This window comes from Falco biarmicus, chromosome 9, assembly GCF_023638135.1.
Source record: "Falco biarmicus isolate bFalBia1 chromosome 9, bFalBia1.pri, whole genome shotgun sequence".
NCBI classification, from domain to species: Eukaryota; Metazoa; Chordata; class Aves; order Falconiformes; family Falconidae; genus Falco; species Falco biarmicus.
Window position 1 is genome coordinate 47,380,755 of NC_079296.1, and position 1,153,433 is coordinate 48,534,187.

The 1,153,433-nt window shown below is 38.7% G+C and overlaps 5 protein-coding genes and 1 long non-coding RNA gene across 36 annotated transcripts in view; 4 read left to right on the plus strand and 2 right to left on the minus strand.

Annotated features, from left to right (window-relative positions):
- Positions 1-5,189: 5,189 nt before the first annotated feature.
- On the minus strand, positions 5,190-11,587 carry RPS24 (ribosomal protein S24). 2 transcript variants are annotated; one of them, XM_056350851.1, is made up of 7 exons: positions 11,448-11,587; positions 10,579-10,644; positions 9,886-10,095; positions 9,326-9,436; positions 8,414-8,431; positions 6,204-6,239; positions 5,190-5,385 (listed from the first exon to the last, which is right to left on the minus strand). In XM_056350851.1, exons 1-5 carry the CDS (start codon positions 11,448-11,450, stop codon positions 8,426-8,428), a joined length of 396 nt encoding a protein of 131 aa, XP_056206826.1. In that variant the 5' UTR covers positions 11,451-11,587; the 3' UTR covers positions 5,190-5,385; positions 6,204-6,239; positions 8,414-8,425. The 2 variants fall into 2 exon arrangements, with proteins under 2 accessions (XP_056206826.1, XP_056206827.1); XM_056350852.1 differs by lacking the exon at positions 8,414-8,431.
- Positions 11,588-11,734: 147 nt separating this feature from the next.
- Positions 11,735-52,824, plus strand: POLR3A (RNA polymerase III subunit A). 3 transcript variants are annotated; one of them, XR_008823800.1, is made up of 31 exons: positions 11,735-11,977; positions 12,471-12,606; positions 13,137-13,274; positions 13,788-13,959; positions 15,200-15,354; positions 16,327-16,566; positions 17,528-17,690; positions 17,884-18,020; positions 18,561-18,664; positions 19,251-19,392; positions 19,923-20,063; positions 21,270-21,339; positions 22,045-22,172; positions 23,638-23,776; positions 25,758-25,922; positions 26,210-26,382; positions 27,598-27,709; positions 30,721-30,839; positions 32,302-32,439; positions 34,063-34,233; positions 35,038-35,151; positions 39,992-40,078; positions 40,164-40,246; positions 42,483-42,653; positions 43,262-43,355; positions 43,466-43,558; positions 43,995-44,159; positions 44,836-45,000; positions 45,325-45,456; positions 46,744-46,931; positions 50,820-50,987. XR_008823800.1 is itself a non-coding variant. In XM_056350849.1 (31 exons), the coding sequence occupies exons 1-31, from the start codon at positions 11,934-11,936 to the stop codon at positions 50,966-50,968; spliced, it is 4,173 nt and encodes a 1,390-aa protein (XP_056206824.1). In that variant the 5' UTR covers positions 11,735-11,933; the 3' UTR covers positions 50,969-52,824. The 3 variants fall into 3 exon arrangements, 2 of the variants coding, with proteins under 2 accessions (XP_056206824.1, XP_056206825.1); XM_056350849.1 differs by having other exon boundaries at positions 46,799-46,931; positions 50,820-52,824; XM_056350850.1 differs by lacking the exons at positions 11,735-11,977; positions 12,471-12,606; positions 13,137-13,274 and adding an exon at positions 14,048-14,192 and having other exon boundaries at positions 13,820-13,959; positions 46,799-46,931; positions 50,820-52,824.
- A 4,914-nt stretch (positions 52,825-57,738) lies between these two features.
- On the plus strand, positions 57,739-60,382 carry LOC130154643 (uncharacterized). Its single transcript, XR_008823801.1, has 2 exons — positions 57,739-57,896; positions 58,267-60,382. It is a non-coding gene; the product is annotated as an uncharacterized LOC130154643 (long non-coding RNA).
- Positions 60,383-67,916: 7,534 nt separating this feature from the next.
- DLG5 (discs large MAGUK scaffold protein 5) lies at positions 67,917-177,724 on the plus strand. Of its 3 annotated transcripts, none has more exons than XM_056351837.1 (33): positions 67,924-69,217; positions 109,628-109,696; positions 121,485-121,650; positions 126,713-126,856; positions 129,523-129,706; positions 133,210-133,469; positions 137,238-137,550; positions 141,470-141,700; positions 143,098-143,282; positions 143,926-144,051; positions 144,512-144,644; positions 147,524-147,651; positions 148,332-148,507; positions 149,022-149,125; positions 149,853-149,945; positions 150,884-151,903; positions 154,478-154,616; positions 156,757-156,904; positions 157,397-157,518; positions 158,562-158,651; positions 159,918-160,086; positions 163,932-164,094; positions 165,021-165,154; positions 165,765-165,929; positions 166,315-166,498; positions 167,475-167,623; positions 167,936-168,106; positions 169,292-169,488; positions 170,226-170,369; positions 170,561-170,688; positions 171,476-171,585; positions 173,367-173,476; positions 175,837-177,724. In XM_056351837.1, the coding sequence occupies exons 1-33, from the start codon at positions 68,923-68,925 to the stop codon at positions 175,938-175,940; spliced, it is 6,054 nt and encodes a 2,017-aa protein (XP_056207812.1). In that variant the 5' UTR covers positions 67,924-68,922; the 3' UTR covers positions 175,941-177,724. The 3 variants fall into 3 exon arrangements, with proteins under 3 accessions (XP_056207815.1, XP_056207812.1, XP_056207814.1); XM_056351839.1 differs by having other exon boundaries at positions 67,925-69,217; positions 156,760-156,904; XM_056351840.1 differs by lacking the exon at positions 171,476-171,585 and having other exon boundaries at positions 67,917-69,217.
- A 69,390-nt stretch (positions 177,725-247,114) lies between these two features.
- On the plus strand, positions 247,115-752,732 carry KCNMA1 (potassium calcium-activated channel subfamily M alpha 1). Of its 26 annotated transcripts, none has more exons than XM_056351515.1 (32): positions 247,115-247,522; positions 248,247-248,461; positions 383,003-383,167; positions 483,169-483,230; positions 545,509-545,602; positions 549,512-549,623; positions 573,724-573,799; positions 578,924-578,999; positions 580,651-580,821; positions 582,490-582,581; positions 596,588-596,698; positions 598,576-598,681; positions 600,112-600,194; positions 602,499-602,568; positions 604,334-604,489; positions 616,841-616,950; positions 626,370-626,438; positions 639,511-639,597; positions 643,663-643,739; positions 644,967-645,119; positions 681,129-681,222; positions 692,885-693,008; positions 695,921-696,145; positions 699,667-699,859; positions 707,672-707,716; positions 721,965-722,078; positions 725,377-725,507; positions 734,058-734,252; positions 735,863-735,981; positions 737,754-737,978; positions 740,149-740,177; positions 745,973-752,732. In XM_056351515.1, the coding sequence occupies exons 2-32, from the start codon at positions 248,279-248,281 to the stop codon at positions 746,125-746,127; spliced, it is 3,702 nt and encodes a 1,233-aa protein (XP_056207490.1). In that variant the 5' UTR covers positions 247,115-247,522; positions 248,247-248,278; the 3' UTR covers positions 746,128-752,732. The 26 variants fall into 26 exon arrangements, with proteins under 26 accessions (XP_056207490.1, XP_056207492.1, XP_056207489.1 ...); XM_056351517.1 differs by lacking the exon at positions 247,115-247,522 and adding an exon at positions 247,551-247,701; XM_056351514.1 differs by lacking the exon at positions 247,115-247,522 and adding an exon at positions 247,551-247,698.
- Positions 752,733-878,242: 125,510 nt separating this feature from the next.
- The window catches only part of LRMDA (leucine rich melanocyte differentiation associated), a 680,503-nt gene continuing 405,312 nt past the window's right edge, over positions 878,243-1,153,433 (minus strand). Inside the window, exons 6-7 of the mRNA XM_056351611.1 lie at positions 987,168-987,252; positions 878,243-880,457 (exon numbers count right to left, since the gene is read on the minus strand). Of these exons, the coding sequence (XP_056207586.1) occupies positions 880,378-880,457; positions 987,168-987,252 (165 nt within the window). The 3' untranslated portion in view covers positions 878,243-880,377. The remainder of the gene's footprint in view (positions 880,458-987,167; positions 987,253-1,153,433) is intronic.

Genomic DNA, 1,153,433 nt, shown 5'->3' on the forward strand with positions numbered 1-1,153,433 from the left:
ACTATGGAGTTCAATGCCAGGCAAAATATACTCTAAGTCCTCAAAACCATAACAATTTAATATTTGTGTGTGAGTATGAAGCAATTTCTCCCAATCTTAGATCCATACATTAGTCTTTACTTTTATAAAGCTCCGAAGCAGGACCTAAATCCACCTTTCTTCAACAATCAATTAAACACTTAAAACATGAATGCTCACAGCTTTTATAATACCCCCCTATTTGCCCTCGAAAAAATAATAAAAAGGCTTCATTTCACTTCTGGTCTGCAGCAGGATCCATCAAACTATAAAGGAAACGGTGAAACTATACAAGAACTATGGACCAACCTTTTTAATCGGCTTTCCCCCCCCCTTTTAACATACAGAATATGAAGCCACTTCCATTGTGATTTTTACATCAACTGTTAAAGCACAGAGAACATGGGAGAAGGGAAGTGTCAGCCCCAATTTTCTACTTACAGCCAAGACTGCACAGGAGATATAGATCTGAGGTCATCTGTCACAGAAAAGTTTTATTATCAGTGATTGAAACCTGTTATCAAATCAACACAAATGACTCCTGGCTTAACAAACAGGCTAGCAAAAATTGACAGAAAATGATAGCAGGGTAGCAGCTCCAGTACAATCAAATCAGATCATCATGAAAGGCAGCGAAGCATGTTTCTCCTAATGCAGGTCAGTTTGCAGTCTGGCCGGCTTCGTTAGACAAGAAGCTGTATTTTAACCCAATGAGCCCAAGTGCAAACCAGTATCATTTACCCCAGCGAAGCACTGCACTCACACCAGTTTTGCTGCACGCAGAGTATCTACGGTGTTAAGAGAAGCCACAGATGCTCTGAATGCCCTTCTGCCTCAGCACACTACTTGACCTTATTTCGGATCTCCGGGTATGAACAGCAACAAGTGGGGAGGAAGATGGAGCTCTTTCATTAGTAGGACTGGCTGGCAGTGGCCAGCTCTTGGAAAAAAAAAATACAATTACCTTCTAGTGTACAGGATGGCTTTTTAGCCACTTCTGCAGCTGTTTCATTAGCCACAGCCTTTACAGACAGCAAAGACTAAAATTAAGAGGAAACTTACTGGATTCCAGATGAGGATAAAATTCTACAGGGGATATATTATCTTTAAGACATTAAACTAGAGTTAACAAATATGAGCAGCAAATAAGTTTCCATTTAATCCCTTTAAAGCAAAGGGGTCCAAAAGCACTGACATACTAGGATGTGCCTACTCCTGACATTGACCTATCAAAGCTTACGTACACCTTTCATTTTCCATCTGAGCAGCATCGTAACAAATGCATTCATTGAAATAACTTGGTCTTATTGCTGCTGTGTTAGGAAGATGATTAACAGAAGAAACATTTGCCACCTATTTTGGAAAGTTCTCCTGCTCAGATGAAACTTCGACAGCATTCAGAGCTAAAAAAAAAAAAAAAAATCAATCAACAACTCTCACCTGGTCTCTTAATACCACCCAAACACCCATCCAAAAAAGGCTCAATAAATCACTTCACTCTAATGGAAGCACATGAGCAGGGCACACTAACAACCACAACTTCAAACTTCCAGTACAAATCTAGTATCAACAGCTGCTACAGGACAATGTTCCATTGCCTCCATGTAAGAAACTAATGACATGAATTTTGTACAGGAACTGACCAGAGTAATAGAAGTTAATTTCTTCTGACTCTTGCCAATAGATTTGCTAGTGACCAACAGACTATTCCTTCAATGACACATTTTCTATGAATAGGAACCCCCAACATCCCCCTTTTATCCCTCTGCCTATTGGTACTGCAGCCTTCTCATAGCATACCATGCCTCACTTCAAGCCACTGACCCAATCAGCTTTGTTTCTTCCCCTTAACATTCCCTCTCAAGCCTGTTGCAAGCTCCTTCCTAGACGAAACCACCTCATTGCCCAAATTTTACCATCTTTCATCTCTATGACTATTTTTAGTTTGTTTTGGGTTTTTTTTTGTTTGTTTTTTTTTTTTTCCTCCCCCCTATGATGCCAAGACACTAAACTCTGCTCCTTCAAACAGACTCTGCTGCTGTGGTCAATCTTTCTTTGATCTGCTTTAGTTTTCCTCTTGCCTTCTAGACTGCAATCTCCTTCAGACAAAAGCCACCACTGTCTGGCTGTGCTTTAGATATCTCACTGATTGCAGCGGTGGAACCTCAGCAAGGAATGGACTACTTGATCCAGTTTCAATTAAGTCAAGCCCTGAGGCTCCTGCACAGCTTTTCAAGCACTTCACAGGAAGGCTTCATTACTTGCTAGACCAGCTATATAATTTCGAGTCCTTCCTACAAAAAAAGAAACCTAAAGATTTTCCATGCTAATTATAGCCCTTGCTGAAAAAAACAAAAACCACACAAGTCCAAGCCATTAAAAGTGGTGAAGTGTTAATGAAAGTCCTCCCATGTGTGTCAGTTTGAGATTACTCATCAATGGTTTCATTTAGAAGTTCCTTCTCCAAAAATTCTTCAGACTAATTTGGGCTCCTGACTGGTAACCACATAGATAAAAGTACTTGATATATTGAAATACAAGGGCCAGGCCAAAGTCTAAAAGCAGGCAACAGTGACAGAAACCGCTACCTATAGATGATGGGATGTGTCAAGACCAGCAGGAAATAAAAGGGTACCTTCAGCACACAGTAGGGAAAGTAGTGACAATTCCTGTTCATCAATGCTTTCCACTTAATTGTTTTACCTCCCACAGGAAAGGGGATTAACCTAGTGTTCACAGCATGACATGTGCATTAAACTTCTGAATTACAGAACACCTGCCACACGTCGCTTGGACTGCGGCAGATGAAGGCAAAACATTGGCAGAACGAGGACTCGCATGAAGAGCTGCTCCTGTCTCCAGACTGTTGAAGCACCAAGATTTCACGTGACAGCTATTCAGTTGCTTGCCATTTTCCACGTGGAACGAGAGGAGAATAGGACAGCCACGTCAATGCTGGCTAGTGGCAACACTCAAATAGGGCAATCCTATTTGATCAGTTAATTCTGGATCACTTCAACGTCATTTTGTCCCCTTCCCTATTTTTGGTGTTTAACGCCTCATATTGCAAGACAAGAGTACAGCTTACAGACATGGGGTTATAACCTAACCATGCAACAAGGAGAGTTGATTGTTCCAGGGAGTCACCAGGATTTTTTTGCTGTGTATCTTAAACCAAAATGGGGCATCAAACCCAAAATTACAGCACCAAATAAGACAGCTTATTTCAATCCATCTGCTTCAAAAAATTACCGTACCTCATAAATGACCCTCTAATTAATAGCATTTAAGACATGAGAAAATAGAAGAAGGGAACCTTCAGTACTCCAGAACTTGAAGAGCCAAGTTCTGCTTCAAGAGGTACATGCCCCCTGTAACAGCACTCTGTTATATCAAGTCAAAACATCAAGACTATGAAAGACAGATCTAACACCTTTATGCCCCCACTTACTTATAGACCCTTTCTTGATTGCTTAAAGCTAAGGTAAGGCGGCTTCTGAAAAGAGCAACTAGAATTCATGCCAGCACTCTGGAGCTTTAGAACAGTAAACGTTTGGTAAACACTAACTGTATGGTCTTCATTGAAACAGATGGTTTTCCATTCAATTCAAAAAACCACCAGTGAAACAAAAATATCACTCAAAGCCTCAGATCCTCAACCCAACTATTTTTAATGCATATTTCAAAGGTGTTTGTCCCTTGCTAAAGAGGTAATTTGGCTTCCTTGCAGCCTATTTTGTGAAAAATTGCTATACAAGTCTCCCTTGTATTTCTATCACTGTGTTCACACCACCCCCTAGTGATTGTTCAATTACACTTAATAGCATGACTCTTCTCTCCTTTCATGTTGAACATTATACACAGAAAGGGCTTACTGCAAGCATTACCTTTAAAACAGGTTTACATTCTAACTCTTAAGCCTTGCATGTTTGCTCCGTATCCCTTACTACCTTTTCTGTTGTCAGAAATTGTACTGTCACCTACTGAAAACATACCTGCTATCTCAAGGAGTTCAGTGCACATCACCCAAACACAAAAATCGCACTTTTAATATCCCTCTAGCAAACTTCAGGATTTAACACACTTACAACCTTCGGTGAGAACATCAAGTAGGTACTTGTCTTTGAAGGTCTGTCTGCCAAGTAAAAAAGCCTTTTAATTTGCACAGGACTTCAGAATGAGAATTATTATTTTAGAAGCGATTACTGCGTTTCACTCACCCCCTTAGCCTAACATCACCAGTTCACCTACCTTTGTAAAAAAATGGGAATACCTATCCCTTCAGCAGGGGAGCTGCTTGCTATTCCCAGTTACTAACCCCAATAAAAGCAGAAACACACAGCGTGACGTACAGAAAATCTACTGTACAGCCAAGTGTGATGCTGCTGAACGCAAACAGCAAGCCCACCAGTTCAAGACTCACACAGAAGGTACTAAGAGAGGCATTAAGTGCTTTATTACTTACCAGATCTTGTAAGGAAGTCATCAGGACAACCGTATCCTCTTTTCCAACCACTTCAACAGTTCTTAACTATGCTGTTGTTGGTTTCCCCCCCTAGTCACTAAAATTACCCAAGTTACAACATGCTGCCTCAGTACAAAGGTACCTGGGTAATACAGTCAGAGCCTCCATCAGCACAGCTGCTAGAACAGCCCCATCCATTTCAGTCCCATTTAAACTACAAAACTTCTGTTGTGCTCACCACTTGAAATACCTGCACTAGAAGCCCACATTTCTAGCACACCGTATACCTCTTCCAGCCACTAATCCAATCTTAAATAACTCCTTTAACACTACCAGATGAAAAATTAGGCATGCGCTGTATGGTTTGCAGTCTGGAGACAGAACCCAGAGCCTGTCCAGACCACTCAGGACCAAAAGACAAGTCATACCCGACTCCTTCATTAGCAGGTATCTTAACTGTAGAAGTATGTAGCTCTGAATACCCCTGTCCACATGTTTTGTTCACCCTTTGGCTATATTGTACTGGTCTACACAATACAGGCAAACAAGCACATCTTGAGATTACTTTCCAAACCACCATTTGAACACCAGGTGATGCAAGCACACTTACCTCCATTAACTAATGCTGCCTGCTTCCAAATTACTTCTACTATCACCTGCAGAAAGCTCCAATTCGCCTCAAAATAATACTCTGAACAAGAATTGCTTAATTATGTAAAGATTTTAATACAGTGCAAACAGTGCACCAATCTTGATTTTCTCAAAACTTTACAAAATGGTAGCTTTCGAATCAAAATCAAAGGGTAAACCAGCATTTTACTGACATAGTTTATTTGATGTTAAAGCCAGATGAGCAGCTTCTTTCCAGAGCAAGTCTGTATTTCTTCTTAGAATAACATAGTCTGTGAAGGAAAAAGATAGATCAGTGCCACTCTATTAAAACCATTTTTACAGTCATACCTTTACAGAGCCTGAAAACCTGATTCCCCAATAAGCCAGGTGAATCACACTGCCTTTCTTAGAACGTAAGGTTCAAAACCTCATAGTACTGTCATGGGAACAAATGAGAGCCTAGATTAGTGTCTTCCTGCCTAACAGCTTGATGTGCTACAATTGCTCTGCCAGCTTTCCGTTTTAAGACATTATATTCAGTACATCAGCTCCCAGACAAACTGTTTAGTTGCTTTACACCGAGTCATTCAGACCATTTCTAACAAAACCAGAGAGGTCTATAACAGTTACAATGTAAAGAATATCAGGTTTGTTTTAGAGAAATTTAATGCAAATAAATATCTGTAAGAAAACAACAGAAATTTCTCGTCAAGAATAGAAATTGCACTACTTCAATCTATTTAAGGCAATAAAAACCACAGTGTACTAGCCTCTCATTAGTTTACAAAATGTAGGAAAATGTAAGCCTTGTTTACAATAAGGCTAAATAATCAACACTTTCTGCAACATTAGATCTAAGCTGCCTCATTTATTATTTCAGTCTTTATGCTAAACAGGTATTTCATGTAAGTGGAAGTCACATAAATTATCGACTCGGTAGTAACCACAATAGTGATTTGTAACTATTTCAGTCTTTCTTAGTCTTGAACTCTTGCACTGGGTTCTGTATCAGCACAGGTACCATGGTATTTACATAAATCAGCATTAGACCTGTATCATCGTAACGACTACTAGACGTCTACCCTTACAAAGCATTCTGAAGTCATACCTGTTATCCATTTTCCATCTGAAGTATGCTCATTTACTGGGGAAAAAACAAACATTATTTAGTGAGAGAACAGCTACTGCTGTAGAAGATGAGTATTTAAGGCTTTCCACTGACACTCACAGTATGTCTATTTTTCAGATTACCACAGTGGAAAGCCATAAGAAACACTCAGAGTTTTTAGTAATGTAGAGGCTGAAGACTTCCATTATACATTCCCTCCAACACATAACGGGACTTAACAATAGCTGTTTAGAGGTTAAATAATACTCAGATTGCAACTGCATGTTAAATTATACCTACAGGCTACCTACAAAGGCTTAAAGTGCCTATCCATCCACACCTCTGTGTGATCAAGGGTTTGTTTTTAAAAAACAAAACCAACACAACACATTTCTGTTTGGAAGGCTCACATGTCAAAAGCTGTCACAACCACATTTGTGAGGTTAAAAGGTTGGGTGGGTGGGTGTTTCTTTATTTTTGCATTTCAGTAGCCTAGGGCATATGGGTCACTGCTCTAAATGCGAACACTAGGTTAGGGAGACCCACATCTGCTTGTTGCAAACTTTTATGTGACCTCAGCAAAGCAGATCTACAGAATATATTAAACACCACAAACTATTTTAAAATACTTCTCTTCAAAGTACACAAAGAACAGAATGGGAATTCTGAAAAAGGGAAAGGAAGCACTAAAGAAAACTTCTAACAGTCAAGACAGTAGCACAGTTGATATCAGACTTAAAAGTTCAAGAAAAACTAATCAAGTATGATTCACCATTTCAATAGTTTTCCCGCTATACTGTACATAGCTTTTACAACAACAGACTTGCCTGAAGACGTCTCAGAAGCAAGTGCCTACACATTTCTGAGAAACACTTTTCATAGCTTATATAGGTAGACTCCAGAACATATGCCAGAACTCCTGTTAAAAATTCCTCCATATGGCCGGGATAAAGGATGATGAACCATGCCACACCATTACGTTTAAACATGCATTTTTCAAGACAAAGCTTTCAGACGCAGTGTATTCCACAAGCTTTTTTCTGTGATGCAGCACAAAACTCTTAAGCAAGTTTTCCAGAAAGCAACTAAATTAAGTTGGTTTTAGTCAAAGTTTAATGCAAGGACACAAAGATTTAACAAAACTGGTAAACAATTAATATCTAACCCATGCATACTTATACATTAAAAGACCACGTAAGATGACATTAAAAAAACTCTAATCAGAAACGCAGTTCATCTACTACTGAGATTGCATGCCAGTTTGGTAAGCACTTGATACAGAAGTCACATCTGCTACATAATTATCACAGCACACGATCCTGATATTAAATTTCTACGTGGTTATATATGCTTCAAGAGTTTCTATGAACCAGACAACTTTAGTAATTCAAGTGACATTCATTTAGCCATTCCACATTAACACTCAACAACAGCTACCTCCAAGTGCCAAAGTCTTCAAGGGAAGAAGTTTATCCATTCTACTGTTAGCAGTGCAACCTGAATGGCTCCCCATGACACTGGCAAGGGGGGGGTACATCAATGTTGCTACTATACCCAAATGCTTATTTGCGCTGTTACACTGTAAACAACTGTAGGATTTCATCATTTAGCAGGGCCTTGAAGCGGGAACGAAAAAGGCTCCAAAACTTATCGGGTAGATTAGTTCTCATCTGGTAAGTTTGCAGAATCTAATTTTACAGAGATTTCTAACTTCACTGTAACTTGTAGCTTAACTTGGAATATTAAAGCCAATATCTAAGTACAGTTTAACGCTGACAAATGTGTCATTTCCAACCATCGCCTCAAAAGCACTAAGCTGTGATGTGACTTAGTTTTCATAGATGCACGACTACTTTCACACAAAGATCACGTTACACATGCAATTGCACTGTACTACTTTGAATGAGAACCTGGAGTGTTCTGAACCAATGCCTCAAATCAATGGCATCAAGTTACTTGGATTTCTTCTCACTGGAATTCCTTCTTGTTTCACTAGTTTCAAAAAGTCTTTGTTTGCCATTAGCCAAATTTTTTAATCCCAAGTCACACAGAATAAAATTCATTAAGTAGTTATCTGAACCCTTACAGGGCAGAAGCAAGTTGAAAGCAAAGGTGCATGTATGCAAGGCAGTACAGTGCTTCGATTAAAAGGATGGACACGTTTCAGTGATGTATAATTCAGTCACCACATCCATGCTTATTTTCAGTACCTGCTAGATACTTCATTTCTGATGGAGAATTCCAAGAAAGTAGAAAAAAGCAAAAGTGAAGATTACTAAAGTTCAAGATGTCAACACACTTCAGCAACTACAGAGCTAAGCACCAAAACCCATCACCCTCTCCCCCCTTGCTAAAACACTTGTAAAACCCCACTTAACTGCACAGCTTACTTGGCATTTTTCTGAGGACAAAAAGCTACAAAGGAAGATGATTGTCTCTACACCCAGGCTAATCCCCCGTTTCAGTGGGTTTTTTGTTGGTTTTGTTGAGGTTGTTGGTTTTTTTTTCATGATAGATGATGAACTCTGCCTTCCCTCCAAGCTGCTTGTGTCAAGTTGCAGCCACAGCACAGGAAGCTCCCACCAGGGAAAACTGCCCATCTTGGGAATCAGTCACTTAAACACAGGATAAAGCAGGCATTCTACCTTACCTCTACTTACACGCTGTTCTGACTGGCTACACCACCACACATCCTTAACTAAACATACTCTATAATTAATTCCATTAATTATATCAGCTTGGGGGAGTAAGCATTAGATATTTAGGCAATCTGAGTAACAGGTGTTAAGATGATTTATTTTGCATATTGCAAGACCGAGTTATGCGATTAGAGCAATACTGTTAGATTTACTAAAGTTTAACCTCAGTTCCTAGTGGCACGTAGGAAAGGATCACTTAAGCAGCATTGTTTGACATTACATCAGCTATGATTGCAGCAGCAAGGAGCAAACTAAGCTACTGAGCTGATAACAAGCTATAAAACACCACACAGATTACCTTCTGTTATCCAGTAGAACAGGTGAAAGAAATGGAAGAAAAACAATGTTATTCTGTTGAAGATTTTCTAATCAACATTTCAAAGGCAACATGCTCCCTCTAGTTCACAGATATTCTCATCCTACCTTCTTGCCAGCACCAACATTTGCCTTGGCCGTGCCCCTGACTTTCTTCATTCTGTTCTTACGCTCCTTTCGCTGCTTCCTGGAAGTCTTCTTCTTTTCATACAAGCCATGCTATTAAGAAACAGTTGCATTTAACATTGTTTCACTGATAACAGCTCTGAAATTAAGCTCTACTATTTCTGGACTCTTCCAATACTGTTTAAATTTCAAATGTTAGCTAAATAGTGACACAATTTAACTAATGAACACAAAATCTAGGCACTGAAGTAGCATATGCATCAGCCCCATCCCTTAATGCTTCTTCAAGACCTTTAATAGCGGTTAATTATCTATTACTGATAAGTATCACTGGTAGTATGTTTTGCCTTCCCAGTTCCCCTGTAATATACAATAAAAAACTTAGCCTATTTTGTAAATGCAGAAGCTAAAATACTATTTTAAGACCTCTTACAGAACTCTTGAGTACAACAGCACTGTCACAAACTTTGGCTTTTAGACATGTAAGTCACAACACTTCAAATCCATCCTAATTGTTCTCAAGTTACTGAAAAACAACCTACCCTAGCAAGCCTGTGCTTTGGTTCATTTTTCTTTGCGTAGTCCAGGGAATCATAGATCATGCCAAAACCTGTTGTCTTGCCACCACCAAAGTGAGTTCTGAAGCCAAAGACGAAAATAACATCAGGGGTCGTCTTGTACATTTTCGCCAGCTTTTCCCTGATTTCTGTTTTGGGGACTGTGGCCTTCCCAGGATGAAGAACATCAATCACCTAAGAAGGAAATTTTTACAAGTTGAGTAAAAAGTCAGTATCCAGCGCAACAGCCAGGTGCTACAGTCCCACCATGAGCTTAACACATACGCTAACCTTCCTTGGCAGTAAAAAGTAGTATTGATTTGATACAACATTCTAGGTTTCCCACTTGAGGTAATGATTTTGATTGGAAGAAACCTCTAAGGTAGAGTCCAACCATAAAGTCCCACCAAACCATGTCACTAAGTTCCAGTGCTTAACCACTCTTCCTGTGAACAATTTTTTCCTAATATCTAATCTAAACCTACCCTGGTGCAACTGCAAATGACAACCCAACTCTGTACTTCACCATCAAATTTTAACTTCAGCATACATCAATGCGTTTAAGCCTATAACAACAGTGTCTCTGGAGGTTTTACAGGCCCCTTAGAGCGCCTAAAAAAAACACCTGCAGCCCAAAACCAACAGACAAACTAAAGGCAATTTTCTGTATTGTTTTACCATCTGCTTGCGCTGAAGAAGCCTGTTTGTCATGAACTTCCTGGTTCTGATGGTCACTGTTTCGTTCTGCAAGAAAAGAAACAAAGTAACACAAAACAATAGCTACACATACAGTCCAGACTTAACAAGTGTATAAATAACACACTGTGCAGCAACAGTCAGAAGTCTCTCAAGTCCTGACAGGGAACTCGTAACAAGCAGGCTGGCCCTGGGTTCAGCAGCTCTAAAAAGAAGTACATATAGAGTACATGAAAACAGCTCTGAAGAGTATATTCAAAAAATAAGACTCATTCCCAGCTGCCAAATATCACAGCAACATCCACACTTACTCCTACCATTTGAATAGCTGAAGCAGCTTTTACTGAAACACACAGATTACAAGCCCAAGCAGCACAATCATACAACAGCAGTTTCTTCAGTGTTACATGGCCTATATGTTACCATATCCTTTGTGGGGATGTTTACTTTACAAAAGCCCTATATGTTACCGATTCCTTAAGACTTTCCAACAGGAAAAAACTTTGAAACCAGTACAGGGGCATGATCCACAGCGCCCATTACCACTTTAAGGGAACAAATACAGGGTAAAGCTACTACCAAAGCGCAGGTCTGCTCTTACCGAGCAACCGCAGTCACCCCGCGGGGGCCAGGCCCCGGCCCGCAACCCGGCCCCGCTCGCTGCCAACCGGCCCCGACCAGCCGCAAGCAGGCCGGCCGCGGGAGCCCCGGCTGGCAACGGGATGCCAAGCCCGCCCTCAGGTCCCGCCAGGGGCTGACCGACGGACCGGCTAGGAGCCGGCCGGGAGCAGGATGGCGGCGGCGGGGGGCGGATAGAGAACGGATTGCCGCTGCCCAGCGCCGGCACTCACCATCGCGGCGACGGCCTCCTTGCCAGCGAGCGAGGAAAGGAAGTGCCGCGCGCCCGCAGCCAATCATAAGGCGGTGCCGGGGTCCTTCGTGCGGGGGGCGGGGCCACGCTCCGGGGTGTCCGCTCCAGAGCCGGACACGGAAGGAGGCGGCGGAGGCGGCGGTCTATATGTGCCTGATAGGCCCGGCGGCGGGCGTGGCGGCCAGGCTCGGCCCCGGGACCAGCCAGCCGGGCCCCTCTGCCAAGTACCGGCGCTGTGAGGGGCTGCTTCCGCCTCCCGCCCCGCGGTCCTGCGTGGCTCCGCCCGTGGGCCCCGGAGGCGGCCGTGAGGGGCGGTGCCCTCCCTCAGAGGCGGGTTTAGCCGTGGGCCAGCAGGGGGCGCTGCGGGCGGAGGGTGCTCTGCGCCGCTCGGTGCAGCCGAGCCGCACGCTGAGGGGTTGCCGCTGCCCGACCCATCCCCCCTCCTCCCTCTCCCCCCCCCGCCGCCATGGTGAAGGAGCAGTTCAGGGAGACAGATGTGGCCAAGAAGATGTGAGCGGGGCGGCCCGTGTGGCGCTGGGCGCGGTGGGAGGCCCTGGGGCCGCTGCCCGGTGTTGGGGGAGCGTCCGGGGTGCCGGCGCGGCCTGCAGCCGCTGCGGGCGGCCCTGGCAGGGAGTTCGGTGTGCGGCGGCGGGGGGGGGGGGAGCGGCGGAGGGAGCTGCGGTTACCGTTTTTCCCCTTTCTAGAGGCGCTGGTGTGGGCTGAGCTGGCCCCGGGCTGGCCAGGCCTGGCTCGGGCCCTGGCTCGGCAGGCGTGTGGCTGTGCAGCTCTAGGGTTGCCTGAGAACATCGGTAAACTTCGGGTAGAAACCACCAATTCACAGAAAAACAGCGCTATTTTGAATAATTGTCTAAAACAATCTACTTCAGTGGTAGTGTGGATGAATTTAACTCCCTTTGCATTGCATCTGGACACGTAGTAACATATTTCTGCATCTCTGTGAGTACGTGCACATGTGTGACACACGTGAAATTTCCCATCCTAGAAGCCACATCTGTTTTGGCATGAAATCCCCAGAAGAGATGCGTCAGCAAGCTCACATCCAAGTGGTTAGCAAAAACTTGTATAGTCAGGACAACCATCACTCTCCGCTGCAGTATGGAGTACTTGACCATCGCATGGTGAGAACCTTTTCTTTTTTTTTTCCCAAACCCTTTTTATGGAATTACTTGACGTGGTTAGAAATAAGTTGGAACAACTGAAATGTAGTGCTTGTCCAAAATAAGTGCAAATGGCTCTGCTTGAATTGCGTAGACTGTTAGCTGCAGCCACAACTACTTCCTTAGTGCCTTTGGAGGCTTAAGGAAAGTATTCTTTTGAGGCAGGAGATAACTTCTTTCTGCCAGGTTGTTGGGATGCCCAGAGACACATGGCTATAAAATGCCATATTGTCGGTTAGCGGGCTGTAAGATCAGTTACAAGAGCAGGATGAGTTAATGTCGCTGGTATCAGCAGGGCCTATGTATGAAAGACATTTTTCTTTTTAAGCCTTGGAGTGAGCGTAATGCTACTGACATGCTTCTGATGCTGGGAAAAAGGAGCGGGTCTGCTGTCGGGATAGCTGACTAGTTAGGAACTGTTGTATTTTCTACTAATTCGGTGCATTACAGCTAATTTTTTTTTCTGTGTGTGTTTTCCCCTTCTCCCAAAGGGAACCAGTGAAAAAGACTGCCCCTGTGAAACCTGTGGAAAAAATCTGGCTGATTGTTTAGGACATTATGGGTACATTGACTTAGAACTACCGTGTTTTCATGTTGGATACTTCAAAGCTGTGATAGGCATCTTACAGGTAAACATGATTATGATTTATTGGCAGAAAAAGGAAAGATGATGCTTGAAAGAGTAATTGAGAAGATCAAGATAGCACAGTATTATAAATTTAACCTTTATGTATCTTGTGTTTTGTAAATTAAATACCACTCTTAGTGATGTAAATACATCTGGTTTATTTTTTGTAGTCTCAGAGTCATTAATTCAATCCATTATTTTTTCCATGGTCATTCAAATTAAATGTATGCCGTATAACTGGCCATTTAGGACATCCCAGTAAATTTGTTTGCTTTGTATGGGTTTTTAAGGTCCTGCAGAGCTTAGAGAAGGACTTGCCTCGTTGACTGTATTTTTCTTGTTTCCATGTACTTTTTTCTGTGTGTTACAGTATATGAATTAGTCTTTCAACCAAGACAATCATATTTAATTTAAAAAATCTGCATTCTACTGAACAACTGAAGTTTTGGTAGGAGAGGTTAGGTCTCTGAATGTGCCTGTTAAACAGCTGTGTTTATGTGTGCTTACATTTAAGATGATCTGCAAAACCTGTTGCCGTATCATGCTGTCAGTGGAAGAAAAAAAACAGTTTTTGGATTACCTGAAGCGGCCTGGCCTTACATATCTTCAGAAGAGAGGGCTAAAAAAGAAGGTGTCTGAAAAGTGCCGAAAGAAAAACACTTGTCCTTATTGTGGTGCCTTTAATGGTGAGTCTTGACGTTAGCAGTTAAAGTTGTCTGCTGTGATGTCTTCTACTTGGCACCAAAATCTTGAATATGCTTCTTTGTTCCACAGCTGATGGGTATATTCTCAGGCCTTCATTAAGAAACAGGGAGTGGCATTCTTAATGCCAGGAACGTGCTTGTTCACATATCATTTATGTGGATATAGGCATTGCCCTAGTTGCTTGGTTTGTTTCATGTGATGCTTCTTCATGGCGGTAAGCAGTATTTGATACTTGAATAATGGCAAAAACCCCATCTGTTTAAGACCTTTCTAAACGTATTAGGAGCTGTTATCAGCGATGTGTGCTTTAACATAGAAGCATTCATAGGCTTGGTAATTTCGAGTCAACTTCATTTTTCATCGTATTAAAACATCTTAAGATTAGATGTGCGTGTTATCCTCTAGTAGGATATCCTCTGCAATTTGAAAGTATTTGAGCTGTGATCATCTTGGGTTACAACGGAATTTGTTCTTCAGGGCAGAATATGTTCGTAAGATTTAACTTTTTTCCAAATCTTTTTTTTTTTTTTTTCTTCCTTCATGTACACTGAACAAGTGATATTACTGTGAAAGGACTTCCAGCGTTACAGATTCGTAGGGGATATTAAATTCATAACTTAAAACTTTGGTTTTAACTCGTGAAAATTGTGGGTTGTTTGTTTTAATGGTCAGCAGCCTGAATAACTAGAGCCACATATAAAGGAGGCACAAACAAAAGGCATTTACAAAATTAAGTGGTAGGTCAGTATACTTCAATAAAAATAATTGAGTTTGGAAAGCACTTGTTCCTAGTCTGTGGAAGTTTTGTGAATAATGCTACCTGCATGATATGAAAGTATTTCTCAGATTTTTCTAACAATTTACTTGAGAAATTATTTTGGAAGACAGAAGGATGGTATATAAAGCATGGTATATCTTAGCCTGTGATTGAGGTGAGGGTGAATTTAAACCGCCTGCTTTCAGCTTCAGAAGCCACATCATGATCCAGGCACACCAAGGCAGACGTACAGGGAGATGTTAACCGATTGTTCTCTTGTTTTGTCAATTCAGGCAACTGGTTAATAAAGCTGGTAAAGTTTTATTTTATTCTTCTGTTCGCTGAAGGTTTAGCTAGTTTTTGGAATTGTAGCTTACTCAAGTGTTGGAGGGGGTGTTTGGGTTTTTTCCCTGATGTTTTTGTTATTGTTTAAAAAAAAACAACCCACCTTTATTTGCTTGCAGGAACTGTGAAGAAGTGTGGTTTGTTGAAAATAATACATGAAAAGTACAAGACCAATAAGAAAGTCATAGATCCAATAGTATCTACTTTTCTCCAGTCCTTTGAAACTGCCATAGAACATAACAAAGAAGTAGAACCCTTACTGGGAAGAGCTCAGGTGAATTTTATTAAGACTTAAATTTTCAGCTGATTTTTGTGTGTGAAAGGAAACTCCTCAGAGGTTTTAATTGGAGCAGCTTAAGCTTTGTGGTGGTCCAAGATTTTAGTGTGCCAAAAGACACTTGAGGCATGTTTGTATTTATTGCAATAATGCGAACTCTACTAAAATGGAAAATGTAGGTTATTGGTATGTTCTGATACATAGCTCCCTGTAAAGAAAGGAGATGTTCTTGGTGTGTTATACTTCCATAAGCTAGAAAAGGGAGAAGAAATAGAGGGCCATATAAACTCACCATGTACGTGTAGCTTTACTGTAAATCTGAGATGATTACAAAACACAGAAGTGGGTTTTCTCTTCAGGAGAACCCAATGCTGAGAAAGAGAGGAGGCTTAATTACCTAACCTTTTTGTTTCATTCAGCTTTGCCTTGCGCGCAGTTTTGTTTCCTTCTGCTCTTTGCAAGCTGGGAGGATCTCAGGGTACATATTTGAACAGAAAAAATAGTGAATATCTGGAGTTTCTTACACTACAGCAGTAGTTGTGCTAAGAAGAGAGAAATGAAATTTTGAAAGATGATCTAGAAAGTACTGTAGTTAATACTTTTCTTCACTAATGAAATTAATACAATGTACAGTAAGTTTGATCTGAGGTTTATTGAGCTGCTTTGTCAAATAACTATGAAATACTGCCAGTATTTAGTCTTTAGAAGAGAGAGTAACATGATGAGAAGTAAATGCTGATGTACAAGGGGAAAAAAGGAAGGAAAATATATATGAAGTTAACATCTGAGATGCTAAAAGCTTTGGTTAAGATTAAGCAAACCCAAACATAGTTTGGTTTCCATGATTAGTTCTCTATTTACCCTTTAAAAATACTTTAGTTTTGAATAATCAGTAAACAAAGGGAAGAGGGACACATTGAAACTGTTACATGATGGCTTGTTCTCCTCATTCTCCAATGGCTTTTGTAGGAAAACTTGAATCCTTTGGTAGTATTGAACCTCTTCAAAAGGATCCCAGCAGAAGACATCCCTCTGCTTCTAATGAACCCAGAAGCAGGTAAACCTTCAGATTTGATCCTCAGACGACTCTTGGTGCCTCCACTGTGTATCAGACCCTCTGTTGTGAGCGACTTAAAGTCTGGAACCAATGAAGATGACTTAACAATGAAACTGACAGAGATAATTTTCCTTAATGATGTAATAAAAAAGGTGAGTCGTCCTGCCAGGCTCTCGGAGACTGTTGCCTTGGAAATGATTTCGCTAGAATTTAATATAGCAAGTGGCTTTACTTGTCTTACTGCTTACAATCTAGCAAGCAATACTGTACTGTGCTGCTGTGTCATTTGGCGTTTTGTTGAACGAAATGGAGAAACTTGCTTCGGATGGAGCTGGCTGACTGGCAGCTTGCAGTACAGGACCTGCTGAAGATCTGCTGGTGGGTTATGGGAAATGTTTTTTCCTTTGAGTTCTGGTTTGTAAGCTCAACTGGTTTTCTTGTTGGTTTTTTTTTTTCCCTCCCATTCCCTTGGGGTTTTTTTTCTTCCTTCTCCCCACTCTGACTATGGCACTTCTTAAGTGGTCGCTTATAATGAAAACGTTATACCTGTTGGGTTGGGGTTTTTTTCTGTGTAGAATTCCTCTGTTTTTACTGCTTCTTTGCCCAGGTTTCAGTTAGCATCGTTATCGCATTGAGGCTAGAAGTAAATGTGACAATTTATCATTTTATTTAGAAAAGTTCTACCAGACTAATACTTTTCAGGCTTTTCAAAACTAGTCTGTTGTCAGGCAGACAAAGTCAAGTGAGTGCTGACTCTCCCATAATTGCCAAAAATTATTGTTTACAGGTAATTTTCCTGGCTGTGAAGTTACATTAGCTTAACTTAAGTGGCATGGGAAAAATGTAATTTAAACAAATGCATAGTTTTGTGAGCTTTTGTCCAAAGCTGATGATAGCCAAAGGAAGTTTTTTGCTGGGTTCTCTTGTGAGTGGCCTTAGTATCTTACATAGCACTATGCATCCTGTTGTAAAGTTGTTTTGCCTTTTTCATTCCAGTGTATGAATTTTTTTAACGTTAGTTTCGAAAGAAGAGTTGTACTCCGAGCAGAAAAATTCTTTGCTAGTTTAGCGTTCTTACACTTATTTTCCTAACTGGATTACTGTTTTGTTTAGCATAGGATATCAGGAGCCAAGACACAGATGATTATGGAAGACTGGGATTTTCTTCAACTACAGTGTGCCCTGTACATTAATAGTGAGCTCTCCGGAATTCCTCTCAACATGGCACCTAAAAAATGGACCCGAGGTTTTGTTCAGAGACTTAAGGGAAAGCAAGGTTTGTCTAAAGTTGTTTTTAATTATCTCCTTTTTTTTTTTTTTTAATTAATCCACAAATATTTGCTATTCCAAAGCATCTCTCCGCCACTATGTGTTGCGCTTTATTGAAGTACCTTGAGAGATGTTCTAATATGCTGTCTTAACAGGCAACATTTTGAAACAATTTTTTTATAGAAGAGTTTTCACTTTAGGTCGGTTTAGAGGCAATCTGTCTGGAAAGCGAGTGGATTTCTCTGGCAGAACGGTCATTTCACCTGATCCTAACTTAAGAATAGATGAAGTAGCAGTGCCTATTCATGTCGCTAAAATACTAACCTTTCCTGAAAAGGTAAGTAGCATAGAACCAAAACTTTTTTTTATTTTTTTAAACCAGACCTCAGTGTTTTTCTTTATAGTCTTACTATAAAAGGGAGTCAATGTATTCCTTTATGTTCAAAATGTCATTCAGTGATGCTTTGCCAGTTGCGTTGCTGCTGGTAAATGAAGGTTGTGGTGTCAGATACATGCGAATACTGTGAAGGCATACGGTGTAAGGAATGACATGTCGAGAGAGAAGTTTTGCTTGGTAGTTTTTTAACTTTATATAGCTTCATGTGTTTGTTGGTGTATCTGTCTAAGGAGTGGTTGGGTACTTTTATTCCTGAATTTACTTCCCAGACTTTTAATTTAATTTCACTCTGAATATTCTGCTCTAAGATTGACTTACATTTTTCTGATCTATTTCCTCCTGCCTGTTCCCTTCAGCAGCTGGAGGCTTTGAGGGGGATTTTCAGTTGAGCCTAAAATTAGAAAATGCAGAAACGACCAACAGAAACAAGAGGTCTGAAAAGTGTTTCGTTTGTTTCTTATTGAAGTCTTTATGCAACAGGTGAACAAAGCAAATATTAATTTTATGAGGAAACTTGTCTGTAATGGTCCTGATGTTCATCCTGGAGCCAACTTCATCCAGCAAAGGCACACGCAGATGAAAAGGTAACATGCTTATCTGTAATGATTCGCTTCTTATTTCTCCCCATCAGCTTGTTCTTACTGCAGTGTGAAAGCCTACAGGGATTAATGTTTATTTTCAGAATCTTTTATAAAAGGCAGTAACAAAAAATTGTCATGATCTCTTCAGGCTTAGTGTACAATTTCCTTTTAGATAATCTGTTACATTTAAATGTACATACTAATGATAGTGGACTGCAACTATGTGGTTTGGTTTTTTATGACTAAATTTTTCTTATTTGAAGTAGAGGGAATAGTACAGACATAAATGAAAATGGGCAGTTGTGGGCACGTACTGGCTGTTTTTGTGGGAGAGCTAATCTGCGGTCAGGTTATGGGTAGTAAGTGATAGTATATGAGTAAAACACCCTATACTGCCTGATAGCGTTGAAACAAATTCTTTATTTTTATAAATGATGCAATCCACACCAGTGTTGTCTTCTTGTTATTGTAATACAAATGCTCCAATGTTTAATGGAAGAGCTTGCATTATAAACACAATTTATTTTCAGTTGTCTTTACATCTTTCTGACTTTTTCTTCTGACTTCATTGTTACGTCTTACTATTAAGATTTTTGAAATATGGAAACCGAGAAAAGATGGCCCAGGAGCTGAAGTTTGGTGATATCGTGGAGCGACATCTCATAGATGGTGACATAGTCCTGTTCAACCGACAACCGTCTCTTCATAAGCTGAGCATCATGGCTCACATAGTAAGTGCAAACGCAGCCTAACATGCAGGAGGTGTGGCCCTGAGGGGGACGAATGTGATCTGCCTTCGCTGGTGATTCTCACTTACACCAAAATAAACAGCTGCTTTTGAAACGCTCTGTGGGAATGAGTACAGTGCAGTTGTGCTTTTGCGTGGGAATTGATGCCTAACTGGGCAGTATGCTGCCTGGACAATTCTGTTAATACTCATAATTAACCTTGGTATCTGTTCTTGCGTAAGCATTTAATTTTTGTAGAGTTGATGTGAACTCTACAAAGCATGTTGTGTTCTGGGCTTTGTGTAAATTCTTCATAATGGAAGTCATTATCTACGTTTGTATAACGTAACCTGACTACAATTTCTGTCAGTTCCTGTTCGAGTTAAATTCTGTAATCGGAAATTTTGACTCATGTCTGTATTAAAAAGAAAAGATAAAGCTCACAAGGAAGCACTGTGGCATGGCTTTTCATCTTTCAGCATGCTTGACTGCATGTGCATCACTTTGTTGTTGTTGTTTTTGTTTTTCCCCAGGCTAGAGTAAAACCTCATAGGACATTCAGATTTAATGAATGTGTCTGTACACCATACAATGCAGACTTTGATGGAGATGAGATGAACCTTCACCTTCCTCAGACAGAAGAAGCAAAAGCAGAAGCACTTGTTTTAATGGGGGTAGGTTGATAGTGTTGGGGTTGGGATTTTGCTAGTGACAGGTGGGCTGAGCTCTGTATTTCTTAACATGCGTGTGAAATCTGGAATATTATCAAGATTCCTGGATGTGGATATTGTGTGACTGTGAAGCTGCCTGAAGACTAGTTAGGACTGTTACGCAGTGGCAGTCCAGTAGACTTATGTTTAGCACCCGTGGAAAATTCAGTGGTTTTAAGTAGGTGTCAGTAGTCTTTTTCTGCCTGACTGTCCTTAGTGATTGCTACCAAAATAGGGTGGCTCTTTCGCCAGTGTCCTGGTTTTGGATAGGTACTTAGCATTGTGGTCTGACAGCCCAGCAATGGCAGACAGTGAGACTGACTGGAAATGAGGCAGCAATAGTGTGCTTGTACTGGAGTACAAGTTTACTAGTTTACTAAGAGTACCAGTTTACTAGAGAAGGCAGGAGACAGCGGGCTCTTGGGGAAGGGAAAAAAGGGAGAAAGAGCATAGATAAAGAAGGATCCGATGGTTGCAGGCAGTGATCTGTGGTGTGAAAGTAGTGAATAGTGTCAGTCTGAGGATTTTGCAGTAACTGCTCCTTGAGGGTGACTACATGCTGCTGCTATTTCAGACGTGCCACGCAACTGTTGGCTGCAGAATGTCTTGGCTTGCTGAACTGATTAGCAAGCTTAAGAACTGCCCTCTCCCCATGGTTCAGGCAAAACTGTGCTGCATAGGTGGGGGCGGCTAACTGGAGAAGTAGTCTGAGTAAGATGTAAGAAAATGGGGCCAGTGCAAGTGGCTAGTTTGATTATTGTGTATCAGTAGGGGCCACAGAACTTGAAATATTTCGGTATCTCCCTGTAGCAAGCATAACCTCTTTTGTCCCTTCTTAGGTTCCCAAAGCTAGTTTTCCCTTCCCTGTCCTGTTTGAACAGTAACCTACCAAACACATCAATTTGATTGCAACTTCTGCTTTGGAAACAGAATATGTAATTTCCAGCAACTGTTCTCAAATTGTTCCTTAACTGTCAATGGACTGTAGCACAATGAAACTTCTAGTTTATTTTTTCTGTCTTTGAAGAAAGCGGTACTTTGATTTAGAATAAACTTTGCCAATTTTTGCTGAAATAACTGTCTTAAATGCTGTTTCCTTCTGAATGACAAATGACGGTGTCTTCAAATGTGTCTTTTTTTTCATTCTGTCTTGTTTCTTATATCATATAGACTAAAGCAAATTTGGTAACACCAAGAAATGGAGAACCTCTTATCGCTGCTATTCAGGATTTCCTCACAGGTGTGTATATAAGCCAGTTTTAAAGCTGTGTGATTTAACAGTTGTTCCATCAGGATCACTACCCTCTTTTGAGAATTTTTCTGTATTAATTAAAAAAATGCTCCTTTCACAAGTCAGTGGTATTATGAAATGAAGGCTGTTGTTAGTCTGAAATATTATGATATCCTCAGAATCTTCTGATACTGTCTGCCTTTCTGACTGCAATTATTTATTACCTTTGCGTATGTTTTGCACTGTTTCTCTGACAGAGGAAATGAATGGTTGAGGTCTTTGTATGCACTAGGTAGACAATATAAACTGCTTATAATTATGGTAGAGGAGTTGAATTCATCAGTCAAAAATTAGTTTCAACCTGCAGTAAGTACCTTCAAGTTTCCTTAACTCTTCGGGAAACATCTGATGAATTATACAAAAGAAAGTGTACAAAATTTAATGCCAAGGCCTTATTTTTACCTATGGAACAGAGTTAGAGAGAGAGAACAGATTATAGAAATGCACTGGTTCAAATTTTTAGAAATTTGAGTGTGTAGCAATGAAAGAAATAACTCTGGAAAGGATTTACAACTAAAGCAGTCTAAACTATTGTCATTTTGCATAGTAAGTATGTAACTAGCATTAGAATGAAATCATTGATACTGAATATGCAATAGCTTTTAAATTTAATCTCATTTTAGTCTGTCACATTAATAATGTTTTACGTTCTAGGTGCCTATCTTCTTACATTAAAAGATACCTTTTTTGATCGAGCCAAAGCCTGTCAAATTATTGCTTCTATCCTGGTTGGAAAGGATGAGAAGATTAAAGTTCGTCTCCCACCTCCAGCAATTTTGAGGGTGTGTCAAACTATTTTTTAAAATGTTACTAAGCTGCCTTCTGTTGTTTGGTTTTGACACGTGGTAATGTTCGCAGCAGAGACAGTTCTTGTTTTCTCTGACATCAGTTTTGTATGAAATTTAGTATTTGTAAGTGCAAGGATCAGAATTCAGGGTCAAAGCTATGCAGAAGTTGTTGCATGGTTCCTGATCCTGAACAGTCAACTTTGCATGGTACAGTGGGGATGCAGGGTTCCTTAAGAATTCAAACACAGCTTTGCCTGCTCTCCTGCTACCCTGAGACAGACCACTTGGCTGTTTGTGGTCAGTAGAAGATCCATCATTCTTAGTAACCTCACTGTTACTGGCTGTACAGGCTAATACACAGCTAAGTGGACAGTTACTCCTTGAGTGTCGTCAAGTAATGTCCTGAAATGCTCAACAGTTCTGTGTTTCAGTATCCCAAATCTAGGAGGTATTAAACCTGGGAAATAGTATGCTTTAGTTGTTAATCTGTGTTTAAGATAAAAGAAGATAGTGCCATGTGATTAGGTTAGTTGGTTGGGGTTTTTATTGGTTCACGTATGGAAAATATTTATTATGGAGAGCAGAGTATTTGTGTATTTGTCACAAACTTTGGAGAGAGCTATGATGTCATATATAAGCCCTCATTCGCATACATTTAAGGGTGTCTGTATTTGATTAATTTTGTATTTGAGGCAAACAGTATTGTTTTGAGATAGTTGGGTACTTTTTCAGGTTTGTTAAATACTAAGTACTAGTGTATACATTTGGGGATTTTTTTATACCCTTGAATTTCACAATAAGTGTAATATTAGGGAAATTCAGAAAGTGAAATTGAAATGCCAGTGAATAATACTGGTTTAAAGCAAGGTCAGAGCAATTATGGGCAGTATCTAATGTGAATTTTATAAATTTATATGAACATTTGCTAATAGCCAGGAGCAGGGATTCTTCGACTGCTTTGGTCACTCCAAATGAATAATTTTAGTGCTAGCTGTGAGAGTTACTTATGTTTAACTACAGCTGAAGGGAATACATAATTGTGTGGGGTTTTTTAACTGAAAAATTTGTACCAAAGACACTACATAAAGAAGGAATTGTGAGTGTTTAACCTCTTTGAGAAGTGAAATGGTAGTAGCAGCATCTTTTTTGTTTCTTTAGTTTTCTAATCAGGAAGGGAAACATGACAGTAAGAGGGAGCAATAGAGCATGTTTCTCTAAATGAATGCAGATGCCCTTATATAAAGGATAACCATTCAGCAGTCACTGTTTCTGTATCTATAATAAAGTGCATAATACTTCCCCCCTCAAAGGAATGCTACTGTGCACTTCTGCAAGTATAGTTCAGCATAGAAAGGTTCTGTATAGAAAACCATTTGACGATTAAATTCTTGCTTGTTGTTTTACTGTAGTTGTAATATAAATTCTTTAATCCTAATTCTTGTCTTTTTGTTTCTCCAAGCCTGTAACACTCTGGACAGGAAAACAGGTTTTCAGCCTCATTCTCAAACCCAGTGATGATTGTCCTGTAAAAGCCAATCTACGAACCAAGGGCAAGCAGTATTGCGGCAAAGGGGAAGACCTGTGTTACAATGATTCTTGTGAGTGACGCTTCTAAGGCTGTGTTTTCCAAGAAATTGTACCTATTGTTTTGTTGAGTTTGTTGCTGTTGAGCTGACTGTGGGAGTTAAAGCAGTACTTCACATAAATATCCTTGAAGTAAGAAATAAAACTATGCAGTTTTTCCTCAAAAGCTGAAGTCATGTTGAACACCAAAGAAAAGACTTGGGTGTTTTCTTGTAATAAAATCTTTTGTATGATGCTAGGCTTGTCGTGATAGTAACGTAATATTTGTACGTAAGAGAAAGATAAAAGCAAAGCAGCTTAGGAAGTGGTTGTGCAGAGGGCAAATGGAAAAATTTAATATCCTAAATGGGTTTAGTAATACAGGGATTAGAAGTCAAAACAGTGAAAGGAGTTTAGGGTATGTAAGGTGGGTAGATATCCCTAGGATAGCAAACCGTCTGTATCCTTCCAGTTAGGGAAGTCAGAGTGGCAGATGGAATGCAGAGCATGAGAGTTGAAGAAGCTGTAGGAGACAAGCAAGGCTTTGCTTATTATTCGTTTGTCATTCATGTGGTAACAGGTGGAAAAGAACTTGAGCAGGCAAGATTAGCTTGGTGCCTTGCTGCTCGGAAGTGTGAGTTAAGGAACTTGGGGAGGGACCATTGGTTTACAGTGTATCTGTCATGCAATGTTGATGTCAGAAAGATTTTACCAATTAGGACTCGAATCCACTCTGCACCAGACTCTGAGCGATTCTTTAGAAGATAGGACCACTTCATAGTTGTGGGGTTGGTTATAAACATGGTGGCATGTTTTTTCAACCTCTTAAAGAATGTGGGGTGGAAGGTAACAATAATCCTGTTCACACTCATGTGAACACAGAGCGTCTTTGCTCCACAGTATTTTCATGTTAGGAAGTACGGGAAGAACTTCCATTTTCTGAGTTTGACAGTAGCAGATGATGCAGAAAACTTTTGGATTTCGTTGGTGGCTCTGTTCAGTTCTTTGAAGAAAGTTAATTTCTGAAGCAACGCTAGTTTTCTTCAGAAAGTTCTCTGCAAATTCTCCAAAATCTCAATAAATCCTTGTATCACATTTTTATTATATATAATAAGCAATAGAGCAATGACTTCTGGTTCAAGATGATTACCTAGATTCACATTGAAGATATTGAGCATAGAGTACAGTGTGCAAACGTCTACAGCATTCCGCATAAAATGATATAAATTGGATCCATCTACAGACACCAGTTCTTTGAAAGGTACATAATGAGGATGAGCATATATTGTACTGTTATCATAGAAAATTTGTCTAAAGTACAGGTACAGAAGATTATTTTTAATTGGCTAAAGGCTGAAGCTTAGAAAGAAGATTCAGTGCCTGAAGTGGAAGGTTCCTGACGAAGCAAAAGTAAATAATTCAAAAGAGGCAGTGGGTACAGGCCTACAGGCAAGACGGATGTCGTTATGATATTCTTGTAATTAAAGAGACATCAGAGTCCAAGTGTGTCTTTTAAATTTGGGCTGTGCCTCCAGAGGTGATTCAGTTGAACTGAATATCAGAATCTTTGAGTAACAGAACTGTAACTTCACTTCTGCAATTCTGTTGCTCTACTTTAAGTAAATAAACAAATACTATTGGTTTATTATGCATGATTGAGGGCTTCATTTCTGGACAGATGAGATTGAAGGCTTTGTTCTAGTTCAGGAAACAATTTTTGATTATTTTTTTTACAAAAAGGATTCTTCACAGTGTTTCTCACAAGTCTTAAATAGGCTACAGTTGCCTTTCTAAGAAGGGAAATAAAATTTAACTTCAGTTGATAAGGCTGGGTCATAGGCCGTTCCCCTAAAATACTTACTCATGCACATCTCCAGAGACATTAAAGGTATGTCTTTGGGGTTTGTTCTTTTAATGAACAGAGCTTTTATTTAAAAACCTACTCCACAACCGATTACTAGAATTTACCTAATGTTTTCAAAAATGGATGATTTCTTTTTGCCTTTTTGTTTCTAGATGTCACAATTCAAAACAGTGAGTTAATGAGCGGCAGTATGGACAAAGGAACCTTAGGTTCAGGATCCAAGAACAATATATTCTACATCTTGCTGAGAGACTGGGGACAGGTAGAAGCTGCAGATGCCATGTCACGACTAGCCAGACTTGCTCCCGTCTATCTTTGTAAGTACATTTCCTTGTAAAATAGTATCTTAAAGCAGAAATACAGAGCAATCAAGCAAGATTTTTGCTTCAAATATAATATACTGTGTTTAAAAAAAATAAAATAAGCTAGCTGTGAAGCTGGCAGAAACAACGAAACACCTGATTGTGCTTATGATGGTCATATGGTGGGAGGAAAAAATAGAAGTTCCTGATAGTAATATTTCTAGGTTTTAATTTGTTTACTCTGTATGAGATTGAGCTACCGATATAATGTATTTAATTATTATTATTATTTTTAATAATAGCTAATCGTGGCTTTTCAATTGGAATTGGTGATGTAACCCCTGGGCAAGGCCTGCTAAAAGCGAAGTATGAGCTCCTGAATGCTGGCTATAAGAAATGTGATGAGTATATTGAAGCTCTGAACACTGGCAAGCTACAGCAGCAGCCTGGTTGTACTGCAGAGGAGACGCTAGAGGTAAAATTTCTAATTTAAATCACTGTATATTTAGAGACTTAGCAACTATATTCATGTAAATTGTGAAGTTCGAAGCTCTCTTCTGAAACCTATAGATAGGAGCAAATAGGGTCCCTAGGTATGTATGCAACTTTAGCTGAATCTGTTTAGGCTTAACATTTAGATGCTTGTATGCATCTAAAAATGTTAGATAAATACTAAACAACTAAGATCCTCCCTCCCTCCAGGCTGGATGTATTGGGGCGGCATACAAGAGAATACAATTACGTAGGTAATTGGAACAGGGTTAATTACATTTTTCAGTATTTGCTAAGTTAGTAAAGAACAGTAATGATAAAGAACTTAATCCAAGAAGCAAAACGTTCCTTTAGTTATAGATGTGTTTATATGCAAGTGTTTTCTTGACCCTTACTGGGGCAAAAGTTAAGTGGTTATGCTGGTTTTTTTCTTCTGTAGAAGTTTTGATGAGGAGCAGTGAATGTTGCCCAAAAGCTTATGAATGGCGACTTAATGAAGTCAGGTGAAAAACACAGTTTTCATTGTATTCAGTGGTTCTATACATCTGTTGTCTTGGCTAGTCAATGACAAGTTTTTACCTTTAAAAAAAGTAGAAAGAAAAAAAAAAAGAAAGAAACCAAAGCAACAACAACCAACCAGAAAAACCTTACCCTATGATGAAGTACTGTCAGTTTTCCAGTTTGAAGTGGCAGTTTGGCTGAAGGAGGAGCCTTGCAGTCTTTCCCACTCTTCCTCTTTTCAGACACCTGTGTATGTCATAAAGTGGTTTTTTTGATGCTGTTGTTACTTTTTTAACAATTGGAGATATCATCTTTGTACTCTCTGACAGCAGTCCAAAATATTTTTTTTTATATCTTTTTTTATTTTTTTCCTCCTTTGTGGTAATTTTTCACATAGTGCAATGAGATTTAAAGCTTAGTTCAGTGCTCAGTTTAGCTTAAATTGGTGCTGCTGACAAAAGAGGTTGGCATGTTCCTGGCTACCTGTCTTATCCCAGCAAAGACTTTTTGTGCAGCAAACTGGAAAGTTATACAAGTTAGAAGTTAAACTTGTTTTCCTCAAAGCAATGTCTAGGTTTCTTTCTCTCTTGTATTTAGAATTTCCTTTGACTATTGAAGGTGTTGCTGGCAAGTGGTAGAGTACTGTTAGCATATGGTATCTTTTAACAAATGCTGAATTCTGAAATTTGGTTTTCAGGCCTTAATCCTTAAAGAACTCTCTGTTATCAGAGATCATGCTGGCAGTGCCTGTCTCAGAGAACTGGACAAGAGCAACAGTCCCCTTATCATGGCTCTCTGTGGTTCTAAAGGTACGTATAGCTAAACTTTGTAAGTAGATTGCGTGCTCCATCACTGTTCTCAAAATTACTTCTGTTGTCTTTATAGCTTGTTTTACGCAGTCAGTTGTGCAAGTGTTACTTTCATGTCATATAGATTTGAAGTGACGCTTCTCAGTAAGTACAGTTTGGGTATAGTTAATTAAAATCATGCTGATGTGCTAGTTTTTGTATCTTTAAAGTTTTAGTACAAGTTGAAAAGCATCCTTAAGATGTTCTTAATACATGAATTAACTCATCAATAGAAAGGGTTCAGTTGCATTTCTGACTTCAGTATCTCTATCACATAGAAAAATCAAGTGGAAATTACATAAGGGATTGGAACTCATATTTCAGAGAATCATAGAATAGTTCGGGTTGCAAGGGATCTTAAAGACCATCTAGTTCCAGCCCCCTGCCACGGGCAGGGACACCCTCCACCAGCCCAGGTTGCCCAAAGCCCCGTCCAGCCTGGCCTTGAGCACTGCCAGGGATGGGGCACCCCCAGCTGCTCTGGGCAGCCTGGGCCAGCGCCTCGCCGCCCTCACGGGGAACAATTTCTGCCTTATCTCTCATCTCAGCATACCCTCTTCCAGTTTAGAGCTGTTCCCCCTTGTCCATTTCCCCTTGTCCCATCGCTACCTGCCCTTGGAAAAAGTCCCTCTCCGGCTTTCTGGTAGCCCCCCGCCAGGTACGGGAAGGCTGCTCTGGGGTCTCTCCAGAGCCTTCTCTTCTCCGGGCTGAACCGCCCCAACTCTCTCAGCCTGCCTTCACAGGAGAGGGGCTCCAGCCCCCAGGTCATCTTGGTGTCCCTCCTCTGGGCTCGCTCCAACAGTTTCATGTCCTTTTTAAGTTGGGGGCCCCAGAGCTAGATGCAGCATTCCAAGTGGGATCACACGTGAGTGGGGTAGAGGGGGAGAATAATCTCCCTTAACCTGCTGGCCACATTTTTTGATGCAGCCTGGGGTACAGTTGGCTTTCTGGGCTGCAAGCGCACGTTACTGGGTCATATTGAGCTTCTCGTCCACCAACACCCCCAAGTCCTTCTCAGGGCTTTTGTCCACCCATTCTCTGCCCAGCCTGTATTTGTGCTTGAGATTGCCCAGTCTAGGTGCAGCACCTTGCACTTAGCTTTGTTGAATTTCGTGAGATTTGTTAGGGCCCACCTCTCAAGCCTGTCAAGGTCGCCCTGGAGAGTGTCCCTTCTCTCCAGCTTGTCAGCAGCACCACACAGCTGGGTATTGTCAGTAAACTTGCCCACTTGTTGTGGACAAACATCCCACCATCCATGTCACCCACAAAGACAGTTCTGGTGCCAGTGCTGACCCCTGAGGAGCACCACTCGTCACCACACTGGTCTCCCCATGCACGTCGAGCCATTGACCGCAACTCTGGGTGCAACCATCCAGCCCAATTCTCTATCCACCAAGTGGTCCACATATCATATCCAGGTCTCTCCAGTTTAGAGACAAGGATGTCAAACAGGACAATGTCAAAAGTTTTGCACAAGTCCAGGTAGATGACACGAGTTGCTTTTCCCTTGTCCGCCAGTGCTGTAACCCCGTCACAGAAGGCCACCAGGCACAATTTGCTCTTGGTGAAGCTGTGTTGGCTGTCATCAGTCACAGTCTTATTTTCCATGTGCCTCAGCATAGTTTCCAGGAGGATCTGCTCCATGATCGTGCCAGGCACAGAGGTGAGACTGACCAGCCTGTTGTTCCCTGAGTCTTCCTTATTTCCCTTATTAAAAACAGGGGTTACATTTTCCCTTTTCCAGTCAGTGGTGGCTCCACCAGACTGCCATGACTTCTCAAAGATGATGGAGAGTGGTTCGGCCACTTCATCTGCCAGTTGCCTCAGGACATGCAGACGCATCTCATCAGGTCCCGTGGACTTGTACACCTTCAGGTTTTTCAGATGGTCTTGAGCCTGATCTCCTACAGTGGATGGTTCTTCATTCTCTTAGTCCTGCCTTTGCCTTCTGCAGCTCGGGCAGGGTGGCTGGAGCAGCTGCCAGTGAAGACTGAGGCAAACAAGGTCATCCTTCTCCGTGTCCCGGGGAAGAAGGTCTCCCATTTCCTTCTGGAGAGTACCCACGTTCTCCCTAGTCTTCCTTTTATCACCGATGTACCTATAGAAGCTGATCTTGTTGTCCTTGACGTCTGTGGCCAGATCTAATTCTGTCAGGGCTGTAGCTTTCCTAACCTCACACCTGGCTGCTCAGACAATTTCGCCCTGTTCCTCCTAGGCTACCTGTCCTTGCTTGCACCCTCAGCCATCTTCACTGCTTTGTTTCTGAAGGACCACCTGTGTAGTAAATGCTTGTTTTGTACTCAAATTACTATCTGAGGTTTCCATTGTTTTCTGTGAGAATTGGAAGAAATCACCGTTTGCCTTTGTTTATTTGTCTCTAATAAACTGTGGAAAGCCCTCAAGGTAACATTTTCTATTTCTGAAAAAATACTGGAATCTAAGAAGAAGGATATTAAGTGTGTAATTTAAGGGAGGGGGGCCATTGTTTGCAAGGATGTTCAGCAAATAAAACTTCTGAGTTAGTGACTTAATTCTTTAGGACTTAATGTGTTCTAGGAATCTTTGTAGACACTGAGCCCTTCATCAAAAATATTGTTAGAATATGTTTATTGAAGAAATTGTGAAGCAAAATAGGTAGGTTAGGATTATGGGTTGTATAAAAAACAATCCATAATACACAACAGGATAATACAAGGACTGTAGGCAAATAGTGGTGGTGTGACTCTCTATGACAGGAAGAAAAAAGTGTTAGGAGTTGTTAGCAGTATCGTTGGCTAACTTAGTTGTCAGTCTCTGCATAAATGCTGAAATGAACAGGACAAGTAATGGAAAAGCTTTGTTAACTGTTGCAATTCTAAGCGCATTTTTGATGAATTGTGAAGCTAAATAATCTTCGTTAAAGTAAAGATAGCTCATTAGAGGAGCAGTGATATTCTTCATTTGTGAGTGAGATTTTTTTTCTTTCTTTTCAGGCTCCTTCATTAATATTTCCCAGATGATTGCTTGTGTAGGTCAGCAAGCTATCAGTGGGTCCCGAGTTCCTGATGGATTTGAGAACAGGTCCTTGCCTCACTTTGAGAAGCATTCTAAGGTAATTCTGTATGTTTGCAGCACACTGTAAAGAAAAGTGAAAGAAGTTGCCTTAAACCATTTTAAGAAGGACAGATGATAGGATGTTTTCATGTGACATGGTGAAGCAAAAGGATCACATATGGTGAATGTGAAATATTTTGAATGTGCTTTGGTAGTTAACAGTAGTGTGAATTGCTATAGGATGTCTAGTTAATTTGCATTTTTACAGAGGAGCCTTGCTTAGACCTTTCTAATTTAGTAAAATTGAAGTATGACAATATATTTTTAGTTCTCTTGAGAGTTCTAAAAATCATTTGTTGAAGTATCTCTGTTGGCTTATGTTTCACTGCACTAAGACATTTTAGGACAACTGCTGGGTGTGTGTTGATATCTTCAGACAGGTGAAATATGCCAGAGAAACTCTTCTGGAGTCTTTTTTTTTTTTTTTTTTTATTGTCTTCTTGTTTTTTCTTCCCACTAGGATAGGTACCATGGGCTACTCTGACTGTTCCATCTTTGAGTTCTGTTCTACGTTAGGCAATAGGAGTCTCATGCACTTGTTAATACAATTCAGTGAGATTCTTTTTTTTTTTTTTCTTTTTTTGAAAAAACTGCTCTCTGAAATCTCATGATCAGTACAGAACCTTCTAGGTATCAGCCATCAATCTTGTTAGTGTGTTAGTCAGATAAGTGTCAGGTGGCAGACATGGCACTTGCATGTCTCATTAAACATCCAAATTTCTTTTTCTGAGTTCTGTAACGTAATTGTTTTATTTCTTTTCTGAATAAATTAAAGAATTAAAAATCCTTCGTGGATTAAATGAGAAGGTGAAAGTTACATTTTAACTCTAGCTTTTTAACTGATTTAGAAAGCCCTACCTGTTAACAAAAAGTGATCTTCTAAGGTGAACCTCTTTGTAGCCTATACATAGTTCTGTGGGGTTGTGGAGGCAGTTTGTTGTTACTTGAATTGAAGGGAGGCCTGCATAAAGTTCATGGGCAAGAACTCTTCTCAGGGGTGAGAGCATTTGAAAAAAGCAGTTATGTATGTATCTCCAGTTGTATTTTTACTGTATTCCTTAGTCTTCGGCGCTGCAGATACCTTTGCTATACTACTGCAAAATGAATGTTCTTATCGCCTTTTAAATTTTTGCAATGTTAAGGGAGGCTGAAGTGTTAGAAGATGGTGTAGTGTTTGCAAGGAATGGCTAGAAGCATGACAAGGCTTGGAGGAGGAGGAGGAAGAAAGTCTATTAGATTAGTTTGCAAGAACTAGGCCAGGGTTTTGAAGCATTTATTCAGATCTGTAATGCAAACGTTGAACTTCAAAGCTAATTGCAGCTGAGATGATTGCTCCGTGTTTGTGTATGGATTGGCTAACTATCTGAAAGAATTTAGATGACATACAATGTGTTTCTCTGTAACATGCATATAGAATGTATATTGCATTTTAACCATTGTTTTCCCACTCTTCTTCGTAGCTCCCAGCAGCAAAAGGCTTTGTTGCTAATAGCTTCTACTCTGGGTTGACTCCCACTGAATTTTTTTTTCATACAATGGCTGGTCGGGAAGGTCTGGTTGACACAGCTGTGAAAACAGCCGAAACTGGATATATGCAGGTAACTGTCAGTGGAGTGGGGTTTTTATCAGTCTTGCAAAAGAAGGTGTTTCAAATGTACATTTTGAGGTGAGGGGTGGGGGAGAAGTGCATACATTATGTGTGTGTGTATGTTTGTTTTTAGTGTAACAGAGTAATTTATGCTGTGAAATATTGGTTTCTAAAGCAGACCTCAGGCAATGGTACAGTAGCATGCTTGCATTAAGGTGTTCCCTCTTGAGTAAGGGTGATAAAAGCCCTTGTTCTATGGAATTATTGAGAACTGCTTTCTATGTAGCATGTGTTCCATCCATCCCATGGGTTTTAGGAAGTTTTGTCCATATGTTGTAACACAGATTTGAGTTGCAAGTGCTTTTTCAGAGATGGTGTTTCAACACTGAGAAACAGAGAACACAGATCCTTGGTTTGGGTTATTTAAAAGGTGGTCTGGGTGACAGAAATTCAGTTAAAGCTCCCTTTCAGTATCTGTCCTCTTAAGGTAACAGGCACCTTGGCCATATAGACTTAAAGTTCTGCAAGTTGTTGGTGTCTTGGGCTGCGTCTCCTGTGAAAATAAATGTCCCTTTGACAAAGCTTCTTGCTATTACAAGCAGCCTTAAGACTTCAGTGAAAACATTTAAGTAATTGTTTAAGTATAGTACTTTTCCCAGTGTAACGGGCTGTAGAAAAGCCAAGATAATTTGGAGCTGGGGACACATTCAGAGATATGCAAGTAACTGCAAAGACTGAAATCAGTTTCTTTTGGGGTGGGTGATTAATTAGACCACTTGTCTCCCCAAAGTAACAGAATAATGTTTGCATGTGTGTAAGTATATATAAATATAATAAGCAGGCTGCAGAATATTTTTTCTCATCAATTTTCACCCTACAGGAATGACCTGTAATACTTGGACTTTGTAATTCTTTTTTTTTAAAGAAACAACATTTATTTCATCTTACCTTGATCCTCCTCAGTAACAAAAAATTACCAATTTATATTCTTCAGGGAGCTAATTTATTTTCATAGAACAGTGAAGTCCATCCTTCAAGTACAAATGTTTTTAACCATTAATGCTTCACAGCATGCTGCCTTCTAGGGAGACGGAGGAAGGAAAATGGTAGTAAAGCTATTTCCCAATACAAAGAATTAATGTAAAAGAAGTAGCTAACACTGGTAGAAAAATAGCACCTTCTGGCTTTGGCAGATGAGCTCTTTGGGTTTTGTCAGTGAAAATAATTGTTGACTGGTTTTGCTTCCATACACAAAAAGTGTTGTATCACTTGAGAAATAAGCCTGATGAAGAATATGAATATTCTGTCAAAAAAAACCAGCCCAGATTCCTCAGCCTGTAATAGGTTCTTGCAGCCTAGCGTCAGGCTTCCATGTGGCAGAATTTCTAAATGTGGAGAATTATGTTGTTGCTTTAAATTTTGTTATTCTTGGCTTTCATGTTTTGAGGAATGTACAGTGAAGCCCTAGGGATAATGTATGACTTAAAATAGGTTTTTATGCCTGCTAATCACTATGTCACAGGTATTTCCAGGGTCCAATTTCTGTATTTTTTGTAATCCCAAGCAATAGCTACTTTTAAAAAGATCCCATTTATTTTCCTTGAAAATATTGGTTTTTTTCCTTTTTCTTTAGAGGCGACTGGTAAAATCACTTGAAGATCTTTGCTCACAGTATGATTTGACAGTCAGAAGTTCTACTGGTGACATTATACAGTTTATTTACGGAGGAGATGGCTTGGATCCTGCAGCCATGGAAGGGAAGGATGAACCACTAGAATTCAAGCGTGTTCTAGACAATATCAGGGTAAGTGTTACTGAAATCTTCCGAAGTACGAAAACAGTACTAAGCATGTAGGAGGAAGTAGTAAATGACAGGAAGAATTGTTGCAGTTGAAGTATTTATTTTTAAAACGCCTTTTTGCCTGTTCATGGTCAGTCCTTCAGCATGTCTGTACTAAGAGTTGTATTTTTTTACAGTAGAACACAGCAACTAGGACCAAACTGTGTATAAGCTGTGAAAAGTAGAATTTCCTTTTGTGCCTAAACCTAGTCCCAAGGGCCTGATATCCAACTTAATAGATAAAATACTCCTGGCTTAGTTGATTACTAGATTGAACTTACATTACACAAAGTAATTCCTTATTATATCAAGATGTGCATGGTTTTTTGTGTGGAACTGCCTCTTAAGTCAGAGGCTTGATGGGTTATTGAATAACTCGGGATGTATGGTGATGTTTGAAGGACGGTATTGTTTGGTTTTGGTTTTGTGGTTTGTTGGTTGGTTGTTCCCCTCCCCGCCAAAGACAAAAGCCTTTTGCTGAAATAACCGTTCAGACTTCTGTAATGTGAGTGTAATAGATCAGCAGAATAAGAAACGTGTGTGTATACCTTCAGCTTTACGTAAGTAAGCAGAACTATATGTGGACCTTCCCTTCACGATACTCTGGTATTATATAGTAAAAATAAAAAGCAAACCCAAACCCCGCACAAAAACCAGCCAAAACTGAAGAATGCTGTTAAATCAATTGTATGTATCTATATTCTGTGCCTTTACAGTGAATTTTTTGTGCATGTGTTTTATATGAAGAAGTAATTTTTTCTTCTTAAGGCTGTATATCCATGCCAAAGTGAACCAGCCCTTAGTAAGAATGAATTGGTGTTAACATCTGAGTCCATTATGAAGAAGAACGAATTTCTTTGCTGTCGAGACAGTTTTTTGCAGGTAATTATCTCGCTTAACAGACTGCAATTAACTTTTTCTTGTAAATTAAGGAAATTAAATAAAACAGCCTTATTAATGTGTAGGAGCAATGGCTGAATTTTATGTGTTAGTGGCAGTTAGTTCAGTAATACATTTCTGTACGTTTGGGGGGGGGGGAACAAGTAATTTTAATTCTTATGGTAGTTGTTCATGTTCACCACAGGAACATTAGAAACGAGAGAAAAATCTAGTGATTTTTTGAGTAGAAGGTGCCATTAATCTGAGATACCTTGTGGGAATTTCTCTGCCTAGCAAGACGGTGCAGTAATTACGAGCTTCCACTAGGATGTCAGAAAAGAAATAATGCTTGTTGACTCTATGTAGGAAACCACTGAGTCTCATACTCCATTATTATGCTTATGTTTTGATATTGTCAACTTTCAGAATAACTGTTTTTACTAATTTGCTTGTTTTCCTGTAGTAGAAACACGAGCTATACACGTAGACCTATTAACTTTGCTTGCTTATGATACTAACCCAGCAAAAAAACTGGTGTCACGTGAAGTGCTTCGCTGGATGTGGCTTTCTTATTCTGGGGAGTACTTGCACGTCTTTTAAGGATGAGTGGCTGTTGACATGACCGCTTGCACTTGGAATTGCAAAAGTCGGTTTGTTTGAAAGAGCATTAAACAATTTTAGTATTTCTGAGAGCAGCTATACCTAAAGACTACTTTAGGAGACAGTGATTAAGAAGTGTACAATTAACCTGCCTGTGGACACATAAAGCTGTTACCTTGATGCACCTTCTTATTACTGGCAGAGATGAGAACATCATCAGCAGTGACCTGCTTTTGAAGGGTTTCTTTTTAATAGATCTAAGTGCTTCAGAGCAGAAGATGAAAAAATAATTGTTGTTTTTAAGCGGTTTTTTATAAACCTGATTCACAATTCTGTTGCTACAGCAGAGTTGAAAAAATAAGTATATCCATACTTGAAATATGCTGTGAATCTTAACTGCTTCTCTGAAGGAAAAAAAATGCAATATACTAACACCAGAGTTTGGAGATGAAGCTAGTCTTTGAGGTGTACATATTTGTAATCTTATCAGGAAAATCTAGATAATTGCTGTTAATTTCAGAATCACAGATATGGCTACATCACCTTAATGGTAATTAGTTTAACTGAAGATTTTTAAGTTTTAGATATTGTTACATTTTCTTCTTTCCTTTTTTTTTTTTCTGTTCATCCTTGAAGACATTAACTGAGACAGGTTATGAAAAATATAATGAGGTAATTGTAGCATGTGTGTGCACTGTGTGAGCATTAATGTTAGTGCTTTTTAGCTAAAGATGTGTGTATAGTGCTAAAGTAACTGATTAGCATATATAAGTTACTGCTTGTTAAATAATAATGTAGGTGTTCATCACAATTACTTACCCCAGTTCCATTTTAGTGGTGAAAACCATGAGACGAATTAATCCTCATAGTGAAATCTGAGGATATGAGGAAGCTGTCTTTTAGTACCTGAAACTGCCTTTGAAAACTTATTCTTTCAAACTTTAGGGATATTAGCATCTTTTCTGACATTTTCCTACCCCTTCCTCCACTTTTCCTTTTCCAGAACTGAGATATTTTTATTGGTGTTATTTTACCAGGAGGTTCCTATAACAGGCTTATCCACTCTTGTGCAAAAACCAGTATGTCTGAATAGCCTTTTTCAAACAGGGTGACATTCACTCTGCCTGCACTCCGCCGTCACTGGTGGGAATTTAACCAATGAATAAGCAGACTGTTGGCTGGCACAGTTTAAATTGTGTTACTCTTTTAATATATTTGAGTATATTAAGATACGGGTGAAGGGAAGGTTTTATTTCCTTCTTATTGAAATTGGGAAAATATTTAGAAGAACCTCACAATTTAAAAACAAAAAACATCAGTTAAATCATTTCTCTATGGTTTTTTTTTGTAGATGGAATAAGAGTACTGGGGAGTGTGGTACAAACATGGAAAAGGCTCAGCACACAGCCAGTTGGTGCTGGCACGTGTAGAACTGACCTAATGGGTCTGCCTGGACTCGAGGAGATTATTGGTGGATCTTGTGGGGTTGTCTGGATCACTGTGTTTCAGCAAGCTTTGTAGCTGCGAGGATTCTTCTATCAGCAGTGTTTCATGTATAGAAATGATTCCACTAGCTTAAGTGTCGGGACACGTGATGCAAGCACCTGGCTGGCTAGGCTTTATACCCTGCACTGCTATTCTGACTAAATTTGGGCTCTGTAGGAGCTGACAAAGCCCACGTGGAGCCTCAGCTTACTGAGTCAGTTTGGTGCTGTTTTGTTAAACAGGTCCAGACTAAAAGACTTCATAGGTTTAGATAATATGAAAGAACTGATGGTTTCTTGAGCTTGCTCTGGCAGTTGCATCGCTGTGCTCGTAGAGGACAGTGTTGCACTTAAGATAAGTCCATAGAGACAGACAGGCTCAGCAAAAAGTGAGCTACGTTTTCATTCTATTTGTAGCATAAATTAATCCGTAGTTTGGATAAACTGCCAACAAATAATTGAAAGTTGAGAGGAATTGCTAATTTTCTCTTTTAGTTGTTATGCATGAAGAAAACTTTTGACAATGAGAAATGTCTTCAGAGATTTACCTTCTATTTCTCACCTTTTTTTGTCTTTAGTGTGTGGAAATAATGTACCATTTGAGTACCTTATTTTTACAGTTCAGAATTATAAATAACAACAGATGTGCTATGTTGGGAGGTTTTGGTTTGTTTTTTTTTGTAAAGCGTTTTGGAGCTCAGGGACTGTCCAAGAGGAAAAGTTGTTCTTTTCTCATAATGCTACTTTTTCACATAATACTACTTTCACATATTTTCACATAATACTACTACGCAGTTTCTCATAATGCTACTTGGAGTCCTCTGCTCTACTAGTCTTAAGACAGCCCTATTGTGGACTTTCTCCATGTGACCACACGGCCAGTTACTCAGCCAGTATGACAACTTGTTTTGAGGAGTTTGTGATGGGTGTGGTTATTATTACTGTCCCCAGGTTTTCTAGTAGGTGAAAATTTACAACTTAGTCTTCGGTGTTCTGGAGGAAGAAGTCAGTGTTACTTACACCTCCTGCCTCTTCCCCTTCCACTCCTCCCTTCCAGCCCCTCCACAAAAGAAGCATCTTTTGTGATAGAATTACTTCTAAAATCTCTCCTTAGTGGGGTGGATTGTTGGGTTGTGGGGTTTTTTTCCTAGATCAAATGTTTTGGATTGTCTTCTGCAAGAGCTACAATATTCCTTCTTTTTAATGCACCCATAGTAAAAATATTATTTTTTCTAATATCACGTTATTGCTTAACAGTTTATTTTAGGAAATAAATAATCGATTTTATGCAAAGATTTCAGGGTCAAAAACCTTTAAAATGGCAAAATATTTCATTCTTGAATTACTGTGACTTAGTACAGGGCAAAAGGGGCAAAAATGTATGAATGCATCCTGTTGTCATCCAAGTGGGGAAACAACTTGAAGCATCCATTCCAGCAGCACATTTCTGTTGTTGGTTCTTTCAGTTGAACTTTGTGCTGGTATTGGCAGAAAGTAACTTACTGTCTGAAAATTTCTTGACTATCAGTAACAATGTTGTTATTTTGAGGATCTAAGGATTCTGTTAGGATGTAATAGAAGTGTATTTATAATGATTTATATATTAGGTTGGGGGAGAGGGGAAGGGCAGTCACTCAGATATTTACTAGTAATTTTTGGTGCCCAGCTACTGTTGGTGGTTGGAAGGAGTCCAGTACTGAGTGAAGAAGAAGTGATATTACATTATTGTCATCCTGGTTGTCAGGCAGGACTAATGGGTTGAAAAGGGTTTAAAGGGACTCTAAAAATCAAACTGTTCGTTTCTTTACAGAGGCTTTCTTAAGTCATTGTTGAGGCAAATGGGAAGGACTTCCTCTTGCTTTTGTTTATATTTTGGTTTTGATAATCCAGTGACTTGCACTGAGTCCACTCTTACGGAAGAGTTTATTTGTGGAACTCGTATTTCTTGACTTGTAGTGTGCATTACAATATCCAAAATCTAACGCCCAACTGATGTTTCATAGAATTATTGGCTGGTTTTGTAACAGTAATTGTTTCAGTCTATGTTCCAGTAAAGACTGCTAGAAATACTTTTGGGTAAAACTGGTGAGAGAGTGAAAGGTTTATGTACTACTACGTGTGAAATGCAATTATCTGCAAGACCTCTCCACAAGATAACAAGAGTTATTTGAACTACGTTAGGTAGAGACTGACATGTGTGTATCAATTTTGAGTGGTTTTTCCTCCCAAATAAAGTACGTCTTGAATTTCTGAAATCTGTGCAGCCAGGTGTCCTTCATGTACTTCCTCTCTTGCCACAGTCTTTCCATTTTGACTTATTTTGAATACTGAGAAATGAGGGAGAATGTAGATGTGTCAGTATACTCAGAAAATAAGAATTTTGAGGGGTGTTTTGGTGTTGGTTTATTTTTTTTTGGTGGTAGAATCAGCTTCAGTAAGTGGTGGGTAGGAAGGTAGGATCAACCACAGTTAGATCTCTTTAAGTTTTCCATGCGTGCTCAGGAAGGATGCTTTTGTTCAGCGTGGACCATATTCCTCATGTATTGCTACTAATTTGTGGTTACACAAGAGTGAATCTGGTTTGCTAAATTCTAGTGTATGTGCGTGTCTTAAGTTTTAATGTTCCTCTCTCCATACTGTGCATTGTTAATTTATTATTGTAAACATACCATTTGGAGGTCTGAGCAAATAATTTACTGCTGAAGATTTGACTATGAAGACCATGTCTTCGCTTACTGTTGTTTTTAATGTAATTTCAGGAAATTAAAAAATTCATCAAAGGTGTTTCTGAGAAGATAAAAAAAACTAGGGACAAGTATGGCATTAATGACAATGGCACAACAGAGGTAAATAGTTTCAAGGGGGTAGTTATATAGCTATTTTCAATATTTGTAAGCTATTGATTTTCCAACTCTTTTATTCTCTTCTCAGCCACGAGTTTTATATCAGCTGGATAGGATTACTCCAACACAACTGGAGAAGTTTCTAGAGACTTGTAGGGACAAATACATGAGGTAAGCGTTTAGCCTGTTATTTTCTCAGTTTATCCCACGCCCTCCCCAGTTTAGCATTTGTTGCTTTGTTTGCAATGTAGGAGTGTATTTTGCTATTTTTACTGTATGAGTGTTGGTCGTGTTGTGAATGCAATACGAATAAAATGAAACAGTTGGCCTCAAGGCCATAAACATTGCAAGACAAAGGTAAAATGCCAAAAAAACCCCAAAACATTGCTGTCTACAGGTGGGCTTGTTAAGGCAGAGTTGAGTCTTGTACAACATTTCTCGAGGTCTGACACTTGAGATTTTTACCTTTCTGTCTACAGTCATAATCAGATTATTTCATTAGAAGACTTCTGATTTCTTTTTACATTGTAGGAAAGATGCTTTATACTTAACTTTTTATTTTTTGAACATGCAAAGCTATCTGCTTGTGTTCAGACACCTTTCTTCTGAAATAGTAGTGATCATACCCGCGAACACAGTTCTCTTACATAGCTACTTACTACTTCTATCCACAGATCGTATTTTGACAGCAGATTCTGGTGAAAGCCAAAAGTGCTAGGATTCAGAGTGAGAGAGGATATTGTTTAAACACTCTACACATTTTTACACCCACTGGCAGCAGGCATGTTCCCTTCCTCCCCCTCTTGCAGGAGATTGTTCCAAACCTCCAAAGAGTCCATGCAAAATAATGTCTGAATAGATCAGTTTCAAATCCACATGAATCTTCACAGTTATTCTTGGATCTACACAGTCCGTAAAGAGTTAATGTTACACCTGGTGTTAATGTGGTCTTGAATCTCTTAAGCACTTGCAGGAGATTTTTGTTTGTTCTGTTGTCTCTAACAAGATAATGATACTGTGGATGTTTTCATCTTCTTATCCATTAGGAGTTGTTTCATTTACTCTAGACTCCTTGGATTTGGTCATTGGCGTGCAGCCATTGGTGACATCTGCTTTGTGGCCTCATGCTCACCTGCATCAATTGTTTACTAATACTTTTTCTAGAAAATTCATGTATGTGCTGCATTCTTAACAGAACTAGTTTAAAGCAATTAGCAGTTTCCTGCTTTCAGTTGTTAGGATTACTTGCTTACATTTGTCTTGAGCTTTCTTAAACATTCTGGCATACTGTATTCTGCTGATCTGACTGAAAGACGGTGCCCTTGGAAAGGATCTGATTGCTATGAAGATCGGTTTTGGTTTATAGACTATTGTCATTTTACCAGGAGAAATCTTTCAGCTGAGATTCCAGCAATTTTTAGGCAGATATTACATGAATGTCAGGAGACGTCCAAATAATAGTGAGAACAGTAACCTTTGCTTAAATGATTTTGTTTTTACAGTCACCCAGAATTAATTCCTTTAGCTGTTACAAGCTAAATCACTATTCGACAGTAATTTTACTTCGTAAGATTTCATCAAGAAATATGCAAGAAGCTGCTGCAATTAGATTGTTTGAGGAAGTGGTGTTGTGCCTTAAGTTCAGAGGTTGTGTTTGCTCTAGAAAGGCAGACCACGTTGCAGTCTGAGCAAGCTTAAGAATGCTAACTTGCAGGATCTGATCAAAATTGTAGGGGGGGATGTAAACCACCCCTCGTGTCTCATTTTGAAATTGCTTATCATAGTGTGGTGTGGTCTTCATTGATCTTTTTTATTTTTGTCCTGTAAGGACAACCAGTTCTCAAAGTACGTAAATTTTAGAAAGAGGCAAATGTGGGAATAAGCCCATTACTTGTGTAACTTCGAGGGAAAGTAGGTCATCAGCGTAGGGCTTTTAAATAAGGTGAAGACAACAAAGACATTAATGTCTAGATTTTGCTCTGATTAAAAATAATCTGTGTAATAAGTTCTTAAAGAAGATTTAATAAAGCTTTCTTATGTTTAAATGTATAAAGGGAGGGGGGTCTGGAAATGTTAGCATATGGGATTTCCCTGAATGGGGAATCCTCAATCTACGGTTTGATGCTGAGGAGGAAGAGGACAAGTGTTGTGTTTATTGTTATGGATGTTATCCTGAATCTGTAGAATGCCTGTAGGACAGGGCATCTTCTTTGCTAGAATGAGATCAATCTTGAGTATTAGAGACCTTTTAACTTACTTCCTGTTCATTTATTATTAAAAATTAAAAGGTAACGAACTTCTCACGTATCTACCAAAATAGTTTCTGTCTTTGCTTGCTTAGGAATTTATACTTTATTCAGTTCTATGTCTCTTTCTGTATTATTTTATGAGAGAATTTCTTTATCAGGGCACAGATGGAGCCTGGTTCTGCAGTAGGAGCTCTTTGTGCACAGAGTATTGGTGAGCCTGGCACACAGATGACTCTGAAGACTTTCCATTTTGCTGGCGTTGCTTCAATGAACATTACTTTGGGTGTGCCAAGAATCAAAGAAATCATTAATGCTTCAAAGGCTATTAGGTACTAACGTTGTTCTGGTTTGGTTGTTTTTGGTGGGTTTTTTTTCCTTTGCCTAAGTGAGACTTGATGGGTAAATTTGCAATACATCATAGACTTTCCCTGTTTTCAGTAATAGACTAGACAATGTTGATGCATGGGATACCCAAATAAAAAAGATCTAATACCTATCCAACTAAGTGATACTTGGGGCCAGAGAAGAGAGAAGCTTCATTTTTTCTGAAAATCAAATGTGGTTAAGTGGTTACCTATATTTAGTATTCTAATAAATGTCTCATATACTGTGAAACTTTCTGGAGTTCAGCAGTAGTTGAAGCATACCTATTCATGAAGCCATACTTAAATAATGCTAGAGTGGTGTTGCCGTGAAAACAGTCACTAGTTACTGTGTTACAATCTCTTGTGTGTTTGCTTATTTTTACCAGCCTGAAGTACATAAACAGTAATTTCCTTGGGTGTACCTGAGGAAGCTGAAGGTCTCTTACCTTTTTAAATACTATTCTAGAGATGAGATAGGTTCCATAAGGCAAACTGGAATTCAAATTGCTATCTGTAATCTAGCTGAGCAGTTTCCTCACTGTTTTATTTTTTTGTATCTTTACTTTTTGTAGCACCCCTATAATAACAGCACAGTTGGATAAAGATGATGATCCTGATTTTGCCCGTCTGGTTAAAGGAAGAATTGAGAAAACTTTATTAGGGGAGGTAGGAAAAATTGTATTATTGCTAATACTTTAAATGTAAAAGTTAGCCAGTTGTTATGGGGCATTTAAACTGTTTTCACATGCTAACTATTTCATCCTTATCTCTTAAAGATTTCAGAATATATTGAGGAAGTGTTTCTTCCAGATGATTGTTTCATCCTAGTGAAGTTGTCTTTAGAGCGCATTAGACTACTGAGGTTAGAGGTGAGTTGTTCAGGTCTTAGGCAGAATATTCCTTGGGTAAGTTCCAAAGGGCCTCTTCAACATCACAAGTCAGACCAGTGGAAGTTTAAAAAAAGAAAGTGAACAGAAGATGTGCTGTGGCTACATTATATCTGGGGTTGGGTTTTTTCTCCTTGTCAAGTGAGTAATTTTTCCTTTATTTGGGAATGAGAGAACATACATTCATTTCTTGGTGCCTTGCTTAACCCAAGGATGGCATTTCTGTCTGTTAGTCAACACGCAGGCCGCTACCCTCAGCACAGGATAGTATTTCATACAATTTATAAGAGTCACAACTCCCTGTTATTTTTCCACGTTCTGCTTTTTTATATTGTTGAGAGACTGCTGCATGTATTTGGGCAGATTTGTATCTGTTAAGAGAGATATCCTGATGTTTGCTGGCTGACTTCTGCCACAGGTGAATGCAGAGACTGTGCGCTACTCTATTTGCATATCTAAACTCAGAGTAAAGCCTGGAGATGTTGCTGTCCATGGAGAAGCAGTTGTATGTGTGACCCCTCGTGAAAACAGCAAGAGTTCAATGTATTATGTATTGCAGTCCCTGAAGGAAGAACTCCCAAAGGTAAAAACAAAGGTTGTTTTACGTTTTTGTGGGAGGTGATCAGTTATAGTAATTTGGAGTTCTATGGTGGGAAGATGAAGTAATTCTTGTCAGTATTGTCAATAAACATAGGCTGAGTCCGTAACTCTTAGATTGTGATGCCACTGCTTTACAGCTGAAATTAAGCCTCAGTTAGTAATCTTCAATTACTAAATTAAATTGAAGCGTTGATATGTTCCTTACAACATTTATTGAAGCATTCGGAGTGCAGCAGTTGTATGAAATAGTGGTAACTTCTTCCAACTGCATCCAGAGCTTAACCACATGACAGTATCTGGCATTTTTACAGCTTTTGCTGTGAGGAGACAGTTTACTTTGATTTTTAAAAATAGGCATAAGTGAACGTTTATTATTGGCAGGATGCCCTTTCATTTGTGTGGATATATCGCCAGATCTGAGTGTGAGGATATCTGGCATAAAATATAAAATACAGATGAGTAAGGTTTGTAATATGGTGTGAATGTCACATTTGTACCTAGCGTATTGAAGAGCAGGAAATCTTGTTTCATATGTATTTTAATTGAGCATTTACTCCAAAGACTGGTGCTTCTAAATAAGTTTGAATGCTAATAAAGTTTACCTTTCTATACTGTGCACACCAAAGTTACTAGGGGTTTTTTTTGTTTGTTTTGTCAAGGTTGTAGTGCAAGGTATACCAGAGGTTTCCCGAGCTGTCATTCATATTGATGAACAAAGTGGAAAGGAAAAATATAAACTTCTAGTTGAAGGTGATAATCTGCGAGCTGTTATGGCTACCCATGGAGTGAAAGGAACAAAAACGTCTTCTAACAACACTTACGAGGTAGCGTTTAAGTGGGTACTGTGGGGTTTCCCCCATAGCATCTTTGTTACAAGTGCTTGTTTGTGCTCAGATGCAGCAGTTGATGTATCATCAAGCCTGAGTTCACTAATAGTTGTCAGAATGCATTAACGCAAGAGAACAATTCGACTGGCAGCACTGTTCACTTCGAAGCAGCTTTTTCTAAAACTATTTTTAAAACAGAGAAATGCAAAAGGGTAGTAATGGAAATGGAGTATTAATCTGACATCAGTCAGTATTTTTTCCAGGAATATACTTGCTCTAAGCATTTGATTTTTCATTAATCTAACATAATCTCTTGTGTAGGTAGAGAAGACACTAGGGATTGAAGCTGCTCGGACGACAATTATCAATGAGATTCAGTATACAATGGTGAACCATGGTATGAGCATTGACAGGAGACATGTTATGTTGTTGTCTGATCTAATGACTTACAAGGTTTGTACTATGTGTTTTCTAAATGTTACATTGTCCTGTTTAGGCAAGTTAATTTTACCATGTTTGAGAAGGACAGATGAGCTAGGGAGATGGGAATCGCTTATAGGTTTAAAGAATTGTGAGTTTCACTGACCAAATACTGTTGTTTGTTTACCAAACAAAATGCTTAATTAGTCTGGTTCTTGGGCTTGGGGGGGAGAAGGCCTATTTGACTGAAAACAAGTTGATATAATGAGTAGGGAATCATAATTTCTCATTGGAAATAGGAATCCTAAAAATTGTGGTATGAAAATCAACTGTTTGGGTAGCCATGCATGCAATTTAAGGCTTGCTGTGCAGAAAACCACATGGGGTGTGGTTCATAGCAGCTGCACTGTATATGAGAGTCTAAGGACACAGACATTACAAATAGAATCAGATTACATACAGAGTATAAACAGTCTTCCAGAACTTGTTAGTAGAAAATCGTGTCTGTTCTTTATTAATTGGCTTTCTTTCCTTCACACCCATTGTGATTTTTAGATTTGAGTATGCTTAGTGAAGTAAGATTTTCCACTTTGTCTGCCAGAGTGCAAGGGTTTAAATTTGGGTAAGCTGGATGAAGGAGTTCTGACTTCTCCCAAAACTGTAGGGCTTTGTTGTACTGCGCTGCAGCAGTCCCCAGGGCTGGCCGCGTGGAGCTGCGACACGATCGTAGAAAAGGGTAGCAAAGTGCAGCGGTTTACACTTGTTGGGCTCCTAGCGTGCATTCTTTTGTCAGTACTTCTGACTTGTGCTTCTGTGCGCAGTCTGTTATAATTAGGGTGTTAGAAACAGAGGCAGAAATAAACCAAGTTAGCTTAAAAAGCTAATTACTTTTTTTCTTGACAGTGAAAAAATGAAGATTTAATGTCTTCTGTAAGCTCCTGGCAGATGAAGTCACATTTGTTAGTAGACAATCGGCAGTAGCTTCAGCACAGTGCTCTCAGACCCCAATTTAAGTTTGTAGCTCAGCAACTACTTTATAATTGTGTGGTTTTTCTCCTGGCCATGTTTCTTTCAATCTTGCCGATGTTCTTGCTTTAAAAAAAAAAATCTCTATAAAAGCTGCTTTCGTGTATGAATAATCACTTCTTGTTTAATGTAAATATTGATTGCTACCAAACTGTTATCCTTCAGGATGTTTTAACTGTGAAGCAGCATATTATGACAACGCTATATTGTAGATGGTAAACTTTTTACTTGTGTGTGTTAGGGTAAAAACTACATTTCTGTTGTTCACTTGATTTTTGCTTCTTTTGCAAGCAGCAGGCCTCCAGCCACAATTGTGATAGTCTGTCTTTGGGTTTTTCCATCAATCAAGGGCGAAGTGCTGGGCATTACTAGGTTTGGACTGGCAAAAATGAAGGAAAGTGTGTTGATGCTGGCTTCTTTTGAAAAGACTGCAGACCATCTCTTTGATGCTGCCTACTTCGGACAGAAGGATTCTGTTTGTGGTAGGTATTGCAAATTCTGTTGCGGCTTGTGGTCCTTACCGAGCATCTGTAAACCTCTTCAAAGCACTGGATTTTTGCTCTTGTTAAGCTTTCTGTTCAGCTTACCTGTCAAAAACTTTGAGTCTGCGGCTGATTTATCTAAGCTCTTTATTCTAGAGGTCTGCTTGATGTTTCTCTACTTCTAGTCTCAATCAGAGATCTTGAAGTCAGTCGCGTATTTGTTGTACGCTTCTTAAAGCAGCATTTTAGTAATTCGGGCTTACTTTTCACTACATAGCTCAGTGAAATACCAGGAAATTTGTCTCGCTATCAGGAGTTCTCATTTTTAAGTTGTGAAAGTTTGTGTATCTTCAACACGTAGATTTGCTTAATGAATCTAGTAACCCCATTCAGCATTTAGGTTTTGGTTTCATTCCTCTTAAGAAGTATGAAGAGATGTATGTTGCAGGTAGCATAGGTGAATCATTACTGTGCGTAGTGACTGCTTATCTGATTTGTCAGCTGTACCTAGAAACAAACAGAAAGGGAAAGTTCCTGGCTTCTTCAATTAGTTCTGCTCTAAACAGATAAAAATGGTGTGTGTGGTTTTGGATTATTATTTTTTTTAATTATGAACCTTGTTTATCAGTACTTTACTCATTAACAGAACAGAGAAGATCCCTGTCCTGAGAAATTTCTTTTTAAATGCATCTGTTCTTCAGTTTTAACGTTAAGTTTGTTAACATCAACTGAATTATCTTCTCACTCAATTCATGACAGAATCTGATCAGAGTTGAAAAATATATGTATACATGCAGACAAGGGCATGCATGCACACATACAGACAACCAAACAATACTCAAGTAGGTTAGTCTTGTCATATTCTGTTAATCTCTTAATTTTGTGTTTCTGCCGTGTACTTTAATATTTGGAATGGATGTTGTTTTTCTTTTTTTAAACTCCTTTGCCCCAGTTCTTCTCAGATTTCATTCTCCTTTAAGCTACATAAATTTTGGAATGATTTGTTAAAAAGCCTCTGTCTAGGACATAAAACAGAGAAAAGGAGAAGTCAAGCAGCTTTCACCCTCTTCATCGTCTTTTTACGTAAAGCCTGCTGTCCTAGAGCTGTAACTGCTCATTTGGGGTTTCTGAGTGTTAATGAAATACAGAAATATGAATATGTCATGTTAAGATTTACTAGTTTATATGTATTTCTATATGGTCTTAGAAAATGTACTCGATTTCAAACAGTGCTTTGTGGACAGTGTATTTTCTGAATTGCTGGAATCTGTTAGAAACCTTTGTATTACTAGTACATAATACACTAATTCGTATTTTAAGAATTCTGCCACTTTCTGACTGTCCAGATGAGTGTCTTCTACAAGAGGGGGATTTTTTTTTCTCTTTTTTTTTTTTTTTCTTTTAATTATTATTTGTCCATAGCTAAAGCAAAGATCCTATGGGAGACTGATTCAATCCTGGACAGTAAAGTAAAGAATATGTTTTCTCAAAGCCCTCTCTAAGCTGGTAAAATCTTATTTTGAATAATGTGGAAACCAATGATCTTTTCGTGTTGCCTTCTATATAAATGTTTTAGTTCATATAAGGAAATGGAATGGACAAAACAGAAAATTGTTGTCTGTCTTCCAAAAATGAAGAGATGATACTGGCTTGCTTGTATGAAAAAGTGCGGTGCAGCTGCCTGACCCAGCCATCGCTAGCTATCTCTTAGAATTACTGTTAAGACTCTTACACACTCATGGGCTTGCATCTTCAGAGCAGGAAAAAGTTATAAATGTTGCCAAGAGAAATGAGTATGTACCCAAAATCAAATTGTAGGTGCTGTACTGAATGGCATCTCAAATCAGTGCTTCTCCTGAATGTGTAGTTATTAGACCATGTGGCCTTTGAATCACTTTTGTTTTGAAAGATGCTTCCCCTCCCCCCCCCCCCCCCCCCAAGAAAATGGGGAACAGCTGATTTGTTCTTTGCCTACATAAACAAGCATTTTCTTTTAAGAATTGCTGCTCTCACCTTTCAGTAGGCACAGCGGGTTGCAACTAGACCAGAGAAATACATCCAGTACCAGCAGCATCCAGTGGATGCTGGAAGCAGCGTCAGCAGTAGTCGGCAAGATACCGCTTAGAGATACAGTCCATTTGCCTTTCCATCCGCTTCCCAAAAAGCAGCCAACAGCGCTCTCATGTCTAACTTGTGAGTAGGACCCCAGAGCTACAGCTCACTGCTGTGACATTCATTGCTGAGGAGGTGGTCTGGAAGGGAAATGTCAAAAATAAGCTCTGCAGTAAGAGCAGTATGACTGGCTTCATCTCCGCCTGGTTTCTTTCCAGCTGGAAGTGAGAGCAGCAGTTCATAGCTGTCAGCCAGATGCTTAGATCTGTAATAGTTTATAACCGGTGCTGTTACGAGACCCTGCACTGGAGGGGGCTTGGGTGGTCATTAGAGCAGTGTGTGCTGTCCTGGCAGTTCTTCTGCCATCAACAACATCTTCACCCATCCAATATGATTGTTGTTGGCTTCTAGTATACATTAGTCTGAGCCGATATATAACATCCACTTGGTTGTTAGTGGCATGTTCTGTCTGCGTGTTTCCTGCTATACGTGACTGTTGTCAGATGCTGTGAACTAGTACATTGCCCGTGAGGCAAAAGGGAGGTGAGGGGAAGGCTTCTGGGTGTTTACATGGAAGGCTTGCCAAGGAAGAAGGATTCCCAAAATCCAAATGTAGTTTCCATGGTTTAGTGGCTGGCTCAGGTTGAAAGGCTATTGTGCAAAACTAGGTAAGTTTTAATCTGCTACATGTTAGAAAGGTATTTCCTTTATCCGTTGTAACGTGCATGCTATAGCGGCTATACGAAATAGTGGACCTAAATATACAGCAACTTCTAAGACTTCTACTTTGCACAAGATTTTTAAGTGCATAATGTTGGCGAATATGCAGCAGAAATGCAGCAGCGGTCTAAGAGCAAAAATAAAAAATCTTCATTCATATTCTTCATTCATTCATTAATAATATTCATCTTAAATTATCAATTGAATCTTGCCAGAATGTTGAGCAAATTTATTTTCATTTTTTATGCAGTCAAAGGTACAGCTGTTTATTATTATTTTCTTAAACAAGTATGTGAAGGATGATAACTCTGATACTCCTGAGAATGCATGAGTGTCATTTGGATCATAGCAGTATGCAGAGGAAAAACCCACTGGTTGCTGATAGCTTGCTTTTAATGTGGGATGTTCTTTGGAAAAGCTGTATACCTCAGTAGATCTGGAATATAAACATGTCAGCGTGTTGCTGTGAAAATGCTGTAGCTATCAAAAATAGTTGGGACAGACTAAACCTTAAAATTCCAAACAAAAAAATGGTGAAATGCACAAAGCGCCACAGGTGGAGCAACGGTTGCCTCTGTCCCTGGGGAGCTGCGGGGGTTTCAAGGGGACTTGGCCAGGTTTGACACAAGTCTTAGCACCCAGAGAATGAACACGCAGTAACTGTGCCTTTCATCCTCGGCTGTTGGCACCGAGTAGAGTGTGTCTTCACCAAAACCAAACCACCCAAAGCGCTCTTGTTGCTAGAGAAGGTGTTTTGGTTAGGCTGAATGTTTTTCATTTTGAGAATTCAAATAATATAAAATACTGATCTCATGACCATAACATGTACAAAAATAGTTCAAAATTGGTTGTGTTTCTCCCCCTGTGTAGAGGGGGGCAGGTTCTGGGAGAACCCCAGGGGGTTAAGGAGTGACTTTCTCACCTAGTGAGGAGATCTTGGTTTTTCCATGCGAGGTTCCTGGAGATCTGATAGGCAAGGCATACAGAAGGGGCAAGTGAAATAGTTTTGTAAATCCTTGCTCTTCAGATTGTCAATATGTTGGGTTTTTTTCCTAGGTGTTTCCGAGTGCATCATCATGGGAATTCCGATGAATATTGGAACAGGACTTTTTAAACTATTGCACAAAGCAGACAAAGAATCAACCCCTCCTAGGAGGCCTCTGATATTTGATGATAATGAATTTCATATTCCCATTGTTACATAGCACTTGGACGTGATACGAGATAGCAAAACAAGAAACGGCAAGGAAACATCACTTAAATTAAGAAATTTGTATTATCTGTTCTATGTGTCTTAATAACTGTGAATTGATAAGCCAAATACCATCAAAAGAATTGTTCAGTCGTTTACCACTTGTTAGTGCAGACCCTGAAAGGGGAGGCTTCTCTGCACCAGAGAGGAAATACAGTTGAAGTGGATTTTGCCGGGTACAATTTTATTTTTCGTGTGCTAGAACTAGATCTTTGTGTTAATGGTGGAAGTTATTAACTCAGTATTAGACAAGTGTATTCAGACTTGATTAAAAAACCCAAAATTGCAAGAGAGTTCTGAGAAGTTGCGGAGTGCATTTGGAAATGGCCTTTCAACAGGAGCTGCAGCTGTTAAGAACAGGAACTTCAGAAGGCTAGAACTGAGTCTGATTAATTCATACTGAGTTAAAACTTCAGGAGTGCTGTTGAAAGTGTTTGAAATAGTTGCTCTTTGCTTGTGGTTTGTGTTGTTTGTTTTTTTTTTTAAATTGTTTTATCCCAAGTTACTATCTGGTAAATAGTTTTCCTTCCCAGGATTCTGATTTGGGTTGTACCTGCAAGAAGGTGCATGTTGTAAAGCTGCTATTAAATTCTGAGAAGACTGTTATAAGAACATTAGAAATTATGAATAGCTTCTTAGATTATAGCAGCTATTAAACTGCTGGAATCTGTAATTTACAGCAGCTTTAGTTTTGGGAGTGTTTCATAATTGAGCAGGATAGTCTGAACAACCTAGGTTTTTTTTTTTTAATATATAAAGTAGAAATAGAAAGGGAAGCTGTTTTCAAATTATTTCATGGCAATCCATGAAAGTATTTTCATCTTTAGCCCACTAGAGCAGTTTTCAGAATGAAAATAGATTCTAAATTATTTTAGTGTAGTTTATTTAAGTTTACCGTGGTGCTATGGAAGGGAAGTATCTTAGTGTTTTTTTGTCAGCTGTCTTTGGATATTCAGTGTGCTCGTAACATGGGTCAAGGCTGGAGAGAAACGAAAGAGAGAGAGAGGAGAGCTGAAGTTGTGCACTCATAAAATTGAAGTAGGCTGCTGAATGATCCAGCATTTGAAAGTGAGCAAGTTGGTGCTGCTGTTTGTCTTCATGTAGCAAACAAAAAAAAAAAAAGTGTAAGGCTACATTTGGAGAATGTAGTTAAATCTGTTAAGTCTTGAAGTGCCACTGTGTTTATTTTTTAAATCATTCTTCATGCAGAGAAGACCTGATGTACAATTCAGCATGGCTGTTGTGAAATTATTTTGTATTTTCGGTGTGATACTAAGGTGTAACTCTGCCTAGATTTTGGCAGGGTAAAGACTGAGAATGTAATATGTTTGGTATCTGCTCTAAAAGCCATATATATTTCACTATCTCTTTTTTAACAGTAGAAATTTCAGAATAAACTAAATTTTTCTGTTATCTCAGTGAGATTGCCATCTACAGATTTGTAAGTATAAAAGTCTAGCTCTTCCTTTTAAAACATGTAAGGGGCCAAATGGAGTGAAAGCCCGTAAACCTTTCCTGTGGATAATGACTTCATTTTATCATGGGAAATCCTACTGAAGTGCTTGGCATTTTTGTGCATAAAGATATTTCTGAAGATGTAAATGAGTGGGATTTGTACTGGAACGAGTAACCACCTCTTTTTTTGGGGGTAGGGTGGAGTTGTTTCGGGGGGATTTTTATTTTGTAAATTTAGCGAAATGGTATTTAAATGGTGGGTTTAACTCTTGTACGTGTTAAAAGTGTTCAGTAAATCACATCTGTTGCCGTTGTCTTTAATACCACAATAAAGAGAGGCAGAGATAAAGAAAATGTTGACCTTGTGTTTGTTTCTTGATGCATTATATTTGTGCGTATTTAATTTATGAATGACTTAACTTCAGTCTCCCTCATTTGCTGAGTTATTGAGACAGTTCAGAATTCTTGAGCTTAAATCTGAGGTATTTACAACCAAAATGAATATGTAATAGAAAACCTATCTTGTGTTTGTATTTTTTGTAAGCCTCTTACCCTCCAAGCAGGCTATGTGCTTCCTAAGTTTTTCAGCCAAAAATAGATGGTTTACAAAAGCGTTCTGAATTAGTAATTATTGTTTGGGCTTTCTGTACAGTCAGTAGCAAATTAGCTGTTGGATTTCACTCATAAGCATCTTCTTTTAAGGGTCATTTTTAATGGTGAAAGACATTTTGGGATATTGCTTAAAATTTACATTTCTAGTAATTGTCTTAGCTTTAATCAGGTTTCATTTTTAAAAAATAGTTTTGTACATTTTCCTCTACTTTCTAATACATGTGCTAATTGAAATTAAATATGAAGTTAAATGTCAAATTTTCAAGAAAAAAATCATTTCTGAAGATATTAGATTAGATAACAGTGGAAGCCCTAGAACAGAACATCCCTGACTACCACATGTCTGTGTAGCAAAGCATCACTGATACATTTATGATGTCTCAGAATTGTTTGGGGACTTCCTACAGTAAAACCACTTGTGAAGCTAATTGTTCCCATAGCCTAATGACTAAAGCTTTTAGCAATTGGGTACTACCATTCTAATTTGATCACCAGATGCCCTGAAAATTGTAAGAGTTGTCCGGCTCCCGCAGAACCGAGGCGTTGAGCTTAGCAGCCGAGGGTGGCTGAGGAATCTCAAGTATGAGCTGCGCAGCCAGGGGTGCAGGAGGCAGCAGGGCCAGCTGCCAGGGCAGCCTGCCGTGGTACCCGGATCCCTGTCAGCGCTGCTGATGGCGTGGCTTTAAGGAAGCAGCAATTGGCTACCAAAAATCATGTAGTTATTTATAAATATCCCTATACTGATCTGTAGTGTTCTCCATGGTTTTTATCTGTTCTAAAACAAATGTAACCTTTTTTGTAATTGTCAGGCTTAGAAACTACTTGATAAGTTAGTGTTTATAAACTGACCTTGATTTACTTTTTTTTTCCTCAGTGGCATCTCCTGATAATACTACTTTACTAAAACTTGCGAACGGTTTTGTCTTAATCTCAAGTAAATGGCAAAGCAGATAGATTGTCTGTATTCTTTCAAGGTTGGTAGTTTGGGATTTTTGTGGAGTGGGTAAAAAAAACCCCTTCCATCTCCACTGTTTCTGTCTAACAATAGGAGTAGCTGAATTATTATTTCTAAAAATGCTTCAGTAGATACTTAGGGATGGAGGGAGCTTCTCTATGTCTCTCTTTTGCCCTGAAAAACAAGCAAATGACACCCCACCTTTGGAGCACAGAAAATGACCTGCTCATCTGGTGACAACTCCAAGGAGCAGCCTGGAGACCTGGCCGTAGGTGGAAGGCTGCAGTATCTGCTGACCGCGCTGTTCGTAGCAAGGGAGCGGCTGAGCTCAGCGGTGGGGGCAACACCTCCTCAGCCGTGGGAACAGGGCAGAACGCGAGCAGAGGTGGAAAAGGACAATGAAGAAATCAAATGGAGAAGCTAAGTAAAACTGCTTCCTGAGGCTCTTGCGGAAGGGGTGGGTGTTGGCTGTGCGGTACGTTTCTGTGGCAGCTGTATGGATGCAGGATGCAGCTAGGAGAGCATTCAGGGAAGACGAGCACACGTCCAGGGGCTGCAGCCGTTGGTGGTGGAGCTGCGTCGGGTGCGCAGCGCCTGCCGCTGCTGCCTGCGTGTAAGCTGGAGTGCTTTTGCAAGCCTGTGTATTCCTATTGTACAGTGTGTGTAGCCTACGTGATTTTGATAGAAGACTAGGTATAGACCTGACAGGATTGTAGTTTTTACCTGTGTGGTTTATGCTAATCAGCAATCTGTGACTGCTTAACCTGTATCCTTTGGCAAATTACTCTTCTCTCCCCATAGTATGGGAAGAGTACTTAAGGTGGAAGTATTATGCAGGCAAAAATTGTAGTTAAAATTAATTGGCAAACCAATAAGCAGAGAGCAATTTCTTTTTTTTAAGACATGTCATTAAAAAAAAGTAATAAAGTATTTTATTATAGTATATTTATCGGGAAACTACTTTACACATCTCTCGTCTGCAGAGAGGTAAGAAAACAGAAGCACATGCTGTATACGTTTCCTGTTAAGAATATGGGAAGCTGGAAATAAATGTAGAGATGTGCTGCTTTGGTCCATAACTTGAAGAGATTTAGTATGGAGGGCTATTCCTTTTTTTGTTTTATGCTTTTAAAATTAAAAAAAAAAAAAAAAAGGCAAGCAAATGAACGCTATATCATATAAATTAACTACAAGCAGGATAAAATTTGCTTTCTTCAGGACGAATACTCCTTAATGTTTGATCATTTGTTACAGTTTCTGTGTAAGCTGAAGGAACTATTGCAACAGGTAATTCCTTAATTTTGTATCACTATGCTTGCAGACAGGAATGTCTTCAGAAACCCACAGCCAACAGGATGAAGATTTTCATAGTATCCGCATGTTTGCCTAAATTCTTCCATAAATGTCACTGACAAATGTTGTACATCATGTAATCAACATGATTAGCTAAAGCTGTGTACTTGGACCTAGAAAAGTCTGTCAGTCATTAAATACGTGGAAAAAGCATAAGAAAATATGAAAAATTGGGCTGTGGTTTTTAAATTATCCAAGAACAGAAAAACTAAAAGGGATCAAATGAGAAAATAGTTAATATTTTAATGCACAAATATTTGGCAGGTTATTTGGATGTGATTACAGCATTGATACCAATGCGTAGCAAATTTATCTTGAGGAATAAATTCCAAAACCTCACAGGAAAACCTGAAAGGCTGAAATAAAACAAGCCCTTTGACTCTTGTGTGTCAGTGCTTGTGAAAATGAATTAAGGTTTCCTGTAACTAGTAAAACGAAAATTTTAAAACGTTCCTTCAAGTGAAGTTAGATCGTATCATCATCTTCCACTAGAGAGCAGTGTTTTGTTTTGGGAGAAAAGGGGTTTGGGTAGCAATTCTTCATTTTTCTATTAAAAATGCTTTTTGCGGGCTGAAATGCAACTATGAGAAGGAAGGTTACCTGTTAATCTCCTTCCTCAAGCATATGCTTTTAAGGGAATTGATTTTCCTAAAGAAGCAAAGAGAATGCAGACATGGCTTTTCCCAGCTGAGGACTTGCTTATCTTCTGCCTTATCTGGCTTCAGAAAAACCAACCAAACAAAAAAGGTAGCTACAAAAAATAAAAAAAAGAAGCTTCTTCTACAGTAGAAGGCTGTAGTCGTTCCTGAGGTAAGATAGCAAGTTGCTCCTGGCAAGCGGGAGAAGAGCGTAGCCGTAGCTGTACTGCGAGATGTCTCTTTTGTCACAGCCTTTTGCACGCAGCAATGATTGTTACAATCTGCGTTCATTCTTCACAGAGAGACTGAAGTACGGCTCCAAGAGCTGCTCCCAAGCATGAAGTTCTGGCAGCTCGCTGGGTAGCAGCTCACAATCTTCGGCTGCTGCTGAACCCCAAAGCAAGGCTGTATTCAAAACACTTGAAGGTGCTGCTGGGACATGCAGGAGACCAACGTTTAGGATGGACAATAATAGGAAGCAGGCGCTGTGTGTGTACGGACAGCTGAACACAGCCACATTTATGAAAGATGACTTCCACTTTAATGTCTGAAAGGTACAGGGATGCCTGAAAGGTACAGGGATGCCTGTAGCTGTGTTAGTTCCTACCATATGTGTAACAATTCCTGTTTTTGGGGTGAGAACTTGTATGTTGACTGGCTGTGCTTAGGGATTCCGCTGGCCGTGAGCTGCTTTGAATCCTTCACCACCACAGTGTCTTCTAGTTACACATAAAGCCACTGTGTGCATCAGATGGTAAAAGGTGTTTCTTAATCCAAAGAGTCTGTCTTGTGAGTTCAAGCCTGTGAGATCAGGAGTAATTGCATGTTCCTTTTGGAAGCAATGATGGTGGGTGTGGTGGACGTTGCACAGGAATAGGGTGTTTTCTGCAGGTGTTGAGGAAAGCAAGCTGAAAAGACAGGGAATGCAAAGGTAAGCAAGGGGGTATGGAAGCAGAATGGTGTGGAAGTTCGTATCTCTTGGGTGGGGTGGGGGGGGTGTGGTACAGAAAGGTACCAGCTAGATAAAATGACTCACAGATGTTTGTAATCTCTACAGGGCGTCCCAGGGAAGTGATGGAAATAGCTGGAAAAATGATGTGTATTCCTGAGAACTAAGATTTCATCACATGTACTGGAGTTTACTGTGACAACTGATAGTTAAATCACTATTTGTTCATTAATGACTATTAACAAGTGTCTGACAACCCTGAATTCTTTCTTTCAGTTATTATATCTGGTGATAATATTCTTTCAACCAACTCTGCACAATTTTAGCTCCTTACCTGCAAGGCTAACCTACAGTTAACTGTAAAAATTGCTCTGTGTGTTGGGTTTTGGTACGGCCCACGTGGAAGATCATATCTGTAATTGGAAGGCAAGCAGGAATCTGTCTCTTAGTGCTGATACTTGCAGTTAGATCACAACCATTCTGGGAAAATCTGTATGTGAGGTTTTTAATAATATGTAAGTCCTGCTACTGGACCAAGGTACAGAAATTGCATAATTAAATTCCTAGAAGGAAGGCTACATAAGCTATGGAGGTCAGATGGATAACTCACTACAGTTGGAAAAGGAAAGCTGTTCTATACAGATTTTTTTGTTGTTATGAAAGAAGACCGCTTGCAATGAACATCTGCCATCACAGCGCTGTGATCTTGTGGATTTCAAAGCTGGATAATGCTGAGGAGTTTAGTCCGTGGGTAAAAGAGGACATACAGGTGCCTCTGTGACTGTGTTTTTAACAGTCCACAGGGAGCTGGGGTACCCCAAAGGATTTCGTACCAAGTTCCCTTCTCGTCTGTGATTGCTGCGTATCGTCAGCTGGAGACGTTGTTGACCAGAAGTGAAGCTCTTTACAGAAGCAGCAGGTATCTGGGTTATTAACCACAGGCATTTTATTCTCCTCCTTTTGATAGTGGGTGTTGGTTGGGAATCTTTCAATACGTATGGTAATTCTATCTGCATGCAGCCCTTTGAAATGTTAAACTGTGCAGATTTTTAAAAGCAAAACAAAGAAAATGAATTGCCAAGAAATGCAAAAGCAACAGTGAGTCTGTTCCAGTAAACTTCAGGAGTCCCAGAAAATGCCAGAGTTAGGTGTGAGACTTAAGAATCATTTGGTGCAACTTATTATTCAGGATTCTGCTGGATTCTGAGACGAACTGGTTAGCAGTGGGATGTGATTCATCCCTGTGTGTAACCCTGTGATACTATTTTCTCCTCTGTTACTTCACACAGGAGTTGCTTCTCAGAATCCCCCTTCCTACGGAACGAAGCCCTTCAGCCTGAGCAATGCAGTCACAGGTCGCGGATTCTTCAACTCGGGCTGATTCACAGCATCTCTGTTGTCACTCGAGGGCAACCCGCAGCTTTCAAGGATGGCCTTGGCCGTATCACGGTGCAGGCCTGCAGCACCCGCAGTGGTGCGTGCCCCGCTGCCGCAGGGCACACGAGCAGGGGATCTTTCCTGCACGCACTGGAAGGAAGGGTGCACCTCGCTCCTCGCTCTGCGCTCACCCCTGCACTTCTCCAGTCCAGCCCCGCTGCAATGTTTGCTGTATGTGTAGGTGTCTTGACAAACCCACTCGACAGCTCATTCCCTTTCCCATGTGCCATTCTTCCACATTGCTGGCTCATGCACATGTTTTCCAGTTACATTAGTGGCTTCCTTTAAAATTCCATTTCTAAGACGACACTTAGGTCTTCTGACTTATGCCACTGCTGTGCATTTTGTAGTTTCCCCTCTACATTTCTTTCTTTCTTCTTGTCCTTGTTTCTCACACAGAATCCTCCCTTCTGGGCCCGTGGTGACTCTCACTGCTGGTGACACTGCTGCCCCGCAGCAGGGCTGTGTCAACCAGTACCACTGCCTGGCTGCAGCTCAGCCAGGCAAGGTTACTGCGATCCTTTGCCTGCAGGAGGATTAAACCACTCAAGGAAAAAACGTCTCCTCAGCACATCTGGATGTGGAAATTTACTGCCATTGAAATTACTATTATGGTCAAATAAGTTTTTTTAAAAAAATTACCTTATTATATAAGGGAATGTATCCATACTCTGAACTGAAAAGAAAGGCATCCCTGCTTCATGTGGCTCTTTGTCAGCATTGAAAACCTTATTCAGCTGTTTAATTCTCCATTTACTTTTCCCTTTAGCCTGCTTCTGGTCCTTCCCACTTACCAGACACCAATGTTGTTTCCCTTGCTTGTGCTTGTGTGTATTCTGTTGAGAATAAAAATAAGGAGAAGCGGGGATCAGCCCAGCAGCTTGGTAGTAGTTGGCACATGTAGAAACAACTAACTGTTGCTGCCGCACACTTGTATGACCTGGGGAAATCTTTAGGCTGTCTGTAGGTTAGATTCCGACTGTTGAAGAGTGTTAATAGTGTCTCTTCAGCAACATGGTTGTGAGAAGAGATGCTAGAATCGTCAGGGTCAGTGAAGGGACTCTGCTCGTGAAAACTTCCATGTGACACAGAACACTTGGTCAATGGCACGTACTTGTCTTCCTAGGTTTTTATTGCCAGGATGTGTGGATTAAACAATGTGATCAGCATCTGCCATGTATAGTTCTTACTATTCTTTCATCTTCCAAAGAAAGCGGAAAAAGGCTGGAAGTTGCTCTTGCAGTCAGCTGCGGGACAGACACTGACTCCAGCGGGGAAAGGAGAGGGCAGCGAAGCTCTTCGCTGCCGTTAATACTCTTGGAGGGGGAGGGTGGCAGCTCTGAAGACGAGTGAAGGGAAAAAAATTCTAACAGTACAAATAGCCCACGGTAAGAAGGATAATACTTGGCTTGCCTTGCTGATGAAGTGTATATATCCTTCATGGACTATCCCTAGCAGACTTGGAGACTTCTTAGTTCAGTTATTCTTTTACACAGTGTTTTTATTACCAAATTGGGGTTTCATTCAAGTCCCCTGGAAACCCATTAGAGAACTCTTAACTCGGCAGAACTGGATGAGCTTTGATATATGAATTATATTAAGTATTTCTATCCATCAAACTCTCCACCAGTTAATGCATCTTTTTAAGTTTCAAGCAATCACATGACACTTCTCTAAACATCATTGCTGCTGACTTGATCCAGAAAGAATCATGTTAACCAAAATCCTTTTTAAGGCTTCCATGCTGCTCAGGATTTTGTCTCAGATGTTTCTGCTTTTTCTGGGCACGCTCAGGATGTTTGTTTCCATTTCGTGTCGAGGTGGGGATTTTCTGTTTGGTTTGGGAGTTGGTTTTTTGTTTGCTGATCAGTTCTGACAAATCTTGTCGTTCTTAATAATTTAAGTTCTAAATAACTTTTATGGCATTTTCCTTTAAAAAAAAAAAAAAAAAAGACTCCTCATCTTGAACTGTTGCATGTTTCATTTTTACATTTGTGTTAAGAGGGGAAAAAATATGGATGTGTCGGAGATTTGTAGCTCAGTTTAAACTGGATGACCAAACCCTGTGGAAGCTGGTAACGCAGCTGCCACTGTGCCAAGCTGAGACGTTATTTCATTCTGGAAGTCTCTGCTGGCTTTCCCATCCCTGCCAAGGCATGTAGGCTGGCGCACAGACTGTATTCCTCTTGCCTTCTAAATTGGAGAGTAGCTTGGGAGTTACTTCATTTCACGTTAGCTACTGTTTTCAGAACTGGTTTTAGTTAAGTCCAGTATTTTTGTCACGTTAAACACTCCTCGGTCTTCAGTTGCAACCTGGCCCATAAATGCGCTCTGCCTGAGTACAGCAAGTCGTGCAAGGGTTCCTCTTCGACTTTATTCTCACTGTAACCTCAGTCTTGTGTTTAGCTCCTACAAAAATAATTTCTCCCTCCAGTCAAGGAATATCCTGCAATGTTAAAAGTAAAAATCTCTTCTCAAATCGGAAGCATATGGCATTTATGCAGTTATTTATGTAAACAGAAATCAACAAATAGCAGTTCACGTCTTGGCTACGGGTCTGACACACAGGATCTGCTTGAAGACCGGCATATTTTTCACTCTCCTGACCATCTACATTTGCCTGGTTTTCACAAAGTTTCGTACACAAGTAATGAAAGTACCCTAGGAATGCTTCTCCTATATCATAAAACAGATTAATTCCGAATGCTAGAGCATTTCATTATGAAGCAATACTAATTCCCTCCAGCTGGATGCTCCCCACAATCCCACTCATCTGCTTCCATGCATGATAAGCCTTTGGAGTCCAACCAAATCTGAGTACTGGTCTATTCTCACACACAGTTCAGCTGGGTACTGGTTTTTTTTCAGGAGCTGGGCAGCCCCTTCTGTCCCTTCACCCTTAGCTTAAGTACTGCAAAACATACGAGCGGTGTGACAAGCTCTTCAGGCACGTGGGGAAAGACGGGTGTTGTGGGGTATCTAGAGGAAACTCGGAGAGCCCCAGTTGCCTGCGTACCTGTCTCCTTTTCCTTTGGGCTTGGACTAGAGCCTGCCCTGGAGCTCTCTCAGTGACTATCGGCTTCTATTTAGCATCAGGAGCCTTTTTCTTCAAGTCCAGCTGTCCCACGATTAAAGCACTGCCCCGTGCTCACCGTTTGTAAAAGTGGGCATTTTTGTGTGTCTCGGGCAGTTGTTCCCTGTGGCTCTGCATGTTTCTGCCCTGAAGTCTTTCTAAAGCTCTGTTTTGTCATTTCTGCCTGCTAGGCATGATCAGATTTTTTTTTGCTCTTCCTATACCCACCAGGCTGATGTCTGAGAGGAATGGTACTCTATCAAAACAAATTCCCTTCTTTTTGGCTGTTGGGGGTTGGTTGTTTTTTTTTTTTTTTTTTTTTAACATACTACATTTTTTTAACGGTAAAACGAATTGTGTGTGTTTTGGTGGATAATGAGCAAGGCATCTGAACCAAAGCCCTTTCAAATCAATGTCACCTGCAAAGAGTCTTGGATTAATCCCTAGGTCCTTTCATTGACTTGGAGACCCTCAAAACCTTCGCTTGTAACTGAGATGTATTCAGCTCTTCAAGTCTTGCACGTCAGTAAGATGGGAAGCCACTTGCTATTAAAAGTTCCTATGTAATTCTAAGCAGATCTGAGGCTTCAAGTATGAAATGGAACGTAAGAAAATACCTTTCCTTCTTCGAGAGCCTTTAGATTCAAATCCAGTTGGTAAAATGCTCGCTGCTGATGGAAGAACAAGGAAGGTGGTGAAACCATGCCAAGGCTTCCTCTGGAGCACTTGCTATTCCATTTGTCCACCTCCTTCAACAGCAGTTTGGGTTTTCCTCTTACCAGCTTGTTCATAGAAGTTATCCAGGGATGCCGAGGGCACCCATTTGCTTTTATCTCCCCATTCATGCCAAAAGAAGTAAAAGCAACTGATCGGTATAAATAAGTCTTTCTTGGCTTGACTTGAAAACTGACCTAGAAACCAACCCAACAACAAACCGCAAGCAAGAGCTTTTAAAGGGGCTGTTTAACATCTGCTGGCTTGCAGAAGTTAACCACATCACAAGTCAGCCCAGTCTCCCAAAGAAAATGAAATCACCCCCCGGTTCTGCTCTAATCAGACGGGTGCTTGGGATGTATTTGCAGGGCGCCTTCCCTGCGGAAGCTGAAATTCTTACAGCCCCGTAGGCACGGGTAACGTGCCCCTGCAGGATCGCCGCTTTTCCTTTGCTGCCTGTTTTTAGAAGCAGATGTCTAGGAAACAGAAGTGATTGTGTGTGTTCACAGCTCCAGGAGGAGCGAATTTCCCTCCCCTTTTCTTCCCCCTGCCCTTGCCCACCCACCCACTCTTCCCACTGGGTATCCTGCCCTAGAGGAAGGCATTTTCGTCCTCTTTTAACTGGCAAATCTTTAGTTGCTTAAGTAAAACAATCTTTTTAATTTGTTTTTTTCAGCAGCCCCTGGAAATCTAAAACCTTCAGCAGACAGGGTGTTCTCTTTCTCTTGAAGCTGACTGGAATAACTGTCTGATCTTCTTCATTTTAATTTGCCCAGAGAGGGAATGGGCCAAAATAATTACTATCTGAAAACTGCCTAGTGCTGTGCAAGAGGAAATGACTGATAGGTTTTAAGGCTGCAGGAGGAAAAAAAAAATAGGGAATATAATTCTCTGGTCTGCTTTCCTTCACGCTGTATGTCATAGAAGCTCACTTAAGAAAGAGCTAAACCATTTCCTGGAGTTCACGATTGCACGTTTTTAGGAAGATAAATGATCCTTGTGCTTCTGTGAGAGGCTGACAGCAGCTCCCTTGGTCTGCAGCTCCAGCACCAGTGCTGAGGATCTCAGGATTTATGGGCATAACCCATTCCTGGAGGCGATACTGCCAGGTGAAATATTTTTTCCTAGGCAATAGTGAGACTGCTCACGTTATGTTTGGGGTTCGGTATGGGTTTTTTTTTTTTTCCTTTTTATGTGTAAATGAGATCTTCTGATCTGCTGCCCCATTAAACCAGCACCTTCCTATCCTGAAAATGCTAATTAATTGTCTGTGGGTTACAACCACCTGAAAAACTAAGCTTCTATTGAGAACTGCTTAGCTGCTAGTGTTTCATATAACATCTATTACAAAATCTCTGTGGTGTTTACCATGTATCTAGACAGCTCTAATCTTAACTTAATGATCTTAACTTAACTTGCATTTTTCATATACCTGTCTTGGAGATTGTATTCTTTCGCAGGATCCATACAGTGTTGCCAGCTTCCATTAATTTACTGTAAATCTCAGTATTTTTCTCTAGACCCTTAATTGCTTGAATCCCATGATTATGTGAGAAGCTTAGCTTTCATTGCAAAACTGTTTCTACCATACATGGCTGCCAACGATGCTTGAAGACCTGTATCCTAAGGGCTCCAAAAACCAAAAATCAAATAAAATGTCTCCCATTATTTTTTTAAAAATAAAATAAAAAACCCCCTCCCAATCCTAAAGAAAATCCTCTACTTTTGGCCATTGGGATTTCTAACTGGTTCTGATTGCTGACGTTGAGGAGGGGATTGGTAAAAGTACAGCGAGCAGAGCTGCTGCTGTGGCTGGGGCAGCAGTAAGCAGGTGGGTATGGAGGAGGAGGAATTATTTGCAAAAGAGTGGCAGGTATTTTTTGCACAGACTGTTGTCCTACTAAAAGAGTTATTAAAGTGAGTATAAGGAAGTTTCTTTTGGGTGTTTCTAAAGGCTGTCCTGTCAGAAAATACCAAGCTAACGTAGTTCAATAGCATCACTCAGTGTGTGGATGACCGATGCAGAATACAAATCTCATCACCTGATGGCTTTTGGGAACAAAGATTTTGCAAGACAGAGCAGTTGCTGGGTGCAGCCCTTGCCATTGCAGGTGCAACGTATTTTACTATCTTCCCAAAATCCATCTTGAAAACAGGTAGGCTTTTCCTTTCTGTTGCTCTTTACTTTTTTTTATATATTTTTTTCCCCTTTCTCCTTCCTTTTTCCTCTGCTCTCCTCTTTCCTGCTTGATTGTCACGATGCTCAGAGTCGTCTTGGTTTCAGTCTGAAGCTCTCTGACCTGTATGGAAGATAGACTTGTACGGGAAGAACTATATGCTGGATTATGTGAATTTGAATCTCTTTTTAGTTTCTAATGCAAACGTATGACACAACATTGTATTTCAGGGAATGTGCTGAGCTTGCAAACACAAGCATGATGGTTATTGCATAATAAAAAAAGGTGTAATGGCAATTACGGGAACAAAATCTTCTTGTACTAGAGGCTGAATCCTGCTTTTGATTCTGATCTTAATCTTTTTTTTTTTTTCTTTTTTTTTTTTTTTTTTGGTACTGTAGTTCATATTGTGGAATTTGCTGGGATTTCATATACTGCAGAGTTCTGAGGACTTATAACAGAAACAGTCTTCATACTGTGGCTTGCTGAAACCTAATGCTTGTGCTGCGGATGATCCTGTCCTCCCAGCAGAAAATTCTGCAAGACAAGGACTTGAAAGTACTTGGCTGCCCCCATCTTAAATCTTCAGAGGGAGGTTTTTCAGAGGCAGATGTACCAAGCAAATACCCAACTTGATTTTTCAAATTCCAGTTTCTGCTTTTGAAAATCATTCCCAAGGTCTTGCTACTTTCTTAAGCTTTGGATGCTTTATCTGCATTTGAAAGGTTCCATTTCTGCATGGAACACTAGTGCTTCTCCTTTTCTTTCTGAAAAGAAGATACAAAATGGCATAAAAATAACCCTGATTTCTGCCTCCATGTCCCTATCTTGTCCCTTAAATGTGCTTCCCAGACTGCACAGGCTAGCCTGATACGCTCTTTCAGAAACCCAGTGTTTTTTCTAATGCCCAAAACCATACATCCTCAGTAGCCTAGTTTCCAAATCTTAGTATAAAAGATTTGGGAAGCTTCTCCAAAGCTCAGAAAAATCTACTGATCTTCCCCACCCCCACCCACCCTGGTAATTTGTCAAGTTGTGGTTCGAATCCAATTTTGCGTAAGCACCCGTGACGTCCTATGTCAAAGCTCCGATTTAATTACATTTTTAAAAATCCTTCCTTTTATTTGGTTTAAAGAAAAAACAAAAAACCCCACATGCCTGCCTTTTGGTACTATGATAAACACCTGGTTGATTCTTGCATAGTCTGTGCAAGTTGTAGACTTCAATTCATTTCAGGGATCTGTCTTTTATTAACTTAGATTTTAATTCTGAAAATTTATTCCACAGATATATTCTTTTTTCTGAAAACTTGGTGGGGAAACCAAAGGTTTTGCCTATTTATTTATTTTTGCTTTTGGAGACAGGGAGGAAGGAATTAATTGAACATTGGGTTTGCTGCTTATTTTGGCAGTAGGATTGTAGATTCCAGGGTCCTGTGATGATCTGAATTTTGGCCACTACATAAACTTCTGGCAAAATAATTTTGCATACATTTCATGGTTTGAGTCTTCAAAGATGACATATATGCCTAAGCTTTATGAAGGCTTTCTGTGCACTTGCTTGGGAAGGTCTATACTGAGCCAGGCGACTGAGGTAACAGCAAGGTCCCTCTCTTATACAGGCAACTGCCAGCCGGCTGGACCCATGAAAGAGAGGAATTTGTCTGAATTTATCAGAGAGCAAAGAGGACTTGCATTTGCAAGAAAAATGGAGTCTAAGAGACTGCACTGCCAGAAAGAAAGGAACCCAACACGACAGGGATTTACCTCCTACCTGGCGCGATCTGAGCAATGGCAATGGGAGACGCAGGTCTGCAAGCAAAAGGCAAGGCAGGCATCGCAGGATGAGGAGACTGACGCTTTGTTTGGAAGAGAAGGCAAAGGACTAAGACACACATTTGGGAAAGGCAGGAGTAAATGGAGTCCAGAGCAAACACTTGCCAAGGCACACCTCCCTCTAGACTTTGGAATGGGACTCAAGATACCCGAGCTGTGCCCTGCCCGAACAATGTCAGCCTGTGTTACTGCAGGCTCGGGTGCAGGGCGCCTATTGGAGCGCTGAGGCAGGCAGGGGACAGAAACCAAGACTGTTCTTTGTTATTTCAGGTAGCAGAGGACTGTCACATAGATCTGAAGTACAGGTCTCCTCATAATGCCCCATAATGAAATTTGGTTCTTTTCTTCTTTACCTTTTCTTTGTTTCCTTTTCTTGACAGGAAACCATCTAAGCCTAAAACACGCGATAAAAAAATACTGTTAAAGGACCGCTGAGATGACAAAGCCTTAACAACTGGGAAATGCTTGAACAATTTGTGCCATCTTTGTTCAGTCTCCCCATGAATTTGCCTTAGGAAAGCTTTCAGTTGCCCAATGACTCGCCCGACGTTCCGTTGCAGGCACGGAAGGGGACTGACCGCCTTGGCACGGGCTGAGCGTGGTGGCTGCGATGGCTGTGCACGAGGTGACACAAGGCAGGTTGCACTTCTCACTGGTAGTTTTTCACTGTGGTCTATTTCTATTTTGTTTTGCTGAGTGAAAGACAACAATTAATGCATACCGGTGTTAACCAATATTTCTGGAATGTACGATCACTTTACTTGGCTAAACTTTGCCCAACTTACTGGAGAGAAATAGGCAGCTTTTCTGATAAATTTAAATGGACTAGAAAGACCGCAGGTTGCAGGAATTTACATTAGTCACTAGCCAGCAAAGCTAATCTCTGTGTATTTTGTCTAGTAAAGGCAGTTGCTAAGAAAACCACGGATGCAAATTAGAAGAAATGAATCTACAAGAGCATAAGTAACAATGGCCCAAACGTGAAAAAACTTGTTTCAAAATTATGCCGTACTTTCAAGTATTTTTTTAAATAATGACTTTTAAGGTTGAGGAAAAATCCCCAAGTCCCTTTATTCTGTGTCTGCCTCCACTAATAGCAGCAGAATGCATACGATGATTATGCACGTAACCCCAGGCTGTTTTCACATCTGAGAGACATCACCGTCCTTGTCTGTTCAGCTATGTAACATGACTTGAATCAGTTTGGCACGCCAGTTCTCCAAATGGGTGTGCTAACAGAAAATTTTGGGGAACAATTGCTTCCCCTTGTGCACTAAACAAAGCACACAAGTGTTCGGGCAGGAGGCGTTCAGGTACTGGGTGTAGTGGGGTTAATACAGTATCTGCGGCGCTCTTTCTGTGTCATTACAGCCACCATTGTTTTTGCGGGGTATCAGAAACACACCGGCAAGTCTTTTCATAAAAAAGCATGAATTGAAGCTTGTAATGGCTGGTGGCCGCGCTGCCGCCCGCTCCCTGCCAGAGCCAGGCACCGCTGGGCGCAGTGATGCTGGGGGGCTGCTTCGGACAGAAAAGTTGTGATTCTCCCTTTTTCTTGCTAAACAAAACATGGGTGCTCGATTGGTACATCACCCGCTCTCTGGTGGCTCACGGAACGCCGATGAAACGGCTTTTGGGGGTCCGACGAGCCAGCAGCTGTTACTCACGTGTGGCTCCTTGGTTTGCGAACTCGCCTTTCCGTGCATTCTCACGGCCCGAGCCCCAGCTGCCTGTTACGACCGGGATGTTTTGTTTTTCCCGGCTCAGGGTGCATCGAGGGCTGAGGCTGCTGCCCGCCCGGGTGCCCGGCAGCAGGCGGCGCCCCCCGCGGGGCCCGCAGTCCCGGGGGAGCCCGCCCGCCCCGCCGCCGCGGAGCCTTTGTCTCCCCGCCGAGCCGCCCCGGGGCCGGCTGCCGCGGCTCCCCGGCGGGAGGTGGGCACGGCTCCCGCAGGCCGGCCCGCGGCGGGAGGGCGGGCAGGGCCCTGCCCCAGCGGCCCGCCTCGGGGGGCGGTGGGGAGCCCCTGACTGACGGCCGGGAGGCGGGAGGCGGCCGGGCCGGGCCGGGGGAGAGGCAGCGGCGGGGCGGCCAGGAGCGGAGCGGGCGGGCGGGCAATGCGCTGCCGCAGCGGCGGCTCGGCGCAGGCGGCAGCTTGTGCAACCAACATGGCTGCGTGCGCCCGCGGATCGCGAGGAGGCGCCTGGCGCTGAGGCCGCCCGCCCGCCGCCCGCGGCCTGCAGCAGCGGAGAAGTTCTGCGGGCTGCCCCGCGGGGGGGCAGCGGGGCTGGGGAGGCGGCGGCCGCCCTGCCCGCGCCTCTGGCTCCCGGCGAGAGGAGGAGGAGGAGGAGGAGGAGAAGTTGTTTCGCCGCCCGGGGGGCGCGGAAAGGCGGCGGGAGGAGGAAGAGGAGCAGCAGCCCCTGGCGGCGGCTCTCCCCGGCCGCCTGAGGGGGAGCGCGGCGGCGGCTCCCGGCTCGGAGGAGGCGCGGGCGAAGCCGCCCTCGGCCCAGCTCCTGCCCCAGCTCCGCGCCTCTTCCCCGGGACGAAGTTCGGCCGGGGGCCGCTGCAGAAGCGCCGGCTGCCGGGGGAGGGCGGCTGGCTGCGCCCCGCCTCGGCCCCGCGCCTCCCCGGGGGGCGGCGGTGGCGGAGCGGCGGGGCCGGGGGGCGGCGGCGCAGCGCGGCCCCGGCGGGGCGAAGTTTGGCCTGGCGCGGCCATGGAGCCGAAGCACAAGGAGCTGCTCGCCCAGTGCCGCCAGAGCCTGGCGCAGGCCATGACCGAGGTGGACAAGGTGGTGGAGCTGCTGGAGGCCGCCGGCGCCCTCGGCCCCCGCGACCTGCGCGACCTGGAGGCGGCGGGCGGCGGGAAGGCCGAGCTGCTCATCGCCCTGCTGCTGGCCAAGGAGCGGGACCACTTCCAGGACCTGCGGGTGGCCCTGGAGAAGACGCAGCCCCACCTGCTCTCCATCCTCTACCTGAACGGCGTGGCGGGGGCGCCGGCCGAGACGGCCGGTGAGTGGGGCCGGGGGCGCGGGGCGAGGAGGAGCCGGGGGGGAGCGGGGGGCAGCGGCTGCTCCCGCCCACCCTCGCTGGGGCAGGGGCCCGGGAGCGGCTGTGCAGCGCGGCCCCCCGCTCCCGAAGGTGAGGAGGCTGCGGGCGGGGGTCCCCCTTTCCCAGGGTGGGACACACACGCCCCGGGCTCCCCAGCCCGCCCTCCCTCCCCGGCGGCGGCCGCGCTGCCCCCGGTGCCCGGCGCGGAGCGGCGGGCGCTGCGCGGTGCCGGTGGGAGCCGCCCCCCCCCGGCGGGTTCCTGGGGCCGGGGCGAGGCGTACCCACAGGGGTCCCCCCCCTTCTCCGAGCCCCTCGGGGCCGCCGGGGGTGTCCCGCACCCGCTTCTTGCCCGGGCAGAACGGAAAGTCCCCGCTGCAAGCCGGGCGGCTGGCAGGGGCTGCCTGGCCGGGCGCCAGCAGATGTGCCTTTGAATAAATAGTGACACTGTTTTTCTCCGGATAAACGCGCTCGTTGGAGGCTCGAGCGCTGTAACTCGGCTGGGTGGTTAGGACGGGAAAACAGTTGGCTTGAATTGCACATCCCGAGGAGAAGAATTGGAGTGTAAACCTGCTGCTTAGCTAAGCTGGGCTTTGACCCGTAGGTCTTCCCCTATTCCTCCCCTCCAAAACAAACCACGGTCTACTTCTGTGTGCACAATACCAGGCTTTAAAATAGCAATAATAAAGATTCGGTGGTAATAACACAAGGCCTTCTAAGTGCGGCTGTGTTTCCAGATGAGAAACACTTCAATTAAAGTAAGTAGTAATTCTGTATTACAGATTTCAGGTTAAAGAATATGCGGCTGTCCAGGTGATGTTTAGGTTTCCTCTTTCAGTTGCCTGATTCAGGAATGTGGCTTCTCTTCTTGCTTTTGTTACCTGATTTGGGAATTGCAGAGTGCCTACCTGTTTACGTAAGGAACCGCATTGGGAGGGCTTCCTGGATTTTAGAAGCTATACCATTTCTTCAGGAAGACAAACCCCTGCAAGAGCTTCTTCCATCTGGAAAATACTGCTTGTGTGTGCGGTTGCATGTATTCTGAATTACGCTGTTGATGCTAGGAGTTTGGTAAACACACAAAAATGCATGAGGGACTTATGTTTTGGTTTATATCAGTGTATTATCGTGTATGGCCTTTTCTAATGAATATACGGCAGGACCCCACAGGATGGGGAAAAATGGGACTGAACAATAGACCTCAACACTCCTAACATTATGTGGTCTGACATCAATGGGAGATGAGGGCACTCGCTGCCTTTCAGAATGGGACCCATGATGTTTTTCTATGGTTAGATTAATGCTCAGTCTTGTCTTGTTGGGAAGATGCATTAATGATACCAGGCTGCTAACATTTCCCAGCCTTAAAAACAAAGGTGTAAAAAAACCCCAAAACATGAATGACAGGAAAAAGTGAAGTAAAAGATGGATATAGTAATACTTTTTATTTTTAAAATACAAGTTGGAATTGCAAACTGTCTCGCAACACTGAGCTCTCAAGGGATAAGTAGTTTGATTGGCAAAATGAACTATATCCTCCTTGACTGAACACATTCATGAGGCTGGTGGTGGGTTAAATTAGCAACTGTGTGGGGAAGGATGTTCCCCTGGTGCAATGGGTTTGAAAATTTTATTGCTTTCATTTATGGGTAGTAGTAAAGAGCTAACTTTGAGAGCTTACGGTTTTGTTGCCCTTGTGATAAATGTGTTTACAGATTAGTGCACAACAGATTGCTAACAGTGAGATTAAGAATAAACCGTCACGCACTTAGGAAGGTAAAGGACCCGAGCCTTCAGACGTTGTTGTGTATATTCCAACTTTACACTCCTGAGGAGGTCTCATGGTAACTAACTAGTCATGAGGCTGCTTGTGTGCCCACTGAATGCCTGTCAAGGATCCTTGTCTGTGCACGACTTTGTCCTGTGTGTGTTACGCCAAGAGTTAATGTTTGAGGGTAACAGCAGTAGAAATGTTCTCGTTTGAACCTGTATTCAGGTGTAATTGGGTTTTACTGTAATACCTCCCTGTAGGGAGTCTGACCACTCGTCTGCTCTTCTGGTGCCATTTAGGAGTTTTTCCTCCTTTTCACTGGGGATCTTTAAGGCGGATGAGTCAAGTCACTTGATGTTCGTCGGATCTAGTAGCCAGCTGTAAACAAGGTAGCAAGGAGAACTGTTGGAGTCTGTATTTAAAGTACTTAAGTGGAACAGTCCTCAGGGTATTTGATGTAAAAAGCCTCCATTCTTAAAGGCAAAAAAATATGTATCTTAAACATCCCTTTAACTGAACCTATGCAACTGAATTAATTTTTTAAATGACCGTTAGTATCTGAAAAAATGACAGTTTACAGGTGTACACTTAATTCTAGTATTGTTTCGAAGTGGAGGCTAATGTAAAGTATGTCCTCTGAATGCTTGTTGGAAATGGAAATTATTTGTAACCGGTAACCTATTGTAGTGCTGTTTGCATCTTTCTTTTTCCAGTATGCTGCTGTTGTGAGGGAAATGGGGAGGTAATCAGCAATATAATTTTGTTCAAAGTTGCAGAATTCAGCATACAGCCTGCTCACTACGCTAGCATGAGTGATTCTCCTTCCGTTTTAGCATTCACAACATGTACCATTACTTTGTTTTACTTTGTGTTTTCCTCCTCCTCGTGTTAAGTATCACCTCCTATTGGACTTCAAAGGTGATAACGTAAACTCAGAGGGAAACTCAGGCTGTTATTTATACCAACAGTTCTCGTGGTTGGCTGGACAACGTAGAGCTGACACTTTTATAAGTATTTATCGACAGAACACAGAGGGAAGTAAACAGCTGGTCTGACTGCTAGAGGGAAAGAACTGGGGACCTACTACCCCTGGAAAGACTGCCAGTATGGGTAACTGCCTTTCTGTTACTAAGAGCTTGCTTTTCTTTGTAGAATTTCCACCAGTTCAGTCCTGATTTAAATATGTCTTCTATAGTAGCTTGTAATTGCTCGTTTTACACCTAAGGCTGTACAGTGGTTTGTGGATGACGGTTTCTCCCATGAAATGTTTATTTTTAAGCTTACTTTGTATCCAATTTGAGAGTAGTATGCCCAACAGTGTTAGTAAACAGCGTGCGAAATTGAACAGGAAACTGCCTTCTGTCAAAGCAGAAGCTGAACGAAGTGCCATTTGCTCTGTTTCACTTAGTCGCTATCGGAGGCTTCACTTCTTGGAGTAAGACCTTTGGTTACTACACTACACTTCTACCTAAAGGTTTACATGAGAAATCGGCTCTGTCCCTGTGAAGTAACTGTTGGGCTCATTTAAAATCCCCCAGTATTTTGCACAAGGATTAATTCCTTAAGTGGTGTGCCAGGTGCTTTTATTTATTTTAGGGGGGGGTGGGTGGGTGGGCTGATGTATTATTATTAAATACTTGATTTGGCAAGATACCCCCATTGTGCACGGGAGAAACCCTGTATCCTGGTAGAAGAACATATCCCTTCTAAATGTGGAAATACATTACTTCTGAGCATTCGGTTATCTCTTGGATATCTTGCTAAACAGATAACATTTCATTCTTATAGTTGATACAATGTGAATCTTGTGACATAAAATGTGTCCAAGGCAAGAATACAGTGGAAGATACTTCATCGTGACAAGTAACATTAAGGTGTATTTTCTTTTAAATGTAATTAAAGGGCTAGAACATAAATCTCATGAAACTGTGTAGTCTTTAGAGCGCTTCAGATAACATAGAGCTTTCTACCTGTGTTTTTGCAATATTAAAAAAAGTGGCAAAAAGGCTAATTGTGTTTTCAGGCTTGTAATTTGTTTTTGGGATGAATTTGGGGGGCTACAAAGGTGCTCCTAGTGCTTGATCCTCAGGCTGAGTTAGACTGTTGAACTTGAAAAACTTTGGTGCTGGTTTCACAGCTATTAAACTTTTAGGTTCATGGTTTCCTTTTATATTAGCAGTTGGTCTCCTACCTTTCTGTACCCGTACAGCTGCTGTCGGCGAGCGTGCGTCTGGAAGCTGAACCGTAACAGAATGGCTTTTTTACTGTAAGGATTTAGCACCATTTTGGATTTCAAAAGCATAGCATGTTAGTCTTCAGAGGTGTTTTATCCAACAGTTTCAAGACTGGAATTAAAGTTTTAAAACTTCAAAATTTAAAATTCCAAATCGATAGCATTTTTTAAAAGGCCTTTAAGGGGATAGGAACGAAAGAAGATGGTTGTAGATTGACTTGGAACATGTTCCTTCTGTTATTTAATAAGACTTATTTTTCTAACTGTATTTGGGCAGAAATCAAGTGTTAATTTCCAGTCCAAAAAGAAAATGTGGGCATTTATAGGAGTAGGGAAACGTTAGAATTCAAACTTTTACAGCTCTTAGAGGGTTTATATCAATTCCTCCCTCTGCTTCAATATAAAAATAAAGGAGTTTTTTCAGACAGTATTGGATTTGAAGTCACAAAGTTTACTTTTAAATGTTGCAAAGCCTTTCAGCGTATTTAAAAACAAACGCAAAAGGCAAGTTGTGGATGTGTGAGTTCAGGAGATGGAGAGCTGGGATCCACTTCTCTTGCTGGCAGTGCCAAGGACACCCACAAGAAACACAGTAATTCCAGGGTTGTCCCTGAGGAGCTGGGAGCGTGGCTGCTCGGGGCTGGTGCTGGGGTCTCTGCATGGTGCCCCCCGCGTTGTGCCCTCTCTTCCCTGTCCCCCAGAAAGTGTTGGCCAGTCCCCACAGGATGCGGGCTGGTGATGGGCAGGAGGAGCTCGCGAGCAGGAGTGAGAACTTGAGTTAGTGAGGAGCTGAGAGACTGTCTGGAGGAAGGGTGTGAGACTTTAGGGACATGGATTAGCAGTGGCCTGGGTGGTGCTGTGCTAACGGTTGGTCTGGGTGATCTCCAGTGGCTTTTCCAACCTAAATGATTCTGTGAATCTCTGTGGAGGTGGGCTGTGGTGTCCTGTAGGAGCACGTGAGATGAAAAGGGGGCTTGGAAGGCTGTGGGGGGAGGTTGGGGAAGAAGACAGTAGAAATTCTCAGAGACGAGAAATAATGCTGGAAGCGTGCGCTCCCTGGGAAGGGAGAGAGGGGAGAATGAGGAGAAGTTGTAAAAGCCTAATTTACTGACTCAAGGACCGAACTGACAATTTTGCAATTAAGTACAATTTACGCTCCCTTCCATCGCTGAAAATTGAAGAGTGGGTGAAGTAGAGCAGTATGTCTGGGTTTTTCCAGACCTGTTATTAGTCCCCAGGGTAGCTTCACAAGCCTTGTTACAGGATTTCTTAAATTGTGCAGATGAAAAAGCAGGCAGTGCTCAGAAGTCACGTTAGGAGAAATACAGGTCTTTGGCAGCACTGAGCAGTAATTAAACTTGATCAAATAACCCAGTGCTAGTTCTGCAGTACCTGTGTCTTCTGATGATCTTATATTTGTGGTATCTCTTGGAATTGCCAGGCTAAAAATATGCAGAAGGTTTCCGGCAAGTGTCCGGAGCGGTATTCCCAATGAAATGTCTAGCAGTAAGTGAATGGAAGCAAGCTCTCGATCCCAAAGAAGGAAACGTGTGTTTTAGTAGTTCACAAATCCCAAGGGTGGCAGTTCTCAATTACGTTTTTGCTGTGCTCAGGGAGGGGGTGGAAACAAAGCTGGCCACAGTAAACTCACGGGGACGTCATTTTCATCGGTGTAAAATGAATAATAATAATTTGGTTGTGGTATCAGTGCATGCAGCTATCAAATTGCTTTGGACACATGCAGGACTTGGTATCTTATGATATTGCGGAAAAGAGGAGAGACTGATGTGGTTTTGGGGGGTTCTTTAAGCTTGTTACTTCTATGAGTACCCTGAAATAGAAGCATAAATTTCACTTTCAGGCATGATCAGTAAAAAAAGCCAACAACTTTCTGTAACTTGCTCTTTATTTACTTGTTAAAGCTAAAGATTGCCTCAGAGGTTTCAGATCTTTAGTTTGATTTAACTACCATTCTCCGTCTCGTTGTCTTGTAGCTTTAACAAATGTTGGTTGCTGTGAGTTTTGGACCTCTGGTCCAGATAGTGAAGACCACAGCCACCACATGGGTAGTGACTTTGGGCTTTCCAGTTCTGTTCCCAGCCTGCAATTTGAGCTAAGTGTTCCTTCTTTTTTTTTTCCCCCTTTTCTTTTCTTCCTTCCCTGTGCTTGTTTGCTTTTACCAGTTACTGTTTTTCCTTTGTTTCTTTCAATTTGCTTCTTAGCTTCCCTTGCTCCTGTTAAATGTCTTCATGTTTCTCCCTTCAGTCCCCAATCGTTGTGTCATTTATTTTTTTACAGCATTACAATTCTTTATTCAAAACCCTGGTCATAGAAAGATACCAGTAAATCTTGATAAATTCCTTCTACTTTTCACTTGTTTTCTAACAATTTCTTCTGCTGTAAAATCTCAAGGACAGAAGTTTCATCTTTCAGAGCTGTTCAGTCCCCAGCATGTTTTGGGTGTTAGTGTGGTGGTTCTGGGTGGAAGTTGTTATTTTTTGTTGAGATATAAACAATCATAAAAGGCTGTATACATACATTGAAAACATTTCTGTATGTGAATTGTTCATAGTATTGATTGAGATGTTTTGTTGGTTGTTGGGTGGTTTAGATGTTTTTTTTTTTTTGTTTTGTTAGTGCATATAACATTATATGAAAAGAGCTGAGTTATGAAGTCTGAGGCATCTAGGCTTCTGAGACTTTCCAAATTACAGTGGGTAGTCAATGCTGAAGCATTATTTGTGACCTTCAAGATGCAAGTGATTGGCTGCTTTTTTTTTTTTTTTTTTGTGAATGGTGGTAATTTAGAACTGAAACATTCCTATATAGGAGCTGGAAATGTCGCACTGACTGAGCTTTGGCTTGAGGTTGAGCAATGCTTTTGTAATGAAAGCATGAAGGAAGGGTGCCGTCCCCTGAAGAGACGAGCGCTGTTAGTGCATCTTGAATGCTGGAGCCCAGCTCCTCCAAAAGGGCCATATTATGGAGTTCTCGGTGTTATTCTGGTATAATAATTATTGTCGATGCAGGATAGAATTGCTAAAACGTTGAAGGAGGCCCATAGTGCTATAGCTTAGAAACCAGTTCAAAATCCAGAGCGTGCAGCGTTTGCTGTATGTGGTATACCAAAAAGGTGAAATTTGGGAACTCCGGTTGTAAGCTGTTGTGCAGGAGGAGCCTGCTCTCCGCAGGGCACTCTTTGCAGGCTTGAGAAGCTGATGGTAGTAGATGGGGTACCTAGAATTGGTGGACCTTGAAGAACCTGACAGAAGCGCTTGGCTGCTTGCAGTGAACACTTAAGGAAACTTGTTTTGACAGTGTATGATTACTGGGCAATACAGAGTAACTTAACTACAACTGGAAGGCCTTTCATACCCAAACTGGTGTCAGAGGAAGTTAAGAGCAGACTATTTCATATGTATATATAACCTCCACCTTCTTCCTCACAACTTCTGAAGCCTATAATTTCACAGTTCCTGGGCTGAGTTGCTCAGCAGTTTGCTTGTTCACAGCATTAATTAGTTTGTTCTGGAGAGCTGCTATTTGTATTATAGAAAAATCTTAATTTTTTTTCTTTTTTTTAAATTTTGAATAGGCCATATTGCCTTGATTCAGAAGCTTTCCAGGTGCGCAGCTGGCCTGTAGCAGGAGAAAGCAAGTGGGAATGCAATACCATGAAGTGTTTCAGCTGGAGAGTTGGGGGGGCTGGGTTAAGAGGGGCAGTCTAAAGGTTGCTTTTTGGCAGACTTTTTACATAGTTGGCAGTTAATTGCGTCTTTGGATGATAAATCAAGAAACTCTCCTCCTCCCCACCCCCAAACCCTCAAAGCTAACGTTCTTTAAACTTACTTCTGAGTTAGCTTTCCTGAATATCCAGTTGGGACCATTCACTTTTATAATTATAAATGCCTTGTGACAACTTCCTTGCCTCTTGTACCCCCTCTCCTTTCGCCTTGGCTTTTTATTCTACCTGCACATAATTGCTGATTCATGAACATGCTTATTATTCATGTACTTACCTTCCAGCATGTGAGTAATCCCTGTTTATACGCATCGGGTTAGGCATGTGCAAACGTTGGCAGGATCCAGACCTCGCATACTAAGCTCTTTGGATTAGACAACGTCTTCAGTAAGGTACCGCTTGTACGCTCAGAAAGTGAGGCTGGTGGCTGTTTGCCTCTCGGTAGCGCTCAAAATGGAGTTTCTGTGGGTGTACATAGCCATAGCATAGGAAAAGGTATTCTCCTTGAGGTTTGGTGTAAAACGTAGTTGGAATTTTGGTCTCACTTGGTGCAGGTGAGCTATGTCCTGTTGATGTTAGTGTAGCAAAACCCTTGCTTTTCAAGTAGATTCTTTGAGACAGACAAGCCGGCAGGTGTGTGTGTGGTTTTCTTTAAAAGCATCAGAATTTTTCGATTGGGGAAGTAAAGTGGTGTAGTAAATATCCATATCAAAATCACCAAATATAGCTCCTGCATTGCTACATAGATGTTCACGTGTTATTTTAATAAGCGTAAAACTGTAGCTCCTTTATTGTTTCTGTTTCTTGTTTGTTTTGGTTGTGGATAACTTTCTCCTGCTGCGTGCATTTGTGGATAGGTATCTTTAGGAAGAGATAGTTTTGGGACTCGGGTAACCATGTGATCTTGCTCTTTTGAAGCACTGATAAAATTCCAGGTCGTCTTCCTGGGTTAGGATCCTTTTGTGGAAAGAGAGGTTGATTGAGTTGTCGGGAGCTCTTTGGCTGGAAGTCAACAGGAGAGTGACAGAGGTGGTTTTAGTGACTTCTTCCTTTCGGGAAAGCTTCCTCTTATGCAGCTTTAAAGTTCTCTTAAACACTTCATACGTGATCTTGTGAACATTTGCAGTGATTTTTAATCAAAGCTCTACTTTGCATTTAGATGATGATGATGATGATCCTTTTTCTGGGTGGTGTGCAAGTGAGTGTGTATGCTTAATGGTGGTGAAATCAGGCTTTCTAAAGGTTTTCTTTGAGGCTATATGCATCACCACAATGGAAATACTCAGGTATCGACTGCATTTCTTAATCTTTGCATTAATAATGGATGTCCAGTCTGGTTATTCCCTTCTGTATGCTTTTACCAGAAAGAGTGGTGTTATTCGAGAGCTTGCTTAACCTTTAATTGAAGATAGGGTGTGTTGTATTTTTAACAGATTTGCTCTTTCAGTTTGTTAAAGGCCATTTGGCTTAAGTAGGTGTGGTTAAAAATAATAGAAAAGGCTTAAGTCTTAAAGAAAAACAAACAAAAAACCCCAAACAAGCCTTAAACAGTGGTCTGCTTTCCCTTGTAATTGATCAGCTGGCTCCTTGTTGTCGTCAGCTGCTCCATCATGTAGTTCTTGTGTTGGGCTAGGCTTGGAATGAGCCCTGTGGGTACAACCTGAATTTTACAGATAATAAAATCACAAAAAGCAATACTAACCCCCCTCAAAATCACAAAAGACGTATTCTCAAGAGGGAATTCACTTTCAATCGTATTGTTTTCACCTTAAAGTGTGGTATGTGAGTTTTGTTTGGGTTTTTTTCCCCTCCTTTTAACAGAAAGGAATATTAAAAAAAATTACTTTTTGGTTCAACTCCTTTTCTGCTTTCTGTGGCAGTGGTCCGTGGGATGCTCGGACTGCCTGTTGCCTCTCTAGACGTGCTGCAGCAGCTTTCCTTTGCTGCTTTGCCAGTGTGCAGGCAGCCTTTGGTGGTTTTTTTTTGCTGGAGAAATTTTAAGTTTCTAAGGCTTCTAATTGCCATTAGGGCATATGAGGCAAGGACAGTTTCTATAAGATGCAGTGACTATTTCTTTAGGTTAAGGGTCTGATTAGTCTGCCTTAATGAGCTGTGCAGCCACCCTCCCAGCTGCTGACTAACACAAGGGCGGCTCAGCCTTTGAGACTGCAGAGTTGAACTTTGAGTTATTTGGTGAGGTTTTTCTCTAAACTGCTGGCCTTGAAAATGTGTAAGCCAGCACTTCAAGGTACACTACACTATCTCATAATTTGAAGGCATTCATCTGTTACCCTAGTTCATGAACCTTTCTTGTTTTCCTGGCCTCTTTGCGGTAGCCAGGAGTACTTTGTGGGCTGCGTTGCTTGCAGGTGGCAGAGCAGCGTTTGTGTTGAGTGGGAGAATGTTCCTTGATAACGTTAAGAAGCAGTTTTGGATACTGAGGTCAGAGATGCTTTCTGCCTTGGGAACTTTTTGGGACCTGGTAGGATATCAACAGTATTGGTATTAACATAGAAGTCAGTACATACATGAAAGAAATCTTTGTCAAGGCTGGGGCAGTCCTTTTCTGTACAATCTGTGTGTAATGTGTGCTAGACTGGAAGAAAACACAACGTGTAAATACTGAGCTGTTTTTCTATATCTGGCTGAGTTGATCTTCAATGATATGCTGTGCATACGTGACACATAAAATTTCATTTGCTAGGGAGTATCCCATTATACTGTCTAGAATGTCAAATCGCAATTTAATTTGAGAGCCAACTATAGCAAATTCATTAAGTGCTGCAAAAAGCCACGTTGTTAGTATGGTTTTGGTACTGAACTTAAACTTTTTTGGGGCCCCTGATTTCCTCCTTTCCAGTGACAACCAGAAGGTAAAGGATTGCAGCACGGCCGTTACCTGGCTACAGTCCTGAGCAGTTTACTGCACGTATTGTGCTGTGCAGTGTGCTCCCTCGTAAGGAATTTCAGGGTGCTACGCTACGTGTTGCTCAGCATCTCTGGAAAGTGAAGTTCTTTTTTCTTCTTCTGCAAGTCTGCGTTGCAACAATACAGTGTTGAGTTTATTGGTTTTGCTCTGAATCTGTTTAGCTTTCTCACGGGCACGAGCCAGATCGTATCTGAGGGCTGGAGAAGCTGTTATAGGGAATCCACATGAAATGTTCTGTGAATTCATCTCATCAAATGCATTTACATGTGTACATTTATGCATGGAAATTTTTAACACATGCTGCTTTTATAATGAGAAACACTATTTTGTGGAGAAAAAATATGTTGAAAGCAGATGAGATTTTTAAAGACTAGTTCTCTTATCAAAATAATTCATCTTATTCCTACAATGCATTTAAGGGAACAATAAAGAAAAAAACGCAACCCAAAATTAAGGTTTTGCTGAAGTATGATTGCATACGTTATCATTATTGTGTAAGACACGAACCCACAGTAATCACTCAAACCATTTTATAACACATTGTGGTGAAATAATAGCTTGTTAAAGATAATAAATGTGCCATGGTTAGAGCTTTACAGTTTGGGGGGAATAATTCCCTGGTCTTATGATGGCAGGAGGAGGTGACTTTGGATCATTGGGGCTTTAGGATTTCTGACCTTGCAGATTAGATCGTGAGACCTTGGCCTTTGATTTAATTCAAACTAGTATCAGATGTTGGATAGCATCTGCATTTTATGTGGAATTCTTAGTATTAAAAAATGCTTTCTTTTCTAGATCCATTTCAGAAAAATCACTGAAAGTGCACTTAATGTTCTTAATGATTTCACTAGAACTTTGTTAGCTTATGGAGGGGAGTCTCATTCGGCCGGCTAATCTCTGTTCTGCGTTTTCTGCTGTCCTCATGCGTTTTTCAGTTCGCATGCAGTTTGTTGTGAAGGTAGGCTTCTCCGCTTTCCCGCCTGAGCGCTCGGCGTCCTTTTATGATGGTGATGTTAGGGGACCTGATATGTGTATGCACTATTCACGTACGCCAATTTGTACACCTTAAAAGGTGATGAAATGGAATATGCTCTTTCAAGTGATTTCTTTAGTTTTGTTAACGCTACAGAATTTCAGTCTAATTATATTTTTTTGTGTTGTTCTGCCCACCCCTTTCAGCAGCGTGATCTTTATTTATTAATAGAGCTTATAATTATGATGTGATATCGTATGGCACTGTAAACTGAAGAACATAGGAGCCACTCCTGTGATTCCCACTTTGGCTTTGTAGAAGATAAACATACAAGACCGTGCTTAATAAGACAAATAACTCTCCATTCCCTTAAGAGGTATCCTTATGTTAGAACAACTTTTTCAGTGAGTCTTAAAAAGAGTAAAGATCAGTTATACTTTTTCCAAACTCAAATAAATTCAGATTTGAAGAAATTACATAAAACATAGATGTCCAACATTTTTGTTATGAACTTTTTCTGGGTAACAAAAGTTGTTCTGAGCATTAGTAAATAAAGGTAATAAATAGGTGTGGCATGTTGGGCCGTTGTAAGCAGTCATCTGTGTCTGGCTGTTGGATTGCAAGGTACACAAGTGGCTAGGCATTTCCCAAAGGATTTTTGGAAGTTCTTAAAGAAATAAAATTGTTCTTGAGTTCTTCTGTTAATGCTGGACAAAAGGAATTCAGGGAGGATACTCTTTCTGCTTCAACAGGTTTTTTTGTGGTTTGTGGGTGTTTTAATAGGGGCATCTTAAATGTGCCTGTCTGCAGCCTTCTGAACACAAAATTTGGGTTTGTCAAAATGCTTATTCATATCATAGATCTTAGTGAACTTAAGATTTTTTTATTTTTTTTTCTGAAACTTACTTCAAAGCAAATGCTTTGTGGGTTTTTATCTTAATTTTATATCAGCCTGGAGAAATTTGCAGCTTTCTTTCTAAGCAGGAATTACCCAAAGACTACTTTTCATTAGGCATGGATTAATTATCATGATGAAAATAATGAAAAAATACATAGTTTTCCCTTTGACTTGTCTCAGATCGAGTAGGGTTTAAGTAAAGTAACTTTGAGTCCTTGCAAGTTTCATTCTGTTGTCCCTGTCAGATATATTGCGTATCTGCATTTTTGGTTGGAAGTGGCACCACAAAGAAAAGCTGTTACTCTGGGTTTTCTAGACAGCTCTCATTAAGAGTGAGCCTGCTCCTGCTTGAACTAGGAACACTAATTTCATGCTAGTATAAAAAACAATTCCAGCTTCCAATAATGCTCCTAAAAATGGCCTTTTAGAGAGAAGCTTTCTTTGCCAGCTGCTTTCTGTATAATTTCATTTCAGCCATTTTGTGGATGTCTAAGCTGAACATCCAGCATTACTGATATTAATTGCTTTGCCTTAGTTTCCTAGTGCAAAAATTAGGAATAACCGTCGTGGAAGTAAGTGTGAGAACGCTGTTACTGGAATGACTGCCTTTGAAGGACTTGAGGATTTGTGCTGTGGAGAAGACTGGAAGATGGTGTGTATTTAGAGCAGGATGTGAATAATGTATTGCTAGAGTATGAGGCAACTCATTGCAAGGACGAATGATGAAAATCAGGCAGAGTTCTGTAAGAGGAGGAAAACACATCACGGACAATTATATGTGCTTGCTTAAGCCCGGAGCTTGTTTGCAGAGCTAGGTGACCTTTTGTAGGCTTGGGTTGGGGGTAGGATTTAACACATTTTCGATTTGCCTGGCAAGTCAGGTGTTCCGGGAGCTGTGGGTCAGAGGAGAGTGCGCCAGCCAGCTTGGGCTTGGGGTCTCTGTTTTGCAGCATGGGTGGAGTGATGATGAGCTTCACAAAGATTCAGGGCCACGAGGGAGAGTGGGTGGCTGAGAGCAGTGAGAGCAAACATCTTGAACTTGCTCTGCGGTGGTGTTTGTGAGCATTCCCTGCCTGCTTTGATACAAAGTCGATTATGTTAGCTGTGATTATCCTCGCTACTAGTTAAAAGTTTGCATGAAGAATTCCCTGCCACATATAAGAAATGTTTAAAAAAGCTTTTTTTACCAGTACTGTTGTAGTTGTTACCACTCCAGTAAATGACACCTGTTCTTGGAGTATCAGTTTGAATACAAAAATTGAAGGTCGGAATGTTTGTGGAAGCCAGGTCCAGGGCTTGGGCATGGCCAGATGGCCTAGCTGGAAATGTGTATGAGTACCTTCAGCTCTAGCGTGTTCTTAAATTTGTCAGTTCGTGACCCTAAAGTTAAGAATTTGCCTCTGAACATTTTGCCCAATTTGACTTCCATTACACAAGTGTATTTTTTTGTTTCAACTACTGTGTAAAACTCATACAAAAAGCCCTTTGCAGGGCATGGGAGATGTAGTTGATTTCCCCAGCTTGGGTGGGATAATGGCAGTAAAATGGTTAGTGCAAATTTACTGATAATCTTTGCTGCTACTTTCAGATATGCAAATGTTTCCTGTACGAGGATGGAATGTGAACTGACTGCATTATACAAAGATATAATAATTTTTTTTGCTGTGCTGAAATGCTACTTGCGGATCTGAGATGGAAGTGTATTAACGTTTAAAGTGTGCAATCTCAATACTGTTTTCAGACACTAAGCAGAAGGCTTGTTCGTGGTTTTGCAGTGAGTGGAAATTGTCAAGGTACATGTCATATGCCTTGTTATTGGATATACCTCTTCAGTGCTGATGCTGTAAGTAAATGGGTTATTATAGAAGTGTAGTCAAGCTCTAGTTGCTATACCATGTTTAGACATGGGATTGCAAAATTTGTCCTCTGTGTGTGAGTGTAAAGGTGTCAGCTCACTTCCACATGAAAAGTTGGTTCTTAGGTGGGACAGGGTATTTCTGACTCCTTTCCCAAAATCAGCAAAAACTGCTGATTTCCATGAATGCATGGAGTACAGCAGTGACAGTAATGAACTGAAACCTTTTGGAGAGGGTTTCCGTCATTCAGAGGAAACGGGTATGTGAATGTGAGCACTATGGCAGAGCAGATCACGCACTACGCTACAAAAACATGACGGACTTGCCAAGTTAGATCTTATTTTTTCTTACATTTTATGTTCAAAATTACGTTTTCTCAGTGATTAATCTCACTTCGCAGGTTCAGACGGGTGGTAAAATGCAGTTTTACAGTTGGAGAGGTTTGAAGCAGAGGAGGGAGAAGTTCATCCCAAAGGACAGAAAGGAAGCTGGGAATGCAATACCTACTCCAGCGCTGTCAGTGCAGCCCACAGAAACAGGAGTGCAATTGTCATTATTTTCAAAATTAGTGTCTTAAAATACATGATGCAAACTATAGCTAATATTAAAGTGCTGTAACTGTATCACAGTAGCTGTGTCTTCCTGATATATTTTGACAAAAATAGCTTACCACCCAGTACAAAGCAGAAATACAGGAAAGTCTGCAACCTCTCCCAGTGGCTTACTGCTGATGGACTTCGTAATTACATCTGTCTAACTCCATCTGTACCCTGCTCAGCTAGAGGCTGGATTTAAGATTAATTGTATGATGGAGGATCCTGGCTTACAGCTATATCTTAATTAGAATTTGCAATCCACTTTACATAAAGATATCTGAAAACTCTTTTCTAAAAGAGCACTGATTATAGGGCAAAATTAAACATTCTGATATTTCCTTTTTTCATAATTTAGGAATAATTTAAGTTTATATAAACATATTACCATGCCATCTGGTTTATTTCTCCCTTCATCTTACTCTTGGCTTCTGTCATCTTGCTTATTGCTCCTTGCCTTTTTAATTAGTAGGAAAAAGCAAGTTGAAATGACTTTTCTGTGATCACAGCAACATTTCAAAGATTAACGAATGCTGTGAAACATCATGTTTTTCTGTGTTTTGACACTGCTGTGGGACATAGCTCTGATACTGATAGGAATATACTAAATCCCTTTTGAGTTGGGTATGTAATATTTTACTTAGTGTAATTAATTGATTGTTTTCCTGGAAAATATCATGCTTTTCAGAAATAAGTAGTTCAGATCTTGAACTACAGTACTAAGGTTGAACTATAATGGTAAAGCTCTTGCTTCTCACTTCACAGTGGTGTCCTGGCTGAAATGAATCTGTTTCTAAAAGCTGTGGTTTGCAGGTATTGAATTGAATGTGCAGGAGTTAACATTTACTGTGTTCTGGGAACTCTCAGGATGCAGTCTTGTGAAGACTGACAGAGAAATTTTGCTTGTTCTGATGATTTGGGTAAGAGGAGAAAAAGAAGGAAAATACACAGTTATAATTTATTTGGGTTAATTTAATCTCAAGTGCTGCAATGTAACTTTAGAACTGTTTTTTTTGTTTGTTTTTAACTCGACTAAACAGTGTTTTGGGCCCAAGACTTTTTCTTCAGTTGAAATGACTTTCAGCAAGATAACCTTTTATGCCTTTTTAAAAAGAAGGGAGGGGAGGGGGGAGGAAGTCCTAAAGACCTTCCTGAAAGAGCATCACTTAAAAGGTTCAGTTCGGTTTAACAAGGTGCATAAGCGTATGCTCCTCTTCAGCAAGAGAACACTTCCTCTCTTAGGTTTTAGAATGGTATTGGTGCTTGCATGGGGTAAGGTGATTAAGTACAACCCTAATGTTGTTAAACCCATGCCCGAGTTCCTGATACGATGATTTGCAAACAGAATTTGCTTTCTCATAGTGTTGGTTGCATTGCGGTTTGTTTGGCAGCATTTGGAAGTTAAATGCTCTAATTTGGTGCTTCCTTGGCTCCTGCTGAAAATCCTATGCGGGAATGATCTTACCTGTTAAAGAAGATGCTGGACTTAAGGAAAGCAAAAAATTATTTTTTCAAACCTCAGTGTTTCCGTATTTTTATTTGAAACTTTGTATTAAACACCTGAATCATGGGATAATAATTTTTTATGTTCCCTTAAAAGTTAGGAAAATGAAGTTGCTTTTTACCCAAGATGTAAAGTAGATTTTGAAAATATGAAAATACACAGGTTTGTGTACTAATTGTTAGCGTTAACTACTTTGTTTTCCTATTTGTTTTTTTTTTTAAATGCCGTTCATAACACCCAAGTTCCTATGCGTTTCACTGTTCGGTAGCAATCTACACAAGGTCTGTGTTTTGCCACAGAAGGAAAGTAAAGCCAAGTAACTGTGATGTTCAGGGTGTTTCACAGCTGGGCGGAGGTGGTCGCTGTGGCCCCCTGGTACGGGACAGTGCGAAGACCTGCCCTAAGACTCTGGCTTAGTTACATGGCCATTCAGAGCAGTTGACTCCAGCTAAGCTCTGATTAGTGAGTGTCCTTTAGCCTTGCTGGAGCCATGCTAGGTAGTGAAGAAGAAAGAAATCTGGTCTGATTTTTTTACTACTGGATCATCTAAGAACATTTTTCTCTTTTTTTGATTAAAAGACTGGTATGGTATAGAGAGGTCTTGACATCTTGGCCCTATTTGTCCTTGTTCTGGGTCTGATTTTAATAGTTTTGCACGCACATTTGGAACCGGTGGTTAAAAGGGGAAGCTGTGTCTTGAGGGGCAGTCTTACCAAGAGAGGGAATAGTCCTTCTGGGGCAGCACCGTGGGATTTGAGCTGATGAGAAGGGCAGTGCCGTGTGGCGTTGACACTGGCAGCATCTTTAACAGAGAAGAAAGCACAACTGGGTTTCTTTGTAAGGAGGCTTGTCTTGAATTGTTGTTTATAGCATCAGTACAAATCTGAGCAGCTTTACTTTATGCTGATTATACTTTCTGAAGGAAATGGTGGTACTTGATAGCTGAAGCTTGAGTGTCTTTGGCAATAGGGTGTGATGTTTGTCTTTGCTAATTACTTCACAGCTGCTCACCCCTGTCCTCATCAGCATCTCAGTTAACCTGGTTACCTGAACCTTTCAGAGAAAGAACCATGGTATCTATCCTTGACAAACTAAAATTATGTTATACGTATGTTAAAGCTACTTAACTAATCTTTTAAATTTTGCATTAAGCTTTATACAGGAAAAAGGAAGCAGTGTTGCAGTTATTTCCCTAGATTTGGGGGGAGCCTGAAAGCTAGTCTCGTAAAGAAGCAGACACAACTACTTACAAAAGGGGTTCTACTGCAGTACAAAAAATCATCTGTGAGCAACCTCTGAGAACTTGGCAACTCGACACCAAGACATCCTAATTGTCTGCTCAGGTCAGAGCCAGCCTTTGATGTCCCACAGACCACGGTGGGGTACTGGGCCAACTGGTTCAGCTGCCGCCCTGGTGCTGGGCTGGAACAAGAGCCCTTTGTTGGGCGCCGGGCTGGTTGCGGTGCTTAAGGACCAGGGGACCTGCCTCCTGTTGACTTGTACTTCAGTAAAGTGTGCCGTATGGGGTATGTTTACTCATATGTTTCCACGAGTAGCACAAAGTCCAGGGGATACCCACAGCATGCTTGGTTTGGGCTGTGAAGGCATCTGCTCTGTGCTGTACGTGCAGCTTGTAGTGCCTGAGGAACGGCAGTGTTTCCTGGGTGGGTTGGCAGGCTCACACTTCAGTCGGTGTGCTTGTAGGGATTCTGCTTATGTTTTAGCTTATACCAGTGATGTTTCTTGAAAAAACTTTATTCGTTTGGTTGTTTGTTGTTGTTATTGTTTTTTCTTCTTTTTTAACTGCTGCTTTTCAGCAACTCTTGGACAAAGACTTCTACTCATTTATACCTAAAACTAATTTTAGGATGCCTTGTCCCAGACCTGTGTGAATAAATGTCCCGGTATCAAGAATAACATTTTAAACAGAAAAATGTTAATATATGCACACTGTCTTATGATTCCAAGGGTTTGGAAAACCCATAATTTGGGTTGTTGCAGAGATGTTGCTTTATAAGAATATTGCCATGCCAGGAAGCATATGAAGTAGTTTGAAACTCTATCTAAACTGATTTGCATGCAAAACATGAATTCATGTTGCATTTATTCAGACACGGCTCCCAGGATTATTAGTGTTGATTTTATATCTTCTTGCCACTTTAATATAAATACATTCTGCAGCTTGACTAATAGAGTACCAGTAATACTTGGTTGTTCAGTGTAGATAACTATAATTTCTTCAGCCACCCCCACCCCAGTATTAAGTTATATTTTTAAATCACAGAGAGTAACCTAAATAGTTTGTTTGATGTATATATATGCGTAGAAGAGATGTTGGTTCACATACAGTGCTTGGAAAAGTATTATGGCTGCTTCTAATAACACTTCCCTTGTGCTTTTTGGGGGTAGTTTGTTATAGTGATTTTTTTTTTTTTTTTAAGCTTGCATTAACGCAGGCTTAAGGCTTATTTCATTTTATGAGCACTTGCTTGCTGGTCTCGCTCATCCTAAAAGCAGGGCTGAAGACTGCAACAAATACCTAATTGCTTTAACATAATAAAAATAATGAAGATCAGATGATGTGTAGGCAGCACAAGAAACCAGGTGATAGTGACTATGGTTATTAAGGAAACTTGTCTGGCTTTGATCAGGAACCTGTTTGTGGAACACAGTCTCGATGAGGAAGACAATAGCAACGTGATAATGACAAAGCTTGCTGGGTTGGGAGGACTTGGGAGCAGCATATATGAGATATACCGTCTGTAAGATCGCTCTGTGATCTTCGGAGTTGAGATGGAAGATGAGTTGGAAGAGAGGAGAAGCAGAAATGCATGACTGTAAAGCTGCACTGAAAGGTATTGGAAAGTTGAGCGGTTGCATTGGTGCTGAGTAGCTTTGTGGGCTCTTGGTCGACTGTTCTTCTGGCTTTCTGCTTGGTTTTGGAAAGGAAATGGAAAAAGGATGTGAAAAATTTGGAGTAATGTTTCTGTTTGCCTCATAATTCCTTTATGCTACTCTTCTCTCATTCTGAGAGATTTGATTATAGCATTGATCGGCATCTTGAACAGCGGATTGATGTGTTTCAGCCACTTTGCAGTAGTTTGGCTGTAAAATACAGAAAGTTGCAGTTTACAAGCAAAAACTAATTGGAATATATTGCCAAAATTCCTTTAAAGAAGGAAAAACATTTTTACTGGCAAACCAAACAGTCTGATGTCCAATCCAGCCATTCCCTTTTATGGTTCCTGGTAGGAATCTTGCAGCATAAAGTGGTGAAACAGTCTGAGACCAAAACCGGGGTTTTCTGGTGGTTTGATTGTGGCAGTGTCATAAGCCACTTCCTTCTTGCAGGGTTCAGTAGCATGGGAAGCTCTTCAGCTCAAATCCCAACCGCATGGGCTTCCTGTGGGTGTTTGGAGACCAATTAAAAGCCACACATGGGGGAAGGGAGTTCTTTTTTCCTTCAAAGAAAAGTTTTTGGGTTTTTTTCATTCCCCACCCCAGGATATATGTGTTATAGCCATATATGTGCTGTGGAGTAATTTCTTCTTGGGCCATGTTACCTTCTTAGCTTTGGGCAGAACCTGTGTATCTTTTCATGCCTTATGTTGGTTCCCACACAGTCAGCTTTTGTAGAGGCAAACTGTTAAATGGTTTCTGGTAACAGATTGGCAATAGATAAAACAGCTTGGGGAAAAATTTCAAGAATATCAAGTGGTCTGCATGTGTCTTGTACCAAAAATGTAGTTTGGTAGAGAGAGGTCCTTTTAAATGTGATGCTGAAGTTCTGGATGTGCAAGTGTGATGTATCAATTTATACCTTTCTCGGTTAAAATCGTGCGTAGAGGATGTAGTCTTACAAGCAGCTGAGAGTGAAAAACCAGGGCATTACAAACCTGGCTTCTGACAACTGGGGCTTTCTACAAGTGGCTTCTATGTAAAGGGAGGTCGTGCTAGTCTCTATCCTCAGACATAGTGTTTTCATTCTTGTAACTCCCCCAATTTTTTTCATTCTTGGTTTTAAAGATCTTTCTTGCAGAATTTTTCCTGGAAATCTCATGGGAGGGTTTGTATTGGTGGTTTGTAACAAAGTCTTGAGTTTGCAGCTGTGGAATCAAATGGGTTTTATATACAATATATATATTACATATATAATACATACATATCTATATATAGCCTATATTTTGGATGGAGCGAGGGACATAGCTTTTCCTGTAGAAGTTAATTTATTGTCACAATGTTGGTTCTGCACAGTGTGCCTCGAATAGGGCATGGCTGAAAGTGTGGATGTTGAAGCTTGCCAGGCTGTCCTGCACCACCATAAGTGGGGCTGCAGTTGGGAGCTGTTGATTTTTATGAAACTCTTGTTCATAATCGAGCTTATTTAAAAAAAATTCTTCTAATGAGAGAAAAGTGAGTTGTATAGCTGATACTGAAACATTTTCCAGAGCCTTTTTGTACCTACGCATACGGGTTGTTAGGCACATCTGTCATGTATACTGCTGCAAAACATTCAGACAAAGGAGAGTATTTTTAAGCATTATTTACTGAAGGTGTGAAACCTAAATAATAGCCATTCTCAGTCCTTTTACTTGTGCCATAGTATAGTATTTCAGTAGTGAGAATAGCTTTCAGAATGAACAAATTCCAATAAATCAACATGGTTCTAAGTTTTGAGAAGACAAATAGCCTTTCTTCCTACATAGCAGCTTTGTATTCCACACAAAAAACCAGAAGTTGCTAAGGATGAAAAGAAGAGGTAGGTGGTGCGCAGCCGTTGTGTCCTGCTGGGTCTGTGCTGAGATGGTGATATGCCTCCTGCACGTCTTCCAGAGATCTTCTGGCTATTTTGAGGAGAAATAAGCAGAATGGGGACCGCCGTCACCTTTGTGTGAAGACTAAGATTTGAAAAGTCAGCAGGTTCTTTTTCAGTCCACAGGCAAATGTAAGGACAGAGTCTCGGGGCAGCGTGAAGAGCACTTGCCTTTACTGTTTGTTTCACTGACATGGCACATAAATTAGATGAGACGTGCATCTTATGGGGGGAATAAACTTTGCTTATGCTATGTTTTGGATTACTGTGTCTGTGGGTTTGTAAGAGATGAAATATTAGAATATATATTTGTCTTTTGGTGTAGTAAATGGCAATGGGTACCCCCTCGAGGGGCACCGTTTGCTGTCTGAGCAGACATAGGAATATCAAGACAAATGAACATTGACTCCAGCTGTAGCTCAGGTTTCTCCAGGTTCTCAATTTCATCCCATTTTCCAGCAGTCTAAAAGCACTCTCAAAGCTGCTTATAAATTTTTTGCTACATCCGTTCCTCTGTAGTATTTTTATTCAGACAATAAGCACAATTTTCTAGGCCTGCCTTTTAAGATCTGTAGTACGGCTGTATCGGAGCCTCTGTCTTGGTAGCAAAGTGGGTTTTATCGTTCCTGTTTTCTTTTCTATGTCTGTATACGGCCATGCTGACAGCTTTCCTGCCATTCACAGCTAAAGACAGGGCAACAGGACTTGTAAAAATGAAAGTTGTGGTTTATTCTTAGAACTTAAAAGTTCATGCATCTTATTTCTCTTAAAACATGCTGTTAGAGTTTTAGCGGCTACTTGGCTACACCTGTGGAAGCCATGTGCATGCTAGATTGCAGTTGTAGGCTGTACTATCCAGGATTTTTATTTTTTTTTTTCTTTGAGGTTGCTGAAAGTTGTTGTTTTGGAATGTTTTTTTTAGTGGAAAAAAGCCCATGTGGTAACATTAATTTTTGCTTTTCAAACTGGTGTTTTACTGTCTAGGTTTTAACTTTAGTATGTATTAGCGTAATATCAAAATGCATGGGAAAGATGCCACCCGTTTAAATATTTATTGTGGCTTACATGGCTGTGATTTATTTTCTGGATTTTTCTGGTACTGTACCTGCTGCTTGTGGGTGTGTGAAGGTAAGGGAGCTGTGTTTCGGGCTGAACTGTCACGATGAAACAGGTGGTCACGGTGGCAGGAGAGCTCTTGTGCCGTAAAATGGTTCAGAGTGCACGGTTGGGAAAACCCACTGATCCCTCCTACCCTCCTTCTTTGCACTAATTTCGTGACACTTGAGGCTATCTGTGCTTACATCAACGCGATGTTTTATGGGTATTTCTGATCTCTCAGAGCTTTACCATTTTGAGAGCAGACACGGAGCCACTGTGGGTGATATTACTGTGCTGGCAGTTTCGCAGAAAGCTTTCTGCTTCCCATTAGTTTTGGGGAAAATGCCCAGTAATTTAACAGTTCTTAAGATTGATTTCTATGTTTTTTCTTGTTCAATATTGCTGGTAAAATCTTCGGGCTGTCTAAAACCATCAGTTATTTTCTTCATTTTCATTGTTTGTGGGAAGAACAATAGGTATATAGTGTACAATAAATGGACTTGCTGTGTTCTAACAGAAATTTTCACCTGAAACTTTAAAAACAGTAATAATGCTTTCAGTCACCACTAGACACGTATTCATGTTCTTCTAAATGTAGGCTGCTGCATTTGGCTTAAGATACTGGTGATCTTGCAACTAGAGGTGTTTGGAATAGGTTTTTGAAGTTTATAGTTTTGGGAAGTTGAGCCCGAACCTAGTCTTGCTGCTGTGTATCAGCAGCGACACTTTATTTTTTAATATACTTTTATTTTTAAGAAGGTAATCCAGCCACTTTTATTGTCCTGTCGCAATTCTTAGAACAGAAAAATGTTGCCATTTTTTCCAAATGGCATCTGTTTTAACTCATAACGCAAAACCCACCTTGAATCAAATAAGTGTTCCACCTGTCTTACTATGTGTTGCCACTTACTATCATTTCAGACTTCTGTTTTTCCACTCTATGAACATACGTTCCTTAGATACAGTATTATATTTAAAAAGAAAAGAAAGAAGAATGTGCAAGTGGTTCCCTTCCCTCATTTCTTGGAAAGTAGAAAGTATAGGCATGATCTTTAGTTTTGAAAATAGAATACTATTTTTCAGGGTAGGAAACATTAGTTAGTAATATTGATGATATGATGGATGTTTTTGGAAGATTATGTGTGTTTGGAGCCAAGGGCCGTGGCAGGGTCTTTCTGGTCCTATAAAAATTGGTCTCTCTGCTTTCAGAACACAGTTTTGCTTTCTCTTCTCAAAAAATACTAGTCATGTAAGGTCTCCCCTTCCCCACAGCAATGAAAATGCTTACTTTTTTCTTGCTAAGGCAGACAAAAATGATGAAGGAGGAATATTAAAGAGGTTGCCTTCAGTAAGAAGATAAGCAATGTCTCCGAAAGCAGATGCCAGATGATGATGAAGAGCTGGGCCTGGCTCTGTTTCTGTGCAGATAGGAAGCACCTCCACTTAGGAGGGATGAAAATTGTACAGGGCCAGCAGGTTCCTTCAGGGCTCTGATTTCTACTTAGTGGGGGAACATAAAGGAGCATGGTTGCCTCTTTCCATTGTATTCCAGCATCCTAATGGACCAGGAATAACTTTGCTGATGCTGCCTGGATTTCCTTATCCTGTTTCTACTAGTTCTGCTGGTTGTTTTTTTTCCCCTATCTGATGGGAGAGGAATGGTTCATAAGCTCCATTGTACTTCTGAAAACACAGAGCAAATTCCAGTGCCTCTCTACATGTGCCAGTAAAACATGATGGCCCAGTTGTTTGATCTATAGTCTTTCTGTCTGAATGTTTATCTTCAGCATTTCTTTGAAATATTGAGTCATCTGTTCTCTTTAGCTGCCTGTTATCACTGCTGCTTATTTGTTGGATATTGCTTTTATTTGTATCTGATGTTAACTCGTGTAGGTGATAAATGTGCAGTTAAGTGTGTGTGGGAGAAAACATCGCAAGTCCAAATCTGCCAACGTTGTTGCTGATGAATTCTGAACCTCGCTGGCCAGAGGGCACATACTTGCCGTGCAGGCACGAATCACTAGGGGATCTTTTAATCTGTGCAAATATTCTCCCTTTTTATGGCAAGCTGAGGAACCAGGGAGATACATTTTAAAACCATGTAAGTCGTGGCTAGAATCCTCTCATCTTGAAAACAAGGTGATGCTGATCTACACTCTCCAAATGTGTGATGATTAATAGTGGTTAGTATTTGTGCTTTTATGGAATGTTCACAGGGGTTCAGCCTAAAAGTAGCAGGAGGGAACTAAGTGCTGTAACTAGGCAGGACGCTTTCTTTATCCTGTTTAATAAAACACACCTCCCTAATACAGGTTTCCGGTACAGAGATGTTGTGTACCTATCCAAAGGGCCGTGGTTGTTCAGGTATATTTTTCAAAACTTTCCTGGTGCCATCCCTTTCTATGTTAAAATTGCTTCTGGATGGCATCACCAGAAAGCCCCTGAGGCTGTGCTTTTTGATGGGGAAACTTCTGATCCTTTTAAAATGAACGATGTTCCAGTTCTTGGATTCAACTTGAGCTCAGTTGTGAATTGTAAAGCTTGTCCTGTATGCCTGGGAGGATGCTTCTGCTCAATTTATCTTGGATAGTTGCAAAGACTGAACAATCAGCTCCTGTGTGTGGAGCTGGTGGCAAATCACCAGCTTCATTTTCTGGTGAAGTGGTTGGTTAGCGCAGGGAGTTTGCCTAGGCAGGGCAGAGATGTTACAACTCTGCCAGTTTACACTCTTTTGGGTTTTTTTGGGTTTTTGTTTGTTTTTTTTTTTTTTTTTTTTGTTCTTTCCTCCTGATAGTCTACCCGAAGGTAGCAACTTTATTGTATGATTTGTTACGTTGTAGGACTTTGATGTTTGTACTTGTTTATAGTCCAGTGGCAACTCTAGTTAGATGGGTGGAGAGGGTTTGTGGGGGGTTTTGCTTGTTGGTTTTACCAACACTTGCCTGTTGAGTCCCTTCCCTCTGATAATTTGCCTAGGGAGTGGAGAAAGACATAGTTTATGAAACTGAAAAATAAATGAATACGACCAACCTGCAAACTTGCCCCTATCAGGATACATTACTGGATACATACAGGGAATGTGCTAAAAATAAGAGTACTCTTTGGATTAAATCTCACTGGTTTATGCCATTGTCCTCATACAGAGTATAGTAGCGTGTAGGATATCTGCCTTGGCCCTTGATGGAAAAAGTCTGGACCTATCTGAAAGTCTATAAAGAATAAAATATTTCCTCTGGTTAGAAACAAGTTTTCATTTTTTGTTTCCAGGGTTCTCTATAGCAGCTTGGACTTCTTTTCCCTTCCCCCCCCCCCCCCCCCCCCTTTGTTTTTTTTAATTTCCATTCTTTGCATTATTTATTCTTTTTTAATTTGAAGCACAGATTTCATAAATATTTCTGGAAGGTTTTCTGCATTTCAAGTAAAACAGAATCAGCATAAGCATCACTAATTATAAGGCAAATGTAGCCCTTCGAGTGGAAAGTTGCAGGATGTGTTTTCCCAGTAGGATAAAATGTAGCACAGGAAGGGAAAGCCATGATTTAAAGAGCTACTTGCTATCAACCTTCTTTTCAGTTGAAGAATTTAAGTTTTCTCTCAAGTTTTCCACTGGTGTTATTTATGAAAGAAAAAGAGATAGTTATATGCTTTCATACAAATTAAAACCCTTTTGGGATTTGTTGCATTGTGGATTTTGAAATGTGAACCACTTTCTAATGGATCAAAACTAATATTCACGCTTGTTTCTGACAAATCTTTTAATGTACTCAAAATGTCAATTTTTGGAAGATATTACCCGACCAGAGAGAAGAAATAGTATTTCCCTTGAGGAACTTGTGGTTTACAGCACAATTAGAAAAGACAGAACTGTTGAGTTGAGCTCTGATTTTCTATTTGCTTTTACATACTTCAGTTGACACAATTAAACTTCTTTTTTAAATCATGTATTCCTAACATTAAAATCCAGCAGCATCATAAGAACAGATGGATGTGGAAAAACTGTAATTGAATGTAACGTAGTTGTTTGTAATGTTAATATTTTGAATATTCTTGATTTATCAAATGGAAATACAGAATAAAAATACTTTTGTAACAACAGGAGACGATGCAGTACTATGCGAGAATAAATTAAAGAAATGGTGAAAATGTCCTGTAAAAACGAGTTGGAGTGTGAAAGTTTGCTATAAATCACGACAGGGTAGGCTTTAACCTAAACAGTGATTCATCTCAACCTGTGTTCATATAGTCATTTCCTAAGCTGTTTCATATTATGGACTAGTTGAATTTGGTCTTTATTGTACTGTGTTTCAAACATTTGGTGGTTATGGGTACAGTAGCATGCTAATTCATCTCAATTTGGGTCTTCTGGAGGTTTTTTGAGGGGGGAAGCTGTTCCTTACTAATAGGAATTGCATGGTTTTGGTTATGATTTAATTGGTTCTTAACTGTATGTCACTGTTTCATACTGAAAGCAGTGTGCATGTAAGGAAAACAATGAAAACAATGGATGTCTCTTTTTCTGTGTGTGGGTTTTTTTTTTTTTTTCATTAAACCCACTGCAGTTCTTCTCACGCTGTTTCTGTCCCCTGCGCACCCTTGACCTCACTGCTGCTCTTATGGCTACTGCTGAAATGGGAAACAACATAAAACACTTGATCCTGATGGCAGCTGCTCGCAGTGGCATCGTCTCCTTTAGGAACATCCCCAGTATCTTCAGAACCTGTTCAAGGAGGAAGATGTAAAGAAGCTGGTTCACTGAAGGCTCAGAGTGGAGACGAGGTGTCAAAGTCTGCCATTAAGCCTCCACAACAAAGCCTGTTTCAAGGCTGCCTGTGGAGGCACGATTGCTGCTGCCTGTTCTGTTGCTGATATGCAAACAGTAAAATGTGGATGTTTATACGGTTAAATGAAGAGGTTGTAAAGTGTTACGCAGTCTATCTGCTACTGCAGACCACCTGGCGTGCTTATTTAAGGCACGTCTGTGCTGGCAGCAGTAGCTGAACCTGAATGTTAAAGCTGTCCTCAGTCAACCTTCACACCTGACAAGTGGTGCTGATGGGGAGGCAGCATCCTCATCTGCTCCTGTACTCTGAGGGATGGAGGTGAGGGAGGGTTGAGGGGAAACCACAGCTCTGTGAGGGGCAGGTGACTTTCCAAGCAGGACAGGTCATGACTCGGTTGTTGGTTCAGCGCCCGCTCTTGGCTGGAAGGCAGGTCTCTCCCCCCAGCAGCTCTGCCTTGTGCTGTCCAGGATGCCATCTTCTGCTTCTTCAGTGCTGTAGTCCTGTTTGCTTTTGTCTTCTCTCCCATCACTGTCTTAGTGGACTAGGGGCATTGTATTTGCATTTGGAGTAGCGTGCCGGACATCGAGTGCATTCGACGGATTTGTAGCCTGTGCTTCTTTGCAGACTCCAGGGGGTCTGCTGTGCTCCACTAAGCTTAGTGTGTCCTGTCATGTAACGCTGATGCTGCCGCTTCCTGCTAAGAGTGGCATTTCAGTCTTGTCACATCTTCAGTGCAGTAAACTTTAAAACTTATTTCCGGAGTTGATGGAGCCGATAGCATTTGCCTGCCTGTATCGCAGGCGTTATTTCCTCTCCTTACAGTTAATTTACAGTGAATATTTGGCTTATAAAAATCCTCCCGTTACTAAGATCCACCTGGCTGTCACTAGAACCTCAAGTTCCTGGTTATTTGTATGCTCGCTGCAGCTGCTTGCTTGGTACCCCAGACGTATTGGCTTAAAAAGTCATAGCTAGCCCATTTTTAAGTCATTAGCCACTCTGTGACATGCTGGAGCCGCAGCAGTTGCTTTCTCTGAAAATAATACTCAAAAAGGCTAAAAAGCCTTGTTGATACCCTTGCTGTGTAGGAAAAATCCTCTCTAGACTCTAAAATTGATTTCGTCTCCAAACAGGGCCTGTCATCAAGGGAATTATCTGAAAGATGAAGTCGGACGGAGCCCCAAGGATAGCTGTGTTGAAGCAAACTCCTTCAGCTCTGCCAAGCACCGTGTTGCCTTGCAGGGCTGCCTCGCTGCTCTGGCCTCAGCAGAGGCTGAGGACACTGTCTCCACCTTGCCCTGCCGTGACCATCAGGGGAGGAAAAGTAGCAGCGCTCATGCCTTGCAGAGGAGAGGCAAAAAGGGGGAGAGAGGAATGCGTGCCATAATTGCTTCCAGATGAATTCCTTTTTTTTTTTTTTTTTTTTTTTTTCCTCCCCCATCATTCTCTGCTCTTAGCTCCCAGGTAGAGTGAGCACTTGTATGCATGAGCACCCCAGTACGTGGGGGAAGATGGCTTTTTGTTGTATTTAGTCACACGTTGCTTTTGCCATTGGGAAGCTTAAGCAACATTTCTCTGCGTTACTCTTTGTGTGTGTCAGGGAGAGGTTTGCTCACACGCACGCTGGCGGTGCTGGCGGCGGAGGTTATCAGCCTGTTGCTGCCATCATCACAGCCAAAGGTTACCTCTGGTGAGGGATGAAACGTTCCTGTGGGTGGTGCAGCCGTAACCAGAAGAGGCATGAAGTTTTCCCCTGGGGATTTCTGTAACAAATGATTTTTGTGAATAGTTCATACGCAATAGACCTCTGTAATAATCGCTCAGTGCAGCAGAGCACTTGATGACATACTGAATGGTATTGTTTAAATGAGGGTGTAGGTGCCATTTCTTTTTTGTATCTGCGTGTTTGTCTTCTGAAAAAGTATAGTCTATGGTCCAGTCATTTATTGGTATCAGTACCTTCTCCACCCGCTCTTCTGAGGTCGTATCAGTGCTTGGCACTTTGAGAAGTTATCTGATTAAGGGATTACCTTTGTGAAAACTTGTACCTTTCTGGAAAGATCCTGTATAGATGCACACAGAATGTTTGCTCCAATTTGTCCAGTTTTAGAGAGGGGTCTCTGTCGCTTTGCCATGGATTCAACATTTCTTCTGTCTGCAGCACTTGCTGCATGCTAGTAGCATCCATGCAGTTCTGATGACCTTCCTGTAATTGCAGATGACCTGAAGAGGACTTAGGCCTGAAGTCTGTAGGTAACAGGCAAGTACTGAGCAGAGCCTTGTACTCTGTGCCTACAGAATAAATATATATGTGTTTATATGTAATTACTGCTAGCAACAGGGTTTCCCGCTCTAGAGCACTAGGAGGGGAACAAAAAAAAGCTGTATGTTTTCTTCTTCCTTGCTTTTGCTTTCTTAAATGAAGTAGTGTGTTGCGGAAAAAAAAGAAACTTGTCAAGGAGACAAGAAATCTTAGATTAAATGATTTAGCTTACATGTATCTGCTCTATTACCATTTCAAGTAACAATTGCTGTAAACAGAAAGGCAGAAGAAGCTTGGAAGAGCCCTCTTCTGTGTGAAAGTGCTTGTAGGTTTTTTCATTGTAACAACACAACAAAGTTGAATTTAAAGTGCTTCTCTGACATACCTTAATAAAACCATCTTGGGACGCTTTATTCTGTTGTTTTTCTTGAAGGGGGGATACTTAGAGGCTGAATATTGAAGCACGCTATGAAGAGCAGTATGAGGAGAACTCATTTTTCAGGGCTTAGCTGGGGAGCATGCATCTCCTTTCAAGGTTGAAAGGAGTTTACTTGAGCATTATGCCAGGTTTCATACAGAGTAACAGAAACAGTTTAATATAGAGGTGCATGGTTTGAAAAAGTCAAATGTCATAATGCCACTTCATCTTCAAAGGAGGTGTGTTGAATATTGGCTCCCACAAAGTCTGAATTTGGGTGATTGTGTTCGTACATCTCTGGCGATCCTACTGAGCAGTAGACCTGAGCTAGTTTGTGAGTTGTAGAGAAATAGGGGATTCAGGCTAGACATAACAGGCTCGTAAGTTTTCCTAATTGTTGTTATTTATAACATTTAATATGGAGAACAGCATATAAGGAGATGCCGTGTAAGCACAGCTGCTTCAATCTGATGCTGGTTTAGTTCTTGGAGGGTAACAGGAGCCGCTGTTTGAGAAGAGTGTTCCAGCTGCTCTGTTCTGTTTCTGGTTGCAAGTTTGGTCCTTGTTGATGTGCTAGGGCTGTAGAAATTGGAAGGATTTTCAGAGAAGTTGGCTTTACAAGATTAAGCTGTACATAGGCAAATTAAGTTTAGATAAGGTGGATAGTATGCAGAGAGGGAAAAAAAAAGCCTTTGGACTTTGATGTTACTTCTGTGCTTGGAATCACAAAGGACTGGCCTAAACATGGCCTTTTTTTTCCTTTTTTTTTTTTTTTTTTCTTTTTTTTTTCCTGAGCTGTAAATAGCATAACCCCTTGGTGTGATCGTGGTCATGTTTATGTTAGGTGCTTTCTTCCCTGTGTGCCTAATTCTCCTGCTGTGCAGAAGTAAGCTAGAACTATGTTAAATCCCTTTGTCCTTGTTTAAAAATCTCTGCGGAAGAGGAAAGCGATGTGGCTTTAACCGTGCCTTTATCATTGAAGCAGATCAGTTCTTATATTTAGCCTGTGTTTAGGGATGGGTGTAGGTACATGTGTGTTCTTGATGACTTGTCCTAAAAAAACAGTTTGAACCATGATTCTTGTTAGTTATGGGCGAAGCTTGGATTAAAAAAAAGCTCAGGTTAGGCACGTGATGGACGCGCTCATCACCCACGCTTCTGCAGAGGGAATGCCCCATCGCAAGCTACAGTGTGTTAATGAAAGGGCTGGATGTGTTAAGAGGCTAGTCTTGAAGAATTAGTGCTTGGTTTCCTTGTTACCTGGTAGATCTCTAGTCTCTTGAGTGTCAGTGTCTGGAGGTTTAAATACCTGTAGTTACTTTTTCCTTTCTGTTTTTGGTTTGGTTTTTTTTTTTTTTTTTTTATGGCATGGCCTCTTTACAAACGTAATTAGGTAGGTACTTTGATTTAATTCCAAAATTTCAATTAACTTTTAAATATAGCATTTAGTTGCAGAGTTAATAATACTATTCCTAAATTTTATTTTGCCATTCATATTACCTGAGTGCCCGATTATTTGATGAAATAACGTGCTACAAAGTTCTGTGTATGTCTGTGCAAACTCAGTGAAGTTCAAATCTCTTAATTGTCACCATTGCGAATTTAGTAAGGCATCTTTTGCTGATTGAGAATGCATTTGTAGGGGTGTAGTATTTACCATCTTCATCCCGCAACAGTTCCTTCCTTTTGACTGCATAGCGTGTGGGTATTTTCTGAACATAATTTCCTTTCACTTAAATCTTCTAGGGTCCGTTGCAAATGGTGGACAGCATCATCCTCCAGAAATCTCAGTCAAGACTACTTGCAAAGCTTCTGGAATATAGCTTGATGTAAAGAATTGCTTCCAGATACAGAAATAATTTTGCAAAGTGAGCATTCCCTGAAAGGAATGCTGCATAACAAAACGGATAACCAACCAGTCTTTCTTCAAACTTTTAAGAACTGGTTAGTGTGCTAGGAAAAATAGGTGTGGATATATTGTTATCTGGGGTTAAAAGGAGCTAGCAAGGAGTTTGAATGCGTTCAGGGATACTATTTCTGTCAAAGTTCAATGAAAGGGAAGAACAGTCTGAGCTGTCCGTTCCCAGCCCAAATTGTGACATGTGACATGGTCCATCATCTCTCTATTCCTTTTTCCTCCAGAATAAGAATGGATGCATAATATTTCCTTATTCTTAAGAGTTGTGACTCAACTCAGTGATATTGCTAACAAGTTTCGTACCCCAGCGTTAAATGGGATTGGGGTGGACTTTTCCGGATGACTTGTCGTATTTCCCAATTCACCTGCTTTTTCTGCAGTTGTGGTGAGCAATGGCACCCTTCAGTCACGGCCTAGGAGGAGTCCAGATCGCGTCTCAGCTTCGTTGGTGTCTGGAGCTGCCCAGCTGGCTGTTCACATACCGTGCGATTAGAGCCCGAAGAGCTCTAGTAGTCAGTATCAGGTTCAGCAGGTCTGGAGTGTGAGTTCTGTGGACAGAGACCATTTGTAGCAGAGCAACATACTTGGGACACTTCCTCCACTTTGCACAATTCCTTTACTTCGTCGTTGTCAAGGTGCCTTAACTCTCATCTGCCATATACTTGTCAATGAAACTCAGAAAATGGACCAGGACGACTGAGCAGTGGCCTTGAAAATGACATTTTCTAAATGTCTGACAGATGAAAGCCGATCATGATCTAGATACAGGGCAGATGAGAAACTTTTTTAGAAATAGGCAGCTCTGAGTTACCACAATCTATTCGGACAGTGTAGAGGAATAGGCAGCTGGGACCAAATGGGACCAGGCTGGGTGTAAGAGTGGGCAGAACGGGGATGTGCTTTGACCACTGATACAGAGAAGAGCAAAGGGGAGTTTGCAGACGCTCCGTGGGTGAGGTAGATGGTACCAGTGGAACAGCGGTGGATTTTCCTGGAATAGGTTAACTGGCATTGTTAAAGCGGGTATACTAAAAATAATTCATAAAACTGATTTTGGTACTTGATAAGGTAGTCAGCTGTTATAATACCACATCATGTTGGTCGAACAGAAGACGGCACTGCTGCTTTGGTAATAATGGAAGGACCACCTGTACAATCCACCTGAGCTGAAATAAATGACAATTTGTTTCACCTACCTGCATTGCAGTTTTACTAAGACTTGGCTTTAAATGCAGGTTTTTTCTATCATTGCTAAATGCTGAGGTTAAAGAATCTGGAGCCAGTTATTCTTTTCTTGGCCTTTTGAATGTCAGCCTAAAAAAATATGCATTTCTTTTGTAAGAAAGTTAGCAGTGAAGGGAGTGCATGCAGCTCTACAAACTGTAAGTTGTTCTTTTGCCGGGATCTGAATAATGTAGGTTTGCATGCTGATATTTTCGCAGTAGCTAGCTATGTTGCTGTTAGCCTTAAAATAGCTGTTGAAAAATCATAACCCATCTCGCTGCACTACCTAATGGAAATTCAGGGCTGTAAGAGGAGGGCAATGGCCATTTGCTGTTGCAGTTCTTCTTAGCTGAAATGGAGTGTTGGAGACAAATGACTTGTCAAGACAAAATGCACTCACTAACATGGTTAAAAGCCATCCCAGTCAAAAAGCAAGAAGACAAAGGTTAAAGCAGTTGTTTCTGGTTTTCTGAACCTGAATTGCTGCAGGACTTTTTGAATAAACAATAGCAGCAGCGGTTATGATTACATCTTTGGTCCAACTGCTCCAGCAGATATAATTTATCACTTCTGATATGGTTTCACAGAGTGCAAGAGATGAAATTAGTCGTTATATAAATTGCAAAGAAAGAAATGGAAGATTGGAAGGTAGCAAGGGACATGATTTCTAGCTGACTTGATATACTTAGGTGTGGTTTTGTTTGTTTTTTAAGGAGTCATAAGCTTTTGTAGCTCTTGGCTTCCATTTACCAGCTGGTAATAGCTGCTGTCCTGCTAATAAAATTTCCTGGTAGCTTGGCTCCTCTGTCCCACCTCTTTAAGGCTTTATTAGGCAAAATGGCTTGAATGCTGTCAGCTGAAGCACTGTCATCTTATGTGTTTTGTGAATCAAGCTGTGCAAATTCAGATCTGTTAAGACTTGTAATCTTTTCTGTGCTTCTTTATGTCAAAAGACGATGATTTGACCCACTGCTCACAATGCAGCAAATGAGAACAAGTAACGCTAATGAAGTATGTGGACAGCAGCGGATGTATCCTAATGGTAAAGTAACGTAGTGGTAACGAACTACCTCGTTGTCTTGCCTCTCAGCCTTTCCTCTTATTTTCTCACTGCCACTCTTCTGCTTTTTTTTTATGGAAGGCACCAACATCTGCTTCCTTTAATAATTCACAATGCAGTGAGATGCACCACCAGTAGTCCAGTGACATGAGATTTCTGATATCTTAAAGATAGGTTGGAAATTCTTTTCAGCATAGATCACTGTATTGCTTCCTGGCTAAAGAAAAAAAATACCTCTAAGAGAGGGTGCACTTAGGAATACATGTTTAGAAATGTCAGTCTGTGGGTTTATACTACTATGAAGTGTTTTGAACAGATGCTGCTAAGAAAAGAGGAATTTTACAGATATTTGTGTAGCGTTGTTTTTAACAGCTGAAGGTCAAATGCTGTACTTGACTGTGACTGACGGCTAGGACGTGAAGCATCTGAACTCAGGGCTTCTTTACTGATGTCTCTGGCCTCCAGCAGGTTACTTAAGTTTTCTGAATCTAAACCTACACAGAAATTGTCATATTAAATCAGAATCAGCCTGACTTGTTATTCTGTCACCAGTGCTGGTTTTCACCGTGTTTCAGAGGAAGGTGCCAAAGTCCTTGTTTATGTGTGAAGTTTCTGTCCTCAACAAGAGTTTATCACAAGTTTAATCACTTGGAATTGAATGATGGCTTAAGCACTAAAATGTCTATCTTTTCTAAACCCATACATTTAATATTAATATCTTGATATTTCTTAAACAGGTTGTTGTACAATGTTTTCTCCATTGTAAAAGGAAAATGAACTTTTTGACCCTGTCTCTGTGAAGGTGTTCCACACTGAGGCATCTGGGAAGTAAAAATTGTGAATTTTTAGCTGCTTAATTATTTAAAAATCTGTTTAATGTTCATTTAGTTTTCATGGTGTTCTAAAATTAAGAAGATTTTATGCCAGAGGGCACAGCATGAAGGACCTGTAGGTGTGCAGAATAAGTAACAGCCATGTTTAAAAGCAGATGGGGGAAGAGGCAGCAAACTTTAGCCGATGTGACCTCTACCACCATTTTTCCTTTACTGCCAAGTTTGTACCTTTGTTCTTGGAGATACTCCTATCTTTAAAGGTAAATGGCTATGGAACATCTGAAATAAGTATGACATGGACGGAAGAAAATACCCCATTGAAGGGTTTGTGTGAGGTCAGAGTTTAGTATCTGAATGTCACACAACTTGCAAGAAATGACTGTGTCTTGCTCTTTGTGACAAACCTGGCTGCACAGGCTGCCAAGAGAAGGATAGCGTCAGAGACAGAGCATGGCACATCATGGGATCTTAAGCTCCTTGGGCAGTTTTGTTCGTTGTGAAGGCAATGGGAACGTTGTCATCTGGGTCACTTCCAGTTCTAATCAAACTTTTTCGCTCCCCCACAGCAAGCAGGAGTCCTGCCAAAGTCATTTGGGTTTGCTGCACGGAGATGTGGATAAACAAATGTTTGTCACACTGCCCTCTCATCTGGTGCGTTGGACCTCCATCAGAAAAATCATTTGCTGACAAGGAGTTGAATCAGCTGGCAGTCACTGTGCTCGGAAGGGAGGTGGGAGGAAGAGCAGATTTTAATTAACAATGGAAATTTGCAGCCGGGGAGCATGGAGGGGTGTTTAATGTCATCCTTAAAAGCAGAGGTGTAGCAAAGAAATTTGTGCCGGTGAAGCGCTCCTCCTAGGCTCAGCCCTTGTGAGTTAAGTGTTCCTAGTTAAGACAACATGCTTGATTTAGGAGTCAGCCGTACTGCAGATCTGAACGCGATCCTTCAAGAGGGGTGACGTGCCCAGAGCTGGGCAGCTAAGACCAGAGCACTCCCCATCTTGGGGATGAAACACCTAATGCTCCTTGAATTCAACCCTGGTTCTTCACCCACTCAAACAGGTTCAGTATACCTGTCTCTCCAGCCCTGTGCTGGAGGTGTGTATCTGATGGAGTAATTAGTCTTATTCCTACGCAGTCATTTAGTTAATATAGCACGTTTTGGAAGATGAAATAGCCTTCTTTCAGATAGATACAGTTCTGTAAATATTTGAAAGCAAAATATAAGTTTTGAAAAAAAAATTAATGGATTGAAAGCATCTGTGCAATGAATTCTGGAAAGCTGAGTCCCTGTGTCTTCTTTTGCCACTGCAGTCCCTGGAATGCGCTGTGCTGTAGAGCCACCAGCAGAGCCTGCCTGCGTGCACGTATTTGTACAGAGGAGGAGAAGGTGCTACACAGCCGTGGCAATCCTGACGTTCAGCCTACAATGAAATTTGAACACAGTGTGTTTTTTCTCAGAAAATAATTAGCATTTAGTCTTAGAAGATATTATACTTGATCCTGTGTGCTGCTTTCTGGCAGAAGGTACCAAGCGCAAGCTTCTTTTGGAGGCTTTACTTTGCGATTAGCTGGCTTGGTTTTTTTGGTCTCTCCTTGAAGTACAGGTGATGCCCGGTATTACGTGGTGCTTCACAGTTCAAAGGTTAGAAAGACAAATGAGAGAAATGTTCTAATTTTGTGCTAACAATTTGATTCTAGCAGTTGAGACTTGGCATTGCTGACGAGGAACTTGCTTGGTTAGACAGTTGGTGTCTTGTTAGGACACGTAACTCTTCCCTGTCACCGTCCTCCTTAACAAGGAAAACACACATCACCCTTGCCATGTGGACATTGTGTGAAAGATGGTGGCAAAGTGGAATCCAGTTCTTCTGCTGTCCCTGGAGATGGCTTTCCACAGTTAAACTAGTTCCTTTGCTGAACTTGCAAGTTTTTAAGTGGCCTTCCTGTCATCTGACTAATAAAGACCGTAATAAATTAAGGAAATTTGACTTGCTCTAGTTATTGAAAATAGAAGGAAATGGGATTCTTGAGATTCTCGAGTATATACTGTAGCAGTTTCGAAGTCCCTCTGTTCTGCCAAAGCTGTTTAATACAGCCAGGAACTGATCCGAGGCTTAAATCTGGATGACTAAAAAAGAAATGCCCCAAAAGCAAGTCTGCCATGCACAGACAGGATGCTTGCGCTCTTCTTCCTCTCTGTACGAATATGTATCTGTAAAAGACAGGTCACTTTTTTTTTATTATTATTATTAATAAATTAAGTTTGAGTATTATCTATTTTGTTTGTCAAAATTCTGTCATTTCAAGTTGTAATTTTGATCTTAAAGCCTATGTCAGTGATTGTTAGGAGTCAGTGAATTGAAATAAAATGTAGCAGGGACTTTGGCATGCGAGGTGAATACTAGTGGAAAAATATGAAAGACCAATATTTGGGAAAGTGTGGTGAAAGGCGGGTGAACCCCTGGGTGTGAAGCACTTTGAACCTGAAAAAGTAGTCATGGCTTCTTGTTGGGTTCTGTGTTCTGATCTTATTTTTTGTGCAGTTTGACGAGATGGACAGTGAGAAAGTTTTAAGTATTTAAAATTAAGTGGAAAATTGCTTGGCAAGGGCAGGGGGGAAAGGTTTTGCAACAAATTTCTTAAAATACTGTGGTTGTATAGCTCATGAATTAACAGGGTGTTCTAGTGCCTTTGGTTATAAGAAATAGCTGGGGCTTTTTCCTTGCCTTTTTGCCTGTACCTGAGTTCCTGTTGGGATGATTTTGAGCGTTTTCATTTGTGAGGAGGAATCTCAGAGCACTTTCAGGTACTACTGAGGTGTTTCTGGTTTGATCAAGCGGAATATGTCAAGTACAGTGCTACTTTAGCCCGAATTGAATATGTGGATGTCTGTCAGTTCAGTACGTGAAGATTAATTTTAATACTGGGAAAGCTGTGTAGAATCCTCTGGGTGTTGTTTCTGATGCTTACTAATACTGCCTCTGATGACAGAGGTGGCACGTGTTGCGGATAATGGACTCATATCCTGCGTATTTTAAAAGCAAACAAAAGTAAACATACCCACAAACAGCCTTGGGAGCCAGACAAATGTCACTAGATTATTTTTTTTATTATTATTTCATTATTTCATTTTGTTGTTGTGGTTGTTAGCAGGGAGGAATTATGAATGGGTCAGATGATTCCTCCCCTCTTCACAATTGTACGTTTCCTTGTGATAACATGCCATGCATACCGGATCTTGCATTGACAAATCTGAGCTGATGTTTTAAGAACGTCGCTAGGGAGAGTCATATGTCTCCATTGATGAAGTCAGCTTCGCAAAACCTTTCAATCTATTCCAGAGAGCAGGATTTAACTCGTTTTAAGTCTTGGCTCTGGCTTTTAACACAGGAAAAGAAGGTGGAGAGAATCAGTGCTTCTTGAAGACAAATAAAAGCAAGATCAGCTAAGATGAGAAGGTTTTGAGTCTTTTTTGTCTGCTCTCTTCAAAAAGAAGCTAAAGCAGCTAACGATCAGTAAAAATTGGTTTAGGTATGGGACTCCTATCTTTTAGAGCATCTGGGTGATTTTGCTTTAAGTTGCCGAGTATAATGAGGTGTCACTTCTTGGCACAAGATTTTATTGTGCTTGAGTCCCACGCAGTTTTGATACAATCTTGGTACGTGTTGTCTGTCGTCAAAGATGTCCTACTTTGTTTAATATACTGCTTTTTTCAGCTTCCCTTAATATTCTAATCCTTTTAGTCCAGACTGCAAGAAATACTGCAAGTCATACAAGTTTAGAATATGCAAAGAGGTTGATTTTAATTAGTGCAGAAATGATTTTGCTTTTAATAAGCTTTAAATGAAATTGGGCCACAGCTTAAATTATTATGTGAAAATGCTTGAAATGGAAGCAAAAATTCACAGCAGATTATTTTTTTTTTATGAAGCTGGTGTGTCAGTGACATGCTTGTCATATATTTCATTTAAAAATCAGCACGTAACAAAAAACTTAGATCCCGTGCAATCATCTAGAAGGTTTTTTTAACCAGTATATTTTGAATCATTTCTCACAGGGATTTGTCAGGTTAAACAGTCTACTTCAAGACTCAGTTCCTTTTCTGGTACTTCTTTTCTGCCATGTCTGCTAATAAATCCAGAGGATTTGTTTGGAAGGACTTTTTCCTTACGTTCATCTACTTGTTTCAGTTTGCTTTAGCCTAGATATCACTCCTTTTAGCAAACGTAGGAGCCTCACTCTTTGTCAAGATAAACAAACATACCCCAATAAAGTTGGGGTCCGTGTCACTTTTACTAGCTGGAGGTTGGACCCCAAGCGTGTTTGCATTTTTAAATTCACTTTGTTGTTATTGTTCACTTTGTCAGTAAATTTATTTTATCACATCTTGTTTTTCCTTCACCTAACACTGTGGTAGTTATAGATGTCATGTCTGTAGACAAGAAGCAGAGGAGATGAGCAAAAACTAGGATTTCTTTCTTACTTTGCATCCTGTCCTTTCTTTAATGTATTTCAAAGGTAGATCCATGTGTTTAATCTCGTGCTACTTCTCAGCATTTTTTCCTTAATTTCAAAGAGAGTGGGAGAAAGTAGTATTGAAACTTAAGGAGGAGGACTGTAGGAAAGGCGGCTCTTGGAAGTGTTGAAACTGTCTTTGAGCTTGGCGGTTGTGAAGACAGGTCTCGCATCCCAGCTAGCGCTGGCAATGGAGCAGATTTCAGATCACTTCTGCACGTAATCACTCCCTGCCTTTACTGCGGGGCGTTTATCCTCTTCGTGAGGGATGGCGGAGCTGTTTAGTCTGTAAGGTTTTGAAGTAGGACCTGTTTTTCTAGTTCTTCTGGTAAGCAAAGTCTAGCATACTGCTAAAACAGCTCAAATAAAGACGCCTCTGTCTATTGATCTATTAATATGTGAAAAAACTTGAGATTGTCGGTAACAGCAGATAGCTCTGTAGGTCCTTGCTTTTAAGGTCAGGTACTGAAAGTTGCAAATGGATGCAAGCATGGTTTGTTCACCAGTGAAATGAAATTTCTAAGTCTGAAGGAAATTTGATGATAAGAATAGAAATCGGTTATACAGCAAAATAGGAGCTAGTACATATACAAAGATACAAAACTGAAATAACTCTGTTGTCACAGGTATCACTCATAATCTTTGTAATGTAGTAGAGGCGAAACTCTATTTGCAGTTTTTCTGAAATAACCATTGTATTAGTAAAGTGTGTTGCTGAACTCATTTTTACCATTTTATCCAAAATGATTTCCTACTCAGCACTCAGTGCAATGTTCATTTACAAATTATACTTTTCCTTTTAGCATTTTATGGATTAGTGATGCGTGTTCTCTCTAATTTAATGTTTGGCATCTTACAGTATCAAGAAATTGTATGTTTAGCTTGGTTTGGGGAAAGGAACTTAAGAGGGGGGGAAAAAGTAATACTGTTTTTGTTTTTCTAATTTTAGGATCTACGTACAGTGTGCTGTCCATCATGCCTTCTGATTCTGAAAGCAGCAGTTCTCTGAGTAGCATCGGTGAGTAAAGTATTAATCGAATGACCTGATGAGCGTGTCTTTTGGGAATTGGGAGAACAAGTTTCTATGGTTGCCATCGGGAAGGGCAGAGGGATTCCAGTCCTAAAATAAAAGAAGTTGAACTATAAAATGTAACCATGCATCTTCATCAGGGAGAAGTTACACACCTTTTGTGTAGTGCAAGATAATCCTTTTCATGGCTGTATGCAGTTGTTGCCAATAAAATTGTTACTTTTGGATACATTAGATGATTTTAACTATGCTTTGAGTTATTTAGTGAAATGGTGCAAAAAAGTCTATGCATATAAAAATATGTATACACTTGCATATATGTGTGTGTATATATATATGCAAATGTGAAAATTGAAATCAGAGTAAAAGACATTGTAGAAATTAAAAATATTATTACCCAAGGTTGTTAGCCTTTTATGCTTTTGGAAGTGGCTGGAAGCTTTAACCCCCTTTCTTTTTTTTCCCTGCATGCAATGAGTTGCTTCATTTTCTGTTTGTAAAGTAATTGGGAAAGACGAAATAATTAAAAAAAAAAAAGAGGAAGAAGAAATTTGGACAAAACTCCTCGACCAACAAGATGATCTTGGAGTAACTGTACTAGCTGTCAGTTTTCCTGTTCACTTCTGTTGTGAAACCCATGTCAAAGTCATTTGCCTTGGACAGGGAATGTAGCCTCTTGCATATTTAAAGTTCCAGTGTTGTGTCAGGCATCTGCAGACTTCCCTGACAGCACCAGGCAAGTCAGTTGGCTGTTGAAGGCTGTGGGCAGGCATCTGTTGCAGTCAGGGCTGAACTTTTAACTCCAGCATGCAGGAACAAGATTTTAGGTTTGACTGAACTATTTGCTGAACATACGGGAGGCTGGGACATGTTAGTTTGATTTTTATCAAGATCATACTTGTGTGCTATTACCTGAAGGAAGGATGTGATTTAATTTGCTATGAATAAATTGGGGCTGGAAATAGGAAAAAAAAAAAAAAGTTCCTAACGTTTTAGGACAACCAGACTCAAAGGAACCTTCCAAAGAAGGAAGTTCTTCTAAGGTGAAATGCTGTAGGTTTGTGGAATAATTGGATTAAGCGATGTTTAAGATAGGAGAAGATGCAGGTGGTTCTTTCTAGTTCCATGTTCCTGATTTTAAAAAGGAAAGGTATGCTTAAAACTGTCTTATTTTATTTTTTTTTGTCTTTTGGTGTGTGCAGGTTTTTTTAACTGTGAATGCACTGTCTGACCTTTTATAATTTTGGAAGTAAAAGTAGGTAGATGAACAGCTGATGTTTGCTATCATGAAGAAGATTTTTTACTTAAACAGTGACCACTTGCAAGCTACAGAGACATGGCCTCTGTTTTGTTTTATTAATTTTTTGCGGCACAGTACCTTACACAAGTGTGGGATTCCTGTTTCTGAATGCTTATTTAGAATTTGGTATTTTACTTCTAGGACATGCATTGTTCCCATATATGAGTCGGAAGTGAATTCTTCCCAAAGTATGTTTTGTTCATGTTTTAAAATATTGAAATTTATATTGAATCCTGATCTGTGTGTTTTACGTAAGGGGCTGTCCTTGGAAGTGTTTTTCTGCCTTTGGTGTGTGGTGGTGATCAAAGTTATGTCTAACCCCAAAATTAAGTGACCCGCTACTAAACAAAACTTGTGATCTAGTTTTCTCCACAGTTTTGTTTTTTCAAATGATTAAAGTGAGTTAGCTATTTAATATTTAATACATTAACAGCCAGGGGAATTCTTTGTTTGTGGCTGGCATGTTTGTTTTCTAGTCTGATTATAGACTTCTTATTAATGAGTACAATTTTTCCCCCAACCATTTTCTCTCCCTCACATCTTGTTCTGCAAGAGATAATATTTTTCATGTGGTCTAATATCAATAGCAAAATTTCTTTGCTTAATAAAAAACATATCCTAATAGACATGTTTGCAAGTCATTCGGAAGCCGCAGTCAGATTATTTTAATACTGACCAATTTGTTGAATGACAAACCATCATAACTGAAACTGTTTGCATGCCAGTTCCCTGAAGGCTTTGTGTGACTTATTTGAATGGAATCCCAGCAAATCCTGAGTTGCTGTAGTGTTTCGGGAATTTCACATACATCTTCCCCCGTCTCTGTACCCATCTCATTGCAATACATTTTTACAAGGGCAATTCTGTGCAGTGCAAATGCTGAGTTTAGCCTGTGAAATGAATGCATCAGTGAAAAAAGGTAAATAGCTCATGGTTGGGAGACTGTGTAAACTTTGGCATACATTCAGTTTGACATTGGTAATTATACGTACACACATGTATATAAAGAGGTATTTTCATTTCCCCACTCATGCTAACCTTGTTCATGGGGCAGATAAGGGATCTATTTTATTATTCCTGAGTTCAAAACACTGTTTTTCATTAATATGTAACAAATTATTTTTTCTGCTCTACCTTGCTTATGTTTGCCAAGCAGCTTGGAGACGCGTTTACACGTTTGACCTTTCAGAAGCCAAGAGAAGGGTATTGAGGCCACTAATTAAGCCCAGGTAGAGAAGCAGAGAGTGAATCTTAGCATCTTCTAATTAAGAGAGATAATACAATATTTCATTTGTATACTTTGGACTCCGTAGTTCATAAAAGTAACTAGACAAGGCTATGTCCATGTGCTTAGTCTTTTCTTTCCAACCTTAATCACCCTAGCTATTGTTGGAGGTGGTTTCTGCTGCCAGCATTCTTAATTAAGCGATCTTTTTCTGAAATACTTCCAAGTAAGCCAGGATGCTGTGGAGATGACTCTACATGTTACAGCTATCCTGGGTTTCTGAGTTAATTTGTGAAGGTGGTATATATAACAGTTGGTTTATTTTCCAGAAAAAGACCCTGATCTAAGAACTAAGCTTAAATAGTACTAAGATGACTGTTCTTAAAAGGTAGTTCTAAGAAAACACAGGCTCAGGCTCAGTCAAATAAATAAAGCGTAGTGTTAGAATTTGGAAAGGGGGAGGGAAAGATGAGAGAACATAATTTCATCACTGTATAAACCCATGGTGTGCCCCTGTCTTGGCTGTTTCTGTGGTTCTGATCCTCCCATTGAAAGAGGAGATGGCAGTGGCATGGATGGACAGCTATGGAGCCGCTTCTGTTCGGGCACCAGCTGGATACGTGGGGTTCCCTGAGTCTTCAGTAATGTCATGGTCCTCATACAAGAGGAGAGCGAGGAGTGATGTAAGTTGCATAATGTGCCTCAAGAAGAGTTTAGGGCTAGTCTATCGCAAGTACTGTGTTGTCACACAAGATTTTTTTCTCTTTCCCTGCATAGATGGGCTTGCAGGGCATGAGGGATGCAACAAGAATGAACTTCCAGCCTCATGTGCATGTGGTAGAATAAGCACTTGAGTGGAAGCTGCTTTTCCCACCTGGGTAGCAGCAGTGTAGCAGCCTTAGAGAAGAAACTTCTTTGTAGGTTCATCTGCCTTGACCGTAGGTGTATCTGCCTTTTTTCTTTTGTATCTATATGTAAATAAAACTACAGTGTGACATGGCATTGCTCTTTAAAAGTTTTTCTTGTGTGTTTTCCTCAGGGTTCAGAATTGGTTTACTTGACAATATTTTCTTTTTTCCCTTATGCTTCCTTCCTTTTCTTTCCCATGTATTAATAAAGTTCATGCTGTGCATGTAAAATGGGTAGTTTTGATGGTACTGAGGGCAAATAATCCCTGTTTATTTCCAGAAAGAGGCAAGATACAAACTGCTGTAATCCCTGCACCCACCGTTGTGCTTCTTCCCCCACAGAGGAACAAATCCTCATTAGATTGTCATGCTCTCTCTGTGTTTCCTTTCTCTTTGCTCTTGGCTAATGACAAAGATTTCTGTGTGTAAATAGAAGCATCCTTCATGTGCCCACTCCCCGTGCCCGGCAGACTGTCTGAATGGAGCTGCAATCCTGCATCTCTGACATCAGAATAATTATTTATGGAGATCCAGTGCCTGGCGTGCCAAGCACGGAACAACAGTGTCACTTAGGAACTGGATAAAAACCAGTAACGCAGCTATACGTGACAGTCACTGGCTAGTCTCCCACTTGACTGGTCATGATAACAGAGAGGAGAAGAACACGGAATAAGGAGCCCATTTAAAAAAAAAAAAAAAAGAGAGAGATTAAGGGGAAAAAAGTGTCAGTTTGTGTAGTGCACTCAGTCATTTGACATTTATGATCTTGAAGATAAATACTCACCAAGCACTGAATTGCACTTTAAATGACATAGTCCTGGACAACTGGCTTTAGGTGGTCCTGCTTGAACGGGAGGGTTGGACCAGATATTTTTTCTGTATCCCAGCACATAATTTTCTGGACCTGTGAGGAAAGAGGGAAGGCCTGTGTTCTGAAAGATCATCTATAGATAATATAATATCAGCCATGTATCACTTTCATTGTTCTTTTTTTCCGAAATCAGGCTCCTTTCTACAATAGCCAGGTAAGTTTATTGTTCTGGCCCATGTCACCTAAAAAAGCCTCTGTGAATTGACTTAAAAGAGTATGTTTCAAGACTTCTGATACCCAATACTCCTTTTGCAGCCCGTGGTGACACACTGTTGACCTAAGTAATATGATGCCATGACAGGATTATAGTTTCCAGAATAGAGCCATTTTTTACCTCCCCTGGTAACGTAATGAAACATTAGAATTTTCCTTTAGTGCTTTAAAAATGTGATTTTTTTTCCTCCCTTCCTCAGTGCGTGGAAGCGGGGGTAGTGGTTGTGTGTGTGTGTGTGTATATATATTTTATTTTTTTTTAAAAAAAGAAATACTTTTTACTAGAAACCAGCAGCTTGCATGCAGGAGTCAGGCTGTGGCTCTGAGGATACTCTCCGTTATGCTTTTTCACGATGAGGTTTTAACAGAAAGGCATTGCATACTCTTCCATTCTTTAAAACTATACTGAGACCCTAATGAGAGGATTTTTGGAATGGAAAAATCCTTCCATCTTCCTCTGTATGTAATTTCCTTCTTTCCACAGCCAGATCTTTGCATTGTTTTGATTACAGCTGTCAATCTTGTATCCTCTTCATTCCACATGGCATATTATCACCTTTATCTTTTAACTTTCAACAGACTATATTACTGTTGCAGATGTTCAGTTCTTTGCAAATGGTATTGCTTTTTTAGTCATAAGTGGCTTTTTTCTTGCTTCTCACTCTTCACATCACTGTACTGCCTTTTCCTACGGGATTTTACATACCAGTCTGTAACAACCCCCACCATTGCCGCTACAACTTGATGACTTTTTCTTGCAGCCCTGTGTGGTCATGTATCTGTCCCCACCCAACTTGGCCAACTTTGACTTCAACCGACACTATTTCCTAGCTTAACCCTTTGTTAGTTTATCAGCTCAACAGGTTATTTGCAGATAGTTTTCCACTAATTGCATTTCAAGTTACTTAATCGGAGACCCCTAATTCTTACTCCACAGCAAAAGTTACCCACCTCCCACCAGACGACAATCCCTTCCCCACACTGTGTAGTTCTTTCATTCCCCATTCACACTGGCCATTTTGGCTTTTTGTGTTGTTGTGATTTCAGTTTATCGCTTTGGATGTTCTACAACTGTGTGTAACAAAGTAATCGTTTTCCCTCTTCATGGGAAGTGTTCAGTTGTAGGTGTGGTTTATGATACTCTTTCAAAGATAAACACCCCTTCCTTGTCTGAAAGAGTGATTTATTTATTTCCTCTGACAGCCTATAGGAATCTCTCATTGTATTTCTTGCTTTTTTTGACGAACACAAACGGGAAACGTGTGTTTGGGAAAGAAACCTCAACAGTTAACACGTACTGACAAAGGAATAAGTGACAATATTACACCTGCTGAAAGGCCACAAATGAATGACTTTCTGTCCTGCAGTGACTGCTTTCAACGTTCCACCTCCTCACTAATCAGCCTCTCTATTCAGAAGTCATTTTCCTCTAAGATTTGGCCTCAATAATTGAATTAAACCTCTTTTTATAGGTTTATTTCCTGTGTGATTTTCTCATCCTTTGATGTAAACTAAGCACCTGTTCAGTTGACTCAAAACAAGACTTTTAACTTAGGAAATTTACACCCTCTTGCACAAACTTGAAGTAACTTCACTCATTATGTAGGTGTCTCTAGGCTTGATCCTTAATGCCTTTACCTAATTTTTGTATGTTTGTTAATAATAATTTTCTCTTACATAAACAGCACTCTGAATAGCTTAAATGTATCATCACTGACTTCTGTGGTGACCGTTTCCAGGCAGCTGTGGGTTGACACATAACCATGAACAGTGTTCTCTCAACTCCTGACACATCAGAGGTACCAAAGGATTACCTCGTGGATGTGATGCCCCGTTTAAAAAAAAACACCAAACCCACACAAAACATAACTAACAACCAAGCAAAAAACCAGTAACCACACAAAATTTAATTTTTCTGATCAATACTGATGCAGTCTTAGAGGAGGGATGTTGGGTTTGTTTTTTTTTTTCTCTTTTTCTTTTGTCTGGGTTGGGTTTGGAGGTTCTTTATTGTTTGTTTTTATCATTTCTGGTAATGAATGAATTTGATTTAATTTTTTGGTCTCTTGAAGGTTCTGTATAGATGGGGCTTGAGAACCACTAAGGAATAGCTGACAACTCCCTGCTATTTTGTTTGCTATATCTTTTTAACATTTGGCAGTGCCCGGAAGAAGTATCTGAAGATACAGATGATCTGTAATGCTTTGAATGGGAACCAGGGTGTGCGAATACCCTTCTGCTGTGCTCCGGACAGTGGGCCTGTAGCACAGCGTCTCTCACTACTCCCTGAGGCCCGGTATCAGTCTGTGCATCCAGGAAATCCTTTCGGTGTCAGTTTGCTTTTTGGGGCTATAAAACAGTACAGTGAGACGATGCTCACGGCTCCTCTGCAGGAGACATGAAGGGACGAGCGCTGGTGGAGCCCTGTCCCCCCGCGGTGGGTGTGCAGCCGTTGCCCCTAGTTGCCCCCCTGGGTTCGGATGCTTTTGGCTGGGGTTTGCTTTCAGTGCCTGGTTGTAAGCCTGGCAGACGTAGGGTTTGAGCTTTCTCACCAGCGAGCTCCTGAATATCCAAACCCAGAAACTTCAGCCGTATTTTCCTTGGTCATTGTAACAGATTATATTCTTCATTGTGTTTTAGCTCAGCAAAGTTCTGCAAGGACTTTTTGAAGTGACATATCTGTTGGTTTTTTTTCCCACAGCTCCTTGCTATTTTTGAGTGTTAGGTTGTACATTTTCTTTCGTGTTGATCTTTCTAGAGCCATTGCTCAGTTTTTTCTAATGTCTTAAACTTAGTGAAGTTGAAAGTTTGTTTTATGTGCTGCTGGGTTTGTTTAGCTGGTTACAGTCTGCATTAAAACAAATCCTGAAGCGCTACCCATTCTTTTGTCCTTGCACGTTACACGATCCTCACTGCTTTCATAACCTAGTAGGTTTTCTGTCTGTCAGATGAAACTGTTTCTGCAGTTCATTATTTTTACCTTTCAGTTTCTTTTCCTCAATGTACAGCTGCTTGGTTTTGCTAATGTTTAACTTCACCTGCAAGCAGTTCTGTTCCGGGCTCTCCACTATTTCAAGACCACTTCAAAAGATATATCTGAAGATATATCTCTGAATGATAACTTCTGATATGTAATCCTGTTCTAGTCCTCATAAATTATTGAAAGAAAGTAAATATTTTAGCATGCGTTTTCTTACAGCAGGTATAAGTCTTTACTCCCCACGCCTTCCTGAGCCTGGGGAGAAACCCTGTTGATCATGCTTTGCAATACATCTTGCAAGACTCTTTTAATGTTTTCTGTCATGATTTACAAGGCCGTAAAGAAATAATATTCTGAACATCCCTGCTGATATTTTTTATAAAAGAAGCAATGGAAAAGGCTTGGCTGTACAACGAATAGTCTCCTATTTGTTTGCAAGCAAGAATTGGCGCAAATTGCTAATATAAGCTGAAAAAAATCTGCGTACCGTTCAGGCATTCTGTTAGCTTGTAACAGATTGCTTTTTGAATTAGTTGAACGTGCCATACAAGTGTATTTCTCAGAGTAATGAGTGTCTTAAAATTCAAAATATGGTAATAGTAGGTCTTGAAAGTAGCAGTTTACGCATTGGTGCCCATTTTCCCCCCTCAGTATTATATTGATTGTATTGATTCAGCATTATGGTACAGTTTTCCCAGCCCTGTTTCTCTGAAAATGTTGGTTTGGTGTTTTCACTTCAAAAAGCATGCTACCCCATCCCCAGATATGAAGCTAACTGAGCAGTGGTTTGTGCGTGGCTGTATTATCTTTTCAGTCACTGATGATTAGAGTAATCAGCGAGTATTGTATTTTATATGTGCTACAATAATGGAGCTTTGCGGTTTCTGCGAAGCCTGGCACTTGGACTATAATTATGGAAGATGTGATTGCTCCCGCATCTGTTTAAGACTTTGCTTTTCTGCAACGTATGATGGAAATCCTGCAGATTCTTGCTCTAGATGAAGTCAGCGCATACCCAGGACTTCATGCACGTACCGCATTCGGGCCAAATGCCGTCTGCCCACGTGCCACATCCCTGCTGGCAGCTGCGTGGGAGCCGGTGCAGCACTGCTGGCCTGGAGGCTGGCCGCGGAGGTGGCTGCCATGCGGCTGGGCGCTCAGCGCCGGGCACAGCTCGTGTGAGACATGAGTCATGAGGCTCACCGAGGCAGGTGAATGAGTTGCGCTTGGCAGGACGTGCAGTAAATACATTTTCAGAAATCCAGGTTGTCTGAGAAAGCAGGTGAGTTACTGACAGGTGACATAATTTGGATAATGGCGATTTAGCCTTTAGGCTTGTGCATTTGAAGACTGGTACGACTGGTTAAAGCGCAGCTAGGAAGTACTGTTGTGTAAAATACGCAATCAGACGGAAAAAGAATACAAAGCTGGAAGCACAAGTCACCTTCCTTCTACTGCATCAGGATGTCAGATGCACTAAAAGGCTTTTAGCATTCAGCTATAAGAGCCCCATTAAAGGAAACGAAGAGTATTGAATTTTTCTGATAAAAGAGGAGTTTACCAATTTTAATATTTTTTGTTCTTGTAACATCCACAAATCTGATTTAACATTTATAAGACCTGTTGTACAACTGGTGAAAATGTAAGCTTATTGGTAAATCCAGCAAAGAGAAATGTTTGGGACTTGTCTGAAGGATAAGCATGGGAATATCTGGATTGTGTTGGTCTGGTTTTACAGCACTTAAAAGGCTCTTGGCTGGTATTATGTGTTGACAACCGTATCGTTGCATTTGAGATGGAAGTATTTGTTGATGTGCTTGTAAAAAGTGACAAGTTAATGAAAAATAACCTTTTCTGGTACTAAGACGAATGGCTTCACATGAGTCAAGTAAGCTGCTTTCCTGAGGCTAATTAGCCTGTCTTTATTTAAAGCAGTCTTGTCTTGCTTAGCACAGTTCTGGGGCTGGGGGCACAAATGTTCTCCGTGCCTGCAGAAGATTGTCACTGGGACGCTGCCAAAGCTGGTGGGGAAAATGGGTAGAGGAGCAGAGGTCTGACTCTTGCCTCCTTTTACTGTGTTTTAGATTCCAGAGCATTGTCGGGTGCTCGTGTAGGACATGTGTGGCAGATGCTGTCCTTAGGCCTGCTGTGGGGTTACCGCTGGTACTAGTGAGGGGCTATGGTTGATCCACTGCCCTTCCCTCCCTGTCAAACACACCGGCCTTCCTGATTCAGCTCCCCCTTCCTCTTCTGCCCCTTCACATCCCGTTCATCTGTTTAGCCCCAGGATGATAGATAAGCTTTTGAACTTCTTCGTAAGGATGAGAAGGGGAGTTTTTCAGCATTACACGTTTTGGTGCATCAGCTCGAGTGAGAAGATGTGCAGGTTGCTACTGAATTTACCCAAGACCATGCCACCTGTCAGTACCTGCATCAGGTTTGTGTGCCGTTAGCTTTTCACTTGTTGATGAAACTCCCTGCTCGTTGATGGATTCATTTGGAATAGTTTGGGATGTATACGCTGAGGGGTTTTTATCTGACGATTTGTTTTCTTCCCTGTTTATTCCCTGTATCATTAGCCTAGGATAGTGCATTTGTATGATCACTGGTTTCTGTGTAGTTTTGCTTTAAAAATTATGTCGAATGGTTCTCATTTTAGAAAAAGAAAGGATAACTGCATTTGAAAAATGTGAGGTCCTCAGTCAATATGGATGAAGGGGCTCCACCTGGCTGGAGTGAAACAAAGGAGCAGGAGAAAGCCCAAATGCAGCTTCCATTGAGAATTGTTTAGAGCAGTGGGGGGGTGTGTGTGTGTGTGTGTGTGTCTTTCTGCAGAATGCAGGCTGTTCCTGCAAGATCGATTTATTTATTTTGCTACTAGAGCATTTACATACGTTATTATGTAATGTTTAGATTAAAAGATCAGTCTGTGCTCATAAATTCTCATTGCAACATTACAGTAACAGCTGAAAGGAGTAAGAACAGGGGTGCTATCGATCTAGATGCTGTACGCACGGTAGCCCTGAGCCTGCAGTCATTTTGCCATGGGAACTTAAAAACGCACATAGTTCTACTTAAAAAGTTGGAGGGATTTTTTGCATTCTGCAACACCTTCCTGAGCTGGGTTTAGAGATAAAATGCCAATTCTTGCAAGTTGTTAGCATTTGATCTGATGAAATCACTGTTTGCAGCTCTTTCTTTGAAAAGACAGTGATCAGAGAGCGTGATTTCATTATTGTATCTTGGTGCTTCAGTTTAAAAAAGGCAGAAAACAGGTGCACCCTAACAAGTTAATACATATGTCAGCAACTTGTTTCAGTTGTATAGTTATGCAAACTATTCCTAGGATTTCTGAGTTGTAGAAAATAGTCATCTCCTGTATAGATTTAGGCCTTTAACTTCCACATCTGTGACCTGTATCTTGGAGTTTGCTCTCATGCGTCTGGGATTAAAATGAGCAGAACTAAAATTAAGATTGAATTAATTGTCAGCATGTTGTATGTATCTTGGTATATCTGTCTGAGAAGACACTAGCCATCACCGTTCACCTTTGATGTTAAGAAAGCTGAAGGTTAAAAGATCCCACGGATCTCTTTAACGTATGACTGTCCCTTAGAGGAAACGCAGTGATTGTGACGTGCTCCTTTTAGCCACTGTTGTTAAAAATGAAGCCCGTTTGTCATGATTTATTGGCAAGCCAAATCTTTAACTTCACATATTAGACTGATAAATTGCGTCATGTGAAAGGGTAGAATTGCGTTAAAAATAAATGTTGGCAGTAGTGCACAGCAGGTTAGTGTGTCTGGACTGCTAGGTAAAGGAAAAAGAAAAGAGCCCTCGTGCTGTAGCAGTTTCTCTGTCACTGGGGTGAGTTGACGTGGGTGGAATTATTTTTTTTAAAAAAAAGCAAGAACATGGTTCTTTGATGGAAATAACGTTGTACCAGTGACTTCTGCCATGGTGGTAGTTTCTGAGGTCTTTGCAATTGTGACTGCAAACTTGCCTCGCCTCTTAGGCAGCTTGTAAATTCATGAGTGAGCAAGGAACTTACTCCTGCAAACTTAACTTGAAGCAGAGGGCCTTTCTGCTAGTGTGGGGGCTGACTGGAGTTATTCTTGGGTCAACAAACTGATGAAAACTTCCATGACTTGCTTCATTTTTTGAACAGGGTTCTGCAGCCAGAAATACAGGATTTGTAAAAGTAGTGTTAACTTCTTTAATGAAGTTGTATCGTTCTTCTGAGGAGTTCTCTGATGCCAATCACTTCTCTTTCGATCAGGTACGACTGGTAAAGCATCATCTCCACCACCTGTAATAGACACAAGACAGATGAGCGAGAAGCTGGAGACGATACTGTATCAGCTCCGTCAGGTAACTCGAGAGAGGGATGAGCTGCGCAAGCAACTTGCACTTTCATCTCCTGGATCAACTTTTGATGACTGCAGGTAAAAATAAAGGAAATGCAACATTTTAATTTAGCTGTCAGTAGCGTTTTCAAGCGTATTGGTGCCTGCTTGCCTGTAAAGCAGCAAGGATATTGCAAAGTATGTATATGGCTTGCAACTCGCTTGCATCCTGGTGATGTGTGACAGAGGTGACCGCATCCAGGTTTCAGAGCTGCCTGTTGAATGCCTGTTCCCCACTTCTCCAGCAGTTGTGCTGTGGGAATGAGGGGAGCAGAGCTCACCTCCATGTTGAGAGAAGAAAGCAAAGAAGTTTTTTAGGTTTCCTGGGTTATGTGGTAGGAAGAGAAAGAAGACAGTGGCTGAAGCATTTGCTGTTTTGAAAGCAAGAGAGAAGAAAGGGAAATAGCTCTGAATGCTTGGCTGGAGGACAGAAATTAGGAGAGGAAAAAAATCTTAGTTGTTCCTGTGCTTCTGCAAGGAGAGAAAGGCTTGGACTTCTGTTGAGGGGAGAATGTGGGGGGTTTTTTTTGAAATATGCTTTCTGATATACATATATTGAGGGACTGTGTAACATTAGCATGTTGAGAGTAAGGAACTGCCCTCCACTAAGAAGTTGTGGGTGCTGCCATATTAAAATAACACTTGTTCAGAGTCAGTTAATGACCAGCATCCTTATGCAGCTTGTTCTAATCTGAGGGTTGATAAGTTATGAGGAAGACAGTGGTCAAGGAGAGTATGAGTTAATTGTAGATGTGGGTTTTATCAGGCAGGAAACAGAACTGGTTTATATTATAAAGTTAAAGATCTGTTAATGTTTATAGATGTGACTTTGGGCACAGTGAGCAGGTGCTTTCTGCCTGCAGTGAGCAGATGTGAGAGACATTTTTTTGAACCTTGGAAGAAATTGTCTGTCACTAAATCTGAAATAAAAGCAAAGAACAGATTTTCTTGGAGGTGTTTCCGTGACGCATAGCTTCTCTTCCCTTCAGTGTTTTATTGTTGTATCTGTTACTTCTTCATCTCTGTCTGTACATGGTCAGGTGGTTATTTAAGCTTTTTGTCCTTATGAAAAAGGTCAAGATTTAAACCAGTGACCTGAAATAGAGAGAAACTGAGTGTTTTATTCACTCCTTAGCTACTCATCTTAATGCCCTCTTCCTCCCCCCGTGAGTTTTGAGAGCTACTTCAAGAGCTTTTTGCTCTGTCTAAGGGTCCCCAAGAATTGTGGGGATGGGAGAGGAAAAGGCAATCAAATGTCAACATCTTTTGCATAGCTTCCAGTTATTTATTTATACAGAGGGATTTCTTATTTCAAGTCACTAGAGCTTAGGCATTGAGGATTTTATAGCTTACAGTAATGTTCTCCATAATCCTGGGTGCTATTAATAAAGTTCTCATGAGCTGTCCTCTGGACTGCTCTAGTTTTTTCTCATTAACTGTCAAATCAATTTTCTATTGCTAGTGTAGAGTTTCTGTGTTGTGGAAAATATAAATGTTTACAGCTTAAAGAACAACTCATCAAAATAATCATTGTATTTGGGTAGTGCTTCGGCAGTTTGCTTGTTAGATGGAGGATGCTGCCTTCCAGACGATTAAATATTTGAAGAGTGGGAAATGAATGAAGATGATTAGTTGACTTTTTTTCCTTCAGTATAAAAGCAACTACTTCTCCCATCCGCATAAACATCTATGGCTTTTGAAAGCTTGCTGGTATGTCTCTTTTTCCCACCTTGTTTTGCATTCTTTCCTCATTTAAACCTGATCTTCAGCCTTTAGGAGTCAAAGCCCAGACATGGCAAACTTAGGCTGAAGTGTGGAAGCTGGAAATTCATTATTTAGATGGTGACTTGACCTACCCCGGAAGGGCTTTTGCTTTCCTGGCTGTGCAGGCTGCTTTAACCGTGGCTGTACCGCGCACAGGTGGTGAGGAGGCAAATCTTGACACGTCTCGATGGCGTGCTTCAGAACACTTGCAGCTCGCAACACATTCATGGGCTGGGCTGCGCTGGCTGTGAAGGCTGGCCGTTGCAAAACCCAGAGCTGTTTTCTGAAGCAAGTGTTGGCTCAAGCCTAGAGCAGCGAAAGAGGAGCTACAGAAGTGGATTGTGATGTGCTGAATCAGACAAATATGTGTCATCCTGCTGGACAGGAGTAGGATTGCTCATGCGGTGCTTGTGTCACTTGACAGTAGCTGTGTGTCTGCACGTGTTGTGGTGATGAAGCAAAGGTTTGAGCAAATCATTTGGCGTGCTCGAGGTGCATTTTGTAGGCTTCACTTTGCTGTTGTTCATACTTTTGTAGTACTAGAAGAGGACTGCAATACAAGTAACCCCCCTGAAAACTGCCTTTGAGAAGAGACCGTTTGATGTGTAATCTGTAATTTGGTTTTGGTGGAATTGCAACAGTAAATGATAACGTTTTCAAGTTGTTGGGTAGGCATCGCCCACAAGGTTGGATCTGCTGTTGGCATTAGCTTTTATGTCAGCATCAAATACATGTAAATGTCTGTCTCACCGTGGCCTTGATTTACGCTCAGGGTAATTCCACTGGAATACAAAGGCTTTTTAGAGTCATTACGTGAATATCAGAAAAAAAGCCGGACCTTTGGATACCGGCATTTTAAATGTTATTAACGTTTGAATCAATGCTTCCAAAACAGGAACTGACACCTCACCTTTACTGAAATCATGTTTTGAATATGTTGATATCTTGAATATTTGATATTCATACATTGAAATCTGTATTTTGTGAGGCATTTTAGAATAAAACTGTGGTGGTCTTCCTTAAACAAGACCTGGCCGCTACCTGCATTTCAACGGCCTGCTTTGTTGCAACAGTTCTGATTTTTGACTTCTGACCAATGTTCCTCTTGCGCCTATCCCTGTTTTTCTTGCTGAGACATAAAGCCTTGGAACAGCACTGTGAACATATGGCCTTGACTACCCAGGTGGTTTTTATTTTGTGTAGATGAGCTAGCAAGCAGGATGTGACTGGTGGCATGGTTGATCCTTCCTCCTTGTGTAGGTAGGCTCACCGTAGTTCTGAGACTGACCTCATAGTTACTCTTTAACAAAGAAATCATACCCTGAAATATTTTGCACAAATAGGAAATTATGATTGCAAGCTTAATAGGAACATGTGTTAGTGGGTCTTGGTAAGCTAAATGCTTCAGCTGAGAGTTAAACTGTTCTTCAATTAACGTCATTTTAATGACTGTGGTGGACAGATGGTGTCTACTTTCAATAATTTCACTCTAAAGTCTAATTTAAAATAATACTTGGGGTTTTAGTGATTCTGTCAAGGGTGTGAGCATTTCAAATTGAGTTTTACTTACGCTAACTAGGGCTGGATTTTAAAAGAAAAACACAGCAGTAGTTGCAGTAGTATGTCCGTAACGCTGGACGAATAATGTGGTACTTCTTTTGGCATCCCTAAACAGTGAATTAAAGGGGAAAAAAACCAAACAACTAAAAAATATCCCTGTAGATGTGACTTGAATATTGGGTTATTTTATACGAATTTGCCTTTCAGTTGTTGCTAAAATCTGTCAGTCAAGGAAGGGGTTTTTTTGGTTTTGTTTTCCCCCAGGAGCACTTCTCTGGAGAAGGGAGGAAAAGAAGAATTACAGTTGAAGGCCTTAATACTCAGCAACCCAGATGCAACTGGGTTGCTAAAAAGCGCCTTCACGTCATGCACAGACTCCCTAAAAGTCTGTGAATCAGACGTGGCTGGCACTTTTTTTTAACAACTCTCCCCACTGCAGCAGTGCAAAACCATTTTCATTTTGATTCAATTGCCAGCTGCATTTCAGTTCCACAGTCCGTGTTGCTGGTTTTGTATGAAGCAAAGAGAATTCTGATGGCTTTTCAGGCTGCGCTTACGGCAGAGCCATTTGGGAGGGAGGGAGGTGGGAGGGAGAAAGGGGGGGTTGTGCAGCAATGGAGCAAATCTGCTATGAGAATAAACAGACTGAAATTAGAAAGCACTTGGGGTTTTGTGTGGTTTTTCTTATTGTTGTTGTTGGTTTGTTTTTTTTTTTCCATTGTCTATGAAGTGATATCAGACCCAGGAGATGCTAAGAGGGACAGCTGTCAGAAGCTTCATGTTGAAACTAGAAAATTCAATGGTGCAAAGATTTTGTGACCATGTAGAGGAGGAACAGTTCAATTGAGAGTCACTGTTAGATGCTTAGTGTTTCAAAACAAGAAGGCATAAGCCTGCTAATTTAGTTTCTAGCATGATTTATGATTTTGCTAATGAAGTATCATGTGCAAGGACCACACGTTCTTGACATAACCTGTGTTCGTCAATTGCTTGACAAGGTAGATTATTTTAGAAAATTTCTCTTCTTGTGATCACGCTGATATACTGAAAAAAAAAAAAATCAGTCAAAAATTTTCTCTTGATTGACTTTGGCTTTCACTTCGTTTGACTTCATGAATATTGCTAATTGGAGGTTATATTGTATTGGCGATTCCTAATAATCATTTCAACAAAATTTGGGTTGTCTTAGAGAACTGTGAGGTAGATTCTGACATGTTTTCTCATTCGTTTCTAGTAGCTTCAAAGAACATGGTAACACTCAATCAGATATGCGATTCAGCAGAATGACTTGGTCAAATTATTTGGAATTCAATGCTCAATTAGTCAGCCTGGTCAAATTCTGCTGGCACAGGTGTGTGTGTTTGGTGTCCTGCTGGAAGTCTTTCTCCCAGCCCTAACTCTGACTTTCCGAGGGAGCTATAGACAGGGTCCTCCAGCTGCTGCCTAGATGAGAAGTTTTTCCTAGCTCAGGTCTCCGTGCAGCCCTTCTTCTCAGCGCCACTCTCCCCGCTGCTCTGGGCTTTTTCTTTGGGAGTTTGGATGCGGTAGCGCAGGGGAGCCGTTGTTACGTCTCAGCATAAAACTCATACAGGTTAAAGTCGGCGAATTTTTATTTCCAGTTGCATCTTAACGCGAAGTGGTCGGTATTTAAATTAAAGCATGTTATAACCTAAGTATCAGCGGTTTTGTGTGATAGTATTTTTTATTGGATTGTTGTTTCATTCTCTCGTGAAATCCAACGTGGCTTATCGACTGCACATCCTTTTTTCCATGCTAGGCCTAGTCCAAAACCAAACCATGATTATGAAAGGCTGAAGATTCAGTGCATGAAGGCCATGTCAGACCTGCAGTCTCTGCAGAATCAACACACCAAGACGCTGAAAAGATGTGAAGAAGCAGCAAAAGAGGCAGATTTTTATCAGTAAGTATTAGCAAAGCTGCACAAGGTAAGAGTTTACCAGTCTGTGCTAGACCATAAAGTAGTAGAACATGGTGATCAAATAATTTTTTTAATTCTCTTTTTTCCACTTCAATGGCAAGATTAATGTTTGCCTCCATCATACTTTTCTGGCCTATTTGAAATTATAAAGCATGGATTGCTTGTTTTACTTTTAGGAATTTGGAATGGAAATCCCTGATGTCTTGGTGGGACACTGCCAAGGAAAGCTGAGTTACCGCATGGCAGTTACAGCCCGGTAGCCTTGCTGTCAGGCTGGAGAGCAGCACAGAATTTGGGGAAATGTCATTTCTTTCTTTTTTTTTTTAACCAGTTGTGATAGCTCTTATGCTGATTTCTGTAAGCTTTAACATAGGCTTAGACCAGTTGTAAGCATTTATGAAAACATGATAACATAGGGTGCAAATGGTGACTATTTCTAGCATGCATTTCTGTTTATCAGTAGTTGTTGGTACAAGTAGCAACATGTTTTCTTCTCTTGAAAGTAACACAGCTCAGAACTAGAAACGCAGATAAATTGTTGGTTTGAAGTTTATTGCACTAAAAAGTACGACTGGTATTTAACGACAGCATTTGTTTTCATTGGGGGTGGTAGCTCTTACCCAGCACTTTCACCCACACCTCACCAAGCCTTTAAAGATAGGCATCGTTTCCTTACGTTCTTCTTCCAAAACCTGAAAATTCAAGGTTGACGACAGGTACAGATGTGGCAAATTGTGTGGCAGCTTTACAACGAGATTTATTCTTAGTTTCATTTGAGGATTTTCAAGTACTTTAGTGCAAAGCGTTAGTGTTTTCTACATGGTAGATGGTTTGGGGTTTTTTTCCCCAGAGCTAAATTATCTGTCTGTCCAATGCTGATGTGAAACTTTTGTATTCCTTATTCTAAAAAAATGAGTGTTTTGATCACTGTATTTAGAAGTTCTGTGGTCCCTGGAACATACTGTGTTATATTTTATGTATTTCAGTATTTTCATGATAGGATAAAAGGATTTACCTCCTCCTATCAGGAGAAAAACTCAGTTTTACAAGATGCAGTGAGTGATTGAAATACTCAAGTATACCAAGAATACAGGCATATTCCTCAGAGACCAACAATTTTGGCTTTGGCAAAATCATGCATAGATACAAGTATAAGCTTTTGCATTTGCACTTACTACAGACTAAGATTATCTTGTCAGAAGAAAGTATAGCGAAGTTGAATGGATTCAGAGGTAACTCTTTTTATTATAAGAACAAACTTAATTGGATTTGAATAATTCAGTTTCCTACTTAAAACTTCTGGGAGGCTGAAACTCACTGTTGGAGTTTAGGTGTCCAAAACGTGACAACACATGTTGGAATCTATGTATGCAAATCCTGTTCATTCTGACTAATTCTCAGGGTGAAGAAAGGAACTGTGTAGAAGACACTATTCAAATGTTGTTTTCTCCTGCAGTAATTCTTAAAACCGCATTTTTGGTTGGTTGTTTTTTTAAAAGTTACCATTCTGAAGAATTTATGATTTCCAACAAAATCTGAATAACAGCAGATTAATAATCTGCATGTAAAGATTGTGTGTTTAATTGTATGAATATAATTTATTAAAGGCTTTTTTTATTATTTTAGCAGGCTGTTCTAATTTTAAGGAAACTGGTTTTAATACTTTCAGTCATTCTGTGCAGGAAATGTTGGTGCTTCACTTCATGAGGAAGGAATACAAAGTACTTTAAATTTGTTCAGTTCATTGTGTGTTATGTGGGTTTGTTTTGTTTGGGTTTTTAATAAATATGGACTTTAAACATTGTACGAGCAGGTGTCAGAGTGTGGTTTGAATCACTGTTTCAACAACAGCAATACTTATCAGTATTCAAATGTCACTTTTTATTTGATCTGCAGTAGTAAAATATATTCAGTTGATTTTTCTGCTTTTTTTTCAGCAGTGGTCTGGTCTAATTTTGGACTGCTACCTTGAATTATAATCTGAATGGTGGCCTCCTCATGTGGCTTTCAGTTTAATTTTAAGTGAGAGTGTATTTCTTTCAATAATTCTGCCTTGCATAGTGAAGTTTGGAGTAACTTTGATAGCTTTTGATGTGTGGAATGTTGTTGAAATATACATAGTGAGTTTTTGTTGGTTTGGGTTTTTTTATGTTTGGGCAGGAGGTTGTTTGGTTTTGAAACAATAGATACAAGAGATTTTTGTAGTTTTCATCTGTATTTTGGTTAGCTGCTGCTTGGCTGAGGGGCCCAAGAGAAAGTGAAGGTGATTAGTGGGATAATTCTTGTTATCTCCATGATCATCTTATGCATTACGCCGTTTCTTCTTGTCTGGTTTTGTTTGTTTGTTGTTTTTTTTTTAAATGGCAATGAAATGACACTGGGGGGTGGCATAAATCCATCATCTCTTCTGATGTGGTGTAAGAGTACTGTGTACTTCTGTGTATTTTCATACTTATGTTGCTGTTTGTTTCTGATTGATTTATTTGTTCATTTTCCTGGTGCTTGGAATACCTGAATGTGCAGAATTGAGTCAGTTTGGTCAACTGTTAGGAAACCCAGGCTTGCAATGGGTTAGCACAGGACTTCATCCTGGCAAGTTGGCCTCTAAGAGTATTTTTACTTATTATTTTTTTTGCGTGTCATGACAGCACGTTGCACAGTCGGCTGCTGAGTGACCAGTCACAGCTGAAGGAGGACATGGATACCTTGAAGAGGAAAAACACACAGTTGGTGCGAGAACATAATCACCTCCAGCAGTCGTGTGAGGAAATGAAGAGGCTTCACGACGAAGATCAGAAAGAGATAACGGACCTGCGCAGCCAGCAGCAGCAGGTGAGCTACAGTTTGTAATACCCGTGCTAGAAGAAATCATGAATTGTCCCTTTGATAAAGAAGTCAAGAAAGCTGAATGTGCAGGGTTGCTGCCTTTTATGTCTTACTGATGCTAAAACATGTGCCTTAGGTTTCACAGCACTAGGGGAGAAAATAACATCTTGGATACTAAATGGTTTTCTGTCTCTAGCTGGAAAAAAGAACAAGAGATAAAGAATATTAGGTGGTACCAAGAAATTTTGATGCAGAGATGAAAAAAATGCATATAAGGAAGATTGTATATGCATGATATTTTTTTAAGCGGATGGGAAGGTGTCAAAAACCTCAGTTGAAGTTGCAAAGTGATTAAAAAGACGACTATTTTCCTAGGGCATTTTATAGGATAGGGCTAAATTTATACTTGCATGCTATGTTTGTTTTTTGGAAAGAATAACAATAAAAAAATGAGTGATACAGATGGTTTTGGCGGGGTGCGTTTGGTTTGTTTTATTATTCTAGTGACACTAAAGGTTAGGGGAAAGATCAAGCTAAGTCTGCTTATTTAGGTTCGCAGGTGCTCTTTGGTTAGAACAACAGGTTGATGAATATTTTTTACCTTGAAACAAAAAACCCACAAGCTTTTCAGGACTGGAAGAGGTGGGCATTTCAGAACTGTATGTTACAGACTGTCTCCAGGCCGACACTGTTCACACATTCTGAAGAAGAAAAAGTAAAAGTAATAGTAAGGAGCAACTGGTTGTATCAGGTCTCTGGCTTACCTATGGAAAAGTCTGATCTCTTAGAATAGTAACAGTGACATGTGGCATGGTTAAACCGAGTTATCTCGGTTAGCTGTGTGTAGGCTGAATCACAGGGCAAACTTGCAAGTCAAACGTTAGGCTTCAGAAGTAAAACCTCTGTAAACCAGAATAATTATTTGCTAGGGTCGGAGGGGTAAAGGGCAAAGCAGCACGTTGGAGGTGCTGAATGGCGCTTCAGGAGGTGTGTGAGGGCTAGTGCGACGAAGAGCAGAGATTTGTATTTCCTTTTGATCCCTCCCTTTAATGTTGTCTCGAGAGTTCTGCTGTGAAATGGTTTGGTGGCTTAGTTCAGAAGACAGCTGCAATGGTTTGCTCTGTAAACCTGGGCATAAGGCTTCCTTGTCCTGTGCCTCTGTTTCCCAGCCTGCAAAGCAGGGTTGTAAAACCTCCAGGAGAAGGCTATTGTATTTTGAGATTCTGTCCTGAAGTTTGAAATTATCTGGCAGCACAGGAGGAAGCTGAAGTATCAATGTCAGTATTTATTAAAAGACGTTCAGTCTTGCATCAGCATCATATTTAAGCCTTTGAAGAAAACTGTGTCCATGACTCTGAGTGAGAAAGTTGTGTAGCTCCATTTCTCAGCACGTCAGAGTGAATCATGGTGTCTTGAAAGGGCACCAAGAGTCTTATCTGGTCTGTGTTATTTCTCATCTGAATTAGTCTGACTCTGTGTTGATCCCTCTGACACGTTGTTTTGTCATCAGGTGTAGCAAAACCCAACATCTTGGCGGCCTCAGAGAGCAAAAACTTTTGATCGGGTTACTCTTCATGTGGGATTGTCATGGATTTGCTGTGTAGCAGCCGATCAGCTGAAGTTCCTGCTGCTTGCATGTGAGGTGTCCTGTCACCAGGGCTGTCTCTCTTGGTCCGGCTGGGGCTAGTGACTTTTTCTCAGACTGGACTTAGACTGGGAGATCTCCCTTGCTACATGGTTTCTTCTTCATGGCCTTGCTGGCTTCCTCTGTCAAATCTCTTTTAGCAAGCTTATGCCGAATTCCATCCGATTTCTAGTATATTTGTCCTTTATTTTTTTAGTGTGTTTTCAGCAAAAAGACATTCCAGATGCACTGTAGACCTCAGAAGTGGTTTCTTTCTGTTTGGATTCTCAACTACTTGGTTCTCAAACCTGTTCTCAAAATACTTTGGGAAGTAGTCTTCAGGAAAATGGCTCTTTTGACGGGTTTAAATCATCACGTATTTGCACTGTACGTGTGCCTACCTTTTGTCACGTTTAGCTTATCTGAAATGGTTCACTGCGGCATGCTGGTGGGTCCAGCCCTGTGCGGGGCGTGCTGCCGCATCCACTGCGGGCAGGGGGTGTACCGAAACAGCCGTGCCAGGCTCCCTGCACTGCAGCCTTGTACCAGGACCGCTGTATGAACAGGAACTTGCTGCTTTTCCATCTCTTGGTTAGTTAAGAGACTGGTGTCAGGCTGAAGAACTTTCTCTCTCTTACCTTGCCCCTGTGGAGGAGTGGTTCCCCGACAGTGATGGTTATCATCTGCCGCCTATGGGCAGCGAGTGGTGGGCAAGGAGCAGGCAGGCTCCTTCTGTCTCCTTTCCTTCTGGGCTGTAGGTTTCTTCTTGGTCCATAGGCATCCAGGTTGTTCCATGTTCAGGAACTGGTCCTTACCCTGAATATAAGGCACAAAAGAAGATGACGAGCTGATCTGTGCGTACAGGGTAGCTGCTCTGTGTATGGTTTCAACTTCTTACAAAGCTCTGTTGTCTCTTCCTTCTAATTTTTTAGTACTTTTTATTTCCAGATAGGTAGGAATGTGCCTTTGTACGCTGGTGTTCAGATTGTATAAACTCCTGGCACCTCTCTATATAAAGCACTGCTGTTTCTTCCCACTGCTCCATCAAGGCTAATTATCAATTTAAAAGACAAAAACGGGAAAAAATGAGAATAACATTAAAAAAAAGGTAAAAAATGAAAAAGTAAGGCCTCATTTCAGGCATTTTTTTCCCCTTTTGAGAAGGAAGAAGGACTAGATTTGCTGAAGCTCATTAGAGGCTTTCTGTTGTTGTTGCTGGTCATTCATCATCAGCGTTGCTATTTACAACAAGATTCTTATGTCGATGGAAATTAATTTGAAACTAAGATTCGGGTCAGACTTTATTCATGTTTAAGTGGATTTTTCTTTTTCTGTTCATATTTTATGGATAGCTTTTGAAACAGAAGGCTGTGGGTAGTTTTCAGATGGAATACTGTATTAATATTAAAATACATGCCTGTGTGTATAACATATTTAGGGTAGATTTTCTCCTCTTGAAGTTTTACATTATTTAATTTGTTCCTGGAGGATCCAGGCAACCTGGCATGAATGCCACCTAGTGGTCATTTCTGAAATTACTGCTCTCGTCTTGGTCATCGGTGATTATGTCTTGCTAGAGCTGCCAAGTCCTTTGAAAACAACGTGAGGTTTGATAACTGGTGGTAGCAATAACCATTAGAGATTTTCATGACCTTGTGAACCCTAAGTTGTGAGAAAGCATGTTTTTTGCCCAGTTACCATTAAGCAGATGTAGTAATGCTTAGAAGAGGCTCAGTGTTTCCTTAGTCATTAAAAAGAATTGTTATTAAAATGCGTTACTGTATTTTTGTCCTTACACTGTTTCTTAAATATATATTTTAAAACAGATTAATTGGGCTAGTTTAGAAACTGAGTTTATTAATTCAGTTTCTGGCATTTTTTTTAGGTTATGAAGCAAAATGGATCCTCAGAGATACTAAATAAACTTTACGATACAGCAATGGACAAGCTAGAGGGTGTGAAGAAGGATTACGATGCCCTAAGGAAACGGTACAATGAGAAGATCGCAAGTCACAATACTGATCTGAGCCGCCTAGAACAGGCTGAGGAGGAGAACAGACGTCTTCAGAAACAGATTGACATGTTAATGAAGCAAAGGGACACAGCAATACATTTCCAGCAGCAATATTCGTCCTCTCTTAGAAGGTATAATCAGGTTTTGATACCTTTGAGGTGTTCTGTGAAGGCAGTAACAATTCTAATGTAGCATCTTTTTTTTTTTTTTTTTTTCCCCCCCCCTAAAATTTTTCTTTGGTGTATGTTATCTTGGTGTGATGAGTAAGTGTATGTTTCTATATAAGGTTTTCTGGAAGGTTCTAGAAGGTGCAATGGGGATGGTTATTTGGAGAAACAGTGCTGCTTTTGAGAAAAGGATTTCCCAGCTGGGCTTTTGGAATTATATGAGGAATTTAACCAGTGTCTGGCTCATGTGAGAAAGGGATATTTTGCCTTTCAAGCTGTGTTTATTCTTAGTTGTAGACGTAGGAGTTGAATACAACCAAAGTTTTGTTAAACCACAGACAGTGGTTCCCAACAAACTCCTCAATGGTGAGCCCATCAACATATTTAGCTTTAGTTAGACATAAAACCTAAGTCAGTAAGAGGATATAATTTCTGAGAGGTATTTAGCAAATGAAGATGCTCTCAAGCATAAGTTAACTTTTCACGATATTGCAGACTGTGTGGGACTCCCAAGACAGAGCTTTGAGTTGGCAGCAGTTTGCTGGATGCAGACCTCTGGGAGCCTTGCCTCGCTGAGAAGGCGCTGCTGCTCCGAGCAGCAAAAGTGCCAAAGCAAAAGGGCACAGATGCCATGTCACATGACGCTGAACCTCTCTCTGCTCCCCCTTGATAATTAAGCCTACGCAGTTACCCATGTGGGGTAGGAGGAATGCTAATATACATAAGGACTCCAAAGAACATCTGTGGGTGTGTTGAGAATGTTTTCACTGACACAAGTTAGGGATAATACACAACTCCCACAGACCAAAGCCAAAACATGTTTTTTTCCATGTTCATAGACTTCTAGTATTTCAAAAAGGTGAGATTGAGCCTAGATGGTAACGTACACAAGAATAACATGTACGTAGTTGTGAAACATCTAATAAAGTCATAGGAGAATGAGTAATAAGATAACAAGTTCTGTCATTTAAACTGCTGTTGATTCTTGGAAGCGAGGGAAAGCCTAACATATGCTACAAGAAACCCTGCAACCATGCTGATACATGCAGAAGCTCAACATATTTGTATTAAGGCTTGGTGATCTAGGTCTCCTTCTTGGGAGAAAGGCGTGGTTTGAGACAGAGCAGAGGTTGGTATTAAGCATTTGATGAAAGATATTCATGTTCCCGTGAACCAGTGATTCAACTAAAGTAATATAATTGAACTTCAGGAATTCTTGCATTTTATTCAGTTGGCTTTGGGTCTGGACTTCTTGTTTTTACTTGTTTGTACTTATAGAAACCTTTTTTTGTCTTATGTTTATACCCTTTGTCCATAACCCGAACCGTATTTCTCTGGTTGACTGATGAAAAATTTTAAAATCCATTTCAGATGTGTATACTTTTCAGAGTATAAGACTTAACAAACTTGTAGTTTGAGGATGAGTGGGTCATAAATGTCAGCACTACTATTTTTAGTTAATACCAAGTGTAAATACAGTCAAAATAGGTTTTAAAGAGAGCAGGAAGAGTGAGACTCCAGTGATGGTCCAGGGCTCTTTTTGAATTAAGCTTTGGCCTCAAAAAATATCAGAAGTGTTCAATCTGTTTTCTTTTATCTATCTATCTAAAATATCATTATCTTTGTTGTCACAGTAATACACAGTGTATGAATTATGTATATGAGCCATGATGATTTAGTTGGTGAATAGTTTGCAGATTGGAAACTAGCTACAGCGGCTCCCTAATTCTGTGTGCTAAACCTTACCTTGCATGCGTGTGTCTGCATTTTGAATGTGGGCTATGGCACGCGGACGGATCTGCCCATCATTTGCAGTTGCACTGAAGACAAAGCAGGGAGTCCTGGTGCGGGTTCTTTTCAGTATTGGTTGCTTGTTATAAACCTGTGCTTTCTGCTACCGACCCATCCAAGCCTGCCACTTGCATCCTGTTCACAACTGTTGTTACGAGTGAAAATGTGACCCAGCTGCCCGTATGGCCTCCTGAGGACCAAGGTGTGTCAGCTGGAACTTTGCTTTCAGGTTTCCTCAATTATCACTATTTAATATGAACTGTCACCTGTGGCAGAAACTTTTTTCCTCCCTCTGGCCACTTCCCCGTGCTAGTACGCTGCTTGTGCTTTTGTTGTTTTGGTGTCGTGTGGGTTTCTTGGTTAATTGGTTTGTTTTGGGGTGTGTTTATTTGTTGTTGTTGTTGGGGTTTTTTCTCTTGTTTTTCTTCCTTACTGATACTTTATTTGCTTGTCAAGCATTGCCTTACCTCTTTTCTCCTTCCCTCTCCCCTGTGTCTTCCCACTTTTGTCCTTGCTTTGACACCCAAACAGTTTTCAAATGTACTGGGGGTTCTCACATGGCGATAAGGTTGTTTGGCATAGTCTCTTAGATTTTCTGATACATCCTTGTTTATTCTCCTGTCGCTATACATTCTCCTTACCTGCACGCTCACACTTAGGAAAAGAAAGAAGAAATCCAGCCTGTAATAGCTTAGGTCTTCTGTAATGCCAGGCTGGTGATCTCTTAAACTGAAGAATTTCCTGAAAGGAGCAGGGTGATGGTTTTGAAATTACTGGCAGCTGCCTCAGTAAAGCTATGGCAATGTTTTGAATACACTGAGGCTTTCAAGGGAATATTTGAAATAGGGTTTACAGCTTTCTGTCGGGAAAGGTCAAGCAATGTGCTGGATTAGATGAGAAACTGCACTTTTTAACTGGGAGGGGGTGTGTGTGAAAGAGAACAGTCTGCCAGAGGTTTATGGGCATCTGAAATTTGGATAACTCTAAAGGTCCACCACGGTAGGTCCAGTGTTTGCATCAGTGGCATTTACCTGTGAGTGCTGCAAGAAACATGCAAGAAAATCTTGGTGTCCGGTTGTGGTAAAACACTGCTCTCAGGAGAGGTTTCTTTTCAAACCTAATTGTGAACTTGTGTGCGGAATTGTATTCCTGCTTTTAAGAATAGTTTGTCAATATAAACACAAAAGTTACTACTTATAAATGAAATAAAACTTGTTAGGCCCTTTTTTTGGTTGAGCCGTACTTCAGTAGGTTATAGTGATGAAATATATATGTCTTCATCTGTGTTAACCGTCAAAAGTTATATTGTAAAATTTTAAGAGATTTTGCATTTCAGATTCACTGAATGACGTACCGATGGAAACAAACCGTAATGTTTGAATTACCTGTTTTCAGTTCCACTGTCTGCATTTTTACTGTAAAATCACTTTTTTCTCTTCTATCCATTACCAGCCTTGTGGCGTATTTCGGCATGTGGAAGTTGTTCGGTTTTTTTCCAGTTTCTGCTTTTGTTTCCCTTCTCTTCACATGCCTGAAAGTATGTACTGGGAGAAGGAATTCACTTCCAAGATGAGCAGAGCTCAACGCAGTAAATAAAGTTAGGCTTGTGCTATTAAATAATGGCAGTGGTTTGCGTTCCTTTTTAAGAATTTGTTATACATTTACTTTTAATATTTAAAGTAATTCTAAAGTATTTCTAACAATTTTTATGTTTCGGTGCCTTAAAGAGGCTCTCTAATGTTCCTCAGCCTTTAGGAATATTCCTGAAGCAATAATTAGTCTTAACTTTCATTTTGCAGTTCTGAGAGTACATTGTCTTAAGGTGGTCCTCTGTGGTGGCGTGTTACCAATGGATACATTCGGTGACACGGCCAAATCCTTACTGTACGAAAAAGGAAGACGAGGAACAAGTATCTTACTGGCATTTCTGCTTGGTTTTAGATTTGAATCGGTACAGCAGGAACTAAGCAACACCACAGCACAAAACAAAGAGCTGCAGAGAGAGATGGAGCGATTACAGTCGGAGGTGACAAGGTTCAAAACAATGCAGCTGAAAGCAGCAAAGGATGCAGAAAAATACAAGGAAGAAAGGGATTCAGTTTTCAATGAATACCGCCTCATAATGAGTGAGAGAGATCAAGTAATCAAAGAGGTAGATAAGCTTCAAACAGAGCTGGAGCTTGCAGAGTCCAAACTGAAGAACACTTCTTCTGAGAAGCGAGTGGCTAGTGAAGAGATGGAAGCTTTAAGACAGGTACTAACCTCTTGTTTCCATGGGGAAGGGAAATGAGTATACGTCGTTGATGCTAGGGTTAGAAATGTCTGACTGATTAATGGAAAATCAGAGTGCACTGCAAAGAGGAAATTCTGTGCTGATGTTTTCCAGTAGCAGTCCTTTTTACGATCGATTTATTAAGCTTCCATATTTGACTAGAGTACCCATCAGTTGAAATTTGCTATTCACTTGACTTAATCCTCTTCTGCTGATCATGAAGCCTTCCTTTACTGCATTAGTCTTCTATGCTTTCTCAAGTAATGCTCTCTTTAACGATATAGCTCTAAATATTCATTATTTTTAACTTCTAACCTCTACAGGACCCACTGGATACTATCTCCTATGACTTAAGACGGTACATGATAAAGTGGTCTCAAATATTTATGCAGAGCCTGTGCTGACATGCATGTACTTACTCATTTGCCCTCCTTCTGCCTTTAAGTTAAAGAGGATGTTTTGAAGATTTTTGGCTAGAACTCAGGCATGCCTTGAAGTGTGTGGAACCAGAACTCTGTATTTTTCAGCAGTATGTTCTCAACATGCTTATATCACAATCATGTTATAATGATGCTGTTAAAATTTCCAAAAAACAATTTGCTGCTCAGTTTCATTTCGGCTGACATGCATTCACTTGACCTTTTGGTTTACAAATCCTTAATTTAGCATGAAATAGATACAAGCAAATGTATTCCATTGCCTATAAATTTCATTTTACTTTTTTTCACAGCATTGCATCTGAAAAAAATGCCCTTTTATGAAAAAAATTGAGGTGTGGAGCTTTTTTAGAATGAAACTGTTGTTGAGAGGCATAGTGTGGATTGTGACATATGGCATCAGAGGTTCTAAAAATAACTTCTGGTTTTAAGAATTCATAGGTTTCAACTCTGTATATTCGTCAGTTAAGGAATTGAGCTTCTGCAGTGAGTGAAGTTTTAATATGTGTTTCGTACCTGTTGTACCTTCGTCGAAGCCATTAAGCCAATAGAAATGCCTGCCCCGGTTTCAGTGGAACCAGGGTAGCTGGTAAGGAATACTGATGGAAATGGCCACAATTAGTTCTTCTGCTCCACTTTGGTATATTGGTAATTCTGGGACGGTTAGTCATTTGCCAAAGTGCTTTAAGGGGCAGGAAATCTAAACGTTAAATACATGGGTATTCCCTCCCACCGAGATGATTTGAAGGGGTGTTCAAGAGCCAGAAAGAGCCTGGGACCGGTGAGCGAGCTGGTGGCAGGGCACAGATGTGCATTTTTCTTCACCCCCTAAACTGGCCCATCAGAAAGCAGAAGTCACTGCTCCTATAACGTACTAAAAGGTGTAAACCAGCAGTCCTGGGAGCTTGCTTTCTGTTCCTGTAGCTATAACCCTTCTGCTTGTAAGCCAGTACGTTCCTGTGTCACGCAGTTCTGGCTCGCTGCAGCTGCATTCGACGTGTAAGGAATTTTTGAGTTCTGGCAAGGCAGATGTTTGAAAGGTTGAAAAAAATTATTGATCAAGTGATAGATTCACTTGGAACAGTCTCCTGAAAGATGTCCCCATATGGGCATTAGTCCTGTCAGTGAGTAGTTGGTCTGGTGCTTGCCTTTGGCCTTAGTGGTCTTTGCTTTCCCTTGTGATGTGTAGCAGCTTGAAGTGCCCCATCACGCAGCACCCACTGACTGATTGAAACAGCACTGAATCCATTTCGGCAATTTTAAATGTAGTTTTTTTTCTCTAAAGCTTGTGTCTGCTAGTCTACCTTTTGTGTCCCAAAGAAGTGCAAAAGCAACTGAAATGGAGAAGAGGTTGACTTTTAAGCATTATGTGGTGAGCAGTTACCAATGAGGTCAGTCAGCCGATGTCCTAGTTAGATATTTAAGCTTTATTGGTCACGCATGCCCAAACATAATGGGTTAATTTACATCCAAAATGTACTAACAGTCTGGCATTTATCGATGGTAGAAGAAATCTCAGGATTTTGCACTATGGACAGTTTTGGATTAAGGTCTCATGAGTTCAGCCACTCAAAGCTAGGGATTAGATATTCTGGATTTCCCCCTCTACTTTCCCCAGTGGTGTTTTTGTTTGGCATAATCTTTTGCTCCAGCAAATACTTAGAATGTCGTGTTTCATCTCAGTGGTAGTCAGCTTTCCCCTCTGTTTAATAGACCTGTTGTATTTTATCCCGCATTTTATCCTTATTGCACTGGTTTCATGTGCGAGAACTTCCTTCAAACGTAAGAATTGCTCACAAGTTCAGAATCATTCTTCAAACCAAACCACTCTGCTGGTTCCAAACAGAAGCTGCCCTAGGCAATGCCAAATGGCACCTTGCCCTGTGCTGTCACGTTGGGATTTTGTGCAAATGTCACAGGAAAAAGACAGAGGTGAAATTTTACTACTGACCACTGGAGGCAATGGCTGCTCTTTTTCGGGTAGTTTTATTGAGCATGCTGGAATAAAACTGTGGCAATATGTGTTTTTTCCAATCACCTTAAAGTACTGTAAATTCTTGTTTAATGAAGGGCTTGCGGAGAACTTTCCCTCTGCCTTGATACTTGATGACTTTCATCTCAGCTGTGTGCGGGAAAAGACTTAATATTTTTGTGTAAGTTTTATACACATACTTGAATGCACATTTTATATAGACTATAGTTAAGCTGTGCAAAACGTTGCTTCCAGTACTAAAACTTGTCTGCACCACCAGATGGGTCAGGGATTTCTCTCTTCGGCGGTACTGAGCAACGGAGGCTCTTATTGCTGTTGAAAAAACTTGAGTGCTCTGGTAATTGACATTCACTGGTCTGTTTAAAGTTCACAGAGTGAGTCGTTAATTCTAGTGCTTGTCTGTTAACTCTACAGCAAAAATAACTCTTAATATCATCGCAGAACTGTTTTAACAGCCTGACTAGCCTTAATTAGATGCCGTATCTCAAAAACAATTATGGTAGAACAGCAAAATGCAATTGTCATCTGTGCTGTAAATACTGAATCTTATTTCTTGCAAACTGTAGAGGAAAATAGAATGAAAGTCGGTTTATGACACGCTCTCTTTTTATCCTTCAGTATTTGGAGCCTTTCCTTGTTTTGCTTTTGAGGTGTCAGCTGTCTCTGATAATCTTTCTGAGGTCAAAACATCAGTAGTTTCCAGCTAGGAGTGCCAATATGCAGAAAGACTTCTTTGTAGCCCTTGGCCAAATGCTTCTAGAGAGCTGGACCCTCTAAAAATTTAGTGGCATGAGATTCGACTGTTTCAATGCCTCATTCTTGCAATGGGAAGTCTAATTTAAACTATTTTAAATGGACAGATTGTACATTAGAGCTACCTTTGCTTCATCTGTTGTATTACTGTGCAGTTGAATTCCACATTTAATAAGATGTAGTGTCATTCTGCTTTATGGCATACTGTAGTTTTATTTTTGAACATTTTGTAGTTGGCACACTGGAATCTTACCAGCATATGACTTTAATGTCCCTTTAAAACTTATGAGAAAGATACTTATATGGCTGGGTTGTCTAAATAATTTCAGTTTTATAAAATTGAGACAGTTGCTTAAAAACATTTGCAATATATTCTTTCCCTTTGCCATATTTAAAGCCTTTTTCTAAAAAACCCGAGTCTGACTGGTTAATAACCTTCCCTCATTTAGGTTCCTCAAAACTGTGAGTGCTCCCAGATTCTTGCTTACTTTTGACGTAGCACTGTGCTAATGTGATGGTGTGATATCTTTAATACCACATTTAAGATTCTTTGCTAGTACTTGTATGTAACGTGAGCACAGCCCTGTTCTGCTCCCGTCTTTCAGAACATTAGTGGTAAACTCTCTAGGCTTTTAAGATGTCAGTGTGTATCCAGTTGGAAAGATGAACTTATCTCCTGCTGTACTTAACCTACTGCAAATAATGGATCTTGTTTTAGGAGCTAAACTCGGCTCTAGTGGAAAGAGATCGAGCAATTTGTGAGAGGAATGAGTTGCTGGAAAAATACTGTCATGAAGTGAAGGACAAAGCTGAGGCCCAGAAGGAGCTTGACCAAGCTTGCAAGGATATAGAGACAGTGAAGGAAGAAAGAGATGTTGCCAGGAAAGAGAGAACAGAAGCTATCATCCAGAGAGACCATCTACTAAGGGAATATTATCAAGCCCGTCAGGTATTGCAAGTGTTCACAGATGCCTTTTTTGGGTTTGGTTTTTTTTTTTTTCCCTTAGCTTCAACAGGTCAGTAATTTTCAAGAAATTTAGTGAAAGGTCTGGGCACATGGGGTGTCTTCCCCCTTGTCCTGGGTCACTGTAAAATACCTACTGTAAGTGCACATACGCTCTTCTCAAGACACAGTGACAAAACTTCATGTTTGAATGAAATACCATCATGCTTCATATTAAGTTTCTTTTTTGTTAACGTATTAAGTTAAATATGTAAATTTTTAACATATTTAAATTTGTAAATTTTTTAACATATTAAGTTAAATTTGTAAAATTAAATGGCAAATGAAATACTATGATCTAGCAGGCGGCAAGGCAGTTCACTGCCTACTGGTAGGTAGGCTGCTTGCCATCTGTAACATGCTCTTCATGCCTCTGACCTGCTCAGGGTGTTAGCTGTTGCTGATATTTCATAAAGGAAGTTAATTGAAGAGTGATTGTAAATTTTCTAATCAGAGGACTTTCTTAGTATAAACGTGCTATTCTGACAGTTTCTGTCTGGGTGGGTAGTAACGTTCTTATAATTCTGCACAATTACTGGCGCTCTTGTGTGCGACACTAAACATCAACCCACATGCAACTGTAAACGCTTACATATAACATAGTATGAAAATGCATAGTACCACGGCTTTTATGCTCATGGAATAACTAAGGGATATGAAATTATCTAATATTAAACTAGGTATTTTGGGTTGTTTTCATTAAACTTGTGTTCTCTTTTCATTCAATACTGACCTTCTATCAGTACAAAAAAAATTTTTAGCTCTGCCTGCCATACTGATTTGCCAATCCCGAAAGAGTGTGTGGGGAAGCAATTAAACTGTTTTCAGTTGTACTGGGAATAAATCTTTCATTATGTTTGGTTCTTTATGGCCAAACCAGTGGGATTCTGGAAACTTGTGCTTTTTTCGAGGAAGCTGAGTCAGTTTGGGTGAACTTTGCTGTGACTGAGCCATGGACCTGATCAGGTGCTCACCTTTGGTGGATTCCACATGAGAATTGACATTTCAAATATAAATGTCTGTTTGTTCGACTGAGTGCGTTTTCTGATTGTCTTTTTCCTGCCAGTGGGCTGGAAGAGAAACAAAGGGTTCCTTGGAAATGTAAGAGACAATCAAAAGGCCAGACATGACTCTCCATACCCTTTGGTCTTATTTATTGCAATCCTTCCCTTTTAATGTTGAAGTGAGAAGGTAAACCTGGGGTTTAGGGTTCAGTGCTGTCTTCATTTTTGAATATAACTATAACTCATTTAGAGAGAAAAAAAGAGCCTTTGAAGAGTATTAATCATAATGATATGATTAATTGTGCCTGAAATACTTACCTCTCTGTTCTTTATGCCTAGATACAAGATTCTGCTACACTAGACATAGAAAGAGCAAACAAAGAAATTGAAATGCTTCGGAAACAATATGAGGCAATGTCACAAGAACTCAAGGAAGCTGTCCAGGAAGCAGAAGTAGCCAAGTGTAGGAGAGATTGGGCCTTTCAAGAGCGGGATAAAATTGTTGCGGAAAGGGAAAGTATACGGTAAACGAATGCTGGATGGTACATGAGTGCTTTTTGTAATGCCTTGCGTGCAGTTGATGCAATTCTAGGACTTGCTGGATTTTGCTAGCGCTTTCTTCAGCTTCTGTATTAGCTGTCACACGGCGATTTTTGTAAACGTTGAGGGTACCTTACAAATTACTTCGCTTTGTCTGTGCTTTCGTACCCATAATATATCTCTAATAAATACCGTAGAGCCTAACAGTGCTGCTATGTAGGAACAACATATTATGCATTCTTTTAGGCACAATATACCTAATCCTGCTAGAGCTGTAGTCCTGCGAATAATTCTTTACCTGCAGGGACATTTCGCAAAAAGTAGCCAATGTATTTGCTATTAAACATAAGTAAGGAACTAAGGGAAGATACTTTACTAAATATTTTTTTCTGCTAGTTTAAAGTAGGAATAGATTTTTCAAAGGGATGAAGAAACTTTCTGCTATCTTGACAAGCTTTCCCTTAAGAACATATGTAATTTTTTTCTTCCTTTATAGATATATTTTTTTAGAGAGATCTTTTGAAACCGCTTTTTTAAATTTTTCATGAACTGTACAATGTGGTAAAACTAGTCTGTTACTTTGATAAGATTTGAAGTAACTACATTGAAACTTGCTTGCTTTTGAAGGACTTTGTGTGACAACTTACGGAGAGAGAGAGACCGGGCTGTGAGCGACTTAGCTGAAGCTCTTCGCAATCTGGATGACATGAGAAAGCAGAAAAACGACGCTGTTCGTGAACTGAAGGAACTGAAGTATGTTAGAGAAATGATCAAACTGCATGGAAGTTTGTGATAAAAACGTTGATTTGTTAGCTGTGTTTGCAAGTGAAAAATACCCTGTTATAGCTGGTGACAGGAGGTATTCATGATACTGTGTGGGACCACTGCCTGTGTTTTCAGTTCTGGTGGGAATTATTGTGATGGGCAGGATTCTAAGTCTTACTGTCTTAACCTTTTTATCTTATTGATGAGATGAGTCGTAAAAATACTGCAAAAAGTGTAAGACTCTGTTAGAACAACACGTAGAAAATGAAAGTCAGTTTGATAGCAGCCCAAGAATACTGGAAAGTTGGAAGCATGCAGCAAATTTTTGGCACAGCTTGGGTTTTTGGTTTAGCAAACAAAATACAAGCTGTCTCATGATGATGACATTATGTATTAGTTTATTTAAAAGGGTTGTCTGTGTTCATAAGTAATTATTTTCTTTGCCTAGGGAGAAGATGGAGAATCAGTTGGAGAAAGAGGCCAGATTCCGTCAGCTGATGGCCCATAGTTCCCATGACTCAGCCATAGACACAGATTCTCTGGAATGGGAAACAGAAGTGGTGGAATTTGAAAAAGACAGAGTAAGTCAAAAACACAAACTGCATTGTCTTGCATATTGGACAGCTTTGAAGTCAATTACATCATCTTGATCCTGATAGGTACGATTAAAAATAAGTCTTTTTTATTTTTTCTTTTTGTTGTGTGAGGAGCCACACACACACACACACAGAGCAAATGCGGTGACGTCTAGAAGAAAGTAGTTGGCAAAACCAAGCTGTTACACACAAGCTTTGCATTTTTCTTCATATGAATTAGAAATAAAAATAATTCCTCCATCTGATCTTGCAGGATAGCCAGGTCCATGTACTATAAATAATGTTTAAAGTGAAACATTTAGTGTTCCTGAAGGTAGTGATTCATTGCAGAAATGGCAGTTTAAGGCAGCCGAAATGTAAGGTGTGATGGGAACACTGACATCAGAGAGCCTAGGCCTCTACTCTTACAGACAACATCACATATAATCTATGCATAAAATAGTTCAGCTTTTACATGAAGTTATTTCTTCTATTTTGCTCAGATGTGATAGTTAGAAATTTTGAAGCATTAAAAGTGTTTATTCATGATGAGCATATATTTTAGGGCAGCATTACCCTTCACCTTAAAAATCTGGGATCAAAAGAGATGCTAGTCTCTCTTGCTTGTCTGCAGAGGAAGTTAAATCCTTTTTCCGTTTTGGCATATTAAATGAAGTTCTTATGTTTAGCTTTCCAGATAACCTCTACATCCTTTCATTATCCTAGTAGTATTTTTCTCCATTTTGTTTAATTTTTCTTCGTTGTAGCCTAGAATTTTTATTTCACTGCTTTGTATGCAAGTTTTGTATGCTGTTCTATTTGAAATTTTTGGTTGGCACGTCACGTTGTTTGCTAATAGTAATTTCTTTCACCACATATAGAACACACATGTAGTCTTCCAGATTGTGCTTCGCTTATAACAGCTTCTGCATATACCAGAATTTAGTTTTCATTCCTGAATGACAAAGTTTGTGATTTAAAGCTGTCAAATTAAATCCCTTTTATTTTACTACAATATTTGGGGTCATCTTTTTTTTTTTTTTTTATGTTTTTCCAATCTGTCTGTGATCTGATACTACATCCCAACAGATTACTAATATGTTCCTTTTTTGACACTAAAAAATATTATTTAGTATTACTATATGTTGAAATCTACAGATTGAAAAGACTATATAGACTGAGTACTAATGCTGATCCATCAGGACCACCATCTGTAAATCTTTTCTGGGATGACAATTTACCGTCCTCTTTCATCTCTTCTGACCATGCTCGTTCATCTTTGGATTTTGTGCACTGCCATTTTCTTCATTTTAACCGAGAACTAATAATTTCACTTTTCCATTGTCTGTAGAAATAGCAAGTCTAGCATATGCTGTACCTGTGGTAAACAGCACTTCAGCCCAATGAATTTGTGTGCAGCTTTTTAGCTCTTTACTACAGAGACCGTTCTAGAAGTTTGCATTACTGAGATTAGATTTTGTCATTTGAATATACATCTCCCTTTTCTAAATGCAGGGATTACACTTGCTGCTATCAAATAGTAGTACTAATATTGTGCTAACCTTGAAAATATATATAATTTATAGGAAAATCCCTGCTGACCTACCAGCATTTGAATTCCAGGATGGAGATTATAGAGTTGAATACATTTAAATCCTTTTATTTTTGCTTCAGCTTCACCTGTCTGCTTAAACTAATGTCCTACATAATCACTCAGCTCAAAACTGAGAGGAGTAATATTTGCTTTTCAGCTCTGAGGCTGTGCAATGTTGCTGTGATCTCTACTTGATCCTTATATTATGGCAGCCCTGTGATTTCCCTATGAACTTTTTTTCTTATGTAGAACATTTGGAAGATTCATAAGGATTTCAGTATATTTTTGGCAGGTTTAGCTCAATTTAATTTCTGGTAAATATTCGTATTTTTGTGTGTCTTTTCTTTGGCTTTTATCAGATGTCTTTTGCACTCCCTGAAGACATTATGCTCTTCTGATTTTAAGGGGATTAGCCATCAAACCATGTCTGGAGCCATGCCTTACGCTTCTGATTTAAGAAGCTTAGTTTAATTTTTTGCATGTTAGATTTTAAATTTCAAATATCATCTCCCTTCAGTATGCTGAGGTGGTTGGCCCAGTTGATTCCAAGTAGAGTTCTCTAATTTGTATGTGTACTATTTAACACTGAAAATAGCAATAATAATAAATCAGTTTGTGATCGGGTGGTCCTAGTTTGTTTTCTTTAACCATTTTTTTTCTAAATTAACATTTCCTTTTTTGGTTCAATGCCTGATTTGTTAAATGTTTATCACTTTTTCACATTGAGTGTGGTCTATTTTGGGGCAGGGTTGGTAGAACATCGCCTCTTAATCTGTATTTAAGCAGTAATCCTGTGTAACGTTAGAGCTTTCTCTCCTGTGTACTTCTGGTCTGTAGCCATATCAAAGCGCATGTCTTTCTGCTCTCATCACTGAGGCACAATACTGTTGCTTTACCTTATTTTTCCCCCAAGTAACACCCATTCTTGGGAAACATGTCCTTGTTCTCTCATTACACATGCAGCATCATACCTTAAAATAGGTTATATGTGTGTGAATGTGCTTTCTCGCATGCTTTCTTCTGCTTTCCTCTTCCTCTTTGGTGAAGTTCCCCTTCTGCATTATTTCAGCCTTAGTCTGAAGAGAGAAGGATTGCTCTAGGGGCCAAGGTTGCCTAATAACTAGTTGAGTTGGGAGCTTATTTATTGAAGTACAAAATACAAAACTTGCCTAGAACAAGTACCCTGCAAATGCAAGCGCATAGTTCAAACATGCAGTAATGCCTCTTGCTAACAGACAGCAGCACAATGGTTGCCAGTGCAATTGAGTCACTTGTTAATAATATTTATTAGGAGGATATGGACTTGAAAGCACTTGGGTTTGATGTGGCAGAAGGCGTGAATGAACCATACCTCCCTGGAGACTGCGGGATCTTTGTTACCAAAGTGGACAAAGGAAGTATCGCTGACGGTCGGTTAAGGTAGGGTTTGGCGCTGGAGATAATTGTGTTTTGATGATCAGAATAAACTAAATATAAGAATATTGTAAATTGTCTTCAGTTTTCCCGTTTTTCAAAGTTCTTTTTTATCGTTGGTGATGTGTATATTACTACTGTTGGTTTGGAAATCTCACTGAGAAGACTGATGCTTAAAAGTGTTACGGAAATCAAACACTGTTTGACTCATCCCTTAAAACTCACCAGGATTTGAAATGTTCTTTTGTTTCTGTGTCTTACATACTCCATTTATTATCTCCTCAAACTTTGATCTGTTTATTTAAATGCTGGGAAAGACGTGAAGATGAGCTATTGAGAGAGGGCAAGGGGAGAGCGGAGCAAGGAATAATGTGAAATCTGCTCCTGTTCTTAGTGTCAGTAGAAGGTTTTTAGTAACTCTCTTCTCTCCTAAGAATTGCTTTTAAATAAAGAGCGGTCATTAGTGATTTGAGGATATACATTTGCTAGTGAAGTGCAGACTGGAAGTTCTGCTTTTCTTGTAGCTGCTATTTAATTCTTCTTCGGGAACAGAGAACTCCAGATAATTAAGGATTAGCGTATTGAGATCAGCTCTGTTGCATCCCTTTGCATTAATGTTATTCGTGTGCTGCATCCAGCAAAGTATGCTTATAACACTGCCCTGCTTGCTTCTGTTCATCTACCAGAGTGAATGATTGGTTGCTGAAGATAAATGATGTGGATCTTACTAATAAGGATAAAAAGCAAGTTATAAAAGCTGTTCTAAATGGAGGTGGTGTTATTAACATGGTGGTTCGAAGAAGGAAATCCTTAGGTGGGCGAGTGATAACACCTCTTCACATCAATGTTTCTGGACATAAAGGTAATGGCTATAAAGGGCATAGGTAAATGGTACAAGTTTGTTCAGCCAAAAATGGCTTGACATAAAGGTACACATTCTGAGCCTCTGCTTAAATCCCACTGAAACTGTTACTTCCTCCTAGATGGGGATTTTCTTTAATTGTTTTTAGCAAACAAAGACTGCGAATGTTGATGATAGCTTTATTCTTTAAGTACAGGTTTTCTTTTTTGTTCTTGGGTGGGGTTGGTTGGTTTGTTAGCTGCCTGTCTGTAGTGTTACTGGGAGTGAAAGCAAGACTATTAAACCCATCAGTCACCCCAGCTTTGTATGATGTTATTAAATTTTGGGATACCCCAATCCTTGTTTTCCCCTCACTGTGTTCTTACTTCTCTAATAGGATTTTCAAAAACTGAAACTCATTTGGTTTGGTAGTAATATCTATTTTACATGCAGGCAGGTCAGACATGCTGTTTGAGCAAGGTATTTGAGTTGCAGGAATATTATTTTTTTTAATATTTTTTTTTTTGCACTTTAGATAGTGGGGTCAGTCTAGAAAATGGAGTATTTGTTGCTGCTGTTGTGCCTGGAAGCCCAGCTGCCAAAGAGGGTTCCCTTACTGTGGGAGATAGAATAATTGCTGTAAGTTTTAAAAATACATTCTCCTTTCTTATTTTTTTTATTTATTTTGAAGTGCTATCACTGATGCTACTCTTTAAAGTGCCAAACTTTCCAAATGAACTTTTGCTTTCACTGTGTTATTCCCTTTTTGTGTAGGCACTGAATATTTATTATGAATTATGTGTTTGTAGGCTGAGTGATTAATATAATTTGCAGGTTATTTGCTACACCTAGTTCATATGAGATTTTTTGACAGAGACAATGACTTATATACATTTAGCTTATATATAATGATACTTGTGATTTTTTTATACTGACTAGGAAAGATCAGTTCCAAAAAGACATCCCTTGGTCAGATGAAAGGTTTCTCATCTTTTAAATTACAGTATCACAGATACCATCCCTTTTCCAGGGGGAAGATTTTCCCCATGTGCATTTGCAGCCTTAAATTACTTGTCTGATGGATAAACTCCGCTGAAATGAAATGGAAGGTGGTGACTGTGGATGTACAAATGCATAGAGGCTAATGTAGTGAAAGAAGTGGTGTTACGCTGTATCTCTAGGAGGAATAGCAAAATTGTAGTTAGGAGGCTTGTTTTTTTTAGTGGAGAATGGAAAAAGACAGGACAAGGTCAACCAGTCTTCAGTCACGTATACATATAAAACTAGTGTTTTCCCTGTCTCAGAGATGCTACCCTACCTGCGACCTTTGATTTACGGATGTCTGTTGTGGTTTTTTTGTTTGTAGATCAATGGCATTACACTAGATAATAAGTCACTTACTGAATGTGAAGCTTTGCTACGAAACTGTAGGGATTCCCTTACCCTGTCACTGATGAAGGTGAGTAGGAGAAGCTACATTTGCAGGATTTTGTTGAACTTACACAGGATTATTTTAGTTATTCAGGGAAAAGTATATGAAAAAAATAATATATCATGTGGGAAAGTCTGCTAAAAGTAAGACCATCTGGATGCATTTCATGATGCACTCGCTCAACAGCTATTTCCAAAGTAAGGCTATTGTGCCATATGGTAGGAAATGAAACTTATTTATTGCTCCTACTTCTTGCCTATTTATTTGCTGGTCACATGAAATGACTCGTAGCACAATTGCTTCTTTCTTCTTGGTTTCTGCTTCAGAGCTGCGGCAGTTTTGTACATGAAAGAGACACTGCCTCCTGACCACAGAAAGGTTTGCTTTTAGTCAGGAGGGAGCTGTGCAGAAAACTGAACTCTGGCTGTCATGAGGATTAAGTACAAGGCTTTCTTTTTCAGGCTTATCGCTATAAAAATATTACTAAGTTTTGCTTATTGAGTTGAGAATCCCATTATGCTGGGCCTGTTACCTGGGCTTTGTGAGTGATAATTCCACTTCCAGAGAGCTTGGGGTTTTAAGAAAGTAAAAAGATGAAATGTTTGAGGGGAAGTAGGCAATGTAAGATGACTTATTAGCATCACTTCACAGAGGTATGAGTAGAATGCAGCTCCCTTCCCTGTCAGTTCAGTGCTTTTGCCACCATGCGGAGTTGCCCTTGTGGAATTGTTCTGAAAATATTTAAAAAAATTTGTAGCTTCATTTTATCTGATGTTCTGTGCTTTGAATCTATAAAATTTGATTAAAACTTTTGCGGCTGTAACTATACGTATATATTCAGTATATACGTATACTATACTTGGTATATATTCAGGTATAGGTAGGTGAAGGAGGCTGGAATAGGCTTGATACTAAACAGAAATCAGCCATAATAATAAGGTGATCACATGTGGTTTTTGTTTTAGGTTTTTCCTCAGAGTTCATCTTGGAGTGGCCAAAATATATTTGAAAATCTGAAGGATTCAGAAAAAATATCAAACTGTAGGGTTCACGCATCAGAGCTACAAGCCCAAAATAAAAGAAATCTGAAACTCAACAGCTCAACCCAGACTGACATTTTCAATCCAGACATCCTGGATGGCAAGAAGGACCAGAGTGATCAGGGCAGCGGTGCGTTTTGCGATCACAAACCTTTTCCTAATAACACATTGCGAGTAGACTCTCGTAGGAACACAGTGCACAGTTGCCACAGTAATTCAGAACACAGTCTCAGCTCCTTCAGCCCAGAGACGTACGGGGACCAAGGCTATGGGGCTGTTGACTTGGACAACAGGAGGCTGCCTTTCGAACCTGCGGGAGCTGACTGTATGGTGGTTGAGACCGCGTTTGACAAAGGACATGGAACTAAGCATAGTGGTGGTACCTGGCCAAAAGTCATGGTTAACATCTCAGCGACGGAAACAGAAAAGTTCTCTGTGTACAAAAAGCCAAAACAAAGGAAATCTATCTTTGACCCTGATACTTTCAAAAGACCACCAACTCCTCCCAAACTGGAGTATCTTTCCCCTAATCAGGTGACAGGCCATTCACCTCAGCCGTCAAAAGCTGAAGTGGCTTCAACTCCCCCAACTCCTCCTAAGAGAAGTGACTCGATCAAATTTAAGCATAAACAGCAGGCAAGCTCTGCATCAGAGTCTACAGTAACAACTGGATCACCGCCCACCAGCCCAGCCACTGCCCAGGCTCCGGGGTCCTTGGCACTTAAACAGGACTCTGCTACTCTCAAGGGGCGCAGCAGGAATGCCGGGCATTATTATCGGGAGGAGGGAATTGACTGCACTCATCTCTCTTCAAGGAAATCCTGTGAAGACGACATTGGTTTTCAAAGAGTTGAAGAGCCAGAGATTAAAAGACCAAGGCCAAAATCAGCTCCTGCCCTGAGGCATAAAATGACCCCTATGCCCATTCCTAATCCCACGCTTCAGGTAGAAGCTTGGTATATTGAAGCACAAAACTAGAAACCTTAATGTGCATTTTCAGTGTGGTTTTGGGTGGTCAGTTCCTGTAACAGGAGAACCATAGCCCATTCAAAAAATCCAGGTCCCCCGAGAAGCTGCCCTGGACGCAGCTGGCACTTTGCAGTGTCGCAAAATCCAAAACCAGTCGATGGAGCTGTGGTGTTTAACAGGCAGCAGTGGCTGCCGGACAGAACGTTGGGGTTCTGCTTAGCAGCTGCTTCTTGGGGTTTAATGCTGCTTGTTGGAAGATCTGGGCTCGCTCTTGTATGTTTTTGACAACTGAAAAAAAAATTCAATAAAAATGCGGAGGCAGTTTTAGAGAAGCTGAGAATAGGGCCTCTTAACTTTTACAGAAGTTAGATTGGTTGCCCAGCTCACCGTACGGATTAACGGAAGAAGGCATGCCATTCCCAGTGTTGGGGTTTGTAAGCCTTTCTGTGTTTCCATATCATGTTGTAAATCTAATCTAGAAATCATAGAGCGTGAGGCACCTTACACTGTCAAGATGGATTGTTTATGAGAATATGGTTTAATAATACCGTTCGAAATGAGAGTATAATTTCTTAGAATAAACCCTGCCGTGGAGGTTGTGGGTCATGTTTTACCAGGGTACACAGAAAAAAACCCATTATGCGATCTAGGAAAAACCTGTTTAGATGACCACATTATATAAGGTGGCATAATGAATAATACAGTTTCATATTCACTGCCTCAGCTTTGCTCAGGTGGTAGGTACAGATATTTTATTCTGCCCAATTACAATCAGAATTTTCAAAAAGCATTATTTTTGCTTGTATATAATCACAGCATAGTGACTTAAAATGTCGTATTCTTTGCCTGTACTTGTTTGTACCTGGATAATCCCATCCTCTTCACTTCAAGGTTAAGCTACTGAACACCTTTGAAGGCGAGATGGTTGCGTATGTAGAATATCAAGTTGATCTCTCAGCACCGGTAGTCCCCATGCTTTGTTGTGGTGTGCTGTGGTGAGCGTATACGCTGTCCTTGTTATAACTGTAGTAATATTCTTGTAGGGAGTGAGGAGTTTCCAGCCGTAACAAGGACACATGTAGGTGGGGGCTTATACATAAGGAATTTATTATCTGGAATAGACAGGTATTTTTGTCACTCACTGTCTAGGAGACCAGAAAGGATAGACAAGGACATCTTAAAATTGTTTTACATGCTGCCCAAGTGATATTGCTGATATCATGTGTTGGTTTGCGATGAAGAAGAACATTGTATAATACAATTATGAAGTCTTGGGTTTTAAGGTTACTTGATGTATTAGTTTATTTACATTCCTAGGGTTAAATTAGGACTAGGTTCTGTGATTCGCTTCTAGATTCTGTGATTCTCTTTTCGGGTTTTTTTTCTCCCTTTAATTTCTCCCCCATCTTTCCAGAAAATAGGCAGAGCTTTGTAACTCTGAAGTTGTTGACTAGAGAGCAGATACGGTATCGTGCCTCAAAATGTGGACACCATTCACTCTAGAAATTTCTTTCTGATGGAATTGTCTGTGTGCATTACGACTACGTCAGGTTGTGTGACAGTAGTGTCCAGTCTGCATGTTTTCATGACTGAAGCAGCATTTATAATAATAAAAATGCATATATAGAACATGCAGTGTAGTTTAATTTGTAGCCATATTGGGTGTTATCCATTTCCTTAGTTGTGTATACACACAGTTGAGTTTGTGTACTTTGATAAGTTGATAAATTTAACAGAACTTTAATTCCTGAGTGGCAGGTGGTACAATTACTGATACACCCGTGTTAGCAATCAAGTATTGGTTCTAAGAACCTCTACGTTTTAGTCTTTGTGCTCTCAGGAGCTCTTCCTTTAATTAAAATGCTGCTATCATAAGAACTGTAAGTACCTTTTCGGTAATTATTTTTCACTTACGACATTCTTCAATCTCATTTTTTTTTGTGTTGTATGTCTCACACGCGTACACTCTGCATACTGCGCCCTGAACTGGCAGCTCTCTGGCATCGCTGGGTGTCTGAGCTGTTCTCATGTTCCTTAACTCACCAGCATCTGCTTGTTATGCACAAAACAGAAGTTGTGGTGGTTCCAAAACCTGATTTTTTTCTGTTGAAGAGAGGTTGCTCCACACGTATCTGAAAATACAGACTCAGAGGAAAACGTTTTCTGGCTTTTTAGCCTGGTCTTCTTCAGGAAACACGGAAACACTTGCAATAGTGACTGAAATAACAGTTGAAATGTCCTGTGAAAGCAGTTTTTTAGAGGAGAAACGTAACTAAATGCTGGGTGTTTTATTGTGTAGGAAAGTGTATCAGTTAAGTTGCAAACATTGGCCGAAAAAGATTACAAAAAAATAAAAAGGACTAACAGAACAGGATGGAGGAAGAAGGAGTAGAAGTGAATAGTATCACTGAAAGACGAAGGTGTAACAAGCACGTTCTGCAACAGATGCTAGGAAGTCCAAAGTTGCTTACTGCCTACAAAGTCTAGCTATTTTACTTTTTGTCTGCTGAATCCCCAACTTTCTGTAATCAAGTTTCTATGTTTTTATAGGTGCAGAAGTATGCTCCAGCGAGTGAGGAGCATCTGTCCCCAGAGCTGCAGGAATGGGCACCCTATTCCCCGAAACGGTCTGCTAGGCACAGCGATGGCTTTGTGCCTGCCGCCTTGTACGCTGGCGGCATGTCAGCAGGTGAGTGACAGCACCCCTAGTTACTTTCGAGGAATTCCCCAAGGAATTTGTCCGTATTGGACAATATTGGGGGTTAGTCGTGAGAAAGCGCAGAACAGACATGACTCACACAACATATTTCTGTGGTCTGTTGTAATCTGACCATGGTCTGCCTAGCTTTTGGACTGTAAAGAAGTGAAACCTGTTTAAGAACCATTCAGGGAACTGAGCAGCTCCTGGCTGAAAGATTTGTTTCATCAGTTTCTATGCGGCAGAGTATTGAAGACTTTAGTGGTAGACAAGGTGTAGCCTGCCCGTTAGGGAGACAAGTAAGATTTCCAATATTTTTGAAAGTGGACAGTAAATGGAGGTGTCCCAAGCTTTAGCCTCTCCATTTCTAAAATACCTCCAAGGAAAATGATCTGGTGTTCAGAAAGTGCAACACATGAAGTTCTGCCTATTGGAATCCAATACGTGGAGTATCTCCAGTTGAGTGCCCAAACTGGTTGTGATCTTCATCTAAGTTAAAGGTTAAATGCTAGTGTGTTTGAGACACCGCACTGCTGAAGAGGGGACTTGCTAGCAGCTCACACAATCAATATAATCAGGTAGAACAGGAGTGAGTTAGCGTGTTGTCTCAGTTGATCAAACACTAGTTGGTATTGAAGTTCACGTTAGCAAGAATTTAAATTGGCACTGAGTAAATGGAGTGCTTCAGGAGCTAATTAGGGTGTTGTATGCTAGTTGCTTTGAACTAGTCAAGAAGCATTTGGTCAACTTGTTGCCAGATGGATTGTTCAGTCCCTAGCTACCTTCAGCAGCTGCATAGGAAACTTGATTTTCAAATCAAGACAGTATTGATTTTTATGAGTTACCCTCAAATCTTTGGAAAGCCCCAAACTCCTGCACATTCTAGAAATCATGGAAGACTTTCTTCTTACTGGAGACCAGGGAGGAGGTAATGCTTTGTCTGTCTGGAACAAGAGACAGCTTCAAACCCTGTTGTCCTAATCAGTTTCCAGAATGTAAAGATGTGCTCAAGAGTAGCTCAGATCAAAGAAGCTTTGGCTCGTCTTTGATTTCTTTTACTCTTTTCTCTCTCTTTCTCTCTCTTTTATTGATAGCATTAAAAGTTTTAAAAGGTATCATTTCTGACTAAACGCTTTATCTTATCTTGATACCTTTGCATAATAAAGCCAGTCAAGTCAAACCTGCATTAGACAATATGATTCTTCGTCTGGAACTGTGAACAAGTTTTTGCTGTTGTATTCTGACAACTCATTTAAGAGGAAATTGGCAAGACAGAATTTGATTGAGTACTGAAGGATGAGTGTACTTAAAAGAACAGATTGAGTAACAAGTTTCATAAATAAATATCAAAATACTATAATTTCAAGTCATAGGACACACTAGAAGTGGGAGTCTTTGAGGCAACAGAAGAGGAAGAAGAGTCATTTTAGCTGCAGTCAGTTCAAATACCAGATAAAAACTTGCGTTCCTGTCAGGTGACTGTTCAGGGAGAATTGCAGAATTTTTGTTGCTGGATGAAAAGGTTTGATACTTGAAACCAGGGAAGATCTTTTAGTTATTAGTGCATATTAAAATGATATATTGTGTAGAGGAATGAAGCTGGGTTAATTAGCATTGATAATATACAACTGTGGGCTGGCTTCGGGGCGGGGGGTGGGTTGGCTGATGTAGATAAAGTGCGGGTGTGGCTGCTTCTGTTAAGTGGTTGGGCAGCTGAGGAAGAGAGGGGAGGAAGAAGCAGAGAGAAGAGAGAACGCATGCCCTGGGTGAGGAGAGACTAGGAGAAGGCAGCAGAGGGACTGGCATGAAGAGTATGTTAGTATGTGGTGGTAAAAGACCTTGTTGCAGCTGGCTAGTTTGGAGAGTGCTGCGACAATACTGTGAATGATTTCATTTCTGGTAATATAATCTGCTTTATTACTGACTCATTACAAAATTATAAACCAGTTTTTAAAAATGCATGTACTACTTAAAAGGTGTCACAGTGCTTAATAATGTATTTGTCTGTATGCTAATAATTCTTATTTATCATACATGCAAAGGTTATAATAAATTATTATATAAATGTTTAAATATATTTGAAATCTGTAGCTTATATGCTAATGATAAAATGTGGTTTTGTCATCTTAAGCAGGTACTGTACCGAGAAGCTTGGCACCATGCCCTGCAGTAACTGCTGTCATGAGAAACCCAATTTATACCGCCTGGAGCCACAGAGTTCACACCAGCAATTGCCCATCAGTTGCTAGCCAAATATGCCATCAGCATCTGCATCCCAGGTGTTTTGAGATTTAGATCTCCTTAAATTTCTGTTTTCATTAGGGTGAAATTGCTTCTAGTAGATGTTTTATACAGTGCAGAGTGAAACACGCTGCTGTTGTGTGTTATTTTGACTCAGGGTTGTCAAAACCATTATTGCACATAAATGATGTGCCAGTTGCTTTCATGTCTTTCAGCACGTGATGGATTAGGTTTCCCTCTGCTCCACAGGCTGATATTGTAAAAGAATATTTTTTTTATGAACTTGTGTAGTGTTTTTTCTTGTCCTTGCCAAAACGGATAAAGCCTTCCCCTTTTTCTGTAGTGCCTTAGGCTGTTTTTCTTCTGACTTCTCTTAATTCATAAATGATGGGACAGTGGGGAAGCGGGAGGGAGAGGAGCGTTCATTTTATTCAGAGATAACCAAAATTTTTTGTTGACCAGTTTGCTGTTTGCTGAGGTGCTACGCCCAGTTCTAACTGTTGCCCTACTCTCCTTTTCTTTGGATGTAGTTCCCAGCATCAAGGTCGCCTGAGTTTGGACCTAAGTCATAAACACTCCAATGACTACTCTGAAAATGCACGTACAAGAGCATCCCATGGCTCAAATTCATTACCATCCAGTGCTAGACTTGGTAACTAGCTTTTCTGATTTATTTCCTGTGTGGCTCCTATCTATTGGAGACAAAGAATAAATGGAAAATTCCTTAAGTACATGCATTATGGGATTATCATAGCTAGCACAGCCTAACGGCTTCCTGTGTTCCTTTGTTTCATTTTTTTATTTTGGGTTTAGGACTAAAGGTATTCCCTGAATGTAGCTGTGTTTAATTCATTCTTCATAGTCTTTCTTTAAATGCTCTGTGTGCGTGAGTGATTCTCCTTTCTGTCCCTGTTACTGTTTGGAAGTACCTTTATAAAGGTGGGAGGCCCAGCCAAAGTATTTTTGAGGTTCAGTGAGGTGGAGAGAAGAAGAGAAAAGAAGAGAGCGCCCAGAACAAAAATTCAAGGATGACTAATGGCCTAACGTAAATCGTAGTATCGGAAGATAAGTTACACTTATGTTTGCTTGAGTGAGATGTAAGATTTTTTTATGCCTATCTTAAGAATACCAAAGCGAATGCATGCTTTGGAGCAATGACATTTTAACATTTTAGAAGTTTTAAAACTTCTAATTATGTAGTAACTTCTTCGTGCATGTTTGTGTTCCTGTGTTCCATCAATGGTTGGCAGTTGCATCTGAATAGAACATGGCAGCTTTGTAACCACAGCACAGTCTGCAACCAGTGTTAAAAAGTTAAGTATTCATCCAAGCAGAATGTGATCAGAATATTTTAATTGCCTTTTGGAAAGCCCCATGGATTCTTAGTAAACAACAGAGATGTTAGATTCTTGCTTGAACTTCAACTTAAATTTCATTTGGTTGAAAAATATCCAAAATGTTTTTTTTTCCAAAAATGACCAGTGCATATAGACTGTATGGCTGTATTGTGCTCTGTTCATACGAATCAAGAAATATGATTCACACAATATATATAAAGGTAATCACCAAGGCTTGCGCACAAATTCAGAGGCCATTTTAATGCTCGTTGAAGAAGTAGAGTCTAAAGGTACTACTTTTCTTCAATGTAGTTGCTTTTTATTTTTTCATTGTTATGTTTTCTTCTTTTAAAAATAGGTTCTTCAAGTAACTTGCAATACAGAACAGAACGAATTAAGATCCCTTTAACACCAAGATATCCAAGGTCCATGATGGGCTCTGACAGAGGTGAATTATTTCATAAGTAATTTTGGTTGTACTGTTTTCAGTATTGGCAATCCAAAGCCTTTGCAGTTGTTCAATCAGGTTGCTCCAAAATTCTCAAAGTGACAGTTTTATTAAGGTTGCAAAATTTGCAGTTTGCCACAGAAAGGTAAAAAAGAACGAAACTTTCTAATGGAGGTCGATTTTGCTGTTAATTGACTCTAGGAAGTGGCAAACTAAGTAAAACTGCACAAAAAGAGTAAGAATAAACATTGTACGTGTTTTACAGTTGTAGTTTTCTTCTAGAACGATGTCTTCAAAGTTTCAACAGTGAAGTGACCAGCATTATTTTTTTTCATTCTTTGAGTACATTATTTTGCATATTGTTACTTGATTGTAAATTATGTTTTGAAATGCAGTGTAAAATTTTAGTACTTCATTCAAAGTTGCTTGGTGGAGGATATTTAAAGACATGATACGAATATCAGCTGCAGCGCTGGAGAGCTGTGAGATTCAGAGTTTGATGACAATAAACGGCAACAATTCACTGCCGTTATTGCTCAAGTGTTCTATAGCCTTAATGGGTTGTATGCAGTGGTTTTCCTAATGGGGCAAATGCAGTTCTTACAAAGGGCTTTCATCTGTTGTTAGTAATTTGAGATTTCTTTTCTGGAATTTTTTCCAAGGAAGCATACGGAATGTTTCTGTTAGGGCACTTGTTCAGTAAATTACTCAGGGATGGTACAACTAGGGAAGAGATGTGAAAGAAGTCATGTCAAGCATGTTTTGAATTGCAGAGCTTTCCTGTCTCTGGGTATGATTCGTGCTGGGGTTTTGCTGGGGTTTTACGGTGTTTCATAATGTGTCTCCAACCCAAAGGAAAGGGCTATACGTAAATATTTTATTTGAAAGTAAACCTACGTATTGTTTTTTATTTTACTTCTTTCCTGCTTTTTATTATTTTTCATTAACTTTGCATTGCTAAGTGTTTTCAGACATGCATATGGTGTAGCTTGTCTGTAGCATCCTCTCCTTGTTGAGAATGGCAGTAGTTGTATGCACCCTTACAGAAGACAGATTTGACATAGAGTCATTAAGGACGGTAAGTTTGCACTGTCTGAAATGAGTTACCTGGTCTCCCTACACCCTGTACGTGGTTAATAGAGTGCTAGTGAACAGTCGGTCCTCTTCCTTGTCTCAGATGGGTTTGGTGTCTTTCACTATGTCTGTGTAGCTCTCCAGACTATGACAGGTGCAGGACACTGAAACTCAGCTGTTGATTTTCCATAGGCTCCTTGTCACACTCTGAATGTAGCAGTCCCAGCTTGATAACTCCTCCACAGTCACCTCTCAACTTGGAAACATCTTCCTTCGCCAGCAGCCAGTCTCAGAACTCCCTTTCTACGTTACCCAGGATTTCCATTAGCCCCGTGTCTATTGGAGAACGTAGAAAAGATAGGTAAGGTCCCCACGTTACTTGTTTTTGATACAAATGTGTCTGAGGAAACTTTGTACATTTGTTTATTAGGCTGAAGGAATGTGAACATTTAATTTAAATGACAAATACATAGGCACAGAGGTGCGTCTCGGGTCCTGTTACTTGATGCTTTTATCTTCTTTGCAAAGTATGTAAGAGATCTTTGTGTGGATTTTTTCTTCAAAACTGAAGAGTAGATTCTGGAGTTTAGAAACTTAAGCAATTTCATAAGGATTGATTTTATTTCTTCCATGTTAGATTAATATCCGCACCAAGTAAGAGCATTCTAAATTGGAATACACCCCTTCAGCTGAACAACCTCAGATGCTTGTTTCTGCTAGGCTCGTTCTCTACTCGGGAAAAATAAAATGAAGACCTGGTAGCATCTGATAGCTAAATATCAGGTGCCTTAGTGTTGTAGAATACGTGCTCTAACCACTGTGCCTTGATTCAATTTAGCCAGATAACATGAAAAATTGAGAGCATAACTGGGCCAAAACCTGTGCCCCGTATGTACAGATGCAATTTCACTACTGTGACTGATCCCTTTGGCTGTACCTGGACCGCTGCTAGCCATAGCGTTAAGTGTATGTGTAGCTGCTTGCAGAGTTTGAACCTGATTTGACAGTATTCTTAAAAACATGAGCTTTGTGTTTTAACAATTTTCTACGTCTCCTGAAGAAAATTTTCAAGACATGTTGCTTATGGTATCAGTCTTGGACATATGATTTAATTTTGTCATGATCTGGCTAGACTGACCATGTGCAAAAGTTTGCATGAGTTCAGAGCGCTGAACAGTTCAGACACAAATCTGAAGCAGGTTTTTATTTACAGTAAGGCAGTGAGTGCCATTCTGGCAGCGTAAAGGAGCTATAATGTGTTGGAATAGATTCATTGATGTGGACTTGAAGACCCCTTTGTATTGCTTGGTTTCTGTAAAAGGACTGACCATAAAAAATGTGATAAAGTAATAAGCATGTTACAGTTCTGTATTCTAAGTTTTCTGGTAGTAATAAAAAGTTATTCATAAAATGTTATATGAAACTTTTTTCTCATTTGAAGAATTGGTAACTAAGTTATTGTAGTAACTTTAGAACTGATATTGTGTACAAAGGACAGTGTTATTTTGGAAGGGAATGTAAAGAGGTTTTTGTGAATTTTCATTCTTACTTCAGTGTGACTTTTGTACTATGTGTACTCGATTTGTGTTCTCGTGTGAATGTTCCTCTAATGTCACTTGCAAATTCAAAGTCAAAATTTCTTTTCTCTTTCACATGACTAAAGATATGTAATGTGCAACTGAAAAAGCTATGGTTTTGACACCCCTATAACTTTGTATCGCTGAGCATGGGATACGTGCTCTTATCTCTGGGAAATAACAATTCCTGTTCATGTTGATCAGGCGATCGAAGTGCAGTCAGGTTCCAGCCCCTTTGCTCTTGCTGTGCACGTTTAAACCATAGTCTGAGCTGACTTTCTACAAATAATATCATTTTAAGTTGGTTTTGGGTTTGTTCTTCTTTTAAATTTTAAAAGCAAACCAAAAAATTAACACACAGAAAGATTTCTTAATTTAGGAAAGTAGCTACTTTAAGTCTATCTTAAAAAAACGTTTCAAGATGTCTATACAGCATTTTAAAAGGTGATTTGGTCTTATAATTGTTTCTCACAAAATACAAGTAAATCTCTTGGCCTTTCCCCAGATAAAAATTACACAGATAAAAAAAAAAATAAAAATCAATGTTTCTGTTTGTTCTGTTGATCTGAATTGAAATGAAAATTAAAAGTTCTGATCAATTAAGGCTTTTTTCTAATGAGTGTTTAGTGATTCTGGCAGGCAGTCTGAATTTTATAGAAGAGTGTGCTTCACTTGATTTTAATAACACTGCTTATCAAGTAAGACACCTTTTTAATGTTACCATTCTTTTATTATTGTTTCTCTACTACATGCATTGCTAGTTATCTTTGATTTAGTAATTATTAGAGTTCTAAGATACGATCCTGTGCAATTTCTGTGAGTTTGATTCTGTCCTATTCCAATCCAAAACAAACAAACCAAATTTTAAAATGCATGTGGTGGATGGAAAAGCAGAAAGACACAATAAATAAAGTTCAGAAAGATGTAATTCTAGTTTTTAATGAGGTAGTATGCCTTGATAGATTCTGTGATATTAAGAAGTGTCATGGTTTACATGCTCATATTAAGTAAAAAAAAATAAAAATGAAAAAAACTTAATTAATTGCAATTTTGTGGGAGCTAGCACAGTTTAGTTAAGATGTGCTTCATACAGAAAATTTGGGCTTCAGTTTGTTTGCTGGTAGTAAACCTATCTTACCTTCATTACATGGATAGACAAGCTCCGAGGGCATTACCTCGAACAGTGCTGGTGATGGTATAAGGTTACTGGGTTCCAGCGGTGTATTCGTATCAGCAACCAGTTTTTATCTTTTATGCATTAGTAAGCTGGCAAACTATTATGCCTCTGCTGCAGACGGCTACCAAATAGTTACCTTCAAAGACCATGGCAATAAGCATCATTTATGAAACGATGTCCTCTTCCCTGTGCCCCCAGCCTCAAATCCTGCTCTTTCCACAACTACCTTTCCTCAGCCTGGCGGACATGAGTAGCAGCGAGTGAAGTCTGGGTAGCTCAAACCAGCACAATTAAAATTGTGTCAGCAGCTGGCACAGTTTAGAGAATGTCTATATGATATAATGAAGTGTTAAGAAAGAAAACATGGAAATTAACACTTGTCAAATGTAGTATCATGCTACTAAAATAAAAAATATAGCACACCAGGTACCCAAGTTACTTCATTTAGAATGAGCTCAACTGTTTATATCTGCCTTGGCTGTGTAGACATTATTATGTTTGTAGTTACATCAACCTTTTTAGGAGGCTGTTTGTTTGTACACACCGTGATGGGGCCGGTACAGGTGGTTCCACCCGAACTGTGGCGGGAGGAGAGGGGAAGGTATCAGAGTGTTCTTTGGTGTAAGCCGTTCTCTTGCTATACTTACTAGTGTTTTACTACTGTGTGTCTTTTTCTAAGTGTTCTTTTCTTCTCAAATCTTCTACGTCTTTCAGATATCTGTTCCGTAATAGGTCTTTTCTGAGAATGCCTGTGGCTCCTAGGCCTAGGTTCTCATCACTAAGGAGTTTGAGGTTGGCCTGTTATAAGGTTGTCCTTCTTGAGCAGTTTTGCGCACTTTGTGCTATTTTACATGTTTGGATAATTGCCCTGAGGAGAATTTGCATGGTAATTGTAATGCTACCATGCAAGCCGCTTTCTTAATGGCTTGAGTTTGCAACTGCTTAATTTTCATTACTAATTTATGTTTCCCTGCATAAAAATATGGAATCTGGTAATTGTGCATTGCTGTCCTTTGGTTTACCACCTTATTATTTACGATGTTTATTTTCACCAGCAATAAAGACTCCCGGCATTTTGATTTGTAACATACCTTTCTAGAATATGGTTTGTAAATGACATATTATATACAGCGGTTTAATTACTTTTATATAATATGTATGTGGAAGCTTCTTTCCTACCAACTTCACCACCATACTATTTATAATTCATATTTACCATAATGTTTCAGAGCTGTCATGTACCTGGTAAACATTTACTTCTGCCACTGTACGTTGCATGGTGTTAGAGGAATGCATTTAAGACAGCTGATAGTAATTTTTTTTTAAAGTAACTGTTTAAACCGATTTTATTACTACAGCTCAGACAGACATAAAGTATTGCATGTAACTTTGACGTTGTGATGGTTCAAGTGCAATTTTTTCCAAATCAGTTTTAACTATCTCCTCTAAAAGGCCCTACATGGAAGAGCCGCGTCATGTTAAAGTGCAGAAGGGTTCTGAGCCACTAGGGATTTCCATTGTGAGCGGAGAAAATGGTGGAATATTTGTCTCTAAAGTAACAGGTGGGAGCATTGCCCATCAAGCTGGCCTTGAGTATGGTGATCAGTTACTAGAGGTAATTGTTTGCTTACTATTCCTATGGCTTAATGAATCAGTTCATATGACTCCAGCTGTAACTACCTTCCCCAAAAGAGTATCTTGTGAAAGTTCGTGTGCCGTGAACTGTAGCAAAGGGTACTCTCCACTGTAATATTCCAGTAACTGGTTGTTGTGACTCGTTGTCAAGCTTTGTCATAAAATGCTGTCTTTTGATGGTAGATCTGCATTGCATCTTGCATAGATACAATTAAATTTTAAGCTAGCTAGTTACGGTGCTTAAAACAAATATAGCCCCAGCACCGTACTCTGCCTGACAAGGTGAGTGGTTCAGGCAGCTGGCTTGGACCGAGTTCCATGCTGCTGTTGGTGTGCCATAGCCTTGCCTGAGATACTTGGTTTGACAAGTACTCAAGTAGGCTTTAGATTAGCTACAGTCATGGTTTTGCCTACAGCGTTAGACAAACATGTGGAGGAGCATTTTATGAAGTACAGAGCTGCTTTGTAAATGTTAGATCCGATCATGCTTGTGTATGTTAAAGCATCTTCTTTCCCACAGTGTGTGGATGATATTACAACAGACCTGAATGGATTGTGGATCTGAATTTATCTTTAAATCCTGAATTTATTCAGATCAGTGATGTGATCCAATTTGTATTTAACCAGTGGTATGACATCGTAATATAGCTTAGAACACATATGTCTTTCAACAGTAAAAAGATTTCTAAACTCATGGTCAGGTTACCAAATACTGTAAAACTACAGTGATTCCTTCCAAGCAGTAAACCCCTAGGAATCATTGTATAGCAGCATGTCCATCCTCCTGCTTACCCCAGTGGAAAGAGGTTAGCATATAGGCATTAAATTAATTAGGAGACTGAAAGAATGATTTTGCTAGTTTCCATCTGAAAACTTGACATCCTGGTTTGTGCTTTTTTTCCGTAGTTTAATGGAATAAATTTGAGAAATGCTACAGAGCAACAGGCTCGACTAATCATTGGACAGCAGTGCGACACCATTACTATTCTGGCTCAGTATAACCCTCATATGTATCAGCTTGGCAATCATTCACGGTCAAGGTAAGGCAGGCCAGACTTTGAGAAAACTACTCTCTGGTCCATGGAGTTATCTGGCTAATTGATGATACCCGTACAGGGGATGTGTTTGCAGACATCAGTGCATTTTTGCTGATGAGAAGTGTGATTGCTTAGACAAGTAATGTGCGAATACATCCCTGTCAAAAAGAAAAGAAAAATGCTTGAGGCACCTGCTAGATTTTCTGGTTTTATTTGGGCATAATCCTTACATACATTAAACTAAAACCAAAGCTGACTTCTTCCTAGGATTATGGGTGTCTAGTATGTCAGATGGATTTTAAAATTTTAATAATTGGAGTTTCCAAAAACTAATCAGAGAATGTGTATGACCTAGTGAAATTATCCATCCTATTTTGATATATGGTCATACTTCGAGACTGAGCTTTATTTTTTTCTTAGACTTATGGTAAACATACATTATTTGGCATGCTGGTTTGGGTTTGGGGTTTTTTTTTTGTTTCTTGTTGGGTTTGTTTTTTTTTTCTAATTTGATTTATGGCCAAATCAAAAACTTTGTCTGCATGGAAAATGTTTGGCATTGGTGAAACACTAACCCACCAGTCTTCTGTTCTTCTTTTTTTCTCTCTCTTAGTTCTCGCCTAGAACCTGTGAGTAATCATTCCACCCCTCAAGGCAGTGGAGCTGCAACCCCTGACAATCATTCCATAATTGATACTGTGAGTGAACAGGATGAAGGAACAATGACACCCCCATCCAAACAAACCACACCAACCACAAGTCCCCGGAATTCCTTAAGGTAGAGAGTAAAATTTTTGCCCAAACAACAACAAAAAAATCGGTTAGGATGGATGTGAAGGGTATTAAAATACAAAGTGTACTTCTGTGAATATGATGTCTGGGTGAAATAAGTCAGCAGACAAGTTAAGTGCACCCCAGGGTAAAAGAACGTTTTTTCAGGCTGATTTTGAAAGGGTTTGCAAGGAGTGGAGAAAGTTTTCTACAAGATTGGTTTACTTAAGAAGGTCTGCAAGGAACACTATATTTGTCTCATAAGACTGTATCTGTAGGTGATCTACTTTCAATAATAATTCGGTAAATATATATTCTTCAGTTGGCTAGCTGACTGTATGTAATGCAAGTTTTTAAACTGAAGTACGTGTGTTCTTTATCCCTGTCAAAAGGGGCCCTGTGGACACAAACAAAAGGACGCCTGAACCTAGAAGTGTTGTTGTTAAAAAATCCCAAGTTGATCTTGGGATCCAGATATGTGGTGGGAACCTGTATGGAATATTTGTCTCAGACGTAGATGATGATAGCCCAGCAAAAGGACCTGATGGACTAGTCTTGGGTGACATGATACTTGAGGTAAGCTATTAAAAAAAGCCCGCAGCATACTGACAACATTTTTAGGGTGGTATAAAGAGGGAGTTGTACAAAGAATCATGCTGTCTTGCAATGGGAGATGTTCTGTGCATCTTGAGTTCCTGCTACAAAAGCTGGGCAAGGATGGTGAGAATGCATAACCTTCATTCTGGCGGTGACACACGAAGAGCTGGATGATGTGGACCTGGAGAACTACCACTGCTGAAGGCACCAGTTGCCCACGGGTTTGAAGGACTAATGTATGCCCACTGGGAATTCTGAATGCTGGCTCTCTTCCTCTAAGAAGGAAGCGTTGAATCCAATTGCTGTACATAGGAGAAAGGCAAGGATATGGAAGATGTTGCGAAACAGAGAACCACATTGATGATATCGCTGTGAAATTCTAATGAGAGTTTAGGGAAAGCCATGCAATATGTCTTTGAGTCTGCTTTCTGTATCTAAAATGAGAATATTTATCTACTTGGCAGGACTGTTAAGGTGATAAACACATATGTGCTTATGGGCTTTTCAGATAAAACTGAGCATTGAGACTGTCTGGGCACTGAGACTCTCCCATTGTGCTTCTAGTGTCCAGATGGAGATTTTGCTTTGTAATTGTTTTTCTGACTTCCCTCAGACCACTTGCTTTCCCTAAAACTACCAAGTTCTTCCTAGTGTAGATTTTATGATTCTCAGCTTAAGCTTTGAAAACTATTTAAAGAAGTGCAGACTCCTCTGTGACGGTGCATGTCTGCTGTGTTCACTTGGGTATTTTTTTTTCCACCCCTGTGTCTCAAATCTCTTGCTAGACATCTTCAGGTGCAAACTGTATTAGAGTTAAGTGGTAAGATTTACTTCTGTATAGAGCCCACCAGTGGCAAGAAGAAACTCATTTTGCATGTTTTCAAGCTCACCTAATTCTGTTGCCTGTTAAGGTACAATTTCACACCTAAGGGTTTCTGCGGTTTGTGTTTTGCAGTATGGGTCCATTGATATGCGAAACAAAACAGCTGAGGAAGCTTATCTTGAAATGTTGAAGCCTGGAGAAAACATCAAAATAAGGACTCAATACAGAATAGAAGAGTTTAATAAGATAAAAGAGCTTCCTGGAGATGGATTCTATATCAGGTATTTGGGCATGACTGGTAATGGCAGCATAAGGCTGTTAGGATGATATGCAGAGCATCTTGAGAGAGATAGTACATCAGTTTTACCACCCTTTTTTGAATTCAGAGTTTATTCATTTATCCCAACTAATCTCTGACAGTGAGTACGCTATCTGTGGCCTCTGAAGGTCTGCATGTTTCACTGTAAACTTGTGTGCTCTTCAGATGTAGAGTGTGCCACTGATCTGTGAACTGATTTTCAAAATAAGTATGCGTGCTCTTCCCTTGAGTTGATGGAGATTGTTGCAGAGCCTATTTATGTTTTCCTTTCCAGAGCACTTTATGACCGTCTGGCAGAGGTGGAACAGGATTTAAGCTTTAAGAAGGATGACATTTTATATGTTGATGACACTCTGCCACAGGGAAACTTTGGTTGCTGGATGGCTTGGCAGCTAGATGAGAATGCTCAGAAGCTGGAGAGAGGACAGATTCCAAGTAAATATATGTGAGTGACCTCAGCTACAGTATTTATCTTCTAGTCTTTAAAAAGTCTGACTAGTGAGATGTGGTATAAAAGACTTGTTTGCTTCTTTTCTTTCTGAGAGATTCTTAAACATGTAATTTTAGGGCTGATGTATTTCAATAACGTAGAATTAAATATATTGCTCTATCAAGTTGTTTTTAATGCTACTAAATGGTAAACTAGAAATAGAAATGATACATAGACCAGTGTAGTGATAGGTAAAAGAATAACAAAAGTGAGAATAAACCAAAAATATCCTTGAATCCAAGGTTAACACAGTCGTTCTTGGGAAGCATTGGTGGTTTTAACTATCTGCGGACAGCAGTGTTATCATAAGCCGGTGCATCCGCCACAATCTCGTAACATTGGTAGAACAGTTAAGAGGAGTTTGCAGGAACTACAATTTTTACATGGTTACTGAAATAGTGTTATTTATCACTCAGTGATTAAATTTTTTTTTTTTTTTTTTCATTTTAAGATTACTGGGTTTGCGGTTTCCTTTTCTTCCAACAGTCTTCTCTCCATGTTGTAACTCACATTTTGTTCTGACGGTGGGACAACGGTGCTGTGTGGAATGTGTGGAAGTAGAACATGTACATGCAGACCCAGGCACGAAATTGATAGGCTTGTTACTGGAAGATGAATAGTAAAATTGTTTTTTGCTATTTATTTTACTGAAAAAAAAAATAGTAAAACACATTTTACTGTGTATGTGGGCAAAATATTTATCCTCATATAAAATAAAGCTGTGTAAAATAAACCTGTAATTTTGGATTACTAATAAGTTATTTGTAAGGATAAGCATAACATGCAGCTTTTTAGAAGGAATGGGGTCTTCGCTTTTGTGCGAGGCTGAATTGACTGGCCAGTAGGTGCTTCTGCCTTGGAGAATTTTGCCCTGCCTGCCAGCGTGGTCACCCTCTGTGCCATACTGCTATCAGTATGATAAGAATCCTGAGGAAATTATGGCAGTGTGAGTTTTTCAGATGCTTATGGTTTTATTTATGTTAATGTTTGTTTCTGATGAATTTTTTGTGTTGAAGGAACTCAGATTAAGGCTTGCGACAACAGTTTCCAGCATGTTCCAGGAGCAGTGGTGATACTGTTTGCAGAAAAAATGCAAAAAGATGAGTTTAAATACCAACCATTTAGTCTGTTTCATTATAGGATGGATCAGGAATTCTACAGGAGACACAGCGTGTCTGAGGCGAAGGATGAAAGCAGCTCATCTAAGACATTGTCAGCGGCAGCACGAAGGTCGTTCTTCAGAAGAAAGCATAAACACAAGCGAAGTGGTTCCAAAGATGGAAAGGATTTACTGGCTCTTGATACAATTAGTACGGACTCAATTCCTTTCTTGGATGGCAAGTACTTTTGTTATACTTGCAAGGGGGTTCCCTTCCCTTCTTTTTCATTTTTGAACAGCTGTATCATGACATAGAGCGATGTTCTTTTCTGGTTGGTCTGAATACCAATGGTCATCATATGTCCCATCATGTATATTAGGTTTAATAACAATTTTTTTTTGTATTAAATAACAAGCTGGAGTATTCCAAATTAGGTTTTTGTGGGTAGTTTATTCCTAGATCTGTTAGTATTAATGTTTTATTTGCAGAGGGAGGTTGCTTTTTGGTGCATGGTTTTGATCTTTCTTTCAACTATTTCATTTCTGTCCTGGCTGCTTAGTCTAGACAGAAATCCTGGGCACCACTCAACAATCTCCACTTCTATTTCTTCCCTCCTCTACAAAAATCTTGTTGGTTACAATGCTTACTTCATTGGAAGAGCCTTACAAACCAAACCGGAGAAATGCAGTATCGTGTCTTGTTTACACTTCTAGGAAAATATAGGAATGATTGCTTTTAAAGTTTGGATGAGCGTTGGGGGAAGAAGCACCAGGTTAAATTAGGAAAATGTTTATTTTAAGCTGGCAAGTTGAGAAAATGACAATAATGGCTAGTGAGCATTTTCTGTACTTGTCAAGGCCCTTACCCCTTGCAAAGGACTTGTTTTTATAATTACCATTAGGTTGCTTCTGCGTCCCTGAGGAATGCCGCGAGGAAAATTTATACTTTTATAAGTAAATCTTCTCTGTGTGTAGATTCTGCAAGTCTGGCGTATCAGCGTGTACAGAAAGTGGACTGTACGTCTCCTAGGCCTGTCCTTATTCTAGGACCTTTACTTGATGCTGTGAAAGACATGTTGGTCAAAGAATCCCCTGGAAAATTTTGCAGATGTCCTCTTGGTAAGTATGCTAATATAACCAATGTATCGTTGCTCAGAATGTGTGATAGTAACATCAATAGAAGTGAACTAAATGGTAGTACAAACATGGAAAAAACCCCAAGATCTGAATTGGCAGGCAGTTTCATTAGCTTTGTTCTGTGCCTGAGTAATAGTAATTAAAGTCGATCTCTTGTTGTTCAATGAAAACAGAGGTTATGAAGGCTTCCCAACAAGCCATTGAACGCGGTGTGAAGGATTGTCTGTTTATCGATTATAAACGGAGGAGTGGGCATTTTGATGTGACAACCGTAGCTTCCATAAAAGAGATAACAGAAAAGGTGAGTCACTTTTAATCTGTAGTTCTTTGTCCAATTTGTGGTATATGGTCATACTGTGTTGTGGGGTGGAAATTGTGTTAGCATTGTCCTGTAAGACATTCAGAGAATTGTTCCCCAGGCTGCTGAGTAAAAATAAGTTACCTCACTTTGGCATGTAACTCTTCAAAGATTATTTTATCCAAGCTTACCTTTGTAGAAAGTAGGGATGTCTGTTTTCTTTTACAGTGTTATTAAATAGAGTTAGAAATTATTTTCATAGACTCCATAGATTCCACCCCATACGCCCCAAAAGAGGATTTAATTTTTTAAAAAACTATTGCCTTTAATGCAGTCATATAGAACATAAACAGCGTCCTGGAGACAGATGTTAACTAAAATCTGAACATTGCTTATAGTTTTCTGTCAAACCACACAGAAAATCTTACTACTTTAACGCTTGTGTTTGCTTGTGGCTTCTGAAAGAGAAAACAAATAGAAATGTTTAAATTTAGAAAAATTGTATTGCATATATTTCAATCTGAGTTTTCATTTCATGACTCCTTCAAATACTTTTATTTCTATCAATGCATGCTTTTGATACTATGAATGGAATTTCTTGCAGTTTTTCATCTTCTGTCTTTGGTTATAAATCTTTTGGGTACAAATTGCTCAGTAGCCCCAAAATGCTAAATGTGTAGCAAAATTCTGTTGGGTTGCTATGATTTAAGTAAGGGAAGAACTGGGGGGTTTGCATGTGTGCTTGTGCTTTTTAACTGAATGAGTGTTTTGCATTTACATTTGATCTTAGGATTGTCATTGTCTGCTTGACATCGCTCCTCATGCCATCGAACGGCTCCACAGTGTTCATATCTACCCTATTGTAATTTTTATTCGCTACAAAAATGCTAAACAAATCAAGTAAGTCTGTGAGGGGTATAGTTCAGGGATGTTTATTTTAGCTTAAAACAAACTTGTTATCTTTGTTGTTTCTTTCATCCTAGTCATCTTAAATCTCTTTAAAATGTGGAAATTAATCCTCATAAAAACTGATGTGAGGTATATGGTCGGAACTTCATTTTGGTTGCATGATAATTCAGTGAATCTTTCAAAGAAATCAAACAATGTAGACGGAACAGAATGTGCTCCCGGAGGCACTCCCATCTTTCCTGCTCACCCTTGTATTAAACCATCAGACAGATAAGGGCGAGATCCATTGAGGATTAAGTGGGGGTGACAAAGAGCTGTTCCTCATCTTCCCAGTGGGACCAAGCGTGTGGATGCAGTGCCAACTGATCCGTAACCTCAGCTTTCCCGCCTTCCTTCTCCGGCGATAACAGCAAGGGGCGTCCCCTTTTGCCATGGGGTGTACATGCTGTGGGCTTCCCAGGCCACGCTCTTCCCTAAATGGGAATTTCCTGCTCAGGTACAGCCAGGAACAGACCACAGCAGTTACAAACCCCGGTCCCTCCCTTGATGTTTGAGCAGGCCTTCACACATTTCCATAGATGGGTTTGGCAAGAACTGACAGAACCTCCCAACATAAGTATTACCAAAGAGTTTTGTTGAGAGATCTTATACTTGTGCTATCTTCATTTGGAGAGCTGATGACTTATGTTCTTGATCCATGGGTAAATTTGATGACTATGAAATAAAGAAGCTAAGTATCACCACTTTCAAGTAGAAGCATGAAAAAAAGCTGTATGGTGTATTTCGTTACCGCTGTAGGATCATGCACTTGAATGATAAATGGAATTGTCATGCCTTGAGCCCCTTTGGAAATGGAATGGTGACCGTTACAGCCATTTCCTTTTTTTGGAAAGTGACAGAGAGCGATTGAACTAGACAAGCAACGATTTCTAGCAGTCATCAAAACAACATAAAGTGGCACATTGTCTCTGCCTGCTATGAGCACCAAAGGTTTTTCCAAATAGGCTTTTTGATATAGCACAGGTCCTACTGGCGTTCTCTGAAGTGCCGTGCAGCAGTGATAGGTTAGTGTAGTAGAGATTATTTTTTTATTTATAAAATAAAATTGTGCTTTTTTTCTCACTGCTATAAGAAACTATGTTTATATTGTTTCAGTACCTATCTAATATGACTTCAGTAGCTGATTGTAAATTCTGCTTCCTTTTAAAACAAATCCCCTACTGGGGACCCCAAGTCAGATATAGAGGGGAGTGTTACAAGCCTTGATTGGAATTCAAATATTTTTTATTTTTAATTTGTATTTATCTATATTTTTTCTTACTTTATTTCCAACAGCTTGTATAATAGAAAAACAAAAATGTGTCATGAAGTATAAGATGACATAAGAATATATTCTGTTTGCTTGATGCTTCAGGCCCTTAAGGAGTGCTTGAGCCCAGCTTTGTGTAGGGAGTAGTGGTGTGTACTATGAGATGATCCAATTCACATGTACTGGAAAAAATTTTGTTCTATCTCTCTCAACTCCCTCCCAGACTCTAAGAAATTAAAGGAACACCATCTTGGTCTGATAGCAGATAAATTTGTTAGGACTGCTGTGATCCTGGCGACTATGCTGGTACTGCTGAAACACAGTAGATGGCACTCCATGCACAGGGTTGTGCCTGCAAATTAGTTAGCTTTTCACATTCACCCAACTGGAGGTAATCATTTCAAGACCATTAAAAAAAAAAATTACTCTTATACGAGGTTTTTCTTTTTTCTTTCTTTTGCAGAGAGCAAAAAGACCCAATCTTCCTGAGGGACAAAGTTACGCAAAAACATTCCAAAGAACAGTTTGAGACAGCTCAAAAAATAGAACAAGAGTATAGCAAGTACTTTACAGGTTAGTATTTAATCAACATTTCCCTAGGAACGCAGTGACGATCTAATCCATTTACTGTGTAATTCAAAAGATCTTATGTTCCTTCAAAGAGCACTTTTTTTTTTTTTTTTTTTTTCATTCTGCCTTCCCTTTTGGCAAACTCATGCTCCGGTGTTCTGGGAGAGGAAATCTCACAACATAAGTACTATCTCTTGCTTTTACGTGCTTTTGTTTTAGCGTGTTGTGAATCTTACGACCTAAAGAGATTCTGAAAATGTTTCTTTACGTGCCAGTAGTACTGGAAGTATGGTTGAGATAATTTGACACAGTGTTGTCGGTTTTATACCATGTCAGGAATATAAGTTGTTTTGTAATTGTAAAAATTGAAGAAACCAAAAGCAAACAAAGCAACAACAAGAAAACCTTGTAGTGCAAATGAATGAATGATTCATGAGACATACTTTAAATCTTACAAGAAAGGAAAAAAAAGCTGTCAAAGGCTTCTTGAGCACGAGTTGTAATTTGGAATAATTGAATTCAGCTTCAGAGGCCTTTTTAACATCATAAAGTATATTAGAGGAATCTTGGATTGTAATTAATACAGTATTTTTCCCAGAGAAAGAAAACTGTGTTTGAGGACTGTCGCTGCTTATTTCAAAGTATATTTCCATGCGGTTCCATGTACATTCAAAAGAGTGGGGATAAAATTCTAGCCATTTTGATGTGAATGGCAACAAAACTTACAAAGAAAAAAAAAATATAGCACTGAACTAGCCAATCCCCAGCTTTTCATGCTCTGAGCAATGGGATTCTCACAGAAATATTTTGAGGCATACCTGCCAAGTGCAGGGGAGGGAAGGGGGGGTGTTTGGTATAGCGCTGTCTCAGCCCATCCTGAGAGAAGCTGCAGGTTCTCAGGAAAATCAGTTACCTGGTATGTAATAGCCATACATGTTCTTTTATACGGTACTTACTAAACCCTCTCAGCACTTGATATGTGCATGGCCAGATTGTGTCACCACATGTTATCTCCTGCTCCTTCTGAAGGCATTTGGTGCATTTTAGTTTCACCCTGACACTGCGAGTAGCACTCAGTCCAGAACAGTCCTGTGTGCATCTTGACGCATGCCCTGTGGCCAGGACCTCCTGCTGTCAGTGCCAGCCACAGGGGACCCCAGCTGCCATCAGCATTTCCAGCTGCTGCTAGTCAGAAGGGGGTTGGTGTTCGAGCTGCGCTGACATTTAAGCTTGTTGATGTTATGATGCTGTGCATAAAATAAGCCTGTAGATATGCATGTGGGACATGGAGGCTTCCTCGTGGAGCTGTGACACGCTCTCTCAGACCTGAGCTCTGTGACTACTTGACGATGTACTTTTTTTGACTAATCACTCTTTCACATTGGCTTTGTTTCCTGTACCAAGTTGTGAGCACGGTGTTTAATCCCAATCGCTTCTTCAGTGCCACCTGTCACCTTTCATAGACCTTGGCTACTGCGCTCTGTATCTGAACTCACCTGACGTTAACTGCCCCATATACTGCAGAGTCAAGCGGTGCTTTACGTGAGCTCAAATTCTCTTTTTTTAATAATGGAAACTGAGCCTTCTAAGACTTTCCATATTTTACCAGTGTTAGTGGTAGCTGAGGCCAGAGGTTCTGCTGACATATTTTTCAAGTCATGAAGCCTCTTGCTTTTTAAGTCTTAAAGCTAATACGTTTCCTCTCCTGTGTCAGTGTTGGCATTTTTATGACTGTTATGTTTAGCAAGAGTAGAATGAAAGGTGTTCATTTATCTTCTGAATTGATTTTCAGGCCTTTTGCTCTTTGAGCATACTTGACTATAAGAGTCAGAGTAGCAATGGCCGCTGTTTTATTTAGCTCAATGATCTGTGAGCTGCCTCACAATTTACTTCTAATATTTGTAAATAGTGTCTAGTTGCTACAGCTGTAGTCTCTATGTATATTAATACGTAAATATAAAACTCGTAACACCACATGCTGAACAGAGAAGGTTTATTCCAGCAGGTTCTGACCATCTTTAGACTTAAACTTTGTCACCTGATGCCTCTGAAAATAGTACATGGAGGCCTCGAACACAACAGTTGTCTTAGTTGATTATAGCCATCAGTTCTGCGACTTCCCTGGGCTGTTTCAAGAGCTAGCAGAAGAAACTGCGTATTGAATGCCTGACCTCTTCGCTCTGTTTATTTTTTCTCGTTTTAATGGAGTCATGCATCTGGCAAATACCGAACTGGGGAGATTAATTCTGATCTGTTGATAAACACTTTGCAGAAAAATGCAAAGACTGCTCTTTTGAATTAGTCATAACTGTTTGTTCCAGTCTCATTCGTGCGTGTGTGTTGGGGGGGTTCTTTTTCTCCAGGCATTGTCCAGGGAGGAGCCCTTTCAAGCATTTGCACTCAGATTATGACAACTGTCGATCAAGAACAAAACAAAGTCCTGTGGATCCCAGCTGGCCCGCTGTAGATTTACTTTGCTGTGAAACTACTTTGCAGATGTAAATAACCAACTAACTTTCTATCTGACGGACTCTGTCCATTTCTGTCTTTATAAAGATATCCGTAAGTGATTTCTGTTTCATGAAGGGGAATGATAACACTGAACACGCAAGGACCCGATGAGGCACATGGGAAGAGGTCGGTCACTTCACCGAGCTTGTCTCTTACGCTGTATGCGTACACGTGGCAGGTGGTCGCGAGAGGTTGCGGCCTGCGTGTGCTTGTCTGCAAGTAATGAATTTAACAATGCTGCAAAACCCTGTAGAATGACAAGTTTACAAAAACCTTTTCAAAGTATTTGGTTGTTGTTGTTTACTTGAAAGTCTTTTTGTTTTGTTTTGTTTTTTGAACTCTGTGTCCTTTCACTTAATGAGGTAACTCTCCAAAACAGAGTGAAATGTCTGAAGGCGAGCGAACAGTGTGCGCGCAATGTGACTCTTGAGTTAAAATTTTGACCGTTTCTAAGCACATTGTTGACTTGACAACCAGGTACTAACGTGGGATGGAATCGGTACGTCTTGGGAGTAAGCTCAGAAGGAAGTACACTCCTACAGGGCAGACCACTCTTTGTATCCTGTCAATGCTTGTCTGTCAAAGATACTGTTTCTTGGTTTATGCATGAATCTAATATTTAAGCGTTATAATATATCTGAACAATCCAAGCTTAACGTGTGTCGAGAAATAATAATTTTTGGTTGTTGGGCCTGGATTGAGTACTGGTGGGGAAGAGTCGTGAGCTAGGCCTAGCATGCTGTGTTCTGTCACCTTTAGATACTGTAAATATGGAAAGCTTACGTCGGTGCAATTTTGCAGGGTAATTCTTAAGCTTTGTACTTCTGTGTGTAGCATTCACATAGAATGTTTTTTATTTAAGAGCAGCCACAGTTTTAGGGCTTTGATTAAAAGCCTTTAGAAAGGTACTAAATTGTTAGTGGTTTCACTGTCAAAAATTAAGTGATCGTTTAGTTTTGGTTGCAATACTTATTTACCTGTTGTACCAAACTCCATTGTATCGGTTCCCTGTTTGTTTTTTGCACTTCTGACTGTGTTCCTAACACAGGTTTTGTACCTGTCTCTTCTGTTTCTTGTGCCATGTTTCTTGGGTACTGTATTTTAATTGTTTTTAAAATATCATTTGAGTAGAACTGCTTTTTGGTCACTGTTCCTAACATTTCGTTATGTAGGGTTTCTAGTTTTACACTACAGGCTGTAGTTTTGCTTCTATTTGCAGCTTTTGTAATTACAAACAAAAAAAAGAAAAAAAAAATAAAGGGATTCTTCTTGCACAGTTCTTCAAAGAAAGATCTGGCCCTAAATTTAAGTTCTGCTTGACAGATGCTGTTTTATAGTTCAAAATACTTTATATAGTATTTATCTAGTTATATACTATAGAGAGAGAATATTTTGAACTATAATACATATTTTATATATATAGTATTGTATATGGTATTATATCATACTATTATAATACTATATATATAAAAACATACAAAATAGGAAATGGTATGCATTAATTACTAGTCAAAGTAATTCTCATGGTAAGGGACAGCAGTTGTTTTTTGTTGATCTCATTTTTTGTTTGTTTGTTTTTTAAAGATTGAGGTCAGAGTAGACTCCAGTGGTACAACCGAAACAGGTACTGTTCTGACATGGATTTTCTGTACTAAAATGGAAATGTCACTTTGTATCAAAAAAAAAAAAAAAAAGTTAAAGAAACTGATTACTAAATAAAGGTCAATTTCTATAACTTGACTTGTGTGTAAAATGTGTGTATAGTTGAGTCCTCATGTAAGGTTTTTATTTTCTGACGAAAATTGGTGCATATAAGCTTCAAGTGCCCACCTTGAGAGGAACAAGGTTTGGGTTTGTTTTTGCCCAGCCTTGCATATGTCAATACCAGAGAAGTTCAACAGAAGCGAGATGTTGGTTTGTGTCAACGTATTTGTAACATTCTGGCCCAGTGGTGGTAAGGATTTCAAGTGCAAATGCAATTGACTGGATGGAGGCTTTAACTGGAGAATGAGTCTATCGCTGTTATTTTCAAGAGAGTGTCACTGGAAACCAGAGAAGACTTAACAGGCAAAAATGTGACTTGTTAGCTTAAAGGCACATTGTAGAATTCTGTGCCTCAGTTTTTACATGTGAGACAGACCAGCCTCTTCTGTTCATTGAGTTGTCTGAAAGTTTAGGGAAGGTAGTTATTATATGTATTAACTTTTCTGCTTCATCAATTGCTTTATTCCCAGATGCCAAATAGCCAACCTCAGCATGAACCAGATTGGTGGATGGTCAGTCTTCTTGTAATCTGCATACCTGGTAATACCCTTCGGTCATATGACAGTACTTGCACCTTACCTGCTTTTCTTGGGGGGGGGGGGGGGGGGGGGGGGGGAAAACAACAAAAAAAACCCAAAAAAAAAAAACCCCCACACAACCAAAACCCAAAACAAAAGCCCACACAAACAAAATCCCACCATGGTGCCTTTTTCTGATAGAGGATTAAGACAATGAGAATAGGCAGGTTTTGGCAGGTCAGTAACAGGCATACCTTGCATCTCTGCTGATTGCAAAGAAGTAGAATAGAAATCATGCTTAAACACTAGAAAGATTCCTTTTGCTCAGGTCAAAAGTTTCCTGATACACCATTTTGTTTTATAATAGTACGTGCTGGAGCTAGATTTGGCCATCATTCCAAAAAGAGTAACTCTGTCCGGGTGTTCAAATAAAGAACATAGTTGTGTGGGTATTTCAAAAATAGTTAAAAAGTAACATAGCCAGAAACCAAAAGTCTGAAAATTTCACCCTCGTGCTTACAAGCCACCATGCAGCATGTATGGCTGCGGGTAAGGAGTTAGAAATCAGCATCTTTTACCTTTACTTCTCCGTAGCTAGACTGACACGAAATGATACTGCAGCCCATACCTATGACCTGTTGTTAATACACTTGATGAGCATCTACTTGCTTTCAAACCTTTGCATTCTGTTCATGCTGACCTGAACTACAGGGCAAGCGTTTGCCAGATCCAGAATAACGCTCTGACAGCTGCCAGCCTCTCCAGCCTCAGATAAGGGTCCTTTTTCAGTGTCTGATACATTTGGAGGCTGTATCGTAATCCCTTTCAGTGAATGCAAGCGTTGCTTTAAGCGGTCTTGAACAACTTTGCCAGATGCATCTCGGATGGATGTATTTGTGGTTGAAGTACAGTCTTGTAATCTCTTCTAGGCTTACGTTTAAGGCTCAGTGTAATTTCTAAGACTCTGTGCCTCTTTCCCAATGGACTGTTTCTTTTAAAATACACAGACGTCGGAAAAATGCGCACTGGCTTGGAAACCGAAGAGGCTGCCCTGAAAAATACATAGACCCAACAAGGCAGACTTTGGTCTTGAGCAACAACGTAAAGGTCCCAGACCTACAATAGGAACTGAACAGGATGAAAAAGGTGCTCGGTCTCTTCCTGTACGTTTTCTGATGGTTACTGTGTTGGTGACTGTAAGGGTCTCATTCAGTTGGTTGCTTTTAAAGACTTCCCCACACATACACCCCCACCCCAGAGTTCTGTGTCATTTGACTTAGAAAATGTCTTTGTGTTCTTCACTGGAAGAGTATGTTTTTGATGACCCGTTGGGTAGCAAGCCTTTTAATGATTCCATTTGACTTCTTTCTCTCTGAGTGTTCAAAGAGCTGTTTTTGTTAGCACAACCCGAACGATGTGAGCGCAAATCCAAAAACCCAGGGGAATAAGGGATCCTGCTACTCCAGTGTAAACATACTGGCTTAACTTGGGATCATTCAAATTGTTCTGTTTTAACAAACAGTTCCTTACAAGGCTTTGTAAGAATGGTTGTTTATTACATTTTAAAGAATTTTAGATGAAGGTTGTAACTTTATATCTAAAAGTTGTCTAGATGGATCCTTTTCTTGAAGTAAACTGTGCATGCAAAGCACACTGTGACTAAAATAATTCAAAACTCTTTCGGTACTGCAAGTTACCTTGTAGACCTCCAGTACAGAAAATGTTTTGAATTTTTACTATATTTATTTTATCTTGTAACTTAGTTAAAACCAGTGAGGAATATTACAGGTATTCTGATTTCAGTAGATGTTATTCAGGTAAGCATCTGTAATTTTCCTCTGCAAAATGCATGTGTTAAAGGTGTGGTGAGGTTTCTTTTTTCTCATGTGTAAAGTATGAAATTCCAGATTTATTGTTTTTTAAAAAATATGAGTCTGTATTTTTAAAAATGCAGGAGGGAAAATGGCAGAGATCTAATCATTGTTTTAGGAAGCATATCACCAAAATCTTTCTACTATATAACCTACTCACTTCATATTATGGTGAGTTATCTGTCATGGCCATGTTCTATTAACAGTATATTATATGCCAAATTTGTGCATTCACTGGGCTATTTTCTGTCTGTCACAGCGAAGGAAATGACGGCAGTGGCTGAGGAAGCTTTCAGAGATGTGGTATCTTGATTTATGACCCTTTCCTTTGCTCGTTCACAGTATAAAGAGAACGTCCCAGAGCTAAAATACTACTGCTAATAGTGAAGTCTTAACTTAATCCTTGTACATACTGCATATTTAACGATACACTGATGTCTTCAAAATGAGAAGCAAGTCTGTCAAAATGTTAAATACTTGCAACAGCTTGAAAAAACATTCTGTCTGTTTCTTGATAAAATTTCATTTATATGTGCAATGGCTTTTTTCTTTTAAAGTTTTTCCAGTGCAAATGTGAAGGACATTTCTTGTGTAATCTTCCCTATGCCCTTCCTCTGAGGCAGAGTAAGATCGACTTTCTAAAGATGGTGACATCTTCAGGGGAAGTGACCCTTTTCCCACAATTTTTGCATCTGGTTTTGCTGCAGTTTCATCTTACTCATTAGCAGTAATGCCAGTCAATTAAAATCATCATCATAATTCGTTCATTTGCCAAATCTGCCTGCTCCACAAATGCTTAGCATTTGAGCTTAGCGTTTAGATGCTCAAATCATCTAATTGTTTAGCCTAATTTAAGACGGTATCTGTGGGCCACCTGTGTTGAAGCTAAGGTTTTAGGTTTCGAGCCGGTCTGATGTTTTTGCTACCATAAGCAATGAAGGACTGAAAATACCTTGCTTCATCTAAACACGTGCAAGGGGTCTAAATGTGACTGTAAGTCTTTCAGCTCTGTGATGAAAATAGCTTTTAGTTACAGCATTTTGGGAAGATAATTCCAGTGGAGTCAGCCGAAAGATCCTAAGGTAAGAGATAATAACTTCTCTGCTGCAAAGATATGACTTGGAGTGTGCTAGCCATTGCTCGCATCAATATAGTAACGAGTAGGTTTGTGATGCAGAGATGAGTAAGCGCAATTCCTGAAGAAACCAAACACGTGGAGCTGAATTCCAGGATGGTGATACAAGGTGCATGCCCCCGGCAACTCTTAAGGTTGGTTCCGTGGTGGCAGATGTGTATCACTTAGATCGGGGGTTGGCTGAACTGTGTGGCCTTGCACATCTTCTGGCTGCAAATGTCTTTCTCACATTCAAATGAATACTCATACTTTCATACCCTGACTTGTAATGTAATAAAAAATATGTGGTTAATAGCTGCAATTACAGTGTGATCTGTTGAGACCCGCTCTGACTGATTTGCAGTTCAATTATTTAGAACTCATTTGTCAGGGTGGTACCACATATTTTGTGCCGGGGTGACTATTTTACAGCTGCAAAATAATTCAAATGAATTCTTAAAATAATTGCATATCCTCCTGTTCCTCCTGGCCTGTCGTGGCGGAGTTTCAAAGATGTGAATCCCAAGAGACGCTTGAATTCCTGCCTGATGCTGCCACTGCTCTGTTGGCCTGCGCAGGACGTGGTCGGAGCTGTCTCCTGGCAGTGTGGAGTAAGGATGTGTTGGGCTGCGCTGCCTTCAGTCCGCAGCTGTGCTCCCCCGTAGGACAGGACACTGCAGGGCGCTTCATTCGGCCTTTGCATGAGTTAACCCCAGTGAGATGCTTCCAGTCTTGCCTCCACAGCAGCAGTTCTGTGCCTTCCAGAGCCGAAATGGGGGTTTCAATCTGCAGTTACTGCCACGTTTTTCCTTGCAGTTGTCCCTCTTCTGCTCTGGAACCGTGCACAGACATCCAGTTTTGGCAAGCACTCCATGAAAATATCCTCAGAATAGGAGCAGGCCTCTAGTTTGTGAGAATTATATTACGGATACATCACAAGCCTTCCCCTTCTTTTTTACTGTTACGTTCAGCTTTGGTTTCCTCTTCATTTCTATTCTTGCTGCCATTAGTAGATAAATCTTCTTTCAAGGTGTGTCTCCCACCCTGTGCAGCCCCGCCACTTGCCTCATTTCCTTGCTTCATGCTTCACTTGTGTCATCGCTTCTCAACTCCTTGCACATCTAAACTCTCAAAGATATTTTTTTCCATTCCTGATGCAACCTAATCTCTCTCTTCCTCGCCCTGTTACCTAATACCAAAGTATTTTGGGATGTTATGTAAAGTCTGTTTGTTTTATAAAGCGTACTATGCAGTTGCGTATTAATTACTGATTTGATTCTGGGTGCTTGTTGTACTCACTGTTGATGATCTGGTGAACAGCAGCGGCTGATCCGCTCCAGCATTCAGCAGCCTGCAATTTTAGATAATGTTTTAGCAAGGATCCCATGTCTGCAGCTTCTGAAAGCGATGCCTTGCTATATTTCCAGCAGTGTCAGCAGTACATGTGTAAAAGAACCTACGTGGTAAGCAGCAGAAAATGACTTGAGAAAGTCCACACACCTGCCCTAGGATTTCTGTGACCTTTTCTGGCTTATGGAGGCTGCAGTCTTTCAATTAATGTGGATTTCCATCCGCACACTGTTTTGATTCTGTGATGACACAGTGCTGGTAAGGCACGCAGAAGCTGAACTGACTTGCTACAAATTACAGAGACCCAAAGCGTGCTTGACCTTCCCTAGAAATAAACTGTCGTTATTCTAACTTTAACCTGTTTTGATATAATTTGGGATGTTACTGAAATAACAACAACAACAAAGTGTTCTGAAAAGCTGGGACTCAACAGGAGTAGCCCTATTTCTCTTGTTTCTTTCCCACCCCACTGTTTCACTAAAGCCCACATTTTATTTTATACCCTCTGCACTGTCCGTCATTTGAAGATGTAGGCAGTCTGTAATACACGGGACGATGGAAAGAACAAGAACAGCAACAAACCGGTGCTGGGTATTGGAAGTTGTGGGCCCTTAAAATCCTTTTCAGTTCTCTTACCTGCAGCAAGAGCTACTCAGAGACAGAAATCCTTTCATGAAACAGTCAAGTCAGAGTTTGAAAGTCATTTTCTTTCCTGCTCTCGGTGCTCTGATAATGAGACTTTCAAACTAGCTCCCTTATTTTTAGCAATAGTCTCATGTCCAAACCAAAGGTGTGTGTAGCACCTTTATACTTGTTCTTGTGAAAGTACTGTTTTAACATCTCTGCCTCCATAGTGTCCTTCACGATGCGGAGCACTTTCGTTCTACTAGGCTAAACAAACCGCTTAGGCTCTTAAATGTTAAGTTTTTCCTTCCTGCTACCTTTTCTCTGCACCTTTTCTAGATTGAATGAAGCTACTTTGAATAACCAAAGTTTGCTACCACATGAGCACATGGAATTGCCGCTTTCCAGGCGTTATAAGTAGTGCTGGTAAAGAAACTGAGCTCCTTTCTGCTAGTGTGGAACAATGAATTTTATTGGAGCAAGGAAGGGTCTATTTACAAGAAGTTCCTAGCTCTGCCGTGATCTTATCTTGCCCTTTAAAACAGAGATGGCTTGTTATTTTTCCATTAACTTCTTAAAGGAGGTCTTTAATCCAGAGACGACTTTCAAGTATGCCCGATGTAAGCCCGATCTCTTTCAAAGGTTTGGGTTTTATGGCTTTTTGTTACCCCTTGCTATTTATTGGATGTGGATTTTGTTTAAAGAAGGGTTTGCTGCATAGCAAGGCATCGAGTCGCTCTGCTTCATGGTGCGAATTCACCGTTCTACAGTCATTCCAAAGCAAAGTGTCCTTTTCCTCGGGGTTGGGGGGGGGGGGGTGGGAGCGGGGAAGAAAAAGTGAGGTGAGCTAACCTATCCGGTGTGGGATTCCCTTTGGGTACACGTACCTGTGCTTTCCAAGTGGTGGTTTGGTTCTGTTTTCTTTTTGTCAGTGGTGGTTTGGTTTTTAAAACAACAACAACAACAACAACAAACTGTCCAAATACTACACACCCCAAAACCACTTCCTGAAAACCAGTGGCACTGCAGGGTGAGTATGTGACCCACATACGGTTTGTTAGTCACTGTGAAACAGGAAAATGGCAAAATTGTTCAGAATGAAGCTGATGGGTTACATAAAAAAACCCCTCAGACCTGATGTTCCAGTTTTCAGCTATTTAGCCTTGTCTTTCGTTGTCAATATACCTACCTTAAAAAGGTGATTTGAGCCTGAAAGTTATATGTGGAAGATGTAACTGAATTGGAATGGAATTTCATTTGCTAAACATTGGAACGAGACATTAAGTTTCAGCAAAAGGAAGGCTGTTCCGTTTCTTCAAATTTCTTGGTATTCACTGTTTTCGGGAAAATGTTCAGTGATTTCTGACAAATAAAGAACCCTTTAAAGGTGTCTCAAGCCAGCTACTCAGAACAGGGGTTATAGTATATAATTACTCATCATTAAAAGTTTTGCTTGGGGATTTTTACTGTGTAGTACAGAATGTAACCATTAGAGGGGAAAAAAATATACTTCTTTTATGTGAGAGAGACTAAATCTTTCTTTTTCCAGTGTTTTAATATGGCTAGTACAAAAAGCATAACAGATTGGAAAACAGACATTAAAAAATGTTTCTTCAGCAGAAACAATAATACATGGAAGATGACTTGCATTTATCAAATTGTTCTTTTAAAATTCAGGAAACTCCCTTGGTGCAGACTGACACATCAAACATTCTCTCTGACACTATTTATTTATGTAGTTACAACATCTCGTTTACAGTCATTTTGTGCGGTATATAGTACTGATTGTTTTTTCTTGCAAGATTAAGAGCAGTTTTAAACTGTCGTCCTCAAGGTCACAAGCCTGGCGGAAGAGTCTTCCTGTATTTATAAATCCTAAAGTACTTCGATAACCAAAAAAACAAACCAGACAATCATGCTTAGGTTTAAGAAAATTAAAGAATGCGTACTCGATGACAATTTCTTCCATAAGACAGAAAGTATTAGCAAAAGCAATGGTGAGAACTTGCAGCTGTAGTGATGACTTAGTAAATCAAGGGCTGCTAGGCATGGCATGAAAGAACAAAGTGACTGATTCCTAAAATACTATATGCTGCAGTCTATAATGCACAATTAAAGGGAGTTCCAATAATGGGGGTTCTGAAGGGGCTGAAAAGTATTGCAGATTTCTTATCTGTAAATCCAGCATTTTGAGCATGTGTTAAATCCGCACACCTATTATGGGCTATTTTGTAGCAATTGCTCCAACTTGATGAAGACATACTAAGCCTTGTATGGCCACAGACCTTGAGCTGAGACCAGACAATAATAATCTAGTCTCTAAAGTATGCAAAAAGCATGAGAGAGCATCAGGCTGACTGGCGCAGCGTCAAGTCCTGCTTATAAAAGGTATGACTTAAAATGGAAAGCCTTTGTGACAGTTTATGCTGACTAACTCCGTGTGTATAGCCTGTGCAGAGGGTTATTTTCCAACTTCTTGTGAATGCATGAGCAAGGAAATCGGCTCTAGACACAGAGGGGTGCAGGCAGTTCTTTTCTTTAGTCAAATCAATTGTTTCTGATGGACAATTGACTAGCTCTAATTTATGGGCCACAGAGGGTTTATCTTCTGGAAAAACAATTACTAATGAAGAAAACTCTGTATTAAAATTTGTGAGGATTCGTGGGCTCTGTTATCATAGGTAAAGCTCTCTCTTGAAACCACTTGATTATTATTTATTTTTTTAAAAAATGAAAAATGAAAGTGACTTCCTCAAACCTCCAAAGCTTGTCACTTTCTTATATTATGTTTTTTCTTAGAGGGAAAGGCTGTTAAACAGGTTGTTGCACTCTCCCCTGGAAGGAAAATCCTTAAGTGTGTGTCAGACGTAGGCATTAAAGCAGTTCACTAAGACTGCCTCCGCTTTTAACTCGGGTAAGAGGTGATGGCATCGCATCAAGGTGTCAGATGGAAGTCTTGGAAACTCTTTTGAATCTGCCTGTGTTCAAAATGGGGAATTTCCTGATAATGAACAAGTGTTATTCTTGTTTTGGTACCAGTGAACAAACAGTTCGATTTTTTTTTTTTTTTTTAATGTCTCCATCCTTGTCCCACTAACACAGATGCTTTGCCCCTTGCTGTAGGAACAAGAACAGGAACCGAGGCCTCTCACGTTATAAATGCTCCTGTCGGAAGCATATTGTTAAGTTCTATTTAAAGCATATTAGGTATTTTGAGTAATCGGAGCAATACCAGGAAGCTTTAACCTTAACTGATATGCTGGCTTGACAAGGCTTTCACGGCAGAAGTCACTGTTGTATCAGCCCTCACCGATACAATGTTCTTTCTCCTTATGGAAACGTATGTCCAGCTTGAGTGGCGTTTTCCTTTTATGACATATTCAGAGGGCTTTACAATCCTTTAAGGTATATTCGTATACATTTGTGGAGGAAGCTTTCTAATGCACAAGCATTTGAAATAGCAGTGTGAAGTTATGTCGACTTGGAGCTTTAAAATGTAAAGGTCCAGAATTCAGTGATAACAGCGGTTTTTCCTGCTGTCAGACACATGTCCCTAGGTACCAGTTTCCCAAGTTAGACTTACAGAACTTCCTCTTACTTGGAAAAATTACAGATTTGCATCTTTCTTTTGTTTAGGCACCGATGTAAGTAATACAGTCGTTAAGTTGTCAACAAACTCCTCTGCCATATGTTGCTGTCTTGTAATGCAGCGTATGCAGACTGTCCCAGCGCCTCATGAGAAGTCACTCTGTGTCTTTCCTTTCGCAAGCCGTGCATTGGGACGTGACCTTTCTCTTCTGAATTTCTTTATTCAAGTTACAGACACCTCTGCGCCCAGGTTTCGCAGCGCCCCGCGCCCCGTGGCTGGTGCGAGCCTCGACCGTCCAAGGGCAGAAGGAAGGGCCCGAGTGGGAGCGTGGCTGCCCGCCAGCTCTGCTGCCGCCGGCTCGCTCGCTGCCCTCCGCGCTGCTGGTGTTTAAGGGACTGAGATGCTGGCTCTGGTTCCTCCTTCTCTCCTCACCCTGCCGGAGGCCCCAGAGCCCCCGTTTGCTAATTTTTTTGTTGTTTTTTTTCCTATGTGCTTTGAGACCACGGATGTCCTGGAAAACAGTTTTAATTGCCTGGATTTTACAGGTGGCTTAGCTGTTTGTGTCCGTACAAAATCTAGCGATACAGAGAGGGGGTGGGGCAGGAAGGGCAGCGAGTGCTTAGCTCTTGCTTCAAACAGGAAAATAATTCAAACAAACCTTTTCAGGGTGAAGTGATCTGTGAGGGGCAGAGCACCACGTTAGCAGATGTCATTGCAGGGGAATCTTTTTTTTTTTTTTTTTTTTTTTTTTTTTTTGAGTGTCTTTGGTTCCTGGAAGAGCCTGTGTTTTATCCCAGAAGATTCTAGAGTCCTGTTTATGCAGCTTCACATCTTTTTACAGATGTCTTACAGGTCAGAAACTGCAGCCTGTTTTACAGCTAGGAAGCTGAGCGGCAACTGAAAAAAGACCAGTTTTTAAGAAATCATGAGGGATTTTAAAAAAATGACTAATGTAATACTTCAAATGATGCCATCAGGAGGAGAGACATGTTACTCTTAAGTATGTAGCTTAACAAGAAGTGTGCTACAGGGTGCTGTGTGATGTCCAACAACCCTAGTGCTGCTGAGTTCAGTGCACTCACTGAGGCAAATAATTACCCCAGGAAATAACATTTCAGTATCTCACAATCAGCTTTTCTCTGAGTTTACTCCTCACATCATTCTGTACCTATTCCTTCTACCCTTCCAGAACGGACGCTGAGCTCTAGCCCAGCACCACTGAAGGCAGCAGTTTCTCCTGCAGCTCCCAGGCACAACTTGTCACTGCTTTTTGTCATTGTTCAGCAGCTGAAGGGTCTCACCTTTGAGGAAGGGGGGGGTGGGGTAGAGCCTGAAATATGAATTTTTAATTTTATTTTTAATGCAGAGAGACCGATGGCAGATAAATTTGGTGCGCTTGGGTTTGTGAGTTTTTGAGTTGGTGGTGCTTTTTTTCTGTCCTTCCCCCACCCCCCCCCTCCCCCCTCCCCCGTTCTTTTTTTTTTTAGGTGAAGCTGAGTTTCTGCCAGTGTAAAGCCTGGCAGTTTACATAATGGGTATTGCTGTTGCCTGCAACCGGAGATGGAGGTCTCATCCATGCAGGAATCCCCCTCTCCAACAAGATGTGAACATTTCTCTTTCAGATTGCTCGCTTTTTCCTTTTGTGAAACTTGTAGGACAAAGCGGGTAATTAGAAGGAGAAAGGCCTGGACCACGTGAGTGCTTAGTTTAATGGACTTTGTTCTGACCTACCCCTGTCTGGTACGAGATTAGTCTTTGTTACGCAGCCTCTTGGTAGCTCCAGTTTTACGTACGGGAGAGCTGTGAGGTACTGAAATTGCAGCCTTGATTTCCACCAGGTACTAAGGAGCAACATCCCAGCCCTTTCTTTAAGGACAGAGGGGAGTCCCTGACTAGGAGCTGCATCTCTCCTGGGGCAACTAACTCCCCAGTGCTGTCCCCACCGTGCTGGGAAGTGGGGTGTGCGCCCCACTGCACTTCTGTGGTCAGTCCCGGGTGTCTAGACAAGAGACGGGCTGGCTGCCCAGCAGCTGTAACACAGCCTCAACCTGGGACACCTGGGACAACGTGAAGGGTGTTAGAGTGCCTGTGTTTACTGACATTCCCGACAAAGTCGTTGCCCCCCTAATAAAAGAGTATTAATTGCAGCTAGAGACCAACGTGGTGACTTCAAGGTCAAGAGATGAGAGCATGTAATCTGGAGTTTCCATTACAATGATTATGCTTATGCTTCAGCTATTAAAAGTTACAAGGTTGCATTTCTTATGTGGATGCTTGCTTCTAATTAAAGAAAACGCGCGTGCTTTAAGAACTCAAGAATAAATAGATTCCAGTTTTTATCTTATGATTGGACTCGATCTGAAAGGTCTTTACCAGCCTAAATGTTTCTATGATTTAACTTAATTTCTTGATATCTTTTTCATGCAAATGCTAGCTTATTCATTTTCTGTGCAAATGTGGTTTGTGCATTTGTTGGCTGAATTCAAGACTACGTTTGTACTTACCTGGTACCTTTAGAGGTAAGCCGTGCCTGCAGCACAAGATAAAATGAGCCTTATAGTCTTGTCTTATTCTTTTCTTCATCTTTGGTGTATCTCTTTTGCCTTTCTCATTTACAGCCTGTCTGTACGGAGGTGCTTCAGACAGTCTAATCAGGTGAATGTAACGTTGATAACTCAAACCAAAATGGACAGTATGGATACACTCAGTCAGGAGCAGAGGCATTTTGAAGTGAGTTACCCTGCAGAAACAACAGCTCCTTGGATTCTGATGAGGGCATTCACACTGCAATGAGATGTGCAAGTACTTCAATTAAAGCAAACTCAAACTGTTTTTCCCAAGTGACTCTGCAAACACAAAGGATGTGTCCATGGCTTTACTCATCATGCCAGTACTAATCTCTTCTGTAGCAGAAAGATACGCACAATTTCCCTTTACCCTCTGTTTTCACCAGTAACCTTGCTGCTTTATATGTGTTTCAATGATATCATTGTACTCCCTGCCTGTTTTCCTTATTGCTCTCCTATTTATGTTTTCATTATTTACTATGGCCTGCGTATACTGGTAGATGGAGTACTATTTCTTGACGCAAGTCTTTTATGGTGCTTATTGATGAGACATTTGTGAGAACAGTCTCGTCGTATCCTGCTCAGTTACCATTTGTGTTTTGCGTTAATGTGCTGTTTTTTAGAAGCCTTTGTGTAAGCTGCATAAAATGAGACTCCCAGCTGAGAGCAGTTCAGAACATCTTTTGGCATAGTAGCTGCTTTTCTGTTTTAACTAAGTGAGATTCAGTGGTGGTTCTGAGATTTCCATGAATAAGTATGCCTGAAGCTACGCTAGCTTAGGATGGAGATCGCAAGGGCTGTCAGCTGTAGGCTTCCAAAGAAATGCTCACCTATGACTGTACATGTATAGCATATTTATAGAATGGGAGAGTCTCCTATCAGCCATGTGGTTTTGAAGTAGTTGCTTTTCCTCCATCTTTTTGAAGCTCTCAATGTGTATCATGGCTAGAAGGAGGAAGGACAGTAGCCTACGGACGGCTGTTCCCTCTCTACGGAACTGATGTATTTCTGTTCAAAGCCAAGGTGGCATTCAAGGTACGCTGGTGTTGGAAGATGCAGGAATAAGGGAGTGATGGTAAGCTACTAGGTGGGGACTCGGGACAGTGTCTCCTGTTTCTGGGAAATGGCGATGACTTTCTTTTATAATCCTAGGCAAGTCAGTCTGGTTTGACATTAGACATCCCGTGAAAATTTCAGCAGACTTGGAGGGAAGAGAGAAAATATTACAGTCACAATATCCTTGAAGTGGCATAAGTGTACCCCAACTGGAGAAACTTTGCCCTAAGTTGTGTATATGCCTTCTTTATTGTATTTAAAGCATTTTCTTCCTGAGCCATCCAGACTGTGTAAACTCACCCCAAAGGAGTGACATTATCTGTCTCACTTGGATGAAGAATAATACCATTCATGTTTTCTTGCCAGTCTTGTTGACTTCAGGCTGTAGCTTTTGGACTATATTTTTGTTAAACACCTTGTGAAAAGAGCCTGTCATCTCAGCTGTGGCCCCTGTGCAGCCCGAACAGGAATATTTCTAGAACTTCTGTACATGGAAAGCAACGTTAATGTGACAGCTTTTAGGTAGCGTGTCTGTCTGGTGAAAGGGGGTGGCCTGGAGCTGCCAGAACAGCAAGTGAGACAGAACAGAGAGGGCTGGTTGCTGGTCGCAGAACGTTTGGTGCTTTGCAGCACCCAGCTGGGTCTCAGCAGTGAGGTGACAGGAGACAAGCAGCAGTTCCCCCGCTCTCCTCCCTGCCCTGCCTCGCTGCTTTGAGTTCGCTGGGAGCCTATGGAAATGGTCGCATGCATTTGCATTGCTTGTGAAAATGCCTTACAATCAGTCTGCACCCACCATCTGCCACGAGATCTCAGCGCATAAAAATACTGCACGTGGCTTTAAAAGCAGGACAAAACAAAGGGTGTGAAGTGCCAAGATGCAGTTTCTGATTTACAGGGAACAAAACTTTGCATTTTGCAGACACACATAAGAATTTCAAATAACTAAGCTGCAGAAAATTGGCTAATGGAATATACATAAACTTGTTTAGTGCGACTTTTCAAGCACTTAGGGCAATTAGCTGTGTGCCTGTCTACCCAAAGTTGTGCCTCTAAAGAGAAACTTATTGATTGCAGAGCAAATGTGTGCCCCTTCAGCTTTCCCAGTAAAGAAAACAGACTTTAATGACATGGGAGAAAGTGGGAGCTGAATTTCGAAGAACACCTAATGCACTGGCAGCTGAGGTCGGTCTGCAGCGGTAAGCTTTCCTGCCAGCCGCTGTCAGGTGACAATATGGGCAGCTGTAGCATCACTAGAATATGCATCTTTTGGCTGTTCCTGCCAGCCGGCATCGTGAACGTCTCACGAAGCTGTTTTACATCTGCAGAAGGTGTAGGCATGTGCTGGAAAGAGCTTTCACCTGTTGACATCCCTGTTGCACTGGCCCTTCACCTGTGGAAGTCTGGCTATCCAAGGGCTGTGGTGGTCAGGGGTGAAATCCAAGGGGTAGAAAAGTGAGCGTTCTGCTAGAGCGTGGAAAACCTACAGCAAACAAAGACCATCCTTGTTACAAGACGTTTGTAACGCAAGTAAAGACAGTTGCGCTGCAAGCCTTGGGCACCTGGCATGTACGTTTCGACAGCAGGTGTTTATTCTGGGGGATGCTTCCCCACCAGGAGGCCCAGGAGCTCGCAGGAGGGAGCAGCAGAAGCGCTGTACACAGGTTTCTCTCGAGCTCGGGCTCCAGGCTGGCGGGAGGTGCAGATGTCTCTCTCTCTGGAGGGCTCCTCTTGCTTGTTTACTGGTGCTACTGACAGCTGTTCTCTTCTGCAACTATGATATCCCGGCCTGATATTCTGGCCGAATTCTAACTATAGTCCTTACAGCCTGCTTGACTGAAAATAGCCCATACATTAAAATGTCATTTCTCTTCTAACCGATGGTGGTGTTTTTAAACAATTTCCATTTTTCACCCCAAATATGGCTCTTTCAGTTTTGAATGTTTCTCTATTTCTAGCTTGTTAAAGTACTTGGAAGGCCTCACACATTGCATGCATAAGACAAGCTATTATAAATATTTAGCTAGTTAAAGCATTTGTGATTTTATTTTATTTTTTTTAACTTCAAAGTTAGAAGTAAATGGGATACTTGTCAAGGCTTTGGCATTTTTTACAGAAAGTTATCTGAGTAAATCTTTCACAATACTTTTGGACTTTTCATGGTGTGCCAAAATACATCCTACCTCAGTACCGCTGGGATTCAGAAACTAGACAAAGTGTCAGAGAGACTAAAACAAAGGCTCGTGCCTGGAATATTCCTGAAAGACTTTGACAGCATCAGCGCTCTCTGAGCACCATTCAGAATGCTGTTGCTTGCCCCTTCCTTTCCGTGGACATTTCTCAGGTGTTAATTTTCCTGCGACCGTCCACGGAGTGTGAGATGCAGCTCGGACCCCCTGCCTCTCCCGCTGGATCCTTACAGGACCTGGGTTTCCCATTTTCAGGATGAGAATCCTTAATTGCTGTGGTACAAGAAACACAACCCCCTCTTCTTACCTTAGCAGCTTTGTTTTTGTGGGGAACCAGCAAGGTCTGCTCAGTTCCTTCAAAGGACAGTTACGGTGTCCCCTGGGGTGGAGGGGACAGCCACACTTTGGGCTGGTGCTGAGGGAGCAGGACCCTGCAGGACAGAACCACTTACCTCCAACTGGGAATTTAGTTCAAGAATTCACCCAGAAGACACTGAGCATTTTTTCTTTTTTACTGACCAGCTTTAAGCGGCTCCCTTTCTTGCGTGCAAACATCCCTTCGGAAGCATCTGCCTCTCCTAAGGCACTGTGTCCTCTCCGGGGTTTGTGTCACACTCTGGGCAGTTGTCACCCCGAGGCCCACAGCATCTCTGCCCGGTTCTGTCTAGCCCCCGGGCATCTGAACTGCCAGCAGGGTCCTCCTGGCTCCTCCTATTAGTCCCTTCAAGTACTTGGATGTATTGAATATAGGACACGATAGTCTGTGTGTGGCAGCTTTGACCCAACTCTAAAGTACGGAGTATGACATGGTAATCTGTTGTTTGTTTTTTTTAAGTCGCTTTCATTTTGCGGAGTTTGACCCAAGATGTTGGTCTGGCTAGGTCCCTATTTAGCACTTGAGTTTTGAAATACTGCACCAGCCTCGCTACTGGTAGTTCACCACTTGCGCTCTCTTTGCATGCTTATTTTTTGACAAAAAAAAAAAGAAAAAAAAGTAGTCGAGTGGTGCTGGCTGGAGAGGATCCATCAGTAAAATAGTTTTCCTTTTTCCTCAGGGGAAAAGAGATATTCCAGTGGAGTCTGTGCTTGTGTCTTCCTTTCTGTCAGAAGCTCCGGGCAATCTGTACAGCCTCTCCAGACCTTCCTTTTAGGCTGTGAAATAGGAGCATCGGAGCATCCTTTCCTTATAGAAACATTTTCTGGATAAGACTGCAAGGTACTCAAATGCAACAGTCCTGGAGTCTGCACAATAACTGGATGTTTCCTAATTGTTTGATTTATATCCTATTAACACAGCTGGACAAATAACTGAAAGAACATTCTGTCTCTGTTTTAAGAAAATGGAGGATTTTATCTCTGAGCAGTATTCTTGTATTAACAGAGTATTTTAGCAAAGAGGTTTGAAGAAATCTGTGGCAAAGAATGTTTGTGAAACAGCTAATCTTAGACAAATAAAAGTAAAGTATTTAAGGAAGGCAAATGTTGAACTGTAAGACACAACTATTTGCAAAAGGAGCCTGGTTTCACTCAAAGTAATGGAAACAGCTTACATGAGCTATTTATCAAGTTCTCTGCAAGACAAGGTTTAAAAAAAATTTGGAATTGCTCAGAGACTTTAGCCCAAAAACTTATGGCAGAAATTACTTAGAGAATATTAGTAAATGTGAGAATCGCAAAATCTTCAATGGCAATTCATAAACTAAGTATTTTTTCTAGTATGTTTATCTCCTGGGTCATTAGTCCTCCATCTAAATGTTCCTTTTTCCTTGTAGTCAGGCACAAAGAGGAGGAATGGAACTCTGAAAAGGAAAGTGTTCAGGATTATCTTATTTTAAGCATACGGAGAAGCTGCACTATGCAAGCCTTCCCCACTTTTCAGACCAGGTCTAGACCATAACCAACGCACGCTGGGTAGCAGGAGCATTGCTCAGTCTCAAAGCCGGCCTTATCTGCTTCCCCTGTGCCAAAGGCTCCACAAACCGCTGGAGAGATCACTACACTTTTCCATCATGTGTTTTTATTTTAATTGGACTGGATTTAAGCTATGTCTAGCTGCACTTTCAAGAAGCTGTGGCTTTCATATTTTTTCATTGAGCCTGACCAGAACTGATAATTTATGGCTTGTAGAGCTGATGACTTATCACTTTCCAAGTCAGATCTGGAGCCAAGCGCTGCGGTAATTATTTTGCAGTTGATTTCTAACGGACCTGAGCAAGCTCAGTGCGGGGTAGGTGAGGCGCAGCGGCAGTGCAGCGGGGTGCTGGTAGAGCCGCAAAGGGGGTCACTAGCAGTTCATGCAGACTCCGAATCTCCCTGTTGCCCTTTTTTTCCAAAAAGAAGCTTCCAGTCTCTGATCAAAGTGATTTATGTTCCTCTGTAGAAAACAGAGCAAATCTATAGCACGTATATAGAGTTTGCTGAAAAGATGTGCTAAATCATCTTAATCCATTGTATTTTGTTGCTCCTTCCAACAACTGAAGATCCACAATCACATTATTCAACAGCCCAAGATCTCTACATCTGCTTTTCACTTTTAAGTGTCACTTCTTGATTATTCTTTTAAGCCCCAAAGGCAAACTGAGATGAAAGTTATTTTGGAAAGAAACAGAGGGGAAACGTACCAGGGAGTCAAGATACTACTCAAACTCAGGGGGTGTATTGAAACTGCATGGTAAGTGCCATGTTCATCTCTGTCTGGATTTTCCCTGGATTTCTGTATGGCCCTCTTCTGGTTGGGAGAAGATGAAAACCAGGGAGAAGAGGTTTCTAGCCATGCTTGCAACAGAGTTGCCTGCCTTTCTGCCTCTGCATTATATCCCACACTAGTTCTGCCAGTTTAATTTGTCCCATAGTTCTCTTTACTCATTTCATGGGAATGGTAGTTCTTTTATAACCTGACAGCTTTTAAAGTAACAGTTAAAAGAAAACTTTTCTTTAATTAGACAATGTGAGCCACTGCCCTCCCTCCCCTTTCTTAAGTCACTCAAAAGTCAGCTCCCATACTGGGTTAATGCCCCACTGACCTGTGTGCAGCTACCCTGGGAGTATGCTATCATTTAGTATGAGCAACAGTTTCAAAGTAATGTGTAGGTACTACTCAGCATGTCATCGTGACTGAAGGAGTTTTTCAGGTGTTCTTAAAAGCTCCAGCCCTCCAGAGCAGTTCACATTGCACTGAGGTGACCTGTGGTGGGAAGCCAGCTATTGACATGGATCATAACTTGCAACAGCACCCACACAAAAAACGGAGATGTTCATTAATGTCATAAATTATATTGAGAAGGGTTAGAGGAGCAGCTTCACATACACTCTGAAAGACTACATGTATATGCATTTTATATATATATACATATATGTACACACGCACACAGAGCAAGACTGAAATACTCTTTGGCAGAGCCTTGGCGTAAGGATCTGTCTGCGGGGTCTTGAGCTGCATGAAAAGCTTTGAGAAGCTGGTAGTGCCTCGTTTGAAACAGATCTTTCAAACTGTCAGGTGCAATTTCATGCATCTTAGGGTAATGGAGGGTCTGCAAATGAAACCGTGATTGAAAAAGTCTTGAACTGCCTTTTTCCATGGAAGTCTGTATTAAAGTAGTTCAACTCAAAATAAGGAAAGGGGAGGGGGAAAAAAAGTAGGAGAAAGCCATATAGTGTTGTAATGTCAAAGCTGCCTCCTGTCAGGTGTGTGTCTCCTTTCTGATGCACAGCCAGGATCAAAAAAAGAAAGTTGCCATCACAAACCCCAACTCTTTTTGCAAAATCTAGCAGAATACTCTTCGCCTCCCTCTCACTCTGTGCGTCACTTCCCTTCCCCTGCTTCCAGTCTGGATGCTGCCTACAGAGCCTGGCTTCTAGGGTATGTCTGGATTGACTGACTGGCTTGGAAGACTCTTAACGTAGAACTTTTTCTGGCACAATACAGTTTATTTGTAGTCTTTGTCTTAGGTGTCATGGCCACTTTTCATTACTGTGTTGCTTTTTTCGCTGAAGTAAGCACTTCAAAATTTCGGTTTGGGGTTTTTTTTGTGTTTTTGTTTTAAGTCCATTCCTCCCACCTGGAGTGTTCACTTCTGTTTTTCGAACATTCTGGAAACCACAGTCTCATTCATCTGCTACAGTTGACCCTGATTTCCATCCCTCTATGCCAAACATTGGCTTCACTTAGAATTCTGCTTTCATTGAGCTTTCGCTCCTATTCTTGTCTGAGCAGTCAAGTACAGGGAGGGGTTAATTTTTTCTCCATTTCTTAAATCAGGGGTCCTCAAACTACGGCCCACGGGCCGGATACAGCCCCCCAGGGTCCTCAATCCGGCCCCCGGTATTTACAGACCCCCCCGCCGGGGGTTGGGGGGGGAAATCAAGCAGCCACAGATGGCTGCCTGCCACTTCATCCGCGCGCCGGCCCCCTGGTTAAAAAGTTTGAGGACCCCTGTAAAGGGTCTTGGTAGATATTGCAGCAACCAAAGACTGGGTAGCATGTAACTGTATCCTTTAACCCTATTAATTCCAGAAGTATTTAGTCTTCTTGTGGCAGATACTTGCCTGTACATGGATACGCTTTTGGAGGGGAAGACATGCCTCTTTGGCCACTTAGCTAGCATTAAGTGGCTGCAAGCTGAGAGCTGGATGTATTCTCCCCAAGTTTTCTTTTCATTTGGGTTTATTCAGTTGAAGCTACCACCTTCCCAGCCTCCACAGTTGAAGCATCCTTGTGTCAGCCTTCTTTGACTGCTGATAAATATTATTTATGCCTGCCCCAATCTAGGCATCTGGGGGGCAAAAAAAAAATTAAGTCCCTTCCCAAGTTGTGATGACGATATACTCCATCTCAGGCCTCTTTCTGACTAATTCTGAAATAGTTTCTTTCCGAAACCATCTCTCTTGCTGACACAGGACAGGAAGAACAAATCTCTTTTCTTGGTTCAAGGCCCACTGTATAATCTTTTTTCAGACCCTCACGTTGCAGACCATTTCCTTGCTTCCTTCCCTGGCAGTCACTTTTCCTGCACTGTAGCTCGCACCACTTCTGTTGGCCAGTACCTCTGACATCTCCCCAGCTCGGAGATGTTCTCTCCAGCTACTGCCTCTGTCTCCTACGGCTGAAAGCTGCTAATGTGAATGAAGGGCTCCTCTTTAACTCCTCCTATGTCACGGCTTCCCATGGATGCAGATGGGACATCCTACCACCTCCTGGTTAGCCAGGCTACCACCAGGCTCTCTGTGGAGACAGTGCACAGCAGGACTTTAGCTTCTACACCTGTTCCCTGACAACCCTGGAAGCGTGCTTAGACTTCTAGTGACTTACCCATTACAGCTCTTTATGGACTTTATTATGGCACTTTAATGACTTCCATCTATCAAAATATAGCTGAGAATTCCTACTTTTCCATATGTGCTTAGACCTGATGGGAGGGGGAATATCACGCGCAGGCAATGAGCCTACCTTGCTTAGTGAGCTGAATAATTAGTAATTTACAAATTCAGTAAACAGTAAATGTGCTCTTGACCTTCCACTTGCACCAGCTGCCTGATGAGGCACCCAGCTGACACGTCCAGCTGCCTAATGCCTCCTCCCTGTGCAAAGCCCCCGCTGCAGCTCCGGCTTGCTCCGCGCTAGTGTTTCGGAAGGCAGCGTGGTACTGCCTACGCTGCATTGTGCTTTCTGATTCATACTAATCCCCTCATCTTCCTATGGAACATTAAACATAATCACGATATTGAAAATGAAGGCGTTGCAGATTTAAAAGTGGGATCTGCTTAACTAAAAATAGCATTAAAGCAAACCCTGTCCTTCTGTGCTGAAGGACTGGCTGGTATTTACAGTGCTGTACAGTCATCAGACTCGAGCATAGGAATAGGAAAGAATGCCAGCCAAGAGGGACCAGGAATTATAGGCTTGTCCTGGTTTATTCCAAGATCTGCTCCTCCTTTGCTGTGTGACCTTGAGCTTGTTACGTGGTATGCCCAAATGGCCATTTATTTTTCTGCAGCGTAGGTATAAGGCTGGTTTTGCAGCCCCTGGGTGTGAAGGGAAGCACTCGTATTTGAAGAGTGCTTGAGGATCCTTAGAGCTGTTACAGCAATTGGCAGGAGACCACAGATCTATTTGCTACTCATTTCTCTGAATTCTAAAAGGAAAAAAGGTTTCACAATAGAAAAGTTCAAATCGTTCCTCGGGAAGAACATACCTTTGTCTTGGCATACAAAACCAAGACACAGCTACAGTGCACCCCCCAATCTCTAGCCCTGGCTACCATGACTTCTAGATTCTCTGTGGATGAGACAGCGCAACGTGAAGCTATCTCTTCAGTACCAAGGCAGCTACACCAGGAGGAAAACGCAGTAGTGTCTTATCTTGTTCCTGTCCAGCCTTCTGCTCTCTGTAACCTTGCTGGTTCCCTTTATGCTTCCATGGGACTCTGTCAAACTAGTACTGACTTTCAAAACAGGGCCACATTTACAATACGAAAGTTTCAGCTTTCAAAAGCTAAAGTGTATAAATGGCATGTCTCCTGGGTTCTTTCCCCCCTCTCTAAAGTGTTCACTATTTTCATCAAACTGACGTGCAAATTCAGAGAGGCTGTTACAAATCTGATGCTGAAATCACCTGGTCAGGGGCTAGAAATATTTTCATATTAAATCAAATCAGTCTCTTCCCTTAGTCCCTTAATTCTAAAAGCTGAGGCTCTAAGGAAAACACCAACTGTCACAAGTCTTGCCAATCTGCTTATGCATCTCACTGTATCAGTTTTCCTTCCCTTCACTCTCCCTGTTCTCTGCAGTTGACTCAGGCTTTTTTTTTTTTTTTTTTTTTTCTTTTTTTTCTAGGTCTTAAAGCCTATTTAAAACCCCACAGCTTGCCTCCCACACTGTCCTCTCTATAGCAACCAGCCGCTCCGGTCTGTGTTCAGATGCCCTGTGACATGACATGGCCAAGGCCTGCGAGCTAGCCCGGTGTGTACACCAAAGGGCCCCAACCTGTTTTATGCAAATTCAGTGAGAGTGCCTGGAGTAAGCTAATTACCGCCGGTGTCATTAGCACTGGGGAGCCAATTAAAGCCCTATTCCATTAGTTCTTTTTCCTCTTCTTGTTCTTTAAACTAACTGAAAGAGCTTAAGAAGGAGTTGTCCCTTCCATCAGAGCTAACCAGTCTGTGACAAGCATCGGTGATTCGAAGGCTTTGGGAGTATTTGGGATGCTGACTGCTTGGCTCAGCTTAGGCCAGTTTCATGATCGATTGTGTCACCTTAAGCCAACAGGGTGCCTCTTTCCCACTTATCTCTCAGCTTCCGACTGGGCCTTCGACCAGGGCAAAGTTAAAACGTCAGGATATCTCTGCCTTTAGAAACGCTTGGTGAACAGGGTGCAATTGGGGCAATCAGAAGGGTGCGGGAGATAAGAATTGTGGTAATTGTGGTGCCACGGACAGCCCTGCGCTGCAAAGGAATAAAAACCTTATACTTAACGTTTACCTTATGTAGAGCTGAAAGGAGTTTAAATCCAGGCCAGGCTTTTGGTTGTGACTTGCTGGCTATTATTTTTGGGATGGTTGCCCGAACCTCAAGAGACAGTATTGTAAACAAGGCTGTGCTTTTCCCTTCTCGTTCTTGCTGTCCACATTTAGACATGGAATGACCTGTGCTGATCATATGGCTTTGGTTTCTCTGTGTGTGTATGAAGTAGTCATTTGCAACGTGGTGCTATTGTATTTTTGTTGTAGTAAAACTAGAGTTTTTGAGAGGTCACACTTCATTTTGTGTTCTCTGTGGAGATTTATTCTGGCTTAGGTATTTTTTAGGCATCTATCACTGCTGTCATGGCTATAAAAGAGAGAGAAGGATAAGCAGACTACAGGAGATGTTTTTGAACTCAATGGAATTAATATTTTTCCTTCTAACAGGCTGGATCTGCTGTCTTGGTAACACACCCATAGTAATAAATCTGGTTCTATATATAGTCATAGACGGCAACAGCCAACTAAATTGCATATAGAGAGCACTGGGGATCGAATCCAGGGTCCTCTGTTTAAAAAGCTGCAGGTCTCGACGCTGATGTTAAAGAACAGTTCATGCAATTTTATTGACCATAGTCCCTCCCCTGTGAAGGGGAGGCTGTCACAGCCACACGGAGATGCCCCTTCTGACCACTCTGATGCCATCCAGCAGATGTATACATCAGTAGACAATTACGTAACAGAAGGTGGTAGAACTCATGTAAAGTTTGTGTTTTACCTCCAGTACAGTCAAGCGTGCTCTTGGGTGTTGCTAGCTGAAACTCAGTTTTTCTGCTTCTAATTAAAAAGCATCTGTTTTCAATATCCTAGAAAAATGATTCCAGGCTGAGAGACGTATCCAGAAAATAGCTGCTCCTCTAATTAGTACCCTGAATGCTTATCTGTTCTTCTTCTTCTTCGTAGTATTAAATGGTTTCATTATATTTGGTGTTCATTTGTATCACAAATCAGATAAGAGATGTCAACCTGTGTCACGTAATAATAAAAAAAGTGTTTCATGTGTTAAAAATAAAACAATGCATTATTTCATGCCATATTATGACAGTTCATATAAATGGCTTGATGAGGATAATGCAGGCATTCTATACTATGCTGTGACTTACCATTTTGAAGTGAGATGTACTAGGGCAAGATCTAATGGTAGCAGAGATACTCTATAAAGAACAGCATTTCTTTTAAGCAGGAACGTTAAAACAAATCCACTGAAATAGCGTTTTATTTTATTTTAATGACCTTCAAAAGCCAACATGGTTGCACAGCAGTGTAAAGGAGGTAATTAAGAAATTATTTCTTTTTTTTTTAAAGTCATCTTTAGAGTAGAAATTATTTCCAAGCAATCAACCATGAATAAGCCTAACCTTTTGCTAGTTAAAGATAAAACTGGAGCATCCTGGTAGAGAGATGAAAACTAGTAACAAGATATGGTTTTATCACATCAGACCCTAGGAAGATTTTGAGAGAGTTGTTTGGAGAAGGCTGTTGATCCAGATATAAAAGGAGCAGTCAGGGAATATAAAAGCTGTTGCTGAAAAGCTAAAGGTATTGGTTGAATCATTATTTGGGGAGAAGGTGATCAAAGAAGTTTTTCAGCAGTACTTTTTTTTTTGTTTTTAAGAAACAAAAATACACACACAGAGAAAACAAAACCCACACAATCCCCCAGGCATGAATTGGAGAAACCTTAATCTGAAGAAGGCATAAAAGAGGGGTTTTTTTACAGAAAATGGCCGGTCTCTAGTAAAAAGTGCCAGGATCTGAGAATACTTATGTCATGTTCGAGAAGACATTATATATGAAATTGCTGATGTAGTTATGTGGTATGTTACCTGCCCCTCAAAATGTTACCAGGGCACAGAGGCTGGGATGTCTACAACTTGGATGCAGGGATAACTGCAGAGTGACTGTAAGTCTGACTGGCATGTTAGGCAAATTAGTAGAAGCTGCAATAAAGAATACAGTTAGTAGGCACTCAGGTAGCTATAATATACTAGGGGAAGAGGGGAGAGAACCTTTGTAGAAGGGGTGTCAATACCTCACACTTCCGTGTTTGTAAGGCTGCCAAAGACCTCCCGAGGTCAGGATGCTATGTATTAGGTCTATTCAGGGTTTTCAGAAAGCATCCACAAAGGTCCTTTCTGAGGTCTGTAAGGGCAGTTTAGTAACCCTGGGATGAGTTTAAGAGCTAAATAACGGAAAACGAAGGGGAGGACTAAGTGCTTCATTTTCCACCACAAGGAGGTTGCCAGGAGCCTACTCCTATCTTATCTGTAAGAGAGAAAAAGTGGGGTGACCAAAGTTATTTGACTTGATAGGATCAAAAGCCAACTACAGGGAGTTGTAGGATGCCAAATGCAAAGCAACATAATAGAAAAAGGAAAATAAATATGTATGTAGCTAAGGTGATTAATAGCTAACAGTTTCACCGTGTGTGTAGGCTCTTTATTAGCTATCACCACCTCTCCGAGCAGTTTTTGAACAGTCAGTGCAAAGTTTATTGTGGCTAAAAAGGTAAATAAGGAAGTAAAACAGAAAACATGTACTGTACAGATACATGGAAGGCAGCCTACAGCACTGTGTGCCTTGTCAGAGGCCCTCAGCCACATCAAAGGATATCTAAAAATTTTCTACTTCTAATAAGGGTGATCAGAGGTGTGTATCTATGGAGACTCAAAACGGACAAGAGAAATCTGTAGGGGAATACTGAGTGTCCTGAATTTATGAACGATGTGGAGAAGGTGAATAGAAATACATCATCCCATGTCTCAAAAAAAAAGAGGTAAGAGCCATCTTAAGGTATTTTTGTGTTTCAAGCAAACAGAAGAAAAATATTTTTTTCATACACACAAAAAAGTTACATCTATGTATTCATTGCTACAGGATTTATGGGGTTGGAGAGCATGCTTGGTTTTGCAAATGGATCTTTGGAGCAGGAGCCCGCCAATGATTGTGGAATGTGAACTGCACACACCTCCAAATAAGCTCTTCAATGATTTGTTCTTGGCCAGAAACACGTGGGGAAGGAAGCCCCTGTCTGGCAGGGCTCTTCCATCCGCACCCACTTCCACAGCCCTTACGGGAGGGAGGATGCTCTCCAGGGAGTCTGGCTACTGCTCTCATCCAGTATAGCCATCCTCAGGTTAACACTTCTGCAACCAGTGTAATGAAATAACATCAAACACTAGAACACCTTAAAAATGAAAATGCCCGTTCCCTTGTGCAACCAGACATTAACCGTCATTTTAGTAGTTTAGTTCTTTCATTGTTTTAGTAATTTAGTTCTCCAATTATTTTTTTTTTTGTGTCAGGAACTGATGTGCATTTATCTCATAAACCATTTCTCAAAGCAACATTTCTGACAGGAAAACTGCTGCTGTGATCAACTTTCATCCCACTTTGCTTCTGGTAACAGAATTCTCCTTTTACCAGTTCCTTACACGTCCATGTCAGCACGTGCTGGCGTTGGTACGTCCCTGTGGGCCTCGGGAGCTCCACAGATGGCCTTCCTCTAACATGTGTCCCCAGGGATTCTTGCTCTTATTTCAATGAGACAGCAGATAACTGAGCACGGTTTTCTAGGTTCTGCAGAAACACCTAATGGAACAGGAAGCAAGCAAGGCAGCTAAATAGGAATTTGTGTGAATTATATTCCTTAATAACAACAAAACATTATGAGCCCAGCCCTTTGCAAACTGCATCCGAGAAGTTTACGTGCTGCTCTGCGCAGTTAATAGTAATGCTTACGTGAATCACGTGTAAGCATCAAAAAGAATATCATCTATTGTGTTTACATACTCTATGTGAGAAATACAGCCATCAATGTCCTACAGTAACTGCCTGCATACTCTGTGTCAGCAGCCCTGTCAATCTGATAATAGCTTCAACTTTTTATCTTTTAGCTTCAACTTTTTATCTTTGCAATGTAAAAAAAAATCTTTGTACGACGTATGTTGTCATGGCAGACTTCGTTGGTAAAGCTGTGACTATGTTTGTTAATTATAACAGACTCTTTCCAAGGTAGCTGGAGTTTGTTGCTATTACTTGTTCTGGCTTGGCACACGGAATGTGTACCTTATTAAAAGAGACTGAATAATAATAACGAATGTATCTTTATGATTGTGTTTTGCAGCTGCTTTGAGTTTTTCCCCGCTTTGGTTAAGGGTACCTTCGGCATCTCCAGCTGGCATCGTTCCTAAATGATGACCTACGTCCACAGATGGCATGGGCGGAAGAAGGACCATACACTTTATAATTTCATTGCAATAACGAACTTGCTGTCGTCTTCATCGACAGAGAAACAGAAGAAGCTGAAGTGCCAGCAGAAGGCAAAATTTTGGGTGTTTTGCTCAGGATAACAACTGAAAAGGGTACAGAGACATTAGCACAGAAAGGGAGAAAGTAACTCCCACGAGGACGGGAGGAATTTGCCATAACCAGTGCCTTCCTCTGGCAGGGCTAACTAAACCAGGAATCCTGATCTTCACGGCCAAGAGTTTGTGAGAGCCTAGAACATAATTAGCATTATAGGCATTTTTTCCCACGACTTCCTATGTACGTAGGTAGCTCCTCACCCCTTCCTTTCAGGCCGCTGGCCCAGGCCGCGATCTGAAGCAGCATAGGTGTGTACGGCTCCGTCCATCAGGTGGCTCTTTGGGTGAAGCAGTTCCCCTCTAAAGTTGTGTAAATCTTTATTGGATGCGTTTATTTGGAAGCTTAGGAGCTTTTCAATTCAGGAACACCGTAAGGGCAGTGATTTTTAAAATCTTATTACTTTTTTTTTTTTAATTATTCCTGGATCTATTACAATTTTTAAAATGGATGCTGTCTTGTGCAGAGCTGTGTTTGATTGCATGAACCTTAAGACTGTGGGTATCTTCCCTGAGCGAGTGACCATGAAAAGGGGAAAAATTTGCACTTTTGGAAAGGAACTGTTGCTAATCTTTATGAATTTTATCTACTACCCCAAAAATTAGTTTACGCAGAGAGATTTACACCTAAATATCCACATTACATACTTCTTTCACGTGAGTGGGTATACATCTGTGCTGAGATTAGTTCTTAGATGGGAGAAAAATGACGATTCCAAGAGCGGAACGTGTGTGTTTCAGATGTGACCTCATGGAGCAAGCTGGCTGGGGGCATCGGCAGAGGCTCATGTGCTTGAAAAAGGGCTGAGCGCTTGCTAGCAGCTGTTGATGTGGCAATGGAAAATACTAAGGGTTCCAGAGATTACAGAGGTATAATTTGGCCTGCAGTAAAAGTAAGCAGAAATGCGCACTGAAAAGAGCTCCTGCTGTAATCAATGAGGTTTTGCCATTAGCTATAATGAGAGGAGCGCCGATGCTAATGGTTTTTTGTGTACATTGTTATTCCAACGGTATTTTAATAAGAGGTTTCTGTGCTTAGTAGCATACCTGGTTTTATCAAGGCAGAAACATATCTGGTGAGCAAAATTTCCCATTATGAACTATAGATATTTCTTAATTGTATTTAGAATGTATCAGCATATAGTATATGTTAGAACATCAGGGGTAAATGTTACCTTGTTTACAATATACTTAGAATATATTAGAAGTTTTGAATGCTGCTAAGATTTAAATATTTTATTTTTAATTTTGAGTTCATTTCACATTCAAAGATGCCGTTGTTTTACAGAGCATTAACAAGCCCTCTAATTCATCATTTCATGTGATGCAAAAAAATAGCATAATTAACAGGAAAACATTATTCCCAGTAGGTGTGATCCTGCATTCTTTTGAAATCAAGGGAGAAAGTCTTGTGGCATAATTAGATGCTAATATCGAAGCATCCAGAATGATGATATTTAAGGTTTCCTGTCTGAAATCAGTTTATAACAGAAATTTCTTATTTCATGGTGACTTTCCCCAATAGACAAGCAATAATGAAAAATTACTTAGGACATATTTTTTCGTTACAACATTTAACTGCACCTTTACCGTTACCTTACTGTGATGGCAACATAGCCAATTCGTGGTCTTTGCTATGGACTCATCCTTAAAAATATTTCAACTATGCATTACTATTAATTTGTCTCACTACTGTCACTATGAAATAAAGTGAATGTTGTCATTCATAAGTTACAGATGAAGACCTGAGAAAAGCAGTCATTTACACTAAAGTTGTTCTCTAGTTCTGACTATCTAGTTTTATATATACAGGAATAGAGGGGTGGGTTTTTTTCAGAGTACTTAATGTTATGTAGCATTTCATTGGTTGACAGAGCAAACAAATGAAAGCTGAACTTTGGGCCACAATATGTTACATTCTAGGTGAAAATAGCCCCTGCTTTTAAAGCAGTCACTTGGAGAGGAGGTCAATCAGCTGATGCAAAGAATTAAAAAATGTCTCTTAATATGCCTATGCTTGGAAATGCTATCGGTAAGGTTTATAGAAACTCTGGGACCTAAGGAAAGAGTTTCATAGGGAAAAAACAGAAAAAGAAGGAATGGAGAAATCACTTAAATATCTACTTCCCCAGCTGGAGTATAGCATCATATTTTTACATTATACTTTGTGAATGCCTTCAAGGCTAAGTTGTCACTTAATAAAACCACAAAACCTATAGAAAACACTAATCACAAAACTAATTTGCACTGACCCCAAAGAGTCACTAACAGTCTTCATTCTCCTTCTGCTTCTAAGAATCAGCATTTCCAATGGCATTTTCTAGCTGTAAGACCTGACTTTTTATGTCACATATTATAGCGTGTTGTTTAAATGGGTTTTAAAAGAGAAAAATATTGATTGAGGCATAATAAATGGAGAGACCCATGCTGGTCTCTTCTTCTACCTTTCCTTCTTATATATTTTTACAGCTAGCCATTGTTTTCTTAACAGCCTTAACATCAGCATACAGTCTGGTCTCATATGTCTGCAGCTGTTTTCATGCTCCAGAATGTGTACATATTCTGCATGGTTTTTTTAACAACCAGAGTAATGTTTGGAGTAAAGAAAGTTAAAGTTCTTTTGGTAATTGCCCTATCCTCCTATGCTCGGAAAATCCTCCAACAAGTTTGCACTGGATTCCATTAATAAAGTAGAAGTATCTCTTGCCAATCTGAAAAATACTGAACACTATTTTTTTTTCCTCAAAACTACCAGCTCTGAGTCTCCAGCCAGAGGTTCTGCACCAGAAATAAAATGCTTTCAGCCACAGTAGCATAGCATGAAGAATCAAATGAAAAGAGGTTGAAATAGAGAGCAATACTTTTATTTCTCATTCTCTTCCGTGCTTGTCATCATGCTGTCATTTCAGATATTGAGATCACTCAACCCTGACATGAGCAAACTTGTCTCTGAGGACAATATGGCAAGTGAAAGAGCAGCTTTTAGACTAGAATCTTTTGAAAACACATTATTGCAGGCAATTGTGAAAATTCAGCATCTGTTTTCTCCAACGAAAAGTTATCCATTATTTTCCTTCTTTCTTCTGTCATCTAAGTGTGCACTCTCCCACCTTTGAAATGAGAAACAAAACAAAGCCTTGTAGCTTGTTTAGGAATACCTGCATGATCCAGCCACAAGTAGCCAATTTGCTCTTCCTTGTTCGGAACCAGACAGGATCATCCCATAGGTGTGCAGAATCACACTGGATAAGGTACTGAAGCTAGTCAAAATCCCTGCTTCACACCGGTTTGGTTCAACAAAAGCTTTGCTGGCACTGCAAACCATCCTACCATAGAAATAAGGCAGAAGGTTCTTGTATATCGAGAAGCTCCAACATACCTTGGGTTTAATTTCTCCTGCTCTTTTACTGTTGCTATCAAGAGTCACTTGCAGATGGTAAATTGGCACAGTAAAGAAGAGAAAAAAAGAAAAAGCGTGAAAAAGCTTTTTATGCAGTGAGGTTTTACATGGCAGATTGAGGTTTGGAAGAGTGGAGCTCTTTGTCTCACTCTGCCAGTTTTTCTGAGGTCCTAGGTACAACCTTAAGTGCCTTTTGGCGCTGTGACCCATCAATAATATAGGGAAAATGATTTTTGTTGTTGTTGTTGTTTCACTGGGATGCATTGAAGGTAAATACTTCACAGGTTTTAAGTTCCACCGAGACTTAAGTAGCGGGCAGCACAGAGCAATGAAAGACATCAGCTGTCTCAAGATGAAATTTAACAGGTTTATTCAAGGCAAATACTTAACCAGTGAGCAGACAACAGTCAGACCTATGTTGGTGGGTGATCTTAAAGTATGCCAGCTTCCTGAGAAAATATTTCCAAGTAGGAAACCCTTTGTTGCCTTACAGAGCATCAGTGAGTGCCCTTATGGCGTCTGCTTCTTTATCCTCTGCCTTTGTTCTGCCAGGCGGGACGTACTGGGAGCAGTTTTCTCTTTGCACAGCACTACGGTGTGATACGTAGAACATATCTGTGATATGCAGAACGTTTCCTGTAGCTGGTGTTACCATCCCTCACGACGTCTGAAATGAAGACAAGAGCAAGTTTCAAGGTCACAGGTATGCATTACATGGCTGCCCTACTGCCCTACCACCTGCATGTGGTAAAGGAGAAAGAACAATAAAGAAAAATGCAGGGAGACACCGATTTGTTGTTGTTGTTGTTGTTGCCTTTACAGAAACAAGTTAAGAAGCTTTTGAGGCTTTGTTTGAGGTGGAACAGAAGAAATGTCTTACTGGGACACTGAGCAATTTCTATCCAGACCTGCTTCTTACATGTTAAGTTTCATCTTTCAATGTCCTTGGGAGTGTTTTGAGAACATTAGTTATAATGAGATTAGTTTATGAAGTTAAGAAAGGACAAAAGTTCTGAAAAAAGTGTGAGTGAAATTTTTGAAATTTGCACCGAGTTAAAGTAAGTTCAGTTTTTGTCTACCCTGTTTTGTTCCTTTTATCTCACAGTTGATTTTGAAGTGTAACAGCATCAATAAGATCACAAAACTGTCATTTACCCTGTCCAAGCTGGCTGGTTTCTGGTTGGTGTTAGGACCTGAGTTTTAATTGATTTTTTTTGAGTAATTTTACTCGTGATTGCTGACTGAAGAAACAATGTACGCGGCCTTGCTAGCCTGCTGCCAAGCTGGAGATGCGCTCCTGCTTGGTTCAGAAAGAGGAACAGAAAACAAGATCTTTCCATGGTGTGCCGTGGCTGGGGGCTCGGGAGAGCACCAACAAAGTTTATTTGAAATCTGGATCCAGGCTGAAATCACTGGTTAGTCAATTTGTCCTTCGGCTAGTTCAGTACTTTCCTCTCTGCCTCCTGTTGAAATTAGGTTTACATGCTGTTTAGCTGGAAGCGTTTCAGCTACCTCTTTGCATTTCACAACCTGTATTTTGTACATGGTGTTGGACCACAACCAGTGACAGCAGCAGGGGCAGCTCTTGAAGGCTGAGCTGTTTCCTCGGGGTCACACAACATCTCTGCTCTCCCTTTGCAATTGCCACTAGACAAGGCTTTTAGTTAAAATAACAGAAGAAAGGTTGTTAGACTTTGATTCCCAATTTGAAGTTCATAATTCTCAATAAATGTGAGAAAAAAATTAATATGAGGGCAGTGACGGCAGCAGCAGTGGCTTCTCTAGGGCAGGCTGTGTGCCTGCTCAGGTGGGGCTGTCTGGGACCATCTCTCGCATGGATGGGAGCACTGGGAGCACCCAGCTTTGTGCTCAGCTCAGCCAGGGTATGAGAGGAAGCCCTGTAAAAAACATTGGAGAACAAAAAAAAAAAAAAAAGAAAAAGTGGTAGGATAGAATATTTTACATTTTTGTAAACCTCTGAAGCAATTTCTTTGCAACTGTACAAGAATAAATAATATCTCTTATTTAGTCTGCACTTTAAAATTATTAATGATATTGAGAGGTTTTCTAGGTAACTTGTTACATTGTTTAAAGACATTAATTAACAGCTTAAAAACTTGCTCCGTTTAAGCTGAATTTTTTAGTCTTTCTCTGCACTGCTTCTCAAGGCTGGGATCCTGATGGCCATGTGGAACCATTAATAGCTGTGCTTTTTATAACAACGCTTAAGGTTTTAAAAAAACACAATTGCGAGTCCCTTCAGTCTTCTCTGTTCTATTCTGAATTCCTTCTGACTTTGTCAAGGGTCCTGTTCCTCTAAAGCCTGTTACTCTGTTTGATGCTTTAATGTGGGCTCCACGCCGCTTGCTTGCATCTTCCTCGGTGCGTTGCTGCCAGCCCCTGCTTAAGACCATACTCTGCTCAGAGCTTCCTCAGCATGAAGCACGGTGGAATTCTTTAACATGTAACGGATCTGTTCATTTCATGTGTTTAACCAAGACCAGATCATAAAGTTCTGCTCACCTAGTTTGTCTTATTTTTCTTCTGTTTTATTTCGGAGTTTAAAAACAAAACCTTCTTAAGCTCTGATTTAGATTTCCACAGAGCTCACGTTGCCAAGACAACTGTAATAAATGTTCTTTTCTGGAAAAAACTCTTGTAGACATAAGAAGCTTTCCCAGATACACTATTCAAGCTGAAATGGTTGTAAAATGAAATAGAGAGTGAATTCACTAGCATTTTTCCATACACTGTCAATTTAATTGACATGCTGGGATTATTCCCCACTCTGTGTTTGCAGTTTATGTTATTCTTCATCTTCATTTGAATAATACGAAGGAAAGACATTCAATACATATTTTTTTTTCTTCTGATGTTTAGTGAGTTAAAAAGGAGCAGGAAGTATTTCTGGTCAAATATTTTAGGTAATAGAAATGCATGTTCTCTGTGTCGCTCTGACATTAATTATCAGTGTCTTCATGGGGAGAAAGCGGGGGAGGCTTCATTTCTGGCAGAAATATGTTAGCTGCTAAAGCAACTAAAAAATTAACAAGATTGTTGTTGGAGTTTGTATTGGTTTCTGGATATTTTTCATGGTTTTATATTTAACTTTCTCAGCATGGTATAATGTAACGTCTCTAGGGGCAACAGTACTGACCCTGATTCAATTCTGCAAACTTGGAAGCCCTAGAACAGAGAGACATAAGCTGCTACCATAATTTTAACTACTACATCAACTAGTTCTGCGCTTTATTTCATTAAAAGTTATTAGTCATTGGTCTTTAGTGTGTTTAAAGTTTGTACTCATGTAAGAACCAAAATCATATCACATGAATTGGGCTACATATCCCAGCATCCATACTGAATAATGTTACCAACTACATCTCAGCTGGCATATGAACAATGAGAAAATTGAGATTGTGAGTATTAATGAAAACCACAGGAAATAACCCATGTAATATTTTGAATGAAAACTGCTCTGTTTCCATCTTGAAATAGATTGGTGTGATTTTTTTTACAGCTGATATTGAATAAATTAAATCTGTGGTCGCACGTCATAGTCTTGACCATTGCCCAGACACGTAGTTCAGTGAGGAGTCCTAGCCCATGGGGGATAACAGAAGCTGAAGAACACAAACTGTAGGTAGTATGAAACACTAGAGCAATGCTTTAGAAAGACATTCAAATGAATAATAAAAGGTATTCCATTCTCATATAAAACCAAACCAACCTGTGTAATATTGCATTCTTGAAAAAAATTTGGTTTAACTGATTAGCTAGAATTTCTTGAAAACAAAAATGTTTGATGGAAAATTTTCAGCCATTTCTCTTTTGTCAGTCAAGGTAAGGAAAAGAGACCAGAGAAAAAACAGAAGAGAAAAAGGGACAGAACTCGTGCTCTCAGAAACTGTTTGGATGAGTAGTTTCCAAAATACACTATTTTTGAGAACGGGTTAAGGTGCAGCTGATGAATGCACAAGGGACTTCAGTTCTCTAGTGGGTCTTTTTTGTTTTGTTTAGGGTGGGTTCGGGGTTTTTTTTTCCTTCCTCAACTGTTTGTTCAGAAAGGTGTAGAAAAGATTTTAGAAGTAGAATGAGGAACTAAAGGGAGCAACCAGGAATGCATGCAATCCCTTCCTCCCACCAGCCCTCTGGAGGATACAGAGTACCGAGAAGCTCATTTTAAAAAACTATCATTAGCCATGACTTTTCAAAAAGGCACAAGTTTTTACAATTATAGCTGTTCTTGTTCTAAATATGTTTCAGTCATCAGAATTTGGGAGATAGAGACATCTGAAAAGCTGTATAACATAATGGCTGATTAAAGATTCTGCATCCCCGAGAGCATGTGAACACTGCTAAGAGAGAATTTTCTTTCTTTTGTAAAAACACATACCAGTTCTGCATTTATATAAAGTAATCATTTAAGATGGGTAAAAATTGGTTCTTGGCAACAGCAAGGTCTTTGTGGAAGGAATATGTTGCTTTCTGTAGAGATTCATCAACATATTCAAATTCCCTTCCAAGAATCTGATTTTCAGAATTAACATATTTTTTTATAGCTCCTTCTCAGATACACTATGTCACTTGCTCTGCACAGTTCCCATTTATAACTCCTGTCACATGAGCTTCATTAAGACTCAGAGCAGAGCCTCAGCTGTTATGGCACAGGATCACATAGATGGGCACAAACTTTCTTTGGTAAGTAGTTTAGAGATTTTTGTTATTATTATTCTGGATTTTAAGATAGCATATCTATGCTAACTATATACGCACTCAAAACTGATATAAATGGGGTTCCTGAGTCTCACCAAGGTTTTGCTCCATCCCAGATCATCTGGGCAGAGAGATGTGGCTGCAATTTACCAGAAAATTGTCCAGCGCTTTCAGCCCCAGGAACTAAGAAGCTAGGCATCAAACTCAAATGTCTTTCATAGTAATGGGCACTCTCATTTGCAGGTAGGAACCTTTTCTTTATTTCAAGTAAATTTTTTTTCAGTCCAGGTGGGGAGGGCCCAGATCAGACCACCACATCTCACTGTGGGCTTCCACCTCCCTCTCTGCACAGTCGCTACCCAGAGTCATTTAGGACTCCTATTTGTTAAGCCCTTGGTGTGGTTCCCCTTGAGCCCTCCTGTTCCCCTCGTGAGGCACGCAATGGTTGCAGCACGTCATGATGGAGCCTCTGCCTTTGATGGTGGCACCTTCACGGTACTGCTCTCTGACCTGTGCCGCAGGCGTGGAGCAGATGTGTGACTCTTTCTGACCTGGACAGACCTCTGTTGCGTGGTTTCCTGGAACTGGGAGCCCTGCCTTGGGTCATGCACGTGCTGCCCTAAGTTCTGTGCTCCACACATCCCCGAGAATGTTACCGATGCTGCCGTGACTGCCTCCAACGCACAGACGAAGACACTAGCTTTCAGCTAGGCATGTGAAATACTGCTGTCGACGTAGCTGTGGCAGGCTGGAGCTCAGTGTGGGCTCGCTGCCTGAATATTTATTTACCCTCCTGGGCAAGTTTTCTAGCTGAGTCAGTCTGCCACAGCTACATGGCTAGCAGAGGCTGAACTTAGCTGGGAGAATGCTTGCATTAACCTACAGTGCAAACTTAGTGCTTGCAACTGAGCTGTAGGGAATGTAGAACACAGATGACTGGCATGAACACAAGAGTGTTGGATGCTCTTGCGTTATCCTCCTGTAAGGTGTTCTCCAGCAACTTACTACATATTCTAGCCTTCTAAGTTAAAAGTATGAAGGAGTAACTTTGTACCAAAGTAAAGGGACTAAAGCAATACGATAGACCGGTGGAAGGGTGCAACTTTTGATTTACTCTGATGTTTCTATGGCTCAGCAAATCTGTATTTCTGTCATGTACAGGGTAAGATTCACAGCTTATATCCCCAACAAAATGTTGAGAATGTGAATCATACTCAATCTTGCAACTTCAGGCAAAGGAACGAACTCCCAAAGCAGTTGTGTTCCAGGAGAGGGGAAGAAAGACATATATAATTACCTGCTACTATCACCGATGTTAAAATCTATCATCTCTAATGAAAGAAAAAGCCCAGTGCATCCTAATAAAAAGGAAAGGCATAAGCAAGAGAGAGGTATGAATGGGCAACTTGTAGATGGTGGTAGATGCCATAAATCTTACAGCATGGTAGCAGTACAGTGCTGGGTAGCTATCAAATATATCATGCTACAAATTACAGAATGCAAGCCTTGACCCATGCAGCCGTTTGATTAGTGATGCCGAGAGGAAGGGACAGAGCAGCCCCCAGGGCAATTAGGATCCCCAATGAGCTGCAAATTTGGTTGAAATCTTCCTCTTTCTGCAGTTGTGCTCTTATTTCTTCTCAGTTTCTTCAAACTCAGGTAAGCAAAAAGTTCATGTAAGACAAGAAAGAACCTTTCTGGTGCCTTTTGTTCCTTAGATCTACCACAGAAGGTATATTGCTGCTAGGGATTACAAAGTATTGTTGACACGTGTCACTCTGACACGTTACTGGTTTTTTTCCATTGGCAAATGTTTAGCCAGTGCAAGAGATTAGAATGATAAACAAACATTGTCCAGCTGGGTCTGGAACATCTCAGCTGCTTCACCAATGTGTGTATGTGTCTATACGTATGTACACAGACATACATCAACAAGAAGAATGTGAAATGGAAACCAGAGGGGTTAGCACGAAACAAGCTGTACTGCTAGTTTTTTAGCTGACTTCACAGAGTGAGCTGCCTTCCTCCTTGATTTTCAGTTTTTCTAGAACCTTTGTTATTCACAAGGGTCTCCTTCTTGCTCAATTAATATTTTGTAAGGTGCTTTTGGCTCACATAAATCTGTACCTGTGTTCTGTTTGAATTTATTACCGTTTTCCCTGTAAGCAGTTTATGTTTGCGTGCTTTTTACACACTGACTTCTCAAAGACTGCAGTGGAATGCAAAATACTACCCAGAAAAAGGTAAAACGATGCTGTCTATACCATGGGCAGTTTATGGATTCTAAGGGGCTCCAGGGAGAGCTAGGTTACATATTTGGAGTGCAGGGCAAATGGAAAGTTGTGGAACAGCATGTACATCTGGATGGCTTCTTATCAATTTGACTGTATAGGGACCCAAGAGCTTTGTCTGTTGCAATAAGGCCACGGGGTGTTGGTGGTAGGTGGTGGAAGGGGAGAGCTGTCGTGTGGTCTCCTCTGCTGGCTCAGAGATTCTACCACAGTCTAGAAAGAGTAAACTTTTAGTTTAGTCTGAACGAGGATTATTCTCCCAGTAGAGAACTGGAGTTGAGTGTCTGGCAAAGAGCAATTCCCCAGGTTAAAGAAACTAGAAAGGAAATAATCCTACAGAAAAAATAAAAAGGCTATTTTATTCACTAATCTCATTTTGCATTTGCTTTTAAATCTGTACAGAAGTTTATGAAGCACTAAACCAGTTGTTACCTACCAGGCCAAAGCATTATCCAGATTTTGTGAAGCACTACTGGCTTTCTGCCTGCCTTGGCCTCGGGATGGAAGGAAGAAAAGGGGGACCTTCTAACCGGCAGCCAAGTCAAGCAGGAGATTTCAAACCTGAGTCCAGGCACGGCTCCTGTGCCTCGCTACATCCAGAGCTGTGCCAGGGGGAGCACACGGCTCTACCATTACGCTCCTTCTACTTCATTGACCTCAAAACTCAACTCAGTGGTAGCGGTGGCATGGGAAGGTAAGCTTTGCTGGACTCACACCAAGCAGCAGAAAGCCCTCAGAGACAAAACTTATTCACAGTCGGTGCCTTTGCGGGAACCTTATTCTCTGTTTGATCTGGACAAGCCGTGTCTGGCAGCAGGTCTCCAGAGCTTTTCGCAGCAGAATGTGGAAGCAGAGCTCAGGCCAGAGCCAGGCTAATAACCAGCAGTACAGGAAGCTCTTTGGGTTGCTGCCTTACTGGTTTCTGCCTTTGGACTAGCTTTAGCCCTGCAGCAGATACCTATACGCGTATAACTGGAATGCATTGCTGTGACTGCGAAGGAAGCGGCAGAAGGAAGCTTATTGAAAGTTTGTCCGATTTCTCACACATCAGAGACTTCCAGCAGCACTAAGGACTGGTTATCCATCAGTCCCATATGAATGACATAGATTTTCACTGTACGGGGTTAGAACTACACCAGCAGACAGCCCATTTAACAAGCTAATAGGCTTTAATAGCCTTCTGCCATGTTTCACAGTTCAATTATTCATTTATTTAGCAAATCAAACTGAAAGAGAGAGGAAAAGCATTACGTTATAGCGGATCTTAGCTGCAGAAGTGGCCTATATTGTAGCAACTGCCCCTTTCTCTTTTTTATTTATTTTTTTTTTTAATTAACAGCTGTTGATATGACTGGTACAAAGCTTTGTCGGGAAGGATCTTAACCCAGCTTGGTGTCCTGCCTTGAATTCCTTGGCTTGGCTGTTTTCCTTAACAGCTCCTTCCGCAGCCTCTGTTTTCAGACCCTCTGCTCTCTGTTCCATGATGCTAACAACATTTGTGCAGGCATTTAAGCACCTTAAGTTAGGTTTGATTAAAGTGACATGTCAGAGCCTGAGCCATGCTGTAGTCCTTCCTATACATCCATCCGCTATAGGGCACTCTATCCCTTCACTGTGCTTCTTTATAGATATGTGAGGTCACGGAAGTGAGTTTCTTTTAGCAGTGAGGTATCCCTCATTACCTTTCAGCTAATGTCTCCTTTTTGAGGTACACACTATAGCTTTTTGGTTCAGGTTCACCATACTGATGCCTAGGTTAGGTCCTGTTTGATAAGTATTCTGGAATAAATCAGCACCTTTCCTCTCTCTGTGAGAAGGGCAGAAAGCCCTAGGCAGAAAAAAGGAATATCAGGTAAAGCCTGAGGAGTACTTTACAAAGGAAAACACAAAGAAAAGGAACAAGATACTCCTGTTATTTCCTAAAGATGCACCTCCCAAGCCAAAGGCCAAAGAAACATGTTCTGGCCTAACTACAAAGTAAACAAAAACCCCTTCCTTCTCTCCATTTTAAGGTATTTTTTAGTGGAAGGGGAAAAAGAAGAAATACAAAATCTCTTACCTTTCTTTGTTGTGTAAAAATGTATGTAAAACCCAAAGAACTGGAATGCAGAGAACAGAAAATGAAACACGGATGTAAGTTTTATAGGACTGAAGGAGGAAAACCTCACAGGCATTTTCCAAGACCCTTGCTGATATTCCTAACTCTTACTAAGTGCAACCAGAGTATGACCACTGCTGGAATTCTGCTTTTGCATTATTCACCACTTTTACTTTAATGCAAAATAACTATTTGTAAAGTCTTTCAGCCTTTTTAGTTACTTTTTTCCCCACTAAAACATGGAAATCTAAGGAGGACTCTAAGATTTAGAGAGATGCAACTCACTGTTAAAAACCTTGCCTCGTTAGAAGAAAGTACGAAAGGCAGCAAATAGAGCACAAATGCTGAAGTATGGCTGTCACTTTAGCACTGTGGCACTTTACAGTCTAAATGGCCAAGAAGGTTAAGGGGACAGAGAAAGAGGTGTGTGAAGTGCCGTTTGTTGAGGATCTTGCACAACATCAAGGCCAGGAAGAGAACACAAGCTTGAGCCTGTGACCCTTCGTAGCTCAATCCCTTACATGTGTGTCCTCCTTACTTCTGGTTACTGAACAGTTGGTGTTAAACAATGAAATTACTTTTTTTTTTCCCATCTATTCAATTTAAAACTGCTGTCAGTAAGGTGGAGCATCAGAATAATGTGAACTCTTTTATGAAATTCTTCAGATGTATTTTGGAAAATGTTTCATTAGCCTTCAAACTTTTCCTTGTATGTTTTCATTTCAAAGCTCCAAATTTAAGCAGGTATCGGTGTTTCAGAGCCTTCTGCTTTGCAGCAAATTACTGTCATTCACCGTCCACCTAGTTTTTTATAGTCTGGTTTCCTAAAGAAAGATTACTTACTATGCTGTCTGGGTCTCTTGCCTCCAGTTGCCGTCTCTCTCACAATCACTTCTAAACCAGTTGTCTGATTTTATCCTCATTTGACAGAAGTAAAAAAAAAAAAAATAAATCTAAGAAAGTGTCATTTTTACAGATCAAGCAAAAATATAGGGCTGGGGGGGCTGTTGAATGACAACACAGGACACCCTGCTAGTGCTCTGATGGAAGGAGAGGCTGCAGGATAAAGCTTTGCAAGTACTGCTACCCAAGGAACTGGCCCCCTGTCCTCGCCTTCCTCCTGTTACTCCCATTAAGGCCCTCCACAGGGCTCACCAGTGAGAAAGGAAGCCCCTGATGTCGGTGATTTTCATGTGAGCAGTCGGTGTCATTGTTAGAAAACATCACTGGATTCCATATAAGTAAAGCTGCAGAGGGGTCACCATTTTTCTCAAACCCTGATTATGTTTTATTTATTTATATTTGTTTCATGAAACTGTTTTCAGCTATTTAGAACTTAAACATTTTTGGCACTTTGCTTTTTAAAGATGTTTTCTTTCTTCTTCTGCATGAGTCTTTTCTATGAGGGGAAAGATTACATAAATAGCAAAGGTGAAAAGAAACAGGAATACCCCCCACCCCCACCCCCAGGTTAATTTCTTACTTTCTGCCATTTTCATTGAAATGGTCCCCCCTGAAAATGTTCCAGTCATTTAGAGAAGAACCTTTAGTCTTACCATGGTCTGTCTCCTCTCATGGTTGAACCCATTTAATTTTGGAAAACCTGCTTGGCCAACCTAGCTTCTTCATGAGAAATGACTATTATTAGTAAAGGTTAAAATTTTTACTTTTCCTCCGAGACATAAGTTGGCAGACCCTGCAGTAATCTGTCTTGTGTATTGATTTGTACTTCTAATTTGAGAACAGTCTTCAGTTAAAGTATCTGTTTCAAATAGGATACATGGTAAAAGTCACTACGTTTTATTTTCTGCTCTGTTGCTAATGATGAAGTGACCCTAATGTCTGGATTTTTTCTAGGAGAAGTCAAATCTAAATATGTCAGCTAATAATAGATCTTTGGGGATTTGAAGTTTTTGAATCCCTTTACCCAGTCTTCCCTCATATTATTTTGTTCTCTTCTCTTGGCAGGTGTTCTCAGGCTGAGATTTCACTTTTCAAGGTACCCTGAATAGTGTCTCTAGAATCTGAATGACTCCAGTTTGCTCAGCCAAAAGGAAAGCTAAGGGCAGTGAGCATCTTGTGTTTTAGAGGCTCTGTGTTTACTATGAGAGCTGTATTTTTTTAAGATGGATAAGATGTGACAGGGTGTCCATTAGGGCTATCCCTTCTTAGCCGCCTTTATTGAATGAAAATGTCTAATGATCTTAACTGCTGTTTCTCACAGGGGCCTAGAAATCAAATATTACATCTCAGACTATGCACACCACCCTTTTCAAACATATGAAATGAATAATCAAATGTACCTCTGAAAAGAGACAACCATTAACTTTTATTTTCTAGAGGAGGAATGCACTCATATGTCCTTGTAAAGATTAAAGGAGAAACATTTTTTTTTCAATTAGATCCATTACTTGAGGAACAGATGCCTTGGAGTTTGAAATTGCATTGTGCAAAGAGCTCCGACACGCTGCACAGAACGCTACCCGAATGTACAAAATGACCGAGTACCCTGTTTTAAGCTCTATTTTTTGTGACACAAGAAAGCCTGAGAGTGAAAGTCTTTGTTTTGCCTTAGGGAGAGTATGCAGGCTCAGTGGAGAAGGAGATTGCTAATCACACTGTAATGACTCTTGCCAGAAAGCAACCGGCTCCACGGGATAATAGGATTAAAGCCTTCCCTTCTGGAAGAGCAGGCAGTGCACCAGAGCTGAACTGTCCTCTGCCAGTATGCGGTGACAACTCAAGACTGGGTACAACAGTGGCAGAGAGTTCCTACTGAACAGGCGGCTTCACTCTCTCATCACCTTTTACGTGAACATTGGAGGGTTTTGTAGCTTCTCCAGAGAACTGCAGAATCATTTAGGTTGGAAAAGACCTTTAAGATCATCCGGTCCAACTGCTAACCCAGGGCTGCCAAACCCACCGCTAACCCACGTCCCTAAGCACTGCATTGACGTCTTCTTTAAACACCTCTAGGGAAGGTGGTTCCACCCCTCCCTGGAAGCCTGTTCCAGTGCTTGAAGTGCAGGAAGAAGTGCAGGACTGGCTGCTAAGACCCACCTCTAGGTGCCCCCTGCCTTTGCGGTGGGAGGGTAAGCGAGCAGGCTTGTCCCCAACAGCAGATGGCTCAGGACATAAGCTTGTGGTGCTGACCTGAAGGGATCCGGTGGTGGGATGCAGAAACCATCACTCTCATCATTGCTTTAACTCTGGTCTAGCCGTTATTTCTGAAGATTTGACATCACTGACTCAGTCTGAGGCGCTCTGTGAGATGATGTTGCAGTTGAAGTTTATTTGCTAAAGAAAGAAAGAAAAAAATAAATCTTTGTTGCCTATCTCAAAAGAGGACCTGGAGTGAAACGGTCTTAGAAGACTGTCTCTTTTGCAGGGAATATCCCTCCCGGGCTAACAGTGCTGCATCTTTTCAGTAACTAAACAGAAGAGTTCCATTACTACAGATATCAAACAGCATGTTCTTATTTGTTGCAAATAACTTTAGAAAGAACTTTACTTGAAAACCGTATTTCAGAAGTTTTTCCTATACTGTAGTTAGATTTAGTAAGGAAGACAGGAATTAAAGCATTCACATCAATAATGCTAATAACTTCCAAGTTTTGCTTAAAAATAAATAATAAAAAAAAAAGTAATTGTGTTGCTGGACAATGTTACCACGACTGAGATCAGTATGAAAAATTATTGTGTGAAATCACTTCAAGCTGGTAAGTTTGGGGTTTCGGTCAGTCAGTAGGAAGTGGCCGTCGGACCGCCTGCACGTTTTGCCTTTGTAACGACTGGTCCCTGATTAAAACCCTTGTCATAAGATGGAGCCATCTGAGTCAAAATGCTCTGGACTCTTCCTCCAGCGCGTGGATCATCTTTTTTACTCAGCACTATATCATTTGCTGTTGTATTTTATACTGTGGTACGTCAAGTAGTGGGGCACACACAGGTCAGATGTTACTGAGGTTTTTTAAAGCATTCAGCTGTTGAAAAGTCTTTTGAGGAGCTGGCACCTTTAAAAAGCAATACCTTCTGTCTGCTATCTGGTCCTGTTTTCAAGGTGCAGTAACATTTTCCTTGCATTAGCAGGTGAGAACAACTTTTCTTGACAATCAGTTGAGTGAATTAATGCAAGAAATGTTGTTCGTCTGCTGCAGATACTGTTGCTAACGTTGATTACAGAAGGAATGGAGGTGAGGGAGCATTAATTCACAAATTCTCATGAAAAACAGGGAGATGCTTTATATTTACAATAGGGAACCATTCTCTCTAGGCAGCAATTAAGGTAAATATACTGATTATGTGATACAGGCTGTCAAATCAAGTCCTGGAGAGCGTATGGGTGAGCGGTGGCTCAGAGCGGAGTTCTCCACCGTTACCCTGAGCCACACGCTGCCCGGGCATTGTGGTTTACGCCGCAAATGCAAGACTGAGGCCAAAACTCGGGACATCAATTTTCTGACACTGTCCTGTTGGGAAGGTAATGCAGTCGATAGCTGGGAGAAAGCCACGCGGCTGAAAGCAGTAATCGCCTGCCTGGCGAAGACATATCGCCTCTCCTTTGGTCGGAGGCGCGCAGCAGGGGGAAGCAAGATGCAGAGTCGGAGATGAAGTAGCCCAGGGGCAAGACCTTGGCTCAGGGTGACTCTGGCCAGTAGAAGCTGGGCTGGGGCTGCCTTTTCTTTATCCCCCACACTTGTAGCTTGTGCCAGCGCTGCAGCTACATTTTTCTCTAAGCGTGGTAGCTGAATGGAGAATAAGCGATGACAGAGTGTGAGGGGGGCTGCTGTGCCCGCTCAGAGCCCTGCTCATGGGCAGAAGGATGCTCACATGGGGAGGGACAGATCAAACCATCAGGGCCAGGGGTCCTCAAACTTTTTAACCAGGGGGCCGGCGCGCGGATGAAGTGGCAGGCAGCTGTCTGTGGCTGCTTGGTTTCCCCCCCAACCCCCGGCAGGGGGGCGGGGGGGGGGTGTCTGTAAATACCGGGGTCCGGATTGAGGACCCTGGGGGGCCGTATCCAGCCCGCAGGCCGTAGTTTGAGGACCCCTGGTCAGAGCCATCCCCGTTCTCTGTTACCACCAGAGCCACCACTGCTGCTTACACCACGTGTCAACAGCCCATCTGTCACCTGCTACTTAACACACAAGGAGTAGAAGGGAACTGCGATCCTTAAACCTGCCTGGATTAACTTTAAGTTGCATGCTGGGTATAATTCATCAAAAGCCTTTTTTTGCCTTGCCTGTGAAACTGCCCGGGCGGTGTCAACAGTGAAACCCGGCTTTTAGCAAAGATCTGGGGCGTGAGGCTGGCAAAATCGGAAAGCCAGAAGAAGAATCCAGGATGTGATTTCCATTCCTATGAAGCAATGAAACTAATCAATGTTTAAAGGAAATTAAATCAATGGAGTAAGATCTGAAAACTGCCTAAAGCAGGCAACAGCATAGTTATGTGTAGGCTAGTCAGACCAGTGTGAGCACAGCCCAGCTTATTAAGGACTCTGCTTTGGCATGCATCTCATCCCACTCTCGGGACATTGCAAACCTTGTTTAGCATTTCATTTGGCACAAGCTGATTCTAGTTTGATGGATGATTCCACCAAGACGGCCACCTTTTAAATGCAAAATGCAATTTATTTTTTTTTTTTACGTTAGTTTCAATCTAAAGCAGTGCTGAAATGTGTATTAGGCAAGGAGCTTGCCTAAGATTCTTTGTATTTTTTTTTTTTTAGTTTGCTAAGTTTAGAGGGAAAACATGTTCGTTACAGAACTGAATGTTTAAAAAGAAATAACAAACATCTGTGCTTCACCTGGAAGCATCGTGTGCAGTTATGAGTAATGAAAAATATTCCCTCTTCTCATGAAAAAGATAGGACAGTTTTGCAAGGTTTAAAGAAACAAAAGAACTGAAAGAATTTGTTAATTTATTTTCTTTCTTGTGTTAGCATTACTGTTATTCACTCAGTTGCATTTGTGACTGAAATATGCTAGACACTGCAAGAGAAACAAGCCCTCACCATGAGGGTTTAAACTCATTATACCACTATAAAAATTTACTGACACTTATAGAATATATTTCAGCCAAAAATTCACTTTTGCAACCTGAAATTACAATTGATGGCTATGTGTTTATGCCAGAGCTCAAGCTATCTCATTCATATGCATTAAGTTAGTGGGGAAAAATAAAAAAAAAAAAAATAGTGTTCCTAGAATCGGGACTAGACTTGTTTCCAGTGGGAGATGCGGGAATTTGAGCTCTGTTGAAAATTTTCTTTTTTCATCTTGGTTGAACTTCCCAAAAGTTGTGATGAAGACAGTTTATGGTCTCCTTTACTTTAAGAAATCACTAGTGTAAAAATGACAAATCTAATAGCTCACCTGTGAGAGGCATCCATACCTGGTTTACTCATGAACTATTTTTGTCCATTTAGAAGTGGGATGTCAAACCTATGAAATCTTCGAGACTGCAAGTGAATAATTTTTTACATTTTGGAGCCAACTCTGGGAGGAGCGGGAGATCCAAAGACAACCAGATGTGAGGACATGACAGACTCAAATGTTATTTAAGGGCAGCAGGGGAATACCGTGCTGTTTAGAGAAACATTTCTATTTTCTGATGCCATCTACAAAGAGGTTAGTCGTTGGGTTTTTTTAAAGGTATTCCCCATTTGAAAGGTTAATATCACCTATGACTATTCCTCTATTGATTAAAAAAACCAGAAGTCGGAGAAAAACTCACAGAATTATATTATATATATGATATATGTTAGTTACATATAATATATAGCGATTACACGTAATTATATTATTACATAGAAACCTGCAAGAAAACAATCTGTTGCCTGAAGAGGTTTTAATGAGATGATGTGTTTCTAAGAAAAAAACATCTTCAGTGTAGAAAAATTCTGTTTGATGTAAAATTCAGCCCATGGATAACTGTGGGGTTTGTTTGGCTTTTTTTCTGTGTGTGTTTTTCTTTGTTTGTTTGTTTTTTTCTAAAAAGAAAGAGCAAAACATAATTAAATCATTACTTTTTTTCTAATTCAAGAGACTAGTGTGATTTAGAGCAGAGACTGGCTGACCTTTATCCTGGCTCAGCTGCATAGTGACAAATGGCTATTCAAAATACCGCAGCGTCTCCATAGGCTGAAGCGTAGGTACCGCACAGAGCAGCACACCCTTTACCACCAAGCCTCTCATTTTTTGCTCAGAAGAAAGAGAAATTAATATATGGTTGGCAATATTCAAAGCTTCTGCCTTATCAATACGTATCTTTTTAGCTGGGCAAAACCTAGGGAACAACAAATTTGCTGTCAAAATCAATCTATAGAAATTACATTAGAAAATGTTATGCTTTCTTACTAAAAAGACTAACTAAAAATTATCTATTTGTTAGAATGTGCTTGGTACAGATGTGAATATTCACAATGTGCCATTTTAATTTTCTTGAGAAGGTGGTAAAAATGGTGTTGATGGATAGAGCCTTTCAGTAGCTAAAAGTCTTTTTAAATTATTTCATGACATATTCAAAATATATGAATATTTATCTTAATGTCACATTAAGCTTAATTTGAGCTTCTATATCAGAATTTAAAGATAAGTTGCAACAAAGAATTGATGACAAATTAAACATAATCGGAACTTATTAAAAATATTATGTCATAGCTTAATAGTTATAAATGGTTTTCATGTGGTAGAATACATTATGCTACATGACTATATTTTTTGAGCAGACAGACTGTAATTTGCTACTTTCACTTCTTGCAAGAACGTGTCATTTCAGAATCTTTTTTTTTTAAACTCAATTAGCTAAGATATATTGCCATCTTTATGCTTATTATTACAAAATTTACTTCTGTATGGCTAAGCAGACAGACATTCTAGCCTGTAGGGAATGTGCTGATGGCCCAGTGCCTCAATTGGGTATTCTTTCTAGCAGAAATGTGTTGACTTTTCTTTACCCCAAAAAGAAAATGCACAGATCAGTGCTGATAAAAGTCAAGAAATCTAGAAATGACCAAGCAGTTCGGCTGCTTCTTATTTTGGGCATTTAGTATTGAGACCCCTTTGAACTGATTTCAGAGGAATTTACTGGAGGAGCAGTCGCCTCTAATAGTGTCTCAGATTTGGCATCCCGAAGTGAAGGAAACTCTGGGAAAACCTCTGGTAATCTTTAATTTTAAAGGTGTTGAAAAAAAGGAGAAAAAGTCTGTAGACTCTCTGTTCCCATTTCAGATGCTGCCCAAAGACAGCGTGTGGTTTACCTTCGGAAACTGGTACTTTTGGTGACATAACTTAACGTCATTAAACACATACATTTTGTCTGCGTTTCACATCCAAACGGCTTCCTTGCAGCTGTATCTCCTTGAATTAGCACACACCGTGCGTGCCAAACACAGGCCTCCAAGTCTTGTAGGAACTCCACCTCTACAGCCATGCTGTAATGTAAAACCTCTTGGCATTTCTAAAGCAGCAGTTCCCCCTATCAAAGCCCCGCTTGTCTCAATTTGTTTTCAGATTTTGTCATCTGCTGTAACAGCTGTCTCTTAAGTAGCACAGAATAGGCTCTGCAGACAAATCCCACCATGGGAGTTCTCCTCCGAGGGGAAGCTTGAGCTGTGGCAATTAACAGCTCACATGTTCGGAGTGATGCATACCAGGCGTGTCATGCTGCTGAGATGTTAGAGGAGCCCTGGCACGGAAAGCTGACTTGCCTCAGTAACGGGGGTAGAACAGCACGTTCATACCTCTTCTACATAGCCCAATACGCTGGCGCAGCACACAGAAAGATGTTCGAATTGGGTGTCTACGAATGGAATTGAGAACTGGCGTTCTTAACTGCTCAGCTTGCACTTGATGCTGGCCTTTTGTGTAGGTTACCTGGCTGCCTCATTATTTTCCAGCTGTGAGGGAGAGGCTGTTTCTCAGGCTTTTGTACAGATGTTGGGGGTCACAGCAAGGCTTGGAATCACAAAAGCTCTGCCAGAGCTTTGCTGAAAGCTCTAGTGCAGGGGGTCTGATTGAAAGCTTTGATGTAGGGGGTCTAATTTCAGAATGACCTCAACTCCTGTGTCATACTTTCGTTCTGATAAGCAAGTGATTTTTGTATTATTTTTTTCTAAGATTTTGTACTTTGTTCAGAAGACATTGTCATAGCAACTTCCCCTTGACTCGTCTTTAGGAGGTTACTTTTCATCTTCAGGGCTATCTATGTTTCTGTTCTGATTTTAACAGAAATATTAAATGAGGACTTCAAGACCTAGCCTCCAACTTTGTTTTCTTAGCTTTAAGGAATAAACAGACCCCACCAACAAAAGCATATTTTCATGCTCATACCCTGCAAAAGATAGGGCTTGTTGCTTCTACCATTGTAAGATAAATGAGTACAACAGTCTTCTTTAGGAAGATGTTATACATAACATCATAGTACAGTTCATTATTTTAGTTTAGGAATTTTAGTTTTTTAGGAAGGGGAATATAATTAAAATATAACCATCGTACGTATAACAAAATGCACAAGACAAAAAAAATCTAATGAAGGCCAAAAATGGGAGCAGCTTGAAAAACGGGACAAACGCAATCACCCTAAAACAGTTCTAAGCCTCAGGAGAGCTTAAAACAGCTTGTAAAATTCCAGGGTTCTCCTCCTGCCTCCCCACCTACTGCTGCTGCAGCTCTTCCTGCGCAAGGCTCGTTCTGCAGAAGTTAGTTTTAATAGCAGTTGGAAAAGGAGACAAAAATATTTTTGCTATGATCAGACTAGATGAATTTCACACCTCTCTGTAAAAGAACCGGCTGGGCCAAGAGCAGTCAAGTCACACTTAATCCTTGTTTTGAGGGAAACATAAACCCTGTGCTGGTTCTTAGCTGAGGAATAAACGCGGGGCAGATTCTGCCCCTTCCCTTTAGCCACCACGACGTCTTGCAGTGCATAGGAGGCAATAAAAGGAAACGCAGCGTATAGCAATTTGCAGATGCTTGAGGCTGACTCAGCAAGGGCTTGCTCTGTGTTACATGAAGCTCGAGTTGTCATTGCTGTGTGCTCCAGCCTTTCCTCATCTGTTGGCAAAATCAGGCGTCCAGGTTACTGCTGCTGCTGCTGCTGCACTGCGGGGGTGGAAGGGACCAGCAGCGCCCAGCAGCCGTGGGGTTCCCCAGTCCCCGGCTCCTGTACTTCATCTGGTCTTACAGGGAGGATTCCGGCATGTCTGCTCAGGCTAATTGGCTTGACAGCTAATTAGAGCTAACGAGCCTGAAGCACAAAATAAACATGACATCTATGCTCTGCCTTTTATAACTCTGTCATTTCTCTCATTTTGGTGAAGCCTATTCATGTCACATAAATTGAAACACTTAGTTGATCTGGTTACCTGTATGTATGGCTGCCTCGCACACATGGTCATGCCCATTGCAGTGCCAAGAAGCCTGTGAATAACACAATTCAAGTGATGGTAGTGTTAACGTGGATCATCCCCACGGGGGCCCTCCTGCTCATCCTCCTGCTCATTCAGAAATGTGCTTGAAAGATCGAACTAAACCAATGATTATTATTAAGTGGAAGGAGACACGTACAGAAGAATTCAAAGAAACTGTAACATAGTGAAGTTTTGAATAGGTATTGGAAAAAGAAATAGCTGCTGAAAATAATGACTAAATTTATGATCTTTTAATTCATATGACATTCTGAATATGAATAGCTGATTCATGAGCTGTGGAAAGAATAACTTTAATACAGCTGAGCTGATTCTGCTGCATGTCATGAAAAGAAATGCCAAGTTTTACTCTGTACTGCTGAAAGATAACCATTGTCTTCACTGCTATTAGCAAGTAAAATTGTTCCCCCCCTCCCTCCCCCCCCCCCAAAAAAAAAAAAAAAGTCCATCAATTCACTCATAATTGAACTGTGGTTTTCCAGGTCTAAAGAGGATGCTGGAAAATGGAAAGGCTGCCCTGAGGTCCCCACAGCCTGTCGTGGTGCCAAAACACAGAGCACCCACTGCATTGCTACAGAACGTATTTGCTAGGTGGAACTGAGTTCCAGCAAGTTTTTGGGCAAGCGTACTCCTGCCAGCCTTTTCCTTCTGCGGCTGACCTCCAGACTCTACACTCTGCCAGATTAGAATGGCACAGGCGTCGCGGTTGTACGTAGGCTCTTCCGTTCTGCTCCTGGCTTTCATTTTGCCTTACAGGGAGGCTTTAGACTTGTAATGTCACCGCTCTGGCAGAGTTCTCAGCCTGTACAAGGAGGATGGTACAAGGCGGATGGTTATTCTTCCTTATTTGATTAATTATTTAGAAGGCTAGACGAAGCAGAACTGCCTTTTCAGGTGTCACTTTTATTGCCACTAATGAAAATAACGCTACCATATCAGGTTCATTTTAAACTCTTTGTCGGTATATAAACGACTACAAGCACTGCAGACAAATTAGAGCCTGCACCTTAACTCCTAATGAAAGACGTAGATACCACGACAGACATCATAGAAGATGTTACAGTTACAAACCTATATGACTTTTCTTGACTTTCTCAGGTCCATCAAGCATTATTTTCAAGGTATCCACTTTATTCAATAACCTTGTAAAAAGAAAAGGAGATGCAAAATAGAGCTTTTTGGATGGTCGGTAATTATAAAGTATTACAGCTCCCAGTTCACTGAGACTGATTGGGGTTAGGCCATCCAAGTCCCATAATAATGCAAATAGATAACATATCTAGATATACTACATGTATAGGTACATTTAATGCATCTTTTCGATCAAGATTCTAGGAAGAAATCCTCAGCTATATCCTTGTTTATCAGAGATGTACACACTCAGAGAGAGGCTATAACGCCACTAAATGACCTTTTATTAAAAAAAAAAAAAAAAAAAAAAAAGCCTTTTTATTTTAAAGGAAATTACTACAATTAAGCATGAAATGGCATCTTCCAGGTCAAAAATTCACACTTCATGAGTTCACTTGGCCAGAAAAGTGTGATCTTTGTTCCTACAGCTAGAAGAGCACAATGGTTAGTTTGGAAAGACTTCAGCTATATAATGATAAGGATAAAGAATTGCTATGATTAATAGGAGCTTTTGAGGGAAAAGGAAGGGAAGAGAGAAGTAGGTGTCACTTTCTTGTTCCGTTCACAAAACCCAAGATAAGAAGCATGTGTAAGAACCCTGGAGATGAAGGATGGGTTAATCGTGACCCAGAAAGCATTTGAAGTCTTTTATAGGGGGAAAAACTGCCCCAACCTTCCTTGAATTTGTAGTCAGGGGTTCCCATGAGCCGGGTTCATTCTACCACTGTAAGCAGGGCAGGAGATATTCAAAAGGCATTTCTTTCATACTGCACAGCTCTTCTTCTTGGGGCTGTTCAATAGGACTTACAGTTCACTACTGCCATGGTATTATAACAGAGCATATTTGCCCCACAACCTTTGATACAGGATTGTGTTGTTTCTGATGACATGCCAGCTGTGATGCATCCAACCAGCTCCTAACGAAATGAAGGATGTTTAGTGTGTCCATGTTGTCATGTATTACCGTGTATTATTAATTTTACCTACTAAAATAAACCCACCGTTTCCTTGGATTAAATATGTAAAAAACGGGCAGGCCTGAAATTATTTTTTTCTAGTGAACAACCCTTCCTAAAAGTAGTAGATGCATTTTTCGATGTTTTATATGACATGTTTAAATTATATTAGTTTTTAGATGACTTTTCACAGTCTGTGTTATTTCCTCTTTGTAATTTCATGCTCACAGAAAATGGTAAAATGCTTATGATATGGGCTTTTCAGAGCCTTTTATTAAGCTACTTTGTCTCCAGTTGGGGAAAAAAAAATTATGGATAGGAAGATTCTAAGGATCTATTTCAGGGCCTGGCATCAACCTACTAACAAATTACTACATTATTATTATTATTATTATTATTATTATTATTATTATTATTATTATTATTATTGTTATTGTTATTGTTATTATTATTATTCAGTATTGTCCTCCAATGATTCTGCAGTGCTCAGTTCATAAGCAAAAAAGATGAGACTTCATGCCAGAGATATGAGAGGAACTATCTGTATGCCTGCCTCATTAGGAGGAATTGCTCAAGAACATGTTGTCCTTATATACAGATTGCCCCTGTAAGGCTGCCAATGTCAGCAAGACCTTGGGTGCATCTGTCATGCTAGTGACTGTAGCCTTGATACATTTTCTTGTGTGTATTTGTGCGTGAGTGCAAAAAAAAATCTGAAGAAATTGGTTCCTGTGAGTTCACTCCCTCTGCTTCTCAGATCATATAAGGGCAAGCATCTGGAATCAGGCCAAAACACTTTTCAAAACCAGGTTAGATGGTAAAGCCTCTTTTCTCCTATCAACGAGAACCTTTCCTGATAAGGGTGTTAGTATTGAAAGTAATTTTTTTGTCTAAGATTTCAGCTTTTGCATGTATTGGATAAGTCAAAGAATAAATTCCTTTAAATAGATTAGCCAAGCAAGAAGGGATTTTGCAACTGTAAAAACAATGATCGCACAGATTGTCAGCACCTGTTACTTTACAAATATACAATACAGATGGTTGGTGTACGAATGTCTGTCAGATGCTTTGCTAGAAAGGCTTCTCCAGGACAGGAGTGCTCCATGGTACTGGTGGTTGCTTGCATTGAATTATTCGCTGGTTCTCAAGGTAGCCAGTGACAATTTTCTTCTCGCTGCTGCTCTGAGTATCACTGCAGCAGGCTCAAACACTCAATTTTGCGCAAGAGTGATTCCACATTAAGGGTGTTGACTCTGTCCAATAGATCTTGTGATCCTTCCTTTAATGGCTGCTGTTGTCTCTTGCCACCTCCTATTTGTTTTTAATCTGCTTAATGCATGCCTTATCCTGCAGTGCTCCCAAAGCTAATAGTTTATGAGACATCTTATTGTAGTCGGGCTACATGACTTGCATAAATCTACCAAAATGGTAGTTTATCACATCTTGCCTTCAAAATCTAATAAGCATTCAACTTTGTTCCTCAGCCAGCTGGCAGATATTTGTGAAATCATCCTGATTTTATGACAAAACACAGTGATAACTAAAGCTAATAAAACTGAGGTAACAAAACTGAATAAAAGAAATAGAGGCCAAGCAAAGGGTTATACCGAGTGACCCAGAAGACATGCAGAAAATGGGTGTGATGGCACCTGGGAGGATGGCACTTTGGGATCCCAGCCTGTTCTGCTGCGTTTGTGTACATTCACATTCATTCTGGTCACATGCCAGAAAGGGCTTGAGCATTGACGTTGTTTAATTTCAGTGTTTAGGGTGGTATCTGGGGTTGGCAGGAAAGCGTTGCTGTGGAAAAGATGTGGAAGCTGAAATTATTAACCCGACTCCGATGTCTCAGTTGGCACCTCAGACGTAATCTTTCAAAATGCAACCCATTCCTCCCCCAGAGGATGCTCTCAACCAAGCCAAAGTATGTATGTCCTGCAAAGCCTCCATTGTAAAATGTGTGAAAGGGAGAACGCTTGTTCTTGAAAGAGGACAGGCTAGTTGACCTAACAAGTATTTTCCCTTCTAACTTCTGGATATAATGGGAAAATGATAAATAATCTTTCCTAGCAATCCTGTTTTTCAAATAGACATGCTGCTGCAGCAAAGAACCAGAGACTCTCTTCAAAACCGGAGGAGCTGAGTGCTTTGTGATCAATGATATTCAGCGAGTAATGCCTGGAATACTAAGTCCTCATTTTCCAAAAGGTAACACAAGAAAGCATAATGATAAATGGAAGGAAATGCCATGCCTCGCTTTAAAATGTCAATTCCTCCAACAGGGCATTTCAGAAGTGAGCCGTCAGGATGCAGGCATGTGCGCCTTTTGATCAGAGTCGGATGGTTAATCACAGAGCTGGTTCTCAGGCGCTGAAGGCATCAACCCGCATCCAGCTGCTGCTGAGAGGCTGCCTCCCCAGCTAAGCCTGGGCACGGTGGGTATGACTTGTGAATCTGTCAGCCAAAGATTTCCAGCCAACCTGGTCCACAACCCCAGACTGCTACCGGCAAGGACTCCTGCCAGGCTAAACCTTGCGGGTTTCACAGAGCCACTTTCTGCTCCAGAATGTTGTCCTTGACAACGACATTGCCTTGTGCTGAATCAGCAAAGGCAGAGAGGAAATGTACCGTAAGTTTGAATTTAAGAGTTAGCTCACAGTTTTCTAAGTCATCAATCAACTCTCTCAGGGATAAATAACAGCCATCTTTTGTCCTTTTACTACAAAAGGGAAATTGATGTAATTAACGTCAGACGGTGAGATTGTGCTTTGCTGTGTAATGGGAAGGTGATGTTGGATTTGGCATTCGGTGAGTGCAGTCGAGGTTTATCAGATGGTTAACCCAATTGAGTACCTCTTTGGCACCGTCTTTTAGGGCAGCGATACTATCAGCCTTGGGACTGAAAGTAAGAGCATTCCAGCTTTGCCATTGTGTTTAACATTGATCTGTAAGCTAATGTGGTCTGAGTTTGGAAAAAAGGCATTGCTGTGATATTAAGGAGATAAGGGCTCTTAGTTAGTGATATTGATTTAGTTCTGCTCTGCCACAAGATAACTTCTTTAAAATTTCTGGCAGTCAGATGTATTCAAGGACAAGTCAACTTCTTTTAATGCATGTGGAGGAGGGAAGAAAGTAGTGTCGCTAGTGGGAAGGAGTGAGCTAGCTGAAAATAAGTGATGTAATTAATTTCTGAATCCCCCTCCAAGACTGAACTGTTCTACACCTGCAGAATTTTGTGCATCCAGAGATAGACAGAGTCCAATGACTCTCAGACTTAGCACTCTTCCTTTCCTTTTTTTCCCTTCACTCCATCTGTTCATATAGCACCTGTATTTCTATGCCTCGCTGACTCTCCATCTGTTTCTATAATTTGTATCTTTCTCCTCTGCTCACAGCCCTTAAAATTTTTAAGAGGTAGGGAGACATTAGGAATGAGTGCCTCAACATGGTTCATCCTAGAGTCTTCATACTAATGCTGTCAGTTCCTGCCTGCTGCAGCAGCTCTCAGGCTTGCTCCTGCTCCTCCAGGGCAGCTTTAGACTATTTCTAATAGCCCACCATCTGGTGCCAATCAGCAGTTAAATCTTATTTCACCCAGCTGTTGCTGCTGATGCAATTTATACCTTTGTCCATGTACGTTCTCCGTTAGAGAACACGATCCAGCAGCAGGATCGCTGTAGACCACTGTGACCTGGTTTCTAGTTGCCAGTGACTGACTGGCTGAGCTCATGCTATCCTGACAAAGTAGATTTCCCTCGCAGCTGGATGTTACTAGGGCCAAAAAAAAAATAAAAATCCCTTTCTACGTTGATATCGGCCAGTTAGGAAGCTGTGGTTTAACCCCAGGCAACAACTGAGGCCCAGGCAGCCACTCGCTCCGCTCCCCGCCGCCCCCCCCCCCGCCCCCCCCCCCCCCCCCCCCCCCCCCCCCCGCTGTGGGATGGGGGAGAGAATTGGAAGGGTAAAAGTGAGAAAACGCGTGGGTTGAGGTAAAGACACTTTAATAGGGAAAGCAAAAGCCACACGCACAAGTAAAGCAAAGCAAGGAATAAATGCACCACTTCCCATGGGCAGGCAGGGGTTCAGCCACCCCCAGGACAGCGGGGCTCCATCAGACATTATTGGTTACTTAGGAAGACCAGCACCAAAACTCTGAACGTCCCTTCCTTTCCCCAGCTTTACACACTGAGCATGATGCCGTATGGTATGGGACATCCCCTGGGTCAGCGGGGGTCAGCTGTCCCGGCCGTGTCCCCTCCCAGCTCCTGGTGCCCCCCAGCCCCTCGCTGGTGGGGCGGTGAGAGGAGCAGAAAGGGCCTCGGCTCCGGGCAGGCTCTGCGCAGCAGTAACCAAACAGCCCTGCGCTGTCAGCCCTGTTCCAGCACGCATCCAAAGCACGGCCCCATACATACCAGCTACTGTGAAGTAAATTAACTCTACCCCAGCTAAAACCAGCACAGAAGTTTTTTCTTACCCCTCACCTTTCTTTCACAAAAGCCAAATTAAAAAAAACCCAATCAGCACCTGCCATTCAGTGTGAAACATAATACTGGAAATTAATCCTGTAATATATTAAAAGTGCAACACATTAAGTGCAGATTTAATTGCATTCATGTCTTTCATTAAAACCCCCATAAAATACACACAGGCATATTAGAAATTTAATATAGAGTGCAAATTCTTGTGCTTAATAGTCCAGTAATATCACTTCTGCTCTATCAGTTAGATGCATCACTCAAATAAAATGATACATTATCAACAAACTGGTACTTGCTTAACGTTGACTAGAGAAACCCTTGAGGTTATACTTGTTCGTTTTTGTTCATGTAGGAAACGAGCCAAAAAATAAGAAGTAACCTTGCAGTGCAAACATAAAATCTCCATGAAGTTTTTTCTTTTCTTTTTTATTTTGTCTTTTCAGCCTTTCTTTGGACTATAATGTCTCATGTTTGCTTCTCTACTTCTAAAGCTACCACTAGCAGCTTTGCCTGCTCCTGGGTATTTTCTATTCCTCTCCTTCTTTCACCTATACTAATAGAGCACAAAAGACTGCTCTCTGATGCATGCTTCTATAACTGCTATTTAAAGTAACCCATACACTCAGGTTCTGCATTACGATAATCTAGGAGGAAAGGCAAGCTGCATAAATGGACGGTATTAAGGCCTTAAGAACCTCAGAACTCCAACTATATTTTAACACACATGATCTTAAATTAAGTCACAGCAACAGTTAATTATAGGGTGGCACTGTATCCTGGCCAGATGAAAGGTAGCTCGTGTTCCTACATCACGTATGATCTGCTGTGATGGGTATTTGGTTACAGCTGCTGTTGTGCCACCATTGGGAAAGTAAAGAATTAGATAATTTTTTAAAGAATGATCCAGGATTCATGAAAACCGACTGAGTTGCATATCGTAACGCTGTTGTTGCAAGGGTGAAAGTATGTTAGATCACAGGGTGGCTTTTTTCCAACCTAAAAGTCACAGCCATTTTCTTATTGTAACACCCCCCGTCAATCAACTGGCTATCAAAATGGAAAATCTTCAAGAGTTATTATTCCAGCGGACTGAGTCTCTCTGCCATTTTTAGTTTTTCATAATGCAATTCAATCTGTCACTGAATGTCACTTCGCTCATATACGCTTTGCTTGTAATGAATGCTTCCAGTGTAACAAAATATAGTTGCTCCCACCATTTCTTAATCTTCTGCTGGTATTCAGGCCACTTTAAGAAGGTGACCTAGTATCACTCTCTCAGGCATTCAGTTAATCTGGTGCAAAAGAACTTTAAATAAGTAGCTGCTACAGTCTGTTTTATTGGAGAAGTCCCACAGCTTTGCACAAATACAAATCCCCATATTGGATACCGGAGACATAAACTGGAGCAATACATATATATATATATATATATTTGTATAAAAAAAAAAAACACAAAAAAACAACAAGTCATGCTTTGAGCTCTTACAGCGCCTTTCATCTAAAACTAAAAGCACAGTAGAAATATTAACCCCTGGAATGCCCTTTGCATGGAGGTAAACATAAAGCCCACAGAGTACATGTGACTTGCTCAAGGTCGCAGAACCAAGGCTGCATGCGCCTCTTGGCTTTTTGGCTTCTGCTCTAACAACTAAGCTACAAGCCCAAACCCTCCCAAAACAAGAAAATAAATAAATAAATAGTCATTTTCAGCGGCCCGGTAGGACTGGCTGGAAATCACATATAGTTCAGAGGACTGCAAAATAACCTCACGCAGGTGTGTAAGTTTGAAATTCACTTTAATTTCGTATGACATTATAACAGTAATGAAATCAGATTGAGCTCAAATGAATAATGAGTTCTAAATTGAGAAATGGTGTGATAATGCTTTCCATGGTTCAATTAGTCAGCCATCTGTAGTACTTTCTAGTAATAGTTACATTGCCTGGTTTAGAAGAGATTTAAACGCCTCTGTCTAGTTTTCAAGTACATGTACACATTATACAAGAGATATGGGCACCATCAGGAAAATATAACAGGAAATGTGTGTGCATTGACCCACATCCAATGGATCTCAGTCTAATAGAAGCCAGTCTGAATATTTAAACCATTCACTGGGAAAATAAAATAAAATAAAATAAAATATGGATATAACTGAGCCTCCACCATGCATTTCCTTTGTAACCAGCTACTTGAAAACATTATCTGAGAATTAAACAACTTTTTGCCTTCAGTCTCTCGTTCCATCATGGAGCCCCTGTTTGGATGTTGCCTGGTGTATTCCCGCTCCATGGGGCCAAGTCTAGACCTGCCTTCTGTTGCACTGTAGAAACACTGAAAAGTACTGACTCCAAACACACCGCTTGTCCTCAGGCCGGGACAGTTTATCCTCAGCTATCTTGAGTTCATAAGAATCCCGTCCTTCAACTAGGAGGGTTTAACAAGCTACAGAACTGGGATATTTTTATTATACTTAGACTGGGATGATAAAAAAAGATGTTTCTGTACTGCAGAAGTATCAGTCTAAGGTGAGAACGAGGTAATATGGGACTTTTGCAGAAATCAGAGCAAGCTGAAGAAGGGAAAGAAAATCCAATCTGACTGTCCAAAGAAGAAATAACTCTATCTTTAATATTTCCTGAAACCTGATATTAATCCAGAGAAGACCAGTGAGATGACGCCCCACGTTTCAAAATGGCCAATACTGAATTTATTAGAGTCTGGAAGGCAGGAATTCTTTCACAAAAGTGAAGGTAAACCATTGAAGAGGGTCGGCTGTATGTTTTGGTTGGTGTTAGAAAGCAGTTAGTGCACCATCTGGGAAAAAAGGCAATGGAAACCCTCTTTTTCAGAAAAAATGTTTAACATAATCTAGGTTATGTCCCACACTTCATTGATGGTGATAAAAAAAACTGGTTGAATCTATTACTTTGTGATTCTTGCAATGCACGCAGAAGTGTGTTGCATTGACCTATCAATCAGGATTTAAACACATTCTAATTAGTTGATAGTGCCTGCCACTGAAAGGGCGCTAACCTGATGCATGGAGAAGGAAGTCTATTAAAACAGTATTTATTTATATTAATGGTAACCTGCCCTTGACAAACTTTCATTGTCCTATTGCTCTGTTGCAGTTAGTAAATAATTTGCTCATGATTACCTGTCTCTAAATAGCTGAATCTACCCGCAAACAAAAGAGCAGTTGTTTTATGAACTTTTTTTTCAGGCAAGAAAGGTGAGTTTCCTTCTAGGAAAACAAGTTAGCAGTGAGCCTGTTTTACCTATGGGAGTGAGCATAACCACCCCTGAAATTCTAATCTAATTTTTATTGTTTTAAATTAGAATGAATACCACACTGCCAGAGCTCCTCCAGGACCATAGTTGTATTGATGATTCTATATTATACAATTGTAATATTGCTGTAGGGTTCTCCAGTACTTACAGTGTTGTCTTTTTATTTGTGGGTGAGAAACACCTTACCCACCTGTGCACTTCACCTGTCTTGATGTTAACAGACATAGATGCTTGTAGAGCTTCGTCGGTTTATAACCTTCAAAAGTTCTGCATTACTTATTTCTTGATGCAAAAAGACATGAAATACAACATAGTAGAAATTCAGAAGAAAGTCTTGATTACAAGCTTAGTAAATGTTGATTAAACTAAGTAATACTTTAAATTACACATTTAGCAATAGCCATTATTATTGAAAAACAGGTCATGTTCAGTTACCATAAAACTTGCAAAAAAATCCCCTATGTAAAAATTAGAAGTATTTTCACTACCTCAGTTGTCAGTAGATTGTAAATATTTGTTTCTCACGTACTAAGGTTAGATAAGCTATAATGTATTATCATCAACCTCCTTCTGTTAAAGGAGATGCTGGGAAAACCTATTGTGTGAGATAAGGCAATACAATAGACAAGAGCTTTTTGTCAGAGACTTTGAATGGGACTTGACTGAGATGGTGACTAGGTGGAAGGTTTGTGATTAATATGTCTCACATTTCAACACAATTTAGTATTCCGTTGTCTAAAATGGCATGTTAATTAATAATTAAAAATTATCTGCAGGATATCCACCTGCGAACATTTATGAAAATAGACGCTTTATTATGTATTTCCCCAAAGATTTTGCTACACTGATTACAAATTAGCCTGTGTCTAACTATTATTAGATCTGCACATGGAAATTATTATTAGATATCCACATCTATCTGTCGCTGATGAAGCTACAGAGTTGTAGTCGAAGGCAAAACTGCATCCCCTGCATAAGACATAATCAGTCCATGCCTCTTCACAAATAACTTACCTAAGTTCTGACCATAGGTTGAATTACAGTTAGCTTATGTCAGGAAACAGAAATTAACATCTGCCCACAGATCAGATTAAATTAAAGCCATGAATATGAGTAGATGCAGCATATGAGGCTATTCAGTTAATAAAGCTTCATTCCACCATTATTTTATTGCCCAGAGGCTGCAGCTGAAGGTCATAACTGCAGTTCCATTTTGTTTGTTGCCATTAAATATCCCAACATTCCACTGAATGTAGCACAGGAAAAAAATAATACTCTAAGCTCTGTTGGAAAATTGTGCCTTTTTAAGGCAGTCATTCATTGTGGCCTTGACTTCAATTAGTTTGAATTCAGCCCGAGGGTATTTTGTTGTATAGCCTGCTGCAGGCTTAGTACCGCATATAAGACTGCTGAATTAGCAGAGCTCCGACATTTGACGTGTATCTGTGGCTAGTGGTATATATTTGATCCTTAGCAGCATCGTTGACTTGTGAGAGGACCGATTTGGATCTATCAGTGAGAAAACAGAATATCGTCTTTAGAATAGTATTCCAGACGTTCGTCCTTTATCAGGAATACAAAAAATAACGTCAGTTAATCACTGATCCTTCCAAAATTGTGACCAAGCTGGGTATTACTTTGTCATTATTTTCTAACCGAAAAACATAGTTTCAGATAGGAAAGGGAACCCTAAAGCTATCTTTATTCTGGAATTAAAGGTCACCTTTATTTTGCGCATTAGCAAATAGAACCTCAGTGAGATGTAAGCGCTGATGAAGTCAGCAAGCAATTAAGGACATGACTCCTACACAACCTCTTCAGCTTACTAGTCACTTAATCATACAAGGTGCTGAGCCTTGTCACCCTGGACCTAAAACACATGCTTAATTTTAAACATGTGACTGGGTTACAGGATTCTGTGAGATTACTTGTGCATAACATTAGACACCTGTTTAAATGCTTTGCTGGATCAAAGCAGGAATGCTCAGTGTTTTGCAGGGTTGTGCATTAACTGGATTTTATCTCTTCCTCATATTGGAAAAACTCTTGGGTGGATATACGCTTACGTAGAGGGATAAGAAAGAGCGTCTTCTGATTATGTTGAGATTCAGCTTTTCAAACCTTACTCTCTAGGCTGATGTTTGATAATGGAAGTGGTCCTGATTTATTTCTGTTCTAATTTATTTTCAGTTGCAAATACCTACTTCTCAGCTATTCAGTTCCAGACAAGCGTGAGAGACAAGAAAGTGAAGCAGATCATTGCAAATACTGCTCTTCCCGAAATTATGTTGAGGTTACTGTCAAAAATAACCACCATGTTCCTAAATGTGAATATATCCTGGGGAGAACAAAGTGTAAGTGTCAGCACAAGCTGCAAAGAAACGGAGTGGCTGCTTGTAAACATATGCTCTCCCCTGTATGGTTTTAGCATGCCTGATGTCTGATTTTTCAGCATTAAGCAGATTTACACCTGGTGGACATTAAATTAGCTGGCGTTCAGAGCTGTTTCGCTCAGTGGCTGGTTTCAGTAAACATCCATCTTCACATTTTTCTTTGTTTCTCACAATTAGCTGACTTTTATGAAAATTTCCATTGGCTTAATTGGAATAGAGCAGCAGTGCAGTCCTGCTGCTATTACTTTGCTCCCCAAGTGATTTTTTTAAATGGCACACCATAGACTTTGGAGCACACTAAGGCTGGTGGCTAGTTTCAGGAATGACTGGCAGTGTTTCCATTGCAGGGGCTCTGATTCTGACAGTGGTGGCAAGTGCGAGTGCCACATGCTAGGCTTGAAAAAGAATTGCCCAATGCAAACAAGTGTCTTTAGATGTATCATATTGTACAATGAAAATTCTTTTCCCCCCCTTCCCTTTTATTCATGTCTTAGCAGGGTCTAGAGTAAAAGATAAAGGATTCCTAGAAGCAATGAAATAAAGCTACCTGGCCTATGCAGTTCCAGTAAGCAAGATTTCAAGTAATGGAATGGAAAAATATGAAACGATGAGACAACCACCATTTAGTTTTCCAAATGAATGACATTTTAAAAAATTAGTATTGGTCTTTGCCTGAGGGGTTCTGGAATGCTTTGTTTGCAGCAGGAAAAAAAGTCTTCACCAAAAGGGAGGTCAAGCACTGAAACAGGCTTCCCAGGGAGGTGGTAGAATCACCATCCCTGGAAGTGTTTGAAAAACGTGTAGATGTGGCACTTAGGGACATGGTTTAGTGGTGGGCTTGGCAGTGCTGGGTTAACGGTTGGGCTTGATGCTCTCAAAGGTCTTTTCCAACCTAAACGATCCTATGATTCTGTGATTCCACAAAACAAAGTTGCAAAGTGCTGCTGAAGGAAGACCTGCCATTGCACTGGTATGTTTGCAGGGTGATGTTGCTGTCCTGATTTGATATAACCCAACAAAATCAACACAAAGTAAAGGCAGAGAATTTTTACCTTGCTTCTGGGGTGGCTCTTTGTGTACCACTTCAGATAATTCATCTCTCTGTTGTCCTCTCACTATCATCCAGTGCAGGCTGAAGGGTTTGCTGTGTCCCTCCGGTTTGGATGGAAGTCAAGGCCCACTCAGAAAAAGGGGACCAAATGGTTTAAGAGAGCCATTGTAAAGGTCTTTTTCTTTGATTTGTTTTGGGTACTGTTTTGATGTGTTGTTTAACTGCTATTTCTGTATCTCCTTTGTTAACCTACCTGTGTTTTAACAGTGGTTGCTACTATTCTGTCCTCAGAATATCCCCTGCTATCTTCCTTCTTTCTTCTGTGGCAAAATCCCTGACTGGAAGAAAAAAATAATTAATACAAACAGTAATAAACAGGCTCTGATTCACAGGAGTCAAGAGTGCTTTTAAGTGTGTGGATTGATATTTATTAAATGCACTTACAGACCTCAGAGGATATAATATGGCTTAATTAATATCGCTCCTGAAGTCATCATTTCTGCTGTCACCTTTTTTCAGATGCTAGCCACGTCTTCTTGACATTCCATTAATGCATAAACCATACTCCTTTTCCAACAAGAAGTGATCCTACTGGCAAGGAATATCACATCTAACCAAATACTGTGTGACTCAGGACCTTTGGTAAGAGGAAAATGAGGACAAGGAAGCACGCTTAGGTCTAAGTATTAAAGAACATATAAGGATACCCAAGAATTACCTTATTAAAAATGAAAGTCCAAGGAAAATACTTGGTTTGCAATACTAATATGTATTAAGTTTCTATTCATACTGTATGGATTAGCATGAACAAGGGATTTTCTTTACTATTTTATTTGGCTGGATTGAGTACAAGGGTTCCAGTATTCTGGAGATGATCGCTCTGAGTGACTGGGTGACCCAACAAAGCATTCTGCTGAGATATGTCTTTGTCCTGCCAGCTGGAGGATTTTGCCAGGGTTAAGTGCCAGAAGAGATCTCAAGATGAAAGTTTTAACTAATTCAAGGAAATCGTTATGTAACCTCGCTGCCAAGAATAGTGTCCGTGTATACTGTTACAGAGATCTGATGAAGCTGAATGTATTCGTATTTGCAAAGTGTTTTGATAAGAAGGTGTTACAGAGTGCGATACATTATCATGCTAAATATGTACTTCAGGCTTTGAACAGGGATTGGGTAAATGCAAAATGAGCCAAACAGGATTTTAAATTAATATGCACTGAAATCATTTGACTAAATTCTATGAAAAGAGCAAATGCTAAAGATAATTTGTCATATGCAAATATATAGTTATATGCGGCCATGCTACTCTTCTATCCACATTAGTATCACCTCCTGCAAATATTTCCTCTTTAGAGTCTTTAAGATAAGAACAGCCGATCCATGCTTACGGGTGTTTTTCATCAGCACAGGGTCTTCCCCAGCATCTTGGAAGGCCAACATCTTGCATTACAACAAAGATTACTCAGAATTATTTCATGATACCATTTTGTTTCCAGTATCCATCTAATCATTGCAAACATATTATTTTTCATTGTTCTCCCAGGACACAGTAGGAATGGTAAGGAACAGTATTAAAGCGAGGCTCAGAGTTGCTTATGCAAGATATTTTCTTGGACAACAGTCTCCTGGCCCAAGGCACGGACTAGCATGGAGAATGAAGAAGCAAAATCACGTATGGTTGACTTGAGCTAGTAGCACAAGCACTCTATTCCTATTCTTCCCCCCAAATCCAACTATTTACACATCCTGTAAAGGCACTTACCAGCCCGCTGGTCAAGGTCAGACCCATGACAAAACAGCATGAGTTGCACTGAGCAGCAACATGAGGGACCGACTTCAAAGTGATGGCCCACCTGCTAGTATTAGGGATTGACTCATCAGAAAGCCTTCTGATGTGGCAGCACGAAGACATTATGAGCCTTGGGCGTTCCTGGGACTCTGGGGAAGAACTCCTGTGTTAGTGCAATGACTAAACTGCATTCCCTTCGTCTTTCTTGGCGCTGTCCCAGTATAAACTGGCATCTGTCGCCCAAAGCCTCTGAAGCTGAAGAGAGCAGGAGTGTGCTGATATTTGGCTTAGTGTTGGGGAGCCCTGTGAAGAGCGAGGAGTTGGACTTGATGATCCTTATGGGTCCCTTTCAACTTGCAATCTTCTAAGATTCTATGATTATATGTAAAGTCTGGTTGATACTGTCTCTCCATCATTTGAGGTCAAGGCCAAGTGCCCCAATGACCTCAGGGATACAGATCTAGCCCCTTGACTGGTAATCAGTTTCAATCATTATTTTATTGCACTTCTGTGTGTAAGGTATTGCTCTGCCGCTGCTACTGACATTATGTAAAAGCCAACAGCATGTTCTATGCAGACAACAGAAATGTAAAGGAGGTGGCTGTTGGTCACAAAGAGTAATTATTTATGCTGGTTAAACAATCACATGAGGTAACAACAGTGCATCCTATAAGGGATTGTTGACGTAGCAGCCTGAAGACTGGCACTGCAGAGAATAAATACATACCTAATTGTTGGAACTTTGACTTTTTTACCTTGGAAAAGTATTTCCCTTTAGAGAACCTTAAGCTGCTTGTTCAACGTTTACTCTGTACCTCTAATCAAATGGGAAGTTTTTATAGAAAACCATTAAACAAACAAGTTGTGGCAAACAAGTTTATAGTGTATTGGTATATAAAGGCTTTTAGCCTTTTTAAATATAATTTCCCTCAAGATAATAGCATGCAATTGTTTTCTGTCATTTCCCCAGACACAGTTAGATGAAATGCCTTTTGGCAAAACTGGGGACTACATGTTTGTTCTCTCACATTTCATTTCATTTCATAAGAAAAAACGCAACAACCAACACCTCTCTTTCTATAACGTAGGCATCGTTTAAAGAACACATAAATTTTACACTGTTACTCCATTCACATGTTTTTTGTTAAACTGTTACGCCCGATTAATCCCTGGAGCGATATTGTGTCACCAGTGAAGCCAGGCCACTTACTTGCTTGGACTATTTAGTTCTAATTGGAAGATTTATCACTCCAAAGAGTTTCTCTGTCTTCAGTACTTAGTATGTGGACCCTTGGAAATCCTGGCTGTTTTGCTGTTTTTCTTTATATACTGTATGTTTTCCTTCTTTTCTGATCAGTTTTCTTTATTGGAATGTGCAGAAGGTTTTCTCTTATAGGTAAAATAAAAAAGCCCACTGTGATTTATACTTGACTCATACAGGTACAGTTCTGCAACTTTATTTAGCTTTGTTGTGTTTATTGCACTTAATTAAATAATTTATTATTGATTATGAGTCATTTTGCAGGTAAATTATATCTGATTAAATGCAATAGCTCTTTCTTCCTTACCTCTATATTCATTTGCTAAAATCAAGATTTCCCTGTTCGTTGAGCTCATTGCTGAATGGAGGGGTTCTTTTTTTAATTGCAAAGATCCAGATCTGATGAATATTTTAAATACTTTGTCTGTGCTACTGTACACGGAATATCCACAAGAGGGAACTGTTTTACATAAAGAGGAGTCGTTTCGTTGCTGCTAAAATACAGCTTTCTGGAACCAAACCCTCCAGATTTATGTCGAGCTGGCATGGTTGTGTCCCGGACTATGCTTGATGGTAGCAACAGAGGAAAAACACGGGTAAACACAGTGTTCGGTATGTTCTGTAAATAAGTAAATTTTGAGCTCTCATGTTGAGGTATTAAATGGAAAACTAATCTGAAAACTAATCTGCCTAAGTTTTGTGTTTGCTCGGAATAGACCTCCCCAGGAAACAGAGCTGGAAAACTGTGTTTGGGCTGAAGGCGATGTGAAGTGCAGTTGTTGCCTCAGCAAACGTAGCGTGCAGCATGCTTTTTCGAACTCCACATTATAAAACCTGTACTAGAAAGCAGGCCTGTCCTTATTCATGAAGGAGTAAGCTCAAATGATACTTGACTTGAGTGGTACTCATTCAGATATCATTTGTATCCCTGTCCACAAAGTGGTGAACAAAATACAAAGTTACCTAATTCATGTATGTTTTGTCTTTAGCAGGCAATTCCTATTAAGGAAACTTTTCCACTAACCAGTTGATATCAGTGAGTTTACCTTTGTAGGTCAGTTTCAATATAAATATTTGTAAAACTGAGACCTATTTGTGTAAATAAAGAGCTTTGTTTATACAGATAACAGGAAAGGGTTTTCCCTGGATATATAGTGTGAAATTTACAAGCTAGAACTCCTAATGTGCATGTTGTGTATGTGTACACATATATATATCTATATGCTGGTTTATGGACAGTTTTTGAGCAGCAGAACTTAAAATCAGCTTTATACAAGTGATCACAATAAATCTCCTACCCCTGTTCAAACCTATGTGTAAATGTTGTGTAAACATATTAAAATCAAATTATGTTGGTAGTGCAGACTATAACTTGTAGTGCACTTGGTTTGCTTTAATCTGCATTTTTCTTTTGGGCCATTCTTTGTATTTGCGGGTACAGTATTTGGGGATGCTATTTTAGAAGTGCCTAATGGTTCTTCTTGTGTCTGGAGCGCGCATGAAACCAATGTCTGCAGCACTCTGCTGCATCAGTCAGTACCCGGGGTCAAATAAATCCTTTTAAACTCATACCTTCTGAATGTATAAAGTGAGAAGACAGATTTTCAGACTGCGGCCTTTCTGCCAAGTCTTCTGGTACTTCTCAAGTACCAGCGAGAGAAGACATATGCCATATCCATGCCTTCAGAGACCCAGGCCTTGTTACCTACCAGACCAGAATACAGAAGAAATTCCACTGTGCAAGCCCCTCCCCTGGGATATGCTGTGCTACTGCTGTTCATTGCCCGGCTCTTTCCAGGTGCACTGGGCTCGTGGTTTCCATCAGCTGTAAGAGCATCAGTAAGTACCCAGCACTTCTGAAGATCAGGCATCGAGTGGCTGTGTCGCGATGCTCCCGCTCTCGTTCCACTCCCGGTGTTTGCTGATGGGTGCATGCGCAGCTGCGAAAAGGGTGCTCCTTGAACACCAAGCCAGGCATACAGAGAAAATGACCGGGTTCTGAGCCCAGGTCCCAAAGTGCGTGATCCTGTCACACCACCGCTTTGTGGCCCAGGTGGCTTTCTAGCAGTGGGGAGGGCTGGTAATGAGAGACGGGGCAGGTGGCAGTGGCTGTGGCAGCACAGGCTGGGCCGTAACATGCAGTTCCTTTTCAACCTGACGTGTTTTCTGCATATAGAAATCCTCCACTTCTTTCCCTCTTACAACAGCCTCCTGGGAACGGGTTGCTTCAGGTGCACCGTGTAACTGACTATCCGTTTTCCTCCAGGATACGGTCGTGTAATATTGTGTCACTTGTGTATATACATCCCTATTATTGCTTAGCACTCTCCCTATTCAGAGGCCTCTATGAATCCCTTTCTCTCTTCAAGGAACAGACTGAAGGAACAGACTGGAGCGAGGCATCACGATAACCTCGCAAAGTCAGACAAATGGCAGTGTCAGCACACAAAAAAGTGGAGGTGAGAGGGTTAGAGAGCCCCATAAAAAGCTTTGAGGACTCATAAAAATCTCATTACCGTCACTCGAGTAGAAAACACAAACAAACCAACCCATGGCAGATGCAGCAAGAGGAACTAGTGCTAGTGGAGGTTAAAAGATTACTATTCCATCATGGTGGCCCTGTCCTTGTGTAGCGTGGCTTGATCAGATGGGGAAATGTCACGCAGCACACATAGGCTGTTGTATTTTACCCTTGGAAAGATGTCAAGAGGATCTGCATAATACTTTGTGCAGGCACGCGAGGGAGCAGACCGTGCGGCCAAATGAAGATTTTGATTTATAATTAAATAGATAAGTGCAGATTCTTCTGCTTTTCAATGGGAATGGGGGGGGGGGGGGGGGAGGGGGGGGGGGGCAGGAGACGACTCCCGGGGTTTCCTGGCTGGATTGCCCTCGGCGTGTCCTGTGAAATCGCCACGTCTGTCCCGAAGGGTTGATTTCAGGAAGGTTCCCGGGCTGCGCAGCAAGTGGCGGAGCCGTTGCGGTGTTTCCCCGCTGTCACTGACAGACGCCGCGGGCGGCGGGAGCGGGCACCCCCGCGGGCGGCCCCCCCGCACCCCGGGCAGGGCACCTGCTGCTGCAGCTCAGCCCCTCGCCCCCGCGCCATGCCAGCCGCCACAGCGGCCCCGGCGGGCAGGGGGCCCGCTCCGCCGCCCCCGCCTCACCGCGGCTGCGGGCAGCGCTGCGCGGCCGCCATGGCCCCGCCTGGGCCGGCGGCACTTGTTGGAGCGGCCCCGGCGCCACCTGTGAAGCGCGTCGCCCCCCCCGCCCCTCTCCTCACACACTCCTCCCCTCGCCGCCCTGCGGAGCCATCGCTCGCCGCCTCAGCGGCCCCACCGGCGCGACCGCGGGGCGGAGGAGCGCGGCGGCGCCGCGCGGTGCTGCCCATGGCGGGCCGGGAGCCCGCCTGAACCCGCGCTCTCCTCCCCCCGCGGCCGGCAGCCGGCTGCCCCGCGCGGGGCCGCGGCCCGGGGCCGGCGCGTCCCCCGGCGGCGCGCAGGGAGGGGCGGGGGCCGGCGGCGTCGCTGCGCGTGTGGGAGCAGCCGCCCGAGCGGCAGCGCGGGCCCCGGCGGGAGCGCCTGAAGGATGGGCGAGGAGGCGGCGGCAGCGCCCGCACAGATGGGCCAGCGGAGGATGAATTAGGAGCCACAGGAGGCGGCTGCCGGCACCGAGGGGGGAAGAGGAGAGGAAGGGGCTGGACTTGGAAGAGGAGGAGGAGGAGGAGGAGGAGGGTGCGCGGGGGGGGGGGGGGGGGGGGGGCTGAGTGTCGCTAATAACAAGTTAAAGACTAATAACAATAATAACAGAGCACCTCGGGGAAGATCCGCGGCGGAGGCGGAGGTCCCCGCCAGGCAGAGGCTCGCAGCGCTGGGGGGCTTGGAGAGACGCTCCGAGGCATCAGTTTGTGGTGGTGGTGGCGGCTGATTTTTGTGGGGGTGGGCGGGGTGGGGGCCGTGTATGCGGGAGAAGGAAGGGGTGGGAATCTGAGGAGGAGACTACCTTTTTATTATTATTTTTAATTTTTTTTTTTTTACGTATACGTATTATTTTCACCGTACAAGGAGGACGCTCGGAATTCACCGGCCTGCCGGCTCCCGAGAGGGACCGGGGGATTGTGCGGTCGCTTATCTTCACTCTCAATTTTTTTTTTTAATTGCGTTCTTTTTTTTTTTTTTTGTTTGTTTGTTTTGATTTGGGTTTTTCCCCCCCCCCCCTCTTTATTTTTATCCTTCCCCCCCCCCGCTGAGCGGCGGCGGCAGCAGCAATATGGCTGGTGATGGGTTTTTCGGGGGGCGCTGGCGGCGGGAGGAGCTCTCGGCAGCCCCTGCGCGCCCGGCTCGCCGTTAGCTATGGCAAATGGCAGCGGCGGCGGCGGCGGCTCCTACCCGGGCGGCAGCGGCGGCGGCGGCGGCATTAGAATGAGTAACAATATCAACGCCAACAATCTCAACACAGACTCGTCCTCCTCCCCCGTCAATGTGCCCAAGATGGATGCGCTCATCATCCCGGTGACCATGGAGGTGCCCTGCGATAGCCGCGGACAGCGTATGTGGTGGGCTTTCCTCGCCTCATCCATGGTCACTTTCTTTGGGGGACTGTTTATCATCCTGCTGTGGAGGACCCTCAAGTACCTGTGGACTGTCTGCTGCCACTGCGGGGTCAAAAACAAGGTAACACCCCCACCCCTTCCTCTCCCGGTGCTGGTGATGGCTTGGTTCGGTGGTGGTGGTGAGGAGGAGGAGGATGAGGAGCTCAGCCTCGCAGACCAGGACACCTGGGCGAGGTGGCACTGGAGATGCCGTAGGGCTCTTGGTTGGATGGCAGCGTGCTGGCTGCTGGTGTGGTAGAGTCGCCACAGGCTGGTGGGAGCCGCAACGTGGGGAGTGTGGCTTGGGTGCAGCCCTGAGTTGTGCCCCCCAGTCCCCCCTCTCCCTCCCACGCCACGCAGGGACATGCTGGTTTTCATCTGGTGGCACCGAAGTTACACCTTGGTGTCAGCTCGCCCTCCCGGCGAGGCAGACGCAGGCACGGTGGGACGGTGTGGTTCAGAAGTTGGTGTGCACCCCCAGGACCGCATGCGATGGTGGGGTGGGGGTGTGTGTCTGCTGGGCTAAACTATCCCCTAGACTGAGAAACTTGGGCAAAATCGAAAAGGTAAACTTCTCCCTCAAGTGAATCTTTTAAGAGCAGCTTCCTCTCCCTGAGAATCTTTGACGCTTCCACTTGATAGATTAAATGTAGATACCTGGAAGTATTTAGTGCATTTGTAAGTAACATGGTAGATCAGTATTCTTTTAACCTAAACGCAAAATCTTTGAGGCAGCCTCTCTGCCCCTGTGATTTTTGCATATCAGAAAGCTGGGAGAGAGCACAGTGTGTGAAGTAAGGTCGGCTCCTGCTTTGGAGGGTCTCTCTTCAGACCGAAGTTAAGAACTCGCTCAGGTCCAGACTTTCATTTTTGCTTAAGACAAATGGGCTAGAAAGCGTTAAGGTTCTGTATTTGTGAAAGTGGATTTTGACAGACCCCAAAATAGACCAGCAGCTGGAGTTTCTCCCCTTCCCTTTTCACATTTTTTGGATTACAAATGGAATAATATCTGCTTCAGTTATTCCTGGCACACAGACACCCACAAAAACACACACACCTTTTAATATATGGTTGCTAGGTTGCTGGCTTGCTTTGACGTACAGTGAGCTGTCTTCCCCTTTCTTCTGTCCCCTCCCCCCCTAAATACACTTGATACAGCGCATAACCCAGCCGCACCGAGGATCGAACGCTTCGGGGAAACCAGAAGCGAAGTCAAGAGTGTGAGAAGTTACCGTACTTGTTTGTTTGTGTGTGTGGGTTTAGCGAGGCAGGCGACCCGTTCGGGCTGCCTAAAGGAGCCTCCACAGTCCGGCTGGAAGTAGAACAGTTGCAGTGAACCTGGCCTATCTACGGAAGAAGTGATTTCTAGAGATAAGGGGTAAATAAAAGCTTTGAAGTCAGCCCTAAGCTTTGGGAAACCTACCAGGCAGCATCACTTCTCTATAGGCATTTTTATTGCGTTCAAAAGCAAACTTGAACTTTTCCTAGAGAGGTGGTAGCCAGATATGATGACAAGAGTTCAAACCGATATGTGGTGATAAGTGTGTCTTGTAAAATGTCATTGCCTTCAACGGTAGACAGCGATTTTCAAGAATGGGTGGGTAGCTAGGGCTTACCTGCAGTTCCTGCTGTGTGCGTTCAGCGTTTTCCTCTCCATGTGATGAGACAAATCTGCAAGGGCTGTCGGGGATACTGGTGAAAAAGGAAATCCTACAGGTTATCCCCTTCATTCATTCCTTGTGAGAATGAAAAGTTAGAGGCTTGCACATAAGACTTCTTGCACATAGTGTCTTGGTGGGTATTGCTGGTCTGATAGTCTGTTGTTGGGACATACTCGGTTAAGGCACATAATTCATTTCTTAACCGGTACAGAAAGGCATATCCAAATTTTTTTAAGACCTCTTAGGCTAAACATATCGGTTCACTAAATAACAGGTGTATCATCAAGGGGTTCCAGCACTTCCCGTCCAAACGATTTGACATACTGCAGCAGTGCCAGGTTGTAAAATCAGAGCTTATTTCATGTGTGAGACCTGAAGTAGCTGTGTCTGTGAATATTATTCCCGGGGGCGGGAGGATAAAGGGCTCTGCAGGTAGGGGGAGATATGTGTCTCTCTTTAGATTGTGTTTGTTCCACTTCTAAGGGTTTTCAAGCCTCTGGTGAAGAACTTTCAAGGGCTGATCCTGCATTTCTTATGTCCTAAAATAGGGGAATTGGAGGGAATTCTTTGTGTGTAAGGAGTAACTAATTACTGCAAAACAGTTTTCTAGTCTTTAGGGTAAAAAGGCTAAATGAAGCAACAACTGGAAATGTCTTAAGCTTTGCTGTTACCAAACATGTGCTTTGTGCTGCATGGTAACGTGGGAGAGGCTGCCAAGGATGCAGGTGAAAAAGGTGAATGCATATATATGCTAGCAAAAGCAATTTGGCAAGAGGTAGCCAAACTTCTGAAGAAGTTTTTTGCATGTTAGGACCTCTCCTTCCCTGTGCTGCCTCTTTTGCTGCTCCACAGGTTGTGGGAGAGTTGGGTTGTCCAACATCGTCTCACTCTCTGCGCAAAGGGTGGTCCCAGGGAGTGAGTTCAAATCTTTCTCACGTCTTCTTTCTGTCACTTCCTGCTGAATAACTCACATATATGTGAATAATTCACAGGGTTACTGTGCTAACACCTGTGTCCATGTATGTTATTGCTAATAACTGCAAAAAGTTCTGGGTTGTTTTTTTTTCCCCTGCTATATTCTAAGCACAGTGTATTCCTCAGATTTGTCAGTGATTGTCAGCTTGATTTTGGGATGTAGCAGTTTGCAATGGCTACATAGGATTTGGAATGTTTTTTGGTGTGTCCCCTCATCCCCTATCCCCACTTCCCGCTCCCCCCCCCCATCAAATTTAAAGTTGGAATTTAAAAACATGATAGAAACAGTTTAACACTTTGTGGTATGAAGTTTCACTTCTTTTGTTTTTTCTTTTTTTCTTGGAGATAAGAAGGTCAAGATACCATAAGTCAAGACTATGAAAACTTCTGGTAACAGATTGATAAATGTTGCCCCTTAAAATTCCATATCCAATTTATGTCATCGCATATGAATAGATCATTAATATTAATCACGTACTAAAAATGATTGCTGAAGTCTTAGGATTTTTATGCTCCATGCTTGCTTTGTGAGATGACATTTTGTTAAATCTGCCAAAAGGAAAAATGTAAATCTTGACCTGTTTTGTCAGTGTTTCACATAATGTGAGGGTCATTAACACTGAAGCCTTTGTATTCCTTTATTTACTAAGGTGTATAATTTTAGATGTAATTCTTGCAAAATTAGCTACAGTCACATTGCAGAGACTTAACAAATGCTGTTTTTCTTGTCAGTGTTTCCACCTACTTTTTTAGGAATGCTTAGACGTTGTTAAAGAACTGGTCTTCTCTTTGCTTTTCCTTTGTCGCTTGACCAACTCATTCCTGTTTGTGTATGAAAAGTAGAATGTGAGACTGAAGTTCAGTGGGCTGGGCTCTGACACCCTTAGTTGCTCTTGTTTCTCGTAATAACAGAAAAATCAAATAAATATGAATGGTGAAGTACACAGTACAGAGTGGCTAAATGCGTGTTAGACAATCTCTCGTCCTTTTGATGGTGTGGGCCTGCTACTGTATTTTCTATGCTCCTGAAGGGCTTTTTCTACTGACATTATCAGATACTATGTTTTGCCTTGGGACAAACTCAAACATGAAGCAGGAGCGGTGGAACAACAGCACACCAGTTTGGGGCACAGCCGGCTCCTGAGGCTGCCCAGTGCACCGTGACGTGAGATTTGAACCCTTTCGAAGGACGGCGTACCAGACCCTGTGTCGCTGCTCCTTGGTGCCCTGGGGGGTGGTACCCCTTATGTACCTTGTGCCTTCAAGGCTGTAGCAGGTGGAATGGATCTTTATCTCTGTGCTCCTGTTGGAATGATTTCAGTGTTCTGGAGAGCTTTTCCTCCCCACAACCCAGGACTCATGTACATATAAAGTGAAATCACATTATGATTAGAGGTAGCAGTTGCTTGCCTGAAATTACAAGCCATAATAGTCTTCCTTGATATTGGTCTACATATTCGGGAAGTTTAATAAATCTTACAGTGCTAGATTTGGTCAGTAGAAACAAAACAACATTCTTGCTGGTTCTGAATAGGAAAATTCTGTTTTTACTGGAAGTGAAATATTTGCAGAAGCCTTCTTTGAAAAGTTAAGATTTTTCACCTGGACCTCTAAGGCTTGAGAGAATTTCTAAGTGGAAAATTTTGTTTTCCCTAAAAGAAGAAGCGTTTCTCCCAAGCCAGCTCTCATAAATTTAGTTTTTTGATTTCCTAGCAATATCTGCATAAACGTCCGCTCCAAATGAAACTAAAGAAACAAACTCACCACAGGGCACTGTATATTGAGAAAAGTATGAGAGTACGTTAAAAAGCACCTGTGGACACATAACGCAGGACATCGCTCCATTTAAATCTGTATGTGGAAACCTCACCTTGACTCTCTCGAAGATGTACCGAGCAGAAGCGTATGAACAACTGGAAGGCTCAAGGGATTAGCAGAGGACCGTAATGCATTTAGCTCGTTAGTCACATGCGCAGCCTGGCTCAAGGCACTGAATCGTTCCCATCTCTTGGCTATCAGGTGGCCTGTGTGTAATTACGCCATGAGCGTCCTGCCGGACAGGTTGCCAATGGAGAGATGGACATGGTGGAGAGGTCAAGGACTGAAAGAAAAGGTACTGGCAGCTTTTTGCAGGCAGTGTTTCTCCAAGTGATACAAGGCACCGGTGTGGAGAGGCGTGTGCGGCTGTTTTCCATGCTGTGAAAAGGAAAGATGCTTTTGGCTCTCTGGAGCTCATAATGGATTTCACGTTTTACAGACACACACTAAAATTGTTTATGCGTGCAGAAAAGAAAATGTATGGACAAGGATTTAAGCTGTAAACCAAACAATTTCAACCAACAGGTTATTTTGATGCAGTATTGTACTTATTTTCGAGGCTTTGCAACGCATATATTTAAGGAGAAAAGCTGCACTTTGAAAGAATTTGCAGCTCTCGCACGTCTGCAAATCTGTAAATGCTGGTTGGAAACCATTAGATTTCACAATTTTTTTCAGTTACAGCTCAATAGAAGAAATGCCTGTAATGGGGAACAAAATGCTTTCAAATAGCAATGGTCTATGTACGCAGTTTTGATGTGGTGCGATTTCTGAATGCAAAATGAGGGCAGTTTATAGCCCCAGAGACAGAAACACTGAAAATTTGGAGAGTGCAAGTCCTAAGTATAATCTCTGCAAGGACAGGATCTAATGATTATAATTAAAAAAGCAACGGTGGCCTGTGTCTGCCCTGTACTGTTGCAAGAAAGTGGATTGTGAATCTGAGTCATTGAGTGTCCTTCCTGGGACAAATGCTCAGGAGAAGCAGTAATCCCTAGTCAGCAGGCAAAGCGCAGGGCGATGGTCAGGGTTCCTTCAGAAGCCAGCTCCGCTGTTCTGTGGAATCCAACTCAGGTTGGCCAAAGCTCATGTGAATTTCCAGGGTTGGTCGGTAATAATTCCTCGGCAAGATCAGGCTGTAGTTCAGCAGCAGGGAGGCATTCCATAGCGTGAGGTTGTTGGGCAGCGGTTCCAGAGAACCTGGTGAGACATAAACATCACTCTAGGCAAAATTAAGGATGGGCTGTCCTTCTGGTTCGGTTATACATACCTAGTAACATGGCATTGAATTATGTGTTTTAAGGTATGAAAATTATCAAATATCAGAAGTCTGAGAAGGACATAGTCAACACAGCTTGTGGAGGTTTTCGAAGGGGAAGATTGCTGAAATGTTATGTGTGGGTGTTAATGGTTAAAAAATGCTTTCTCCCCCACATATCATTTCAGTGACAAAAGGGAAGGGACTATGCTTTATAAAGCTATCATAAGATGCTGTGTTTCTGTAGTGAGTTCATGTGCTGCTGCACAGCTGAAGGCTTAGAATCACCAAAGATCTTAGGTTGGAAGGGACCCATAAGGACCGTGGAGTCCAGCTCCCTGCTCCTCGCAGGAGCACCAGACCAGACTGGCATTTACACCAACTTTACACAGGGCTAGATGCACAGATTCTGGATTAGACCTCATGGTCTGTAAGTGTGAGCACTTTGTCTGCGGCACAGAGGTCACCTTGGGTGATGACGGGAGGGGGAAATGCAGTGGGATTTCGTTAGCGCTTTTAGCGATAGCATAGCTGGGTGAATAAATGAGAAAGATCCATGTCTTCCATGCCTGTCAGAGATGTATCGGCCAGGGAGGGCCCATTTTGAATCCTGATGGTATTTATAGCCTGAGAATACATCGGGTTTGCATCTTTGAGAGGAACACTTTATTCCCATATATAGTATGCATGGTTCTGTTTAAATGAATGTGCTGCCACTGAAATGTGTTGACTTCAGTTTGCTTTGAGATGATGTATTGCATGTATTTGTCTGTTTGAGAGTTAAAGGAACGAGGAGCGTTATCCAAAGCCTGTTGAAATAGAGGGAGGCAGTCCTAACAATTTCAATGGTTTTGGACTCAGGCCTGGATGTTCACAGTGTTCTAGATGAATCTGATTTATTTTTTAAAACGATTCTTGTGTTAACATTTTAAGCTTTTAAAAGCCTTTTTCTTTTATTGTAGGGAGGTGTATTTACTTGGCTTGTGGCCATTATGTCTGGGATTTCAACGTTAGAAACATAATATTTAAAAATCACATGAGTTGTGTTTCTATTCCAGCCAAGACTTACACCTTCTGCCAGGCCCCCCTTGGAAATCAGGATCTGAGTGCTCGAACCGCTGGTAATATCCTATCGCGACATCTCTCCTGCAAGCTGGCGCGCAATGGTAAATGTTGGCCCTTTTTTTAGAACAGCAGTAAGGGTGCATTCAGCGGAGCTGGCAAAGGTCCTTTGGCCCACGGATCGCCCGCAGCACGGGGGCACACGTGCGGCCATGCCCTGAGTCCTGGACACCCCCTTTGCATGGCCTTAGCTTCGCTACCTCATTAAAGTAGCGAACTGCTACCGTTTAGTGGAGAAAAAAACCCCAGATCTCATCACCAGGCCAGAAGAGTGTTGAAAAGTACGGTAACATCACCAACAACAGTAGTGTAACGGCAGCCTGGCCGGAATTTGGGTGGCTTGGCACCCTGTTAGGTGCAGGTCTACCGTGTTGCGTTTTTGTCGCTCTTTCTATACTGAGGAATAAATTCATAATATGGTTTTGTTCCCCTTTGTCCAGGCAAACGCTGACTAAATATTTGGCATTTTCTTTCTTGTTATATGTCATTCAGTTTTCATGATACCTTTTACATTTTGATGTAACGCTGTAGCTCTTTTTTGTTAAAAGGTGACTCGCTTTAAATTTGCTATTATGAATGAGATTCACTCTAGCACTACTGGTGTTGGATTAATTTTCTATTTTAAGTACAGGGGAAACGTTATCACAGATATGTTTTTTTTTTTTAAAAAAAAACCACCACAACCTATTTGCAAATGGTGACCTTAATATTACAAAAATAAAGTGAAATATATTAGAGTGATTCTTTGTTTAAGCATCTTGTAATTTTTTCTAGCATGAACTCTGTTAAAACTCTGTTGTGATTACACACGGGTATCCTGCTCCACAAATTGCTTGAAACAGGTCACTGGCTTCTTTGACGTATAATGGTCACAGCTGGTGTGGAGCACTTCGGATGCTTTCGGATGCAGTGAATCCTTTGGCTACAAGGGATTTGACATCACTTTTTTGGAAGTGGGGTTGCTGAATGACAGGCAGATGTTGTGTGATGTTTTTACATTTTCTAGGTTCTTGTACTATAAATATTGTTTCATAAAGAAGCTGATAAATTGTACTCGGCTTTTAAGGACTGAAGGGAAAACACCCCTCCTTTTTCCTTTTCCTTTAAGTCACAAGAACAGCCTAATTAGGAGACAATATTGCAGGGTCTATCTATGTGCACTGCAAATGTTTTTCCCCACGAGGGAATTTTTTTAATGCTTTGATACTTCTCATAACTTGATTTTGTTATGTGGGAAGTTTTTTTCAGCTTTTTGTGTTAGTTTTCGTCCATTCCCAATGCATTTATATCCAAAGGCTTCCGATTCCTTCAGCATCAGAGGCAGTGGACTGCTGGTTTTATGTTGGCATGATTTTCATATCGCTCAGGCTCTCAGCGATACTGCAGACTTGTTTCCCTGTGTCCTTTATGGCTACATTATTTTCCCGTTCTCTGCAGGATAAGGTTATAGTCACCATTTGTTATGTTGTGCTTTTTTAGAGAGACGTGGATTTTCTGCTTAAGGAAGGATGTCTTCGATTGAGAGATGGTCTGATTTTTGGTTTAAAGCCACACAAAATTTTTACCTGACTAAATGCTGGGTTTCCTCCTCTGCCTCTGCATTAGATGTGTAAGTTACAGAGTGGGCTTTTCATCAGGCAGAAGAGCAGAATTTGTATTACAGATCCATTGTTCCTAAAAGAAAACAACACTAAAAACCTCACAGTTTGGATATCTGCAAAAACAATTTTAGTTGCTTTGCTGGGATATGTCTTTAGGATATAATAAATTTTTAGTTTACTGAAAGTGGAAAATGCTTGTCCAAGGTGTGGAGCTTTGACTCTGCCTGTGTGATTTAAGTGATAACATTTTAATGTCAACTTAAATGATATGTACTGTAGGAGAACATCGGTATCATTTGAGTTGCCAACGGAACGATAAGATGTGATTCCAGGACGGGAAGAAAAAAGAGATTTGATTGTTCTTATTTTCACCTGATGGCATTATTTTTGTTATTAAGATATGCATAATTTTAAAAGAAAATTCACACAACAATTGTTTAGGTTACTTTGTGGAGCTTAACGTCAACACTTGCAGAAACCAGCCATTTTAGATGCCCAAATTTAAATTTAAGAGCTGAATGAGGAGTTTGATTTCAGAGTCAGTGATCATTTCAGAGGGTTTCAGAAAGAGGTATTATTGTTCTTGAAAACTTATTTCCTTATTTAGATGTTTGTCGATGAACATGACAGCTATAATCCAAGTACCTTTTTTAATTTTTTTTTTTCCTAATGTTGACCTTACACATCATGTCCTGGACTGGAGTAGGATTTAGCTAATCCCCTGGCTTCTCCTCTCTGTATATATAAACATAGGAGAAGATACTTCAGTGTTTGTAAAGTTCCACACTGTTTTAAAGCTCTTTAAAGCAGCATCATCTCTTGCATTAATACCTAATACTGTGAATTTTAATTTTCTTTTACCTAAGGGGTTGATACACACCCTCTAATAAAAAATATTTACTTCAAGCTGATTGCTCTTAGAAATAACTTTAATAAAAAATAAGTTAGAAAAATAAGTTTTTCATGCTCCCATACTGAAATTGTGGGGGTAATCAGAACATGTTATCATTTCTCTGGCTGCAGTTGCTTTAATAAAGCTGTATACAAACTTCTGTCTTTATTGACTGTCCATGTGATTATTTGTGGTTTTGGGTTTGTGTTCTTTAAAGCGAGAAGTGCTAATGGCTTAAAGCAGATAGATCTTAATCTTGCTGCTATGCCAGCTGTGTACAAAAGTAAAGCGTGTCCTTACAATTGATTACAGAAACTATATTTAGAAACTTTCTGTCTCATTAGAGAGTGGTGGAGTGAGAGAACGTAAGAGGTGGAAAATAATTCAACCTCTAGGATGAAATGTTTGCTTATGGTTTTAAACAACAAAGTGAACCCAGGGTTTCATAGGCTTGTCTGTTTGCTTCTTTTACACAAAGAAATAGAATATTCAGGTTTGAAACATCTGATGTTTCTGCCCGCAGCCACTCAAGGGTGCTGCAGCAAAAGACTCCAGTTCTGCATGGGGTGCAGTGAGAGAGTAAACCCACCGAGCTACCCGTGGCTGCAGGCCCTCAGTGACCATCAGCCAGGGTATTGCTGAGTCTCCTTACGAGGTGGGTCACATCACACAGCGAGTTGGTACAAGGGGTGTGGGTGGATGTGTTGGAGAGGGATGGGGTGGGGTGGGGTGATATGGTGTGATAGCATAGGGTAGGGTACAATGGTGGGTAGTATCTCCAGTCATTCAGCACTTGCCTGGGCTCTTGAGGTGGTAGGGGAATGCCAGCTGGGTGCAGAGCACACCTGATAGCGTGGTTACTTTGTGAAGGTGCCTGTCCCGCATTGCCTGGTGTGTACATCCACCTTGTGACTTCATATGGAGCGCAGGCGATGTAAACCTTACCTGATCTGACCTAATGCCTGTTGAAGCTAAGTTACATCGCTTACGGCTTTTTTAAAAACCCCAAATTTAGTCCATCAGAGCACATTAAGTGGTTTTGGGCAGCAGTATTTTTTATGTAGTTCTCTAAGACCGGTCCTACCGTCCTGAGGTGGTGGTTTGGCAGTGCTAATAAATCCAAAGTGTAAAGCCTGGGAGGAGGCTTGCTGTGAGGAGCCTGAGCCGTGCTGGGGACGGGCTGTGGCTGGCGGGCAGTAGTACCTCCAGATCCGAAACCATTTTAGGCATTTTTACTGAGCAGAAAAGATTTCACACGTTAGATTTTGGAAAGTTTTGAAAGTGAGGTGGTTCCATCATTAGCATGCCAATTAGTAGTTTCATGATGTTCTTTGGCGAATACAGTTTTGTTCAATGTTTTTGCTGGATGACAAAAGTGTTTTTGCAAGTGAACTCCAGCTTTTCCAGCGTGGCTCAGCGGGTTCCCTTCAGGTGTAACTGGGTAGGGAGATGAGCTCGAGGAGCACACTTGATCTACTGCACCTGTGAGTGGGCATGCAAGTCCCCCCAGGTGGGCTGGGTTAGCCTTGACGGTATAAATGCTAGAGTACAGAGCAGGTGCAGCTCTTAAGGTCTCTTATTGCATCTCACACCTTGTCGAGTTAGCTGTGTTTGTAGGGAAAAGCTCAGATGAGCTTTTTGGTAAGTATCTGAGCTTTGTTTTCCTTTCTTTTTTGAGTAGGTTTTTTTTTGTTTTTGTTTTGTTTTGTTTTTTTTAGCCAGTGTACAATGCATGTACAGCTTCTGCTAATTGCTCTTCCAGGGAGCTCTTTCTTTTATTAAGCCATAACTCTGCAGTGTTAAACTTGTGCTGGTGGGCTTTCTGTTGGTGCCGTGGCCCCAGCAGGCTGCTCTGGGCGAGCGGCTACCTCGGATGGGATGGTGAACCAGCAAGCCAGCAAATATCACATGGTAAGACTGTGACTTTGGATGATCTCTTACTGCTTTAAAACATTACGGGTGTTGGGCTGTGCCAGAGCTATTGATTAGTTTCAGTATAACTATGCCAAAATTGTCTTTTGGTTTTTAATTGATGTTCTGAGGATTTTGGCAAGTGTGTGAAGTCTGTGTGGGCAAAGGTGTTGTTACTTACTCTGACTGAGGGGGAAGAAAATGGGTTTGGGAAGGGTTGTTTAAAGCAGTTGTTGCCTGTTTGATGTAGTCTGAGACAAGAAGTGGTGGAGCTTGGTGCCCAGACTGTTTTCAGGGTGTTTTTCCTATCACTGGGAACTTGAGCTCTAGAGCTTTTATTATTTTACTTATTCAATAATATATATATTTTATTTTCAAAACGCTTATCAGAAGTGGAGGGAAGAGTAATGATAACTTTAAGTAAAGGTAAAAGTTCTAGAAAAGCTTCTGGCAATATAAACAGACTTCTGAAGGTTGTCTCGTGTATTTATATTCTCTCAGCTCAGTAAAATACCTTTATGAGCAAGAAGCAGAGGAACCATTTTAAATGGAGGCTCTTTTTGCAACTATTGCTCAGATCGAGTTGTCTCTTCCTTGGGACAAATAGTTTTGGTCCTGGGAATGGATTGTTTTCAGCAGCGAATGTAAGACTGTAGTTTCTGTTAGTTTGAAAAATACTTTTTGGATTTTAAATAGCACCTAGAAGTAGGCTGGTGTGTAAATCCTGTGGAAAAAACCACAATGTCTGTGACTTTTTTTTTTTTAAAAAAATTGATGGCCCTAATAGTTATAGGTAAATGAGAATTCCATCAGCACTCTGAGCATAGTAACAGCTTAACCTCTGAAGAAATTATGCGTCTTAAGACCATAGTGGTGTTTTGGCCATTAGTATCAGTGAAAGTAAAGGGTTCTTCATTTCTGTAATTAATGTTGGTTCCTGGATGTCTGCCTTCACAGGGTCAGCTTATTTTGGATTATTTGGGCTCATTTCTAATAATTTAAAAGAATATAATATTAAACTAAAATTTTAGATCATTCTCTTCTTCAATAATAATAAAAAAAGATTTTAAATTAAAACACTAGCTTAATTCAGTGCAGATCCTGTTGAAAATGCTGCATTGATGTAAAGCATTAAAAAAGCCAAACCAACAACATTAGATTCTTCAGAATTTATTTATAAGTTGTTTCTATTTGTCTTCTGGCCTCAGGCTTCTGATTAGGTTACGTAGTTTGGAGCTGATGCTCTTTAAGTGTGTCACCGGACTTCTGAAGGTGAAAACCTGAGGCTCTGGTGTACTTGTGACACACTTGGAGCTAAAACTTTGTGTTAATACCGGGACAGCTGCAGCATATCCATTATGGAGATGGGCTTTGGAGGGGGGGGGGCAGCTCTCGTCGTAGGCCGGTTTGTATTTTGTACTGGTATGCTTGAAGTGAAATTCATTCTTGTACTGTGTGTCGACACTTCTGCACCACTTAAGTCCCTTTTAGAGGGCTGAAAGGCTTGTGGTTCTCAGAGGGTTTTCTGCAAGTGGGAAAATTCATCACTAGGGCTCTAGGGTATGGTTTAAAGCTTTTCCCTCTGTGCAGGGAGTGTTGTGTGTTCGAAATTGGGCTTAGCAACTTAAAAGGTCTATCTGAACTATTTTTATTATTGTAGTATTTGGAGGACACATGGTTCTGCAGGCTTAGTTATGCCTGATCCTATTACCAGCTTTGACCAAGGGGTGATCCTCTGCCTCGTGCATCTTGAGATCTGAAAGCGGATAACTGGGAGAAAGCCGGGGGAGCGGGAGGGTTGTGCAAGGACTGGTTTGCCCCAGTCCATATAAAGCAGCCTGGTGATTGAGACAGGCATACAATTTCGTCCATGTACATCCACTCCTCCTGTTTGCTAGATTTGTGAAAGGAACACAGTTTGCAAGTTGTTAGAGCGGTTACTATTTTCAAGGGGTTATGGGTGGTTAAAACATGCTGTGCAATCCTAAGTTTCCTTCTGGAAGATTTATTTTTTAGGTAAGCAGAGAATAAAAGTGTAGAGGAATGAAGGCAGTGGGTTGGTTAACACTGATAATATGCATCTGTGGCTTTGCCCCGAAGGCGGTGGGTTGATGGCCATGGATGATGTGCAGCTGTAGCTCGTTCCCACTAAGTGGTTAAGTAACACTGAGGAGGAGCAGTATGGTCTGGCCTCTGGAGGAAGGAGAAACAGCATGGACAGTAGAATCTGACCGACTGTAAAAGCCTTGTTGCAGTTTGCTGGCTTGCTTGTGCTGTGACAATTGGTGCCCCGTGTGAGGAAAACTGATTTAGACTCAAACTACAACATAAAAGGAATTTAAAAAAAGAATCATCTTGGCTGATAGAAAATCTTAGCTGTAGTGTGTTGAGGAATTGGTGAGAATAGAAAAATCACATGGTGGAGGTAATGAAGACTGATGGCAAGAAGAAGGACATCTTACCTTGTTCAGTATGCAGTGTATGGTACTCACTCTATCTATACATAGGCACTTTGAATATGCGTGCTCCATTGCCATTAAAAAATCCCCAGCCCAAACAGTTTTTGAGTACTCGCGTCCACACTGGATTTAAAGAATAACGTTACTTTTAGAATCTAGGAAGGTTCCCAGTTAAACATACGCTTGTTGGTTGTACTATTCTTAGCTTCTTTGAACAACACGTGTTTTCCCCAGATATTTGTGTATGTTGTATTCTGTTCTTAAAAGGCAAATCTCTCTGTGTCTGGGTTCTTTTTCTGTATCCAAGAAAGGAAAGAACCAGGGTTCTTGACAGTGCTTTACTACTTTGAAATCCTAGGAGGTGGGGTAAATTAATTAAGTCTAAACAGGACCCATCTGGTGGTGCCAGCAATGCCGGGAGAGAACAGGTGAAAGAATCAGAGCCAGGACAAACATATAGCGGGGGGCAGGACATGCACTTTGTGTCACATTGCAAGCAGAAGACTAGTCTTGGTATGAAGCTATTGACTTTTTGTTGTTTTTAAGGCAAAGGGTTAATATCATACTTTGAAATGCTTGTTTCTGTTGCATTGCAAAAAAGCTAAGGATTTTTTCAGGAATAAGGTGGCGAATGTGTTTAATTGGTCTCACAAACAACATACCATTTCCATTTATTTTCAAGCTACAAGAGTTGACATTGTTTGAAAGAATCTGAAATAGTGACTTTGTTTCATTAAAACAGTATTCCTGTTTAAAATTTGGAAAGCTGTTATCCAAACAAAAAAAAAATCATGGAAGTTATGCTGACGATTCAGTTTTGTCCTCAAATTTATGTTTGTGTAAGAACAACACAAAATCTCTATGCGGATGTTTTTGTTGCCAAGATTACCTTGTTCTTTAAGTTCTCTGCAATACTTTGAAGGTAGTCATTGCATCGCTGGGAATAGGAATGTAAAAATGACTGTAAAAATTGAATTGTATTGCCTGATTTGGGAGGCATGCAAAAAGTAAACGGTATGAACGCTGGGAAGTGAACTAGATGAGAAAAGAAACAGCAATGAAGAGATGGAAGGATGGCGTCTGTTTGCAGTGCGGGGCTGGTAGTGTGGCAGGGCTCCGTGGCGCACGTTCCCTTGTTGTGGGGGGATCGCTGTGCCACTGCCTGCCTGACGGAGGGGAGCTTTGGGGAAGTGTCTGCATTTTGTGAGGGCAAGTGCCTGGGCTTTTTGGCATGACTTTAAAAGAAGTGGAGAAAGTAGGCCATAGAGATGTTGGTGAATTTAGGAGCTTAGTCGCTAGATCTTTATCCAGCTTAAAAAAAAAGAAAACAAAAAGAAAAAATCAATCTCATTACCTGCCTTTAAGTCAAATTCCATCCTTGTCTATCATTTTCTTTTCAGCATCCTCTATGCTTTTATTTCTTAAGTGTCACCAAAAGCCCAGCTAACCACGACAAGAATATTTCACGTCAAGTTTGGAAGGAGCTTGTCTCCTTTGTCTTGAATTTCCAGCTCTGAAGTGAAAGAATTTAGGTGGTTTGTAAGATTATATAAGTGTTTGTTGGTTGTTTTTTTTTTTTTTTCTTAGTGGAGAGGATTGAATTCCATTTTTGATAAATAAGTTTCAGAAAAATACAGTTCTGCCAAAATAGGGATGGTTACAAAACTGTCAGTTTATCTGGGTTTGACTGGGGGAAGGGGAAAAGACGATACTGAAACTCTTTCCCTTGTTTTCTTTTTTTGACAAGAAATAAATATATGACCTTTTAGTCTTATGTTTTTATTTCCTATTGTAAAGTCAAAACCGAAGCTGGTTAATAGCTTGATTCACATTCTTCTTTCAGGAACCTTATTTTGTCAAGCTTTCATAGTTTTTGGGAGTTCTTTTCATATTGGAAGCTAATATCTTAAAATTTTACGTGATACATCAGTTCTGCTCGCTGCCCAGCTGTATTCTCTGAATGTTTCCATTCCTAGGGTATGGCTACGTAAATATGTATGTGTAAAATACATGGTTCTCAATGGATCTGTATAAATGTGACCAAACTTTTTATGAAGTTGCACCAAAGTTAGATGTTGTTACAATGTTTTTCTGGAATAGGTGTGTTATGCTCATTTTAATGTCCATAACAGATTGTGGAAAGCACGCAAGAATAGGCAATTAAATGTTTCTCACTTTTAGAAATATGATAAACTCTGCTACCCTCCTCAAACCAATTGATTAGATGATAATAAGGAAGGATTTAGCAGCTAAATGACTATAAAAGCTGTGGTCAGACATTTCATGTGCTGCGTTGGCTTTTAATAAATCTGTTTTCGTATAATTGTAGATTTAAGAATTTCATGTGGTTTATTTGTTGAAGTAGTTATTACAGCAGAGGCACACAAGTACGTAAGAGGCATGCTTACAGAGTGCTGAGCCCTTGGGAAATCTTAATACAGCTTTTCAAGACAGGAATGAAAGGAAGAAGTGGGAAGATGAGAGCAATGTATATCGCAAAAGTAGCTGGTCTGCGAGAAGACAATGAAAAGAAAATGTTGAATATACGTAATTTTTTAAAGTGCTTGGTGCGTTCACGCTTTCCTAGGCCATTCCTGTGCTGTTCTTTTCTATCGGGGGCCCATTAGTGTGTTACAGAATTCGCTTAACTCTTCAGTGCAGTGGTTTTGGACTTAGCTTTTTATTGCTCTTTCCTTTTGTTTGACCTGAAGCCTGTGCTCTCAACACAGAATGAGGTATATATGGCAATAAACTACATAGATGATCATTGCATGCCTGGAAATTACTTTTTTCCTTTTTTTTTTTTTTTTTTTTTTCTGCTCCCCAGAGGTGAACGTTAGAATGTGGAGACCACTTGCTATATTGGGTGTAATACATAGTTCCTGGTTAGTAGCAGAATTTTGGCACGACTGATTACCAGAGGTCAGAGAAGGATTGATGCTTTTGCTGTATGTTTACATGAGAAATAGATTGATGATATCCCAGGCTATTCTACTTTGCAAAGAGAAGTCCGAAATAGTTATTTGCAATATATATGGCAGGCTAATGCTTAATGTTACTCAAAACTTTGCTACTCCATGGTGTTGGCCAATTGAGTTGGCAAATAGTACTTTAAACCACAATATAATGTAGTGGTCTTATTTTGAAGGTATGTGCCTTCAGGTTTCTTTGTACACAGGAAAATTAAATACCTCATTTTCTTCCTCTGTTGCCCTCTTTGTTAGCTTACTTCACAGAGCTTCTTGGTCTGAGCTGAGCTAGACCAGAAATAGATTTAAACCAGGCTGGAACGGTTTGATCAGTGTAGCAGAAATGAGCGGTGCCCTGTGGCTTGAAGGAGCTCTGAAGTCTCGGGCTTCAAAGAGTGCAGAGATGTTTGTAGTATGACTTTAGCAGGAGCTGTGAGTGCTCAGTTTTAGTCAGAAATTACACCTCAACTTTTTAAATTTATGCAGATGGCTTTCTGATTACATTGGTGCTGTACAGTGTGATCCTTTTATCCTGTTTGGAAGAAATTCTGTTACTATAGTACTTAGGAAGTAAACATTCATTGTGTAGGTACTTAAGCATTATCTGGACACTGAGCTGTATTTTAAAACAGATTTTTTTTTCTACTTTATCCTTTCCTGGTAAAAAATTGAGGCTAACCAAATTCCTATAATAATTTTACACACTGCTACTGGTAGTAGCAGCAAAGAGAGAAAAAAGGCTAAAAAGCTAATGCTTTCTCTCTCAGTGCAGTTCATGTTAGAAATTGATCTTAGAAGGTACCAACAAATAGATTTTGGTCATTCAAATAAAACAGCAATTTCATTTTTTTAAGACTTCTACATGTGGTTGCATGGAAGAAAAAGTAGCGTACTGTATTATCACAGGCTACTAATGATACTTCGTAAGTAGGTACTGTATAAGTGCTTCTTGGAAACTGTTGTTTCTGTCAGTCCAGAGTGAAATTTTATGAAATATCCACTGTCAGATACTACTGAAAAACTTAATTTGTGATAGCGTTACCTGGAGTGACTTTTATCCTTGGATACTTTTTTGAGATTTAAATCCACAGAGCCTAGTGCGCTCTCCGTTGGGATCTTTGCATGCGGCACTTACACAAATGTAACTGGTGAATGTGCAGCCAGAAACATTTGGAGGATGTGATTAGTGCAGATTTAGTATTATTTGGTTTTATCTTGCTTTTATTCTTCATCTAAATTACAGTACTGTGATAACGGTGCATTAAGAGCTGCCATATAAAAAGCTGCGCTGCATTGCTTTTGTTTGCTGCTTTCTGGCAGTGTTATTTTTCTGTTTTAGTGGGTGAATTCTTCTTTCTTTTTGTCAGAGTCATTTTCCAATGGAATACTTATATTGTCATAGACTTAAAATCTGCACTATTTATGCAGCCAAGCATCAGTTCGGTTACCCACCCTTTTCCTCTCCTCACCCTGTACTCTTTTTCCTTTTGCAAAGAGGAGCTGTTCTGTGGCTTTGTACAAATACCGTCCTCTAGTGTCTTGTCTCTGGACGATTTTGAATGAGGATCACGCAGAGATGGTGCATTCTCTAAGTAATACATTATAATGTGCTAATTAGAGCAAGCGCGCATTTGGGTCCAAGTCTTTCTGGTATACCTCTACTGGTGTCAGGATCCTGGGGGAAATGATAAGTTCTAGATAACACGTGCATCATATAGGAATTGCAGCAAAGTGGTATCTACCTGCAGGACTGTAGGTAGGGAGATCCATCTGGCTTTGGGTGCGTCTTCCTTGGCAGCCTGTGTGTTACTTTGTCTAAAGAGTTGTAGCGCTTCTAATTTTTTAATTTCTTCAGGTATTACTCAATAGGGGTTCTCCTGACACTTTGGTATGAAGTCATATTATAATTACAGACTTACTTTTTAAGTCCCGTTATTGCAACAATAGCTTCCCTCACAGTTCTGGAGTTGAAGCCCAGGTGTGTGCAGGTTTCGGTGGAGGGGTCCTTCAGAGGTGCTCAATGTTGAGCTGGCTGGCTGAGGGGCTGGCCTGGGAATTGGGGGTAGTAGAGGCTGATAGAGGTGTCTTCCTCATTCCTGAAGAGAAATAATTCTTCTGAACCTACAGACTGTTATCTCATTCATTCCCTGCCCACCTCCCCCCCCCCCCCGCCCAAAACAAAACAAAACCCAAAAACAAACCAGGAAGGTTTCTTAGCCAAATCAAATCTGAACTTGTACTTAAGTCATTTTTATCTGATTAGGACTGAAGCACTTGTTCCATAATGTTCTGGGAACTCGTGGTTCGTATTTGAAGCCGCTGTCAGTTGAGGTTCTTAAATCAGTATGAAATTCTTAACTGCATAATTTATTACTGCTAGGGATACAAATGGGTCAGTGCCAAAGCCTGAAATCCAAATACAGGGATTTAGAATCCAGTCCAAGAATTCAATGTAAACTCAGCAAATCCTTGGCCAGAGCTGGCAGCTTTCCAGCACTCCAGGTCCAAAGCCATTCATTGTCATCGGTGACATTCCAGCATTTGAAAGTGTTAGCTGTTTAGTTATTTAAGTATTGAAAGTCCCCTGATAACAGCTTTAAGGAGGTTAATGAGTTCAAAAACTCAAGAATGCCAGGGATTTGTCATCCCCTGAGTAGGCTGCTTCCAAAGATGAAATCTTCTCCCCATTGTAAAGAGAATCTCCAGCTAAGAGAAATTTTCCACAGAAATGAATAATTAAAGAAGGGGGAAAAAACCCACAAAAAAACAAACCCAAAGGAAATTACAGAGTACTACATATGCCTTACAGGGACTGGCATTTTATAGTACCAGCAATACTGTAACTCAGGATTTTATTTTTAGCTACATACAGATTCCAGAAGGTAATGGAGGATTATATGATGCTATTTTTTTTTTAATATTTCTTATGGTGCTCTGACAATTTCCTGTTTGTCTTCATTTTCCATTAAAGAACATTCTTACTGAAACAAGAAAACATGTCGCATAAGTTTAGGAGGGATGTCTTAAAATTTGAGTAGCTATATTTTTATTCCTTTTTTTAGGTTGAGAGAGTCTCTGCTAAGAAAGTAGACCCATACATGTATAATTAGTTGTTCTAGGATCACTATAAAATATAGATATAAAACATCAGCATGTAATGCAACAGCAGTTCCTAAAATTTCAGTGTTACATAGGAATAGGAAGTTAGAGCTGGGCAACAATAGAGCTCAGGAAAAATGTGTATGGGTGTGAAAAACATCAGTCATCAGTTAAGTGGAGCGTAGCAGCTGTGTAAGAGCACATGGAAGCTCTCCAGGAAAGAAAGAGGAGCAAGGAGTATAATACTTCACATGAATTTGGCTTCAGGTACTTAAAGGTGTTTACACAAAATGTAACTTGGCAAGAAGCTCAAAATTAAAATAATCTCAAACATAAATGCATCTGCGTGATTACTGAGAATTTTGAAGGAACCTAGAAAATAAGCCAGTGCTGTATTTTGATGGAGAGTTGAGCTTTGGAGTAAAGAGATGAGAAATGTCAGAGTGCAGAAGAGCCCACAAAACATTTTTCGCTTCTTCACCCCTGTATCTGTTTCTCATTCTCTCGTACCCCATAACCTCTGCCCCTTCAGCTTCTAGGGAGGCCCCCTTGTTGATGTTACACGTTGGATCACGTTTCTTCTTTACTCTTCCTGCGTCTGCTCCTCTGAACGTGCATTGCACAGCTTTGCTCAAGAGGAGAGAGGACAATGGGAAAGGGAGATCCAGGGGTTAGCTTTAGCAGTGGGTGTGAAGGTCACCCAGGCGAAGAATGTGCCTACCCGCCGTCCCAGAAAACAGAGGGATGCACCAGTTGTGTTGGAAGGTAGAGGATGCTCTGAGCCTTGGAAAGGGAAAGCAGAGTACTGAACGGGCAGGAGGGACGGCCTGGCGATACTCTTGGCGAAACCCAACCATATCAGAAATAATATTAGTCACAGGCCTGACTTATGGGAACACAAACCACAATATGGGGAGGAATTCAGCAGCTTTTGTTCTAGCTGCCGGTGCGAGGAAGAGATGGAAACTTCAATAGGAAAGGGGTGAAGAACAGCAGCCGTGAACCTTCATAGAGTGGAGTGTTTTCATCAAAAGAGTTTGTCCTAAAAGATGAGGAACAGAGAGGGGGGAAAAAACCCAAACTAGCAGGTACCACATCATTCAGGATGATCGATTGCAGTAAAGAGGGTGGGAGGCTTGGGCAGACTGTAGGAAGCTTGTTGAAAAAAGAACTCTTTTATTTATTTATTATTTTTACATTTGCTTGGTCAGTGTCCAGGGCCCTCTTTTTATCCAGTGTAAATAGAAAAAGATTGTGGTAAGTCACTATTGGTCTCGGTTTGTCATCCAAACACTTCTTTCACTGACTTTAGTGGGAATTTTGCATTCTATCTGAAGTCAAGATATTTGTCCCTGGTGTTAGGAAAACAGTTCCTTAAATAGATTGCCATTTCTGTTTTTGTAGAGCATTTGAAGGCCAGTGGACTGCTGTGAAAGTTCAACTCTTTAAGACAGGCCAGGAATACTAAAGGAAACAAATATTAGATGTAGTAAAATGAGGATAATTCAAGTCTGCCACAGGAACCAGAAGTTTACTCTGTAAAAATGGAAGCTGAAATCATGCAATCGCTGCTTGTCTCATGGAAATGCAGCTTTTTAAATGATACTTTTATATCCTTCGAAAGGGCAGCAGGACAAGGAGGGTAGTTTTTTAGTTTGCTTTTGATGAAAGTGCTTCCTAAATACAAATGACCTATGTAAATTCCAAGATCAAAGCGTGAAGAAAATTGCTTGGTTTTATTCAAGCTTTAGGAAAGAATGTAAGAACATATTGTATCAGAGAAGGAGAGAAACCTATATGATGCCACAGCACGTTGATACTCATACTTGCAGCTATCTCGACTTTACTAGAGGGTTGGGGTTTTAGTAGGAGCAGGTGAGCTTGGCTTAGCTGTGATCCCACACTGAAATACAAGCATTACAGTATCTTTTTTTTCCTCTGTTAATCATAAATGTCAATGCCTTACTTTTACTTTGAAGTAAGGTAATTGGGAAGTCTGGTATGCCTTTTGATTCAAATATCACATTTTCTGGCAAGTTGGAGAGCTGCGTAACTTAGACTTTTTCCATGTGTGATTGCCATCTATTTCTGTCAATCTACCACCAATATTGCTTAGACAAAATAAGCACAGAGCGTGTGAAAATCGAGCCTTGACCCTTGCTTAGGCACAGGCTTTAAGTCTTTAAAGCATTGTGATCTAAGAGATGAATGATAGAAGATGTATTTAAAAAAAAAAAAAAAAAAAAAAAAGAAATTCTGGTGCCATGGAAAAATCTTAAGTGAAGAAGAGTGGGGGTTACAAAACCTGCCTTGCGGAGTCTTACCATATGGAAATTCTTGGGTCACAGTGTGGAGGCAGATGCTGCAGCTGTAAAGGATGGAAAATACATGGATGAGATTTACACCTTAATAGTCTTGAGCACTGCTTGTGAGCGAATCACAGATGGCAGAAGCGCTCCCAAGTCCATTTAAGGCTCCGAGCCTGGAAATTAAAGCTTTAACTGTAGATCTGCAAGTGTCCTGAGCCTCTAGAAATCGGGCTATCGAGCACGTCTATGTACCCAAAACAGCTGACTAACTTCCGTTTCCCATAGTAGTATTTACGGTGTGGTGGCATCTGCTGTTCTCTGGAGACCAAAAGATAAACCCCTGGTGCCTCTGGCATCTGTAGCCCCACATAACAAAGTCGTTGCATACAGGGAAGAACATGAAAATGTGTGTTCCACAGAGATCTTTTGCAGCACTGTGTGCCTTCATGGATGAACACTGTGACAGCTTGTAGCACTGGTTTTAGCGGGACAGTAAATGGTGTATTACTATTGCATTTGTTATTAATATGTGAGATACTAGCTTTTAAATTTAGTTGTTATCTCTAAGTAATAGCTCACTTAATTTGTCATGCAAAACCCATACAAGCTCTGAGGCAGAGTTAAGTTGTGGCTCTCGGTGTAACTCTTTCTTTACGTACTGAGAAACTCCAGATAGGTTTCTCAGCATCCCATGAGGCTGAGATGATAGCAACTTCAGTTCCCCGTTGCACTTAAGTGGGGGAAAAATGCAGTCTTAATTAGAGGAGATGGGTAGTGCCAGGTAGCGGAATATGATCAAACTGAGAACTTGTCTTGAGACATTTGGCCATTTTCCACCCCTCTTTTTCTGACCTAATGAGAGGACAAGGGGTTCATTTAAAAGAGTGAAGCTCTGAGACCACATGCAGTTGTATTGAGAAAACAAGAAATCTGAGGTCTGAGTGCCAGGGCCGGTCTTTAGTTTGTTCAAAACACAACTACCTCAAATAGGAGTCTGGTTCAAGATGGTAAAACCCATTTTGACCGCAGTCTGCTAGTGACCAGCATTCATCGTTGCAGGAAATTTTCGCTCCTGCAGAAGCAGCTTAAGAATAAAAAGCCTAAAAGTTCAGGTAGGGGTGTTTGTTGGTGTTCACCCCCTCTGTGAATGCAGAGCGCTGGGCAGCGGGTTCTGCTGCAGCCGTGTCCAGCTTGGGGAGTTGTCCTGTATTGCTGCCCGTGTGACAGCTGGCGCTGCTGAAATGAAGTGTGCAGTCTGCTGGCGTGATCCCACGTGGTCCGGATTGGGTGAAAGGAAAACAGCTTGGACCCATCCCTGGGAAAGAGCGGTCTCAATGGTGAAGACTTCCAGGATGTAGGTGCAGCTGTGATGCAGGAGGCTTATTCTGCACAAGGATGTTTGGTAATCTAAGCCCTACTCAAACAAGTTTCATCTGTTTGGGACCACGTTTGGTGATCCGAGATAAGCATGGTTTGTATGGGTTGCTGACCATATTTTGAATTCTTTCTGGTTTTGAAATGGTATTCAAAAGGTTCTGACACTATCGTTGCCATTGTGATTGTTTTGACTCCTCCTACTTTTAGAAAACTAGTAAAAAAACCCCAGCTTTCTCAGAGAGTCTACTTTGAGGGAGGTGTCTTTGAAATTCCGAACCAAGTTCTAAAAGATAGGTTAAAGACTGCTATTTTACTCTGGTAAACCTGGCTATGAAGGATAGTTTCTTTCTGGCTTTCAAGGGACATAGAAGTTTAGTTTTTCACAAACAAGACTGAAAAAACCAAACCAAAAACCCCCTCAAACTCATCCCTCAAAACTCCCCTCCAAAACAAACAACCAGGGTCTGTGGAGTTTTGTGTCATCTTGGCATTGTTCAGTATTCCCTTCTGGGGTTTTAATAGCATCTTAATTGGGCTTTTAGCCAGTTTTGTGTAGTGATGCCAAAACAGCACAGAGTAACTGCTCAGAGATAATATAAATACCTTTAAGCAGCAAAGGTATTTATTTCATGCAACGCTGGGGAGCTAGCCAGTTCCCACCGGACAAACTAGCTCCGAACTTTTCAATGAAAAGTTAGGTAATTTATACAGTTTTCATGAGAGATGACAACATCTTTACATACATATTCATTTGATTTTGACACCTAATCATTCTGTTCATAATAGGTGGGATCTAGGTGGAGTAAACCTTTCAACTTTCTTTGTTCAACGATTTCCTGACTCATGGTCTTACCTCTTTCAGGTGCCCACCTTATCTTTTCTCATTATTCAGAGTACATTGCTTTACTTTAACAGTCGGTGGTACCTTCCTTTAACATTGTCGGTGGAACCTTTTCTCATTATTCAGAGTACATTCCTTTTTCAACACAGAGCATCACCTAGAGCATTGTAGGGAACTCATCCTGACTAATCTTTTTAAGACTTTGCTCTGTTTCAGTAAGAGGGTAGTTTGTGACAGATAATGTCTAGTAAGCGAATGGTGGTGTTCATTCCTGTCACTTAACACCTTGTGATCTGAGAAACCCAGGCCTGTGACTTCCCTGCAGGAACAGAGAGGGATGTTCCTTGGCTCTGGACGATGTGCACGTTCTGTACGCATTGTCACTCACTACAGGGATGAAGCACAATCTGTGAACATTGAGAGGGGACATGAAGAACTGCCTTGTTTGTAATTGCTGTTTTGATATGATGATATAAAGTGTTCTAAGTTCATGTCAGTGCCTGTGTGAAACGCTCGCAGCCAGCTGATGTGACTCTCTGCTTCCGGACCTTCTAGGTGTTACAGTGCTGTACGGATACTTGTCTGCGAAGTTTTGCTTCTTAAGTGCGAATTGTTTAGACGAGACTGAAAACTTTCCAGCGCTGCTTGGTGGATTTTGTTGGCTGTATTTTTCAAGTCTTTAAAGCTGCCTCTCTGAGTGTTGTGAATTAGCCTTTGGAAGGTCTGTCCAGCATTGGGAAGTGGCTGACAAAGTGCATGTTTCTAAAGTTTTCTTGCCAAGGCTTAATTTAAATAAATACCCCTTTTTCTCATTTGTCTAAATGTTCTGCACCTGTACAGTGCCATGATGAAGAGGTGGTTTGTCTTTGAACATTAGCAAAGCTGCTGCAGTGCATCATGACTGCCTAATTGACTGGTGCACACCCATCCTTATGTCTCTTTTTTTCATTTAAGGTGAAAGGCCTTTCACTTAGGTGTTTTATATATTGTTTAGTATTACTGAGGTGAACTGAATGTGACTCTTAGGGAGGGGTTTTAGAGAAATTAAGAGTACACCAAGTGAAGTACAACCGATGAGCAGATTTAAGGATCACTATATGTCTCTTACATTCAAGAAAGATGTTTATGACCATAGAGATCCAGTCCTACAGGACAGGTACAGTAAATATTTATGTGGCCCTATGGGACTACTCTTTAATCAGTGCAGTATAAAGGTAAATACTAAACTAAACTTTCTCTGGCATAAAAGTAATCTTGAGGTTCGAAAATTATTTTTTTTTTTTACTTAGAGGCCAAAAAAAATTTGTGTGATATGAGAAATGAGGAGTAACACAAACAGATATAGAACAAAAAAGATAAACCTAATGGCATGGAAAGAAGAATGTAAACCATCACATTTCAGAGAAACCTTCAAGTATACATATATTTTCCTTAAGGATCATGAAATTTTTGCAGGCAAAAATCACGGTGTGGCTGTTCTTGCCCTTACGATGGCGTTGGATATATGTGCATCGGTGTGAAGGTCTGAATTTGTAGGCACCAAGGCATATCAGACCACCTTTGGAAACTTGTAGGCTGAAATCCTGGTTTTGTTGGAGTCAGATTTTCATAACAGCAGGGAAAGGAAACCATAAATTATTTTTTTTTTTTTTTTTTTACCTTCGGTTTGATTCCTCAGTGCCCTGCTCCTGAGGCAGCTGTTGAACTGCGAAAGAGCACTGAGTCAGAGGTTTGCACCCACTAGTCTGCTGTCGATACAATTTCAGATTCACTTTGCAGAAGTGTCAGCTCTCAGAGCACGGTGGTTCCCGTTGGAGTGATTGGAAGAATGGAAGGAGACAGGATTTACACAGCTGCCTAATGAATATTCTGAAACATTTTGAGTTGTTTTAAAATGTGGCACTGAAATTCCCTGTTTAGCTTAGGCAGTTGTGAAGAAATAAATGTAACTGTCTGCAGTGGAGGTTAAACAACACTGGAAGTTGCATTTCCCAGTTGTATTAGTACGATGTTACTCTCTGAGCCTCTGCCTAAAGGGAGTGAGTAATTGCTGTTTATATGAGGGTTCCTCTCCTCACCCTTTTTTTTTACTCTGTGTTTTCAGCTGTAAAATCCTTCCCATTTTTTCCTTCCACCTCTTGAAATAACTTCATTTCTTCTATTGCTGAATCCCAAACTTATGGAAGATACCACATGGCATCTTATCATGCACAAGATACAGTCATGGCAGGGTGTTATCAGGTGCTGTTGCCAGGTCTTTTAGTGACTGATAATGATTTAAACTCCCCAATAGCTACAGGCAATTGCAGGGGGAAGGACCTGTATGAAGACAGTACATGGATGTATATATTAAGGGGAGTGTGATCAACCCCAGACTTGTGCTTGTGACACAGAGAAGACAGTTTTTGGTGATGTGGGCTAGATTTGATGATGGAAGGCAGCTGAGAGGAGAGCGCAGCAGCTGGAGCAAGTGCTGCTGAGGGTACAGGCTAGTCCTGGTAATGCTGAAGAGGAAGGTGATGGGCTGATGCGAGTCTGATTCCGAGGGGAGGGAAAGAAAAATAAAAGCTAGTGCCACAGCTAATGCGTATCTTCAGGGCCTGGCAGTGTAGCAGGCCACGTGCTAATGGATGTGTGCAAAAGGCAAACAGGGATGTAATACACAGGGAGGAGAGGGCTGAGTAATGGGGTGACTTTGCAGCTGTCATAACAAAAGATACACTGGTGAAAGCAATGAAAGCAGAGTTATGGGTGACACAGGGCTGCTTTTTTTGTGTAGGTCTGCGTAGCCTGGTTCTGTGTGTACTGAATGGTAAATTTGCATATGCTCTGTGGAGGTACTCGTGTACTTCAGGCTAAGGAATTCTGGCCCGAAATGTTTCTCTAGGTACAAAATATGAAATAACTAGATGGAAATGGAATTAAGCAAATTTAAAAATATTTACTGTTTTATTCGGGCGAAGGGGCATGTACAAAGTATATAAATGCATTTTATACTTTGAAATGAATTGTAATACAAATAAACTAAAAAAAGTACAAAAGCTTTTGTATTTACATACTCAGGAAAAAGTCAAAATTGTGTAGAACTTTAATTTCTACTCAAACCACTGGTACGACTATTCAGTTGCATTTTAATATTAGAACATGAAAATCATATTAATTTATCATTCTTTGAATATGTTCTTATTTGTGTCTCATTTCTGCTTTCTGAATGAAAGCTCACAAAAGTTGCAGAAGCAACGACTAAAACTTTATTTTAAAATGCCAGTGGAAAGGTACCAGGTTTCATACCTGGGGTGTGATGGGAAGCTGGGTAATAGGGCAAGAAAGGAAAACCAGAATGTGGGGTGGCCTTGGGCTTGTTGCGTTGTGGGGTACACGTGTGCTACAGGACACAGTTACGTCTGTCTAGGTTTTTTCTTTAAGTATATAGGTATTACAAACTTAGCTGTTTTGTCTTTTTCTGTACATATTTGGTACTGGAATATACACAGGTGAAGCACAGCTTCCTTAGCACAGTCCACGGAGAAATTTGTAGCATTCTGGGTGCGTTCTTGCTTTTTGTGTCGCGCTTTTGCATTGGATAGTGTGCCATGTTGCATATCTATCTGTAGGGCTCTCTGTAAAATCTTCTGAAGGTCCAGCAGTGAGCTGGAAAGCATAACCTACGGCACCTGAAACGGCAGTGGTGGCCAGGGTTCAGGTGCTGGGGGTGTCACCGCAGGGCTGTGAGTGCTCACTGCTGGGGCAGGGGCTCCGCTGGCTCTGGCTGCCCAGGGCTGTCGGCCTGCCTGCCGGCTGCTGGAGCATCTTCTTGCAGGCCTGAGGGTAAAGCCATGCTGCCTTCGCCTCCCTCTGGATTACATTGTATGAATGCAGCTCTCGAGTCTTATCCCTTGGATCTAAATGTAAATGAAAAAGTATTTGTATGGGACAGACTAACAGCACGGAGAGCTTACTCATCTATGCAACTGGAAAACCACATCCGCTCTGGCTTGGGCTTGGGGAAGCTGTGGGCTCACGTCCTGGGGACTTTTGACTAATCGATCAAGAATTCACAGCCTGCTTCCTTATTGCACTTGAGGTGGGTACTTGTTTTATTCGTCCTTTTCCATTAGATCCCTGATTGAGTCAGAGGGTGTGCACAGAAAGACTGGCTGTGAGAGGTTTGGGTTTGTTGTGGTGTGTTTGTTTTTTTTTTTTTTTTTTGAGACAGTGGACTGGTCAAGTTCTTGCTCTTCCAAGTATTTCCTATAGACTGTTTATTTTTACGTATTTTTCCAGTTGCAGCCTATTGTAGTTAGAGGGTTGAATGAGGTGTGGTTTGGTTTGTGTGTTTGTTTTGTTTCTTTTTTTTTTAAGTGCGGTCATACATCTTTTTGGTCATACTGCTGCCAACTCTTCTACTGCCTGCAGTCGCTGAGACATTCATCCTTCAAGGTGTAATGGTTGGTTCTAGGGATTCAGAAGAGCAGTTTGGTTACAGGGATGCTAGTCTGGGTGTAAGGCTTTGTGCTGTAGAAACCACGGTGATCACAAAACATACAAAACCACACCAAAGTCCTCTCTCCCTTATACGCCTATACGTTTTCCTATTTCAAAGTGGTAGTGGCATTTGCAGCATGCAACACAATTGTTTTGCTATTGCTGCGCCTCTTTTTTTCCTTCTTTGTAGATCAGTGATGTTGAATATAAAGGTGCAAACTCAATGAGAAAATAACAGTAATGGGAAATATGTGAGCTGTTTCTAAATTAGCTTTTGAAAAGTCATGGAAGTAACAGATACGGGAATTTCTGTGGACAGCATGCATTTCTATCTGCTTTTGTAGGCTGGCCTACTTCTTGGAAACAAACTGGAAGTTTTTAAGAGAAAAAGATGTAGCTTTTCAGAGTGTGAGTTGTAGTATTTCAGAGCCATAGAGGACTCTTTACGTAGATCTACAGGTGTGTAGCAGTAATTGCCGATTTAAGCTGTGAGTGACTGGAATACTTTTCTTGTCCAACACCTGCCAAAGTTACTTAAATAGCATTTAAAGGATGTAAGGAGGATCACAACCAAAGTAATATGACATGGCTGTTTTGGAGGGACTTTATTAATAAAGTCTGTACCTGGGCTGTGATTGTCACCATGGAGAGCAGCACAGAGTGTGCTACCTGTTTGGGCATCTTTTCATGGCATAAAGAGCGAGGAACGAGGAGAGCGCTGATGGGCGATGGCTGGAGCCTCAGGTATGGCAGGATGCGGAACAGGGCGTTAGTGACTTGATCCACAGCCTCACTTCTACAACTGAGGTAAAATGAACAATATGTCATAGGTAATGATAATCAAAGGCATCTTTTGAGGGGACTTAAACAACTAATGCCTATACGTTTAAATATTTTATATGAAGGCTGTTTGGAAACACAGGAAGGGGAAAGCTTGTTTTGACGGGATACCAAGGGGGAAAGGGGTCTTTAATAATCATTTGGAATCCTAAAAACTCTTTGGGAAAATCCTCCCTGTATGTATTGGTGACTGTGACTGCAGGCCTATTTTTCTTTTTCTTTCTGGAGTTTTCAGCACATTTTATTTCTTCAGTTGGTTGCCCAAAATATGAACAATCGCATTCTTTTTATATGCAGATGTGTGGGGTAAAGTCTGGGCAGCACTTCCTAAATCTGCGCATTTTCAGGTGTTCTGTATGTATGCCCTGTGCTTCTGCCTAATCAGAGTTATTTCTGGTTTTCTTCCAGGACAGTTTTTTTTGCAGAACTTTATAGGAGTTGCTACCTTTGTGGGTTATGTGGAGGTTTCTTGGGTTTTATTTGGATTTTTTTTTAAATAAAAATAAATATCCTGGCGTCTGCCTCAAAAATCTTTCCTATTGTTTAAGAATAGTTTTTCCTTAGTAGACAACTAAGAATATGCTAGGGATAAGCCTGTAGTTAGCATGCACAAAGTGTGTACCGCTAGATTTCTGGTTAACATTATTCAGTTTGTAGTGTTATAACTACAGTCATTCTGTTCCTGGTGCTGGGATTCAGCCTCATGGTGTGTCTGGAAGTGGCTTCACAGTGCTGTTTCCTGAAGTGTGAGTTTTGATAGTTTTCTGTAGTTACCTGACTGTATGGAAAATGAAGAATTAAATACCAAGGAAAGGTGTTCTGTTGGCCCCAGAAAGGGTAGGGGAAGACAAAACTGGGAAGGACCGGGCTCATGGGAGTAGCAGTGGAGCAGCTCTGTCTTCAGAGCTCACCTACTAGGGATACAAACTGGGGTGGCAGAACACTTTTAATTCATCTAGCAAGCCGCAGTCGCAACGTAGTCATCTGGCAGACTGCTTGAGTTGGGATGCCTGGCTGTGCATTGATGAATCACCAGCGCTCCACCAAGGGACCATGGTGATGAGGAAGAAAGTACGTTGGAGGTGAGTCACAGGAGCCCCACCAACAAACACTTCTGAGTGGAAAGTCTGTATGTGGTGGTGAATCACCAAGAGCTCCACCAAAAGTCTGTGTGTGCCTGTCTTAATGTTTGTGGGATGATGAGTATTGGTAATAAAAGCCTCAGCTCGTCTGAATCAACACTTCTGTAGAGTAGATTGTGAGGTTCTGGACCAGTCTTGTAAGCCTGGATAGCCTGTGCTGTCCAGCTATGTGAAAATGCACTTTTAAGATGCAAAGTGTTTTACTTTTCAATTCTTAAGACTTACTTTTCCTTGAATTCTTAAGACTTTGTTTGTTTGTTTGTTTTTCTTAAATTAACTTCTTTTGTAGTGTCTATCTGGCCAGGTTCCTGACTGTTAGAAGGCTTTTCTGCAAGGTGAATGACACTTGAAGCTTGTCATTTCAGGTTTTTGTGTAGGGTGCTGTGGAAATGAAAGAGGTTGAGTTACTGACCTACTGAGGGGGTGGCACAGGCCAAGTTCTATACTTTATCTGTTTTAGTGAAGTAAATATAAGATGATATCTAAATTTTTGCTCTTAAATTTTAGTCTGAGATTGATAAAAATGATATAAATGGTAATAAATATAAAGGATGATGTAATGCTCATGTAAATCTGTATCAAAATCAAAACCAGACTAGGGGTATAAGAAATGCCTAAGTACAGACAGAAAAATATCTGGCCCCAACTTGCTCATTTCTCCTTTCTACTTCGTAGGGCAGAAGTGCTGCTTCCCTGCCTGTCCTGCTGCGCCCCTCTCCCACTCTGTGGGGATCTCCCATCCTTCTCAAGAACTCTGTCCCTGGGAGGATTGCTCTCTGTCCCTCTGCAGTCTTTCTTCATGGTGCTTTCCTAATTCTTAATTTGCAGACTTAACTAAAATCTATGGTGACATGCACTTGATAGGCTTGTAGGAGAGCTGTGAGTAGTATATGTGACTTGCTTCTTCATGAGTGTCAATTCTGTGCCGCCCCCCCTTCCCAAGGGAGCTTTCCTATATTTATTAAATGGGATGCTGATGGAATTTCATCCCTTTAGGTAGGAGAAACTAACAGAGTTTGGGGTTTTCCTTATGCTGAGATGGAATTTTTGTTAAAATAGAATAGGCCTTATTAAATGAAATTATTACATGATTAGAAATTACTGTAAAACCTGTGTGCTATACAGTATTTGTTTCATGAGGAGAAATTGCAGTTGTCCTTAAAATAAGAAAATTTTAAACAGAACTCTTCCAGCAAGAAACAAATTCAAATAAAATTATGCTTATGTGTCTGTATACTGGTGTGTGTTGTGTGTGTGTGTTTTTTTTAATTAAAACCAAAACCAACCAACCAAAAAGAACAACTGCAGGATGACCAGAATGCATGTCTGTTCAAGAGCAGTGTGCTCATTAGGAAAGATCAGTTTTTCTGGTCTTGGGGTTGTTCTTCGAGCATAGCGGAGGACACAAGGAGCTGAGGAAAACCTAGGAAATTGGGAAGGAAAGGAGTATGAAGCAGAAGGCTCTGCAGCACGCATTTTAAGGCAGGTGACTGGCAGTGAGCAGCCTGTGTTGTTACACAGAAGGTTTCTGATAACCTTTGGGGCTTGGTGACGTGATGTTTGGACAGTTGGCATGTATGTCCTGCCTTGTTCAAAGGGAAGCTCAGTGCGGTGATCTCGGGACTTTATCTTTTCTGTGAAGGCTGTCAGGAGGGCAGGCTGTTGGCTTTTTAGCTGGGGGGAACTGAGAAGATGCACTCGTGAAGCGTGCTGCATTTTAGCCAGCCGTATGGCATATGTTCTAATAAAAGTGAGCTCCGTGTCTAGATGCCAGCAGTGGTTATTCTCTTGCCTGTGTGCAGCGTGCCAAATCCTGCTTTGCATCACTTGGATGGAAGCCTCTTTCATCTTGCAAGTCACCTGTTTTGGAGGCAGCTGGGTAGTGCTTCCAGCTCTTTCAGCACCTGTGAGCTCGTGTCATCTGATTCCCACTTGAAACATTTAGCCAAAATAATTAGTTGAGAGTTTCTGGCTCTTCGCATGTCTGGCAATTGGATCACACTTTGGAACAAGCGGACCCGCTCTCCCTGTCACAGTAACTGTTTGTGGCAAAGTGGGAGAATGGGAGGTGAACAGAATTCCTTTACTGTATGCTTCCTTGGGGGATTCTGTAAGTGCAGAACTCGTTTCAGCTGCTCTTAATATCAGAGTTGTGGCCCTTAAGTGCTTTTGAGGGTGGTGATATGAGCATGCACATGCATATATGTATTCGCACTTTACCTAGGTTTATGTAGATGTGCTGACTTCATATAACTTGCTCAAATAAATTTGTTACATATCTATAGGCTTCAATTAAAAAAATGCAATATAGGTTATTTTTTTATAAAGGCAAGCTAATCCTATTAAGCTTGCTTAGTTTTGTCTGAAGTTGAGGTTTTGTGACACCAAGCTTAAACATCCTTTGAATGTTTTGGGGAGAGAAAGCTGAAGATAAACAAAGATTGTTTCTGTTGGCTTATTTAGGCTTAGCTGTACAGAATGAAGACCTTTGTTTGTTTGTTTTTATTAAACGCCAGCAAACAAATGAGCAAAGTCACAAATGCCTCCTTCCCTTTGATCCTGTTCTTCAGTGATCACATCTCAACTTTTCTTCTTAATTTTAAAAAACTTGGCTACAATACCTGCTGCCTTTTTGAATGACTAGCCTAATAAATCTCCAGCTCTTTATACAGAAAGAAAATCACTTCTTTTCTGGAAATAGAAGGAAAAAAACCTACAGGAGGGGTATGTGTGACAGAGATCACTATATATATATATCTCACCTGTATATAGGTGTAGTCGGAGAGGAAGTATTCTTTCTAATAGAACTTTATTGGAAAACAGACAAGGTAGACAACGGAGGTAAGTTCTTTACACCTTCAATGGCATATTGAGCACTGATTTTTATTTAGTGTTTTTTCTCCCCCATACCTCTCAGTTACTTTGCGGAGAATTGGGATTGCAGCATACCAGTTTTTAGCTTTTCTGAAAGCTAGTGTAGGCTGAAGCTCATCATGAGCAACTGGTGAGTTTGTTTACATTCTTGTTGCATAAACTGTAGTTAAAAGACCAAACCATGACTGACAGACATTTTTATAATGTGCACGCACATATGAATGAAGGTCAAAGGGAAGGCCCTGAAAAAAAGAGGGGAAAGGGGAATAGTGATGTTCTTTTTAACAGCCCTGGCACGTGGTCATTTTCTTACTTGTCAGCATTGCTTGTTTCAGGACAGGGGTTTCGCAGTTTTGTGTGTTGTGGGCTTCAACACAGGTGCCAGACTGGAGTACTGGAAGATGAGAAGTATCACTGTTTAAGTGACGCATTTTCTTTGTGGGTGCCCTTCCAGCTAGGGCCACAGTAGAAGGACTGGCATGTATCTGCTAAGTGGCAGATGCAGGTAATGATTCTCCCTTGCTGCCGCTAGATTGGACTGGTAAATTAATCCTGATGGGTTTTACGATGTGCCAAATCATAGTTTTCTAGAGCATGAGTGCTTTTTCACTAGCAGATGTGAAAGAGTGAGCGATGGAAGTGACAGGAAGGATTTTATGGATTTAAAAGGAAGAACAAAGTGATCTCGGGTAAAATGTGGAGTCTGTTGATTTGAATGATTGGCCTGTTATCTCAGCAGTGTTCAGTTTCGTCCTTCTAATTCTGATAGTTTGGTTTTATTCGAAGTGCAACTTAACTAATTCTGTCCCCAGTGTCCTAATTTAGGATGCTATAAATAGGGTGTTTGCCACCAGTGCAAATGCCATGCCCCTCTTCTCACTCCGCTAACTTAGTTCTTAGGGGTGCAGTGTAAGCCGGGACCCAAGAGCTTTTCAGTAGTTCCTGTTATTTTTTGTTTCTTGCCAGTGGCTGAGAATCGGTGATTCTAAAGCTGGCCAGAAGTCTGAGTAAAAATACTTAAGAAAAAAGGCCTTTTTTGAAAGAAGCTACTGAAATAGTTCAGCATGCCCTCACTGGAAGAACTGAGTTAACAGATGAGTTGCTTTAATTTCACAGTCTTTTAAGTTGTTTTGAGTCTGTGTATCAGGTCAGACTGGTTGTCCTTTGGTTACTGCTTTTGTGCTGCAAGTGCCTGGATGCAGCAGGGCCCTCCCGTTTCACTTGTGATGATGTTTCTCTTGGCACTGGAGTGCAAGTCAGGAATCTTATGTTCATTTACCAGTGCTGCCGTGAAACCTTTCATCCTGAGGTGTAATGTAACAATACTTATTAAAGCTACCTTAAGGATGCTTTTGGAGATACTCAGGTACGTGCAGGTCATCGGTGTTAGTCCAGCTAGTATTTCAGCATGGGATGTCATGAAAACAGTGAAACAAGAAGGAAATAGTGATTCAGAATGAGTAAACCCCCTAATAAAGAAAACGGAAAATGAAGTTTATAGCCACACTGGTGTGTGTCTCTAATTAAAGAGGAGGAAATTACACAGTATAACTGTCTCGTGCATATAGTATGTCCTTTAAAGATTTAAAGGATTAATACATTTTAGAGGCTGGCTGGGTTAAGTGCACTTGAAACAATATAAACAGTATGATGCAACAGTCTGTATCCCTGTTGTCAGGAGTGTGCTGTGTAGTAGACTCATTCTACTGTGAAGTACAAGATAAACGAAAAACTTCTGCACGCGCGTTGCTTACGAAAGTCACGTGCAAATGGGAGTTACCTGTGAAATGTGAGAAAAAGGAATGAGTGCTTGTAAAACAAAAGCTTGATCAGGATTTTTTCAGCTCAGAATGAATTATCCAGATATTAGTCAGAGAAAAGCAGGCTGCAGCTTTAGGGAAGGTGAATTGCTTTTCATGTAATGGCCGTGCTGTCAGAGGACTGGTCGTGGGTGATGGTAATGCTGTGTGCTTGCAGCACTGATCACTGTCAGCCTTTGAAGAGAGGAGTATAAAACATGCTGGCTAATTTATTTAAACCTTTGGATCAGGTTCTGTTAATGTTACTTGGCTGACTTTCTGCAGGTTACCTGGCAGCGGAGTGCGGAAATGCTGACAGCTCCTTCTCCAAAATACCTAGAGCCACAATATATTTTAGGTGTGGGTTTTGTCTTTTTTTGTTAGTGTTTTATGTATTTAAGTATTTCAGTGTTTTTCTTTATCTTTTCCCCCTGAAATCATCAAGATCAAGTGGTTTTTTTCTTGTTTGTGGGTTTTAGGGGGGTTTTTTTTTGTTGTTTTTTAATGAAACCAGAGACTCTCACATAGTCATGACTTTAAGGAAACTGAAGAAAATTATCTAGAAGTCAGCAATGCAGCAAAGTGAGATGGGCAGACTGGGTGCTCTAGATTATATAAACTCCTCTAGATTATAACATGCAAGTATAAAAAAACCCAACAAAACATTGCAGTGACTTCTTCAAAACTTCTGACTCTCTCCAGTTATCACAGAGGACTGTTAGGTCCCCTGTCACTGATGGAGTGGCTGTGGAAGCCAAGTCACTCTCGGGCACAGTGGCTGTAGAAGAATCTTTGTGCAGTCCAGAATATAGCACTTCTTTCCTTTTACGGTTGCTCTGAAAGTGGGTTATCTCTGCTTAGCAAAAGGCTAACTCGAGGTAATTTCTGAAAGCCTGAGCACTGACACGAGAGACGTACAGTGACGTTCTGAGTTGTCATAGTGGGTTATTTGTAAAGCGTTTTATTTGATTGAGAGTAGGACAGATGACCTGTCCAGAGCTGGTCTCTTCTGTATCTCTGATAGCAGGCGTGTTTTGACGATGAGCTGGCCTGGCTCTTGGATTGATTAGGAGATCAGGGTTGATTAGGAGAGCAGGGCTCCTAATTGTCTGTCAGGCTCATCCTGTATCATTGTGTTCTGAGAGTTAAAGCCCTATTGCAGTAATTGGTGCTTGCCCTGAGCTGGGCTCCCTGGCGTTGCTGCCTGCCAGTCAAAAACTGCCTTGGCAGCCTTTGCCCTTTCCTGATCAGGCACCACTGAGGTGTTTTTTGAGCTGGCATGATGAGTCCCATATATAACACACGGCAGGATGGAAATACAGAGCCTGAAATTATGTTGTTACAGAAATGTACTCATCGAGAAGTATTTAGTAAGTGTTAGAATACTGCTCTGGGCTCGCTTTTAGCTAATACATAGTAATGGGAGTGGTGGAAACAACAAAAACTGGTCAAAAAATGCAGCCAGCTTGAGCATGACCCTGTGGTAGCAGCAGCGCCGGCCTCCTTGGAGAGCTGGTGCACGCCGGCAGCCGCTCGTGCAGGAACACTTAAAGGTAATTCCTGGGTACCAGGAGACTATTAATGTTAAGTCAGAAATACCATTCTCGAAGGTCGCTTCCAGGGGCCCGTTCTTGGTGTAGCTTAAGAGTCATTGCCACTTGAACTCAAAGGTAAGGTCGTTTTCATGGGACGATGGGAAAGGCTGATCTGAATGGAAAAAGGAAGGTAGGTAACTTGGAAAATCAAAGCGGCTGCTCTTAAGAAAATAGGTTTAGAAACATCTCTACTTATGCTGTCCCGTTCCATTTAAGGTATACATGTATATGTGTGTATATATACACGCACATATATAAATACCATGAAATCTAATAGCAGCAGCATTTTTATGGGAGTTATGAAGTGCTAGCCTAATCGTTTAATATATCAAATTAATAATTAAGGAACTTGTAATGCAGCCTGTCAGCCTGGCCGGAGGAGCTTACTGACCAGCTGGAGCAGGCAGACACCCCATAAAGGGAAAGCTGTCCTAGGGCAGCCGGGCGGGCAGGGGGTGCAGGCAAGCACTGTGCATTTTGGAGAGGACTTCCTCGAGGGAGCATGAGCTAAAGGGCAAGGGAAAAGGAGGAGGATCAAAATAAAAGGTCTGAGAGGCCAGGTCGGAAGAGGCAGTACCTGAGCCCTGGCATCCCGGTTCTGTGGTTCAGGGCTCTTGCTGGCTGTCCCAGGGGTGATGAGCCAGGGCTCCGCGGCTCGTGCTGGGATGAGAAGAGCAAAGGCTGGTGCTGCTGGCAAAAGAGCAGGGTTAAACGGTGGCTCCCGCTTCGTGGCTCTTCTCAGCCATAGCCACTGCCCTCCCCGCTTGAACCTCTTTGGCACGGCGGCACCAGCAGCCTGGCTTTGCAGGGCCAAGCTGTCACCTGTTTGTGCTGCCCAGTATGGTTTGCCTGCCATGACCCTGCCTAGAAGGGAGTCTGGTGGAGGAGGCTGCTGTCCAGGTGAGCTTCGGTGCTAGCAAGAGGGCCATCGATAATGAAAGGCTGAGGTCTGGTTTGAAAGAGGACTGACCCTCCTTCCTTAGAAGCTGTAAAACAGAAAAATGGGAAATACGCTCTTTGGAGAAAATGATGGGAACATGCAGTGTGGCTGATGTGTGGTTGCTGCACTTGGAAATTGAGCGTAGATTGCTGGTGATAGCGTGACTAAAAAGACACGAATATTTAAAAAGTATTAAAAAAGGTTAAGAATATGACTTGTAAGTTCAAACATCTTTAAGTCAAATTAGGATGTTTTTAAAAGGCAGAAAGGGGACTGCTTAGGTATTGCCCTCTCTCTGACAGTATGCCACTCTCGGGCTCCTGTGACAAGCTGGAAAAATCTCCTGAGGCAAAGCCAGAACATCCAGGCTTGGTGAGTGAAAAGCAGGAATTTATTTTCTGCCGTTTTAAGACCTGTCCCGTGATACAGAGTGTGACATAGTGAACCTGAGCAGACAACACGGTGACTTTACCTGCTGCTACCTGAATTTGTATGGCATTCTGGATAAGAGGTCAGAAGGTGATGTTTTCTTGTGCCTGTCCATCCCTAAATCTTCAGTGGCTTTGTGCAGGTCACCTGAAGCAGGAACGTTGCCAGTCTGGCAGGATACTAGCTAAGGCAATAAAATGCATCGTCGGGTACTTACATAATGCTGCCACTGTAATAGCGAAGGGTGTTTAGCCGTTATCTGACCTAGCTCCTTGCATGGCATATAGATTAGGTTTATCTGCTCTGTGTGAAAAAGTAACAAAACCTGGAATAAAAAGTACCTTATCAACTCCTGTTCTGCAGAGGCCGAAATAAAACCTGGGTAAATATTGGCTGTGTTTCAGCATCCTGTATTACAAAACATGTCGTACAAACGTGTACAGGGAAAATGAATAGGGGATCGTATGTTTGACCACGCCAGGGCTGGAGGGAAGAGGCACGGCTCCGCAGGAGTGCCAGCTGGGAGGTGCACCCGTCCGTGCCAGTGCGGCGTGGCACCCACTCTTCGGCCTGTACTGTTTGTGCTGTACAGTTTTTATGTAGGTTCTGATTTTTTTTAATGATCAGCAGGTCTAGTTCTGTTTTCAGAAATAATTCTCTGTTATTAATTTTGTAAAAAAAATTACACGCACCCCCCAGTATGCTTTAGAGAGTACAATTTGCCGTAACAGAGCTTGCAGGGAGGACTTGGCCTTATGCATAGCTATTAGATCAGTGATAAAATTACTGGTCAGAGAACTGGGAAGTTGTTTCAGCAGTGTCCCAGGCCCTTGTTTGGTTCTCCTGATAGATTTTGCAGTGTTGGGGATGGTGTTTCCGAGCAGCACTAGTTGCTGCCTGGGTTTCTGTGGTTTGTGCACTGTAATGGTACAGAAGGTGATGCCTTTGAACACGTGTGCCTGATCAATTCTCTTTGTGCTGCTACATAATTGTTTGTGAAGTGTGCACTGTAATCTTTACCCGGAAAATTCTGTGTAAATACAGGATGCTTCAAAACAAGGAAGGTCCTTTAATATCATTAACACCTGCAGAAAAGCTTTTTTTTTTTAATAAGATTTTGGATAGAATATTTTGAAGGTGGGTAGAACTAATCAATAAGAGTAAAAGGGAGCTAGACCTGTGGACAAGATAATTACTTTAAATGGAGGTTACACAAATAGCCCTGGGCGTGACGGAGTATTTTTCCATCATGGGAGATGGGAAGCTAACTTTTTTCACCCTTGTGAATGAACTGTGTCAGTCTGCCTTTTTTTTTTTTTTTTTTTTTTTTGGGGGGGGGGGGGAAGGGGTGGCAATCTCTTACAATTTCTATTTATCTTTTAAGTTTGTCATTCTTGAATATCTCCTTAGTAGTTCAGAAGCAATTTTGAATCTAGATCTGTTCTTTCTCTTCAGTTTGCCTGTTCTGTATTGCAAGTCAAAGGGAGCCAACTTACTCCCTAGGATCTCATCCTGCCAAACCACTTCTATTTATACATGCACACCATCTTTAGAAATTCAGGAGGGTGTTTTTAAGGAAATGCCTGCTGCTCTGGTAGCTGGGTGGGGAGGAAAGGAGGAACTGAACTGTGTATTTCTGCAGACCCTGTGAAAAATTACTCCTTGTGGGAGACCGGTGTGTTTTGAGTAATCAGCCTGGGTGTCTCCACAGCAGTCATAGGTGGGCCTGGGTCTGGTGGGGATGGTGTTGCTAACTTTAGGTAGCTGGAGTAATGACAACGGTGTAGCTATAGCAACACACAGCTCTGCTCGGGCTGGCCACTTCTTCCAGGCAAGTTTGGGAGCCAGTGTTGAGCTCCAGGCTGTCACAGTTGTGCTTCCATCAGTCCTTGGTAGAGAGGATTTTAAGATAACTAGATGTGTATCCACCTAAGCAGGGATGGGGGGTGGAGGGGGTTGCAGGTCTTCCCCACCGTTTGGGAGCAGGCAGGCTTGCTCAGGTAGAGCTGGGTGGTCTGGGTGATGCTGATGCCTTCAGCCGAGCCCTCGGGGTACCAGCCAGCCTTACAGCCTTGGGGCACGGAGGGGGATACAGGGGGGCACTGCTGCAGGTGATGGGAGCCCTGGCTGGTCACAGCAGGGAGGATGGTGTGTCGTCATTCGCTTAAATCAAGAGTTTAGTATGGGGAGGGGAAAAAATGTTGAGATTGTTCAGTAAAGCTGCTGAAAACACCTAAGATCTACCACCATTAAAACCCTCCCCAGGTAAAAGGTGGAGCAGGGAAACAGTGCAGATGGTTACCTTCAGATATGTTTCTTGGGTATTTGCTTCACAATTAATATTTTATTGTTCAGACAAAACCATTTGGCCTTAGTTATTGGAAAACTTCATATTTTCTGTAAAAAAAAAAAAAAAAAAAAACCCACAAAAAACCAAAAAACCCCACAAAAACCAAAAAACAACAACCCCCCCCCCCAAAACCACAAAAAACCCAAAACCAACAAAAAAAAAACCAAACCAAAAAAAACCCCAAAACCAACAAGCAAAATGCAAAAGGAAGAAGACTGTTTTTCTCATTGAGAAACTACTCCCCAGTAAGAACTTTTCCCAATCAGTATTACTCTATATGTGAAGAGTTAAAAATAGTTGGAGCTGAGCAGGTCATTGTAAGTTAAATTTAGGACAGTTGACGGTAGAAATGCAAATATATTTGCTCATAGGTGGTAGAAACCTAGGTAATGTCCGTTTACAATTTACTACGGTATTTTTATGGATTGTTGGAAGGGGTATGGCTGGCAAGCAGGCAGGCAGCTGTCATGTGCAGCCCAGCCTGCAACGCTCTGGTCAGAACAAACAGCCTTGTTGAGGGAAGCGGTGATGCTCCTTCCCTGGGAGCAGTGAGCTTGTTCAGGTAGAAAAAAGGCTTCAGGAGTGCAAGGGAGGAGCAGGGAGACAGGCTGGAGAGGTAGGAATTGGGGATGCTACCAGCAGGAAGGCCAATCAGGAGAAATTGTGGTGAGGAGAGGCCTTGCCTCCTTGTAAGAAGCAGACTTAGTGCCAATTATAAGATGCTTTAGTGGGAATGCGGAGGCTTGTTTCAACCTGAGAAACAACCAGGAGTGGATCAATTAGAAAAGAACGTTGGCAAATGGGTCGTGTCCTTTCCTTTTTCCCATCTGGTGCAGCAGATGTCAAGTTACCATCTTAAAGGGGCGACCTTTTTCCAGTTTGCTTTAGTTTGACTGAAACTTTGCTTTAGCCGTTTTAATCTTTTTAGCAATTTCTGGCAAGTTCACTTTCATGACTGTAGTCGTGAAGGAGAATCCATGGAAGCTGCCAGATCTCGGTTCAGTGCTGTTTGCCTCAGCTGTGAAGTACTGTTAAAAGCAAGGCAGAGACCGCTCGCCATGCATGTTGTACAAGCTCTTTGTAATTTCTTGGGAGCCTTGGGTCAGTAAAAGGAAACCCAACGGCCTTTGGTGCCGGTGAGGAATATGCCAATTGGTCAATATTACACTGTTGTGGTTTTGCTGTCAAGAAAAGGTGATGCCATTCTGTCTCAAAAGGTTGAACTGATTCTGGATCCTGTCCTCCTGATCTCTATTGAAACATTTTCTTCTAATAGCCATGTCACCTGCAGAGCTGTCCTAGTGTTACGCAAGAAATATGAGGGTGCAACAGTTCTTGAAATATTCTTTTCCACTGCATACACCAAAACGGGAAGTCCCCAGCTTATAAATATTTTCATTTTATTGCATCTTCTCAAGGGACACACGCATGTTTTGTTTTACTCTTCCTACCCAACTGGGAAAAGAAACTCTCATTACTTATTCAATTAAATTAGTTTCTATAAATTAATCAGGAATGATTGTGTTTATATGGGCCAGAACTTCCTCGAGGGGATGTTAAATGGAGAGCGATTTTAAAATATATTTATTTGGAAATCAATGGTAGTGATTTGAAGCTACCCATTGGGATGAATGTGGATGGCAGTAGTGCAGCAGTTTGGCAGGTTTATTACAGAAGTTGCAATACATCAGATGTTATTAATCTAGTTTATCAAACAACAAGCATGGTAGACTTGATAAGCCACATGATTGACTCTTCCTGAAACTATATAATGAAATACAGGTAGGATATTTGCTTTAAGAAGAATACAGGTGGGCTTTGTCCTTCCAGGTCTAGTTCAAACCACAGCCTGCACCACAGGAGTCCTCCCGGTCCTGTGCTTATAACTGGTTTCTGTGGCAGCCTCTAGCAGTTTAACTGTCCTGTTGAATAAGTGTGTGTAAGCATGTGTGTACGTATAGAAAGGACCTACAGCACACTTAAGGCAGTCACACTGTGACACACTAACATGGTGAGGAGTCCAGTTCCATGTCCGTTCGGATAACTGACTTGCATCTGGTACCTGCTGTTTTGCTTCTTGCACTGGTTGGGTTGCTCTTGTTTCATCTGACCCTCATGTGCTGCTTTTTTTTTTTTTTTTTTTTTTCCCCTACTCTCCCTACTATTTTTACTGTCTGTCAGTCACTCTCACTGTTCTGCTGTGGTTATTTTTGCTGGTAGGACACTCCTCTAGTACATGTTTCTATGTAGTAAGTAAAACTGAACTCAGCTGAAGCCAAGTGAATGGGTTTGTGTTACTTACCTTATTCTTACATGCAATAAGTATACATCTCAAATTATATCCAGCACAGAACAGAAGATGTAAATGAAAAAAGATCAATAACCTAAATTCTTGTGGTTTCTGTTTGTCCAAAGTTTGTCTGGTCCTTTGACGTTAGCAAAGATACTCAAGGTCAGTGAGGAGCTGTGTATTGGGAATTTCTGTTTGTGCTCTATTTATTTTACCGAACCTTGCTGTTAATACTTTATTAAAAATACAAGGCAAAAATGGAGCAAATAATTTGATTATTACCAGTTCATTAGGCTTAAAACATGAATTAGAGCCAACTTCAGCTTTCGGATTCATTCACGTGGCTTACACTGAAGTCGGTGAGAGGCACATGCATATTCACAAATCCAGAATTTGGCTCTTTGCCTAAGATTTAGTAGACCAGTGTTCACTGAAGGCTCTGAGGTAGTAGATCATTTGTTATTTACAGCAGATAACAAAACATTACTCTGATTTTCGTTTGAAGCTTTGTTACATAGCCTTTAATTTGGCAAAGGAAAAAATACTCTCCTAATAAATTAAAATATAAGAAGCTCTGTCTTCCTTGTAAAGGAACAAAGTTTATTTTTTTAGATTTTTTTTTTATAGGTATGTTAAGTGTGAAAACAGGATGACAAAATGATTGCTTTGGACTTGAGATTCCCTTGGAGTTGCATTGGACTCTGGCTGTATCCGTGTCACAGGTGTAGTTATTTTCCTCCCAGCATCTGGCTGCTCCTGAAATGCCACTTGGATCTGGAAACTTCTTTTAAAGAAATATTTCACAGCTTGTTTGTGGTGAGAAGAAGGCTTCAGATCATTGGGCTGAAGGGAATGGCAGGAGCTTTCCTGCAAGGTGAAGCTGCCCTTGCCGTGCTGGGAAGCGGCTCCCAGCTTGCCAGGAGCGAGCGGTCTATGACCACGCGTACCTGCGGCTGCCTCTCACCCGGGTGGGGGGCTGTGCCCACCCCCAGGGAGGACAAAACATTCTCTGTATGCTGTGGAGCATCGTTTGGTGAAGCCACATGTTTTTCTTTCAATAAAATGGTGGTAATTTAAAGTAATGGATTATTTTGTTTTCTTTTGCACTGGATCTCAGCATCTCTTCTAAAGTACAAATGGTGGCAGGGAGAGCAACAGGGGTTGAGCCATGGAGGGGGAAAAGAGCATGCATCTTACTGTCCCAGCATAGAGTTTCTTAGTATTCTGAAATAAATAGTTGATCAGCGAGCGAAGCCTTGCAAACCATTGTTCCACCTTGGGTCCGCTCCGTTGACGGGGGATTTGCTCTCCCCCAGCCAGGTATGCTTGTGCTGGGTATGTTTCGGGTGGTCTTGGAGAGGCAGTGCAGTATTTCTTCAGTCACTACTGTGGCCACGCTATTCCAAATAGGTGCTGCATCATGTACAGTTATGGTCCAGATATTACACACCATACCACCGCAGCAGTAAAATTGCATCACTATGCTGCTGTGTGAAATACAGTGAGTTGAGTTTGGTGTGATGGGTGGGTTTGCAAAACCAGATGACTGCTTCCAGCTCTTGTGCAGGCAGTTGAGTTATTCCTTAACAAAATGTGTTGCCTCTTCGCTACAACCAGAAATCACTTTAATGCTGAATGGCTTTAGTCTTTGGTAGATTTTTCGTTTAAGGAATTTCCCTCTCCTTGCCTGCACACTGGATAGAACAATGCCCTAGAAATTAAAAATAGAAGTCATGTCCCAAAGGCAAGGTCTGTCTGCCAGCAGTATGTATGACTTGTTTGGTGGCAAGTGTTTTAGAACTGTGAGCGTGAACTCAATTGGAAAAATGTAAAACCTGATCTCTTCTCCTAGCTGTAATACCGTCCCTCTGCCTTGATTTTCATTCTTGTGTTGTGCCTTATGAATTAGGATGTAAATTAAAGCCGTTCAGTGGCAAGCGCATCTGTGGACCTCCTTACCCACAGCCAAGTTTACTGCGGCAGATGTTGACAGGCGTAGCTGTTTGCCCATGGAGACGTGTGTACTGCTGTGCCTGTCTTTTAAAATCCAAAACATCCCTCTTGGGTGCAGTCCTCAGTGGGGCTTTAAATATCAGCAGCGCATTTTGAGATCTGAGAAAACAGGGAGATCCCTCGTTTCCTGACCCCACCAGGACTTCAACTGAAAATGGAAATGTTCAGTCCCAGCTTGAGCTTGTGACAGGCTAAAAGTGATGGGAGGTGTGTGACTTCATTTTAAAATGTTTCTCTTTGCCAAAAAAAAAAAAAAAAAGACTTTTTATTTTTTTTATAAATTACTTCTTGTGTAAAACTTATTTTAATTGAAAATTAAATTTATTTTTCAGTTTTCCTTGTAGGATAAACATTTAGGGTTTTGGTTTTTTTTAAATTTTTCATAATTACAGCAGGAATTGGCCTTTTTTTTTTTTGTTAACATACACAGGCATATCTTTAATGCCGTTTTGGGGGTCATCTGACTGAATATGGATGGAGAGGCGATGATGCTGCCCTCCATGTGTATGACATCCCCCATTAGATTAATGGGTGAGTCCAAAGCTCTGTAGAAAGAGAGAGTTATGGAGACACAGCGCAAGGTGATGGCAATGCTGGGGGTCTCCTCTCTTCCTTGGGAGCACCGTGGTTTGGGTCATGGCTGGAGGGGGTTGGGGGAAGCCTGGAAGTAACTCATGGGAGGACTTTTCTAGAAACCTGGATAATAATCTAGTTATTTACTAAATGACAGTTTATTTCCAAAGTTAAAATTTGAGTAATGACAGATAAGCCTAAAATCACTGTTAAGAGGCGGGAATGCCAGAGCAGTCAGCAGATGAGTTGCATGGAAAAGATAAGTTTCATGAATCCTGTTGGTACCTCACAAGCCCAAAAGCAGAAGAATATTCATGCATTCCCCTTCCATGTCTTTTTTTTTTTTTTTGTATTTTCATTTAAAAATTGATTTGTAGTACTAGGATACACTTAAAAAATTTAAATGATACCATGTAGCTGCTTTGCTAGTGGCGTGAAGTGTGTATCTTACTGTGGTGGATCACAAATCTGCAAGCCACCTTACTTGTGTGTAGATTTTACTTAATTGGGGTGCATGGGCAAACCTGAACGCAAGAATCCCTCCAAAAAATGGAAACGCAATGGAAATACTATTCACTAAAATGCCTTGCAATAGAAATACCGTTCACTAAAATGGTCTGAGAGAACTTATAACCCTGAAATGAATCTTTTCTTTTTTAGATGCAATGTTTACTGTAGCACAGGAGCTGACAAATAATTTAAATTCAAAGGTAGCTTTAGTTTTGCCATGGCAGCTGAAATAACACTTTATAAAATAAAAAATTTAAAACTAAACCTACTCAGCCTGCTCCCTGCCCCGTCTTTCCTTTTCTTATCTTAGTGTCAGTTGAAAAAATGAAGTATCGGTTACAATTCAGGCTGTTGATAGCTAATGTGGTGTGTGTACATCTAGTGCTTCCACCTCCCAAAGAAATCTTGTATTGAAGAGATTTGCTTATATAGGAGCTATAGATATACATGTGCACTTTGTAGTGTCCTTATGCTTTTAATAGAATAATTTTCTGAGTTGTTTTTTTTTTTTTTTTTTCCAGTTATAGCTGTACCAAATAGCTAGGACAGATTTTTGCTCTCCCTGTGCTATCTTCTTTAATAAAGATTGTGATTTATTTTTTTGAAACTCCCTGGGGGAGAAAAATTAGAAGGAAATCCTGAAAAATGTAATAAAAGTACATGGCAACATGTATCCGTAATTGAAGTATATAAATATGTTAACTCAGGCAACTGAATGACTGTAATGGAACAACAGTATAGAATTCCAAAAAAGAATTGACTCTTTTACATAAAACAAAATATTATGTGCTTAGTATTAGATAACCTGCCAGACCAACAGCTTGCACTCTTCTGTTCTTGGCTGTAGGCATTATCCGTATAATTCTACCGCTTTTTTGGATGTGTCCCGGCCCCCCCCCCCCCTTTTTTTTTTTGTTGACTTTATTAAAAAATGAGGTACTACTTCTGCATACCTGCCTTTAAATTCTGAGGCCCCTGGAAAAGGTTTCACTAACCTGAGTGGTTAATTAAAGCCAACTGTAATAGCTTCAGGGATATCAGGGTTTAAAAGTAGAGAATGCTGAAGTGATCTTTTAAAAGAGAACTTTCAAAATGTAGCTGTACAGTGGTAATTTAAAAGTAAATAATAAAAAAAAAAAAATTCCATGTGAAGTTGAAGGCACAGGAATTCGCATGCCGCAGTCTCTCGAGTGTGCGTTGTATACCTAACAGAAGACCTGTAAAGCTGAAAGTCTACAAATAGAGAAACCTCCACAGATCTAATAGCTTTGCAGCTAAACCCCTAAAATTTGACACAAGGTGAGATGTGTATTATTAGATTGCACAGTAGACTTGTTTGTTTCTATGGGAAGGCTGGGCAACACCCATCCTGATGCAGGTTTTTTGCAGGCTTCATTAAAACCGGCATTCGCTACCTGTGAAAAATGTTGGTCTGCGGGGGAATAAATGACAAAGTAAAGCACTAAAAGACGGGGGTTTTTGTTTTATTCATCTGAAATGTTTCCTTTGGGCAGAGCTGATGGAACTGTGAAAGAAAAGGAAAGGCTTAGAGACGCTGAGGTCTGGGCTCCAGCTGGCTGGCACGCAGCCTGCACGTTCAGCCCCGGTTTATGGATTATTGATTGGAGAGGAGATGAAGTGCAGCTCCTGTTCTCAAGCCAAGCAGACTGCCTTACCCAGAGTGTGGCTTAACTTTCCTGCTTAATTAGCATGGAATGCATCATGTGTGGAAAAAAGGAGGTCTCGTTAACAGGTCAGAAGAAGTTAGGTTAGCCTTTGTGTTGCCTGTCCCAATGAAGGCGAAGTCATGAAAATGAACCTAGATTTTTTTTCTCTTGGATAAACTTATATTCATGATCTGTGTGTGTATATATATAATTTTCAGTCTAGTACCTAATCAGGTTTAAAAAATGAGGGTTTTAAATTTGCTTCAACATGGAAATTCAAAGCACTGAAATATTCTAATCAGAGTTGGTTCTGCAGAGAACAGACACTAACACCTGATTTTATTAAAAAAAAAACAACAAAAAAAAAACACGCCACCAAAAAAGACAGCAACAAAAACCCCATGAAAATGAAACAACCACAAAGATAACCTCTCCAAAACATTAAAAAAAAAATACAACCCCGCAACCAGCCAGGGTCTAAACCCACTGCATTTGAATTTTATGAAAAATAAATCATGAAAGTGAAATTGTGGGCAACTGTTTGAAATCATAACAGTGCAGACAGTGTATGAGCTGAACAGCTGTCACTAATAAAGGGCAGTAGTATGGCATCCCCTCTGCCCCCTGAGCTTCTTAGCCTTCCTGCTATCAAGCAAGTACCTGTCATGGTTATGACCCGAATATGTAATACTCTGCGTGGATTATTTTTTTTCCTTAGTAGCCTATGGGGTTTGAAATCGGTTAAATTCAATTTTTCCTATCTAGTTGGCAAAGAACTTGGGCAGAAATGGAATTAGAGGGCTCTGCTGGCTTCTGCTGATGCCCCATGTAGCACAAGGGCAGGCGCATGCCAGATCGATGACATGAGGACACGGGGTTCCCCTGCTCCGGGCAGTGCCAGGATAGCGGGGCCACCCTTCTGGGCAACTCTTGTTTTTTCCTGTTACCTTCTGCAAGAGATACACAGTCTCAGGCTTTTGATATTCTCCAGCATGCTAAAAAGGCTTGTTTGTTTACTATCATTAAGATTTCAGAACCCAGCAGGTATCAGCTCTTACAAGAGACATGTTTAACTACTTGTGTTGCTGTAAGGAAAAATCTTGAGCTTGAAAAATAACATAAATAGATTGCTGGCTAAAGTGCCAGGTGGCAAAGCAAGGAGATAGAACATAACACCTTATATTTCAAGTGAGAAATATGTCAGGGCTTGCTTAGTGAGGATATGTATTAAAAAAAAAAAAAAAAGCCAAGTCAGTATGAAAACTTTTTCTTACAAAGCTGCAACAAGAGTGGAAAGATGAGGTTAACTTAGGACATACAATATTATCAGGATGGGAAATATTAAGGCATATACAAATATCCTTTATAGTAATAAATATATTTAAAATATTTATATTATTTATTGTTGTTTGTCCCAGGGTAAAATCTTGGCTAACAAAGAAAACAGTCACTGCTTGGAAAAGTAAGGAAAGGTCAGGGAGTCATCTTTTGAATTTATGGAAATCATTAGGAAAAAATAGTTGCTTTGTTTTGCAACATCATGTTTTTAAATCGATTAGTAATAACTTGAAATGATTTGACATCTGCAGGACACTGCTGCGGGAAAATTTGTGGAAGAACTGTCAGGGAGGTTTGCTCGGTGCCTGGCAGACTTGACAAGGGCACATAGCAGGGTCTGGTATAAACCTAATTTCAGTGTAAATTCAGTGGAGTTTACTGATCTACAGGAATGTAGTAGCATGGTAAATAATACTTTATGTATGTTATATTAACCCATCCCCTCAAAAAAAAAAAATAAAATATAATCCCAACCGACCGGCAACAAAAATATTACTTTTTGTCCTTGCACATCCCGTGCCTGAAGGTGTGAGCCCCGGCGGAGGTGGTTAGCCTCCCGGTGGCAAGTGCGGTGCCAGTTGGGTGAAGTGTTGCAAATGTAATTTGTGGAAGGCCACAGGGACCCTGGCACAGTGCTTTGGAGTGGGCAGTGAAGCACTTGTCACAAAGTGCGGTGGTGGTTCCAACAGGAGTAATACTCTTCTTTACGGAATAGAATCGTAGAATCATTCAGGTTGGAAAAGACTTTTGAGGTCCTGAAGTCCAACCGTTAACCCAGCACTGCCAAGGCCACCGCTAACCCGTGTCCCGAAGCGCTACATTGGTGTGTTTTTCAAACACCTCCAGTGATGATGACTCCACCACCTCCCCAGGCAGCCTGTTCCAATGCTTGACCCCCCTTTCCATGAAGACCTTTTCCCAAATGCCCCATCTAACCCTCCCCCGGTACAACTTGAGACCGGTGCACAATATTTGTGTCAAATGACAGGCATGCATGGGGGTTTTCTGACCTGGTGCTTGCCAAGAGTAAATTGGCATGACTTGTATTTCTGGACCTGAATGAGCAGGGTGCTAGCCCAGCTCTGTGCAATGAATGTGGTACATGGTTCTGGGTAGTGTTTTTTTGTTGTGGTTTGTGTGTGTTTTGTGTGTGTTTTTTTTTTTTTTTTTTTTTAAAGCTACTTCTGATGAATCTATTAACTTACCTTGAACAAAGCTCAGCAGGAGTGCTCCAATGAAATGTGCTTTTTTTTGTCACAAAACACCTTTTTTATCCAAACTGAAATGTGTCTGTCTTGACGAGCATCCCCTGGAAGACAGGGTGACTTTTGGAAACACATACCTTTTTTTCTTGTCAGCTCTGCAGGGTTCTGAAGTGTTTCATGTTTCCATCAGCTGTGAGTCCTGGCCGAGGGCTGCAGTGCTGCCAGCATCCCTATCGCAGCGCTGGGAGCCCTGGAGCCTGCCGGGCTCAAAGCTCTGCCTCAAGGTCTACTTTCCAGCTTTGTGCTAGCTTCTGTCCCATGCTTAATATGAAACAAAATTGTATTTAAAAAAAATAATAAATATATCTACGTATGTAGAACTTCCCACAGAATCGAAATTCTGAGTTTAAGATACCCGATTGGGCAATGCAGGGGATTGCAGTACTCCAGTAAGGTATGTGTTTTGAAGAGCTGATGTTCTCTTTTGAGTATTTTGCTTTCAGGAATAATTTAAACAAATGGTGGCTTAATGTGTGACTTAGTCACCACAGAGCAGTATGCGGATGTGGGAAGGAAAGCAAATAAAACGCTGATACAGCATCAAGACAGTTGTTCCCTCTGGTTCAGGGCAGGGCCCTCTTACTAGGATGTTCTATGGAAGAGTATTTACTCTGTTGCTATCTGTTTGTGCTTGACCTTTCGGTTAGTAGAGCGATATTTTCCCAAGCAACCTTTTGATTTTTCCGTATCATTCTGATTATATAGGCAGCACTTTGTATAAGCTTCAAGAAAACAGAGTTTTCTGTGAGCACCTTGTAGTATAGTGGTGTTGAAGCACTGGGATGCAGTGCCGAATAAACTGTCCTACCATCCTGCAATGAAAAGAAAAAAAAAAAATTGTATTTTCCGTACATTGAATGACTTTTTGTTGGTTTTAGTACTTAGTAGAGTTGCATATTAAAAAAAATAAATAATACAGCCCAATATAACATAGGATAGCAGTTTGTAGTAAGAATAGGTATAAAAAGACCCATAATGCTGATAATGCTCTTTAAACAAGTCTAGAGCAGAGTGTTTTTAATGACAGGGCTAAAGTATACGTAAGTATTGAATTGCTAGTTAGTCTAATAACTTTTCTAGAAAATGCGTGACCTGGAATGATGTAACTAGCTTCTGGGCTTTGCCTATCCGCTCCGGAGCCGCTGTTTTGGTTTTAGCACCTTTTGTCTTTGCAGTCGGAACCCCTGTGCTTGGAGCTGTACTGTCTGCGCCTGATTATTGCTGTGATAGTCAGCAGAATAGACTGTTTTGAAGCCTCTTTTGTAAGGTTAAACTGTATCGCTGACAAGGATTGACAGCTGCTAAGAATACAGTAATGAGGGTTTCACTCCCCCTGTCTGTGCAAATTTATCACTGAAGTTTATTTGTCGCATTTACCTGTGGAAGCATTTACCTCTGACGGTGCTCCCCTTGGGATCTACAGCTGTTGTCCTTTCTGTATCAAAGCAGCCTTGGTTTGTCTAGCTCGCATTAATATAAAAACGCGCAGCTTGTGGGAGAGGTCATGGGTTGTAAGGTGGAAAGGCAAGGCAGGTGCTCCCTGTATCTTGTTATCTGTTCTGCGGGGTTTCCCATAGGTAGACATGGCCTTTGGAACGTGGTTTGAAAACATCTGGTGTGCTTTGTGTGCCCGTTGTTATTCATCATGTCATCAGCGGACTTTGGTTTGGGTTTCTTTTTCTTCCTCCTCCCTGATAGTCGTGTTGGAGGGAGACGTCAGTAACTGGTACCAAAAAACAAGAGAATTTTTCAAGCCTAAGCCGTTTGGCTGCCGCCTGTGGAAGCCAGCTTGCACGTCACATCCCAGATGTGTCTTGTGTCTGTGCCTCCTTCTCCTTTTGTTCCCCTCCGGGTAGTTTATAACTATCAAGCTTTACGGAGCCTGTCAGAGGCTGGCAGGACTGCAGAGGTCCCACCGGTGACTCAAAGCATCTCAAGGGTCAGTGGGACCGAGGTGGGAGGCTGTCACCCATGCATTTTCTCATTGTCCTGTTGTCCCACTGACTACGCAATGATGTGCAAGGCTGGGCTTCCTTTTCTCTTCGTGTGGTTTGGGCTGTTTATTTTAATAAAGATATTTTAATTAAAAAGTTGTAGTATGCAACAGAGAAAATAGCTATTATTTTGCTGGAGTCATCCTTCTTGACAAAGCTTTGGATTGTCTACGTCTTCAGCACGTACTGTGAAGACTTTTGTCTCTGTCCAGAACCCTCCTGAGGCTTTATATGGCATTACCTAAAGAAATCAGAGGGCTAGAAATGTGTGACTTAATTATGGCATGCAGAGCAGCAATGGTAACAATATATGCAGAATTCTAGAAAGGAGGAGATGAACACATTTGTAGAGCAGCAAAGCCTTATTTAGAGCATAGACTCATCCAGGTAAATGAGTCATAAGCAGGAAAGCATAATAGGAATCATAGTCCAAGGAAATTGGTCGTGGAAAGGGACCTGGAGTCATCCTAATGCTGAGTTGGACTTGCTGATTGGGCTTTTGTTTGTTGGTGGTGTGTATTGTTGTTATTTCTTTTTTTAACCTTGGCAACTTCATAGTTTTGTTTTACTTTGTCCTTATGTCATGTGGAAAATCTTATTTTTATTTTCAGCTTTGACACCCAAACACAAAGGACAGATTCAAGGAATTCATCCCTTCTCCTCCCAAAGAATTAAGTTTAAAAGCTTGTTAATGAAAACGTATATAAGAAAAGTAATTCGGTATAAATAATGTATAAGGAAAATACAGCTGTACAGTATAATTATTCTGAATCTTACAGCTAAGTTGGAATGCCTAGAGCTTTTGTTGTGTTATTATAAAGTATGCCGATACACATGCTGCTAATACGTATAGATATATTTTTTTCTCTCTTCATTAGTCTTGCTGGCATACTGATAGGAAAGTCCTTCCCATTGTTTATCACTCTTTCCTGTTCTGTTTTCCAGCAGTGTGACAGCTGAGCTTTACTTACGTCAATTTAAGCTAGTTTAGGTTAATATGTATGTGCTATAAAGCATTCCACTGCCTACTCAAAATCCTTTAAGCCCTACCAAAAATGAGATGGGCTGATCTGGAACGCCTTTGATAAACCAGTATGACTCATCAGTGCTATGACTGCTTCTCTCTGAAAAGCAGTGAGTGGAGAGATCCTCTGGTTTCTCTGTTGGATTAAATCATGTGCTTCAGAGATACTTTTGTAGCGATGCTTGGTTCTTCCTTAAAGGTCTTTGGTTTTAGACTGGATTGGTATTTGAATGGTAGACTGGTGGGAATGGAGATGCTGCAGGAAAAATTAATGGTGACATTTCAGGATACTTTGTCTTATATGAGAATACTAAAACTTAGCTGTGATCTTGAATGTTGTCTGAATTATGGAGTTTTTTTGATAGTGTACCAAGTTAATATTTGGGAAAGCAAGAACACTGAATCACCTTTGTCTTAGGTGCTAATTTATCCTGCTTCTAAAAAGAATCAGCTCACAGTTTCTTCCTGGGAGCAAAAGAGTGGTAAAATCTTTTAAACTTTAAATTTAAATGTGGTAAGTAACAAAAATGGTGTTTATAAACAAGCTGAAATAAATAAACAATGCTGATAAAAAGTAAAATTGGAACTAAACGTACAGGCTTGTATCTGGTTAGGGATTGATGAGAAATAATTGTTTTTTCTCCTAATGCATAAGGAGAGCAATACTTTCTTATGCAGCATTCAAGGTTTTGAACGGACAGTTTTGCAGATGTGGATTTTTTCACTTTTTTTTGGTCTTGGAGACACCTGTAAAATGTTGTCCAGGTGTGGATGCATAGACTGCTTTCTCTGAGTATTCCAGTGTGAGTCTGTGGTTGGGTTCTGCAGCTTGTGTGATTAACTCCAGCTTGCTACTTAAATTTTTTTTTTTCCTACCTGTTTGCAGAATGCCAGCAAATGACTTGTTAGGTCTGTTAGTGAATAAAGGCTTGTGATATCGGGTGGGGGAAGCTCCTTGTGCACCTTCCGATTCACTCTTACTATGGTCATCACCTCTTCCCTATTGAAGTTACACCTCTACCTAAAAAGCCACCTTACTGGATGGCTTGATTTTCCTCAAGAAGAATAAAGGTACTTTTATGTGACTTGCAGCAGATTTAGAAATGCCAGGTGAAACCAGCATAAATACGAATTAAAGGTTTCATTTCACACTCATAGGTTTATTGAATGATACTTTAATGCTTGTTAAGACCTCGTTAAGTCAAATTGTTTTAAATGAAACTGTTCAGGGATAAGATATTACTTAGCACGGCCAAAGGTGTGGTACAATCTAGCCCAAGTGCCAGTTTCCAGTTTGCGTCAGCTGAACGATAATAAAAATGAAATAGCTTAATTAGTACTTTTGGGATTTGCTGAAAATTATGCTACAAAGGGATGTATTGAGCTGTATTCAAAATAGCAACACAAATATCTGTGCTGTCATATTTAAATTTGCCATGGTTAGAGTTGAGGGATGGCTTTTTCCCTTTTTTTTTTCCTCCTTCTCTTGGCTTCTCCCTCTGAAACTGTATTTGGGTTCCAGTGGGAAGCATGTACTTTGTAATGGTAAATACTGTTTAGTGTGACTTGACATTTTTTCAGGGAGCTAATGTACGCAGAAGTGTCTCCTTCCTGGCCCAATGACTCAGAGAGCTCTGAAAATAAACCACAGTGTGGGAAACTTCAGACGCGTTGCAGGAGGAATTGCTGGTGACTAACTCGGTGACAAAACAGTGGGCATAGGATGCATTTTGTGCATGTTGTTCATCCACACTTTAACTTGTTAGATCAGAACTGTATTTCTAATGGACATCAGTGTGATTTGGAAGAGCTGCTACCCCTCTTACTATTTGTAACCTCAAACTGTGTGTGTGTAAATATATATATATATATAAACCTGATATTTGTCCAATATTTATAACTTTTCTTTCATAATGTCTGTAATATCTGTCTCTTGTATGTTTTCAAGAATCACACTGAAACTTGCTTTTGCCTCCTGTAAAATTTCTCCATTTTGCACAAAGATTAGAGATTCTTTATGTTAAACTTGAGCTAAGAACCTGCTGTTAAAAGCTGAAGATCTGTTAACGTAAACCAGGTGAAGAGCAATCCCTCCTTATGTGGCATGTTCTGGTCTCGCTTCCATGGAAGGCTGTCCTCCGTGAGTGCGGACTTGAGTTGTAGGTTTGTATGAAGGGGTGTAACGACCGTCGTTGATTGTTTTCTATAATTTAGAAATCATATAAATTTGTCTGAGAAAAGCAGACAGGCTGATATCGTGGGAAGATGGGAGCTGCTTGCCTAGTTGATGTGGGGTCCTGCTGTCTAGAAATGTTAAAGTTCAGCTCCACCTACCCAGGCAAGTTCACCTTTTGGGGATTGATGCCTATTGAACATCGGTTGATAAAGGTGGTAATTCCAGCCTCTGCCTTTTGTTTTTGGAGGCCCTGATGGAAAACATGTTTTTTCTGCTTTTATACCATTGAAAGCTTACATTATGGTGCATTTAATGTTTATTTTGATGTTTCTGAGAAACTTACATTTGAGTTGAATGTTCTTGGGTTCCAACTGTTGAACAGGCTATTGGAAATGAGGATCTTGCAAATTGAAAGAGCAAGAATAGGACATTTATTTATTGAAATAATATTAGGAACATGGTTCATGTGATCATCAGTGAAATAAGGTTGAGATAGGTTTTGCAAAACCCATGTGCCAGGGGAAGTTCTAGAAACTATGAACTGAGTCTCCTTCATCTTGAAGTAAGAAATTCTCCATGCAGGCTATACCTGTCTTGTGTGTCTTTCAAGGAACCAAAATTTTGTCTTTAAGCAGTACCTCTTACCTTCTGAAAGCATTAGTTAAAAGGTTAGCAGAAATGCTGGAGTCTTGGCGGAATCAAAGTTGTTAAGAAGGAGGTTCTGAAAAGATGCCCAAATATATGGTTAACTATCCTCTACAATAATAAAGCGTTACTTCAGATGTAGATAAGTGCAGTGGGTTTGGAATTAACTTCATTCTTCCTGTGCCTCTTTAAACTTTTTTTGCAAAAACAATCTGGGTAAGAAGTAGATGAGACATATATTTCATAATAAGAAAAACTTCTGTTTTGGAGAAGTTGTACAGATACATGTCTAGTACAGGCAGCGGTTCTTTATTTGACTGCAGAGCTTACGTACAGTCAGGTTTTTAAATCTGCTAGAGCAATCTCCTGACCTTGGATAATGCCTTCTCTGTTAGCTCCTTAATAGCTGCGGTTCTTGGCAATTTCTGGAAGAGGCGGGAGGAATAGCCATTTATTTTGTCTGACAAAGTTGGTTTAAAAACAATAATCCTATGTTATTCTAGTTGAAAAGACAGCATTCCCTTCACAATTCTAAATGTCACTGTTAGGAGCAACCCTTGGACCTGTGCAGTGAGTTAGCTTGGAGTTAGAGCTCCTGTTTGACTCATTAATTGAGAAGTATTACGGAAACAAAATTGAAATGATGTTAAGAAAAAGCAAGGACTGTCTTTACTACTCTTTCCTTTTTTTTTTTTCCCCCTCCACTGCCCATGAGAGATGGTGCCAGACAAACCATAGAAAAACATTTAAGTATCTAATTAAAAATGAGTAAATGTCATGAAGAAAAACTCGCAAGAATCAAATAACGTCAACTGAAGAAAACCTTTCTTGTTCTGTTATAAATAATGTGTTAGAACTGGAAACATAGATTTTTGGGACTGGCGAAGAGACCATGCATCAGATGATATGTCCGATGTTAATGAAATATAGTTCTCGCTGTTGCTGCCATTAGAGAGCAGCCCTGTGGGACACGTCCTTGGCCAGCATCCAGCAGCATTCCTAGTAGCTGTAGGACGTTCAGCCTCAGTTTGTGGTGGCTTTACCGTAACCCAACGCAGAAGGACGAAGGCGTATTGCATATTCCTTTGTTTTTGCTTCTGAGATACTTGGGAAAGACTGGTCTGTTAGGAATTGCAAAAGCACGTATGGTGGAGGAGATTGGCAATGTCCTGTCCTTCGCAGTGCGCTGCCAGGACAAACCCAAGTGGTTTGTTCCCTGCGATTCCGTGCCCTCGGTGGGAAGGGCCTGGCCTGTGTTAATGTTTGATCAGAGTTGAGAAATGTGTATGGCAAGCCCCAGGTGACTTGCTCTGTCGTTGCTGGAGTTGCAGTAATCTGCTAATAGGAAGAAGGAGCAGCCATACGTCAGGAGGGTAGAAAAAACTCAAAGTACAAAAATAATGGTTAAAAGGTGAAGGCACATTTAGTGAAAGAATTTTCCATGTTGACACTTCGGGTTCTACAGCATTGACCTAATTTGGGTTTTCCTGAAGTCAGTGGTAAAGGTACCAGTTTTGGGCCAAAGGTGAGACTTCTGAGAGTCCCACCTTGCAGAAATTTTCTGATTATTGCTCTTCTCCATCCTGCTTTTACAGTCCCTGTCTAGCAGAAGGCACTGTCTTTGTGCAGCTGGGGCTCCAATTGTGCCAGTCTTAAAGGCAAAGCCTGGCTAACCATGAAATAGTAGCTTTGTCCCTCTTGCAGCCCTCCCTCTTCTCCTCCCGATGGCGGGGAGATTGAGGTTGGGATTAGCTATAGAGGGCAGATGCTTCCCTGATCTGGTAGATCCATTGCTGAAGTGGAGGTAAACACAGCTTTTCCTCTAGCCCTGTGGCACACGGTCAGGTTTTCATAGGTTTTAGAACGTGTTTTCTTTATTAGTAGAAAGCTCTAGAATGCTGTCAGGGTTTCTGTGGTGTAATCACAGAACTGCTACCTGCAGATTTCAGTGTCTGCATCCTAAAAGCATCATCAGTGTTGACCCTTCAGATACGGGTGACTTTTCCTCAGAGGCAACCTTATTTTCTTGACAGTAATAGGTTGCTGGTAATAAATATATACTATTTTAGTATTATGGAGTGCTTATTAAAATACACTATGCCTCTGTCTTGTTGGTGTGGGGTTTTTTGTTGTGTGGAGTGGTTTTTTGGGTTTGTGTATGTGGGGTTTTTTTTTTAAGCTAGGATAACAATAGTAAGTCAAACATACTTTACTTCTCTGTAAAAAGAAAATCAGTTCCTATAGTGAAGTGAACCAGCTTTTTCCAGGAGTTTGTGCAGATGATGTTTTACCTCATCAGAAGTGTTACATTCACTGGTTGTGCTCAACATATTTTGCTGGTGGTTTAAATGCTTTTAAAAACTTTAAAAAGGGTGCTAGGGTGTATTTAAAAAAAAAAAATAAGGAGGAAAAGAGATGTGTCTAAAGGTCGTAGTGACAACATCTATTGAGACCTGTTACATGTCGCATTTGAATGTTGGTGTACACAGTGTGACTGAAATTTAAAAAAGCCTAACAACATCAAATCCCCGCCCAAACCAAACTTACTTTCTTTCAGAAATGCTCTGAAAGTGCAGAAGTATTTTTCTCTGAAAAAAACCCCAATGCATCTTCTGACTAGCGTTAGAAACATTAAAAAAGAAAGCATTTGCTATGCAAAGAAATGTTTTACTAGAGTGAATGGGGCACTAGTCTGAGTTCTGCAAAAAGGGAAGTGTAAAATAAAATAGAGATTGTTTGGGGTAGGTTGGTAAAATATACTGAACATCTGCAAGAGGAAAATAAAGTTTTTAATTTTTAACAATTATTATTTATATGGGCATATATGGAAGGAGAGGATGCAAAAGAGTTAAAATACCTCTCTAGGCGCGTCTGTTCGAAAAGTTAGAAGCAAGTTAAAACAATGTGAACTATGCTTCCTTATTTAATTCCAGTGTATTTCTGTGAGAACTGCTTTGATCTCTTTGTGTTTCATTGTGTCTGTTTGCAGACCTGTTTCACAGAGAGTCATCTCCAGGTACAGAAAGGTGTGGAACTGGACAATGTCTTGTAGAGACTGAATTTTTAAAAAGTGAAAGAGTTAAAAAAAAAAAAAAAAAAAAAAAAATCCAGCACAGGAAGCACTTACTACATGTTGTGTCCATTGCAAGAGAGTTACGAAAATAAACATGGGTAATTCAGAGTTCTTCTGCAATAGCCATGTCAGCAGTTACACATACTTAGGACTTTGACAGGCATAGCAGTGGCAACAGAAGACTATTTAAAATGTAACCAACATTTGCAAAACCCCCCGAAAACTTTCATTTAAAATATCTGGCAAGGAATCCTATAGTAATTAAACAGCACTATTTGTTGATGTTGTCAAAGGCTCAGTCAAACTCAAGAGCTTGTTCTGTAAGTGTTGATCTGACTTTGAAGCTTCAATTAAAATAGTAGGAATGATTGGTCAAAATATGAAATTAGTAACTGCAATGGAATGTCATGATCATGTCAAGATCTGTGCTGCTAGAGCAATGAAAGATGCAAAATGTTATTTTGTGAGTTATTAGGATTCACTCAGGAAAACATCTTTTTTTTCTGAAGAGAGGATCTTCAAAATTTCAGAGTTAAAACAACTTTGTTTTTTATTTAAATCATATTTATCTATTTATTTTTGGCAAAACGTTTATGCTAAAAGTGTTCTTAAAAAATTTGGAATGTTTTTAGCATAAACCTAGATCTTTCAAAGAATTTTTTCTGCATCAAAAACAGCAAGAGAAGTTGTTGGTACGCTTATTTTTAGCCTTAACGTACTTCCCTTTCAGTTGGTACTATTCAGAGCCTTCCTGGGAAACCTGTTTTTCATTTGCATTTTTATTGCTATACAGGGAGAGATCTGGTGGCTAAGTGCTGGGGTGCCCGTGTGTTAACGCAGCGTCACGAGGGTGTCCCTCTGCCGCCTCCCTTCCTGTCTGCAGTGTCTTACTGGGTGGTTGCACCTTCACTTAGCTTCCCATTAATAAGCAAGCAAGTATTTTGAAAAATATCTGTTGCTATTGCTACAGGAAAAATTAGTGTTTAAATTTATCCCCATTAAATAAATTTTTTTCTCATAAAAGGACAGCCCCTCCCCCCCCCGCCCCAAGTGTTGCTGAGCAATAGCAGGTGATGCTTCTCTACAGGCTTTTATGGGCTGTTTCATCATTGGTAGTAATACACAGTTTTAGTGTTGAAAGTGATATTAAATGCTGATAGTCTGGGTTTATTTTATCCCTTTGTAAGTCAGATTCTTACTCTGCAGTTGAAGTTCTGGCAATCTTGGAGACCTGGCTCTCCAGGTTTGTTCAGTTGTGACCTTCCCTCACACCCATACGTGTCTTTTATGCTCTTCAGAGTTCATCTTGCAATATTCTGAACCATTTTTATGGTTATTCAAACCTGGGTTTCTCTGAAGATGGCATTAATATACGATTTCCAGCTGTCATTGCACTTTCAGCGCCATTTCACATGTTTATTCAGCAAAAAAGCTAATGTTGAACGTTGTTGTTACCTGGTCTGGATTTGTGCTGCCCAGTTTCAGGGAGCAGGCTCAGAACTGTTTGGTGGCTTCACCCTGAGATAGCTTCACACCTTATCAGTCAGCGTACCAGTAATTTTTGTTTGATACGTTGTTCTTGGCATATGGGTTGCTCTGCTATGGTGCATCAGTTTTCCTCTTTCATCTGTTTTTCATCTGTGTTCTTTCAGCCATTGCTACAACTTCCTAGATGTTACTAGCTAATGAGAAAATGATTAAGAAGAATTTTCTAGACTTTTCAACTTAAGAAATGAGGCAAATAGAGAACGCAGCTACCAGTAATGCTATCTGGGGAATAAAAAGCTTTAGTCCTTTCAAACCTGCTGGAGACTTAGTTGTGCCCCTTTCGTAAACTGCAAGTTTGGCACAGAGAAATAAACTTTATACCGCTTTGGCTCACCTGCCAGAAAGCTCTGTGTAGTAACAAGCTACATTAGAATAAGCGTTAAAAATTAAGTTAAAAAGGAATTGTTGGAATCTCGGTAGACAGCGCTCAAAGCGCCTGACAGAGTAAGTGCCACACAGCCCTGAATTTATCGCCTGCTGTAGCTATTTCACGTAATGCCCACACAAAAGTTTCTAAAGTCTATCAGGTTGGAGTGAATTACACTTTTTCTGGCTAGTTGGTTGACATATCCAGGTGGCAGAGGCTGACCTATTTTTATATGCTGGATGAATGCTATAATTAAACCCTGCAAGGTAATTGTTTCATATCGCAGGTCACTCTGATGCCCTCCACGCAACTTGTGTGTCTGTGTCAATGTGACAGTGTGAAATCTCCAGTCAAATACTTGATTTTACGTTAATTTTCTTCTAAATACAGCATCTCATTTATTTTTGAGTGCACAGATTATTAGAGAAATTCTTGCAGAACCGTTTTTATTCCTGTGAGTCTTTTGCAACACGTTTTATTATTGTAATTATTATTGTTATAATTTGTTGCATACTTTAAAATATCTTGGGAATGTCTGCCTGCAATACTTTTTTATGCACTCACTCTCTCTTATGCTCCTGCTTTTTCTTTGGCCATACAGCTAATAGACCAGGATCAGTTGCAAGTTACGCAGCTCTAGAGGTACGGGTTCGAAGTTAGAGGCTGAAGTACACCTTAGCCCTGAATTACAATGCAATTATAGTTGTGTTTCAATGAATCTTGCCATAACAGTCCAGACATTAGAATAGTAAAATGTAGTGTTGCTGTGAGGAAGATGAGGGGGAAGAGGCTGAAAACCACAGCTGCTGCAGTGGCCCTCCAAAAGGTAAGTTACTGGACGGGAAAGGGGAGGCTGGAGAAAAGGGGAGAAATAGGATGGGGTAACAAATGGGATAGAAGAAAATTCTAGGCGGGCCAGAACAGAATGAAGCGGAGGGATTTGTACAGAAAGATCCTCTTTAATTGATGGAAAAAACCCCAGGAAATCTCGAGTTCTTTGTTTGGCTTCCTACATGCAGATAAAAGGCTTGGTTAAAAACTGGGGAGGACAGTTTCACTTCTGTTCCATTTCGGTGGATTATAATAACTTGAGCCCTGGTTACCTCAGATGCCTTTCCCTCACCTTGGGCTGTGTCACCATTTGGAGAATTTCCTGCTCTTCTCTGTTGTGAAGAGCACAATGAAGAGTAACCTATTAATAGTAAAGCTTAAAAAATTATTTGTGTTTACAGAACTTCAGGATTGTTGGCCAAGAGGGGAAGTTTGGCTTAGTAATTTAATGTATTACTGACCTATTCAGTACCCAACAGCATAAACTAATGCTGTGAGATTTCTTCCTTTATATTGTGTGTAACTGTATAAGCTCAGATTTTTTGACAGCAATTAGGATTTCTACTTCTTTATAGTAATATTGAAAATAGAACTTTGAAGAATAAGGATGAAATCCTCATTAGCTTCCTATTGAGAGAGTATTTGTTCCTCAGCTTTTAACCCTGGTGAACACTTACATGTGCATCATTACCACGCCATACGTACGCTGCCCTGCCTATAGACAGCAGCTCCATCAACTATATATTAACTACTGCTTTTTCTGAGGAAACCTTTTGCTTAGCGTTTACAAGAGCTACGCGCCTTGTGTGTCAGTGTCTTGATGGAAGAAGAGGTATCTTAATGTTTCTTACTAATGTCTGTTATTTAATCACTTTTAATCAGTAATACGAAAAATCTGACTTGGATTTGCACTGTGTCTGCACAGCTTTAGCTGATGTTTGGTATTTTTCCTGCCTCTCCTATTCCTCTGGAAACAAGAGACTGCTACGGAAGGTACCGCTGATAAGATGCGACGTGTGTTTAATGTGTAACAAAAGTACATTGCAAAACTAAAGGAAATGTTTAAAGATATACCGGCTGTCTGAGGGACAGCCTTCAGCACGGGAAGATGCAATGTGTCGGCAGCTGGAAATGCAGCACGCTGTAGTATAACCACGCTCCTTGTAACCAGGCAGGTTAGCTTGAAATAAAGAAGGGGTAAAGCCATTGTCCTTCCTCTCCAAATTGAAAACCTCGGCTGAGTGTTCAGAGGAGCACGGAAGAAGGTGGTTGTAGGTTTCAGAGGTTTGCAGAGCCAGCCAGGTGTAACACAGCTGCCTGAGCCTCTCGTGCAGGGGTGCTGCGGGGTGCGCGGCTCATGCCTCGCGTGAGCGATGGGCTTGTGGGTGTCGGGGGCCGAATGAGGACGTGGGCGTGGGTTCCTCTTTCCACACTCTGCCAGCTCTTAAATGAACCTCGAGAGGGGAGAGCGGAGTTCCCCTCACGGCCAGACACAGCCATGGCGTTGCTCAGGGAAGAGGAGCCTTTAGGGCCGTTACAAGCTGTGTCCCGATCGATAAAACTGCTCGAACCTAGAGTTCTTCTAGACGCAGGTTTCGCAGAAAGGGGTGATAGCTTAAAGGGTGCTTTGCTGCCAGCACCACATTTCACCTTAAATCCACAAAAGCGGCTGATACTGATTCCAGAGGGAAACCTTATACATGCCCGAGGCCAGAAGTTGGCTTTTTGCCTGTTCTTGTGTTTAGCAAGTATAGTAATTTGCTGAAACATTAAGTTCTGTGCTAGCACTTATTCTTTTGTTACAGTTATCGACAGGAACTATTTGTCAAAACCTTAGTCACTGACTAAGCCATCCTTCCTCACCTGGGTAATTCCACTGAATTTAACCAAAACAGGAAACTTCGGATCAAAATGTTGTATCTTACAGGAAGGGCTAATGATTTATAAGATGCTGAACAGTGGATTCTTCACGTCACAGAAAAAAAAGGCTATTGTCTATACAAAAAAATCTTTCTTGGGCTCATATTAAATTTAGACTGTAGCTTGTTCTGTCAAGTGTAGTGTCAGTGTCTGAATGTTTATTTCTGTTTTATGATCTAGCATACTTTGAAACCCCTTCAGAAAAAATGTAGTATCTTCCCTCGTCAGGCAATTAAGAGCATCAATGATATCAATTCTTACTGTTGGCCTTTCTTTTTCTCCTGTAAATAACAATCTTTTTTTCTCTCCTGTGTAGTTTGTTCCCAGCAGTTGCAAGGAATCCTTCCCTGTCCCCTTGTATTAATACATCTCTTAAAAATTGTAAATAGGCTTTTCAGACTAGTTTCTTCTGGCTTAGAGACAAAGCATATCAGACATAACTATTTTTCTTCTGCTGTTCCTTGAGAATGCCGCTTATTTCCAGTTGGAATAGCTGTAAAAGGATTCCTGACAAGTTCATTTATCATGCACTACTTCATCCTTTACTTTGAGAGAACTACTTTAAGATTCAAACCTCTCCACAGGGTATTTCACACGTCCAAATGAATGATGTGGACTGTTGGGCTGCATAACTTTCACGCTGCTCTGAGATGTAAATCAGACTCTGAATTTTTCCTTATTTATTTGATTTTGGTTACTCTGCACCACCAGCTTGAAGACTGAAACTTGGGTGAAGCTTTCTTTTTTTAACACCCTATTGGTTGCAAGTGGAGTGGACCAAGGCTGACAGGTGGTTTTTTTTGATGGCATCTTCAGGTTTTTCTATATTGTGTTCTCATTAGTTTTTGTGGTACAACAAAACTCAGTTGAGACTCTGGTTAAGAATGTGAGGGATCCAGGATGAAAGGCCTAATTCTGATTTAAGAAAGGTGAAAAGTTTTTTTGGTTCTGTTGAAGGAAGTGTTTTGCTTGTTTTGTTTGGCTTGTCCTATAATCAGGTAGTAGTGGCTGAGGTATTTCACTTTGCGTCCCTTCCTTTATTTTAAATAAATAAATAAAAGGCAAACCCTTTAGAGTTAGCAAGTCACTAGTAAATACCAAATTCCCTCCAGATCCATTTGGTAGTGGTTTTTTTTCCCCAAGCACCCTAGCTGCTCAGGGAAGATCATGCCTAGATCTGGCGTGTGCACCAGCTCCCGCAGCTGATGGTGTACTGCTGCCTCCAGCAGTGCTGCTCTTGGCTCCGGGAAGAGTGGCACCAAAAATACTTCTCCCTTTAGGCCACCGAGCAGGAAAAGAGTACAGGCACCAGCCTGGATGTCTGGTATTGGGATAGGCGTAGACCTTGCCTGAGGATTTATGAACATATTTAGTAAAGGGAGAGAAATAAATAGGGAGAGAAAAGGTTTTATTTATCCCGAGTTGTACAGGAAGATGTTAAATGGTGGAAGTTTTTTAGTTGTTGACTTCTTGTTTTAACTAGTTCAAAATAACTTGGTATTTGCTTTGTGGCTGAGGATAGATGCCAATTATAAGCTGTCCGGGAGCTCTGCAGACAGTGGTCATGGACAGTATAGTGCATCATGAGCCTGCTCCAGTGATAAATATCTCTGTTGTTGTTACGGCACCATAGCACAGACCTCTTGATGTCCAGCTGCTGCGTCCCTATTCTCTTTTCCTTCTCTCTCCTTCCTTTTTCCTTTCTCTCTTTGCATACTGTAGAACCAGCTGCTCACAGGATGCAGAAGGTGCGATCCTGTATGCTGGCGACTTCAGCTTACTCAGTGTAGGTGGTGGTTAAAGAGGCTGGAAAGAAAAACAAGGTCGGTTTTAGCCCATTTTTAAATTTTAGCTTTCATGATGTGTATGAGCAGTATTATGTGATATGCCCACTAGCTGGAAGAAAGTTTAGTTGCTCCAGTTTTGATCCCACAATTGTGTGTGTGTGTAAACCATCCCACAGTTTCTCCATGGGGTGAGGGAAAGCAGACAAAAATATTTACTTTGTTATAACTGTGCTTTCAAGTTTGTGTTTATGGTTGCTGACTGTCAAGGAAAAAAACCCTGTTATTGCACCAGGTTAGGCTCACGTAGAATTTACTAGGGAATTACTATTTAAAGCTTGTTTTTGGGAGGGCAGTCATGGACATCATGCTTCCCAGTATTGCGACTGCATGTTGCAGAGCAAGACCTTCGTAGCTTAGATTTGAACTTAAGGCTTGTGGTTGCAGTTAGAGATGTAATCTAGAGTTAGTGATGTAATTTGTTTAGAAATGCGAACTACACAGTCACCGTACTATAAACAAAACTTGCAAAAGGATGCCTTCTAGATTTACTCCTAGTCCTGTAGTAGAAAAAAATATGCTTTTGCAGGTAATTGCAAAGGAATGTATTTCTTTCTCAAGTAAAGTTGTGTCTATCTACATACGCACTTTTACGTCTGTGTGTGTCATGAAAAAATTGTTCAAATTAGTCAAGATTTTATTTTTTAGGGAAAACAGTTTTTAAACTTATATTGCAATACATCAGTTGAGTGCTAAGCTACTGTTTGCTTGCAGAAGGCAATATATAGTCTTTCACAGAACTAGTCATCTGCAGCGCTCAGGTAAGCCTACACATGCCAATCTGAATTATATTCGGATAATTACTTGGTAATTTAAATACTGTAATATTGCCAGTTCTCACTTTGATACTATCCAATATATATCTGTTTAACAAGTGATAAATGCGAACACCCCTAATAAAAATGTCTTTTCAAAGAGCCTTTTGTGCAGAGTTCTTTCTGAATGTACCTATAGAGTTTTCTGTTGCCTTTTTTTTTTTCCTTTGTTTTTCTGTCAGTTAGCAATATAGTGATCAGACAACCGTGGCCAGGATTTTAGTTCATAAGGCAATAAAAAGCTACTGAGGTTAAAAGTGAGTAATAAGGAAAAACAGGTTCTCCCTAGGCTTCTTGAGAGTCAAACTCTTCAGAAAAGTGTAAATGGGAGAGAATAATTAAGCATTTTTTCAGCTGATCTATGAGTATTTGTCTTTAATTTAGGCAGTACATTTTTACTTGTATGACTTGTAGATTTCTTAGATCGTAGATGTTAAAACCTATGTCTGTTAGAATTACTGAAAAGATGAAAAATGGTTAGAAGCAGTGGTGATTGCTAGTAGACCAACTTTCAATAGATAATAACTGTTAGTGTCATAGTTTGTCTTTTTCTGCTTTCTCTGATGTTGACAAGATAATAAAAATACTTTTTCTCTTGTATTTCTGTTTGTAGAGATGGTCCTTAAGGTGTTTAATTCTTATAAATGCAGAAGTGTAAGCATGTTTCCTGATAATGAACAATTAAGTAGACAGTACAGGTAGAGCTGTAGGCTAATCTGCCGTGGTTTTTCTCTCTGAAGCTTAAAATACTCCGTGACGAGGTGGCAGGAAGGCAAAGGTGAAGTAAGCATTGCGGTTCTTTATATTGATTAAAAACTCTGCAGTTTCAAGCAGTGATAATGCATTCCAAATAACCTTGGATTATCTGCAGGTATCAAGCGAGTTTTTGGAGCGAATTAGTGGTTTTCCTATACCGTATTTGTGTGTGTGTGTATACGTATGCACGCACCTCTGCTCTGCGTGTGAAGTGAAATTCCAAATGCAGAGTTTCGACTCGGACAGAAGTTGTACTCAGTGCAGATACACAGTTCAGCAAACCGCTGCCCATCACTGCTGAGGACTTCAGCCGCGTGACAGCGTTGGCCTGTAAGGGATGGAGACAGGTAATGCTAGAGGGTGCTTTGCCCCAGTTTCAAGGAAGGCAAGCAGAATTTATGAGCAAAACGCACAGTTTTCTCCTAGGAGGAGCAGGTGTTATTTCTGTGTTGTTAAATGATAAGCGTAGCAGAACTGGCTTAGCATTTGTACTAAATTAAGTTTGTTCCATGTGGATATGTACTAGCCCCTTGATAGCTTTGAACACGCGTAAACAATGATTTTGCACGAGTGAAGAGAGGAGGCACGTAGCCATATAGCTTAGTTTATCCCAAATTCTGTGACATGACTAGGGAACCTGCCTGCGCTCCTGTTAATATATATTGGTGTTCTGACGTGACCTGCAAGATAAAGTTTCGGTGTGTTAGGTCCCACTTATGGGAGAAACGCTTTAGTCTCCTGGGTATTGGTATGCTCTGCTGGCCCAACAAGAATCGCGCAGATGTGTCTGTCCCGCAGAGCTGTGTTCCGTGGGGACCAGCCGTGTTGCTGCTGGGCTTCAGCGCCGGGGGCTCCCCTGACGCCTCGTGTTCAGGAATGAGCTTTCTCACATCGCTCATCAACATCGGGTGTTGTGGCCAGAAGTCTGAAACATAGATCCTGCTGTCGTCTCAGCAGTGCATCCCAGGCCTCTTCTACACTGAGCTAGTGAAGCACTTTGGCATTTTTTCCTCTTTCTCCACTGTTTAGCCGCTACGTTTAACCCCATGCTTTCCCTTGCTCAGTGTCACGGGAGGATCTGTCCTGTTTCTGTATTTCTTGTTGGCCAGGCTGATGCTTTGGACTGTCTTTAGAAATGGAGGGGGAAGGAAGGGTGGGACGCTTACTGTAACAGTGCCAGTCAAGAGACCAATAAATTTTGTGTCTTCAGCATAATACAGGATTAACTTCAAACTTTTTGGGGATACAAAAGTTTTTAAATAGAGATAGAGCCACATGCTAATTGTATCAAGTAGTTTCTGCTTCCATATTGCCGGGTGGCTACTTTAAAGGTGTGGAATGCTGGATGTACTGCAGTATTTTATTCTGCCACTTTTAGAAAAGGGAAATTCAGATCTGTTTTGGTACAGTGTTTTCTGTGTTCCACAAAGATACTGGCCACAGAAATAGTTCAATGGTAGAAAAACTGAAGTTTTTACCAGGTTTGGGGCAGTATTAGGGTCATCCTGTGCCCTCGGTGCCTGCGTAGAGCTCGCCTGTGAGTGAGAACTGGGCTTGCGGACCCGGGCAGGGGATAAGTGGCTCTATACGTAGGTTGTAAGCAGTGCTGCAGTGTCAGCAGCGCACGAGGGATTTTGTGTGTGGTGAATGCAGAATGCACCTTAGGCTGGAGAGGCAGGCGCGGGCGGGCGAGCCGGCTGTCCATGGCAAAGCAGAGCAGCGCTGCAGCTCCGGGAGGTGGGCACTCTGCAGCCAGTGCGTTTCCCTGCCTGCAGAATGACTAAAGATGAGAATGGAGAGATCTCTGCTGGCACCATCTGTGATTCACAGCCATTTCACGGTGTGCTCGTTGCAATGTGGGAGTATACTCAAGCTGGCAATTTTGATGTAAGAGGGGCTGCAGTGTGAGGGCTAATGCAGAACTTTGTGTCAGTTCAGCTGCATAACAACAAATGGCATGCATAATTACTAGTTGTATTAGAAGAGCATGGCTTCTGCCGTATTCTCCAACTGCATTGTATTAGATTATGCATCTTGAATGTTTTTAATGGTCTAGAACAGAATAAATTAATTGCAAAATTTTGTTCATTTAGAATATTGCTAAGGGATTTTTATCTGAAAGTATCCCTCTGGGTTTAACCCAGTTTCCTTCAGTATGCTTTCTCTTCCAATCTGTGAATACTTAGGGCTTTTGGCATTATGACAGACTTCAGGTGAGCAGCTCTTCAGAGTATTGTGGAAGGCTGTGCTGGCACTGGCCAACCTGAGTCGTGTTGTTTACCATCTTGAGTTCCCAGTGGTCCCCAAAATACCTGATCAGCAGATAGGTGACTCACTGTTGGAAAGTTCTCTCTCAGCCTTATATGCAAATTTCCCTCTTCGCAGGATTGCTGATAATGTAGCTTCATGTCACAAAAACGGGCTGTCATAATTCAGAAAAAGAACGCGCTTATTTTCTCCATTTCGTGCGGACATGAATCATAAGATGCAATATAGGTGGAGAATTCCCAGTGCCATTCTGTCACTGTTCATTAACTGCATTTACTTAGTTATTTTGAGGAATGCTCGTTCTCCTTGTTTATTCAGTGCCGACTTCTCTCACAACAAATGTCCCCATTTGACCATGGGGTGATTTGGGAGATGTCTGGAACGATGAACCCTCTGCACTGCTGAGTCTTTGTCAGGGGCACCCTCATCCCAGAAGGCAGCACCTCGTGACACCAAGCCTCTAACTTGCTCTCACAGCTAGGCAGCAGGCACGTGCCTCCTGAATTCCTAAACCCCAGTTTGGGTTGTTGGTGCCCCAAGGCATTGCTGGACACCGAACTCCAACCGCTTTCAGTATCGCTGGGTAACACTGGTAGCGTGCTTTGTATGTTGGCTTCGCTTAAGCCGCTCCTGGTCTTAGATGTGCTTAAAGGTAAAAATATGATTCTGCTTTAGTAAAGTGAAATATTTCATTAGCAGAGTTCGGTGCGAGGTGTATGAGGTTGAAATTGGGATTGCAGTAAAATGCAGCCTCATGCTACGCTTCGGCTCAGATTGTTAGGATCCTTGGAAACTGCTCGGATGACCTGACCGCAAAATGCTGCTTCTGCCAACTAAGTTTTAAGATCGGATCAGAAAGAAACACGTTTTCCTTCATAAACCATTTAAAAAATTATTCAGGTGGCTTAAGTAATTAATATATCTTACTATATATTGTACCTTTCTTGCTATTCAACGTAGTTCTTGCTTTATCTTGAGTTATTCACGGAGGCTGCCCATAGCTCGTTAACAGCCATAAGATTATTACTTGGAGCACTTCATTGAAACTACTGCCAGTTTATTGATATATGGCCTCACAGGATCGCATCTGGGCAGTAACTGTCCTGTTCAATTAGTCAGCAAACAAATAATTTTGCTTAAGCCATCACTGAGAAATCAGCTAAGGACTTCTGAGTTCCTGAGGTATGAGTAAGGTACAAGCGGTACGCTTCGATGTATGGAGGAGAATGGTTTATAACTTCTCTGTTGAATAGTTTGGTGCTTGATAACAGGTATCAAAACCTACAGAGTAATAGTTTTAGAACTGGTATTTACAAGTCCAGAGGCTTTTTTGTGGTATATGCTTAAAGCGAATGTGAAAGGATTGAACTGATGAGCTACTAAACATTTTGATCATTTTGTGTAGAGTATTTAAGAATAATTTCCTTTTTACTCGACATGAGCTATGCTAGTACAAAAAAAGCGAGGAAGCTATACAGCCCACACTGGAGCTGGATGATTTTGAATAAAGTATCTGGCAGAGATAATGGCCCTAACTTTGGGGGGGGGGGGGGGGGGCTGCTTCCCCTAGATAGTAATTCAGGCAGTTATTTCTGTCACAGCTAGCTGAATGGCAATGTAATTTTCAGTGAACCTACTGTAATTCAAACAAGTTTGCGTGTATTGAAGAATTCAAGATGAAAAATGCATATCTGTTTTTGACGTAAGGTCAAATAGATGACAGAAACACAAGGAGAGAGGAATAGTTCCGACGACATAGATGTTACAGAAAAGGCAATGAGCTGAGATGGTTTTAGTTTTTCCACTTGATGTAAGCACAAACGGCTGCGTTAAAGGAGGTATGTGGTGCATTTTCTACAAACTGTAACGCATGAGTTGGAATAAACGTATGTCTCTTTCTGAGAATGTGTAGCTACATTTCTTTGAGTTGAGAGTTCTATTCAAAGAGTACTTCGACAATTTTTTTGGTATCTCTATGCCTCTTTACTAACAAGCACTGTTTGGTAACAAGCAGGTAGTATCTCTCTTTCGTATGTCTTACTCAATTGATACGCAGTGCCTGCATTAAGCAATTATTTAAAGAAATTGGATTGAACTTAATGAAGTCATTGCTTGTCGTCTTGCTGCCTTTCCCTTCACATTTGCATCTCTCCGTTCTTCAACACAGCATCTGTGGCATTTGTCTTATGTATTACCTTGTTTGGGGAAAGTTCACTCCTGTACAGTTAATTCTGGTCCCTCTCCTCCCGTGTGCAGTCTGCGTATTGCATGAAGAGGCAGGTCAGGCTTTATTTTTACCCAGCTTTCTGAACTAGTTCACTCATCTCTTCTCATTTTATTCTCAAAACGGCAGTGTTCTCTGCCCACCTACCCCAAATAGATTTGTGAATGCTTAATTGCCTTTGACCTAATACGTAGCAGCCCTTTGAGAAGTATGCTACATAAAGCTAAGCATGTTGTGTAGCCTACAGTAAAATGAAAAAAAGCTGCAGCTTCTTTAAAGTAAAAATATCAGTGGAACTCCCAGTAAGTAGAATTCAGTGCCATGAGCAGCTGAGCCTTCCGGCCAAGATAAATACCAAGAAACAAAGTGTGTGCAGAATGTAATTCACCAAATCCATCTGTAGGCATATAAATGTGACGGGACTTTTTAGAGGATCACTTTCTTTGAAACATCAGGGTCCACCATAGTGATGAACTCGATGGCTAAGGAGAGGAGTTACACGTCTAAGTATTTCACTGAGTAATCATAAAGGCCTTATTGGGCAAGAAAAGAGTGGGAGAATATAGGAGACCATGCTTACTGGCAGATCAGATTTTTTTTACCTTTTTTTTTATTTTTTCTTTCCTCTGGAGCCCTCCATTCAGATGGAGGAGTGCATGAAGTCAGCCTGACTTAAAAAAACCTTAATATAATTGTGACAGTTACCCTTGCTATTACACATGCAATTAGGAGGCTGCTGACATCAATCTCACTCATTTTTTCAGGCATCTTTGTAGAGGCCGGTTGGGAAGCCTGATTTTTAACGCTGCAGTGGTTGGTACCTGTATTAGTCTGGCAAAATTACTTTTCCACGTGGTTGAGTAACACAGAAAACTGTTAATGGTTTCCTTCTTTTTATTCCTTTACTTCTCTGCTGCTGGTAATGTAGGCACATTATGTGCATAGTGAATTTTAAGCAGTGCCTGAATGTGAAAGAGTTTGGAACTGAAACAGTTGAGGACAGGAGCACACGTTACTGTTCCCTTGCAAATGTTCTTGAAATAGCTGTCAAGGACAAAGCACATCTCCTTCTGGTGTCTGGCTTCTGTGGGGAAGATTTAATTTCAGGCATTCAAGAGCATGCTGCTTTAGTGAACAGTTTGGATTTTTACTGATGGCATTATCATTTGGTATGCATAAGTGGGATGTTTTAAGTGGGATCGCTGTTAAGTTTCCTTGCTGGCTCATGACCGGTTGTTGCTAAGAGATGTTCACACGTATTTGCTGTGTGAGGGAGTTCATCTCTGTTATGTAGATTTTGATAGCACGATCCAGAAAATATGAATATGCTAATGATTGAGCAGTACCAAGCAGGGAAAAAACATGAAGCTAAAAGCTCTGGATTTACTTATTTTTTTTTTTAATAGGTTTTATAATAATTCTGGGTTGTAATTGCAGCCATTTTCTCAAACATTTCTTTGGTCTTCTGAAGCAGAGCTTTCCAGACAGTGGGTGAAGTGATGCCACACAAACCAGAAGTCATTACTGCACGAGAAGACGCACCTGGGATGGCTGGTGGTGTGAACCTTCGGTGCTCGGGTGAACCGGCCCCTCACAACAAACAATACAGCCAGGAGCGGTTCATACCAACGCGTTTTGGTAGAATTAGTTGAATAGCTGCAATGAGGGTAGGGCAAAAGTAGCGTTTCTCTTATCTAGGGCACAGTGTTTATCAGTGGCAAAATCCATGAGGAACCCCCACCGCTTTGGTGCGTGCTGTTCATTGATTTCCATGGCGCTCTGTTCTCTATCGGTGGGTGGCATTGGGTGGCGGCAGTATCCATCCAGAGAAAAATAAAGAATTACTGGAAAAGAAAAACACAGCTTAGAAACTGACATTTTAAAGGTGTTTGAAATGGGAAGTGGATAAATAACATGGTGATATTCCTCTTTCCTTGTATTTTCACCTGTGTGGAAGGGGGAAAAAAAAAAAGGCTGTGCTGAAATGGTGTTTTAAAAAGGTAAAATTTGTTTACGTTTCTAACTTCAGACCTATCCAGTGAAGGTCGTGCTGCTGACAGGAATTTCAACAGGGATTTTTGTATTCCCACAAACAGACAGTATTTTCCAGCGTTCCTTAATACAAAAATGAGTTGAAATGGTTTATCAGAATTGCAACTGCTTCATGAAATAAATGCTCATTGTGGCAATAATAATTCTTCATAGCAATAATTTTATCATAATCAATGATGATTTCACTTTTGATGGTAGACGTATGTAAATATTGGTGTCCAGAGAATTAAAAAGGTCGTCCAGCATTGACCTTGTCTAATTTATGCGTAACGTCTTTTCTAGCATTTTTTTCTGAGTCATCAAAATACCTCTTTTTCACTTAGAACTGTTTCCATGCTGTTTTTATCAATATAAATGCATTCACTTCCAGCTGTCTAGCAAAGTACTATAATTTGTCCGTTAGTTTCAGGTGGAGAAAGAACTTTTTCACTGAAGAACACTTTCTGGTTTCAAGCTTGTAAGAAGTCGTCACAATCTGCCACGGATATTGTTCTAATTAGGAAAAATTATCTTGGCTGCATGTCCTTCATTATTCTCAGAATGTCAAATAGGTAATGAACAATTCAATACAGGTGTAAAAATAACTTTACATTTCACTGGTTCGACTTTGAAATAATCCTGAAGCACTTTGACTCTGGAAATGTTCTAAGTAAAAAAGGTCACTGAGGAAGTAGTCATGGACAATGTGTAATAACTGCAGAAGTGACAGGGAAAAGAGAATTACTTATTTAGTTAGGAAAACATTCCAGCATAATTTGAAATTTGTTGGAATGGTTGGTATAGGTCGTTTGGCTTTTACCTAGCCACTTAATGAGAAGGGCACAAAACTTGGTGAGCAGAGGGGGGGCGGGGAGGCGTGGGGTTCAGCCCTGTGGGGGACAGGCATGGCGCCTATTCACTGACCACGATAAGGTAGCAGTGCACTGGGAGTGAGGGAGTGTTTCATCTACTTCAGTCCAGTCGTATTGATTCTAATGTTGTGGAGGGTCTTCGAAACCTCTGCCCTAGTGGAGGCTTGATGTAAATTTGCAGCTCTTTATGGACCCAACAGAACCTGAACAGATGCCTGCGCTCCCCTGATGTCCCGGGCTGCTGTTCTGGCCCTTGTGCTAGGTAATTTGTGTTCCTGAGCGTCTACGCAAACTTCTGCCCATCAGTTACTCAGTTAACAAGCACCCGAAATACAGCTTGCTTCAGACACCATTCCTCAGACATGAGGCGGTGCATTTGCTGGATCTGTAGGCAGCACCAAGAACTGGGATGCTTAGGCTCCAGAATCTTGTTGGTAATGCAAGATAGGTGATGAGTAGCGAACAGATACTTGAGAGCAGTTGAAGGCCCAATTTCAAAAGCTGTCAAAGGCCCTTCAATCTAGATTCCTAGTAGAAAATTCCCAACATTCATCTTGGTGCCTGTAGTAGGTTTTGAATGATCACTGGCATGGAATATCATGTTAGGTTGGATCAGAGAGTAGCGTTCTTGCTTAGTAAGGAGCCTCTGCTCTGGTCTACCAACACAGCAGAATGCCCCTGTGAAATAAAAATATTTTGAAATTGTATTAAAAAAGAAATAGCCTGGTTTTGTTTTGTTTGCCCCTCTTCCCTCCAAGGACTAAAGAAAAAGCTGTTCTGTAAAACTTTAACAGTATTTGTTCAATGTTTTAGTCTTCCACTGTTTCCCTAAGAGAGGAGACACAAAATAGTCCACCGATGCAGATCTGTTACAGCGTGCTGAGTGTGCCATACTACCTCCTCTCCAGAAGATTCCTATGGCTGGAGTCTCTTTATTGTTTAGCAAATGATAACCACAAGATGCATTTATGCCTAATCTTAAATCACCTCTTAAAGGTGTTAATACAGTTTGGTATTTTTGCCAGGATCAACCAGATATATCTAGACAGGAGAAAAATAACTAGAGCGGTACAACTGAGAATGCTCGTGAAGACAGTTTAATATAAATGTGATAACTCCAGCAAACGCCTTTCCGAGGGCAGCTCTGTGTATGTTTAGTACTACCTTTGGAAGATCAGTAACGTTACGGTAAGAGATCAATTTATGTCAGTGTAGAAAGGTCTTGCACTGGGAGGTCCACGGGCCAGCCTTACTTTGTATTTGTGCTTTGGGGTGTCCTGCTGTACGTGCTTGTGCTTGCAGCCATTCCATTATTGCATTTGGTTGCCTATTCCACTTTCCCAACCTTTCCCTTCTCAGCTATGCTATTGCAAACAACTGTCTAAAGCTACTTCAGGGCTGTAACCATCCATCACCAAGAGTAAATTACGCATGTGATAACATCAGTTCCAAATCACCAGTGCCTGTATCTTCCTGAAAACAAATCTTGATTTTTCGCATCTTTGCCCCCAGATGTTACACATGTCCCCTTCAAAAACTTGTGTCAAATATGCCTCATGATTCACTATATCACCAAGGCTTCTTGCTTTCCTTCACAATTTTTTTTTCTTGTGTTTTTTCCTTTCCCCTCCTCCTTTAAACAGATCGAAGGCATTGAAAGCAGCTTACGGCATGAGATGGTTTTAAGCTGCTTTAACGCCTTGGATAATTTTACGTTTCTTCTCCTTCCCTTGTCCCATAAAGTAAAACACTCTCCTGACCCCAGAAACAAGCACACAGGTCAGAAGTAAAAAATAAGGGTGCACGGTAATGGATAGAAATACTAATATAAAGCCCTTTTGGGGCTTTTTCAGTGTATTGTCCTTTTCCTGAATAGCCTGTGCCTTGGTCCTATTTAATTGGTCTGTATTGTATTGGCAACTTCAGATCTGGAAAAATATGCTGAGTTCCCCCATATTAGCAAGTAAGTGCTTTGTTTAATAGATTTTAAAGAAAAAGCTTAAGATATCATGAAGTAGCTTTCTTTTGCACAAAGTTGGTTTTAAAAATAAAACAATTGTAATAGTAGTCATGTGAAGAAAAGCAACAAGTGTGTGCACAGGAAAAAAGACTTCGTACTCACTTGATACATTATTAAATGTAATCTCTATCTTGTTTATAAAAGCTAAAAAAAGCAGCTTAAATGGAGGAAAATTTTAGCTTTGGGACTTGGGGAATACTCATAGGTTCAATGGAATTTTACCAGTAGTGGAAAATAACTGTGTGGATCTACCTATCTTAACAGAGAACCGAAGTAAGTAGAAAGGGCAGAAATAAAGAAGGGTGGCCCCAAGGTGCTACTGAAATGATACAACAAGCAGAAATCACTTGTGAATAGGTTTTTTTTGGGGGGGGGGGGGGGGGTGGGGGTGGCAGGGGGAAAGCTTTGCTAGAGAAGAAAACAACAGCCTTGAGACCACCCTGAGCTTTGCTGTATGAACAGCTGTTGGTGTGGGACTGAACTTCAGCAAAGAGTAAGAAGTGACTCTGCAGCCAGGGCTGTGCAAACCTTCTGAGAGTTCCTCCATAGTTTTGCATGGCTGTTCAGAAAAAGCAAGAACTATTTATAGGGTTCTAAGATCTGGAGATAATATTTAGGTCCTGTTGAACTAAAGATACAAATCCTATTAGATCAAAATTATGGCAGCAATTAACTTCCTATTCTTGCACCAGGAGGAGGAAAGGATAGGTACGTGAGGGAGCAAAGCAGAAATAGAGAATTGCTTAATTCTTTTGCCGTATCCTTGAGGCTTTCCCAAAATAGAAGAAGTGGAATGTAAGTCGTTGTGCATTGTGACTTACACAGTTTTACATCACGTGAATATGCTTACAAAGAAGGCTATTTCCCCGTTGTGTTAAAACTTTCATCTGAGGACTCGTTACCTAGTCTGTTTTTGTCTTCAGCATTGTCTAAATGGAGAATTCATGCTTGCTTACCAATAATTTTTTCTTTTTTAGTTCAGCTGGGTCAATGTGTTTAAAAAAAAAATATAAAAAATTGGCAAGTAAGCAAATAGTTACTTGGCTACTAAGATGCAGAAGTTGACTCAAGGACACCGTATCTGGCTGGAGTGGAATTTAGAAGTTCTTGATGTGTGGTTGCATCTTCATTTCTCTCTTCCACATCAAATGAGAACACAATGTAGAAAAACAATTGTTTATATTTCTTTCTCCAGGCTTTTTCATAAATCTGCAGTATTGTTCTTAACCAAAGCTTAAAGTGACCTGAACAGTCATTAGGATTTACATCGTGTTCTTCCATCTGTGACTGACATTCTAAATAGAGGTTCCAAAACTAAGGTGAGTTGGGCATAGAATTTGTAACGCAACCGTGACTAGAAAGCAACAGAAGGAGTATTTAAGTGCTGAAAAAGTAAGGTAGTCTGCTTGAGGCAAAAATATAAATCTAATTTTGTCTAGAATGCTATTCAGCGCGTCTCAGCCTTCGGTCTGACTGTCGTCTTGTATCTTAGGATTCATATAAGATTGTTCTTGTGGTGCGTTGTTGAAATATGTACAGGCTGTCACCTTTAAGTTTTTGGATTAATGCAGGCAAAAATACTTTTCTGGGATACTGCACACAGCTGCAAAGCCTGAGCATTCTTAATCTCTGACTGATGATAAGAGTTGTAGTTCCAGTTTTATATTTGCCAAGCTTTAGAACCCATTGACTAAATAAAAGCGTCTTTCTCACTGATTTACGGGAAGCCCTTGCTGTCATTTTGTGATATTAGGAATGCCTCTGTGTTAACACATTTCTGTTTTTACTGTTTTCTGAAAGTTGAGGGCACTGTTAAATGCAGCTGCCATGCTCCTGTTGCAGTGTGAGCCGATTTGCTGCAGCTGAGCAACTCTTGTTTGGATTTTTATTATGAATGAATGAATAAAAGACGGTGAGTTCAAGATAATTGCATCAAAAATTCATTAAGGAAGATTACTGTGCAAAGCCCACAAGTATCAGGGCCAATAAATGAGTGACAGAATTAGTCACTAAAGTCTCAGTAAGTGGCTTAAATTTCCAGTAATCACTAGTCTGTTCAGCAGACTAATGGAAGGGTCAGTAAACTGCTCCTCCCCTTCTCCTTCCATTATCCCCGGGATGTGCAGCAGAAGGTTTCTGATCCTTTGGGTTCCAGATACAGCAATACGCTGATTCTGAAGCCCATGTTATGTCACAGTCAAATAAATGCAAGTGGTCTGCAGGAAACCAGTGTTAAATTAGTTTTGTCCTATCAGAATGGAAAGCAGCAGCAGTTTCTAAGATTGCGTTTGCATGTTTGTGTGTTTGGTGATGGTAAGTCGTTGATCTCTTTAATATGTATGGATCTAAGTGAAATTCGTAGGTTTTGTCTGTCTCCTACTATGACTTCGTGTGCCACATCTGTACAGGAAACTACTGTAATAGTATCTGAATAGTAACTTTTAAAGACTGGTATAATAACAAATATCAGGCAACTAAGTACTAGTATTATGAAACTTTGCCTTTTCTTTCTAATTGGGACAAACCCAGAACTGCTGCCATAAATTTCTAGATTCCTTGGCTGGTGGTTTACTTGGTCTTCTGCGGTCATTTTGATCTGAGAGTGTCTGTGGCAACATTTTCCAGTTCTGTACGTTTTGGCACTTCCAAGGAGTACAGATGGATTTCTCTGGCACCTGTTGTTACACATTCTGCCTCTGCAACATCCGAAAGCACTGATGTAACCTACTTGAAAAAATAGTCATGATGGACTGTGTGTTTCATCCCATTGTAGCTCTCCTTTCATTGCGGCCCAAGTGTGACTCAGGCAGTGGTACCAGGGTGGCGGTGCCGGTGCTGGGAAGAGCCTTTCAGGGAAGGATGAGCTTCCACACGGTTGTGCAAACATACCCCGTGGTATGTAATGGAAGATTTCAAACTTCAGTTAATACCAGGCCCAAATGTTGACTCAGAGAAAAGGGATCTTCTGTCTCGGTCCCACAAGGCTGGTTATTACTTCTCTTTCAAGTATTTCAGTAAAGAATCTACTGTTTTAATCTTGAGTGGTCTGAAGGTGTGGGGGTTTTTTCCCCTGGATCAAAGAGACAGGGGCTGTGTTGTTCCTGTCTGATTGCATAGTTTCAGTGGTGGATTTATCTGATATCACCAGAAATGCATTCATCTTGCAGACCCAGTTTGATAGTGTATTACAGAACAATTTTTAATTCTTAAAATGACCCAGATTGTAATGTATAACTCATTTAAGGCTATCTTCTACTATGGAGATGTTTCTCTATCTGCTTTCCTCTCTTCTCCCTTTTCCTCACTTTTTCCATAGCAATTACTTGGTATCTGGCAACTTGCTTAGGAAACTGCTGGCTTGAGTGCCTGTGTGGTGGTCCCTTTTGTCATTTTAATGATGCTAGCAGCAAAAGCAATCATAGAATTCTATCTGTAGGATACCCTTTAACTCCAGGTGCTTTATCCCCCGTCTGTTTCAACTAGGATCCCACTTCTGGTGCATTTCCAGCCTAGTTAACCACCTTTCCTTTAAGGTGAAATGTCCTGCGGCTACATGCTCGCTTTGTTGAGTGAGCGAGTGGTGGTCTGAAATAGCTGTTTGTATGAAAGCTGTCAGTGTGACTTCTGAATGTGTTAGAGGATATTTGGGCTTGATCCTCACAGTAACACCGGACATCAAAACCATCCTGGAGAAAGAGTTTGTTGTCCTTCAGCTGCCTTTTATTTCAGAGACATCTGTCACATGCAGGACATTAAAAATAACCTAGCGGTTAATAGCAGTCTCAAAATAACAGCCTGCAAAGTAGTTAGAAAAAAGGAAATGAGAACTAAAATTATATATCTGAAAAGTGTCACTTAATTACGGATTTATTTTAACTGCTGGAATGATTTCTGCTTGGCCACTTAAATTTGCTGTGTGTTAACCTATATCTGCTTTAGCCAGAGGCAGCGCCGCCAAGGCTGAGTGTACATTTGTCAGAGTTACAGCTAGCTGTCAGCGGAGAACCAGAGCCCTGCATGCTGTTGATCATGTTCTAGTGGCCATCAGGCACATTTTTTCAGTATATACTAGGATTTTTAAATGCAATTTAGAATATTTCATATATACTACTATCATCTTGTTTGTGATTATTGTGTTTCTGCAAATGGTGCTGAACTTGAGTTATTTAGTGTGAGCCAGCATTGTTGCGTGTAATAGGAGAAATTTCTGTAAAACAGAAATTTGATTGGAAATCCAGTCTCCAGAGTTTGAATGATGTTGAGTTATAGCAGGCTTTTCTTTAGAATGCATTTCAGCTTGAAAACACCAGCAGGAAAACTGCAATTTAGAAATAGTTAAGGCAATTTGCCTGCACCTGAACAATCTTCCATGAGAAAACAAACCTTGCAAGGTTCAGCATCCATTTGTTGCAGGACCTACACAAGCTGCGGTTGCTGGCGTAGTTAAGAGCGTTGTAGCCATGGCTGTGTTTACATCTGTGCTTTTCTGAAGTGTTCCATGTGCTGGGGTGAGAGAGGTCTGACGTTTGAGACAACACAGCAAGGCTAACGAGAATTAAAATTCAGTGACTTGTTTGTTCAGTCTGTAGCTAATTCTCTAGGGCTGAGAAGGCTCTCATCTTTGTGCTTGTTTTGTCTCTATATAAACTTGAATCATCTTGAAAAAACACATATGGATTTCAGTGAGAAGCAGAATTAGAAAATGTATCTCTCATCTGCATTCTTTGTGTAGTTTAGATGGACTTAATGTAAATACCACTGCTAGTATGTATGAGAATATACCGTGCATTAGTTAGGGAGGATGAATGTGCGAAGGTGCTAGGTGGAAAAATACTCTTTTCCTATACTTCTGCTTGTAGCTGCAGGACTGTTAGATTACTAAAACTCAGGTCATGGTCATGTTTAAATACTTGACTGGAATCTTCAGTTTAATTTGTTATTTTTTGACTCCTGAGGTCATTTACTGGTTGTATGGATCATGCATGGAGGTGCATGTTTTTATGCCCTTTAAGGGAACCATTAAACTAATTGACAAAGGCAGGAGGATGGAAGTGCGATCTGGCTGCTTCTTTTGCCAGTAATCAAAAACGAAAAAAGTCTTGGAAGCCGTGTGGCGGTCACTGTCACATGCTACGTGAGCTCTGGCAACAGACCCTCTTGCATTATCCGTTGTGAGGGTTGAAGGCACTGTCTTTTGCTAAAACAAACAGCTGGTTTTCAGTGGTGTGGGTGATAATGTGATCCTTCTCCCACCTGTAACTCTTCCATTTTGTGTCATGTCTGACATCCTGGCTACTTGGACGGATTAAAAAGGAAGACGTAGCCGCTATTGATTGATGGTATACATTACTTGGTAAGTGCAAAGCACGCAGCCTGCCGTGGTCTGTGTCCTATCTTGTCCCTAGAAAATTAAGCAGTGTCATCAAAGGCCACTGATACCTATTGGGTTACTGGCTGCTTGTTAACACATTCAAAGGAATAGTTGTTAAATAGTGTTCCGAACGATATCTAGCAAGTATTTGAGAGTGAGATTTAGTGTGGTTGTTTCCTATGAATGCTGTCTACCCGTCACTTGCTATGGAGAGTAACAGATCGTGACTATACCACTTAGTTAATTGCTTGCTGCTGTCCTAAGGCGTAATTAGCTGGTAGAATGGGGCAAGGTAAGACCAACAAGCTTGGTTAATGAGCGGGAAGCCAGAGTAATGCCCCTGCACTTAAGCCTTCAAATGTTCTGTTCTTGTATAAATGACCTATTTGTTGTAAAGGTGTCTGACAGTGCTAAAAAGAATGGCTTGACTCCAAAATGTATATCGCAGAGCAAAGTGCAACTTAACTTGTCCTTTGTGTGAAGGTGTTGCTGTGCATTGCAAGGTGCACTGTAAAGATCTCTCCTGAGGCTCCTTGAAGATCACGACCTTTCCTCATCCCTCTGGTTCTTGGCCCTTCCACTGAGGTTTGCAGCAAAAGGGCCTCTTGTTCTTGGTGGCCTCAGGGTGATTAGCTCTAGAGGTTTATTAAATATCTCAAGCTGCGAAACAGGTGACAGATGATGCTACTTGGATCCATACTGCTGAGTGTAATGTTGAAGGCTCTACCAGTTTCTACCATGTCCTTCAAAGGACTCTTGTGTTCCATCTGTGGTGGGAGATACAGAGAAACCGTGTATCTAGGGTTAAAAACCATCAAATACACAAGTGGCACTATTCCTTGTCCTCTCATTTATCATTTCAATTATTCTGTAAACCCCCAGGTTTTTGATGAGGTTTCTCACATATGGCCTGTGTTTTTTCGCTTGCTTGCTGTTCAAATCACCTACCGGGTTTGGAAGCTTCATCTGCTTTTCCACTACACAGGGAGTTAGGGCAAAAGAGAGATTATCATTCTTAACTTGTAAAACTAGAACTGTTTTGAAGAAATAAGTAGTAGGGAGATCAGCTGAGAGATCTCCAAAACACGTATTTCCTTTAATCTTGTTTCCTGGTTTTTAATGCACTGTATTTCATCATGCTCTCGTTTTAAGACCTAGGAATTAATGTTGAAGTTATGGAGTTTTGTCATACAGTAAGACTTCCTTTTTCTGAATTTGTTTTATTTTATCTGAAGGGGTACAAGTATTCTGTTTGTAGCTGTAGAATCTAAAGGTTTAAGTACGGTATTGATACGTATGGAGTAGTTAAAAGGATTATTCAATATCCTCATGCTGCTTTGATGTTTCTGTCAGTGGATCAAAGACAGGTAAGTTACAGAAAAGTCCTTATAATCGTACTGTCTATTCAGAGCCATATATTTTGGTTTTAGTGTTGTTTTAATGTCGCTTAAAGGAATTTCAGCTGTTTCAGTTCTTGACTTGTAAATTGGACAGCCTGCATAGGGGGAAATAACAGATAACTTCTCCCTGCCTGGAAAATAAATCTCTGCAAAAGCACAAAATTGTACAGACATAATGGTAACGGTGCCCATTAATACATGCTCTGATTTAAATAATTGTACTCCCAAACAGAGTTGCAGTATATTAACAAAGGCTGACGATGCTTTCTCTGCAAGTAACGCAATAAAATTGTCACAAAAATATTTCTGCTGTCTGTGGAGTGGCTTCTTCAGTCCTGTCATTCTAAACCCTTTTCCTGTACTTCAGTTTATGTAAAATCAAATAAACCAGCAGCATCTATACTATGGACTGTTGGCAGAGGTTTTCAAAAAAGCAGAATTTACATTTCTCAGTGGTCGCTCTGCTAAGTCTTTCAAGGTCTCATTACCATCTGTGATCATCTGTCTCACTGCATAGACCTCAATTTAAAAGATACCGCATGTATGCATGACTCGTTTGGATTTGGTCACTTAATTAAAGGGGGTACTTATGCAATTGCACTTAAATGAGTCACCTTAAAATATCAGAAATATTAATGGAAATGATGGAAGCTTCCAACTTAAATAAAAGAATGATAATAGTTTACAGGTTTTTGGAGATTCTATTTTGGTATACCTAAGAGAGAGGAAAAAAAAAAAAGAGCTTTATGTATTTCTCAAAGGCCTGATTTGACTTAGCAGGAATCTACTAAAATACAAGATCAAAATGTATTAATTATTGAATGTGGTAAACCTGGGTGAGTTTCAAATTTGGCAGAGCCAAGTAGAAGCGTTGCCTTAAAAGGAGGAGGAAAAATGTAGTGTGGATGCTTGGGTTCTTACCTAGTTCATAGTAATGGAAAGCATTTTAATGGAAATTTGCTTGTAGCCTGGTTAGGAAGACTTGCCTCTGTTCTTCTTAGTGAAGTGTTTCGTCCAGAAAACTTGGAAGGTTCTTATTTTTTTTTACTCACTTTGCCACCGAGTTACCTGGGGAGGCGCATCTCGATAACATGGCCCGGAATCACTTGGGGAATTAGCTAGGGTAAGTGAGCTCCAAACCTCTTTGATTGTGCAACCCTATCAGTAAAACAAAACAATTAGAGCCTGCATCCCCAGTACATGCAGATTACTTATAAATTTTGTACATGTACTAAGATTTCATGTTTTCTTCTTGCACCCTATTGGATGGTCTTGAACACCCCGCTTTGGAGAGCACTGAGCTACAGCGTTGCAGTTGGAGCTCCAGCCTTTCCTTGTGCAAGATCTTGAAAGGCAGGTTGATCACACTTCATGTGGAAAGGACCAGAGAAATAGGTTATCTTGAGGTAGAGCTTTGGAAGAGGTTTTTTGGACTAATTTTTCAGTTCTGATTATTTATAATATTATTGAAAAAATAGTTTTGTGTTTAGCAGTTGGATTAATGCCTCGACATACCTGACAATAAATTGGTACCTCTGTGTATGAGTACAGATCACAGCCTGGCTAGGAAGCAGAGGAGCAAAAGTAGAAGGGAGTGTAATACAAGGATTGTAATGAAACTCAGATTCCTTTTACCAGTTCATATATCTTCTAATTTATTTGGACATATGTATTAAAATTGATGTGTATTAAGTGGTTTAAATAGGGGTAGGATAAATCTTTGCAGTGACATGGGGTTGCACATAGTTTTTGCTCTTGGCCGTCTTGGAGCTGTATCGCTAAATTTTCCTTGACTCTTCATCTATTTGATGCCTTTTTATATTATAGTAATTGAACAGTAACAGATCGGAGAGACTGAATCCTTTATTTAAGCAAAAGGAGAGGGCAGAAACTGGAGCAGGATGTTGCTGATCAGTAGTTTTTAGTGTTGTTACAGATAGGCTAAATCAATGGGGAAAAAAACCAGTTTAGGAGCTGGATGTTTCCCTCGTACCCCTCTGGACTATAATCCCATATAAATTCTATAATCCCAGTGCTATTGGAGAAGCTGAATTGAAGATCTATGTCAAAACTAGACATTGATTATATGTGCTGAGATCTTGGTATGACACATTACTCAGATGCAGTTCTTTTCCAGTAATCCATCTGTAATTTATGGGTTGGTCAAAACATACTGGCACTGTTTGGGGCTTTCAGAAATGAGATAGCATAGTATGGCCCAGATTCGCCCAGTCTAAATGCCACCTAATTCCACCTAAGTCCTTTTGTCTAATGTTTCCTACTGGCTACATGCCTTTGGAAGCCTGGAGCCAACCAATAAGAACTGACAGGCATGGGGCCTATTGTGGAATTATATGGGATTAAAACTGTGTAAATCTGAGCCATTGCTATGCTCTTCTGTTTTTTCTGGATGTACCAAACAGTGTCAGCCTTATCTGACACTGATACGCAAAGCACGGTCTGTGCTGCCCCAGTGCAAGCGCTGCCAAGCCTCACAGGATCGCCGCAGCCGCTGCCCCAAGGCTTGGCGGCTCCATCCCTACCTCAGGATGCTTCTCTGCTTCCCACCTTGGGAATGTGGGGAGGGATTTGCTGGGACACTTTCGATGGATGCAGGCAGTGTTAGGAAGGATGTTGGATACATGTATGGCTAGCTGCTGAAACATTGTATGTGGAAGTACTCTGTGTACGGACTGTAAGATTCCTTCACATGGGATCTTTTTGTTTGTTTGGTTGGTTGGGGTTTTTTTTTAGGGGGGAAATAAAGGAAATAAAATCTATTTTACCTTACTCTGTAATTCTGTTCTTGAGCCTCAGATAAATTACAAGGCAGGTCTTCCTTTGTGCTGTGTTAGAGGCTGCAAGTAGTTTGCACAAATGGCTGAACTGTGGGTGGGCTTGTTTTGATTTTTTTTTTTTGTTCTCTGTTGTATTTTTTTTTTAATCTTTTTATTTTGTTGGTGGGGGTTGTCTTTTGGCTTTTCAGCACTTTTTGCTTTTTTTTTTTCTTTTTCTTTCTTGTAGGGGCCTTGGTGGTTTGGGGGTTTTTGGTTTGGTTTTTTTGTTTGTTTGGTGTATTTTGGTTTTGTGGTGGTTTTTTTTCTGTGTCGATGAGGGGAAAAAATACCATCATCCTGTGTTTTAAATATAAGGATGGTGCCTTGGCACACATTGTGTTTTAGTCTGAGATAAAATTTTTGCAGTTTTTCCTCTTTGGATGGGTCACCTTGCCTTGCTGACCTGAGTAAATTTGAACATCTGCAGTTCTTTCCTCTAGGTGTTCATTTACTGGTATTTAGTGATAAGATGTTCCTCAAGTATTCTAATTACTAGAAACAAATCCATTAAAGATTAATTATATTTAAAAGACTGTCCATTTATCTTATCTGATGCCTTAATATCTCCTGATAGCCATCAGAGGCTTCCCTGTGCACATTTCCAGTGGGTGCTCTAGTACAGTGATTCCACAAGGAAAACATTTTTCTTCTTATTCCTTCTTTATGGGTTTTGGGGTGGGTTTTTTTGGTTCGTTTTCTTTCTTAGCCCAAGTAAGGTGTATAGATTTAGTTGATCTCTGTTCAAAAGCAACTGGGTCTAAGAGTTCTGATATTGTACCAGAACTGCTGCTGTCTCCAGTTGCCACTTCCTTCATTCTGGATGACATTTTTTTTGGCAAACAGATGACCTTTGAGCTGAACCCCAATGCCTGTGCTGGGTTTCACAAATTTATGTAGAAGAGCTCTAAAATAAGTTCATTTTTAAAAATACATACTTAGCAATGGTGGGGAAAAAAAGCATGGCATTATACTTCGGTTTTTGTTGGTTTTGTTGTTGTTTTTTTTAATTTATTTGAAAAGGTTTTTCCTTTGTTTTTTAAAAGGCATCTTTTTGCCTTTCTTTTAAGTAGGTCAGCAACCTTGTTGTTCCTCAGTGACCAAAACACAGGATATATCAATTTAAAGCCCGTCCAACCTGGAATACCTGAAAGTAACTCTTAAGCTTTGGTCAACTTCAAAAAGGTGGCTGGCATTAAAAAGTTACAGTCCAGTACTTCATATTTTAGAAAGATGGTTTCCAGATCTTGATTTGCATGTTTTGTGTGAAATTTGCTTTTATAATTCTATGATGACTTCTATAAAGTGTGTCAGTTCTGAGCAGAAGACAGAAATTGATCGTATGGCTTATGTTTTTCAAACACGAACACAAAATGTTGTGTTTTTCAGAATGTTGGGATGGGTTGGACAGTGATGGGCACGCTCACCTGTTTTTGCAGTTAGAATGTGTAACTGTATGATCGATTAGAAAATGACGGCCAATGAGAATGAACTCTGCTGCATGTAAATACTGTGGTTTTTGAAGATTTGTATGAAAATGTTTCTATTGAAATACATATATTTGCATAATACAAGATAGGCTGAACCTTTTTTGAGAGTGCTGGTTTCATGTGTCGCCTTTTGCTGGTGATAGCAGAGGAACTAGCAGTGCCAAAGTGGCTTTTTAGTTCTTTATATTAATGGTGCCATTTTATTTCTATATAATGCAGTCTGGGTGTATTCAGATATAAATATTGGTCCAGGATGGTAGGCTTTGTGTGTTGGAGACCAGCAGGTGTATCTTCATTGTCTTGGGAAACCTAGCACATTATCCTAATTGTTCACAGATTCAGACGCATAAAACTCTTTATTTCTTTTCCTTTAGTTTTATTATGGACTAAAGGAAATGGGAAAAAAAGCCAGTTGCTAGTGTAGTGAGGAGACTACATTTAAAATTCCATTAACAGCACAAGGCAATGAGATACTATTTTTCTTCCTATTAATTACTAAAATGAATCCAGAGCATATGAACTTGAGACGTAAGTGGAACCTCTCATTACCTTCATGATAAATGGAGACAGAATGAAAAAATGATTGTGTTCACTTGCCTACTTCATAAAGCAGTTTGCAGCTACTGTATGTTCTGATAGTAACTCCTGGAACAATGGAGAGAGGGAGCACCATCCAGGGCAGGGAGTCATGTTTGAAGACCTGCATGGACAAAGTCCAAAGCAACCAGTTTTGAATTCATTGTTTTCCCTGTTTGGAGCAGGAGTTTGGATGAGGTGACCTTCTGAGGTGCCTGCCAGCCTGAATGATTCTATGAAAGATTCTGGGGGAGCTGGGATTTAACAGATGTTCTTGATGCATCGATGCATCAATACAGTTTTCAATTCCAAAGAAAATAATATAGAAATCTGTGCTGACTATGTGAATAATTAAAAAGAAAAAAAATGTTTTTTGAGCACTTGGGTAAATTAATTTGATAAATGCTGAATGGAGACTGGTGAAACTGGAAGCTCATCAGAAAAAAAATCAGATATGCTTACCTCTGCTTCCCCTTCCTAGTGCCAGGTAAGAAGTCTATTTCGGGTGTAGCTGCAATAAATACCATATTGAAGAAAAGAAAGTTGTCTGAGTTTGGAGTCCATTTGTTTTTTGTTTATTTTTATTTTACAGCCATACAAATTCCATCAGTAGACTTGGCTTTTTGCATACCATATTGACTTATTTGTAAAGAATTAAAACAGAATTGGCTTTGTCATTACCAGGAGTCATGAACCTTGTAGTGGAACCCTTGTTTCCACTGCAGTCTATGTGGCCATGGGTGTCTCGGAAGCAAAGAGTACAGACTTCTCAGAACATATTTTCAGAACATGAACAGCTGAAATGGTAGAAGGCACAGGTTAGAAATTTTTTTTGTGGAGGAAGTCCAGGAAAAACAGGATAGTTTTCTGAAGTGTTTAATCTTGATGGAATAAGCATTTAATGCAAAAATTTCTGACCAAAAATCGCTGTAAAAAGGGCTTTGCATGATCTTCTGGGACTATTTTCGGTAGGATTGCAGGTAAGAGAATAATTTTTAGCATCTAGAATATACGAGAGATTTAGAGAGATAAAATTACATCTGGGTATACTGTTAAGAAAGTTTGATTCCTGAATTCCCCTGTTCCCTTCCTAATAAGAGTATAATATGTGCCGATTTACTACTTTGTGAATGTTCATGCTCAACCTGAAGCTCTGTGAATATTCTGATAATCAGTATTTTAAAGTAGCTAGTAATTCTTTTTCTCCAGTGCCGAGGCCCTTCCGTCTGGCTGATGGCATGGAAATGGGGAAGGCGTAGGAGAGAAGCAAGGGGAAAAAAAGCCTATTACACTGCAGATAGTTATGTTATGAAAAATTTAACTATGGCTTATCAAAAATTTAATTCAGTCTGATGAATGAACTGTGCAAATCTAAAATGAATTCTTTGCTTTGATTAAATAAAATGGAGGAACTTAAGAATTCATTCCAGTACTGTAGAATAAAGTGCTTTTGGATTGTCATAATAACCTCAGAGCTCTCAGTCCTTGTGATGTAAGTGTATGGAGGGACATGCGTGTTCTTCCTCTCCTCACATTAGATCCATCTAAATTAGAGCTGAAATACTTTCAGTAGAGGTCGTCGTTAATAGTCTTGTTTTCAATGTGGTATTTGGAAGAGATGGGGAAAACTTTTAAGTAACATAACTTGCAGAGAGGTTATTACATAAAATCTAAAAATGGTTTAGAATATGTGCTATTGAAATATTCAATATTTTATAATTCAGAGACCGGTGATGCAATTGTTTTTATACTGCTGCATGTGTATTTACTAGTCTGTTAGCAGATTGCTGATTTAAGTGGAGTTAATTTCACGAGAGCGGTGCACTAATACCTGTATCCAATGCATAGTGAAACCTTTAAAGCTTCACAGCGCTGTAGAAAGATAAAGCTGATTATACGTACAATTTAAAAGGATAATTGCTTTATAATGAACTTAAACATAGATATTTTGAAAGAGTCATATTTAATGATTTCATCTTCCATTTCAATCTAGCAAATATACCTTCAAAGAATATATAATTTATCATTTTTTTTTGGTGTGAGTTTTATGGAATAATTTGGCGCTGTTTATTGAGTTCTTAGTATATGAATTTCCCTGTTAAGGGCAGCAGAAACATACACAACTGTCTGTGTTTTGTGTTCTCCCCCAAAAAATCACTAGAATGGGTCGAAGCAGAAATTTTCTCTGTCGCTCTTCCTGTATGTATTTTTCGTAGGCAAAGGTGCAGTTGAAAACTGCTGAGAGCTAAACCTAGTTTACCTTTTAGCCTTACTGGATAACTCTTCTGTAGATTGTATGAAGAAAGTAGACTAAAAGTTAGTGCCAGTTTTTTGGTAGTGAATGTAAATAGGACCAAACTTACCATGTTGTCTGGTGTGTTTTATCACTATGGAATTACCAACATCACAGAAGGGATAAGAACCAAATGTCAAGAGGTTAAGCTAGGGTAACCTACACAGTTGCTTGAGGAGGAGGCAGCAGGTGATATTCAGATGGTAACGGTTTAAGAACAGGTGACAACAGTCCATTGAATGAGCGGGAGACTTTGGGCTCTTTGAAGCAGCGCTGCTGCACCTTCTTCTACATTCCTACATTCCAGTGGTGAATATGTCAGATACATGCAGTTGTCAATTACATCGACTTAGCGGTTAACTGAAATTATTTTGGCTTTTCTTAAATTTTTTTGATGATGATCCCACCCACCCCCCCCCAGAATAAAACTTTTGTGATGCTAGGTGTGTTGCCATCTCTGTCAATTCTATTTTTCTATTACAAAATGAGCATTTCTGAATGCCAATTGCTTCTAGTGAAAGAAAAAGGAAGGAAAATATTCTTGTAGCGCTACATTGCTTTTCCATGCTGAACTGCAAAGCAGGCTCTTGAAATTTTAGTGGCCTTAGGGTGCTGGTCTCCTTAGGAGGGTGATGTCTATTAATTGTCAAATTACTAAGCACTGTGTTGCACTCCAATCGGTACCAACAAGTTCAATATTCTAGATTATCCCATTTAGTCTTGCTAACAGCAGAACTCTGTTTTGTTGTCTGTGGTAGCAAATAAGTTTGCCACATTGCTAAAGGGAACCCTGACATACTAATCTCTGGATTATTAATATGCTGCTGTGCTCAGGGGACAAAATTAATTTCATCAATAAATCACTGCAGATAACAGTAATGCTGGGGTAGAAGAAAAATGTACATCAGCACTTGGAGGGGGATGACCATCTGGGCTTAGAAAGGGAAGGCTTATTCCTGGGAAATAGCAGTGTCTGGGGAATGAAATGGGATCATAAAGGTGAATCAAATGGCCTTCATCTGTCTGGAGGCAAGAGTTTAGGATTACGGAGCAGACATGCTTTGGAAATCTAATGAGAAAAAGACTTTGCTGAATGAGAAATGGTGATGACAACAGTTGAGTTTAAAAATACCAATCAAGTTATTTTCCTTGAATTTGTATACATTATTTTTCTACATATTGCTGTATGTGTTGACATGTGATTACGCTAATGATTAGATTACTTTTTTTTAATGACTTCTGTATATTGCGGTAGTTGCAATATACTTGTTTAAGTCTGCCAGGTTTGGCTGAGATAAACCTGCTTTTCTGCTGCATGTGGCTTCTTGGTGTACCTTCAGTACTTTTGATCTAGTTCCAAGAGACCTTTCTGTACAATACAAAGTGTATTTATCCTTTAAGACTAACCTGATGAGCCATCTGCTTGGCAAGGGAAGGATTTTGTACTAACAGAGTATTTGTGTTTCGGAAGAGCAAGTCCAAACTGCAGATTTCACAGCCTGACTTTGGGATGCCCGTTGTCTGATCTTGACCTGCCACTCTAAACAACAATTCTGCTACATCTGGTGATGAAAATAAAGAACTTGAAAAAAAAATTAGGTCATTTTCTTATGATTTGTTTCTTCCTGTCTGTATTCCTCGCTTGCCTCTAAACTCCATACCTTTTTAAATGCATCAGTGTGGAGATTTCAGTCTTAATATGCTGGTTCCAGACATTTTGACAGCCCATGGGATATGTGTAATTTTTCAGAGGTGAGAGACTCGAGATGTCTTCATCAATATTTAAATACAGGAAAAATACAACCATGAGAGCATCTGGTAGGGTTTAGTATATACTGGATAGAAATTTATGAAAAAATGAACAAACAAATAAAACCCTGAGAATTTTAAAAGGTGGTGTTTGTCTAAAATAACTTATGACATAAATACCACAAATCAAGTGCCATTTCACAAGTAGTTCAGTAGTTTGTTGAATGTATCGTGCTTTGCAGTCTACGTATGTTCACGTATGCAGAAGTTACTTGAATTCTTAATCTTAGAAAATAATTCCAGTTACGTCCCTCGCCAGAGACAAATTACTCCAGTGTGAGATGAGTTATTGTGCTTGCCAGCAGCTCGCTTTGCCCCATACCTAAAGACATAATTTGAAACTTCTGATCTAAATTGAATCCTTAATAGCTTGTCACACTTGCTATAAATATATCTCCTTAAAGGCCAGCTAATATAATTATTTTAATTAGGAAATAGTTTTAGTATGATTGCACTCTCTTGTTCTATTAATTGCTCATCACTGGCAGAACTGACTCCATTTTTCCATAGTCCTTAATACTGTTACTGGTCTGCTTTCCTTTTCCCCATCCATCTACACCAGCAACCTTCTCAGAAGTCACAGGCAAATGGAAGCGACAGAACTTCTTGCCACGCTGACTGCAGAGGGTGGTGGTTTTGGTGTTGAAGCCTCAAGTACTAGCAGTGGGTTTTCAGCTGCTGGTTTCTTTCTGACCAACTTCTTAATCGTTCTCTTCCGTGTTCCCCAACTGGGTTAGTGAATGGGCAGGCAAAATAAGCTCTCTGCCCTTGCCCCGAACAGCTGTGGTATTTGTCTTCGGGTGGACTTGCCTCGCGCCTTTGTGGTTCTTGGTCCCCCCAGGAGAGGCCGTAGGCTGGGCTGCTACTCACCCCCTGCTTCAAGAACTGTGCCTAAAACATAACGCCTTGTTTTTACAGTATTGTTTGTTTGCGGTGTGTTCTTGCCTTGTGTACCATCAAACTATGTCCCAACAAAATAGATCATCTGAACGGGTGGCATGCTGCCTGGAACATCTGTCGGTGTTTTAGAAGTGGCAGCAGTGTAGTTCTTACAGGCTGAGGAGGCAATATTAGCCAGGAGGCTGTGTCGTTCTGTGCCTGACAGCTACGTCACTGGCGTTCCCCCTTGTTATGATACGTGTGCTGCAGGACAAGGGCTCTGTCCAAACCCGCATCTACAAACGTGCTTCATCCTGACTCGTGTGCATGAAATGCCACATTTCTGATGGGAGATTGGGGTGCAGAACTGACCAAAAGGAAATTCCCTCCTGTGGAAGTCATGACAGTTGATATTTTAGATGAATTATGTCAGAGTTTTATTAATAAGGCAATTGGCAAGAAGGCAATGAGTATAGATAACAGTCAGCATTGCATTTTCTATCCTGAAAGTCCATGTGGATTTCTGTTTGGTATTTAGGAAGAAAGGGTTATGTTTGTCTCCTGCTTGACTCTGATCCCCTTGATGTTTCCAGAGACAGTCCTTGTATTGCTGGATTACTTTTCCTCATGCTTTGCTTATTAAATTGTGTTTTAAGTTAAAAGCAATTAAATGCTAGTAAATGACGTTGGGCAGGTGTCTGTGTGGCATTGGCGGGCAGGCCAGTGTGGGGTGAGAAGTGAAGGTGACCCAGTTCTGGGAAGGGAGAATCCGAAAATAACCTTAAGACTTTAAGAAGGAAAACTTTAATCAGTTTTTATAATGAATGAATGTTCATGCTCCAGCAATATTTCCCACCGGGTACTTATAGTTCAGGTTTCGGAGCTCTGTTTGCATCTTATGTAAGGGTGATATGCTTGCTGTGTCTATGAAAAGGAAATTCCAACACATTAAAAGATATGGAAGTCTTGCACATGTAAATATAAGCATACACAGAAGGATGACGGATACAACATAACTGGGTTCTGGTGTGTATTTGGAAAAAGTTTTTGCTGTCGACTCCCTTGTGCTGTGCAGTCTCCGCAGAGAAGTGCTAGCAGGGCTCATTGACTGAAGTCTGTGCTCTGCAGCTTTTCCCCTCGAAGTAGAACATTGAGCAAAATTAGTACAGAAGAATGAAAGCTTATTTTCTTTTTCTGTTATTAGGAAAACCCCCAAACCACTAAAGACCTTCACATAGGAATCTTAAAGGCTAAGGATGGGAGTTTTACCTGTTTTGCCTGCAGGAAACTGGATTTTCAGACCAGCTTACTGTTGGTTTATCTCCAAATGGTGTCAGCAATAAAGCAGACTTTAAATTCTGTATTTACTGAGTTAAGCTAATTTGTAGTTGATTCTGGACAACCTCATCCCGAATTACTTCAAAACCTTTGAGGCTATGGAGCAAAGAGGGAAAAATGAATGGAACTCCAGAACGAGGAGGTTGGCTCATACCGAGCAACACTTTCCCTGGAAAAATGTTGATGCCTTTAACTATGCAACCTGCATATTATTTGATTGTAACATGATTACTGTGTTTCCTGCTTTGATTTTTCCAACTTGCTAGAGCTTGCGGAGTGGGCACACTTTACAAGTCTATGCAGTTTTTGAGAGAATTATGTTTAAAATAGTCTCTGTTGCTTAATACCTCTGAAGCAAGCAAGTATTAGTTTTCCCTAGTCATGTGTATCTATTACTTACACAACTTAAGCGGTTATTCTGCATTTAGTATTATTTAATTTGATTTGTTCTCACTGAAAGCAAAACATGAAAGATGAGAAAGTCTATTAGTTACAGTGCAGTATTGGACATGGGAGACCTTGGTTAAAACCTCTCTTGCACCACCGGGTGCAAGAGCTCCTTGGCTGACACTGGGGAAGTCTCAATGGATCGGTGTCTCATTTGCAATGGAGCCATAATGTGAACTCACTGTGGTTTTGTAAAGAAATGTTTATGGAGAACGGTAGAGTCATGCCATAGCGAAGGCCTTCCTAATGCCCCAAATAAAGACAATTTATCAGATATTTGGGTGAGTAATTGATAGTGGAAACACTGCTTCCAATTTGCTCCTGCAAATAGTTATCTGATAATAGCTCCTTAGAACAAGTTAATTTGCATGTACTGTGTAGACCGCTTGAATGCTGTGTGTGCAGGAGAATTTTTATATCCCTGATGTGAAATGTAAACTTGAATAAAGCTCTTTAGCTGCTTGTAACAGTAGACTGTCCTTTGGAAACCTTTATAGAGTGTTTTTTGGTAAATGTAAACGGAGGTGTTAATTACCACCAATGGGCCTCTTGAGATAGATGTATCTCCATGGGTGGTGGGGTATTTTTTTTTTTTGTAAAATCTAAGTCACTGATAAGCTTTATCAGGGTTTCTACAAAGCTTTTATGTTCCCATTCTCTCCTTGACAGGCAGTTAAAGATAAGATTGATGAGAAAGATACAGGCTGGGGGTGAGGATGTTATGATTGCTGTGGTTATCAGAAGCCAGACAGAGGAAGGAACCCAATTCACTCACTCACTGCTTTGCCGTGACCAGACGTGGACTTAGCTAAAATCACATAAAAAAAAAAAAAAAAAAAAAAGGGGGTGGGGTGGTCTTTGTTCCTAATGAACCTGCAAATAATGAGAACAGTGTCAGTAATGTGTAGATCAAGGTTAGTTTGCTTTCATTGCTTTTTAAAATTCCATTGCTGTAGTCAAGAAGTGGTATGATGAGTTTTTCTGAAGTCCTGAAATGCAGGGAAGTTTCTGAATACCAAATACTTGCCAAGAGGGCACAAATATTGATCAATCAATATATGTTATTTTGTGGTTACTTTAATTTCATATCTTGTGGAAAGGGAAAAAAATATAAATTCTTAGGCTTGGCCTGAGAATCAAAAACCACATTCTCATTTTATTACCAATAGCCATGTCTTGTCTTCTGTAAAATGTATAGGCAATGCTGGTGCTTTTTCCTATTTCATAATCTGATTTTTTTTTTTTTCTGTTGACCCACGGCTTTAAGTACTGCACAAGAGGACGAGTCCTACGTTAAAGTGTCTCCAAACCTGAATAGTTTCTTAACCTCTAAGGAAAACCAATTTTCTGCATCCCCACTGTGTAATTTCAGAAAAAATGGAGTCTCTTTATATGATGCTGTTATCTGAAGGAACTGCAGCTCTGACAGCTGTGATGGTGGCGGTCGGTACCCGGGCAGCCTGCCAACAGCCGTTCCTCTTCAGGTATTTCCAGGTGTTATCACCACACAACCCCTCTGTGCCAGTCCTTCTGGGGACACTGCCAGTATATTTTGATTGCCCTGCTCTTTTTCCTTATCTCATTTCCTTTCCCAATGCCATTTTTTTTCTTTTCCCCTTCTGTACCATAATGATCACAGTACGATAAGTTTTGTGAAGGATAATTTTAGGGAAGATAGGTGCTGGAGCAAGTCAGTGGCTGTTTGTGCTGGGCCGTACCTCCGAAATGAAGGGGGGACGAAGAATCAGACTATTTTCTTTTTTAGCAAGTCTGTGATTTAGCACTGAGTCTCAATACTAAAGTGAATGTTTTCCTTTTATATTTGTAACCTTGAAGAGTGCTTAGTAAACCTGATGTTTGATTAAAAGAATGTGAAACCTTCACGTATGAAAAATAATACATTTGATACCTTTGCAATTAGTATTTCAAGTCAGTTTGTCCGTTGCATTTCCTTACTCTGATTCCGTTTTTGGATCGGGATGCTTCCAGCATTCAGTGTTAATTACACATTTTCAGGATAGATGTTACAATTTTGTCTCGTGAAATACTGCGCTAAATAAAAAAAAAAAAAAATCATTTTTTTTACAAAGCAGAAGCAATGATTTAGTTGCATCTATATTTTTAAATATTCCAAGTGAAGTGAAATAAAGCTGCAATGACATGCTTTGATTTTTCCTAATGGAAAATTTAAGGACCTTAAGAAAAACAAGTCTAAAACGGTTTTGCTAAATAAAATCTAGGAAGTAACTGGAGAGAATTGTTATGGTCTCCTTTAAAGAGTTGATGTACTAAACTGAGGTAATTGCGATTTGTGGTGATATTAAGAGAACAGAAAGGGTAATGAGAAGAAAGGAAGGCTGGGATAACAGCTGATTTTTAGGGAGGGAAATGTCTCACTTCTAGCGTTAGTCACATGAAACTTACTAATAGAGTCACTATTTAGTGGTAAGTCTAGCACAAACATGCTTCAACTGCGCCATCTCTTAAAATTTGATTTGTAACCTCGTCACTTCATGGGCAGCATGAGAAGTAATCAAGTAAACACAACTTCTCTGGATGGACATTTTGCTTTCAAAGGGTTTGAGAGTTACATATGTTAAAACACTGTCATCCCTTCTGAGGGATGCAGCTTTTTTCTTTTCCAGGCTGGTTTAAAAGCCTCCCTGCTAGCTGGTTTCTGGACAGCTTCCTCCAGTATAGTATTCTTATATATAGGGCTCTTGGGTGAAAAAACAGATTCTGTCTTTTTTATGTGCTGAATTGCAAAATTCCAAGTCAGAATTGTCTTTGATCTCTCTGTCTCTAGATCTCTTTTTTTCATATAAAAAGTGTCTTAACGGGACGTAGGCCAGTAGGTGAGATGAGCTGGACTTGCTGATCTAAGGTTGCCGCTGTAAGGGATTCTCTGTACTTACCCTTCAACACCTCGACATGTTTGATGTGGCTTAAGTTTTTGAATGAGATTATTTTCATATACTTTTCAGTTTAGGTAATGACAGTGATTTCTGAACACAGAGGGTAACCTTGGTTCCATTTACTTTGTGTGATTATCTTCCTGCAAGTCAAAATTACAATTTGAGCTTATTTGGAGGTATTTAGAATCACCAATCTTTAAGTGCCATTACCTGAAAATGTTGACTGTTGCTGGAGAACACTTTACCCTTGTGCTGGCCATATAAATGGCTCAGCATTAAAAGAAGATCTGAACACACACTGAGATGGAGGGATTTGGATCAGTTTAGGAAATTGTTTTAGAAACATGAGACATTATGAAGTTATACATGCAGCATTTCAATTCCTACATGCAGATGCCATAAATCTGCTTTTATATGCAGAGTGACAGTGCTGTGGCAATGTAAATGACGATTATGAATGTAACAGTACTTATTTACAGCAGAATTAATTTCAAATGTTGCTCCATTTAGAGAGACTCAGCAGGGAGCTCATCCCATTCCTCTAGATACTTTATTTTTTCTTTCTAGTTTATAACTTTTATGAGGTTGCATAGGAAGGAAGCAATAAAATCTGTGCTGTTGTATACTACCTCTGTGCTCACTGACTTGAAAAGTAATTTTCAAAATCGATGTATAATTATTATTTCTTTAATTAGATACAGCTAGCCTGTGTAAGTAAATGATGCGTATCATGGTAACACTGATAGGACGTAACATGAAAACCTGTTAAGCCTACTGTTACTGAGTTTAATGCCTGCATTTGCCCCTCTTTGTAGCAATAAATTATCCCTACTATTAATTTAGTTCAGATTTAGTGAGTTGTTACCAGTTCCATGTGAATTTTACAGAGCTGAAGAAATAGAAGCACCTCTTTCCTTGTATGTGATCAGTGCAGTTATTCCAATGTAAAACCACCACAAGTATCGCTGGCAAGAGACAAGGGTTTTATGATTCCACAGGCAGCCATAGCATAGACAATTTTGAAATATCCATAGGGTTGTTCCACTCATCAAAAAAGGAGTGCTTCCTAGCGTTCTGTGTTGATCTACAGAAGCTGGCAATACAAGAAGTGCAGGGAAAAGCTCAAATAAGCATGATCCTGACCAACTTTCTAAGGCACAGAAAAAATCTGGTCCTCAGAACTGGTTTGACCATCAGTTTTTCTGTGGCTGAAGGCAAAATCTTTTTTCTTCTCCCCCCCCCCCCCCCCCCCGCTATTTTTTTAAGAAAATAATAAAAAAAAAACCCATTAGTTATCTGGAAATTTTCTATTACGTTTGGTTCAACAGTAAACAAGTTGTTCCAATACTTCTGCAGGGAGCTTGCTGTTTTAATTGAAGCTGAATGAATAAAATGTGGGCGTGTTGAATCAGGAAGTTGGTGTATTCATCCAGTTGTAGTATTGATTCTCAATTAACTTTCTGGAAGAGATCTTGTGGTAGAGCTGTGATTAGCAAGTGAAGCTACTCGCTAAGCAGGCAGAGAGTATAGCACAGAAGCAATCCATCTGTGACTAAGCATGACCTACAAACAGGATACGCGTGTTACTAAGGAACGCAAATAATGCATATGGTCCGTGGATACGTCAGCCTGGTAAGCTCGGTGGAGAGGCGATATTCGCCATCCTTTCTTCTTCCTGTGCAAGAGTGACAGGAGTTTTGCAAGAACCTGTTTTAATGACATTCCTAGATTGGGTGTTTAGGCTGAGGGGCAGGGAGGGAGAGAAGACTGACATTTTGAGTATTTTCCATTTGAGGTCTTACTTCAACATCCAAGTCTCTAAAAATTCACATTTCCTTGTCTTGCACCCTAATTTGTCTCTGCTGGATGTTTGCCACTTTGGACTGGATTCTCTAGAGCTTGCCAGTCATATCACCAGGTGCCTGTAATTGCATTAGAGGGTTCCACTCATAGCCCTTTTCTGAGGAAGTGTTATTTTGGCTGCTGTTTCAGAGTATCATTTTTAACTATTTTTATTTTTAGTTAGGATGAAAGCTATAGGATACCTGCAAAATGGAAGGGCTTTGATCCTGTCTCCCTTGAAATATTTATATAGAAGAAAAAAAAAATGGTTTTTTACAGCTTCTAAATCACGGAAGCCAAGATCTCGGTGGGATGCCAATTAAATTGCTTTCCTGTTTGCCATTTGCCCTTGTTTATGTGGACAATACACGTACACATGCTGCTTGGTGAATAAGCACTGCTCTTTTATTTATTGTGGAACATATATAATTTAGTTTGTACTTAGAAGTATCAGAATAAGGTGACCAGAAATTAACTTCCGTACAATTTGTGATTGCATTTTTCAACCCGAATACATTCTCGGCACTGCTAATAACAATTTCTCCAGTGAGTTTTAATATATGAAATTAACCTGCAGTGCTGGGTTAATGCCCATGCTTAGAAAGTCAGCTGTGCATTTCATTTATCACTTTATAAGCCTGCATGCTACTTCAAGATTTCAGAAAGCTCAATTACATCTCTAGCTATTTCTAGCTATGGTGCACATTAACTCTGCAGAAGTGCTGTAGAATTTTCTTTGTGGCACAGCCAAGAATAAGCTTTTCCATCTCTATCATCCTGCAAAAATGCAGGAAAGTTTCTGTATTTTGATTTTTTAACATTCTGTTGGGCTAGTTTTAAAAGACTAATTTCCACTCAACTGCCGAGAGAACTGTTTCATCTTGGTCCCTGTGTCATGCTGTCACAGTCTGCCACCATAGCCAGGTGACACTTTTTTTGGTTTTGTTTTCTCTTTTTTTGGTACTTCTGTTTGTATAAGCAGTAGTCTTTAAATACTTCAGGCCAAATACCTTGATCTTTCTTTAGTAATCAACTGCAGTTACAAATTGGTTGTCTTTTAGTCTTGCTGTTGAAGTTATTCTTTCCATTTGATGGTTTTGGACATTTTTCTCTGCAGGTCCTTAGTCTTTTGTCCCTGTGTAGGAAATGCCAGAGAGAACTGAAATGTCTCCAATTTACAGAAAAAAAAAAAGCAGGCTTTTAAATTATTAGCAATGTCTTACGATTCTTGAATTTTCCCAACCCCCCAAGAAGGTATACGCTTAGCTATTTTGATTTCTGGAAAACTAGGCCATTTAAAGTATTCTAGATGAAAAAGTCAAAAAATGTAGCGTACCCCTAATTGTAGGTGTTTTGAAAATCCTAGATAATATTGCTTTTGTGCCATTATAGTAGTGGAACTATTTGCTGAATACTATATGGTTGGACTTGATGATCTCAGAGGTCTCTTCCAACCTTAAATGATTTTATGATTCTGTGAACTCTGTAATTGACCAAGCCTGTTATCTGTGAAATAATCCATAGTTGAGTTCTGTTACCCTCAAGTTTTTTCTGATAACAAGGTAAAGTTAGTGAACTATAGAAGTTTTCCATTCCTTTGAAATTGACAAAGCACTAATGATGCTGGCTGTAAAATACCAGCGTGCACTTGATGTGGCATTGGTTCTGAGCTTCTGGGAGTTAGATTCGTCCTTTGCACAGTGTCAGTTTTACTTGACAATGAAGTAGCTACACCTTTGGAGATCAGTCTTCAGTGCTGTTCCAGTAGAAACAGCTGTGAAACGGCCTACAGCTTGGAAACCGGGTCCTTTTGTTACAGCAGTAAAGGGTGATAGACTGGAAGCTGAAAGTCTCCTTAGACGTAGTTTTGTTGTGAAAAAGATGTATTCCTGACCTGCGCCGGCCGATGTGTTAAGACATGCGGAGCAGAGGTCTAATGAAGACGGTGCAGTTGATGGGGTTTACATGTGTTAACGGTTTAAGGCAAAGATATTTAATCAATTCCTGGCAATTCTTTTTAAAATTTAAAAAAGGCTTTGTTTGAGGAGGTTGTGTTGATTATTAGAAAACCTGAAATACATATCTCTTTTTCTTGCAGTGGAGAGCAACTTTTTGTTATAAAAATAAATATAAATTTTTGTATAACTTTGTTATAAAAATAAGAAGGGGGAAAAAAGGCTGATAAACAGTGATCTCATGAAAGAATTGCAGTAATATTCCACTTTTAAAATATCCTACGCTTTGTGTAGGACTTCTGATCTAAAATGGAGAGCTTACTGTTAATTTTTCGGTGGGTTAATAAGAAAAAATGCACATTGATCCTTTTGAGGAGGGCAGATGTGTGTTAAATGAAATATTAGTCTCAGAGAACACACGGTTGGAAGCTGGGTGTGAGTGGGGTTTTTTTTGGTACCTTTGTTTTTGGCCAGCCTAGCAACAGCAAACACCTTTCAGAAGATTTTGTTTAGAAATAATTTCAGAAAGCATTTTATAAGCTTCCAAATTTGAAAAGCAAGAGTGTTCAATGGAGCTTTTATTTTCTGATGGATGACCTGTATAACGATGTGTGCTTGTCTTAGTTGTACCATTTATTTAAAGGTGCAACAAGTGTTCTTTAATTATGCCATGTGAAAGAAGAGGTTTACATGATGCATTTCGGAATTGAATGGTAATTTAGATCTGTCCACAGTATGACTAACAATAATGACAGTTTTAATTTCTGCTGTGTCCTGTACAGTTGTGTTTGCAGTGAAAAGGACATAATAGTTCACATGTATTTCATATGCAGGGATCTTTTTTTAGTCACTAGACAGCAGTCAAGGCAATAGCAAGAACATGGGCAAAGCTAACTGTAAAAGATGATGCTATGCTGTAACAGTCCATCATAGGAAAGTTGTTTAGGTGGGGTTTTAATTGTCTTAAAATACTTCAGAAGCAAATCCTAACACTCTTACCTTACTCACTGGAAGTGCTCCCAAAGGAAAGATCTGACTGAAGATGTGGGGATTTGCCCCTGTTGCTATAAAGTTAGTTAGCTGCACTGTTGTGAGACAAGTACTCCACTCTTTCTTAGCATCCTATCTTTTTTTTTTTTTTTTGAGAGGAGAATGCTAGGAAGTAGAACCTTGTATTTTTATTTTTATGCTCGTTCAGAAACCCTGTTTATGACAGACCTCACCTCTCATCTGTTGGGCTTGGCTTGTTCATAAGATAATCATACGGAGTTTAAAAAAGTTAAAATATCAAACATAACCATTTTGATTTATACCTTGAAGTAATATTTCCTTGGGTTGAAGCCACAAAAGAATGAAAAGTGAATGGAAAGAGAAAAACAGAATTACATGAATGGAATTACATGGCCTGACCTAGTTTTCATAGACTGTACAGTCTTGAATGACTGAGGCAACAGCTTTTTTTAAAAAAAAAAAAAAAAGTTAAAATGTGTAGATGTTATTTGATTTTTTAACATTATTTTTTATTTTAGAGACCTCAAATGTAATAATCAAATAATGTTTTCCAGTTTTTATTACATGTTGAAGCTATTAATTTTTAATATCCTATTTATCAAATAGTCTTCTGTTGCTTCATTGAAGAACACCTTTTTTTCTTTTTATAGCCAGATTTAAGAATGATATATGGTTATGTCTGTTGGTCAATACTATAGCCAAGGACTTTATGCTCCTTGATATTACCAGTGAAGTATGAAATTATCATTTCATTGCCTAGCTAGATGGGAATGGACAGTATTCCAAAGAGGAAAATAGGACAAGTACAAGAAAAAAACCCCAACAAATCCCAAACAATTAACAGTTATTCCTTGTTACTGATATTACAAGATTGTTTTTAAAATTAAGATTACTGAGGCCAGAAGGTTTATAGACCTGTTGGAATTTATTTTACCCACTTGACTTGTAAAGACACTGGGCTGCTGCTGTGTGTTTGTTTTTTATTTCTTTTAAAATGTTGTTGGCATTACTCCTCATTCACACTGCCATTACCACACACGCAATAATGTTCTAGAAAATATATGTAATGATAGAAATCCAGGCTTGAATAATCTGAAAAACTAGGACATAACTTTGGCAGATCATTAGGTAGTTTGAGGACATTTTACCTTATTTGATGACTGTTGGAAGAACAGAGCCAACATAAGGGATGATAATTTGCAATTATAATAATACCCAAAGCTCCTAAAGTGAACCTTTTACATTAGGAGTATTCAAAGCAGTTTTAGCAGTTTTCAGAAGTTAATACATAAGCACTGAGCATCCGAGCATTAGACTTTTCGTTTTGTGTGTGTGTGGGAAATATTTTAAATGTTTTCAACACACATATATGTGCCAGCATGGATGGCATATTTTAGAAGTCTGAACTTTTTGTCACGACTAGAGTTTTTTATGTTGAATCTTAATTAAAAAAAAAAAAGTGGTATAATAATAGGCCAATTAAGAAAAAGTTGTTCCAGCTTTCCACCATAATTTTGCTAATAAGCAGTATAGAAACCAAAAGCTGGAAGAAATAACACAGGCTAGTGAATGGAGAATGTTTGGACATGTATTATTTGTGGGCTGTGATCGTGTTCTTCTCTGAGGGGGGGTTTATAATTGTAATTTCTGAGGCTCTCGCTTGTTTGTCTGACTTGTAAGTTCTTAAGGGACAAGTTTTATATGTAATAATATACTTTTACATTGCCTCAGTTTTCGGAAGGTCCTGATCATGCTTGGAGATCCCAAACACAGCTGGTGCCTGTAATGTTTGATACATTTTCAAGTTAGGGAAGAAAACCAAATACTGCCTGCAGTGTAGCATAGGAAATCTGTCTTGCTTATGTCAAATGAAATTCTAATTAGAATTTGTCTGTGTCATCTTTTGCTCCTTGTCCTGGTCTCTGAATTGTATTTCTCTGCTGTTTTTTACAAGTGATTTTTATATAAGCGTTAAGAATATGTTATCTTAACACCCTTTATTATTTTCGAGAATGTCATGTTACTATTTAATAAAAGAACTGAGGCTAGCACTGATCCACCATACTGGAGGGCAAAAATGAACATTTTAAATATCAAATCATACTCTTATTTTTTTGCTTTTATACAGATCCATAGATTTTCCTAAGGAATTATAATTTATTTCCTGAAACATGACTGAATATGGTTCTTTGTGCTTTAGCTTTGTTTTCCACTAAATGGCGCTTTCTTGGAAGTGCCATGGGAAGAACTCCAATTCCAAAAGAAAAGCTACATTGCCTAAACCTGTTTCTGGGAAAACCCTGCAGAGCAAAGCAGCATTACAGGCCTTTATAGTATTTTTTAAAAAAGAGATCTGGAGTTGGGCAGTTTCAGCTTAGTGAATACTTTGTGCATCTCATAGTTAAGAAACAATTGCAATTGCCTTTTGATTTATCCCCAAAAATATGGGAATTACTTAGCAATAGGAAAAAGTAAAGAAAAAAAATGGGTAAATTAATATTAGCCAAGTTCTCTTGATTCCTTTCTGGGCAGTCTTTTAACCACTCACATTTTTTTGAAACGTAGCATATCTTAAAACAATTAGGTAGCGTCCACTCTTGGAACCTGGCACTGCAACTCTGTTACCCTACAGTGAGTGTCACTGGGAAGTGTATGAACTTCCTTGTGTTCTACTTTCCTTGTTTCTAAAACAGAAATGGTACTTATCTGAGAGGGAACTCAGCTTTTATTGCACTAGTTTTCATATTCTTACTATAGAAGATGGTTGTACCCTGTGACCAAAGCGTATTATTTGGTTGTAAGTGGTAACCTTGCCTGGAGAATGCTTTTGTGTCTGTGGATTTCTTGCCTATATGTATTACTTTTGGAAAACTGTAGATAAGGGCTATATTTTGGTTTGTCTTTCCCTCGGGGGTTTCAGTCTTGTGCATTTTCAGATAATGTAATATTAACGGCTCGTTATTTTTCATCTCGAGAATTGCCACAGAGACATCTTTATACCTTCTGGTGCTATGTGGATGCATCAGAATTCCATCTTTCACTTAAAAACAAGTGTTTCTAGTCTTTTGTTTTGATGTTTCAAAAAGTAAACCACAGATAGTGTTTAAAATAAAAAATAAAAATATCTGAGGTAAGATGTGCAAGAAGATATGGAAGAATGTCTTCATAATAGCCCAAGCAGTTTGAATATGCTGGACCAAGTCTTTTAATACTTCATCTCACATATTTTCCTTCTGTATGTGCAGGGATGTTATTCCCACTTAATATATGTGGCCTATTTTTTTGACAGAAACAGGCTTTGGATTTGGGAAAGCATTATACCTGGTTTTTGGCTTTAAACTCCCATCCCCTCATCCATCATGCTTGTGTTACAATTCTTGTAAGGGAATTTCAATTTCGGTTAACTTGTTTGTAAAAAAATCTGAGGATAATAGTATTCCTCCATTTCTTCCACTGAATTTTGTAATCAAAATGCAATACAGCAGTTTATAATGTGCAATAAAATGCCTTTTATGTTCAAGACTGGTGTTGTTATGACTGACGTAGCCCTTAAAACAAGAACCAGTTGTGCTACACATAATTACCCAGCAGTACCTGCACAAATGTAGTATTATTGCATGAGAACCTGCAGAGGGTTCTGCAAGTAGGAAATACAGATGACAGCAACCTGTACCTGTACATGGAATAGAAGGAGTGTTTGCTGAATCGTGTCCTTTTCTGTCACTCAGAATTTTCCTCGGATTTGCACTTTATATGCTGGAATTGTCCTAACTTGGCTTCTGTGAAGGAGCAGTTTTTGGTTATGAAAAGTTCAAGTGTCAGACTATTGGAGGCACAAGTAGGAAGAGATGGGATTTAAGTGATCTCCCCCACTCCCAAATCTCAGTCAAGGCAGCTGAAATTTTGAATTATTACAGTTTGACATAAAAATAGCTCTGGTTGCTAGGCAATGATGAAGATTTGTTCTACAGGAAACCAGATTTGTGTTGCCCGAGATCTAAATTTGTATGCCTGTTTTGTGTGTGTTTATGTATATAAATGCATGTGTGTGTCTCTATATATATTTGCTAAATTCACAAATAAGTATGAACTTGAAAGTTTGCATACACTACGGTTGGGTTTTTTTGCATTCCTTAGATTTCATACGTGAGTATATTAAAGACTTAATAATTCCAAGTCCTCTTATTTTTAACATGCCTGGAGTGCCTCATTTCTCTTAATTTTTGCTTCTCCTTTTCGATCTCATGTTTACTATCTGGGTTTTAGATGCTCTCCTTTATTATGCTAAAACTCCTCCTTCTCCTTAAAAAAAACCCCAAGAACAAAAGGGAAGGTATTTCATTCAAAAACAAATGGGGATGCGATGGTTATGGGTTCTTTCACAGCTAAAATAATATAAATAGCTCCTGGTATGGCAGTGGTGTAAGAACATATAATTTTACTGTGGTGTTTCACTGGAAATGAATAGGGATTTGGATTAGACCAGTAGGATTTGTCTCCTTAGACTTGCTTTTTGGTTTCATCCCATTTGTTCCTGATTTCATAACCATTATTTTTAAATTATCATTCTTGTATGATGGACTGTCATGTGATTATCTTGGATTTGATAAATTTCAATATTCTTGGTTTCCTTGTACTTCTTTGACAGGTACCATTAGAAATGTATTTTCACTTCAAGGTATTGAAACAATTTAGGGACCAGCCAAAGGTTTTGTTTTTTCAGCCACCTTCTAAGCTATCCTGCAATGCTGTATCGTCATCTCAGACAGCTTTTAGAGCCAGGTAGGTCTGAATTAACTACAGCAGCAACACCTCCTGTTCCTAGAGGATTCCAAATCTGTTTGAATTGGTAAATTCAGTTGTGCACATGGAACAGTAAGATTTCTTTAGTGCTTATTTGCCAATCTGCTTAGAAATGTGCCTGCATAATTATCTTGAATTTTTTTGTGAGTGTACAGCAGTGTGTTCCCCCCACCTCAAACCTAAATACTCCACAGATGCAACAGATTTGTAAGAGGATTTCTGTAAATGGGGAAATCAGAATTCCTTTTTGCATACTGAATAAGGCAGGAGCATATAGAAATTTGGGTTGACAACAGCAAGAGTAAGAGCTAAAGCAGGGGGCTGGCTTAGACTTCCTAAAAGGGAAGCGCGACAATGGGCGAGGAGTGTGTCAAACATATTGCAGAGGGGTGGGATACATATTTATCATCCTATTTGAACAGGGTACTAGAGCTTCAGTTTCATCTGCTGCTATAAAGAAGCAGTATCAGAGCGTGAAATTAGCAGTCGAGTAATACATATGCCATAGGCAAAAGCAAAACAATTAGCTGCATGCATCCACAGAGTTTATCTACTGATTCTATTGTGTTTTCAGCCCCAAACTTGATGGTTTTTCACTCACTGAGCAGCAAAGGCATTAAACAAAATTAATTTGCTGAAGTAGTATTATTCTAGCCTGCAGCAGCAACTCAGCCGTGTAACTTTAGTGGGCAATGTGATGCATGTAGCATCTGTAGGGAGTGGTAAACGTGGTGTTTCTGTACTGCAGACTAAAACGCATCAACTCTTCTTAAAGTCACTTGGAACTTGTACTCCAACATGGATCTTCGTTTGTGTATGTGTTAGAGAAAACCATTCAGAAATTTGGTGTGGTATTTGAGACCAAAGCTCATGAGTGCTGTCTTGTGGTCTTCACTTACTTGGTGTGAACTGCATTTAGGTCAGGATTGGACTTCACAGCCTTTTAGATGTAGGAAAAGTATAGTTTATGGTCGCTTACAGTGTGAACTGTTAATATACTTTTATTTTGCGCTGTTGGCTTTTGTAAAGTATGGAAGTACATTAAAAAACCCAGTTTGAATAGTTTCTCCTTTCAGTGCCTCCTGTTAGAATTAAATCAGTAGAAAATTGCTATGATGGGCTTGTTTTTGAATGCAGATACACTGCTATTCAGGAATACTTACAAAAATAAATAAATGATGGCCAGCGGCATAATAATTGCCTAAGAAATCATTGTGTTGCTCAGATGTTATATTTTAAATAAGGAAATCTTAAGGCTTTTGGCATTTTTTCCCAGTCACAGTTGTTTTCCTAGACTGTAATAAGGTGCACAGCATGCACTGCGTGGCAGTTAATAACCATTTGAGGGTTAAAGATGTTCCCTGTAGCCATGTTTTTGTTCTGTTTGTTTTTGTGGGCAGTTAGGGAGTAGTATCCCCTGGTCTGTGCGAACAGGCGCATATGGGAGACAAGTCATAAGCTCAGGCTCTCAAATCCTTATGAATGGGGTTTTAATTCTGGGAATTTAAGCTATAATCAGCGGTAGCAACATATTCCAGTGGAAAAGATCTTAATTTGACATATCGTTATCACAGTAACAGCCAGCTGTCCCTCAGTTACAGAATGACACTTTGTATTTCAGCCTTTCTAAACCAAAGTTAGTTAGAATGTTTTCCCTAATGTTTATCTAAGGAGAGTTTTAAAAAGGAGTATGTGAAGAATGGCAAATCAAAGACCCAAGACCGCTACACTCAATGCGTTCTCATGTCTTTTTAAAGTTACCAGGCATAGGTATTTCCATTCTGTATCTTTTTTCCCCAAGACATAAGAGCAAAGCAGATGTTAAGACCGTGAAAACACAAATATGTACAGGCTAGATATTGTTCATTGGCTGCCAGTCAGCAGATTCCTTTGACATTTTGTCTGTCGTCTTTTTTAGCTCTTTCTGCTTCTACCTGTAAGCTAGCTCATACAAGGCGCATATTCCTTGGTGTGTATAACTGCAATTTTTGACACAAACCTTGTGTGTATGTTGTGGCAGGTGGTTGGAATCCTTTTAGCCTTACTGATTCCAAGCATTTAATTTCTTTATGAGAGTTTGTTTGCCCTTCTTTCTTCTCTTTGCATTTAGGCGAATGAAAGCAAAACAGTATTTTCAATAATCTAAGTTAATAATTCCCATTTATTGATTAAGAACATGATCAACAGGTCTATATCAAAGATCCATATAGCCAGAAGTTCTTTTGCAATTAGTAGCCGAAAATGGATGCCAATAGAAGAATTTATTAAGCAAGGCTGGTGTATATATTTATGCTGCCTGTTGCTCTCCAAAACTTCAGCTGTTTGCAGCTTCAGTGATTTTTCTGAGCCTAATATCGTTGGTGTGCGAAAATTATGCAATATGAAGTTCAGGGCAAAGACAACTGGTATGAACCATTCTGAGAACAAAATTTTCATGTTGTGAATTTAAGATTGTTTTCAAGACCTTGCATTTTATAGGTGATTATTAATAGACAGTTGCATTTCCATGTGTGAAAGGACAGATGTTTGCTTTCCTCTTGTTTAGGCTGTGGTGATGCTGAAGCTTTATCAGCGATACACAACTGCTAAAGACTTTCAGATCAATATTTTCTTTACTACACAAAGCAAATCCCCAAGGGTGCAGTCAGACAGAGTCCTGTGCTTTACTACACGTGTGTCTGTATTCAGTTATCATGGAACATCTGTTATCTAAGCAAATTAAAACTGGAGTGAAGACATGGTATTGCTTGATCAATAAAAAGACTGTTCTAGACTTTGGTTTTTTGCTCATCCTATATGAACGACTCATAGTTTCTTGATGTACAACTAAATAAGAATTATGTTTTTCTTCTGGTAGAGAAGTATGTATCAATGCATTTATCGCATCACTGTAATATATTTTAAAGTTCCTATTTTTCAGGTGAAGCTTTTTACAACCTTTAGCTTATGTTCCTTGTGATATGAATTCCGAAAGTACTTTTTTAATAGAGATTAGAATTGTTCTGGTAAATTTTTCAGCACTTAAATTGATGGCTTGAGAACTATAACTGTGTTGTGTTACATACTACTTTGTCACAGTTGTTGGGACAATTTAAAACAGTTAACAAAATTTTTAAATGTATGGATTTACTATGAAAATGATTCTTGATGTGGAATTATAACCAGAAAGAAGTCCAGGTACAGCTAATTATAAAGAGAGAATTTTAAAGAATAAATGCACTAGGGTGTTTTGGGTTTTTATCCTTTTGTTAATTTTATAACAGATCACTGAATTGCTCATCAGAGAGAAAATGAAGTAGAATCACTGTCACTGTTTTATGTATTTTATAGGTTCCAAATAGCGTAATTTGTTTTTCCATTAAAAAAAAAAAAGGCTGAAGGGTTAATATTTCTTGATTTTTACGTTCTGCACCACACATTGTTGCCTTTAATGGCTATTGAATATAGAGTGGAAGTATAACTCAGAAGTGTGTTCTTACAATGCTAGAAGAATATAGCACTAATATATGGGAGAATTCTCTATGCTGTGGAAACCTTTATTGTCATTTTACTGAATGAAATTCAAAGAAGTTGTTTGGTGCCAAAAAAAAAAAAAGTATTGAAATGGCTCCTCAGTGTTTCTCTGTATTAAGACATGCTTTATTGCCCCTCCACAGACCCTAGGGTTTTTTATTTATTTATTTATTTTTTTATGATGACATAGCTATCATTAAGTGGAACAGTGATGGTAACTGCAGCGGGAAAAAAAATATCAAAAAATACACACCCCCCACATAAAATTCTTTTCTTCGTTAACTTTCTAAATATTGAATGAGTACTATTTGAGTTCAGTGAACCAAATCTCAGTGTCTGGAATTCAATCCCATTGTATTCTTAATTGAATCCAGCAGAAAAATAATAATAAAAAAGAGAAATATAAAGAATATTTGAATATAGTAATAAAAACGAAAGTTGAGTCCTGGTCACCACAGTAAGAATTTAAAGACACATGTAATCTGATGTTCATGGAGCTGTTCTCCAAGGTATGTTGACTTAAGAAATGTGAAAGTAGTCAGTACTGCAGCTTTCTCTCTTTTATAAATGTAAGTTTCAAAAGTGTTGCTGCTAAATATTAAATGAATAGTTAAGGCACTATTTGGAAATTTCCATCTAGCCTTTTAGTTATGGCTGTTAACTTATTAGCTGTTGAAGTTTTTGGTACCATTTGAACTCTCAAGTAATGCTTCAGAAATGTTCAAGGAGATTTTTATGTTTTCCACGGTTAAGCACTGTATTCCTGGGGATGTATTAAGGATTGGGCATATCACCTTTCTGTGTGCAACCCAGTGGTTAACGTGCTTAACCGGTTGCAGCACTGGGTTAACACAGTGATAGGTTTGGCTTATTGAATGCTGGATATTAGCAAAGGTGACTGATAAGGTAGGATCTTAATCAGAAATCGTAGCAGATGGAAGAAGTTATTGCTCTTAATTATCTTGAGTCTCACGTTTACCTCTTACTCTCTAGGCTACTAAAAAGAATAAAATACAAACTGCTTTTGTACAGTTCTCAGCCAGCCAGTAAGTCTCGTTAAATTAAGAGAGGCTGTTACCTTAGTAGACACCACAAGTCTGTGAAGAAAAGTGTTGCAATAGCTCTTGTATTTAATTCTAAATTACTAGCTTCTGCTTTCTAAAGCTACATGGAAAAATAAATTCCTGTTTGGAATGCAACGTTTTTATTCTCTCATCCATAAGACTGAATTTATATTTTTCACAGGCTGCAGTACAGTTCTTTGGATAAAAGAAGTATAAAGTGCAGTCCTTGGCATGGCAGGCAGGAATCCTGATCCATTTCAGCCACTGTACGCGGGAGTTTCTTGAACAGGAACTGAAGTAGTGGTTCCATTTATTGACTGAGGATACTTTCAGATAGACATACCCTGAAAAAAAACATTATTCATGTGAAAATGCATCTCCTCTTAGCGAGGACAATTTTTTTCTTGGGCTTAGAACTCTGGGGTTAGTGTGTGGATGGAGCTGTTGTCCTGGCTTTGTGCAGTGTGATGTCTGTCTGCTCTCCTTTTGTTATGTTCAAAGATGGAGTTGCTGGTAGCAGACACAAGGAATTAATCGAAGAAATTGGTAATCCCTTTTCTAAATGGCAACTTTGGTGCAGAGACTCTTAAGATAAGGCAGAATCTTACCAAAGCACTGCCAAAACTCAGGTAGGAACTGGCCTAAATTTTGTGATGATCCTTTCTCTGTAAGGAACAGGGGGAAGAATGAGGGCATGGACTATATTTACAGTACTGAGAAGTACCGTGTTTTCTAGCCCAATGGAAAATAATTAGAATAGGAAATTGTCAAAGGATCTAGACTAGAACTAATGTATTTAATGTATACACCAAATAACATGAGGTTATTTTGAAAAGATGACCTCTAGGACTCGGAAAAAAATTCTCGGAAGTTCTAGCCTGTGTACGGTTTCTTTAGGAGGTCAAAGGATTCTGCTTATATACACCCCATGGAAGAGGAAAGTTATTCCACTCGTTAGTGCTGTAGCTTACAACCTATCGTCTGATTTTAGATCTGTATTCCTTACAGGGTTCCTGCTTGCCTTTCAGTTTCTCCATACCTGCTTTTTAAAACTGGAAAAACAAGTCAACCATTTATCTGCTTTGTCTAAATCTGAAGGCAAGTATTTCCAGGCCATCAGTATTCTGAGTAAATGCTGAAGTCTGTGAGATGTTTGGCCACTATTGTAATAGTAGCATGATAGATGAGTCGAAATTAGGTATTTATATTTTCAGCCCTAGCGACTTGAAATAATTTAGAAATGCTGCTGATGATCATGATGTGAAAACTCTTTACTTCCAGACAATTTAAGTAATCAATCTCAAGTGTACAAATGATGTAACTGAGGCTGGCAAAGTACCATCTGAAGTTCTCCCCCAGAATCTGCTTCACTGGTAATGAAGGCCACTTGTCAGACCTCAAAGATTCCCATCCTGTGCCTTAGCTGTTTAACTTTCTTTTCTCTAAGTGCCTCTTGGTGGTAGGTTAGAGTGAAACTCCCAAATTGTGTTAGTAAGTTGCTGTGTGCAAAAAGCAGTTCCAATTTGACAGAGCCCTAGTGCTTTGAGAGAAGCGACTGTGTGAAAATGAATGATTTCTGGTATCCTGTTGATACTAATGATGATAATGTAGGCAGTCTTTACTCACAGGATTAGTGTAGTGATTTCTGGTGGAGGGGGAATACTACGATGTGTAGATGCTTTTATGTGTATTACTTGTCTGACAGCATCCAAATCCGATTCTGTGAATGACCTCTTGCTAGTTTCAGGGTGTTGTGGTTAGGCATTAAGAAATATCTCTGCTTAGAATAGTTTGGCAAATAAATAGCAGCAAAAATAAAAGATTGATTATTAAAAAATGAATGCTATTTTTTTCTTATGCATTACTGTATTTTTGTTTTGCTTTTGTTCAGCGTATACAAGGACACTGTCAGTTTTATTTCTATTTATACGGTATTTTTAGTAGCGTGTTCTGCTTTACAATCTGAAGTTATAATGTGGATTTTTGTCAAGGAAGTATTTGTAAGCCTTTCTTATTCCTAGGTAAGGGTGACCTTGTAGATATATATATTTATTTACCTAGAAAAGAAAATAAGACTCCAAAGTATATCTCATGGAATCTTTTGTTGTTTTTCCTTAATAGGGAAAAAAATATATCTGAATTGTAATGTTTTTTCTTCTGTAGAGGTGTGTGACCTATGATGAATTAGCAAACTTCACTACTTGCATGTGGTCTCTTGACAGTGAATACAACTTCCCACCTACAGAAAACTAATGTTTAGTTGAAACACAATAGTATGTCTTTAGATTTATTTGTTCTCCAGATGTACTCTGTCTTCTATTTATGGAAAAGTTGAGTGAATTGTGCACATACAAAATTAGACAGCACAGAACAGAATGAACTGTCCTAAGAGGTTGGAGAAAGTAGTCTGCAGGTTGGTTAATGCGTATGTTTTCTGGATCCCAAGGCTACTGTTCCTATTCCTGTTAATAAAATCACACAGTCCTTAGTGTGTGTAAATGCACTGTTTTTACTCATCCATCTTGCACGAAAGAGCTTATTACTTGCTTAGGCAGATTTTGGTTTGGTGTAACAGCTTCAGAAGTGTCAGCTTCTTGGCAGCTGCTCATTTTGGGCATAGCAATTTTGGAAGAAGGATCGTTCACATATTAGTTGATGACAAGTGATAATGGTTGAGTACTGCAACAATGTGTGGTATTGATATTTAGGTAGCCAGCACCTTTGAGTGGCTATTGCTACCAGAATGCACCCTTTTGTAGGTGTAAAGTTGTATTCTGACAGAATGAGTGCTTTACTTTCCCGCGTTCCAAAACCAAACAAAAGATAGATCTGACACAGTGAAATTCAAGTCCTTCTGGTTACCTGTTCCTGGCTAGGGAAGGGAATTAAACGTAGAAGAGGGCTAGTTGAAAGACTGCTGAAAACTATGAAAACCTTTTCTTACTCTTTAATCGGCGTTCTGACCTTTCTTAAATAAAGAGCGTTACAGTATAGTATGTAGTAAAATTGTTACTTGCTAGGGAAGAAAATTTTTCCCTATTGCATCTATTACGCTAAGGACTGCTTTGTATTGATATAATTTTTTAAAGCTCTCCCTTTTGAGTTTTAAACAAAATAAATCCAAACCCCGCTCAACCTGCCAAACCAAAGTCTCACAGGAGATTTAAGTCCCACAGGTGTTTGAAGTCACAATTAGCCATCACTGGCATTTTATTTCTTAATTTGCCCTTCAATTAAGAAAGAATGAAACACGACCAATTTGGAAAAAAATTGTTCCTCATCTATATTGGAGTATTTTTGTACATGTTAATTGGCTATGTATTTTTCTGATGGCTTTGTGCTTATGAATTGTTATGTATATACTGGTATGGTATACGTTACTAATCTTCAAAGAATACCCAGCAACTAGATAATGAAAAATGCTTCTGATTACGATGTGATGAACTTCTACTAGCTAGTTACCTTTATTCAGTCCCTTTGACTCAGACATGAAAGTGTCTCAAGATGTGGTAATTCATTTTTTACATATCTGCATACCAGTATCAGGAGAGGTTTTACAGTGGGCTCAAGCCCAGAGGCACTTGATTTGATATTTTTAATTCATTATTGATAGTAGATTTTTCTACCACGGTAGCACGCTTAACTTCCTTGCACTTTCAAAACCGTAAGATTTTTTTGATAATTATAAGTAGATGAATTTTGTCTTGTTATATGCCATCTTAGAGTTCAGTTAGAAGACACTGAGATAAATGTTTCAGCCTTCAATAACGCTTTAAATGGGTAATGCTACGTACTTAAATTAATGGTTTCTTCCACATGCATTAACATGTATCTAAATGATCCAAACCCCAAAACCCCTCACTACAGGAGAGATCTTGATATTTGCTCAAGCTCTTTCATAGATTTCTTGCCATCTGAACTTGCTGTGTAGAACAACAACAGTGACTTTCCAAAACTCTTTTAAGGTACACTTGAATGTAGACAGTGTAGAAAAAGTAATTTTCACTTTTAATCCATGTCCCGAGGAGTTCTGAGAGTGCCAAGTAACTTACTGTTTCCTTAGATTTCCCATTACTTTTAGGTTCCCTTTTAGTACTTAAGAGAATTGTTGAATTAACAGCCTTCTGGAATAAAGGTCTTGGTTTGTTCCCAAACAAGCACTACCACACTGAATAAGTTAGCTTTTCCTGGTCTTCCCTGTTAATGTGTTTGAAGACTGATGTGGGCAGAAAAATAGATAATTTTCTTTCCGTTTATTCCATTATTTCTCTCGAGAGGCTAACTTGATGCATGATGGGGTGAAATAAAGGAGAATACACAGGCAAAAGTGGTCATGCAACTAATTTGGGACTTCTACTGAGAAATGGAGTGCAGCAATTATTAGCTCTTACCCCTTCATAAAGTTTTCAATTGGTTGCTAAGATTGTTTTGACGACTAGCAGAAGAATCAATTTGGCTGTAAGTCAGGCTTAAATTATGAATTGGGATTTTGTATTTTCTAGCTTTATAACAAATGGGCTTGACCTGAAGGAGGTCTAGTTTAGAACACGGTCTTTGAATTAAAACTTTGTGCACAAGTGTTTCTTTGTCCTTTTGAAAGAGTGAACAATTACTGCAGTCACCAGCTTATCCTGTCTGTAAATATTAGACAGCTCAAATTAGGCATTAAAGATACTTATACAAGCTAGTGTGTCATAGAGGCTACATTATCCAAGTTTCCATGTTATGAAGGTTGAAGTATCTTTCCGCTATACATAACTTAAATATTTTGAATTTTTGTTAGGGTTTGTGCCATTAGTTACAGGTGCTAACTGATGTTGGACTGCTATAGCTTCATTTGTGATCTGTGTAAAGGTCTTTATTTAAAATAAAATCCCAAACCCCCTAGGAAAACCCAGCAAGTCTTTCTTCAAAGTGTGAAGTTATTTATTCTTGTTTGCACGAGTAGCAATCTATCAGCCCTTGAACTGAGAAATGACAAAGCTGCCAAGTTATGTTTAATGAAAATTGGTTGTGCGACTCATGAAAATCTTCCATACAGCTTGTAGTAAGTCTATTATTTAAATGTTTTGAGTAAGTGCTATATGTATTAAGTAAGTGGTTCTGTCCTCAGTAATCCTTTTCTGGCCTTTGGAACTGTAATCTCTCTGGATCTGCGTTTAGTCACACAACTCTTAAATACATGTGTACAGAACCAAAGATGTTTTATTTGCATTCATCCCACAGAGGCGACATAGGCTACTGGTCATTGCATAGCACTAGTTGCCAGAGCTACAGGGATTGCTTTTATAATTCATAGATACGTTTGTGTTCCCAGGCTGAATCTGTAGAACCTAGTGAGCTTAAATGACTGATCTGGGCCATAGACCAGTGGATATTTACTAATACAAATTATTTTGGCACTGGAAGCACCAGAGAAAGAATATGCTAGTTCCTTTGTGAAATATGAAAACTGAAATATTAAACCAAAACAAACTGAAAAATGCAAGCTTTCTATATAGTTTGCTTGACAGTTCACTTCATCCAGTGAAAAGGTCTAAACAGTCAACAGAGTAAATAGTTCCGAGTTGCTCTTTGCAGTATGGTGGAAGAAGTCAAAATGAACTGTGTATGGTGGTTTCTGTGCAAAGCAGCAAGTTAATGAGAGTGCTGCTGGTTGTCCTGTGGTGGAGCTCGGGTGTGTGTGTATTTATATATATAAATCTAGTGAACATCTTGGCGTGAATCATGTGAGATTGTACAATATCTCTTTCTGCTATTGAAGACTTGATTAATTTTACTCATGTAACCCATAGAATAATAATTTTGAAGTTACGCTTATATAGTACTGTCAAATATTACTTGGGAGTGGTTTTGGAATATAATATATGGATGGTACGAAGAAAGATAGCAGATGTTGCATCAAATACAACATAGGTAAGGAAAAGATAATTTACAAAGCCATATGGAAGTCATATGGAGTCATTTATAGAGCCATATGCTTTGTCCTGTCCTGGAGGGAATGCGTCTTTATACTTTTTGGCCCGGATCCGTAGTTCTTATGAATCAATATACCTTTATTGTCTGTGTCGCTGACTTGGAATTTCTTTAGCTTAAAAAAACCCAAAGCCAAGCCATCCAACCAAATGCCTCCTGTTTTCGTTGAGCTAATAACTGGGTTGCTACCCTGTATATTCTAATAATGAGGATTTTAGTTTTGATTAGACCACCTCGAACTCATCTGATGGCAATGCTATATTACCACATTGTAAAGAAAGGCAGTGTTATAATAAGCTACATTTTATTAGCAAAAAAAAAAAAAAGGAAAAGGAGAGAGTATTGACACTATGCTCTGGAGATATGTATGCATGCTCTCATAAACGAGAAAGCATTCATTTTTCAGGAAGCTGCATGCAGGGACCTCTGCAGATTTTATAGACTCGTTGGAACTTGCAAAAGGTCCAGAGTTATCAGAGGTAACACTGTTTGTATGTCTGAATGTGTTTGGGAAAAAAATACTGGTAGCATGACCAAATTTGTGTTCTGAGGCAGTTTTGGCACAACATGTGTGCCAGTAATTGGAGTGACCCTCCAACAGCTGTATGGTCTCTCAAGGAACTCAGTTCTGGGATCTACTGTGTACGTCATTCTATGCTAGAATCTCTGTTCATCCTAGAAAGTACCGTGATATTTGTTGGGGCAGTTCTTTGGTATAAGCACTCTTACTAAGGCTTGTTGATTCAGTAGGAATACCTTCTTGAAATCAGTCACTTCGTTTGTTTAGTGATCAGTTACCAAATGCGGAACTGGTGTTTTACTAATTCGGGCTGAACAGCAGTCACAAAGCGGTTTTAGTGGAAGTGTTTTACTTTTCCCGATGTAATGGTCAGTCATCATCCATATGACTGGCAGCAGCATCAACTAGATTCTCTTTTGTCAGTTGCATTGTCAGCTGTGGTTGGCAGAGAAGGCGATTGCATTTCATCGCAATATGTCAGACATAGTTAATGTATCAGGATTTTCAAAAATACCTGGATGCTGTGTGTGTGTATGTGAGAGGGTGAGTTAAATGTAAAAGTCAAGACACAACCCCAAACTCGCACGGAAGGGATGAGGGAGGGGGAAGAGTTTTGTTAGTGACTTGGGACTTGCGTACAAGTTGTATGGAGTTTTAAACTTACTTTTCCTGTTAAGTATTCAATTTATTTTTATACTTTTCTACTGTTTTGCTTCAGCCATCTCAAAAGCATCCTATCTAACAACAGTTTGTGCCTGGCTTCCAGCAGGGCTGACATTCTCATAATTGATATGTCTATGTTGATGAAAAATTTCCCCCACTTGGATTCCAGCAGAACTTGCTGATTACAGGGAGCGCAGAGCACAGTAGAAAATCATACATTTTTAAAAATGTATTTTTTCTGTGTGTGACTGATCATTTCAGTAAATATCACTGTTGCTAGGTCTCCAAGTAATGAAAGCATTCTCCTGAACTCCAGGATCTGGAGCACAGCAAGCCAGTGATGCCACCATCACTGGGGTGCTGGCTAAGATGTCAGGAAGCAGACTCAAAGCTGTATTGTAATAACCTAGAATTAATAATAAGAAACTGGCCCTTCTCTTCATATGAGTTAATTGTTAGTATGGCTTCTGCACTATAACTTAGTAGCCAGGAACAAGATTTGTATTCACACCTCTGATAGTCCTTTTTCTACAAGGTGAAGTCAGTCATGCAATATAGTCAGGAATGTCACTTGTGAAGGAAATCTTGCCCTACTCCTAACAGAAGTTTGTGTTTAAATTGATTAATTGTATTTCCCTTCATTCTTTTAGCCATATTTGAATCTGTCTTAAAAGCTTTTATTAAGTATCTATAAAAATGAAGGTTAAGCTGAACTGAGTAGAATATTTTGAAAGCACCATATGAAAATGAAAACTGTGGCTTTTTTTTAAAGTAGACTTGCATCAGTTTGCTTTTAGAAAATTGTTTTATTACTTGTTAGAAGCTTATCGACATAGAAGTTTTTGTGGCTTTAAAAAATGTTACAGTGAATGAGACTTTCTTCAATTAGTCCCTTAGGACCAATAAGAAAATTATACATTATTTGTTTTCTATAGAAATGAAAACAGTTGCTATATTGAATGTATGTAAAAAGATCAAGATGTAAGTTTAATTTCTTCCTGGAACTGTCATTATTTCAAAATTTAAATTATTTTAAAAGATTTTTCAGTGCTGATACTATATGTATCTTAAGAAAAAGATAACTTTACCACATAGACTAAAAACATGTGACTACTAACCTGTGAGAATCACTGTACCATTCAAATTTCCTTTTATGAGAGAATTTGAATTGTAGTCTCACTAACAGAGAGGATAACTCATTTGTCAATATGAGGCCTGAGTTTACTATCAAATTCTGATATTCAGTGTCAAAATTTGCTAAGGAAAACAATTAATTTTACAAGTAATAATGAAGCAGACTCCAGCAAATTCCATACTGTTAAGAATCTAAATTTGAATTCATATAATTTTCAGGAATACAGATTTCTCCCTAATTCCTATGAACTGTGTATCGGCAAACTGTGTGTGCATATTTGTTTCAGCAATTCCCATATGCTTGCTTTTACAACTAAACAGTCAAAACAATGCAACTCCCATCCTCCTGGAGTCTGATTATCTGGGAGCTTTCATTATTCCAGTTGCAGTAGCTTTGCCAAACACAGTCTTGGGTTTAGACCCTACCTAATGGTATCTCACTATTACAATTGTATTTTTATTTTCTTATAGAGAGAAAAAAAAAAAATTTCCAGCAAGCTGAAAGGCTGTGTAACCATTTTGGTAATTTGGTGTTTATCTTCCCATGAATGCCTTATTTAGTTAAATGGTGACCTCAGTGCGTATTGGGCTGTGATATTATTCCTGCTGTCAGTCTTGCTTTCATTTTTTGGCTCCTTCCCTGGGTTAGTATTGGCTCCTACAAGACATGAGGAATAACAAAAACATCTGCTGTCACCCCAGGAGGCTGGCAGAGTTTCATCCAGAGAGATGTGTGCTGCTGTTGATTGTATTTTCAGTATTCGGTGCCACCTCAGTTAATGGCAATAGTAAAAGATGCTCAGAAAGAAAGTGAAGGCTCTGAGCCAAACTTGTGGACACCAAATGACAAATTGTTATGTATTGGATGAGGGGGGGAACACCACAAATCCCCCCTGCCCCCCCAACCCCAAATCAAGCAAACAGAAAGTACAAAATGAAGAGGGGTGATACCTCCCTATCTCCTGAATGGATCACAAATCCTGTCTCAGCATGTGGTTTGTGTGTGTGCGTGTTTTTGTTTTTTTTCTCATTAGACACCCTCTATTGAACTAATTGGAAGCTCAGAGACGTCTTTGCCAATCACTACTGTGTTAGGATAAATATCTTAAAAAGGATGTCTAAGGAGAGCAGGACTAAAAAGGTTTAAGAAAGGTTAGATTTAGAAAAAGGCAGGTATAGACTGAAGGTTAGTCATAGAATTACTAAATATCTCAAGTTGGAAGGGGTCCATAAGGATCATTTTGTCCAACTCCTGCTCCTTGCAGGACTACCTCAAACTGAATCATGGGACAACAACATCATCCAGAAGGTCTTTGGACACGGACAGACTTGGTCGTGTGACCATTTCCCTGCAGAGCCTTTTCTGGTGACCAACCACCCTCTCAGTGAAGAGCCTGTTCCCGATGGCCACTCTGAACTTCCCCTGACACAGCTTCATTTTGTTTCCTCCTGTTCTATCACTGGTCCCCAGAGAGAGATCAGCACCTTTCCCCCTGCTGCCCTCTATGAAGTCAACCCGTAGCTGGAGGTCACTTCGCAGCCTCCTCTTCTCCAAGTGGAGCAAAGCAAGTGACCTCAGCTGCTCCTTGTAAGCTTTGCCCTCGAGACCCTTCACCATGTTGGTCACCCTCCTCTGAACACACTCCAGTAGTTTGGTGCCCTCCGTGTGTGGAAGCGCCCACACCCCAGACGCAGGACCAGGGCGGGCGGTGGGGCAGTGGCCTCCCCCAGGCGGCTGGCGCTGCTGTGCCTGGTGCCCCCAGGGCACGGCCGGCCCCTCGGTGCCAGGGCACGCTCCTGGCTCATGCTCAACACGCCATCGACCTGAACCCAGTTATTAGTTTCATCTCTGTGCTTCTGTAGTTGTGGAAAAAGCGGTATCATCGTGAGCTTAGCTTCACATGGTGCTTCCCCACACTTGCAATCTCTTTTTTTCTAGGTTGTAATCCCTACGGAGATGGTAATATCCAGAGAGATGGCTAGTAGTGAATTTCAGGCTTTATTTTTTTTCCCTTCTTTTGATTGGTATTATGTTTAAAAAAGACAGTACAGACTTTCACAGGGTTTGCTTTCCTATGCTGACAGCTGCTATAGCTGGTCGTGACGGGAAACACGGCCAGGACCTTTCTAGTGAGGTCAGAGCTGTGAGATCTGGGAGCGAGAGGACCCAGCCATTCTCTCCCCTTTCTGTTTGAATTGTACCGGTGTCCATAAATCTCTTGAGAGGCAAGAGGGAAACTGCATTTAGCACCGTACTTGTAGAGGTGTTGCTGGAGTTCATAGAGCAGGAGAATTCACCAGGTGGTGAGTACTTAATGAGCGGCTCACAAAGGTCACGCTCTGACCTGTGAGAGCACCAAAGATTGGGAGGTTTGTTGGGGCATGTGATGGGCAAAGGTAGTAGCCTTAGGGAAAAAAAAGCCGATAACACAGAAAATAGCTCAATTACTGATTTGCTGGGTGTTTTTCTTACACTGGCCTCTCTTTTGGGTAATTGCTCGGAACCTTGTTTGAAACATTCTTTGCTTTATCAAAATGGAAATAGGGTTTGGAATGCTCTCCCAGTTTATAGCTTTCTGTTACTCCCGTAGTTTATCTGCATGAGCAGAAAACAGCAGGACAGGAAAAGATTTCTGTGGCACTGAGTGATTCCAGGCTAAATTCATATGGCAAAAGTAGTGGGTTGTTAGAGGAAATAGTTTATCATTTTTGAATCCTGAAACAAATGAACTGAGTTAAGGTAAGAATTTTTTTTTTAATTTGAGTTTTTACAGCTCTTGTTATTGACCCAGTCAATAACAAGGAGACTTTGTTTCCACAGTGCCCTTTAAAATAGATTGGTAGTGTAGTTTTATTAGAAGAGCTCAGTACAAAAACCAGTAGTTATCTGGCCTAGTCTTAAGGAAGAAGCTCCCTGCTTCGCAGGAAGTTAATTTTATTGAGTAGAAATCTTTTGCAACCTAGAGTGAGGACCGCAACATGTTTTTAGCTAGTAAAACAAGGCAGTTATGGCTACTAATATGGGCTTCATTGGTAATTGAAAGTAAAACTAAAGTATTAGACAACACTTTGGCTGTATTGAGCACTTTACAAGGGTTAATAAAACCAAGCACTTGAATTATGCACAGTGCATCCTAAAACTAGTGAAGTTGTAGAGGGTGACCATGGTGAAAAATATCCTTGAATACTCTTAGAGCTGTGTATCTGCACGCAAAATGGGAATTGTGTTACATATGACTTCGGCATTTGTAACCTGTAGATCCCATTTCCCTTGGTAAACTAGTTTGTGAGGATAAAAGTTATACTCTTAAGCTAGAAAATAAAGCTGTTCTTACAGTTCATGCTCCCCCCCCCCAAATTTCCATGAGCTGAATCTGAAATTCAGGTTATATTTATTTCTCAAAGTGCATTTCTGAAATGCATCCTCTAGTTATACATATTACTTCAATGTCTTGTTACTGAACAAACTAGAGTCAGAATTTTGGAAGATGTGAATTAATGATGTACGAATCATTACTACTTTTTTCTTTACTAGGGCTTAATTAAGCTCTTTTTTATTTCAAGAAGTAGAAAAGGTAAAGTGTTTAACTTCATGTGATCCTTGGATGAGAATGTCAATGAATCTCATTCACAGATAAATGATGGGTGGCACCTGCATCTTGGAAGCTGTGTGAGGTAATTATGCAGCGCTGTTAATGGAGAAAGACTCTAAAGCTTCAAGCTGATGAGTAGGTTCTGTAAAACAGGGCTTGTCAATAGCGTGAAGCGTGGCAGCCTTCTTTGATGAGCTGCTTGATCTTTATGCTGCTGCAAACTCTGTACCAGAATAATTTATATAAAATTTAAAAGACAAAACTGGAGTTCTAGGCCCTGCAATAAAGTTACCAGATTATCACAAAATTGCAAGATACAAACAAAGGGCATGGCTGATTTCCACCTCTTTCAAGATTGCAATTTCTGTAGTAGCATTAACTTACTACTGATCGCTGTCAACTGCTGTTCCCCTGAAGGCTTAGCAAATTGAAAGTCAGTACTCCCAGATGATTGAACAATTCTTATCCTTTGATTTCTTTCTTGCTATCATTTAATCTTGGAAAAAGAGCCAAAAATAAATAAATAAATTGACCTATTCTCTCACCTCTGTTCCTTACCTTTCCTGACCAGTGGACAATAACTGCTTGCTGTATCATGCATAATTTATGGCCTCAGTATTCAGAGGTAACATGTTTTTGTGATATATGCAGGATTTGCGGGTTTGATAAATCTTGAAGCCAAAAACTGCAGACTCATGAGAGAGAACAGTGTCTGCCTTTAAGCACCTCTCCTCCCTTCTGCTACTCATGCAAGTCTGCCAGGGCTGCTTCTAACAGTTCAGGCTTCTGAGGGACTTCAAAGGGTTGCTCTTCTCATTTGGAAAAGGGCCTGTCAGAGCAGGAGCTTTGTCTAAAAGTTTTTGGACAGGCAAATTCAATCCTGGCATGAGCAAGAAGATTTGGACACAATTCTTCATGTTATGATTGCCAAGAATGGACATCATGTATCTTTATTTTCCAGTAGTCCAACTTCTCCTTGCTTACAAAAGCTATGTTCAATGTCACAGTCATGCATCAGCTCCTATCAGTGCATCACTGGTACACCCACAAGAGGAGATGATGATCTCTGTGCCAGTTAAAACTTGCTCCTGTTATTTAGAATGATGAGGTTAAGAAAGTCAAAGAGAATTCACTGAGCTTATTCTCGTTCTATATGGCATAAATAGAAATTAATAGAGCTGTAGTATGCAAGCCAAACAAGAATTGAGCTTTCCTCTCTTCTTTGCCTTAGATTTCAGTTAGTGTCTATGAATTTGCAGCAACTGTGTGTGTTTCTTTGCATCATAATGTACCAGCTGCTGTATTTGTAGTCTGCAAGTACCGTACCGACTTTGCATAATTTGGATGCTGACATTTAGTGTCTGGGAAGTGGACCAAAATAATGTATATTACCTAAAAGAAATTTATCTACAAGGTGTTTTTCTTCTTTCTTTTAGGTTTAAAAACTTCTGTCTACTTAATCGTTTATGTAAGGGAGTAATGAGATTCAGATTATACAGAAATGTTTCCCTAGCGGTGAGTAACCAATGAGGTCATAGGTACCGGATTAAATAATAGCACTTACCGTTTTCTTACAATGTGACTTAACTGGTCCTTTAGAGGAAAGGTTTAGTCCTTGTATTTTTTGGTTACCAGAGAGCATTGGTTTTAGTCACTGGTGTCAGCTGGATTGCTTTTCTGAATTTCCTACTACAATTGAGTCTGCATTTCTTTGTCTTCGGTACTTCTGACACCACAAGCAAGAAGGTATTATGAAGTTAATATAATGAAATAAAGTGCGCTGATTGCTAACAGGTAAAAGCCTTCTCTTGCGTAGTTGAGCAAGGTGGAGAAAAGTCTACAACCGGAAAGATGTATTGCGAAGTTTAATTTCACCGACAAAGCAGGTTGATACTTACTTTAGATGTTGCATTTGTATATATCTTTGAGTGAAATAAGCCTTCTACTTTTGGAACCTGTTAATCATCTATTTATATGTTGACTGTTCCTGAGAGAGAGTAGTTTTTTCAGCAGTTTTCTTATTCCAGATTCTACCGCATAATTATTTTGTAACATCTGCTCTCATAATTTAGATCATGTAGATCATAAAGAGTTTACTGGTAAGTATTCTTTTAATGCATTTGATTTTGCCCAACTTTATTTTTCAATGCATTTTTCATCCTTTCACAGTAGTAAAAAAAGTGCCACAAAGTGATGATTGAAAAACTTGGAGTTCGGTATTCCTTAACGTTAGCAACAACAAAATTATAAGCAATCACCTAAAGTACTTCCTGTAATCAAGATAAATAAGTTAGGTGATTTTCCTGTTGTTTGTTGCTTTATTTCCGCATCGATTAGGACCTTTTTCTCACTTTCATGAAGGTCTTTGAGGCTTTTTGGATTGCTGTGAATCATATAGCATTATGAATGTGAGTTAAGCACGAAGACAGTAAGTAAAATGTGGGTTTTGTTGAAGTATTGATATTTCAGAATGCTGTGTCATCTGTGACAAAGAAATTTCATCTGGATCAATCACTCAATAGGATGTAGGTAGTTTGACAGTGTTAATTTCATGATAATGTCTGTGTTGGTTTTATTTTCAATTGTATGCTTTCTTTGATTTCCTTTCTGTTAGGTGGGAGGATAACAGAAAACACATGCACCTTTCTGCCTTTCTCTATGCTTCTCCATTAAGGATCCCTTTCTTTTCCAGACTTTTGGTAACTCCGTGCCATCTGATATTGCTTCATATATTTTTACATGTTTAGTTTTCATCATAATTAAGGTTAGTGATCTGGCACAGCTACTCTGAAGTTCTTTTTAAAAAAAACATTTCGAAAGAATGGCCTCAGTGTAATGCTTGAACCACAGAAAAGATGGTTAAAGACAAATATGCTCTTTTACATAATAATTGTTTAATCCGCCTAATGTACCTTTCTCTACGGTATGCAGGGACCACAGAATAATGACACGTCTCCTTTGATTTAAATTTAGTGCCTCTGTTAATAAAATGAAATGCTTGTTTGCCCTTTTGCCTGCCACTTCATAATTGAATAGGGTCTTTAGGGAATATTTTAATGTGATAATAATTTGGTCTTTGTAAAGGAAATTAATAAGAAACGCTCTGTTGACTATAGAAAAGGAAAATAAAAATATGGATGTGGGCTAGATATTAGTTTGACTACTTGTGAAACATTTTCAGTGAATACTCCTAACCTGTACCTCACTGACTTCTCCTGTGTTTCTTTATTTCTGTATTGCAGACAAGAAGTTAACTTGTTACGTAGTTTTATGACAAGCTCACTAGTTATTTATTTCTGTAAATGTGGGCTGATATATATTCAGAAGTAAGGAATGAAAATGTAAGGATTTATTTTTACGAATAAAAAGAAAAGACATTGTTCACACAAACTTCTGAACTTATATGCAAAACTTATGTAACTATTGCTATAAACTCTTGCTAACTTGAACTAGGGATCATGGTTTTTACAAAAAAGCACTCCGTCCATTTTGAATGCTTGTCAGTTTGCGATTACTCTTCTTTTACTATAGATTTTTAGTTGTGAAAACGATGTTCTGCCTCTGTCAATCTCTTTCATTAAGTGTGATTTAAAAGAAAACCCCACAAAACAGCACTGTTTGATAATCACGTTGTGCAATCCTTCTATATTCCTCCCTTGTTTACTCTTCTATAACTTAAGTGGGCACTGGTTTTATCACCTATCTTTACTTGCCTGGTATCATTATTAAGACTGTGCTATTACATTGTAGTGCCTGGAGGAGTGCATTGCTTCCCTTTTTATGCTTCTGTCTTTGGTGTAATTGGCTTGGATAACTGTTTGGATAATAGTTTGCCAGTCCTTATCAAGTACACACACTAAAGCATACTGGTAATTCCCTACCCTATGCCTGCCTTATCTGCCATTTGTGTAGTACTAAAATACTTAAAATCTTAAATATATTTATCTTGGTAAGGACCCTCTGTGACAGAAACTACTGTTACTCTCGTTCTGTAGCTGTGGGGTGAAGGCATGAAGAGACTAGGTAACGTGGCTAAGGACTTAAAAAGTTTGGTGGCAGAATGGGGACTTCAGCATGTCTCCCAGTTCTTAGGCTGGTTTGGAAATCACTCAGCCAGCTTTCCAATTGTTCAGAAATAAAGTTTTGCATCAACGTGTAGAAGTTTTTAAACTGTCAACTGAACCTTTTTCTGTTTTCTTTAGATTTCTGAGAACATAGGTGTCTGGTTCTCACGTAAGAATACAAAACAGCATACCCAGGAACCCTTCATTTGACAGACTGTTGTGCTGTTGGTGGGATCATGGCTGGAACACTGTATTTTACTAATCTAGTTTCCCTGGTTTCTCAGGTCAAGGTTTCAGAGTTAATTCCTCTACTGCTGCAATTTTTGTCAGTGAAAACAATGACATGAAATGGGGATTTTATACAAGTAACCTATACCAGAAATATGAAGGGCACAGGAAGCAAATCTGTCAGGATTACAGAAGGTACGCACAGATGCAACAGAGAAGCTGGTCACTGGAAAGACTGTATTTTGTCTTGGAAGCTAGATGCTTCACAGTGAAGGATTTTGGTGTTGTGTTTTTGTGTGTTTGTTTAAATTCAGTCAGCCCAGAAAGAAAGGTTCTGGTCCTTAAGGACTAGCAAGGACCTTCTCAGTATTTCTGCAGGAATGCAGAGAACAAAAGGAGTAGTTGACTCACAGGAATTTACCATCTCAGTTTTAAACTAAGAAGAAAAGTTTTGGAATCTATTTTGGACTTTTTTTTCCTTAACCTGCCAAATTACATAGCTTGTGAATGTTTTATGAGAGCAAAATGCTTGGCTATCTTATCAGCCATGTTTTCCACGGATCATTCTGTTTCCTTTTATTCAGTGGAAGGAAAATGTTTTTCTCTGCATCAATAATTAATCCTTTGAAACTAGCCGAACCATAGCTACGGTACGATAACTGGTGTCTATGTAACCTAATATTGACTCAGGACCTAATATTCAAAGCAATGCTGCGGATAGGCCAGCTTATGGGAGTTCGTCTTGGCTCACTTTTAGTTTAGCCTTTGCTTTCTCTTTGCTGTAAGATTTGCTCTTTTCAAGGGTGTCTCTATGTCTCCATGCAGCTATTCATTTCTCACATTCCCATCTGCTTTGTTTATGAGTGTTCCAGTGAAATCCTGTGTTTGCTCAGCTGTAGTAGAATAGGTGAACAGCTTCAGGTGGTTTTGGTTTTTTTTTTTTTGGTTGTTTTTTGCCCTGAAGAACTAGTAATTAGTAACTATTATGATGAAGACCACAGATGTTCTCCATCAGATATAGTTACCATCTGCCATGGCAATGAATTCAGTAGGTACCCGACGTCTTGACATAGACTGTATGTTGCCAAGCTGCTGAGAATGCAGCAAAATATTATTTTTACACAAATTTAAGACCCCTGTTCAGAATTATCAAAATGGTGAGAGAATGTATCCAAGGCCACGGTAGCTGAATTACTGATAGAAGTCTAATAATGTTAAAGTCTGTGTTTTAAAAGTTTGTCTAACAGAAAGGAGAAACAGTCTTATATTTAAAATTATTCCTCTTCACATAGCATGTCTTAGGAGCTTTGGGGGAGCAGTTGAACAAAAAGGAAAGGACTATAAAAATAGATTCCCCATCTATAAGAGTGGTCAGTATGAAAGCATTGTTGATTTGATATAAAATATTTTGTAAAATGCAGGCTGTAGGAATGGAATGGTCTTAATTGAAGGGCAGTTAAAACATAGTTTGGGGAAGCAAGTTTTATCTTTATTATTACTGTATTATTACTGCATGCTCTGAACCAGGTGCAACTACCATTCTGGCAGGTTCTTTCCCACCTTGTGTTCTCTAGGATGGAATACCAAGGCTGATACTGGGATTGCTCCATTGGTATTACTGTTTTTAAATCTGCTTAAATTGAGCATGCTGCTGCTTTTTGTGTGATGTGAGCATGACTTCATGCCCTGTATTCTCATAGCAGTTGATAATTTGTGATTTTTGTGGGCTATTCATACTGCTCACATGTTAGATAAGAGGACTATCAGAAGTACTTTTCTTTGTTTCACCAGACTTTAACCTGGTTCTTTTCCTTCACATTACTTGCCTGTTTCCTGTGTTTTCTAACATATCTTAACAAGAGACCAAGTTTCTTGTTGTGAGTTGGTTTGTTTGGGTTTTTTTTTCACTACCATACTTCAGAGGGTGCTTACCAGGTTGTCTTTATAGTGTCCTGTTTTTTTAAAGCTTCTAATAAAGCCAATTATTCTCAGATTATGTTTTAAGTTTTCATAATCATTTTCTGCTTTTATTTTTTGCAGCCCAGGGTTGAATGGCATGTGTGTGCATTAGTTCTATGTTTGTACAGATATTCTAGAGAGAGGTAAAGTGAAGCAGGCAGGACTAATTGTAAAAAAATGAAAACTCATTTTTAGTGTCTTACCCTTTTTGACATCTGCTTTCTTAAGCTAACTGTGTTTAAACATCCCAGTACTTGCGTAATGTAAGTCAGTATTTATTGTTGACAATACAAGGTAAAGCACAGAAGTTTCTGGTCCAGGTCTGTGTCGATGGAATTGGTAGAACAGTGAGTCCTGATTCCCGTACACCCCCTCTTATCTAACATGGATTCTCTTCCATTTTGTGATTAAGTTTAGGAAATTTATATTCCGCCAAGTATGCTGCTTCTCACTTAATCTACCTGAATGTTCCTGTCATCAAGTAATTAAAATAACAAACACTTTGTGAAACAACAGGTAAGCAGAGTAGATAAAGATACTATTACCTTACTTGTAGCTGTTGAGCCTGTAAATAATTAAACTATTACAGTCACTGTCAGGTTATTTTTTTAAGCACCTTTTTCAGGTGTTGGTTACTCAGTGCTTTCAGGTGAGGACATAGCGATGGAGCAGGACTATACGGTTAATAACAGGACTGATTTCTACACAGTGTAAATGAAAGCAGCCTTTAGATCTCCACTGATCTCTGCACCATAGCGTAATGGCTTAGGAATAAACTTTTCTTAACTGCCAATTAAGTGAACTAAGAAGCTAGCCGGGTAGATGGAAAATGTAAACTATCCCAACTGAATACAAATATGACGTAACAGCAACTAATCAGCGTATGAATTATAGCTACAATAATGGCAAAAGTTAGGCTTGGCATGTAGCTGATTGTGAGACTCTGCTCCAAATGATACCTTGGCAAGGGGATGATTGTTTTACTTACATTTTAATTAAGAAATAGTACGGGTGGGAGATTTTAATAGAGGTGAAATAAGTGTTAAAAATGTAAAAATACAGCTGTTCAGATGTATTACAGACTTTAATACCTTCAGAGAATGAAATGCTGAATAGGACAGTGACATCTTCTCCATTCTCTTGGCAACCGACACTCAATACAGCAAAAAGAACCATAGGGTTTTAGAACCCTTTGAAAACAGAAAAGCTACCTTCAATGAGGTAAATAGCCTGCTATTTAATTGAGTATTAGGAAACTTATTTTCATGATCTTATGAATACTCATGTCGTTACAATGGTTTGATATTTTGACAAAAAGGTTGGGAGTAGGGAAGGAGTATATAAACAACAGGATTTTCCCATGTTATTTCAAGTCGAGTACCATGAAGGGGATTTTTCCATTAAGCTCCTTTTGTTTAATGATCTGTAGTTCTGTGCCTTTCTATACCAAACTCCATCACTACAAATGCTTTTAGCCAGCTGTGCACCCCTGAGGTTTAAATAGGGGTGCTGGGTGGAAAAACTGGGGAAGCCCGTGGTTCCATCCTCGCTATGCTGATGACTTCTCTGGTGACTGAGTTAGGCACTGCATCACCATCTCGGTTTCCTAGGCGAGAGGAAGAGATAATTACACGTCCTTTACTATGAAAGCCACGTTCATACTTTTATTCGGTATAAACTTGTACAGAGTATGGAAGCCCACTGTGCCATGCAGAGGAGGACCACGCACTATTTTTTGGCACGCACAGTTTCCAATCTGAAAGACAAGTTCTAACCATTAACAAAAGGCAGACAGGCTGGTGGGAAGAGAGAAATAAGTAGCATGTGTAATTTTTCACCGGTCAGTAGCCCCTGTGGGGCTGGGGGCTCCCTGGGGGTGCCTGAGCCAGCAATGGCAGCCAGGGCCTTCTCCCATCACCGCAGCCAGGAGCGGGGCAGCCTGGTCGTCAGGGGCCTCCCTGGGGCCAGCCTGGCCCAGCAGTGAAGCTGAGGGCAACCATTTGTGGGCTGGTGGCATAGCTGGTGTAGGACAGGGCTGTGGGGAGCCGGTGGCCTTGGGCTGGGCTAAAATGGTGTCGTGGGCCACAGGCAGTGTGGGCGAGAAGCCTGGTGGAGAGTGGCCAGGGTCAGGGAGGCCGGTGGGTGCCCCCAGCGCTTGGAGATGTGTCCCCGTTAGGTAAACAGCAGCATTTTGTTTGACTGTAATGTATGGTACATAGAGCCACACCATCCACTCAAAAAAAAAAAAAAAAAAAAAAAAAGGCAAAAAAAAAAAAAAGCTAGGCTTCTGTTTCATGGTTTATAAGCAAATAAGTGATGGCGGTCAAGGGGTTTCTTTGGGCCCAATCTATGTAGCTTGGTGGTGATGTGAGTCAAAAATTGTCCTTAGCCAAGCGTTCCCCTCCTGGGCATGCCTGGTGCCGTGCCTTATGCCACTGTCCTAAGCAGTGAGCTCATTCCTGCCGGTTGTACTCGGTATATATCTGTGCGATGCAGTATATGTCTCACTGCCGAGCGCAAAACATTCCTTTCACTGTATCCCAATTTGTCAGGGAACATGGCCCACTTACGCAAATACAAAATTGCTTTTTGCCTTCTGTCTGGCTATTTGCTTAGGCAGTGCACTGAATTGCTCTTGTAACAGAATAATTTGTTATTATCGATAGAGCTACATCGCACTCTGTGCTGTGATTGCTACGAGGAAGACAGAGCCCACGTTTCGGGAGGGGGACTCAACAGAGAAGAATCTGATTAGCTAATTAAATTGCAATACTGGGATTCTCTAAAAACAACTGTTAGTCTCCATATTATGTTTTTACTGTTGCTTTGCTGTCCTTGCTGACAGACTGAGGGCAGCTGCTGTCTTAGTTCAGTACAGCTGTGAGGAAGCGCCCTTACCTTTCTGTCCAGCTGCGTCCTCACGGCCATCTCACAGCCACACGTTCTGGCCATCGTAGGGTCGTGTTCCTACGGTAGAAATAATTGCTGAATCGGCGTCAAGCATCTTTGCTTGTATTACTGCTCCCTCAAAGGGGATTAATGACAATTGATTTCCCGCTTAGTGGCCTATAGGCAGGTCATCTATAAACAAGATCTTTCAAGCTGTTGGGCTGTGCGGTGTGCTTGAAGTGCTAATGCAGATCTGTGGGTGCAGTTCCAGTGCTCGGCGCTCGCCTCCACATTGCATGTTGCTGCCTCCCCTGTGCTTGTTTAGCATAACTTGTCAAGTGTTCAGGAAGTCATTACTATTAGGCTGTCACCAAAGGCACGCTTGTGGCACAGTCTGATACTTTGCATGCGATCTGTTTTACGTGCTGTACAATCCAGGCTGCCTTTTCCGATAGTTTCCCTTGATTTTTGTGCAGCGTGCGTGACTGTGGCACATAGCAGGCAGTTACAGAGCTAAACATCCTCTCTGCAGCATCCGCAAGAGACTGGTACGAATTCCAGGGTGTGTGACTCATCAGTCAGCTTAGTGCAGCTGAGGCTCCCCTTCAATTTCTAGCACTCCATTCTACGAGAGCCACTTAATGACAGAAGAATTCCTGTGATATATTAAACAGTTTCATTGAGACGCTGGTTCCCTGATAGCATGGCAGCTCCCTGCAGATTCGCTATGGTGTATTTTGTTCCTCTCACACTTGATAATTATTGGCTTGTTACATCATGCTTCTCAGTGAACGTTTACCCAGATAATTAATTCTAGTGAAGTAAATTAAAACTGTACGTAAATTATGTTCACACCTAGTACGCATTGTTTTGAGCCAATACATCAAATGGTCCTTTGGTATGTCTGATAAACTCATTTATTTGTAGCTTGATAAATGCATACATAGCTCTTGGCAATTTTGCTGCCTATAGGGAAGGAACATACAGCATTTTTGATGCTAACTAAATGTTTTTTAAGATGTAATGTCAAGGAGAGTATTAACATCTAGTAGCCTGGTACCTCATAGAACATTTTTATTTCTATTATTTCTAAACAGATATGGGCAAGTAGGTGCTTGATTTTGTCTAGAAAGAGTACAGGAAGACCAATTTGCTTTTTTTTCTTAGGATTTCTTATCCACCGCTGTAACACCGATTTTCACTGTCAAATTGCTAAACGCTAACTAACCCAAACACTCTCCTTGCAGGAGGCCCAGAAGATCAATGGTGGTGGAGATACACAGGCAGATGGGGCCTGCAAACCTACGGATGAAAAAGAGGAGAATGTGGCAGCAGAAGTGGGATGGATGACCTCCGTGAAGGATTGGGCAGGAGTCATGATATCTGCCCAGACATTAACTGGCAGAGTACTTGTAAGTCTTCTATGATATTCTATGTTTGTATTTTAACGGACAATTTGAAACAAATGCTGTGTCCCAGCATTAGTGGAGGATTTTGACTCGGTGCTGATGCAACAAACCAATCAAATCTTGAAGTAAAATAGCAGACTAATTCCCACAGCAAGAGAGAAGCAAAGACAGCAAGTAAGACAAACTGACTTCCAGCCAACCCCCCCAGCCTATTGCAGGTTTTTGGCACCAGGATTTTGAGCTGTGCTAGAAACACTGAGTTTAGTATAATTTCATATTACGTGGTAAAACTATAGGTCTGTTTTGTCTGGAAGTGAAATAGTGCTAGCGAAAATGGATGCCGACTTGGAAAATAAGCACAGGGTTACAACTGCAGATAGTGGTCAGAACTCTAAAGGAAAATCAAGTTTGATTTAGCTATGGAATGGAATTTGTGATACTTTAAATAGATTAGCAATGATTTCATCTTCTTTTGATCTTTCTTTAGGAAATCCTTCCAAGATGTGAACGGTTATCTATCAAATAGAGCCACAAATCAGATACTGATAATATGTGATTTAAAGTTCCACTGCAAAAACTTTATACTTCTCAGTGTTTTTGAATATAATTATTTTATAGCCTTGTCAAATCATACTTTATTGCCAAGGTTGTTGTTTTTTTTTTTTTTTTTTGTGGAGTTCACAGCAGTAAAAGGTATCTCCTGTGTGATTTTGATTAGTTTCATTTTTAGATTGCATGTACTTATAAAGAAACAGCTAAATCGATTTAAATCCTGTTTAAAACTTTTCAGTGAGACTTTTTAACTAGTTTGAGTTAAACTGAAAACAGAATTTATGTCCTTGATTGTTTACTTTGGTAAGGAGATGTTTAACTGTGACTCAGTTCTGCTCTGCAAAGTAATTATTTGGGGTGGGTGGGGGATGGAGGGAGGGACATGGAAGGAAAAAACCCCAAATTGCACTTCCCAGTAAAGTAGTTTACAGTGAAAAGTGGAGGTGACTCAAATTCTGCTGTCTTAGTTCCGCAATAACATTATTTTGATTATTTTTTGCTAAAAGTACCTTATGTGCAATTGCTTATGTTAAATATTGACTTTTATCGGTGGCTTGAAAGCTTGTTCCATTGCTGCTTTTAGCACTACGTCTTCTATGTGAGACCGACATATCGATCATCTTATGGAAAGCGGCGTATTGATCTTCTGCATGTTTTCCTCACATCTTCATCATTAAAAGTGACAAATCTTAGAGCCGTGCTTTTTGTTTCAATATAAGTATCAAGGCTAGAAATCGCCCAAAACCAGAGTCCTATGCAACTAGCTATGCAATCAGAATTTGGCCTGTGTTGTTTTTACTGAGGTATATGTGAGCACAAATACAAACTAACAAATAAGACCAAAACTTAGAACATAAACCATGTTTTTCTATGTATTTCTATTCAAGATACTGGGAGAACTTACTCGGTTCCATTTTATGGCTTGGTTTTGTTTGGTTTGGTGTGTTTTTTTGTTTGTTTGGGTTTTTTTGTTTTGTTTTTTTTTTGTTTGTTTGTTTTGTTTTTGTACTTGCAGTTTACCATTGCATAAAGGACAGGTTTATTTCCAGAGATTTTTGTAGGCAGCTGGCCAATATAATTGGGTCAGATAATTTCTAGAGAGTATATCTATATTCTTGTCAAGGTATAACAGCAGGTATTGTACACATCTGGGCTCACCAATATGACTGAGGAATGAATAGCAATGTATGAATTCTGTTAATTTTGTTCGGTTTAGAAAACAGTATGTATTTATTTTAATGTAGTACTCATCAATTTCAGGATTTGATTTGGTACAGTGTAATTTCTGGAAGACAGTTTCCAGTATGAACTGTTAATTTAAATATTACTTTATGGTTATATTTGCTAAAGGTTAACTGCTTCAATGAACATTTGTGCTAGAGAGAATATTCACATTATTTGTAGCTATAGGATGTAGCTCAGTCAAGCCAATATTTTTGTCAAATTTTATTGTTTGAAAATATTACGACTTATTCATGGATTCCTACTAACTTAACACAGCCTGTTCCTGCCAGCTATTTTATTTCTGAATCAAAGCGTGTAATATTTCCCCCCCCGAAGAAGAAAGAGCTGGTAGCTTTACAGTGCTATGAAATCAAAATTTTATGAGATAACTGCAGCTAAAGTAATTATAGTAAATTTTTATGCTGTGAGAGTTTAAATTAAAATCAAAGTTTTAAGTTGTCCACTGAAAATGGACTTTGGAAGAGAGTTGTAATTGATCTTCAGTTCAGCACGAGCACCTGAAGGCTGTTGTGTAATGGCTGCCTGGGTTTATTTGACAAGTGAAGGAGATAAGTTAGCAAAGTGTTGAACACACATCAGTGTAAAATAGAATCTTATTTGTGTTTTCTGCTCATGGAAAAACACTCTTACCATTATTCTTACCTGGACATTATTTTTTTTTGCCTCCAAAGTGAATCTTAGAGGAATGTCAAGTGCTGTTTGTGGAACCAAAACTGAGTATTTTTTGGACCGTTCTCTACTGGGGTCTGTCACCATGTCTTTGACGTGTCTGGTCTAGCTTATATTTCTTCCCCAGGAACCTTACAAAACAACTTCCTGATTTATCAGTTTGCCTAGGTGCTTTGTGAGTGTCGGAACAAATACTTTTATAGTGGCTGTTCCTATAGTTACCTCTTTAATATTTAAACTTCATGGCTACCCACAGGTGAAGAAAACAAAGGCCCACAGTTTGTGAAACACAGGACAAAATTTGTTTTTAAAGGTCACAGCTTCACATTCATGCAGTTTTACAAAATTGGACATATACATCAGCATAGGACCATTTGCCCAAATCTCTTGTGAAATCATACATTTCTGTTTAGACAATAGATGCAAATCAGTAGGTAACCTTTCAGATACGGAGTAGAAGGCCATCTTCAGCATAGTGGCTGTAGAAGGAGTTTAAAACTTAAATATATTTTTTTTAATTGTAGTTTGAAAAATAGTTTTGAAGAAACAGTACCTAAATCATACATTTCAGTGCATCTGCTGGAAAATAAGGGATGTTGCTTATTGCTTATTTAATCCATTGCTAACAAACACAGTGGCTCAGAAGTCTTTGAAAGAGATGGTTCCCCTCCATACTAGTTTTCTTAAAAAGATTTAATTTATTGGTGGGTCTGAGGGAGGGAAGGGATCTGTAACTGAAATAAGAAGGGCAGAGCTGGGGGGGAAGTGGTTTTAGTCTCCTCCTTTCCTATTCCATTGGTAACAGAGGAAGGAATTACATGTAAAGGCTAAACAGAGGATAAATCAAAACCTTCTCAAACGGTGAAATATTTTGCTTTTGACTTCAATTAAATGTTCCATTGCAAATAAAAATAAATTAATGTTTTAAAGTATCTGAAATGTTCTGTAAAACCTATTTGTGATGGATGTCTGGGCCTGCCAGCAGTGTTTGCTGTGAGGTGGGGAAAAAAACCCAGGCATGTAATTTAAATTTTGGCATTATTTTTTACATGTACGTGTTAGAGCAAACTAGTTGAAGCCAAGGATAGGGGTATTGTGCAAATTAATCTCTGTATACAGAAAAACTTTCACACGTTCTCTGTGGAAATGATTCTGAACACTGGCAGAATTAACTGTCTCCCTGGCACAAAAGCTTCTCATACTGGTGCTCATATGTAAAATTCAGTATTGCTTGCACCTACTTTTTGTTACTTTTTTGGAGCATAGGAGAATTGGTGCTGCCAGTTTTGTGCTTTACTCCACAGAATTGGTCAGTTATGTCTGGTTTCTCAATACAAACTGGTTACCTTTTTTCATTTCTTTTTATGCTACTCCCTCATCATGAGAGTATCTAAGAGCATGTTTATTGGAAAGGATAGAGTCTCAAATATGGCCTGTTAGTATCTCCACTTGTACTGTTAGCTCTTGGTTACACGAGGAGGGAGTTGTGCCTGCTCCCTGCTTCTCAGAGTGTTTTTTTGTTAATTCCAACAGAGAACTATGAGGAAATAGATTTCTGTTCTTTAAGTCTCTAGGAGTAGTTTTCCTTTTAACAAAAGGTGACTTCTTTTTTGGGGTAGAGCAACGTGAGAAACAAGAATGGGAAATTTACTTGTAAATAATTAAACCACCAAATTTTCAATGCATTGGACCATTGCTTGTTTTATCATTATGTCAGCTGCATGTCTTATAGCATCTAATTCTTGTTTGTTAATGACAGTGAGATTAGGTGGAATAGAGGTACAAGTGGCATAGGCTAATGTTGCAGGCGATTCGGTTGTTTACGTGAATGTTCAAGTGCTGAAATACAGCTAGACGTTCCTACTGCTGTAGGAGCAGTTTCTATGCTTGACATCTCAGAAGTGGTTTATACACCAAGGAATATTCAAAGGCTGCCCTTCAGATGAGACTGGGCAGTGTGGAGGAGGACATTTGCAGAGGGTGATGCAGAATGTCTGTCAGTTAAAGCCCTGTTTGTTTTCCGCGCTAGTGCAGAAAGCAGCTGGCTAGGCATGGTGCCTGCAGTTGTGTGGTCAGAATAACCTTTCCTCTCCATTCCGCAGGATTTAAAAGCACTACTGGAACTTAATGTTCTTGATGGCACAACCTCTGAAAATGTGACTTTTGCTCCAAAGTAATATAGATGAGAATTTTACATGCAGTTTCTTTACAGCTTCTTTTAAGAAGATGCTAATCAAACCCATGCAGTTCCAGTTGCGGTTGTTGTTGAGTGGCATAAATATAAATAACAATAAAAGCTAACAGTTTACTCAAAATCTGTTCAGGGAAATATTGGTTTACTTCGAAGTGCTATATAGTGCTGTACATGATGGAAATAACAGATAAAAATTCCGGAGGTGGGTTTCTCAAAGAATCAGACACATTCATAATTAATCTGAAGAAGCAGGAAATTAAAGGTGTTTATGAACTGATTTTGCTTCCTGGAATTAATTTTTTTAAAATCATTTGGGTAAGAAGAAAAAGACCTCCTTAGTTAGATGAAGTGTTCAATATACAAAAGAAAGTCAGATATATATTGTTGAGGTTACCACAGTTCAATCTAAGACACGGTTGAACATGGACTGTCCTTCAAACTGATAAAGAAAGATGAATCGTTATTTCAAACACAAATACAGGAGATAAAATGTTGGAGCAAATTTTTATGTGTTCCATTTTTAATGTGACCTGTAAATGCATAGCAGAGATACAAGCTTTATGTAGCTTGTGCTAAGTGCCCTGTGGTGGTTGTGCCTGCTGCCGTGACTCTTACAGTACCTGAAGGAAACACTCAGAAACGGGTGAATTTGTGCTGCAATGGAGTGTATGAGGCTTTGCTGCTTAATCACTGCATGATGAAAATGTCTTTTAGTTTGGCAGCATTGAAAGAAAGAGAAGAAAAGCCCTTTGGGGAGAGAGGGAAGATGGGATGGCAATTAGTGGCAGTGGTGTATTAATTAAGCTGTTTATTACTAAGTTATTTAATTAGAACATTATTATAGCCTGCTTTATTCATGCTCTTAATATTTATTAACTACATTGAAAAACCCAAAGATGAGGCAGATACTATATGAAGATGCTTTCTTAAATTAAAATAGTGACTATACGTTCCCCAGTATATGCTTAAAATGAAATAGAAATTTTCTATTACATAGTGTGTTTGGAATGTATAATTGTTGCTACATTCTCTCCATCTGTCCAAAAATTCCAGCAGTCTTGTTTTTTTGTTTGACCAGCCCTGACTGTCTTACACATTCAAAGGTTGAAAAATGCAAATCTTAAAAATGTTTTGGCAAGGTAGAACAATGTTTTGAGGTCAGTAATAAAACTTGGGACTAGCTTGGGACTTGGGACTCCCTTTGGCAGAGGGTCTCATTCTTCAAGGTGTACACATTACAGTTTCTGAGAAATTGGTGTCAAAATATGATTAAAAGTCTGAATCAAACACCATCCAGTGAATAGAGAGTGCACTAAATGTTTAACATGGGAAGATTTAGACCCTTGACTGGACTTCTGAAGAGCTGTTAAAAATGCTAGGAGGCCTTACTGGTCATTTAGGGAAAGAGTGGCATCTTGTTGTGATTCTATAGAGATGTAAAGCCTTATGGTTTTCTAATTTGTTTATAGTGATCACAGTTTGATTATAAATAGATGCAGTACTGGAATGCAACTAATTTGCAATAGTCTTGCTCAAGCAAACATTCTGAAGTTTAAGTTGCTTATTTTTGCTTAGATAAGGTGTAGGTTTTGTCCATAAAGAGGTCATAAAGAGATTAAGTAAAAATTATATCAAATAAGAATATCCTAAAAGGGAAAAATACATGAAGCAATAGAATTAGAAGTACTGGTGGTTGGTGGTTTTATTTTTTTTTTTTTAAAAAAGTTTGTATTCAGGTGAATTGCTTGAGAGTTGGAGGAGTGTGTTGAAAAAAGTACAAGAAAAAACAGTGGAATGTTATATATATATGTAATTATAGTAGACTTTCTTAGAAAAAAATGTAAGTATGCTATATACTCCCTGGGTTTGGGTTTTTTTCCAGGATATTTTCACAGCTTGCTTTGCTTTTGCTGCATTATTTTTTTTCTTTTTTTTTTATCCTGAAGGAGAGGACTCAAATTCTTTTAACACTGACAGGGGAAAAAAAACCCTACCACCTCTTGTAATAAGTTGCAGTTGCCTAGCAGCCACAGTGAAATTTAGCAGCATAGAAAGTATGTGGGGGCTCTCCTATTTCCAAAGGCAGTAACGGTTGCTCAAAGGATAATTTGGTATCCTTGACAGATACGAATTTGGAGAGGGCAGGTACATCTAGTATACATACAGATTTTTTGACAGTGTTCTTGACAATATCAGCTACTTTACGAGATATGCAAAGCAGGAAGAGAAACCTTGAGCAACCTTGAGTATGCAACATGGCAGAATTTGAATATGTATTTTAACAAGTTTCTCAAGCATAAACAAAGTTCTTACAAATTCTGGGCTGTCTTTTTCTTTCCCTTGTTGGGACCCTGTCACCCCAGAGATGTCTTGCCACCAATTTTCTTGTGGAATTAACATATACTCATTTTCTGAGCACCTGTACTGGTCGTAGGACGCAGTTGATCTGAATAGGACTTAATTGAGAATAAAAAGTATTAATTGACTTGATAACAGAAATCAAATGTATTTTTCCGTGATTTAGTTTTTCTTTTAGTCTATTATATATATATGTATATATATATAAAAGACTGATCTTAGAAAGAAAGATTAGTCTTTCATACTCATAATATCCCATACCCTTTCCAAATCCAAACCTGACGTTGGTAGTTCAGCAGTGAAGCACATGCATTCTTAATAACAGGTTTTTTTGCGGTCTGGTGGCTATGACATTGCAGTTTTTCTGAGATAGTTAAGGAAAGTTTGGCGTGACCTATAAACTCTCCTAGTTAGACACAAATAACTAGTGCCTTATTTTCCCTGTACTGTGCTCTAGATTTCTGAACTAGAGGAGAAGGGAGAAGCGTTTCTGAGCCTCCAGGTCTGACTGTGCAGGCAGGAACCACAGGTTGTTCCATGTCTTCAGTGGTCTGGGTAATTTTGGTTGGATTTTTTTTGTGTGTGTGTGCGCGTGTGGTGTTCGTGGTGGGATTTTTTTGTGTGATTGTTTTTTTAAATTATTATTATTTATTTAATATTATGTTCACGAAATGAAGGTGCCTATGAAGACTTGTTTTCATTAGAAAGTAAAATAGTTCACAAAGGTTAATGCAAAATCGCAGTTTCTCAGAATATGATTGAAAGTTTTCAAAAGGTGTTCTAAAGTTTCAGTACAGGGTTTACTGTCATCCCATTTCAGGACAGAAAGTAAACTTTTCATTTCTACTCAGTGCTAAATCCGCTTCTAATTCGTAGCAGAAAAAATGAGATTTTACCTGACCGTTTGGGACTGCTAAACATTTCAGGGCCATTAGAATAATTGTAATTTATCTAATCACATTAACCATTACTTTGCCTTTTTACATCTCCCTGAAGATGACAGAACAAGAAGTAGCTGTAAATAAATGAAGTATCCATCCGTCTCTTAAGGCAGATGACTATTTTTATTTTATGGATGAAAAAATTAAAACACAGACGAGCTGATGACAACCTCAAGGCGTAGAAATCAGTAGCACGCTCATACCCATGGCGAGCAAGTATGTGGCAGATGAACTTCAGTGTGTGTAAAAGTAGGGCAATGTATCGAGAGGAAAAAAAAATCTAAACCACATGTACATGATTCTGAAGCCAGATATGTACATATAGCTGAGGAAAGGTTTTGGCATTACCATGGACAGCTCTTTGAAATAATTGACTGACTCTGGGCATCGTTAAGAACAAGGCAGATGACATAATTTTGCTACTTTAAAAAAATCTTTATGTACCCACATCTTGAGTACTGTTTGAAGTGCTTATTTTTATGTCTTAAGGGTGACAAAGTAAAGGACAGAAAAAGGCAACAGAAAGAATAAGGGTGTGAGATAGCTGCCTTATGAGGTAAAAATTACTGGGACCTTTCAGTTTAGAGAAAGGGCTGGTGAGGGATATGGTCAGCATTGACGAAGGAAGGTAGTGGACAATCTTTGCCAAACTTATTAACCAGATGCTAAAACCAAGGGCAGCTTAAGGAAGTTATTAGATCAACTTAAAGATTTTAAAAAAAGTTTGTTTGTTTGTTTTTTTAAATATAAGAATCAGTGAACTCCTGGATTTATTTATTTATTCTCTTTTTTTAGAAGTCAGATTGTATAGACAGTGTCAACAGCTTCAAAAGATATATTGGACAACTGGGCAACAGATATCAAACAGCTATTTACAGAGTATAAGAATGAGTAATATTCCAACATAAATTTTCTAAAGAGTGTATGTGAGTGTAATGGACTGTGGAAAGTTACTGTTGTTTCCTGTTCTTCCTAAAAAGCATCTTGTGTTAACAGTCAGAGATTTGTTTGTCTGCTAGATCGATGACTGAACTGGCTTTGGGGGGTATTTTTTATGGTTTGCAGTCATACCTTCTAATCACTAGAACAAAGTTTATACTCACTCTAGATGCTAAGATTAATAGAGTAGAAAAAGGAGGCATTCATCTAGTCAGACAGGAGAGAGATGGAGGAGCATGTTACCTTGAATATGTAGTCATTCAAATACTCATGAGTTTTGTTTATTTAACAGTACATGTATTTCTGAATCTATGTGTACAGATTTTTGTGTTGGTGGTTTGGGGGTTTTTTTTGATGGTTTTCTGAGGTGCAAAGTGATGTATATGCATTTTAGATTATATGCTATTACATCTGTGTACAAGTTTCCTTTTCCTCACTCTGGTCAACAAATAAGAGAAATGTCATAAGTACTAAAGGTCACAGTCTTACAAGTTAGAGCGTTTGTGTAAGGACAGCACACAAAGCTGCTCAGATTGTGCCGTTCTGCCTGTCAGTGCAACTGTACAGATTAGTCCATTGCTGCTGTTCACAGATGATGAACTGCTTGTTGATGGTTATTATTTACCTACTGCTTCTAGAGATTAATTTGGATTCTGCTCTGCTCTCCTGAGAAATGGACTTTGTTTCATAATTTTTAATGTTTTGTAGGCCTTGGTGGCACATAAACGAATCCAAGAGGTATGTTCTAGGTTGCTTTGATCTCCTGTGACAATGATGGGGGCTATTTCCAGGGTTTCCATAGGAATAGAAACAATGCTTCTCCGTTCGAGTTCATGAGATACTGAATGATAATGGCATAGAGTAGGAAGTGTTGAGTAACTCTTGCTGGTTTCTATGGCAACAGCAGCTAGTTTAAGTTCTGTTTATGCAATTTCTTTTTCTGAATATTTATTTATTATTGACAGTACCAAGCATTGTTTTGCAGGGTTTGTGTTTTGGATCAAACAGTGGGCTTCTCTCCAGGGTCCTGTGGGAGAGAAGGTTCTTTCAGTGTACTTATTTTTTCAGCATTGGACTATTCGATTCTGCAGTGTAGCTGTAGCACTTCTTGTTGTCACTACACCTTTAAGGGAGCCACCTTCTGTTTGCTGAATCTGCTGTAATTTCAATTGATCTACTCTCTTGAATACAATGACAAGTAAAAAATTAATATTTAGTGGTTAAGCTAAAATAATAAAAACAAGAAAGTGCTAATTTCTCAGTATGAGGCAGTATGTAGGACCAAGAAGTTACTTTATTATCATCTCCTATACTGTAACATTGGAAGAAAGGTGGCTGACATTCTTTCCCCATCAGCTTGCTTTTCAAGTTAATGCATGCCAGTCTTAGGCTTTCTTTTTCTGTTAGGTGTCCCATGAAGTGTATGGCTGATCAAACATAAATAGTGTTTTTTCTCTTGAACTCTACCAGTTTTAAGTACTGCTAGGTGGGGATGGGTTAGGTGGGCATAAGGTGGACATACAGGCTAAAATAAAATCAAGAAGAGGTTAAACAGTGTGTTTCATAAAAGAATGACCTGAACTATATGGAGAAGTGGACTTACATTGGACTTAAAGCCTTGCATTTGAATTACTAGCTCAGAAAGTAGAGAAATAGAAAAATTAAGTCTGTATGTCACATACAGTTCATAAATGTTAATCTTAATTAAAACTACTGATTTTTAAAAGCTTTCTTTTTGTAAACCAGATTTTGGTGTAGGCTAATCCACGTTATTTCTGTGGTGTTTCAGTCAAGTTTATAGCTGCTGCTGGGGGGATTACCTACTGTAAAGCTAGTTTCAGAAACTTTCTGCTGTGCTGCAGGGACTTCTGTGACCTCTAGATAGGTGGCCACACTTATAGAGTCTATTCTTGATAGTATTATGAAGCACGTGACTCTTGCTACAGTGGGCATATATGTCCTCTGCTAGCATCTTTGACATCTACCACTCCTTTATTTCTAACATAGCTATGGCATTCTGTCATTAAAATGAAGAAAAGCAAACGCATTTAAAAATCATGTTGTATCAAGCTGTGGATTGTATGAATATTTGGAGAAAGTCGAGAAGTTAGTATTCAGACAGTTATGGTAAAACTGGCTTAGGGAAACTGCTGTTTTAGAGGTTGACTTGTTACACAAATCTTTATTGTTGAAAAAATATTTGTTAGGCTGTGTCACTATATTAATGTTAAATGTAAGTTAGGAAAAATCCTTGCTACCTTTTTCTTAGATACAGCTAGAAGGAAAGTATATAAACACAGGAATGTTCCTTCTGATAACGTGCTGCATCCTCATGATAAGAATGTGGTGCAGAGGAGATTTCCCTTCTACCTATGGGCCGCTGACAATAATCAGATATCAAACAAAAGATATGGATGCAACTGTTGCAAATGAACCATGTTTGCAAAGCTCGCCAGTGGAGACAGATGGCTTCCCCTTAAGGCATTTGTTGTTCCCATGCAAGGGGCTGCTCTGATGATGCAGTTGATAATGTTGTTTGTTTAGTATTTTTTCTCTTTGCATTTAGTGTATTTGATAAAATTGTGCTTGTAATCCAAACACTGATGTGATAATGCATATTTTTAAAGTTAATTCTGTTTATGTGCAGCTCTGCCATCAATGATTTAGTGTCAGGCGTGGGGTGAATGAAACGAACTGCTAAGCTTCGAGTTAAAAAGAAAAAATAACAATCTCCTTTTTGGTGTTTAGCAAAAAGTTATAGTTTATTTCCATACAAAATTCTGTCTAGCAAAACCAGTTTCCTTTTGCTTCTTAAATACACAGTATTTTTTTTTGTTTGTTTGTTTTAAAACTGTTTTTTGATAGTTACTTGAATATGTACAAATTTCCTGAGAAACATTCTCGGGATATTCTGCTTGGCGTCAGTAGCTTCACACGGCTCCTCCGATGCGTGTTGCTTTGGCACAGGAGGTGCCTCTGTGTTTTACTTAATGCTTTATTTCATCTCCAAGCGCTGCAGCAGAGACAGCTTCACAGTTTACCACTAAAGCTGCTGAAAGTCCCACTTTTCCTGTGAAGTCTAATGTCTGTCCTGCTGCTGGCAGAATTATATGCCATTTAGCCAGAATCAGTTAAAACACTGGTTGATGACGTGCAGGAGTCACAAGCCTAATTTGACATATTCCCTAGACTTTATATATCTATATATGTGTATGCGAATGGTTCTCCTTATTGGGTAAGGTTCAGAAGGCTTGGTTCGGTCTGAAGTAACGCCGTACAACATACTAGTTAATCTGAGAAGGGAGCAGGAAATGTAATGGTAGAAAGTAGGATGAAAAAGTTGTGAATTTGAAGTAAAGACCAGGGAATATTAACTGCCTGTTTATGAGTTCACCTGGAAGCTGAAAGCTCTCTGGGTCTTGTTGAAGTCTACAGCAAAATGCCATGAGTTTAAGGGTGTAAACTGGCATGTCTGCTCTGACTGGTCCTGCTCCCCCTTTCCCAGTAAGAGAGTCTTCATCCTGCAGGGGCTTCCCTTTATCTCTGGATATGGGTAGGAGGAATGTTTCACTAGGGAAGGCAGGAGAAAAGGAGTGAGCTATTCATATTTTCTTGAAAGGGGAAGGGATGGGACTTATCATAAGTTTGAAGTAGCCCTGCTGCTTCTTTCAGTCTTGTGAAGATTGCTTCTATTCGGCATAGCTAGGAGAGATGAGGGAAAAGGCAATTTCTGCGATGTAATTCTAATTCCATGCCTTCTAATGAGCTATAGAACTGCTAACTCTGGTCATGGAGTGGGGCTCACAAACCTAACTTAATTGAGGCAGGGTAGGTACAGAATGGATGAAGGGAAACGAAGCTGATTCTTCCTTTATTTCTAGTCCAGACTTCAAAAAATGTGATTTCAAACACAGTGTAACTGTTACTGCTTAGAATGAGGTTCCCACATTAGGAACTGAGGTGAAATGTGGAAACCTGATCCTGCCTTGTGTAGATAGATACTCTTCGCTGCATGCAAACTAAGCCATCCACTGCTGTCAGATGCCTGCAGTCCTCTCATTGAAAAACAAGTGACTCCTACGTACTGTTAAAAAACCAGTTTATGCCTGTCAGGGTAAAATCTTGCAATAATTACTTCTGTAGAGATGAGTAGATTTAGCGATCCATCTGATTGTTGTGATACACTACATGAGATACTGTCATGAGCCTGCTGCAAAGGGCAGCAGCGTGCTAAGCTTTTGCCCGGAGGTGCACTATTTTCTTTGTTGTTGTCAGCCATTATATTTCATCCTGTAACATGCATCCTGAAGGTGCCGAATGTACCTCGAGAACGTATAGCCACGTGTCTTGGTAACAAGCAAGTATGTTGTCCTCATTTTAGTGTCAATGCAAAATATTTGCAACATCTTTGCAAGCAGTTTAATTTTATAGTTTGTCCTTTTTAATCTGTCCCTCAAAAAGAGAAAGGAAGACTAGCCTTGTGACTTCAGTTCTCTTGGTTTTGATTTTTAAAACTGTTGAACCCAAATACTATAAGATGAAACCACACACGAATGTTGAAGTAGAAGGATGGACAGAGCAGGCTGTTAGGGTGGCGGTTCTGTATGTGTTTGGAATGTCATTAGACTGGACAGTGTTGCATGCCACCATTTTGACTGCATGCTACGGTTTAGCAACCATGCATATGTCAAGAGAAGCTGGCACAATCAGTTCTGTTGCTTTATCTAAATCAAATAATTCTGTATTCTGCTCTAAGCCATGTAAACAAAGCTTAACTGTCACATTCTCCTACCCCTCAAAAGCCTGGCGTAGTATTATGTATGGAAACCCAGCACAAGTATGAAAAGATTAATTCAGCAAGGTCTTTCTTGAATATGCTAGTAGTTTGCTCCCATTTTATTTCTTTTTCAAGACTAAATTATTTTTTTTTTGTTCTCCACAAAGGCCTGAGTGAATTTTGTCATTGGTGCTTATGCCTAAGGATTTGTTTCAATGAATGTGATCAGGCTGCACTCTGTCAGACTAGACTTTAAAGTCCTTTTCTGCTCTACTTAAAGGATTGCAAAGTATTATTGAAAATAATGAAGTACATGAAATCAAAGTTCTTCCATATAAGAAAAGCAATATAAATCAGCATGCTGAACATAAAAAAGGCTTGGGTGTCACACTTAACAGAAATATATTTGAGAAGCCTGTAAATATTTTCCCATCAAACTCTAAAGATTTTTTGTAGTAAAGATTCCCTGTAGATGACTTTTTCAGAATTACTTTTGTTTTCTCTCCATTACCAAATTGTTTGGGGTGAGTTTGATGGTTTTCAATTTGCTGTTGTAGAAGGCTGTGAAAAGGTGCTAAGAAACCCAGGCCAGTGGTGTATAGGTTTGCAGTTGCTGTTTGGTGTTTGTAAGTACAATAGACATTTTTTTAGGGATCTCCAGACTGGAAAAGATTGTCAGCCACTGGCTTAAATCCATTGGAAGAGTTACTTGCTCACAAACCTGCCCTCCCTTTGAAGTATCAGCTAGAGGACATCGAATAGATGGTGCAGTGCATAACAGTAATTCTGAACTTCCTGAGCATTTTCTGTCACCCTTGGAAAAATAATGTGTGCAGTGTGATTCAGTAACTGCAGCATAGGACTGGAACTTTGGCACGGTTTCTGTTTTCAGCAATAACAGTGACTTGGGTGATTTTCAACACGTAACTAAACTTGCTATTCTCTGTTTCTGTGCAAGCTAGGATTAAAAATAATTACCCGTGCTTGTAAAAAGTATTGAAATCAGCTTTTAAAAAGTACTGAAATCAGGGACTTTAGTGGAAATTGTTTCAACTCTTCCGACACAGGTTTTCCAGTCCAAAATACATTTCTGTTCTATATAGTTAAATCCATCTAGTATTATGAAATAGATATTATATCATCTTTATATAAATACAATTATGTACACACATCTATCTTTATTTATATATTAATTATTTTTACTTCCATATTTTGCAACTGAAGATGGCTTGTTCATCTATCCAAATATTTTTTTCACTATACCGACTCTTTTCCTTAGTGTTTTTGTTCTGCATTTCTGCTTTTTTATCTGTTTTGGGCCTGATAGGTGCAGACATATAAGCAATCTGTATTTTTCCTTGCCATTCAGTCCATTAGACTCATTATGTATTCTTTTTTGGAAAGAGCCTTGGGCATCAACACTAGTTGCTCATTGTCCTTTTATAGCTGATGGCTCTTAATGTGAAAGACCTATTTTTAAAGATGCAGTTCTGTTGCATATCCAAAGCCACAGTTGTATTTCTACAAACGAAAAACCTGCCTGTGCGAGGTCTTCTCTTATTTCCCTTAAGAGAACGTATCATGTGGTTAAAACAAATGTTAAATCTGGTTTTATGAAACTTGTTATACTACTAGTTGAGAATTAATCACATGAGTTAAATCACTGATCTGGAGTAATAGGAATAAGCAGAAGCTGAAGTCTAAGAAATTTTGGTTTGCCACAAAGTAAGCATTGGATTGAGAGAGACTTCAGCTTTCTCTTATCTGGTGTAGTAAAGAATATGATACTGGCTTCTTTCACATAACGGAATTTTATGTTATCTTTCTGATTATTTGGGGAATAGGAATGTGTGCAAAGGCTTGGAAAATCTTCAATGTTGTTGCACTTTAAGAATTAACATGTTAATTGTATGCAGCTTTATTACCAGCTTTTAGCTCTCATTTACAGGTACAGTGACGAGTATGTAGGAATCCTCTTTCCCATTTTAAGGTTTAATATTACAGCAAGATCTGAGTCGGCAGGAGTATCGGCATTTCAGTGTTATTCAGGTGTTTATGTAAACTCGTCTCTCTATAGCATACTAATACTTTGAAAATATCTTCTATAATTAGTATAAGGTGTCTTCACTGCAAATTACGCATCACAATTTGATATGGTTTACAAGGTTAGGATATCGGGAATAGCAAGCTTTTTTTTTTAACAGTATCAGTGTGAAAGAAAACAGGATACATTTAATAGAGCACTGTATAAGGAGATCAGATAGTTCATGTTTTCATTTTAATGATAATGTGTTTGGATCCCCATTGGGTAAACCCTTGTGTCTTTGATAAAAATGAACCCGTTAGCAGCCCGTTAGATGTGAAAATGATTCTAAAAACCGACTGAGTTCATTAATTAAGTGCATCTAGCCCACTAGAAGGTTTAAATTACATTTCCAATTTTGTTTGTTGGTGTAAAAGTACTTTTTTTACCCCCCCTGAACTTATTGCACAATTCAGGAACCTTATTTATTCCATTATGACTTCAGTGTAATGCCATTATTTTCAGGATTTTCCATTTATTTGATTCCAGTTTATTTAACACAGAAAGCATAGATGAAACAGTTTATGATGTTGCTGAAATGCAGAGTTGTTTGGCCAACAGAATTTTGAGACCATTGAGAGGTTACATGGAAAGGTTTTCAACACTTCCCACGCTGCAGTATATTGCAGTGGAATGCATTCATGTTGTCTTGCTTGCCCAGAAGAAAAATTGAGAGGAGGTATTTTAAAAATATATACTGTAATCAGTTGCAAGTGGTGTGGGTTTTGTTGTTTTTTTGAGTGATCTCTTTGCAGTAAATTAGGCCTCACCGTTTGATATTGTTGGCATTGGACTTTAAGCATCCCAGGTTTTCTCCAGCACATTGTGGCAGCCTGAACTGTATGCGGTTTTAATACCTGGTTGCCATTAAAATACTCTGTAGAGAGAATTGTGATAGGCATTTTTGAAGCCCAAAGCCTTGTCTTTATGGGAACTCGGGGGGTTGGTGCTGATGATACCATGTTTCTTCAGACTTTTACATTATCCTTAGTGAATATTTCAACAAGTTCACTTGGTACTAAATTAAGGCATGCTCTTTGGCTCCTTTTGATGTGATAGCCTCTCTACAACTTTAAATACAGTAAGATGAACTGATCAGTTCTCTGCTGGTTAGTCCTATCATTTATTGCAAATGGGGGACTTGATGTTTTTGTGTTACTGGTTCAGGTGCTTTATTCTTAAACTCCCAAATCACTCGGACCTTTCTGTTCTCCGATCTTGACCTTTTGTGTGTGGTGTTGTGTTTTGTGTTTTTGGTTTTTTTTTTTGTGTGTGTTTGGTTTTTGTTTTGTTTGGTTTTTTTATTGCATTGAACGTGTCCGAGAGTACCAGACTGGGACATTTCAATGAACAGTTCAAGGATTCTGTTTCAGATGAGGAACTGTGTTTCTGTATCAGATTAACTACTTCACTTTTATTGTAAAATTGGTCTTCTAACTTACTCCTTCTCCTTATCTTAAATTTATAATATTGAAGAGGTGTACATTAGCAGCAGAGATTGTTTTAAAAACTACTTCACAAAAGGATGATTTATAGAAATGTTAGGCTGTCTGCAGTCTAGAAGAGCTGATTTGAGACAGGAAAAAGGGATCTGCTTGTCAAGGAAACTCTTTTAGGGGCTCCTAACCCACTAAGGAGGATAGTCAGAGTGGTTTTCAACTGAGAGGCAATAAAATGCAGGAGCTGGATAAGTGTCTGTTTTACCGTTTCGAAGTGCTCAGTGGTGGTGGGGGGCTGGCACTGGCAGAGGAGTTAACCAGCTGTTTTATAAGCTGGCAGAGTCTATAAGGACAACAAAAGGCACTATTAGCCTTAAAGGTGCAGTTCATTGATGAGATCTGTTAGTCTGTAATGCACTGTCATGTCTTGTGCTTAACCTGTAGGTAGAAACAAACAGTGCAACCTGTACTTTGAGGAGTTGTGGCTCGCTGTCATCTCTCAGGTTAAAAAGAAAGCAGTGCATCTCTGATTCGCTTGCATCTTCAGAAAGCTATGTGCATGCCTCTTTTTTTTTTTTTTTTTTCCCCTCCTAATACAGTGATTTTTTTATTTTTTTTTTACAATTTTATTCTTGTGGATGATATAAAGTCCTTCAATTTCTCTAACAAAGTACAAAGTTATGTCCAAGAATTCTGATGTCGGCATGAAAAGAAGTGATAACAAAGGAAGGCAGTAAGTGCCTTCTGTTCCTCTTATTGGTCTTGGATGTTGGATTAGTTTCAGCTTGAGAGATTGAAAAAAGTGGTTTAACACTGCGTAAAAATGAATAACTGACTAGAAAGAATTCAGCTGAAACATGAGTTTCACATGGGAAGCCTTCATTAAATATGAATGTGTATAATTAGTAGTTCTACGGCTTTATCTTTCAGCTTGTACTAGGAGCAAAGTTTTATTGACAGTTTATTTTCTTCATCTTTGTATTTTTTCTACTTTTTAGACTAGAAGATAAGCATTGCGAAAGGAGGAGAAAAGGTATTTTGCTCAATGTAATCAGAAACAGAAGTTTTTAGTGCTTTTTTTAAAAAAAAATATTTTTAAGTAATTATTTTCAATTTAAACTTGCCATGTAGAAAAAGGTGGCAGGAGTATGTTTGCTATTACAAGCAGTTACTTCAAAGTGACATTGAAACATGGTCAAGTATTGTAAAAACAAAATACATGCCTTTGCTAGCAAAAAGAAAAAAGTCTAAAAAGCATCATTTAGCTTACAGAACTGTTGAAAAATGTGTTATATGAATTACTTTTCCTTGCTCACTGGCTTGGGTTAATAAATGTGTAGTGTGGTTCATTATGAAAATGTCTAAAGTGAGGTCAGAAGGGGAAAAAAAACTATCTAAGGAGCTGTAGGACTGAAAGCGTTTTAAAACACACAGTGAAATTTGTTTCTAGCTTCTGGGTCAAATTTTGGTCTCGTCCATATTGGTGTAATTTAACTGAAGTTAGTGCGGTCAATCCACATTTACACTGGTTTAATTGAGGACAGATGTAGTCTGGTATTTTCAAGGATGAAAATAACATATTTGGAAGAGTGTGTTCTTGTCAGAGCCAAATGAAACTTTATCAGAGACACCTGCCTTCTTGCAAGAAGCTTAAAAACTAATATATGTGCAGGCGTATTGTTAATTTAAAACTAATTATGGGGTGCTTCTTAAAGAAAGGTGAATAAGCTTAAGAATTGAAACAAAACAAAGCAGAAAAACTTGCCTGCTACAATGCTCCAGGGAATTTTCCGGGCTCGAGGTCAGAGCTATTGAATAGAAATTAAATCCTGTCAAGCCTTCCCCTTGGCAGGACCAGATATGCACATACAAATCATATTTAATGGCAATAACAGTTACAGGTTGAGAAAAAAAATTGGCTGGAGCAACTTCTTATGTGTTTGAAGACAATCTGGTTTTTATATGTTTCCCTGTAGCACTTCGTGTTTTCTTTTCAGTTTTGGAATGCCATGCTCTTCTTTGCAGACTGAGTCTGTATGAGTTTCAAGATAGGACACTGATGCTGGAAACTTCAGTAGAAATATTCAAACTTATCAGTGAGGTTTTTTCTCTTGTGTATGACTACAGATTTATATTTTTATTCCCAAGCCATAGTTCTATCTCATTCTGGAAGCCCAGCCATTTTTATTTTATTGGTAAATGACATGAGATAAAGAGTGAACTGTTCCTTTTTCCCGTTTTTGTTGGAAGGTAATGGGAATCAGTAAGTTTCAGAATAATGTTGTTTCTCATACAGTTTTCAAATAGTGCTCTTTCTGCCTATAGACTGCTGAGCTGAAGGTCCATTAAATGTAGAAATCTGCTGATACGGAAAGATCAGTGTGATGGTTATTCCCAGGGACGTGAGTATATATACATGTAGTACTTCAGTAAGGATATTCTCAAAAGAAACTCATTCTGTATGTCTTCTGCTGATTTCAGTGGGAGCAGGGTTTAGCCATTACATTAAGTTATTAAACAGTATGCATAGGTTTTAAAGTATAAGGGTTAGGTTTGGTTAGTGTTCTGAAGTAGTACTTGCTCATTTGAGGTACAGTGAGACTAAGATACCCGCTTTTAATGCAGAATGTGATAACCTCATTTCCTTTTTGACTTTGTCTTACGAAATGTTACACAAATTGTTAGATTTCTTCATTTCTCAGTCATCTATGTATAATGCAGACCTGATACTTCTGTGTTTCTGTAATGCATTTACTAATTTGATAATAAAATAGTCAACAGCAAATTTACTTGGATGAGTAAACATTACTTGATTTTTTTCTACATTTAAGAAAAATTTGTTGCAAATAACTGATTTTTGAAGTAATTCCTTCTTTGTTTGAGTAATGCGTTGAAAGCAGGGTGTTGCTTTTAATTTAAAACTGTTAAAAGCATTGACATGAAATCACAGGAAGGAAGTGTTTTTGGAATGGTTTTAATGATTTACATCTTGCATGTAATTTTTCTGTTCCATATCCTATAGGATTAGACATAGGACAGTGAGGATGTTTCTCTTTATTGCCATACTGATTACCCTTAAACTGGCATGGATAAATCAATATTAGGTAATAAATAAAGATGAATTTTAGCCTTGCATTTTAAATGAGAAAAAATTATTAGGTTTATTGATGGATCCAGTGCTCTGTGAGAGCTGTTAAAAAATTATGCAGGTTTTGTATAAAATATTGTCTGCTTTCCTACTGCTGCATGACACGCTATTTTCTGGAAAAATCTTATCTATAGACCAATAAACTTTTTAACACTGCCATGTAGAGACGTTAGTACTGCTGTCTAATAAAGCAAAGGGAAGTTGTAACGCAAAGCTTAACACTTGAGTTTTCTCCTTTCCTCAAAATACTTTTTTTGTAATTATACAAAGAAATGTTTTTAATGTGACCATTGCAGGAGTGAAGTCTCATAGTATTTTACTGAATAGAGACATCAGTTAAAAGTGAAAAGACTTTCTTGCGTGGGAGGCATATTTTGGCTTTATTAATGGTAGTTGGAAAAGCAAAATGAAAATGATGTTTTGTTTCTCGTCCTACTGTGCTAGAGCTCCCCATGTTTAACCAGGTTAAACCAGTCTTCTGGAAAAAGTAATACATTTTGTAAGGAAAGCATTATATTGGTGTTAACTTTTTTTTTTAAATCAACAGGTCTGGTAATTAACATAGTAAATTGCAGAATATTTCTTTTGAAAGGTATTTTGAAATAGTAATATGAAAAGACTATCCATGCACTGTTAATATTATGAAATATCTTGACAACATAATGATTTCAATTATTTCCAATTATTTCCAATATGACTGGGAAGTTAACTTGCACTGATGCTAAAATGCCACAGAAGTGGCATAGCTTAACATTCTGACAGGTACGTAATGTACTTCATTCGAGTAACGTGTATGTAAGACAACCTGGAAAACAGCTTCTAGGTGGAGACAGCAACATTTGACTGTTTGAGGCCATGTTTTAGATGGTTATATGCCACCACTGATAGAACCCAGTAACCCACTGAGTCCTTTTGAGTTGGATGATGACCATTGAGCCATCGCTTTGGAATCACTGACTGTATTACTCCTTTCTTCCCCCATCCCTCCGTACAGTAGTTCAAGGGTATGGTGGCTAAAATGTCTGTGTTTACACGTGTCCTACTACAGGGGCGTTTACTTTGATAAGAGTTGTCTTCCCAGGAGAGTCCGTTCCTAATAGCAGAATGAGTTACCTAATACAAACGAGTTTTTTACCAGCAAGATAAGCTAATGTAACACTTGTTCATTATGGTAAGAATGATTCATTATATAACTTCTGGATATTAACATGGAAGTCATAACAAAGTTCTCTTGCATTCATTAGTTCTAACACAAACAAATAAGATTTTAGTTTGAAGGAGCATAGAATGTTCAATAACAGCAAATAACGCCCCCTTTTTTCTTTCCTTCTCCCCCCTCCCCCCCCCCCCCGAAAGACAAGTAGTGTCAGAATAATGATACAGAGGCTGAAATTTCATGTAAGAGGCAGAATTATCTGCCACTAGAAGAAAGAAAGGAAAAAAAAACAACACCCACAAAACAAACAGCAAAACCCAGGACTAAAAGTTCTCAGCAAGATCAGTTCTTCCCTCATATATTTTTCTTATATGTGCTCAGAATGTAAAAACTTCATTTATTATATATGTTTTTCTATAGATTTATTTATTATCAGGTGATCGTTTGCCATATCAGTCTTACCAAATGTTGAATGGTGTTGCTGTTCTAATACTACAGAAGATTTTATGCTTTTAGTGTTTTACAGTGCCCTGTGGGCACAAAAGGCCAGTAAAAGAAACCTTCTCTAGGTTCATGGAACAAATCTATAAACTACAAGCTTTCTGTGATGTCTCCTAAATGAGAACTGTGCTTTGCTAAGCACATTCATACAAGCGTATGAACAGATGCTTTCCTAGAGAGCTTTCTGTTCAGTTTAGATGGGAAAAGGATACAAGACCCAAACTCTAATTCTATACTAAAAATTTACCCAAGAAGTCAATAGCAACACTTTTTCAGCAGTAGTTGTTATGATCATGAAGTATAGAAATTCCAGGATTATCTGTCAGGTATCAAACCTACTGTTACACAATTAATCTTGTGCTGAGTTGTGAAACAGGATGGACAGGGGAGCTGTTAAGTGAGTTTGGAGCGTGTTGACTGGAGTGGGGTTTTTGTAACATTTGCTTTGCAATACTCTGCCCCTTGGTTTTGTTCCCCCACTTTATGATATGGTAGCAGTCATTTATTTTACTGTACGTTACATTTAGCAGATTATATTTTTATGCTGAATTAAACACAGTGGAAATGGAGAGAAATAGCTGTCACCTTTTGTACTGTATGTATGCGCAGTTGGATGCTGTGGTCCTGACTCTGCGTTTGCCGACAGTTCCAGAACAGGAAACTTCAGACTTTCGACCTGATGTAGCTATCCAGTTTTAATGTAGAGAGAGATTTTCTTTTGATAAGTTCACATTCTTGAACAGCTACAAAATATTCTATTTAATTGCAGTGCCACTTTACTGGAAAGATTTGCAAGGTGTGTTTTGAAGAAGGGTGAGAACAGTGTCATTTGACTTTCGCTGACTGCACTTAATCTGATCAAGGATGATCTAGGGATCTTTCTTCTCCTGACCTAGTAAAGAAATAAACTGAGACTTCGAGCCTGGTGTTTCCATTATTGTTCAGCTGTCATACTGTGATTGTTGGTGACAACAGAAGTATGTTTTGACCTCATTCAGGTTTTGAGTTTGTTAGCCTCTGTTGCAGCAGGGTTATGTGTGTGGGTTTTTTTATTTCCTTCACACGTTAAAATTTAAGTTGAAGAACTGTTACGTGCCTTTTGGCATTGACAAAAGGCACCTCTAATGTCGTCTTTTACCTTTGCCATCCTGCATTGGAATGATACACAGATTACACCAGATTTGACACAGTTAAAATAGTAACACATGTAAAACTAAACAAAACACAAAAATTCCGCGCAAGACAGATTATTTAGGGCACTTAACTCCTGCATCTGCCTTTTTGGTATAGATATACAGATAGCGATAATAGTATCACTCTATGCTGTCATACCTGTCTATATGCTGATATATGCTCTGTACTGATTAGATGCTGGCTTGTCTAGTCTAGTTCAAGTCAGCCAGGTGATGAAACGTCTGCATTTCTTTAGGGAGATAATTCTGTAAGTTAATACACTGCGGTGGAGGGATGGGCTCGTAATCCTCAGGCTCTGAATTTTATTTGCTGGCTGAGAAATTTATATATTATCTATACCTCGTTTACTAAGTAGATTTAGGGTCTTTGTATCTTCTATCTTTGCATTTCTTTTATCACATTTAATGGCGGTGTGGACCTAAAGTATTGATTAGATCACACAAATATACATGTGTAAAAACATCCTAAAAGTCTTTAGGTTGTTGCAACTTATAAATACACTTTTTGAAATAAAAGTGAATTTCAATTTGTTTAAAATCTGAGGCCACTGACAGTCTGAACAGAGTTTTCCTGTGCAGAATATCTGCTGTATTTACTACCCAGTTTTGCTTTTAATAACAGAAGAAGCATGAATGCACCCTTAGAACAGCTTTCATTTCAGTCTTGGTGCATTAGCAGCATGCTGTTTATCTCTGGAACCTGGAGAGAATTTGGAAAAGGTAGTATGTGATTTTTCTAATCAAGTGGACTATTTTAATGCATTAGTGCAAAAAGACAAATTAAGGGCATCAAAGCAATAATATAATAGTAAATGTTTTGGAATGCTAGACGTGTGTTGTATTTTTTAGTGTTCACTGTGTTTAATATTGAACTATTTTTCGGTAATAGTTCCATTACCATTCTGTGTGGCAGGATGATAATTTGTGCAATTTGCAGAAATCTTTGACGAGGTGTCTATTCCAAATAAGTAACACAAGTTTCCCAAAGTCTTGGCAACTTGTCACTTAGTGTAATATTTTCTGTAGTCTAATACTATCTCTAGAGGATACCCAGTGTGCTTACTCTGAAACATTGATAAAACAGCTAGGAGGAATCCGCTAGTTTCACCTCGAGGGGCCAGGTCAAGGAGTTCTTTCGTTATCAGTACATTCATTTGCAGCAGTGATTATCGGAGGTGCTTCCCGGTAGCATGCTGCCTGGAGTGGTGAGGCAAAGTAGTTAGTGCTCAGAAGTTGAATGAAGGTGCCAGATGTATATTCTGAAGCATTAAGAAGGAAAAACTCCTGACCAAATTTTAGTGACTAAAAATTAAAATGAAATATATTTCAGGCTTATAATTTACATGCGAATACTAAATGTCCTGTAGTCTTTAATAACAAGGAACTTGAAAGAATCAGCTTTAACTATAGTATTTGGATTCCAGTTAAGTAACTGAATAATTTTTGCAGTGTATTTAGGACAATTTCTAATTAGAAAAACCTGTATGCCTAGAGTAAGTTTTATTTTTTATTTTATTTGACTTCTCTTATTTTCAGTTGTACAGAATTAGTTTAGATCAACAAGGTGTGGAAAATTTTTAATTAATTATAAAATAAAGCTTAGCTATTTAATATGTCCTTATGCCCTTAGCTCTTTTTCTCAACTTTTGCTTTAGTTGGTCGTCAATTTGGATGACTGAAATTGGAAGAATCCTTCTGTTGCAGATCCTGTGCATTAAGGAAATTGATGGTGGTACTTGGTACTATGACAGTACTATTTAATTCGTTAACCACATACTCAAATGCCTCATTGCATGCAGTGTTGTGTTAGTCTAAAAGCAAAACGATCAGAACTTTGACAGAAATTTTGCATTGGAGAAGTGTTGCAGAATTGTACTCGAAGTAGCTTCTTAAGTCACCAAGTCCTACTGCCTTGCATTGGCACAGTTACCCATCCTCTACTAATACTAAATTCCTATCAAATTTCTGATGAGAGTGCTTCCCTGGAAGTGCTTTCCAAGTTTTCCAACATCTCAGTTACTTTGCTGCGTGAAGTGTAATTCCAGCATCTTGTTCTTTTGTGTCTAATAATTCATACTGTTAATATACTTTTTTTACTATCAGGTGAGCCCTCATCTTTGTTACATTTTATCTTCTTTGGTGTTACGTTGCTTTAAGCTGGGTAACACAAATTTTATATGGTTTCTCTTTTGTGACTCACCTCTTTTTATTCTTTTCTCTCTTTAAAAATTCATTTAACTCATTTATCGTTTCGTTTTTATTTGCATACGAAAGCCACTGGATTGAGATGCACTAAAAAGTGCTGGCTGTGAAGCTGAAGAAGGCTTAAGGAAGTCTGAACACTTTCAGATGTTTGAAATATTGTTCCTTGTCTCAGGTGGATGTGGACATGGGGAGGATGTCACGAGGAAATGTGGTTGTTTGGACTTGTTAGAGCGGCAATACTGGATGGCTTCGTAAAGACTAATAAGTAATGGTTATGGGAGGAAAAGCCTTAAGCTTATTATTCTGGGTTTGTTCGTGTGCCTGTTGGTTGTGCTTTGCTGACAGAGCTACCACCCACATCACCCACCGATCCCGAGAGACCTTTGCTACACTCACGGCCAGCTGCAAAATAAACCTTGTCACGTTTGACCCCTATTGCTTTTTGATTCCATCCGCTTCCAACGGGTAAGGAAAAGGGGATGATCCTGCCAACTGAAAAGAATTCATTAAAAAATAGAAATGTAATCTTTATACTAATTTCATGATGATTGATTTGGACCTCATGCAGGTGATACTTGGGAGCATGTAAAACACGCATGCATTTCTTCCCATTTGGACTAATTTTGAGAATCCTATGCAATTTCTAGCATGTGCTGCTTTATTTCCTTTCCAGTCTGATTTCACATCTTCAGTGGAACTCATTTAAATATTACAGCTTACATATTTTCCAGTTTGTGAACAGCTGGAGCATCATATCAGTTCCAGTTCCTGTATTCCACCTTTATTCTAGCTTGACAAATTTGTAAATATTTTCAGCCTGTTTACTCGGCACTCATAATATTAGAGGAGGAAGTCAGAATTAGAAGTAAGCCCTTAATAAGATTCTTAAAATTAAAAACCTATACTGTCACATTGTGTTTTCAATTCCTGATTAGCATTAAAAATTTATTGTTTCTGAGTTGGCAGAAAGTTCTCCTATTATGCTGAGTTCTTCGGGATCTTGCTGCTTGCTGTGGTAAAACTAAATTGGGCTTAATTATTTTGATTATCAAAGCTAACTGCTTTAAGATGCAGAGGCAAGTAATAGGTACTGTTGTGAGATGGATGAGTAGGAAATGACAACTTCAAGACAGGATGTGTTAGTGGCTCACTGAGAGAATATGCGTGTGCATATTTGTGTCTTTATATATGAGCATATTAGAAGGATATCTGTGGATAACTGGCTAGCTGAAGAAGGTCACATAGACATAGTCCAGCTGGCTGGACAAAAATGCACATCGCACTCAGCTTATCTGAAGTAAAGCAAAAATACACTGTCCTTGGCTGTTTTTGTTACACAATAACAAGAAGATTGCGGTCGGTAAAGAATGTTGCAGGAGGGAACGGGTAACTACAGAAGAGAAACTAGGGGCGGGCTTGGTATTTAGGCAACTAACCAATAATGAGCTTAACTTTTGTAATATGTGTGAGCTAATTATAACAAGGCATAAAAGACGACTGTAAGGCACAATAAACGAAGTCTGCTGATCACTCATATTGAGTGACTGTGTCTTCCCTCCGTCGCGACAGGTATCTCTGTATTTGTATATATCACATATGTAAATAATATATCTGTGGCTTAAGGCTGCAGATGGGGACTACCTACACCACTGATGTGCTATGCAACATCAAATGCTGATTTTGCTTGGCCTTAGTTTCCCATTTGTAAGTGGAAATTATTGCTGACTTCCACCTTCAGCTTCGTCTTCGTGCTTGTCTAGACTGTAAAATGTTTAGGGTGGAGGTTGATATAATGACCTAGAGCAGTATGGCTTCCACATTGTTCCTTAATACAACAGATGCCAAGAAACTTCTAGCCTAAAAAAATTATGGACTAACTATGGTATAGAAGAGAATCCACTGCTGTAGGTAGAAGTGGACATTTCATCGTAGTCTGTTCATGGGCTAGCAGAACTTACTTGGAAAGGAGTAAAAACTAAGTATCTCCCATATGAAAGAGTATATTTAATGGCTGAAAGTCTTATTTTACTTCAAAGTTCACTATTTGCACATGGTGCCACATGGAAGCTGGACATTTTCCCATTCCCTCTTAAATAAATTAGACTAAGAAGAATTTATTCTTGTCATTATGTGCTTAAAAGTATGTCTAGAATCTTTGAAGGTGATATGTCTTTAAATATAGGTAGAGTCATGGAAAAATCCATTTGCACCTTATTTTGTAGTCACGTCTGAACACATCCAAATATTCAGAAGAATCTCAGCTTATCAAAATGATATAAATTATTTTAGATTTCTTCTGCCATAAATCAGAAGGAGCTCCTTCTATCCAATTTCACTCCAAGCAAAATGTAAGATGTGATAATACAAAGAGGATGGACATCAGTCTGTGATGTACCTGGCAATATCCTTCATCTTTAAACTTCAGTACATTATGTTTATGTTAAATATCACTTATCAAGTTGGAGTTACTCCAACTAAGCTGTAGTTTGGTTTATTTAACCATTTCAGAAGTAGCTGGCAAGTGAAGAAAGAGGAAAAACCCCAAGAAGATTTCCTGTACAGTGAAAGTCCCCCCCCCCCTTGGGGTTTTTTTGTTCGTTTTTTTAATGAAAAAATGTTACAAGGCAACATCACTATGCTTTGTCACCCTTGTGAGGCAAAACAATATATAGGGGGCAAGTATAGAGAGCCATACAACTTATACTGGGATATATACAGGAGTCCTATTAAATTTGTTATGACTGTAGTGTGATTAGTTCTTTATTGGCACGTTCACCCCTTTCATTTCCACAAAACATTATGAATTATGTGAAGTGGAAATAAATCGAAATTGTGTATATCCCTAGATCTAAGGAATTTATGTTGATTTAACTTATGTGACTTTTAGTTCAATTTGATTATGGGAAGTCTCTCTCTGTAACTATCAGAGAGCGTACATGGTAGCCTCATTATCTTGCAGTGATAGTACGTGGCTGTTGTATTATTTCTATTTGCTTGTTCTCTTGATGCGTGTTTACTCATGGCCCTCAGGGAAAACTGTTAATTTTTTTTTTTATTTTGCAATCGTTTTTCCAGAAGCAAGAAAAATATTAGTGTTTTCCTGTTGTCAGTGCTGACAAAAGCCAATGAAATCCAGCTCCTTTCTAGCATGACTTCAGCATAGCTGGAGTATATAGATTTGGATTTGATTTTGAAATCCCACCTTAAATTCTTATGAAACAAGGATTTCTAGAAATAGCATCCTGGAACAGTACTTGAGTGTTTTGGGTTTTTTTGGAATTTTTTTTTTTTTGAAATCGCTAAATCCCAGTCCTGTAGAGTTTCATGGGGAAGCTGCAGCACTGTGCGGCAGCCCTGCATGGGTGGCATGACATGGGGACAGAGAGGAAGGTGCTTGCCTGCTATTCCAAGGCGACTTGTCAACTCCTTAAACAGAGACATAGGATTGTTCCACTGATGGGATAATTCCAGTTATTGTGGCTAAAATTCACATCAGACTTTCATGATATAAATGGCGTGTTATTAAATTCAAATGAGTAGTCCCACATCATTATAGAACCATTAGAGGCACTCAGCTTCAGCATTTACTACCTACACATCTCCATCACAGAATACATTTATTGTATGAAGATGAATATTTTTTATTTTATGATCCTTTCAGGAGCTGAGGATCTATTCTTCCTCACATCTTGTGGTACTATAAATCTGAACTAATTTAATTGATGTCAGAGTTCCAGTTGTGTAAAAGTAGGTTAAAATTAGAATATGAATGAAATAATAAAAAAATCACGTTATATGTAGCATGTTCACATGTAGCATATATGAACAAAGAGCTTGCAATTTGAATGCAGATATGAAAGTTAGAAAACAGAGTATGTTCAGCAGTTTGCTTTGGAGGAACCAAAGCTTCTTACTTGGCTGACCAGTATGTTGCCTGTGGCTCGTTTGCTTTAGGCACATCTTTAATATATTGAACTAGGTTTGATTTACAGTAGACGTCTTGTAAGAGAATGTGATTTATAGGCAAACCAAGAAATCTGGCAGATGATAACATTAATTTTCATTTTGGGAGCGAAGGCTGAATGCTTGCACAGAATTGCTAGCATTGTGCTTTTATTGAACACTTTTTGTAACAATTGAATAAGAAATGCCATGGTGCAGCTAGAGACCGGTTTGGAATTTTAGTGTTGATGATTGGAACATCTGTTACAGATAGTCATGTATAAATTTGGCATGAGCGGTTGCTTTTGTAGTCGTAAGATACGTAACCCTAGTTACACTTGCCCAGTAAATGAGGGAATAGATGCTAGAACAGAAAACAACAAAAAAATTCTAAATAGTGCCTATTAGTGCAAGAGGTGAGACCAGCCTTCCTAGCCAACCAGGATGTGGTTGTGGACTGTGACAGAAAGAGATCTTTGAAGGGAAACAGAACAAGTTTTTTCTTATACATTACCCAAATACTAGTTTCCATATAAAGTGATGCTCTTTCCCGCACCCCTCACCCCCAAATAAAAACCTAATGCATCACAAAACAAAACCCAAAGGACTTGTCATTTTACATTAGCATTGGGCATTAAAAGTGTGCAATGTTTGAAAAGACAGCAAATCCTAGATCTTGCCTGATTTCTTTCATGATAATTGAAGATGTACAGAAGGACTGCATTCTAGACTGATACGTGTGAGCAGGATGGTTGTAGGGTGCAGCTTTATGGCCTTTTTGTGGTTCTTCAAGGCACTGGATCCTGTCCATTTCTGGCAGCTGGGAGGTCAGGAGATTAAAGAGAGTTTCATAATTCTTCTCTTGCTTTCAATGCCCTTGTATAATGTTTTATTGCTTTCTCACACATCACTGTTATCCTGCTTCACTTCCTCAACAGGCTGCAAAAATAAATTTCAGTAAAAGCATTTATTAATTTTTCCAATTAAAATTTGTCACTGGCATAATGCTTCATCTCAGTAAATGCTGGTTTATGGTAGACTGATAGAGAAATTCTGAATTTTCCCGCTAATCCTTAGGGTTAGCATTTGTACAGGTAAAAGCAATATGGTAATATTCAATTAGAAGATCCAGCAACTACAGTGTGTTGTAATTTCTAGTTCCCGTCCAACGTGTGGAAATAAGAGTTCTGAAGTTCTGGATTATAAATTTTTTGGTCATTTTAAGCTCTCAATCTTAAGAACAACACTGCACAGAGTAGCTAGGTAGGATATGTACAGTAACTACACTTTTATTCATAGTAGCTCTTTTCAGTCCTGCATTAGTATAATGAGGAAAGTGCATTGCCTGGCTATTATCTAAGACTGAAAAAACATGTATCTACCAAAAATCTGAACTTTTTAACTGTCAGTTAATAATGAGAAAAAATTTAGTTTGCATAGCTGTCTTTTTATTCTCATGTAATTCTACTAAAATTAAATGCTAGAATTTCAGTCCCTTTCAGAACAATAACTAAATCTTTGTAGTTCTCTTAAACATTTTCATTTATTTGGAGAAGCTTCAAGAACCACTGCAGTAGGTTGCTTTGGCAATGCAAAATCCCTTGCTTCTATAAATACAGCCTCAGAGCAATCTTTCATTAGAGAGAATACCAGATAACTCATGTAGACACAAAGCATGGTGGATGACAAAGCTGAAGTAAATGGCATGACTGAGACCTAAGAGCATTAAATTTTTGAGTTGTGTGGCTCTACCACCATTTTTTACCTTCACAATATTTTGTGATTTATACATCAGAGAAATGGTGCCAGTGCTTAGTAAATCTCTAAACTCGAAAATGCCTGAACGTATTGTATATCTGTATGCTGTTAACTTACCTATGTAGTCTTTGCAAGAATGTAATATAAATTTCAAGACTCTCTAAGGGGAGAAAACATGTATAACTAATCTTGACAAAAAAATTAAGTCCATTCTCTGCAACAGTGTAATTTTGCCACTGAATGGGGTATTGTTTCCAATAGGTCATATTCACAGGGAGAATTTAATCACATAATGCTTTTGCACTGCCCAAAGATATGCTGTCTTTCATGCTTACAGAATAGCCTCACAGTTGTTTTATTTTTCTCAGTTGCTAGGTATCTGTTTATATTCACAGTGTGTATGCGTATGAAGTTGGAAGAGGAAAAAATTAAAGCAAATAAAGTGTTTTAGACAGGGAGTTAATTTTCTTGTATGAATTTTAAATTAAAGAAGAAAAGAAACAAGTAAACTAGCACCATTTTGCAAAACCTTAGCTTATGTCATAGTTCAAGTCAGGAATCTCTCTTTCTCTCTGTACTCCCCCCCCTTTATGTCCTACATATGAACTCTGTTTTATTTTTAATGGCTATGGTGTCAGTAGCAGAAATTACAGAAACATTTCTCATATATTTTCTTACTTCAATGTGATCATTATGATGCTCTACTCATATTTGTGTATTGCAAAGTTCTTCAGTGGCAATTTCTGCCTGAGGTGGGACATCCATAGCATGTTTTAGCCCTATGCTTCTAGGAAATTAAAGCATTCTGATGTTTTCTGGTGGGTTTGGGTATAGGAATATGACCTGTGACATCTCTCAATCAATACAGATGTTTTTGTTAAACTTCACAGGGGAATCACATGTATGTGAAGTAATTTGTCAGCAGGGAGCTTGGTTTATATGTGGAAAAATAAGAGTTCTTGTGAGGGAGGAGTACAATTGTTCCTTATTCCTATGCACCTGAACTTCGAATGCATCTGTGTAAGTTGAGTTATGTACAAAAATTAGATGAAAGATCTGTAAATAATTTTTATTTATCCCATGTTACTATGTGAGAAATGAAAACAGACTGAAGTGGGTAAGTGACTTAGGATGGCTCGTTGGCCCCACCCTTGGCCACCTTTAAAGAAAAATAAAAAAATTCAGGTGAAGTAGTGCTTTGTTTTACTTGGGCATGGATTTATATAGACTTTTCTACTCATAGTATAACTTTTGACTGGGCATGCCCAAGACTAGAAGGGCATTGGATGGCCTCTAACTAAGAGGGATATTTTGACAGATGTCTCATCTAATATTGTGCTTTTTAATAAAGTGTTAGGTTTTTATTAATGGAGGAAGTAAATACACTGATAGGCTGACAGGGGATTCATACCGTGTGGTTTAACTGTAACCACCTGATCAGAAGTATCCTTATCAGTAACTGTAAGCAAACAAAAAAATATAAATGAATAAATGAAAAAAAAAAAACCCAAACCCAAAAAACCAACAGAGAAACCCCCACCAATTGAAATTTTAAAGCCTCCATTAGTTAGCAAATTAAATTGCTGCTGTTGGAAGGCTTCATGTTTCTGTGAGGTGAAAGATTAATTCTGTATAAAAACTGTCCAGAGTGAGGTAAAGCAGGAATAAAAAAAGCATATGGAAGAAAACAGTAAAAAGCTTGGTCAAGGTAGGAGGACTAATCCAGACTAATTATCTCCAACAGACTGTCTGAATATTCATGTATTGCCATTGCCTAGTGATTTTTCTAAGGGGATGATTTTGTGATTAGTTGATAGTCAAGATTACTATTGAGAAGAAGGGTTGATGAGAAAGGGAGGGTTTGAAGAGAATCCCTTTTCAAACTGATGCAGAACACCTTTTGGAGACTGGCTGATGTATTGTCAACTCTGTGTATTGTACTTTAATTTTTTTGGTTTGTATTTTAAACCAGGAAGCATCCAGGCCTAATAGTTGAAAATACCTAACTCCTAGGACTAGGACTCGATCCAAGGAATTGCAGGTTTGCAAGTGTTCCTAATAGCCCCAAATCCACTCTTTTAATTTTTGAAAGTGCTTACAAAAGAAGCCATTCCCTATTGCTATGATTTCAGGACTTTTTGGCTGATATTATGAAGTACTGTCAACTAATTATTTTGTTTTGATAATTTCAAGCACTTCCACTTTGTAGATCCCTCAAAATAAAGTAGCTTGCTTCTATATGATCCGAAAATGTCCTTCTTTACAGGTTACTGTGAGGATGTCTTCTAACAATGTCCCACCAGGGGCACGTTAGAGATCCTGTATTAGTCTGTAGGGTAATGTGCTAAATATTGCATCAAGAAGTCACAGTATAAATGGTCATTGGAAGCAGCAGTCATCCTTTATTAGCATTATTTCTGTTTAGAACACATTGGGTTTGGTGTTGCTACTTGTTATTGAATGAGTGCCACAGTTTGGTCCCTACCTTATTAGTCCTTTGTCACTGTCACTGATCACAAGGATTTGGCTCAATGCAAAGAGGTTGTTGTGCACATTTCAACAGAAGGATAAATCACACATAAATTTGGGAAATAAATTTATCTGAAATGCCCACGCGTTCTTTCTGAAAGTTAATCACTTTTTCAGAACATTACTCACTTTCAAAATGTTTGTTTTGCGATTGTGATATAAAAAAGTAGTTTTATTTAATCTAGAGGTGTGGATGTATTATTTCTAAGGGCGGAGTGTTCCACTCTTGACACTGATATACATGTGCAAACCATCAGACATAACAGTTAACTTAGTGAAGGTTAGGTGATGCTAATATTGCTTTTCTTTCTGAAAATCTTGGGCAGCGGAAGAGAATTTTAATTGCTGAAAAGTCTTGTTAGGAGAGAATGCTTTGAGGCTGTGCTGGACAGCAATGAACATTGCCAAGACGAGATTTATCAAAAGCTCTGTGACACTGAAGCAGGCTTCCTTGGATAGTCACTCTTCCACTTCTATCTTCATCATTAATTTAAAGCAAGAACGGTGTTCCTTGCGGAAAGCCCGATAAGCCAGATAGCTTTGTTAAGCTGCGCACTAACAAGCATCTTAGTATTACGTAATGCAGTGATGAATTATTTCCTAGCTGCGGGGCAGCATTTCCTTACCCTTAATATTAATATTAGAGTCCATCAGGGCAATGTCCTGTTAATAAGAGCTGGGAGTTTTAGATAATATCCCTTAGAAAGCATACAAAGACGTCAAAAAAAGTGAAATGAATAGTGACGCATACACTTTAGAACCACCCTTGATAAGAAGGCTTTTGTGTGTGAAAGTTCTCAGAAACTGGGCTGGGTTTTGAACTCTGAGTGACATGAAGATTAGAGCCCATGGAATTAATAAATCTGTTTTGAGTGATGTACCTTCTTCTGCACTGATTTCAATATAGAAGGCATGAACCAAGTATAAAATACAGCCATTCCATCAAGAAAAATTAAAAAAACCCAAACAAACCAAACCACTGCTGTGTATAATATGTGAGAGCTTTTTCCAAAGCTTAGGTAAACTGTGCCAGACTGGATACCATACATCTTGGTGGTGTGTTCTCAGTAGACTATGAATAGTTCTGATCACATCACCCAAAAAAAAAAAAAAAAAAAATTTAGAAGATCTAGCAGAAACGTAAAGCATGTGAAAACAAAAAACAGCCATCAAAAACAACTGTTAGCTGCCTGAGGTAAAAATATTTTTCAAGGTTAGGTGGTGTTCTGTTGTTTTAAAAAGTTCTCCTGAAGGCTTTGATGTTGTCAGATATAAAGTAATGATATAAAACTGACCACTGAATTAATCTTACTAATGGCACGGTCCTTTCCTTATTTAATGTATCTCTGATTTTACCTGCCAATTAAACCAACGTAACAGTGTGTGTGAATTGTGTGAAGCAAATGTAAAGATAGCGTAGCTGAATAATAATAGAAGTGTCAGCAAAGAATTAACTGTGGCAATTCTCTTGTAAATTCAAGTGAACAAAAATTTTTACTGAGTGAGAAGACACTCATTTGGACTAGAAGGTCACTGTTCCATTAAAAGGGAACTAATAGGTTTTCCAAATGAATGACTCTTACTCTCACCTCTCCTCAAATTGAAAATATGAGGTGAATGAAACTGAGGTTGAATTGAGAATTTAATCGATGTCTCAAAAACCTTTGTCACTGAAAAGATAGTGAATAGTTGAATTCCTTTACAAAATGCGATAAATTTCTGTTGAGAATCAGTTATCTTGGGACTTAGTTCTTAAACTGGAAACCTATTTGACCCTTGAAATCAATCTCTCTTTTCTTTCCCCTCATAAGCACTGTAAACTATATACAGATCCACAAGTTCAAAATGCTGAAACTTAGAATTCGTTGTTGGAGTTCGGTTTTTTTTGTTTCATTTTAAAAACATATTTGAATGCAAACATGCACGGTTTTCTTATTTTCTTTTTATTTTTAGTACACGTGTCTGAATTCCCGTTGCAGTTTTTTCCTGAATATCCTCAGTGGACATTGCAGACTCTCAGTTAAGTGAGTGTATATGATGGTTTATGCTTTTCAGATGTGGAAGGCATTGTTAAACCCTAATGTAGTTGAGCATCTGGAGATGTAAAGGAAAAAGCCAAGGATGGTCTTGAAAGTTAGGGTAGAGAACAACAGTGAAAGGATAGAACCATCAGATATTGGCAGGAAGAGAAGGAAAACCAGGTGAGAACTGCTGTCTGTCATGGAGAGAGAGAGACGTTCAGAACAGTAGGTTAATTGGCACGGCAGATAATAACACTTGTATGCATTTAGTTTCAAAAATATGAATGCAAGAGTATCTTGTTAAACATAACGTAAATTTTCCCTCTACCTTTTACTTTCTGATTCTACACTTACAGTATATTATGGAATGAAGTTGATCTTCTCTATAAGTTGTTGAAGGGTAAAGGACGAGCCGCTGCTCTCTGACAGATATTACTTGGATGGAAGCAGAAACATTGGTTATAACTGACATTTTTGACAAGTTCAGTTCATTTTTATTTTTTTTTTCAGGGCATTTAAATAAGTCCTGTTGTATCATTTTTAATTTATAATAATGTTTTTTTATATTACTGGTTACTGAACAACGGCAAGTCATCACACAACAGGATGGGAAAATGGAAAAGTCTTGTGGAAAGAATAAACCCTTCTAGATGACCTGTCAACATGTTCATCATTTGACATTCAAAATCTGAAATAACTTTCAAAAAGGGAAAGCAGAAAGGTAAGATCATAGAGCTACTACTGTTCTCCAGTGCTTCCATCTTAAAAAAGAGAAACTATGTTAAAGCTAGAGCTTTGTGTAATTAGATTGGTTTCCAACTTTCCTCAGACAGAATCCAGTCTGAGTATCAGAATCAGACAGAGATGAATCTTTACTTGTTTCCTTTCTACACTTTTGCCTCAACGTCTCATGCATCTCAGTAGGTCTGTTAAGACACCTTTGTCTCAGGTATAAGAAACTTCCAACCTCTATTTTGTATTCCTGAAATAAAGAAATTTTTTTTTGGCATTTCAATGCTAAAAGCATCACATCTTTCCTGAGGAATGCATGGAGAGTAAGGACTAAGGGTGTGGTCTTCAGATTATTTTGTTATATGCCTTGCTTTGTAGATTGAACGTGCATTGTTCCTATAGGAAGAGTAAATTACAAGTTTCAGTATCCCTGTAGGAGGAAGCTGCTGACATGATTTTTACTGTTTTATTGTAAATGTACTTCTTCAGCCACCTTCTCAGAACAAATTCTGAAAATTTGTGAGGTTTTGGGTCAACCTACAAAAAACAGTATACTTCTCACTAGTGGCTTTTTTCCTGAATGGCTGTATATGTACGTATTTTAAGATAATTCATCAGATTACCTAGTTTTTGAGTGTAAATGGAGACTTGTAAAGAACAGGTGACAGACTCTGTTATGGTAATACTGTTTTTCTTATTTCCCTTTATATATTGTTTATTTCAGATACACTGTGGTAGCTTCTAACAGAGAAGCTGTTTAGAGTGCTTTGCTGAGGTATGGTGCTTCTTCTAGGAGATGCCTGTAAGCATATTTGGGTAAACAACTATGAGGTTCTTTCACCAGAGGAAAGTGATTTTAACTGTAGAAAAAAAAAAAAGTAAGGGCTTTCATTTCTTTTGGAAATGCCAGTTTGATGGAGAGACCTTTTCCATAGGCAGAACTGATCAGAATTATATGATAGCATGCAGGTTTGTGGGTCTGGATTGTGCTGGAGAATTGTGAGCCTGGGCTTGATGGAGTTGGAGGCAGTTAATCTGACCTTTTGGGTGATAGTGAATGACACTCACCCCTGGAGTGTTTCTACTATTTATCGAACAGTTCAATCCATAATATTTTTAGTGAAGGAAAAAGTGTCGCAGGTTGTAATTCTGCTGACAGAGTACCATGGGATTGGCTGGCCATATTTTTCACATGTTCAGACTCTTTGTGGTCAGTCTTAGGTGTTACGAGATGGTGACAGATACTGGAAGTTTCCTTTGTGGTAATAGCTGTTAAAATTGTCTATCAGTATTCAATTGCTAATTTACCATGTAAACTGAAAACCTATTTGTTGACCCATACATATTTGTGGGATCGGAACTTTTCTTGGCTCGAGGAAAACAATTTTGAGAGGAAAAAAAAGATCTGTATTCACCATGTAAAATAATACTAGCAAAAGCAAAAACAGTTGTTCTTCTGTTGATATTTCTCCATCCTGAAATTATTAGATATTCAAATGATGGTGTTTGTTTGCTTTAAACATGACGAATATTGGCCTGCAGATGGAGTTCAAATACAATAGGGTCTTTTTTTATTTTTTGCCTTCTCCACTTGTAATTGAAAAATACATGATTTTTCAGTTGGGCTACCGAGAATTAAGTACATGCTGAATGTTATTCTGATTTTGTATTTGTGTGGACACATAAGCACCTCCATATTCCCATCCCATAAAGGTTTTGAATTTTTTTTACTTTCTGTAATCGAATAACCATAAATCACCTGAAGCAACAGGAAAATAGTGTGAAAACAGTTACAAATTTATATATTTTGATTTAGGAGCGGAGAAACTCCTAGCCTAAGAGGTCTGATAACACCTGCATCATCTTCTGTTGGAGAGGCTGAGGACAGTATCACCCCTTTAACCTGGAGAAACAGAAGCTGAAACCCACATGCAATAATGAGCTAGGGTGGGATTTGCGTAGGTACCTGACTGACTGCCTGGACAGCTCCTAGTAGCTTTCGATGTTCGTGTGATCCAGGCAGTTTTTATATTTTCAGCTTCAGAAACAAAGTTAGTATTGGTGGAGAAAAATAATAAATAATAGAAGACAAAACCATATGATTTGTCCTTAAATCTCACTTATGATGTGTTATGTAGGAAACATTTTGTGAAGTCTGGAAAAAGTGGATGCCAGTTGTTTTACTCTGCCTTTCATTCAATTCTGTGAAAGGTGTAGGAAAGAACCATTTAAAGAAGATCTTAAGTAGCTTTTTGTTATAAATAACATTGCAGTAATTTAAACGTTTCATACAATTATGGTTTTTATTAGCTTTCCCAAGGTAAATGTTGTCTAGGGAACTTTTAAGTTAAAACCAAGGCAAAACTCCAAATTAAATAAAATAAAATAAAAAAAAGCCACCACCACCCCCTCCCCCCAAAAAAAACCACCAAACAACCCCCCCCCCCCCAAACCCAGACATGATTTTTATGTATTTGTCGTGCTAAAAGAGTTTAATTGACAAAGAAGGGACTATCAAAATGAAGGATACTGCTGAGATTTTGCAATTTTAAGAGTCAATATAATAATACGCTTTTGACAGTGGAGTTTTAAAAGATGTTAACATTTTAATATTTTATTTTCCTCCCATTTCAGTACTGGGTTGACAAGACAGCGCTGAGGCTTCAAAGGGATATGTAAAATAAAGGATTTCATTATGCAAATTCTGAGGCAACCAACCTGAGCTGTTGCATCAAATTGTTATATTCCTAGGAAGCAGGCAGTATTTGTAAGGTTTATAATGGTATTTATTGGAATTTATAATGGTTTTGAAGCTTAATTTATTTCCTGCCTGCCAATTCGTATCCTTGCTTCCTCTTTTCTCTCTTGTGGCAATACTTTGTTGAAAGGAAATTATAGCTGCAATTGCTGCGAATTCTGTATAATCTGTTAAATGCTTTAAAATTGGTTAAGCATAAAAAAATGACAGCCCTTTGAAATATAGATTTTTTTATTATTATTAAAATACTATTCTAAATTAATCTTGTGCATAGACTTTCTAAAAGCTTCAATTTTCACTGTGAATTGTGGGTTGTGCTCACAAATTCAGTTTAAATGTCAGGTGTGACTGATTTTCAGTATTGATTGCAAGCATTCTCCCATACTAATTGTAAGGTAGAATACTCTTCAGCTCAGTTTTTTTCCAAGATTCTGTAGAAAGTTAGAAAATGTGGATGTTTATGCAAACTTGGCTGTTTATGCAGTTTGTTACTGTTCGGTTTTAAAGATGCAGTATTGCAGAAATTATTAATTTTTGTTTGTATGTAAGCATCCACATTTCAGAGCTCTTCCAGAATTTTCTCTCAATAGATAGCTTAGACTTCATAACCGGTAACAATGTCACCTAATCCTGTTTTTGCCAAATGCATAAAGTGCATTTCCAGATTATGTGGTAGATTTAGGGAATCTGAGTGTTCAGTTTTTAAAGCCAGTTCAATTGTATGATCGGGTAGTCAGACTAATAACCTGGGAAACACGCGGTGGCACTTCTTTCACATCCTGCTTTTCGCTTTTCTCCGGAGTCACCAACTCAGTATATGTCCTCTGTCTTGCTAGTTCTCAAGTCTAAGTAGAAGAAAACTTGTAATTTCAATTCCATTTTCAAACGGGAGGTCAAACTGCCATTAAAACATGCAGAAATCACTAGTTCCACTTCTCTTTTGGAAATACAACATGCCTTATTTCTGAACGGTCCCTGTAGAGCACTTTGCATTGCCTGTTAAATCCTCCTGACTGTATCTACTGACCCCCTGTATGCTAGTCTGATGTTTGGGGTTTCAGTTTTGCACCTGTCTGCATAAATATTTACAAAAGTGCTTTGAGTGCTCTTAATTGTAGTTGGGAGGTCAAAGAAAAAGAGAGAAATTCCTGATTTAGGAGTAATAATGAAAGTGCTTCTCCAAAGACACAGGAACTGACTTGAAAGTAATGGTACCATAAGTAGTAAATTTATGGCCACTGGGTTCTAGTAAGCAGAGACATTAATTTTCTTCTGTGTAAGCAGTTATAAAATATGCAAAGTAAATTTTAGGTGTGATGTAGACTGTTGTTGGTTTTTGTGTGTGGTTGGTTTTTTTTTTAGCTTTCATGTAGTTGCATGCATTGGGTAAGAGGCTGTCGCAGATGGAGTGCCACACTCCATTTATAAGAGAGAAGCAGTGATAGGTTTATTGGTGTAAAACCGAGATTTAACAAATTTTCATAGTAAATGTGACTCTGGTTGTAACAAGATTTGATGGCCAGGTGCATTTGATTGTTTACTGCACAGGAGACGGGGTCAGACAAAGCTGTCAGGGGGACCCTCCTGTTGAGTATATGTGCTTCAGAATGGACCTCCTTGTGTTCTAAACTCCTTCTGGGGTGGGGGGTGAGGGGGTGGGGTGTTTAGGTGCAGCTGGTTCCAGACCTGGTCTTAGACTTGGTTAAAAGTTTACATCTGAAGGATTATGTATGCACAATCAGTCCTTTATACCATTTACCTAAGATTTCAGAGTTTAGCATCATTATCATCAATAATACTGGTAATCTGTTGCGGCAAGGCATCTCTCAACCTGGAGGAGTAATCTTGGGAGGTGTCCCCACTCAAGGGGAGATCCTGCCGTGCAGCCCACTGCTGTACAGGAGAGCTCTACTGGCTGCAGGGCTGCCCGTGACTTATAGGGTAAGATAATTAACTCACAGCCATATTTGCATACTGACTACAGAAGTTGGTTTCTCTCACACTTAAATGGAGTGGGATCTTGACGCGTGCTGTTAGGTGGGCACATTGTTCAAGTTAACCCTTGGCTACTGTGTCATTACTCGTCTGCCCAAATTCCCTTTTGAGTCGGGTACATCCATCAGGACCGCTGCGGACAGTTGTCACTCGAGCATTGTCGTGGAAACCAAGGCGGGGGGGGGGGGGGGGGGGGGGTGTGTTGAGGCGCACACCGCCACAGGGGCCGGCAAGGGTTGGTATCTCCAGCGGCTCACGTGAAGTCGCTGGCAATAGCATGGGAGTAGCTGTCAGCCGTAGAATCGTGGCGGGAGTAGCTGTCAGCCGTAGAATCGTGGCGGAATACGTGACAAGTCCAACTCCTGTCATTCAGCTGGGATTCACTGATTCCTTTTCTTTTAATGTTATTTACCAGCTGATTGAAGCTATTGAATTTATACAGTTCTGCAGTCAGTACCAATGATGTTTATATTCTTTAAATGCAGTAGAGCCGCTTCTAGCTACCAAAATGTTGTGTTTGCCTAGGCCTCTTTTCAAGAGAAAAAGAAATCTTCACTTGTAACTTAATTTTGTGAAGAGGACAGCAACAGTTGGAAAGCAAAGCCAGAATGCAGACATTTCCAATAAATAATAATTCAAGCATCTCTAAATTAGTACCTTTAAAATTCTATTGTCACGCTTTGTCTGTTTTGGTGTATTTGTGTATATTAAGTTTATATACTAAAGGAAAAAAAAAGTCCCCCGCCTCAGCTTTCCTGATTTTTTTAAACAGTTGTAGTGATTAAAGGAGACCAAATCTAAATCAAAAAAATCCCAATCTTTTTGGTATGTGTCCATCTTCAATTATTAAAACACATCTCAGCACAAAGTATGTTCTTTTTTCTGTGTGTTGTCAGTTGTTATCTCTTGTTCCTTCAATATCGTTAGCATTTCTACACATCAGATCAAAACAGCAACTACTTTAGATGGCAATCAGATGTAAGTGCAATGTGTTTTCTGATATTTTTTTATAAGATTTTGGGGATTTTTGAGCTGTGCAGGTTTCTGAAATTGTTTTACAGTGCTTAAAAGCACTAGAATGAGCTTCCGTTCCAGGTCCTGTATCCACACAGAATATTGAACCCCCACAACAGTAAAGGGAGAATATTCAAAGTATAATCCACCAAACTTAAGTATTCACAGGGTCATGTTAGGGGATAGCAGTGTGATCAGGAATTGAATTTATGAATTGTTTTGTGGTCTAACAGTAAGTAGTCTGCTCTTTCTGTAAAGATAATATTTTATGTTACTTTATAATACTATTAGAAATAAAGCCTTTTCAGAGGACCAGAATAGATTGAGTTGTCCAGGAGCAGGTGCTGGTTTTTCCTTGGGTACTGTCTGCTTAACCCTGCTGTGTCCTTAGGTCTCTTGCAGCTGTGAAACATGTTTTTCCACCTCTGCTGCTAGTCACCAAATAATGATCGCAACTGGTGGTTGAAGAAGAGAACATCTGTCCTCCCATCCATTAGGTTACTGTAATTAGTGATTAATTTGGCTTAATTTAAATATATTTATGAGCAGTGTTCAAAAATAGGTCTGCTGGTCGTTGGTAGTTGACTTGATAGCTGAACAGCTGGCACAAAGGAGATGTTTGAAGCGATATATTCTGGCTGCCTTGGGGATCCTGGCTATGATGTTCATGCCTTGCACAACTTTAAACTACTCCCTCAACGGTTTGCCAAAGCCTGTTGCACTATGTTTTGAAATCTGCTTTTGCCAGCCTAATAGAAGGTTTCCATTGAGAGAAGCAGAAGCTGAAATCAAAGAGGGTGAGCATTGGAGCAGTAAATCCTGTGCTGTTGTGTGCAGTTTAATAAGCATCTCCGGCACAGATCACTTTATTAAAGCGACATCTGTTACAAGCACAGTACTTGGATTAGGCATGACAGCCATTTGCAGGCAAATGAACTCTTAAAAATAGAAGATATTTAAGTTTGACAGGGATTAATGTTTTATTGGCCTACTAAATTCTTAAGGTTTAAAGTAGCACTTTCTGTGGATGTTTTATATGGATGCTCTTTATATTTACTGTAATATACATGTGATCTGCACCATCGGTTTTCTCAGTTTACCTTATAAGTTTGATTAGTGTTATATTTGTTTGTTCTCTGTCATAAGAAATCATGAGGGTCAGGGATATGATGGTAATAGTTTTCCCATTAGGAAAGCACTTTAAAAATATCAGCTGGGAGCCGAGAGGAGTTCTGTTTCTTCAGACACTGCTACCAGGTCTACTGTCATTGGGACATCTATATCCAAACAAGTTTTTGTTCAAGTCTTACTAGTGCTATCGCTATTCCTGCCACAGGATCTTTTCTTTCCTAACTGTAGTTATAGATGGTTTGGTCACTTTGATGTTTATTTCAATTTGGTTCTCATTCACACCATTTCAAGTTGTTAGGATGTAGCGATTGACCTCAATGGTGACATCTGCCTATTGACTGGAGCAAGGAAATTATTTGTGTTTCTATCTGCTCCAGCATCTACTCCTCTAGCTTTTTTATTCCCTTTACCTGTCAGAAGAGGTCCGTATATGTTTCTCTAAGCTTCACTTATATGAGTAGACTTTGTAAGTGCTCAGAGAAACTTTTACCAATGAAAAAAATAAAATCATTCCCATCAGGTCATGTCAAGAAATAAATGCTGCCATGCATCAAATAGAAAGAGAAATCTCATGGTTTATATTGCTGGTCATATGTTGCTGCTCAAAAGCCCCACCTGAGATAAGTGCCAAGTAGAAAATTCAGAAAAATATAATAAGGACCGCTCTCTGTTCTGAAAAGCCTACATAGTTGATTGAACACTTTGAAAGAAATGGAAATGCAGAAAGCTGAGCTGCTTTGCCAAAACCGGCACAGAGGGTCTCGCAGCAAGTACAGACAGAACAATAATTCAGTCCTTCTTGCCATTTTTCCCAAACCCATTGGAAGATATCTGTGCTGAGCTGGTAGGAGATGCCTCCTGTTTTCACTGTTCCTCCACTTGCAGCCAGTGAGGCAGAAATCTTCCCTTTGTCACCCAAGCTACGTTTTTGCTCAAGGGGGATCTGCGAAGTAGCATTTTTTAAATTTTTTTGAGAACTACTGAATAAACCTATTGTGAAGTATGGGGCATTGGATATATTTTTTCAAATTAATTGCCTCATACACTCCACTGTTAAATGGCTGAACTTCAGCCAACATGTCAGTATTCAGTTTGGAGGAAGTGTGGATTTTGTCAAGGAAGGAATTATATAAATATTTTGCTATATAATCACTGATCAACCTTTGCATAAGTTCAGATAAGAAGAGAGGCACTCCACTTTTCTTGACTGATGGCATCTTGATAGCCTGTATACATGGAAAGTCAGCCTAAAATTCCTCCTGAGCAGATCGGTGTCTGTATGTGGACCCTTCACCTTAAATTGGCACTGTTCTGCTTCAGTCTTCTGTTAAGGATCCCGAGTCTCCTGAAAAGTGAAAAATCAACTTTTACCAAGAAGGTAACAAGAAGGTGTTTCTTCCAAAATGGGGTGTTAGTGACAGGTGATGACAAGGCGTTATATTTCTCAAACAGCAGCACTGCTTGCCCTTGTAACTGGGCTTTAGTTGGGTTCTTCAGCAAGAAACACAGTTTCTCCTTGTAATGAATTTTTTTTTTTTTTTTTTTTTTTGGAAGCCACATATTCTGATGGGGTCTAAACTCCTCAGGTTTCAATTTTGAGTTGAAGGGGCAATTCGAACAAAAAGATTGAAAAAATGCTGTTGCTCTCCTTAGTATTTGTTCACTGATCTTCCCTTTCCATTTAATACGGAGATGGTCCAGCACTTAACACAATAGTATGAAATCTGTAACACTCATTTATTTTCTTTCTTTGCAGTGGGTTTTATAAGCGACCTTGGGCAACACATTTAACCACTCTGTCTGTCTTCCCCCCTCCCAAATGTGTGTTATGGTATTTTCTTACCTTGTGGAACCTGCTTTTTCCCCGTAACTGGTTGTTAGATACTATGGTAACAGGGGCTATATAAAGTAAGTAGGATACTTAAATTTAATACTGAATTGCTAGTGCAAAAGCAAAGCTGTAGGACTGAAAGAAAGAGGTGTCAGGACTGTAAACGATTCCTGAGGTGTGCTCTCCCTTCCTTACCTTTTTTTTTTTTTTTTTTTTTCTTTTTCCTTGGCAAACGACTTGTGTTACTCAAATTTCTCAGAGGCTTTATTGTTATTTCCTCATTAATCTGAGTCTAGAGGGCAATTTAGTATCTGTCCAGAAATATTCCTCTCAGGTTTTCAAGCTGTTTAGCCCTGCTTTGTGCTCTTATCTTTTCTTTTTCCTTCCAGGTGTTTCAAATGCTGACTGTAAAATGATAATCTCAAATGTAGAAGAGTCCTAAAAATGAAATAACTTGTTCATTCAAAGATGTACTTAGCTATGGACACACACCCAACCCCACCTGCTGGCATCACTGTGATAGAGTGTTAGAAAAATGATGGGTTTTTCAGGTGTAGTTTTAAATAATAATAACACCATGCCTCTAATACTAATATCCATACTATGCAAAAATGAAGGCATTTTCTTAATTGCTTTTGTCCTCAGATATGGGAGGATTGATGCCTTCATAGCGTATATATTTTCATATAATCACCTGATTGCATTTTAGTTAATTGCTCGTACAGAGTAGAAATGCTGCAGAGAATGAGGAGTCTTAATAATAGATGAGAGTTCAGAGGGTCTGAGGCTGAAGAAAACATATTGTAACACTTTAGATTAGCTTTACTGAAGTATTTAAGGCACTCGCTGTAGAAGTATCTCGATCCTTCTCAGGCTTAGTCCTGTAGTCCACAGTCACACTCTACACCTCAACTACAAGTTATTGAATATTAAGCATAAATGTGTAGTGGATGAAGCTTGCATGGGTTACCCTGATACTTACAGATTTTTGAGTATACGTACTTGCATAAAAGCTTTTCAACTAGATACAGGAACTGTGTTTTAACCCTTTTGCAAACATGATTCCACTGGAAAAGTATGGATAAGGGTAAAAAGTGATATTGAGAAGAGTGTTTTTTCACTCGGAAGAAATGAGGTTTTTGCAATGGTTAAGAGATAGCCATTTATTCCAGTACTAGGAAATGTGTATGTCAGGCATGCCTTGATTCCCAAGAGAATTAGAAATAACACCTGCTGTGTGACAGTAGAAGAAGGAAAATGGTATATCAGAATGAGCGAGTGGAGTTAAATTCTGTAGAATTTAAATCTATAGCACCTCCTGTTGTGTCAGCTTGTTTGGGGAAGATGTAGTTAGGACAACAGTTAGTGTGTGTGTGTCCAGTTCTGCTGTGCTAACGTATTAATTGATAACCTTTGATACGCTACAAAGTGCATGATACATGAAATCATTACTTCAGCCATTATGTCAGTCAAGGAAGTAGTACCAAAAACCTGCTAATAATTTCTTAGTTAAATAATGAAGACAAAAATTACTATGGAGACAACTTACAGATTTTTCCTCAATTAATTTAGTTGTGTCAATAAACCTACCCTAATGTGGTGACTGTACATCAAAGTATCAAAATATATTTATAGTAAACTTTTATATTTATAAAATGCTACAGACTTTCCTGGACTCTTTGTTTATTGAGAACAGTGACTTCTCCAGGGAAAAGCGTTATGCATCACTCTTATGTAAGGCACAAGATTTTGGCTGCGAAAACCTGATTAATAATGTATAATTTTATGTGCAATATAAATAAATGTTAATTCTGTCAAATGTCATAGGAACACTTGTCTTGGGGGAAGGAACAGGCTTGCTGGATTTCTGCTTTTGCCTTTGCGAAATTTAGATGCAAGACGAAGCTTTCCTTCACTTGTAAAGGATAGTGGAGTTCTCTGTAGGTGCCAAATGGCAAGGCATTTGCTCTGATAGGAAGGAAGAGTGATAGACTTCTCTTCTAAGTTTTTTTTGTTTTGTTTTGTTTTTTTTTTCAAGATTGCATATTTGCCTGAGGATTTTCAACAATGGCAACCAGTGAAGTACCTAATGAAGCAAAATTCTAAACAAGTGAGCTATTCCAGTGTTAGCAGATTTCAGCCCATAGAGTCTTCTGTGTCACATTCATAGCTCCTCTTCTACATGTGTACCTATTCCTGGAATGTAAACAACCATAAATTTTATTTAATAGTAGCGTAGCTCTTAGTCTCTAAAATTAATTTTAGTTCAACCATAGTAACTTTTATCCTGTGGCAAACATAAGCATGAAAACTACAAAAAACCTCCGTTTTGAGTACAGGTTGTTCTAATGATCGGTCGGTGACAAAGGGGAAAATTAATCAGTGCATTGCTATAGTCTGTTGTTGGCAAAGATACAAGCATTACACTATATTTCATTATTATTACTACTTTTAATGTGCACTGAGGGTTCCCTTTTTTTAGTTAATAAATTCTTCTGCGTTTAAAAGAGAAGTAAGCTAGAGTTCTGAGATAGCTTAGAAAAACAGAAACCAAATAAGGCCTCAGGAAGGGGTGTTTTGGATCTGCTCTTGTACCGTTACTATAGCTGTTCTAGAGGCTGTTGCGCCTCAGCCCTGTAAGCCGGTGGAAGCCCACATTAATAGCTTCGGGTCATCAGAACAAACTCCTGCTTGCCCAGTCAGCCACAGAAGTCTTAGTATGGGTGCTAGAAGCATCTACAAGATCCTTTTTTTTTTAACCAGCTCCCATCTAGAAGTAGGCTGTATTCTAAATTGCAAATGAAATCAGATATTAATTAACTAATGTCATTGATCTAATGAGTACTTGGTAGTAAGAAATATATAATGTCAGAAAAAAACTCACCATACTGTTAGTTCCCTTCTTTGTGTTTTCTAGATTACGAAAACCTGTGCAATAAGGCTTTTTTTCACAGTTCTGTAAGGGACAAGTTTTTATTTTGATCTTTTTCTGAATACTGGATTACAGTTTCTGTTACCATCTTAATATCTTTTTTTCTCTGCTTAATGTTTACTTCAGCTGTGCAGCAGTACAAGATTGTACATGAAGACAACATCATTATCTGTGCCTAGAATTCAATAAGAGTATAAGCATCCACTCATTGTGAGTTATTTTGTTCCTTGGCTCTGAGATGGCTTCTCTCTGCAGTTTTTGGTAGTTTTATATTGCGTTAAGGTCTGATTTGGAGCCTGCAGAGCATGATTGAGTTGTGTGATTACTTCAGCACACAATTGAGAACTGGGAAAAGGGTAAGCAGCATGCCATGAATCTGTGTTTTGAACTGGTGCTAGGAGACATAATGATGCTGAGATGCTGACCTCCAGTTGAATTATAAAAAAAATCATATAATGAACTTCAAACTTAAGTGTAAACAATCAGATGAGTTTAAAGGTTCTAACAAGGGCTGTTTGTGTAGTCTGAGTTCTGTCACTGTGGTTCAGGCTACCATATTTCTGACAGAGAAGTATAAATATGGATGAAGAGCTGAAGAACTGGGAAACTAAAAATAGTCGGGAGGAAGCCTGATCCAGAGGCAAGTTTGACATCTGGACTGCGTCTTGTAGGCTTGTCAGCTACCGTTGCCCTCCACCTCAGATCCCTTTTGAAAATGCAAAGACAGAAGCTGTCCCTTGCCGCGTAGGCTGGAGTTGTGCAAGGATGACTTGGCTGGAATTGGGTGATTCAGGAAATAATGATCGGTGGGCCCTTTTGCGGCTGAGTTGTTTCTCAGTGATATTTTAGACTCATCCCCTCAGTAGCTTATGCTTGTTAATAGCCAAGTAATGGACTGAATCATGAGTTGGTCTAAATTATACTGAAGGGAAGCCCCCCGAGAGAAATTGGCTCAACACCTTCCAAATTTGACAAGGGAGCAGTATGGAATATATAGCTTATGTAACAATAAATCTTTTAATTATACACTTGTTTCAGCAGATGGATGTGCTATTTTGGGTCTGAATAACAACTGAACATTCACTCTAGTAACTTGGTTCATGGAAAAAAAGCTTTTTCAGTGATGGCAATCTGGACAAATGCGCTGCAGCTTCAAGAAGCTAATGCAGCTGGTGGAGACAGAGCTCACGGCCGGCTGGCAGCCCGCTGTGCTCCAAGCCCACACCTTTTTGTGTGACTCACTTTTTGTTCCTGCTCATGCTCAAAGCCCAAGGCAAAGCATTGATCTGATCATGCAGTAGGAGTGGACAGAGTAGGTTCTTTCTGTTTTATCTGCACATCTGAAACACCAGACAAATGATCAAATACGAGAAAATCCGCCCATGTGTATGTGTTGAGTGGAAAACCTACATGCACTTAGGAATATGTTTGATAAGCCTAGATGGAAAGACTTTATGGTTCACTCACATCTGTCCTTGGTCTCATTCACTTCGGTGAAATTTCAAGTTGTCTGCAAATTGCAATGGCATTTGCACTCTAAAATATCCAATTACTTTTTATCTAATCTAGATACTGGTTTCATCCCTATATTTTACTATTCTAGGTTTTTATTACAGTTCCATTTAAATACCTTTAAATATGCGAAATTACAGTATCACGGTTTGCTTTGAGGAAGGAGGGTATCAAGTTCAAACAAGTTTTGTACTATAAATTCAGAAAGTTCATAATTTGCTTTTCTTTTTTATTTGTGGTATGTGCTTAAATTTTCTGGTATACTCTGTGGCGTGTGCTAGTTAAATTCACATCTGTTCTGTAAGAAGCGATGGTATAAAATCAAGATAACATAAGATTGTGTTCAGTATCTTAATGCTGATGCAGCCCCCGTAGAACAGTTAAGTGAATTCACTAGAGTGAAAGATATTAGCTCACTTCCTACACTTATGCTGTTGTTTCACTTTATACTGAAGTCATATAATGGCAGTCCTATTGCTTATTTGATGCTTCACTTGGTTTGGAGTTTTACATGACTGAGTGACTCCTAAGCAATAATTAACTTAGCAGGCTGGAGCGACATTCGCAGCCATGAGATGATAGCCGTGTTCGTAGGATATCTTTTGCTCTATTTGGGGGTGGGGTGGGATTTTCACCACTCATAAACAAGTAGTTTTGAAGTTATAAATTCAATTTGAAGTTCTGCATTCTTGAAAAATACTTTTTTTCTACTTTCATTTTCTCAAAGGAAAAATTAGTCACAAAAATTAAAGGTCTCTCTAAAGAAGATATTAAAGTTAACTGGGAAGATATGACAAAAATGTTGCTTTGTAGTATTTAAATTTATCTATCATCGTGAATAATCATTTCATACTGAAAAAAGATACCTTGGTGTTTCAGTTCGTGATTGTTATAACATCTGCGTGTACAAAGCAGTTTCCCCTTCATGTTCAGGTTCACTTCAATGTGTGGCTACCTCTGGCAGCTTGTAAGTCTACAAGGCAATACTAAGTATCTGTCAGGGACGGGAAGAAAAAGGAGTTATTCACACTGGAAATTTCTCAGGGCATCCCTGTCAACACCTCGATTTACGTGGAAAATGGTATTGTCTCTTTCATGACAACAAGGATTCATGTTTTTGTTAAATTCAAGTCTAAAAGCTTTTCGACAGGGATTGCAGTATAACAGCGCTCCCCGCAAGGTGGAGGACCACTTGGCTGAGCTTAGATTTGCAAGCCTGTGTCCCCATCACAAACAGAAATATCAGGGTCACTGTTTGTTGGGTTACTTTTTTGTGCATGTTATTGTGATTTAGTGCTCAGTGTATAGTTTTTGAATAATTTTCTAAGAAAAGAAAATATTTCATACAATATTACCTGACAGAAGGGACCTACCTTAAAAGTTCAGAAGAATGAAGGAAATCTTTCAAATTAAGAGCTATTTGTACTTTAGTGGCAAATCCAATGAAGAACTCAAGAAACAATTATAAACATTTCCTATAATAAAGTTAATTCTTCATTAACATTCCAGGGAGTAAATCTTTCTGCCTACAAAGAAGAAAAAAAAAAAAAAAAGATTAATAATGTTAAAAAAAAAGTTGTTTACTGTGAATTATTAAACAAATTAAAAACCCACTTACTAATCATGATGGAGTGGCTGTATACAATATATGTGCTGAGTTGGGCAGCTTTTAGGAGTGCATTCACTTTTAATAGAATGTTTAATTAGCTGTACATGGTACCTTATAGTATTATGCTATCCTCTAGTATATCATACTTCCTGTGAGTAAAATGCAATAACCCAGAAAATTCTGAAAAAGAAATTTTGTTCCCTAAAAGTAGGAATGTGGATAATCTGCAACCTGAAGTTATCCAAGTTGGGGAGGGCTTCTACTTGGTAACATTTTCCTTCTGTCACCTACTTGTCAACATGATATATGTTACTGATGTGTTAAATGACTTTTCCGAATAACTCACTGGTTATTCATATCAACACACATGAATTTTAGTAGAGCTTAGTTTTCCAGTTTTGTGTGTGGAAAGCATCCAGATTATGTCTTAATGGGCTCTCAATGCCATATTGATATGGCCAAAGTGATTTTTTGTGACTTGTCACTTTATGGAGGTTTAGGGAACAAGACCATTTTCCACAAAACATTGTGTATCATAAATTCTGTTCCCCAGTTATTCTTATAAATGTTTTGTCTACAGCTGGAAGAGACGCAGACTTGTAAATACTAAAAATAGTCCATCACCCTACATCTTTTAGTACTTCTCTGTAAGAGATCAAGTGTTTGCCATGTTTCTGCTGCCTTATTAGAACTCAGTATTAGGAAATTCTTTCAGATAGCTAATTAGCCATAATTTACCTTTCCGCAATTTTATACTGTGATTTCTTCCATTGTGTAGACCCTGTAAGATGTGAGTAGTTCCTCTGCTGTTATCCTCATGTTCTGTAGTTTAAAAAATATTATTTCTTCTTATATTAAGTTTCGTGTTGTACTGTTTTTGATAGTTAACACAAATAAAAACCCTCTTTAAGTTTGCGCTTCACTTTCAGTTAAGGTTTTCAAAAGTGGCATTTAAATACATTTAAAAAGCACTACTAAAATACTTTTACTATTATTTACTTAAAGTCTTAATTCTGAGTTATGTGTCAGAATTGTTAAAATTCCTTTGGGTCTTTTGTTTCTATCTCCATTTCAAAACTATTTCATGACAATATGTGCAGCTTTTAGAAAGTAAAATCTATTATCACCAATTGTTTTGCAAGTGTTGCACAGTCAGGCCTTTGAAATGTAACGGTGTCTTTTATGCAGTTACTTTCATTCTTTGCCGGGTTTTGGTGTGTAATGATTCACACACAAATGAGTTGCCTGTTTTCTTTCTTGTTTGGTGTGCATTGAAAAGTAGAGTTAATCTACTGAGTAACAAAAGGGCTGCAGAAAAAGATAACAAATTTCACCTTTCTGTGTATTGAATATTATATGAGAAGTGCTCTAAATGTTTAATGCGTTAAATTACTTTGACAGTATCTTCTTCTTGGGTCTCCTTGACGATAGATTGTGCTGGTGTGTTTAACTGGCTCTGTAATTAGAGTTATGGTCTCAAGTTTGTTCCTTACTTAGAGCTGATTTTTATTTGGGTGGGGAAGTCAAACCTTTCCTAACTTGTGGTTCATGACTTGCTTTCCGTATACTGTGAAGAAGGCAGTCAGATAAAGCTCTCAGAATTCCTTGATAGGCTGTATCCTGTTCTTGTTATCCTCTTTGGAGAATAGTATGGTAGCTTGAAATGTGGAAGAAGTGCTGTGGAAGTGATTTTAGTGAGATGAGTGCTTACTAAAGTTCATGTTGATATTTGAAGTTGATTTTTTGGATTTTAGCAAAGGTTTTGATACTGTCTCTCGCAGTATCCTTCTGGAGGAAATGTCCAGCATACAGCTGGGTAAGTCCATAATATGGGTGCATAATTAGCTGATGGGTCATGTTCAAAGGGTCATAGTTAATGAGGTTAGATCAGGCTGGAGGCCAGTCACCAGTGGGGTTCCCGTGGACTCAGTTTTAAGGCCTGTGCTCTTTAATGTATTAAAAATTATCCAGACACAGAAATTGAATGTGCAGTGAGGAAGTTTGCTGGTGATACTAAACTAGGAGGAGCTGTGCACTCTCTTGAGGGTAAAAAGGCCTTAGAGAGATCTGGATAGCCTGGAGAGGTGGGCAGTCACCAGCTGTGTGAAACTTAACAAGAGCAAGTGCTGGATCCCCCACCTGGGACAGGGTAATCCTGGTAACGCATACAAATTGGGGGATGTGAGGCTGGAGAGCAGCCCTGTGGAAAGAGATCTGGGGGTTCAAGTCAATGGGGTGTTGAGCATGAGCCAGGAGCGTGCCCTGGCACCAAGGGGCCGGCCGTGCCCTGGGGGCACCAGGCACAGCAGCGCCAGCCGCCTGGGGGAGGCCACTGCCCCACCGCCCGTCCTGGTCCTGCGTCTGGGGTGTGGGCGCTTCCACACACGGAGGGCACCAAACTACTGGAGTGTGTTCAGAGGAGGGTGACCAACATGGTGAAGGGTCTCGAGGGCAAAGCTTATGAGGTCACTTGGTTTGCTCAGCTTAGGAGGCTGAGGAGTGACCTCTACCTACAGCTGGACCTCATGAGGGGCAGTGGGGGGAAAGGTGCTGATCTCCTGTCTCTGGGGACCAGTGATAAGGACACAAGGAAATAGAATGAAGCTGTGTCAGGGGAAATTCAGAGTGGCCATCAGGTACAGGCTCTTCTCTGAGAGGGTGGTTGGTCACCAGAAAAGGCTCCGCAGGGAAATGGTCACAGGAACAAGTCTGCTGGTGTTCTTGTCCCATGATTCAATTTGAAATAGTCCTCCAAGGAGCAGGAGTTGGACTCAGTGATCCTTACGGATCCTTCCAACTTGAGCTACAATATGATGTCCTGGTAATTACTTATTTAGTATATTCCCATCTTATATGTGCTAAAGATTTTTCCAAATAGCCTATTCTGATAGCTTCTACAAAACATCACTGTCAAAATCAAGCCATATTCTTTGTTATCAGTATCTGGTTTTGGCATGAGAATATTCTCGCAGCCTTTACAGGCAAATAAAGGATCTTTCATTTCTGCAATATGCTATCAGGTGATTTTCCAGTGCTTGGGATGATTTGGGACTTCAGATACATTTCTGTTCACTTTTGTTTCCCCATACCTTTGAGTTATTTAATGAAGCTTCTATTTTACTGAAAACTTGGTTCACACTACTCTTTGTTAATCACGAATATATAATTGTGCCTGGAAATATACTTGGATGCATAAGCAAGGTCTGTGTACAGTTACTGATTAATGTGAAGTCTAATCTTTGAACTAATGTTGTTTAAGAAATTGGGCATAAGCGTACTGTCTGTAATGGGGATTTTCAGATTTCCCAAGTATTACCTCCATAGGAATTGAGCTGCAGGACAAGTATGTCTGTATTTATTTTTCAGCTTGAATGTTTGGCATTGGCATTCATTACAATAAATCCAAGATATTTTTTCTTGTGTCACAATACGGCAAGGGAAGGCGACAGTACAGTGTCACCTGTCCATCACTCAGACACATTGTGTTCTTAAAAGTCAATTAAATAGCGATATCCTGAATTTTGTTTGTACTTTGAAAGCTGGCTAGCTATGAATTTTATATTGCCTGGAATACGTATATTTCATGTATATCATAGTTAATGCAGCTTCATTAAATAAGTAATTCTTTTAAAGAGTGGGTGAGAAATGGAAAATTTTTCTGTTTGATATTATTTTCAAAAAGGGAATGAACTCCAGTATCTGGTAAATAATGCTGGACAGCTCCATGGAAAGTGGCTCAGAAGCCTTAGGCATGCTGAAGAGAAGCTGATGGGACTGTTGCTGTTAGAAATGTTCCCCAGAGACCTTAAATTTTAACTGCTTGGGAAGAGCTTTCACTTTCTAAGTGGAAACTCTAAGTGCTGTGAATTAAATGCAGTGGAGTTAGCTGTAGTCCAGTTTTTTTGGGTGTATAAATCATAACAAAGACTGATAGGAGCTGGAAGTGCAGAGTACCCCAGTTTTTCTTTAATTCTCTTAATCTCAGGGGTTTAATTTTCCAAGGACCTAGCACACACAAACGACAAACTTCAGGTTTTTCTTGTTCTGATTGACAGCAGCAATATAAGTTACAATTTTTCTTTGGCAGATGTTGTTGAAGCAGAGCACCAGCAGCAGCCCATTGAGAAATCTCTTTTCTTCATACAACAATAAGTAATTTGAATATTAGAGTAATTTCTAAATCCACTTATGAGCATTCAGATTGTGTTATGCTTACAGGAGAAATCACCCATCTATTTCCATGTTTATACTGCAGTACAACCAGTATCTCAGAATAATAAAACCAGAAAATAGAGGTCTGACTATTAGAGACCAATGTCAGGGGTGTTTATACAGAATAGTAATTGTCCTTCCTAATGGATCTAGGCCTCAAATTCTTATTCAGGAAAAAAACCCCACCACCCAACCCCAATGTTAATGAAATTAGTTTTGTGGTCTGTAAAACAAAACCACCCTCATAAATGTCTATGGCTGTAAAAGATCTCTTTATCCAAAAATCTCAAATCACTTGTTAGGATAGCAATGTACTAAAAACTTGTATGGCATTCTTTAGTCTATATAAGTAACATGATGTTCTAAGAGACTCAGGATCCCACTGAAGTTATTTATTTTTATGTGTGCCAGTTTTTTTAATTTGATTTTTGTGAACCTGGAGGGCACTCTACCTTTCTTTGTATTTCTGCTGGGTTCAGGTAAGACAGCTTAATGAATGGTTGTAATGTTAAATGTCTGAGTGCCAGCCGTAGTGAAGTCTTGATTTTCATGGTGATTTCCCTTCCTTCCCAGTCTACCTGAGCCAAACTGAGCTGGCAAATGGATTCTGAAAAGTTTCGAGGTATGCCACAAGCAGCATTATTTTTTCAGGGACAGAATGGGTGGGTGGTTTGTACAGGAAATACAGCTTTTCTTTTAGAACGTATTTAATCTCATTTGTGTGAGATCAGCAAGCTTTTGATAGGCAGAAATATATTTTAAGTATACATATGCAGCTACGTGCAAGGACTACTACGTGGTCAGTACTTTCACTGATGCTGAGGAGGCAGAGACTGCTCCTTTTATTTGTTTTTCAGTAAGTAGGAATTAGTTGGTCTGGTGGTGCTGATTCTAACCAGAAAACATAGCACTGAGGTGATTCCATTACTTCCATTTAGCTTCCCTTTGGTGGAAAGGAATGGAGGGGTAATTTGGTTCCAATGACTGACAACTTAAAGATGTGGACCTGAAACTGAAGTATGCACGTGGAGTCTCCAAGTATGAACTACATGAAGAAAAATTTACTGGGGAAGAAGCAAAAGAAGTCGACAGGGCTCCCTTCACAGGGCAGTCTTTGCTTCTTGGTTTGACAGCCGTGTCCCCAGGCTCCCACTGAGACAGCAAAAACTCCAAATATAGTAAGCCTTGTCAATTTAAATACAGCATCAGGATGTTTTGCATCCTTTTACAGCACCCAGACACAGCAGCTGACATCACGCATTTCATTACATAGGTCTGATGCTCTTTGCAGGATGTGCAAAGAGACACTTGGCATTCAAAACTCATGAATAACTGTGGGCTTCTTGTTCAGTTCTGTACATGGACAGTATGGATGCTTTATTTCAATTTATGACAAAGGAAATCTCAGATATTTACTTTGACTTATAGTGTTGTATTGAGAAAGATCTTTACTGATGTATATAATTATCTTCCTATTTGCTGTCAGGAAGCTAGATGCAGCCATGGTACTATTTTGCATCCTTTTTCTTCTTTGTTATAGTCAATGTAATTCTAGAGGAAAGCACAAGATTGGCGGCCAAGATGACTGAAGGCCTCATATCACAATAGAAACGTAATAAGGACACTGGCAGTGTATGCTGCTCAGTAACTGCTTCCAAGCAGCTTTGGGTAATTATCATGATTTGTGAGGATGCTAGCAAAAAGGTTGAGCAATAAGACTTAATGCAGGGGTCCTCAAACTACAGCCCGCGGGCTGGATATGGCCCCCCAGGGTCCTCAATCTGGCCCCTGGTATTTACAGCCCCCCCCGCCCTCCCCCAACCCCCACTGGGGGTTAGGGGGGGAAACCAAGAAGCTGCAGATGACTGGCTGCCACTTCATCCACGTGCCGGCCCCCTGGTTAAAAAGTTTGAGGACCCCTGACTTAATGAGAGATTAGATGAAGATGGGGCACCATGTTCTATCAGAAAACCTTTATTTGCCACCGTTCACTTGCTTCATTCTTAAGAAGTGAGTGAAAATTTCGAAGATGGAATGCTAGGTAGGAAGTTTCCCAATTTTAGGTTTTTTGCCAAGTTGTGGAATTGGTGGTAGAGGCGAAACTTCTCTTACACTATCCAGTTAATAAAGTTCTCCATTTAATCTTCTTCTGTATGTCACTTAACTTTTCTTTAAACCCTGGATCAATTCACTTCTTGCATTGACTGCAAATTCCAAAACTTTGAGCATTTATTTCTGGGTATTAGGCTTCCTTCTTTGTTGTTCTCTCTGTCTCTTCTCTCTCACACTCTGACGTCCCCTTGTTTATTTGATTTTATGACACTTAAGGATTGAATCCATCTGTTATCTTCTAGCAGTCTTTTGATTACATCCAAGTTGTTGATGCTCGAAAAAACGTCTTAATGTAATGGGAAACCTAAAATATTCAATGAACTGAATGCCACAGTGCTAGGCAGATGAACCTAACAATCCGTAATGTGAATTGTACTGCCTAGTATGAAGAAGCAGAAACTTGGTAAAAATAAACTTTGTAATTGGATATGTTCTGTGCGCTAATATAAAATTAGAATTTTAAGAAGATTTTTAAGGATTATGCATCTACTGAATGTAAGTAATTTGAATTATCCATGGACAGCTCTTGAAGCCCCCACTAAGTCATTATTTGCGTGTCAGAGTTTGTGGTGCGTGGAGTCGTGAGGTTCTTGAGCCAGCGCTATAAAGTAAATTCTCCTTGATGTGGTAATATAATTAAAGTGGAGATACATTTCTTTCTGTGATTCCTCCATTCTGCTCCCTCCTGAATTCCATTCTGCTAGAAGCTGATAATAGGTTTCTGGGATTTTTGAATCCAGACGATAGAATAAAGGTATGTCCAATATAATACTAATATTGGTAGAATATGTTCCAAAGGGTAAAGTGCTGCCTCAAGTGAAGGCAGGAATATGTCAGTGAATGAGATTTAATGTAGTTTGCTTTCTCCATATACTGGCCATGGAATTTAAAAGTCAGAGATTGCTTTCATCTATGAATAATGACTAGCGAAGAAGGTAGGGAGGGTTTAGATGAGGTTCCCAGTGACCACATATGCGCAGAGCAGGTGGTTGCTAGAGGCAATGAAGTGTTTATTGGGCTTTTTATTGTGTGAATGATTTTTAGGCTGTCTAGACAGACAGATTTCAACTTGCCTTGAGCTTTAAAAATCCTTGAGCTGGTAGCAGTGGCATTACCACCCTTGGCAAGGCCAGCCTCCTCGTGTTACAAAAACCAACTAAGAAATTTTAAAGTCATTAAACGTGAAAACGCTTACTAAGGAGTCTGTTTTTCTAAATTTATTTATGGTTATCCTGTTTGAATACTGAAATTCTTTCTTATCCGGGTATGTATGTGATTAGCATTTGCAGCACTCCCTCACTTTCTCTTCAGATTCTGCTAGTGCTGTTTTCATGAGAGCAATTAAACATTCTGTAGAAATTAGTACCTTGGGACTCAGCCTTATTCCTTGTTTTTCCTATGTTTTTTTTTTTTACTGCGAGGCTCAATACATGATGGCGATAATCTAATAATAAAAGTATTCTACTTGGACTTTAACAAAGTCTACCAGCACACTGAATTAGAACCTTCTATGAAACTTTTGGCACATTTAGTTATGGAAAACAGATTGCCGTTAAATATTTATATATTTATTGGTGGTAATAGCAGTTTATGAGCTTGTAGCTGGAAAGAAAGGTAAAATGTCTTTCGTTTAGCTTTTTAAAAGTATTTAGTCATTTGAGGCCTATTTATTTCTATCAGAGTTAAGTTGTTGAATGTTCCTGAAAAACCTATTCCTTTTTCTACTGAAGTCCAATTTCATATGTACATACGTGTGTGTGTGTGTCTATAAATGTTTGGTTCTCAGTTAATAATTTGACTTCTATATCCTATATAATTTTAAAAATCTGTGCATTAGCTAACACTGTCTAGATGAAGCTTAACATTCATAGGCATCCTTCAAGCAGTTTCATTTTCAAGCATTCCCTGTTTTGCATTCAGAACATTACCCATCATGAATAAGAAAATGAATATTTGCTTTGTATTGATTTTTCTTTATAAGATGATGCAAAAACAGGAAGGTAAGAGTCTGTGAAGCATTCCCCCTTGCCAGTCTGCTCCCACCTTGCCATATCACATTTACATCATTCAAATCGGATGTTTCAGGAGTATAGTGGAGATGTTTTTTAGTAACAAAACCCACAAATACTTTAACTTGTCGAGGTGGAACGTGACACTAGCACTGAGGAAGACAGCATGTATCATTCAGGGTACTACGCTACCATTAAAAGGAGGTTTTTTTAATAGGAACTACTGGCAACTTGTCAGAGTAAGGAGGATAGCACTGGATCCTTTTTTAATTACTTGGGCTAAATCTACTCAACTGGGTATTCATGATTTTACTAAAAATACAATATAGTACTTATTAACAGGAAGGTTTAGTTTAAAAGTTATTTTAGTTTTTCTCCATTGCTTGCTACAGCAGCATTGTCCTGCACAACTGGCTGGAAGGAGAATCAGCCTTGGCCTTACTTCTGCTAAGTAAAATACAATCTGGCCAAAATGATTTATTTATTTACTCAGGTTTAGAGGGCTCATTGGTGTGTAAGCAATATTTTCAACCAGTAAATATATATGTGCTTTCTAAAGATGTACGTGTTTTAGTATAAAAGGTTCCGTCAAATAAGACTCCGTATTTCTGTGCTTACAAGATAAGCCTCAGGCCAGTGCATATGTGCAGGCATATGGGGTAATCTTTTCAATGTTTTGTGACTAATTTTTTTTTTTTAATTATTTTGCAATGATGTCCCACAATTCTTCCTGAAAGACTTAAAATATTTTTTTTAATTTTCATGTTAAAGTAGCTTTGCTACTCCGTTAGCAGATCAAATGTCCACTGTAATGCCAGCGCAGTCACTTGAAAAAAGTATCAGACGGGTTATTGCTGTTTTCTGCAGTGCACGGAGAAACCAAGAACGAGTCTAATCACATACTTAATTCTTTGAAATGTTGAAACTCATAATCAATAGCTATCTGCAGTTCTTGTCACCTCTAAGGGAAATAGAGACAAAAATCTAAAAAGAGCAGAGTTACAAGATGCTCCCAAAAGAATGGGGGAGCTTTTCTCCCTCATCTCTTATTTGTTTTTTATCTGGTAATATTTCCCACTCAGCACAAGCTTAGTTAACCCCAGACATAATGAATTTCCTAACACATTTCCTGGTTTATAGTGAACAGGCAGATGCACCAAGGGAAGACATGGTAAGTTAGTAGAACAGCATCTGCAGGAGGCCGGATTTATTAGTTCTGTGAAGCCTGAAGCTCTTCTGGGCATCGCTTTTCCACAAAGCAGTGTTTCTTTTCCAGTGCACTCTCATGTTTCACTCTAACCTATATAGTAGGATTTATTTCTGGATGGTGTAAGGAATCTTGGAAGGACCAATGCAGAGCTTATAGGGGTTTGAAATGAAGACAGATATACAGTCTGCCTCACACCCAGTTGTAATTGCTTGTGATTTATTCAAACTTCCAGGATCACTGCGTTGCGTTTTTTGTGGAATGGGTTTTAGAAACTTTTTAGATGTTATCACTACTGTCATTTAAAGGCATTATATAATTTCTGTTCCCAGTTAAAATACATTTTAAAGGTACCTTTTTCCCTGCAGGTCAGTGAGAGTGCAGTTTGCATTCAATGTTCCCAAATCCTCTGAAGTACTTTGTTGCTATTGCTTTGTTCTTGGGCGGCCAGATAAACGGGGTGTGATAGGCAAAAAGAAAGCTACCACATAAAGATAAGAACAAAAGCATAAAAGGCGGAAATCTTTTGGAGGAAAGTAAATAAAACTCAAGAATTCACCCTTTTCTGTGTCATAATTTGCATATAAATAGAACTATGCGGTATAAAACAACACTTAAAAGCTACGATTTATGAGAGGTTTGGAATGGCTAAGGGATGTTGCAAACTGGCTTCTTCTAGACTTGAAATTCTGAATGGCATTCAAAACTGTTAATTTCCAAACACTAAATTAGAAATGAAGAGCCAAAAGTGATCTCATTGGTGCTAGCTGACTAAACCCAGATGTGGCACTAACTGGAATGTACTGAAAAGTTAGTATCTGCACACTTGAATGTTTCTGTTGGCTATACACTTGGATATTTGTGTTGGCCATCAGGGTTTGTTAATGTGGCTATGTGAAAAGTCAATCCATTTTCTCTGACGGGTGTATGGCATCATGGTGGAATTGGAGTGACTGGCAGAGAAAAAAACTAGGAACAAGAGGACAATTTAATGGCCTCTGTCGGTTTAGGACCTGATCCAAAGCCAAATGACATCAGTGGAAAGACTTCTATTGAGCTCATTGGGCTCTCAAGTCAGGTCTTTAATTCTTAAATGTAAACAGTGTGTTAGCCAATTCAGGTGTCGCATGATACGAGGAGAAGCTTATGGGGAGGGAGGAGTGTACCTCACGCGGTATTTTCAGGCCTTTTAAAGTTTTTGCAGTTTTTTTCAGGCTTCTTAAAGATTTGCAGTCTTTTGAACACTTAGTCTTGACTGTACCTCAGAACTTCCAAGGCAAATCAGGAAGACACAAAAGAGGGGAGTAGATAGACTGCATCAGTGGAAAAAATGGAAGAGGAAGTAAGAATTCAATGGAACTAAGGTTGTTTTGAAACAAGGCATGATAAAACATATGAGCACTGGGAAAAAGGAAAGAATGTTTCTGGCAACCACATTGCTTACACTAGTGCAAATTTTGGTTGTATAGCAAAGAAATAGGAACAGAGGAGGATGGTATGTCAGAAAGGGTTTTACCTTGCTCTTTTCTTTTGCAGATGCATACACTGTAGGTGCTTTGGTTGTGAAAATGATTGATAATTGCTTCTAGACCACTAAAAGGGAGAAAAATCCAAAGGCATCAAAAAATGTATTTAAAATAGTTGGTTAAGTTGTATATTTATCATTAAGGAACCTCTATTAATATAGCATAGTCTTCACCCAAAACACATTAGTTCTGTGTGATTCTGTATCAGTGGTGTATATGTGAAGTTGCTCTGTAATGGAAAATGGTTCAATGACTCAAGTAAGTATAACCCCAGTGTTGCTTTTTTTAATAAATTTAGGCATATGCACTTGTTTACTGAAACTTATATATAATACATGGATGTTCAGTTTATTGCAAGAGATAGAAATTTGAATTTTCTGTTTCTATTTATAAGGATTACCTCGGGAAGGAACTGTTTAAATCTCCTCAGTTATGTTTTATTCTTCTGAAATTCAGGGTTTTTTAGCTTAATTTTTAAAAAAATGTGAAAATATATCCATGTATGCATAGAGAACACATGTTTCCATATGTATGGAACAGTGTAACTGTTTAACATATTTTGATTTAGTTTTTCAGACAAAGGGCTGGAATTTGAAAGCAGCAATGGCTATTAATTCCAAAAGCACAAAAAAATAACATATAAAGAAGCTCTCCTACCCAACTTGTAATAGCAGGTATGATTCAAATGTGCCTGAATCATAGTAGGGCAACCTGTTCTTGTTTGCCTTGAGGAATCTGTAAAATATGTCATTAGGCATAGTCCCATGACAGATTTCTGCAGCTATCCTGATTCAGTTTTTTTAAAGTTGGATGGTAAGCCAAAATGTCCACATCTGTGCTATTCAACAATATTAAAGCTCAGAAGAAATACAGCCAGCTGACTGATGGCCCACTTGATGTGGAGATTTCCATCCCAGTTTAAAAGCACAGGTGTAATTTCCAGGTTGCTAGCGCCTCACAAGATCAGCTGTTTGTTTTCTCTGCCACAGACATGATGACCCCATCTAATTTTCTGTTTGCTTTCTCAGTCCTGAAGGAGATGCAGTCTGGCACACTTCTCATGTGTCTCTGTATACTTAGAATTTAGAAATGGCAAAATTAAAAGCTTTCTTCCTCTGTGGTTACACGCACACACACCCCAGGAATTTAGTCATTAGCCCTGACTTTGCTCTAGAAAGAACTCTCAGCTCCATTCATCCATCTAGTTAACCAATACCTGTGAGAGCTCATTGTGTGAGGACTGACTGATCAGCTACTCAGAGTTGTTACTGGCTAATGCACAGTGTGTGCTGTGTGCATAGGTAAGGTTTGTTGTTACTCATGCCAAGTAGTATTTTGTTGTTATTCTTTTTGCAGCTAGTGGATCTAGTGAAATGGTTCATATGGTGCATCTGTAATACCCTTCTCACTGGAGCATCCTCAGGACTTCCCTGCTCCCCTTTTGACGCAAAACTGAACAGTCAACTTAGTAGATTTTCCATGCCAGTAAAACTTTCTCGGCAATTATCTCTTCCATATATTGCCTATTCCATACAACAGTCTCAGTGCTGTCCTATCCTATCCCATCCCTCTTTCTCTCCTGTCCTAAAATTCTTCTTAAATTTGTTTCCTTCAGTTGTGTGGCCTCTCAGGAAGATCATAGATGATGTGCTGTGGGGGTCTGGAATAGGGTATGTGCTAATGGCCTGATTAACCACTGCTTATGGTCCAATGGATAGAAGTGGCTAGTGGGTCAGCTCTCAGCTGTTTCCACTGAAGGAGCACTAATAGGGTTGATATACTCCAGATGCTGATTATCAACAATACAAGTTACTAGTAATTTTGAGATCTTAATTGCTTTGCCAGATTTGGTTGAATGTAGAAAAAAATTTTGAAGGAATAGAAGTTGGCCATGCAATAGTCAGCATGATGTCTTATTCCTCTGGTAACAGGACTTTAAAAAAAAAAAAAAAATGAGGAGGAGTGTAAGCTTGGGTTATGCTTATTATCCAGAATATCCAAAACAGTTAATAGGACTGTAGTCCTAGTGAATGTTTAATGTGTTTGGATGGAATTTTTAAGGGAGATGGGTAAAGCAGTGCCTAGCTCATTTAATTCTAAGTGAAACCTTCAGTGGACAGGTCCCCTGCTCCTTCTAATAGCATGACACTGGGGAGGGATTAAGAAAAACGGGAAGAAAGGAAGATTAAGTTTCTCACTGCAGTGGTTATTTAAGATAAAGAGTCTGGTTTACATGTTCTGATTTGTCACTTGAGACATCTTAAATATATGAGCCTTAAATAAATGAAACTATATGAAATAAAAGAAAATGTAAGTATAAAAATATATTAACTTTAGCAAAAGAAGTTCTTAGGGCAAAGTTTTGAAAATTTTAGTTCAAAGTGAGAACAGCATCAAATGCTTATCTTTTGGCCACAATCAGTGGCGATATACCATCTTAGTAAAAGATAAAAATGTGTATCTTTGTTCTGTATATGATTTTGTAATCTTTTTTTTTTCCCAGTTCAGAACATTGAACCAGGTGAACAACTTGAGCATTGAACTTTATCCAGTAAGTCAGGTGATAAAAGAAAAAGAAACTTTACTTTACTTTACTTTAGTAAAATTAACGTGTGTTTCAGATCATTACCTTTCTTCTTTGAAATAGCGAGGTAGCCAGACGCTACGCTTCGCAGGAACAGTATTGCCTTTTCTGAAGAAGCAGTCTGAAGGGCGGAATCTCCTGACAGTCCAGTGGTCACTCAGTTTAGGTTACTTCCATCTAATTATCAGTGTCCTCTACTTGAGTACTAAAGTACATTTAATAAGTTTTACTCTTGAACACCTTGCCTTCTTACTCTATTTTTTTCTAAACTTCTGCATTCAACCTTCGATAACTACATGTGCACTGTGCAGATTTCTCAAAATACTTAGTCCTTGATTTTCAGTGCTCAGTTAACTCCACTAGGTACAGGGATGTAGGTTAAGAGTTTTGGTTGTTGTTTTTTTTTTTTTTTATCTACTGGGATATGTAAGGTTGTTACTTGTAGTCTGACAGAAAGGGGAGACAACCTAAGACAGAAGCAGTGAATTTGTTTCCACTTCTGTGTGTCTCATTTCATGCCAACATGCTGAGCGGGCATTGAGCTTCATCACCTCTTAAAATCGGACCACGTGTATACTAAGTTTCCTCACAGCAGAAAAATCTCCAGTTGACTTCCCCAATTCAGGTATGTCTACTGCTTCGTGATGGCTCTGGTCCCAACTTCATTCTGCTGAGAAGGAAAAGCAAAGTTTTGCCAATAAACTCCTCCATGCGTCTGTGCAGACTCTGGGTGGACAGTCAGAAACGGTAGGCAGTATTTTAGCACACTTCAGAGTATATGGTTAAGTTTGTTTTTGTTTTTTTGGTTGGTTTTGGATTTTTTTTCCTCCCTCTCTCATTTAACTTTGACACAATTTAGAACTATTTCACTGTCATTGGTTTGGAGAGGTTCACGTATTTAGACAAGTAACATCATATTTTGCACAGTACTGATAGGAAGTAGTCTGTACCAGAAGAGTCTCTTGTTTATTTTGGATTCTTTCTTGCTGCTACATTAGCCACTAGAAATTCTCATTACACTTCATTCTCCTCATTAATCAGGTTGATGTCTGGGACCTTCCATCTGGTTCTTTCATATAGTCATGTCACAGTGTTGACAAATCCCCTTATGAATGTCGTAGCAGAAGTGCTGAATGGATTGTAATTGAGATTCACTGGGGGAAAGGAAGTGTTAGCAAGGGGAAAAAAGTGAGGTAGCATTTAATCACAAATATGCAGTGCAGTGGAAGATACTTTGCCAGAAGCCCAGGCACCTTGTAAGGCATGAATGTTACAGGGAGAAAATGCGCACATCATTGTCAAGTCTCTGTCACTATTTTTTATTATGTAAAATACAGTAATAGTTTATGCTTTGCACATTTTGCAAAAGGCAATGTATAAATATACCATAAAAAATTGGTCCTTTATCTGCAGAGCTTATGATCTCTGATTGCAGCTGTCTAAAAAGATTAGATGAGTGAATAGATAACGTCAGAAGAATCCTTTTTTTCATTCTAGATACTGAAATTTCACAAAGTCCTATGGATGCTTATGAAATAACCGAATAACTTTCAACTAATTAGAATAATCTATGGAAAAAAAAACCAAACCAACCAAACGCACACCTGCTTTTGTCCATACTCCACAGTAATTTGTTTTTATGCACACAAATCTAATTATCTGTTCAGTGTGTTTCCCTTTAAATACTTCTTTACAGTCTTGTAATTTGCAGTGGTGGGAGCATGACACTTTGGCTAGCTATTTGCCTTTTGTTTTGATAAGTGTTATTTTATAAGCTGTGTCTTTGTCCTCTGTCTATGCGCAGGTACAGTGAAAAGGTAAATTACACACTGAAGCTGGGCTAATGAACTTGTAAGGTTTTTTTTTTCTTGAAATAAAATAATACTTTAAAATATACACTTCAATAATGGAAGACACATCACATACTTTAAATAGTTTACTGTGCAATAAATTAGAGAATTGCATCTTTTGGGTTTTGCTGACTGCTGTTAATAAAACAAAAGACTCTTCAAGTTTTGTTATTAACTAATGCTAGAACAGCTCTGCTGTTTTTGGCTCTCCTTTTCCTCCAAAAATTGAATGTGTCAGTCCATCCATCTCTGTTGGCCTCTAATAATCTCCCTACATTTTAAAGCGCTACATGTCAGCTTTAAGTCATCTTTGATCAGAGTTAAGAATTGTATTTACCTTTCAAGACCTGATCTTTTAGGATACATGAGTGATGGATTGTTTTCATCTCAGAAGGCTTTGATAAAGGAGGCTTTACTAAAATACATATCTGTGGAAAGGCCATTCACAGCTGTGTTACAAATGTGACGTTTTTATCCTGTGTCTAAGAATATTTTTTTTCTTCTCTAAGACATTAAAGACAATAAAAGATATATTAGAGTGTCTTGGGGCCAATCCAAAACCCATGATCTCTAGATAATTCCCATCAGATGATGACCAAAAAGAACACTGAATTCAATTTTAAAACAGTCTTTTAATAATCAATACCTGGCATTTGGGAAGAGTAATCTTGAAATACTTGTTTGTTTGCCATACAGTACATTTGTAAAATGAGTCCGTTTTATAATGCTGACCGTGTCGCATGATCATATAATAAACTCATAGGTTAGCTTGTGACATTTTAAAAACTGAAATACACATTTAGTAGCTCAAAGGTAAGAGGAAATATAAAAGCAATAAAGAATAGGATTCCTGTGCCCTAAGGGATATGTTCTGAAGAAAATTAATAATTGTTTTGTACTGTGTAAAATTCAGGTGTCTTTTGTGAAATTTTTTTAGGTGTATTTGTTTCTCTCAAGTGCTTACTGTGATCAGTCTTGCTTAACAAATTCTGAGTCTGTGGCTGCACAGTAACTGTTGTTGTTTCTGTATTCACTCCGTAAAAGAAAGCAAAACAGACTGAAGAGGCAAAGCAAAGTGTTCCCTGTGGGCCAGGATCAGGGCTGGGGCTGAAGCCAGACTCAGGCTCGGAGCAAAGGCAAAGACTGCAGCAGGGTATGTGCATGCAATGGGAAAGGAATTAGAGAAAATGCAGTATACCCTTAACTAATATTTTGCTGTCCTTAACCTGATAGGCTAATAACATCATCTTTAACAGCCTAGGAGTCTAATCCATGGGTAGAGTTTCTGGGTAACTCTCATAAATGAGCTTTATTTTTGGAGAAAATAAAGTTCAGTGCACTAGGAAACTATTGTACTCCTCCTCTTAAAGAAAAAAAAAAAAAAAAAAAAGGGCAAATAATCCAAACCCAAATTAGTTTTGTTCTTTAATGGAATCAGAATTAGGCATTACTTCACATTTATCTTTTCCCTCAGGACAATTATAATAATTGGTGCTTTTTACTTAATGAATATGTTCTAAAACAACCATCATTCTGAGGTTAATGGTATGAGTTTTTTAAGTTTCACTCAAGACTAACGAAGATTGTCTGAGTCTGCAAAGAAAAAATGTCGAGATGAAGGTGGTGTATGGACTCTTCAGCTGCTCAGGCAATGTTGCTGTCTTGCTTTGAGTCCCATTTCTGAAGGAAGACACAGAATCATCCGCCGTTTGAGATAATTGCTTGAGAAAGCTCTGACACCCAGCTGTTTTTCAAAAATTTTGCAAGACTGCATGCGATATTCTAGCTTGAAACTGTTACAGAACTAAGCCAAATATTAGTTTTATAGCATCCATATATTTAAAAAAAAATATTCCGATAATATATGTTGTTAATTATTTTTTTTCCCCTTCTAACATTCTAAATTTAGGAATCTTGGCAGGAAGTCCACCTGACAAAGCAAGAAACGATGAGCTGGTGGCGCTGGTGTGTATGTGCGGTATATGGAGCACGTTCTTGCTTAGAAGACCTTTGCTGTAGTGCAGGGGAGTACTGTACTGTAGCCTCCCTCATGCGTGTTTGAGGAGATGAATGGTTAGCTGTAGCACTGCTTGCTATTTAAATGTCAGAATATGCTGGTGATTTATCAAAATGTTTTAAGAGCTTTTCATTATAGGAGATCCCGAAACCTTTGGGCTTTTAAGGCCCCAAGCACTTCAGTGACAGCAGGCACAGCATTTCAGGAGCTAATGGGAATGCCTCTGCTTCTGCCAGTGCTGGCTTTGGCACATGTATTCCCATTTAGGTGATTTACCATGGTCATGGGACTGTGGCAAAAGCTGTAACAAGCCCAGAAAGTATTTCTTAAGTGTATTGAGGTGTTTGAAGTTGGACAGAACTCGAGTCAGGAAAAAGCTATCGAACGATTGTACACTTTTCTTTTAACTTCATGAAAATGCTAATATCTCTAATCTTTTCTATGATCTCGTAGTATACAAATAGCATCTCTGATATTTTACAAGGTGTATTTACTTAGTTACTAGAAATTTCTCGGACTGTTTTTTTTTTAGCTTGCTTTATTGTGATACAGTGTTCTTCTCCATAGTGCATAAGTACAATTAAAAATGTACCCAGGGAAAGAGCATCAAAGAACCTCAGGGCTGCTCATTGTTCTGCCATTCCCCAGTTCTTGCAGTGCTATCCTTGATCTCCACTTAAAACAACAGGAGAAGGGAAGGGAATTGACATTCACATTGTATTACTCTGCTTTCTGCCTCTCTGTTGAATTTATTATTTTAAATAGATGTTCTTGCAGCTCCCATCACTGTTGCTCGCTCTGTCTCCCTCATAACCTCCTGCTGACCTCTAAGGGGTAATGCCAGGAGTATGAACTGATGTGTTAGTTACTTGGGAGACTGGATGAAGTAGAGAGAAGAAATAGAAAACAAAACGTTGATGGACTTAGCTTCAGCATAATGTGTATGATAGACTTCTAATAAAAAAAATCATATGTAATCCTGTATTTATGGAAAAAAAGACTGTAGAAGCTCTGAGATAGTTCTGCCAGTCTGTGTTTCTCCAAGCTGTTGTTTCACATTGCCTGCAGTGTCAGGCAGGTAACGCTGCACTAGCTCGCCTTCCAGAGTCCATGGCAATGGTCAACAAATCCAAGCTGAAGTTTTGGATCCCAGTTCAGCAACAAGCGATGATGCTAGGGAGACATGGAATGCACAGGCTGTAGTTATGGTTGATAAATTTGCAAGTACGTTTGTTGCTGTAGCCTCATGAATATTAAGTAGAATGGCCTGCAAGTGAAAAAATAGGTTTAACTTTGTTTTTAAATTGCCAAGTCCTCAACAGCCTTATTTTAAAAAATAATTTAATTTTCAAAGTGATTTCGTAGTGGCAGTAGCTTTTCTTTTTTGTACAACGGCCAGGGAACCTGTAGCCTGGCTAAAGCTTAGTAATTTTTCACCACAAACTATTTTCTCCTTTCCCTCTGTATCTTATCTGTGCTTTGCATTATAGTTTGTTTATCCTTGTGCCCTATTAAACTTACTGTCAGTCAAAGGATTTTTTTGTTTTCTGTACCTTTTCATGATAAATTAACTTGGTTTGAAGCAAGGTGATTATGCTGCTTCTCTTCTGTGTTTCCAGCACAAGACTGATGCTCTAAAATGATGTGATTAATCCATGAAAAAGACATGGTATTTTCCTGACTTTGTTTACCAGGATAAAATAGGCAACAAAAAGGAGCCAAATTTATTAAATTTAAATGAATATTATTAAATTAAAATCTGGTTTGTGATTATTTTTTTAATATCACGCTATATTTGCTATCCTTCAGCATCTAAATAAAAAACAATGTTTGGAAGATGAACAAAAATGTAATAATATGGAGAGAAGGCAATTGTTTTATTTTCTGTGGGCTTTACTTGGTGCCGCACAGTAAAGCACAAGTCCTGTTGCAATCGCTAAGTTGAATAGGGAGTGTTGAATAGGACTAATGAGTGTAATTAGGCTTTGTTAGCCATGACAGAAGTTACATGTGCATTAAGGAGAGAATACGGTCCTGATTTTGCCTAGTTTTCCATTCGGTGGACTGGAGCATTGCAAAGTTTCATAATTCAGGTCCTTGTTGTGTATGGCACTTACTGAATGAAATCAAATACGCTGAGCCACACGGGTTAGAGAAAGTGGGTTGAGAGGGGTGCCGTTTTCCTTGTACAGATACCTTTCCTAAATGAACGTGACACTTGTGTTAGATGAAGGTCATGGTTTAGTGTGAAACGTGACTACTTGTCTAATCCTCTGCAGGTAATGCTTTTAACTGTAACTCTAAGGTCTTGCCTAATCTCAGGATATTTAGGTCAAGATCTATTTATAAGAACTGCAAGTTAAGACCTGAGGGCCTCCAGCTGAAAAGGCTCTTTAAAATTAAAATAGATTTATGTTTGTGATCATTTGTAACTACCAAACCCCTTGATTTCAAGGGAACATTACTATAAGCAGCATCATCATACAATTTGAAAATATTGAACCACCTGCTATAGTGTCATTACCTTGAAAGGGGTGTAACAAAATACTTGGATAACCCAAACCTACATCATATTTTTCACCCATTATATTTTTGTTTCATTGTGTAGTTCATCTGTGGGGTAGTAAATGGAACATGCTCTTTTTTATTTTAATCATTTCAGTTTCTACATGCATCTTACTGATAGTTCTTTTTCTTGGCCAATTTTCAAATTCAGGTTGTAAAATATATGCTGTTTTTGTTTACTTTTTCATATAATTATTTTCTTTTTATGATTTTAAATTTGTTTTCCTCGTCACGTTATCTGAGATAAGACTATTCTACTCTGCAGTTAACTGCATATGCCATTTGGTTTACCGTGTCTTTCTATTTTGCGGTTTTGGTAAAATACAATAATGTCATAGTTCTGATTTGAGAGATGCAGACTGTAACTACATAATAAAATGAGCTTTACTTTGCTCTCTGGGTTAACTTCGACCATTGTGAGCTGTTTTTACCCTTTCATTTAGAAACTGCCGAACAGATTATTTTAACATATAACTGAGAGTATTTTGTAAAGTTTTTGCACGAATGAATCCTTGTAGTGGTGAACTACCAGAGAGACTAGTTCAGCTGTGATTTTATTTAACTGAGTCTTGAAAGCCTTCAAGGACAGGGATTCCATAATCTCTCTGGGAAATCTGTTCCAGTGTTACACTGACCTCTTATGGAAATTTTTTTCTTAATGACTGGTAGTGGATGTGTTAGGATGATATTCAACTTCCTGATGAAATCTTGCATTTCAAACAACGTTTCAGTGTTTGAAAAGTAAGCACAATGCAAATAAGTGCCTAATCACTCATGTGTCATTCTTCTTGATGTATTCTGATTCTCTCAATGTAAATGCCTAAAAAAACCCTCACAACAACCCCCCTCATGATTAGATGGGAATTCCAATGCTGATTGATGCATGTTTATCCTTTCAGTATGTTTATGTACAAAGTGAAATTATCAAACTCTAGAAAGCTAAGGCGCTCCATTATTCCAAAGTACTTGTTCTATTTTTTTTTTTCTTCTTAATTTCTTTTACTGTAATATGGATGAATGAGTTGTTGAGTTCAGTTAAATGCTGTGAGAATGGAAATCTGACTCAGCGATTAATGGCTTAAAATTCTCTTGGCAGAAGTTGAAGTTGAAGCGTAGGTTGGAGGCAGAGGAAAAAAAAATCAATGCAAAACATAGCAGGATGAGTGGAAAAAAGCCACAGGAGATTTTGAAGGCAGAACACAGAAGGAATGAGATGCCAATTAAAGTGAACATAGAATCTACATCATATTGTCCATAGGGACAGAGTTTTTAAAGTTCTTCTACAAGGATTCTTCTAACCCTCTAAAAAGGAATAAAAACACAAATTTCACCACAATTAAGAAAGAGGACATTAACATTTTTAATTGGCCGAATCTCAACAAAAAGTAAAGCAATAGAGGTGAGAGGCAAAGACTTATTCAGCAACCTGTAACAGTCTGCAAGAGTACATTCTTGAAACGTGTGCAAATTTTAGTTTTGTTTCGAGTATATTCAAAATGTTATACTCCTAAGTATATTGGAAGTTTGCTTTTGTCAGTTGTTCTTCTGAGGCCCATAAATTGAAATGGATTGAAGCACTTGAAAACTGAGGAGTGAACTTAGGGTATGTGGTTGTCTGCTTCTCTGGATATAAAAGATAAATGCTTTTCAAGAGAGACATTTCAGTCCCCATCCTCATATTTAGCTTTAGCACGGGAGAAGGTAATATTTATGCTGTAAGTAGACAGGATGAGGAATGTGTATTCATTAAGAAATATATTATACTTTGTTGAACAACGCTTATGCGATAACTTTGTTCATTGTCACACTTCCTTTTCCAAGTAAAAGGCTGTAAATCTCTTTAATTCCATTAGCCAGCAAATCTTTTAGTTGAGCACAATGCGGTCCGAGTATGTCCTCCTTTGTACTATACAATATGGTAAAATATATATTTTAAAAAAACATTTAAAAAAATTCTTAAACTCAATATAAATATAATATGATGAATTTTCATGGTGTTCCAGTGACATGAATACCTCAATAAAGAGAAACTTTTTAAAAACAGGTGAGATTGAAAAGGGGAGAAATGACATTCATAGGAAATGACGACTGACTCAGAGGTGTATGTCATCAATTGCATTATCATTTCTGGAATCAGAAGTGTTCTCTTTCTGCTCTGGAAGTGATTAGACCCTGTTGAATCCGAATATCCGCAGCTCTCCCTAAAAGCAGTAAAAGAGATTACCACAACAGATTTAAATTGGAGGCAAAGTACTGTCAACTGGGAAGCTGTGCAAATTTGTTAGGGAGTTTCTTTATGTTCTGGCAGACATCTTTTCCACTAAGAGATGAAAGAAATCCTTTCTTCAACAGGACAGAAATGCTGGAGGCAAACGTATGATTAGAACTGAGGTTTTGGAAGACAGGTTCATGTTACAGTGCTAAGAGGTATGGGTATGTATCAGGGCATGCTAATACAAAATTTTAAATACTGTAGTATCTTCATTTTTCTAAAACAATCTTATTTCCCACTATTGCTTCTATTTATTTTTATTCATTTTATTTTTATTTATTTTAACATGGTTTGGCTGACAAAACTGTACAAGTTCATAGTGAACATCCACGTAGGATATTCACATAGGTGGAGTAGCTTTTTGTGTGGACTTCATGCATGTTTGTGTTGAAAAAAACACGAACACACCTAATCCCCAATCCAGTGTTACACAATATCTTCTAATTCTTTCTGTTTGTGAGAAGTTTGGTATATAAAGTAGTATTTAATAAGAGGGGTGACAGTCTTCAGCAACTGTTTGAGTAATGTTTTTTGCTGTTTTTAATTTACCCTGTAAACCGGCTGAGACACATTGCCATTATTTGGTTTGGATAATGGCGATAAAAAGCAACTCCTATGTCCATGTTACGTGCCCGTTAGTGCAGCACAGGTGTTACTTTCAAGGCAGAATGAATCAGATCTTTTCTTTAAAGTATGGCTGGTAATATTGGGTTATGGAAGCTGGTTTTAGGAAAATCAGATGAGGTACTGGCAGTACAGGAAGGGCAGATGGAGCATGATATACATTAGGTACCTGACTATTTTTCTAGTTTCTTGGGAAGTTTTTGTGTTGTGTACCATGCTGCCATGGAGCTGCTGTTAGCTAAATCAAGTAAAGCAGCTTAGCTGTATGAAATTCGCTTGGCTGTGGCCCTGGGGTAGGGTCTAGATTATTGACATATCCTGAAAATTGCCATGTCCTGCTTGGTTGTTATTAATTAGGGTCTTATTTTATAAAGGCTGATATTAGAGCACATCTGAAATAAACTCTTGTCTACTGTTAACGAACAGTAGCAACAAAAGCTATACTCATATTGTAGTTGTCTTTCCCAATAATTTCAGAGTAGTCAAAGAAATACTCACCTGATTTGGCAAAGCATCTGAAGATGTTTTGGCACAAAGATGAGGGTAAGATTTTGGTCTCCTGCAGTTTGCAGGCTGAAATACCAGGGAGCTTGGGAGGTCTAGACATGCTCCAGGGAGATTATGGTGAAGCCCTCGCTTTACATGAACTTTCTTTTAAAGCAACTGGATCTCCGTGTGCCGAAACAGAAAACCAGCCTTCATTTAATCAAGTTATTCGGTCGCATCCACTATTAAAAAAAAAAATAAATAAAAATTGAAATGCCTTCTTACTACTTCATAATCAATTAAACCATGTCTCTAGGTAAACCTTTCCTTAAATAAAATGTGTTATTTCTCATTACTGCTAAAACATGTGGATTTTGTCTCACTAAGTAGGAGATTGGATCCCATATATATCACTGTGTCTATTTGCCAGTGTTATATTTGCAAAATCAAGTGGCACTTTGCTGTCTGTCAGAAGGCAGTAGAGTTCAAAATCTTCCAGATCAAGATATTGACTGAAGCTGGAAGGGAATGTGTGGCTGATACCTAGCTGAAGTTATTTTGTTCTTGCTAAGGCTTATTTTATTTTTAAAAAAAAAAAAAACAACTTTTCAGAGCTATTCTACCAGGTGCACCCCAATATTAGCACATACCAAGTGCCAAACTTTATTAAGAATAAACTTCCCCCGTGTGTAGACACTGGGAGCCTGTATGAAAGAATGTATCTGTCCTTGAAGGAGTAGAGTACGTGATAAACAGATTGGTTAAAATTTGAAGTATAATTTTGTCGCATAAATCTTAAAATAGTCTGGATTTTAATACCTTGGAAAACAAGTGTTTGCCTGTCAAAGTCCACAGCCTGTTTTACCTTTTTCGAAGTTAATGGAAAAATTCTCTCTGCTTCTTTCGTTTAGTTTGCTTTGTATCTTGAGTATGTTCAATAAAATAATCCTTAGCCTCCAGTATTTTGAATTATGGTGGAATGCCAAGTTCTATATATTCAGCCAACCCTGCCCAGAGACTGAAACTGAGTAGGGCTCAGGTCATTTACATCAAGATGAAGTAGAAGAGGCTGTGCTGAGATTGTTATAAAGACTATTCTTTCAAGTAGGCTGTGAGCTGTTGACTTTTTGAAAAGGGTAAGTACTGTTACTGTTCTGAGGCCAGGCTGTATCTATGGTAATCCAGGTATTTTAAGGGTGACTAACTGCGTTCAGATATCACACTCTAGTGTGATGTATCCTGTCCCCAGTACCTGTCATTCTACTTTGCCAACCCATTTATTAGTCATTTCCTTCAATTTTAGCTTGTTTGCTTTCTTGGGCTATTGCTTTTGTGATTAATTTTGTGGACTCTCTGCTAGGAAGTTTCATTGGGTAGCGTTGTCATAGGTGATAAGGAAGCCATTCACCTGAGAAGGTCATTTGAGCGTAGCTAATGATGGCTGAAGAGCAGGACACTTGGCAGCTTGGCTTGCTGCATTTCAGAATAGTTTCAAGTAAGGATTATTAAATGTCATTTGCAGGGAACATCTCCTTCTCTGAGGCACGCTCTTTTCCCTCTAGTAACTTCTGGGGGACTCACCTGTTTTCCTCATCATCTTATTGAACATCTCCACATCTTTAAGTCAGGACCCTAAACTATTTTTCTGCCTAAAGCACACCTGGATTTCTTCCCTTGCTTTCCCTGTGTCACTGTATGCATTCAGGCCCTGCTTTCCTGACGGCTCTCCTAGCCCTGTGGGCCTCTGCAAGGCAGGCTTGGCGTAGCCGTGCGCGAGCCCCAGAAATTCACCACTTGTCACTTGAAGGCTAGTGTCTGTCGGTGGCTGTCACTGATCCATGGCTCCAGTAAGTAGGTCTATCCAAATAATTACCGTGTCCCATGTGGGAGCTCTTTTGTGAAAGGCAGAACAAGCACGTTTGCCAGAGGCAGGTGTGGCGGGGAGGCAGGGAGCCGCTGCTGGCCCTAGTTGTGCCAAACGGGCCCGGCAGACCTCTTGAGAGTGATCGAGATCCACAGAGCACGCAACTTTCTTACCTAAAAGTCTGAAGAACATTTGATGAAGAAGAAAATGTCTGTGGAAGAACTGGGAGTGGGGGGTGGGGAATGTGAGGCAATAGAAAGAAATAAAAAGAAAGGAGAATGGGGTCTGCTGGAAAAAATATTGATTGAAGAGACAATAGAGAACAGGCAGTCCTTTCTAGCTTGTGGAACATAATTTCAGATGGCAAGAAAGTTGTTAAAAGTGAATTGTGTTGGTATGGGGTAAAATTCTATAAGTATTTTTGCTTTTTAAAGTTTCATAAAGGTTTAGAAGGTATTTTCTAGTGGCTAAGATAGATACTGCTTGACTTGGGGCTACATTAGAATAATTACACAGTTGGGTATGTAGTCTGCATTCAAGTTGGATCTCGGAGGAAGTGAAACTTCCATGTCACTCCCAACATCACAAAATCCCACAAAATTAGTTTCACTTTGCCCCTGTTCCAGCTATGCAGAGTTCATAAAGAGGCATAGAGTGAGACAGAACGTAGATATGGTTCCTTTCACATAATGGAAAGCGATCCTTTTACTACTAATGCATTATACATTAGTTGCCTTGTTATGCTGTGACACCATATTGGAGCTAAGAACAATGAGCCAAACCTGATAATGTACTTTCTGTTTTGTTACTTATTCATAAGATTCTTTGGAAGGTTTATTTATTTTCCTTCCCCCAACAGCACTTTCCGGTGTTTGCTTTGGGAACAAAGAAGTAAACACTAAAAATTGTGAATTTTAATGAGCGTCTTTGCAAACTAGAAGCTCATGGAGGAAGTTACTTGCTGCTAGTTAGTAAATCATCAAGGCCCTTGGGAGGAAGGTGTATTTCCAGATGGATGATATTTTAACAGTAATAAGCAGCTGCACTTTGAAACGAAGTAGAGGCTGTAAAAGCATAATTAGACTGATGGAAATAGATAACAGGCCAGATAATTTTTGTGACATCTGACAAGTTGTTGCAATTAAAGTTGCATTTGATACTAGTTTAGGTTTTGCACAAAGCAATAAATAACCTTCTTACAACATTTCTCTATTAGAATACAAAAATTTTTGAAATAATGGAAAACCACAAATATATTTTTTAAATCGTTGAAATAGTACACTGGCTTTCTTTTTTTTACTCTAAATAATAGAGAAAAATACATTCAGGTTTTCATAACTTTGTTTGCACCAAATGTATATTTTCTTAAGAAAAGAATATTGGATGCAAACGGCTTATCCATTTGATGTATGCAAAAGGATAATATCTTATGTTGTCAGATTTACCCTTCACCATGGTTTAAATAAGCTTTCTGAGCTGGATGATGCCAACAAGTGAGTCTGTCCGTCCTTATTCCTAAGTGAAAAAATAGCATATAAATACTATTTCTCATTCAGTTTTCAAGTGTTTTAAGTGTTGTTGCGTGTTATTTTGTGCTCTTTTTCTGCGTGTGCCAGTGTTTTTGATATTTGGGAGCTTAATCTGTTAAGATATCTGAGTAAGCATCTCATTTTGACAAGGCAGAACATGATCAATTTCCATCACCTTCAGCATCCAAACTTGAAACTTTTTGGCTGTATCTGTTTTATACTACTTATTCTCATATCACTCAGCAAAACAGGGTTCTGCAAATTATACTCCAAGAAATCATACAAAACTGTCAATGAAGACATGCAATATAATTTAACTGAAAAAAAGAAGGGATTTGATTAAAAAAGTTCGCTTTTGGTTGACATATTATGAGCTGGAGTCCATGAAACTGCAACTAAAGGAGCTTTCAAGCTCATGGCTAATGCAACTTTATTGCAGTGACATTAAAAAGCTGACTAATGCATGCTGCTGTGCTGTTGATCGTTAAAACTAAAGATCTTGAAGTTGTTACACCACGGAAAAGTAGGATCGTGAAACTGGGTGAATGTGGGTTGGTTCAAATTGGAGTTTGGTACAGGGAAAAAGATAATCCAGGCTCTCTCAAGTTCATTACTTAGAGTAGGAATGGAAATTCAAGTGCATTTTAGCTGAACATGCAATAGGCAGAAGAAATTGAGAAGAAAAAAAAGCATAAAGCTGATATTTTTTGAAAATGTACATTTTAAAAACAAACTTAGTTTTCACACAATCAAGGTTAGTTGTGGTCTCCCATCAGGAAGTTCAGATGTAATAGGTCACAGATTCAGACCGCACCTCGCTGCACAAGGACCAGCAGAGAACAGCCTGGCTCTTCACGCAAAGTGCCAGAACACTTTTTTTGAAGTACACTATTTGTGCGAGGCTTGGATGGCCTACTTTTCAACTGTCAGCCCACATGGCGTGAAAGAAATAGCGTGAAGAAGATGCACATGCTATAAACAGAAAAAAACTGAGGTGTGGGATTTTAAAGCTAAATAAAAGTTATTGTACACACTGGGCATATTCCATTACTTCTGGTTTAGCTCTGTCTGGGCTTTGCATCTTGCCTTTCCTCAGGCACAGCCTTCCTCCTTCTGTGCCACAAACAGGGCGTTGGGCCTAAAGTGTGGACTAATTCATCTCATTCCAGTAGGGCCACCCAACCACGCAGCTAGAAATTTAGCCTCAAAACTCTGTAATCACATGCGATACTGAACTTCTAGTACCAATAATGTTTCAATGGAATTGTTATTTATGGAAAACTGAAGAATACATTAGGGAGAATATTACTCCTTGTGCTAGGGAAAGACATCTAGAATTGAAATACAAGGAAGCATCTTAGAGAATTCGTAGACCTAGGTAGTGGAAGGTCATCACCTCACAGAAATGAAGGTAAATGGAAGGGAATGAAGTTGTTCTATGCCTCAGTCGTGCTCTTGCTAATCATGTCACTAGTCCCATACATATGTGTTTTTTGAATCTCTGTTATAACTTTTCTAAAGTATTTAGACTGCAAGCATCTGGTTTACATCTGCCAAAATGAGTTTCTTTCAAACTGAAGTTACTTGTGGTGGGAGTACCATCACTTTAGATTCTGTGTGCAGAATAATAGAACTCGTTGTGTAGCTGATAGCCTCTGTTTTCCTTTTTTTTTATTTATACTGTATTATTTACTTCATTTATTTATAATGCAAGTATTAGTTATTAATGTGATTTATTGCATTCTGGAAAAATCATTTGTCATCAGTAATGAAGTACAGTGAGACAGAAATCTAGATTTCACTGAGGCTGACAGAAACACCCAGGGTGTTCAGCTGTCATTGGATCGAATAAAGAAAAAGGAGAGAGGAGGAAGTTCTGCTCCTGCTTCTCTATAAAATGGCATACTCGCTGTCCTTTAAAAGTAATAATAAAATTTAAAAAAAGACCAAATGAAAACTATTTAAAGTTATTATGCTAACTGTTATTTTGGTATTATGAGAAGCCCCTGTTTTTACATTTCTGCTTGCTGTGCTTTTCTCTTGCTTCTTGGGATAGATTTACTACCTATCTGCAATAGTGAAGTGTGGTTGGTTCGGGGGTTTTTTTATTACTATGGCTTTATAACTGATGGAAATTAATGAACACTTAGAATCATAGAATCACAGAACGGTTTGGGTTGGAAGGAACCGTTAAAGATCATCTTGTTCCAACTCCCCTGCCATGGGAAGGGAGATTTTTCATTAGGTTGGGTTGTTCAAAGCACCGTCCTACCTGACCTTGAATGCTTCCAGGGATGGGCCATCCACAGTTTCTTTGGTCAACCTGTTTCAGTGTCTCACCACCATTACAGTAAAGAATTTCTTCCTAATATCTAATCTAAATCTACCCTCTTACAGTTTAAAACCATTACGCCTTGTCCTATTACTACTGGCCTCTTTTTTTCCCTTTAATTTTGGGTTTATGTGGTTTGAAACAGCCTTTTTTTTCTTTCTTTCTTCCTTGTAGCAGCTCTTTCAGCATGTCAGAAAAGGAGGTTATTTAGTGGTGAAGGTACTATGCCGTTCTATGAATTATAAAATTTAATGTCACTTTTTAAATTATAAACTGGGAATTTTGTCTGGAGCAATTGAATTTACTTAATAACTCTTTTTCGATGGAAGAGATACATCATCAAATAAATTTGTATACGGAAGACACAAAAATTCAAACCTTGTAACCAGCCAAATAATATGGTTTGCACAAATCTGATTAAAATGGACAACAACTTATCAAAGCTTTATGCTGAAGGCATTAGAATTTTCAATTTGGTTGCATAGTAAATGGAGCTTTGCTTAAGCTGCCTGTCTTTTGATGTGTAATGGATCACTGTTGGTTTTTTGGCAGTTTTCTTTCAATTTGCTTTGATGAAATGAAGTCCTACATAATTTGCTAGCCTCAGCACAATGTCAGTGCTTATATCTTCTTTGGTAAAAATTAATATGATTCTTTGCCAAAACAGATAAATGAGCAGAACTGGCAACTATTAAAAAAAAAAAAAAAAAAAAAAAAAAAGATAAGAACTGTTTCTTCTTATCACCTTTTAATAGTGCCCACAAGTTACTCATTGCTAGCTATTATCTAACTTCATGAAAACAAGCATTTGCATCAAGATGTAACTTTATGAAAGAGTAAAATATGCACACATTCACATATACTTAAGAACTGAGTTTAAATAAACTAGTAATGTTTGTAGTTTAGATAAACCCTGAATAACTACATTAATAGTTTATTTAAACTACAGTTTATCAGAGAAGCAAAACATACTCTTTCCTTTCATGGATGTGGACAAAGGTATTTTGAAATGCAGGATCTGGCCTGAAAGTTGGGACACTTAGGGCTCAGTGTTAGCTTCCCTGACACAAAATTGTCCTGTAATGAGTCCTTGAAGCAGGTATATGCAAGTATCTTCAGATGTTTGTGTCCAGAGATAATGAGTTGATAAATCTCCTATCTTGCATGAGACTGCAACATGTAAAACTCACAGGAGTACCTACTTATGTTTACACCTGAATTATGCAACTCCCCCAATCTAATAATAAGATAGACTAATTGTAGCAAGGTACCTTTGCACTGTCCTTAGGGATATCTTTCCACAGGTCGGTTTCATAGTAACTAACCAGTAGTAAAAAAAAACCTGTGCTAATCTAAATGTTGTTCATATCGACCTAAACAAAAAAAAAAAAAAAAAAAAACCAAACCCTAAAAGGTAAGAAGCTTGAATCACAGCAGTAAAAAGTTTATCAGTTCTGCAAATTTTTAATATGTTTTGTGATAAGCCATATTACTTGAAAATAACAATTTAAAAGTAAAAGGAGGAGAGACTGAGAGAAAGCAGACTGTAAGGAGGACTCTCAGGTGTGGACTGATTATAGTACTTAACTTGGTTGTGGGAGATGTGGCATGTTCCTCTTCGAAGGGTATGTAACTATTTACACAAAATAGAGTATCTCAGAAAAGACGAACAGAGAGAGATGCAGTGGAGGTCTGCATGTTCAAAACCTGAGATTTCACACTGTAGTGTGATTTATAAAAAAAAAAAAAAAAAAAAAAATCATGCATTTTAGGTAAATACGCTTCCCACTGATCGTTGGCTGTACTGAAATGGATGGACTTCTCATCTCTGATTAAATTCTTATCTCTATATGTATGTTTCTGCTAAAGTGTTGTTAGATTAACTGTTGGGTTTCCACCCCCCACACACACACCCCCCCGGAAATATAATGCTATTAAACATTTGCAAACGTTTTGTATGAAAATTTCCAGGAGGACAAGTTGATTTACTCATCATATATAATCATATGTGTTAAAGCATTCTTCATCTCGTGGTATTTATAAGAGGGAAAGTATCACTACAACCCGCCATACCTTTGTGCTTGTTTTTCTCTATTTTTTGGGTCATTTACCTCTTCAGAAAGATATGGAGCATGTGAAGCAATATATTTTGATAGTTTTTTTTCTCCTAAAGAGTTTGGCATTATTGCTAGGTTTCAGATATTCAAAATTTAATTGTGCCTTGCTATTATCATATATATTTTTAATCTTTATTCAAGTGTTGCAAAAAACTCTACAGCCATTTGAGCCATTTGCCACTAATTTACTGTGGTGGGAGGACTTAAATTGTTGCTATAAATACAGCTGGTGGTAAATTTGAATATAGTGACTTTTCCAGAGGCTTTTATAATTTTAAATATTTTCTTTTGTTGTTTTAAAATTACTGCATAGACTGCACTATGAAAATGAATCAATTCTGTAGAAGTAGGTGATAGTGTTCAAGATCAAAAACACAAATTCCAAAGCATTTACCAGGCTGAAGTCTATATTCAAATTATCTTCAAACCAGTGAGGTTTCTCCATGTTAAACTCATGCATTTCAACCATTGCAGTGATTCACTGTGGTCAAATTTTACTACCTTTTAATTTATAACTAGATGGGCTGAAAAAAATTGTGACGGTAGCAGAGTGGTTTATTTTTGTTTTTTAAAAATCTGAGCTGTTTGTATTGTCATGTCTCAGGAAACAGGGACATAAACTGAAATGGCAGACCAAACTGATAGAATTTGGCAAGACTCATGATAAAATACCTTTAAGTGGTACTGTCAAGAGTGGAATGCAAATAATACAGAAGAGGTTAGTTTGATTTGTTTGGCTTTCTTCAAGAATAATACTTGTTTCACTGAGCATAATTAATGTGCCATTGGTCAGGTGTAGTGTTCCTAGGAGTTTGTGGAGGAGGACAGTGTTTCTGAAAGTTCATCAAAGCTCTAGGTAAGAACTTAGCTGAAATGCTTCTAATCTGTGTTTAATCCTTTTTTGAAAATACATGTAAATGTAGCAGCTCCAAGACCTCTCTGGTTATGAGCGAGTTATAGCGTTCCCAAAAAATAGTAACTTAAGCATACATCTGATTTTATAAGGGCTAGAAGAGCTCCTTCAGAAGTCTTGTGGTCTTAATATTAAAAAAAAAAAAAAAAAAGTGGTTTTCTCAAGGTAACAGACTGAGAATTTTATCATTTAAAATGGTATTTGTGTTTTGATCACTTGGTCCCTCTTGAATTACCAAAACAAAAAAATGCAGGGTTTTTTGGTTGTTTTATTTTTTTTTCCATAATCATAGAGGAAAAAAGCTTCTAATTAAAATTAATACTGTCTGTTTGGTTTTTTTCCTGGATATCAGAGTGCTTTTCGTGTAGTTTTAACACAGTCATTTCTAGTGACTATGTTGTTGATGAAACCTGCAAAACATGACCTGAGTGTTAAGTGAATGTAGAGAGTCCTGTACTTTGCAGGAAATCAAATAACTTTTCAAAAGAGTTACAACTGTTGCACTCTTAAATGAAGGGTTAGATATAAATCTAGAATTCTGGGGCAAGATGGAGGAAGTTTTGATCTGATATCTGTTACATTTCTATGTAAGAAATTCTTTGCTTCAAAAATGTAAGATTTTTATAAAATGTTACATTTTTGAAGGAGGACTTGAATTATTTTTTTTTTTTTCAGCCATCATTCTTTTTGGATGGGGAGAAGAAGGGGTTTGCTTATGTTATTTTTATGCATCTACTTGATTCCTGTTCTACTTCTTCCATATAAAATATTTCAGAACTTATAATTATCGGTAAGCTATTGTTCAACTAGTTTAGCTTAATTTTTAGATATATAATTAATTAACTCCGTATAGTCCACACACGCCTGTGCAAGTACCATTCAAAAATGTTTGCTGCACAGACTTGCCTTTTTTCAGACTGGGTTGGAGGTTTGGAGAAGGTGGCTTACTGACGGCTGTTCTTTGCAAGTACAGGGGCTGTGGTTAAGTACTGTTGAATCACAGCAAGGGCTTTGTTCTGGGGAAACATGTGAAGCGATCAAAATTAACAGAGTCTAACCAGGTGCTCCATATACTCAGCACGGTGGCTGTCTGCTTCTAATCCACCAAGAAGCTGGAACAAACAGAAGTTTTCTCTGTTCATGTGCATTTTAGAAATTCACTTTTGGCTGCAAAGCACGTGTCTCGGGGTTGCCTTGTCGGTGCCAAGGGTTGTACCCATTCTAACAGAGGCTTTTCTCTTTCATGAGAGCCTGTCCTCCTGGCTGTGTTTGGCATCGTGGAACAGCCCTGCAGCGTGTTCTTGTTATGGGTGATGTCCTGCTGTGGCTCTTAGAGTAAAGGAAAAGGTGCTGTTTTACAGTCGGGTATATAAGCAGATAGGGATGTGTGTTTGGTCTTTCTGGTGTTTAACATACCTGGAACCAGGATAACAAACCAGACTGGGAACTGAGAGGCTGCTTAAACAAGAGGTCTCCAAGGTCTGCCTCAGTGCTGCTGGCAGGCATGGTAATGTATCAGTAGGTGGGCTTCCTCGCTGACTCAGCGGTGTTCGGGGGCCTTGGCACGCTCTTCCACAGGGCTCTGTCAAAAGCTTGTTTTGATCAGAGGCGCGTTCTGAGGTTTTAGGCAATCAGCAAAAGGATTTTTAGTTTTATTTACTGTTTGAAATTAAGAATGCTAAAAGCTTTTTCTTCCAGCTCTGTCTGGGAGTCAGAGAGGAAGCTTGTCAGCCAATCTGTTGAGAAAACAAATTATTTATTAGTATTAGGACTTGATAGTCTTTGTTCTTGTGCAGTGTCATCACCAGAGTATAAATATTTATCAGGTGTAGATTTGGTATGAGCATTTTTCTGAGTGTAATTGGACTGCGTTGATTCTTTTCTTGGTTTTTTCCCTGCTTTTCAGTCTTGTGCAGGGGCTGTATGTACAGTGAGCTGGCTCAGCGGAGGGGGGAGATTATTGGCAGAGCCCAGGGCTTGATGAGGTTTTGGTTTGATACAAGATCAAATAGCCCACCCACCGCTGATGCTCCATCTTGTTCACCTGCCATATTTTGCTTCGCTGAGAGAGAACAGCAGCAGTGTCTTTAGGGGAGGCTGAGCATCAGGGGTGGGACTGGTGATGCAGCACCGTGGAGGGAACGAGCTGGGCCTGCAGCTGAGAGACAGAAACTTCTCATCCCAGGCAAAAACCTTAAACTGTCCTTACATCTAAAAAGCATGTGTTAAAAAGGTAATTTCCCCATATCTAGTCTTCAATTATTTCAATTGAATTCAATGCTCTAGAATAGATTCTAGATCGTGACCTATATTAAAATAAAATGTTTTTTGAATAAAGCAACATAGGACTGAATTTGCATAAGAGATCAATAGTAAGTAGAATTTCAGGAGGGAAGGAAAGCACATGTGAAAACAAAAGAAAAAAAAAAAAAAAAAGGAAGATGCTTTATACTTCAGAGGCATAATTTACCTGGCCAGAATCTCAGCCAGATTCTGCGTTAGTTATTCAGAGAAAAACACTTTGTCTTTCACAAAGTTTGCTCTAGAATTTCTGTAGTTGATGCAAGACACAATATTTTTCTTGCAACACTTAAAAAAACCCCAACCCTTAAACTCCAATATGTACTTTGAACTTCTGCCCATTCTGTAATATTTTAAATTGTGAACTAAAAGTGCGTAGGAGCATAAAGACATGGAGTTGCAGCAATACCTCTTATAAATCTCTTTGGCCAGGATAGGTATGTGATTACCTGGTAGTTTGTCCAATTTTGTTGGTGAATAAATGCTTTTGTAGCTCCTCAGAAAGGAACTATAGCCAGGCTGAAGCAAGCATGGAGAAAAAGGGGAAAGTTATGTACCAAGTGACAGTTTTGAGACAGAGCATAAGCTGAAGTTGTATGTTCCTCATGCCTCACTCTGTTGTTTTTTTTTTTAAATGTCTGTAAATAAGACTACTCCAGATAGATACTATAGTCTTACAGTGTTGGACCTTCTCAAGGGACCAGATAAAGCATGAAGAAAGACAGGCAGTTGTGTATGTCTCCACCTACAAGAGGATGTCTGTAGGAAGAATGGGGATGCTCATGGGAGACAGCATAGGCTAGCAAAGCCAGGTAAAGATGCAAAGGCTGTGGGCCCAGAGGATGGGATGTCTCTGATAAGTTAGCTTTGAATTAGACTGTTCATGTTATGTAAAAAGAACAACATAAGCCACCACACCAGAGGGCGAATGTTAAAGGACCCAATGCAGTGCTGTCACTAGCAAGAGAAAAGGTCAGCTGAGGTAACACTTGGTTCCAAGGCCAGATTTAGTGGTCACTGCTGTCTGTTTTTTAAAAGCAAGGGTAGTAAACAAGACTATTAGAGTTACACTGGAGGTTGGTTCTGCAAGCCTTTAATCATGTGATTATACGATTTTTATCTTCCAACTACATTAAAAAGGCTCATAAAAAAGCTTTCAGTTTTAGAATTATAGCCACATAGCAACACAGGAAAATTCATCTGCAGGAAGCAAGTTTGTTGAATAAATCAGTCTTTACATTCTTACAGAGAAACTGTTCTTCCAGTCTTACCCCTCAAAAAATAGAAAAAATACCATGAAAAAGGTTTTATTGTGCAGAAATAACCTTTTAGCTTTGCTTCCTACATAGTTTGTTTTTTGCATTGGTCTTTAGTGATAGCTGCAGCTCCTTGATTCTATTTCATACCTTGTGAATTTCTCATCATTTGGTACATGATGCTGAATCATAATTCCCGATTAACAATACTCACAACATACCATCAGCATTTCCTTGATGATTACAGAATGGGAAATCACCAGTGTCTGTAATTGATGGTATCAAAGGCTTCTGTGCCTTTCTCTGAAATACTGGTGTGCAGAAACCTCCATAGCAGTGCAGCCTTGCACCAAATTGTAAATGAAGATTTCACCTGTCGTAGCATATAACTATACTTGTGCAAATTTTACATAAGTTAAAAGGAAAATTTATGCTCATGTTTTTTTAAGGAGCAGAAGCCCGCTACATGACCTTTTGTTCAGTTTATTTCCAAAGCCTGTCGAAAATGGCTTTCTTACCGTGATTGAATGCTTCCCCATAAACCAAGATCAACACAACCCTGAACATTGCCTACTTTAGATTTAGCTGCTCCTGTGAAATTGCTAAATCTTATTATCTAATTATGTAGAGATCTCGTATCTCATGATTAATGACTGTGTCAAAGAACTAATTGACAGGCTTTTTCAGTTCAAAGTAGTCTGTAACCGAAAGAGCTCACACTGTCTTGCTCACACATTTGTGTTGCCACAGGAAATCGAGAGTGCTGATTACTATTATATTTTGAAGTAGCCCCTGGAAAAGTGTTATGCTGTTTATTTTCTTTTTTTCAGCTTGAATGAGGTATATGCTCTTGTACAGAATTTTCTGAAGTCAGTACTATGACTAAATTTTAGTCAGTGCTACAATTTAAAGTCACTGCTCAGACTTGCTGTCTCTACAGTTTCGTACACTAATTAAAGGCAGCTTTTTGTATTCACAAATTTTGCTATAAAGCTGGGTGATTTAGTAGGTTTAGATTTATTCCTAATGATCAAAAAAAGTCAATTTTTCAGTCTTCAGAGCAGGTTGGTATGGGGAGAGACGCTTTCCTGTAGCTATCAAAGCTATCAATTTTGGCAAAATGACTGAAGGACAAACGATACCAGAGCAAAAGGAAGAAAAACATGCTCACAAAAGTGGCTTTCAAAAATAAGATGATGTTTAACTCCAGCAGTAGTTTCCCCCCTTCCTCTTCAGCATGGTTTCCTTGCATTGACTTTGTTCACTGATGTCCAGTGTTTGATATTTTATTGAATTGCCATGAGCAAGCTTCTGGTGTGGTTGACAGTAAGCTGTGCCTAAGCACTGAGTAGGCAAAGTGGCCTGAGGTACAGTGAGCTGCTGCAGCCCTCCGGAGGTGTGGCGGGTCCTGTTAGCAAGTTGTGGTGTTGATGGCTACTTCTGTGCAGAAGTCTATGAACCAGATATAGATTTTCCTAGACTTGACCCATGTATACAAGGCTTCATTCATTTGCAGGTATCGGCTATCATTACAGTCTGTGGTAGTTCTGGAAATGCAAGTGGAAATACGAAAATTCTGGAAATTATCTTTATATTACAAAAGACAAGAAAAAAAAACCCCAACTCGCCACATTAGGTGAAGTTAAATGGAAGGAGAGCTGTAATGTTGAGTACTGCAGCAGAAAACTGGTTTTGCAGTTAATCAGATGCATTTAGCAGCGATTCTTTTCCTTTCTGAAGGCTGTGTCTTGTTTTCACACTGTTTCAAAGTACATGCCTTGACAAGCCTTCAGATTCTTTTTTGTAAGCTGAATGATTTGCCTGTTTCTTCTTTATTCAGTCTTTTTCTTGAATGAAATTTTGCTAGGCTTTATTGAAGCCAAGAGCTTGCCGTTTTTTTCTGAGAATACTTCCACAGCTGCATCCCGCTTTGCTGTGTGTGTGAGTTCTTGTGACTAACAACCTCAGCAACTGAAAAGGGAGGTAACTCCTTCTGTTTCTGGAGTTCTGCTCTTTGGAAAAATTAGGAATGGTAACAGCAAATCTAAGTAAATGAACGTACTCATCCCAATCAAACACAAAATCTTAAGTAGTAACTTCTTTTAATTAGTGTTTCTCTAATTCCTCTTTGAACATTCATGGACTTGACTGCCTGTCCTGTAGGCTGCATGCTGGACTCTAATGTCCAAGTGACTGAGGAATGTTAGGATTCCTTTTGTCTGCCATACAATCTAGCATTAATTTGGGTGTGCTAATTTCATTATAGGTAATCCTTGAAGGGACCCATTCACAAAGAAATGTAGTTACTATTAGTCATTTCTTATAATGTGGCAATAAAGCTTTGAAGTTCCTTTAGTGGCAGTGTTAATATGTGTAATATCGTAGCAACACATCATGACCTGCGCAATCCAGCCCTAAATTCTCAGGAAGTCCACACTTGCAGCTTCATTCATTCCAGAGAGCACTTGCTAGTGTTTTTCTACCCCAAACACTTATCTCCAGAAATTTATTTCTGATTTCAAAATTTAAAAGACACAGCATTTTCTGTACCATATTATATTATAATTTTCTGACATTTTTACGACCATTCTTTGGTTTCGATCTTGTGTTTTCCTTGCCAGTTTCTTGGATGTTCTCTTATATTGTTGTTCAGTGAATTTGCTGATGGGAACTGGTGAGACGTACAGGATCTTGAAGTACAGGAGAGAACAGTGAAATTACTTTGCTTGTTTGTTTTTCTTTTTCTTTTTTTTTTTATTCCAATTAAGAAATAGAAAATTGCTTAATTTAAAAAGAAGCATTTGCCTCTGTGTGTGTTATATATATGTATACAGTTTATTCATTTTCAGTTCTGAATTGCGATATTCCAGATACAGGGGTGGGTTAACTGTTGGTAAATGATTACTTTTTATTGGTAATAGACTTTATTTAATTTCCTCTTTGTTTCAGGTGATTAATTTCCATCAGGTTGAGCCTTTGTAGTTAGATTACTTTCTAAATTAACCATAGAGATTCTGGTGATGATTTTGGGGCAATATCTTGTCTCTTATTCTTTCCACATGTTACTGCACTTTTGTGCTTTTCAAGATGTTTCATGCACACCTGGAGATTTTTTTGCACAGGCACTATACCAGAAAGTGTAAGAGTCTTTACTTGCTGCTTCATCTCAGCTCAGTCACTTTCTTTATCTAGAGGTGGAATGAGGTATTACTAGAGCAGTTCCATCTGAAGGTATTTGGTTCCAGTTCTTCATCTGGAGATGAACAGCCTTCTGTCACAGTGAAGCATAGGAACATAGAAAAAACAACAAAAAAATTAATTACTGTGCTCTGCATTTCAGGGTGTGACACAATAAGCAGAGGTTTTCCTCAAGTCCAGCACTGGGGCTGGGACTGTGAATTATTGAGCACCACCGTGAGCGCTGCACTCCTGCCGTGTTGTGTGGGGTAGGGGGCCATGCTCAGCAGCTGGGTTCTTCTGATTTTGCGTGGCTTTGCAGTTGAGCTTGTTTGTTTTTTCAATTAGTGTGATTTCATTGATTGACAGGTCAGTCACTCAGGTCTAAAATGACATTCCAGAAGTCTGTGGACAATGAGATGAATAGGTTGGAGATAACTTACATAATTGTTTTGCTCCATGTGACTGCAGAGCCAGTCATGCATCCACTGGAAATGAGTTTGTTATGCTTTTACCAATATACAAAAAGGGAATTTTATTTTTCTTGACCTTAATGGGAGATGATTTAGATGACTGCTAGGCAATTGGGAAGAAGGACCTTTTAGATTAGAGGAAAAAAACCACACACACATATGTACGTATGTGTGCACACAGGTATTTACATACGCATAATGCTATGCATCTAGCTCTAGCAAATGGCACATTGTATAGAACGTACTGCACTTTTTGTGACTAATGAAATTAAATACTGAATTGGAAAAGTTGCATGAACTTTAATTGGTCATATTGCCAGGCACTCTCCCAGCAAACCTAATTAGCCTCAAGCTACAGAGCACTATTAACAGGTGGGTTGTTTTGTGTTGTATTGTTTTCATTAATTGGAAAATGTCAGTCTTTTCCAATTTATGGGTTGAACAGAAACTTTCATTTTGTTGTCAATATGGCAGTGGAAAGTTCAGGGGGAAAACAATCACTTTGTATAAAGAAAGAAAAATAAAGCTGAAACATTAACATGTGTAAGAAGCATGTACAGACGAGGACATAGCAAAGATATTTCCTTTTTTAAAATTCTTTCTCCAATGACATTAGGAATGTGTGTGGAAAACAAAAGTGTGTTAAGGGACTCACTTTCTTTGGTTTATTTCCTGCTTTGATTTTTCATAATCCTGAGCCTGATGTCTCCTCTACTGATTCCTGAATCAGGAATACTGATTCCCCAGGATCCCTTTGATAAGAAAGAGTCTTTTTAGTTTCACGAACTCTGCTCAAATGAGAGGCAGTTTGTTAAAGTGCGTGTAAGAAAGTTGAATCTGTCATTGGGGAGAGATTAAAGCGCATCTGGTGGCAGACAGGCTGAATTTGCAAATTCTGTTTTCTGTGGCATTATTTGGAGATGTCACGTGTTCTACCCCTGGTGACCTCTTAATTACTTACTACAGTTACAAATAGGCAGGCAGGCTCCCAGCGATCCAGGCCTTTACCGTGCATCTTACCTCTACCTTTCAGCTAATACTCAAATTACTGTTCTCATGCTCAAGTTCAATATGCGAGAACTGTGGCTAATCTTTCTTTTTTTTTTTTTTTTTTTGGTAACTCTTTTGTATCTGCTCTGTTTTCTCTCCCAGCAATTTTGTTTCTGTATTTCTTATCACTATTATGCAAGTCTGTAAAAAGAGATGCTTTAAATATGAAATGTATTTTTTAAGCTGTATTTACAATAAATACATCATTTTAGTTTCAGAAATATAAGAAAATCCTGCTATACTAAGCAGTGGCTTAATGAGGCTAAAAATGTAATTCCAGAAAATTAAACAGGAAGGTTATCTTAAAAAGAGATATTGACAACTTGCTATTTAAATAAAACCCTTTAATAAATGAAGTCCCTTTGCTCTCATAGGCAGTGCTGATACTGTTCCATGGTGTCCTGTTCAGGCTCTGTATGATGATTGTGGCAGCAGCAGAGGCTCAGCTATACTAGATCACCTGTCATGAAAGACAGCTGTTGCCCTAATGAGTTGACATGTACCATCTTTGCCAAATGAAAACAACAGAGAGAATGGGAAGCCTGGAGAGGTCAGGTAATATGCTTTAGGTCGCACACCACATGAGTGGCAGAACTAAGGATAATAACCAAGTCTTCTGATTGCTCATGATCATCATCCAGAGCTCATGCTGACCTACTTTACCGCTGCCTTTCGTTTTTAAAATTAAATCCTTGCTATGAATTTTCATAGAGAAGTTCACTGAGCCCTTAGTGCCTATTGGTTTCTCAAATACTCATTTCTCACTCCCTTTCACCTTGTCTTTTGAATGAACTCAGATTTTTCTTGGTAAATGGCCAGTCTATATGAGCTTTGCCAAAGGGGAAAAGTTATACAGCAAAGAATCTCATAAAGGTGCTAAAGTTTTCAGTACTCTGATGCATGTTAGTGACTAATGCACTTACTGTGGAACTTAACAGCTAATTAACTTTTCAGTTAACTCCTTGTGGTATAATAAAGATAAATAAAATGAAAAGCAGAAAATGTAATTGAAGTAACTTGCATGCAAAAACTTTCAAGTCTGGGTTTAATGTGGCTATCAAAGTTGCAGCATTTGGCTTTGGTACTTTAATTGTTTCAGGCTCACAACTACTAACTAAGAGTTAGTAAAGGCGCTTCAGAGTTGTGTGCTCTTCAACCTTTTCTGACTTCCCTGAAAGATAAGCTTGCTCACTGTCTAGGTTGGAGGTGCTTAGTTCCTTCTAGAATTGGATGTTAAATCCTAGCTGACGTTGGAGTGTGGAAGAAATAGTAGAAATGTGGTGGGTTGGTGGGTTTTGTTGTTGTTTTGTTTTTGGTTTGTTTTTTCTTTTTTTTTATCCCCATGCACAACCTGCTATTTCTGCATGACTATTTGGAGGATCAATAAGTCTCTGAGACAGATTTACTAGCCAGCATACTACCCAGCAGACGCATCCCTTAAGATTCATGGCTGTTCACGTGTATCCTGTCATCAACAGCAGGTGCTGACTGCAGAATTTGCACTTTGTCTGTACTCGCATCGCAAACCAATGCGTATATCATTGCTGCTTCTTCATAGTGTTATGTTCCATCAAGCTTGGCTCTTATACAAGGAGTATATTAACTGCAAAATCTGTTTCCCTATATTTGTGAATAGTAGGTAAACAACAGGAAATTTCCCCATTTCTTAGAATGCTTGTTTGAACATTTATTACTTACTGGTGGTAGGAACAGGATGGAATGTTATTTTGTCTTATCATTATTTTATTGTGTTATCTTGGTTCTCTTATTTACCCACTTCAGCCCTCATGTGCTTGCATGTCCTGGTTGGTTCTTGTAAGGTGGCCCACAAGTCCTGGTGCATGATCAGGTAGTTTTCTTTAAAGAGAAGCTGGTATTGTATGCAGTTGTCCTGGAAGGTGTTAAGGGAGCATTTAATAAATAAGAAATATGATCTGGCAAACCTGAATGAGGTAGAATGACCCTCTAAGAGACCCTGGAAAATTCATGGTGTCATAGATGGTGGATATTTTGTACTTTCACCTTTGTTGTTGTTTATACATTGATCTGGAAGGGACCAGGCAAAGCAGCAGAGGCAGAAAGACAAGACCGGAGACGAGGCAGCATGCCTAAGCCCAGAGACAAGCCAGTGCACAGCTCCGTGCACAGCTCCATCCACAGCGTGGTACCAAGCCCTGCTGATGGATTTCAGAGATCCTCACTCCTGCTTTATTTGCAGGTATTAGGTGGGTTATAGTGGAAAACAAGTGTCTATACAGAAATTTGCTATTGATGGCTATAAAATGATATATAACATTGTATTTGTCTTGAAAACTCACAGCTTTCTGAAGACTTTTTTTGTTGGATGAAATAATTTGAATTGAGTAATTTAACATCATGCAGCCGCTTTAGTTCACTGTGATATGTGCAAAGGTAATTCTAATAAAAACATCTTAATGAAGTAAGTGCTACCAAAAAACCAAGACTGCAGAACAGTGATTTTTAGAGAAAGAATCTATATTGCATTATAGCGAATAGCACTTACTTCATTTGCATTTATAGTAACCTAAGAGATATTAATTGCTCAGCTGTTTTTATCAGCGGCATTGCATAATTTCTTACCACTTATGGCTTTGCCTGCATGGAATGTTTTCTGAATTTTGTTGTTTGCGTATAGGGAATCAGTTAATGAGACATCAATTTAAGTAAGCCATTTTGGCTCTTCTGTGGTCTAGACTCGCTCAAGTCTTACTGTTGTTAAACTGAAGTAATTGCTCAGATGCTGGTGTGTATCCTAGAGTCTGCAAATTAATGCTGGGATTGCCAAGCACGGATTAAGTAGTTCCTACTTCTGAAATGTAACTGGCAGCTGTTGTTTCCTCAGAAATGCAGGTTTTCATTCCTAACAAATCTAGACAAGTAAATTCTGTTTGTCTTTATGGTTAAAGGAGGTTTGAAAATGTACGTACTTTAAATATAAAAACCGATTTGAAGTGAGTGGAAACCTCAGGCTGTTGACATCTTACTAATGCAAACTGCAGTGTTCCAGAATTAGTGGATCCTTGAGGATATAGCTTTATGGTCATAAAAAATAATTTCTGTTCTCCTTAAGTAATTTGAAATAAAAAAGCTAATAGAGGTTTATTTTAAAGCATTATTTGAAAAAAGCCGAATAACTCATTAACAGAATTTATTGTATGGATGTGGAAATTAAAATTAAGTTAAATTCTAAAAATATTAATAATGAACAACTTAATATATTCTAAGTGGTACAGTGGCCATGGAGTTGAAAAATTTAACCTTAGAATAAGAGTTTCAGACAATTCTGGAAAAGAATACACAACAGATTGAAATCAGATAACGAAGTAAGGCCTGTCCGGTGCCCTGAAGTGTTAGGGGTTACAGGATTCCTGAAAGTGTTTCCTTTTCACTGTGTACTTCTTATTTTAATACTTAATGTTGAGAGGAATATAACAATAAATAACCCTTCCTTCTGTGTTCTTGCTTTGCCTATTGAGTCCTATGATGGTTTGTATTAATGATGTTTGGATAGTTCAATATTGTATAAGCATGAATTTGCCTTTGAAATGTCAGTGAATTCTGTTTCGTGTTCCAGAGAGTGTTCAGATGTTATGGGCTGGGAGGGGTTGACGTTCCCACTATAGAGCCGTTATGTTACTCATTGTTGTGGATGGTAGGAACTGTAGGAACTCTCATTAGAGAGCTCTCCTCTCGAAGGTGAACAGCCTTTCCGTTTTCCCATGTTTCTTCAATGCCAGGACGTTAGGTCAGTGCAGTTGCAGGGGAAACCGTCCTGCCCTTGGATTATCAGTCATCCTTTTGCTATGTTGGCCTGGAAGGTGGGCTGATCCCCTTGGTGATTATCACAGCTTAATTCTGATAATATTTTCTCAATGTCTGTACTTTCCCTCGTGTTTTGTTATGTTGCTACGCCCTTATTAAAATTTCCAAGGTGTGGTTTTTTTTTTTTTTTCTTTCCCTCCCCCCCCCCCCCCCTCCTCCTTTTCTGTCCTTAATGTAAATACAGAAAGTTTGGCTGCAGTATGACTGCAACAGAGCAGTCAAAGCTCTTCTGGAGCATCTTGCTAGCAGTGGAGAATAAAACATTTTTACAGTTTTCTTTAGGTGGATTTTATCTGCCATTTCTCTGACTCGCTGCCTCAAAAAGGCATTGTCCTTTTTTGTTGAACTCTGTGGCTCGATATTTTTTTTTTTTCAGGAAAGGTTTAAGGATATGCATCAGTTAGTCCATGTTTTTCCCCCACTTGCCTTTAATCAGATTGGTGTTTATTTTTAACTTGATACAAAGTACTTAATCAGTGTGGCTGCTAGCATAACATTTCACATTTCTCAGTCTTAAACAATCAGTAAGCTACTAGAAATTAAAAGATTCTTTCCTTCCAGACAGAGAAGTTATAACAGACTTGTAGCAATTGCAACATTGTGTCAAATGCACTGGAATAATAAACAGAGCAAGCAACCCACGGCCTGGGTAACAACAAAGGCCATAATTCACATGCATATATGCTTTTTTCCTCCCTTAGAATCTAGTCGCGGTGAGTTTGGGGTATCAGTTGGTATATGTTTATACCTCTCTTCAAGCATAGTTAAGTACCCCAAAATAGGTGTTATCTCCCATGACAATCTAGCAAAGACTCTAGACCTAAACTCAGTAATTTTCTCCCTGGGTCTGAATAACCAGGTTGCATTCAGATTTTTATATCGGAATATAGCAAACTTGCTTTATATATTTATATATACACACACGCACATATATATAGGGGAATTGCATCTGAAGACTCTATACAATGTGTTTGTATAGCACAGAAGGGAATTAATTTTCTTTTTATTCCCAATTTTTATATAACTGTAACCTGATTGGTTTAGGCCCTGCTTTTTCCACACACTCGATGTTTTCAAATTCAGCTCAGTACATTTGTCACTTAGCAAAGGAAAAACATGTTTCTCTGCTAGCAGTATAAAAATGGAGTTTAAGATTCCATTCTCTTCTGATGCCCTTTCTGGGATTTTTGGGGATGTTAAGAACTGTGATGTTAAGTATGTGTTTCAGGGCAACAGAAGAGAAAACAAGCCTTCATTTAAAAGCAGATGTATATTACAATAGGGGAATAGTGTAATTTTACATACACATCTTTGTGTTTGGTGCAGCATGGGAATTGGGAGCTTCTTGCAAAAAATAGATATTTGCATTTTAGTGGCACTTATATGAATTGTCATAGAAAATTTAAATTCCTTAAGTGTCTTGGAAGCTTTTACCCAGAATCTATATAACGTTACTTAAGTAGCGCAGTGATGATTATTAAGGAATTGGGTGTAACTAAAGTGCAACGCTGGTATACAGTTACGCTGGTTTTGTTCTAGAGGACTTCTTTAGCTAGTAGGCAATGACCAAATGTTGTAACCTAAGGCTTGCTATGTGAAATGGAAAATAAAAGTCTGGCTTTTCTTATGTACTTCGTAAAACATGAAAGAATGAGAAGACTTTCATAGAGTCCCAAACAGATTGCAAGTTTAGTTTCTCAAATTTAATTTTCAGCATTAAATGGTCATTTTGGCATTCTTCAGCTTAAAATTCCTTCTGTAGGGCAAATCTGTCTTGAGTTTGGCTTTGGTCTTTTTGGTTTGGTTATTTTTGGTGGTTGGTTGAGTTGTTTCCTTTGTTGTGTGGTGTGTCTGTGTTTGGTTGTTTGTTTGTTTGTTTTTTTAAGGAGATACCTGAATTTAATAGTGGGTTTGATGGTGCTATTAATATGTAAATGATTCCACAGAATGTAGGCTAAAACATCAGCATTAATACTTGACTATAAACCACTGAAGATGGTAAAACAGAATAGCTGTGTTTAAAACTGGTTTGAGTCAAATCAAAGTTTTCACTAAAAATGTAAGCACTGTATTCCCAGAACCCTCAGCGCCTTGGTTAACTGTTTTAAAAAAATATGTTTATAAAGACTTTGCTCAAATGTATTGGTAATAAATAATTCTAGAGCTAGGCAATGGAGCGGATTTGATCCAGATCCAAACATTGATTGCATGTGGATTAGAATACTGCACGGGGTGGAGCAGTGTGTGCACTATCAATTCGATTCTCAGTAACTTAGTTCAGAGAAAATTGGGCTTTGGGATCACTGTTCATCATAATTTAGGGTATATTGTCCACAAGTTCTATTCTTCACATTAGTTTCTTAGAGATGGTGAGACTCTTACCAGCTGATATGAATTTAATAGCTTATTTCACCTTACAACACCTGTACACATCTGATCAATAGTCTATTTTAATGAAAGAAGACTTGAACTCTAGGTGTTAAGATTATATTAGATGTAGGTAGTAAAAATGTTATTTGAAGTGTTTCATGCCTCAGACCTTGTTTTTGACTCTCAGATCTCACTGATTTGGGTGATAAGACAACAGGTATTTGTACTCCAGGCGAAATGCTGTTTCTCAGACATTCACAAAGCAAAAAGTTATGGTCAGCAAGATCTAAAAGGCATGAAAAATGAATTTTAAGCAATTGAATAAAATTTCTTGACAAGTTGTAGTAATTATATAATATTGAGAAATTAACGAGTTTCTTACTTTTATTGGAAAATATATGCATGTTTGATTTTGGCCCTGTGGAGCACCAGAATTTGGTTATATAATTAAACCTTGCTTCAGATACTGTCATTACAGCATTGAACCATAGCTTAGAGTAAAGAAACTTCTACATTGTTATTTCAGTAAATCTACTTAGAACTGCATGATCCTCGTGTTGTCTGAGCTATGCCTGTCAGGCTCCTTCCTAATACGGCAGCTTCAGAAAAAGGTCTGAAGCATGTATTGAATGAAGATATTTTTGTTTCAGTGCTCATCTGTTACTCAAACAGTCAAGATTGTCAAGAAAAGTAGCAAAAGTGATGGTAGTATGCATTAGTTTTGGTATTCATACACAGCAATAGATCTGCTCAGTCAGAACTGGAATGACACAACTAGTTTATTTCACATGTGGCAGTTCAGCTTCTTAAGTTTTAGCCATTTCTGACCAAAGAAGCTCTATTTTAACTGGTAGTTTGAGAAGCTGCGTGTCCCCATAGTTAATACGCTGTTTTACCCAATCCTGAAGTGATCAGTTCTCCGAGTTCATTTTAAGGGATGTTACTTCTATGCAGCTACTCGAGACATGCCTGCCATAAGACTAAGGGACATTTTGTTTTGATTCTGTAGACCAGCAGTTCAGATGAGTTGCAGGAGACAAGTTTTTCCATCTGTTTCCCATCCTCAGTGCAGCTTGCAGGAATCTTTTCTGATTTCTTCCAGAACAATTGCATTTTAGGATACAAAAAATAGCTTATTGGGTTCATGTTTTCGGATTCTAAATTACCCAGCCGATGGCATTGTTCAGGAGACAGAAACCCAGAGTAAGAATAACCTAAATTTAAGTCACTATGGGTACGCGAAGTATTATGTAGCTCATGATTCCTCAAGCCAAAATTCGAATTACGCCGTCCTGTGTAGATGCAGACCTGCTCTGGGTAGGATGTGAAACTGCTTCTTCCCACAAAGTTGGAGAATCTTTGGTAGCCAGTAGAACAGACAGTTGTATTGGGTTTACGTTCAGAAAAAAGAAATTAGAGACAGACGAATTGTGATTAATCCAGCTTCTGCTGGACCTAGCCAGAAAAGCAAGTTCTACCTTGTTAATAAGGGCTGGATACTAGACCTAACAAAATTACTCCGTTCAAGAACTTTAAAAGATTTAAAGAGGAGGAAGCATCGTGACCACAAGGTGCTTGGGTTGTATATTCATTGCATCAAGACATGCTGCATCTTGCGATTGTTTTAACCTGTGTGAAAGTTAACTATAGTCTCAGTGGACAGGAGTACAGAATAAATATGCATTTTTACATAGCCTTACGCTTAGCCAGTGGATTTCACAGCCACATACAGAAATGGAAATTCAGTTTAATCTGTCATCACTCCTGGTTTACATACAAATGAGCAGAAACTCAGTACAGTTCTCAAGGATAGGTCTGATAAAGCTGTAGTGTGATTTGAATGTCATGCAGTAGGGTTGCTTGCCACTTGAAATTAAGTAATATAGTTTAGCAGAGGTTAGGATCTAGGACTTAATTGTATCCTGGGTTTCCCTAGGCTAGGATTCAACTTCTTTGTGTCTCTTTTTCAATGCAAGAAAGCATTCTTTGAAAATATATAGTGCTTGAAATTAAAGTAGGAGTAGCTTTCTAAAGAAAGTGACAGCTGAAATAAAAACCCATTAGGTTATGATTTATTGTCTTTGTGTGTTTTTGTGTGTAAAAGTTTCACTTCAACACTGTTAATAATGAATCTCTTCTTTTCTTTTCTAGGTTGTCTTAGTCTTCGCTCTTAGTATTGGTGCTCTTGTAATATACTTCATAGATTCGTCAAAGTGAGTATTCTAGTACATATTCCTTACCCTCCTTTCCTGCAGCAGTTATACATCTTTAAATTGCTCCATTCATCTACTTCAAATCAGCGCTTGGTCTCATCACCTGAGCGCGAAGAACTTTATAATAGTGCTTGGTCTACTGAAATAATTCAAGAATGGGAAAAAGATCTTATATTAAAAAAAAAATCTTATATAAAATGGAAAAAGATCTTACAGATTGAACGCAGTCACATTGCATCTGTAGAATGTAGAGAAAAACTACTTCTGTGTGTTGAGATTATACATACTGTTATAAAATGGTTGTTTTTATGTTCATTGGGTGTATGTAGAATGGCTCAAATTCCAGACTAGGATAACAAATACGTGAGAATATTCACCAAAAAATTAGTTTGCAGGAGGAAAAAAGTGTCGTAGGAGACTGACTTGGAACGCTTCTGAAAAACTCTGAATGAATTAGTATGAGCATTATATATTGCATATCTGTTCAGACTTCAAACTCCTCGGTTCGATAGATTTTTCCCAAGACAAGGTGAGCCAGTAAAAACGTGCAAAGCATGTCAGTATTTTTTTAGATTTACACCAACATTATTGTATAGTGTTGCAGTTTTGGCCAGGCAATAGAAAGTTTCATCCTGACCTTTTGAGGTATGTGATGGTTTGATACAAACTGGTGTAACTAGAAATATCCTCTCTGCGATCGTTCGTACATCACCCTTGCTTTTGTATCAAGCTGGACACTGTCAGTGGCGTTAACAGGCAAATTGGTAACCTAACACGTAAGAAACCAGTAAAAAGGGACTTAATAGAATATTACTCTGATGAATCCAGTTATTTTGGGAGGATGATATTCTAAAGTATCAATAGCATTTTAAAGCTGTAGGACTACATATGTGCAGCTTTTCTCCCAAGTAGTTTTCGGCTTGCTGTTACTGCAGCAGGTAGGAGAGTATGCTGGAGTCACCCCACGTGAGCCAGCCTAGCTGTCTGTAACAGCAGTGGTTATGTTCTACAACAATCCTTATGTGGCTCAGAAAATTAGGCGTTTCACCATTGATGTTTGTACATACTGATATTTAGGTAGGTGGTAGCACCAGCAAAAGGCATTAAGTCCTGGCTTATCAGTGCTATATCATGTGCATTTCAAGCCATACCTTTGTAGCCTCGGTGTGTCAAACGTAACACAAGTAACTAACACAGAGATTTTCTTTGTGGAGAAGAGCCAAGTGGTGGGAAAACTCAAGCTCTGTCTTGAGCTCCCTTGAAAGGGACGACAATGATTTTTCCTTCTTAACATTGCAGTGAGCATTCTCATTAGTTTTAGCAATTTTTTCTTTATTATGTCACTACTGAAGCACGTAAGGTAGTGATTTTCTAAAGACCTTTTAAAAAACTTTTTGAAACACAAGGGCAAAACTTCTGGGTGCCCAACGTATCCAGGTCGAAAGTGTCAAACAGAATAAAACCTGTTTCAATTTCAGACCAACAAAATACAGCTATGTGTTTGGGCAGTTTTCTTTTGGAAAACTAATGGATTTGATAATGATTTTTAGGCATTGCATTCTAGAGACCTTTTTAAATTGTTTTTAATCAAGGAGAACAAAACTAACAACGTGGGAGATTTCTCTGACATGGTTAAGGTTTCAGCAGGCCGCTTAATCTATGTACTGCTACCAGCTTATTTGGCTGCTCTGCGAGCGGGGATAGCAAAATGTTTTAAGTGTAGGTTTCTCTGGGTTTTCAGCTAACATCGTACTTCCAGCTGCAGTTTAAATTCAGCAGCCTCAAGTTAGTATAGTCTGCTTCCACACTTTGCCTTTGTTTTCTCCTGCTACTCTTACCCTACTTCTCACACACCTTTGTCTTTTTTTTTTTTTTCTTTTTTTAATACTTATTAGTAGTTTAATTCAGGTTAGAAACTCCCCTGATATATCCCTGAAGGGAAAATTCTGCTTTATTCTGTATTAGCAGCTGACCTGACACACATTTCAGCAATGTAGAGTCAACTGTAGCAATATATCCGTCAATTTAAGGTTCCCAAGTGCATGATTAGTAAAAGTAATTCATTTCAGAATTTGGTTAAACAGTGAGTAATGAAGGTGTGGTGAGAGGAAGGCTTGTGATATCCTCAACAAAACAACTGGAAGAACAGAAACTATAGCTTTGCCAGGAGCAGTGGAGACAGCCAGGGTTTAGTGCTCACACCCACCAGACAGATAGCGACGTACACTGCTGCGTGCTTTCGCTGGACAATGCATTCCATAGCTGTTGTATTCCACCAGTGCCACGGACACTTAGCTGTCACTTGATCTTATGCATAGAGTGACAAAAAAATCGTGTCTTCAATCCAAAGCTGAAGAGTACTAGTGTAAGCATTTGTCTAAACCAAAATGCCAGTGATCTGTTCAGCCAAGGCTTTTAATCTGTTAGTAGATCTTCAGATGCGGTGGCAGATACCTCCACAAGGGAATCCCACGTGACTTTATATGTAAGGGGCATCAAGAAAGATGGGAATAACAGCACCACTTTCTTAGATAGCGAAGGAAGGGGAAAGAGTGGAAAGACCGCTGAGTTTTTTCACGCAAGGATGTGTGTCGTGATTAATTCTAGTGGAAGACACTGGGGAAGTCAGTAAGGTTCGTACTGAAGGTACTACCCATCGCTCCCGGTGCTATATTCATGGTGTAGCGAAGGTGACTAGGGGCAAAATGAGTGCCACCACAGCTGTTGAGAGGAGGGTAAACTAAAGCATTTTGATGGAACCCAGGTCATCACTGGAAGCGACACTCTCCCAGTCTAGTACTACATAAAATAGCATTGCACTTGGCATACCATTTGCAGAGATCTGAGCTCAGAAAACAGTGCAGCTTCATTAGCGTAGTATCCCCCAGACCAGTTAGTCCTACATCTCAGCAGAGCCAATTAAGCTGCTTTGCGTTGCTGCTGTACTAATTCTGGTTCTGGCACAAACTTGGGCATCTCTGCACCATACGCCATTACAAAATATGGGCACAGTTGTGATGCAGTACAGCTGCTTCAATCGGAATTGACTGTTCTTAGTAAGAAGCACTACTGAACTCACCTTTCAAGAAAGGTTCTAAACAAAATCACAAAAATTACCATTCCTGGTGGAAAGAATGAAGGTTCTTTATTGTGAGAATTCCATTCCCCTTCATTAAGAATAATCTGTTGTTTATTCAATGCTTCTACTTTTTACAAGCCACCAGCTTGAATTGTTGTCCCCTAGTACTGCACGATGTATATAGAAAATTTTTCTTTAAAGTGAATATGTACCCTTTCAGTGATGCGTGGTAGAGACTAATGGAAAATTTCAGTTCTTAAACTGAGATTTTATTTAGCAGACAAATGACTAACTTGGCATCCCTGTCAATTAAATCCAGTCACTTCCTGATAGGAAATGTTTCACTTATTACTAAAGGACTAGACTCTTCCCTTCCTTTATTTGTAGGATCTCATTCCTAAAATACTGTTTTCTTGGACAATGGTATTTTTCAAAAAGTTAATTGTGAAATATTTGCCGAAGAGATATTATAAATATCACCCACATAATTATTTTAATCTTTATGTAACAAATAACCAAATTGTTACAGTTTTCTTTTTAGAGATTCGATCACCTTTATGTCTGACTTCCATTTTTACTTTGAATAAAAGCAGAACGTTCAAAGTTGAACTTGTAAGCAGTTACTTAGAAGAGTTTTGATTAAGAAAGTGATCTACTTAGTATCCTATATCCTAGTGATGGTTCTTTTCAGATTCATGTTTCCTTTAAAATTTTTCATCAATGAATTTTTCAATGTAAGGAAATAATGGAAGTATCCTTCATTCCTAAGAGGAAAATCTGACTCGATATTTGACTTGATGTGGACTCTTTAGATCATTCTCTAGAGTCTGCTGTGTGTGCTGCAGTAGAATAGAGCTGGATGTCTGCCAATATTTTTTCATTTTCTGTGCTTTTTTGTAAGTAGTTTTCACAACCTTCCTCCTTCCTGTGTCTGCTTTTTCTACATGGAGAAAAATAAACAGGTATTTTAATACATATAAAAGTACTTATCTCAGTTTTATTTATGTCAGCATTAAAGATGAATTGCCTGTTTTCATTTCCATTTGTTATCCTGATCTCTGCATATCATACTGAATTAGTGACTTGAATAGAGTAGAGAATAACATTTGCTTGCCATGATAATTTGTAGGCACGGTCAGTGAAAGCACTAGCAGAGAACTCAATTTCCCGCTAAACCAGTAACTCAGGGCTCCTGTTTTCTATTTCTTGTAATGGCAGTAGCATGGAAACTGCTTATGATCTGAATCATCCGTTTCTGCTCCAGTTCTGTTTTCTCTTCTGGGGTGCAATGCAGTGTAATATGCAACCGTGGATATAAGCTGTGCTTTTCAGGCACAGAACTTTATTTATTTATTTATTTTCCAAAGAGCTTGCTTTCTAATGACCAGTTATTACTGTCCTGTCTGTTGAAGTTTGCCTCATTTACTGGGGTCCCTTCAGTACAAACTGACATCAATGTATAGATAATAAAGCCCATCAATGGCAAGGTGAAAACATGCAAACTCTCACAACTTGCTTAATATGTTCTACTTGCATGTGTTTTTCGGATTAGTTATTTGGAGTTGTTCGTATTTTTAGAGGCACCACTGGTGTTATCCCTAAATAGCTCATTTTTCCAATACTGTGTCACGTATTGTACTTGCTTAGAGTTGTACATAAAAGTGCCATCTGGTAATGAGTATAAAACAGCTGGATCTAAGAACAACAGTGGCACTGTGAATAGGGAGATTTATACAAATATACATACAGATGTATAGGTTCATTCTGAGCTCTGAACTTGATCTTAACTGGTATGTTCTTAACCAGACAGCTTTATTTCTTTTTATACGTGGAAAATAGAAAGGGTAAACTTAAAGACAACTCTACTTTTATTAAACCTTCTATATATTTATGTATATCTGAGAAGATTTCAGAAGTACTTGATCCTTTCACATACTGATTGTGTAAATTCCCCTTTGTTTTGATCCCATACCTAAGGAACCTGAATACTGTTCAAATGTAAAACTAGCAAGTTTGTCTTAAGTATAGCATAAGGAAAATGCCCTTATTCTGATTCTCAGTTTGATTTCTAAACTATTTTTTTTTAAATTATGTGCTTTTTGCAAATGTGTCTATACTAGACTTTCCTTAAAGCTTTCCAAGTTTCTAAAACTATCAGAAAATACATATCCTCCTCATCTCCATAACCCTTTCCTCAATGCTATGACAGGAGAGCGAGCGCAAAGATGTACTTTTAGCTATTACGTACTAGGGTTTCATTGACACAGATCATACTTTACTCTATGAGAGTGTGAGACCTTGGCCTCTTTGGAATTGCATTAGTTGTGAATTAAACGTGAAGAGTACGGGATAATGCAATTTAAAGCACAGTTTTAATTGATCAGATGAATTATCTTTTCAGTTTTGTTCTAGGATATAGTTTATTGAGGTAGCGTTTTTTGACAATGAACTACAAATTTAATTTCAAACAATCAAATCGTTTATAGAAGAAAAAAGAAAATACCTTCAATTGTTAAACTTTGTCGTGTGTGCAGCTTAACTGCTGATATTCTAATGCATCATTATTCGTTCTTTTGTCCAGCTTTGATTAAAATATGTATGTGCACACCAAAAGTATCCATGTATATGTTTGACTGCATAAAAATACATGCTCAGTTAATGACACATTAACTGTATTTTTGTGTGGATGACTTTTAGAAAGGATTGTCATTCCCTCCTGGGATACAGTTTTCTTGCGCTTTGTGTTTATTTAGAGTGAAGCAAGTCTTTGTTACATGCTTGCTTAGTAACAATATTGGCTAGAAACACCTATGCCAGAGATGCTGTACTAGAAATTGCTTAACAAAACGGTGCAAAATAAGAAGTCTGGTTTCTTGCTTTGGAGGATTCACATTGTTTTCTCCCATTGTTTGGGAATAGATTAGGAAGGATGCATTGGATATAAGTATTCTATTTGAGGAATTTTCTGTGTGATAGCACAAGGAGAAAAGTGTCATTAGCAAGTTCTCTTGGAATGTTTTACTAGCAAAATGTTAGGGGTTTTTTCCTAAGTGGCACTTTATTTAAAGTTCTTTTGAACTCTATTTTTCTGTGGGAATATTTGAGGATAAGCTGTGACTGTGTACCATGTTTGGCTTTGCTGCTTGTTCGCTACTGCTGTTGTCTTGTCTTGTGAAAGAGATTTGATTTAGTGCAGCACAATGTGCTATAGAAATATGACAAGGCTGATGAGGGTTATTTATTTAAATGTGTTACAGATACAGGCTGTCAATGCCCAAGAGAATTCACATCTTTCTCATTTGTTTAGGCTGTGTTACCTCTTTTGCAGATATGCTGACGTATGAACTTTGAGTAGTTCAGTAAGTCTGTAAACATCAAAAATTAAGCATTTTTAGGTACCAATCTCATATTTTCATTACAAATCAGTCAGCTTTTCCACATCACCTGGATTAATCTGTAGAACATTTTGATGAGTCTTTCTCAGTTTCATGGTTCTTAGGGGAAAAAGCAGTTGAAATTTCAGTTGTAAATCAAACAAATGCTGTTGCATCTGAATTTCAAGTGAATCCCATCGGTCTGATCTGTCTATAAAAAGAAGTAAGATGTATCTAAGGTCATCAGAAATGTAGTTCTTAGAGAAAGTTCATTGTTTTGGTCTTTGATTTTGTTATTCCACAAAACAGTCTAATAAACTTTGTTATAAGCTTCAGGTTACAGTTTAATTGTTTTGGTTTTCTAAATGTTGTGAATGTATTTTTCTTTTACATTTCTATGTCTTGCATTCTTTAAAATAATGCTGTTTTCTGCTTCAATAAAGAATTTTTGAGCCATGCTGTATCATTTTGCTGAGGACATCCCTGGCTGTTCAGGCTTCTATGCTCATAAGTATTGCATTTACCAATATTTTGAGTGCATACAGATTCTACGTAGCATTTCAGTCTTCATGTTTGAGGAATTAAGTAGGGCTTAAATATAGCACTAAGCTTTGTGTCAACCCTTTCTACTTACGGTGAAATTTACTCTTGCAAAAATATTTTTATTATGTTTATAACCCCCTTCTTTGTCTTACTATACTCATTAACCCACACTAAGTGGCCACCAGAGGATTCCTTCATATTTTAAGTACACATTAGAGTTAATATGTATACTTTTTTTTTTTTTTTTCTCCTGATGGATGAGTAGAGATGGAGCAGATGACTTAAAATTCTGGGATCTGGTTCAAGGAAATGTTTTTAGATGATATTTACCATTGCTAACATTGCCAAAATTGCAGTGGTCTGTATCTTGGCAAGTAGATGAAAACAGTATTATACCCTCTATAATGAGAATTGTTGGGAAATAATACAGTCGGTCTCATACAGACTAAGTTCCCCATGGTACCCTGCAGCCAGTCTCCTAATCAATTTTGATTTTTTAAATTTTTTTTGGCTCGTTTTAATTTTGTTAATACTGCTGCAATTTCTAGCCATTTCTGTAAGCTGATAAATTTTGTCTCATGCTTAAGTAAATTCAGCTCAGTTTGTTCTCCCCACCTCTCTTTTACAAAAAAAAAAGGGGTGGCAAAATAAAGAGTTAATTCCTAAAAACAGCTCTTAGTTTTATGAAATGCTTGATAGTCAAATGGATTGATAGGTGTCATTTTCTGATGCAAAGAAAATTGAGGTTAAATATGTAAATTAGTTTCTCTGGAGTCATTACTTTTGGGTCACTTGGCTTTACTATTGTAACAGAAATATAACTTCAGCTGTTCCTACTGCTGATTCTTGGCAAATGACAGAATGTATAGTTGATGAAGAGTCTGTCAGCACCCTTTCAACTGATACAGCATTAAGTAACATTTTAAATTATAAGTAGGGGTTAATATTGTCTTTACTGTGTTTGTAGTAGATAAACAACTGAATGTACACCGTTGATGGTTTAATTGAGAAGCGATTTGTAGAAGAAAGCCTTATTTGTGGCAACGAACGTTAATTTTCTTCACTGCTCTGCAAAATTTCATGGGAAAATGTCCATAGCTAAGATTCATTGCTTTCATAATAGTATGCTACAGGTGCAGCCAGGTGGGTACGCAATGCAGTGCATGTCTCTGCAGGCAATTGAATACCAGAAGGATGGAAGGCTTTTGTTGGGTGCAGATGGTGTTGATTATGAGTGAAATCCAGCAACAAGAGTGATGTGATTATTGACAGGTAAAAGAAACAAGCCAGAGTGTGAGTGTGGGAAGCCCAGATAATTATCCTCCATGTGTTAGCATACACTTAGATGCCTAGAACAAAGGGATGAGTTATGCCTATAGGTTTTCTGAGTTTGTTGGTAGATACCTGTCCCTTGAGATACAGCTACCAATCATTATAGGTGTTATCTTCCTTGAATTATTAAAAAAGATGGATATAGTGAGGCATGCCTGTAGAAATTAGATGTGTGTTTTACACGTTACCCATCTCTTAGCTCAGTGTTTGCATTTGTTCTCTGATATGTTCAGAGAGCTCGAGTGTGGTAAGTTATGTGCAGGTAAGATCTTTAAAACACTATCTGAATATCTCTTCCAATCTACTTGGGAGTTGAGGAAGATTGTAAAACTCATTTATAAAACTTTCTGGTAATTCTTCAGCTAGATTATAATCATAGAGAATTATAATTCTTCTTTATGTGTTTGTCATATTGATGTAACAACACTGGATCACAATGATTTTCTCTATTTTTACATAATCACTGGGTAGGCAATATGGAAATATCCTGTTTTCTCCAGACAAAACAATGCAATGAAGTTTCTATTAATTGACGCCAGTAGATAGTGTTTGCTCAATGCTCAAAATTAATTGTTGCAAATGGATTAAATGAGAAATACTGTCAATGAGTTTCAGATAAAATGGTAAGAAAGAAAAAAAACTTCCTTCTGTTATAATTGGTAAATCAAGCTCTGGGTAAATTTCCTTGGTATTATACAGAAATTATTAATTGTGATACACAACCTTGATTTGATAAATTGCAAGCGGATAAATTTTCTGAAGTGTTAAGTCTTGTAAAACATTTATGTAAGGTGAAAGTTTCTGGAAAACATAAAAAACGAGAAATTAATTTGTGGCATAAATAACGTGGCTTGTATATGCAGTTCTGGAAACAAGCCATTATTGTCTTCTATTTGGTTTCCTTTCCGTGTTTTACTAACTGTCTTATATTTCAACATGTAACTTTTTCAGCTGCCTTGGTGCAGAATCTCTGAATTGTTGAGACGGGGGGGGCCTCAAGAGATTGCTCAGTCCAGCCCTCCGGCTTCCAGCGGGGCTACCTACAGCAGGTTGCTCAGGACTCTGCCCAGTATGGTGTTGAGTATCTCCAAGGATGGAGATTCTAGACTTTCTGGGCGACCTGTTCTGGTGTTTGATCACCTTCACAGTCAAATGCGGCGTGTTTTTTCTTCTGTTAAATTGCAATTCCATGTAATTCAGCTAATGTCATTTCCTCTTATCCTGTCATTTGGTATCACTGAGAAGAATCTGGCTCTGTTTTCTTTACTCGTGAAGGAGGTTCCATAACTATTTATGCACATTGCTAAGATCCTGCTGAGCCTTTTCTTTTCTGGACAAAAAACTCCCAGCTTTCAAAGCCCTCCTCATATTGACAGTGCTCCAGTTCCTTAATATTTTTGTGGCCCTTCACTGGTCTCCCTCCTGTCTGTCTGTGTCCCCATGCTCGGGATACATTTCCTAATGCAGCCCATGCTGCTGCTGACCTTTACTACAAGGGCACATTGATGGCTTATAGTCAGCTTCTGCACCAGCCCCCTCGGGTCCTGTTCTGCAAAGTTGCATGCTAAGGAATCACTGAAGCTCAAGCTTCTATCATTTTGTTATTCCAAAAATCAGTCACTGATTTTCAATAACAAAATTTTATATGTGCAGTGGTATTTAGCCACTTTATTTGTCTTAATATGTTGCCAGATAGGTGCCTCCGTAAATATCAGTCACTTGAATTAATAGTGTTTACACTGAACATAGCAGGCTTAAGAATTTGATCTTCAAGAAGCAAAGTCTTCGTTTTTCATGAGCCAATTCTTACAGGGTTTAAATTTTCAGAATCTCTTAGAATATTAACTGGTCAAATGAAAGTATCTTATTTCAAGAATCGGATCCTTTGTTTTTAAGGGCTACATGGAACTTCCTAATGTTTTTTTTGGAAGCACTTTGCCGTTAGTTTTTCCTTCTCCAATTTCTACTGAATAGCCAGAAATTTGGTTTTGATAGGGACAAAAGTCAGGGTCATGGGCATGTTTGCAGGAGAGCACTACACGTTGCACTCTCTAGTTTCTCTCTTTTAAAGATGACTGGAGGAAACTCAGCTCTGAATTAAAAGGTGTCTAATTTAAATATGCTGTTAGCTATGTTTACATAACAAACTTTTTTCAAAGGAGCTGGATTTTAGACTAAAACCTGGCTTCATTTTTTGGTGAAGAGGAAAGTAAAAATTTCTAGACTAACACCAGTAGAATTATCTTAAGCCTTGGCAAGGCCTCAAAGCATGCTTCTTTTTCTACACCATTGTATCAGAAATATGTAGAAAAAAATAATGAGAGAGTCTGGAGAAAAACAGGAATGATGAAAAGTTTAGGAAACTTCTTGGGACAGATAAGTTAAAGGAATGAGGAGTGGTTGTTGGAAAGGATTTATTTAGCCTGAGGAAGGAAGAAAACTTCCATCTTGGGTTTTGGTTGGGAGAGCAGAAATGGCACCATTCCAATGTGTAAATGAAAGGGTAACCAAAGGTCATCCCTATGCTGTCCTGAGACACTATACAATCTGTAGAATTTACAATTTTGCAGATTTAGTTTGGGTCTTAAGGAAAGTTTGATAGCTGGAACAGTGGTGAAATATCAGAGGAGATAACCTAGAATGGTTGTGGAATTTCCTGCAAAAGAAGCTCTGAAGAAAATAAAATACCTGGTATCTCAGTTGTACATGTACTTGGTTATACTCTGGTTGGTGGGATGTTGGACTAGATGATGATTAGGTCTTCTGTAACATACAGGTGACTGAGTGGCCTGGGACACAGAATGGAAATGAAGACCATTTTATTGCTCTGATGATCTAAGCCTGTGGAGCAGGAAGGCTATCTATACCATATCAATCTTACAATTTTATTTTTATTTTTTTTCTAAAAAATACTTCTGATAAAAAGTCAACATTGAAGACCCTCACCTTTCTACCACAGCTTATTATTTATGATAATAAACTCTTGAGATTCTAAACAGGCTGAAATGGATCCAGGCAGAAGGAATATGCGTGATACTTTCTGGCCCGGGGCACGCTTCCTTTTCATAACACTTTGCAGTTCAAGGTTATGATTACTCAGATAAGAGTTTGGTCTTTTAGAGTACCTGATCAGTGAGAAATGTTGTTGATTTTATTTATTTCATCCAGAGGCTGTGTGTAGGCACACAGGAATGCCTCTGAGGATTTGGTGTTAGAAGTTAGGATTTTATAGCATGTCTTAAAATTAGTAAAAATCCAACAAGTATGTAGTACCACCAGGTAGAAATTTCTTTTTTGCCTTACTGGGTTGCAATTCAGTTCTGTTATCTCATGACAAATACCATTCATGGCAAGAAAGTTTATATTGGCACTTCTGGAGCTGTATTAAGTAGTCAAAAAAAAAGCATCGTTTGCACATACATGTTATAGTCTGCTTTTAAGTCAAATTCTTTTGTGTCTGCTGTGTTTAGGAAAAAATATTTTTTATTTGTTCTTTTTTTGGGGTTTGTAGTGTTTTTTTCGTTTATTTTTGGGGTTTTTTTTGGTTTAGTTTGTTGGTTTTTTTCAGGGGGGTGTTCTTATGCTTTATGTGGGATACCTGTGTTCCTTTAATGGGGCTGGGGGAAGACAGTGGCTTGATAAAGACTATAGGAGATTGTTCCCTCACCTGGCTATTTTACTCCAAACAACTGCCCATTGTTAAAGGGCATTTGAATACCACTGGCTGGTATTCAACACTAGGATGTGCGGAACTGCATCTTTCTTTCCCAATGAATTGCTTCTGCTTTTGTGTACTGAGAAATCAAAAGGCATCAGGGTAAATGTCAGGGTGAAAACGGACTGCAAATTGACAGCTGCTTGTAGTTGATTCCTGGTAGTCTACATTGCTTTCTAGCCCTGGTTTGGGAAGATTGTCCCCATCTGCTCTAAATTCCATTAGTTTTTGTAGGGCAGGATCTCAGTGTTTGATTTGTGCAAGAGTAAGGAAAATCTTTTATGTGAAGGTTCAAAGATGATGTCAGGTGCAATCAAACATGTCTAGAAAACTATACTTGTAAAATACATTTTAAGTTCTGTAGTTTACCTTCTGCTGCCCTGTTTGCATAAATCTTGCAGTAGTTTTGATGCCATACTCAATTCCTATCTGTGCATGAACTCATAGGTTTGTGAGGCCAGTGAAACCAGAGTAGTAAAAGTATCTCTGTTATCTCAGAACCCCAGAACCAATATCCTTTTTAAATTTCCATGCATATCTAGTCATTTCTCTTCTGATTCAAGGTAGGGACTGGTGCTACTGTTGGTGTTTTCCTCATCTTCTGTAGATAGTAATATGAAATGTTCCTTCCTTGGACACTTGAAATTGGTCTGAACTGTGCTTTAGGGTGTAATTGTATGGTGTTTCCATGGGATGACGAAATAATTGCAATAGATTTTCTGTTTCTTAATCCTGTTGTTTGCTAGTCTAGTAAATTTATGTCTATTTTTAAAATTATATATAATATTTGTGTTACAGCACAACATGTTATGCTGCTTCTGAAGAGCAAACTGTTACATGGTGGCTTAAGTTACAATTTATTGATCACGATTGTGTCTCTGAAAAATAATTTGCTTTCTATACAGCAGCAATAACATAATAAGCATATTGATGCCGTTATACTTGCATATACATTCTTTTGATGACAACTTGGATCTGAACTTAAGAAATACAGATTAAAAAAATGTAGGCTAGCTTTTCATTGCAGCTTAGATTTCAGTAACTTTTACTGGGAACAAGTATCTGGAAATCTGTCCTGTGTTTATTTTCACCATTTAGTGCACGCAATAATTTGGAGGTCAGTTTGTGAAATTTAACTGTATAGATCACATTTATGGTGTGCTCAGTTTGTGCTCACTTCTTTGTTTTCACAAACTCATACTGTGCTGCTTGATGTGTTTGCAGTATTGCCATGAGAACATATTCCTAAATTACATTTTAAATTCTTTGAAAAACCACATTGGTATAAAATTGATATACAGGTTAGAACCTTTCTTTCCTCCGCACACCCCCCCCCCCCTTTTCCTCTTTTCAGATGAATCTCTGCATTTTGTATTTCATCCCAAAGCCTCTGACAAAGCATCTGCAAATGTTTCATCCCATGCTTTCTTTCCCTGTAGACAGATTAGTTGTGCACACTGAATTAACAGTGTTCTTCCTTACCGTTGGTGAAATTTACAAATCTATCCAATCAAAAAGCTAACTTGGATGAAGTTTTAAAAATACGAGATACCATATAGCTGTTTCCAAAACATGGCTTGCATAAAAGATTGCCTTTCAGAGTGAGGTTGGATGTACAGTCAGTGTCTTATCCTCTGCTTTTCAAGCTACAGATACAAATGAAGATCTGACCTCTTTTCCTTTTTTTCTTCCCTTTTCTCCTGACAGCTTGACAAATTGTAGCTTTTGGGACACCCCAGTAATTGATGAGTCATTTCTGCTTAAAAATAGAATTCCTTGCAGCAAGGACACCCATTCCACTTTTGATGCATATGTTGTTTCTGACAGAGTCACACGGCCAACTATGCCATGTTAATTAAGCAACTAGATAAAAACAACTTGCTCTTGAGCAAATACCAGAGTTGGAATCCAACAACACTCAGGAAAAAAAAAAGGGAAATCCCGTATACGTGAATGTGTATACCTGTGTGCTTCCCCACCTTTCCTGTATTTGCTGACATGAGCCTTTTTTAGATATCTGGTACAATGTAATGAGCATAGCTATCCCACCTTTCCCTTTCTTTCTGGTTGGTTTTTTTTGGGGGGGGTTGTTTTGGTTTGTTTTGTATTTCTTTTCCCCCCTTCTTTTTTTAAAACCCTCTGAGACCTGACTGAACACCAGCTTCACAAAGGGAATTGTAAGAGCCGATTAATCTGTACAGAAGAAAAGCTGTAAGGAAGCATTACAATGCTGTTATCCTTTTAATTGGTGTGGCACATGAAATACCCACAGGAAGAGTTCTGCAAGAGAACAGTGATCAAATGATCACTTCAGCAGTAGGTGCCTGTGCTAGGGTACCCTATTCAAGCCTCAATCAGATAGAGAGCATAAAATACAAGTGTGATAATAGTAAAAATAGCGATGTAAAGCATTGTAGTAAGTCTTGCTAACTTTAACAGTCATAAAGTGTTTCTTACTCTTATCAAACCTCTTGTGATTAGAGGCAGTGGGATGGACTGTCCTTGAGCAAAATTACTAGCTTGTGGCATATTTATTCCCCTGGTATCAGTGGGAATTATTTGGCCTCAAAAATAAAGACCACCCACTAATGTGGAACAATTTGATGACAACACAAAACTATAAAAATGTAATGTTTTCCTTGGAGATTTGGAGACTTGTTTTTCATCACATGATCTGCATCTTGATAAGCATTAGAAAGTGGGTTCTATGCAAGCTGGTTTCTTTGTAGCATCCATAAAACAATGAATTCTTGTCAGAAAATTGCAAAAGTTTGCTAGAGACAGCATGATACATGTAAGATTCATTGGACAATGCGAGTGTGATAGTCAGATGCTATACCTAATAGGTATATATACCTAAATACCTAAAAGGTATTGCATCAGCCATATGTGGTGTTCCCGTTACCCTTTTGAATTTAACATTTTCTCAAAACAAAGGAACTTTCTATTCACATGTAACTATTTAAATTCCTACTAATTATACTCCATCTCTACTGAGAAACATAATTTTTCAACAGATGGCTCAATTTCTATTCTTATGAGAAAATGGAGTTATAAAAATAAGGTTATATTGAGTATATGAAGTATGTTCTGATATTATTTGTATTTATACTGTGAAACAGTATTCTTTCTGAGAAGTCGTCCGCTTAAGATAGCTGAACTGAGATAAACTAGTTTTGCTAGTCACAGTCAGACTAGTTGAAACACTCTTAGGTGAGTTAGATTTTAAATAATAGAAGACAGTACTTAAGTCAGCAGTTGATATACCATTATTTAAAGAAAATCTATTCTTCACCGGACATAATCTTTCTGAATAATACTAATGCTCTAAAAAAATTCTTGTAAAGCTCTAATAACTTAATGTTTAACCTTAATTTTTCTGACCTTATATTTGAAATTTTAGTGATATGCATTACAATGCTATCGTTAAATTCAAATGAGAAATAATTAGTATCCATAAACTAGGGTCAGAGTAAAAAAAATAACAAAAAACCCCACAACCCACAAAAACACAAACCCATGCCTGTTCTGAGTATCACTTGATTATCAGTCACTCTGTATAAAGCCCTATAACGCTTCTACAATATTACAGTTTTACTGTAGATCTGAAGTGTTGCAAACTTTTTTTTTTTTTTTTTTTTTTTTTGTAAAATTAAGCAAAAGAGTAGAATTACAGTGCGGGGGGGGGGGGAGGGAAGACTGACAGTAACTTCAGGGTTTTCTTGGCTTGCCTTAATTAAAATTAATTTGTTATAGGGTATCGGGGGAAACTCTTTGAACTGTGTACTGTAACTGGAGGAAATACCCATCAGTTTAAATGGATTTTATTGTTTACTGGCTTTTAAAAATTATAAAGAAGAAATGAAACTAAGAATAAAATTCCTCCTAACCACTATAGTTGTTTGCTTATCTATTATAAAATTATGACATATTTAATATTTTTAATTTCATACTTGAATGCATATAAAGATATTGTGATGTTTTAGGTTAAGGATTTCTTAAGTAGTGTTTTTCGTTGTTGTTTTGTTTGTTTGTTTTTAATTACTGTGGTTCTAGACCTGGAAAAAGGCTAAAAGAGATTGTGAAATACCACTGGGTTTGGAATTTAAGCCAAAGGGCCTATTGTGATTATTTTGTCACATTTCTTAATACAACAGTACCTACAGTATTTTCAGAAAGACAGTCAGACTTTATTTTAAAGATGTGGTGTGATGCAAAGTCTTCCATTTACCTAGAGAACTAATTGCAGTGGTTAACTGACTTTGCTGTTAAAAATGTTTAACTTTCAAGCCAAACATTTGGCTTCATCTTCCACTTACCTCCTTTTTGACTGTTAGTGGTCCTAAATAATGATATTTTGCAGAGTTATCATTAGATGTGGGCAAATCACTTTTAATCTCCTGGGTTTTTTTCTTTTTTAATATTAACTGAACTTCCTAAACTCATTTTCATATTCTTAAAATAGTACAAGTTTTTAGACTGAATCATGGTAGTATTTTTTTTATTTCTGAACTCTTTGGCATTTCCATTTTTTTCCCTAAGATTTCAGTTCAAGCAATTTACACTCCAAATTGGATACTACTGGATATTAATATTGCAGTGATTTTGAGTACTTCATTGCAGTGAAAATTCTGCTTTTTCTTTTTCTTCTGTGGTTATTTATGAAAGGCATTACAGCTATTTATGAAAAGCAAAATTAATGTAGTATTCTCTGGTTTTACTACTGCCTATTTAGCTAAAACAAAACAAATGAAATGCTATTTAAGGTGAAGAAAACTTTAATTTGTGTTGTCAAAGCTGTTTATTATTTGAACTGGAGCCCAGGATTCAATTTCTTTCGATCTGGTGAAACCTGTCTTCAGTGATAGCTATATGCTCGTGTATTATAGGTGTAGGTGGACACATATTACGTAACGTTTATTTTTATGTGTATGTGGAAATCCACACTGACTTTAACTCATCTGTATAGTCTGTGCACGAAGATCAGCACAATACTTTGCCACAGCTGCTTATATACTCTTTGTTCTCCCAGTTTGTCTCACAACTCTTGTGGTATACAGAATATGAAGAAAAAGGTACAAAGACTTTAATGAATGGAGTGAAAAAAAAACCAACCCAGTGTTTCTGATTTTCCTGGACAGTTTCACTGCAGTAGTATTACTTTTTGACTACATGTAAAATTCTGTAAAAGAGAAAGGAGTAGAGTAGTAGTACATGCTATGGTCAGACAGAGAAGGTATGCTTTGTCTTTAGAAAGCCCCGAATTTTGCGGTTGAAGTCCATTAAATAAGTGCATATGGCATCAAATTTTATGGTATCAACACTTTCTAATCTGTTTTGGGAAATACTTATTCTGGCCCCATTTTATTCATGTGTTTCAGTGGTACCATACCTAATAACAGCATCACTGCATTAAAAAAAAAGCCCTTCAATTTTGTTTCAAAGCCAGCTAATCCTACACATTGTTGTTTAGAATATTAAGTTGACAGAAAACAGAAACAAGTGCCTCCCTCCTGCTTAAGGAGTTCAGTAGTGTAAGTGGAATATAGACTCATTTCCATTTATGTACTGGAAAATATATCCTGTCAGTGTTCACAACCCTGTGACTTAGCAACAGTGTTTGGAGAACAAAAAAAAATCCACCCCAGCCCAATAATTCAAAACACCCGACCCACACAGAACACATATTCCAAACAATACTGTTTCTATTCACTTGTCTGCATCCCATATTATGATTAGTGATGAACGAAGAAAACCTAATTCATGTGTCTTAGTTCTGTAATGCAGTGAAAGCTTAAAGTGAGACACGCACGCCTATAGGTTGATGTTGCTGAATGGAAGATGTGGCAGAAGGTATGCAGCAAACAGGAAATAGTTATTAGGAAATAACTTGATATCAACACAGAATTATTTGTGTTTGTTTTTTATGATGTTTAGATTAAAAATGGGAACAACAACAAAAAAATAATCACTAGAACAGCTTGATGTGAGTCAGTAAAACCAAAGTTTCCTTTGCTCTGGTTACTCAGACACTAACAATGCTGGGACTTCCCAAAGAACTGAAGGGAATCTATTTTATATTCCTCATCGTGACTCTGCTGCCTATCCGTTGTGGCTTCCTTTTCTGTTTGTGTAGTGATACGGAACTTCCCTTGATTTCAGTCCGTAAGACAATTAATGAAAGAAGTGAAAAAGTACTGAAGATCTTGCTGCAAGGGCTATGCAGTAACAGCACCAGCTGGCACTGGTTATGGCTAGTGCTCTACTGTCACCTGAAATATTGCATCACAAAGAATAATGGTACGGTAGAAAGGGGGCCATGGAAACCATTTTTCTGATCTTCTGAAGAGTGACATGAGAGAAATGTCTGTGACAAATACATACATTTCATGAAAAACTGAGATGTTTACTGGTCTCTGCCAAATGTTGCACTGTGCCCCCCTTCCTCCCCTTTATTCAACCTTGTTGTGGCGTTTTATATTTCCTTGTCAAAAATAGGAGTTTGGATATATTTTTAGTATGATTTCCCCCCTCACCCCTTTCATGTATCTTCTTTTTCTTAATCATCCTCTGTGCTCTGCCTCACCTGATACTTTAGAGTTAATTACAGAAGCCTGTGACCTTGCTTATCCAGGCTTTTTTGGTTTTGGAAAATGAGTAATGGCTACTCTTCACCCCCCCCACCCCCCTAATGTGAGAAGGGACTTAAATTTTCCAGGGAATAGCAATGTCAGGTATATACTTGCAAAATCAATTTCAATGACGTCAAAATTCAAGTAATCTACAAGAGATTGCCTTTCTATACAGTTATAATTTACATGAGGTACATCAATGAGTACCTCATCAAATTCTTATCTATCCCAAATATGGCTATCATTTATGTATTTACATATAGCTTTTATAGCTTATTTACAGACATATGTAGTACCAATGACAAATAATTTGTAAGTGTTCATGTCAGCATCAGTGAAAACGCGGAGTATTTAGGAACTATCCCAGACATCTTACATTCATGGTGAATTCTTTATCAGCAGCTAAAAAATTAATCATGTCTGCTAGATCAGCTTACGGGGAGACTTTATCACACTGAATTCCTCATGGCTGATTTTGCAGAGATGGGAAACTTCATCTCTGGTTTAAAACTTAGAAAAATATTCATCTATAAAGAACACATAATTTTTTATACGGTGCCAATATGCCACATAAAACAACCTGCAGCATGCTTTATATCATATTTTTATTGAGTTGTTTTTCCTCTGAGTGCTTAAGACTAAATGTAATGTGCAGGTTCTCTTATATACAGATACTGGATTGTTCGGGTTGAAAACAATGGGGAAAAATAACAAATGTATGGTGCTCATAAAGTATTTTGCTCAGCAATACATTGCATTTGAACTGAGATAATGTAATCATCCTAATGCTTAAATAATAATTAGTTTGATTGACTCTTTACATCCCTGTGGTGCTAGTTGCAGGTTCATGGCACCAATAGAGTCTGCAGTAGCTTGGATCCACTCCAAAGGTGGGACAGATGTTGTTTACACATCTGTGTCTCCCAGGAGGTTTTCCTTTGGAAAGTCAGAGTTAAGTTTTAGTAAGGATGGCATAGGAATGCCGTTGGCACTGTTGGAGAGGCATACACTAACTCATTAGCAATTTAACTAGCCTCTGCTCATTGTGGAGCCGCAAAGGAGCCCAGTCCAGGATCCAGGTTTCCTGCCGTATTGGGCGTCATAGGAGCTTTGCCTGATCACAAGCCTGTTTTTATGTAACTCAAGATCAAATTGCCATGTACTTGGTTTGCTTTGACAAAACTGGTGATTTTGGGGGAAGTAGTAGGATTTTCTATGGGTTAGGAACAGGTGAATTCCTGTAGATTACCTGGTCGTTCCTTTTCCCCTGCGCTTTGGTTTTAGTAGGCCAAATACTGAATTTCAGAGTCCTAGTTGAAGGAAGCCTCTTTTAGGTAGCTGAAGATGAGCTTGGAGTTCCAGTAACGTGAATCCTCCCCTGTGGACCTTAAACTGGTCCAAGCTCTAGCATTAGTCATTTTGTGGTTAGCGTGCCAAACTTTGTTGGACAGGATTCCCATCTTGGTTTTAGGTTCAGGGAAACTGTTGTTGATCACAGCAGAATCTGTGATACAGAATAGAAGTAGATACAGAATAGAAATAGATACAGAATTCAGGAAGTTCACAGCAAGTTAATCTCTTTTATTGGCTTGGTGTGATGTTTTCCTGCTTGTCCTTTTTCTATGCAATAGAGATTCCTGTTTGAACTGGCAACAAGGCACCATCGAGGTAGCCCATGATGGTACTAGGTCTCAGATGAGTTGTCTCATACTGTCATCTGTGATGATGATGATGATGATCACATCAGAGTTGGTGTTTGTGAGAGTTGGATTATTAGATTAATTGTTGATATAAACTCCCTTCACGTTAAGTTGCTAGAACTCAGCTTATTTATTTTTCTTGTAACTTTATAAAACTCAAAACTTTTGCAATGAAATTTCATCTGTTGTCATGGACTGATACATTGGTCTATTCAAAAGAGGAAAGATGATGCCATTTGCTCTAGGTGAGCTTCCTAAGGTAGTTGACAAATCAAATTGGCTTGGCCAATTCAGTGTCCCACGTGGGTCCCAGGATAGCAAGCCTCATTAAACTAGCTATTCAACAGCATTTGTTAGATCCTTATTGCATGAAATATTTTTCCACTCAATTTAGTTCTAAACTATGGCAAACTGATGCTACCCAGACCAAAGTATTTTTAAAAGATCTGAGGTTGCTCCATTTCTTTCTGAAGCACTGTAAAAGTAACCATGTTTGCACTGTGATAAACTTTAGGGCAAGTTGTGTATTGAATTTAAAAACTGAGAGTAAACAACCTGGTGCTCTTCCTTTTGAATTTCTTTATCAGCCTTTGCTTCAGGTAGTTTCCACTTTATAAGTAATATATACTGGCAGGTACATTTTTTATTTTTTTTTTAATGGAGATTGCTGCTTTTTCACTTGTTCTCAGTGCAGCTCATATTCATGTCCATCATGACCTTGATTTTTCAAAAAATAAATAAATTGGCAAATCAGGTTACAGTTTTAGGAAAACTTGGTGGACAATAATAAATGTACATCATGTTTTATTATGGAATTCTAGTGCGTTCAGATACAAATTATTGAAAGATTTAATGTTACTGAGGCATTCATTGTTATCACTAAAGAGAGCATAAGACGCATTCATGTTGTTGGGATGATTTCTGTTGAGGATATCTTATACAGAAGGTATAGGTTTAAATATATATATGTATTTTTACCCCCAGTGGAAATTATTTGATTCTAAAGCAAATTAGATATGTTTAAAAATGAACAACTGAACTTAATTGACAAAAAACAATGAAAATGAGCATACTGGGAGATGTACAGAAAGGCAGGGAGTCATTCTTCCCACTCCATAATATTCATGTTTGATTACTGGGTGTATTACTGCATGAACTTCCTCCTCTTTTGGCAAAGGAAAAAGTTATCTTGCCAAGTCTAAAATGCCTGATGACATTTCAGGGCTTATATATGACTCAAAAAAAACCACAAACCAACCAAAACTGTAGCAGAAGTCCTTTTGGAATATTGAAGATGGGAGAGGAGGAGTAGTCTTAAAGCTGTGGGACATATATAGTTAATTGGGCCGGGGTTTGTGTTTGTGTCAGGTTTGTTATGCTCAAGTGGTAATAAATCTGTTAGGATAAATTATAAGACAAATCATTTTATAGATGTGAAACTTCTTTAAGCATATTATTAACGGTGTATTTGTTTATGTCCTCTTAATAGTAACAGGAGTGCCTATAGAAAAGACTGGGTATGCTTGGAGGAGAATGAGGAGTAATAAATTGGAGCTAGTAATGAGTCACCTGGTCCTTCTCTATAAGCATTAATTTCAGAGAAATTTCTGTAAATCTTCGTGAATCTCTGATTTCTTGATCAGAAATTAGGAGCCAAAATATCTAGTGTTGTGCTAGAGAGAATTTTAAAGTTTTAAAATTAAAATTTTAATATGTATGCATAATGATCTGTTTACATGCACAGATACTGTTTGGACAAGTAGGTAAAGAACTGAGTTTAGTGCTTCACTGGAAAAATGACATCAACATCCTTCATTGTCAATGTATGATTGGTATTTTCTTACTAAAAAAAAAAAATTGTGTGCTTAATTTTCTTATCTATGATTACATACAATTATGTATATAAATAAAGGCTACACATGACAGAAAGTTACTTCCCAAAGTTTGAAAAAATTTGGCTGTGATCTTAGGTGCAGGTACCTACTGTTTATTTTCTTACCTGAAAATTTTTGAACCTTTGGTGAGCATGTTAAATTTGTTTATTTTTAAAGTGCAGTTTTATTTTTTGTCATATTTACAGTTGACTGGCGAACAACTATATAGGGTTCATTTTATTCAGCAGAGTTTCATTAATAAAATGCTTGGTTTTTTGCTCGGTGTTAGCATTTAACTTTTTCATTGGGACTTCTACACAGTGCTTAGAAGGACTGCACAGAATTTGATAAACGCACAAGTAAATCATACAAGGTAAAGCAGAGTTCGCAGTGTTCCATCTCTCAGAATCCATGTCAGAGCAGTTACAATTTTCTGTTTGTCCCCTTAAAAACTTAGTCTGGGAAAGGTGGTGGTGGGTGTTGGGTTTGTGTTTTTTTTTTTCTGGTTTGGTTTGTTTTTTTCTATGTAGGTATTAAATGCTGTGCCTGTATTTTCTGTTTCTTGACATTATTCTGGCTAGCAATTTGTACAATGTAATATTATTTTTCCCACTTACCATTTAAAATCACTGAACACAGGTGGCTATTATCTCTGGATATTAATCACTGAGTGTTCTTCTCTTTAGAAATAATTAATGCTATTAAAAATATTAGTCCTAGTCAAAATCAGTAAATACTTTTACTGTACTGGAATATTTGTGTAAAATGAATGACCCCCAGTGGTCATGTTGTAGATTACCTCCTATCTTTTACCACTTTTTCTCCTAACGGTGATAAAAATGGAACTATTTTAGATGGGGCGTCTTTGATAAATGATTTTAATGCTAAGAAATTACTTTCAATATGAAAGTGCAACGGGTATGTCCCCAAATGTGTGTTTTTAACAGCTAAGGAGACTGCTACAAATAGAAAATAATGAGAAGACAACAAATATAGCTGGAAATTGTTCAGATAAGATCCCTGTGTGTAAAAACAAAATCTGCACTCAGTTATGTTTAGGTATTTCACAAATGCACGTTTCTTCATTTTTTTTAAGAGTAAATAGCTAAAGATCCTTTAAAGCAAAATGAAATGGCACCAGGAGGACCTTATGGTATTAGGCAAATACTTTTGATGTCTGCTTATCATAATGAGGTGTTAATGTTTTGCATTATAAAATATTATTCCCTTAATTATAATCACAGTCACAGAACCAAATATTTTCTCTGCAAACACTCCCTCAGATAATACAAAAGGAATATTTTGTGGTTCTGATTTTATTCTGATCAATGGGAATTGAAGATTGTTGGCACCTTAGAGGCTCAGATACATTAACAGATCCTTACTTAGTAGCAGTTTTTTCCCCTGCAACAGGTTCATATAATAGGTCTTTAATATTAATATATATGCCATACCGAAGTGGCATTGTCCAAAATACAAAATATCTATTAATATTTCTGTTCTTTTTTCCATTGGAGTTTTCTATGAAACTAAGCTTTTCAGCATGTAATACATAGTTACACTCTTTCTTCGCTGGATGTGTGTGTACACATACATATGTATAAGTTTAAAATCTTATGCATTCTGTAAGTAACCACTGAACACAAGTATAGCAAAGAAGGTTCACTGCCTCTCAGCTCTAAATCAGATTCAGGCCTCAATCAAAAAACGGAGGAACGACAAAACTCTTCAGGGTGATAACTTGTCCTCCTTTTCCAGATATTAATGAGCCCCATTTGTACTGAGTTTCAATTCACATCAGTGCTGAAAGTAGCAATAAGAAGTAGTGCAGGTTAGAAATATAATTTTAAGCAGCAGATCAGATTCTTTAGCAAACCCATGCTCAGTTTCTGATAAAAATGGAAGTGTCATTCATTGCTGCATTTTGCACACTGTCCTTAGGCTGCTTACTCCCACTCATGCCAGCTGCCAGATCTTTTCCAACCCCCACTCGGCATCTGATGTAGGTTTTTACATCAGATGCTGATAGAATGGAATATACTCTATGTGTACCTTAATCTGATTCAGGAGACTGGTATCTGTCAACAGAAAGGGAGACCACCTGAATTTGGGGAGTCTGAAATAGATCCCATGCAACATGAGGAAGGAATCGTGACATGATCGTGATGTAACTCTCAAAGGATCCTCTAACATAAATTCAGAGTTAGTAAAAAGGAACTAATGTAGAAACATATTAGAGACAGAAATAAATTCTTTAGATCCATATGTCTGAAAGGCATTACAAGGAGAGGTGAAGGTTGGATGTAGAGATTGTATGGTAGATGCAATAGAAGTGAGATAAGCCCTGTCACATTCTGTCTGTATGAGACATACAAAGCAGGGAGCGGAAAAGGAGAAATTCAGGCCACTGTATTCAGACAAATACGTAGATCCACGATCTAACCAGAAAGTCAGAGAAGAAAAGGTGTTTCAGAAGAGGTTCCATATATATACACATAATATTAATCTCACTGTTTTAGGAAGAGTAAGTGGTGATCTGTTTACATACGCAGATACTGTGCATGTAAGTGGTGATCTGGTGTTTGTGTATACTGCCTGTTAATTTATGTATTGCCAGTAGCATGAGAAGGGGATCCTTTTACCTCTTTGCACTAGCCCAGAAGAGAAGAGCAGCCCCTTCTCATCAGCTCTTAGTCTTTCCACTGGGCATTTGAATTGTATATATAAACAGAGGGCAACCTACAACTTGAAACCCATTGTTATGACTGGGGAGGAAGTCAGCGTTGTTTGGGACACTAATATATAAAGGGGCTTCATTAGATAAATTTCTGTATCCTTTTTCCTGAAGACTGTTTTCTGTGATACAGTTTCAGTATTCGTCACAGTTACCACAATTCTCTAGAGTCCTTTGACTTCAGGTCTCAAGACACTGTTGATGTTAGAGCCACGCTGTACCTGTTCTCCACATGACAGCACTGAAGGACTTGGCTCAATCTAAGAACCAAGTACTTTTGATAAACTGTATGTATGAACAGAGAAAAGAGCTTTTCAAGAAGTTATAGCTATGGTTTACCTCAGCAGAGGTTTAGAAACCTTTTTTAAAGTATTTTCTTAAAGTTACAGTCATTGAGGATGTAAACCAGCATGTTTCCAGCATGCTTAGTTCTTTCCTTCTCAGTTGACCTCTGTGTAAAGCCAACATCCGTGCTGCTTATTTTTCTAAGCCAACTGAGCTTAGAATTAAGAGCTAATTTTTAAATTAAAAAAAAAAAAATGTTTAATTTGAAGCTGTCTTGAGCTTTGTGAAGAACCGTGTGAAGCAGTTGAAAGATATTTAATTGGTGACTAAAATATATGGGTGCATTAGTAATCAAAATAGTTCTATAAAGCTCATTTTAATATTGAAGTATATTTACTGTTTCAGAGTATCAAAACCTGGTTATAGGGAAAAGCTTTGCTGTGGTCACTTGCAGAAAGGATGGGAACCTTAAGTGGACTCTGTCACATGTGAGATTTAATGATTTTTTTTTTTTTATTTATTCCTGCTTTAAAGCAGTTCAGTAAAAACTTGTAATCACTTTGGCAGTTACAATTTAAGTGGAGTCATATATAGCAGGCAGAGAAACTAAATTCTTCGGAGCTGTAAGATCTTAGAGTTTATGGCAATACTTTTTATCTTTCCCTTCCTAATAGAGGCAGCATAACAATATAGTTAGGAGTCAAATCTGCTATACTTAGGTGCTTTTGACAAATTTTATAGCAACCATCAGTATAAGGAATTATATTTATATTTACTGAACAGATTCATACTGAGAACATGCTACTGCAGATCTGTTTACTGGCTGAAGTAATTATGTGAGTTCTTTCTGGTTTTTTTTTAATGTTATTTTACAGGCCTCGTATTTTCAAGTATTCTACTTATAATGTTTTTTTCTTGTTTTTTCTAGAATGGTAGGTATCTGAGCTAAATGTCCCTTTTTTCAAAAGTGTTTGAATGGCATTAATTTTACAGATGCACGATATAAGAATGCACATACATGTTTGGCAAGTGACTCACATTTTTATAGGACTTTGTCTAAATGTTTCAATTTTCTCTATTTAATCCTTGAAAGAGAAGTTGAATTATATCTATGTATTTATCCAGGCATTGTGTAATAATTTTAGTAATTGAAAATACTTGGGTCTGTCTGCCACTTATGAAAATTGCCAGAATGAATATAACAGAAGTGTGTGATGCATTCCAGCTCATACAGGCAGATCTACCTGTGTCTGTGCATACCTTAATGTACTCTCTCTAGTGTAAGATAGAAGCATCATAATGACCTAGCCAGTCGTTTATTTACAATGCTGCCAAAGGGACTGCTGAACTTGCTGGGTTTATTTTCTTTAGAAACACTGGTATTTCTTGATTAGCTTCAGAGAGATCCCCAAATGGCCTCCAAATGTTAACAGTATTTAGCCAAATGCTGATCTCCTGTATGTTCAGTCAAGTGCATGTTCTTTCATTATTTTTCATTCATAGTGGCCCTCCATATGTGTATTATGACATCATTTTTTTAAGGTTAATATGTAATACTTCTTTTCAGCAAAAAATATGTTTTATCCCTTGAAGTACCTTATAGGTTGATTGAACTGTAGAGTTCTGTAATCTTATCTAATATATGAAACAGTCTGTACTTTCTTAGCGTGTTCATTCTTTCTTCACTGCTTTAAGCAACGCTGCTAGAAACATGAGTCCCTTAAACTGCACATTAACGAATCATTGCTTAATGTGGTAATAGTTTCCTTAAGTCCTCTTATTTGAGTGTAGTGCAGTGACATTCTTTGTATAAAAAGTGTACATCATTTAAAATAAGATGAACACCTATTGTTAAATAATTCATAATAATATTAAACAGTCTTTTTATATTAAAACATATTGTTAAGACTGAAAACTCTTTACTCATGTAAGTGCTTCTCAAAAGGTTACCTTTTAAACTAAGCACCATTCCTCAGTTTCTCAAAAGTGCTAGCATTCGACAAATTACATCAGACAATTGTCAAGTAATTGATTTTGTATCACACTAAAGTTTATGTGTGAACTGTTCCTTTTGGCTAATGTAGCCTCTAAAAATTTAATCTTGTCATTGTATTGGAAGGTAGAATCATTCTGAACTAGGGGAATAGTGAATAATTCTTCTGGTAGGAATATCTTTCTTTATGTGACTAGAAATTTTTCAGAGAACTGCTGCTTTCTGAAAAGAAGGAAGAGCTGACCATATTAAGTGATCTGAATGCAGCTGACTGAATAGCTGTATACATTTCAAAACAATACTGGCTTAGGCTTCTTTTAATTTTTGATGAGTTCAATTTATTAGCGTACTGACTTGAGTGTCTCAGACTGTGATCACTTATGTTTTTGTTGATCACTTCTGGTCTGTTGTATGCAAATTTAGTACTAAGTATATTCAGAAAATTATTAAATAGACTGGCAGGTATCGGTTCCATTCATAACAGGATTAGATGAACACATTTGCTTAAATGAAACGTTATTTCCTTGCATTTGATGCGTATATGGATAGGGCATACAGATGTTTGTAATCTGCAAACACTCGGTCTCTCTTGAACTTCAATGTCTGTGGTCTGGAAATCATACTGGAATGTTTTCTTACATGTGTGCAAGCACTATAGTGTAGTACATGGTGGATTTCACAGCTTGCTGTGAGCTTTGGCGGTTTTTTGGTGGTTACAGTTAAACGGCCAAAATGTCTAGCCAGAGAGGTAAGAGGTCACCATCTCTAGCTGCGAAGAATCTTGGTGGATTTGTGGCTAGGTATGAAAGAACTGTCAGTGGTCTGGTTTAGGGTTTGTTTTTTCTTCTTCTTCTTCTTCTTTTCTTTTTTATCGCTCTATCTCCCCCCCACCCCCCTCCCCGGCCCCCAATCAAACCCCTTTCCAAAAGGAAATTTAATCGGTTCACTTTAAAAACTGAATACTGTAGCAAACTTCCAAAGCAGCCAGTGCACTTACAGGGTCAGAATGGCTATAATGGACCTGCCTGCATAATATAAATGCTATATATCTTTGGGAGGAGATCTGTCAACGGTAGAACACATGCATTGGCTCTTCTTGATGCGTTACACGTGATGACATGTGTTGACACTTAAAGTATTGTTAACAGCAGAGATCAGAAAGATGAAAGATGTGGCATGTGAAGTCAGTTGTGTCTGCCAGCAACTCAGATTGTATTACATGGCAGACTCGAAAATCTCTGTTAGACTCTATAGGGTGTCAAACTATAGGTAACTTGACAAGGCTTACTGTGGGTAGAGAGCTGAAGGATTTTTGACTGATGAATACAGGACAGATGTTTTACAGTGAGAACTTCAAAGCTGTGGTCTTACAGCAAAGCTGTCTACTGCAATAATGGTGATGGGAGTCCTTTTGTTCTCAGGGAGCCTTTCAGGCTTCCCATAGCTCGCTGGCTGGCACTGAGAACGTTGTTATCAAGAGAACTCAGTTATTCCACAACTTCAGTAAGCTGTTGCTGTGATGGTGTATGATTCTAAGCTTTCAGGCAATCCTAATATGTAAAATCTTAATAAGGGAAAAAGTTGACAGAAAAGGAAGGATGCCCCAACCACTGGCTAATCTCTTTCTAACTGACTTCTGTTAACACATGCTGCTAATGATGTGTTTGACCCTAAGATTAGGAGTATGCTACTAAAAATCAGCAGTTAAAGGTCAAACTGCTCCAAGTGATAAAAGCGGTAGGTGTTTTGGGAAACACAGACAAGGAATTGGTCTCTGTAGGTTTAATTTCAGTGGTTGCCATTCAGAGGTTAAAACTAGATAAGATTCTATCCAGATTCACAAATTACGATGTTGAAAAAAAATGCTAAAAATCTCTATGTCCTTCTGCACCTATGTTAATTAAATTATAACACCACTATTTTCTTAAGTTTAACTCTAGTATTTAGATCTGTAGAGCTAGCATAGTTATGAAATATTATTCTTTTCTGTGGAGGAAACAGTGGATCTGTAACCTTTTGTCAGTGTTTTCCAAAAAAACCTGTGTCAGAATTTCTGCAGCCTAGTAGCCATTCCAGGAGTTTTGTAAACTGCATTCAGAATATTTTATTCCTATATGTATTCATGTTGCTCTTTACCTTGAGTTTCCTTTCTTGCATATTATTGTAGTCCTCACAATAAAAATTGTATTAGAATGAATCTTGCTAATATTTGTACGATTATGTTTTTCAAAAATGCACTTGTATCTAAACCAGAGGAGAATAGCATTGCTTTATTTGTGGACTTCCTCTGAAACAAAGCAAGTAGCTTTACATTATGAGATGGAACAGGGAAATGCAATACATCTTTTCTATAATTTTTTTATCTGTGATCAGACTACAGCTGTATGTTTGCCAGTGCCTTCAGAATGCATAGGATATATTGTAGGAATGGCATTTTCTTAATGATACGCATTTTTTTAATTATTTTTTTTCCTTTAATGGAAAATAATGCTAGGTAGTGATTACAAAATAAAATAATGCAGACAAATGCTCATTTTGAGTTTGTTCCATCTCATTTATGTCCTTAGAGTAACAGCCTTAAGACTGTGTATTTGTTGTCCTGTTTTTTTCACTGCTTAAAGCCCTGTAAATTAATTTCTGGTGCGGAAGTCAATTTTGAGAGCACTTACTGGGGAGGACAGATTAAAAAATCAATTTCACAAATAATACTTTGCAGCTTTTACTTAAAAGTAAAAGCAGCAATTTATAATCTTGCAGCTCCTGGCCAGCATCCTTATACATAAGCCTGCGATATTATTTCCATCAAAAAAATGCCTTTGCATCTCAGCATTTTTTCTGAGGGTCAAATTTTCTGCAGGGTCAAACATTCACATTCACTTGCTAGGTTTTGGCCTAAAAGGAGTTTCATTTTGGTATCAACAGGCCTTAATGACAGTGACAGGCTGCCCCAGAGCCTCCCCCGGCGCATGGCCTGGGAGGCTGCTTGCGCAGGGCCCTGGCCAGGCCATAGGGTGCTGCCTCAGCCTGGTTCCCCGGCTTTAGCTGGGATTTCCTGGGTCCACCCGGACCTCCTCCCTGCCGTGCCCTTCCCCTGAGGATCAGGACCTATTTCTGGCAGCACGGGCCCAGGTCCGTGGCATGGAGAATGGTCCAGCCAAGGCCGCTGTGACCCCCAGGGAGCAGCTGCCATTGCTGTTCCCCAGTGGCCGGTGAGGCTGGCCCAGGTCCTGGGGGCCTGTTGATGTCCTCAGGGCCCTGGCGCTTCACAGGACAGTGTTAAAATAAGCCATCCATCCACTTTTATGAAATGTTGCAGTGACACAAATATGAGTTTTCAATGTTTGGACACTTCTGATAATTAGATAAAATAAATATTAGATTAAATTCCCAGCCAATCCCAGGAAATAACCAGGGAGCTTGGCAATGATTCCCAGTCATTTTAGCTGGGGGGGGGGGGAGAAAAAAAGGGGGGGAAAAAAACCCCTTCTGTTTCAAAATCTGGTGATCAGTTTAAAGATGAGCATGTGAAGAAGCACCAGAGCACTCCACCTGAAATTTGCTAAGGAATCTGTGAGACTCAGTTGCTGAAAGCAGTTAAAGATGAATTTTGACGGTATTCACAAGTCAAGGAGATCTGAAATTAAAATAATCAATTGCTTCCTTTGAAATAGTTAATCCAGACTTTGTATTGAATTTTACCGTCTGTCTTCCTCTCCAGTTTGGTCTCCTGGTTCTTCCTTTAGCATAACTTTAAGTTGTAGGTAAAAATATTAAGTTTCTGGGCAGTACTTGTACGTGGTGTACTAACCAGGCACAGAATACTGGATTTCTTATTCTCCTCACAAAACCTCCCTAGTAATTTCCAAACCACATTATTACATAGTTGGGCTATTCTATGTCATAATAATGTAATTTCCCCACAAGTAGCATACCTGTTAATATATAATAATTCAGACTTTCACCAAGATGTAATGCAGTTAGTGTACAAATAAACAGTAGTCAGCTACAACTTGCTTCAATGCTAAGACAGCATTTATATTGGAAAAGCTGAGATTGTGAACTCGGGAAATTGTGGGCTTGTACATCAAAACACAACAGGAGTTTCATGTAATCCCAGAGTTTTCCAGGTCTTCAAGGGAGAAGACACGTAGTTTTCCTGCTGTGCTGTATTTATGTTACTGTAGACACTTTTAAGTCCGCAAGATCCATGTTCTAACTGATAGCTTTTGAGCAAATGCAAGGTAAAATACAGAATGTTCTGTGAGCATAGCATAAGATGAATTACAAATGGTAAGAAAAAAACCCCACCTGCAACCTATAAACCCAATTTTACAGCTGGAGGAAAGAGGCACAGGCAGAATGATTTGAGGAGGGGAGAACCCAGTTTATTAATTTGCCTTTTAGTTATTTGCCTTACTACAGAGTCAGTGTTCCATTTTAGGGTTTCATATCCTCAGAATCTTTTTTTTTTTTTTTTTTTTCCATTTAGTGTTAGGCAAATTCAACTGCATTAACCCTGGTGGTTTAACCTGGCCTGTAGCAGAACTACAGTTTTGGTTGAATATCATATCTCAGGTAATTCTTTATAGTTCAGATTTTGATTACGTGTCTGTAAGAAAGATTTTGAATAACAAACATAGGAAAGGTAATCTTTTGGAAGATAATAGCAATACAGCAGCGATACTGAAAGCTGATTTTTCTTAGAGGTGTTTGGAAAAACAGTCTGTAGTAGAAAAGACAGTAAATTTTCAGTGTCTGTGCAGCATGTTGATCATTCCAGCAATAGCTGGGGTGATTACAAAATCTATTTAATAGAATTTTAGGTGGTTGTTGTTGTAGTTAGTGGTAAGCCTGAGGCCTATGCATGTTAACCTTTAGAACTTCTCTGTACTACATTAAAAAAATGAGAAAGTAGTCTCTTCTCTACCAAACCCAGAAGTAGAGTAAAAAAACCTGGGTGTATAGAACATACAGACAGACAAGCAGTAAAGGGAAAGAAAAAAATTGAAAGAAGAAAATGTGTCTCTTCACCGCTTCCCTAAATCATTTAATCATGTGACCCATGCAAAATAAATTAAGGTCACTAAACTTATTCATTTTGGGCAATATGCCACACCTTCCTTTTGGATCAAGAGCTCTGGCTTAATATGTAATGATTATTGTCTTACTTGCCACGTCTCTCAAAATATTTGGGACTCCCACGCCTTTCTGTCACTTTTTGGCAACTCCTCACAATCTCTTGAACAGCTGCTGTTAGCTCAAGATTTTCTGGCTAATTTTCTTGTGAGGTTGCAGTTACAGTTCCAGCTGGTAATTGTGGGTTGCAGGCCTCACCTGCCATCAACAGACGCTTCTGTTCTTAGATTGTTTATTTCCTGTTAGCAACTCACTCAATTTCCTCTTTTTTTTTTTTTTTTTGTACGGAAAGGAAAGGCAAATTGGAGTTCACTAAGAGAACAATTAGGGTTATCACCAGCAAAGGCAGAAGGGACCATCAAACAGTGGAGCAATCTTACTAGCCATCTTTCCCCAAAGCTGAATTAGTATTTGCTAGCAGAGTTGTTCTTCTTTTTGCTCTCTTCATCTACTTCTTCCAGCAGGACGGTTGGGAAGGACAGATGAACAGGGTAGAAGAGGACAGTATGCATAACTTAGATTGACAGAGGTGTGGGTGCCAGTTTTGGAATCAGAAATTTGAAAACACTCTGAGGAGAATCACCTTAAAATTTGCTTTAAGATTTTAAGGGCATCATCTGGTGGTGCTTTTAATTTGGTTTTGCTTTTCCTTGAGTTGGCAAAACTTATCTTTATACCTAACTGAATATCAACATAAAGAAACACCGATATATTAATTACTTTACATGATACTAGAAACTAATTTCTTGGCATGCATAGTAATATTTTGGATGTGCAAGAAAAAGAAGTGATTTTCATTGGTCCATATGACCTTAAAGAGTCTTGCTCAGAAGGTAAACCCGTTAAGGACAGCACGCTCAAATCGGTGAGTCCTGACCGATGGTCAGAGCAACGTCTTCTGCTAAGCCATTGATACTGCAGAATCTTCTAACCCAGGCTCTAAACTTTAGCTTCTGGAATATTTATTTTTTGGTTCGTTTGTTTTAGTACTTGCTTGAGCAGTTGCTTTACAAATAGAGGTCATAGGCAATTTTGCTATGAAAAAAACATGCCAGCTGGGCACATCTGTGGCCATGTGAGTAACTTCCAAAAGATCCCCTTTTGGCAACAACAGGCAAAAAACATCCCGTGACGCAGGTGTGATAGAGAAATGGCAAATGCAGTGTGAGTTGCATCTGAAAAGACAGGATAGTTATGGTGTCCACTAACTTAGTGTGCATTTCTTTGCAAGCTGTTATTGCTAAAAACACCCCAGTTTCCAGTTCAGTTTTTAAGAGGTACGTTAAGAGTACTTGCTAGTTAATCAATGAAAGATAAGAGTCTTTGGGTTTGTGTACGTGCAAAAATATGAAGATCATTTAAATAGCCCTAGAGTCTCTTTTCTGTGTATTCAACACCAGATTTCTTCAAGATTTTGGGTCTTATAAATGGAAAGGTAGGCTGAACTGAATCCCAGTGAGTTTACAGTATGACATTAGTGTTGCAAGAATTTCTATATTTTTTTATCCATTTTAGGAGATTATGTTTTTTAATCTGTATATTAAGTGTTGGTATTTTAATGTGCAGCTTGTAGTACATGATTGCAATGGGAAATATGGAAATTGCGTCTCAAGTTCTTCAGATATTGTATGTGAGAGAATTTACAAAGCCATGACTAATAAGCATACTGTTCTGGGAGCTGGCACACGGATCATGATTTTCTTTGCCAACAGAGGACTGTCATGGCTGTTTACTACCCAGTTAAAACAATAATCTTCCAATATTTTAGGAGGGGGAGGAGTTATGTTGCGGGATGGAAATATGAACAAATTTGGCAGCAGACTGGTCAACAGGTTCTTTCACCGCATAGACATTTTCCCTCACAAAATTTGTAATTGGTGCCATAAATGGCAAACACATTTGTAGTGTATTTAAGGAAAATTATAATGTTTGAGTTGGCTCAGCCTCTCCTAATGTTAGACCTACCTTGTAACTATTATGGAGCCAGTGAGTTGTGAAAGAAATTGTTTAAACTGTGAAAATATTGTTTGTGGTGCTTATATGGAATTTCAAAGTAAGATATTCTGGTCACACAGAGCACTGGACATACTTACGCCCTCTCCCTCCCAGTTTATGAAGCTGAGTTTCAAAAGAACTTTTAAGAACCAGTAAATCTACATATCTGTAAAGCTGAGAGCATGGCAGATGGTCTTAATATATTAACAAAGTTTCTTTCTGTGTATTTTCCTTTATTCTATTTGGTCTTGGAAAATTTTCTTGGAAACTGTGAAGAAGGCTGAGAAATTATTAAAACCGTTATCTTTCTTCTTTGGTACTTTAAATATTTAATGGTCTGGTTTTCCTCACTGATACATAGAGCTTTATAGGTGTGTGGTTTTTGCTTTGTTTTGGTGTTTTGTTTTGGTTTTTTGTTTGGGGTTTTTTGTTTGTTTTTTTTTTACTTGCAGTGACAAAAGTTATTTCGTCTATCTTTCTTCAGAAGAACATGATGCACCCCTCTTTGCTCCCCCACCCCAACCCCCATGGCCTTACCTGTGCAATTTTGCAAACTGCATTAGTGTCAGTGCGATTAAGCTGTTGGGGTGAATTCCTGCTTCATGGAGGTCAGGAAAAATTCCCTTTTAAGTATTAATTATTTTATGAAGTTGATTGAAGACCAGTAACATCTACCCTTCTAAACACTGTCTATCTCAAATACTTGTTGAAAAACCAGGAGAAAATTTACAAAACACAAAGCAAAGTCTGTACCAATTGCTAGGTATTTGTCTCATTGATGGCTGCTGTTGACAGTGACAAGCTCTATTAAAACAGTCGAGATGATTGTTCTTATTACTTGTCCTTAGTTATCATAATTAATACAGCTGTGAAGCACAAAACTTATTTGCACGAAGGGTGTGCATGTCGATTAAACAATGTCAGTAAATGGAAAAGGTGTTGGGATGGAATGGTGCCACCCAATGGTACAAGAGTGAACAGGGAACTGACAGCTTTCTGGAAGTTTTGCACCCAAGTTCAATAACGTTTGATGTGTGGGTGAGTTTGATTAATACTCCATAAAAAAGTTTTCTGACTCTAGTTGCTGAAAAGATAAAACTTGGGTTTAAGGAGAGAGTTTTTGCATGTAAGTGACTAGCAGTGAAAAGTAAATCAGAATTCTTTTGTATTGATTAGGAGTGTCACTAACAGTTTTATCAGGTTTGGAGAGATGGCAATGAACCTGCCTGTGTAGATTAATCAGTGGAATAACCTCTCAGGCAGGACATAAATGAAAATAAATTACTTGCCTTGCACAAGAACAAAGTCTGTTGAGACTAGTCTAATATCTTAAGTGTCTCACTCAAAGGCTAGTACCTGATGAATATTTGGAGCTTTCCTCTTTTCTGTACACACACAAAAAACCCCCACACCACACCTCAAAATACCCAAGGTTGAACACTTCCAGGACGGAGAGAGAATGGGAAGGTGAGAACAGAACCTTCAGTCTAAAATTTTAGTAAACAAGTAGACAGCGGCAGGTTACTGGTAAAAAAATACCACAAAAATGAAAAAGAAAAAAGTATATTTGGCAAGCTGACAACAGTTATTTAAAGACAGATTTTTCATTCTCTGAGTTTTAGATCTTAAAATTGGCAGACAGTACATTGAAGATTGCTTTTTCTCAACATTTTGAAAAGCAGTCTTTGGACTTAAATTCTTTTTGGCATTCACAGAGGGTAGCAACTAGGTGATACAGTATGAAGAAAGTCTGTGAAGTACATAGAAACATATGTATGGTACTTAGAAAAGCTTTTCCTGAAGGAACAGTTACTTGCATAGAAACAAAATTATCCAAGGAAACATTTCCATGTGACAAAATGTGGTAACACACAACGCAAATAGAGCTTAGCATGACAGCAGACCTGCTAAGCAAATTGATATTCTGAGCATTAACTTCACAGCATGTGGCTAGTAAAATTCCATGCAGGTGCATAGCTATTTATATAAATCTTTGCCCTTAGCATAATGGATTCTTGAAATGATATTTTAGTAGAGGAGGAGAGGCGTTCAATGGTGGTTTGCTAAAATAAATAAACATTACTCCTTTTTCAAACTACTGATTTGGGTGGAGAACTGAAGTTTATAACCAAATGTCCTGGTTTTGGCTGGGATAGATTTGATTTTCTTCCTACCAGCCGGTGCAGCGCTGTGTTTTGGATTTAGAATGAGAATAACGTTGCTAACACAGGGATGTTTCAGTCATTGCTAAGCAGTGCTTACTTAAGTCAAGGGCTTTTCGGTTCCCCACGCTCTGCCAGTGAGGAGGTGCGTGGGGGCTGGGAGGGAGCAGGGCCAGGACAGCTGACCCCAAGTAGCCAAAGGGATATTCCATACCATGGACTGTCAAGCTCAGTATAGAAACTTCGGGTGCTTGGCCAGGGGCTGCCAATCGCTGCTGGGGGACTGGCTGGGCATCGGTCCGTGGGTGGTGAGCAACTGTATTGTGCATCACTTGTCTGTCTGAGGTTGTATTTCTTTCTTTTTGAGGTCTCCCTTCTCATTACTATTATTATATTATATTTCAGTTATTAGACTGTTCTTATCTCAACCCATAGGTTTTACCTCTTTTTCTGATTCTCCTCCCCATCTCAGCAAGGGAGGGAGGAGGGAGATGAGCAAGCAGCTGTGTGGTACTTAGTTGCCAGCTGGGGTTAAACCATGACACCAAAGGAATAACTGCAGGTGGGAACCTGAAGCTGGGAGTTACTAATTGCTGGCAGCACTGTCCTGATTCAGTGATCAGGATATCAGTTTCACAAGATGAGTTTTGAAAACTCTGTGTCATCCTAACTCAAGCAGAACTATTAACAGACAGACCTTCCCTCTCTGTACCTCTCTGCTTTCTACAGAATTGTTTCTCTGCTGAGGGGAACAAGGGAAGTTTTACCCTTGCAGTAGCATGCTGTCACTGTGGAACATATGACACAGACTTTCCGAGTAAGAGCTTGTCTGACAAAATGGGGAAAGGAATTGAGCTCGCTTGCACTTAAAGAGAGCTGTGCAGCCAGTGTAACCCCTACTGTCATCATTCCTTGAAAACAGTGGGAGTAGGAAGGAGTCTGTGGTACTTCTCTCATTTACTGGGGTTCATATTCTGCCTCTTCTGACTCTAGGTAGCTTATGTACTGTTTGAGTGATGGGGAAAGCTGCTTTCTGCTGAAGAGAACACAGAACTCACTTTAATTTTTCTCACTGTCTGCACTGCCATCTGAATACAAGTAGCAGTTACATGAAGCTCATATGCAGCTAGGTCTGAATTCCTAACAGATACAAGGAAGCTGGTACTCCAGCTGGGAATTTGTCAAACTGTTTGCGGGCTGAAACACACATATGCGAAGGGAAGGAAGCAAAGGGTGTGGGGATTGTGGCAATAGAATTTGGGGTGTCCTTAGCACCTTTGTTGTAAGCCTTTCAGAAACTTCTTGTTCGCTTTCATGCCTGTTCTTGGAAATGAGAGTCATATTAAATTGAAGAGGCATCTAAGATTAAAGTCTGCTTTATGTTTGGGCCTCCATAGGCCTATCATCTAGTCCAGGGGTCCTCAAACTTTTTAACCAGGGGGCCGGCGCGCGGATGAAGTGGCAGGCAGCCATCTGCGGCTGCTTGGTTTCCCCCCCCCAACCCCCCGTGGGGGGGGTGGGGGGGTCTGTAAATACCGGGGGCTGGATTGAGGACCCTGGGGGGCTGTGTCTGGCCCATGGGCCGTAGTTTGAGGACCCCGATCTAGCCTCATCTTTTTGTAACTGGAAGAGCAAGAATCAGAGAAAACAATTTAAGATTCATAAGAAATATTTAAACCATCTGGAAAGATGGTTCAAGCATATTTCCTCGTGCTATCTCCAAAGGCAAATTAGAAAAAAAAAAAGGCATCTGAATGTTCAGGTATTTCAAGAATTAATACTGGATTCAACAGTCTCTAGGTTTTGATTATTTTTAATAAGCACATCTGTAAGGGCCTTAAAGTTATCGGGACTTTTTTGTACAGCCTAATTTTTCCTCCAACTTCCTTCCACTCATTTCCCCTCCAAGGAGTCATGTAATCTAGTTTAGAATGAAATAAATCTGACATGACTGACAAAATTGTGTCCCTTAACTCTATGAAGAAGGAACTCAAAGCGAAGAGAGACAGCTTAGAAAGAACCTAATCTTCAGCTAAAATTGTTGCAGCTATAAAAAATTGAGATGGTGATGGGAGAATAAGGGAGGAGCATTAACCTGTAATGAGAGCTTTCTACCTTTTCAGAAAAAGTGACCAAAGACCCTCTTCATTAACAAATATCTAAAAGTAAAGACATTTTGGGAGTTTTACTCATACATTTTTCAAAGGTTTTTAATATTAGCCGATGAATATAGACTCTCTCTTGAAGACTCTATGCATTTAAGTTCCTTTGTGTCATTTAGACGGTTCAGAGAAAGCAAAAAAGCACGTGGGTGATGGAGTTTCTATACCAGTGTCTTATTCAGAAATGAGACATGGCCAATTGTTATCAGATTTTCCTGTGGATATTAGATTTCTGAGAAGTTGACAAACAGGTAAAAGTTTAATTCAGCTTTTAAGTGCATGGTTCATACTGGCGATCAGCCTTTACATAGTAAGTTCTAGGTTAAGACAGTATGACGATGGCAGGAAACTACTGCAGCATCCTCATCTCCATCGCTGAGTCTTTTCTCGATGCTTTTGTTTTTTCCTCCCCTTTCTGAAGTTGTATTGACTATAGTGTGCCAGGATCACCGTTGTCAAATCAGTTACAAAATATAAAACCTGTTCAGTCTTCCTTTATTTATTAAAAACTAACAAGTGGTTGCAACATTAAAGACTTTAGCTCTATTGAGGAAGGAGGAAAACCTTTATTACGACTTTCAAAATTCAGAAAGTACAATATCAGACACAAGTTTCTTAATGGAAGACAAGTGATTATGTGCCTTCCTGTATTTTTAAGTCTTGATGTCATATGGATATTATTTGCCTGTAAGCTTACCTTTAATTCTAAATGAAAACACTACAGTCAGGCTTATGGAAGCAAGGACTAAAATAGAATGAGCTCTGTTCTGCTGTTGAAGTGCTAGTCATACTCCCACAGAGAACTTTCACACACTTCTAAAGGGAAAAGAAAGTGCCACTTGCACGTAACAAAGTATTGCATCTGATTTTTCACCCATAATTCAGTATAGAAAAGAACAGTTGATCTGAAATCTGTAACAAAAGTAGAAAAAAATCAGGCTTTTCACCAGATCAAATGATGATTTTTGTAGTTAGTTATGCCATTACCGACATAAAAGAAAATGCAGAGAACAGTTTCAATCTGATTTGTGCCCCAGGGCTTGATGTAGGTTCGCCAGGTAAGCAGTCTAATTGCACAAGAGACTTGTTGTGTGCAGTATTCTATCAAATTTGAAGCCGTCATGATCCTGAATACATTTATACTAGGTAACTGAATGCTTGCATTCTGTTTTTTCAGCCTGTCATCCTTTTTTAACAAAATAAACAATTCAGGGTGTGAATTTTGCAGTGTTTCAAGTTACAATGGTACCTGAAAGCTTTTTTAAAAGGCTTGTCAGTGTGTGATTTGAAATGTACGATTGAGGAACTGCACCAGTGTTTTCCAGAGTTACAGCTTCCTGAACCACAGGGGAAGATGAGAAGGGTGCTGTCTAAAGCATGCTGTTGACATCAGTGTTCACAGCAGTCTTCCACTGAAAAAGTAGCTTCCATCAAGGAGTGGCTTTAGTGCTTTATCGTTCTAAATACCCAAAGCTCTGTGAGGCTTGGTTTATTATCTCCCTTCTGTAGAAGCATACACTGGACATTGCAGATACTCTGTAGGGCCACAAAAAGTGAATGGTGGAGAGCACAGGAAACTTGTTGGCCAGAGAAAGTTCTTGAGCGTAGCAGATTTAAAGAGCTTAATCACACTCTGGTTTATTTGGAATAGGATTGATGTGTGATTTGCATATACTGCTGTGAATATCTCTGTGGATGAAATAAAAGGCTGTTTAATATAATAAAGACTTGACAGGAATCAATATCTTGAAGTTGATGCTGGACAAACAAAGGGAAAATAAGGTATAATGTTAATAGTGTGAGTGACTGCCCACTGACATCTTCTAGCAAGAAAGAATTATTTTGTTTGTTCATGTTGGGAATGATTGTTTTTTCCTGAAAGATGCACTTTATCAAAACATAAATTATATTTCAGTTAAAATGCCAATACTTTACTCCCTTGAGAAGTAAGCTGATAAATCACAATGGCTTGTGGTGTACAAGATATCCAGCTAAATTCATTAAGAATTTCCAGTTGAATGTTTCCCTTGGGTTCCTACTGTTTTTTCTTGATGTACCAGTGTAGAGAGTAGTTACAATCTGTATTCATGGACACATCTGTGTGGAACTTGGTTATCTAAGATCTCTTCCCTTCTCAGAATTGAGTATTTTAAGGCAAGAACTATACAGAAGCAGAGCTTATGTCTTTTTGTTTTGTTTTGTTTTATTGCACCGGTAAACATTAAAGTGGGAGCACTTCACCTCCTAACCTGCCCTGTTCATTTCAATATCTAGGGTAACTAAGAAGTGTAGAGCTAGCAAAAATATAATGTTTTGTTTCTTATTCTGATTTAGCTTCTAAAATTATTTCCCTCTTGTTTAGTCTCTGAAGTGTCTGTTGTATGGCAAGTGCATATATGCAGGACTAAACTAGTCAGTCTTCTAATACAGCTTGAACTTTTTTCAATATGTATTTCAGATAAGTGACCATTGTTAATGATACATAGAGTTTTTGAGCTGCATGTGTGTCTTCAGATGCATAAAGTGTTTACTATTCATACATTTCTGGTTTCACAAATACTAATATCCATATTGATGATCTTGTTAACGTGTGAAATTTCCATACAAGTTAATTTAGATGGAGTTTACCCATCAATAAAAACTGCAGCAGGCTATCATGCTACCTTTTATACGCTTCCATCTGCTTCCTTGCAAAGTAAAAAAAATAGAAATGAGGAAAATTGAGTTGCAGTATGTACCTTTCAGCTCAACAGATTTGAACCTTGTCAAGTGGATTGAAGAAATTAGTAAGGAAAGAAATCCCTCACAGAAAATACTGACTGTGAAAATTGTCAATCATCTTGATTAATAATCTTGTAAGGTTATATTAACATAATCTTTTTTATATATGATAGTCCACTGATATTTCATAAACTTTTTTTGTAATTTCTTGCAATAAGTTGGAAGGCAACACAGGACTTAGAGCATGGCTGATGTATATTTCTAGAATGTAATTTATAGGAGCTTCACAAACTTGAAGTGCAGTTTGTATTAAAAACAAAAAAGTTGAAACATATTTTAAGTAATTCAAAGTAACTCATATGCTCTTTATTCCCTGCCAGCTACATTAGCTGTAAGTCTTTCATTTGTTCCTCTTAGAATGAAGTTTGTATCTGTCCCTTGTGCACTCACAATATGCAGTGAAAAATGACTAGACAGCAAAGGGTTAGATTTTTAAATGTGCAAAAGCCTGAAGACAGACACCCTTTTACATTGGAAAAAAATACAGTAATTTGGAGTGTTTAGTCTTTGCTGTTCATCCAAAATGAAGGCAGTGTAACACATTTGGATGAAACCCCCCAAAATATTTTGATTCTTGATTACTGCACAATAAGCACCTTAACATAATGAAATTGTTATGCTGTTCATTGTAACTGCTCATGTTATCATTAAGAGGGAAAGGCATAAATAGTTATGGCATATGACCAGTGTATATCAAAGCAAAATCATTATGCCACTCTAGTAATTGAAAAAGTTTTCATACTCTGCAGGTGCACAGATTATTTTAGCTGTGCGTGTATTTGAATATCACTCTTCACTTATGCATTTCATTAGTATTAAATTCATAGACATTTTAAACTGCAACGTTCCTTGATGCACATACAGAATAGTAATGCTGCCATGAAAACTTTTCTCAGGTTTTCTCAAGAATTGATCAGAGGAGGGAGTTCAAGTTTCTTTATTTTACTTTTTTGGTCCTGAACCTTATTAGTAATACTAATACATTTTGGGAAAGGGGAAAAAAAAAATATGTACAATAAAATTATGGCTTGAATAGAACTAATATAGCTTTTCAAAGTACATGAAACTGCAAACCCTGATGGAAGCACAGAGGCTGTTCCATATGTATATGTTTATTTACTGGTATCAACTGAAGTAATGTCACAATCAGTCGGGAACGTGTCTTTCAACTTCTTGTTTTTCCTAAGGCCGTAATTCACCATCAGACTTAGTGTGACTGTAAAAGCATGTCTGCCAGTGAAGTTGCAATAATTTATAACCTTGAATATGTTACTGCCATTTTGTATGATAAATATAGCCCATCTTAAGGCCTCAGGGATGCATGCAAACTACGAGCAGAGGTTGAATGAATTATGGAATATTGGTTCTGTAGCCAGTGTTCCCTCTAAACAAGCAGCAAGAAAGGAGGAAAGCCCCCTATGGACTTATAAGGCCAGTCTAATTACTTTTATTCAGCTAGTGTCAAGATTTACAGTACTGATGGGTTGATGATTCAGTGGGTAATGAAGTTTGGAGATTATTTTCCTTAGTATTCAAAATGCTAATTCTTTGAGCTTTCCAGAGTGTCTTCTGTGGGATGTGCCAAAGAGATAATAAAGAATGTAACTAAGAGAGTCACAAGTGAAAGAATTATCGTGCCATGAACTAAGTGTGGGTGCGTGGATTCTGTTGCTACACAGATAGAATGGACTTTTAGTGCTGCGACATTAGGTGTACATACAAAAGGCAGGCTTTACATATTTTCTCCCAGGTGAATTTTTTTTATTGCTTGTGATGATGTGATGAAACGATTCAAATGATTGCATGGTGTTCTACAGTGGCAGAAGTAAAAAGCCCCTCAAATTATATTACACAAATCATTGTTACCTATGGTAATGTTCAATGTTAAATTTTCTAAATGTAGTGTCCAAAAATAAACATCTGAGTCCAATGTTTTAATGTTCTAATTTACAGAAGTACTGAGCAGTCAGAATTGCAGCTGAATTTGGTGGGATGTGAAGGTTCAGCCCAGAGATGATATTGATGTGGAGTCAAGTACCTAAAGTTTACAGAAGTATGAGAAGTTTAGTTTTCAGCAGTTCTAGTAAAAAGAATTCTAAATACTTCCAAATAGTGAAATTTTGTTTGTGCTTTTGTTGGCATTTCTTTCTTAATAAAACTGTTGTGAAAATGTTTTTTTTTTAATTAGCTGCAGCTATTCAACTCAAAATTTTCAGTCTGTCAATCTGGCAGCTTTGTTAAAAAACATCCTTGGGCAGCGTCATCGTAAAAATAGATCTGCCCACACAAATTTTCATAAAGCTGCTTTACACATAGAGCAGTTGGTCTAGGGTTTTGCGGTAGTGATGGGGTGGTGGGTGTGCTAACATGCTAATCAATAATGCTGTGCAACAGTTTGTCTTATGTGGTTTGTAACAAGTCTGTGGTCAAATGCCTTCTGTTAGAAAGAATACGTAAGGATCCAACTGTTCCATAAAGCAGAATCCTGATAAATCTTCATTCATGCTAGCCCATTTATTGCAGTACACCTTTTTTTTAGAGAAGCAGGTATTGAATTAAAAAACGTTCTTTAGAGCCATCATCGGACGTTAGTAAGTGTGTACTTCAATCCTTACTGCATTATCTATTGCTACGCTACACTTACTTTTTCCAGAAATCCTGAGACACTGCTCTTCCTAGTTCTTCAATAGATTTGACTTAGTTTCTTCCTCTTTCTGTCAAGACAAGCAAGCCATTTGGGACTAAAAGTGTTTTGAGTATTCTAATAATAGGACCCTACTAAATCATGTTCTGATAGAAATTTCTGTCCTTTCTGTGAATAAGTTGTATCTCACAATTCTCATTTGTTGTTTTTCCTGAGCTTCCTTAAGCCCTTGATTAGACAAGCGTTTGGAAGGTCAGCAGTTGGGTTCTGATGTCACTTGCTGTGTCACCCTTTTCCCCATGGTGTCTCCCAAACTTCCATGTTACTTCAGTGCTCTAGCTTGCCAGGTGTGTTTATGGAGATATGCTCCTTTGAGGGGATGTGAAATGATTTTACATGTTTTTAAAATTCTTCTTTGCAATGTTGACTTAGAGAAAATTATTTATAATCTCCCCACACACACACAGTCTTTCATAAATTAAAAAAATCAACACCTGTGCAGTGGTTGTGCATTGCACACCCTCTGCAGAGGCAGAGATTTCTGCCTTTGCTTTAACTTAACAGCTGGTAAAATTTGTTGTGCTAATTCACTTACATGGGAACACTGATGCAAGTGTTACAAATTGGGTTGGTTTTTTTCCAAATTTTTAGTACAAGACAAAACCCAGTGTATTTTTCCCTCCAGTTTGACCTGGCAACAGGAGCAGGAGCGAGGCTAAGTATTGAATGCGTGGAAGAAGGATGGAGCTGTCCTGTAGGAAAAAAAGATGAGAAATCTGCCCATTCGTCACAGAGGCCAATGTTCTTGACCTGGCATAACTTGTTTCAGTGGATCAGAGGCAACAGCTGTTTTTTGGTCAGAAGGCAGCTAGGGTCTTGTCTCCTCTTAATGTCTTTCTTGAATTAATCTGCATGTTAATCTTTTCACCTTCTACAGATCTGAGGAAAAGCAAGCCCTGTCAGAAATAATTACAAAAGAATATAGAAGCACATTTACAAAGAAAATCCTGGGCAGACAGGGATAAACTGTGATGTGGTCCTTAAATGGTGTTTATAGGAAGAATTAAAAAAATAGTGAGATTTGATATATTTTTTTTTTTTCCTTGGTGTCAGAGTGGCTGGGAAGAATGAGTTCTGGAAAGAAATGTAGTGTGCTTGGTAGAGGTGGGGGAAAAAGGCTTGAGAAACAGCTACAGCAATTAGGACAGTCTGGTGTTATTCTACCCTTGTATGTTAAGGGACAGCTACTAAGTACACTCACGAGAACTGTTTTATCACCTGTCTCAAGGCTGGTCTCAAGGTACTGTTAGTTCACGAAAACAAAGGCATTTTCTCTGGACCAGCTCTCTGTCTTAAACATGAATACCTGACATGAATTGGCTAAGCTTGGCCGTCCAGGGAACGTTTGAAGCTCCAATGCATTTGATTTTGTAGCTAGAATGCAGTGACAGTGTAATTGTCCAGATCACTGTTGTTTAATGGATATGAATCCAGTGACTGCTTATGGCTGTCTTCAGTCAAGTAATCCAGAACTGTTACTCAAATTTATTAACTCAGCTATCTGGTTAAGTGAAACCAAGTCTTAAAGGGATCGTACAGACAGTAACAGTTATGTTAGCACGCAGCTTTGCACAGTATTTCAGTTTTGACTTCACATTTTTTTAATGTGACATTTATTAAATTAAACATGCATCCTCGAGGCTTCCTAGGTGGCTTATTCTCTTTTTTTTTTTTTTTTTTTTTTTTTGCAATTATTCTCTTCAGTTTACATTTGGCTTCAAAGTTGGGTAATTGATTATGTATTTCCACTTGAATCTTCCTCTTTGTCTGTTTTTATATTTGTTTTGGTTTTAATTTTGTTGTGTTTGGCATCATTTTTCTGTCTGGAGAGGCAGAGATTAGATTGCTCTCAGAAATCTTTTTAGTATGTTATCTGTGATCTGAAATTTCTACATCTGTAAGTTTGTGTCTGTTCTTTTTTTCTTATTTCCCAGCTTCAGTTTATTGTATACAATTGTAACTAATTCCTTTGGCTTTAGTGTAAATATTAGCTCCTATATAGTCAAAGGAGAAATTACTTTCTTAATTTCATATGATGATTAGAACTGAGTGATGGATATAGAACATACAGATAGAGATTTCTATAACATAGATATATATGGTGTTCTATTATATAGGTTTCATATTTTGTAAAGGCAACTGTGGAGCAAGTCTCTGTTGTTCTAAATTACCTTCATGATTTTTAATCATTTTAACTTTCCATTAAACAGTTAAAATAACTTGATAGATTCTAATTTAAGAGTGAGCATCTATTCTGTATTATGTAATATAGAGATAACAGGCAGTGACCTCCTTTGCTGGCTACTTCTTTTCCAAAGCAAGAGCTCCTGTGGCAATGATGTTTTACAGTAATTTTATTTCTATTATACCACATGATAAAGTGAAAATGCACTAACAGTAGCTGATGGATGTTTTTAATGTTAAGAGTGCAGGTTGCTTGTTGCGCCATTGTTTTAAATCTTCATTTTAATTGTCAGGCTTAAGTGCTTCCACCTTAGGGAAAACAGATGGTCCATAGTCTGCTATTTTTTCTATCATTTTATGAGTAAGCTAATTTTCAATGATTACTTGTGAAATATCAGTGAAATTTTCTCTTGACTATTTTTCCTAGCAATTTGTACTTTTCATTAAAAGTGTAGGTGTATTTTGTCAAATTCCTTCTTGAAACAGTATGTACCACCTTAAATATTAAGTATTTGTCAGTCTCATTGATGTAAATCTCAAATTTGAAGTGCAGTGAGATCTAGTGTGTTGTCTTTTTTCTTTCTAGGTTTAGGAAAATAAGAATGAGTGTTCAATTATGTCTTTATTGTACCTTTGTTGAATTCTGGTGTGAGTTTAACAGCATATCTGACTAAACAAGGAACTGAATTTATGAAATGTCAATACAATATACACAGAAAAAGGCAAAGTATAGAAAAATATTGACACATTCATATACGTTTCCTAGAGCATGGAATATATAGCGAATTAAATTTTTCAAAAGCTTCAATCATTAGATTTCTTAAAAATATCAGCCTTTAATTTTGGCAAACAAGCAAAAAAAATGACAACAACTTGCTAATACAGTATTCTCTTTAGATTCTGGAAACAGGTGTACTGAAATTAAATGAAGGCCAGGACATCAACAGGTTAGAAAGTTCCCTCTGAAGTCAGAGGGAAAAATTCTTGTTGCCATAAACATTTTCTTCAATACAGAAGAGCAATAATATTATGAAGATTAAAGCTTGTTATTAATTATTGATACTAATAACGACTAGGCTTATCTGTATTTATAAGAGCTATGAAGCATTGAAACAAGCTGTCTAGACATTTGAAATCTTTGTTCATGCAGGTGTTCAGAACAAGTTAGACAAGAAGGCTTTGAATACAGCTGAGCTTTCTTTAGTGAGTGGGTTTATTAGAAAGTGTATAAGTAGAAATATGTACAACATGGAGACCCTAGTCTGACCTGATTTTTTTGCTGTGCATCATGGTATGGCTAGGAGAAAACAGAATGCTAGAATCGGATGCCCTGTTTTGCTGGACTAAACTTTGCTAGTAGTTGATTTACTGAAAGGAATTTCATACTCAGGGATTGGAAAGAACCGAACTCCAGGGAAAATTCAGTTGGCAGTTTAGCTCAGTATGGTAGCTCTGGTCATTTAGTTTGAAACCAAAAGGGACAAATTTCTGCCATTTTAGCTTGTTGAGAAATTAATGAGTTTGATGGCTTCCCTCCAGCTGCAGCAGAGAGTCTTTTTTAATGTGAGGTTTGTTCGTAGCAGACATCTGAAAACAGAAGTCCGAATCTCTTCTTGAACGTAATGATTTGGTCTCTCAAGACTAACTGGTTTTCTAGCAAAATTCACTGTTCATAGGACAATAAACTATTGTGAAGGTGTATGGTAAACTAATTTAACCTGATCTTCAGACATCTTTGCATTTGTAGCTTCTGTCGTCCTCTCCTGCATTAGTAACAGATACCCAGGATATGGTTCTTCTCATTTTGTTTTTAAATTATGTTCATCTTCTGAGTGATGAGATTGCAGAACTAAGACCTGCTCTGTGTTCAGTTTGTGTCTTGAGGAGTTGTCCATCGTGACTAGATGAAAAATCACCTGTGTATTATTTTTCTTAAGAATAAATATAAGGGCTGTTTTTCATCTTTTGCTAAATCAACGTTTGCCAAGTAAGAAAAGCTAGGCTCTTTTATTTCCACAACAGCGGGAACGTATACATATGTAATATGTATATTTATGTTGCAATACATACATATATGCTATAGTACATAATGCGTATGCCATAATTCCTATTACTAAACTGTACAGTAATAGGAATGGTACGCTGTGGAAGTCTGCAAGTTCATTTTCTAGATTTCTGGGCTTCTCATCCGCTTGCCTTAAATAATGTAGTAGGTTGCTGGCTGTGTCAGCAGTTCTTAAATCTGTCTTGACTCAGTAACCTTTTTCCTCGTCGATAACACTTGCATGCACTGTGCAACAATTTGTAAGTGCATACCTGTACACCCAAGAAAATGTTCACATCTTTAATATGCAATTAATGAAACATCCTGGTAGCCTTGTTAAATAGCGAATGGTGGCCAAAAGTGGTATGAGTCATGACTGTAAGTTCTGTCCCTGTGAAGAGGATGGAAGTGTTTGGCTAGAAAAAGAATGTGTTAAACACTATTTGAGTGTAGTACAATCGGAAGTTTTATAACTGGAATATGGATTTATTTTTTTACCTCATTCAAAAGGTGCTGACAGTTTTTTCTTCAAAATATTCTGAGCAATTTCAAGAGGACAGAAATTAATTTGTACTTACAATTAAAATTATTGTATTTTGATCTAAATTTCTGTGGCAATTGGCTAAATAGGAAGATTAATTTTTCAAGATTTATTAGTGTTTAAAACCAGAGACAACAAAAGCAATTGTTCTGCAACTGATACAACGATAGATTCTATTAAAAACTTTATACAATAAGTTAAATTTCAGCGTTCTTGATAAAACTGTTTCTGGTGTTCCTGAAATTGCTGTCCTGCATAATTAGTTGGTATATTTCAAAACTGTGATTAAAATAGAGCGACCACCTACAATTAAAGGCAATGAAGAAAAAATGCTCAAAACCAGCATACCTGTTGGAAAAAACATGGAACAAATCGTTCTGTAATGGCATACACATAAAAATACGTTACGGTGTTACAGAATAATACTTTTTTCCGTCACAGGGTAGGATCCTCTTATTTGAGTATTGCGTTAAAATAAATTACCTGGTCAGCTATTCCTTTATTAACTTACTGGAATCAGGCTATGAAGTACGGGGCCTAATGTACATGCCTTAGAACAGGCTAGGTGGTCACCCTATTATTCAGGGCACATTTTTGCATTCAGAACAGCTGTGAAGGTGAGTAAGGTAAAGGCAATTCAGAATTAGCACAATCTCTGCAAAAAAACCTGCTTTATTCAGCAGAAAGATGTCTTTTACTAGAAAAGCAGCAGAAGGTGGCTGAATAAATCACTCATACCAATGCATCTGTTATATTGCCCATATTCATTCAGTGCAATACATTATGCATTCAAATCAGTGGAAGTTGTGTGGTTTAGGTCCTGTGCACTGCATTGAAAAATTCATCTCTGCATATCTATGTGTTTATTATCTTCAGTTATTCATCAGTTACTGAACACTATGGACATTTTGAAACTACCCTGTACCATTAATTCATCCACTGTTTTTTTTGCAAGATACATTGAAAATTCGGGTTTGCTTTGAAAGCTCAGATGAGATTATTTTGAATGAAATAAAAAAATGCTTGTTAAAAAGGACCGATTGGATTTCAGACTTGTTACTGTAATTTATAAATCCTCCTCCCCCTTCTTCTCTTTCTCATCCTTTTTTGTCCTCCTCTACAAGCATCTTCCCCCACCCCACCTCCCCCTCGAGTAATACTGGTGCTATGTACAGTATTTTGTTTACAGTAGTATAAACATTTTCAGCCTGTGACTTCATTGCTGAAATAACTCACCTCTTTCATATCAACTCTTACCTAGGAGCCGTACAGCAGACTCTTTGATGTAGGTTTTTTCTGCATGGCAGCCCAGGCCAAGCTGTGGTTTCATTGCATGATGCAACTTCACCTTTTTTGGTTGTCTACGGGATTAATTATAATCTATTCTTGTATTGCTTGTGCATGCCAATGTGTTTCCCATAATGGTGTATACACTGAATGCAGTCTAGAGCATTAAGTGCATGAACTGGAATTTAAAAAACCCATAACATTATTATTGAAGCTTTTGTAGAATGAATAGGACATAATATGTATCAGATCTATATATTTAACATTTCCAGCATATTACAGTAGTTTATTGACTAGATAGACAATTGCAGTGTTGTCAAGATGTGGGAAGGAAAGCGTGTATGAACTATCCTGTTCTGACAACTGCTGAATGATGCCAGTAGTGTTCAGAAAGATAAACCTTTCCCTGCTGTCAACTTTAGCAGCAGGTGACAGTGAAAAGAGGTAAGATTATACATAACCATTCACTAAAAGTCAGAATTTGGGAAGCATTTTGAAGTGCAACGGTTTTGGGGGTTTTAGTAATAGAAATAGTCTGCAAAATTTAAAATGTATTCATTTACAAAACACAAAAGAAAATTCCGTATGAGGAATTGTAACACTACTCTAAGTATCTTTTACAAATGACATTGTGACCATCTGAAGCAACCTGTTATTCATATGTTCTTAAATGTATTCAGATCTTTCATCAGCATGGTAGAAGATACAATTTAATGCTAATCGTATAGTTTCCTGATAAAATGATGAAACAACGCTTTGGAAAGTGACTTGAAACATTGTGTCTGAACACAGTTTGTAGTGGTGCAAATGTTAGGTGTTCTGAGGTTACATTCTGTGCGTTTTTGGGGATCAAAATTAATTTACCAATTAGAAATTAGTATTCAACATGGTGAATAAACATTACGTATCCTGCAATATAAATATAATATATAAAAATATATAAAATATATAATATAAAAAGTTATGTTGCTTGAAAAATTATAATTGTGAACAGATATATATGTATACATAAAGATGAAATACACTCTTAGTGTGTACTTTTAAGTAGGTAACTGAAAACATGCAATATATTCAAAACAGTAAAAAAAAAAAAGGGGGAAGTAATTTCCACAACTGGTGTGAAGCCACCCACATGCTGATACTCTGCTGGCCTGAGAATATTTTATTATTTAGCCTTACTTAGGACATTTATTTTTTCAGTTGTTGCTGTTATTCCTATATTCCGCATAATGACAGTTACTTTTTTTTTTCTTATAACAATGGAAAATTATTTTAGGACTATAAAACTGCTCAGACACATATCTATATGGCAATGTGAAGTTCTTCCTCCTGAAATCGGTGCAAAATGGTTTATTACACTAGTCCTTTTGAGTTTCCATTAGCTCAGTGTGTAAGCCTAACTACACATCCATTTTCCCATGCACAGCAGCCAGGATAAAAGGGTGATGGATGATACAGTGCAAGCCATTTTGAGATTGTGTCAGAGAAAAAGGCCCCTATATATTCATTTTTAACATCATTATAATCCCCGTCTTACATTGATGTAAAGTAGTTTTATATCAGGGTTGTGGTAATCGATCTGAGCAGCCACTACAGGTGTTGGCCAAACTTTACTCCATTTGTTAATGGAGATAAAGTGACTGCTAAAGAAGAAAGGCATAATGTCATTAATCTGCCTAAAAAGGGCTTTGCCTTTTCTGTTTAGAAAAGCTGCTGTGATAGGGGCTATCACTTGGGCTCCAGGCTAGTTTTCTTATCTGAAATGTTGAACTAGGAAAGAGCTGAAGGATATTTTAAATTTTCTTCTTTGTTTGTTTAAACTGTTTCTATTCTTTTGCAAAAAGTAAATGTGGCTATGCAGTGAGTCTTTCATAGAATCAGCATTTTGCCTCAAGAACATGGTAGTTTGCTCTTAAGACGGTCCTGGTAAATAATGAGGTCCCATGGCTGGAGCAGCTGTGACAGCTGTGACATGAACATTTCTGAGTAGCAACATTTCCTAGGTTGCCGTTATATGCGTGTGGAAAGTAAGCCACAGTGGAGTGTATGGGTAGAGAAACCGTGTGCACGTGTTTTACTTTAAAGGTATGTGCAATAAGACTCTTCAGGAGTCCAGAGAAAGGGAAAGTGATACAAAGGACTCTTCTAAGTGTTTCTCTGTGCTGGGAGTGAATTTTACCTAGATTATGTGCCTGCAGTTTGTTTAAGTTAGACAAATTTAGAGAGATACACTGTGATACTCAGGGTCTGTTCTAAGAACTCAGATGGTTATTCTGGGTAGTTGAAAGGTTTTTTACTTCAGTTCACCTGTCCATTATTCCTTGTCAAGTGGAACAAGTATACACATACAGATCTCCCATCATAATTTACAAGGATACTGGATGTGTAGTAGTTTGGGAGTAGCTGAGGTACATGACCTATGGCACCTTAGGCGTGTGTTAGGTATTAAATGACTGAGGTGCTTAACAGGACCCTTATGCTGATGGGATAGATAATGCTCAAAGTTCCTCATGAGGAACGAGAGGGACTCTGAAATTATGAAAATTTGTTTGGGGCTAATATATTTTCTAGTTTTACTTAAATTTTTTGAAGGAATGTACATTATTCGTGTTTACAGTTATTCCTTCATTTGACATATGAAACAATATATCCTGCATGGTGTAACTGTGTATTAGGACTGCCTTAGAATATTCATTAACGCAATATAGATAGCTTCCTATGGGTAGTATTAGATTTGGGTGCATGCACTAAAAAGCTTGACCCAAAAAAACTGATGCAGTAATGTAATGTCAAGTTTTTACCGTTTTGCAGCACCTCTGGCTTTCATTGCTCAATTACATTATTCACTGACATTAAAGTCAAATAATGTACCTTAGGTCCAAGTTTTTTAGTACTCAGTAAACTAGATAGTAGCCAGAGGAGGGAATTCCAGAAAAGACAGATGAATGAAGTGGAAAGATTTAAACACTTCAATTTATGTGATACTCTTGTCATTTTCAGTTAGGATAGTTGAATTTAGACTAAATTCCGTAGGACAAGTTTAGGTTGTTTGTTTGTTTGTTTGTTTGTTTTGATTACAGTATGTAAGCAAGCAATAAACATATAGAAAGAATATTCAAAATCATCTGGAGGAGTCCGTTACACATATCAAGCAGAAAATTAAGGGTCAGTTTTATGATGATATAGAAAAGAAAAATAGTTACCTTAACTTGGAGTCAAATAGGTTAGGTAGAGGACATTCTCAGTTTTGGAAAGTGTGTTTTTTCAAAGAGTGCAGTCAGATGTGGGAGAATTTTAAAAGTGGGGCATCAATATCAACAGAATAGAAGGATAATAAAAGGCACTGAGGTGAAGGAGTAGTTAAAGCTGGAAACCGGTGATGATGGTGGACTGTTGAAAACTTTAAGGAAAGTGGATAGAAAACGTGAAAAGCACCTTTGGTTAATTGTAAAAGGAAGCGGCTGCAAAGTAGAATCACATAAAATAGAGGAAGAGGAAATCTCAGGAAGTCACTCTTCCTTCTGTTGCAAGGTAAGAGTGGTTACACATAAATGTGTGCCTACTGACACTTATCTAAGAGAACACCGGTTTGTAGGCCGTCCTCTACAGGAGGAGGAAATTTTAGAAGTATCACGTGTAGAACATTCTGTTGACACAGGCAAATGCAAGGATTGTAAGTGGTCTGTATATCCCAGGCTGAAAAATACTTACCACTGTTTTAAAAATCTGAGAATCACCATTCTCTCTAAAGAACTTATTGCGATGTTTAACTGTTTTAATTGAAAAAGTTTGATGCTTCTGATGTACTTCTCACTAACTTGATCCATTTCCATCTATGCAATTCAATGTCAATGTGGAAAAGGGATTAATACCCTTTTTGCAGTATCATATGATGTGTTTGCATTTTCATGTCACCAATTATTTTCTGTTCTCTGGAATGAACAGCTACAACAACTTATTACTCCTTGATGCACTTTGATAAAGAATATTAAAGAGCAATTATATTAAATAGTAACAGACAAGGAGTAATAGAAAGGGGTCATTATGAAGTAGAAATATGCCAGATTGTCAGTTCTAGTAAATAGGGTATGCAGTTTAACAGAATCTTTCTGCAATGTAGGCAGCATATCAGATATAACTGAGGTGGCTTATTAAGTGTTCAAAAAAGATAATAATATTATGTTAGTTGAAACCATATACTGGAGTTTTTCTCTTTAATATGTTAGTAGTCTCACACAAGAACCTTTGATTAAAAATGTGTTCCCTGGCATTGTTGCTCTATTGTTCTGTTAGAATTGATTTGTCATCAGGGAGATTATTTTATCAAGGTAAATTAATCCTAGTTGCAGTTGCCACTGTTCTCAGCTTATGGTAAGCATTTAACAAATCTAATGCAAAATAAAATCATATACTCTTCCTACTTACTTATGTGGTTCTGAGCAAACCTTTTGCAAGAAAGCGCATGCTTTGTCTTCTGTTCACTGCTCAAAAAACTTGGAGAGATTTGACTCTGGGCCATTTACTTATACTTGTTTTAGCACTCGGTTCCTGGTTGTTTAGCTGTTCTGCAGGAATTTTCCTTTAGCTTTTGTTTGTGAAAGTCAGTAATTGGAGAAGACATATGCTGCAGGCAGTAGTGAATGTACATACCCCCTGATGAAATTAAGAAATACTCTGTTTTCACAGTGAGCAATTTTAATGTGCATATTTTATATATATCCCAGCAATTCAAAATAAATCTGTACGTGAAAGTTTCTTATTACTGTACTTGTATACAGTTTTGTGTTTGGGCTGAGGAAGGTAAGAATTTGATTTTGCTTGAGTTCTATGGTGGGTTGGCTTATGGCAGTCTTAGAAGAGGCACGGTGTACTTAAAATGCATGGAAAACTTGAACAAGAAAGATGCAAACTGACAACAGTACTGAACTTTACCAAGTTGTATTAGTTCATTTAGGTAAAATCAGTACTAGCAATGTTACTTGACTCTGTCACTTTGTATGTTGCCGGTAACAAATAGCTCTGTGAGAGTCAGAGTTATGCTAGGCAAAATCTTCTGCATCTGAGAAGGCATCAGGAAAGTATACCTTCTTTTTGCAGTTGTACAAATTTAATTTTGCTCTTAATTTTGTACATGGATATGACAGAAAAGGAAATTAAGAACCTTTCTTTCTTTCCCACTGGAAGGCCTCCTCTGTCTCATTTTCTAAACTGAATTAATTTTGCATTAAAAACTGTCAAGTCACAGGATTTAAATATATCTATAAATCAAGTTAACATTCACAGGAAACACCCCCCCCCCCCCCAACCTTTTATGCCTAGATATTTATCACATGATCCACTTAAGTCAGAGAACCATAAGGAAAAATTATATATCTCTGACCCTGATTCTTAGAAAAATCTTTACTAAATGATGCTTTTGTACCAACTTATTACTGATTGATCTGGTTTTGAAACTGCTTATTTCTTCCGACAGTGGATATTTTTGAAGGAGAATGAGGAAACCTGTTAATTTTACCCAAAATGAGTTTAAAAGCTGCTCAGGGTTCCCCAGTGTGCTAGGGAGATAATATAGAAGTACTTAGTTGTCGAAAGCATCTACAGAACAGATGAGTCATGATGCATTTTTTAATTAGGTTAGAAATAGAAGGGTAATGCTCTAATGCCAGCTTGTGATCCATCAGACTTTAAAGAATAACAGAAGGTGTTGTGATAGAAATTAGGAAAGGGAAATAAGGACAAGCAACTTGCATTGTTCCTGTGCTTTTTTCTGAAAAGCAGCTCCCTTGAGGTGCTAGCAATTTATTAGGGGTAGATTAAATAATAGCCTAATAAATCTTGGAAGATAGCTATATTTCACATTGTTCGGCAGGTCATCTTTTTTTTTTTTTTTGATCAGATTTATATTTTGCTTATTTGCCTTAAAATTGAAGAAAGAGGATACTATTTGTTGGTGTAAATGAAAGATAGCTTAGTGGGTATGGGCCTAAGGTCAGCAATACATTTTCAAAAGGAATGTCAAAGAGGAAGATGTATATCCGAGTGAAGAAGGGAGGCCGCTTGACATGTGGCCAAAGCAGGAATGGAGATGGAAACAGACAGTAAGATAGAATAATCAAAAATAAATTCATCGCATGCTAAAGTTGAGTTTTTGTGACTGGAAAGAAAAATACAGTTTAATTCATTAAGAAAAGGAGAGTCAGAACAGAGAATTAAAAAAGTACTTGGCGAAGTCCCAGGAAGTTATGCGGGAATACTTATCTGAAGCTTTCTGAAGGAAGAGGAAGATAAAGGTACTATACAAAAAGGTGAGAGAAAGACAACTAAGCATGGTCAGCATCTTGGCTAGAGTACAAAAAAGAAGCTCCAGGATTTGACACTGAAACACGTTGGGAGCAGAAAGTTATCCAGGTCTGTGTGTGTGTGCACAGGAGAAACAGTAGCTAAGGATTTAGACGTAGGTTGTTGAATGGTCAAAACGAATTCAAATGTATCTTTATCAATGTGAAGATAAGAAGAGAGAGGAAATGGTCAGAGTATCATCCTTGGCCATTGGGTCATAACTGTCTGCAAAATTCATCGACAAAGGGATTGTTCCTCCTTCACTCACTAGCTTCAGGTACACAAAACCTCTTAGAACATATCTATAACTAGGGATGATGCCATGGAGTTTTATGGATCCCACAATTTAGGGCTGTAAGGGCAGATTACACTGCAGTTCTGCTGTGGGTAAGGTGGGTTTTCCCCCTGCCTTGACTGAAGGTGGTGCTGATCCAGCTGGCTGCTCCGCCTGTTGGGGACAGAAACCAGCTTAACTCTTCCTGCACGTCCTGCAGTGCTGACTGAAAACGCTAAGGCAACACTTCCCCAGTGGCAGACACCACCATGTCAAAGGAGGGTGAAGTAATTTAGAAGATATTTGCCATTAAAAAATGAATGAGTTTAATGATGTTATGACTCAAAGAAAGGCTTTCTAAACTGAGTCATTTACCAAGGCATCTTGCATTTAGATCACTACACACCTGCAAGAAGATACTTTTTGTTTAGCTGCTATGGGACTAACTTGGTTAATAAATGAAAGCCATTTGAAGTATGAAAAAAAAGGTTACACTTTCTTATCAATCTGTGAGATGTTTGATAACTTTCATTATATTTAGACTTGCTGATGGATTTTAATTGTGGCATTTGTTTCACTATGTTGACACTTGATAGGCATCCTTGTTTATAATTTTGCTCTATGTCCATGCCTGTTTCAGTAAAGATGATTTTTAACTGCTGATTCCCTTCTGAGCTGTGCAACTAAACCACAGTTAAAGGAAGCAAAAGTATCCTGCATTTGAATGAAAATTGTTTTTCCTAAATGAAACATATGGCAATGAAACATATGGCTTTCCCCTTAGTTTTACTTTAATACTACATCACTGAAACACAGTTAAAAGCCTAAATATAACCCCCCTTTTTTTTCCTGCACTGTTAGAAGTATGTATTAAGAGTATAAATGGACACTGTCTTACCAGATTTGTGGCAAACATTTTTTACTTCAAAATTTGTAACTTTTTTTTTTTTAAATAAATTTGAGGGAATTCAGTACTACAGAGGTGCTTCCAGTAAAACAGAATAGTTTGGAATAAAAAATCACTATAGACAGTTTTATGAACAAAGAACATTTACACACCCAAAGTAATACACATAAGTTGCATTCAAATATCATTTGAAAGTGGGAAGGGAATGGAATGTCTTCAAATTATTGGATACTAAAAAGCTTCTAAATATTGAGTGGTTTCTTTCAATTATTTATTCGTTTGTGTTGATTATATTGTAGCAGCCTCTACTTGCGTACAGAATTATTGTTTGATTTTAAAATTCACCCTCATCAATGGACATTCCTTCTAGAATAGAAATGGCACACTACTCTTTTATCATATAACGTACTATTGTGCAATCTAAAAACTGTCATGAGCAATGGAAATAAAAAAAACTTCCTAATTTTTCGTAGTACCAGGTTATTGTATTTCTTTCTCGGGCATGTTAAGTTTTTAACAATTTTTTTTTTTTTGTTCAAATTTTTCAATTTTACATTTTATTTAATTAGTATTAAGACTTAAAATATATTTTATCTAATTTCAATAATGGATGTAGCTTTTTCTCCACCATTTAGAAGACAACTTTACTTTTTTCCAAAAATTATTATTTTTTTTAATTTAGGCAAAATTTCTAAATTTAGGCAATTCTTTGAATTGCTGAAAGTTTCAATAGCTTCTTAAATTTCCAGAGATGTGGTACAACATTAACATTGGTACTTTCCTGAAGATACAGTAGAAATAATTTTATTTTGTTATGGTTGATGAATGTTTTGCATATAACTTCTGGTCCTCAAGAAATGTGGCAAACCATAACTAGATTTATATGTCTTTAATCTTTTGAATTTTGGTATGTAATTACACACAGATAAAAATTGGCATCCATCATAGTCTTTGCAGGCCTTGTTATTAAGAAGAAAAAAAAAAAAAGGGTGCAGAAAACCATTAAGAGCAGACTGACATGACGTGTGCCAAAAATACAAGAGTCCACTTCCTTAAAGAATAGGGAACTGAAATTTGCATATTGGATAGTAATTTCAAGTACCGATTGGGTGTGCACAACCTTTCCCATTATTGTGGGGAATGTTTTATGTAAGATCAGCCAGACAGAAGTTACTATGATTGTGAAGCTGGGCTAAATTCTGACTATAGAATTTCTTCCCCTTACTTCTGTGGGAGCATAATGGCAGCAATTCTCCCAGCTGCTTATAGACTATGTTGTCTGTCTCTTCATCCTGCTTGGGTGGTCTGTAGGACTCCCACTATGATATCTATCTTGTTGGCCTTCCCCCTGAGTCTTACCCATAAACACTCAACCCTATCATCACCATCATTAAGGTCTAGACAATCAAAACACTCCCTAACAAACAGGCCTACCCCACCACCTCTCCTCCCTTGCCTGTCCCTTCTAAAGAGTTCATAGCCAACCCTTGCAGCACTCGGGAATTCCAGTCATCCAGGAATGCAAGGCATCCCTCTGTGTTTCCATGACAGCAACTATGTCTTCATTTTCCTGCTGCCCAGTGGTTTCCAGCTCCTCCTGTTGTCCATGCTGTGTGCGTTGGTATACATGCGCTTTGGTTGGACTGTAGATCCTTCCACCTCTTGAGGGAAGCCCATGCATTTAGTTACATCATTACTGTAATTTTTATTTAGTTATGTTAAATCTTTCCTGTCGTTGTTAGTATAGTGGTATTCCATTAACCTTAGTGTAGTTTATCCTTGTTTTTAGCAGTATAAATGCACGAACTTACAATGAAACACGCTTCCATGGAAGAGTAATAAAAATATTTCTAAACATCTGTTACCTCCTTCAAAGGTGAAACCTTTGGTAATCTAAAGGGGTGAAATCTCACAGGACAAGCCATCTGATATTAGTTTGAAATTGGGAATATAATATTAGTCCTGGAGCACACTACTGTCTGGAACTCAAAGAGCTAGAGTGCTTCTGTTTGGGGGAAATTTGATGTAAAGAGGGGTTTCAAATTGGCTTCCTTTCTGCAGCAGACTGAATAGCACAATGAGAAACGTTAGTGGCCATGTTTTTCTGTCAGCTCAGATTTGAGCTACTGATGAAAACAAAAAATCTAAACTGTAGAATGTTGCCATTTAATTTGGAAAATTTAAAATCTGGTGTAATCCATCCTGTGTGTAAAAATGATCATTTGTTTAGCGTTAGTGACATACCTTTCTGACAAAATCATAATTTAAAATAAAAAGGCACCAACATAGTCTTTGAAACGGGTAACTTAGAAATTGAGAGAGAGAGGATCTCTGAAATGAAGGGTGCTTTAGGGATATGACTAGCAGAAGTATTAGTTCTGGTATTAGGTAAACCAAAGTCCTACATCAGGATTGTGGTCCACTGGGCGAAGTGTTTTGTATACAAAATGAAGGTGTATTATGCATTGGCTAATTTGTCAGATCTTGTAGGTTTTTGTAAAGGACAATGGTACAAAAGTATGGCTGTTAGGTACAACCTGAGCTGACCTTATCTCACAAACACGACAAGTACCAAATAACTGTGGGAAGGAAGATGAGACCTCGACCCTAGTTATAAATCTGTGCCGTTCTATTTGCTTCAGTGAATTTCTGCAGCTTTTACAGGAACCTAACCTGGAATTAAGAGTCCAAGCCTCTGTGATTGTGCAGGGTTGTTCGTTCTGCTTCCACTGCACTTTACTGTGATTTCTGTTGGTTGGGGTACATGGTGACTCGGTGTGTAGCCTACCTTATTTTGGCAGAATCCATTGCTCTCAATAATGCCATCGGGAAACGATCCTGTTGGGTTTTCAGATTACATCCGCTGGTTTTGTAGCTAAAGATGTATTTGTAAAGTACGAGGTGCTGTCCTCCGTCCTATATGTTAACATTTGGCTTCTTTTCCCTTCTGCCTGCTTTTGTAAATCAATTTTATTCGAATTATCACAGAAATGTTTCGTAACTTCAATGTTTTTGCAAACAGCTTTTGAAAAACAATTTTGATAGAATTTCCTGTAGTACTGAAACTTCTTAAAATATAAAGCTATTGTACATCAAGGAGAATTTTGCTGTATACATTCATGCATCTAAAGGCAGGAGAGGGCATGCTTTACTTAACCTGTTTGATCTGTAATGTATACAAGGAATGGAAAATTTGGCTGCATGTGTAATGACCTGGTAGCCCAGGTAATTTCCTTTTATGCCTTTAAATTAGGTAACTGACATTCATAATGCATAGAATTTTGCTTGTTGAGCGGTCTAGCATTGTATTTGCTGAGCTACCACTATACTAACTGGTATTATGTTCACTTGCAGTGATTTATTTGACCTGGGAAGCCAAAGAATTTCTTCTTTCCTAAAAGGGTGTTTTCTAGGGCTCCAAATGATCAAATGACCTATGTTCTAGTTTTCCACTTTGTTACAGTTGTGATGAATACAGTTGTGATGATCATTTGCAATATATGTGTGTATATACATGTATATATGGTGGGATGTTATGTATATATAGCATATACATCAGCATATATTGGGACGTGACTTTCACTTTGGTCTGTGACTTCAACGTTGTTCTGTGGCTTCACCAACCTATTTTAGAAACCTCACAAATAAATCACTAGTTATACTCGTGGAAGTTACCTCCTTCCTTACACAAAAGTGTATCTATAAAGTACCAGTTTGTATAGAGTATGCTTTTGACCTGTCCCACTGTTAAATAAAGCACAATATATTAAGCTAGAATTTGCAATGGCTGCCTGACACACACAAAGGTATTTTAATTAACCTGCATGCAGAAATTAACCCTTAGAGTACTGCTTCAAATTCCTCAATTTATTTCGTTATTTAATTTTACCAGTGGGCTATGCTGCTTTTCTACTCAGTTCATAGTACTGTACATAAAGTACGTTAAATAGCCATACACAAAAAAAAAAGTGAGAAAAAGTATAAAAAATCCAACCAAAACCAACTTCTTAAAAACAAGGGATTCTGCAAGACTAAGTACCCCAGGTTGCTAATGGGTAATGTATTCCTAAGCAACTTCTTTTTTGTCTAAGGTTTTATGTTATGATATGAATTAAAAACATGTAATGTTTCACTGTGGCTGTGTGCTTGTTAGGTGTTTTCCTAAAGTATTATAGGTATGTCTCCTATAGAAAGAAGTCAGTTCTTTAAGGGTTAATGTGGGGTTAAGGAATCCTGAGGTATTCTCCTGCTTGTCCTTTCTTAAAGGTATCTGCATGTTAATTCTCAGATATTACCTGAACAGGTGAATATAAAGACTGTATGAATGGCTAACTGAATGAATAAAATAATTCATTTGAAATGCTTGCTTGTATCTTGCAAACGACTGGAAAACAGAAATGTGATTTCTGAATCAAGGTCCTAAATGAAATGCATAAAAATCTCACCAGAGTAGATACTCATTTACTGACGTTTTGCTCCAATTTCTTTTTCTTTCAAATAGCCCAATAGAATCCTGCCAGAATTTCTACAAAGATTTCACATTACAGATCGACATGGCTTTCAATGTGTTCTTCCTACTCTACTTTGGCTTGCGTGTAAGTAGTGTTTCTTTGTTAGCACGGGTCAGGGGGGAATATAGCTTTTCAATACGGAGTGTCTTTCAGTACAACCTGACCTGACAGTGGCTGGACCAAACGAAGCTAATTTCTGAAACGCACGACCCAAATATTTGATTAAGAACATTCAGGTAATGATAATAAGTGTCTAAGATCAGTAAGGAGACCAATAGTTTATAAGCTAAGCCATCTGTTCCGTACTTTTCTTGTGTGGTAGAAAGTGAAAACTCTTATGGTTCAGTGCTGGTCGATGACGTCAGATCTAGTTTCAGCAGCAGGGCAGTGATAACTACCTCAGCAAGGCTGGGGAACGCTTGGTCTGTTCCTCTGCTGCTAGCGATGTCTTTGGCAGTCAAAGACAAAGATGACAGCTGGTGGAGCTGCTGTATTCAGGTTTATGCACATCCACTTTCCCAGACTGCTAATGAATGCTTTGCAGAAGCTGTAAATACTAGTCAACATGCTGAAATATATGTCCTTAGAATATACTTACCACTTTCTGAAAATCCAATAATGCTGTTGCAGTATCTAAAAGTTAGGGCAGGCAGGCACTTTTAAAAATGTGGGCCAGTAAGGCTTGCAGTTCAAGCTGTTGGGGTTTTTTGTTTGTCTGATGTTTGGGTTTTATTTTTAAATACTCTCCGAAAATTAGCTTTGCTTGTTGTTAATCGGAAAATCAGGGGGAAAAGGCCTCAAACATAGCAGAACTACAAAGAAAAGTTCATGCCAGCAGAAAGCCTGCCACATTGGTCTTTACATTTTGTTACAAGTATTGCCTCGTAGTCTTCCTTTTTCCATTTTGCTCCTGAATCACAGGAGCTCCTATGTCTCAGTGACAGTTGAGTTTCTCAGATTTCACTTCTTACCAACTTGACCAACCTTTTCTGGTGGTCCAGTAAGGAATTTGGTTGCAGATCTAGGTCATTTCATTGCCTAGTCTAGGTGCAGTGTCTATCCTTTAACTAAATAGAGAAATTCCTTCAGTATTTACAGTACTGGGTGTGCATTCTAAGCTGTATCATAAAAGCATATAGTGTATTAACCCCTAATTCTTAAGTATTTGGTGAGCTTTCATAGATCTCCACCAGGCCTGCAATGTGGGTTAACTTTTTGACGCAACAGATTCAATACATTGTAGTTTTGAACTTCCAAGAACTGTTTTTTCAGACGTATCCGAATGCTTTATAAATTTTGTGCTAGTGGTAAAGGTTATACGCTCTTACCAAGAAAATTAGAATTATGTATTGGCCACTCATACTTCCTCAAAGCAGTCACTTAGGCTACATTATCAAGAAGCAGAGCACAGTAGGGGAGAACATACCGAGTGTTGATGCGTAAACTTTCATATCCACACTGTGTGTTTTTTGGAAGGGTAAGAGAGAGTAGTGTAGAGGCTGCTCTTGTCCTGTGGGCTGAACACACTTTAGCAGTAACAATGTGAGATGTGCTGCTAGAACACCGTTTTCAGTTTCAGTTTCAACCAAAACAAATCTTTGTGTTACGCAAAACAGCTTTGTGATGTTAACTTAAATATGGTAAGTGGGGATGGTAAGGATTCACTTCAGATTAGTACTCCTTATCTAAGTTAAAATGCTATGATGGGTGTAACTTCAGTTCTAACTGAAGAGGAGAGTTCTTGAGGAAAAGCTGATACTTTGGATGCAAGAATTTAGATCAATAATGAATTGGCTAGTTATATAATAAGCATCTCATACCTTTAGCTATTTTAGTTTGTCTTGGGTTTGGGTTTTTTTGTTGTTTGTTTTGGGGTTTTTGTTTGTTTGGGGTTTTTTTGTTGTTGTTGTCGTTTTTTTTCCCCTCATACATATCTCCTATGAGGGCTCATTGGCAAATTAGAATTTTTTAAGAAATATTTGAAAATCTCATCCTTCTCCATCTGTTCGCCCCAAAATGATGTTGCAACTCAAAATCATATAAATATTACCATATCGCCAGTCCTAGAAGATATTTGTGTTCAAACACATATAGCTGTTTTAAAATTTTTGTTGGCTAGTACCCAACTATGTGAGAAGTCAGAAGTGAACTCTGCAAACTGCTGATGAAGACTAAGTCCAAATAGCACAAGTTTAGTGCATAGCCGAGCAATAGGATCCAGCAGAGCTATGGCAAGTATGGAAGTAATCCTGCTTTGGAAGTGACAGAGTTATGTTAGTGCGTCTGGAAGAACATATCTCTTCAAGCATGGTAGGATTGCTTCTGTACGGAATGGGCTTTTATTAGTCGCTAATTACCTAAATCAGGGGTCCTCAAACTACGGCCCGTGGGCAGGATACGGCCCCCCAGGGTCCTCAATCTGGCCCCCGGTATTTACAGACACCCCTGCACCCCCACCCCCCCCGCCCCCCTGCCGGGGGTTGGGGGGGGGAAACCAAGCAGCCGCAGACGGCTCCCTGCCACTTCATCCGCGCGCCGGCCCCCTGGTTAAAAAGTTTGGGGACCCCTGACCTAAATGAATAATTATTCAAATACTTCCATAGGAAAGTATGAGTGGCCTTTACAGTGAACAGTTTATTTTTTTTTTTTCTTTGTTGAATAACAACACATTTTAACCTTTTTGAAGGCCTAAATGTTGTTCCCTCTGGAAAGGTAAAATGCTGATCAGAACTTCTGTTGCAGGTTATGAAAATATTGGTCTGCCATCTCAACAAGCTTTTAGTTCCAAATATTCTGACTACTAAATCCAACAGGAGGGAGTAGAAAGCTTCTGCTGAAACTGGATATTTTAGATCAATTGTCATGCTTGACTATTGAGTAATATAGACTACAAAATGTCGATTTATTTTTGGGTTTCAGTCTTCTCTGAGGCAAATGCCACTCGTGTTGCCTGTCGTCTTTTTAAGTATGATTTCAACGTTCTTGACATCAGTAGAGTCCCTTTCCAATATTGTGTCTGGGATTCCAGCAAAGTTGGTATGCACCGTAAACATTTTCTGTTCAAGTTTTAAAGTAATTCTAAAGCAAGGAGATTAAGTGGGTGAAATAGAGCATGTCAGTGTTTGCTTTGGAAGAAAGACAATGGTTATTGCCTGTAATTCGAAAAATAAAAGCACTGTTTTGAAATGTGTTAGTCCAGGTTTGAAGACTTAAGTGGGTAAAACTGCTATGTTAAATACCTTTGCGATACACCAAATTTTTATATCTAGTTATATATTTATATTTCTTATTTTTATAAAGCATGCGTTTTAATTATTACTTGAATATGAAGAATAGTTTGACCTTATATAAGCGCATAGATGAATAGGCAGATTAAAACTATGATGTCCTTGGCATCTAAGTTTGCCAGGTTCCCTGGGCTGGTTTTGTAGTCAGGAGAGGGAAGCGACCTCATCCATGGCACAATTCAAAGGACTCTAGCCCTGCTGCGGTCTAGAATTGTGCCTTGTAGGAGTCATCCTGTTGATTACCTCTGTGTAAGATGATAATGGGACTCTGTAAACTATGATGTATTTAGAAACCTGTGAACAGCAAATACGTGATGAGACTACTGCCAACAAATTTCCTGTGCTATAGCAAAGGTGATATACTTTGAAATACTATATACTCACCTACGGTTTTCTCTTATTACTGATGAGTTGTTATTAAACATGGAGAAAATGGTTTTTATCATGGATATTGCAACTCATCATATAAATGATCTGCCTCTCTAGTTAGACCTTTCATTTTGACCTCAATGTGGTTATCAAGCAATGCACAATACAGACTTCTTCCCAGTGGGACATGTTGTTTTGTCTGGGCTGACCTAACACATCAATTATTTCTCCAGTAACTTTGTGGTTTAATATTTCAGAAGGGAAAATATTGCACATACTTGCAACCACCATAAGCATAATCTAATTCTTTCATCCCTCCCCCCTCTTTTTTTTTCAGTTCATAGCAGCCAACGACAAGCTATGGTTTTGGCTAGAAGTTAACTCAGTAGTAGATTTCTTCACGGTCCCTCCAGTGTTTGTGTCAGTATATTTAAACAGAAGTTGGCTTGGTAAGTAAAATGCTTTTTTCTTTTAATAGCTGTTACGAAAATACCTTGACTTCGCACATTGTGATGGAGAATTTCTTCATCTTGTGTGATCACATAAGCAGAAGGTTTTTAACCAAAACTGGTTTTGCAGTGAGTTTGCCATTTCAGCAGACAGGTGGCTTATGTCAGAAAAAGGACTTCCTGAGTTTCTTTTATTCTTGATACATTAATATAATCTCCTACTTTAAGTAGTGGTGAACTGAAGCTTGGAAGTACTGTGTAACATAAGGCCATTTTACGAAGTGCTGAATTTGATGCAGTTGTCTCAGCTTACAGCCTGAACAGGTGATCCATTTGTTCACTGAACTGAATGGCCATGAATCATTGTCAGCAATGAAATCAACAATTTTTTTCACATTTTGAGCCAATATAGCTAAATTGTAAATCCACGGAAACAACAGGTTTTGAAGATTTGTTTAGACACTTACTGGGCTTAACGTTTGTGTAGGTGGGACTTCTTGGAATGCATGGAATGCATTAGAAAAGAATATGCCACATGTAAAATGGAAGACAAAATGAAGCAGAGCAGACAAATCAATTAAAGAACACCCTTAATATGGCATAGGAAATTTTTTGTACAAATTGCATGTTCTCTCTAGTTAAGTAAAAGGAAGGTAACAATTTGGGATTTCTTTTTGTTCAGGGAAAACTTTCTAAGAATGGCATACTTTGTGAATGCCGTGTCTTTAGATAATGTATGAAAACTCATGATCTGACAATCCATTTCTCCAGAAATATAGACAGTCATGTATTGTCCATGAAAACTGAACAGGGTGCTTATCCTAAATATTTCACATGGAAAGGAAATTAAACCAGAGGATCTTTTATAGTATTATAATATTTTAAACTTGATACAGAATTACCAATATGCAAAAAATATTCATTAATTACTGTGGTATGAAGAGAGATTAATAAATGTTTAACCACGTTAGGGTTCGTGCTGTATACATCAGTGGTTATTAGTATGTAGTGTGCCCAAGAAGAAAGCAGTAAAAGAGCCAGAGGAGATCGCTACAGATCCTCATGTGATTACTGTCTTTATCACATGCTTCTGGCATGCATGTAAAACCAAGCGATGCTTTTTGAATGAAAAAATGTCATGCAGTTCCATATTATGATGGAGGGGGAAAGGTATGTAAATAAACCCCAAACTTTTGCTTAAAAGAATTTGCTGATTTCACTAGCTATACCTCAATCCAGGCTCTTTGCAATATGTGAATTAAAGGGATGTGTTTTCACACTCGAATGTGGCGTCAGCTTCCCAGAACTTTGAGGCTGACATAATTGGAGATGAAGGATAAGAGCAAAAACTAGAATCACGGAATCCATAGAAAAGGAATGTGAGATGAGAAAAGAGCAAACCCTCAAAATCTGGGAAACGGGGCAGAGATAATTATTTGAGATTAAATAAATTTGAGATTAAATAAATAAAGTCACTTTGTAAAAGTGACTGCGTAACTGACTGACTCATGGTGACACAGCAATCTAACTGACAGTAGCAACAGGAATAATGAGAGAGTTTGCACATTTAGCAGTTTCTGCTGGATAGTTTTTACAAGATTTATGTCATTTCACAGGCAGAGTTAAGCATTGTACTTATGTTTATTCACAGGGTTGAAAGTAATTCCATCTCTTTTAATTACACCAGTGTAACTTTGTCTTGATTTCTTGTTTATAGTCCACTTTATCTGCTTTATCATGGAATCCTCCTGAGACATTTATCACCTGCTGAGGCAGATATTTTTATTTTTTTTTAAAAAAAAACATAATCATCTTAGGAGTGACATATTTAAAATGTTTCAGCTTTACACCTGCTTCCATAGTGTTTATTTGAAAGGCTTTTCCACTTTAGGGAAAATAATCTTTAGTAAAATAATTCACATTTTTGAATTAGTGAATTATCAGGGTCCTTGACGTAGCTGTAATTTAGATCAGCAAGTTATCACTTTGAGATCCAGTGATGAATGAATTTGTGAGGAAATACATTGAAGGGTATTAATGATGATTGTCTATTCCTTTACAATTTTTAAACAGATGGCAAACTTTTCTTTGCCTATGGAGCTCAAATACTTTGGATGTACTTGTAGGTAATACAGTGGCAGGACTGGGCGTGTAGGGTGGAGAGGGAGGGTGTTTGAACTGCATTGGTTACAGTTTCAGGTTAGATGCCTACTTTCCCTTTCCCTTTTCAGGTTAGATGCCTACTTTCCCTTTTCCTTTTATATAATTTTTGTAATTGAGAGATCCTTGTGTGGAGCGTGATTCGGAACTTGTAAATTCTGGTTTCTGCACCAAGTGTCCCTGTGGAAATGGGATACACAGGGAGGTTAGCTTTTTAACGAGGCAAGTAAATAGAGAGCGCCTAATATTAGGCAATGTGAAAATCATTGAACAGGTTCAGACTTCAGTGTACCAAATAATTTTTTGCACGTTTTAAGAATTTGTAAGCTATTAAGTAGATTCCTTTAAGTGCTTGTATTTCAAGATCACTTAGGAGCCCAAATGCAATGCGCTGTCTGGAATGTATTGAGCATCGGGGCCTTTCCAGTTTATTTCGCTGTTGGTTCATGTCAGTCAGCTGTGGTGAGTTTATCTAAGGACTAGACAGAATGAAAGTCCCCAGAATGTGGCCCCCTGGATTCCCAGGGATTTCACGAGATTTCACAAGAACTGTCCTGGTTTAGCTAATTGACAATAAAGTTAAGACATCAATTTAAACAGTATTTAAAACACCCAAACCGGCCTAAATAAAAAATAAACTTTGCCTTTGGAGCACTACATGCTTAGAGAAAAATGTGAAGTATAGCAGAGGCCGTGTGGTCTGAATGTATCAACTTTCAATGCACTGTGTAGTGGGAAGCTAGTGGTTTTTTTTCCTTTTCTTCTGGGAGTTCAGAAATGCCACTGTTCAGCTATTCTGTAACTCTCTTAGTACATGAAGCCTTCCATTTTCCCCGCTACTCGTTTGTGTTCAATTGTTCATAAAATGTAGTTTTGTATCTCAAAATTCTATATATGAATGAGCTTTTCAATCAGTATTCATAAGGGATGTTGTTTCAAATGCAGTCTTTCACCTAGATTTCATTATGCAGACAAAACTCAATATGCGAGATGGATCAGGATATGCTTTTCCATCAAAAGGTTTCCAGGAAGGTGTTCACCATCCAATGTACAGCTGAAGGCCCAACAGCATTTTAAAACTGCAAAATATCAATTTTTTACATTTGATAAATCCTTTACACAGGATTTCTAGGGTATCATTTTTGCTAGCATAGGACAGCATAAGAAAAGGAAGTACATGAGCAGTGTACAGCTGGCGCATGGAATGATCTACGTATCATTGAAACTTTGTGGGGGAGTAGAGAAAAGGAAGAAAATTAATCTAATTCAGTTGCATACATTGCTTTAAGTCGGTGTAAAAGTTTCCTATGCTCTGACTTAAAATTGTACACATACAAACATCAGTATGTTTTCTGATGTTTGTTTTTATCTATATCCCCTTGACATTTTTCCAACAGTGCTTTGCAAACAGTAGCATTTTTGGGTAGTTCATTAACTATACATAAACAAAACAAACTAAAGCTATGCTTTATAAAATCATAAATATTTCTTGCACAACACTGTACTTGAAACTTTCTGATAGTGATAGAAGGACAATTCTTCACTTGAAGTGCAGGCTTCTGTGGAGTATCTTCCCAAGGGAAGAATGATAACAGAAAGTATGGAGTTTCTGGCTCCTTGAGATTTTAGAATAATTTTGACAGTTAAATTCAACCAAATTATTTCAGTCTGTTGCTGTGTCTGGATACTGTCTTTGCAGTCCAATTAAAGGTAGGCCGAAAAGGTTGTTGGATGAAAACAAAGTAATTGCAATGGGAGAAATAATGTCACGGTAAAACTCAAGTTTTTTAATACAAAGTCATCATGATCACTGAGTATCATACCTAAGTTTCAGATTCACATCTTCATGTCTTTGGATAGATTTTAGTTTGCCAAGTTGCAGAGCTCTGCAACAGATTAACATCTTCCAGTTTTATTTGGTAATGATTTACAAATGGCCTACACAACTTAAAACTGTTGTTCCATCTTCTATGACAGCAAAGGCACTTCAGATAACTGAAGTGCCTTTTATCATGTACTTATATGATTATGAAAAAGGAAATATTGATTTTGAGCAGACTGTATTGGAATAAATTGCCTTGACATGATGGTATTGTCAGAGGAAGATTAAACATGTAAAATATGATCTTGGTTTCACATTTACAAGGACATGTGCATGAGCAACAATCAGCCTTGGAACTACAGTGATTTAAATAAAGCCTAATATATGGATTTGATAATGTCTTATATTATTGCATCAGAGAAATTAAATATAGAAAAGTTCTATTAAAAAAAAAGGTTTCCTTTTCCTGACCATGTGCTTCATCTATCCTACTGTACAAAATTTCAAGTGATCGAAACTGTTTGATTCCTAATAGATTCTATTATCGGGAGGAATTTTTTCATCATCCTTCTTCCCTGACATCCCTTTTAGTCTAGGCTGCTACCGAAGCTCTGCTGTTTTCTCAGAAAATAATTCAGGATTTACAGTGGGGAAAAGACGGCAGACAACAGATGCAAATGTAGACACACACATAGCATAGAGAACAAATCTCTTTGTGTGGTGATTAGCATAGTTATGGAAAAGAGGGGATCCTTTTTTCCAGTCCTTGCTGAAATTCTGTCCAGGTCTTGTTACAGACATCTTAATTAATTTTGGATGAGGCTTGTGGTCTCAGTATCAAGTCCTGGTCTGAGAAGACTTTCCAAAATCTCTGGTAGATATTCAGCTATTTTTATGAGTCGGAGAATGGAATTGTTTTCCCTCTGTAGAAACAGATAGATGCTTTTCCTTTGGAGAAAAAGCAGTGTGTCCTGTTGAGATAGCTGAGCTGATGGTGTGAACGCCTCCTGGCCATCCAGCAAGTGTGCTTCTAGATGAAGCTTTAGTTAAAAATGTGAACTGAAAACATTATTTGTTTCAATACCCAGCAGACATTTTTGACACAACCTCTGCAGAACAGCTCAGCCTGAAACCATGTCTGAATCTGCAGAACACTTTACTCCTTTTGGAAAACATATGTATTTTAAGGGAATTTAGAGCAGTACTTTAGGTATACCGACACAAGGAACTGCTCTCGTAACTAAATTATAAGGATACCAGTGTAAGAGAGGAATTATGAGCTCCAAAATTTTATAATAATTTACTGACTTTTGATGCGTCCACAGGTCTCAAAACTCTTCCGTAGCACCTTAAATGTGCAGCGTTTGCCATTTTCATGGTTCAGCATTGTGCATTTCTGCCATCTATTGGCGAAACCTTTGAAACGGCCAAATTCTGTGCTGCTTACAAAGCTCGTGTATTTTATACAGTTTTAAAGCATTTTGTGTCCTTTTACTTACACTATAAGTTAATTTATGTGTAATGGAAGCTGAATTCTGTAATATTTCCTAGGAAAACTGTATTCTATGTATATGTGCATATGCACTACCTTTATGTGCAGTAAACATTTTTTTGTACGCTTCAAATGCCTTCAACCAGCTATCGGAATGAATTTAATGAAAATAGTTCTGACAACTCAATCTGCTTGGTGGTTGGTCAACAATAAGTCATTGAGCGGACCATATCACATTTGTGTTATATAGAAGACAGCAATTTTTTGCTTTCTTCTAGACACCTTGATAGGTTAAGTTTTGTCAGAGCATGTATGTTTTGGCAGGGTACCAGTTAAGGTGATACTTCACAACAGGCTCTTGAGTTTTTGCAATATTAATAGCAAAAGGTAACCTTGTGACAAGTGTGTGTTTGTCATGGCATCCAGTATGAATTCCTACCAATACTGTTGCATGCAGTTGTGAAAATATGCTTCTCCTCCTTTCTCCCCCACTAAGTCAGCCAAAAGACACTGGAGCAGAGGAGAACCACAAGGGCAGTACTGGTCTCAGGTGTCATTAGTTCCCGTCACCTAGCTGACATTCATAGAAACTGAGTGCTCGTGTCCCTACAACTCACAATTCCAAGTAAACTGGATGATTTAAATCATCTTCTGTTCCCAGTCTATGACTGTTTGTGAGTGGCACTTAACACTGCACAGAAAATGGAGCCTGAATTTGTCCTGTTCTATTCTGCTGTGATTGGGAGGGGCTGTAGGCAGGGGGGGACCTTGATTTTTCCTGTGCACGAGTGGCAGGCTTAGCCAAAAGTAGTCATGCGCTGACGGCTGAGGAGCTATGGCAAGTTAATATCATAGCTGATACCAGTTATATTGCTTTAATTAAAAGTGCTTCCTAGTTTATCTGGCTTGGCTGGCCAGACTACTTAGACCTCTTCCACCTTTTCTTTTCACTTTCTCAAAGGAAAAACTTGATTGAGCAATAATGCATCTTGAGTGGGGGAAAAAAAAAATCCAGTCTTAAGTTTATAGTTAACTGTAAAAATATGTATAGTTTGGCATCCTGCTTTACACAGAATCCCAAGCCCTGCCTGTCGCTACCTTATTCCCTTCATTGTGAAGTGTTACACCCACTAGCATCGTTGGTTAAATTTATCAGAGAGGATTTTACTTTTCCTCCAGAATATTAGTATAAGGATTAAATTACTTCAGTCAAGAACACATCCCTGACAAGAGTCAAAGGAGGACATGTCAGATACATTTCAATACTTCATAGTTCTTTGTCCATTTAATGACTGCCACGGCAATGCTGAGGGAATTACATCAGTATTTATAGTTTTATCACTCAAACGTGACATTTAATAGAAAAGCAAATAGGATAGGATTTCTTTCTAAAATGTATACATAAATACAGTTCTTTATTTTGACCACTTAATTACTTTTTAGTGTAATTCTTTGTTTTCTCTGAGATTGATTAATAGGCCTAGTGTGGCTTGTTTTAAACATACGGAAATAGCGCTAACTTTCTTAAATATTTCTTGAAGTTCTGTAAACTATATGTGCCAGTCCCACTGAAAACCAACATTAAGTAGTCTGCAGAGTGAATTGTTAAAACTGCTGGATGTGACTGACCCAGACACGATGACTTAAAAATGGCTGGCTTAACGGATGCGTGTATTAGCGTTCTCCTTAGTTGTGTTAAGAAGGCAAGTATGCCATCATTGCATGATTGGCTTTTTCTCAGTTATAAAATAAAATATATATGGGACACTTCTGCCTTTTCTTCATTATCCCTGGCATGTCCACTGTGCTGCTAGCAGTAGAACGCTACAATTACAGTGTCTTTTATTTGCAATGCGGTTAAGTCCATGGATGGTTACCATAGTTCATAAACACTTTCTTCTTTTTGAAATTTGATGTTTTAAAGTATAAAATATATATAAGTATTTTGGACTTCTGTTTTGGGGTTAGTTTTTTGTTTTCTTCATGAGCAGTAAAGGTAATCGGGATTTTCATTTAAACAGCCTAAATATGAATTCCATAAGAGTTGTTTCCTTGCCTGCCAAGATGAAGTCATATAGACAACGCTCCCTTCACTAAAACACTCTTAGTATTCTTTTGTGGTTACAATATTTAGAACTTCTAAAGGTATACTAAATATTCTTCAGCATTTGTTTTTCAGATAGATGTTTGTTTGCATGGTGTAAGCCAAACTATTCCCCGCGCGCCCCCCCCCACCCCCCCCACCCCACCCCCCCGCCCCATATTTTACAAAGGAACTAACTTAACCATCTAGGCTTTACACTATCTGATCCACCCAAATTGTCTCTTGCTCTCACCGCTTAATGGTCTGTTTCATGTTTTTTCTGGACACTGATCCATAAACATTCATGATCATAGTCTGCCAAATTTAGTAATTAGGTAACATAGAAGGTTATTATGGTATAGATGACTGCTAAATTCTCAGTAGCTTATGATAACTGATGCGAACTTTTCCACCCCTATTTAATTCAGTCACACTCCCTCTAGGACAGTAGTAGGACGGTATTATTAAGTATATGGAATTTATGCTGAAAAATAAGTTGTTGCAATTCCTCTGCATAGCCAAACATTTGCAATTTTTGTAAGATGGTATGTAATTTTCTGCTCTCCGTATCCCTTCCTGTCTACTCAAAATATTTTCTCGACATCCAGATATTATGTGAAAAAACACACTGTTGTTTTCTTTTTATCCTGCTTTTTATTAGCACTTTAATTACTTTATGAGTGCTTTTGTGTTCTCCAGTGGTTTCAGTGGTCTTGTAGACTCTGTGTTTAGGTCCCTTCTGCCCAAATGAAGGCTACCCAAACGGTACGGTTTTGTCTTTAATAGGATGTGGAATAGTGTTCTAAAAGAAGAAAACCCTTTCATTTGAACTGCTTAGGGAACCCGTAATTCACTTATGCTGTCTTCTGACGTTTGTATTCTTTTGCATGAGGGGCATTTAAAAATGCTGCTTGTAGTGCTAAAAAGGATCATTGCAAGGCCATTAGATGCTTTCCAAGTTTTCCTGAGCTACCAACAACATGTAACTAAACCGTACACTTTCCTGAATGGTAGTATAAGCAATAAGATTATATTTTTTCAATGTAACTAATTGTTTCTTATCTTTAAAAGTCAGCTGAAAGACCAGTTTAATGTCATGTCCTAGCTCCAAGAAAGTATGTTTGCTTGTACAGCACCTTGTAGGCATTCAATAGACATTATCCAGTAGTTTTACTCCCTGATATCATCTTGCACTGATTTCTTGGGAACTGCTTTTTTTAATACATCGAATCTGGGTGATCTTGCAGGGTCTGATCTTCTCACCTTTGAATTTTCAATGGTTGTTGTTTACTCTATTTTATGCTTTGTAAGTAATATACTTAATAATCTGCATAAGCACCAAACCAGCAGTCCTTATACCTAGAATACAAGAGTTCATGTTTTGGTAATTTTGACGTGAGTTCTATGATTTCTGATGACCATCTTTTGAGCTTTAGCTCATTTTGTATTTCTAAGCATCTAACTTCTGTAAGACAGCTTAGAGGATCTCTTTTATTTCTGAGCCCTGGACTAAGTGTACTGACATGTCTATGAAGTTCTCATTAATTCAGCACCAGTTGTGTAGTGTGCTCTGTGGTGCATGAGGCTTGGTTTATGTGGAATTAAAGAAGGATGCATTATGCAATTTAAGTAAGGTAAAAGAAAACCACCCTAGCCATGTTTCTCCTGACCTTTTTGCTAGACTGAATTAGTCATAAGGAAATCCTGTTGAGACTGGAATCGATAGAAATTGATGCAAAGATAGTTGGGATCTCACTTGAAAGATTAGAAGTTAGGAGCTCTGTAGGAGACTTTCAAAAGTGCATATAGCGGCTGTTCTTACTGAATATCGGAGAGCTCTCAATGAATTTACTTTCCCAAATGAGACTGGAGGTTTAGATAAGCCAGATCATTCCTATCCTTTCAGTAACCTCTTGGCAATTCCTTCACTTAACTTTACATAAATGAATCTAAGATAAGTCAAGAGGGGATTTGAATAAGATTTTCACTTTTATTACAATTCCAAACTCAAAAGGGGAAGGTTCATTTATGTGTTTATTCAGCTGCAATGCTTGGCCATCACCTGACAGGCCAGACCCCCCCCTGGGATTAGGTCAGATGAGTTGTTCTGCTTCTGTGCTTCAGGGATCAATGTGAGCAAAATTCGGACCTTCCTGCTCATGTGACGTTTCAGAAGTAACAGCTGGGTGGATAATAGCTTCTAACAGTGCTACATTGCTCCTCGGTCTGTTCCTTGATCCCCTATTCAATTTTGCAATTGCAGTAATTTGCCATACAAAGTCAGGTGAGATGTAGAGAAGGAATATTTGGGATACAGAGTTAAGTGTTTTTCCAGCTAAAGTATTTAATGCTTTTTTCTAAGGTTTTGGACTGCAGGGTATACCATCTGGCAGAATTTCATATGATACTGACTGAAGCCAAGAAAACAGTATCTTCCATAGTTTGCTACTTTTTGCCCCTTTTCACATCAATTTTCTAAATGCCAAAGGTTCTCTAGTACTTCTGTATTTATAGTGTCCGTGCATAAATTGCACAGGGTTTATTCTTGATTCGCTGCTGACCCCCAGACATTTAGTCTTCATTAATCTTGTTATCACCTTCAGCAGTGTTTAGTATTATACTATCTCAAATTCTACATAATGTAAAAAAAATAGAAAGACGGCAGAGAAAATCCAGTCTGTAAATGGAAGGACATTTCTCTGCATCACAAAAGTGTCTCTGAAGTTCTTGACTCTTCCGTAACTACTTACACTGCAGTGGTGTACCTGATGGATTGCCAGAAAAGCTTTTGCCAAAAAACCTAATGATGCTCAAAGGGCAGTATTTGCTTTGAGGTGCATCTTTGTCATTCAGGCATTTAATTTTTAATTCTTTTTGAAAAAATCAGTACATTGTGCTAGCAAATTTTATATAGGCTTATGTTCGTTATGAAACATTTTGCTCTAAATCTATCTACTGATATTACTTCTCTGATTTGATATGTAGAAAGGGATATGAAGCCAAGGAATTTGAATTTTCTTGGTATTTTACATTTCAGCTATCTAAGCTTATCTTGTCTTCAAAATTGCATGGGCATTTGCCAGAAGTAGACTTTCTTATGAAATCTCACTAGCTGCTACTTCAGGTCAAAAGCTGAAATACTGGAAATATTTGACTTCATCAGCTCTCGTTTGTTGCTAGAAAAAATATAGCAGATGACAGATAAAGATCAAAACCAGAATAATGCATCATTTAATTTAAAAATAGCATTTAAACTTAGGAAAATGTGTGTTTCTACATAAGAAAAATTAGTATATAAAACTTTTTTTTTTTTCCTAAGGCTGTGTTCTTGTTTCAGTTATAGGTGATTTATACAGGGAAATAATTTGACTTCTTTTTAAATCAACTCTGTAAAGCAGGGCAAGTGGAAGTGTGCTGTATAGGGGCGGGTCTAGTGCACAGCATCTTGTTCAGCATTATACTTGCAGGGAGTGCTGTTTTTATTAAAAAATAATAATATTGTAGCATCACCATTGACATTTAGCTGAAAAGAATTTGCCATGTAGAATCTTAAGCGTTAAGAGGTTTTCCATTCAAGTCCGGATATCTGGAGATGATAATCTGCATAATGAAAAGGAAAATGTTGTAGTACCTCATAAGTAAAGATGGCTGAGAACAAAATGGTTGTCTACTGCTTTATGATAATTCTGAGGTACTTGGAACTCTCCAGTGGTTATTTCTCCATTATCACCTAGTTTACCTGCTGCTCAGTATAAAATATCTATCATCTTTATTGTCTTCCTACTTGCCACTTGTGTTTTTCTTTGATCAACCCCTTACCGCGTGGAACATTTTCCCTTAGAGTGGTAGGCGAGTTTGCGTACCGGTGTGCTCATGCTGCACTGTGGAGATGTACTGGTTCCTTTCCAACCACTGTGCATCCAGCAGTTAATACCAATCTCATTCCTCCACACTGCAGCCCCTTGGCCATGGCAAGTGTCACGTGTTTGAAGATATAAAATAATTTCAGTTGATGCTAGATTTAGGGACTATGGATACGTACCTCCACAACCTAGCAGAAAGGTCTTTTATTGCTACGAGCTGGCAGTAATGTTAGTGGCCAGGTATGGCGCTGACCCTGTGTGCTGATGTTGGAGCAGTTATTATTTTCACATTGTATCAGTTTGCTCACTCTTACTTAATTCTGATCTGGGATGCTTTTCTTTGAGGAAATCAAGCGAGTCAGTGAAGTTCAAGGATGTAATGACTCTTCAGCCTTGTGACAAGAAGAGATAATCACAGTAGGATAAGCATAAAATCCTAATATGATTTGAATGCCTTTCACAAGCTTTGTAGTTATTATTTTTTTTTTCAAAATTCAAATGTTGCGACCCTTTCCTATTCAACATCCAACTTCCATAGCTATTATTGACATTCTAAATCCTATAAGGATCCTTACTAGTGTTCTGTTACATAAAGGCTGCTGTAGGTAATAGATATGATATTATTTAAAAGTTCAATTTTAATTATTTACTTAAGGGATTAATTATGCATGTAATAAAGTAGTTGTTATTAAGTATTCAACTTTGGATTGCAGAATATACTGTATATCTATACTTATATAATTATTTAAAACTTAGATACTTATTCTTAAAGCATAGTTAATGAAGTGTTTAGTAATGGATAAGTATGCGGTTAGGACAATACTAACTATCAAAAAAAAATACTTTTATAGTGGGTAGTTGGCAAGCAATATATGTCATGATGGTGTGGCAGGCAGTGACTGTCTGAGTCTCTACATGTAAAATATTTCAAGTGTAAATTCAAATTAGATGGGATAATTTGTAAAGAAAATAGTGTGATCCCAACTTCCATTTTCTACTAAAATCCACGTTAACACTAAGTTTGTGTTCTTCTGTGTTATTTAACTTTCCTTCCTATTGTGTGCGAAGTGTAGGTATCAGCACTACAAAAGCAGACGCATCTAGAAAATAAAAACAAACCAAGATAGATTCATCTGGATTTTCTCATGCTCACACTTACCTTGGAAATTCATTTAAAGAAAATGATACATAATTGCATGCAGGGTGGATGGCATACAAAATACGTTGCATTCAGTGGAAAATAGCGAACAATACATAGATTTGGAGGAATGGCATCTTCTAGGAAAATGTCAGACCCCTAGACACTGGTTCTAATGTATGCTGATAGTACATAGAAATTTCCCCTATGTGTTCTGAGTGATTTGGTAACACGGGCCTGTTAGTGCAAGTGTTCATGTGCGCTTGAAACTCCCTGAGAATTTGCTTCTCGGTAGGCAGATCACAGACAGATCTTCTGTCTGACTTGAATTCGAAGAGAGGAGGTTTAAATGCTACACCCTTCACTGGATTTATTCTTGATTCAGCCTTAGTGCTGAACTGACCCTTTGCTTCTCAGGCTTTGTATTTAAACATGATAAGATGCTGAATAGGTGAGGACTATTCTGTAGTACTGGCATGGGGTGAAATAACGGATAGTGGTAAGTGGTGTATGACATGACAGCTGTATTTCCAAAAAGCTGTTAAAATGCCATTATCTTTAATTTCTATGGAATGTTATGCCTAAATTCTTAATCTAACCACTGGTATGAAGTATTCCCTTTGTTTTTATTACAGCGTGAATTTACATTATATGCTAGGAATTATTCTTTACACTAAGTAAAAGGGCATCACTTCCTTTGGACAAGCATAAATGTTTTATGGAGTTTGGCACCCACCTGTTCAGAAAATGAGTTTTTTTGTGGTTTTTTTTTTTGCACTTGGATCAGAAGCACTTATTGAATTTTGTGGTCCTTATTCAATAATTAATATAGCTGTATGTGTCTGCTCATATCTATTCTTTAAATATTTTCTTTGTGCACTTTAAAAGCTAAAAAAGATTCTGTGGCTAGAATACATTGTATCGTAGCAGCTGCTTAGAAATGAACCATTTGACTCCTTTTCAAGTCTTATTTCATAGTATGCTCATTGTTTCTTTGGCAGTTATGGCCTGTGCCTTGTGACTCACAGCAGCAAAGACAGGCAGAATTGCAAGTCTTTTTTTAAACCAACGTCCTGCAGCATGAGTCAGGCTTTAGATCTGGCCTTTGTCCTTCCTTTGCCTTTGTTCCTATCATTTGTCCTGCCCCACGGTTACAGCCTCTCAGAATAGCATATTCCTGATTTTAGTGCAATTTGTTCCTGATGAATGCCAGGGAAAATTATACAAGATGCTAACTTGTCATTCTTCAGGAAGTGAAAGTACTTTATATTAAGCTGTGATGGACGCTTTAAAGAACAGACCCCGAGTTTTCCCCAGTGTTCAGTGCCACCTACCTTTCTGCAAGGTTAGCTTGCTGAAGTGTAACCTAGTATTTCAAGGGCCATCTTGATTTTAGTAGCATCATCAATAAAGTATCCAATTAATTTATTCTCCAACCGTCAAAGAATTGAGAGGCATGTTTTGCATCCTTTTTGAAGATGGACTTTGGTATCTAGAAAGGATTACACAACTGTAAAATTAAAAAAAAAAAAAAGAAAAAAAAAAGAGATTAAAAAATTCCTTTTCTCCCTAGCTCTTTTTTAACATGAGGTAAATGTGAATATTGTTTATCATTCCCTTCATGCTATCAGCTGTTGTTAAAAACGGCACCACCGTCAGTTTGGTGGGATTAGTATTTCCTTTATAAAATATGATGCTTACAGGTTTATGCACTCTTATTTTATGTAAGGATCTGCTGTTCATTCACTGCTGGGTATATCTCTGATTGCCTTATGGAATATGACATAGTCATTGCCTCAAGGGGTAGAAAACAGCAAAGTTAATGTTTACATATATAGGGCCTGGTTTTGTTCTGGAAATGGTTTAGTACCTTAAGACTTTGAGACTGGGAGTTAAAAAAACTAAAGAATGCAACTCCATGTGTTTCTTTAGGAACTTGAATTTGGATCGTAAATTTACCTTCTGAATCATTTAGTGAGAGATTAATGGGCAGTAAGTGCTTGGCGGGATGAACATTAGACTGTTCTGGTTTTGTCATAACCCATAGAGGATGCTGCAGAGCTGCACCAAAACGTAATTGTTGGCCAGCCTGTATAGTTTTTATATTCAGACACACCAGGTTTGGTTTTTTTTTTTTTCTATGCATAATACTTTTACCCTGTGTGAAATAGAACCAGTGAAAATTTTACAGGCCTTTTCTTGTAGAGCAGTGGCTTTTGCACTGTGGTTTCAGAAACTGCAGCCTGAAAGAGAGGAAAGCTGACAGGTGGAATGTTCTGTGTTGCCTCATTGTAAAATAAATGAAATCTAATTTTCAAGAAGAGAATGGTCACTGGATATAACAGTTATTTGTCTTTACAACAGGTTTCCTTGTGTTTCATATTTTGTCTAGATTGCACATTTGGGCACAACTGTAAGCAGTTAGTGTCCTACAAAAGCACAGCAGATCAGTCATCCCCTTCAAACCTGTGCTTTAGAGGACAGTAATTTGATACCCACTTCTACCAATGCATTGGCTGTCTATGCCAAAGACCTGTTCTTCCCTTGCTGTCTTGGAAGATGATCTAGCAGACACCTAGTTCCTGTGTAGCCAAAGGTAAAGCTCAGCTGGTGAGAAGCTTTGTTTTCTTCTCCTGCATATTTGATATCAATAGTGTCACATTTGGATGGACTTTGAAAGCAAGTTTTCATTTAATTTTAGCAATATTTCCATAAGTTTATCAATCCATTTTTTATGGCAAGTTCACGGAGGGTCACTGAGTGATACGCTCCAAGGATACGCTTTTGTTGAAGATATGGAGACCTTCACTCCTAACATACTTTAAATAGCTTGGGTTCATTGAAGGTACAATAGGTTTTAACAAGTCATCCTAGAGCTCTTTAGAACAGAACGAACATTGATTGGTTTGGAGTAAATGCTGCCGAGCAGACTGCTGCACACATCGCTGATGTTTCTGGTAACACAGAGTTTAGGAGTTTTAAGTCTACCTTGGACCAGGAGGCTGCCAACTGTGTCCTTCACAGGGGTAGGAAGAAGTCCAGTAACACTGGAAGCAGTGCAAGTTTCCTAACGACGTCGACTTTATCTGCTAATTGGACTTCAGATGTTTGCTCAGATGCTCATCTGAGGTAGATAATGGGTTATCTGAAAAGTAGCTTTCTTGACAACAGAAGAAGAACATAATTTAGCCTACAGAGAACAATTTTCTGTAATCTAATTTTACATCTAATACCAAAAATTTAGCCAAGTCGTAGATAGATAATATAGATGGTAGAGAACTGTGCTTTTGCTGAAAACAATAAGCTGTCTTCTGTAATCAGGCTGTAGAACAAAATGCTATAAAACATTCCACTGGAAAGCAGAAATGTGTGCACATGGGAGCGATAACAAACATCTTTGTGTGGCTCTGTCTGTGATGCTGAATAGTGCTTCTCAGCACAATATATTATCATCCTGCTGCTGCTGAAATTTAGATACATATTTAATTTTTTGAACACATTTATTTTACATTTATTTCCAGATTTTGTTATTTAATTCATGTTTTCAAGTTTTGATGTATGCAAAAGATTTGGCTGGCAGTGCAGTGACAGAAGAAGGGAGAAAACTGATAAAAATCTGGCTGTGCCAGGGATTTGAGAGAGTTAAAGGGGTACTGTGAAAATTACTAAAGCCAAAATACAGGTTATATAAACAGCTTGGCTCTTGCTATTTATTACTTGGGTAATGTTTTCCTTTAGAGATGTTCCATGCTTGCAAGGTAAATGGATTCTACACTCAAACATTTGCTGTGCTAAGTACAAAGTAGGCTAATGATAGGTTTAAAATTGGGTAACAACAAGATTCTAATACTAGTCGAGATGAAATACAAAAAGAAAGAAGTGTGCCTTATATGGCAAAAAGTAAGTAGGACGTTCTTTCAGTTTGAGCTGTGCAAGACATGATTAGTAACACAGATAAGTGCTGCCGTGTTCAAATCTTTCCAGTTGGAGAGGAGCGATTCAAGCGCTCAGAGATATATATTATATATGCCTGCGTGTGTATATAAAGAATCAAAGGCTATTGTTACTAGAACTGGAAGAACTTTACTATTGTGACCAGTGGGAATATGACCAGGTTGGTTGTAAGAACGTAGTGTAAAGGTGTCACAGAAGTGGTTTGCCTCAGATTCACTTGCTGCATATTACTTGAAATTTGAAATTTGTGTGTACTGTTCTCCCCATTTAGCATTGTCACCCTTCAAAAACACTTCCAAAACACTTCAAGTTCCTGTACATTTCTTATAAGCACATGGTGTGGTCTATTTTTGTGTCTGCTTTGCATTGTACTCCAGATGGCATTGATGTATTTTTGGCATGTACATCTTTGTGTCTCCTCTGGGGACAAAAAATAGGAACAATAAGCATATTCCTCGAAATGAAGATAGCTTTTCAAGATGAAGTTTGTATGTTATGCTCAAAGCAGTGAAGTTGACTAAGAAAGCATGTCATATATCGTGGAAGGTAATATCTCACATTAACATTTTATTTTAAAGAGTTTTTCCTAATTGAATGAGATGATAGCTGGCTGAAGAAAAATCCAGTGTTGGGAATATTTACAGACTGAGTCTGCTTGAGAAACTAATGCACTCTCTTCTTTGGGCTCTTGCCCGATGGCTAAATTCTGTTGATTTTTTTTTTTTTCCCTTCAGTAATATAGCTGTCATTAGCTGGGATTAGATGAAGGGTTCTTGTGTCTATTTGGTTGTGGTTTTTTGTTGGTTTTTCTTTTTCTTTTATTTCATTTCATCTGGGATAAATCCTGTAAGAGTTTGGCTGATTATGCGACCTTTGCCTTCTGCATACTAGCTTTAACCAGAAGACAGATATATCAAGTTGGCAAAGAAAATAATACACAGTAAATAATAGCCTTTATGTATGTGAACTACAAGAACTGTGTTCTTTATGAGAGGACCTGTTCGTTACAAGTGAACAGCATCACATTTTGGGGGTTTGGATCGATGGGTGTGGTTCTTTGGTGTATCTGAAAGAAGCTTATGTGGTAATATCCGGATAGAAGATGGCTTTTAAGCTCTAATACATCACGGATCAGAGCAGCATCTGCACTGCCTGCCTGCTTCTGTGATTTGTTTTGTCCGTCCACTTTGTGATACTCATAGTCTGTTTTGTGAGGCTGAGTTTTGTGTTTGAATCAATTCTGTTTGTTTCATGTTAAGAGCAGTGGACTAGATTGTACCGAATGATCTTTTGATAACAACATGTAAAAGTGAACTTTGTTATCCTGTGTCCAGTTAAATAAATCTGCTTCCAAAGAGAAGTTCTGTTAAAGAAAGAACTCTGAGCTATCTCTCAGTGTCGATACTGAATTAGTAACTGAAGGGTAAATACATGAGTGTCTTCGCTGTTAGCGGATGCTGTGACTGAAGACTGGACCACAGTACTTATGTGCCGTGCTCCTGAAGCTGAAGATACATAGTCATGATTCCCGGCAAGATTTTAGTCTACCACAACCCTTCTGGGGGCACACGTACAGAAACTTTTAAAAGTACCAGAAGGCGTAAAAAATCTCTTGGAGAATTGTTTCAAAATGGATATCGTGTCAAAGCTGGACATAATATCCCTGAAAAGGAAGAACAACATACTTTTCGCAACTCCTTGGTGTCTTGTTACAGGGTCGGCTCATACTGGGGTAAGGTCTGAGTTTTTCTTCGGAACTGTAGTTTGTGATTCTGTCTCTGGTGCTAGTGTTGTTTTCTTCTAAAAAGATATTATATGTAATTTTTCAACCTCAAAATAATGCTCCGGTATTTTGGTTCCTTTTTCCTTCCCAAACTCACATGCTGTAGGCTGCTGGTATCTCCCTCATCAAAGGGATTTAGTCTTCACCTAGAATCAGGTAATCCAGTCTTTACCAAAGGATGGAATGGAGTATTCTGCAATGGTGGAGTTATAAAATTAAAAAATAATAATAAAAAAAAAATGCTGAAATTCTTTTAATAGGTGTATAAGTAAGTTAAAGAAACAGAGAGTTCTATTAACAAGTCTTTGATACAGCATTCTTTGAAAACAATTAGTATACAACCTGTACAGATTCTGAACTCGAAGCAGTTTTACTGTACCGGTTTGTAGGGTGTTGACTTTTTCAAGCTGTGGGCTGTTTTCTCTGCTTATACATTTGCATAACAGAGGCAGGGAAATGTATCAAAATATTTGGGCTGTGTTGCTTCCAGGGAATGGCAGATTCTTTTCCTCCCGTGCTATTTCTTCCCATCTTGTGTATTGAGCTTTCACTTTCAAACCTATTTACAGGCTGTGGAATCTTGGGTTGCTCTGCTGCACTGTCTGAAGGCATTCAGGATGGGATTATTTTACATCCAAAAACTTACCCCTCCATTGTACATGTCTCAGTAAAGGTTCTGATTTCCTAAATATGGTTTCTGGTTTGCTCAGTCTGCAGTAAACCATATGGTCTTAATGAAATACCAGGGTAGAAGTAGCCCATTGATATGTTTGACGAAGACGCCGGTCTGATGCGTGGGTGAATGCTTTGTCAGGGATAGAAATGGTGTCTAGGATCTCTGTGTATTGAATCCTTGTACCAATATTTTGGATATGCTATTGTCAATAAGCAAGAAAAAGCAACTTACGGCAATAAGAGAGGGATTATGTATCTCATTGATGAGAAATAATGTGTAATGCTGGATGCTGTTGCTGGTAGATTGACTTTTCATGTTGTGTGAAGAAATATCCCAATTTCTGTTTCTGCTTTTTCGAATCTCGTTACAGACAGATAAGTTCAGTTGTTATTTTTTCCTCTTTCCCTTTATAGATTTAAAATGATATATTTTCTTTTTTGGAGAGTTTGTAACCTACAGGTAAACCTGATTTCTGCTGTATGTGAATCCAGTGGAAAGCATTAGTTCAGCAGAGAGACTGCAAAACTCCTTGAGAGACAGGAAAATACTGTATTTCCGCACCGTTAAGACTGTAAAGTCAAATAGCGCTTAAAGTAATGTTTGTTTTGTTGTAAACTTTAGAGAGAAAATAATTTTGTACTGTAATTGTATTGCTACCGGCACATAGTTTATTGGTTGTGTTTGTGTCACAGTTCTGGTCATCCATTTTACTGGGTCCTTAGTAAAGAGTCTGAAAGCAATGGCAGGAGAATATTTGCAGCACCCCTCACAGAACTGAGCAAGTATCTAGTGAAATGAGAAAAATGCCTCTGTTGTTTTCTGGATCTACCTTAGTATTTCAACATAGTACGTTGTTTCCTATTCCACAGATTATTGATTTTGATAATATTTAAGATTGATTTCAGGTTTTTGGGCGGTACTTGGCCTCTCTTATTGGCCTTTCAAAATTGGCCTGAAAGACGTGGATGTGTCAAATTTCCATATCTAAATTCAATGTATAGAATTTCAGGAGGTAGGCACTTGATCTCTGGGAGTCAGGTGTGGTTTGGGGGGATTTTCTGTTTGTTTTGTTTTTTTTTTTTCTTTTTACAGATTCCAGGTTGAGCACTCAGAATCTGAAATAATACTAGATGGCACATGTTATCCAGGACATTACCTAGTAAAAATAATAGGACACATTACACATGTATTTTACATGTACTTTGAAAATGGTCTGTTAGCTGTACAGGCAACACAGGTAGCTAAACAAATATTTTCATAGTAAGAAAATAATCCTGTGGTATACTTGGAGGTTCATTTGAATCGTCATTAACTACAACTCAAATTGTTGTACTAGAGGCGGAAGCTATTGACTAAAATTCTTTGTCTCATATTGTTAAAGGAATCTGATTTGCTAATAATACAAGTGTTTTGTGGTCTAGAAGTTTGTGAATCTTTCAGCTTTGTCCCAGGCATTGCAGCTGAAATAAACCCCAGCTCAGAAGCATACTTGTGTCATCCTTTTAGAAGCAGCAGACTGACAAACTGAAGAGGCCCTTTATTTTATCTGTATGTTTTACCTGTGATTAGAGAGATCTTCTAGGTAAATTACATCTTCCAAGAGTTATTTTTTGTATAAATGGTATAAAATAAATTCCAAAATATTGCTAATGAAAGGGAGAGATACGCATTTCTATACATAGCTGACACAGCTTTTGGAAAATGGGATTTTTTTGGTAGTGTTCCTACTTACAGAATTTTGCTTACTAATCTTGGTGCATAAACAAACATCACAAATTTCTGTTCTTGGTGAGTTGGTGGGCCTGGAAGAGATAACATCTTAGCTGGGAGGTAAATTTGATTTGAAAATGGTGAGAGAGCATAGTGTGGGGCATGTTACTGATTTACAAATTACTGAGTACATCTGTAATTTGTCCCTATGGGTAGCGCTGTTTTGGCTGGCTGGCTTTGTGTTCGTGGTGTCGTGGGGAGCAGACGCAGCAGGCAGGGTGGGTTTGGCTGGCAAACACTGCCCGCACTGATGCTGGTCTGCTCAGCCCCCGCGAGCGAGGTACTGTGAGTACCTGCAAACAGGGTTACTCAAATCTACAGCTGCAGCCCTGACATTGTCCAGTCCCTCTATGTGTTTTGTTCAGATCACGTTTCAGAGGTCTTTTTTTACACTTTTCTGGAATACCCATCTCTTGGCAGCCAGGTGAAGTCCCTGGCGAAGAAGCATGGTCAGCAGGTCAAGGGAGGTGATTCTGCCTGAAGTTCTGTGTCCAGCTTTGGGGCACAGGAAAGACACGGACCTGTTGGAGGGAGCCCAGAGGAGGCCACGCAGATGGTCAAAGGGCTGGAGCCCCCCTCCTGTGAAGAGAGGCTGAGAGAGTTGGGGCTGTTCAGCCTGGAGAAGAGAAGGCTCCAGGGAGACCCTAGAGCAGCCTTCCCGTACCTAAAGGGGGCTTATAGGAAAGATGGCGACAAGCTTTTTAGTGGGGCCTGTAGCAACAGGACAAGGGCTAATGGTTTTAAACTAAAGGAGGGCAGGTTTAGACTATGTATAAGGAAGGAATGTTTCACAGTGAGGGTGGTGAAACACCGGCACAGGCTGCCCAGAGAGGTGGTGGATGCCCCATCCCAGGAAACGTTCAAGGCCAGGTGGGATGGAGCTCTGAGCAGCTTATCCAGTTGAAGAAGTCCCTGCTCATTGCAGGGGGTGGTGGTGGCGGCGGGGCTGGACTAGATAGCCATTAAAGATCTCTTCCAGCCCCAATTGTTCTATGAAAATCATATAAAATGACATGTTTATAGTAATCTAATAACAGATCTCTTTGGGTCTGGAAAAGTACAGAATACTGGGAAGAGTTCATCTGGCATCATGATAAAGAAAACTGGTTTTTCATTTCATCTTTGATTTGAGATTTGAACCACGCAAAGCAGGTAATACACTGAGGTTTCTGAAGATCAAAATTTGGTCCTTTCTGTGGAGTAATTAATTTGGCTATAAGGCATAGCCCCGCAAGTAAAGTCCTAGAGAAGATCCAGAGGTTACAAGGTGATTGTACGTTTTACAATTACAAGCCAGTTTTATCTGTAGTTCAATTAAACCATTCAAGCAAACTCTGGACTTTTTAAAATTTTATTTTAAATTCTGTTCTCTGGAGGGAATTTTAAAAAATAGTGTAGGTCCTAGCAAGTGCAGAGCTTAATCCATAGTGATTTTCGTCTTTCACAAAAAAATACGTTAAAGCTGTAGTCTCTTTTTTCTATTATTTGATGTCTCAACAACTAAAATAAAGCTTAAGCACTGTAAGAGTTTGGAGATAAGAGATTTTATTGCTAACTTTGTTTCTCAGGCATCTTTTTGAATCATTGCAATAGGTAACTTGGGCATCTCATTAACTTCAGAAGTAGTGCAAAGCATTTGAAAGGAAAGATTTTTCTCCCATCAACCATTTTTCAAAAAGTTCCAAAAGAATGGAGCGAGGGAGGTAGCTGGACAGAACAGAGTTGAGAAAGCTTAGGGTTGCTAGTAAAGGTCCTCTCCATCCCTGTCCAGCCACATCTCTTTGGATAGCAGTATCAACTGTGGGAACTACTGAAAGTGGAGCAGAGGGACATGTCTCTTAGTTTCAGCACTATGATCCAAAATGTTCATTCTCTAATCGAAAATGGATGTGAAGTTTGTAGTTGTTAAGCATCATTGTATTGCTCTTCCTCTAGATCCCCAAATCCAGTTTTCAAGTTGCGATTAATCTTCAGTTCCCTGCAGTCAGTAATTTAAAAGAGACTTTATATCTATGTAATGGACAGGAGTGATTTTCTACTTTAAGGCTACTTAGGAGCCTTAACGAGACTGCTTAATAAGGCTACATATGAGCCTTAGGAAGAGTAAAAATTTTCTTTAACAACTTTCCAAGAATACTGTGGAAATAAAGCCTTGGTTTAAACACTTCTCACCACATGCATCTTTGCTCTTGAGTGGAACCTCTCGACTCCACTGAGATGATGACAGTTGTGACCAGGTTTATAAGTTTGCCAGGAACACCTTGCGTTTCTAGAAATAAAAAGCGGTTTATAGCACTGGAATTGGGTCAAATATGTATCAATAAAGAGGATGTATGAGAAGAAGCTGCCCTGGACCTAACCAACAGTCACGATACCATGTTACACAACTTTTATGTAACTTCTGGCTGTACCATTTAATAAAAATTATCCTCAAAGCTTTATTTTAATTTTATAAGCTGTGTATGATACACAAGGTACTTTTATTCATATGCCAAAGATCTGCAGCCAAATTATTTACTATCAGCATAAACCTCTTTTAATAATTTAAGCCTTTAATCTTCTATAGTATCTCCTCTGGTGCACACTGTCTTTGTGTATGCCTCACTGGCTTTGTAGTTGTCTGAGAATTGCTATATGTGCAACCTGATTTCAACACAAAAATGCTATTTCTTTGTAAAAATAGTCGCTACTTTAATAGCCAAAGTATAATCTGTTCCTATAGTTATAGCCTGATGGAAGGATTTATAGTAGGTTTGTCATTTTTAAGAGAGAATGTGTTGTTTCTCTCTATTCCTGCTTCAGTTTTTTGAAATTCGGGTGGAGGCAGGGAGCGTTATTATAATAAAAGATTTTACGTCACTAAGATTTACCAATTTAATCAGGCATATACACAGTCTACTTTATCCAGGTTATCACATCTCATGCCCATAACTTTTACTTTTCACTAACCAACGTGCGAGCTTGGAGGATGCAGATTTGTATGTGCCTCTGACAGCCTGGAACTGAAGGACACGTGCACTAGAACTTCCAACTGAACCTCAGTGAGGTTTTTTTCCCCTTAGCTTTCATAAGGCTTTCAGCCTTCATGTCTCCTCCTATGGCTTCCTACATAAACTAAGGCTTTCTGGTAGGATACTTCAGCTATTAAGGACAAAAGTTTAAAACAGTTTGAAAAAGACCTGGTAAAGGATCTTCGAACCATTAAATATGGAAGAACATTTCAAAGGTATTTGACATTTTGTATGTTATCTATGTTGATTTAATGGATCACTGTCATTGTAAGTGAAATGTTGTTATAATTTGAATTATTCTTTACTAGAGTTTTGTTTTTTTTGTTTTTTTTTTTTTCTTTACTGCAGGTTTAAGATTTTTAAGAGCCCTTAGACTGATACAGTTTTCAGAAATTTTGCAGTTTCTGAATATCCTTAAAACAAGGTAAGACCTTTTCTTACAATGCTGAGTTATTGCATTGGTGACAGAACATAAATGTCTTAGGTTTGTGGTCACTGTAATATATGACTTTTTTTTTTTCTCAAAAAAACCCCCTTGCTATCTATTCTTTAAACCTTTTTCTGCTGATGCATGATTTATCAGTGTCAGCATCTTTTGCTATGTGATCAGTAGATTTTATTTGATGTGATGTGGTGTTACATTTGAAATATCTGAGCAAGACTGGGTGCTGATACATTAAAAGCAGAACAAATTACAGAGCTCTGCACTGATTATACATTGCTTCTTTCCACATAATCAGTCCATATTCTGCTGCCTTGGAAAGACAGAAATCAAAATTATTTCAACAGATGTAGTTACAAGGTATTTGGAGAAATAATCATTGTGTCTCTGTTTCAGCTTTTTTGAACTAAGCAACCTTTTGCACATCAAAAACATATTAAAAATTAATTTTACACTGAGCTATCTTTATATTGTGTTTATTGTCGTTAGCATTTTTTTCAAAGAATAATTAATATACTCGAAGGAACCTTCTGCCTTTCACTGATTCTTTGGGCTATTAATACATGAAAGCTGTGCTGAAAGAGCATAACTTTGAAGGAAATAAAAAGGAACCTTCCTGTGCCTTGCAGTTGAAGACACATCACCTTTCATCATTCCTTAGAATGCCCCAGGTGAAGTATTGAGCCCAGCTTCCAATAATTGCTGTAAACTGAGCTCCATTCTGATGTCCTGTGCTCTCTACACTGCTCGATGATGCGGGTGTGAGGGCTTTATATACAAGGAACTCCATTTACTTGCTATGTTAATTAGTAGTGATGGGGGAAATAGATCCTTGAGATTTGTACATGCTCATGGTAAACAGCTGTGTCTTCAACCCTTAAGCTCAAAACTCTTCTCTTTGCTGTGAAACTTTCACGCTGTCTGTCTTTAGCTGTGTGACTGTAAGTAATCCAGTTCTTGTCAAATACAGAAATCAGAGTGTGCAGTGAAGGTGCAGTCCCAGTAGCTCAGGATACTGCCGATATGGTAAAGGAGAATAATTTGTGCAGGAGCTCAGAAGAGCCAGTGCGTTTGCATTTAACACGCAGAGCAACCTTGCTAAAAGAAATGCCAGTCAATGGAGAAGCCCCATAAACTGCAAGGATTTTAGATAAAGCCCCTTGAGGAGGGGTGGATTTGTAAACTTCCAGATCCATAAATGAAGGGATACCGCATTAATCACATTCAGTGTATTCAGAGCTGGCTTATTCAGCATTGACTTGTTCACTTAGATAACACTTCTCTGGTGCAGAATTTTCTCTTAGATTAGATGTTTTCATCTCTTTGATTATTTATATGAACGTCCAAATATCTGTAAACCTCAAATGTTGGTTATTAGAAAGCCTGTCAAGCAAAGCTTCCTTGTGTGACTGAGTTTACTCAGCTGATTAATCCCCAGCAGTTCATCACTAACGCCTTTTATTTAACTTAAAAACTGTCAGTGCCTTGAAACAATTTTTTATGTTTCTCCCTGTTCCTGGTTCTTCAATAGAAAGACATGTCTCCTCTCTTTTGTGTCTTAATAAACTGAAAGGAACTACATAATTAGGAATACTATCAGTGTTCACAAAACATGATTTTGTAAAATGGGTAAGTCAATTTAAACCAAATGAACAGAATGTCATTTATTTTAGAAAAAAATTTTAGTTACGCCTGCCATAAATTTGACCATCTGTGCACTTTGGCTTTTATTAATTGTCTTGTGTGAGTTTAGCTTTTACAAAGCAAAAAATGAGAAAATACATTTATTGCTGCTATTACTAACTTCAGTTAGAAATGTTTGTATTTTCAGTGTGTTCCTAAGTACTATCATAAACAAGAACTACGGTTCGTGTTGTAGGTACGGTTCGCTTTTTCTGCTACAGTACCAAAATACTTTTAAATGAGAGTTTTATTTCTGGATTATTAATCTTTCTTAATGAAAAAAGCAGCATGCTGACCACTTGTGGTTAATGGACAATCTTTAGTAGTTTTGCAAGTGTTAGAGCAGTTAAGCTTGTAGTCTCGATAAAAAATTCCCTTAATTCAAGCATTGATTTCAATTCATACAGTGGCCTTGAATTGTTATAATTCCTATACTATTGTATGCTTTTGACCAGCTACTGCAACATTCTGTTGTTCAGGGATGATTAAAAATCTTACAGAATTAATATATTTTGCATTTCTTGCAATCCGCTTTCAAGGTTTTAATGAAATTTTCAACATCATTGTTTGTTTGTGAGTGTGAAGACCAAGGAATAATGGCAGACTTGGATTGTTGAACTGAATAGTAAATTCAGTATATTGTTACTAGTCTGAAATGATAGTACAGGGAAAAAAACCACCCAAATTATTTAAAAATTCTGCAAAAGATAAAAGTGCTCTCTGTTTGAGGTGTTATGTGTTTATATGAAAAAAATACGGAGCTAATTCGACTAGAGGCATTTCATTGTGTTTGGCATTAATAAGAAGTAACTACTGACAAGATGAGAAAGCGATAGGATATAAAGGGTACTGCTATATTTTTAATGTTTGGTGCAGTTAGAGAAGAAATTCTTTCCTTTTCCTCTTTCCCCAGTAAAGAAAAAAGTTTAACCTAGAAATTAAAATTACTCCTGGAATTAGTGACTGAAATATGGGAATAAAATACACATTTATTATTTATACAGTGGGCAGAAGGGCTGTTCTAAACACTGGAGTCCAAAGGAAGAAGCTAAACAGTGCAAAAATAGAAGCAGTGAGAAGACCAGCAATGTAATGTGGGAGTGCTAGATAATTATTAGAATATCTGAAAAATGATTAATTATACTTGAAAAGAACCAGTAAGGCAAAGCAAAATTTTACAGTGGTGTCTTAAAAGACCACAGTCTGCTAAGGATCTATTTGTTTACTTAGTTTAAAATTAAATGTATTTTACACAATATCTTTTGTTTCTGTATTTTATGAAATAAAAGGAATTGTGTGGTGTTCAGTTGAAAATTTCTCTCCTTCACTGTTTTCTAATATTTTCTGACAAAAATACAGAGGCTTAGGCAGGGCTCACAGTAAGGGATTTTGCACAGATGTTGGAAAGAGCTTAAAGAGGAGGAAAATGTTTGTGACTAATCCTTCATCTATATTTAGACTGGCAGAAACACAGGGAGTATTTCATAGAGGAGAGAGAAGGCACGGTGTTTAATAAATCTTCAAAAATAAAAGGTACAAAAAACTCACGTCAATAGTTACTCTTAATGGCTGTTGCCATTTACTTGTATTACAGTAATAAGCGGAGACCAGGTGACACGTCGGTGTATCAGGAGCCTCTCGTGCCCTAAGCCCATGTGAAGGACGATATTTAGCCTTTCACAGCAGAGCTTTCCATCAGCGTGATTCCTATGATTTTTTTTAATCTAGAAACCCGTGTTAGGGTCCCGCACTATGTCTGAATGCTGTTGCTGACAAAATATGAACCTTAATCAAGCACGCCTTAAGAAAGAGAGAATTAGGGAATATATGTTGATGTAGGTGAATGCTTATTAATTGCAGAACTGCTGAAATAGTCTCTTAATTTTGAGTACAATATTCATTACAGCACCTGTCATATTACCCAATTGTATTTCTTTCCTAGTACCCACAGATGCCCGCTTGGCTAACTGTAACCCTTAAAATATTTTTAAGGGAGCCGGTCTGATGAATTTTGCAGGTTCATTTCTCAACTTTGTTTAGAAAAGAATGCATTTTTATCATCCTAAAGTTGTTATAAACAGACGTATAAATTCTACAGTAATGTTGATAATGATTTTTTTTTTTTAATGATTTTTCTTCTTTAGGAAGGTATTGCTTTAAGGAATAACAGTGATTTTTCTGAGGCATTATTCTTTGTTATAAATGTTTTCAAAAACAAAGGGCAGCTATTTCCAATACAGTTCCTTGAATGGGTGAGATTATATAGACATAGTAGTACAGGGACTTTAGTTCCTTCTGTATTGGTGAAATATCCCTCTTAGCTTTTGAAGTCTCAGTGATTTTTGTAAGAAGAGAGGGAGCAGTCTTTACCTGTATTTCTTCCATGAGCTACGGCATTTTCCTGCTGAATTGAGTGAGGTCCTTGCTTCAAAATCACTTCTGGCTACAGTAGGGAACATACTACTCAGTGGGACTAAAAAGAGCTTGCAGAGTTTGACTGATAGGTTTCCATCTTTTTTTTTAGAAAAATGTTAATATGAAATATAAAATAGTCTAGCTTCGTATGAATTTCCACAAAGAAGTCCATAAGAGTTCAGGCAAGCAGAATAATATGACAATTACTTAAGATTTTACACAAAACCCACAAAGTGTCTGGGTTATTTAGTCTGAGAATCATAATTTAATTTTTTTTTCTCTGCAAAAGCAGCATGATGTTTACAGATTGGCTGCAATAGTTCATTAATTGTTTGCTATAAATGTAGGAAGATAGTCTTGTCCTGTGGTCAGGTCTGAAAGTGTTAACATGTGGTGAGGCTGCAACACAATCATCTTCTTGCTGTTAATTTTTAAAGCCTCCACAGGTCTGAGGTCAAAAGCACAATGAGTATAGAAAAAGCGTACAAGAAATGAAATAATTTGAAAGACATCAGTCAATTGTTTGTGTAAGTGCCGTGTTCAGTGGCTAATGTTAAGTGGAGTTGCTCAGTTTAATTCATTGGGCCTGCATGGATTTATTTTAGGGTACCAGAATATTTACGGATAATTCTGATGTGTATAGCAATGATAAATGAGAAGGTGAGAATACTGGAGGCAACGAAATAATTTGGGAAAAAGCATTATTTCTTTCTGTTTGTTTGTTTATGAGTACAAATGAAGCTAAGGTTTCTGTTTGACTGCTCTCAAATACATTGGAATTTTTCTTTCAAGCTCACTAAATTATGCAACTGTGAACTCTGCAAAGACAAAATAACACCTATTTTGCACAGGCTTTTGATCGAGTTTTTTAGGGAGCCTGCTTCTCTTCAGAAATCATTACCAAACTCTCGCATCTGAGGCATGCAGTCTTATACAGGTACATATGAAAAATGTGTGATAAATTCCAGTCTAAATTCCTCTTTGTCGTCGGGTTTTGTTTATTTTCAGTAATTCCATCAAGCTGGTGAATCTGTGCTCTATATTTATCAGCACGTGGCTGACAGCAGCTGGGTTCATACATTTGGTAAGTATATTTGAAAATACTTCATTGACTTTTTCTCATGGATCGTCTGCTCTCTGAGCTACTTGATGACCTGAAATCGCCTTGTTCTGGATAACCCCTGAACACATCCAGAGAGTACAATAAAAAATGACATCACGGCTTCCTAAATTTTCGGCTTCTACTCGAAACTAATTCTGAGTAATAAGCAATACATCATGAACCTCAGCCGTAAAACAGACTTGGACCAGTGGAAGTGGGGGCAAGGGCACCGTTTGCCGGCAGGTGGTAGTGTTTCCTAAGGAAACACCCGGCTGCTTCCTGGAAGGGGTCGGCAGGGCTGAAATGATGCTGAAATGGTGAAAGCAGGGGTTGTGCCAGGAGGCAGTTCTGTATTCCCACGAGAAGCAATGGAATGGCCACCATTCTGGCTAGTGATTTTTAAGAGATTGTTTTCCTCTCTTTTGAAATTTCAAAAAAAATTTTATGTAGTTTTCAGTCACCGATAACGTAGATTTTTATAATAGTTTTTTGTTCTGCACTTGGCAAGACGTGAAAAATTTAAGATAGCTAGTGCAGAAGTACATGAGTTCATAAATGTGAATATGCATATATAGGATAGGCATATGTCAACTGCGTATTTAAAACTAATGGCGTTTACTGATCAGTTTGGTAAATATGATTGAATGTGGTTAACTGTTTGTCCCTTAAGTACATTGTATGATCAAGCTGCTAGTAGTAACAAGTTATTCACGAATGGTTTTGGACTAATATTATATTTTAATGATATTGATGTTAGTCCAGAGCAATTAAAATGACTTCACTTGAAATACCTTGACCTGTATCCAGCTATAGTAAGATCAAATATTCAGAATGCTTATCTTCTTATTATACCAGATAGTAATTTAATTTTCACTCTTATGAAGATGCACTGAAATTTTGCATGTTTTTGTTTCTGATATACTTCACATTCAGGGATGACCAGATTTTTTAACAACAACAACAAAAAATAAAATTACATCAGGAGGGCAGGGATGCTATTTTCTAGAGCTTGGGGTTTAGGTTATATATGGTTTGGTTTTGGTTTTCAGCATAAATTTCTCTATTGTACTGTAGGAATCCTCAAACATCAAACGTTTTTACTCTGGAACAGATTTGAGAGGGCATGCTCCTTCCCCACTGATAAATCTACAACTTTGTCACATACAGTAGCTGGCTTCTTGGAAAAGTAATGAGTATCACTGAACTTAACATGTCACTACTGCCTTTAGTAGCTACATAATGCTTTAAGACCCAAACTAAGAAGTATAATTTCATTACAAGTAAGAGTCACTGAAAAAAAAAATCTGAACAAAATAAAATATAAAATGAACTTATCTAGCTGCATTAATAAGTTATGTTATGTAGTGGTGAATGGAAAAGAAACTTTCCATGAATGGTATGAGTGGCAAGGCTGTGTATGTCGACAAAAGAACGATAGCGGTATAATTGGGGCAGGGTTGGGTTCTGTATTTGTTAAAAATAAATCACAGGAGGTTTAGGAGTTTATATGCCATTTAAAAAAATAAAATACATACATATATATATACACACACACATGCACACACATATATCACTAGAGTTAATTTGTGGTACAGCTCTTTTAATTCATTGTATGCTTTCTTGTCAAATTTAGGTGGAGAACTCAGGGGATCCATGGGAAAATTTCCAAAATAATCAACCGCTAACATATTGGGAATGTGTTTATTTACTGATGGTTACAATGTCCACTGTTGGCTATGGAGATGTTTATGCAAAAACAACTCTTGGTCGCCTTTTCATGGTCTTCTTCATCCTTGGGGGATTGGTAAAAACTCTTTGTTGTTGTTGTTGTTATTATTACTACTATTATTATTCCAGCTACCTTAATATTTGTTACAATATATCTCAATGCTGTAATTAAAGAAGTAATAATATATGGTTTAGGGAATTAAAATTAATTATAAGATGTTTAAATATGTTTAATACACCCTTTTTCTTCTATAGACAAATATTTTGGTGGAGCTTATCAAATTAGTCTGGTTTAGTAGAGTCAGAATTTTTCTAAGCCATTTAAATCAGTAATGCTTGTGAATACATGAAGTGCCTTAATATTTCAACTTATAATGTTATTTGTACTTTCTAGTGAGTGACTGTAGTGTGTATTTTTTGACGCTGCTGTAGATACTTAAAGGCACTTTGCGGTTTCAGAAACCCTACCCACCCTTCTGTGTTCCTTCCCAACATTCCAACAAACACTGTGGCTTTGGACTGCCTTAAAGAGCAGTTTGCCTGATCCAGATGATGGCAAACCACATTCTCTTTAATTTCAAACATACTTTCATGTCATATAGCAGAATTTTAACTCACAATTTATCACATGGCCATAACCAGTATCCTTTTATGTCAGCAAGTGCTTGTGTTCTTTGTCCTGTATGTACATAGCACCAAAGTTACTAATTGTCTTCTGTCAACTCTGCTATTGTTTATTAGTGTTAGTAATATTATAGGACCTGTTGCAATGTTGTGCTGTAAACCAGCAAGGTTTATTTTTTATTTACTCTGTGCAAGGTAAGTGCTTTATGGATGATTCACAATATAAATTGTGCCCATAGATACATACGTGTATTGTTTTCTCATGTATCAATTTCACATATACATACATCTCACAGAGGTGATATGTATATAACTAATGTTATGAATGCAATATATGAGACAAACAGAAATACATATATATCAATATATATATATGAGTATAAATATATGCATTCCCATCGATGTTTATTGACATACAAAGACAAAGACCATGTCAAATGGCAATAGCTCTTCGAAGTATCCAGCCACAAGGAAGATGTTTGTTGGACAAAACATGGCAGAATAATTTTTATTTTCTCCTCAAAACCTTTTTACTATCACGTGTTATTCCAATCCTTTTGAAAACATAAACTTTTGGAAAAGCTTTTTTTTGGGGGCGGGGGGTGACATTTTCGTTTCTTGACTAGGGGGAATAACCCCGATTTCATCATGTTTTTGGCCTTATTTTGAATCCTAATAATGGGGGAAAAAATCTGTCTTTTAAACTAGAAATGTAACGGTAATGATAACACTTATTTTTGTTTTTTGCAGTGTATTTTGGATAAGTTTTTTCCCCTCCCCTCTTCAGGAAGAATTAGACATAACTGTATTTTATGGTTAGATACCGATTTGAATTAATTTTGTTCTTGTTTTGTTTTGTGTGTCTATTTTTCCTCTTTTGACCATTTTCTTAATTTGTAAGGTGTGCATCTTCTCCAAGACCAACTTTTACATTGAGCCTTCTTGTTTGATAAGAACTTTTACATTTTTTTTAAAAAAATTCTTTTTAAAACAACTGCATAGATCTAATTCTTTTGCATTTTCAGATCTTAAAGATATATATCTTCTGAAAATATTCATCATCCCCCTTTCTTTGGCCTCTCTTTTTAGTCTTTTCTTCTGTCTCCTATCTTCTTCTTAGGCCATGTTTGCCAGCTACGTCCCTGAAATCATAGAGTTAATAGGAAACCGCAAGAAATATGGTGGTTCCTATAGTGCGGTTAGTGGAAGAAAGTAAGTATCCCAAGAGGCTCTGCTGCCTCTGCTGCAGTAGAACACTCTCTGCATGCCATTTTCTTTTTTTTTTTTTTTGTTTTTGTTTCATGCATGTAGGCAATGTTTGCTCGCTACGTGCCAGAAATTGCTGCTCTCATCCTTAATCGGAAGAAATACGGCGGGACTTTTAACTCAACCCGAGGCAGAAAGTAAGTCAAAACAGACCAGGTGTGGTTGTGTGACTTTAAAGAGCCCCTGATGGTGGTAATAGCTGACTCACAGCTTAGCAGGCTGTATTCCTTGACATCAGATGTTACCACTGGAGAGTTGTCACACTATAATTAGAGACCTGGGCTATGCTATGGTACGAGTCACAATGTTTTGTCCCTAATTTAAAAGAACCTGGGTGCCGCTAAGTCTACACTGGCACACATCTTGAACAAATGCTGCATATGCATTAGCTTCTGCAACAACGTTGACCTAGCGCTTCACAGTTTTAGGCATCAGATTATCACGTGCTCATCTCTTCACTGGGCAACAATGATAATTCACGTGATTTTCAAGCAACTCAGTTCTTCAAGAAACTTGGATTTACTGGAGTGCAAAATATGCGGTTTATGTTGATGGGATTATTTTATTAGGCTGACTATGTCAGAAGTCTGATAGTACTATTCATCATTCTTCAAACAGCAGATTTGGATCTCATGCAGCTCCTTTTGACTTCATATGAATATTGCGAACATTTGGATTTTAGGATCTGTGACCAAGGATTTTAAAGTGATTCTCTTCTACACACAATATAAAACTTATCCTAAGAAGAGCAAGTGGTAGCCTTAGTATCAATATATGGGGGGAAAAAACCAAACCAAGAAAACAAAGCCATAAGAAGTCCTATTTTTGCCTGGTAGCAAGGTGAAATTTTATTTGACTACATTACATTTTATTGAAAGCCTGCTTGTTTCCTTGACCAAGTTAAAACTAGCTCTTTCTAAGATTCCCAGCATCTAGACCTGCTGGGATATCGCCTTTAATGAACTAGATGTACTTGGCGATATAGTAGTTTCTCCTCTATATCACCTTTAGTGTTGCCGTCTTTTCTTTCGTTACATATCATTGAGACATCCACTGGTAGAGACATATTTGCCTTAAAAGACTAGTTGTATAGAATCCTTGTCATATAGCATAAAGTACTGTAGGCAATGCATCCTCTCCCTACCTTTTAGTAGGGATATGTTTTATTACTTTTATTCCTTTCAAGTCATCACACATGCATCATTTTATAAATGTGGATTATGGTTTTATCAAGTTTTTTCTCCTCTGTGGAGCAGAAAGACTGTAATGTCCCACAGAGCTAATTCCAGAGTACTGTTTTATGTCACCGTTTAATCAATAATCAAGAATAAATCAAAGTGTATTCTTTCGTTATAGCTTACGCTATTGTATGTTCAATGATGCTCAAGCAATTACGTGCCACAATTGAAAATGTCAGTACTTCCATTTTTTGAGATAACCTCAGCTCTTGGAAGGTTTTGGTTTTCTTGCTGTAAACACACTAATGTTGGAAACTTGCATCATAATTTGCTTACCCAGAATAAAAAATTGCCTTAATTGAGATAGACTGGTCTCATTAACTTCTCCAAATGTTGGTTTATGAGAGAGACCTACCCAGTTTCATATTTGTTTTCATACATGGTTTCTCAAAGAGAAGTTTGCCAAACACAGAATTTTTAGCTCTGTTTTTGAGGCTCCAGAGGAGTGATAGCGGAGGGGAATATGGTTTAAAAACCTTTTACGTACAGAGTTTTAGTCTCTCCCTTCTACATTGTCACTAGTACCCAGCATTGCTCAGATGTCTCTAAACTTGGACCTGATCTACAGTCAGAACCTTTCATCCTGCAAAGCTCAACTCCAGATTACAGGCTTCTGCTAGCTTTGGGGCGTGCTTATTTATTTTTTTTTTTAACCTTTTCTTTTTGTCTTATTTATCTGCACTATCTGGTTTTAGCTCACCCTGTTGTCAATGCTTTCTCTGCTGATCTCTACTGCCCGTATAACTTGTTGTTTGAAACTCAGTTCTGTCATCAGCATACCAACTGTTTGATTTACATTATGCACTGTTTTCTGATTCAGTTATTAATTACTAAGTAGTTTAAAGATGTTCTTTGCTCACGTGGGTCTTTCATCAGAGACTCTGAGCTTGGGAACTGCACAGTAAAAAGCCATTAGCACCCCTTGTTTGGTGTTGCTTTTGCAGTCAGTAGAACAAGATTGATGAAATGCTATGTTTGGCCAAAATTTAAGTTTTCATTTGGAATTCAGTGTTGAGAGAATGGATTGTCAGAACCAATAAGTTTTCCTTTGCTTGGGATATAGACATGTGGTAGTAATTAGTAATATAAGGTCTTTAGTTGAGCAACCAAGCATAGATTCTGGCAGGAAACATAATGAGAAACTACAGTTGTTCTATTCCTAACGTCAGAAAGTTTCCAGATAAAATTAAATACGTGTACAAAATGAAAGCAGATAAATTTTATTGAAAGATGTAGTTTCAGCTCTTAAAATAGCAAATGTGTATACTTTTTAACGTTTTCCAGGATAGATAAATATATGGAATCTGCTTTGTAGCATTTATATATCTGTTTATATATGCTGCCTCGTGAACTATGTCTGTGGAATAGCATGCTTCTATATTATTGAATATTTAGGTGGGAAATGAAAATTAACATATGATTATGTATGCTTTGAGGATTGTACCACATGGCTTTAACACTATGGAGGGCCTTGCTATAGAATTATAGCTATAAGAGCATCTAGAATGTATGCATAAAAATTATTTCTACAAACCCCGCTTACTAAAGAAGAGAAACAACCAACACACCAGCAAGTTTGATCTCACATTTCATTCTGTCAAAATTTCATATTCAGCCAGTAAAAACCCCAAAGGACTCATAAACTATATAGGAATCATTGTGCACAATGAAGAAGCTTGCTTTGCTCTTAGATGAGATGTCTACATACAGAGTTTGGAAACACAAGTAGTTTGTTGGCAGTATGCAATTATCACTGGTTAAATTACTAGAAACTAGGTAGTTTTTTCATAAAGGTCCATGGGGGATTTTAAATTTAATTTACAGTATCTGCCTTGTAGTATATTCCTGTAATGAGACTTCTAAGGTCTCATAGGGCACAGAGCAGGAATGTTACTGGAGTCTTTGATTGAAGTTTCACCTGTTAACTCATTGTTGCATATATACCAAAATGCATACAAATATAACTGTACAAAATGTGACCGAGACCAAAAAGATACATTTCATGACGTGTAGCATAACGATGTCGGTGCATTACAACCCAGCACAAAAAAACCCAACAAACCAACAACCAAAAAAACCTCCAAAAAACCAAGTTGCCAAAAAAGGTACCAATCCTTGTCTTGAATTTCAGATTTGTAAGCAATGGGATCTGCTCTATAGGTAATGAGGTTCTTTCTAAACAGCTGTTTTGCTACTCTTTACAGAGCAGCTAATCGGAAGACTCTAATGTTTTTCCTGTTTGCCCTGATACACCAGAATCAGATGGTCAGTAGACAAGAAAAGCTGGCCACCTTAGTTTAGTTATATTCAGAACAAACAAATAATTCCTTCTTGCCGTAGTCACCAATAAATACAAATGATACAGAGAAACCAGACTGTAGTTACGAAGGCAAAAAATAGTTGATGTTCAATACAGATACATACATACATATCTATAAAAACTAAGGGGTAACTGGGAAATAAAATTCAGGGTTGAGAAGCAGTCAGAACCATAAAAAATATTGTTTTCTCATCCTGCCTAGAGGTATAATAGGATAACTACCTGACAGAGTTCTTGTGAGATTTAATGAAGTCTATCTACTTCATGCTTTCTGAAGATGAGAAATGCTTTTAAAATGCAAAGTAGACAATTTTATAATGAAGGTTAAATCATTACTGCTTCATGACCAAGCATTACATTGTCACACTGAAGAACATCTGCAATATTATATAGGAGATACCTCACTAAAACATTGTGAGACTTCCTAGATCACTAAGTAATAACTAATGAAAGCATATAATTGAAAAAAGTTATGTTTGGGACAAAACTAGTATCATTATGAACAGATAAAGTAGTTTGTAATGACAAAATACTGGATATATATGCTGGAGGTAAAAGCTAGATGTAACATAGTTGGGTGGAGAAGAAAAAAAAATCTGATCTTTTATTATAGAAGTCTATAGCTTTTAGTTCGGAAAATAATACATAATTACAGATGTGTGTATAAGAGCAGGGGAAGTTTTATAGTTTTTGTTTGACTTCTTTTCATCAAACTGAAGTGGTATACACCTTGAGTATTAGTGGTATTTCCTCTCTTAATGATTTTTTTTCTTAATGATTTTAAAACCAGCAGCTGGCTCCCTACACCCTAGCTACACTTAGCTCTTTTCTTTTTAAGGCTTTTGATTTGACTTACTCTGTTTAGGCTCTTCCTTTTACCTGTTGGCATGACTCTCAAGTTAGTATTCACGGCATCATTTTTAAATGATATTTTTAAAGTGAAGTGGTATAGAAGGATGAAAAGGTACCTGCTACTCTGTCACTGTGGATGAGAGACTATTGTTTTTAGAATGTAGCAATAAGCGTACAGGTTCCTGCGTGCGTGCATGCATACCTCTGGAAGGCTGGAAGAGGCAGTCATCACTTTGCCTTTGGATGGTTTTCTGAAGTGCTCCAACTAACCTCTTAACTGTGAAGTTCAGGCCTTAAGTCTTAGGAGACGGGGGTTTGCTTCAGGGGATTCTTGGTTTTGGATAAGTAGAGTTCTGCTGTTGCACTCTTTTTGTGGTATTTGGAACTCACACACTCAATCCTAGCCAAAATATGAATTGCAAGGTAACCTGTGTTAATTCTTTTAAAGGGAAAAACCCCCATCCTACAACCCAATAAAAAAATAATCAAGATTAGTGTATTTATTAGTAATGTTTATGTTAGTCTGGTCTGAGAGTTGGTTACAGATCCAGATTTGTTGTAGCTCTACTAATTTATAGTTCTTTTATTTTTCATTTACTAATTTACTTGAGAATCAAGATCATTCTTATTCAGTTGTTTCATTTCAGTGTTCATATGATCAGACTGGATTTTAATTCTGTGAAATATTTTCCAGTTGAAGACATTAGGTAATTGTAAATCAGCCTGCCGAAAGCTCTAGGAAGCATATGGAAAGATCATTTGTAAACCGATGGACTGAAAGAGAGACTGAATAACTTATGATTATTTTTTTTTCAGTCTTTGCATTGAGTTATTGACTTAATTCTGTGGAGTAAATTCTTTTTGCCTTTTTATCCAAAACTGCTATCAAATCCAATGGAAACTCTTTATGAGGACAGCAAGCAGAACACAGCTTCACATGAATAGATACTGCCAGAGCAAGGGATTATTAGTAGTATTAGTATGTGTCTATCTAAACTACTGATCTTGTCCAAATAGTAAGCATTTATGCTAAACTTTGTTAAATTTTCAAAAGATTTTTGAAAAATTATCTAGAAGCATTACTGTAGTTAATATATAAGATTAAAAATTGTATTTTAATGAAATCACAGTTCTTTACTGTATAAGTTATTAAACCCTCTTGTTTCTCTTCTCTCATGATCTGCTCTGCTTCCCAGAGATTTCTTCAGATTTCTTAAATTTACAAGCCATAAATTAGCAAATCATCAACATATCAACAGGAATAATCATCTGTTAGAGATTCCTTCCAGAAGGAAACATGGGATTCAATAACTAAACTTCACAGAGAAAAATAAAAACTGTAGACAGATAGATATGGTAAACAGAAAGACAAACAGATAATTTAAGTTGACAGGCCATCTTGGACTCATTAGACATTTGAATTTGATTAAAAATTAGGAAAAAAAAAAAAGGCTTATCCAAATACTTTGGCAAAGGTCCATTTGCTGCAGTAATGAGAGGCATAGCTCCAAAGAAAGTGACACTATATTATTACATTAAATAATATGATACAATATGTAAGATATTATTTTCCAGTGGGATGAGAAATGTAGTAAGAGAATGTGACATGGATTGCATTATGATCCCCAGGGGTGTCTCTATTTCCCATCTGCTAGCCATTCTTCTAATCCCACTGTTTCAAATGAAGTCTCACTTAGTGATAAAGAAAATCTGATGAGTGTTAAGTAGACTGACAGATAGAACTAATAGGACAAACTTTTTTTTTCTTCCCAATTTTGCATGCTTATTAGACTACATCTATTCTTATGAAAGCAAGAAAGGGAATGTGGGAAGTGACATATAACAATATTATGACTTTAAAAAAATGTGTATTCTACATCTCAAATGATGTTCTGTTCCTACAGTAACAGCACTAAATTTGTATTTCTAATTAGAATTGTAATTCAACTTTTCCTTCGCTACCTAAACTTGAAAAAAACCTTTTGGGTTTGGCAACAAAGTAGCAGTTGTTGTTGTCAGACTTTTGACCCAGGAAGGACTGAATCTGGTTTATAATTCTGCTGATCTGCCACCTTCTACCAAATATACAGGTCGTAGCTTGAATTGTGGGCATTCCAGGGAGTATAATGTCAGATGGCAGTAGTTGTGCATTGATCAGCAAGTTTTAGTGAATTATGACTTTGTTTTCAGTTGGGTTCTCTTGCAGAAAATTAGTCATGATGTTTTAGGGTGATTTCTAGGAAAAGAAGTGCTTTTGCTCTGGTCATGAATGAAATGCTCAAAAATTTTAATGCTGTTGTTAACTTCTGCATTGCTTACAAAGGATTTCATTATTTTTTGACTCCCTAAGTGTTTTAAAAATTCATAAGGCAATTTGAAAATGAGTAATGGTGGGAACATAGGAAGCAATTTAGGTGAAATATTTTCAGTGTATTTCAAAAGCAATAACAAGGTGTTTTGTGAGTATGATATCTGCTGCTCAAAATACTACAAGAAGGAAGCCCAGAGTCTGGAGGGCTTAGAACAGTAGATTAAGGCTGTTTGCAACTGAGAGGCTAATGCTGGATGTGGGGTTTACTCCTGCATTTTACTGTAACCTTTCTAGCGTGGGCTCCTTGTGCATGCCGTAGCATCTAATGTTTTTTACTTCTGTTTATATAAAAGTATTCACTTATTTCTTATGGTGATATAGTTGTGTTTCGTCTAAATGCTGTGGTATTTTTAATGAAAGTACAAATACTTTAGATAGTGTTACTATCAAGATTGAATGAAAGGATCAATATTGGTCCTCTACTTTAAGCTACAGTGGAAGTCTCTTAACTAATACAGACCCTGGAAGAATCACGCTACTGTGCTTTCTTCTCATTATTGCAGTTTCAGAGGTGTGTGTCATGCAAATAATATTAACTTTTATTTCTTAATTTGCTTTATTGACAAGCATTACGCAAATACTTAGATCATAAAAATGTAAGAGCAACTCATTCTGGTGTAACTGAGCAAGGAAGTGGAATAAACATAGCAGCTCACAGTGAATCACTTACGATAGCATACTGTTGCAGACAGATGCAAGCGAACAAAGGACTGTGCTATTTATCCAGGATCAAAGTATGTGAAACTCACTCTATCAGCCTGTTCTCGTAGAAATCTCACTTAAGTGGACACAAAAATATTTGATGACCTGTGTAAGTGAGTTTTTATGTCTGTGCACTTTAGAAACAATTTCTAATATTTAAAGGTTGCCAGTAACACCACCAGTGTTCACTGGGCAAGACTGAAACCTGGGGTTGCATAAGTGCACTTGTTATGGTATCATAACTTAATAATTCACAACTAATTAGGGTCTTATGCATGACTGTATTTTTGCCACACCTTACCAATGCTATATTTAACAGCATTTGAAATGATTCCTTCTTGATTCTTAGTTTTATATACCTATGTTGGTCACAAGGTAAATTATTATCTGCCTCAGAAGTAACTTTCAAATGCCCGACATCAATGGTTTCCCATTTATGTCGGTCTGATGTATGATCCGGAGCTGTTTCACTGCCTTATACTGTATACCATAGCTCTTTGAGTAGCTCTTTTGAGTGTTTTTTAGTCTTAACTAATTCCTCTTTCTTTACTCACAATATAAGAGAGATTTAAAAGAGGGTGGAACCTGTTGGAAAGAACAGATAGTTTCTGTCAGAATTAATCACAACAGCTTCAATACAGATGGTATGAGTTTTCTCTGGTTCCTAAATAGTTGGCAGCTGAAGCTATCAGGTCCAATTTACAGAAATCAAAGGTACCTCAGACATGTTCTCCCGTGATACAATCACATCTCCAGTCACAGTGCAGTCATATTCCTTTATGCATTTAAAGTTGATAGAAGTTTCAAAGTCAGTGCTTTTGGCTTCTCAGTAACTTCAACACTTTTGAAAATCTTAATCCTTCAGGAGTAAAGAGAATAATGAAAATCTAGTTTCAAACAGTCGAAGAACAAATATTAAAGTAAAGTTGCTGGGAAATTACACACTTGACAATTTACTATATCCTTCAATACTTTTGACTTGTCTCTTTCGTATTTCTAGAGCCCGGTTTGAGAATCAAAGTAAGAAAACAGCTTACAGTTGAATTTAAAATAAACTAAAATATCATATCTTCATTTCAGAGTATTTTATGCTCTGTCTTCACAGATGACTAATGCAAAAAGGCAAGTCTGGCAGTAATGCCTTTTAGATTCATACCTGCTTGAATTATTTTTTTTTTTTTAAAACCAACTTGGTGTGTCTTTCTTTGGTCCAGAAATGTCCATTCCTGGTGTATGTTCCCAGTCTTTGCTTTCGTCATATATCCAATACATAGGCAAGTTTTTAATGGTTAAAATATTATGACGTGTTGTTCTGGCTGACTGTACACGTTGGCCAAATAAGTGCTCCTTTGAGGACCGTCCTTGAGTTCAAATCTTCTGTGGAAAAAAGAGAAATCATGAAATCATGACTTTACAGCACCTATTACACTATTTTAATCTGAGAGGGGAGTTTCTGTTAATGAGGCGTGCATTTAACTGAATAAGACAGAGGCACATAAGCACACATATATAAAGGTTTTGCTTAGTTGAACTGAATCAACAGAACCTTGAGTAATGTTAGGTAAATCATGAAAAGCATAAGCAGCTAGAAAGATATTGTAAACCGGTATATTTAAAGAATGCATACCGCTATATAGACAAGACCACCATAGGTCTCTGTTGACATTTATTGACTTTTCTTAATAAGAAAGGGTGACTGAGGCCCATCCTTTGTTGAGGAAAACCAGTTCGACTTTAAAGAACCTGTTTACTTCAACCACAGCAGCCTGCTACTGGTATACTAGGAAAGAACGTAGATGGTTGATAGATAAAGGGAAGATCAGAACACTAAGCAGAAAGACCATAAAGAGATTTGAGCATATGTATTTGATATAAATATTATAGTTTTATGGAGACATCTAGATCAATATGTGCCACACTTCATTTAGTTACTTGACAAGTGAACACCATGTATTCAACAGAATGCTGAGCAGAATTTTGTATTTATTATCTTTGATTTATTATGACAGACTAGTTAGAGTGAGTTTTTTCAAGTTCTTTATACTTGTTCCAATAAAATGGATATGATTTCTTTCAAAATAAACAGGCAAAAGATTTTCTTTTCGTACTGTGTCCTCTGAAGGAAGAACCATGCAAAGATCCTTTTTGAAGAATCTTATTCGTGGTGGATCTGTTTTCATTTACAGTGTTATTTACATAGATTAAGTGAATGTTCTCAATTATCTCATGCCAGAATTCTAGATGGTTTAGCTTTTGCTTATTTCATTTTTTTGTCTTCCTGAAACTGTTTGTATCTGTGGTAGCTTTGGACCTTTTATCACCATTTTTATTTACTTTATAAGAAGCTAGAGTATTTTTAGCAAATATATCATTACGTCAGTAGTTGAGTGCAAAAGAATTAGGTACTGCAGAGAATTTAATCTGTGTAGAATCACAGCTGAAATTAACTGTGTAGAACTGCACTGATTTTTCATGTTTGGTTACTGTAATTGGTTTTGAGAATGATAAGTATATATGGGAGAGGATGGATTAGTCTACTTTTACTGGCTGATGGACTATGGCTCGTGATAAGCTTTAGATTCTCAAAAAAATTCTTGTTTGCACCATCACAGCCATGTGGTATGGATTCTCATTTGTATATTAAAGCAGTTTCACCTCTGATACATGATACCAATGACAGCCATTACTTAACAGAAACCTTGGTCCTCCTGAATACCTGTCAGCAATAAAAACGTCTGAATTCCTGAAGGATGGTTTTCAGTATTGTCAGGGAATTTCTAAAGTTTGTTTGTAAAGAATGGGAAAAAAATTGGAAATCATAATAATTTAGCTGAATACTCTATTACTATTGAGGTTTTCCATGCACAAAAGGATAATGCAGAGGTTAGACATTTCTATTGACCCCAAATTAGTAATACAGTATTTTCCTACCAACTAACTCTAGCTCAAAGCAAAGGTTATATCCAGTATGTTGCCTTTTTTTAAACTCTCAGTGCGTGGAAAGAAATGGGTGGTACATGGGAAGGGAATGGTTATTGGAACAAACAGAGGAAGTTATAAATCTTCAAATCATATACAGGACAGACTGGAACAATATAAGCTCTCCAAGTTTTCTTAAATAATGTACCTAATAACTCTCTCTGGGCAAGTAAGAAATCTGTTTCCAATTTCTACAACTTCTAAGCAAAAATACAATTTATGTTTAAAGGAGATTTTTTGGTGGGAGTTTTCAACCAAAAATTAATGCACGTATCTCATTAAAAAACAGTGTTTGAAACGCAGGAGGTTTTGTTGCGATGACTGCTCAGGACACTGTCTCACACTACATAAGAACAACAAAGAGGACAGGAATAGATCACGTTCAGCCCCAAATGAGAGTGCTAAAATGAAACCATGGTGCAGATGCCTTCTGACACTTCAAAAGGATCAGTCCTGGTGCTCAAATGCAAGAGTGTTTGGCAGCCAAATATTTTATTTTCATTGGAGCAGACTGTTATGAAACCCTACTGAATTGGAATCATAACAGGATTGAATTATGTACCAAATGCATCTGCTTTTAGCGGGACGTTTTTGGAGTAGATAATGTCTGGAGGTCTTTTCAAAACTGAATTATATTGTAATCCTGTGATCCTATGAAAATTTCTTCTGCAGTAATTTGGGTTGTGCACTCTACCTGGCCCATTGTTTTTTCTCTTCAGTTTACACATATTTTTTAAATATGGACTCTAATTAATTACAGAAAAGGACCCATGTGAAGAGAAACCTCCCAGGAAGGAAGTAATTTTTCTGCACAGGAATGTGATGTAGCACAAGAACATTTGGGAAGACACCCTGCTAAAACTAACAGCACAGGATCTGTACAAAGCAGTTGCCTACAAGAAGTAATAATTTCTATTATTAAATATAATGCATCACCTATGCAAGTTGAAAGTTCAGTTTCTTAATTAGTAGTAGGTAGAAATATTTGAAGAAAATAATACCCATAGTTTAAAATTGGTCATCTTTGAAAATATGTACAAACAGCATAAGGAATACCAATGAATATTCTTAGCTGCTTTTTATTGTTTTCTTGGGCCTTTGAGGTTTTTGATGCTAGATGGCTTTACAGTCAGGAAAAGTGCTGAATGCAACTACACACTTAGAACTTCCCAATATGTTAGTTTAATGTAGTGTATCAAACACAGTCTGTTCAGAATTTAGTTCTAGTAAACTATTTAGGTTTTAAACGTCTCTTCAGAATCTGAGGCTTTCTTGACATTTTCCATTTACATTGATGTATTGGATGGAGATTCATTCATTTGGTGGGGAGCAAATCGCCCCAAATGATATTTTACCCTTCTGTGTTGAAGGTTATTATCCTGACCTAACCATGAGTGCAATAACAGAGGCACACACGGTGCTGGCAGCCACGGCAGTTGGCCCCTAGGGAAACTGAGGCAGAGTAATTCTCAAGGGGGGAACACAGGCATGGTTTTATCCAGTACAGAGGCTGCTGCAAACTCTGCCAAGCTGCAAAGATCCTGGAGGAAACCTCTTACAGACCCCTTGCACCAAAAAAAGGATGAGCTAATATATTTTATGTCGTCTTTTCTGACATTGTGCTTACCACCTCATAAACTAGGAAAGCTTTAACTGGGGGATTTTTGTGTTTTTAAGTGTTTACAGCCCAAGAGCTCAGTGCTCTGTGCACTTACTGTACCAAAAGCTTAGGTTAAAAATTGAGCAAAATCTTACTGGAGGCAAAGCAGGCACTCTGGATAGCTGTTCAGCATTAAAAGTTCGTAGTATTGAGTCTTATGTTAAATACAAACTAGCATGATCAGAGTCTCATAAAGACACATATTTGTTGCCTGTTAAAAAGAATGAAACCATTGAAGTTTTTGACTGCTGCTATTTTAAATTTACATCTGAGTCCTGGTGGTGTCACTAAGAACTCATGCAACGGGACCGTTTGGGTTTTTAATATTTCAAAATAAAGCTTTATAACTCTGTGCCATGCTATGTATGAAAGTGGTAATAGCAGAACAATATCATACAGCGTGCTGGATTGGTGGCACAGTTTCTTGTTTCGCTTTTCGGGTCACCGTTTGAACCACTGCAAAAGTGACAGTAGGTGATGGTGGCATTACTGCCTGATGCATATTAGTGATGTATTCTTTGTTCTGCATAATTATCTCTTTTCCAATGAGTTTCGTGCACTTTTCACACGCATTTCATCAAGCATCAAATTATGAAGCAAGGACAGAGCCCATTACAGAAGTAATCATTGCTGCCACGTGTTATTTCTTGTTTCCACAGAATGGTTATGAAGTAGGGGAGACTGGGATGGTCTGCTTCTTACTCTTGGAATTACTTTGCTTCGCATTTGGCAGTTCAAATGCCAAATAAGTCTAAAATTGTGTGTTTGCAGTATTTGTGCATAGGCTATGTGGCTGTAATGAAGCTGACTTGCTGTTAGTTCTGGAGTTTTATCTGTACCACTTTGTCCCTTTTTGTGACTTGTGTGAGCAATGTGGTTATTGGGAGCACTAGCAATGGGCGTATCAAAATTACCATCTATTTTAAAGCTGTGACAGTCATGGAAGCTGAGGTTGACTTTATTGCATGGAGGAAACACTGAGAAAATGTAGGATATTCTAATCACAAATTTTTAACTTTTCTTTACAATAATAAAGGAGCAAGATCCCTTTAAGTCGGGAAAAGTGCAGTTTCCTAGGTGTTTTCTCCAGCCTCCAAAATTTAAAATATGGTATTCAAGAATGTATGTAGTTATATATTGTGCTTCCATCTTGCATGGTCAGGTACATCTCATAATGGAGATGTGGAGTGGTAGAAACCTCTGTGGCCTCGCAGTCTATGCAAACTGATTTTTCTAAGCCGTCTGTTGCTATGGTGCAATAAATAATGATTTCTTATTGTAAAGGACTCTCCTTGTAAGAGTTATGGTAGGAGAAAGATTTCTTTTTTACTGTGTATGACTTATAATTGGCAAGCTTTGCATTGCCTTCATTGGCATAAGTGTCTGCTTTCAACTGTGGAAAAATATGGTCTCATTAGGTCATAAACTAAAAATTTAAATAGTAAATGTCAGGTGAGGAGGTAAAGATGTGGAGAAAGATGTGTAAAATAAAGAAATAGGACTTCAAAAGGGACTGGTTAATACAATGTATAAACATATATATATATATATATATATATAAAAATGATGCCACTTACTGTTAAATGTATAATACAACTTGCCCGGGTGATTTGATAATAGCATTCTTTGCAGGTGAGTGTATATGTATGTGCAATTGCAAAGCACCTTTGGGAACTGATGTTTTCCTTCTCTGCCTTCATGGAATAGGATCTAGAGACACATCAAGAAGACACTAATACTTTTTTTTGGCCAATAAATTATCATTTCCTTCTCTGCTCACTCACTTGTTTTACCTTCTTTGCAAGATTAACTCTGATTTTTCTGTAACAGGCACATAGTTGTCTGTGGTCACATAACACTTGAAAGTGTGTCCAACTTCCTGAAGGACTTCCTGCACAAGGATAGGGATGATGTCAACGTAGAAATCGTCTTTCTGCATAAGTAAGTAATTTTTCAAGATTTGTCATCTGTTACTAAAACTCCTTAAACTGAGTCATATATTTTTATTTTTTTTTTAAAGACAGAGGATCTTTTAGGCTCCAAATACTCATAAAATTGTTTGCCTTTTGTTAACAGTGTATGTTGATAAGAGTTGTTTTCTGCAATTTCTTATAACCTATTGCTAAAGTGCAGGTATTTCAAGCATACAGACTTGAGACCCAGTCATGTCGGTTGTGAGGTAGATAGCTAAACACATAGTTGAAGTCAGAATGGAATTATGAAATTAAAAATATTGAAATGCTAATAAATATATGGGAGAATTTTCTTTAGTGTAAATATTTCTAGTGAAACTACCCAAATTGTAAAATCCGTAAAATAAGTAAAAAATATTGTGTCATATGAACTTATGCTATCAGAAAACACATGTTCATCTTTGATTTCACTAGAAAACAAATGCTCATGCCATATTGCAAAATACGTATCAAAAGAAAAATGTAGGTGCAGTTTGATTTTAATATGAATGGGATGCATTACTTTACAGACACAGTGAAGATAGAAAATAAGTTCTTACCACGTTGATAATTAGCACTGCTCTTTTGCCCATATATACATACCTATACACAAATAGTGTAGTGCATTTTTCTGCTGTGGGGTGTGGAATGGTGTCTTAGGGTGGTCGCTGCCTGCTGCTGGCTGCGCGTTACACGTATGACATGCAACAGGCATGCCTAGGGGAGAGGCTGCTAGAAATAGCCATGTGGTAGCGAAGGGACTGTGAAAGGTCTTTTCTGCTCTGGAATGGCATCTGTTTAGATGCGTTACAAGCTATGACTGAGTAGTATTTTTGCATTTTGCAGCAAGTTCTTGTCTTGTTCTTCTTGTCAAAGAAAATGATTAATAAGTTAAAGAATCATTTGTGATGGTTTGACAAAGGAAGCTGAAAAACTAAGAATCAGCAGCATTTGCACAATTTTTCTATCTAGTCCTTTCCAATTGACTAGAGATTACATCCTCAAGTCACTAGATGGTTTGCTTGTTTTCCCTAAATAATAACACGAATTGACCAAGAGAGAAAGCAGAGATGCAGATGGGAATCAGGAAGCTGTAGGTATGTGAAGGGACCTTAGTACCTGGCTACTTGTTTGTGCCTGCTTTCCTTTGTACCTTTACAGGCAAAACATTTGCACGTATGTTTTCTTTTCTTGCCAAATCTAGCATCTGGCATGACCAAGATCCCACCCACTTACTATGTAGCTATGAAATCCCTTCCATTTTAATGAGTGGTAGCAGAGAAGGTTTTTACAAGGTTAGTGGCATGTTGTATGATAGGTTGTGATTTGTTTATTTTTTTCTTGTTTATGGCAAAATGAAATGACACAGAGTCACAGCATAATTATGTTTGTTTTAACTGTAGCTCATACAGGCCACTGGGTCCCTTATAGGGTTCCCTTTCCACCATTCGGTGTTTTCGCTTTGAGCTCTCTTATTGATGCAATCGTTTGTTTTGAGAATGGTGGGGACATGCAGAGGATGAGTGTCTTACTAGACGATTTCTGTCGAGAATGCTGTGTGAGGGTGCTTCTAAATGTTTGCACTGACTCTTCTGGATTCACGTCTGTGAGAAACTGGGAATCGGTGAAGGTGCAGGGTAGCCCCACGAAGTGGGCTGGAGAAGCTGTGGACAGAAGTGAGGAAATGAAAGCACTGGAGCGTCTCTGAAGCACTGCACGCGGTTTTCGCACCATGGGAAAAGCCCCAGCAGCCGTCTGAATCCCTAAAATAAACAAATGGGTTGGGTTATAAGTGAAGGAAAGGGGGCGCTTATGGAAATGTGACTTCTCATTTGCTTTTGTATTGTCTTCCTCTTCCCAATGCAGTATTTCCCCTAACCTTGAGCTGGAAGCTCTTTTTAAACGACACTTCACTCAGGTGGAATTTTATCAGGGTTCAGTCCTTAATCCCCATGACCTGGCGAGAGTGAAGGTAATGGCTCTATTGTTCTTTTCTGCTAATTGCCTTTTTTAAAGTGCTCATTGTGTTATTTGGAAAAAAAATACAGTAAAGCTCTTCCTCATGTAACCCCAAAATATTGTTTATCCACCTCCATTAGCTTGTCTGATAGATTAGAATATCTACATTTATAAACTTTGTTTTCCCTATATCTTTAGATCTTCAAAGCTGCAGTAAGACTGTGACTTAAGATACGTTGTCTGCCATTCCACTGAGCTCTTTATGAATTTTTTCGTTGGGGTTTAGTTCAAGAGTCTATTTTACACTAATGTTTGATATAATAGAACATTGTCTTAGAGTAATCGCTTAAAACACTATTGTCTTACCTTCATCGGAATGATTAGAAAATAATTTTTCACCTGTCAAACCCTTCTTCTATTGTCTTAGAATCCTGGGGGGGGGAAACCACCAAAAAAACCACCACCATAATTTGAGATTTTGGTAGCTAAAATGAGATGGTATTATTGTCTAGAATTCTCTATGGTAAATTACTTTGTACTCTTAAAGCAGAGAATGAAAGTTAAATAAAAAAAAAAAAAAAAGACAGCAAACTGTCAGATACAGCATTAACTCTTCTGTGGTTTGTTTTTTTATTGTTGGGGGTTTTTTTCTCCTTCTTTTTAATGGAATGTAAACTGGCTGCTTAAGCCAAGAATATTTTAGCGCGATGTTAACAATTTCTGGAGCTCCAGTCATGTGTTTTGTCCATTTTGTCTGCAGAAATTGGTAACGATTAGTAGTCCGGCACCCACTGTTTCAGTTCATCAGAACAAAATGTTCCAATTATGACCATGAAATTGTGTGTTGCTATTTTGTGTACCACCCTTCTTTGTGTTGGTGTTTGGTTGTATACACTGAAAAATACTTTTTTCAACTGCTTTAAGTAGAGCTAAGGTTTGTGTGAACATAGAGGTCCTGTGAGCAGATCAGTTCTCCTCCTCATGCTTTGTAAAACTGGTGCTCAGATTCTAAATCATCAGTTCAGCCTCCTCTTCCCCTCTCTGATCAGAAGGTGCTTAAATTCCCAAACAGAGCTGCAGGGCTTGTGGGACTGCTGTACTTGTATAACAGGAACTTCCTATGGATTTAGGGGTCTAAATTTCACTATCGGGTTACAAAAGATATGTCCATTAACACCTTCATGATACAGCGAGTCAGTAATTGAACTACTGACCTGAGTTTGAGCATCATCGGGAAGTTTCAAGAGCTTGCTGTGTGTGTGTGAGAGCTGTTACAGCCGTGCACGTGAAGTCACGTTAGCCTTGGAACAGTTTTGATTAGCAGTATTAAGAACTGATGTTCACACTCGTGGTGGCAGTGTTGGATTCTCTAATACTTTACAATGAAAGAAGAGCTGGAAAGAGATGTTGCTATTTATGGTTGCTTTTTCTTTGGTGTCTCAGATAGAGTCAGCAGATGCGTGCCTAATCCTTGCCAATAAATACTGCGCTGACCCAGATGCTGAAGATGCCTCCAATATTATGAGGTAAACTCATTAGTTTTTAATACGTTTTTGATTCTTAACTCTGATAAGCTAACTTCTGGTGTCCAGATAGGCTACAGCCACGCACAGCTTTATTGCTCATCTGTTGCACTTGAAGAACATTGCAAGATTATTATTATTATTTTTAGTGGACAAATGACAAGATTGTCTCCAAAGTTCATGGAGGAGGATACCCTGAATTCCTGTCTAAGCTGTTTTAATTTACCTCCTTTTAGAAAAAGTGCATCAGGAGAGGTGCTTGGAGCACGATCTTTGGTACTCAGTCATTTTGCAGGACCTAGGGCTGAAGTGTTCATAGCGGAATGCGGCCCCACGAGAAGGGAGGGGAGAGGGAATGCAGCTGTGTCCTTGGACAGTGTTACGTGAGCAAATGGGCTGCTTGGGCTGCTGCTAACTGTGGGACACCAGGACCCTTTAATCACTTCATACCTCATTGCTCCTTGGTGTATCTGCTCCTACAAGTAACCACACTGCTGGGGGGATGGCAAGGTATACACTTCATGATGGTAATGAAACAGTGGTCTCCTTGCTCCATCCTCCTTTTTTCCACCAAAGACCAAACGTTACTTACTTAGATTGACGAGGCACTTACCACATTAGGCACCACCAGATCTTGTCCTGCTTTCCCCCTTATATTCTCTGAAGGAAGGAGATGAGTCAGTCAGTAGATGGCAGCTAGAGTTATAGCAAACCTGAGCGAGTCCACTGGGGGAGGTTTCTTCATACAGCCCTAGTTTTCGTGAGACCAGTCGCTCCTTTTAAAATTAAAATGCCAATGATACATTGAAAATCTCTAACATAGAATTGGTCAGTGTTATGAACCAATTTCACTGGCCTGAGAGATGTCTGCATGCCGTGAATTGAAGGAAGGGGAGAAATTAAAGACAAATTAGTAAAACTGCTTCTCTGGAAAAAGTTCACCGTGCGCAAGAGCTGTGACTGTCTGTGGCAGATGCGGGGCTTAAATATGCCTAATTTCATTTTCCAAACGTGCTTTTGAGTTGCAATGCGAGAAACTTTGAGTTTGACATTAATTGCATAAATACGATAAAAAATATTCCAATTGCAGATTAGTGCATTCTTAATTAATTTAATACTTTTAATGTAATAAAAGGCAGAGGTGTTATTTTGAAAGTAGAATTCTCTTGTGTTTTCTCACATTTAAATTAATTTAATTCAACAAAACTGAATTTTTAATTAAACAATTCAGCAAGAAATGGAAAATTAGAAGGAAGACTTGTTTTCTCCTTCCAAAAGTTTAAAATCAGGGATAAAACTTTTTTTAGCTGTTTCATGCTCTAGCTTTGTTAAGCTTCAGAGCACAAGCCAAACCAGCAGTTTGCAAGATACATGGTCCAAAACACCCTTGTAAGCAGTTATGGCATACAGAATCTTATAAAAGTGATGATTCTATAATCGGATTTTAAAAATTGTTTTATCTTCTTTTTCTACCTTTAGTTTGTAATATACAGAACTATTATTTTTTTCAGCCTGTCTCTTTAGTTTTGCTTAATGCTTTTTTTCATTTTTAAATTGTAAATTGCTCTCTTCATAACTCGTTATCAATCTACTAATTTCTAAAGTATTTTTGTTTCCAGCCATTTTTAAGCTGTACACAGTTGAGTATATTTTAGGCTTATTAAATAATTAAGAATGCAGACAAGCTGCAGATTATGGAAGCAGCCACATACTTTATAAATTCAGCAGTCAGGTATCAGTTTCAATATTGAGCTTTGGAATAACCCATAAGAATTAAGATGAATTTGAATGTGGATTTATGTCAAACAAAAGCAGTATTCAAGGTGTTTAAATATGATGAATGTCTAGCACCTATAAATAAAAAATATGTGGAGGGACTGAAAAAAATGGGTTCTTTTCAGATGTCATTGGAAAACTTGATCAATTATGTTGATTCAAAGATGGGAAGGTAGTCAGTGAATATGACATAATAGTTGTGTGTTATTTGCTTATGAGTACAGTCTCTGAACAGAGATGCTTAAAACAAGCCTCTCTTTCTGCAAATTCAGTAGGAGAAAACCGGTCCATGGAGTAATTCCTGAAGTTTCATATTTTCTAGTCTTAGCCGATGGTTATTAACTGAATTTGACTAGGTGTAAGTATTCCATAGGTCTGACTTAAATTAGTATGCTTTACAGGCAGATGAAGAAGAGGGTACAGTTTTAATTGTGGGACTTGACAACACAGTAAAGTAGAGCTATTGGGATACATTATCCAAATACCCCACCAGGGAGAAGTTATTTTAATTGTTTTTTCTTTTATTTTTAGAGTTATTTCAATAAAGAATTACCATCCGAAGATAAGAATTATCACTCAGATGTTGCAGTATCACAATAAGGTAATGTGGTGACTAAAAGTGTCTTTAGAGTTTTTTACTGCATTGCATTCGCTCATACACAGTTTTTCTAGCCTCACTAATAAAAGGCATTTTTCTTTCCAAACAAAAACATCCTAGTAAGCCTTGTTGTGTAATCCAGCAACAAGGTAATGCAGTTTTATTTGTATATGCAAGGGATGTTACCAAAATCTTGGCACTTAGTAATTGTCTAGGGTTTAATTCTCTAAGCTACGGTATCCGTAGTCCATAGTTGCTATTGATTCCGGATAAGCTTTTTAACCACTCGGCTGATAAGAGTTTTGCTCGGCTTATTTCACTAGAACTACCCAAGACAAATCAGTGGCTGCTAGGCAGGTCATCTGAAGTCAGTTCTTGGTGGACACTTAAAGAAAAAAGCATAGAATTATTGCCCTGTTGGAGATCTATTGTGAGTTTTCTGTTACTTACATGACAAAGTAGACCTGAAAAGTAGCAGGTACAAGATAAATAAAATGAAGTGTTTTTCCTATAAAACATAGTTCAGTTGTGGAATTTGTTGCTAAAAATATTGTGAAGATCAAAATTATCAATCTGCTGTAGTAAGGAGTCTGGCAAACTTTTTATGCTAAAACTGTAGCCTTTAAACACAATGAAGTTAATTCATTTAGTTCTGAGATGAGAAAATCCATAAACTGCTGCTTAACAGGGCTACGAAGAATATTTCAGAGGACAGGCTACTCGTATGTGACCTGCTTCTTTTATTATTTCTAAAAGCATCAACCACTGCCCAGTGCTGGAGACAGAGCTTGGCTGGGTAGACCTTCATCTGATGAGATATGCAATAATCCTGGTACTTAGAAGGTTTGCCTGCGAACAAGTCCCTGCACATGCAACCTTTGGCTAGAGCAAGAGCACTTACTGTGGCTTGCGATGTTCTCCTCCTGTACGGGAATGGAAGGAGCCTGTCTTTTTTTATAGAACTCAAGCAAAGTGGTTTTCTGCTTTAAAGAGATTCAGAGGGAAAGATCTTTTATTGTGTTTTCAGTGAATGTGTCTTCAAGAATAGCTGTTATCAAAGCACTGAACGGTGATTCTAACATAAAGAAGGGAGACAAGCGCAAAGGCTTCTGTGTTTCCTTATGTCTATGCAAATGTACAAGGCAGATGGAAGAGAGAATCCAGTAGAGTTATGCCAATAACTGAACCATATCAATACCTAACTGACCAGTGTGTCTTGATCTGCTGTATTCTATCCTTATAAATAGCAGTCTTAGGAAAAAGGCTGAATTTTCACTAAGTCAAGTCAGGGTGGAAGGAATGAAATAGAAAAGACAGAAGATGCTATATACCTTATTAAATGACAATGCCCTATATAGGTTGCAGCTTCACATGAGTTGTGATATAAGTTGTATCGGATTCCTGTATATTATGTGTGTGCTTTATCTGTCAGAGAGAAGCTCAAAGTCCTGTAAAAGGAATATACAGAAGGGAAGGAAAGCTTTACAAAATGCAGTGGTTCAGGTGTGAGGATGCCCACCTGGCAGTGTGTCACAGCCAGAATATGGCTTGAGAAACAAAATATTTTCTCTATAATTAGTAAGACTGGAACATTTTTTAGCATGGCAATAAAGTGTAAAATACGTGGACTACTTATGCGTACTCAGAAGCAGTCAAGCCAGTAACAAAGAAAATCATTCACTGCTATCTCCTTCAACACCATACTGATTTGAGGAAGTATTTCTGGTTTTTTATCTATGGGATATTTTTTTGTTTGTTTGTTTTCCAGGCCCATCTGCTAAATATCCCAAGCTGGAACTGGAAAGAAGGAGATGATGCAATCTGTCTTGCTGAGCTGAAGCTGGGTTTCATAGCCCAGAGCTGCCTGGCACCGGGCCTTTCAACCATGTTAGCCAACCTCTTCTCTATGAGGTCATTCATAAAGGTAATGTCTTGTCTCGTTAGAATGTATTAGTCTGCAATTCAGTTTGTCAGAGAGTTGAGTAGAGAACATGATTCAAATATGAAACAGATAGTAACAGATTTTGTAAGACAAAAACCCCAGTGCACAATTCCCTACAAAATTTCTCTGCTGCAAATTGGGCAAGGAGCCAGGTTCTGTCATGTTATGTTCTTATTTTTCATTCAGCACGCATTTGGCCTTTAAATGTTGGGGTTTTTTTATCATCTTCCATTTCTAGGGAGACCTTTCTGCTGTTTTGTGTTTTGCTTTGTTTTAGACAAACCGCATGTTTATCTATGAGAAAAACCCCTGCTGCTAAAACAAAAAAAAATATGATTTATATGTGTCCCATATAGCAACAAAGTGCCCAGAAAAAAGGACTGATCGTTCTAGTCTTTTAGCATCAAGTGGCTAGTGGAACCTCTGACTGTGAGAGTAAATAAGGAACATGTGTCAGAACTGAAGCCACTGAAGCCTGAACTTCCTACAACATCATTCATATATTTATTTCTCCTCGGTCAAAGAGCTCTTTTGGATTTAGGTGGCAAAGTTTTAACCCAGTTATTCCCAGACTTCTGTAGCAGAAGTTGTAGTTACTGAACCAAGGCCTTGGCTGCAGCGATCAGTGCTTCCTTCCGCGTGCCCTTCCGGGGCACTGATTCCAAACGTAAAGGAGGGTCACTTTCCAATCCCATGAGTGGTATTAATGGGATGGGACACACAGGAGGGCAAGGTATGCCGTGGTCCACTTTAATTCCATTGTGCAGGTAAACAGCAACAAAAACTATCTAAATATCCTTCAATGGGAAAGCCAGGACTGTTCTCATAGGGGTGCACATGTCAGTGCAGGACCGTGAGTCTTCATTTACTTCTTATCAAGTCTTGAAATTCTTTTGTATTCTTTGGAGACAGCAGACTCCTGTGTGTCAAAACTATTCCAGATTATTACATATAGTCAAAAAAATGCCAGTTTTCCATATAGAAACAAGCCTGGGCTCTGCATGTACTTTGCTGTCTGTAGTTAAGATGTTTGCATCTTTATTCATGCTGTGAAAAAAAAAAAAAAAAAGTTTTTTACATGAGTAAAGCCAAACTTAGGAACTGTCTATGACTCATCAGCATATGGTCACTTGGATATGAATCTGTTCTACTTATATCCCAAAAGAAAACTATATGTCTTATGAACTTTGTTGGTCTTGTTGGTGATTTTGGTCTCCCTCACTCTTGCCTGGTGTGGTAACCCAAGACTCTCAGGAGTCTCACACACTTGTAACAGTCATGCTAATGTATCCAAATTACTGAGTCAACCTGTTTCATCAACTTGCTCTAGACATCAGAAGTAGGCATGAAGCTTTTGCTCAGATTCTGATTTCTAAAATCAGAAGGGATTAGTTTTGTCATAAGGAGGTCCAAATATATGGGTATCTTCAGAAGCCCCAGTCTTAATTCAAGTTAATTTAATACTGAATTTAAAATTGCAGTGAGAAAACTGGAGAGATTCAGAAAGTGCTAAAGTGTATGAATGTCTGACTGTGGGGGAACCGTACCAGACACACCCACTGGTATGGCCTGGATTTGTAGTTAAAATATTTAGACAAGTTTAAAACTGCAAATGTAAAGGTAGCATTTTTCCAGAAAATGCATCTAACCACTTATGCCAGTATCTTACCCGCCTTCGATCCTATATTTTCTTGTTCTATAAGATATTCTTATAATAATTTCAGTACAATGACAGATTGGACTATCTTGCTGATGAACTCTTTTAAGCTGAAGGCTCAGCTTTGCAAGGCACTACTGAGATTACATCCGAGTCTTTCTGTATACACAGAATAAACATAAATATAGCAATGCATTTGATTTGGAGGAAGCTATCAGTGTGTGTTCTGCTTTTGTATTTGTGATTATATACAGTTATAAACAGCATAGTGTGCAGGCATACCTTATCTTGTGTTACTTCAACTTTCATCTTCAGATGGCACTGGGAGAAAAAAATGCTGTGATATAGTGCATTGGGAGAATGCAAGACTCAGGCAGTTTTGGTTAAAAAGATCTCTGCCACTTACTGAGAGTGAAGTAAATAGTCTAGGCAAGAAAAATGCATGCTGTCATTTCCAAAGATCTCTGAGTGCATGGAAATCTAAAGCAAAATAAATATGCAATTGCTAAGACATATTTCTTCATGAGAATCCAACTCAATTGGCGACAACAAAAGTTTTGTTTCTTGATTTAGCTGAAAGGATGTTCTTTCTCCAAGCTGTATCCCTCTAAAACCTGTATTTGAAAGAGAAAACTATTAGTGAGTGGTGGCTGTGAATCAACGGTGTATCGTAGGAGAGGAACGGCATTGATTGGAATTGTTTTTAGAGGTCTCTATTGAAAAGAAAGATGTCCATTCCATAGAAGAATTTCCAGCCCTTTTCATTTAGAGCAGCGAATTTAAGTACTGTCAGACCTTCATAAATTCCTTGGGTAAACGTTATTAGTTGAGTCTCCCACAAGTTAGGAGATTGCCAGGAAAATGTAGTGAAACTTCTGTATTTTTTTTTAAAGAAAGCTCAAAATGTGTGTTCGTTCCTCCTCCTTCGTAATGTGATTAGAAAGTGATTTAATGTGCCATAATTGTTTGGTCAATCAAACACAAATGAACATGATTGATGATGACATTGCACACATTTAACTCGTTATATGTTGCTTTACAGCAAAATGATTTGTGTAAACAGTCTGCCCAGTATTAGAGGTAAAACAAACTAAGAAACCTCAAAATATTATATTTGTTCCTAATATTTTCCTTTTGCTTTCAGCGATGTAATCTCATATGGAATCTCTTATGTTCCCTTTGGCACCAAACTGAACAAAAAGGAAATCAGCTCAAAAACATTAGGGTTCTGTAAACACTTAAAGGAAGAAAGACAGATTGCACAACAAACTGTATGTTAAGGAAAAAAACCCCACCAACTTTACACCTGTAAGCTGTGCTTCAATAGTCCAGTCTTTTTATAGCACAGGCTGTTATCGTTGTATTAATAAAGGAATTGAGATTCTTTATTACTTGCATGGTCTCAGAAAAAGATGGAAATACTATACTGTACTGTGATTTCTGTATTGTTTGGATTAGGAAATGTATACCAGAAGTTTACCCATATGAAAAACGTTACAAAATGTAAGTAAATGGAATAAAATGCAGAGGTGGTCAAGTGTTGTCCCTGTATACAACCATGCAAACCAATTTGAGTTAGTATTGTTATATAAATTAATAAAATGTGGAATGTGGTCCTTGAGTGTAACACAAGTCCACAAACAAATTAGTTTTGTCTTTGCTCTATTGGTAAGACAGTACACCTCATTCCAGATATGAAAAATGATCTAGAGCAGTTGCAGTTCTCTCCTAAGTTATTTTGAGAGCAGGAATGTTCTGTGGGCTCTGTTGGCAGCTGTTTCTCACACCTACACGTATGCAATGCCCACTTCTCCCACCACATTCCTTTCTAGTCAAGGCTGAAGGAGAGATGCGATATAGCCACACAGATTTACATCAGTCAGATTTACATCAGTAGGTGCTTACCTACACTGATGGAACACATCTACTGGTTTGCGATTTATTTTGGCCACGTAAGCAGCCTTGGACTGTTTTAAAGTATGAGAGTAGGGTGTGCACAGTGAATTCCTTCAAATGAGGGAGAGCTTTAAAAAGAGGGTGGGGAGCAAATGCAACCTCTCGGTTTATTCTGAGGTTCTTCAGGGGGCTGCATAATAAAGCGATTACCTGATTCTCCCCACAGGATTTAGACCAAATATTAATGTAGCCTGTTACCAAAGGCTTTCTGTCTCAAAAAGGTCTGCCTGAATGTAATATTTTTAATCGCTGAGTCGAGGAATTAAAAACAGTTGTGGTTGAAAATAGTATCAGTCCTTGGGATAAAAGTATGCATGCCTTGTGCTGAAGCCTGCCATGCAGTGCATTTTTCAGGCAATCATTTGAATAGATCAACACCAGTCTGTCTTTTGTATTACGATTCGATAGAAGTACTGCCCGGTTTTGTGAACTTGGAAGTATTAATAGTAGAGCCCATATGCCTTTGAGTTGAAATCCATCAAGGCCAGCATCTAAAGAAGAATTAGTTGTCATAATATTTCAAGAATACTCTCTCTGCTTTGACCTACTACAAGACTCTACATTAGTAGGGACAATGAAAAAGTGCATATATCTGCCATTTAAAATTAGAGCTAATCTTAATTAGCATATTTGATGTTTTATAAAACATACCCTTTTCATACTGCTTTTAAAAAAAAACATTCTTGCATACAGAAAGAACTGCGGGAAGTTGTAAAAATTTTTATATCGCTAAGGATATTTGTTACCTTTGATTTAAGCAGACAATGGAATTGAATAAAGAGGTAGTTGGTAATTTATAATACTTAAGGAAATTCAATTAGAAGACTGTAAATCGAAGAAGTTTCACTCTCTGCTAGGAATGTATGAACTTCTTTCAGCCAATTACTTGCTGTCAGATTTTGATATCCATATCAGAAGCATAATAACTCCTCCAGTTTAGGTGGACTGGAAGGGCATTGTAGATGAGTGTGAGGAAATGTTTTAAATACATTGTTTTCAATGTGCAACTTCAGCCACCAATCAAAAATATTTTGTGTGTGCTTTCTTTTTCTTCTCATCTGTGTTGTTAGAAAAATACCCACGATGGGGTGGTGAAGATAATTGTAAAACTGGGCATCAGGAAGCCCTGGAAGTGTTCTGAGCCTAGAGGGAGGCAGGAGTCCCTCTGTTAGATAGAAGTAGATGAAAACAACTTGGCAAGGGCCCAAGAAAATTTCTCCAGTGAAGATGTTATTTTCTAGGCTTTTTTTCTTTTTTTAAAGATTCCTCTGCGTGGCCTTCTGGGCATCTTTGAAGAGAACATTTTATATGTATCTGAGAAAGGAAATAGGTAACAACTTCCATGTTTTTTACACAACCCTTTATTTAATCTTTTGATACAAAGCTTGTAATTTTAGAAAGACCACTCAGAATTTCTGGACTGCTTGAGCTTAGACAAAACACTGATTAATGGAACAGAATGCTGAACCAAAAAATTAGGCCGCTCAAATAAAGCAAGATCACTTTAATAGAAATAAAGTATTCAAGGGCTGTTCTAGAGAGATAATGAATAGAATTAGCTCATTAATTTGCTGCACTTTTTGTGCGGGTTTTGTTATTCAATTAGATAGATTTGTTTATCAAAGCAAGTACATGTCTAAAATAAAAAATGGATGATCTTTCTCCAAATGTCTGAAATTATTCTCAAAGGCTTTGTAATTTTTTATGCTCTTTCCTTGGTGGTGATGAGCTGAGTCTATTTGATGCTAGGGAGCAGGCTTTAATACCTGCTTTTGTTGTGCTAGAAATGAATTTTTGTTGTGTCAGTTCCTTAACATGCCCACCATCCTCTCCCTGTTTTTCCTTGCAAAATGCAAGAGAAGTTCCGAAGTGACGCTGTAACTCTAGCATTAGTTCTATTTCTTAATACTGAGACTTAGATCTTGACGGAAGAGATTATGTAGCGTTATCGTGTTCAGTTACGCTCAATCTGTTTCATGTGACTATTTCTATCGTTACACTGAGAAGCAAATGCTATGAACAAGATCGATCAGTTGGGGCAACAGAGCCTCTGATAATGACACTGCCGGCGGGGGAGGGCTGGGTGTGTTAAAGGTTTAGTTTTTTTCCTGACAATACTAATGGTTGTGCTTGCAAGATATGCATTGTTTTTTCATATCTCTGTCACCATTTCTCACTAGGAAATGATTGTATTATGTAAGTATATTTCCCAATAACAACATTCTATCTATATACAGATAGAGGGGAGGAGAGGAGCATTATGACTTAAAAAAAGATACAGATGAAAATTAGATTCCTTCTCTTGGGATACGTTATGTCGTTTTTCAGCTATTCTTCATATAGGCTATTGAATCTCTGGGTAATTTGTTTTATGACTATCCAGGAGACAGCATTGTGGTGTAACATATTCGGGGAAAGGTAATCATGCGCTTGCAGTACTAGAGGGGACTTGGAAGAGGCAGATTCAGGTCACTATGGTGGTATGGCACACTCTGTGTCAGGCCCAAAAGTTACCTAAGTTTACCTTTCTTCTTCTAAACTCTTGACTTTTCTTCCTAGCTGTGATTGGAATAACTTAAAGTTTTGTTGCTATTTGTTAAAAATTCCTCTCGAGTTTATCAGGTCTCTGAAGAAAAAAAATTACTTGTTACTGTTTGTACTGACACTGACAGCATCCTGAGATAACTTTTTGCTGTGACTTAGTGTCAAAGTCAAAAGAAAATGCAATGTACTTATTCCTAGTCATTTGTAGTGTGATCACATTTGTAGTGTGATAGTGACTGATTCCTTGTTGCTACATCAACCACTAATTGTGCTGTCTCGTTATCTTTCTAGAATGTTACATTTACTCATGTTGCTGCAGCATCAGCTTGAAGTATGTTAGTTATTTAACTTCAGGGATAAAAATAACAGAACGGCCTGCAATGCCTTCTCCTTAGGATCATGCAGGGATCTTGGAATTTTTATCTTTCGTAAAGACAGATGCTCATTTTCTGTGAGGGAAAGTGTGCAGAAGTGCCGTGTGTCATTGCTTGCTGATATGTTGGTGTGCAGTATTTCATGAGTAAAGGAGATCCAAATTTAAAAAGAGGGAGTAAAACTGTCTTTGATCAGTTATTGTGCCTTCATTCCACAGATAAGTTATATAAGATCTATAGAGGCCTAGGCGTGAGGCTAAATGAAAATGGAAATAACATGCAAGAAATGAGAAGAGGCAAAAGGGAAAAGAATAAATGATAGCAGGACTGAATAATATCAAGATTATTTCATGTTTATTTTTCCTGCACTGAAGCGGTTCACTGCTATTGTGTCTGTGTACTTGGTGTCTCCTGGGGTTCTTGTGTTGTCCCTCTGCAGCTTTTCTGCTGTGTTTTATTCTGTTCTAAGTACCAGCTGGCATTACCTTCTGCTTTAATTACTCTGCCAGCAAAGACACACCCCTTCATTCCAAAGCAGTCTTTGACTGCTTAATTATTTGCAACGTTTGTTACCAAGACAGCATTTTCCAGTAAAAAATAAAGGTTTTATCTGAGGATGGCATGCCCCATCTCTGGAAGTTTTCAAGGCCAGGTCAGATGGAGCTTTGAGCAACCTGGTGTAGTGAAAACTGCCCGTGTCGGGGGGGGTGGAACTAGATGGTCTTTAAGGGGTTGCTTCCAACCCAAACCATTTTTATGATCTGAATTCCGAACTTCTCAAACTGGCAGTTAGCCACAGAGATAACGATGAACAGGAGATCAAACCTGCTGTCACTCTCTGGTATCAAAACTCAACTAGTCCATTTGGCTTCCTGGAACCCACAATATTTAATAAGGATAGATTTATGCTTTCTTCTGGAATGTGTTTGTTCAGCCAACAAGAAAATTTTTCTGTGGTAAAGCTTTGCACTGAAATGAAATCTATTTTCTTTGTCTCAACGGTATTAGTTTGTACTAATGTAGAAAATATGAACACCCAGATTCTGCTGTCAGCAAGTGAAGTAAGATAGACCAGAAATTATTTGCAGTAACAAAATTATCTTTAGAACTGTATAATTGACACTACTGTAGGTTTTCTTTGTTTTTTGAGTTAAAATCAAGGTTGTTTTCATCTTTGTAAGCACAGTAATATATTCAGGTAGGCTAAAATCAAGGTATAAATTTTGCTTACCAGATAAATAACTTTCATGAGTGACTGTTGTGGTAGCCCTGATCAGTGTGTCTTGAACCAAACTCACCCCAAATTCAGCTCTTTGTGCTTCTGTAAAGTTTACATAACATTTAACTATTGTGCCCATTGTTTTCAGGCAAATGACATGTGAAACATCCATTTCATAGGTGTATATGGGACAGATTATTTCATCTGTACATTAACAGTTAATTTTTGGCAACTTTCTCTTAATGTATAGATAAGTGTGGATAAGTAGTGGATAAGTAAGGGTAAGTCCAGAGATGGACTGGATGACACTCAAGGTGTGGTTAAGTATGTTAAAGGAAAATAAACTCACATGATGAAGAATCAGATTTGTTTAGAGATTCAGTTTTGGAGGTCAAATGCAACAGCAGACTTTAAAATGTCATCGCAAAGGCTTAAATTAGTCAAGAACACGATGAGTCCTAAAGATTTATTTTTTTTTCACTTTCAGGATTTCAAGATTAGTACCTTACTTAAATGGATTATGGGAGAAACTGATTATTTTTGTCTGTGGAACTTTCCTTATTAAAACCCAGGGTAACTGCAAGACTCAAGGAAATAGAAAAGAAACATTGAATACTGGAGGTTCTTAATATAATTTTATTTCTAGCAGACCACCAAGCAGTGCCTTTCCAAAAATACTGGGCAGGTGACCACCTCTTTCTTTGAAATCACAGGGAAAATGTCATGGTTCAGGCAGAGATAAAATGCAAAGATCAACTTTAGTCTGTTATTTTCATGATATTATAATAACGTTTTATAGCATCCCAAACACCAGCAATTCTTTAAATTCATTAATCAACATTTCATCGTATACTGACAGAACATATCTTAAGCATTCCAGTCACATTGTGAAGGTTTGTTTAATGCTGACCAGTATCTATGAAGCTTCATCACTGGTTTGTGAATGAGATTGGCTTTTGCCAGTCCTTTCTTGGCCCTTGACTAAGGGTGAGTGCTTAAGTATAGGTCTGATCTGCAATTCCTTCCTGCAAATCAAAACCATCTGCCTAAAGAAAAGAAAGCAAGGGAAGAAAGTAGAAAAGAGAAACACGTAATGTATTTGTATTTTTTTTTTCCAACCCCAGGTGGTGTCAATCTAAGAAAAAGCCATAAAATAAACCATAAGTTACAAACATGTCTTTGCTATCATTACTCTTATTTTTCACCAAGCCTGCACTTTATCTGTTTTCTGTATATAAAGAGTTGCTGATCAGCAACATTTGCAAGCTTCACATAAATAAAAATCTTATAAAAAAATATGGTATGACTTCTCTGTGTGTGGTGGAGAATAACACAATGCAAATCCCTTTTAGCATCCCACATGGTCTCTGAATGGTGAAACAGTTTCTGTGGAAGAAATTTCTCTTGATTGTTTGCAGCCCGCTTGTCAGGGAATGTATGATTTGGAACATCTCCATATTGCAATTTCTTCTTGCAGTTGTGTACTTCTCTAGTACTAACGTAACTGGTTTCTTGGCAGCCTGTCAACAGGAGAAGAACATTTAAAAGAAATAAATTCATTGTAATTTATATTTCACAGGTTTCTTAAAAAAATTCCAGTCCTTTTGAAGAGAGTGTGTAGTTTAACATGGGGAAATGATTGGTGAATCCCAGTTTGATATTCAAGCTGTAAGGTAAAAATGCAAACATATAAAATACAACTCCTGCTCCTAAGCATGTCAGAATCAGTAGAGAAGGTTCGGGTGGTTTAAGTGAGCCGTGGATCAGGCTGTTGCAGGGAAGAGGTGCTTTAAAGTTGTGAAAGAGTTTGAAAAGCTCAGCATTATTATGATTATAGCATGTCAAGACAAGCTGTGTGTGGACGTGGTATGAAAATGCTTCTTGATAAGTTAGACAATTAGCAGAGTTGTAGCTGTTATATATGGCGCTGGGACACAGCACTCCTGACATGTGCTTCTGCGACCGTGGAGGCTCAGCTGTAATTCCCTTTCTGAACTCTTTAACGTGGCTGTTGCTTTATTTCATGGTAATGGATAATATAATCCTGGTTTTGCTCACTGAGCTTAGTATAGACAACAGTACGGCATCCTTCACTTTTTTTGGTACTAGCTATCCATAAAAAGCTGGTTTGATGTGGAGTTGGTCTTGCTGTCCCTTAAAGCTTTTAAAGGTGAATTTTTTTCCTAACATGATTTAGCCAGTTTTTCACAGAATATCCTGTTTAGTGGGAAGACAAGAGGTCCATATGGTTTAAGCATAGAATAAGTGCCTGGGTTGAAGCAGGTGGAGGAGATAACCACATTATGAGCCTAAAAGAGGAGTCTGAAAGAAGAGGTGGAAACGCTGCTGATGGGGGAGTGAGATGAAGGACACTTAGTTAGGCACGCTCATATCGCCATTTGGATGAAGGAGCTGAAGGAAATAGAAAGCAAGATAAACAGGACATTAGCCTAGAGAAGCAGTTCTGTTGATATTGTGGGTGATGTTAGGTCACGATATGGTAGAGAAGAGAAAGAGGCAGAGACTTCTGGAACTGCGAGCAGGGAAGCAGGGATGAAGACAGCTCTCCAAAAGAGCAGAGGGGGAAAGAGGAGGAAAAAAAAAAAAAAAAGTGTGGGAAGATGATCATTGCTGCATTTCTATGGAATTCTTATTTTGTGGGGTATTGTGAGCTTCGTGATTTGCAACTGAAGTAAGAATAGAGAATACATAACTATAATGTAAAGCTTTTAGAAAATATTAAGTGCTCAATAAAAATGGCTAAGAAGGAACAAGAAAAATCTTCTCTAGACTCTTGGGGAATTAATAGGACTCCACAAACTTTTTAGCTTTTTTTAGACAAATTGTGAAATATTTAAGAGAGATAGTCATCCAAGTCCTTCTCAGATGAGTTGGTATTTGGTACTTAAACCTTTTGGGTAGCTTTGCAAATCTCTGCTGATAGTTTTTTTTTTAAAAAAATACTTCCTCATTATGCTCGGTTTTTGGCCTTCATGTCTCATCTCAATACTGTTCCCAATTTCTGCTCTTTAATCTGAAGATCATAGTGGGGTTACCTAAACAGTGGAACTAAGACTTTATTTTTTTGTGAAGAATAAGGTACAGTTTTAGGCATGCACTAAATTACAAGATAAGTATTTCCATAATCTGTAAAATCATATGTCTTATGTAAGAAAATTAAAGTCTCTGATCTCTCAATCTCTTTTTACTTGTTTCCTATTTACTATCTAGTCAGATAGAATCTGGTTAATGAAAATGTGGTAATGTAAAATGTAAAAAAAAAAATAAAAAAATGTCATAGTATGTTTGCTAGTGTGATGTAATTTACGTTTCTTGCTGAATTTTTTATGTACTTTATTATCATACATATAGTTTTGGTGCTGTGTACGGTTCTTGAAAATATGAATTTCTCTCTTCTCACAATTTATATAGCACAATTTGTGAAGAAATATAAAGAGATAATTACATGCAGGAACGTCCCATTGTGGTTTACATTTTTGTTCTATTTTAACACGACCTAATAAGTAGGGAACAAACTGTTTGATGTGAAGCCTTGAGTATTTTAGGCTGCACATTTGTGGCGGTTTCCCTAGTTTGCTTAGGAAGGTTGCACTGGGAACGACAGTCAAATCTCAAACTTTGGATGAGGGCATGAATTACAATATAGAGAACTGGGATTCCAGCAGCGAACAACTTCAGCGTAGGCCATATTTCGTTTCAGCTGGCTTGGTATTTGCTCTTCTGAAGTATAGTGCTATTCCTACTGATGGATACCAAGTAGCTTGATCCAGTTACCTTAATATAGGTGTTTGATACTAATTGAAGACCTCATAGAATGTCTGAGAGATAAGCTTTATAGATATGACGTGGCATCCACGGACCCCAGGGTAGCAGCTGGAAGCTAGGTGACATTGCATGTGCGTCTCAGATATCACTAGAAACTTCTGCTTTGGCAAATGTATTGAGCTTTTGGTGGTAGTCATGTAGCACCTCTGACTTGTTTTTCTTCATACCTTCAACAGTAAAAGATTTCTGAATTTAGCAGTAACGGTTTTCTCCAGTTGTTGTCCTACACACTGATAACTGTTGAAATTGTTTCAGTATATGTTCCTCATACTGCCTTGTTAGTTATAGATGCAGAGAAGGGGAAAAAAAAAAAAAGTTTAAAGGATGAGTTTTGATTGCCGATCAACTTCAAAACAAGGAGAAAATAATGGTTAGAGAAACACAAATAGCAATATAATGCAACCATTTCACTAGAGAATTTTCAGAAAGAGAAAATTGAGAAACTTTTTTCCTCAAGCTCTCTACAACCTTATTTCTCCTCATGCTGAATGTGCTCGCCAAGAATTGGGTGTATTATTTTTACGTAGGATACTTGATTTACTGACTACATGTACTCATTTATTTATTTATTTATTTGACATTCCAGGAAGTCCTGTAAAAATAAGCAATATTAGTTGCTGTAACAGTCTAGTGGCTTATTTGTTAAAATCTGGTTCGTGTTTTAATGGTTGTTTGTAAAATTTAGAGAAAGCTTTTGGTTTCACTTAGAACTCTGCATCTCTGTTTCTGTGTTTCAGATTGAGGAGGATACATGGCAGAAATACTACCTGGAAGGAGTTGCAAATGAAATGTATACAGAATATCTGTCTAGTGCCTTTGTGGGTTTGTCCTTCCCTGCAGTTTGTGAGTAAGTAGAAATACATATTAATGTAGATAAGTATTTTCTTCTCTCAAGTGAAATCTGAGGTTTCTGCAGGAGAGCTTTTCGCTCTGCTACAGGCCTAAAGTTGCTACATCAGATGGGATCCAATAAAATAAACTTTAAAGCAATCACTGCATGGAAGTATGCAAAACATTATAATGCTTGTTTTCAGAAGAGATTTGGAATTAAGTGATTGTAAATGAAAGCATAAATGTTTTTGGTGTTGAACAAATTCATCAGCAATCCATTTAAACTGAATTATTTACTCATCTGTGCTGTCCTATTGTTTCTTCTAACGTTTCCCATTCCTTGAATAGTGGTTGTCAGTGTCACCATCTTGGCTTATGTCCCATTCCAAGGAAACTATCATTAATTGAAACAGATGTAGTGGAGTTGTATAAGCAGTGTGGCATCCAGAGCGCTGTAGAACTGGTTGCAAAACACTTCTAACAAGTGAAATATGTCAGAAAACACATGTCTTTTCTGTAATGAGAAAGGAGTTTTTGAAGCATATAATATATAAGCGTAGTATAAGGCATGCTACAACTTTATTTCTGGAGACTGAAAATCCATATATTTGTCCTAGAATGATTCTGTGAATGAGAGATTTGTATGCACAGGGTTTCTGTGATAAATACTGTGGCCGCAAACGTAGGCAGAGTAGTTTAGCACTGTTGTATTTCCTCTTCTCTTGGCATTGTTCTTGGTTAGAGCCGTGCCAACCAAAAGGTCACAACAAAGGCTGGACAGCTTTTCCTAGGGACTGTTCAGATGCTTAAAAAGAAAAAGACCCTACTCTGGAGAGTTTGATGTCTAACTAGGTAACGTAGAAAAACTTCTGCACACTCCCTTCTTAGAGGAGGAAATAAAGAAGTAAGATCTCTCATGTAAAGGAGAATGATTTTGCTTCAACTCCTTTCACTTCTCCAACCTTTTTTGACTTAAAAAAAGCATAAACATAGGGTTATGGCATAAGAATGAAGGAGAAAGAACTGTTAGACAAATGTTATCAACTTAATAATCTGTCCTTTCCTGGGATGTAGCTATGACAGAGCCCCGTCTTTGATTTGCTAGTAAAATGAAGGGGCTCACAATCTCTTCCTTCTCTCTGTTAACCAGACTGTGACTAGGCTCTTGAGGGACAATTCCTATAATCACAAAACTTTGCCCAGATATCTTGAAACAGAAAATCTCATAATGCATTCTAGAAATATGTATTATGTTCAGAATTGAATGGTAATTTGTGCTGTTTATGCTAACTACAATCATGAAAATTAAATCTCCACGCCAAACCATTGTCAAACATAGCTGAGTTTCCATCCCATTTCTTAGAAACATGTGACTGAGACTGGCTGTGACACAAACCTGACATTCTTTTAACTGTACTGGTAGAGCTGAGATAAAATGATCAATAAAGAAAGGGTGTTTGTTGAGATTTGGAACCATGTCTAAGCTTTGGAGCTCTCCTCAAGCGTTTGGTTATCTGGAGGCGTAATTAACTGTGTTTCCTAGTTTAAATTAAAGCAAAAGTTTTATATCAAAATTTCCAACAGTTTCATCACTCTATTAAATTCAGGTTAATTAAAGCATATTGAAAATTAAAATGTAGTGTTTCATATTAATGAGTTCAGTGCATGGGTGTTTGCATTACTGTAAGAATTGGCTCTTCAATTTGCAGAAGAACCGAAGGACAGCAAAATGTCCGTTGCATTGGTTTGTGAAGGGGAAATAAAATTGGTGGCCAGGCTTAGTGTGATCAACTACCCACAAAGTGTACAGACTTCGAGAACAGGTTTTGTAATTCGGATTTTCAAAATTTGTGCCATCAATGACATTTTAAAACTTCGAAGCTGAATAAAATGTGCTGCTTCCTCAGGTTATTGGCCTTGATTGCCAGTCTAGGAATGTGATTATTTGTAAATAGGCTGCCACACAGTTTGGATAACATAAGTTAAGAGAGTGCAGAAACATCTGCTCTTTCAGTGGGGATGGGATGCTCAGTATTGTTGAAGAATTTCAACCTTTTGATGTCGACACCGGGGTGAAGAATTAGATGGAAGTAGACAATAGTATCAGTCTGCAAGTTTAATTTATAACTGAGTATATGTGTGCATACTGCGTGAACGTGTTCCCACCTAGGTATCTTCAATACCTGAATGTAGTTGCTATTGTTCTGTGCCCTTCAGTGTTGCTGAACCAGGTGTGGATGATGCTGATTGAAAGAGTAAACTAACCAAGCTGTCCCCCAACTTGTGTGGTCTTTTAGTGGGCCATCTAATAGCTATTAATACAAGGCTAACCTTCACCCAGGTTCTAGGCCCACCATTCTCCATCCAAAAAATTTCCTAGTGAGGCTAGCACGTCTATGCATTGACCTAGCAGTGGGAACAGCATATCAGAGTTGTCCACTTAATATATGTTAAAGTGGGCCCATTTGCTGTTGGCTCTACTTTTGAAGTAATTAATTCAATCCAATGTTATAGCCATGTTTTAATAAAAGGCAAAATTATAGAGATGTCATTATCTCTGTATTTGCGTAGCGTATTGTTGCACGGCCTATATTCCTATAGTAGTCGTGAAGGTTTTCTGTATGTTTTTACAACAGACTGTTTGGGGGGCTAATCACAGTTAGAAACTTCACTGTCCTGATGAAAGAGAACTGAATTAGGTGACTGGTGATGCTCAGCACTTAGCTGCGTTCTCTCTCCGCGTCACAACAGATTATTTCTCTTCCAGATGTATTCATAGCAGTGGCACTTCCCACTCCAAGGGCGACCCCGAATAAAGTCAGTATTTCACAGAGCGAGGACAGCATGGGCTACCTGTAACTGTCAAGTTCTTGCTTCTATCTTTGGATCTTTCTCTTCAACTAGGCTTGACTTGTCTCAGAGGGCGAGGTAAATCTTAGGCACTTTTGGACTCCTGTGGCTTATGCTACACATAATATGAACAGTGCAGTTTCTTCCTCTCTGAAGGAGTGGTGCTGGGTCAGGCCATACCTGCTCAATTAAGGGTTTTTCCCTGAACCCAGGATTTTATTCAACGCCGCAGATGTGTCCCATTTTAGACTCAACAAACCTAAGCTCAGCTCAGGTAGCGACCCAGCCACAAGACAGCCTTTGGACTGACATGACTGCAGATGAAGCTTTCAGTCTTCTGACTGTGATTACAATCAGACTCCATCTGATTCTGCCAAAGATTTCTCCTGTATTGTATACTTTCCTCCAAGCACTCTCAGGCTCTCTCCTCTGGGTCCCCCCAGGAAAAGCTTGGCCACTCCACTGCCGCCACCCAGGCGATGATGATGTGCTAGATAGTCCCCTCAGGCACGCCTGGGAGACAGCAAGATCCAACACATGAAAACAGATGTTGTAAGGTCCCACTGTGCTCCCTAATGTCATCTCAGTGGACAACAGCCTTTGTGCAAGTATGAAAATGCTGCTTTGATAGAAAAGTGTCCCTAGGTCAGCACAGAGGCCATACGTCTTCCCACAGTTCTTTAATATGTTTGAAGTATGAAGGCGTATGTTACTGTTACCTATGCTTACGCCATGGTGTTAGATAACCTGGATTTTGCTACCCTGGGTACAAGCAATAAGTAGTGAGTTAGTAAATGTACAAATTCTCATTTATTTATCCAATACTGTTTATATATACCAATTATGTTTCTTCTCCATACCTAAAAAAAAAAAGCTAAAAATACCCACTTCTATAAATCAAGCTTGGTTTTTTTGTGCTTAAAACCTTCAGTAGAGCTCTTATATGAACAGTATCCTTACTGTTCTTCTTTGAACATGATCAGCTTTAATGGGAGCCAGAAAGAACAGTGGAATGACAGTTTTGTTTAGCAGAATAAGAGTACGTAAAAGTAATGAAAGACAAATATTTATGGAACTCCATAGGCAAGCAGGATGTATTCCACACTTCACAGCACTTCCATTGCGTTTCAAATCAGGAACCATCTCGTAGAGCAAGACAATATTTGATGTGGTAAACACAGAGAAAAATCAATGTAGAGTTCTGTATTGACATTTCTTACATTCAGTGTCTTCATAAGACTGACAGGCCATGAATCAAAAGCTATTAAATATTCAGCTCCTGTTCTCACTGCCATCCGCGTAATGGCAGTGGTACCCACTACCGTCGGCAGCAATTTCATTTGCTCACCTGCTCTTGATCTTGTCAGCAGCCACTGACTGGACCTGGTACAAATAATTTGTATGAAGCACTTCTGTGTGTATATACCTGTGTATAGAGTTATATATGTCATTGAGTGGTATATGTCATGTTACCATGAGTGACATAAGTCACTCTACACACACTCTATTATATTATATATATAATGACACACGAACCCACTAGAAAAGAGCCTGATCTTTGTCAAGGTTCACCCATGTTTTCTATATGCTTTTGTATTAAAGTGTACGCTTGGTATTCTCTGCTCCCTCTGGATGTCTACTTTTCCTGCTGCCGTGAATTCCTCATTATCCTAGCAGTGCTCCAGCCTCAGAGGTCTTTTTCCACTGTGCTAGATTTTAAAGAGTGCTTTGACTTTTTTATTGATGAATGCAAACCTTGGCCCACTTCAGTAGTTTTTTTTTTAATATTATTTTAACATGTTAATTGTTTACAACTCGATCTCATAGAATTTAATAGCAAGTTTTTTTCTTTTGGTCTCTGGATGACCCCATAAGATCTTGATCTCCTAAGGAAAAGAAAAAAGGCCTTGTCCATAGCCATACATGAATGATGTTCAAGAAAATTACTACTAAAAGGTTTGTTAAAGGGTTGTTTTAAAAAAAAAAAAAAAAAAGTTAAAGTTTAAAGAAGTTTTAAAAACGTCTAAAAGCTTTCCCTGCCACTTTCCCCGCCCCCCTTCCCCCCGCATCCATTACCCTGTTGGAGACAAGAAGCAAGTCTATAGTAACCTTCTACCAGAAGATAATTTAAAGGCTGGGGGACAAGAGCCTTTTCCATATACTTCCCGTGATGAGCCCTCAGAGCCAAATAGCCTCTTGTCATGATGTGACGAAGTGAAAGAAAAGAGAACAAAACTTGTATATGGTATGCAGGTGCAGCAGGGAAACGGTTACTGAAGTACTAAAGTACGTCGGAAGGGCTGCCATGCCGGCGCTTTAGGCACTCTTTGTATGTAGTTTCATCAGTTTCAAATCTCTCTCCAATACATCTATTGGTTTCTGACTCTGACCAAAGAAATTAAAGAGTATTCTGCAACATTTTAGCAGTGTTTTGCATGCACTGAACCTGGCAATGAGTATTGCTTTGTAGCCAGTGATTCCTAACTTGCAAAATACAAAATTTAATGATGTTTAATTTTATTGCTCAGGTGGGATTAGACTGGAAAGCATACCTTGAATACGTAGGATCTCTCTATCTCTTCACAGCTGAGATTAAAGTTACAATTCTAATCTGAGCTGCCTACTTAACCAAATCTTGTCTGGTAAACTAAACTCCTCGCTGGCATTGTTCAGTTTTCATTAAGTTAATGATTTCATGAATTTTATGGACTTTTATGCTCCACGCCAAAGTAAAATACCTAGCAATCACAGATCTAGAAACTGCGTGATTACAGATACACGTGGTACACCCGTATTTTCTTATTCTTTATTTCCAAGCTGGCCTGTTAGGGTTTCTTCTCCTTTTGCAGAATGCTCAGACTTTTTGCTGTCTTTCTCAGGTGAAAATAATAAGTCAATAGTCACATAAGATAAGCACTATTATAAGTGGAAATAAATGTCATAGTAGTTAAGTACTCTTAATTTTTGAGCAAACATTCCTGTACTGGTAGCAGCAACACCAGTGCCTTCTGTGTTATATATGTGATAGATTTCAGCCAGTGGCTTTGTTTCTTAGCACCTCTAATTTCTGATTCCTCCTCTAACTTCTGTTGTCATCCGCTCTTTTGTAGCATACGTAAGACCCAGCAGTTCTAATGCAAAAGTAGAAGTGTATGTAATGATCTAGTAAGACACCTATAAAATAAATCTCCATATTTCATAAGACACCGAAAACTCTTGCTATGCATTGTACACTTGGTCAGATAACCACTTACATCAGTGATTCCTTTTATTTTTTGTAATGGTTCTGTGAAATTCTAGTATTGGAGTATTTCCTTTTTTTGTTGCAATTTTTTTGCCTAAGCAATACATAAGTATTAAACATCTGGAAGAATCACTTTTGCTAGTTTCCTGTGATTGCAGGTAAGATGAGCCTGACACTAACAAACCTTTAAAAGAGATATTTGAGTTATGATATACATGTATGTGTGTATATATTTATCATTTTAATATATGTTTGTACATATATAGTTTCTTTGTATGTGAACATATAGCATATATAAATAAATATTTACATAAGTAAATATATGAATAATGATAATTTCTATTCCAAAACATACAAAGCTCATTGACTGCACTGGTTTTAAATACTGCTTCTCAGTGAGAGTAAAGTACCTGATATTCTCATCCTTCCAACTCCTAAGGAACACAGCATACTATCAAGCAGCAAAGGAAGCACTACTTGCCAATGTGCATAAAAAAATCATTTGAAAAGAAGACAAAAATAATATATTTAGGAAAGAATTCTGATATTGTAAATTATTCTCTCAGCTTAAGATGATGCTATAAGATTTTTTTATTTTTTTTTAATCAGGAATTCTATTTTCCCCTGTATTTTTCCTTAGGTGCATAGCAATGTGATTTATTCTGTATCAAAATACTTTTGCTAACTACAGTTGAACGAAGGTATAGAATTAGTTGAAAATACTTTTTCTCTCCTGAGGACAGTACCTATTCCTTTGTCAAAAGTAGTTCAACAAAAAATGTTAGAACTGAGTTTGAGGGGAAAAAAAAAAAAGATTTATGATGTGCAAGATTTCAATCAAAAAACTTTCTTGAAAAGCAAAAACTTCCCATTTAATTTCTAATTTAAATCCTTTTTATAATGTTTTGTACAAAAAGAAATAATTAAGAACTAATCAGGGTTTTATCTTTGTGTTTTGCTGCTCAGAAAGGCGTATGATAATTTCTTTATATTCTACATATTCTAGTACTTTCACATGCAAATAATACAGCAGTTATCTATGTTTAATTTATGCCAATGATAGTCTTACCAGTAAAAAAAGAAAGATTTAATGTCAAAAAGAATTTATTTCCCTCTGTGTAGATAGAAATAGTCAGATTGTTGAGAGCCTTTGTTCTTGACCATCTGTTTTCATCAGTAGTTAAGAGATGATGCTGGCAGTTGAAAATAAAATAGAAATTAATGCCTCATGTACTGTCATTGACAATTCTTGTGGACTTCTACATAATAATTTGAGATAAATAGTGTTCTAACTTCTTATTACAAGGTTCTTTATGTATCCGGGGGGGTGGGGGGTGGGGGGAGCAGGTATAAGATCTTTCTCATTATAATCTTATCAAGATACATTTGCAAAATACAGTTAAATAGTGAGACTTGCTAATCCGAATGTTTAATGGGATGACCAAGTGCATGTAAACCTATTTATTTGACCACTTAAATATTTTTAGTAAATCTATAGATAGGAATGACAAAATAATGCCTAATATTAGGATAGCATTATGCTTACCTCTTTATGTTGACTTTCTCGGGTTTTGGTGGTGGGGCTGTTTTGGTTTGGGGTTTTTTTTAATGAATATATATGTATGGAGATAGATTATCAAATACTGCACAAAGCAGAAAGCAAGGAAGAGAATTTAAGTTTGTTTCCTAAAGGAATGTAGGCGGTCAGCATGAAAGAATAGGTTTAGAACTTTTGACATTCATGGCTCATAAAGTTGTATTTCATATAATTGTTTTTAAAACAGAAGTGTAATAGTCTTAATAGAATGTATAGGGTACCCTAGTTTTAAAATGTTTGAGAAGTGATATTTTTTTTTTTTCTAATTTAACTTGTTTTGATGCTGATAGTCAGGCTTCATTTACCTGTTAACATTGTGGGAGGTGATGGGCTAACTGAGAATTCAGTAGCTATTGGGATTTTGTCTGCCCATTTCTGACATTGGCTGGAGTTCTGGAGGTAGGAGCAGACTTAATTGGTTCTGAAAAAGAAAAGTCCAATGAATCTTGCCCCTACTTGTCATTTTGTATTGCTTCCCAGTACTGAGACATCACCTGCCTCCCCAGACAAGGACATTAAAGGGGCACTTTTGCAATCCTTTAAAAGGAAAATTTTTGAAGAAGTACACTTGAGTTTTACATCGCCAAACTTAAGCAGTGCAAAGTAAATTGTATCATATATATACCCTTCTGTGATCTGCAGCACATCGCCTCAGCATTGTCAGAACCCCTACATCCATGCTTATCTCTACTTATTCTCCAATCCTGAAGAAATAGCAGTAATTTACTGTTCACAGTGCTATCTGAAACTTATTATAGAAATGGAATATCAGTTCAGCAGCCAATTCCTTATTTTCTGCTAAGTATGTGACAGGTGCAATGTATGCAGAATATCACCTTATTTGCTTAAAGAAAATAAATAGTATTGAAATATATGCAAAAAAATGAACAACACTAAAGTAAGGAAGGTTGTAGAGAAGCAGTGAGCACTAGAAAATTTAGTGTATGATGTAGAAGATGGCAGCCATCTAATTGAAAGGTGAGGCCTAGAATAATTTGTGACAGATTTGTAGAGTAGGAAGCAAGTAACATTGCCTTTGCATGAAAAAACTAGAAAATGGTTTCTAGTTATTTTTTTAAAAAAGGTAGTTTCTTCATTTATTTTCATAGAGCCTATTAGCTTGAAGCAAATGGTGCCATGCTAACTCAGTTTTGCAGTCTATGAATATCACCCTTGAGATGTTTTAATAAACAGCCACTTGCACAAAATTTTACAACTGAAAAAAATGTGTATTGCAGGATCAGATTTTGCTTCCTATATATTTGTCAGAAATTACTTCCAGTTGCGCTGTTCCTCTGTGACAGTAGTTGGCAAATACTGACTTATTAATAGTGTACTTTCAGTTTAGTTTCAGTATTTACATATTTTCTAAGGAATGCACACTGCAGTCAACATATGGTTGAATTCCAGCAAAGATGTGAAAAATTTTCTCAAGACATCCACAACTATAGCCAAATGCAGTTTTATGTTGTATATCATGACCTTTGTTATTGTTGCTCAGGTAGAGTTAATAATATGATGTGTTTTGGTTTTGTGTTCCTCTTCTCAGCTTGTGAGCTTATATTTTTAGGAAAATGTGTTCATTATCTTCAAAATAGAAGCACTTTAATATATGTTTTGTGTATACCTAACTTAAACACAATGGGAAGAGATCTTAGTGTAAGGTCTCAAACTTCAGCCATCTCCACATACGTGACGTTGGTTGCGGATAAGGACTGACTCTTGGCCTCTTCTTTTCCTACAGACTGGTGTTTGCGAAACTAAAGCTCTTAATGATAGCCATAGAATACAAGTCGGAAAAACGAGAAAGCAGGTATGTCCGATGCCTATGAATTTTGAAGTTCTGGAATGCACTGTCAAGAATTTTGCCTGCTTTTTTTTTTTTTTTTTTTTTTTTTCTCCAGAATGAACATAGCTATTCTTACACTTTTGAAATATTTCAGAGTATAATTAGCATGCCATTGTATTACACCATTTCACATAACGCTGAAAGACTTTTCTTTCTGCCCTATTCTTCTCTGTAATTAATTCAAGTCAGAACATTTAGTAGAAGCGGGGGGGGGGGCGGGGGACGGGACACGACACATAGGGATACATATGTCCCATTTCCAGAAGCGCAATTCCTTTTTATTTAAACAGAAACGTAGGATGTTTTTGTTTATAGTCAAGCAATTTTAACTGGTGGTCCAACTTATTTTACTGACAATGGAGAAGTGGAAAACAGATGCGATATCAAAACTCGTTGTGGCTATGTGTATTCTCAAAACAATAATTTCATTTAAATAAGTTTGGAAGAACCAGTTTAGATAGGATACAGGATAAACAGAAATATAGGCTAAACATAGTATTTTTATGGTATCTGTTCTGACAAAACTTGCGCATGTGAATAGCATCATGAAACTGGAAAAGATTAATTTAGCTTTCAAATTACGAGATGGCTGACTCCTTTCTTCAACCAAAAAGAAAAGAAGTCATTATTATTAGTTCAGATTCACAGACAGGAAAAGAAATATTTCTTGTGAGGTTTTTTGGTACAAAAATTCATAAAATTTGAGTCAATATTGGAGTCAATATTCTATCAACTTGTCCATCAGTGCTTTACACAACATTCATTTTTGTATCACAGAAATTATATAAATGTGCTCTGCCACATGTGGAGGGACATATAATAAAAATATGACAGTACTGACTATGAGCTGAAGTTTATATTCCTCTGTTGAAAATTACATTCTGTACTACTGTAGTAAATCTGGAATGCTGCATATTAATTTACCTTATAATTGACCACTAACGACCTAAAATGTTGACAGCAATTGTGTCTCCTTGGAAGAGACTCAATTCTGTCATTTGAGCTCGTGCCACAATTTCTGAGGTTTCAAAAGTTTATTTTAATGGTTATTATTAAATGCTGTCATTTTTCTATATTCAAAATATCTGTGAAACCTATGTGGGGCATTTAACATGGAAAATGCCACGTTACAACTGTTTAGAAGAGTATTTCCATGCCCTGTAGTATGTTTTGCTTGTTTTCTTTTTCTATGTTATAAAGTGATATGTGAAGTGGTGTATGTGCTATTGGATATTATTTTTTTCAACATGATGCTGATTAAGACATCCTTTTTTGTTTCTGTGGGGTTTTTTTGGAAATACCAGATTTCAGATTTTTTTTAGTGTTTTCAGCTCCCATGCGCTCTTAAAATACTTTTCCATTGAATGATCTCATTCCGCACTGGCTAGTGTAACGTGAATGATTTTTTTATATTATTTTTTTCTCTAAACAGTTTAATTTCTTCCTAGGGAAAATAAAAATATGATAGTAACAGCAGTGGAACTATTTACCAGATTTTGTATTTCCAATATTAGAAAATATTTGGTTTCTGTTGGTTCTCCTAAGAATTATTGCCCAACTTTAGACTGTAATTACTTCACTTGTCATTTACTTATGCAGGTGTTAATATTACAGTCTTTTTCAGTAATAACAGATAATTCATGGCTTCCATGTCATTCTTTGCACTAACTTCAGTGGGAGTTGGATTGAGTTCTTAATCACAAGGTGATGCAGAGGATCCCACAAAAAGTAACACAATGTGATACAATCATATATTTCTTCTTACTTAAAGCCACGCAGGTAACAGTTCACAATTAATTAATTTCGTAGTAAAAAAGAGCCTAAAAATTGCAGAAATCAATACGAACAAAGGGATGTTCACAGCAGCATTTTGTGAATATACATGTAAAAGGAGAGCATGTAAGCTAGGTATTCACATTTTCTTATAAGCCTGATTCACCCTAATATCTGCTGACTTTATTAACCAGTGATACTTTTATAGTCACTGTTCAGTGAATCACAGAGCTACTTGCAGAGTATCTTTTTCTGTTCTACTTGTTCCTGTGCTCTTCAACCCAAATATGCTACATGCATATTTGTGGTTTTCTGAGCTGGAGCCTTTTAATCTAACCAGAAAAGTAATGGAACAAAACTTGTGTCTCACTTCTTAGGTATACTTACATTTCCTTGCATCTTACTAAATGAAAAGATGAGGAATGAAGCTAGAAAATAGAATAACATGGTTTACAAGTGCAAGCTGTCTTTGAATAAGATAGATTTGTCATTTGCCAGTTGTTGATGTTGACTTTGGAAATATTTTAAGTGAATTCATATATTTTTTTTCTTCATTGGTAATTCTTAATAAAGGTGAAGAGGGAACTGATTATGGTACCCTATGAGCTTTCACTCTTTATGAGAGTAACCAACAGTAGATATGTGCTGATTGATTTTATGATTATAGTTTAGATACATATTTTGTAAAACTTGGCAGGTTTTACATAGTTCACAATTTAGAGCAACAATGATAAATGGAAATAAAAAATTAGAATATTATCCAGGTGGCATCCTTTTATTAAGAGCTAGTATTTCCTGCCATAGCTGAGGTGGGTCTGAGACCAGTATTTTCAGGAGCAGAAGAAATTTTCAAAGCATTCTTTCTGCCTAAGGGATGAGATGATCTTACACCCGCCAGTTTAACTTTTGTTGCTAGTCATAATACATAAGTAAATTCTATAGCTGATATTTTACTTACACAGGGAGGGAGATTCTTTTTAAGCTTAGTTCCGTATGCCTGCTCCCTTTGCACTCAGAGCTGAAGCAGTGCAAAGTAAATTACAAAGTTTGCACAGCTCTCTGAAGGGGTAATGTGAGGGCATTCTAGAGTTCCTAATCCCTTCTTTAAATCTTCACCTCAGTGTTCAGGATAAATCCCAGTACCATTTTAAGTCAAAGACAGAATTCTCATTGACTTTGTTAATGACTTCATTGCATGCAGAATGGCATAAATGCTCATTTACCTATGCGCTTTCCCCCCCCCGGCCCCCGGCAGTCTCCTAGATGGTGGTTTTCTAAAGCTTTCTGATTTACAGCCACATTCTGTTAACTCTGCTGTAGGGAATTTGAGATCAATAGTAATTATAAATCATCGCAACTCCTTCCAAGCTGATATTAACGTACAAGTTAGCAGCAGCTGAGCTTCCTGCTTGCAGCTGGGATTTTTTCCCTCCTTTTCCCCTGACTATTGATAAAGTTATACAAAACACTAAGCACACCTTGACAAGTTTTAACAGTATCACAGTGTTAATTATAAACAATTTATGATTTTGCAAGATTGCTTAAAAGTGAAAATGAAAAGTGTTGAAGCCTAAATTTAATATAGTCATAGGTATGATAAATACAAACTCGTTTTCAGGTGATGGGTAAAGTAGTGATAGTATTTTTATCTTTTTAGGCAACTGGTTTTCATCGAGGTATCTTAAAGATTAATCAAAATAGCCATGATTAGATTATTATTTTGTTTTACCTTACATATATATTTAATAATGTTTAAATTACTGCTTAGTTATCAAAGTAACCTCTGAGTTTACAAAACATGATTGCATTTAGTGGGTTTCTGACCAGCTGCTAAGGCCTGCCCTTTAGTAGTTCCAGGTCACAATATTAGTTAGCCATTCCTTCATCTCTAATTAGGATTGGGGAATATTCTAATTAGTAAGTAAGATCAGGAAGCACTTCTTAAATAAGTTTTTGTGTCCCTGATGCAAGCCAAATACCTTAGCTTAAAAATGGTCTATCTTAGTTGATTTGTAGAGAGGTTTTGTTTCTTCTGTAATAAAAATGCTGAAGGAACACGGAGAACATCAGCCTGAAAATGTTCCAGGAAAGGTGGCTGAATAGATAGCAAAAAGTATCAGTTCAAAATGCAGACACTCAAACTCCTTATTGGAAATCCCTTTTAGACATATTTTTGCCTTCCCTGTATTTTTTTTTCCTTTTTTTCAATGAGTAAGCAAGAAGGAAAGCCTAACCAGGATTCCTCCCTCCTGCACTCTGTCTTTACTCCTCTTGTTAAATTTTCTCTCTGTCTATCCATATATTTGTTCTCATTCTCAGCAGAAAAACCTTTGAGCCTTGAATAATTTTAAGTAAAGGGTTTTTTTGCTTTTGGTGTCAGTTGATTTCTTATCAAAGTGTTTGATTTGCAATTTTTTTCTTGTCGTTTGCAGAAGCCGAAAGCGGTATGCCCTCTTCGTTACCTTTCCTTCCAACCTCAATCCTACCTCCACTCCTTCTAACTTCAGGACTAATTCCTTGCCAAGAACACAGGAAGATAACATCTTTGTCTATCTTTCTCTGTATATACACACACATATATACATATATATATTCATCTGTCTATGTGTGTGTGTATATATATATATCTGTGTGTATATTTCTATATGAGCCCCCAATCTCAAGGAGGAGAGAGAATAGCATTTTGTCTCTCCATTGGTTCTTGTGACTCATGCACTAACTTCTTTGCAGGAAGTACAAAATAAATCAGTATAAAGTTTTTAGGCTTCCCACCCCACCCCACACCTCCCTACCTTGTGGAGTCATCAGTGTTTCAGATTGTTGCATTTGAAAAGCAGACTTGACTGTTAACATCTCCCCTCTTCTTTTTTCATTTGTACTGTATTGTGGCGATGTATATGTCGTCTTTACCTGACGTTGTTCTGCCATACTGTCTCCATGTCCACACCTTCATTGATGTCCTTCTTTCCCCAGATTCTTCCTTCAAAACACGTCTTTTAATACAGTAATTCATGTTCTCTTGTAGTCTCTCACCTGCCATTAACAACAACAAAATACCTGATTCTTTGCATTGCCAGTCCTGTTTCGAGCCCAGTTATTCGTAATACTCATTAAAAGCTGTTGTACCGTTACAGTGAAAGTGCCATGGATAGTTTGTACTCTGTCTCGTTCATTATAATGGCATTTATTAAGCTCATTTATGAAGATGTTACCAAATGTATTTGTTTCTCAGTTTTGTTTTTTCTTTGGTATGGCGTGTTTTGCATTTTCCTTTGGTACACCATGCTGTGAGCCCCTCTCTAGTCTACATTCTCTCTAGCTGCTGTTGGTTTGGATGAAGTAAATAAGGCATGCCCTGCCACATCCTCTCTCATCTGCATCTCTCTCCCCCCTCCCAGCATTGTTTTCTATTTGCTTATACCAGCCTGTCCGATTGTCAGTGGTGCTTTATGGAGACCCATTCTCATTGTCCAGACATTTCAATATCCTTCTTCACCCTACTCTCCAAACTTTTCTTTTCCATGTTTGTTCTGTTGCGTGTGTTGTCTGCGTTATGTTTATTTAAGTTTTAGTCTTACTCTCCCGTGGTTTCTGAGTAGATGTGTGAAAAGAGAGGTGGCTTCCTGTCAGTTTGGCATTATTGATATGATCCAACTGCAGAGAAGTTACTGCAACACTTAGCATCTTCAAGGATCTGCAGTTGTTGCACCTCTACCTCGCTTCTTGCTTTTAAGTATATATTATCTTGTGGTGAAGGCATGTTAACGCTGGCATGATGAGCAATATGAAGAAGTGTTGTACCAAGTGAAGTTGCTTGCTCCCAGAATGAAGTGCATTGTGCTGCTTCCTTGTACTGATAATCAGTCACTTCTGGAACCAGAAGGAATAATTGAATTGTTTCAAAGCATATTGAACTCACCAGCACCACTGAACTAGTTTGGACTATGCCCCAGTAAAATACCTCATGCATATCCTGTAGACCATGACTTAGTAGTTGCTATTGTCGAGAACTTAACTCCTGGGAGCAACCTTTTAAGTGCTTGTAGTAATTAAGCTTTAATATTCTGTAGCATGTAATGTGCACTGTGTCCTTTGCCTTGTATCTTTTTTAGTGTCTTACTAGATTTTTCTGTTTAGAGCAATATGAGTCTGAACTAATGTCAATGGTAGAGCCCAGAAGAAAGAAGCAATACTTTCTCAGTTACAACCAGTGTGAAGCTGGTATGCACGCAACTCCCACAGTGGGATTTGTGCACCTACCCTCACACTCCACTTCAAAACATACCCTGGAACAAAAATGATTGTCTCAAACAAATTTTGTAATTCTAATTCTGTAGTTGTGTGACTGACATGGTATGTTTTAAAAGGCCGTTATGCTAATAATAGTGATGCATTTCATCTGGGCATGGCATGAAGCAGTCAAGAATAATAGCTGGTTTTATTTTAAAATGTGGTAGCTATAGTCAGTAATACCACATAATCTTGTTTTAGACAATGTATTATTAATAGTACTTTAAAAGAATATATCTTCCTGATTACTAGATGATATTGCTACTGTTTCAGTCACACGGGGAATGGTACAGTACATCTACCACAAGGTTTAAAGCGGAGTTGTTACAGCTTTTGTCATTTGTTTAGTCCAAATTTTGCCATTTGTGTTTCGTTTAATTCAACAATTGATCTTTTCTTGTTTTAGACAAGTATGATAGCAGTTACAAGGGTAGTCATAGATCTTGGGGTTGGGGGGGGTGGGGTGGGGGGTGGGGCGGGACAAGAAAAAGGAGTGTTCTTGAATCAGAAAAGTTTCCTTGATGCAGGGGCGAACTGTTCAGTTGGTCACTGATAACGGGATTCATCTCACCTAACTTTATAAATCTAAATGTTAGAGGCCTAATCTCCTGTTAGTTACCCAGACTTAGTCCGTGACTGCAAGGGGAGACAGTTCTTGAAAGCAGCTTCCATTCTAAGACAGATGAGATGAATCCCACCTTTAGTGCTGTCTAAAATGTAACCTTGCAAATAATAGCAAACAAGAACAGTACGTAACTGAGGCTGCTGGGAAGGAAAGTTCTGAAAGAACTCTTCCAGTGTACATCTCCACTGATTGAGCTTATCTATGTCCTCAAGTTTTTAGTCTTCATATAGTACTGATAAAACGTTGTTATATTTGCCTTTTATTTTGTGCTGTACTTGCTGGACATCTCCACACACATTTGTCAGCTCAGTCTTAAGACTTTTACTGCATCTCTTCTATCTTCATAAGTATCCCTCATTTTTCTCAAAGACTGGCAGTGATATAAATTTGAGAGTCACCTACTTTGTAAATGCGATGTCTAGATTAAGAGGTCAAAGTCATTTACAACTTCAGCAGTAATGGAAGCCTACTCGGTTTCAACCTGTCCAAAGCAAATTGTGGAGCCATGCCACTCAGCAAGTGGCCTGCCAATAAATGCATATGGTATAATCACAGTTCAAGCTCTAAAGCTGATTAGTTATTTTTTCCATGTCGTTCACATAAAGACAGCTGTATATTCCAGAAGGCTATAGGAAGTGCTTTTCATCTCCTACTGAAATTTTTGTATACCGAAAATCTATTAGAAAAAATGTTTTACATATTTTACTAACAAGAAAAGATATCAGCCTTCAAACCTTCTAATGCTGTTTCAACCCAAGAAGCAGTATGATTCCAACATGTATGATATCTGAAATCAGAGGACAAATAAAAATCACCATCAACAGCAGAAATGAGTAATAAAATAAATGGAGGGAATTAGTCCTGCCCCAAAGTGTCAGTTCACAAACTGTCCTATAGTTCAAACCTCCGACTGGCAGGTTCTCCATCAAATATCTTTAAGTTCAGCAAAACATGGACGACCTACAGTTAGTAATCAAAACCATAGCTCATTTGAATGCTTTAAGGGAAGACATAATATGATATTCTTTATCTAGGTCACAATATTGTTTTATTGTGCAGCCAATCACCCGTGCACTAGCAAAATATATTGGGCAATGCTCATGTTCCAGGGAAGGTACAGGTAAATCAGAATGGATGAACAGATATTTCATGTCTCTGTGTTTTACTGAAGGTAGCATGTATACTTAACACATCAGAAAGATAGAATCCAACAAGTGAGTAAATCAAAATTAACACAGTCAGAGTTACTAGCATATATCTATTCTACACTGACGTATGAAAAAGTTGTCATATCCTAATGTCCTATATCTTAACGTTTCATTGAACAATCTATGCAAAGAGGTCCATAAGTGTTAGTCTAGAATTTTCCTGGCCACATTTGAATTTATTTATTTATTTATTTTTAAAACTGTGCATCTCAAATGTGCGTTTATTCACTTGCTTGTGTTTAAATCAGCCTGGGAACTCAGTTTCCACTGGTAGGGTGCCATTGTTGGTGATTCTTCCCTGAGCTTTAGGTGTTCAGTGCTGGGTTGGACAGGGCTTTGAGCAGTCTGTTGCAGTGAAAAATATCCTTGACCATGGCAGGGGGCTTGAAACTAGGGGATTTTTAAGGTGCCTTCCAAATTAAACCATTCTATGATTCGTTTTGTGGTTCCTGAGAGTTAAACTGAATTCAAAGGCGATTTCCACATTTTCAATGTGCAATGTTTTCATTGCTCTTAGATGTGTGATCTTGCACCTAGTTACCAAGTGAATCCTGTTTAGCAAACTGACTGACTTTTGGTACATGTAAAGATAAGTGTAAAGCAGAGGTTTCCAAATTTTGCATATTCTGCTCTTACAAATTGTGGTGTTATCATAGAATAATGGATCTGGCTTCTCCTAAGTTCATGCTGGTGAAGTACATAAAATTTCCATTAAACATATTAAACCATAGTTAATTTACACATATTCAGTTTACATGACTGTATTTGCCATGTGCTCTAAATGTTCACGTATGAAGGAGCAAGCAAGTCAGAAGATAATGTTGGTTTTGGTTTTTTTGTTTTGGTTTTTTTTTTTGCAGTGACATGTGACCCCTGTCATGCAAAGCTTTGTTCTGAGGAATACATTTCCAGAACTGGAATTGTTAAGGAAATTATGACTTAAAGTTTTTTGACCCTGCTGTTTCTTGATTAGCTTCTGAGATAACCTAAAATAGGAATGTTATAAAATTAAATAAAACCTGATCAAGATCTTAAAGCTTTTAAAGTATTTAGCAGTTCCTTGCTTGATTTCAGGAGCTGATTTAAGAGATAAAAAATTCAAATTATGTTGTACGATAAGAACATATATTTGGAAAAATCAGGGGTGTCATTTTCAACAGCATTTTTCCAATGCGTGGCACTGAATGCATATGGATTAGCTATATATATTGCTATTAAACATAATGAGTTTCTGTCCTTTTTTTTTTGTTTTCCTACATCTTCCTATATCTGCAAAACTCCCCAGCCTTGGAGATACAAAAGATGAGACATTAGCTCAAGCTTTCTCTCTTAAAACTCCAATTTGCTTTGCCATGTACTTATCTTTTCAGCTGTGGGGAGATATATATATATATATATATGCATATTTTCATGAGGTACTTAAACAGATACATGCATCTCTAAATAACTGATGTATGCGTTCTTCTTGGTATGCTCATAAGCCTGTTTTATTTTTTCCCCGTCCTCTTTGTTCCCTATATTCTATTCTTTTAATTCAAAACATTTCCCTTGCTGTACATATTACAATGAGTGCTTATCAAAGCATAACTTCAGGTAATAACACTACAGGTGTCAGAAGAAATAATTCAATTGCTGCTTTAATAAGCAGCATGTTTTAGAAATCCATACAGACTCAGTAGAAATTTCTCATGATTTTGCTCTGGCTAAATAGCAGTGTGTATATAAACCCAAAGCTTTATGAGCCTTTGCTGTAATTCTTTGCCAATAGCAGTGATGGGGCAAATTAATTTTTATTCCCAACAGAAGATTTTGCTGCTGGGGTCATACTGCATTAACTGCGATCACGTCTATATTTTGCAGCTATAAATACAATGTATTTGTGAAAAATAAGTATGTGTGAATGAAGTCTAAGGTCTGACAAAAATAAAGTCTATAAGCTGACCCATCTGAATTGATTTCATGTGTCTCGGAAAACCTTGAGATACAAAATAGAGCTCACAATTCGTTACATCCTAAGTGAGGCCAGTTACATCTGATTTAAGAGTATTGTTCACTGCCTCTGGAAAGAACTGCTTCATTTGCTTATTACTTTGTCAGATTTTAAGTTCTCTGGCAGGGATTGAACATTCACATACCTAGTGGTTACGACAGCTTGTGGAGCTTGGGTTGTGGAGCTTTTGTTAGGATTTTTTTTACTGTTCAGGTATGGTTTATTTATCTCCGAGAATGGAATGAGGAAAAAAAACCCAAAATGGTGGGTCTATGTCAAGAAACATGCTCATCTGTTTTCACTGAAAAGCTGTAATACTTCCATGATTAAGAACGAAGTAAGGGCAAAAAAAGGTATTTTTCTGACAGAGCAGTGCCTAAGAAAAATAGCCAACCCAAACATCTTACAAGTAGCTGCGTATTTTAGAAGGAGCAACATTGTAGAAATAAATGAGACTTGCATCTGTAGAAGATTTTTGAGTTTGGATTCTCAGCATAATGGCAGATTAAGGACTAGCAGGTGGGGAAGAGGGAAGTGAAGACCGGAACACAGATGCAGTTACGGACACGATAGAAAGTTTTAGCAGAAAGGCTCTGGAGTGTTAGTGGCAGGAAGATTCTCCCCTGGTTCTTGAGGAGCAACTTACCTGGGCTCACGCTGGCTCTGGGAGTGGATGGGTGCAGTGTCCGTCTCACCTCCCTTAGGGGTGGCCTCGTAAGGCATCTCGGTAATGGCTACTAAGTGTTCTGGTGGCTCACGTGACAAAAATTGGTGCAGAAATCTGAATTTTCCAGCCTTTTTGTGAATTGAGTGACTGGTTTCATATGAAGAAGTTCTTGGGGGGCTGGGTTTTTTTGTTGGGGTTTTTTTCCCTCCCCTGTGTTTTATCCTATTTTAAAGCTGGTGAAATTGCATTTTAAAACTGCATTAGGTAAATGTTTTGGTTGCAAGCACAACTATTAAGCCAAATGCACTAAAAAAAAAATAAAAAAATAAAACACCAGATGTGAAGTTTAGCTGTGCAACTTTAATTTATCCCATTTATCTGTGTACATAACGTAGGTGTTATTTACACCATCACATTTCATTTTTTGCAATACCGCTGAAGTGTGCTGTGGAGATGAACCTGCTTTGTGTGGTGGTGACTTCTATTTGCTGTAGCTCTCCTCTCCTTTCTGTTGCAAAGCTTGAAACTGTGAATGAAGGAAAAGGGAGCATATATCTGGGTAAATGCTTTCTTTGAGATTTAATTTCTGTTCCAGCCTCTGCCACTGAATATTTGTGTGAGAGGGAGCTAATAATTTAAACCAAATCTTTTACAGATGACCTCTGATTAAGTGCTTATTATTTTGGGAACCAGAGGCTGGATTTTTGGAAATGCTGAGCATTCTTACGGCAAAAGTCTCCAGAAGTTGTATATGGAGCTATGCAATGCTAAATACTTGCAAAAAATAGCCTGTAGGCATCCCGGATTAATAGCCACTATATCTCATAGTGACTTAATCTCTCATCTGTAAAATGGGATAGTACTATATCTTCATTCTTATAAAATAAATTATGTATTTGTGAATCTTTTGCATGCTATAGTGATGAGCACTTTAGAGAAACATGTAAGAAAAATACGATGCTGATTTTAAAGAAAGATAAACTACGTGAAGCCATGCCTGGAGTAATGGCAGTAAAACACCACTGAATGAAGTTCCAGATTGTGAGAATAAAGTAGTTTGTGGCTATTAAATTAGGAATTGTAACCTAATGTCTACATAATGGGGGCTGAATTATGGCTGCAGGACCAACCTTTTAATTCTTAACTCATGAGCGCTTTATTTCGGAGCCTGCATATTCTTTTCATAGGGTCTTGCGGGCATATGTAATCACAGAAAACAATGTGCTCATTATAAAACTTTCAGGTGTATTTTTGGTCACACTAATTTATTACTTATGTATAGATAATAAATAACATCTTGAATAAGAGATCTGTTGAGGCCCATTTTCCCTCCTAACAATAGCATGAAAGGGTTTTGGCCTTCAAATTTTAGTGATGTGTGTCTGTTCAGAAATGTGCTGTATTTATTTTTGTGTATGTGTACTTCCCTACAATCAATTCTTCCTAAATCCACAAGCATTTAAGCTGCTGGTCGTCTTTATTTACTGTAAATTGCATATGTGTGGCGTTACGACTTTCTGATTTAGAAAGGCTAAGCTTTAATAAAAGAGAAAAAGAGCTTTTATTCAGTTTTAGCAAGTCAAAAGCCTAGTTGTATTACACATTAATAAAACTTGCCTGGAGAATATATTTACATCTATATGTATATTCATATTTAGCCTGATACTTTGCAAAGTGCCTTACCTAAAATCAAGTGTTAAATTATTATGGGGAAAAAAAAATTAGGATATTTTGTAGAGAGACGTTGGAGAACCTCACTTCTTGATAGCAGTTTAAGATTTCCTCCATCAGGTTCAGCTGAGGTTACTCTGACAGTGTGGTTGGATTCTTTTTGTTCTTCCATGGCTGCATAGCGGTGTTTTCAGAACTTTCTATTCATTTTATGTTTTTTCAGTTGTCGTGACTGGTTGTCTTGTACCATTCCCCTTGAGTGTATGTGTGTATTTATTATTTTAAATAATAACATTATATGTCCAGATAGGGGTCCCATTAACATTCTACTTCACTAGAAATTGGCAAAAATTTACATCAAATGGGTTAGCTTCATAAATTATATTTTGTATTATTATGGAGTGGTGGTTGCTGGTTCTTCCCTTTTCACGACACTGTGAATTTTTCACCACTTTGCATGACAGAGCAAGAAAGCTGAAATGCTCAGCTTCACACATCACGTTTCTGAGAGGGTTTGTTATTTTGTATGGTCTATATTTAAAGCAAAAACATAAGAAAACACATGTAAACAGTTAAATGATGTGATTCTAGGTGGAGGCATGTGACTGTCTCAAACTTAAGTTTTTGTAAAAAGCATGTGAAACTGTTACTTGATTGGAAATTTCAAGAAAGAATGGCTTAAAATTTCCTTGCAGCCTTTCCTAACTAGTGGGTCCCCTATAACAGAACCAATTAAAGCTATTTGGGAGCGTTCAGTTAAAAGTCATTTCAACTTAAGTTTTTATTGTTTTTGTTCTTGTTTCACTGAGCAGTATATTAATCAATCCTGGAAACCATGTCAAGATTCAAGAAGGTACTTTAGGATTCTTCATTGCAAGTGATGCCAAAGAAGTAAAAAGGTAATTTATATATTTTTATCTTTAAATTTAAACACTAGTATTTGCTTTCTGGTTTTTTTTTTTTTCTTTACTTGTAAACACCTCATCTAATTTTAATTCTTATCTGTTAAAAGAGTCTCGGGGAGTTGGCACTCTAGTGAACCGACGATGTGTGCATGCCATTTTCTTAACTACAGTCCTGAATAACAAGGAAATAAAATAATTTTATAGCAGATGTGAAAAGCAATGAAGAGGCATTTTTTTTTTTTTTTACCTGAGTCCTACTAGAAAATGTAAAATATTTTGATCTGGTTTCTCTATAATTAATTTGCCTCAGTGGAATTACTTTGAGAGAGGACAGGGATTACATTTTTGTCTGAGTTTCAGGTTTAGAGTAGTTGTTATTTACATAGACCTTGGCAAATATTTGATGTGAGCAAGCTACTGTATTCATTCAGTAATTGCATTAGCAGAATAATATTTATGTTCTTGTCATTTTCTTTTGCTGGAACTACATACTCTATGGCCTCGTAACAATAAATCAAACCACAGCAGTGCAGTACATCCCAACCATTGTAGGCAACTTCCCAGGTTCATTGTGCTTGATTGTCTTAGGTTTGGGTTGAATGAAAAGGAGGTTTATGGCAGTGTTTATCACCAAACTTGTGTATTCTTGTTTGTTAGGATTATAATATGTTTGGAAGGAATGAAAGAACAATGTGAGAAAATAATTTTAAAAGAAATAATTATTCAGTATCTGTAAGATTTAAAAAAAAGGAGTATTTGCAGCTGAGTGCTTCTTCATAATTTGCAAGTCATGCTATCAAGGCAATTTGTTGTAAGTCATGCTAACAGGAATCTGATATTTACATGATGTTCTCCTTGAGTTAGGTATTTTAATGAAATCCTATACTTGGAATGATAAAATATTCAAATAAAAACCTTTGCTAAGTCCTAAACTTTTAATAATAAAGTTCCAGTGAAAATAATATTTAAGCAATGCATGTTTGCCACAAATATTTAAAGAAAGTCAAAACATGAAAACAGCGAAATCACTGAGAGCTTGAATGCTGTTCTTGTGGAAAGAGCTAAGATAAGTTTTGATTAGGTGAAATGCACAGAACAGCGCAGCGGAGCACCTGTACCCTCGTATTTCTGGCACCATCCCTGGAGTGCTTGTGTTCAGCACTGCCGCAGGTACGCTGCCCTTCAGCCCAGAGATCTCTTCCTCTCTGGTGCTTTTCTCCAGTTGAATATACAGCACTGCCTTCACGTTCCTTTCCTGAGAGGCTAGCTTTTTTTTTTTTTTTTTCATTGATAAGCATTTCACATTCTCCTGTGAAATTATTTCAGATTGTAAATAAGAATTACCCGGCATAGCATTTTTAACAGGGAGAAGCTGACTGTTATTAATGTATTTAAAGAAATTTTACACATCATTCATCTAGCGCGTTTTCTCTAATAGCGAACTGAAGCAAAATTCCCTGTTCTGCCTGGCTTTTTGCAGAAGGCTTTGTTTAGAAACTTGCTGCCTCCCTTTCCACTTTTCTTAGCTGTTCTGTGCAAAGCAAATGATTATCAGATGTGTTTCAGCTAACAAAGCCAATTATGGAAAGTGTTGATTTCACCCTTTTGAGCTATGAATCAGAGGCAGGAAAATATTCTAAAATTGAGGTCTTTCGGAGGGTAAAAAAAAGGATTTTTTAATGAAGTAAATTGGACATGTTACATACCCGAAATACAAATTAAATTATTCTGGTTTTGGTGTTACATGCTAACGGAGAAATTACAGCTGAATATATTTCACAATGAAATATAGCATGCAGTGTTCAGTTAATCTTCTTGCCAAAATTATCTTTGCATTTTTAGGACAGTAGTTTCACATTAGAAACAATTACACCTAGAAACAATTATGCCTCGGTAAATAGCTTCGTGTAAAATGTGGAGCGTTTAATTCTAATACAGACTATATGAATTCCATGTTTGTTATTCTTTATTCATTTACATGTTAGTACTATCATCAGAAATCCACATGCTTCAAATCCACTTAATTCAACGCAGTTGTATAGAGGGATAATTTTATTCCAGCAGTCACTTGAGGTGTTTGCTCTTGGCTTTGCACATAGGACTCAAGGTAGTCTGTAGGACTTTTGTATGGGAGTGGACTACATGATCCGTGGAAACGACCTATGTCCAGTTTGTGTCATGAAGTTTTCTGAGGGAATATTTGTGATAGCGGGTTCTTGTTCAATACGAGGCTTTACTGCTGGACTGGGCGGAACTTGTAAACACTGGAGGCAGTTTTCTTCTCCTTGCTGTCAAGTCATGCTTTGGAAATATTTTTTTCTCATTTCCTCAGAGGCAGTTTGTTTTCTTTTTGGTGGAAGGTGAATATTTTGAAGACCAGAAACTTTCTGCAGCAAAGTATACAAATGCTCAGAAAAGGCTTTTTCATGTTGCATTTTGCTGCTTGGAAAATATAAGACAACTGCTCAGCCTGAAGGAGCAATCTTCCTGGAGGTTTCTTAGGGAAATTGTCAGAAAATTGTATTCTCTGGTCCATATCTCATACAGTAGACATTCTACCTTGCTCCTGATGGGCCACCTAACTACCAGGGCCTTTATTCGGAGGTGTAAAATAACTTGGGTAAATTCATAACTATTTGAATTAGTTATCTACTTCATATTTCTGAACATTTCCTGTAATGTAGTTCCACCTGTGGTGGACCCTAATAAATCTAAAAAAGAAATTATCAGTGATCATCCCAGATGAGCTGCCAAAGGCTGCCTTTATTCAGAGGCTGCGTATTAATTTTCTTTATTTTTCTTTTTATATTTTGGACCGTAGAGTGTTCTATTCCAGTGACCCCCCCTGCTGTAGCAATCCAACCATCGGGTACTGGTGGCAAAATCCGTGGGTGGTCGCAAAGTGGCAGCTTTGGCTCTCGCTGCCGGTTTACGTTGAGAAGCATGCAGTGAGGGAGGGTGGGAAGATAGGCATGGAGCTGACACATCCTGAATATGGATAAGTACAGGGAAATTTCAGCAGGTTAAAAAGTATGTTTAATTTGTTGTGCCAGCAGGAATCCTGGTAAACTGTAACTGTCCAGCTAGAGGCCAGCTGCGTGATCCTCATAGAATGTGTCACGGCAGCCTTACATGACATGTGGACTTGACAACCATGATTAAACTGTCCTGTGGGCAGTCTCATGCATATTTATTAAACTGGAATTTTGTTTTATTCTTATATAAAGTCAAATGTTTACTCTTCCCCGCTTCCTTAGTTCTTGTGGTGAGCCGTTCAATACAAGAGTAGGACATAAGCAAAAATACTAAATGGAAACCTCAATGGTTCGCCTTGTTAATTACAGGGTTTTGTTTGAAATTTTGGGGTTTTTCTGTCAAAACGAAAATGGTTCTGCTTTATTCAGATGTGGAAGCTAAGAGAACAGTCTGAATCAAGACTGTTTGATTCTTCCATTGAGATTTTCCTTTAGGAACTTACTTTGAATGGATTTTCCCTTTCTGGTTTTGTTTAGGTTTAGGATTTTTTTTCTTTTTTTTTTCCTTCTTTTTTTTTTTTTTTTTGAATAGCATATCTGATATTAGTCACATTGATCTCATTGCAATCTCTCATTATATCCAAAACAAAATCCTACTGTGACCAGGTTGGAAAATTGACCCAGGTTGCTAGACAGTTTTTTTAAAAAAATATCTGGTGTATCTTATAAGAACAGAGAATGCATTATATATTTATATTTCTGTGACAAAATTCATTGGATGCTCTTTTTTCTAAGATGAAAGACAAATGGACTGATACATTGTGTCATGATTATCATCCCTTCTCCCAGTTACTTTTCAAATAAAAGTTATATTAAAAGAAACACTTATTTGGAGTCTTACGTTTGAAATTATTGGTCTTGCAGCAACTATTTCCTACTTTAAATGTCTAAACCTTTTCAAAGATTAAAGGAAATTAATGCTGGCATGTTTCATTAATTTGGCACTGCAGCAAGAGGAAATGTGGGACTAATTTAATTTATATGGATTAAGAAATGTGTCAGTTTTTCCATTCTGTCTCTCTAGGGCATTTTTTTACTGCAAGGCCTGTCATGATGACATCACAGATCCCAAAAGGATAAAAAAATGTGGCTGCAAACGGCGTAAGTAATATTTCTATCATTCCCTTCCTCTCCTTTTCATGAACTGTTCAGCCTTGGAGAATATCTGTACATGCATTTGCATGTTTTACACAGTGGTACAGAAAAGCTAAGAAATAAATGCACAGCACCATAATAAGTGACATTTGCATTTCTGAAGTCCATATGTTTTTATTACATTTCACACCGCTCACACCTGTTTTTTCATTAAATAGTCCATTAGAGTCAAAAGCTAACAAAACTTGAAGAATTAAATGAAGCTAGATCTAATCGAGGAGGTTTCTGAGTTAAGAATGAGCTAACAATGCAGTTCTGCTCTCATTCGTGCCATGCAGAAATCCGGCAATTTCAATAGCTTTCCATTTCTAAAGTGCAGAACTTTTGTCAGTCTTGGTGAACATGATTCTCTAAGAGAAGAAACAAGGGAATAATATTCTGTCATATAACTATTGAAATTAATTATTATTGAAATAAATGATCAGTTTTACCGGAGGGAGGAACTGTCTGAAAGAAATCAAATGTTAGTGCCTCTTACATATATCCTTGTAGAGCTGTAATGCTAATATTTGGTTTAGTTTAAGTTCTCAGGGATGCTGTTTAAATTGTTTGAAAAATTTTACATGAAGAAATAATTGACGTTTGGAATTGAGATCAGACTTTCTATCTGTATTTCTAGAAATGTATAGAAACTAGCATTTTATCTATATACACTGTGAAAGGACTTTTTGGAGGAATTATCACTACCATGTTTTAGTCAAAGATGTGTCTGACCCAAGCATATTTGTAATACTGATAACTAAAGGATTTAGGGATCCATTTCTCAATGGATATCTGAATATTTATGTGCATCCCATGGTATCATGCCATGAAAAAGATCATTCAGTTCAAAAGTACTGATTAGGTAAACTGAAAGATCTCAGAAGAGTTGGATTTTATCTATTTTACCATTACTTCTAAAAGGGGAAAACCTCTTATGTATAGATCCAGTCATAGTGTTATCACTGTCTTAGTCTTAGAGGATGCGAGAAAGCCTAAACTGGGCATTCTCTGCCTTTAAGGGGTGCCTGAAACTGAGGAATTGTTGAACATGATTTTAAAAGGGGAAAAAAAAAAATTCACTAGGGTTTTTAAAGAAACTCCTCTCCCCCCAAAAAGACAGGAGTGTGGGACAAAGTATGATTGAGAGAAAGCAGCTGAAACACTGACAGAAAATGGTATTTATCCTCCCAGTAGCCACAAGGAGAGCAAAGCTCATGGAAAGCATGCCTGATGTGGAAGGAATGTATGCGTTGCCTAACATATTGGAAAAAAATTGTTCAAGAACAGTTTATCCATTTGAGAATGTGACCTTTGAACTGCTGCCAAAGCCAATGAAGCTGCTGAGTAAGTTCTGGTAAAGCCAGTTACAGATGCCTCAGGGTGCCTGTAACTCTCAAACCCAATATTTTTTTCCAAATTAACCAACAGTTGAAAACAAATATGTTACCTGTTTAATTTTATCTGATTCTGTCAAAAAAAAAAAAAACAAAAAACTATTCTATTTCTTCTCTACTCCTCCTTCACATAGTGTATGCTTTTGACACATGCGCTGATTAAGAACAGGAAAAAAAATTCCCAAAGAGCTGCCATAGTAATGGGAGATCTAGACTTTTCCTTGAAATCTGTTAGAAGGTATGAATCCGGAATTCACAGTATAAGGGGCAAGAGCCATTTATTAGACATTAATGAGAATGAGCGTAACATCCTCAGTAGTAGGAAAGCACGGAGAAAATGGAGTGTCCAGTGACCCAGCCAGCACAAGGGATGTTATTGCCAGCAGTAGGGCTGTGGAGAGGTGAGAGTGACAACTTCTTTGTGTAGCACTAGGAAATGTTCCAAATGGCATGGTCACATGTATCAGTCCATTAAATGAAAGGGTGTGGGACAGATGAAGAAACAGAATGATGGAGTTAGTGAGGCAGAAGGAGGTGGCGGTGGCTGTCAGAGCTGCTGCGGTGAGCACTGAACGCTAAGGAAGGAGCCCTCTGAGTCAGGTGGGAAAGAACAAAAAAAAAAAAGAAAGAAAAAAAAAGGTCAGTGAGAGTAAAATCTTAAATTTCCCTTTCATTGTCTGCCATCTGCCCTCTTCCCTCTCCCTTCCTGCATACACACCCATATGGTCACAGGTATAGTGATAGCTGGGAGCAGATTCCACTTAGGAGCATGCTCCCAGCTATTAGGGATAATAGAATTGCTTTGCTTTTAAAGTTCTGTCAATCAGCAACAAAATTTAAATGAAAAATGTAAACAGTAATTAGTGATTTTTGATCAGATTTTGATGACAATCTTAAGATTCCTTTTATGGGACCTGAGGTTTTTTGGGGTTTTGTTGGTTGGTTTTTTTAAGGTAAGTCTTTAGTGCAGTCTATTATTCAAATAAAATATCTCAGTTTTTAGCTTTCAAATCACTAATCACTTTTGAAAAATCTTAACTGTGTTATACATCTGTAAACTATACAAATCATTGGTCTTAAAATTGCAGTCTAACCAAAACAAAGCATAAATCAAGAATACTCTTTCCCTATGGAATTAGGAAACTGTCAACTGATCTGTCAACAGCTAATATGTCAATTTGATTTTCAAAGGCACTGCAAATAGTCACACATGCGTATTTGTAGTCCTATATCATGAATATATATTCTAATTAGCCAGTAACATAGCAATTAGAGGCAACTGAATGCGGAAAATGTGTAAGATGAAAGGTTGTATGTAAAAATATTGACACATTCAGGTGAATTAAATGTGAAAGAATATCTTTACATGGAAAACTTAATTATGGTGGCATTAATTAATGCAGTTTCCTGTGACACTTGAAAACCACATTCTTTAATAATGCATCTGGGCTTGCACATCCATTTAGATACCGTATGAACATTATCTTGTGGTGTTGTCGGGGTCTAAACGTGAGTCTGACCTACATAGCCATTTGTCCAAACCTGTTAGGCCTAATATTAATAATTCAGGGCAGATCAGTATGTTTCCACAAGGCCAGGGATAATGAAAGTAACCTTGTTTCCTTTTGCAGTTTCTTTGCCATCCCGTTTTTCTTACCCATCCCACTCCCTGAATAACATATAAATGCTGATGTCACGTTGTCCAGAGAAATGCTTATGTGGAAATTTTATTCACAGATTGTTAATATTTTTTTTAATGTTTTCGATCTCTTTCCTATTCCATTAACTGTAGTTTTTGCAGCAAGGGGCCAAATACATGTATATGTTTATATAAAATGCAGCCATGTTGGGATGAATTCTCTAAACTGGATGACCGACGACTCCTGTTTCTTTCACTTTGTGCAACAGCTGTGGTCTAATTCTCTATATATTTTTTCCAGTGACAGTGCTTGCTGTGAACGGTGGGGGTTGAACCCCAGAGGGGACATATCGTGTGTACATTGATGTGTTTGAAGGAATTTCTTGTAATCTATGACAATTGACAAACTTTTGATTTATTTTTCCTCTTGCTGCCTTGGAACACGGCCCCTACTATATTTTAACTGCACACTGATAGTGATCTATTGTGAGTAAAAATGGGTTCCCTGTAGCCCAGAGTGCGGTCCAACCTGTCTTTCTCTAGAAGAGAGTATTTTTGTTCAGTATTTTGGTTCTTTTCTTTATTTATGTTGCATGTAGCAGTGACGTCATACGCACAAGTTTCTCATCGTTTACACCAATGGAGATTAGGGTGACGTTGAAGAAAATACAGCAGTTTCCCCCTCTTCCACCTTGTTGCCCCTTTTTTTTCCACGATCTTATTCTTTCATCCCTATTTGAAAATGAGATCTTGGTGATAGCATTTCCTTGAAGTGATTCTAGAGATACCTCACGAATTTTTAGGGATACTGGTTAGGCTGGGGTAATGACCACTATAGCCCTGTTTGCCTGGTGAAGTGCAATTCATTGTCAGACCCCTCTTCAATTTTTTTTTTTTGTGCTTTGTCTTTTTCATTAGATAGTTGACACAAAGAGCAACACGCTCTTTCACTGTCCTGGTCTAACTCCTTTCTCCTCATCAGCAAAATAAAAAAAAAAAAAAAAGGAGATGGGGGAAAGCCAGACAATGAATTAAAGGTGTGGCTGCCTTTTAAACCTACCGGTATCTCCAACAGGAAACAAGCTACAGTGATTATTTTCCCCCAGCTTGCTTATTTTGAAATAAATTACGTGAGTAGAGCCACAATGACTTTTCAGGACCTTAACTGTCAAGTTTTACGTTATTATTATATATAGAATATGAACTTTATAGACCACTTCATGTCAATCCAAGTCATCCCACTTTGAAAGCGGCGCAGACTCTATGAAGGCTCTCCTCAGCCACTTTCAGTGTGTACAGTCATGATAATTTAGATAAACACAGCATTTGGGACATGGAAAGAATTTTCTGCTTATGAATGCAAGCACTGCAAAGAAATGTACTGTTTGTAGGACAGTGTTGGGATTAGAGGAGCTCGTTCTTTCAAGTAGCAAGAGGGATCAAATATTTCCTAGCTGCAGCGAGGCGTTACTGAGCCCAACGGAGGCTGCTAGCCGTACCGTGTAACTGCAGCTATTTGAAGTAAGTGAGGCTGTGAAACTTCAGCATTTCACCAGATATTCTCAATTTATTGTGTGATAACACTTTAGGTCTTAAATAGGATTGAGATGTTCCCCTTTCCTCTCCCCGCCCCCCACCCCCCCCCAGCCATACATGCCATTGGATCTTGCAGAGGATCCGGGAAAAACACACACTCCTGGAGTTGCATTATAAAGAGCTTGCCAGCTTGGAATTGCAGTGGCCTTCCTTATGATTATCATTATTTACTATTTATCCTACTGTGTTGCCTGCAAACTAGGCTAAAGGATTGAGAACCTGTTGTGGTAGAAAGCATCCAGACAGAGAGCAGAAATTTCTCCCAAGATCTATTTTCAGCCACTGGAGTGACACAGCAGAAAGATGGGGCAGCACAGCACAGCAGATTGTGAGAGAGGTCAGCGTGATAAGAATCAATACTTAACAATAAACCAGAAAGAAACTAATTTCTATGGATAAAATGATGAATCCTATTGACCTGGAGGCAAAATACTGGAAGTAATTTGGATTTATTTGAAGCAAGGTATTTATTTTAAATATGTTTCTCTGCTTAGGCCTTTATGGACCAGAGAAATTAGTTTAAACAGGAATAATTAAACAAGTAAGAGAGTTCTTCATGCTTAGAGAGTATTAAAAAAAGAAAAGGTCACGTAGCTTTGACTTGTTTTTTTCCATTTCCCCAATAGCTTGGGTTTTTTCAGAAATGCAGTTAGCTTTGAAAGTACGCTGGCGGAGAGTCTTCTGTAAGGTAATGAAGGAAAGGTTACGATCAGATTTCAAAATTAAAATGAATTGGTCTATAAATGTGCCATTACTTCAAGACCCGTGAGTCATTCTTATAGCTACTAAAATAGAGCAGAATGTCCACGTAGGTCACCTGCTGTTTCTATAGTTTTGACAACAAACAGCATCATATGAATTATAGAAAGCAACTAACCAACATTCTTTGATTGCACAAGTCACAAGCTAGGGAAGCGAACGAGCTGACTTGGTGGTCTTGAAGTCATCCTGTAGAAATTAAATAATGGAGAGATAGCTTTGCCTGTTGTGCTAAGAGAAAATGAATCCTCACAAACAGTTTAAGATATGCTGCTGTATTTTTCAGGAAACTGAAACTGTGCTGGCAAAAATCCTTCCAATATTTCAGTATTTCAGTCCCATGATGCTAACCAGCATTGCCAGAAGGCAATCAGATCGCTCTGGTCGCCCTTCAATGCTGCTGTTATTTTACTCGTAGTGTGGATCATGAGAACTTGATGAATTGAAATGACGCTGTGTGCATTTCAGTTCTTTGGTGGGACCTGTTTTTACCTTCTGCTGGTCAAGAAACCTCCAGTTCTTCTTAACCAGCTGTTATCTCGTACAAACCCACTAGATGTCCTCGTAGATCTACTTTCTGTTACCCTAAGGTCACAAGGAAAATGTTAGTGATGGGTGGAGCACGATGATTGGGTAGACTGTATGGTTTAAAAAAAAATAAATAAAAATCAGCAAAGATGAAGGCATACATTATTCTGCTTGCTTTAAAACAAACAAACAAAAAACAAACAAACAAACAAAAAAACAAAACAAAAAAACCAAAACCCACAAGAGCTGTTCCTTGATATCTTAGGTAGGCAATAATCTGCAGTTTCCTTTGCTTATTTTTGCAGCTGGAAATACTTCCTATTACTGTTTGTGAACTCTAAGTAACACCTCAGATCCAGACAATCTAAAAATTTTGCCTGGCCTTTTTGAGTTTTTGCGATGAGAAGGCGAGGTACTGCTAGAAGCTTAGACATTCTTTCCTTATGAGAATGGAAGGCTATTTGTCTTCTGAGAAAAACTGCTACAAAAAAAAAACTTTTCAGAAGTATTTACTTGATCAATAAAAGACAGAAATTTTGCTTTCCTTTTGCTCTTGACACAAATCAGAAAATGGCTAGGTCATATATGCCTTGTTTTGTCAGTAAATTATTTAAGTAGCCTGATTTCTGTGTCCATGATAACATCCCCTGATAGTTTTACTAATTCATTTCACAAATGCTGTGGGATTGTCATCATACTGGGTAGAAGGATCTGATCTTCCTTTTTGTCCATTGGTTATTCAGTTGAAAATAGGGAAGTAATTTCCTTTATGGCCCAACTTACGTTTTTACTAGTTTAAAATAGCAGTTCTATTCAACATCCATAAGAATTCCATGAATAGAAATGAGTCAATTCTGATGCAGGTGGTACAGGTGTCAACTGAATTTAACACCCACCCAGAGGCTGTTCTTAAGGTCCCCCTGTCTCTTTGACGAGTCCCATTTTTTGTTAATGTTTCTGCAAGTTTTATAGGAAATGGTATGTGTGTGGCTGAACCGTTTAAAATCATTTCTGTCCTGTCTTTGATCTTGTCCACTAGTCATCTCTACTAATAATCCATGTTTTGTTTTATTTAAAAGAAAATAAGTATTGTATTTGGTATGAATGTAATAATGACTGTATAAAGGGAATGAAGAGTAACAGCATGTTTTCTTTCCTAAATGTATTGCTCTGGTATGCAGTTGCTTATATACTGGTTGAAACCCTTGTAGCAAGTCCTTTCTGCTACTTACATTTCCAGGTCCAAGCCTGTTTCCTGCATGTTAATGATGTAAAATATTAAAATGATGCATGATCTCTGGAACAACTGATAATAATAGTTAAAAACAGTCCCTGAAAGGGCATCACTTTTGAGAAGTGCCCTGGAGTCCTTCCCCTGTTGAGCAGAAGGGCTTAAATTTCCCCCTTCATTGGTTTAAGTCTGGTGAAAATGGTACAAAAAGTTTTCCTTCCCAAGCCTCTTTGCCCTTAAGGATGATTTCTTTTAATTTTCGTAAATGTGTCCTATCCTATTATTGACTGTTGACAAGATATGGCTACAAGTAAATGAAACCCAGGGACTGTTACTAACCAATGACTTAGCGGTTGAGAATTTCTGAGCAGTGTGTTTTGCTACAGCATTTGATTAGAAAAAGTCCTTCAAAACAGCTATAATTAAAACAAAATGGGCCTGCCTTTTGCCTCACCTACTGCTAGTGTGTCTCACAAATGCCCTTTATTTTGCTTTCCTTCCCTTAAAGTGAAAATAATAAAATAGGCATAATGGAAAGACTTCCACATTTTTGGTAACATATTTTGCTTTTCTTTTTCTGCCCAACTTTTCGATTTTAAAGAATGTGTTGGGAAGAGTTAGACAGAGGGAAACCATGGGAAAATGAATGCTGTTTTGAATTTTCTGTGTAGTTTGAATGTGTGTGCATCAAAAGCTGCAGTGGAAACCTCCTTACTAAAAGCCAAGCTCTGAGGAATGATGTACCATGCAATGAACAAGCCTGACGCTGCATGATGACTTTCTGAACAGCTGTAAGATAACTCTACTAGGATGCTAAAAGAACATGGCATTAGTCATGTGAGCAAAGTTTTAGAGGAATGGAGTCGCTGCTGAAGAGATCACTCATTCATCTCCCTCAATGCCTGTTTTCCACAATCATAATGTTACCCTTGCTTGACAAGTATACTGTATGGCAAGCCATCAAGGCCTTAGAACAGGACTTGACCCATTTGAGCGATTTCAATCCCTCTTCCCTGGTGACTGTGGCATTAAGAAACCGGGGAGGAAAAAAAAAAAAAAAAAGGAACAACAGAAAGAGAAATTATTGTAAATTAATGTCATTACTATAATGCAAAAAAGACATCCTAAACTGAGGGTACAGGCCAGAGAAACATTACCTTTTTTCTGCATTTGCTTTTAAGGTTTTGTTTTTGCCTGTCAGTGTTCTGTTTCATTTTTAGTATAATTGAGTCAGTTCAATCTAAACCATTACCAAAAGTGTTGGTTCAGCGCAACATGTGAAACAATCTCAGTGGCCTTTGCGTTTCTTCAGACTCGAACGTGCCTGTGATTCAGGTAACGTACAAAATGGCACGGTGGGGGTTACACGCCCGTTTGTGAAATAAGATGCTGTATATTTCCAGAAATACCTAACAAGGACATTGGAATGACTGAAGGCTAAAAAAGTTCCATTCTAACCCGTCCCTCCTTTTGGCATTAGCCCTTAATTCTACATTCAGTGGTTTGGTTCCCAACCTACCTGTGAGTCCCGAGCAGGAAACGTGCCAGTGGTTGGTTCAGCATGTTTCAGTGGACCGATGCTCTGTGTGCTTTTGGTGATGCCTTATTTGTGAACTGATTTTAATGTCAAGCATATTTACCATTATTAGTTGTGTCTCTTATATGGGCAAATTTTGGTATTCTGTCAAGAGTTAATTTGAATTCCTGAGGATATAATGTAAATGAAGTAAATTTTCCAGAAAATTTTATGAACATCTTGTAACTCTTTAGTAATGTGTAATTTATTGCATTAAAGGAGTTCCCTGGCACAGTTTAATACAGAGAAATTATTAGCATATGTTTAAGAATAAATATATTTACATATATGTATATGTATGTATGTGTATAATGTATATGTGTGTGTGAGTGTGTGCGTAAGAATATATGTGTATGTGTGTTTTTGTCTGTGTATACATACATACATATATATAGAAAGTCTTTGATTCTTACAGGAAGCAAGATAGGCTAAAAATATCTAACAGATAATCATTTTAACTCAGTAGTATTAATTGTGCCAAGGGAAAAATATATATTCTTAGGATTCTCTGTTTTTACTATGTTCTTTTTTGATCCAAACACTTGACTGTAAACAGTAATTCTTCCCCATGTCTGCGGTCACCCTATAAGACTGAACAGAAATAAAGAGCAATTTATCTTTTGCCCTACTTTTAATGTACAGCCAAAGTGTTATCAATAATCTCATTGCATTTTTTTTTTCCCTGGGTCAAGACTGTTAACATAAACTAAGGCCTGTGTTAAATCCCTTAAATTACCTTCCAGCTGCCTTGTTATATATATAACCTTGCCATTAACCTGCTGCTCTTCCTCTCCTCCCATCCAACACATGGTTATAGCCAAGATGTCCATCTACAAGAGAATGAAACTGGCATGTTGTTTTGATTGCGGACGCTCTGAGCGTGACTGCTCTTGCATGTCAGGCAGTGTACATAGTAACATGGACACCCTTGAGAGAGCCTTCCCACTTTCTTCTGTCTCTGTTAATGATTGCTCCACCAGTTTACGTGCCTGTAAGTTTTAACACCAACACATGCTGTTCCATGTCTGTGATGTCTGTGGTATCATCCCCGTCTTGTGTCGTACATTGTAGTTCTGTGAGTTTTACTGGGCTGATGCTTTTTTTTTTAAAAAAAAAAGTCAAACCCACATTTAATACAGCTCTGTATCTATATTTCTGTTTTAATTTATTTTTAAGATGAAAAATGTGATTCATTATTTTGCTTCGTGTGCTCTTTATGAGGCATGCTTTTGCAATAGCATGCAGGACCTTAGTAGTGCAGTTTGGTGACATCTTTTTTATTTAATTCATACAATATAAATTGTCATTAATTAAACAATAGGTGCTGCAGTGGAGGAACAGGCCTGTGTCTAAACCTATGACCGGTGCTAAGCAGACAGCTTTAATGGTGCTGGCACTAGAGCAGCATACAACGGGCAGGGAATAAATATACAGGGTACAACTTAGCTGCTGAACCGTGGCAGCTGCAATTCTATTCTATGCTGCTACCCATTGTCTTTAGTTTTGTTTGTAACCCTTCAGCCTCAGTAAGGCAGGGCCTTCCATCCAACAGTGAAACCGCAGAAATCTTAGTAAAAAAGGTTGTACGTTTTGTGGTGCCTTTTTAGAAGGGCTATCCTGATGCAAGCTTACTTCCTGATGCAGGCTTTTTGAAATTAACTGTGGAATCTGTCCCGTAGGACAGTACCATTCTGGAATATGCCCCAAAAGCTCCTTCGAAAGGTCAGAGTTGAGAGAGAGAAGGCAGAGAACGTAGAACAGTTCTGCGTAGCCTTTAATTCTTTGGGCGAAATGACAGGGATTTCAAAGCTTGCTTTATCAGTGTGATGTCAACAACTGAAGGTTGTTAAATACAAAAATGGTGATTTTAAATTTATTTTTTTTTTCATTTTCTTATCCTCTTCAGATGTTCATAACAGGCAAAACTATGTCTTGGGACAGGAGCTATTTTCCTTTCCCCACCCAAGTAGCAAAGAAAAGCTACAAAATTATTCAGAAACATCTATAAAGGAGTATTAGGACTTTTGATCAGGAAGCATGTCGGCTTTGTTACAAGTCATCACAGATAAAAATGCTTTCCATGGCTAAGAGTGTAACATAGTTAGTAGATTGTGTCTGGTTTCCTTTTGATACCATATGTATATTGCAGTATCTAGTCCAAGTGGTGAATGATTTTAACTGGTTTGACACTTGAACTATTTTTCTGGACACAAGTGTGGAGTGTATAACAGTACTGTGATTTTTGTTAGCTTTTTTTGTTTAAAGACTGTCAGATAAAGATTTTAATAGGATTTTAGAGATTTTACTAGAAATCTTCTCTCTGTACATGTGTATAAGCACTCTGAATGTTCTTCTTGTCTACTTGGCTGCGACTTGTGCGTCAGCTCAGGGGAGATGGTTCCCAGTTTTAAGTCCTATCCTAAGTTCCAGGAGTTTTTATCCTTTAAAGAGGCCTTTATCAGGTTAAAACACAGCAAAACATACATAGTTAAAAAAAGCCAACAAGAAACCTTCCTGGATTGAGAATTACTGCGGGCGGTGTTACTTATGCAGCCTAACAGCCTCAGTGACACGGTGCCCGGTATAGTTTGCCTTAATACAGACTAGTACAGAGAATATGTGGTTGGGTCCCGGCACTGGTGTTAACAGCAACCAGGTCAGGCTAAATGAATACATCCCCTACAAATGGGTAAAATTTCTGCCATTAGCACTGTTTGGTAAGGAAAGAAAAACCGTAATTTATAGGTTACCGTAGCTTTCAAGTTCACTTAAGACTGTACAGAGGCAGATAACGTAAACATTTTTGATTGTGTTGCCTGCTGAGCCAAACCCCTCTGCAATAATGGTATTATTTCCACCAAAAAAACCAATACTTTGGGGAAACACGGTAGATCTACGCTATATTTTGAAGGCTAAGTGATATTGACAGCTTTGAGGATTTTTAGCATCCTATCTTTCAGGGGCCCTTTCCCCCCTTCATCACTCCATCAATTCGAAAGAGATCTCACTCTTCCCCTTGTGAGACTAGTCACCTTTGACTGTTAATAATAAGTACGAAAATCAATACCAATTCACACTCTTCGCAAAGCAGCATAAGCCTTTCTTTTCCAATTAATATATATACACACAGATGCAACGTTTCACTGGCAGGGCTTCAACAGAAATCAGTGTGTTTTCTTTGCAGTGTGCAGGGGTCGTATGATGCCCATCTTGACAGAGCTAGTTAACTCAAAGGATGGCGGTGAGAGTCAGCTTTTCATTAAATATGAGCAGATGTGAAATGTAGAGTGTTTGACAATTAGAAATGGCAGCAGCAGGGCCCCAGAATCAAAGTAAGGTCAGATTGGTGGATCAGATTACCACTCTTACATTCTTTAGTTGTTCTGAAAATCATTTTGAATTAGTGTCAGTGGAGCCATGATGGGTTTTGCCCTTTGTCTTTTATGCTAGGACTGTATTGTTTCCCCAGACACTCATTAAAGGTCATTATATTATTACAGGGCTTGCTTTGGTCATGGTGCCCCAGTTGGGTTGGGTTGCTTCTACAATTGCTTAATGCATTTCTTTCTTTCATTTCCCACCCCCACCCCCCCCTTTTTTTTTTAATATACTTTTGGTTATAAAAGGAGGCTTGTTTTTTTTTCTTCCCCAAAGTAAATAAAATCACAGACCATTGTATGAAACTTGAAACAGTGAGTAGCTTTTATAATAATTAATGCTGTTTGTACAAATCTGATGTCAAGTAGAAGACACCAATTTACATATTCAATGATGTACACAGGATTTAGGGTACTAATTGTTTAATACATAGAGAAAGTAACACTTGCAGTGTATTTTCCACTGTGAATGATTTTCTCTGTTATTATATTGTTGCTTTTACTTCCAGCAAATGAAAATCATATTTTGATTAAATGTAATCACATTAAAATAGCTTTTGAGTTTATAGGCAGTTGTCTGGGGAAAAAAAAATGGATATGATTTTTCTAAATGTAAGAAAATAGGATTTGTGTGTGTATATGCTTTTTCAGGTTTAGCTGCTTTTGGTGGGTTGCTACATGACCAGCACTCAAACAGTCCAAGTATTTTTTGCACTGGAGACTCAAGGAAATTAGAGTGAAGAGAGGCACTTAGCCACTGAAAAACCTGGGGTGGTTTATACAGTGAAATTATGTTACTAAGTGTGATGTTTCTGCTTAAGTCTGTGCCAAATCTTGGGGAGTGCCATTCAAATGATTAATTGATACAGACAGAATCTTGACCTAAACCATTTAATTTCTGTGTCTATCACCATATGGCTGTGCTTCTCAGGAACATCACAAGTTCACGTTCCAAAAGCAAACCTCTAAATTTGTTGCTGTGCCCACTGCCATGGGAATCTAAATTTCCAAAGACATTCTTGATACTAGGCCCACACAGATCTAATTGAGCTTGTGAGAAAGCATGCCTTGGCACACTCTGGTGGTTCTGAGAAGCTTTGTGTGGAGCCTTTATGGCTTTGGTGGATATCAGGGCTCTCTGGAGACAAAAGACAAGACTAATTATCACTGTATTTTGAATTTAGGGTTCAGTCTGAACTCCTAGCCATCTTTTGTGAAAGGAAAGACCATGTAAGACAAGTTGGAGGAAGCTTAACTTCTGAAAGCAGCCAAAGCATGTACCTACCTACCTACCTGTGTCCCAGGCCCAGTTTAGAACCAGATATTCCATCTGGTGTTCTAGTGCCATCACGTGATTTATGGTGAACAGACAGGTTAGATGCTGAGTCTTTTTCGAAGGACTTGAAATCACATTTTGCAAGATCAGATGGACATTTTGGGCGGCTTGGAGAAGGAGAGCTGCTGAACCAAGGTTGGCACACTGTGCTGCAGCTACGTCTGGCAATGTGGTTTAACAAGTTAGGTTGAGGAAAACTCTAGCCTCTTCATTGACCTGTGCTATTTAGGGCAATGTAGGCTCTTCCTGTGTGTCTTTACAACTTCAAAACCTAAATTCTATAGTGGGAATGGGAAAGACGTGTCACTGACTTAGCTAGAGAGAATGTATAACGCTTACATTGGTCAGTGTATCTAGAACTCATCGGTCGTGTAACTGCACTCGGGCTTTTCTGAATGAGTTGAATATTAAGTCCTGGGTTCCCAAATTGCTGGCTGGATAGACAGCGTAGTCTTCATCTCTCCTAGAATGCAAGAGCTATACCCTCTGCTTTCTATGGAACAAAACTAACCTACTACTGCTCTAGTCTTGCTGGAGTAGCCAAGACAACAAGGAATACTTGATTTTATGGGTGATCTAAGGTGCAGGAAGGGCCTGTGTGTGCCCCACCAAAGACAACTTTCAGTGCCAGAATTTCCTTCTCCCCCTTTAGCAGCAGTGGTTTCCCTTTGACAGGATGTGTGTACCACCTTGTGGTGGCTACTGACTCCGAGATTCTCAAACCAGCTATAAATATGATCCCATTTACATTGTATTGATGATACTCGAACAGGAAAAGGTAGGGTGCTACCACTGCTCTCTTCCGCTACGCACTTTTTCTGAGCTGTGCGAATCCTGTTGTGGCCACAGGAGGGATGGAGAGTCATTTGTTCTGAAACCATTGCTTTTACATATGCTGCATAAACACTTTTCTCTTTAATATAACCCGCTGATCCCTCTGTGGTCACACTGTCTCATCTTTTTGCTGCTCAGAAAGGCAATAGCACACCTTTAATGTTTTGAGGAAGAAGAAACAGAGGGAGTAAATAAGCGATCGGGTCTGCTCGGAAAGGAAAGACAGATGTTGCCCCTCAGGGGTGGCATCATAAGGTCAGAAGCAAGTGATTATAATCAGATTGTTACATTTTTTACAGCTCACTTCTATGGAATGACCCCACCTCTGTGTACTGGACAATGATATAGCATTATGTTGTATAGCCTGTTTATTTTTTTTTATGAATGAGATTAATGGAAACGGGACATTAGAATGAGACACAGTGCCAAATAAATTCCTGTTAATTCAAAACCACAGAGAATATAAACAATAAGCCTGTGAAACATGCTGTGGCTGATATAATGATTTATGTAAAACTAGTTCCAAATATTGTTCTTGCTTTTGGGGTGACAGATTTTTACTTTGCTTACATCAGTTCTCACGTATTCAGCCTTGTGGTCCTGAGAACTGACATGGCTGTGACGTTTCTTCTAAATACCCCTACAAGGCTGCGTACGTTCCCTTTCAAAATACTGACAGTAATGTAAAAATGGAAACCTGTGTATATTTTAGTGTTCCATTTTGCAGATAAAATACTGTTTTAGATAACTCAGTGAAGATGCAAGTCTACTTACAGCTGGGAGTGGCAGAGGAAAAGGCATGTACCTCAGTGTAGTCTGTGTGGCTGCTGGGTAATGGCGAAGAGCGGCTCACCTTCCTCGGCCACCTTCTCAGAATGAATTGCTTTCAAGTGAGCTGCTGTTACCAAAACTGGCCAGTGGGGTTTTGAAGCATATAAAACAAGGCAATGGAACAACTGAAAAAAAGAAAATACTAATGCGGGAGATACGTGCGCTTTTCTGTAGAGGTTCTCATGGCGGTGGCCACTGCCATGAAGTCAATGCTTGTACGTGCTGGAGATTTGCCCATGTTTGCAGCCAGCTCCACAGCCTGTGGTACGGGCAGAGCAGAAGCCAGCCACCATGAGATCTGTTTTGCTGGGAATGAAGTTAGCCTTCCACTTCCAAGCTTAGTTTATATTTGCAATCCTGCCTAACCTACTTTCTTTCAGTCATCTCCTTGTGGCAATTGTACAGAGGTGCACACAGGTGTTTCCGCTAAAGGTAGGATAAATGGACTCAATGTATGCAATCACAGTCTTAACTAGCAGCCAAGAACTGCTCGCTGGAGCGGTGGTTCCACTGGAGCAGCCCTTTGATTTGTCTGCCTTTCTCGTGCTCTTGGTGTGCAGGCCTTCGGGTGATCCTCTCCTTGGTGCAACCATATGGCTTTCTGCATTGCTGGCGTAGAGATAGAAGCAGTGTATATGCCCTCTTGAGACTCCAAGTATCTAGTCCATCATTTTTTTCATGTATATGAAGGCACTGGTACTTTTGTATTTCCTTTTCAGACGCTAAATAGATGACATTAATTGTGGCGAGGTCGGGGGTGTGTGGGGGTGGGGAAGGTAGTACACAGGAAACAATAGATATTTTTACGATAGGTGACTGCAACTATGTAGTTTGACTCTAACACTCAAAACATCAATCCCTTTTATTGTTCCATATTTTGATGGAACTTGAGTGCTGCTAAAGCCTTTAACTCTCTTCTGGATATAACATGAGCATACAGATGAATACTGAGATGTAGAAATGCAAGAGCAGAAAAGGGCTGAAACAACCCCCGCGAACCAAAGCTGTTCCTTTTCAGATGGCAGAATGGTAAGAGCAGGACAATCCGACTCGTTACTGATGACCAGCAGATATAAATAATGAAGCCCACACCTTTTCAGTTGAGTTTTGTGATGCAGCATGTTAAGACTAGGTTGATGAGGGGGAGCTCTGCCCAATTTATGCTGTCTGTAACAAGGAGATGAGCTCTCGCATCACAGTGGGATGGAGGCACTGCTAAGTTTAGCAGCAAATTGTTCGAAGAATTGGGGAGGCAGGGGAAGGAGAGATCAAGAAGTCTGCATTTAATTCCTTTAGGCCTTTATGTTGAGCAGTGATTCTTACCAGGGTCATAGGGAAGAGACTAGTGAGTGGCTTGCTTTGATGGGGACAAGCTAGAAAAGATGCTGTCTGCCTCCTGTGGAGTGAATTTAGCAGAGGGTCTTATGCAGGGTGACATGGAAATTATGTTTGCATTTTTAGTTCCTGAGTGTGGCTGGTTGTCATGAAACTCACCATGACAGTTTCTTACCACCAGGCAGCAGATTCTTCCTGTTACCTCCTTGGTGTGGGACAGATGCTAGCCGGTTAGGTCTCCTTCTCTGCTGTTTCCGAGCTATTTCAAGCGACAGATGCCAGAGCTGGCTCCGTTTCAGCTTGAGCATTTCTGTCATAGCCCTGCCTTGAGCCCAAATTCTGACCTTTACTATATGAAATAAAGTATTTATGAACAAGCAGTGGCTTGATCCAGAGCAGGCTTAGAGCAAATGTCAAGTGTCAAGTCAGTCTCCTGCCTCCTTATACCACCTGCGTTAGGAACCTGGATTAGACCCTAGACTACAGCACCGACTGCTTTAGGCTTTATGGGTCTGGAGAGACATAACTTATTAACAAAGAGTTATTAAATTTTTATCAGTTTTATAACACAATGTAAATGCCTTCTATGAATCTACATTGTATTCATTATCATTTAAAACGTTAATTAAGTCAAAGTTGCATTTAATTCAGTTCTAAATGTGCCTTTGGGAGGAAGCTTTTAAAAACAGCTGCAAGATTGAGAGCTCATCGAGGCTGGGAAGTTGTTAGTGCCACTTTTCAGGATAGGTCCTCCAAGTTGATTGTCATTTTGAGTCTTAGCTAATTTGTGTTGATGTTATTGGGCAAGGTCTCAATTTAATATTGAACCAATAACAGCAGAAAGCTATCAGATCATGCTAATCACAGACACACTTTGATGCATAATTTGTGTTTTCAAATTGCTTCCAAACAAAAATGAGTAGTTGTTTCTTAAAGCCTGTGCTTGCCATACTCTTGTATTATAATGTGGGTTTTTTTCCATTTCATATCATTATGGGTTGGCTCCTTTTACAATTCAGGGAACAATGTGTTCACTAACTTGGAGTATTCTCCTTCAGATTCATAGAAAATTAAGTCCTCTGACCTAGGTCTTCTGCATATCATGTAATCTGAAGTTCTTGTAACGTATAGAAGGAGGTGCTTATTGAAATGTGCAACAGACCACAATATAGTATCAACATATAATGTGGAATCCAATTTATTGTAAAAAAACAAACCTAGAAGAAAACCCCTCCAAACCAGGTTAAAATGTGCCTAGCTTGCATTATGTAAGGGAGCGTTACTGCTTTTGATGCATTTTGATGTAAAAACAGGAGAAAGAAGATAAGAATCAAGCACAGTGTTTTCACCATCTGATGATTCCATTGAGACCCCTAGCATATTGAATATATACATACCTTTACTCGGGTAAGTAGCCACATTAGCGATAGCGTGACCGCTAACGTACGTACTACTGATTCATATTTCTAGGACTGGAGCCATAGGCAACCAACCTGGTGCTTACCTAAGGACTCTCCTAGCTTAGGTAAGCATTAGGTTGCTTGCACCTGGCTCCAGTTCGAGAAGTATGCTAGGGCAGTCCATGGCGTTAGAACCAGAGATCTTCAGATTTTATCGAGTTCAGCGTAGGTCCAGCCCTCAGCCTGGAAGCCAGAAGCAGTTTGCGAGACAGTATTTACTGGGTCATCATATTTTCTACTGAGTACCTAGAACATTTCCAGGTATTTGTGTATGCCAGGATACATAACCTCGTAATTTTTTTATGTGCGACACAAAAAAGAGGAGACTGTTGTCACGTAAATCTATATGTGGTTCTTGAAGTGCCACAAAGCAAGCACCCACCCTGTATCGTTGCTTTGGTTGAGGTTACAGTAGACAGGAGGGAGTTGAACAGAGGATGATTTTTTTTTTTTTTTAAAGAAGTCATAGATATATTTATTTTAGTATGTAAGTTCTTTAATATGTTGATAATATACTTGAAAATAGTCAAGCTGTACTTTTTCTGTTTGAGACCATTCACCAACTTCTGTTAGGATTCCTTTTCATAATACGGTCTCATATAGCTTCCCCTGTGATATTGTACATATTGCTGAACGCTGTAATGCTGTGATTCACTTATTGTCAGTGACTTCAGGAAACATACTGTGTGCTACCTCACACGCGCATGCTTCACTGATACCGATCAGATCCTGTTATCACAGTACAATTATTCTGAAAGGAAGGGTGGAAAAAACATTATTACTGTGTAAGATGTGGCCATTGTCAGCTGCTTAAAAATTCATGTGGGCATTTTAGTTTGACTGGAAATTCTGCCTAGGTAAATGTGAAACAAAAATGGCACAAGGCAAAGATCTCAATCTTGACCGTGCCACTGACTTACTACACAACTGTGGTTCTTTTCCCCCCAGACACTGAGAATATTGTGTTCTCAAAATATTATATTATATTTTGCGCTCAGTGCTTTGAGATCCTTGTGTTCTGAAGTACTGAATATAAGCCTGGGTGTTCTTTTGACATAGCAATTCCCTTGCAGAGGCCAATTTTCATGTCTTCTAATCTTTGCTGAAGGAGGTCATAGATACATGGCGAGGAGGAGAGGGAAGTGAAATGGGGTATGTGACAGAAAGGAGTGGGAAATTACCAGAACTGCCTTGCTGCTATCTAATTTAGGGAGGTTTTTAAAGGGGAGACTACCTAAGAGGGCATGAATAGTTTCTGTTTATTGGTATCAGCAGAGAAGAATCTCTTTTTAGATTTCTGAGGAAAAAATATTTTAAAAACCATCTGCAGGTTTTAGCGGCTTCCGAACATTAATTGGAATGCCGACCTTGTTTATTGTGAAGAACTGCTGAAGGAAATCCAAAAAATCATTATAGCATCTTTGATCTTTGTCATGCAATTTCCTTTGTTTGTTCTTGCATAAAAGATTTTGCTTGCACTAAGCATGTTGCTTTCTCCATTCCCATGTTCCTGACATTATCATCACTCTCTGACTTAGCGGTGGCACGTGGTGCCTGACACGGCATGTCTGACAATGTAGAGAGGGATTTTACATCACCGTAGCTGTGCTGTGGAGGAAGATGGGCAACAAGGAATGGAGGTTCTGTTCTTGATCAAACTTGCCAGAAGGTACCGGCTGGCATGCCAGCTAGCAACGTGGATGGTTTATTCTACAACTGGCTTCTCTTCTCTAGCACTTAGGTTGTTGCTTGGACTTTTAGCAATAATAAAAGTTGTGGCGTGGGCAACAACTTAAAAGTCAAACGTTTGCCTAGCTGTAAAGTTTCATCAGGTAATCGAACTAGGATTCCTCTAGCAACAAATAAAATCAATTACAAGTTTTGAGCCTAATGCAGAGGTGATGCTTATTCCTCTTCCATGAGTAACGTGCCTTAAAATCCTTAGCTGCTAACTGATAGTATGTTTCATTAACAGGCACTATTCCGACGATTTTTTTAATTTGTGCTTTTTATCTCTTGTTAGAATTATTCCTGATCTACCAAAATATGCAAGGACTGTCAGGTTCTCAGTGATCGCTCAATCACAAGATGGGTGGCAGCAAAGAAGTGATACGGTATTTATTTAGAATTGTGGGGTGGGAAAATGAATATAATTCGCATGACGAGGCAGCAGAAGGGTGAAAAGAAGTGAGATGCACCGCTGAATAGAACAGGATGTACTTTTCTGGCTCCCACTACACAGTCTCCTTTACAACATATGGGAAACATTTCCCAAATTTTCAAATGACATGCTAATATTTCTCACTAATAATGGAGTTGGACTCATAGCCATTCTCGCATCTTGTCTTGTTTTTGACATGAAATGCTGCTTTTTTACTTGGTTCTGAACAAAGCCAATAAGCTTTCCAATTCAGGGCAAGCAACAAAATAGCAAAATAAATTTTAATAACTCTTGGATGTGAAGAACTGCTTTTGATGTTCCACATGAAAATATTTATGCTATTGTGTGAGGTTGCACATTTTCAGAGTGCTATCTGAATTAGATTTTAATTGTTGACAAATGATATTTTGTGTAAATTGAGACATGAAAATGTAATTTTTGTTTCATTTTACATACAAAAACTGCTGAAAGTTAAATTGGTTTTCATTTGATAAAGATCTATGCTTTTCCATAGTTCTTAAAAGCTGGATTTTTTTGCACCAAGAGCTTGTGTTCCGTAGAAGAATTGGTCAAGGGAAAACGACTGTATGTATATATATAAGCACGTAGTAGAAAACATTTCATGGTGTATATTTTGATTGTGTCCAGTCAAGAGGCTCACCGCCCTGGATAACAACATATACCTTATTGATTTCTTCATTCAGACAAAGGAGAAAATATGAGAGAACAGTGGAGCTGGGACAAATGTCAGTCTCAGCACAGGTTCTGTGGTGACCATTGTAATGCAAGGATCTGCAGAGACTGGAACCAGTAACGCAATCGTAGCTCTTTGACAGGATCCTTCCACACAAGGAGTCCAACTTACAGGCATCTTACCCTTTGGATAGTTACATGACTCAGCAAAAGCCTTTGGTTATGTTTGGAAGAGAAGTAAATTAAATGAGCACACGGTTGCAGTGACAGGGAAGACTCAAGCCAAGGGTCTGTGCTCTCATAGTCTAGACTCATCTGATATTACATCAGTCTGAAATCCTGCAAGAGCAGGAACAGGCATTCTTTGAACTCATTGGCACCAGATCCTTCTCTGTGTTGATTTACATAGTATGAATTCTGTGCCATACCTGTGCACTTTAATATGCCGTTTTTGTATAATTCTGCCATTCTTAGAACTCCCTAAACTTCATTTCGCCTCTCTTTAAAGCATGGGACTATTTTATTTTTTGTTTCAGATCTCCCCCGTGATCACCACCACATGTTATATTTTATTGTAACACGGTCTGTGGAACTTCTCTTTCTTCATTCTTTCTTTTCTGAATAATTCTTGAAAGCATTCTCTCCTAGTCGAATGAGGATGCTTACCCTGGTTTTGGATTCAGGATTTCCAGCGTTGCTGTGCCTAGTACCTAGTTGAGCTTTACTGGTCTCTTTGGTTGGCTGGTTGAACTGCAGTTTTACGGGTAGTTCTCCTTCTAAATAGAAAGTTCAGCTCTTGTTTTGCATCTAAAATTGTAGCTTGAGGGAATGGAAGAATCGTACCTTTAGGCTCTTATATCCAGTCTCAATACTCAAGCCCCGCATACTTCTCAGCGAATATCCTGGAGTTGTCCCTTGGGTCCCCCAGATTTCCTCAGCGGTATCCTTGAGTTCTGCCTATGAGGAATATAAAATATGTCAAAATATGCATTTGTTTTTAATCTGCCTTTAGCTTACAAGCCTTTTGTCTGCCCTCTTCTTTCTCCTGAAGCGGGACAAAATAAAATCCTCAGAGGTAGAGCTCCAAGCAATTTGCTTTCGGAAGATTACTTTCTTGACAGCTGTCAGTGTCCCCTGAGCACTGGATTTCTGGATGCTTTCAGTATCTGACTCTCAAAACATCTGGCAGCAACGCTATTTCCAAACATATTGACATCCTGTGGCATTTGTGGTTGATATAGTTACTTTCAGAGTAGTAACTGACCCGTAAATCTTAGGAATCTTATATATCAGTTTTGTCTTCGTTGGAGAGAGTTGTCGTTCCTCCTCCTCCAGGTGATTGTGGACTTTCATGTGAAATCAGTGTGATAATTATAACAGAAATACTGGCGCTTCTTCAGTGGCTTCTGCAGAATTGTGTTTCTGTATTTTTTCTTGTCTCAGTCTTCGTCCCTCCTTATCATGCTACCTGCCTTGAAAATTAGCATCATCTGTATTTAACCCTATACTCACAGAGAAGTGATTTCCCTGGTGTAACACTGAGCACGCCAGGCATTCTGCAGGACATACCTAAGCAACCTGAGCAGCTAATTCAACACTTGGACAATCCTCTCTTAATTCTCCGCTGCCTTCTTTCCTCTCCTCTTGTGTCCATGCACTGCATACTGCCGGTGGGAGTGCTGCTGTTAGGCTGCCTTCTCCTCCTCTGGTAATGGCCGTAGTCTCGTCAGGCTCTGGTTAATGAAACCAGAAGTACTAGCACAGTGCATTTACCTTTGATGAAGTTTTCTTTCTAAAGCTGTTCCTTGTCATGGGCTGTGATTGCTTTGCGTGATCTGCCTGATCCTTGTCATGAACTAAGCAAGCTTGACATCCCTGTATAGCTTTAGTAACAAACTGAAAAATGAAAGGACAAAACATTATTTATTTTTTTTTCAAAGGTGGCTATCAATTTAGTTTGGTAGATTCAATATCCTTTGCTTTTTTCCCCTCGTTTGGTAGTCTGCATATTTTTATGCCATTATAGTTTGTCTTACACAAAGTGAATGTGAGAAGGCATGCGTTTCCCTCTTACAATAATTCTGAATATTTCAACCCTATCTTCCATGTGTATTTCAGTGTTATCAGTGCAGTATTTTTGAGTATTCAGTGGGAATTTAACAGTCGTGGTTTTGTTTTGTACAGAGGTATTTTCATCCTATTTAGGTTTTATTTGGAAAACAGGATCCTTGCTAAAGACATCCAGCCTTTTGTGTACTCTCTCTGTTAGAGATCCGAACACTGTTGTAAGTAAAGTTGTTATTAGTTATCACTGCTGAGTTTCTTATCTTACGCTTTATTTTCCACCCTTATGAAATTGCCAGCCCTCGCTTCCCCATAGCAATCGATTTCAGCCAAACTACTGTATGCTTGGGCAGAGACGGGAGTATTAATTCTTTTGAGTGTTTTTTTGCTCATACAGTCAGAAGTAGACATCAGTTTTCCATATTTTTTTTTTAATATTCTTCTTATTATTGTGGTGTTTTACTTCTTTTGTTTTGCCATTGTGTACCTAGAAATTATGTGCCGTACTTTAATTTTCCATAGCATTGAATTATATATTCCATCTCCATTTTTGCTGTTGCAACTTTTGGTATTATTTTATAGATGTAATCTTTGTTATTCGTATCTTGGTTGTTTTTATATTTGTATTTTTATCAGATGATATGGGTTTTTTGGATACATCTGTTCAGAGAAAAACAGATCTTTACAAGAATGGAGTACGTTGTAGAACTTGCTAAAGTAAGGAGTACTTAGGAAAAAAAATATACAGATTTCTTAAGGTTGTGAAGTATGTTTAACCTTATATCTGTAAGTGGTAAAACCAGCATAGGTTTCAATAGGGTTTTTTTTTTAATCCAACGGCTTCTGTTAATCCATTTGATTAATTTGGATGTGGCTTAAAGTACTTTGAGTAAGAGAATTTGCTTGTCAACAATTCGCATTCTCCTCCTTTATGAAAGCTGTGCTTCAGGTAACAGAGTATTATTAAACTGCAACCGATATGCTAAAAATCTGTCTTCTGGCAACAACGTTTCGATGTGTAAGAGCCGCTGAGAAATACGGTTCTATACTTAGGCAGAGATTTGAAGTCAGAAAAGCAGCGCTTGGGGCTTGAAACTCCATGTAGCCAGCAGGTGGTGGTGGTGGCTTAGGAATAAGTGGTGGCTGAAAAGCCTCCAAGAACTTCATGTATTGCTTTTGTGAGGAAACAATTTTATTTATAAAAAATAATATTTTAAATGGCTCTTTTTAATTGTATAGAAGTGCTTCTGGGTGGGTATATATGGTGTAAGCACCGGTGTATAAAGCCTGTGTCTATGTAAACTTGCACAGCGTTTTATGCTTAGTTTACATATGAAAATTAAATTATGACCTCAGAGGTAACAGTCGTGTGAAGACCTCCATCCCAGAGGAATATTACAGCTGAACCTGAAAGTGTATTGAGGATCACTGAGCCTGATCCTATTAACATTTAATAAATGGAAGTTTTTCCACTGATGTGGATGAAAGCCAGATAAGACTGATGATAAGAAAGCCAGAGTTAAATGTCAGGATTTCAATTCTTCTTGTTCAGAGACACAGACACTTCTACACCGTTTTGTGCAAGGGTAAACAACAGCCAAAAGGGGAAAAAAAATCAACAGTACTGAAGTTTTAGAAGTTTTGTAAAAAAATATTCCAATTTATTGGCGGCATATTAACCACCTAGTAAAAAAGCCAGACTGAGCAATATCCTCTACATTGTGTGTTTCAGAAGTAAGACAACTCACTGGGAAGTGGAGGAATATTTAAAAAAAAAAAAAAATAATAATCCTGGGAAGTGAAGAATACAGTCCCCTAGATTTGTAAGATATTTATGAAAATCAGTTCTTTACTCGACAATTTACTCAAAATGTACTGGCAGGGAAACGGGTATGGGGACTTAGTGTGCCTTCTTCAGGAAACGTGGTAGGGGAAGTTTATCACAAATTTATTTTTCAACTTGTCATGGTCAGGACAGAGAAAAGGTTATTTCAGTTTAAAATTTCAGGATAAGCAGATTGGAATTATACTGGAAATGCGTATTTTTAAGATGTTGAGATAAATTGGCACTTTGAACTGGAAAGCAAAGTGATAATTCTAATTGGATTTCTGCAGGATGAAATCCACACTTCCCAGTGTTGGCAGGAAGGAAACAGTTGCAGCAAGATGTAGCTTAAATTTTCAGAGCCTTGCTCCAAAGAAGCTGGCATATAACCATCCCTGTCCTATCCACTGAAATACTCTTTCTGAGGAGCAAAACCAATGCAATAAATACAAGATTTCTAATCCCAAGGAGCAGAGCAATCGCCAAGGACTCCTGTGCTTACGTTTTCCCTTAGTTACTTCTAGGCACTGTATATTTTCCCACTGAATGTAATGGAGCTGAGGGAGTGTAAGCAGTGAAGTGTTCATAAGCACAATGGTGAGTGGCCTTTCCAATTTTTAAATTTTTTATGTTTTTTAAATGGGAGATTATTTTTTGTCCTCGTAGAGAACTTCACTGGTTTTAGCAGTGACTCATCAGATGGTGAGTGTATTCAGTTACAAAGGGGAAACGTGTTAACTTTGTAAAAACAGGACAGGTTCCTCCTGGAGTTTGGCAGAACTGGCTAAGGACAGTCTGCCCTTGTTAGTGCTGCAGCTTTCCCTCCGTGTCCCTTCCAGTGTGTCTCCAAATCCTCTTTGAGGCAATAGGACAAAGGAGGAGACACTTTGGATTGCTGTGCATTGAGACAAGGGTAGTCTATGACAGTGCACTGAATTACAACTGTGGGTGTGGAAATACTACAGTTTGCTGGGTGTTGCTACTGGTAAAGAATCCTCCAGAGATGTGCCTTTTGGCTTTACGTGTCATACCTTGGGTCACTGTCAAAAGACCACTCGTAAGGGAATCGGCGTCCTTTAATTGACACTGCATTTTTTTAAAGAAAGAAAAAAGAAATACAGAAATAAAAAAGCTGTTACGGTTATTTGTTGTTAGACATACACTTTCATGTCCAATTAACAACAAAAAAATCCCCATCAAAAAGTGTAATAACAATTTACTCTTATTGCATATGCACGTGGTATGTTTTTATGGAATGAATTCCAAATAGTGATAGCAACCTCACCATCTTATACCTGGTAGATCTGAGAGTATTAGTGATTAACGACCACATTTTCCGATAATTTTGTCACTTGAGTCTTAGCAAGAGCTAAAAGGAACTCCATTAAAATGGAATTGCAGTTTAGACACATCTCCCTTTCTTCATCCTTTCCCCAAATAAGCTTTACCGTACCCCAGTAGTATCCTGTGTGGGTGCAACATGTGGAGAAATTAATTGGAGAATTAAATGGACGGGGGGAAAAGGGTCTACTGACGGGTGGTTTTTTTTAACTTTTCCTGTGATGGTTTTCCAGCAAGAATTACTTGACAAACAATTACAGAGTGAATCAGAAACTGAAAAGGCAATGGAGAGTGGGGACTCAAAATGAAGAGAAATGTATGAGGGAATACTAAAATCTGAATCGGCAAAGATGTTTGAGGTTCAATGGACCTATGACTTAGTCTCAGTATCAGTTAGAATTTGATTAGGCATTAAATGAGGTGGCTTTTTTCCTACAGTGCGCGTTTGTCAGGGGAACAGGAAGGTGGTTGTTGCGTACAAATAGCATCATGTGGTGTACGTCCTTCTGTACAGGAACGAGAAGCCAGGCCCGTGAGAGCTGGAGCCTTTCTTCCCCGAGTTGCCCAAGCCAGCTGTAAAGCGCTGTGTCCGTGGCTTTCTGCCTGCCCCGTTTTATCAGCTGCCAACCTGAAGCATGGGATAGGAACAGCTCCTGGTCTACCATCTGCTGGAGTCAATGTCAGCGTTTCCACTGACATCGGTGGACTTTAGATCAACCACAATTTCAAGAGCCTTAAACCACTTCTTTGCTTGCTGAAGTCGTAGTAATAGAGAAGTGAAAACAACCGGCATCTCTGTAAAGCATTCATAATTTATTTTAGTTAAATTATATGAATGAAACTGGAGGAGCAAAGGGAAAAAAATACTGAAGTTTTACAGGAATCATAGGGGGTTGCCCAGTGCCTAGGAGCGTAAAAACAATACCCTGGACTTTTTTGACCAAAAGATTCAAGTTAAAAGTTTGCTGGGTTTCCAAACCTTTGCAGACTATATTTTATTCTATACACACGTGTAACCCTAAAAGCTCAGGAACTTAGTGTTTATCGTGGTTTCACAGAATATCAGAGCAGCCATCTAGAATGCATAACAGGATCCAGCCTAGCAACATTCCACATTTTCTATTAACTGTCTTTTGACAGCATTCAGGGGAAAGCAGAGGTGAGGAATATATATCTGGCTGAGTTTCAATCCTTTATGTGTGAGGAGAATTAAGACTGAAGGAGTGTGTATTATTAATGTAAAATTTAAGCACCAGATGCCAATAGGAAAAAAAAAAAATAGAGCAATGCATTTGTCATTCAATTTTATGTGCCTTTAGCCAAAAGGTGCAAGCCTGGGACACAAAGAGAAGGAAAATAATAATAATAAAAAGAGATGTTCCTTGGGCTGCAGTGTTTCAAAGAGAACGTCTCATGTAAGCACCATTCAGTATTTGTAAAATGTTGTGAGATGGTACGTTCTTGATATTCTCGGATCTTGATGTTTTCTTATCTGCTTTAGATGGCACACACTGCAACGAAAAGCCAGTGAGCCTCACCTGCTTTTCAAATGGTGCTAGTATGTAAAGATAAGCAGCATATCTGTTTCTCTTTGTATATATAAAAAAAAAAAAGGCAATGAAATGCATTTCCTCGAGTTTGTAATGCACACAGAAACCAAACCAGCAATCCCGTTTCAGTGGAATTACCATTTCAGACACCAAGCAAACACTGCTCTGCAGTTTCTAAAATTAACATTCTTGTATCTCATCAGGCACCATTGTACTGTAGTTTCTAATCAATGAATTCATTACATCTGTTACCACTAAAAAAATCAAGTAAATTTGTAGAATAAATATTTCATTGGCGTGAAGTGATTTTTAAAGGGGACGAGTAATATTTATTTTCCACACACACACACAAATGACATTCCCATTAAGCCCTATTTCAATATTACGCTAAATTCCAACCCCAACCGACTGGGCACATTTTCTTTTCTGAAACTACCTTTGATAAGAAATGCATTACAAACTCATCAGTTTAGCTTCCTGTTAACAAAGAGACAGCAGCCGTCTGGATTATTCTAGATCCGCAGTGAAACTGCCACACTATGTATGCTCAAACTAAAGCTGTGCAAGTTTGACAAGGGGCAGATGAATCCAGGAGTTATTGTGCAGGGGTTTAAGCCTATGCGGCAGCTGACGGTTGAAATAATCATCTATACATCGCTCTGAGCTAGCTGGGGAAAGGTTGAAGCTGTATATTTTCAACATATCTAGCCTAATGGTTAATCTGTTGTCTTGTACAGGGGGTGCTGGGTGGAATCGCGGCGCTAGCTGACAGTTGGGAGGAAGGGCTGTGGGTGTTTTCAGTTGCCTGATTCACAAAGTGGTAGGTAGCAAAGTCCGAACAGGCTTGTCATGGAAAGAGGGAAGGCACGCTCGCTGTCGCTCCCATCGGAACGGACCCGGGGAGCCAGCAGCTCAATCAACATATTGATTATTTGCATTTAGCCATACAGAGCTGCAGCTTGTCTCCACTCGCCCCCTGAAAGGCCAGCTCTGTGGAAGACATGCCAGATTGCAGAAGGGTGATTGCTCCTTTGGAGGTCAGCTGGGAAGATGCTTAGGAGAAGGAGAAGGGTGAAGTTGTAGGGGGGAGGATGAAAATCTTTTTTTCAAACCGAGGCAGTTGAACTGTTGCAGACACTATCTAGACTTCTCGCGCGGGGTCTGGCATAGCTGTGCAGCGACATGGCGTTACTGGCTGCAGAGATTAAGGGGGTGCAGTAGGAATTAGACTGAAACAAAAATGAAGTATCTGCAAGTGACAGCTCTGGCTGATGGCTGACTGCGAAGGAAAACACTGTGCTAGTGTCTGGCGGAAAACGGTGCTGAAAGCCTAGCAGCTGATCGAGATGGGGGAGGAAAGGAGCAGTGGGTATCAGTGGTGGTTGTTTAGAATGTCTGGTTTTGGTCAGGATATTTTTTTCTCCTTTAAAACACATTTTCATCTTCCCTTCCAGGCAAATCATGCTGAAGCCAGTTTCAGCCATTTTGTTGAAAGCACTGTACTGGTATTCTGCCTTGTTTCATTTAAATTAAAGCTCAGCCCGGTTTTAAGTTATGGCAAGTGTAGGCTCACAAAGAATAAATAGAGATTGCCATAGGCATTAGATTAACTACGTTGGTTGTTTTAAAAATGTTCAGGGAGTTGCAGATTGCATTTCAAATTATCTTCATTATAATAAATAAAACGTATAGAAATAGAAACAGGCATGATTCCCTAATGCAGTCTGTAGGCAAGTGTATATTCACTGAGCTTGAAAGGGAGTTCATGAGAGTGGGGGGAAGGAACAGGAATGCTTGCAGCTTCAAAATACTTTTACATAAATTGCATTCATAGCTCACGTTTTGTAGACCTTGTTTTGTATCTGTCTGATGTTGACAGGTTTCTGGGGCAAGTTCTGCACAGCATTTTCCAAAAGCAGGTAGTGTTCACTCAGGGTGCAATTAGGAAATACTACAGAAAACAGGGAATTTCTCACTCTACTCCTATCCTCTTCCTTGTTGCTTGCTGTTCTCCAAAAGTTATTCAAAATTTGCTCTCGAAATGACCAGTAAGTGTGTCTGTTCTTAGTTAATAATAATGCCTTATGGATACATCACAAGTCTCCCGAATAGTTCTAATGAACTTTGGCAGAATAAAGAATGCAAGCAGCACACTCGTCTAGTGACCACGTGCATTGAGGATAAAGGCATGTGTCATATTAGATGAAAAGAAACTTATCCACGACTAGCGAATAATTCTGTTTTAGTAGACTTGCTGGTGCTGAACTCATCACATACTTGGAAGAGAACCCTTGTGGATTTGGAGATCGTGGTTTGACGTTGCACAGTGGTGCACCAAATTACCCCAGTCCTGACGGTTTGGTTGCCAAACCTACTGAGGCAGAGACAGTACGTGAGGATGTATTTAGTTCCATATAATTCACAGCAATCTTTGTTTCCCAAGTATGTTTTCTATGGAAATCAGCCCACATAGTGGTGCAAGCACCCAATCAGATTATTTAAAGAAATTTGTAATAAAAAAACCTGCCCTTGCTAAACAACAGGATTCTAGAAAAAATGTGGTTTGGATTCCGCACATTATAGTATGTATCTTCAGAAGTGACGGTGTTTCTCACTTAGTTGTGTAATAGTGCTTAATCTGAAAGCACAGTAATACCTTGTGTTCAAAATTGCACCTCTGTGCTTGCACTGGGCGCCCCATGTGTATCCTGACAGGCTTGTGTTTGTGGCACAGTGGGCATGTACAACTTGACAGGCTATTTAGATGAAAAATAACCAGTTTTACTCTTCTAAGGCAGAAAATATGTAATTGTATTAGAGGAACGGAGAAAGATAATCATCTCTACCAAAGATAGGTTGTTCAGCTATTATACTGTAGTCCTTGCTTTTCAAAACCGAGTAAAAAGACCCAAGCCATAAACTGTTGGAGTCAGAAAAAAAGCTTGTCCTATGGACAAGGTATTTCATAGTCATCCAGTGTGGGGCTTCTTCCATTTTCATCTGAGGCAGCTGAGCTCTTGTCAGGGGCAGGAGGTTAGAGTTCATGGGATGAAACTGGTAGTTGGAACTTTGAAATCTGGAATAATTTGACAAAAAAATGGCAGCTCTGTTGTTCCCTTTGTTTAATGTTTTGATTTTCCATGGTAGTACTTACCCACGCTGCTGGAAATAAGGGGAAGTAGGATACGTTTTAAGCAGCTCAGCCTGCCTTCATGCTGAACAAGATCATGTGATGCTATTAAGTACGATGCCAAGCTCAAGCTGTTAGCCATACTGAAAGACAAGGTATTTTAGTTCTGGCTCATGCTGTGGCACTGCAAGCACAAAATCTTGGGAAAGCTTGCTTATGTCTGCATGGAATATGCCATAAACCATACTGTTATAGAAGTTTAGTGCTTAATAGTCAGGTCTGGTGTCTGAAACCATCACTTACTGATCTCCAGAAGAGACTGTAAAAATATTATGATGTTTCTTAAACTTGGTCAGAGGAGGGTGGATATGTATTATTAATATATTTTGGTCTTCTTTCATTGTATGTGAAGATACTTTGTTGTAGGCAGGTGGTTTTATAAAGATTATTTCCAGTATTACTGCCTGTAGTTTAAAAATGGAACTGAGTTGGTGCATTTCAAAGTGTTCAAATATACGCTTGACCAGTGGCTTGCGTAGGGAGATAGGTCTCTGCAGATATATTTTATCATCTGAAAATTGTTGTACTGGAGGGATATCAAAGATGGAAGTACAAGATACGACAAAACCCTTATAACTGAGGTAAGATTGATAATTTTCAAGTACTGTATCCAGTATGATACAGAGCTTTTTTTTTGGCAGTTTTGCTGAGGAAAGATACATGCTACCCTCCGATGATTTAAAATCTTTGTGAACTCTAACGAGTGTCTATTATTATTATTATACTTTAAATGTTACTACTCTTAGTGATGAGCAGAATAACACCATGAGTTAGACTGGTTCTGTTCTCAGCGATTATTCTGTCCACCTCGGTCAGAGCCGTAGCGAGCCGTCAATTCAGAGAGCATTGAATGGGAATGGCTACTTTGTCACAAAATAGTTGGACCTGGTAAAATGTGTTCAAATGAGAGGGAGACAGATTTTGCACTTGAACACAAATGGCAGGTGTGGACGCTATTTATGTGTCTTTCCCTTTCTCAGGTAGTGTTTCTAGCTGATGGTAAACTAGACAAAGATGCCAAAATACATGCTAACCTCCTCAAATAATTTGAAGGTATTGTCTGGTCAAAGTTCTCCATGGAAACTTTAGGACTGTTGAAACACATGGAAATAATGCTGCAAGATTATCAGTCCACAGGCTGCTCCGTACCTCACCTCCTCACCTCATATTACGTAACAGAATATGACATCTTAGTGGCTCCGCAATATACCTTGTTCTCTAAAAGACTACTATTTCAGAATTAAACAAGCATTAGCCAATCATTACTGCATATTTTCACTAGAAAAACATTTTATTGTCTTTTATGGGGGATGGCATTCGTTAGAGGTGTTCATATGGGGGTTTTCTTTAATTAGCTTCGATATATGAGAAATGGAAGACTAAGAACCACATTTTCAAGCCAAGTCTGTATTTAGGAATTAGATTTCTTCATTTTCCTTTCAGATGGGCTATGTGCAACCTCCTGAAATTTATAGTAGTCAGCACCTCTGAATGCCCAGCCTTTTGTGTAGGTTCCTAAAAATCAGTTTAATTCCATAAGTGTGCTTACACAATTTTGAAGTTTTGACCTTTGTTTTTGCTATGATTCCTTATTTATTTTAATAGCAGCAGAGTGCTCTACCTCCCCTGTCATTTTCAGTAGATTCAAAGGAATAAACATCTTTCACAGCTAGTAAATCTCAGAGCCTTTATCAACATGTGGGAAATAAGTGTTGCCTCAGACACACTTACCCTAGGATGGGATTATTGCTTAAAGATGATAATATTGTGGAATAATCCTTTTATAAGTATTCTTTTATAAAAAGCCATTTTTAGAAAAAAACTTAAGAAAGCTGCAGGTATAAACCTTTATTTCAGCTGTAGAAACTGATACTTTAAGCTTTAAAGTCTGTAATTCCACATAATAGCAAAATTGATTCATGCCTGTGGTTTGAAATAATTTTTAATACAAAGACATTAATTTAAATTTTTTCTTATTATTTAGAAGTAAAGAATGCAGCTAGATCAAGTTACACAAAATGTTCATATCAATTCAAGAATGCAAGTACTAATGCACTGGTTGGTGCCAAGTCCACTGAAGGAATCCCGGAACCTGTTCCACTTGTTAATAACCGTAAAGGGAGCCTCTTCCTACCCAACAACCCCTCGCTGCTGCACCTTAACTTACTGAGTTCTGTTGAACAAGGAAAATCTACATACTGTAGATTGCAAAGGGCACTCAGCTTGCCTGTAAAATACCGCTACCACTCCCAAAAGCCCGGGTTGAACCAAGATCTCCGTAGGTAGCCCCGTAGTTGGATGCATAAAGCAATACAGATTGGTTTGTGCATGGTTTTGCAGTCTGTGTTCAATGTGACTATGACATTACTAATGCTCTGTTAAGTGCTTACAGATGTGGGTTTCTCCAGATGTGGTGATTAATACGTTAATCGAGATAGCTAGTCAACTAATGTTTCTGGGTGGTTTGTGCTTTACCTTTCATATGGTTTATTTGCTCAGAAGCGTTTACGTGCTAGGCAGAATGAGTTTACCAGGTATTCCAGTTCACGGGATGTTTGGTAGCATAGGTGTTTTTTCAAATTCCAGCTCTTTTTGGGTTCTACAAAACAGTTTCTCTTCTGGTAGTGACCTCAGCGAGGCAGTGAAGGAGACAAATTTATTTAAAAAATAGTAACAAAATTACAAAGAAAAAAGTTACAAACTTGTCCACTGTTTCTGAAAGACATTCCCTTTATTTTGCTTAAGAAATGGAATGAGGATAAAAGTCAAGTAATATGTTGTTACAGATGTTCAGCTCCACATTAAGGCTCTTAAAATTACCAGCACATCTTAAATCAATTCATGGAACATTGTCTGGAGGTTATGTCATTGAAATAATGAATCCTCTTTACTCAAGAATAATCAAACATGTTAAAATATCAGTGTAACTTCAAATTAAACTCCAACATAAACCGGAGCATCTGAAGCCTCATTAGACTCCTCTGACATTTTTCTAGCACTGAGTCTTCCTGAACTGCAAAACTGTTAAGATTCTCTGCGATTAGACAAGCGAGCACTGGTTGTTACAACAGCACATTAAGCGTTATACTTAGGGGTGTGCAGCAAGCTCTTGAGTTTTGTAAGGACTCACAGGATGGATCGAGGTCTGATTCTGTAAAATTCTGTGTCCAGTTCTTTAAACTTATTTGCAATTTTTATGAAAGCTGGTATAGAAAGGCTGCATAATGTAATATGAGTGTGCTTTAATACAAACGCTGTAGCATAAAGATATTAAAAATAACTAAAACTGGGGACTCATTGTCATTAACAAAAGCACTAGGTCAATCATACGTCAGAGCAGAGTTATGTATCACAGCCCACAATTCAGATATGGGTGTCTTTCATAAGAGCAAGTAAATGTAAGACTCCCTTTTAAATTAATGCAGACACAGGAACCATGAAACTAAAATGTTTTTTTATGGCTTTACTAAAAATTTTGCTGGATCTATTTCTTTAAATATTCAGGACGTTGATAAGAGCATCTGAAAGATAATAATTAAATATGTTCTATATCCTGATGACTACTGAGAAGCCACTTGTGAGGTAGCAGGGCAACACTTTAGGGAACCAAGCCATAGGTAGTGGTGTCCATTATATACCATTCAAATATTTCAGCTTCATGTATTCCCTTCCCCCACTCTTATGGGGCTGCGTTTCTATGCTGCAGACGCCCTGTAAACTCTGCACACAGGTTTCATTGAAAAACAAAATCTTGTCTGGATGTGATATGATTAAGATAGATCACCTTTCATTGCCGCAATGAGAATAAATTGCATCCTTGCTTCAGCAAGGCATTGCTTTAGCAACAACACGAGATCCCTCGGAATGCTTTGCTAACAGGTATTAACTAGTGAGCCACATTAACCTTGAACTTCCCAGGCAGTTGGTGACAGTAGCATAGTTTGAATACGACAAGAGCATACCAAAAGAGGGAGCTTAGTTATTGTAGATGCGGTACCAAAAATAAGGGCAGGCTGCTAGAAATCTAGGTCTAGACATGGTTATTGTGGATGATTACTAAGACTTTGGTTTTGAATTGGATGGCAGGGTAGCGTCACCTGGCAGCACTGGAGAACACAAATGTTGGACCATATAGTACAAAAGATCCTTATTGTAGTAACTTTCAGTATTTGAAAGGATCAGACTGGAGTCTTATTAGCTCGCTCAAAATGTGGAAAATACTCTGGCTTAACAGTGTTTTCTATTGTTCATGGAAATATTTGCAGCTATAACATGATCTACAGTTGACTTGCGTTAATGCAAGATTTTGCACATGGTCCTTGGGGCTATATATCTTCCTTAAACTGTTAAAATAGGATAACAATACACTTACGGTACAATGCTGAAAGTCTTGACAAACATTCTGTAACCCCATGGTAGCAGATGAAATTAAGTGAAATTTAGAATTTTTAGTACCAAGAGAGCAAAACATAGGACTTGTAGCTGGTTTTTGGAAGGATCGTTTTGCGTTGTTATTGTTCCTTTGATCTTTTAAATGGTGGAGTCATCAGATTGAAACTGAATATTTATATCCTATAAAGAACAAGAGCACAGTGTATGTCTTGAAAGCAACCTATTGTCTGTGTGGAATAGCACGCAAATAACTTTGTGATAGACAAGTTTAAGACAACACTAGGCCATTTCCAAGAGAGTGGTTTGCAGAGGGTGTTCTGAAATGCACAAACACTTGCACTTCGTTATAATTAGAAATATAAAGGTATTACTAACAAAGTGATTCTGTGCATATTCGCTTCACGTTACAAATTGCTAAATATTGAAGTGATCTAGTTTAATCCAAACAAACTATCACAGAAAGAAAATTTCAATTTGTATATTTTTTGAGAATTTTCTATGGGCTTATTTATCACTCAGATAAACAAAGAATGGTACTTGACTAATCATCAATAAGCATTTCCACCATAGGACTGACTTGGGGGGGGGGGGGGGGGAAGAAAAATCTAATGAGAAGGAAGTGGCTTTGGCTTTGAGGATGCTGCCCAAGAAGAAAAGAAAGATAAGTTAGTGAATTAAGTTATTACCAGTGTCAGTTGGTGCTCTGATTTATTACCTTTTACACTACTCTTTGGGGCATTTATTTTGGGGTTAGCTTTTTCTTTTTTTTTTTGGCCTGTTTTGCTTTTGCAATGCTTACTTTTGTTTTGATGCCCTTGCTGTGTCAGGTGGTGCCAGGTCATTTAAGAAGATACCACATCTGTCTTTTCAAGGGCCACTCCTTTGGTCTCGACCAAGCAAAATGAAGTTCCACAGCAGACTTGGGCAAACAGACATGACAGGCTAGGGTGCAGTCTGTAATAAAATGGTGTTGAGGAGGGATATAGCAGAAGGATATTACTGAAGTTCTTGCTAGATAAGTCTAGGGTAGGTGACATATACCCAGGTTTTGGGTTTGTTTCTGCAGGGCTCATGGCAACTAGATTTTTATTTTTTTTTCCAGCCTCTGCTTGTGCACTGCTAATGTGTGTTAAGCTCTTTTAATATAGCTACTACTATGGCTACTAATCTCTTTCCTTTTAACTTTAAAGTAACAGCTTCCTAGGCATCAGTTATATTATCTTCTAGTTAATTTTTCCGTTAACAATAGGATAGGGAAAAAAGTGAACTTTTCCTTCTTTATATTAGAATAATTCAGCATCAGTATGATTTTTAGAAAGCAGGCATAAGAAAATTCCCTTTGATAGCACATGTAAACCTCATGCGCAGGTTATCAAGCGCAGTACCAATCCTGAAACAGGTGATGGTAAATTCTTATAGATGACTTGTTAGGAAGCTGCATTTCTTAAGCAATACTTATTGTGACATAGGTTATCCAAGAGTAGTTTACGATTGGCAAAACCATAAGTGATTTTACATCTGGAAATTGATCTGTCATTGAAAATGCACCTCATCCTCATTAAAAGATTGCATAACTCATGCATACTCTGTTATACAGGTATTGTCTCCCCACTTCCATTCAACCTCATTCTGTTCACTCCTGTTAAAACTGGCTTCTGTGAGAAGGGTAGAGCGACGAGGTCTGACTTGTGCTGGAGATCCGTGCACAATGGCAGGCTGCGTTCACATTCCCGACTAACTGAATCATTGAACATCAAGGCATTGAATATTTTACATCTCTTCATGAAGACTCTGTTGTTTGGCATGTGAGAAGCAAGAACCAACTGGTGTCTGGTTCATTAGCAAAAGCAGGCTGGCAGCTGTTATGTTGGTATTGCAAATAGTACTTTATCTTTCTGGGAATATAGCAGAGCACTAATTCTACTTTTCTGTAGCGCAGATTAACTGAAAATAACTCTTAAGAATAACCCGAATGTGGTCATCCCCCCCGCCCCCCTTTGTTTTTGAAGTATGAAACCAATTTGAACGCCTGTGTTCAAAACCCTGGTATTCTTCCCTGCTTCTCCTTCAAACCAATCTCTTTGACTAACATGTATTTGATTTTTATTACTGTTGGGCTTATGTTAGCAGTGAAGTATCAGTGCGTGAATGGACATAGAGTGTGTGTTCTTTGCTACTTCACTTGTATTTCATATTGCACTTCGAGCAGTACTTAATCTCATGAGTTCCTTATATTTCCAGTTGAAGATGAGCAGCCCTCGACATTATCACCCAAAAAAAAGCAGCGAAACGGAGGCATGCGAAATTCACCCAACTCCTCACCCAAACTGATGAGGTAAGACTGCGAGAAGCTCATATCTTCATCTCCTTCCTTCCTTCCTCTTCTCCTCCCCCCCCCACCCCCCATCAAAAATAAGGGGAGGGGGTGGGGAGAAAAAAAAAAAAAAAGATTGTTAGATGGTTTCTGAAAGGCTGAAGTATTTATTCTGTCAGCTTGTCAGCAGTTAATGATAGAGCTGAAAAAAATTCTGTCATAAAAAAACAGTTTGAAAAGCTGTTTGAAAAATACATAGGCTTTAAAGTCTGAGCTGTCACCCTGTCCTGTCCGTGTGTAGTTCTTAAACAGCAGTGGCACTAATGATAGCGGGAACCAATCAGGGGAACTCGTGTGGTTAGTTTGCCTCCGGCAATTCTCTTTTTGTTGGATTCCCTCGGAGTACTATTTTCTGTACTTAAGGCCATATGTGAGATGTATCATCACAATCAAAAATGAACCTGAATATTACCTTCCTTTTATCCTGTCGATTGAAATCAAATTTCTGTTAATTGATTTAGACTGATAAAAAAGTCTAATAATCTATGTACTTGCCAAAGCAAAGTTCAAAACTAATGCTGTTTTAGTCAGGCTAAAAGCACATTAATTATGAAATACAGGGATTTTTAAGAGGGTATAGTATATACTTTAAAAGTGGGTGATGAAAACATCATCGTGTTAGTGATATTTTTCCCCTGTTGCTATGTGTACATTATTTTACACCGGTATGCCTTTGTATAACTAGGTAGTTTCCTTGCCTAGGACAAATTACCTCTAAGAGATTCGTTAAAACTAGAACTGCAACACGAAATTGGAATCTATTAAAATAATAGGGCACCTGCATTCTGTCTCGCTGCGCTTCACCCTTTGCTTTCTCAAGTCAGTCAGAACAGGATCAGGTCAGAGACATGGATTTTTCTGCAAGGAGGCTGTTCCTGCTCTGGTTTTGCATATCTAAAGTAGCCAGCGTAGAACCTCAGTCCATAATTGTACCCAGAACTAAATACCATAGCAGAGATTTCCCACTGCATAGATAGATAAATAGATAGAGAGATATGCACACACAGAGAAAAATGTAAACTCATTTACATATATAAACAGAGTCATGCAGTTTGGGTGTACTTGTAACTGTAATTGCTCTGCAGTCACAAAGGTTAAGTGAAAAAAAAAATTAATATATAGGTCTTTCTGTATATAATGTCACTCATGACATTGCTTTTATTGTTGACAATGCTTTCATTCCTGTAAGAATTCTGGATACACCTAGGCAATATTCCTCTTTGTATTTCAGTCAGTAGACTGGAATTTTCTTTGGCCATTTCCAGAAGCATCCATATTTGTTTATTGTTACTGCAATACAGGGCATATTCAAGGACATAAGTTCTACAGGTCATCTTCATCTCTGTTTCAGCTACAGAACCAAAAGTGAGATTGATTCGCAGAGGAAAATGCACCCAGCTGTGGCTTTTTTTTTTTCCCCTATTGACCATCTATTTCTGTTAAATGTATCATTAAAAGTTCTCTGCCTTCCCCTTAGCTCAGCCTTGCCCATATGACACTGATTTACATGCTTGTTTACAGTTTATGAGGAAGAATAAAACGAACATACTGGCAAGCTTCTCATTTTTATGGTGCCAGTTGTCATGCTAGCATCATTTTCAATTTACTTACCTTTGGACAGTCGTCTTATCTGGTGCTAATGGTTTTAACCACTTCAAGTTTAAACATGTGGGAGATTCCCCCCCCCCGCCCTCAAATCCTAATTTTGGGGAAGTAGAAATAAAAAGAGAGGGAGAGAGAGAGAAAGAGCTGAAACATTTGGAGCTGAACACACTGTCCCTGTTTGCTATGTAAAGTATGCCTCATTTCTTTGATCTTGAGTAATAATAATTCTGGGGAGTTATACTGTTTTCATATGCTTCAAAGCTGTGTCAAAGTTTTGCTGCTTAAGGGTACTTCTTTATTCTATTGGCTCTTGGGTACTGAGATGACAGGTCCTCTGTACTAGGTGCAGGCTTTTTCAAGTCATAGCCTTCAGCAAAACATCAAATTACCAAATACAGGGTAACATACTTCTACACAAATGCCTTTCCTGTAGATATATTATACCATATATATTAAATACTTTAGTGTTACACGGTACATTTTATGTGCAATAGAAAGTGATGGTTTGAGGTAGCCTTAGGGGTACTTTTTTCCACAAGCAGAAAAAGCTAGTGTATACCGTATCAAGTATGGTTTTTACAGGACTTTCTGCCCGAAGGCCTTTGTAAATAAGTAATGATCAACAGATTGGCTGTGGGTTTTTGAAAAGCATGCCTGTGTCAGTTTGCATGATGGGGGAAGATTTTCAAAGTAGAGCCTGCTTTCATTGCCTGCTGAAGAGGGACTGAGGGAGAGTAGTCGTCCTGAGCCTGAGCTGTCTGCTCAGTAGCACATCAGAATTGCTAAACACAGGTCGAGCAGTGAGTGGAGAACTTGCCAGGCTTCCACATCCAGACATTGTTTCCTTCCTCCCTTGCTGCTAAATTTATTCACCAGCCCTGTGTTGGCACCCTCAGCCTCTCCCCGGACCCAACCGCCTCCTTGCCTGACCCTTTATCCACACTGCCTTAGCTTTGGTTCAAGGTGCAAAATAAGGCAACGTGGATGGAAGCAGAAGAGGACTCTGCTAAGCTTTGTGTGCGATGGCCAAACACTCTCCTCCTTCCCGAGAAACAAAGGTGGGCTGTATTATCTGCTGCTTTGTTTCCTCGTAAATTACCTAAAGTGACAGGTACTTGCTTTCCTGCCCAGAAATCTTTACTGTATGTCAGCTGAAAGTACACCAGAGGTAAATCAGCTAAAGCACTGTCATGTCTGTAGCTGATATTTATCTTTGCAATGTTTTTCCTAAATTTACTTTAAAAGCTCCTTTTCAAAGCCAGCTTCACCCCCGTCCCTCCCACAGAAACAGCTGGTGACTGTGCGGACTTTTTTTCCTCAGCTGTAGTCTGGGATCTAGAGGGGGCCTGGGGGACAAGAAGGCTGGAGCATGTGGAGGAGGAATACGTGTAAAGGTCAGTTATAAATTGTAATCAGAGTCGTGACTTCAGAATCCCATTCTGAGCAGCTCTACAGTTAAGACAATGTTGAAGACGCTGTGTAGATTTTAGATTTCCGCAGGGGTTGGGGCAAGTCAGGGAAGAGGGTGTTGTGCCATGAGATAAAGCTTTATGACTTCTGCTGTAACTGTAGTAGAACCGAGGACATAAGCAATACCATAGGTACTCCCTGGGACATCACGGCAAGAGGTCTGACAGGTGCTTATTCAGACCTGCTCAGAAAGTGGGCAGTTCTGAGATTTTCTCACGCACAAGGAGAAAGCTACATTACCTAATAATGATCCAGGTAGACAGGGAAAGACATCTTTTTGACGTTATTGTCTCTAAACGCCAATAAATTGCTAACCTAAATAACTAGATGGTAGGCATACAAACATTCTTTGTATACGTCACAAACGGTCGGGATTCACGTTTAGGAAGTCACCGTTCTGAGTCCTGCATCGCATCAGATGACACGAGCAGACTCACACTGGTGCAGCAGTGGAAGGGTCTAATCAATCAGAAACAAATCCTTCAAATTCCAGCTAGAGCTACAAATGCAACTTAACTAGAAAAATACTCTGCATTGTCATGGTTATTTCGATCTGTTTTACATCAACAGAAGTCTGTCCCATTTAACTCACAAGAACCATGGGTATAATTTCAGAATAAACTCTGACAGGAAAGAACGGGCACTTCTCCTGTGGAGACATGAACACCAGGACATCCTATTACAATAAAAAGTAAAATTCAAATAGGCAGTGGAAGGTAAAGGAAGGCAGGCTCTAAGCAGCAGAGTAATCACAGATCAGGCCTCCTTCTTCATGAGATGGAGAAGGAAAGTAGAGCCAGTTGATGCCTCTGGTGTCATGCAGTGATATCAAGTCACCTGTTCATCACCTCAGAGTCAGAGGTTTTGATGCATGTTATTGATGAACAGCCACGTTAAATATGAGGAGGCTATGTTGCCCAGATATCAAATAGCAAAGCTAGTTTTAAAAAGAAAAATGTGTCATTTTGGATTCCAGAATGACCAGTAAAAATGTGAAAATCCCTGGATATGAATCAAAAAAGCCACTTAAAAGGATTGTTTCTGGGGCTCAAGTCTGCAGTTAATGCTTTGGTAGCTGCTACTGCATGAGTGGAATACACTGACTTGAAGGAAATGTCAGCCCAGCTGAGTCAAAGTACCTCTTAATGCAAGAACAAATAGCATGTGACAGGGCCCAAGGGGCCTGAAAGGCAAACAAATAGTTTGTCCCTGTCCACTCTGAATGTAGTGGTGTAGTTGACATAGGCCTCTAGACAAGTAGCATACTCAGCAAAGGGTCATTATCATTAGTGTCCCTGATCACATAAGAATCAGAGGCATCAGAGGACACTGGGTTTCCAGTGTGTTGCCAAGGAGAATTTCGTAAGCCTGAGGATTGTTCTTGATCAAGGATCTAAAATAATTCCCAACCAAACCATAAAACTTGCTCAAAGACTGTCAAGACCCAGCTAAGTGACACGGAAAAAAGTGAGCTTTTTGGCATACCTTTCCAGAAGCCTAATGAGATTATTTATCTGAAGTTCAGGGGGAAACCTCCTGTCTTTTTTCCTGAAGTTGGATATAGGATGCTAAGTAGATGAACAATGGCTGTGCACATTTATCTCCTCCTCTGCCCATGCAGCTACATGCACTCAAATGTACACATGTGTTTTTGCTAGTGCCATTCAGGATGAATTTATCTTGCCCCTGCCAGTGCTGCCCTTCCGTGAGCTGAAACTGTGAGCTTTCTCATAGGGACCAGCAAAAAATCAAAACCAATGGGTGGGAGGTCTAGGGGGGAACATTTCTCAAGCAAAAACTGGTAAAATAAGTTCAATCTGATCATTTTCCATGACTCCGCTAAACCAAGCATGAAGGTAAGGTCTGAAGAGGTGGAAGCTCACTGATTAGCCGTAACAAATGTTTATATTTATGTCCCTCAGCCTTGGAGAATTCCATCATGTAGTCTAAAAATTTACGTCCTTTGTTAAGGGTTTATGAGGTTAAGTTTATGCAGTGCTAGTTAAGCAGCGATAACTAATCTGCGACACAACAGGTATTTAATAGCACATCTCCCTTCCTGGTTCTGTTCTACAAGTTCACTGCAACAAACACGAGCAACAGAAGTAACTCAGTAATCGGTGTGTTATCTTAGACCTGGTTTTAACAAGGTAATGGAATGAAATGGTTTGGATACTAGGAGGTGGTATATGTTAGCCCCACGACTGTTGCTACCATCAGTAGCTGTGTTACAAACCATGGGAGTAAGAACAGTATCGGACGTATATGTTCATTTATCTATTTATTTATTTATTTTTAGAGTACTGTGGAATCTTGCAGAAGTATTTTTGAGATGAGAGAGCTGTGTCAGGAAAGAAAAGGAGAGTTTTGCAGCAGCAAAAATCAACTGGCTTTTTAATAAAGTTCAGGGTAGCAGAAGATCCACTCAGATCAAGGCAGTGGAAAGAAAAAACTCTTTAGCTTTAAACTGGGTTTTAAAGAAAATAATGTATTCTTATAAACTTTGACTTGCGAGAGTGGTAGCTTTTATCTTAAGGTATAAAGGCTACACACTTCATTTAAGTGGCAAAAAACACTCCTATATTTTATGATGCCACTTAACCGTGGGTTTATTTTTTTTTTTCCAAATGAAAAGTTATTTTTTTTCAGGTACGTTCTCCTACCCCTCAAAGATTGCTGGTTCTGCAGCTTGAGGAGATATAAATGGGAAATATTAAAACCAGAAGACACATTGGCTGCGTGCCTTGTCTCCCCCTCATTAAATTGCTCACATAAAAGTCTAGAAGTTAACCATTTTGTGAGAGGGTTCATCCTTCAGAAGCATATTCTGATCATGTCCTGAGGTATCAAGATACTTTAATGAGCAAGATTCCTATGGTAAACAGCTCTATCTCACTGTCCTTGGTAGTCTTGATAAATTAACGTGAACTCTTCAGCAAGGCTTTTGAGGATAAAAAAACTTCAGTGGCGTCTGGGCAGAGCAAGAGGGAAGGAAGGAGAATTGTTGGGATTCTTAGCGCTGTCATTCAGCCCGTAAGCTAGCACGGAGCGCTGGGTACCAACCACTATGTTAGATAGGTGGTTCTTTGAAGATTTAGGGGAGAGGTCAGGCAGTGTGAGGTTGTAACCAATATTGGGGCAGCTTCTGAATATGACAGTGAAAGCATTTAAGAGTAAACTGCAGGTTTTCTTTCTCTTGTCACACTGGGTTGTCTTCTCTGAAGCCCAGTGCATCTGGGCACTGAATCCTTACAAATTTCATTCCTGATTAACCTGTGAAAGGAAAGATCAGTAAGAGAGTGTCATTAGCCTAACACACGTAGGCAACAAATTCTCATTACAACTTAATGCCATCCACACAGACCACAGAGGGTCACAGGGAATGGCTAATGGTAGCCGACAAATGTTGGGTGTATTAGTCACAAAACATTTGCTGGATTCCATCAGAATGTCGTGACAACCTTCACAGCTAGTCCCAGCGAGCTGCTGCAGTCAGTGGAGTTTGCCGGTGACAAGCCGTCACTCTATCTTGGTTGAGCTTTATAGCACCAGTCAAAGCAGTCAGAGAAGATTGAAGTGACAGAGGCCCACTGAGTAAATAGCGAAACATGCAGCGCATCATGAAATATTCAGCCAGGGTGTAAAAGCTCTAAATGCTTTTTGAATTATTAGCACCTGCACTGGCTGCACGTATCTAACACTAACAGCATGTTAATTGCCATGGTTTGTTAAGGTATTTGTAGGAGAAATTTCAAAGGCACGAGACATTCTCCAGTGTGCCCTCAATCCCTATCTTACCTTTGGCAAGCCCACTCCTTCCCACTAAAATTCAGCGTGTGCGTATACACTCGTGAGCATGCAGCCACCTATGTCGGGTAGGAAAGCTCAGAATCCTTGGTCCAGGTGCAAGGTGAGTTTTAAGACCCTGGATCTGGAGCAGCAGACGGCTAACCATCTTTTGGTGGGCAGCATCCAGATATGTCGTATCTCCCTGAGAAAGGCATAATTGCCAACATTACCAGATACAGGTTAAAGACCAGTTGTGTTGTTCCCAGGGGTGTTTTGCCATTGCATTGATATAAGGAGGGCAGAATAAAAAGTAGCCGAGACATTGTTTTGCTGATGTGCAAAGACTAACAGATTGCAGTTTATTTCCATGCAGCGCTGGGGTCCCCGCTAGTCATAGAGTATTGTTCCCAGTATTCAGCTATACAGAGCAGTTCTGCTGCACATCAGAGAGGTTATGTGCTCTGATGTTTGGTTGCACATGAATGATAGCAAGACATTAAGACAACCATGCCAGCACACAAGGGTATGCTAAACAGTAGTCATTTAATGGGGCAGCCATTTGGCCCCAGTGGTCTTTTCAGTTCTGTCCATCCCCGGTCATTACTCAGAAGTTCCAGGCTCAAAACCTCCAAGGAAATAAGTTTGCAGTAGTTACAAACGTGTGCTAGGAGAGCAGTGCTATTTGGAACGTGTAGTGTTGGCTTCCTCGCAATAGGTTTGCTGGAAGTGGGATTTACGGTTTTGCTTTAGGCTGTTGTCTTCCAGGCAGGCTTTCTGGGGTTGCAGCTGTAGCATGGCATTTAGCGTCCTTTTCAAGTTTAATTGCTCATAAGAGGCATTATGTGCTCTTCAAAAACCTTGAAAAGATGGTCTTTTGCTCTTCAAGTCATGTGTACATAATATCTGCCATAAGAACCAGAGAAGCTATTTTTAAACTGGGGTTATGGATGAGGGAAATGTAACTTTTGCTCCTTTTCTCCCATGCATGCTATACATCCTTGTCTTTTCCTAGCTGGAATGACCAAATGCTTTTGTCATTGCAAGCCATAAAAGCCGACATTGCAATTAAAGGCTATGGATTTTAATTGATAAAAGGTGGTTTTCTTCCTGTAGTTGGGATTTTTCAAGCAGATGACTTCACAGCCCTGGAGAACACAATAGCTGAAGCGCTCATACAAGCATTTCCACAGTGACCTGCCAGTGTGACTCAGGCATGGCTTGACAGAGCCATCGTCATGGGTGAGGGGGGCAGAGAGGCTTGAGAAACGTTCACCCCATGATTTGGCTGCAAGGGCAACAACTGTAGTGTTTTCTGTAATATACATTTTAATGGGAAGAGGGTGTCCAAACCCCTTAGGCAGATTTGACAGCCTTGCCCTCTGTGTGTCTGTCTTAATTACTTTTTACTATTTGCAAAACAGGTTTAGATCATCAGATTAGTGAGCGTGTATATGTCCAAAGTAGTAATGCTATTTGGTTACTTTATTACTTAATAAAATGACCATTTTTTTTATTTAAAACAAAAAGTCCGAAGATCAATTCCATTTTGAAGTACATAAGGCGGTGTATCTTCTAACATTTGAGGACAAAGTTGGACTTTAGTAGTAAACAGTCTTCAACCCTCATAGACATCTTCAGGGATTGCTCTACTGAGAATGAAAAAACATTCATTAAAGAGAGATTAAAATAATAGCTTAGCACAGAAGATTTAAATCTGAAAAACAAACTTTTATGTAAAAAAACACAGATTCCGAAACACAAAGCATTGTTAGTCTTATCACGGTTTCCTTCTCGGGCAATAATTCATTCAGCTAGAGTAAAAGTAGTACAATAGTATCTGTTAGCATACTTTCTTGTGTCCCATACCATCTGCTTCTTTTAAGGCTCCCACTTGCTGTACTCTGAGCAGTGAAGCACAGGATCCAAACAGTTTATCATATTGCAAATAAGTGCATGTATTGATTTTGAAAAAATAAACACCTTTTTTTTTGGTTTTGAATCACAATTTGTTACCTAAAACTTCAGTAGGGGGTTATATCTGATGATTCTCATTCTTCATCCCTTCCATATCATGCTGTCTGTTTAAACCTGAGATAACTAGAAAATATAGTATTGAGGTAAATGTCTAATAAATCTTTGGCACGAGCTACTTTGAATATTTCCTTTTAGGATCCGAGGCGCTTACCCAAAAGAGACCTACACTTGGCTTTAAGCACTCACACACTATCGCCTTATACCCCAAGGCAGTTAACCATAATTCGATGTCAGGTATCTGTTATTAACTGCTCTGTTACAATATTCATTTCAATCTATCTAGTTTTAAATCTCAGAGCAGAAAAGAAACACTGATTAGAAAATTAGAATGTGGCCTTTATTACCAGTTGATTGATTATAGTTTCTTTGATGAAGGGAAAGAGGGAAAAAATAAATCCCTTCCTATAAGCATCTGATTTCTGAAAGGAGGTGGTGAATTGATCAGTGAACTTTGCTTTTGTTTCAGTGCTCTTCTAGGAAAGCTTGTCGAGAAGTGTCTTGTGACAGTTTGGGGAAAACCAGCCTAAACCCACCATTTCTCAGTGGAAGCTCCTGAAGATTCCCAACCATTTGGCAAAACTTCCTTATTTTGAAACACATAGCTAAAATACCCCATCAGAAAAAACCAGCAAGGACAGAGCGCCACAAAATGTTGTCTGAACATTTGTGCAACCTTCCAGTGGGATTGTCTCCATGGTTGCAAACCTTGCTGTACCACAAGCCGCTATGAGCAGCAAGGAATGCCCTATGAGCAGCATCACAGTTAGCCCTCAGCCAAAGCTACCGTGGCTGCAGCTCACTGATGGATGGAGTAAGAAAATGCAGTAGATATTTTTCTAGAAATTAAAAAAAAACACAAACAAACAAACAAAACAAACACAACACCCCCCCACCCCCACCCCCCCCCCACACAAAAACAAACCCACACCAATCAAAACCTCACAACAGAACCCATTGGTACAGCTTTTTCACCGGGAAGCCACCTCTGCTTCCTACAAAAGAGGGAGCGCACTTATGCAAAGGTTTTTTGTTATTAAACCTGGAGTAGGGTCAGAGGCTCCAGGCAGACCCCCAGAGACTCCTCTGCTGCCAGCGGCTTGATAGTGAAATGCACTGAACTGTATCTCTGTTGAGTGAATATAAAAAACTTTGAAAACGTGGTGTTCCTTTTTCCAGATAAGTCTGTCTTATGCCTTGGCCGGGTAGTGCATTGCTTTTTCTTAAGCATCAGAAATTTCTGGTGTAAGTGGAATGTTGTATTATTGGTTTCTCAAGTGTTTTTAAGCCACTTCCCATGGATCTGACCCTGTTTGAGTGAAATGAATGAGAATTTTCCACTGATTTGAATGGATATATAATCAGTGGCTATAAAATTACACAAGTTAATCACCGTGACGGAATTAGAGATTATACCTTTCTTAGGCATGCAAGCATAACTGTTTTAAGCATGGTAACTTATTGTACTCTATTCAGGGTAAATTCATCTCTCTCATACACAGTATTCAAAGTCTGCCTTAGCAGACTATGCAGCAGAGAGGTTCATACCACAGGCTGCAGCTCATGTGCTTTAAAAGCAGGAAACTTTCCAGTTTTGAGAGTTCAGCTAATATGTTCTCGAACAGCTTTCAAAAAGCAAACTGCTTTAAAATTTGGCTAGCTGTCTCAGAGTAGTTAGCATATTCCTACATTGCAAATACTTCCTTCTTTGAGATGTTACAATTCTGCATCATGATATTTCAAGTGTTCATGACAAAAAGCTAAAGACTGTACTTTTGCCAGACAACGCTCTGTTCCCTCCTTGAATTTAAGATATTAGGGTCAGTTTACCCTGTGCCTTGTAAACACGGTCCTTCTTCTAATGCTGTTGTATAGAGCAATCACTTAGGGGTGCGTCTGGGAGTGTTGGAGTCACTTAGTACTAGCTTAATGTCTGATGTAAATGAAAGGACTGGATGTGTCTGCCCTTAGATATAACTAAATAGCTGGAGAGCAAGTTTATAAAAATGTCTTTCCTTTGCTTCTCCTTTGAGGCTTAAAATCTTGTTGTAAAAGCAGTTAGAAGGTTATCACAGGTAGAGTTGCCACAGAAAATGGACATTGTTGTTTGGTATTGAAATCATGTATTCCAGATGTGGGCATTTGTTAGTCAGTCGACTCTAAAATGACATACTGTTGAATCTTTAAAGGGCTTCAGTTTGGGAAAGCAAAATATGATTGGGCAAATTGCTAAAATATTTAAAGTGCAGCCTGTTAAAGCTTTTACTGCGAAGAGCATCATGTCAGAAGTTGTATGTGGTAAAAGCAAGTAATTGGCTTTCCATACTTATGCCAGTCAGCCAGCATGGGGCTCTGTTCCTATCCCTTCTACTTCATTGCAGATGCTAACAGTAACGTTGATATTTATTTTGAGGGGTGGGACAGGAAAGAAAAAAAAAAAAACAAACAAACTTTTAGGGATGTGATGATGTCAGAAAGCCCTGTTTGACATGGTTATTTGTGTAGAAAGAGTACAGAAAATCTTTGAAAACGCACCCAAAATTGAAAAATTGACTTTTTTTTCTTTTCAGCTTTTGTTTAAAAGTGCTCGCATTGAAAGCATGTTCAAGTGTAAATACATTTCATTTTTTCACTTTTATCCCTCTTTGTATGCAGCTCTTGGGATATCTTTCCATTCATAATTCATAATATTTTCCACTTATGTTGTCCTCAACTTGTTTTTCCCCAGGCACGACCCCTTGCTAATTCCTGGCAACGAGCAGATTGACAATATGGATGCCAATGTGAAAAAATATGACTCTACAGGGATGTTTCATTGGTGTCCAGCCAAGGACATTGAAAAAGTCATTTTGGTAGGTATTGATGATAAGTTGTGTTTGAAAAGGTTGGTTGAGCTGTAGAACTGATGTGTAATGGATTAATAAATTAATCGCTACTATCATTAAATCCAGCATATTGAAATCAGAAACACATCGTGGTGTAATTGAAACTAGCATTTTGGTTAAAGAATTATGATTATGTAAATCTGTATGCCAAGTGCAACGATAAAAATTGGTCCAAGATAGAGAATTTCTTTTTCATAAGTTGAAATGCGCATATGTGGTTTAAATCTTTAGAGAATTATGATTGGAAATATTTAAATGTTTACATACCCCATTTATGTTTTTACAGAAGGCAGTAATGATTCTAATGCAGGCAAGTGTTGCTTTGCATTCTCTTATTTATTGATGTGAATTTTGCTCTATTAGAACTCCTCCCAATTTCCTGCATTCCAAGATGCCCAAATAGGCCACAGTAAGATGTTGCAGCAAGCGTAGTCTAGGTTTGTTTCATTTGTTTAACTGGGGAAACCATCAAACTGACTCAAGTCAGTAAAAATAATTAGAAGACCTATCAAGGTCTGTTTTGCTCGGTGAAAGTTTGTGCCACTTGTGTTCGTGTACTTATGCCTATGAGTAACAAGTAACTAACTCTGGATCTCCTATGCAAAAGTGATGATACTTGAAATGAAATCCCTGGTGGATCTTCACTTTGTCACACTTCATAAAGCGTTTCCTGAGCTCGCTTTCTTAGATTTTCCTGCGCTGTGGTGTGGTATAACCAGTGATGGTGACAGCCCTGGTTTATTCTAGAAGTCAGGGGTTAAAAGCTTGCCTCCACTTCTCCTCAGGGGCTCCTGTAATAACCGTGGCATTGCCTGGAATTGAAATATCAGTGTTTAAACAGCCAGGCAAGTAAATTCCAAATTCTGGAGACTGATCTGTGAGACAGAGTTTGGTGGAACAGCTTTAAATAGTATGCATTTTTATGAACCCAGCAGGCAAGGAGAGGCAGCCCTGCTGTACAGTACTTTATAATCGACAGAGATAGAAATCTTTCCTCATGCTCTAAACACATTTTAGCCAACAACCTTTACAGTTTGTCCCACTTTGAAAAGTGTTTCTTGCAAAATGGCACCGTGGAGTGCATTATTTATCACCTCTTGGTGATGCCATGCCAATTTTCCCCCTACTAGCCCCTGTGTCTGCAAGTCTGGCCAGGTTCTTTCAGCTCTGTGCATCACCATCAATAAAGACGCTGCCAACAAAATGCTTCCCTGCACCTTTTGAAACTCACAGTCCACAATTTACGTCTGCATTCATATCCATGCAAATTTAATACTGTCCTTAGAGAGCACACAAGTACAAATTAGTACATAATTTGAAGATGATGGGATTTCCCAGGTTGTCAATTCAATACTTGATGATGCCTCAGCCAGAAAATAATTCATTTTTCTGACCAAGGTCTGTTTTGGCTCTGTGAGAGTCCTCCAGCAGTAACAGGCAGTAAGAACTTTTTTTTTGACTTGCAGTCAAATTTCTGTGGCTACATACAGTTCTATGACTACAGAGTGACATCGTTTTACGTAATTTTTTTCAAGACTTGGTCTCTGTCCTGTAAAGTCTGAGTATTCCGGACCCATAGGCAGAGGCATGGGACAACTTACATGCTTGAGCATTCACTTATGTCTTCTGCTGTTCGAAGGGCCAAGAGCACTCTCTTGGTAGAGTTGTGTAAAAACCAGTGTAATTGCCCTAGAGAAAACTCATGTATTTTTCAACTGATGAGAAAACGTCCAGGGTTCCTGTTCGCTTTATATAGTGAACACCTCTGCTGCATATTCCAATCTGTATTGCACCTTGTCATGCTTCCATAATTTAGAAGAAGGACATAACCTATGGATAAGCGAGAAGAAAAAATTGCAGTTCACCATTGTCTTAGTTTTATTCATGGTCAAAACATCTCTGTAACAATCCTGAGTGTACAACTTCTTGGCAATATGATTTAAGTGGATCTGCAGCTACTTGCTGGAGTGCAGCTAAGACTGGCTCCAGAAATGAGGGTCATTTTTTTCCTAATGGCTTTATTTAATCATATTGGTGTTTGAGTTGCTTGCTCAACTGACATTACCACTGATGAAATTAGTGCAAAGATTTATTCTTGTCACTGAGACAAGAAGATAATTCTGATCATCATTCAAGTGTTCTCCATGAGGGTTTTTTTTCCCTTTATCTGTTGAACAAGTCAGGAAGTGCAGAAGGCCTGAAAAATTAGTATTAGTCGTCTTGCCCACCCAGTTTTTGTTACTGAGAGAAGCTCTGTGGAGTGCTGTGGGCAGCCATTGTAAAGCAGAGCAGTGCAAAGCGTTCTTCAATTGCTTCTCAGGGTGGTAGCAGCTTGTCCTAAAATAAGAACCCTGACTCTAAGAGAATATGGTCCTCAGTTCACAAGGTACATGTAATACCGCCAAGCCCTACTAAGACCATTGGGCGCTCACGTTTTCCATTCCAAATTGATGCTGAAAAGACCCCACCAGTGAGTATTCAGCTAAGGTGTCGTTTTGCATCTCTTTTCTATAATCCTTCTAATGACTAAACATGTAGTAGGTCAAAATCTGTTCTTAGCTAAACCCATAGTACTTTGATTGTAACCAGAGTCTTAATCCACATATATAGAAACACATATAGGACCAGAATTCAGTCCAGTACAATGTCTTCCTGAACATCGAAGGACTTGCAAACAAGAACGAAATTTTCTTCCGCTGAGCAAGTTTAATAAATGATAACTAAGGGTAAAATGAACAGCTATTATCAAACCGCTTCTTTGTGCATGAAAACAATATTGAGAGTTGTGTTTTTCCTGGTTTAAAACTCAATATATGATTTAAGCTTCCCTTTGTTTCATTTTTCCCTTGTCTTTTTGTTTTGTTTTGTTTTTTCTTTAGACTCGAAGTGAAGCAGCGATGACAGTTTTAAGTGGGCATGTAGTCGTTTGCATATTTGGGGATGTTAAATCTGCTTTGATTGGATTAAGAAATTTAGTGATGCCATTACGAGCCAGCAACTTTCACTACCATGAACTCAAGCACATTGTGTTTGTGGGTTCACTTGAATACCTGAGAAGGGAATGGGAGACACTGCATAACTTCCCCAAGGTTTCAATCTTGCCTGTAAGTCCAAAGCCATATTATTGATACTTTGTTATTTAGGACACCAACTGGACAGATTCGTATTGACTTTGATCTTAGGCTTTTTTACTTTTGTCTACTTGTAGGCCTGAGGACTTAGATTTTCCCTTTACTGTGTCTATGAAAACAGAGCCCTTTGAGACCTTATTAGAAGATATTTGCTGCACTGTTCGGTTCCTCATCATCCTCATTGGATGAATTTCAGCTGCTATCAAATGTATTAGCTGTGTTATGTATCGAACATTCGCTGTAGTGCTCTGCATGTAAGCTGGCTTTGATGTTGTGATTTCTCTGACAGAATGACAGTAGTTATTTATTACGTTATTTAGGTATTTATGCCCTCAAAACCTCTGAAAAAAATTAGTTACCCTTTCTACATAATAGCCCTTTATAGTCATAAAACCTTCCTGTAGGCTGGCCTACTCTAGAAGGGGCATTGCCGTAGCGCTTCAGTTCAGCGTCCTGCCATACATGTGTGTGGAAGTGCGGCAAAACCTTGACCCTTTTGAAAGCTCGTATTGATTTTAGTAGGGACAACCACTAAACCCACAATCCAGAGATTCCTTTCTCTCCTATGTATTGTTATCATTCGCTCATATGCATGCTCAAAGTGTGGGAACACGACAAACAAGTGAAGCCCTTCAAACTGGTGATCTTGGATGGTTATAGCTATAAATGACCCGCAAAGGTGTAGGCAGGAGGGCCAGAAGGCCTCAGGGTGAGTATAGAAGAGAATGCTATGTACGTTACAGAGTAAAGTTAGTTTGGATGTTTTCATCAGACTGAAAACTTAACAATTTACCAGTACTTAATAATAACATTTCAGCAGTTAAAAATAAATAAATCGGTGATGGATATAACTTAGGCTGAATAATTGGGAAAATAGTTGTAGAACGGGAAGGCTGCCTTCACTTTTTGATTAATTCAGGCTGTAGGTCGGTCTTAGTGTAAATGCAGTTTTAGTGTTAGCCATTGGCTTTTCTCTGTTAATTGATACAACAGATGGTGTCACAAGATTCTCTGCTGTCACAAAAAGGGTGTCAGTATCAGATCTGGTCACCGTCCTCCTCTTCCTGCCAATTCATTTTAATTCCAGTCACTGTGAAGGCTAAAGACTAAGGAATAAGAATTAAATTAATAAATATGTTTAATAGTAGGGCAAAATCGAATCCAGCTACTACTTCCAAGCTATCCAGTATATAATGCATATCCATTACAATGATTTGTATTTGTAAAGTTTTAATTCTAAATTCTGAAGAAGCATTGAGGAAATGTACACCATCTTTACATTCCCAATCAGTTTGCACCCAAATTACCAAATATTTTAGGTATTTATGCCCGCAAAACCTTTGAAAAAAATTAGCTACTCTTTCTACGTAATAGCCCTCTATAGTCGTAAAACCTTCCTGTAGGCTGGCCTACTCTAGAAGGGGCATTGCCGTAGCACTTCAGTTCAGCGTCCTGCCATACCTGTGTGTGGAAGTGCGGCAAAACCTTGACCCTTTTGAAAGCTCGTATTGATTTTAGTAGGGACAACCACTAAACCCACAATCCAGAGGTCCTTTGGTAGTCCATAACTACCAAAAAGTAGTTATGGACTAATTTCAACTTAAACAGCTTAAATAGTTGATGCTCCTTTAAAAATACAGAATATGTAAAGGAATTGTATCTTACACGATGATCAAGAGTGCTGAGCAGACCACACAGATTTCATGGCTTTTTCTTTTCTTATCTTCCTCAGCCTATGTGGTTCAAAACGATGATATAAAGTTTAAAATGTCAGCATTATTCTGATATAATTAATTTAAAATTCTACTGATCTTTCTGAGATCATACTGGTAGGAATGATGTGTTACAGGGAAGCCACTCAAACTCGTTTCTTACTTCTTTGTGCTTTGGTTCACGAGGTAAAATTTGCTGCTGATATCTAATGGGGATGTGGTTACAGCTGAATATAAAAACATTTGTTCTGGTTTAGTAAAAAAAAAAAAGGTGGAAATTTCATTTAAAGTCTGTATTAAAAGAGGCATTTAAGCTGCTGACTAAACGCTCAAAAAGTAGGCAAATGCCAATTTTAAATATCCTCAGGCAGCCTTAATTCTGTCCCTTTGCATAAAATCATTAAGAGTAAGCCTTTAATTAATTACATGATTGTATATTATTTTTCCCCACAGAAATCCTGCTTCACTTGGTGCACAGTACAGACACAAAGGGCAGAATTAAAGTGGTAGTAATAATAATATCCTAACTTTTAAGTACTTTATGAGTAAACCATATCTGTTTGATATAGACTGTTTCCCACAAGGTTTCATGCCTCAGGTTATTGAAAGTAACGTGGAATGGTCAGGCTGGTATCTGAAACTAGATGGCAATCACTGAATAAGAATTGAGCTCTGCCTTCACTTTCTGCATTTTAAATTCACTTTTGCACTGAATATTCTCAGTGGAGTTCAGGAGACGTTCACCATGAGTGAACAGGAGATGGAAGACTAGGGTCTTGACTTGGTTTTATGAAAGTTGCTGTGTGACAAGGGGACAGCTTAGTCTCCTCATCATCATTAGGGTCTTTGGGTACCAAACCATGTGAGGCAGCAGAGCAGAATCTAGTTTCCATGCAAAAATCTTTTTTTTTTTTTCCTGGACCTTGCAGCCCCTGTGACATAGGCTTAGTATTTTGTAACTAGAGATGTGGACTGTTGCATGTGAAAGGCAAGTGTTATCTTTAAACAAAGCATAAGGGGTTAAATGTCATGTCTTAGTTGTGTTAACTAAGGAAAAAAAAACACAGACTGCCACAGTATTTCATTTTAATTATTGCATTCCCTGATTGAGAATTGTGGCAGTAGGGAAGTGGCACGAGTTGTGCCCAGTAAGATAGTCTTGTTTCTGTTTCAAAGGGTTTAAGCACACAGCTTTGAAGATCAGTTTGTTTTCCTTCTAGAAGCACCAAAAGCATGCATTGGAAAGGATTAACCTTTTTTGTGTATGGCTTCAGGTAGAAAAAAAATAGCTTTATCTTGATTACCTTTCAAATGTGTAGGACACATAATGCTTTCCTGTTTAAATTGCTATTCTTTTGCCCAAGACCATTGTGGCTCGGTAGTAGATAAATAGACATTTTAAACACACCCCTTGTTATATTCGGAGAGCCAGAGGTTGCCACATGATAGCAACTTAAATCAAGACAATTTCAAGTCACCGATGAGATGTAGAATGCTGGCATTATTCCTGTTTCTTGTTTGTTAGTAATAGCTTGACTCAGTATTGAGACTGAACCTAAAATGCTGCCATCAGCACCAACTACCCTTTAGATTAGCACACATCTCCTATTCCCTGGCACATAGTTAGACCAGCCTAATGTCAGAGCATAAAAAAGATAGTTGTTAAATAATTTCCCAAAGCTCCTTCTCAATCTTTAATTTGTTTTTCTTTTTTTTTCCTTTCCTGCCCCCCCTCTTTTTTTTTTTCCTTTTTTTTTTTTTTTTTTTTTCTCTGTGCCGAAGGGTACGCCATTAAGTCGGGCTGATTTAAGGGCTGTCAACATCAACCTCTGCGACATGTGCGTTATCCTGTCAGCCAATCAGAATAATATTGATGATGCTTCGCTGCAGGACAAGGAATGCATCTTGGCGTCACTCAACATCAAATCTATGCAGTTTGATGACAGCATTGGGGTCTTGCAGGCTAATTCCCAAGGTAAGGACTGCCCTATAATACTTCTCTGCAGTGCCTACAGGGGACAGGACCTGGCAGGAAGAATATCCCTCACTCAGTAATTCAAAGAGCCCTACATCAGCTTGCTTGACAGTTAAACCTGCTGATTGGTTTGATGGCTTTTAAAGGGACAGTCATGTAGTTTCTCTGCTACATCACAAAGCACGTCTTGTAGAGGAAAAATGAATGAATGTGAAATTGGCATTTAAAAAAAAAAATTGTGAAAAAATATATCAAATTATTGCTTTTTCACCCTGCCCTGCTCTGTGGCTTTCTTACTGGGGCAGTTGCTCCTATGTAGCTGAACCTAACTCATACTCAGAATACCTGAAGCATCTGTCTAACAAGATTTCTTTTTTTATGTAAAGCACATTGCAATTGCAGAGAAAAAGGGATGAGTTATGCAAGCCAAAAAATAAAAAGAACAAGGATTTTAAATTGTCTTTACAGTTCCTGTGCCTTCTTGCTCAAAAAGCCACACAGAATTAACTCAGAGCTGATTTCTTCCCATGGTTTGGCATGTACTTGTCCCGTTTAAGGACATTGAGCAAAATCCTTCACTCTTTCCTGCAAGTAGGGGACTGATTCATAGGTAGCCAAAGGCTATTTTACACCAACTGTGTCTGTGCAAAGCAGCTGCAAAGCAGTCATAAGCACCCTGGCAAAGACCATCAGTGTAAAAACAATCATCTTACCATCCCTGAAGGGTCTTGCAGCTTATGCAGCTGAAGTTCTACCTTTGATAAACCTATTAAGTGCTGCAGTAAATATTCCCTCTGGATCTAGCCCTGCTATAAATGTAGGTGTAGAAAGGATAGTGCTGTGGTCTGCAATTTCCCTGTGAGCCTGACCTAGAGATAGTTTTCCCTCAAGGACTGTGAGAACTAAGATTAGGTTCAGTTTTTGCTCTTTACTATTTCTAATCAGGAAATAGGAATTATGAGCCAAAAATCAGAGGCAGCCGTGTAACTTCTTGAACGTGGAAAATTCTTTCTTAGAATCAGCAATAAAACTGTGGAATTTAATACTAGAATTAAGTTGTACCAGGAAACTAAAAGTTTGAAATTTTCAAAGTCAGGTTGGATAGTCCTCTGGATAACAAGTTGATTTAGAGAAGAGGAAGAAGGAACTGTTTTTTTCAATCCCTTGAGTGTTTGAAGTTTTAAATCCGTGGCCTGGAACCAATACAACCCAAAATATTTTAGGGTTCTTCCCTTAAAAATTTATGAGGCTGACTTGCTCATGCTATGATAACTTATAGGGAACTCATTGTCAAGTGGAAGACAGGCATGGAGGTTCTTGTTTTGTTGATTTAGACCTGGCATTTAAAATTTTACATCTCCAAACCAAATGTGTGATTTTGCTACCAGTCTATGGGCTGTTCTTTGGTGGCGCTCTCTCAGTCTCCTGTCACACAGGTAATTAAAACCATCAAGAAATCTGTTTGCCTCACCCGTTTCCTCCCTTCCTTCTTGTTCTTGAGCATGGGCAGTCTGAGAGAATATCCTTCTTCTGCCTTTGCACAGAGATTAGTAGTATTTCCATCACTTGGCTGCTATATTTTACCTCTGGGAGCACACTGGATCTTAGACTGGATTAAGTGTCTTGTACACCACAGGAACACCTGTCATTTTTTAGTCTCCATCCTTGGAGGTGTTCAATACCTGACTGCATAAAGCCCTGAAGAACGTGATCTGACCTCATAGCTGGTCCTGCTTTGAGCACCAAGTCAGACTGGAGACCCTCTGATGTCCCTTCCAGCCTCAATTGTTCAGTGCTTCTGCAATATCCAGGCTGGTGCTATAGCACAACCCCCATAGGTCAGGACATCCCGACTGGGTCCGTGGTCCAAGTCCCTTCAGCCCTGTTCGGTGTTGCTGATGCAGAGAAGCAGAGACACAATAGGTTAGCACATACGTACAAATTACAAATCCTGGCCATTTCTTCAGGTAAATATCAGTATCAGTCTGCATGTAAAAAAGGCAAAAAAAAAAAAAAAAAAGGTGTGACTCTTTCTGTAGCTTTTCTGGGAAACAGGGTGTAACGTGGGGCAGGCAACAACCAGCAGCCTATTTTAGTTGGGAGCACTGACTAGGGAGGAGTTCTTCTAAAACCAGTTGCTTCAGAAAATAATTATCTTCCAAGTAAATTCTCTGCTTATGGTATCCACAACCAAACTGGTTGCATTGCCTTCAGTACAGTATATTTTCTTGAAGGACCTTGAATACAATGGTTAGACTGTCAGAAACAATTAGATCAGTAGACAGCACAAACTTTACTGGAAATTATATCCAATGTGACATTTTTGTCTATGAAATGCAGCTTTAACGTACGGTGGACACAACTATCATGACAACTATATAAACCATTGATTCAACTTTTGCTGGTCAACAAGCAGCACACTAGAACCACCTCACAGCTCCATACCAACAATTAAGTACCTTTATTTACAGAGCAACTTGGCATTTTACTTTTGTTTAAACATTTTTGACTTAGTTGACGTACTTATCCTTAACACATTAGCTGGTACAAGCCTTAAGTATAGCCAGTCTGAATTTTTTCTAGATCTGAATGTATGAAATTGAATGAAGACATTCCTCACCAATGCCATTCTTTGACAGAGTGTTCTGGGCTGTTCTTTTGTGTGACTTCTATTACTGGTCATAGGGAAGACTGACATTAGAAAACCTGAGTGTGTGGAAGAATGTTAATTGACCTGTGACAGAGTGTTGAAAAAAGAAGAAACGAAACAAAACAAAACATGTGGACAACCTGAGAAACGTATGGGCTAAGCTGTGAGAATTTTGGTGAGGGAATTAACAGCATAATCCTACCCCTGCTATTCTGAGTAATAAGCTAGTATAATTCTGTAGTCAGCAGTGGAATCTCATGCAAAAGCCTGATGTATATTTTATGTTTTATGCCTCTGAAAAGGAAAAAAAAATACAGTAATTTAACTTATAGGTTATCAAATGCACAAGGATCTTTCCTGGTTTTATCTGTGGTTATTTCACTTCAGTGTCAGACAAAAGATGGCACCAGTGCAAGAAGTGTGCCATAAAAAGCAGGATGCAAATTTATATAATGTTCAGCTAAGCCATAATCCTTGGCTAGTGCTGAGGTACTGGGCCGTATTTATATCTCCTCCGTTCTAAGTTGTTAGCAGAAAAAGAACCCACAAATTTTGGGATTTCATTCCCTTTCCCCCAGAGCCTCACCCTCACCACCTGGTTCAATACCAAGGTTGCTTCCAGTCCTAGGCATATGAACATTCATCACTAGCAGCCAACCAACCTTCTGTATCCATCCAGACGTGCCCTTTCCAACCAGGGACACAGCATTGTGCCGACTGAACCCAGGAGTAATCCAAGAGGAAAAGTGTTGTGGAAGGAACAGGAGGGTGGACCTGTGACAGCAAGGCTTCTTGACAGGGAAAGTTCTGTAAATAGGGCTGCTAATTCCCAATGAAGGTAACTGCCGAAAGAAAGTCTATGGAATTAATCTGGTTTATATCAGCAAAGGATTTGCTCCTTACTGGTTCAAGATGAACTTAGTACACACACACAGCCATTCTCATGCAGGAGCAAAGACTTGCTAGTGTCTTCTTGTAGTGTTACAATATTCCTGGGCTTTTGGACTGGGTAGCATTAATTATCTGGACCTTCCTTAAGTAGTGTGAGAACACTTTTGTCTTCTGATCTGCCTGCCTTGAGTCCTAACTGATCCTGCCAGAACTGCATCTTAACCAATCAGAGTGCTCTGCCTTGACCTGAAGAAGAAAAAAAATATTTCATAGTTCAAAGGCACAGAAAAAAACCCAAAAAACCTACTATATCATGGACCAGAGCTACAAAGGACCCTGGAGTACCCAGAGCAGATGAAAGTTAACTAAGTTGTCAAATCTATATTCATCATCAGCTGTCTAGAAACATATGACCAAACGCATGACTACAGAGAACTGTGAATGGAAACAAGATGCCTTCCATAGAAGGAAAAGCTTACTAACTGTTCTGGAAGGAATTGTTAGTCTCCTTTCCATAAAATGTGTAAGTCTACTGGAAAAGAACAAGAAACTCTTTCAAATCAGACCCGTGTCCAAAGCTCTCATGTTGAAAGCATTCTCATGGCTGTCTGCACTGGGCGTTTCAAAGCTGACCAGGCAACCCTTAGGCTCACTAGAGGTTAGGGGTGCAGTCGCTGATGTCCTGAAATGAGCTTTTGGAAGTCATCAGGGCAGTTTGTTGCCTTTGGGAGACCTAGATTCCAAGGACAGAAAGACCAAAGCGTATCCAACTGAAGTTGCAGAGAGCTATCATTTTCATTCAGTGACATCAACTTCCGAGATACAAAATGCCGTGATGGTGGCTTTTGGCCCACCTCTTTGCAAAATGACTCGTAAAGCCAGTCAGATGTCTTTTGTGTGGTGAGGGAGGTCCTGTTTTTATCTTGCAGTTCCTCTCATAGATGTTGACTGTTTTCCCAGAAAGGTTTGTGAAGAGGTATGTCTGTGGTGGGGCAAAAAGGTCGCCCTCAAGTGCTGCAGGCTTTTTCTATTGTCCCTTGGTCCTTCCTGATTCTCATTCTGTCCCCTCAAATGCAAAGTGAGTTTATTTTATCAAGAAGTAGTTTGGAGATAAGACTAAAGGATATCAGATCTGTGTTAAGCGTTTGTGCTCCCTAGCCAGAACATTTTTTCAAAACACCCACAAAGGTTGAGTCTGGGATGGGCTGTGCCTTGGCAGTTGCTGGGAGAGCCCCGGTAACAATCCTTTCCTCCTGTCTGTTGACCTTTCTATCCTTTCTTCTTCAAGTAGCATCTATTAGCTCTTCCCATTTAATTTGTCATATTTCCTGCATTTTCTTTCAGAATTTCCATTGTGGGAATTTTACTTGTTGTTTTACCCACCAGATGAACAGGGCTCAACACAAAATGTTTTTCTTTAGTTGTAACTAAAACTGCTATTTGGCTTTCTTCCCGAAAACCAGAAAGACAATTATACTTAACTGTTTAGAGATTTATAAATACTGTACCAGAGTAGCCTCTGGGTAGTAACGTTAGATATCCAACTCAATAATTTTCTTTTACTGGATAGTGATTTAGATCTTATTTTGAGTCCTATATAATAAAAGCAGTACGTTTCATTAAAAAACACTTACTAAACAATAAAGAAAAGTGATCTTATGGCTCCAAGCAGGTCTAAAGTAAAGAAAGGGGGGGCTGTATAGTAACATGTTTTTCCATGGACGTTACAAGACAGATCACAGTACAGCAGGGTAGATGTATTTCAGCATAGTAACAATTGCAGCTGTTTTCTGAATGACTTCAACTTACGAGAATTTTCCCTAGGAACACTATTTCAACATATGAGAGATCCTTTTAGGGCCTTCATTTACAGTTACTGTAATAGATCCTCCAACAAGAAAGAATAAAGAGAAGAAAATAAAGAGGGGATGAACTCCTGGGCAATACATCTCATGCATGATGGCAGGATTCTTCTGGGGAAAATCCTATAAAATCAAGTAAACATACTCAGAATTTTACACGCTGACTTTCAAGTGTAACAGATTGCACAAGCTAAAATAACCTTGTACGAGTTTAGTTTCATTTGATCCAGTTCCTTTAAAAATCACTTGTGGCTTCATCATCATTTTTTGTGGAGCTGGCTTAGATGCCACTTGAAAGGGCAGAAATGGTTAGCCCCGGAGTTCCGTTAGATTTGTTTCATGATCTGTTGATTAATTCTTAAATTTTTTGCAATTTTTGATGGACGTAGGGTAGCAATCTCCTGCAAGAAATTTCCTGTTGAAATGAATTTGAGATCTGTATTCCATTGTGTTTTGGAGGTAATATATTCTTTTTCACCTCTACCAAGCAAGAATTCTTGATTGTTTTATCTCAGAAATGTTAGCAAAAGAGAGAGAACATGGCATTATCAGGATTGGAAAAGAGGGAAAGTTCTTAAAGAAGGGGAAAAAATAAACACTGTCTGAAATGCTTCATTAGTAAAAGTTTTGTGTCACTTTCAGAGATAACTGTATTGTAGCACCATTACAGGCATTCGTTATAAGTTCAAAACAATTCCCGAAGGAGGGGGGTCGGCTGAATGTTGTATCTTTATTTGTCTTATTTTATAATAATAACTTAAAGGTTTTAAGTGAAGAACTCAGAATATAGGGTTGGATAATCATAGACACAGTTACTTTTTAGGCTGCTATGGAATTCAATATTCTGTGGCCACTCCAGTACTATTTCCTATGTTTAACTTGTTATATTACATGAAAATGTAGAAATAAAGTGCCTTACTTTCGAACACAGAAAATCAAACTCTACTTAAGCCAGCTAAATAATTTGAGAGTTTAAGGGGTTACTTAACCTCCTTAGGAAAGCATATAAGTAAATGTAGAATACTAAATGTAGATGTAATAATAAAAATAAATAAATAAGCAGTGCTGGCAAAAAGTGAAAGATCTGGGGTAATTTTTTTAAGTGTGAAAGTGAGCTATGACACTAACTTTAATCTTTTCAGCATTTAGATTCGTGTGTGTCTTTGCAAATCAGTGTAATTTAGGTTACGGAATGCTTGTTATACTTACAGATGGCTCATAATTTCCTAAATCACATAGATATTGTGAAAAATTTTCTCATAGATGATATCCATCCTACCAGTCACATTTGCAAAGATGGCGAGTGTTTTGCGTTGACATTGGGGTTATGGGTTTGTCAGGGTCGATAGTTTAGTGTAGGGGCTACACCTGATTAAGGGTGGTTTTATGCTGTGTGTTTCTGAGTCCTCCTTGTATTTTTGCCAGCATCAGTTGTTGTAAATGACAAAAATAATGCAATTAACAAAATTTTTCTACTTGCTTGGTTATTAACTAATTGAATTTTGAAATGTTTGTTGTAGTTCAGTTTCATCATTATTTTTCTAAACAAAGGCTGACCATCCTAAGTAATGGAGTTAATAACTGAGGAATGACATAAGGGTAGCCTGACTTCCCAGCGCATGTCCCACATCACCATTTGCTCACAAAAAAATCCAATTTTTGAAGATTAGGTCACTGTGATAAATAACTCAGTATTACCTTTTTGCTACATGCACATAATTTCTTATCCTGCTGAACTAGATGGATCAGCTGATAGCTGTTATTTATTTTATGGTAGCACACTGGAGCTCTAGATGGGATTAAGAGCTTGTTGTCATAGTCCTGATATATACAAGAATAAAATATAGCCTTTGCCCTGGCAAGTTTACAATCTGATGCCTTGCTTGTTCCAAAACTTAAGTTATGTGCTCAATGTTATACAGGTTAATAAATCTCTCTGACTTCAATGAAACTATCCACCTGTGTAAAGTTAGATTATGTGCAAGTCTTTGCAAGATTTGAACTTAAATAAACTAAAGAGGCTGGGTGGGAGAGAGGCTGTTGACTTTGTTTCCCGTGCTGTGGAAGCCACCTCGGTTAGGACCCTGCTCGCCTGCCAGCCCACGCCAGAAACCCTCAGCAGAAACCTTCCCACCCAGCACCGGCTGCGATGCTTATATTTTCCTTGCAGCTGGACACTAACGTTAGGGGCTGGAACTTACACACGTGGAAAAGAGCTTCCCGTCTCTCTCAAAGTTTTCCTAGCAAGAGAGAAAAACCATTAAGAAAAGAGGGTTTCAATTCTGTTGCTGCTAAGCTAAAAATGTGTTGGGGAATGGCTGCAGAGACACAGTTTCCCTGTACTTGAGAAGTGCTGTAGGGTCTGGCTCCAGCACCTTTGAGCTCTCATCCTCTTTCTCTGCTTTCCAGATACCTTCTGCTTCAGCCAGAGAAAGATAAAACCCAGCCGAGGAGGTAGATAGTACAGTACATCAAGCACGTGATTTCACACTTAAACTATAAATATATTTAACCATCCCAAGACTGTGATAAATTCTTGGTGACTCTATTTTATTATTATTTGCCGTTCAACATCTTGAAAGCAAACCCCCTATTATGAAGGTGTACTATTTTGTGCATTTCTGATGCTGAGGAATAAAAAAAAAACCACGCTGTTTTTATGAGCATTAATTATACACCAGGCAAGGAAGCAATTGCCTCTATGTTATGAAATATTAAATCAAAATGCTTCCTGTTCCCAGATGTCCCAGAGATAAATACAGCAGTATTTTGAAGCCCCACTTGGAGCTGTTTTGCCTGCAAATTTATAGTTTTGTCTCCATTTTCAGAAAACCCTGTTTTATGTGAAGTATAGCACTCTTGGTAGTTTTTAAGGAGCAAACTCCTCTGGAGTTGCCTATGTAGGCAACAACTCTTATGTAGATTGCTCACAAGGGATCTGAAGTTGAAAGGCTCCTTTAAGATGACAAATGGGTTGAAAGTGTTATTGTCTTTGATTGCATGCCTTACATCATCTGTATGTAGGAATAAGAGTGCTATACTTTATCTTTAGCCATTTTATAAATATTTAAGTCCTTATAGTTGCCTAAAGATATTAAAGCATATTTTACAGTAGTTGGAATATAAATATTATATATAGCACAAGATACCAAAGTAGTTTAATGAATTCATAATTTTCTGTTCACTTTTATTGGAATGTGTTTTATGTTCCAAAACTTCCATTTAAAGAATAAGAGACCGTTCTGCTCACTGACAAGATGTGAGCCAATAGTGGATGTTATCAAGGTTGCTTTAAATGATGATAGGGGGCTTCAATTAGCAAGAAGAAAGGGAACATGGGTATTAGAATGTACCGTACCAACCTCTGTGTTTTAACTTTAAAAAAAAAAAACAACATTTTGAAGAAATTTTGGGTTTTTAAGTCTTTAAAAAAATGTAAGGTGGTTTGCTTCTCTGTATTTTTTAAAAAGGTCTTAATTGCAGAAGGCAATGCATATCTAGATCCAGTTATACAGGAGTAAATTTCTTAAAATTTGACTTTTAGTTTCTAAAATAACCAACCATAAAATCTTGTGGCATTAAATGCATAAAAGGTCTGTATTTCATGGCCTCTTGTCTAGAAAGGTGTGTTGACGTTGCAATTGCGAATCTTTCAAATTCCCATCAAATAAAAAAAACAATTCTTTTTAATATTTCACAGGTTTGCTATTTCCCAGTTGGAGTCCATGCTGGGTAATGCTTGCTAATTACCCACAACAAAAGTAGACACACAATGCTGGTAAATTACCTGACCCTTTGCATTTTAATGAGACAACAAGGATTTCATGAAGTGATGTTATTTCAGTGGTTAATGGTGTCAGCAATGTTGTAATTGTAGGCTGAGGCACATTAGCTGCACAACCACATGTAGGAAGGGTTTCTCCCGACAGGCCCTTTGGAGAATAGAACGGGGTATTATCATTAAGCCTATGTCATTTGCATGCTGCTAATCACTTACTTTATTATCTTGTGTATCCATTGTCTTTCTTTAATTGCTCTTTAAATGAAAATTAAAAATAGTTCCAATGCCCACGATACTTGTGATAGCATCTTGATTATGAAGATAACTTCAAGAAAATGGAACATATAGATAATATATTACAGGATTACAAGATAGTTTGAAAGTTATATACCATAGCAGGCAGCCTCATGAGCATAATTCTGGTATCTTTCTTTGCTTCAGTACGTATTGTTTGTTTAATAAATGGTTATTTATATGCATAAAGGTGGGTGGTTTTTTTAAAGGACGTACATGAATTCAGAGATCAACGTCACTGGTTTTGCTTTAGTCTGCAAGAGATTCAAAGCATCAATATCCAGCATTTTCCATCAGTCTGATAACGTTACAGTAGGAAGCTAGGGTTTAGGTCTTTGTGCTTTCCAGTTAAATCCTAGTTTGTAGGTTTCCACTGTAGAAGAGCACGGTTGTAACACCTGCTAGTGAGCTGCACAAATTCGACAGCTTTAGGGTAAAAATTACAAAATACTTGGCATTCTTCTGTCAAGGCAGACCTGTTGATTTTTATGTTTGACATGGTTAAATTTGAGGCATCTCAGACTTTGTGTAGTAGACACTCTCTAAAAACTTGGTAGCTTCTGGTTATCAGGAACCTTCCAACCTTTCAGCATGTGCAGAGGTGGATATGCAGGCTGAGCAGAGGCATGGTCTTCAGCTGAGAATCTATACCGCTGTGCAACCAACGATGCATTTTTGCAACTTTTCTTTTTGATGTCTGAGCAAACCAAACCTGAAAAAGTAAATCTATGAATTTTGCAAATGCTACAGTAAGAATTTTTATTGAAGGAAATGGGGTAAACTTTGTTCTTGACTAGTCATTGTGATTTATCTTCATTCAACGCACCCTAATAAGATTATGGGTGCCTGGAATTTTCATATTGATTTATCTGGATACAAGATTAAGGTGATATAAAGTTTCTGTAATGTCATAGGTATACCTGATCTTTGGAAAACTTTCCTTGGAGCTTTAAGTAGATCCTATGAAAGTATAGTTGAAATTGGACCTTTCGTATTGACTTGAGGTTTGGTTGCTGGTTTAAATTTCGTATTCAGCTTTAAATGTCAAGTACTCTTAATACTAATACAGGAGCATGATTACTGGTTAGTATTGAGAGGCAAAGTATCCCTACAGCCTAACAGGACATATATTTTCTGGAAGGTTGACTCGATGGGATTTTTGCTTAAATGTATAGGCAGGATTATAATGTGATTGGATGTTGTCGTAGGATTTCCCATTTCTGCTGAGTTTATGTCAGTCTGCTTGTGTTGTGACTTAGAAATGAGTCTCCAAGTGAGGGCAAAGGTAGCCAGACATTTCTTAAATCATTTATCTGGACAAAAAAAGAAAGAGAGATTTCACTGAAATCAGGCAGTGTTGTATGGGGGCTGAGGAAACAAAATGTTTGTAGAGCTGTTTCTTGTTTGTTTGAGGACAGATGGGTTGGAGTAGTAACACTATGGTTACAGGAGGTGTTCTTAAGGACCAATGTTCCATTAGTCATAAGTGTGAGCTTGCTCAGAACCAGTTTATGCTGTAACCAAGATTAAATTCAGAAAGGCTACTTGAACTATCTTGTTATCATATTAATCTGTGTATTTTAGAAGCTATATCTATTGTAAATCCTCAGTAATTGTGAATTGTTCCCATTGTAATTTTTCATGTATGAAGAAGAGGTCTTCCTAGAACAGTAGCTTAAAACTTTTCAGAAGTAAATTCAACTATATTAAAAAATCCCTGTTCAATTATCTAATCCACCCTGTCTTGAAATCAGTGTTTGACAAGCTGATTAAAGTAATGTTTTGATGAACTCCTTCCTGTAGGGCAAATATCAAAAAGATTTTTCCATATAACTCCAGTTTAGCAACGTTGCTATTTCCAGTTTAGTAAATGCGCCTAAGCAAACAGATCAATCTCAGATACTCTGTTATGTCGTAGTGGATTTCATTGGCTGCCCCTTGCTACCACATCTTCTTTCGAGTTCATAAAAAGGGGGTTTTGTCATAAAATCTTGGGACAAGGTTCCTTGAAGTACGCCATTCATAGAGTTTTGAAAAAAAAGTGTAATAAAACAGTATGAGTCATTCTGTCATGATGACGAGTTACTTTTCTTTCGATGATTAATATTCAATAAGAGGGGAAAAATGGTAAGCCAAAATAGGGCAAACTTAGCGATGGAAAGTTTGTCTTTTCTTAAAAGCAGGCAGTACCTCACTGGTTTTGTATATACTTGTCCTGGTTGGGTGTTTTTGATACATTTGAACAAACTTTCTGATTATTTGCACTGGTGACTATGCTTTGGATATTCTTCCCCCTAGAACGGCCATCAGAGGCATAAGTTGCTTTCTGGCTTCTTGATTCTGGATCCTGTACTGATTGAAACAGAGATTCTCAAACTTCACAGATCGGGTACTACAAGTGGTATCGCTGCAGTTCTTCACCTTAGATATTATTAGCAGTTAATATATTGCTACTGGTACATCATTCAAGAATGCATAATTAGAGAGCTACTTCAGATTCATCCTGATTCCTTAACTGTGTAAATTCTACTTAGTGTGTGGGGTTTTTTAATGTGGAAAAATAGTAGAAAGAAAAGGAAATCTTCATTGTCTGTGTATTTGCAGTCAGAGTCAAGAGAAACTGCAATAAATTAGACAATTTTATTATGTGGTAGACATATTAAAACTGGACTAGATGTATATAATGTATATGCATATACACACACACATATATATACACACATATATAAGGCATAATGTATATGTGACATATAAACCCGGGATAATACGCCAAACAGAACAGAGTATAAGGCTGGTTTGATGTGTTAGCCACTCCTGTGAACTACAGTATGAAAGAGTTGACATCTTTTTTAATGGAAGTACTTTCTGGATGTACTTATCTTTCATGTAACTTTGTTGCACATGACAGGGATGGGTTTTATACTGACCAGTAATACCAGTAATTCTGAAATGTAATTGTGCTGATGTGACAATGCGCATGTTTTGAAAATATACCCCAAGCCCTAGGATGGCGTTTCCTTACGCCTGTTTCAAATTGGGCATCATACATTATTGGCAAGGTTCAGATTAAACTGCAACAGAGGTGTTGTCAGCTACCTTTTTGGATCAGGAGAGTTTTGTTTGAAGTGGTATACAGATACTCCTTAGGCAGTTATCATTCCCCACAGTGGTAACTGCCCCTGAGTGCATGTGATTTATTGTGCTTTCTGTGGAGGAGCTGGTTGAGTTAGCACTGTGTAGACTGGCATAGCTCAAAGCGACTTGGCACCCATTTTCACACATGCTATCTACTGAGATGTCTGCAACAGGCTTGCTACTCTGAGGTTGTGTGTGTTACAGAAGGCAGTATTCAAGTGACAAAGAGCATGACTGATTTTTTTTTTTTTCCCCCTGTTTCTGGTTCTGGTAAAAAATTTTGGCTTGCAGAGGACCTTTGTAGTAGTATGCTGAAAGCATTAACACCAGAAGAAAATTCTCCATTAAACCTCTCTTTAAAAAGTATATTCACACGTGAACACAAAATCCATGTTCCTTTACTCTGAGCATTTAATCGAGCCCTGAAGTTTATAAATTACAAATTTAATCTTAGGGAATCACCTGTGTACTGTCACTTGACTATGTTCTTTTATGACGACCTGTCCACTAAAGAGTTGTGATGGGATTTGGTGAAATCTGGCAGGATGGGACATGGGCACGATATGCTTTCCAGTTGGCAGGCTTTGCCAGGAGTCGCCTTTTTTTACAATGCAGAGTAAGGTGGGAGAGGAGTTTTTGGACACTTGCAAATAGATTAGGTGGCAGGGAGCATGCAGGAGGCCGATGGCGCATACCTGCCAGATAAATTAGAGGTGGTCTTGATCTGAATCCAACCTGTCTCAGAGCTTGGCTTTTGGAATCCAGTTCAGATTTCTTTGACAAAATGTGGTCTCAGCCTTCACAGTTAAACCTTTGATCCCAAGACAGCCTCAAATGTGGGATTTTAGTTTTGACCCAGCCTATAGAGAACTTAACGACATTTTACTGTAGGTTTCCAGCTCAGTTCCAGCTCGGATAATTTACAAGTCTGCTGGCACTATTTAGCCCACACAGACCATGAAGTTGACTGTAAGTAAGTCCAAGCTGATGGAAAAACAATATTGCTGGAACAGAGTGACATATGTTGATTATCACAAAATGTCTGTTAAAGCATTTTGTATGGATCCATTTCCTCACTGTATACACCTGAAATTTTTGTAGAAGTTACAAAGTAATTGTACTTAAAGCCGTGGAATCATCTGCTAAAGAAATTGTTGGAATACATATTGCAAAAAATGACTGCTGTGGTTATTACTGCTGCTGCTCAGGGGAGCTATTCAGATGCCTCATTTATTGGAGCTTAATAGATTAAAAGTCTAAATTGAGTCTCATGATATAAACCTAATCAAATTCTAATCTGCATAATTTTCCCATAAGCAGCAATGGGAAATTTGTTTAATTTATGTTTCAGCAGTTGCCAATCATGTGTTGGACAACATTGTTACTTTTATTTCTCAAAATGTTTTTACTGATTGCTTGCTATGACATCTGCTTTGCTCTTCCTTTTTCACTAAGGAAAAATTTACTTTATTTGATATAATGTAGATATAATGACATAATGTAGAGTCTCGCCTAACATGACGATATATCATTTTTAACAGTGAGCTTTCCATTTCATTTGTAGTTATTGAATACTTGTCTCCGATCTAGGTAATAGCTTAATTTATTGGATAAGTTTTATTGGGCATATTTACTTATTTTTGCCTGAGATCTAAATATTCAAGGTTGATTAACGATTAAACTGAAAAGAATTTGGCATCATTTTATAGTAAATTCTTTTAGCTGCAAACCTGGGCTACGCTTAGATGCTACCAACTTTTTGCCCTAGAAGTACCTAGGGTAGAAAAATATTAAATGGTAAATGGAGAGTAGGGACAATTCAGAAATAAAGTTTGCGATGGAAGTGGCTAAAACCCACAAGAATTACAATTTCTGATGTTATTCTGAATTTAAGTGTATTCCATAATAATTGCTGAATGAACACGTTACAATTTCTTCTCTCTCATTCCAAGTATTTGTATAGTTCTAGCGGTTCTTTCTGGGAAAAAAAAAAAAACAAAAAAACAAAAAAACCAAAACCCAAAAACAAACCCACAAAACAAACAAACAAAAAAAACCCCAACCGAACAAGAAAAATCAAAGGGGGAAAAAAAGTCTTTGGTAAGTAGCCAACCGGCTCTCTAGCTCCTGGGCAATAATATTAGGAGCAGAGGGGCTATACCTAGAGGGGCAATCCACCAGAAAGTATGAACAGTCACTTGCCACCTCTAGAAAAACAACATGGGAGAGGTAAATTCTTTCCCAACAGGAGCAGGCTTTGGAAAAGCAGGTTCCTGACAAGAAAGTAAGGGGATGGGGGTGGAAGCAGATGGGAAACCAGTGATGGCATTATAATTACAACAAAGCAAGACAAGAATTTAACAAATCTAAAGCACATGGTATATTGGAAGCAGTTAAAATATTCTCGGAGTGGTTTGTAAAAACATAGCATAAAACCAACGTGAAGACATCCCAAGCAATAAATTAAGTGCGAAGCAGTTTAGAAACTGTTGTCCTCTGCATTCTGGAAGTCCTTTGTATTTTACTGTGTGTTGTCCTGGATGTTTTCAATTAGAGAATTACCCATCCGTTCCTCTGTTTCTGGAGATGGCTTAGGAAAGAGATGCTTAGGCAGTTACAAGATGGTGCTAAATATCAGGCAATAAACTGCTGGTGGCCTGTCCCTTCTTCTTGCACTATGGAGAACCTGCAGAGTGTCACAGTTTAATATTTAATTGTTTAAATGTTTGTGCCCAGAGCATCTCTGAAGATGCTGCAACCTCTGAGAGAGCTGGGAGCTTAGGCAGTCACATCTGCTCTTCCACATTCCTTTTCCAGGGCTTTAGCGATAATCTCCAAGAGATTAGTAGATCTTCAGGCACAAATTACAGTAAAAGTCAGAACTGAAACCAGAATTTGGGATTTCCAGGTTCTGAGGCCAGGGTAAGACTCTCAGTCTCTAGACCACATGGGACATTGATGCTGGAATTGTTTCTAAATTGAATGGCTGTAACAGATTCCCATGAATGTCAGCAGCTCTTTAGCCGCATGACTGCTGCTGAACTTTCCAGGTATACCCAAGTGGCTGTACTTCGGAGAATAACAGGTATATTCTATCATTCAATTGAATTCACTGGAATATTAATGGATGTTGTCAGCAAACAGTAGCAAAGGGATGTAGCTGTGAGGTCCTTTCGTAAGAGAATTATTTCTTTTCGGCTGGCTCTGCTTAATGAAAATCTTTGTCCCGTATTCCTGCGTGGTAACTTGTCGGGGGTGTCTTTGGCAGTTCACCACCTGTGCGATATTCATACAGGCTCAAAATACCATTGTTGTTTCCTGCTTCTTGGATGACTCAGAGCTAGTTAATAGCGTATATGCTTTTAAAAATGAGTTTCTGAGGACTTCCGTGCGTATGTTACCCAGTTGAATCCTATGGCACCTTTCCCTAGAATAGCATTATTTAAAGGGCACTATCAATTTACATGTCGCTTTAATGACAAGGCCACAACCTTTAGGTCTGCCAAGTGGATTTTCAGTTGGGGAGCTGCATTCTGCCTGCGTAGAGTGCCGGTTCAGTATAACGTACCTCTTTGAAAGGGAAGGGAGGCAAAGAGGAAAGTGGCGAGGGGAAAGGGGAAGAGGATCATAAAGGATCCATTAGGATCCTTTAGAACAGAAGATATTATATAAATGTGACATAAAAATCTGCAATGAGAATATGCCTGTCTGGGTAAAGCCAGAGGAACAGCAGCAGTGCACATCCGAGAGCCAGATTCGTTTCCACATTAAAACCCCAGTAAGCCTTTACTGGCCCCCCAGCAAACTAAAAGGATATATTTACTGCTCTGTAGAGCAAACCTTCCCAAAATTCATGGAACATTACTCAGTCAAGTGGACCGCACAGGAGCAAAAATTGGTGGTTTATGGCCAACGCAATCAGCAGAGCACTCGGCCATCGGGCCAGTTGCTCCAAACCGTGCACAAGCAGGGCAAACCACAATTATTGCTGGTGCTTTCAGTGGGCAGAAGGCATGTTAAGCCGTGCCAACTTTCCTTAATTTTGAACGTCATCACGGTGCTGCCATATCTCCCAGAATACCTGCGTGTTACTGCTGAGCCCCAGGCGATGCCCCGCTGGGTTCCTGGGGGAACCATGGGCCAGCCTGGCTGCGGGGCACAGCTCTCGCAGAAGCCCAGCACTGCTCATCACTTCATCGGTCGTGTTCCATAAGAGACAAGGAGGGCTTATAGCCAGCTGGCCCTGCTGAGCTCTGAGCACCTGGACCCCCAGAAACCCTTGGGAAAAAGAGCTTGCCTTCTTGTGGGAAGGAGCCTTCCCCAAGGTTCTCCTTCCACAAAGATGAGAAAACCTTAAAGAGTTAGAGTCTTGCAATTGTTTGGTTGTTTCGCCGCCTCCTGTGAACAGTAGTGCCCCAAAGGGAGATGGGGAATATTTCTTTGTGCAGAATCAAGACGTGGAATCCAGCTGCTTTTGCAGAGAACTGCAGGAGACTCAAACTCCTTTAGAGCTGAGTTAGGGGGTGGGAGTCCCCACCTCTCAAAAAGGGAGGCTGCTGATGGCAGGGTGACTCCGGACTGCCAGTCCTCACTGATTTTGAGCACGTCAGGAGTCCAGAGCTTGAGTTCCTCTCAGAGGTGTGGTATATTTAATCCACTGTTTGGCAGCATCTTGTTTCGGAGAGGGATAGGGGATTGCTACCTCCTGTTGAAGTACAAGCCATTTCCTCAGTTTGATGTGGGAGACCTTGCTCTTTACAACTACAAGAAGGGAGAAGGTTGCAGCGAGGTGGGTGTTTGTCTCTTCTCCCAAGCAGCAAGCGATAGGACAAGAGAAACGGCCTCATGTTGTGCTACGGGATGTTTAGGTTGGATATGAGGAAAAATCTCTTCACGGAAAGGGTGGTTAAGCATCGGAACAGGCTGCTTAGGGAGGTGGTGGAATCACCGTCCCTGGAGGTGTTTAAAAGCCGTGTAGATGTGGCAGTTAGGGCCATAGTTTAATGGCGACCTTGGCAGTGCTGGGTTAACAGTTGGACTTGATGTTCTTAAAGGTCCAGCCTAAATTATTTTACGATACGTGTTGTGGTGGTGACGGCTGTAGCCAGTGGTGGTGGGTTGACCTGGCTGGCAACTAAACCCCTACCCAGCCTCTTGCTCACTTTCCCCACAGTGGAATGAGGGAGAGAAGCAGAAGGCTGAGCGTGATAAAAACCCTCATGGACTGAGGGACAGTTTAATAAGTGAAAAGAAAAAACAAACCAAACCACAAAAAAGTAAAACGCAAGTGATGCCAAGGGGCTCGCTCACCCCGCCAGCAGTTGGCTGTGGGATCCAGTGGTTGCAGGACGTGGCACAGCTGTGCTGCACCTTACCTCCTCACTGCTGGCCAAGGGAATTCCCTTCTCCAGAAGCCCCCCGCTGTCCCTGGATTTCCTTCTTCAGGGACTGTGCTCAGCCTCGCACGGGCTATGGGAATTTGGCGAGGTTGATCCTGTTAAGCAATTGGAGCCACAGCTCCCTCAGTTGTTTGTTGAACAAGGAGACACTGTGGTTATAAGATCACAACTATCAGCCCTGTTCTACGATTTTTATGAGCGTTAATGGAACAAGGTTTGGGGACTGAAGGAGAAAATGGAATATGAAAAGGGAAATGAAAAGAGGCTGTGAGGAAAGCATGTCATTTCTAAATGAATGCTCTGTGCAGAGGAATTGAATCTTTTCACAGCTGAAAATGGATCTTAAATCTGATGCCTTAGCTTGTTTCAGCTTCTGTAATGAAATAGAGTTTCCCTAATACCCTGTGACCTGAATTTCTCCCTGCTTTATGGGTGCTATTCCTTGACGTACAAACCTGTATTTTCTCAAGTCAGCATTTGATGATGGATGTCAAAATACAGGTCATGTATTATGCATATAGCATTACCGATTTAAGGTGTTTACTTGTCAGGTTGAAGAAATTCAGAAATGTCACATTCACTGAATCTGCACAGCTGTCACTTGTAGTTTTTCATGCCTTTAAATGAAAGTTCTGATAAAGCAGGTTAGTTTTTCTGCACTTTTTTTTTTTTTTTTTTTTTTTTAATCTCTTCTGGAGGAAAAAAAATAGAGAGCCCATGTACAGAATTTACACTGTGACTTGGGGGCAGGAATGTGGCCTGAAGGTTTACGATGCCTTGTGACTCCACACACAGGGACACAAAATTCCCAAGTACTCCAATTTTTGTTTTCCTGAAAATATTCAAAGATGTTTACATTTTTTAAAAGTGGATTTGTAGAACTGTCTGAATGAAGTACAGGCAAGGAAATTAAATTAAAATAGCAGATCTCACTCACATCTTCCAAGAACATAGGGCGAAAAATATTAAGGCATGAGTCTTATTTTTCATTCAAGGAGAAAACAAAATCCCTTTAACATGCTTCCTGCATTTCAGACTGAATGCACTGTGTGCGCAGTGTGCAATTACAGAGCTCCTGACAGTCTGTGTCTGAAAGAAATGCCACATTTGCTTCAATCTTCTAACACCATCCTAGGAAGACAAATATTTGAAGGGTTAGAGAGGGTGGCTACAAACAGCCTTTGATGGAGAGTGTGTGTGTGTGTGCGTGCCTCTGTGTGTGCGCACGTTGCAGCAGGGCGAGGTCAGGAAGGACTTGCACGTTCAGACATGGTTATGCCAACTCTCTTCAGTTTGCTTTTAGCTGGTAGGGAAATACAGGTGTGCTCTGGCCATCTGAAGAACATGATTCACTAAACGATGTTTTAAGGAGTCTATCCTGAGATAAGGAGAGAAAAGCCTTCAGAAAAAAGAGAGAAGCAGGACCTCTAGGGATGCTCCCAGCAGCACAACCCCTAGGGTGCATGGGCACAAGATTAGTGTTCTCTGCTCTCACATAAGTGAGTGTAAAAAGTCTTGCTGTTGCCATTTTGGCTTGGAATTCTTGCAGAGGGGCTGCCACTTTAACTGCCCAAGGAGTCTACAGCTACTTGAGCTTTTTTTTCATGTGCTGTGGCAAAAGCCTTGCCTTTCCTGTAGCATATGAGGACGCAAAACTCTGGAGCCCGCTGCAGGAGGAGGTGTCACGCTGATACCCACCTGCCCTCGGACAGCATTCCCTCCCTTTGGAGTCCTGCTTTCATTTTTCCCGCTGTTGTGAGAGTGGCAAGGTTACCTCTAACTCATGGTGTGGTGCCTGAAGGAACTCCGTTACAACTCGCTCGTGAGTCTGAGAAATCCTAGGCTGTGCCAGGCAGAAGTAAGCATTCGGAGAGCCAGTATGGCCGTCAGCCACAGTGCCGCACGCACGGGAACATCTGCAAACCAACACCAGTTGGGAATGCAACTTGCTGTCACCGTGCGCTCTTACTGAATTCGTTTCAGCACAAGTAGTGTTAAATGACTGACTGTTAACATCAGCAGCATTTCAAATTGTCCCTGGGAAATCTGCGTTCTAAAGGTTTTGCATGCACTGGTAATATTAAATAGAATTGCTTTGCTGGCGCAGGTTTGCCTATGGCGATGTTTTTGTCTTGCAAGCCTGCTGAAGATAACCCGACTGCTTCTCTCCCAAGGAATTTTCTTGCAGACTTTTCACTCCCTTTTTACTTATCCTGTCCTTATAATCCTCATGTTGTGTCTAGCTTGCATGCGATAGTCAGAAGGAAATTCATACTGGTACCTTCTAAGTAACTCTCCTCAGTGATTTTAGTCTTACTGCCTATATATTCTGTACATGATATAGATGAGACACGGAGAAATTAACTGAATATCAAATCAAAATTTAAATCCCATTCAATCAAGAATTCCAGATCTAGTGGTTCTTATAGTTTGTCTTGTTTAGGGACAGTTTGAGAGCGATGGTAATTGTCACTGGAAGAGAACCACAAATCCTTCAGACAATATCAAACCGGCACCACATGTGAAGAACTGCAGTTTAGAGATTTCTTGGTTTTTAAATTAGTTGCCAAACTGAAGAAAGGTAAAGTGCATAATGTAACAGTCTTCTAAATTCAATAGCAGACGAATGTATCAATGAATTTAATGCAGTGAAACAGTTTCCACAGTACAAGAAGATAACACAGTTGCGTCAGGAATTAATTTGGCTGTGATTCATTTAGAATTGGTAAAGGGACTATTCAAACCTCTTTCAGACTAGTGATGTCAGAGGATCAAAAGTCAGTCCCTAGTTGAAGAACTTGGGCATAATGTGGCAAGAAACCCAGAATGCTTTCTTAGAAATGTGTGTTTTAAAGTGAGCTTGGCTAAATTCTATTCCTAGCAGACAAATATTTGCTTAGAAGTGTTGCCTTGATGTTGGTCTACATGAAACCCTAATGTCAAACTCTGGCTTCACTGTCATTTCTGCAGCAATGAGTTTAAAAGAACATTCCCGTGATTTCCGCAGCTGTAATGGACAAGGGAGATGGAACGTGTTACTCTCAGCTGTGAATTTTCAGCCCAACTGTTGCATGGGCTTTTGTATAACTGCCTGTTTTTCAGTGCTTACAATCCAACTCCAAAAGGCTTTGCCTGGGTATTTTTTATATCAAAAAAAAAAATATTAAAAATTAAAAATGCTCAGTGTCAAGAGCTTCGTTTCAAACTGTGTAGATAATCAGGCTGAAAACACAAATTTCTTCCGAGGTGAACCTTGCTGCTCTCCAGATCTGTTTTTGCTTTGAGTGCCTGCCAATGTTTCCTCTCCCACCTATGTTTCCTTTACATCCCCAAAAGTAAAAAACTTTCTGGTTTCTTTTCAAGCTTTCCTCTTATGCACCATTTGAAAACCTGTGTCTTTTTCCTTCCATCCTATCTTTTTCTTCTTCCCTATTAGAATGGGCCCTTCCATCCCAGTATTCCTATAACTGTAATCCTCCTAAAAATGCATATTATGAAAGGTGCACCCGAAAAGAAAAAAAACACCTACAATTGTGTGGGTTGTATTGCTCCTATATAACAGTTAGAAAATTTTAAATCCTGCATGTTGATCAAACCTGAAGCTTGCTAATGGAAGCAGTTTATTTCTTCTCGTTGTACTACTGTTTACAAACAATACTCTTTAAAATGTTAATTGAGGTTTGAGGAAAGGTGTTTGTTTCAGGATTTTTTGAAATACTAATAGGACAAAAGTAAACCTCTCTAACACTGAAGCCTTGAATTTTTTTATAGATATTTAAATAAGCATTGTTCTTTCCATTTTGCGTGTTTTGATGCAAAGGCTACCTAGGATAACAACATAAATTTCAGTTTCTCCGTTAGCTACCAAATCTCTTACAGTAGAAATGACCCCCATGTCTGTGAAGGATTATGTTACTAAGAAATAATTGTTGAAATTTAAGTAACTTTTTTTTTTTTTAAATGACAACTTTTTTACCATACTTTTTGGGAAAAAATAGAAAAATAGAGATGGGGAATTCCCTGTTGGTGGGGATTTGTTTAAATTATGTTTGTCCTGTATAAACTTTTTTTTTTTTTTTCCTTCTTCTTTTAGGCTTTACACCACCCGGGATGGATAGGTCCTCTCCAGACAACAGTCCAGTCCATGGCCTGTTACGTCAACCCTCCATTACAACAGGAGCCAACATCCCCATTATAACAGAGCTAGGTAAGGAAAGCTGGCATTCATCCTTCCATGCACGTTCCCCTATCCTTTCCCTACTTCCCTTGTTACGCAGTCTCAGGAACATTAACTAAACTGTATCTTATGCTGCTATGTTTTCTCTTCTGATAACTGTTTTGAATTACTCTCGCTAAAGAAAGATTAGTAACAGTTGTTTCACTTTATACGAATAACTGAAATATATTTCTCTCTTCCCTTTGGGTTTTCTCCATTTTCTTAAATAAACACTCTATCAGACAAGATGCTTTTTACATAGTGTAACAAATAAGCAGGGGTCTTTGGGCTAAGGTTAGAAAAGAAAAAACCCCTACGCAGTAAGTATGAGCAGACATTTCCTGTGCATTTAATCAATAGTAAGAGGCCATTTGTTTATTTCTTCATGGTCCAGAACTGTTTAATCATGTGTAACCAAACTCTGTATAATAGTATGAGACATTTTACTCCTGAGAATACAATGATGGTAGGTAACCAGGCTCTGATTTCCACTCTAGCTGTGGGTATTTATGTTGTCAAGTGGTGTGATGTGAAGTGCAGAAGCTGTTCTGTTTTTTTCATGGCAAATACAAACTTGATTTGTGGTCCTTTGTCCTTTTATTTTCTTTTTCAGTTTTATTTTTTAGAGCCTTACCTGTCTTTTTCCCTTACTTTATTCTCTTTCTGTACTTTCTTTTCCCCCTAAATACTTTACTTATTAGCTAAGCCTGGCAAACTTCTGCCTTTGGTTTCAATCAGTCAGGAAAAAAACAGTGGAACCCACATTCTAATGATAACTGAACTGGGTAAGAAGTGCCTTTTTCCTTCACATCACTGTCTTATTTTCTGTTGTTGTTCTTACTGTCATCAGCTTTTTCTTTATTTATCTGGCTGTATCAGAGGGGCTACCCTCATGGCACTGCTTTGAATGTGTTTTATTTGTGGTTCTGGTTGAAATTGACTGTCTTGTTCTGGCCTTTCTTAATGATTTTTTTTTATATATATATATTTTATTTTTTTTCCCCCCACGCAGCATCAGTAAACCTTTGATCACACTCGTCTGACCTGCCGGCTGTTTTCATAGCACCTTCTCACCAACTCATTTTCTTTGGCCTGGGTCCCCACCTCTCGGGCCCTCCCTCCCCCACCCCCAATTTTTCTCTCCTTTTCTCTCTTTATTTCTCTTTTTTTCTCGTTAATTCAGCCTCTTGTCAACTTGGTGGACATGCCTTAGCAGTTCTCACAGGAAGTCCAAGAAGAAGTAAAAAAATACCAGGGAAAATAAATAAATAAAAAAACCAACCAAAACCCCAGCATCATATTTTCCCTTAAGCTATTTGTTTATATTGGGGAGTAGGCCTTTTTCTCAGAAGCTCGGCTTTTGAAGCTGTAAAAAAGCAGCCAAGCTTCTGTGTTGCCTCTTCTCAGTAAAGAGAGCTCTTGCCAGCTCTGGTGAGCGGTGGCTGATGAGCATGTCCCACGGTGCAGCACCAGGCGTTCCATCCCCCTCACCTACTTCCCTTCCCTAGGACCCTAGCCTGCAACCTTGCATCAGGAAGATAAAGACATTGAGGCTAAAACCACCCTTGCAGAATTCACGTTAGGTCTGTAGCACCTTGGAAACCGATGCTGTGTGTGGCTGATGTCAGTCAGGCATGAGTCTGCCAGATGCGGATGGAAAAAGACCGCTACATTCAGTAGTGCCTACTCTCAATTTCCAAATCAAAGTGAGGCACAAACTCTTTGAAAAGTCCATTTTGCAATGAGACATCAGGCTTTCAATTGCTGTTTGGCTCAAGAACCTGGAGAATAAGTTGGTAGCGATTGTACAAAGGCAGGCGCATTGTGGGTATCGGTGTTTTTCAGGATGAAATTCTTCCACCTCCCCAGGCGGAACTCTTCTCTCTCTACCGTGCTGAGGTGTCGCGTTGTTGTGATTGTGTCAGGGAGTGGGAAGGCAGGAATTTTCAATCCTACTTCAGCTCAGGTCCTGACTGAATGATCATGGCCAAGGACTGGCTCAACAGGGCTGTAAATGGAGGATAACGATTCTCATCTTTTTTAGACAGCTGTTGTGAAGCTTTATCTATAGTTATTCACGGTCTGTAATTTAAGCGTGGCAAGCACAGTAGTGCATACAGGTTGGAAAAGGAGTGGGTGGAAAATGGGACTATATAGGAAGGAAGATCAGAATAGCAGGCAGAAGAATTTCTAACCTAAGAAGTCCAGAGCCGAAAGCGTATCAGGTTAACAGCAGCTCTCACGTCGTTTTCAAAGCTGGCTGGGCTAGCTCAGGAGATGTGTTCACATGGGGAATAGGGTTGTGTGCAGTTTCAAACGCTGAAAAAGTTTTTAATTTCCCTTCCTTGCATGGGAACTGAAATTAATTTGTCATTTAGAAAGTTAAAGGGTATTTTGATGGCATAGCTAAGCGGTCTGTGCTTTCATGCCTGTGGAGGACTAATATGGAAATGAAATATTTCATGAAATGTGATCCACTTGATACGCTGATCTCAAGGAAACAAATATTTTTAGTGGAATGAGGTGGAGGCAGAGAGCTTAACGGTGACAATGAAATGCCAGAGAAAGTCTAAATGACAAATATTACTTTATTTGGGCTTTTTCTTTAAAACAGCCTGATATAGATTCTTTTTCACAGTGGCTAATACAGAATTTGTGGCCGAGGAAGTGAAGTTATGGAGACAAATATTTGAACAAAAGGCAGTGCTGCAAGAGAATAGCTGGAGTATTGCTCATTCATTCAGATAGATGCATGTTAAAGGGACAGTTTATCCTCTTTTAAGCCGTAAGTGCATTAACACCACTCCAGTAAGAATCACAGCAGCACATCTAACAGATGCCTGTGGGCTATATCAGAGTTTTATGGACAGCCTTTGTTTTGCAACGGGGTTCTGACTTGGTATCTTGTGATAACATTTCACTGTACGTGCATACAGCCGTAGCCACTGTACCCGACCAACATCGAGATTGTCTTGATATATACAAGAGCATCATGTATCTCATTCTGAGCGCAGGCAGCGGGTGCCACAAAGCTTCTTTCATGGCAAAGGGATAGTCACCTCTCCAGAATGAGTCTCACCTCTTATGAGCAAGATAATGACCGACAGATTTTTAAATGCACATTTTCACATCCATCTTGATTTCATTTTCAGTGACGTCAAAGACACAAGTCTGTGTTTCCAGACATATGCTGTTTCTTTTTCTTTCTGACTGTGTAATGTGTAAGGTCACATGCTGGTGACCCAGAAACACCTTATGATTTTATTATTATTATTATTATTGTTTTCAGTAAATGATTCAAATGTTCAGTTCTTGGACCAAGACGATGATGACGATCCAGACACAGAACTGTATCTCACGCAGCCCTTTGCCTGTGGAACCGCGTTTGCTGTCAGTGTGCTGGACTCTCTCATGAGCGCAGTAAGCAAACAAAACCTTTTTCATTCCCTTCCATTGAACTTACTGTGAAAGAGTATGAAAGTGTGGTCCCTTTTCCACAGGTAGTCAGGAGAAGATGCTTTTCTCTTAGATGTCAGGAGAATTTCAGAGCCTAAACAAGGTTATTTTTTAGTTGGTCACAGAGTCCTTAAAAGAACAGAGATATCTAGGACGGACACGAGTCCACAGTTTTAAAAGCAATGAGTTGCATGTCAGGCATTAAGGATAACATTTTCCAAAACCTGTTGTATCTCCCTCCTGAAACCTAGACCCGAATTCAGTGTGTTGGTCCCTACGCTCACCGTTCGTGTCAGACAGCATCAATCGTGTTTTAAGCTTTTAATTTCCTGTAGCCATGAACAGTGCTCTGAGTATGAGCGCTGGGGGACACAGCTAGAACGATATGAAAGCCATTGCACGCATCACGTGAACTCTACTTGTGTGAAGAGAGGTCATCATCTCTTTTTCACATGAGTTGTCTTGTGAGTCAAAACATAAGTGCATGCCAGAAACTACAGATGGTGGCCTTTGGTTATGTCTACATTAGGGTTTTTAGTTTGCAGCCATAGTACAGTGTTACAACAGACGCCTTGGTCGTAGTCCTTGTCATCTCCCCTTGCTTCATATCGGCTAGGTTTTCAGACCAGTCTTGCTCTGTATGAACTGTACTTCTTTAGGAGGGACCTTAAGCTCTGCTAAATGTCGCAAGGACATAGTCGTATTAAAATCTGAGCGTAGGCTTTCTGAGCTCCCTTCAGAATAAAGTTCTATAGTGCTGGGAATCATCTTATAAACCCCATGTAAGACTAGAAACGACTGAACAGGCTTCCTTAAAGGAGCCGAGTCTGACCTTCACCTAAACTTACAACGAAGCTTTTTGCTTTTAAGAAAAAAATCACAGTGATCTTTATTATTTAATATTTTATTCATATTTCTTGTTTATGTATGTGTATTACATATTTTTATTCCCTGCTATATTCCTCATATGTTCCATCCACAGATGAATAATATCAGTCTACGCTGATAAAATGTTATTCTAATGCAGCCTAGGAGTTTGCAATAAACTCAGAAAATACTTCCGGGCCATATTTTGCAGGTGTGACAAATTCAGAAAGCCTAAGCAAGCACACTTCAACTCTGTACCTTCTCTAATTAAAATCTCAATGTATAAAATATTTAGCATTTTCACATTACAAATGGGAGTAATTTAACACAAAGGTGCCAAATTGTTGTACTGAGAGCTGTTTATCTACTCACATTATTGTCTAAATCGATGTCCCTGAATGAATCCTTCGGTAGGGTGCTTCCAGGATCTTGGAGAAAGTAGCGTTAATTCTTCTGGTGGCCACTGGCATCACCACAAAAAGCAAGCCAAGCGTTGTGGGCACCACTTTGCTTGTGCAAAGGTGTATTGCGTAAATAGTAGTGAGGCAATAAGAAGTATGCAGAACATGACAGTTCAGAAATTTTTACTTGGAACTCATCATATAATCCTCACAATAATTGTAGTTATTGCTAGTTTTTATTAACTTTTAGGTTTGACAACATGCCCCTCTGTTTCTGCAGTCCCTTTCTTCAACTGGGTCTTTTTTTTTTTTTTTTTTTCCCCAAACATTTTCACATCTAAGCGGTCACATTACATGTCAGGGACAGCGCAGCCTGAAGCCCGAGGGGTAAATGTGATAACAAGAGCAGAAAATCCTAAATTAAAAAAAAAGTACTAATCAAGAAGACAAGCCAAGGATTCAGTCAGTTAGTGTTGTTCACCATCCTGTCCTTGCTTTCACCACTTTCCTGATTGGTGGCAGCATTATTTTGTCTTTTATTCCTCAAAGGCCTAGTAAAGAGTTGGAAAAGTACCATTCTTTCTGACCCTTCAGAAAGTGTAAGATGTGTGAGATGTTTTTCCTTTACTATCCCTATTCTCATGGGAAGCATGTATTCTCCTTTCACTTCTTTTCCAAGGAAAAGAGCATTTCTCACACAAACTAATCTACTCGCACTATATTATCTTTTTTCTTTTTTTTTTTTTCATAGAGTACACTTGTTTTAAAGGATCAACTTCTATTTATTCTGCCTAACTTCCAGCCATTACTGACCAACCAAACCCAAAATCCTAACTAAATTGTGAGATCGGCAATCGTGATTCCATCCTTTTAATTGCGCAGGAATTCTGCAAGAAGGAAGTAATTCACACTGTGCCAGCCTGTGCCAGCTCACTTTGAGACAGAGATATAGTTCATTATATGATCCACTTAATGATTCAGCGGGTTTTTTATTGGTTAATTTTTATAGAAAAAAATACAGCTTATGATCTCTGTTGATATATTTGGAATGCAAATTCCTTATATGGTCTGCAATACAAACATATAATGCATGAACTGCTCCATTAAGGATGAATGTCTTCTCGCAGTAGCGAGGTTTTGTAGTAAAGCAGATGTAAGAAGGATTACAAAGTAGAATAATACCCATGCATACAGTATTCTTTCTGACCCACAAGTAATTTGAAACATACATATGGACATATTTATATAGAAAAAGAGGTGCAAAATATGTTTTAAATAATTTGCTCAAATATTTAGTTATTGAATAATAATAATTCAGCAGAATTAATCCGTGTTAAATTACTATTTTCTTTTATATATTTTTAATTATATGGAAGTAGCGGACTAAACCCTACTCCCGAATCACAGATTACAAATGCATTCTCACTTTCTGATTCAAATCTGAGTGCCGAAGATCATTATGTCCTACTAGTTTAGCGTTATTTCCTATACAGTGCCAGTATCGGATCACTGAAATTTGAAATCATCTGATATTTTTTTATGTCAAGGATAAAAGACTTAATGAAGTTTACTTTTCAAAATGCTGTCTATGGGCTATCTACACACGGTTTGGCCTCTGCAGCAGAGGCAGTATATTCCACAATAATATATATATAGTGTATAGTATATAATATATATATATTAATATATATATAATATATAATAATTTGCAGGTCATTGCTGAGAAGGCAGCGATAAGCTCAGCACCTGCATTGCCTGGTTGATGAGCTGGTAACTGTGGGCTCTCCAGGCTTCAGTGAAAATGCTTGTGAAGACTGTAGGCATCGTTCGTGTCTTAAGTGTGGCAGTGGCTACCGTTACATTGCACCAGCTAATCATTATTGTGTCTTTGAAGAGGCATCTACTGCCATCAAAGACTTGAATATATTTTAATATTTGTTTTGTCATAACATATGCATAGCCAGGGAAAGAATATATGTAGTCTGTCGTTTCAAGGTGGTGGTGCTCCTGAAAGGCAAAGCACGTTCTCATCACCACATTGAATGTGAGTGGAAAAACACCAAATTGGAAGCCTCTTTTAGGCGATGTGGATGTTTTGTTAAAAGATTATCTGCACCTGTAAAAAAGTTACGTGGCATAAGATAGCTTAAGAGAAGCAAATTTTTGAGGAGAAGAATTTTTTTCCTTTTCTGGGTCTTGATGGGATAGGTATTCCAGTAAATTCTGTACGTGCGAGGAAACTACTTTTATCAACAAAAATTGTTTACCTTCAAAGGTTTGAATAGTTGGCCTGAGAGTCAAAGCTTTCTGTTATTCCTTTTGGCACTGAAGCTATGAGAACCCTGAAGTTCTGTCAGGTTGGCATCCCTCCCATACATACCACTGACAACAGACTTGATAAACTGTCGGAGTGGTGCCGTTTAGAGGCAAGGATCTCCAGAACCGGATTATAGCGTTTAACATACGATATCCTAGAATTTATTTCCTTGTGCTAGAACTTTAGGTCTTAATTTTTGTTCTATAATATTAAATTCTACTTTTTCTTTATATGAACAAAAGCACGGAATGGAAGACCATAGTTAAAAATAGCTTTCCAGTGTATCTCTTATTCAAGAGTCCTCCCTCAGGGATCCTCACAGTCTTATTTATACAGAAAATAAACTGTTGTAGTCTATGATATGGACAGTTTGAAACACAGGGCTTTTTTTCGTGCAAGCCTGTTCAGGGGATTGGCAGGCAGCATCTTGTAACCTAAAGAGTCCCAAACTTCTTTAAAATTTGGACAATATTTGGAGAATCAATCGGTTTTTAAAGCGTGAAACATTGTTATTTATTTTCTGCTGTTGATTCTGTCTCAAAGGCCCTTTTGTTATTGGTGTAAGTTACTGATGTTAGCTCAGTGGTTCCTCACGTTGGGCTATATATTATTCATTCAACAGAATTCCTCTAACTGAAAAAGAAAAGCAAGGTCAAATATTTATTTGAAAGTGGTGTTAAAAGCTGCATGCAGTGGAGGAGTTTTCTTAACAGAAATCCATAAAATCCCACTAGTAAACACACAAAAAATGGCATATATGAATTGGAAAATGACAATTTCAGAGTAATTATAAATGAAAGGCAAAGCGCTATTAAAGTTAAAGCAATGTTATTAAAAGATGCGCTAATTTTCAGTTAAATTTTCTGTAAAAGACCAATTAGTTTAAAAGGCTTGACAGCATTAACTGCAAAACATAAGCACTCTGGTAATTATACTTTAAAAAATGATTGAACAAACCGGAAAGCATCCCCAAAACGTTTGCAGGAGCTGCACTAGGCTTGCGGAGCGTAGGCTAGGTGGCACTGCTAGCTCAGAGATCTCCGCCGGAATGTCGGGGCTGTTTCCCCAGTTTCAGTGTCTGTGATGCCTTTCCTTTTTTGCTGTGTTTAGGCTACACCTCCTCCATACGCCCATTCCGGGTGCCGATTGCAGCGATGCCATACAGATGTCCAGTGTGGGGTTCTGTTAATGACAGTAGCAAACAAATATTTCTTCATTTTACTGATTTTACAGTCAACAAAAGGGTTTCACTACCATCACTGGGAAGTGGCTTGTTAGTTTAGGTACAGCAGCACCTTTCCAAAGACATTCTGTAGGCCGGTTTCTTACAGGTACTGGCGTATCCAGGCCATGTACCCTCCCACAGAGCAAGATGATCACTCTCTCATTAATTTCAGTGTATTATTATTCCAAAAGAAATGGATATCAGCTAGTTCAACTTTCCATTGTCCCCCGGTTCCAAAGTGGCAAGAGGTAATGAGAGGAGTCAGAAGCATGGATGGACGAGTTTTTCCCTACACGTGTTGAATATATTAGTGCAGGAGGGAGTGACCCTACGTAGCAGAAGGTGACAAGTTACAGCTTCCTATTCACCCATTTGTTCTTGCTTGTGGTTGGGCCTCTTCTGGTCGGTTGCGATGCCAGAGCAGTCCATCCTGAAAGTTGGAATCTTTTCACCATGGATGGCAAAACCCCCCAAACCATCATTTGGCTGCACTCATCTGTCTGATTTAATGGTGACACCCACATCAGTTATGGCGTGAAACCCAGATTAAGCCATTGTTCCAAGAGAAATGTTGCCTTCTTTGCTAATAAGTGTCTTAGCTTTGCCTTAACATTTGTCTAGCAGTGGGAGGCCTTTCTCTGGTGACAGCATTCTGTTCTACCGACAATAGATCTGATTCTTTTCTCATTTGCATCAGATTCATAGTAGTGTGTGGCTCTCAGAGTAACTCCTGGATGGCACATGGCATAAGTCAGAATTGGGCCCATTATGTCTTAATTGCACTGGAGCTTGGGGGTGGTGTATTGCATTGCATTGCATTTTATTTTATTTTAATTGTATTAATTTGTGACAGGTGCATGACTTGATACATGATTTTACTACTGCTTTCATTTCTCGATTTAATATGAGATCTGTAGTAAAATGAGCGATATGGCCATGGAATAATTTCTTAGTATATCATGCTCGAGCGAACTACAACTGAATTTACGGTAAGGGGTAATTGTGCACTTGCACAGTACAAAATTCAGATGAGCTAAGAGTATATGTGTTTAAAGCTTGCATTCTGGCTACAGTTGCTATAATTTGAACTACACAATAAAGAGAGAGAGAGAAAGAATTGGAAACCAGTGGAGGCTGGCCTAATGATACCTCCTGAAGAAGAATAAAATTATTAGTACAATTTTAGACTTTTGCATGTTCTACCAATCACTGCAAATCAGCAGTCTATAAGATGAAGCTGTTTTACATGAACCAGCATTTATCAGTCTTAGAGCAGGTGAACATCTTTTACCATAGTTGGCTTCACTGTAAATCAGACTTGAAAAGTCTACCAGTAAAGACGGCTTTACTTTGTTTCATGTTCTTCTATCTTGACTTCTAGAGGTAAAACTGAGAGTAGTATTTTTGAATAATACTAAATATCACTACTTACTAGAAGAAAGAGGAATCAGAAATTCTGAATAAAGGAGTGGGGAAGGCATGCAAAAAGGTACTGTTGCAGAAAGTGGTCTGCTTTTGTGAAGATGTGTGCTTAAAGTGCTATGCAGAATATATTGAAGCACATTCTTACTGGAAGGGCTTTTCCAGCTTTTACAGTCACGGTGTCTTCAACCTTTAGATCTGGCAGAATTTGGTTTTATATCCATGAAACTGCTGTCAAGTAACATTGCTGCCTAACTGCAGCTAGGAATCGTACTAATTATTTTAGTTCTGAGTGGTATGTAGTATATGCTGACAAAGGCTAAAAAAAGAGGCTCAACTCAATGCCTTTTTTTTTTTTTTTTTTTTAATCCTATGTACTTCCAACTTCCAGTTAGAAAAGCGTAGCTTGGCGGTAAAAGTTGCCAAAGAGGGCAACTCTGATTCTCACCTCAGGGACATCAAGGAAGAAGTAATTGAAGAATAAACAATCACGCCTGAATGTCTTCTCTCTCTCACCATGGCAATTCCTATTAAACATCATATAATCACTCCAGACTCACATTCCTGCAAGGGGTCACATTGATTTTTCTGTATGTTAAGAAAGGTTTGAGTATTACACTTGAATTGTTACACAGTGCATCCACATATGTAAGAGCTGATTTGATATTAGCTGTTGTTTTAGACTAACTGAATCTTCCTGAGCCCCTACTAATGCCAGGCAACTCCTTACACTACACTTTGTATTTAAAGTATGTAGTGCCTTACCCAGGCGATATTTAAAATAATTGGAGTTGATGAGATGCAAATATTTGCTTTAGGGCATGTATAACAATAAAAATATGTTCCCCTCATTTTGATTTAGTCAACAGGTGAATGGCGTGTATGCCTATGTAAATAAGCAGAGAAGCTTGAAGTTAGGAAACTTCACTGTAACAATGAAAAACCTTGCCGTGTAGAATTCATTTTCTCCTGTTTTATCTGTCATCTCGAGTGAACAATAAAACTGAAATTCCATTGTACAAAGAAAGAATATCAAAGTAACATGGATAGGAAGCCAGTTCTGCTTTTTGATCTCAGGATAAAGTATCTCAACCTGTACCTCAGTTTACCTGTGTATTAAGTACAATTGCATTATATGGCTAGAGCAATGAATTTCATTGAAGGGCAGTATTTAAGAAGCATTACCTTTGACCAATAAGCACTGTTTGAGAATTCAGTATTCATTTTTACCTGGTTGGATTACAGACATTTGTTCCAAGTCCTAAATTCAACAAAAGTCACTAATCTAGTAAAGGAAACCAGAAATCCAGTAACGTCAGTCCTGGGTACTCCACAGCGAGCTCATTATCTTCTGGTACATCCCCCATGCTTGCAAACCTCCTGAAAACGCAGGCGTTAGTGACATTGTAAGTGACGGTGTCTCCCTTTTTTTGTTCAGCTTTTTTTTTTTTTTTTTTTGCACAGTACATTGCAGATATTTAGCTGAGTATCTCCGAACTATACCAGTATACTTTTAACTGAACTTGAAAGTCATTCATCTGGCATTAAATTAATATTTAAAATACCCATTGTTTGCCTGACAAACCAGCAATGCTACAGATGCTGGCAAAATGTCAGTGTGGAGTAAATCTCCCCTAATAAACCACACTTACCCTATACCCTAGAGTTTTTTAAAAGGACCACCAGGATCCCAAACTCATCATACATTTATCTGGAATGAACTCAAGATGTTTAATTGATACATGCTTATGTCTGAACACTGTCAAGTCTCGTAATAAGATGTTTAGTACAATACATCGGTTAGACTGCTAGAGTCCAGCCACAGTAATAAGTAATGACATTTGCAGCACAAAGGCAGCTCCCCAACGAATTGGTGACAAGAGTAAAAAGGCAATCTAGCCTGTGTAAGCTTTAAATGTGGTCTGAATTTTACAATTACATGTCCTAAAGCCCATTATTAGACATGAAGGCAATAAGAAGGAAAGCAGTCATTGCATCACTACTAACACCAATTATAGGAAACATAAATCATTCAAATTTTTGTACTTTAATAAAAATCAGCCTGAATTGGTGTTTAAAAGGAAGGATCTAGTATAGAAGCCTAATGGGATAGAAGAAAATAGAGTAATTGGAGGCTGCTGTCTTTTCACTTTCTATATAAAATTATTTGAAGAGACAGCCAAGAACTTTAAACAGCAGAAACCCAGAAAAGTTGTAATTTGGATGTCTTCAGTTGTGACTTTAATGGTGTTTGCTTAAAGAGCTTTCTTTTATCTCTGCAGACATACTTCAATGACAATATCCTCACACTGATACGGACATTGGTAACAGGAGGAGCCACACCAGAGCTGGAAGCACTGATTGCCGAGGAAAATGCGTTGAGAGGAGGTTACAGCACGCCCCAGACACTTGCGAACAGGGACAGGTGTCGAGTTGCTCAGTTGGCTTTGTATGATGGGCCCTTCGCAGACCTAGGGGTAAGATCACCGGGGGCTCAGGGCGGGGGGGGGGGGGGGGGGGGCGGGATGCAGGACCAAGGCTGGTCTGCAATCTGTTTGTTTTCTCTCAGATGGAATTAGAAGTCTCCCTTCATTAGAGTGTAATTTCTACCGTTTAATTGAATAGAGCTTGTGGGTCGCTGGACAGTGTACAGCACAGGGCGCCAGGTTTGCCCTTGCCCTTTGTACGAAGCTCTGTGACTTCCCACACTCCTTGCCTGGGTGTTTCACACGGAAAATCCTGTGGCGGCTCCTAGTTGTCAGCTAACGAGGTGGATGAGCTGACCTGGATGGTATACCCATTCTAATCCAGTGTAAACATTCTAATCCAGTGTAAACATCAGCGATATCTATACCTTGCCTGGGTTTTGATAGGCTTATTTAGTCTTTCCACAGAGCTTCCAGTTCTTGCTTAAAATATGCTAATTAACTTGAAATCATAGCCATAAGGTTTGTTTTCTGCTGTTTCGGGATGAGCTGAAAATCTCATGAAATCCTAATTTTCTGATATTTTGGCTCCACTATCCTAAGAGCAAAGGAAAGAATAAAAGCAAAACCGAATAAAGAAACAATCTTTGGATGCATTCAGATAAAGAAGTATCTAGAAATGTTTTCTGGATTCAGTCTTGTAATCTTGAAGTGAATCCCAAAGCACCCACTTCGCTTTGATGATGATGTAGGATTTGCTATTTCTTAAATTAACCTTGTGTTCACCAGTTCTGTTCAAAAAGAATGGAGCAACCTTCTCCACAGGAATGACAGGGAATCACCGTTTCAGGATTATGGGCGATGAGGGTACACAGATAGAAGTAAACAGCCTTTCGGTTCATGCAGAAGTCCGTTTATAGCAGAAACTAACAGCTCATCAAAACACTTGGCTATCGGCGTAACGTTTTCAGAAATAAAAAAAGCAACACCCATCCTTCAAGTACTCTTTCGCCAGCACCTCAACCGCACTACATTGTGAAGGCAGAAGGCATTAACACTCATCGTGACTTAAGAATCAATATTTTTGAGATACAAATTATGGAATCTAAACTATTTTTTCAGCTAATCAGAACATTTTATATTTTTTATGAAAATTGGCATACATTTAATCATTATTTTACAGTGGGTGCTTTTTTATTACCCTTTTAATGCCGCAGAATTCTGATTTCTGTTGTGATCCCCGGTCAATTTATTTATCTAGATGACAGTATGGCTACTGCCAGAAAAGGATCAACAATACTAACAATTGTAATACCACGATTAATGGAATTTGTAGAGTATGCATTGTTTGGTACCAAACTTTATATTTCCAGCTTAAAGCAAATCAGTCAGTCTTCCCAATTTACCATCTTTTCATGGACCGAGGCTCTCCAAAATAATGATCACCTTCCATAATTAACTATTTGAAATAATACATTTAGATGATTCATTTCCTTAGGTAAAAGATTCTCATTTGTGACAAGCAACAGTCTGTCTATGCATTGTCCTTTTTGTACAGGCTCATACGGAAACTCCTGTTCCCTGACATTGTGTTAACAGAGAAAGAAAGGAAAAAAATGTGCTGTTCTCTCTCCCCCCCCCTCCCCCCTTCTTTCTCCTAGGATGGAGGTTGTTATGGAGATCTATTTTGTAAAGCACTGAAAACATACAATATGCTTTGCTTTGGAATTTATCGATTGAGGGATGCACATCTAAGTACTCCCAGCCAATGCACTAAACGGTAAGTCCAGTCTTTCAGAACATCTGCTGCACTGTTTTTTGGTCTTCTGGGTGAGGGAGATCCCAGTGCCTGGAATCTAAACCCTAAAATCTCAATCTAAAAGAGAGCTTTCTCCGTATTTTACGTAACTGCCACAAAGGTAACTCTTTGAGGACTTCATGATGACTCTTTCGCTGAGTTTAAATCACAGGCTGGATATTATAGCATGAGTTTTCAGCTAATTTTAATAAAAAAAAATGTAAAGTAAATTTTCCAAAAGTATGATTATATTGTTTGATGTATGATGATCCACTGCTTGCATACAAGGCAAGGGCTTCAGTTTGCTCATATCCATCAGCTGTAAGCTACTGGATAATAATTTAGATTATAGTAGCAACACTTTCTTTTTTCTGAATGCTCAGAAAATATTCCTGTGGGCTTCCCCTTGGTCCTGTCTGTAGCTAATCATTATTTCTTCCAGTAAATGGAAACTTTTCTCTTGGTAGGCTGCGTTTTAACTTCAGCAGCACCAAGGCTGACCTCAGTGCTGTAAATAGAGCAGGTTCGTTTCCATCTTTGCAAACTGAAGGCCATTTAGCAGCTTACTTGAAATGTGTCTTAATTAAGTGCCTACTAGAAATACACACACAGACCCATACCAGAACTATCACAAATCTACCATCTGTTACTGTTTCATTCTCTGCAAAAAGCATCTTTATTGGGCGAATGTGGCAATAAACAACCCTGCAGCCCACCAAAGTGGTTTCTTCTGTAAGGATTTGAACAAATTGGGTAGAAAAAATGTTTTTCGGTTTAGATTTATGCTGTACTGGCTATTCTTGGGATTATTTGTTGGATTAATAAATGACTTCTGTCCCTGAGGCAGCTAAGCAGATTTCTTAAGAACCCTGAATTAATTTGAAAAGAAAGTGTGAGCTTCATGATCAATTTTACTCATTTCTTGCTTGGACAGAAAATGCCTGTTGCCTTGCTCAACTATGTTTTTCACAGGCATGAAAGAATTTAGCAGCAAGGTCTATAAGCCCTTCCTACCCTGGAAGGGGGTTAGGGGAAGGTGAGGTTCTTGAAATTCGTTGGGCTGTTTATTTCAGGTCTGGGATGTATACTTAGCAATGCTGGATTCTTGGATGTGCAGGTTTCCCTTTATGAATGCTCTTTGAGGCCATGAATGTACCTGTGGAATGAATGAACAAAATTAACCTTGCTGCAGATTTGCCGATACATTTTTCTGTAGCTTGATTTATGTAGAGTCACAATCCAAACAAGTAATAATATCCCTTGCTCTATTGACAGTATTTAAATATTTAATAATTCTGTAGTAAATATGTATTTAGATAGAACTGCATCTAAAATCTTCCTTGCCCTGCTTTTTGGCTGTTCTTTTAAATATGTTGTGGGTGAGTAGGTTACTGTGTTTTGTCGACATGTGAATCTGTTTGCTAGAGTCATTGCCTTGAGGTGCAGCTAGGGAAAGGCGGGTGGTTGGTAAGGTGTCTGCTTTGAAAAATAATGACGTGATTTGCTTGAAGAACATCCTGCTCAGACAGTATGTCTGGGTGACAGAAAACATAGAAAAAGTGATATCTGACGTAAGAAGGTCCAGTTTCATAGTGGGCATTATGTGAGCTAAAATTAGATATGCACTGAAGGAAACAGAGATGCAAAAATCTGGGTAAATGTTCATGAGATAACAAGTCTAGAAGAAATGTTTTAGTACAAATCTAAATGTGCTTTCTCTTTCTTTCTTTCCTTCTTTCTTCCTTTCTTTCCAGTTATGTTATCACAAACCCACCATATGAATTTGAGCTTGTGCCGACAGACTTGATCTTCTGTTTGATGCAATTTGACCACAACGCTGGCCAGTCCCGGGCCAGTCTTTCTCATTCCTCCCATTCCTCCTATTCTTCCAGCAAGAAGAGCTCATCAGTTCACTCCATCCCATCAACAGCAAACCGACCGAACCGCACCAAGACCAGGGATTCCCGGGAAAAACAGAAGTATGTGCAGGAAGATAGACTTTGATATGTGTACCTGCTCCCACTGTGTGTGAACTTGCATTCACCACCCATTCTCCCCAGTTAATGTTTCCAGCAGTAATGTTCCCTGTTTTCCCATGGAGTTTTCCCTTTTTGTACACATATTTTGCATATGTATGACAGTGTGCATGTGATTGTCATTTTTATTTCACCACCATAAAACCCTTAAGCACAACAGCAACAAAGCAGACGGACCAAAAGTTATTTATGATGCTAGGGGAGAAAAAAGAAAAAAAATTCTAAACCCATAGGCACACTGAAAACATAAATAACTCACTGCAGTTACTCTACATATCAGAAACTAGAGTATATTTAACGTGAACACTTGCTCTTGATGTCAGAGTTACACAAAGAAAGTCATTTAGTGCAGAAGTGTTGATGTATGTTGTAGGGTTTTTTTTTATATTCATATTTACAGGAGTTGCTACATTTATTTGAAGCGTATAAAACTAACCCATTGGGGAGGAAAAAAAAAAAAAAGAGAGAAAAAAAACCACATAAAAACCCCAAAATACCAAAAAAATCCCTACTGATTTTTCACACTCAAAGCTTATATTGTATAGGGCTTACACTCTTTGTATAGATTATTGCTGCGCACTTGCTTTATACCAAAGCAACATCAGGGACTTTTCTGCTTGTTTAAGGTCTTTCTCTAAAATACTAGCCTTTCGGAGATAGCGTCTTTTCCCTTTAACACTGAAATTGTCTGGGCATGGAGTTGTAAAACTCCAATGGTTTAATTTAAGTTTAGAAAGAGTCTAATTGCATATTAAATTATTATTCTGTCTATTTATACTGCCACATGAATAGCTATATTTTCTTTCACTTTTGACATTTGGGATAAAAAGCCATATGTATCATAAATATTGGATGTAAGTCATTAAAAACTGCCTTCCTGGGACTTTTACATCTTTAAAAGGTGAATTAGTCACCTTATGTACAGAATAAATAATGTTCAGAAAAGAGCAAGCATTTTTCTATGCTTAAGTATCAGATCTCAAGGGACTTTGTTCCTTTCCCCAGATGGTAGTTTAACTTTTCGAAGTTAGAGTGGTGGTATAAATCTTCCAACAAGAGGCCTAATATGCGAAGAGCCTCCAGAAACACTGTTCCACCTTCTAGCTGGTTCTTTCCAACAGGTGTGTGCCAGTATGCAGGAATACAGGGAAGAAAACTAGTGCCTTTAGGGTCTCCCCCACTGCGGAGGAAAAGGTGCTGTGCCCTAGACAGCTAAGGAGCAGAACAAGAGGCCTGGGGTGGAAATATTCCCTGTGCTGAGGCATCTTGTCCTAGGAGCACTTGCCAGAGTCTGGTTCTTGCAGATTCTTACTGACACGCCCAGCCAAACAAAAATGGTGACAGAGAATTAAAGTAAGTAGTGGAAAGGAACCTGTCAGAGAAGACCATAGAAATGATACTTCAAGCTTGGGTTTTTTTGCTTTTTATTATTATTATTTCTTCAAATGCCAATCTTTTGAATGATAGCACTAGTCCTAGGTGGTATGAAGAGTCTCCCAGGGTAGGGAGGCCAGAAACACCTATCACCTTGCCTTGCTACCCAGCGAGAGAGCATGCAGCCAGAAAAAGAAATATTTGGATGCAGAAGTTATTAGCATTGTAACTGCCAACCCAGACAAGGTGCTTTTATGGTTAGTGTTGTTTTCTACCTTCCCCTTCCCCAAGCATGATGATTTTGAAGATTTGCTTGCTGTGTGAATTGACAATGAAGCCAAGCACTTTTACTGACAAACCCTGGAACCATCAAAGTGGGCTACGGAGAGTACCACTGTGCAGTGTTAAGCGTAACGATTGGAATACAGTATATATATATATATATATATATATCTATATATGTATATATATGTCTATCTCTGTGTGTGCATTCAAATGCAGCTGTAAGTCCTATCAGTGAAATACGTTGCAAATTATGGATGCTCCCCTACAAATAAGTCTATTACAGTTGCTCTTCTTCACAAAGACAAATTCATGTGTTTCTTTTGCAAAGAAAGTTATAACGTTTTGCCCTAAGAATATTTATTACTACAAGGATGTGCCAGTTAAAGTGCTCAACAGGAAATATGACAGTTTAAAAGCATTGTAAAACTTACATAGCTTACTTCTTTTTCTAAAGTGCAACAAGGATGAATAGAATGGGCCAAGGTATGACAATTAATGGTTCTGCATGACCTAGCGACTGCTGTGGGTTTCCTTCTATAACTTGTCCTTGTGAAAACTTGTGAAATTAAAAAAAAAAAAAAAAATAGTTACAAACTTTATTCAGTTACTGGTTTGTTTGTTTGGTTGGTTGTTTTGTTGGTTTTCTTTTGCCTTTTTTTCCCTCCGAACCAGAAGTAAAACTGGCTGCTGCTGCTGCTGCTGCTGTTGCTCAACCCTCTTTTCTTTTTTTATCCTCTCATCTGCTTGCCTTTCTAATTGCACGTGTCCTTTTGTGAACACCCAGGTTCCTGCTCAGTGAAGATGCCTACCCTGATGCAGACATTACTTTAACTTCCCATTCCTCATTCCAGTTCCTTCCCTCCCTGCCCCTCCCTACTCCCCTGTCCCCTGTGTATGTTCATGAGCATCTTTTTTTGTTGGCAATATTGACTGAAGATAGTTGAGAGCAGTTATGCATTTTGGAAGAATGTTAATGGCTTTGACACCAAAATGCTTTTCCATTAATGTTTTATCTGTTTTCCATTTAGCAGAGGAAGGAAGGGTGTTAATATGAAGCCACTTGTCACATACTACATAATGATTTTATCCCCCCAAAAATAGTATTTGTGTAACTGTGCAGCTCAAATAGAAAAAATACACGCAGTGTACGTTAGAGAGGCAACTTGCCTATTTTGTGAGCAGCAGAAAAGTAATATAGGGATGCAAATCTGAATTCTTCAAATCATACTGAAGTCTTAATTCTCCTCTGTCTTCTGTCTGAAAGTTGGAAGTCTCAAAGTTTTTGACTTTTACTTATACCATGTGCAATTTTCACTGCTAACTACAGTCAAATTGATCAAATAGTTTGTTACAGCGATGAAGGTTTTCTGATACGGATATGCCGGTGACACTGGGAGGTGGGTCATTACCAGTATAGGAATGTTGAAATCAACTATGTTATGCTGTCAGGTTTTTTTTTATGTTGAAAAGTAAGAAGAATCCCCCAGTTTCTTCGGAAGCCTGTCCCAAGTCAAACGTTCTTAGTAACTTACCCTGATTAGTTTCTGAAAGTGGAAAAGCAGCACTGATGACAAGAGATGACCTTTTAGAGCTTTAAGCGGAGGTTCTGCCACTTTATATCAGTCCCAGCACGAGTTCAACAGTGGAAACTAGGTTCTTGGGCGCTCTGTTGATCCAAGTGTTGACACAACCCCATATCTAGCAGACCCGCAGGTTCTTGGCATGGGTTCCCACTGGACTGGACTGGCAAAGTCAGGCATTTCCCAGTGAAACTTCTATTGTCAAAAGTAGACAATTTTGTTAGTTTAAAAAAAATAAAAAAAAACAAACAGCAAGAGCAAGTCCAGAATAGCATTTTTGTCCCAAAACATTAGTTGCCTTGGCGTAACATAAAGACCCTCACAGAAAGCAAGAACAGTTTCTCCTCTCTCACCCTGCAAGTTACTTGCTGCCTGTTACATGTAAAATATTCATTTGCCAAAGAAAGAATTGCTGAGCAGGTGGGTGGAGAAACTCTCATTACTTTTTTTCTCATACAGGAAGAAATTGCATGGGAGAATTTTCAGCTTAGCTAGAAAAGAGCTGCCTGTGTGGGGTGGGGAGGCACAAATCCACCTGCATGCAGACTCCTGCAAGTGTCACAAAAGAAAAAAAAGCGTGTTTAAAACAATTGTAAGGTAACTTGGGATTATGGTGAGAATACAGATTTAGCAAAATCCTTGTGTCATGTTTAGCCAGTACTTTCTTTGCCTCTGCTCAGAAGAGGGAGTGTTTCACAGTGACGTTTATTTAAATGTGATTACTCCATCCAGAATTAATGACAGAAATTTTAAAGTGCCAGGACAATAAATCCATTGGAGAGAATTGCTAGAATGTTATACAAGTTGAAGAAATCTGAATTTTGATAATTTTTATTATTTCTATCTTTTTATGCTGCAGGGAACAGTCTTATACAAGATGTTAATTTTCATTTATTTGTTACAAGAGCATGAAGCCTTTAAAAGCTTCTTGGCTGCACTGGGATGCTGATAGCCCATTGCAAACACGGGTGGTTGAGCGGAAAGTAAATATTTTCTTTTTTCTGATACATGAAGCTACTTAGCTGTTCCAAAATCTCTCAGGTGATGCTGTTAAAAAACAAACCTGCCAAATAGTGTAGGAAGATAAAAAAAAAAAAGTATGAAACTGTGCCTGTTCTCACTGTAACATAGAAATGCATATGGTAAGGATTAATATGCATATGCCAAAAGGGAGAGAAACCGACTGAACATGACAGAGAACTAAAAACCAGCAAATAAAAGGGGGTTTCTGGATTGATTTAGCGGAAGGAGTAAGTAAGTAGCTCATTTAAGATGTGTAAAAAATCTGTGCTAAGACTTTGGAAGATGTATGAAAGTCAGCCTGTGAGCATAACAAAAAAGATTGAAAAGCATTTAAGGGATTCAAGAAGGACATTTAGTAACTGGGAGCAGACTATCTTAGTGGCCAAGAGAAAAGATGAGGAGCATCAAGCTCACATTTCAAAGGTAAGTGTAGAGGTCGATGGGCTTCCACAGGAGATTTGTCATTATGTGGTCAAAGACAATTTTAACAGCAGAAGAGGCACAGGAAAGGTATAGAGCTGGGTCCAAGCATTTCATGCTGGATGTGATAATGCCCGGATCAAGGTTTCAGCACTGGCAAAAGGAAATTTCAACAGCAAAAGAAATTAGAATCTACCAGTTCCTGCATTTACTTAGTTTCTGTATTTATTGCATGCCAGGTAAAGGCAAAAAGAGACCTGATGGTGTCTTTCTAAAGATCAGCTCCCTGGATATGATCTTTACTGTAAAGATTAATATCTAAATAATTGCCTTGTTTAGAAAAACCCAGGGAAAGCAGGGGAGATGGCCGTGCTTTACACTGGCTGCTGAGAAACACAGTGCAGCTCATCCCTGCTCCTTGGCACTCACACAGTGAGTGCTTCTTCCTTGCTAGGAGATTGAATTACCTTGCTCCAAGTCCTGTTTGTAAGGAAAGTTTGTGCACCATGCGTTAAAAAAAGCAGGTAGAGATAAAAGTTCACAGTGCTTAACTTGCCTCAAAATCATTTTAAACACAAACCATTAGAAAACTGCTAGTTTGAAATTGTTTATGTGATCTTGCAAGGCTTCTAAAACATGATAACCATCACACTTTACACCTCTCTGAAAGGTTAGTTTAATCGTAGATCACATAAAATTGGTTTCCACAAATGCATAATGGTTCATGTGTCACACTTGAACTAAATGGTTTTTTTAAATGGAGCTGAAATTATTTTGATGTGTACACATTCCCAGATATTTTTTTTTCCCTACAACCTTTCTTAAACCAGCCCCCATCAGGAAACATTCCCTTAAAGTCTCATTAATAATTCAGATGTTCTGATTACTTTAAAAGATCTATGGAATTGAGGCGCTTTTTTTTTTTTTAAAACTGCTTGACAAAAAGATAAATGAATGTAGAAAGAAGCGGTAGGAGTCTGGCAAGCTGTAGATCATCTCTGAACAGATTGTAACTTTATCATTCTGTCAGGAAGAATAATTTAAAGCACTTAATCAGTTAGCTTCAGTGTGCAGGATGTAACATTATGAATTCCTATCGTCCAATCTGTTCAAATCAAAGGGAACTTAATTATAATAGGTGAGAGAGAGATGGGAGATTGAACATTGTTCAGACCCAGGCAACTTTAAGGGGGCAGGGAACTATTTACCCTGGTCACAAATGAGTAGAATATTTTAAAAAGAAGCTAAATACATTTTAGAAAAAGGGCAAAAAAACCACTACAGTAGATCTGTTTACATTCTCTAATAAGCCACTAGCATTTAAAACAAATCCTTTTCTTCAATTTATTTTTTTTTAAAAGCACGAGCACAGGTAACATATATATATACATAATTTGGGGAAAGAAAAAACCATGATGGATTAATCCCTCATGAGTTAGGGGTTTGTTGTTGGGGAGTAGAGGTGCTGCACATAGGTGCTGAAAGGCCGTATCAAGCATAAGTGTTTAAAAATCATATTCATGGAAGTGCCTGAGAAGTCCAGTAATTCTGGAAACGAACCCCTTTCTTTAAAGGCCCTACCTTCGAAGCCGGTGGCTTACATTTCTGGCCAGATAGTTCTCCTTTATTCTTCCTGGTCTCCCAGTTTCTGTTCTCTGCTTCACCTCCTCAGCTTTTGTGTTCAGTCCTTGGGTTTCCAAGGTTGATTTGGCTTTGCTTATTTGTATTTCTGTAACTATTTAAAGTGAGCACTTCTCCCACTCCTGCCCTGATTCCAGCCCAGCTACAGCAGCACTTCAGTGGCAGTTTGTCTCACGGAAAGGAGACACGAGAGCTTCTTGAAGCGTTCCCCGTTGGAAAGAGAGTTGTGTGTTCATGTTAAGAGCAGCAGCTCTGATGTGGCACACATTAAACCTTGTATGTAATTAATAACAATGCCTCAGCTGCAGAATTGCATCCCCAGAACCACATGTGCTGGCTGCTCTGCACCCTCACCTCTGGAATTTGGGGAAGGAGGATGAGAACCGAGACCCCTGTTCAACAACTGCTTATCAAAGCAGAAACACCTAATGGCCATAAGCCACTCTAAGTTAGTCTTTGAACAGAGCTACCTATCTTGTAAAGTTGCACACCTTAACTAAGAAATGACAGCAGTAATTGCTCTCAAAAGGGCTTAAGAAAATTCTTCTGGTTTTTTTTTTTTTTTCTTTTGTGACTTTTAAGAAGTTTTTGTCCACAGTCACCTATGATCAATGCCACATGGTGGTTACGGTCATAAGCAGCTAGGGAATGGCTGCACCGCTGCGGCCTCGCACCATCCTCACTCCCAGCCCACCATAAATCAACACCATAAAATTCTTCCCATGTTCATGGAACCAGACACTGCCCCAAGATATAAAAGGAACAGCTTCCCCTCTAATCTTCCTTTAAGTCAGGTCCTTGCTTCCTTTGCCTTGCTGCTGCATATCACTACCAATGCCCTCGGGATTACCTTGAGCCCCTCACAGAGCCACCTGCAGGGATGGTCCCTACCCCATCCCAAACTGGTGCCCAAGCAGCCGGCTTGCTAAGTAGCAATGGAACAGCCACCACGTACAGCAAGGAGCAAGGCTGCTGTCTGGCACCACGAATGCGTAGAGGATTTATTCTAGCACCAACTGCAGAAAGTTATGTTCTCCTCTGTGATTTCTGAGCCAGCGGTGGCGACTGCCACAAAGCTGGGATGATTTGGAGAAATCTCCAGCTCTTTAGGTGCTCCTCTGTATATGGACTGACCTGCTTTTCTCTGCATTACCCTCAACCCACCCGCTCTCCCTGGCTTCTCACTTTAGCCTTTTGTTGGGTTGGGTTTTTTTCCCCAATAAATGAATCAGAGAGTGTTCACAGGAGCATTAAAAAAAAAAAAAAAAAAAAAAAAAAAAAGAAAAAAGAAAGAGCTCTCTTGCATTCAACAAGCAAACTAGCATATTGACAGTTTTCTTTAGCTGCTACTATCAAATCTGCAAACATGTCATCCTCCTCTCATGAAAAGTACTTTCAGAGGTATTAATCTAATGCACTGTACTGCTAGTAATTAGTCAAAGTCACCTTCTATTGATTGCCTTTTCTGTACAAACTTTACTGACTGCTCCCCCCTGCCTTTTTTTCTTTCTTTCTTTTTTTTTTTTTTTTTAATATTTATGTGTATATGTGCTTCACTAATTAAAACTCTCATTTTCCCCTCCTTATTCTGTCTCTACCCGTTTTGCTCCTTAGCAGAAAAGAAATGGTTTACAGATGAGCCGGATAATGCCTATCCCAGAAACATTCAAATCAAGCCCATGAGCACTCACATGGCCAATCAGATCAATCAATATAAATCGACAAGCAGCTTGATACCACCAATCAGAGAAGTTGAAGATGAATGTTGACTCCTTCGAGGCCAGAACTATTTTTTTAAAGCCTGACAAACTTCATGAATGGTGATGTGACATTTATTCCTCTTACATGCTGAACCACTGATGGAGAAGTTAAGAGGGGCAAGCTTAATGGGAAAAATAAAGTAGACAGATCTTTGTTTGTCTGCCTTTAATATTGCTTCCACGTATTTTGGAAACTGTTTCATTTATAAATGAACATAATCAAAACTAGTCATGTATAGCCTCTAGCATTTTAAATTATTTTTATTTATTAGAAAAAAAATATATTTTTCTTTTTTTTCATTGTCAAGTATTTTCCCTTAAAAAAAAACCTGCTAATGTGGCCAGACTCCTAAGAATTTGAAAAAAAACCAAACCAAAACAAACCTCAGTCTTTGGCTTAAAGGAGAATGATGGTCACAGTTATAAGGACATGTAATTAAGGGAGACAAATGATATATTATAAAAAAAGAAAAAAAAAAGGTCCAACTTGTATTTTAGTAAATCAAAAAAAAAGAAGAAAAAAAAAAAAGAACCGTTCACCAAAATGTTTCTTTACTGGAGGATGTGTATTTTGTTCAGCATTGACACCAGCTCTTAATAAACTAAACTTATTTATTTTCAAAGTTGAAAGTCATATTTTTGTACCTGTAACATTCTTCTGACATATTATTTGTTTTATTACCATATACAGATCATCTTAATTGCCAGTTATGTTAAGGTCCAATACCCCCCCCAGACACTGTGTCCTGCCCCCCGACTGTGCCCATTTGCACACACACACACACACAGAGCAGCCCAGCATCCTCGATGATAACTTTCTGTGACACTAACAGAGTGATGGCCACGACCCTAAACCAAGGACCGTGTAGGGCAGGTGCTCACAGGCAGCACTTGCTCTAAATGGCAAATTTGGCAATTCCACTCCGTTTCCCATTAGCCATCAGCAGCTGCTAATTGCAGGAAGGCAAGTTTGGCAAGGCTTCTTCTTTTGCCAAGTGCTTTGAGCCAGAGTGCATAAATAGTGCATGAAATCAGAAGTTAGAAACCTTCTCACCTACTGTGTTTTTTTGGGTCCTTACTGCCAAAGTGCTGATGGACATGCATCAGTCTCATTCAGTTGGTTCAGATGCTTCCTGCTGTGTCTAGAGGTTTAGCTCCAGACCCTGGCACTTGGGTGCTCGCTCGTACCTTGGGAAAAGTCACACTGACTCTCCTTTTGGAGAGCTCAGCTCAGGCTGAAAACTGATTTAGCCTCAGCTTTATAATCTCACAACATCCTGGTCTCAATTAATTCCTGCACCAAACAACTTTATGTTTTAGCAGTTGTTTGTTTGTTTGTTTGTTTGTTTTCTTCAATTTAGTTTCAATTTGCTGGGACACCACACATAAAAGTACAGTACTAACCAAATTGAACTAAAAGTAATGAATGTATTTATTATGATAATTTACAAAAGGCCTTGGACAGGTGCCTTTTGTGTCAGCAGATTCACAAAGTTGCCAACAAGCTTTATAGCCATCTGACAAAAATGTGATGTTTTCTATCTGTGCTGCAGTAGCTATCCACCCAAGCATTTGATGTTCTAAATGATTTAGTAACTCTCTCTATCTCAAATTAGCAACATCAGACACAATTGCGTGAACAGAAAGAAAGAAAAAATAAAGGCTATGCTAATAAAGATTAAAACAAAAAATATAGGACCCAGTCATCGAAAAGGCAGATTTTCATTGTGCAACTTTAGGCTTTGTAATTTTGCAGAATTGTTGAACACCACAATAAAATATACAGTGGTACTTTTATCATTAGAGAAATATCAGTGAATCAAACAAATACAAAGCAGATGAATTTATTGTGAAAACAATGATTTCCACTATATAATCCAACATTTAAGCTAAACTATCTCAGCTTTAATGTTTGTCCACTGGCTGCAGTACAAATATAACCATACTAACACCTACTAGGCTTTATTCTGGAGTGACTTCTTGGACTGTGAATACTTTGTTGTTACATTTTGTAGAATAGCTAGTTAAAGACAATAACAAGAATTGTTACTACAGTATCTGTAAAATTGGATTGTTTAAATTATCTCACTCTCCTACAAAGTAACAAAACAATTTAAGCAGGTTTTCATTATTATTTAGACCGTGTTTAACCCATTTCACAGTCCTCAAACCAGAAGATGATTCCGGTGAGCTCTTCTGGTCTATGCTGCTTCAGCTAGTGACACGTTACACAGTTTCTGCATTTGGGTCACGTTAAGCCTTTACTTTGAAGTCAGTCTCCTTTTTCATTTATGAACTTCATTCATGTTACAACCAGAGTGAAAAATGCTGGTCCTGAGTACAGGAGAAGTTTTTAAATTTGTGTTCAACTTCACCAGGTACATGTGATTTTTTTTAATTATTTTTATTTTAAAAAATTTTCTTAGAAGAGTGGCGTTTATTGTAGGGGCATAGACCATCATATCATATACAGTGCCACTCCTGGGTGTCCTTCCTTCAGAAGTGAGCATTCACTGGATAAAACATACTAATGAAGCAAATGCAACACCTCTACATAGCTAAGGTTTGTGTGTGTGTCTGTCCAGTCTGTCACGTCCAAAAATATCACGCTGCCAACTGTATGTAAATAAAGGACAAGATCTGAATTATACTTACGCTTTCTCCCAGCCCAGATAGTTCCCTGTGTAATGACAGCTAGAACAACACCTGCAGAGAGCCAGCGAGACACAGAGAAACAGGTATAGGTATGGTATTGCATTCCCCATTTATAGAAAAGCTAAGAGCAATCAATAGTATTTTCTTACTCTTTTTGATGATCAAAGCCACAGGACTGACTTCTGGCAGTTAGAGGGAGGCTCATGTAGAAAACCTGTTGGAGACATTCCCAATTAAAGACTATAATGAGGCCAGCACCAATATGAATTTATAGCAAGGCAAGTGGCTGGGAAAGTGGCTTAAGTGACAGCTGACACACCACATGATGACTAATGTAGAAATAACTTTTCAATCTTTATTAATAATTCTTTCTTTTCCCTAAAAGTCAACAAATGGGAATTTTTAAAAAAAAGGAATTTCAGTTTTTTCATTAGTTGCATGTACAATTATTACAGGCTAAAGAATTATTTTTTTTTATTATTGGCAACTGATGTATTGGATAGAGAATGTGTGTGTGTATGTTGTCATATATGCATGTCCACACATACATGTATGTGTGGATATGTAAATGCATATGTACGGGGGTGTATATGTATTTGGTACAGCATCATTGCAAGGTGGTGGTCTTTATTTTTTGGCTGGGTGGGGTGAAGAATAAAACAAAGGAAAAGAAAAATCTGTGACTTACAGGCTGGCACATGGAGGAATTTTGTATCTGCTGTTTCCTCCTGGTTTGACCAAAAAGCAGCTGTTCCTGTTGGTTATAGCAGCGCTGACAGGGCTCCGCAGAACCCTCCCTGCTGCAGCAGGTGCGTGCACCTTCCCCCCCCAGCACCCACACACATGTACTCCCCCATTGCCAGAAAGCCCCTTGTCTCTGTCTCGTGGCTATTATTGTAATTTGTCCCCTGAAGACCATGAGCACTAAGGTGAAAGAATAAAACTGCTGTCTGATGGGGTGTCATTTGGGTGGCAAGTGCCAAGCACAGTAAAAGTTAAAGCATAAAGACAAAAAGCTATTTGGAGTTTAAATGCAGTTTTTAAGGCCTCAATGTAACTTACTGTTGTTTGTACATTGACAAGTATACAATACTATTTATTAATAAGAAAAATAGAAAGAAGATGCAAACTTCCTTATATTTTCATAAAAACTTTCTAAAACTGTAACAGCTCTTCTTTCAAATCAGCATTGATGGCCAAACTGTAAGAAATACATGTGGTGGAAGGTGAAAACCCCTTGATTTGGGAAATGATGCAGTGCTACAGGTTCACGGACATCATTGATATTCCACCTGTAACACAAAGGGACCCTGCAAGCCTTACCAGCCCAAAATCCAGGATCGTGGGGACAGAGCAAGCAAGGGGTGAGAGGGACACAACACATCCAGGTCCTGAAACACACGTAACCATGTGGCTATTTCCAGTTCATCTTTGGTGGGCAAACCAGTGCTGCTTATACAAGGTGAAGCCCATGAGCTTCAGGATAATGAGGATCCTGTGTAGCCTTATTAAGCCACACAGATGTCTTGAAAAAGTTATTGTGTCTTCAGCAGCTTACAGGCAAGTATAGTAGAGGCGCTGATGGAAAGCCAGGTTTAGCTATACTAAAGATTTTTTTCTCCCCTATTTTTTTAATTTTAAAGTAAAAAGCCACCCAATGACTCAGGCAGCAGGGATGTGAAAAGATGTAATTGGCCTCAGCCAAAAGCACAAGAGGGGAAAAGCAGTTTGCATGTAATGTACAAGAGACATAGAAAAGTATTATCTGTAGCTTTCTATTACATGTTGTTGGGTGGTGGTGAGTGAGGTGGTTATTGTTGGGGCTTTTTTCAGCCAGTGTAAAAATCTACATTTCTTAACTCTTCACAGAGTAAGAGAAGAAGGAAAAAGTGTAATAACATGTTCTCATTCAGAGAGGACTGGTTTTGTTGCTTATTTTTTCTATGTGTGTGTGCAAACTACATTTAACAACTACTGCAATAATTGGATGCATAAAATAATGTATGACACACACAAAAAAGGCAATAATTTACAAATGGATAATTATGCATGTTTTCACTGCTTGGTCACTCACCAGCGAATCCATAAACATGTAGGCAACTGCCCTGTTCTAGCTGAATCACGTGGGCTCAAAGTTAAACACAGAGCAGGTGCTTAAATGGTTTGATCGAGAAGTAGATTTGTAAGGGCTTCTGGATCCCTTTATATTGGAAATGAACACATATTGAGGTCAGGGTGTGTGTGAGCATGTGTGGTATTTTGTTTTTACAGCTGTTATCTTTGAGAATTTCTTTAGCACCAAAAGCACTGTGTGTCTCACCTTTCATTTCTAGTTTTAAATGTGCTTAAACAAAATAATCCAGTGTGTGAAAGGCGATGAACAGGGCAAAGTGAAAACAGAAATCCTTTCCCTGTGTTACAGTGGATTGGCCTGGGAACATTTGTCAAAGTCAATGGCAGATACATAGAAAAAATCAGGGGAAAGGACAGTTCTTTATAGTCCTTTTCCTCTCCCCGTCATCTGAACCACCAATATCCCCAACATATGAACAAGCACTTTTTTTCTTTTTTCTGTTAATTCTTAATTCTAAGGGTGTTTGAACAATATCAGGCTTAGGGAATATAGATTATTTAAAGTTCATTATATATGCACACAAATTTCCTAATATTCAGTTAGCAGGCATACTATTTGCAGTACTTTTATACCGAGCGATACTCCTAGGTGGAGGCACTGCCACCATCTGAAATAATGCAAGGAAGGGAGTAGCTGTTTGTCTGTGGCCACTGCCTAGTGTGGTACGCAGGCATATAGTATTGACAATTCTGCCCTCAGCATTTATCAGAGCTATATTTATATAAGTAATGCATCCATTCTGCACAGATATTTTCTGCTATAGAACATGCAGCCACATTGAAACCGTAGAGTCTATAAGGTGCAGTAGTCTATATAACCAAGTAAATTCCACTGAAGTTAATAGCTAGGACTGCTGGTCTAATGTACCTGTTTTATATAATGGTGTACTACTGTTAACTGCCAAAATTAGAAGGAGTAGGGGAAAGGAAGAAAATATAAAATATTTTTTATCACTTTGGGTTTAATTTATAACAATATCTAACTTGAGAAGCTAAACACAGTAATGCTGCATCTAATTAAAACCTTAGTGAGGTTGCAAGAAAGCTTCTTACTGCTTCAGTGAATGCATTTTAGATCTTTATAACTTTAAAAAAAGACAAAAAACAAAAAAAACAAAAAACCCCAAACCCCAAAACACAACACAGCATACAAGCAGTTGAATACATGTAATAGAAAATGTAGATTTTTCAGAAACCAAAAATTTGGCATATGAGCACTTTGTTGACTGTACAATAACTAATAGGAACCAGGTGGAAACGTCAGCAGAAGTTATCTCAAGTTTACCTTAAGTAGCGGTTAAAAAATTCTTCTTCGGCCATGGCGCAACTTGGGACACACACGCTTAGCCAATGCAAGTAATCTAACCTTTGTCAAAAAGAAAAGAAAAAAAAAAAAAGAAAAAAAAAGTTGATATAATACTTATGTTTGCATTTCTGTAGAGTTCAGGGCTGATGGTTTTTCCTTCTTTCAGAAAAAACACACACATGCAAACACATATATACAATATATTTTGATGGCTACACATGTCTATTTAGTTATAATTTGAGAGTGGGATGTGGCGAGGGTACACTGAGAACCAGCTTTCATCTTAACTTAAAAGTTCATCAAGAAAAAGGAGTATGACTTCATCATTTTACTTTTTACCATTATGGGTTGGTGAGAGAGAACAAATGCTGGTGCTCAGAAATGATCTACCTGACTTTGTCATATGTAATATCCAGTGATAAATATATTGTCCTGTAAAAAGGGTTTGTACATAACTTGTACATGGTTTCATTTTGTATTTTTCTCAGATTAAAATTTATGTATTTGTGTTCTAAAAGAAGGAGAGATTGCTGTGTTTTCTTTTTTTCTCTTCAAGACAGGCTGTGGCCCATAAGGTCATGCAACATGTATCACCAAGCCATGAATGCTTTCTGCACAAAACCAAAGCTATTAATACTTTGAACTAAAACTAACCCAGCTGCCTTTCTGTCTGGCTCACTCTCCAGAATCAACCCCTGCCTAATAATCAATACCAGCTGCCGTGAAGGATGCTGTGCATTCTGCAAGTGAATAATTCTGCAGTAACCATAAAGGCCACTCTAATACCATCATGTACTCAAATACAATTATAATCTGGTAAAATCATAGAATGGTTTGGGTTGGAAGGGACCTTAGACCATCTAGCTCCAATTGCTTCCACTAGCCCAGGTTGCTCAAAGTCACATCTAACCTGCCTAATTCAGCTACTTTACATAGTTGAACAGAGCACCTCATGGTACCTTTAGCTCAGATATGTCAGGTTATGAGGGACTGATAATTTTTTTTAGCAGTCCAAAGGTTTTTCTGATCTCTTGTGCTGAGAACTTTTAAAAGTTTTTTTGCAAGATTTAAACTATGCTGCTTCTGTTGCAGTGCAGGAACTAGGTATAATCCTACATGCAACTGCAGGGTTTCAAGTTGAAGAAAAACTTAGCTTCTTTTCAGAGCCTGTAAAATTGCATGCATGTGGCTGGCATTCTGCTATTGAAAATAAATAACCTTGTCATTAAAGTTGACATCATTAATCTTCTGTGTAGCAGCATCACCACAGTGATTTATAATCAACCACAGTACGATAAACTTTGTTTAATTCTGAATTATAGAGAGGCAAGAAGAGCAAAGCACTGCAGACAACTCAAGCATCTAAAAAACCACAAAAGTACAAATAGTTAGTTGGTCCTAAATTGGTGTTAAATAACATAAAGAACCTGCTATAAAATGGCTACACTGTTGTTTTTTAAGCAAACTGAGTATTTTGGCAGGGCAGTAGCTTGGGGGAAATCAATGCACAACAGTATTTATGCAGGACCATGGAGAACTGGTAACAAACTGGCTCAGCACCAATGTCAGTGAAGCAAACTGGTCCAGCCCTTACCGAATACACCTGTCAAAACCATCCGTAGATACTCTCAGCGGAAAGGGATTTTATGCACCATAAAACCGGTGACGTCTGTCTAGACCAGTTCAGTGAAAGGATTACTCTATATTAATAAATCTGCACAGAGATGTATACTAGGTCTAGTTTAGATGTTACTCCTTGACTTCAGCCCTTCATGGTGTCAGGCACTAACTAGTAAGCTTGACTTATAATTACTGAAGGAGAGCGATAACAAGGAAGTGATGGACAGCCATATGTCACCACGAACAGGTGCCCATTTTAAGATGGAAAGATAATTCGTCATCACCGGTTCAGTGAGGTGTCTGCTCCCTGCACAAGGAGCCATATTACAAAAGAGGTATTTATCCATAATAGTCATCCATTAATATAGGTGTGTGAATTTGGACATGTATTTTTATAGCTAGGCATATATGTCACTACCTGCTAATTTTTTTAGTGTCTCGGCTGCTAGATGGCACAGCTTGCTGTCAAAAACACTTAAATCAAACCTGGCATACAATAACTAAGGTAAAAAACTGTTTTGTGTAGCTACTGCCCTGTTACCAATACAAAGGCTAGATTGAGCGGCAGCCTATGCAGGTCCCCCAAAATTATATAGTAGTTCTGGTCAGCAAGTGGTTGCCGTGAATGAACAGGCTGATCACACCTTTTCTGGATTACAAGGCAGTCCTGCTATGCTTTCACAATACTTTAATTAAGAAGCAATTGCCTTTTTGCTGTATATGATGATAAATACAAATTTTGCTCTTTTTATAAATGGCAAATACATTGTTCAAGCTAGGGAGATGATTGCATTAGCATAGCTTTGTGCATTGAAGGAGTGCCACTGAGGGGCAGGGAAACTGTGAAACAAACCTTTGCCTTACAGCCCACAGGCAAGGTGAAAAACATGAAATATTTGTCATAATCTTCTATAGCAACACACAAAAAAACCCCCACACCCAAAAAATGAGCCTCTTCCCCGTCCTCACTTACTCACCACAATCCCATCCTCTGCCGCACCAGCAGCCCCTAGGAAAAAAAAAATAATAATGCTATTTTAAGAAAGCCTGTAAAACGTCTCTCACTTAAAAGGTAGAGGAACTTCAGGCCTATTTCTAAGTATTATGAGAAAGGCAATCAAAGATCTTGTCAAGTGAACCCTTAACCAATTAACAATTATTGTGCATTACAGCCATCATCTTTGTAAGCCTACAAGTTTTGCCAGCCATAGTGAAATAGTACTCGGTTTATGTCAGAGGTAGGGATGAAAATTTTGTGACATGATGCACTACTTTCAAAAAGTTACAAACTTTGGTTTTTTTATTTCTTAAACCATCGAAGAACTCTGCTTCCTTCCTAGATCTTAAACTTTAAAAGCAAAACAATGAGGGCTAATGGGATTGTCTTTCTCTTTCCCTGAACAATCTTTAGGCATAGCTAACATCTAAAAAAGAAAAACGCAAATCTTGTCACCAGACTGCGGTCGTACAGTATCTCTAAACATGACAATTGAACAGGTGTGGGAAGTGTTACATGCCAGGTTTATGGCCTTACCCTCCACTTCAGTCATGCATGGCCATGCAGCTGCAGGGGGTGGCTGGTGGCACTTGGGGCCATCACAGCACTGCTTGCTAAACAGCGCTCAACAGCGCACATCACAGTGCAGTTATGCCAGGCGGCCTGTAGGTTATACATTAAGCGTACAACATAAATAGGAAAGTCAATTCACTTTCCCCGTTCCCTGAAGAGAAGCAGAATGGACTGACACATAGGACTTTAAATAAATATATAAATAAATAAATGCACAAAGGACAAAAAAGCATCTGAAGATAAGAAGATAAATGTGTGTATATACACTCCAGTAGCCAAAATTCAGCTTTCTGAGAATTTTGTAGGTTTGTAGATTTATTTTCTTTTGTTTGGTGGTGTTGAAGCTGTAAAAGCTGGTAATGGGCTCTATCACTGATACATGCAACTCTTTTAGAGGAAAAGCTATGTGTCACATGGGTTAGTAGCACAGACGTAAACCCTCTGCTTCTCATCAATATCATCTCGTGTGGCTTAGTGATGGCTATGTACTTCATAACTTCTTTGAAAAATTAATAAATTAATTTAATTCTGCAGCCTTGAGCTCTTCAGGGAACATCAGACATCACTAAAAATTTCTTTAAATACCAAGAATACAAGAAATGTATCAATAATAACGTAAAATATATTACTGGGCAGTGTAGCAGGTGATAGATAGCCCTCCACCTGCACTGTAGACTGCAGAATAGCTCCTAGGGTCACCTAGAGCTAACGCATGAAGTCATGACGTTAAGCCTTGTCACAAGGACACATTTGATCACTATTCCTCTGTAATACATTATAGACCTCAGAGCACTGAGCTTTCTGTAGCAAAACATTTTGGTAGAGGGCAGGAACCTCTACTCTGCTTTTTTGTAAACATGACCAGAAGGTGGTTTAGACATTTAGGCATTCTGGAGTACAGTTTTGGTGGTGGTTTGGGTTGGGTTTTTTTTGGGGGGAGACATATATGTGTGTCTACAGATACATAAATAAACATAAAAGAAATACCTGTATCTTTCAACTAAATGGCTGTTTGCCACCCTTGTAACTTGACTGAAGAATCTGTTCCCTTTGGCAAAGTAACTGGGGCAGAGGAAGGGTGCAGTGAGGGAACCTCAGTTTAACAGCGCAACTCTCTTGGCTACGTACCTGCGAGCACCTCAGCAGTGACATGCACTGTGACATACAGCTATGATGTAATGGAGAGCCAGGCTAGCAAGTCCCACACTTAGAAGAGAAGGCAGAAGCAGGAGATCCTATTCCAAACCAGAATATGAAGCCACTCTACGACCTGAACAAGTTAAAAAAAAAAAAAAAAAAAAAAAAAAAAAAAAAAAAAAGAGAGATGAGGAGGAAGCTGGAAGTAATGTAACTTGCTATTAAAATGGAAGATATTTCAGCTGCTCCTGCCACCTTATTCTTTTGTAGATGTATATAAGAGCTGTGGTAGAACTTGCAAAAGGTATCTGAATAGCCTCAGAAAGCTTGACATGTTATTGCCTCAAAAGCTGTGTGCCAGACAGTCAAAGGACAGAAATAAATCCTGCTACTCATATTCAGTGGGACCTCTGTTGCCCTAGAGGGCAAAAGATAATTTACTCCTGGAGAGAAAGAAAAACCCACGCTGCCCCGGAATGGTCTAAACAAGCTGGGATGTGAGACACACACTTACCTACCTGTATACATCTTGCTCAGGGCATAGGCTGGGTGGAAGAAGGGAGGTTTTGAGTCCAAATCAACAGCACAGTTCCTCGTCCAGAGCCCTTTGCTGGGCCAACTTGCTACTCAGCTGGCTGTTTGCTGACGCCTTTGTGTATAGCCACATCTGGAGAGCCTGGAGAAAGGCTGCATGGCTGGCATTTGCAGCTTCTTAGCCTGGATTTGCTACCAGACAGAATTTATCATGTAATTGCATCCTAAGGAGATAACTGAATTACACTTGTGAGTGAAACCAAGGGAGAAAAATCTTTACAGCATATCCATTCATGGTATTTGATAAAACTATGCAGGTTTTAAGCCTGGCTCTTCCCGCATCATCATCTTCAAGAATGGTGACTGACAAAGGATGGAAAACTGTTACTATCCCCCACCAAGGGACCAAAAAGAGAAAATACAGAAAGTATTCATACTTAGAGAATCAGTATTCAGACTTCCTTTGTTTTCTGTAGTGGTTCTATGTGATCTTTACTCTTTTGTGCAGTGAGTGAGTGCACTGTGCCTGGCTGTTTCATAAGCTGGCATGAAGACAGCCTTCCAAACAGGCATGATGTAACGAATACACTCTGGCTGTGAAAGAAAACGAGGAAAGAAGAGCAGGGACAAACAAATAAACAATATTCAAACATAACAGAATAGGAAATAACATAAGCAGATTTCATTGGCAAAGTTTCTGTGCCGTCTTCGTTAAGTCAGAAAAAACTTCATACATCTATGAGGACTTGAAGTATGTAGTGTTTCTGCAGCTAAGCTACGTCCCAAGCATGATTTCTGGCTATACATACTTGACTGACCTCTTTAAAAAACACTCCCCTTCCGATCCCCCCAGGTCCCAGGCCTGAAAACACATATATATTATTATAAGTTATTTTCAGAACATCCATTAAGCAAAAATTTTCATCTACCTCTGGGTGCAGTTTGCCTGTTCTTACTTTCTCATTTATTTCCAACAACTAGACACTAGCGTCCAGTAACCAGACACTTTCAGTCTCTGTCAAAAAGATCTTAGAGTCAGTGGGAGAGTGAGTTCAAAGTGTCCCAGTGGATGTGTTGGAGAGAGATGAACACTCAGAGCACTTTTTGTTATGACTTTATTCAGGTTTCTACTTTCTCTTCCTGCTGGAAGAAGAAACTCATATTTCCAACATCTTTGTATTCTTAGACTCTCCACAGAGGTTTGCAAATCAAACCACAGTGAAGACTTGTAAAATAATCTATTGTATCTGAAATTTCTGATTGTTGAGAAACTGTAAACATACCTTTTTTTTTTCTCCAGTGCACTCATTCAACTGTTATCCAGCAACGTTTCTAGTTAGACATCAGATACAATACAATATGTATTTTGAAATGCATTTATCTCAAGAGACAGTGCAAAACAAATCAGTAAATGTTGGTTTTGGTTTTATCATGTATCAAACACTCGACATGTAGGGTGTGTAATCCATATGTTCAGGCTGAATTAGGTAGCCCTCCACCCCAGGCCCACAGCTTAAATGCAAAGTTTTTTAAAAGTCAATACCATAGTGGTTTAATGTTTGGAATTGATGGAAACAGGACAGGTTCTTTTACTTCAAAGAAAACTGGTGATTCAAGTTGAAGCCGAGGAAAGCTGTGATTTGCACACACATAAGATATTCCCACTGAGTAAGGGATTGTTTCAAAGACAACTTTTCCTTATGATAGACTTTCTGGAGTGTGCTGCAAAATACATTTCCGATCCCCGACCCTGCACATGATCAGCCATCTCTGTTCTGTCTGTTCATAATATGCAAACTTCATTGCTGCTTCTGCAATATTCTAGTCAGACAATGCAAACTCCTATCCTTTCATCACCCTGTATGTGGACATAACCGCAATGGAGAAATAATAAAAATGTGCAAGACAGTGGAATTTAGGGAAACCCAGAAAGTCATCAGGTTAGTCTATCATATAGTCTCCTGCATTGATGAACTGCTTCTTGAGAAACAGCATTTTAGAGAATCAAATCTAACCAAATTTCAAAAACTCATGGGCTGAGTGGGAAACCTGGAAGGAGAAGAAAAAGAGGTACTTAAATGTGTAGACAATTATATCTGACAGTGGAGCTGGAGAGGTTTCATATCAGGGCATCTGATGCTGGGTAGAGGTTTGAGTAGCTGGGTAGCTCAGTTGTTTGCATGGATGGCAAGTGTGAAAAAGAAACCCTTTTAAATTCACTGGTTGCTTCAGCATTCATCTCTCCCTGCATTCTTGGATCAGTTTCTGTAAGGATACATTACTTCATCACTTTAGGTTCGACAGATGCTTTCTCGTACTTGGACTCCATCCAAAAAATTCGCAGGGAAGATCATCACATTAAGCAATGAAACTCCTTACAGCCATTTGATTCAATTTGTTGTAGCTGGACTTTCAAGAAATAGTTCTAGCAACGTGTGCTTGAATGGCTGCAGGGTGTTTTGTAGGGAAATCAGCTGTCTGGGCTTTGTAATGCTCCTTTGACGTCTCAAATCTCACTGAAAAACATTGCTCTGCCCAGGATGAAACCACCTGCTTGCTGGGTGCAGGAGAAGCTCTACGTAAAGAATTATTGTTCTTTCTAGTTTACATTCTTTGTCCAAGGCTATTGTCAGCCTCACGCCCTTTGCTTGCAGCTAACAAATCAAAACAGCCCCTATAAACAATGTGAAAATCTAAACCTGTTATAAACTATGCTTCTCATCCACCTCTGTAAGAAATAACCAAGATATGCCTGGAGATCCCTTTCAGAATGAAAAGGGTCGGGGTATGGCATGCCTAACTACAACATGCTTTTCTAATGCAAATAGTACCAAGTACTAGCAGCAGAACATGTTTAGTTTTACCTCTTATAACATGTAGCTCAGTTGTGTGTGGTAGTTTTAACGCTTGTATTATATTGTACTACCACTAGGATATATCTGGAGAGTACTGGTCAGAGAAGCCCTCTACAAAACAGCATCTTTTCCACCTCAGCTGGCGCAGGATAAGAGTTCTGACAGAAATAGATGTAAACTTTACTCCTTTTGCCCCTTTCAACCATTATGTCTTGCTACACAGTGACAACCAGAGAGCTTATACGTGGTCTGGGCTTCGATACAACTGCCCTGGCCCCCTCCAAAACAAACAACTAAAGTGCTTACAGTCACAGTAATAGCTGTATCTGCAGTATGATTTGCATAGTGATTAGGGAGAACATTTTTTACCTAGAGAGTCACTTGTAGTCAAGTCCGTGCTCTTGGAGGCTGCAGGATCAGCTCATCATCCTCCAGCAGTTCCCTCATTAATACACCTCTGACCTAGAGGCCTGTTCCTAGTAGGACTGAGAATCTCCAGCCAATTAAATCACCTGTCCCTTGGCTATAAATGCTGTGAAGACATAATTATAAGGATTAAACTGAGACCATCAATTTAGAGCAAAAATAATACTGTCTTTGTAAGATTTGAAGTTTTAAATCCTTCAGACTGAGTAGCACAATCCTGGTAAAGCTTATGTTGTTGGACAGTGTCCTGTTGCTGTGTCCAAGCCTCACGGAGGATGCTCCAAAGCAGTGGTTGCTTTCCATGTACTCTACCATTGTTTCATTTCATAATACGCTTAGCATAAAGCACATGGACCATGCTCATCCCAGAAAAACAGCAGGTTTTAACACAAATGGTATTTTGAAGACAATTATCAGTATTGATTGTCTATGAAAGGAGCCTAACGTAACTGGATTTGAGACACTGGAGTTTAGGTGGAATGAATCTATGCCACATACTCTGTGACCCCTTCATGGAAGACCAGTTCTGATGTACTGTGATGAAAGACCTTTTCGTGGGGTGGATGGCTTGAGGCCACCTTCCTTTACAGCTCACCTATTCAGGGAAATGTAATAACTGAAGCACAGAACACAAGCTTGTGTTCTCACAAAGTTGTTCTTCAGCTTAGAAATAGGAAGAACCTTTAAAACCTATGATGCCTCTCTACCTTCCATCCCTCTGCTCCTCAAAACTTGTGCTTGTGATTTGCCCAGAATCCTTTAATGTGAGAAGGAACTCCTAACATACATATGGTTCATCCTCTAATGTAATTGTTCTCTTGCTATCTCTTCACTGGTTTTTGTTGGTTTTGGGTTTGGTTTTTTTGTTTTTTTTTTTTTCTAGTCAGATGAAGACACCGAATGATAAATTATGGCCTTTTATCTTGTCCTCGCCCTACATGCTTACAAATGTATCATAGAATCACAGAACAGTTTGGGTCGGAAAGGATCTTAAAGATGATCTAGTTCCAATCCCTGTGCCCTGGGTAGGAACACCTTCCACTAGATGATGAAAATACAAATCTGTATTCCACGTTTAACTTAAAACTAATCTGAAATTTAATTATCTGCAATCTGCTGCTATTTATTTGGAGAAGTTAGATTTCACATGCTGTGCAGATTAAAGAAAAACTTCTAAAACCCCCACTTCATGAAACCAACACAGAAATAAACATTATTTGAGACAGTTAAGGAAGAGAAGGGGGAGGCATATGAAGAACATCCTTAGGAAAGGGTGTACTGAGGAAAGTCATATGGAGAAGAGAAAGCCAATGGCCAAACATTAAAACAGAAAAGCCAAAGTGCTATCTCAGAAAAGAAAACCAACTGAAAACACAAGGAAAGGGGGAAACAATGCAAAAGAGTTCAGGATTGGTGCAGAACAATCAGGCCAAAACTAATGAGCTTTTTGTCAGGCTCTAAAATCGACAGATCTACCATGTGCTTCAGCGAACTGTGGTTTCTTTCCATAGCAAGGCGGATGACTTTTTATCAGATGTGTCACTTGGTGAAATAATTGCCAGCAATAATGGCGCAATAGCAGCATACTCAGAGCACAATTTATCCATGTCTATTCTATCTTTCAACTTCAAAGCTTCTACTGCCTCACAGATCACATCAAAATGACACCTCTGTCGTTAATGACAGTGGTCTAATGCAATACAGAGAAGTCAAATCACTTCTCCAGATAGGCACAATGCTCTCATAAAGAAACTAGGCATGTGCACGGGTCCTGACATTCATATTCAGATTTGTATTTGTGGGGAGGAGGGTGGGTTTGACATACAGATTTATTCACATTTGAAACAGCCTGATTTTATAAAGCACAAAATTCACTAGAATTGGAAAGGAGGGGGGACAAGAGTAGCATACAGGGACTTAACTAATGCAAAGTGAATGCCTGGATGAAGGAAATTTCTGTTTGCACAGCCTACAGCATGGGTTAGCCAGTGTCAGAGGTCAGAAATGTGAGTTGTCTTTAAAGAAACAAACAAACAATAAATAAATGAGTCAAAGATAAACGCACCTTAAAATGCACACACTGTCCTTGTAGGCAAATCCACATATTTTCTGAATTGAGTAGCAAACCAAGCTGCTGTGAAGCCCCTCCTGGTGGTGATTAGTCACGTAAAGAAGAAAGCCAGCAAACTGCAGTTCTTAAAAAGGAAGAATTTTCTGTTTATATTCCAGTGCTGTTTGGAAATTACTATAGAACGATAAATCTCTAAGTATGAAAAATATTTCTTTTGCTTTCATAGTATATACAAACACACATGCAACCAACACAGCGGCAGGAACACCATTTGTTTAGGTTTCATTAAGATGTGTAGTTAAAAGCCTTATTAAAAGGGTCCATTTCTCATTCAGTGATTAAATTTATTGCTTAAGGGTTAAGTAATGCTTCAGAGGAAAAATGAGGCTTAGGAATGTTGTCATATTTTACCAGCTTTTCCAATGGAAACATTTCCTGTAATGACTACTTGGGTGGAGGGTGGATACTTCAGCATAGCACAGGTTTTTGCAGTGTTTTATATAATAAATAGACAATCAAACACAATAACCAGCTCTCTCACACACACAAATCTCACACAGAAAAAACCCCAACAAACCAAAAAAAAAAGCTTCCTTGGGGAAAAAGAAAGGCCAATTATTTTTAACAGTTGGGTTTGTTTTTTTCCAATTATCATTGCTATTCCAGAACCATGATAAAGACGACTTAGTTAAAAAGATAAATAAAGAAAAGGAAAGACATTGAAAAGAAAAAAAGTTTTAAGAAGCCATTTTTCAGTTTAAGTGTTTGGATGGTGAAAAGGAAAGGTTCTTCCACTGCCATTAGTGCTGTACTGCCATTTGAATAGTGTATATAATGTAAATTATTGACTGTGTTGGTGCCCTCTGTTTTGTGTGCCAATGGTCTTGCAACTTATTGATTGTAGGCATATTTGAGCAGCCTAACTTGAAAATCAGTACTGTGAATCAGATTTTCCTCCTAGGCCGTGATTATGGGCTAGGGGACTGCAATGTGTCCATGAAACTGGGCCACGCAGTGGAGAATTTCACTGAGGTGCAAAGAGGCTGTGTAAATTTTAATACAGTGCACTACAAACTGCAGCGATTATCCAGATTTGATGCTTTGATAGAGTTTTTTTCCAATTATTTGTCTTAAAGTTGTCATGGGTAGAAGACAGCGGAATGATTGGCACTCACCTAGTGACACAATTTAGTTCTTTGTTAACCTTTTCTCCGCTTTCTAGACCAGCTGTCAGCCGTAGTACCGAGGCAGCACCAAGATATATTAAGGGCTATTTTTGTTGTTGTTTAATACTCTTAGTCAACTTACTCAACTTATTTATGCAATAATTTTAATGAAGTCCTCAGTTTTCATTCTGCCTGTGCTTAATTTACACCTGTTGTGTTAATTCATGTCTATGACCACAGGTCCTTTCGTCCCTCTCCCGGAAGTCCAATTTCACCCATGTTACCGTATAAAAGTTGGAATCAGCTCTTTTTTTCTCTTTCTATGCATAGACCCCCCTCTGTCTGAAATAGCTCCTACTTATGCTCTGAAAGGTGGGTGGAGCAGATTTTTCCAAAGTTGTCATGACCATTACTGTGTTATCAGTCACTAAGGATTTTTTGTGGTAATTGTTTTTTTCTTAAAATGACCTACAATTATAATATAAAGAGACTGTCTTGGCTTTCCTTTTGATTTTTTACTTTCTTTATTTCATTTTTTTTGCCTGAGTTGGCTTGCCTTCTATCCTGATTTTTTCATACCTGTTTCATCTTTTTTCATACCTGTTTCATCAGGAATAAGTACCAAAGCAGGCGTTGTAACAGAAGCCTTTTCTGGGCATTTCCACAGGGTGGTAAGGAGGTTTTTTCCTCACCCAGAATGAAGTATTACCATACAAGTCCTTCTTTATTTCCAGTACTTCTCATCATATTGCTGAAAACTAATTGAAAGATTTCCCTACAGACCTGCTGGGAAACACCACTGAACTGCGCCGTCTCCAAGGAAATAAAAAATTCCTTGGAATTCTCCATACGTACTTGCCCTCCTGTGCCTTTTGTCCTAGCTAACTGTCACTGAGCAGACTGAGCCTGAGACAAGAAGCTATGCTTAAAAGCATAAAGTAAAGATCTTAAATTGTTTTATCTTTGGTTTAGTTTATTTAGGGAGCCCTGATAACCTGAACCCTCTGTTTTCTCACAGAAATGGCACATGAGGAATTACTGGAAGTTTCTCCCACCTGCCCTGGCAACATGGTTCGTCTCTTACTCATAGCGAATGTTGTCTAAGGCCAAAGCAATAATTTGCCTCTGTTTGATGTTTGTACTCAGGCTTTCTAATTTAACCTTCATGCATTCCCCACACTGACAGGGTATCACTATAACATTTGTTCGGCTCCAGCCGGATTGTGAGGGGCACGTTTCAATGTCAGCTCTCGTACCATTTGTGGGACAGCGGTGGTTTTCCATCTGCTGTTAACATCCTGTGTAAACGCCGTGTAGTAAACCCAAAGGGAAGAATCTCTGCCTTCCCGCACCCATGCTTTCTACCTATAATAGAATGATTTTCCTGTTTGTTTTTATATGTAAATAACATATGTATTTGCACTTTTTAATACTGAAAAGCTTTTACTTATATGGACAATGCCAAAAATCCAATTTTACTTTTTCTATAAATTTTCAGCATGAAGTTCTCTGGTTAATGACTATCTTAAAATGCCCTACAGTTTTAATGCACAAAAATTGCTTTCCAAGAAGAGAAATAATCAACAGGACTGCCATTTTTTCCTCATTAAAATTCATAACATTCTGGCTAAACCTGTGCAACAAATGCAAAATCTCTTGTCTTCAGAGACACTGTAACAACATGTAAAAAGCATTTTGAATTTTGTACACAAAAATTTGCATTTGGTACTCTCAAGTACCCTCAAATACCGAAACTAAGGAGTAAGACCCTGATCTGAAACTTTGGGAAGGTTAGAGAACTTCAGTCTGTCCTTTAAGGGCAGAATTCAGACTACTGATGGACTCCTTACAGAGTCTGGCTTTTTTGCGTCACCATTTGACCAGACTTCAGCAGCTTCTGTGCTAGTTTGTTCTTTTTTATATTTATGCATGCAAAGACCCACTCATGTAAAAAAAATATGGAGATTTAACGAGCCATCATCCTTTTAACTGTGAGTTCATTTTCCCTGTAGGTCAGGAAATTCTGTACAAACTGCACATCAGAGGTGGCTTCATGAAACTGTCTCTCTGTGTCTTCACCCTTATTTATGCTCACTGCCTTTCTACTGTTTCTTCAAGCATTAAATGTTGAGTTTTGTTCACAGGAGTAACCATCAGTAGCTGCTGAAACAAGTATATTTTTCTCAATTTCAGGTTCCGTATTACATTGATATTAAAAACACACTAGATGTAAGTTCTTCACTTCACAGTAGTAAGCATAGAAATGTTTTTCTCCTCAAGATGACTTTGTAAGAAGAAATACTTCTAAAACTTCTGCCCTGTAATCATTCAAGGACCTTCACTAAAAAGCGCTTTTAGAAAGTGCAAAGATATAATAGCCCCAAGACGAATCTGCCCTACAGTTCCATTTTCTGCCATACAAACGTTTGGGAGCTTATCATTGAAGCCACATTAGTCTTGATTTAAGGTCTTTTGACACATTATTACAGCACACTGCCATCACTTCACACCTGCCATTCTGTCAGTCAGAAGAGAGGGAGGGGAAACAATTTTGATGTCAATCAACAAATCCTTTGGGAGGTGTAACCTGTTAAGACATATTACCCTTTGCCCATTGCGATTTACAGGCTTTGAATTTAAAGGACATATGCCAGAAATAATTAAAGACTAATCTTCATTGTACTTACTTATGAATGAAGGCATTTAGCACCACCAGCACATTTATATTGTCTGGAAGAAGAAAGAGGAGCCGAGTGTGGTACTACTACTCTTTCCATTTCTATTAATTAATTGTTTTGGCTGGATGCTAAAATCCTCTCCCCTCACAAAGCAAATATTTAGAAAAGTAGCCATAACTATTACACTTGTATTAATGTCCTAGCAAAGTACAGATGATTCCAGCAGGATGAAAGGCCTGTAACATTGTTTATGAATCAAGATTTTATTTTAAAAATAAAATTAAAGTCATGAAATTCTTTAACAAAACCCAATCCAGCAAAATAGAAAAAAAATAATATCTGTCCTGTACGTTTTAGTGGCTACAAAAAACAACCTCAACCTGGAGAACCACAACTTACATGCGCATGGCTTTGGATGACCTTGCAACTATTCTGTTGTAATTTACTCAGAGGCATCAAAGGAACGATGCCAACCTCAAAATTCTGAATTTAGGACCTAAGTCTTGAGCTGAAGGAGACTTTCCACCCCCACCAAGCTAGGTTTATCAGAATGACATAGAAGAAAAGCATTTACACAGCCTACTTGTTCACAACTCATCTCTGGAAGGAAGATCTTGTCCTTAGACTGACCTTAGAGCTACAAGCTAAAGAAAATAGCTACAAAACGAGAATAGCTATGGAGTAAATAAAACAACAGGCAGGGACTATATAGTGCAGAGAGAACTAGAATAAAAAAAATTAATTATATTGTAAATTTTTTTACACTATTGCACCGTATCACTCTACGTACAGCTTGTTTGGTCTAGAAATAGGACAGAACTGTGGAAAGTCTGATTTGCAGTTGCCAACGCATATTACCAGATCAGTACTGGGAAGAACAGTTTTGGTAGCTAATATGAAAAAAACTTTAGGCACATTGTTCAACAGGTAAAACCTACATCATTAACTCATCATCATGGAAATACGACAAGAGATATTCTTTTCCTCTAAAGAAACATGCTTTTTTCCACATCTTCTTCCTGCCTTACCTCTCTCATTATACACACACACAGACGCACACACGTGCACTGGAAGAGACAAGGTGGAGTTAGGGAGAAGAAAGCAATTGATCTCGACTGTACCACAGACCTTTAGGGACTAATACATCACTCTCCTAGAGAAGCAAATACAATGTGGCATGCTGTACTGATAGATAGTGTGGGTATCAAGATCACTCAGGTGCTTAGGAGACTCGTAGTACCCTCAATTTGTATTCACAAATCATTTTCATCAGGAGGGTAGCGATTCACAAAAGCATCATGCACACATTGGTTTATTAATTTGATCTGAGGGAATGGAAGGGCTAAATTATTTTTAGCCGGTGATAGTGACAAAGGTGTGCGCTGGTAGCTGTTAATTTTCCATTTCCCAGACTGTGGAAATCATCTTACATATGAAAGACTCTGCCTTCTCAGCTCTCGTAACTCTGAGGAGGGTGGGAAGTTGAAAGACAAGGAAGTAGGAATTGAAGGCGGATTTTGATTTACTATTTTACACAGAGGAAGGGAGAAAACATCTGCCTCCCCTCCCTTTTAAACATGCCATCTGTCTGACTGGGTACTCTTTGCCTCTTCGCATTTTCATGGTACCTGAGCACCTCCGGCTGTCACATTTCCCCCCACCCACACTCCTTCCCACTCTCTCGGCGGTGGCTCGGACATGACCATGCCAGCCAGCCCTTTTTCAGCTTGCTATGGCACTTGTTAACTTCACATGCAAGTATCAGCGACTGTCCCTTGACTGTAAGCTATAGTGGAAGTGAAAAATCGTACACCAGTTTTTACACAAGAAGCCAAGACTTTCCAGGACAGGCCAGATTTGTTGCTTTCAGAAAACATCAGCACTCACAGCCATGCATAAACCAGAAGCTGAATAACTATATCTAATACAAGAGCAAAATACTATAAGAATACTGTAAGCAGTGTCTTGTCTTGTATTTTGTGGTAATAATAACATAAAGCAGCTGTGTGTTTCCTGCTGGCAGGTGATGGCCCATCCTGCCTTTACTTTCATAGGTGTAAAGCAACACTGGCAGTGGAGTGAACTTGGTAGAAAATGTGATTTGAATCAGTGTCTTAGTTTGAAGCTGGTCAGAATAGAACCTTGTCAGCCTGGAAGACTGTCGAATAAGCTGTGACATTTAATCAACTGTTTGACTACAGGCTCACCTCTGGTGTCTGTGGTGAAGTGAACATGATTCCCCTCACCTTGCTTCACATCACACATCACTTTTCAGTGCACTGCCGTAGAGAGCTGGGTTATAGCCTTCCCCGCCCCCCCCCCCCCCCCCCCCCCCCCGAAGAGGAACACAGTAACAGAGGTCAGCTACAGTCATGAATTTTATGAAAGGTTTGCTGGGAAACCACATTAAATGGCAACATCAGTCCATACATCAGCTCTGCGGTGCTCTTATTCCAAGACTCTGCAGCTGAGTGATTTGCAATGTACTTGCATTTCATGGCCATCATTTTCAAGCATTGTCATTTGCCTTGGTATCAGACACTTCAGCTGCACCAGAATCCACCCAGCTATTCATGATAAATTTCCTTCAAGAAAAAAAAAAAAAAAATCTTCACCAGAAACACATTTCCAGGATCTCCAAACTCTAATCTTAGGGAGCCTTGGATATAAAACCAGGCACAGACACCTCAATATACAACAGGGACTGGAGAGGAAAAGCTGAGAACAAAATTACTATCCCAGGATTCAGAAATGAAGCAGGACAAATTCCTTGTATCTACTGTTTGGACTAAACTATCCTTCATTTAGAGCAGCCTAGCAAAATCAGGCAAAACAAACACTCGTACCTGTGAACACTGATCAGCCCAAAATTCTCCATCATTGTCCCAACCCAGAGAAGCATATATTTTAGACAAAGAAGCCAACACTGTCTGTCTAGTATTACTACTTCCAGTGTATAAACCTGCAGATCAGAGGGCCGCTACAGTAACATCCATGCACACATAAAACTGAAGGTCAGATCTAGCACTGCTGACCCTATGTTCAACTGTTGCTGTAATCATAATGTTGCCATTTATAATACAAAGGCATTATAGATAATTTAATAATTAATATGACTGAGGTCAACAGGATGCTATTAAAGCATAAGATGAGGTCTAGATCATATGGCAAATATAATGCTTTTTTGTTAAGTTTCTGAAGGAAAATCAACACTAGTGATTTTTTTTCCTCCAGAGAATATTTTTTTCTAACAATAATGTTGCCTCTATTCCCACCATGATGCCATATATTTTCTCCTGTGTTGAATCATATTATTGATACTGGATGCCAGTAGAAGTTTTAGAACTGTAAAATATTCAGTTGCAGAGGTAATGTCATGTCAACCACATCAGAGATCCAGAGACTCATCCAGAGACAAGTTTACTTGTCAATATACAAATGTGCTAAAACAACAGGGCCTCAGTCCGTTCAGAGAAAGGGGTTCCTCAGAAAGCAACAATAAACACTCAAAATTGTAAGAAGTTGTGATAACATTTCCACATTGTGGAAAGAGTCTATATTACCATAAATAAACGTAATGAAAGTCTAACAAAAGTAGTACTCCTACTGGCATGTCTCAAAGTGCAAGAAATTAGGCTGGAATCTTTATGGAGAACTTTTGTGCATCTTGGAAATTGTCTTTACTGGCATATTCAAGAGGGTTCTCCATAGAATTTTCTATGTATCTTACCGACAAAAGCCATTATTGTAACTGCAGACACTGATCTATTGAATGCCCATGTTTATTTTAGACTTGTCGGTCCCTCATGCTGCAATACAACAAGCATCACATTTCTTTCATCTGTTCAGAAAGCCATTTTTTCACCCCCAATCTTATGTTTATTTAAGTTTGTACAGACTAAGATGCATCTATCTCCTTAGGACATGAGACAATCCAGAACTTCAGCTGAAATCTCAGTTGGTAAAAATATATTTCTAGAGGCTAGAAAGATGAACTTACCGCAAGGCTACATTACAGAAGAGTCACATGTGTTGAAACACCAACATATAGAAGGAAATGTGTTAGCTGGTTATTGCCACCCTGAACAAGTGGAAAGCACATAGAAGACAGATTGACCTACGAGACACTCAAAGCACAGAGAAATAGTAGAGGGAGGAGCACCGTATGCAAATCAAAAGTCTCAACAAGGGAAGGCGTTAATTATTTCCACAACTCAGGAAGCCTGTTCCCAAAGTGGCTTCATAAACATAGGTTTTAAAGGTCAGATGTCTTGCAACAACAGCAATAATTATATATGGATTCACAGCCCTCCTAATTGTGCTTACAGGTCCTTAGGCCAGAAGTCTGCGCCTGCAACTCAAAGGACACAGAGCACAATGCTGCCGATGTGATAGCATCATGGTGTCTGGCCCAGTATTTAGGAAAGAGCTGAACTTTGCTCCCTTATTCTGGAGAGAAAGAGGAGAAACGCACCCAATAGCTATGGATCCTTAATAGCTGGGAGAAGCAGTTGGAAGGGTTTTCTCGGTCTTCCTGCTTCCACATATACAATTTCTACCGCAGAATTTCCAATGATCAGTACAAGTGCCTACAACATCACATTTCCACTACTCTGAATCAATCAATGCTGCTTTACCAGAAGGACTTAGGTGGTCCATTATCTCCACCTTGTCAGGTAGGCACTCTGTATCCATGACAGGGAGAAACTGCACTACTGAACTTAACTCCTCTTAAGTGTGATGGTTATCAAACCCTACTTCTAGTAGACCCATTTGCAGACTGGGTTTACTGACTCACCTTGCTTTAGGTCCTGAATCTCCACTGTATCTCACTGACTTGGTATTCAGTCTACAGAATGTCTTCTCACTAGGACCAAGGAGACCATGCGTGATTTAGTGCAGTTCATTGACTCAGTATTTAGAAAGTGAAAATGCTCACAGAAGTACAGTAATAGATAAGATAGCAAAAACAGAGATCTACAACCTTACAATAAACACTTTTTTTTTTTTCTTTTTTTTTTTTTTTTACCTGATCTCTCACCTATTTGTTCTAAGTGAAATAGCCCTACTCCGGGAGTAGGAGTTCAAAATGTCAACCAAGGACACCAAGGCAGTTGAATGAAGGGGTTGATAGGATGGAAGCCTCACAGTAAGCCTCCTTCCCATTTATACTTTAAGAAACATTGTATAAAGAGTAACCGATTGCCTCAAATCTTATCTGTGTCCTAGTGGTGGATCAAGAAATATCAAGAAAGGGTCAGTTGACCTCTTGACACCTCTGGTAAAGATTAATAGCAAGTGCATACATGAGACAATTGAATCTGTGTTCTTTGAGCCAAAACCAAAGGAGCTTGTACAGGAAATTTCAATGCATTATAACATTTCTCAGGTGTTAAACTGTAAGCCTGAATCCCTTCCAGGTCATACTAAAACCCAGTGGTTGTTTGATGATGCCTGACAGGCACTCAAAACATGAGTTCTTAATGTCAGTTAAATGCTGAAGGTAGAAGAGTCCTCATTAGAATATGGCCACCAGACTAAATACTTCCTGTGGTACTTGTTAGCTGTTACTACACGGCAAGGAATGCCACCCCCCCTCCCAAAAAAAAAAAAAAAAACCAAAAACAAACCAAAACCAAAAACAAAATAGGCTTGGGAAGAAAAGCAGAGTTCTATTTTTCACTCATTCTCAGCTCTCTACTTGGCAAAGAGAACAAACTGATAGGGCACCTACAGAAAAAAAAAAAATAAAGAACAACCAAAACCAGCCGCTGAACAACTGCCTGGTTTCTCTTTACATTACAGCTGCATAGCATACAGAGCTAGAGAAATGCAATCTCCAGCACTGCTGCTGTGATCTTCTTTATAAAAGTAAAAGTAAATGTGCACATCTGTAAATTTCAGCAGTAGAAAAAGTTTAAGAGTGCTGTCACCTTCTTCATTGTATATATAGCTTGGTAAATAAGGAAGAGAGAGAGTGCTCTTGGCAAAACCATTGGGCATTCTGTGCTCAGCTTTACCTCCTGAAATAAAATACAACTCTAAGTTTTCCACATTGGTTGTTTGATGTATGGCTGTGTTCTACCTCATCATTCTACTATGATTCAACAAACATTAGAGAGAAATTCTTCTGTTTAAATCCTTTACCACAACAGAAGTAAATATCTTACTTTTAGAAAACACATTTCTTAAAGATAAAATACAATTCTACAATACTCTTTCAGATAGATTTGCCATAAGTCAGATACCCTTGTTCAAATAATGGACTACGAACCTAATTTATCTTGTGCCTTCAAGAAGTACAGAACTTGCTCTTATTAAGGTACTCCATTATGAGAGTCTGTGACTGATACAATGAATTGTTTTTCAGCTGTGCAGTGGTTGCCATTATAAGTCTCCTGGTTGAATGAAAAGGCAATTAAGGAGGAAAGTATTTAACAACAGAGCAAAACAAAATGATGCAGTTTTAAGGACAGATCATGATTACAATGACATTTAAACTATCATTCAGCCAAAATAAAATAACAATATAGAGCTGCATGGGGCTCTGGAAAGGGTGATGGGAACAAACCTATTAACTTAGGAGGAAAAAAACCCACTTCATGCTGTAATAACACTTTTGAATCAAGAACATTTGTTTTTCACTTCCCTTTCGCTTCTCCCTAAATTACAAGTGCAAATAGGAGCAAATAGAAGATCCTTATTCAGCCAACCTGATCAAATCTGTAGGTGGACAACTCGCATCCCTAGATGCAATTTTCTAATCTTCTTCCAAAGACAAGCTTTCTTCTAAATTCCAGAGTTTAAAATGTATCATTCAATTTTTGGGGCAACTACTTCAGTGCATAATAAATTTAGAAAAACTAGCTGAGTTGTTCTACTACTGAGAGGATATAACTCAGTCATACATGAGGTAACAGTCCTTGTGCTATGCACAAATATAATGCATATTATGAAAGTACTGCTCAGTACACTGTAGTGTGAAACAGGTAAGCGAAAGGAAATAAAAGCAAAGCTGTGAAAGGCACTAATAATAGCTGTTCCTGTTAGAGCTGGACTACAGTTACACAATGTAGGTTCCCTGACGTGTAGATATCTGAGGTTTTATTTAGTTTTTCCCCAAAGCATAGCAAAAGGATGCCTAATTGTTGCTCTTCAGCACATTGTTTCAGTAAAGTACTTGCAAGAATTGATGTATCTGATACTACCTGTAGTATTAAGATGCCAATTCTGGCTCTTACTCTGTTTACTTGTTGACTCATATTTGACATGTAAACATTGTTTGCTCATTTAATTTTATGCTAGTGCCAGAAATTGGAGCCAACCAGGTCCAAGTAGGTCAAAATTTCTGATTATTCAAAAGTGATGTCCAGGTGCAACTTGCATTCTTCTCTGCATTAGTTTGTGCTGCCTTTAATGACACTGCTTAATAGCTTTCCCAGAGCCTTACAGAAGGGCTTTTTGAAAAAGGCAGCAAAATTGGAGCTTGTAAATTTTGCTTCTAATTCCGCTAAAGACAATAAATACCAATTCAATAAATGATAGAGTCGTGTCTGAAACTTTCTTTCCTTTCTTCAGCACCATTATCGTTATGACAGCCAGCTACAGCACACTCACTGAATTCACATGTTCTTCCAAAACAATAACAGAAATGGAAATTAATGAACAAATCTCACCAGCTGCCCTTACAGGGCATATCTCTCATGAATAATTTTTCTAGACTTTAATGTAAAGTCTAGAAAAGTCTCTCTTGCCCTTTTCATCCTTTCTGACTCCAAAGTTCCACTCAAGTTGTGAAGTTGGCCTGTTGTTCACACTGAGTAGGATTCCTATAGCACAGCTCTTAATGACCAACAGGCTTTCAGGTTTATCAAAGTGTGTACGTTAGTTTTAAAAAACATCTTGCAAAAAGTTTAACTCGTAACACCATTGGCAAGAGTTTCACTCCATAGATTCTTAACCTGAATTGCTACAGAGCAAGCAAAACGGGAAATTAATTGTGATTGCAAAAGCACCAGGGGAGCAATTCACATCTGACATGAATCAACTTCCACTGCAAGCATGAGAGTATCTCTACGAACACTGGGTATGGTATTTCATATGAGTAAAAAAAACTTTTAAAAGTATTTTCCTACATGAGATAAATCATTTAAGAGTTGGGGGATTAGTATGAAAAGGAACCACATAGTTTTAGTCAGAAAAAAAATGTCTACTTTTTTGTTGGATTTTTTTTTTTAAAAGAAGCTACAGATCAAAAAGGCAAGGGACAAGCTGAAATTTTATTTACCCTTATTAACAAAAGGATACATTTAAAATGAGTTTTCTAATTATGCAGGGATATAACACACTGATGTAGTGGTTGTTAAATCTCACAAATTAAAAGGCAAAAGCTGAACTGCAACCCAGAGTTTTTAGAGCAGTCTCAGAGCTTGGAGAATTCATAAACCAAGTAAACCTTCTGACATAACTATAAAATGTGGTATAAACCCTAGGAAAAAATAGCCATCTTGAAAGGGTAACAGCACTTTTATGAGAATTTCAACTGCACCATGGCAACATCAACCCGTCAAAGCAAATGAAGGGCAGTAAAAGTAAAATTAAAAATGATGAAGGGGACACCAGCTTGCTAACAGCTTTCCAAGCTGTAAAGCTTTCAAATGTTATCTCTTCATTGGTTTGTTCAATCACACATGCCGGTTACCAAGCTTTATCATATTATGTATCTCTCCTATCACTGCAGGCTGCCAGGTTTTGATGGACCTATGCATAAAAAAATACATATATATATTTTTTTTCCTTCTTGGTGTACACCCCTTCTTCTTTCCCCTTATTGGTTCTTCCATACTGGTGCCAATGGTGACGCCTCTTGGTATTAAGTAAAGCTACAAAACCGATGAGAATCAGTTCAAAGGACTCTTAGCTACTTCAGCTTCCCATTTCTCTCTCCTCCTTGCTCCACTCACATGTCCCAGATCTGTCCCCACTGCTTTCAAACCCCAAACTAAGTGTGGCTGCTCTCACAGGCATCCATATGTCACAGCACTGACTGCTTAGGTATCCTCTTCTTAAATGTTCTAGCAACTGTATGAGCAAATGGCAATTTAGTAATTTGCGACTCATTCATTGTATTGGAGTCAATTTGTGGAACTGGAGTCAATTCCTTGAAGCATTCTGAGACACGGTTTTTATGTAAGACTCCAGTGCAAGTGCAGAATCCCATGTATTGTACGCATCTAGTCTGAACCTCACTCCTCCCATATAGGCCTCAGTAAACAACTAAAAAACTAGTCCCTGTGATTGATTTCATAGCATCACACGATAAATATTTCTGCATTAAAGAGCCACAGCTTCCTGACTGGGCCTCTACTCCTGCAACTCCCCTCATTTTTTATTAGCTGCAACATGATTTGTGTTTTAATAACTTTCTCATTTTAAAAAGGCATTAAATCAGACCATAAACATTGCATGTATGTTTCATTGTCGTTAAAAAGATCTTATACTGCAAAAGGAGGTGTGTTAAAAGAGAACATCATAAAGTTACGAGTAGAAGTCTTTTTGCCATTAAAATCAGTCGTTAAAGGACCGCTACCTTCCAAAATAGAGGATTATGAAAATGTAGATTTCTCAAACTGTCCATGTGACAAATCCCTCTTTTAGGGCAGAAAGTCCTTGGACTCTTTCATATTTAACCCGTCATTAATGGGAAGCTCCATTTCAAGCCCCAAACAGATTTTCTTTAACAATGTCACAACTAAATAAGAACAATATAAGATCTTTTAATTTTCTTAGTTTCTGTTGGGAGAGAATATTTTTGATGTTTTCTCCAGCCATGCAGATCAGTATGACAACCACGGAAGGATATGAATGACTGCAAAAGGAAAAACTGCATGTTTGCACAACTCCATCAAACCCAATAAGGCAAAAATGGTCTTTTTTCTTGACGGTCCTACAAGGTGATAATCTAGGAGCCACAAGAAATTATATTAATTGTAGACATATAAGAGAAGGATGTAAAGTAGGACTGAAAGTTTAGAGTAGGGCACCTGCCTCGGGCAGAACTTTGTCAAACTGGATTTTATTATATAAGGCTTGCCTCAGTGAAGCATTGCTTTTTTCCAGTGTGAATTAAAAAAAAGGAAATTACCATCTCTAAGATAGCTGATATCTTATGCCTATGCAGGCTGGCTGTTGTTTGTCAATATTTTGGATCCACCATTGCTAAGCCGAAGAAGACAACCAGGTGGGCCAAGACCTGCACCTTCGTGATCTTTCTGCCTCAGCAAGAACCTGAGAGCACCCTTTCGTGTCCCCCTTGCTACTGTTCTGAGTATGCCCTATCAGTTAGTGCAAACAAGCCTGATGTACAACTAAAGAACGGTCCCAGAGACCTGAAATGCAATTTCCTTTAACAGGTTACTGAAGTTAATAGAGGTTTGTTTATATCGGTGTATTTGGATCAGAAAAGTAAGGAAAACCTATTGTAATCTCTATAATTAATCTAGAGGTAAAATTTCCAGCTATCAGTACACACACTCAGCATAGTACTTCTTGATGGTGACTTATTTTCCAGCAAGGGTATTTAATGAATATTAATGAATGCTTAATGAATTCAATGAGTGTTTGCAACTGCTGCAAAATACGTTCAGGAATCTGTTTCTTTCTGGTTCTCTATTGACTTCAAATTAGATAAAATTCAACCACTTTTTTTACAGAAACTTACTACAAAACTGTCAGAATCCACAAGCATTAGCGTTTTAATATGTGCTTTGACTAAAAAAAAATATTTTTTAAATTAATAGCTTAGAGATTAAATTGTCTTGATGAGTAAAAAAGGGACGTTTGTTCATTAACTTTAGTAAAACAGATCTGCTCTTTTGCAAGTCTCTCTAAAATCTACAGAAGTGAAATTTATTTCCAAATTTGGAGAAGTCAAGCCTGTTTATAGGCTTTTCTGTATAAATGTTTATCTTGCTGAACAACAAAATACAATCCTCGCACAGATCACCAGCTTCTTTTTCTGGACTGTCACTTGGCATAAGCACTGTTTGCCTGGGTAGTCATCAGTCTTCTAGTGAACAGTTCCTAGGGTTGAACTCAGCCAAAATTCACACAACAGGCTTAATGCAGTTTGGACTGATCAGTTTGGTGAAACTCATCAATGATGATGACTTTACAGAAGTCTTTGTTTACCTTGCATATGCAACGTCTGGGGTCATACAAATAAAGAAGACTGAAGGTAATAGATTATTCAAGTAAACATGGGAGAAACATCAATGGATGCTGAACCTGAAGAAAAGGACATTGATGGAAAGCTCTGTTGAGCTTATTGCCTATTCATTACACCCGATATTCAACATAGACATCCCACTAAGCATGGAAAGAAGGGTTGACTTTTTCTGTTAGGGATCTTGCAAAGACTCCCACAGCTGCTTTGTCAATCAGTTTGTGGCTGAGACAGCCACGCGAACTATCTGAAAGGCTGGGATTTATAGGTTTCCAACCCATGCTACATCCAAGGGATAGGCACAGAGGAAGCTTGTAGCACTTGGTTAGCATACAGGCTTCTCCAGCTGCGCTGGTATCACAGATGAGATGTAAAGCTACATCTGCTGACCTTCAGCCTCAGGAAGCACTTGATTCGGGTTTGGCTCAGCTAATTTTGTGTGACCAGGACCCATAAAATCTAGCACAAAATCTGTGGCAGTCTCTGGACTCAGTGTCCTGCCGATTTTGTCTGGCCCATTCTTTGTGTTCATGGTACTGAAGTTCATGAAGCGTAGGCTTTGAGCCAGGAAAGCTTTAACCTCTATTTTAGCAGTTGTAACCCATCAAGGCAATGTTCCTGGTTGCCTGAAGGTAAGATGGAGGTTCTTTGGGGTCATTGCCAAAGGACTTCTTATACTTTTCTTGTAAAATTTAAAACCTGGAATTAATTCAGCTGTCAGTGTCTATTTTTTCATTGGTCTCAATTTGCTGTTGCAGGAGCCATGTGAGTATTCCTACTGCCATTCTGGAGATACTACTTATTAGACCTTCATTCTAACTCTTTCCGTACAGTGTATCTGTTTCAGAGTCCTGAGCCACTGATAGAGGATACAGTTGGAGCTCCCACTGCATCAGCCCCTGGTGAGACAGTATCCAGGCTGTCTAAATGCATGAATGGGACAGTTTTAGATGTCCAGAAATTGTATTTACTTTCTCTCTAAATACAGAACCTCTTCTCCTAGACATCAGTGGCAATAAAATAAATATTAACTTAAACTCAGAAGAAGCATCAATTATTGGTTCAGATGCACTTTTGGGGACCTTACGGCTCAAGTATTTCCTTATCAATGGCACCAGTAAAACTGATACAAACAATTACACATTTAGAAATGTGGGGGAAAAAAAATAATAATCACAATCTTATTCTGAATTCAGTGAAGACTTATTATTCATGACTTCACACTCTGAACAATAAGCTAATTACAGTGAACTCCATTCAGGGATCTTTGTCACTGCAGGTGTTGGCATATACTTTCTAGCAATTACAGCAAGGAACCCATAGGAGTCCTCAAATAGCAATAACATCTGGTAGCACAATAGTGGTAGATTGCTATCCGTGAGCTTACTTGCATAAGCTTTCAACTTTTAAATCACAACTAACTGAAAATTAAAAAGAAAAAAATGCAAGTTTTATCATTATTATGTCAAAGTATTATCCTTATTATGTCATTATCCTTATTATTATCATCTCATTGGATTTATGAGGGGATATTGATCAATGTAAACATAAACAGCCAGCATATTGAGTACCCGTGGCTTCAAAATTCAGGATTTTATTAAGAAAAAAAAACTTGATTAAAAAAATCTTTAAAGACTTTTAAGTAACAACAAAAAAAATGCATGAAAAACCAAACCTCCACCTGCCCAGACTCCAAACACCCAGCCAGGTATACCCAAGGAAAAAAAGCCTGCTGATAACAGCTTTTGCTTTCCAAAATGCGTAACTGTCTTTTGTTATTTTAAGTATTTTGGAAATAATTTTTCAACTCTTCTGGACAGGAAGAACTACTCAAATTAGAATTGTCGCTTTTATTCCGCAGCCTGGCCCACAGTATTACAGTAAAAAGCTTTTGAAGATAGGTCTGTATCAAATTGTAGGAATTGATATTTGAAGGGGAAAAATACATTCCATATAAAGTTTTTTCCAATATTAAATATACGTACTTAGAGCCCAGCTTAAAAAGTTTACCAGCCTTGTAAATACATTTTATTTCTCTTTCTATTCAAAAAGTATTTGCATAAAGACTTTGTGCATATTTTTGCTTTACGTTTATCTAACAAAATTTGCTTCTGATACTGAAACATAAAGCATCAACAATACCCTGGTTTCTATATATTAATCTTTTCTTTATCTTTGAAAGCCCTGTTGATTAATACGTGCTTCATTCTAAATTAGAAGAAATTTACAGGAATGACTGATAGAACTTTTTTCCTCCTAACTCATATACTTGTGGGCAGTGGAATGAGTCATTAGTGATAGCATTTTCTAGATTTGAGTGTCTTCACCTAGTATATCTGCCAACGGGAAAACTGACAGCGTGCCTGCTCTCATGTATGAAGGAAGGACAAAAAGGTTTGTGCTTGGATTTACAGACATAATTACATCATGCAGCTGGAAGCAGGATAGGAATCCCAGTATCAACAGAGAGGAACCTGGGACTCGGAAAGCAGGGAAAAGGACAAAACTGTTTTCTGACTTGGTATAGTCATATAGTAGAGCCACCTGCATGAATCTGAAGCAAAGAGAGAAGGTGACACATCAAAAAAGGAGAGAAAAATCGCTAAATGATAAGAAATTATCTCAGCTAAACTCTTGCACTATTCCTCAAATTTAGGGTATGGTTTCTATAATCACTGATAACCTTTTGGACTTGAGGGTGGTAACCATACTCTCCGAATCAGTTTCAATTACCGTTTGAGGCACACTATTTTGTGCTGTGCCAGAGCAAATCTAGAATCAGCAAGAAAAGGAATTGTCTCCAGGATATTCGTACTAGGCCTTTGAAGCAGATTTCTAACTTCTATGCTAGACCTCAAGAGATGAAGCGGGTTTTTTTTTTCCATTATGCTTTTAGGAATAAGGATCAATGATTTCCCTTCAATCAAACCCACAGCTCCGTTTGATTTCATTTTCTTATGGTTTTATTTTGTGATGCCTTGAGATGTTTGTTTGATAAAGTGCCCCATAAATGGGGATTTTTATAGTTATTGTCATTGCACTTCTTAGGTCCAAAACTATACATTGTTGTCGTACTAGCATTTTAGACGGTCTGATTTTTCATTGCTGAGGAGGATGGATCAGTCTTGTAGCTCTTGCTAGTGAGACCAATATATTTTGTAATTAATAGAGTAGTCTTTTGTAGAGCACTGTGTTGGACTGGATGCCTAAGCAGAGAGTTATTTCTCTTTATACACAGCTCCGCATTTAGTCCAATAATAATATCATATCTGTAAATAACAGAAATACAAAGCTTCCCAAGATCAGTTCAGTTTCTTTGCTTTTTAATACAGCAAACAGTCCACCTTATCCAAAAAACTACTGGCTGAGACCTGAGAAAAAACAAACTCTTCTCAAATAAGCCAACATGCTTTGATGAAGGTCTTCATCAGAGATAAAGATTAGATTTGGATTTCTAATATAAGCAAAGGATATGATGGAAGAGCTTCTGAAGACACCATTTGGTGCCTTTTTAAAATTAAACAGATTTCCATATCCTATCATCTTTATCCTCTTGTCTTTAATTCTCACTGCCCTCAGCCTTCAGTCCAAATTCTGTTAAACCACAAAACGCTGTTACAGTACAGTGCCAAAAGGAGGCTGAAGTAGCCCACTTGAAGTCAAATGTGTTAATATATAACCTGAAATAAATGGCTACACGTTAGACAGTAGTCTGGGTCAAAATGTGTTGGGATGTGAATAGCATCGATAAGAAGTTCATCAAGCTTTAGTTGCTCAAAAAGACATAAATGATCAGGTAATATAATTTAGATCATCGTTCACATCAATGTTGAGTTTTACTTCACAGACTTGAATGTGATTGCAGTTACACGGGATAAGTCCACAGAAATTCAGTTTAAATCGATGAATAATAAAAGACTTAAACCAAAGTAACAGAACAGAGTTTACTTATCTTTTCTTGTACGTGTATCCTAAATTAGATCTGCTTACTTGACTGATATAAATACATTTCAGCGCATTTTATTATTGTAGCTCAACTGGCTCTGAAATACCATAGTGACTGGAGTACAACCCTTTTTATTTCACACATAATCTATACTGTTTTGAAATATGTTCCCTATTTAGACTTTGGACTAGAGAATTGCTTCAACTGAGATATGGAAATTTCTGCCAATTCTCGACTTTTATTGCCAGGGTCAAAATACAGTTCCAACAAGACACTGTTATTCCCAGTTCCCAAGTCGAATTTGCAGAATTGGCATTTAAAGTAAATATAGTTTATTTTGCTTGCAAACTGAGCACAATTGATGCTGCAAAATAATAAATATGAAGCCCCAAATGGCATATAATGGAGACATTTTCAATGCTATACTATGTATGCAGTGTGGGTGAGCTACAACAGAATGTGTTCTAACCACTGATGCACTAGGAAAAAATATGGATAACTATGGATTAAAATGATGGAAGTTTTGCACTCTTTTACTGAAGTGTCTTTTTTTATACTGGAAATCAAAGTAAGCCAACCAAGGGGACATACAACTTACGTACTAAATACAGTAAGAAGTTTGTGATTTTCTGCTTAGGTTCCTTTTTGCAAGAACAGATGGAGCTGTTTTCATTTTCCAGCCCTTTGATCCCTTGTGCACAAGCTATCATCATGCTAATAACTTTCACTTACTTGCAGTGCAATTCCTTGCACTTCTGAGCTTTTTTATTTTGGTTAATGCAGCCTTTCCAGATGCTGGCAGCTGTTGGAAAGGCAGATGTGCCCAGGGCTTTGCTTTATGCTAGGGAAGTCAACATCTCACGCAAGGGAACTCTGACATCTCAGGAGAGATTGGCACAGTCTCTCAAATTGCCAGCATGCAGATCCCACGGTGGGATCTCACATACCAGGGTCCCAAAGAAAAAGCAACTTGTTATGCTCAATAAAACCACTCTGCCCCATCAAACACATTAGTCTGTCTTTGCTAGTCAGCTCCTTACTGGTTTCCCAATCAAAAGCATGAAAAAAAAAAAAAAATCCATAATGCATCAACTGTTTGATGGGGAAGGGAAGATAGATGTCTCTGTATATTACACTGTGTTCAGTTGTCCCATTTAATCCTAAAACGCACTGAAACACAGCCAGTAAAACAGCCACTAGGGTCAAACTAGAGTCTCCAGGGAGGTTTAGCAAATCTGATTTTCACAAGTAGCTACTGTGAGCTAGATGCCTACAGATATCAACAATCTCCCTCAATAGCCTAATGACATCTCTTTCTATGAAAATATTTTTTCACCATATAGTACGTTGTAATTTTCATTACATTTTCAACTGTTGCATTTACAATTCAGTATCAGTTCAACGTGGGCATTATAACTGTAGTTTATGATAACGCAGCATCCTGCGACGAGGAAATGAAATAATCTGAAAGTAACCATGTTTGCACTTTTAGTCATCTTTATCCTCCAGTTTATACATTCTAGAAATTGCTGTCATTAATAAAAAAAAAACCCTGTGTTTGCACCCTCTTGCTGTCATCCCTGAGCACAGTCCAGTAATATCAATGCACAACATTCTTGCTAGCTAGCAGCAAGACAATAGTAAAAAAATTTACTAGCAAAGTAGTGCAAAGCACTCAGCACCAACAAATAAAGGACACAGAGGAAAGAAGTCCTAATTAGCAAAAAATAACTCAGGAAAGAGATACTGAAATGCACTGTTCATTTAAACATTTTCCTTATTGTAATGAAACAAGATCCTTATGAGCACCCAGCGGTCACCACATCATTAATGCGATATGTCAAAGATAATTTGCAGAACTACCAATAACAACCCATTAATACATTCTCATCTTGTAAGAAGAACAGTAGGATCATAGGATCATTTAGGTTAGAAAAGACCTCTGAGATTATTATGTCTGACCATTAACTCAGCTCTGCCAAGCCCACCACTAACCATGCCCCCAAGCACCACATCTACACATTTTTTAAATACCTCCAGGGCTGCTGATTCCACCGCCTCCCTGGGTGGCCTGTTGAGATGCTTGACCACCCTTTCGGTGAAGGCACTTTTCCTAATAACCAGCGTAAACCTCCCCTGGCACAGTCTGAGGCCATTCCCTCTTGTTCTGTTGATATCAGGATACCAGAGCTGGGCAAACCAGCCTGTGTCAGGGTTCCAGTACTACGTCAGTGTTTCTGCTAGCTTATGCCACCATCTCATTAAGCCTGTGCTTATGGGCATAGCTTGGCTTCCTTTAAGCTGTACTGTACTTTCAGAATCAGAATTGCACTGCTTTCAACTATTTGCATACGTTTCTGTAGTACTGAGTTTGAGGTACACAACTGTTCCAGACTATTTTTTTCCCCATTTCCTTTACTCCGAGATTACTACAAGCAGACACGTCCTTGCTCTATAACTTCTCCTTCCTCCCTTTATCTCCAAGACAGCTTTCATGATGATCATCAAGTGTCTATGGTGAGGCATTCCATATGCAGTATCAAGCAAGTACACACTGTAAAAGTCGTCAGGATTGTCATATTAAAATAGTAGTAATAAACCAAATTACAACCATATCCTTCTTCACAGACAGGACAGAACTCAGTGCCGGATAGTAGGCAACTGTACGAAAAAGAAAGCACAGGATTTGGGAACATTATTGGCAGCATGACTTTTGTGAGCTGAAAAAACAAACTTAGTCATGGGTAAAAATGCGTTATTATTTCTGTTGTTGTTGATCCTGGGAGCCCTGGTGACAGACCAGGTGTCTATAGCACGATATCATCTTCAGGAGTCAGAACATCAATTCCGTTTAAAGTTACAATATGTTTTTAGTATCCAGTATTACCATTCATTTTAATTCTCAAACTTTTCTTCTGACCACATTTTTACAAAGGATCAGGGTAGTATGATCAGGTATTTAAACAAATGTCACCCTTCTGGTAATTAGAAGTTTCTGTTATTTGTAAGTATAATTTTTTCATTTATTTAAAATCATTATGGTGCATTTATGATTTAGCTTAGATTTTCTGTAATTATATCTGCTTCAAACGATAATATAGTTTACCTTCTGGGCAATGACAATAGACTATCCAGACTTTCATGATTCCAAGGTGGCGAAATACACTACTACGTTCACAGGGACGTACGTTGACTGCACCCATAGTTTGCTAGCTCATGGGAAATTTTCAGCAGCCACAGGAGGACAAGGTAGAAGTTATAATCCACACCCTGATGGTGGTCCATGGAACTGGGGCAAGGATATACAGCATAATCCTGTGAAGGGAGTGGGCAGACAGTAAATAACACAGATACAGAAATCAATTATTTTCGTAACTAGGTGTAAAAGGACTTTTTTCCCCCTATTTTTCCATCTCTGTATTGAAATCATTTGCCTTTCACGAAACCATAACTATTCTCACACAGTTTCTATGTGGTACTCCTGCTCAGCTCAAAACCTGTCATTATAAATACTGTGATTACAAATGAGAGATTTTGTTGATGATCAGATAGTACAAAAAAAATTAAACAGAAATCATGGCCAACACTAACAAAAATATTACTTGTGTGAGATTGTGAGCTGAGCGATAAAACTGAACAGTGGTCATCTTGCTTGTGTAGCACACGCCTGTCACACTAGAGTGAGACATTTAAAGAGAGAACCTGTACAGACTCAGCACACATGGGAAGTCAGCTGAGGAGCAGGAGTCTCATTAAAAGGAGCCAGCCCAGAAAGACACATGAAATACCTTTGAAGAAAAAAAGTGAGAAAGCCCCAACACCGCAAAGGTCACATGGGAACTTTTGATACAGGAAAAAGGCCCCCCCCTGCACCTTGTCCTCTGTCAGCCCAGAAACAGCTCACTTGCCTGCCAAAGCAGTTTCTCTTGTTTGATGACTTGGATTAGAAATCAATGAGCTCTGACACAGCTTCCAAATGTACATAATATCAATCCTGCCGCGGTTTCAGAGCATCTTGAGTGCAACACCTAAAGACATGATTACTTCATTTTCTTATGTTTTGCCCTCTGCAGCCTATAAGCCAGAGGGAGACAAGGCTCGAGGAAGGCAGAGCTTTTCACTCGCCTCCCTTCTAACAGATTGCTGAAAAGAATTTCTGCTACGGAGAAGGAAGAGGCTTCCTGAGCTCCATGAGAGCAGTGGGCAAGGAGAGGCAGGATTTGTGCTCAGGAAGGGGAAGAGAGCATTGCCATGCTCCACAGCTTTAATCTAGAGGCACAGCCTCCCCCTCAGTGACGTCTGGTTGACACACAAATGGGTGTTAGCAAAGCACCTGTAAGAGACACATCACCCAAATTCCCCAAACCCTACTCTTTAATAGTAACATAGTATGTTTGGGGGTGGGATATCCATACAGTCAAAGAGTCAAAAGGTAGCATGGATTACCAGCTGATGTTGCCTTGTTCATATTTATCACTTTTAAAAAAATAAATAAGGCTGAGTAGAGAGACTAATTGCAGAAGTCACACATGTGGGCTGGAAGACAAGGAGATGTACAGCCATATTAAACATATGAAACACCCTCACATGCAAACCCTGCAAGAGGGAGAAGCTGAAGCTCCAAACGTGCTGTGGATTTTCTACAATATTTGATAAGAGATATCTTTACAAAATATCCTAAAATAACTGAGAGGATTTCAGCTGGGGTTAACCCGAGATAGATCAGGCCCAGCATAATCAGAGTGTAAAATTAGTTTCCCTACAATCACGTACGGTCTCACTGAACTTTTATTTTGACTTATTTCCAAGAATGGGACACTTGTTTAATATGCAAGTGTCTGAGAGTCTTTGCATCAAAACTAGTAACTAAGCAATTAGCTTGTAATCAGACACAGTGTTGACAATGCAATCTTGTGGCAGCGTGTAATTACACAGCATAAAGTCATGTGGAGTATTTCGCACTACACCTTGCAAACTGCTGCCATATTTTTTTCTCAAGCTGAATAAGACTCCAGAGATTCTAAACAATGCACTCAACCTGAAAACATGATTCTCACAGCTTTTTTTGTTGACATAAGTGAAATGCCCAGACAGGCCAATAAAAAAAAAAAAAAAAAAAAAGAAAGAAAGAAAAGAAAAAAAATAGGTAGAATATACCTTCTCCACTCTCTTTTATTTAGGGTAGTATGAAGTGTCTTAAAGGAAGAGTTTGGAAACCAAGCCATATATCTGTATGTCCCCCCTGGGGCAGCTTCTCCAACCACTGCCAGCTGGAAGACCCACTCTCTGCACAGGCAAAATTTAGCAATTCATCATGTCAGAGAATAAGGAGAACTTCTCTGACTCTGGGGATCGATCTTAACACCCAAGGGGCACAAGGGCAGGATATAAAGTCTCTGAGTTACTGTTAATGTTGCCTTCTAGTAATAAAGGCCATCCATTCCATCCATTGTTGTTAAAATTCCCAACCTATTGTTTTTCCCTATGAGAAAGCACCCGCACTTTTGGGATGTCTGAAAAGTGACCTGATGCATTTGAATTACAAAAAAAACCCCACCACCCCACAACTAAGAAAATCACCATCAGGACCAAATATTTACAGGCTGGTTTTTCTTAAAAAAACAACCAACCAAACAACTTCACCATAATTTTAGAATAAATGTTTGTTGCACTTCTAATTTCTAGAGTGCTTTAGACAGACAGTTTAAATTGATGGCTTGTTAGTGAGGACTGGCCCCTTTGTGAGATGTTTTCAGAATGATTGATTTACAATAAAGTGGCTCCTGGTGGGTGCACGCAGGTGGAACTGATTCAGATCGATTCCACAGAAGCTGACTAATCAGCTGTTTAAACTGGCAGAGTGCTCAATGACAGAAACAGTCCAGCTATCATTTTCTATCTAAGATTACAAATTAACTTGTTCTGTTTATCCTGTATGCCATCAATATGGAGAGAAGCAGCCGAGAGGGAAGTGGGATTCCGACCTGATGGTATAAAGCCTTCCCTGCAGATGTGCTTTCAAACATTGACAATAAAGGCACAAGGGGAAATTTCATTACATATTAATGAAACCAGTGGAGAGCACCACCAAATGAGAACAACTCCTTTAATTAATTAACTGGAGTGGGAAGTCAACAATATTTTTAAAATGTAACCACAAAAGGATAAATCAATGCCAAAATGGCCAAGAGTAAATATGTACTGTTTCTTCTTCCCCCGTCCCACACACGCTATCAGTCTGTCCTTCTCCATACTTATTACATGCACACCAGAGGACTAGCATCTTTAGAGACTGCTATTTCCAGAAATGATTAATGCTAGGTAATCAACATCTCAGCCTCTACAGTCATATCCCAGAAAGTGTCATTTTTACAACAAGATGAAAAACTCCATGGGGAACACGATGTATGTGGGTAAGTGAAAGGTGTCAGAGAGAATGTGGGTAAGTGAAAGGAGAATAGATATTCCCTGCCTCAGAGCTGATAACAAGAGCAGGGACGCGAGGCGGGTGGGGGCTTAGCAAAATAATTCCAACCACCTCCTGTCCATAATGCTTCTTTCATACAAGATCTCCGGCATTTGCAAAATCTGTGATTTCTTTTCTATCCTTCCTCCCCACCCTGCATAGACATACCCCCTATGCTGATAATACACTTAACGCTGCCGAAAAATACCAAGTATGCGCCGGTGAAAAAGGGCAGTTCTCCTCTGGTTGACAGTAGGAGGTAGAGATGATGGTGCTGGCAAAGAAGTTTTTGCTAATCTACAAAACAAGTTCCCCTTCCCCAGATTTTTCAGGCTTACCTGGAAAAAGGAGACAAAAGTTTAGCCTCTCTGAACTTTTTCAGTCCTTATTCACTCTGCAGAGCTTGACTAACAGAGCGATAATCGTTAGCAATTTTTGAGGGCCTTTATATGTGCCTATTAATGGTCTGAAACTCATCGCACCTGGGGTTAAAAACCAAGTAAAACCAATACCAAATTGATTCCAATTCAAAGCAGTCATTGAAAAGTGCTGCACTAACACCTGCACGTTTCTTTACCTTAAAGAAACGTGGCACATATATACAGCAGTTCTGTAAGCATTAAGATCATTGTCAATCTGACTTATTACTTGCATACATTTGAGGAGACCCCAAGATGTGCCCCAAATTGAAACTGTTACCTTATTGTAGCTTTTGAGATGTATAATGTACTGTCTTACTGTCATCTGCTTTCCTCTGGTATTGATAACAGAAATTAAAATACTAAGCAGATACTGACATTAAATTTGGTGGCCTAGAAGGTAAATATTTTGACAGGTGTACTGCTAAAGCTACTTTTTATTGCTACAGAAAGGAAAGCAAAACTTGTCAGTAATAAAGGAAAACAATATATTACCCATATTGCTACATGTACGTTAAATGTCAAAAATAGTCAGGCATGTCTTTATCATGAAATAAGTTTGTGAAGGGCAACACATTTGTATCTAAAAAGGAAAATCAGAACTCTTGAGCTGATCAACCACACCACTGGATACTCACAGAATAAACGCTACTATTTGCCAAGAAAGGAAAGGACTCTAAGAGAAAGTAACTGTTAAGTAGGATAATCAGGGAGCCACCTGCAACCTTTGGATGTGTCACATTAGTTTCCACCATCATCTGTTTTTGAGAAGATTAGCCTCTTGACCTTCACTGTTTTAGCCTTGAAAAGTGTTGAATTCCCAGCATACTGAAGTAAAATTTAGCCGCCTCATTGCTGGATTCCTTTTGAGTCCTCAACCCTGACCTGAAGGGTTCTTTTCTGACTCTCCGTCTCCAGAGAGAAGAAATAATTCAGTGCCCCTGCAAACGTAGGCCTAGCTCTCTCCTGAGCAAACTGCCAAAGCCAGCTGAATTATGTGTGCTGGTATTGTGATGTGGGCTGCTCACAGCAAATTGATCTGATAGCGCTGAAGTCATTTCACTTCAGACCTCAGGTTGATGTGCAGTCTCAGAGGTGAGATAAGCTACCTGGTTCTGAACTGAACAAGACATGTTTCTTCGAGATAAGATTGGCAATTCAAAACCAGCAGCTGCTTGGACAACTGTGCACAGGCATTGAGCATGATCTATCACACTCGTTTGGTTCACATGTATACGGAAACAGAGGCACACTTCAAACTTCTGCTGTCCGAGTATCTGAGACAATTAATATACCGATATATTGTACACACTAAAATCTAGCGGAAAACTCAAGAAACAACTTGTCAACTATCCAAATAGTATGGGATGATGAGGTCATGAGAAGGGAAGAAGAATCCCAAAGCACGACCAGTTTCATTCTGGGTTTAGATGAAAGCAATAGCAATTCCAAACTGAGCCAGTGCGCATTATCAGATGCAGTCTCCTTACAGCTGTACATCTTCTGGATACTGGTGGCGTCACCCGATTCTTGCATTAACTGTAGACCCTCCTCTGAGACTTCCCTAAACTAATTTTTGAATGAACAAGGTCATTTGGGAAAAGATTTTAATTTTTCACTGTGAAAAATCCACTGCAGTCTGAATAAATACTAGTACTTTTTTTTTTACAAAGTCAGTCAAAATTCGTGTCCAGTGATTCTCATTATATTTTTGCAGTTAATATGCGTAGGCAAACCTGTTCTGTTCAGAGCTGAAGTTCTAAGGAAGTCAACAACATTGCAGCTCCTACCAAACTTGTTTCCTGTGAATATACTTGCAAATTATGTCAGACAGTCCTTTAGCCATGTTCCTGTAAGCTAAATGGGCTCTTACTGTAAAGCATACTTTCTAATCCTTTAATCATTTGTCGAGCATTTCTTTTACCTTCTCCAGTTCTTCTATTTTCTTTCTCACTGACATCAAGCTCAGACACATGTTCCAGAAGCAGCTGCATTAGTATCCGGCAAAGATTTTGCCTGTGTTCTCACTCAATATTCATTCTTATAGATGTTACTCCTTTTGTTCTCCTTGTTTTTCATAAAAACCTGTTGATCTGCACTACGATCTTTTAATTTAATCAATTCTAATGTCAACAGAAACCTTATTTTGCCCACGATCACTGTTGAGGCTGGCTGTATGTTTTGTCCTCTTCACCGTTTGTAATGATGAGCATTCTTCTAGCTCTCTGGAACTCTGGCAGCTTCAAAGCCTATTGAAAATCAGCCTTTCCTGTGCAGAGGTCTTAGCTAGCTCTTTTTCAACAATTAGCGAGCAGAAGGAATTTTCCCATATCTTTTATGATACATTATATGTATATAGAAACTGATCATAAATGAAATTACTGCCATAAACAAAGGAAGTGTTAACAATGATCTTAGACCAGAATAATGTGTCTGCCCCATCATCTTGCTGATTAATATTCGCATTGCACCTGCCTAAGAAATTATTAGTATGCCGTGATATACCAGCACCAATGCAATTGCATCGCCCTTTGCCATGTGTACTATGTATAAACAGAAGAAACAGGGACAGAACATGGTATCTCCAAAGGTACTTTACTATCACAAATGAAAATGTGGTTCATGACTTTCTCCATACTCACACTCCTATTTTTGGATTAAGATATCTCTTTGGTCACCTCCCTCAGCGTTACCACATTCTCTCACAACCACTCTGATGCCCCTGGGAATAAAGAATCACAGATATCTTTCATTTCTACCCAAAAGTAAAAAGATGATTGAAAGCATGAATATGTAAAAATAAGCCACATCTCATTTGTTAGCAGCAGTTGTATGCTAGGAAACATGAATTGCAAATCTAGTTGAAGTCTCAAGTTCTTTAATGCAAAAGCTTCAGCTGCTGCAATTTTCCAGTCACGCATCTAGTGACTATCTTTCAAAGTGAAGGAGTCATCAGCTGAGATCCAACCCTAATGAATATCTTCCTTGCCAGAGTTGCTACTATGGGCATGGTTATGAAGCCAGTTCTGACCTACCACAACCATATGACTAGATGCAGTAAATCTAGTCTATACTCCGAAGCCTCACTATGAAACCGGTTTCATGGCTACGAAAAGTCTGTTTCAGCTAGTAAAATATTTTTTAAAATGGTTCAGAATTGCAGAAGAACAAGGCAGTACTAGTGCTGCTAATGTGCTGTGGCATGGAGTTACTTTTCTCTTGTTCACAGCCCTTTAATGTTGTTTGAAGTTGAATCTCGTTATCAAAACATTGGAAAGACACCATCAATTTCATATTTCACAGCTTACCTTACACGTTCCATATGCTTTTTCCCAAACACTGTTTGAATACAGTTGATTGCCATTTTGAACGCTCAAAGGATAACCCAAAGATGCTAAGCATGCTGCAAACAGAAGCATGTGGAGCTCTGGGCAAACACCATTGCACTGTGTGTGAGTGAGGCTGAGGCTCTTCTGCTCAAGAAAGAGCAGAGTTCCAAACCATCTTCATTCTTTACAAACTTATTCAAACAAGGATGAAATCTCTAGTCCTTCTACAGTTTATCCACCCTGGCAGTGTGTGTTTGAACCATATCAAGCTGCCATCAGAGGAGTCTGTAATTTTAAGGAACTTCAGATATATGCAAGACTACTCATGGAAAACCACTTAATAGAAAGCCATGTCTTTGTTCTTTGTCTGATATATTGCCTTTTAAGTACATAAGTATAGATTAAGTACACAGAAATTCCTGTCTGTTCCCTGTAAGTTATGAGCAATCATTTCCCTTGTTCAAAAATGCAATTGCTAGGAATTTCAGAGGAAGGTTAATTATTCTGTAGTTATCTGTTATTTGATAAAGAAAAAAACAAACCCAACAACTAAATGAGGTCAGAGGAGCAAACAAAACTACGACATCACTGTAATCGATGACATAACTATTTATGTACTGTAACACTGGGCCACCCTGAACCCAGCATAATCTTATTCACCAAAACAGTTCCTGTGTTAACTAGCCTCTGAACCTGTGACTCTCTGTAAATGATAGTTTCACAAAAGCAAAAGTATCAAGAACACACGCTCCAGTAAAACTACATGTTTAAAGAATTAGATTTTTCCTTATATCTTATGGCTGCAATCAAAAGAGTCACTGTCCTGCATTTTGCCTTCATATCCTCAGTCAAACTGCAAATCAAATTCTGAAGTGAGGGATGTGGTGACTTTTCAGCAGTCTTTTAAAAAATTTCCCCAGATCCAGTGTACAAAGGGGAACTAACAAATTACACTGGAAAGTTTTCATATACTAACTGCAAGCCAGCAGGAAAAAAATATTAAATAACGTACATTTCCTAGCAGTCAATTCAGAAGAAACTTAGCATGTGAGAAGATGTCAGCATTAATAATTCTTTCCTGGTGGTGGTGGTAACCTTATAACCAAGTAAATAGTCTATGAAAAACAGGCAAAGAGGGAGATATATAACGAGCCTAAACCTTTAGGCTAAAGCCCTGTTCTTACATGCCTGGCACCAAACTGCTATTTTCAATGGATCGCTTTACCTTGGAACATATGTACCTCTGTCAAGGTCCCAGACTGGCCAGGGTTCATGACCATGCACTCTGCGTAAGCAAAACTGTAGGAGAGAAAAAGTGTTGGCTATAAGGATTTCAGTGAATTTGGAAGTGCCTTTGAAACCGAAATGACGATGGCATCAATCAGATGTGAGGAACAAGGTGGAAAGAGGGATTCCTTGAGCAAAATTCACAGAGGAAAGTGAAAAAATAGAGGTAACTAAGGCTTACGTAAAACAGTGCAAATGGTCGTAACTGATGCAAACTCCAAATTTAGGAAAAGGTCTGGAAAAAACCCGTGATGATTAGTAAGATGTTGACTGTAAACAGAGTAAAGGAATTGTCCTTATGATAAATCAAACAATTTTTCACTGACAGATGTGTATCATTTAACTAAAATAATTTCTTAATAAAGAAGAATTTCTAGGAGTTTTGAGGTTGAGAAGTTCTCCTCAAGCTAGGAAGACAAGGAGATAAGTTAACTTTGGAAATAACTGAAAGAAAACTGCATGTCAAGGATATTTCTTTAGATGAGTATACACTGTTCAGCAGTCAATCATGAGTGGGTTTTCAGCGCTGCTTTTAATCTGGAAATTGCATATGTAGAGCTTAATTGCCCATGGGCAAGAACTGAGGGAGTATTTTTTGTTTTTATTTAAAGGAAGACCAGATGTCTTCTGTATTTAAAAACTGCTGGTCAAACCAAACCTCTCATTTAATATTTCTCACTGTGCTGTGTGTAGGAAAGACAGAAGAAAAGAGAGAGTTAGTATGGAATTTTTATCAAAGATTTGCACTCCGGGGAACCAGCTTTAGATCTAAATCTAGTCAAGAATGCAATAGGGGTTTCTTCCCAGGTGGGGGAGAGGATGATTAACATAATTCAGGGAAGGAAATTAATTGTGATAGATTAGAATATTTTATATCAAATGCAAATTTCCCATTGATTTTTGTACTTGAATTCTAACAGCTATAATATATTGAAGATAGGAAAGTATAATAATGATGACATTAATAGCACTCTAGTGTAAAGAATTATTAAGACTTAAATGTGATACTTTTCAATAATGGTAGATGAACTGAATTTGAGGCATATTCAAGGAAAGCTTCAAGCATTGATTTAATTTAGTTTTAAACCTAGTAAATTGGGCTAATGTCATGTCACTATCCTTAGGCTTGAAAAGTAAGAAAATTGAAGAATTCACACACACACACACCCCCCCATAGTCCTTATACCTAAATTGTTTCTGGGCAGTAATCTATACTTGGTACAACCTGTACTATAAACATGATCATAACAGAGCAGTTAAGATATATTGCTTTGGCACTAGAAAGGGACTTGTCAGAACTTCCCAGGATGTAATATGAACTTGGACTTTAAATGGGAAGTCTGGACGGAGCTAACCACCTCATGCTCTCCTGTGTTATTGCTACAAAATTTGTCTATTTTTGTTAACCAAATGGGCTGACCTGACTGGGAAGGCCCTTTTGTATTTTGTCAATAAACATTAAAATAAATTAACCTTACAAAGTTTTTGTGAAGGTCTATGTTTGACATGGTATGTTACAGTTCTTAACCAGAAAGTATTTATCATATAAAATGACAAAAACAATACAATCTGTGACATTATGAGAACATTTTGCAATGTTTTCATTCTCCTTGAATTTATTTTCTTCCTTCTTTTTTTTTTCCACATTTCTTCATCATTCTTTAAGAGGAGTCTCCTCTTCCTGGGATGATAAGCAAAAGGAGGGCAAGTTTATAAACTGAGCTAAGTGGACCATCAAGGCCTGAAAAAGGAAAATGAACAGCAATGCTGCTTTGGCAGCAAGAACAAGAAACACCATCTACTAGTCACTACTTTATAGCATTTGAGTTATACCATATGAACTCCATGAGAAACAAGTAAACACAAACAGATTTTCAGACTGATACAAAAGCCTGTCTGTTCTGACATGGGTCAACAAAAGCAGTATGCCACTCCAGTTGCTACAAGGCATGAAAACAAGCTGCCCTAGATCTGCTGCCTAGTTTTATCTCAGAGCATGTATCTAGTTTACTTTGGTACAGAAGCAAAGTTATGCTAGTGTTAGGTTTTTCATGCCCAGTATCAGCAATGAAAGAATGGAAAGAAGCTTGCCTCTCCATAGATACTATCCCAACACTACAACCCAAGGTAAAAAGTCTGCATAAAACCAAGATCTACAGCAAAACACATGGGGAAAAAATGCATGATGTATTACGTATTTTGTATTTTTACCAGGGTGTGTGAAGGGAATTTTCTTTGCTTTCATTTTCACAATTATAAAATAAATCGTTTGGTATGTCAGAGGCTGTATTAGTATTTGACATTCAACTGAGGTCAACACAATTCCCTTATACCTACTTCAAGCAATTTACTATCACAACTTGTGGGAGTTATTTCCCTAGCAAAAGGGTAAGATTTTTTTTTTTTTAGTGTGGTTCTTGAGATACTATTAGTGAGGTTTCAACTATGGATAAACTTGTGTTTTGCACAAAATAATGGGTTTGAGGGTTCCATTAAGCTCCTGACAGAGGAAATGAGACTTCTGTGGGTTTTTTTTCACAGGTGACAGGCTGTAACAGCCAAGGGCTCCAAAAAAGGAGGGCTTAAATGTGCTGGTGGAAGAAGTCACAAGAACAGAATGGAACAAACCTCTCTGTGCTCCATGGTTAAAGAATGCTAATCCACAGGTACTGAAATGGGCTGGACCATTCCGTACATTTTGGGAGTCTACAAGGAGGTAGCTTGCCTCTGCCTGCCACGTTCCTACTTCCGAAAGGAAATGCCCAGTTCTCTTTGACTGTGTTAGTCTTCCTAGAGCAATGCAGTGACACGTACACATCCTTGTCCCTGTGCTAAATGTGATTTTGAGAAGGTGACAAACATGTTAAGTATTCAGCCCAGGCAGAGTCCTGAAATCACTATTAGATGAATTTCAGGTGACATCTGAGTTGTCTTTCTCACTGGGGGGATGTTACAGCCATGAGTGCTCAAAGCTTGCTGTCTCTGTAGTGATAGGAAGACACATTGAGATACACTGCAGGGGAAACCCCTTGTATTTCAAGTGGAAAATCAACCTGTATGCAAAAGAGATGCAATTGCAACTGAATGTAGACCTGAAAATAGGCAAGTTGGAGTTGAACAGAGCTGAGCAGGAAACCTAACTTTTCTAAAATGCAGCAAGTATTTGATATTGAGGACTGTTGTAGTCGGCGTCCAACTCAGTCGGCCTCACACGAGGCACCAATTGTTGCAGCACAAACAAACCAGAAGGCTGCAACAAGGCTTTTACGTTCGGTCAGATTCTACTGTCCATGCTATTTCTCCTTCCTCCAGAGGTCAGACCACACTGCTCCTCCTCCACCTGACACCCCCCCCCCCCCCCCCCCAATCCTCAGGGCTATTTAACCACTTAGCAGGAACAGCTACAGCTGCACATCATCCATGTCAATCAACCCACTGCCTCTGGGGCAAGGCCACAGCTGCACATTATCAATGCTAACCAACCCACTGCCTGCGTTCCTCTACAGAGGACAACCCTGGACTTAGGCTATTGGGACTCTTCAAGCTGGGAGTGCAATCCTCTGGGAAGATTTTGGCCACCAGGTGGGTGCTTACTAGAATCTCTGCAATTGCCAGGAGATGGCTGTGGTTGGGGGCTGAGTCACTCAGCAGACCTGCCACCAGGAGAAAGCTTTCCATTTTGGACAGAGTCTTCACGGTCCCATGCTGGGAGATTGCACCCAGGCTTTACGTGAGCTCAGGCAGAGGTCAAAATACCAGCCAGGCAGAGTTTTCTGGGTCAGTTCTTCAATTTCAGCTGTGAAGTTATAATCTTGCAATGCTGCAATTTCCAGTATTACTTCCCACTTTGAATAACAGGTTCAGATGTGGAGTGAGGACTAATATAGTCTAATTTAAAAGCTGAATAGGAATCCGAGATTCTGAAGATGTATTTAAAAATCACTCTTACCTAGTACTGTGATTAATGGCTTCCTGCAAAAGTCCTGACCAGTGTTTGAAACTTGTGATTTAGCAAAATGGAGAGGAGTTGCGGGAGAAATTGCTCAACTATTTTTTCAAATAAATTATGCAATATAAGTAGTGTATAATTAATATACACTTTTTAAAATAGAAAACTTACAATCGTTCCTCTTCCTAGGTATAAAAAAGGCGGCCTATACATTTCTTCACTAAAAGCATGTGGCTATATGACATCTCTTTTTAAATAACATCCATTTGAAATATTATAGAACTTATTAATCAATGCTTACATTGACTATTGCCTCACAACTCTAATATAAAAAAATGCATTGCTAAAAATGTAAAAAAAAATAAAAAAACATATAATTAATGATTCATAGTAGGTGACCAGAGAAGTAAGGTGAGTGGTTTTCCAAGTTATTGTTCAAGCTATTGTATCAACATGAAATAACTTTAAGAAAACAAAATCCCAGCTGTTATTAACTTAAATTGCTTCCAACTATATACTGAATATACAAGCAATATAGGTGGAAATTCGTCTCACCTAATAAAAGCCATTTAAAATTAGCCAGCAGCTGGAAGCTAGTTGTCAAGTCTCCCTCCAAAACTGAGACATAAAGAGAGCTGCTGAGGATAATTAATTCTCCCTACATCTTAAACACCTCTCTCAGAAAGAGATAAATTAAGTTCTGAAAACTCCCACTTCTTAAAGATGAAACCAGAACTCAGCTAAAAAAGCACCTCACCTGTACAACACCTGGCACAGGAGTGACATGCAGTTATTTCATAATACCAAACAGTTATCATTAAAATTTCATTTTAAACTCCAGTGATGTCATTTTTTTATTTATTTTTTTTTTACTTCTTACCATACACATGCAGCTCTTCCTGAGGGGAAAAAAAAAAGATATCTACAAAGCATGAAAATAAACATCACCTTTATTCTGCACTGATAGAAAATATTTTTAAAAAAATCATTTAACTCTAATTTGATTCTGAAAATTAACATGCCATGGCATGCTTTCTTTACAAAGCAGGATTGAGCTAATTCTTGGTAGAACTACTTAAGTTACCTCCAAATACCTCTTTCAAAACTATTTCAGCTCATTTGTTTATGGATATGGACTCGTATGTGTTACTTGTGTATGTTGTAGTACAGTTTACTTTTATATAAGAATGTTGCACTAGTAGTAGTGCTGACTAGGCCATTTTCTGCCAGATTTTTTTTTTTAATTAAAAAAAAAAAAAAGATTTTGCTGAAATGATTCCCCTGAAATTTAATTTTCCTTTGAAACATGACCTTTTTAATCAAAAGCCCACAAGTTTTTATGATCCAAAATGGAAACCCCCCACAAAACACCACACACACACACACACCCCCCCTTGAAATTTACAATTAAATCATTAGATTTGGCTCAAATTGATCTACATTGATGTATTGCAGCTCATTGTACTGAGCCAAAATATTTAGTCTCAGGTCAGTGCAAGCATAAATCCATTTTCACTCCTGTTGCCATGAAGTCTCACGGAAGTTTGGAGAGTCTGGGTGAAGCAGAAGACACCCAGATTTCCATCTTGCGGGAGACATCACCAACATTCAGGAGAATTTTTATTTTATCAGTATTTAGTACAACCTTTTTTTTTCAGTTCTTGCACACACAACTTCTGTTATGGGCAAAAAGGCCATTTGCTTTGCATATAAAGCCAGGAATTAATAGTGTAACTAAAATAACAACAGTCTAATTAAAGAACTACTGTTAGTTGAAGTTTAACTGTTACAGAAAAGGATAGGAAAAAAAAGAAATAAAATAATGAATAGTAGTACAGAATAAGTCTTAACAATAATAATAGAGTTGAATTTATTCTACGTGCTCCCCATATCTACCCCTTTCTCTGCTATCATACTTACTTTTCCATATCCTGAAGTTGGGTATTTATGTCAGCAGGGTGTATTATGCCAAGATTTTGATGATACCAGCTTCTTCAGTAGCAGAAAGATGTTGATGATAGTGTTTCTTTTTCCCTTTTGCTGTGAGGGGCACGAAGCTGATATTGACAGTTTTTTCCTCCTCATTCTAAGACCAACTTGGAGGTGGTTTTTTTTCCTAAATTATTTTCATACCTTCCTCTTTCTTCATTAGCTGGAAAGTTCATGTTACATCTAAATTTACTATATGTATGCAAGTCTTGATTATGTAGTTTGTTGTTCCCTTTATTAGCCATAGAATGGGCTGCATTCTCCCAACTTCAGCGACAACTAGCTGGTGATTACATGCCAGTACCTGTGCTCTCCTGCTATGCTCAGTCTCCTGATGAAGGTGCACCTTCTGAGTGAAGATTCTTCCATGCTTCATTTTGTTCTAGGGTCATAGATGGTTCATCCTACATAGAATAATTATTTGCTATTGCTGCCTATGAGTTAGAAAAATAGATACAATAATAAGAATTTAAATAAAACAAATGTGTTGTGCTAGGCCAAATCAAAAACAAATCATACAAATAATCACCTAATTGTTAGATAAATTATTGCAAGCTAAAATAATTCTCCAGACAGGAGAAAATACATTCAAGGGAGGTCCTGACAAGTCCCAAGATCTCTGTTGTGAGCTTAACACAGAGCTTGTGGCCTGTAAAAAGCAACGGCAACACAATAGTTACTGGGTTACAGTTTCTAACTTCTAACAAAAAAAACCAAACCAAAACAAAAAACACAAGCAAAAAACCCCCAAATAAACAAAAAACAACAAAAAACCCTAAAAAAACTAAAAAACCCTCCCAACTAAACAAAACCCCAACCCAATCTAAAAACCCAACCAAGAAAGAAATAAATTTGGAGATATTTGAATACAATAGGGAAAACCCAGTCCACTGAAAATTTCAGCAACTGCCAAGACCTTTGCCTGTGCAGTAGCCTTGCCAGCTAATACACTTTGCACAAATTGTAAAAGCAATGAAATCTAAATATACATACTGCCTACTCTCCTACTCTTACTCAGAAATTTTCCCTCCCCCTGAAACAACAGGTAGAATGTGCTGATATCTGCAGTCTGTTCCAGTAGGAAACACTGGCCTTCCACATCCAACATTCTTTAAATGATATATAGCCTCAACCAATCACCACCAGCTTGAAATGACTAGATCTTTTCCTACAATGCTTTTTGCACAGAAGTCTAAAAAAAGTAAATTAATACTCATTTATGCTGAGGAGGACTGCATGCTCCCGAGATTGCTGAAGGTCTCCTGATAAACAAAACGAACAGAACAGCTAGCAGCATGCTTCACCTGAAGAGAGAAAAAATATGCACGTTAACTCAACTTAAAAATTTGACATGGATCCAGAATAGGGGCTGCACTTTCTAGAAGACATTCATCATCATTGATCTCTCAATCTTCCATCTGCTAACTATGGTCAGGCTCAGTTATGAAAAACACCATTATACTTCCTGATGATTACCTAACCTTGTAAAACTCTTCATTAGCCATTGTTAATACACAATAATGAAGTTTTAATTTGGAGACCAGTCTGACAGACAGATTTGTACCCCAATTTTAAAATTCCTCCATAAAGTCAAGCTTCTGTGCTGAACATCTACTAGATAGAATATGATTAGAATACCCAAGGAAAAGACTATATTTTTAATTATAAAACTTTCTGGATTTGAAAAACCTTGCTATAGTCACTATTAGATCAAATAATCATAAATAACACAAACCGTAATGAGTTTTGAACAAACAGGAAACATGAAGAATATTATTCATTAGGAATTTAAAAGTTTAGTAAATGTAGCAAATTAGCAGCAACTTTGAATAGCAAAGTCAATTGGTAAATTCTCATTAAAAAGTCATTCACAGAGACCAAATGGGGTAACTTAATTAATATTAATAGAACACAGTCTTTATAAGTAGGGTGCCTGAACAACGTGCTAGTGGGATGATGCAGCTTTAGCGATGGAATTGCAAAAATACTTCTATTATTCATAATCTTTTCTAAGGCACATTTTTCAAGCATAGAATAACTTCACCTCATAGGTTTTTTTGCATACCTGACACTCAGAGGTTAAAAGAAATCTGCAGATTTTTATCTCATTTCCAAGCAGGCACACTCCCATTCCTAGCGTGGCTTCAATTGTCTAAATTTGCTGCGTGACTGTCAAAATGATTCAGGACTGCCTTCAATGTGTGTTTCAGAATCTCTTCGACAAACACTTTAATTTTAAACATCTCATGTAAATCCATAAAACAGCATGATCTAAAATTCCAAACAAACTTATTAATGAAAATTTAAATATGCATGTGTTACGTGGTTTACGGTTAATTATATAGCAATATTGTCTCATATACACCTTAATTAAATTAATTATTGATCAGTGCACTTTCTACTGATATTTCATTAACACACAATAACTGTCTCTTTATATCTGGATGAAGTTTTAATTAATTAAAGTGTGGCTGGAAGTGCAAAGTTAAGGAAACAGATTCAACAGCAGAATCATTTAAATCACAGTGACTGAGTAAGAGTAAGCATGTTAATTACATTTTAAAAAAAGAAGAATTATCCATGAAACTACTTTGGCAGTTTAAAGTAATTGATTTAATAAAGATAACGGGAATTTCTAAAGGATTACAGTGTAACAGTAGTAAGAGTAAATTTGCCTGTGTGGCAAAGTAGGATAATTTTTGAAATGTTATTGTTATACTTGTACAATTTATATCCTTGGTTTATTTCAGGCAGACTCTCATATTTTAAGCAGCATCGTAGAATTCTAAATATGTCATTATTACTGTTTATTTTCACACTGATCGGCTATGAGCTATTCCAATAGGTTGATGCTGTAATTCTCACATGATCTGGCAAATAATTCACAGTACTTTTATGTTGTCATTAACTGCCACATTTCTTGAGTTAAATATGAGCCCTGTCACTTGAAAGTCAGAAAGCTGATTCTAAATTTCTCAATTTCATTAGCAATTGATTCAAATCACTTCCATAAAAGAGCCTGGATTGACATATGAATTGCAGTGGTTCCACAGTTCAGTGATTAATTAAGCAGGCTATCAGGCTCACGTTCAGCTATTTATTAATCTTAAAATTCTCACTTCGTTATACAAGGCTTTCCAATTATTACATGTTATTACTGTATTTATCTTTTCTGAGTTTTGAAAAAAGTTAATTGGTGGGGGAAAAGGATTACAAACTGTTTCTGATCAGCAAAGCTGCAACGTCAATAACAATAATCTATAGGCAGACCTGAAACAGTGGCAGAACTCTGACAAAGCGCACTGTGAAAGGAAGTGTCAACATACAATAAAAGTACACACGTATTTAAAAAATGGAAAGTAATGTCAGCATGTGATGTTCAAGGCATATATGGTGCAATAGTCCAGTTTATACACTTAGGCATGTGCTCTGTGCTTGGCTGTATATCCTTCATGATATGCTATATAATCTGAAGGTAAACATACATAAACACGCTTCTGTTGTCCTTGCCGGTAAGAAAATTGGGGCAGAAATGGACTTATGCTCAACCACACAAAAGCCATAAACAGGAGATAATATACAACAGAGTAGCTTGATGATTTGACATCAATTTATTGACTTGAAAATAAAGTTAACTTTTAATTCCTTGAATAATACAATCTGTGTGGTTTTGAAGAAGGAATCAATAAATGTAGTTCTTCTACACCTGGATTCTTTCAACTTCCCTTTTCTTAAAAGGATGACGGTGGCACAGTGCCTCACCTAAATGCCGAGAGATTACTCCACTTTGTCTCCTTCGTTTAAGAAAGTATCTACAGAAAGAGAGAATCCAGAATTCCCCTTTGCTAACGCCTGGTGCCAGCAGGCTTCTCCTAACACTGTCATTGACGTTACTGGCTCATTTTATATATTCCTCTTAAATTTCTCCAGATGTAAACAAAATTGATCTTGTAGGTGCCAACCTCAAGGGAAAGCTTAATCAAAAGTTGCGATTAACAAGGAGGCTCAAATATGTAATCTTCTCTTAATGCTTGTGTTTACAGAACTGCTTTTAATTTAAGGCTGGGTGCTTGCGAGGGAGAAAAATAAGGTGGAGTTCTGAGCCACTTGCAGAAACTTTGCGCATGCAACTGTTCTGCTTTTAAGTGCAAGCCATAGCTGTGCCCCAAGCATCATGTGTAGCAGGGCTTCAGATCTTTTCTGGATGCTTAGGATTTGTATGAAGTAACGACATCTTACTATTCCAGGGAGAAATAGAACCTACTCCTTATCTTAATATGCTGAAATTATGCACGAATATTCTTCCTGTTTCATGAATGATTTGGACAAAGGAAACTGAGCATGTAACATATGTGGGTCATAACTGGATTGAGCAGTTTCCTATGACAGACTTCTATTAGGGAAGTCTATGAATTGACACAGTTTGGGTTTGGTTCTGGGTTTTTTTCCTGTCCTTTTCTTAATTTCTCAGACAATATTCGAGTTATGTTCAGTTAATTATTCCAAAAAGGAGTTCGCAGTTTATGTTCTAAAATGAGTGACAACCTCTAGTCCCTAGTTAGTTCTAAAATTGACATGTCAAGTGTGTTACACACATGGTGATCATCTGCTGACTGCTGAAACTGCTATGCAGTGACAGAAACAATGCCCCTGTCGTGGCACTCTCCAAACTATCAGGCTGCAACAAGGTCTTTTACCATCTCATACCAACACGCTCTTCACGCCAGTCCCTCTGCTGTCTTCTCATCTTGCCCCATCAAGGGCCCGCTCTCTCTTCTCTTGCTTCTTCCTCGGCTGCTCTCTCTTCATTGGCTCTGAGCCACTTAACAGAACCAGCCACAGCTGCACCTTATCTACATCGGCCAACCCGACACCCCTGAAGCCAGCCCACAGTTGTATATTATCAATGCTAATTAACTCAGCTTCATTCCTCTACATGCCCCGAACTGTTTGCTTACTAGTTTGAACAATACGCCTGCAAGTCTAAGACGTATGTTCAGCTTCTCAGATTATTGAAGAAATTAGCTATGAATAGCAGCTATTGCACTAGATGCTGTGCAAACACGGCAGAGGGAAAGAACCCTTCCACTGAAGGCTTTGGGGTTTAAAATGCACAGGCAAAGATCAGGGAGTGGGGGATGAAGGAAACATGCAAGCAAGTTTCTTAACATATCTCCACTTCAAGACTAAGTGTATTCTCAGAGCAGCACAAGAAGCTGCGGTTTTTTTGCAACATGACCACTTAGGCTGGACTGACAAGTTTACACATAGGCCAACCCCAAACTGTCAGATGATAATTAGGTTCTGTCAATAACCTCAGAGACAAATTCAAGGGAGGGACCTAGAGGTGAAACACTCTATGCCACCATGTGTTCATTATTACATTAAAGCTCAAGTGAGATTTATTTCTTTGTATGACCATGAATCCATAGACCATTAGTATGGTAATGGGACTCAAAGCACAAAATAATGTTAGGATAAAAAAAGAATTTTGTTATCTGCAATTAAAATGATTCCATAAAAGAAAATAAAATTCTTCACAATCACCGAGCAATCAAAGCATCTTAATCTCATGAAGAAAAGCAATATTGTTGTTTGAATTGTAACCTCATTTGGTGCCACAATCAAAATGCAGATCCATGCTGCCCATCATATACCTATTCTAAGATATAGTCTTCACTTTATGAAACTGTGCAATCCAAAGCTGATCTCTTCTATCAAGAGAGACCCAGGGAGATATGGGCATTCCATTGCACGGTATAACTCCAGAGGTCATTGAAAATGCCTGCCTAAATAGGCCAATATAGGATAAGAGTCACAGAGAGCTGAAACAGCAGGTCATACCTGGATCAGCAGAACTTAAGTCCCAGTAACAGTCCAGAGTACTATCTGCTGAAATTGGATTTTTTTAATCAAGTGCCACAGGCGTGTAAGAGCGTAAATCCCATAGACTTTTAGTGTCAGTTATGCTCCTAAATGCCTTAAGCAGTTTTGAAAATCCCACCTTGGACTATTCTGTCTATTGGCTGTTCTAAAAAGCACCATATGTGGTTTAATAACTAAGCAAGCTGAATTTCAGCTTTTCATCTCAAGATGTCTTCTTGAGAGAACAAATTGATTTTGTGGATTATCGGGTTTAAGCTCATGAAGAGCATAGTTATAGGTTCCTAGCAGCTTGGGTATCTGAACACTTAAGTAGAGCTATGCTGAACAGACTTACCTGCTCAGGACTGGAAGTCCCACAGCATCAGTGATTTCTTTCTGTACCATTTTTGGAGCAGAGCAGGCAAGGCTGCAGTGAACTGGATGGCTCAGCACTTGTGCTTGCTTTACTCGTCCAGTTATATGGCTGATGCAGCTTTATGCATCTCTAGCATTTCACAACCAGTGACGGAATCATGTTCACAGAGGAACAGATTTCTCCATCTGCTATGATTGCAACAACTTCAGTAGAACTTCCAGACATTACTTTTATTGAAATGGAGATATCAAATCAATGCCTTTCCACAGTCAGAATCTTTCAGGTGGACTCTTTCCCTTCTACCTCCTAAGTGAATCCAAACTTAGGCCCATTACACTTAATCAAAATTCAGCAGTGTGAGTTATGTGACAGCCTCAGAGGATGCAAAAAAAAGAAGAAAAAAAAATTAGCTGCTCATATAATTTAGAATTACAATGATTAAGTTTGTTTGAAAACACAAGGTATAAATTCACAGGTTTTGAAATGTTACAAGAAGATACATATGGTTAGCTTCAGGTGTCAAAGCATAGTAACAATGCCTACAAGATTGTCATTTCGACCAGCTACATCCCATGAGAACTAATATAGCAGTTTCATTTAATTGGTCTATATACATTATTCATGGGGCATAGCTTTGTGATAATTCTGGCATTCATTAGAAGGGAAGCGGCAGTGGGTTTTCTCACTACAGAACACACAAAATTGAACCTAAGTTACTCTGTCTTTCTAAATGCGAGCAATTACAAGAGTTGTAATAAAGAACGAACTGGCAAATCTTTAAGGGAAAAATGATAAAGAACGGGTTCATTAGTCACAGCAGAAAAAATTCTGAAAGTAGTGGAAAGCTTCAGTACAACCCAGGACCTTCAAGGACTCACCTTGCACTTACTGGATACTTGTGCTCAAAAAGGAATACATAGGCATGAGCATGATGATCCCATCAATGCAGTCTCTCTCTTCCTGCAGCACTTTTCACCACAGAGAGGTTCAGAGATGTTGGTAGGGCTTCATAACACCATTGGCTCCACCTATTGCCAGCTGGAGAGACTTCCAACCACTGTAAGTAATGTGTGGTTCCTCAGCCTCTTTAGTTTTCTACAATAATGCCAAGGTATCAGAAAAAGGGACCAGGAAATGTGCTGCAAATTGTGCTAACTTTGCTTGACTTTTCTTAAAATAATCGATATATTAACATGGCAGACACCCAGAAATGGAAATTGTAGTAGTATAAAATCGATCTAGCCTTGAAGATGCACTTGTAAGCTGATTGAAAGTAAAGATGAAACAAGATTGAGACTAGAGACACTTGTTGGTCCTCATGTATCAAAAAGCTTAAAAGAATTCTTTTTGACTGAATATATATTTAAATTAATGACAATGGGTTCTCTGCAGCTCACAGAGATCACAATCATAAACTGTTACTCCGACTACTGAAAAGTAAATGCTTTGTTTCCTCAATTAAAATACAATATTTCACAATCCTTTACACAAACTTGCCATGAATATTTTAGTGCATAATATTACATCTATCATGGACATGTGATCTACCTAGGGAAATGCAAGATCAGTGCACACCTCTATGCCTTATTCAAAGACATTTTACATGAGTCTGCAACTTGCACACAATGATCAAACATGAGTAAGAACTGGAACACACTCTGGTTGTCATAAATTGAACCGATTGTCACCTAAATGAGAGTTGGATTTATAAGAAGGCATTAATAATGAAATACTTTCTGCATTCCAATATAAACATATGTCTAGATCACAGATGGTAATCGTCTTAAGTGTTACAGTCAATTGAGTGAATAATGCACTCTATAACAGGGTTAACAGATGAAATGGAATTTGTAGTTGTTTTCCTAGACTTCTTAGCAAAAGTTAACTTGCATGTCGAAAAAATATGCAATAAAAATTACTTCTCATATTTCCTTTCTATAGAGGAGACAGAGAAAGAACAACGTGTTTGGTTTAAATGGGGGAAGGGGATAAGGAGAAGTGATTTGAAGTCGGAGTGCGCATCAAGAATTATGAGATACACATTCCCATCAGCGATGTAAAACAGACTTAGCTGTACTTACTGCCACTGTCAGCACAATCAATAAATAACATTTTCTGTGACACAATGCGATGAACTCCAAGCCGCGGTATCAGCAAAGTCTCTTTTCCTTTCCTTGCTGACAGGTGTACCACTCTGCTCTGGTAGAGTACACAGAAAAATTCTACAGGCTGCTACATCCCAACAGAAAATGTGAAAGGCCCATCACAAGATGACAAGAAAATGTCTGTTCTCTAGACTGTGCAGTTCATAGACATAGCCACAAAGTCACCATACTCCCACACCACAAAAAAATTCAAAGTGCTGCCAAAATGTGTTAGTAAAACTACAAGTAATTAATCTAAGCAAGTTTGCTCTTAAGAAATGTAGAATATCACAAAGAATTGAAAATATTCTCTAAAAGAGGCTTTGAAAGACAGAACAGAAAACACTATACTCCTGTGAAAGCTCTACTAATTTACAAAGATGAGGCAATTGAATAGCAAACAGCAACAAACAAAATGGTAAAGTTGTGAAGGAAACAGAACAATGTAGTAATGAGACATTAGAATTAATAAATCAAATAGTATTACTTAGACATATTACTAAAGGAAAAAACCACACCCACAGCTGTCTCTCACATATATAGAATATGATTCAATAACCTTAGAAGGAGTATTGCAAAAGGATGGAATAAGAAAACATTGAAAATTTTGCAATTTCTCAAAAGCATGCAAGCAAAGGTAGAAACACAAATACCAATAGAAAAAATCCAAATTTCATTTTGAGTTTGATGTGCATATTAGTTATTACCACTGACACTGGGGGAGGAAAGTGAAGTCAGGAATGCTGGTACAAGAATTATACTAACTCTTGACTTCAAAAGTAGTTACAGCAGACCCTTGGCAATCTGAAATCTACCCAGAATACTTTAAGGCCTCCTGCTTGAAAAAACAAAGGTAGTATATACAAAAAGTTACCTTAAGGTGAGAAAGCACATGTGTTTCTTCCTTCTGCTGCATCCACAGCTGCAGATGTTCTGCTAGACCCCAAATACATTGTCACCTGCCTCCATCACCCAGGGTCCTGAGCTATGTCACACCTACCATGTATGCTGGCAACTACCCCAGCACAACTGCTGTTTCACGAGTGCAGTCCTCCTCACTTTCTGGACACCTGTTGGCATTAGGTTTAAATAACCAAATGCAGGAAAAGACTGAAGAGTGCATGACCTGTCCTCCTGCAAGGAAAAATCAGTGTATTCACCCTAATGACATATGAAAAATACCTTGAAGAGTATGAGCTGAACTACAGTCCAGATTCTGGATGCCAAAGTCTACATAAGTTTTTGCATTAAATACAGCTTGGGCTGTCCCTTTCCATAAGCGAAAATATCAAGTGTGCTAAAGGAATCAAAAAACTTGGGAAACAAAAAAGGGCATCATTTTGAACAAAGAAACAAAAATAAACCTCTGTAAAGTAACGATTTTTTATTTTATGCCAAAAGACACTGTGAGACCTAAGTCTGTTCCTTATGACTTCCTAAAATGCTTTCCCACTGCAATGCTAATTATGGCAGGTCTGGTACAGCTACAAGCAATAGTTTGTTTATATCCTCTCCTTAAAATAAATAAATAAATAAGTAAGTAAGTAAATAAATGAATGAATGAATAAATAAAATAATAAAAAAACTACAAAAAAACAAAAACCCAACTCACTGTTAAACTCCCCTTAGCTAAATAAATGCTTTATGTGTGCCAGAAAAGTTACATTTTCAATGAAATATTCAGAGGAATAATAGCTTGCATTCTTACTCTCCAAGACATCCACCTAACTGCTAACAGATTAATACTTTCCCAATTGCCTTCAACAGAACTGTCTTTGGGAAATTCTTCTTTTCTGTGACTACTAAATGAAGTTAAATTAATACAGAATAATAATAAAAGCCTAAACAAATTATTTGGAAGAGCTGGGACTTCTCTGTGCTGCACAATAGGATGCCGTCATATGAAGCATTGTATGGTTTTGCCTCATCAGAAGTACAATAGGTTGGAATGGAAAAGATCCACAGAAGGGAAATAGAGCTTCTGAGAAGCGTGATGGAACATACATCTACTGAAAACTGGCAAAATTCACAGCTATTCAGCTTGGAAAAGTTGGATAGCTACAGGATGCTTGATCGCAAAGAGCAAAATGAAAACTGATCAGATTTCAGTTTGAGAGTATTTGGTGCTCTGCTATGAGAAACAAGAGGAAACATCATAAAAGAAAATTCAGAGCCAATTAAATCAGGTCGTGTGCAACACAGCTGGCATAAACTTTGTATCTCATATATCGTAAAATATTGCTAAAAATGTTAATCTTGGTATAAGGAATCTTTTAATGCTACTAGATTGGTAATTGGAACTTCTGATAGAAAATGTGGAGGTACTGGTTTCAGCAAGCAAGTACGTTCTCATCAGGACTGTCTGGGCATCGGTCAGAGAGCGGTGAGCAATTTTGTTGTGCACCATTCATCTTTCTTAGGTTTTATTTCTCTCTCTGTTTTTGTTGCCTACCTCTTAGTTACATCATCATCATCATCATTATTATTCTATTTTATTTCAAATATTATAGTGTTTTTACCTCAACCCACCGGTTTTACCATTTTTTTCTGATCCTCCTCCCCATCCTACCTGTGTGTGAGAGCTGGCAGCTGCGTGGTATTTAGTTGCTGGCTGAGGTTAAACCACAGCATTGGAGAAACCAGAAATCTAGTGACTATTGAAGTCTCACCTGAAAAAAATCATTACAGTGGTCAGCAACAAGCAGTTGCTCAAATTGGAACTAGTCATTACAGCTAATGAAAATTCTGGCATACCGCAAGAGGGGTTTACTTTGGAAAACCTCTGTTGTTTTTTCTGTGGCTTCATGTTGAATATTTTGGCCCTGTGAGATTACATATTACAGACAAAAATAATCATCTCAAACGGCCACTGAAATTATAATAAGTAGCTCACTGTCGTGCCAGTAAAAAACTTATTCATCATTCTACATTTACAAGTTCTTTGTCCAATCTGTTTTTAATTGTATAAACCTAGCTTCTAACAGTCAGACTGCATATATGGTCTAATATATCCCATCATAACCAGAAACGCCTTAGTATCTAGTGGCCTATTTTCCGTTCTCACCATTTTTTATAGTGGCACATAACCTGGCACATCTTATGGCTGATCATGCTTTAAAAGGACACCAGGGGAGATGGAACAGCCCCATGAATACATGACACAACAACAGTCTACTAAGGTAGAACAGACATTTAGAACAGCTGAGACATGGCAAGCAAAACATACAAGAGCTGACTCATGCCTCAAAAACAAAAACAAAAAAAACCCCAACTTTTTAACACAAAAACTGGTTTTGTATATTTGGGGGGGTGGGGTGCGAAGATTTGCAATTCACGCCCAGTCCAGACAAGTTCACAGCTTGACTGTAGGAAGAATCATCTTCTCATCTTCCAGACTCATTCAGATTCAAGGCAGCAGCTGGTCTACTTTCAGCCTGTCTTACTTGGCACATAGTGTCAAGTTATCTTTTTGTCAGCCTAGCCTTAAAGTTCACACTTTGTACCTAATAATATCAAATGATTCACCAGTGCTTTTATTATATCGTTTTAAACTGTACTAACAGCAAGACTGTACGAAGGGCAGAAATACCACAATAGAATAAGGAAGCTTAATGGACAACTTTGTCTTGCTGTTTTCCTAGACCTTGCCTCTCCTCAGCCAATCCACCCTGAAGTTTCTGTTGTCAGCTTTTGGAGATAATTTATGAAGTATGGAGTTCCAAAAGATTAGTGCTTAGCTGTCACAGCCTAGTCTTTCCACACAACACTAGTCATACAACCAGTGGCTTTAAAATTGCAGCAGAAATTTGGTGATCCCGAATCCATGTATTCTAGTCAAACACAGGAACCAACTCTACAAGAAGGGTCTCAGTGAGTAAAACCAGAGAAGTTTTTCATTAGAATAACTAGAATAGCAGAATTCATTAGCTGTGCTAGAGCAGAACCAAGTGGTCCCAGGGCCAGCCTGTTATACAACTCTACTGGCTGGTTTAAAGGGGAGCAATAGCCCCTTTCATTGCCCCTCTAAATATCAAGCTGTAATGGGGATTATCATGTAAGCCTACCAGGAAAAGGCTGAGGCAGATTTTAAAGATGCAGAATGAAATTTTATCCATTTTCAGATCTGGATTTTAAAATTCATCTCTAAACACAACCATTTTGCATAAGTCACCAATAGCTTGTTCATAGAAGAAAAATCGAACAGTATAAAGAGGCATCCTTGAAAAGGATCCAGTTTTTCTTAAAAGGACAAAAGGTTAACATTATAGGGAAAAAAATGTCACACAAAAGTTTTCAATTTCGGCATGTAAAACCAAAGAACTTGATCAGATTAGGGAGAAGACTTTTAAGATTAAACTGAATGCTTAGCACTTGAACATCAATTCCAAAAGGACTGCATCAAAAAGATTGGTAAATGTTCATTAGATCTTACATCATTACTAAAATGAAACACAAACACACTGAGTGGTTAACCAACAAATTAGAGTTAGGGACACACTGCTTTACTTTGACAGGTAGAAAAAGTCTCAAAAATGCCTTGACATTTGAGGTCTCACAAAATTAGCATTCAGGAAAAGCTTCTTCCAAATGTAAAAATATCCACAACAGGTCTTGAAAAAGACCAAGGCAAATTTTAGTAGATAGGCAAGTAAAAAAAATTTAAGCCTAAATATTCTATTTCAGCCTAAAGGGTCTCATTCAAGAGTATGTCTTGGAGAAAAAAAGGCTCATTACACTGCTAATTTCAACGTCATTAAGTGCTATTTTGACTGCATGCAGTATCCCTCTTGGCTAAATCAACATTCTGATGCCATATAGGTGTTCTTCAATTATGCTGAGCTATCACTTTGAAATATGTTTCAGTTTTAACTGATACAATAATCCCACATTCACTCAGTCTTTAATTTGAATTGCAGGTAATGCAATACAGATACATCAGACAACATACTGTCTACTCGCAGTTGTACAGTGAATCTTTTCTGGAGTCTGTAATTTTAATATTTATTTAACGGAACTCCACATAATCTACTTCAGCATAGTACATGTTCTTGTATTTTCCTGTCTGATGTCACTGTATAGAAAAACATGTTTTATTTAGTACATGAGACATATACATCTCACACACAAATATATTTATAGATGGATAAGATTAACCCTTAAAGAATTTGAAAATATGGAATACTACTAATTATATTTATTTAACCCATGAAGAATTTTAACATATGGAATACAATCGCTAAGATTTATTTATGCCTGGTTATTTAATGCTGACAACCTAAAGCCGTATTTTTACTAAGCAAGTAAGCGTGTGTGGCATAAGAGAATGGCAGGTTTATCTGGATCAGAGAAGGAAGAATTCCTTGATTCTATTTTCTGGTTTATGTAACAAGCAACTGCCCGTATATTGGGCTGAATGCAGAAGATAAAGGAACCATTTTTTTGCACCACTCAGATAATTTCTTCTGTGTAATGGAATCAAGCACGCTTCTGCACCTTTGAAAGTCAAGCAACAAAGGTAGTGCTTCCTTACAGTCTCAGACCCTACCTAGTTCCAGAGTTTACTGACTGCAAGATGCATTTGCTAAGTAACGCTAGACTACTGCTACCCAGAATTTTCATTGTTGCAATGAAGGACTAGAAAGTTCCAAGAGAAAAAAAAGCTCAGAATCTGAACCTGACAAATATTTTCTAAGCCAAAACTCATTTTATAAACAGTCTGGCTTAACCAAAGAGCAGACCCTAAACCAAAGATTCTTCCTAACATAAAGAGAACGTTTCCCATGTTAAGAATGACCCCAGAGGCCACCAAGAAATAACTATAAATGCAAATACAGGAACACATATTCTGCCTCCCAAGAATAACTCTTCTCAAAAGATTTTGGTAAATTCTATACTTTTTGAAGGATTTATTCCCCTCTATAGAAAGGGAAATGTAATCATAACCATCTTTGATATTAGTACGTTTGAAGTAGTTAATCAATGGGAAAAACCTTAGATGGTTTTTATTTTTGGTTCTGGGTGATTTTACTGGAAAACCTTCCTAGCTTGTATTCTGAGAAATAAATCTTGCAAAACCTATAATTTTTGCACACTTTTCTCAAAGCAGAATGCCACAAAGACTATTCAGTACACTGTACCACGCAATGAAGTGCTAAGAAACTATGACAGTATCTTGCCAAGAAAACTTGGAATCAAAGCAGAAATATTAATGACTGTGTGACTAGATGAAAACTGATTGCATGGTGCGGGAAATATTACTCAGTACTTTCTCAAATATTGTGAAAGGCATTTCATTATTCATTAGGTTAAACAAGGAAGTCAATAAGATACATCTGTCAATAACCCAAACTATTAGCTGATGACTGGATGATTGTGTATTGGATCGAATGGAGAGAAATGGTAGGTATTACTGCAGCTAGGCACTGATTTCAACATCTAGTTCAGTCAGAAATCTAAAGACGTAACAGCTTCTAAACCTGGGTAGCCTTGTAACATGTAAGATGAAGAGTGAAGAAGAAACCTGAAATAATTCTTAATTTTCAAATAAAACCACCTTTTCCTAAAGTGCTACTTCTATAGCATCATTCTTTCATTCGCAGCTCATGGCCACTAGCTAAGAGCTCATCTTCTATCGACATGTTTTCAAACAATATTTCCCAATTACTAAGCCGTGTATGAAAGATGATTCTTCAAGTAAAAAACTTTGGGGATTTGCTTTTCTTCTCATCAAAAATCGATGTACAGGAAATTGCTCAAATTTGTCAGAACAACCACTTCTGTTGCAGCTTAATCATTAGGTCTAGCCTGCAAGAGAGCCTGCTATACTACCTTTTCCAAGAAATCAGCTACACTGTCTTACAGACTAACTTGTTATAATTATTTGCTTCGTATCAGTGGCTCTTTTCCACTCTTTTTAGCCTAAACCACTCGTCCTAAAACAACCATGCTTGTTTCAGCCTGTTTCCAAATGTGGTATAGTAAGAACCTAATTTTTAGTGATAGTAAAAATCACATGGTCGTATACCAAATGCAAGAAGGAAAGGACTAAGAAAATGTGCTTGCACAGAGTGAGGGAGAATTTAGAGTTGTAAGGTGCAAGATATGTCTTCCACATGCCATTATCTTAAAGCTACAAGGAAATAGGGAATAGAGTATTAGCTATAGGCTGCTACACTTGCAACATGATCCAGAAAAAGTTCCGTACATCACCTCACCCTCTCTTCCCCAAAATACTGGTTTTCCTTGATGGATATACATGAGATTTGGTGGGTTTTTTTCTTCCCAGCTTGATTTTCTTCTTTCTTCAACCAGAAGCACCCAAAATTACTGGTGAGCTGCCTAAATCAAAGAACAAAAATTAGAAAATACAACAAAACAAGCAAAACAAAAAGTGGCACATTCTTCCCTGAGAGTAAAGAAGCTACCTGGGCCTCATAAAACACCCACACAAGGCAGGAAAGTGCCCTAAGCAACCACAGCCCTTCAATCCCAGTTAGCCAGCCGCGCAGAACTAGCTGCAAATATCATAAGCCTAATGAATGGTCAGCGATTAGTATTATTGAGGTGGAATGTACTTCATTGAAATATTCAGTGTCTCATATCAGTGTCACACACCACAGCATTAATGGGATCAAGATGCAACAATAATAGTTTCCATGACAATGCAGCACATGCGCTCAGCAGCACCTCCCTGGGTAAACAGTAATCCTTCAGAAAAACAAGAAGGTCATTACAGCAACTTGTCAAATCAATGCAGAGAGTGTCTGAGCCGATTAAGGCATCTTCTCTCAGCTCTGACACGGTGTCAATAGTACTGGGCCACTAGTGCTCAGTCAGATGACTGAAGTGAAATGCCCATCAGTCAGGGAGCTGAGGTGGACTAATGATTCCCTGTGCTGCCTATTAGAACTACATGACAACTCAATCCTGTTTGCTTAACACACAAAAAAAAAAAAAAAAAAAAAAAAAAAAAAGTGACCTTGTTGCTTTGTTTGAAGCTGAATTAAATTGACAACAGCAGCTAATCTTTACCTAGGGCGATTAACAGAATTAAAGTACAACAACAAAGGCACACAAGGTTTTATGGCTTATATTCTTAGTTTGATAATGCTTGCAATCTACTAGAGTCTTTACAATCAAGTACAATGTAAATATGTATTCCAAGCCAAGCTATGTTTGAATGGATCTGAATTAATCTATTTGTTAAAGGACACTATTTTAAGTAAATAAATGTGCAGAGACAAGGTATGGTCTAAATACAGTAATAATCAGCCAGTGGTGGTTGTTTTTTTTTTTTTTATTAAAAAACCCAAAAACAAAACCACAAATGAAGGTAATGTTCAAAGGAAAAAAAAACTATTCTATGCTTGCCAGCCTACACATGTGGGTGTACTCCGGATAAAGGGTATATTCAATATGAACATTACTTTAAAGATGCTTTAGAGCTGTAGCTTTTAGTGTGAATACATAGTGTCACAGTATGCGCCTCAAAATACAGGGACACAGTACACACCCTATTATTTAATAACTATCATGAAAATGTTTAGCAAAGAGTTGATATAAAGCAAACATGTATAAGCATGTAGGCATACATGCTTTTCACCTGAGGCCATTCTAAACTGATGAGCTTGATGAAAGTCTTCATGCCCACATCATGTTTCTCAGCAGTTTATCACTTTGCATTACTGACCTACTCAGTCAAGAGGAAGACAGAAGTTACGAGGAGGAAAGAATCCCAGGCAGAATGTTATATCTATGTTAAACAGAAAATCCAAGCTGTTAGTAAGACTGAGAAATTACCTTTCTTTATTCCACTAAGGCACATATTGCTTTAAAGATGTACTTTTACCCACAACATCAGCAACAGATTTGAGTTTACTTTAACCCGTTACATTTCTGAGACATACGCAGCGCACCGCTGAGCTTAAGCTGTGGATTGCACTGAGAAAAAGGACAAAGAAATACACAGCTCCCCAAATTCTTTTCACTGAAGCCTCAAAACCCAGCAAAGTTGGAGTTGATGTTGGTGGCCTTTGAAACAAATCCTTATTCCAAGTGCACTATTTTTTTTTTTTTTCCGGATGATGTGAATGAGAATAGAATAGGGTTCAAATCTACAGAAAATCTACCATAAAGATATGATACAAAGCTGTACAAAACCTGCTGCAGAGTAACAAGCATGATGAGGACAAAGGGGATTTATGTTTACCAAGACATAAGTCATTGGAAGGACTAAATAGCTCAAGGGACTTGTACCGAGTTTGAAAGCTTTTCACCTCTTAGTATCAAACTCAAATCTAGCCCCAAGCTGTAGCTATTGAAGGTCATTATCATCCAGTGGCTGTTCAATATCGTGAAAACAGCCCACTTCTCACTGGACAGGGAGTCACATTTCAAAGACAGCAGCATTTCTGAGGTTCATTAGAACCCATAATTTTGGTTTCGGCATAGAGCACTTTATCAGCTGCTGAGCATCGTGCCCTCCAGAGGTTGACAGATCAGACAGGGAAAGCTTGCAGTGCTGCCACAATGCTGGCCATGCTGTGTGTGACAGAGGACTTTTATTGCTATGCCTCAAATCTAGCAGGTTTTGAACTGTAACTGCACAAGTTCAAAAACAAAGAATACATTTAAATATTTCAGCACTTGATTCTGGTTTTATAAAATTTTCACTCCTGTTGAATAAGTTGCTCACTCACGTAACCTGAAATGGGAAAACACATTTCAAGGGTGAACTCCCAGTAACACTTGCAGTGAGAGCAAGCCTTAGAGAGGAAATATACAGAACCTTAGACTTTCTCCTGAAATTCTCATTCTGTGTTCTAAACAATTTATTAGTGGCACATCTTATGCAGTGATACATTCAGTGCTTACTTGAATTCTACAAATAGTAGGTTTTATGATGTGTGTTTCTCTACACTAGTTGACAATTGCACTCTTACCTTGATCAGTTTATGCCGCACAAAAGGTTCACATCAGTGCACATTATTTCACATAACTGAGTAAAGAACATACATATCAGTAAGTTTGCTTTCAGGCAAAGTGAAAATTTGTTATTTGAGTACAAATTTACTATTGTAGCATGACATTTCCATTGATATAGATAATCATATATTATTATTTTGACATACTTTACACAAATGCTTTGCAGAAAAGATTCTCTGGACAGAATCATACACATTTACAGATATACTGTAAATCCACAGTATCCACGGTGTTCCAGCATGCTCTGCTGGAGTTTGACAAAGTACAGCTAACACTATTCCCTGTATCCCTGGTGGCAACCTCTGTAATAGTACTAGATCTATAAACCAAATAGCAAGAATTAAAAAGTATTAAGGTCTTTCACTGGGGAATGATTTAATTGTTGGTTGTTAATCAACCTGACCATGTTTCACTAATCGTGAATTATTTTCCAATCTGACAGTACATGCGTGCATGAGAAAGAACATTGAGGAAAGACAGGATTTTACATATTAATTATGAAATGTGACTAAGCACTCTCTCATTTTATATGATGATTGAAACTCCACTTCAAGTTAGCCAAAAAATAATAGGGTAAAATGATCTATTTCTACATGCAAATTAAAGCTGACATGATGGCAGGCCATTCTAAAAGAAAAAACTAAAAAAAGAAGTCAAATTAAAATCCCAACAACTGAAAAAACAAAGCTGATTTTCTTAAAATTAAGTGATATTTTCCCATTAAGCATTGGTTACTAGAAGACAGAAACTTCTATTTGTGATACACCCGGATCTTGAAAGACAATAAAGACAACACATTCCTTTCAGGCTTCTAACAGGCATAGATAACATCAAAATTGAGTCATTTCCTGATTGTTAGGCAGAAAATTTCTGGGTAGTTCATAATCATCGGCGATGACAATTACTGTCTCTATCAGGAGACAATATTTTAATTTTAATTGAAACTGTGCCCTGACCAACTAGAAGAATTAGTAAGAAAAGAAATATACCGTTCCTGAACATTTGTGTATAAATAAAGGTTTCAATTATTACTAAATTATCTCCTTATAGATCAAAGAGAAACTAAAAAACAAAGGAAGCTTTAAAGAATGGCTATTGGAAGACAATCTTGTGGAAAACGTCTCTTGGCATGATGCTTTACATATGTTTATTTAAAATTCTTGTTCAAGCAGTGCTGTTATTTTAAAATAAATAAATAAAATTAACAACAATAATAATCTGTAGTACATAATTCCTCCAAAGCCACAGCTGATATTTCAAGGGTGATATCCTATCCTACCAAAAGCAAAGGTGACGGAGACTAAAACCTCATACCTCTCTTGTCTAAATCTGGAATTAGTTTTTCAGCATAAAACAAAAGTACTTAATTTTGAAGGCAGAATTTGAGGATATTAGCATATGTTTGTTTTAAAAGCTTGAACAGACTTTGACCGTTTAAATACTCTTCACAAAAATAATTTTGAGTATTTTATTGCTTCAGAAACCTGAGACCTAGACTCCTATTTCAAACACATTGGTTTATGCCTTGAACTCAGAGAACAACTTCTCTAAACAATAATTTTCTTTATACACACATGTACTTTTAATAATCCTTTTTAGTAGGGTTCTCTATAATGAAAGCAAACAGATTTTAGCAACAAGTAGAACAAGTAGCTCGCTTTTTAAAAATTACTTACAATTATTTTTTTTTAATTGCAGAATATCCTTTTAGGAAGTTTTCAAAAAAAGAACAAACTAACAAGTCAAAGAAGTAGCCTAAAATTATTAGCATAGTAATTCATGTGTGTCAAGCTAAAGCCAGGACCAAGCATCAACTACCTGCAACCAAGCTGCACTGATTGTGAAGCACTGCCACAAGTTCAAAAGCCTTCAGAAGTTGAAATTAAATTATGCTTAGGACTACCAAGAGACAGAGAGATGGCTAGTTAGAAGAGCTAGGAGGAAAGGCCATAGCTTATCAAGGTTTCTACGGAATAAAGAAAAAACCTTGCTTATCTTATATTGCCATTTCAGGCTCTTTGAGATGTTATAATCATTAGGCACACCCTACAGGGCAGGTTTCTCCTGTGAGTAAGACCTCAGTCCCCCAAGAGTAACATTTAAAATTTTTGAGCCCATACATTTTCACATGCCTCACAAATGTGTTTGCAAAATCCATCGAAGCTGGGACTCAAAGAGAACAAAAGGCCTGACTGGGAGAAAGGTTAGTTTTAAAACTGATGATGCTCTTCACAACTACACATTTGCTAAAACCTATGAGGTTCCACAGGAAAGAGTAAAGAGCCTTTACTAAATGGCATACTAACTACACAGTATCTAATAAAAGGTAGTAAGATGCTACACGTAGCCACTTCAAACATCTCAAAAATCGGTCTTCAAGAATCCTAAGGACTAAAGCAAACATTTCCTTTGTCCTTTGCACAATATATGTTAAGGTTCAAAAGGAAAGATTTGTTGGTTCACTGAGAGTGGAAAAGTCATACCTGATCTCTTCTGACATTCTTAGTATGAAATAATTTAGCCTGTCAACATCCTGGATGTAGCCACAAAAGGTGAAATAAACTAATAATAATAATAAAAAAGGGATAACACACAGAAATCTCTGATGATGATCAAGGTATATCTTCATCCTTCACAGCTTCCAGCTTTGCTTAGAGCAGAAACTCCATCAGCTATTGAAATGGCTCAAGGAGAACTGCGGTACTATCTCACGGATTAATTTGGACTCCTTTTATGACCACCACTGCTGCTTACTGACCATGCAACAATGAGAAAAGATGTATCTCAATAATTAGCTGTTAGTATTTAAATGCTATGAGCCATGTGGTCTGGCATCCGAAGTGGGGCTCAATTAGCATTAGAATAATGTTTAAATTCCACATGGTGCCAGGTTTCTTCCTGAAAGTGTGGCTAATGCTTCTGAGAAATTGCAATGTTATCAAGCACTGGGGGCAGGGACCGTACAGGAGCAACTATTTTACTAATTCTGCTTCACAGAAAAAATGGTAGTTCCAGTAAATTTTATAAAACCTGAAGTCCTCAAAAGGAAAAGGAAATTTACCCAAGAATCTGTTTTCATTAGTTTTTCAGAGCACAAATCCAAATACACAGGTAATGTCTTCTGTGGAAACGGAATATAAGCTACAATATACATGGACAGTGAGTGAAAAGATTGCTGGAAATTAAGATTAACATATTATCTTATGAAAAGCGATGACAAGAGGGACAACTGACACGCATAAATGGTCTTTGGACTGTTATAAGCTTTGAAGAAAGAAGAGCTTTTTAAATGGAGACTCAAATTTCTGTGAATCTTCAGAAGTTCTGTTAAAAGCAGTGGAGAAATTACAGGCTGGTACTGACAGAAATGTATCTGTTACATGTGTGTACTAGGGGCATAATTCTTGTATTAAAAGGAATGAAAAATGAAGGTTACTAGACCTTTCTGAATATGTCAGCTTAAGATGCTGTCGTACAAATTTTACTTTCCATAATAAATCCTCATATGCTCCCATAGGATGTGATGTAACAGACAATAGCATTCACATCCATGAAATCGTGTAACCCAATGGGAATCATAACAGAGAACTTGTTAAGCATTGGCAAGGTTTTGAATGACTGTAATTAAGCACCCTACCTCTCCCCTTGTGTTCCACCACGACAGCTGAGGTCAGCTGCAACACTTGAGTCCCTAAACATAAATGTCAGGGGATGCTGACAGGAAATTCTCAGCAAAAGCCCTTCACCTCTGGAATTCAATTCTCTTATTACAGCTTTGACAGAGCTCAGGTCAGTTGACGATCAAGATGTAGAGCAAGGCCTCTTTCATAATGCTTCCCAACAGAGCCATAAAGATGCCTTTTAAGATGCTATTGTGGCTAATTAGTTACTTAGCACACTAAATTAAATAACAAACCATATTCTGATTTCCCTGTATTTTTAAGCTTTACGTGCACAGCTAGAAATGTGGATACTTTTTCTTTCTTTTTTTTTTTTTTTTAATCCATCAAAATTCACTGAGAGAAGCTGTATATTAAAGAGTTGAATGGAAGGACGACTGAAAACACAACAGACACTCAATGTTTACAGCTGTAATGAGAAAAGCAAAGAAAATGTACAGTAATGAGGGGTAATTTAGACAATAACCAAAGTAATATTGTAATAACTACAAACAGCATATCATGCCTGAAGGGAAATATCCTGAAGGGATATCTTGCCTAAAGGGATATGGTCTATAGACCATACCACAAAAGCTTGGAGTCATTGAAACCCCTAGAGAAAGATGATATCTTGCCTAAAGGGATATGGTCTATACCACAAAAGCTTGGAGCCATTGAAACCCCTAGAGAAAGATGATAATGGCTGTACATAAAGTATAATTTATTTACAATTTGAGGAAGGCTTCCATCAAGTCCCTAATGACAGGCTTACTCGTTACATTAAAAGATGTGCTGATTCTGATAAAGGCACAAAGTCAATAAAGTAAGCAAAAGGAACAGCAATACAAGGAGAAAATGGATACTGCTTACCAAGCAAGAATAGAAATAGAAATCTGGGTTGCTACACAGACTTAAAAAAAAAAAGATCTGTATTGAGAACTCTTGGTACATGATCTCATGGCAGCAGGCAGACTCTACTGACTACTCATAAGGAAGCATGATCTGATGTGAATCTAACAGCTCCACTATTTTGGAAATACTGAGAGACCATTATGGAGATCCATCTGTATAACTTTTTTAACATTTTATTCTTACTCATTCTTTTTTTTCTGTTTTTAAATGTTTGTGGGAAAGGGAAATCGAAGGGTCTCTTAGGAACGGAAGTTTGCTAGCTATTTTCCTAGTGTCTCTGAAAAATGAGACATCTACAATACATGCATGTGTAAGGATAAAAGAAGGAGAAATTTTAAAACTAATGAAAAAGACAATATCCAACATGGAATAAACAGAAATAAAAGGAAAGCAAAAAATAGTGTGTGAAATGTGTTTTACATAAGAAATGGGTCTTCTGTTTTTCAGTAATATTAATCAGGAGATACCCCAAAGAAACCAAACCGGCTGTACTGGTGTAAAACGAGTGAATAAAAAGGAAACCATCACCATCAAATGCAGACTTGTAAAAGGTTTCTACAATACCAAAAGAGAAAAATTATCACCTGCTTGATGGAAATTGTTAGACTTTATATTAACTTGTGCTTATTTCCTGTCGCATTTCTGCAACACTTCAGACCCGCAAATTCTACCAGTCTTTCCTGTCCTGCATCAGACATGCATGGTGCTCAAAACTCATTCTGAGCAAGCATTGATATTTTAAAACCATGCCCTGCTCTCACAGCAATCTTAATTCTATTTCGTTACGTAGTTTTTGATCCTTGTCTATCATGAGTTTTTGATCCTCATGTCTATCAGGTGTTAACAGAGGCCATTAAAAAAAAATAAATCAAACCAACCCCCCCAAAACCAGAATGAAGCTTCAAATATGGTGTAAATATATTGTTTTCAATATACTGTGATTTTATAAATGCACACAGAGTAACTGTAAACTACCACCACCACAGCTACAGCCATTCATCTGAACCCATTTAAGAAATAAAATCTGATAGCTGGATTGCTCTGTAGATCACACCTACAAAGGCAATCTCCTTGAGGGAAAAAATACATTTTTACAGTTCTAAGTTGTATCACAATTCCTTTGGTTTGTGGAATTAAATAGTTTAACAAATTAATTAGAAGAGAGCCAACAGAACCATCCATGGTTCTAGTTTTAGTTTTTCACAACTGAATGCTTTTCATAACAATCAGCAAAAAAACTTCTCTGCCTGCCCACTGTACAGGATAGTCCCTGCAGAGGCTGGAACTGAAACCTTGCACCTTCTGCCACAGTCACCATTAAGCCTCAGGATCAGCTTCACCAAGCCCATCAATGAATCTGTAATACTTTTATGCAAAATAGGTGATGTAGCCTCAAGGCCAGGAGGATACCTACAGGCTAGAAAATCCTACACTGGGCTAAGGACTGGGAGATTCTGGTAAGGAACCAGTAAGCTCTGTGGACGTGGAAACAGTGGGTTTGAAACTATCTCCCTCATTTGGGATTCATATAATTTTAAAGGCATGCTCCTCCTCCACAACCCAGAAAGGATTTAAGACTCTACATTCCTTATGGAGATAGGTGTATCTTTATTAAGATATGCATATTCCCTGTGGAGATGCATATCTCCATGTAAGTCAGGCACTCCTCTTCTGAATATCCTATATCCTTGTGTTCCCACTCAGAGGGACACGTCTGCTACAGATGCCACAATGAGATTCCTAACATTTCCCATGCATTCAATAAAGAATTTAGAGATCTCAGTTAAGGTTCTTAATACCAGTCTAGGAAGGAAGCACCTAAGGATTAATAACTAACTATAGCACACAGCCTATATCTGTCTATGACTTTAGTCTAGTCCCTCAAAATTACATGCAGGACCTGAAAACTAAACCTAAAGTATTCAGATGTCCACTTCTTGACATTTTTTTCCCCTGAGCAGTCAGTAAATTTGAAGTAGAGAAACGTCAAAGGAATAGGATGGGCTAAAGAACAGAAAATTATGAGTTCGCAGCAGGAGCTGTAGCAATTGGTCTCTATGAGGAAAGTATCATAGAGATATGTTACTTTTTCCAAGAAGGTTTTAGTCATGAAACAAGAGCAGAAGCATCAATTGTGAGTTATAAGCCAGACTGAAACTTTAAAAGGAAAAACTAGCAAGATAAAACAAAGGAGTTTGTTCACAGCTAAATAAGCAAGCTGGAAAAACCTACCCTGATTCCAAAATTAAAAAAAAAAAAAATAAAAATGGAGAGCATGAAGGAGATTGGGCTTTCAGAGGAAAGAGATGTAAATGAAATATTGACTTCTCATGATAGGAGAAAAAGACATAACACAGATAGCCTAGCAAACCTGTGAGCATTCATAAGGACTTCTTCACTCAAGTGAATGTACTCTTTGGGAGCAGTAAGACAGCAGGAAACAAGGGAGACATTTATTTGAAACTGTAGAAATTGAGAATAAGAAATACCGTAATCTTGAACATCCATCAAAGCATAATTGTTGTTTTCCATTTAGTGGCAAAGTGTGACTTTCCAAGGGCTGCTAGAAGGATCACCGTTTCACAAGGACAGCTCTGATGATGAGCGATGGTCCTGGTGTCCTAGTAAGAAGCTTTAATATCTTTTTTTCTCCCTCTGCCTTCCTCCCTTGCTGTGCCTTGCTACCAGTTATAAAAGCTTGGTGTAATCCCATGAGTTTATAGAGAAAGTGCATTAGATATAAGGAGGGCAAGGCAGACATTGGCTTTGGCAGTTTGTGTGAACTGATGAAGAGCAGCAGCAAACTCCCTTGATGGACAAAGAGAAATGCATCCCTCTTTGAATCACTATTCAGACAGTACGAGAACAACTCAACTCAGTTACAAGTTTAACATGTTTTTATGTATAAGTATAAATTCACATACATATCGGTAATACAGACTTCCACTAGAAAATAAATCTTTTTTCTTGGTTTACATTAATTCTGTACCTATCCCTACAAATTTCCTCCAAAGTCAATTAGTGTTTAAAAACCTGAGTCTAATCGAAAGAAAATGGAATCTTCTTTTTATAGTTATATGCTGAAACAGCACACAAAGTGAGAGGCAGTGAACTTAAGCATTCGGGATTCTGACTTTGATACACTTCTGAAACTGAAATCTCATCAGGAAAGGAGCACACAATTAGAACAGCTTTCTGTAGCATTGGCTCATTCACATTAAGTATGGCAAGTTATACACTGCAGGAAAATCTCAGCCTGGGTTAGCAATACCATATTTCCACAATATGCAAGGAGAGGAAAGGACACACAATTAAAACAGCGTAAGGAAGCACAGACAGTTAGCTCTGAAAAAAACCCCTAGTTTTAGACAGTAAAATAATGCTGCAAGCCCACATAAATAAACATTCGGTTTAAAATTTCTCATCCTTCTAATAACACAGCTTACTCTTACCACATTGTTATGAAATCCTCTTCTATTCTCTTAAACATAAGCCATGAAGTATATAAAATCTAATAAGATCTACAATGGAGTTTTTGCTAGATGTATTACAGTTTACTGTTCAGTGATTAAATCTATGTAATTATTTTCTACCAATAGCATTGTGTGCATTCTCTCTGCCATGCTACACTGTATACCACAGCTAGCGAATATATGGTATATTCAAAGGTCCTCAGTAAGTCATTATATAAATACTAGAAATAAAACTCCTTAGAAGCCAAGTGAAATACAAAAAAAAAAAAAAAAAAAAAAAAAGAGTTTAAGCCAACAGAAATTAGCCCCACTTTATGATGATATTAATGAACTAGTACTGACAATGATGCTATTTAGTTGCAAAATAAGATCTTCACTGAACTATGAAAACAGCCTGGCAACCCATAATTTTTTTTAAAAAAAAAAAAGCTAAAAGATACTTATAAATTATTCCTTCACTATTCCCATTTGCATCAAGTAGATTTCTTGAATTTGATCATCAATAGCTTTATATCATGCCATAAAAAGAATTCTCGCTCCCCCCCGCCCCCCCCCCCCCCCCCCCGGTCCCCCAGCTCCTTAGTCATAGTATCACTTTTTTTTTTTCCCCCTGTTTCTGGGGGTTTTTTTCCCCCTGGATCCTTAGGTACAACTTTACAGAGGTCAGAGGTTGCTTTGCAAAAATTCTGTACATGTGTAGATGCAGGATTCTTTCATCTGCAAAATAACAGTGCTGGGAGACACTAATCATGGACCATGCAAACATAAACAGTAGTGCCTACCCTAAAGTCCTTACATAACTTTAAAGCAAGTCTCAAAAACGTAGACAGCCACGTACTTGCTTCATCAGTGCCACTTGGCTGCAAGCGAGGAGACCCATTAGCTAAATAAATCCTTAGGAAAGACAAGAATTCTTAGTGTGCAAACTGTTACTTTTTAATGCGCTTGAATAGTTCAAAATGTCTACGGAATTGTCTGCCTCTGACTTTGAGACAGTCTTAAATCAATTCTAGTCTGATAACACTCAGCTTCTCCTGAAGAGTGACCCACAGACTGATTTTAGATCACTGGAGGTTATCCAGACCAGCCTCGCATTCAATGGAAGTTCTAATGCCTTTCTTCTGGTGGGAATCTTGACAGAAAATGTTCCAGTACATTTAACACATGTAGTGTGCGTGTGCATGCACTTCCACAAGTGCACAGATTCTTATAATGCAGAGGTTTTAAGAGGTCAGTATTGTACCAACCAAAAAGGTATCAGTTATTCATAAGCAAAATGAGAATATTTATTTGGTATATGCTTAAAAACAGAGAATGTCCATTACCTTTTAAAGGACCTTGTAACTTTTCCTGTGTGCCTCTTTTCACATACCATCCTTGTTGCCAAATACACACCTCTGGAAAAAAACCCAGAGGGCTACTATGCAAGCACACAACTTCTTGAGAACTCTGCAACACAGAGTAACTGCGATGATGAATCTTTGTGTAACTCATTACACGTTATGAGAGGTTTGTAGTTTCCTCCATTATACAAGACTCAAACCGCTATAGCACTCACCTGCCACAGTGAATAAGGCGATTTGTAGTGAACCCCACTGCTTCCACGGTAAGAACGGCCCATGTTTCTTTGCAGAGCAGACTATCGCAATAGTAGATTAGGTCAGTTGTAGGTTTGTCTAGGCAATTGCTAAAAGCCTTCAAACAGATTCTCCAGGCTGGTCACCTGTTCCAGTGCTGCACTACCTCCCTACCTTTTTTCCTAATGACAAAACAGCCGGCAAAGCCACAAGATGTGATAATGTGGGGCTTTTTATCTACTCAACCCCAGCTGATTGCATTCTGCATTGCTACAGTTTTACCATGACTCATGCTGATGGGCCAACTAATGAGTTATTGCAATGACTGAAACTAGAGAACAAATGCAGTTTTGAGTAGAATTGCATTGCCTCACCCTATTTAAATTAGATCTAGTAAGAACTTAAAATGCCTGCGGTCAACTGTCCCTGTGTTTACAGTTGTGTTATAACCACTGATCTGCGGGGCTAAGCAGCTATTGATTACCCCGAGAAGGCAGGCAGCTGGTGGTGAGAGCTCTGAAGCAAACTGGACTCTTCCCTTTCACTGCACCATACCTGGCAGTGGGAAGTAATATGCCAAAAGAGTTTTTTGGTTGTATTTTTACAGTTCATGACATCTAACCCATCCATCCCTGTTTTCTTGCTGTTTGATTAATTAGCAGAAAAAATAACCCCAAACAGTAGCAAAAGTAAGCATGCACATTTGTCTTTAAAGCAAGTGGTAACAGCTTTCCATATAGGAAAGCAGTAGGAGACTTTTAATCTGTTTATTAATACAAAATTATAAACAGTCTGCACCACATAACAGACATTGACTGACACAAACATGTTTTGAACTACAGAGAGCATTTAACAGGGCAGGTATGGAGGGGAGAGGCAAGGCCATGGGAGCTACATCCTTCATCATTAGCACCACTGTGCGGCACATGACAGGGCAAAATCATATAATGCTCCTGAATTCATTCTCCCTGTGTCCCAGCCTGCAGGATGCTGTAGTGCACTAGACTAAAGCATGGGTATGATCTCCCACTTAAGTAATTATTCACCAACCACAGCTCTTATATAGCTGGAAATTAAATTTGTTCAAAAGATAGTTAGCTACTACAGAGATTTATGTAAAAAATACAGTATTTCATGGGTTAAACACAGAAATCTTTCTGAATCTGATGGCAAAGCTAAGTAGTGCATCACTTCCTTAATAAAGCACTTAAAACTGTTGCCACCACTACACTTCTGAGTGTTCCTTCCCCTTACAGCTCCCAGACGTTTGAGGCACCATTATCATTACCTCATTTACCTCAATTTTATATATGTCTTAAAAGAATGCAAATAGCAATGTTATCTGTAGTGCTCTGATGCAGCACAAAACTTCTTACAACATTTTTTTTTTTCTATTCTTGTCAAAGAAACAGCTACAGATTCTTGGGAAGGGCATCCTGGTAAAAGAAGAATACCCGAGATTTCTGAATATCCCATGAAACTAAATGATAGGTCTCCTAACTTCCATAGGTAAAGATCATTCTCAGTGCCTTTCCCTAAAATGTTAACCTGTAAAATTATTTTAAATAAGTTTCAAACCACTACACTGTAATAGCGGTTTCTCATTTGTAAACAGTATTATTTTAACTGAATATCACACCCACCAAACTCAAAAAGTCAAAGGTGGAACAGAGGAAGAAAGAGGTACACAAACAATGATTTCACAAAGCATGCATGCAATTAGGAGAAAGAAAGAACTCGATGCTCTAACACTTAGAAAGTATAGAGAAAGAATTTGGCATGGAGGAATAGTGCAGTCTGGAGTGGGAAACTGAGAAGCGCACCAGTCAAATAGAGCCTAGGGAGGCCCTTGAGCGATGGGAGTGGTGAAGGTCTCTCTGAAGAGATAGTTACCGTTTGATTTATCTAAGTTATCAAGATCTGTACACAGATAAAAAAAAAAAAAAGTTGCAGCAGCTCTGATAGCACTTAAATACAATATTTAAATGCACTGTGATGTACCATGTGGTATGGAAGTAGGCAACCGGTATTTACCGCGGAGAGCTGATCAAAAATAAGAAGGCTGGAGACATGAATGAGTACTATTTACGAGAAGCATATGATCACATTCACCTCAGGAACCAAATGGTTGGTGTCAGCCTGTGACATTCATCTTGAGATGGCTATAATAAGTGATAATGATGAATGTAATCCACACAGCCAACAGCTTTACTAGCAAGGTAAATCATATTTAGCATTCTCCACTTTTGAAGGATGTGCCCTAAATATTAATTTACAACTTTCCTTTGCTCTTATGGGCCAGTATTATTCATGAACTAATTTTTAGCCTTTATATTATCATATTATTCTTCTGGATACTTTTAAGCAGCACTGAGCCTACTGAAGCTTTTTAGATGTTGCCAGACATTTCCTGTGCAATGACTTCATACATACAGTAAACTAGACCTGGGCCTCAAACAACAAAACATTTCCCAAAGAGCAACTTAACTAGTTGGTGTACTATCTCCTAAAAGGGAAAACAAGACAAAATAAGGGGACTTCATTACAGATGGTCTTTCATAGCATCTGACCCTAGTCTTCTAGATGTCAGAGGGAAAGAAAGCCAGACTCATAATCAAATAACTCCCATCTACTACCAGTTATCAGAAAATAATGCAAAACATGTAAACATCTTTCCATCACATTCATGCAGCCTCCAACAAATCCCTGAGCTACGGGTATCACCATTGGACTTTATAGCATTTTAAGAGCTTTTCTCTCTGGCTATCAGGTAATTTTTTAAAGCCATAGGTAGCTTAAGCAGTCACAATGGCCCATGGCAAAGTAGTTCCACAGCTGAAGTTTGTTTTGTGGCTAGAAACATTTTTTGTTTATACCCATTACTTTCACTTGATGCAACTTTGGTTTCACATTGGAAGGGAGAGCAAATAATTACACAATATACACAATAATTACACAGTGGAACCATCTGACATGCTTTTTCAATATTCTCTTTGCACGCTCTTTCATTTATCTCATTCCAGATTGAAGATTCCCACTCAGTTTAGGTTTTTAGCTCACGCGGAAATTGTCCCATTCCTTACATCACCGATGTTGACCATGGGATTTTTCCTGAAGTTTCTCTAATTTTACTTTGTCGTCCGTAAGCTGGAAAAAACCAGCACTCTGCACAGGGCTAAAAATGTAGGCAAACCTGGATTTGTACAGCAATGTTATGATTTCCCAGTCTGCTTTCTAATCTTCCCCTAGTAAATTCTAATATTCTATTCTTTTTTACTATTACTGAGAATTGAACTTTTTCATTTAACTATCATAAACCCAAAGTCTTGACTCTGAATATTGAGATATCTTGTGATCTATATAATTCATGCTTTTCCTTAATAAATATTCTTAAAAATTATCAAGCTATTACCTCCAGAACCAAGGGCTTACCCTATCTTGTCTTACCATTTTGACAAGACTAGCATGCGTAATTTCCCTGGAAAAAGCATTCCAACAATTCTTTTCACCTGATTCTGCCTCCTGAAATATCACAGGATCACTGAGCGTTCATTTCACTTAGGTCACTAAATTTTTAAGAAACAGCAACTCTTTTCATCACAATATATCTAGACAGCATACAAAAGCTTAAAAGTATGTTTCATCACCAGATCCTTCTGACAGTTGGGTTCAAACTGAAGGCACAGATCAAAATGTGGAACCCGCGTCTCAGACTCCATGCTGCATTCTGAGTGGCTACACAGCTGGAACTATTATGAAGTGAATGTTTGCAAGACTCAGTACTTACCCAGTTCATGCAAGTGCACATACCATATACAGAGGAATTATAACAGGACATTACTGATGATTAAATGAATTCTTAATGCAATGACTATACATCAGTGTCATAGCAAAAAACAGTTGTATATCTATAAAAGGAGACAAAATAACATAGTTCCTTAATCTTATGTCCAATAACAGTATGATTCACTATAAGATAATGTATCAAATAGTGTGTCCTACTCCTTTTGGACATTAATCCTGACAGAAAAATCTTTAGCTTTGTATGGATTAGTCAATGCAAATTCATTAACTACTTGTCATGCTTCTAATACAATCTGCTCTGACCCTAAAGACTTGACAGTATAGTGTTAATCAAATCTACACGAGATCCCACACAGACAAAACAATCTGTTTCAGGTTACACAGGTTTTTTTTCCCCCTATTTTTTTTTCTAAAAAAAAAAGGTTGGAGTAAATTATGTGAGAAACATTGAAAAGTATCACTCCATCTTATATTTTTATAATCCTATAATTTCAATAAAATTATTGACAGATTTCTATATTATAAGGAAAAAATCAAAGACCATTTTAGTTTGGTTATTTTTAAGAGTTGCATCTAGAAAACTGCCACTTGTTTAAAGTAGTAAATCAGAGTTCTACCTTACAAGGAATAAAATGAAAACATATCTTAATTTCAATGAACAAGGTTTTTTTCCCCCCCGGGAAAATATTTTGGGGAATGATTTGGGAAATGCATATAATTTCGTGCTACCCAGCTATTTCAGTATTGCTTTGATTGTATTAAAAAAATAATTAAAAAAAATAGTCATTCACTGAAGCCATGTGTACAGGAAGGAATGGTGTGGCAAGAGTGCATAATATCTGTCTGCCTTGAACTCCTAAGCCCAGAAGATCAGATACCCATGTACCACTGAATTAACTAACTGCACCGTTAGCTCAAGTTGTGGCTCTCAGACTTGCAATCCAAGGTGGAACATACTATCTTTTCTATTTCCATATTTCATAATAACAAAATATAGTGTTAGCAGTCTTTAATGGCTTACAGCCATATATTGTAACCATTCTCTATGTTTAGTTTTGACTTGAACCATTAAAAATATTTAAACAATCATCAACAGTATTTGTTTGATCAGTTTTCTCAGACATGCCCCCAAAGAAACATAAATAATGGCCTAATTATCAAAATAATTCCACTTAAAACAAAAATATATTTTTCTACACTTTAGTTTGCAACAAACTCCAATCAGAATAATCATATACAATGACTTTTATTTCAGACTTTCATGTCTAGCCTTTGGTGCCAGGCATTTTGTTTTACCTATCTGACCATGACTTCTCATACAAAAACTTTCTAGTTTAATTGATCCCCACCTCTCTTAGTCTTACTATAGTGATACGTTTTAGAAGCTGAATACTTTCAGACTTGCTAACAACAGCTGTAGGTATTCACTTTCATAAAAGTCCTCTGTTCCAGATGTAGCTAATTAACAGGGAAATATGTCATCAGTTACATCACTCAGAGCTTAGTGCTCTTTATTCCACTGTAGCTGTAACAGTTTAGACAAACCAAATATGAAAAAAGTAGAATTCTGAGCCTGCTTCAAAGTATAGCCAACAGAAATCTACATGTAATAGACAGAAATAATAATTTCTCATCTTGTTATAATGCCTATAAACTTCCTTTGCAACAAAGTAAATATTTCTGTTATTGTTTCTTGAAATTATAAGAATATGAGGAACATTATAGTCAGAATTATTCTTATCTTCTTTATTACTTTTACAGGCACATATCATGTAAGTTATGCTTTTCAGCTATATCAGATGTGAAATCAAGCACTCAGAAGTCATAATGTGAATATCTTAATTTTCACGAAAAGCATTCTACAGTCAGTAATGGTATCAATAACAGTAGTTCTGTATTACCAGGCAGAACAATATTCAGTACCAAACGCTCATGATGTTGTAACCTCAGAAATTATTTGACTTGGATTTGTCTGATACTGTATTTCTTTTGTCAACTATTAAATGAAGCAATAAATAGTGAGATAAACAAATTGATGGTTCCTAAGCTATGTATAAATCCTAGCAGATAACACTAAAATGAAGAATTGAAAACGTTACTAGATATTTTAAATGCAGATGATTATATACATTCCATAATCCAGCACGATAGCATCCTGGAGAAACCTGTTAGCAGAAACAAACATCATTCGGAAAGGTATGAATAACACAAACTTAAATAGGCATAATTCCTCATTTTAGCTATAATACTTGCCTGTGACAATGCTGAAGTGCTACTTTGTCCAGCTCCTTGAACTTAGAGAGCAAGAGCAATACATTAAGGCTATATTTTCCAATACATGTTGGGGAAAATGTCTTCTGCCTTACATCACGTGCGGGAGAAGAATCTGTAAAGAAAGAGTAACATGCTATGGGCATTCAGTCTATGGCATCAAAGTTGTGAAGAGGTTTGTTTGCTTGCAAGTGTCATAGCTTAGTACAAGGCATGACACTTTAGGATGGCATGGGGAGATTCATTACTAGAGGAAAGAGATTGAAATAGTGGCAGATAAGTTTGAGTTGTAAAGAAGCACTAGGTACAGCAAGTTGGTCCTGAAATATCAGCTAGGCTAAGCTAGTAACAAGAAGTGCTTCTCTGAACAATGAATAGCTCCTATGCCACTTGAACAAAGCTGGATAGCATTTTCCCTTGTGACATGTGCAGATCCAGTACAGTCTCCTTGTCCAAGTGCTAAACTTTTTCCATGGTGTCAGATAATGTGACAATATTAAAAAAGTGTCACAAAAATATGGAACAATAGGATGTTTAAGAAAAACTGGGTTTGCTGGAAAATCAAAACACTTCAAAATGATTGCGTGGTAAAATATTGAAGGAGCTGCTTGCAGACAACTTGCAAATAACAAAAGAACAAATGTAACAAAGTATTGGCTGCGGACCTACTAAACTAGTGTTAACAACTTGGTTTTAGGTTGTCTTTTGATGCAGTTGGCCACAGGTGGAATTCACCTTCCTCTTTGGATTTTCATCTGTTTATTCACTTTCCCAAATTTTATTTCCCTTTACAAAAATCTTTAAGTAGCTCCTTTTTGCCCATAGGGCTGTGTATGAATTTATCTTCATAACCAAGGGCTGTAGTTCTAAAGTAATTTCATTATCTTCTGACTTGTTGAGGGGTTCGTTCCCCCACCTCTTTTATGCTAGATCCTTAATCCCTCCCTCTCTCTCTTTTTTTTTTTTTTTTTTTTTTTTTTGGGGGGTGTGTGGGGGGATGTGTGTGGGTTTTTTGGTTTTTAAAATATTCTGCTAGTTATATTGGTTAACCTAAGACAGTTTTCTTCTGACTGTAATTCACCCAGAGCTTTGCCTAGAAGGGATTAAATATACTAATCTCAACCTTGTTATCATCTAATTTCATGGTTTGTTTTACCTTCAAAAAGAAGTGTCTTTAAGCCCATGACAGTAATTTCTTGCATAGTCATTAGATCTGAGCTTAATCACATGCATGGTTTTAGAGCTTCTGTAACAGTTTTTCCTCTCTGCTGAGAGACATCTCTGATCCTGAGGTGAAGTCATAGTTAACATGTGGGCATATGGGGATTTCTCTCCCGAACATTTAAAAGATCTATGTAATGCACACCCAGATGATATGGGTAGGACTGCTGCTGGATGTTGAAGGTACATACCATGCTTCACACTTAGAGCAGCCAGTTGCTAGGGAATGAAAGGCTAGCACCAGATAAGACTATCAAATTGCTATATATAACAACATTTACCATGTTAATACACTGCAAAATGGTGCTTTATAAGTAGTAAAATTCACACAGGATTTTTTTGAGATATTTAGGTTATCCAGGAGTACTTTATTCTCACCTAGACCCTTTTGAAAAACTTTCCCTGGATCACTTAGGAAAAGGCTCTAATAATCCAAAGTAAATAAAGTATGATATCATAATCTTTGTTTAACTAAACTGAAACAAGCAGACACCATCGCCCCAATTCTTTTTAAAGTTTTAATTCATTTCCATATTGGGAACAGCTAATAATTCCCTTTCTCGTTTACCCAGACACCCACTCTGAACTCTCATACTGAATATATAAAAGGCAAGGAAATAGCTATCTGCTGCCATCCCCTTCCTATATAAATTACTGCCACACACTCATTCTCTGTCAAAGACCAGAGATTCATCCTTGCATATCGAGAAAAGGTTTTTGGTCTCTAGATATAGAAGCTCAGCAAATTGATACTAGTAAAGCGACACCTCTAATTTGGAGTGTGCTTTCTTTTTAAAAAATTAGTTTGCTCCTCTAGAAAATTATATTACATACCTGGTGTTTCCTTTTCTTTCTTTGTTAACTCAGGTACATTATGTCTGAGACTTACCTTTTCATTTCTTTTTCCTGTTGCAATATTACTGACTGAAACAAGGTATTCCTTATTACACTAAGTACTATGAAAGAGGATGAAAGCAGGTCCACATAATGATTTAGATACTAAAGTAAACCTCAACCAAGGAATTAAATCACTGCTTTTGCAAAGCCAATCACTAAGTCGTCTAAAAGCTTATTATGCTTAAATCCATTCAAAGGGTGAAACCCTGACAACACATTCTGCTCTGAACATCCATCACAACACATACATCATGCTCCTACTCTATTTCTCCAAAGAAACAAGAAAATTTTGGTCTTAATCAGATTTTTAAAATTTTACAAGAGCTGCTTTTGATATCAAATGGTAATAAACTTTATGAAGACATTTCTGTTTTCAGTTTTGTGGACGAAAAGAAAATGCATCTCTGTCTCACTCTAATGTATATATATGCACTTCTATTTTTTTACATTATCTATAGATATGTATAAATAGATTAAATTGTTAAAGACCAATAGAAATTCTTATGTTTTTCTAAAAAAACACTGTAGCTGTAATATGAAAATATTGATAAAAATTTTAAATAATAATTTTTCAAGCCATTTTATTTAACATATTAACATGCTTCAATTTATTCTCTTCTGCATTCTGTCTTCTCATATCAGTCACCAACTCTGAAAACAAGTATCCTAGTAATTTTCTTCTTATTTTAGGAAATCACATTTACCCCATTTGAAGCATATTTTTTGGTAAAAAAAATACCAAGGTATAAAAAAAATTAATATAAATGGCAGTGTTTTGAAACTTCAGTGGCTCTGCAGTGTCACTGTTATGAAGTCAGCTTCTTAACTTTTATTTTCAAACACCCGCTCCTCCAAAAGCAAATATAAAATGCATCAGTTTTATGAGGTAGACAGATTATGCAACTCAAATGTGGTATTGGAAGATTTCACTTATGTTCTGCTGCCTTTCTTCTCAGCTAAACGCCTACTTATACTCAATAGAGTAACTTAAGAGTTTTCCAAAGCTCGATTAAAAGAGCTCAAATAAAATGTTGAATAACATATTTCAAAATATCATATTATATCTGGAAATATTTAAGCTATATTTGCAGTAACAGTCTGAATCTGTGCATGGACTTAGATGAAAAACATTCAACCCTTCACAGCATCCATCCCTTTGCAGAAAACCAAATTGCAACATCCTTTTCCGGAAGAAATTTGAAGGAGAAATGGGGAAAATATTTGTGGAGTAGCAAATTACTAAAGAAAAATACAGCCATTTAAAAACAGCAAAGCATTTTATACTGCACCAATCCAACTGATTGTTTCACAAGACTAGGTACCTCACAGGTACCTAGAATTTATCTTCTCTCTGTGGGCACGTGTACTACTTTTTGTTATGGTTTATATCTTCTACAATGTAAAACCTACATTTGTATAGCTACTTTCTTAGAGAAATGTTTTAACAGAGAAAGACTAATCAGTTCTAGTCATATTTGTTTATGTGAGATCCATAGTGTGCAGATGAAGAAATCATCACCAGTATGTCTCAAAGGAGGATTGGGTCTCCAGTCATACAATCATGACATTTCTTAAATTAGGAGAAAAAGCTATTTAATTACTCATGAGAGTTACCCTTCTCTGCTATGTTGAAAAAAAACCTCTTGACAGAAGAGTTGTCTTTAAGCTCTTTTGCTCCGGAGATTTCAAAATGCTCCTCCTATTCATCTGTCTTGCCACACCTTCTTAAGCAAGTTACCTCCTGACTGAAAAAAATTCCTCCTTTTGGACTTAATAGCCACAGGTCTGAAGTCTCCTTTGCAACTATGGTAAAGCTGGGGGAAAACTTCAGCCTTGGACATCTTGAAGGAGGGGAAAGGAAAAAAAAAAAAGGCAAAAGAAAAAAAAAAGGGAACAAGTGTCATAGAAATCACTATGTCTATGTTTTATCCAAAACCAGAGTATCACTCATTCCTGAGTAGCGCTTTCATTCTGACAGCAGGATATTCATTAGTAAAGGAGCCATAATTTAGTTCAGCTCAGACATTGGCCTGCTACAGTTACCAAAGTTGTCAAATGCAGGATTAATTTACTGCAACATGGCAACAAGACTAGCTCAGACATAAGTAAACTGAGGTTTGGAACAGATATGCTAGTGATGGGGTCATTTAATGGTTAATAAGGCATGTGTACTTAAAAATCTACAGAGAAAAGAGTTTATACAATTATTAACTCAAGACTCGATAATGATTGTAAGGTAGAAAATAATTAAGCTGGTGAGTAATTACCAAGGGAACTAACTAATAATCAACTCAGAAAATAAATTAATTTGGGTAGGTTACCTTAAATGTAGTTAATGTGTAAATCTGGTTATGGGTGGTTAATATGCAACAAATGAACAATTAAACAATGTGATCAATGAATGGAAAAATTAATGATTGATCGGGGAATACCAATTAACCCAGGTTGCTAACTAATAAGCCATTAACTAGTGAAACTAGTTAGCTTGGTGAACAACTGCAGCTTCTTAATGGAACAAGTAGATATATATATATTTTTTAATGTTATCATAGCTTGAATGACTCTCAGATTTACATTAGTTCTGCCAATTTTAAGTAAACATTTTAAGTTTTGGAGTGCTGAGATACATGGAGACTTTATTTATTTATACACATCACAGCTCATTGCTCATTCTTGGGAATGTGTATTTGATAAAAGAAAACAAAATTATTTTGAAATACATCTTGCTATTTTCCCCAACCAAATTAGAAACATCCTGCCCTTATGTTCAGCAAATACAGTGGGATGTTCATATTTAAAGATTTCTGCTTGTATATGTGCAATTTGTCAGGTAGTTTATGAATATTTACATATTAATGCACCTGACATCTGTCATAATTGCATATTAATTATTTTGGTTTCAATCAGATAATTGATTTATTATACTGCTGTCTGCAAATCTAGGGGAACATTCCTGAGAGAAAATGACTGTGTACACACAGATTTACTCTTCTTCCTCTAGCACTCCTCTACTGACAATCTGAAAAAGTTTGGCTATTGTTAGAAAGAGTTGCATTTTAGAATTTGATCCAGTGCTTGTTAAGAGTCAGCTGAAAGACTTCCATTGACTTCAGAGAGCTCCAGCTTAGGCCTTTTGTCGATGTAACAAACCATTTCTGAAACAGCGGAATGACAAAAATCAATGGGCTTTCTTTATTTTGAATCAATGGAGAATTACAATTCCAGTATATAAATTATACAGGAAGAGAAGATTAGGTTGCAGAAGTGGAAGAGCAGCAGACACTGCACCTGAAAGATGCACTGATTCTGCACACCATCAGAGATGGTAAATTGCAAATGAACAAAAATAATGTTCAGATTCCCAATTCAGTTAAAGTCAACACTTAAAAAAGGATTCACTAAATACATGAACTTGAGTAAACTGTATGTACTCACTCCGAGGAGTTGAACATGTTTTGTGCAGCATCAGAAAAACAGGTCAAGCAAATGTATTGCTATAGCATAGCATCAGGTTATCGGAAATATACCCAAGAAAACTCTCAAAGCAGGCATGAAAATGCTACAGCCTACTTAAATGCAACCATCTCAGAAAAAATTTGAGCGCACTGGTTCTTGCTATAGCAGATCTTTAATAGTGCAGCCTTGCAGGATGCCAGAAGACTACGAGAGCCGTGTGACATGCTGACCACTTGACGGAAGTATAAACAATTTTAAAATAAGGTCTTCCCCCCCCCCAGATCTGTTTATTTTCTACATGGATAAAGCCAAATAGAAAAGCATGAGTGGTTATCACCTACCCAACCCAAAAGGAGGGGGCAGAAATAAGTGTTGGGATTCCTGGCACAGGAAAACCAGCCCACTACTTGCATAAAAAGCCTGAGCATGATGTTCACATCACATGAGGCAGATTAGGGTGCCCACTACAAATAGGATATCTCCTTGGTGCTGGCAAGGGCAAGCAGGAGAGGAAGGAAACAACACCAGAGGTGGTTCTAAGCTACAGCTGCAAGCCGGGGCAGAGGGTGGAGAAGGAAAGCAAATGGCTTCAGAAGAGCCAATTGCAGGTTCAAAGCAACGAGCATCCAACAGTTTGCCAGATATGGCGTGTCTGATACCTAACCCCAACCCTCCAATATTCCCCCCAAAAAGGTTCATTTTATGCAACATTGCCCTTATAAATATAAAGCTAACTGAAGTTTGGACCATTTGAAATCCAGATGCACAAGTAACTGCTTATCTGCATCTTCACAATGATACTAATCACAGGAATGAGAAAAGCCTCAGATGATATTCTGTCATTATCACATGGCAATTAGACTGCTACATATTTCACTTTACTTTTCACTGTTATAGTCAATTCCAGTAAGTTGTATTACATCTTTGAACTGGCCTCGCCTAACGGAGTCTAACACAGATTTGGATTGGCACCAATATCACTTGAAACCCTGCCAGGTCCCTCCGCCATACCATTTGTGATTTGCACATCGTTTCTCATTCACAGTTTAGACCTTGAGCAGAAAAGGAACTGCATGGCAGCCTGCCCAAAGGAGTGTTTATTGTTTATAAATCATGAACAACTTGTGTATTTCTGCAATTGGCAGTTCTATCTTAAAGAAAGAAAGCTTTATTTACAAAAATTACAACATCTTGTTTTGTCCTTTGTTATGGCAGATTGTCTTAGATGATAAAAAACACATATGTATGAGCCACATGAAAAACTAAGACTCAGTTTGTCCAGACCCAAAGGGTATGTTCTAGTTCTTATATTATTAAAACTCATTACCACTAATTAGGATACAGAAGTCAAACAAACTCAAAAAAAAGTCAAAAAAAGGTTTGCAATATTTTATACATATCTAGTGGGACTTTCATTTCTTTTCATGGCATCTGCAGTTTTCCTAAATCGGCCTCAGTGCCTGTAATATCATCTGACATCGGTGCAACTCCACAAATGGAACATGACGAATCAAGATACTAAACCTCAATGCCGAAAATGTTACTGAAAACATAATTTTTAAAATACTTCAGTTTCTGCTGCATTGTATGGAATACCATCACATTTGTTTTGTTTAACAGTAACTTCAGAAATATGCAGAGACAAAACAAGCTAATTAATTTCATTGTTTGTTTGTTTGGGTTTTTAAAATATTTTCTGGTGTTCTGTTTCATGTGAAGGGATTGTAATGGATCAGAAGAGAGAGCTGTTCTGAAAATACCTGCAGCAGTGATAGAAATATTGAGTATCTCTGATGCATTAATTTCCAAATAAAAGCTTGAAACAGTGATTTCAGTCCCTGGGAGAAGAGTCTAGCAATATTTTAAAGTAATGAGAAACAATGACTTGCTGCATTGATAAATATCTTGGGAATACTGCCACAAAGTATTCTGGCTTTTTAAGAACTGGTACAATACAGGTTTTTTTAAAAGCTAAGTCATATCTAAAGTGTATCTTGACCACATAATTCAAGTTTAAAGCAATCACCTATACACAGAAAGAGCTGGAGCAGAAGTGGGAAACATGAGATCGAAGGAAAGGAAGGGGAGAATAAAAGGAAAAAAAGACAGAGAAAGAGAACAAAAGAGTATCTTAAGCCGCTCTTGCCGTCTGTCTTCAAGTTGTAGAGGATGGATGATCAGGAGAGAAATGGAAGAAAGAAGGGCTGGTCTGGAAGCTTATATTGCACAATGTGAACAAGCCAAGAATAGGAGTCCTCAAATAGTTTTGTAAGGAGACTGCTGAGACAGGCAAGAGCGTTCCCCTTCCCACTGTCAGGAGGCATGGCCGCACACCGCTGTGCACCTCAATGGCACGCGTATCCACCCTCACTGCTGCCTGGGTAGGCAAAAGCAGTGCTAGCCACTTCATTTCTTTCTGGTCTGGCATTAAGCAGGAGACTATGAGGGGGGTGGCAAGTGTGGGCATCACCCGTATGATGATAGAGAGGAATCCATGATTACAAAGGAAATTCCTTCCACAGTTTCATCGCCAAAAGTTACCCAGCCTGGGACCTGAGCATGTCAGCTCAGCCAAAGTATGGCTCTGGGGCAAGGAGAGCAGCACCACACTGTGCACAAACACTCTTGTGAAGGCTGCTTTTACCTACGGGCCATGCACACTCCCTCACATCACAGGGAAAGGCCCACCCAGGCTTTGCTCATGGTGGGAAACAGGGGACGGTGGGGTACAAAGCCCAAATGGCACTAGCTGCAAAGCAGCTGAAAAAAAATAAAGGAAGCTGAAGGAAAACAAAAGAGGGAATTACGATTTAGCACAATGAGGGAGAAGATGGGAAAACAATGTGAACACAATGCCACAACCATTTATGTACCTGTAGTACGTTTAGTTCTCATTTAGAAATGAAATTATGTCACAGCCTGACGCCTGTATTAAATAAATAAGTCCAGGTATAATATCTTCCATTTTCTACAACCCCGACAGCTTTCATTTTAATGCTATTTTTACCTCCATTTGTCTGGAAAGTGAGGTGCTGCTCCAGCACCAGAAAGCAGCTGCTCCAGCAGCTCCTTCCAGAGATCATTTTGGGAATGCTCTAACACTGTCAGAGTTAGGATAAAAGGAACTGCCCTCCCTGAAGTCAGACAACCCCAGCGATAAGAAAGTCAATAAATCATTATTCCTAATTAAATAAAAAGAATAAGGAGAGCGTGCAATTTTGTATTAAAACAAAACACAACCAAACAACAAAACCCCCTGAAGAGACAGAAATTAACATGTAAAAGAAATTAACTGTAATCTTACATAAAATGTCACTTTTAGAAAGGCACCGGCATGGTACAGTCTGATTTTGTAGGAGGATTTCCAGCCATATGTATACATATACAGTTTGCTCCTCCTAGTCTCTGACAAAGCAAATTTTAGGCCACTTGAAGATCAAAAGTTTTAATGCCTTTTAGTTTCTATGTATACAAGCTGTGCACACCTAACTTGGAATTTATGTCTGTTACTGAGTGCACATGGAGCTCATGAGACACTACACAGCACTGAGGCAGTAACATGTTCTGCCTGTTATTCTGACATGGCATGGCTAAAACAAGTAAAAAAAAAATGCTATGGCGTATCTTTCTTGGATGCCTCAGAATATTTTAATATCCCTGTTAGAGGTTTCTAAATGGCAGATATTTTAATTCAGGCAGCGTATTTATAGCCCTTATATCTCTGTCTTCCTGTGCATCACATTCTCCAGCAGAGGTAGCTTCTGAACATATAGAGGCTTTGGTCCTATTTTGGCCCCATTTGATTCATTCGATCTCTCAGTAGCCAGTAATTATAGCTATATGTATAACCTTTAGCTCTCCAGTGATATGTATAGTTACACATCTCCTCTCTTCTGTAAAATTCTCTAGCTGAGTGTTCTGAATTCATTCCTCTTTCAGGGATAATGCATGTCTCAGTGTTTCTGCAAGGGTACAGATCAGGGGCTATGGTGCTAATTTAGCATCAACATCACTACCAGGGAAACAGTTATACTCTGTATTGACTAATTTTTCTCCTGCGACTGTATTGAACCTGCTCCTCAACCTTTTCTTCACAGAATGCCATCACCATCTAAGTAATACATCATCAGTGCAGTTCACTCTGATGATGTATTATACTAACATATCATTAGTGCAACAGCAGAGCAAGGCGCTTTGATGATGTATTAATGCAATACATCATCGGAATGAGTCACTCCGATGATGTATAACTCAAAAGATGGTACTATCCAGGGAAACATGGACATTCAATAAATCAGGAACAACATTAAAGAATAAAATCTAGGACATCTTCTAAGGAAAAACAAAGCTTCAGAAAGCTTTGAGTGTATATAGCGTGAGGTTTTCTTTTAAAATAATAATAAAAAGATAGAATGAAAATCGTAATTTTATCAGAAACATAGATTTCAGTTGAGTACAATTACCATGATTCTCAAGCTTGGATTCCCTTCTTACAATGACACCAGATATATGCTGGGCATTTTAAGATAGCGTAAGATGGTGTGATACATTTGGTAAAATAATCACTTAAGATTTATCTTATCCTACCTGGAAGCAGAGATACAGTGAAGCAACTATAAAAACCCAAACTCCCTCCCCCCCTACAAAGAAAAGGTTGAGACTGTTTTCAAACTGCTGAAAAAAACCCAGTTAAAATCCGTGTTAAGATTTACTGCACATCTAATCTAACAAATCTATCTAACAAATCAGTCTATTGACATTAGTGCAAGCAGAGGTGGCAAACTTTAAATAAGTATAGCACTGAGGTTTAAAGGCACTTAACCATAAATATTGATATCAATATGCTAGTTCTGGTAGATATACTTAATAGGAAAAAAAAAAGTGCATCTCCATTGATTTACATGACTGATTTCAACCTATTAAAGCTCAAATCCCAATTACAGTAACCGTTCATAAGAAAGCTGCTAAATAAATTTTGAGTTACTCGCAAAATTTTACAGAAAATTTAATTAGCAAATTAAAAAAAAATAAATCTGAATTTCAACATCCTGAATAAACCTAATAGAAAATGAGAGGGCTTTCACTGGCCAAAGAAAGTACATATTTTGAAAAAGAAAAGGACAGATGTTCTTCCCCACTCCCTGTCCTTCAGGTTTTATGGCAGGGCCAGAAAATAACCACTGTCAGAAATATCAGATGGCACTCTGATTAAACAATGAAAAATTCCTCTGATGTTACAAGTTTATTTCGGGGTTTCTTATTCAAACAAACACCCAGCTTTTACTCACACACACTTGCACATGCACACATCCCACTCGCCACATACCTTAACTTGCTTAAAAGGGGGTAACTTTCAAACATGGCTTTTATACCATTAGCCCTATTGTTCTGAGAACAGCTCTGCAAATCCCTGCCCTGAGAACAGGCAGATTTTTTGGTGGTTGTTGTTGTTGTTTTGTATTAAATTGGCCTCAGCTGCATTTGATTGCTCCAAGCTTGTGGAGATTCTCCAGCTGAGGCCCTGAAATCCCCGCTAGGATTTAACTCCTCAGTCTCACTTTCCCCAACTCCCCAAACCCCAGCTCTGCTGATACGAATAATGAATGTGCTCATATTTGTGTGCAGGACAGACAGGGAAAAAATCTCGGCGTTTAAGTTGTAACCCTGCGCGCTTGCCTTCAGGGTGAAGCCTGGCGCTCCCTGTATGAGGCGATGTGTGGTGCTTACTGAGCCCTCAGCGTGGCACGGGCCTCCTTACCCAGGGCAAAACTCAGACCCTTTCTAGACATCCCACTCACGTTATGAGAGAAATTGAAGCATTTCAATTAATTGCAGTCTGCAGAAGGAAAATACATTTAAAACATATTGAAACCACGCCTGAAGACGGAGCGGCAGCTCGTAAATATTGATCAGAGAGAAGAGAAGCGGAGCCGCTTTGTGGAGGCCGTTTTCTGAACACCAGCTTGCTTCAGCCCGCCAATGGCCGCTTCAGGGTCACAGACCCAACACACCAACCCTAGGCACACAGAATCAAAGCTGTAGGTGCTCTGGGACTGGAGAATATCACCGAGCAGGCCCGGTCAGCTGGCATCCATTACAGAGGCAATGTCCGCCTCAGGGGGCACAATGCCCCCCTCCCCACAGTCAAAAGAAAGAACAGTTTCTCCCTCCTGTGACCCTCTCTGACTGGTGATAATAATGTGAGTAAATGTCATCGTCTGCAGCAAGCTGCAGCGTTGCTGGTTGTGTTTGAAGGCAGGCATGCTGATTCAGAGCTCCAGGCCAGGCTGAGGCGAGCTACAGCACGGCATATGCTGGGGATACAGAAGAGTCTGCTCCATCAATAAAACACAGTCACCCTGAGGGGGATAAAAAGCGTATGGAGTTCTTAACTGCCACAGCACTAATTAAGAGGAAAAAGAATCTTTTATTGTTTTTAACTAAACTTCCTATGTGGTTTTAGACCGAACCAAACATATCCAGTGATCCTAGGGAGGTGCAGTTCCGTATCAGCATTTTAAAATCTCCTTAAAACTCATTGCTCAGTGCTTTTTCTGGCTAACAACCATTGTTTTGCCTTTTCTTTCATGTCCTCATGCTTTCATGCCACCATATGAACTAAAAATTGGTATTTTTGTGCAAAAAAAATCAAACAAACATGGAATAAACCAGCTAATGTGACTGTGGTTTAAACCAATGGTGCCAGGCCATGACTTACCATGTAACAAAGCATGTTGAGGCGTTTTTGTCAAAAGACACACACACACACAAAAAAAAAAAAAAAAAAAAGGACAGAAATGGTAACACATAGCCCCTTTTCTACGTATAGGAGTCAAACATACAGAAAAAAACAAAGGCTGACAATATCAGCTATGAAGTAATATCAAGGAATAAGCTCCCTGAACTCCCATTTCATTCCTTTCTGCTCCTTTTTTTCCTTTTTTTTTTTTTTTTTTTGGTTGGTTGGATTTGGGCGTGGTGCTGTAGAATTCTGAATGGAAAGGGAGCCTCTTTCGTTTGGCTTCATTCTTCTTCTTCATTTGAGCCATCCTACACAAAAATACAGACAGTAGTCAAGAAACACAGACAAACAGCTTAATAACAAAGTCCTTATCAAGTTAAAGTACAAGTAAATGGGCAGTTTTAATTACATCACGTCTAAGCCAAAGCCTAGTGATTTCAGCTAATGGTGAGAGGACTCTATTAACAAGACTGTGGTCTCATATTTACACAATGTAAACATCTCTACTGCTTCAATCTGCAGGACAATAGCATTCAAATGAACGTATTTTAAGTAGTTGCTTACTCTTGATCCTTTTGACTTCATTACACAGGGCTGAAAATTGCCCAATCCTTTCTTACTTGTGAGAAAAGGGTAACATTTTAGCTTCTATCTCCTATTTTTACACAGCCAATGATCCTGAAATCATGAAAGGACAGTTTCAAAGAGTGAGAAAACAATACATAAGCTTGACCCTAATCATGTGATTTCTACACCACACTAACTAGTTTCATGAAGACTGTACTCTTGGCTTTGCTGTTCTTTGGGAGGTCGTCTTTAATTAATTTTTTTCCCCCTTGCAATTAAAGCTGTTGTAATTTGGTGTCAGGAAGTTGCCATTTTCTTGAGACTTTTTTTCCTAATATTCTTCTGAGATAAGGAAAAGACCGTCTAGAGAGCAAAATATAATGCCCCTTCTTATTCAGCAGTGTGGTACTTCCAACTGAGCATACTGTGTAACTGCAGACTCTAGATAAAGCAAATTTACTTGGCTTCGATGAAGAAAATCCTGAATATACATTTAATTTCAAATCATTCTGCTGATAAAATCCTCTGAAAAATTTTTATTTTGACATTCAAGCTGGGACAGTAAGTGCTAAGTCATTCAGGGGATTTAGTTCAGAATCATCTTTAGCAGTATGATAGTGTCTTTATATGGACCAGAAAGTCTCTTGAAATCAAATCTTCTCTCTGAGTATTTGTACCTAGAAGTTGAAGAGAATTTCTTTTTTTTATTATTATTATTTTTTTTACCACCATCTGAACAGGAAATACTAGGGACTCTACACAAGGCTGGCTTTAATCCTCAGAGAGTTACAGCTGCTAAGGCAAATACAGTTCTCATGAAATTATGCTACTGTCACACAATATTTTATTACTGGTTTTTATATGTATCATGTCATCTCCTAGGATCCTCAAACACGAACAGTTCTGCACCGCACTGGCACCTATAACGGACCATAAAATGGCTCTGTTCTGAAAACTGTGCTTTTAGAAACAGGAGGTGGCACTGGGTCCAATGAAAAAGTGGAAACTCAAAGGTAAGAAGAATCTAAAGGTCTCCTAATTCCACTAACCATGAATTTCATTACAAAAGAAATCTCTCTTTGGTGAATTAACATAACAAATTATGTAAATGGATGAGCATATACCTGATTAAGTGTTGATAATACCAACCATTAAATACACTGAAGTGGTTCTGTGGGAAAGTCAACTTGTTCAAGAAGTTTCCCACTCTTGTAGTAATAGGTAGACAATAAGTGTTTGAGACTGGATATTGGTAAGCAAGCTACCAGGCAACAGCAATACGCACATCTAACCCTGTTCAACTTTTCTAATGCCATCTTAAAATCAGCTGCAATAAATAAAAACCTCTCTGTATTATTTTTTTTCCCAGCAGTTTTCCAAGATGGAAGTGCAAGTACTAATAAAATATATGGTTTAATTAACTAAACTTATGCTGTAGTGTACATTAGAAGTGGATGATTTACAGAGTGTTATCCTCTTCAGGACAGAATAATGCAAACAGCATAATTAAAAGTTGATGAGAAGTGTATTTATTGAGCACACAGGAAGAATAGACACTTAGATTTATGATACACGAAGTGTACCTTTCATTTGCAATATTAACATTTTAAAGTCCAAAGCGTCAGCATAATGCACCCAAACTGTTCTATGCAGCATCCATATAATTTAGCCCTGTTAAACCTCACACTGCCGATGGTAAATTATGTGACCTGAACATATACTAGTGTAACATGATATATTGTGATATCATGATTATGTTCTTTGAGATGTCTGTGGATGCTATAGATCATATTTGCCTGTCTATAAGGACATGTGGAATAGTTGAAGGGCCAATCATTTATTTGTGACATGGATTTCAGGGCTATCAGTCATAGACCCATCAATGCAAACGAAGCCGCCACTGTTTAATTTTAATGAAAGTACTTTCAGAAAATTCCAGCTAACATTCATGTGGATCAGGGCCTACTGAGGCTTGGGTACCTGACATATTACTCTGAGAGTCCAGAGAGTGCATAGACCTTCTAGGAGACAAAATGTGTATTATTACCCTGGGAATTTTCAAATGTGTCAGCCAGTAGACACAATGTCACAGACACTTATTTTCTCTTCTGTACTACTATTAAACCCAGCCTGTGATTTTCATATTTGGAAAAAATCCATTTTTGGGGGTGCAGAGACAGATAGTATGGACAAAAATTATTCTCCAAACATCAAGTCTACTGAATTCTTGAAACAGAGATATGCACAGATATCACATACAAAAAATGCTTTTTGTTAACATCTAAATCATGAGGTAGAGCTACTCCCAACCAGTTGTATTTTCTCAGTTACAAAACCAGAATTTCTCCTTCTTGTAAGTATTATATATTCTTGTAAGCGTATCATACTTTGAAGAGTTTGATGCACAAAGAAATTTATAATGGGACCTTGAAGATCCATGTTAAAAAAAATAATGGCAGCTATACCCATTTGGGCTGTACCAAATTTGGAGAAAGGGGACAATTGGGGGTGGGGTTGAGTGGGGTGGGGGGGAGAAGCTCCTTTTTTGCAGCACCATTTCCATATGTACATTCCTTTCAGAAAACAATTTTTTGAAATGGTGACACTCGAGGAAGAGGAAGAAGATCTGCTGGTCCTTTATAATTAGTTTAATTCTTTCTGAAAAAACTGGGCTTTTCTCAGTCCTCTCCCAACTAAAAATCTAAAAATGCACTTCCAGCAAAATCTTTGGGCTCATTCTATGAACTCAGCAAAACTAGCAAGTTGGTCTGCTTATAGAGACAAAAATAGTTAGTTATTAGGTTTTTCCATATATAACATGATTTTCATAAGACAAAAGATGCTGTGCTCTACTCTAATTAAAACTTTATTTTTCATTGCACCATGTAACACACTGGAGCAAATTTACTGGGAAAAGAGATGACTAGATTTGAAGGATGAGTTTTTGTCTCTCTCATTAGCAAAGCTCAATAAAACAGGTCAGCAATTATGTGATGAGGAGCATATAACTGTGGATGGGTCCACTACCAAATCACAACTACCTCTATGATGTTGTATTTATACACGCAACCTTATTGAGATGCACTTCAGCCTCTCACTGTAGCCCTGCTATGTGCACGCTTACAGTTTGTATTAAGATTTAAGTAAAGGTGGGTAAGTAATCGCTACATGCCAAAAAACCCTCTGCTAAATCCAAACGGCTAAAGATATACACAGATCTTAACTATAGACTATCATTTTTAAATTGATAGACTCCCATTGTAAAGTAGTTAGTAAATACTAATTACTAAGGATTTTCCCCCTCCTCTGCCTGCAGCTAGTTAGCTGCAATTTCCTCAAAAGTTTAAAAGGACAGTCAGAGCACTCATTTTCAGAAAGAAAAATGTACCACAAATATAGGGTAAGTACTTCCCAGCTGAGCAAACTGGGATTCCCCTTTTACAATATCTTCATTTCTTCGTTACAGTTTGCAGCTAATAGAAGGAATATTTATGGTTCTGGTCTGAATTTGCTGTAAAACCTTAGGCAAACCACTTGAATTCTTTGTATTTTAGTTTCTTAATTTGTAAAAAGCAGATGATTTCTATTAATTTCTTTTCACCACTTGAAATGAACCACTATACAAAAAACCTCTGTGGATTTTAGGTACTACTATTAAGACAAATATAAATCTGCTTATTGTTGATGGCATATTAATTGAATTATTATTTTCAGCCATAGATCATTTACAGGCACACAAATAAAATAAAAATATCCCCAAAGCAGCGAACAACCTCACAAAAGAGCCATAAGGTAGCTTAATAAAGTACAAAGAAAACAATATAATATCTTATTCACAACCTGTTTTGTTACCTTTCTTCAGAGCTTATTCAGACTTGGATAAATTATTTGTATTCTGTTCAGAAAAATATGAGGAGAGAGATACTAAGATTTACATGACCCAATCCTGTAACAGTATGCTGAGACTTGAAAATTAATTTGTCGGTCTTTTACTGGGAATGGCCAACATCAGACACCTAACATATACCAGCTAAGCTTACTTTTGCTTAATGGGCAATGACTTCTGAAAGGCGAGTCAGGATGTAGCAAAGGACAGAATAAGTTATGTTTAGTGATGGTCCCTTTGGGGTAAGGCTAATTTTTCCTAAAGAGGTCTGTGAAATGCATGTGCATTAATGCAGCAGCTAACTCCACATAATTTCTCAGCATAATAAGATTTCTGTTGGAAGTAGTGTCCACACATCCATTTTAGTGGAATAATCTGATGATGCCTTTTTCTTAGGCTGCAACATTTTTCACAAAACAGTCCTTCAATAAAACAAAGACTTTAGCCAAAGTTTAGAAATTGACTGTTACTCATTCTGCTTGCTTGGAGTTTGGCATGAGGCTGGTTTATAGCCTTTCTTTTTCACTTAATTTTCTTATGTTAAGGCCCCTTTCCAAATTGGTTTTAAGCACCCGGTACTTTGGCAGTGACAGAAATACTGAGCTTTTCATACTTTCCCTTGTATTCCATAGCATATGAGTCATGAGAATCAAGTAAGATTTTAGGTATGCCGACAGAGATAAACTGACTAACCTACTACATTATAAATAGCCAATAAGACCCCTATGGCACCTGCTTCAAACACAATTTCACTTCAGTTACACAAAGGTTGTTTTAAAGTTGTAGCTTTTCACACGTGGCACGCTCAGAAGCCAGTGCAGCTTGCTTTCCCTGTTTGTGTAGCTGGAGCTCTATCGCAAGGTTCTTACCTACCTTTTCCATCATGCCAGGAGTCATCTTCTAGTCACTACTACTGATGTCCATCCTCATTGGTGAACATACCATCATTTAGTGTGTGACTGCTTTCCTTTGCTGCAACCTTTCATGGCTTCCATCCAAAACCCGACATGGTAGTGGTGTTTTTTACTGTGTCTTAATGCCAGAATGCAAAATTTCCAGACATGCAGAAACAGATCTACAAAAAAAAAAAAACACCAAACAAAAAAAACCCAAAAAACCCAACCAAACAAGAAAACCCCAAGTGGCCTATTATAATATTTTGTGATAGCAAAATTGTTAGAAGCAAAAGCAAACAAAGCAAACTGACATAATCACATTCATTGTTTTCTCTATGCATTACCACCTATGCCGGTGAAACAAAATTAAAATGAGACATCTAAAAATATTTTTAGCAGGCAAATCCGGCAATGACAGAACAATTTTTTTCATTGATATGTGAGATTAGGCCTACATTATTATCTCATCTGTGTAGGTAAGTAGAGTTTCTCTCAGGAAAAAAACAGATGATGAAACAAATATTGTAAATAACAACTTTTGCCAATTCACTCAGCAGCAGCTGAATTACAGAAGAGAAGCAGTAGAGATAAAACATTTAAATGCTGATAGCACCTCTGGCAACTGATATCTATATGATTAGCAATATTTGACAGGGAAGTAGGTTTCCAGAAAGAGATAGTAGATATAGCTACTTAATACATTTTCTATAAGGCAGATTTACACACATCATGGTGTACTTACCGTGTTAGACTTCAGTCTGAAAAGTAGTATGCTGTTATGAGGGTTACTACCATAGGAGACATGAAAAGTAAGAAAGTATAGGCAAAGTTATATTAAAATATATTTGTTTCAGTATGGGGACTGAGAAAGACAGTGATGGGAACAGATACCTACTGCCACTGGAGATCAAAAGGCAGCCAATCTGAAATGAAAGCCGGTACACAGAAGCAAGGCAGACAATGCATGTTATCCTCAAACAGGAGAATAAAATGGTTCACCAGTAATCCAGATTAGGTTGAGGTAGTTTTGCATTTCCTTTAATACAGTTATAATGTTTAGCAAATCATGTACGTATTTTCTACAGGACCAATATTGCCATTTATTGCTCAAGATGAGGAATATTTTACAGTGTTATCAGTGAAAAGGCAAACACAGAATTGCACCATAGCTAAACCGTAACAGGAAAGACAAATGAGTTCTACTGACTCAGTTTAAAGGCTTCTATTTGTGATCATCTGACATAGTAAAAATGCTGGATTCCCCTTGGTGCTCTAATATCCCAAGTCTATCATTCAGTCTTTCTAATTACACCATTAAAATATCTTGTATCCTCTACAGATTTTGGCTTCGATTGTGTTTAGTCCTAGGTATTGGTAGAGCAGTTCACTCTTCCTTCTTTTGCTCACTTGTTAACAATTTCCATACACAAAGTCAATAGTTCACACATTTTGTTAAACATCAGACTTCAAATGAGAATTGGCTGGTAACTAAAGAGAGAGAAGAAACTTCAAAGAGCAAAGAACTCAACCTAATGTTCTCTACTTGTCAAGAACCACTTAGAAGTGTGTGTATTTGTATGTACCTTAAGTTTACCCAGAGCACATTGAATCAAGAAGTACATTTTAGCACAATAGATACAACAGAAATAAAATCTGGACTTCCTGCATCAGGATTACAACAAGCAGCATTAATTTATTGTTAATTTTTTGAGTAGAGAGCTTCTGGAGGTGCAGATGATATATCTGCAGGTGAGATACATACAATTGCATATGGAGGGAAAAGAACCCAAATTAATAGGAGCTGCACCCAAGATAGAGTTTTACATATACATACAAAATACTCTAGAGCAGCGTAGACAAGTTCAGGTTTTTTGTTTATAATGTCAGCTGGCAACTGCATTGTAAGTGGTGTTATCATGTTCCTGTAATCCTGTTGGGAATATAATTTTAACACAATAATTGGAAGTAGCACAAGTCCAGCTGGTGGACAATACACTTATTTTGATTTTGGTCACAAGACAGAAATGGTCAAAAAGAACACCAAATTCCAGCACCTGGGATTTTTCTGACGAAAACCAGTCGGGAGTCTGAACTCGGATATGAATCTGAATGTCACGGCTGGCTCTTGCCTGCATTTCTGACTGAAGTCCTGTGAGAGCACAGAATGCATTTACCCTTTGAAAATTTCAAACTCTGCTCTACACCCATTTCTGACAAAAAAAAAAAAAATGAAGTACAGATATGAACAGAAGCCCCTAACTCTGATATCCTCTCCTCTAGGGAGTTAGACTTCACTCTTCCTCATGTACCTGGGTAAAGATTTGGTTAGTTTGATCTTTCATGATTCCACAACGGGCTAAAGCATAGTAACAAACTGTGCCTAGCCACAGCTCTTAGCTGCAGTCTTCCTGTCAACCCACAACAGGTGCTGAGTGTACCTCCTCCTGTGATCCCACAGAAAGCAAACATCGGCCCTTGCTTTGATACAGAACAAGGTCTTAAAAAAAGGTTAGTCAGGATGAGTTTGGTAAATGCCCTGGGTGATGCTCTGTTTGTGTTGAGAAAGGAATGTACTCTGAATAATTAGAAAAGATAAGCTGGGCACCTGATGGAGATAAGGAGACAATCAAGTCAGGAAATCCTTGAACAAAGAAAATTGAAAGGTCTATTCCACCTAGAACCCACCTATTATGAATGGAATGATTGGATGTCAAAATCAAATGAATATGTATGTAAAGACGATGTAACCTCTCACGAAAAGTGTATAAAATACCTAACTTTTCACTGAAAACTTTGGAGCTAGTTTGTCTGGTGCGAATCGGCTAGCTCCCCAACATTGCACGGAATAATTACCTTTGCTGCTTAAAGACAAAAACTGGTCTCTGAGCAGTTACTCTGTGCCATTTGGGCATCAGCTTCTGCTCCCTATATTTGTTCCCACCCTGGGGTCACAGCACACCCTTTTGTGAAAGGACAAGGCTACTCAATGAGAGTCTGGTGTGGTTTTCTGGCAGTGGCAACCTGATGTGCTTCATGCCGTGTTTCCTTCTTGTAACAGGGGCACAAAGTATGCTCAGGGTCTCAACCCTGACAATCCAGTACAAATGCACTCCCAGCCAGAGAGAGAGGAACTCAATGCAACATGTAGGCGGAACCACTGATTCATCAGCACTTATTTTCTTTACCAAAAATTGTTCAGAAGGAAAAAAAAATATAAGCTACTGAGCAAATTTGTGACGTGCAAATCATTTAAACGACATGGCTAGGAAAAACCCTCCTTGTAATAAACTCTATAATAAATCACAGTTCAGGTTTGTATTGTCTAAAACAAGACTGATTGAAAACCCAAAGGCTATGAGAAACAGCACTTTTGAATAAAGCTGAGACCTTTGAAAGTACCACAGGGCAGAAGATGTGGCTAAATACAAGTCTTTCAGTTCTTCCTGCTTTTGGGCTTAATTGTTTTAAGGCTATTACGAGGCTATGATAATCCCAACCGTTAGCAAAACAACTGAAAGGAAAAACAGAAGAAAAGGAAACAAAAGATACTTTGGGGGCGGGGGGTGGGGGGGTGGGGGGGTGGTGGTGGGGGGGCGGGGCGGAGGGGAACAACAAGCAGCTTCTCAACCCAGGTAAATTGCTGTAGGTCTGTTATCTTCCATTTACTACCAGGTAGCTGCTGATGGTAAGATGGTGGGTGAGGGGGACAAGAAAAGATTTCATCCATTTCAAGGCTTGCCAAACAATCCTACCACCTTGTGTAACTGAGCACTTCTTACTCTGACTCCCTGCAGTTTGTGTACATTCAGCTTTTCGCTTTCAAGTGTTTCCTTCACCAGTCTCTGCAAAGCCCCCTCCACCCTACCCCCAACTTCCAAGGCCAGGGAATTGCTGCGGGAGGGAGAGTGCACATTTCCCTTTGTTGTGGGTTTCTCCCTACAGGCTCAGGCTCATCCAGCTTAGCAGATGGTAGTACACCAGACCTTTTACTTTTTTCTTTCTTTTTCCTTTTTTTTTTTTTTTTTTTTTCCTCTGATGCTAAGCATGATTTACAGGCCTGAGTTATTATTTATCATTATTCATTTTCTGTCACCAGTGCATTGAAGGTTAATAGAAATGCCAGCATGCTCACTGATTTACTTAGTAAAATATTTGTTCCAAGGTTTAGGTCAGATGATTGGTGTCTGAGCGAGCTTCAGGTTTATGCATTATGAAAAGCAAGCTGACTTGACCTTGAGCCACTAGCACTACCACTATATATTACTTTAGTGGAGTGACCTTCAGAGACCCAAGACACACTAGATGTATTCAACACATGTTTTCTTCTCCCATACTGCTGACATTGTATACATTCCAGCTGAACTTATGTAATGTAAGATGATACTCACTTTTCATCTAATGAATTTGAGTAGGATGACACGTTCAACAAAAACCACTCACCTCAGAGGTAACAAACTACCTTTGAATCCCAGATGGACCGAGGCTCAGCAAGTACTTCAGGCTAATTGACACACTTTGTCACACAGAGCATCTGGCTCACCAACCCACACAGGAGACGGAGGGCCTAATTCTGACATTCACCACCCTGGTACAAGTCAGTAACGTCCACTGAATTAAGGGAAAGACATATAAAGCGCATGGGTGAGAATTCACAGACTGGCAGGATTTGTGCCTGGATTATGATATGACTTCATATTTGAGTTGAAGTGGCATAATGCAGCCCTGCATGCCTCCTCTTTCTTTCCTGTCTAAATGGACCCTTTAAGTGTGCCGTGGTGTGGCCAGATGAGAATACACATATGCAAACAATGGTCACAGAAACTATTTTCTTACCTTTGATTTTCACATTGGCCCAGTTTTCTGTCTGTTCTCACTTGTGTAGATGTAAGCTTGTCAGATGATTTCTTTTTGTTCCATTTGTTCAAACAAACAATGGCCACTACAACCAAAATGAAAAATCTTAACAACGCTGAGATTTAACCATTATTAATTTGAAAGGCTCTCAGTTTGCTGTCAGCTACGCTGGGCCAAAGCCAGACTAATTCCACAGACTTTAGTGGATCTACTCCAGATTTACATCAGCAAAAATAAGACCAGAATTTGGCACAACATATATCTATATATACATCTATATATATATGTATGTATTTTTTCCAACTCTAATTCTTCCCAGGTATCAACCAGAGAAATAGCATCCCTAAGAAGAATTAAAAGCAGAACCTTTTGCCTCCATACCCTATTAGGACAGAAACACCTTCTTAATTTTTCACTTCCCCCATACATGACATTTTGAGATAGCTGAGATTTATATAGGCAGATTTGGCAGCCTTTTCATATTTACTTACACTCAGAGATAAATCAAATCCAGGGCACTCTCTCCAAGAATAAGTTATTTGTTATCTGACTAAGTATGTGTTAGTGGATCAGACATAGGAAAGGTATTTCTATTATAAGTGTGTTGTTTGGCTGTGATTTACTGTAGTAGATTATATTATTTTTCATTCTTGATTATACAGTGTGTTATCTTATGGTCTTATGTATTTCAACACAGTTAGTTACTGGGGAGGGTAAGGGGAGAGGGAAGTGGATTGGTGTTTGACGTTAACCCAAGGAGAGAAACTGAACCCCTTTAGCAGGAGGACAGAAAACTTAATCCTGATAATGTTAAACCAGGAGCAATTAACCTCACCTGGAGTCTGCCAAGGAAATAAAAATGGCACCTCAGGAGAAAACACGGGTGAAATTCAAATTTATTACTGAATATCTGCATTAACCATGCAGAAGTCCCTGAAAGGCAAATGCTTAAATACTCTCGGTAGTAACCTGACACCCTTCTTCCCTCCACTCTGAAAAAGAACAGGATGAGATAACATCATTATGTTCTCAGGGTGCCCTAGTTCTTTTAGTGACTTCCCTATTCTTCCATTTAGAAGAACAGAATGCAAGCATTACATCTCCTGAGAGAAAGGTAGCTAGCACTATATCGTCAACAGATTCTACTTTTAATGAGAAAACACAGTCTCGGCAACACCCTCTTGCGCTTCTTTGTATACCTTTTGGCTGTGCTGTCTTCTTTTTTCAGTTCTGGAAGGTACGAGCTCTCTGAGTCCCAGTGTAGCTTCACACTTGGGTCTTACCTCAGAGTAACAGATTCCTTTGCCATAAGCAGACTGAAGATTTCCCTTAGACCACTTCATTACTTCTCTTCAAATGTCAAAACATTAAAAACTTACACCTTCTGAAGCAGCATTAGAAAGGATCTTGTGGAGGGGCACAGGACTAGTTAATTTTGAAACTTTCTTTCAACACCCGAGAAAGTTAAAGCTATTACAAATCTAAAATTCACTCCAAGAACAGAGCTTTGGCAAGGATGTGTTATCTTGTAAGAAGACTAGCTTAGATGTCCATCCTCTTTACTCAGGAATTGTGCAAAATAAAACAAGTTACAGCATTTAATAATACAAATCCTTCAGCTCTCCACAGAGCCTATACAGTCAACGTTAGCAGAAGCGTTAGCATCAGTCTCCATAACTTCGAAGTCTGGTGCTCTGGTAGATAGCAGTCCCCAGATGCTGCAGTAGACAGCACTCCACACACCTGCCTCAATTTCCTTTTCTCTTTTTCTTCAGCAAGACTTACTTTCCTCCTCTTTTTAGCCAAAGATAGGTTCACCAACCTGCTCACCTTATGGTACATACTAGGTTTTGCTCTTATGGGTTACGAGCACGCTCTCAACCTGTTCTGTGTCCCCTTTTCCCCTTGATCCATTTCCTGCAATTTCAAGAACTGATCTAGAAAGATACAGAAAAGTGAAGAAAATATATACCAAGAACCAAAACATTTTTAAGCATGCCTATCTACCAAAGCCCAAAAGTATGATAGATGCTTTAAAACTAAACGTATGTTAGTCTGGCTGCTGGAGACACCGTAGAAGATAAAACACTCCTCTCAATAATAAAAGTGCTAGGGAGAAACTCATATCCTGTGCACTCATGCTGTATTATTTACTGTTTCTATTAAAGTCATTCAGAAAAATCTCTTCAGAAACAGTGCTGTACAAACTCACGTGAAAAGTCAGTGCTCTCCGAGCTCATGCTCTAAAGAGAACAATATTAGTTCCTCAGCTCTAACTTAAGTACCTAATGAAGGTCAGGTTTTCAAACCCTCAGAATCAATGTCTGTGATATGGACAACCATATCTAGATGTCAAAGATCCAGATATTCTGAATTAGTAAGACTTTTCTTGATCTATTCTCCTGCCTGTCCCCCTTCCATCCTCTGCCCACCATCTGCCTGGCTTCTTAATTGGCTGCATGATAGAGAACTGAGCTTTAGAAAAAAACATCAATTTTTGGACATGCTGGGCTCTTCTGACAAGCTAGATCTAAGAAATGCAAACAGTGATACAGCAAAAGAGTATCTGAGGTAAAAGGCAGAGGAAACCCAACTCTGAAGTGAATGGCAGCTAATTAGACCTAAAGGAGAGAGGAGGATGATGTTTAAAAATTTACGTGATTATGTAAATCAGTCAGCCATTAAAAAAGAAAGTAATTGAAAATCACATCAATTATACTGATGCCTGTGAACCTCTCTTATCTACCATCATACTGAAGCTGAATTCATGCCCGTTCCCCACCTTCCTGTCTCTCGGCACATTACTCCAACCCCACTGCTGCCACATTTGTGTTTCAGACATAAGGCACTGTATTTCTGAATATCCCAAAGTCAATCCAAAAGGATGCTTATGCTACTTCCTGGTGAAAACCCGGTCATTATCGTATTATCAGCCCAAATTCACTAAGTTATAACAAGTGTGTACGATTTCAATGGTTTCAGTAGTGAATAGCCATAAGAGCTTGGAATTTTAGTGTGCAACTTCAAGCAACAGATAAAAACACATAACACCCTGACACACACAGAATAAAACTAGATAATATCTCCCATCTTGAGCTAAATCAAAGTGCTAAAGTCATTGGATTCTGCACTTCACCTCTGCAAAGAGCTATTTTCAGGCATTTAGAGGATAAAGGACCAGCAATATCTAAGTAAGTAGTGCCATTAGTTTACCCTGTATTTGCCTTTCAGGACTACAAAATATCTCATAGCATTTCCACTTTTTTTAGGAAACATTAAAATATATCTAACAAAAATTATTATTTAAAACTATTTAAGAATAAAGTAAAAACTCATCCTGTATTTTTGTTAGAAGCACAGGTGACGACACTAGAAGTCTTAGGTAATATTAATTGCTCTTTGACAACTTACCGTCCTGACAAACTGGAAATTTGCTACTTGTTCCAAGTATGCTTGTCGCTCACTTAGCCATAAGTTTCCAAGAGTAGCATCAATGGCATTGGCAGTTAGAATAGAAAAGCTGAATTATTGGGGTAGCATCGCAAATGATGGCAGGTAAATTAAGCTCATGTAATTTGCCATTTCACACTAAATCACTTGGCTTGTTCATGAAGTCCAGTTCACCATGGAACCAAATTTTCCCAGAACAGAGATCAACAGGAGTTCTGCAGACAAAACAGCAATACTATCTTCTAGACCACTCTTTCCAGACTAGATCAAACTGATTTTAGCATTATACTTGGATCATTCTTATGAATACAAGACAAGCACTGAAACCTCCTTTCTGTTGAAGAGAAAGAGTGCACTGAATGATCTGAAGCGTGAGGCTAGTGGAATGCTTTCGCCAGAAATGCAGAAGCATAGCAAAGAAAATGATGACAGCAAAACCACTGAAGGGCTACAGAGCTGACACGCAAAGACGTTCCCAAAAATCTTAGTTTTACCTTTTGTAACAGCTCCTGTAGCTGTAAAAGGTGGTTCTTCTGGACTAAAACCACATTTAATTCCTATATGCTGTGGTTGAACTGAGGTAGTATTGTTTAAACACAGCTCCTTGTATTCAGGCCTTGCTGGGCTGCAGAGTAGAAACAGGATATAGTTCTTAATGAGATGTGAAACAGATGGTCTTTCCCCTCAATAATGCTGAATTTCCATCACCCTACCTTACAAACAATCTCCAAGTGCTTAAAAAGACCTTAAATGTATTAATACACACACTGCCTTTGCGAGGTGAGTGTTGTGGGTCCCCTGGCAGGGGGAAGCTGTGATGACAGCCGTGCCGGTTCCCTGGCAGTCACTCAGCAGCACCCCTGTAGCAGGGCTTGGAAGGGAACCCAGCTCTCCACCACTGCACGCCTGGGCTTTGCACACCACAGATCGCTCGCGCTCTTTCTCCCATGCTTCCTGCTAAAACAGCGAGCAGTACAGCCAAAATCCAAAAGCCTTTGTTCCTTGAAAGCTTGATTAAACCAGTTATGGCTCTATTGTAATGGTCTGAAACAATGTACAGACACAGCAGACGTGTTTCTGGTTTTACGTAGGGTAAATGTCAGTGTTTATGTTTTTGTTAGCTGGCCTAATTATCGTGTGTCCTCTAAAACTCTCTGTTGTAATTACCGCTCACCATACTGACACCTACTGCTAAGGAGAGAGCTGATCAGCTGCAGGATTTCTTTACTCCTGGACCCTGCCAACAAACTGCATGTGACACCAACAGATGTTTCTGGTTTTAAAACAGTGGGAACTTCATGAACTGTTTTCCCCAACCTCCCAGGAGTAAATGCCACCATAGTTGAAAAGTTGGAAACGTTTGTCAGGCTCTGAACAAAGCTGTGAACGAATGCTACAGTAATTTACTACTTCTACAGTCCATTTTTTTTTAAAAAAGCAGCGGATGAGACTACAGAAAAGACCATTAGCCAAAGCAGTACTGTGGGGGTTTTGCCAGTACAGGCTTTGTGTTATCTACATCTGTATTACAGCACATGGAGAAGCAGCTAAGGAGAATATCACTCTAGAGAGTGTTTGTAACTCGGTGTCTTTTGTAAGGGAATGCCCATTAATTCGCAGGGCTGTTCTGAATTGTGTTTGCAGCATAAAGGGAATAGCTTGGCTCAGATTCTGTAGCTGTAACTGTACAGGGAGAGGGGAGGAAAAAAATCAATAAGTTCAGTGTAAGCAAGTCAGAGCAACCTTTAAAATAATAAGACAAATCAATTTATTTCACAAATGTCTTTATTTCCAAATGCCATTGTTTGGTGCTTTCTGCTGTCATTGCCCATGACATTTGAAAAAACTTGGCTCTTAGTCATTTAGGTGCGGCAGAAATTATCATGTAACAGCCATGTGGAAAGATTATACATTCACCTCGGTAAAGATCTGCTGTAACAACCTTGTCCTGTGGGGTAAAGACTGTTTAGGAGGCGGGGGAAGGCAAGAAAGACAAGTTTTAAATATGGACAGAAAAGCCCTACTTTATTGCTATATACAATGAAAAGTAATTACAGAGAAAAATGAAAGCTGCTTCTTGCTGTTAGCAGGAAGAATAAGGGAATTCTGTTCCTTTTTAAAGCTTGGAGTCCATTTTGATATAATTGGTTCCAGAATTATTTATGACATTAATTGCTGCATTATCGACTGCCTGTCAGCTCTTCTGGCAGTTAGTCCATCTTTCTTACCACAGAAAGCCAGCTCAGCCCAAACTAGACTGACAAGCTAATTATACCCATCTTCCCCTTCAATGACAAATGCTGCTCATCGGAAACCTTTCTAGAAATAAGCTTTCATTCTTTCCCCTTTTTCCTGAGCCAGACACAACCGATATCTCAAGGTACAGATCACAGCTGAAACTCTGCTCACAGGGCTATTAGCTCTGAACATCTCACTTGAGCCAAAAAACCTAAGCATCTTATGTTATCAAACTCTGTGTCATTCCCTGATGCTAGTTTTCAGTGGATGTGCGCTGGGCCATAGCTGTCACTCAACGCTGTGGCAGACGGAGCAAACCTGACTGCATTAGCTGGGCCCTTCTTAACGGCTGAGGCAGGCAGGCCTCTGACAGCCATTCCAAGGCTCCAAAGACTGGCTTGGTATTTCCCTCATGTAAACTTCCAGAAGCAATATTTTACAGCTTGTATTTCCCTTTATTCCACAAATGGATGGTGACACAGCCCAGAAAAAAAGTGTTCCTTTGGAGCAAGGAAATCGGGAGTACTGCCGTGAAGAGAAGGAAGACATCCTGGAAATGAGGGAAACACCAGAGGAAAAGAAAGGACCTGGTCAACACAGCACTCTCCCCTCCATCAAAGCTCAGCATCACATTAAAGCAGCCTGGTGCCCTGGGTGCTCATGAGCCCCTGCATCTTTGTGACACAATGCAAATTGGTATAAACTCTTATGCACCGCCTAACCCAAAACCAGTTGCTCTTTCCCACTTTTCAATATTTTAATATATAAATATAGACATATAGATATTATATATTTATCCCATATTTTGTTTGTAACCATAAGGGTTCTAAGCATCTCTGGGTTAAGATGGTTTGTTGGGGGTTTTTTGTTTCTTTTTTTAAAAGATTAGACCCTGGAACACCTACACTGTGATAGAATCGGTCAATTCTTCACAGATTTGGGTCCCATTCACTCAAAGGCCAGAGTAATAAAAATGATGATGATCACAACACCAGCCTAGGTATGCACTCCTCAGTGTCTATTAATTTGCCCTCTGGTTCAGTTCCTTATCTGTCGAGGGATTCAAAACGGATGTGGTGGCTGGTAACAGGGCAAGGAGTCAATGTCTCTTCTGGATGGAAACAACCACATATACATACATATATACATACCATGTACAGCTCATATCGAGTGAATGTCCGTCCAGTTTTTACAGAACAGGGTTCAGCACTACAACAGGTACTAGCACACGCCCCCTCACAGGTAGTCTCCGAATAAAAAACAAATACTGGATTATACTCCTGCCTAGGTGAAGCTCTTTCAGATCAGAGACAAGGGATGCTAGTGGCAGTACTACTCAGGATAGCTAACCTTACCACTACCTAAATCTGCTATCCAACGCACTCAATCTAACAGCCAGCAGCAGCACTAAATTTACTGAAATTGTACTGTGAATTTCAACTAAATAAAATTGAGGTCAATATTTCAGCGGGCCTATAGTCAAAAATGGCCACGGATGTTGCAGTTGCTGTGGTAACTTCTCAATTTATTCAACAGCACAGTAAGAAGTTGCATGGACCTGCATAAATGGTAAGAATCCCAATTAAAATGACCACAGGGCTGCTTGATTTACATCCTGTCCTTTTACGTCCTTATTTCAGGAAACACTTGCAGTTCCTTGCTTGGACTGAACAGGCTCCTGGGTTGTTGTTTTTTTTTTTTTGTCAAAAAAGTTGCTAAGCAAAGTGAGGAGTTGAAGTTCAGTAGAAGTCTTGTACATTTTACACTTTTTCTAGGTGTACATAAATCGAGTCTGAAGTTTTACAAATTGGCTACTTAAACTACTCCACACCTATAAATTGGGCAGGGCTGTATGCCATCTTTCCTCAGACACTATCTTTCATGACACCAAAACCTAGAGGACAGAATTGAGAACTTGATAATCATATTAACTGTATGCAAAAATATTATTGAGAAAGTAAGAAGAAAGGAAGTCATGTAAACCATCTGCTCGGTAGATGATGCAGCAAAGTCCATGTCAGTGCTTTTTGTTTTTCTGTAACACATTACATGCTGCTGTGAGCAGAAAACTACTGTATTTACGAGATTCCCAAGATTTTGAAAAGATCTGAAATGTGTCCCTGGTATCTTGAAAAAAAGGAAGATGCAGGGAACTACAGGCCAGTCAGTCTCACCTCTGACCCTGGCAAGACCATGGGGTAGATCCTCCTGGAAACTATGCTAAAGCACATGGAAAATAAGGAGGTAATTTGTGACAGCCAACATGGCTTCACACTAAGGGAAAATTGTGCCTGACCAATTTATGGCCTTCTGTGATGTGGTTACAGTGTCGGTGGATATGGGAAAAGCAGCTGACATCATCTACTCGGACTTGTGCAAAGCATTTGACACTGTGCCACGTGACATCCTTGTATCTATATTGGATAGACATGGATTTGATGGATGGACCACTTGGTGGATAAGGAATTGGCTAGATGGTTACACCCAAAGAGTTGTGGTCAACAACTTGATGTCCAAGTGGAGACCAGTGATGAGTGGTGCTCCTCAGGGGTCAGAGCTGGAGCTAAGCCTGTTTATCATCTTTGTTGGCAACACAGACAGTGGGATTGAGCACACCGTCAGAAAGTTTGCTGACACCACCAAGCTGTGTGCTGCAGTGGACATGCTGGAGAGAAGGGAGACCATCCAGGGGGACCTTGACAGGCGTGAGAGGTGGACCTGTGCGAACCTCATGCTGTCCAACAAATCTGAGTGCAAGGTCTTGCACATGGGTCAGGGCAATCCCAGGCACAAATACAGGCTGAGCAGAGAATGGATTGAGAGCAGCTCTGAGGAGAAGACTTGGGGGTGCTCGTGGACGAAAAACTCAACATGAGCCAACAATGTCTGCTCGCACTCCAGAAAGCTAACTGTATTCTGGGCTACAGCAAAAGAAGTGTGACCAGCAGGTCAAGGGAGGCGATTCTCCCTCTCTACTCCACTCTGGTGAGACCCCACCTGCAGTACTGCATCCACTTCTGGGGCCCTCAACATAAAAAGAACATAGACCTGTTGGATTGTGTCCAGAGGAGGGCCACTAAGATGAGCAAAGCGCTGGAGCATCTTTCCTATGAAGACAGGCAGAGAGAGTTGGCATTGTTCAGCCTGGAGAAAAGGCGGCTCTGGGGAGATTGCAGTCTTCCAGCTTACAAGAAAGCTGGAGAGGGACTTTTTACAAGGGCGTGTAGCGACAGGACAAGGGCTTATAGCTTTAAACTGAAAGAGGATAGATTGAGATAAAATATTAGGAAGAAATTTTTTACAATGAGTGTGGTGAGGCACTGGCAGAGATTGCTCAGAGAAGCGATGGGTGCCCCATCCCTGGCAATGCTCAAGGCCAGGCTGGACCAGGCTTTGGGCAACCTGGGCTAGTGAAAGGTGTCCCTGCCATGGCAGGGGTGGTGGAACTAGATGATCTTTGAGGTCCCTTCCAACCCAAACCATTCTATGATTCTACAGTTCTATGGTTTTTATACAATTCTCAGAATCAGACCGCTTGTGACAGCAAGGATCTCTACTAAAGTTACGAAACGCAAACGTGGCAATTTCACTTTGATTCACAACAGCCTGCACAATATATTCTATTTCTGTGTACTTTGCAAAGTAATTTTAGCTTTAGATCATGTTCATATTAAACACAAAGAAAACTACAGTAAAAACAAATGACTACTCGTGTGCTTGAAGTAAACTCTGTGAGATGTACAGTGTTTATAAATGTACCAAGATTCCTTTTTAATTTTTTTCCTTAGTGCTTGGCATTCTGAGAGCATGTAAAACACCAGGAAGTGATTATTAACATGATATATTATAACTCTACAGGTTTTGTTATTGCTGACTAACCCTGGATTTTTTTTCACTCTATCATCTATCATCTATCATTTTTTTTCTGTCATCTTAGTGATCGTAACTCAGAGTAGCTGATAGAAAATTATCTACTCTTTTATGCTTTGCTGTTGCCATGGTCTTTATAAAGCTTATTCGCATTAAGCACAAAACACCTTTGCAGAACACTAAATACTCCAAAAGAGAAAAATATGTCTCCCTGTAAAACCATCAGTAAATATATAAAGTAATACTCAGATAACATGTTAGCATTTCTACCCAACAGCATAATGAGGTGATAAGTTACTTCAAGAGCTAAGAATAATAGCCTACTGGATTTTCATCTGTTGAGGTTAAATGAATAGCCTTATGCTTTAAAAGACTACCTTCCACCACCAAAATCAGTGTGTGCATTGACAGCTGAAATACAGTCACTAGGGTTTGTATACTGCTGACCTTGATAGCTTTTTAGTTTAAGACATTTTAAAGGTACATGTACAACAATGTTGGCGAGGGAGGAAAAAAAGAAAGCAAATGGCAGGAGATCTAACAGAAGCAAGATGCATTTGTTTTTGACTTCTAATTAATCAAGATAACATCTCTTTCAGCCATTAGACAGTAAAATCAATAACCTGGGCAGTCTGACTGCCAGTTAGACTTATACACCAACACCTATTATTGGCAAAACCGTGATGTATTTAACTATTTCACCCTTTATTATATTAAAAAAGGTAACCAACCTCTGTGAGAGAGTACAGGAGAAAGTCCAGCATAACAGTAAGTTGTTTATCCATTCGCTGGCAAATTTCCCACTAGTGCCCCTCCAGACGCTCCTCGCTGAAACCTTTTTGTAACTACTACATTCCCTTAGTGGAGTGACTGTCATAGAAATAAACCAAAACAAAGCACCCCAAACCTCAGCTGCATCACTATCAGATCTCAAGGGAAACTGGAAATCTGATGCTTCTGGGAATCAGTGATATTCTGAGCTAAGCAGAAAATACTACAAATAATGCTGCTATAATAGTGCTGCAGAAAAAGAGATGGCACCTGACCAGAAAAGAGGCAGATCTCAGAAATCATTACAGTGGTTTGATTTCAGAGTCAAATTAAATGGATTCTTTTACATAAACTGCCTATGGTGAGGTCCTGCAACCTCTTCCCCTGGTCAATAATCCCATTAAGTCTGTGACATTCCTACAAAAGTGCCAAATCCTGAAGTCTTTTCTCATTAATTAGCTCGTTTCCCAAACAATCTCATTGAATTTAGACTCTTTAATCAATGCGGACAAAAATGCTTAATTCCCAAGAGAAGAAAAGATCCAGTCCATTTTATCTAGTTTTAGGAAGTCTTTCAAGCTTTGGCCCACCTTAATGTGTGAATGAGTCTTAGAGGGGAAAACTTTTTCTTAAGACTGACGTTTTCAAGGCCACAAAAACTTTGGAATGCTACTTCTCGTCACTAGCAAAACAACCCGCACTGGTACCCAGGGTCCTCAATAGACCAGTAAAACCAGAAACTCCACTCTGGATCTGCAGTTAAGGCAGCTCCGTTAACCTACAGAATTTGGTTGACAATGTTGTGACTTGCTGCATAGCACAAGATTATTTTCCTTCCTCTTCCCTAACAAAGACTGTTTTCCAATTGAATCTCTGTTTAAACTAGATTTACCATTGAAAATCTTGACTCTTACAGAATAAGTATCCACAGTCATGAAAAAAAAAAAAAAATTACTAGAAAGTACAAGTCTGGGAAATGGTGGTGCACATTATGCGGTGGCCCCAAAAAAACTTTAAGAGCTTGGTTGTTTTTATTCCTTCCCACAGGTTGCCATTAAAAAAGTAATTGAGCCAAAAATGTTCCCAGAAAAGACTGTGTCTTTGAAATCAGCAAAGGATAAGCAAAGTGCAACATAGCTCAATGCATTAAATCAAATAATTTAGCATATACATATTTAACAAGGACAATACAAAAGGACCGGTAATTACAACATTAAAGTGTTTTCATGCTATATTTGTCTTTCTCTATTCTTCACAGTGATCAGATGTACAGTTAATTACACTTAATAATGATAATTATGGCTTTATTTTACAATGCAGCAAATTAACTCAATCAGGCATTAGATAATGCATAGGATGCTATGGAAGTTATTATAGCAGAAGGGAAGTTATTATAGCAGAAGAGAAATATTTAAAGTCAACATTGCTCTCTAGGGGTCTTTTGACTTATCTTCCTTTGCTGTGCCACTGATCTATCGTGCAGTGTGGGGTAACTCCCATTAAAGCAAAAGGGAAATCCCTAGCTTACCTAAATCCTCTGCAACTATCGGCAGAAAAGAAAACTGAGTTTCTGTTGCAGAGAGAAACAACAAACTTATACTGCTGTCGAGTATGCAATCATGTTCTGCAATGACACAAAAATGAGTGGATGGAATCCCACATCTTAATTTGAATGAAGAGTTCTCTCCTGCTCTTGAGTCTAGTTTCTTTGATGCAATAGCTCATTTATGATAGAAGGAAAGAATAACCACATTTTGTCTTCAACAGGAAGATGGAGCACAATGAAGAAACAAACTTAGGAACAGGCTTTCTGCCCCAATCTTAACTCTGCCCCGTGGAATAGAGCTACTACCAAAGATCACGAAACACTTATACATGACTTATGAAGATTGCCATCTACAGCCACCAATATTATAAAAACAGTCTTAAAAAAATATTTTTCCACCATGTCCTTTTATACTGTTCATCACTGTCACTACTGTGAAGGAACGAGGCATTGCCGATGCCTTTTCCCCTCTACAACTTTCTTTTTAGCAGTTTAATTTCCTGTTGTTACTTTCTAATTTCACTGCATGTATGAACAGAATACATGGAAAAGCTTTTGTTGGAAGAGGTAGAGGTACAGCCGGATTTCCGCAATCTGAGCAGTTTCACAGGAGGACTTTGCAGTGTCACCGTAAAGAGTGAAGAGTCTACTACCGCAGCTTACACCACACTTACTCATTCCAAGTCTTTTGTGCATCAGTCTAAACAGTCCGCAGCCTCAGCAAAACAATTTCAAACATCATTCTCTGCCAGCGGTAGAACCACCTTGTGCCACTGTAAATGGGGACAAAGGGATGTGGTTTGTTTCTCAAGATGCAACTCAACTTGTCACAGAACAGTACCAATTTACTTTTATGCTTAGTCAGACCCAACTGAAACATGACCAAGGCTTACTTCCTCTGTGAGCTGCCATTACAAAAGATATATTACCTGGATTTTGCTCTGCTATCCCTGCAGGCCTCAACTGCACGTCTTCCAGGAGGAGAATTTTGGAGGTGAGGCCAATGTTCCCTGGGAGCTCCCATTCACCTGTCACATGCAGAAAGGACAGACCTTCAAGTTAACCTATTTTCTCTTCACTGTTGCTGTGGGGGAATCTCTGCAAAAGCAGTGCCTGCTGGCGACCTCCCCACCAAACTGTGAGCCTTGCCATTCTCCAATTTAGGCACAGGAAGAGGTTCACCAAAGGAATACCTCACAAACGTACCCTCCGAGGCATAAGAAATCATGTGAAACGGAGACATCCAATTCTGAGCATCCTTTTCTTCCAGAGGGCAACCAAGTCCAAATGTCAACATTCAGGCTGTCAAAGGGAGAACCTCAAAACATTCAGAGTCCAGGTCTAAGTTAGCACGCTAACTTGACTTCTCCTCAAGCTATATTTAATGAAAGAGGGGAAAAAAAGGAGTCTGGGGATAATCTGTTTTCGTACTTCTGACCTGGGGTAGAAATATACCCATATATGTTTTTCTACAATGTCTTTGAGCTTTTGGCTCTGCTGTTGGATGCAAAGGTAAAGGGAAAAAATACTGTTTAAAAATATTTTTGAACTTTAGACAACAAAACAGTACAACATTCCCTCCTCAAAATGTGATGGGTAGTAACAAATACATTTGTCAATTCTCTAATAAAACTGTACAAAAAATGCATACATTAAATACATTCCTTCATTGAACCTTCCCTTCCACCACCACCACGTCTATAAAGTTGTGGCTGTCTTACAAGTCTGTTCTAACATACAGAAGGGAGCACTGTTAAACCATTCCTCATTTACCACTATGCCTAGGTATCCAAAGGATTTCAGTAGAAACCATTCCAATAGCCTGTAGATACCACTGACTTTTTAATACAAAAGATATTTTTTTTTCCCCAACTTCAGCTTGCCAGGGGATTCACATTATCAGAGGCTGATTGTATTTGGAAAATGCTAAAACCCAATCCTCTGTATTCACCTCCCAGGCTGGTAAATGGAAAAGTATCCCGTATGTTAAACAGGAAGTTAGATGAGGAGCAGGCACCCATCTCCTGCAATCAACGACAAGCTAATGGGCTGCTGACTATAAATTCTCTGGAAACCTAGATGAGCAGCTCTTGATTCAAGTGATTTGTGCTGCAGTTCTTGAGCCACTGCAATCAGTATTATGTACACAAATTTTTTGGCCAGCATTAAAAGATGTACTACTTGAAAGAAGATGCCAACATGATAACTCTAAAAGAATGTTATTTTATGCTGCTTGCATCTCAACTTTACAAGGATATAATCAGAAATGAAGGTTGTAAAATATCCAGAGGTAGTACAATCAATAAATTATCAACTCTTTGGTACAAGAATCATCATTATTGGCAGGATCCTAAGACAGTGTATACAAATCACACAGGCCATGCATGACAAGTTGCTTCATCAGTGGCTGAAGCCTTTTTGTCTTTATATGTTTTGATTATTAAGGAGTATCTTTGGCAAGTCAGTGCTATTTCTGAGTAAACAGTTCATGTATTTGGGTCACCCTTAGAGAAAGCTTGAAAGACTTATCCTTCTGACTTGGGGGAAAATTGCAGAAAAAAAGGGTGCTGACCTCCTGTCTGTCTACTTGGTGGCTGGCAAATGTTAGCACAGCTTGATAATATCAATTAGACTGGGAAGCTTTATTTTAAGTTTTTTGAACTATCACTACTGCCTGTGTCCATTTGTCTTTTTTATTCTCTAGATGTGCCATGACAAGGATTAAATGCGACACACACCAAACTTTGAATGTCCTGCAGCCAGTTCCAATGGCTTGGATGCTGTCATTTCGAGCTACATCAGGAGCAGTGGCTCAATGGCTGCATCTGTGACACATGTCAGAAACTTTTAAATGTCTGCTCTTTTTTTCATCAGGATGCTTCTGTATCCTAGCTAGGGAAGAGATGACATTTTGTGTTTGGGTGGAACTTGTTGTGGTTCCCTCTTCCTGCCTCCTCTAACTGTCAGCCTGAGTTTCCCCTAAACATATCAGAATATAGACAAATAAACCTTGTCATTTAGAAATATATTCAGTAGTAACCATGCTTGAAAACAATGTTTTAGGAGGAACTTGGGCACATTTTCTCATAGAATGATGAGCTACACAAAACACAGCGCTAGGCTATTTCTGACCTTTGTTATGTGCCGCCTTAGAAGATTGATGTGCACAACTCAGATACACATGAATTCCTTAACATTTCTGTTCTTTTTCCATTAAAGTGGAATAATTTGGCATATAAAATACGCAGTGTATCAGGGTGTTTTTTTCAAGGCTTGGAAGAATTAACATTTTGATAAGAATACATAGTTTAAGGGTAGAAAATGGATCTGCTAATGGACACTAAGGGGTCTCAGGGCTGGACTCCAGGAGTTGAAAACACAATTCAGAAGGAGAACAGCGCAGTCTTCTATCATTATCGTTCATTTAAAATAAATACATGTCATTTTTAAGATCAGATTGGGATTTCTTTGCTTTCAAATTTATTTTTTTTTTTTTAAAGCCTAAAACTCTGGACTCCTTGATTAAGACATTTTCCCTTTGGGTTCAATTGATACAATAAACAGTCACTTTTTTTTTTCTTTTCCCTGGGCAGCCTGAGTTCTTCAGATTCTCCCAGAGTTATTTGTGCCTGTGTATGGGCAGCCAGACATGTTTCACACAGTTAAACACTGTGTAATTTTACTCTGGGGCTCTCTTTGCCCATTTCAACTGGTCATGTTTCAGCTGGATTTGACTAGGAGTTGGACTTAAAAAATTTAATCTTCTTAAAATAATTATTTGGGCTCCTGGTTAATCCTGTTTTTAAAACATAAGAAGAGAAATGCAATGATGGCACATGAGCTTGCGTGTACTTGCAAACATGCAATTTAATCTTGATTTTTTTTGGAAGCCTATCGTATACACCTGTTTCCCTGCTAGTCCTAGAGGGATCCTAGAGGGACGGATTGCTTCCTAGGGGAAGCATTCTGCCTATTTACGTCTGACTGTGGAGGAAGCTGGGCTCAGATGTAAGATGCTCATTCAGCAGAGAGCAACCTGTGACGTTAGAGAGGGCACTGCCAAAACTTCAAGTAAAATGCAACCACCCTCCTTGTGGATGGACGAGCATTCCAGATCTCAGTGCTGCGCCCAGACTTTGCTGGGTAGCCAATGCACTTTGCAATCAATCCTGACATTCAGGGCCTCCAGGGTTGTTGGTTTTTTTGTTTTTGTTTTCCTCTGAGCCACTGCTTCACCATTTACTTCATTGCTAGACGAAAGACCATCATTCCAAACATAAAAATTCATTAACTTCTATTAAACTCCAGGCCTATTAAACTCCAGCTAAGTTACTTTAAAAGTGAATGCTTCTGCACTCACCTTTCTCTTTGCTGCACTGAAGGCTAAATGAAAAAGTTAATACCAAACAAATCATAGAATCACATAACCAGAACTACCACTGCAGAGAGTGAATAATTTACTTTTGCATTTCTAATTATGTATTAGGGAACCAGTGACAGAGGACCAGAGAGAAAGGTGGGAAAGGCCAGAATATATTTATTATCCTCAATTACACAGCTATGGTTAGTTAAGGATAAAGAAGATGCCCAAACTTTTCATGGTGCTACCTTTTTTCTCTGTGGGGACGAGGAGTGGCAGCCTGCCAGCAGGAGGTGAGACTTCTCTTAAAAGGTAGCATTCTGCATCCTGGGCAAGAACGACTACAATTTACATAGGCATGACACAGCCATGATTAAACAAGAAAACACAGCTACAGCTTTCTGTTGCACTGACAGATATGCTTTCAAACACAGGAGGGATACATGAAAATGACTTCCAGAAAATATGGCATACTGTGGCCTCAAATTCAAACTGCTCCAAAAAGATGCAACTGTTATGATTTCTATTTATATTGGAATGCCCTTAAGGATGAATTTTAACAATGGCATTAACAGTGACAGTTATTTAGGATTTAGTTTGACTAAAAATAGAAAAAAGAAAAAGGTTTTAGATATAGCATTTTGTACAAAATAAAACCAGAGTGAGAACACAATTCCTTTGGTATGTTATTGCAATAGAGCTAGGAAAGTTTTAGTTGACTAAGTGTCAGCATCCTCTCAGGTAAGGTTATATTAGCTATATTACTCCAAAAGGGAAACTAGGACATATATTTTTATTTTAGTAACTTTCAGAAGTAACCCACTGAAATAGGCAGAAACTGAAAGCACCTATCCTGTCTCATAGTCCTGAAATCTACAGTTCCGCCTTCCTGTAAAACATTCATTAGCATAGTCTGCAGGTCTCGCGCGGTTGTTGAGGTTTCATAAATTTCAGTGAAGCTGCCCTTCCAGTCAGGTAAAATGTGAACTTACTAAGCCTTCAAACCCAAACAGCAAATGTAGCAGAATGCCTCAGACTGAATCCTTCGTGTCTTAATTTGAGAAAGGACAACAAACCCATCAGATCTCACCAAATGCTTAAAAATAGTTACTTCTGGAATAGATTAAGATCTTGTAAAATAATATTAATTTTGATTTTGACAGATAACAGAACGTTTCTACTGTATAAAGCTCCAGAAATTTATCAGCCAGCAGCTGCTTCAAAACTAACAATGTGGGGCTTCATTCCTAGCATGGGTGACCAACACTCATTCTTTTTATCATATGTTTTGATTCCTTATGTCGAAGGCCCTGCTTTAATGTGTATTTTGATGACGCATAAGAAAATTCAAACCATTCCAGCATGAAGCTGAAAATTCTGCTTTCTTCTATATCGCCACTAAGTACTTCGTTGTGCAAAAGTAAATGTGAAAATGGTGCAAAACATCTGAAGGTACAGCATCCTATTCCTAGCTTTGTTATTTTAAGGCAGACCTCTGTTTTTTTCCTTTTAAAATGGGTGTGCATTCCGGTATTTTATGATATTTGCTCCTGCTGCCATTGATGTTGAAAGCTTTGCCACTGACATGAATGGAAAGAGGATAAGACTCAGAATGTGCTTATGATATAAACTTGTGATTAACATTAACAGCTGGTAGGTTGGTTTTTTTTTTGGTTTTTTTTTTTTTACTCTTAAGCCTCATAAATAGAGCTGAAAAAGCATTTATCTGAAAGTGGAAAATAAGAGCTTAGCTAAAGCTGTGCAAACCTTTCATAACAAAACCCAGAACTAGCCTGACATGGGACAGTTGCTAGAGGTTTGACATTCAGGCCAGGTTTGCTAACCCCTCAGTGAACGCAGCGGATTTACAGTTTCATGTGAAAACCACATACAGCTCAGTAGTGGTTTTGGCTGAATGATGCTTTCAGCTTTTGCTCCAACTTGAAACTTATTGGGTGTGAACCCACAATAACCAAAACCTATAAAAAATTAAAATAAATAAAAAAACCCAGACTGGCATGAGAACCACATGGATAGATATCATCCAAGACTGTCAGAAACCCAAGTACAGCAAGCAGTAGCTGGGGGGAAGGTATGCTAGGCATTACAGATGTTGAGATCTTGCAGCTCCACCATTATCCAAAGTAATGGCCAAAGAGGTATGTAATCAGCAGAGCTCAAGCTAACCATATCAGGCACCAGTTGATAACTGCAGTTTATCCAAATAATTTCCCAGTGCACTGACATTTCCATTGCCTTTTATAATATGTGCATTGTGTAGTAGGTGGTGATTTGGTGGTTTGGGAAGTAGCCAAGGAAGGAGACTCAAAGTATAGCGAACATTTTTTTCCCAAAATTGATGTTGAAATTTGGCTACCTGAAACACATTACAAGTCATGGTTAAATCAGTAGGGTATTAAAAAGGAAATGACTCTTGAGCAGAGAAGTTTTGCTTTTCCCCTCTCTTGCATTGTAATCCTCTGACCAGCCCTAAATCGACTACTAAGCTAAAGGAAATTAAAGAAAAGATGGAAAAAAAAAAATCTCAAGCTGGGCCAAATTCATCCCCTGTGTAGCTTAGCTCAAGTAGAGTTAAATCAATGGAGTTCCACCAGGGATGAATTTGGCTTATTGTCAAAAGGAAATGAAGCAACTGTGCCCTCATTTACAGCTATCAACTTAAACAGAAATTTCATTATATGGGAATTTCTGAAAACAATTCCTAGGTAAAAGAAAATTGCTAAGGTTGAACAGCATGTGTGTTTGAAAATTCCCTGAAGTCCACAACTGTCTGCTTACTCGGTAGATACACTGAATGCTAGATAATTGAGTGCACACATTGTTTCAAAGGTCTTATAAAATCAGAGAAGCCTATAAAATGAATAAGCAGATAGTCTTCAGAAATCTCCTTCCTTTGTTTTCCCTATATTGAATCTTAAATACTCAATTGTGCAAATAGTGTTAATTTAAAGTAGGAGGGCAATTACAGATAAAAATTATGCCAGCAATATCAGTGTCAGTTACCTTGGTACTCATTTGATTTGCCCCATTAAAATGTAAAAGTAATGCAGAATTTCCAAACCTGTACTCCAGAGCATCCTGTGAGATATCCTAAAGAGATCCTGTGAAGCTCTCCTCTTTACTTCCAAACAGAACACTGAATTAACACTTACTTTTAATACTGATGTTTCCAAACAGATTCCTTTCTGTATCTTCTATTATAACACTATCATGCCATAAGGATGTATTTCTGTTCTAAGAGGATCTATGGAACTGTGTATAAGAGGTGAGATGATCTATTAAAAAAACTTCTGGAGTAAGATAAAGCTGTGTTTAAAAATTCCTTGACTTTACAACTTTGTTTCCTGAAATGGCAGCAAAACGTTCAATTGCAAAGCAAAATATTTGCCAGAAATGTGAAACTTGTGTTGGGAGGATGTTTTGAACACATTTAAGAACTTGCTCTCACAGCTCAAACATTGCATGTAATGTGATAATGTAGAATATATTTTACATTGAAACCTATGAACACGACTAACCTAAAAGTAAACGTATTTTCCAAGAAGCTGTTCCCTTAAAACGCTGAGGACGCTGAGATGATGATGATATTTTGTGAATGTGCCATGACCACGACTTAGCTTGTCCTTATAAATATCTGCTCCTTGAAGGCTTGTGAAAATCCTGATCCGAAGCCTTAATCTAATTGTCAGCAACTCTAAGAAAGGGTCAGCTTCAGGTTGACAACACCACCAGAGGCAAGTCCATCAGAGTCACCTAACCTAAAAGGTAACTTTTAGAAGATACAGCTGCTTTAGTACTGCATACAGAAAAGATATTAATTCAACCAGCTTTGATGAAATAGGAGTGCTGAGTACATCCTGAATATTCTCACATAACAAATGCCAAATCAAATACTCTTAAGATTTCTTAAGAACAGGTTATAAATGATTGGAAAAAGCCATTTTTCTTCCAGAGGCCTAACTCTCACATAATCCAAGATCTCCGTCAGTTATTCAGCTAATATTAGAAGTAAAATGAGCATCATTTTAGGTAAGACAACATTCCCTAACTACCTCATACTGCAAGAGTGGAAATCAAAGGCTGTATCAGTTGTTCACAATCACAGGCTAATTCCAAGAACGCTCCAAACCAGAAGACATCTCTGTCCTTCCAGCCATTTAGATGTGTTTGTGTACAGTAATGCTCACCTGTCACGCAGAGTTGTTAGCACAGGCATGGTTCTGCAGTAACATTTGCCTTCTCACAATCATATCTTGTTTGTTTTGTTTTATTCCTGTAACTAGGAGTAGAAAGGAACAAAGATGACAGATTTTAACTAAACAGCAGAAAAAGCTAGCTCACTAGCCACCAAGATGTAACCGTTATCAGGTGTACATATAAAACTCTGAAAAAGCAAACTATGCATTGCAATTGTTATACTTTATGCTACAAGCAGTGAAGCAGAAATTTCACTTTAAAAACAAAAGGGTAGCACTTACCTATTTTGTGCCATCACTTGCTTGCAGAGCAATGACATGGCAATTGAAGCAGACAAGGACACAGCTAGAGATCTCTAGGAACAGAGGACAACAGCTAGCAAGCCATGTAAGACCCCTGACTCCTTATCCCCTGCTTCACTGTCAGATTCCCCAGGCTGAACCTGCAAATAGATACTTAGAAATTTAAGTGTCAAATCTTGGCTATAGGGTTACACCTCTGGAAAGCTGAATTTCACCTCTTTCTTTCACGTATGCCAACCACTTAACAAAGCAGAAAGGTGCAGTTGTACACAGAGTAAAAAGAAAAACTTCCCCAAACCGGGCAGGCAGAAACTCGTGTGCCAGCTCTCATTCCACACAAAGAAGAAATATGTGGTAAGACTCAGTGTGAGAGTCAGTACGAAATGGGCCGATTCAGAACCTCACCACAAAGGCTGCATCTAGCAAAGTTCTGCTGGGGGTAAACATTTCCCAACATACTCATATCTCTGGCAGGAAAAAAAAAAAAACCAAAAAAACATCCACTGGCAGCAAGAGAACCCTGTAATTTACAGAAAGAATTTTCAAAAGCACAGACAGGTTTGTTTCTTTCTTCTGACTTAAATGTGAGCAATGTTAGACCAACATACAATGATTTTTTCACCTGCAAAGAAGATGTGAGAATTGAACATTCAGCAATCATGTAATGCCCTGCTTAAAGAACCAAATATATGAAAAAGAGAGCTGGATACCAGCCTTCTAGTACTAGTAACACTAACTCTCATGGATAACAACATTGACTTCAAAGGGACTCACAGTTTGAGTAAAGCAAATGCTAGAATAAGTATTGTGAGACTCAGCCCTAACAAAGGAGGAAAAAAAGTGGTTTCAGTGGTAACATACTTCCAGCAATCCCATAAATCATTTATGCACGCAACACATTCAATTAGAGCCAGTTTGCTCTAAAGCTAGGTCTGTGTATCCGTAACAGTAGGGTTTTCACTGAAGGTCATTTATCTTTAGAATCCACTTCACTTGTAGTTTGGATGTTTTTCTTATTTTTAATTAAAAGGTTAGGAATTAACATTTTCAATACATAAAGTTAGGAATGTAATAAGCACAGCTACTACAGGCAGCTCCTAGTAAAATCATTCTCCTCCTAGTCTTCATTTGCAAAGACATGTGATGGCTACCAAAAGCCAAAGTACTGATCATCACGAGACCAAATGTAAAACTGAAGCTTGGATATTTTGTTTAAAATTTGTAGTATTTGAAGATTACTTGTTCAAACACACCTCAGATCTCAAACCTTGTTAACCATCACAGAAAAAGAGCTGGCCAAAATTTTTTTGGTGACAACACAAAGAACTAAGAATGCAATGGTTCTTGGAAAGATACACATTTTAAAATCCTTATAGCTCTGGAGGAAAATCTTTTATTTTAAATAGCCTAGTTAACCTTGAAAGGGAAAGACGTGCCATGTATGAAGAAGTGAGAGTAAAGGAGAGAGCATAGAATCACTTCTTAGACCACTTTACTGCAACTACCATCCTAAATGATACTCAGTTCAGTTAAGAAATTCAGGCGCAGTACCCACTGAGGAAAGAACCAAGTGTAGAGAGCAGCCTCAGGTTTGAAAGTTTTGTCATCCCTTAAAACAAATTCAGCAGAAGACATCTGAAAATAAAATGCTTTGTGTGTTGAAAAAGGATGTTAGTATAAACAGCAATAAACATCCACACTTGTTTTTAAATAGTATCCTTATACATGTTAGCAATATAAAATAATTATTCATAGATTATCTTTTTGATTTTTCAGAATCAGCGACATATACTGTGAACTCCCTTTGAGCAAATATTAATTAGGGCTTTACCATATTTAACTATAGGTATATAATTCCCCAAGTGAAAACAAAAAAACAAAATGGAAGAGACTGATCACATCTCATTCCAAAAATATTTTTGCCTCCAAAGCTTTGCTGGGAAGAAAACACTCCTGAAAATGATACAAATGGTTTTGACATTAGCAAAAGTAAACAAGCAAAATAAAGATGGAAAAATCATGCGGTCAGTTTGCAAGTGCTGTTTATTGTTTCAGGCAGGGTTAAAGCCTTTTATAAAGACAAGAACATATATGCAACCAGACTGAAAGTGACATTAGGTTATTCTAAACACCCCTATTCAGAACCCTGCTGCCTGTAATACGACATGGCCAAAATGTGCCGAGGCTTCAAAACAGACAATATGATATGAACAAACTAGGATTGCTGTTATTTTGGTAACCAAGAGAGATGACAAGTGCCCTAAATATTTCTAATGATATTTTTGATTAAAAAGAAGAGGCATGCAGTTTTCCTTTATCTAGTGTCTCCTAGTACCTCTAACATAAATTGGCATTTCATTTGTAGGCATGTATGACATTAGCAGAAGCATTACAAGTGCTCAAAATGTGCTTTCCAGACACCAATTTGTATGGCAAACAGCTCAGAGCTCAATTTGTGCCACAGGTGGTGTGAACTGGATCGTTCTGTGTTCATCACTGATTTTAAGTATCTGTTGGAGATTTATTATAGACATCCAGAGCGAATGAAGGGCTTCATTTACTGAGTAAGGCCTGAAACGGTCAGCAGCCGCAAGCTTTCCTTTCTCGCTCTACCAGTAGCCCATGCTTTTTCTCTGGTCAACCCCCATTTCACAATCGGCTTCAATATCCAGTTCACTTCGACCTGCAACATCAGCTGATAACTGTCCCCCAAAAGTAGGCAACTTCTGAAAAGTGACATTTTTTTTCAACCAGGAATGTGAACAAAGGCCACCAAGCAATTTCAAACAAGCCAAGAGCAGCCAGTCAGTGATGGCTGTCGGCTGGGACCAATGTGCATGGGTTTGGAACAGCCCAGAGGTCAGAACTTTTGCATATTCCTTGGCCAATTCCATCATACCTAGTAGCACTTAACACTACATATGCATAAAGAATTGGGATATTTTCTTCCACAGTGACAGGTTCACAATGCTAAATATGTCCAAACTATTTATCAGAAAAGCAGGAAATATGCCATGCATTTTTATTTTTTTCGACTGAATATTTGACAATAGCCTTTCTTACATAGGCATCAAAAGGGATTAATCGAAACTCATCTCTCTAACATACTAGTAAAGCTGTTAATTATGTTAATTTCACCAGTTACTTTTATTGACTATTTTCCCCTCTGAATAATCATACCCACCTGGTGGCAATTTTATTTTATATCACTCCTTTTAAGCACTTTTTTCTTTCCAAATTTAAGCATTTAATTCTAAATGTAATCTCTGTACAAGTTAAAAATATCTCATGCAATAAACCAGGAATAATACACACCGTAAATACGACAATTGAGGGCTTCTTCCAAGTATATTCAGTTAAGCCGTGCCACTATTCCACAGCATTAAAAAATGATCGCTTTACTGAAGGTCAGAGTTAGCAAATGTAGAGATGGTATTTAAAATTAGAAAATTCTGTTTGTCTGCAAAATTGCTTAATCATTTTCTTTTGCACATAGACAACTGTACAAATTGATAGCACTTTGCATGGCCAAAATATTTCCAGCATGTACTTTTTTCCCCTGTTGGAACAAAAAATAATCCACCTAGGCTCATTTGGGGTGGGGGTAGGGGGGGACACACCAAATAAAAAAAATACCACTGTGGAAGGATTTGTGTAAGCATGTGCAAGAGGACAGGAACACGAGCACTTAATTCACATGAAAAAAATAAGGACAGATAAGGGCTTTTTCATTTGAAATTATAGCCTCTCTCTTTTTCTAAACATTTTGATATTGCCAGCCACTTTCGCTCAACAGGCAAGCTGGAGATAAACGCGCTGCTTTTACGAAGGCGCTGACCGATGGAGCATGCTCACTGAAGCCCCAGGTGTGACCCCTGCTCTTCTGTGAGCAGCAATTGGACCAGGCAATCCATCACGGTGCTCCTCCTGTCAGGCTGGGTGCTCGGCTGCAGCTGTCTGTCACACTGGTGGATGGGACTTGCTTAAAGGCAATCATGTCAATCTCTGTGACTACTCAGACTAAGATAGAAGGATGATCTTGACAGGCTTGGCAAAGTCAGCAGAAGGCACTAGAGGACTTTGGTTGCATGCTTAAAATTTAGATGCAATTTGTGCTTCTTATGTGGAGGGATCGAAGAGGCCCAAACCAACACTGTGTTTTATAGCTGGTCATCTCTGATGAATCTGTTGCCCTCGGAATGTTTTCCATAGTAAATGTAGCGGCATTTTCCCAAAATGCCTACAACATAAAGGAAATTAATTACAGTTAGGACAGCAATGGCATAATACATAATTAAAGCACATAACTAGGGAAATTTGAAGGAGGGAAGGGAACAGCTTTCCGTGGTCCTGCAAAAGAAAGTTTGTGCAATTGAAATATCCAGAATTACCACTTCAATTGACAGTTTTGAATCCACTGGGAAAACATGTGTTCAACTACCTGCGTGACCTATCCTGTTAAACATATATCCGCAAGTATCTTCAAAAATGGAACAACATAACACTGAAACACCGTGCACTGTATTGTAAATCACAGTGCCTCTCCCCTGGTTTTCAAACCAGAAAGTCTGGGTTGAAGTTATGTTTTGTACTCTCTGTAATCTCCGTGCTACATGCTTACAGGGTTTTCTTCATCATTCAAACCAAAAAGAAAAAAAAAGAGCAAATATTTACACTTTAACGCGGATCCTGGAAAAACCTTTCAAACCTTCACAAAGTCATCCTGCAGGCACCTAAAGCCATCCACGCTTTGCAGTGGCAGAGATCTGAAGCGACTGGCTGAAATCCACATGGGAAGTCATGGACACATGTGGGCTAGAACCTGGGACTTCCTAATGCTTAGCCCTACAGACTCCAGCCTTCACCCCAGACATAGAAATAAATATTTAGTAAAAACATTTCTAAAGCAGCTCTCCAAACAACATCCCACAAGCAAGATGCAATTATAAATTCTGCTAAATATTGATACATAGAGTATGCTTTCACAAATAAGCCAGAACACTGCTTTTGAGAGACAAGGCACATTATTCTCAGTGGGTACAAGCAGCAAGATGCCTGAGGAAGCCTCAACTGCTGTGGGTGAGACACACACACACCTGCAGATCTCACTACCTTATTCAAAAGCATCCCCTCTGGTGGTACTAAGTGGTATGTGAAAGCGTAAGTTCACAGTCACATCCCACCTGTGAACATCCTCAAAGACGCTAAATTTTCCTAGCAGGGTTGTTCTTTGTGCCCCCAGGCGCATATAGTCAAATTAAAGTTGCCTCCCATGCACGGGAGGAAGGTGAAAGGGTCTCCTCCACCTTGGGAGCGCCTTAACACAGCAGTCGCCCCGGTACTCAGCTCACCTCCGTGAGGGCAAACATAGCCTACTGCAATGGAGACAAACCTGCCTTACACAAAGGGTAAAGACGAGGGAGGAGCAGCTCCTCAGTTCACTGCTGTTTTAGCTTTCCAGGACTCACACAGCAAAGACCATGCCTGTCACCTGCGGTATGAATTAAGTATGCAAGCTTTTATATTCTGCATCTATTTTTCCAGTATAACGTGCATCAGATAAGCAACCAGAACCTTGGAAGGCACGGGCTGTGCAAGATTAATGTTAACCCGTGCTCTTCTTCTTTCCTTCTAAGACATCAGGATAGTAACACATTCCTGGGGGGGGGGGGGGGGGCGGGGGGGGGGGAGGGTGGTGGTGGAAATAATAAATTGATAGGCCTGTCATTTGCTGTGAAAAACACATTCTTCTTCAGGATAACACAAATGGGGACTATATGGTGCACCAGCTGATTCCTTTCCCCTCCTCCACGGGGCTTTCTTTGATAATTTCAATTTCAATAATTTCACTCACAGAGCAGTTTCCACATTCAAGGGAAGATATTGTCATTCCTAACCAAGCGCCTGCCGACAAGCAAGTTTTTCTCCCCCCGAACAGACGATATTCCAAGTGAAACCGCAGCAGGCACAAGGCGGGCAACAAGGCCGTTTGGAGCTCTAAACGTAAAGGATACGAACGGTTTATTAATGGCATTCTTCAGACTCCTTTCTCGCTGGCATTGATAAAAGTCTCGTTTGAGGTCTGCCGTGTTTCTTAAGGACTAGAAGCAAGACTGTTTATAGAGAAGCCGGCGCGGGAGTGCTGTTTGATGAATGCTGGAGACTGTAGCGAGGTGTCAGTGCTTAGAAAATGAGGCAAGGACACGAGGTATTAATATTGTCAATGATCTCTTGACAGGAAAACAGATACTGCATTCACCGTCAGATTTAAATAGACATCAAGTGCATTAATGACAAAAGGGCAGACTTCAAACAAAGGGGGCTGTATGGTGCTGCGCCGAGCCCGTCTCCGAGTTGGCAATAACCTGATCTGAAAAGACACTGTCAGGGCTACAGACAGGCCCGGGATTGTGTGCAGTGACAGAAAACAGAGATGCTGACAGAGATACCGGTGCCATATTATGCCAAGTATATTCTAACACTGTCTCCAGCCCTAACTAAATCTGACATCATTTCCTATCGCTTATAGTATCCTCCGCTGCTCTGGCAGAATATTTCTCCCCAGACATCATTACAAACTCCACTGTAGTTTTAAAGTTACTGGCAGGCCTGTGCTGTCATGGAGGCTGGGTCTAGAGGCCTAAGGATAACCTCAGTCAATCTAAATTTGGAGTTTGCTGGAGAAGTGCTCTCATTTTCACTGATATCTCAGCTACTTGAGGTGATCTGAACGCTAAAGTGTGAGGAGCTGTCACCTTGAATAAAATCCTTAAAGTAAAGACGCTCAGTTCCCGGGATGTTCAGCAAAGATGTCGGACAGTCTGGCAGCGGGAAATGAAATCCAGCTGCTGCTGCTCGCCTGGGGATAAAGGTGCTTGGGCTAGTGACAGTTAAAGTCAGCTGAAATTTTTGAACTCCTGCAGCCTACAATTGTTTAAATTAAGGAAGTGTTGTCTCCGCAGAGATTCCCTACCCAGGCACACAGCTGTGATTCGATTGCCAGCCATATTACACACACTGCTCGGAGAGCCTTGGATAAAAGCATGGCTGAAAACGTTGCCACGAGACTCTGTTTATCAGGAAGGTTATTTGGAAAACAATAATCTTGCTCAGAAATTAAATGCGGTGACTGGTTGGGTTTGGGGCTTTGTTTTGGTTTTTCCCCCCTCTCCATTTTTCACCTCCCTTTGGCAACCGCAGAAAAACTCAGAGGACTACAAAAGGCTTCTGTGCTGCAACAAGAATTTTGATGCCAAGATGTGTCACACGTGAATTTAGGAAACCTCCTGCTTCTCTCTTACCTATCTGCTATGGTATTCATTCCTTGCAGTTCAGGGGCAGGAGTACACGCCAGTGTTTTTGCACACAGACAAGGGGAAGGACTAAAGGGGAAACAATACATCTGTGGCTGTTGCGGTGGTTTTTAATTAAAACATCCAGCATTTGCCATAATAAGCTAAGTATACCCCCTATACATCAAAACAACACACAGCATCCTGAATGAGGTTGCTGCTCGCAGTTCTTAAGAAATGACAACACAAGGTCTCTTGAGGGATCATCTTCCCTGAATGAGGCTTCTAATTTTTCTTAAGTAGCTGCTTCTACCATCACCACAAGCTGTTAAAACTATAATTATGAAAAAAATGCATTGGGAAGAATAATTTTTAAATTCACTCTTTATCTTTTAAATGCTTTCCCCCTTCGGAATGGATGTTCTAATTATGCTGGGTAAGTAATGACCTTGCAGTTGCTTGCATGTGTTGCAGTATCAGTCTTTCTTCACAAACACATTGTAATGTCAGCAACACCAGCTTTTCCTTAGCTGAGGAAAAAACCCAATTATCCAAATAAATAAATAAATACATACATGCATACTAAAGTACATGAAAAATTGTTCCAGTCATGTTTGCTCCTTTTAAATCGGACATGTGTTGCAAAGAGCTACGATGCAGTTGGACCTCTGTACACTTTCCTAGAACAAAAAAAAAAAGTTTGCGGATCTTCACGTATTACGTGGAATATATGCAAAATGGTAAAAAGAAGTTGTGATGGGATGTGCTAGACCTATAGATCATACAGCCTCAGTCACAGCTTGCCACTCAGCCCAGGCCAACAGTGACCTAAGGGAATTGTTGTCTGGTGGCATCTTGTTGCCTTTCTTGGTTTGCTTTTCTTTCCTGGCAAATAAAGGCTCTACATCTCTAAGAAAACCACCTCTCAGCCATCACAGCAGGGCCAGCTGTTTGAAACACAGCCTTCCTCAGTAGCAATCAGTTTTCTTTAAAAAGTAATTGCTAAAACTAAGTAGTCAAGCCAAAGCTCTTGCCACCCCCATCAAAACCTATTGCCACATCTGCCCAAGATCCCCCTCAGGCACCCGTTTTAACATCAAATGTTTTTAATAAAACCTTCTGCAAGTGAAAACAGCAAAGTATTCACAATTACATTTGTTTGTCAAACATATGGGTCTACAGTATTCATCAGGGATTACATTTCAGCATACAGTCCTCTGCCTGCCTTTCACGTGGGCTAACCACAGGTTGTCGTACTAGGGACTGTGGTCAGATAAAGTGTAGCACTTCTTACACAGACTCGATATTCTAGTGGAATTCCACTTCACCTAACTTTAATTTGAGTACAGTACCTAAATCCTCCACTGCCAATTTGTATTTGATCCATATTCATCTCTTTTCCCACAACCTGCTGTTGTATAGTTTTGCTATGGGCTATTAAACAGCTGCCATGTTCCACCTAGATGCTGGGTGCATTTCAGTCTCAGGTTATACTACCAATCTGTAAATTGTTTTGAGACCCTTCAGGATGAAATATCAATACCATTATAATTTTTTTCATAGGCACTTGGGCATGTTCTACAATTAATGAACAGAAGTTGCAAAATTCCCTTAAATATTAATATAAACTTCCTTTAAAGGAAAATAATCTCCTACCTACAACATTTAGAGGAGAATAAATGCCTATGTACAAACAGTTTCAAGTCTACAATGCTACTGATTTAGGCAAAACATCTCCATCAGTTGAATTAATTGAAAACTCTTAAAAACCTTTTCATCTAAGGGAGCTGGTTTGAAACAAAAAAGTCCTTTTCTACAGGGGCTTGGTAATTTTTAATTTTATATTTATCATCATGTAATTCTAACAACTTTATCTAGTTGTATAGTTGACAACAACTTATTTTGAATTCCACTTCGACTTACAATGAAAAATGAAGTACTAGAGATTTTCAAGAAATTAGGAGCCTAATCCTCTCACCTTCAGAAGCACATAGGTTATTTTTTCTGCTAAATCAGGACAATTAAACTATATATATACACTCTCACAGTAATTTTAGCTTCAAATATAAAATCCAAACACTTAATTTAATTGTACCCGAGTCATCTATGTTATATTCATCATTAAGAATATTCAAACAACTAAATGCTGTAAAATACATCAACATATTTCCAAACGTGCTCCTTCGAATATTTGCTTTGTAATCCTCAATGAATCATTAAAGACAAACAAGAAAACCCAAAACTCCAAGAAAAGAACAACCCCCCCAACAAACAAAGCCAAACCCACAAAAACAGTAGCCTGACATTCAGCCAAATCAGCTAGAAACCGGGGAGCACAGATCCATGTAAAGCTTCACAGCACAGAAGGGCCTGGGACAGGGTGCAAGGAGAGGAGAGATGCTGAATATGTAACAGCCATAGGAAGAAAAGAATAAACAGAAAGTAGTGCACTTCTAGCTCTCCTGAGTCTTGTGGGTGTAACATCAGGGAGATACTTCACAAATAATGATGATTAAAAAAACCCCACCTTTCACACACAACACCCCCCCCCCCAAAAAAAAAAAAAAAATGCTGAGTGTTTTTCCAAGTCACTCAGTCTTCTAAGGTTCATTCATCTGCTTTAACTTGCAGACATTTATTTATTTATAGCTGGGCCTTCATAGCTGTTTATGTCAAAATACATTTTTATAAACAAGAACAATAACTTGAGCAATTAGAAACCAAAAATCTTTCACTTTTGGAAATATGTTAGACCCCAAAGTGGAAAAGAATGTTTGTTATGTTCTTGGTCCATGTTCTGTAAAATGGAAAAAATTTAATCAAAAATTTAAAACCATAATCTTATAGAAAAAGAAGGGAGGAAATGACAGACCAACTTTTTATACTTCACATTGACTTTTGGTGGAACAGAACATCCTGTGGAATATGATCCAGCCTGTGAAGTCTCTGACACAGGAATCTGAGAAGATCACTTAGAAGATGAGAACAGGGGTAAAGGATCACCCAGGTCACAAAGTCCTCCCAAAAGCAACCAAGCACGTAACTCAGAGAGGTCCACCCAGACTTCCACTCTGCCCCAGCAAACAGACCGCTGTCAGTATGGGGAAGCTTGAGCTCAAAAACTGCAATGTGACATAGGAAAAGAACAGAGAAGTTGCAGCTGCCCTCATTAATGTGACGGGATGTCCGACTACTACAATTAAATCTGTTTGTTGCAACCACAGTTTCTAGAATGCTCCAGGTTGGAGTCAAGACACAGGACCTAGACTCCTTAAATCAAGAACAGAGGGAGCAACAGAAAAGGGAGCATACAACAGATAAGGAAGCAAATGCCTTTGGTGGTGCTATTGCTGAATGCTGTAGGAGGGTTATCTTATAAAGACCTGAGATACCATAGTAATAAGCCAAAACAAAAAATTCCCAAAACCCGGTATCATAAAATACAAGTGTTCAAGTAACAAAAGCACAAATACTAACTTATCTCATGTTATAAACTAATTAATTTATTTTTAAGAGGTGAGAAACACTAAATGCAAGCAGAAATAATGCATAATCCCTCCAAAATTATCTGTGCATAAGGGGATGAGGTTATGCTTGAGAAGGCTGAGGACAGAGCTCACTGTGGCTAAAGCAGAATTCCACACCATGGCCACACAACAGTCTGCAAATACTCCCAAAGAGGTCTCCACGGATTAGGGAATGCGGTCCGTTATTAGGGAATGTGGACCATTGCAGGCTTCCTAGAGGAGGAGGACATTCCTTCAGCAGCAAACCACTGATCCTGATTCTCCCCTCCCTCTGTGGGTAGCAACATTAAAGGAAGGCAACCCTCACGTTCAGGGGAGACAAACAGCCTCTTTGCTCTGCTCCCTGCACAGGGATGCCAAAAAGCAGTAACATTTTCCTCTGGACACCCTACAGCATGGGGCACAAAGTGGTCTTTCAGACCAAAAGGCCCAAAATCAAATCTGTATCCAGTCTACAGCAATGGCGCTGGAACCGTACACCTAAGCTAGAGCTGAGAGGAATCAGAGCAGGCAAACTAAGACACTGAATTATTGCAAGTATCCTGCACAGACAAGTACTGTGACATGTCAAGTCTCACTGGCCTGTTTGTAGGAAGGAGGGGGGGGGGGGGGGGAGTATGTGGGGAAGTGAGAGCAGGGGGAGAGGAAGGAGAGCAGTCAACAGGGAGAGGATGTTGGAAAAATTTGCAATGAAGGTGATAGGAATACAAAGATGTGAAGTTTGCATCTCGGGCCAAGGGAGCTGCATAAATGTTCAGTGTAAACTAGCAGTCAAGCTGATGTGTGATAAAGCACAGCCTGCTGTAAATACACTTCAGGGCTCCCAATGCAGCTGGGGATGAAACTGGTAATTTGGAAGACGCGGGTGGGGGGGGTGGGGGTGGCAGGAGAGAGAAAAAAGGAAAAGAAAAAAGAGGGGAAAAAAATGCACTGCAAGCTTTTTCTCACATAATCTGTTACTGGGAAATTGAGAAGCTTGTCCAAGTCCGTGGGAATAAGCTGATGAGCTGATACTTAATAATAAACCATATTGTGTCATGGTGTGGAGTCATCTAGATCCATTCAGGCCACAAACTATATTACTTTATACAGCCCTGGCTGACATACATTTAAAGCCCTCTACACATTAAGGAGCCATTAGGCTGACAGATTAAAAGTTATCTTGGAGCTAATGTTTCCATTATGCGTATCCTGGCAGTGGAACAATCAACACACTGTTCCTCAGATGTCATACTTTGTTTAAAAAAAGAGTAGGGGGGAGACAAGGGGGAAAGGAGGGTATCTCTCCCTCCTTGAATGACATTGACATGATCAGCTTTGATCTGGGCATGTGCTGTCTACAGATTCTCCACTGTTGGCTAAAATAAGAGCATTTAGGGCATAATACTTTAAATCATTAACCAGTTCCATACTCCTCTGGGTATCATTTTTACAATTTAAGGTCCTACTCTTGGGATTTCTTTGGAATCTTTCCATGCTTATTGTAAGCATCATCAGAGAAACATACTGGGGGGGGGGGGGGGGGGGGGGGGGGGGAATCTCCAGTGAAAATGAAGCAAAAAGCATCAAAGAAAAAACTCAAATGCTTTTGTCTCTTCAGTGCATCTTTGCAGTTCCTGCACTCTCAAATAATGCCATGGATGGAATTAATGCCAACTTTATGACAACGTATTTCTTGTTGAATATGTTGAAATTTTAAAGCAGATTTTTTTAATTACTGGGACATCTAAATTGTATAGCCAGCTAGGTATTGCCGTCAAAGAAAGCCAAGTGCACAGAAAGAATCAGCATGCCAGATATTACGGGTGAGCCAATGCTTAAATATGGATATACTGGATACCCTTGAATGGGATGGAAGAAAGGAAGCATGGGTTCACAGTTCTTTTAGTCTTGTAAATGCTTCTTCACATATTTCATTCTCTCATACGTGGTCTAAACCAAAGTAGTAAAGGCAGAACAAATTACTGTAAACATCCAACGCAAGTCAGGTTACATCTGTTAAATACCCTTCATCTCTAAAGCAGTGTCACAAGAACTTAATTGCTTTCTATCAATAACCGAAGACCCCAAACCAGCCCGGCAATTTTAGTAACCAGGGGAAAAAGCCACCCCTCGCCAAACCAGACCCCTCTCCCGGCTGCCCTCCCGCCAGGCTGCTTCAGGCCGAGAGCATCAGCACTAGAGGGCAGCATGCATTTGTCTAAAAATCGGACCACACCAGCAAACTAAATATTCCGATATGACAATTAAAGCAATACTGTTTGTTAGTTTTGCAGCCCATTTCTTGTTCTGGCATGATCAAAGCCTATATTTATACAACCTCTGCTTTCAGCCTTTCGCCTGGGAGCCTGACTTGTGGTGGACTAGTCTCAGTGAGCATCAGTTTGTGTATACAGATGCCTACAGAAGGATGTCACTGGGTAGTGGTCTGAACAAAAGGCTCCAAATGTTGTATGGGAAAGAGGTGACCGTCCCTCTACACCACCGGCTTCCACTGCAGCCGGGGGGAACTTGTTATTCTCTCACCTTCACAACATAAATTCCAGTGCTGTTTTGGACCATTTCTCTATTACTTTTGGTAATGCAACAGTACGATCACTGAAGTGACATGAGACACTTTTAACATATTCAGAATGGTGGAGGAAAGGGAGGTCATAAAATCCTATCCCTACCATATATTAAAGTTAATTTCTTCAGTGTAGACTCCCCGTATTAACTTAGAGGATTTTTCAGTTAATTTGGCTAACATATGCAAAAATGGCATTTCTGTGGGCTGCTCTATACTTTGGGCTACATTCTACTAACAATACCTACATCAATCAGCAATGGAGCAAAACCATAAAGAATGACAGGGTCATTAAGAAAACAGAAAGCGAGCATAGCTATACTGTACTTCACAAACTTTAACCATGCACAGATTGCATTAGCAGTAAAATGCAAGGGGGGGGAGGGGGGGGAGGAGGGAAGGAGGGAAGCAAACTCTTTAAGTAACTGTGATAGAATTAAACAAATGTATCATGATTTATGGGGCAGAAAGCAAACTTTTGGAATAATTGTTCGGAAAGTCTGCAAGCATTCCAATAAAATTACAAATTCTTATGTGAAAAAAAATTGAGCAGCAGGGCCCTTCTGGAGAGTTTAGACATAATTTGGCTCATCTCATGAGTAAAACTTGCTTTTGGATCTCAAATGTGTTCCTGCTGGAGGAGTTCACATTAGGGAAAAAAAAAAAAAAAAAGCCATACAAAATTCAGTCTGGCTCAACTGGTTTGAAATTTCTCAAGAGAGTCATCTGAAATAAAGACAAGTTGCTTTTTATTTTTAAAGCTGGGAAAGAAAGTCTCTCAAATAAAATTAAAGAGCATAATGAAATAGTGCTGCTGTCACATTATGATACAGTTAAGGGAACCTTCTATGCATGCCATTACTTGTTCCTTTCCACAAACCCTTCCCCAGAAACAAAGGAAACATTTAACTAATTGCTAATGATAGAACTTCTATGATTCTTCCTAATACAAAACCAAGTGGTGTTTAAGAAGCTGATACTAGAAGGCCCTGGATTCTCTTGATTTCCAGTGGAAGTTGAAGGCATTTGGCACTTTGTAAGACACATCCAGACCCCACACAACCGGTGAGCTCCTTTCTTTCTTCTATAACTGTGGCTATATAGCACCAAATGAAATCAGAAACGCATCTGGATCCAAAAACCTGAAGTGTTCGGCAAACATCTGCCTCTCTGGGTGAAGTCTGGGCTTGCCTCTCAGCAGAATTGTCTTCTATGCCACATTGCATATAGCACCTTCTGCTATTGCTAAATACTTACTGGCCGTAGTCTAGCTCCCAAACACTGCCTGCCTCCAGTACTGAATGCCAAACCATTGTCATTGTTTCCAATCCTCAACTCTTTTCCCCCCTTCCTCAGCCTCCTTTTAAAAACATGCAAATGAGATGGAGGCTGAAGGTTAAATCACAGTGGACAGTGGAACATGGTTTACAAGCGCACTTTTAGCCTCTATGGAAGCTTTTGCTAAAGATAAAAGATAGGGGGCTAAGAAATAGCTCAAGAGAAGCACATTAAAACCCCTCCATTAGGGTCAGAGTCATTAAAGTTTAGTCAAAGCACCAAAGACTTTCTAACAAGTATCATGCTTAGTAAACGTTTTCCACTGGAGCACGGATATTGGTAAGAGCTTTTGGAGTGTGTCAGTTAATCAGTATTCACCCACTTTGACAGCTTGAAATATTACTCACTTATTTGGCTGGTTCAAATTTGTCAGACTTGACTATGTCGTAAGTTAACATGTCCCCATATTAAAAAGGAGCCAACTGGCAAATGTGCACATTGGACCTAATAAAACACATCTGGCCAAACAATCAAGCAACGCTGATCGCCGTATCACTCATGAGCACAAATTAACAGCAACTGTCTTTGAGACTACCAAGCTAAACAGGAAGCAATAACCTGCTACCTACTCCTTTACCAAAGACCCTTTACATGGTTAACTGAAGGATAAAATCTCCGCCACATTCTCTTCCTGAAACATTCAACTGCTTGGTTAAAGCCGCATAAATATTTTAGATGCCTTGGGTCATTTGCTGATGCAAATGGAAGAAATGCTTAAGACAGAAGCTGCCCCTCCATCCATGGAATGCTTTGCAGCCAAGGAGGCCCCATCTGCCAGAAGGCGGCTGTTATAGGCAACAGCTCTTACAAGTAATACTCTTCACCTTTGCTCTCAGAGCGGGTGCTACGAGGACAGAAAGTGCTCTGAAGGTAGCAGGTAGTCCCGGATTAGAGCATCATGTGAATTCCCAGTGGGAAAGCTGGTCACATACAGTCGCTGTTTGGTTGAACATATCCGATGGCAGGGTACCTGAGTGCTGCTGTCAAGCCTGGGGCAGCACTGCACAGCCCCTGTCCTGCAGGGATAAGAACCAGGCATACCAACTTTCACAGCATCCTTTGTGCTCTCTGACAGAAGCAACGCACAGCACAACTGTCCTCCTGAAGACCTCAAAGATCTCAAAAGCAATAACAAAAAATCATACAAGAAAGATCTTTTCAGGGATAAGAAAAGCTTAACCACTTACATGTGTGCAGTGAACCCTCTCGTCCTTTCAGAGAGGCTCCTGGGAAGCAGCTATATGCTATTGAAGTATTTCCGTCTTTGGGCAAAACAAGCTTGACATCCCTGTTGGCATCTCTGCTGAGAAGAGACACTGGCCTTGCTCAGAAAACATCAAACGTGACTTTCTGGACTTTCTGCTAGCTGTGGCGTTGGCGGAGCTGAATACTGAAGGCAGGGGGAGGAGAGGTCATAGAGGAAGCAGTAGTTAACGGGGTAAAGTGAGTGTTATAATCCCCAAATTGCAGTTGGACTGAATGTTTTCAGACAATTTGCCTGTCTAAACCAAGACAGTATCATTTTTCTTTCTTCTAGGAGAGGGTTAAGAATAATCGGAAGCTTGGAAAATGGCTGCTGTTGATACTAGTGAGGCCTTCTCTTTAACTAGATCCTTCAGGAAAAAACAAATTAATCAACAGCCAGCTGAAGTGGGTTTAATGATTGCATTCTGCATACAATCAGCTTTTCCCTTTTCAAGGGCCATCAATATGTCAAGGGAAGACATATCTGAAGGATATAGCTCTTAACATCAAGGTTATCTATTCTCCACAAGGCTCCCACTCCTTACTGGGCTGATACTTTACACTGCCTGTGTCTAACATTTTCATCAACTCTGCAATCAATCAAGGTAATAATGTTGTGCAAAAAATCAATTAACAACGCAATTAAACTTTCCTTATTATCTCAAAGGGCTGAAATAATACCTAAAGGGAAGATAGACTCACTGAATGCAGACATCCATAACCCAATGTGAAAGTGAATTATGAGGTTAGACAGATGCAGGCATGTACTGGCGCTGTTATTTTCAAAGGGATATATCTCATCCAGGCAGTGTATCAGTCACCACCAATCCCATACCCTAAAATTCCAAATTACTTTTAAGAAATATACGATGTGCAATATCCATTTCATATTCTCTTTTAGAGATAAACCCCCCAAAATCTGAACAGGAGTATTATTCAAAGACAAAATGATCTTTCAGAGAGAACATAAAATATAAAAGCTATAATAACATTTACATCTGTATACCACCCATGTCTGTAAATGCAGGTCATCAATTATACATAATCTGTAGTGAATAAGGAACAGAAGAAGCAGCACAACATTTAAAGCCCAAAGGCTCAAATTTGCAAATACCTTGCATCAAGTACACTGAGGAAGAGCCCCAATATAAACACACGCAGCAACAACAGCAAGGACTTAAGTATCACTCACTGAAAATAAGACAGAGTGCCTATATTATTTTGTAATTACATTCAACCCTCATGGAAACACCATTCCCAAGAGCAGAGAGTTTTAAAGTGCACTGAAAGCAGACAATTAACCCCTTGCTGTTGGGAGGATTTGGGTTTTAGCATAAAGACGTTAAGGATCAGGGGCGCTCGGCACACCAGCACAATGGAGTTAATATAGTTAAGAGCCCAGGTGCAATAGTCCTGTGTCAGAGATGCATGGATGAGGATTTGGGGGAGGGAGAAGTAAAGAGGACAGAAACAATATATCTAAAATTAACCACCATGCGAGTGATCTTCCTAGTCCCCAGGGAAAAACAAACAAACAAACAAAGTTGTTATACAAATAAAATGACCACAACCAAGCCAGGTGTTTCGAGGGTATTTTTGACACCTATCATTTTCTATCACACAACCTGAGCGCTCCCCGTCAGCCCCCCTTACCCATTTCCCAACACACCCCAGGAGCCTTCAGTCTCCGTTGTTTTGATTTAACGTAGGCAAAAAGATAATGAAAATAGAAAACATTTAAGGGAAACCTATGTCAGAGTGACAAGCTAGGATCACATCCTGCAATAAGCTCAGGAAAATTTGGAAGCTGAAAAGGTTTCCCTTAAACACCGTACTTTGAATTCCTCTATTAAAGGGCACTCTCTGTGCCTGTGTTAGCAGAGGTGTTCTACAAAGCAGTTCTCCCAGCAGGGTTTGCTTAAGCACATAACAGCTGCAGTTTAGAAATGGTCTATTCTTAGAATTAGCTCATGTAGTGCAAGGGGCTTGTTTGGACCAAGAACATCTTCTTTTGTTGATAATTCTCCCTGGTTTTGTCTTTGTCTTGCACTTCCTGCTCTTCCCCCTGCTACCCCCCATGCTGTGGAGTCAGTCATGGGTGAGACACAAATAAGTGTGACTAAAATTCCCGACAATTTTTGAAACGTTACGTGCTTTTCCTGCATGGATTTGGGGCATTTATATTATTCCAGGATTAGAGAATTCAGCCATTACTATCTTAACCTTTAGGAACATAATTAATATGTTTTCATTTTCAATGACTTCATTGTGCGTCTATCAACTGGAACCATTCCTGCTGTGTATTTGATTCCACTGACGATGGGGTGTGTTGGATTTTAAATGATGTGCTAGCACTTCTGTTCCCTATATATTCTAGTTTATGTGTTATTCATGACTTGCATTTGGAGACATGGATGATACACAGATGTAAATGTTACCAAAGCTTTTGTGTTTTAGATTCATTGTGAAAGACTTCTTTGTTTTGAGATAATTCTTTTAACCATCACAAATAACCAGCAATACATGACATTGTCTTGAGACTTTTTTTCTTTCCTGTTAAGGCTTTTGATGAAAAGATTTTTTCTTTTATTTTTTTCCCTCCCTAATGTTCTCTCTTCATCAAAATAAAATACAGGATAAACTGACAGACAGCAGAGTTACACCTGCAGGATAATGTAGAAGTGAACCTCTTTTTTGTCATACGCTCATTATACAAAATCAGAACCAAAAGTTACTTCATTTTTTAATAGCTGTCAGGGCTGTGGGTCCCAGCTCAAGAAGGCTGCGACTGGCATAATTCTCAAACTGCTTTCACCCTGTAACATCACATTCGTATTCCTGAGGAATTCACAATGAACATGGTAAAGAAAAAGGTACTTTGCCAAATCTTGGTTCCTTATCTTCTTTTTCACTTAAATTAAAATTATTTTAGATTAAGAGTTTTGTATCACTATTTAAAAATTTTGACTAGGTGACAGACATACCGCATATCTTTGCCGGACTTGTACTGTGTAGGAAAAAACCTGAAACACGAATATGCACTTAAACGCCTGGTACATATCAGCCTTGCAAAACATTATCCGGCCAGTAGTCAGAGGCAATTTTTTTGATGGACAGATAAAACACCATTAAATTTTTTTCATTGTCACTTATTAAGGCAAAGGGTGAGCAGGTAGATTTGTGTGTCTGGGCTGGTAAATCTTCAGGACAGTTGTGTGAGGCTGCTGTACTTAAGTACATATATACGCCCACATAAGAAAAGGGCTCTCAAAAAGCCATGTTTAATCACTAATAATTCTGTCATTTGACAATATTTTTTCATACATCCTTAGATACTTTCTCTCAATGAAGTTGAACCTCACTTCAGACGTGAAGCCTTGGAGTTGTCACACTTTCTGGTTTTTTGCTTTAAAAGAAATCTTTTACGTACAGCAGATTTTTTTCTTTCTGTATTTTATCCATTAAGCCTATAATACATAGCAGCAGCCTCTCTACAGAATGTAAATATTCAGAAACCATGGTGAAAGGGATTTCTTTGTCTGAAATTCAAGCCTCTTGTTGTAAAAACCTAACTTGCAGTAATTTAGTCAAATGGTATAATGGGTTGACCAAGAAAATAACTAATCACATCTTCTGCTGTGGGAGTAGTATACTGGATAGAGGTGGCTTGCACTCCCCAATGTACCATTTTACAGAGGACTTCATATTTTGTTGTGAATAGTTACTGAAAAGAGAGTTTTCTATCTGACAGAGAGAATCAATCTAATGTCACCCACTCTTTACCTCCAATTTTCTACTAGCACCACCTCTGTCTGGTGCAATCTTGTTAATGCTTTGCTGTAGATACCTGCTGTTTTACTTCACATGCCACTAAAGCTTACTGATTTCGAGCAGTTTTGGAAAACTGCTTTTGAGCTTTATGAAAGAGAAGACAATTTTTGAAACCAAACCAAACTGTAACTTAATTCAGCAGGACACTGCAACCCTGCTTCCAAGTCTTTGATGCTTTGCCATGACAATAATAACGAGGCTCCAACCTTCCCCTTCATCAGTCACGTTGAAGTCCGCTCAGAACTACTCGCTAGACCATTCCTAATTGCCATAACCCAGTACGTCATGGCTCAGCTGCCTCACGCTGCACTCCAGGTAAATCCCAGCCATAGTGCGGTGTGGCCACACAATGGCAGGAGCAACCCTCACCATGCTGCGGGGTGTAAGATCAGGAGAAAGTAGCATGTCTGGAAGCATCACCAGATTAGGCCATACTGGGTCCTTGAGCCTGGGAGGCTACTCTATTTGGGACACGTGACAAAGGGTCCAAAAGAAGAGGGGGGGGGACGGGGGGAGGGGAAGGAAAGGGCCATTTTGGTGGGATTTCAATCTTGTGCTGCGCTACGACTTCTTCAGCCTTCACAGACTGTGTGGCCAACACACTCATTTCATTCTTTTACTTTTCATGGTGTAAACATATTTATTTATGGGCTTGCTCAAAAACAGAAATAGTTCATCATCCAGGGAGTGGGCAAGTGCAACGTTTTCAGATGCTTCTTTAACAATTATTTTGTTCGTAGGAAACAGTATATGATCTCTTATAAACATGACATTATCAATCTACAACATTATTTAGCCACAGCCGGCTTTATTCACAGTATTAGCCACTTTACCTGAAGCTGAACCTGAGGCCACATAGCAATGAAGACGTGCAGATAACACAAAACTGTTGACATAGTTTAAACTAAAATTGCCTTCCTTCCAAACAGAAGCTGGATTTGTTGGGTGCCTCTCAAGTAATATGAGATTACTTCTGCTCCCCCAATGCACTTCTCTGCCTTAAACAATGTGTGGTAAAGCCAACACAACACACTTGGAGATCATGAAGCAGGAGGTCAGGCATCAAACCTCTACCGGATGACTTACCGCGCTGTTATTAAGAGCAATTATTGAACTGAATGGAATATTTTAGAGAGGTGATGAAGTCAAGAGAGAACCAGTTCAACCAATCACCAAAGAAGCAATCTGACCCATAGCCTTGAGACCGTCCTCCGTTTCTGAGATGGTTCCACAGTATACGTTACCAGAAGCTTCATGAGACCACTCCAGACCATCAAGGGTCCATTCAGGTAAGATCAGCCAACAAATGGGGTATTAAAACAGATTACAGAAAGATAGCAAAACGTGATCTTCCCTTTTTCTTCTATTTATTAGATTAGAGCTTTTTGTTTAACATGGAAGAAATTTGTCTTCTTGGAAGACCAAATGATGTGACAACCACATTTTTCTCTATCTAAAGAAAAAAAAAAATCATGTGGTCTTTCACATAGCCAAGCAACTGTGCAGGCCCGGTGAATCTGGCAGTCTTGTACTGCCTCCTTCCCCATTTATAGCAATGATGGGTAAGTCCTGGACACACATGGCTCTAAAATTTATTGACTTCTAGTGCAATTAATACCCAAGCCTCTGGAAAGCTTATATAAAGCTATTACTATGTTCAAAGGGGAAAAAAAGGACCATCAAATGGTTATTCTGAAAGTTATTTTTTCTGTTTTTCTTTGTCTCAGAAAGGAAAGGGGGAGGGGGGGGATGACTGCTCCATAATTATAAATCTTCTGAAATTGTAACTCAGGAAAAGACTTTTCAAATAAAATGTTTCCCAGAAAAGAATATTTGGCAGCGGTTGGCTCTTGTTTTCCCTAATAACCATTAAAAGTCTGCCCTAGTAAACCATTTTACTGCAACGTTTGAAATGGTAGAGTTTACATTTTATTTAATGAATAGTTGCAGAGCATTAAAGCAACATCTCGTCGGCAAAACAGCTCCTTATCCTCGCTTTGTCTCAATTGGTTTTTTTACATTTCATTTTCAATGACATGTCAGCCGTCTCTCACCAACCTCAAAGGAAAGTTGAATGCGGGGCTTACAAAGTTAAGCTGACATTTGCTCTCTTCCAATAAAAAATATTTAGTCCATTAAACATAAATACCTGTCATTATGATACATGGACTGGGTACAAGCCTCCCGTTTCCCTCTGATGTTTATTACATCCAAACAACTGCAGTGCCTGCATGTTTTCAACTTTAGTGTATTGATTAAACTTTTAAATGGCTGCCATATAACCCAGGGACATCAGGAAGATTAATTTGCGTCAATGTTCATCTGTAATTCATTAGCCATTTATTCTTTACAACCACATGGGCTATCAAGAAAATGCAGGCCATTTTTCACTCTGCACAGGCTTGGGAACAGATCCTGAAATTTGTGCTGCATACAAATAAGCTCCCCAGGCCCGGCCACTTAAACTGCTTGGCTTTTCAAAAGTTAAAGTTGGGAATAACAGCAGAAAAAAGGGAACATAAAAAATCAGAAATGGACAAAATATACGTCCTCAGGGTACTAGGGATTTAACTGAGTTTGTCCACTGTCTTTTCATCCATGGATTATGGTTTCTTATTTCAGTCAGATTAAAATAACTGAAACTTGTTTCTGTGCAAAGGCCATAAATAAAATGAGTTGCACCCCCTCTAATATCTTCTAAGATGCAGTTACTTGGAGAAAACTAGAAAGCGGCAGTGAAGTATAAAAAGCTCATGCCTCAAGGAGGTTGTAGCTGTGAATCTAAGAAAAGGATGCAGTTTTAACCAACTCTCACATTTATTGTGGATTCCAGTCCTGCCTTTATTTGGTAAAATGCCCAGATAAATATTGGTATGTTTCCTTAGGGTAGAGGTAAGCCATCTGGCTCCTTGATTTGCCCTACTGACCCCTTGGCACAGTATAAAGTGCATATTAAATAAGGAAAAGGAAAGAGAACAGCCATAAAGCAAACAAAAAATGCACATGAATTTTACATTTACAACACGGAAAGATCAATGAAATGCATCCTGGTTTCTTTCCTCTTCACTACCTATAAATGAAGTAGTGTCACTGTGCTAGGTAAACGCGTAGCGGCAGGGCATCAGATTCATTGAGCCTAATGGCAGTCATCTACATTCCAAAAATGAAGACCTCATGTAAGACAAATCCGACAGGTTCCCCACTGCAGACAGACTCATAAGCATAATAGCGCCCTGTAACAAACAGAGAAATCTCCACATAGGCCTAAAACATCATTTAAGGAGGTAATGATCTCTACCTAACAGCAACAGTCACTGCGCTGCCATTTTACAATGTGGATTTATGCGTACATTGGAAAACAAGGAGGAATGAGACAATTTGCCTTTATTATCAGTGATCAGCTTACTGTTAAATATCAACCTGGCTGAAAAGAACCCTGGAGAGAGCACCCAAATCCAGCAAAATCCCAGCCATACACAGCATGGATGCAAAAGAATCAATACAGTAAGCTACACAAGGCTCTCGCTTCAGAAAGTTTGTGGGACTGGAAAAGACAACCAGAACCACATCCCTGGAATGCTGTGAGATGATTGCCCACTCAGCCAAATAAAGGTTTTCTACAAAGATTTAGAATAGGTAAACGTCATACGTCCAAATGACAAAACACGTGTTGTGAACGTGTTGTCCACGTGTTGTCCTGGTTCTTGTAGGGCTGATGCCACCCTCAACCCACCTGCACAGCCCAGCCTGGCTCTTTGCACCCACGGCAAGTTGTGACCCCTCAGCAGGACGCTCTCTGCTATGGCTCGGTGGGGAGCAGCCGGCTCTAGCCACGGCCAAGGAACGCACAGGAGGCGGTGATCTGTCTGCACAACCTGATCTGTGGAGCAGCAAGAGATTTTGGCCTATATCCTCCAGCAACGTAGCTCCAATGAAATAAATGCTGCCCTGTCATTACTTTTTCAGCCAAAAATCTGCCATTTGGTGCGTGCCTCCCCAGTCTGTATACCAGGACGTATATAAGCAATCTGCAGGTGGGATTGCTAAGCGGCATTTCCCTGTCAGTTGGCTGGCTTGTAAATGCCCCGAAACAAGTGACCTAAAAATAAATTACCAGATATGCAGGGATATACTCAAAGGGACTTTTGGATATGCTTTCGTGTTTTATTACATGCTTGAAATTTAGACGGAGTTCATAGAAAGATTCATTGTGGTTCATCAATCTCACAAGTAAACCCAAGCTCATTTGTGGTTTCAGTTTGCTCAAATACTTACTTCTAATAGGCAGGAGAAAATGAAATGAGTTTTGCTCAGATATTTGTATTCCTTCGAATCTGAAAGTTGAGTCAAAAAGAATGTTGGGAAACGAGCCAGCTACAAAGCCATATGTACAAGAAAAAAAAGTCCATTTATCCAAATCTGGGTAGTTTTATGCCGTACACATAACCCGAGTCACTCTGGTCTGTATCTTTCCCCACTGCACGAGGAAAAGATGAAAACGCAGCTTCAGGTTCTTATTTTGTTTCAGTTTTGTCAGCTTTAAGTTAGATCTTTAAAATAAATTAAATATAATTTGTTTGTAGGGAATTAATTTTCTACTATGGCAGGAGACATACCAGGAACTTCAGCAATGTAAATACCTGGATAACAAGTGAGTTGGAAATATTGCAAAATTTACCAAGCCTAAGTAGAAAAAAGATTTAGTGCTAAAACTGTAACTTAAATTAAGACAAGCAAAGCAAATTATAGCACAACCACGGAGTTTCTATCACATCAGAAACACAATCTTAGATAGTATGCAAAACAATTGCAGGTGTCCTACAACTGAGCTGTTATAAAGTCAGCAGAAAAATTTTCAACCTTATTTCTGCAGATATCAAAAGCTGCCTCATGGTGCTCACTAAAGAAAGTGCTTCCTTAGAAAATTTCCCCTTTATCTTTCTATTTGTCTGCATTAACTTGTGGTAGAACACAGTTAAGGTGCAGTGAGAGCTTGGGGTTCGGTTATTTGATGTGCCCAGTATAACATATCTGCAACACCAGTGGATAGGGTAAAGGAGCAGAAATCCCAAAGTGAGGCTCACCAATCCCAGGATCTAATTAAATCTTGACAAATTAGGTACAGCCACCCAGGGGATCATTTGCCATTGTGCTCACGCTGTAAAACGTCTTTCCTGGGAACGGCCCCCACAGGCTGCGTGCCACGGCTCCGTGGCATGGGAACAGGCTATTGCTGCTCGCCATCGCACCCAGACCCTCCTGCTGCAGGAATCTCCAAATGGGAAGACTAGGTGGCTTTGAACTCGTGCTTGCACCAGGGGGGCCTAAAGCAGTGAGCTCAGGACTCAGCCATTTGTTTTCATTTTCATATAATGATGTGTCTAGCTCTCATGGTTGCACAGAAAACTGTATCAACTCGAACCATATGTTAACTGAGGCAGCAATATGTTCTTAAATTGGCAGACAGCTCAAAATGACAGTTCAGCAAGATGTGAACTATTTTCAATCATCTCAATAGGGTGTTAACTCTGAAACCTAAACATTGCCTGTATATATATATATATATATATATATATATACACACACACACATTTTGTTAACCATTTCACTACTAAATACTTTGAGAAAGGTAGCTAATCTGTTACGCCACACTTCTCCATGACGGAATGTCCAACTTCTAATTTGAAAGCATTTCTCTCTACAAAAATTGGCCTAGTTACAGACTTGGCTCAATCATTTTTTAACATCTCGCAATCAATGTATTTATCCTTACTCGATCATAAGGCAGTGAAGTGCTGTCATCTCCTTCTTACAGATGGAGGGAAAAAAATGCAGGAATGTGGTAAAAAAGAAACAGAACACGGATCAGCTGAGCTTAAGCATTTTGTCTGAGCCGGTAGGTTAGCCTTTCCTTTTACATGGAAGTTATGTGGAGACAGTGAAAAAATCCACTGAATTAAAGTAAGTAACAGAGGCTGAATATTTAAGAGTAGTATTATCCATATATGTAGCAGATTGAATTTTTAAAAGGTTGTGTGCAGTTCAGTTTAAATTAATTCAGTCCTTTCACTGAATGCCACAGAATTTCCAAGGATTTTCTCAAATTTAAGGCCAGTTTACCACAGAGCACAGAATCTTGTGCTATTCCCTCTAGCTGGTCAATGTTATTAATACGGTGTCTTAGCTTCAGGCTGTAGCATACAATAAAACAAAGAAGACAAATGCAGATTTTAAAATCAACAGAAGTTGGTTAAATGAACACAAGATTTGGATTAGTAACACTTTTTAACATCAAACCCACCTAAAACAATGACCAAAAAAAAAAAAAAAAAAAAAAAAGAGTGGAAAACACATTTGTTTAGGTTGCAAGTTCCTTTCTTACACTTTTTTTCCCCTCTTCTTAGTTTTGTGGCAAATCGGGCAAACAGGGTGTCAGCCAGTATAATTGAAACTGTTTTCCTACCCAGCAGGTACTTCAGTTTTTTGAGTCACAGCGGTAAATACATCTGAGCCAGGAATGGAAGTTGGCTCTTTATTGCTTAGGTGACAATATAGGTTACAAGAAAATAGACAGCATGATCAAAACTGCAGCCTGAACAACTGCATGGGCAAAGATGGCTATGTGTCCTGGTACCAGCATAAACCCCTTTCAAACAACTGACTGCAACAACTCCATCCAGTTTGTGAAGTATTTTGTGATGAAAGGCACTCTACACATGTAAAATATTATTACTACATTTGCAAAATGAAATTTCTAAGAGAAAAAGCACAGAACACGCCAACAACAATAAAGCAATCAATTGCAATAGGATGCAATAACTTGCAATAAATTGCTTTGTAGACAAGGATTAAATTGTTTCAGCACCAGCACCCAATCCAACTTAACTAACAAAGAGAAAAAAAGAAATGAGAAACATTTGCTTAAAAAGCTCATAACTGTCAATGTGTACAGAACACCAGCATGTCCCGCTACACCTAATACCTTTGTCAAGGTGGCCTATCTGGAACTACTCTTTCCCATTCCCTGCAGACTTCAGTTGCAGAGTTTCCCCACAGACTCTCGCAGCATTTGCCAGCACTGGATCTCTGCTTGGGGTCTGAGTTTGAGACAATCCAGATCCACACGCGCAGCCCCCCTTACCCTGCCCCCCCTTCAGTATCACTCATCGCAGCTTAAGCTTGTCTGGTTTGCACTGGCAGTGACCTGGATGTTGCACATGCTGCAATGCAATAAGAGAACAATACCGGCAATGAGACTGCTTGTGCGATGTTGGTTTTTCATAAAGATGTGCTTAACCCCTCTTCCAACAACATTATTGTTATTTTTTTTCCTGTGCATTGATTCTACAAATCAGCATTACATTATACTGAAAAAAGAAGTGTATTTGGTCTTAAATCCTTGTATTAAGCATACCCTTTGAACAACGGCTTTTTAAGAGCTTTGGTTTGCTATTCCACAAGATCTTTTAATAAATCAGCATCTCAATTCCTAATACTTTCTTCTATTAACACGTTAAGATTGTAACTTTCTCTTCTCCACATAGTTACTTGTTATTTTAAGTTATGTCAAAACTGAGCCTCAAAATGACAGCTGGAAATTCCAAAGAACGCTGACTGTCCACTTGTGCTACGGCCTTTGCCTTGCAGCACATGTTCTATGTAAGACTGAAAAAAAGCTACGAATAACATTTGGTAGCAGATTGGAGAGTTACCATTCATCTTCATTTCCATGGGACAGGTCAGTTAAAGCCTTGGCTGTCGCATAACAAAGCATCCAAAAATACTTTCGCTTGTTGAGTAACAACACGGCACTGTGATGCAAACTGGCGACTGAGCCAGCCTTTGGGGGTGCAGTCACAGGAAGGCTCTACACTACCAAGCAGAATTGCACGCGTTTTAGTGGTTGATCACTCTTTTTGCAACGCTGTTTACTAAAACAACTGTGTATTATACTATGAGTGTCAAAGAAAATCTTATGAATGTTCATACGATGATATTTCCCAATAAATTTAAAGCATTTTACGATTACATTTACAAAAGTCCCTAAAACCTATTTTTAAATAATTCAGGTGTTTGAGGAAAAAAATCCCAGATAGGCCTAAACCCTCAAAGATATTAAGCTGGCAACAAAGAGAACCATTACACCTTTCTGAGTTGACAGCTAGCACCTAAGATCCCTGTAACGTGATTGTAAAGAAAAATAGATATCCAGAGGCTAAACCTGTGTTCTGCAATATACTGCAGCACTGGTCCCCACGCACATCTCTGTACTGGGAAGAAACACGTCTCTGCTCCACTTCCCTGACCATCTGGGCAAGAAGCTGCTGCACAGCCTCTAGTGGGAGAAGCTTGTGTCCCACGGTTCTCCACGGGGAACACATTCCCCCAGCTGGGGAGTGGGCTGGGTACACTTGCTGAGATTGGGACAACCGGGCACATCACTGAGCACGGTGACATGCAGCCTAAGAGAGAACCAAAAAAGGATTCTCAGCAAAGGCCACAGTGTGAGAAAGGAAGAAGAAAATAAATTGTCAGACAGAGATGGAGAGGTAGAAGAAAATCCCATTTCTCTCCCAGATGTCGAGAATACACTCCAACCCTTTGCCATTATCCTTCTGCCTGGTATTCTGGAGTGAATGTGCCCGCAGCTGCCATGACAGGCACTGAATCGCATGCTTCCCACTCAGACAAGTGCCATTACTCTTCTCAAGGGACGTGGAATTTGCAAACCGCAAGAGGTCAAGGAAGGACTCAGCCATCAAAGCCTCAGCTATGTCAAAATGGCAGCCTCTGCTGACACGTGCAGCAGCAGAGTATTAATTAGTTGCTTAGGCAACTTCACTAATGAAAACATAGACAGCTTGAGACTTTCCATCATGTATGCACCTGGATCAACATTTCATGCATTGGTTGTTCTTTTGCTCTTAAAAGCCTGAACCACATTGATCTTGCCCTTAGAGCCTAGCATTTAACCACTTTAAAACCACCTGCCACGAGTTTGGATGTGTATCTACAGAAATGAACCCCACGTGCTTAGCTGCTTCCACTGCCTTCACAGGGGACTGGTGCTAGCACTGGAAAATGAGCCCACTTCATTAGTTGCCTAAGTTGGGGTTTACAGCTGGAGTTTTCAAAAGAACTTAGTGCTACAACTGTGGCTGGATATTCAGAAAAGCTTAACTCCCATTAGGCAATGAAAAGAAGCAGCCAGCATCTCAAAATGCTCTGTGTCCAGAAGCTTACACTGCTCTTCATCCAGTAAAGAAATCAGAAAACTGACTCCAATAAAATAGCCAAATTTACCTTAATTAGTATGTTTCCTTAATGCTCCATTACTCAAATTCAAAACCATTTGAAGTTTATTGCCTTTTCATGGCACCCTGAAGAGGGGTTTCATTTGCTGAGCATTCGGCAGCTGACAGTGTTCTCAGTGAGAGCTACCATATTAATTTATTTTTTGAAAATACAATTGTGCAAAATTCATTTTAGGCTCACATTTCGAGAAGCTTAACCTTCGAGTATGACACAGGTCAGAAACATAGTACACTGAAGGAATTTTACTTCAACAGAATGGTTGACATGCTAAAGCACAGTGAGCCTCTCCTCCACTCCTCTCCCATGCAGGGGAGGGGACAAACTGATAGCCTGGGGTCCACGAAAGACACATTCCTAGACAGCATTTTGCACACATCCCTAAAATGACAGAACTGTAGGACAGATTACGAAGAGGTGTTACGACGTACTGTTCCCTCTGAAAGCAGATTTGGAAAAGCACAACTTACATTTTACAGATTCTTGTTTTAAGAGACCTTTTGAAAACTGGCTGAATAACTTGAATATAGGGTGGGGTTTTTTTCCAACTTGAACAACTCATTTTACTTTTTGCAAGGAAAGAAGACTAACCTCTATTGTAACACGGCATCTTTAAAAATTTGATTTCAAAACAGAGCACAAACCAAAACAAACCCCACCCCAGACAACAGTTATTATTTCCCATATCCCTAAAGAATGAAGAATCCAGAATCAAACAAAATGGAATTTGGTAAATAAATTTCCTCTTTCCAATCAAACTTTTGAATTCAACACAGCCTTTGAAACAGGATAAATATTTTTTTTCCTAATCAACTGTGCATAAGAAGGACAAATTTAACAACACAGAAATAGTTGGGAACTGGAGCCAGCACCTTTCATCGCTGAACTCAACTGCTTAAATACAGCCTGTTTAGTAATGTAAAAATAACTACATTAAAACCTAACGGCAATCCAACAGCTTCTAAATAGGATTTGACAACGTTGACATGGTTTCTGTGAGAAATGGCTTCAGTTTTGCAGACATGTCAACAACCATTGGTACCAACTCTCATGACTGGGCAGAAATTACTGGACATGGACCCTTGCCTACAGAGGCTGTCCCTGACACCAGTAATTAGAGACAGTCTATACTGTCACTAATTTTTTCATGCATATTCAGGGTTAAAACAAATCTCATCTCAAGGCAGTTGTGTCTTGCTTTTTATAGTAATACAACAGTCTCACAAAGTAACTGGTTGGGCAGCAACTGAAAACAATGAAGACTTGCACAGACTGTTCTACAAGTAGTGAATAGACCTTTGGTCACAAAAGTTAAATGATAATAAGGTATCAAAAAGGTTTTTAACATCTCTTTGGTACTATATAGGATAAAGTTCTAGTGACAATGTTTTTTCTTCTAAAGAGTTCTGACCATGGTATATGTGGGCAACGATCACTAGTTGTGTCCATGCATTACATTTTTCATACACGACACTTTATCTACATTGCAAACCACATATCTGACCACAAAAGCCTACATTAACTTGACAGTTTCCTTCTAGCCAAAGTCTATTTTGCTGGTATTTATTACCAGTTTAATTTTGGAAAAACTCTTAAAGCAGGTTATCATAAAATAAGTCTGTCTCTGTAACGTTACTTTCGGAACCACAGATTTGTTTACGGCTCAAAAATGTGTTAATTTTTTCCCCTGCCTCTCTCTTTTCCCCCCTTCTTTTCTTTTTTCCATCTGAGCTACAAAAAGCAGTCTCAACTCAGGCTGAGTGTTGAACCATAAATTCTAAGTGTCTGACAAACCATACACCTCAGCTGAGAAATAAAAGGCCAATAGGATTCTGCTTCCACGAAACTTATTTTTCATTTTTAAACAATATACAAAGGGGAAGACAGAGTTCTACTTTTCTACTCCTTTACCTACTTACAAATGTCAGCTGCGATTCAGCACTTTTGTAATCTTTAGCAAAGACCTATAACTGAAGTCTTGTAGGATAAACAAGAATTTTTCCTGGACTTTGGATGATTTTGCTAAAATTATCCTTATGCATATGAATTCAGCTTGCAAATGTCATCCAGTATTTATGCATTTCTTTGTAGAAACACATTATTTGGATAACTTTCCCCAAAACCATTTTTCTTGGTCGCATCTGAATTTCAAGGTTCAGAATCAACATTGCAATCAACGGCAACTAGAAGAGGAAATACCAGGATTCTTGCAAGAAAGTCTATTCCAGCCCAGTTTTCAGAAAAGCTGCAGAAAGGAGATCTAATTTGGCTGTGGTCTAAAGCATCTACACCTAAAGATTTGTATTCTGACATAGCCCACTGAGTATTTCCAAAACTCAGGATTAAAGAGTTTCAGACACCACCAGCTGAAAATCTTCCAATGGCGTGAAGAACCAAGATAAAGAAAAGCAACAGGACATGCCACAGCAGAAAGAAGGTAGATGCAGCATTGAGGATTTAAAGCATCAAAACTGCATCTTAAAAACCGAGTGTTCCTGTGCTATCTGTGACATGCTGGTGTTTAAAAAGCAGGGGGAGAAGAGACAAGTGAGCCAAGAGGAAAAACTGGTCTTTGAAACTACGTTCCTAACTAATTTGTTTCGAATTCTGCCACAGTCTTACATGTGAGAAATGACATTAGGGGAAAGGGTGATGGTGCAGAGATAAAGCAACAAGAAGGTATTTAAAATACTTGCCAAGAAAAAAGCACTCATCTGATAAAAATTTAGACAGGAAGGATGCCAAAAACCAGGAGAGACACAACGGAGAGATTTGATGAGGTGATTGCTGCTGCAGTTGTCAGGCTTGTCAGTAGAAAGGGGATGCCAGATTTTAACTCAAAAATAGTGTCAGCTTAAAAGTTGCCTGTTTTTTCACCACATGTTTCTAATTAAGATGACATTAGGAACTTACTTCTGGCAACTATAAATAAAACTGTTTGGGATTTACTGTAAAAGATTAGGTAGAAGGGCTTTTCAGTATCTTAAAATAGAGAAACAAAAAGAAACCTGTTACAAAGAGCAAACCTCCAACAACTTGTGCAACTGCCACAATCCAACAATAATCTCAAGATGGTTTTGAATTTGAATAATGGAGCATAGGGAAAAAAAAAAAAAAAAGACACTCGTTAAGTGGAATTTGACAACTTTAGCAAAACCATTTTTCTGTTTTACCTTGAGTAACTTTCACAAGATGCTCTTCAGATTAACTACAGTACTTTAGAAATCTACAAAAATGAAGCTTCTCTTACCACTCAAAAAAACCAAGAGACTGAAACAGAATCTCACTTGGCATCCACAATTTTTGCAGTCCCAGCCTTCAGCATTTTTACATATGATTTTTAAACATCCTGCCTCTAATTCTTCCTTTGAATAAATTTACTGCATTACATCTCGTTCACGTCTGCCTAAATTTTAGGCACATTGAGAGACTGCTGCCTTAACGGGGAGAAGCCACACAAAAGAAGTGACTGAAATGCCCTTTTATGATAGCACGAGGATATTTCTAACACTAGGGCCAGCCTTTGGGATTGGAAGATGCAACTGGAAAGAACAGGCTTTCAATTTACAGCCTGGATCTTCAGCTGGGGTTAGTCACAAGACTTGGCTGATTTACACAAGGCAAGGATCTGGAGCCATGTTTTAGTCTAATGAGGTCATAATTCAAAATGAATAAATAAATAAATAAATAGAATTTTTAAAATTTAACAGCCATTTCCAGGCTAACAACAATGAAGCCCCTAGGGACTAATGAAGTCAATGAGGTTTATAAATCACAGGTTTGTAATACATGCATAATAAATCTCTCCTATGTGAGAACTGAAAAAAGGCATCGTCATATTATCTAAGCATCTTCAGATTCAGCAGCCAGCCAGTATTGTGTTTAATTACTGTATCCAGTGAAGCTATACACACACCCTACCCACCCCAAGCCTGTTAAAGCTTTATTAAAAATTCTGTAAGCCAAATAACAACTTTCAACACTGTGAGAGACAGATATCTATTATCATATGGTTTCTCATTTTTCATGCAGCAGATAGCCACATCTTCACTAAGCGTAATTGATCTGGCTCTGGGCAGAATTACAGGTGGATTGCAACCACACTGGAAATGGCTAAGGTACCATTTACATGAGCTGCAAAAAGTAAGTGCACAATTCTTCTCCTCTGATTCCTCTTGGGATGATTTAACAGCAGCGGAAACTATTTCACTAGGACATGCAGGGAATGGCTGGTGCACAGAGGTTTCTCTTCGTCACTTGCTATGGTGGGGACGCATCATGTCCTGCCTTTCAGGTTAGCAGATTACTTTGCTGCTAGAAATAGCAAGCCGAGAAGGAAGCAAAGATCTGTCTATAGCCTAACCATCTATGTTTAACAAAAGAAAGGGGATGTACCATGAATATCATGTTTCCTTGATTCTGTCATGAAATGAGGTATGTGGAGGCAGTTTGGGAGAGAGCAAGGAATCATCTGCAATCATCGAGCCCCAGAATAACCTGCCAGAAGGGTTAATATTCTGATTAATGGCACAAATGCAGACTCAAAAAAATGTGACTGTATTTCTTTTCACATTTCCTTTTTCCTGGAGAAGCCATAAGTACCATATAAGAGGAAACAACAACAGACTCAATATCCAACGGAATGAGTGAAGGGAAAGCATAGCTCCATCTAGCACAGACTGTAAGAGAGATCCAGGTCATTATGCTATTACAGAAACAGTGGTAGTTCTGACACGCACCTAAACTAGCCAGTCTGTCAGTGGAGAAACACTTTGAGCTTGGGTGCTATTCCATTTGAACGCAGCTAAACTGCTTCCAGAAGCCGAGCAGATTTCAACATCCTTAGAACAACACCACATATGAAGGCAATGGGCTCAGAATATCAAGATTCGAGCTAGCTGGTTTTAGTCAGCTGTGGTGAGTGGCTTAGCTGAGACACCCCTTTCCTCCAGTATTTCAGATTTTTCCTCTTGTTAAAAACAAATGTTCATAGCTATCCCTGCACACACGGCACAGATAAGAATCAACGCACAGAAGCAGTCCATTTGATGATCCACATTCAGACAATATTGAATTTTACAATGTAGTGTTGCTGCTAAATCTATCAATCCTGCAAGCCATGACAAATGGCCGCTAGAGAAAAGCCTGTGCCTATTTAGGATGCTAATCCCCATTTCAGTTTCTAACAGCTTTTGACATCCTTTGCTGAGGGTCACTACCATTACATCTGAGCTAGTGGAACAGCCTGTGCAAGACCCATCATCTGCTCCGCTACAAAGTCAGCTGACCAAATTTGCAAAATCTTCAACGGTGAGCTAAGCTAACCTCTTCCAGTTTAGCTGTGACCCAGTTTAACCTTCTGCCTTTGCCCATAATTTGTAACATTGTAAACCAGCACAGATGTTCCTGTGGTGACCATCACACCACAGATCTGGCTTATATTGTTCAAGGAGATGCTGTGTCTAGATTTAGAAAAATCCCATCTGTTGTCATTGACTATCTCTTCACTAGAGAGATATATCCATATTTGCATAGCCATATCAGTATAAAAGATAATGCAGGAAAGGTTTCCATTACAGCCTTGCCACAAAAAGGTCAGGAACTGGAAGAGAACATAATTCAGTGTGATGTGGAATACCTCCCACCTGAAAGTAAGAAGGCATCTCAATGCAGTTTAACATCGCTTTATGCGGGGTGGGGGGCAGGAAAAATAGCAAACTTGCAGTAAGGAGGCACTTACTGCTATTTGCTACAACATGTAACATTATGCAATGTAACATTCACTCTTAAGTACTTGCGTTTGGTCCTGTTCGCTCAGTTCCAACACATATTTCATTTACTTACTACCGCACGATTAATTTCCCTTCTTTCCACCCCCAAACTGAATATCTCCCATGTTTGTTTCATATATTCATACAGCAGCCAAAGCTAAATGGACTTATATGATCATACCAGCACGGACTTTGTACACGTTATTCCACGAAAACGCCAGTTTTCTACAGGCAAGAAAGTAAAGCTCCAATTTTTCAGCACTCACCACACCCCTCCATCTCCAGATATTCCCTGACACCTAGCTCTAAATATTTAAACAGCCCTGGTGCCATCATACTACAAACCGGTGTTCACCCCTTATCTCCTCTGAAGCCCCCACAGCAATCTTTAAAGGCACTAATGATGAAAAATTAGAGGCCTTGCAGAATGAGAAAGAGAGCTGACCTTTGCCAGTGTGAACTGCCCATGCTTGAATGGAGTTCTGTGCACATTCAGCAAAACTTTTCAAGCCTGTACAGCTTTGGTAGATGGCCAATATTACCCCAGCATTGCTTTTCAGAATAAAATTGACAATCTTTAATCCTAATTTGAGTTCATTGCACAGTGCAGACATTTGGGATTGTGCCATTGTGCAGTAAATTGTACTCCTGCTAAGTGAAAAGATGAGAGAAAGAAATAAACCTGGATTTTTAAGGCCAAAATAGAACAATCTTTTTTCTTTGTAATCTAGCCTGTATAAGGATCAACAGGAAAACAACTCGAAGGAAAAACTAAAAAGGAACAAAGGATAGATGACTAATGTAATAAGGATTACTTACGGTCACTGTAAAAACTGTTCTTAGAAACGATGCCACATAACTCAATCCAGAACATCTCCTAGGTCAAAAATATGCACTGAAATCTTACAAAAATCATTTTTCATTGAATGTGACTATAACTAAACCCAGTTACAATTAGAATTTGGAAGACAACATTTAGCATTGCCTAAATAAGTATGATTATTTACAACCATGAGAGCACAGTAAACACTTTCTAACATATCAAAATGTATCCTTAAGCTAGACCAGAAATATATATTTTGGCAAATTGCTCTTTTGAGTATGTTTTAGAATATGGAAGAAACATATTATTAGCTATCATGAACTGTTTGCAAAACTTGGCTATACCTTGCCTCCCAGGTGTAAACTGAAGCCAGAACGTCAACCTACTGCTCCATTATTGAACCTTATTTTTGTGGCCTTTCTAGGTTCTCACTCCAACACAGGCTTCTATGGTTTCATAAATGGTAAAGGCTTCAGCTTTTTCTAAAGTTAGACTGCCTCCTTCAATTTCTACTAAAGCAGAAACAAAGCAATCAAATCCTAGCTTTGGAAAAAAAAAAAAAAAGAAAAGAAAACAAATAAAGCAAACAACCACAAAACAACCCATACCACAAACAAACAAACTCCAAGGGAAGGTAAAGCAATACCCCCAACAAAACAAAGCAAGGACATTTACAAAGGGAGAAACCTTTTTCCATTTTCAGAATCTGTTGGTGGTAATTCTTGCATTTTTGTTTTTATATAAAGGCAGGGGAAGGAGGACTTGAGAGCAAGTGGCGACCGACTAACGAGAGAGCCCTCCTTCCTACCGCATGCAATGCCAACAATTGTAGAGATTGATTCAGACCAATTACTTATTCCAGAGATGGTACTGTAGGACCACAGCCCTCTTTATGTAAACACAGTCTGGAACAGAACAAGCAACAAACAAGCAAAAGATGAAAAAAAAGCAAATATTTTTTTTTTCCAAATTGTACATATGGAGTTACATGATATAAAAATTGTTCAAGGACACATAGACTAAGCTTGTCAGAAATCCAGGCACACACACATTCAGTTTCGCCTAATGATCAACATGCAGAAATCTTGCCATGCTAGGCATAGCCTTAAAATCATGGAAGGCTTACAGAATTGCAGATGATTTTAAAAAGGTTAAGAGAGATTACATTTCAACTCTCTTTTCCAGTTCAAGAGCTGGGGCTCATCAGGAGAAAGCAGTGGGAAACAGGTTCAAAACAAACAGAAAGATACGGCTCTTGACATAGGCAGCAGACCTGTGGAATTCCTTGCCAGAGGCCACTGGATATAGAAGCTTATATGAATTCCAAGGGAGACTGGAGATCCATTACAGGTTAGTAAACAAACTCAGCTGAGAAAAGTCAAGTGCTGGAAGAGTACTAAGGGAAAGTATCACATATACTTGCTCAGTTCCTCTCCAAACATCTGCTTCTGGCCACACTTTAAGAGAGAACACTGGGCCAGTTGGGCAGCTGGTCTGAACCGGGGAGAGCATTCTGCACGACCTTATGCTATGCTGTGGGAAGCACATGGTCATCGAGGTCCTTTCCTGGTCACCAGCTTCTTTCTTTTTTCTTGGTGCAGTTCCCCATCATGCACAGGATTGGTTACCCATATGAACACACCACTTGTAGTCCCTATAATGCTTTCTCAAAAGCATTGAAATTATCAATCATTTGGTTTCCTACTTTACCTCAAGAAGCTACAATTAATTCTATTCTTTTTGAGGTTATCCATATTTCTGTTTTCACTTATTTTGGCTATGTGGGTACCATACATCTTCCATGAAAGAATGAAAAGCTCAGTTCCTCAGAATATCATTCTGTTTGCAAAGCAACCTAACATTTTACCAACTTAACTGGTATGCTTGCCTCCTTAGAAATGGCAAGGCAGTAACAGCAGCCATATTTCTGCAGAGGTTCGAGTGATTTTCCAGTTGTTCTTCTCTAAGGTTGTGGTTCAGTCATCTTACAGAAAAACATCATGATATAGATACAGTGCCATGATACAGATAAATATCAACGACTCAAAAGCGGAGATGACAGCTCTGCTAAACACAAAAGAAATATTTTCCTAGAGAGGGATCCCCTCCACAGCCAGAAGAGTGACAGACACTTCTGACTTTCCACCCACTGCAATAACCTAGTAGTGACTTCCTAGTCCCATACAAATCTGTAGGATGCCACAAAGAAATGCCTGATTACAACTGTTACAGCTGTTCAAAGTTGATAGAACATCTAATAGATTATTAATGCGTACGCTCTGTTTAATTTTCTGCCCTGCTGGCACTAATATTTAATCAGATTTTGGATATATTCTTCTTTACTAATTGAGTTTACAAAACCCTGATAATCATGTGCAGCTGACAGAAGACATTAATTCTTTTTTTTTTTTTTTTTCTAGTCATCCCTGGTTTTTATGCTATAGATTCTTAAACAGGAACATGTTCCAAAAGGAAATCATAGCCATTTAAGAGATTTTACTGTTCCAGCCAATATACTCCCTCTAGATTTCAATATTTTCAAATAGATTTTATTTATGAGCATTAAAAATCTTTCCTGCCCCACATTTTGCCTTATAGCACCAGCTGTGATAATTTCAGACATAGCCTGTCACTTCAGGTTTGTCTTTTGAATCCCCCCGTTTTCAATTGCTCCATCCTTTGAATTTCTTTTCTTTAAAAGAACTATTGCATTGTAACTTCACAGAAAGTTTTTGACTGAGCTCATCAAAACTAAAAGAACGGGCAGTGTAATAGAAAGCCAACAGCTTCGGTTTTTAATTATTTTAAAATACACATTACTTTGGAAATACTTTTAAAGGGTACTGGCAATTCAGATAGAAATTGCCGTCACTATGTTGTATGAAATGCCAACTGTCAATGCCTTCTTTTCAAGGCAGTATTTCTTGCAGCTATATTATTCCTTACATTACATATATTTTCCTTCACTTGCATGTGTCCTTAATGTGATTAAAAACTAATAAATGCAGCTAAACTAAACCATCTAATTACAACACTCCCTTGGATCATCCATCACATGGGAAATCTTGTATTCACATGATTAAGCGCTACCTTTTCTTACAAGCAGGATTTACCCCCTTTTATCTTTTAGTGCCTAAAATATAGCCAGGATGAACTAAGCAGAACCAGTTTGATTTTAAGTATACAGTGACTTAAAAAACTCAATCCTGTAGGGGTCAGCAATTATTAATGAAGGGTAAATTTCAAATTTAGCCACAGAATGATTTAAAAGGCATTTGTTCCTGAATGTTCTTCCTCCTCTTTCTCAAATAAAATAGATTAAGAAGGAAATTAAATTCTTCAAGAAATAAATTTTGACTGAAGTGAGAAATCACACTAAGAAGCTAATTTAAGAAAGATGAAATTAATTTTGGTGACATTTATTCTATTTAGCAAAAATGGCGACAAAACATATAGTAGCTCTGTTACCATGAGATAAGAGGTTAGTAATTTAAGGCTGGGCATAGCTACAGTCTACAACGATTTAATCCTTCTGGTACAACTTCCCTTGTGACCTATCATTAAAGGTTTAGAGTAAAACTGACAATTATTATTAGCTGGTAATTGGATTTTGGAGATTCAGTATAAAGTTAGGATAATTTAAATGACTGTTGACATTGGAAAGATTATGTAAACGCTCTGAATCAGCTGTATTTATCAATTTATTTGGTCAGATAAAAAAAACCAGAAATGCTAGCTTATCACTACCATTTGAAATAGAATACAAAATGTGCAAGATTACTGCAGTATTCTTTTTCAAATTAATAAATAAAAGCAAAGAAACAGTAAGAAACTGTCCCTTAGAGGGAATATAGACCATATATACCTAGCCCAAATTTTAACTACTAACCTAATTTACAGTAGGTGAAAAGCAAATTTTTTATAAGCATGCTATACTTAAAACAGAAATTACCAAATGCATGTCAAAAATGCATGGTATGCCTAGAGAAAAATGAAATGAATATGGTGGTATGGTGGATTATCTTATTATATGGATTTTTAATTATCTACTCTAAGTTTTAGGAACTAATAGTAGAACTGAAAACACAGCAATCTTCAGAAATTTATAGGGCATTGAAAACTCTTTTCCTTACAGCTTCAACATTCTGGTATCTCTAACAGTGTCATATAAGTGCATGTACCAGTCCCGCCTATAACTCTGAATGTTGGAAAAAAACAAGTTTTTTTGTCAGGGGAAAAACATTTTCTGTGCTTGGTTCAAAAACGTGGCATCATCTAAGACTTGCTTTCATGCATCATCAGCCCACAGTATCTCAGCCTAAAGCATGAGCCACACCCATGTTTGATTATCCATCATTCTTTAAAAACCACTTTCTTAAATAGACACTTTGGCATCATTTTGAAAATGCACTTGCTAATACCTGATAGCGAAGTAATAAACCCCAGACTCAGAACTTGAAAATTTATCTTTTTCTGATATTTCCCTCCCCAGTACTTTTTTCCCTTCTGTTACTGTTTACTGCTGCCCTTTACTTCATACATGAATGTTACAATAGACCAAAACCTCTGTGTGCCATAAGTCATATCTGTCCTCCAAGCAAGAAGTACATCATCTAAGACATACACTCGGAATAAAACTCTCACGACCTCAGGATCCAAGGTCCATTTCAAGGCATCATGAAACACAAGTAAAATACACAAATTCATTGTGCAAAAAACAGAACTACTTTTTTAATGGGTATAAAAGAACCAGTATTTGGATTATACTGGTTATTATGAAGTAGGGCTGGTGGAGTAGATTACAGTGATCTCCATCAAAAAGCCAACATTTACACAGAGTGATTACATGCAGTTGTATAACACATCACAAAATAGTTTCTTATGCCAAGGGCAGCCGAAGCAATGTTTTTGCAGACACTGCTCTGACCTAAGTGCTGTCAAACACTAAAACCAGGCACCATATTCCTTTTGCTGAAGCGCTCAGCTTTCTATTATTCTTGATGTTCTCAAAGTCTGTTTGGTTTCTGAACAGCCATACATCTACAAATGTTTTATTTATTCTATGTTAGGCAACACTGCAAAACTGAGTGCTAAAATGAAGCTATTCAATCCTTCTTTTGGTGTCCAGCAATTTCCAATGACTTAGCCAAACTGACCCGGAGCTGCTGGTAGCTCATGTTTGAAAATGAGCCTGCTTGTTTAGGTGTCTAAAGAGGGGGAGGAAAGATGGGTGGAGGAATTAGGAGCTGTTAACAACTGATGTAAATTCTGGCTGGAGGAAGGCACTTGAGTACAGAAACCATTTTACTCACCCTGCATAACCCAGAAATATATTCCCTGTTCATGAACACTATTTATTGGCACGTTCGGTATTATCAATTTACTATGGCCGTATAGGACAAAAACTCTGTTTTAGAAAGGATTTAAACATCCTAAGATCTGTGTTCACTCCATCTGAGAACATAATCTATAATATTGATATCTTCCAGCAGAGAAAATTCCAAAATAAATCCATTTGCATTCACCTAGATCATCTTCTCTAAATTTCATCTTTCTTAATTTAGCATTTTAATCCAGTTAAAGTCAAAGCTTCACATAAAAACAAAAGTATGCCAAAAAGGAGATTTCAAGATCCTGCTCTGCAAATAAATCTAGGCTAATTTCCGTAGCACCTTAAGTTTTGAAGAATTTAATAGTCTGGTGTAAAAACATGAAGATTTCTTTAACTGATATACACCACTTAACATGAGCATGAACTGTAATCACCTACTCCGTAAATGCCGATGCTTCATCTTTTAGGGCCTGATTCAGCGAGGATCTAAGGCAAAGTACGGACTTATTTTTATTGAGGTAATTTCAACCTGCAGTATGGACAGATCCTGTTATATGGCTTGAAGACAATCCTGCCTATACACATATGATCCAACTTAATTTGTCAGATGTCATCGTGCAGTGTTGAAAAGAGCTCAGATCAGGGTGGCTGTTATTTACTCCTGTGTGGAAAGCAGATGTTTCTCCCTGATTGATCTGTACATAGACTGATAAGCATGAGGGATAAGGTAATAAAAAACCCTTCCTGGGGAGGAAAAAAATAACTAACACCCAGATGAAATCAAGAGCATAATTCCAGTGAGCCGTTTGTTCTCTAGCCCCTAAGAAGTCACTGGTAGAAGTGTTTTTAGATAGACCAAGGTGGCTGAATATCCAAACTCCACTCAGGGTTTTTTGAAGGAACTGAAGGAAGCAGATATGGCAAGATGCAGGGCAAGACACAGATGCCTAACAAGGTCAGAGGAGGGAATATATAAAGAATATATCAAGCTGATTTAAAATATCCTCTGGTTTGTACAAAAGTTCCATGTTTTGATTATGAAGAGCAGGCTAGAAGAGGCCTCACGTCAGGATGAGGCCACAGGAGGAAGCCATATGAGGTGTGTACTAAATTTATATAACACATCCACATTATGGATATCCCTCATGACCTCACACCTTTACTATGTATACTGAAGCACAATGCCTGGGGCAGGGGGTAGGGGGAAATAAAAAAAAAAAAAAGGAAGAACAGCAGCAGAGGGTTGAAGGATCATACTTTTCCATACTCGGAGAAGGAAGACAGTCAAACAAGCTAGGATAAAGAGTTTCAACATTAAAAACCTAGAACTGTAAATCAACAGATAAATTGCAAATACTATCTGTATCATTACAAGTTTAAAGCAGGAATATTCACATTGATATCAAATTCCTATAACGCATAAACCCAAAACTACAGTGAGAGTAAAAAATATCTCGGGAGAAAATATCTAAATTTGAGAAGACTCAAACCCATGGAAAAGTTAGTATTCGGGTAGCGACGGTCAGTACACAGGTTTTGAGAATAATTTCGAACTGGTAAAAGGGGCCATTTGTTCAGATCCCAGTGCTCTGTCCTTTTCACTTAGAGAAGCAGATTATTGGAAGAGTAGCACAGTGGAGGATCCGGAAAATTGTCTGGGGAGAGTAAGAGGCATACTGAATTTTCCTGCCTTAGAGAACTGTCTATTATAATATGGCTAATGGCAAAAACAGCGTTGGATTCCTGCAGCTCTTTTAGTTTCTGTCAAGCCTTTACCTTCGTTTGGCCAACAGACAGCCCCCTCACACCTTACCATGGTTATACCTACCTTTGTAACTTCAGGAACATATACTGCACCATGCTCCTCTCAGGAGCTACTCATGAAGACCCACCAGAAACTTCAGACTGTGTAGGCCACCTGTGCAATTACTGATTCCATGAATAATTTCACAAATTAATCATCTGCACTTTGCAGAGGGGCAGCGTGTACACACACGTTTCCTGGTCCAAGCAAAGATGGTGCCTTTATCTTCGCAGTTCTACATAATTTTGCTAAATGACTCCTACAGGTTCTCATTCTATTTGCGATCTATAAAGGCAAGTGACTACTTTACACAAAATACCACTGAACCTTAACAGTACCTTCACTGCTCAGGATCTGGGACACACCTGCCTTCTTTTTAATCTGTTTCTGCTTGCCCAGTTCAATACCACCACCACCATTTATCTTCCAATGGGCCTTTATTCCATACCATACATTAAAGGAACTAGTAATGACTGTAGAACTGTCTTTGTAGCTATTTAAACCTCTGACCCTTCCAACATAAAATTATTATTTTTATTTTTTTAAGCAGATGACATGCAGGTTCAGAGATAAGAACACCTGGATATCACTACTACTCATGGGCTTACAGTCATTTAATAAATTCCAGTTAGCAAGCTTTAAGTTACTGTGGATTCCAGTTACTATCAAGAGCAACCAGAGAACAAATTAAAACATTTAATTAGCCCAGATCAGTCATTCAGTGACTTCTCACAAAGTACCTAGTCTATATAATTTAGCCATTCACAATTATGCAGACAGTTAACAGTGCTTTCTGAACTTAATAACAGAAAGGACATGCTCGAGACGAGGAGAGGGAGGCAGGTAGATCTGCATTTCTCTTCCAACTAGTGCTGTTACCAGCCACGGCCAAACTTCTCAGTTGTGAAATCAGAAGTGTCCTTTGCCAATTTATCCTTACAAATCTGTTTTAAAATTGTGAATATGTTCAGCAATACCGAAGTAAGTCTCTACACCTATAACATGCACAGATATGTGCACCTTGAGATGAAATGACAATGAATAAAGAACTCTCGGCATATCTTCTACTGCTGTGCCCTCACATGCTTGGTGGCACATCCTAGGAGTCAGTAGTCTGGTACTCAGTGGGGAAGATTTCAAAGAAATGTGTATGTAAAATTTGGAGATGGAAAAATATCCATCCAGCTTACTAGTCTTGCTTTTCATTTATCCTGTTTTCCCTGCTTTTCCAATGTATCCCACTCCCATTGGAATCTTTCTACAGATTCTTCATAGCCCTAAAATGCTAACAATACCATTCCTCCTTCCTTGTCTTTCCTTCCTTCTATATAGAAAAGTTTACATGCCCCCAAGACACACTAAAATTTGGCACCAATGTGGTTTTTTTTTCCCTCCTGATATGAACCTATAATGTTTAGATGTCTTACCAACAGCACTCTCTTTAGTGCAAAATGAGGGCACCGATACCATGACAAACTTGGTGCAATATAGATCTTTTGCTTTCTCCTTAGGAAAGGAGAAGCAACCTGTGATCTCCTTCAAAACCTCTGTTGGCTTAAGAACATCAGGAGTTCAGGAGGAGAATTTAAGTCTCCATAAATCATCGGCAGTCTTAAATCCCATTTTGTCCCATCTGAAGTGTACTAAACATAATTGCAGAAACAAAGGAACACACACTGGGACAGTAGTAAATCAATCTTAAGAGACCCTTTAAGACATCTTGAACTAATGCCTCATGTTTTATATACTGCTGCTCTGTTTGCAACCTCCACCGGGCATAAGAAAATTAGACATTTTTAGGGTTATTAAGCATAACATTTTCACAGCAGATCAGCATGAAGTTATTTGGCTGGGGCACAGGTGTTTCTTTAATTATATAACATTTGGAAAATTCACTGCACTCAGTGACCTTCAGATCACACTCCTCCTTGTGTGGTTTTGTAGGCTCAGACGAAGTAACAACATAAGGACACAGGTTGTCTCTGGACTTAATTAACTGTTTTCTTATGTTGCCTTTTATTATGTTTTTAGTGTTTCTGGAAGCAGCTAGCTGTTTCAGTATTCCTGAAACAACATACATTTAAAGAACTGGAGACTCCAAGGTGGGAAGTTGTTCTAGCTGTGAACAAAGGCTGCAGCAAAATTCAGACCTATTTTACGTTGATGAGTTGAACAAGATGCAGAAAAATGCTGCATTAGCAAACTTATATATTACATCAACAGCTGAGAGCATAATAATGGAACAGTTCCCACCAGGCTTTGATCTGAAATTGCTATGGTACATCTTTAGCTGCTTTCCAGATAAGTATTGAGCTGGCAAGTACCCATTCTCAAAGTACTCTAAGCAGATGTCACACTATGATAGCTATGTTCATGTATCACTAAATCCTGACCAAAACCCTGCAGTGGGCTAGGAGAAACCAGAGCTCTCGTGTCAGCTCACAGGCCTGTCGCTGATGCTCCTTACATCAGTTCACACTGCCACGAAGCTACAGAAAATACAGGTTATGAAGATTAACTCAGTACAATTTTCAAAATCTTAGGAAAGTTTTGCAAAACATGTTAGATGAGTACTGTATAACATTTCATATAAACCTCCTAATAAAAGCCCAAAACCAGATAAAACACATCTGAAGAAACTGAGCTAAAGAGAAACCCACAAAAAACCCAAAACAAACAAACAAACAAAACCAACAACAAAACACAACCAACAAAACCAACCACCAAAAAATCCACAAAACACATAAATGGAGACCTTGCCAAGAGGCAGGCAACAGATTAGCTAGACACAATGAGATATTCCTTAATGAGTTGCTTAGATAGCTTTATAGGTTCGTGTACAACAAGGCAAGATTTGGCAGAATTCACCTTCCCTAAGGTGGTATTTTTCTCCTTTTGAACCTCAGCATATATAGCCTAGAAGGTCTGCGCTTCAGACACTTTAGGCCAGACAAGGCCAGCTAAGGGATGAAATCAGAAACAAAACGTCACCATTAGGGCTGTGTAAACCTGACAGTAATGGTGACCCTCGGGAAGAAATCTCACATTTTAATGAGAGCTTGCAAGAATGAAAAGGTTCAGGCTACAGATGTCACAAAGTAAACTCTTCATTCTCAGTTACCAGTTAAAGATCAGCACCAAAAAAGAATTACTGAACCTCAAGTCACAACAGCCTGATATATTCCTGTGCTAAATGCTGTCCCCCCCAATTTGAAATGACTAGCAAAGATGTTCATTAAGAGTCTATTTCAAAGCCATTATGCAATAACACCAAAACAAATAGAGCATAACAATGAGAGGAAAGATTTGATGAAGAAAAAAGTTACTGAGCCTTCCTGAGGCAGACACAATGTAAAACTGCACCTTAATTGTGAGAGAGGCAGCAGAAACATGCACTACGAGCGTTCCCTCTAATGTTTTGCAATAGACAAAAACACGTAATGCCTTTATTAAACAGCATGAAATCTATTTAACGCTTCTTTGGACGCACTAATTAGGTTTTGTATTGTGGGACAGAGGGATACAGTACTAAGGGCAAAATGCTCCACTTAGTTAAGTTCCATGTTACTCCCGAGCTCACGCAATGCAGTATGAGAGAAGTCAGTACGTTCTGCGAGAGACAGTCACGAGCCTTTTACTATTGTTTTGGTCCGAATATTAAAACACATACAGTCTTTTTAATCTCAGGAACAAAATATTGACTTGCAGGAACTCAACAGTTAGTGGAACCTCTCTTCTTCAGTGTGTTACCTTTAAAGGACAAACACTACTTCAGCACACAATTTAGCCTTAATTCTGAAACCTGTGAAGTACCCGTGTAATTTTACATCTCCTCGGACGCACTGCATTCTGTGAGTGTAGGTGAGTTAGGTCATGCACCCGAGTTAAAAACTTTCATAACATTTTGAAGCTCGCAGCTCTACTGTCTCCTTCATAAAGGTTTGAGATAGCAACAAAAGGAAATTCAGCGTGTTTAAATGTTTTTCTTACTTTGCCAAGTAAATACAAAAAGGCAAGTTCAGAAATGCTGATTTTAAAAAAACATTACTTAAATAAATAATCTTGAGCACTGTATCAAACAATGAGCCATTGCTGTATTTAGGTAACAATCCACTTGTGTTCTTTATTCAATATACTAAAGATTAAATGCAGAATTAAAATGTTTTAAAAGGGAGTCTTCGAGAAAAGATGAAAGATAGTTGGGAAGCTGCAACTTTCACATGCTTCATGAAGCTGAGGCAGCTGCCTTGAAGTGGGGGAATATATACTACAAGCTGCTGGAAGCTCTTACAGAAAGTGGGGTGGCAGAACTTGCCCAAAATCCCACAGACATTAACAGAGGTCTGCACAGACAGGGCAGCCTGCCTACACAAAAATAAATAAATAAATAAATTTTTAAAAATCCCAAACTCAGATCAGTCTCCTTCAAGCATTCAGTCCCAAAGGGGATTAAATGTTGCTTCAAATGTGAACAATTAATTTGCAAATCCACCAGTGCAGCCTATGATAATGTTACACAGAGTCACATGCGTTCCTGGTGGCTCCTTGCAGGAATGCACCTAAGCGGAGATTGGGGCTTCGTATTCAGAACCGACTATGTTGATTTACAGCAACCTGTGTTCCTGTTTTCTCTAAGTACACGTTTCTGCACACAGCTATACTGCACATGGAAAAAGAACATCTTCAGTTTCCTCAGGTTTTGGATGATTTGTTTTGGGGTTTTTTTGTTATTGTTTGGGGGTTTCTTTGCTGAAAACAAATCAATGGAGCTATTAGCAAATGAATATTATGAAATCTGAGAAAAGTATCAATAAATCATTCTGCGTATAGAAAATCAATAAGCTCTTTAATGTTCATCTAAATGTTTACGTGTAAGTAAAAAACACAGTGGAGTCTCAAGACTGATAGTATTGGAAATACAAACAGTACTGAATATTAGATAATATGGCTTTGACTCTTAAGATTTATTTTAGTAGTCCGAACCTTAACCTAGAACTCAATAAAATCCGTATTATTTCCTTATAACCCTTTCCTGGCATTCAGGTTTCAAATATGCCCTGAACACGGTCTGGGTGTTGGTTAGGAACAATAATCCTTTCTGGAAGCAAAACAATGAGCTAAAAAAAAAAAGGGGTGGGGTGGGAGTGGGGGTGGGTAGGAGGGTTGATCATGCAAACTTCTCCCCCCTTCTAATATGTTTGGTTTTGTGTTTTGTTTTTTGGGGTTTTTTTGGTGTTTTTTTTTTTTTTTTTTTTTTTTTTTATGGGAAATGCTCATTTTCCTTGTTTTGCAAGGGACAGCCAAAGCCTGCAGAAAGCTCACTCACCTCATTTTGACTGCACCGCACTAGCTTTGCCCGCAGAAAATGGAGAGAAGGCTGAACCTGCTTTTTACTTGCTAAAATCGGCCAAGGCCTGGCTGAGCAACATGTAACTCCATAAGACAAGACCATTGAGTTAAGAATAAGATATGTAAGTCTGGCTTAGAAAGCCAATGAAGTTGTAGCGGAGCCAGCTCACAAGACTCATCCTGGCCCTGCTGACAGCACAGGTAACAAGCTGGATCAGTGGCAGCTTCTGGCTCCCACTTTCATTTCCCAGGATATTACCATGTACCACTCAAGACAGAATCCCAGCCCATCTGTGCTCTCCTGGTACATCCTAAAGAGATAATGTTCTCCCCTTTCCAGCATTTTCATTGCCACCAAAATCATGCCTGGTCCTACAGTCCTGCATTTCTCACTTTGCAGGTACATCCCTGCTTAAAGGGACCTACAAGAAAGCTGGAGAGGGACTTTTTACAAGGGCAGGTAGTGATAGGACAAGGGGTAATGACTTTAAAGTAAAAGACAGTAGATTTAGATTAGAAATAAGGAAGAAATTCTTCCCTGTGAGGACAATGAGGCGCTGGCCCAGGCTGCCCAGAGCAGCTGTGGGTGCCCCATCCCTGGCAGTGCTCAAGGCCAGGCTGGATGGGGCTGGGGGCAGCCTGGGCTGGGGGGAGGGTGTCCTGCCCAGGGCAGCGGGGTGGAACTAGATGGTTTTTAAGGTCCCTTCCAACTCAAATCATTCTGTGATTCTTTGATAAGCTATGAAAACCATATCGTGTAACTGCACCTAGCTGGTCCCCTCAGCTTTCCTACAATAAATCCACAAACTGGGACACCAATCTTCCCCGTCACCTACACATGTAGCTCTCAGTACCTCCTTACCCCCCTGTGCTCAGCCCTGAGCTGGAAGCAGGGATCCTGACACTCTCTGAACTCTTATTCCCAGATGCTCTGGGACACAGCACAATAGGCTGGAGAGGCACCAGCAATGACTGGGCTCTGCAGCCCTCATCGGTGCCTCCCACATGGTGCAAGTGAGTGCCACCACACATGATGTTACCAACCCAACCATAATCATCTCGGGATTTAAGCTCCTCCAAACTTGCAAGTCTATGGTTAATATGGTGCTAACTGACTTTGTGGATGAGGGCTTCTACGCCTGCAATTAAGTAATCACAGAGATAATCATGAGCTGTCAGACACTCTGTCCAACACGTGAATAAACCCTTTCGAGCATTCACAGCCTCAGTCTGGCGACTTTCTGCCTGGACTGTTCTAGTCCAGCCCATTTGCCAGGGACTCATGGAAGGAAGAATTAGAAGGAGAAATTAGGCCAAGAAGCACTGTAATAACACACAACTCCTTGTCATCACTCCATTCCCTCTCTACGTGCGTACCAGGTGGGAGAGTTATGCCTGCACAAGAGGGAAAAGTGACCCGGTCCCATTACAAAACTACCATAGAAATGGCAAAAAAAAGAGAGACAGACTCTGAAAAGAGTAAAAATATACACTTCCTACAGTGTCAAAATTCCACCATCCCACAGGACACTAAGCAAACATCTTCAGCTAAACATCTCAGCTACAGCAACAGATCCAAGAGGAAATAGAAATGTCATCGCTCACAACAACAAAGGAAGCTCTTGAAAATACAGACCATCATTACTGACAAAAACTATTACAGGAACAGAAAAGAGTAGCTCATCTGGGCGTGCCTTTCTTTCCCTCAACCTCAAATCATGTCTCACCACACATTTGCATCTGTAACTTGAACCTCATTGAAAAGTCATTCCAGTAATAAAAGGCTTTTTTTAATCAGAGTTATTTTAATTTGATGTATTATTAAAATATTAAATTAGATATAAAAATATATTATAAATAGAAAACATTTATATTTCAAAGTATAGATGGCTAAACCACAAATGCTGATCACTACTTCAACAACGATTGCTATTATCAAAGAGTTATCAGAACGTTCCTTATTCTTATCAATTTATCCAAATTGGCCAGAGTGAGAGATCTTTTTCCTCATCATGTTAACAACTGCTTTGCAATTGCTTTAGCAGCTATACTTTAAGAGCTTAAGACATCACCTCTGCTATCTCAAAGCATCATGAGTCAAGAACTTGATCTGGTGACTGAAAGATTTGATTTTCATGAAATAACTTTTCCAAGAGCAGATGTATGTGTTGGGAAGTTTTCTGTTCCAGGACTCAGGTTTTGGCCTAAATTAAAGTACTGGAAATGTAATTACCTCACACATCTCTGTTTTTTCCTGCAGATTAGGGGGGGGGAAGTAAAAAAAAAAAGTAATGGAATACCAATGAAAAAAACATCGGGACAACAATGTTTCCAAGAAGAGGAAAGAGATGGGATTTTTCAAGCACAGTGTGATTTGCTGCCAGTTAGTCTGTCCCACTCAGTATTTAACCATGGGCAATCACCTTTCTGCTCTGCTCTAACACAGGCTCTGCACTTCGTCCTGCCAAAGTTCCTTTGGGAAGCAACCAGTTCTGATACTGGCAATTCCTGTTTTCTTTAGTGCTTCTCATTAAACCTCAATTTCTTGAGCCATGTGGTAACAAGGAATTATTTGCTTTCACTAGAAATGCTTTAGGAATAAACTTTTTAGGACCGCGAACCCAAAAGTTCAAGACCCAGTAACCAAATAAAAGAAACTCCAAGTGCGCTGGTTTTGAGTCTCAGAAATTTAAAGCCACGATTTTCAAGAGTCTGACTTCAATTTTTTCAAGATCACTGTTAGCAAATTCCTTTGTCAATTCCCACATAACCTCCTCCCCCAACCATAATCTGTAGTTATCTTAGCTAAAAAGCAACAGTATTGTCAAAATGGTAAATACAGAGCAGTAACATAATCACATTAAACTTTTAAATAGCCAGCTAAATGGAAAAGTCTGGAATGTTTTCTTAGATTACTTTATTTGCTCCTATCCATATTCCAAAGCAACAGATATGTAGGAACATTTCAAAAAAACCCCGTTGTTTAAACCACAGATATTTGATACGTTTCTAAAGACTTACACTTAACAGTAATTATTGTGTATTATCTAAACTGATATAATTTAAGCACTTATTTATATCTAAACAGCAGCTTTTAAGAAGAAAAAGTCTCAAAATAGCTGGCTTGATCCTCTGAGCAAGTGAGCTGGGCTGCTGTACAGGAAAGATGCAGCACAGAGAGCTTTTATTCTGCTCCTACAGAAGCTGTCAGAACTTAAGTATCTTCTACATTGTTTCTCTAGCACATGTTCCTTTAGGAACCTTAAATCAATTGTGAACTGACAGAGCACAGTAAAATTCTACCTTTCCCCCACCCTTCTTCCTGCTATTAGAGAGCCCTGGCAGAAGAGGGAAAGATCCTGCTGCCCTGAACATTGACCCCAGCCACTTTACACCAACAAGCATTCCCACAAAAGGAATCTCCACTGGCCCTTTAAGGCAAGGATTCAACTTCTTTTAACAGCTGCAGTTACCAGGGAAGGAAGGCCCTCTGTTTCACCCGATTAAAACCCCTAGCAGGGAACAGGACATGAACCGATCCAGTATCTCCCCCTACCAACTGTCCATTCAAAAATGCTTTTCCCGTCTCCTGTATGGGCATATAAATTATTTCACTTGGCTCTTAAACTTTAGCCTACCTGGAACAGACTACAAAAGAGCAATATATTTTCACGTCACTGGAAGACAAGATAAAGAAATCTGCATCCAACTTGCAATGTTAGAGGACTGTTGCACTAGGTTTTGCCCAGTCTGTTTTGAAGGTGAATTGACTGCAGAGATGAACTGTGAGATGCGGGGGGGGGGGGGGGGGGGGGGGGGACCCCAAAGCCAGAACCATAACAATAAAGATACCCAAAGTACTTCAAAAGAAGGGAAAAGATGAGAGACTCAACTTGCCAGAAAAACATGACTCCTGTTGGGTAGAGAAACTCAATTAACTAATGCATAATATAGACACACTTGCCTAATTGTAATACCTGTTCCATCTCCGTTCCAGCCAAGGAGCTAAAGCAACAGATCAGTGGCTAAGATTAAGGGTGTGCATACACGGTTAGAAGATTTCACTCAATCCCAAACTCATTCCAGCATTCAAACTAACACACCAAATATGTGCTAACATTTGACATCTTAATATGTACCATGTCATCCACACACAGCCACATGCAACACATCAAAGGAGAGACGTGACCAAGCGCTGAGAGGCAGCAGTTGCCTTAAGTCGCCTCGTAGCTGGTGAAGCTAACAGGTCAGCATTGAACTTGACGTCCACATTACACACAAAGGTTAGGATTAGGTCTACAGTTCCAATCTGCTTTCTCCACTGGAATCCTTCATGCACGCTGGACTTCAGCCTACAGAGGTACCAAAAGGTTTATGCGTTCCCACAAGCGATTTTAAGGCATCACTGGGTTGCCTTCATAAAGCTATCCTGAAAGCATCAAGCCCAGCAGCGCTGGCTCCAAGGAATATCAGAAATGACAAAGGAACAACAATACCAAAGCACACATATGACACTGGCAGGCTACCAAGTATAAACCCAGCCTGTAAAGTGTCCTGTAGAACACATCTTTTTCATACTGCAGAACCAACAGACCCTTTTAGTTTGACAGCTGTGACCAAAGGCAGCCAGAACCCTTCAAACATGGTAGTACAGATACTGTTGGACAAGCGGACACCACACAAACAACTGGTCTCTTCAGACCTGAGCATCTCCCCATTGTTTTGAACACAAAAATGTTTGTACATCCACCCGCTCCCTTGAATATGAAATATTTTGAAATCTACACAAAGGATTCATGGCACTAAGTACTACGATGAGGCACGGGGGGTTGCAAGATGTGTCTTCCAGGCTACACATGCAAACTTAACTCTATCCACATGTATATTAGGCCACAATCCAGTTACATGAGAGCACACTATTTCTCAAATAATAAAATATATTATTGTATTGTTTTCCAGATCATGCTAATCTTTTTTTGTTTTGTTTTTAAGTCTCAAGCTATATACTCACACATACTAACAACAGTGGGCATGGCTTGGCTTAAAAGAATTTCTGGTATCCATGAGCTTAAATATTGTCCTAGAAATGCAACAGGCTTCTTCTTTATTTAAAACATAAATTTTTCGAGAGTCTACAGCAAAAATCACAAATACATAAATTTATGTTTTAAACCAAGTATAAAACATACTGTGGTGGTTACCAGCACTATCCATCCTGCATGATTTATTCATAAACAGTGTAAGACCAGATAATCCATAAGACTGCAAACAAATGTGGTCTGGTTTCATTCACATCTTCCATGCAAACAGATGCTTATCATATTTTTCTCAAAATAAAACAGATGTTACACTGTTGAAATCCTGGGGATACAGGTTAAAAAAAATGCAATTTACAGTAGGTAATAGTTTGAATATTTACTAGCATTATGTGAAATACTATGTTTTCCATCAAAAACAAGACTGTAAAATTAATCACTGCAATCACTTATCAGTTATATTTTATTCCTGGCTTGCATCTCTACCAGCGTAACTGTTATTTTAATGACAATTGTGGAGGGCTGTGAAAGTACTAGGAAATATCAAAAAGTACCATCAAAAACAGAGTCAAGATTTATGATTAATTGTTTAACCCAGAGGTTTTAGAGCAATGACCCAAAGCAGTAATGAAAAACTTAGTTTTGCTGTTTTTACAAAGGTGGCCAAATCATTAAACAAACAATTAGTGCTTGCAGCTCTTTTAAGCTCTCTCAGGGACATGAACTTGAACACGGTCCAGAAGAAGTGACTGAAAATCATTCCTCACTTTTACGGTAGCCTTTGCAAACCCCATTTAATAAAATCACATCATTCTAGTTTTGTTCTGAGCAAGCACTTTGTACTAATTTACCAGTCTGAGCTGGATAAAGGCCTTGAAATAAAGAGAAAAGAAGTAATTGTCCTTTGAGACAGCAAAGGCTTTCTAATGCGACCACAGCAGATGAAGATGACCTGACAGAGAAAGGGGAAAAAGCACTTCCTTGATCCAGCATCCCATAACTCTAAGAGTGAGAAAGGGGAAAAAAAGCAAGTGCTGTTGTAGCAGTAACACTCGGCGTAAGCTTGAAGGACCGGGCATGAAAGATTAGTATCTCAGGCAACTATTCGCTTTTCCCTCATGCACATTATATATAAAGCTAATTATACAGAAGTATTTCTGTTGTTTCTAACATGGCTATAAAGCACACGGGATATTGCCACTTCCAAATTGGGGGAATTTATGTATTTATCAATACTGACAGAGGTGGTAAATACTGAAGTGCCAGGTTTGCTTGGATTCCGCACAGGAAAGCAGGGGTCCTGAGCTGAAATACAGATGAGTGCAACCAGAGCACAGCCGTACAAAGTCACCTACAAGGCCTTTATATTAAAACACTTCCTCACCCAAAACTGACTCTGCTTTCATGCCCCTAAGTCCACCAGCAAAAACTATTGTGGCAGCTCTTCAGGATGCTAACAGCTATAATGTGACCATGCTGACGTGACCATGCACGGGTTAGATCTTATTCCTACAGTACCAAAACCACCTCGGTCAGCCAGAAGGATGCTAGCTAAGTGAAAGAATAAAAAAACCTACAGCACCATAAAAGCCAGTATTAGCAATAAGGCATGGACACTGCAGTAAGAATATGTAGGAGGTCAATTATCAGGGTCTGTATCAGCCTTCAGCTGCATGAATAAAGCTTTAAGTTATTAGTGAGTGTATTGCAATTAATCTTATTAGCCCTTCCATCTATGCTTCACTAGAATTGGATGAAATTATTAATACAATTATAATGAACTCTAAGTTGTCAGTTTTCAAGATCCAAGTCTACATATGCTCTCTAAACACCAAATAAACAATGTATACAAGAGACAACTAAAATATACATAAAAATTTCAAAATACTAACATTCACTCAGATTTTCAAAATCACCTTCTTGGTGCTATGAAACTTTGGCCAGTTGCAGAAAACCAGAAGAGAGCAAGGACCAAAAATTGTAGAGCTGGAAGGGAAGGTGGAGCCAGCAACTCAGCTAAAAAAAAGAAGATGCAAAAGACTTATTGGAATAAGAAAAATACTAATATCTTTGACTCATTCGACTATGAACTGATGAGCAGAGAATTGGTATCAAAGATGATGCACAGTGGTCAGTGCTCTTAGCTTTTCTGAATAGCTGAGACAGCAAGATGCTGGAGGCAACAGCCCTAGCTGAAATTATCTCCAGCGGATGCTGGAAAATAGAGCATTAAAAACGCTAGTTTTGAAAATAATCAAAGTATTCAAAATTGTATATAGTGAGTACTATACAAAGTCACATCACAATCGTGTCAATGTTACATAAATAATGAGGAGAAATCTTGTTATTTAAAACAAAACCCCTTTATAAAATAAGGAGGGGGATTGATTGAAAGAGGCTAAATAAAACTAGCTGTGATGAGAAAGTTTACTATGGAAATGAAACATGCAGAATCCTGACAGTGAAGCTATATGAAAAACTTGCTTAAACAGACAAAAATGCTAATATGATCCAAGTTCTTTTATGCCCCATCTATTATTGATACGGGAAAACAAGCATAAAGCTTGCGACAGCAGTACATATATTTAGCAGTAATTTAACTAGTAAATTACACAATATACACCAGAAACTTGACCACTGTTAGAACTTTCAGACACTTAAAATTACTTTCAGATATAAAAACTTTAATATGCTTAAATTAGTTCATCCCATCAAGATCTGTGTCCCTTTTCTTCATACCACTAGGGACTTAAACCAAGTTGCAGATTTATAACTAACAATTGCATACCTTAAAGTCTTAAAAATATCTAAAAAATATAAACTTTATAGGACTGAGAGTTACATGCAGAAATTGCAATTTACAATATTTCTGGTTTAAAAACTGCTGCAAAGAAAGAATCTTTGCAAAGATAATTTGCTTTAAAATCAACAAAAGCAAAACTGGCTGCATGCAAAGAAAGCCCAATTCAGTTCCAAATGAAGACTTGCAGACTTCTACGTGTCACTCAATGTGTCAATAGTTCACAGAAATAGTGGTTCAACTGAAAATATTAAAAGCACAAAAGAACAAATTGAAGATATATAGCCAAATTAATGCTTCCTGCCTGAAATTTTAATACCAGTCTGTGTGCTCAGGCCAATTGATTTCATACATCTTGGTCAAACGATATCACACGATTTCTCTGAAAATACTGTACAACATCCTAATACTAAGTTACTTTCCAGCTACTTCACATGAACTTTTTCTTTTTCTGATTAACATATTAAATAGTATTTAATATTAGTATTTAAACAACTATTTCAGTATGTAAATAACATTTAACAAGAATAATATGTTAAGTAAATATTTGCTACTTGCATTTGCTGCTATTACTGACAGGTGACAATGATGTCTTTACACACTGCATGGAGAAGAAAGTAACTACTAAGTTTTGTTACCAGTGTCCACATGGATCATGATCTTATGACTAAGCAAGATTTCATTCATTTAAAGCAACAAATACAGACATGATAAAAGCTCATTACTACTCAGTCTAAAAGCTATAGTCTGTTTTTTTTAGAATTTCTGGGGAAAAGAAGTCATAAAAATTATTAACACATCAGAAAACAATCTCTGTGCAGCAGATCACACGAATCTGCTCTTCAAGTTGAGAAAACTTAGATGTGTGTAATTTTAAGTGAAAAGACTTCACTGTACTTTTTACAATACTTTCTAAGTTCTTCAGTAAATAACTTTACCTTGAATCCAAGTATTGTAGAACATTCGGAACAAATTTCATTTGCAAAACTACAATTGAGTACGTGTAAAAGCTGAGAATTAAGAATAAATGTTTTTTTTAACATAGCTCTTCCTACCTGCACAATTAAATGATAAAGCCTTTTTTAGATAAAAAGAAAAACATTAACATCGTCTTTAAAATGGCTTTGATAGGGAACCCCTTATTCTGTTTATTTTCAAAAAAATCCAACAACAACAAACCACAAAAAACCTACACCAAACTGCACCCTCCAAGACTCTGAAGCTCTTCTGGTTCACAAGAAAAGCTCACTTTGCAACACCTCACTTTTGAAATATTTGGCTAAAAGCCAAAGGAACGCCTGGCCCAACACATTAGATTAGATAGAACACAGATGTTTACTGTGCAGCAATGAGCAAGGATCCAAGGAAGATTACCAGGTAGTTAAGTCTGCACATGCAGGTAACATCCTTACCATAAGGGTTATGTACTTAAAGGATGTCTGAAAAATGCAATTGAAGCATCCAAAACTGACTGCTACAAAACCAGCCCACTGTTGAAATTCATGAGAATGGAGTGGTTACCGTCTGCTTGCACAGACGACTATTGCATTGGGGAATCCAGAGGGAAGTTTTCACACAAACACAATTTGAAAATAATAACCACAATTCCAGTCTTCTCCTGAATCTAGTTTTAACTGCAAGTTCATTTTCAGAAATGTAAATAGTCTTGCAGATGAATCTATATCCACTCCACACATATTTATTGAATCCAAGAGCAAGCTTGTGTGCATGGTTCCATATGATTTAAGGCAATGATGTTTCATCCTGACCCCTGTCAAGATAAAGTTCAAATTCAAGCTAATTCCTCTTACCAGAATTCCTCTCTGTGGGGAGCCAGCTGGCTCACCCCACACCCCAAGAAGGGTGCAGACTGACACACAGTAAAAGGCTGAGCACAAATTTCTAGCAAGTTCATGAAATAGCACAGGAATGTATACTCAGGTTAAGTCCTTCATGATATAAGAATTCACATGAATGCTTTTTGAAATCCAGCATGAAGATCTGAGACTTGACTGATAATTATCAGCATGCAGTAAATCAAATCCAAACCAACATTAGAACTTCCAAAGGTGTTCCCCTAAAGAAAAAGGATTTTCAACCTGTACCCTGCATTCCTTCTCTTTATACCTCAAATTCCTTGCACCTCCATGTCACCGAACTTAAAAAAAAAAAAAGTAAGAAAATGCTCACCTTTGGAGAAAACGTAGCTAGAAAAATGACCCAGGCTTGTAAATATTTTAGTTACGAGTAGCTAAAAATCCACATAAAATGGAATCTGAACTATCGTTACTGGCACCACTTTGTGCTATGCAAGTATCAAAGCAGGTTTTCACATATTCGGCTACGCACTGGCACAACAGTCTAATCCTGGTGGTGTAACTGTAAAACATGGAATTTTAGTAATAATAACAATAATGTTAATAATTCTATGAGTTTTGGGGTTTTTTTTTCATAAAGTAACATTTTAGAAGGGACGTTTCACATTTCAAAATATTGTAAGGATTGAACTGGTCAATTATGTTTCTTAGAGCTAGAAACTTGTAAATAATGCACAGTTGTCTGCTGGTGGAGATTTAATATTTGACATATCCTCCTACTAAAACGGGCACCAAAGAGCATACGCATAGTTTAGAAACACGGTCAGCATCTTTAAATCAGAATAGCAATAGCACTAGGTTAGTAGAACTTAAAAGAATCTTCTGTTAATTACCCTGCTGTGAGCAATTATTCATCAAACCATTTCTTGTAGAACCTTGAGAATGCTAGAGAAAGGACCTGATGACCAGCTCCACTTTAATGCATAGTTTTTATATATAACGTAGGACAGAAATAACTTTATGTAACTTATTTGCTTAATGCAGCATATAACTGTATACTGCCAATATAGAGTGACTATTTTCTAATTCTCCTATTTTTTCTATATATTTTGCTCACCAGCTGTTAATACCAAGATGGATAAAGAGTTGCTGAATGTGTGAGGTAATGAAAGATTCTTTGGACCACATGCACATAATATGCTTGGCTTTTGTTATAAAATTGGCCTTAAAATAAACATTTCATCCAAATTCTTATTGGGGTACAATCTTTCCAAAAAAACGGTCAAAGCACATGTGCCTGCTTCATTACTGACATTATTTTTTTTTTTTTTTTTAAGAGATGCACAGGCAAAAGAATCTCAAGCAATCTGATTTCATCCTAACATTTATTCACAGTTTAAGATTTGTGTAATAGCCTGAGGAATCGCTTTCTTAACTCTTCAGTAATAAAGAATCAAGAAACAGATATTTTTTTCAATTTCTTTCCATTACATTTTATGTCCACATTTAGATGTATCTGGCAAAATCTGAAAACTGACACCAATGTGAGAGTCCCCAGGGATTCACAAATATAATTTCCATGCCACTCTGAAAACCGAGAAAAAATGGAAAATGTGAGCTGTTATAAATTTGAGCTAATCTCCTCCTGCCATAACCTAAAATGATCGTCAGCAGCCAGGTAATCTTCTGGTATTCGACAGCATAAGAAGAGCTTGTCTATCTGAGCCTCAGTGGCTGGTAAGAATGTCAGTATCTCCTAAAATACTTGCACAAGTAAATTTCTTTGCAACATTTCAATTCCGTAGCTGCTTGCTTACCTAGGAGGAGGGGAAAAAAAAAAAAAAAAAAAAAAAAGAAAAAAAGAAAAAAAGAAAAAAAAATAGCAGCTGCAGTGTAGAATTCCTGATCTCGTCAAGCTTATTTTCAGGGTTAAAAATAAAGCAGCTCCAATGTTATACTGAAGGTCGGTGACTCAAGACCAGTAATCACCTCCAGTAAGCTTCCTTTAGTCTTCCATTTCTGTATCTTAAATTATCATTGATTAAATATGCAGAAATTTAATCAAACCTCATCCAGTCCCCAGCAGGGCATAAAGAACAAAAATGTTTCACACTATCAAGGCATTTTTTGATCGGTCCCATTTTCCAATGCACTGTACATCCTGAGTCTTATTGGAAGTTGATGGGATTTTAGTTTGCTGTGAAAATAAGGTGCCTAAGAAATTTCAGCTAAGGATAAAAGGCAAAGATGATTATTACAAGATATGTTAAAGCAAAATTAATGACTGTGACACCGCTATTTTTAACCGTGAATTTCCAAATTCCAGCTACATTGCTAGGATTTCCAAAAGCTTAATTTTATTTATATGCACTAATTGAAGTTCATTTTACAGTGGGAAAAATGAGATGAGCCACTTTCTTATTTACAGAAACCAGGCATGCATGTTTTGGGTCTTTTTTAACCTGATATTTGAATAAGAAAATTCTATAAAATGTGTCAATGAACCCATGCATCAGGGTTTCTAAGCCAGCAATGTGGCTGTGTATCTGAAATGGTAGGCTTTAAATTTTTTACAGGTCTCTGTTTGTCTTTAACCTCCAGTTGCTGGAACCAAGGCATCATTTTTCTGAAGTATCTGTGTAAGCTTTTAGCTTTCTTGTTTTTTAACAAAGATATGAAAATCTACCTGAATTTATATTACAACTTCAGAAAGAAATCTAAAGGAAAGAATTCTAGAGGCAAGAATCCTACATAAGAGGTTCTTTTCTGTATGTGGGAGAAGGTATCATCCTATTTTCAAAGTCTTGGTTTTAACTTCAGGATCTCATGATTAAAGACCTCTTAATCAATTTTGAAATAATGTCAAAAGCAGATTTCAGGTAATTATTCTATTTTGCCAACCCCTACTATGCTGCTGCCTATATTCAATTTCATAAGACCTTTCATTTCTTGTAATGTTTTTAACGCTACTCTAGAGCTTGAACTTACACATCCTTAGTAGATATGATGATACTGATGTGGTGGAAAAACTAATTCATGAGTCTTCGTAACTCTACAGTAGTATGCACAAGCAGGAGTGTTACAACAGAAGCAGCAGCAACCTACTGCTAAAGGTAAATGATGAAATAACTTCATTTAGGCCAGACTAAAGCGACAGCAATACCCTGGCGAACGGAGATAAGGCTTACCAGGGGTTGTACAGTGACAGTTTTTAAAACCTCTTGGGCTCCACATGATGCAATTTAGCAACTTGGCAATTCCGACAGAATTTTAGAAAACTGTTCTCATTACTATGCACGGCTGATATACACTATTTACATACATTATTTTTTTCTCTAAGGAATTCAGGCAGTGGGGCTTTTCTTTAAACAACTGGGTTACTGGGCTAATGCAGTGCCTGTTACTGTTTCAACATCACCATTTTGCTCATCTCTGACGTTGGATGGCCACTGGTCATGGAAGATTGAAGAGTCTTAGGCGGCACCATGAAGAATGTTTCAGAAGAAATAAATAAATTGGGGGGGGGGAGAGTATTGAAGTAAGAGCAGGTAGTATGGTCATGAGACTAAAGAGACTTCAAGACAGAACGAGAAGAAAGGAGTTAAGAAAGGAAACAACAAGTGGAAAGATTCATGTAACCAACAGGAAATATCAGTAATTATGACAGCCATCTTATTCTTCCCCTGTGAAGGCAGCACTGCTAATCTTGGCTGCAGCTTCGCAGGAAGCATATAGAAGGCTACAACCACTGAATCAACATTTTTCTTAAGCAAAGAAACACAAAAACACTGAAAGCCAGGGAAGTCCTACGTCAGAAAAATCTCTACCCCAGCTGGTGAAGCAGCAAGTACTCCGAAATAAATAAAATTATAGCATTAACTCTTGACTCCACTATTATAAAAAGCATTTTATAGAAGACTGTCATCTTTGGCTAAGGACACTATGCTTCTAATCAGCCAGGATTGATTAGGAATAAACACTGCTTAATAAAATAGACACCCCAATGTCCAAATTTTGATTGGATGCTAGGACTTTATTTAGGTAAAAACTAATAAAAGTTGATGTTAATGTGCATTTTTAGTCAATATTTTTGATGAACCCAAATTCGATAATTGAAATCTGTAAATACCTTTTCACTTTTCACAATGCTTGAAACTATTGTTTGCTTCACAGCTCCAGCAACAGCAATAAATGACCTATCATTTTCCAAAACCACCTCTCAGGTATTTCATACATGTTTACTATACAAATGTCCATTTCAGATCTCCCATAGGAAGCTTTTAACTTGGCTTAATAGAGTAAACAAAGGCTCAAAGAGATTAAGTCATATGTCTTGATGGCAAAAGTAGGACTAGAACGCATTAAAAGTCATTTAGTGTAAATCATAAATCACATTTCTTGCACTCTCAAAAACATTTTCTAACATGAGAGAGAGTGTAGCACACAAGATGGGACTTTATAATTCTTTTAATATATTTTATAATTCTTTAATAACATCCTGGGTTTACAATCTTGTTACTGTAGTATCACAGTTTAAAAACAAAACAAAAAAACCCCAAAAAAACCCCAACCAAAACCAAACCACAACCTGCTCCTTGCTAGCATCACCCTCTGTAACAGAGTCCTATCACTAGTTATTGAGACAACAGTTGTCAAGTTGTCACCAAGATCTTGTAGCTTTTTCTTTCCAGTAAACAATCATGTTGAAAAATTGAGCTTTCTAGCCTTAGGCTGCCAAAAATAGGTCCAAAAAACCCCCTGTGCTCCATTGCTATCGAAACAAACCATCAAAAAAAGGTAGTGTCCTTTGAAATTCTGAATGACAGCAGTCTACACAAATGTTCATCTGAATGTGGAACGACTTAGTTGAAACACAAGAACGGAAATAGTCCATGAGGCATCAAGCCCATTAGCTACCTAAACCTGAGGAAGGTTTGCCACGCTCCGCCTGGCTCTCTGAAGAGCCCTGTCTGCATCCCAGGCAGCTGCAGCGCAGAAAAACGTAGCACAGAGGTTGGAGCATCAGCCCTCCAGTGATACGGCTTCCCTTTGAGAGGTACATCGGGTCACTTTAGGCCTCTTCTTCCTTTTCTGGATGATGATCCCTGCTCATATCCCCCCTTCCTACAGGTCCTTCCAGCACGCTCTCTTAGGTCAAGTTTCCTAGCTGAAGACATTTATTAATACAATTCTTTGTCAAGGTAGTAACCTGTCAGTAGCTATAGAACAGCAAGCAATGTCAGGTTTCCATCTATCTTATGGAAAATCCTTTGCTTCTTAGGTTTTATTATTTCTTTACATAGCGGAGTTGAATAATAATAATAATGCAACACTATTTTCAATTTATGACAGCTGAAAAGGGCTATAAAGTTAATTCCTCTTGTCCCAGACAGATATCTTATGAAGATGCAAAAGCAACTAAGGAATCGGTCACCTTTGCAGTGGATTGTTTTGTTAGGATAACATGCTTTTGTTTTCACCTCTTCTGCTTGTACATGAGGATATTTTTAAACTGATATCTGTATTATAAGTAAAAATATGGAATTCACCGTGACATTTCATTTCAACATTTTGATTTCCAAATACAGTTTCCTAGAGACTCCGTTTGGTCAGAATTATAATTTGCTACAAATTTCCAATAGCAAATAAAGACACAGCATCAAAAACAACTGTGTTTTCTCTGAGGTGAATTATGAGACCTGATATATGAGTTGCCACATTACATTCTCCTCCTGTTTATACAACACAGGATACAGACAAAGCCCCCTCATCTTTACCTGAAAGCTTAATGTCCTTCTCCTATAGTAAGGAGGAAAAACAGCAATATACCTAGCCATACAGTATATCACAATCAATATTATAAGACTGAATACTGCCTGAGAACACTGTTTGCCACACCCCTCCTGGCTGGAGGCATTCCCACTAATGACTTTTCAAATGAAATATTATAGAAAAGGAAAAATGGGGCAAGGAGGTCAAATAAAGGACCACAAAACGTTACATTTTTGGACGCTCAAAGTACACATCACACAGAAACCATTCACACCCTTTAAATTAGCTTACTGGAGCCTAGCTAGTTAGAGAGAAATCATGAAAAATGTCATCGTCTCACCCAACTCACATCACTGACTTCAAAGGAAAAAGCATTCATTAGTTTGAATTTAGCACCAGAAGATTAACTAAAAGTTATTTGCTGCACTGTTGCCATGCATGTATCAACACAACTGAAACTGTATTTAAATTTCTTGGTCAAATTCTACTCTGTTCTGGAGACTGACCCCTTTTCCAAACCCGACAGGATGCTTCCTCTCCAGTTCCACTTATAAAATAATACCTTCAGATTTCATCAGCAGAGTTTATTTATTTACACTTTCTTTGAAGCCCACCTGTTTCTCCATTCTCTTTATAACAATTAAATATTATAGATTTTTTGAAATGTTTTTTTAAAATTTTCAGTCACATTCAAAAATTCAGCTACCCTCGGGAACTGGTAGCATTGCATTTTTCACTGTACTGTAAACCAGCACTGAATTTCATCGTGTCTTGGGTTTGGGGTTTTGGTGGGGTTTTTTGTGGTTTTTGTTTGGGTTTTTTTTTTTGTTTTGTTTTTTTTTGGGGGGAGGGCTGGTGGTGGTAGTGGTGTTTACTATATTTTAGTTAACTGAATATGTACTAGTGTTTTAATGAATAATTTGGTACTTTCATTGCTGTAAAGAACAAGTAGTATCATAAATCCAATCAGCAAAGTGATTGCTGACACATACTTCCATTATTCCAAAATCTTGCACTTTCTTGTATGTTGGGGTTTTTTTGTTTGTTTGTTTTTTTCCTGAAAGAGCCCTGCACTGTAAGGTATTACTACATACAACAAAATTGATTTCTTCTGATTACCCCTTGCAATTAATCTGCCTAAAACATGCAAATTAACATCACAGTCATCCTCTTGTTATTCTTATTTGTACTGTCCTCAGGTATCACTAAAGGAAACCAAACCCACAGCCCTCAAAACCTAAGATAACCCTGCTGGTTTATTGTATTTGATTAGCAGCAATTTTGTTCAGATCTCCAGGTTTAAGCAGGAAACACGCTGGATCCAAGTTGCAATTTTTGCAATCAACATTAGCTTTGCGAATAAACACTCTCCCAACCCTGCTACTGCTGCTTTGGCCATCAGAAATATTTTACCACGCGCCTTTGATTGAACATAGAAGGTACGTGCACTCAGACAGCAACATTTCTTTGTACTTGTGTTTTGTTCTGCTGTGCTGGAGGTTGGTCAGAAAGCCTGACTTCTAGCTGGAGCAAGCTTTTTAATCTTCATGTGCCAGAGCACAGAATCACTCTCCTCCTTGGGGCAGTTGCTGCTACACAGAAAATAATTCAGTTGGAGAGGTGTAGAAGGTCTGCAGTGAGTATAACAGCGCATATGCTGACGGAACAACGACTGGAAGAGTCTCAGCTCAAGTTCTGAAGCTTAACCACAGCACTTCCACAAGGCACTTTCCCAAATATTCTTCCTGATAACAGCTATACCCCATATACTGCAGGGATTTTCTACTTCTGTGCATACACATGACACTAGGATAATACATCAGCTTGATTGGAATGGTTCCATTCCCTTTTTTAAAAAAAAAAAAAACAAAAACACAACACAACAACAACCAAACAAACAAAAACCCCACATCCCATTACATTATTCCTATACCATAACCTTCTGCAAAGGGTCCCTGGTACAGGACTCATGCTACAGTTCTTAGTTTGCATTGACACAGAGCTGGCACGCTTTAAAACAAAATTACCAGAAGTGATGCCAGCCAACATCAAATCTACAGGAATTATTCCTATACTGTAAAGCATTTTGAGAACCCTAAATAAAAAGCGCCTTACAAGAGAAAAATATGATTTGCCCATGCAAAGGCCCTAACACAGGCCCTTGTAAAGCTGTGAACGTTCTGTTCTACGCGTTACAATCACGTGATAATAAGAACCCATCCAGATTTGTCAGATGTATACCCGAGGAAAACGTTACCAGAAAAGATTCCTATATTCAACATAAATATTTTCTAATTATTTGTAAACAGGACTGAGTCACCTCACTGATCAGGCCACACACACACTGTATTGCTATTGTAACACTTGTTCTCCAGCTTCTCCAACTCACCTTGAAAGGCAGAAACTCCTAAAAGGCTGGAGTTGCTATGAACAGAGATATATTGCTCTCACTATGATACAGACAGACAGAATGTCTTGTCTTATATGACTCCTCTGAGGACATCCTCCCCAGCACCTCTTCCCAGGACAGCACGCAAAGGAAAAAAAAAACCCAAAACCTGAGTGCCTATTTCTGTGGCCAGTCACAATCTCAGTATGTTTCAGCTTTTAAAATATTCATCAGCTCAAGGTCTGGTTTCAGCTGGCTACCACTTCAAGCAGTTTTGGGGCTCTTCATATCTTTTTGAGTGAAGCAACACTGTAATCAAAGAACTTGACAAATAATGCAAACACATGAGCAAGATCTGGATAATGTTAGAGTTGGCAGGCCACAGGGGCTTACAGTTCTAACATATGTTTTCATTAAATCAGATATTCACACAATACATTTTCTGATGAGTAACTACTCCGGCAGGTACCAAAGGCTATCTGTGACAAACTGGTTAAAAACTAAGATTATAAAAGGAAGCAATAGAGTAAGAACATTTGTGTTATATTTCTTTCTAAACCACAGAAGTGTTTGGGAAGCCAGGAACAAAGAACACATGGAGGGACACAAAACTCCAATAAAAATAACTTCTTAAAGAAACTTAATTGTATCTCCACTGCTCACTTTTTAAAAAATGTTATCTAGTTTTTAACTGGGTTAATTACTTCAAAAATAGCACTTAGGCTGATAAAGAAAACAGTACTGAATTCCAGTCAACAGCTGTTAGCTACCTGGGGATACCTTGATTGACAAAATGTCAGAGCCAAGAAAAAAACCTCATGGTCAATAGCGGCACTCTAATGCTGAGCACACAAAGGGATTGTGTCAGCTTCACATAGGGCCAGTCACAGCTGAAGAAATCCGCAAGTTTTCTTTGATAAAATCCACAATTTTCCTGCAGATACTTTTAGTTGGTCAGCCCAGCATGACCTTTTCAGCAGCTGTATTTGTTCATATATTAAGAACTGACCAGAAGAGGATATTTAAATGAAAGACATACTCAAAAATCCAGATACACACTTGGCAGCCAATATCCTCTTGCTGAAGAAATTGTTCAGTATCTCACCCCGTCCTGTCCTGAGGATGTCCATAGTTCAGATAGCTTAACTACCAGATGATTAGTGAAATGTCCCTGTTTTCTGTGTTTTTGGAAATCATCCTTTTTCCTATTTATGACTATCTGGGAGAGTCGTAAAAAGATTTGAAAATAAAAACGATGACATCATTAACAAAAGTGAGAGGAAGAAAATAATATGGAAACGTAAACAACTTCCCCATCTAGTGTTTTCCATTCAAAATCTTCACTGTGTATAATTCTAGCAGGGGCATTTGAAAGATATTTCTAGGTGGAACACTTCTGGACCATAAAAATAATATCTCCTTAATATTAAGTATCTGTAAAGCAGAAACCCTGCCACCATCTTGAAAACTACAGCTATTTCTGCATGTAACTATAACTCCTGAAATGTGAAAGGCAGGGGGGGTGAGATTGGGATTACAAAGCAAAGTATTTTATATGTCAATTGACTGTATCTTAAAAAGGCAAACAAGATAGCTAAGAGATTTTTCCCTAGACTTGTCTGTGACTAGGCCAAGAGTATTTGATTAATTTTTATACCATTTCTTTTTCAAAATGTAAATTAAAAGTGACCTTTGAGTTGTGCTAGATTTAATGAAAGAGTGCATTCTTTTCGCCAGTACTAAAAGGCAGAAAAGAAAACAGATGAGTGTGAGGAAAACATCAGTAAGCCACCAATCACTTTTATTTCTGTTACAAACTAATTACATTAAAGACTAAACCCAAGGCAGGCTGCAAGTTCAAGGTAAAAGAAGCAGAAAGGATTGGAAGAAAGAGCTGTTTCATTAAGGAAAAACAGATAAATATATTCATAATTTAAGTAAAGATGGTACAGTATATAATTACATGGAAAGATGCATGCTGCTACAGAAAAAGCGAGGCAGACTCTCGTTATACACTTCCTCAAAATGAAGAGGCGGCAGGAATTAAAAATGGCTTCAAGGGTGTTCTCACCTTCCACCCCGGTACAACTTATCCAGCCTCCTGGCGCAACCTTGGAGCGCTTCTGGAAGGTGGCTGAATGAGCATTATGATTGCGTTCCGCCAGCATCTCCCCTTTTCCAACTTCTGCCTAGGCACAGAATACCTCCTGGGCCGTCGGTGGCATCGGAAGCACCTGGTAGAGACTGACTGATAAACAGAAGAGATCCTCTTCCAAGTCACTAGCAGTGGGTAGTTTCAGTTTTGATGAAAATGCAAAAAAATCCGCTTTGTAACAAATAGCCAACACTAAATTAGTACCATGCTTTAGCAAGGAAAAAAAGTTAAATACATTAGAAATAGGCTGAAACACCAGACATCAACGTGTCATCATCATCTAAAGGTGTTTATCAGGGGCTGAAGAAGGACTGGCCGTATCCATAAAACGTAAGACTGTGTGACACAAAGCAAAGCCTCTGAAAATAATTTAGGGAACACGGTGGGCAAGCAATTCAACAGAAAGACTTAACATGATATTAAAGTAAGATAGGCTAAAGTAATTGCTTTTACATTGAGGGTTAAAGAGATAGGGAGAGAAACAGAGTAAGCGTAGAAAACTATTTTACTTCTGTTCTTTCATGAGACTACGTTAGTACCAATTGTTCCGGTCACCATATTTTTTTAAGTGAATTGAAAAATTAGAAAAGTTGATGAAAAGATCCAGAATCCATATTTAAGAACGGGAGAAAATACCTCAGAGTGAGGGGGTTCAACAGTACATTGCTTTTAGTTTGTAAAGAAAATGACTGGGAGGCTATTTCATTACACTGCACAACTACCCTACAGAAGGATAAAATACTAAATATTAAAGGGCTAATATTCAGTATTAATATTACAAAAGTAGCTCTCAAGGCTGAAAGTGGAAGCCAGACCAAATTAGACACACTTTTTACCATACAGTGATTAACAATTTGAACAGACCATCAGGTAAATTGGTGAGGTCTACATTTTTGAATTGAGCCAGTGCCTTTGTGAAAGGTACGCATTAGCAAATACAACTTACTGAGTGCAGTTAAGGCATAATTATGCAAAATGGAAGGCCTGTGAGGTACAGAACACCAAGCCAGTCTGAATAGCTTTGGACTGGATGAATCTATAAACGTGAAAAACAGTGGGATTATCTGATTAAATGTTAGAAAAGACAAAAAAATACCAAAAGAACCTTCTCCTCTAGACAGAAATAAGGCACTAAATCATCTCATATAGCTAAAAATGTCACATAATTATAAGCAAATGGAAACACTGAGGCCACAGCAATGATTGCTGTCACTACTGCTGTAAATAGCATTATTGTCATGCAAGGATGTATATATACACATCAACACATACAAAAATAGACTGTAGCTGGAATATTATTCAAACTCCTCATGCTTGTCAAGCTCTTTGACTCAGACAAAACGGAACAAGTATCCAAAGCCCCAGCTAAAAGCTTACAAAATCAGAAAGCAAATTTGTAGTTGACCCTCCAAACAGGCATACACAGAAAGCACCATTAATTGATCTGAAAGCTGCGTCCCAGCTAAATGCCTAAACAGAGTGAGAAAAGAGGACACATTATGCATGTATGTTGAATACATATACACAGATCTAGACAGTTCGGGATCATAAGGTAATAAACCAGTCAATGCAACGGTGGAGGAAGATATAGGTCCACTGCCTTCAAAGAGAATACAGAAAGCTATGCTAGCAAGAAACATTACATCTAAAAAGCACAGTACTGTTTTCTTTACTTTTTCTTTTTTTCCTTATATAATGCTGTTCTTCATACCAGGGTTGATTACAAGATAACTGCCGACTACTCTGTTTTCTCAAATAAGCATCTTGATGTGTACAAAGTGACAGACATCAGCACTGATCTTCTCAGCATTTCTGTAACTGGACCCTGAGACAAGCCAGTCTACACCTGCTTGTCCACGGGATGCACCCCTGGTTCTTCTCCCCGGAATCCACTAACAATGCCTATTAGCTGCCTCCTTCCCTGAGAAGTGGGTTTGTGCTGCCTTCTGGTTCTCATTATTCCATTTATTTCAATGCGGTTCCTGAAGTCTGATACCTCAGTGCTTGAGAGGTCCTGCATGTGCCACCAAACAATGATTCGACATGACACTGTGACAGAAAACAGGGAGAAGAGATGGAAATAAAAGAACAAGGGATCAAAAGAACTGCATTTGGCTCTCTGTGTGGGGTGTGCCTATCAACACCAATAACTGTTAACAGCGAGTCAGATGTCACATTGATAGAGGAGTCAGATCTCTCACGTCAGTCTTCCATTTGACTGGAAGGTATCAGTCTTCTTCCCTTATCTAAAAGGACATATAAAAATATAACGGGCTATTAACTCTTCTTTTTGCATTGCTATTTAAGTTAGTTTGGGCAACTTCCTCATTCCCCTCTGGTTCCTTAGAGATTCTTGTGCCTTTTGAACACTTCAAGACTTTCAGTGCTTTAAAGACTGTTCCACAGCTACATCACTGAAAGCAACTAACATTCTTGTAATGCTGTGGCTGACTTAAAAGCACAGTGATTTACCTTGAGAAAACCTATGTCAAGTGACACCAACTTTAAGTGTGAAGCATGAATTTTGCTTGGCTTGCCAACAGTTGTATTCCTAATGCTACATATACACGCAAGAAGAGGAGAAGCAGCGGTCGGCTTCTCTAACAAAAGAACACAAGGGACTGAGGCTTGTCCTCCTGATGACCACTAACCAACAACATGGCAATAGGTATTAAAAACCTGTAGTTTTGGGGGATTCTATTTTCTTACTCAAATATTCATTTTTTCTTAGAATAGAGAATATCACTTTTCTTGCAGTGCATAAAACAACAGGGCCTACATCACATGGAGTATTAATGTTCCAAAAATTATTAATAACAGTGAAGACAAGTTTGCAAACAAACTTGACTCTACGTCTTTACAATTATACGCTAGGTTAAAAACATGTCCAGGAAGAAGTGTGAAAGAACATGGTTTTTTTCACTGTTCATACAAAGATTTCATTCTCCTTTTCTGTTGTTTTGCTTATAAAATTGTCCTTATGGGAGTCAATCCTGAAAAGATGTAGTGGCTTATTTTAGTTAATAAATTATTGCTTTACTCCGTATAGCCAAAAATAATTTGATAAGCACTTTCTCCATCAAAGCTGCTATATCTCAGAAAATCTCCTTACTGTGAAGATTTAAAGACTTCTGAAACTAGTTCTTCAGAAAAGATGTGCTTCTGTTAGAATTTCCCACTCACTAAAGGCACAGTCAAGCTTCTTTGCTCCTCAGCCTTCCAGAACCTACATCCGTATTTCATTATACAGCACTTGCCAGTAAATACTATTTTGGGCTAGTTTTGGTCATTTGGGTTTTTTTTGTTGTTTTTTGGGGTTTTTTTTATGTATATAAGAAAGCTCTGCTACATAGATAAATCATTACGAATTATTAACTAAAAGATTGCATAAATAATCTGTTTTAAAATATATTACAGATACTTCCAAGATAATGTGCAACAAAATGAGAAAAGTCTCACAGAGAGAAAGAAATATACTATGTTTCAAACATAATTTCTGAGCTGTTTAAATATGAAACAAAACCTTGTCAAGCTACAAGTTTCCAGCTGTTATGATATCATAAGATAAATTTACAGCTATGAAACAGCTTGGTGAGAAAAAAAATATTTGCTTTTACAAAGTATGGAAATATAAATATTTCAAGCACTGCAACTGTCCAAACAAATTAGTACAAGCAAAAATAGTTGAATTCAGTACGGTTTGATTTTCTACCAGCTTCGTAGCACTTGTTATAATTACTTAAAGCTGTAGGCAAAATGTGATTTAAAGCTTAACATGATGCATTTAATGTTGGTTTAAAGTGATGCGATAAAAGTATACAGGTGGTCTCAGTGTCTAGCATTTTGTTGTATTTTATTAACTGAAATAATAATTTATTTCCCTAATTAAGCAATAATGAAGCTGGATAACTGGCCTCTGAAAGCCTGCTACGTGGTCACGTTTAAATTCTTAACCAGAGCTAAAATGAAAAAGGAGTTTCTTTCCTCCATGACTTTGAAAAGAATAGAGTAGTGATTAACAGCAATATTTTTTTTAATGAAACACAACCTTTCATCCCTGTCATCTTCTGACCATCCTCGCTTGTACGCAGCTCCCTGACAGGTAGAATAATAACGGTCATACATCACTGCCCTGAAAGTCCAATCATCTAAATCTTCACCCGCTGCAGCCTCTGAGACTCAATTACTTTATTGACATGCAATCTTCATAAGGGGAGAAATATTGTGCATGTAAGGTCACTTGGTTATGAAGACATATTATCATATTATCTGCATGAGGGTTGCAGGGCTAAGACCTGACAGAGCTAATTATAATGGTACATGATAGAGAGCTCAGTACACATTATTTGCTTGGCTGAAACTAAAGGTGAGGTAAGACCATGACATCATGGCTTCAAAGAAAAATAATTCCCTTTCCCTCAGAGACTATTACTTTTATTGTCTAATGTTTTTTACATATTATATTCATACACTCCTTATAAGCAAGCAGTGAGATTTTCTGAACTCAACGCTGTTTCCATTTAGAAGTACTTAACCCTTGAAAACACCAAAGGCTAATCTGTAGTAACGCAGTCCTTTTTAGTTGTGAGAGTTTACTCACGTCGTCCCTGCCCTTCCATCATGCCCCAAAAAGTCTATGTATACATATATCTATCTATACATACACACACAGAGCAAAATGACAGTCCAAAATCTGAACACAGCTAATACATACTGCCACAGTATTTTCTACATTTCCAAACCCATGGAAGCCCCCAGTGAAATGCTGAGCAAAGTACATTGGAACAGTGTTCCAAGCCTCTCATTTTGCAAAAGAAATTAATTTTCACCTTGCTTTTCTCTGTAGTAACTTTTATTTCCTCAACAGACCTCCCTACTCTATGTAATGCCTACTAACCCTCCCTCACCTGGCACTTGGACACAGCCCGTTCCTTCTCTAGGATGACTGGTACAAGAGCAACCTCTCACCCTTTACCAGCCATATCTTTACAATAAAAGAGAAAACAGCCAAAAAACGGTGCATCTTTTGTGTCTTTAGATAAATAATCAACATAAATTTCTAAATACTTCACTGAACCAGTAGCAGGCTTCTTGGGGTTTTTGTTGTTGTTCATTTGGTCTTTATGACTGGTTGATTTGGTTTTGGGTTTTTTTAAACTAGCTTATAAGTTTACTTTTTAATTTCTTTTAAACTTTTTATTAAGTTTTACTTATGTCCACCTTTCAGGTGGAAAACAAACAGTAGTTTCAGAATTGCAATATATGCTGCTAGTGCTCTAGAGTAAATTATATTATATACTTGTGATGGGAGGCACCTCTATTTTATAAAAACACTAATCAGTATGACACAATATGATTCTATAGCAAATCATGCTACACAAGGATCTGCATTTTTCTTACTTAAAGGTAGGGTACAGAAGTCATCCCAACTAATGGGTCCCAGCTCCAAATAACACCTTTGCTCTTGGCAAGTCTTTGCACCAGTTTGACTACAGCAAGATTCAACATGGCCATAGACATATAACTTCAGTGGTACTGCCAGACAGAACTCACATCTACATGGTTCCAATTATCTAATACACTGAAATTGTTCTCCTGTCAAAAAAAAAATAATGTTATTCATAACAACATATTTACTGGCTACCCTTTAAAAAAAAAGAAAAAAGAAAAAAAAGAGAAAAAAGAAAAAAAAAAGGAGAAAAAAAGAAAAAAAAAAAGGAGAAAAAAGTAAGTGCACTCTTAAAATATCTTTCCTGCCCATCTTTGTAAGTTTACATCTTGCTAACTCTGTCTACCGTGTTTTGCATCTGAAAGAATCCCACCTGAAGTTGGGTGGCAGGTAGAAAGTTTATATGACTTTGCATTTAAGTTTCAGATCTCCCACAGTGGGATATTTTAAAGGAATTTGATTCAGTGTTCTCCTCTGCATCAGCAAAGGGGTATAAAAAATATCTTGGAAGATAACTGCAGACACAAATAGGAAGATATTAGACCCTGGCTCTCTCCAGGAGTAACATTCAGGGTTAAAAGCATCTTCTGCTGAGGTTGGATTCCAGCAGCACAAAGGAGACAGCAAAGTAATCAAGACCAAGAGGAGAAGGGAAAGAAAAAAACCAAACCACCCTACAATAGAATAGCAATAACTGGCAGACTGGCAGTTATTCAGCTGATGAGAAACCAGCCAGGTAGTGAGCCATTAAACTAAGAGAGAGAAGAAAAATGTCTTGTGTGACAGCTGTAAAATTCTGCCTCTTAAAACGAGTTGTTAATTTAAAACTTCCCAGTGTCCTGCAAACTTCTGGTAACCGAGATATGACTGATGTGGAGAGACCCGACCACGCACGCAGGGAAAACAGGGCCACCAAAACTCAGCCAAAGCCCAGGGACCAAAATACAGATTGTGAGCAGGCAAGCTACACATGTAATTTCTTAAGCAACTATGTGAATACCCAATTTATGGAAATATGAAGGAAAAGGTCACCCCCTTGGGCATCAAAGACTTTCTATCAAGGAAATGGAACAAGAACTAAGGGAAAACAAATGTTAATGTCATGCCCAAAACCACAAAACATTTTTATTGCCAAAATTGCTTTGAAACTAACAGGGCCAGGCACATGATATCAGCTCAATATATTTCAGAGCTATGGATTGCAAGGCACCTAATTCAAGAAACAAAATGTGAGGTACACGTGGGTAGGTGTTTTCCACCTAGTAGTAATTAATGTGGACAACATGACATTGATAATATCAACCACAGAAGAGATGGAACTGGGACACTCTCCAGAAAACACAATTAAGAGTAGTAGCCAAAAGGGGAAATGAGATCCCCATATTGTGCATCCAGTCTTGAAGACAAAGAACCAATAATAAGGGGATGACCTGAGAGACAAGTAAATGAGCAGGGAATGTTTACAGTAAAATAAAGAACAAGGTAAAAAAAATTCCCCCATATACAATCGCTTCCGTGGGGTTTTAGCACTTACATTAAATAATATAAAACACAATTAGTGAATGAAATATGCAGTATTGAATACGAAATAAAACATGCAACAAAGGCTTTTCATCATGTTCTTCTGTTAACACAAATAACATTTAAAAAGAAGTTTTGGAAGTTGACAAAAACATGCCAACAAGAAACAAACTGGAAATAGTCTTTAGGTACAGAATGGATTAGCCTATCCCAGTTATAAAAATCTTACAATTTACAGTGGGGGAAAAGAAGTAAATAAATAACCCCTTGTCTAGCTGAGCATCTGCAGAGATGCTGTGCAAAATAGCAAAAATGTTTTCAAAATATAGTTAAAGAATATTGGATACTCTCTAAACGCCTCCTTAAAGAGAAGATTGGGGGGGTGGGTGGTGGTGGTGGTAATAAACCTATCAGCTTTTAGCTCTAAAGAAATTATCAGCTATTCCTGTGTAGGATGTAAAATTTTGTGATAGCAAAATTCAGCATTTGACATGAGACTCTTCTGTAACACTGGCTACCAAGAGACTGTCAACACACTCAGTACTCAACAAACAACTGACTGGCACCGTAGGAAGAAGAAAGAAAAAAAAAAAAAAAAGGAAGAAGTTGTGCTGCTGCTCTCCTTTTCAATGCTAAAAGCAAACCAAGAGATGAATAAGGCACAGCTTATTTTTTCAACACATTTCCTGATGTTTCTTTTCTATAAAATTAATTGTTGTAAGTGTCACCAGGGTACAGTGCTCAATGCCAAGTAAAACTTTTAACACAAAACTCCTTTGGCAACAAAATGGAGACTTAGTGACACTAAAGTGTTTTGTGAATGCATTAGTTTGATTTAAATTTTGTTAGAAAGGGTGACACGCTAACATAAATCTTGGGGAAAAAAACCTCAATGTTTTGTATAGCTATTTTTTAAACTATTTTCAATATTGGTTTAAAGCAGATTTGTAATTTTCCAGGCTGTTCAATATTTTTAATTGCAAATGAATTGAAAAAGTACTATGTTACTTTATTGACACATCACTGACTTGCAAAGGAGAGAAATGTGTCTATAAAATAGATTTCTAGTCCAGCTGAGACTCATAGACCATCAAAAAGAATGAGGACATAAGAGAACCAAATTACAATTTCCATGTGGCACTGTTCCAACATACCTTAAAGTATATCTTGGTCTGCCCCACTTTCCTTATCCACCCCATCTCACACACCCACACAGAGATATTAAAACCATCACTGTGGAAAACACACAGTTTCCAATAAAAGTTATTTGTTGAACACAGTTTTCAGCCAAATCTACCTAAAACTTGCTTGCCAGCTGGACAGATCGCTGGAAATGCAGACTTCCAAGGAGAAAAATGACTATCGTGGTGTGGGATGGAGGGGGAACTAAGGGCGTCTGACGTCACTGTTGAAGGCTCGACAACGGCACAAAGTTGTCTGAATTACAGCTCAAATCAAATTTCTTTGACTAGAAAGATGAAAAATTGGTATGTTAATCAGTAATGCCAATTGTAGCTTATCAAGAAAACGTTGCAAAAAAAACTCTGAAAATTTTATTAATATTGGTAATATGAAATATAGTTACAAATGCATTTTTGCCATCCCCACCCTGTGGAAATGGAGACCAATTGACTAATCAATAAGGTCAATAGCAAAACTCCTCACTGACTTCAAAGACAGCAGATTCCAGCTCAAAAGCATTTCAGAGGGAAAATCTAAGCTTGGAGCTATGATGATTACTTCAAATATTTTCACCAGTTTGTATTTTTGGAACCCTTCTGGCAATAACTCCTCCCTTTAAACCATTTCCCAAGTCACAGCTTGTTAGAGAGAATGTTAAACGAGGATATAATGTTTTGGGAAAAGGGTAGGGAAACCAAAAGCCATAAGAAATAAATAACAAATAGAAACATTGTTTTAGTGACCTATAGTCTATTAAAAATTTGTCCAGCAAATATTGTCAACCTTTTAGGATTTGGGCTCTAATGATCCCTTTTGTCATGGCTTCAGGGGGCCACGTGCCTATCTCATGACTTTGCCTTGCACAAGCTAGTAGGCAACCGTAATAATACTCAAATAACGACAGGGCAGGGATTGATCTTAAAAACTAATAACCAAAGAGTATAAAAGAAAGTATTGAAAAGGAAACCGGTAATACATCACCACCACCCCCACTGCCAAAATCTGGAGATGTAGATTGCTTCCGGATTGTTTCTCCGATTGCTTGAAAATACACCTATGTACCCTGTCACCACCACGGATCCAAAGTCAAATCTAAACAGGAACAGAGACCAAGAGGAGCATTTATCATACTGTTCCACATCTGTATAAAACAACTTTTCCGTACAAATTTCAAGCTTGAATGAACAGGTACCACACAAAAGTATGCACAGGTCACATATGCAAGCCCAAAGACTGACACACAGAATTACTGCAGCAGTTTAGAGGAAGAGTGCTAGGAATCAAGCTGCTTCTTCCCTATCTATCTATCCAGCCTCCATTTGCAAAAGCAGAATGATACTTTCTCCTGTTCAATAGATCAGATTAATAGAAACAAAGAGATGGTTATGCATCTCCTCCTTTTCTGAGCCATCCACCAATATCTCCTTTGCCCACACAGTCAGGAGTTGTCCAGTAGAATCCATATTTTAAATAAATAACACCAGACTGCAAACCAAATCTACCAGCTTGATGTTTTATTTCATAATTTACTGAGTTCCATCATTAATCAGATGAGGTTTTGTAAGGATGAAAAACGGAAAATCTGAGGCTTTTGGCTGTTCTGATCACCTTCTTGAATTACTGGCTTTGAAAAGACAGAAAAAAAACCCCTTGAGTTCTAAGGTTAACCACATAATTACAAACCTTTTTTTTTTTTTTTCCTTTTTTTTTTTTTTTCCCCTGGTTCAAACCAATCCATTACTAGGTAAAGTTACAGTATTTTGGAATCAGCTGTTAGATCTGACCTCTGGAATTCATTCATCTGAATCTTCTTGAAGTGACATTGCTTGTCAAAACTCATCAGCCAATCACATTCTTAAACTGAAGTGAGTTGTCCTCTCAAATTAAAATGATACTTTACCCCAATTCTTCCATACAAAAGTTGCATTGTGCTTTTCTGTCTAGACCAGCTTTGTTTTCAGGAACTTTATCACAGTCCAAGTATTTATCCCTTAGTCTTCCAAAGGGCAAGGGGGAGGGGGCACATAATCAAAATTCTCTTTGACAAATTGACACAATTTGAATGAATGATAAAGTAGGTGAGAATATTTCTATTGTGTTCTAAGACGTACGTCTTCGTTTTAAACCAGATGGGAAACAGAGGAACTTGTGCCAGCTTCTGAAAGCTCAGGAGTCATCCTCCCTGCAGCTCCTCCTTTCTTCCCTTGTTCCCAGTCATGCTCACATACTCAACTTCAGGGCAATAAATTCTTCCTTTTTCAGGAAAAGTGCTACAAAATTCTATCTCTGATGGAGATTTTACTGTAAGCAGAATGACAGATCTGCATGCTGGTCCCTTCCCAACAGCATTTCTTCAGGATAGTTAGCCCAGCCTAAACAAAACGTTTCTGAAAAGTGAGACCCCAACCCTCCAACCAGTCTGCCAGAAAACTGTCCTTAAGTCTCGCTTCAGCGGAATGAAAGCACACGCTCATGCATCACTCCTGAAGGGATATTTTCCTGTACCCTTATGAATTTTAGTCTGGGCAAAGCTAGAGGAGGGCCCAGTTCATTAGGAGCAACAGCTGATTCTTCAAAAGGAGCCGTTCTGTAACATCTGTCCATTTAATTTGTTTCTCCTCCTCTTCACTTGGTATGGCCAGAATATTATGAGTCCGAGACTCTTAAGACTGACTGCACTTCTCAACAAGCCGAGACTACATACTTCTGCATACATGTGATGGCAGAGAAAAGGCTGGAAAGGCGTATGAGGAAGGGCTTGTGGAAACACAACTCATCCATCTTTGTGCCGTGGGATGGGAGGAGAGAAAGGGAAGGGAATTCAGCATAACCACCTACAGCTGAAGAGAAATCCCACTGCAAATACTAGAGACTTGGCTGGGAGATAAGGATATGGGCGGGCTTCCCAGGCTTTCACCTTGCTCTGCCGAGAGCCATACAGCCCAGGAGGTAGGAAAGAGGCTCTTGGAAAGGGACAGCGGAGTGGAAAGGAGAGGCGAAGACAAAAGACAGTCTTGAAGACAGGATAGAAATTGCTTGGCTAAATTACACGTACCAATCTGTTAGGGATCCTGAAATACTCCAAGCTGTAAAGATAATACCAAACATTACAGCCAAGTAGGAGGACAAAGCATCAGTAAATAAGCGTCAAAGAAATTGGATTATGAAATTAAACAGGTGTGTGTGTGTATATTTTTAATATCTGCTAAATGTTTCTTTCAGGAAACATTAGGCACTAATAAAAAAATACTGCCTTCAGGATTCTGTAGCACTGGATATATCAAAGGGGTTTTTACTAACAATTTGGGGAGTTTATGCCTCTGGGTGCTACTGCTGTGATTTCAAAATAGAATTATCTGATGCTATGTGATTTCTTGAATCATTAGTTTTCCATCTCTTCTAACTTATTTTCCATCTCTCTTTTATTTATACGCACACATACTGATACAAGCTGCCACAAAGGAATAATGAAGAGATCCTTGGAAATAAAATATTACTTGATACTTTCTTAAAATGTAGTAAATATACACACCTGACATGATTTTCTAATGGGATATTCCTGATTACTATTTGCATGCCAAATTCACCTCTAATACATATTGCAGGCGGCACTGCTGCATCCCTGCTCTGCTACACTAAAAGTTGTGCATTCTTGTCTGACTTGTAACCACTCCAGCAGGAATGCCTGTATCAATTATTGAAACCAGCAGACATCGCAAAGTTTTAAAAATGGCAGAGGCAGCCACGACATTGGACAGAACAGGGCCCTAAATTACTAAAACCAGGATTAAGCTTCTGTCATTCTTTTCTAAATGAAAGACTTTTCCATAAAGAACTTGACACAACTCCTCCTGTTAAAAAAGTAATGTCAGAGAGGAAACACAAGGATTAAATGAGTAAAGAGGGTGGAATATACACTTTCAAGGTTTTTCAGTACTGTGCTCCATCGTACTGCATCTTGACACAACAATGCAGAAAGTTTTCCAATTATTCTTGACAGGAAGCGGACACGTAAAAAATTGAGAAATTTCTGCCTTCTTATTTTCCTGTGACTGTGGAATTAAGACCCTAGTCCTAAGCATAAAACGATCTGAACATCATCTAAAAGAAATATCTGCTACTGAACCAGGATTGATAGCCAAGAGATAGCCCATGAGATTTAGCACACATAAAACGTATGGAAATGTCAATAAAATAACTTTTCTGCATCCGAGTTATCAACAGTGCAAACTATTTCAATAAAGCATTCCTTTCTGTCTCCTGGTTTGCAGTCTGACAGAAAGGTAAAACTTGAAAACAAACCCCACACCTACATCAGAAATTTATCAACACATTTCTTATTTTCTTTGAATAAAAAAAAAATTTGCTATTAAGCAGAAAACAATCTGATTATCCATTCTTCAATTCCCAAAACACATTTAACTATATACCACTGAAATATACAGAAGAAGAACGCCTGCCTTTTGGAGAAAAGAAAAAAAAAAAAAAAAAGATACATCAAATCCCATTGCCTCTTCTGAGTCCAAAAAAATTTCGGTCTTTGAATATTAAGGTTGGAAGGAAGCTTTGACTTAGAGACACATAGTCAACCTATAGGAGTATATTACCATTTCTTCCATATTTGTTCCAAAATGAAGTATATACATTTTTCTGAATAATCAACCTCATGCTGGTTCTGATCCAGCAACGGATTTTACATACAGTCTAACTTAACTCTCCAAGACCACAGAATTTATAAGAAGGACTAAGCGGTTGGAAGAGATATGAAGTAATTTTGATTAAGAACAGACTTAATTTCAGCCAACTGCGTACATGTCTATGTACAGTCTATGACTGTGTGCAATTTTGCAATCTCATAAACTAGTTGAGACTCCGTTCATGTGACAATTCTCGTGTGAAATCAGAAAAAAAAACCCAGGGCTTGGGGGAGCAAACAATTATGAAGACTGTACGACTGCAACTAGACAAATCTCAAAAAGAGATGGTGAAGTAAAAAGGAACATTTAATGATCTGAAACTCGCCACCCTAACGAAAGGTGAACTACTCTTCTAAGAGAGCAAGAGCAATACACCTAGAACGAAGGTAAACTCTGACTTGAATGCAGTCAAACCTTGCATTGCAAAACCTTCCAGCTGAGAAAAAAAGCGAAACATGCAGGAGTGAGCAGGACAGGCCCCATGGACTTCAGCTTCTTTGAAAACAAAGCTTGAGACAGTAAGTAGGAAAGGCTACTGCTCAGGTGTTTTAGTCCTAAAATAGATCAGTGCCTTTCTATATCATCAGTCGTAACCAAGATTAGAAATACCCGGTAAAGAATGACAGTTGCAGAATGTATCAATCTGCTGTTGGTTTCCTCTCCAAGCAGACATGGTAGTAGGTAAAAGAGGAGTTTGATACTCCCTCTCCGTAATGCGAGATGACCCTGCATAATAACAGATGCATTAATCTAATATCTCCACCATGTTCCTTTTATTTTTTATAGAAATAACATTGGTTTTAATTGAACTACAGTCTCAACTCCAAAGATAAATAATGCAAAAAAATAAAAAGAAAAATCCACTATCACCCATAAAGACACTAAAAAATTTGTCCCCTGCTATATTATTTTCACTACCTGTCTGATGCTATTTATCAAGATTCTGTCAATCCAACTGTTGGATATAAAAAAGAAAGAACGATACCCTTAAGGCCACACACAGCTCATCTTAGACATCCGTTGGAACTTCATGCTTCCTTTCCTTAATTTCTAGTCTGGGATCATGCTGTACAAAGAGCCACTCGAGCCAACAGTCCCATTTCCACTGCAAAGTGTTTGAGAGATATTGCAAGGGTGCCAAGTTGTAGTATACGTCAGAGTATTGACAGCACCAGAATTAGAATAGAAAAATAGGGAACAATGAACCTGGTAAAATTAAGGGCAGGAGGAAGAGCAGGGAGAAACAATCAGATTTGGTCTTTCACTTCAACGTCACCATTGTGTGCTGTCACAGTAGTGCAGCTGCAGACATAACTGTAAGGATCTAGGCAAAGTATCATTTGTGGCAGGAGGTAATGCCTTTCATTAGAGCGACTAAAATAGAGAAAAGGAGGTAGACAAGCTTTTGGGCACATATGCCCTTCTTCAGGCTTTCTCTCCCTCCCAGACCTTGTCTATTTTATTCATTTTTGTCAGTTGATCAAAGAGATACATTTTGTAACCTGACAACAGACCTGAAGAAGGGCAAATATCCAAAAAGTTTAAACATTTCTTTCTTCTACATCAGTTGCTCTAATGAAAGGTATTGCCTGTCATTGCAAACCTTGCCTCAGTTCCTCTTTACATCCTGCACAAACTCTGAAAACCCCCTCAAATAACTGAGACGCAAGGGAAGTACCTGCTTATCCTCTTGTCTCTGTGTCGTTTAGTCATGCAAAGGCCAGGACCCAAACCAGCGCAACACTACAGGGAAAAATATTGTCACGATCCTTCCACTTTGACAAGCACCAGCAGGTACTAGAAATCTCATGGGGAAATAGCCTTCTCTTGAGATTTCCAAACTGATTTACAGCTCAGGGTCAAATAAGGATTCTCGTCTTCATTAGCAATAAGTACCAAAACACACTAACTGCTGAAGAGTCTTCTAACTTAAGTAAGAAAATAGAGAAGAATCCAGTCTTCCATTTGCCTCATCAGTGCCTTACAATGGCTAGTCATAATCGGTAATGACTTAAAAATCTGAATATAGTTTGAATGAACACATTTCAAAGCTCATGGGGCTCTGTTCCCAATAAATCTGGTCTCTACATAATGAAATGCATTCCTTCTGGCCTAATACTACAGACTTGGCAGAAGAAATGCCTTTGGTATGAGCAAAAATTCCAAACTTGAGTCTTGCAATTGCCCCTTCTAAAGGGTCATTTATTGCGCATGTTGTTTATCAGCATGTGTCTGAAATGAATGCCGCTTCAACGTAAAGCAACAGGAGGTCACGTTATAATTGGAATGCAATCAGTTGAATTGCTTATGACTTGGTTTCCTTTCTAAAATGACAATCTCTGCCACATCTGCTGTTATATTAATGCTTTTCACATTACTAAAAAAGAGGGGGGGGGGCGGGAAAGCAGAGCCTTTCCAGTGACCAACTGATATACTTTTCTTTAACTAAAAGATCACAAACTAATCAAGAACCAAACAGCTCACCTTTAAAATACCAAACCATCTGGCTGGTTGTCCCATGATAAATCTTAATGATAAATGTCTTCATTTTGACGTTACAGAGGAACCACAGACCTGCTCAGTTTTGGCACAGCTGAACACAGACTGGCAACAGTAGAATAGAACTCAGATGTCCAAAATATAGAAGTAAATCATTTTGACCTGCAGGGTGCAGCATATTTAGAGAAAACCTGATTGCAATGGGGGAACCCCACCCTCCACAAAAAAAAAAAAAAAAAAAAAAAAAAAAAAAAAGAGGAGGAGCTTGGACTCATCAAAACTTTCTCTCCAGAGAAAGTGACAGTTAAATAAATAAATATCTACTGTCTTTTACCAGATACACAGCTTCACCACAGTTTGCTGATGTGAAACTAGAAGTCCTGAGTTTTCTAAAAAATGCCTTTGGAGCGTGTGGGTCTGTTGTGCTCTTTTTTTTGTTTGTTTTGGGTTTGGTTGTTTTGTTGTCGTTTTTTTCCTGTTGGTTGGTTTGTTTTTTTTCTCTCTACAATTCCAACTTCATCCAGACAAAGCAAAAAGTTTGAAATGGCCATGATAGGAATTATGACATCCTTTGATGAATCATATTTTGTCAGTGTCATGATTATTAAGGATAGATTAAATTAGACTGAAAAACCTGAGGAGTTATGGCAAAGACAATAATAAAAACAGCCCTAATTTTATGCAGAAAAAAAGTTACTTAACTTCACTATATCTGTGCATAAAACTTCCACACTTACCCAAAGGTACAAAACCAAGTTTTGGTATAAAACTTGTATTAATTTTCTCACACCAATGTTAATAATAGAGAAAAGGGCAAATACTGAACCTTCTACTCACTGAAACTGATGACACTTAAAAATGTCAAATGCACCTCAACCAAGCAGAGGGCACTTTCAATTATTTTTTTTTTTTTTTTAACCAAAAAAATCAACAAGAAAAATCTTCTGGCCACATAATCCAAAGTTTGCTAAACCATAGCAAAGTTTTAAAATTGATCTGTAAATTTTAATCTTTTAATCTTACAAGATTTTCACCAACATTTATTGCATTTCTATGCATTGCAAAAGGCATTCCTGTTTCTTTTCATTGTTTAGCCAAACAAGATGGGAACTATAAATAATTTCTCAAAACTTTTCTCCATAATGTCTCAGGCATTTAAGTGGTCAGCTCTGAATTCCCTCTCCCTTGCATATTGACCTTTGCTAGCTAAAGTCCATTTCAATGTAAAGGTTCTGTAACTGAATTTAGAAGGCTTTTCTCCAGGTAATAACATTGCACTTTTCCCCGGTACACAGCTTCTGCTTTCACTTCGCTCAACTTCTTTCCATTTCCTCACTGTACATACCACAGACAATCATCCCAGTGATAATTCTGTCTCCTTTCACTAGACAGTTACAGACTCTTTTTTTGGCCAGCAATACACATTGTTTTCACCTTTAACAGTACTCTCTGGTAGGCCCTACATTATTTTCTTTTTACTTATTCCTCATCTGTTTCTGGATATTAATTTTATTTTTCTCATTCCATTCTACTGTTCAGCTGTTCATCATACTGAAAGACGTGGATGATTGTTCTGTGCCCTTGCTTATATATACAGTACTTAATTACTCACAAATGCATCACCTCCTATCCAGCCAATGTTCTTCCTGTTGCTTAGCAAAGATATATCAAGTATCTTGCATTTAACTACTCTTTTTGTGCAAAGGTAATTCTTCTAGACATCTGACCATTTTCATTACCACATATTGAACTCCTAACAGTCTACAGATCACTTCCAAACAAGTTATTCAAGTTCCTAAAACATTCAGATCTCTTGGAGACACTTATGGAGGGTAATATAGGGGTTACACATGTCCAGTCCCCAACTCATCTGTCCTTATTTTCCAGTCCCATCATATCATTCTAATTTTCCTATTCACTCTCACATATATCACTGGATGCCATGATACATTCACATATTTTCTACGTTTCTCTCTGAATCTATTTAAACCATTCACTTTCTCCTAAAATTTTAGTTTGCATTGTTTAAAAGATGAATCAGTTTTTAGCCTGTTTAGTTCCTCTGTACCCTCACAAATCATTTCCCCCATCATCATCGTCAACAGAATCACAAGAGGCTCCTAACATCACTCAAATCTTGCACTAAGGATTAGAATGCTAAGGGATAAGAGATGGAATTAGTACAGCATCTGGCTGAGACAGAGGAGAAGAGCTACAGGACTGGACTAAGCAAATGCCATCAGGATGAAAGGTCGTGGTGCAAATCCAAAGGGTCCATAACTACACAAAAGGGCAGCCAGCACCGCTTTGGCATACAGAAATACTGCAACAGGCATAACGGGAAGGGAGAGGTGCGCAGAAAAATTAGGCAGCACCTGGGATTCCGCAAGATGATCCATTCACATTCCCATCATTTATTTCTACTTTTCCTTCGGATCCAAGTGAAGAAGTCAATATGCAATTCATACTCAATTCATGTGCTATCCAAGCATTCCAGCAGGAAGCACATAACTTCAGTCAAACTGTGATATTACCTTTCCTTCATGTGTGCTGTTGTTCTGGGAATTGTGTCCAGCAGAAGGTAGCAGAGAATTGCATCGCATCTCTTTCATTGCTCAATTTGAATTTCACGGTGTACGCCATGTGGGTAAATACCTACCATCTCTCAGAAAGCTACAATGGGGTAACTCCTCAGGGAGATTAAGTCATTACCCTTTTCCAGTGATTACAGCATGCCCGTGAAAGCTGTAATCCAAATGGGAAGACACTTTTTCTTCAGCAATTACTAGACTATAAAGAGACAGGAGATCAATGTTTGTATTGATGCTCTTTTATAAAATCTACATTTTTATCTTATTGGAAAGACCTGTGTTTTTTCACTTGCTTTGGCATCCAATCTAAATTTTAGTACCCAAACTATGTTATACTTTACAGACAGACTTCTGAATACCTTATGAAATGCTCAATACATTGTTTCTTTCATAGGCATCATTACTTGAAAGTGGGAAAATTATTAGTGAAATATAGAACTCTATTTTTTTCCTACTTGCAGCTAACAAGTTCCATTTACTGAACTTCTACCGTAAGACTCCCCCTAATATTTGATCATTTCATGTTCAGTCAATCCCTCTAGCAGTTGTCTAAAAATCCAGGGGAATGAATGACAGAATGAACTACACAACAGAACTACAATAAAAGCTCAGACCACAAAAACACTCGAGATTAAATAAATTCCTAGGGAAAAATGCAGCAACAAACAAACAAACAACAAAAAACCAAAACAAACAAAAAAACCCACAAACCAGAACCAAACCCAGAAAGCACATGGCTCAGCACTTAAAGATGAAGGTTAATTTTCACTTTTTGTTTCACCAAGACCTAAAAGTTCTTTACCAAAGACTTTGCTGGACTAGAACTGAGCACAGTGGCTGGAGCAGCTGTGTGTGGTAAAACCGCATCGCTTCTCTGTCTGAGTGCAAAACACACCACTGGTTGTACTAATCTCTTGAGAGTTCTAATCCTAAACTTATTTATGTTTATTATCTATCATAAAATCCAATACGAATAGAATTCCCTTTCACAGTGTACTGACTAAAGTAAAAAATGGGCAGCCAACTAGTTGTGAAAATACTATAGAAAGAACATATTTGTAATTGCTCTTAGCTTAATATCCTTTAATTTAAGGAGGTAAAAGCCAAAGGAAATTGTAAGCATTAGTACTGTAACTCCAAAGTAACTTTAAGATTGCCCTTACACCAAAAACATAAAGCCAAGTGAATCCCCAAATAATGATCAAAAAGATCTTTTTTTCCCCTCAGCTGTGTTAATGATGTAAAAATGCCAGAAAAAAGGATAGAACATTCTCTTGACTCAAATGATGCTTGCGTATAATAAAGTTCTTATATGCATAGGGTATTTTCAAGATTGGGAAAGATCCCTTCAAAAGTCTGAATGATAACCTTGGAATTTTTGCAAGAATCATCCACAAGCCAACAGGTCAAAAAGTTCCATATCAATTTAAAAATATTTATTCCAAATTCAGGTTTTACCATTTATTAATTTCATTCTTTTAAATCTTCATTATTTACATTTTTACTGCTACTGACCTTGATTTTATTGCATTTAACATTCTAAGAGCATTATCATCATGAAATCTTAAACAGTCGTTTAAATTTCAAACACCACATTGGAATTTTCGTTGTCAGAGGGAAAACAAGTACAATGAATGTATTCCTAGAAAGTTGCGCTTCCATGCGCTCCCCAACCCTTGAGTACTCATCCGGCTTTTCTGCGGCAGCAGTTGGCCCCAGCCCGATCCAGTGACCAGACCTACAGCACATACGCACATACGCACTTACGGTAAGTTGATCTGTACATGAGCAGCAGGTCCAGACTTTAAGTGTTAACTTTATAGCACATTTACACAGCTGAGCCTTTGCCCGTTGCCGAAGGGCTCGTGGGAGAAAGACCAGCCAGGAAGGGGCTGTCACTGCCAGCACAATTCATCAGGGCTGCGGCACAGCCCATGCCAGCGTTGGAGAGGCTCCTGAGAAAGGGAGCAGCCAGGAACGGAACAGGGGATGGACAAATTGGTCTAACGGGCCACAAACGGCTGGAGGCATCGGCTGGGTACCCCTGCCAGAAACCATAAAACTCTGTAAGCTTCATGGAAAAAGCACCTAGTACATTCACAGGGGAATGTATCACGCTATCCTTACCCTAGAGCAGGGGTCCTCAAACTTTTTAACCAGGGGGCCGGCGTGCGGATGAAGTGGCAGGCAGCCATCTGCGGCTGCTTGGTTCCCCCCCAACCCCCGGCGGGGGGTGGTGCAGGGGTGTCTGTAAATACCGGGGGCTGGATTGAGGACCCTGGGGGGCCGTATCCGGCCCGCAGGCCGTAGTTTGAGAACCCCTGCCATAGACGTTGCAATCTCTCTCAGATCAAGCAGGGGAAGGTATATCATTTCTTCACCAAGTTAAATACAGAACGAAAACAACTAGTAATAAACGTTAACCTTAATCACAATGTTTTTCCATTTGTTTCTCGTAAGCATGAATGCTGGGAAGAGCACAACCCACCCTTGCAGGGACCTCTGCTCTGCTGCCTGCAGGTGTTCACAGGAGGTCCCTCCTCACTTCCCAGCGGTGGTGGCTGCGGCACGATTTGAGACTGGAAGTGCCTCGTTTGCCCGTTCTCTTTTTGCAAAGAAAAGTGCTCGTCATAGCTCCTGCTTAGCTAGATGACAGAAGGTGATAATCCTTTCTGGAATGTCACACTTAATATCTACTTTGGGTGTGATAATCACTAAATGCCAAAGAGATTAGCACTGTAGAATCCATGAAAAGAGAACTTTGCTCCAGCAAGAGGGAAGCCCAAGGATAAGATTAATAAAACTATATAGGAATATTTTGGAAAATCATTGATTTTTACTCCAGTGAATGTTTTGTATCAGCAAGTTTCTAACAAGCTTTCACACAGGTGAAAAGGAACTTTCTACCAAAAGATGCAGTGTTTTCTCAAAATCTGCTGTTTGCAGTAACGTGGAATAGAGTCAAAATATTAGTCTCTTGTAAGAGATCAGCAGTCATGGAATCCATAGCTACCAACCTGCCGCATAACAACTTGCAGTCTGACAGGACTACAGTAAACCTATTGATTTAATGTTCTTCTCAAAACAGTCGATATATTGGCTATATTCGCAGTATTGGCGCACATAGATAGCAAACTCATTTTGAGGACAGAATTATCAAGTTCTTCAGAAGTTTGGTTCAGATGAGTCAGCTCAGGCAAAATTTTCAGAGACTAGGAGCCTGGGAATGTGAGTCTCAGAGGGATGGCTTGATGGACACAGTTCCACAGGGACGGTTTCTGACCACTGTCAGATCACATTATGTATCACAGTGGTGCTGTTTCCAAATCCTTTTATGTGAAAAACATTGTCATTTGAAACAGATAGGAAAAATCCAGGATACAGTGTCAGAGCCCAGAGGGGTGAGACATGAGCGTTAAGCTTTGGTCTAACACAGACAGAAGGAAAAAAAAGCCCACCCCAGATGTGTTGAAATACACTAATTCACTTGATTAAGTGGAACAGTGGGAGGAAATTTTAATTCTGTTTCATAGATTTCAAGAGGAAGGAATGTGAAACCATAGATAAAAATTATCTTTCCAAACGTGTTTATTGAAGGTGAATATATTCATGTCTTACAGTCGAAGGGCTATATTTTTAAGGTTCATATTAGTAAGGCAGCAGCATCTTCATGCAGCTAGATGTCTTAACGAAGATGATTCCATGCCATGGAAACAATAATAGCGCACAAGACTATGGCTGGCTGGGATAACATGAATTATCTGAATATGAATATTCAAGAATGGATATAGAACATGGGAACAGTTGTTCAGACGACAACTCAGACCCATATTGTGGAAATTTTATGAGAAAGGGGAACACATGACATTCTCACCAAATAACAAGGTGAAAACAAACACATTTTGGAGTTAATTTCAAAAAAATAATTCATGGAATTATTATTGTGAAATCAAACCTGACCCATTAGTCACCCTAAAACCTCACTGTGCTCATGTAAAAACAAAAACCTGACACATGAGATACTTCATCACATCCAAATTTTAGCAGGCAACATAGGAAACCCTGCTGGCAAGCCACAAGGAAGCAAACATACCTGCCAAGGACAGTGAACATTGTGAGACCGTAAATGTCCACTAACTCTTCTAGTTGATTTATATTTGGATTCTGCTTCTCAGTATACTGTTGAAAATACTGAACTTTTGATTGCACAATTCCTTGTACCAGAGACCACTTAATTCCAGGGGTGCAGAGGCAAGAAGGAAGACTGATAACAGCGTGTACATGCATCATGATACTACTAGCTGTAGTAGTAAACACATATTAGATCATTAGGCAAAGGCTTCCAGTCAGGAATGGAGACATATGGGAGACAGAACCAGAAATGGAAGGAAAAAGACTCTCTTTTATGAAAGATTACTGACATTTTGCTGCTAATTAGTAAAGTGACAAAATTCCACTGGACTCCGCAGTAACAATATAGAACTGCTTTTTCCCCCCCCTCCTCTTTTTTTTTTTTTTTTTTTAAATACACTGGATCAAAATTTAATGCCTAAAAGAAAAGTTCTTCCTGAACAGAAATCAGATCTCTCTGAATTTCATTTTCTTCCTTGTGGATTAATAACCCAGTTTAGTATATCCTGTACTTATTGATGGAAACTCACGTTACAAATATTAGCCAGTATAAAGTCAAGATTTCCTATAATGTCCCAAATTAGCTGGATACCACAGGTTTATGTATTATTAATGCATCTCCTGTTGGCATTCTGCCTTATACCATTTCTCATTGAAATATTAAACCAAATTCAACCTTTTCTAGATTTTGAGTAACATAAAGCTTGCAAACAGCATTAATCCCTGTTCCAATAAATAGTCTCTCATTCAGTAAGCCTTTTGGCCATACGCTTAAAACAATCAAAAGACAAAAACAAATAATGGCATCTAAGTGACAGTTCAGATGTTTTGCTGGATTAGGATAAGTAATGTAATTGATCCTATTAAATAATAATAAAAAAACCCCAACCTTCACAATAAGGAGGATCAGCTTTTAGATAATTATGTTTATGTTAGTAAACTGAGTTAAGATTATTTTTATTGGAATAAACAATTTCAATAATTAAGCATAAACATTGATACTTTTTTTTTTTTTCTTTTTTTTTTTGCAACAAGGAATTAAGATTTTTCTTGTCATTCAGACAAGGCTGTAGAATTGAATACTAGGTGGGAACCTCACCTAACAGCTACAGTCATTGTTTAAAAAAAACCCTTAAATTTACAATGAAAATTCTTTTCTTTTTTGTCTGAAGTGTTACTAAGCTTTCTACCCCATTTAAAAGGACAATTGTATTCAACAGAAGTAAACAGCTATGTGTCATTTAACCAGAGCGCCTGATGAGGTTTAATAACACAATAGAGTTAACAGACATTACATTAAATAAATATACCCATAGAACTTAGCCTAAAGCACTAATACAGTTACTGAAATCTTTAACAATAACACTTACATCTTTCCTACTATTTTTATGCTCCCATTGTTATTCTTGTGCCATAATTATTATTTTATGGTTTGCAATTAGAAACTGCAAAAGGAATCTATTTTATAAATAATGCTTTTCCTCTTTCATCTTCAAAAATTTGAAGATACTAGCACAGAGTTTAGAGAAGTTAAATCACTATCCTAACAATCTCTCCCTGTTGAAACAAAAAGGCTGCAACATTCCTTCCAGATGTGCAATAAGTAAAGAGAGTCACTCTGTTCCCAGAGGATACAAGAACTCAGAATTTCAAAGGCTGATGCCAAGAAGCCCTGCCAGATACACTTCACAAAAAACGTTTGATGAATTACTATGGTGAGCATCAACTTTTCAGATAAATGACTGAAAATAAACTAGTTTATATCTCAGTGGAGAGGATAAATTCCCTTTTTGCTTTGGGAACTTGAAGTATGGAGAAAGCTGTTGACCATTCCACCTCTCACTGAACTAACAACATTTTACTAAAGAAGTGTTGCTTTCCAAATTTCCTTTCACTGTGGCTCAATAAATTTAGTCAGAGAGAAAGATGATGTCCACAAAAATTCTTACACAACAGTATGACAACCAAGTGATTTGTAAACTGCCTGAATCTATAGAGAAGATTGAAATCACTGATCTGCGATGTTAAACACATAACTGACTTACAAATGCTACGAAATTTCAAGAATGAAAAGAAAGGAAGCTGCAAAACACAGTTCCAGTGTTAATTAGCACATACACACCCTGCTACGTTATAAACATGTCTGATTACAACATGGGCTGTGAATAAATATTGATGTGATGAAATGTTATTTAAAATTCCACAGCGTGGCAATTTTTACCAGAAAAAATATTTTGTGATAAAGCAGAAGCAACAAGGCCACACGTTGGACAGAAGCTTTTAATTCTGCCATTATAAAAGCTGGTTTTACACTTTCTCCCACACTCACCAGCATAGGAAAAACTAACCTTCACTCTGCAGCCAAAAGTACCTCCACGCAATAACATATCTCTAAGGGAGGAAAGACACAAAGTATTTTTCTTTTTGACTGACAAGGACTAGCAAAGAGAGAACTTTCAAGACTGTTATAAGAACTAGCCAGCAATCACACAGATTCATTTTGCATGTCACCAGTGATCGAAAATGAGTTCTTATTGAACAGAACAGAAATAATTAGAACTTCTCAGAACAGATTTCAGAATGGCATTATCAACTGTGAAAGAGTCAGAAGCAATATATATATATAATATGATTAAGGACAAAGGGAATGTAAAGTGCTTCTTCAAAATAGTGCAGGTTTTTTATGACTTCTGCCTTAATCTTCCTCCCCTTGTCCCCTCAATGCTGCTAAATATTTCTGGGACTATTCAAGTGACTTAGAACAAATAAAATTTGTGCATAAGAAACTCTTCTGGCTAAAAACATGAGGGCTTATTACCACATTTCTTTACTGGCACAAAATCTGAGAAAAGCCTCAAGGTGCAAATGATCTGCAGTCTATTTAACATCATGGTTATTTATTTTTATGGGCACTCATTATTACTCTTTACCCTAAATTATAGGTACATTCCTGGCTCCATTTCCCACTGCTCTGTAATTTTTGTAATAATATGGTTTTCCAGATTTCCAAATCCTCCTCAATACCTCATCAATCAAAAATGCATGTAACATCCACTACTTGTTATACTGGGCAGAGACAGCAAACCATGGAACCGTAGCTTGGACCCCCGATAAAGACCTTACTCATACCCCAGGACTGGGACATATGCCACAGCTCGGGTAGCATTTACTAAGAAAACCTGTTTTGCAATATCTTAAATGGAGTCTTTGCATACAAACCGATATGCACTGAATTAGTGTTTAAATACCACAGTTCCTATTTTATAATGGATTATGTGCTGAACTAGTTCTGTCAAGTTTGGAACAGCATGCCATAATTTTGACTAAATCTAAGCACATGCATCTTTTTCCATGGAAACAGTATTACAAGTATGCCTGTTTCCCCTGTCACAGAAAATTTTCATGAATATTTTGATAAACAGCTGTTACGCTATAGTAGTTTATAGCCATAATAGCATCAGCTTCAGCAAAGAAATGACACAGCATCAGAAGCGATCACATAACACTTAATTGTTTTTGTGAACAACTCAGAAAAGTATAGTGTAGATCATTTTGATTTTGGGGTTTACTGGACAGGAAAAAACTTGTGCTTTGATGAAAAAGCCCTTGGCTTGCTCATCATCTCCCCATTAAAGCTGAGCTGGGCTGCTGTCACTCTCTTCACAATACCTTCTAAAAGAGAAGAGTGGGTTTGAGCAGACTAAATGATATGGTATTGCTCCTTCCTGAAACCGAGGTTTGTAACTGCTGAAAAGAAAGCCTGGTACAAAAAGAAGGATCCTTTAGTAAAATAAAGCCTTTTTAACTGCACTATACTGTATCGCATATGCAAATGAAAACCATTTCTTAAAATGCTAATTATACATCACCAAACAAAACCCAACAAGGCACTACAGATGAGATTGTCCCAGAAATATCTATAGGATTTAGAAGAAACTAACCTCTATAGGCTACTTTGAAAATTGTATTGAAGGCCCCTTGATGTGTTCAGGACGATAATGATGTCGGATGCCCAGCACTGTTAATTTTGACCTGCCTGTCTACATCCTCTCTCACCTGTTTCTTTTATGTATTTTATACTTCATGAGATTTATTCACCAGGATTAACAGCTATGTGTATTGAACCACACAGGCTGCAATATACAGTGCTTCTGACCATGCTTAATATGCTCATTTTATCCTGTGGGAAGTTTTAAAAGGCATACGAATATATTGTCAGATTACAAAAAGGGAAAATAAGTGACATGGAAAAGTCAGAATGATCCAGACAGGAGGACTAACTCTGGATAGCATGAAAACAAGCACTTCGTAGACAGCAGTGATGAAGGACATATCACTACAATTATCTATGAAGCATATATGCCTTTGACATAAACATTCATATTGGATGGGGTGTTCTAGTTATAAAATCTGTGGACCAAGAACTAGGATTCTTAAGCCCATACAGTGGTACAGACATTAACCACTGTACACGGTGCTTTCTGCCTCACCTTCTCATATACAAAAGCAAGGAAAACAGTATTTCTTCCTTTTATTCACTGCCTATCTTGTCCACTTAACTAAGTAAATGCACTGGGCCATGGATAACTTCTTCCTACGCACATGCTTGACAACGGGCCCACAAGAGATTTCATGATACTCAAATAAGGTGAAAATAGAGATGTAAGAAAACCGCTTTTGTTTAAACATTCAAAAGCAGAAAACATAGCATCCTCAAGAACAGAAAAGGAAACACAGTAGTAGCCAAACCCCTCAACTTTTCTCCAGAGCAGTGTATACGTCATTAAAATTCTTCCTGTCTTTTAGTAAGAAACAGCAGTGGCCAGCATTGACTTTTCAACAGACATGCCATTTACATCAGTAGCAGATAAAAATAAACAAACAACATGAAATTTGGTAACTTCTACAAGAATCCTGCTATGAAAAACAGCATAAAGTCCTTCCTTTGTTTTCTCTTCGAGCCACCTTTCTGATGTTAAAAAGAGGGGAAAGGCCAGGGTGGGAGACACACAGGAGGCGGCAATTCTCTCATGAGCTCCAGCCAGCAACCCTTCCCTATCACCCTCACCTGAGTCGAGGATGCGTATGACGCGTTATTGCCACACAAGTATTCAGATAGATCCTGAGCCCACAGTTGGCTGAAATCAAGAAAAGGAAACACATCCCATGAGCAGAATTACTAAATCCTTCTCTAAACAAACACAAGGACTGGAGAAGGCAGGTGCCAGACCCTTTGTTAATTGTGCCCCAAGGCTCCAAAGCTCCCTGCCTTATGACATTAGATCAAGTTCCCTTCTTCCCCTGCTTTCAAAATTCCTTCTTTCAAGCTTTTTCACTTCTTAGCCAAGCTCCACAGATTAATGCATTGTAAGTGCCCAGACACACTCTACATAAAAGATACTTCATAAATGCAGATGGCTTTATTAATCAGAATCTCTTCACTCTCTCTGGCTTGTTAGCCAAAGCAGCTCTTCAAGCCTTTCCCAGTGCCACTAGTTTTCCTCTTTTGTTGTTGTTGGGTTGGGGTTGGTTTGTTGGGTTTTTTTTTCTTTCCTTTATTAAACATTAAGGCAACAACATATAAAAAAAATGAATTTAGAAAACTTAATGCACCCATGCAACAAGCACAGCAAAATGTAGGAGGTGGCTTCAAATCAGTTAGAGAAGGTTTTGTAATTGTTCAAAAGCACACCCAAACTCACCAGATGCAACCCTATTGCTTCCTGGGCCGTACAAGCAATCTGTGGGATTGGCCTTAAGGTTCTGCTGGTTTCACATACTCATATGTAATTCCTTTTATGTTTGTAGGTGATAACACTGAATTCTGCTTGTCTAGGCTTCTCACAGGGTATTAGAGTTACATGGGGGAAAAGGTAGAAAGCATGAGTTGACTAATGAAATCTGCGAGAGCGCACTTTTTTGTCTAAATATTGGAGTGATTGTCAAGGAGACAGAAGCTCTGACCGTATTTTATCTTCAAATTATGATTGTCATTGTTCATAGACTAAAAGAAATCTGACAGCCATCCTAAGATTTAAGATTCATAAGTATCTTTTCAATGACATATTTCAGTGCATTTGATTACTGAAATTACAACATGATCTATTTCACGCTGCCCCCCTCCCCCTTCTAATTTAAACATGTTATCTATCAAGCCCTCATTTAGAGAGGTTAAATCTCATCAAGCTGTTCTTAAGCATCTCCAAGTCTATTTCCACATCAAAAGCCAACAAAATATTAGTCCTGATGATGATCAATCAAAACATTTAAACTACTTTAAAAGAGAAGCAGAAAGCTTGCATAAGTCTGGGATAGAATTCACCCATGAGCTTCCATTTGTTCTGTTGCCATGCAGAGGCTTGGCACACAAGCTCAAAACACCCAAGTTCAATACTGGGATGAAGGCTTCCTAGTATCTATCTAGGCAGTACAGGAAACATTCACACTTACCGAGAAGTAATTCTCCAAGTTACCTAACATGCTGTCAACAAACTTTTAAGCTACTTGGGGTTATGCTTTCGCATGTGGTACGAAAGTGACATATTGTCTAGCTGTGATGCTCAAAAGTCTGTGGCCAGCCGACTACGTTTTACCTACAGGGAAAGGAATACTTAGATGCTTCCACACTAACCTAAATTTGCTCCCAAGAAATCTAAGCTTAGTCGCAAGGAATACAGCTGTAGCCTAGTGAGTAGGCAGGGAAGCTCTACAGAGGTAAAGGTACTTTCTTCAGCAGCTCAGCAGAAAATGGCTCGCTAATACAGAGAGCATATTATAGGTCTGCGTACATAGCACCTCTCATCCCCAAAGATTTTAAATTAACAGTACACAAATATTGCTCAGCAATTGATTTGGAATGAACTCATGAGAGGCATCAACGCAGCAATAACTCACTACACACGACATCATAACCTCTATACATATGCGTATCTTGTTTCCCCCCTCCCTCAACATTTCATTACCCTACAAGTGAAGACTTGGCTGAAAATCTGAAAAGCCTCATCATATATCCAACCATATGAGCATGGCTAAAACACCTGCAGGTAGTTGTTTTAAAGCATGGAGATGCCTAGCATGTGTGTGGATTTCCTCCCCATAATCTGCGCAGGCTGAACTACAGCCAGGGGGAGAAACTGCCTAGAGATTCCCCTCTTGTACTAATATATATGTTTCCAAACCAGTACTTCTAATCTACGGATCAAAAAAACCCTTCCCTAGACTATTTGGGAAATCTTGTATACTGAGCTTCTGAAATCTGGGAATCTACAAGAAACAAAAATCAGATATTTTTTTTTAATCGGGAAATAATAGAACTGTATTTAAAAAAATAATTAAATTTATCCCCCAAATCCATAAAATGGGGAAGTTCGAAATACCCTACAAACTGGTATTAAACAGTTTGCTGTTTAATACTTCAGAAAAGTATTCCAAACACTTGAAGAAAAAACATTAACCAAACAAGTAAAAACTCAAGGAATTCACTAGTTCTTTTACTTTAAAAGTATACACGCTATCTCAGCCATCCATATTTTTGTTTTTGCTTTACATTTCACACTCTGTTCTATCACCATACTTAAAAACACTTACAATGAAAGGTAAAGTGAGTTTGAACTTCACAGATCAAAATAATTAGAACTTGCTGTTGCACCTTTATTTATTTAAAGGTACATTCTTAAGAAGAAACAAGTTAAAATTCAGTCTTACAGAATAATTCTGTTTGGATTTTAAATAACTCCTATACCATCAACCAAATATAGTTATATACATTTTAAATCTGGGTTCCTTACTGTCAAGACCTCATTTGACGAATCAGATGCTGTTTGCTTCCCAAACTGTCTTCTACACGGCACTGAAGCAGTGCACAACATTTTAAGCTAATTTAGAAACCGGCAACTTCTAACATTTCTGCAGAGTAGCTCTGTGTTTGGTTCCTCACATACACAAGCAGAAATCCTGATGGACCTCCAGAGCTTCACAGTACCAGTATTAATGCTTCACCTTTCCTGCCTGTGGTAGTGAAAAAAACAGAAGAAAAAAACCCAAAAAACCAGACAGTAAAATTCAACTCCCTGGTGAAAAACTGCAGCTTCTTAAGGGGGGATGCTGACAAGAAATTATTTTAGATCCCAAATATTAAACCGTCAGGAAAATACCGTCTCCAGGCAGGATGGATGATTTAAGGTTACTAGTGCCTTCCTGCTTGTAACTTTTCTTACCTGGGTCTCCCCTCAGTGTATTTCTAGGACCCCGTCAGCCACAGCGAGATGACATCCACTCTCACCGACCACGTCACCACCAGGACTCTCCCAAGCTTTCTTTGTACTCTGCAGAACATACCTGCCCTTTGCATTTTTCTCTTTATTTATTTACCAAACTGCAATTGATGTTTTAGCTTCTCAAAGGAACCTTTTCTGCCTGAATGATGTTTTCTGTGTCTCCCAGATGAATGCCATTTACAAGTCTTGCAACCTATTGAAACTACTTCAACTTGTCCAGATCTGAACAGCTATCCTGCCTAAACGCACAGACAGCAGAGAAAAGCACATAAAGGCTGGCAGAATAGAACTGACAGACATTAACAATATTTCAGGCACTCCCTCCTTTGTAGCATCTCTTGATGTTCTAATTCTGCTCATTTGTGGAGCCACTGAATAAAACTATTCTAATTCTTTATTGCAAACAGATTTTTCAACACACACACAAAAATAATAATTTAGCCAACAACTTTTCTTTCACTTTATTATTACGATCACTTTGGTCAAGGGATTATTTTTTATAATGACAGAGTGGAAGAAAAGTTAAAAGAAACCAGTGTGATGACTAAGTTAGGAGAGGGACTCCAACTGTCCTCCAGGCTCCTACTGTCATTGTTATCTATCACCAGGTTACAGGGCACAGGAAAACTTTACATCTACAATTAGCAGCTGAGTGGATGTCTACATATCTTCATTTTACCTTACTGTAATTTCACCCACTATTTCTTTTTTCTTGACACATCACGTACATTACATCAGTAATGGTCAGCATTAGACAGCACCAAATTGCTTCTGAATGATCTAATACCTTATATTTAATCCATTTATTATAAAGTTGCTCTTCCCCGCTCCCCCCCCATCCCCCCCCCCCCCCCCCCCCCCCCCCGAATTTATCATTCACTGCCTTTAAGAAGAAGGAGGCAACCTGCCAACTTAATTAATCAGGTGGGTTTTAGCAGGGGTGGTGGGGTGCATTTCCTTGATTTGGGGGTGCGGGGTAGTGCCAACCTTTTTGCTTTAGGATAAATTCCGGCTCTTCCATCAGGGCCCAAGGGATTATTTCCATTGAAACTGCTCCTTATATTTCATGGAAAGAACAAAGACTTAAGACAGGCTGCTCCCACTCAGAGTTCAGCAAAAATACCATCTGGGAGTTGCTTCCCTCCTGTGAGGAAGAGGTAGAAAGGGGATAGATACAGGTTTTCCAGGCACATCTCTGACTGAATCCAGTGCTACAGCTACTCCCGCTGCCGCTCTTGCAGCAGCAGGTGGTGAGGAAGCTGAGCAAGTTGGGAAAATCCAGTATATTGGCATGGCAGCCCTGTAATTTCGGTACACACATACTCTAACTCCACTCAGACAAGACACGAACATTAATTTAGTTCTCTATTAATTGTGAGAAACTGCATCTACTACTACAGATGGTTTTGAAAGAGCTAACTCAGGGCACGTGCTCTTTCCGCCTCTCTGTGACACAACACTGAGCAAATGTAAAAGAGAACAGATTCAGGGACTGGAGTCTTGCTCGGCCTGTAGGTAGACATCACAAGGGTTGCTGGCACCCCCCTCTGTATAGCATTCCTGTGAAAGGACACTTATTCACCAGTCCTACATTTTTTCAGCCTACTGTGCTAAATATCATCATTACATTTGGTAGGCATTCTAACAGAACTGCAATACAAATCTGTTTCACTTGAGAAGCAAAGCCTACGGTTCCTTAGGTTTTATAACACAGTGCTTAGTACAAATTCACTGATTTTTTCCAGCGCTTCACTACGTGATTTTAGGAGCCTATTTTCCCCAGTGGCATGCAAGTACTAAAATTGCGCTGCATTGCATTTTGCTCTCAGTAGGTGGGAAAGTGCACACTCAATGGGTTATTTTCCATTCTTTATTTCAGTTTTATGCAGCCACAGGTGGGGGGTCTTTCAGGTGGTTGCCTAGGTTTACTAGGCACTTTAGAGTCATAGCCAAGCTTTCTTAAAAGGGTCTTACAAAACATACCAGTGTTGTCAATCATGCAGTAATGAATTTCATCCTGCGTAAAGAGAAATAACTTTCAAGATCTCTCAAACTGGAAAAGGCAACACAATGAATATCAACAAGCAAGGGGTGAGACATCCTCTGTTTTGTAAGGGGCACAAAACTATGTCGCTTGTTTATACTTACTGTTTACCTCTCTGTTGCTTCCCCTTCTTCTCCCCAGGTGTGATCTCTCTGCTTAAGGGCATACAAAGCTAACGAAGGATGTACTTTCCATCATTTACTTTTCTACCGCTGAGGCTACTAAGAGACCACAAAAATATCACAAAACAGGGAAAAAAAGGGAAGTTGTCAACCTACTTAACATTTGCTTTCAGAGCTCTGAAAGGAACTTTGATCAGCAAACATATCATTAGATCATGAATACAGGTATTCATATCCTATAAAATGTTGACAGCTTTCTCTTCTTGCATAAGAACACGCAATGAAATCATACAAAGATAAAAGATACCCCTTTCTTTCCTGAAGGCAAAAATTAAAGAAAGGAACCTTCACCTTCTCCTAACACTGCACACACACTGAACAAAGAAATGCAAAATACGTTGCATCTTTTTGGCTGTTCATAGATTGGAAGAACTGTACACATTATAGCAAGATGTGCGCACCATGAAGAACCAACACACAAGGGGATAAAATAGTTTCATGGCTGTTATGCAGATGGCTGCCCTGACTGTGCAGGAAATTTCTTCCTCCCCCCCTCAGTTTTAAAGTAGGCTTCTACACATATTCATTATGTGGGAATTAGTACTTTGTTTCTGGGGACACCCACGTCCTCTTCATTCAGCTCAGTAACACTAACCACAGGACAGCAGCCAAGGTCACGCAAGCATCCTATCCTGCTAAGTAGTCTAAATCCTTGGAGAAATGCAGCTCAAAACGGAACGTCCAAATGATTTTAATTATAAGCAATATGAAGAATTGTGAAAAATATTCAGATGCTGTAGTACCGCCTGCGTGCATGTCATTTTCTTTTTCTCAATAGAGGCTTCAGCTATTCAGAAACTGAGATGTCCAAGCTCAAAAGTAAGATTCTATGTCCCATGCGTTCAAAGGAAGGACTGCATTTGTGCATCCAAAATGGTAGCAGTCCTTTAGGCAGATTTGTTTTCATAAATAATAATCTGGTCTGCAGAACATTTTGTGAATGTCCAGTAGTATCTCAGATGACAGCAAGCAGTTTCATCAGCAAAAGCATCAAGAAACTCCTGAAATTTTCCTCAGAAAATGCATTAAAAGAAACAATGAAAATTTGCATTTTCATTAAGGACTCTAATTTAATGAGAAAACACCATCTTTCACATTTCCAATATTTAATACACAGACTCTTAGCATGGGGCAGATATTTACTGCCTCTGAAATTAAAACATGCTAATATGAAGAATATTCAAATGGAACACGTACTGTAAAGATTTATTTATTTATTTTTAACCAACAGTACAAAGCTTTCTCCTGCCTGTGTACTACAGAACAGTACAGGCTGTATGGAATATAGCAACACGTGTCTATATGTTATTGAAAACAGTAAATTCCCATTTAAACAAGGGTTACAATCTGTGCACTAAACACTCATTAATGGTTATGAATCAAAATAAAGGGGGGGGGGGGCTTGTAGCAGGTGTGCATATCTATGAATTTCAATACATTGTAAAACTGTCTGTAGCCAACAGCTTCATCATTTGGCCTTTCTGAGCTTAGAGACAGGCAATTTTTCATGATTTTACTATTTCTGGCCAAACAAAAAGTTTTTAATTAAATATACCACATGATTCCAGATGTTTGTTTATTTGTTCCAATGAGGCTGTAAAAATGCCTGAATTATAAAATTGGAGGACTCCTGCAAAAACAGGCTCGGCTGGAGTGCTAACCGAACACAGGGATCTCTCCGGAGACGCTGTGCACAGGACTGCGTGTGCTTTGAACCTGATTTCTCTGGAAGGGCTGTAATACTGCAGCTCATGACTGGAATTCTTTATTATACAAGATTATAAGGCCAAGTAGCAAATTTACTAAACTTTTTTTTTTTTTTTTAATTGCCAGTTGCAGACTCGTTGCATCATTAGTTCTCCTACATATCTAAAGAAGATTTTAGATAGGTTCATGGTTTCGGATCCCAAGTTTCCACTTATAGAAGCCAATGTTTTCTATGTTTTTCTGCCACTTTATAGTCACGCTGCTTGGAGCTTGGGCATTCTCATGGTTTCTTATTGCCAGCACGACAAAATGAGCTATGTTGTGAAACATCAGGCACTTTCTAGTCTACCCAAAAATATGAAGTTACAGTTTTTTCCTCATTAATCATATTCCTTCTGATGTGACACTTGTATGGGTGACTGGGGCCCAGGCTGCTAGGTTAGTTTTGGCAAATATGGGAAAAGTTGCAATGAAAACCACAGAAATTATGGGAATAGTGACAAAAATATGGAAAACGTTCAGGCCTTCAACAGTCAGATTGGGGAATGTGCACTGTGGAAAAATGAAAGTCTCTACAATATTTGGAAAAAAATGCATACAATTTGGAAAGGCTGCCCGAGTCTTAGACTCCTAATTCCCATTAGATGCAGAATGGGAATTTTGTGCCCAGCCTCTTAGCTATTTAATAAAATTTTAATTTAAATTTGATTAATCACTTAATTACTTTTTTTGTCTTTTAAAGTCTTGCAGCAGAGAAACACCCGTATTTTACTCCCACAGAGACAGAGCTCTCCAGGAGGTGATCCTCCAAGAACTCACTGCTAGTCAGCTTGATCACACTCCTTGGGTTTGCTTTCAAACCACAAAACACTGAGAAGGCTCACAAATTAATATATGTTGTCATTTAAAAGCAAATCTTCACTTTTCTGACCATTAAGAAAGCCTTTGCACAGAACTGCGAGTCACTTTATATATCATCCCAAACTCGTCCACCCCACCCTAGTTTCACATGACTGGTTGCTTTCATCATTGCAATATACAACAAGATAAGAGTACATTTTTATGCTGAAGTTTTAATAATCTACAGTATCCTGATTCAAATCCAACATTCCTTGTATTCACAGACAAGAAATTGTTGACCCTGCAAGTGACAAGAACATGAATCCAGTGACCCAGAAAATATATTTCTTGAACCATATTAGTCAAGGTCACACTGAAATCCAACCACAATTTATTCCACATTTGGAAAAGCCTTTGTGCTTTACAGAGAAACACGCAGGCGCTGGCAGAGACTATCACTACGGAGCAAGTGAGGTAAATTGGTCCACAAAAGACCACAGCTATTGGTGGTGGTTCTATTCCAGTCAACAAATAGATTAGGGCTCAGGGGAGGCACTACATGAGGCTCTCCTTAATCTGCTCTTTCATTACTGCCCAGTGAAAAACCAGTCCACAGCAGAGAGCTGAATGAATCATGTGTAAGTGCACTAGACCTGTTGATTCCTTTGAAAGGCAACATTTCTGACTGACTGTCAACTCACACAACTGGGAGAGACATCCGATGCATTTGCAGACTCGGGGCAAGTAGCAGTACAGGCGGGCTGCTGTTATCAGATGGAAGCATTTCACGGCAGTAAGCCTTCCTAAGGAAACGTGCCTTCTAGCATTTCTCCCTGCCTACATTGTTTCACTCATCCCTTCCTACCTAGTCTTCTCTCCGCAAGGCAACCATAGCAGAAAAACTGGGGAGGCAGTAAACTAGAGTGCAGCTTGGAAGGGAAAAAAAAATAAAAAAAATACCCCGTCAGAGGTATGAAGTTAGCTGCACCACTGAAGAAATAGGCATGGGTCAGTCCTGTCCACCTTCCCTCCAAGTGTAAGGTTTGGCAGGTCTATGGGCACAAGCAGGGGCCATCCAGCAGCGGCTACGAGAAAGACCCAGCCTGCCTTTCTCTTGGATGTACCAGAAGCAGCTCACAACAGAGTTCTTTAGACATCTGGCACGACCTTCTGACAGATGGCAAGGACTCCAGCCCGCCTTTGACCGATTTTCTCTTTCAAATCCTTTTATCTAAGGGAAACTAAGGCAGGAAAACAAAATCTTTTCTTAACCAAGTCTTCTCTCACATTGGCACTCATCTGTACCACTGCTTTGCTTTCCGTGCTTCTCCCCTGTCTCTCATGCTTTCATTAATCTCCATTTCCCAAACTGAAAAACAAAGCAAGGCACTAGAACCCAATTTCTCATTTCATACAGGCAAGCCAAATGAGATATATATTTTTTTTTTCAGAAGAGACTTCTTATTTTAGTCTTCTCCCACAGTGCCAAAAGATTTCCACCCGCTCCCCTTGAGGCAGTGAGCACTGCACAACTCACTGTTGGGACATATTTCCTGGCATTAATAGGAAATGTCACAGCTTATTTTTGAGTGTTCCTGCCCCTGGAAAATATGATCTTGTCTGTTCCATGCTACTGTGAACTTTTTTTGTTTGTTTTGGTTTAAGGTTATTCATCTCATGGTCAGAAGATCCTGGCCTAAGAGGTATGCAGCCTATCACTCACCGTAATGTCAGGCAGTTTCGAAACCGTAGTATTTTCAAAGGACACCTCATGTAAACCAACAAAGAAAATTTCTCACTATTCACAGCATCTCTGCCCGATACAGAACTTTGATATATTGCATCTGCTTATAGCTCTCTCATGCATCCTATTCTTAGTTATTAGACAAGTTAAAGCAAATACTTCTTATATACATATAAAGACATCTTTTGTTAAAAAAATTGTTTAAGATTCCTTAGATTAACTGAATGATAAAGTACTACCCGCAGGTTTTTTATTATTATTATTCTGGTTTTGGACAGCATACAATGAGCTGCTTTATGCAGATATACAGAAAAATCAATTGATAAGCATAAAGTGCTGTTCACATTAAGAAAACTAACTAATTATGATAAGTTGCTACATAAACTGCTTTGTGACTTTCCCAGCAATCAATTTCAAACTCTAAATAAGCCTCTGGCTTGAAAACACAATGAGTACCTAACAACTGTGTCAATAACAACAACAGAGAAGACTGCAATGATAATATAAACAGGATAATTATCTTTCTAGAAGTAAGTTTTTATGCAAACCGATTTCCTTTTCTTTTTATGTCTGTGATTTAAAGACAGCACAGCTTTTCAGAGCGTGTGTGTATTGAGTTGAATGCCTTCGAAAATAAGAACTTTGTATATTAACATCTACTATTAAGAAGTGTGTGTCAATTTTATAATTTTACTTCAGAAAGTCTGAAGTATTATCTTGAAACAGTACACTCAGTTCTGGAAGGACTGACAGACATTATCAGCTCCAGACGAACCTGAAAATATTTAAGTATAAACAGGCTGAGCAAATTGAGGTAGAACAGGTAAATCCCCAGAGGATATTTTGGGACTTTCATGCATCACATAAATTGTATTATTCCCTCTGGCTCTCAAAAAGTTCCTTCTTTTTCCTTCAATACCAAATTTTAAAAGCAGTATGTCTCCTTTGACTTCTATTAGATTGTAAATTCCAGCACAACTGGATGGGTAAATGCTTGTTGGACATTCTAAGGGACACTTCTGTCTTGACCTAGTGCACATCACAACTCCTGCAAAGCTAGCAGCTGGGTTTTATATATGGTACACCCTAAAAAAACCACCACCAGAATGCATTCTGTATAGTCATACCAGTCATTATTGAAATGCAATATGCCAAAGAGTCTCAGTACAATAGCACAGTATAATGATCACAGGGAAAAAGAAAAAAAAAAGAAAAAAAAAAGCCAAACCAGACAGCTCAAGTTCAGGTGTCTCTCTAACAGATTATATGTCTACATGCTTTTGCTTGCTTAGGAATGCAAAAGCTTGGAAAGAACTTAATTCCAAAACAAATCTTCAGTGCACCCCTGTTAGACAAAAAGAGAAACCGAGCGCAGAAGAAATCTCTCTTTTCCTTTGTTCAAAAATGTTTCATAAAATTACCTTTGGAGGGCTAATGGGAAGCTTAAAATTATTCTGCCCCTGGCTTTCTGGGCATTGCTTCTGAATGCAGTTTATGGCTTTCAAACTCAGATTAAACTGTTTCAGAAAATAAGTAAACGAGTCTGTCAGTTGACTTAAACATATTGGTAGAATAAATAACAATGTTTCATTCGGACAGTCATCATTCAAATATAAAATGAGAAAATAATGTCTGTGCATACCAGAACACTTGGATAATTAACTGAATAGACAGCAACACAGGACAGTGGATTTGTTCAGGAAGTTCTTACAAGCCAGAATAGATTGGAACTATTAAACCTTGGCATAAATCCAAGCTAAGGTTCTAAAAACTACTTACATAAATATAGGCTTAGTTTTTAATGGAAATTGCTGCTTCTTCCTTTTACCAGTAAGGTATGGGGCAGCCTTACCACTGGTTGTTCCCAGAAGCAAGAGCACAAGAAAAGGAGTCATTTGTGAAATGTTACTGGAAACCAAAAGGCTTTGGCAAACAAGTATGTTTTCAAGTAAATCAGGTAATAGACAAGGTTATAAAATATCTGTTTATCTAAAGGTCATCCAGCACTTTTTTTTTTTTTTTTTTATATATATGGGAAAAACAGATCTGCATGAGAGTCATGATTTAGTAATATTACTTCTCAAGAGATAGAATGATAAATTACTCTTTTCCCCACCAATTGGAAAGCACTGTTCTTTTCAAAGAGCAAATTGAGTTTGAATGTTCACATATAACAACGGAACTTCCATAGCAAAGATGCCATTATGAAAAAGGAATGTACAACCTGATGGGGGGTGGAGGGTAGGAAGCCTTTTTCCACACATCAAACAAATTATCCTTAAAATTACATTATTAGAATTATAAAATTTCTTTTTCCATCAATGTCACTATGTTAAGAATTGAAAGCTCTATTTTAAGATTTTATATGTACCCAGTTAATAAAGTGTTGATAAGAAGCAGAAGGGTACCTGGGCCATACATACGAACCACTAAAAAAAAATAATGATATAAACAAAATGTTTGGAGCAAGTTTCTACTAAAATACATGACATTTCATTACTTTGTGTATTGGGAGCGTGGCCATTTCTATTTAAAAACAACAATAAGAAACTGATTTATTTTTTCCTTAAAGGTGGATCTGGACAAGCAGAAAGAAAGGTGGGGCCCATTATATTTTGTTTCACCAGAAAATTTGAAAACTACAACAGTGCAAGCACTGGAATTTAAAAGATAAGTGAAATGCATTGTATGGCAGGGGGACATTTCTTTAAACTAACTTGTGTTATCTGGGTAAGAGAATTGCACAAATTTCACACAAGTAAATCACTGGTGTCTAAAACCATATAAAATGAGACAGAAAATGCTAGTTTAACAAAGACCAAGGGAAGACCCTTAGGAGTTTGAGATCATTGTTTTGGAATCAAAACAAAAATAAAGATGGCTATAAAATTACCACTTTGGAAGGCTTGCCTAATGGGACAGCAATTAGATCTCATAAAGAACCAAGACATATTGCTGTCAGGTGCCCAAAACCTGCATAGGAGGCCAATACATTTTCTGCTAAAAAATACGCACAGCGGGATCAAGTAAAGGTTCAACTTAGAAATGCGGGTCTAGGCAACAAAGTAATTTAAGGGAATAAAAACTTTCCCAAGATGAGGAAATATTTTCTAGACCCTCAAAATAGGTATCCAATATTTATGGCTCTCTTCATGTACTTATATACTCAAGCATCCTAACACCTGATATAGTAATTACAGTGATTATTCTGTATTATTCCATGCTCATGCTTCACTGTCACGTGCTGTTTCTGGGGGCTCTGAAAGTGAGAGGTTTTTCAGTTCCTGAATGCTGCCTGTACAAAATACTGTGTCAACCCAACAAGACCAGATCCTGTCTGGAAATAACATACCGCATGCATGAACATGAAAGCTATAAGATGCATGGTGCAACACATGCAGAATTGTATGCTTTTGCTCTTCCTGCAAAATTCATAGATAAATAAAGCGAGAAACATCCAAGCAAAACTGTACCATTCAAACACATTCGGCTTGCTGCTGCTCCCCCTCCCAGTCCTCCCAAAAATCAATTTACAGCTGTACCAAACCATTTGCCAGACTTTCAGATTCTGGTAAACACATTTCTCCAGGGACAAATAAGAGCGCTCACAAACTTAGAGCATTCTTCTTTCCAGTTTGCATTGAAAACTGCCAATACTTACATATGCAACAGCTGATTCAATCATTTTTTACAGCACTGAATGCATTCAGTGAAAAAAAAAAAAGTATTGAAGATATTCAGAACCTAAAATAGCATGTTTAAGTATTTCATTTTTTTCTTGGAGATTTTTCTATTGAGTCCAATTAATCTTTTATGGACTTGTTAACTTAGAGATTTTTCTTTGTATAAAAGAAGCTGATTGAGTTAATGGGCCTTGCCAGCAGGTTGTTCCAAGCTTTATTTACAACACCTGGAATTTTGGAAACTTTTCTTAATTATTTCCTTGTGAAAATATTTTATATATACATATATAGAGAAACTTATTGGACCATGCTAACAATGTCTCTTTTAGGGCCAATTTTACCCTTTTTTTGGATGACACTCTCTTCTCCATTCACTTTATTTATAACTCTGCTTAATCATCAAGGAAATTTTCAGCATGTTTAGCATGCAAAGCAGAATATTTCTGGGAAGAATAAGACAGAACTAATAAAGAATTATGCACACACCTAAGGGTAAGAAGTTGATAATTTGGGGAACATAATTTTCCCCTTTCCTAGTAAGTGAGCAGACATTCTCAAACCTTCATGAAGACAGTGGTACTTGGAACCTGGTGAGGTCCAGTTATGAATGGACACTACCGACATCTCTGCAACACCTACTACAGCCATGCAACTGCTTTAGTGCCAGGGGAGTCAATTAATAACGCTGGCACACATCCTTTGAAGCTTCATGATCCTGGCATTTCTTTCGCCAAGTCAGATTCCAAAATCAGCCGTGACGCCACACTTCTAATTCACTATTATCTAAATAAACAGATCTGAAGATACCCTGCTTTTAATAGTACTTTATACGGGATTTTATAGAAAGCAGGCATTTACAAGGTTCTGCCATTCTACTTACTGTTCTTCTAGTCCCTAGCCATTTAATCCAAGACCAGAAATCCAGCCTCAAAGCAAATATGCTTACCTGAAAACCAAAGCCACCACACATATCTTGGGAACTAGGAGGACACTGGGTTGCAGCTATTTTCATTTGTTCTGGGTTTTTTTGTTGTTGTTGTTTGTTTGTTTTTTTAATCTCTGAAGACCAGGTGAGTGCTGAAATCCAGGATTTTGGTTTGGCCCTTGCTCTTTACAAAGCACCAGTTACTGCATGTGCTCAGTGTCAGAACACAACGCACTAGAGCACATCCAGGACGCCCGAATTCCAGCACACCACACAAATTTACACCAAGACCAGAGTGTAGCCTCACGCCCATTTTTAGCCCTGGCACAAGCACAGCAATACAGGCTGCAACCAGTTAAAGTCTCATCAGTTGCTCCCCTCATCCTTCCCACCTGAATCACGGCTCCTCATTCAGTTGCATCACCTGCCTGATTCCTTCAGGAGGTTTCAAGTAATAAAGCATTCTGCTAACACTGCCTCAGTCTTCTGCAGCACTGCACAGCTTGAACACACACTGAAAGTGAGCTACCATCACTTCATAAACCTCAGACTGACTTTGAATCCCAAGTCCTCTACCAAACCTGCCCCTATACAAACGGTTTATCATCAACATGGAATCCACGTGTCATGTGGGAAATAAATATTAAGAGCATCGGTGCTCTAGTTTTTAAGCTGAAAAATGCTAAAGCTTTATAAATTTCTCCTTTTTGGAGCCAAGATGAAAGAGCTTGGAATGTACCCATCCTGACTGCTTCAGTTTTTCACCTGTTCCCTGAACTTTTTGCTCCATAGGTATGCAGAAGGAATTTGAGAATTTTTGCCCAAGGTGCTTTTTAAGTTCTAAGGCTTGGTGAAAAAGGAAATTGAATGCTGATCCACCTTTAATGTTGAAAAACAGAGATGAATCCCCTTTTATTGCAACAAAAATGTGTTAACATTTCAAAATTATAGCCCTAAATTGTGAAACTGCCAAAAAGCTCTCTCTTTACAAATATTAGAAAGTTTACAAATTCTCTCAAAATTACCAATGGCGCGTGTAATCATCTACTTAGCAATATTTAAGTACTCTAATCTCTTCACATTTTTCTTTCTCACACACACAAAAATATCACTGAGTGTTTTTATCCATAGGTTTATTTGCTTTCCCAGTAGACTACCTTTAAATCCTTTTTAATATGAGTTAAAAACTGTAGTCTTGACAGGTATGGCTTTCTCATCTAGCGCTTGAAAGGCACAGCGTTCTCCGTACAGTGCCAAGGCAGCAGTAACTAACGCAGAGGAGGCCTTACAGCAAAGCTCCCGCCTCACAGAAGTTCATACCTCTGTGGTTGGTGAGGTCTCTGGATCCTGACGGCAGAGGTGTGTAGTGGGTCTCTGGAGAGGTGGAGGCAGCATCACTAGAAGCCTGGGTGAGAAAACAAGTGTTATCAGTACTCTGAGTGAAAGCCAATGATTATGTTAAGAGGACGCCCCTGCAAGACGAGCGCTATGATATGGTTACAGGTGCACAGAGCCACCAGCCGTGGAGGATTTGTTTGGGTTTGTTAAGGCTGCCTGCAATCCTTCAAGGCAGCTGTGCTCACAAGAGTTTGCACAATGCTATTAGGCATGATTACTAAAGGAGCAGATTCTACAGCTCACAGCTTCAAAAAATTGCCATCTTTATCAGGGAATCTTTAGGTGATGTTAAAAATGTTTCTCTTGGTGAAACAGCTTAATATTTACCCAAAGGAAGTTATGAGTGAGTCCACATGTGAAAAAAGGAGACAGAAAACAGAAAGCTGGGGTAAGATACCATACTTCTCAAAACTAAGCAAAAATCAGATTCTGCCATCCCACTGTTCTGTGAACTTAATAAAGGGATCTCTTAAAAACTATAATGCAAAAATGTGGCAAGTATATGGAAATATTAATAATAAACATTTAAAACCCACACCAGAAGCCGAATACATTTAAAGAAGCAAGTACCAATAAGACTTACTCAGAATCCTTAAAAGCAAAACGTGTAAAGGAGAAGAGAGGAAACCTAAACCTCTCCCCATAACAAAAATTACAAGATCCTATGATGCCAATTTAGAAAGATTAGACCATGAAGCTATAGTTCGCAATAAAGGTGCAATAAATCTTCACCCAGTTGGATGTATCATCTGAAGGAAAGGGCAATATCACTCCAAGACAAGCCACATTTACCACCTTGCTTTTTAGCTATAGGGCAGCAGTGTTGTGTTGCTAGGAGGAAGATATGAAAATAAAGGATGGTGCTGGTGAATCTGAAACATCATCACCCTGTTTAAAATTCAGTTTAAGTTAGATGGATTGATATCATGGTAGTGATACATCCAGTTTCAGGCACAGAGTTTGCTCTGTAGGGTTTACAATCTACCTTGCAATGTACATAAAAAGACGATAGGTTTTAATAGAAGACACAAAGGAAAATGGCCACTAAAAGTCACATGATAATTTTTAATAGAAAATATGAGACAAATAAAAAGAAGAAATACAAAAGCTAAATGATTTTGTAAATAATTTACTAAAGAGAGTCTTGAGAAAATAGTTGCTGTCTTCGATGCAGGTAGTTCCCTAAAGATATATTGGTTTATAAGCTTCAAAAGGCAAAAGAATCCACTTCATTCTTACTTCTTATTTTGTAATTAATCATAATCTCAAAAATTTTTATTTTTTTTTAATTGAAATGCATTCAAAACCAGATTTACAATGTCTGGTTAAGACAAAAGTGTAAAATAGGTGTATAATGTTTTGGAGAAGAAAAAGCTTAAATACGAATTAAAATCTTAATTGTCAGACTAAACCTCAGAACCATCAGAAATCCACAATAATGACAATTAACCATGGAAATAGACTGTTGCAGGCTGTAACTTAGAAATCTTCTTTGTCGTAGCTGCTAGACTCCTAAACGACAGTATATTAAAATATCGAGAGATGAGTGACTCTGTACATTAGTATAAGCTTTTGCTTTTGGAGACCAGCTGCCAACTTCTATGTCAGACCACAGTTGCAGTCCCATTTTTGTCCCTAACAAAAATCAGGTCATAACATGAGGACACATCATGCATCAAAACAAACATCTTAATAGAGACAGGTTTGCCTAAACAGCAAGGATGCTACTTGTCGGCTATGAATAAAAATCCAGAAAATCCTGACTTCACCAACTCACCAGTGATAATAGACGTTTTTCAGGGTCCCTCCTTTTCAGAGGTAATGCCACAGACATGACTCTTACCTTCAGACACAGTGAATAATACTTTGATTCTGATGAACTGTAAGCATGCAGCTCAATCTACCCTGGACTACGAAGTATCAGAAATCTTCCCTTTGATGATCAATAGGAGCGGAGGGCACGTAACACCTCAGAGGATGAGACAGATGCCCTTAACATCCAGCAATATGACATGTGAAACTAATTCCAAGAACAGGCATCTGTTCACGACTATCTGTTTTCTTTGGGTCAAGTTGTTCTGGGTAAAACAGGAAAAAAAATGTCACTAACTATTTAACATAAGACTTCATTCCTGTAAATCACTCCAAAAGCTGGAGAAATAAGTGGTCTCGTACTGTACACTCTAGATGTTATCTGCCTATTCAAGTGTACTTATATGGGACTGTGATAATAGTGAAGGTTTCTCTTTGGTACTTTTAATCTCAATTTAGACTGTTGACAGCTTGATGATAGCTTTTCCTAAAATTACTGGAAGAGACTTTGCCTTTTCAGCAATATACCACTGAGTGAGCAAAATTCAAGAGCTTCTAAGAAGGATATTGGAGTGAAGGGGCAATTTAGCTTTATTTCCAATTTTAGGAAAAGCAAGAACACAGGAGGGTTTGTTTATTGGTGTTTTGCTGTTATTTTATGTACAGTATATAATTCCCTGTCAAATATCAAACAGTTTTCATTACCTTTGAGCTAAGCAATCGCTTAGAGCAACTTTAATTCTACAGAATATCATCCAGGGTTAGGATTGTTTTGCAGAGACCCTGGCTAGAATCCTGAATAGCGTTTCTAAGTAAACCTGTGCACCAGCAGAAAGACAATTATTTGTTTTCCCTACCAAATACTGACATTTGGCCCTAAGCTATTTTCCAAAAAGATTTGTATAGATTGTATTACTCTTAATATTCAGTGGAATATTTTGACAGTGACAGCATTGACATGTGGCAGCTATGTCTTCAAGTATTGGTGACATACACATCAGAAGTTATTGTGCAGTGGAAGGTAACTACGAATACAAAGAGTTTTGAGGGAAGCTGGTTACAATGGGTACAGTTTTACAGGAAAAGGTCACCAAATAGCTCAGTAAAGAAATTCTAACAGTATTACTAGAGGAGAAGCTTGTACCCTTGCAAGCGTTAAAGCCATCCAAGCTTTGCAGTATACTGTAGTACAAGGTATAAAAGTTACAAGGCCAATAAAGACTATTCACAGCCTAAGTTAGGCATGTAACCAAACATTTACTAAATTGAGATATCTCTGCTTTCATATGAGCCTGTATGTTTTGTGCAAGCTAAGTATTGTACTTGTTACTAAACAGATTGTAAAAGAGTGCCAGATTTTCAAACCTTGTTCATCAAAATTACAGATGCAGGAGAAGCTACAGTAGGAAAAAAACCCAAACAACAACCAATGAACCAGACCAAAAAAATTCAACGAAAAACCTCTCAAACCCTAAACTTAGAGTAATTTTAATTCAAGCAATGGTTATTGTTTAGGAGGTTTTGCTTTCTGTTGATGAGTAAAATGTGGCTTGATATTAGGCTACATTGGCTATAATGGAAAAGCATTGATACCCATTGATAGTTGATATTCTTCTATTTGCGTCACATAGGTTGTATTTGCATCCTTGTATTTCTCTGCTAATATTTACCCTTATTTCTAAGGCATGCCACAAATTCTTTAGACACCTACACACATCAGTAACTGTAGAAGCCATTAATATATTACACTTGACAAATTTTACAATACAGGAAGAAGAGCAGCATGTTGGCATGTTCCTGATAAGGGATCAACAGATATACAATGCACTTATGGAAAGATGGGGCAAGTAAAATTGTTTCAATACACACATACATACAAAGGAAGATTTCCTTAGCTAAATACATCTAATTCCAATGAGAAGTGGTAGAAAAAAACAAAATAATTGAGGAAGTATTATTTATTTAGGGAGCTCAAGACACTGCTTGGATTGCTAAGGATCTGATTGTATCTGCACCTTAGAAAATATTTCAGGTGTTGGGGATTTCTCCTTTGCAACATGTTTCTCATCTAGTATGGGAATATCTCAAATCCCCAACATTTCCCAGTGCAACTCATTTATTTTCTTTTCAGGGAGCTGATGAAGAGGCAAATTTCCTGGGGACAGCATGATACTCATTCTCTAAGTCTGACCCACAATTATCAAGAATTCTTGACTTCTGTGATACTGTTGTTTATTTTCATTCATCACAGTTTTAACACTTGTCAAAGTCATCTAGTAAGGTCACAGAGAAATGACCTAAGCAATTTGAAAGCTCCTTGCTTCTCATTTGGTGATTTACATTCAAATAAAAAATGGAAAACAATATTATAACATTGCAGTGATCAGCCCAATGGTAGAAACCGCATTATCAGATGCAAAACTTGGATTTAGTAAGAAAGTATGATTTATTTTAAAAGATTTTTAATATACCCACAGGGAAACTACAATTAAGAGCGAAGGAAGTCACTGTATTATACATTTTTTAAACTGACAAAAAAACATTTCTCCAGAAAGGTATATGATTAATGGGACAATCTGTGGTATAGTTCCAACTTAAAGGATCAACTCATACTTTTGAAAGACTTTGTTTTATGTAAACAAACCGTAATATTTTCCTGTTAAGTTTATTCTGTCTCAAACACACTCAATGCCTAAAAGTATTCATACTTTAGCAGATACCTGGCTTATTATAATATCAAGAAATGTCTGCATGAACACCTACTTAGCCTAAGGACTCATTTTAAATCTCTTGTGCACACATATTTTCTCTGAGACACAATAGCAACAGTCTTCAATAACTTGCATATATTGTGAAAACTTGCCTAAATATCTGCGTACCAATAAATCAGCAATGTGTCAATTCGATCCCTTCATAATGCTGATGGCATCAACTCACACGTCTTAACCCATGAGAATATTGGACCATCACGATTTGTTCATATTTGTGATAAAATGTTCAGAAACTTTCCGCAGAACTCCTCCTCAAGATTTTTCCCAAAAAATTTTTAGGTATAACTAACTAGAAATTAATAGTTTACAGATTAAATTAGTATATAAAACATATATAAATGTGCGATGAGGAACACAGTCTGCCTAAGAACAGAAAAAGATTTCAAAGTATTCATTTTGGGTTGAATTTATGACATGTTGGCAGAGAGTACCAAAACACTGCTTTAGAGGGACTGTTTCTTCCCATGAGTTTGCAGAGCACCAAGCACAATGGGGCTTTGATTTCACTGTGAGGTCTTCAAGAGCCTCGTGATAGCAGAAAATAGGATGGGAAGCAACAGTACACCACGTCTTTAACCATTCCTAGGGAACGGTCAGGGAAAAACAACTTTATCTACATTTGCTTTTCTAGGAACTCAGGAGCCATACAGCCAGTGAAAGAAAGGGGTAAAATGCAAAAGAAGGGATAAAGAAAGAGACTAGATGATGTGCAAAAGCAGGACATGACAGGACCACTGCATATGGCAGGCTACAAAAGCTCTTGCTCTCTTCTCCCTAGCTGGGAACTAGGCTACAGCTCTCCAACGGGCCGGCCTGTTTCCAATAAACTGTTGTTCCTGGGAAACCAACAGGTGACATGGCATGCTCACGTGGAGGGCCAGCTTTCCTTGAGGAAACGGCATTTCCCAATTCCCCTGCTCCACAGCCAAGCATCCTTAACTGTGAGTTAGCCGTTGCCTTTACAAACCTCCAGCATAAATTAGACTCACCTTAATTAAGGAGGAGAGGGGGAAACAAATGCATGGTGTTCTCATAACTTGCCTGATCTCTGTAGGGTTACTGAGGTGACCTCCTAACCTGACACAGAAATAGGGGTTTATTTTACAATCTGGTTTTAGGCGTTTGACCACAGTACTGAAAAATAGAACACAGCAGATGAGATTTGGATGGAAAGCGGGAAGGAAGGAAAAAGGTGTTGCCCAGTTTTGTCTTGACCTCATGGCTTAAACTGTGCTTCTCATTTTTTGCTGAATGTCACAAAGATCTGAATGACTGACTTTCATCAGTAGCCATTTTTAAGAAAATTTAAAGTAGTAATTTAACCAGTCCTAATAAAGAAGACAAACACAATCTGATTACTCTGAACTAATATGCCATCTTAATTTATTTTTATAAAAGTATCTCATCAGAAAGGATTTCCTACGAAAATATAGGGAGCCTCTTTCCTAAGTTTCTTGTTTTCTTTTATTATTATTATTATTATTATTATTGAGTGAATTTATGAGACCAGAAAGGAACTTCAGGGCAGGTATTGGCAGGATAAGAGAAATTTTTGGCTTTATGTTTCTTTTGCCTACTAAGACTCAAAATAATAATTTTTCGAAAAACTATCAGGATTCTGACCTTCTAAGTCTGTGATGCATAACTTTTAGCATGATGTGGAAGTGAAAAATGCTCTTCTAGTATGCAAACACAAAGTGAAGTCTGAAGGGCCGAAAAAACAATAGAATAACACTAACACTTTGAAGAAAGTTAAGTCAGCCACACACCAGCTACTGGCTCTCAAGAGGCTAGAAATCTAATTAGACTAAAGAGAAGTTTCATTTTTTGAATCCTCAAATTCCACTTTTCAAGGAATAAACCCCCCAGTATTTGGATGGCAGTGGTAAGGGAACATCCTGTGTAGTATCAGGATATACCGTACATCTGCTGCATTGAAACAAATTTGTGGAGACCAATGGTTCCAAAATACAAATGGTCTGCTATTTTTGGCAGCTACACATGTTCCTTCAAATACTTTCAGCTGCTGAAGGAAGTAAAGAAGGGACGGTAATTCAGATAAGCCAATCCTCTTTGATTCATGATTTGAGAAACACTAAAATTTAAATGACTCTGCTTTCCAAATTAAATCTCTCTACTAGACATTTCTTTTTATATGTCTAAACACAAGCATAAACAAAAAAATATCTAATATTTATACCCATGTTAGCAAAAAAATGCTGCAACCCATTTCTGACATTTTTAGATTTAATAATTAACACAAATGTTTTAGCTATAATCAAGCATGTGAGTTTGAACTTAGCAAATATTAATTTTGGACATTTTAGCAGCCTATTTTCATGTGTGATGCTATTAATAGAGTAGGCCAAATTATTGTAGTACCAGGATGACAAGCAGAACAGCGATCTTATATTTAGGTTGGCCTTCCAATTCCAATAACCTTTAACAAGAAAAGGTAAGAGAATTGTGCTTATTTAACAGAAGTAGTGGAGCTTAAGAAGATTCAAAGCATTTCAGAATATATTTCCCTTACTCTCCTGTAAGAGAGATTACACTCCTCACTTGAATTTACTTCACCTTTTGGTTTTCACATAATGTTAAATTGCAAGGTTGAAAGCAGGGTGCAACTGGATCAAAAATGTAAATGAACAAAGATAATTCTTATGCATTTAGGTTTAATTGAGTGTAATCGATATGTCTGGTGTGCAGCCAAATTCAACTATTGTGAAAAGCACCTAATGTATGGACATTATTTTTGGACTACTGAATGCCAGAAAATAATGAGCTGGCATTCAGCTTTGGTGAATCAGACCCTGAATTTTCATCTAAGAGCAGTTTTGAGTTATTACTGAAGATAAGGAGTAAATGTGCAAGGGAATTTTATCCATGTTTCTCCCATGAATCATAAATGAGGGAAAAAATTACAGTCTAAATTGCACTTAAAAGGAATAAAGTCTTTTCGTGTCATACATGATTTATCAAAATGATCTCATTTTAAGAGTACTGTGGTGTATCTTGATTAATAACATTAGTAAGCATGATGAATGGCCTCTTTAATGGTAACACGGAATTTATTGGCAAAATCCCTACTTCTACCAAAAAGGGTGGGAAGTAAAACACAGAGCGGCTACTAACTCGCAGAAACAGCTTAAGTAAACTCTCCCATGTATTTTGCATTTAGATGTCTTTGAGAATTCTCAGTTTCAGTCCATTCTCAGGTTCATTTTGAGAACACGTAACAGGTATTGCCTAACGTGGCAGCTCTGGCCACCACAAACGTCGCTTTGCAGTTCCCAGCAGAACAAGCTGAACTCTGCATGTACTGTAAGAGGATGTTGTGTATTAAGGTCTTTCAAGAACATCAGCCCCATCCCCTTATGACCTTTTTCAATATCCTTTTCATTTTGTTTTAATATCCTAAATGCTTCCCTTCTCCCATTACTCCATCTTCCCCCTCCCCCCCCTTTTTTAAGCCTGCTCCAGCCTGCCCTAACTAATTTCCTTTTGGGCTGACAGATCAGAGGCCTTCCTACCACTGTTCCTTTTAGACCTGTGAAGCCCTCCTCGTAATCCTGCTGCTTGTCCACAATTAATCTTTCCAGTTGCCACATTATTAACACTACCACCCACAGACAGAGGATGCCTGAGCACGGCTGGACACTCGCTCCCCACTGGAGCATCAAAGTTGTCAATCACGCACTAGTCAGAAAGCTGCCTGCTGTCAACATCAGAGGTTTTCATCCTCTCCTACCCGCTGATCAAACATTTTTCTTCAGAAGATTAATTCCAAGTCCCCACCCATTTCCTCCCATATCCTCTTTCCCTTTTAGGTTTACTCAATGATCCATCTTCTGTATGGAAAAGGAAGCAGTGTATAATAGAAAACCTTTCAAAACAAAAGTTCAGCAAAACTAAATTTAAATCCAAGCTGTTATCAACCTCTTCCCCCCCACACCCCGTGCAAATTAAACACCTTAAAGAGCTTGGATTAGACCTAGTCACAAATGCCTTTCTTTGATCAAAGGCTCCAAGACTTTACACAAATATAATCACAAGGCAATGACTGCATCTAAGGAGCCTGAATTGATTGGTTCTACTGTAACATATAGCGTAAAAAAACACCCATTTTTGTGCTTTCACGATCAGTATTTTTCAACTTGTATCACTGAAAAAGCCAAGAATTTTAGCATCTTTTTAATACTAGTCTTTCAAATTCAGTAGGGGGAAAAAAAAAAAAAAGTAAAAAAAAGTGACTTCTGACTGCATGGTATTTGCCTTGTATCTTTTAAAAAATGGTATCTTAGCTGTCTACCCTTACAAGCAGAAGGATGCAAGAGATTCTGCTGCTCACTCAGTTCAGTTTAATGAGTTGAAGGAAGGTCACTTCACTGTTACCACCTCTCCCTAATCGTATACCAGACTCTAATATTTTCATTTGTGATGAGTTAAATCTTACTGCTCAAGTGGTTCAGTATCATTCATTATGGCAGGTAACAGTATCTGTCCCTAAAGGAGCACTTGAACATTCTAGCGACACAAGAGTAAATGAAAATAATACCCATTAATACAATCCAACAAGCAATCTATTCACTGTAAAACTTAATGCTAGGTTTTAAAATAAGAATAAATCCATTTAAAATCACACGCACAGACACACAACAAAATAAATTCAAAGTTGCTAAATCATACTCAGCCCTAAAATAGGTTCTTGAATGTTTTTTTCTTCTCTTAGACTGATATTAATGAAAATCAGGAAATTGAGAAAAAGCCCACAAAAGTGTAAAACAATGAAGAAAAACCTGCTGGCCTGAGTTTGGGAAAGTAAGTTCAAGCAAGAAGTATATATTTTATCTTGCATTTCTTTACCAGCACCTTTACCTTCTTCACCATCTGGGAACACACATACTATTTTCTTTTCATTTCCAGTACGCAGGATGCAACAGGCTTACACGCTGGTAAAATAAAGTGCAAGAAAAAAAACAAACAACCACCAAGCACCACAAATAAGCCTGTCATATCTCAAACCAGAGAACTCTGCAAAGCGTTGCTAGAGGATTTTGAGTTGTCATAGACAACTATTCTTTGAAGTGTCTTGTAAAGAGAACCACAAACAAAGCTCTCAATGCCAGCAGCCGCTAACCCTTCCCCAAGTTCCCAGCTCACCGCTGCCCAACCATGCCATTTCTTGCACTGCGCTCATCGCCCTGGAGGAGTGAAAGGACAATACTGAGGCTTTAGATATTACAGCTTCAACAGAAGGTGCAAAAGCACCCAGAAGTCACTTATGTGAAGGGAAGTCCACCAATAATGTATTCAATCCCAAGCTTCCTTCAGTCATTCCCTGCAATATTTTGCAACCCGTTATATCACCACTACAGAACACGGCACTGTTGCAGCAATTGCTGAGGTTTGTGCTGTGCTATGGCATAGCAACAGTAAACACACTACATATAAACACAGATGCAGAACTCAAATACACATTACACACAACTTCTTACTTTTCATAGACCTGTACTCTGAAATGCAGACAACTCAGAACTTTGACACTTGTTTTTGCCAGTCTGATGGCCACAGATTCTTCAAAAGCAAAGACGGAATCAGCAAGATAAATTGCTTTTTTTGGATAGGAAGGTCTGAGACTTTTTCATAAATTAAATCAGTAACGTAACATTGTCACTTGCAAACATATTCAATGACAATCAGAGGAATGCAGAACTGCCTATACGTTTCACTGACCAAGCGTATTCGTTTGCAATGTAAGAGCGTTCACTTTGCTTTGCTATTCGTTCTGCTGGCCCCTGTCTGCTTCCTTTTTTTAGAAGGATGGACAGGTCTGCAAAAAGGAAAGCTACATCCTAAGAATTATAAGATAACAGTAGTTTAATGACTATTGTTGAGTTGTGCTTGTCTCCTCTAATAGGCACAGGAACTAAGCAACAGGAAGGTTAAAAATGCTTTCAAGGCATCTTCATTCTGTCATGTGGGAATAAAACTGAACTGCAGCTAAAACCTCTTGTCACACTACTCAGTCAGCAGAAGGGGGTGCTGTAGTGTAACCTATTTAAAATGCAAATAGAGTAACTTTTGTAACAGCAGATTAAAACTAGCATTTTATTCACTTGGCATACCCACGGCATACTGAATGCTGGAATCAGACTTGTCACTGCACACCGCAGGTTATTAATAGAGCTCAGAGTGGTGTTGCTAAATGCGCAAGTTAAAAGCAAATAAACAAAAATGGATTTATCTGTGGTATTTGTTCTCTGCGAGAATTCAGCAAGGCCTGCCTTACACTGCACATTTGTTTATCCAAGATCACTGAGGCTCAATTATTTTTATTTTTCTTTTAAGTATTTGATTGACAGCCACTTACCGCAGCCAGAAGTTCTGGGATATGTGATCTATAACATTAACATTCTAGAGAAAAAAAAACACAGTTATTTTCAACCTGGACAAATAAATCTATTAAATAACATACACAGGGAAGAGTCTATAGGGCACAAGCTCTACTTTCTAATGGGCCTTTCTGGACTCTGGTGAACTACCAGCACATGAGAAAACACAAAGTCAAAGGCTTCAGCAGAACCAAATCAACACATTGTGCTATGGCTTTACACTTCATTTTCCTACAATGTCAGGTGTTAGGGCGGGCAAGTGGGTTTCCCCTCTATATTCAAGCCAATTCCTCTGTTCTTCATCTCCATCTCTCAGAGATTCATCAAAAATGCGATTTAATTACATCTCCTCCCCCCCTCCCCCTCCCCAAAAGAGTGTAAACATGACTCCTTTTTATCTCCTGATACATCTGGACAAGTAGACAATGTGCTAAAACAAAATAAATCTGCCCTGACAGTCACATCAAAGGGTTCAGCTAGGGGCTTGCAGCTACTTAAGGCACAGGAATGTTGTTGCTAAGCATCGCTCTACAACCTATCAGTCCCTTAAAGAAGAGCTTTTTTCTTTCAGAGGGAGATGAGGAAAGCTGGAGAGTGGGAACCAGACTGCAAAGGGAGATTGGGGATTTTGGAGGATTTTGAAGCTTAATGTGAATTGTGTGAAGAAAAGGGGTTTTGTGGGGTTTTGTTTGTTTTGGGGTTTTTTTTGTGGGTTTTTTTTTGGTTTTGTTTTGTTTTGCCTCTTGACATACAGTCTACATGGGGCAAGGGGGAGTATAGGAGGAAGGAGGAGTTAAAACTTGTTGATGAAACATCTTCTGAATTTTCCCCTTGGATAAACCCAAGCAAAGTCTTTGATATCCTTTTTCAAATCCCTGTACTTACTGTAGATTCAAAGTACAAAGATTGTGGCCAAAAGCAATAGGGCTGGGATACCAAGCCTGTTAAAACTATATTGCAAAATGCATCCCATGCCCTGTTTTTCTGCCAAGCATTTGATAAATATGTGTACATTCCTAAATACGCAAAACCAGGAACAAAGGCCATATCTAATAAACATGCTCTACAGATAAAGGAAACTTCTGATACATATGCACATAACAGAATTTGACGCTCAATTTGCCTGTACGAACTATTCCCTTTAGAGAGAAGCCTTCGCTGAAATCATCAGTCTTCCGCACTGTGCCCTACAGGACTTGATTTGTACATATTTAGCATTTAAAACTCCAAATGAAGCCAAAAGAAGGTGAAACCATGCTAAAATCAGACCTTAGAACTGTATTTGTTATAAACAGATCCACAATGCCCTGGGCAGCTAAAATCTCAAATTATGCTGCTCTCCTCTCACAGGCATAGAAACATATCCGAGGGAGATAGACAGTCCAGCCTGAAAAATACGAAACAACTAGCTGCAAAGCTTAATTATCCTGAAGGTAAGCTAAGAAAGCCAGCAGTCTGGTTACAGCACCACTGAGAGGTGAATGAACTTTGATCACACATCTTCAGCTTTTAAAAACAGTTTAAAAGTTTTTTTAAAAAATTGTCTTCCCTTTTAAAGAATTAAACAAAGAAGATGTGAAATGCACTCATTCTGCATGCAGGGTAACTATCAAGAACATGAACAATTAGTGAGCCCATGATATTACACAAATAAATAACACTTAGCATTATCTTCAGCACTATCATATTTATTAAACAGTGACTGAGGGCAGCAGTAACCACTTTTATTGTCCCATATAGCTCTTATTTTCTAATTAAACAGAAGGTTATTTCCACTGCCAATGCAGCCATTTATCTTATTTGAGTGTTACATAATATTTTTTGCCAGCCAAGCCTGACTATAAAGTGTTCTGTGTGGTGAACTGTGGCCCAACTTGCTTTCCTGTTTGGTAATCATAGAAATGGGCCATTTTGTGCTGCGTTAATAAATAAACTTTTTGCAATTTCTCCTAAAACATGATAAAGCTCATACTTTGTCCTACCCTCTAGCTTCAATACAAGGGCAATGAGCTGTATTATTAAAGATATAGGTCAAGCAAACCTGATGATTTCAATCCTGTGGGGTGCTTTAGAAACTGTTGTCATATTACTGAGATCGTTCTGCTGTTCCTAATTATTCCTCTTGGTTGCTTCACATTTCAAGTGATTTCTCTCACACTTATGTCAAAATTTATAAGCTGCTCTGTGTAACAACACTACATTATTTCCTCACTTGTTATGGTAATATAGGACAGAAACTAGGAGAATGCTTTAATCTAGCTGACAAGGATAATGTAGTCTAGGAATGTAATAAACTTTGTATTCTTCTACAGAGTTCTGTTTTTTTTCCCTACCATGAAACATTTCACACAGATAGACATCTTAGAAAAACTAATTGCTACAGTAACTTGAATATCCTCTTATCTGAGTGGCTTTTATCAGAAAAAATGTATCAGCATTAAAGCGTTCACTCCAATAACTTGTGCATTCTCCTTATTCCTATAACTGCTATTCTGCAACATTCTGTTGACTGTACTGTAAAACTACAGGCTGCCAAAGGAAACCTATTTCCAAGAAGTCTGTGCATCACACAAACAGTGCAAAACATTTGTAATTAACAGGCTGGGCTTTAACAGCACTGTAACACATCTTGGGCTGAGTGGCACAAAATTTTATTTGCACTAAGTAGTTTGCGACTGGGAAAACATAAAATCAACTGTATGTGATAGCTTCATATTCTACAGTGTTTTTTGAAGGATTTCAGAATGTAAGGAAAGCTGCCAGTAGAAAAGGTAGTCTAATGAAAGCTTGAAATTGTAAAGCTTGTGTGGGTACTGCTTACTAAGGGTACTGCTTACTTACTTACATACTAACCTATGGAAGCATCATTTCCTTCAGAACATAACCAGAGGGTATAAAATGATGATAAGTGCCCCCCACTGCCCCCCACCCCCCCAAACCCAATAATCCAAACTGCCAACAAACAAATGACAACAAAACACAGCTCCAGTTAGAAAATATCATACAAGTAACTCAAACATGACATCCATCCTAGTATTTGTGGGATAATTCTGCTTAATTAGCTTGTACGTGCAATTTGCTGTATTTGTCAAATGTTCAATGGGTTTTTAAAGTACTTTTAGTCATGAAGAAACTGGAAATAAACCCCCACACTAACAGATCTGTGAAAAAAGACCTACTACCTCATGGTTTTGTGCTGTATCATCGCGGTAACAGAAGACTGAGTCCAGCTCATCAAAGCCATCAGACAATGAAATAGGAATAGAATCACTTGCCTACAATGACAATCTCTACAGGGACTTTTTCCAGATACAGGAAAAATAATATTTAATTGAGCATGCTCACAGGAAACAGAGAGGAGGCAAAGATGAAGTTCGTGCTGTTCCAATTAGAAATACCCACAGCACCATCAGGGAAAATTAAAGGAAAAATACAGAAAAGATTTTTGGGTTTGTCTCTCTTCCTACTTCTGTCTTCCTTTATAGAGCTGATGATGTGACTGAAGATAAACTTTGCAAGGTTTGGGGGGTGGGCGTGGGGGGGGTGGGAAGGAAGCAAGAGGCAGAAAAAACATCTTCTGAAGGGTTTCACATCTGGATCCCTATTAGAAGAACTGGAGTCCCTGTCATGTCCTGACAGTTGGCAGGGTGAACTGTTCATGTGTTTATAAAGTGAGATTTCCCTCTTCTATGACTGCTTCTTTCCCAGATAGAAAGACCCAGCGTGTATGAAAGACACACTTTGCCTCTTCCTTTTGGCTTTTCAGCTACCACCTGTCAATATGTAAAACAGTCTTGAAAGCTGATGATTTTAAAAGTGTGTCTATGTTCAGATTTGTTTCCACAGTGGGTAGTCAGAAGAAGGCAATGTCACAGCCAATTTGAAAGCTGAGCTTCAACAGAGAGCACTGGGGCCTTATGCCTTACACGACACAATACACTACAAATACAGGAATTTGAGGGATATAAATCGTGTGAATAACTAATATACTATTAACTTGTAAAGCACCTGCTTCAAAAACAGAAAGCAAATTCTGATGGGAATGACTAACCACAGGAACAGGAATTAATTTTAGGATTTTCACAAATGAAGGCACGAGAGAGAACAATATAATACACAAAAGCATTAAATTGCAGCGCCCAGTGAGCACCATCACATCAGTATACTTGCACAGGTTTTGGTGACTCAAAATAAACTAAAAACAAGGGGAAACACTAAACACTATACCAGGGGAAGGCACTTAAAAACAGCTATGGAAAATATAAATTATAAAATATATTATATAAAACAAAGGCAAAACTGGAGTATACAAAACACTGCTGCAGTGCTAATGCTTTAGGACTTCTTAATTCTATCTAAAATAAAGAAATGCCCTTGTAATTTAGTTCAGAGCTGCCTGAGACTTCTTGTTCGCGTTTATATATCAGAAATGCCTAACAGTAGGAAGATGAACTCCATACATAATTAAGATAACTAATTTTTGTAGCTAATATTATTGAACTTACCATTAAGTGATGTCCATTTTTTAGTTTTATTTGGAAAATACCTTACCCTTGTGTGAGAGGAGAGAAAAAAACAGCAGAAGAGTTGTTTTATCTCCAAAGTCCTTTTCCAAGCTCTGTGTGTGGATTTCTGCATTTCAGTCTGGCCATGAAATACTGGTAAGTGGAGAACCTTTTGTTTCTCGAGGTGATGGAATTAATGAATACTGTCCTAAAATGCATTGGGTTCTGTCTCTTCAAGAGACTTTCTACGCTCGCACTGAAGAAATGCTCTAACTAGTGGTCCCTATCCATAAAATCCAGAAAGCACTTGACAAAGTCTACCCGTCAGCTCTAGAAACTATTGCCCTAAATTTGCATAACTTCAGGACATGCTTCAATTCAGGACTAGGGGAGGTTTTTTTGTAAGACAGAGTAACTGCTCATTTGTAGGACTGTTGAACTTTCCTCGGTTTCAGCTGTTACTATGGTGACTCACAGAGCTGACATGTACTGAGCACTTCCAGTCTTGGCTAAAAAACCTGCCATCTATGTGCAGGCTGTCGCAATTCGAGGAAATCTGTTCCAACAAATTAGCGTTGCCATTAAAATACTTCTTTTCCCTACCCTGGGTGTGTAAGCTTCAGTTACAGCAGCTGGTTTTGTTCATACCCACTGCCAATGGAAGCTCTGAATCTTACTCCTTATGTTGCTGTTCACTTGAGGTGATACTACTGACACATTCTGATCACCTCTCCATGCCCCCTTGACTGCCAAAGATAGACAGAATTTCTTGGAATTTCTCACCATAACATGTTATCCGGTCTTCTAAGAAATCACTTGCCTTGTCCCCCCCAGTTCACTCTTCAGCCTCCCAGCAACTTTCTAGAAAGCTTCTCAGACATGGTGTTCCGGTAGCAGTCGTACCACTAACATATACAATATTGATAATATTAACATTTCCCCTCATATTTGATACCTTAAAGGAAGATCAGATGTGTGTACTCTCTAATGATTTTATGTTTTATCTCTCTAATAAAAAGGTTACACAGCACAGGCAAAGAACTGATCTCCATGAAAGCATGTCTACTTTATCCACATCAAATGTGTTCACCTGTACTCAATCCACTGAACATATCCCACGTTGAATTTGTACTATTCTAGCTTCTTAGCCAAAACAATGCATGCCAATTTTGTTTAATTATATTTCAAAAACAGATGACAGTCATTGTTGTTATCAATACTGAAGCCCACAGCTTGTCCTGACCAAAGATGGACTAAAGGAACAAGACGTCCTTCTTCCACTCCTGTTCCCATCTCTCCCTCTACCCACCAACAGCTGAAACTACCACCTGCCAATAAGACAACACTTGCAGAAAAAGCACACCTGTTGAAAGAATATAACAAATGCATTGTGAATTATAATATTACCACAGAAGTTGGAGGCGATCTCATTTTATAACAGCAGAAACATCAGAGGAACCCTGAAAATTATGGATTATAGAATCATTGAATCATTTAGGTTGGAAAAGACCCATCAAGTCCAACCATTAACCCTGCACTGCCAAGCCCACCACTAAACCATGTCCCCAAGTGCCACATCTACATTTTTTTTACACACCTCCAGGGAGGGTGACTCCACCACCTCCCCGGGCAGCCCGTTCCAGTGCCTGACCACCCTTTCGGTGAAGACATGTCCCCTCACACCCAATCTAACCCTCCCCTGGTGCCACCTGAGGCCGTTCCCTCCTGTCCTGTCCCTTGTTCCCTGGGAGCAGAGCCCGACCCCCCCTGCCTACAGCCCCTGTCAGGCAGCTGCAGGGAGCGATAAGGGCCCCCCCGAGCCCCCTCCTCTCCAGGCTGAGCCCCCCCAGCCGCCCCCCATCCCACGGGTGCCCCAGCCCCTTCCCGGCTCTGGACACGCTCCAGCCCCTCTGCGTCCCTCTGGCCGTGCGGGGCCACAGCTGGACACAGCGCTCCAGGGGCGGCCTCGCCGGTGCCGAGCGCAGGGGATATCAGCATGGATCACTGAACTGGGAGGGTAAAGGGAGTGAAACGATTATTTCCCTTTTCCCTACAAAACCCCTACAAAATTGGGTAGAAACAATACTGATACCACAGGCAGATAACTCAGAATTACTTCAGAACAAGTAAAAGTACTACAGATCTCAAATTAAACTGGAAGGGAAAATAAGCCTGGATTATACAGTGGGTAATTTCAGGAGCTGCTTGCATTGGTGTTTGGAATACAATCAACTGCGCAAAACAACGGCACAAAGTGAAAGCGATCCAAAATTATTCCACTGTACTTAGATAAATGGAGTTGCCTTTTTCCTAAACTGCTGTTTCTGTGTGATCAGCAGAGTACTGAGTTTAAAATTCAGCTACCCAACCAAATATAAAAACTTGTCACTGTCTGCAGTTCTGCATTGACAGAATTCAGCATTTCTTAAGGCCCAGCAGCGTTCCTGATAGTCCTTCCCACTATTGGAACATGACTCATGTATTCCTCAGATTTCCTACATCGCCTTAGCTTTGCAAGAAGCAATTCCATTTGCATCAGTGTTCACATTTTTTTTCCTGCTTGCACTGAGTCAGAATTTAAAGGGGATTTGCACACTGGTCTGAAGCAGGACTGGCAGCATCACAGAGGGAGAGGTGATACTCTAGATATTCTGTTTCGCATTAAGTGTACCTATGAACTTCTCACAGCAGACTAACACAATCCTGATGCTAAAGGTTTTTCAGTTCTTTACTGCCCACAAGACCAGTATATCATATCCTGACCACTTTCTTCCATTCTGACAAGCGCCTCAAGACCATAGCCCAAATATAAGTCTTACATGGCAACAGAAAGTATACCATTGCTATGGCATCTGTTGGCAGGAATAGTTTGGGGGAAGAGGAAAAAGAAATTTTTCAACTTGTCTCTCTATGCATTTACATTTATTTATGCTCAAAAATGCTCATTGGAATGGTTTTGATTTTTTTTAATTTTTATTTTTAATCTATTAATACAGACGTGGAAGATGGGGCTAGAAAAATCTAACATTTAGGTCTACTTTCTAGAACACTGAGTTAATTGTTCAATAACCACAAATTCTCAGGCAACATAATGAAGCAAAATGAACAGAGCCAGCTTTCATATCTCTGATTCCTCTGCTCCAGTTTTCCGGCTTCATGTGTGGAATAACAGAAATAAATATCACGGCAAATATCTTCAGTCATTCAGATTCAAATGAAAGATTTATTTCCCGTTACACTTATTCTGAAACTAGAAGAAATGCTAAAAAAAGATTGTTCACAAGATGCACTTGTTTCAGCACTGGACTTCAGTCTCAGCACCTACCTCCTGGGCTTAACTCTTTTTTCTTAATATTATATCTATAGGCTGCATAAAGTTAAAAGATGACAACATATTTTAACTATTCATGCCAGAACTCATTTTCTGTTACTCATAAATTTAGATAAATTTATTAGAAACAGATCGATGCACTAAATGCTTTAAACTTTGCAAAACAATTGTTCCAACAGCATTATTTGAAAAACTGACACCGCCCAGCTCCTCAAAGTGAAACTACTGCATCTGGAGTTCTCTCATTGAAACACCTTTGTGCTAAAGGACACTTCTTTTTTTCTTTTTTTTTTCTTTTGCCATTGAATCTGGCACTTTAAATACAACATGATTTTGTTACTCAGAACTGCTTTATTACTGCAATAAAACTGCACTTTCCACTGCAAAATATATTATTAAATTGTGCCTTCAATAACCGTCTCACCTAATAGTGAATGTTAAATCAGAACACTGAAGTCAAAGCTCCTGTTGATTCCACAGGCAGAAGATGGCATGTTAATAGGGCAGGGCAATACAACACAGCAGCCAAAGAGAAATGTCCCCAGTAGCTTACCTAGTTATACACACCCGATTTCTGGGTTTAATGTGATTTTGCATCTCACAGCACCACAGTCACGAAGGATACCTGAGAATCATTCAGTTATGTAGCAAATAAAATGCCCAATATTTGCTATTTGATGTTGCTCTTCAAGAGGAGCACCCATCAGATGGTCAGGTCACTTTTTCACAGTCCCTTTTATGCATTTTGCCTAGAGAAGATCGGAAGACATATGCCGTTCACTTGCAGGTAGACACCTGTGGGCTAGCACGACTTCATTAATTTCCTATTGAAACACCAAAGGAATTAAGTTTATTCGCATTAGCATGATCCTTTAACTGTTGCATCATTTACCAAATTATTCCTACATTAACACATAGAGATTTAGGCATTTGTACTTAGCAGAACTGCAAGTACATCAGTATTTGGCAGATCCTATCTTGGTTAAGACATTAACTTGATTAAGACTCCTCCATCCTCTATCTTGTTTTGTTGTCTATTATGTTATTATACATGCCAAATTTTTCTGTATCTTACTTTCCTCAAGCTCCTATTTTTCAAACTCGTCTGTGTATATTAAACTTATCTTCTTTTTCCCTGTAAAGAGTGTCTCTGAAACCGAACTGCTAAGTGTTCTTCTGCACTAGCGAGAGAAGCTAATGCAGAGGCTTTCTCAATCCATTTGATAGTATACAGATATAATCTTCAAAGAAGAGAAACAACCAAGCAAGAAATGGTTGCTGTAAACACAGTACATAACATATGACCAATTTAACCTCAGTTTTCATCTGAGGGGGAAACAAATCCCACCCTGTTACACATTTGAACATATTTCCAGAGTTATATTTTATTGTAACCACAGCCGCCCACTTTGACATGAACAGCCACAAATAGGGGAACATCAGAAACCCACCTGGAGACAGAAAATAATCTTTCCCAGTTCAGCTCTTTAAAATAAAAAGGCAATCATCATACGCCACCATTACTACTGGTACAGAACCTCTTTCATCAGGCTCAGATGCATGGAGAAAAAGGATCATTAAGCTAAAGTAAGCAGGAGACTTTTCAGTGAAACAAATACTCATCTCGCTGAATGTACTTGACTTTTCCTTTCTACTTTTAATACTTGTGCATCACTTTATGCACTCCCTTTCTCTCCATTTCAACTATAGAGAAAATTTCAAGAAAATTTCTAAAACTTTTACAGTTTATCAGTAAGTGAATCTTAAAGGAAAACTTTACCAGCTTCACAGAACAAGGAGCACTGGGTATGTTTCTGAATGTTGAATACTCATCGAAGAGGAATTAAAACAGTAAGGACCATCTATCACCAGTTAATACAGCTCCAAAATACATTTCCCCAAATAACTAAAATCATTAGAAGACTGATGAAAAAGAGGTATTTTTTCATGCACAGCAGCTGCTTTCTGAAAAAACCACACTTAAAAGAAAAATTAACCAAGTTAATAAAAACAGGAAAAAACACAGATTCCAGATGTTTGATGAAACACATTGAAAAAAATAATAATAAAAAAAGGCAATAAACTTTGCATGATAACGGGCACAAGTAAAACATACAGAAATCACTTTTTAAGGCTGGAGACCTCTGCGTAGCTTTATTTTATTCAGGTCAGCATTTACTTGTATTCTTACATGATATTCTGAGCCGAGGCGAGCATAAGCATTGTCCTGAGGTGGGCCTGATGCAGCAGCCGTAGGAGCTGCTGCCATTTTACAGTGGGCACCTCCCAGCGCTTTAGCTTTGCAGAGACAATTTGAGTCCAAGAGATTATTCTTTGCCACGCCTTAGAGCTTTTAACTAATATTCTGTGCTTTTCAACAGATTTTATGCTTTTTAAATTAATTTAGGGTTTGAAAAGCTTGTTGTTATACCAAGCAAGGCTGCTAATAGCGTTGGACTGGCAACTTTGAGAAAATGATATTATTGTGATGTTCTGCTCAGCGGGAATGGTGTTGAGTGAATTTTTAATGATTTACTAGTTCTACTTGACTGAGCCTGCACCCTGTAAATGGATCACATGATCACTGATCACAAGTTAAACTGCTTTTGTTTCTCGCATGGCATGAACCGAGGGTCTGTTGTACAGTACCAGAGGTTCGTGTGCAGCTCTGTGTACAACAAGGGAAGGTTACATGCAACAGGCAGTTAATGGCTCATACCAGCAAGCCCTCAACTGAATGGAGCTCATGAGGTTGAATTTTAAAAAGGTAGCTGACCTTGCAGCTGGGAGCTTTAACTGTGTTTTTACCCATTTATACCTGGATAAGTAAACAGTTCCTGAATGCTGAGAGGGCCTGAAAGCACTATTTTACCCAAAGGCTAATCTCCATTCTCTGTGGATGAACGGACTCAAAACCAAAACAAAAATATTCTCTGCTTCAGGTAACACAAAGGTAAAACTGCAATAAACAATCCCATTAATTTTAAACTTAACATTGCCTTACCCTCCATTTCTAATGAGTGCCCCAGCCATTAAATAACAATTTCTTCTAAAAATCGTAGAAACATCACAGTCACAGCAAAAGGGATAAATGCAATATAATCCAAAAGAGCTCAGAAAGGCTCATCTCACATAGATGAAATTAAAAAAGTGGTAGGTAAACTGCTAGTTACATAGCTTGAACCTAAAAAAAATGTTTACTGTTCATGTGCAAAAAACCGCAAGTGATACCCAAACGTAAGCGACATCATAACGCAGTGATCCTTAGCCCTATGCATTTATCTTGGTGTTTAATATTTTTCTCAGTACTGCTGTTGAAACCAATGAAGAATTAATGGATTTCTCTGTCAACTGTGGCTATTTCATAGCATAAAGAACTGGCACCGGTTCTGTGAGGAAGGTCAAAAGGTTTTAAGGTCAAAACCAACTTCTAGGCTAAAGACTTCTTACTCATTTTACAGATCATTCCGCATTAATATTAGCATACTTTCCTAGGTAAAAGGGTTTTTTAGGATCCCTAGTTAATTTCATTATTTTTCCCTACAACCTGTATTTCTTCTATTTTATAGACAACAGAAGAACAATGCCAACACTTTCATAGCTTCCAGAGCTGCCCAGTATTCTTCTACATGTACAGATAAATATACTTTCAGAGGAGGAGATGGAAGGCCAAGGGGGATGTTTCCTTCAGCCACGCTGCAGCATGCATTATCTCAGTTGAGCGACATGGTAGCAAAAATGCACCTCAATTCACAGCGCTCAGTTTATTTTCTAGCTGACAGTCCACGACCTGACATTTGAATGGCTTGCTAATATCTATATGTCTCAAAGTCAAACCTACTCTTCACTCCAAGTACAGGCACTAAACGCTAGAATTTTAAGTTCTGTTTTTATTCCCCAGTCCATGAATTCAACCTAGCAGCAACAAGATGCCACCATCTCCCATTGTAAACCAGTCAGTACCCCGTGCTTACTTCTTAATCCAAACAGAGTACCGACTTTCCATTTGTTGTTTTTAAAATCTAGCACTCCATTTAAATGAAAGAGCACAAACCTGTACTTCACGTGTTTAAATTTTGATCATGTAGCAGAAGAGAGCAGTCCTTTCCTCTTTTTGATCTTGCGCGTCTGTTTGGAATGCAACCTACAAAGGGAAGAACCTAGTCTTGGAAAAATTTTTACCTGCACCTAAAAAAATCAGGCACCTGCAACCTGTAACGCAAATAATATTATTTCTGATAATGTATGAATAAAAGACAAGTGAGGAGATCCTTGCATCAGATTATATAAAATCTAAATGGAATATGCCTTCTCTAATGAATTTTAAGTTTTAGTAAAATAGAACTGCTGTTTTAGAAGTTTGTCCTCAATCACCTAAAACTACCACATGACAGATTTTCGACACGTTAAAACGAAGGATTCTTTGCTTTTCAACTTGAAGAGAAAACCAGTATTCAGCTCAAATACCTTCACATGTTAGTCCCACCAAAGTTAGACAGGTTTTAGCTGCCAAGGTGTTAGAAAATACAGAACCTGTAATGCTTTTTCCATCCCCTTGAAAAGAAACATTCTGCTAAAAAAATACTGTAGATCAGGCCTGTTTGGATACTGCATCTTGCTAACAAGTACCTGTGTGCTTCCTGATCCCTGCCAAACAGAAAGCTCAGCCAGCACAGGGGGAAGAAGGAACTGTTTTCCCAAAGCACGCCCAGACAAAGCAGCTTGCTGCCACACCTATTATCCGTGTGCATTAGAAACTGTCTGTCTAGACATCAAGAACCTGACAAGACCATACCCTTAATTGATGTTTTGGATTGGGTTTAATAGGAGTGTGCTGGCAGGCCTCAACTGGGCCTGGAAGACTGTCTGGGTTGTATGACAAATGAGGTCATAGTAAAGCTATGAATGAAGAACCCATAGTCCAAAAGCATCCAAAATAAAAAAAAGTTCTGTTTTACTAAGGGATATTTAAATCATCTACAGCTCTGCTTAAGGTGTACTTAACTAAAGGTGTGCTAAACTCCTAAAGACACTAGAAACATAGGCCGTCATGGCTGCAGTGGTGTTGAATATGAAGTAGAAACAATGATTAGGATAAAAAAGAATGATGGGGAGGATTAGGAAATGCCTTTTTCCAAGACCTAGCTTTAGGGACAAGACAGAAAATAGCACGCAGAAGCTGAGTGTGTACCTGAATCCCAGAGCAAAAGCTTTGATGTGATTCACCTGGGAGCTTCTGGGGAAGAGTGGGAAGAGCATTCAGAAGGTAAGGACAAGCTGTGATTTGGGAGAAAGGGAAGGCTGTACTAGCACCCCTTGTAAACTGAATTTCCATCATGGTACCTAAATGCTTAGCCTGAAGTCTTGCCTAATACAGATCTTCTTTGTAGCGGTAAGGCAGTCTGATGTTGGGGAATAGGTAAATTAGAGCGTAACTGTCAAACTCCAATACCATCAGGGAAGGAGGAAATTCAAATCCAAGAGAAACTCAACAAAAGCAGTGTTGCAGGCAACCCTGGCGCAGCTGCGTGTCAGGATTTCTGTAGGGGAACCTGGGAACCAGGGAGTATTCCTGCAAAGCTGCAAAGACTCTGCAAGGAGCCGTTTCAGTGAGGACCAAGAGCTAGAAAGAGTTTCCCCCACGAGTGTCAGAAAGGCCCGTGTACAAGGCAAAGCCAACAGAAACAATACCAGACAGAAGGCAAAAATCTAAAAACTGATAGCAATATTTCACATCAGAAGAACCTGCTGGAATTTGAGCACAGGCTTAATTGTTTTGCTGAGCTATCCTATTATTTACTTCCCAATTAGTTGTAAATTATTCGAATACACTGTGAATACAAAAGATATGGTGTCAAAAATCCCTAAAATTACCAAATGTGTATTAAAACTTTCAAAATAAACACTGAAATCATATTTAATGATCCAAAATTATTAACTTTTTATTTATTTTGATGTAGTCATATAAATAACTCAATAACCTAAAGTAATACTTGCTAGCTGTAGTATGATGTCATCCACAGTTGTTTGATGCTTAAACCATTAATGGCAAAACAAATGCCCTTATATTTAAGTTATATTTATAATTCTAATGTAGCTAGAAAATAGCATAATATAGAAAAAGTGTCTTGGCTCTAATATAAATTTTTAATAAAGTTTATGCAATTTATGTTGATCCATATGCAAAAATAATTTGTTTACAATTTGAACTGAGACTCTGAAACAAAGCTTAACTCAATAATAAAGAAGTATGGAAAAGCAACATCTGTATAGTTATTTGCACATTAAACAATTAAAAATATTAAGTGTTGCGTGTTGAGTTTGATTTGGAAAAGGATTAAATTATTCTCTTGCATGTGTTTGGAAGCTGACTCTGAAAACAAACATGCAATTTTAAGAGCCTGAGGGCATATAAGCGTATTTGTGGGTATAAGTTTTCTGTGTAAAATGGAACACAACTGTTTTAGCATCTCTCTCGAAAGGGAATACCTGTTGATTAGCAGGAGCCTTAATATAAGGGAACGTCTGGTTTCTGTCTCTAGTTTGCTACTAAATCATTGGCTCAGTCTTCTTTTTTTCTGTAAATGGAGGAATCTAAAGCTTTCCTGGTTGTGGTGTTTCTGGATTCCTAACCAGCCTTGAAAGTGCTCTGGATGAAATCCATTAAGAAAAGGGGCATGCAAGTTCCGTGCATCACAGACACACAATACATGGGCCTTCTAGACCCACGCGAAGTGTGCTGTTTCTCTTGTCATTCCACTAGAGATGAAAATTCACTACCTATTCTCAGTGATCAGAAGCAGTGCTTCCAAAGAAACAGAATTAAAAAAAGAAATGTTATTTTCATTACCTTACAGAAATATTAGAAGCCTAACTTTCTTTGCTGACCGTTATAAATCAGTACACAGGAAGCACAATCTTTTTTATTTATAATATGTTGAACCTTAAAATTAAGCGATGTATGTATAAAAATTCTTAAGGTGATAGCAACAGAAGACATCACAAGAGGAATTAAAATTGTCAGCCTTTCTTAACATCCAAGGACTTGTAACTGTCATAAATAGCCACAAATTAACAGATTCCTAGGAAATTTGTCCCGTGCAGCAAGAATAAAGGCAAGCAATCATGCAGCCACACTATTCCTTCCATTGCACGTAGCAATCTAACACTTAGCAGCAGGTGAGCCAAAATTCAGCATCCCAGTGTCTTGCACTGAAGGTAACAGGTGATGTTAGACAGCCTCACTTGGGTGCTCATCGACTCTTAGATAACTTGTACCTAAAAAGACTTCTGTCAAAACAACTTTTAAAACATACATCAAACACCTCTTTTCTCTCTTGACCAACTATGTCACCACAATCAAAGGTCCACTTTGTTCCTATTCCAAACCGGAGACCCCTTCTTCAACAGCAGGGAAGAGAAGGAACAGGGAAATAGTGTTACAGCAGTGAGTATGGACAGGGTTGAGGTATGTGGAATTCAGACAGAAATAAAGCCTATACGTTCCACTCGTAAGATCAGAAAAAATATCTTCATTTTTGCATAGCAAACTGCTTTGTTTAGATTCTTTTCCCTTAAAAGTAACTGTAAGTAGAGGGTCATTCTGTGGAAGAAGTGTTTGAATAGAGAGGATCAAAAGTTTACCATGAAACTTCTCCAGGGAACATGAAGGAAAATACAGTAGAAATCACATAATTGTGACCATTAAATCTCAGCTATACATAAGGCACTGAAATTTATAGAATCTATCACAGAGCAGACGTTTCAGGACAAAGCTGGATGCCCGCTCCTCAAATATTTCACCTGAACATCAAAATGAGACAAGGAAGGTGCCAACAGTTCTAGAAACTAGCTATTCCTTGTCATCCATTAATTTGCCTAACAGAAGGTCCAGAAGAAAACAGATCTCTTCCCAAAATATATAAGAGCAAAACAATCCATCCATATTTTAAAGGCTCTTTTCTTCTTTGATGCATCTGGCACACAATGTGATTGTATTTCAGAGTATACTCTGGAAAAATAATAGTATGGAATACAACAAAAATGTTTCTTTTTCTTATTTCTCAAAGTATACCTTTATTCCCAATATTTAATAACTCTTCTGTTATTAACACCACAGTTCTCTCCCCGCCATCTTCCAGTTTACCACAGAGGCTATGATCTCAGAGGAATGCCACTACTTGTCATTCTACAGTTTATAGGACTATCTCTGCAATATCAGAATGCCTGAGAAAACTAAGAACTTAAACGGAAAATGATGTATGAAACACTTTTTTTAAAAAAATGTTCTTATTAAAAATTTATCAGATGAACGGTATCACTAAGTAGAAAGAATGCAGAGACCCTCAGTAGTACCCCCTAAAAACCACAGTTAAATCCAACCCAGAAGGCACATACTAAAGCAAGAAAACAAAGTTAGCACATGACTACATTTGCATGTGCACTTATCAAGAAAAAAGTCATAGACTTATTCACTTAAGCTGAAAAGTTGCAGTTATTGTGATTTTATCATTCTTATGGTTTGTACGTTTCAATCTTGTGGACTGCCATTACAGCGATACTTTGGGATTTAAGGACGCAATACTAGATATTCTGTTAAAGGCAGTGTCTCACTGAATTTGTATTCTTGCATTGCTCGCATGTAGGTGTGTAGTATACCTGCCAGCTAAGAAGCTCTGCTGGTGTTACAGATGATTTGAGAAGAAAACATACACAATGGCGCTTAAAGAGAAAAGGCTATAAAAACATGCAAAATTCCTCCACAGGTAGAAGCAAACCCACCAGCTCCTTTTGTAATTTCACCAAGTGAAACTAGAAAGGGCATGAAACAGAGCGGGGGGCAGAGGGGGAACCCACCTTCTTAAGGGTCTTAATCAAACTCTTACATTTAACAGCATTAGTGCTAAGTATGCAAACGTTCATCCCACTGATCATTATGGTATCAAGAACTAATTTTCCTCCTTTTAAGAGCTTATATGTCACATCACACCCCGTGGGCCTTCCAGAGATGTATTTAAATGTCTAACAGGGGGAAAAGAAAAGCATTCCAGACAGCCAGGTGTTACTGATTCACCCATTAAAACTTCAGTTATAAAATATCCCACACAATGGTAAAACATTTCAGTCATTAGCTGATCATAAATAGATTAAGATGACATTCTAAATTATTATGACTATATGTGTATAAAATTTACATTGCTCATCACATTATCCCAGGTGTCGGTAACTCTGATTATCTGAAGTTAAAGATGAAGTGCATGTATTATTTGTTCTAAGAACTTAAGGAAAGGAAAGACAAAGCCAGATGTAGCAAACGTAGCATTAATCCTTAAGGCAGAAGAGAACTTTGGATTTATTTGTAATGATGCTCATTCATTTACTATTATATCACTGAAAATGAGGTCTTGTTTCCTTTTATTGTAAGCTTTAAGTCAGCCTTCCTATTTTACATAATGAATGTGAAACAGTAAAGAAATCAGAGTTTTAAACCTTGTATTTCCTAAACTCCTGTTTTCTAAATAAGGAAAATATTTAATGAACATCCAATGCTGCATCTTTTGATGGCAACTTTAATAACAAAAGATACAGACGGACTTTTCAAATTATATTATTCTCTGTCTTTCTAATGGCATGCTGTCTATTTACACAAATTTAGTTGCCTATGTACATGAAGATAATTTCTGTGCTTATTTATTTTTCTTTATCTACACTGTCAAACAAGATTTGAATGTTATCATTAAAATGTATTTCAATTCACTTCCCCCTTTTGGCTTTGGCACGCGATCGCATTTCTGAGTTAATAAATTAAGGAGCATCACCAGTTTTCCCATAACTGTCAGTGGGCAAGCTCTTAACTCACAGCCAGTGTGAAGAAATTTGAGTCAACTTAATCTAGGTTAGAAGACAGCTGATCTAAGTCAAATTACATTGCATTTATTATGAGCTAAAAGTTTGTACTGGACCGTCACTGTCATGCTAGAGATGCACAATAATGCTCTATGCTAAAAAATACAATATATATATATTAAAAAAAATGCAATTTCACAATTGGATCAAGCCAGTTAAGATGCATTGCCACCAAGAAAAAAACACAAAGGCTTTCCTGCCGTCCCAGTCATGCCTGAAATACATTTCCATTCTCTCCCATGAACTGGCACTTGCACACAGCATATTGGATGACCTCTCTGACCTACCTGAAGGCTTCCAAAGAAAAATAATACATAAAAAGAAGGTGAATTTTCCATCAGGTCAACAAACTAAACCAACGCACCATACAGTTATCAGCCAAAAACAAGGGCAGAGAAGACAACCCTTCCTTTCTGTGACAGCACAGCCTTAGAGCACCAAACAAGGTAAGCCACTACGCAGGTTTGCTTGTCACCATGTGTATATACACTACTTACACACACAGCATGCAAGCATATTTTCTAATAGGGCCGCGGTCTCCAGGTGTACAAAAAGCAAGCAGCTTCTCTCTCTGATTCATCCTCTTTCCAGGCATAGCTTTTCCCCAACTTTTTCCTTTTTCTTCTTTTTGTTTAATTTGAGGAGTGAAACATTGCACGTTTTGCCACCGACTCCAACAGAAGCAGATTTCATTCTTCAGTGTTTTCATGTTCAAGTTTCGCTAAATACGAACTACATCAAACACCATCACGAAGATTCATAACTCATGAACCAACCCAACAGTAATAAATCAGTCAAGCATCAGCATGCTGCAGACATTACTGGTTTATCTTTCAAAAATATATTAGTAAAGAACAAGGTAAGAATTACAGAACCTAATCAGACCACATCCTTTTGAGCATAAATACATCCTGGTTTCTAGCTATACAACACAACATTATTTTTATTTACATCAGAGACAGGCAAGCACCTGAAAGAATGGAATTATTTTCTCTTGTGCTTGAGGATGAGAACTGATCCATTCTAGCATGTCTGGTCAAATGTATTAGCTTGTTCTCAAGGAATGTTAGGACGAGATTGACTTCAAAAGAGAGGAAATCTACACAGCTTTTGCCAAGCACTCGCTTCTGCCATCTGGGCTTCAGGTGTTTCTGGGTTCCCATTTCTTACAAGGCTCTCTTACAGCTTTTTTATGTTTTCTTTGCTGTGATACACTAGGTTGAGGCTGCTATCTGCTTCAGAGAAGAAAACTTTGACTCTGTTTGCAGGCTAAAGCATACATTGTTTTTTTTTAAACCTATTCAAAAAAATAATGTGAATCAAATCTAATACTTAATTCATAATCAGAGAGAAGATAAAAGCAGAGAAGAAAAAGAAGAAAAAGGGAAAGAGTAATAGAAGAAAAAAGAAAAAGAAAAAAGGGAAAAGAGAAGAAAGGAAGAAAAAGAACAAAGAAGAAAGAAGAAAAAAGAAAATAAATAAATAAATAAAAGACATTTTCAACACATGGAAAGGCTCAAAAATCCAGAAAGAATTTTCCACAAATAATAACATCTTCAGTCTTTCTTACAGCCAGAGAAACTGAGCACAAGAAAGTGACAAGTTTTGTCAAACAGAATAGACAGTGAATCTCAAAATTATATTGGAACCATATCATTACAGCCCATTCTGCAAATTGTGCTTATACTAATGCTCACCTATAAGATCTTGAAAAACTTTTTTTTGTCAGGTGTGACATTGTACCTGCTTGCAGCATTTCACCCACAACATTTTGTCTGACTGACAGTAACACTGTAGGTGTGGCTTTAAAAAAACATACAAATAAATATTTCAGATATTCAAATTAGTGCAATCACCAGAAAAAGGTCCAAACAATTCATCATGTACTCCTGGCCACACTTCTTGGCAGACATATTGATAATAAAAACAGACACAAAAGCAAATATGTCCACAAACATTCCCCCACCATCAGATTTCTCCAGAAAACATAGCTGTCTGATACCACGATCTGTCAGAACCCTAATCAGGGAAACACTGATGCTTATATCCAAAAAATTAAAATTCCACAAAAAAAGCCACCGAATTCTTGCCAAAATTCAACATCTGCGGGACTAAATGCATGTTAATGTATTTTTTTATTATATCTGGTCCTTTGAAAAGGCTAACTTGAAATGGATTAGCCTAAATTTAAGACAATAAAAAGATTAAACTTTTTTCCAGTAGGTAACAAATATGTGCAGCACTGAGCAGCCTTTTCACGGCATGCTTTCCGTAAGCATAAAATGAAATAGGAGAGTCAGACTCAGTAATACAGAGATCATCTCAAATGCAGATGTGTTGTACAGCCTGAAGGAACCCAAGGCATCTGCCTAACGTCAGCAGAAGCCAAGCATTCCTCTTTCTTTGACTCCAACTTGCATAGCATCATTTACATCAGCTCTTCAAACCCTTATGGCAACATTCTGGTACACTGCCTTCCTCCAAGAAAAGTAACCCCAGGGGGAACGTGGCAGGGATGACTAGTAAAAGGGCTGGTAATTCGCTTTGGTTGCAAGAAGCATTCTGCCTCAGGAGCCAAGTCTTGATTATTCTCCAGTGACTGTGCCCCACATGGGGAAATACCAAACATCCTACAAAGTATTTCAAGACATTGGCTCATCCATTAAAAGCAGTATCTTTTTATTATATCTATTATGTAATATATATATTGTATTATAATATCTATTAAAAGAAATATCTTTTCCCATCTTTTTCCCATTGATTAAAGAGAGATGGTAGAATCTGGTACTTAGTACCTGATAAAAAAACAACAGTGGTGGCCAGTTGCCCATCTTTTTCTGTGAAACTACTTTTTTCTACAGCTCAAATGCACAGTTTATTATAAAACCTATTTTACTGTCTATTCTGTCTTATTTAGAAGAAATTTACCATCACCTGGGGCAAAACGGATTAGTAACCTCAGTCCTGCATATGCAAAACAGGTACTGGTCTAATAGCTATGCCATGAGGTTTTGTTTTCTGAAACGTTTATACAGTGGTTTAAAAAATAGGGTAAGAATCATCACGGGGCTTATCCAAAATCCACAAAAGGCAATATGAGCTTTCTATTTCAAATAATTTTGGATAACACTCCACATGCTTTAAAAAACTTATCACTGCGATGTGAAAAAGTAAGCAGTCCATGAACATGGTCTTCCATTCTATTTTTTCACAATTAATATAGGTGGGTGGATGTGTTATGGAATAGAGCATTTACCTTTGAAATATATCCATTCTCAACTTCGGTGCGTTTTCCAGCAAATAATTTATCACCTAAAATTTTGAACTTGGAAATTCCACTGAAAAATTGTGAAAAAAATATGCAAAGTAATGAAAAATTCCTTGTAAATCACTTTCTTTTTAAACAAAATCCCTTTATGAACACTTTTTTAGTCCCTTATGAACACCTCGTAGATGCCATGGCAAAGAAATCTCAATTTCTATCATTCCAACAGCTAATTCCAAGTGGTCTGCTTGTGATAAGAAACGGGTGGGGAAAATTGACCATAAACCAATATGCCTATTTGAGTTACACTTCTCGTTGTTAGGATTTCTAACATCTAAACATCTGTAAAAGCATGCATTTACCATAAGCACCTTATCAGATTTTAGTGCTGGCTTATTATAAGGCAATTTAAAGAAAAATACCTTCCTGAAATTCATTCTCCCTCAGTTCGATCCTAGGATTATTGTTTTTAATTGTGGCACAGAAATTTATTCCAAGGAATGTGATGCATAAGCAAAAGATTTCACAATGCAGAAACGGCATTATAAAAAAAAAGTCACCACCTCTCTCAACACAATGCTAACCTTGGCCTGCTGCAAAGAGATGATGAGAGCCTTTGGGGAGAACAGATGGGAGCCGAGGAGCTGCTCACAGCCCCACAGGACATGTTTGGCATATTGAGAAACCAGGTCTTCTATTATAACAGCAAATGGGGAGAGTTTGAATCCTCACTCATTCCACAGCTTATGCGACTTTTCTCCTTTTAATGAGTTCACCAACATGAAAGTCTATTTCTAGCAACAGCTGAAACCATTCAGTTTGATTGCGGATTTCATGTTGGACTCCAAGCTGATCTTGAGTCAAAAGAGCAACAAATGTATCCATCTAAGCCAAGTGTATTATAAGCATTTGATTTGGTTATTGAAGTACTCAGCCCCACAAATCATCATTAATATTGATACAAACAGCTTTGCTGCAGTATTTACCAGGAGCTGCTTACAAAGCACAGCAAAGGTGTCGCTGATGATGCCAGTATCTATTCAAACCCAAAGCAGGTTGATATTACTAGAAATAGTCTTGTTTTCTATTAGGGGTAAGAAAAAAGGAATCTGAAGATTATTAGATACAATATACAAATTGCAAGATACTAAAGCGGCTTTCTTTGACTTTTCCATATTTTAACCATTGTATTTAAAATTTAATGTATCCGTGTGATTAGAAATTGCCTAAAAGTGTGTTTGATTTGGAACACGATAGCAAATCAATAACTATAGCTGAACCCAGGAACCCAGTTCAGCCAAGATGAACCCATAAAAGCTACTCTGAAATGACCCAGAAATATTTTTTTTCTTTTCCTTTTTCTTGTTAATAAGAGCACACACCAGACAGGAAGAACATCAGCGACTTCAGTATCCAGCCTTCTAACCAAGAAGGACTTGTGAAGGTGAATGGTTTGCAGACGAAGGGGATATAAAAGAGACAAAACCAGGATAAAAATTAAATAAAAAGTAGCTGTCTTAAACTGTAATTGCACTCCTCTGCTGAGCATGCTTTCAGATATATAAATGTGATTTACCATCAGCTTGCAACTACAAATCAGGTCTTAAGAAACACTTGTGCTATGAAATTGTTTAATCTCATCAAGCTCTGCTTTCACAGCAAGCCATAAATCACAAAGTCTTTGTTATCATAGACCTCCATGAGCGCCTCTCAGGCAGGCAATGGATCGTGGGTATATATAATCCTGACTGCACAAACAGTGGGGTCGTCGCAGCCTGAAATACTTTCATAATAGCCACTGTGCAGCTGGTGGAACACAAGCCTATGATGGATATCTCATTTCCTACAGTCGGCATCTATTTCAAGCAAATTATTACCACATAAATTTCTTGTCAACAGAAACGGCCAATTAATTAAGTTAAAAATTTACTCGTGATCACATCTACAAACCAAATAGAACTGCAAGGCAATTTTACAGTTACTGAATATACTGCAGGTCAGTTTAATGAATAATTTTTAACTTTGTCATAAACCCAAAGACAGGCTAATATCTTGAGGAACCTGACTGGAGAGCAGCTGCCAACAGATTTACACAAAATATATTTATGCAGATTTTGATTACTGACATCTGGGGACAGAAATAAACTTCATACAATTACAGAAGCTTCACAAGAATATGAAATTTCCTCCTTACAAACATGCAAGTTTTCCTCTAAAACACTGTATTTAAACGTGAACCGTGCTTAAAAGGATACAGAATTGTTGCAGGGGAAAATAAAATTGCTCATTATCAAAGCTGAGAACTATAGTAAATAAAACACTGCCGATTAGCCTTGCTTTTAAAATTACTTTGTTTTCAAGCTTCTAAAAGTGCATTTTGCATGTGTATTTATCGCATACACACAAAATCATATAAGGTAGTCATAATTAGTGGGCGGAGATAATTGGACGTTTTCTCACCTCCAACACTGAATAAAAGTTATTCTTTCCAAGGTGTCTTCACATGAATTAGAAGATTGTCAGCAGTACAGTGCAAGAGAAAATTTAGAACTATGCCCTCCATACAAATCAAAGTGGGCAGATTGACAGAGGCATGAATACAGCTACTTACTTTGGGTTATTATAGACATAAAACTGGTCTGCATGAGAACATGTACATTTGAAAGTACTTCATAATTTTTATTTTAACCTCCTTTCACCCTCTTCCCCCATGCACACTTTCTTCCCGAAGTGAAAGCAAATATATCCCAGTCACAGCTAACTATGAGATGAAATAGCCTTTTCCAACAGATAAAAATTAGAGTATTAATTAAAATATGGTGTGGCTTTTGCCTCTGTGTAGATGGTTCACTTTTATTAGAAGTAGGCAATGACCTTAAGTCAACTCCAACATGGAGAAAACTGTTTGACAGTCGTGGTTATGTGATGGCTTTTTTTTTTTTTTTAAGTTGTATAATTCTGTTAGTCTATCTTCATTACAATTAAGAAATAAATATAACATCTTTAACAAATCTATAATGAATCAGGTTGTTGAAAGGTTAATAATTAACAGTGTAATCAACACAAAAAAAGCAGATATTCCCCATCATACCAGTCCAAGTGGGAAAAAATGCCTAAGAAGTGTCATATAAACCAACCTGCAAACAGCACCTCCCCATTATTCTCATTGCAAACAGTTTGAGTAAGTAGACAAGCCTCGTAGAATAACTTAAAGGAAAATTATGGCAGAACAGTTCAGGAGCAAGGACCACTGGCCAGAACCAGAACAAAAAGTACTCCTAATTATACCAAGGGAACCGCAACTTTGAAACCTACACTAATTGTACCTGTGGCAGAATGGGAAATCATGATAGAAAGCATATGGAAAAGGCTGATCACTCAAGGAAGACATCAGACCTATTTGGGGAGCTTGGAAGTTGAAAACAAATATTTTATGTGGTATTTAGAAATTACAGAGGTGTTACAGAGCAAAAGTGAAGGACTCTTGTCCTCAAAGCAGCCCTCTGGGTTTGGAGGGGAGGTGGCCACTACTGCTATGGGCAACTTATTCAAGAAGGCGTAGCTGGGACAGGTTTCTGGAATGCAGGTTAGAGCTGAAGGACAGGGGGGAAACTCAGCCATGATGGAATCTGCCATAGAAAAAAAGATTGGCAGATCACCGAGAAGACTAGCGAGGGTCTTAAAGATGGCAGAAATGAAGTTCCAAACCAGCCCTCAAGGTGTCCTCAGGGACTGTATGGATTTGCTAGAATCTAAAAAGCCAACACGTTGTGGCAAGGAACAAACCAGAAACAGAGGACCTGCTCGAAGGAATGCAGTGGGCATAGGGAAAAATATGTAGGCAAACTTCACCTAATTTTATTTGGTTTGCTTCCTGAATTCCTTTAGCCTGTGTTCATCATTCTAACTTACATTCAAACAAAACCATGTGATTCACAAACCAATAAATGTTTTTTTGAGGGAATTCTGTGAAAGGAAGGAAGGAAAATTTCCCTCAGAGTTCTGATAGAGTAAAGGCCATATCACAGACAATGAACAAGATGTCAAGGTGCAAAATGTTGCGACAATGAAGAGTCTTTTATGGCAGAATCAACCAAAATTAATTTCCACATCACACAGAGAGCACAATCGCAAAGGAGTGGTGCCATTCATAGGCACCTACACAGGTTCACGAGAAAAAGAGCCATACTATACAGATTTTTCTTGCAATTTAAACTAAAAATTAAAGTAAAACTATGACCTTCTCCAGATTGCTGGGCTTTTCTTTTTTTGTTTTGTTTTGGCTTTGTGATTTTTTTAATGTTACAAAGCTACACTCTTAACCTTAACCGGAGGTCTAATGGTTCTGATCAAAGACAATTCATGGAGGGTGGGAAGTCTGAAGGACAGTTGTTTTCATTTTAAGGGCTGTTGTTTTCATTTTCTTTTGAAGACGACTCAGCTTGGTTTATTTTAGACTTTTTCCTGAGAGTTATACTAGTCTGACATGAGTTGTGAACTCTTCTAATGACTGATTCAAGACATTTTTTCTTTCTGGAGGGAGAGGAAAAAAAGAAGGGGAAAACAAAAAACAAAGACAAAGTCTAGGAGATAGATGGCTTATGGCGTTTGGAACAGTCTTCAAATAGTATATGAGAAAAACTTTCAAAAGTGTTTTCCATTTAGCAAAGAATAATGTAAGAATAATAAAACACTTAACTACCCCCCCAACTGTCTATCCCTATTTTTAAAGTAAATAGATGTTTGTATGAAGAAAGCAAGACTTTGGAACATGCTTAAAAACAAGCAGACTCTTTAGTATCTTTCTGAACTTGCATTTCTGAAATTAGTTACAAAAGAGGTTCAAGAAAATTATGTGAATATTCTGAAATTTCTAGAAATGGTTGCAAAAGAATAAAAGGTAAGTTTTACTTCAGTAACTATCAAATAATCAGGTACTACTGTGTAAAGGACTTTCTTACACTTCTGTCCTATATGGAGAAAATTGTACTTTTCAATAAAAAATAGGAAATGGCCAAAGAAGAAAAAAAGAGGCAAAAAAGGACATGCAAACTATACAACCAAAAAGCTGCAGAATCTTGGAAAAATTGGGAAGGCAGTACCAATAAAAATCTCCCAGCAAACAAGAACAAAATTTCCATGAAAAAATGCTTTGATTAATTCACAGATTACATGAAAAAATATCTTAGACTTCCTTAAGAATAGTATGCATAATTAAGAAATCTTTTAACAAAACAATTGCAAAATGGACAACAAACTACCATACTCTAGCATCAAGGAAAAAAAAAACCCAACTTTTCAGGCTAAACCTTCTAAACTGTGGGGTGGGGTGAGGAGAACGGTATTCTCTGTCCAAGCTACATTATAATGGTAAACATTGAAACACTTCTCATGTGCTTTCTGTGCAATGCGTAAGCCTTTTATTATTGTTACTTCACACATCGACTACAACTTGATGGAGCATCACTCAGTAGGCTTTGAATATCACAAGAGACCCTGCACACCCACTAAATGTTTTGGGAATTCAAGATTTCTGGAAGAACTTGTGAAATCCTTAAAGGAAATCTAGAAAAAAAATATTGGGGAAAAGATGCAGAATTCTGTGAATTTCATGATTACTACAACTCCATTGAGCTACTTAAATATTTTAGAGAAAAAATTATTTGGAGATGACTTCACAGATTATAGAAAAGTGTTCTTTATTATGTCCTCTCCTTGGGAAGTGGGGAAAAAGGAAATTGTCATATTCTGCATCACATTTACATGTAGGATCCTTCTACTTGCAAGAGCATATAATTTGGCTTAATAATATTTTTCTAAAAATAACAATTTGGCTGAAATTTTATTAAACTGTATGGTGTCTTTCCTAAAAATAATTGCACTTACCAAACCACAACATAAATTTCAAATTTTATTAACTCATCTCCTACCACTGACTATATTTTTCCTATAACAAAGTGAAACCTCTAGAGAGAGAAGTATATGAACACAAAATCATCTAACCCCTTCCCACCACTCTTTCAGGTACAGAAGAAAAAAATGGAATGAACAAATAATTGAGGATAATCTACATATTCACTTCTAAAGGTACCATAGGTAGGTTCACTCAAAATTCAAAACACTAAAACCATTAAATTCTATATTCCATCATTTAGTGCATACCTATACAAAGGCAAGAGCATACCAGCTTTAACTTGTAGTTCTCATTGCTAAATGACTACAGAGGATTCACACTACTGAAGTTCTTGAAGAATGAGGCACACTTACAAGGTTGTGTCCCTAATGTACCAACCAAAACTCAAACGACACCTATACTGGCAGTTTTAAGTATTATATTTTCCTTCTTAACCACATCTGTGAAACATTCTCCTCCTCTGCTCTTTACTCTTCTCATTTGTCCGCATTTGGGTGTTTTGCTATGGTGCTATTTCTGCCAGGAAATTTTTATTTAAACTGCATGTAGCAAAGGTTCAATTCCCATACAAGCAAACCCTGTTTTATAAGACACAAAGTCAGCTCAAAATAAGCCAAAGATTCCCAGATACTTAGGTATCTTCCTAGCTGAATAAGCATAACTGTTTCTGTCCATTGGGAGACAACAGAAAGAGGGATGAGGACAAGAAATATTGACCTTATTCACATGTAGGGTTTTGGCGAGTACTCATTCCTTGTTACTTGAAAACATATTTGTTCTAGATGTTACATGCAATACTATGGTTTCTTTTCAGGTTTTAGCGATGTTATTAAAGGGTAATTAAAACTACAGTAATATTACTGAATAAACTGGGTAAAATCATGTCTCTGGAGCTATTCAAATCCTACCTGGACACAACTGTGCAACCTGTTCTAGGTGAACCTGCTTTAGCAGGGGGGTGGACTAGATGATCTCCAGAGGTCCCTTCCAACCCTGACCATTCTGTGACGCTGTCATCAGCCAGCTACCTCTTCTTCTATTCTGAGCACGATTATCGTATTTAATGAGGCACTAATATGATGAGATGATCTGATTATCATCACTGTGTACGTAGATTGTAAGATCACCTACAAGCAGCAGTAAAGTTTCCATGTTTTCACTAGGCAACCATTATACACAAACAGAAGGAAAGACAGTGTCTTCTTCAGAGACCTAGAAGCCGAATCTGCTTTCATGTTACAAAGGTCCCTCCATGCAAGAGTGTAAGGTAATACACTATGTAACAGCCATTTAGCGATGATATTGAAAATAGGAGTACAGAGCTCAAAGTCCTGGCAGAACACAAGAAAAACACGGAAACTATTGATGTGATCTGTTACTGGATCGATTTACTGAAGGTCTCTTAAGATTCATTAGTGCCCTAATGCCTCAAGTAAAATATGCCAGAGATTAACTGGAAGTAACACAAGTAAGGCCCATCTTTATAAAGAATTAGAACAGTAGTTGATAGAAACGGTCAGATACTTATTTCTAGACAGTAACCACATCCTTCTGAAGAACACCGTGTTGAGGTAAGGTAAAACAAAACACCATTTCTGGAGCTATTGTTGTGAGCAGAACAATCTTGTTTTGATTAATTATTCAGTTTGGTAGAATTACAGCTTGTTTAAAGGAGCATAAGCAATCTTTCAGAATGCTTCACTTGCTTCTTTAGACACAAGAATAATTCATTCCAGGTGTAAATTTACTTAATTAAGAAGCAGTACCCCATCTTTCTCCATTTGAGTGGATAAATTTAAACCCACAAAACAAATTACACAAATCAAAACCTGGCATTATTGTCCTGAGCTCTGACACTGACTGTGCGAGCTAAATAAAAATACTAAAAAAAAAAAAAAAAAAAAAAAAGACGGGAGGGAGACTCAGGGGGATTATACCACACACATTCCTTTCACCACGTGAACTAACAGAGAAGCAATACTTTAGACAGTTTAAGTAATCTGTGCTATTACTAATCATTAGTATTCCTTTGTTTTCCATAGTGTTCATACTTGTATTTTATGTTCTTCTAGCACTGTCACAGGCCCCTTCTCTGTTTTTCTGAACCGCCGAGAAGACCAGACAGCTAGGTCCTTGGAGGCCACAACATGATGGTACCCCTCACAGGTAGTACCACGGGACTTCGCCGTCGCGGCAGGGGTATTTTCAAAAAAACACTCAAGAACCAGATGCCCAGGCTGGGCTGGGCTGTGCAAAGATAAGCCAGCCCCAGCTCTCACATCTTTTCTGAAAACTTTTTTTGATATGTTCCTCACTGAAGTGACTTCTCAGGAAGACACACAATGCAGAAGGACACATAGGAGGAGGAGACTGGTGCAGATACAGAGCCCATTGAGTACAGTCTCGTCCTATTCCCTATTATTTGAGTGTACATAAACTCTCTCTTCTCCACAGAAAGTTAATTCCAACTGATCATCCCACTACTGACACATATGAATGACAGCAAAAACTATTTGCTGATTAACACTAAAAAAATATTGCTTAAATGATACATTTTTGCATTTGCCAGATTGTTAAAATGCAATTCTAAACATCTAATGAGCCATGTGTAATATTATTTTTAAATTTATAGCTATCACTGACAAAGCACTTGCAAACATCAGAACACAAAAGCAAGCAACTACGAAAATCAGGATTTCTTCAGGTTCTATCTGAAAAATCGCCACCATATATGGTAAATCAAACCCAGCTAGAAACCCAATGCTGCTATGTAAATACAACCATCTATTTTCAAGCTTGTAGATTAATCGAACCCAAACAAAACATTTTCAGAATCTGCCATATATTACCTCTTTTTCATGATGATACGCATTGAGGAAGTAACGCCTCACAAATTATTTCAATAACTGTTTTAAGAAAAAGTTACAATCAAGTTTCTTCCCAGGAAAAAAGATACTACTGCAAAATAAATAAAAATAATAATAAAAAAATAAAAGTGTAAAATAAAAAAAAATAAAATTTAAAAAAAAAAAATTAAAAGGGACCAAAAAACCCTCATCAGTTTAGGCAGGAGGTAATGGAACAAAACCATCCTTCCAAATAACTTAAGCAATGTTGGTGTTTGCTTTTTTGTTTAATTTCAGCTACTTGTGCCATGAGGAACTTTCTACAGTTCAAGGTAAAAGAATAATCCATACAAACTTCAGAAAAGTACAGTGTTTGCTTATTCTCTATGAGTTTAAGACATAACCATTAAGTCATTTTGGATAGTACTATTGGAATATTCTAGTAATTGTATTCATGATACTATTGATTATATTTCATTTTTAATGTTATCGGATTTTAATGTTGCTTATCAATATAAAAATTGCTAGTAAATCTATAATTAAAGCAAAATTAACTGTGAATAAATTAAAAAGTTGAAATGTTAGGCTTCCATTAATATGCTTTTTCTACCACGTTCTCCTAACATTATATCTAAGTCATTAACAAATACACACCTAGAAGGATTTGCAAAAGGATTATGCAAATTAATATGGCCTACTTAACACTTGATCTACTTTGTTGCTGTTAGGCACCCTGTATGAAAACCCCATCCACCTCAACAAAGACAATTGGCAAATACAAGGAAATGGGCAAAAGGCTGTTAAAAGAAAACACTCCAAAAAAAGAAAAAAAAAAGTCATGGTTGACTTGTGCTCCTCTTGTAAGAATACTTTGCAGCTACTTGGAACAGATTTAAGATAAACTAACTTTTCACAACTACAGCTCAGAATACCACTACCTTCAGGTTGTTTCTTTCCCTCTCCATGTTGAAAACTATGTTCCCAAAGCAGTGCAGCACAACGTTTGGGGATAAACTGGATTTTTCACTCATGAAACCAGTACTTAAGATATGTTGCTGTTAATGAAAAATGTAAGGTATATTCTACAAAATTCAAATACATTCTCCTTTAATCACAGAATTAATTGGTTATTAATGTATATAAAAACTGCTGTTTAATTTATAAATTAGAGTAGCTCTTTAAAATAATTACCCTCCTATCTTGTTTCTAAATTGTCTTCATTTGAGTATTCTCTGAACACATTTCATAATCAAATTTTCCGAAATAATTTTGGGTGTCTTTTTTTTATCCTACTAAAAATGACCAAAAATCCCAGTGCAAAATCTAATTTATTATTAAATTATGTAAGAAGATTAAATTACTTGAACGTTAACAATTGACAATGATATATATCACAAGAATGCCAGTATATCCCTAAAAGTGTTCATTCATAAACAAACTCAGAGATTAAACACAAGTTTACCAGAGATCGAAACACTGTACATTTCAAAAATGCAATCCCAATTCTGATTTATTTTGATGCACTGAACTTGTTGTATAAGGTCTGTGATTGATGGAAAAAAAAAAAAAAATTACTCTCAAACCTACTTTGTCCAAAAGAACGAAACAAAACCAGAAAGAAAATTTCAAAACCTAATTAAGCAATCGCTATCAATTACACTGCGTTGAAGTCACTCCCCTAACTACTTCAAGCCAGAATGAAGTACCCTCTGAGCAACCTCCTTTTTCCTGGCTCCTTGGGATTCAGTAGTAACAGGAATACATTGGTGCTTGGCAATGGAAATACTAGCCAGGATTTTTGAATTACTTTCAACCTGATAGCACCTTACAGATGGATTAGCCATAGCCAGACATATCAAAAGTGGTTTTCAATGACAGTGAATAGCAACCAACAAGAAATACACCCAGCTCGTGCAAATTTTTCTACGACACAGATGAATTCAGAGATGAAGGACAAGCCCAACAACAGCAGGCCAGACTCAAACAGTGCAAACTCATCTGATCTGTTGGATGTATATGTTGCACTACCACTCAGCAACAGTATTAAGTGGCAATCTCCAGGGATGATTGCTTTCAACACAAGAACTTTGACCCCAAAGAGCAGAGATAAAACATTACAGGACAGGCAGGAATGGGATCTGTAAAAATCTGTAGAATTAGCATCTAGCAATAATGTAAAACAAACTCACAGTTCCTGGAGCATTAATGTAAAACTGTGGCCTTTCAGAGCCCAGAAGTTTCATTTAATATTTTCAGACAAAATCTAAAGAGGAATAAGCAATAAATCCTATAATTACTAGCCATAAATAAAGTAGAAATAAACATGATGCAGTGTCCAAACAAAATAAAAATCACATGTGTGCATTGCGGTGGGAGGAAATAGGGCAGTAAAATGAATAACCAGGCTGCAAGCCACCAAGTCAGAGATTTCCCTGATGCAACAATGGTTTAAGGACACTTTGTTGATTTACTCTGCGACAGGCTGACAGTCTTGTAAGCATAATGCTCAAAAGCTCATTTCAGCAGTTTTAAGCAGCACGGCACTTTTTCCTGATTTATGACGGGTTTATGATAGTTGGAAATGGACATAGTCATTGTGGCCATAGTTTGAAATGAAGTTAAGTGATGTCCTTGATGCAGACCAAGTGTCAAAAATGAAAACTATGAAAAAAATGAAAATGATTAAATACACCTTGATAATTTAGCCCAGTGGGGAAAAGGGCAAAGGGAAAAGATGACTCGTAGTGCAAGCGAAGATTATACCCTTGGACAAGTAAATTCAAGACTGGTAATACATAATGGCTAAGTTTTCAGAGGCCAGCAGTCTAAGCCACTGTAAGACTGGCTCACAAAAATTATTACAGCAGATGCAATGCATTCAGGTTATGCATATGCCTTCTGTTTATTTTCTTTAACCGCACTAAATTTCCATTTACTCCCTTCAACTGCTCCAGAAAAGAGCAGTTAGATCAGGGCAGAAACAATACACTCTTCAAATTGGGCTTCCAAATCCAGAGCAGACAACTTCTTAAAATTTCTCTATGTAAATTGAGGGCTTTTGAATAAGAGTCTATGAAAGTGCCATGGAAGAGATCAAGCAAGCCAGAAAAAAATACTTCTGTTTAGTTCACTTAAATTATTTTTCCTCAAGAATTTATAAAAAATATCCAACAGACTTACACTAAAACTAAGAGATGGTGGGTCTGTCTTTGAAAGTTACTCAGTATCAGCCCATGAATCCATTTAACCCAAGAGGATTAGAATATCATAAGAGTCACAGCTAAAGTGCCATTGAAAGGAACTACTAGTTTTTTAATCCGTTACCTGTGAACTTATTAAGTATTTTTTTCAGATTCAAAACTTTCCCAGTATGAATACAAGTATGAAAGATGGGAGAAATATTTCAATCAGAAAAAAAAATCATGATCTCCACATGAAAGCTGTGGAAGTTGAGAAGTGTGCAACCGCCTGAAATGACTTAAGGGATAAGTGTCACTGGAATTAATCAGTTTGAATGTTGAAAAATTACAACAGATTCCTTTACATTTCGAAGGCTGTCTGATTCCTGCTGTGAAAGCTTAATGTCTTTCCATTTGATGGAGAGTTGGGGCTGTTTCAGTATACAGTTGACTAATGCTTGTTTAATGGATTGGAATGGTCAACAAGTGTCAGAGAGAGAAGCACAAAAGGTTAAGTTAGGAGTTAGGGTATTTATTCCCTTTCCTGTTGATAAGCTGTCAGTTACCCTTCAGAAAGAATTGCGAAGGGCAACGAGCTGAGAACTTTTAAATACACAGTCTACAGAAAAAAATAATAAAGTAAAACACAAGGCAGAAAAAAACCTCCCAGGACATCTAAGTGAAAAAAGACAGAGTTGCAGCTGGAGTTCACAGCTCAAAATTTCTGTTTCATTTGTATAATAGCCCACACGGGCTCTTAAGAAAAAAACCTTAAGTGTTAGGGAATAAAACAAAACCTAAGCTGGTAGAAATTACTGCATATAGGCCATTCTTCAAGCTTCCTTAGGCAGCTCCTGTTAAGCTTCAAGAATTCATAAGAAAACACCAGCTGAAGGTACCTATCTTGACTAACATCCTACGCTGACTTTTAAATAAGCCTCTCTAGTGCAACCTCAAAACGAAGCAGAGTTAGAAACCAGCTACTTAATTATGTGAAATACTAAATATAGGAGGATTCTATGCAAAGCCAAATTAAGAAAAAACACACAGCTGTTTTTTTCACCCCCATGGTTTTTTTCCCAGAATCCGCTTACCTTCAACACTTACACTTCTAAATGATTTACCTACTACAGCTTTCAAATACAATGTTCCCTGGAAAGACATGGCAGCACCTAATAACATCATGCTTCTGTTTAAATCAGTATTTATTTATTTATTTCAGAGTATATTTATTGGAAAACATACTCAAGAACTATGGCTGAATTGATAGAACTACTTGTGCTCTATAATAAAGTGGTTTTTAAACTGTATACAGAGGAAATACATGTTCTGTGACTCCCAACAAACAGCCATTCAATATGGGGCACTTGCTATCCAGACACGACTCTGGGTGGGTATTATAGAGATACAGACTGTAAACCAAAGTCCTTCACCTCCCAGTTATTCCAACACCTACAGCGAAGATACTGAGTCTTCAGCGCCAATTACTTTGCTCCACACGCCCTGCTGCACTGCAGTGTTAACCCACAGGGACCTAGCCCGCCAGCTTCATTACTGGAAAAGAAGCTCAGGTAGTCTACTGTGACGCACGCTGATGTGCCTTGAAGATACAAATCCATAAACATTGCTTTCCTTTTAACCCTTTGTGACCTAACAGCTACAAAAGTCACATTCCTTCCACACAGACCCCAACACAAAACTAACAAACCCAAGTTTCTCTTGTTCCTCTTCCTTTAACTGAGGACTTCCTATGTCAAGTCTTACTTCACTAGAAAACTATCAAGTCATCATCAGCTGTGGTTAAACCAGAATGAACACTTCATTTAGAATAAAGATTACAATAAAATGAACTTATTAGGGCAAACTTTTGAAGCTAGCCTTGGCAGGAATACAGTTTTCATTTACAGTCTGAGATTAATAGCTAAGGAATAAAACTACAAAGATAGGAGCTTGTTGGCCTTCCAGCTTTTAAGACTTTTAATGGGTGAATTTTAAAAAGAAAGACGAGAAGAAAGAAAAGAAAACCTAAATGTTAAAATCTGTCTTGGCAAAGCTTGAAGTACAGGGTCATTTTTTATAAAGCTTGTGATATAATCAAACCAAAGAAAAACAATGAGACCGATGAATCTCTGTACTCAATAACATAACCAAAACATAGATTGTATATTCTCAATATGGAGCAAGTAAAATCTAAACCTCAGGTCTGATTTTTATTGCTGGAATTAGAAGCAAAGTGCTCCAATCGAAGTCAGGCTCCACATCTGAATTTAAGCTCAGGTTTTGACAAACATGAGAAGCAGGGAGGATGGCTGCTCAGATGCAAACAAGATAGCCCAGAGTGAGCTGGATTTTGTGGAATTTCCATTTCTGAAGTCATCACCCCACAAAATGCTGGGATTTTCACATCTGACTTCAAATCAAGTTTATATCTAATCTAGTAATCATTTCATCTCAGTTGTTTATATATTCCAAATATACAGAAAACCAGGATACAGGAATCGTTGTTACCCAGACAACACACAGAGAGGAAGAGAGAGAGAGAACATGTGCCACAGGCATGAGCAAGCACGAGAAGGCGTGTGCAGACTGAGAGGCTGTGAGAGGGGGAGAGAGAGGACCAGCAAAAGTGAAAGAGAGAAAGCGTGCAGGCAAGTGAGCCAGCACACGGAAGCAAGCATGTGCTAGAGGGTGAAAGGCAGGGAGGGGAGGAGAGACAGAGGAAGGGCAAGAGTGGATAGGATAGGAAGCACTTGAGAGAGAACAAGTTATTTTGATAAAATCAAATTAAAAGTTTGCATGGTAGAGCCAGATCTGAATCGTACATCATCTTCGTCCACAGCCCACTACCTTAACGACCTACTCTGCTTGTGGCATGCAGCCGAAATGATGACGTGAGTCATGTGACCCTGTCGGACTAGTACCCAGAGTTTTACTGAGTTTACACACCGCATACCTTCTTTATTCCAACTCAGCATGGTTTAGATGCAGCCTTTTTGTTCTAGTAATTTCAATACAGTTCAATCTGTTCTATTTGTATTTGATTCAGCCCATAATATTGTTAAGTTTTATTCAGGTCAGTACACTTTCTAACAATTCTCTTATCTGTTTTATTCAGTTCATGACATTGTACACAATATGCTATGTTTGATTTATTTCAGTATGAGGTATATCAATATACATTAAGCCTTCAGCATGTTGTACCCATTTCTTCATCTGGTACATCCCTTTGGCATGTGTTCTAGCACACATCATATCTGTTTTGAAACAGTTTTACAACTGACTTCAATTATTTATTTTTTTTTTAGAGAATTTGTGTGGTATTAATGTGATTTAGTTTTGATCTGCTCCTGCATTAATTTTCTGTAAGCTACCTCATCTTTAATGACCACTGAGGTAAACTATAATATGGTTACTGTTAATAAGCATGAACACATACAGTTTAGTCCTTAACTTTATAAGAATGATTCCTAGAAGCCAACATGGTGTGCTGTTGAATTCATTTGAATTGTGTCAGAATTTCTAAATGCCATATTCAGTGGGAGTTAGAACTATAAAATATCTTTTGAAAACTATAGGAAACTAGTTTCCTATATAATAGATTTTGCCTTCATATTTTCTATGTTCTTCTCTAACATGAATTTAAGGAATAAGAAGAGGAATTCCATTTCATAAGGAAATAAAACAGCAAACTGCAGCATTTCAAGAACATAACTCTTCAATGAAAGAACATAATCCCTGCAAATCAGGATGTATGATTTTGAAACAGTTCTATGTTTTTTAGCTTTTGGATTTGAAATACTAGTGCAATGTAGATTCCTTCTCTTTCCCTGCATTTTTTTTAGTTTTGTGAGGGTAAAGTCGGCCATATCTGAGGGATTTTTTGCACACATGAGAAGCAGAAGATTTCAATCTCTGCCTCTTTTTATTAAAAAGCACTTGAAATTCTAATAATAATTTGACTCAGAAGATGGGGTAGAAGAAATTATTAACTAACAACATGATTACTAAAAACTATCTTGTTAATAACGAAAATCGGTATATAATCAAAATTGATTTGCTATATAAGCAGAAGATGAACCTTGCCCTTACATGCAGTTATGTCCCTGGAGTTGTAAATGAAAAGATGGACTGCAAGGCCAACAAACTCTTAAAGCAGATGTTGTTTTTTTCCTATGTCTTTGCATAAATATGAAACACTTGCACATATTACCTCTAACAAATGGTAAAGTACTTCCTGCTATATATCCATCCACCTTGCCATTCGTTATCCTGGGCAATGCCACCAAGTGGACCCCACGCTGCCCTTTATCTGTCCCCAAATGTGTTTTTCCATGTTTACCACATATTGGTTCCCTTTTCCCAGGAACTGGCTCCCCTGCTCATCAAAATGGAGCAGTTAAGATTTCGGCACAGCCTGTCCTCTCTTTTTAATTTAGAACATCATCTGAAAAAGTTCCCATTAATTACTCATCACAGATAGGTTGATAAAACACGTGATATATGTTGCCTTGAGGACAGAGATCATTAAGTGTGCTAGAAACTGCTGTAGGAAGCCCCCTGCTCCATCCATACCTCCACAGAGGCTCCTGCTCCCTGGCTGCTCAACATCTGAATAGCCACACTGCTGTAGAGACCCACACGGACCTGCGTGCCGCTGTGCCAACAAGCACGTTCACCTCCAGACTGCTCACCTGGATCAGCCGGAGGTTTTTCAGCCTCCCAGCAGGTAGGGGATGACTTGAGCCTCTTTTCTTTCCTGCCCGTGCATTATACCTTTCCTCTCCTATTTCAGAGAACTACTGTATGACCTAGCTGTCAAGCGAAATGGAGAAAGGGCAAGTCCTCCAAGAATATATATATTGAGTTTCAATTTCCATTCTAAATTCAATCTGTGAAAGTTTGTAAGACAGTATCAGTGTACTAAAAGCAGACAATATTCCAGCAGTTCAGTCTTTTCGGGTTTCTAGGACAATGTTTCTGATGTCAAAGCAAATAATTTCACAGACCTTTTGCTAAAGGAGAATTTTTGTACCTGTGCAAAGGCTCAGCATGAGTACTACAGAAAATGAGAGTTTAAATTATGCTCAGGTCTTGTGCTGGTGTGACCTGCACAGAAATTAACATTTTCTATTTAATGCAAGTAACACAACACTTCCTAGGCTTCCATATTTCTGAAAGGTGGAGAGGTGAGGGAACAGAACTACATACTTTTTACAATAGAGACACATAAAAGCACCTCAAATAATACCCAGTCCCCCAGCTCTTTGTTCTAATAAAAAGAACAAGGCCATTTTGGCTTGATCAACATATTTTTCAGTTACAGATTTACATGTTTAACACATCTTGAGTGTGTGTATAAGAGTATCATACAGAAAGTAGATTACATTCCACCATTTGGAAATTTTGGCATTCAGTTAGACTACAATACATCTGGCGATACTCCACTGAATCTACTCCAGTTTTGCACTGAACAACGAACAATCGAGAGAGCTGGGGCCTTACATCTTATTTACTTACCTCCTATATTAGAATACAACATGCAGTGTTGATGAGACACATTTGGGATTGTGTAACACAATACCCGTGTTCTGGGATAACATTAATGAGTCTGATTTTAAATATCCTTTTTCTTTTTAAAAAAAAATGTGTGCATGTGCTTGCATAAACATATAATCTGCATACTCTGATTCTGTGCATCGGTTTTCAAACCAGGGCAAAAATGTTCTACAGCTGACATCCAAACCACTCAGGCATAATTTATAATGGAAGGCTGACACCAGGCTAACAGTGGTGGCATGAACAACACTCACATAACACAAAAAGTAAAGGTTCCTCAAAATAAACTGCATGAAGTACAAAACTCAGACTAAAAGCACACAAACCTGAAATAATGTTATTGATGACTATATTCTGTGAACTCAAACAATCCAGAGCGTGAGATTCTGAGAATCACGACTTTTAGAAGTTTTCTTTGGAAAATTCAAATTCCATAGGGCGTCTACCCTAACAGCCCTTATTTGTATTGCAAAACCTATATGCCGTTTTTACAGCATGCATTGTGGCTATTGGTATGCACGGACACATTCTAATATTGTCCCCCACAACAAAAGCCATCATTCTGGCAAAAGGAGACAGGAAAATCTAACACTCTCCTACCATGACCAAGATGGTAAGAGCTGCTGCAGTTGCCAAATACGATACACAAAACATTTAATTTATAATAGTTAGAACTTGGCCCTTGACCAAGCCCAAAGAACTATGTCTTATTTCACTTGCTCTTGAATATGTCTCTTTCAGAGATAAATGACTGTGCTGTTTGCCAGTTCTCTCCTCTGTTTGGCGTTTTGTTTAGCTCCACTTGTGACAAGCCAAGAGTTGATGCATCTGCTTGAATGTGTAATATACATCTTTGGTCAACTTAGCTTTTTTCCTTGACAATATTATGTCAAACAATCACATCACAACTGGCTCTGATCTCTTTGTTGTTAGCTAATAAATTAAAGAGTATTTATTATCTGCAATCCTTTTTTCCCTTTTAATGGTGACACATTTGTGGTGAATTACAGGGCAGCTTTATAAACTAGGCTGTGGGCCAGTATCAGCCCCTGCGTTCATGTGAATGTTCCCTCTCCCACTTGGCCTCCCAGCCTGGTGGTAAATCAAGGCAGCTGTCACAGCACACTAAGTTAGTGTGCGTCATTGGGGAGGGCAGGAAGCGTTGGGGGTATAATTCTGTCCATCAAACTAATATGTTATATCAGTAGCTTTGTAATCTTCTGCTATAAGTTATGGGAAGTGACACCTAAGAATTCACTTTGAAAGCAATGTGTTCCTCAGACTTTAAGCCAAAACAGACCCAATCTGCAGCAAGAGTTCCTCTGTTTATACGAGCGGATTTGTAGCAGCTAGCCGCCCCATCGCTATCAATGCAGCAGTATTTTACACATTCCACTGCAAGCCTCTCTCTGTTTACAGTCTTTGCAGCAGAATTTGTAAACTTTTAAAACATGATTTCTTCCCTTCTCCTTTTTTTACCCTTGCTTTAACCTCCAGTAGCAGGATAGATAAATATACTCCTTGAATGTTATCATGACAAAGTGAACTCCTGACAGATAGGAATGAATGGGAGACCTATTTCCCTTGTCCATACCCCCTTCAACCTTTGCCTTGACAAATGTGGGAAATAGCAGTGTAGGACAGGAGAAGAATACACACAGCACTATGATAGGAATGTCAGCTTTTTTGTTAAATGTTCACATGATACTGAAAGAAATGAGGGAAGATAACATTAAATAGGAAGCGTGTTTTCTAAACAGCTTCACAGAGATCCAATTCACACTGTATCTCCCCTAAAAAGAATGGCTTATTTTCAGTGACTATTTTTAATGCTTTTGAAGACCAACAAAAGAGGAACTCTGACTCAATTAAGTGGTTTTGTGAGGTGTGATTTGATCTGAAAGAAGCCTACGGGGCATCTTCAAAGAGTCTAAACCAGACAAGCATGTCCCACAACTCTAACATGCTGTAATCAAAGATGTCTGCTGAAGACATTAAATAGCTGTACGCTCTTGGACAAACTATTTAAAAGAGGATTTAGTATTAAACCACAGAGAAATTTGCTTTGATAATCTTTGTAATCAATAGTAAACGTAAAAAAAAAAAATGCACTAGAAATCAGTACTCTCTTCATCTTTGAATATAATTCCAGAGCCTATTACAATGTAGAAAACAATTCTTGGGAAAATCTAACTTCATTTAGTCAACATACACGCTACTATCACGCTCTCATCAAACATTGTTCCAGCTTTCTATCAATGAATGCAGCTTACAGTAGACTATAAAACACAATCAGGACAGTTAGAGAAACTCCTGACTCCAATGATCTGGGTAATACAGAAATTTTGGTTTAACTTTCTTTCAGCATCAACTTGAAAATCAGGAATTTTTCACAGGATCACATGGCTTGCCACATTGCCTAAAACCTTAAGAAATCTTGTGCGTAATAGCATCACGTCTTGTTCACATGCCTTAAAAATTTGAAAATGTATGTGTCAGACTTGGTTAAACATTAATAAAATGAAACATTTTATCTTGAAAGTAATCTCCTTAAAAAACACTTTTCTTTCATCTGTTCATTCCAGAGAATTAAAGCAGCACTGATTTGGGGTATTTCCTCTTTAATAACATTTCAAAAATATATTTCAAGTTTTTCTTCTGGTTGTAACCACCATGGTCTAAACAAAAATAACTAGCTTAAAGACAGTCTAATTAAACTTTCAGTTGATGGAATATAAAATTAAAAAGATTCATTATCACATGAGATGCAGGATATTGTAATTAATGTTTGCACCAATCACCAGACCATACGTCTGTGCAGCTGATGGCAAGACAGTAGGGTTTCCTACTTCATGTGGGAATGCTCTTCATGTGAGATTTACTCACCTAGTCCCTGTCTTGCACTCTTTCCTGTTGCACTACCATCTCATTTGTTTTTAATGTAAAAGGTCCCTCTCTCCCTGCACAACCTCACACCTCAGAGTACCAAAATTTTTTTTCTAATTCACTATTTGCCTGTGACTGGAGGGGGAAACCCACAGCTTCGTAGAGATTCCAGGGCTAGATTGCAAATGAATCATAGAATCACAGAATGGTTTGGGGTGGAAGGGACTTCAAAGATCATCTCACTTCACCCCCGTGCCCTGGGCAGGGCCCCCTCCCCCCAGCCCAGGCTGCTCCCAGCCCCATCCAGCCTGGCCTTGAGCACTGCCAGGGATGGGGCACCCACAGCTGCTCTGGGCAGCCTGGGCCAGCGCCTCACCGCGCTTGGAAAGAAGAATTTCTTCCTAACACCTAACTTAATTCTCTCCATTATTTAGAGGGCTTCTGCATTGATAGCTATTATGCTAGAAATCATGTGTCCATGGTGCCTTGCACGACATCTCTCCTTTACATGGCCCACTGAACACACAGGTGTATGACAGCATTAAGATACCATTTATTAGGTCTCACTCTGTGCTACAAAGCTCTCAAACATTCACCATCATGTGGTTATTTTCATTTGGGAAATGGACTTGTAGCTGTAATACATTGGCCATAATCAACCATTCCATCCATAAGGTATCCAGTGATTTAATGGAGCCTGAATAAACAAGGTCTTGTATTTCACGGGTTTTTCTGCAAAAGCAGCTAAAACTTTATAGTTCTAGCCCCTCTCCCAGGAATAAATCTCTCACAAAGACATTCTACAAAAACCTTTGCTCAAGATAGACCATGAAATCCCAGATCCTGCAAACACCACACATTAAAAACTGAAGGAAAAATACCTCTGATCTCTTGACTAATCAAGAACAACTCCCTACAAAGAGAAAGCTAATGGTTAAAGTCTGGAAACCACGCTGAAAGATTCAATAGTCTCTCTTCTTCTTCCCTTTACACCAGTTCAGCCTTCTCTGAACAAACCTTGCAGCTGCTGAGGACCAAGCCTCAGGTAAAGTTAGTTGACGAAGTACTGTAAAAAACCCGAATCAAGCATTTGTGATATTTTTCATAGTCAAAGGTATTTTTCCCCCACCTGTGACTGCTGACTAAGGTGTTTGTTCTGAATACCTCAAATGCAGCCCTGCCAGTCTAGCCATTAACACATTCATTGTTCCCCACTGCTGGATAATAACTGTATTTCTCAAGTCACCTACAAAAATTATAGCAGTTGCACCAGGTTGGCCACCTGAGATTTGGCAATGAAATAGCTTGCTCCTGTTTTCATGAGTACTCATGTAAAGCCATATAAAAATTCATCCAGAGTTCAAGACAGACTGTCAGTACACAAAGCTAACATTTGGACTGAATCATCCATCACTAGCTAAGCACGCAGAAACCAAGTAAAGCACATTTTATACAGACAGGGCAGTCCTGTGACTTCCCCGCTACATGACCTCTTAAAACCAAATGTCACTGTACTCATCAGAAAGCAATTGTCTTTTTTCTTCCTTTATGCATACACTTTGACTACAGTTTTTAAAGAGCGCAGGGGAGCCGAACAGTCAAATTTCACTGAAAATGAGCACAAAGTGGACAGCTTATCCACTCAGCCTCTTTTGGAATTCCTTGCTTTCACTTCTATTTAGCATTTGGGACACTCAGAAATGATTGCCAAACAAAAGAGAGTCTTTTTGAATTAGTTACATCAAATAAGTGTAAAGCACCAATACGCACAAATCTGATACAGCATTTCAGAAATAAACATTAGTATGGGTCCAACTGATGCAGACTCCATAATCATACTCCTTGAACAAGCTCTTTGGACCATGCAGACTTGGTCACACAGGCTATACTTCAAAGGATTTGTCGAGCATTTGGTATTAAACAAGTCTTAAAATTCTGCAGTCTAAGGTGACAACACACTAAACCTTATCCTGGGAAATATTACAAATTTCAGTTACTCACATGGTACTTGGTTTTCTAACTTAGCACTTGTTACTTTTTGTTAAGAAAGAGGAGAAACAAAAGAAAGAGAAGTAATGGAATATCTACTTGTATCTTTTAGCAGCAATACAGGACTACTTTTTTGGGACAGATGCAAGAACGATAATTAAAAGTTAACTTCAAGGCATCTTATACACGTCTTCCTAGAGAAAAAAAATTTTGCTCCCCACCCCCAATAGAAGCAAAAAATTATCACCTGAGTCAAATTTTCATTACGCTTTGGATAGTTAACAATGGCAGTTCCTCTAGCTATTGTACTTAATAAATGTAAAGTCAATAACATTTAATTATGTAAGACACTGTAAAACAAAAATTTGGTGAAAAACATCATGTCAAGTGGTGATTTTAAAAAAAGTCTCACATAAACAAATATGCTTTCATTTTATGGCCTTCTATAACAGCTCTTTCACAATGATACTAATTTAAAGAAGAAGTTGTCCGTGAAAATTTCTTCAGCAGGTCTAATGTTTGAATTAGATGGGAAAATTTATATTGCAAATTCTTGATAAGAGATGACAAAGTTCAGCACCACCAGAGAGTAATTTTCAGGACACATTTCACTATAATTTTCTAAGTCTCAGTGGGCCTTTTCCTACTACTCACCAGGCTGAATAAGTAGCTTGCTTATTCTACATTGATTAAGATTGCTCGCTCTTTAGCTATATTGCATAGGCATTTAGTGATTCTCTTTTCCAAATCAATTAGAAGCTCTGCTAGGTTCAGTTTCTTCTCTATTTTAAGTGAGAGAAAAAAAAAATAATCTGAAGTTATTTCTCTGTTGTAACTTATTGTCTTTTTCTCATTTAAACCCATCTTGTTTCAATCTTACACACTCTTCGAGACTGTAATACAAATGACAACTCCTTTCCTTAATATAAACAGAAAGTATTAGAAAGAACAAACATCAGCTGAGCTAATCCTTCACTCTGCAGTTCTTTTGCAGACTAACTGAGCCTAAGCTAGCTTTGCCGATTTGTAAAAAAACATAGCAGGCTCAACAGGGCTAACGCTGCATCCTGGATCACAATCCCACAGCGACTTGTGGGATTTTGATCACCTCCTGCGCCACACCTTTCTGTGCAAATTTCAGTAGTCCTAGAAAAGCAAAACACAATCCCATGGTTCCCACCCCAGTCAGACAGACAACAGGCTCACAAGATGGTTTGTTTGGAAAAGCACTCCCCAGAAAGGGTGGAATGAAGACTGTTCAAATACCATTCAGTTTTGGAGATGAGGGCCGTTTTCTTCCATGTATCTCCAAATCTCTTCACTGTAAGAACTGTCATCTGCCTATAAACAGACCTACAGGTTGCACTTGTAAACAGACTGTTTCTCTGGAAGTGTTTAATTAAGACACTGCCGTTTTTATTATTTTTTTTTAAAGTTTTCCAGATCTTTACTGCTGTTTTAGATGGGACATAAGCAGTCGTGACCTTTTGTGTCTGATGTCAGAGAGACGAGAAGACCCAGCAATAACTGGTGTTTACATTGGCTTCATTTTCCAGCCCAGAATTAAATACACACTATATCCAGCGCACCATACATTCTTGAAGGCTTAAGATGCGATTCAAGCCCTCCTTGTGTGAAGAAAACAGATAACAGCTGGGAAACTGTGGAGTAGTTCCAACAGAGACTTCTGCTTCCTCATAGAGCCCTGCTCAATGAATTACAATTATAATATCTCTATGGTTGTCAAACAACTACTTACTTTAAAAACACCAGCTGTACTCTGCCGCCTTTTCTTCTTTTCTTGTTGCAAGACCTATCAAACAACTAAAATATTGTATATTCTTCAGTGAAAGGCTGGCCTGGAAACTTTGAAGAAGATTAGAAGAAAACAAAACAAGTCAACTTGTACCAGCTCTATATACACTAGCTAAAATTATCTAATTCTTCCACACTTAATGTTCAGCAACTGAATAAAATGGTCTGTATTTGAGAGGATTTAAGTACCCATTTGATGTCTTTTGGGATTGCATGGATTTATCTATGCAAGTATATCATTGTCAGATCTATCAAAGATTTGATTATCCTGACAGCTTTTCACATGCCAGCTATGTGCCAGTTTTCATAAACTTCTATAAAGAATGCTTACTTCCCCCCCCTTGTTTAATGTCTCCAGAGTATATAACCTAACAATAAAGGATCTATATCCAAAGGAACACCAGAATGTTGAATAAAGCAATAATAATAATGACTTCTCTTTTACAGGCTCAATTCTGTATTATTAACAGCAGAAAAAACCAGCAGTCTTTTCATTTATACCTTCCACAGGATTCCTAAGAGTAAAAATAATGTAATACACAAAATACCGGGCTGTTGAAACTGGAATCCTGACTACAAGCACCACTATTACTAGGTACTTGAGAGAAGACACAAATTCTAGGATGAAAATTATAATCTCTATGGAGGGCGCTCCACCAACACCATGACTTTTTTTTTTTTAAAAAAAAAAAAAACCAAAACAAACCCTTCATCAGTTCTAAAGGAACACATTTTGATACAGTCATCCCTAGGTTTAGCCAGTTTCAGCTGCTGCTTAGAATCAATCTTCAGCTGTTTCCATACAAATTTGCTCTGAAACCCAGCTTTTCCCCATTAGCTCTGGGCTCCTGTGAACTGCTTACAAGTGGCTATTTTGGTTCCTCAAGTCCCATTCAAAACTCATCTTGCGCACGGGGCTCCAGACTGCACCGTTTTCACAGGGAAAACAAAATGTGTTTTATTCTCATAAAGGAACAAAATCTAAATAGGATAACACAGGCTCTACCAACCTGCATTCATTTTTTCAAATGTACTTCTAACATCAAGATTTCTCAAACTCAGCTTTAGACAGTATTTTTCTCCATTTTGCCTTCAACTCCATTCTTGGATGACTCCCTCTTCATTTTCTCATCCCACCTTTTTTTTAATACCTCCCTTTGCACCATTTTAGAAGGCAAGCAGGTGACAAGAGTTGTTTGAGAATGACAACTTACTTTTCAGCATAGTCAAATTGACAGCCCTGGGACAGAGTGCTGGTGAAAACTGATAATGCTAAAACTTGCCAACAGATTTATACAAACCATTAAAAAATTCTATTTTCCCCACAGAGTATAAAAAAAAATAAAAAAAAGAGATGACAACTTTCTCTAGGAAAGACAAATCATATTCTGGAAGTGATTTCTTAAGCACTCATGATTAAAGACTGCTTCATCCCATGTCCCATCAAGTCAGTCAGGATCAAAAGGCTCTCTTCACTTGTTGTGCCAGGCTCAAACTAGCAGACCCTTCCTGTGGAAACTCTCCATGAACTTGTCCAGTCTTCCTGTGACTATATTGAGCCATCATCAATCCTTTCTGAGTCATATTTATGAAGAGCATTTAAACTTTTCACATTCCCATCCACTCATCTGACACTGACAGCACTTTGTGTAAGGAACCTGTAGATCAAGTATTTGTCCAGTTTGTTACTTTCGAACCTCAGGATTTCAACATTTCTAAATATCTTTTTAGTAATCAAACAGTTTATATAAAGTTCATCAATTACAATGTCTTCTTCCAACAAAGCAGTTCCACCAAGCAGAATGAAAACAACCCACAGGTGTATTTTTTTCTGAGAACTAAATTACTTGAGTAACTTTTGGCCACAGGTAGCCACATGACTGCAGACCCACTGGCTCTGCTAACTGTGAAGAGTACCACATATCTACACACGCACAGCTAGCAGAGCAGCACGGCGGTAATTGCACAGCCCAGTGGGAGCCCTTTCTAACCACAGGGCAAGAACTTTTCATTTCCCATTATAAATATTATAAGGGCTTAAAGTCTCAGCTGAGCACTGAAATGCTTTGTGGTCATTTGGAAACAGATACTGATAGGTGCTTAGCAAGTACTGATCTCATGGTACTTCATTTGCGACTCAGCACCTATCAGGATGAGAGCATTTTTGCATAGCCTGAGGGTTCACAGTCTGGCAGTCTGTAGCTGAAGCAACTCTGGAAGATGCTAAGTCTTCCAGCACTCAGGCCATAGAAGGTGAGAACTCTGTTTCTCTACCCATAAAGAATCTGACAACAAAGAGTAGAAATTTTGCATTCAGCTTTCATGAAACCACAGAGTAGTTAGAGTGTAACCTATTAAGATTCTAAAAAAAAAAAAAAAAAAAAAAGCCTGGTTTTATAGTCCCTGTAATATTATTTCACCATTTGCTATGATGCCACTGTGTTTTCAAACAATTTGAAATGCCTGCTGCTAGAATCACGTTCACATTACAGCTGCGAGTTCTGTCTATATCTCTTCCCATCCTACATTAAAATACTATTAAAATATTCACCTATTCTTGTTCACACTAGATTCACATTACTTCTTACCCACAGCTACAAATGGGCCAAAGAAGAGCCTCTCCACGCTAAACTTACACTGCAACATAACAGATAAATCTTTACAAAGCTCTAGCCAATTTGGAGAAGCTTCATGAAGTAATATACACTGTTCCAAAAACGGAAAGGGAAAAAAAACAAAATGGAAGAAAAAAAAGAAGAGGGGAGGAGCGGGATGGAGGTAGACCTCCATTTTGAAATGCTTCACCCCATCCCACTTCAGCCTCTGCTGCTGCCTTCCATTCTTCTGTGAAAATTAAAAATCAAATGCTCCATAAGATTGTCATTGGATTCCCACAAAAGTGTTACTCTGACTTCCATTAAATAGAATTATGCAAAAGAGTTACGAGGCTCAGCAAATGAAGAAGCCTAATACCATCTTCTTGAATTAAGTTTGGTTAACCTATCATTAAAATTAAAGTTGGAAATCATTCCATGTTAAAAATTGAAAGCAAATATGATATTTTTACTTTGCCAGAATAATAATTTTTAGAGTTTTCAACAGAAATAATACCCATGCACAGAGCATAATATTGCAATTTAACCAACAAGTATAGAGCCATTTTAATCTCTGAAGGAGACAGTAAACAGTGTAGGCAGGGGTTCTACTTAACCCACACACTCTGCTAATACATTTTAGATAACAGGCCAGTACATTTAAATAAAGTCCAGATTCAATTTAATAGTATTTGTTACAAAGCTTTATCTAATTATATTAGTCAATCTTTATTACTAGCCTCACAAGTGCAGAGAACCCTATTATAATCCTTCTTTCTAATGATCTCTTTGCTATCATAGTAATAACACTCAGCTATAAATTAATCATCTGTTTGCAATCATGAGTAAACATCAACTCAATTAACAATTGATAAATAAACAGCCGACTCTGGAGGCTATTTCTGTTATAAATGCAAGTGCTGAAGGATTCTGCGCAGCTCTGCTATTTAGCTCGGCAGAGGATTTCTGTGTATTCAGAGATTTCTGCACCACAAGGTTGCAATGAAATGCGTTACAGGAGCTGAGCAGGTTTCCCACCATCATGGTGCCACCCATCTTTTGTGCTGCTGAGTGTGGGGGAGGATACTGTCTGTCTTTTCCAGGGATTGCTTTGTTCCTCTCAGACTAAACACTAGGTGAAGTTAACATATAGAACTATTTGTTTCTCTTCTCAGAACTGCTTAGTAAGCTTTTTCCTTTCTATGCTTTCAGCCCATTTTAGAGCTCAACGCCAGATCCTGGTTTTCCCTCTTTAATTCATTTCTCCTTGTTTCAGTTTAGGTTTGGGGGTTTTTCCCCCCCCCCTTGGTGTGAGTGAACAGACATGACTAGAGTGACTGTGAAAAGGGGATAAAACATTTCCTACCTACCCTGGCCTGAAAGCAGAAGCTCAATTACTGTGGCCCTTACTTTGTCTCAGTTCTCAGATTTTCTCTTTTGGAATGCAATGACAACTGAATCATCCCACAAGCTCAAGGGCATCAAACTATCTCAGTGACCAAAGATCCTGCCCTGGACTGGAACTGGAACTAGAGAGCTTCCCCCAGCCGTGGCCCATTGTTCCACATCTCCATTTCTCCCATAATCTTCCTGCTCAATTCCCACTTCAACTTTTCCCTGCTCAATTCCCACTTCAACTTTTCCCATTTCTTCTAGCTGCCATGTATAAACCTGAAACACTGACAGCTCTCTAGAAGATGACATAAATTCTTGGTTCGCTTTCTGTTGGTCAAGGCATAGCAACCACCGACAGACTGGAATGGCTAAATGCCCTAAGTTCCACTCACCTGCTATAAAACATACTACTCCCCATCAAAGAGTGGGACCACCCCTGTTTTAGCATCTTTCTGTCTCAGCACTACAGCTTGCCTTAGATTTCTGGTAGCTGAAATAAACTGAAATCCTGCAGAAGACTCAGAAATGACCAAGTGAAGGAAAACACACCTCTGTCTGAAAACTGGTGCACAGGAGATGTGCCCACATCACCTGATCCAACACCAAGGGCTGCTCTGGCACAAAGGTGCCTCACAGACACCCGCCTGCTACGCCCTGGTCAGGCATTTGCCCAGGAATATGTTCCTGTTTTGACAATAAAGACCCATTTTCTGCTGACGTTTATTCTCTGTGTTTCCTGTGGATACACACCTAGCCCACAAAAAAACCCCAACACCCCCCCCCCCCCAAAAAAAAAAAAAAAAAACCAAAAAAAACCACCCTAAAAACCAGCTATTTGCAAAGAGAAAAAATTCTTACCGGGAAAAATGTAATAGGACATGTGGAATCTGGCAGAACACACACAGGCTACAAGAGCAGAATTTGGAGGAAGCACAAGCAACCCTGTCTGCTCGTGGTTGGCATATCTGATACACAATCATATATATCATTGAGAATAAACTCGATTTTTAGAAATGAGTGGTCTTTTCAGATTATTACTTTTTCCTAATACGTAAAATGTTTCAGTCTTAGTGATCAACTGTTTTCAGCTGTACAGCCAGTGCCCAAACATACTTGTCAAAACATGGCAAACATATTCGTCCTGCCCTGGAAACAGTCTCTTGAATGAAAAACTAATTTCTTTGGGAACTCTCTAGCTTGACTAATGACAACCAAGTTACCAAAGAGACTTGTATTGAATAAACATGTGCTTTGACCGTAATACACAAAGAATTCTTCATGTTGCTTCAAGGCAAAGAGATAGTGAGCAATCCTATTTCCATGTGAGGTCTGTGGTGAGCCCACTATCTGTGAAGCCTCTGACTCCATGACTGCATGTTCTCACGAACGGTGGAAGACTGTAGGGCTCCGCCAGTCAGTCCTCGAGCAAGCAGCACTTCAGTCACTCCTAATACTTGTCCTAGCTCCTGCCTTCAGTTTCAGACTCTGTTGGAGCAGTTTTAAAGCTGCTTCTTTGCAACCCTTTCTGTCTCCTCTACCAAAAAGACCTACCTTTTTCAAAACACCAAGCAGTAGAAGTCTAAAGAGTCACGTAAGAAAAAAAAAAAATTATGATGACTGTAAGTTTTTTAAGGAAAGAAATTACGCCTGAAAACTGCAGAATAGCATAAAACCCATGTAATCCATGACAAGCCTTGACTGCAAGTTTTCTATGGTTGTGGCTATTTAAAAACCCACAATGTACAGGAGGAAAAATGTCTTTTTAATTAAAAAAAAAAAAAAAAAAGGAGGGGGGAGATCACCACGTTTATTACCTATTCAGTTAAAGTTGCACTGCTGAGTGAACATAGACATTGCAAAATAAAAATGGTGAGGTTAAGAAGAAACTCACCAGCATTAAAATGTAAGGTGATAAATAAGGTATAGGATTTTTTTGTTGTTTCTTTGGGTGGGCTCTTCTTTTTTCCCCCCACTTTAATGAAGTCAGCACTTGCTTCTGCTGCTAGATAACAAAAGCCTGTGTCAGTACTACATAAAATGTCCATTAGTAACCCCGAATGATCTTTTATTTCTGACATACTAACTTCTTGTAAAATAAATTGATAGCCCACAGTAATACATGGTAGTTAGCAAGCCATTGAGAGAAAATATTTTTTAAAACACACTTCTAAGCTGACACTCTGCACAGCTCAGAAAACTAAAGCAAAACTTGGACAGAAAACCAAAGGCCTGTTGATTCAGGACCTAGTGTTGTAAAGTCCTCCAAGCTTACAATTCCCAGTGAGTAAGAGTTCAGTCCCACTAAAGAACTCCTTCCATAGGATGCCTTAATGCATGGGAGCTAAAAAGTGCTCAGTCCTAAAGTGGACATTATCAGTAAGGATAACTCAAAAGAAGATTATCTGATATACTGCAGAAATGCAGTCAACTTGAAACCAGTTCTGTGAGCAAGTTTGATCCAGAGTTGTGAGACAGCCAGAAAATTAAGCACATAGCTAAAATTAAGAAAGTAATTTTCCCCGAGTGTAATGAATCAATACCACAGTCAAAATCACAACCTCCCACCCTGCCACCCCCCCAACCCCCTCCCCATTTTTTTTATTCCACTGCAGCTTTCTGAAGATAAAGGTGTTCCAATGTGAGGGTTTAGCTGTACCAGTTTCCATAGGATACCAAGTGACAGAGGAGTCATTATGGATGATGACCTTCCATTGTCCCTGATATGGGAGATATATGGCATATGACCTGATCCACATAAACTGAGATGTTCAATGATGCAGGAACTTCATAACCTCTAAGGAATTCGTGTTCTTTCTGCAACACTGAATGAACTGGAATTACACTAATCTTCCACCGTCTTATTCTACATCTTTAACAACTGCTAAAGATGGCAGTGGCCATTTTATTAATCCATTAGGTTTTTCCCCTACAACAATTTTGAAGAAAGTTACTATTAAGTTCACAGTTACAAAGTCTATATATTAATATGAAAGTTTCACAATTCCAAGCAGTGACATGACAATAAGAAGCAAACATCAAGCACAGATGGCCATTGACCCAAGCACTGAATATGCGCTCTTCCCATCAGTTACTAGGAAGAAAGAAACTTCAACAAAACAACTTTAATCCCAGTGAAGTAACAGTGTCTTCAGCGGCAGAATTCCTCATTAGAAAATTTAAGAGCAAATTGATGCTGTCTTTGAAAAGACACCAAGCCTAAGACATTTGGGAGTAAATTCAGTATGTTCCAGTAAAGACACTAATAAAACCACAGAAAACTTCATCAGGAGAGCGTAACAAAGGAATACACTTTCATGGGAGAGTTTGTTTTAACTGAGAAACAGCTAAGGCAAAAGGAGAGCTGTGTCCAGGGGAGAGCAACAAAGACCTGGCATGGGAAATAATGACTGAAAAGGATCAGATCTTTGACTCCAGGTTAAATGTAATCAGTGTTCAAGACTGGGAGAAATCCAAAGCCAGAAGTTACAGGCAGACAGTATTACTTGACTAGAATTTTACTGCTTAGACCAAAGGAGATTATTCTGGGAATGCTTTCAAAATGTGCATCCATTTGTGTAAATTACTATATACACGTAAGCCTAACGAGAAGCACTGTAAACCTTTTTTTTTGTTCCTCAGAGGTCTAGTCCTGTTACAGACTCAAGCTACTGACAAGTTCCTAGTCATCAATAAGGTTTTGGAGAGCCTAAGGCACTTGGCTTCCAAGAACTGCTTTTCCTATAGAGTAATATGTAGATCAGGTACATTTCCAGTTGGAGTTATATTGGAAACCATCTCTTGAAATTAAAGAAATCTACAAAGCCCTGTTCAGAGACGTCTGCAGATGCTTTAAAGATCTCACTGATAGAGGTTTCACTGCATTGCTAAATACTTTTAATGTGGTTAACAGCTTTTAAAATGCCTTTTTTATTTTGTTTTGTTTTGTTTCAAAATCAAGGAATAATTTTTAGCAATACTCTTATTTTATGCAAAGAGGTTACACCAATTCTTTAAGCAGAAGTTGTTTCCTAAAATGCTTTGATGCTATCTGCTGTGCCTTCTTAGACATATTATCCTATAATCTTGCCCACTTAAAAAGTAAATATGAAAACCAGCCACACAGGGCTATAGATAAATCTGCCACAACCAGTCTAGGCATATCATTATCTTCAGTCTGAGTTTTTGTACTGAATTAAGAGCCAGATCCAGTGAGAGGGTATCCTGCCTTAAGGTCCTCTGTAATTAGGTGGGTAGAAGCCTGCAAATACGGGAGCTTGTAAGAGTAAAGATTAAACCTCAGGAAGATTCAGTAAGTCTATTTAACAACCACAGAAATCTCTACCTTCCAAAAAAACACACTGGAAATTCTTACATGATCTACAGAACACCCAAAAGATCTTTTTCATCTCTCCTCAGACTTTATCTGAATATTTCAGGAAAGAAGTAGTTACTACATTAAACATCTGGAGGTGGGAAGAGGCAGTAACGAAGCTTATGGCAACGTAGCTGTACAATTCTTCCATTCAGGGCTGGGTTTGATGTAATGATACAACAATCCCCAAACCCAAAATCTTTTCACATTAATAATACCACACACAGATGAATTCCAACAGTCTATATATACATACACAAACATCAATAAATAGGGACCTCACTGTATTCCTAAATGCTCATCAAGCTATGCCATCTTAGCTACAGTACCACATATAGATGGAATCTATCGAAGCCCTTGGCTTAAAAGTCCAGTTAAAAATCTCAGACCACCTTTATAACATTTTTATTTCCAGTGCTTCCAAAATAAGCAAGCCATGCTCCTCAATGTATCTTATTTGAACAAAGGTTATAACCACCCTGCTACACAAGCTGCCAGATGGTCTTGTCTCTTTACTTTCTCCGAAAGTTTTTTGCCCACAGCCTCTTCCACCTTTTATTTTAATCATCACTGTTTCTCCTCTGGCTGTGGATGACATCAGCCAAATGAGTAAATTCTACACAGCTTTGAAAGGAATGAAATTTGTGGTCATTCTATCCTCCTCCAGAACTAGGCTCCACAGCCTTGAGCCAGCTGCTGAGGAAGCTCTGTCTGCTGCTCTCACAAGCATCATCCTCAAGGTTCATAGTTTCATCGTTCCTGTGAAACGTAGCTGTCAAGGGAACCTATCGCTACAGTTGGAAAAAAGCAATTTCTTAGATGGTTTGAGCCAGTTCCGAGGAGGGCTTTGCAAATAATGGGGGGAAAAATGTGAGTTTAACCCAATATTCCAGCAACTATAAGGGTGGGGACCAGCAGTGCAGTCCCAGAGACAAAGCATTACCCATCCTTACTGCTGATCATTATAACAGAATGGTTTCTCTTGTGACATACTGGCTCCTACATTAAACTCAAATTAGGAAATATGCAGGTCTACCGGCAGAAAGCCAGACTTATTTTTTTTATTCTTGAGTCTCTCAGAAAGGCTCCAAGGGAATTTGGGATAGTTCTTATTATGCGAGACCTGGCACCATTTTTAATCCCTATTTTGGTTTTGTTAAGGAAGAAAAGCCCCGTGCCTTTCCCACTCACAGCTTGTCTGTGACAGAAAGGACTCTAGACACTTTAAGCACACTGGTACAATGAGCAATGACACAATTTCTCTGGCGTGCTTGCAGTTACATATAGAGTCACTTCCTCCACATCAGAGAGGAAATGAGCGATATTGATATATCATATTGAGTTAACTCCTTCTATACCAGAGAGGAAACCAGGCACAGTGATGTAAGACTTTTTTCAAATTGATCAGCTGCATCCACCCTAGTTTCAGTCCCATTCATTCCCATGTCAGCTCCGGGGCCTTGCGCCTTCCGAGCATGTAACTCCCTGCCAGGCACAAGCAGGCAGGACAGCTACATGTGCCAGCTGAGAATCCATCCAGATGTATTTATTTTGATCATTCATTTTCTACTCTGTTACTATAGTGGTTAGGGAAAAAAAAAAAAAAAAAAAAAAAAAAAAAAAGTCACCCCTTTGCAATCCAACACAGCGGAGACTGCACAGCCACAAACATAATGTAAATAAAATCTAGCATCCAATTCCCTACAGCACACCCCTTTTGTTACAGTGGCATTTCTGATAACAGGAATTACAGCCACACGGAGACTTTTTGTTCCCCACTAAAAGTGTGATATCTCTGAGAGCAGATGATGGTTTTATTACAAAAACTTTCGTAGTTTGGAAAGAGCAGCAGTAAAAGTTAGTTCAAGGCTTTTATGACTTCTTTTGTTCAGAGGAAACTAAGGGAGGAAAAACACTGGTGATGTATGAAAAGATTGCTTGTTTACAATCAGTACACAGATCCTTGCCTTTTTCATGAAAGGAAAGGAAACCAGCAGGAGAATTACAATACGGAGCACCTCCCAGGATCTCTTTCACCATTCTCCCCATTTGTGTATTAAGCAACAAGGCAGCTGTTGAACAAGTAGTATCAACAAAGCAATCTTCTAGCCCTTTGATTTAGGCTATTCATATCTTCTGCCCTGAAATAAAATGACTTTCACAATTAAAACACCGAAATCAATGCTGTATCTATTGTCATGTCTGCAGGAGAAAAGCTTTAATTACAACCCTAGTTAGATAACACAATCATTACACCTCCTTAATCTCAAATATAAAACCAGTACCCTTTGAGTGCTATGCCACTCTTTCTTTGATTTTTTTTATGTGAATGGCTTTTTATCTGAGCACTTTAATTTGCATGCCTTTGCTGCGAGGCAGCTCCCCGTGATATGTTAATTGCAGAGTGCTTTAAGTACTAAAAGATTAACATAAAACCCTTTGCAAACAAGCTAATAGTTTATGATAATTTTTGCATGGCCTTTGTCTGTCTATCACTGGATTGCCTCTAGCTGTAATTTTATAAAGAAGCTGTAAAATACCATTTAAACAAGTTCATTTACACATAATTATTACCAGAATCACATTATTCAATTTAGATACTCCAGCCTATTAACAATCCATGAACTAAAATGTAATTAAACTATTTTCCTTTTATGAACCTATTCATTACAATGTGTGGGAGATGGATCTCTCAGTTTCACTGAAAATTTCTGCACTTTGTTGTTGGAATTGACAAGTCTGGCACTCATTCTGTGCTTTTAATTATATTAAAAGTATTTCAAAACAGCTAAGATAAAGAATATATTTAGAAAAGAATGTGTAGAAATGCCAAGATGGTGTCATCCAGAAACACCCCACACACTTCTCACCTTCTTTTCAGAGAAAATAAAACCAGAATATATCATTTCAATTAGAAGTTCTCAAGTTTTTAAGTTTTGGAAGAAATATTTGGGAAACAAAAAACAACAACCAAACCTGTTTATCACTAAAAAGTTTATTTCAATTACAGTTCTAGTCTAAAACCTTATAATACAAGGACTTGCACTGCACAGCTGTGGATGTTCCCCTTTGATAAAGATATTCATGGCTTAAAAATTGATTACATTTCAACAAAGACTAAAATTTTTGTAAGCTGCTCGTTTGTCCACCACAAACTGTCAGAGTTGCCTCAACGGACCCAGAGGCTAGCTGGCATTCACTCACTCAGATTGTCAAGACACCCTTGTAGCAATCAAAAGATGCTATACTTAGCCGTTCACAAGGCATGGGTGTCAGGCTGTGTTCGCTTATTGTATTTTTATCCCAAATATCCCAACTTCTCAAAGGAAGAATCTGACATGAAAAGGAAAGCCTCAGTCTTTGCTCATAAAATACTGCAGACCCTCCTACATTAACCGCACCTTAGACTCACTGCTGGAATAAAACCAACGGGAGCCTAACACAGTGGTCATCCGCCCCGATGATGAAAATTATTTTTATCAGAAACATATACATCTGCCTTGCACTAAGCATTTCCTTACATCGTTGAGGACAGTAGCCGACACATGCAAAACTCAATCCCGAGGAGGACAAAAAAAGTGAACAGGCCCCCATAATACCAACTACCCCCCAGTTTAAATTCTCTTACACCTGTGTCACAATAAGGAACCTATTCAAAATAGAAGCTGGGAATTAGAAGGTGCCATTCCTAAGACAAAGACAGGTCAGAGGTACGCTGCAGGTGAGCAACGAAGCAAAAATCAGGTCATTCCTGTAACAGGCACAAAGCTCAAGTATCTCTCTTACTTTTGGTGACCCCATCCAAAATCAGTCCTCTACAAATTCACACTATACCTAATGCCTGATGCCTACCTTTTCAGTTGAATTAAAAAGCTGCAACCTAATTAATTGCATTATAGACACTTCTCTTAAACACAGGTAAAAATACAGGCCTTAACAAATTTATTAATATCCTAATGACTGAAGTTTCTTCTCTGAAAAAATAAAGAGCTTTTGCACAAACACAGAATAAACACACAGTAACACTACTATGAAAAATGCCAACAGAAGTTACTATGGAAGTAAGATGCTCTATAAAGAAATTTGGTTGCAAAATAGGGGATGGATAAGAAAACCCTATCAGATATTTTAGTCTAGATGGTTTGGATCTGTGAATCATCAAGGCTCATATGCTTAATTATTTGCAGCAGTCTTTGAAAGCAAATATTTTATTCAAACGTCGATCTGAATTTTACCATTTAGATCAGTTTGTAGAGATGTTAATGACTATAAACTCAGCAGGTAACTCTGACAGAAGAAGGACAATGAAACCTAAGACCTTTTAATTCTCTCTCAACTCCAGGTCTGTATGACAGAATTACTGTTTCTCTACATTGCTGCCTCGCAACCATTTGCAGTGGACTTTGCAGAAGTTGTCAGTTGCTACAGTCCAGTCAAAAAAACCCAATGATCCTTTTTTTATTATTATTATTTCAATTAGCAAGGGTACAACTTCAACAGGGATTGATGACAAATGGCAGAATTTAAATAAATTCAAGTTTGACTGTTATCCTTGAGTGCGGTCATGCTCTGCCAGAACCTCTTCTAGCCCTCTAATACATTTACAGAAGCAAAGTGGAGTCCGCAGTGTTCTTGATATTATGTATTTGAGAGTCATTAAGAGTTTTAATTTTTTTATTTTTCATTTAATTTTTTATTTATTTTTTTTTAAGCATCATGGAAATATAACTGATTTTTGCTCTTTGGACTGTCAGGATCTGCAATTTATCTTCATTGTCAAAGACTTGTAAGTACTCTGAAACACAACTGAAACCATTCCTTTTACACACCTACTCAGGGGTTAATCATTCCTTGGTGGAGTAAGATTAAAAGCATTTCACTGGGAATAAAAGGTGTTAGAAAGGGTAGGTCAGGCATGGCTACACCAGTCTTAGACGCTTGCACTTGCACAGAAGATCCTTCACTCAATTCATAAAGTGTCCATAACAGTCGAGACAGAATTGACACCACTTGCTGTGTTATTTAAAAGCAAAACCAAAACAACAACAACAAAAAAAAACCTGTAACAAAACACTTCAGCATTCCTGCTTATTACTAGTTTCACACTGGTTTAGATAATGGTCTAGGAATAAAATCGCTGCATTTCCTTTTCACAATAGCAGGCTTCATCCTCAAAACAAGTTATAAACAGTTGTTCGAATGTGTGGGGTTTTTTAGCTTCATGCTGTTTTAAATCAAACCGTTCCTTATGTAGCAATAAGTTTATGAGGGAACCACAATGTATGAAGAGAAGCATTTTTTCATTTTAGTATCTCCCGGTTCATTCCAAACTCCCATTATTTGGACTGTCACCCTGACACTGCCTGAGGTGCATTCCAGCTCTCTGCAAGAGAATCTGCTTTCCCACTAATGGGGCTGTTCTTGCAATGGCAAATGTAATTTTCCACTCCATTACAAATAGTGTGCAAAAGGACCTATTTCTCACTGCGCACAGATCAGTTCCCAGTGAAATCCTATTCACCAAATATTACAATAGCCAAATCCACTTCAAATACAGGTGCTTTTCCTGGGCTGGACAAACAGCTCTGATCCAACCATGGACACACCTGAACATTCACTGCTCCAATATTCGTCAACGTTAGCTCAAAATACCCAACAGGTTCAGTTGGGTTATTATTTATTCAGTTAAAAAGAAACTAAGAAGGCAAATACTGTCATGATGCTTTTTCAATATACTATTTTCTTACTGCTTCTCTTTAACAGCCAGTCATAACGCAGATTTATATAGTGACTATTACTCTCTGACATAATTCATCTAGTTTCACAAATCCATTAGAACACCAAACAGTGGCCTAACTACATTTTGAATGTCTTACAAAGTTCAAAATTAGATGCCTGTGCAGCAAAATAAAACTCAAGTAAAAGAAACTCAACATTCTTTAGTAAAAAATAGTTATGTCCAGCTATATTTTACATTTATTAGCCTATATTTATCTCTCTGTAACGTTACATCATCAAGACAATCTTACAAAAAGGAATTAAAGTAATCACAGAAGAACTTATACATGTGCTGTGTCTCATAATTCAGTATAAATTGTTCTCATGCAATACTTTTCAGGAAACAGTAATTCGGTAAACATTGATTAAAAGAAATAAAGACTAGGACTCTGTAAAAAGCACTGCATTAAGAACTGTCTTAGGGAATTCTATGCCTAGAGTTCTAAACTGGGCATAAAGACTATATAAAAATAGCTGTTTTCAATTAAAACTGACAGCCTCAAAATGCATGTTTCCCAGAGTTTTCTTCTTTCAACCATGTTACAAAAATAACAATATGAAAGTAACTTAAATGACTTTTAGGAATCTATCACAAAAGGATTAGGAAAGACCCCCCCTATAGAGCCTACAGTATGTATTGTAGCACCACCCACTACACAGAACAATTCACAAATCACCAATTATATTCAGTCATATACATTTCCAGGACCGAGGCTACAGAGGGCTGAGATATTCCAAAATGAAACAAAAAGTAAAAACCGTGATTGCACCAATCCGGGTTCAAGACAAGAAGGATAAAGGCAATGCTGCACTATTCAGGACCATATTCAGACTTTCTAGGTTGTACAGTTGTGCTAGTTCAAGATTTCCCATGGGAACATACAGCGACACTCTCAGATATGCATCACCATTTCCTAAAGACAAACACGACTAATCTAAACAAACAAAAGTTTTCCTTTTCAATAAAGTTAATTTTGAAAGTAACAGGCTTTCCTTTCTTTTTCTTTTTAATGTGCTAATCTTTGCATTTTCAGTTTTAAAAAAAATAATTATAAAGAGTACTTGAATTAAAATCTAAGAAACTAAGATCCAGAGTCTTGGGGTACAAATAAGCAAAGAACACTTCTTTATTTCTTGCTATCACTGTTGAACTACTCCTAAACAAATAAACATTTTATGTAGTGTGCCTTTGACTGCTTCCATCCCAAACATACCACCTTGGATAGCGTGTTTTAATCTAACAGTTCTACTATGAAAAATATTTTCATTATAATTTTGAAGTCATGCAGAATCACCATTGTGACAATATGGAGACATCTGTGTAGATATCTATCACTGTTGACAGCTTTTTAACTAGGTATTCAAAAGTTCAGAAGTATTAAAGAATATAAAAATACCACATCTGGGGAATCTTCAAAGACTAAGCACCAAATCGCTGATCTGAATGATAAAGCCAGATGACAGGTGACTACAGCAAAAGAAAGAACATTAATAAAGTGACTACAAGGGACACTTCCATAATTTATCACGGCAAGAATCAGAACAGCACCTTTCTGGAGCTCATGCAGCATATACCATGGGGCTATTCAGCTCCTTTAGATGGCAACCAGAACAATAGCCAAACACCTCAGGCAGGCACTTCCGTGATGCCGTTATCGACATCTCCCAGGCAGACACACCAACACACCTGGTGAAGCAGCATGGAATGACAAAGCACCACAATCCTTGACCAGCCCACAAATGCAACTGACTCCTCAGTTTTGAACGACTGCTCAAGCAAGCCCGAATAGGAACGCTTTAAATACCTTTCCGGTTTTGTTATATCTCTAAATTTTAAAATGTTACAGTTAGCAGGATCTCGCAAATTGTCCCTGTCAGTTCCAGTCAGGAGGTATAGTAATGTTTCCTTTGAGAATAACACTTGGTTCTAAATATTAACAAGGGCAAACCTTATTCTGTAGACAATAGAAATAATTTCAATAATTTTACATCTTGAAATAATTTACAAAATTTTACAGGAATATTCTTACAGGAATGTGTCTTTGCAGTCATCAGAATAATTCACTGTGAAAGAATCATTTGAAAGGTACATCAGCTTTCTTTCCAAAGGCAATGCCTCAAAGAAAGAACCTTTTAAAGATGCTTCAAAGTTAGAAACCTAACTTAAGAAGCAAATTCTAATTTGATTCAAAAAGATGCTTAACCAAGTATCCCAAGCGTAACAGCCATTCAGGAAGTGCTATCCCTCTGATTTTAAGCAGTTTCCAACTCAGAAATAATTCCTTTTCCTACGCAGACTAAACTTACTTGAATTTGATTGCAAGGACACAATTAAGTTTAGTTAAACAATAAAAGAAAACAAACACCCTCACAATTCAGCATTGTCAGATACATACGGTAACAAAGATAAAATGGAGAAATTTTATTTATAAAGATCTCTTAATCCTGAGTATTATTGTCTATGTGACTATATGCAGCCTGCTTCCATAAGAAGGTATAATGCAGATGTACCTAACTACCATAAAAGAGTGCTTATAATTCCGAACTCTCATCATGCTTACTGGAAAATTGCTATTTTATCTAGCCTTGCTTGTACATAACTTCTCTAAAGAACTGCCCGTGTGCTTATCCTGTTCAAAGAGAGCCTTACCAAGCCAGAAAGCTAAAGGCCAATAACCCTGATCCGCTACGTAGATCTACCACGCAATCTTTAGACATGAGTGGATATACAAGGGCTTCAGTACTTCAATGCAAGACAATTGCATTGCATCATGGAATGGAACAGAATAAAGAAAATTCAAGTTATTTTAGTGCTACAGATGTTCGCTGAAGATAGGGTCAAAAAACCTCTCTAAACAACAACAGCAACAAACCCAAAGAAGTGAAAAACCAAGCAGAAACACCGAGTTACTCAGGTATCTGCTCAGCCTCAGCATAGTCTTCTATTCATAATGATTCTGGCATGTTTGGACTGACCTCCAAAATGATGTCTGCTGGAGTTTACTAAAGAAAATAATTATGGGGTGGAACAACAGGAATTATAAACTGTGAACTATATATTTACAAATTAGTGTTACTTTGCATTTTGCTAATAGTCTTAATTCTAACAGAATTTCTATGCAGCTCATTACTTAGGGGAGTACTATTATTTCCCCCCCTCATACTAGCAATACTTTAAACCATGGTGTAATTAACGTCATTAAGTTTATTAATAAAGATTGAAGGGGTTGGACACTGCATGAAATACTTCATTTTGTGTATCTTTGACTGTTTAGGTTTGTATTTCAACTGTTAGCCAAATTACGTGTAATTAAGCCAAAGCAGGGATCTGTCTCTCTTCTAACCAGTGATGATGTCAGACAGATTCAGAGTTCTGAGTGGTGGGTGGTAAATCTGCCCACTCTTTTCTATCTGTTGTATTTTCCTATTATGCTTTATCCATGTACTGCATGTATCAGTGCATTCATACTTTGAGTTTCTCTGTTAGTCTGTAATGCAGGATAGATAGTTATGCCGCAGAAATAAAATGCCCTGAATTCATCTAATAACAAAATGGATGAACCCTTGTCCTTAAGCAATTTTTTCTGCCACTGTGGTAATCAGAGCACCAGTGTGAAAGTGTGAAACTGCTCGCCGTCTCGTTGTTCTACTTTCCTCACTCTACATCTGTACAAAACTACTTCGGGGGGGGGCGGGGGGTGATAAAAAAAAATTACTTGCATCTTACTCTTGTTCAGGGCAAATACTGCATTGAACCATATAGAACTTGGAAGAGATTGGCATTATTCTGCACACACGTTCCTGGAGCTGGAAACTGATGCCAAATCTGCCTGAGAATCAAGGATCAAGTGTTGGCCAGGGCACAACAGCTAAGGTAATCTGTTGGTGTAATGAAGACATTTGTTGAACTCCGCAGCTGTCGTAATGCCCTCCTGTGAAGGCTTGTGGTATGTTAATGCTTGGAGGCCACTACTGCAATGTGCACACATGTTTCACATTGTCAACAGCGCTGGCCCACACCAGTATCTCACCCAGATGATGTGCCGTATTTTGTTAAATTAATCATTGCAACTTATTTCAGCAGGCGTGAAGTTGCTCTTACCCTTGCTTAAAAATGATGCAATTTCAGGTTTCCAGGGGACTAAGATATTTGGCTGTATCTTCTCGTACCGTGTCTCATGGATTCTAATCTCATGGATTCTAATGATACTTGGCTTTTTAATTGGGTCTTTTTTTTTTTTTTTTTTTTTAGCATCAGCATCCTTCCAAAACCATCTGAAGCAAAACAAACAACAGAAATATAGGGATCAAGTCAATAACAGCTAACAGTTCTTAAAATCATTTAAAGTATATCTTCTGCACCCAAGCCTTGAAGGTGCCTGACACTAGGCCATGCCCTGGCTTCTGGATAGTCAGGGTCATAAAGCTCTATATATTTATCAGCTGCATCAAGATGTCATAGGGCAAAGAGGGCATACAGGCATTTCAAAGAAGTATGAAAGCAAGGGGCTCTTATTATGAATGCAACAACTGAAGATTTATATTTGTGATCTTTCTATTGAGCCCCGATTTATAACTATATTCTTACAAGTCATTTACTCCAGGGAACAAGCCTTCATCTAGTCAAAAGACAAAGAAGCTCCTAAATATAAGATCACTGTCTGGGGCACGTTGCAAAAAGTAACAGAGATAAAGAGCTTTATTATTCCTATTCTTCCACCTATAACATTTTTTTTTTTACTGCTATAACATTAAAAGCCATTTTCCAATTCACAACTAGAAACTTTCTACACAGTTGTAAAATGCTGTCAACAACAGCCATCAATATCCCAGCTCTTCTGCTAAATGATATTGAAAGTAAAATTGAGACTAGAGAGTCTTAGCCACTTATAATGGACTTGTAATAAGCCAATGATTTTAAATGCAGCAATACTGTCAGCAACTGCAAGTTCCCCAGACTGCTAAAAATTCTTCACAGGTTTTGTCTTTTATAAACACAAGGAGCATTTTCTACCTAATTTTACCATGACAAGACACAAGGTATAAACACATGAAATAACAAAAAAGCCTTAACCAACCACCATTTTCATTTCAACTGCTAGATAGATTTTTTTTTTGCTTTGTTTCTCTTTCAAGTCATGAAATAGCAGGACATTTCAATTCAAAGCGACTGTAGTACAACTATCATATGGAGCTCATGGAGAACTTTTTAAAATAAAGAAATGTGAATCAAATTTTCAGAATATTCTTTTAATTCAGTGCGAAACACAGCAGACCTTTACCTTGTTTACACTCATAAAGGTTCATGAAACACAGTGTAGAAAGCTGACTTCACTTCCAAGGCCCATCAATGAGAACGTTTTAAACTAAGAAAACCAAACTCTCTGCCCACCCCCACTATTCCCATTAAAGGCTCACGAGGTGCTCTGGTCAATAAAAGCAGTTGGAGATGTCCTTGATCTTTCTGTGGCTTTTATAGAAGCCAGATGGCTTGGCTCTGGAACATCTCATAATTTAGTGACATGAAGAATTAAAGGAAGAGTTCAGAATTAGCAAAATTAAACTGCATGATAAAAAGTTACCCAAAACCAAAACCACTGATTTTTTTTTTTTTTTTCTGCTAGAATGTTTCATACCCTGCAGGCTCTCAAGTAATCTCAGAGAAAAATAAGAATGGGCTAAACCAGTATATTTCAATAGTTCTGAGCAATGGATTTGAAAGCTAGAAAAAAAAATTCCAAAACTATTTTTTTTCCACTTAGGCATACTTTGTCCAATATGCCTAGCAAGCACAATAGCATACATTTTGCATTAGTTTGGTTCACTCATCCTTTACTGTCAAGACTGAAGCGCCGCTGATATCACAGCAAAATCATCAATATCATGATAATAAGACAGCTGGATTATACTATGCGCTAATAGAAATGAAATACTGTGTATAGGACTAGAGCAAGGAAAGAGTGTTAAGGAGTCATCATTATCTAAATAAAACAATTAATAAATCAAAATAAACCTTTGCACATATAAATCTTTTCACTAAGAAATCTGGAAACATTTCTTATGCACTAACTACAATTCTGGCTCTCCAACACCCTGGGAAATGCATCTTTAAAGCTGAAAAACTCCTCAGCCAGCAGCTCACATTTAATTATTTCATCATAGGTCTGTTTAGCCCACAAGCTCTTTTAGGTACTGTATTCGGTTCTTACTTGTTCAGGACCACATTAACAATCACACACCTTTCTCATGGTATCGGAAATTATTTAACAATTATTCCCAAGACAGAGACTTTATTTTGATTCCTTTATTTACTCTACAGTTCTGTTACATGTCATACATTGGTGTCATGTTTGAATTTCATTCCTGCCCTCCAGCAATATCCCAGGTGATTTTCTCTAAGATCTTGTGATGGTTATTGAAGACTTTGTTTTCAGAGAAAACATTAGCCCTCAGTTTTGAAGAATTGCTTGAGGTGGAGAAAGAATTTGAATTATACCCTGCTAAAACTGTCATCAAAGTGAATTATTACTGTTTACAGTTGTGTTCATTAATTTTACCTGTATCTGTCCATCTAGATAATACACATAAAGATAGAACGCACATAAAGAAACATTCTATAAGAGGCTGCAAAATAAAATAAAATATAAAAAAAGACCCTTCAGCAATTAGAAATGCCAGGATTAATGTTGCTTGTGCAAGTGTAATTGAAACCTCCTTTGTACAAGTACTCTTCACATGACAGCAATGTTAGCAAACCTAATAGAGCAGGGTATAAACCTTTTCTCTCAGGTTAATACCTGAAATACGAGACGACAGTCTCCTTGGTTCCATAGTAATCTATTCTATTTACTTCCTATCCCCAAACGCATCATGCTTAGACCTAGCAAGGCAAGAAGAATGTAGCTGTACAATTATAAATCGGACACAAGCAGCAATGCACAGAAGGAGGAAAAAACTGAAGGAAGCTACTTCTAAGATTGCATATCGAGTATACTTAATTTCATCACCTAAAAGATATTTTAGTATATGCAATTTCCTAGTTTAAATGTTGTTACAGACTACAACACTGGTATCCTGCAAAGGTCAAAAACAACCCTGATAATCAGTACCTCAATATGCACAACCAAGAGGTATATCATGAAGGTGAAACTGTTGCTGTTTCACTTTCATGAACCAGACAAAAAACTACCGATTGTCTTGCACATGCCACTGTAGGACAATAAAGGAATGTCAAAAAAGATGGGTCCCATTAGGAAGTCTGAAGATGAATTTTTAGCAACTGTCCGCACAAAAGCAAATTCCTAGATGCAATTAAGCTGCATTTATGTTTTCCAATCAGCATGGTCAATGCTTGGCCAAGTTGTAGGCACTGAAAACAGGGTTTTAACAAAAAGTAGGAAGTACAGTTTTTTGTTGACCCAGACTCCATTTTACCTGCACAAAAACATTTATGTGTTATTATCTGCTAATTATTACCTTGCTATTTTGTGTCATGTCTGACACTGCCAAGAAGCACTATAGTCTCTCACAGTTATAGTACCTCAATGGCATCCAGTCACATTAAGAACTTGTAAGAAAATATACCAGAAGCGCTCTGGTATCCCCAAATAACACGTGTCACAACTCAATCAGCTGATTAAAAGACAAAGTCTCTATCTAAGAATAAATTGAAGATTAAACTCTCTGTCGAGCTTTGTCACACAAGCATCCAACAATAAATTGAAGACGCAAATATGCTGTGACTGAAACTGCGGGTTTTGCCAGTTTCAAATGATATCTCCAACATACGCAATTAAAATCCACATCAAAGCAATCCAATGGATACTATAATTATACAGATTTACTTTTTTTTTTCCTGTGATCCCAGTATCTAAGCAGCCCAGGGGCAAACTATCCTTACAAAGTATTATTATTCAGCAAATTTCTCCAGACCACAATCTGAGGAATATTTCTTCTAGGTTAAATGCAACAAGCTCAAGCTTTTCCAGACATAAAAGTGTACTTGGCTCTGAGAATTCTGACTCATATTTACCACAAAAAAAAACCAAAACCTCATAATTTTGCGTACACACAAACCCACATCCCCACACTGCATAGCACCTATATGTCAATGTGACCACCGAGAGCATAGGATGCCCAATGCTCCACATGACATGGAACCTGAAAAATCAAAACTGTAAAGATGGCTTGTTACGTCTTCTGAAACAACTTGTCCGGTGGTGGTGCCATCATGCATTCTCAAGACTGGTCAATTTTATTCCATCTACCCGTGCTAATTTTCCATTGTGTAAAAATCGAGAGTGCAGAAGCGCATGCGCTGTCTGCAAAAGCTAGCAGGAGGGTGTTTGTGCTAATTATTAATGTGCTACATATAAAAGAAGGGATGGACTGATAAATTGCATTTAAAAGCCTTTCTTTGACATTGAAAATGCACAACTTGGTGCTCTTCACTGTGTAATTCCAGCCTTACATCATAAAGATCCTTTGCTCCAAACCCAAACCCCAGTCAGCTACAAACACACCTCTGCAGCTGATAACACTTACACTTCTAAATTATAATGACTTAGAGAGAAGGGGAGATTTCATCTTCAGTCATCACAAATTTGCACCAATGTTTGCAATTAGTTTTGGAAAATACGACAAGGCATTGGTGTAAATATCTGACAAAGTGAATTATTTTCCTTTGGGTATTTAAGGTTACAGCTGTCATCTATTAGTACTATTCAAAGACTTCACATGCATCTGAAGAACTTAAAGTATTCTTTTTCATCTGTTAATAAATAGTCAACTGATACACTGCTCATTTTCCAGATTTCACATCCCTAACAATTGTCTCATATAAGCCTAAAGCCTCAATATAGGCTTCAGGTAAGCATTAGAAAGTCATTAAGTGGGCTTAGCTATATTTTTGAATGATTTTTGACCCACAAGCTATTTTTTTAAATAAAAAAGCCATCTTCTAAAAAAAGCTGTAGTTGTCATTTCATTGTTTCCTCATATGACCAAGCAAATTTTGAAACAGGAAAATTAATAAAAAAGAAATAAACCCTCACTACTGAGTGCTATTGGCAAAAAACCAAGCAGAAACCAAAAATAAATTAAATTATGTGCTCTGATACTGTGCTTTTCATAACATACGTTTGGTTCTATACATTTTTTTGCCTTCTTTGTGATCTTGTAAGTTAGCATAGATTAACCATAAAACAAAAGTTCATAATAACAACGCTGTGAAATACCGCACGTAAGGACTGTTAATGCTGGAGTTACCAGAAATGCAGAGGTATCCTACTGGAATGAACAAATTCAATAGAACATTTTCAAAACTCTCCACGCAAATTAGGTGGATGTCCTCCCATTTCTAACAGACATATCTGGATATTGAAAACCCGCTTCTAACTTTCAGTGAACCTTAAGGTTTGGAAGTCACTTCTTCACATGTGACTTTAATTTTGCCTACGCTGGGAAGTAACACAACTTAGGTCAGCTATTTGCTCCAAAACCACTCTGCTCTTGGAATGCATGCACGCTGCTGGCTGCTTTGCTCTCGCCCTATATTCTCCCAGAACCCACTATCAGCCTTGGCCTCAGAGCTCCTGATACTCTCCTACTTCTGGACCTTATCCTTCCTGATAATTTTCCGCCCTACATATTGGACAAGAGGCTAAGATCTTTCAAGATGACTGATAAGTCACATATTAAGGCTTTAATTTTTATAGAACACTCTTGCATGAATCCTCATTTTTAATCATTTCAATCAAGCTGACTTAAAAGAATATTTAAAGGACATAAAAGGAGAAAAGTACACTGAAGAGGAAATAATTGTAAGTGATAAGAGAAAATAAAGATGCTATTGCTTAGCTTCAGACCTTCATTTCATACAAATACAAAACCAGCTAAAAATAGCTTATATACTTACAAAGTAGATGCTTACACTACAGGCCAGTGCCTGCGGGAACAATGAAAACCAAACCAATAAAAATGAGATTGAATTATTTGCTGTGGAAATATGATTTTCATAAAATATACTTGCTTCTGGTTTGTAAGTTTGTTCTCGTCTCCAAAATTTTATATGGAATTTAGCATATTCACATTCCTAGCAAAAGATTAACATGATAAAATTTAACAGCGCTGAAGCAGGCATGATAGTCTTGGAGGTTGAGAATTCATTAAATATACAGCATAATATCAAGACAAGGGTTTGGGTTTGGTTTCTTTTCTGTAAAAAAAACCCCAAACCAACAAATGATGAACACACATTTTTATTTTCAAGCTTTCCCCTGTCTTAGCTTAAAAAATACCCAAGCTCACCTGCCAGTACTTTTACAGAAAAGCTCCCTTCCAAGAGCTAGGGAGAGGAAGCTTTACTTAAATTGGGTATTAAAAAAACCCAACAAAACAAAAGAAAACCACCACAACAATAAAAACCCCAAGGAACACCGAATAGAACGAGAAAAAAATTTAACATAAAACTCACAAGACCTGGCACAGAACCGAAATAGAAGCGCTGCAACTCATCGTCACAAAAATTCGAGGGGACAGCCACCATAACACCCTTGGTGTGGGCATCCCCTTTCAATAAGGTCCAGATTAATGAAGGATGTTTGATTATGTTTTCATACTTGTAATGGATAAGCTGTCACATTTTAGGCTGAAAATTCTGTTTTCATTTGGTGATGAACAATCTAATGATAGGTATAAGAATGAGCTATTTGATTTCTCTAAGTCAAAGAACTCATTAAACAATTTTGATATACAAGACAGTACAAAGTGGCCTGATTTATTACCTCATCCATGAAATTCCTAACAGAAAAGGGGCAGAAGGGATTTAATACTACATTCAACACAGAATGATTCTATAGTCAAAGGTTATAAAATCAACACCTAGAATAATCTATAAATACTCACAAAGAATGTGTCACATTGAAAAGAAACCACACGTGAAAATCACACTCCATTACTTGTAATTAGAGTGTTCTCCTTTAGTTTTCATTACAGAAATGTTTCCCAGTTTCAGTTCCCACACAAAACAGTGTTTTGTTTTTTTTAATTTGCAAGTACCATGTTATAATTAAATAAAATTGCCTGTCGACTGTGTGACACTGTGGGCTGAGCATCACTACACCAGTCCATTAGGGGCTGCATTTCTCTGGCTGCACTAATGCATAAATGACTACCCGTGTTAATACCCTGTGACTTAAAGGTTATTGTGACAGCAATCCAACTCAAAGGTGCATTCATTTTCTAAAAAATTAGCTTCTATTGTTCTTGTGATACAAGAAAATTTGCTTTCTTAAAAAGATTTTGAAGAGTGAAGACGACAACACCCCAAAGCTGGAACTGAATGACTGAAGGAGCAAACATGTGATTAAAAACATTTCAACTAATATTAAAACAAAATTATTCATTGCTAAATATCCTGACCTTTAAGCATGATCAGAAGGAGGAATACCAAGTCCTTACTGAATTTCCAGGCCAGTATCTACCTTTATGCGATCCAAAACATTTTTCATGTTAAAATTCACAACAGAGCTGTACCTACAAGTTTGAGTTACTGGTATGCCACCACCACAGGGAAGGTGCAGGTGGCTTTAGAAGTCTTTCCCAGTCTTTGTTTTTCTGTAACGTAAGCACAACACTATAAAAATAGTTTCTTTAGGTTATTTTCAATATGCATAATTAACCTCACAAGATAGAGGCACAGACCCTGTCAGTATTCTGCTGATACAGTGCTGGAAAACCAGAACGTAAAACTCAGGTCATAGCAATGAACAAACGATTCAGGACCACAGAATGGTCCTGTAAGACAAGTTTTTTACAGGAGATAAAAAAAAACCAAACCAAACCTATGTAACAATCAAGGTGACAAGATAACCTTTCACTTTTCACAACAGTTGTTTCCTATTAGACCACTTTGAAAGGGATCAAGAGTTAAATCCCAGCAGCCAAGCCAAGCTCTCAGAAAGATTCAGTAGTATTCATGGGAACGTGGCAGGAGAGTAATTAAGGAAGCTACAACCCTAGTGATCACAGATCCCAAGATCCAAATCAAGCACAGCTTACATCGTTTCCTATCCATCACATCCATCTAAGCGATACCTCACTGCAGTAAATTCAGGGCCTTACCTGCCCCAGATCTTCCCAAGGTCTCTTTGTTCAATTCAACCACTGTTCAATATTTGCATTCCTTCTCTGAGATTCTGTTTATCATGACCCTGCAACTGAGGCTATCATAATTATTATTATTTGGGTCAGAATCTTTTTTATTAATTCTGTCTTATTGCAGAACAGTCTCCTTTGCAGGAAAATATCATTGCCTTCACACAGAAAGCTGACAAAAGGAAATCTGTGGTTCTTTGGTAATGACGGTATCACTCATGAGTATCACAGTCCTAAACTGTGATCTCAGATGGGTTTAATCTCCAGATTCAACTGATGTCTTCAGAGAAGCAGCCACTGAATACTCACAACTTTATTTTAATAAATTTTTCAAGTTGTCTTTTGTGGGCAGTTTGGGTTTTTTTTTTGATTGTGGTTTCAGGTTTTTTAAGGAAAAAAGCCCTCACAAAAACACCCCCCACCCCCGGAGATGACAAAGATTAGATTGTTAAATTTGGGGGGGGGGGGGGGGGAAATCATTTTTTATCACTGTTACAAGGATCTGTTCTTGAATATATACTTCTCAGGCTTTTCTCAATGTAAGGAAATATCTTTTGAAATGTGACAAGTGACAAAAGCAGGATACTAAAAATTACAGGAGGGAATTGCAAACCATGTGGAAATAACTTCTTTTGTAGAAACTATTTTTGTACTTATTTTTTTTTTTTAACTAAATGATGGTATTGCTAAATGTTAACCCTTTCAGTTTCAACTGAATAAAAAATAAAAACAAGTATTCTAGTTGCAAACCTCTCCAGCTGAAGAGTGTATCTAGCCTAACTGTATGGTTATTTCAGTACATGGAAAAAATATTCAGTTCAACGTGTACTTCCAATGATTTTTTCAAACAAGTAATTAATTTAAAATTAGATGGTGGGGGCGGATGGGGGGAGAAGAGGGGGAGGAAGAAGGGGAGTGTGGAGAAGGAGGATGAGAGAAGACAATGTCTCTGGAACAGAAGATGTAACAAAACAGAACAGAAGGAGAGATTCCAAAATTGTTGAATTAATTCTGCTCTTCAATCTTGCAAAGCTAGTTAGCCTGTCAGTTCAAAGACCCATTCTCCCATTCCTTGAAGTCCCTGGGATGGGTAAACCAAAAGCTGGATAATTGCTACTGACAGAGACACGGTCACGGGATTAGACCCTGTTAATACCACAGAGGAAAAGTGCTACTTCCACACTGCTCAAGTGTCTCTGGAGAAACAGATGTTGAGTACGTTTAATTCAGTGTTCTCATTTCCCCAATAAAGGTACAGCCTTCACCAAGGCACGAAAGTAATGGGCAGAGAACTGGTATCGCTTTCCTTAAGTTTATTTTTCAATCATCATCTCCTCATTGTGTCTCAAGGCAAGCAGGGTTAAAAGTTATTAGCTGCTGAGAGGGTCACATGAGGAAAACAGCAACGTCAGAAAACATTGAGATTGGAAGAGAAGAGAAGCTTATTTGGCACCTGGCAGAGAATAAAAGCAGAGCTCCCAGGGGGAGACAGATACGAAAAGTTTTCAGCAGACGGATGACCATCAATTAGTAAAGCCAGGTGAAATGAGCAAAAGATTGAGATTCCTGACAGTCAGCACTGGTCTTGTTATCATCTCAGAAGGAAACCTTCTTTCTGCTATGAACCAGCTCAGAACTAGGAAGATGCATGTAAGGAAAATGTAACTGTCAAAACACACCTACTACTGACTTACAGAATAAAGAGAAACTTGTAAAACTAGAGATGCCCAAGTCTAGAATTCAAAACATATAAAGAAGAGTATTTCCCTTCTTAAGTCTCAGTGTGTTTTGTTTATTAAGAAACATGTTATTGAAAACCCATCTGTAAACCAATACTGTACTATACGCACACATTATACTGCATAATCTTTACCATACATCCATATGGTGGCCACTTGTAACAATTTCACTTGTATAGTCAATTACACCAGATACCACAGTAGCTTCACATGGTAGAAACCTGAAACATTGGTGGAGTCTATGCTGCCTTTGTGCAGTAATTGATAACGTAAAGCAGTTGGCTGTCAAGCCACTTTTCTCTAGATGTTAAAAGATAGGCGTAACACTTGTCAAAGTAACAGCTGACACTGAACCAATAACCTTCTCTGTTAATTCTCTAAATGCACCTGTCTTGTCATTCCTGGTACGGATGTGGAGCCTGTACTGAGCTGAATACTTGGGCAGAACATCAAGCCTGCAACCTCACACGCCAGTGATGAATATTCTGCAGGCTCAGTGAATTCAGTCTCTTAGGTATTGCCTTGAAAGCCTTGAGACCGGTGGCTCAGATTGGTGCCCACAGTTCGCTCCGTTTTACAGGTGTGTTACAGAAGTGTCAAGGATTATAGAACTTTAAACACTGCAGCAAAAAAGGTCTCAGTTTCCACGCACATCTAAAGCTGTGGCAGTCACAGCAGCTTCCTACGTAAGAATGCAGCAGAAAAGAGCGAGAAGCATGCCTACCCCGTGGGGAGGAGAGACACATTCTGTGCATGCTGTAAAATGCCTGCTACTCCTTCTTTCCCCAAGGTAACAGATTTCCCACCCCAGGCAGCCTTCTAGCCAGGAGGACTCAAAAGGCAGAAGGCGAACACCTGTTTGGAGAAAATGGTTTAGTAACAGTCACTTTCATCCAACACAACTTCTCTTTAACAGCCTACCACTATTTCTGAAGGGGATAACCACTGCATTTGCAGAACCCCACTGCCATGTTTTTCCTACTGGCTGCTCAAGAGCCTTTCATCATTCAACATATAAACACCGTAAGTCTGTCAATGAGTCATTGACTGCAACTATCTCAAAAAGATAATACATGGCATTCAAAGGTACCATCTGAATTCAATGTTAAAGAAGTTCCCCCACCTCCAGCCCAACAGATCTCGATTCCTTTATCCCGGGCCCACATTGTCTCTATGGAGTGAGGTTTCTCTCTCATTCGGGAGGGAAGGGAAGAAGGGCAAAGCACCCACAAAGAGCACAGATGTTTGCCACTGGTAACTGTAGTTTGCTGCATCAGCTGTACTCCCCCCGAAGGCCCACTTTGTTGACACTCTTAACCACATCTACCACTTCAGTAACTCTTGTAATTTACACCTCAGGGCACAGATCACAAGATTTCCTCAGCAAAACACTAATTAACATCACATGAATATGTTCAATATCTTCCCATCAACACGCTGAATGGCTTTTCTCCTGTAGTGGAACACTGACAGTGATATTAAAACAAATTTCCTATCCCAGTTTATTTAGTGACATCTTTGAAAAAGTTGTAATAAACTCTACAGGAAACAGGTCATAGGTAACTACCAGGCAGGCATTAAAAGCGGGAGTTGATTTACAAAATAGCTCTAAGTTGGACACTTGTTCTTCAGATTCTGTACCATTTGGGTCTGCGTTATGAATAATTTAATTTGTTAAGTGAATCAATGAACATTAAACTGGTTGCTCTTATATGAAGGTTTTTGCTGTTTTATAACAGCAGCTTGGTCTTCTTTCAGAGAATGACACACTTATAGCTCCAGATTGAGAATTTATGACAAAATCCATAGCAAAAATTGCAGGTAACAGAACTGAGAAAACAGATTAAAATTAAGAGGCGACCATAGGAACTGGAAGGGTCTTATAAGAGGAATACGTTGAGGCCCGAGTTCTAATTTCAGATGCTCAGCATGACAGATCAAAAATGTATTATCCCTGGAATTTGTTTACAAAGGCATAAGATCACTCTGAAGTTTGTGAGGTGAGCCGATTGCTCAATTATGACAAACTCCAGGGCTTCAACAGAGTAAATTTTAAGATCAAGAAACATATTTAAGTCCCGTCTGCAGTGACTTGTCCCAGGCAGTTCAAACGTACCTACACGAAGGAAAAAGACTGCCACAAAATCTATTTAATTCCCCAGAAGGCGATACAATCTGTTTGCAAAGCTTGCTAAGTACCACCAGACACATGACTGAGGATGATACAAAAATCTGAAAACCTGTAATTTGTTTCTCTAACTAAGCGTTATTAGTTTTAGTGGGGACTAACATTAATTCCTTTCTAACAAATTACTGTTAAACTATGGTCTCTCGTCCACATTCAAATGCTGAGTGCATCATTCAGTTCCAGCTATCCCAACAGGCTTGAATACATGCACAGTTAGATCAGACTCCAAGGGAACATAAGCTTTTATGCATCAGTCAACAACTAACTGATGAGGTTAAGTAGAAACTTTACTCAGGGGCCGGCGATTATCAATAACAGTCCTCTGTGGAGTTTCTTTGAGTCTCCTGTCTGGAACTGGCTGGGATCTGATAATGTAAAAGGGCTGTGCCAGGCAAACATCTTAACCGCTTCTTGGTTAAGGCTGCACTAACCAAATATCCACCTCCCCTAGCACCTCTGCCCATTCTCCAACACCGATTTGCTGAAGACTTATTCAAATTGGACCAGTGTTAGACGAGATACTAGTTATAAAAGAATCTACAAGAAAAAAAAGAAACCCAGTGCAAACAACGCAGTGCAAATAAAAAAGCATATTATGAAATAGCCGCTGGAACTGCAAACAAGGCCAAGACTGAGGCCCCTCTTCAAAAACACAATTAACGTACTTAAAAATTAATATGTTCTTTCTGTGTTTAAATTTCCAAAAGTGTCTCTCACTGTTTCCAGTTTATATTTAAAAAAGAAGCAAACTTAAATTGTTGCTAACGTAACCCAGACACATGTTGGATTTCAAGAAACACAGTCTTATCTCCAGCTAAATATTTATGCAACTGTATCTAAGACTGACAATGAGCAGCCTACAAGGCTTTTTATAAGACATGCTGAGCAGCAATAAATGTTAAAGAGTAAACCTGAGTTCTAAATATTTTTCGCAGCATTTGATTTACTTTTAAAGATAAGTTCCAAACTTGAAAGTCACAAATAATAGGGCATTTACACTCAGGTTTTATGCTTATTTTTCAAAATAAGCAGTCCTTTTTCATTAGCACACACACACACTGAAAAGTTAGTTATGTAGAAATTCTATGTCAATATCAATTTAGGTTGAACATACACTGGACCAAATTGGTGTTCCATTTATGATTCTGTCAGTGAATGTAATTTGCAGAAACAAATCCTGGAGGTTTCCTGACTATAGTTAACTACCATACAACTATTTAATACTGTTAAAATACATAAGACCACAGTAGTTGTATAAAATAAAGATTGATTTTTTTTCTATAGTGTCAAACTGGATCAACTTTTCTCTTTTTTTCTACTTTTTAAACAAAACATAAATTTAAAGAATGTACAACAAAGAAAGGATTATAGTAATACGGCCAAAACTTACGTAATAATTCAAGGAAAGAGGTATACGATAAATTACTAATCTCACATGAAAAACATTTATTACATTTTAGAGTGCAGCATTCTGTGCAGACCTGATTCAAGGTCTCATGGAACAGATCTGTTCAATGTATTAGATCTTGTTCTCCTAAATGCCATTTAAAATATTACTTCACGAACATCAAAAAGATGGAATAAGGATGAACTGAATAGACAAAAGACGCAAAAAAAGGAAAAAAAAAATCAACACAATACAAAGGTCTCTGTGTCTTCAGGAACCCAGGTATGAATCAAGTCTTTTCACCTACTGCTGGAGTATGAACTGAAGAAAAGTCTGGCATCATCTACACACAAGCATGAGAAAGATTACTGCTGTGCTCAGTGAACCCTTGCCCACACATATATTGAGACTCTCAAGGGGAAAGTGGGTCACACTCTAATCATAAAAACACACTGACTTGTACAAGAAAACATTTTATTACCCTTTAAACTTTTGTTTTTGCAGCTGCAAAACAGCTTTATTAAGAGAGATAACACATATGTGATCATCTGCCATCGTGGTAGCGCCTGTGCAGTATTACACTGTTAACACAGCTTCTTTGCAATGGTATGTCACTAAAATGGATATACACTTCTAGGGATGTCCTGTCTCCCACTATGAGTCAAAAGAGAGCAGTCAGTAATCAGTAAAATAGGTACATCTGATGAACTCACCAATTCACTAACAGTTCAATGCTTTCGGAAGTATATACGGCATATTAAAGGATTTTGTTAGGATTAGTTGTTGCTGCAAGCTAGAAAAAAACTGCACAAAATGGGAAGATCTAACAGTTATCTATACACCAATCACAGAATCCAAACACACAAAGACAGGCACAGCTGTCAATATTATTCTTCCTGAAAAGAACAGGACCCTGCGTTTAACAGGAACTTTCACTTAAAGTAAGATACATAGCAGCACATTTTACATATGTCCTTTACATTACTTTAAAAAAAAAAAAATCCAGAAAAAAACCAAACATATTTACATTGACCAGAATGTTCCAAAAAGCCTAAAGGCCTTAACATGAACAATTTCATCCTGCTTTTAAAATCACCGCCTTGCATTCCACAGTGAAATGAAAACTGATTCTCATCCAAACCGCTAGACAACTCCGACACGATTCAAGAGTAAAAATTAAGAGCAGGTAGCCCCTCATTACTTGTCACGCAACCTCAGAACTATACACCTGCAAAACACAGAGCATTCCCTTCTGCCGTACAGCACTCCCACCTCTTCAAACAGCCAACAAAAAGACGTTCACCTTGCCACATGTTTAAAAGAGGTCAATTGACTTGGCATATTTCAGACAAGGATAAGGAGCTGAAAGGTCCCTCCTTGTCTTTCTCCCCTCTCCCCTTTTTAAAGGAAAGTCAGTCTAACAAATATAACTCATACAAGGTTTCTACCATACCAGTATCACTTCCAGTGTTAAATCAATTGCTAACCTTGTGTGTTTTGTCTGCACTTTGTTCACTTAATCCATAAGTTTAATTCAAAATAGTCTGTGATGAGAAGAAAAGGGCTTATCTGAGAAAAAGTTTATAGAAAAAAAACAAAACTGAGAAAGAGAATCTGAGTGCAGATGTTTAGGATATGTGAGAGAGCTCGTTTGACTGCTAAGTACTGTTCCACTGTAAGCAGGCTGAATTTTCTCTTCAAAGTTAGGGATCCCCAAAGAAAAAACATTCTGGCTATGCAGAGGAAAATATAAGGACCCAAAACACCATAAAGAATATATGTATTCTGTCTGATTTATTTAAATTGAAAAAGACATAAGTGCATTTATAAGAATTGCTTGAGCTTTTGTATTTATCAACGTCCTCAATCTTACCTCCATTACAGTCCTGACAGAATAATTAATTTCAGTCAATCAATCATTTAACAGAAACTCACAGGTGACCTCAAAATAACACATAATCCACCAAGAACCAGTCACAACAACAATCTTTAAATTCCCTTGAAAGGAAAATTAAGTCAGCTATGTGTGGCTTGGGGCAACCTAAGCTGTAAATCTCTCCTTTCTGATCTCTTCATATAGATGAAAGAGTAGTGCCGCTCTGGATTACGTAGAACAATTATGTGTTCTAAAAACTCAGGGTATCAGATTTCAGACAGCTTTAATCATTACCAATTAACTGCATCTTTTGCCACCCTGTAATAGTTCCACCGATGCCTACAAACACACGAGAATCACTTTAAGAACCCAATCCTTTACACTTCGGTTTATGGATACTGAAAGGCCTGCTCATGTTTGTCAAGAAATCCACGTCCAGGTCGCTTGCCTGCCTGAAAAAATGCCCATCTTCTCCCTCCACCGCGTGTCTCAAACAAGGCAGAGGGAACTGTGAATGCTTGAGTAGGCGGCTGCTAGTGTGAACACGTGGAAGGAACCGTGGATGCGAGTTTCACGGTTTGCTCTGGCAACCACTCAGATAAGACAGACATTTAAATTACCGTTTCCTTTTTTAAAGGTATAAACTTGTTCTACCGTCCTTAAAGCTAGGAGTCATTCTTTTTAGCGAAACTGTCTTTGCCATTCTGAAGACTGACAGTATGCTTTCGCTAGCTTGCTTACAACAGCCTTTCCTTTGAAATTTCTCCCACCAGCGCACCACTCCCAACAGGAACAGTGTGAACACTTAAAAAAAAAAAAGACTAGCTGCCAGCATATTACCACTACGGGGTCAGCCTGAGAAACAGCAGATGACACAGTGGTAAAAATGCTGATGCCTTTTCTATACTACAACTCTCATCATTGCTACCCATAGCAGTGCTTCACCAAGGAGAAATTTTATGAAAACCTTGGTGTAGATAGCCACTCAGGGTTGCAACAAGATATATATAAAGTCATAACAGTCCAGAAAATGTGAAGCTCCTGAAATACAAAAGGCTCAGCAGCGTAAATCCATGAAGATAAACCGACTATAGTTTGTAATTCAACCAAGCAATGCAGTTGTTAGTTAGACAAAAAACCTTAGTAAAATTTACTTTTGTTTTTAATTGCTCAAACAAAGCACCTTGTGCCCAAGGGTACCACGCTTTGATTTAGGAACACTAAATTCCTGTCCTCATATTCCTTAGCAGGCAAAAACTGCCAGGCAGCAAAGCTTTCACAGCAAACCTACAACCAAGGAAACTGCTCTCAAACAGACAGCAGCAGAGGAAATCAATCCAACAAAAAAGATGAACCCCACCTCTTCAAGGCTGCTATTATATCAAGAGGCAACTAACTGAGTTGTTGTAAACTCAAGGGTACACAATAGGCAAGAATACACTATAAGCGGAGCAAAGAACGGTAGAGGTAATAACTTATTAGGCCAAAGGATATAGCTATGAAAACTGGACAAGCCTTTTGACATGCGTATCGCTTTTTACATCTGAAGCAGAATCAGCAACAGTCGATCTAAATGCTAGCTGAGAAGAGCTGCTAGGAGTTTAGCTAGATTACACTAATCAGTGAGATAGTGAAAAAAACCAGCCACCAGTATCTGTGGTGCAGAGCGGGGTGTTAACAAGGAAGGGGTGTCTGGCTCACACACCTAAAGCCATGATTTTACCTTCCCTATTTGTCTGCTGCTCTAGGAAAGTAACTACTTTGCCTACAGCTCAAGCAAGTCTGGCGAGACAGCTGAACTGAAAACTGAGGAAAGATTCTTTATACCTTCATTATAAACATACTGGAACTTCAGCAGAACGAGCATGTGTTTTGAATTGGCAGCAAGTGTTTCAGGATTCAATTTTGTACTGCCAGGGACACGGTGCCATGGCATATAAATAGTATGGCTTTAACCGTACAACTTCTTGACTTTAAGCTGGCTTCTACCCGTCACTGTGTTCATACAAACACTAAGTAACATCTCACAAAAAAGTTTACTGCTTGAAGCCATTTGTTCTGAAACAAAAAGGTTGATTACAGCAGCTCCAAGGAAAGTTTGGGAGCGTATATGGGCTCTAGCACAGCAGCATATCCATATGCTACCCATAAAGCAAGCCTTGTCTTTTGAAAAAGCACCGTAGAAGCTCCTTCTCCCAGCAGAAGCACGTTTCTGTGGAAGGACATTATTTTTCTGAAGAAGTCTCCAAGGCGTTCTGTCTTGGAGCACAGGGAAGCATGATGTGGAGCTCCATTATCAACAGCGCAGTTTTCAACCAGCAATGCAACATTAAGCCAGAGCCATAAATTCAAGTAAGCTTTATTATCAACACACACACACAAATTACTAAACATCCTCCCCAGTCTCAACATGCCGCACAAGCACGTTTGAGAAACCATACGTGGAGGCTACCCAGAAAGTCACTTTTGAAGCATCAAGCCTTTTTTACCTCCTGGATCATGAAGAATCAACCAATCGAGTACTAGACTGAAAAGCTCAGAGATCTTCACCTCCTCTGGTGGAGAAGGAAAAGACAGACAGACCGAGGTAGTTTAATCCATCTGAACACAAGACAGCTTTCAACGTCAGGCCACTGACTTTTCTTAAGGAAAAAAAAAAAAAAAAAATAAAAAATGAGGAAGTACATATGCTAACACTGATACATATCACACACACACTTGTCCCGTGCAGATTTGCTCCAGAGCTAAATTACTTACAGTTTTGAATCTCACGCACCACAGCCAGAGCTCCCACCACCACACGTGATGCTCTTCATTCAGTCCAGTCACCCAGAAGTTATGAAAAGATGCAGTCCAAACCTTAACAGAGCTATTTGCCAGAAACCCAGCCCTGTACCCTAGACAGACCTTTAAGATTTTTCTTGGCTTTCCCAGTTCTGTTTTTGCTTTTTCTTTTTTGATCTGAAAAAGACCAGTACAGCCCTTTTCCAGGATGCTCTCCAAATGTGCTTTAATTTTTTATCACAGCAACTCAACCTAGAAAGGATGCAGTAGATGACTGCATGCAAAAGCTGAGAAATCTCTCACACCCTCTCGGTGCAGAAAAGTAACTTTCGTACTGAACGAGAGTTCTCTATTTGAGCGAAATAAAATGCCTGGTGTTTACTTGACAGAAACAGGTGATTCTATTTAAACTAGACAGGTTGCAATAAAACATTTGAGCTACCAATTGCTGACTGCTTACTTCTACATTCCAACCACAAAATGTTGGTACCTTGATAGTCATTAACCACTTCTAATGCCTCCATGAATCAGCCATGCTGCGACAAAAAGTGAAAACTACCACTTTGTTTCCCTATAAATGTAGATTGCAATACCCAAGGCAGAAATAAACTAAGCAGTGCCGCTGGGCTGCACTTCTGAAAATTAAGTACTTCTGAGATGACTGAAAATTCCTGCAACCTGTATTTTAGCTAGGCTATCGCACTTCTCTTTCCACAGAAAGACTTTGGGGTTTTTGCACTTTTGAGGTTTGTCAGCGGGGTTTTCAGTATAGCGAGACCTTTTTTAAAGAAAAAATCTTGTTTTGAGTTAGTCCGGAAAATGATTAAACGCCACTTTTCTGCGGTGATATGTCAACCAAAAAAATATGACAAATGTATACACTGAACGCCCTGCTAACAGCAGCAGAAGGGATACTATGTTCTCAAGATCAAATGCAAAAACCCCAAAAGAACAATGAGGACTGAGCTGCCTGGCCACTTAAAGCAGCATCCCTACCCCTGATCTGCACTGAGGTATGTGGGAGTGAAGCTCTAGTAACACATTTTCAGTAGCTAAAGACAACTGCTGCCACAACCCTGTCCTACCTATCTGACTCAGATAAAAACAGCCTCAGTAGACAATATTCCACACCTCAGACTGCAGGTATTTTTGATTTAGAATATTTCTTCTGGATATGGCAAACGGGGCAATACTAGTCCTCTATGGTAACATGACAGAGATCTGTTTAATAAACATCACATTATCTGGAGGCATTTCTAACAACATGCACATCATGTTTGTAAAAGCTATGCAGAGTATAAGATTAAAAAATGTTTTTTGTTAAGTTGACAATTAATTCCGTTTTTATAAGTCATAGTCATACTACACAAGAGCCATTGGTATTATTGGATTGTACATATTTCAGTATTCCTGGCAGTGAGGAAGCAATAAGCTTTTTCTTTTTTTTCTCCTTAGGGGTGAAGGAGGAGACTAAGCAAGTTAAATGCTTAGGAGTTTAATCAGAAAAAAAAACATGGCTTTAATAAGACTTGAGAACACTGATACTGTTCACAGATGTAGGTGTACATGAGGTCTGTACAGGAATAACACTTACAAATGCAAAAAGAGAGCAGAAGCAACTTGGTCATTTATAGACTCCTATTCTCTTTCTCTGAGCCCAAAGTTTCATTAATGTGAATATAAATTTATTATTCTAAAAGCAAAATTAAGACAATATGAAAACTAAGGCTATTGTACCTTGTCTACAGTGCACAGATAGACTCTAACTTGCCTTCAAGTTAGATTTAGTCCTGAGCAGCACAGAACTTTTAACTCCAAAACCAGGACAGCAGGAAATTTTATTTTTATACTTCAACACACAAAAGTTGTTAGGTACAGACCATGCAGTGTGCATGCATCAATAAAGTATACTGTGGTCCTGTTGTACACTAGTATACATCTAGTATACATGTAACATCTAAACTAGTATGGCCTTATCATGATTGATTATTCTTAAAAAGAATCAAAAAATTCTCCCTCTGAGCATAACTAATTGTGATTACACTGTGAAGGCAAGAGGTGACTTTCTCCAATGTTAAATTAATAGTTTTGAAGGCTACAGCTATAAAAATATATATCTCTATGAAAGCGCATGTTGGCCCTAGAAACTGTACTAGGACCTTTACCCAGTGTTCATTAAAAAAAAAAAAAATGCAGCAAAAACTTTGTATATTTGAATAAGTGTTCAATGGCTTATTTATGGATTCCCTTGAATTTAATATTTTGCCTACTCCTTTACAGGTATCAAAACAGTCTCATGATATCTGTAATATATTGTCCACATTCTGGAGAATTAACCCAAAGAAGAGAGAGGGGTGACATTAACAAGTCCACAGGTTTAGAGCACTTGAATCCTTAGCCTAACATGAAATAAGATATTACTGGAGTTTTCTAGGTACTGAGTATCCATAATCCCATGGAGTTCACGAAAGATGCAGATCCACAGAGAAAGAAAAATAACCCTACATATCTCAAAGTCAGGTAGCCAAAAAATAACTCACCAAAATTAGCAGAGACTTTAAAATGTAGGCCTCAGTGATTTGACTCTAATTAAATAGAAGCTGAAGTCAGAGCCAGGATTAGAAGCCACAGGGGATCCTTTGATCTCAGTTTCTCAGACTGGGCTGCTTTTTGCACTACCGCACTTTCCCTTCACTTCAGCAACTCTTATGCTGCTTCTTTAGCAGAAGAGCCAAATCCACTGCAGGCATGTGGTGGGGAAGGAATTTTTGGCATCTCTACAAGCATCCACAAATGGCATTATCTTCATCAGATGAAGACTGATATTTCCAAAGTCACAAGTCCTCCTAAAGCTTTGGTCTGCTGGACCATCACAGTCTGTGTTTTTCTGAGTATTTTATACAGGTCAAGCATACATTAAATCATTTACTATAATACAGAGACACCTCTGAATTATATGCAATATGGCATTGCCGAAGACAATAAATAAAATCTTTAAAAAGGTGAAAATACACAGTTACTACAAAGCTAACACTCTGTATAAATACACTAGGAGGGCATTTCATCGCCTGCCTTTCTAAATAACCGGTTCTCCTCCTGTCACAAAGCCCTTTCCCAAAATTAGTGCAGCCACTAGGCTCCTGAGAAGAAGCACAAGGAATGCTTAGCTTGGGAACTGCAGATATGCATTTTGATAATTTTGAAAGGACGAATGTAAAAGTAGTCTTTAATGATCTCACAGCAGACAGGATTCATATTTTGTTTTCATATACCAAAAAATAAACACATGAAAACAGAACATTTAACTTGAAAGAATTTGTACGAAAAATATAAATGGGTTGTCAGGGAGCTGCAACACAGTAATGCAGACAGAATTTAGCAGAAAGTTTGCACTTACTATAAAGGCCCCAATCCAGTGGTAGGCACATTTTGCATCACCTCCGCTTTAAGACACTGAAGATGGAGCTTCACTGAGCCCGTATGGCTGCGAGAGGGGGCTGCGGCAGCACAGAGCTGGCACAGACAGCCCCGCTCACCGGCTTCCCCGAAACAAGGGCAACTGTGAGAGAGGGCTGAAGAGAACGCGTTCGAGTACCTTAGCTCACCCCATATCTGAAAGCCATTTAAAACCTAATTTAGCAGCTCTAAACTACGCAGGAGCGTCTTATTGTGTTCCAACAGGCCCAGAATTACTTACTACCTCTCTCCATCGCTGTCAAAGATTGCAAAGGCTACTTTTAAAAGTCATCAATCTTAAAAAATCTGACCATTAGTCTCAATCCACTAATATAAGTGGATCTTAGTACACAATCATCATCTCCTGAAATTGCTTTCTGAGCACATTTTGTTCTCCACATAAAGTTATTTCTGAAGCTGCTGGACAATGCATACAAAGATTGAACAACCTGTATTAAGTTGTAGCTATTCACTTTGAAACGGGTCTGTACGGGCTATTTAGAGATTTCAACAAACTAGCTGATTTTCACATCATTACTACATGATACAGTCAATTCAAGAAGATCTTTTCTCAGTGGACTGAGAACCTAACAATGATTAGTGCCCTTTATTCTCTTTATTACAGAAATCTCATTTTAGAGCAAGTACTGTAACTCGCTAGGAACATACCAAAGTGACTAACAGCAAAATTGATTTACAAGATTTTTCTGCTATTTATTGTGCTGGTTCTGCACATAAAATTATGAAAAATAACAGTTGACTTCCCTCTCAAGTAGTACATTAGACAATCAACATTCTTTTTTCATAACTTAAAAAAGATATCTTTTAGAGATATAGGAAAGACTAAACAGTGCCAATTTTTGCGAGCATTGCAGCTTCTACTGCGCTAAGCAGTAGAAGCCGTACCTTAAGTTCTAGAAACGCGGAGTAGATTTTCTGTGAACTGCACTGATTGTCCAGCTCTGAAAAATTATTTCACACGCAGGTGACAAAAGCGTATTTTCAGATCAACAATGTTTGACAATGTCAGGAACTTTTTATGCAGTTGAAACGGAAAGGAACACGCACACCCCCAGAATATTCATGTGTCCTTTTGTAGAAGGGCGTTACACTGCTTGCTGACTGTACACAATACTTAGAAATGTGTTCCAACTCATTTCACCCTGAAAACTCGGTAACACTCGCATTTGCAGACTTTGGTTATACAAATAAAATTTTAAAAAAGCGCTATTCAGATGCAAAATAGGTGACTTTTGCCTTTAAAAATTTAGAGATATCTTCTTTCTCAGAAGACTAAGTCACAGCTCAGTTAGCTAATCTTGCGGGGGTCAATTTGTTTAAATCTGTACTAGCTCCACTTTCTGACAGTCTGTACTGTAAATCTCTCATTAACCAAGCAATTCTCAGTGTGAAATATTAATATCATGGTCATGAAAAGGGCAACAAAAAATTAAGATAATGCTAGCCTGCTGTGTCCTTTTCTCTGGAGCATAAGCTGTTGCTATGGTTTTGGTGGTTTTAAATAACTGCCCTTAAAAGAATGGCCATTGTGTCAAACGAAATGCCTCAAACGTCCTTCCAACCAGACCAGTCCATTTGCTAATTATGTGTACTTTCCTCATTTGAAATCAAGAACGTGAGTCTAAATGGCATTGAAAGTGCTGCCAAAACCATACAGTAATAAAACTCAGCCTGCCCGATGTAACAGACAGAGACATTCTGCATCGCCAGTGGTACGCAAGCTTGTAGGATAGAAGAGATGGCTGCAGCCATCCTTAGCCAGGGAAAGTTACTCAATCAACCAACACAGAAAGAGGGAGTCCCCTTACAATTACTCTGTTTGGAAGAGCTTAAGAGCAAAAAGGAGAATTTGTCAAAGTCTCCTGGCTTGTTTTGGCTTGGGCTTGCTTTGCCATCTACTTTTAAAGAGACTCTTACTTATCAAGGGTCACCTCTCTGAAAATTGACCTCTCTGGAGAGAGGTTTTCTTGACTTTGACAGCTATACAAAGAAAGGAACGCTGCTTGAGAGAGAAAGAAAGAAACCACAATAAACAGAGTTTAAGTCTGGTATTCTAACAGTTGTAGTTAACACTAAGTAATAACCTGGGGGAGAAAATGCTCTCATATATGGCCAGTATTCATTAGAACAAACTAGTAGGGTGTCTAATGAAACAGAAATTTTGCAGAGCATTTCAGCACTTTACACTAGCACATCTCTAAATACATTCTGGATGTTCATTCTGGGATGCACCACAGACCCTTACAAAGCCCTTACTTACTTTTGAATGCCATAAGAGCTGAGAAAAAGCACATATTCCTTATCATGTGAGACAGTATTTTTAAAATACTAACTGGTGGGCAAAATACATCGCTATAAGTAGTAGTAAGCCTTATGTTCATGGAGACAAAATACAATTTTGAGAAAAAACGCCAGACCTTGGAAAGATATTAGGACCAGTAAGCTGCTTTTCTGGATTTAGTTAAAATTTCATCGGCACTCTGGGTAACATCTCTAGTTTTGCAGCTGAGTTTTCAAACAATGAAATGTTCTTTTTTCACACAAGTCAAGGAGCTAAATCACTTACAAAACTCTTAGCAAAAATAAGTGTTTTGAGTCAATGTTGCTCCAGGTAACACTCTCTGCTTTGGGACTAATAATAAAATCGCTCATTCAGAATATAAGTGGGGAAAAAAGAAAGCTCTGCAGAGTTTTCAAAAATGCTCCTTCCTTCTGGGTCTGGAGCTAGGCTTGCTGTTTATAAAAAATCTTGGCAAAACATAAAAATTTGATACAACACAGTTACAAAGACTGTCAGTTACTTACCTTGTTTAAAATGATAGGTCTTTTGCTACAAAGACATCAGCAAGTTATTAAAGAATACATGTATAAGGAAAAAATATTATGTTTAGTACTCCTTCACACAAGACTTTTTATGCTAAGCACCTTTCACATGGCTCAAAAGTTCCCTAAATAGGGAACTTTGATAGGAAACATAAGTGCTTGGCACTTAACTGAACCCGGGGTTTCGATAGTCAACTCAGGAATTTGGGAAAGACACAGTGAAGTCAATGAAAATTCATTTGAATAGGCTTTAAATCAGACAGCAGTCAAAAGGATAGATGACTAAACTTGATTAATTTCTTCATTTCTATGCAACTAACAGTACTAAACAGCCTCCTTGCTAATATTTAAACTCAAATGAGTGACTTATTCTGTGCATGATCCCCAGGAGATTAATCAAGAAAACAATAGAAGAATTGAAAACAGCCATCTATCCTACAATCTTATCAGAAGTTACAAATTCACAAAACTTCCCCGTTTCGCCTGTGCCACAGTAAAGAAGGCTTTATAAAAGGATCTGACCAGACTCTCCCAAGTTAGGATGGTGGCTTCACATCCCCTTAGTGTCTTAGTATGCCGTATGATATCCAAGCAAGCAGCTACATATAATTTTCCTCGTTTATGCCTATGAATTAGCGTCTGTGATTTTATCTACAACTTCTCCTTTGTGCATGCGTGTGTGTTGTCATGCCCTGAGCAGTTCTGTGGAGTTCTCAGGGTTGAAGCAGCTCTTTTATTGTAATCAGTTTTCGTTACAGTCCTTTGATCTTTCTCCATTCTTTGTATACAACACTTCATCACCTTTATTTTCTGTCATAATTGCATGTGAAAGATTTCTCCTTTGATAGACCCTGAATGCCAAATCAGTATCGAAAAGAGTGTTGAAAAGTGTCATGTGCTCTGCCTGCTTTAGAAGGCATCCCATACACCTGTGGAAGACAAACAATTTTTCAGTGATATGACATATCTATCATCCGTCTACAGGATATGAGCTGTTCTGTCTGCTTAATAGCAAGGGGCTATGCATAGCAAAATAGTAACTGCTGAAAGAAATGTGTAGCACATTGCAAACTGTCTGGCAGCCCTCCCTAAGCCTCATCTCATTCTGGCCTGCTGATAATTCACAGACTGTGTTCCCCGTGCGCTCATCACTCCGGCAGTAAGAGTGGCTAGATGGGGCCCCCTGTCTCTGCTCCCTGTCACACTGTCATTCAGGTGTGTCTGTCTGCCATCACCTGCTGACAGAGCCACATGCGTCTCAATTACGGAATGGGCCTCCATTCGCACCGCTGATGAAGATGTTCAATCTGTATCGGCTAATAGCATTCCCCCTTAAAGATGTGTCTTGGGGGGCTTGCGGAAACAGGCGCCGGGTGAAGGCTGGTGGCTGCTGCAGAATAAATATTGCTCACCATAGTTTTGGTAACAAATCATCAGTGACCAGCCCTTTTCTCTACAGTTCCTAGCCTCTGCCATCCCCTGCTATGGTAAAAATGCACTGAAGGGGTATAAAGAGGGGGTTTTTTCCCCTCTCTGCTTCAGTGTGAGGACAAGTGATTAAGCAGCAAAACTGGAAAGCCTGATGTGATACGACATCAAAGTAATTTATTCCCCCTTTATATTACAAACACCATTTATTTTTATAACCAAGGATGTTTTTTTTAACTCTGCCAACACAGTAGCAGTGCCATCCACATTCAGCTTATTGGGGGAAAAAAGGTGCAAGGAGGGAAAATAGTTGGAAGACGACAACGTTAGATATATTATTGTTATGTATGCACCCCATATAGCCAGGGAGGGTAACACTCAGTGGTGTCTGACCAGCAATGATACCTGAACTCTTATTGTCTGTATGCCAATTTTCTTTTTGGTGTTTTAGATTCCTTGGGGATTCAAGTTTTAATACCTTTATGTGCATCAGGAAGCATCACGTTACAGGGATTTATATTTAGAAGTGATCTCTGCACTAGGATTATGCAGAATGCAAAAAAATAAATTTACAGTCACACTCCGTGGAACCAAGGTTTAGAAGAACAGTATAACATTAATGTTATTACAGTTATCGTTACTAATAGTAGTAGTAATAAGGTGTTATGCAGTTTATAAGTGCTCAGGATAAAATGTGAGGTTTCATTCTCATATAAGGTAGGTTATAGGTAAGATCTTTCATGCATCTATGAAATATTGTAGCATGTAAGCAGAAATTATGTGTATGCAATCTTGACTAAAAACCCAGGAATGAGAAATGAGCACTACAGAAAGAAAGGAAATCACAAGCAGCAATTTCTATTGTTAGGAAAGCTAAGCCTAGCTCTCTTGAAGTAAAAAAAAACCAAACAACAACAAAAATCACAATTGTATATTGTGATAATAACATCAGGCTGTAAAACTTAATAAAAAGTTGCTAGGCTTGCTGGGGTTCTCGATTACCATTTAAAGCTTTCCCATTTGCAATAACAGGTATCTACTTCAGAGACTGAGGCAACTAATACCCGCTTCTTTATAGAGCACATATAGAGAAAGAGGAATCCTGTCTGGAGTCCCTCTTCTGTCCCAGCTTAAGATCCAGACATCTGCTCTTTTCTCTGGTAACTGACAGAAAATCAAGCAAGTTAAGCCAATAGTTTATCCTGGAAAATACCTAATTTACAGCCATAGTCTTAGCTCACATAAAACCTTTTATAAAGTAGATTCTTCTGCTCTGCAACTCAACATGTATTACATTTTCCATCTTTCTCTCTATAATTACAAAGAACTATATTCAATGATTTTCAGACCTACCAGTTTTTCCTCTTGACCAATACAGCACTTTTCTCCTTCCCTCCTGACCATAACCTTCCCCTAAACAGGGAATTGTATTCAGTTCTAGAAACACACTTTCACATAATAGGCTGTAAATCAATAGTGCTTCATGATTAAATCCAGATCCACATTTTGGAACTTTACAGTAAAAATAAAGTAACTGGCATTAATATTAGACAAAATTAATGCAATATTTTTTCTTTTGCACATATAGATACATTTTTGTTCACATTTCTCAATTTCCCAGCACTCGCAAATGATACATGAGATTTGTAGCATTTAAACTAAACAGCTCACTTCCCTGACATCACATAGTGGAATTAAAAATTATAATACCCATCAACAAGCAGCCCAACACAAGCAAACCACATTGAAAATAAAGGTACAGTTATCTTTTTCTGACAGTATTACAAGGAGACATAGATCTACCTGCCACGTATATACAAAGAACAGAATCCTTGATAGTTACATCAGGGCACCAATTAGCACATGCTCAGTTCTACTCCTCCATCAAGAATCTCATTTGTTCATTTCTTCTAAACACAAACAAACTGATTGAATGAAAGAATAATTACTATAAACTAGAGAATACTGATGTCTAAGTTATCTCTCCTTGAACTCAGACGAGTTACTTGCAGAAACTCCTTCTGGATGACCAGCAGAAAGCAAGATTATTATTCAAAAACAAGGAATATTTGCAAGACTGAATATAGAAAATGAAACTCAGGGACAGTCACGCGGTCCCTGCCTGGATTTAATCTTTTCAAGATTCAAGATATCAAATTAAGCTCAAGAGCAAGCATATACAGCTAGCAGGAATGAATAAGATTTGGGTGTGACAAGTGAAAGAGGAAAGTAAATCTAGTCCACTCTCCCCCCTTTTCAATTTTTCAAAAGGCATGGTTTGTGACCTCAGCTCAACCAATAAGAAACCTTAAAGCCAAAATTACTTTGTAGTTAGTAATTTCTTGCTCCTCTACTTCTTTCCCACCCCAACGTGGACATAAATGGTAATCTGCTAATATGTTTTATGCTCAGTCCTGTTCCTAGTGTTGCTCAAGACAGCTGGGCTAAACAGCCAGAAAAATAAAAATTAAAGCATCCATACCACAAAGGCAAAGTCACAGTACCAGGCTGTGTGGCTGCCTGAATCGTAAATCTTTACTTTGGGTTCCATCACATGTACAGAAAAGATGTTAAATCCCAGCTGGCAACCCTTGTGCATAGAGACAATTCACTCCATGCAGTTCTGCAAGTTTTATAAGTAGTTTAACTAAAAACAAAAACAAACAAAAAACAAACAAACAAACAAAAAAACCAAAACAAAAAAACCCACAACACAACAAAACCAAAACCAACAAACTTTACAGAGGGAAGGAAAGGAAACCCTCAAGTACGATCAATGCTTATGGTCTTCCTACCTCACAAGTAGGATTAGACTCAGTAAGAACTACAAGAAGAAACTTTTCAAAGAAAAGGAAACTTATAATTTCTCTGTAATTGTTTATTAATTTAAATGGAAATACATGAGACCTAGAATCTTTCTTCCTCTTATATTTTTCCAGTCAATCTTTTAATACACTCTCTTTTTTAGAGCCAAACATTTGAAAAGTGTCTCTATTTTCCTTGTTTCCACCCCCCTGCTGCCATCTCCCACGTGTGTCTGTTTTCTGTCTCAACAGTTTCTCAAGACTGGAAGATGAACCTCGTTTTCTTGATAGCCTGGTCCAGTCTAGCTTCTTAAAAGCACAAAAAATTCTGACTATAGCTTTCAGTAACATTAAATCACCAAAAAGATTTAACAGTTTCTAGTCTTGATACTTGTAAGCTATTTTTATATCAAAAAGTATTACAGAAAAAGCAATCAGCAGCAATATTAACACCAATTGCAAAGATTTAATATTTTACATAAAATTACTGTATAGTCACATTAATGATTACACCCCTTCGAAGAATACAGAAATGTAACAGAAAGCAGTTGTAGACTTTTGAAAGTTAAGAGCTGAGCAGACAAGACAAAAAAGGAGAAAGAAAACAGAGGCAGACAGCGATTAAATCATTTGCCCACGGCTATGTAACAGGTCAAAGGCAGAACTGCAAACTGGAAACAATACCCCTAGCTTTCCAACACAGCTCCTGAACACCAGACTATCCTGTTTTTAAGTCTGACACAAAAAAACCCAAACCTTTGCAAATCAAAATTAGTATTAAACTCATTTCCAAAAATCTATGGAACTCCTAATCCTGGTACTTTGCAATTATTTTCAATGCTCTGCATGCACAAGTGTGTGCATGTAGCTGTAATCTGGTGCCTCTTGGCTAATCATGAGTGTTGCCTCACACTTCCATAGGATGAGAGAACTGTAAAGCAAAGCTGATCAAAACTGTCACCCTTGGGTCACAGGAGTTGACACTCTTGATTATGCCAGAGGATGCCCAGGGTGCATCTGCTGACATTGTGTAAATCATTGTTATTTATTTCTTAGAACCACTTCATAAATAATTTTAACATGAAAAATTTTCTCTATGAGAGAAACACTTCAGGAGAAAGGTGACACATTAGAATGATTGTGTTTTTTTAAAAATTTATTCACCACATCACTGAGTATTCAGCGTGATGTAACTTGAGTTATGGACTCATCTCTCTCTCAATACAGCTTTCTCAGTGTACAGAAATGCCAATATTGTGTAGTGGTGTTGATGCAATAAACACAACTAAGAAAATAGAGTCTATAAGAAATGAAGGGATCCATAACTGCATAGCACATTTAAATGAATAAGCATGATAAATCTGTGGATACTGACTTCATCTACCTTGACTCAAAAGCAAACCCAGCAGAGACATCAGTAGGACACAACACCACATAAAAACCCCTCAGTATCACATACTGCTCTATGTTTACGGTCATTTTCATCTATTATATCATTACAGGCTTTTCTCTACCCGAGAACATCAGACCTGCATTTGACATCTACACATTCCTTACAATCAAATCCCAGCTTCTTCTGGTGCCAGAAGTCCAGCAGCATTTCACAAGAGCCTTCTAGCTGCTAAAATACTGTATGCCTCTACGAGACTGTTATCAACCAACAACTTCCAGTAACCAACATCCAGGGGAAAAAAAAAAATAAATTGTAAGACTATTTCAAATGGTTACCTAGCGAAAACTAACAACACTCTGCTCTGTTAATGAATCAAGTTATCACAGAGTTGGTATGATCTCATCTAAGAGATTGCCTGTGCATGCCACTGGCTGAGGTACTGCATATTTATATACTCAGGTTAGAGGAATTAATTGCATTTAGCTCTCTTTCTGCAGAGATTTTATCTTACTTTTAGTATATTAAAATATCAAAGACCCTAACTTCATTTTTTTATTGGGCTGCTGACAGTCTACCTGATAGACAGGCCCAGCCTTGTATAAACTACACACTCAAAACCTTAGTGAAAAGTCAGTAAGTTTTGCTTTCTCACAGCAAAAGACTCACCTACCTGAAGACCAATTTGATTCATCATACCAGGAAAACTTCCTCAAATAAGAATTCTCATTTTCAGGACCTTGCTACTAAAAATAGATATGAAGTTTATCAGCATTCAGGCTGGCAAAACAAGAAGAATTTAAGTGCTGGAAGTTTAGTCTGGAAAAGTAGATGTTCTTCCATAATACCAATAGCAAAACACATTTTGTTTAGCTCATTCAAGCTGACTTATAATGCAGAGGAAGGAAGAGCTGTACCTAGTGTATGTGAAAACAAGAAAATAGCATGAGGTACAGAAGCAATCTTCCAATCTTCATTCTTAAAAAAAAAAAAAACAAAAACAAAACAACAAAACACAACAACAAAAAAACCAACCCCACACCAACAAAACCCCCACAACCTGCTAAAGTGGTTTATTTTTAAATGTTCAAACCTATTCAGTTACACAGCACAGAAAACAAATACAAAGGTATTTATGCAACACAGTTTGCTCTATTACCACGTTTGTTTTTTTTTTTTAAAGAGAAAAATTTCCCACCACTCACAATTTCATCCTAAGTAAGGATTCTCTGTATTCAACATACCAATTCCCTAACTGAAACATGCAGAAAGCAATCTGTAACTATTGATCCAGTGCTTCAGCTGGAGCTGTAATCTGCCCAAGTTAGCCAGAAGCAGACTGCTCTGTCATACCCTCCCAACGTTATCACTTGTTTGAAATTTTTTGAAAGACATTTAATTTGGCAATAACAACAGAATGAAGTAATAGGTTTATTCATTTATATACAGGCTTGAATAAGAGAGCATAACCTCTTCCTAGCTCTCTTATCAAAGACCTATCTCAGTGGATATTATGCTTTATGTTTGCTCAGTAGGATCTTTGCTCACGCTGAGCACCAGTGTCAGCTCTGACACGAGCCAGGAATGCTCAGCCTCTGGGCAGTGGATCGCTAGTGGACCATATTGTTTCACCCGCCAAAAGTATTAGCTGTAACTTAAACTTCAGGCCTCACCTATGCGTTATATTCACGATTACGGATCAAGAACACAGCTCCAGTCACAACATCAGTCAATGGAAAACCAGTTTTTACTTCCAAGTTACTAGAGCTCATTGCAACGTCCTGCAGTAACCTTCCCGAGTCCACCTCACGCAGCAGCGCTGCACTTTCAGGGCAGGGAACACCAGACAATCTTGTCTTAAACCTACAGCAAGTGATGGAATTAGGTGGACACTAGAGCATGACCAAAATACGAAGGGAAATGGTCACTGCACCAGAGATCTTGAGTTCCCTCAAACAGCTAGAACATATGCCTTTACTAAATATTACCTTTTCAAAAGCAGTCTTTCCAGAATAGTTGTCATGCTGATATCATGAAATCAAGAGTGAGAAAGAAGAGGGTCAGAAAGACTTTGGATAAGCAACAAAGGTGTGATCTGTGCCAGTGTTTGTTTGTTTGTTTAAAAAAAAAAAAAAAAAGAAAAAAGAAAGATCAAACCTCTAATTTTGGGACCTCCTCATAAATAGAAGGGACTTGGGAAGAAAATGCTAAAAAATCTCACATCATAAGAAATCAAAACAAAAAACACATTCCAAGTCTTGCGTACAGAGAATACTAATAAACACAGGACTGGGACCTTTAAAGAGAAGAGGAACTGCCTCTAACTAAACAGCAGCAATTTAAATCCCTGCTTCTGCCTGATAAGGTACAAACTACCCAAGCTAAGCTGTCCAGAGATGAAACTAAAAAACCTGACACTGGCAGAATACTCTCTGGGTTTAACAGAGCTTCTTCATTAATTATCTAGACATTGGCACTGCTACCGTGAACTCCCAACTATACAGAGCAAGAAAAATTCATTTGGTCACAAGCACTTGAAGGTTACAAAAAAAAAAAAACCAAAAAAAAAAAACCCCTGCATTTCACTGGATGCAGCATTTGTATGCTTATCTACGGGTTTTTAATGTCACTTTACAGTTAATAATTAGCCCTCCTCTGGCCTGCACAAAGAGTGCCACTGAGACAAAGGAAAACGTTAAGTGTGTTAGCTATACTTGCCACTGGTATAAATAGTCAAAGGGATGATTAATGAATGAGGGGGAGAATTAAACAGAGCAGTGAACAAAGACAAAGCCCGTTTGCTTGGCTGCCCACAAACCAAGACAAGCTGCATCCATAAAGAAACTACAGAAAGTGACAAACAAAAAATCAGCTTAATAGACAGCTCATGAAGACTTTATTTAACCCCACATTATGACAGCCTCAGTGCTTTATTAACACTCTGACATGTTAAGATGCCAGGGTCATTTGAGGCTAAAACACACATTTGTTGGGGGAAAGGCGGAGGAAAAAAAACCGCGCATTTTTGTGCCACAGAAAGAAAAACAGCGAAGGCCCAAATAACTTAAACAACACCCTTCAGTTCTCCTTTGTGGAGCATGCCAAAATCGACATTTTTAAAGAGTTGTTTAGAGATGTCAAACAAAGCAGATGAAGCACTAACACAAGCGGCCCAGGAGAAGTAGCTTGACAGGCCTTATCCTTCTCTTCAAATGGCTACATTTCAGACAGACGCCTTTCAGATAAAAAAAAATCTGACGGCTTTTAAATTTAAAGCAAATTATACTTGCTTTTTTCCCCTTTAAATGAGCTAATGAACATTCCCAGCTACTCTCCACAGATTACTACAGATACCTAATATCAGATATGAACATCTACGATTTCTGAACAACTAAACCCTGCAATAAAGTTGATAAACACAATATAGTCCAGCACCTTTATCGCTTAGGCTGTTTTCAAACCTTAACATAGACAAATTAAATATATACTCTAATTTGAGTTATCTTGCCTTTTATTAGGTACAGGTTTTTTGTTGTTGTCGATTAAGTAACAGTAGCAACTTTCACAAACAGTCTGTTTCCCTTCATCAGCTGTCCAATGCTCTGGACAAATCTAGTAAATGTCTAACAGAATGGGATAGACGGCAAAGTACAGAAAACATTAAAAAGAAAACCACAATGAAAACCCCGCAACACATGGACAAGTGCCATAATAAGACAGAGAAAAGAACTCTTCCTCCAGCTTATAATGCCTTAAGTGTATAACTGCATAGGTAATGTCCTAAGTAGCCACATCTTCTAACAAGACAACACAATATGTAAATATTTTGTTGTTACTGACAAATGAGGATAAAAAAGTCTTCTTGTTGCTATGGATTCAATACTGTGCATCCCTGCAATGTCAAAAAAAATTCTTTGCCTTTTCCATACTGTTATAGAACTTATTTATTAGAGAAATACGACTGATCTACAGAGCATTTTTAGCAAATTTTACATTTTAATAGAGATATCCTTATCCTCTCAAATCATCATTAACATTCCTTTAAGCTTCCTGTCCATGCTTTTTTCACCATACAATACCATCCTTCATCCATCCTCTCCTACTGCATAACTTCTTTTTGTGTGCTTCACTGCTTGATTTTCTCACCACAGTGTCTGTTAAAATAAGCTGGAGCAGAAAGACATTCTACATTGCTTAAATTCTTTTCTCTGCCATAACATAACACACCCAAAACTGTTACCTTTATGACCAGCAAATAAGCCAGTTGATGACCTGAAAACTGAACATGCTCAAAACTTAAGGTGTGATCATGCACAAAAAGCATTCCCCATTTTCTGCTGAAGACCTTCACCTTCCTCCGTGAGAACAAACTTGTTCAGGCATCTACTTTCAGCTCCGTCAAATATATGCCATCTCTACAATATTTAAATCTTCTCCATCAAGGGCATAATATCTCTTAAGTCTCAACGCAAAATATTGCTTCAAAATCCATTCACAGAGAACAGTAATTCTGTTTTCAGAAGTGTCAATGTCAGATGTATTTTCAACAAATAAGGCTATTCAGTTAGCAGGGCGACGTGTAGAGGGGGGAAAAAAAAGAAAAAAAAGTAGTAGATTTTCTGTTTTGAAAGATTCATTTTTATTCCCAAATGTAGCAAAGTTAGATCAAGTACTATGCGAAGTACCACAATACATTTCCAGTTTTCCACTATGCATTTAAGATAGTGCCTTCTGAATACTCATAAGGATGCCTAGAGAAAGATATTTAGTACGTGAAGCAAGCAGAGGCGCAAATGACACCATCCTCTTCCCTCCCATTTCTAAGCCATGGCAAAACTCCTTACACCAAAGCTGCTCTCACTTTGTGAAGAATCATGAGGTATTTGTTTATCGCAAAAAACCTTCTGCTAGCAACTGAATCTGCATTGGTGAGTCCAGATCACATACTGTTGTCACCTGGACCAGCGTACACACTGCCAGAAATTTTTAAATTTACCGAGGGCATTCAAAAGAGACTAAAGTGAATTCTCCCTTACCATGCCCAAATTCTCCCGAGTTTCAACACTGTGGATTTTTATGTTATTACCTGTATCCAAAAAAATATAAATAATATATATATAAAATTACAAAAATTACAATTGCATTTTGGACTGTTAGAATAATAATTTTCTTACATTTTTAGAAATAATTCCAATTCCAAGTCAAATCTCCAATTAACTTGAGTAACTAACTGCTCTAGATTCCTTTGAGAGCTCTAGATGGATTATACATACTCTGAGCTAAACCCCCTCTTGGTATATATCTCATAATACAGAATGTGCTATATAACAGATACACTGCAGAACTTGTCTGAGCCTTCCAGCTTTCGAGTCCTTAGCCCAGTTCTGATTGAATATCAAAGCTAGGCAGATCTCATTTTAATGTAGACTAGCTTTGAGAGATAGTTTCTTCTCTTGTCCACTGCAATTTCTTTAAAAAGCTTTGATATACAATTTGAAATGCGGGGGGAGGGGGGGGGGATGGGAATAGAAAAGGGAGAGGTTCTGCAGGTGTCCAAAGAGGTGAGAGACAACGTAAGGAAGTGTTCTGTATCAGTTCTCGCACATGCCAACATACTGTTTTTACTTTAGGAATGCAATGAAAACTGATCATCTTAGTAACTAAGAGGTAACAACTTCAATAGTGAAAGTCGTATTTTCCTGGGAGACTGGTAGAAGGAGAGAAATAAGTAATCTCCCAGTATTCAAGTGTGATCTCTACAGGTAGCTGCCACATGCAATCGTATATCCCCATCTAGGATGCGTAGGCATTTTTAGTGCCTTGTCTTTCTGCAACTGCCAATAAACTCACTGTTGATCTCCTGTACTGCGCTATCACTCATAGAATCACAGAAGTTAGAGGCAGAAGAGACATATTAGGTCATCTAGTCCGTATCTCTGCCAATGGGGGAGATGTACTTAAATGAATAATGTCTGGAAAAGCCTTTCTGCATTTTTCATGCTATGACATCATTCTCACACCAGCATCATTCTCTCACAGCTGAAGCTTTAAAAATTATAACCAAGTGTGACACACACTCTAGGAGCAGATAAACCAAAGTGAAAACCAAGACATTTATGCCACTTCTACGCTGTCAAGCATTCAGATCTCTGGAACAACTGAAACCTTTTCTTAGGCACATACATTTATTCTTGTTAACACAGGCATGTGTCTCGCAAATAGCGAGTCACCAGGGTACAGGAAGAGTCACCGTGTCCAGTGAAGGAAGTTGTCGGGTTTTTTAACCAAAATGCCCAAAGGATGTTGCTGCTAATTTACTGTATCACAACACTGTCATGTGTGTGCATACACACATGTATAAACCAAATAATGCCCTTTTTAAAACACTTAGGCAACACTGGTATCAAAGAACGCATACAAGCATCAGTCCTCCGTACTTAAAATGGTTTTCTATTTTATGAGAATGTAGCTGAAAATAACAGGGAAAGTGAATACATATTTGCTCATTTCCTATTCCCTTAAAAACTCTTTATTGATCTATAACCTCCATTTTGAGTTTGCTAATCTCAGAATAAGCAACTTGCGTTGAATTGTGTCACTCCAAAGGGGGGGGGGGGGGGGGAGGGAAAGAGTAAGGCAATGGAATGTTAATACTTATTTATATATAAGTAATGTATAAATAATAAGTATATATAAGAAGTAATATATATGACTTCTTATATAAAAATATAATCTATCTAATAAGTAAAAAGGTAAATTACCTAAACTGAAACAAATACATTGAACCTGCCTTTCCTTTTTTCTGATGCACCACCTGCAAAGTAAACACTGTTTTAGAAAAGATTTAATTTGAACTAAAACCATGTGCTTAGGAAAAGTGCATGGAAGAATTTATAGATTTTAACATTGTTTTCTTGGTGGAGACATCGTATCTTTTCACATTTTTTTAAATCAAATTAGATTAATTGATGTTACTTATTTAATTATACAGTTTAGTTCCACCTAGGTCCCCTCCAGGCCCTTGCACAATCCCAGCCTGCTTGGCTGGCAAAGAGAGAAAACCTTGGCACTGTGCAAGGATGTTCAGCAACAGCCAGAACATTGGTGAGTTATCGACATGGCTCCGGTCACAAATCCAAAGAAAACCTAACTCCATCCCAGCTAGACCAAGTACAAGTTTATATATTTAAAGCAATTAGTCAGTCAGTTTATATAGCCTAGCTGGCTCTTGAAAGGAAGGTATAGAAAACTGCTGCGGGAGAGGAGGGAGAAATCAGTCACTTGAAACTCAGCAGACAAATAGTGACAGTATATACTCTTACAGCGCCCAGATTAAATTTAAATCTGTCAAAGTCCAGTTAAAATTTAAGATCTAAACAAGAAGCTGTATTCATAGCAGCTTATTTATTAGAAAAGACAGTAAGAATAAAGCAGTTCTCCAAGTCCTTCAGCAAGCCTGAGCACTCATTTTTGAATTTATTTTAAATTCAGTTATGTATACTGAGCAATTTAAACATGCAAAGGAAAACATATTTTACATCATTATTTATCATTCCATAAAATAGAACAGTAGCCTATAAAATGATCTACTTCTCTATGCATCGTTTTCATTCCACTTCAAATGTGCAATCCAATTTTTTCATACTTTAGATTGGAAGGTTAAAACTGTTCTCCTTGCGTGCATCACAATAAAGAGACAATGGATTCAGGGTGCTGGGTTCTGCAACTCTCAAAAGTAGAAACTAGAGAGACTGAAAATGAGAATCATATGAAAACTACTACACCGACAGAAATACAGAGCTACTTCCACAGAAGTGATCACGCTAAGGGCACCTATGTTCAATCTTAACTGTCTTGAAAGAACAGAGAAAAATATCTCTCTTGACCAGCTAACAGAAAGCAGCAGTCTGAATACAATTTTTTTTACATTTGCAAAAAATGATACAGAAAATGCTGTTTACATGCTCATTTTTCTCATGCATCATTCATTCAGACTTCCTTTTCTCTTTTTTAAATTGTTATTGATACACACGCCAAAAAGATAAGCCATTTGCCTCTAAAGTTCTGTGGTGACGGAGGGCTGTTGTTATATATTATATTACACATATATAAAGAAATAAATCTCTTCATTACTTATAATATGGACAAGCACTGCAGTACATTTTACTAGGAATTAGTGCATTTTGCTCTCGTGATTTTTTGCTACTGGCTACTTCGGAAATATACCCTAACCTGGCAACTTCAATTTTTTTAGGAATATTCTATGGCTACAGGGCAGTAATTGAGGCCTGGAATTCAAAAGTACATTTCAAATTCTGTTACATACTGGAAAATAAATGAGTGCTCAGGTTCTGAATTCCTGTGTCCATCATTTGCTCCAGGATTAAAAGGAAAAAAGGGAAGGTGATTCCTCCCTTTTTCTCTGTAACAAGCTCAACCTAGATGACGTGGCTCTTTTTCTCAGCCCATATTTATTTCTTATAAAAGAAAGGAACTTATTTTTACAAATGCAAAGTCAAAACCAATCAGCAAAATTTCTGTAAGATTGGATGTCACACAACCACAGAATCCCAAGGAGACCAAAGGTATGCATGAAATCTTCCTTGTAAAGGAATAACGTTTAGAAACCTAAATCAGGGTTGACTAAACAGGAAACCATTGACTCACACCCATGGAAGCGTCTGACATCGCTGATCCCATCCTTTCATTACAAGATCTATTACGATTTCATTGTGTCCCCAACATTCTGCGTTTTGATGCTCTTGGGTGAAAATACATACAAGCAGAGTGAAGAAGCATCACACGTCTTTTTCCTCTTCACATCAGCTCTACTGACTAGTAAAGAAACCAGGCCAAAAGAGGGTGGGTTTATCTTTTCTTCCCTCTGTCCTGGTTTCAGCTGGGATGGAGTTAACTTTCTTAGTAGCTAGTACAGTGCTCTATCCCAGCTGAAACCAGGACACCCTCTAAAGAGCATCATAAAGAAGCTGCCATTACCTGCAGGTTTCTTCTTATCCTCAATATTAAGGAAGATATGGAAGCTAGAAGGGCCATAGAAAGCTTAGTGTTTAAAGATAAATGTTTAGGGGAAAAACTGGTGAAAGCAAGGACTTGTTATCAGAAGCTTATTAATAAAGGAGAAGCCAAAAAGAAAATGCCAAAAGGCCTTCAATGCTCACACAGTTTTTTGAGGTTACCCTCCCTCCAGACTTTTTAGGAGGTAGCCACGGAAATAGTCTGGATGTAGTTTGCTGTTGTGTCTTCAGCAGTAACTCATTTTTAATTAACACAAGAGATCATAAAAAAAACTTGCAGTAGCAAGCATCACTCATGAGATCCTTCACAGAGTAAAAAAGAAATGCCAAATCATAGATCTATCAGCCCTAAAGCACAAGGTAGCAGAATCACTTAAGTACAGCTAGGTATCATTTGGATTTCTTTAGGAAACAAAGAATTTCAAAGGAGTTGTCATCAAACAAGCAGAAAGTCCACTCCTGCTTTCTGGTATCCAATGTCATTTGTTTTCAGACTCAATCTAAAAAATTCAAAAAGACCAAGTGTCAAAAAAGTTATTTCTATTTTTATATATATATATATATGTATATATTCCAGTGGCTGTAAGGTAGGAGTGAGACTAACATTAAACCTGTACCTCACCTTCTTCCAAATTTTAACTAAAATATACACTGTGCACTCCAAGGCAGAGGGTTCCATAACAGCAAACCTGAGCTGCTGCTGACATCACTTCAGCAAACTTTAATGGTGCTACATGACAACTAGATCCATAAAGTAAAATAGCCTTTTTACTCCCACCCCCACCCACCCCCCAAGAAATGCATTTCTGAAATATAACAATTAGTTCTGTGCCACTCTCAGAGAAGGTAAGGACGGCCCTAGACAGCAGGAAATTGCTCACTGCTCAATCACCACATTTTGATTACCAGTCTAGTTCAACACAGCTACAATTTTGGCTCTTTCAGCCTCCTTAATTTGTTTTCATGGGTTTTGTCTTCATTTGATTATTACTGTTATTTTTCCACTGCGATATTTACTTCTCTAATTTCTTCATGTCAATCTGTAGAAAGCTGCAACGTTTGAAGGAATGTAACCACCTCCTCTAGGTGGCAACTCAGAGTGGTTTAATAATCTTGTGTCTGTTAACCATGATGAATATGGCTTCACAACCTACCATTTACGTTATCTTCAGTATTTTTGGACATCAGTTGAATACTCAATAAGAATGTTGCATTTCTACCATATTGGCAGCTTTCTCAGTACTACATTTCATCAAATAGCTCACCTCAAATAAATAAAGATCAGTAACAACTTCATTTGACACCATTTGAATACATACGGCTATTGGCACTGGCAAAGTGTGAGAAATGTTGGGGAAACACACCACCTTCTATAACAACTGTCTAATCAGCAGTTTTTTCACCTATCAACACAGTGAACTTCAAATACATTTCCTGACTAATTGGCAATCTTGTATCCTCTGAAACCAGGAGACAAAAAAAGTTTAAAAAATCAACACTAGCTCATCCAGTATGATTGCTAAAGCATTTAAGATATTGCTGTAAATGTAATGTGTTGTTCCATTTTGATGCTTATTGAATGTATTAAGTTCTGGGTCAATAATATGTAAATAACTTTCTCCCCCTTTGAGATCCGATTTAGGCGCAATATTAAAATGACAGAACAATAAAGATGTATTCTCTTAGGAACATCTGATCTGGTTTGTCATAATTGTAGTTTGGGAATTATTCTCACTTCAAAACAGCTTTGTTCTTGCTGAGAAGGGGAGAGCAGTTTAAAAGCATTTCTACTCTTTTACAAATGCTGGAATTACTTTAATTGCACATATTTCTAATAAGTTTTTTCTTAGTTACATTTAAAGTTTGAAGACATTGAAATTTTATATAATTTTGTGACAAAGGGATATTACATCTTTATCTCTTCTTGATGTTTGTAGGTTGAGATGAACACACCAAGCTAAAGGGCATTGTGAAGATAAGTTTCCATGACATTTACTATAACTCTTTTATATTACCATCTGGCTATTTTATATGTAGCATTCAGAGGGAAATATAAAAAAAATGATGTAAAGCTGAAATTATTTCCTTGATAACACTTGTTTTAAACACCGTGCCACTAAATAGCTAAAAAGTCTCAAAAGTGAATGCATAAAGCATATAAAAGCTACAAGCCTACTTACATAAATTCTTAAGATTAAAGTAATAACTTCTAGAAAAAGGTGGGAGAAAACATACTACAATAAATCTATTTGTAATGGTATTTGGGTTCCAGCAACTGCTTTCATTGTTCTCAAGTGGCTTACATATAAAACAATACATTTGATGTATGATTTCAATTCCTTATGGAAAACTGTTCTATCTACAAGCAGCCTGTCAAACAAAACAACAAAAACAAAAAAGCAGCTCAGCACTAGGAAGAAATAAAATACTTAAAAACAAAGTAAGGACACTGGTTGTTTTTTTGGGGTTTTGTTTGGTTTTTTTTAAGTCCATTTCAGATGTCTGTGAGGGCTGGTTTGCCATGGAGAACGTGGGGAGCAGGCATGAGGGGCAGCAGGGGAGGAAAGCAGCAAGGTGACTATGAGAAGGTGCATCACACATCTGTCAAATACGTTCCATGGATGCTGGAGAAGAACACGTGCTTTCAGAAAAAGTCACAAGCATGGCATTACCCGGCAAGGAACACTAGCTTCCTTAGAAATCAGACTACTCCCAAAATGAATGGCTGCTGCACAGAAGGATGAGAGAGCGTGGAAATAAAACAAAGATGCTTTTTCCATAGCTTAGCCGCTATAACCCTAGTAATTAGACAAGATTTTCACAAAGCTGGTTGACCTTTTCCATTTTTTTAAAATGATTGCTACTGCTCTGTCACACATAACAGCAACAGCGCAGCTCCTATTACCCAAAGACACCATCGCTGTTACTCATTCATATTAGAGCAACACCTACAGGCTTTATCCAAGGTCAGATACCACCAGCACTGGGCTCTTCACAAGTACAGAATAGGGTGCAGGCCCTGCCTTGAACAGCATACTATCTAACTGGATAAGACAGACAAAAAAAAAAATAGTATAAAGCAGAGATTTAAGTATCCTGTTCAAGGTCATACAGCAGGCTGATGGTGAAGGAAGAACGGGGGTTTCTCCCATCTTGATATCTGTTGCCCCCACTGACTGGAAATTGCTCTCTCTTTGAACTGCCCTTGTAATTTATATTTTTGTCTTTCAAAGAGCTATCGTATGAAATTCTTTTTCATATTGATGACTGCGCATTAGTTCTATGTTCTAGTTAGTTTGCCTCTCTAAACAAGCCTTTAACGTGCTTACATGCTGCATTAGAGACAGAAAGAACCTTACCTTCTCCACACCAAACCAAAAAATGTCATATACCTGTATTATTACTTTTGTGCTATACTGAAGCTAATAAATCCTGCTGAGAAGTTGGATTCACAGGTAGAGGCTCACGCTGACTACATTTATTAGCTTTTTCTCAGCTTGAAGCACAAGAAAAGCAAGCTTACAGCTGCTCAGAACTTGGGCAAAAGCAAGTTTGGGTCTCACCACTTACTAGTCTTATGAGTTTAACAACTTGAGTACACAATTCCTATTTTATTTTTACTAAAAGAGCTGCAGAAATGTTACAATGTTACTGGTAATCATCGAAATGACTTGCCTGAACAAAACTTTTAATTTATTTCCTTCAGTCCCAGTTTGTCATATTCTGTAGCTAAACCTGTCTGGCTGTCACTTTGCAAGGGCACAGAGTGTCCTTGTTTGCCTCTGCACTTCACAATTCTGCTACTTTGTTAACAAAGCCCAAACACGTGTATGCTGTGAGCAGGAAAGAAGGGTCTTCTATTTAGTTACGGTACAAATACATTTTTTAGGTTCTATTGAGACAACTAAATAGGATTTTGAACCATTTTGAATTAAACAACCAGCTATTGTACATACTTAATTGTTAGTGAAGTCCATGCATGACTGCAGGTTTGGGCTTGCGGTAATTAATTTAATTCTTTGAGACGTGGTAATCTGATCCACTGTTGGATGTGTAACATGATAGTAGGAAGAAAACTGTGTTGAAGGCAGTTGAACATAAAAACACAGACAAAATAGACCTATTTGGTTGAAAGCTTTGCTCACACTTCCACTGTGTAAAGTACAACTGTGACTGAGAAAACAATATCTATATCCAGAAGCATTCCTTGTTACAACACCTAATTCCTCAAACGTTGAGCTTCAGGCCAACAGCTTCTGTAGTAACCTGGTCTCAAGGTGCCTCATAACCCCATTCAATCCAGACATGCTGAAACACAGTGTCAGAAAAAAACATAACACATAAATTGAATACTACTTAGAAATCTGGAAAACATCTTGACGTGTGAGGGCAACAGCCTCTAAAAATAGTAAGATGACAACAGAGAACAAGGGAAGCACCTGAAAACATGACTATACAAACTAAACTTGGCAGTGCAGTAGCACTGGACCTGATATACCTCAGGACTGTACGGTGCATGACATTTACTAAAACTTCCAATATTCCAAAATATTGTATCACGAGACCTTCAACACAGCTTGCTTTTGTGTTAACCTTTTTTCAAAGCCTTCACTATTACCGTGTGGGTTCAGTACAGCATAGGCACTCACAGTCATACACTAGGATGAGGATGACTTGTAGACAACTCCAGTACAACATTGCAAACACAGAGTAATACCCCTAACAAGGCTTCTTCTGGTCCCAATGCAGCAGACACTGAAGAGATAGTTAAATGTCTTACCCAAGTGGAGAAATGATCACTTTAGATTTCTTTAATATATTAAACTAGAAAATAACATTTTCAGAACCCATAAGAGATTTTTGCTTTTCAATTTGAGACACTTGAACGACACTAAATACCAGGTGTTTCGGAAATTAGCCTTGTTCACACTGTCTCAGGTTGGCACTCTAACAAGCCCCCTTCCTCCCCCTAAATTAATAGCTATTCATGAAAAGTGAGACCAGAATATGAGGTTGATCTGCAAGTTCTTACCAAGTAATGAATACAGATTATGATTGAAAGTGCTTCAGGAGCCTCAAAGAAAAACAGATAATTTTTTATCTCCCCCAAAATATTAAAAAATATTATTTTGGGTTCCATTACAGTTTGAGGTCAAAGCTCAAATTTGGTTTCTATGGTCCTGTAAGACTCGCCTATATGAAGTACATTCTAAAATGATGTCTGATTGCAAAAGTATCTGATTTCCGTAAGGGCTCTAAATGAAAGCTTCTTAAGAAGACCCCACTGCATAAATTATCAATCTCTGTCAGTGGTGGTTAACAGCATGCTTTGAGAATGCTGATTAAAACAAAAGGTCAGAGCAAACATCAGTGCTCCAGAGACTCTTGTAGGTAGTAGTGTAATTAAAATGTAACTCTAGACTGCTCCATGCTTTCTATGTCAGCAGCTTCCCAGCAGGGAATGGCCAGATAACCTAGCAAACCCCAAGCAGCCGAAGTAGAAAGTGGCAGAAGATGTCTGATGAGGGAGCAAATAGATAGCCATCAATGTTATCAACTCATGCTACAGACTGCAACCCAAACAGGGTTTTTTGTTTCTTTCTTTCTTTCAGGTTTTTTTTTTTTTTTTTTTTTGTCTTCCCCACACCCCCCCCCCCCCCCCCCCCCCCCCCTTTCAGTGTGCATGCTGTCCTGTCTTTTGTTCTGGCAGAGATAAGATGTATAAATTATGAGTGGTTGACAAAGTATACTCCAGTGCCTGAGGCAGCTCATCAATCATTTTCCACATGTCGACAGGTAATTGATGCGAGCCCTGCAGGCGCATCTCCATCAGGTAAAAGGAGGAAGGAATTAAATCTGCTGTCACGGTTTGAGCAGATGATCTGTATTTAACATTCTTTTTAATTTAGAAGTTGTTTATTTTAAACTGTATTTGGCTGCTCTAGCTCCCTCCCATTCTCTCTCCCTTTTCCTCTCTCCCCAAGACCTCATAAAGTGGTGTGTACTGCCTGTACTCATTGTGTCACACACACAAAAATCCCTTCAGCAAAGTGAGAGGGTGCTCCAGCACTGGACAGCAAAGGACCACCCAAAGACTGCTGGGGAGCAGCTGAGGAACTTACTTTCTACTTCACTGAGGCTTAACATCAAAGGCATTGCTTGTCAGGCAATTATCTGTCAAGTGAGTGAGATTCTGACCAATCTAGGATACCGAATATACAGACTTTTTCCTTTGGTTATTATCTTTATTCCATTTAACTGCACCTCTCAACCTGTTTATATTTCTTGGCTTTGAATGGAGCATTTTAAAATTAAAACTCGGGGATGGGCCAAAGAAGGGGGAAGTAGGACATTGTACTGGGCCTGGCTGGGATGCAGTTAATTTTCTTCATAGCGCCTTACGTAGTGCTGTGGTTTAGATTTGCGACCAAAGGAGTGCTGACAACACACCAATGTTTTAACTGTTGCTGAACGTGTTTGTTTGCCCACTATCAACCCATTCCCTCTTTCCCACCCTGCGCCACTGTGAACAGATGGGCTGTGCATGAGGGGCGGGCAGGAGACGCAACCAGGCAGGTGACCCAAACTGACCACTCCATGCCATATAACATCGTGCTCAGCAATTAAACAGTGAGGAGATGGGTTTGGGTGCGTTAGCCATCTTTGCTCCAAAGCTAGCTGGGTTTTGGCCTACCCACATGAGGTGGTGAGTAACTGCATCACTTGTTTGTTTGTTTGTTTTTTTCCTCTTGCAGTTAAGAACACTACACCAGTCCTATGGAATCTACGCATAATTTACTCTGGAAGTCCACTGGAAGATATAAACCTGTTAAATCCTGGATGATGTGGAATCTCACAACAATAGATACCACCCTTATGCAATTAAGCATTCTACATAGACTGGAGCTGAGCCCTTCCACCACAGCCAAGACAGCGCTTCTCTGACAAGATACTGAATACCAAAATTGAGACACAGTTCTGTTGAAAGATGGCATAGCACCCATTGTTCCATCACAGGTGGAGGTGAAAGTTAAGTGTTTATCAACACAAAACTTGGTTTATGTTCTATATCTTCATGATCTTCTATATCTTCCCAGTTCAGGCTGGAAATAACCAGCACAAATCCAAGCAAGTAGTGCTTGACAGGTTCATCAACATTGACATAGAAGAACTTTCTCCATGAATTACTCATTGCCAACTCAAAAGCCCTCTAAATCCTTGGCTTACTAACACAAGGCTCCCAAACACAGCACAGATGCAGGGGGAGAAAAACTTTCACTTCATTTTCACTGAAAACAGAAAGACAAAAAGCCTAGTCGAAAGTCCAATGGTCCCCATTAGTTTCAAAACCAATCTTAGTGAGGCCCAGAGACAATTGACCATATAATAGCTACCCCCAAAAAAAATAAAAAAATGGTCATAGTGATTTTCAGAATGAACCAGAATTTAAAATACTGCTGGCATAGTTTGAGGCTAATCTGAGCAGCAGGAAGGAAGAGGACGACAGAGATCTGTGAGTTACTGTCACTTCCATTCTGAAATGCTCCAAGAAAAGAAGCTTAGATCATGGAGAAGAAAAAAGTAAAAAACATGAAAAACCCAACTATGAAAGTATGATGCCAAGCATTAAAAAAAATCAGACCAAAGTTAAGAAATCCTACACTAGAAAAGGGTAGAGGAAAGATCCTGGAAAAGCCAGCTGCCACCCTGATGAATAAAACAGGAAAATCAACTCATTAAGAAAAGGCTTTACCTACCGATTTCTGAAGGTACTACCTTAAGCAGAGCAATTTAAAAAAAAAAAAAAAAAAGATGGGGGTGGGTGGGTTGGAAATGTACTGGGTAAAAAGAACATTTTAAAAGAAGAGAAACTGAAAATCTTTAAAAAAATATTCCAGTAAGAATTGGATTTTTTCAGCCGTCTTGGTCTAAATGAGTACTATAAATAAATACTCAAAGAACACAAGAAATATAATTAAAGCTACTGTTGTTAGTTGCCTGTCTAAAAGGCCTTGAACAGGTAAAAGAAATATATGTCTTGAAGTTATCTTGTTATTCCTAATTTCACACTGCTTTTACTGACAAAGGAATTAAAATCTGCAGATAAAATGCATGGAATGTTTCTGCTTTAAAATCCTTGTAAGAGCATTATTTACATTTTTAAGTGGTAAGAGCTTTCAAGAGCTTTCTCCATATTTGTGGAGCTTCCTTTCCATAAGAGGACTAAGATCACAAAAATCATTGGCAAACAGACCTCCAAAAGAGGACCTGTTTTGCTTCACGGTTGTGACAAATTCATTTTTGACAAATACGAGAAATTCATTAAATAGTTTCTCTAGACGATAAAGTTACTACCCACAATGTAGGCATTTACACTTCCGGATTCAATGAAACATTTGCAAAACTTGAAATAGCATTTCATCTCTGTAGCTAATTGTAACAGTACAGATTTGCTATAGGGAAACATTTCTTTTCACTGATTAGGCAAGCATGATGTATCTTGCTTCTACCAAAAGTGATAATGAGACCAATGGATATGGTAACAACCCAGCAACAACAAATATCCCTTCATTCTCCAAAGAGAAGGCGGGCTTCCTATATTAAAAAAGAAAGTGTTGAATATTACATTTTAGCTTCACCATCATGTATATATAACATACACTGAGAAAAAAAGCGTGATAAAATCTGGAAATTAAACTGAGTCATTACTAGGAAAACAGGGATCTTTTTCCTTACTATCTGAGAAAAAAATTAATGAATAATTTCACTGGAGGTCAAAATAATCAGGCTTTGATCAAAGTACAAAAATATTATTTCTAAAACACTCCTGATCAAATTATAATGCATTTCATAAATAATATACCTCATTTTATAGTGTACCGTTGGTTAGTGCATAATTCTACTCAATTTTTCAAGTTACAAGAGCTTGCTTTTGAACAAAATTATCTTTTTAAAATTCTTTCGACACTGAAGCTAATGGATTATAATAACACTCCTGGATCTATCTACAAAACTTGCCAAGACCAGTTCCCTTCATAAGGTTAATAAACTTTAGTAAAAATTATACACAATGATTTTGCTGTGAGGGAAAGATAAAATATAAAAGAATTTATAACTTCAAGGCTCTTTTATATAAAACACAGCACCCACACAACACAAAGAAGCAGAAGTTTGACAATCTTGTTTTTGAGCCACTGCTGCAACGTAGCACCCCCATTACCCATTACACCCAACAATCCTGAACTTTCTGCTCAGATAACGATACAGGGCTTGATTGCATGGCACACATACACGAACTCTTGTCAAAGTTAATACCAATATTTGTCGGTACAACAGAAGCCAATCAGTGAGTTATCAAGGATAAAGACTAAGAACTTTTGTTTAGCCTGAAGAGAGCTCTAATTAAAGTTCTCTAGCCCTAAGTGCTTTACATTGTTTGCCAGACTCAGACTGGCTGCTGACAACTTGAATCTCCTCTTTAGTCCTGAAAAGAGCTTTTTCTGCATTCATTTTGATGTGGAGGCTTTAATCTAGCTGCCACTTCCAACACATTTTATCAGCCCTGAAAAAGGCTTTTTGTTTATTCCAACTGGCAACTTTTTCTTTGACAGAAAGGCTTCAAGTTGGCAAATGTCAAAGGTTCCACATACAACTCTACTTTTCTTCAATTCTGGCTTCGCTGGTATTAGACTGATAAGTTGAGCCCATATCACAGACAAGTTTTTACCAGCAATTTGACTGTTTTCTCCAGACTGTTGAGTCTCAGATGAATTATTCCTCACAATTAAGGGTACCCTTGCTCTCTTTCTAAAACCATCATAAAAATACATAGCCTCAAGAATATATATACACACATATATTGGTAAATATGATCATGATGAATAATGAAAACTTTAGAAATTATGTTCACCATCTCAAACACACAGATAATGGATGATATAAGCATTGGACACTGAACGCCAAACATTTTATAAATATATATGAGAAGAGATACACACATAGCACTTTGCCACAGAGCGCTCTCAGGATCCATCTGCCTAATCAAATAAAATCACTGAGCCCATAGATTTCTACCCTTTCACCAAGACTCTTGCTCTTCCAACCGCAAACAAAAGTTTTTCGCAATAGGCTGGCCAACAGAAATAGATCACACTTGCTAAGTCTACGTCAATATCCTAATTTCATTGCACTGTAGTCAATTATTAATTTCTGAGAGACTCTCCTTCATATTCTGGTACTCCAAATTCTGTGTGACTGATCTTCTACTGCCTTGAAGTTCAACTCAGAACATTTGATCACTCTAGGAAAATTATTCTTGGTGCTTAGCAATGTAAATGATTCAACGGCTCTACACAGCATAAGGTCCTTCTCACCAGCTGCTGTAGTCAGGGTTGTGTAGGCAGTAATTTTTTCCTAATGGTGTGAACCAGCTCTTGATGGCACTTCAAACAGACAAAGGGTAGAGCATTTTACCTAGAGGCAGTTCCACCTAGAAACTGGTTCCTGAGCTAATCAGATCCTCCACTTTATTACAAGGCAGCACTGTATTTACTAAATGAGAGAATCAGACTTTCCTCCAATATTAATCATCGTAGTTCATAAACTAGGATTCCACACCATTAATTAATTTCCAGTTTTATTGAGCATTTGACTACTCAGCATGCTTTCTAGACAACTGGTTTGGGCATCATCACCCTTGTTGGCAATTCTCAAACTGCATAAACTTACTAATTAAATTAAGCTTTTCTGTGTGTAAAGAAATAAGGGAATGTTTTATTCTAACTGTATGTTGGTGAAATAAGGTAGTCACTTGCTCAAACAAGCTGATGAAAACGTATTGCCTTTGACTTACAGTTTGTGCTCTAAGCATGAGAGCATTACGTAAAATAAATTTATTACCATATAATGTAATTGATCAAATCACATAAAACCCCCTAAAACCAGATCATGAAATATCTCAAGTGCAGTACCCAAGAGAAGCACTCTCTTCATTACCATACAACTACTGCAAATCCAAAATTATCATCTAATGATTACCACTGATTTAGTCATGCAAATTACTTTAAATTGATACCATGATGCTGAAAATGTGCAAGTTGGTATCACCAGCAATAGTGCTTTCTTGTACTTTTATGAACTGGTACAGTTTATGGGGAACGAGACTTAAGCTGACCCCAATTACTTTAACAATTTGCCCCAAACCTGATTTCCATACTGGGGGTGGGTGTGTGCAGGGAAGCAAGGAAAAGAACGATTTGGATTGTATTACTATTCAAGCCTTCTTTTTTTATGCTGAAATATAACACTCTGCTGTTTGGACAGACACTTATAAGAAACTGTTTTAGAATTATTAGCATTCTTACAGGAATATTTAAAGTAAAAAGCAATGGGAGCTGGCCAGAAGATAAACACAGCAGCAAATGTTTTCGTTTTGGTGTGAGGAAGGGAAAATCACCATAACTTTATGGAAAGACACCCCAGAAGTACAAGAAAAACTACCAAGTGGAACATGTTTGTACAGAGAACTATGTAATTTATAACCTCTCATTTAAATCAGTCTCTCCTTTGATTTATTAAAAAATGAAATTATTCTAAAGAAATATCCAGTATGAATGTGGGGAAGAGCATTTGTGTTTCCTACCCCTGCATGCATAACGACTTTCCGTGAAGATTACCACTTTTCCTGTAAACTTGCCTCAAGTCTACTAAATAGCAGAGCGCAAGACAACCTAATGGAGAAAAGGCATTTTTCATGCCAACACTCTTCACCACATATCCTGAACATCAGAGCTAGGTCACAAAATATTCCTTTCTGAATAAGACCCAGAAAGTTCACCACATTGTCTAGCCTTGTAGAACATCAAACAGCTTACCTACACGAAGCATAGAAATCCAGTTTTCTCTACAGATGTTTTGTTCAGAAGACACAGTTGTCGCTGCCTCAACCAACCTTAAAGGGCATTTGTAGCATAAGAATTTATGTAGTCATCCCAAAGAGAAAGCCAATGTGACTCCAATCCTTTTTAATTGTAGGAAGAAAATATTTTAAGAATAATTGCCTCTATTGCTTTTGTGCTGCTCTTGGGCCTACTCAGGTTTTAAAAAAAAAGATCCTGAAAAAACTTTATCTGTTTTAAAAGATGTCGTTTCTTGATGGTAATGGTATAGTCCAAAAAGTATGTAATACGAGACCTCTAATGTGGCTTTTTCTATGCAACCTACTACAGCAGCATGACCTTAGACCAAAGCTCACACGCTATTTGAGTTTAATGAATATAAGTGAAAACTGGATTCTTTAGGTGTGGACACACATATACATCCTTGAATTATTTTCTATAAAATCTTGTAAATTGCCCTCAAGTCAATATGTTTGGAAAGTTTAGCTTAACATTCTTCAAGGGACTTCTTACAAACCAAAGAGAAATAAAACCACATAGAAGTTAAGTCCAACTATAAACCATATATTTAGCAGTTTGGAGGGGAAGAAAAAAAAAAAGGGGGGGGGGGGGGGGGTGAGAGAGAATAGCAAAGTAGTTTGAATGATGCATTTTAATCTATTACCTGATTTCCAGAAGTACAAACTAAGAAAATCAATACTATTCATATGCTTTTCATGAGAGATGGTTTCTATCTGGCAACTGCTAAGAGCAAATGTCTATTCTATTTTATTTGCTCCCACTCTCAATGAACAGGCAACAAAAGCCTAGGATATGTTTCTATAATAATACAGCTAAACTATCCAAAAGGATACTCAGAAATTCAACACCAGAGCTGACAAAAGCAATTTTTCCTTTCTGCCACACACAGGCTGTTGTTACACAGGATTTGGCGCATTTCTATGGAAAGAGTTAAACTAAAAAAAGTAATCCTCATGGGGGGGGGGGGGGGGGGGGGGAAACAAAAAACACCCACACCCACTAAATCATAATACACTACTGAACGAACCTGCATTACTTACCTGAGACAATCTCTCAGGTTTACTGTGCTTACTTGTATAAATGCACGTTTATGTAGCCTAAAGAAGTTTTACTGCATCTAAAAAGCTCTCCTGTTTTTTTTCTGTGTCAGCCAGGCTAACAAAAGATGCTAGCTTTCCTTACAAATTTGGGCTGCATATATCCTTAGATCATCAGTGCTACAATGCCCCTACTGTTTAAGCATCATCTTCTAAACTGTGAGCCAAGTGGCTAACAGGACAAAGAAGAATGCCAATACAGAATTTTAAAGTATCATGTCTCAACATTTATTATGAAAAACAAAGAAAAAAAAACCAAAACAAATCACACACACCACAAAACCCAAAACCCAGAAAAAAACTGCACAACCCAACAACTATCCAAGCAAGCAGAAAGTACACACCTGCCCCAAGTAATGCCCACTTGTGCCTTATGCTCAAAATTGATCACAATCTTCCTTGTGCTCCATCACATCAAATTCCACCACTCTACTCCATAATAGAGACTGTAATTATTTCCAACTCTTTCCAAACCCTAACAATTTTCTATTTTGAAATTAATGGGATCCTGGATCTTTTGTGTTACTGTGGGGGACTTGGCATCTTCAAGCATCCCACCATCAAGCTTAACATACCAAACTCCCCTTACTGCTTAAAACTAGACAGCTTTCAAATTCATCTCTTATCCCCATAATAACCAGGATGGAAGCCCACTGTGTAAAAGGACTAAAAAAATCCCACTGAACACTTCATCAACTTCGAAGAATCAGGAAGCAATCTTCTTGGAAAGATACTTCAAATTGTACCTCTGTTACAGGACAGAGAGAGCGGAGCGCCACACGGGGCCAAATCACAACTGTCTCCTTTTAACTCTTCCCACAGACTTGGGTGAGTGGCAAGAGATGAAGACAATGTCATTGTTGCCTCATTGTCCTGTGCAGAAATTCAGCCAAAATGCCAAAGCGGGGTGTGGGCGTGTGTGTGAGAGAAAAAAAGCACTTAGGAACAAGCAACCCTACACGCTGGATACACGCTATCTCTAAGGATACAGGATCAGAGGGGGTTGCAATTACTTCAGCTAGAGTCAAAATGGTTTCATTATAGTGATGGATCTTGGACACTGCCCTTACTGTTCCCTGTGTTAATATACCACTGTAAGAGTAAATATAAGAAACAGTTTATGATTCATAAGGCAGCAACTAATGGAGATGTTTTTTATATTGCCTTAGAGTCTGTACTTTCTGTGCACGGTCTTTGCATTCTTTTGTAAAAGTACATCATGCTATTATTATTGGTATGGGAAAAAATGCCAACAAGTTCTTTCAGCTGGTCAAGGGGTGAAAGCGTACTTTGGTTTGCAAAACACATTTGGAAATAGAAGTTATCACTGAAGCTGAAATATCCCCAAGTTGCACACTTTTCCTGCATTTATTTTCATTGCTACAGGAGATCAGAGCAAACACAGATGGGTATTTAAGACTGGATGATTTTCTGACCTGTAACACTGTTCTGCAGTTAAAGGCATTAAGGCAAGTATAAATGTCACGAAGGAGACTTTAAGGAACACGTCTTCCCCACACATACTGCTGCACTAATTGGTGTATTTTGGGGATCTGGGGTCATCCTGTGCACACTGGACAGTGCTAGAGGCAGGTAACCAGAACTAAGGAACCAGAGCGCCAACCTGTTGGTGTGAAATCAATAAGCTCTGAAGAATATTTGTTCATTCTGGCAGAACATATTCAGGCTTGTCTAAGATGTCTATATGTACACTTACGGAGTATTACCCTTCATGTTCCATGTGCTCATATAACCCATAAAATCCCAGAGTCATCCTCCTTTCTTTTCAGTATGGTTTAATTAAATTGATATTCCAATTAATAAGAATTACAAATGCAAGAACTGAAACTGAGAATGTTGCCTGGTTGCTTAGCCCTTCCATGGGAACGCCAAGACCTGAAATGTTCTTTATGGGTTACTTCTGACGCCCAAGAAAAGCTGTCTTAGACCTTTGAAACAGCAAGCACAAATGGCACTGCTCTAGTATCAAAAACTTTTAGACAGAAACTTAAAATGTTGACACGACCAAGTCAGTTTTTTTCAGTTCCTATCAATGAAGAAGATTCATCTGAGTTTACAGGATTTATCCCACTGTGAAACTGGCCCTTAGACAACAGCCTCATTCAGCCACGCTGAGTCCTATAAGTCACTGAGCCCAAAAAGGAGGCTGGGGATGCCACATCACTTTTGTTCACATGCTAGTTAAAAAAAAAAAAAAAACAAAACAAAACACACAAAAAAACCCCAAACAAACAACAAAAACACAACAAACTAATACCAGGTGTAATGCTTAAGATAAAATGGTGAGTACATAAACACAGGTTAAGGGTGGAGAGTTCACTAGAAGAGCACTTGTGAGGGTAGAGAAGCATAAACCCTAAATATTCACTCGTACTCATGATTGCCCATCAAGTACCTGATTTCCTTCCTTTAGGTTAAATTTATGTTTTTACTTGGGTTGCTACCAGTCACAGCTATGTGTATAAAAACTCTCAGCTAAATTAACATTTTCTTATGTATCACGTGTAATGAACACAGCTTTCGGCCACCAGTTCTGAGCATTGTCCTGAGCCACAGGTATGCTTAATAAATAGGCCATTCAATTAGAATTTAAGTAGAATTTACAAAGATCAATGATATTTCCTATCTTTGGTCTCCTGGAAAAGCATCTCCATCTCATGTATGTAAGACTATTTATTCTCTTACAGTCTTGATCTATTTGATTTGGTATCAACCATGTAAACAAGAAAACTAACCTGAGATCTGAATTAAACATCATTTCCTTTACCAACTGTCCCAATACAGCATTTTTCATGTTCACAACACAGTAATTATTTCTGTGTCATGCTGCCATTAGTTGTTAAAAACAACACAGATATTCAGTATAACAATCACACAGTAAGGCAGAACTTAATTCAAGCTTCTAAGAGACTTTAGTTAAATAAGCACTCTTAAAGGGAAATTTATTTATCATCACTTGGCAGAATATTACAATGCGTTAGGCACTTTAAAAGTTATCATAAAATGCTACACCTCTCAATCAATATTTACCTTTTGAGCCAACTAACTCTTGACAACAGCCTCAGAAAAATAACTGTCTGACAGGCCCATCTTCTTTCATTACTCCAATAATTCGCACAACAGGCAGAGACACCTGTCTCCAGCAACAGCAGAAGCCGCAAAAACTCACTCACCAAAGCTGAAATAAAAATATCCCATGTGCAGCAGATACATATTTAAATGCGATTAGACAGATGGGAGAAAAAAAATCTGGTAACTGTAAATGAATGCGTTTTGATGACAGAAATATATAACATGGATGCAGACTTTCAGATTTATATTCACCATCTCAGTTGCAAAATTCTTAGCGGAAAAGTAAAACTAATAAGTGGGTATGTTTCTGTTCTGTTGATTAACATAAGTGGAACAAAGAAGGATGTTTCTGACCCTTATCTGATGGGGAAACTTCACATTTGTGCCACATTTAAGTTTTAATACATTGTCCCCTTTTAAAAAGAGCACAAAATCGCTACAGTTAAGGAAGGGATGCAGCTCAGGACCCAAATTACAGGTATGAACTTTTAAATACACATCTGAGCAACAAACTATGCAACAGATTTGCTGTAGCATGCTTCTGCTGTTTCCATAGAATGAGTCAAATATATATTATACACCTTGAAGTACAACTTGTAAAACCTTCCCATCTGAGAAATAAGCCTTTTACTGGTTAAGTAGGGGAACTAAGCCTTGACAAACACCTCCAGCTTCAGTTCTAGGAGCGGAGAATATGTTAGAACTTATCCGTATTGCACACAGACCTTTAAAAGTTTTAAATCCACTTCACACACTTACCAAATTTCTTTGAAGACTCTATAGACTGGTTTACATATAAACAGCTTTCACGTATACAACATAGATCAAAGTCTTAGTTTTAATTCTTTCAAAGGACTGCTAACAAGAAAGCTAATCTTTACTTGAAAAGAATAGTTACAGTTATGAGACAACCTTCTGAAACAAATGAGACCACTCTCAGGAGCCAGAAAAAGCTAGCAACGTAATAGACCAAAACCTTCCAGAATGGGACTCCCAGGCTGTATCCAGATCAGCAATCCATGCAGCACTACAAGAAGACTGGTTACTTGAAGCAGTTACTGCTGGAGGCTTTTCACACCATCTCCCAGTTCTTTCAACTGGATTAAAAAGCCTTACAAACATCCAATATCCATTTCAAGTGGCTTCAGCTGAAAGGACCTGACGCTTGGATTACTTGCAAGTAGATCATAATCAATAAACAAATATCGTGCAAATATTTGTGCCAGGTAAATCACCTCCTAACTCAAACTGCACCCTGTTTCTTTATCCAAATAAAAACAAGTTGTGAAAAATTTGCATAGCTACTTTTGGGAACAATAAACCTTCCTGAAATTCCATATTTCACACATTAAAACTCAAAGACACAAAGATCATTCCTTATTTCAAGGGGTGATGACTGTTAGTTTTGTATACATAGACAGTGACAGATTTTAATGTATGGAAAAGAAGTTTCACAATTCCAAAAATGTTAAGCAATTAAAAAAAAAAAATATGGCAAAAATAATGATAGGCGCACTGTGTGCTGGAGAGAAACAACATCAAAAAATTAGCAGTAATAAAACTGGAACTCAAACAAATGTAAATAGTCTGCTAAATGCATGCATTGTAAAAAATTGCAACAGATGGCACTGAACATGGCTGCATTTTTTGTCCCATAGCTCTGACATTGAAAGGGGCAGTATGCAGTCTGCAGAGATTCAGCTTGAGAAGAACACTTTTTGTTTCAACCATGATGTAGTTGCACACTGTAGCGTATACCACAGAAGAAACATTATTGCTGAAAGTGTTAAAATGCAAGTGGCACACCATGTTTGCTCTTCACACTGCCTCTAGAGACGTCACGGATAAGATTCCAAGCAAGGAATGCAAGTCCATTCTTCCTGTGGGTTCTCCACATTCCAATGCTCTTCTTTATATAAGTGGATATTTAGTAACAAGGGATTGCTTATTCATTTATTTTTAACTAATGAAGAGGTTAGGATGAAGCAAAACAATGGAAGTAAAACCAAAAATATAATGTTGTATAACACTATTAACAACTGTCTCAACAGCTTACAGGGAGGAACCACACAAACTTGTGCACAGATTATCAAATATATTCGTCATAAAGGTATCAAACCTTGATTGATTCCTTTTGCTCTGTCTAGACAGGACCACAGCTGTTCAGGTTCATTTAAATTTAATTCAGTGTAATAGTTTCCAATCCCAACCGCTGTCCTGCATAGCAAATATTGCAACATCAGATTGTTTCTTTACGTGGCTTTGACCTGAGCTTTTGGCAACTTCAGCCCAGTTTGAATTCTGAGGTTTGGCCAAACTTTTGTCCAAGCCCAAAATGAAACGCAAATTTGAGGTGATGGAAAATCTGCAAATGGCACATCCCAGAATAAGGTTACACAAGCCCTCTACATAATTCAAAACATCATTTTTCACAGAGCTCTATTTAGATCTCTAATTTGTTCTTCCATTTATCCTTATTGAGAAAGAGTATTCATCGGCAATTTGTCCGTGATTGACAACATATGTCCCAATTAATGCCAGTTCCAGCACTGGACTGTCTCGTATGTTCACTGGATTCACCAGCCATGGAGAATAAGGAAACAACAGGACCTAACTACTACCAGCTCCTACTAGAACACACCATGTCACCTTGAGATGGTCCATATTCAATCCTAAGCCTCACTCCTCTCCTAAATTATTAAACAGTAAACTAAGCATAAAAACCGCTGTACTGATTAGAAGAAAAGGGCTTTATTCAGCCACTCTCTGACAGTGGCCTGGACAGTTCTGAACACCCTGAAAAGGTAGAACAGCATGAGTACTCTGTGATAGCTTTCTCGTTGTATTCTCCAGTGCTTCATGAGTCCATAGGCTCAAAGATTTCCCTAATTATTAAAGTCCTTCTTTGTGTGTGTGTGTTTATGTGCATCTGAATGTGTGTGAGGGAGCCTGTAACTATCACGACCCACATTTTTTAGAACCTTCTAGACCTTGCAACATCCATCACATCCTGTGTGATGGGATCCACAACTGAAAACAGAAAGCATACCTAAAACCTATCTCCTGGTGTCCATTTTGCACCTGCCATATAATCCTGTCATTCAAGATACATGCAAGTCCTTGGATTTGCCTCCAAAGACTTCACTTCAGCAAACCGGCACTGGCAAGGCTCGCCCATGAGGTCATGCCGAGCTGGTTGTTGCTGGAGTGTTGTATGGTCACTTTGGACTATCACAAGAAGCTACAGCAAAACACATTGTTGTGCAAACGCACAGCTCAAAAATCATGCACTATGAAATTATCTGGGACTTTTTAGAGACAAAGACTGAACAAATACAAAAACTAAGCATGTTGAGTCTCATTGTCAAGAAACCTACTTATTAGAATAAGAAATTAATGATATGAAAGTGGCATGTGATAACTCAGATTTATCACACATAAGAAGCAAAGGTAAACCCCACACTTTCTATTGTTTTACATCAGGATACTTTAAAAGCAGCTGTAGGAATATACTAACATTAGTGAGCTTTCCCACCATGCAGCACCTTGTGGTACCTCAGAAGTACTGTACAATGACAGGATCACATTGAGAGCTCAGGGTTCACTTACTGTATCAAAATATACCATAACTTGATCCATAGAAGTTTTCCAGTGCCTCATGAAACTATAAGCAGCACATTGCCAGCCATTACAGCAAGCAGCATCTCATCCAGACCATATCCACGTGTAGATTAATCAGCACCTGCTTAGTTGATTTCAACACAACTCATATCTTTAAGAGATTTTTAAGTAAAACCCATTACCATGTCAAAGTCACTTTAAACCAGAACAAGCTCTCCCTAAAAGGAGAACCATGGATATGAAATCACAGAATCATCTGGGTTGGAAGGGATCTTTAAAAGTCATCTGGTCCACCCACCCTGCAATGAGCAGGTACATCTTCAACTGGATCAGGCTGCTCAGAGCCCCGTCCCACCTGGCCTGGAACGTTTCCTGGGATGGAGCATCCACCACCTCTCTGGGCAGCCTGTGCCGGTGTTTCACCACCCTCACTGTGAAACATTTCCTTATACATAGTCTAAACCTGCCCTCCTTTAGTTTAAAACCATTAGCCCTTGTCCTGTTGCTACAGGCCCCGCTAAAAAGCTTGTCGCCATCTTTCCTATAAGCCCCCTTTAGGTACGGGAAGGCTGCTCTAGGGTCTCCCTGGAGCCTTCTCTTCTCCAGGCTGAACGGCCCCGACTCTCTCAGCCTGTCTTCACAGTAAGGGGGATCCAGCCCTTTCCTCATCTGCATGGCCTCCTCTGGAGCCCTCCAACAGGTCTGTATCTTTCCTGTGCTGAGGGCCCCAGAGCTGGATGCAGCACTGCAGGGGGAGATCTCACCAGAGAAGTGGGGCAGAATCAGCTCCCTGGACCTACTGGCCATGCTGCTTTTGATGCAGCCCAGGACACAGTTGGCTTTCTGGGCTGCGAGCACACGTTGCCAGCTCATGTCCCATTTTTCATCCACCAGTACCCAGAAGTCCTTCTCAGCAGGGCAGCTCTCAACTCCTTCATCCCCCAGCCTGTATTGATACCATGGGTTGCCCTGACCCAGGTGCAGGACCTTGCATTTGGCCTCACAATGAATCTCATGACGTTCACATGGGCCCACTTTTTGAGCTTGCCCAGGTCCCTCTGGATGGCATCCCATCCCTCAGGCATGTCCACTGCACCACTCAGCTTGGTGTCACCTGCAAACATGCTGAGAGTACACCCAATCCCGCTATCTATGTCGTTGACAAAGACACCAAACAGTACTGGTCCCAGTGCAGATCCCTGAGGAACAAACAGAAGCATCAAGTTATAAACAGAAATGTGACTGAAGGAGAAGGGGTGTAACCCAACCTACATAGAAAATGTTTGCTTATAAATCCAAGTAAAATACAGGAACGAGCCCCTAACAAAACAAAGTAGCAGTATATAAACTCACCAATGAAAATCAGTCTCTTACTGCAATGGCTGGAGGTTTTCCTATCTTGAGATGAAGCAGCTCCAAAAGGCAGAGCTCTGTGCTTGGACTGTAAAACTCTGCTATGAGGAATGAGATCTATCTAGCTAGTTCTGTTCTAAGTTTAGACTTACAAGCAAAATAATACTCTTCAACCAGTCTTAATCACATGTATTTTTCATCCAACTTTCTAAAAATGAAATATTACATGTTTTCACAGATCATATGCATACGCATATGCACTGATTATACAACCTGTATGAGCACATACTCCTCAAGTACATCCATAAGCATCTAAGTTCTATGGGCTAGAACCAAGAACTAGCAGTGCTTTTTTCCCCCCCTACACTTTCCCTCAGCTTTCTGGGTTCTTCAGCACAAATGAAATTTAGCTCTCTGTGTTCCAGAAATGTTGAGCCCACATACAGCAAAACTTGAAGTTATAAATTCTATGTCTTATTTGTACAAAAATCAGTCTCTTCTCAGCTTCTCAGGATGTCTTTAACACACTACAAGTGTATTTTGAGCACTAAAAAGACTTTGAAAAGCGGATTCCTTGAGGGCCATTTAAGAACTATAGAATCATTTGTAACAAAGGGATTTAAAGATCCCTTAGTGTAAAACAGATCATATTTATAGGGAAAGGCAGCCTAATATGTGACTATTAAACTGAAGACTTCGCTCACTTTCAGAATTAATTTGCCACATGGTCTTCAAGCATCATCATTGCAGCTGTCGATATTTTTTATGACTGTGCAATTAGCACCACTTTCAAGATACAGGCATGAACAACACAAGTCCCCTGTTAAAATCACATGACTTCAGCGTGTCACAATAAGATACATATGAATTAATTGCCAATACCTAAATCAGCTATCCACAAAGAAAGCCATCACCTAAAGAACAGCAGATGGGGTCTATTAGACCTACCTTTGCTACTAATGTTAACAGAGGAAGGAATATAAAGAATGAAATCTGTAAGCCCTTCATTTTCAGAAAGAGCAAAGCATTTCCCTCCAGTGATGGCAAAAATCTTGGGGACCACATTGTGCACCATATCAAGGGCTTAGAAGAGACACTATGAGAAGGTGAAAAGAAAGAAAAATTACCTCAGCAGGTGTGCAAAGGGCAACAGGTCTCACAAAGCAGCAATTAACAACTCTCCAGCTGTAGATAAGTGCAGTAATTGAGCTGCTAAGATGTCTGGATACACAAGATCATTCATCCAAAAACCATCCTTTAATTCAGTAAGCTGAACACTAGCAAGCCACAGTCACGGCTGTCTTTCAAGGGAGATAGATGGCTTAACATATGACAGATATAGAATAAGACACCACTTCTGCCAGCATCTGTGGGCTTGCACCATGCAGCCACATAGCATTAAAATCGTTGCCTGTAAAGCTTCACACACCTCTCCCAGAAGCTATATGCCAACTGCCAAGCCCACTTGTATGGCTTTCTGCTTTAAAAAGACTATTTTGCTTACCAGGTAGCTCTTTGAATGTCCACTTTTGAAAGAAGTAGCTCTGTGATTTCAAACCTGAACATCTTGAAAGTTTGCCAGGCTTGAAGCTTCTGCTCCCATGTTACTTCATATATCCAGTGTATACCATGCAACCTCGACTAACTCTGCAACTGCAATTTGCAAATTACTCCTCTCTTTCAATGAAGTACACAAAGCAGCTTAATTAATTCACATTTGAAAAGTTCTGGAGCCCTCCTATAAAAGTTACTATTTGGCTGCTGCGTAATGAATTCTTAAAGTTCAGATGAGGGGAGAAGGTATAGTTGAAATACAATATTGCTTCATGTCAACAACTTTTATATCATTACGCATTACAGATACCCACACTCCTAAATCCTCATTGATGGAAATATTTCTTGGTGCAGGTGTTCGCCTTCAGAGCCCTATTAAAAAGCAAATAAAACTGTTAAGATTCCTTATTAAAGTTGAAATCACTTTTCATCTTGAGCAGTTCAAAAATACTGTCCAAAACAAGTGAGAACAGATGATGCTAAGCTCCTGAAAAACAGGACCGCAATCTGCAATTTTTAGCTACGGTAGACTCAAACGTACCACAACAATATACATGATTATTCTTGATTGCATTGCTTACTGAGGTTTTGGAAAATCTAAATGTGATCTTTCAAGAGGTACAACTTGAAGGAAATACTGGCTTTTTTATGTAGTCGAAGTATATCCCAAAATACTTTTAGGTGACTGTCCTTTTTGGCTTTGCTTTTCCAATAACAATTTATAATTATACACCCTAGATTATGGGAACTGAATTAAAAAATAAAACCTGGCTTTTATTTATGTATTTTTTGTCTTTCTGCATTTCATGAAGTGGAAATACTTTAACCAAGATTGCTTTTCCTTTATTATAAAGAAGCTCACTGACATTTACAGCATCTGTGTGTCAAATCTTGTTGAAGAGAGAACGCTGTCTTTCTACTTAAAATGAAGTTATTCCCATTAGAAGTTGGGGGAAGGAAAAGCCCTTTTCCTTCCTTGCCCTTTTTTCCAGTTTTAACACCTGATATTTAAAGTCCATCTTTGCAAATGCTTCCATTAAAAAGCCTGCATGTAGAGCCTACACTGATTAGGCAACATCCATTTGACTTCTCGGAAGTTTCCTAAGCTGTATTTTATCCCAAATGAGCCCTAGGAAAAGGACCTACACACCATAAAGACATAGGATCCCCAAGCCACTAGCTCTGCCAACTAACTGCCTTGTTAAAATTACAGCAACTTATTAATCTTCTGCTTCTTGAGAGCTTAATTATCTTTCTCTTTCATGCTTTGTTTGCTAGACTTTGAATTTCCGGCTTTTCTTTCTATTCTACCCCAAGAAATAATCAGCTGACTTCAAAATGCCAAGTTTTCCAGTGTGCCTTCTCCAGAGGATAATATAAATGTCCACTGTGGAAGAAACAGACTTTTCACATTTGGGACCCTGTGACATTTTCCAAAACACTCCCAGAATATATTAATATGCATTTACAATGCATCTTGCATATCTTCATTTACATTCACATTTTTTGTTCTACCTTTCTTGTCACACAAGACGCTAGTCGTTTTCTTCTAAAAACACCACACAAGCAAACAATGCAATAAAGAAATCTTTCAGCAACGTCTTATTCTGATGCATTAAGCAGTCACAATCACTAAATACCTAGAGTAAATTAGCGACCTCTCTTCCATATGCATACCCTTTTCTTCAAGTGTTGCCACACAAGGAAATATAAAATAGTCCATTGAAAAAAAAGAAACTGTTATAGCCAGCCAGGGATTTTCATGGTACTACTTTTTTCCCAGGATCCCACTGCATTTTTAACTAATTCCATATGCTTTAGTGCCAGCAGGCCTAGCACTTCCCCAGCAAATGCAATCTCTGCTGCCCTGCCACTTAAGCATGAGGAGCACCAGTGCTATCGAGGCTTGTCATCTTGCCTATTAGCTTGATGTCTTTATTCACAGGCCATCTGCGCCACCGAGAGACACCGAGGCAGCTAATGTCAATATGAACAAATGCCTCTTCTTTTACAAGAAATGTCAAACACAGGACAGTGCAAGAATGACCCCAGGAATACCAACAGATGTTAGCTACAAGGCTTTAAAAGAGGAGGAGGAAAAAAAAAAAAAATCAATCTTTCCTACTGGGACTAATTAAGATGAAATGAAGAGCAAAAGTAAGAAAAAAAAAATCATGTCACATTATTAGGAACTTCATACATACTTCCTAAGTTCATTATTGGCATATTGCCCTGTGTTCTTTGAAAAAACTGCTAAAAAAGTGGTATGGTAGCTGGCAGAGTACTAAAAAGATTCTCTTTTGCACAGTCCTGATCTGAATTTCACAACAGACTGTGCCAAGAGAAATTATACACAGTTATTAGCACAGCACTGTCAGGTAGAAATGCAGCACAGCGGCATCCACACTGTAAATGTATATGTTAAAAGGAACTGCTAATACAAAGAAAATCCAGACATGTTACAGTACTTGGGCATTCAGGAACACCCAAAGCCATATTTTTGGATTTCCCTGTAACATAAAGTAGCTGATGATCAAGATCCCTTCTACACAGATTAATCACCAGAGTACAAAACTTAAAATGGCCAGGTTTGTGCCCATGTTCATAGGCTGATAATTAGCATCACTTGCAATTTGGCCAAGAATACAGGGACAAACTCATCTTCTTTACAAGATAAACTGTCCTCATCATATGTTGTAGTCAGCATCCAACTCAGTCGGCCTCACACGAGGCACCAATTGTTGCAGCACAAACAAACCAGAAGGCTGCAACAAGGCTTTTACGTTCGGTCAGATTCTACTGTCCATGCTATTTCTCCTTCCTCCAGAGGTCAGACCACACTGCTCCTCCTCCACCTGACCCCCTCTCCCACAATCCTCAGGGCTATTTAACCACTTAGCAGGAACAGCTACAGCTGCACATCATCCATGTCAATCAACCCACTGCCTCTGGGGCAAGGCCACAGCTGCACATTATCAATGCTAACCAACCCACTGCCTGCGTTCCTCTACAATCCTATATCGTAAAGATGACAGGTGAGAGGAGATGCATTAAAAGTATCCACTTGGGATTAAACTGTATGAAACTTGAAGTTACCTTCCACAGCAGCAGCTCAGCTAGAACCCAGATCCACAGTTACAGAGAACCCAAGCATTTCAGCCCCGCTGATGGAGCACTGTGCTGTCCCTGCAAGCTGCAATACAATAAAAATTCCAACTCTTTTTCAGTTCATATTCTCTTCTGGAAAAGAAGAATATGGTTGCAAAGAATAGCAGAGATCTCCTGTGGCAACGCAGCAGTGGGAAGACAGACCTAGCTGCACCTCTGCAAGTGCTGACCACGCACACACTTTGTCAAAAACCACGGTTGTGTGTACTAAGAAAAAATGTACAAATACAGCTATAACGGAACAGCTCCGTGCTCAGCACAAAGGTCCTCTCCATGCAGCTACGTCAGCTCAAAGAATTATCCTGCTTGCACACTGTCAGTTAGTCCTCAATGAAATAAGCTTTTCTGGAGGAGCAGGGGTGCACATTAGAGTTCACTGCAGGCTTAGCTACACTAGTGAGGAGCGTGATTCTTCTCCCTCCTCCCACTCATGGTATTGCCAAGAAATATCTCAAATGAAAACTAGAAATAGCCCTGCACAATTCCACTCATTAGGCAACGCATCAGCAGTTCTCTACTAGGCTCAATTCAGGTCTGGAGAGAAACAGCACTGCACAAGTTGTATGCATGACATGAACAGCCTTTTATGCCCTCTGCTACATTCACTAGATTTAGAAATTCAGATGCACCTTTTTGTAGAGACACAGGTTTGTGTTTTAACTCTATTAGAGCTGCATCTCACATTATCCCTGGATGATGGCGTCCCTTCTATTGCAGGTGCTCTTCCACAGGAATGTTTCATCAGTCCTGGAATCATACGTCTTAATTACAACTATTGCGAAAGATCATTTCTCACTACAAGCAAGCATCCTACAAGTTAAGGAAACAGAGACATCCTTGCAACTCTCTACAGAAACCGACATTAAGCTTTCATTAGTGTTACTGATAACAACAGAAACACACATGAGTGTATTACAAAATATAACAGACACACACCTGCACACCCCCCTGCTCCGAAGAATCATTAGGGTAATTCTCAATTCAGCTGGAGTGCCTCAGGCACCAAACTGTATAATAAAGTGACATAAATCACTAATGCAATCACATTAAAAAATGCCAAGGTTTTTAAAGCTCGTTGAAGGACTTGGGTCACTTTGAATATCCCACCATGATACCGATTTTCCACATCTGGATTAGCAGATTACCCCTAAAATTAACATGCCCTTCTTTAACCTCTTTTGGATAGGAAAATTCTATGCATTTTGCTTGCTGATACAGCTTTCATTTCCCCCTAGGGTTGCAGAGAGGGTTAAAAAGTCATCTTGTCTCCTCTTGTATCTGACAAGCTATTCATATCCAGGCTTACTTTTTGATTTACTGATCAACCTACGGGAAAGGATATACAGTGACAAGAGTTTGAAAACCTGATAGCAAAGTTTGAAACAAACAATAGCTAGGCAAACTACTTACAAGATAAGTTGTCACAATTTATCAAAGTCTATCATTTTGGTGGGAACACGGTGAGAGATGGTACTTGAAATTGCTATTAAAATCTTTATGCTACGAGAGATTTGTGCGTTTGTGGATTTTTTTAACAAAAATAGAAAATAAAAATCAAACAGACTTGGATTTCAAAGTCTAGAGTGTTCAAGCAAGGTATTTTGGTTCGCTCCCTCTGTAGCTTTTAGAGTTTATTCCTACCTATATCCCCTATTTGCCACTCCGTGACTATGCACATAGAGGAGCTTTGCCATCCCCAGTCACTGGTCCACTGATGTGTGTCTGTTTCCTCTATTAATTCTATATTGGGAAAACCACTCTGAAAAATGACCTTTTGCCTAGCCAATAAAGATTCAGAAAGTGTAAATTATAGCATATGGCAGCTGATTTGCTCAGGGGAGCATGGCATTTACCATACCCAAAGCTGGCTCTGGCAGCTTAAACAGTGGCAAAGAACAAAAAGTAAGTCTTAGAACCGCAGACATGAGAGCCTTTATTCAGAACGGCTCCCCTTACAAGGGTGAAAATACAGACTAGAGACGTTCAATTAAATGTAAAAGCCTAACATCGGAGCACAATAACTTAACTTGTACTGGCTTGAGCCTGCTATGGCAGATTTCTGTACTCCACATTTTCATCTGTAAAATGGAAAAAAAGCTGGTCTTCTCAAAGGTGTGTAAAGCTGAGAAAAAAAGTAATCATTCATTACGTAAAAGAAAATTGAGCTAATATGGTTAAACTGAGGAAGATACTCTGCACATGCTGAAACAGAAGCTGAAGAAAGCAAGGTTATAAAGGGCTAAAAATAGTACCAAACTCTAATAACAATGGTATAACAACAATAAAATTTGCACAGAAGAAATGTCTTCATCTGGGGAGGGAGGGATCCTATTCCCTGATTTCACTTATGATTCTGTTTTGAATATTAACCATGCGCAGGGGGAATTCCATAAGGACCCTGGTGCTAACATTCCCTTCTCTGCCTCTACAGTACTACCAAGATATTTGATACCATTCCCATGATAAAATGAAAAGGTCTATTTATCTGAAAGATGATACTTTAGCAATCCCCTTGCTAATTTCTGCGTTGTGTGACATTGCAAGGTAGAGCACATCAGGATACTTAAGCCTGGGATTTGAACCCGTGACCTAAGAGGTGAAAGTACTCTGGAAGATATAAAATACCTTGCTAGATCACCACCACCTAATAAAAAGGAATGAGGATTTTTATAAACTATTTTAACTTCCAAGATTGTCTTGCCCTAAATGGAGCAGTATTGATGAGAATGAGATAGATTATATATACCAGCACAAGAAAACGCTACACTAAAGCATCAACTCTATCAAGCCTTATCTGTACTGAACCAGAGAATCTTCCCCTCTTGCCATAAAACACAGTGTGTGGTATTTTATCTAGTCTATACACACACGCACTAGATCTACAGTCTCCTGTAGCATATCAGAAAGCGTAAACCAGTGGCGATAATATGATGTGTTGTGCATTTTACCAACCCAACTTGGCAACGCTATAATTCTTCAATAACTATGGAACATCTGCAGTTTTTTGATACTTACTATGTTTCATTCCCATGATGCTCTCTGTGTCTGTTCAGAGTACAGAAAGGTCAACCAGCCCATCTGGAATCCTCCCCATTCATCCATTCTTGCGTGCTGCCTCTCTTGCAAAAGGAGTTTCTGCAGAATTTGTCACTTCCACCTGTTCTGACAGGTTCTCCCTGCCTGACCTGGAGATAGCCCTTGGGGACATTAATCATATAACAGTCTGAGCTGTGAAAGAAACAAGGCTTGGCTGGATACTGTTACAGTCTCTGTCACCTACTAATCATGTCCTGTGACACAGAGGGGCTTAATCAGATGGTCAGGTTTCTCATTAATCATTGTGGCCTCACAATGAAACTCTTCTCAGAGAGATTAAAGTTTAGACGATCTCCTCCACCCCTGTTCCTGTCCAACTGCCTAAATTTAGCTCAGCTCCCAAGTACTATAATTTAACCTCCAACTCTTATTTCCTAAAATTCAAGGACTGATTTTAAGTTTCTTACTGTGACTGAGCACAGGAACGTTTCCAATGAGAAAAAAATACACATGTGCTTAGAGGTACAGATAGATAGATAGATAAATTTGATGATAAATTATGAAAATTCTCAGGATGCAAAAATGAATGGAGCCAAATAAAGATAACTGAGCCCTGCAACAATGGTAAGGCAGCATATATTTGCACTTAATCATCGTGAAATTAAAGGAGCCAACTGTAAGAAAAGTAACCAATTCTAACAGGTATTTGCCACAAGAAACTTTTGTCCTCCTATTACAGTTGATGCCAAATCTTCCACTACAGCCAAATGAAATAACTTCAGGAAGTAAAGAATGAGTAAAGGTAATAATCAAGTGATTCTAGAATGAGAAAGAGCTATATCAAACCCAAAACACCAAACAAATTGGGTCATGCACTGTAATCCTGATCTCCTTTCTAATTTTCTAAGTTTCAAAAGGCGAACAAGCCCCAACGCAAGCTCTGCCATGTCCTGGCAAGTTGACTTTGCACTTCCTCCCTGTGTTTACTTTCCCCGCACCATACAATTACGGGAAACACATATAATTTTGCCTTCTAAATAATGAAACACACATACTTCACCAACACCTAAATCATCTCTCATCTTATCTGGGGGTGGAGGGGTGGGGGGTGTCAACGGGAGAAGACAGACAGGATGGAAAAAGGAAGCTTGAGCCACCACATGATTAACACTGTCTCCTACCTGCCTGAACTTGACCTGACAGCTTATCGCAACAAAGTCGGCAAAGAAACGCTCAGCTCGAGAGTTACTTAAAGGCATGTGCTTACGGGGTTCCCCCCCAATACACCTCATCTGAAAGCCACCACAAAAGACCTACAACGCTGTCTGACTTAACTTCACAATGCCGAGCTGGGGCCTGCGGTTTTTTGTTGTGTTTGTTTCTATTCAGCGATCCTCCATTGCTAGCCTAGAAATGACAGTAGGTGGAAACGCTATCTTTCATTACACAAAGTATAAATAGTGTAATCTATCAGCACTGTCAATCAAGATGATTGATTACAGGCTGTCATAGAGAAGAGTGACATATTAGAAAAGTTTTGTTAACAATGCCTATTGCTAGTCAGCCTGCCACAGAAGCTGGTGATTAATGTGTTGTCAGCCTGTAATCCCACACCCCTGGCTAATGAGGCAGGAATTTATCATCTTTACAGAGTGGCAGATGTCAGAAGGAAAGGAATCCAAGTGCTGGAAACAATATACTTTTTCTTACCACGCCTGACAAGTCTGACAGGCCTAAAAAACCACAAAGAAGCTTTGTGTAAGCACAAACTTAAAATGAGGAACTTTCATTTGGCATCTTTGCTTTAAATAGTGCTGCAAATCAGCCTCTATCCCTCAAAAAGGGCACAATAAAAAGCTCTATGAACTCTGAACCCATCCCTGACAACTAGGAAATCTCAGGAAAGGTTTCCATGGCAGGCAAACAGACAGCTTGCTTTGCAAGAGAAGCAGCAAGTAACTTTTAACTTTACCTGTGAACTTGTGAACTACTGCCGGACAAAAAAAAATTCTTCTGATGGGAGCGTAGAACGCACCCCTCTTCAATGCTTTTATCAGCGAAGGTCTTAGGAAATAGCTCTGCAGAAGGTCCGCATCAGTTTTGCATTACAGATTCATGTTGGGGCGGAAGAACACAAGACAGAGGACTGTGAAAATTCTGGAAGCTATTCCTGAAGAAAAATAAAATGTGACACAAGCATCTGCACAGAGAGGCAGCTCTAGTACTCTATACTCAAAATAGTTTTACATCTGACTGAAATACCCTCAGATTTGATAACTCTTCCTTCAGAGCATTTGAAAAAGAGTTGAAAGATTCTGTCTGAGTACTTGAAAGCCACCCAGACATGCTACACCTTTGATATATCTATGTTACAGGAAATTCTCAATAGAACATCAGTGAGCCGCTTAAGTTCGCTTCTCCAGAACTGCAGTGTTCAAAATTCAGGTTTAAAGCAATTTCTCTTTTGCCTTCAAGGCAACTCTTTAAGGAAGGCTCATTTTTGCCTTTGCTGCAGTAAAGACTATAAATTATCCCAAATAAGGGAAATATAGGAGAAAATTATCTGTTTTGCCTTTTTTTTTTAAAAAAAAAAAAGTAAATAAAAAAACAATGTCAGCAAATCTCAGGTAGCTTACACCACTATTGGCTGGCACTGTCAAAAATCAACAGCTTTTCAATTAGATGCATTAAGAGGTTAAATCTTCTGGTTCTGAAATTTCCGATATGCTGCAAAAGGGCTGCATTTTGTAAAAGATTATGTGCGGCTTAGGCTCCTGTCAGTCAGTAGGGAAAGGGGGTAAATCATCTGTATTAAGTTTTGACTAATGTAATCCTTTTTCAAACACAGATACCTCCAGTAATGCAAAAAAATGCAACATAAGAAAAAAAAATTATAAAAAGAGACAGCAATCAGGGAATAAAAACACTGCTTTCTGTCAACAGCACCCTTGGGCTAAAAACACAGCAAAACATTGAGAAATTTAATCTTAAAAAGGCAGCATTCTGGAGTTAAGACTTATTTAAGGTTTATGAGAGACTGGAACTTCCCACACTAGTCAGTGAAAGAGAAGTTTACTGGCCTATAATCTGTGCACCCAGGAGGAGATCAAATCAAAACAAATAGCGATGCCACGAAAACCAGACCCTTCCTTGCCAACAATGGGATTCAGTGACAACTTATGACCTCCATGGAAGGCAGAATGTCCCCAACAGCTACCCCAGTGTCAACAACAGAGCAGCATTTTCTCTTCCTTTTAAACCAAAGCTCTCTCCAGAGAATCTAAACACAAGTGGTAGCTGGAACTGCAAAACAAGTCGAGTTGCATGTGATTTGACCTATAAATAAGGACACAAAAACTGACTTTGAGCCCGTACAGTTTTGCATGCTTCAATACATGTTAGTTAGCCATTTCAGCTCCTGATAAACTGGAACAGCCAGATACATTTGCCCCCTTTTTACAGGGAAAGTAAAAGGTAGGCCACGTGCCACAGTTAAGCACAGGTTTGCAGATGAATGACTCATTAACTAATAATGGCACAGTGATGGTTAGTTTTAACTTTGCTTTGGGGGAGGGTAAGGTCAATGTGAATTTATGCTCCCTTTTCTGCTTTGAAAAAATTCTGATAGATTCAGTGCAGACATTTCAGACCAGTGTAAAACAGCGCAGGTGCCCCCAACATCTCCTTCCCTCCTCAAACCAGTAACAACAAACTTAATCTGATTTTCATCTTGCAGCCCCTTCACACCCTCCCTAGTTAAAGGGGAAAGATATCTCCTGAATCTGCATAATAAAAAATGTAATTAGACGTTTCAGTTCTAGGTGGAAAGCCTATTTCTTCCAGGGATTAGATTAGAGTCAGTACTTTGGTATGTACAGACCTTTAATCCCCTTGGCAGCCTCTTGGCAAACCGTGACACCACACAGACTTCTTAGGAAAGAACCCGCTGTTCACCACCCCAAGTTTTGGGGCTCTATCTTTTGAAGCAGGTTAAGATGAAGAATCCTTCCTCAATTCCACAAGAATCACAACATCTCACTAATTCACCTCAGCTTCTACCTTGAAAAGCCTTCATTCAGACAGCTAGGAATTTAGGATAAGGGTAACTTCTGAAGACATCAACAGAACTATTTACACTGCGCCATGCTAATGCCTTGGATCAGGGCCATGATAGTGCTTCATGGGATTCAGCCAAAAGTCCATAATTGTCAGCAATGCTGTTCACAAATCTATACACGTTGTGGAAAAAAATACAAATTGGACACATTCTAGCTAGGCCTACATGCAAATTTCAGATTCTCCCATAGTCGACCTATTAAATGCTAAATTCACTGGGAAAGGAATAGTCACTTCTGTTCCACGTTTATACAGCTCCAAGCACATACAGAAATCTGGAGAGTGGCAATAATATTGATTCATCCAAAAATAGTACTTATTGATGCTACAACCGTAGGTGCCTCTTCACATTGAAGATATGCCTTCTTAAAAGTAAAATTACATGCGCTGCTTTTTGCTGCATCTGGAAGACATGGCTGTTATTAGATTTCTTTCCACTCTTTTAAGCCAATGCCTGCAAAAATTAATTCTTTGTTTAAACAGTTAGTTCTAATGGCACCTACTATAACCCTGAGGTCCAAGCAATTTCAACCAATGAAAAAGAATGTATATACGTCTGTGTCTTAATACTGTCTCTAGAACGTAGACCAATAAAAGAAATTAAAACATGTTTATGAGCTTTCTTTATGGACTCTGGATCTAATAAATCATAATTCTCCACAGAATTACAGTTGAGCTCTTTCTTGCATAGAGTTATACAAACGTTTTGAAAATGGGAGCATAATGTCTTTTTCTGAAGCTATGTTATTATTTTGGTCAAAGATTGTTTACATTAAATAAATCCAATTTACCAAACTTTGACATGTTTGCACAACTGCATATAATTTATATTGGAAACATGACTTTTAAATGAACTTTCTGTAGTCTAAGCTCTCTGGTTTCTAGCCTGCAGTTCTAGATTCCTATACTGCACCAAAAAGCTTGTCACTGGCATAAATCACATCCTCGAAGAGGCTTCCAATAAAGTAAATAACAACTGTAATTTCAAATTGTTCATTAATACCTTCAAACAGGCTACATCTATCAAATACTGATTTGACTTTCTTGCCAGGTGCAGCACTTTGTCAAGAAAATAGCAATCTCCAAATTAAGATTAGGGAAAGCAATTCCTTAATGCTGCTATTTCCCTGTTAAGTTTATTTTAGTAGGTTTGATAAATGGAATTTAAATTAGGATTTCATCATCCTAAAGCATCAGAGATTGATTGTAAAATAACCCTTAATAAATCCATACTGTCTCCTATAAGTTGATATACTTATTACGGCACACTGCAATCGTATCTGTATTGTCAAACATACCAGGCTGAGGTTTTTTTCCCTTCATTCTAAAAGACCACATCTGTCTAGTAAATATGAAGCTGATCTATGATATACTTTTATGGGGTTTCAACATATTACCTGCCCAGAATTCCCAGGTTTCTCGGAATTTGCTGGGAACCAACAATGCCTACTGCTTGGACGTTAGGCACAAGATATCAAGTAAAATTTAACACTGCTCCTAAAACGTTGGGTTCTCAAAGGATTGCACAGTCCACGTCTTTGGGGATAAATGTGGCAAGAAACAAACCATTGGAGCACCTGGAAAAACAATGTAAGATAGAAGAATAACTTTTTCTTCAAGAACTATCCATCATTTCTTTAACCACTGCCATGAAGGAACTCAAACTAAAATTCGTCCTTTTCCACCTTCACACACCTTTTCTCAAACCATTTTCCCCACTTGCAACCTTGGCAGAAGATCACATTAATCACAATTACCCCTCCACGGTAGGAGAAAGTTCTGATTTACTAAAGCCTACATCCATACGGATACTGAGAGACATGCCAGCCAACATTCCCAGTAACACCCGAGGCAGATAGAAACACAGCTCCCACTGACTTGGAATGGGTATTGAGAAACCAGGGCTGGATTTCTAAACCTATAAAGACATGTCTGAAAATCTGCCTCGACACCCCTATAAATCCAGGCCCAACCACTGCAATGAAAGGCAATCCCTGCAGCATTAGAGGCGAGGCCAGTATTTTGCTGGTGCTCAGCTCTGTACTTCGCTCTTCAGTACACAGTGTGAGCTGGGAGAAAGTATGTTCCAGACTGATTTAAAAGTCTAAACTCACCCATGCTTCCAACAGTATATCAACTGCCCTGTAGATTCTGGCAGGCCAAAACTGAATACAAATCTTGAAGTCAGATGTGGTTTTGAGACCTACCTGGCTTTTGAGGGAGAACAGAACAAATTTGGAATTTTGGGGAAACTTCTCTCATTTTTTAATTCCGCCAAATTTCTTCAAAAGCTTATTTAGCTGTGGCTTTGTTACGATTTGTACTCCTATCACTTTAATGTTTCTACTTAATAAAAAGGAACCTTTTCCTTATTTCTACTTGATTTGTAGTTGTATTCCACATCACTGTCCTCAGTACTGGTGAAAAGTAAACTCAAGATGTAGCTGACTCACTGTTACAGACTGAACACCAAATTGCAGAAAAAGTGGCTCTTTTTATTTTAGTAAAATTTATAGTGAAACCACAAAGCCCTAGGATAAGATAGAGCAGTTACTCACAAAGCAAATACTCAATATTAGCCCCTTAAAACTGCGTAGGAAGAGCAGTCCTATTCCAAGAAACAGACACGTCCCCTATCTGCTGAAACTACGAATGCTGCTTGAGGACGCTGAAGCCCAGTTTACAAGCAGCTGAAATAGTAAATGCAACCTAAGAATCCTAAAAGGTAAATCCCAAATTTAGGCTAAGCGAACGCTGCATCAGCATACTATCCTTGCGGTTCCACCAACATAAGAAGCTCTGTAATTCAGCTCACACCTCTCATCAGAAGATGATTTTTAATGTGGCTGTAAACTACAGTTTTACTGTAAATATAGATTATACTAAACACACCTTCAAAAAAAAAACCTGAACGGAACACAATAGAAATGTGGCATAAAGCTCACATTAGAAATACCAAACTTTGGTTCTTAGTACCATTTGAGTTGTCATTCCAGCATAAAGGAAGCCTCGAGGTCCTCTGGATAACGTGACATTTAAAAATTTCACCACCTTCCTAAAGCACATGAGCATACAACAAGAAGTTACAATTTCCTGAAAATGATATGGTTATAAAATAACTGTTTTAAAGTCTATGTTAAAAACAGTTTAATTTTGAGAGTTGTCAGTCATGCAAGCACCTGATAATGCATAATGTTTTCAAAGACACAGAAATATTTTATACGGACACATGTATTTCTGTGGCAAAATTGCTTTCCAAAACCTTTACTCCACTGTCTGTTTTGCACCAAACCTTCCAAAACTTTTTACATTTTTAATAAAGCAGTTCCAAATTCTACATTATTGGTTCAGAAAGGAGTGAACAGGCGTTCAAGGGGGCAAGTCAAACACACGTCTTTTCATCCCAGTTTGTAAAATCTAACAGGCCTGACCATAAAGAACCCTTGGAAAGGGGCTCCAACAGAAGGGCCAAGAGGGAAAGTCCTTGAAATACTGCAGTCAAAGGGAATAATAAACATAGCATTTATTTTATGTGGCTGAAGTCCAACAGAGGAAACATGCAAAATAAATAAAGATTATACTAAACACACCTTCCAAAAAACGAATGGAACACACTAGAACTGTGGCATAAAGCTCACGTAAAAAATACCAGAAATGGATTCATTAGGACAAGTAATCTAATTGTTTTTTAGATAACACCTAAAGCTGTGCCAAGAGTCTTGAATGAGGAACGGAAGAAAAAAAAAATATGCAAGGGGAACCATTTTTGCTGCTTCAATTTTATAATGTTGGTCTCTTTGTTAGATCTACCACACAGGTGCTAAATTTTTTTTTTTTTTTTTTTTTTAAGATATGGCCAAGTTTGATGCAACTGTTTACCTATCCTTACTCTGACCTAATTCTGATTGCATCTCTTGGAAGTCTTCATCCTACAGACAGTTCTTTTACAGTGCTATGCCTTTCTAAGAACTGTCTTATGCTAGCTTTACCTAGAAAGCAGCTATATTCTTTCAGTCTCAGGGAGTTGGTTTAGGTTAAAAGAACCACAAGAAATTATTCCCTAGTTTGTTCCTGGGGGAACATGCACGCTATTTTCTGTATTGTATACTTGGCCCCTACTCTGAGCACAGATTGTGCCACAGATTGCGTGCTTATTGTTAATTGTTAAACTGCAGGACATATTCCCCTGCTTAAGCTCCTTTAAGCTATGCGAATCTGAGGACTACAGCCCTATACCAAGATTTGACATGCAAAATGGCAAGCCATAACTATGGAGGTTTAGAAAGTTGTAGCTGCTGTTTCTCAGATAAAACCAGAGCTTGACTGCACACATGCTCATTCTTTGCTACGTCTATGATGGGAAGCTGGAACAAAACGGAACCACATGCATCTCTTCCCAGGAGGAAGGTCATTGTGCAATGGGCACAGTGCAATGCAAATGGGCTCTGAACTCAGGCAGGAAACAGTGCTGCTAGTCCTGCTTCCCAAATAAAGTCAGTGGAATGACCATTTTGCTCTACCAACATCTTTAAACCAGCTTAATTTAGAACAAAACATAGTAGAGGAGGCGAGGGTGCAGAGAGGAACCATTTTCTGCTGGATAGCAAAAATGACTACTTCTCAGCTAGCACACGCATCTTCACCCTCTGCTCCAACAGTGTTTACATGTAAGACACCCACGTGCTAGCATCAGTCTCAGAGGAGTTCCCTGCTGTCCTACAAAACCTCATGCCTGCCATCAGCTAAGCTTAGCTGGAACAGCAGAGAGCAACAGGCACTGCTAAGAGGCAGTGTTTACGGCAGAATCCCAGTCAGCAGGACCCATTGCCCAGGAACAACTTTGAGGCTAAACTCTCACAGCCAGAGCTTAAAAATCAAAGCCAAATCAAGCCCAAATCAAAACTACAATGTAGGCACAGCCAAAATTGTCCCTGTTACAGATACAGCAACTAGAGTATATGATTTTACCCTACAAAGTGAAAGCTGACTCTTGGGATGAATATCTCAAGCACCATAAAGGTGGTATTCACCTTCAGAACACAAATAACACATCTGAATAGCTATGTGGATTCCAGGTATCTTATCATGTATTCACAAATGTAGAAATTCTCAGCAACTATTCCATGTTTCCCAGCTATATTGATGCATAAGAGTTGAACAGTAGCAATGTAAAATGAATTCTTAACAGTTTCTGCATCTCTGCATAATATAAACATTATTAAGCTTTCAAGAAGTAACATACTCCCAAACATACAGAAAAATTGAGCAGATTTCCTATAGAAGCTGAGGCTTCCACTTGAAAACCAGCTACTCAGTACTATTCTTGCCTTGCCCTTTTAGCCAGAGGAAGTTATTTTTTGAACTGGGAACATACATACGTACATACATACATATATATATATTATTTTTTTCTCCTTGAAGTTTTAAATCTCTAACCAGCTTCAGAGATTTAAGAAAAAAAGGAACTACTGCTAAAATTGTGTCTGTTAATGTAAATGGTCAAAGGGAGATTTTGCTATTAAGCGTTTCTTTCCTTCCCATGCTGCTCACTTCACAAATCATACGACTTGTCAACCATGTCCTGAGAAAGTTTTAGGCTGTTCTGACTTGGGAATCTCTACAGAAGACTGTAGGCATTTCAACAATAACACAACACTGATGCACTGAAACGGAGGAAGAAACTTAAATGAATACTGTGTTTTGTCACAGGAATGTGGCTGCTGTTTCAAGACAGAAATATTCATTACTCTTTGTAGTCCACATTTCAACTTGTAAGGCACCAACACTCAAAGATATCTGTACTTTGTGAAGTACAGACCCAAAAAAACCAGACTTGCATTTAGAAGTCAAAACTACTGCTGCTTGGAAAACTATATGATTCAGCAGCATTGGTAGCATTCATATTTGTTGAACAAATTAGAACAAGATTATTTAATGGTGCATTAAGACTCTAGACCTTGCTACTGTATAGCAGGTTACAATTTACCTTGTCTGAATAAAAATTTAGAAAGCACACAAACAGACATCCACAAAAACAATTCATTGGAAGCTGATCCACCAGGAAACTGAATTGGGAATGCAATTCAGCTTCTTCCAAATACTATGTGGACAGAGATACCAGAGATAAAAAGGAAAAAAAAAGAAAAAAAAAGAGAGAGAAAAAAACCCCCAAACTAATAGGAGTTGAATTCTTACATTACTGGGTATTTTTCTGTAGCATATACCAAACTAGGTTTCATTGCTGAAATTATGAAGTTCTGGTTTTGTTTACTGCATTCAAAAGATGGACATGCCCCCTCTTTGCCTGAAAAAGGGAGAAAATATGCTAATCGGCCTGTAGATGTTATTTCCTGATACACACTGCAATTTTGCTTAGCATAAAGTTAATACAAAACATACATTAGCATTCTATTTGTGGTTAAAAAGATGCACTTAATGATTTCACTTTTCATATTCAAAGACTTATAATTTATCCTGTTTCATAGTCCTTTTCCTCTGCCCTCAAGTGTTAGGTAGCTACCTCACTCAGCTGATGAAAGTCTGGGGAGGCACACAGTGGTTATTTCTTACCTATGAAATGATTATTTTTTTACTGTGATGAGGTGGGAAGTTCATACAAATCTTCTGATAAAAATCATTTTACCAGAAATTCTGTATATTTCTTGGTAAAAATTACTTTTTACTTTGTATTTTCCTATAAACTTGGAGAAACAGTATTATGTTAATGGTTTTCTGTCTGAACACTAGCATCTTTTTTTATTCTATTCCTTAGCCTACACTTTTAAGTACTATGTATCTGTAAACACATGGTTTATTTACATCAGATTTTACGTTATTTTTGCACTACTATCTTTACCATAGGTAAATGGTTTTGTGGTTTATAACAGCTAATTCTTCCAGCAAACCTAAAATCACAGGAGTTTTTTTCTACAGTTGAGACTGTACAAATAAATCATTCAGGTTTTGCATTTATTTTTCAGTAATGTCTTGGACAGAGATTTGGGGTGTGGAGGGAAGATGTTTGAGCTCAGAATTATTTCTTATTGGTACATACAAATCTTTTGAACTAGGAACATAACTGAAATCCTGACAAGCCTAACTAAGAGTTCATTAAATTAGGTATGAAACTTTCCATTCTGTACTAGGTGGGGGCAGCACGTCCCTCCAAAAATAGCCATGTCCAACTATCTGCCAAGACCTGGCCACTGAGAATAATTTCTAGCTTGAATAATAATAGGCTTTTTCTGAAGCCAATTGCTACTCTGCCGTCTGATCTTAATTGGGAAAGTAAATTTAATTATTTCTCTCCTGAGATGGAATTCAGACTACTCATACATCCCGGAATATGAAAGCAGAATATTAACTCTGAAAGTTGACTCCCATCAAACCTCCACATGTTGCCAGTGACCCATCACAGTGACCCATCATAGCTTAACTAAGACCATCACCAGATAAGACAGACTGCCTATAATAAGCATAGTGGATATTACTCAAGTGATTTACAGCAGGGTTTATGGGAAATTATTTTCTACTACAATCATCCTAGAATGAGTCTTCTGATGAACAATAGCTCTTCAACTCAGGAGTATTATCTCCAGATATCTTACCTGCTTCATAAAGTGACTATGAGGAAAGCACAGAAGTACTTAAACTATTATTCAATAGTGACATAGTTTTAATATTTTTAATATTGTTAAATGAAATTAGTGTTTAAAATACTTCTAATTAAATGTAAATAAACTGAAGAATCTTATGCTTAAAATGTCAATACAAATAAAAACTTGCCTTGTGTAATGCCAAAATGCTATTTTCTTTTGACATTTAGCAAACCTCATCCATAACCACTATCGACTCTCAACAGATTCAGGCATCCAATTGTTTGAACAACTGGTGCAGATATTCTAATATGAATTTTACTATGAGAGAAAGATCACTGAGGAATGCACTCGTACAACAGAGCCAGTTGTCAATTAGATGATTACTTGAGAACTTCAGTATTTACAGCAAACACGCTTTTGCAGATATCTTGACACACCATAGATTTAATTAACCACTATTTTCAGTAGAATTGGTTTTGTCCCCCACCCCCCCCAACACAATTATCTTACAGACCACCACAAAGTCATTCTTACTCAGGGAAACTGAAACCACTCGAAAGTTCATTTATCTAAAAGACACAGAATCCAAAATCTAACAACACCACTTTAAATAGTTAATATGATTGATTATTTCATCACCTCACACAAAAAACAAAATAACCTGCAATTACTGGTTTATCAAATACAGATGGATTTCCTGGAGATACAAGGAATTTTGGGCTTGGTTACTTCAACAAAAGTGAATCACAGGTAGAAAAATAAAACTGAGGGAAATCCTCTGACAAAAGGTGAGTTTGGGGGAGATAATAAGGTTGCTAAAGAAATGTTTAGGAAAAATGACACTCTTGAAGGATTAAAGAGAAACATTAGTATAACAATGTCATCCCACGTGAAAAATCACGTGTTAGTAATGTAAGTATACATTAAGGCATTTCTTTGCTTTTAATGAAGGGCAGGAGGAGCTTTTATTCTTAAAATCTGGAGATTATAAATAAACTTTGAATCTTAAGAAGAGATTCTGGGGAGTTTTGCAAAATCTTCAGCTGACATAGAAGTACGCAGTTTTGAGACATCTTTGAATTGGAAGGGTTCAATAAAATTCTTTCTCATCACTCCATATCTAGTGGAGAAGTTTTCTACAAAAGCAGATCATTATGGCTCAGTTCAGCTGTTCTAAGAATTTAAAATCTTGCTTGTATTTACAGAGGCATAATGTATATATTTTTATTAAATAAAAAAAATCTGTTATATTCACGAATCCACACAGGATGGTGGGATATTCAGCCTTTTACCTCTTGATGTATCGTTCGGAATCTATCACCAGAACTGGAGTGGGCAAGATCCCATTACAATGTTCTTCAGAGAACAACATCCATTTCATTGACAGTATTCATACCTGTTCATTACTTGAATAGTACGCTTTTAACATTTCCAACAGAGAAGCTGAAAACTGAGCTGACATGGCAGTTAGAACTCTTGAGGTTTTCGTCAATATAGGACACGGTACCCTAGCAAAGCCCATGTGTCCAGAGCAGGGATAAAGTGGTATTGGCCATCACATGTATGAATCCAACTCCTCTTTGACATGCTACCCGTCCGGTACATCTCAGCAGATGTAAATTCATTTAAATGCCCTGAAATTCCACTAATTTTGACATTTAGAACCAGCAAGCAATGCTTTAACTCCAAAAGAGAATCTAACCTATATTGGGTAATATAATCAAAACTAACTGATCTTTTTTTACATGCATTAAAAGGCTGTGTTAATATTACACTTGGGGCCATTATAAATGTCTTACATTGCACACATTTAGGATACATCAAAGTTTTATCACAGTCATTATAAAAATGTCGCTTCAAACTATTTTTATACTAATAAGATGGTCTTCAATTGAATAAATTGCAGTTACAGAGTGATTACCACTGTTACAACTTACATTTAGTTCACAGGTTAGTACAGTGATGGATAACATGCAGGGGGGGGAAAATTAATGCGTGATTCAACTTTACAGTTTGTCACTAACCAGGTTGATTTAAGTCATAAGTAAAAGTTGAAATGTCAAATCTACTTGGAAAATATAAGGTAATAGACATTCCACTTGCTTCTGAAGTGCACAACCAATAACATAGTATTATTTATGCAGATAGGATAACACATTCTCTTAGCCCACACTGCAACATATTTTGTCTCAAATTAGCCAGTAAATCACTATTGCAGAAGCTATTAACAATCATAAAGCCTTTTGAATTTTACAAGGTGTTCATAATGGCCCATTCCATATGATTTATATGAAAAACATGACTCAGCTCTTCAAATGCAACTGATCTGTGGACGCAGGGCTTGCTGCGTGACCTCTTGTTATCTTTGAGATGATATGTAAAACTGCACTCTTTCGTTGCATTTGTCTGACTAACATCAAGATAAAAACGCTCAATGGAGTTTGTTAGAAATGTGTTCACTTTTGGTGAACGAGGCTTACACAGAAATAAGTTTCATTTAAAAATATAGCAAAGAGGTTTCAGTATTAGCTAGGACTAAATTTACCCAGAAGTACTTTAAAACAGGCGTAAGCAGTTACAATCACCAGTTAGCAGGACCTGGAGAGGTAGTTATCCAAAAGATAGAATTTCTTAACTAAACTGGTATCCATTCAAGTACAAATCCCTGACTTTGCTAAATGTGGGTTGATCTGGACTATTTCAGCTATTGAAGTGGTCAGGAAACATAACGCTTCTTTAACTGAATTGTGCCAAGAAGATTTCAGAGAAGCCTTTCCTTCTGTGCAACTTCTCTGTAAGCAAAACAGTTGCATTATCTAAAATTTTCTTACCTTCACTCAAGATTATGTGCTTTTCTGATCCCACAAGATAAACAAATTGCTTTACACTTCCTCACATCCAGTTAACACTCAGTCTTGTCTTTTCTATGTTTTTCTTGGTTTCTTACAATTTTTCTTCTATCAATGCTGCTCAAAGCAACGTATAGGCTTGTTATTTTAAACAAAAAGGGATAGTGGGCTTACTGTTCAGATTTTCCCAGTCACCTCCTCCCCACAGCTACAGCCTGTTTTCACTTTGCAAGAGCAGCTGCTGCAGTTGTAGTCTCATCTACTCATTAGCTACCAAAGTGCAGATCTAAGGTGAAAAAAAACCAGCAGATCTTCTCTTACAAACTAAATTACTGTATTTTACAGTCAGTTAAAAAAGAGAGAGAGAGAGAATTAGAGAAATAAAAATCTCTTTTTTCATCTGAAATAACCTGAAGGTATGGTTGTACTGAACTAACTGTAGAAGTGTTCAGAAAATGTAACGAAGGTAAATAAATTAAAAATTAAAATCCTACACTTGTTATACTGAGACTTACTTCCTGCAATGACCTTAAAGTATCAAATACAAATGAAAAAGAGAAAGAAAAGAAGAAAAAAAAAAGTGCCTAGTTAACAGAAGAAAACTCAAAGGCAACTGAGAGAAGTCAATTAGAAAACTTGCAGTTAGTGGTTCCAGATTTGTCCACAGGAGGTTCATTTAAAAAAGAAAAAAAAAAGAAAAAAAAAAAGTCAAATGTATGAAACTGAAACAGTCATGACATTTATATTCTTAGGGCTACAATAAGCACAAGGAAAAAGTTACTCTTGAAAATGTAAGTTTTTCTAATACAGCCTACACTTCTTGAGGGACTGGCAAAGGGGAGGCACAGCAGAAAGCAAAGCAAGCCACACTGTTGTGACTGCAACAAAATGTTTCAGTATTATCGCATTTTCTCACACTATAAATGTACTTAGAACGTGCCCTTCTGACATCATCTTTAAGATTATTCCAAATCCTACCATTTACATGAGACTCAATCTGCCCTATTTGGGAAGCAAGGACAAGTAGAGAAAGATAGAAAGGGAGATCTGAACATCTTTGTTCCAAAGAAAAGGAAAAAAAATAATGTGTGTGGTGGCAGCGGCTCGGAACCTAGGAACTGCACTCATCAATTCTTACTTCAGAGACAGTAATTAGATGGAATGAAGGTTCACATTGCAACAATTGTCTCTCAGAGCCTTTCCTCTGAGTGACACAGAAGGAATTTGGGACCAGCATGTTCTAGATATGGGGGCGGCAGTAGGTGGGGGGAACAAAGGAATAACAAGAACTGTTTTCTGGATTGTATAATCCTCAACTCGAGGGTACACTTAAAATATGACAATATGACAGTTTCAGGAGCTACAACCCTCTCATTTATATTACTGCCAAGAGAATAGTGTAAGGTTCTGAAAACATACCAGAGATTCAGGGATAATAAATATATATAACATTAAAGGAAACTGCTGTTTCAGAGGTTTGTGGTTGGATGGTTACTATAAATAGACATCCACACATGCAACGGCTGGTGTCCCTTATGTGGCATATGTGACTGAACCCAAAGTATACTTACCCTTTATATAGATCTGCAAGAACAACTATAAAGTTATGCTTCTGCCTGGGAGATTTGCCTCCAGTGTTGCCAGAGGTCAGTACTATGCAAAAATAAACTTTTTTTTCCTTTCTCTTAAAAGTTAACAGTAACACAAGGAATCTTCAGCCTGCTAGTGGTGCTGGACCAGTAGCAGACCGACTGTTGTTAATACCACCACCTTGATGCTGGTTCACTCCACCTCTACTGCATGCAAGGTGTCTGTGGCAAATATTCATTGATTTATAGGTATCTGCACAAGTCAACTACAAATCACAAGATACTTCTGCACAAACACCATAAAATCAGGAATAGTATGTACTGGAGAAGGAAAAAGAACAAAACCAGCATTAGCTGCCGCACAGTCCCAGAGCAGCACTGCTCCGTTCGGTGCGGGAGCCCAGCAAGCCGGGCTGGCTGTTGATGACCTCGTCAAGGGCCTGCACACGTGGGATGCCACTTCAGCATTAACAGACATGCTAATCTGCCTCGTATCAAACAGGCAATTACTCTGCTACTTCCACAAATTCTGAGGCAAATATAATTTGATAGTTAGACATTAATAAACCTTTTTCATGGGTCTTACCCCTATCTGATAAAGAAGCTTTATTTTACTATCTCTTTAGTGTTATTAAATAAAGTAAACTCATATCTGGCTAAATAGGCTTCATGAGTGCTAATCTTAGCCTAAAGCATTCTAATGGATTGACTCTTCCTCAGTAGGACTATATAAATATTTATAAAGACTTCACACAAAGAGCAGATCTGACAGAGGGCTTTAAAAGACTTCTCAACATATACAGAACCTGGAGAAAGAAGAGATTTTGTAAAGACAGTGAAGTCTTAGCCCTCAAAAAACCCCTCTGAAATCCTGGAGGGCTGGTTACAACACACAAACAGCTGTCTGAATCTGCACACAAGATTCCCATCACGGCCATGCTACCAGCCTTCCAATAGCGGTATCTTATGCTCGCGGGCTGCCGAATAAGATTTTCTTCTTACCTGGCCCATCTGCTTTTCCTTGATAGCTTTTTCCATGCCCCTAACAAAGGAAAAAGTGATTATGCTATTTTTGTGACTTGTTTCTGAGTGGAGAAGAACCAGCACTGGAAGCCTACATGAAAGGTAAACATAGAGTCTGTTCTCCCTTTAAAAAAAATAAGTCTTCAACACAAATCACATCAGAAAAGTAAATGTTTCTTTGAATACTGCGGAAGGGAAAGCATGAAATCCTGTCTCCATCGAGAATGCAAACTGTTTCTAGCCACTGCAGTGCAGGCAGGATTTTACTACAGGTGCAAAGGGGTAATGGCCCCTCAGCCCAGGCCCAGAAGTTCAGCCACAGGATATGGAAATTATTTAATTCCCACTACAGAAAGTTTCTACCAACTAAAATTGTTCAGCCACACCAATACTGCACGTGAAAAAATGATACATCAGCAATTTAAGCTCTTCTTCATCTTGAGATCAAGTAGCTACTATTTTCAGTTTACACGGCATATTACTATGTGATTAATCTATTTCTTTCAGAGAGTATATGAACTAATAATATTTGCTGCCATACAGAACAGATCTGTCACATATCCAGCTAAACGCTAGCCCTGATAACGCGGTGTTTTCATTACAATTATCAATACAGGGATCAGAAAAGGCTACCTTCATCTTCAGGTGACTACAATATAGGCAAAATCTTCAGCTGAACCTTTTCTTCACATATAAACCAATAAAAGATACCAGATTTTTCAAACTTGCAATAGATGGTCTATGTACATACAACATTTCAGCATCCCTTGACTGAAAATAAACTTGAAATCAGCTTTCATGAACCTTCTTTGGGATCACCAGACAGTCTAGATTGCAACATAATTGCTTCCCAGCTGTAAAACAGCAAAGAATATTACGCATGTGCCTTGGTCTCCCAGACCACACCAGCCCGTATGTTAACTTCACTGTGCCAATATTACACAAGATTTATAGAGCTTGAATTAGTGCATTTTAGGTTTAATTAGAGCTCCATAAATTTTCAATAGTCCTACTATGACACTGCCTCAGCCAGCGATCACTGGTTTCCCCTGCAATCTGGGCAGAAGGTAGAAGACCAGGCTGTAAAGGACAAGACAACCACTGGCTCTGTATACAGCTGCTTTTACAAGCCAAACCATATTCCACTAGGGGTTTATCAAATCAAAAAATAGACTTCCCACTTGCCAAAATATGACCTCAAGAAGACAAACCAAGTAAGTTCTCTACCAACAACATATCTATTCATTTCTGCTTGGGGGGAGGTAGAGGAGAGGGCAGAGAAAAAGAGCACTTCACATCAACAACAGTTCTTCAGCAGTTCTCTCCAGAGAAACTGGTAAGCATATGGGGGAGAAAAAGACCCGAAAGCTGTGTTGCTATTGCCTCAAAATCAAGAAGTCTCTATGAAAAATAACATCTCTAGTTTCATGTTCAAAAATAGATCAGTAAAATAAAAGCCATCCTGTTCTTTTTCTTTCCTTACTTTGTAACTGTCAATGGCCTTGCAGCAATGCTTCCCAGAAAGTTAGGTGTGCCCTTTACCAAGAAACCATGTTCCATTCTGACCTGGCACCTGAACTCATTTTAAAGTTATTTTTCTTTTCACAATCTGAATTATTTTCTCACCTTTTAAGAAATCTCTACTGTCAGGGATAAACAATAAAATCCAAAAGTACTCCTACCAGCAAATTACCTGTATAGCTGCTGCTGAAAATCTTGCCAATGCAATATTTCTTTATATTTAGACAATGATTGTTTGGTTGTTTTGAAACTAGAATCACATGTGCAGACATTTTAACGAGTACAGCTTTGGAAAGACCATTTGATATGGCACAGATCTGCATTTGTTTCTCTTGCTCACATTGACACAGCAGACTACTCCTTCAGAGTCTACTCAACAGGAGTAAAAGCGCACTCAAAGGTTTTCTTTGCACAAAAGAAGGATTTTGTGCCACACATGCAGTGCTTTTGCCTAGTTCTGCTATAGCGTTCCATCTTTCAAAATTGCACACAACATCTTTGACTCATTATTTAGAAGTAAATAGCACTGTAGAGTCTTACTCAGACCATAAAGATATGAAAAATCATCACATAAAGAGGAAGGGGAAAAGCTGGGTGACATTATACAAAAGCAACATGGTTATAAATTTGAGCAGACCTGGGGCGATGGATTAATATTGTGGCCTGTTAGACATCTCTGGAACAATACGCAATATGAAACAAAGCACAAGACTCCTGCCAAATAGCATGCAAAGTGAGCGAGTTCTTCAAGAATAGCTCTAAGCCCCAGCAGCACAAATATTTTATGCTTTATGTTCGACAGTCCAATGGACTCGACCTGTAGCTAACTGCAAAACATGCAAGTTACATCCTGTTTCAAACACAGGAATGCTATTTTTCCACAGAACTATGTAGTTTTCTTCCAGTCCACGCTTGATGGGCTTGACGAGAACATGGAACATTCATTGCTTCTACCACTCTGTTCTTTTTCCCAGAGAAATTACTTCCCTAGTGTTAACACCTCCACCTTTCAGTTTAAAAGATTTAGTTCACATTTTACGCTGGCTAATAAAACCAATAAACAATACATTAAAAATAATAATATAATAAAGAATTTAAGAATTACAAATTTAGCAAATATAAATTTAATAATAACAACAATCCAACTGAATACTCATATCAAAACATTTTACATAAAGTTCTCATCATTGGTAATTAGGTAGCACCCATACACTGCCACGATACACACTTAGAGGAAAACAGCAAAAACAATCCAATGAGCAAAACTATTGTTTTCATATAGATGCAAAACTTTACAGTGAGAGTCATCACAAGCCCCAGTCCGGTGGCAAAATAACAGCAGGGGGAAAATTAAGACACACAATAGACAACAACAATCCTCACACTTAAGCTAGAGGGGATCCACCTCCTTGCTTGTAAGAATTACCAATTAAACTGAGTCACATTTCCATAATGCCACTGGAGCAGGATCCCGACGCCACAGCATGACTGGAGATAGTTGTGTATTATTTCAAGAAAACCTTTTTCTTCCTCATTCACATATTTTTGTATGTATTCACGCTAATAGTCCTTTTGATAAAACCCTTCAGAAAATAATTAACTTTAATAGCTCTTCTTGCAGCTAAAGCTGCACAACTGGGTGGCAAATATAAATGAGCTTTCTACAGCAAAACTTAAGTCTTCAAAAGAATTATAAGAAAAAAAAAGATATTATGGGTTCAGCAGTGCTTCTGGGGTAAAATGTGTATTTGTGATAAATGTATCAAATCCCCTAAAAACTACACCCATTGAAACTTTGTATTTAGGCTGATTTGCTTTCCAAATCACAGAGACAGCACAGTTGCATACAATCTTTAAACAAGTACAGCCACAGAGAACTGCCGAGAGATTTAAGAGAAATAAAAGCATGAGCAGGTAGCTCGTAATCTTCTTTTCTCTTATTCTCCTCCCTATAGCTGCATTAAATTGCCTGTTGAGAACAATAACATATTTGTGCTTTTATAGGTAGAATGATTTGTATTATGTAAAGATTTGGCTAACAGAGTAAAGATGCATTCACACTGAGCTGGATTACATGCTGTTAATAATTTTCTGGATACTCTAGGGGACCCATAATTCTGGTGGACTACAGATTAGCATTTGAATATATGCTTTGTAATACATCTCAAAGCAGACTTTTTTTAATTTACTTTTTGCAATTTTTCTAGAGCCACTCTAACCAGAAATCAAATAATGGGTAGCATTTTGGAGGGAAAAGTACACCACAATCGAGTTTTTAGCCCCCTCCCCCACACACTCTTCAGAGTACACAGAAAATCTGTCTTTTCCCAGCTCCCACACCATTTCAATAGCTTTCATTAGAATGTCAGACTACTAGAGTATGTGATCAGGCTCGCAGTACTGTTCTATGCATGTTGAATAAATGGGTAACTCAGCAAGCAAAGACGAATCTGTTGTTCTGAATAAAAGCTCAAGCTCTCTAGAAAACTGGGCTTGCCATGGGCTAGCTTCTGTTTCAGAAAGTAATGTTAAAATAAATTATTTTAACAAAATTAATAAACTACCTCAACATTGCAGAGAAATACCCCCAAAATAAGCTAATGTTCTTTTGAGTTTGGGTATAAACTCCAGCACAGACCAAACTCACATATTTCTGTTTTCCTGAAACACTGAACTCTTTAGGCCACCGTTTGCTAAACATCGAAATCCTTTGTAAACTCTGTATGTCTTTCCATCATTTTTGAAATACCTAGTATTTCATAACAGTCTTAAACCATATGACTCCCTAACAAACATGATATTCTCAAATTCAACTGGAAAGCATACTGTAGTGTTTCTTTCTTCAATACATTATTTTTCTTCGCATTATAAGTTTCACCTAGCAAGTACGGACTCACTGGACAAAATGTACTTTTCGTGGCCTTTGGTCCTCAGTTATAATTAGTTGTCTGGTCCCTGTTGCTTACAGTGTAAACAAGGACTGATAAACCCACGCTGGCTGCATGTATTTATTACATTACAACACAGCTGCCAACTGTCTAACCATTCTAATAAAAAACTATTTTCTAAGGTTTATGTTTTATTGCATGTATGACTCCCTTATTGGTTAGCATTTTGGAGTTGTGGAAAAGGTTATGAATTTAGAAACTGACTGCATTCATATCATATTTAAAACTTAATGCTATTTTATTAAAGACATATGGGCCTCCAAAGTACACATATTAAATGTCATGTAAGAAAAGTAGCAGTTTAAATCATGGTCAAATTCATTTTTGACGTGACTCCTGAGGCTTCCCAAGATCTGAACTATTTCTTTGTAAATCTGGCAGTTTAACCACACTCATAAATCACTTTCAAAGCATATTATTTCTTAATTTTACTGCATTAGAGAGCATTTTGCCTACACAGTGAACTGTTTGTAACCGTTATGTGAACAAAGTTGTATATTTAGTCTTACAATGGGTGAAGAAAAAAAAAAAAGTCTTAATTTCTCAGTCCTGAATTTACTTCTTATTTTAACCCAAATGATACATTTCCTATTGAAACTTGCCAGAGCGAGATATGTAGGATAGTTTGCTATACTGACATAACAGAAACTTCATCACCTTCTACTTCAAGCTCATAAATTAGGAACACAAAGGCAATTGTAATTTAATCATTAAGCAAATATCCCACAGGTTCTTTTACAAGAAAGAATGCCTAAGGTTTTCAAGCCCCACCAAGGTTGAAAGCGAAATGAATCATCTTTGGGACAATGCATATGCATTTACTAGGCACCTTGATACAATGACAAAAGCATACTTTAAATACATTTAAAAATTAAATGCATGTAGCTTAAGGACAGATACCCTGTCTGCTAAAGTCACAAGAAACCCTAGCTCCAAAACAGACTATTCACAGAAAAGGATTCAAAGCAATGCCATTTTTTAAATATAACTGGAATTTTCTTGATTTATCAGAGAAGTTCCTAATGACAGCATTAACTACAATTCGCATGTTTTCCTTTGTCCTGGGATGCTACAAAGGACGGTGAAAAATTAGGGCAACAATTTAACTGCAAAAGCTTTATACTCTCACTAATTCTCTCAAACACAACATCAGTTCTCAGTCACAAACGTTTTTGAGCTTTTTACCCACACAATGAACCCTCATTTTCCCCTGAAACAATGATGAATGACCAAAGTCACCAAATCTTAAATATTTTATGTCAGCTCCATTGTCTGCAAGATGGGCAAAATGTTCTTCAGTCAAGGTTTTCAAGAAAGTTAAAACATTGGTCTGTAAAGCAGAACCAAAAAATTTTGAAGGAAGAGAAAATGAAAATTAAAAAAATCAGAGAAATCACAACATGATTTTGGTGGAAAATTTCTTGAGAGTTTTAAAGGGTGCTTGGATCAGGATAAATTTGCGTATGCCTTTCACCTAGACCAATAAGTACTCCAGGTGTGTAAATTGACTGTATAAAGGTTATTCCACTGCCCCCAATGCCAATTAAAAAATCTGTTGCTTCATTCAAAACTGAGTAAGATTTTCAATGGCCAGCCTGACTAGGACAAGCTACAATTAGCACTGTGTTCTGCAACCAGACACAGAATTCAATAAAATGACTCCCCCTGTATTTTAACATGATGAAGTTATCATCAACATGATGAAGCATCAGCTTCAACTAATATTTAGGAACTGGAACCAGAATCTGTAAGTTTAATATGATTTTAAGAGAGCAGATGAAACTGTGCTGTGCACTTTTCCTTTGACAAAGGCAGCAGTTTTAGAAACTCATTAGGCAAAAAAAGTTCAGGATTTCTTACAAAATACCCCTTTGGCCTATACATTTCTGGTAAGGGTGGAGATGAGGGGAGAAATCTTAATCCTTCTCTGAAATCAAATTATTAATTCTTTTTCCTGAAATAACTCATAAACCAGCAACACAGCGGTCAGGTTCCTAGTCATTAATGGAGAGAGAATGACCAATACACCTTAGCTTCTGGATGACCTCATCCCTACCAGCCCTCCATGCCTCATGAACCACACCCTGGCTGATGTTACTGCAGGGGAGGGTTATTATTGTTATAGGCCTCTGGTGTTCTTGACCTGTCAATATGCTGGAGCACACAGTCTTTCCTTTAGCCCAACGGGAAAGGCAGGATTCAGCTGCTTACACACAAGCTTCTACTGCTGTTTCAGCCACCCTACAGTATCGGCCCAGCCTCCCACAGTGGCTCCAGGAAAGACTGTGTCTCCCATAGATACTTGTCT

Bases quoted from the DNA above. Each gene is read 5' to 3' on its own strand.
- RPS24 (XM_056350851.1), bottom strand. The intron at 10,096-10,578 runs GTAAAACAATAC...TTTCCTTCTTAG, and splicing joins TTCTTCAGCGCAAGCAGATG to GTGATTGATGTTCTTCATCC. The intron at 9,437-9,885 runs GTAGGTTGTTTT...GTTTCTTAATAG, and splicing joins CAAAGCACAGGCTTGCTAGG to CATGGCTTGTATGAAAAGAA.
- POLR3A (XM_056350849.1), top strand. From the start codon at position 11,934: ATGGTGAAGGAGCAGTTCAGGGAGACAGATGTGGCCAAGAAGAT. The intron at 23,777-25,757 runs GTGAGTGACGCT...TTTTGTTTCTAG, and splicing joins CCTGTGTTACAATGATTCTT to ATGTCACAATTCAAAACAGT. The intron at 30,840-32,301 runs GTAATTCTGTAT...TCTTCTTCGTAG, and splicing joins ACTTTGAGAAGCATTCTAAG to CTCCCAGCAGCAAAAGGCTT.
- DLG5 (XM_056351837.1), top strand. From the start codon at position 68,923: ATGGAGCCGAAGCACAAGGAGCTGCTCGCCCAGTGCCGCCAGAGCCTG. The intron at 109,697-121,484 runs GTGAGTAAAGTA...TCTTTCGATCAG, and splicing joins CAGTTCTCTGAGTAGCATCG to GTACGACTGGTAAAGCATCA. The intron at 144,645-147,523 runs GTAAGTCAAAAA...AATATTTATTAG, and splicing joins TGGAATTTGAAAAAGACAGA to GAGGATATGGACTTGAAAGC.
- KCNMA1 (XM_056351509.1), top strand. From the start codon at position 248,141: ATGGCAAATGGCAGCGGCGGCGGCGGCGGCTCCTACCCGGGCGGCAGC. The intron at 383,168-483,168 runs GTAAGTCTTCTA...TTTCTTTTCTAG, and splicing joins CATTAACTGGCAGAGTACTT to GTTGTCTTAGTCTTCGCTCT. The intron at 598,682-600,111 runs GTAATGGCTCTA...TTGGTGTCTCAG, and splicing joins ATGACCTGGCGAGAGTGAAG to ATAGAGTCAGCAGATGCGTG.